The sequence below is a fragment of the Kogia breviceps genome, chromosome 9, assembly GCF_026419965.1.
Source record: "Kogia breviceps isolate mKogBre1 chromosome 9, mKogBre1 haplotype 1, whole genome shotgun sequence".
Taxonomy (NCBI): domain Eukaryota; kingdom Metazoa; phylum Chordata; class Mammalia; order Artiodactyla; family Physeteridae; genus Kogia; species Kogia breviceps.
Window position 1 is genome coordinate 47,359,727 of NC_081318.1, and position 915,449 is coordinate 48,275,175.

A 915,449-nucleotide genomic window follows, 5' to 3' on the forward strand; every position below is an offset into this window, starting at 1 on the left:
TCACTTAAAAGTCTCACAAAAGGATGTCAAATTCTATTTTTGCGGCTTGGATGATAATATTTACCCTCATGGAGCTTTACAGTCCTTGGTTAGAGAATGTAAAGCATGGCCCTGTGAAGTAGATTATTTTTTTATTCCCAATTGACAGATGAAGGGACAGAGGGACACTTGCTGTGAAAGCATCACCCCAAGGCACCCTGTGCTGTACAAAAGTAGAATAAGATGGAAAATAATTTTTTTCCACTGGGTCCAGAGGTCAGAAGAATACAAGACCAACAAACATGCTTGCTGAGTAGAAATGGGACGACTGGGGAGGCTTAGCTAATTGGTAGGAGATGGACGGAAACTCTGAAGTCCATTATTTTGAAGAACAAAAGGAAAGCTCTAGGTTCAGTACTAAAATCTGAAAGTTAATCAATAACTTGGACTGTTAAAGTCATAACCAACAGAGAAACTTAGCAGGCATGATCGCTCACTATCAACTTAGTTTCAGAGGCTTAATGGCTCGCTGCTACTTGCAAAAATGTTTAATATCAATATATTAGCAGAAAGTAGAGGAAACAAGATGCTAACCTCCTCCTCAGTAGGCTCAGGAACCTGTTTGTGGACCTTCCAAAGCATTCCTCTAAATGAAGCAGTAAGAAAATTCATTCATATATTTTATTCACTCATGTACGGCATTATTTCTAGGTAATGCCTATCTGCTGGTAAAAAGGGGAATATTGGTGCTACAAAGATCTTAAGTCTGTTTGAGAAGTAGGGGTTTTTTAAAGATATTTCTACCTTCTTTCTTCAAACAGTAAAGTACTTATGGGATGAAAGGAGTCTTGTTGATAACTTGGTCTATTTAGGCTTAAAAATTACCATTTTGTTTTAACTTAGCATTGATGCTTAGCTTAGCATTTAAAGCCTTCCCACCTTCCCTTTCCAAACATATTTCCTGTTGTCCCTGTCACAAACGTAACCCTGCCTCACCTCGCCCCATAACAGGTGGGGCTGCCGGCACTGGCCTTTTCCCATCCCTCCCTCCTGGACCTCCTACAGACAGTGAAGGTTCAAGAAGAATGTACCTTCTTGGGGAATCGTCCCTGAACCCCAAGCCAGAAATCGGCTCTCCTTCTGTTGAATTCCTATAGTCTTTTCTCTGCACTTCTCAAATGGCAGATGCTCTGTCTTGCTTTGGTAGCAATTGTGGAACATATTTGACCTCCCTACTTTATTAAAAGCTTCCTGGGGGGTAGGATCCTTGTCTGGCCGGCCTTTATAGTCTCTACCATGCTTTACACACAATAGGTGCTCAGTGGATATCTGTGGAATAAGTGAGTAAACCAAGGAACAAATGAATCCATGAATGGTTCTCATGTAAACCAATTAATTTTCACATCAGCAGCTGTGACCACTGAGCAACTAGGTGATGAGTGACGCATCTGGAGCGCAAAAAAGTTGACGGGCATGTTAAGGACCCACTATTGTGCTGTGAACAAGAAAAACTAAGATGGTGAAAACAAGAATAAATTTCCATGGAGCAAATGTTTGCATTCCCTACCCCCACTCCCATCACCAGCTGTTACAACTCCTGTAATTTATGGTTTACAGAGTAGCTCTTCTGTTACTGTAATTTGTTTATTTTTGCTTTACTGTTCCTTCCTTTGAAGTTTAAAGGCAGACGTGAAAACACTGAAGGGTGCATGCTGCTGTTGTGGCTGGAGCTGGGCTCCCACATTTCAGGCACTCAGGGCTGTTTGTGAAGGTCATTCCTCTTCTCTGTGCTAAGCATAGAATGAAACATTCCTGACTTTCAAGGTTAATCCAGGGGCCAGCATTCTCGGGAGAAGAGTGGGGCTATTTGTCAAATAGCTTTAAATATTTTATGGCAAATACTCTACTATAGAAAAGGGGTCCTTTTGCCATTAATTTCTCAACATAGACATACTCTTTGTTGTAGTGAGAAATATTTCCCTTTGCAGTTTAAGCCGGTTTCTAATGCAAAGATACCCAGTCCTGTTAAAGAGAAAACACCGGCTCTTCCGGGGTTACGTCAGGTGTAACTAAAGTTAGAAGCTGAGAAACAGTGCATGTCCCCCGAAGAGGTACGCAGGCAGCCCAGGGCTGGGTGACTGGAGCAGATAGCTCAGATGCCGCAGGTAGCAGCCCAGCCTCTGAACAAAAGGAGTCCACACCTGGGGTACAGACAAAGGAGGCCGCCTCGGCTACCCAAGTCCCAGTTCACACCGCCTGCCGCTGGGGACCCCTAGTGGCGACATTCCGCAAGCACAAGTGTTCCTGAATCTGAGATGCGGAGGGGTCCGGGGTAACAACGAGTTTCCCTGTTTGCCACTTAACTTGGGAGGATCAGGCACACACTTATGGCACGGCTGTCAGCTACAACCTCTTTGACTTGAGAGAGAAGGGGGTAGGAAGAGAGAGACAGAGGCATTGAGAGAGAAAAAGAGAAATGAGGGCTTTTCTTTCTAAAGAAAAAAAAAAATCAGAGCTCAGAAATTCAGTGATAGAGTTCAAAAACTCATTGAATATGCATTCTTCCACAGATCACCTCTGGCTTTGTTCCCTGACATTTCAGATAACAAAAATCTTTTCTACCCTCTATGTCCAAAGAGAAATCTAGGATAAACTAAACTGAAGAGAACTCTAAGCCTACTCTGGGCAAATGTGTGCGGTGAGTTTGCTTTTCATGCCTTCTGGGGTACCTCTGGCTTTATGCTTTCACTATCGAAGTTTGCTTTCATAAAAGTATCAGATGGATTTGTTCTCTGCTAACTTTTCACTCATTTATGCATTCATCACTTCACTCAGTGATGTTTATTGAGCACTCACTATGTGTCAGGGAGTATGCTAGGAAGAAAGTATGCTGGGAAGAAAGATAAGAGGAAAACTACATTTTTGCCCTGGCGTGTCCTACAGTATGATGCCTCTCCTCCTCCCTGAAACATTTACATTTTAGCTGGGACAAGGTTTTAAGCTACAGAAATTATCTCTAATTGGGAATTATAGGTATTACCTATGCTGGTGGCAACTTTATTTTCAGCATTTTCTTAACAAAACATCCAAAATTAAGCCTTAAAGTCTGTTTCTAGATAATTGGCATTTTCTCATTCAGTTTTAGCTTGTCAGCTTAGAGAACTAAGCAGATACTGTACCCTAAATGTTCTGTGCCCTCACCTCCCAGAAAAGTTCTGAATCAATATTCTCATTTCATTCCCTGTGGCAGCTACAGATTCAACAACACAACAGAAACAATTTTTTTTTTTAAGGAGGGAGGATAAGTGGGCATTGGAAGAAAGCTAACAGACACAATATCTGGAAGAAGGCTAACAGACACAATATCTGGACCAATTTTCTGATATAAGAAAACATATTTTAGCCTTTTGTAAATATTCCAGATTTGTTTATAAAATGAGGTATGAAATGATTCTGGAAAAGTTGAATGTGTATCTATGCAGTCAGACAGACCCAGATTTCAATCTTAGTTTGTCATTTATTAGCTGTGAGACCTTCAGCAAGTCACTTCATCTTAGTCTCCTGATCTTTAAAATGGGGTGAACAGTACTTACTTCAGAGTTTGTGAAGCCCAAATGAAACAACAGATGTAATGCAGCGTCTACCACATAGAAGCCCAGTTAGGAGTTCTGGGTGTCTATTCCTCAGAGCAAAGCACAGTGTGCTTATACCTATCTCTCCAGAGTAGTCTGGAAGAATAATGGTTTGAGGCAAAAGTAATTTTCATCTCTACCTATCACTCCTATGTTTGTTCTATCACTTGTGTGAGATTACATTAAGACAGGTGAGAGAGGCCTGGGCTTTGGAGATAAATCAGAGTTCAAAAATCCTGATTCTGCTGCATATCGTGTGGTAACCTTGGACAAGGAGCTTAACTTTTCTTATTCTTACGTAAAAGGCAATGATATTAGTGTATGCAACATTATTTTAGCACTCAATAATATTTATGTCCAGCTGGAGAGAGGGTGACTTTGCTAGGTGGAGAGTGTTTCAGAATCTCCAGGGAGTGGCATGTATAATATTAAAAGGTTTACTCAAGTCCTCTCTCTCCCTCTCACATACACACACATACACACACACACACACACACACACACACACACACACACGTATATATATATATACCCTACACAAGATGGCAATGCCTCACATTGAGACATTTTCCCCACCAGCCTCTTTGGATAAGAATCCTGGTAGAATTTCAAAGTAGGGTTCTGTGTAAGAATGTAGGCAGATTACATAAACTCTCTGTTAAATCTGGCCCCCATAAGAAAAAAGGGGAGAAAACTCATATTTGCTGACGACTACTACTGCTGCTACTTTTATCACCACTCAGGACGTTCCCTGCCACCAGTGATACAGAAAAATTACCTTCCACATAATAAGCATTTATTGTGTGCCAGGACCATGCTGTACATGTTAACCTATATTCACAACAATCCTGAAGTCAGAATCGTGAGCTCCATTTTCCATTTGGGGAAACTGAGGCCAAAATACTTACATCACACCTTAAACTGAACTACAAACCTAGTGGTACGTATTATCATCCTCACTTTATTTGGTTAAGAGAACCAAAAGTGAGAGAAGGTACATAATTTATCACAGTTACAGGCATCAATTTGAACCCAGCTTTGGCTGATTCTTTTCAGAGCACATGAAAAGAAAATTTACCTTTTAGTTTTTGTTTGAAGTTTCTTTCTGCATATTTGGTAAACATTTTCCTGTTTGAGCCTTTGCTCGGGTGAGAAATGAAGTCTTTACATTTTCTTTGCTTTAATCACTGGTGTTTCTCTATTTGAACCCAGAAGGATACTATTATTTTCCTTACCTAAAACACACACCTTTGCACAGGCCGGGCTCTGGACAGTTCACAGGATGAGCTTGGGATCTGACTCCAAGGGCCTGGGCAGGGATGGGCATAGTGTTGGGGATACTAAGGCATTTGCCCACGTGAGGGGATTTCAGGGAACCACAAATGCTCCTGATCAAAAACGCCATCCTATCCAGCTTCCAGTTGCTGGAAATCCCATAAGTAGAACTTTCACTTTTTTTTGGAAAAAAAAATTAATTGAAGTACAGTTCATTTACAATGTTGTGTTAGCTTCAGGTGAGAATTTTCACTTCTGACTTAATCAAACAGTGCTGTGAACACCTACTAGAATTCAATCACCTTTGGGGGACCTAAGACATTAAACCATAGCTATTTTCACTTGAGTGAGTTTCCCTATCCCCTAAACTGATTTTAATACCCAGGGATTTTATACCAATTTTAACTGATTTTAACACCAATACATAGGACAGGGCTATGCAACATTTTAGGTGTCTAAAGATTACCTAGGAGTCTTATTAAAAATGCAGATTCAGATTCCGCAGGTATGGGGCAGACCCCAATTCTGCATTTCTAACAAGCTCCCAGGTGATGCAGATGGTGCATCAATACACCTTGAATAACAAGGGTCCCTGGGGCAATGGTTTGCAACTCTGGCTGCACGTCAGAGTCACCTAAAAGGCTTTCAGAAATTCCAATGCCCAGCTTGCACCCAGGAAAATCAAATCGAAAATCTCTGTGGGTGGGAACCAAACGTCAGTATTTTTTATAACTCCTTGGTGATTCCAATGTACTGCTAAGATTTAGAGCCACTTATGGGAAAGACGGGATTTAGAAAAGAGAACGTACTGTCAAAGGAGTCAGTTGGGAACAGGGAGGGCTAATGTTGTTTAATGATTTTTTTCAGGAGTGTCTCTGGTCATAAAGGAAAAAGAGAGAATCAAGTTCTTGTCAAGACCTTTTATAAGACCACATGACCCCCGCCACTGCGATGAAAGAAAACAGAATATAATCTAACCTTCGGATAAAATTTTCTCCATCAACATGGGGGCAATTCTTCTTTGAATTTTAGTCCGCATTATGATTTTTAAAATATACTTCTCGATGAATAAGCATCGATATGCTCTTACGTTAGGGCCGATCCCACAAGAGCCACCAGCTGTCAGGGAGGCAAATGTTTCCTAGCAAATCCACTCTATCATTTCTCAATCAGGAAGAAGATTAGAGATGGGATTTTCAGCTCAGATGGGGTTGAAGAGTGATGTTTATGCCAGAGAAGTACTTCACACCACAACTAGAAAAATCTGTTTGGAGAAGAAAACCCCTCAACTTCTTATGTGTTATGAATATACGAAAATGAAACCCTCAGGTTGGACATAAAGAGGCGCTAACATAGGTGAATTAACTTGACTTCCACTTCCTACGTGGCAGCAGCAGGCAGGCAAAAGGTATTTTAGCTAACTCTTTATACCCAAAGAATGTATCCTCACCCACATACACTCCCATTCCTCAGGGTTGAAACTGAAAAGGTGACGAGGTAAACCAAAATGTTTACAGCAGTTAATTCAGGTATGATGGTTAATTTCATGTGTCAACCTGACTGAGCCATGGGGTGCCCAGATATTTGGTCAAACATTATTCTGGGTGTTTTCATGAGGCTGGTTTTGGATGAAATTAACATTTAAATCAGTAGACTGAATAAAGCAGATTGTCCTTCCTAATGTGGATGGACCCCATCTTAGCAGCAGAAGGCCTGAATAAAACAAAAAGGCTGATCCTCCCCGAGTAAGAGAGAATTCTTCCCCAAAGCCTTCAGGCTGCGAAACCAGTTATTTTCTTGCTTTTGTTTCTTGATTTGAAACATCAGCTCCTTCTGGAGCTTCTTAAGCCTGTTGACCTTTGGACTAGAAATAAACCATCAGTTCTCCTAGGTCTCCAGTTTGCTCACTGCAGATCTGGAAGTTACTGGCCTCCATATATAAAGGGATTGGCTTGGCCATATATATTCTATTGATTCTGTCTATCTGGAGAACCTTGACTAATAATTCATAAGGGCAATTTTTTCATCTTTTGTATTTCTCCATATTTTCATATTTTTCTAAAATAAGATTGTATAATCACTGATTTTTAAATTGTGGGCTATTAAGTGAACAACCAGAAGAACCATATGCTCTTACATCACAAGTGTCTATACTTCAGAGCAATGTGGCTTCTTCCACTTTAAAACCTATGAATATTATCTGCAGAGCTGTTAAAACTGGGTCCCACCCTCAGAGATTCTGATTCAGGAGGTCTGGACGGGGAGGAGGGGCTGAGTGTCTGCATCTCTCACAAGTACCTATGGCAATGCTATTCCATGAACCCTGCTCTGAGTGAAGAGGTCTACCATCATTGTAATAATGATCACAGCCCCTTGCCAGGGGACTGCCCTTTTATCTCCACTTCCTGTGTTTATACCACCAGTTCAGCCCTTAAAAAAATTCCACCATGATTTGCAGTTTTCTTTCTATCTGGCGCTCTCACGCGATGGGAAGATTCTGGAGGGCAGCAATGATGTTTTGCCATTTTTGCATCTCCCTTCCCCAACCCAAGAACCTTTCCTATAAAAGAATTTCAGAAATGTTTGTAAAATCCAACTGAGTGTTTATCTTTGTTCTGGTTTCCCAAGCCATTTAAAGGTGGTAGGCTGTCCTGATTTTCCACACAAAAAGGCAGGAGTAGAATTAACACAATAGGATGCTGTCTGATATTCTCTTCTGCCCTGTCCAAAGAATTGAACCTTCTGTAAGCCTAGCTCCAATTCTTTTGGGGACAGTTATATCTAGAATCTTAATGTTTCATACCCTCTTGTGACGTTGAAGTCTTTTCTATTGAACCCTAATGATCTTGGGGGACACCGAGTTCACTCAATTTATATTTCTAGACATGTAAATGTATGGAATTGTGTAGATAAAGTGTTTAAATGTTGAACTGACTTTTTCTATTTTGATCCAAATGTGTAATATTGGGTAAAAATATCCTAGGGTTGTAAGTGAGTAATATTGACTGAACTTGTCAAGTAGTTGAATATGATGATCTGGCAAGACTTAGGGAGAAGTCTGAACAAAATTGCAACTTTATACATTTTCATTTTGATATGAGTCTTTGTCTCCCCATTTGGTTACACTCTGTGTGTCATACCACAATGACTAGCTTTCTTCTCATAATGCTGTTTGTGATCTTATTTTATTATTGTTAGACAGAACACTATAGGCTCATACTATTCTTTTAAGGCATTCAGAATAGAAATCTTCCATCACTGCTAACCTTCCTCTGCCCTATTTTTCAAGCTCTATCATTACCTTCTCTTTTGCAGAGCATCCTGTCATAGTCTCAGAACAGAAGTTCAGCTTATTTGCATACGCATTTGCATGTCTTCATTAAGGGGAAGACGGCAAAGTGATTAATGAATGTTATTTCACATTTTGCAAAAGAAATGTCTATTTTTATATTCTGCATTCAAATCACTGAGAGAAATAGTTATAAGTTAGCTGAACATCAAGTCATTTACAGCATTTGTTATTTAAAATGTTTTTCTTAAAAAGTAATCATGCTAACTATAGATGTGTTAGAAGTAAAAAAGAGATCAGCAAAAGACAAATTGTCCATAATCCCAGCAGCATGAATAACTATGTTAATACTTTTGTTGTATTTTTCTCCCTGTGGGGATTAGCAGTTTAGCAGTCTGCTCGTTGCAGTTCATGTAGGAATACGAATATACATGTGTAAAATACTTTGTTAGGACATATATCAAAAGTGGCTATCTCTTCATATGTTGAAATTATTATGACTCCTTTAATCTTCTTTATTGTGTCATTTTAAATGATTATATTTTACTTTTATAATGGAATCAGTAAGAAAGCTACCTTTGTTTTGGAATAAATTTATATGAATATTCTCCATGTCATTACATAGTCTTAATAAAAATTTAAATTATTCCATGGTTTCTGCTTTTTGTGAATTATGCTGGGATAAAAATTCTTGCACGTAAATCTGTAGGTGCCTTTCTGTTTACTTTCTTAGGCTTGGTTGTTGTAAGTTGAGCATGTCACTGGCAGGGCCCCCAGATGTGTGACTCTTGAGGGCACCAGACACGGTGTGTTCTATATAAATGGTGCAGTTTCAAACTACAATGTGAGTTGAGTCCGTTGGAGTACAGCAACGGTTGAGTGTCGTCAAAGATGAAGGAAATGTTTAAAGCCCTTAATAAAAACTGGCAAATTGCCTTCTGGAAAAATTGTCTCAATTTATATTCATTCCAGGACTCACCACATACATATCAAAACTAAGAATGAGAACATATTTTCATTTGAACATTTCAAATTTGCTAGGAAAAAAAATGGTATCTCATTGCTCTTTTAATTTTTATCTCTGATTACTAGTGAGATTAAAATTTTTGCTTATGTCTATTAGTCACTTGTATTTCTTCTTTTGCAAATTGCCTATTCATGTCTTTTGCCAAAATCACAATAAGTACTGGGTTCCAGTAATTGCACTAAGAGTTGCACACGTATGATCTTACTTACCTCTTCTCAATTACATTGTAAGCAGTCACTTTTAGTAACTCTGTGTTACATGTTAGAACACTAAGAGGTGTGTGAAAGTTAAGGATCTTCCTCAAGGTCCCTCAGCAAGTGATAGGACTTGGATCTGAACCGAGCTCTAACTCCAGAGTCTGGGCTCTTTATCATTGCATTATAGTGCTCCTTCATTGCTATGCCACTGTTCCTCTTATTAGTTTGTAATAACTCTTTATATAATAATTGTAATACAATTTGGTCAAATTTGTAGCAAATACATTTTTCTTGGCTCATTATTTGCCTTAACTTGATATACTATAGATTTAAGCCTTTCTTCATATCAACTTACATGACTTCTTTGTATAACAATGATATTAGCCCTCTGCCACTTTTAAATATTTAAAATTTGATTCAGGTATTAAACTGTCTGGTGTGAAATGATATTTTCCTTTCTAAGTAAAAAAAAAAAAAACTATTAGAGGAAGAACTGACTTTGGAATATAAAGAATGGAACACGTAACCATAATATGTGACTAGTTGGAAATCAAATAATCTACATCATTAATGAAGAGACATCTTAATTCTCAGTGGTGTTTCTACCACCTCTAGGGGAACATAATAAATCGAAAATATAAGACAAATAACAGATCAATCAAATGCTTAGCAATGTAAATTATTCTAATATTTTCAAAATAAGGTGGTGATTAGATGAGGTTTGTAATACCTAAGCTAATTTGCTGGAAATAATAAATATATCCTCATGTGCACTAACTCACTGAAGGTCTAGCATAAGAAAAATTAAACATAATGAACACTAAATAGTCCTAACAAATGTCTAGTTCTCAACTGTGCTTTGCATTCATATGATACAGAATAGTTATTAAGTATTTTATATTTTGTCATTTGAGAAGTGAATGCATAGTAATTATACCTGGTCCCTCTACTTAGAAAAGGAGAGTATTTATTTACATATATCACAATAATTCTGTTTGACAAAGGATATATATAAACTATTGACATATTGATGTCTGCCTTATTCTTGTTGCTGAAGGAGACTTAGGATAAGTTTGAGAATTTTCTCTTCCTACCGCAAGAAGTCTTTGTGTTGAGCCTGGGTTCCTGGGCCCCCTAGTGTCTGAAGGTGGTCAAATAACTCTTCTATGGTAAAATTTAAGCCTGAGGTTTCTGAGCAGAACCTTCAGGAGTCCTTTCTCCATCAAGGCTGAGCAAGAGGCTGAGGCTGGGTCGTGGAAAGGCACAAGTGATCTTTCCAGGGAGTGAAGCGAGCCAACTTCCGCACGACTTGGAGTGGGGGTAGCAGTTCTCAAGGATGGCAGCCCACCATCACCCAGTGCTCTGTGAGGGGACAGAACCTTCTTAAGGGTCCTCCCAGATGGCGGTGTGACCTAACGCAAATAAGCCTCATGCCCAGCCTTGGCAAAAAGAAAATGGAAGCGTTGCTTTCAAAGGGACCACGAGGGGTGTAAGTGTGTCAGCACAGTTTAGAGGATGGTTTCCTCTTCCCTGACAACACAAGACACTCCTGGATCCTACGCAACCCTAAGGGGTCAAGAGACCACTTAACAATGACCGAGAGGGTAGAAATTCTTGTTAGCTCTGGTAGATGGGATCCCGGCCAGATCGTTTGATTGTTAAAAATGAAATGATGTAACCGCTTTTTTACCCCAAGTTGTGGAATTAATGTCAAATGGTCATCCAACAAATAATAACTGAGGGGCTTCCCTGGTGGATCAGTGGATGAGAGCCTGCCTGCTAATGCAGGGGACATGGGTTCGAGCCCTGGTCTGGGAAGATCCCACATGCCGCAGAGCAACTAAGCCCGTGCGCCACAACTACTGAGCCTGCGCGTCTGGAGCCTGTGCTCCACAACAAGAGAGGCCGCGATAGTGAGAGGCCCGCGATGAGGAGTGGCCCCCGTTTGCCACAACTAGAGGAAGCCCTCGCACAGAAACGAAGACCCAACACAGCCAAAAGTAAAATAAATCAATCAATAAATAAAAGCAATGCATTTCCCTTAAAAAATAATAATAATAATAACTGAGCTCCTACTATATGACAAAGCTTAGTTATGCACCATAAGAGGAGCACCAGGGCACAGCCGCAGTGACCTCCTCCCTGTATCCTGTGCCATCAAAAGGGGCTCTCTCCAGCCTTTGACCTACCCGAAATCTTTCTCAAAAGCACCCAGTGGAGACGAAGGGGAGGAGCTTGGGAGTGGGTACAAATCCCCATGTGTCTGGGGTACCTAGTTATTCTAATTGATATACTAGTGCCTATTCAGCCTTTAGGAATTCTTTTTTTTTTTTTTTTTTTTAATTTTTTCTTCCCCCACCCTATGGCAGCCGCCTCTTCCTCCCATGCACTGTCAAAGGTAAAACAATCCATGTGTCCTGACTCTCCCTGAGGGGGACTTTTTACTATTTGAAATTCAGTTTCCTGGTTGCCAGTGACCTCAGCCCTCTGATGAGTTCAGGAAAACTGTGACTGATTTTGTACACCGTTAAGCATGTTCCTGTTGTTAGGATGGGAGTGCCACTCTCTAGCAGCTTTCCAGATCTTGAGCAGGAGAGGAATTCCCAGTGTATTCCAAACAGCACCACCTTTCACTTCCCAAGCACTCCGGTTTGGAGGATAAATTACTACGTGGCCACTGAAGGTCAGGCCCAAGTTCAAAGCTAGGAGCACCTAGCAGGTGCCTTCAGGGCAATGCCAGCTGCAGGGCTCACTGCGTCTCTGGATTCCTGCTGTCTTATTTTGCTGGCCTGAGACGATTTCCCTTATTTTTCTGTAAGCTCAGACATGCATTTAAAAGGATGTTTTTTAAAAAACGATCTTATCCAGCACTTTAAAGTGATACATAACAGAGTCTCTTCCAGATATCAAGTAAGTCATATGGCCAGAAACAAAAGTTGAAAGAAAGTGTTTTATAACGTTAAAATTTTAATAATTTACTTTCTTTTCTTATTATGAATGATTCTCAAAATTGTTGATTAGAAGGCTGCATAAGTCAAAAAGCAATGGTTAATGTGAAATTAATATTTTAAAAATGAAATCCATTATTGTTAAAGATTGACTTTACTGGGCTTCCCTGGTGGCGCAGTGGTTGAGAGTCCGCCTGCCGATGCAGGGGACACGGGTTCGTGCCCCGGTCTGGGAAGATCCCACATGCCACAGAGCGGCTGGGCCCGTGAGCCACGGCCGCTGAGCCTGCGCGCCCAGAGCCTGTGCTCTGCAAAGGGAGAGGCCACAACAGTGAGAGGCCTGCGTACCGCAAAAATAATAATAATAATAATAAAATAAAATTCATTTTCCAACTGCAAGAGAAAGAAAATTGATTTTGAGGATTTTCCTGAATCCAAAAGGTTAGTTATATGTAACAAAAAAATTTTTGACAAGTGATGAATGGATGGTTACATGATGATAGAGAAATAGACAGATTCATAGATTGTTATTATACTACACTAATGTAAACTTTAGACACTGATCTCATCATAAGCAAAGGTGAGCCTAAGTCTAAAAGTCAGAGGATTCTTGGGTCAGAAAGTTGATCAACTAGATACAACCAATCAAATAACAGAAATCAGCTAAGATGCCTACAGCACCTATGCTACCATGACCGCAGTGGGACCAGATCCTGGAGAGAAGATAATGCTGACTTTTAATGACCTACAGTAAGATGTTTCATTAAGGGACTGGATCATTGCATGAATTCCCTGCATAATAAACCTAGTTACTTCTTGGGTTCCATTTAGGAGGTAACGTTATCCCAATATGTTAACATGATCCGTTAGACCCTACATCTGATTTGGTTGATCTTGCTGACTGGATGGTTGTCTTCTTCCTCCTTTGTTATTCCATGAGTTTTCCCCTGTGCACACTGAGTGCTCAATTGAGTAGGACAACGTTTTCAGACAGGACTGACAGTTCTTTACAGTCAAGGATATAGGAATGGGGGGCTTCCCTCCAAATCAGCTCTTAAGTTCCATTTGTAGGAACTATATGTGAAGGCATACTTGAAAGCTTCAGTTACAATTACTTCATTCCTTTAAAATGATGGATTCGATAGGTTTTTTTTTTTTTTTTCTGGCATTTCCCTACCCCTCTCTGGCAGGCCAAATAATGGCCTCCCAAAGATGCCCTCACTCTAATCCCTAGGACCTATGAATAAGTTACCTTACATGGCCAAAGGGACTTTGTAGATGTGATTAAGGTTATAGATCATGAGATAATCTTAAAATTACCCTAGATTCTGAGTGGGTCCAATTTAATCAAATGAGGACAGTGGTCTCCCGCTGCTTCTCTATGGGGGATATGTTCTAAGACCCCCAGGGGATGCCTGAAACTGCAGATAGTACTGAACCCTATACATACTATGCTTTGTCCTAGAGATACATACCTGTGATAAGTTTAATTTACATATTAGGCACAGTAAGAGAGTAGCAGCAATAACTAATAACAAAATAGAACAATTATAACAATAAATTGTAATAAAAGTTATGAAAATGTGGTGTCTCTCTCTCTCAAAATATCTCGCATAAATTTAATGCCTTTTTCACCTTAACTAGGCACTTATCACGACTATGGCTGTAACTTCTGCAGTTTGAGGTTCAACAGCAAAATCAGCACGAATTTCTTTTTCATTCTTCACAATTTCACGGATAGAAGATTCGTTCTTACCATAGATCTTAGCAACCTAGGCATATAATTTTTTTTTTCCTTATTAAGTTGAGAGATTTCACCTGTAAAGGAAGCACCTTACAGCTTCTCTTTGGCATATCCGAATTGCCAGCATCACTATTCTTGACCTTTGGGGCAATTACTAAGCAAAATAAAAGTGACTTGAACACAAGCACTGAGATACTGCAACAGTCAATCTGATAACCGCGACAGTGGATCAGGTAACCTAGACAGCTACTAAGTGACTTTCAGGATACACTGGACATAGGGACGATTCAGGTCCCGGGCAGGACAGAACTGGACAGCTCGAGATTACATCATGTTACTTAGAATGGTGTGCAATTTAAAACTTATGAATTGTTTATTTCTGGGATTTTCAATTTAATATTTTTCACTGTGCATGACCTTGGGTAACAGAGCCATGAAAAGCAGAACTGCAGATAAGGGGGGACTGCTGTACTTAAAAACAAAGACTCTTTGCCAGCTGTGGTCAGAGAAATCCAACGGAACGAGAGGCAGCAAAGATTCAAAACAAGACAGGGACCTGACCCACTGTTGATGACTTTGAAGACGAAAGAGGCCATGAGAGAGCAAATCCAGGCAGCCTCCAAAGGCTGAGAGTGACCATGACCAAGAGCCAGCACGGCAACGAGGACCTCAGTCCTACGAACACAACTTGTGAATTCTGCCAACACCTGCATGAGCAAGGAAACAGACTCTTCCCAGGAGCCTTAAGAAAGAATGCATTCCTGCAGACACCTTGATTTTAGCCTGGTGAGACCCATTTCAGACTTATGATCCACAGAACTATGAAATAATATATTTGTGTTCTTGGAAGCCACTAGATTTATGGTAATTTGTTACAGCAGCACTAGGAAACTAACACAGCCTCCTGTTCTCATGTCTCTCACTACTCACTTTATGCTTTACTCTGTACTGACTCTACCCAGGTATTCCAGTGCCTTCCTGGGTTCTTGGGACGGTCTAGGGAGCCCCATTACCCAGGTGAACAACAGGGCTGAGCAAGGCCAATCCAAGTCCCTTATAAGTTCCATTTGGGATTGAAAGGGATGCTGGGAGAGAGAGCGTGTTTCTCCTCTTGAGATGACAAACCAAAACAGAGGCCATGTAAACCGGGAGATCTCATAAGGAGAACTCCAAAGGAAAAAAAGGCTAAGAGATTCTGAAAGCACAGTTCAAGCACCCACATCCAGCTGAACCTGAAAGAAATAACCTGTAGACTTTTTAGTTACCTAACTTAATTTTTTTAAAAAAAAAGAGAGAGAGAGAGAAGAGCCTTTTAAGTCTGACTGTGTTCCCTGCCACTACAAGAGGCCTGGTTGATAAAAGTGTGGTTGTCCCTGGATTGCTCAATGAACTGATCATGATGGCCTCAGGCACAACGCACAATGCCTGGAACATAATAGGCCTCAAATTACTAGTTTTATTTTTCAATCCTTCCCAAGGAAAACCTCATGCTTTAGATGTGTCCTCCCCACTCCAGTCTCTAATCTCAAACTCTTAGGACTCTAAAAGGGGACATGTAAGCCATGGAAAATCTTACTCAAGGTGATAATGTTGATTAACATGCTCATGAATTAACCTTTTTCATTGAAACTGAAACCAAGCAGGACTCTGTGGGGCTCCTGGGCAGAAAGACTTTCCATGTCCCCTGTTTCTTGTTTGTAGGGAATAGACTCCAGCCTCCACAACCTTCCCTGAGTTCCAAAGGGCAGATTCGAACAGTTGCTAATCAGGGAAGGGAGGGATGTAGAGACAAGGGAGGAGCAGTCAAGAAACAATAGTGCAGCTTTGGGGCAGGGTCCTGGTTCCACCTCAAGGGATACCCATAACACTATCTTTGACCTCTTCTACAGAACTAAAACCCCCAACAAATGGAGGATAAACTACTTGATGAAGCAGTCCTCATTCCAGAGAGAAGGCTATGGTTTGATAGCCTGGAGAACCAGAGAAGCTCATCAGGAGACCACCTGAGGCCAGATTAAAGGACTGCAGGCCCTGCACACACCCTGATCCTTATTAGCAACTCCACCCTTGAACTATTGCTATAAAACTCTACACCAAATCCTCCTGGGTTGGGACACACAGTTTTGAGGGGCACGAGCCTGCTGTGTCCCCCTTTGCCTGGCAAAACAATAAAGTTATTCTTTTCTACTTCACCCAAAACTCCATCTCTGAGATTCGATTTGGCACCAGTGCAAAGAGGCTGAGTTTTCAGCATCAAAACTACTAGAGACTAAAATTTCGGAGGTACTTTAGCTCCCAAGAGTGTATAGTGAATTTCAGGCACTGTGATATGGATATGGAGAAAACATTTTGGACTGGGTATCCTTTCCCTGGTACCCCTTAAATTCTATGTCAAAGGATTATCTCTCCATTACATCTGTACCTTAAGAACAACCCAAATCCTCTTAACTATAACTGGAAGAGGTTTTACCTAGATTTGTTATTCTGCACTGTTTGTAGAACCTATTTGTTTTCCTGTCTATTTGTCACACTACATACCCTAGAGACAAAGGCCATATGAAAGAAGGAACCATATTTTTATTTTCCAAATCAAGGAATGGCTACTTTTAAACAGCAACATTAGTATTTTAAATTGGTATTGGCTTGAGATTAGGCCTATTCCTTTTTGGCATGTGTTTATATTGAAAAACGAACATGCATTATTTGGAGACACAATGGTAGTTTTCTTAATTATGTCACATGCCTGGATTTGGCTGCAACAAGTTTATGCTCTGAATTATTTGTCTCTTGGCAGATATTTAGTTTGTGGAATATGATTAAATAGTATCTCAAGATTTTAGAGATTGTCTTCCCTGCCCGCATATGAATGAAATATTAAAAGCCTCTGACCTTACACTCTGTATACAGAAGACTCTTGATACAAACCTCAGGATTGAATTGAAGAAGATTCTGGGTAAATTCATTCCCTCTGGGGTCCCACCATACTCGCTTATTGGGGGCGTGGTGCTCTTTCTCCTGGCAAGCTCACCCTCAGGGCTCTGAACTGGCTAATGCTGTAAGTTATCCCATTACGCACATATTATGTTGGATGCTTTCCCCACAGAATAACCAAGCCCAATTAACAGGTTGTTCTTCTTACAGACCTCTGAAATCCCCTGGGTGTTCCTAAGGGCTTTTTGGTTTCTGGGAGTGTGGCAGAAAGAATGGAGTGGGAAGCTTATACTGGTGCTGTCAGAGCCCGTTATTTCCGGTGAAAGAGCAGTGCATATGTAAGTAGTAACAGGGCTTTGAAATCAAGAATCAGAACTGGGAACCAAACTGGCAGTTCATTACTTTCAGCACTTTTCAGCTTGATTGACATACGTGGTAAACAGTCATTTTCAATAGGAGAAATGTGGATTTGTATCCATTAGAGAAATTGATCGGCTGAGTTACAGAGCACTGTAAGTTGTTTTTGCCTGACGTTAGATATTACAGAAAGTCAGGATTGCATGGAGCTTGGGAACAAAAATACTAGAAGACATACATTTGTCACACAATGATTGGTCTTTCTTAGAAATACTAAACATTCAAAAGCCAGTATAAAGTGGGGATAGGTACAAGTTACTTAAATGAGCCATCCAATGAACAATTGGTGAAAATATGAACTATGTGGGGAGCAGGGGGGCTAACATTCACAGCATCCAAATTAATTTAAAGGAAGGGCAAACCTCTGGGATCAAATAGAACAAATGTTTTATTAAGGATGCAGATAAAAGAAACACTGGCATGAAGGAAAGTGTGATGATTAATTTTATGCATCAATTTGAGTGGACCATTGGATGCCTAGATTACACATTGTTTCTGGCTATGTCTGTGAGGTGTTTCCAAATGAGATTAGCATTTGAATTGGTAGACTCGGTCTGAATAGAACAAAAGGTGGAGGAAGGAGGTATTTGCCCCTTTTTTCCTGCCTCACTGCTTGAACTAGGGCGTCTCATCTCATCTCCTGCCTTTGGACTGGGATTTACGCCATTGGCTTCCCTAGTTCCCAGGCCTTTGGACTCGACTGAATTATACCACCAGCTTTCTTGGATCTCCAACTTGCAGAGGACAGCTTGTGGGGCTTCTCAGCCTCCTTAACTGTATGACCCAATTCCTCATAATAAATCTCTCTCCCCTCTCTCTTTCTCCATCTATGTCTATATCCTATTGGTTCTGTTTCATATTAAAAATCTTGCGTTTGAAGATTCGTTGTTCCCTAGAGTTGCTCTGGTACTGAAGATTGGAAAAAAATGTGTCAGATATTAAAACAAAGGAAAAGTTTCATTAGTATCACCAGCAATCAACTGCTAAACAAAGTGGCCAAGAAAGCACATTAGAAGCAGCTTCAAGAGCTCAGGGAAGCCTCTCTACTCTATGAGATTCCTTGAGCACAACTCTAGACCATGGGCTTCAGCTGGAAGTCTGGAAGCACCGGGTTAATCAAGGTCAAATATAAGGATCAAAGGATGCACAATTCTTACCCCTGCCAGATTACCATGGAATAAGGGCAAGCAGAGCCATAGGCATGCCAACTGTGCAAGCAGCAGTCAGAGGGAAGGGAGGGGCATTTCTGGATCAAATGTATTAAGCAAGCCCCAAGGAAAAGAGACAGCGCTCCAATGACAACCCTGAAAAGGACGCGAACTGGTAGAAACCAAAGGAGAAAAAGCAGGAAAAGGCAGTGATCCTGTGTTGGTCTTTTCAGTTACTCTTTGATATACTGTCAGCTACTTAATCTGCTCTTCCTCCTTTTTTAAGTGAAAGATAATATAAAAGCAATAAAACCATTGTATTTATTTTTAATTAACAGAAAATTATTGTATTTAGACATTTATAAAAAATATAGGACAGAAATCACTAACAGAGTGTTGCTTAAAATAACTATTAACATTATTTTAGAGAGGTATGCAAACGGAATTGTTAAACTCTGAAAGACAAAGTACACTGTACACAAATAATTGAGAAGAAGCAACTTGATTAGATGATACAGTTGAAGGGACTAAATGACAGAATGCTCCTTCCAGATTCTTATAGAATGGTAATATCAGTATAGTGCCTTTATCCATAGTAGGACCACATATTCTAAGTACCTTTAAAAAACAACAGTGCTGAACATACAATGCATAGACTACCTAGAATAGGTGTGAAAAAAAGAAAACTGAAATGAGTAGAACATGGAAAAATCCCACATTTTGTTCCATGTGAGATAAATTTCTTCTTATACCCATTAAAACTGTCTATGAAAATCAAGCCATAACTTGAGTTCATTTTCCTCACAATATCCTAACAATTACCAGGATGTCCACTTTCACCAAATTTAATTTATTCTATATTTAATTCTGAATCACATTGGGCTGGGCATTATTTCAAACAAGGCAAATAGGAACAATTCATACATTTTAGAAACTTATAGGTTAAAATGGACACTGGTAAACACAGACACGTGTAAAAAACATACATGCATAAAACACACCTACTCGTAAATATCTTAAGCAACATGAGTATATACTAAACTTAATTATTTCTAGTGCTTTTAACCCGATATAATTGAAAGGATGGCTAAAGTCACCTGGTTGGCTGAAACACAAATGCTCCTCAGAAGCCTACAGCTTCAGTTTGAGGGGAAGGGAAGAAAGCCTTCGGTCTGTGCAGGGTGGGAGACGGAACAGAGTTTACACAAAGCTGAGTCTACAAATTGCAAAGAGACCTTCTCTTCAGACATACACAGATGAAATTATGTGAGGACTGGAATTTTCTTCAGAATAATCCACCAGTGAGGGGATTACTGATGAAACAAGATTGGCCATGAGTCAATAACTGCTGAACCTGGGTTATGGCTCCATAAGGGTTTATTATACTATTTTCTCTACTTTTGTATATGTTTGAAATTTTCTAAAATGAAAAGCTATTTTTTTAAAGAACCATAGGAGTAAAAGAAAAACCATAAATTATAGAAAGAAATTTGAAACAAAACCGACAAAAGAATCCAAAATGTTTTAAGAACTCCTATAAATCAATAACAGAAAGACAAAGAAATCAATTGAAAAATGGAAAAGCCATCAATGAGCATTCTATGAAGGGACAAAAAATGGCCAGCAAAATATCAAAAGATGTTTGGCCTCATTAAGTAAGCAGGAAAATGCAAATTAAAACCACAATGAGATATTTTCTACATCATGATAGACTAGGTTATATTGTTGCTGCCAACACCCAAGAATCTTATACTAACAAATTTTTATGTCTCACTCACACTAACTAGCCATTGTAGGTCAGTTGGGAGGCTCTATTCATCATAGTCACTCATGTCCCCAAGGTCATACAGCAGTCACTTCCTGAATGCTGTAGGTCTCCTTTCCAGAGGGAAGAGAGCCAGGGAGGTATTTGCATCAGCAATTAATTGCTCCAGCCTGGAAGCGGCACACATCTTTTCATAACTCATTAGTCAGTACAAGTCACATGAACTCACCCAAACACAAGGGGTCAGGAAGTGTAATTCCTCTTTCTTTGTGCTTGGAAAGGGGGATAACTGGAAATGTGGTTATAGCAGCACTATTGGTAAGCAAATAAAAATCAAACTGGAAATAGCTTTCACATGCAGAAACAGTAAAATAGATAATTTGGGGAATATTTATTTATGAGATACCATTCAGTATAGAAAATGAATGAACAAAAGATATACACTTTTATTCAGTTCAATTTCAAAAACATCATATTGAGTGAAAAACATATGTCAAGAACTGTGGTGTTTTGGGAAAGGTTTAAAATAATCAAAAATAATATATTGTTTTAGGAATATAAATAAGTATGTAAATAAATAAATACATCTTAGTGAAGCACACAATTCAACATAGATGTCACCTCTGAGTGGACTGAGGGAGGGGTGTCATCAGGGAGGGACTGATAAGGTGGTGGTAATGTTTTTTCTGGAACAATAAGCTTATTATTATTTTAATAATGGAGCTTTAAACATGTGTTTATTTTATTAGTATTCTTTAACTTTTATGTATACATTATATATACTCTTGTTTATTTGTGCGCACACACACACACACAAAAATAACAGTGAAATACTCATATTGTGGAGAAAAACCAATCAATAGGAACAAAACAAAATGGCACAAATGGTAGAATTAGTAGTCAAGTTTAAGAAGGTAGAGGAAAGCATGAACACAATAAGAGAAAAACTAAAAATATTTTTAAAAACCCAAATCAAATTTCTAGAGATGAAAAATTAATAATTGATATTAAAAAATCCACTGAATCAGATTAATGAATTAGACACAACAGAAAAAAAGCTTAGTGCATCTGAAGACATAGAAACTGCAAAAAATGAAACACACACAAAAAAGACAGGAAAAAAATGAACAGGGCATCAGTGATCTATACATTAACACCAACTGGCCTAATACATGTATAATTGGAGTCACAGGGGGATCATGGGAAGGGGAGACAGAAAAATATTTTAATAAAAAAATGCCTGAAATTTGTCCCAGTATGAAGAAAACTATAAATATCTAGGTTCAGGAAGTTCAATGAACTTTTTAAATTGATAAAATCTACAACATAGCACATCATAATCAGTTGCTGTAAACCAGTAAAAAAGAATCTTAAAAGGAGCTGGGTTGGGGAAGGGAAAGCGAGACACATTTTACATAAAGAAGAATAAAGATGAGAATTACAGTAGATCTCTTGTAAAAAAAAAAAAAATGCAAACCAGAAGACTGGAGTAAACTCTTTAAAGTATTTGGGAAAAAAATACTGTTAACTTATAATTCTTTACCCAGTAAAAATATCTTTCAAAAATGGAGAATACAGATATTTTGATAGATGCAAAAGCTAAGGACATACTTCACTAGCAGTTCAGCACTACCAGAAACACTGAAAAGAAGTCCTTTAGGAGAAGAAACATGTTACAAAATGGAAACTAAAAAACACACTTCTAATCAACCCATGGGTCAAAGAGGAAGTCACATGAGAAATTAGAAAGTATTTTGAACTCAATGCAAATGAAACAAGATATATCAAAATTTGTGTTATGTTGCTAAAGTAGTATAGTAAAGGAAAATCACTCCTGTTTCTCCTCTACTTTCCTACAACATTCTGCTCTTAATACACTTCACTTCTAGTCACAAATATGTAGCAGGTTTTCCCCACACCAAGCAATTCTCAGCATCAGCTGGGTGTCCTATAATTTAACTCAATTCTACCACCATCTACCTGGAAATAGCGTCAAATCCTACAGGTTATTGGCTCAGTTCCACAGACTGTCTCCACTTTAGACACCAATTTCAAGTCCAAGTTGTCACCTGTGCTTCTCACGTATCAGTTATAAGTTGGAGGTTCCCATGACTCCCACCTAAGGTTTGATAATTTGCTACAGCATCTCACAGAACTCAAGAAATCAGTTTACTTACTAGATTACAGGTTGATTACAAAGGATATAACTCAGAAACAGCCCTATGGAAGAGATGCATAGGGCAAGGAATGGGGAAGGGGTGTGGAGCTTCCATGCCCTCTCCAGACCTGCCACCTCTCAGGACTCCCATGAGTTCACCCACCTGGAAGCTCTCTGAACCTCATACTTTAGGGATTTTTATTAAGGCTTCATATCCTAAACATGATTGATTAAATCACTGGCCATTAGTGATTAAGTCAGTCCCCAACCCCTCTCCTCTCCCTGAAGGTCAGGAGATGGGGCTGAAAGTTCAACCCTCTAGTCACAGGGTTTATTCCCTTGGCAAAAGCCCCCACCTTTAGGGGTTCTCTATAATCACCTCATTAATGCAAACTCAGGTGTGATTGAAAAGGATTTGTTCTAAATAACAGAAGACACTTTCATCATGCTTATCACTTAGGAAATTCCAGAAGTTTTAGAAGCTCTTTCCAGGAATGGAGACAAAGACCAAATACATATTTCTAATTACAAATCACAATATCACAAATGTTTAGAGAGAAATTTATAGCATTAAATCCTTACATTAGAAAAAAATCTCTCATCTGTGACCTAAGCTTCCACCTTAAGGAACTAGAGAAAAAACAAATTAAACTCAAAGTAAGAAGAGGAAAGGAAACAATAATAGTGAAAACAAAAGATAGAAAATTAAGTAGGAAATAAACAAAATATAGAGAATATCATTAGAATTAAATGCTGGTTATTTGAGACCAATAAGAGCGATTAACCTTTAGCTAGATTGATAAGAAAAAAGATGATGTAAATTACCAATTACGGTGATGAGAGGGAGGATACCACTACATATGTTGTAGACACTAAAAGATAAGAGAATATTATGAACAACCTTGTGCCAATATATTTGTCAACTTAGATGAAACAGGTAAACTCTTTGAAAGAAGCAATCTCCCAAAGATCACTCAAGAAGAAACAGATCATCTGAAAAGCTCTGTCTTAGTCTGCTCAGGTTGCCATAACAAAATACCATCGACTGGGTTGTTTAACCACCTGAAATTTATTTTCACACAGTTCTGGTGACTGGAAGTGCAAGATCAAGGTGCCAGCAGGGTCAGTGTCTGGTGAGAACTCTCTCCTTGAGGTGCAGACGGTCACTTCCTCACTGTGTCCTCACACAGCAGACAGAGATCTCGCTCTCTTCCTCATCTCATAAGGTCACAGTCCTATCAGATTAGGGCCCCACCTTTATGACCTCACTTAACCTCCTAAAAGACCCTATTGGGGTTACGTTGGGGGTTAGGGCTTCAACACATGAATTTTGGGGGACACAGTTCAGTCCATAGCATTCTGCCACTGGCCCCCTAAAATTCATGTCCTTATCACATACAAAATACATTCATTCCATCCCAACAGCCCCAAAAGTCCTAACTCATTCCAGCATCAACTCTAAAATTTTTACTTCTCTAGGGTAAATGCCTAAGTGCTATTGCTGAATTGTGTGGTAAACATATGTTTAATAAGAAACTGCCAGATTCCCAGGGTGGCTGTATCATTTTACATTTCTATCAGCAATGTCTGAGAGATCCAATTTCCCAGCATCCATGCCAACATTTGTTATTATATTTTTATTTCAGACATTCTAATAGATGTGTATTGATGCACATCTTTAGGAGTTTAACTTGTATTTCCCTAATGGCTAGTGGTGTTGAACAACTTTCATGTGCTTATTTGTCAACCATATATCTTTGGTGAAATATCTATTCAACACTTTTACCTATTTTATAAATAATTTTTTATTTTCTCACTGTTGAATTCAGAGAGTTCTTATATATTCTACATATGAATCCTTTATAAGATACATAATTTGTATACTTTTTCTCCCAGTCAGTGTCTTGTCTTTTCAACCTCTTAACAGGGTCTTTCACTGAGCAAAAGTTTTTAATTTTCAATTATCAGTTTCTTAATTCAAATTGAATTAAATTTAAAATTGGGTAAAAAGGCCAGTCTCACTAGGCAATTTTCAGGTACCCACATGGAGTCTGTGGCTAACTAGTAAATAACACAGTTTAGAGGATGGGTAGAATTTGGATAGGCATCCTTCCAGGTGAGGGACCAATATAAACAGGACCAGAAGCATGAATGGGTAAAGAAAGTTACAGGCAAACAGACAGATCCAATTGGGTAGAGTGAGATTCAGGACAAGCAGAGATGCTCCTGCTGGAAAGGTCAACTGGGTCTAGATTGTGAAAGATGCTGAACACTAAGAAGAGGGTGGAAGCCTTATCTGGCAGGCTCTACAGAGTCCTTGGGACTTTCTAAATAGGAGAAAGATGTTATTACAGGCAGTGTTTTAGGAAGATTCATTGGTAGCAGTGTTCAAAGAGGACTGGAAATATTGCAACCATGCTCTCCTCTCCTTCCTCCTGTTTCCCTCTCCAAACTCTCAGCCATGAGAGCCTGGTCTGGAACAATGTTGAAAACATTAAAGTTTTTCCCCTAATCTTGAGCACCTTACCCTATCTTGTTATTAAGGTACAAAGAAGGGGCTTAAGATAATATCTCATAAGAAGCGAGACAGCTTACAGATATTATTGTATAGAAAATTAATTAACAGAAACAAGTTGTTATAAAAGAAGGTTGAGAAAATAAAGTTAACAATAGTAAGAAAAACCCAATGATAGAGGAGAATCTCAAGAAAGTAAAATCTTTTCTTAATATTATTATCCCAAGGTTGACAGACATTTTTAGACAAAAATAATCTATAATTTTTCACATTGATCAAAAATAGAAAAGACTACAGATTTGATATCTGTGATTAAGAGATATCAATGATTAAGAGATAATGTGAAGGCAATCAGTAAGTGAGGAGATAGAGTGGTCTCAGACTGGATTTGTTAGCTTAACAATCTCATTAAGAGGCCAGGCACCTTCAGTCCTTCCTCTCTACCATCCTTAGTGCACGTGATGGTTTTCCTCATGGTCACAAGATGGCTATCACAGCACCAGGTATCACATTCTCACATGACACCACCCAAATTAGGAATCAAGACTGTGGGATTTGGAGTGGGGATTGCTGAACTTCCCCTATCTTTTAACAGGGAGGAAAATCTAACCCAAGCCTTCCACTAGATTCTCATTACAATTCACTGACCAGGACTGGGTTACATGACCACTTGTAGAACAGTCACTGGCAAAGGGGAAAGGGATTGCCATGACTGACTGAGGTCAAACATGACTCAACTCCTAGCACATTGTTGCCCTGTCCAAACTAAACTGAGACAGCAAACAGAAAGGGGAATGACTGATGGATAAGCAAGTAACCTTGTCTGCCCCAGAGAAGTACAAAAGAATTGACCGGAGGAGTATCAGGGAGTTAGAGAAGCTTTATGGGACACTAGTCTAATAAATTCCAGAATATACTACATACGTTTCCTGTCACCACTGAATGTCTGGCACCAACTGCGCATACTGTAGGTGCTCAATACACATTTTAGGTTACTGTAGAATGCAGAAGGTGGCAAACTGAGTAGGATTTAAACATGTAGAAATATTTATGAGGGCTGAAAAATCACACTGATATTGAGAAAGTAGGCTATCTTTATCAGAGAGCCAAAATCCACAGTGTTTATTTTTCAGGAGGGCAAGGTAATAATGAAGCCTGGCTCTTCACCATGACTGGGTGTTGATGGACAGGGCATGTCCAGGCAGAAGACGGTGACCACCAATGGGAAGAAGAAAAAGGTGGGCACCTTTGACAGCCCAAAGAATGCCATTTGAGGAGAAAGCATGAGTTCCTTCTGCAAATACTTATTGAGACCATGTTATATATCAGGCACTGTTCTAGGTACTTGCAATACATTAGCGAACAAAAACAACGAAACACTTCCTACTCCCATGAGCTTATATTCTAGCATAATAATGAGTAAATTACAGCCTGCAACGTGAATTAAGTTAGCAAGTGATTAAGTGCTATGTAAAATAAATAGAACAGGGTCAAAGGGGTCAGTAATCCTGGGGTGGGCGCTGTGGGAGGGGTTAAACAGGGTGGTCAGGGACATCTCACTGAGAAGGTGACAACTGAGCAGACTCGCCAAGGAGGTGAAGGATGGCCAAGAGGACTTGTGGGAAGGCTGTGTCTAATATCAGGCATGCCACTTCCTTGCTCTACAGAGGGACTTTATTATCGGCACTTGCCCTTGCCTCCAGCCCTCTAGAAACACGGGCCTTCCAAACCTTCCCTGAGAGATCTCAATGTAACAGGGAAGTGAACCACTGCTTCTCCTTGAAACAAAGTTGAGGACCTCTGTATGCCCATTTCAATTTTCGGCACTGATGTGGATTTCATATTTCTTTGCCATTTCACATTTGACACCAAAATATAGTGCTTGTGTTTAAGTGATTGACGAATTGCCTTAATTTTATTGTTGCTTGTTATTATCACATTAATATACTTTTCCAGTTAATGTTTATTTGTGAGAAGTGTAACCTGGACAGTGTCATGGGAGTGATTAGTCCTTGACAGGTAAGCTGAATCAATGCACTGGATTTAAGATTTGGATAAATTATAAATTCTACAAAAATTCAGAGAACATTTATGAAGTCATCATGATTCTACCCTGATGTTCTCTAAGTGAGACTTTCCAGTTAAGTAGAAAAAGAGATCAGTCTTGTTTTGGAGTGCTGCTACACTTTCCAGTTTTGTCACTGGTTTGTGTGACTTTAGGTAAACTCAATGGGCCTCAGTGTCCTTTTCTGTAAAATGAAGGGTTGAATTGGCTGATCTGTGTGATCCCTTCTAGCTCCCAGATCCTTTGACTCTAAATAATTAGTTTCAACAAGCCATGCACAGATTCCACTTTCTGCTTCTTTAAAGGAGACATTTGTTTTGGCCAAAATTGCATTTTCAAAAGAGTCGAATTCATAGTTTTCAATTACCTTGCTTTCCAAACTACTTTAGGTAGTGATCACACTAGCAGTTTGTTTATACAAAATACAGATTAAATGCATATCACGACACCATGGAACTCAGGATCAATTCAGTGATAGTATATGATATGTTACAAAATAAAACACATTGTAAATGCTCTACCTTTTAAAAAGAATAGGTTTCTTATTTCTTCTGAGGCAACCATCAGCCCAGAGTTTTCAAATTCCACCATCCAAAGAACATGGGTCTAGAGAAATTCACCACACCTTCAGGACTAGTGGGCTCTGTGATTTCAGGATGTTGTAGGGATTTGGGGGTTAACTCTGAGTCTTCCTCAAACATCTGTGGGTTTTGGAAAAACCATTTAACCTCTTCTGTGCTCGGTTTCCTTGTCCGCAAATTAAGGGAGCTGAAGAGGATGATGCCCTAGGTCCATCTCAGGTCTAAATTCTGTGATTCTTAAATAAATCACACTCCTGCTTACGGGAGTCTGCAGTAGCCTCTTCTCACCTGCTCTGGAAGGCCTTCTTGCTCCCTGCAACCCAGATGGCAAATGAGGCTCACAAAGACTAAAGAGCCATCTAATGACTGCATAGGCTTTAATTTGGGCAGCTAGGTTTTAATTTCCTCTTATAGCACATTCCTTGGGCGTAAAGGGTACTTTCCAGTGGAATAATAACTGCATAGGATATTTCAATTGCTGGAGGATCTCTCATTTGGATATCAGGTTTAAGTCACATTCCTCTGATAGTTTTCACTTTCAGAACAAAGTGAAAGCTCCCAAAGGAACGTTTATACTTAAAGTTTAAATCTGCTGGAAAATGAAAAGTACCTCTCTAAGAGTTAAGCATCGGTAAATACTTAAGACAGGATGAAACCACAAATACTACTTCTAATAATCTCTTAAGTTCGAGTAGAAGCCAAAAGGAACCAGCAAAATCCCGAGGAACACTTTGTTAAACTGTTAACTCTCGCAACTAAGACCCAATGCAGCCAAATAAATAAATAAATATTAAAAAAGTTAACTCAAATCATGTCTAATAACTCATTATAACAGAGAGTTGGGGGAAATGCATAAATTGTCCCTATAAATACACAATCAACGCCACACATGAGAAAATGGATCATGGAGAGGATGCCGAAGAGTCACTTTTCCTCTCTGATAAACTTTGATAGTAATGCAATCACATAAAGACCAGGCTACACAATAAATAAAGTCAGTCCTTCTGCCTGAATTTTTATGATTTAGCCGCCTCCAGCCCTACATACCTGCATCATAGCTTTACACATTACTCTGGTTTTCTATGACTATGGACCAGACATCATATTAGATGTTTCAGTCACATCACAGTATTTAATCTCCTCAACAGCCCATAAATGTAGCAATTGTTTGCTCTATTACAAGATGGTGGAAACTGAGGTCCCAAGGGGTTATGCGTATGCTGTAAACTGCTTTTCCTTCAAATTCCAAAGGACATTAAGGAAGACAGTCCTTGATTATAGTCATTCATTCATTCAGAGACTCACTCTATTTCTAACATACCCTACTCTAAGGAAAGCATCCTCTAAACCCAGCCCACTTCCCTTTCCTTATTCAGTTTTCAGTGAAGATGGGAACTCAGAGAAATGATTAGTTCAGTTGCATCTTTGCCTCTATTATCTGATTACCCCTCTATCTTGCCTTTTCCAGGATAAATTATAAAATTTCCTTTCTGCTTCTCTTCGGAACCATTTTTCAAAAGATATCTTCTAAGAGCAGAATTGCAAACAAGAAAGAGTAGTTTAGGAGAGAAGAGTAAAAAACAAAAAGATTACCACAGCGTTTTTCCATTAGCACCATGACATTTCTAATAATCTACAGAGAAGGATTTTTTTTCTAGCATCCTCCTAAGTGCCTCTTGAAAACCTCTGTGACATACACGATAGCTACTGACTAATTTGTTCTGGCAGAAAAATGAGTTCAGTATTTACTGAAAATACGTTTCCTATCACCAGATCTTATTCAGGTCATTGAGTGGCTTTTCACTGGTAGAAGGGAGTAGAATTTACCTTTAATGAAACATTATTGAGAAGCAAGAGAAAAATAACATTTTGACCCACTCCAACATTAGTAAAATGCAAATCACAGTCAATTTTCTAGGAGGCGATATTTCAACAGTTCGCATTTCTGTGGTTGTGCATCAATCGGAAATTTTTTAAAGCAAGGTGAAAGAAGGGTGCATGAAACAGACTGTGAATAAACAACCGTGAAAAACTAACTTTAAGCAGCTTTCAGCTTAGTGACTGAGATAATGTCATTTCTCTAGAGAAGTTCTAAATATAGAGGAATAGTGGATAGCAGTTTACCACAAGCTATGTAGCTGCCTCAACCAGCAGGGGCTGGGCATTGACTAGGGTAGGATTGTATAGTTCCCACAGCAATTTCAGAGATGATTAAGGATGTACTAGCAACAGGTTCCAGTGGGTGTGGCAGGGGATGGGGAGGGGTGTCGCATCTCTTTTTTTTTTTTTTCTTTTTCTTCCTGTGCAGAGGTATGGGTAGCTGCAATGTAAACTGCAGATGTGGATCATTAGGATGTTAAGTGGAAGAAAAGAGAGCTCTTCATTATTCTTCTTTTGGAAATAAAGAGGGATAAAATTCAGCAATCATTTCCCTACAATTTGTCAGCACAGCTAGGATACTGGCTTCCTTTCCTAAAGTGAGATTACTTCCTGCTGACACCAAGAGGGAGCAGAATGGACAAATGCATGAAAAAGAAAATTAAGCTCGAAGGGTAGCTTTTGTTTTGATGTTTGCTAGACATTTTTTCTTGTGTTAAACTTAGATGTATTGGTGACTGGCAGCCACAGGATTGTAACATTGAGAAGGCAGGGCAGCGTTCTCTACACAGATCCCCAAAAGTATAAAACAACTGTCAGTTTTGATAAAGAATTACGACTCCTTGGACTTTGTCTTTAGCTATGCAGAACTGTAAAATCTCAACATTTAGCATAATGCCATGGATAAACTATGCCAGAGAGTAATAGTCACTTCTATACTAATAAAAAGCTCCCTGGTCAAAATCACACCAATAAATGCATATTTAATTAGACTCTATAGACAGAGAAAAAAATTCAAAGCTTCTCTCATAGATGACCTTTATAAGAGATGTCTTACTCTCAGATGCCTCAGGGCAAAATTTCAGCCCAAATGAAATAAAACGAGATGTGGCTGGTTATTTAACAAGATCACTGACATTATATAGAATTTAACTCTTTTTTTTCAGAGTTAGAGACTTATACATATTTCGGAGGTGGTTTGGTGATACAGTGGCTTAGATTTATAATTTTCTAATTAAAATCATACCAATTTTAGAGAAGTAAAAAGCTTAAAGCTTAATCCATTGCATTTAATCACTGAGATTTGTTTTGACATTTTTAGAAATGGAACCTAATACAGAGATGTGATTACTTCGCAACAGATTCGCAAGGAAGGTGACATGCCGCGTGAGAATTTACAAATAGGGGGAAAATGAACTAGTCTGGCAGGGGAAGGGAAGACAAAAAAGATCATGATATCAAAAAATTCAAAGTACACGCATGATTTTCAAAGCGCCTCTCTCTGAAGTCTAGGATAACCTCGTATCTAAACTTTCTTCCATTTTATCATGCTTCACTGCTCTACCCCTGGCCCTCTTTACATCTGAGAGGAAAAAACAAGGTAGAATGTAAAAGTAAGTTTGCTAAACCAACAGCCAAAGGGTGAATGCGTGATCCACTCCGTAGGAGTATGTGGCTTCCAATGGACCCGTCAGCTCATGGCTTATTGCCCAGCTCTCAGACCCTGACAGGATGCCCTAATACTGTCTCAACACAAACAGAGGGTATTTAAGAAGTGTCCTCTCCAGCTGCTCTGCACCCTATAAGAAATCCACCACAAAGATGAGATTTGTCAACTGGCCCCCTCCAGCCAGACTAACTTCCTGGTCCCAGATGAGGGAGGACTGTCCACTGGTGACCTTGCTAAGGGAACAGGATTTAGAAACAGGGAAGCAGAGCAGGTGATGTGAAGAATCCAATTATTTATTTTAAGCTCCAGAATGGAGGCCACTAGACATAGATGTAAAAAGGATGGGGGTTTTAGTATCAGATAGGCCTCAATTTGAATCTTGATTCTGACACTTAGTAGCTCTTTGACCTTGGACAAATTGTTGAACATCTCTGTTCTTCAGTTACTTCTGCTATAGAATGGAGACTATGATACCTACCTTTTAGGGTTAGGGTGAGGTCTAAATGAGATAATGTGTGTGATACACTTAGCATGGCTTTGGGCTAATAGTAAGGGCTTAATGGCTTCTGTTTTTTTTAGGGCTCAGTGCCTTTTTTGTTTTTAGAGCTCAATACCTTTCTCAAGGACCAGAGGGTCCTTGTCTTCCCCCCTAACTTGGAAAAGAGATTTATTTTTTTGATAATTGCTTTTTTTTATTTAGGCCGTTAAAATAAGACGTTTTGTTTTCTCTGAAATGGTGTCAACCACGTTTAGACGATAATAAGAGTACTTTATATACTGGTGAGATGTGCACTGTTTTGTCACACCTGGAGTATAAGAAATGTCCTATCTTTTTATATTGTTGAAAAAGAATCCAGTTTGAGCTCACCTTTGCTGAATTTGGAGAGAAGTCCAAAAACGAATAGTTTAAAGGGATAGGGAGAAGGGACGGGGAATCTCCCTTCTCCCTTCTCCCATTTAGATCCTAGAACATGCTAGTGGCTATTCCTTATATATACAAGGGAAGGGGTCTGATCTTCGCGATTCACAATCTTTCTGGTCCTATTGCTCTGTCACTTACTCCGTGCAGCTCTGACTGTTGTTCCTTATCCGTTGGCACGCTGCCCCAGGTAGATTACAGACATGCCCCCATGGCAGCCCTTACCACAGAACACAGTCACGTTCTCTGAGGCTCCCAGCACTACTTGTTGGGTTGAGCCCCTACTGGCACCCATGCTGCCAGATCATACAGCTACAGAGGTTCTGTAACCGTGAAACCCACGACCCTGGTATAATAGTCAGAATAAACCAGGTTATGATAGTCCCAAATATTCGTAACCCGACTCACCAAAGGTTCATTTCTTTCCAAGCCTAAAGTACGAATGGAGCCCCAAGTACCATATGTCTAAGTATTTAAAAGTTATAAACCAAGGTAACCAACAAGATACGTTCTACCCTCTTGTATGGCTCTTCGCATAACCAGTACCATCTTGGGCCTGTTCGGTTCCTCCTGTCCTTCCACTGAACCTACCTAGGACTGTACTGTGTAGTAAATCTCTTCTCTATTGTCAAGGGCTTTATAGTTAATAGATATTATTTAATGTTCATTAGTTCTGGGTGGCTTCTATGATCTGTTAGTCTCCAAACAATGATACTGACGCATTTCTGGCACCCACAAGTCTACTTACCCATCATAAGTCAGATACGACTGCGACTTAGGAATACACTCCTTGTCTCTGAGCACATACCCCCATATACTAGTTTAACTATAAAAACGTCCCAAAGGCCCCTCAGCAGAGCAGAGAATTACAGCATAAACAGGGGTATCGCCATTTACCCAATTCCACTCTATATGTAATTTATACTATAATAAACTGATCCATTGATTATATGCAACTGCCTACCTCACTTTTCAGTCTCAAGATATCTTCTTAGTTCAGTGGTGGGCACTCTTCATTCTCTCCGTCTTCGGACACTTCTTACCTTGAAAAATACGCCTTTATAACAACCTGGAAAATGAGATTTGAATTTAGAATTCCAAGACTCCTTCCTTAATGTTCTATATTAGAACATGGTAGTATAGGGCAAGATAGCCTTTTAGTCTGTCCTGCTCCTTGACACCCTATCCTATACATACAAGACCTGTAAGTATGCTCCTTGGACACCCCCCAAAGGGAGCCGAAATCCAAAAAAGATTAGCATGCAGGCTCTGGAATCAGACTTGTAGACATTTGGGCAAGGAATTCTGAGAGCCCTGTTATCCAAACCATGGAGGCGAATCTGCAAATATGGAACCCACAAAGAATGAATAGTGACTGCGTTGTGTTTTGTTTGCTTGTTTTTGTCAAGAATTTCCTGAGAGAAATGAACAACTGGGTACACAGAAAGAGGAAAAGTGGGGTTATTAACGTTCTTGACCATTCCAGTTGCAAAGAAGCCCAGATTTTTAAGAATCTAGTGTTGAGTTCTTCTGAGAAGAGGAAGGGATCATTCCTTTTCTATTCTTTTTGCTGACATATCTCTGTGTGGGGTGGAAGAGGACCAATTAAGCACTGGCAGTTTATATCACATTGGTGATCACTGTGCCACCCACGACATGCCCTGCACAATTAGCCCAGTGCGTTCTTATTCCTCAGCTCACTTAGTCATCCATCACCACTCTCTGGGGTGAGGACGGTAGTAAAGGTGGAAGGAGTAGATGAGTTGTTACAACATCCACTTTCAGATGAGGAAACCAGAGTTGAGAGACAGGCTGTAGCCAGTGACAGAGACTAGAGAAGGAAGAGACCTTGGAATTGGTCTTCTAGTGCATCCTCTCTTCCCAGCTGTTGTGTGCTCCGAGAGTATAGCCATCTTAAATTCAAGGGAGAATCTTTTAAACCCATAGAATCAACCAAGCAGGAGGTTCTGAGCAGTTTAGCCTGAACCACCCTATATAAAAAAAACAACATGATGATTCATGTCATTGACTGAGCATTCCTGCCGAGGACCACCCTTCACCCTATTTCATTTGTATCCCTTATTTGGTAATATTACTTAGTTCTTGAAGTTCTTGGAAGCCCTCAAGAGGTTACAGAACCAGAAAAATAGAGAATCCCTTTTCTAGGCCCACTCTTCTTTGAATCATGCAATTAATCACAGGCACAATATCTTGTTAGTAAGGAGAGCCCCTGGACTAACCATTATTGGCATCAGAAGAAAATAAAATAAAACCTGAATAAAAGAAAAAGAGGAGACACCACATGCCATTTCACCAATTTGGTTCCTTTGATCTCTGTTTATCATTTGTAAATTTTTTGCCTTCAACAAATGAATAACTTGCTTGCAATGGGCCAGGCATTGTTATATCAGCTCTACATGCAAGTTAGTAAATCCTCAGATCAGCTCTGTAGGGCTGTCCTCTTTCCATATATGAGAAACTGAAGGCTTAGAGAGGTTAATTAACACAGCAAAGGTCACACCGCTAATGAGCTGGGATTCAAATCCCCATCAGTCTTCTCCATGAGCCACGCTGTGCCCTTAATCAGATACTTTAGTGAGCGTACTGGCAGGTTCATCATCACATCAGTATATACCTTGCAGGGCTGGCGTGCAAATTAAAGAGATGATATATATGAAAAGTGTTCGGCAAACCATGAGGCCCAGCAAAGCTTCACTGTGATTATTTGTCACGGCTTTACACAGAGGTAGCTCTGCTGTCCTTAGTGACCAAGTCTCTATTAATCCCATAATTCATCCTTAATCCACCAAAGTCTTGTTTGCCTGGCTTTCTCTATAACCAAAGGGATACTGTAAATATAAGCCTTCTGTAAGGAAGGCTTAACACCTGCTGCCAAAGGGTGCTGGATCATCAGAGGAGACTAGATTCACTTACAAAAGATGTAGATTAATTTGGACATTACTTCCCTACATAAACCAGGCACAAGAAGGCAAGCAACCCAGGGAAGGATAAATGTGCTGAGAGTGGAAGCACTTATTATAAATAATTACTATGTAATTGTCCACAACTTCCCTGAGGCTGTAGCCTGTGGCTGGTCTTAGGAGGTGGCCCTTCCTAACTAAGTGTAAGGAGACTGAAGCACTTCCATAAATTTATCAGGGCATGTGTCTGTGCCTTACAGCTGGGTCAACGCCACCTGGGCCTACTTCTCAAAGCTGATGGCCAAGGGGCAGAAGAGCTGTGGGGTCTCAGCCACTGGATCCACTCTCCTCTCCTCTCCTCATAGCACAATGACTTTTTTTGCGAGTGTGTGAATGCGACACATCTGACTTCTTCTCTGAAGCAACGGGCTTATAGAGCAAGTTAATACAATGGGCAGGTTGTGACATTCCTCTTTCTGATGTGCCTCCAAGCTGTGTTCTCAAGCCACGAGGCGCTGTTGAAGATACTAACAACACTTAAACGGAGCAATGGCAGAGGCCATGACAAGTGTAGGGAGAGACACAGACACTTCCAACAGCGGCAAGGCTATCTACAAGGTTAATCAATTCCCTTGGTTTTCATTCCAGGTCCACATTATCTTGGCGGCAGCAGCTACAAACGTGAAAGCCAAGACGACTGAAATTGTATTTACCTGCTTGAGACATGGAAACGAGCTATTCTCTGTGTCTTCTTAGACAGGATGTAAGACATACTGCAAAGCTCCGGCGGTAGGTCAGTGAGGGACACACTTTTTTCTGTGGTATCCAGATACAATGGAAGACACTGGGGGAGAGGACACAATTTAGTACCTTGGGTGAGACAGTTGAAAAGCATGACAGTCACAGGCCTGAAATCTCACAGACTGTCATGCTCATCATTACTATTGCTATAGCTATGGCTCATTGGGCCCATTCTATATGACAAGTACTTGATGGACACGCTCTCATTTCACCCTCTTAATAACACTGTGAGGTAGCTAATATTATTTTTACCATGTATGGTTGAAAAAGCTGAGATTAAGTAACTTGCTGAGGTCACCAGATGGCAGGTTCTAGATCTGAACCTGGGTCCAACTCATGCTGTGAACCACCAGGGCTTAACAAACTAGAACCTCCCCAGGATATGCAGGTGCAGAGAACACAAGGGCTTAGGGGACCCTGAAGTCATCTGGACTGATCAACTGGCCAACTGAAAGTTGTTCTCAGAAAAGCCAATCAGAGAAGAAGGTTTAACCAATCTTTTTACAAGGCCATTCTTTTGTCCACCTTTGAGAACTCCTGATACAGAAATGGGCTAAAAATACTATTTCCAGCAGTGTGATCCTCCTCTGCAAGTCAAATATTTTGATTTTTCAGGTGTTAGGTTGATTCCAATTATGGTCATTTGGAGAGAAATGTAAAGAAATACTCTTTAAAGTATTAGTCATATTTGACCAGCTATGCCAAAATATGCCAGTGAATAGTGTAGAAAAGGAATATGTTTGTCTCTAAGGAAAGAAACGCACCAAAATAATCTCTCCCACACTCCTGCCAATCATACCTGCGCAGTCTGGATGCAAGCACACCCTACAGATGATCTCCTCCATTGCAGTGTGGTTTCCAAACAGAATTTGCTCATGGGCTCACTAGATGTGTCATTTCAGAAGCCACAGTTCACTGGAGAATGGGTGTGAATAAAGACAGGGAAATAATTATTTCATGAAAATGTATGGGTTCATCCTTTTTGCCCATCCCATGGTTAGCTGTCCCCAAATCCTCTCAATGCACCTAAATATCTTTCAAAGTTGTACCCTTTCCATAGGGAATGTAGTGGGTTGAATAGTGTCCCCTGAAAATTCATATCCACCCAAAACCTCAGAATGTGACCTTATTTGGAAAGAGGGTCTTTGCAGATGGAACTAGTTAAGATGAAGTCATACTGGATTAGGATGGGCCCTAAATCCCATGACTGGCGTCCTTATAAGAAGAGGAGAAGACATGAAGAGACACACACAGAGAAAAAGCCACGTAAACATGGAGGCAGAGATTGGAGTGATGCAGCTACAGGGCAAGGAATGCCGGGGATTTCTGGGAGCTGGAAGAGACAAGGAAAGATCCTCCCCCAGAGCTTCAGGAGAGAGAGCAGTCCTGCCAACACCTTCATTTCAGACTTCTCCAGAACTATGAGAGAATAAATTTCTGTTGCTTTAAGGCATCCAGTTTGCGGTCATTTGTTACAGCAGTTCTAGGAAACTGATATGGGTACTACCACATACAATTTGGCCCAAGCCCTCATCATCTTTTGCAGGGATTAGTTTTCGTGGACTAATAGCAAGAAAAAACTGGAAGCAATTCAAATGACCAAATGTTGGAAAATGGTTGAATAAATTATGGTATATTCATATAACTGAACATTATGCAGCCATGAACATTATGTTTTTGAATTAACTATGTGTGAAAATTACTGGGATATAATATGCTACCTGTTAAAAAAGATAAATAACTCTGGTATAATATAATTTCAGTTTTGTTTTAAACACATGTTTGTATAGAGAAAAGATTAGAAAAGAATGTATCATTTGGTTCTCTCTTAGGAATCACAACAGGATTTTTATCTGATCTTTTATATGTCCCCATATTTCTATAATGATAATGTATTATGCTCACAATAAAAAATAAGCAATATAGCTTACCTGAAAAATTCAGAAGACTTCCAGTTCAGTGGTTTTCAAGCTATTTTGACCGCATCTCCTAGTAACAAATATGGTTTGCATTATGACTATAGAGTAATCCCACTCCCTCCAAAGATGTCTATACCCTAATCTCCAGAAGCTGTGAATGTCACTGTTGGGAAGAGAAAAAAGTTCATTCTGCCCTTTCTAGGTTCTTTTGGCTGGTGAGAATTAAACTGACATAAGACAGATTAACAGGAAAAAAATCAAATTTAATTATGTACATACAGGGGCCCCATAAGAAAAATGAGAGCCATGGACAAGTTAGTAACTGAAGCTTATATGCCATCTGACAGAAGGAGAAGGGGGTCGGGGGTTTGGGAACCTCAAAGGGGAGAACGGAAATTCATATGGAGATAGAACAACAAATGTTTGGTAAACAAACGTTTGCTATGCCATGCAAAGACAATGGGACCCAGAGAGAACGTTGATCTTAAGGCCCTGCTGAGTCCCCCTACTACACCTAACCCATATTCTTTGTAGCTATCTCTGGTGATGGTGCTCTTCCGGGACCTATCTAAATTCTCTTAGGCAGCTTAAGGGAGAGGTTAAAAAAAAAAAAAAAAAAAAGACTTCCTGAGTCTTCTGTTTCTTAAAGACAATCAACCTAAAATAATCCTCATGCCGAAGGGTAACATTTTAGGGTGGCAAAATTTGCTTCCCTACAGTTATGGCTTTGAAACTTCCCCAAGAAGTTTCACAGTCCAATCTTTTATATAAAAGAAGATATCATGAAAAAGAAGACATGATAGAGTCAGATATTTTTAGCAGTATGTATAACAAATGATTAACTCTAATATAAGATCTTTAAAATCTTTGAGAAAAGTAATACAAAAATTTTCTAAACATTCTAATGTTATTGCCAGATAAATTGCACATCAAACCCACAAATGGTTGATATATATACATATGTACAGTATAGACTGCGCTAATGTTTACTAATATGTCATTATTAAACCATCAGATTATGCAAAATATAAAATATTGGTAACATTCAGTGTTGGCAAAGAAGTACCTGATAATAAATTTGTATCTTATTTCATTAAAGTTTAAATTAAAAGAAAAAAAAAAAAAGTTTCACAGTCCAAAAGTTGAGTTGGTAGATTGTTCTATCTCACTGAACCAGATTCTTAGTCCTGACAATAGGTCACTTTGGCTAAACTCATTTCAGGAGGTGGTGATGCAGATGAGCTCCCAGAGTTAGACTGCTTACGGTGCAAGCAATCAGGTGTTTAATAAGAGGCACTTCTATGGAAACAAAGTAAAGTAATGGCTAGTGACTGGGGCAAAACATAATCCCAGTTTCTGAGTTCTGAGGGTAGCCAGCAAATATTTCTAGATGTCTGGCTCAAAGCGTTTTCAGATAGAGTGAGGGCAGGTAGTGGCAAACTGACAGGTTTTCCTAGTTTGCAGTTGGAATGTCTCTTGGGATCTTTCTGAGTGGCTTATATGGCAAAAGATATGAAGACTCTCTATATATGAGCTATCATGGTGATTGCTCTGAAGTTTATATCAGGTTGTCCAATTTTAGCTTGCATGGCTTCAGAAAAAGGACAGTTTTAGTCCTTAATGATTTCAAGTCAAAAGGGTGGGAGAGAAAATTAGAAATGTTAGTTTGGAGAGTTGTAGCCAAATATTGGAGGAAACTGGAAGAATTCAGGATCCAATCCAGTTTATAGGTAGAAAACAAACCTCAAAGACAAGGGACAGTATTAGAATCTAATAGCCACAAGTATATTACTAAAACATAATTTTTCTCTCTAAAATCATCCTAATTTTTACCAAAGGTAGACAACTTAGGACTAATTTGTTTGCAAAACAAGTTTAGTTTCAAAGAACTTGGCCTGTTTATATAAGAATAGCAATTGACCATGTAACTTTTAAAATCTGCTTTGTTGGAACTTTTCATAAGAAACTTCAGATTGGACTTTTAAATGCCTCTGCAGGCCAGGAAGCCAAGTTAAGGATTTGCCATCAGACTCACATGTAATACCTACACATTTCAGTGAATTATTCTCTTCTCGAGGTCCCCAAAATACCTTGAGGTTCCTATACCTTCCAGGAAGTGACCATCCTTACACACCTGGTAAGGCTGCCAGGAACCCTGTAAGTAAAGTACCTAGGAGGAATATGCCATGGGGTTGGGGGTTATGTGTTGTTTTACAGAGTACCTCATTACATGGAAATTTTCTTGAGGTTGGCAGGTGATCTAGTGTTGACCTAACCCATTCCGTGACCAACTTATCCTCTCATGGGTGCCTGTTTGAGGTGGCAAGCACCCTAATGGCTCTTAAATGCTCGATCCATGTCAACCAGTTTTGTGGCTTTGGCTTCCAAGATGTCCCTTAGCAACAGCTTTTACCTCACGTGCCTATTAATCCACAGCAAAGTTTGTCTAAACAGGTGCCAGTCTGCTGAGAACTGTGAACTCACTAGTCTTTGAGGCTCAAACTGCAGGTTATACGGCCCTATACAGCCTATGCCTCTGTAATTATTCTGTGGTTTTTCCTCCTTATGACAAACATAAAAGCCAAGGACAAAGAAAAAACAGTGACTATCTCTGGGAGGGAATGGATCATTAAAGCCATTTGGTAAATACCAAATTGATCAGAGTCACTAAGTCCAAGGTACTGTAGTTCCACAGATATTTTCTCCTACTAATCTAAATCTAGAAAGAGAGAGTGAAAACATTCACACCACTTTTGCTCTACCAAATCCCACAGACAGAGATTCTGGAAGGCTGAGGTAATAGGAAATCTTACCTTCTGCCAGCTTTTGTCAGATGTCCCAGGATCTCTTTATCTGCAGTGTTCTTCTGGAAAGCAGTTTTTCCAGCTGCTGAAGGATCTTGCTGGATATACCACCTATTAAAAAAAAAAAAAATTGGGTTTCCCTGGTGGCGCAGTGGTTGAGAGTCTGCCTGCCGATGCAGGGGACACGGGTTCGTGCCCCGGTCCGGGAAGATCCCACATGCCGCGCAGCGGCTGGGCCCGTGAGCCATGGCCGCTGAGCCTGAGCGTCCGGAGCCTGTGCTCTGCAATGGGAGAGGCCACAACAGTGAGAGGCCCACGTACCGCAAAAAAAAAAAAAAAAAAAATTTTCCTCATACCTTTTCTAGGTTCTTCTAGCTTGTCTAAAAATTAAATTGACCTGAGACAGATTAACAGGAGAGAATCAAATTTAATGACATACTTACAAGGGCCCCATGAGAAAAATGAGACTCAAGAGACACACTTTAGGGTGGCAAATTTTGCTTCCCTACACCCTGGATTATCTGTTGGGTCCACTGCGATCATGAAGATCCTTATAAGAGAGAGACAGAAGGATCAGAATGACTAGTAGGAGATGTGAGGATGGAAGCAACTGCTTGGAGTGATGCAAGTACAGGGCCAGGAGACAAAGAATGTGGGTAGCTTCTAGAAGATGAAAAAGGCAAAGAATCATATTCTCCCCTGAATCCTCCAGAAGGAATGCAGCCCTGCTGAAACCTTGATTCTAGACGTCCAACTCCAGAACTATAAGACAATAAGTTTGAGTTGTTTTCAGCCACTAAACGGTGGTAATTTGTTACAGTACCAACAGGAAACTAATGCCATGACACATATGTACACACACTGAAACAGTTTCATAACACATGATATATTCTGATGTTTTCTTTCCCATCTTCATGGATTTAATTATGTCCCCTCAAAAGATATGTTGAATTCCTCAACGCCCCCCACTCCCCAGTACCTCAGAATGCAGCCTTATTTGGAAATAGGGTCTTCACGGAGGTAATAAGGTCATAAGGTTAAATGAGGTCATTAGGCTGGCCCTAACCCAATATGATTGGTGTTCTTATAAAAAAGGGGAGCATCCTATGAAGACCAAGGCAGAGATCAGAATTATGATGCCATAAGCCAAGGAGTGCCTGGGGCTACCAGAAGCTGGACAAGGCAAGGAAGAATCCTCCTACGACACTGGGAATGCGGCCCTACGGACACATTTATTTCAGACTTGTAGGCTGCAGAACTGCGAGACAATAAATTTCTACTGTTTATAGCCACCCAGTTTTGGGTACTTTGTTATAGCAGTCCTGGCAAATACATGCTATCCTGTTCTATTCTATTCTATCCTATTTCATTAAGAAAATTGATTTTCCAGTCTACTAATTCTGAACGTCATCAGACTTCATTCAAGCTTTTCCCACACCAATTTTTAACCTCCATTTAGCCAACCTCTGATCCATCGCAAATGCATCCAGTAGCTCCAAACAGTCAATAATTCCCAGAACATAGCATCAATTCACAGACGGCATGCTATGTGCTTGTGCTATACCCTTTCCCCTCAATGTCTATTCATTTTTAATGCCCAGCTTCATGTCATCTCCTCTGAGGGGTTTTCCCTGGCTCCTATGCAGAGTCAGTTGGTCCCTGTTCTCTGTTCCTACAGCGATTTTTTTTTTTTTTTTTTTTTTTTTTTTTTTTTTTTTTTGGTAGTACGCGGGCCTCTCCCGTTGTGGAGCACAGGCTCCGGACGCGCAGGCTCAGCGGCCATGGCTCACGGGCCCAGCCGCTCCGCGGCATGTGAGATCCTCCCGGACCGGGGCACGAACACGTGTCCCCTGCATCGGCAGGCGGACTCTCAACCACTGCGCCACCAGGGAAGCCTCCCTACAGCGATTTTAATAGGCCTCAATTATAGTACTTAGCATTTAAGTGTCAATTAAAGGATCAATTTAAGTGCCTCCCTCCCCCCCCAGCTAAACTCAAAGTTTCTTAAAGAAGACTGGTAAACAACAAGGGTCTGCTGTATAGCACAGGGAACTATATTCAATATCCTGAGATAAACCATAATGGAAAAGAATATAAAAAAGAATATGTATATGTATAATGGAATCACTTTGCTGTATAGCAGAAATTAACATTGTTAATCAACTACTTCAGGGCTCCCCCGGTGGCGCAGTGGTTGAGAATTCGCCTGCCGATGCAGGGGACACAGGTTCGATCCCTGGCCCGGGAAGATCCCACATGCCGCAGAGCAACTAAGCTCGTGTGCCACAACTACTGAGCCTGTGCTCTAGAGCCCGTGAGCCACAACTACTGAGCCCACGTGCTGCAGCTACTGAAGCCCCCACACCTAGAGCCCATGCTCCACAATGAGAGAAGCCACTGCAATGAGAAGCCCACGCACCGCAACGAAGAGTAGCCCCTGCTCACCGCAACTAGAGAAAGCCTGCGTGCAGCAATGAAGACCCAACACAGCCAAAAATAAATAAATAAATAAACATTTTTTTAAAAAACTATACTTCAGTAAAGTATACTGGGACTGGAGCTTAGTGGGAAAAAGGGAAGTGGCTGCAGACCAGCGGCTGGAGGCCAGCTCTCCCTGCATCACCACATTTAGGTGCAGATCATCAAGGAGTTTGCATCTGGCCTTGCAGGTCATTACAAAGGTATATTTGTCAAGGCAGGAAGGTTGCACCTATTTTATTAAATAGCTTGTTGAGGGTGGTCTGATTTTGGTCTTAAAGGAAAATTTTTTCCCACCAATAAATTTTTCTCCATAAAAAGATAAGTGTGTAGAATGTATTTCCTTGCATAGTGTATGATGGCAGATAGTGATGGCTGCAGCCACCCAGCACATACTCTGGGCCAGATGACTTACATTTAGTGTCCACCACAACCCAATAAAGTAAGTATTTATGAGAAAACTGAGACTCAGTGACATTAAGCAATTTGTTCCAGATCCAAAAGTTAATGCTACAGTTAGCCTTAGTGGCATAACAAACTCCCCAAAACTGAAGTGGCTTAAAACAACAGTGATTTTTTTTTTTCCCCCTGATTGGTGGGCTGCCTAGGTTGTTCCACTGCTGGTTTCACCTGGGCTAGCTCATGCAGCTGCACTCTGCTGCAGGGTGGGCTGAGCTGGAAGGTCCCAATGGCTTCTCTCCCCAGTCTCCCAGTTGATGCTCCTGTCTCTGGGATGCCTCGGTTCTCCTGCACATGACCTCTCACTCTTCAGGAGCCACACCTGCTTCTTGTCATGGTGGTGCCTGGGCAGCTGTCTCACAGCAGAAGCTGCAAGGCCTTTTGATTGGTGGGATAGAACTGGCAGTTGCCCACATTCTAATGGTCAAAACATGTCACAAGGGCTTCCCTGGTGGCGCAGTGGTTGAGAATCCACCTGTCAATGCAGGGGACACGGGTTCGAGCCCTGGTCTGGGAAGATCCCACATGCCGCGGAGCAATTGGACTCGTGAGCCACCATTACTGAGCCTGCGCGTCTGGAGCCTGTGCTCCGCAGCAAAAGAGGCCGCGATAGTGAGAGCCCCGCACACCGCAACGAAGAGTGACCCCCGCTTGCCACAACTGGAGAAAGCCCTCGCACAGAAACGAAGACCCAACACAGCCATAAATAAATAAACAAATTAATTTTTAAAAAAAACAAAAACAAACATGTCACAAAGCCAGTCCTGATTCAAGGGGAGGGGAAAGAGACTTCACCTGTTGATGGGAGGAACAGCAAGTCACCTTGCAAAGGAGCATGGTGACCTTGTTTTGCCCACCTTTAAAAACAACGGATCAGAGCTAGTAGCTAAATAGCAGAGCCGGGATTTAAAGCCAAGCGGCCTGGCTGGGATGCTGTAATAACTGTGCCTTCTCTGAACCACGGGACCTATTGGGGACTTAGACATGGGAATGATGACACTCCTGTATTTTGTCTTATCCCCCTGCTCTTGCAATCTCCTTACCTTTTTAGTCTTAAAACACAAAATTCAATCAAGTAAATTTGAAGATCTAATTGGCTTTGTTAAATCGTGAACTGGGTAGAATCCCATCTGAATCCCATCTAGCAAATAGAAAGGAGTCCCAAAAAGCTGCAGAAAATGAAAGGTTTTTAAAGGTGGGGGTGGGGGTGGGATAGGAAGTCATAAATGAAAAAAAGAATTATTTTAGGCTATTTCGCCTTCTTTGGGGGAACAAAGGGTCCATCAGGTGAATTACCTCACTGGTGCTGACCAGGAAATTTCAGACTGACTGGTTAAGATTATGTTAATAGGGAAGGTTGGATTGCAATCAGGTTAGGTATTAGGTCTTGGTTTGGTGACAGGGGCTTAGCACAAGAGACCCCATTTTGGGTCTGTTGTTTCTTTTTTTTTTTAAACAAGTCTTTGTGTTCCGCCAGTGTCTGGCTTAGGGGCCAGCACCTGGTGGTGGTTAATACTACCTATTCAGGTAGGTCACTTACAAGAGATGACCCTGAATGGGCTCCTTAACCTAAGTCCCAGTTTCCCGCCTGCAAAGTGTGGATAGTTATAGCACAGAACACATCGGGTTGCTCTAATATTCCGATGCAGTAAGGCAGAGAACGCACTGGATACAGTACTGGCTCTCAGTGTGTCCCCAGTGTTAGCGCCATTACCATGTGTAATTAACTAGCCAGGAATGCATGTGGGCCTTTTAAACGGGGAGAGTAAAACACCACTCTGCTTCTAGATGCAAACACCAGACTTGCAAGCACGGGAGTGGGGACATTTCAAAATACGGTGGAAATTCTAAGATAGCAGCTTAAAAAAAGCCGGCGAGAAAATCAAAAGGAACAAACAAACCAAATGGAGCTGCACCGTGGTCAGTCTTTCTCTGTTCATTTTTAAGATTTCACTCTGCGACTGCTGGCTTCTTCCACGACGGAAAGTTCTGACCGGGCGCGGCCAGGTCGCGGGGAGAGATAGGTGGGGACGTACCTTGGTCTCCGTAGGTCTAGGTCAGGTGGGTCTCCTCCTCCTGAGAGGGGCACTCAAAAACTCGTGGTCTGCAGGGTACGCGTGACTGCGAGGGGCGACGAGGGGAGTCCGCCTCACTTTTTCCGGACTCGGGAACCCGGCGGGACCGGCTCTCCGCGCACTGCGAGGCAGGGAGGAGCGCCGTGTGCCCTGCGTAAGTGCGCGGCTCCGCGGAGGTCAATGGTTCCCGGACGCACGGAGCGCAAGGAGGGCGGTCTCAGAAGCCTTAAGCACCGAAGAGAAAGCAAGCCAGGTGGGGTGAGATTGGGGTCAGGTGGTTTGGGCCGGCTAGTAGTTTCCAAATTGGCGTCCTGGGATGCTTGGTATTCTGCTCTGTGTGCGCCCAGCCCGGAACGTGCTCCCGAAGGCTTCTGGCACAATCTGAGGAGGTCGCCCCCGGGCTTCTTCCAGGCCAGGCGCCCCTCCAGGGAAGCGCGAAGCTGTGTGGTCCACCATCACTCTCAGTGCGAGGGGGTGGGCGTCGGACACGTCCTCCTTCTCCTTCACCGAGTCTCTTTGGGATGTTGTATTTCGTGGGTGCTGTGGAGGAAAGCGGAAAATGCTTTTAATGAGTGCGTGTCTCACAAAAGGAGACTTGGCTTGAGTGAAGGAAAGCACACGAAAAGGCTATTTTTCCCGGAATGTAGGATTAGGAGAAAACCAGGGGCATGGCACAGGTGGAAGCAGCTTTTGGCCAAGTGGATTAGGTCCTTGCAGGAGAATTCATAGGAGCCAGAGGGACACGTAGAGATGTGTGTAAGTGGAAGCGTCCAGTGCCTTTCAGGTCAGCTTTGTGTCCTGAAAAAAAAAAAGCTGCTTTGGCATATGTATGGATTTGAATCCTAGCTCTGCCTTTGGCTAGTTGATGACCTTGAACAAATTATTTAAGCTTACTAAGCTTCAGTCTCCCCATTTGAAAGATACTTGTACAACTGCTTTTTACTATTTTTGGTGAGGGATGAGGAAGAACAGAGGTGTAAGGAGAAAGAAAAAACTCCAAAGAGCATTTTAGTAACTTGAAAAATAACTTTTAAGAAAGATGTTCAAAATAGGAATTGGAACGATTTTGGAAAAGTAGATTGCACTGGCTTTGCTGGCATACGAAAGTCTGAAAAGTTGTCAAAACCCCTTAGCTGATTGGGCTTTCTAGAATTGTACTGCAGGCTAATCTAAGTCCAGTGGAAACCCTTTATAATATAATGCAACTGTTCTTAGCAAGAAGCTGTTTTATTCTTCTTTTATAGGAGTTGGTTCTTTTGGAGGGACATAATTGGCCCAACACTATATATGAATCCAGCTTATAAACCAATTTACAGTGGGGTTCTATTAGACTGATTTTATAGCCTGAGAAATAAGTGGGCTTTGACTGACAGGCAGTTCAAATGACTTAGAAGAGTGTTTAGGAAGTCCACTGGGCTTATCAGTTCACTCCCCTTGGGAGGAGAAAAAAAAGAATGCAAACAACATAACAGTATTTTGTTAATGACTTTTTTTGTTTTGGAAAGTGTATTATTTGTTAGAAGAAAAATTGTGTTGAATATTACCCTGGTGTGCATGAAACTAAGACAGTAAGAGAGGAAGAGCTTAGTTACTGCCCCAATTAACATCAGATACCCCTTTTTCTTTTCCCAAATACCCAAGGTAAATAGGTAATGACCCATTCTTAATAGGAAGTATAGTTCATTTTAAAGAGCAAACATGATTATTTTTGTTTAACATTCCCAGTGGTTTAATGATGTGGAGTTTTCAGGAACTGAACTAAGAACATTTTAAAAGAACTTAAGAAGGACAAGTTTCCCATAATTAGAAAGGTTCCTCTAGAATTTGTTCTAGAAGAACAAATCTTTAATATCTAGAGGCGTAACCTGGACAGAGGGCTAAGAACTGTACTAGGTCAAAACAAGTGATGGAGTTTGAACTTTCATGCTATATAGTTGCAAGTTCAAAGCTTTAAGCAATAGACTCAGTTCACAGGACAGTGATCAGGTGCTTTCTTCATAAAACCTATGCTCCTAATATAACTGAACCAAAACCAGAATATTGAGATTCCTCTCCCTTGAAGATATTGCAGGTACTGCCTTGGACATGAAACCACATGCTTTTCTTTTACTGCTTTAACCTTAGTCTCTGGGGAGCAAGATCGGGGTGGTGGTAATAAGTCTTGATGTCCTTAGATCCATTAGCCTGAAAAAGCAAATTCTTAGCATCACATCTTTCCAGTATCCTTAGGTCTTACCTCTTAACCTTCTCTTTGTGTTCTGATTCTAGTTAGTGGCTGTCTTTAAATTGCTAAGGTTGCTTACTGGCCAAAATATTTATTTATTTTTATTTTTAAATGACATGTCACTTTAAATTATTAATTAATTTGTTTATTTTTGGCTGTGTTGGGTCTTTGTTTCTATGCGAGGGCTTTCTCTAGTTGCGGCGAGGGGGGCCACTCTTCATCGCGGTGCGCGGGCCTCTCACCATCGCGGCCTCTCCCGTTGCGGAGCACAAGCTCCAGACGCACAGGCTCAGTAGTTGTGGCTCACGGGCCTAGTTGCTCTGCGGCATGTGGGATCTTCCCAGACCAGGGCTCGAACCCGTGTCCCCTGAATTGGCAGGCAGATTCTCAACCACTGCGCCACCAGGGAAGCCCCAAAATATTTATTTAGGCATCCAGGGGCTAGCTCTTCTTTCTTTCCCTTTTGCAACTCCATATTCTGTTACTTATCTTTCAGAAAGACCCCTTGACATATCTTCTTGTACCTGTATCTGGGGAGGATAACCCACCTCCCAAGAGATTCATTGTTTCATCCTAAATGGACTAATATTTTTACTGATGTTTGATTATGAAAATTTTGAAACATTCAGAAAAGTTGAAAGAATTTTACAGTGTATTGTATACTCCCACCTAAATTCTGTTATCATTCAACTGATAGTGATTTAGTGCCTACTATTTGCCTGGAGGTATGCTTACCTGTAAAGATATAGAAGGCAGAGTAAAGTTAGGGAACACAAAAGGGTTTGATTTGGCTGGAACATAGAGTTTATGAAGGGGTCGTATCACTTTGCTCTGGAAAGTTATGCCAGAGTCACATTGTGGAAGACATTGAATTTCATGGCAGGAAGTTCATACTTTATTCTGGTTGCAGTTGGGAACCACTGAAGGCATTTGAGGAGGGAAGTGTCTTCTGCTTTAGAAAGCTCACTTTGGCATCAGTGTTAGGCTGAATGGGTGTGGAGAGCACCTGAAGTCTGAGAGACAAGTTAGGAGGCTTTGCAAGTGTCCCCAGGGCAAGTGAGGGTTGACTTGTGAACCAAAAGGGAAAAAAAGAGGAAGAAAGGTGGGACTTTGTGAATGACTTAACATGAGGACTTGGTTTTAGAGCCTTGGGTGTCATTAAGAATCAGGAAGTGAGAGGAGGGGGAGGTTCAGGGGGGATGTTGATGTTTTGTCATAAGACTCAATGGGTTTGAGGAACCAACTGGTTACCCATGCGAAGGAGCCTTCTGAGTGGGGGGAGCCCAACAGCAAGGTCAGGAACAAAATTCTGGACTAGCAGTTAGTGATCAAGGGATGGTTAAATGAGAATGTACAGAAGGAGAAAAAAAGGGCAGGACCTTGAGGAAAATCTGAATATATAGAGTTCTTGAAACAGAAAGAAAATAATTGTCAGTCTGTATGTTAATGATGGCTCTATCTACAGCATTACTGTAGCCACAGTTCTCCTTGATAACTTATAACAAACTGAAAAATGTACCCATATGAGCGGTGTGGAGTCTTTCCTACTCCCACTGTAGGAGGCACAGGGGGAGGGTGTGAAAAGAGGATGGAGAATAAGGTGGCAGAGGGCAGGAAAGAGGGAAAGTGAGATATTTTTTATCTTGGACTTTAAGAGTACACAGAGCTTTATCCATGTCAACCAAATATCAGGAAGCCAGGTAATTTAATGAATTTGTCTCTCTTTTCAGAAGGCAGTGCCTACTTAATCTGGGAACCATAACAACCTGTTGTGACGGTGGCCATATTTTCCGAATGAAACCTCAGGTGGGACACATTCTGAATGCATGGTCACCAAACCTTCATCCAAATATTTAGCAACCAAAACTCCCCTCTCCCTTTTATATTAATATTTTCATATATGCTCTATGTGTTGAATAAATCTTCAGGTCTGTAAACCTATCTTATTATAATAATTCACTGACAAGGCAAAGGAAATAAGATTTAATTAGCATCTCTTCTGTGGTCAGGGACTGTTCTAAGGTCTCAGTTAGAAGGTGAGGGCAGGGACTGTCTTTCATCTTTCTGCTATACCTGGTATGAGTTTATATATGTACAATATCATTGTCACAATAACCGGGCTTCCCTGGTGGTGCAGTGGTTGAGAGTCCGCCTGCCGATGCAGGGGACACGGGTTCGTGCCCCGGTCCGGGAAGATCCCACATGCCGCGGAGCGGCTGGGCCCGTGAGCCATGGCCGCTGAGCCTGCACGTCCGGAGCCTGTGTTCCGCAACGGGAGAGGCCACAACAGTGAGAGGCCCGTTTACCGCAAAAAAAAAAAAAAAAACAAAAACCAATAACCATGAGTGGTAGTATGGGTCCACTCAGTATACAAGTACTTTGTCTAGTGGTACAGAGTTTTTAAGTGACAGAGCCACATTTGCAGCTGTATCTAAATTCTTTCTGCTCCTCCCATTGGACAGTATTACCTTCCCAAATACTTACTGACTGTGTGCCAGGCATTATGTCAGGTGTTTGCACATGTGGGTTCCTTCATTTCATCCCTCTGGTTTGGTAGGTAATTCAGAGGAAAGCTCAAACCAAAATTGCTCAGTTGGTTATTATTGGTGGGGTATCTACCCTCTGGCCCTATTTTATTTTCACTCAACTTCTTTTTTAAAAAAATTATTTTATTGAAATATAGTTGATTTACAATGTTGTGTTAATTTCTGCTGTACAGCAAAGTGATTCAGTTATACATACATATACATTCTTTTTCATATTCTTTTCCATTATGGCTTATCACAGGATGTTGAATATAGTTCCCTGTGCTATACAGTTGGACCTTGTTGTTTATCCATTCTATATATAATAGTTTGCATTTGCTAATCCCACACCCTCAATCCATCCCTCTCCCAACCCCCCTTACTCTTGGCAACCACAAGTTTGTTCTCTATGTCTGTGTCACTCAACTTCTTTAACTCTGCAGGAAGAGTCAGACCCTCTCAGAAATGCCACCCCCTAAGGCTGAGTTTAACAATCACTTCATTAATTCTCCTGAAGATCATACCTTCAGTCCTCTGCTGATTTCTTTTTCAAGTGAGCTAGAGAAAAGCTCTCTTTTTTGTTTACTTGCTTGTTTCACTCCATCAATCTTCTGCTTTTCCCATTGTCCCACTTGTTTACGTAGTATGTTCCTCTTTTTCCTTACTCCAGCCGGGAACTCTCTTCTCCTTAGACAGTCACTTGAAATTCTTGAATACCTTCACATCTGCTCACCTGTCACCACCTCAGAGAGGCCTTCCCTGACCACCCAATCTAAAATAATATCACTCCTTGACCCCATCCCTTTGTAACTGTTCACCCTGCTTTGATGTTAATAGGTTTCCTCTCTCTTGCCTCCATTATATGGGAAGCTTCATGAAGGCAGACACTTTGTCTCTCTTGTTTTCTGTGCCTGCTTTGGAGTCTAGCACATAGTAGGAGCTAAAATATATTTGGTTATCGAACGAATAACTGGTCCAGTGAACTTGGAATCTGTCCCAGCTCTGCTACTGACTAGAGTGTCATTACTTTGGAAGTTGCTCCATCCACCTGGGCCTCTGTTGAAGAGCTGCATTAACTCCTTTCAAGAGTGGTGGTGGGGGCTTCCCTGGTGGCGCAGTGGTCGGGAGTCCGCCTGCCAATGCAGGGGACACGGGTTCGTACCCTGGTCCCGGAAGATCCCACATGCCGTGGAGCGGCTGGGCCCGTGAGCCATGGCCGCTGGGCCTGTGCGTCCAGAGCCTGTGCTCCGCAACGGGAGAGGCCACAACAGTGAGAGGCCCGCGTACCGAAAAAAAAAAAAAAAAAAAAAAAAAAGGGGGCTGGTGAAGATCCAATGAGACTATGTGTAGAGAAGAGATGTGGGAAGCACTGGAATAATCTAAGGGAGTGTTGCATGGGGATTACTCCCAATGACAACATTATCTCTTTTGGAATCAAGGAGGAGTTACCTGTTACCTGGTTAAGGTGACAACATGGAGTGATTTCCCAGGATCTTCCTCATATAAATTATTCTTATCCATTATACCCAGTCTTATCCTTGTATTTGCCACACTGTGTATCCTGATTTTTTTTTTTTTTTTTTTTTTTTTTTTTTTTTTTTTTTTTTTTTTTTTTTTTTTTTTTTTTTGCGGTATGCGGGCCTCTCGCTGTCGTGGCCTCTCCCGTTGCGGAGCACAGGCTCCGGACGCGCAGGCCTAGCGGCCATGGCTCACGGGCTTAGTTGCTCCGCGGCATGTGGGATCTTCCCGGACCAGGGCACGAACCCGTGTCTCCTGCATCGGCAGGCGGATTCTCAACCACTGCGCCACCAGGGAAGCCCTATCCTGATTTTTTGTATGGAAAATTTAGTCATAGTAGATAGCAAAAAAGGAGGATCGTTTTAAAAAGAATAGGGCTACATTTACTTCAGCAAAAATAAGGAATTTCTCAGTGGAAGACATTTCTTTTGCCATGAGGATTGAGGGCTTCATCCATCCCCTCAAATTATTTTCAAAACGGAAGGAAACTAGAAATTCATTTCGAAGCAATCTCTGGTCATGTGAGTTTCACTTCTTTGCAAATAAACGTGCCCTTAAATCACTTGCAATTTCATCACCTATAAATCTTGCAAATGGCATGCCAAGGTAATCCAGTTTACCCAGAATTCTGCTTTTGTCAAAAGTTGCATGGAGGCAGATTTTGTTGTATTATGTCATTTATATAACGATATATGAAAAATACATGGACTTTGGAATCATCTAGATCTGGCTTCAAATTCAAGCTTTACTATCTAGTGGTTGAGTCGAGGGCTTGAGAAAATTAAGCCTAGTTCTTGAGAAACTAGTCAGCCTAGGATTTAGTTTTCTCATCTGAGTATGTCTTATATAAATCTTGGAACTTAGGGCCTAAGGATAGTGACACAGTCAAATAAACACATGCTATCCATTAGCAAGTGAAAGCCTTGGAAATGTTCATTCTGTAACCAAGAAACCCGTTTAAGTTTGTTTAGCCCAGATTTTCCCAAAGTTTTGTTCTTATAAAATCTCATTATATTTTGCTGAACTAGTATTCCATAAAGGATTCCGTGGGAAATCCTGGCTTACCAGAATGCCAGACATGTCTTAAATACAAAATCAATTTAGCTTCCCTTTCCCATTTTATTGTTGACCTCTCAGAATTTTCGCTTGGATGCTTAATAATAACTTAAAGTAGAACTGTTTAAGTTCCACTCTTTGTAATCCCCTCCACCTTGACTCCTTCCACAGTCTTCCCAACTATCCATGTATTAGTTTTCTAGGGCTGCTATAGCAAAGTACCACAAACCAGGTGGCTTAAAACATCACAAATTTATTGTCTCAGACTTCTGCAGGCTGGAAGTCCAAAATCAATGTGTTGGTGGGACCACGTTCCCCCTGAAACATGGGGGAAGAATCTTCTCTCATCCACATTTACCTTCTGGCAAAAATTTTAGTTTTGTATGTTGTATTTCCAAACTTACCTGAATAGGGAGATAAGCCCCTGGCACACATAGCACATTTTGGGAGATGCTGGTATGGGAGTATAGAATGGTCTTTGAAAACTGATTGGTACTGGCCTCAATTCGTTGCTCTACTGCTTTCTAGCTGTGTGACCCTGGGCAAGTAACTTAAATTCTCTGAGGATCAATTTCTCATCTGTAAAATGGGATGACAAAAGTACCTACCTGGTAAAGATTAGAAATAAAAATATAAAGCAGTTAGCACAGTTCATGTACCTGGAGTGCATTGAATTAATTGGTAGCTTTGACTGGTATCGTTCACATGAGGATGCCTTGGATCATGGGGATGGTCCTTCTGTTTCAAAGCTGTTATTAACATTTTGGGACATGTCTACTTTGTACTTCCTACCCCCATGCAAATTTTCCTTCTGGTTGGAGTGAGATTTCAAGGTAAGTTCCCTACTATAGTGTCAGATAGTATTATTTCCTCCTCTTCCTGATTCTTTTTATTCTCTACATGCCACGTAACTCGAGTCTGTTTCCCTTTCCTGTGAGCCCAAGGATATGGTGGCAGAGAAGGGGATGACTAATTCACCTAGCAAGATTAGACACCACTGTCTGATGCCCGAGGGATAGCCTGTGGAAAGGAGATAGGCGTGTTAAGTCTCAGTGATGCTTCAGCAAAAGGTTGCCTATCACCTTGTGTCATGTACTATGTCCTTTCTGGGAAAAGAGTGCTTCAAATATCAATTTTAGAAATTAAAATGATGTCCTAAGGAAAATGAATACTGGATCCTTCGAAATAAAGGTTTTCTTTTACCATTTGTTTGCATGGAAATCCTTGAACAAAAATAGCTAGACTTGGGATTTGGGTTGGTATTTAATTCAGGGTTGCACAATAGCCCTTCATTACAGGATTCAAATGCTTTGGATATGCCTGAATAATCTTGTGAGGTGACTGAGTCTTTTTTGAATAGAGGGATCACTTATCCCTTTCTTTAATTACAGATTTCATGGAAACGTCTGTTACTAGTTGGACTGATTTGTGTGTTTGTTTGTCTGGGGGAATGTTTTTCTTATGTTGGGAGCTATTAAAGCCAGTTAAATATGTGAGGGGACTCCAAATAATTGTTTTAATTGCAGCTATGACATTTATTCCATGAACGATTTTTATCCTTTGTTTGGAATAATTTATAATGTAAAATGGAGACATGGGAAGGAGAGAAGAGGAAAACATAGGGCTGCTTAACACGTTTGCTCTTTGTTTCTTGGTCCTCATTCTGGAGTTTTTGTTTCTGATTCTTTTTTTCACTGGTAGAACACATACTTTCCAGTGGCTTTTTCAGGTTTCTTTTCTCGAAGCCTTGCCTATCTGGGCGTGTTACTGGTTGCTTCTACACACGGATGACAACTTGACAGATTTTCCCCTTTTGTCTCTTCTGATAATTTCCATTAGATTGGGGTGTGAGTTGATGGAACGTAGTTTCCAGCTCATTTTTCAAATAAGGAACATGAGACTCACATGAGCAGGTAAATGTTGAACATCTAGTTCCCTGGGGTAGCGTGGGCCCGGGAAGCCCCGATTTGTGGTGTCTCTGATTTCTGTGGTGTAAATACTCCCACCGTGGCTGATTTCAAGCTACGAGATGTTACTGAACACCAAGTTGTAAAGGAATGCACAGTAGCAAACCATTATATAATCTGTCCATTAGACAAATATGAAAAATATAACTCCAGAGCATAGATGATAGTAAAATGTAGTAAAATAGTTAAGAAGTGATGAGTTTTGAGTATTTATTACTTATGTTTTTAATATAACTTATTTAATGGTAAGCTTTTATAGTTTAATTTTAAACAATGGCTGTGTTGAACAGCTGGCTCTCACAGTTCCTGGAAATCTAACCATTGGTTTTAACACATTGACCAGGACCCAGAAAAGTCAGTGTCCTGCCCAAGGTTCAGTGAATGAGTCGTGTTAGAACCTGAATTAGTACAAATCATTTCTAAAACCCAAATTTCTCTAGAAAGAATTACTTATTAATGTTTTTGTATATTCATTTGTTTATTTTTTTACTGCATGCTCTAATGATCTAATGAAAGGGGTTTAGGACTATAACAGACTGTTACTATCTACTGAGACAATAAGACTCAAAATATTTGAATATATATAATCATAACCAAAGATGGGAGAGTGGAAAGCAGATTAGATTTAGAGCCATAAGTGAGTCCTGGCTTTGAGTCTTGGTCCTACTGCTTTTACCAGTGGTGTAATCTTACTTATAAGTTACTTGCTTACCTCTCTAGTTGTTCAGTTGTCTAGTCTGTGAGATGAAGGAATTGAACCCTATGAACATCTACTATCGCCCATCTGTCTAACATATCACGATTCACTATTTAGACCCACCAGTTCAACACATATTTGCTTAGTACCAGTTATATGCACATTCGTTATGGACTCTACTCCAGGCAGAACTAAATATAAATGTAATAAGAGTAATTATTATTAGAACAACATCTCACATTAGTGTAGAGCCTTCTAATTCACCAAAGACAAACTTTACTTTGAGTCTCTGAGGTTCTATGGTTTTGGGAGATCAGGACACATCTTCACAGAATGTTAGAGCAGAACTTATTCTAAAAGAACAAACAGAACTCTTACTCCTAGGAAATGCAAGAGGTCATAACCAGGTAGTAAGGAATAAGGAATAAGCCATGCCTACCAGTTGCTTCACTGTGTGATAAAAAAGCAAAGCCGAAAATAATTTTCTTCTAATTATAAGATTAATTATTGTAGAAAATTTAGAAATTCTTAAGTGTATTAAATAAGGAGAAAATACCATACATCTATTTTAATAGTCTGCTTTTCTTTACCTAATATTTTAGTATATTTTCTAAAACATTCTCAGTAGTTATTTTAATTGCTGTATATAATTCCATCTTTTTGATGTACAGTAACTTATCTTAAATTGTTTACATTGTTGACAGTTTTTATTATTCTAAATAACACTGTGATAAATAGCTTTGTTTATATCAAAAAATTTACATTAGACACATGATTTCCAATTGTAGTATTTAAGGCTTAGTAAGACAGTTTTAGTGAATCACATGGTTTTGACCTTTAGCTTATTTGAGTCTGCCAATGTTGTTCTGTATCTGCCTGGATTTTATTCTGTTTCTGAACATTTATTAAGAGGAACAGTTTGCCTGAATCCTTCAGTAGGATGTATTTGAACTGGAAATAGCACGAATGTTTTCATATCACTTCAAGTAGACACGTGATACAGTGTAGGGTTAATAATTTTTTTTTTCACTCTCTGTGGGCAATAACTTCCAGTACAGGGTTTATTAGCTTAGAAAGTACTCAATAAATGTTCAATAAATGAAAAGATTCTGGCTAATTTAGGATAGGCAAAAACATTTGTAAAAGATGTTAAAAAAAAACAAACCACTTCTCCGTTCATGATATGGCTTTCGTTTTCATTAGGAGAGATGACAGCTAAGCACAGTTCAGGAATTCTGACCATTAAATGAAACAGTGAAATGAAGTATGTTGTTGCTTTAATTCACCTACATGGGAAACCGTGACTCTAATAGTTATTTGATTAAATGTCAATGGGAGCTCCTAAATTGACCCAACTCTTACTTTTATGTGTTAGATTTATGTCAGTTAAAACGAGACTGATTTTACCTTTCTGTCTTTAACATCTTTGAGTCAACATCTGCTTACAGAAGAAGTGCTGTAACTACCCTGGTTATTTAAATATTAATGACTTCCATTAACGGGGGCTGGATGTTTGCAGCAGAAAGATTGAGAAATTAGATGGTATGATTGGTTTCTTGTTTCTGCCCACGGGAAAAAAACCTCTTAATGGAAGAGCTTCTTCCAATATGTTTTTAATGCCACAGATTTTTTTTTTTCCCTGTGAACCTGTTAGAGAGTAAGATTGTTGATTCAAGCATTCCTTGAAAGTAGCTGTTAGTAAAATGTTAGCGTAACAAGTTCTCATAATTTAAAAAAATGTATTATCAGAGCTATAGTGATCATTAAATTACCCTTGGGCTTCTTGGGAACCTAAATTTAGTTTCTAAATTCATTTTGTTCCTTATTATAGTAAATAATAGAGAAAAGCATTTTTTAGCTACATACTGTATTTGTTTGGGCTTGTTTACATTAAGTCTGGGGGGTTCTATTAAGTTAACCATGAAAGACTTGACAAGGATTATGTATTCAATCAAATTATAATTATAAACTTTTATCTTATTGGGGAACTGTGGCTGAAAAGCTTTTTAAATTTGTTACAAGCAATATTTTCCTATTATGCCAAGTTGGGTTGTGATAAGATGTGATTAATAGATTTCTACACATTTTGAGTTTTTAAGGTATTTTAGTGGCTTTGTATTGTAAAACACTGAACAGTCAAAAGCGGGCATTATATTTGCATAAATTGTATATTTCTTTTTGCATCCAGAAATCTGAGTGAGCAGAGTATTTAACTAGCAGCAGTGCAGAGTAATGTAATAGCACTGATGTAGGCATTATAATACTTAGCAGAGTCAGGATTAAGCGGAAGCAAGTGAGATGCCTGCCTTGGATATAAAATTTAAGAGTGCCAAAAAACTCAGTAATCAAGATAAATAGTATTTTAATGCAATACTTGAAAAAATCAAAAATAGTACAAAAAAAACCCACGATAGACAAAATCTCAAAATTTAAAAACAGACGAGTTCCCACCCTGCATCTGCACCAGACTCACCTTACCTGGGTCCCGGCCCTGATTGCATACTAGTTCCTATTTCTCTACTTTGATGTCCATGGATAAGGCACTCCTTTGAGTCAAATTTTCTTTGTCTAAGATCGATGATAATAATCCTTGCTTTCCTGCTTGATTTTTTAGGATGTTCAGATCAGCTAAAAATACATGGGAGAGCCCATTGTAAATATAATTTATGTGTTTACAAGTTTAGAGAAATCACCGTACAATTTAACGCCATTATTATTATCAGTTCAGATGAATACTGTAAGCAAACATCAGAGTGGGAGAGCCTTGGAAAGCTTTGTGTTAGTAAAGTGTGAAGTCTAACTCTTGAGTTCATTTGTCAGCCAGCTATAGGGGCAGGGGCCCAAAAATTGCTGTAGGACCCTCCCTCTCTCTTTCTTTCTTTTTTGTTCTTGGATGCAAAGTTTAGTGATTTGTAAGAGATAGAAAGGTGACCAGAAATCACATGCAAAATGCTCAGGGACAATTCAGGTCTCACCTTTTCTCAAGCTGTGCCTCCCACCAACCTTTTCTCAAGCTGTGCCTCCCACCAACGATGCCTTCCCCATTTCTTCTGCCTAGCTGAGTTCTACCCACCTTATATTCGCCTCTGACCTTGGTAAGGCCTTCCTAGGTTCTCTTGGCCTGAAATGTGTTCTCAGTCCTCTGCCTGTAGCAGACGACTGTCTCTCCCACTCATTTCATTATCTATTTACAGAGTCCCTGTTGTCTTGATGCTTCACGTAATCCTTCATCAAATTTACTTTCCAGACCACAGTTTTAGAAATATAAATCGTTTCTTTAGTTGCATTGTAAATCCCTTGAATAGCCTTCCATTAGACTGTTAATTTCAGGGGGCACAAGGATTGGGTCTGTCTTATTTAGGTTGTATCTAAGGTACTTAGCAAAGAGCTTTATATGTATTTTTCTTTGAGTAACTAAATGAATGTCTTGCGTGTAAAGGGGCTCGGTAAATATTTACTCTGTATTTATTTGTGGAATGTTATTGTTTCCATCCTAGGTCTAGACAGGGCGGTCGGTGCCATGTGGAAGGCGCTTGCTTTGCTGGCCCTGTTGGTGTTCAGCCCTGGTGGTGATGGGCTGTTTCGCTCCTTATACAGAAAAACCCATGTTTCCATACCACATAAAGGAGATCCAGGACAGCCATCATTTCTAACTCCTTACATTGAAGCTGGGAAGTTTGCAGAAGGTAAGTTTAAATCAGAAACCACTGGTATAGTTTCAACAGTTGGGTTTTTTTTTTTAGTAGTTGTCTCACAGGATCCAGAATACATTCTAGTATTTTACTCAATTGTTTTATTTCAAATATTAATGATTTGATGTCATATAGTATCAGAGTTTAGAGCTAAAATGAAAGTTCATCAGGGTCAGATTAACCAGTGGTTGAGTCCCTGCATATCTATTTATAAAACTAGTATAGGGCCTGTCTACAATTGGTTACTATGTGTCAGTTACTGCTTCCAAACATTTGATATAAAAATCATTTTAGCATCACAGCAAGCCAGGAAGTGCACCTGTTTTACACACAAGAAAACTAAAGCAGAAGGAGATGAAGTTACTTGCCAGAGTCATACAGAAACCAGCTGGTAGATGCAGGGTTCACACCCAGACAGCTTCATTCCAAAGTCTAAGCTCACAGCCACTGTGCTGGGCCCCTTTGCCTGGTAAGTTACCTGAACATCCTAGGACTCAGTTTCCTCATTAATAAGATGGAGAAAAAAACAACCCACCCAAGTCTCAGGGGTGTTAAAAGAATCATATGAGGAAATGCATGTGAAAACTCTTTATAACCTGTAAATTTCTCTCTAAATATTAGTGTTTGCTGATGGCTTTTATTTAGAGTTTGTGGGTTTTTCTATTATTAATACAAGAAAAGTGTCTTTTGATGTCATCAGAGACTAAAAATTATGATGTGCCTCTGCCCTTAATGCTTCTTCATGCTTAGGTAGATCACTGTGTAGGATCAATTATGTAATCTTTCTGGACCTCAGAACACTCCTGAACTATAAACTGGTATATAGGCAGCGCTGTTTGTAAAAGGGAGCAGAGAAATGGGGTGGTGGCTGGAGGGAGTTATGGAGTCAGGAAGGGTCAGGAAGAGAGTTATGGAGAGTGGGATGTCTGTTGCTGGAACATTTTCTTGAAGGAGATGAGCATCCATGGATGGAGGTCTTGGTGTTTGCTTCGGAGTTTAATCCCTAGTCACAGGTGGGAAGGCAGAGTTAATGCTTGTGAGGCTGATAAGTTGGTAGATTTCATGGGAATGTGGAACTGAAACTGGAAATTTTAGGGAAATGATCATTTTAAAGATCTAAAATAAATATATATACTCTGTATGGAAGTTTAAAATAAAGCAACTTTTCTTTAGTTCTCATAGTCAATAGGCTGTCATCATTTTTGTCTTTGGTTTGACTTAAAACCAAAATATTCTCCCCTTTTAAGGGTGCATTGGAGTCCTGCTCATATATCTTTGTCTGAAATATACATTGGCTCCATGTTTCACCATCTCTTTTCTAAGAAAAAATGAAAAACTTTGATAATATAGTCAGTGATAATGTAGTGAGGCTGTGTAGTCTTTGTTTTTTTTAAAGACTCATTTTTGCTTGATGTAGAAAAGTCATGAAAAGATGGTACCCCAATGGCATAGGCTGATATCACTAGACATAAATGAAGAGGCAAAATATCATTAACCCAAATCCACCAAACTGGATCGTATGCCTTCCTTTTGGCTTCCATGGATACTGATGACTTAGATTATGTTTATTCACAGTAAATCAAAGCAACTCATTTCGTTTAGAGCTGAAAAGGAGTTAAATACTCATAACCAAACCCTGCCAATTCACAGATGAGGAATTTGAGACTCAAATATTTTACGTGACTTGCCCAAGGGGACACAGGTAATAGTAGTAGAGATGGATCTAAGACCCAAATTTTCTGACTTGCACTCTGTAATTCGCCTGCTATAATTTATTTTCCTTTGTTTAAGAAGCTTGTCCTCTTTTGGAGTGACCAGATGCACACACATGAAACAATTAAGGAATCAGGCAATGCATACTAAAGTTCTAAAGTATTACATTTGAGGTAGGCGTGCTGGAAATTTTTAGAAGGAAGCTATCCCTGTTGGTTGGCATAATCCAGATAGAAAGTAGTAGTAAGAATAATATCAATAAATAGCTGACATTTAGTAGTAATTATATCCCAAGCACCTGGCACAGTGACTGTATGTAATAGGCACTCAATAAATATTTGTAGAATTTAAATTTGAGAACTGTGTTTCAGGCATTATGCTTTACACAAATTAGCTCTTTTAATCCTTACAGCAACTCTAATGAAAAATGAAGACTTATTGTTCCCATTTTACGAATGAGAATACTCAAGCCCAGAGAAATTATGTGTCTTGCCCAGGATCATTTAAAGGTAGTAAGTGGCAGAGCTGGAATTAAAACCTATCTCTGCTGACTCCAGAGCCTGAGGTATGAACCACTGTGCTATGTGACCAGACTTGAGGGTGTAGGATAAGATATGGGCAAATAAGAAAGGGCCTGTGCATACTGAGTAAGACAGCTTAAACGAAGCATTAAGGAAACGTGGCCATGGTGTCTCTGAATCGTACATCTGGTAGAACAAGTGCAAAGAATACAGAGAAATCTGCCTGAGAGATTGTCCACATCCCTCCCATTCCTGGATTTCTCGCCTACAAGCATTTCACGGTCATGGGTGTCAGCAGTAGTAAAGAAAGATTCTGAGGGAGATAGTTTTTTCTTCTGTCCTTTTTTATGCTAAGCCTGATAGATCACCATCTGATGAGTGACAACGTTTAAAATATTAAATCTGGTGTAATGTCACTTTCTAAAGTTCTGTCAAAAATCTTTGAACAGAATTTTAAATGGCTAATCCAAAATCAGGTACATCTGGGTATTCAACTGCAGTCCTGACAACACAATTAAGGATAATTGTATTCATCCGCTTTACTGAAAGTTCAGGAAGCTCTGGACAGATGGTCAGCTCACTCCCCTGATTCCCTTTTGTTTATCAAGTCTGTCAGAATCTTAGGAACATGAGTCTTAATATCGTAATGGAACATTTTTGGGATAAACAGTAATTCACAAAAAAACAAGGGAAATTTTAATTTTAAAAAAAATCCCCAACATAAACTAACTGGCTTAGTTTTATGGAACTGCAATTGCATGTTTGCTTTCTCTGCAGCTAGAATAAATCCTCACTCTCTGAAACAAAATGAATGTAGGAGGCCAGTTTTAGCATGTTTCCAGACACTGCCTTTTCACCAATTTTAAAGAATATTTTGCTATTAGGTCTTAATTTATTATTACTTATGGCCTGGTAGTGTCCTGTCCATCCTGATGATGATGCAAGTTTTTGCAAATATGAAGTGCCTGATTAACTGATTCAAACCCTTCTTTGGTCATACTCTCATCTTTTTGAAAGTGTTACTATCACAAGCACTGGTAACCACAGTAAATAACAAGTAGGAAGTGAAGTCGCCTCAAAGAAAAACCTTTTTCCTTTTTTCAGCTGTTTTCAACATTTGTATTATGAGTCACGGTTCCAGGAAGAAAGACACTCCTCCATCTTGGGAGTTTATTTTCCACATTCCATTAATAGATTCTAGAAGGATGAACAGGGACATTTGAAAATGCAAAAAATCAATTTAGTTGAAATAACTTTTATTTTACTGGGGTTTAGTTAAAGGAAATTTAAAATTTAAAACAGGATGAAACACTTTTTTGGGGGCCAGAGAAAAGTTTTTCTAAATTTCTTGAGATCTTAATAAGGCCTGCCTGCCTTAGGAGGTTTTTGTAGAAGTAAGCTAATCCTAGTGCGTTGCCAGTGTGTCATGTTTTAGTTCATTCATTCACATTTATTCATTAACAAATGTGTATCGAATGTCTGAAGTGTATAAATCAGCATACTGTGTCCCTGGAGGTACAAAGATAAACAAGACAAATTCCCTGCTTCCCAATAGCCCCTGATCCAGGAGGGAAGGCAGAAAGTATACCCCAGTCAGTACAAGGCAGCAGAGAAACAACTTTACAATGCTCAGAAAGGGAGAACTGGGTAAGCATCTGAGTCATTTTCAGAGCAGGCCAGCAGACCTTGTGTTGTGCTGGTCTCAGAGAGATAGATTGATTCAATCACCCCATCTCCCAGAGTCCGTTCCTTCCAGCTCCTTTCTGTTGTATGTTTTCTCTTTTTCTCATTCTACTTTGACCTTTCTCATTTTTCTCTGTCTTCCTCAAATGCTCACTTAGCCCTCTGGGATTCATATCTCACTCATTCCCAACGCTTCAGCCTTTGGTTCTCTGCCCTCCTTTTTGTGGGGGATCTCTGTTGGATTTTGAGAAGATTAATAGTTTTGTGAAAAATATTTCAAAAGTGTTTTCGGTGCAAACTACCAGTTACAAAAGACATAAGTTCCAGGGATGTAATGCACAGCATGGTAACTGTAGTTAATAATACTGTCTCGCTATTTGAAAGTTGCTAAGAGAGTAGAACTTAAAAGTCCTCATCACAAGAAAAAAATGTGTAGCTGTGTGTGACGAGGGATGTTAACTAGATTTATTGTGGTGATCATTTCACAACATATACAAATATTCAATCATGTTATATATCTGAAACTAATGTCATGTTGTATGTCAGTTACATCTCAATTTTTAAAAAGGCCAAAAGAAGTGTTTTAAAGGTTGCCCAGCCCTGGAGGTGGTCTTTCTGTGGGGCTAATTGAGAGGGGAAGCAAAGATGGGAAGAGGAAGGGTGGGGGATGGGAAGGGCAGGCAACATATACCACTTTCCCCAAACATCTCCCTTTTCTTTTCCGTAAAATCTTTCTTTGGGACTTCCCTGGTGGCGCAGTGGTTGAGAGTCCGCCTGCCGATGCAGGGGACGTGGGTTCGTGCCCCAGTCCGGGAAGATCCCACAGGCTGCAGAGCGCTGGGCCAGTGAGCCATGGCCACTGAGCCTGCGCGTGCAGAGCCTGTGCTCCTCAACAGGAGAGGCCACAACAGTGAGAGGCCCGCGTACCGCAAAAAAAAAAAAAAAAAAAAAAAATCTTTCTTTGTTCTTTGCATTTTTTTTTTTTTTTTTTTTTTTTTTTGGTTGGGAGGGATAGATTTCATTGGGAAGAGAATGGGGAAGAGGTAAAGAGGTTGGATTAAACAATCTTTCCTGGGGGAACTGGACTGAGCCCCAAAAAGGCAAAGTCTTCTAGACTATTCTTGGGGTGGCCCACAGGCTGATGAGAATCATCCCTCTCTTTGCCTAAGCCCTTATTTTATGTCCATCTCTGTGCTCAAGGGTCATATGCATGTTTTCATTTGATCCTCACACAAAGCCCAGGGTGGACAAATCAGTATCCACGTTGACACCATGGCTTACTGCATCCTATCTGTGCTGTCACTGAACGCTGAGCTGGGAAGAGATGTCAGTTAGCACTCTAGGGCCCACGGGCTCTGGTACCGCACTGAAGACATCTTTAGTTGGTGGCACGTGAGTAGGATCGAGCTTCCTTACCTACTGTCTACTAAACAGTCTCCAACTTAATAAGTCTCAGACTTAAGTAGCTTTTCTTGAACAATTTTGTTTTTATTGGGGACACTTGCTTTGTTCCCCCTAAAGGACTCTTCTTCACCCAGACTTCCCCACCACACCCTGCTTCCTACCTGTTTACTGTTCCTTCTCCACTCCTTTCCTAATCACTGCTTCCCCCTTCATTCCCTGCTTCTTATACCTTTTGACTAACTCTCTAGCTGAGATGCAGTGTAGCAGGGTAGGGGCAGGGGCTAACTCCGCAGCCCAACTTCTGGGTTTAAATCCCAGCTCTCCTTTACTAGCTGTGTGACCTTGGGCAAGTTACTTAACCTCTTTGTGTTTCAGCTTTCTCATCTGTAAAGTGGAGATAATAATTATACCTAACACGTAATGTAAAGCCCTTGGTATAGTGGCCTTGTAGGTGTTAGTTCTATTGATATTAATATTGTTTACTCCTGGGCGCTTCACCTCTCTGAGCATTCCCTCTTTCATCCTCCCTGTCCCTGTCCTTTTCCTGCCCTTAGAAAACCAGGACCTCTGCCCTCTACAGCTGCCCCTTGTCCTATTTGGCTCTTTCTGAGTAGCCACGTGATCACCCGCAGTCTCACTGCCTGCCTCTCCCCACCCTCCCCAGCCGGCCCCAGTCATTCTTACTCCCCACATGCCTGGTCCATTTCCCTTAGTGGAAGTGTCAGGCCCTTTGCTTTCACCACAAGAAAAGTATGGAGAACACAGGCCTCCCCCAGGCTGAGAGCTCCTTAGCTGTTATTTCTGTTTCACCCCCCACCTTTTGGGGTTAGGTGACTTTATCCTGCTTTGGCCTTCCAGGTGGCCCCATGTAAACACCTTGGTTTACTCTTTAGAGTGGAGCTTAGGATAGGTGATTTTCTTTTCTTAAAAAAAAAAATCTTATTATAGTTCATAAGATATGAACCAAGGGCTTCCCTGGTGGCGCAGTGGTTGAGAGTCCGCCTGCCGATGCAGGGGACACGGGTTCGTGCCCCGGTCCGGGAAGATCCCACGTGCCGCAGAGCGGCTGGGCCCGTGAGCCATGTCCACTGAGCCTGCGCGTCCGGAGCCTGTGCTCCACAACGGGAGAGGCCACAACAGTGAGAGGCCCGCGTACCACAAAAAAAAAAGAAAAAAGATATGAACCAAAAAAAAAAAGGTTTAAAATGTCACTGGCCCTTGACGAAATGGTGAATTTTGAATATGTGGAACTGGCCAGGGCAGGCTGGAAGTTGCTACCAGTGAACACCTTTATACCAATCCCCTTGTAGCCTTTCTGATCACTTCATTCCAGATCTGGCCCCTGGGAGAAGTCTGGCCAAGATGGAGATGACTCACACTGTATTTATTATTTGTCTAATCCTCGGGTAAATTTTCTTTCCCCCACTAGGTAGACGGTTGAGCTAGGTGGCTCCTTTCCCAGGATGGAATTTGACGAGTTATTCCGGCTACTGTGAATAAGACTTACAACAGCAGCCTTTTCTTCTGGTTCTTTCCAGCTCAGGTAGGCCTGCAACAGCGCCCTCACAGGACACTGATGCTCAAGAGCGGACTCTGTTGCTTCAGGTAGAACCGTTGGTCTAGAACCAACCTAAGGGTGCTTTTCTTTTCTTTTAAATCTTTTAGATTTTTTTTTTCTAAAAATAAGTGCCAGTGACTCTGCGTGGTGTTCCTGTTTATGTGCAGGAAACAAACGTTAGTGGGGGAGGTCCGGCTTTTAAATTCCTTGCAGCCTTGTTCAGAATATTAATGCTGCCACCTTCTTCCTGCCCCAGTCTTCTTCCTATCTTTTTGTTGTTTTGTTCTAAAAATACTTGAGGGCGGGGTTGGGCCTTGGGGAGCCAAGGAAGGGCAAGGAGTGGGGAGATTCCTGAAGTTCACAGGTGATGCATGTCTAAGCCTGTTTAGATTTAGTCAATTTTAGTCTTATTTGGCTGTTCTGTCTATGGATTTTGCTGCGCCAATTATCATTCTTACACTCACTCCTTCATGCATCCAATACCCATTTACTGAGTAGTGCTCTGTGGGGATACAGAGGAGAGAGAACTGAACTCACTCTGTGGGCCTTTAGGGGAGGGGTGGGGAGGACCAGTGACCCAGGATGGCTTCCTGGATGAGGGGGCTATTTACCTTCTCACATCCATACAGACACAGTTTCATATGTGCTTGTACTTTAGCAATTCTATTTAGCTCACGTCAAGGTCACACAATTCTTCAGCAGGAACAAATTACTTTAAGCTTATGGATACTATTTGAGTTATTGTAAGAGGTAGTGAGATGCATAAACAAATTTTATCCCACCACAGGGTAATTTTCTATTTTTATTTTCCAAATTGAATTTGCTTTAGAAGCCAGAGAAAACAAAAAAATGGTTACCCTCCTATGGAGGGTAGTATTTATATTTGCATGTGATTTGCATACAACAGCATTGCATATGTAATGACTGGGTAAATTGCTTGAACTAAATTGCTTCACTTGGTACTGCTGGATCGTATTTTCTTGACTTTTCACTTCTACTTTCTCAACCATGGCCTCTGACAGCTTACCAGGTAGTTGTGGCTGGAAGGAGGCATATAAGAAATGGTGAGGAAATCTAGATACTTTGTAGTTGGAGCTCATAGCAGTTTTCAGGCTGTCACCCACTCTGGGAAGGCTTCTCCTGGACCCCTTACATATTTCTTCCTCATTGTTACTGTTGAGTGAGGCAAGTAAGGTGCCTAGAGCACAAAATTTCAGGAGAGACTCACTCTCAGGGCTGTACAAGTGCAAGGCTGGTACCTCAGTGACCTCTAGACTCTCCTGCTGGTACCTCCCATTGGGGGAACCCAGTGGAAACCAAAGGGCAAGGGAGTCTGGTCCATAGAGATCTGCCTACCGGGGCACAGAGCAGAGTAGAGACTGGATCTTCAGAAGCAACCAAGTAAATATCCCAATATCCAGCACAGCTATCTTGAGGAGATAAATTAAGCCTAGAAAGATGACCTGTTTCTAACAGGTGGAAATTTTCTTCATGTTCTTGGAAGTCCCTTAAACTCCATGCCTTTCAGAAACCATACTGTATGGTTTGTGATATCACATCTATCCATATCATTGATATCATAATCTACAGGCTAAAACCTGTAGATTATTCAACTGTCATGGAGTCAAAATCTGAGATGGTTAGAGTTGGGCCTAAAAGCCTCTTTACTCAGGGCCCCATCTTGCTCCTCGAGCAGAGGACAGTGGCTGGGATAACTGGAATCTGACTATCTGGGCTTCCCTGGTGGCGCAGTGGTTGAGAATCCGCCTGCCGATGCAGGGGACACGGTTTCGTGCCCCCATCCGGGAGAATCCCACGTGCCGCGGAGTGGCTGGGCCCATGAGCCATGGCCACTGGAATCTGATTATTTGGTGGTTGAGAAAGGTCAGTATCATACTGAGGAGTCAGCAAGGCCAGGATAGGCTGAGGCATGGGAGGCATCTGGAGGCAACATTTGAGGTGCTCCCTCCCTCCCGGGATCATGCAGGTGCTGACCCTGCTTAACCAGACACCAGGAAAAGCAAGAGAGGACAGGGATTAGGCGAGCGCGGTCCAGGTCCACAAATCCACGGTGCGGTGCAGGGGCAGTGAGCCACTCTGATGCTGATGGCCAAAGCAGAAGGCATTCTCTCTGGGAGCAGGAGAGCAGGTCCCCAAGGGTCCCTGGAAGCCAGTAGGAAAGCCCACCCAGAGAGTGCAGACATGGAATCAGGCTCCATGGGGCCTCTGCACAAACTCAGTTCACTCCCTCCTCTGGGTGTCTGGACTGCTTCAGTAAGTCAGGGTGGCAGAGAGCAGTAGCTCCCAAATTTGCTACAGCTCATCAGACATACCTGTGGAGCTTTCCAAATATGATAGATTCCCCAGTTCAGTGTGCGGCCCCTCCCAGCAGAGATTCCGATTCATTTGATCTGAAGAGGGCCCAGGGATCAGTATTTCTATCAAGCTCCACAGTGATTCCAGTGCAGTTGTCAGTGCACTTGAATTTGGGAAGAGAGAACTAGAGGTCAGGAAACTGGGATTCTAGTTGCAGGTCTGCGGTTCCTCACTATATAACTTGGGACAGGGCATTTATACTCTCTGAGTCCCCATTTTCTCATAGAGAAATGAAGATGTTAAAGTTGATTCCTAAGGTCCCTTCCCAGTTTTATATTCTATGGTATCTATAGTTTTAGTCGGCTTGCCTACAAAACATCCCTAAATATGCAACCAAAGTTATAAAAGCATCGGAGAACTCTGGTTTGTGAATGAACCCTTGAATTTGTGGGCTCTGTGCTAACTGGCCTTCAAGAGAGTCCCCAGTGATCTTCATTTCTTGGTATGTGTTCTCCTGTGTAGTCCCCTTCCATACTGAATCAAGGCTGGTCTTAGTGACCCACACATTAATAGCAGAAGTGATGGTGTGTGACTTCCAAGCCTGGACCATTAAGAACAATGCTGCTTCTGCCTTGGTGTTTTGGACCACTCACTCTGAGGGAAGCCAGATGCCATGCTGGAAGGATGCTAAAACAGCCATATGGACAAACTCTTCTGAAGAGGAAGTGAGGCCTCCACCCTCCAATCAACCTTGGAGTCAGGCCTTCAGACAACTTGCAGCTCTGACTGATATCTTGACTACAACCTCATGAGAGACCCTGAGCCATAACTGTCCACCCAGATAGCCCCAAATTCCTGTCCCACAGAAAGCAAGAGAGATAATAAGTGATTATTATTGTCTTCAGCCCCTAAATTTTAGAGATGTGTTATGCAGCATTAGATAGCTCATAGAGCCTCTTGTCATGTACTTTGGGGCTATGTTTGTGATATCTTGTGACATCTAGAACTTCTGGAGTGGTGACTACTGTACCAGTTTTTTTTTTTTTGGTTTTGTGTGTGTGTGTGTGTGTGCGCTTTTGTGTTTTTTGTACGTTTTTTTTGTTTTTTGTGTTTTTTGCCTGTCGGCTCCAATTCTACCCTCTTACCTGCTCCACAATACTAGAGTTTTAAACATTTTTCCTATTCAGCAAACAATATTTTTTTTGAAGACAAAAGCAAATTTATTTACATATTAAATCATAATATAAAAGCAAGAATACAAATGCTATCAAAATGTTCACAATGATTTTAGTCTAGGGGGATTAAAAAAACTTGTTTTTTCTGTCTGTTTTATGCTTTCTAGATTTGTTTCCACGAACAAGTATAATCTATTATAAATTTTTAAACAACTTTATTAAACACACCAGATTCCTTATGGACTAGTTCCTGCATTTTTTTCTCTAGCGTAATCTCCAAACGTATTTCCTTATACTCCCTATGTTCAAATAATAACTGATCAACTTAACGTGTATTGAATTTTCAGTGAACACGATATTAAGCTTTGTCAGTAGAGGGTGCTGGAGGGACACTGCAGGAGGAGGTTGGCTTCTTTTCCTGGGCCCTTGTCCTGCATTTTGCTTTCTCTTGGCCCTGCTGCGCAGTCTGTCAGCAGCGTGTGTGGAGGTACAACCAGTGGCGCCCTGCCTTAGCTGGGCGCCCAGACCGCGAAGACCCTCGGCAAGCTTACAGTCTGGACTCTGTCCCAGTGACGACCTGACTATGGCCCTCGCAAGATAGACACCATTCATCCCAGGTCTTGCCAGTGAGCAGGCTTCCTACAGCCCATCTTTCTCTGGCACCCTCTCACCAGCCTGGACCACCTGCATCCCGGAGAGTGGCTTCCTACAGCCCTCCTGACGTGGACACCGTGCACTGCTGGTTGTGTGCCTTCCTTCAAGCAAGGAGGCTCCCAATATCCTGACTTCCTCTGCACTCCTGGCCCTGCCACCACAGCCCACTGTCCAGGACGCCTTTCCTACTTGCCCAGGGGTTGTTGGCCAGCTTTGCCTGGGCACCTCAGTGAACTTCTCAGCTACCCAACAAGGTCTGGACCGTAGCCTTGGGAAGGGCCGCGCCCACACCTTATGAGTTTGTCCATCCGTGGACATTCTCCCTCAGCCCAGGATACACTTTAGAGTGTTATTTATATATTTATGGTTACTCTCCCATTATAATGAATACCCCTTTATGTTAAAATCTCCCTGTTCCTTGGTGGACACAGGAAGCCTACCTAGCATGCTGGCATTTGGCAAACACTGAGGAAGTGGCTCAGGGGGAAGCAGACCCCTCTGGCATTCTGCCCCTACTCATGCCCTGGGCTGGATATGATACTCATGGCTGATGGGGGCCAGGGCAAATACTAGAACTTGTAACAGAATTGAAGGTCAATGTTTCCAGGTTGAAAAAATAATAGTTAAAAAAATAGAAAAATTTACTGTTTGCTGAGAAGGCGTCAGGAGCTAGGGCAGCCAGTCTTTCTGTCTCAGCCTTATTCTGTCAAGACCAATGGATCACTCATCTGTGCTTTGTTGCAGATCAATGTGCTTTGCTTCTACAGGCATTTGGCAGAAGATGGCTACCCTACAGTTTCCAAGCCTATCTGTCCTTGGATTGTGCAACCAACAGAGATTAACTAGCACTTCTCCTGGGGGCAAAGTGTGATTGGCCCAGTTTGGGTCAGGTGTTCTTTCTTGGTCCAATCAGCTGAGGCTGAGGTTGCTGGGTCATGTGATAATAAACATGGCTAATGGGCTCTTTCCATTGGTGAATGGAGAGTCAATTCTTAGAGAAGGGAATGTGGTCTGGACAGATCTCTTAAAATATGTCTACCACAGATGGCTACAAATCCACTAGTAACAGTAAAGATGTAGAGGTCACAGACATTTATCTTCTTAACTTTCACTGTTTATCTTCTCTTTGCTATGTACTAATGGCATCAGAGACCTAGAAAAGTAGAGGGTAGGTGGAGTGAGACAAATCAAAAAGAAAGTAGGGGCTTCCCTGGTGGCGCAGTGGTTGAGAATCCGCCTGCCGATGCAGGAGACACGGGTTCGTGCCCTGGTCCGGGAAGATCCCACATGCCGCGGAGCAACTAAGCCCGTGAGCCATGGCCGCTAGGCCTGCGCGTCCGGAGCCTGTGCTCCGCAACGGGAGAGGCCACAACAGTGAGAGGCCCGCATACCACAAAAAAAAAAAAAAAAAAAAAAAAAGAAAGTAGCTAAAAAAGATAAATTACAGATTATCCCATCCACAGATATATTCAGCCTTTGAAGAAACCTTTGCATGCCTGATTCCCTTTGAGAAATGAAATTTACCATGGAGAAGAAAGCAACCTTTTCAGCAATTTCTTTCTATGCATTAAGAAAGGAAAGTCAATACTACAAGGCTACAGTAATCAGGACAGTATGGTACTGGCACAAAAACAGAAATATAGATCAATGGAACAGGATAGAAAGCCCAGAGATAAACCCACGTACATATGGTCACCTTATCTTTGATAAAGAAGGGAAGGATATACAGTGGAGAAAAGACAGCCTCTTCAATAAGTGGTGCTGGGAAAACTGGACAGCTACATGTAAAAGTATGAAATTAGAACACTCCCTAACACCACACACAAAAATAAACTCAAAAGGGGTTAAAGACCTAAATGTAAGGCCAGACACTATCAAACTCTTAGAGGAAAACATAGGCAGAACTCTATGACATAAATCACAGCAAGATCCTTTTTGACCCATCTCCTAGAGAAATGGAAATAAAAACAAAAATAAACAAATGGGACCTAATGAAACTTAAAAGCTTTTGCACAGCAAAGGATACCATAAACAAGACCAAAAGACAACCCTCAGAATGGGAGAAAATATTTGCAAATGAAGCAACTGACAAAGGATTAATCACCAAAATTTATAAGCAACTCATGCAGCTCAATAACAAAAAAACAAACAACCCAATCCAAAAATGGGCAGAAGAACTAAATAGACATTTCTCCAAAGAAGATATACAGATTGCTAACAAACACATGAAAGAATGCTCAACATCATTAATCATTAGAGAAATGCAAATCAAAACTACAATGAGATATCATCTCACACCAGTCAGATTGGCCATCATCAAAAACTCTAGAAACAATAAATGCTGGAGAGGGTGTGGAGAAAAGGGAACCCTCTTGCACTGTTGGTGGGAATGTAAACTGATACAGCCACTATGGAGAACAGTATGGAGGTTCCTTAAAAAACTACAAATAGAACTACCATACGACCCAGCAATCCCACTACTGGGCATATACCCTGAGAAAACCATAATTCAAAAAGAGTCATGTACCAAAATGTTCATTGCAGCTCTATTTACGATAGCCAGGACATGGAAGCAACCTAAGTGTCCATCAACAGATGAATGGATAAAGAAGATGTGGCACATATATACAATGGAATATTACTCAGCCATAAAAAGAAATGCAACTGAGTTATTTATAATGAGGTGGATGGACCTGGAGTCTGTCATACAGAGTGAAGTAAGTCAGAAGGAGAAAAACAAATACCGTATGCTAACACATATATATGGACTCTAAGGAAAAAAAAATGTCATGAAGAGATTAGTGGTAGGACAGGAATAAAACAGACTTACTAGAGCATGGACTTGAGGATATGGGGAGGGGGAAGGGTAAGCTGTGACGAAGTGAGAGAGTGGCAGGGACATATATACACTATCAAATGTAAATTAGATAGCTAGTGGGAAGCTGCTGCATAGCACAGGGAGATCACCTCTGTGCTTTGTGACCACCTAGGGGGTGGGATAGGGAGGGTGGGAGAGAGGGTGATGCAAGAGGGAAGAGATATGGGAACATATGTATATGTATAACTGATTCACTTTGTTGTAAAGGAAAAACTAACACACTATTGTAAAACAGTTATACTCCAATAAAGATGTTTAAAAAAAAAAAAAAAGAAAGGAAAGTCAGGCCTTTTTTCTAACACCCTCCCCCCATTCCTTCTAATGTCCAACTTCCTTGAAGGAGGCACAGAGAAGCCAGAATTACCTCATGAAGGAATGAGAGCCAGGTAGAAAGTTTAAAGAGGAGAAAGGTAAAGAGAATTCTAGTGGGAAGTGAGTTGTGGCTCAAATTAATGAGACAATTCAAAGCTTGTTGAGAGCCATTGGGAGCTTGGGAGTGATGTAAGGAGGCTTCAGAAACAGAAAAATGTTTGGAAAAGTTAGTTGTCTGTATGATAGTGCAGTGGCAACAATCATTGTATAGGAAGTTTTAAGTGAGTGGTCGAAACAAACCACTATAAGTAAAATTTCCCTGGAAAGTACTGAATGTCTTAAGCAAGTTGTTTGCATGTGTTGGGAGTATGTATGTAGAATTTAAATGTTATTAGGGAGACTTCTCTGGTGGCGCAGTGGTTAAGAATCCACCTGCCAATGCAGGGGACATGGGTTCGATCCCTGGTCCGGGAAGATCCCACATGCTGCGGAGCAGCCAAGCCCGTGCACCACAACTACTGAGCCTGCGTGCCACAACTACTGAAGCCCATGTGCCTAGAGCCCGTGCTCCACAACAAGAGAAGCCACTGCAATGAGAAGCCTGTGCACTGAAGCCTGTGCACCGCAATGAAGAGTAGACCCTGCGCAACGCAACTAGAGAAAGCCCACGTGCAGCAAAGGAGACCCCAAACAACCAAAAATAAATAAATTAATTTAAAAATAGTATTAAAAAATGTTGTTAGGTACCTAGTTAACAATTCTAGACGCAAAACCAATTGCTTTAAATAAAGTTTAAAAAAAAAAGTTTGCTTGATTAATACCATTAGTGTAGCAGCTGAACTAGGATCTGTGTGGCAAAATGGAAGTCCATTCAAACATACTCGGGGGAATTTCAAGACATTTACTTGGGGTACTAATGACTTCCATTATGACAGGACACATTACTTAAACCAAAAATGATCAGCCTCTGCATATAGGAGTGTGAAGGGAGCCTTAATTAATTTACTAATTGCACTTCTTATTTTAAGTGGTACATTGATTTGGGTCTATAGTGGTTAAGTTGCTGTTTTCTCTTACAAAGTGTGGTGTTCCTTGTTGGGGGTTCAGGAAGAGGGTGGTTAGAATATGTACCCAGCCCTAGGCATTGGCAGAAAATATTGCCCCAATACTAGTTGGGTACCTAAGATTCCCTAGAGTTACTCCAGCAAGTCCTCTGTGTAAAATACAATCTTGTTTCCTGAGAGTACTGAAATTGGCAAGTCTTTAGTGCTCCCCTGGCCCCGATGTACAAATGTACTACTTCAGTGATTATGTGTAAGGCCTGAGTAGAAGGTTATCTCTACCACGTGATGCAGAGGAGGGCCTGGGAGGATGGAACGAAGATGGGGATGGTTTGATGGGGAGCAGGGATGAAAAGGAAGACTCAGAACATGCTACCCACGTGGGAAGCAGTAGGGCAGGAGGGTTGACTACTGGTTTCATTTCATTAGTGTTCCCATATAGAGTCTCCTTTATGCTCACTTAGAAGCAAGGAGAAAGGAAAAAGCTGGGTGTTTCTAAGAATCTCTTTAAGTACAGAATGTTAAACCAAACAAATGTTTTACTTACTTCGAATGACAATCTATTAAGGCATAGGGTAGATTTTTAATGGAATGTGCTAATGTGAGAGACTGAAATTTACTTCAGTAGGGATCTAAAAAACAATAGAAAACCTGCCTCCTTCTGGGCTGTTCCTTTAGGAACAAACCCTGAGGGAGGAATATCCAAGTTCATGAATCGGCCACCAGGGGTCACCAGAAGAATTGAAAGGACTTCTGAGGCAAAGCCATAGTTTCTTGCTCACCAAGAAGTAGGCAGATTTGTGGGACCTGCGTGTCCACCCTTCTGTTGTTAGAAACGCTACTCACTTAACTATTTATGATTCCTTTGTCCCTTCTTTTATATTTAGAATTTACTTGTCCCTTCTTTTTGATCATCAGTTCTTGCTACACTACTCTGACCTATATGTCATTAGTAGAGATTTTATTTTCTTTTTAATTAAATATATAAATTTTTATCAATAGGGGATTATTCACCTTTCCGGTCTCAGCTCAAATGTTAGCCCATCACCAGAGGACTTCTTTAAGTGTTCAGTCTAACGTCTCTCCATTGCTCTTTCATATCACCCGCTTATTTATTTATTACCTGTCTTCCCACCTTACCAGAAAAGTAATCAGAGCTAACACTTAAGTAGACATGTCAGGAACTGTTCAATTGCTGGGCATATATTAACTCTGAATCTGCACAGCAATCCTGTATGACAGACATTATTATTATTATTTTCAAGCAGAAGACACTGAGACACAGAGACATTAAGTAACTTGCCCAAGGTCACACAGCCCTAAAATCACATAATTAGAATGCATACCCTGGCAGTCTGGTGCCAAAACCCATGCTCTTAATCATTAAGTATCCTTCCTGTCCATGAGTGGAGCTGGTCTGAATCCCCAGCCCTAGAATAATGCCTGTTCATGTTATGTTAAATGAATTAATACATTGTTGTAAATTCAGAGTGTCGGACTATTCAGCCAAATGATAATATGTACTGATACGAAGATATTTCCACAACAGGTTGTTAAGTGAATATAGCAAATACAGAATATTATGTATAGCCTGATTCTATTTTTGAAAAAAAAAAGTGCTTATGTATATCGCATATGTAACATCTATAAGATACGTGTATATGTACATGTGGGGAGGTGAGGTGGGGTATAGAGAACAATCTGGAAGACTAAATATTTCTATGATCATCTCTAGGGAATTGGATTGGTGGGGCAAGGGGGAATTTTTTTATACCCTCTTTGGAAAAAAAACTAAGAATAAGTACTTTCTTCATAATGTGAAAAGCTTTAAGTAAAAATTTTCAAAATTTTGACAAAAATAAACACATTCTCTCTCTTGTTTCATACACTCTTGAATTATAGTTTCAAAATAATAAGTACTTTAAAAGTCCTGAATTTTGTAAATCTGTAAGTGAAGTAAAGCAGTTGTTTCTTACTTCATTTGATCCTAGGTTTTGCAGTGTGGTTTTGTTCAGGGTGTCTTCATTTACTTTTATTCTTTCCTAAATGGGGGGTAGCGAGTGGGAGAAGGGTTTCATTCTCACAACTGACAGCTGAATATATCACCCAAGGAATTATCACATAATAACTTTATGCCATTATTATTGACATAATTATTGTTATATGTCATGACATTGTGATGTCATAGCATATCACAGAAGTCCGCAGGCTGTGTTATAACTAACTCCAGGGCTTTTTGCGATGTACATGTGAACCTTTCTTTTCTGGCATCTGACTTTTGCATTTCATTCCAGATAAGGGTAGTATTAGTTCACAGGATGGTTGGCTCATCAGAGTAAGAAGATGTGTGCATGGAGTTTTCTTTTAAAAAATGAGCTTCTTCAGAGGTTGTTGAGCTCGTTCACCTCCTTCAGGAAAGTAAATCTGAGGAGCAGGGTCAGCTGAGGTTGGAGGTGTGTGTGCAGATCTCCTATTATTTAAGCATTCCAAGAATGCAGTGTCCTGTGCTTCAAAGTCGCATAATAAAGATGTTTGGCACTGAGGTGTTGGATTTGACTTTGTTTTGTGGCCTCTCAGGGTCAGCCTATTTTTCTGAGAGCCCGGAGGTCCCATCATTGTGCCAGGTCACAGGAAGGGACATGAAAAGCAGGGGAGGATAGGGTGGAGATCAGAGGGCCCTGGGCACCCAAGATGGCAAACTCTCTATCACCCTCACAGATTTTCAGCCCTGCCTGTACATTTAACCACCTGGGAGCTTTTAAAACAGACTGATGCCTTCCTTACCCCAGACCAGTTGAACTGGAATCGCTGGGATTTGGGCCTAAGCAGTAGTTTTTTTAAAAAAAAGCTCTCCAGCTTATTTTAATGGGTGGCCAAGGTTGAGAACCACTGGCTCATGGGTAGCTCTCCAGGGCTTCTAGAAGCTCATGTGCACGATAGGAAGGAAGTGGGGGGCTGGAGGTCCGCTGGAATGGATGGACTCACAGTATCTCACACGCCCGGGAGGCTGGAACGACTTCCATCTGGATTCCATCCTCTCTCCACCTCGAATACTCTCCTACTGCTGAGTGAATACAAGTGGAAGGTGGTCCTGGGGAGTGATACTGAATAGCAAGATAGCGGATTGGAGGGGAGATAAAAATCACTCGTTCAAACAAAACACACAGTTGGGGCCAGGCAGTCTAGGGCAGAGGTGGTTATATTTATTCAGCACAGTAGAGTTGACAATTTCATTTCATGACACATTTTCTCATTAGGGTCCTTGGGCAAGCCTGTGAGGTGGGCATTTATTGCCCTTTGATGGATGAGGCAGCAGAGGGCTGGAAGAATCTGAGGCCCACGCAGCTATTACGTGGCCAAGTAGAACCAGCACCTGTCTGGCTACCAGTTCCAGGGTCACTCTGCTTCCCCACAGTGGCTTTAAAAGTCCTGCTTTGATGTTAATTTTTTTCTGCTTCAACTTATAAGTTCCTGGTTCTCTTGAATTCTTTATAGACATTTGCAACACTTGAGGCAAGAGAACCAACTAGCGAAAAACTGACCAGGGAAGATGTCCAAAGGAGCAAGAAAAAACAGCAAACAACCCACTTTTCCTATTCTCTCATTTATAGATGGTTTACATGAAGACTGTCTATAAATGCCTAGTATTTTTCTATTATATTGAGTTGGCCAAAAAGTTCCTTTGGGTTTTTCCATAAGATGTTACAGAAAAACCCGAATGGACTCTTTCGGCCAACCCAGTAGCAATAGCTAACATCTGTAGAACATGCACTATATGCCACTCACTGGGTTTTATGAAAATTAATTTATTTAGTCCTCCCAACCACCACATGGCGTAGGTACTATTATTGATCCCCATTTTACAGGTGGGGAAACTGAGGTCCACAGAACTTAGGCAACTTGCCTAAAGTGGCACAGCTAGTGGCCCAGATTGGAATCCAGTTTGGGACGAGGACTCACAAGACTTATTCGATACACTGTGCTGACTCTTGGAGCTACAGCCCTGATCTGAGTTCCCAGTCTGACTCTGGGCTCCTACCTTTTCTACCTGCTTCCTTAGTTATAATAATCATTCGTGCTTTATGGGATTTTTATCACGCATTAGGTTTTGCTCCAAGGGCTTTACAAATATTATACTATCTCATTTAATTCCTTAACACTGGAGAGTGGATCCCAGGTGGCCCCTCCTAGGGAGGCTCTTCTCCAGCTCACAGCTGTTCTGACCACTCGGCCGCTCTGTCAGCACACTCCCTTGGCCCCTTCCCAAAGCTGCCAAAGGACTCTGTAGATATTTGGTGACTAGATAAGAGAAATCCGTCTGTCCCTGCTGTTTTCATGGTTAGAACCCTATAAGATCAGCTCTACTTCCAGGTTCTTGGCTGTGGGTCCCAGATCCCCTCCCCTTGAGTTCATCTTGCCTTCTGCCTACAGCCTTCTCACATCATCCAGGTGGATAAGCCAATCCACTTTGACCTTCTAATGCAACCCTGATTTGTCTCTGTGTGACTGGGCTAAGTAAGAGGTTGCAGGATTTCATTCTGGCCTGAAGCGGTAGGATCCTTTTCTTGCCAGACCTGACTGACTGCACATCAGATGAGCCATGACATTCAAATGAGGACTCACTATCAGGTTCTGCTTTGAGCCTTGTGGAGACCACGTGGAGCTTCTTTCAGATTGCTCCCAAGGCTTCATGTAGGACCAGGCAACCTCCATACTCACTGCTCTCCCACCCAGTTCTTCTCTGTCTTGAGGATTTCTTCCATCTACAGCATCGTTCCCTGGCTCTCCTTGTGGCTGGATCCTTCTCAGCTTCCATGTCTCAATTTCACTCTCAGGATCTCACTGAGAACTTCCCTGATCACTGTGTCCAAAGGAAATGCCTCTTTCTTTGCCCTCACTCACTCTTTTAACATCACCCTTATTTCCTCTCCACACTCTTTAATCCTCGTATTTATTCATTTATTTACTGTCAGTATTTCCAATGAAATGTAAGCTTGAAGAGGACAAGGAATTGTCTTTTTCACTCACTGCTCTGCTAGGACCTCCTCCTAGCATGGCGCCGACCCCTGCGAGGTGCTGCGTGAAAGAAGTAAAGACCACTCTGTCATCAGGGATGATGGTTGTGACCACTGCCAGTGGCTCATTTCCAGCGTCCCAACACTGCCAGTGACCTCTCCTTATTTACACCGGCCACATCTCCTAAATAAATCCATACCTTGTTCAGGGTTTTGTTGCTATTGTTTTCATGGACTAGATGACTCAGGGCCTGTCTCTGTTCTTCTCAGTTTCATCACGTTGAATGAAGTTCCTGTTATCTCTGTGGACACCTTCTCTGTAAATAAAATCAGAAAGGCAATTTGGGCTCTCAGTGAAAGGGGAAAATTGTCACTGAGGAGGATGGATTCTTTGTTGTGCCTCTTTGGGAATACGTTGGTCAAATGGAAGAGCCCCCAGAAAGTTTAAAGAGCTTTAAAAAAATCTAACCGTGCCCTAGGCAGTATGCTGGGTGTCTAGGGCCACACAAAGGCTAAGCTTCTACAATCTGTGGCTTTTCTGGCTATTAGTGAGAAAAGACTTAACTGCACAAGATAGATACCGGCATATGAAACAAATACGAAATCAAAACAACAAGAGATGACAGTGGAGAGTGGTCACTGGGGTCTGGGAAGGCTTGATGAGACTTAGTCAAGGCTGTGAAAGACGGAGGATTGGGGTAGATTTGCTTGGATGTATTCTGCAGCCTTAGCACTCTATGTAGTCGCTGGGTTCTTTGTCCCTTCTAGATAGAGCCATGGAATGCTCCAGTCGTCCTCTGGCTGCAGGGCGGGCCGGGAGGCTCATCCATGTTTGGACTCTTTGTGGAACACGGACCTTATGTTGTCACAAGAAACATGACCGGTAAGTGCTGCTTGGACTCTGTTTTCCCATGGAGAGTTCTTCATTTGAACCTTATATCTGCTCTAGAAATAACTTAGAGTGAACAGTGAACCACTAGTAATAGCTTTACAGTTCCAGATTATAAAAACATAAGTTTCTGGCAATGTTTGTCCAAGAAGGAGGAGCCACCAGGGTGCGTGTCCTGGCTGGGCTGCTTTCTCCCTTAAAATTTGGGTGAAAGGTTCCAAGCTCTGTTCTGCCAGTGTGCTGCTGTCTCAAGCAATCCAGGCTTATGAAAAACAGTTGGTATTTATTACTATTTGGGTAAGCCCTTTTGCGTAGGACAAATGGGTGGAATTATATCCCTAGTTATTCACATGAACTGAACACTGTACGGTTCAGTCACATGGATTGGATATCTTGGAAGCAAGATACTGAGGGCTGGGGCTGGCATGAAGGAAGGAATGGAGAAGGAACCACATCCAGCTCTAACCCAGGTTTACCTCCATCTCATTTTTTTGGTGGGGAGGGGAGACTGTTTACTTTCCCTGGATCATAATTTGGAGGGTGAACCAGTTTGTGACTCAGTATATTCACGTACACAATTCTGCTGAAGTGTGGTTCTCTTCAGCATTGGATGGGAGGAAGCAGATTCTGGAGAACTGGACATTAAGGATGATTCACCCAATTGGACAGATGGGTTTATTGCATCCCTGGTTGTTGGGTGTTTCTGCATGAACCAGTTGCATGGGGTTTTGTTTCCAAAGTTCACCTTAGATGTAGAAACTGTCTGGTTCTGGGAAAAGTAAAGGAGAGGAGGGGAGAAGAAAAAGGTGCTGGTATCTGTTCCCTGCTATGAGAGTATAATGCAATGTCAGAGGGACACCAAAGGTTCGCTGACCTGGAGAGGACAGGTAGGCATGTTGGGCTCCTAACCAGAGCTAGGCATTAGATGGAATGTTTTACTAATGACCCAGTCTAAAACCTCTTCTCTGCTTTACTAGTGCGTGCCAGAGACTTTCCTTGGACCACTATATTTTCCATGCTCTACATTGATAATCCAGTGAGTATCCCCAGGGTCCTGTGAAATGGCAGTGTTGGTCTCTCTTGTCTTTTTTCTTTCATTAAGTACATTTAAGAAATAGAAAAAAATACAGATTTAATTTTTTTCTTTTAAAAATATAATTGTCTATTTAAAGAACACATTTGAAATTTAACTTTTCTAACATGTATCATTATATCCAAGTTTGGGAATTTTACTTGCTGCCTTCTCTCCTTCCCTCATTTCTAATCTTATAAAATGTCCTGATCACTGAATTATACCATCCACGATAAGGGATTAGTTTCTTTCTGCTGATGATATGGGTTTCTCTATAGCATGGGTTATTATATAGTATGGGAAGTCCTAATCTTTCAAACTGAGTTCTAGATATAAAAAGTCAAAACTGGGGCTTCCCTGGTGGCACAGTGGTTGAGAATCTGCCTGCCAATGCAGGGGACACAGGTTCGAGCCCTGGTCTGGGAAGATCCCACATGCCACGGAGCAACTGGGCCCGTGAGCCACAACTGCTGAGCCTGTGTGTCTGGAGCCTGTGCTCTACAACGAGAGAGGCCGTGACAGTGAGAGGCCCGCGTACCGCGATGAAGAGTGGCCCCAGCTCGCTGCAACTAGAGAGAGCCCTCACACAGAAACGAAGACCCAACACAGCCAGAAATTTTAAAAATAAATAAATTAATTAAAAGTCAAAACTGGCCCCTTTCACTTATCACAGTGAACAGAATGCCTCATCTTCAGGGGAGCAAAAGGTGGAATTCCCCTTGGGATGTTCTTATGAAATTAAATCCTATAAACTGCAGTATAGCAAAGCAACTTTAGGGTCAGCTTCTGCAGATTGGGAGTATCTTCTTTGTCCTCTAACTAATTCCTCTGACTTCTTTCATTTCCCAGATGATTCAAAGATAAAACAGAAAAAGGGAGAAAAAAGTCCAACATTCTTGCCCTCCCCCATGTTTTCTCAATCATCCTTTTTCCTAGTCTATAATACCATATTTAAATAAAAGTTTAATTAAATGCCCTGTTCTCTTGGGTGTTTGGAGAAAAAACAAAAGCAAAAATATTTACAACTGGTGTGTGTGGAGGGGGTGCATTCCTTATGTTTATTATTGACCCAAAATAAGTAGTAGCTTCTTCTACTGATTCTTCTACTGATTTACAGCTCAGTTGCCCCTGAACTTCTAGGTATATATAAGGAAATATTCGTTTAAAGCTAATCTTTATTTTAAAGCCCCTTGTCTGCTGAAGGTGAAAGGGCTTACTGGCCATATTTCCCATGAATAAAGAAATGGGACAAAATAACTACACACACACACTTTTATCTTTTATCTCCAGCCTACGTTCCTTCTTAGCAGGCAGAGCAGTGCACCCTCCAGGTTTCAGAGAGGAGACAACTTGGGGTCTTTTGATACTGTAGCCGGAGCCAAGAAAGGTGAATTGCTTGTTCTTAAAGCAACACCTGGCAGGGTCCCCACTGCAGGATCAGAACAGCTCAGTCACTGACTTCTGGGCAGAGCTTTGCGCTGCTATTTTGTTTGGGCTTGGAGGAGGGAAGGGGGACGTAGGTGACATGCAGCATCGATGGCTGAGTGCATATGGATGATGGCAAAAATCTGAGGTCAAAGTCATGGCCTTTGGAATAAGGTTGATTTCCTTCCCATGTGGTATCTCTCAGCAGGACATGTGTTTCTCTGTGTTTATACCTGCTTATTTATTTCACCTTCAGGTGGGCTTCAGTTTTACTGAACATCTCCAGGGATATGCAGTGGATGAGGATGATGTGGCACGAGACTTACACAGGTAAAAGGCCCTGACTCTCTCAGCCTTCTTCAGACCAAACGTTTTTCTATTTCAACAGGAAGATTCTTCCAGTAGTAGAAGTATTATTGATTGGTCTTCATAGTCCATTTCCTGAAGATCTTTTAAGAATACTTCTATGTGAGGTGTGTGTGTGCGCACACACGCACACAGCCTGTTTTCCACTTTATTACATTATCATTGATAAGTATGAAAGTAGAGAAAGCAAGAAGAACTGACATCTTAAGGCATAATTTTAATTTTGTAAATATAGCTTTTGAAAAACAATGGGAACAGAGCAGAATTATTCAACCAAAGATGATTTTCCAACCTTTTAACTAGATGCCTAAGAGGTTTCTGCTTGCTTTCCAACATTATATTGAACTTTGCACTTGCCAGGAAACAACATCTCGGATGTTTGTTTTCTTTCCCAGGATTCCTCCTTTTGTGGCCTTCACAAAATGCAATTTTTTTACTCTTGTGTTTCTCCTTCATGCCTTTTCCAGGCTGAAAGCTCAGCTTGTTAAGAGAGTCTCTTACTTTTCCCTTCATATTACAAAATTATTCTTTTACTAAAAAAAAAAAAAAAATTAAGGAAAATGTGACGTTGTAAGCCTGATCAAACAGTATACGTATAATGTCTTCCTTTCTTTTTCTTACATTCATTATAGCTATTTTTTAGTACTTGTTTTTAAAGTAAGTGACCTTTCTTATTCGGTCACATTTTTTTTCCAGTCTGTAAATTATTACTAGAGACCAAGTCCTGGATTCTTTAAGATCACTAGGGCACCCCTTTACGCATTGTAATAATTTACTAAAAGAATCCTAGTGGCCAGGAAGAGTTAACTAGCTCCTTTACCATGCCCCCCACTTTTACCAAACACTCCTTCTGCTAATTACTTGGTGAGCAAACCCAACCAATCCCCAAAGTGAAAGTGAATCTAATAGGAGTCAGAGGTTTTTGATCTCTGACAAAAGCTTTCCGTTTTATTCTTCTTTCTCCCTGAGGCCAATGGCTGGGAGGGGTGGGAGTGGGGGAGAGGAAGGAAGAACTTCCGGCCTCTCTCCCAGCGATTTTTCTCTCTTCTCTGCTGCCCCAGAAAATGATATGGCTGTTGTCTGTCTTGCACAGTTTCATCTGCCACATGTCCCATTATTTTAACACTTTCATTCAGTTTCTAGGCGGGCTGGAAAGGACCCACACTTCTGCTTCCAGATACAATGGGTCCTGGGGGCAGATTAGCCCGATCCTGACAGGGGTCTCTTCCCTGCCCCCAGCTCACGCACCTCGTTTTTCCCCGCCGCAGACATAATCCTGCCAGCTGTCTTTTACAAGTTTACTCAAGCGCCATGTCTTTCTCATTTAGCACTGACTGTGAGCTCTCATTTTTCAGATCAGAAACCTACTTCTCCCCCATACCCTCCTCCTACTCCAACCCTCTTTTGGCTTAAATCCAAACAACCTCAGTTGTTTAACTAGCAAACACCTTGAGGGCGGAGGGTCTGTATTAAAGAAATGCATCAGACCCTCTAAGCCAGAGCCTTGCACCCTTGCCCTTCCTTTTCTGGCTCTTTTGCCCCTCCCCCAGAGATGGTCACAGCTTCCAGTTGACCCTCTGAGTGGATATTTACTGCTGACATGTGGTTCATCTCCTCTTGCAAGACATGTAAAGAGAACCTATTTCAAAGCATCCATTGTTTATAGCTGTTTTAGTTCTTTTTGCTTCAGGCTCTTAGAACTGGAAAGTAGTTAATCAAGAGTAGTGCAGAAAACTGATTTCAGCTGTTTCCTTTATGGTTTGCACTATTTGTTTCCCTTTGTGACTACAGCCTTCTCTCCAGCTGTCCAGATGGGTGTTTGGAATAAGAAGGTCGCTTTGAAACCTATAAATTGTCTACTATTGGTTTAAAGAGTAGAACATTCTTTTTCTCCCTTTGAAAACCATCTTTCTTTTTTTCTGAAAATCCAATTCCTTTTCACTATTATTAGTGCACGGCTGTAAGGAGGAGACTCATAAAGACATTTGACATTCACATTTAGGCTGCTTTTCTTTGTGTTTGGAAGTGAAACTTTTTCACTAACAAGATGTTTAAAATTTTTTTTTTTTCTCTTTGGAATGTGTTTAGGACCACAATGCCTCTCTGGTTTAGAAAAAATATATAAATTTCCTAAAGAATAATAAATTTTCTAACTTTGGAGTAGACCAGCTGGTGCCACTCTCCCTCTACCACTATTTTTTGATGGCCTACTATGTGCCCGACATGGTTCCTGGTGCTGCTGATAAAGTAGTAAGAAAGCTCCCCAGTCCCCACTCTCCCAGTGTGCCTGAAGTTATCTTCTTAGCAGCCAAACGGAAATGCTACTATTTTATTCCACGGATTGGTTTGCATGGGAGATAGTATGTATTGTTAAACAAAGCTTCATGACTGTGTGACTATGAAACAGGTTTCATATATTAAATTAGAACAATACCGCATGATGGGTGCAGGCAGAGATCATGGCCTGGCGATACTAAAAGTGGAATGAATGATTGCAGAGGATGGCTCCCCATCTGATGCAACAGAATGAAACCACCGAGATTCTTGTTGCTGTGCTTCTTTCATCCTGTCAGCGACTAAAGCTACACCTTGTTTGACTTTTGTTGGTACGGAGCTTCTGCTGAGATTATTTTAACCTCAGTTCTCCTGGATGTCTCCTGGGTGTATTTACTATGACCCTGACCCCCCTAGAGCTGACCAAAGTCCAAGGCTGTCTTTGGATCTATAATGCGTTATCATTTACATCTCCCTTCTCTGCCCCGAACCCATCTTCCCTTTTAAAAAAATTATTTGAGGAGTAGTTTCTCCTAATCATTCACCCTTGCAATCTGTGTTTCATCCTATTGTCCTTCAATGTACCTTTCTGCCACCAGGTAGCCTTTGACTAAAATTTGACTCAAATTGACAAGGCCTTGGCACAATGCCAGCAAGGTCGCCAAATGGAAACACCTGGAAGAGGTATGCCTTGTGTGCCATGTGGTGCTTGTGCCTGAGTAAATGCATGGAGTGTGCCGCACACGCACACACGTGTATGTATTTTGGCATTTCTACTAAAATTTGCAATTTTATGTGAGCATGATTCTAGATATTATTTTGAAACAACGCTTCACCACATAATGGCATAGTCCTTGATGAAGACACAGTTCAATGAGCAAATGACATGTGTACATGCAACTTACTAAATTTACCTTTTTCATTCTTCATTCCCATTTAAGAAAGACCTACTAAGGCCTTGCTATGATTAGCCAAATTTTTGTTCATATCCTACTGTGAAATTAAATCTCTGTGATAGCTTCCTCAAGTGGGACCTTGCCTTGGAAACTTCAGCTAGATAATCCTGCTTTTTCAGGCTGGAAGCAACCTGGGAGATTCTCTCCTTCAGCTAAGATTGTCAGATAAAATACAGAATGCCCAGTTAAATTTGAATTTCAGATGAACAACGAATAATGTTTTAATCTACGTATGTCGCATGAAGTATTTGGAACTTATTTATACTGAAACGTTATTTGTTGTTTATCTGAAACTCAAATTTAATTGTACATCTTTTGTTTTTATTTGCTAAATCTAGCAGCCCTGACAATCCTCCAACAAATTGTTTAAGGAAATAAGCTTTAAGCTAAAGCACAAGGCTTAGTTCAGATTTACTATATTAAAATGTCTATTGCCATTCCAACTAGCAGGCAGAGAGAAAGACAAGCAGTTTTTAGCCTGAAGTTTGGAGAGGGAAGGCTGGAGAATAAACTCCTGTTTTTATCTCAGCTCTAAAGCTAGCTCATTGCCAGCACAAACATGGATGCTATATAATGAAGCTTCCCAGATTTAGCTGCTACAAAGATTTTAGTTACTATAAATAATAAACAGAGAAATAAACTGAAACTCTACAATAGAGTTTAATGGTGGGTTTTCATGGAGCCTTTGAAAATTAACTATTTCCAGGATCACGGTGATTGTAATGACCCAGTTTTGCCTCTGGGTGACCCCTGAACTTTCTCCTTCTCCTGGCTTTTCAGGGCCTCCTTGCCTTTCATGTTCACTGGCTGGTTTACGGCTTTTAGTCCCTCAGCAGGAAACTGGAACAGAAACCCTGCCTAGCTTCTCAGGCATTGCAATCTGGGTCAAAACATTCATAAAGCTTCTGAGTTTCACAAGTTTTTGTTTCCTTTCTGAAAGATTTTGTTCAAGTAGAGAATGATTCAATCATCCACCCTTTTCTTGCTTATTATAAAATAATGTCTTGAGGCTGTTTAAATCTATTTCAGCTTACCAAGGTGGCTGTTGGCATTCTTTCCTAAATGTGATTCTTTTGACCCTGGAGGCCACTGTGCATTTACTTCAATGTCTGTGACCATTTGGTGGTTTTCCCTTAGACTACAGTCATTTTACAGCTTTTCTGTTCTTTGGTTATTAAAACACTGAAATGCTGGGAGCCCCATTAGAATATAGAAATGTTCAGCTTCCCCACAGAGAGAGGTTGGTAAGCAACTAAGGTTCCCATTACCTCACTGCAACCCGAGATTAATGGGGTCATAAGGTTTGCAGAACTAACTCCACAAATTGCTAAGTAATAGGTGAAAGCCTGTAGTACTTTGCTCAAGGGTCCCCTCAACAGGTGGGTGATTCAAGTTGGTAACCCAGGGATTTGGAAACCTTCCCAGAGTGTTGATGTTCACTTGTCTCAACTTTGAGTATCACAAAGTAAGCCCACAAGTATTTTTCTAACCATCCACAGAGTATGGAGTGTTATGCACATGAGATGTTGAAAAAATGCCTACAGGAACTTACAGCATAATGGTATCTTAATTCAAATGTGAAACCTATTGTCCAAGGGTGAAATTGTGTAGCATAGCATGATTCCGTGTGATTTTTATTGTTGTTCTTCTTTTTGCAGTGCACTTACTCAGTTTTTCCAGTTGTTCTCTGACTATAAAGACAATGACTTTTATGCCACTGGGGAGGTAAGTTGAAGTCATGTTTTCTTGCATGCTTCCCACATCATCAGGACTGAAATATATTATGACACTTGTGGTTTATTCATTCAGTATACACACACACACACACATCAATATTAATTCAGCCCATATAAAAAATTATCCAGTTATCCCCCAGATGTCCTCCATAACATAGTTTTAAAAATTCAGTGCCAAATAAAGGTTCATATATCACAGTGGGTTGTCATGTCTCAGTACCATGTCTTTGCTGGTGTTGTTGTCATTTGTGATGATGATTATCCAGAGTCTAGACAATGTGCCTTGTAGAATGTCCCATTTTCTGACTTTGTCTGACTCTTTTCCAATGCTTAGATTCACTGAAAGCATTTGGCAAGAACACTACATAGAAGATGTTGTTTACTTTCTATTCTATCACATCAGAAGGCATATAACAGCTTTGTTCCATTACTGGTCACTTAGTCAAGGTGGTATCTGCCAGATCTCACCATTGAAAAGGTACCATTTTCCCTTTGAAATTAATAAATAATCTGAGATCATGTGAACATCTGCTTCCCCCAACACACACACCAAATATGTTACCAAGTAGTTGTAGCATCCACTGATTATTCCTGTCTGAATCAGTAATCATACTGGGGGTTATAAAATGGTGATTTTTCTGATCTATCTTCCTTTAGATATCATCTGGCATTCTTCTGTAGAGAACATCTTTCCCTCCTCCTCTTCTCTGATATGTACTTTAAAAATATCACTGGGGACTCATGGATTGTTAATTCTGTTTGCTGTGTTAAATTTTATTGCTATCGTTACTGTTTTTGATGCTTGTATTTTCCTATATTTGGTCAATGGGAACCCTTCAGGCTGGCTCCTGTGTCCTTTTGACACATTGTCCCCATTTGTCCCCATTAGCCTTTGAGCATTTCCTTGCTCTTTGGCACAAATTAGTTTATGTTATAGGATTATCTTGTACTTTCCCTGTCCTAGCAGGGAATTAATTCTATTTTTTTCCAGGGTGATTATGTTACAATTTAATGAACAGTTCATTTGCATATGTTGGTTTCAACCTTAAGGTTTGCTTTTTATCATCCTTTTAAATTTAAGGTTATTTAAAATATGTATAGCAGCCAATATTTTGAGAACACAAATATTCTTAGGTGCTAGGAGTACAGTTGTGAACAAAACAGAAAAATTCCCTGCATTCGTACATTCCAGAGGTGAAAGCAGTGATAATGAAAGAAATAAATAGCTACCAGATGGTCAGGCAGCGATATGTCTGAAAAAGATGTCATGAAAAAGATAAGCAGGGTGAGGGTTGGAGAGTGATGGAAGTGTTCTTTTGGATAAGATTGTCAGAGAAAGTCTCTTCGGTAAGGAGACAATTGAGCAGAGCCCTGAGTGGAGTGATCTCTGCAATATCTGTGAGAAGAGCTTTCCTGGAAGAAGGAACAGCAAATGCAAAGACTCTGAGGTAGGGACAGGCTTGGTGCACTCAGGGAAAAGCATTGAGCCACTGTAGAAGGAGCTTAGATGGGAGAGGCAGGCTGATCGTGTAGGGCCCTGTTGCTCATGGCAGAGTGATTAGACTTAGAAAGTGTAATGGGAAACCATTGAGGGGTTCAGTGTTCCCTGAAACAGTATTTAGAATCAAATTCAATTCAGTTCAACACACATATATTGAGTATGTACTATGTCTGAGGCTTTGGACAAGTATTAGAAAGTCAAAGATTAAGACCTTAACTCTACTGTAAATCTGAGTCTAATAATAAGTACCATACAGAATGAAGAGTACAGTTAGAGAAGTAGCTGTAAAGACAAATAGTATAAGGTGAACAAATAGCTACCTCTCAACATGGGATCCTCAGGAAAAGTCAAACAGAGGAGACAACAATTAAATTGGAATTTTTTTTTTTTTTTTTTTTTTTTTTTTTTTTGCGGTACGCGGGCCTCTCACTGCTGTGGCCTCTCCCGCTGCGAAGCACAGGCTCCCGACACACAGGGCCAGCGGCCATGGCTCACGGGCCTAGCCACTCCGCGGCATGTGGGATCCTCCCGGACTGGGGCACAAACCCGCATCCCCTGCATCGGCAGGCGGACTCTCAACCACTGAGCCACCAGGGAAGCCCTAAATTGGATTTTGAAGGATAAATATGGGTGTATTAGTCAAAGCTCTTTTGCTTGCAAGTGACAGAAACCCTATTCAAAGTGTCTTAAGTAAAACAGGGGATTGATTGTTGGCATCAGGCGTGGCTGGATCTGGTTGCTCAGACCTTATCAGGATCTTGTCTCATGTTCTCTCCATCTATTCACTTGGCTTTGCACTTCAGTGATTTCATTCTCAGATAAGTTCTTTTCACCTGTGCCCTTGACTCTCCAACCCACTCCAGAGCTCTAGGTATAGCCTACCATCTCAACTTCTCTTTCCCAATAATTCCACCATATACCTGAATCTCAATATACGTTTGAATCCCATGGCCATTCTAGAACTAATAACTGGAGTCAGGGGGATGGAGGAGGTGACACTCCTGTCATTTTGGTAGCAACCCTGGAAAACACCCAGTCTCCACCACCAACAGAAGAGTGATCTGCTTATTGTGTAATTCCTTGTCTTGCAAATAATGTGACAATGTTGTTAACCATCATGTTGAACTTTCAGCAAAGCTGCCAAATTCCAAATGAAAAATTTGACTTGTCTATTTCATGTCTGCCCAGTGGTTTCACGCATGTAGTTTCTGAATGTGTGTAGCAAAGGACAATTTTCTTTTTATATTCTCTGCTGCAAGGATGAATACTTTTAAGGAAACCTGTGCCTTCCAAGTGATGAAGAAAGATGGTAATGAGGGCAGGCAGAGCCTGGGATGGAGATGCACTTGCCAGGCAGCAGCATCTTCATGAGAACCACACAAGATACATTAAATCGGGGGGCACATCTTTTTCTAAAAGGTAGAGCACTAAATAATGCCTTGATGGCTTATTATTGGCAGAATGCTGTGTTCCTCTAGTCTACTTTGTTCCACCTGATCTTCTATTTTAAGGCTAGGAGGCAGAATGGAGAAGTGGAAGGAATTCTGGATTAATAATCAGGAGACCTGAGGTTCATTGCTGGCTTTGCCTCTCTCTGGATGATTCCAGACAAGTTCTGTAACCTCTCTGGGCCTCTGCTTTTCATCTTACAATCAGAAGGGTTGGTTTTTAAATTAGATCACTTCTGGGGATATTTTACTTTATTGGATACCCAACTGTAGTTACCTAGATGTACTCTTAAAGCATCTGTATACAATTGCAGTTTTAACATAATACCAGCCCACCCTCCCTGTGGCTGCCACCAAAAAAAATGTTGGAATAGATTTTTCAAGAAAGGGAAATCTTTTCTCTTGTGAACTCTTAATTTCCCGAACAAATAATGCCACTAGATTTGTAGAATTGTTCTTGGAAAACAAATGCATAAACTCAGAAATGGTTTTCTGCTTTTGATTGTAAAGGTACTAGACCTAAATATCCTCCACATTTGTGTGCTATGAATGAGGGTAGCCTGATGCTCAAAGGGGCTGGAACAGCTGTTCAGTGCCCTAACTTTGGTGTAAGGGAGTCTGGAAGTAATAACAGTACCTACTGCATAGGGTTGTTTTGAGCATTTAATTAGATAATCCTCCTCAAATATTTAGCAGAGTGACTAGCTGTGGTGAGTACTCAGCATATGATGACTATTATTACCATTCATGTTGAAAAGCTGGATTAAAATGTTATGGCTCCAAAGCATATGGCCTAATGCATGTAAACAGGGGCTGAGATTTTTAAAAAGCTCTGCTCCCTAGTTCTTGGGGTATGGCATTGTCTCCCCTCTTATTTTGAAATCATCTTTAAAAGAAATTTTTGCTTCATCAGAAAATGATGGTGGAGCTTAGAAGTTTTGGATGGTAGCAAAATGTGTGGGGACCAGTCCAGGCCCTTCACCCCTGCCGTGTGGACCACGCGAGGCCACAGCAATGCATAGTGCAGACCTGCAGTTGGGGCAGCGGGGAAGGAAGAACTGCTTTGTCTCCTTCCCTTCTCTCCATTTCTGCCCAGAACACCAACTGGAATTAATTTTCTCTAAAGAGAGACAAATGTGTCTATAAATCACCCTCCTCAAGGCATGAAAAAAATGTACTTCAAAAAGAGAAACAAGCTGCATTTAATTCATATAATTAACTTTCTTCCTAAGTGTTATCCTTTCTGAGCCAGTAACTATTAGTGAGATTGCTCTTTTTCTTGAGGTACAGACACTCTTTGGAGTCCACTCAAGTGTATGTGGGCCCAGCTAAAATTTAAAGCACAACAGCCCTGGCCTTGGAAGGCAGGGAGGTGACGGTAGGGAGGGGTCTGCCCACTGTCCTGTGAGCCTGTGGCTTTCTGTCCACTCATGGGAAAGATTTAGCATGTAGAGGCATTTGTGCCAATGGGTGGGAGCTCTTCCAAACTGGCAGGGCATGTGATTAAAACTGGGCATCTCCTGATCAGCGGGAGAGGCCTACTTTCCTTAGAAGCAGTTTTGCAACCATGATTAATTCGAAGGCTGAATCTGAGGCAAAACTTTGAAGCTATTTAAAAATTAGTGAGCTTAATAGGATACTTTATCTTCATCTGCATGAGTGAAGTCCTGCTGGGCTCACAGAGTCTGATTTCTTTATTGAAATAATCATGGTCCACTGGGTTCCGGTGGCAGGCTCCCAGGAGGTGAGAGCCAGGTTTGTTTCATACAATACTAGGCACAGTGTTGAATGGATGCTATAGAGTGGCTTCACACAAGGCATTTGCCAGATAAAATAAAATATCAATGATATTTCTCTTTGGCTTTTTTACATCTCTTTTCATGGCTCTTCTCTCCCTGTACTGCACCCCAGGCCCTGGGAACCTCCTTTCTACTCCCTTATTTTCCAGGGTCATCCAGTGCCCTACCTGCCATGCTTGGCCTTCCTTTCCTTGGCTGTGTTGTGCTCAGGTCCTATTTCTCCCATGCTTCTTCCATCCCCATCATGATTGTTCTGTTTCTCTCACCCATTCTGACTTGTTAGCAGCTTACTATCCATTAGAGAGAATCTGATCAATTAAATGTACTTCCAACATACTTGTCTTTGAATAGAGGACAGAGCCTAAGCCATAGAAAGGTACTTGTGATAGGGGAACTTCAAGCACTGACATACCTGTGAAGGGATGGGAAGGGAGAACTATAGACCTATAATTGTTTTATGTAGGCCATACCTTTATCTTATTAGTCCAGGCTTGTGATCATTGAATTTGGTGATTTAGAAGGATGCCTTCAAAAGTTATCTAGTCCCCTTGTTTTATTTGTAGATCTTATTTGAGAATGTTTATGGAGAGTGGATCATATGACAGGCATGATGCTAAGCAGTGTTTCATGCATTACCTTGTTTAATAACCTCACAGCTGCCTTATGAAGCTGGCACTGTTATTATCACCTCCATTTTACAGTTGAGATGACTGAGGCTTAGAGAGGTCATGTAGGCTGTACAAGCTCACGCAGCCGAGATTGGAACCTAAGCAGCCAGACGCCATCACCCAAAGACTGTAGTCACAGGATGGGCTAAGGATTGTAACGCCCTTCGTGAAGATGCTCTCTGGAGCCTGGCTCCTCAAAACTGCACTGTTTCCAAGACTTGCCTTTTCCCACAGAATAGATCCACTGTCTGTACAAGGGAGTCGGACATCCCTTACATATTTTGTACAGAATCTCTAAGGGTTACTAACCTTATACAAACAGAAAAGAAGTTCTCTAGCTTCTTGGATATTTCTGTCTTTTGATCATAAAGTTTTATGGAGTAAATGGAAGTTTCAAGTGATATACAGGTTTGAAGTCCTTGGAATGTAATTATTTCTCAAAGCTTGGAACTTGCTGAATATTACTAGATGGCATTCGAGCTGCTTTAACTCTTGAGCTCATGACAGATGTCTATTTTCAGTTATGTTCCTCTGACTTGCCAATATTTTCTTTTAGAATTGAAAACGGATTTGTGACTATTTAATGATTTTAATATTAGAAAAGTCAAGGTTTAAGCTGCAACCTGGAGAATTGAACAGGGGCATATGGAAATGTTTGCAAAATTGGGCCTCGGGCTTTTGGATAGCATATCTAAGTCAAATCAACACATATTTGCTGATTCTCTGGTTACGTGGAGAAGAAAATGAGTAAATCAGACGTCAGTATAAACTTTGTCTGAAGTGAGCTACTATGCTGGACCAAGTGGCATGGCGACACAAATAGTACCCAATTGGATGCGATGTCTAGGCTGGGGACCAGAAATGCTAAATTATATCTATTATGTAAGCAGCTTCAACCTTCTGAATTCTATCTATAGCGAGCAAGTGAAGGACTCAAGTTTGTTGACTGTGGCCCAGTATATTCACACTCTTTATTTAAAAGTCAAATTAACTGTAATCTCTAAACAAAAGGGTTTATTCATCTGTTCTAGTCACCTGGCTTCAAGGGGGGTATGAATTTCTCCAAAACTGGCACCAAAGTTAGAGTTGGGGGGGAGGTGAGGTACATCCTTTTCACCTATGTTTGTCACTGATGGAATTAATTTTTAAAGAAGCATCATCTCAAAACGAAATAAGAACATATTTGGAAGGCAGTACATACTTTTGCATAAATTTATGTGGCTAAAAGTTGGATACAGATCAAAATGTTTTTCTCATATGTGTATTCCTGTGGATTCTACATTTCTTTTTAAGCTCATAGTCAAGAGAAATAGATGTTTAGATAAAGTCATATTCTTGTTAGAAGCTTTTTTTTTTTTTTTTTTTTTTTTTGCAGTACGTGGGCCTCTCACTGTTGTGGCCTCTCCCGTAGCGGAGCACAGGCTCCGGACGCGCAGGCTCAGCGGCCATGGCTCATAGGCCCAGCCGCTCCGCAGCATGTGGGATCTTCCCAGACCGGGTCACGAACCCGTATCCCCTGCATCGGCAGGCGGACTCTCAACCACTGCGTCACCAGGGAAGCCCAAGCCTTTTTTTTTTTTAATCACAGCAGTGTGGTCTTGAAATTAGATGACACGTGGTCTAGCAATGTCTAGGAAGTTGTAGAGATTACCACAATACCAAAGCTCCAGTTTTCTTCATTCATTAATTTTCTGAACTGGCCGTGTTAAGGCCACACCTCTTCTCTCCTCAGAAGAAATAATGGTGCCAAGTGAAGTAAGATTCTACCCCAAGGCTAGATGAAGTCAAGGTCACCCTAGCTTAATCCTGTCCTCTTGGCTGCTGTGTCCTGTGTGACTCCATTAAACTTAGGCTTTTCACCAAGTTTTATAGTTTTCAATGTGTGTATAAAATTCTCTTCAAGGCATATCCCCCTATTCACTCTGACCACCCCTGTACATGGGGCTGGTTCCACCATAGTCTGTGTTTGGGGACAGCTAGAGGACATGACACCGATGTGACTCTCTCCAGAAGGGCAGCCCACCTGGTTTCCTCCCGGAAGACATGGAAGAGTTCTCACCAGCCCCGAAGTGAACTCTTCAGAGATATTCATTCTAGCTGGAGTGGCTGGGGGTTTGGGGGAAGAGCAGGGAAACGGACATAGAATGACCCTGACCATCCTTGCCATTGCCAAGGATGACAACTCTCTTTTTCCACTTCCAGGCAGAGGTGAGGAGCTAGGGTCAATGACTAGTGATACTTGGTAACCAGGTTCAAAGGCCATTGCTCATTATCACTGATGAAGGTTCTGCGAGTTTTACCATAAAAGGTATATTTAGAAGCAAGTCAGAGAGTGAATATAGCTGCATCTACTTTTTTTTTTTTTAACTAAACTTCAGTAAGAAATGCAGACGACTAAGAGTAGCTTAAACAATAGTAACTGCTAACATATGTGAAATTTCTGTAAGAGGACACTGTTTCCATTATAATATTATTCTCTGACACGATTTTGTTTCTTCTGGAGGAGCTGATTGAAGCTTGATTTTCGATATGAATTTTTTGACTCCCTTAAAAGTTACCGGGTGGCCAGGGGTACAGTAAGTCGGCTATGAATGTTGTTGAAACATGTAAGAAGGGAGAGATTCAAATGGAATACACAATTACAAGTTTCTTTAAGTCCAATTTCATTTTGCTTTTACACATCTGGATAATTAACCAAGTATTACATTCTCTCTAGACTATTTTTACAAGTACAATATGCTCCTAACGTGGTTTCCATTAGGCTGTTCCAATCATCATTTAAGAACACAGAAAGTTTGCAAACCAAGATTCAAAAACACTATTCAACTCTGATGTTGGGACCTTTTTTCTCTCAAGGGGGAAATAAAAGTTTGAGAGCTGAATTCTGAGATCCTTCTGATGTCAGAGGAAAACTGGAGGTTTACTGCTTCTTTAAGCTCCAAATGCAAGCACATACAAACATACCCTAATGGCTCTGGCCCTTCTTGTCAGAGGTGAGCTCAAAATATGGTCACTGTGGGGCAAAGGAGCCATACAAGAATAGTGTTGGAAATTGCAGCTTCTTTAAATATTGGATAGGAATAATTACTAAGGGCAAACTAAAATCCTGATGTGTTGATTGCTAATCTAGTTTGAATTATTATGTTAGTTAAATATATTTGTCTGACTGAGTTCCTCATTTGAAGGTCACTGCTGAATTCTAAAATAGTATGTGTTCAAACAGTTTCTGGCCACACTTTTCCTCTTTCCTTTTATAATTGCTTTGATGCTGTTCAGAGCTTGTTTGAGGCCAGTGTCTGATCTGAGGGTAGAAGGTTAGTGTTAGTTCACAGACTTCAGGAGCTTCGTTGGCCAGCTGCTGCCCACATTGGTGAACCCCAGCCAGAGATCAGAGAAACCACAGGGCTAATAGTTGTGGTTGTCATTGCTTTAGTTGTTGTTATGGGCAGAACTCAGAACAAAAGAAACAAGAGTTCATAAAATTACAGGATCGCGATTGTAAGTCCTAAGGGCCATATAGTCCATTTCTGATCCATCAGACAACCACACCTAACTTCTCCCCCCAGAGTCTGGCATTCTATTCTATTTAAAACATATCCGGAAAAGGGAAAACTGGGTAAAATCAGACGTACTTGATTTATTGTCTGGTTGTCTTTTAAAGTGCTCGTGGTGGTCAGAGAATCATTAAATCGAGAAACAAATGGTTCAGGAAGAATAAACAAATCTGAACTTGAAGAAAAAAGAAAAAAAGAAATATGTCTCAACAAGGAGAGTGAAAATAATTGAAATTTCATTGTAATGTTTCAGTGTCTGTTTTCCATAAAATAATCCTATAATTGTCTACTGTGTGACAGCCTGAGTCGCTCAACCAGTGGAATGATTAATGAAAACGGCAGTGAAGGATTTGTCACACTGACACAGGGCAAGGAAGTGTGTGATAGTCATTAGAAAGCAAAATCCAAGGTAAACATCATCACTGTTAGGTTAGCAGATGTAGACTGAACATTGAGGAATCTGTTTGGGATGTGGTTATAGAACTACCCATCTCACTGTCTCATTTTCCTAAATGGTCTGCTTAGCAAGTGTGCAGTGGATAAATCCAAGGGTGGGTCCCAGGTTGGGGGACCAGAGATCCGTAGTCTATCCAGGACCCTTGACTGAAATGTGATTTGATATGAGAAATGGGAAGTGTGGAGGCAGCCAAGCCCAGATAGAATTCCAGGTGGACATGTGAAACACACAGACCTTTGTTTTCATCATTTTAAAATATAGGAAGATAATGTTAACTTTACATTGGCTCAGATTAAAGTAGGTGAAATAATCTGTTCATGGTGTATGCTCAGATTGAGTGGGTGTTCCTTTTTAATCACCTGCCTGAATCCTGGATACATATGATGGTCGCAAGGGGGAAGGTGCCATAAAAATGTGACTGTTTCAGCCTAAGTTTGTCATCACTACCTATAAAGTACATACCCTTCTATCTCTGAAAAAGTCAAGGGAGGTGTTTTGTTGCTAGGTCTTATAACAAGACAACTTGAGTGATAGCATCACTGGAAAGTGTACTTTTTTAGCATTTGTACTGATTTCCAATAGAGAAAACATGTTTAGAAATAATGTCAGATGAGTCTTTCATTTATCAACTATGTTTTTATGTACCTACTATGTGCTGGCTATTGTACACATTGTGGAAATAATAAGCCATGAAATGGTAGACTTTGCCTTATCACATTTGAGTCAAGTTTTCCATAATATATTTTTTAAAGATATTGTGATCTTTACAAGTTTTGTGCTTTATTCATTTTTGTGTCTACTCAAGTATCTGTTATGATACCTTTGACAGAAGAGTCGCCCAATAAACCATCTTTGAATGAAGATTATGTAATACATCTGTACCAGTGAAATGATTAGTCAAGAAAATTTGCTTTTTTGGTCAATTTACAGAAATTTTACTTGATAAATGTTCACGTACTATCCCTAAAAGGAGAATATAGCAAAGTTATACAACAAACCAAATTTCAGACACGGAAGCTAAAAAGTACTCATGAGTATGAGTGGATAAGCTGCTTTGATTTAATACTTTGCCTAAATAATTATTATTGCACAAGAGGAGTGCATCAGTGAACGGATCTTGTGTGAGTTATGTAAATTAAGTTCTTCCATCATAATTTGGAAGGGGTTTAGGATTTGGAGTAGATCAGACCAGGTTTAATTCTGACTCTATCACTTAACCTCTCTGAGCCCCAATGTCCTTACGTTGAAATGGGAATAATGATAACTGCAGCATATGATTATGGCATGGAAAAAATTAGAGCTCTCCAGAATTCCCAGTCTTTGACCTTCAGGGCCCTGGAGAGCCTTGGACAGATTGTGAAAGTTCTGCAGATCCATATGTACCCACATAATGCATCTAGTCTATCTAGAATATATGTGCATTGCTGTTTTTCAAATGCTTGTAGGCTAATTCAAGATTCATTCATTGCGCAGCTGTTTATTGAGCACTAACAAATAGCATCAGGTACAGGGGATACATTAATACACAAAACAGACAGATATCCCTGTGTCTGTGGATCTTCTATTCTAGTGTGGGGTAGGGGAATAACAATATACGAGGTAAAAAGTAAAAGTTTGTTGGAGAGTGATCAAGATTAATATGAAAGAGGAGAGAAGGGGAATATAAAATATAAAAAAAGGGGTGTTAACATTTTTGATAGGGTGGCCATGGAGGGCAACCTTCAGAAAGCCTCAGTGAAGGAAGTGAGGGAGTTAACCATATGGATATCTGGGGAAGAACATTCCAGGGACAGAAAGAGCTAATGCAAGGGAAGGAACAGTACAGATCACAATTCTGATTTGGTCTGAGAGAGGCTGGAGAGGAGTAAGCAAGAGGATAGTAGGGGATAATGTGAGTGAAGTGACCAGATCATGTCAGCCCTTATGCCCCAGAAAAAGCACTTCACTTTTGCTTTGAGAGAGATGGGAAGTCATTAGAGGGTTTGAGCAGAGGAGTGGCACGATCTAATTTAACAGACCACTGTCTTGAAATTAGACTGGATGAGGGTAAGAGCAAAAGCAGAGGCCCATTGAGGAGGCTGCTGCAAGAATCCAGGTGAGAGATGACGGTACCTGGAGCAAGGTGATAAAGTGGGGCGGGGGGTGTGCAAAGACACTGGATTCCGGATGTGTTTTGATAGAATAGGCAGAGTTGATGAGATTCACTAATGGAGTTTCGCGAGGTGTGAGTGAAAGAGATAAACAGTGGCACCAGGATTTTTGGCCTGAGCAGTTAGAAGAACAGAGTTTACATTCATGGAAACGGAGGCTGCAAGGAGGGCTTGGGGATTGGAGCTTCGTTTTGAACATAGGAAGTTTAATATTAGACATACAAGTGGAGATGTCAGGAAGGCAACTTTTTAATGGAAGAAGCACAGAACTATTTTTAGATATTACTGAACCAATAGTGGCTCTTTTCAGCATAATCTAAAAGCAGTATTATCATGTTTGTGTCAGCAAACTATTTTCCAATTGAAAAAGAGCCTTATATTGGAAAAGGTTGGAAACAGAGGTAAGTTCAAGTGACCATTTTAGTGGCCAATAAATATTATTTATCCTTTTCCTCTTCCTTTAATACATGTTGATTTCAAATTTTGGCATCATTGTACAGATTTTGAAATCTTAATTTTGGCCTTGGGATTTTTTTTTTTTTTAATAAAGCTTGAAATGGAACTTTCTGGTAAGGAAAACCCTAAGGGTGGCAGAATTGTGTTCACTGGTGTCCATGTTATTTCTTTTGGAAGGAAATTAGAATGTTCATTTAGGACATGTTCACTTATTATTTTTTTGCACTCCTAACCTGTGACCTGCATGTCACTCCATGCTATTTGGGGTGACAAAAGAAGGAAGGGACAGAGCTCCGTGCTATTGTCAAATTTGCAGTGTGAGGTTAAGAAATACATGTGTCTTGTGGAAATACTGATTGTTTTATTGTGATTTTAATTTGCATAAACACCTCATTTTAGTAGCATTGATTTGTGATGGTTCATTTTAACGTCTACCCTTCTCAGTCTTACGCGAGGAAATAGGTGCCAGCCATCGCCCACTACATCCACATGCTCAACCCCGTGATGACCATGAAGATCAATCTGAAGGGAATTGCTCTTGGAGACGCGTATTCTGATCCCGAGTCAGTAGGTGGCCCTTTTTTCCTTTCCATTTTGTTCCTTAAAGAGAGTAAATACCCTTTAATCAGATGGAGGCTCCTCTTACCCTACAGACCTAACTTCGTAAAAGGGAAATACTGTTCCTCAGCTGACTTTCTAATGATTTAAATCTTCTAATTTTTAACAAATGTTTTACAGTGTCAACTTACTCTATGTCAGCCTATGTTGGCTGTGAGTGCAAGTGTCAATGTGTGTATGTACGAGTGTGTGCACCTGTGCTTGGTGTGTTTGTGTGTACTTTGTGTATGTGTGTGTTGTATGAGTGTTTGTGTGGTTATGTGATGTGCGTTTGTGTATGTTTTGTGTATATGTGTTTGTGTAGTGTATTTGTGTGTTATATACGAATTGTTTGTGTGCTGTGTGTGGTGTGTGTTTGTGTGTATGTGTGTGCCATGTGTATGTCTTGTATGTGTGTGTGGTGTATTTTGTGTTGCATATGCATTGTGTGTGTTGTATGTGTATGTTTGTGCGGGGTGTGTGTGTATATGTGTGTGTGTTGTCCTGCTCCGCTAATTGAGAAGTTACAAAGGGTTATTTCACAAGTAGATGGGCTTCCCTCACATCCCTCTCTCTCCATGCAGCGTCTGTGTTTGCTTCTTTTCTCCTCAGATCATACAGGGCTATGCACCCTTACTGTTCCAAATTGGCTTGTTGGATGAGAGGCAGAGAAAGTACTTCCAGAAGCAGTGCGATGAGTGCGTGAAATACATCCAGGAGGAGAAGTGGTCTCAGGCCCTTGAAGTGAGTTCTGGGGCCTGCGCTGCCCTGGCGCAATGAGCACCCTCTGAGAAGGTCCCGGAAGCACTGCGGTGCCTGGCCTGTCTCTTTGTTGTTAGCAAAGGTGTTTTCTTGGTGCTGTCCCGAGATTAGGAGGCGAGACAGTAGGCTCGCAAGGAAGAAAAGAACCATCTGGGTTTCTTTGAATTCACTTTGACCATATTTTAAACCTGAGATCACCTCGGGGTGTTTATCTAACTGTGTCTTTCATTAACTGTTTTGATTTCTTGAAATGCTGTGTAGGCCCTCAAGGCATCCCTACCATAAAGAAATAAGAAGAAAGGCAACCTGGAAAGTGGATGCATATGCTTCCACATGTGCTCTAAACCCTTCAGAGGGTAATATCCACACACAGGGCTCCAGCTGGGGAAGTGGCCACAGTGTAACAAATGTCACATGTTCCTGTGTGTCAGGAACAAAGAGTATAAAGCTTGGTCGCTTGAAACTTTTAGGAAGAGCCATTGGCATTTGTAAATATCGTCACATCACTGTCCTAAAATTAAATTTGAGGATCAAGTAACATGGTTATATTCTTTAACCTTTTTTTTTTTTGGTTGTTTAAAATGTAAGACTATACTAAATATTAGGATGCAGGAGGGTCATGTTTGTTGCTCGTTTGTTTTTTGGCCAGTGCAGGCAAAGACCATGTGTAAGCAATCTTCCTTGGGGGGTTTTGTCACCTTTGCCATACAACCTGCGTGTTTGACACACTAGTAAATGAGGTGAGGACTGAATTTTGAGACCTTTAATCTTGTTACTGGGAACACAGCCTGTCACAGTTTACCTAACAGCATTGTTATTATTAAGGCTGAGGCCTGGTATTCATAGTCTTTTAGGCGCTGTAGGTCAGCAGGTTCAGATCAAAACAGGAGACAGGGCTTCCCTGGTGGCGCAGTGGTTGAGAGTCCGCCTGCCGATGCAGGGGACACGGGTTCGTGCCCCGGTCCGGGAGGATCCCACGTGCCGCGGAGCGGCTGGGCCCGTGAGCCATGGCCGCTGCGCCTGCGCGTGCAGAGCCTGTGCTCCGCAACGGGAGAGGCCGCAACAGTGAGAGGCCCACGTACCGCAAAAAAAAAAAAAAAAAAACAGGAGACATACAAACTTATGGAGAAGGGTGGGGTAGCAAAGTTGTGCTCCATTTTACAAATAGGGTGCCAGGGCAGTGACTGCCCTTGTTGTGAGTTCTGGCAGCAGCAAGCTGTGTAAATAGGAGAACTCAGGAAGTCCCGAGCCACCCTGCAGCACCCTGGCAGGCTCCCCTTTCTGTGCCAGGACACTTGATGTGGCTGCAGAGCGTGGATTCAGAATTTCTTGTGCAATTGTGAGTGCGAAGGAAAGAAGAAGGATCTTATCAGGGACATGTTGGGTCATTCTTCAACTTGCAATCACACTATTTTCAAGACTGGTTTTAGGCTATCTGCTGTGGTAGGCAGAAAGGGTAAAAAGGACTAAACGTTTAGAATTTAGAATTAATATGAAATTTTACATTGCATGAGACCCATCTGCAGGTGAGACATTTGATGTGTTTCTGAAGAAGCATATGTCAAGAGCAAGCATAAGCAGTGTCAAGAGCAAGAATATTTGATAGGCTCAAAGGGATAAAGAAAGCAGAAAGATGTCTGTGGTGCATGATCCAGCAGCCTAAGCGTCCACAGGATTAGTGAAACTGTTGAAAAGTTCAGATATTGTGTGTATTCAGAGATAATGAGAAGATGGCCCGTGAGGTCTCTCCCAAACCAGATTCATCAAAAACTAGAGAAACCCCCACCCCTCCCAGAAAAAAAAAAAAACAACTCTTGAAGGTATGCAATGTCTCTGTGACCACTGGTCCAAAATCTTGAGTGATAAATGAAAAGACTTTTACTATTTCACAGGAAATAGATGAAATGATACTTAGGAAAGTAATCAAGTAGTGGTAAAATGTGTTTCACGTTATGCAATACAAGACTCCAAGAAATCCTGAAACCCAAGAGAATACAAATGTCAAAATCTCAAGCCTAAATAATAAAACCTTTTTGATGTTCTGATCCCTGAAAATGATTTAGTTAATAAAAGAGTGGTAAGTCAGAGCTGAAGGGAACTTCAGGGATCAGCTTCTCTCCCGACACACACCCCTGGCGTTCGCCTTCTCATTCTCTGAATATTTTGGCTCCTGCCTCATTGTGACTTTCCAGCATTACTCTTGTGATCATTTCTGGTGACTGAAGTCTCCACATGGATGATCTTTTTAATACTTGGTCCCTCAGTTTCTTAGTCTCCTCTCATTTAGTGATCTTGTTCTCTTTACCTTAGTTGCTCATTCCCATTACCCCCTGCAAAAAAGCCAGCAATCACTCCACAATCTCAGATTCCACAAATTCAAACGTCTTCCCCCAGGTGCCGCCTTCTGTCCCCCCAGCTCACTTCTCTGAATATGCCAACTTGAATTACAGTCCTGCAACCCCATTGTCTTTCAGTCCATGGATCCTACTACCTCTTCATGGTCCCCTACCTCTGCAGGTCTTAATTTCTCTAATTACCCAACATAAACCCAAGCTCAGTCATCACATACATTCCCCACCTATGCCCCCCTTTGCATCTCCTCCAACTCCTTTGGCCAAACCACAGTCCTGCCCCTCTCTCCCACTCCATGCCTGCCTTTGTGCAGCTCAACGTGACCTGAGAAAAGCACACAGCTGTGCCCACTGCTCTCACCTTCAGCTGATGACCAGGTTTTCAATGTCACCAGTCCAAAGATAACTTCCACCAGTTCCAAACGCCTGGGTGTATGTCCATATCCTCTGCCCTGTCTCCTCGTACCAATGATCGTGTTATGGTAACCCCCACAAGACTCACTCCCGCAGTCGGGGCCTTTGGGCTCACTGTTTCCCCTACTTGGAAAGTTCTTTCCCTAGATGTCTGCCGGGCTTGCTTCCTCCCTTCCAACAGGTCTTTACTCAAATGCACCTTCTAAGTGAGACCCGTTTCCTCCTCTCTGCAGTGTTTCCCACCACCCAGGCACACATACCCCACAGGCACCCATGGCACTTCCTACTCCCCTTCTCCTTGTTAGTTTTCTCCTTAGCCCTTATCATTCTCTAATACACTGCATATTTTACCTATGAATCCTTGTTTATTATACCCTCTAGAATATAAGCTCTGTGAGGGAGCATTTTTGGCCTGCCTTGTTCACTGCTGTTTCCCCAATGCCTTGGACAGTGTCTATAACGCAGAGAAGATGTGTGGGAAGTAGTTGTTGAATGAAACAGTTATTGAATAAATGAAATGACAAATGCCTGTATATTTTTACCCACTCTGATGTTTTCCTCCTTTCTTTCTCCCCTCTCTCCCAACCTAGTTATTGGGTACACTACTAGATGGTGACTTAATAAGCAAGCCTTCCTACTTCCAGAATGTTACAGGATGTTCTAATTACTACAACCTTTTACAGTGCACGGTATTGACAACAATTTAAAAAAACATAATAGTGTTTGCTTAAAACTTTTGGCAAAACCAAACTTCCTCCAATTTAGGAAATAGGAAAGCTGACTTTACACTAGACAAATATTTCCAAACTGTATTGCATTATTTGGTATACTAATCTATAGGGTTTTTTACCCTGCCAGTGTTGTCTACATTATAATCTGACCATTGAGAGTGTGTGATATTCCAGATAACTCAAAAAAAATCTCCGATTAACACAATTTCCCCCCACTAGAGCTTGTTATACAGAAGTTCTTTTGTGAAGGAGACAGGCCAGGATTGCAGTTCTGGGTATCAGGTCCCAGAGCTCCAATCCTGTAGTGAGTTTCTTGAAAATGCCCATGTTATTTGTTCTGTACTTAAGATAGCTTGGATAACCCAAACTGCCAAAGCCTTTATGAAAATATTTGCTTTGTCTTACTTTTAACTTAAGATGTTTCATGCATTCAGTATGGCCCTCACTTCCAGCCCTCTGGAATATTTCTCAAAGTATTCAAATAGTTTCTTTCATAAAAGTGGGCCAAAATTTGATGTCTTTTGGGTAGAATTAATCAAATAAGATAGAGGCAGCCAGAGTGGGGATTTGGATTTGTATAACCATGTCTAGTGGATATGATAATACATTCTGTTTTTAAAATTGCCTTACTTATGAACTATTTTGTAAATAAAATATAAAGCTAATTTCAATGGAATTTGCCAACCCTGTGGTTTTGGATTTAGATTCTATCAAGAGAAAAACATATGCTAGGCAAGAAAGAAGCAAAATTTGTGATTAAATTTTTTTTCTTTACAAAGAAAATGTATTCACAGTTAGCAAAAAATATTGATGATTTACAAAATTGTTGATTTCAAACTCTTTTTTTAATCCTTTTGTAACTTTTTAAAAACAGCATTTACTCCTTTTTTTTCTTTTAGCATAATGAATCTTACAGAGACTTTTATGCAGTATTTAAAAAAAATAAGGCTCATGGACAACTTCTCTTTTGTCTTATGTCCTTCATAAGGTATCATCTGTTCTTACACCTGATATATTTTCCCCCTTAAATTATGTTCAGCTGATTATTTTGTGTGTGTGGTTTTAATAAATGGCAGAACATGAAAAAGAAATGCTCAGCTTTTAATCCACCACATCACCTCCCTGGCCCCTTGTGGTACATTTCACCTTCTTTACCGAGAGCCTCCAACAAGGAGCACATTGATTTTGATAATCTCACCTCTTCATTTTTCCTATCTTTGCCTTGAATGGGGTTTTTAATTGGAGTTACAGATCACAAAAGTTTCGTTGTTACGAAAAGGAAAATCCAGCATTTGCAAATTGGATACTGGCTCCAAGAGTATCAGATCATCCAGATTTGCTTGGTAAATTTTGAATTTCCCCAAACCCCTAAGTTAACATATTCAGGGTAGAGACCAATTAATAGTGGTGTCACATCTTGTTCATTGTGATATATGTTAGGAGAAATTTGAAGCTTTCCCCAGAGTGCTGTTCCCACCACCCACTCATTTTCCCTAATATTTTTCTGATGCCAGGAACCTGAGGACCAAAGTTACTACAGGAAATTTTTGTCCCTCCCACAAATGAGACAAGCCTTCTATGTGGGAAACCAGACTTTTAGTGATGGATCCAAAGTTGAAAAGTACTTGCGAGAAGATACAGTAAAGTCAGTGAAACCATGGTTAACTGAAATCATGAATAATTATAAGGTAAGAGACTTAACTTTAGTTACTATCTATTTTAGGAACTTTTCAGATCACCCAAAGCAGAAGTGACCTTCTTTTATTCTTAATTTGACTCCTGCCTTTTTTTACTTTTATGATGTCTTACAAATGTAAGTAACAACTGCTGCGTTGTTTGATTTCTTTGAATTAAAAGTTTTATTTTTTCCTTCTAATTAAATCACTTTCCCCCGAAAGTTCCTAAAAATGAAATTCTCTTTAACACATGACACCTCTCATCATTTCTTGAAAATAGAAGGAGAGCGGAGCCGAGAAGATGACTGGCCTTGTGTAAGCCAGTTTTCCCTTATTGTTTGCTTTATTATGTTAATCCCAATGAAGTCAGGAATAAATGAAATCAACTGGTTATTCCAAAAATGCTTTTTGCTTGATAATTGCATTCATTTACGTTGCTCAACCAGTTTCTTCAAGGCCAGCTTTAAGCCAAACGTTGTGCTAGTCTGTCAGGTTGAAGCGTTGAATGAGACAAGGTCCCTGTTTTGAGGCATGTAAAATCAATCACTGTGTTATCTGACTGAGATGTTCTGCCTGATTTGCTGCTGGTGGTACCACAGGTTCAAGCAAAGGAACTGTGGACCCTCTAACTCTCACTGTGAGGGAAGGACACCACGAGCAGGTGACAGGGGGACAGTCATCCTGTGCATTTCTTTCCCCTTTATTTCTCTTTTTACGTCCTTCTCTGATCCTCCAGGACTGTTAGCATATGTCCTAGGCATGGTCTGGGGGTAGCTCAACAGGATAAGTGTGTTAATGATAGAGAAGATCACCACCAGAGGTGATCCACTTTCTGTTTCCTGGCAGAGGCAAGAGTAATGTTTGGAATGAACAAAAACAGAGCAACCAGTAACCAACACATGAATCAGACAAAAGGCAACCTCTCCTCAAGATACTTTATTTCTATCTGTCCAAAAATTGTCCTGATATACTGCTTTTATTTGAACCAGACTCTTTACTGTCATTTTCTGACATAAGGAAAACACATTTCAACAATGTCTGTGTTAGGAATAGTGTCTCTTGGGATTGTTCAGTGCACAACCTTCAGTACTACCCAGGGAGCCCTTGACCTAATGCATCCTTACTAGATTGTGTTTTAGAATATGCCCGACCTAGAAGACCTATTTTCTGATCCTGCCTCTAGTATACAGAGTTTGAATCCTAGACATACAACTTTTATTCAAAATAATCTAGGGCCGAGAAGACCGTAATCAGACTCCCGCAAGGCCGCTAAGCAGCTAGCAGGGCTTCTTAGGCAAAATATTTCTCGTAGCCAGCGCTCTGCCGTCAACCTGCTCCCCAGAAATGGAACGGAAAACTTAACAGATGAGCCGGTCAACATCCCCCATGTGCCCTCTCCCTTGGCCGCCGGGCCAACCAGCCACCTTCAGCCGACAGCCACCTCCTCCCACACCCTGGATCGCAAGAAACCAATTCGGAGCCGCTGGAGCGCTACGGACTGGTATCCACCGGCTTCCCGCGGTTCTGCCCCGCAAGAGGGACTCACCTGCGGATAGAGGTGCTCCATGAACTGCTCCTGCGAAACGCCCTCGAGCCGGGCTACCGGAAAGCACTGCCCAGCCATGGTTGCTCACGCCCGTCCTCTTTCAAGTACTGGGAACCTCGGCCCTAACACGTTCCAACCGCGCGGACCGCCCGGAAACAGGTGCGGGAGAGAAAAGGTCCACGAGGCCGGCTGAGTCGCGAGGGCGGCGGGTTCCGAGCGCGGAGCTAAGGGCCGACGGGCATGTGATGGAGAGCAGGGAAGTGGCGAACTCACCAGAGGTGCAGTAACAGGCCAGCTTGACTCTCCACTCTCTTTCTCCGAGTCCCGCCGAGGTGGTTTCCCGCCGACTTTGTTTCCATACTGCACAGGCAAGGGGTGAAAGGTCACAAAGATGGCGCTGGCCGTCAGTCTTTTACCCCGCTTGCTGTTTTCTCGGCCTCTGCCGGGTTCGGCCGACGTGTGGCCGCCGTTGGCTGGACTTTGCTGCTTCTGCCGCCGCCGCCTCGGCTCGGAAGCGGCCCAATTTCCTCGAGTCTCTTGGGCCTCCGCGGCCTTGGCGCTGCCTGCTTGGGCTCCTCAGCGTCCCCTGCTCAGCCCTCTGGGACTCCCCACAACCCTTCCCGCTTTCCCTTCCTGCCCTCGGCGAACCTACGGCACCGAGGAGCAGCCCCAGCAGCGCCAGAAAACCAAGATGATCATCCTGGGGTTCTCCAATCCCATCAGCTGGATTCGGACTCGAATTTACTCCTTCCTTATCTTGGCCTATTTCGACCAAGAGTTCAGCATCGCAGAATTCTCAGAAGGAGCGAAGCAGGCTTTTGCTCATGTGTCCAAGCTGCTGTCACAGAGTAAGTTTGATCTATTGGAAGAACTTGTGGCCAAAGAGACACTACGTGTATTGAAAGAAAAGGTTACTTCACTCCCTGACAACCATAAAAATGCCCTTGCTGCTGACATAGATGAAATTGTATATACATCAACAGGAGACATCTCCATTTACTACGATGAGCAAGGAAAGAAGTTTGTTAACATCCTGATGTGCTTTTGGTATCTAACCAGTGCCAATATCCCCAGTGAAACTATAAGTGGAGCCAGTGTGTTCCAGGTTAAGTTGGGGGATCAGAATGTGGAAACTAAACAACTTCTTAGTGCAAGCTATGAATTTCAGAGGGAGTTGACACAAGGAGTAAAGCCTGACTGGACCATTGCATGGATTGAACACCCAAAGTTATTAGAATAATCGATCTTGGAAAAATCAGCTGATTGGACTTTTAGCAATTACTGTGAAGAAGTAAGGAAGAAAAAATTTTCAGATCAGTTGATCTTCACTTAATCAAGTCTGTGGATTACTTTTGTATTATTTTGAAATACTCCTTGTAGTAAATTGGCATGATACAATAAAGCATTTTCCACAGATTGTCATCACTTTCTGTAGAAGTCAAAGTAAAAAAATTACAGCAGCCCATCATTGGCATCATATTCAGTATCATTTTTAATGTTACATGTATATGTATATATACACAAACTCATTTTATAGACAATAAAGAAGATATTGAAAAAATAATAATAATCTAAGGCCAATGGCATGCAGAGTCTACAAACCCATTATGTACCTGCAGAACTTCATAAGATACTTACTTTGTAGGCAAGAAAGGGCCTAACTAGATGAGGTCAGGATTTCAGCCCCTCTTGTGTGTGGTTCTGTCAGGGAAATGTAGTGGCCCTTAGTGCTTGCCTGCTTGAAGCCTCCTCTGAGCACCTTCAGGTTGCCCTCTTCTCTGAGGTCTCAGACCATGTGCTCTCTACTGCTGTGGTCACACTTAGCACACTGTACTGCCATTATGGGCTATCAGTTGTAGCACCAGCCTTGAGCAGATGTCAGTAACACATAAATGAATGAATGAATGAAAAATCAGTTCTATAAATTAGTGGTCTATCAAAAATATATCTAATAAACTTGTTCATAATCCATCAGGTATTTATTATCCACAAATTTATTAAACCAAAAAGAGCTTAGCACCTGTGTTTTCAAGATGTAAACATTGGGCTATAATGTAATATTAAGGAATGCAAAATGGTTTTTTTGAGTGGAGAGCAGATAAGGAAATTCCCATGTATATTTTTTTGTGCCCTTGCAAGATAGGTTTTCTCACTGTATAAAAACTAGAGTATGATTGCTTTCTTAGCCAAGTGAGGACGGTGTGAGATATATAGTTCACCTGATGGTGTAAACTCTCCTGATATTGGCTGATCGCCATACAGTGTCCACTTGCTTGATAAAGGAGAATATGCTGATTAAAGATGAGCCTGCATCTTGATATTTACACATAACTGTTTCTGTTTCCCATGTATCCTAAACCTACCAATATGAATTCCGATGAAATCAGAATGTTTTCTAAACTTTCAGACTCTGAATCAGTTGTCAGAAAAAGAGAATAGATTAGTGGTGCAGATAAACCATGTTTCCAGAAAGAGAACAAAGTATGCAGTCCGTCTGAGTGCAGACCAAAAAGCGGCTGTTGCTGAAACAGACCTCATATCCATGGCTACAGCTGGCATAGCCCACAGGGCAGTGATTATCCTTGGCTTGTCTGTTAATGGTGGTGAACCTCAATGTGTATGCAGTGGAATCAGAACAATCTAGGTTGGCTTAAAGCATTAGTACGCTCAAGGTTATATTTATGTAAGGTTCAGTACTAATTTGTCATAGAAAATAGTGCACATGTTTCTATTCATAGGAACATGGAAGTCTCTTTCTAGTACTAGATTCATTTTATGCAATGTGGAATATCTGATGGGCTGAGGAAGACCTTCATCAGTTTCTGGAAACTAATCAAACTAAAAGAACAAGGGTGTAGTACATCAGTTTCTGTACAGACTATGTGAAAACATAATCCTTTTCTTGTAAAGACCTACAGGGGATGTGTACTCAAAGTCATCCTCTTTTCAGTAATTTCAAATATTTAGGTGGTAAATTGAAATATCATTTTAGCAGTTTCCAGAACAACTAGAATGAGAAATAATCTGTTGGACTATTGGAATTCATGATTAAATCAGATCATGGTTAAATATTATCAGGATTTCTAGGAGTTACCTGGGTCCATAGCACATGGTGGTTATAAGCATGGGTTCTCAAGTTAGACATTTTGAGTTTGAATTATGTTTCCACTGTTCACTGGCTATGTTCCTTTGGGGGAGGATACTTAAAACACTCTTTGCTTCAGCTTCCTCATCTGTGAAATGGGAATAATAATAGTACTTACAGGTGAGTTCTTATGAGGTTTAAATAGATTATGTAGGTAAAACACTTAAAACAATGACTGGTGCTTAGAAAGTGCTTGAAAATATAAGCTATTACTAATGATGTTCAACACATTTCAGCAGAAGCCTTTAAGCACCTGCTACATACAAAAGTTATACAAAAAACCATGGAAAATACAAAAGTAAAAAAGACTTGACAGACTTCTGGTTTCCAGTCTGGCATGTAAGGAACTTGGAAGTTATCATTCTGTCCTAACAAGTAAAAAGCTGAACAAACTGAAAAAGCAACAATTCCTCTTAGATCTGTGAGAGAAGTGAAGTCATCACAGGGCAAACTACTTCACAAACAGGAGAGACCGACAGGTGGGTACAGAGAATCACAACTTTTCTAAGCAGAAATCCATGAGCAGAAACCTCCACAAGAACCAGTGCCAGGATAGGAAAACTTGAGCTGTAATTCATGAATTACTGCAGGCTCAGTGGGGATAAGCCTGAGACTTAAACACTCCAGGGGAATCCAGTCATGGGAGGAAGCCCCCACTTTTGTAGTTTTATCTCCAGGAGTTCTGCAATGTCATCACAGTGAATACTGGAGAAAAATCCCTTCTGCTTATGGCAGGAGGAGGTAAAAATTAGCCACCTTGAAATACACCAGAGCATTTTGGTTTTTTGTAACAAGGCCTGCCCTCAGAAAGCTATTTTACCAAAGCCTAACCCACTGAGGGGTTATCAGAGCCTGATCTACCTGTGGGAAGGGAAATACTCAACTTCAGCTCTAGACTTCAGTGTGGGGGAAAGAAAACACCCAATTCCAGTTGTCTTTAGCTATGCTGTCCCACCTAAGAGGTGAGGGGGAGCAACTGCAAAGCACTGGTGAGGTTCGCAGTCCAGGGGCATAGGCTCCTAAAAGACTGAGACCTAATCCTAGGACTCTAGTACACTTCCCATCCCCCACATCTTACCACCATGTTATAAAAGGGTTATTTACCACAGTACCCTGTATCCAGTGCATCATGTACATCTTTCAACAAAAAGTTACCAGGCATACTAAAAGGCAAAAACCACACTTTAAAAAGACTGAACGAGCATTGGAACCAGAGTCAGATAGGACAGGGATGTTGAAATTATCAGACCAGGAATTTTTGCAAACTTTGATTAATATGCTAAGGGCTTCAATGGAAAAAGTAGGCAACATACAATAATAGATGGATAATGTAAGCAAAGATATGGGAATTCTAAGAAAGAATGAAAAAGGAAATGCTAGAAATCAAAAACTGTAACAGAAATGAAGAATGCCTTTCATGGGCTCTTTAGTAGACTACATGGCTGAGGAAAGAATTGCTGATCTTGAGGATATGACAGTAGAAACTTCCAAAACTGAAAAGCAAAGGGAACAGAGACTGAACAAAACCAGAAAATCCAAAAACTGTGGAAAAACTATAAAAGATGTAACATATGTATAATGGAGATACGAGAAAGAAAAGAGAGAAAGGAACAGAAACAAAATTTGAAGAAATAATGATTGAGAATTTTCCCAAGTTAATGTTGGACACCAAACCACAGATCCAGGAAGCTCAGAGAACACCAAGCAAACAAATGCCAAAAAACGACACCTAGGTATATCATATGTAAACTTTAGAAAATCAGAGATAAAGAAAAAAATCTTGAAAGAAGCCAGAGGGGGAAAAAACACCTTACCTATAAAGAAGTAAAGGTACGAATTACATCTGACCTCTCCTCAGAAACCATGCAAGCGAAAAGAGAATGAAATATCTGAAGAGTTGAGAGAAAAATATCACCAACCTAGGATTCTGTGTCCTATGAAACTATCCCTCAAAAATGGGGCAGAAATAAAGATGTTTTCAGACAAGTACAGATTGAAGGAATTTATTGCCAATAGACCTACCTTGCAAATTATGTTAAAAGAAGTTCTTCACAGGGAAGGATAATGTTATAGGTCAGAAACTCAGCTCTACATAAAGAAAATAAAAGTATTGGAGAATGAATAAGTGAAGATGGCATGATTGTCTATGTAGAAAATCTGAAAGAATCAATAGAAAAGCTCCTGGAACTTATAAGTGATTATAGCAGAGTTGCAAGATACAGGGTTAATATACAAACACCAATCACTTTTCAATATACCAGCAATGAATAAGTGGAATTTGAAATTAAAAATCCAAAACCATTTACATTAGCACCAAAACTACTGAAATACTTAAGCATAAATATAACAAATTATGTACAAACCTATATGCAGAAAACTACAAAAGTTTGATGAATGAAATCAAAGAACTAAATAAATAGATATTCCATGTTCATGAATAGGAAGACTTAATATTATCAAAATGTCAGTTCTTCCTAACTTGATCTACACATTCAATGAAATCTCAACCAAAATCTCAGCAAGTTATTTTATGGGTATTGACAAACTAATTCTAAAGTTTATATAGAAAGACAGAGACTCAGAATAGCCAACTCAGTATTGAAGGAGAAGAACAAAGTCAGATGAATGACACTTCTTGACTTGGAAACTTACTATAAAACTGCAATAATTAAGACTGTATAGTATTGGCTGGAGAACAGACAAATAGATAAATGGAAGAGAATAGAGAGCCCAGAAATAGACCCACATAAATATAGTCAACTGATCATTGACAAAGGAGCAACGACAATACAATGAGCAACCTCACTTATGAGCATATATGTACAAACCCTAAACAGAATATTAATACAACTTAATCCACCAGTGAATAAAAAAGATCAGGTTGAGTTGATCCCATGAATGCAAGGATATTTTTGTATTAGAAGTTCTATCATGTAATTTACCACCTAAAATGTTAAAAGAGAAAAAAATTTTCTATCTTAATAGATGCAAAAAAGTGGATTTGATAAAACCAACTTAGGATAAAAATTTTTAGCAAACGAGGAATAGTAGTATCTGTATTAATTTCCTATGCTTGCTGTAATGGATTACCACAAACTTGATGGCATAAACTACAGAAATTTATTTTCTCACAGTTCTGGAGGTTAGAAATCCAAAGTCACTTTCACTGGGCTGAAACCAAGGTGTCAATAGGGTGGCTCTAATGGGATCATCCATTCCAGCTTCTGGTGGCTGTTGACATTCCTTGGCTTGTGGCCATATCATTCTAACATCTGCCTCTGTGGTCACATTGCCCTCTCCTCTTCTGTGGTCAAATATCGTCTGCCTCCCTCTTAGAAGAATACATGAGATTGCATTTAGGGACCTCCTAGATAATCTCCCCATCTCAAGATGCTTAAGTTAATCACACATGCAAAGTCTCTATTTTTTAAAATTTATTTATTTATTTATTCTGCATAAGGTAACATTCACTGGTTCCAGGGATTAGGACTAGATATGTTGTGACAGGGCATTATTTAGCCTACCATAGTATGGGACTTTCTTGACCTAATAAAAATCTACCAGTAAGCATTACTCTGTTCTATAAAACATAATCTTCATTCCCTTTAAAATCAGGGCTCATGATGATGTAAACAAATAAAAAATAATGGGAGAAAAATCTAATTAATAAATGTGTAAGAAATAATGGAATAGAAAATCATTATTTGACAAATAGGACAGTAATAATTGCTTCAGGAAAGAATCATCAGTGTATACTAACATCAGTTAGTGAAAGTATGATGTGAATCAGAATATTTACATAGTCTCAAAGTATCCTCCTTCAAAATATTTATGATGAAGGGGAAAATAGTAGCTTTATAGTGGAGAAGTCTGGCATATGAACCAAAGGATCTAAGTTAACATCACCAGTAATGGGACAAATCAACATTTGTGCCTCCTGATATGTTGTACTGAGAAGGACACAACAACACTAATGTGTGTTGTCAAAAATGAATGAATTTGATCATGAGGCAACAGCAGACAAACTCAAATTAGGGGACAAATTTAGCCACAAAATAACTGGCTACTACTTGTCAAAGGACATGAATGACACATAAATGCACAGATCACACATAAATGAACAGAGTGACACATACCTACACACACATAAACACTGAGGGATTAAGGAGACTTTACAACTAAATATATAAAACATGTGACCTTTTATTGCATCCAGGATCAAAAAAAGGTTAGTAAGGGACAAGTGAAAAATTTTTAATAAAATCTGTAGCAAGAAAATAGTATTATATCAGTGTTAATTTTCTGGTTTTGATGATTGCATGGTGGTTATTTAAAACGTTAATATTTTGAAGGCTACATAAAGAGTATGCAGGATTTCTTTATACTATTTCTTTAACAGTTTGATTGAAGATATAATTCACATAATACAGAATTCACCCATTTAAAATGTTCAAGTCTGTAATTTTTAAAATATGCACAGATTTTTGCAACCGTCATCACTATTTAATTTTAGAACATTTTTGTCATGTTCCCTCCCCTCCACCAAAGGTTCTGATTTAGTTTCCTAGTATAGCAACTAGCACATAGTAGTGTGCAGTAAACTTTGAAGAAAGGAAGGAGGGATGGAAGGAAGGAATGGAGGGGGAAAAGGACAGAATGACAGAAAGAAGACAGATGATCTGTTCATTTACGTCATAAGCTGTCTTTATAGTAAACTTATTTGAATTTTAGGAAGTGCAAATAATTCACCACTCCAGTTACTACTGATTATATTATGTATGTTATATTCCTTCCTCTTTTAAGCAGCATTAAAAAAAAAAAAAAAACACACTGATTGTAAGATGTATCTTGATTTTCAAAGTAATAAAATACAGTAGTGGGTGGATAGATAGATAGGGATAGGGCATCTCTAAAATCTAGGAAATGCAGCCCATACCCCCATAAAAGCTATTGGTTTTGAATCCCGTGTTCTTTGTAGAAGTCCCCCGGTCCTTAGTACTTTCTGATAAAGAAGTTACATTTTCTTATGAAGATTCTTGGTAGAGATTCTGAATATGTTTCCAACCTCCATTTCTCTGTTTGGTTGCAGCTCTTGCCTTCTTAAAAATATATAAGCTATATTTTCAAAGACTAAGAATACATGAGAAAGAGAATGTGAGTGTGTGTGTGTGTGGTGTATTTCCTGTATGAAGCCATTATTTCAAAAAAACAGGAGCTACAGCTCTAGAGGCCATTTGGATCCAAAGCAAAATGTTGCCCTTGGACTGAGGTTGCCCTTGTTGCTAAGTTGTCTGGAAGGCCACTGCAGTTTTAAGAGGTACCATCTCCAAAGGCTAATACCTCCATATGCTTTTGCTTTTAAAGGTTAAATTGCCCTTGGGTAGGGCTTAGTTTGCTGTGTTTAAAAGTTCATCTAGTCAGGAAATTGTAAATATAAAGTTACATTTCCCTGTCACTTATCATTCTGCAGCTCATTAAGTTTCAACTAATTGCATCATCAGAATCCAGGATCTTAATGTTTCTCAGCTTCACCACCAGACTGAAATCTTAACACCCAGGTCGTTAAGAGTTTTATTTACTTATTCTAGGCTATCAAAAGATCTTCCTTTAGAAATGGGCAATTCCTGGCTAATGGATGTGACTTAGAAATTTGAAAGGTAAATATTTCTAGTAAATCTAAGTCATTTTAGCAGTCATTTTAATTGCCTGTGGCATTTTCCTTCATAACATCTTCTGATGGCAAAATGTCAATGGTAATAGTGCCAAGAAACTGAATTTGATAAATGTCTAGCATACCAATAAAAATTTAACACTTAAATGGGTCCGATTCTTCAACTGCTACGTTGGACTCTGAGCTTCCATCCAACCGTGATGGGAAAAGTCTAGCTTTGTTGACTATAATCTGATATGATCACTTTTCTTTCAAACCCTTTGAAGACCGTAAAGAGAATGCCAGTACCATTCTGTGAAAAACTTCTGTGAGGAGGGAGTAGTTTTTAGGGAAGCATAACAGAAGAGAGGGAAGCGAATCCTGGGACATGGGTTTTATGTAATCATACTATCAATAAGCAGTCATCACTTTGCAGGCAAATAAAAATAGTATGCATTTGAAAATCAGTTATACTGTGAGTTCCTTGTGAATTACTTTTACCTATTTTAGTTATAATCCAAGTGCAAGAACAGCAGTAATTTTTTTTAATGAGGCATGCTTCTTCAGGGCTTCTTTGATTTTTAAGCATTTCAATGAAGAAAGGGAAAAAAGCATACCCATAAATTATTACACAGACTTTGATTTCACCCCAAATTGCCATGCTATTGACACCTTTTCTTGTTTGTCCTTTAAACTGATGTTGGGATGAAATACTCAAATGAGAACCAGCATATATTTTTATTTACTCTTACTTATTTCTTTAAGCCATTTGATAATATATTCTGCTGTGTGAATTGGTTCATTTCAAATTGCTTTGCTTGTTGATGATGTCATCATTTTGTCAGGGCTTTATTTTATTGTTGTTTGAAGGTACCTCATGCTCAGAACATTAGAAGGTACGTTTGTGATTTACGGCAACATAAAAATAGAATTTAATCTGGAGCCACCCAAATACAGCAGAGTGAGGGTGTTACAAGAAGAAAGATATTAAGTGGTGGTACCATTTGTTATGTAGATTCCAGGGACCTAAAAATCAACAAGCTAAGAAACACATTTAAATCCAGTTGCTATGAAATCCAGCTGGTATGAAACACAAGCAATTACATCAGTTGACTTTACTTTGAAAAGATAAATATGGAAAGAGTGAGAAGAGTATTGCTTTCTGGATACAATGAGGAATATCTCTTGTGCAATAAATGTCAGCATGCTGCAGTAGCTTCTCGGTCTTTATTTCTTGTGTCTTAGTTTAACAGGAGAAGATGCAAAACGATGCCAACGTGTTCTAAAAGATTGGATCATTGGAAACCAGTGGTCTTCAAAGCAGCGTGTGCCAACCACCATCCCCTGGGGTGTGGGAGGAAAATAGTGTACATTAATATTTTATTTTTAAAAAAAAGGAAATTAAGAAATAAGCTTTACTCATGTTTAATGGATAGATTGGCACTAGGGCGCTTATTTGCTCTCTATGATAGTCACATCAGATGTGATAGAGCCAGGGTTTGGGTTTGGGTTTGGGTTTTCCTAATCATAGTCATTATCATCACCGTCATCATTTAAGTCTGTTTGCCACAGGATCTGCCTCCAGGCCCAGGGCTCTTTGCACTGCAGTTTCCTCCGCTTCCATCTGAATGTGGATGACTTAATTCTGTGGCTTTTGGCCCTGGCCTTGTAGTCCAGTAAGGAGAGCAGCATTCACATACTTGCCACTGCCTAAGGAAGCCACGTTCACAACCTCTCGGGCTTCCCAGGGGCTTTTCTCCACTGGATTTGCCTGGCCTGCCCTGTAGGAGTCGTCCGACCCCGCCCCCCCGATGGGGCAGGCTGTGCTATCTACTTGCTCGTTATGAGCGCCTCCCCAGTGTTGTCACCGGGTAACGGCACCCGGCACAGTGTCCTTGTGCCGAATGGCATGTGACTAAATGAAAGCCAGAAGAACCTTCAAGCAAGCTTTCGAAAGAATCGCTCTGGGCAGGAGCCCTTTACCTCCTCTGCCTTGATTTTCCTCACCTGGTGCTCCTTTCACTCTGCACCTTCAAGTCTGTGTCTTCAGCCTCCTGACAGCCCCCCTATTTGTTACAGGGACGTGTACAATCCTTTTGAGACCGTTTGACGTTCCCTAGGAAGAAAAGGGAAAGGGATGCTTTCCTTACCAAATAAGGGGGAGTTGTGTTTGGGGGAGGAAAAAACCCTAATTGCAAAGTAATGAGGGGACCTTGGGGAATATCACTATTGAGAGTATGGGGCAGAGAATCTTGCAAGCTGACTGATACCAGGTTTTCCCATGGAGATGAAAACATAAAGAGCCAGAGCACCACTTAGACTTTTTTAAAAATTTATTTATTTATTTATTTTTGGCTCCATTGGGTCTTCGTTTCTGGGCGAGGGCTTTCTCTAGTTGCAGCGAGCGGGGGCCACTCTAAACCACGGTGCACGGGGCTCTCACTGTCGCGGCTTCTCCTGTTGCGGAGCACAGGCTCCAGGCGCGCAGGCTCAGTAGTTGTGGCTCACGGGCCCAGTTGCTCCGCGGCATGTGGGATCTTCCCAGACCAGGGCTCGAACCTGTGTCCCCTGCATCGGCAGGTGGATTCTCAACCACTGCACCACCAGGGAGGCCCCACTTAGACTTTTTAAAAAAATTTTTGATAAAGAAAAGTAAGCTGTACAACCAGCCACTTGCTTTCTTTCGTGAGATCACCCTGGCTGGAAACTTTTCACCTACTTTGCTACTCTCCTGGAGATTGATAACAACAGGTAGGAATTAGACTTGTAGAAGTGACCTCTCTGGCTCTTTGGATGAGGGCCTACTTACTGTCACTCTAGTCCTCTCCCAAGAGAAAGGCAAAGTAATCTTCATCCACAGAGAACTAGAATTTTCTCAAGCTGGAAGGAAAATTTGTTATGGGAGAAGTGGGTCGACTTGTTGCAAAGGACAGCCCGAATCCAAAGTGAGCTGCACCTTGCTGCTTGGTGAGTACTCTACGGCCTCTCTAAGGCTTCCCTTCCCACTGTTTATATTCCTTTGGGAGCATCCAGGTGCCTCTAAATTAATGCTTTTTCCAGGTGGTTTAGCATTCCTCCTGCAACAAGACCACTCTGCTCTCAGCTGGCCCTCAGGATAACTTCAGCAGGGAGGTCATTCCCTGTCCTGCCTGGGCACAGTGGGTAGTAGAGCAGCAGTGACACTGTTTAGTGGCAGGGACTCAGCTTTCAGGTTTTGTTCACCCTCAAAATCCTTGGTGAATCCTTTCCATTTTATGGCGACAACTATTGTTTTTTTGAACTTTAGTGATGTCGGTAATGTTGGGGAACAGGATGCTGGCAGGGGAACTTGATGACAAGGGGTTTTCCTGTAGCTCCTACCTATTTCTGCTGTAATGATTGAGACTGTAGGAGCATCTCCCACTCCTCCATAGGAAATGCTTTCTGATTTGCTTAATCCAGCTTCATGAACTGCAGATCACTCCTCTAAGAGTGGCTGTCCTTGGAAGTTAACTGCTGCCATTTGGCAGCTGTTGACAAAGGGACCAGTTTTCTTTGCAGGATATACCAAATCCAAGGTATATGGCTGCTGTCCAATAGAAATGCAAGTCACATATAGCATTTTAAATTTTCTAGAAGGCACATTAAAAATATCAAAAGAAACGGATGAAATTAATTTAATAACATGTTTTCTTTAACCCAGTATATCCAGTATGTTATCATACCAGCATTTAATCAATATTAAAAAATTCTTGAGGGATTATACATTCTTTTCTTTATATTAAGTCTTCACAATTCAGTGTGTATCTTAGAGCACATCTCGGTTTGGACTAGCTACATTTCAAGTGCTCACTGGCCCCGTGTGGCCAGTGGCTACTGTATCGATGAGTGTGAGTCAATGCCTCTAGACTTAAATATTATAAATTATAGCAATTCTTGTTTGCTTTTTGGGGATGTTTCTTGTTGGTTTGGTTTATGTGCAAATGTGTACTGGTTAATTAAGTACATCTAATAAAGTGGAAAGATAAAGAAATTGGTTCCTCAGCCCACTTTTAATAGAGTGATAACATTGGCAAGCGTGGAGCAGCGTTTGGAGAGGACCCTTGGCATGACGTTGAAGGTGACATTCTGACAACCAGGGAGGACACTCCTCTCTGGAGAGACTTGTCTGGGGGAGAGGCAGGCCTGCTCCTGGAGCACTTTGAGTTCATTAAATGCAGTTACTGAGGATGGACAGTAGGTGAGAGGTGATGGTTAGAGGTGAGGAGATCAGAAAAGGGCTATGAGAACAGACCCTGAAACAAGAAGCAGAGCAAAGGACCCCCTAGAGTGGGCCCACAGGACTCTTCTATTCAAATGGGAGGAAACTATTATTCTGGGTCATTATTAAAAGTCATGTTAATTATGCTGTTCTAGGTAGTTAAAATTTTTTCAAAGATCCCTGGGTTGGAGTGATGGCTCACTGAATTATTTTCAAGTTGGCTTTGCTTCCTGTTCCATTCTAAAAGCAACTAAATTATTTCAAGTTAAGTTGCAAGAAAGCAGGAATACTTTTCTTTGTGTAATCACTGGACACTCACTATTGTTTGTGTAATCACTGGACACTCACTCAAACTCCCTGCCCCCCTCTCATTTTTCTTTACTCATCTTGGCAAAACCAGCTGGTAGGGGAATGGCACGAACATGGGGATGTTTATTCTAAGTCCATTTTCTCTCTTTCTTTGTCTTCCTTAAACTTGGAAGCAAAATATGTCTCATTTGAAGAACGACTTGGTTGCAGAAGTGACTACTGTTTCATTCAATGCTGGCATTATTTTCCTGCCACCGTCTCCTCCAGGCAGGCCCTGGGGACTCAGCCTTCCTGAGTGTTATAGCCCTATATCCCCGCAAAGTCACCAGGAAAAAGTAGGGCCAAAAGTGCAAGCGACGGGCAACTGGGGCCCAGGCGTTGTCCCTGGAAGAATAACAACTCTGCCTCCAGTGGGGAAAATTGCTAAACGTTATACTATATAGCTGAAATTGTTTTTCTTTTGCAGCTGAGCTTTTGAGAAACCCTTGGGAATTGCCCTGGGTTGAGTTGGATATTAATGAAATTAATTCTCTTCTGTTTGAGAGAAAGTTACTGGTGGGTCATGCTAACTGCTCCAGGCAGAAAGAACTCCTGGCTATGTTGGAGTTTGTAATAGAAGAATGATAGGTAAGGCAGCCAGAAGAGGAAGTGTGGAGGGCTGCTTTGTAGGAGTTTCATTGATTTAGCATCTGTAGGGAAGGCTTCTTTTTTAAAAAAAAATTTTTTTTTTTTTTTTTGATTAGCGAACAGGAGAACATTCAAAACTAAGACAGACAGCAGCCAACTGGGAATGCTGTGCAGCCTGGAATAGCTTAGGCTGTTTCCCCAAACAGGAAACCACAAAATGTTAGAGATTAAGGTCAGTGGATCATTGGGAAAAGAGCATAACTTTGTCTGCAAAGTATTATGATGGATTGTAAATGGGCCAAAATATAAGCATAAATCTTTCGTCTAAAAACGCAACAACAAAAATCCAGCCTTCTCACAAAAGCTCAGTTTGCTTTCCTGTTGTGCTGAGAGACCAAAGCCTCCTTCTGCGGCATCTCTGTAATTTTCCTGATAAGTAGGGGAGGTATCGGAGATTTAAAGAGAAAGGCTTTGTGTTCTCTGTCAGCAACACGCGTGTTTCGGTTTGGATTTTTAAAAAGGTAAAGTTTAGACCAGAAAGTGGGCCTCATGGGATTTATTTTCAGTCTTATGCTTTAATACAGGCAACAATGAAAATATAACAAACTGCACATTTATATACATTTTTGCCCCAAACCCCTTCTTTCAAGTGTTTGCAGGCACCATCAAAAACACAGTTTTTTCTTTTTTCCTTTGAGTATCATCCCTTGTCCCCAAAAATTACTTGAAGTCAAAATCTGAGTTTAGAGGGTGTGGGATCTTCTTAGTTGAGTTGACAGGTAAACAGGCATGCAGCTATCTTTAGCTGACACAATTGGATGCTTTATATCTGCCTGGAAAATATCCTTCAGAAGCTTATACTGTGTAAAATAGGGTTAATCATCATCTGATTCTATTCACTAGGTCCTTCCTAGAGGGAGGTTTTCTTGCTGAGAGGGTGAAATCCATGAAAAAACTACTGATTTATGTACATCCAGAACCTGAAAAGTTTATGGTTTGAAATGTTAAAATGATTTAGATTTTAGAAAGATTTAAGTGAAACTGACTTTTTTTAAGTCCTCTTTTTAAGGAAAACTTAGAGAACTTAAGAGTAAACTTGCTTTTCCTCTTTTGATTATTCACTATATTGAAAAGTTAAAAAAATATCTGGAGTATAAGGAGGACAGGGTCACATCTTTTCATGTCTGTTCTCTTGGTGCCCAATCCTTAGGCTCACCACAAAGATTTACTGTTGAATAAATAGAAATTTCACATGAGCAGATTAAACAAACAAACAAATACATTCCGTGTATAAGTGAACACGAACTTTTTTCTCCAGCTCAGACAAAAGGCCACTTCCTTTCCATTTCAGATGGAAGTGAAACTTAGCTGAAGAAAATGAAATGAATGAGTAGAGTTGGATTGAGACCTATTGATCTTTCTTTTCTACCCGTGACAGAGACATGGATACAGAGGGATATGTTTCTCTTCTAAGAAGAACGATAGCATAAGCATTAAATAAACGACAGCTGCCCTTGCACCTCTGTTGGGGGTGAGGGAAGGACACTCAGGAAGGGGTAGGACTGTATCTTAGGGAGATAACTATTGCACAGCCTGCACTCATTGTGGACGAGTGGAAATATAGGCCTGGTGTGGTCAGGTGGTATTTAAATGATAGCATCTAATTGCAAAAACAATAACAACACCATGTGGACCTAGATGAATATATCTGCAAGCTAAGTGCAGCCAATTGAAAACGTTTGCACACCACTATAGAAATTTATTTTTCAGATTATTCTTAATAAAGAGTAACAAAAACAATAATAAAACCTTGCTCTTCAGCTTATAGGATATATTTATAACTAGTATCCCATGTGGTCCTCCCAAGAACTCTAGGATGTAGATATTCCACTTCACAGAGGAGAAAATTAAGGCTCAGAGTGAGTAGATGACAGCTCCAAGGCACTCAGTAGCACAGGCCTTGGGAGGCTGAGCCAGGGCTGGAGATCAAGAGTCCTGTCTGCAAGTGTCATACGACTTTTATAAGCCCCTGCCATTTGTTTTATGAAATTGAGGACCTAGTGCAGTTACATTAGAGCTCTTGCCATCCTAAGAGTTATTCTAACTCTTACCTCCAAAATCACAATTGAAATCCACAGGTAACATCTCATTTGGAAATTGTGGAGCTATTTGAATAGCTATGTTGAATTATTCAAATGCGATAATCATAATAGCTAGTGTTAACTGAACACTTACTATGTGCCTGGCACACAAAGAGCTTACATGCATTATGTTATGTAATTCTCCCATTGACGCTCTCTCATACATGTTTCTCTTCTATCCATTTTACAGATGAGGAAACTGACCTCTAGACAGGCTATGTAACTTAAGATAATCCTGCTAGTAAGTGGCAGAGCTAGGTTCAAACCCAGCTAGAGAGCCTGTGCTCTTAACTTTAAACATGTATCCTTCATTCCAGAGAGTCATGCTTACATTTAAGTTTGCTCCTTGCGTGGGTAATTGCAAAGAATAAACCACCTGTTCAGTGTATTCTCTGGGGGAGGGGCAGTGGAGGGAGCGGAATACACTGAGCAGAGTGGAAGAGGGGTTAGAAGCACACACTTTGGACTCAGGCAGATCTGAGCTCGAATCTCTGTTACCAGCTGGCTCACCTCCCTGCATCTCTGTCCGTTTGTTCCTAAAATGGCATAAATAACACTTGCCTTCTGGGGGTGTTGTGAAATCATGGATGTAAAATGCTTAGCACAGTTCTTGCAACATACTAAGAACAATGAGAGAGTTCTACTATTCCAAAATGTCCTTTTAAAAGCTATACTCTTAACCATACTTTTCTAGCATTTAGGTATGGGGAAATTTCTTGGGCTGCTTCAAAATTACAAGTTCCTTTTAAAGGGTAATTTATAGACTTATGGCTCTGAGTACCAAGAAAAGACTGCTGAGACACCATGCCCAATGTGTGTAAAATTAGTCATGAAAGGCATGTTATTTCATGCATTTGAGTACATAGAGTTCAGGTTTACCCTGGCTGGATTCCCTCCTACTGTCGGCCGTTGTCTAAAAGAGTGAGACTGACAACCAAGTATTTGACACAGAAAGACCATCTGCATATTTTGAAAGTTTATTCTAGAAGAAGTTCTTTGTTGAGTCAGTCTTCCAAGTCATTATCACATTAGCAACCTACTTGAAAAGGAGGACTATTTTTACCTAACTCCCCCAATTTGTATCCAGTGCTGTGCTTAGAACCCTGTTCATATTTTCTCACTAATTCTCACTACAGTGAGATGTAGGTCTTACATCTACATGTCCAGGAAAGGAAACCACAACTCATGGAGGTTAAACCACATGTCCAAGAATTCCCAGTTACTGCATGCTGAGGCATGCGAGGCACTGGTCCAATGGTGTATGAGTTTGGATTTCATGCTTTTAGTAACAGCAGCAACTGTGGTTACTTGAAGAATGAAAAGAACTGGTCAGAAGACAGGACAGGTCACAGAATTCATGGACAAACTGAAGAACTAGAGTGAGGAAAGATAGGGACCAGGGAAAACTCTGGGGATCCAGGTAGCAAAACTAATGGGCAGACTCATCAGGGAGCCCTGTGTCATTCTGTCCACAATCCAAATTCTAGGGAGAGAGCATTTGAGTGCCCGAGCTTAGGTCACATGCTCATCCCTTGCTTAGAGGAGGAAGAACACTGATCGCCAGCCTCCACTAGGGCTGTATCCATTGAGGGAATGGGAATACAGTTACCAGGGGAAGGGGGAGTGGACCTGGGCCAAACAAAACGGCAGTCACTATACAGCATTACAGAAAGCCTTTAAAGAGCGCAATTGCCTATACTCTACAAGTGTCCATACGTCTTATGGGGTGTCAGGCACTGTGCAAGGGCTGCAGGTGGAGTGAGGGCTAAGAGAGCTCTGTTCTCAGGAGCTGATACTGTTCCACAGCTGCTTAATCAGGGCCGGTCCCTATAACAGAAGCGAGGCATCTGTTGCCAGCTGAGTAATGTCCTTGCACACATCCTGGTCCATAGAGCCAAAGTGAGGAATGAGAGATGTCTCCAGAGTTGGACAAACAGATGAGATTGTTTCTGAACCGGAGATGTGAACTATGTCTCCTTCTCCACCAACTCTCTGTTTCCTAAGGCTTGGAGTAGCACTTAAACATGGAGCTGTGGGAAGTCAGTAAATGCTTGTTGTCTGCAGGAATTTAGCTCCTTCCTTAAGGTGTTTTAGGAAGGAGTTTGGAAGTGTGGGATCTAGGATGCATTCTGACACCTCCCTGTGTCACGATTTCCTTTACAGTAAAGTGGAGGCGGGCCTTGTAATACTTCTCATCCCCACCTTGTGAAGCTGGATGTGAATAAAGCCATGTGTACATGAAAGCACTTTGAAAAGTAAAGAACATTAAAAAAATGATTTTCTCATCTCTTCCTTTTGAAAAAAAAAAGAGAGAGAGAGAGACAAATGCTCGTAATCCAAATCACCTAGTGCCATCTCTTGTAAATGCTTGAATTCTGGAATGGGTTTTTAAGATCATCTATGATTGAACTAAAGTTATGCTGTTTACCTAGTTGTCATGAAAAAAAAAAAAACTGTGAGCTGGTAATACTTGAGTTAGCACAAATTATTCCCCAATAAAGACCCATCTTTTGCCAAATTGAAGTGTCCAAACTCTTAGTGTTATTGTTCTTATTATTTTTTCGTTATGGAAGCATCCCAACATACCCCCAAAACTTAGAAAATAGCCAAGTTAAAACAAATCGCCCATATTTTGACTTCCTTAACTGCTAGTATTTTGATGTATTCTTTTCCCAAGTTTGAAGCATCCTTTTAAAATATAGTAATTATAGGGCTTCCCTGGTGGCGCAGTGGTTGAGAGTCCTCCTGCCGATGCAGGGGACACGGGTTCGTGCCCCGGTCCGGGAGGATCCCACATGCCGCAGAGTGGCTGGGCCCGTGAGCCATGGCCGCTGAGCCTGCGCGTCCGGAGTCTGTGCTCTGCAGTGGAAGAGGCCACAACAGTGAGAGGCCCGTGTACCGCAAAAACAAACAAACAAACAAAAAAAAACATATAAAATATAGTAATTATGGAGCATGAACAGTGGGATCATAGTTTTTCATTGATTTTTTTAATAAGTATTTTTCCATGTCTTCACATCACCATCAATTTCAACAAACTAACCAGTCAGACCTCTAAGTAGTAAAAGAAAAGAAAATTCTCTAAAAGGAGTGCCTCTGCTCTTTAACTGAGGCCTCACAGCTGACCAGAAAGGAAAGTGAGGACACTGGTTGTTCAGGGGTGCTGCCTGGTGTGTCCCTGGAAACCTACTCCAACCAGTGCTTTCCCTGCCCCTTGTTTTGCTAGAGTCACTCCTGACAAGGGAAGCTTAGCTAAAAGCTGCATTCATTTCTGTCTCCACCTCTCTGTCTTTACACCCTGTTGCTTAAAATACCAGCAAGCCTCAGGGGAAGGTTTGCCCCAGACTGTCCCAGTTTTAGCCTGCAAGCCCTGCATCCTGGGAAACTCCTCTGTCCAGGGCAAACCGGGACAGATCACCCCACCAGGAAGAAGTGGGCGAATGTGTGCAGATCCTTTGTAAGTGGCCAACCCGTTGTGGTTTAAGCATTGTCCTGGAACTTCTCTGTCTCTCAGGATGTGGGTGGCCAACACGTGCCCTCCAGCTTCAGGACCACCCAGCCCTGTGCTACACCCACCTGGCTTCTCAGCTCACTGTCACCGGATCCTGGGATATCTCACCCACTCACCCAGCCCTGGAGGCACCCAACTGGGATATTCCTTTGGGGGCTGAAGAGAGTAAATGTGACATTTAGATAAAAATAGAAGCTCTGGAATTCTTATATTTAAGGCAGCCTTAAATGCCAGCTCTGAAATCACTTCGCTTGATCATTAACCTGATTTCTTTTTTTGTTGCATTTGACTTATGTGCCCTTTAGTAGTTAAAATTGTTTTCCTTGCTTTGCAAAGGAAGGATTTCTATTTGTCCCCGAAAGTAGGCTTTCTACACATCACATGCACAAAATTATGCAGTCCAGCCCTTCACTGCCTCATTCTGGAGTGTTAGTATTCTTGTTTATTATGTCTTGAAAAACAAGGGAAATGGCTCAAGGATGGGCTTCGTTTCAATTCATTTCAACAAACGTGTACCCTAATGCTGTACATATCAGCCTGTTTTTGCTGTAACCTGTGGATTTTGCTATCATCCCTCAAAGATGAAAATTCAGATCAGTTTCAGAATATCCTGATGATAGTAAGGTAACAATTTCCTGATGACACTCAGAAAGATGCAAGCTTCATAGAGTAGCCACGAAGAAGAAAGATGGCTACATACACTTGTGTGTGTGCTAGTTAATCAGCATCTTTTCACTGAATTCTAGAAGAATTACTTTATAGATGATTATCTTCATTAATCAGCTATAATCAGGCCTTCCTAGAATAATGAAGTATTTAAGCCTTGTTTCCTGGTACAGATCATGTGTAATTGTTTCCATACTGTTGGCAGAACAGCTGTAGGAGTTTTGCATGGGCCATAAGTATTCAAGGTCTTTGAGGCAATTTCTTTGTATAAACAATGCAAATTTTTATTGCTATAGTTGAGTTTTTGAAAGAGGCTTTAAATCCATCAGAATTTTCTGTAAGGGGGGGGGTTCTTCATAGGAGGGTGGATGTGGTGATGATGATTGAGTAACATGAAAGACTCTGTGTTCCTATAGGTGAGGCCCAGGGCTCTTTCATCTTAGGCTGAATCCTGGCCCACTGCTGCTTGAGGATTTGGAGTGTGTAAAAGTCCTGGGCTCTTTAATTATGTATAGCCTTTTAAGAAGCCTATACCAGGAGGGCAGAGATGGAAACATGCAGTGAAACATTTTATATCCAGTTTGAGGATTCAACCAAAGGTCTTCACTTGAGTCAAACCAGAGCTTCCAAATAGATTAAAGGTAGCATGGAGTTGAAGAAAATCTCTTTGTTGGTGGTGGAGTGACAATACCTTATGAGAATCAACAAGTGTAAAAAATAGCCTAAGGAGAGTAGAAAACAAAGGGGAAAATTACCCAGATTTCCACCACCAAAATTAATCAACTCTGTTCCTTTTTTTCAAAGTTTCATTCCATATATGTAAATAAGTATGTCAATTTTAGATATCATAATTGGGATATATATTTGGCATTCAGCTTTCATACTTAACATTATGTGGTAAGCATTTTCCACATTGCTTCGTGGTTTAGTCCAACCGTTTATTTATTTATTTATTTTTACCAGAAAAAAAAAAAAATTATTTACAGGGATTAAATGAACCACAACTATTTTGTGAGAAAGCTGATGATGAACAATTTCTTTAAAAATCAGAATTCTTCTGGCATTATCATCCACTGAGCTTGCACTTACACTATAAACAGATATAAAATGGGCATAATATATGAGGCAATAATTTTCAGACTTTATCAACAGGCAGTAAAGAGCACAGATCCAAAGAGCAGGAAAATAAAGGCAGTGAGCCCCATAATGTGCACTTCTGGAATGAAAAAATGGGATGAGGAACACAAGGTTAAGATAGCCATCTCCCTGAATTCAGGAGAAAGAGGCTGGATTTAAGGAGAACGAGGTGACAACTTTGTAGTCCAGCAGTTTAAATGGCTTTGCAATATCCCATAGAATTTCTGTACCGTGGTTATTTAACCACTCACTATATGGAACTTGTAGACTGTGTTCAAATTTGTCATTATAAAGTTTCAGTGGGCTTCCCTGGTGGCGCGGTGGTTGAGAGTCCGCCTGCTGATGCAGGGGACACGGGTTCGTGCCCCGGTCCGGGAGGATCCCACATGCCGCGGAGCGGCTGGGCCCGTGGGCCATGGCCTCTGAGCATGCGCGTCCGCAACGGGAGAGGCCACAACAGTGAAAGGCCCGCGAACCGCAATAAATAAATAAATAAATAAAGTTTCAGTGACTACTGTTAAATAATTTTTTTTTTTATTTCTTTGGGCTTATTTTCATAGAGTTTATTCCACAAACTGGGATTACTGGGACAACGTCTCAACATTATAAAGTCTTTGCATTAAAAAGTGATGGTTGCTTTCCTGAAGAGTAATGCCATTCACACTGTCCCCAGTAGCTTCACAACTTCAGCAGCATTGGGTATTATCAGAATACCTTGAAAGCTGTTTGGGAAGAAAAGACCAGAGTTGCCTCAGAGTTTCTCCTACAGTACCCATCAACTTGGCTAAAAAAACATGTATCTTAGGCATTTTGAAGGACATTCCTCACTTTTGACAAGTGGCTATCATATTTAAGAAAGGAGGTCTTTGGAAGTGGCATAGCAGACATGGTTGCCTCCAACAAACAACAAATTTGAGGCACCTGCATCTATCTGTCTGCCTCAAAAAATTATAGTTGTCACTGAAATGTAGGAGGGGAAAGCAACATGGATTAGCAGCAGCCACGAGGGAATGCCCAGCTTGCCAGCTGCTGCAGGGCCTGAAAAGTGAAGATAATCAAATGCAGGCTTCATGACAATCCTAGTGTGTACCATTCCTTAGTTCCACTGAACTGTAACCACAGTCTTCTTCCTTAACATAGCTATACATACAAGTAAAACCTATATTGCTGGGTAATACAGCACAAATGCTTTTGCAACAAGAGAGATGTATGCAGATTCCTATAAAGATTCAAACTTTTGGAAGAATGCAGTGGTTGAGACAAGGCTTGAGTTTATTTCAGGTTGTTGGTATATGTCACCAACTGGAAGGAAGTGACCCTACTGAGTTCCTGGGTTGGCGTCTCTGAGCAGCGCCCCAGAGCAGCTAACATTCCCTTTTCTCTCTTGTGTGCACTATCTGTACCTAGATACATTGACTGGCTTCCCCTGCTGAGTCCTGCATTTGCCCACGGCTCAATTTTATTTCAGGTTCTAATCTACAACGGCCAACTGGACATCATTGTGGCAGCTCCCCTGACAGAGCGCTCCTTGATGGCCATGAACTGGAAAGGATCCCAGGATTATAAGAAGGCGGAAAGAAAAGTTTGGAAGGTCCTTAAATCTGATCCTGAAGTGGCTGGTTATGTACGGCAAGTGGATAGCTTCTATCAGGTATGAAAATGCTTCCCGGCACGCAGGTTGTAAGAATGGGATGATGAGATTGAAATGAAAGCCCGAATACCCATAAGACATGGTCAGCCTTAAGCAAAGTCATACAACAACCAAAAGGTGTCTTCTGTTGCCCTCCTTTCCACAGGGAAGGGTGGTCTGAGTTCATATTAAAATACAAATACTCAATGTTAAAGACAAAAGTTGACAGACAATAGTGTAGGTATTATTTAAGAGATAAGGTGACAATTACAAAGATTAAAAAAAAAAGATAATACCCAACCCCAAAAGGTGAATCATTAATGAGAGAATTAGTCTATTGGGAGAACAAAAGAGAGCGTGAACAAATTACATGAGGAAGGTTCAATGTAATCTCCTCTGGCAAACCTATGATCACATTCAGGTATTACACATGGAGCCCCAGGACAAAATCTATCTGATGCCCTAGTGTGACCTCTCCTTTAGCGGTCAAATGTTACTCTGGCCAAGCCAGAGTAACTGCTCCTCCAGTTTGCAGGTCTCAGCTCCTCGAAGATGCATAGGTCTTCCTTAATGTTTACACGATGATTACACTGTTTACCTCCGGAAAGTTTCTGGAGAAATTAAGAAAGCCCCCTTAGTTTTGCTTAGATAGTCTCAAGAGGAAAAATTTATTCTTCTAGACTTGATTTTATTCCCCAATTTTTTATGTGAGGCAACACTGGGACCTCAATTCTGTACCTCCAAGTATTTGGAAGAATAGCTTTCTAATGCTTGAGTTTTCCTTTAGGCAAATCCATGCTCCAAACAGAAATTAACCATAGGAATACTACTTTAAAAGTACTTTGCTTTGGGATTGTAAATGAGATATCACAAAGTATTTTATCAGGGGCCACTGGGTTATCACCTGAATTACTCATTTATGTTTAAAAAAAATGATAGATCCAACAGAAATTACGGGTATTCTCATGTGAAAAGGTAGCCTTCCTACCCTACCCAGGCCATTCTAACCATTAAATAACATGAAATTTAACAGAAATTTAAATATTACACAAAATGTTAACTACCTTGGACAATGGAAACAGTTGAGAGACATATTTCTGGGCTCAAGTGAAGGTAAACTTGGAAAAGTTATAATGTTACAGTTTCTAAATCAAGATAAATTATACCAAAGAATTAACTACTGGTGGAATGGCAAACTAAATGACTCAGAGCAGGAAGCAGTTCTGGCAGTATATATATGAAGTCTGAAAATGGGACGGGGAAGGACAGAAAGAAGTGTCTGTTTACATGCAGAGAGATCTCAAGAGAGGATGGAAAGTGCCTTGTCAGCCCCAGCTGCTTCTGTAAACTTGAGCGATCTTGAATCTGGTATTGAGTTGGGGACCACAATAAATAGTTAACTCTGAAGACAGATTCCAAAATATTGAAATTCCTGGACAAGTGGAGGTTCTTCAGTTGCAGAAAATAATCTGGACTTAATTTTGTTGTTTATTTGTCTCTTTTTAAGTAACACAAATTATATAGCAATTCACATATTTTTTAAAAAGAGAAAAAGAAAAAATTCAACAATTTCAGTATCTGAAATTGCATTTTAATTGATTCATATGTGCACAGGGACAGGTTTTTGCATAATTTTAACAGTGTAATATAAGGTTGATTCTACTTTGTTACTTAAAAAAACACTTACTGAGTTATAACATAATATGGAAAAGTGAACAAGTCACAATATACAAGTAAATGAAGTTTTACAAAGTGAACATACCCCTGTAACTGTTACCTAAATAAAGAAATAGAATAGAAGCAGTGCCCCTCCCCCTGGCCCCATAGTGACTACTCCCCTCCTCCCCAAGGTAACCACTGTCCTGACTTCTAATAGCCTAGATTACTTTTGCAAGTTTTTGAATTTTTATAAATGGACATATTCAGTATGTACTCTTTCCTGTGTGGTATGTTTGCTCAGCTTTGTGTTCATGAGATTTATTTATTCTCTTTTTATATGGTAATTTGGTACTTTTTCCTGATATGCTTGGAAATTTTCAGTTGAATGTCAGACATTAAACAGGTAAAATTGGGCTTCCCTGGTGGCGCAGTGGTTGAGAATCCGCCTGCCGATGCAGGGGACACGGGTTCGTGCCCCGGTCCGGGAAGATCCCACATGCCGCGGAGCGGCTGGGCCCATGAGCTATGGCCGCTGAGCCTGTGCGTCTGGAGCCTGTGCCCCGCAACGGGAGAGGCCACAACAGTGAGAGGCCTGCGTACCGCAAAAAAAAAAAAAAAAAAAAATAAACAGGTAAAATTATGGAGATAGTTTGAGTTTTTGGCTGATGATATTTACCTTCAAAGAGATTTTGCTTTGCTTCTGTCAGGCAATTAGAATAGAGGCAAGCACCTTTATCAAGTCTGGAATTGAGTGACTTTAAATCTGTACTTTTTGTCTCCCAAAGCTCCATTCAAGTTTCCAGTCTCTTAGGTACCACTTTATGCTTGGTTTTGTAGCCTCTTGGCTGCTGAATCAACTATTGCTTTGATGCAGACAGGGCCAGAGAATGCCAGACTCAGCTTGTTGCCCTCTCCTTCAGTTTGCAAGCATGGGCCCTTGTAGTGGGCAGAATAATGGGACCCCAAAGAGACCTTCCCCCTAATCTCTGGAACCTGTCAATATATTGTATCATATGGAAAGAAGGAATTAAGGCTACATATGGAAATAAGGTTGTTAATCATCTGACCTAGAGATGGGGAAATTATTCTGGATTATCCACATGGGCGAGTATAATCACAAAGATCCTTATGAGTGAATGAGGGAAGCAGGTGAGTCAGAGTCAGAGAGGGTTGCAAAGATGCTGTGTTGCTGGCTTTGAAGATAGAGGAAGGACCATGAGCTAAGGAATGCAGGCAGCCTCTAGAAACTAGGAATCACAAAGAAACAGATTCTCCCCTAGAGCCTCCAGAAGGAATGGAACCTTGCCAACATCTTAGTTAGCTTAGCCAACATCTTTAGTCCAGTGGGACCATTTCTGACTTCTGACCTCCAGAATTATAAAATAAGAAATTATTGTTGTTTTAAGGCACTTAAATTTGTGGCAGTTTGTTACAGCAACAATAGGAAACGATAATACACCCCTTATATCCTGGCTGCCTTGGGTGATCCTCAGGATTTTCAACTGGGTGGGTTCTGTATTTTGTCCAGCTTTTCTAGTTTTTCTTAGTGGGAGGATTGAGAGCAACAAGTGTCTCTGCCAGTACAGGATGTGGCACTTGCTGTTTTGTTCTTTTAACATTATATCATACATATTTTCAAAGTTACAGTATAGATTCTTAACTTATTTTTAAGTAATACTCCATTGAATTGATAAAATTAATTTTCTTAATTACCCTCTTGCTGGCCATGTAAGGTTGTTTCCTTTTGTTGCTGTTATTATTATTATTAATTATAAGCTAATTTTCCAACTAATATCATGTGTATCAGTAGTCCTACTGATCTATATAAACTATGTAAATACATCAGGCAAAAGATAGATTATGATTTTTTTTTTTTTTTTTTTTGCGATACGCGGGCCTCTCACTGCTGTGGCCTGTCCCGTTGCAGAGTACAGGCTCCAGACGCGCAGGCTCAGCGGCCATGGCTCACGGGCCCAGCCGCTCCGCGGCATGTGGGATCCTCCCGGACCGGGGCACGAACCCGTGTCCCCTGAATCGTCAGGCGGATTCTCAACTACTGCGCCACCAGGGAAGCCCTTTTCACATGTTTGAAAGACATTTGTTAGGCGTTCCTTAGGGGCAGTATCAAAAAAAGATATTTGTCAATACTCATGAGGTTCTAAACTTACCTTCCATGATTAGAATACAGTAATACTTTGCCTGTGGCTAGAAATGAAGAAATATTAGTTTAATAATGAAATGCCCACACTCTTTTAGTTCTGACTGCATCCACCCATTCACTGACTGGATGGTCTGGCTTCTATAAGATCAGCAGACTGAATATGATAATAAAGTCTACTCTATCAAGGAGATTTTACTGAAAGCAGTGAAGAAATCAAGGCAGAAAATAAGCAAATATAGACATTCACAAATCAGATAATGCTAGAAAATAAAACTGGATGATGTGAAAGAGCTGGTACAGGGACTGCTTTGGATGGTGGATCCCAGAAGCCTCACTGAAGAGGTGAGACAGTAGGACATGAAGCAGCCTCCCTGTGCAGATGTGGGCCAGTGTTTCCATGCAGAGAATGTCTAAATGTGCCAAGGGGCAGAAATAAGCTGGATGTGCCTGAGGAAAGGAAGGAGGGCCAGTGGATCTGAGGGAGGAATAAGGAAAGAGGGGAAGCAAAGATGGAGGATTGGCTGTGGCCGTATCATACGGGACCTGGTGGGTCAGGATAGAGCTTGTACTCAGAAAATTAATCACATCCCATAGACAGAGCTCTAAACTTCTTGCTCTGGTTTGAGATCCCTTCCATTACAAATTCTGAATATATTCATGCTATCCTCTTTGGTATCATTACCCTCTATACACACACACTCTTAATTGAGTTCTTTTCTCCCACAAGGAAAAATTTGCTTGTAGACACCTTTCTGTTGGGGAGATTTTTTTTTACCTCAACCACTGACTAGTTTAGGAATGATCATTGTTACTAAATAAAACTGTATACAGTACTAGGTTATATGGATATGTGTGTTTGTGTATGTGTGTTGTACACGCATATACCTATAACATATGTAGAGACTATGTAACAGAGTGGTTAGAAACCACTATAGAGTGGCCTCTAATACTATAATAGACTATTACAGTGGTCTCAGTACTATAATAGAGTATTATAGTGGTCTCAATACTGTAATAGAGTGTTACAGTGGCCTCTAATACTATAATAGAGTGTTCTAGTGGCCTCCAATACTATAATAGAGTGTTCCAGTGTCCTCAGTACTATAATAGAGTATTTGAGTCAGGAAGACCATACTTTGCCTCCTTAATCTTCTACTTAATAGATATGTGACCTTGGGCAAGTTTTTCACCTCTCTATACCATGACTTCATCTCCTATAAAATAGGGGTACTAATAATATCTACCTGTTATGGACTGAATTGTGTCTCCCTAACTTAGGATGTTGAAGACGTAACTTAGGATGTGTCTGTATTTGGAGATATGGCCTCTAAGGAGGTAATTAAGGTTAAATGAGGTCATAAGGACAGGGCCCTGATTCTATGGGATTAGGAAGAGACCGCAGAGAGATCGCTTGCCCTCTCTCTGTCTTGGCCATGTGAGGACACAGCAAGAAGGCAGCCATCTGCAAGCCAGGAAGAGAGCTCTCATCAGAAACCCAGTCAGCTAGCACCTTGATCTTGGACTTCCCAGATGCCAAAACTGTGAGAAATTTCTGTTCTTTAAGCCGCTCAGTCTATAGTATCCTCATAGGATTATTGAGGGGATTCAATAAGCTAATTAGCTTAGAGCAATCCCTGACTCATAGGAAACATTTGCTATTATTATTGTTACTGTGGATCACTTATAAGAATATACACAAAAAAAGGAAAATTATAAATGGTAAAAGTCAAGATCAGGGAAAATGTTTTATTTTCCCTTGGAGGAAAGTTGGAATGTTAGTATTCAGGCCATTAAGGGCAAACATGCATGCCAAGCTGCCAGGGAGCGATGGGCGCGTCCTTAACCCTCTGTCCACTGCACCGCTTTATGATGGGACTCCCACCAGGCACATTCAGCATGTCCTCCAGATCCTTTGATGGCTGCCTCAGCCACCTGTTATTCTATGTCCCCTGGACCTTCCTTGTGAAACGCTCCAGTGCCTGGCATCACACGTGTCCTGCTCGGCGCTGTGCACGGAACGCCCATCTTGGGAGGCGAGATTGGGGCTGCAGGGCAGCCTGGGCCATAGAGGTGGGAAAACGGGTTGACCACCACTCAGAAATTTGTGGCAAATATCACACTGAGCCCGCTGACTCTTCTGGTGAATGCAGAACACACTGAGAGATGAAATGGCACTCCTGTGGCTGCCCAAAACCAGCTAACAAAAGAAGCGAGGCCCACATATGTTTGTGATAGAAGTGTTTTACCACACAGCGGCGAGGGATCTGCATTTTATGTAGGTGATTTTACAGTGCTGGCAGCACTCCCTCCCCTAATGCCTCAGTGTAGGATTGGGGGTGGTGTGTGGAGATTGGGGGGAAGGGCAGGGATGAAGGAGGGAAAGGAGCTCTGGTGTTCACAGAGGCATTCTCTGTGGATTAAGGATACTGGTCAGACGTCAGGCATCTGATAATGAAAGAAACGGGCCTCAACCATGGACTTGGCTTTTTAGCATTTGACACACAAAACAGAAGCATGTGTATGTGTCTGCCAAAAAAGAAAACTCACTCTCTGCCAAACTCCACAGCTCTTAATTTAAAAATCGAAACCAAAGTAGACTTGTCTCTGGATGGTTCCCTAAAATGTCCACTTAAAGGAATGACAGATCTCCCAGGGGAGTGTCACGGTACGGAGAGGGGGAGCAGTTTCTCCATCAAGGGAGGCCCAGAAAAACCAACCAGCTCCATCAAGCCTTCAGAGATCAGATGAAGAAAGAGTGCTATTTGTTGACCCTTGTTGGTCTGGCCTCCACAATCCGTGCCATTCTAAGACTTGGACGCTCCCTTGTTATATCATCTGGGAAGTCATAGGCTTTTCTGAGCCTCAGTTTGTTCATCTGTAAAATACAAGGTTTGAACTGAGTTATCTCTAAGATATCTTCAAAGAAAGATCTGAAATATATTTTTCATTAATGTCCAGAGGGGCTCAGTTTGCAAGCAATATAGAATAGATAGTTGCCTTCAGAGTGTGATGTGTGTGTTTGTATGACTCAATAGTGTTGCAGTATAGATCAAAGGTCTAATCCTCTCTCTCCCCCTAGCTGGTGACAACCCATGTCCATCACTGTCAAGGGCACCCTGCTGCTCCTTTTGGGGTCTTGCTCTGCCTTTCTCCAAATGTCACAGTTTCTGTTCATGATCTGTTTTGATGTTGCCACTGCTTTTGAAATGCAGGACATTTTGTTCTTACATCACTGAATTGTCATTTCAACTCCAAAGACTTTTGTGTGTGTGTGTGTGTGGTACGCGGGCCTCTCACTGCTGTGGCCTCTCCCGTTGCGGAGCACAGGCTCCGGACGCGCAGGTTCAGCGGCCATGGCTCACAGACCCAGCTGCTCCACAGCATGTGGGATCCTCCCGGATCGGGGCACGAACCTGTGTCCCCTGCGTCTACAGGCGGATTCTCAACCACTGCGCCACCAGGGAAGCCCTCCAAAGACTTTTTGATGCCACATTTAATATAAAATTTAATCAGAATATAAAATTTTAATCAGAATAATAACACTGATGAATTTCTTTAAAAACATCTTTCTAGAAAAAAACTTCATGAAGCTAAATTTTCTGGAAAAAGCATTTCTATCTTTATTTCAATGAAAATATTCTTACGGAGATTAATTATTTTCCATGTAAACATTAAAAGGAAGACTTGAGTCCCTGGTCAATTTTCATTCCTATGTAATCATACTGGGTGTAGCTTCTTCTACCATGAGTTTTGCATTGTTTCCAACAACTCTCTTTTCCTGATTGCAATTTGAGTCATCATTAATTTTATTTTATGTTTTCATTATCAATATCAGCTTAGGTTATTCAATAATTACAGGATGGATTATCTCCATCCTCTAGGTAGCATTTTCCAGTTGAAACAAATTTTAGATCTCATTTTCCAGGTGGGGAAACTGAAGCCCAGAGCTTAAGTGACTGTTCCAAAGTCTTCTTCCCATTTCATGTCTGAGCTGAGATTAGATTCTAGGCCCCCTGGCTTCCAGCCCAGAGGTTTTCTACTTCACAAGGGCACCCACCTCTGGAGTGATGGATTGGCAGTAGTAAACTAGTATAGTTAAAATTGGAGCCTGCATACATATCTGCCATAATTAAAGCAGGCCTGAGAAATAATGTATTTTACTTCCAGTATTAGCTGTTAAGTTACATGCATGTGCCCTTCTGCAGACAGACAGAGTATCGGGATTTTTTTAAAGGTGCTAGAGCTCAGTAGGTGGTGAGGCAAGGTTCATCCAGTGTTAAGAAAGGTTATAGCTTTACCTGGAAATTTCTGATGTTAGTAAAAGAACAGATGCTGAAATTGACTAAAATGAACAGAGGAAACATGGTGGGCGGAGCCTCAGAATGAGAGCATACAGGGCAGGGTACAGGCAGAGCACACAGTCTGGTTTCTAATCTGGAGCGTAAAAGGTGAAAGCTGGGAGAGAAACTGGAAGGAGATCATGGGACCTTGATGGTAGGCAAAGGGCTGAGCGTTCCGTTGTTTAAGTAGTGGGGGGCCACTGAAGGGTTGTTTTTTTTTTTCCAATTTTTTTTTATTGTGATAAAATATGCATAACAAAATTTGCCATCTTAACCATTTTAAAGTATACTGTTGAGTAGTATTAATGCATTCATAATGTTGTACACCATCCATCTCCACAGTTCTTTTCCTCTTGTAAAGCTGAAACTCTGCAACTAAACGCCAGCTCCCCATTACCCCTTCCCTGGAGCCTGGCAACCACCATTCTACCCCGTCTCTATGAATCTGACTACTCTAAGTATCTCATATAAGTGGAAGCATACAGTGCTTGTCGCCGTGGAAGATGTTTAAGCACATTTTCAAAGCTTTGGAAAGTTTAAAATGGCAGCAATAGGATGAATTCAGTAGAAAGAGGTCAGAGAAGGAGGATGCCCAGGAAATAAGGAGTCATGTTAGGAGCTGTATTGGAAGAAGGTTCTCCATCTACTTCCTGAGACCACCTTCTTGATACTTCATTCTGAGGTCCTGAAATAGAGGAGACAAGCTTTGTAATGTCTAAGCTGTGAGGACTGATCCCTGTTTGAGACATGGTGTTTCCTGTGTAGTGAAACCAGCTTGAAAGCTAAGTATCCACAGGGGGCACCTGGCATGCTGGTGTCATCCTGGTGCCTTCCTCAGGCAGCCACAGTGAGTCCCCCAGCCCCCAAAAGCACAAGCCCTGAGCCATGACTTATACTTTGACCTTGACCCAGGTTTGGCTTATGGAGTCCTCAGGACTGTGGTCTGCCATACTCTTCTCAGGGGCTTCTCCCTGAGTTTCCAACAGGAATCAGACCTTCTGTTAGGGTTTACATACAGAGAAACCAAGGCAAGGAGCCCACCACCCTCAAAGCTTGACTGTTTTGGAGAGTCGTGACCAATGGGAGGCGAGGGGTAATGAGAGGAAGGTGGACTGTGGAGTTAGACCAACCTATGTGAATTTCAGTTTTGCCACTTACCGGCTGTGGGCTGGGCGCAGGTGCATGGGGGTGTCAGGAAGGCCAAAGGAGACGCTAAGGATGGCTACCAATCCTTCAGCATTTGCAAGCCCTCAGGCCAGTGGTCTGCCACACACTTTCTTATCCACCATTTTATGGAATACTCATAGCTCCCCTGTAAATTATGTGATTGTATTTACTAATTTATAAATGTAGAAACAGAAGTTTCACCTGGAAAACTTGATTAAGGATTCAAATAGTAATAGTATCTGAGTTTTGACAGCCCACATTGTTGCCCTTTCCCCGGCACCGCTGTGCTTTAAGTACCCGTGGAGGCCATGGAGCGGGAAGGATGGAATATTCTGGTTGGCCACTGGCCCAAGGCTACAAGTCTGCCCTTGGTGGTGGTGGTGACAGAGGTGGGTAGAGTGTGGGTGGTGGCCAGTGTGTCTGGCAGTGCATCCAGTCCACATAGAAGAGGCTGTTTTCTAAAGAAAAGCAGAGTGCTTACACGGAATAGGAGGATGGGGAAAGCCTGGTGTGCAGACAGAAAGCAATGAACAACTACGGCTTCTTAATTGTGCTTTTCTAAAACTAACATCAACCATTTTGTTTCTTTGACTACACACAACTGAAAAATGGAGGAAAGAATAACCACAGTCCTTCGAGTGGAAGGGAAGGTCAGGCTAGGATTTCATCATGTGCACGGATAATCCACAGAGAGAATGACTGAGCTGGCCACCTGCCTCTCTTGAACTTTCTGATAATTCTTTTTTTTTTTTTTTTTTTTTTTTTTTTTTGCGGTATGCGGGGCTCTCACTGTTGTGGTCTCTCCCGTTGCGGAGCACAGGCTCCGGACGCGCAGGCCTAGCGGCCACGGCTCACAGGCTTAGTTGCTCCGCGGCATGTGGGATCTTCCCGGACCAGGGCACGAACCCGTGTCTCCTGCATCGGCAGGCGGATTCTCAACCACTGCGCCACCAGGGAAGCCTGATAATTCTTTTTTTTTTTTAATTTAGTATTTTAAACATCTTAAGGAGCATTAGAAACTATTTCTGAAGAAGCCAACAGTTCCAGAAAGGTGTTCAGCAAGTCCTTGGTTGCACTGACAAAATCAGAGTAAGCAAAGAGCAACAAATGTAACTATTGCATTCAACTAATTGATAGGGCATGAGAAGTTAAAATAATATTTAATGGAGGAAAGTAACTGTTAAACAGATTTGAGACAGTGATTACTAAATGCAGCTAATTCCTGGGAAAACGTTTTGGCTTTGTTACAGAAATTGTTAAACAGAATCTTCATCTCTCTCCCAGCTCTTGATCTTTACCAAGAGGGATGGCCTGATTCATGGGTTCTTTGTCCCTATCTTCCAGACCTGGGGAAAATTCTTCTGTCCACCTTTGGGAATCAGACTGTGGGCGGAAAATCAGACATAGCAATCAAAACATACCCCTGCCCTCAATATAAAACTTGCCATCAAGAGCTTCACGGATTCTCCAGAAGCAGGCATTGAGGCAAAGTTTGGAGTGCAAGATATTTATTAGGGATTAACACCTGAGAAAGGAAGGGGTAGGAAGCAGAATTGGCAGAGGAGAAAACCAAACTATGATAGAGGCCTGACAAACGTTGGCCAACCTGCAAGGGAGCTCCAGAGAGAGTAGTTTCCATCAGAGTATCTTACATCAGACAAAACTGATCAGGCCTTTATACCTCCCGCCTCACTTACTCACCAAATGTGGGATGCCCTGGGAAGGGCATCATTTTGGGGAAAGGCTGTGCCCTGCAGCTGAGGCAGACCCCAAAGGAGCTGGAGTCCGTCTGCTGACTGGATCTTCCCACAGCTGGGCCGCAAGTCCATCCTTGTCTGATGATGCATCTGTCTTCCACAAAGGCCACAGAGATGATGCGGTTGCAAGCTCTCAGGGTTTGCGTGGCGGTGGGTGAATAGACAGCAGCAGGAGTTGGTGGTTTGCCTAAGGCCACATGGGGGATTGGTCTTCCTTTGTTTGCATCATGTAAGCTTTCAGTTGAGCTCTTAGTGTCCTTATGTCTTCTATCTGCATTAGAAAGATGGATCCAGCCTTGTTTTTCAGTTCACATCAAGATTCCAATATAGGAACAACAGATCTTTCAGGGAAAAGAATCAAGAATTGTCAGGCAATAGGTCCCTTTTTCAGTTATTTATTACAGAATAAGAAATCGCTCCAAAACTTACTGGCTTACCACAATAATAATTTATTATTTCTCACAATTATGTGGGTGGAATGGGCTCAGTAGGGTGGTTCTTCTGACTGGGGTAGGCCGAGGTCACACACGCAGCTGCATTCAGCTGAGAGTTTGGCTAAAGCTGGGTAAGGTAGTCTCCTAGGTAGTCTCCAAGGGAATCTCCTGTCCTCCAGCACTCTCTCCATATGACCTCTAACCATGCAGTGTCCTGGCCTGGACTTCACAGCATAGCAGCAGGTCTCCCAAACCGAGAAGCAAAAAAATGCCTATCCCTTTAAGGCCAGGGTTCAAAAGCCCCAGACTGTTATTTCCATTGCATTCTCTTGGTCAAAGCAAATCACAGAGCAAGGCCAGATTCCTCCTGATGACAAGAATGGCAAAGAATTTGGAACCACCCTTGTCCACTACATTTTCCTAAGCCATTGTGTCTCAACCCTTGCAAATATAGATTCCCAAGGCCTATTTCCAGATATTCTGACTTTACTGGTCTGGGGTAAGACCTGAGCATCAATAGTTAAGCTTCTTAGGAAATTTAATATGCAGCTGGTTTGGGGGAACCCTAAACTGTGATGTCTTTTGTTCCTCTATTGGCAAGGAAATGGCTTCCATCTTGCAGGAATCCTGTGTGGCTTACAATTGGATAAACTTCCGTTCTGATGCCTAAGGGGTTCTCTAAATCCTGACCTATTTTACTTACTTACAGGCCAACCAGAAACCTGAGAACATAGATTTACTCTTAACAAACCAGCCATTGATCTGAAGCATCACATTTAGAAAAGTGTCCTCTAGTCAACAGTATTTACTGGTATGTCTCTGGTTCTCTGAAATCCTCAGCCAAAACCTTAAACTAAATTTTAAACCTCAGTTCCCTGCCATGCATTGTAGGTTTACAAGTGATCTTTGTTCTCTCAAAATACTGATAGACCATTGGTAATTTAGACTCGTAGAAGAACTCTTTTATTTACTCAAAACATTAGCTTCCTTTTCCCAGCAGCATTGTGTCCCATACTGAAATGATGCGATCCTCATGGGCAAAGTCTTCTGTTACTTTCCAACAAAGATACAACTAGATCAAGCAGGGTCTCCGGTAAACATCATCCAGAAGAGTTCTCAGCAAAGATGTTGCCCACCAGTCACAGTGTGTTTCTGGATATTAATTATTGATCAAATACTATTGATATAATAGATTGATACATTTAGTTCCATGCCAAAGCAAAAATAAAAATGCAATGATTTAGACCGAAGCCTTATCAGGAGTAAACTTAGCACTTCCATTAGGTGATCGTTAGGTTATTTAATAGATTCCTAACCTGGGGTAAGGGTCTGTGGTTAGATTCAAGGGGTCAATGAACTTAGAAGGGAAAGAAATTGCATCTTTATTTTCACTAACCTCTGACTGAAACATCATTTCCTTCCATTATGAATGTAAGCAACAAACCACAGCAGTATTAGCAGTGCCTTTGACTTTGTCACCATAGAAAGCAGAGATATTTTCATATCAAATACAGATGCTGTTGCAAATAGCTAGAAACAATGCTTATGACCATCACTACTTTAAAGCTACAGGAGTTATCAGACCCACAGGTTGCTCTTCTATATGTGTTCATATAGAAGGATGTATGTTGATGTAGCACAAATTCATGTTTAGCTGTTTTGATCATTTCAATGTAATGGCTTCATTTGTAATCTATAATATATATGTCTATATATTATGATATGTATCATAATATATATATATGAGTGAATCATGTATTTAAAAACATTATTCTGAGAGGTAACTATAGGCTACACTAAACAGCCATAGGGGTCCAAAGCACACAAAAGACAAAGAACCCATGGATTAGACGATCTGAATTGTTGAAAATAATTCATAGACTCTCCCCACCCCAAACCATGGACCACCTTTGGTGACCTCAGATTGAGAAGTTATGAGCTTGAATTTTATTTATTTTTTATTACCTTGGCGATTCTCACTACTTCTATTATCACCATACTCAACGGACATTATAGTTTAGGGATTAAGATAATGAATACTGTGTTAGACCTGGATTAGCTCCCAGCTCTACCACTTACTAGCTGTGTGACCTTGGGCAAGTTACTTAACCTCTCCAAGAGGTTCCTCATCTGTAAACTAGGGTTGATATTAATACCTACCTCTCTTGCAGAAGGATTCATTATTAGAATTAATTAAGATAATGCTAATTTATTACTTGACACTCTGTCTGGCATCTAGTAAGCATGTAATAAATATTTATTTTATTGTCTTTGTTGACCTCTCCTAGCATGAATCCCCTGTTTTCACAGGGCAAGACGCTTCCCCTAACCCCATCGAACAGGGTCCTTAAGAGATATTATGTCTTAAAGCCTCAGATGATGAAATGGGCTGAGTATTATTCATCAGATAGGACTAGAAATACTGAAGTTGTATCCAGTTTTCCCTTCACCAGAACAAGGAAACTGTCTTGATGAGAGATGGAAGAAGTAGAGGGGACTGGGGAGGTGTTCCATGTTTTGCTGCATGGCAGTCAAAAGTATATGAAAATCACCAAATTGAGTGATGAGATGTTTCTAAAGCATTGAGTCCCTTCTAGTTTAACAATAATCGGAAACATCCCTGTTGACAATAAATGAAGGATCCAGCCTTAATGCTTTTGTTCTGTTTTTTTGTTTGTTTGTTTGTTTTATTTGTACTGAGCTTCTAACAGATAGAAACAGGGAAGAAGGGGAATATAGGAGCTTAGATTTAGAGAGTAAAACATAATCTAGCAAAAACAAAAAAAACAAATGTTTGGCAACTTCTTGCTCTTCTGCTGTCCAGCATGGAGATGTGGGTGTTATTTTTGTTCCTCTATTTATTTTTTTATGCAGCAACTGGAGTCCCAAGGTTTCCATTCTGGCACCAGCTCTGTCTTCTTGGGGCTGCTTGCCAGAGGGGGACTTCCCACTTTTGCCTTTGTTTCCTTCAATTGCTTCTCTGTATCCTCTTCACTTACTGTTTTTAGATGTAGGGTTCATCTCATCATCCCTGTGTTGGGCAGAAGGAAAAAGCACAACAGAGAACATGTTAAATTTCTTAAAGATTCATTTTTGTGAGTTGGCAGCATCAGTAGGTGGGTTTTTTCTTTTTTAGTTAAAAATTGAGTAATATCCAAAAATACATATCATACTTGTGTAAGGTAAAACAAACAATGATAAATGAATACCCTTGCGCTTACCAGTCATTTAGGAAATGCAGCATTACCAGCAGCCCATCCCCTTCCCTCACTGGCCCTGGAGGTAAACCACTGCCCTGGATTTTTTAATCACCCTTTTCCTTTTTTAAAAAAATTAATCGTTTTACTGCAGATATACATCTCCATAAATGATATTTTACTTTTCATGTTTAATTTTATATAAAAGGAATTATTCTGTATGATTTTGCAATATACTTTTGCTCTTCAATACTTTAAAAAAATGTTATTTATTTATTTATAGCTATGTTTGGGTCTTCGTTTCTGTGCGGGGGCTTTCTCTAGTTGCGGCGAGCGGGGGCCACTCTTCATCGCGGTACGTGGGCCTCTCACTGTCACGGCCTCTCTTGTTGTGGAGAACAAGCTCCAGACGCGCAGGCTCAGTAGTTGTGGCTCATGGGCCTAGTTGCTCCTCGGCATGTGGGATCTTGACAGACCAGGGCTCGAACCCATGTCCCCTGCATTGGCAGGCAGATTCTCAACCACTGCATCACCAGGGAAACCCTGCTGTTCAATACTTTGAGATTCATCGTGTTGATACATGCAGAATTGTGCTTCGTTCTTTTACATTGCTGCATAGTATTCCATTGTGTGATTATATCATTTGTCCATTCCACTGCTGATGGGCATTTGGGTTGTTTACAGCTTTTTGCTACTATAAATATTGCTGCTGTACACAATCTTGCAAATATCTCCTTGGCCCCCATGCAAGACTTTCTCTAAGAATAATTCCTAGAGGTGGAATGGATGAGTTCACAGGGTTTGAGCATCTTCAACTTCCTTAGGTAATGCCAAGCTGTTTTCCAAATTGATTGTATTCTTTCCAGTAATGTACAAGGGTTCTGGTTATTCCACTATCTCACCAACTCTTGGACTTGTCTCTAGGCATCTTTCAGCTGGGCTTGTTAAGTGAAAGAGGGCACTTAATGTCTTTTCCCATGTCTAATAAACATGGTCTGTCTTCTTTGTCTCTTGCTCTCTTTCCCATCTTCTTCTCTGGCTACCATCAATTGAAAGACTGTAGCATCCACACCCATTGAAAGGGTGGAGTGGATATGTCATATCCAAGTCTTGGTACTGCTTTGGTCGTGTGGATGCACTTTTCTTTCTGGATGGCCTGGGCTGATGCTGGCTATCAAAATAACCCGCTTTAAAAAAATTAGAAATTTATTCCTTCAGCACCTTATCACTTCAGCTTACCAACAGTGGCTCAGTATAAGAAGCAACTAATAAAACAGATATTTAAACTTAAGCCTGGATTTGCAGGCAAGGCCTAGACCACAGGGAGAAGAACCTGAATCTTTTTTCTAACACAGCACAAATCCCCTCACTTCCATCACTTTTCCATTGAAACGACAAGGAAGTGAAGTTTTTTAGCCAGTCGCTTTGCTGTGAGTCTTAACCAGAAAATTAAGACTAGTTATTGGCAAATACTACTCACCCAGTTCTTTAGCTAGCCTTTCTCACATCTGCTCGCTTTGCTGTGAGTCTTAACCAGAAAATTAAGACTAGTTATTGGCAAATACTAGTCACCCAGTTCTTTAGCTAGCCTTTCTCACATCTGCTTTATAGTATCCTTCTCACTGACCTGATTTACTCACTTCCTGGTGCTTGACACAGAAACCACAAAGAACTACTTAAAAAGAAAAACACTGATTTTATACAAACCAATAAAAAAACGTACAGCATTTTGGGGGACATAAAAAAAACAATGGCTAGCCTACATTATAAATTATAAAATGAAACAGTTTTTGCCTCATGGTATTTTAAGAAAAGGCACAAATTTTAAAAGATGCTATTCAAGAACACTCTGAATATGTGTTTTTAAGTTGTTTAAACTTTTTCCTTTTACAATAGCCTCATTAACTGGTCTTAACTAGTCTCCTTTCTCTCCAACCTACCCTTCTCTCTGTGCTTTTTCCAAAATGCAAGCCCGATCCTGTTTTTCCTTGTTTAAAATCCCTCACTGACTCCCTGATACCTGAAGAATAAAGTCTGAACTCTTTACATAGAAGAGTAAAGATGTTTGATCTGGCCTCTACTTCCTTCCCCAACCTGGACTCTCACTCTCCCTCCTTCTTAACTAGAATCCTGAAAAACAAAACACCTTATAATTCCCCAAGCACACCTTACTGTTCTGTCAGCCAATAATTCCCATGGATTCCTTCCACTTTTCTTATAAGGCCCTTCCTACTCTTCTGACTGCCTGGAAAACCCCCATTTGCCTTTCAGAGCTAAGTTCCAGCATCACCTCTAGGAAGCCCTTCTCCCAGAATTCCTCCTTCTCTGCATCTCTCTCTGTGTACATCTCCTGTTGCATGTACCACACTGGGTTTTCATTTGCCTCTTCAATTGCCTTCCTCCTCTATTTGACACTGAGCTCCTTGAGGACAGGAATAATGTACGATTTATGATTGTAGCAAACCCCTTAGCACAGTTCCTGGCACTCAGTAAATGTTCAGCGAATTAGAATTAAAATCAAATTGTCCCCAACCTTATGCCCACACCCCTCTCATTTGTGTGTATATTCAAATACTACAGTTCTCAAGGAATGCAATAGTTGCTCACCATTTGTACACACCAGAATGTCTTCTAGGAAATAGACTAGACATGCTGAGATGATGAATAGTTCAAAACAATGCCCACCAAATGAAAAGGATGCATTGTTTATGTCCACTGAAGACTATTTCCTTTCTGTGTTACATAAGAGAAAAAAAGGAGAAATATTCTGGGAAAAAAATTATGGAAGGGGTTGTAGAAGTTTCATTATCTCAGTGGCTGACTAGTGTGTCCTCTCCTTTAAAAAAATTGAATTCTTGGTATTTGAGGGGGTTTTTTTTCCCTTTTCTTAAAAAAACATACAGCTTGCTTCTTGAAAACAAAGGCAATAATAATAGCAACTCCCAATTTTACTCTGATTATTTGCCAAGAATCCTCTTAGTTCATGTGGTTCTATTTCATTAGAGAGGACTGATTAGCTTAAAAAGAAGGCTACTAAATTAAGCTACTCAAATATGTGCTTAGTGAATACTCAGGGGGCTAACTTATTGTATTATTTAAAATATAAATTGGATAGCAGATCTATTTGCTGAGGTATAACGGCTCAGCAATGATGCATAATTTTCTCTTAGCTATTGAGTGATTTTCAATAATTTATTGAAATGTAACAGAGAACCATTTCATTATGGGAAGTGAATAAATACTAAGAAGGCTAACATTTAAAGTATTATCTGCACATGGAGAACGGGTTTTCAAAATTAATGTTAGGGCTTCCCTGGTGGCGCAGTGGTTGAGAGTCCGCCTGCCGATGCAGGGGACATGGGTTCGTGCCCCGGTCCGGGAGGATCTCACACGCCGCGGAGCGGCTGGGCCCGTGAGCCATGGCCGCTGAACCTGCGCGTCCGGAGCCTGTGCTCCACAACGGGAGAGGCCGCGACAGTGAGAGGCCCATGTACAGCAAAAATAATAATAATAATAATGTTATTGAGGAACAAAGAGGAATGGGGGTTTGCCTTTTAAACAATAACTTTTCGTTGTTTCAGATTGAAGCATAACCAGATTTACAAAGTTGCTTGTGGGAATAGTTAATGGAGCCAAAAAACAAACATGGTAGAGCGTGGAGTTGGGTAGAGAAATGGGCAGCATGAAGGAACAAAATAAAGTTGTGTTGCAGTATTGCTATGTCGTCAGCTGGACTAAGGGCATTATTTTTGCCTTGCACTCTTTGGTTTAGCAGTAAAGACAGTGTGCCTTGTTGTTTCAACAAACGGCATCATTGAAAATGTTGCACCATTTGCCATATCTTGTCTTCTAAATTCCGGGAACCTGGGGGCATTTGTGGGGCTGGGGTCCCCTTAGGCTGTGGGTCAGGAACACAGTTGAATGTAGATACCCTCTCTGGTCAGGAGTGGCCCCCAAAAGACCACCTTTGGCGTGTCGTAGGGGCTCTGATACACAGAAGGATCCTGACAACTTGGTGGTGTGGTCTTGAAATGATTACTGCCAGTAATACTAGAACTCAGTGGGGACAGGCAGGAATGGAAGCAGGCAACAGGACCTTCTTACCTTCCTGCAAATATTTGAAACCCAGCCAATCTGATATCCTGCGCCAAGGTTTCAGAGAAGATAATTTACCCATTTGAATGGATATTTCTTTGATTTATTTTGGGAAAGAGGAAGAATGCCTTAATGTCTCATGTTTCCCCAGGAACATCAAAATATCAGAGAACCAGTGGTCTGAGAGTAAACCAGCTTGGGAGGGAGGGGAGCCACTGATCTGTAGTGTTTGCCAATTTCCATGGTGTAAATATTCCCACCATGGCTGATTTCAGGCTACCAACATGGTGTCATCAAATGTGGAGTGGGGCAGCCACATGCATAATCCAATCTCCTAAACCAGTGGGAAAGAACTCCAGCACACCACTGCTGGAGCTAGCCTGCACTACTGTTTGCAGGAAGCAAAATTTTGCCAAGTTGGCTGGCTCTTGTTTCCATGTTACCCAGAAGACAGTAAGTCAGGATCTAAGTCCTCACAACACTCCTGGCAGAGAGCATTTGCTGCTATAACCTCTGCCCTCTCCTCCCCCATTCTCATTCTCTCTTCCCAAAGAAAACTACAAATGTGGATCATAAAGCTAGATATTGAGTAAGGGTAATGAATGAACTGGATTGTGCTTTTTATCCTCTTGTGGATATCTAATATAAAAACTGGACATGGAGGAAGTAAAGTTTTGATTACTTTTTAATTGCATGAAACCCTATGTTGTAAAGTGGGTTCATAAAAGGGAAAAAAGACACAACAGCTCTTTGCCATTCTGCTGAGACAAGTCAGGTCTTGCTTGCTTGACATTTCTGTGTGGGGAGAAGAGGGTGTTTGGCATTGCATGAGGTGAAAGGGGGTGGAAAGAAGGGGATGGATCCTGGTGTTGGCAGGCTTAAGGGATACAATTCACTCTAGACAGTTAAGCCTATTGACAGAGGTTTGATTTCTTATTTAAGTTGCTTTCTTACTTTAACTGGAACATTCTTTCCCATGGGAAGGAAAGATTCATAGCATGGAAATAAAAGAAGCCTGGAAGAGAAATATTTCCCCTCCTAAAGAAAATATTATAATCTATCTTTCCCTTCCTAAAGAAAATATTATAATCTATCTTTCTGAAAAAGTATAGTAAGGAAGTTTACAGTTCCTAGTAACTTCTAATCTTTCTCTGCTCTTAAAGGGAAAACATATTCCTTTGACCATAAAAATTCAGATAATAATAGTATGATGACCTTTGGTTGAGTGCTTATTATTTGCCTGTATGATACGTGGTACAAGCTTAATACACATCTGTGGACCAAGTGCCATGTAACATTTTATATGCATTATTTCTATGAATTCTCACAGAGAGTTAAATATTCTTAGCACGTCTAACCATTCCAGATCGCCTGACACTTCTTCAGTGTTAGCACTAAAAGTTTTATGTTCACAGTAACTCCTCAGTCCTGGGCAAACTGGGACAACTGGTCACCCTAATTCTTATCTCCATTTTACAGATGGGAAAATAGAGTTAGTTAAGTCATTGTGCCCAAGTCATGGAGCTGGGCTCCAACCCAGATCTGCTAAATCCTGAGTCCATGCCTTTAAGCTTTTATTGTTCTTAATAGAGTGAGGTTGGTTTGACCCATGCTATTACTGTGTCATAATCAAAAGTGGGAATCCTAAATTATGATATTGTTGCAACTGATTAAGTTAGATGGTGCACCTAGAGAGCCTTTGGGGAACTGTAAGGTAGCACCAAAGCTCTATATTGACTACTCTAGAAATGATACCACTGCTATGGCTACATTTAGGTCAGCTAAAGCACCCTTTCCCCTCAATAAATATTTGCTACCCTAGAACTTACAGTGGTGAATCTGAAGGCATTTTCCCTAAGTGTTGTGGGAGCAGCCCTGAGCCTTGACCTTCACTTTTTTTTTTTTTTGAAAGTGACTTGCCTTACTCTTTGTTAAGAGGTGGCTGCTAACAAGCTTTGGCTTATTTTTTATTCTCATTACCAAGTACCCTTTCTTTTTAGTATATTTTTTATTTGAGTGCGTATTTATTTTATTTCTACTCAGGGTTAGTGTCTGAAAACAAAAAGGTAAGAGTTTGTAAATGTGGAATGGAATAAAAATAATAAAATAAATTTAGTGTAAATCAGAAACTAACAAACAAGATTCTCTTGAGTGTCTGCATCAACCTGTAGTAGAAAACAAGGACTATAAACTATCCTATATCACCTGCCTCCCAAACCTGCTTCTGCCATGTGCCTCTTTTCTTCTTTCTTGGTTAATAACATCACTTCTTGCAAAGCTGCACATGTCAGAGCCTGAAATGGGGAGGATGTTTGTGTGTTGGGGGCAGTGCTTTCACTTAAACTTTATGTCTGATTAATCACTAATTTTATTATTTCTATCCCAACATCTCTCTTCCCTTCCCCTTCTCACCATCTGTCTTATGAGCCTACATCATCTCTCACCTGAAGATCTAGTCTCCTAATTTGCCTCCTTACCCCAGTATCATTTCCTTCCAAATCAGCCCCCTCATTACATATTAAGTCATCTTTCTGCAATGCAAATCTGAGCGTATCACTACTCTTCTTAAAACCCTCGAGGATATATCCAGAATAGGCAAACCCATAGAGACAGAAAGTAGAGTAGTGATTGCCAAGGACTGGAAGGAAGAGGGGAATGGAAAGTGATTGCTAATGAGTATAGGGTTTCCTTTGGACTGATAAAAACGTTCTGCAACTAGATAGTGGTGATGGTTGCACAACACTGTGAATATACTAAATGCTACTGAATTGTTCAATGTAAAATGGTTAGAATGATAATTTTATATTATGTGTATTTTAACACACACACACACAAATCCTATAGGATAAGGTCCATGCCTCCCAGCAGCATGTCATATGGGGTTTACCTGTTCAACTGTCCCTTCTGCTTTCCCACTAACTCTTTACAACTGGAACCTCTTTTGGATTACTGCACGTGCCATGCAGTTTCATGCCCCACTGTTTTTTGTTTTTTTTAAAAATTTATTTATTTTGGGCTGCGTTGGGTCCTCATTGCTGTGCGCGGTCTCCCTCCAGTTGCGGCGAGCGGGGGCCACCCTCCGCTGCTGCGCGCGGGCCTCTCACTGTCGTGGCCTCTCCTGCCGTGGAGCACGGGCTCCAGGAGCGCAGGCTTCAGGAGTTGTGGCTCGCGGGCTCCACAGCCCAGGCTCAGTAGTTGTGGCACATGGGCTTAGTTGTTCCCCGGCATGTGGAATCTTCCTGGACCAGGGCTCGAACCTGTGTCCCGCGCATTAGCAGGCGGATTCTCAACCACTGCCACCAGGGAAGCCCTCCTCACTGTTTTTGAACTCACAGTTTCCTTTGTCTTTAGTGCATCCCTTCCCCCCTCCCCACCCACCATTGTCCGGTGCTCTGCTCCTCCAAGACTCCCAGGGAGTCTCCCCTGACACATCTATGTCAACACACCCATTGTGAATTTCCCTCTATATTTCATCTCAAAAGGCACAACTGAGAAACGTTTATTGCCAGGTCCATGTTTCTAGTTCCAGGGAGCATTGTATTGTTTTCTAAAACGTAAAGTGGAATGAAGCTTTAAAGTGTTTTGTATAACCCTTTGAAAATTCCTGACATCCGGAACATATGAGTTTAGGGGTTTCAGTTCTAGTGTGAAAGCACCCAAAAAATACAGTTTCTGGTGATGAGACCATTTCAATCCAGGGAGCCTTGAGATTAATCTTGTCACATTTAAATATGTAATCATGACCCTGTCACATTTTTTTACACAGCTCTAAAAACTCTGTAGTGATTTGTGTTCTCGATTCGTGAGTGGTGAGTGGCTTGGCTATAAACATCAGAATGGGTTTTTTTTTCAGCACTCATATATTTATTTTTGAGGTCAACTTCAGTAAAATGCTGTATGGTAATCTGATAGAGAACATCGAGAATTTTGTGGTATGTGAAAAAGACTTTGTTCCTAAATGAGCTTTTCTTTCCAATCTTAATGACACCATTTATGATGTCATTTGGTCATTACATATGGCAGCTCAGAATTGGACCAGGGATCAGGCAACTCACTGTGAATAAGAGTTATAACACCTAACCCCTGTCATCTCTTCTTTACCACTTGTTTATCATGGATGTAGAAGGTGGATGTGTGTGTGTGAGAGTATGTGAGAGAGAGAGACTCTGTGTGTGTGTGTGTGTGTGTGTGTGTGTGTGTGTGTATAAACACCAGAAGAGCAGATGATCAGGAAAAAATACACTAAGGTGAGGTCATGAGTAGATGTTAACCAAATTTCTCTTTGTATTCTCCCTTGATGTAAAAACAGAACTGCCTGGTTTCTCACAAAATAGAAAGTTGGTTTAAATAGCAGTTCTCAAAGCGTAGTCTTTGGACCAGCACCAACATTACTTTGGAACTGTTTGAAACACAAATTCTTAGGGGCCTCCCTGGTGGCACAGTGGTTAAGAATCTGCCTGCCAATGCAGGGGGCACAGCAGTCTGCTTTAACAAGCTCAGGTACTTTTATGCACGCTTGTTTGAGAACTACTGTGTTAAATCGCTTAAACCAAGATTTTTCCATGCTAATGTAGGAAAACAATGTTCTAGGTTGGTTAGGTGGATACAAGCATTTTGATCTTGGATTTTGAATACAGATAATTACTGTAAGAATAATTACAGAGAGAGGGTGATGCAAGAGGGAAGAGATATGGGAACATATGTATATGTATAACTGATTCCGTTTGTTGTAAAGGAAAAACTAACACACTATTGTAAAACAATTATACTCCAATAAAGATGTTAAAAAAAAAAAAAAAAAAAAGAATTTAACCAAAGGAAATAACCATAGATGTTTAAATCTTCAGATTTCAAGAAATGTTCATGGTAACGTAATTTATAAAAGTAAAAGATTATATGCAATTTAAATAATCAATACATGGGGATTGGTTAAATAAATGATGGTATATTCATAAAAAAAAAAAAAAAAAAAAAAAAAGAATAATTACAATGGCTGATATTTCTTAAGTACCATCCCAGGCCAGGCACTGTGCCAAGTGTTCCAATGGATATTATTCCATTAATTCCTTATACAACTATCCCAGGACATAATATTTTATTCTCTGCTGTACAGTTAAGGAAACAGAAACTCAGAGACATGAAGTTAATTGCCCAAGGTCACACAGCTTGCTGTGCCTCTGGTCATGCTCCTGCACTTTGACTCCCGAGCCCAGGCCATCAAGCACTATGCTATCCCCCCACTAGTGGCAGCTCTGGTCTGGAAGACAGAATGACCTTTAGCTCCTGAGTATTCAGTTTATTACTGTTCTGGATGGTTGCCACCAAACTCATTTCCAGCTTAAGCAGCTGGGTTTTGTCATAAACATGACTTCATTAAATGTCCTCAGCTGAGCTGAAGCTGCATAGAAATCACTCATCGGATTCCTGCCAAGGCCGGAGAATTGGATGAGAAACTACAGGAAGAGAATTCTAGCCTGGGATAGTGGGGGCAGCAGAAGTTTCCCTCCAGAGCCACATGCACGGGCTCTTGTCACAGACGTGTTTACTTTCAGTCTGTGACAAAAAGTGGGACACGGTGGGTTTCCAGATGCATGCCGGAACACAAATGGTAGATGGACGCCGCTGTCAAAGCAGCAAGGCACAGATGACGGCTGATGGAGGGTAGCCTGAAGCAGATGTCTCCAATGGTATATGAGGGGTAAGGCCAATCTCAGTCCTTACCTAACTCAGCGGGCCGTTCAGAGGCGAGTGAAACGTTCTGTGACTAAGCCGTAAAGTTCTGTTCAAAGTAAGGAATTATTGTGTAAGTACTGTAATTTGATTAAAAACACTGGTGTTTGTGTTAGAAGCCAGGGTTCTAGCTGCTTCCTCCACTTACAATTGTATGACCTAGACAAGCCCCCCTTATAGCTCCAGTCTCCTTGACACTGCTGTGAAGGGTGCTCTCTGCCATTGTTCAGGGCACAGCTTCTACAGCTATAAGCTGCAAAATAAAATTCATCTAATAACGTTGATCCACTTCTCTCACAACAAGGTTGGAAGATGGTGGGTGTTGGGGGAAGGGGGTAATATAATCAACACACTATGCAAATATATATTTTTTTCTTTTTTTTTTCTGCTTCAGTTCTTTTCAGATTGATGCAGGTACAAGGTCGGCCTCTAGTAAAGAGACTTTTTTTTTTTTTTTTTTTTGTGGTACACGGGCCTCTCACTGTTGTGGCCTCTCTCGTTGCAGAGCACAGGCTCAGGACGCACAGGCTCAGTGGCCATGGCTCACGGGCCCAGCCACTCCGCGGTATGTGGGATCTTCCCAGACCGGGGCACGAACCCACGTCCCCTGCATCGGCAGGCGGATTCTCAACCACTGCGCCACCGGGGAAGCCCCCATGAAGTTTTAAGGATGCTTTATATATCCTGAGAGGTGACAGAGGGGTCCATTGTTATCCAAACTTGTTGAGTTTACCCCTAAGACTAGTGGATTCTGTTATATGTAAATTATACACAGAATTTGGGGAGAAGTATACTGATACCCCCATTTTACTTTGAAATGTTTCAAAAAGATAAGGTGGATTAACAGATGGATAGTGAGATCCATCTGTAAGAAGACAAGTGAGTGTTAATGAGAATATCTAAATGGTACATATATGAAATTCTTTCAAATTTGCTATATGTTTGAAAATGTTTCATAATAAAATGTCAGGAAAAGTAGAATGTTCTAACTCTTTGCTGCTCAAAAATGGGATCTTAAAATTTCAGCTATCAAGGATTTCTCTTTTGTTATTGTTTTAATTTTTTGGAGGATCAAAATATCTCCTTTATTAATGGTACAGGCTACGGTGGAAGGTATAGCTTAGTGTGACAGCCAAGCGGACCAGCTAACTGAAGGGTGGAATTAGGTAGATTCCTCCACCCAGTTGTAGGCAGAGCTGGTCTGGGGTAGGTCTCCCCACCTTAGTGCCATAACCGGGTAAGAATTACAGCACAGCACGGAGGCGCAGACAGCTCCGTCCCAAAAGGAAAAAGATAAGGAGGAATTTTCCAGTTCTATACATGTCAAAGATGAACGCAACTTGGTATAAAATTAAATAACTACACAATTTTAAAACTTTCTTACCTTAAGGTACCTATTATTAATGCTATCAAAAGCAGACAATCAGCATATCCAAAGGCATGGATTGATATAATATGTTCTTTATTTCATGTAAGCTTTAAGAATACTTTAATTCCAATTAGAACTTTCCATTTATCTGGAATATCCGATTCTCTAAATTTCAGTTTTTCTTCTTTAAGGTAATTGTTCGAGGTGGAGGCCACATTTTGCCCTATGATCAGCCTTTGAGATCTTTTGACATGATTAATCGATTAATTTTTGAAAGAGGATGGGATCCTTATTGATGGATCAGCTACTTTCCTAAAAGAGGAAGTCAGGGATTTTAATCTTTGAAAAGAAAATTTTCAAAACGGAAAATGTCACATAAATAAGAAAATTATCTTTTTAAATCTGCAAAATGTTTCTCATCAATAAAAATTATCCTTGAAACAAGTGAGGTTCTGTTTTGGAGGATCACTACAAAATTAACTGTTAGAAGATGCTGTGCATGAGTTAGAATTACATCTTTTAACTTAAAGGATGGAAAGGATGGATTCTGAGACACCGATTCAGATGGAAATGGATAAATAAATGGGATGTTGGGGCCTTGAATAGGAATTTTTAATTCCTTCTAAAATGATGTGAAAAGTGCAGTAAATGAATAAAGTTGTAACTACATCTTGTTCTATAAATAACAGAAAAGTTTATCATACCATGCATCTGAAGGTGTTTGGTAAATATCAGGTAAGAACATCTGACATCATTCCAAAGGAATGGTTGACCTTATAATAGTGGTGAGGAAGAGACTTTGGAATGTAGAAAGTCTTAGCAAGAAAGGTAGCTTGGAATTCTTTGAATTAGAAATCTTATATGTAAAAGAAATGATGTACTGATTGATGATAAGCAGAGGATCTTAATCAGAGAACATACGAAATCTTTGCCTTTTCTTTCTTCTTTTTGTTTTGTTTTTTTTAGTTCATTGGTTCATTTGAAATATACACATTTATCAAACAGCCTGCAGGCCACCTTAGTTATGAGCCATTTTTAATTTGGGTTTTAAATTCTGTACTTCTTTTAGCCAAATAAAGAATAACCTAATTTTGTATAATAATTGTTGGAATATCAAAAAAATTTGACATCATCTTGCATCCAAATATATACATTTATAAATATGTATACATGAGTAATTTTCCAACTAAAATATCACATCTCAGCACATCTTTCCTATTTATGCATCACATGTTCACATCTCTAATTCTACAGCGCATTTGGCTTTTTCCACATCATTTCCCCCTCATATTACCCATCTATGAATTGGCTCACTGGGGAACTAAATTTAAAAAGTCAAAGCCTCTTGCTGAAGATATTTTATTGAGTTCTTTTAATTTCTCATTTTGTGCCTGATTTCATTCAGGGTTGAGATTTTCCTTTTTTTTTTTTTTAATACATGTTGTTCATTGTGCCCATATACTGTGAGACCTCAAATTGAACATTCTGATCGAAAGCAAATTTTAATTATTGCAGAGAATCAACTGGGGGAAGCGTGCACAAAGCTTTGCATACAGCCCCACCTGCAAGTTAAATAGTTGCATTTGGTCCCACTAATATGTAGTGGAAAGAGCACCAAACTGTGGCTGGGAGACCTGGGATTTAGTCCCAGGTGTGTCGCACACGCACTGGATGTTTTGGATAAGTCATCTCACCGTACTAGCCTTCCAAAGTCTCCAAGAAGATAGCCAGAAGAGATTTCTGAGGTTCCTTCCAGCTCATATATCATTGTCATAGTGACTGTTTCACCAAGGAACCATGAGATGATATAGTCAAGCCTCATTATTAGTGGATTCTATATTTGCATCCCCTACTGATTAAAATTGATTTGTAATCCCCAAATCAATACTTGCTCGCTTTGTGGTCACTTGTGAACATGCACAGAGTGATGACATATTTGAGTTACCCAATGTGCATCTTCTCGAGGCAACACTGCCTTTTTGTTTCACTTCTCCTAATGTAAACAAACATCCTTTGGGCAGTCTACTTAGTGCCACATTTTCTGCATCTTTGTGCTTTTATTGGTGATTTTGCTATTTAAAAGGACTCCCAAGCATAGTGCTGAAGTGCCGTCTAGTGTTCTTGAGTACAAGAAGGCTGTGATGTGCCTCGTGGGGAAAAGTGTGTGTTAGAGAAGGTTCGTTCAGGCGCGAGTTATGTGCTGTTGGCTATGAGGTCAATATTATTGAAGCAACGATATATGTTAAATAAGGTTTCTTTAACACACATAAAACAAGGTTGCGTTTTCATTGGATGACCAAAATGTGGTGACCAAAGGCTAGTAGGAACCAAATCCTGGATTTCCCTGGGAGCAGTGTTTCAGAACTCTAATTCAGTGTTTAGGGAGGTGTTATAGAAAATATCTACAGTGAACAGACAGAATGGACTGTTCTTATGGAACACTTAGAGTAGGGATCAACACAAAATCAGAGCTCAATAAGTGGAAGTGGTAGATGTTGTCATTGTTTTAGATGTTGTCATTTTTATCATCTCCCTGTCCCAGGCACTAGGCCAGTGTGGACTGTTGGGGACAACTTGCCAGGCCTTCCCAGAGCAACCCTAGCCAAGTGCCTTGAAGCTACAGTCCTATGGAGACTGAATCTGGCAGGTATTTTACATTAAAAGAAGGGAGGGCAGGGTAGTTCAGAGACTAAAGAAAAGCAAATTTTTGAATTTAATTAGAGAGAGTCCTTTGTGGAGAGACTCTCCCAGTGAGGTAGGCATCCTCCATGAGATACACCAGTCTAGTAAGGTGCCCTCCCTTAGTCCAGACAAGAGACAGGCAGAAAGTGTCACGTGACTGCCGTTACTGCAAGCAGACAACTTATATAAACAAGGGGAATTAGGGCTTCCCTGGTGGCGCAGTGGTTGAGAGTCTGCCTGCCGATGCAGGGGACACGGGTTCGTGCCCCGGTCCGGGAAGATCCCACATGCCATGGAGAGGCTGGGCCTAGGTTCATGAGCCATGGCCGCTGAGCCTGCACATTCAGAGCCTGTGCTCCGCAACGGGAGAGACCACAGCAGTGAGAGGCCTGCGTGCCACAAAAAAAAAACAAAAACAAAAACAAACAAAAAAAAAAAAAAACAAGGGGAATTATAGTGAAGACAGGTGAGGCACCTTCTCAAGCTTCTGGGTCCAGCATACTGCTAGTGACTGCAATGTATATGCCTGTAGGATGTTATCAATGTGGTTCATTTCATAAAAACAAAGTCTTCCAATAGTAGGATCTTTATAATTCTTTGCCATGCGATGGGAAATGGCCAGGTCTCTCGTACCACATGGACTATCTCAGGGCAGTGTATTTAAAGGAGCTGTAGAACCTGAGAATGGGTCCTGCATTCTTTCTTTCTTTGACAAAAAGACAAGGGTTGCAGATGGGCGAGTGGCTATTGTTAGTATGTCATCTAGCAGATTTTTTTTAAAAAAGTAAACACATAATCTGCCCTTTCAAGGTAGAAGTGATACTTTAAAAATTAGTGAGAATGTAATTTCTTTTCAAAAGAAATTTAATCTATGGCAAGAGCATTTTGAAAACAGATGTTTGGAAATGTTTCCATTTACTGTGTGTGCATTACCAAAAAAAAAAAAAATCCTTAACTCAGGAAAAATTTCAACAAATGTCTTTACATAAAAGATGGGATTGAAAAATGCATGTTGGGAGTTAATAAAGCTCATCTAACGAGGTATTGCTTCCATTTGGATCTACATCTCTGGAATGTGTCTTTTTCAGGTCTGATGGTCTTGGAAACCAAGTGTCAAAATAAACTGAACATATAACCAGACATTTGAATGTTATCTCACAAAAGGGTAACCCAAGATTTTCAAACATGACAAAGCATATTCAACACATTGCTCCTATTAAAAATACTAACAGTAATATTTTATTATTATTATTATTTTTTTTTTTTTTTGCGGTATGCGGGCCTCTCACTGCTGTGGCCTCTCCCGTTGTGGAGCACAGGCTCCGGACGCTCAGGCCTAGCGGCCATGGCTCAAGGGCTTAGTTGCTCCGCGGCATGTGGGATCTTCCCGGACCGGGGCACGAACCCGTGTCTCCTGCATCGGCAGGCGGATTCTCAACCACTGCGCCACCAGGGAAGCCCTAACAGTAATATTTTAGAAAGTATAAATATTTTGTACTACTAAAAATCAATTTTTAAGAATTAAGTATTTAAAATTTCATCCTTTATCATTTTAAAGTTTCCATTTTAATTAATATTTCATAGTATAAATGTTATTAGTACAGTTGTGGCATGGTTATACTTTATAAATGAGTGAATAATTATACATAGTTTGGTATGCCTTCAGCAATTTTTAACAACAGGGGTGACATAGCATAAAGGTTTGGAGAACACTCAGAGGACAGAAAAAGTCTAAATTTAACAGTGGCCTTAAACCATGCACTGATTTTTGTTAAGTTAAAAAAAACAAGGCATCTAAAAATATAGTATGTTTCATTTATAAGAAAGGAAGGGAGAAAAGAAGGAAGGGAAATAAAATCAAACAAATAAATAAATAAGGGAGGGAGAGAGAGACACAGAAGTTTTGTAAGGAACAGAGTGCCTCTGGAAAGATAAACAAGGAACCAATAACAGTAGGGGAGGAAGTGTCAACAATGTGTTACTGGGCATGGGTGTGAAAAAGACAATTTTTTAAGTATATTTTGATTTTTATACCATTTTGTGCTTATGTTATATATGTAAATATTAAAAATCTGGCCCCAGGATCTTAGGGAAAGAGCTGCCTTTCGGGTCATGTTTCTGTGGAAGCAGAGCCCAGAGGATAGGTCCATGGACTTAGTCCCTCAGCAGAAGGCCAGAGGGAGAGTGTTTGGGTTCCCTGGGCAGCCTGACAGTGGAGAGGAGATGCTGCTAAAAATTCAAGAAAAGGCAGGATTTGAGGAGGTAAGAGAGGGAGACTCTGGCCACATGTCTGCTGAGATCAGAGAACTGTAGAGTTCTGCAGAACCTGGAATGAGAAGCAGTGTTAGCCCTGCCCTCCCCACCCCGATTCTGCACAAAGTAGGGCAAGGGGGAGCTTGCTGAATGCTGTCGTTGCATCGTGCTGGGGGGTGGGGGGGTGGGGAGTGACCTGATTTGACCTTTGGGTTGCAATTGTAAAGAGGCAGAAAAGCATTTCTGTTGCAGTGGAAGTCTATTGGGAGGCCCGTGAGTAGGTCTGGAAGGCCCAGCCTCGACCTCTAAGAGGTTGTTACCATGAGGGGAAATAGGCCTTCCCTGGGGATTCATTTCAGCTATAAACACCTAATTCTGTGAATCAGAAGTAATAATAACAGCTATTCTTTTGAAGCCCCTAAAATGCGCCAGATGTTCACCAGGACATCACTAGGTAGCTGGTTTTCCCATTTCACAGAGGAGGTCATGGAACTTCATTGATACAGAGAGACTTGCCTGAGGTTCCTACGGCCAATGGCAGAGCCAGTCCAGATTCAAACTCATGTGTCTCACCTTAAACTCCATCCTCTTTCCATGGAGAAGGCACCCTGCCCCCTGATCCTGAGGCTCTTTCTCACCTGATGACATCAATGGGTAAGTGTCAGGTGATCCTATTTGGGGTTAAAGTATACCAGCATTAAAAGTGGGCTTTATTTTTAAGTATTACATATACCAGATTATTGGAAACTAGATGTTGTATCTGTTCCACCCAAGAGGAACTAGTTTAAATTGGAATCCTGATTCTCTGGAAAGTACTAAGAGCTTTCATTTAATTACTTATGTATGTGAAGTTCTTTAGCCATCTTTTCTCATGCTACCAGAAACGTGGTAGATAAGGCCAGAAACCAAAGACAGATCCTGGAATAAACTGCTTGACTTGAGCCCTGATTTGTCTGGGAAAGTCTGGCATTCCCTTTCTTTCTTCCTGTGAACGACAAGACCCCTCCTCTTACTGCTGATGGTATGTGGGCATGGCCATATCGATATTTATGCCCTGTAAGCCCCTGGTTCTAAGTTCAGAAACCATTTCATTCTTCATGCTGAGCCCATTCAGGGCTGCTCTCTGGTCCATGGGACTAGCTGCAAAGATGAGTGATGGGGGCCCATTCAACTCCACCATCACAAAGGAAGTTTGTACCCTGGGATGAAATACAACTACCTGCTCAGATTACCTTTTCTTGCATACTGTCATGGTTATTGCTATTATAATTAGGAAGATTTTAAAAACATTCAGAAAACAAACCTGAGAGTGATTGATTTTGCTGCCCCTAAGACACCAAGTTAGGAATTGAAAGCAGACCGTTGTGATTTATATCCGCTCGACCCCAAGGAGGGACATCTGTTGCATCATTTTAAAGGGATTTTTGGCAACTTCAGGAGTGTGACGTGGGCTGTCTGCATTCCCCTGGGCTCTGCAATTGAGTAGAAGAGGCCAGGCCTGTGGTTGCTGTTCAAACGGATTTAACAGGAAAATTCGTTGCATCTAGCCAGATCTTTTGGGTCAATATTACTCTTTTTCTTAAATCTTTAATTTGCAAATTGTTCATTGCAAAAGTTAAGTAAAAACATCCCCTCCCCAACCCCACACCATACCAGTGGTGACCACTGATAACTCATCCCAGGCTAAGGGAGGGTGGGCTACCTTGAACTCAGTACCGCTAAGACTGCACCCAATGGGGGAAGACAATTACCACCCCACCGAAAAAAATCAAAACAAGGTGTTGTTACTGGAAGAAAGGAAGCCCGGATGCCAGGCAGCCCAGAGCCAAAAAAATGTCCACCATATGCAGAAGTCAAAGCTCAGTAGAAAGAGTAAAGCCAACCTCTACGTTTTGACATACAGTGGGAATACACATTGTTAATCTTCCCAATTTCCCAATGAATATTTATAATCAAAACTCACATGTACATCTAGTCATCTTTGCTGATACTTTAAATTTTCTTACAGGAATCCAAGGGGAGAAAGGAAGTGAGTGCCTGACCGAATTGAGGAGGGGGAAGGAGGAGCACTGTTGGAAGAGAACAGAAAAACCAGATGCATCAACATTATGAATAGAAATTCTCCTGGGTCCCTGGCCCCATCATGGTTGCACTAGGATGTGCCATATTAAACCTCATAGGTGACAGGACCTGTTCTGGGTGCTAAAGATACAGAGACAATTTTTGCCAACACTCCCCTGCCTCTAACTGGGTAGAGGGGAGCATGGGAGAGGGAAGGTGGGTAACCACTGCACAAATAACCATAGTCCCAGAGTGCTAAGTGCTTTCGTAGAGGAAGACACAAAGTGCTCTGAGAGCAGAGAATAGAGAGTGATGAATTATTCCTGGGGAGGAGAAGTTTTCCAAGCTGAGGGGTGGAGGAAAGCTGGAGGTCCAGAGGTCAAGAGTAGCACTGACCTTGCCTAAAGCATGAGCCTAAGTGTGCTGGGGAAATGGTGAGGCTCTGAGCACCCCTGCCTTCTCTCCTCCTGTTTTTATCCTCCCACCCCTGATAGTTCAATTATTTTGTTACAAAATCTGAATTCTCAAAGAACTACTCTAAACTTCTGTGATGGAAAAAGTAGAAGGGCTGATTCCCATATTCAGCTGATTTGAGTAAACCCCTAACGACCATGCTTTCGTTTTTCCATCTTGTCTCTATAGAGTTGGGGAAAGATTTAGAAGGCTATCTGCTTGTAAGTCCATCCATCAAGTGGCTTTGGTGGCATGTGAAATGGCATTTCTTTATTAAAATCCCCACATGCTATACAGTAACATATTGGGACAGGCTGTCTTATACCAATTTCCCATCTCCCAGGGGAAAAGAAACATCCTGTAAGGAGGTCATTTTGAGATGGTCCCAGAGTGTGACTCACTGGAGGGAAATGCCAAAAGCTTTGGGGCAAAAATAAACAAAAGTGAAAAAAATACATCAATTCTGTCCAAAAAAAAAAAAAAGACTGGGAGTGGTGTTGCACTGGAAAATTGAAGCTGATCTTGAGCAGGACAGAGGGAATAGTGGAGAGGGATTTTGTTTAGTAAATTAGGTAGTTTGTTCAGGGTGAAATTGCACCAGCATATACTTTCCTGGGTATAGGGCTGTGAGGGACACAGGGAAAGGGATCTCTAGTAAGACACGGCTACCTCAAATGAGCTCCTTCTACCCCCAAAAATCTTAACATTTGTTAGCCTAGAACCTAAGAGGTTCTAAGAATATTTAAAAGCTCTAGTTCTAAGGTCTTCAAGAGTTCTAGTTTCTTATGCACCGAGAGATGTAATTCTCTTTTGGCCTCTTAAGTAAACCAAACTCCATGTAGCTTTGCTTCTAGATCATACTCTTCCCTTGATGGGTGGTCAGAGAGTAAAAACGATGCACCAGCCCAGGGAGCATGTGATTTTGAACCCCAATTCCAAATTTTCTGGGATTTTCAACTCTTTAGTGGAATTTTTTCTCCCTGGGCTTAAGTAGAGTAAAAGGAGTTGATAGTCACATATTCAATTTGGAAACATTACAAAGACAAGGAAAAGAATTCAATAAACTTGAGTTATTAGAATACACCCAGTTATGAAAACTGGAATTGGGTGTTTTAAAAACACTAGTGCCAATCATTAGAGAAATGCAAGTTAAAACCACAATGAGGTATCACCTCACGCTGGTCAGAATGGCCATCATCAAAAAATCTAGAAACAATAAATGCTGGAGAGGGTGTGGAGATAAGGGAAACCTCCTGCACCGTTGGTGGGAATGTAAATTGATACAGCCTTTGGATACAGCCTACATTGTTCTCTATGGAGAAAAGTATGGAGTTTCCTTAAAAAGCTAAAAATAGAACTACCATACAACCCAGCAATCCCACTACTGGGTGTATAACCTGAGAAAACCATAATTCAAAAAGAGTCATGTACCACAATGTTCATTGCAGCACTACAGCAGGACATGGAAGCAACCTAAGTGACCATCAACAGATGAATGGATAAAGTAGATGTGGCACATACGTACAATGGAATATTACTCAGCCATAAAAAGGAATGAAATTGAGTTATTTGTAATGAGGTGGATGGACCTAGGGTCTGTCATACAGAGTGAAGTAAGTCAGAAAGAGAAAAACAAATACCGTATGCTAACGCACATATATGGAATCTAAATAAACGGTACTGATGAACCTAGTGGCAGGGCAGGAATAAAGACGCAGATGTAGAGAACGGACTTGAGGACACAGTCGGGGAAGGGGAAGCTGGGACGAACGAAGTGAGAGAGTGGCATTGACATATATACACTACCAAATGTAAAATAGATAGCTAGTGGGAAGCAGCTGCATAGCACAGGGAGATCAGCTCAGTGCTTTGTGACCACGTAGAGGGGTGGGATACGAAGGGTGGGAGGGAGACGCAAGAGGGAGGGGATATGGGGATATACGTATACATATAGCTGATTCACTTTGTTGTACAGCAGAAACTAACACAACATTGTAAAGCATTTATACTCCAGTAAAGATATTAAAGAAATAATAAAAACACTAGTGCCAACAATTCCCAAGGAATTATCTTTTGGTGAATACTGGTAAGGCTAAGAATGCAGAGAGATTCTTCTTATTATTTCCTGCTTCTCACTCCACACAAATCCCTAAATTCCCAACAGAGGTACCATCAAATAAAAACAAGAGATCAGATCTAGAGAGATAGGGGAGGCATGCTTGGAAAAGACCAAAAGGAGGTAAATAGGGATGGGTCCTGAACCACCAGGGCAGCATGTGGTGCCCTCCCCAGAGAGTGAGATGGATTTTAGGGCCCCCCTTTCTCCCCTGCTCCCCTTGTAGATGCAACAGTGGCCTGGAAGGCCCAAGTACCACTGGTCTTCATGATGAGCTCTTTCTCCCCTCTGCCCAAAGCCAACAAGTAAAGAAAACAACTTGGTATTATGAGTGGAGGGCAGGTGATGATGGGCTTCCCTGGGGACAGATGTTCAACACTGGGAAAGATAGCAGAGGAGTTGGGAATGTTGTCAATGAATAGTTGCTACTTTTCCATGTTTATGATGTTGAAGGATTCTGGCATCTTAATAAATCCCCAAAAAACAAATTCCTAATGAAAGGCATAACAATATGTAAAGAAGAGAAAACTGTCTAGCAGAAAACAGAGAGAGTGATAAAACTAATATATGCCTCAAAATGGATATACAATGTCAAGGCTATTCCTTCTCACATCTTCCTGAATAGTTTTCATAAAACCACTATCAAAGGATTCTATATTTATTGGAGAGAAAACTGCATGGGTCTGCCCTGCTGTTCCTCAGGAGTTGACTGTATGTTCACCAGAGCAGTTGTTTCAAACTGTGCCTGGGCTCAAGTTCCAAATGACACACTGACTGCTCTCCTTACTCTCAGCAAGTGGCCTTGACCCCTAGTCTACTGAGACGATCAAAAGGATCCGACACTGGATCCCTGTTTTCCTTCTTCACCCAAACATGCTGCTGCAACATCATTGCCCATATTCCCTTTCTACCATGGCAAAGTTATGACCTCTCTTCAGAGCCTCTCACCCACAGCTCCAACTTTCCGGATGGAAACTCAGATTTGACGTGTCCAGACTGGTCCTCTTTCCCTCCAAACCAGAAGTTCCTCTTAGTTTTTCTTTGTCTGCTGAGAACACACGCATTCTTGCAATCACCATCCTTCTCTTGCCTCTCTCTCCGATTCAACCAGTGGTCAAATCCTGTTTACTCTACTTCAGCAATGTCTTTTGCATCTCTGTTCTTTTCCTTCCTGTTTCTAGACTATTGCACAGCCTACTGAAAATTCCCTCTGTTTCTAGCCTTACCATCACCAGCCCCAACCATTAATCCATCCTAGACAGTGCTGCTATTTCATTTCCAAACATACAACTCTAATCTATTTACTCGCTCTCTGACTCAATGGCTGCCAAGTACTTTCGAGTTAATATCAAAACACCCTGACTTGGGGACTTCCCTGGTGGCACAGTGGTTGAGAGTCCGCCTGCCGATGCAGGGGACACGGGTTCGTGCCCCGGTCCGGGAAGATCCCACATGCCGCGGAGCGGCTGGGCCCGTGAGCCATGGCCGCTGGGCCTGCGCGTCCGGAGCCTGTGCTCCACAATGGGAGAGGCCACAACAGTGAGAGGCCCGCGTACCGCAAATAAATAAATACACCTATCGCAACTTTTCCCTTGAGGAAGAGAACTTCAATTCAACTCAATATTTATTGAGTGCCCACTATGTGACAGGCACTGTTCTAGATGGACAGAGATATAGCAATGAACAATCCTGAAGACCCCTCCTCCAAGGCATTACATTTTGGTGGCAGGTCAGTGTTCAAGTGCACACGTACCTACAGAGATACATATTGACAAATGCCATAAAGAAAATCAAAGCACAACGGGGAATCTGGTGTGGTGGGAGGTGAGGGCATGATTACATCGGGTGGTCCGGAAAGCCCTCCTGATGTGCTGACATCCGAGCTGGGTGTGAAGGAAGGGCAAGAGGGAGCCTCGCCCATACCTGAGAGCGTATACTACCAACACTGCAGGACCAGCTGGGAGTCCTGGGCCTGTGAAGGGAATAAGAGCTCAGGATCTCATCCTGGAGGAGGGGCCGGTGCTGTCAGAGTCACGGAGGCAGTAGTTCAAGGTAAAGCCCTGGAACGTGCTCAGCTTTGCTCCCTCCACCGGGTGTCACGCACAGTGGTGTGCTCAGGAAGTATTTAACTGAAGGCGCGGGGGGCGGGGGGTGTCCAAGCATCACGCACCGCTATTTATGCCACGTTGAGAAGTAACAGATAACACATAAAAATACGAATAAATATGGGACGTAAAAATGATCCATAAGCTCGTAGCCCAGATATAACACATTTTAAACTTTTAATACTAGTCCTTCTAGTCATTTATTATTTGTAGATCCTATTTCATTTTGCATTTGAGACAACAGTATGTCCTGTTGTCTTCAATTAATCCTACTGCGATTTTTAATAACATCCACTAACTCACTGAAGATACTTGTGTATCTCTAACCGGTTTCAGCAGCTTGGACAAAGTGGTCACAAAGCGACTGATTCTTTCTTAAGGGCCACAGGAGGTGCTCAGAAGCCAGTGAATTTTATGAGGAGGGGGATCTATGAGCCACCAAACCTGTAGACTGAGACAGAGGGACAGCGTGGATCTCCTGGCTGCAGGATGCCTGCTGCTCTCTAATACAGGGAATGCCCCCAGCTTCCCTGTGCAGAGGGTGTGGTCATCATTAGCAAGATGGTGCCTGTGAATTCTCCCCCTGTCCCTCTGGTCTTGAGGCATTGGAACATTTCCTAGAGAGTCATTTTGTTCTTCTTGGGTCTCTGTTTTACCTCTAGTAACTGCTCCCCCCTGTTCCCAATGCTCTCTCTGGAAAAATGATTCAGCTCAATTCAGTGTCTACAACTTGTGGCTTCCTAAAAGAGCCGGACTGTTTTGTAACACAAGGAAACATAGCTCAAACCGAGTCAAAACACCTATGAGAAAATGTATTTATTTTCAATGTCCAGGATTATAAACTCTTCAGCTATTTAAATAAACATGTGCATGGGTTTAAAAAAAATCAGAAAGGACTTAACAGAAATCAAGTCTAAGCTCTTCTCTGATGCAGCCTCCCATCCTTCCATCTGCTTTTCGGGACAGCTCTTTCTGGAAGAACTGTAGGACCTGTGCTGAGGTGTCCTCTTAGCCCCCGGAGAAATATAATGGGTGTGTTCATGGCCCAAAAGGAAGACACCATTAAGTTTGTGTAGAGTAAATGCAGATTTTTACAGGTGAATCAACACTGTTATACCTTGAGGATGTTTTGGGCTGGTTGTTGAAGCCACCTTTTTGCCCATGAGCAACAAATTAATTTATTCAAGACTTGCATTACTAAAAGGAAAACAAAACTAAGGCAGGGCAAAATTAATGGGAAATTTAAGAAAAGAAAATCACAACCACCAACAAACAACACTTAGTTTGGCTGAGATGATTAGAGCCAGATGGAGGGGGGAGCCCAGGTGACCAGATGGTTGGGACGTTGTCTAAGGACATAAGCGGCTACGCATCAGCCAGCACAGTGCCAAACCTTCAAATCACTTGCGGTAGCAGAGAAGTATTTCCTTTCTTCCTCTCTCTCTCCCTCTTTCCTTTTTCAGCAATGGAGACGTTCAAGGTTGGAGCTCTTTCAAAATGAGAAGGCACAGTGGGACGGAGCTGGGTACCAAAACTGAGGAGCAGGGTGGGTGGAATAGAGCAAAGCATCTAGGACTTTAGTCATGATCACTCTCCCAAAATTCTGGATTTCAAAATAAGCCTCCCTTCTCAGAGATAATAAAAGGTACATTTGGCTGCTCTAAGGCTGTCCTACAATCAATTCCTGGTGGGCTGTTAGACATTTTGATCTTAACCAGACCTGTACAGATCCTCCATCTAATTCTATCATGTGGCTTCTAATGTCTTCGTATGTAGCCTCTGGCAACAAAGCCATTTTCCAATTGCTAATATCCTCTCCCTTCAGCACTCATCCTGCCAGAATCATTTACAGCTCCATGTCTGAACCTCCCCAGAAAAGAGACTTTTTTCTCTTCAATGAGATAGTTTCCGGAAAACAACACTTTGCACAGGATGAATGAATATAAAAGTTCTGTTCATTACAATTAGCACAACAGTGAAGAAATTCAGGGACCTCGGTGCTACATAAAGGAAAAGAATGCCGCAGAAGTTCTTTATGTAGTATTTTAAAATTTATGATTCTTATCACATTTGCGACTTCACCCATTTAGTGAAGAGCCCTAGTTGGTTCATCGTAACAACGCTTTGTTAAAGTTTCAATTCACTCCAGAAGCCCTTACGAGAAGCTTGCATGAGCTCTATAAAGACAGGGACTGTGGTCTCTTGTGTTCAACCCCGTACTCATACAGCTTCTAATAGAGTAGCTGGCACTTCACGAGTGTTCATTAATATTTACTGTTGAATGAACCGAGGTATTTTCTAATGGGAAACTGAAAGTCTGGCCATCGTTTAATTTGTGGTGTTTTGTGTGAAACAGAAGTGTTTATCTATCTTGGGATTAAGAAGGGAAATTCTAGTTTCACTCTTAGGAAGCAACAAGGCTCTTAAAATAGATTTTTATCTAGCTTACTTTAAAATTGCGATCTACCACTAGGTATTTAGAAAGTCAACCCTTTCTTCCATTACAAATAAAAATTCCATCTTCTGTCATAGCAGTACTCCTTTGTCAGCTACAAGCTAAGCCCTGTCTGTAATAACAACATATTGCTCACCCTATGTTATGCCTAACAAGAGGATTCTAGGCTCGGAGAGAAGGGACAGACTTCAAATTACATATGCTAAGATGACATTTTCTCAATTCTCTTCTTCATCTTTGGGGAAACAAAACAAAAGTAGAATGTACAGTCCCCAAATACTCCATGTTGTTTTATTTTTAATCATTCTTAGCTTTTGATGCAGCGGTTGAGGATTTGAGAAAATACAAAATTTCCACCTCTTCTTTTCACTGTTAGAAGAAAGCTGGTTTAATAGAACTCTAACTACTGTTGGCCAAATCCCAGATGAAGCTGTGCAGTGATTCTGAAGTGACTCTTTAAAAGTCTCTCTTATTTATAATGAAATTATAAACTAAAATCGAGACTGTTGTAGAATCTTTTCCCAGAAAGAAAAATCTGTTCCAAATGTGCTGACAGCTAAAGAGAAAACCAGTGGTGCTCCTGACAGGAAAACTGGGCTGGCATGAAAGAGGCAGAACTGAATCCTCTGACTGAAATTCAGATGGAGATCTAAGAGTCTTCTGGGTTTTCTTTGAACCTGAGCATAGGGAATACATACCAGCAAGAGGTAAAACCAATTCGTGTTGATGTCAGACCTGGTACTTCTAATAGCACCTTCCTCTGCCTCACAACTTGCATGTGGAATTCCCATGAAAAGAAAAGCACATGCATTAAGAGATCTCCAATGGGCCGTTGAGGATTTGCGGATGGAATTTCCATGTTCCTCCTGTTTTGATAGTTTTAAAACCAATTACCATGAAATGTGGATGTGATCCAATTGTGGACTTAGCCTGTGGATGTGGCTATCAAGAAAATGAGCATATCAATGGACCATTTATCTTGGATAACTGCTGTTTAATCTATTAAATGTCCAGCATAAACTATTTTGTTAACTGTAGTAGAAGTGATCATAAATCATTGTTATGTGTGATTATTGCTGAAATATAAAAAATTAAAAATTTTCCTTTTCATGCATGCCTTATCATTTTTTTGGACTATTTGGAAATATAATTAATGCATATCTTCTCAGATTCAGCCTCATAACAGGAAATGTGATTTAACAGCATTTAAGCTTCTGAGAGTTAAATGGACTTGGCTATTTATTTCTCACTGCATTAGCTGGGTAATTAGAAATGTATTTTGTCAATCTGACTGACAATGAGGTTGACAATATAAGAGCATTACCACCAAAAGCAGCTTTGATTTTTGCCTTTAATTAGAATTTTCATACCATAGCAGCTTAGATTTGCCAGGGATTCTTGCTTTAAAGGGATTATGTTGAAGATTGTAAAAGTAGAAGCCTCGTGAAAAAAGCCTGGATATTCATCCTAGGAACTGCATTGGCCAAGTTGCTTGTGAATGTTTGAAGATTCCTGTCACACTATAAGTTGCTGTGAAAGTGCAGAGCAGCTAAAGAAAAATCCTCCCAAGGAAAAGGCTGATTGGGAGTTGGCATGGCAACTGTAAACAGGACCCAACCTTTCCCATTTTAGAAAATTCAAATAAATCTAAGAGCTGGAAGTAGAATGCCAGAATGATCTGAATACCTAAAAGATGAGAAGATAGCAGAAGTGCTGTTTAATTAAAGAAGATACAATCGGAAGACAGAGAAGAAGGATGGTGTTAGCAAAGAGCTAAAGAGGCCTTCATTCTTTCGTCTAGCGGAAGCAGGATATCAGATGGCTGAGATGGGGACTGAGGCAGCCTCGTGGGGACGAGGGCATTGTGCTGGGCTGGGCAGCCTTCCAGCCCCGAGGTGGACCAAGGGGACAGGCTGCACAGGCGGAATTAGAGCACCACCCACAAATCAATTAAAATATTTTATAATGAAGGGAAAATGGTTTCTAAGGAGCACTGCCTCCAGGAAACGGATCTGGAGTAAGACCAATAATAAAATTAACTGGGCCTCAATTTGAGCCACAACGCTATGTGGCAGTGTTAGCTGCGTCATCGGCTTCTTTCTCAAGAGAAAACCTGAGCCCCATTCGCATGAAGGCATGTAGGGCTCTTCCCAGACTGCCAATCAGATGTCACATTCAGATGACATTAATTGTAAGGGAAGAGGCACTACTAAAACTTCTCCCCACACCCCATTAACATATTCAAAAGGTGATATAAGATCCAGCCTCAAGGTGCTTGAAATTCGTTGGGAAGAGATAAGACTAGGGTATATGTGGACAATACTTTAGAATATTTATTAAGCAATAAATAACTAGCTGCAGATGGACACTCTCTAGATTCTAGAGTCTAGTTGAATCTCATTACAGCCATTGAGATCCCTGCATAAGAACTTTAGCAGGTATCGTTCCAGATTGAGGAAGAGACAAACATTGCCAAATATATGCCTTGACGATACTTTCCTAAAATGGAAATGTCTTTATTGCCCTTACTGATTAAGAAAGAAGATTGAGAGCAACTTAAATATCCATTATCTGGGTCTTCTTATATAAATGACACATTTTTGTTTCTTTTTTTAAACTAGAGAATGAGAAAGCTGACTTTGTTCTGATACAGAAAGATCTCTGTAGCACTCGGTGTCCGAACAGGAGAGTAGAAACCACTGTATATATTTCAAGCAGAGAAGGTTGCAGTGTAGGGAACTGGTTAAAAACTGCTGGAAGGGCTAGGAGCAGAGAAAGAAGGCAGCTGTAACCTAAAGAATGGGAAGCTGCCACTGTCCCTCGGCTGGATCCTATGAGTGGCTACTTACTGCCAATGTTGCTGAAACACCCCCAGGCTTGTGGAGCTTGTAGCACAAGCAGTCACGCCCAGCTGCACATCCTTGCTGCTGCCAGTAGCCGGGGAAATGATTCATCTCTTTCTCTCACACTGGGACCTACTACCTATGCCTCCCAGTGGAAGAAACTAACATGAAATTGGCCAGATGAGTGAGTCTGGAAAAGGGGATGCAGAGTGTCTAGAAGGATGAATTCGGACCTAACAGCCAAGAGACACAATCTGGTATATCCATTCTTTTGCTACTCAGATCCACGCATTCCATTGTATCCATCCAACGTCATACTTCCACGTCATATAAATGAATGTAGGCTCACTCCGCCCCCAAAAGGGGTGTAACACAGAGTGGTACCACTAGAAGAGGCAGCCTCAGCCACTGTATTGAGCTCTGGGTGATGTCAGTTCTCTTTTAGTCACCACAGCACCTTGGATATTCCTTAACCTAAAGACTAAATTGTAAATTTAACCACCAGCGACACTCAGTGTTATGCTTAACAGGCAAAGAAGAAAAGGCAGAGTTGCAATAGTTCTTGTTTTGGTAACTGGTAACAAAACTAGTTGATTGATAATGATAATCGTTGAATAATAATTGTTTAATGAGCTTCTTCCAGTGTCTATCCCATGTTCCACTTGCCTTTGACCAACACTTGAGTTGTTTGGGGTTCCTTCCTGGCAAGATGATTTAAACCTTCCTTTCTAAGGAGTGTGACTATTCCAATAACGTTTTTTTCCATAACGGAAAGAGTTCAATGTAATAAACTTGCTACTAGGTGGCTGGCTGGTCCCCCTGGGGAATGACGCCGCATCAGGGCTCAGCATTAGTCTCTGCTGTCAGCAGCGTAGGCATCCAGCAGTGACAATAGCCAGAGCAGCCTTGCTGAGGGGAAGTCCATATTGTTGAGCCCACACGTGACTTGGATTCCTGCCACAATGGCCACCACATCCTACATGAGCCTACTGAGCAAGCCTCAGGGTGGCTGGGAAAGGGGCTGCCTGACATCCACAAAACGGGCATCCCGTCCAATTGGTTACTGAGCGCCTCATCACGGATGCCCTACGGTGAGCATTCACATATGAGGGTGCCCATATTTAGAGATTCATCTGCAAACGTCTTCCTCAGACTCCTGTGCCACCAATATACCAAACCACTAGTCACCCACGAATTGGCATATACCCCTACTCTGGCCATCTCTCCATCCAGACAAAGTGGACAACTGCTCAGGGTTCAGCCTTGAGAGAACTTCTCTTACCCCATCCCTGCTTCGGGCTATAATGCTTCTACAGTCCACATCTATCTGATGCCTTCAAATTGTAAGGGACCATCTGTGAACCTGGTCCAAACAGTTTCTTCCTCCGCCATCTGTCAATCCCCAAAGGACAAAGGTGTGGGTTCAGGGAGACTTACAGTGCAGCAAGAGGAGGTGCTATGGGAGTAGGAGCTGCCTACTCACGGAGCTCACCTGCACATTCAGGACCTGCTCAACTCCAGGTGTACACTACCTACACTGGACGACAATTGCTGCTGTGTACACCAGCCGTATGGCTTGGTGGGTCAGTGTATTGCTGCAAAACAAATTATCCCCAAACTTAGCAACAAGCATTCATCATCTCTCATGGTTTCTGAGAGTCAGGAATCCAGGAATAGCTTAGTTATAGAGATCCGGCTCGGGGTCTCTCACGACGTTGCAGTTAAGTGTCAGCCAGTGCTTTACTCACCTCGAGGCTTACCTAGACATGCTGTAGGCCAGGGATTCTCAAGTGAGGGCAATTTTGCTCCCCCAAGGATATCTGGCGATGTCTGTAGAGATTTCTGGATGTCACAACCGGGGGTAGAGGCCAGGGATGCTGCTAAACAACATCCTACAATTCGCAAATAGCCTCCCACATCGAAGAATTATTTGTCCCCCAAATGTCAACACTGCTGATGTTGAGAAACGCTGCTAGGGAGGCTATTTTTGCTCTGGTCCCCTGCCGCCAGCCGCGGCGGGTCCTCAAATTGCAGCAACGATCGACGAGAGGGGGTAGGGAACTGAACGCACCAAGGTATGGGATCAGAAGGGCACCAGCAACTGATGGTTGCAAGGCAAGTTTAACAACAAAGCGTAGCCGTATATATACCCCTAAAGCAGGGAATTTGCTTAGTCACGCCTTATCAGCATCAGCTGGTTGATTGGCTTCTCGGCTTAGTCATGCCTTATCGACATCAGCTGGTTGATTGGCTTCTCGGCTTCTCCCTCAAAGGCACCAATTTCCCCTCCAGGGTTGCTTTTCCTAGCTTTAGGGAACAACCAGGGACTCCCAGTAACTGAGCAGGTTCCTGGAGCGATTTGGCCAAAGGCCATCTCCTTTTTTACGTTCATACCATAAAGTCCAGGATGCATACCAAGGAGAGTACAATCGGGCCCTGAGGCTTATGAGGGTCTTAATGGCGCCTTCCTCAGAGGGCAGTGCTCGCCGCAGTCCCCACACAAAACTTGGCGGCTTTGTGGATTACTCAAATGTTGCTTTGAACAATACACTCAGAAAGAGCCTATGTTATCCCCAAAATCAAGAGATAGAGAACACTGTAGCTCTTTCTCAGTGGTAGGTGGTACAAAGTATAGCAATTTGCCCTTCAGTTTGGAGAGGAAATGCCAACATTTCTCAGACCACTGGACCCCTAAGAAACTTCACTGAGGTCGTAGGCCTTTGACTTTTCTTGGAGTTTCTCTCCCACCCTCTGGCATACATATGTCTTACTAAGGCATCTAGAGTTATGTGCTGCTTCCTGCTCACCATGTCGATAATGTAATATATTAGCATGGTGTTCTGGGGAACATCAAGATGATCAGGGACCCTGCAGACTAGATCTTGTCAGACAGCGGAAGAGTCACAGAGGTCTGAGGTAAGACAGGGAGGGTGTTTTGCTGATCCTGCTAATTGGGAGCAAACTCTATCTGGTGATCTTTGCTAATTTGGTATTGAGGGAAAAAAAAAAAAAGCAACTGCCAGATCAATAGTTGCCTTCAAAGTACCAGAAGCAGTGTTGTGTTATCCAGTAAAGAGACTACATCTGGTCCGGTACCTGAATGATTCTATAAGAATCCATAGTCATTCTCCAATAACCATCTTCCTTCTGTCATGCCAAACAGATAAGTTAAATGAGGATGTGGTGGAACAACCCCTGTATTGTTCGAATATTAGATGGAAATACTGATCTCTGCAATTCTCCCAGGGATGTGGTATTGCTTTTAGTTTACTCTTAGGTAAAAAGAGGAAATTCCAGGTAGCTTCCGCATGGTCCTGCCTACCATAATAAGGCTCATCACCCAGGTCAGGGAATCAATACAGGGGTTCATTTAGTTGCTGAGGACACCTATTACAGCTCTACTCAGGGATGGGAAAATAACCATAGTGGGGGTGAGTAGACCCACTGTGAGGCAGCCACACACCAAAGTTTCATTTATTATTTGATCACCACACGAGACCCCTACCCCCAACCCCTCTCCGTGGTCCAGAGGCATGTTGGAGCTTTACAGATTAGCATCGACTCAGAACTAATGTCTAGAAATTTCCCAAAGGCCTGGATATTCCCCCTTCCTCACTGCAGTTACCCTAGTTAATGGCTGCAGATCTTCTGGAGAAGACTTAAAGGAAGATTTACACTAGGTACTTACAGCAATGTTACAGGGTCCCTTCTCAAGGCTTCCCAGCCTCTCCTTCTCTTAAGGTCAGAGTTCTCAGACCTTAGCATGCACAGAACTCAGCTGAAGTGCCTGCTAAAACAAAGACTACTGGACCCTCCTGCAGAGTGTTTGCGTCCATGGGGCTGGGGGAGGGTCTGGACATTCGCATTTCTAACAAATTCCCAGGTGCTGTTGCCGATGCTACTCCTTGGACCCAGCTGCAAAATCAGTGATCCAGGCATTTCTGTGTCTTTGAAGTGATTCAGATCTGAGACCTGGGTGATGAGCTATGACTCTACATTGAACAACTCAGGTTTCTAGTCACTGGATCTAGAGATTTCCCAGTTACATAAATCAAGTGATTCCTAGTAGAATTCCAATCTGTTTTGGTCCTAGGGCCACCATGAACAATGAACAAACATCAAAGATCTTGTGTGCTGAAATACTCTGCTTGCTGCTGCAGACACTCTGCCCATTATAGTAACTGCACCCACCTTGCTGCTGGCTGTTAAGGGCTGCCACTTGGCTCTGCCCCACCAGAAGCCTGTCACTGATGGAAATCCAGAAGTCTATTTTAATGAAGGTGTCTTCTTTCATCGGTGGGTTTCTGAAGAATCCCCACATAAGAGAGTTACTGTAAAATATCTGCCGAGTCTGGAGAAGACTGACCACGATAATATCAATCGGGAAAGATCTTTTCCATTCTTCTTACCACTCTGTCTCCCCAGATCTCCATCCTGGAGAAGCCAGAAACTGTGGTTAGCATAATAGGGTAACGAGAGTAGAAGCCCTGCTTGGGCAAAAAGAGAAAAAGCTGATCACAACCCCACCCCTACTGCAGGCTTAGAGGATGAGAAGGTTTATCTGCAAAGCAAGGTTTTAATTATTACATGGAATTTAATTACTAAAATGAGTGGGTTTTTGCGATTTAAAGTGACTGACTGGAGATCCATTTGTATTATTGAAGAGTCACCAGACAACTCAGGGGTCTGCCTGAATTTTCATCTGGTGATGGTAAAGAAATATCCTATGGAATGGATTATAGAAGATACTTGGAAATACAAATAACGTTGCTTTGCAATTGAACCTTCTAAAACCCGCTTGTTCAATGTACCAGTTATGATGGCAAATGATGTGGAAACACACAGAGATGGTTATATCTCCATAGAGAAGGTAAGAGATAAGATGGCATGCTCCCAGACACAGCCACAGCTTCCCAGGTCCCCAAAGGACATAGGCAGCTGTGGATGGTACTGTCTTGAGCACTGAGGGTTCCACTGTAGCCTAGAAGTACACTCGTGGGCTTTTATTCCCTCCTGGCCCTGCCTCACATCTGTTTGTTCCCAAGACTCTGCTAACGTGCCTACACACTCATGGGGTGCAAAACACCCCCTGTGTTTCTGAGTGTTAACTAGGAGATTGGGTGAAATGAAATGCAATTTCACAGAGTATCACCCAGGAGGCTCAGACTTTAGATCTGCCTGCATTTCTTTCCTGAATGTCCCAAAACCAGTTCTTGGAAAGTGTATCATTTCCCCCCCTTTCAGTAAATGCTAAACAAGCATTTTAAATAAAGCATTTAAATATACAGATAAGTCCATTTCTGGATTCTGTTCTTTTCTTCCCTTAGATCCCTTAGCGTATGCCTGCATTGGCACCAGAAGAATAGCAAAAAGGCCAATGGGACTAGAGCAGAGAGAGAGGGGCAGAGTAATAGGAGATGAGATCAGAGAGGAATCTTCTCACAGGGTCGGGGAGAGTCACATTCTGCCTTTAAACCCTGTGAGCCATGGAAAGGTTCTGAGCAGGGGGTGATGTGATTTGATAGGTAATAATAAGATCACTCTGGCTGCTGTGTTGTTCTATGGAGAACAGATGGTGGGGGGCAAGAATGGAAGCAGGAAGTTATTGAAATAATCCAGGTGAGAGATGACAGCTGCCTGGGTCGGGGTGTTGCAGGTGGAAGTGCCAAGGCGTGGACAGAATCTGCATATATTCTGAAGGTAGAGCCAACAAGGTTTCCTAGTGGATTGGATGTGATGTGTGAACAAAAGCGTGAGGTCAAGAATGCTTCTGAGGTTTTTTGTCTGAGTTACTAGAAGGATGGAATGACTATAACCTGAAATGGGATAGAGTGTGGAAGAAAGAAGTTTTAGGGAAATACCACACTTTAGACATGTCTAATTTGAGATCCCTCTGATATGCAAGTAGAGATATCAAGTAGATAGTTCAACACACAAGTTTGTGTTTAGGAGAGAGATCCAGGCCAGGGATCAACCAGACAATTTGAGGTCTTTGAGACAGACAAGGTATTTAATGACATGTGGGTAGACTGGATTGCCAAAGGAGAGGCACAGACAGGGATGAGGTCCAAAGACTGGGACCTGGGGCACTTCAACATCAAGACGTCATGGAGGGACTTCCCTAGTGGCCCAGTGGTTAAGAATCCGCCTGCCAGTGCAGGGGACACGGGTTCCATCCCTGGTCCGGGAAGATCCCACATGCTGCGGAGCAACTAAGCCCGTGCACCACAACTACTGAAGCCCATGCGCCTAGAGCCCGTGCTCTGTAACAAGAGAAGCCACCGCAATGAGAAGCCTGCACACCGCAACAAAGAGTAGCCCCTGCTCGCCACAACTAAAGAAAGCCCGCGCGCAGCAATGAAGACCCAATGCAGCCATAAATAAATAAATAAACTTTAAAAAAAAAAAAAAGAAAAGAAACGAAAGGACGTCATGGAGATGGGAAGAAACCAACAAAGTTAAGTGAGAAGGAGCAGTTTGTATGGTTGAAGGAGAGTGCGGCATCACTGAAGCCAAGAGAAATGGTCCAAGAAAAACGAATGGCTCGGGCTTCCCTGGTGGCGCAGTGGTTGAGAATCCGCCTGCCGATGCAGGAGACACGGGTTCGTGCCCCGGTCCGGGAAGATCCCACATGCCGCGGAGCAACTAAGCCCGTGAGCCATGGCCGCTGGGCCTGCGCGTCCGGAGCCTGTGCTCCGCAACGGGAGAGGCCACAACAGTGAGAGGCCCGCATACCGCAAAAAACAAAACAAAACAAAACCGAATGGATCATCCCTCTCAAAGGCTGCTCACAAGCAGAGCAAGATGAAGACTAAGAATTCACCACTACTGAAGCAGTGGTCATTGGCAACTTGCCGGAAGCAGTTTTCGTAAAGTGGTGAGGCTGAAAGTCCTAACTGGAGAAGATTCAAGAAGACAGGGAAGAGAAGGATTAGAGACAGGAGTGTAGACATCATTTTTCTAGTAGTTTTGCCACAAAAGGGAAGCAGACAAATGGGGCAGTAATGGACTGGGCAAGTGGGGTCAATAAATGGTTTTTTTTCTTTTAAGATGCAAGAAACAACAGCATGTTCATATTCCGACTGGAATGATCCAGTAGAGCAGGAAACACTGATGATGTAAGAGAGTGAGGAATGAATTGCTAAAATCATGTATGGGCACCCATACAGGCCAACAGGCACCCTCAAACCCTTCTGGAGATACTACGTACTGGGTCAAGCATTTTGAAGGGTAATATGGCATTATGTATCAAAATTATAAATGCACATATTATTGGACACAGCAGTTTTATTTTCAAGATTCTATTCTGCAGATATTAGCATCTAGGTGCAAGGACACATTTTCACATTATTTATTAAATACTGTATATAATATCAAAAGCCTAGAAAAAAAACTTAAATGTATATGGATAGTGGATGGTTAAATCCATACCTGGAATACCATGCAGCATTGAAAATGAGCTTGATCTACATGTACTGTTCTGGAAAAACCTCCAAAAATACTTAAGTGAAAAATATCAAGGTACAGAAGAGCACATGGTACCTGTGAAAAAAGGGAGAGAATAAGATGATATGCAAAGATAGAGTTAAAAATTGATATAAAACATGTTTGTATGTGCATGGAACACTTCTGAGAGATGTGGACCTACTTCCCACTGGATATCCTTTTCTAATGTTTCAATTGTTTTTAAGAAGGGTGTTTATTATTTTTCATTAAAATTTAATAAAAATAGAAAAAAATCTTTGCTAAAAGGAAAAAAGTAAATTAAAAAATTCTGTCTATTACTTTATTAATGTAAAGGAGGTTTTCTTATATAATGTTTAAGGGAGAAATGCCATCATCTTCTAGGTTGTTTGGGAAGGAATAGGGGAAAAAAATCCTTTAAAATTGATTTTTACTGAAACAGCAAGGTCTTTACTCAATATTTGCAATACTGGGATATAAATTCTCATTATGTTTATCCAATATAAAAGATTTTTAGTTTCAAATATAATATTTTAAGTCAACTATAATTCAATTAAGAAAAAAAGATTTTTAGTTTCAAAGTGTATTTCTATTGGGCACACAATAAGCATCCCATAAAAACGTTTTGGGTTGAATCAGATCACTAATTAGATGAATGTCAACCGTAAGCATTGGGAAATGGAATTTAAATACAAAACATTATTGAGGCTCCCTTCTTTTAAAGGTGAGTTTGTGGGACTTCCCTGGCAGTCCAGTGGTTAAGACTCCACGCTTCCACTGCAGGGGGGCGCAGGTTCAATCCCTAGTCAGGGAACTAAGGTCCCACAAGCCGTGGTACTGCCAAAAAATAATAATAATAATAAATATGTAAGGTTTTAAATAAATAACGGTGAATTTGTAGGTGTGTATACATGTATGTGTTTTTAACATAGATTAGGATTTTTTCTTTTTCTTTTTAGTTTATTGGCTAGAACATAAGGGTGCTATGAACTAAACCAGAAAATTATTTTGATATAATTTAGCAAACCATTTAATTATATCATTAATAATGAGGAAGTTATCAATTAGGAACAGAAAGAAAAATGAGGAGACCAATCGGCAGTAGCAGAAATTATCCTTAAGGTTGGAGTTTAAAAACACACTTATACTGAATTCAGAGGATATTTTAAACACAAAGGTTCTCATATTAATAGTTCTTAAAAATAAAGAACTATCCATTAGATACTTCTGAAAAGGGAAAGTGGAAATTCATCATTTTTAGTGTGTCAGCCTGGAATCTCTTATTCAGTACTTTCATGAGCCACATTCATATTGAAGACCACATTAATGATCTTGATGGATGACAAGACCTTGAAGTGCCTTCTGAAACATCAGGTAAGACTGCATTCCTTTCTATATTTTTAGTATTAAGCATAATTATTGTAATCAAATCTTTTGAAACCTAGCACTCTATGCCACATAATAGCATCATATATAATAATCTTCTCATTTCCCAACCTTAAGGATATTTTAAGTATTAGGAATTCTCTGCTGTTTGTTTAAGCTTGCATGTTTTTTCTTTCCCTAGTTTACTGAATTATTTATTAGTTACACAGTATTCAGACTCCGTGCTAAATGCCACTTCTCTTTCATCTGGAGTACAAGTACCGTATTCTGTTTCATTGTCAATTTTAAAGCTCACCTGAAGTTAAGGAAGTAATCATTCATTGTGATAGAATTGCTGGGATAGTAGTATAAATATTTTCAAAAACATTGGGATTTTGCTTTTAACATTGGGTCTAGTTGCTGCTTTTTTGTTAATAGACAGTGATATACAGGCAATATATAAAAGCTTCACACTAAGGTGCAATTATTTGTAGGCGATCTGCACCCTGTCAGGCTTCCAAGATGAGAAAAAGCTGAAATGTGGTTTGCTGACAAAATGTTCATCTATTTGAATTTAAACGGGAATTGACTGATGAAGCATTCTTATACTTATATGAGAGTCTATGCAAGATGCCGTAAACCAGAATTTTTCAAATTTTATGGTGCAAAGGAATCAGCTGGGGATTTTGTTACCATACAAATTTGGGTTCACCAGTCTGGGGTGGGACCAGAGATTCTGCATTTCTAACAAGCTGATATTGTTGGTCCACAGACCTCACCTTGAACAGGAAGGTATAGAGTAGTCCTCAACCCTAGCTGCATGTTATGCGGGAATCTAAAAGAAATACAGATGTCCAGGTCCCACTTCAGATCAAGAGAATCAGGTTCTCTGGGCATGAGATTCAAGCACTGCTATTTTTTTTTTTTTAATGTTCCCAAGTGCTATGCACTGAATGTGGCCCCCTCAAATTCATATGTTGAAGCTGTAACCCCCAATGTGATAGTATTTGGAGATGGGACCTTTGGGAGGTAATTGGGTTTGGATGAAATGATAAGGTGGGGCCTTCATGGTGGCATTAGTGTCCTTATAAGGGGAGACACCAGAGAGCTTGCTCTCCCTCTCTGCCATGTGAGACACAGTGAGAAAGCAGCCACCTGAAAGCCAGGAAGAGAGGCCACACCAGAACCTGACTATGCTGGCATTCTGATCTTGAACTTCCAGCCTCCAGAACTGTGAGAAAATAAATCTCTGTTGTTTATGCCACACAGCCCCTGGTATTTTGTTATGGCAGGCTGAGCTAAGACACCAGGTGATTCTAATAATATGCAGCCTAGGTTAACAACCATTGTTGTAAAGGGTATTGAGGTGGCATGATCCTAACTCTGTTTTAGGATACTTACAACCTACTCGGGGAGTTAAGACTTGGACCTATAAAAGTAAAAGCTAGTCAAATGTAAGACTGGGTCAGAGAGGTAAAGAGTATTAAGCGATCCAGAACAAGAGAGGAGACGGGGTTGGGGTGATGAGGGAAGAAGGCTATGTCACTTCTTAAAGCGTCTTGCTGAGGACCAAATTTTTAAAAATTGAAGGCATAATTTACATGATACAATAAAACGACTACAAAGATATTAAGCATTCAGTTATGACTGCTGATCATTGTATACAGTCACATAATCAACCTTAATCAAAATATAGAACACTGCCATCACCCCAGAAAGTTCCCTAGTATCTTGATCCTATCTAGCCAATTCCCAGCACTCACCACCATTCTGATTTCAATCACCATAAATTAGCATTATCTGTTTTAGAACTTCATATAAATGGAACCCACGGTACTTTTTTGGTCTGGCTTCTTTTACTCAGCATAATTATTTGGGGATTTATCCACATTATTAATGGATCAATACATGTCATTCCTTTTTCTGGTTGAGTGACATTCTACAGACATACCACTATTGGTTTATCCATTTACTGTTGATGGACATTTGAGTTGTTTCCAGTTTAGGGTTATTAGAAATAAGGCTACTCTGAATATTCTTCTTAAATTCTTTTTTAAAAACATGTTTTCATTTCTCTTGGGTAAATACCTAGAGGTGATATTTCTTGGCTATGGGATAGATGCATGTTTAACTTAATAAAGAAATTGCCAAACAGTCCCCTAGAATGATTGTATCATTTTATGCTCCCCCCAGCATTGTACAAGAGTTCTATAGATAGTTGCTACATGTTCTCACCTTAGTGTTGTTAATATTTTTTTATTTTAAGGCTCCATTTTATTTTAATGCACTCATCTTGTGAGTCTTGTGATGGTCTTGTGATGACACCAAGACCTTCAAGAAGCAACTTAGCATAGTAGTTAAAAGTATTGAGTCCTTGCAGGATAATCTAGAAACACAAAGAGAATTACTGATATAATAACCCTTTGACCCAGCAATGCAAAGTCTAGGAATCTATTACCTTAATATCTGCTCAAGTACAAGATAATAAATGTATATGTTTATTCACTTAAGCATTTTTTTGCAATAATATAAGGTTAGAAAGAATGCAAGGGTTCAATAACAGTCAACTGGTTGAATAAACTGCAGGACATCACACAATGAAGTTCTAAGAAGTTCTAAAGAGAATGAGAAAGGCTTCTGTGTACTGATATAGAGAGATCTCCAAAATATACATTAATATACATTAAGTGTATACAAAATATACACTTAATATCCATTAAGTGGAAGAAAAAAAGCAAGGGGTATATATACGAATTGGAGAGGGGTTAAAGTAAGGCTATATATCTATACCACACACACAGACACACACACAGACACACACACACACTTATATATGAAAAAAAAAACCCTACTACACTGGACATATAAATAAGAAACTAATAAAATATTGTTATATAGGAGGGAAGGAAACAGGGGTAGAAATAAGAATTCTTTGTGAATATTTTTCCATATAATTTTGATATTGAATTATATAAATGCATTACCTGTTAAAAAATTACAACTAAAAAAAATCCTAGAATTGAAAAACCTAAACATATATCAAATTGGTAACATGATCACACAGAAGAATTATAGAAAGAAGTACCCAGATTTTGTGAAAATCTGTGAGCTCATAATGATACTCGAAAAGAGACAGGCAGAAAAAAATTAGTTGTCATCCTTGAGGTTGTTGTCAAATTCCTCCCTTTGAGAATTGAAGGAAGAAGCAGTCCAAAATGCTTCCCCACTCCAAAATGTTTGTCAGGGTAACTAAACAGATCTAGTTGATTAGGGAAAGAGTCTCTTCACTAAGAAATGGCAGCTGATTAATGTAGAAAAAAAATGATAGCATTAGAAAAATCACCATTTTGTGATTTCTAATGAACAGTAATTCAGGCAAGGGCTGTCAGATGGAACTGGCCAGTAGGTGCATAGTTGAGGGGAAACTGCACATCTGTATGGTATTAAAGTAAATCCACACAGAATACTTTCTGGTTACAGGGGAATACCATCCCTCTAGAGCAGCAAGCTCGGGCTGCCATCCCTTAACCAGAAGACAGTCTGAGTTTCAGCATCTAATGGTGGAAACCAGATGGCATGTACCTCCTGATGGAGTGCCATATGAAACGCACAACAGCACCCAAAATGTATTCTAGACAAAATTTATTAACGTGAATTGACCAAGCTCTTTGATGTAACTTCCAATTTATAGGAAATACAGGGGACAGAGGAGCAAGCTAAGTGACCACATGAGGAAGCAATCAGACAAACACTGAGAAGGAAAATTAGTAGATGAAAAAACGGACTGCTTTAGATTAAAAATACCTAAGGGACATAAAACCATTAAAAATGCATGGCCCAGACCTAAGTCCTGATTTGGACAAACCAGCTTTGGGGGAATAGCTGGGGAACAATTAGGGTGATTTTCAATATGATTGCAGTATTAGATGCTATGAAAATTAATTGACAGGGAAAGAGAAAGATTATTATTAAAGGAAAACAAACTCTTTACAGCATCATGATCTTGTTTTAGTTAAAAAAATACATATGTGTGTATAAAAAGATCTAGAAATATATGTAATAAAATAGTAACAGTTTCTGGTTGGTGGGTGTATTCGTTTTCTGTTGTTGCACACGAATGACCAAAAATTTGGTGGGTTAAACTTCTTCTGTAAGTTAGAAGTCCAACATGGTCTCACTGAGCTAAATCAAGGTGTTGGCAGGGCTGCATTCCTTTCTGGAGGCTCTAGGGGACAATCCATTTCCTTGCTTTTTCCAGGTTCTAGAGGCTGCCCACATTCCCTGGCTCATGGTCCTTCTTTCATCTTCAAAGCCAGCAACAGCAGGTCAAGTCCTTCTCGTATTGCATCGCCCCGAACTTCTCTTCTGCACCCCTCTTCCACTTTTTAGGACCTTCGTGATAATCGGGTTCCACGAAGGTAATTCAGGATACTCTCCCATCTCAGCTGATTAGCAACCTTAATTTCACCTGCAACCTTACTTCCCCTTTGCCATGTAACTTAACATGTTCACAAGTTCTGGGGATCAGGACATAGCTTTCTTTGAAGGGCCATTATCCAGACTACCACAGTGGGAACATGATATTTATCTTCTTATTGTTGCTCTCTGTATTTTCTGGTTTTCTATAATGCATATATACTGCTTCTGTAATAACAAAAGGCTATTCTTCATTGAAAAATAAGTATAGTGATGGGGGAGGAAACAATATCATTAAGTGGTAATATTTTGGAGATCATGGCTATATACCTATAGTAGGAATAAAGAAAACATGTGACCTAATTATATGTGAATAAGTATTGGTGGCTTGGAAAATTTCCACTGAATCATATTAAAAAATCCTACAGTTCAAACAACGTGTATGAAATGGCAGATGACATTCTGGAAAATGCTATGTATCTGAAAAATGACTCTAGTGATGACAAGGACACTGGGATCAAAGATTCAGGTGAAAAGTGTGAATGACAATTTTCATAAAATGTGAGTTCAAGTCTCAGCTCTATCACTTACTAGCTGTGCGACCTTGTGCCAGGTATTTAACCTCTTCTTGCTTCCATTACATTATCTATAAAATGAAGCTAATAACTGTACTTTCCTCATGGTGCTATTGAAGGATTAAATGATTTAAAACCTGTGGAGGGCTTAGAACCGTGCCTGGCACATGACAAACACTCTGCAAATGCTAGTCATTTTTGTTTATTTTTCTGGCAGGTGTTTGTAGCCACCTGTCTCGGATGGAAAATCACTCTGGATTAGTTAAGCTGGTACTTAAAAATCTATCACCTCTAAAAATCACGAGAGTCAGGCACTGATTATCAATAGCGTTCTTACACTCACAGGAGACTAGAGTAATTACCCTGAGGGTTTCACTATTGGGAGTTTTTCCGAAGTGGCTGGGTTCCCAGGAAATACCCCACCAGTGCCAGTATAGTGGCTAAATAATAATTTTGAAGCATCAACAATTACTTAGCCCAGAATCGTCAATACGACGAATGGCACTTACCACTATGGGATTCTAACACCTGTAACCTGTTAGAAAGAGAAGTCTAATAATTTGCTAGTTTGACAACTTGGGGGCAAAGGAAACAAGTTTTCCAGGAGGATGAGAGACTGGAGACAACGTCAGCATATATCACCCTGCTCATTGTGAACTGATATTAAACCAATCGGATACTGTGAGTTGTTGAGATCAGTCAAGCACAAATAAAACACATTTGAAGAACTTCATCATTAACAAACTCTAGTGATATTGAATAATGTTCCACGGAAGAAATGCAATAGATTCTTTAATGTTTAAAGCTGGAAGGGATCTTAGTGATCACTTTAATTCAGTGTGTCTCAGACTAGATTCATGGTCCTACCTGCCACCTCCCATTTCTTTTTTCTTTTGTTTTCTGCAGGATTTTTTTTTCCAAGCCTTGAACATGCTCTTGTACACAGTACCTCTCCAAGACCAAGACCTGGTATATGACCCATCCTGACCACAGAAGCTCCTCCTTTTTGCCCTTATAATTTTTTTAACTTCAGAAGGGACGTTACTGGTGATAAGAACCCTCCGGGCAAACAACGATGTATTATAGCCATTTCATAGAGAACAATGCCCAGAGCGGCCAAATGATTCACTTGGTGAACTAAATGATCACAGAGCTGGCTCAAAATCTAGGCCTGTTCGTAGAGCTCTCTGGAGAGAACCTGTGTGCTGAAGACTGTGCCCTGGGCCTGAGCAGCCTGGAGTAGAGCAAAGCAACGAGGAAAAGATGGACACAGAACCTACAAGGAAAGGGAGAAGAAACAGTCACCTGAGAATGTGCCTTCCTCCTCTTTGCCTTTCTGCTCAGCCTAACATTTATTAAAGCCCTACAATTTAAGAAAGATATTGTTGCGTGTTACAGAGGATGACAAAAAGCTGTGCATAAGACTTGGTCTTGGGCTTCCTTTGTGGCGCAGTGGCTGACAGTCCGCCTGCCGACACAGGAGACACGGGTTCATTCCCCGGTCCGGGAAGATCCCACATGCTGTGGAGCGGCTGGGCCCGTGAGCCATGGCCGCTGAGCCTGCGCGTCCGGAGCCTGTGCTCTGCAACGGGAGAGGCCACAACAGTGAGAGGCCCGTGTACCACAAAAAAAAAAAAAAAAAAAAAAAAAAAAGACTTGGTCTTGCCCTGGAGGACCTCAGATTCTCATTGAGAAGGCACACAGGAAGTTGAAATGTTAACAACAATCCTATTTTCCTAACATTTATAGTTTGTAAGAGCTTTCACATATATTTCCCCAAACTCATATATTGGGCAAGCATTATTTGTCCCTTTTTATACATGAGAAAATGAACCACTGATCAGACAGACTGACACGGCTCAAGGTCAGAGACCCAGCACGTGGACTCCATCCTCTGATCACCCCATACACATCACATGGGCAGTTTATGACAAATGGTTGGCTTTTTGATGACAACTGCAAATGCTTTGGGGGTTTTTACACTGCATACAGTAAATTGTTTGACTAAATTGACTGTATCCAAGATGATTTATATTATTAAGACTGATTTTTTTAAAAAGGTTTATAAGAAAAACAATTTGTAACAAGGGAAGGAAGACATGGCAGGGCAACGGAGAAAGCAAGAGTGAATATGGTATCATGTACGTTTTTACCAAAGATTTTTGACTGCAAAAATAAATGTTCAGGGACTTCCCTGGTGGCGCAGTGGTTAAGAATCCACCTGCCAATGCAGGGAACACGGGTCCAAGCCCTGGTCCAGGAAGATCCCATGTACCACGCAGCAACTAAGCCCGTGCGCCACAACTACTGAGCCTTTGCTGTAGAGCCCGAGAGCCACAACTACTGAAGCCCATGCGCCTGGAGCCTGTGCTCCGCAACAAGAGAAGCCACCACAATGAGAAGCCCGTGCACTGCAACGAAGAGTAGCCCCCGCTCGCTGCAACTAGAGAAAGCCCATGCGCAGCAATGAAGACCCAATGCAGCCAAAAAATAAATGAATAAATTTATTTTTTAAAAAAATGTTCATCGCAGAAAATTTTGATTGCAGAGAAAAGTAGAATGAAAAAAAAATCTGTTGTCTCATCAACCAGAGCAAAGCAGTGTGCAGCCATCCCTCACTCCCAATTTTTAAAGTCATACACACTATAAAACTTGACAATTTACATGAAGCTTTTGAAAATTCTTTAGTTCTAAATATCTGTAAATGGTAACAACCACTTTTTTTTTCAACCTACAATGTATCATAGCAGACAATAAAAAAGCATTCAAGTTTGAGGTATACCAATTACATTTTGGAAATTAAATAGAGATGCATAGAAGCTGGAGGAGTGTCCTTACAGATACATTAGCGTTCTACCAACAGAAATGTTTGATCCTGCCTACAGCAAGGCTCCAGTGCTGTGGCTGGAACCTTTGATCTTGAGTCCGACTCCAGCATATGGTGCTACTAAGCATAATCAAAGTGCAAATCTTTATAGAAATTATAGAGACTGAAAAAGGGAGGGATGCTTCCTTCCTCTAATTTCCTCTCCTGCCATGTTCCTGGTCTTAAGTAAAAAACATTTGGTCTTTTGATGAAATCTGCAAATAGTTTGAGGGTATTTTACACTGTATATAGTCAATTATTTCACTGTCCAAGATTATTTCCATTACTAAGATTGACAGTGTTTCTTGCCAGAGCAGAGTCATGGTTTTCGTGCCAAATTACCACATGGGTATGAAACTGCCTCCACTATTTTGGCCCCATACAGTGATATTAGAATAAGAAGACATCCACAGTTCTGGGGGCGGTTTCTTGGGTGGGGAATACTTGCCACTTGTACATTCCAGATTTTGATAAGAAATCACTGAATATTTACAGGATGAGTTGCTAATCCTTGAAGTTGATACTCTTCAAAAGAGGTGTCTTCCCTACAAATATTTTTAGGCCATTAATTATAACAATTCGGATCAAGTTGTGAGACAAATAGTATTTTTTTATGAAATTCCCTTCAAATATATCTGTCAGTCCACCAAAGACAGTGGGAGACAATTTCTGAATTAAAATATTGAACACAAAACTCGTATTTTGTCAAAATGGATCATCTGTGCCGTCTCACCAACATCCTGCTGTTAAGTTTGAGTGACTGCAACGCACCAGGCCTCAGGCAAGTTTGCAGTTTGGAAGAAAGGTGGACCCAGGAAAACTTTGTGTGTTGTTTCTCATGGTTACTGATTATTGTGCCCAAGCCTTACATAAATTCTTTTTAATAATGCAGTTATTAAGAGAAAAAAGAGATGCCTAAAGCACCATTCAAAAAGTTCAGACAAGGGCTTCCCTGGTGGCGCAGTGGTTGAGAATCCGCCTGCCGATGCAGGAGACACGGGTTCGTGCCCTGGTCCGGGAAGATCCCACATGCCGCGAAGCAACTAAGCCCGTGAGCCATGGCCGCTAGGCCTGCGCGTCCGGAGCCTGTGCTCCGCAACGGGAGAGGCCACAACAGTGAGAGGCCCGCATACCGCAAAAAAAAAAAAAAAAAAAGTTCAGACAAGTGCAGGCGAGTGTACTCTCAGCTGCTGGGCACTGGCCCGGCCTCTGTCTCTCCTGACCAGGCAGTGCCAAACCTGGTTGGCAAACCTGGTTGGCTGGTGCTCTTATTGGACCAATTGCTAAATATTTTGACTATCACCCCGAACTGGCCTCATTAGTTGTATACATAGGCTTGTATCAACAGGGAGCCCAGCGAGGTCTAACTATAAAATCCTGGGGTCAGAAGTCAACAGTTTAGATTGTCGTCTGAACTCTATCATTACAGCGGTGGATCATTCCAGAAGTTAGCTAATTCCTTTAATTCTTAGCATCCTTGCCTCCAAATTGGGGATATGAACATTCCTCACCTAATTGCCTTATTAGACATGTTGAGGTGAAATCAGGTATTAAATACGAAAGCACTTGTTTTAAATTTTTTTATTAATTTCAAAGAAATCCATAGTAATTGTATAGCATTTAGAAAATGCCAAAGCATAGGGTGTAAACAGTTATTCATCTTCTCACCATGTGAAGATAACAACAGTTAACATTTCAAAAATTTTCTTCTAGCTTTTTATGAAAACCCTGTGACAGTTCAACAATAGTTGCTGAGTACTACACAAATGAAATAAAACAAGGCTGATGTCCTTCCAGCTGGGTGGGGATATAAAATGGTTAAATAAATGTTATTACTGTAGTATGAAGAAATCCAAATGAAAAAGTACTGAAAAGCTGTACCATCATACTCAACTATAGGTCTGGTCCCTGGAGATGACAAATATTTCAGTATTTAGGAATAAGGGACACTTTTATACCTAAAGCAGTTCCTTAGGCGACTGACTCAATTCTATTCTAAGGGAGAACATCATTATATTACTGCTATAAAATTTTAGGTGCACAAAAACACTGTACACTGTAACCATAAACAGTATGTGGATTTGCCTTATTTCCTATATTACACTCAGCCACCAACCGTCTCTCCTTTTTTAGCTTTTGCCAGACTTCCCCCAGTTCACTGTAGTTCCTGTAGATACACCATCTATTTGTGCACGTCGGTTTCAAATAATCAGGCATCTCTGAACTGATGGATAAGGATGTTCCTTGGACATAAAATCCTTGGACTCTTTTTTCCCCGGACATAACGTCCTTGAACTGTTGGAAGCAGTCACCTTGTAAATGGCCTTAGACACATACAGTATTATGTGGACTGATGCTTTCTACAAAGGTTTTAGTTCTTTATTATTTTCTTCCCAAAAGATAATTGCTATGAGCATAGCAAATGGTGCTCATCCTGTTTATGATGGCACCATGCTCCTGGATTCTTATATGCATTTAACTCCCCGGCCATGCTTAGCTCCCAGAAGGCATGGACCTTGTCTACTCTCTCAATCCCTAGGCTCCTAGAAAAGGATACATTGAAATGTTTGAATAAGCCCGTAAGAATTCTCGTTCAGTCACAATACCTAAGATGATACCTGGGAATGTGCTAAATAAAGATCGCTAGGCCCCGTTCTAGAGGTTCTGAATCAGATTCTCTGCAGCTGGGCCTAGGATCCTGCATTTTTAATAAGCCCTTCGGTTTCTTCTTCTGTAAAATGGGGATAACAGTAGTTCCTACCTCCCTAGGTAGGTGTGGAAATGAATGAGTTACTTTATGTAGAGTGTTTAGACTACTGCCTGGCCCTCAGCACTACATCAGTGCCAGCATTACTACTGTTGTTACTGGAATATGATCAGCCAATCATGAACAGGTGTTCTGGAAATAGTGTCTATTAATTTTCTCAAACTTAAGTGTGCATAAAAATCATCTGGTGGCTTATAAATGCAGGTGCTGGGGCCTTGCCCCCTGAGATTCTGATTTAATAAGGCTAATACCTTTCCAGGAATCTGCATTCCTATATTTCCTTAAGGGCAAAAATGGAGAATCAGCAGATATACTGTAAACCAGTGATTCTCTCATTCACATTGCTAATCCCCAAGACAAAGAAACTTGCCTCTCAGACTGGGGCTAAGATGAGGCTCAATTCAGATAAAGAGACTTTTGGGGGTCATTTGATAGCATGCCAAGGAACCACTGGGACTCTTGGTTTCCTACTTCATCTGTGTCAGGGGCCACACTGCCTGTCTGGGGCTGGCTCACTAGGGTTGAGGAAACAGCTGCCGTCTCCGCAGGCTGCCCTGAGTAAGCTAAGGCTGCCGCTCCAGCAGGGAGTAGCAGGCCTACCTCTCCCTGCAGCGGGGAGCTAGGCCTGAGCTCTTCTTGCCTAACCTATCCTGCACCAGGGCAGCCTGGGCCAACTCATGCCAGATCAAGGGAACCACAGGTTGCCTGGGAAGAAAGTGTGTACATCCCTGGCGAGCCCAAGACTCCATGCCTGGGCAAGAACAGCTAAAAACCTTTATGCCACATATATGTATCATGGAACCAGCCCAAAGTTGGCTGTGCTTCTGACCTCTGAAATTACCCCCAGAGTGCTTGAGATTTAAAGGGCAAACTTTCCAAAAGTGAAATGACAAAGCTCTTGTTTCTCTTACAAACAGCTTTCCTTCCTGGATTTCTCTATTTGTGATTATGCAAATTATACCTTTAAGCATAATCCATACTTGACTCTCCTGGAACCTGATCAAGCTGGGATCCATCCATAAACAAAGACATCACACAGTTAAGAGATAGGCATTTAAATGGAGACAACTCTGTCCTTACTCTTACTAAAAATTATTGCTTTTTATAGAAAATCAGGTATAGGCTATGTTATAATAAAGTAGAATTTACGTTTTAAAAAAAATGCTTTCCTTCAAACTCCTGTAATTTTTCTCCTTGTTCTTTAATCCAAGTACAGGTACTTTCTTCTCCTAAAGTGCTACATATGGACAGACATCTCCAATGTTTGAGAAGCCTGGGGTTAGAGCACTGGTCCATGGTTCCTCCTCTTAGCCCTGGGTCCTGCGTTACCAGGAGTCTCCTGGAGGTCTCCCAGGCATTAGAGTTGAAATCCCAACCCACATCTCCAGATTCTTTTGAGAGCTACCCTTTAGCCTTCTCTTGACCCTAGGGGTATACACTTGTGACATGATTGGTCTCCAAAGGACAGATGGGAAAAAGGCCTGCACAGACTTAGGCAATTAAGTAAGGAATTCCAGGGTCCCAGGAATCCTGAGCAGGAGTGGGGATGTGGGCAGTGGGTGGTTACATATCTTTGGAAGCCTAAAATCAAAATCCTGCTCTTATGATGAGGGCCAACCAAAGGAGGACTGGAACATGGCCCTCTAAAGTGCAGGGTCCAGGGTAGGGACCTAGGTTGCCCTGGTCCAAGAGTATACTGTATATATAGTATCTATACAATGCCTGCATGTATGTTACATAAGTGAATACCTTGGTCTGGATGTTCTGTCAACACATGTCCCACACAAACCTGTCAGAGATTTCAAGGTTCGAGGCGGCAAGAACTAGAGAGATAACATTTTCTTTGTGTGGCACCTACTTTATTTAGGCAGAGAGACCTCTTGATGTTGCAGTGCAAATGTGATTATGTCAACTCCCTGCTGAAAGCCTTAAAGGGGAATAAGGGACTATTTATTTGGAAGTCATTGTATGAACAGGTTGTGTGATATTATTAAAACACACAGATGTCAAAAGAATCTCACCAACAAAGATTCAGACAGAAGATTTGGAGGTTTCTAAGTCAGTCTCTTGCACTTGTCCCCAGGCTTACCCTCTTCCCGACCTGCTCGCCATCACATAGGTAGTACTCAGCACTTCCCTCCTCTGGAAGCCTTCCTCAAGCTCTCAGTCCAGCCAGGTGCACCTCCACAGGGCTCCCACGGCACTGCAATTGCTCCCCGCCCATCAGTCTCCCCACTAAGTTGTTGCACCCTGAGGTCGGGCCCTGTGTCTTATCAGCACTGCCTTCCCAGGGCTCATCCTGGGATTTGGCACATGCTAAATTCTCACTAAATGCTTCTTGCCTGATCACCAGCAGCAATACGGAGTTACTTTTATAGCTCTTCACGAAAGCTCTTCTAAGACTACCGAATTCAAGCAAAATTTTAACTCCTGAAGACAGACATGGTCTGAGAATAAATCAAACACCTGAACACATAGCACCACAGACATGGAGACCATTGGGGGCACATACGGATATCACATATGTGTACTCTGAAGTCTTTTAATGTCATCCATTTGTAAAGTTGACCTCAGGTTATATTCCTTTAAGAAGGGAAGCATTTCTTAAAAAGATGGCAATCACGCTTTTTCAGAATGAACGTATGTGCACCCATACACACACGTACTTTACCTGCAGATCTCAAAATTTTACCATACTGAAATTAGATTGGGGGTGCTAGCGACACCTATCAGAAACTGTTTCTACTTATTTGAAATTTGGCATACTATTATCTATTTTAAGCAAGGTTAACTACATGGGGCAGATGTGTTACTTCAAGAAAACTGAACGTTATGGAAAACCAATTGTCTTTTTCTCACTGTTGTGGCCTCTCCCGTTGCGGAGCACAGGCTCCGGACGCGCAGACTCAGCGGCCATGGCCCACGGGCCCAGCCGCTCCGCGGCATGTGGGATCTTCCCAGACCAGGGCACGAACCCGTGTCCCCTGCATCGGCAGGCGGATTCTCAACCACGGCGCCACCAGGGAAGCCCCCAATTGTCTTTTGACATGAAACCATGGAAGGTATTATTTTTACCTGCAATCCAGGACTACTGGTAGAAATATTAAGCACTGGACAATAATATCCAAGACATTAAAAAAAATACTGAACAACTGCAGGGGTCTGATAACTTTGTTAATCTTACTTAGAGGCATCTACAAAGGAACAACACCCTCAGTGGAATAAGTGATTAGTGCAAACTGTAGTGACCTCTGAGGGAATGTCCCTCGTGGCCTCTTTTACTCTGAAAGTTTTCTTGGCAGAGTCAGGAAAAGAGGAAGCTTATGCAAAGGAGGAGGGTCTGATTTCTGCTTTTTCCTCTTCCACATCACACCTCTCAGTTTCCGTCCTCCTTCCCACTCAGAAGGCCGTTTATGCGTCCCAAGGCTAGGGCCTCAAAAGCAGATGCTGCTACAGCTGCATCCCAGGTAGATCTAGTGGCTCAATTTGAAAGCCAGCAGCTTCTTAGTATTCTTTCCTCTGAACAATCGAATGACCTCAGTTGCCACCAAGGACTGAGGTCCTCCTCGCAGCTTCTGGGGCCCAGAACAGAAATTGTGCTACACGGTACAAGTTTGGGCCTCACCCTCTAGGGCAGCCAGACCTTCATAAGGAGGACTGGAGTCAAGAACTAAAGGATTTCAGAGGTTTCTCACAAGGAGAACTAAAACCCAAACTTACAAAACTGCCTGGGCAACTTGATCTTTCATCTTGTTCAGAAAGATATTTGGTTCCCCAAGTTCATCCTTTATTAGAAATCTCAAAACAAATCACAAGCAAACTTGCTCTGCTCACTGTGCCCTGAATGGACATTTCACCACCTACCTACCTTCCATTCTCCAGCCCCATCTCCCTGGACCCAAGGTCCCTGTTCATCCATAAGTGTTCACTGACTATGCTGCCAATAGTCTCATTTTTCTTTAAATTCACTTGCCTATATGAATCGCTAAAGGAGGCAATTAATCACCATTTAACATTGGAATTATTCAAAATCATTTGCATCTCAGCAGCTTTCTCATACTACAGCCTTACACTGTTATTTGACCTTTCCTGTCTTGCTCTCCCCACTAGATTGTCAGCCTCTTGAGGTGAGAATATGTCTCTCTCCTTTAATTTTCCACACAATAGGTCCTTAAAATTACGTTTTCTGAATACCCTGCGATGAGGGTAGGGGATAGCTTTCAGGGACAAACAGTAATTAACAACTCTTCCTTGCCCATTCTCCTTCTCAACTGGGGCTGCCCTGAATGGAGCCATTAATAAATGCTCCACTCCCTACTGATAAAAAGTGTTAAGACTCCCCCAACTAAACCAGGTCTGAAAGAGTGTGAGCCAAATTTTTGAAGATCACCGCAAGCCCAGGCATAAAGGGGGAGGGCCCAGCAGGTAGCAGTTACCAGAGGGTCTGTGAAGGTTATTATATATATATGCACACGTGCAGAGCCTGCCTCAAGGGCTCTAAGACTGGAGGAGGTTTAATGGGACTAAATCACCTAAATCTGACAGACTTTCACGGTGGCAGAACCAGTTCTGAGCTTTCTCCATGCTCTTGCCTACAGCAGGGCCAAGCAACTACTGTTTAGATCCCTAAGAAGGGGCGGTGCCTCTCCTCGGCTAATGGCCACCAGTACAAGGATGTCAAAAACCCAAGCACGCAACAGCCAGAATGGCTTGATTTAGCCTCTTCTGACAGTAGCCCACCGACAGCTCTTGGCAGCCAGCCTTGTGCTGCCCGAAACTTCCCGTAGAACGCTGGCAGGTTCCGTGCTGCCCCAACTTCTTGCTGGGGGCCACCTGGAAGAGCAAGTGTCTTAAAAACGAATAAAACGAGTCGCGCTCCCACTGCTTCGAAGCGACTGGTGTGTTCGTCTAAAATAAAAACGTTTCTGTCTGCAAATCCCGTTTGCTCCCCCGGTAATCCACCCCCGCCCCCAGCCCGGCGTGTCCGACTCGTACAGCTGTTTTTAATCCCTACTTTTCTCACTTGGCGTCCCGGGCTCCGGTTGACCAGACGCGGAGCCACTTAGTGTTTCCTCCTCCCCCTACTGGGGTCTGTCCTCCCTCCGCCATCTCCTTCCCCCCACCCGCCTGCATCCCCGGGGGGCAGAGTGTGGGAAGAACGAATTTCCGCCCGGTTTGCTCGCCACTCGCAGACTTGGGTCCCTTCCGGACGCAGCCTGCACACCCCAGGCTCCTCCCGGGGCTGTTCCACCCAGGCCGCGCTACCGGTCCCGGACTGGGAGCGAGGAGGCGCGGGCTGCGGGGGCCGAGCCGCCCCGGCGCAGCAGCCAAGCCGCGCCCGGAGGAGCTCTTGGAAGGGCTCCCGCCTGCAGCTGGGGAATCCGCTGGCGGGGAGAATCCGTGCCAGGGAATCCAGCTCTCCGGACTCAAGCTGCAAACAAAAAGCTCAGGTCTTGCTCCCTCCCTCCACGCCCCCCCCCGACCCCGACGCGCACCCGGAGAAAGTTCTGCAAAAATGCAACAAGTAGCACCCGGAGCTCGCGAAGCGCCCTGCGCCGCCTGACTTGGCCAGGCAAAGCCCGCCTGCAGAGACCCGGGCCAGCCACCGGACAAAGGGCGGAGGAGGGGCTGGACGGCGCTGCGAAGTCCGAAAGAGGCCATTTAGCGACTCTGGCCAGGCCAAGGGGAATGCAGAGGAGACACAGAGCCGGCGGGCCAAGAGGACGATCCGGCCGCAGAACGCAGGGCGGGCGGCGATGGAGGCTGCCCGCGCCTTGCGCTTCCTGCTCGTGGTGTGCGGCTGCCTTGCGCTCCCGCCGCGGGCCCAGCCGGTGTGTCCGGAGCGCTGCGACTGCCAGCACCCCCAGCACCTCCTGTGCACCAACAGGGGGCTCCGCGCCGTGCCCAAGACCAGCTCGCTGCCGAGCCCGCAGGACGTGCTCACCTACAGCCTCGGCGGCAACTTCATAACCAACATCACGGCCTTCGACTTCCACCGCCTGGGGCAGCTCAGACGGCTGGACCTGCAGTACAACCAGATCCGTTCTCTGCACCCCAAGACTTTCGAGAAGCTCTCGCGGCTGGAGGAGCTCTACCTGGGCAACAACCTCCTGCAGGCGCTCGCCCCGGGAACGCTGGCGCCTCTGCGCAAGCTGCGCATCCTCTACGCCAACGGGAACGAGATCAGCCGCCTCAGCCGCGGCTCTTTCGAGGGACTGGAGAGTCTGGTCAAGCTGCGGCTGGACGGGAACGCCCTGGGGGCGCTGCCGGACGCAGTCTTTGCCCCCTTGGGTAACTTGCTCTACCTACATCTGGAGTCCAACCGGATCCGTTTTCTGGGCAAGAACGCCTTCGCCCATCTGGGGAAGCTGCGCTTCCTCAACCTCTCTGCCAACGAGCTGCAGCCCTCCCTACGCCACGCGGCCACCTTCGCACCGCTGCGCTCCCTCTCCACCCTCATCCTCTCGGCCAACAGCCTGCAGCACCTCGGGCCGCGCGTCTTCCAGCACCTGCCACGCCTTGGCCTACTCTCGCTCAGGGGCAACCAGCTCACGCACCTCGCGCCCGAGGCTTTTTGGGGGTTGGAGGCCTTGCGCGAGCTGCGCCTGGAGGGCAATCGGCTGAGCCAGCTGCCCGTGGCGCTGCTGGAGCCTCTGCACAGCCTGGAGGCGCTGGACCTGAGCGGCAATGAGCTGTCTGCTCTGCACCCCACTATCTTTGGCCACCTGGGCCGTCTGCGCGAGCTCAGCTTGCGCGACAATGCGCTCAGTGCCCTCTCCGGGGACATCTTCGCCTCCAGCCCAGCCCTCTATCGGTTGGATCTAGACGGCAACGGCTGGACCTGCGACTGCCGACTGAGGGACCTGAAGCGCTGGATGGGTGACTGGCACTCGCAGGGCCGGCTCCTCACTGTCTTCGTGCAGTGTCGCCACCCTCCGGCCCTGCGGGGCAAGTACCTGGATTACCTGGATGACCAGCAACTGCAGAACGGGTCTTGCACAGATCCCTCACCCTCGGTTTCCCCGACTGTCGAGAGCAAGCGGCATGCCCTACCCACAGCCCCGGGGGAGGAGGTGGCGCCCCCTGCAGGTGCCCTCGCGGAGGAGCCGCCGCCGCAGCCACAGCCACAGCAACGGGGTCGATTTCTGCCAGGGTTAGCCTGGGATGGGGCCGCCAGGGAGCTTTTGAGTAATCGCAGCGCCCTAAGGATGAGCCGGCGGGGCCCGGGCCTCCAGCAGCCGAGCTCCAACGCCGCTGCTGCCGCGGTCCCGGCGCCACACCCCCTGGACCTCCTCGAGAAGCCTAAGCGGGGACGTACGACTCCGTCGGATCCTGCCCACACGGAGCCCACCCCGACGGCCACGCTGGGCTCTGCGCCAGCCGGCGACCCCTGGCAGCGCGCGGCGAAGCAGCACTTGGCTGCGCAGCAGCACGAGAGCACCGCCCAGTCCGACGGCGGGATCGGCCTGCCGCCGCTAGTATCCGACCCGTGTGACTTCAACAAGTTCATCCTGTGCAACCTGACCGTGGAAGCAGTGGGCGCCAACAGCGCCGCGGTGCGCTGGGCGGTGCGCGAGCATCGCAGTCCCCGGACGCTGGGCGGCGCGCGCTTCCGCCTACTCTTCGACCGCTTTGGCCAGCAGCCTAAATTCCACCGCTTCGTCTACCTGCCTGAGCGCAGCGACTCGGCCACGCTTCGCGAGCTGCGGGGAGACACCCCCTACCTGGTGTGCGTGGAGGGCGTGCTAGGCGGACGGGTCTGCCCGGTGGCTCCCCGGGACCACTGCGTGGGGCTGGTCACCCTGCCAGAGCCTGGGAGCCGGAGCAGCGTCGACTACCAACTACTGACCTTGGTCCTGCTGGCCGTCAACGCACTGCTGGTACTCCTGGCCTTGGCGGCCTGGGCGTCGCGCTGGCTGCGTAGGAAGCTGCGGGCCAGGCGGAAGGGCGGGGCCCCAGTCCACGTTCGCCATATGTACTCTACCCGACGGCCCCTGCGCTCCATGGGCACCGGCGTGTCGGCCGACTTTTCTGGCTTCCAGTCGCACCGGCCGCGCACCACCGTGTGCGCGCTCAGTGAGGCGGACCTCATCGAGTTCCCGTGCGACCGCTTCATGGACAGCGGGGGCGGCGGCGCGGGCGGCAGCCTGAGGCGGGAGGACCATCTCCTGCAGCGATTTGCCGACTAGGTAGATCCGGGCCTCCAGGGGTGTGGAGACCATCTTACTGGCCTTGAGGAGCCACCTCTCCGCGGGCCCTCGCAGCCCACCTCAGGGGAAGATCTCATTTTATCCGACCTTCTCTTTTCCCCGTTTTGTGCGCTTGCCAGAGAGGCCAAAGGGGACAGATGGCTAATTAATTCTGCACCACCTCCCAATCCCAGTGTTCACTCGTGAAGTAAATGGATGGTATTGGTGGGCAAGAGCAAGAGTAGGGGACAAATGGATGGTGGGGTCCAGAGGTGGGAGGCCTTCTTAACGTGCAGACATTGGTGCAGCTATGATAATGGATTTTTAATTTTTTTTGGCATTGTAATCAGTAGGCTGGCCCCCTTTGGGATAGAAAAGGGTGCTCCTTGCTCCCTACGTGACCAGAAAGAGATTTGGATTCATGCTTTTTTTGTTTGTTCAGTGTCAAACAGAGGAGTTTTGTTTCTATTTAAGGAAAAAAGAACTTATTACCATTACAAAGGAGGCTTGGCAACTGACTTCACTGGCCTGGTGTCTCTGCCAAGAAGGGTGATGTTGTAAACAGGTTGTAAAGTTTAACACACTCGCGGAGGAACTCTTTGTTGGTTGATAGAACATTCAGGAAAACTTAATGTTTAAATAATTAGAGACACTATTTTTTTTTCAATAATGTGAAGAGCTCTTAACATTTAACAAACTGACCAATAAACTCAAGGACTATTTTAGTTGAGCCGGGAAGTTCAACTATTTTCCTTTTAACATTAACACCACAAAAACTTTTGCTGACCTTGGGGTTAACTAAGATTACGTAGTTTCTCAGGAGAAGGCTGCATGCAAGACTTCTCTGTCAGGGTTGCTCCTGTGGCTTTTTATTTTTTTAAACCTATATGTGGAAAAGGAAATGTCAATGCCAGACTCGATAGAAGAATGTAACGTGTACATAACCGATGACCCCATAGGGAATGGCAGTGTTCTAGTTCACTTACCACATCTCTGACAACCTGTCCAGATTGGAATAAATGTGATGTGGTACTTCCCAAGTTTTCATCAGTGACTTGCAGTCGACTGTGCCCTACTTCTCTTGAGTTGCACAGTTAAGTGATCAAGGTAATTTCCTAATAGAAAGTGAGCAAAAGGTGACTTGCAATTGATAGTATAATGTTTGATCATGTTATTGTCTGTATATGAAAGAGTAGAGGGGGAAAATGTGAAAAAAAGTGTACATCGGTGGTTGTGTGTTTCTACTAAAACCAGAAGATTATGAGTACTTAAACCTCACTGTGAAATAATTATATATTTTGCAAATGAATCCCTCCATTACCCAGTGTTTTTTTCCATCTTATTAAATCTTATCTTTTAGTTAATAATTGCAGTATTTCTTTAAAATGTTTTTGTTTTAAACTTAGGGTTAGGCTCCTTTATTTGTTCAGTTGTTTTCAGCTATTTGGGATACTTTCATTCCCTGATATTTATGAAGTAGATGTTTATCACTAAATGTAGTGCTTTGGTTTACATGAATAATTTTGTGTGTGGTCTAAAAACGCAGTCACTTGGAAGATGTACGGGATGGTTGTATTCACCGTGGTTATAGATTCATTGTCAGTGGGGTGCCGGGGAGGCCACTGCAAAGGTGCTAAGGCTAACAGTGAATCTTCTGTTTAGGGCCTTAAGCCCCCGAGGGTCCTGAAGACTCAGGGAATCTATCATAGTCCAGGGATCCTTCAACCCCATTCCACTCCTTTTATGTTTGGCCTCCATTGAGCCAGGCCTGCGGTTGTCCCAACAGCTGAGTAGGGACCCAGGGATTTAAATGAGCTGATCTTTGTTTATGTTCAGATGAGTAAATGTCCAGACCACTTAAAGTACAGCTGTTTTTCTGGCAGTCTTATCTGTGGGGTCCAAACTTAATAAACCACAGGAAATAGACTGTTATTCTTAGTTTGCTGCCAGGGCTTGCTTCAGATTCCAAGCGTATTGGTACTTGGGAGAAGTGTAGTTGTTTGCTCTTATTTGCAACCTTTTGTTTATCTTGCACCTTTTGTGCTCCTAGCTTTTTCATTCAGAGAGCAATTGCATTTCTTAGTTCTTGCTTTTACACAGTAGTGTAATAAAGTGAGTCCCATTGAAAGTCTGAAAAAGACCTCTGGTTCTTCCTACCACCTACCCTTTCAACTGCAAAAATCACTGATAATGCTTAATGCCTAAATCCATGTAAAAACACTTTCACTGGAAGTTTTTCAGTGGGAAGTGAATAAATGTTATACATTGTTATGTTCAGTTATGTCAATAAACCCACTTACTAATGGAGATGTTTTCTTGTTGGAGTTTCCAAATATTTTATACCCTTTCGTAATGGTACACTGCGTTTTTCTACAGCAGTTTTCATCAATGAAAATGAAACATAAACTGGAAGTCTTTCCTCTTTCACTGTCTTTTAATTTCCATTTCCACAGTAGAGTGTGGACTTAATTTTTAAGAAATACTGTGTGACTTTCTAGCCAAAGAAACAATGAGATGACTCTAAAGGCAGGTGGTCAGACGTGGTGTGAAAATGCTGTTAAAACACCAGTGACAGCAAAATGATGGGGTCTCAGCAGGATTCATTTGTTTAAAGGACACTGAATTAGAAGTCAAGCCCCTTGACTCTCGTGGTCAATGAGAAGGAATTACCTTGAACTGGAGGCCACCTTTGCCATTACGAAGTACATGAAAAATAAAATTCCTAAAGAAAAAAAGAATAAACTTTGTAAGAGGTAGGAGTGTTCAATTAAAGAGCCATTGACACAGTCTGGAATGTGTTGGGGTCATCAGCTCAGCCAGTAAGATTATTGCTTTCATGAGGGCAGATCATTTTGTGATGCTGCCAGGTAATAATTAGCATGTGATCAGACCACCTTCACTGATTTGCCAAACACTTGGTTTTCACCAGAAGTACAGTAACATGGGCAGCTACTGTATATTAAGAAAGTATTACAATAGACACTGGATTACGTGGTATTTGTACTTAACCACTCCCCCCTTTGCCTCTGAGAGTTGAGGATAAGTGATAATGAAGCATTCTCATGCCAGAAATGTATTCAAAATTCCAGACCATGACCCGGGATGAAGACAGATTCCTACCCAGCCTCATATCTTCATCATCTCAGATAATTATAACATCACTAAAGTTCAGAATGATTCTAAAGTGGTGAAAGAATTTTAAGTCGTCTGAGATTGCATTCTTTCCACTTACTTAATCTCTTTGTGCCTGCTTCTGCAGCAGTAAAATGGGAATCCTGGGTCCTGACTCCCTAGTGCAATTTTAAGGAATAAATGGGTAAAAAGCATTAGCACTGGTTACAGGGCAAGTGTTCAATAAATATTAGATATATTATTGGTAGCATGACAGTTGTATGATACATTTTAGACATTTCACAGAGAAGGCATTCTGCCCTAACCAATTAGAAGATTCATGTAATGAGATTACAGTGATTCTCCCCCTTGTTTTGTTTAATTGAGGCTCTTCTATAATTTAGTGTGGAAGGATAGCTCTTGAAATACTTTCTCATTACTTAAAAAAAAGGAATGAATATGCTACTACTTGAGCAAACTTTCCTATGTTTAGTAAACTGTTGGCATAAGTTAATTCATCCTTTAGATCGGAACTAAGGCTGCGTAAATGGTCTTGCTTACATAGGGCCCCTCTTCCCGTTAACTTAGTGATAACATTTCCAAGTGTCCTTTTACTCTTAGTTTACTCAGAAGGATACTTCGCACACACAAGTGCTTTTTTCCTAGGGATTTCAGGTCATTTCATCCTTCTCAATCATGTGGCAAACAGTGTTCATTTTGCACGGGAGACTGAAGTACTTGGAGATTATACTTATTTATATTGACTACTGAAATAATTAGGAAAAAATGTAGCTTCCTGAAACCTGGTGGCTTTATCTTGAGGCAGACTACCAAAATATCCCATTACATATGTCTGAGAGATTTTAAGCTCCAGGCAATGTGATTCCGTATGGACACAGAAACGTGGCTTTGTAATTTGGCTGTGAACTGGCATCGGACACTAGACAAATAAATTGTCATGTGCCAACATTGCGAGCAACAGCATCTCCTGGCTGTGTAACTTCATAACATTTCTTTCAAACTCACCAAAGTTTTATAAATGCTAGCTCTGTGCCATAGTTAATGCTGAGATGGGCAGCACTGTTGTATGTTTAGACCAGCTGTAGCCAAGTAGCAATTATTCACCTTTCCAAGTTACAGTTTTTGATGAAGTAATGCTTACCCTACAGCTGACTGTATACTTAACTCTTAGTATATGTACACTGTAGCATGTGCAGACATACTTTTAATGGTGACCACTCTCTTATTCCTTTCTTTCTCAATTGTGGTGTCTTTCTAAGGATTTTTATTTTAGGAAATTAAACTGAGTGCAAATAATAACAAACACCCATATTAGCACCACTCAATGGCAGTTAACATTTTGCAGTGTTTGTTTTCAGCCTTAATAAATGTCTTTATTGACAAAACCCCTGATTTCCTTCCCCACACTCTGTCTCCTAAAGTAACTACCTCTGTGAGTTGGATATGTGTCCTTCTAACAGTCAGTTCTCCTTATTCACAGAAGTTATGTTGTATAAGGTCACAGCAAACATCGAATTAGCAAATACTGAACCATTGCTCCCAGGAGAAATTCAGGGTTAGGTTCCTATGAGCCTCTGGTCACAACATTTTCATCAACATATCAATATATACCCTTATTTTATGTGTGTTTCTGTTTAAAGACACCTTATTTAATATATATCATTAATTTATTAACATTGAACTCATGCCCAACGGCACCATAACTTGTGCCTGAAGGAAGTGTATCTAACTTGTGTGTTTTCCCCCTAAGACACGTCACAGCCTTTCTGCACTTAGGGACACTAGCCAGCACTTTTGCACTGTGCTTGAGAGCCCTTTTAAACAGCAAAATCACCAACAAAAAGCAGGAAAATGCAAAAAATGTGGCACTAAGAAGATTCAAGTTAGTGTTTTTGTTTTCTTTGAATAAATACCCAGAAGTGGGTAGCTGGATCATATAGTAGCTTTATTTTTAGCAATCTTTTGTCTTTTAAATGGTAACCACATCATGTGGTTGTATTGTTGATGATGGTGGCTTTGGGTGTGTGTGTTGAGGCTGGAAGTGGGAAGGGTTTCTTTTAAAACAATTTTAGTTTGATATTTTCTAGTTATTCTCTCTGAAGTGTTTTGTTCCCTTGCTACATATGCAGAATCTCTATATTTCTTCTTTGGGACTGCTTATCATACATTTAAATTGTACCTATTTTTGTGTCTTTTCTTAACCTTTGCACACTTACTACTTCCCCAATTCTCAGGAAGGGCTCCACAAAGAAAAAAGGCTAAGTAAATCCCTGGGCTAAGTATATCTTTGACCCCACCTGCTCTGGAACCACTTTTCAGAAGGTGTTGACCTCTGCTTCCCATCTCTTTTGAAAGGCTTTCTGACACTCTTTGTGCCAAGGAAAAGGGTGACTTGCTCTGAGAAGAATATAGTTTGCTTCTTGGACGATCTCATTTATGTGCTCTTAGTGCCTTCATATACCTTGTTTGGTTGTGTGCTTTTTCTATTTCTATTGTGATTGCTGGACACACACACACCAATTTCTGTTTGGTTTTGCCTTGTGCTTAATTCTGCTTAGGCTGTTCTTTCTTATACCTTGTTGGTATCACTCATTATAACCATAGTACAATTATCAACATCAGAAAATTTAATGCTAATAAAATGCTATTGTCAAATCTACATTCCATATTCAAAATTTGTCAGTTGTCATAATAATGCCCTTCTTAGCTATTATCCCCTTGGATCAATGTAGAATCATGCATTGCATTTAGTTGTCATGTTATTCTTTCGTTTTTTTCTTTCTTTCCCTCTCTTTCCATTTTTCAATTTTGTTTTTCTTTTTTTAAAAGTAAGGTTTATTGAGGTATAATTTACGTAGAGTTCAATTTACCCTTTTTGAGTGTACAGTTCCATTAGTTTTCACAAATGCATACAGTCATGTAGCTACCACCCCAATCAAGATATAAAGCATTTCCATCAACACGAAAAGTTCCTTTTTAGTTAATCTCCTTCCCCCTGACTCCAGCTGTGGGCAATTACAGATTTGATTTCTATCCCTATAGTTTTGCCTGTTCTATAACTGCATATATATGCAATCATACAGTATGTTGCATTTTGTGTCTGCCTTTTCCTCTCTTCATAATGCTTTAAGATTCATCCATTTTATTGTGTGAATCAGAAGTTCATTCCTTTCCGCTGCTGAGTAGTATTCCATTGTGTGGATGTACCACACTTTGTTTATCTATTTGCCAATTAATGGATATTTGAGTTGTTTTCATTTGGTGATGTTGTGAATAAAGCAGCTAAAACGCTTGCATAGAAGTCTTTGTATGGAAATGTGTTTCATTTCTCTTTAGTAGATTCCTAGGAGTGGGATTGCTAGGATGTTTGGTAAGTGTGTGTTTATAAGAAACTGCCAAACTGTTTTCCAAAGTTGCCCTACCATTTTGCATTCCACCAGCAATATATGAAATTTCACATTGTTTTACACACTTGCCAGCACTTGGTTTTTCCCTGTTTCAATAAAGCCATTCTATTAGGTGTGTAGTATTATTTTATTTGGTTTAATTTGTATTTCCCTAATGATTGATGATATTGAGAATCTTTTCATGTAAGTATTTGCCACTTCTGTATCTTTGGTGAAGTGTTTGTTCAAATCTTTTGTTTTTTATTGGGTTCTTTGTATTCTTATGAGGTTATAAGAATATTTTATGTGTTTTGGATACAAGTTCCTTGTCAAATATGTTATGCAAATATTTTCTCCCAGTCTGTGGTTTACCTTTTCATTTTCCTAGTGGTGTTTTTCTTTACATTTAGGACTATAATCCATTTCAGATTGACTTCTTATATGGTGTGAGGTATGAATCCAGCAAAGTTAACTTTTTTTTTTTTTTTTTTTGCAAAGGTATATCTACTGGTCCAGCAACTTTTGTTGAAGAAACAATACTTTCTCTATTGAAAAATCTCTGCAACTTTGTTGAAAACAATCTGTTGACCCTATGTGTGGGTCTGTTTCTTGAAACTCTATTCTGATCCATTGATCTGTATGTCTGTCTTTGTGCCAATACCAGATTTTCTCGAAATCAAGTTGTGTGAATCATCCAAATTTTCTCCTTTATCAAAGTTGATTTTGGCTGTTTAGCATTTTTAATTTTCCATAATTTTAGAATCAGCTTGTTATTGCAACCAAAAAAAGTTAAAAAGCCTGGTGGGATTTTGATTTGGATTGCCTTATATTTATAGATCAGCTGGTGATAATTGACATCTTAATACTGACTCTTGGTCTGTGAATACAGTATATCTCTCAATTCATTTCGTTCTTTTAAATTTGTCTAACAAATGTTTTATAATTTCAGCCTGCAAACCTTGCACCTATATTGTCAGCTCTATCTCTAAGTATTTCACATTTTTGATACTTTTGTAAATGGTACTTTTTAAAAACCTCAATTGCCAGGTTTCCATTTCTAGCATATAGAAATAAAAGTGGTTTTTAAACATTGACCACGTATCTTGTGAACTTTCTAAACTTACTTAGTTCTAATAGCTTTTTAGTAGGTTCTTTTGGATATTTTATGTAGTCATCATATTATCTGTAATAAAGGATAGCTTTACTTTTGCCTTTTATAACTTTCTCTTGCCTTGTTGTGCTGTTTAGAAACAGCAACCCAATGTTGAATAGAGATGGTGAGATAAGGTTTTCTTGACTCATTGCTAATCTTAGGGAGAAAACAGTCAATCATTGAAATTAAGTATGATGTCAGCTCAAGATTTTATATATTAACAGATTCCCTTTATCAGAATGAGGAAGTTAGTTTGCTGAGAGTTTTTATCATGAAAGTATGTTGAGTTTTGTCAGTTGCTTTTTCTCCACTATTGAAATGACCATATTATTTTCCTTTTTAGTTTGTGGATATGGTGAATTAACATTGATTGATATTTGAGTGTTGAACCAATCACAGATTTCTAGGATGAATCCCACTTAGTCATGATATGTTATCATTTTTATGTATTGCTAGTTTCAACTTCTCCATATTTTGTGAAGAAGAATTTTTTCATTTATGTTCAAAATGAATATTTGTCTCTAGTTTTCTTTTCTTGTAATGTCGATGTCTGGTTTTGGTGCCATAAAGTGAGCACTGTTTCTTCCATTTCTATTTTCTGGAAGAGCTTGTGTAGAATATGCATTATTTCTTCTTTAAATGTTGGTGGTTCACTTCTTTGCCTGAAGTTTTCTTTGTGGGAAGGTTTTTAACTACGAATTAAATTTCTTAAATAGATACAGGACTCTTCAGATTATCTAATATTATTGAATAAGCTTTGGTAATTTATGTCTTTCAAGGAATTTGCCCATCTCATCAAAATTATCAAATTTATTGGCATAAAGCTGTTTAGACTATTCTCTTATTATACATTTAATATCAGTAGAATCTATAGTGACGTCCCCTATTTCATTTTGGATATTGGAAATTTGTGTCTTCTCTCTTCGGTTTGGCTAAAGATTTGTCAATTTTATTGATCTTTACAGAGTCAGCTTTTGATGTCATTGACTTTACTGATGTCATTGACTATTGTTTTTCAATTTTATTGATTTATGCTCTTATCTTCATCATCATTCTCAACTTTCTCCTTGCTTTGGATCTCTTCTTTTTCTAGTTTCTTAATGTAAAAACTTTAGATCATTGTGACCTTTTTTTGTTCTACTAATATAGTCATTTAGTACTATAAAGGCTATCAATTTCCCCACAAATTTTGTTATGTTGTATTTCAATTTTGATTCAACTGAAAATATTTTCTGATTTTTGTTATGGTTTCTCCTGAGAAGTGTGTTGTTTAATTTCCAAATCTTTGGAGATTTTTCATATATCATTCTGTTGTTGATTTCTAGTTTGATTCCTTCGTGGTCAGAGATTTCAATTCTTTTACACTTGTCAAAGTTTGTTTTATGGCCCAGAATATTTTCTATATTGATAAACGTTCCATGTGCACATGAAAAGAAAATATATTCTGCTATTTTATGTAAAGTATCTAATAAATGTAAAGTAAATATGGCTGGATGATAGTATTGTTCAGCTGTTCTTTTTCGGTGCTGATTCTTTTGTCTATCTGCTGTATTACTGAGAAAGAAATGTTGAAGTCTCCAGTATAATGTGGATTTGTCTGTTTCTCCTTTCAGTTACCTCAATTGTTTTTGTGTATTTTGAAGGTCTGTTTTGGATTGTTTTATCTTATTATCTAACAGACCCTTTGCATTATGTAATATCTCTCTTTATCCTTCCTAAAAATATAGCCAGTTCAGTTTTCTTTGGGGGAAATTATATATATGTTTATATAAAATAATATATGTACTTATATATAACATTATATATGTTATAATACATACATATATTCTCATTAAAAAAAATCATTTCTGGTGCTCTATAATTATGAGATTAAGTCCCAGTTTCCTTCTACCTGAAGAACTTCCTTTAACGTTTCTTGTAGTTCTGTTGGCAATGAATTATCTTGTCTTTTGTTTTCAGAAAATGTCTTTATTTTCTGAGATATTTCTTTGGGGGCGTAGAGGTTTCTTCATTGACTTTTTTTTCTTTCAGTACTTTAGAAATGTTTCTCTATTGTCTTCTAGCTTGCTTAGCTTTTGGCAAGGGGTCTGCTCTAATTACATTGGTTTCTCTATATAATGTCTGTCTTTGTTCTAGCTGCATTCAAGATTTTTCTCTTTAAGTTGTCTTTCAGCAGTTTGCTTGTAATGTGTCCATGTGTTTTAAACATTGTTCACACTGCTTAGGGCTCTGAGCTTCTTGCATCTGTGGTTGTCTTTCAGTAGTTTTAGGAAATTCTTAGCCGTTTGAAATAGTTTTTCACATATTTCTTCTGCTCTGGTTTCCTTCTCTCTTTTACCTGGAAATCTAATTACGTGTATGTTAGACCACTTGTTATTGTCCTATGTACCTCTTGGATATTCTGTACTCCTTTTTCTTTTACACGTTTAAAATCTTTGTAATTCAGTTTAGATAATCTCTATTGGCCTATCCTTAAGTTTACTAATCTTTTTCCAACTGGTTCTAGTCTGCTAATTAGCCCTTCAAGGATTTACTCATCCCTGATACCTTTTTTTTTCTAGCATTTTTTTTGTTTCTTTTTTTTAAATAAGTGCTTTTAAAAATTAATGTATGTATGTATGTATGTATTTTTGTCTGCATTGGGTCTTCATTGCTGCACACGGGCTTTCTCTAGTTGCGGCAAGTGGGGCTACTCTTCACTGTGGTGTGCAGACTTCTCATTGCAGTGGCTTCTCTTGTTGCGGAGCATGGGCTCTAGGGCATACTGGCTTCAGTAGTTGTGGCACGTAGGCTTAGTTGCTCCAGGGCATGTGGGATCTTCCCTGACCAGGGCTCGAACCCGTGTCTCCTGCATTGGCAGGCAGATTCTTAACCACTGCGCCACCAGGGAAGCCCTGGTTTCTTTTTTAAAATGTTCCTCTCTGTTGAAATTCCATATCTGTTCATGCATGTTGTGTAACTTTCCACTAGATCTTTTAATGTGTTAATTCTTAGTTGTAGTAAAGTCTCTGTCTAATAGTTTCAACATCTAGACATCTGAGTCTAGTTTTATTGATTGCTTTATATTTAAACAATAGACTGTTTTATCATGCTTTTTTCTTCTGAGCTTTATAAGTCTTATAAATGAATGCTAGACATCGTGTCAGAAGAATATGCAAGACCGAGACAAATAGTATTTATGCCCAGAAGTGGATACAACTCTTCTTCTGTTAGGCTATACCAGTGAGGAATTGAATCAAGTTAAGTCAGTACTTGAGCTGAGTTTGGATTTTCCTATTGCTATTGCTATTAGTGTAACCACAGACTTCAAATTTATTCAGTCATATGCAGATTTATCAAACAGCATGTTTAACCTTGATTTTTAAAATTGTTTATTTTCAGAAGCATTTATTATATGTAGTAAATAAGAAATTTCCTTGATTTGACAGAGTGTTTTTGGAGATTTTATACACCTGGATGTTCTTAAGTTAAGTTTGTGTAATAATTTATGTTAATATAATGCAAATTAGCACCCAGGAATATGTTTGATTTTTACTTAACTCTTAACCCCCCAACATTATATAAAACATGGAGACTCCTTTCCAAATAAGATTAATGTGAGATTTCTTTTGTAATGAACAGCTCTTATGAATTGGATTACATGCAGGTAGCATCTGAAAGAGTTCAAGTGAAGGAGAGTGAAGAGTTGTGTACTTTTTAAAGCCCTGTGTTTGGGGTTTTCAGTGTCAACTTGAGAACATCATCAATCATGGTATCATGAATTCTCAATTAGACATTTTACTATATACTTCATTTGCTTAGGAAGAAACCCTGTCTTGTAAAAGCCAATGCCTTTCTATTGTTCACATTGAACTCTAAACAAATACTTAACCTGAAACCAAACTGGTGTTGGAGGAACACAAAGAATTATATACAGTAGGATTCTTGTTTAGTGGAATAATCCACAGATGCCCCACTCCTGGCAAGGATAGTGCAAACCTGATACTGTGTAATAATCACCAGATCTCAAAATTTTAGATAGACAAAAAATAGCTCATTGTCACAGAGAAAAAAAATACTTCGTTTTAATATTGCCTATTATTAACTGGCAACGTGGGCTATCTTACAGAAGGGAGCTGCTTTATTTGAGATTTTTATCTTTGTTTTCTTTTAACATTGCCAAAGCTTTATTTATTTTATAAATTTTCACAATATTTTTCTTCCAAACTGCTACACAGTAACAGCAACTAGGCAAGTTCCAAAAGGCACTTAGTCTTCCGTCTTCAGTTATTTTCACTGAGCTCTTTTCTAAGAGCTAACTCCAGTATCCAGCAGCTGTCTGGTTTAAGATGCAACGCACTCTCCTTTTTCTGCCTTCCAGACTCTCCTGTCTAAATCTTTTTGTGTGTGTGTGACATCTTTATTGGAGTACAATCGCTTTACAATGGTGTGTTAGTTTCTGCTTTATAACAAAGTGAATCAGCTATACATATACATATATCCCCTCCCTCTTGCATCTCCCTCCCACCCCTCTAGGTGGTCACAAAGCACCAAGCTGATCTCCCTGTGCTATATGGTTTTATATCTGTATTATTTCCTGTATGTAAAGATTTAAAGTGAGTGTTGCATAAAGTGAGTATGTAAGACTCAAGTATTGACTATGTGGGGACAGAGGGAATTTAGTTTTGTTTCAGGCACTATTTTAAGAGCTTTCCCTACACTGATTCATTCAGTCCTCACAGTAACTCTCTGAGCTAGGTACCATTACTATCCTCTCATTAGAGATGAAGAGATGGAGGCACAGAGAAGTTATATATTCAGACCAAGATCCCTGAGTGGGGAGGTGTTTGAGTCTTGATTGGAAGCCAGGCTGGCTCGAGTCCTAGCTGTCAATCCTGACACTCTGGGGCCTTGCATACACACAGGACAACTGATAAAACATCAGGGATTGTTCTTAAGGTTCCCTGCAAACATTTCTTTTTTTCTCTAATACAACACTTTAAAATTCATCTGTAAGTAGTTTGGCCTTTATTTATGCCTATTTTTCTTAATCTGTACTATACATCAAGGACAATACCCAGAGTTACATTATTCATCTGTAAATATTTAATGAGAGACATGTAGTCCATCTCTCAGCCACAAACACTTCCTTCTGTCTTGACATGGATGGGTCACTGTCTTATGCTGGGGGGTTAGTTCTTTCTACTGGTTTGTGAGCTCCCTTAGGACAAAAATCCCATCTTGCATTTCTCTTTGTGTCTCCACAGAGCCTGGCGAGCTTAAAGTAGAGTTCCTGGCTACCTGCTTATTAATGAGTGCTGCAGGGCAGCTATTCAACCTTTCCCACTGAGACACACATGCCAGACTGTTCACGTAAGTCATATACACTCGTGTATCAGGGCAAGTCATTTAATAGCTGTAATTCCATCCAAATGTCCAGTTATATAGCCATGGTTGAAAATTGATGGGTGCTGTAAGTTGGTATATTTGACTCGAGGTACCATATGATTCTACTTTTTCTACCTTTAATATAGGAACATAGTTCTCAAGAAGTGAACATTTGGGAAATTTAACATACATTTCTTCCCTTTGTGTACTATATACAGACTTCATGTTGCTTAGAATAAATCTGGAATTGTGTCTTATTTATGTTGGTATTCCTATCATCTAACATGGTGCATTTCACATAGTAGTTTCTCAATAAAAGCTGGTGGGTTTTTTTTTTTTTTTAAAATTTAAGCATTAGTCCTATTAGAAGAGAGTTAGGCTAGGAGGAATTTTCCATTGAAGATCTTTTGGGTATACTGAAGCCTGAGTTTTTGCTTTCTAGGATGTGGAACAGAATATTTTTGTCAATACACTGATGTTATTTTCCACCTAGTCCCTGTTTTTTAGTAACTTCTTCCCCCACAAAATCATGACTAAGACTTTTTAAAAACTCCAAAGCAAAACAGTCATGTATGAATTTCTTTGTGCACCAGAAAGACACAATAAGACAAGTGTTTTTGTGAGATAAGGGACATTTCAGCGATATGGTGAAGCATGAATTGATGTATAGGCAACCGGTCTCACCAGGTAAATGATTATCTGCAGTTGCCAGAGGGAGCAGCTTCCGAGGCTGATGCAGCTGCTGACCTTGCCTTATTTATCATCATTACCCCAGGGGACAGAAACCAGTATCTGTATTCTTGTGAATACACATCCATAAAAGGAGACACAAGCTAGTGGAAAAGAATTTGTGTGTATAGGTGGTGTGTGTGTGTGTGTGTGTGTGTGTGTGTGTGTTGATAAGAGAGAGGGGGTGGGGAGCTAGAGATGGTTTCTTACATTTTCTTTCCTCTTTTAACTTTTTTCTATTTTTACTGAAAAGAGAGGATGACATCAGTCTCTCATCTGCAAGCTCAGATTTATAATAGCTACTCCAGTTTGCAAGAGTTCTAGGGGCATAGTTTTCCCTTATAAGGGAGCTGAATAAGGCTGCAAAACATGGATAATCTGTGTTATCATCTCTCAGGGTATGATTGCCATCTGGTGAGGGGAGGCCAGGGGTGAGGGATGTGACCTTGGATGATGCTGGTGCTGTCTCCCCCCAACCCCCTACACCAGCATGGTATTAACTGCTTCCTGGCCTGGAGTTTAGAGGCAAACTTTGGGACCTGAGTTCACAGACATCACCAAGCCTGTTCCATGAAGCTGTTGTGGAGCAGGGGGTATGGGTAGCAGGGCGCTAGGTGCTCAGGTCACAGTGGTCCTGGAACAAGGTTAAGGAGATAAAAGAGGCTCTATTTCCGGAACAAAGTGGTTGCCATGTGTTTTGGTTTGCTAGGGCTGCTGTAACCAAGTACCATGGACTGGCTGGCTTAAACAACAAAGGTGTCTTTTCTCATAGTTCTGGAGACTATAAGTCCAAGATCAGGGTGTCAGCAGGGTTGATTCCTTCTGAGGGCTGTGGAGAAAATCAGCTCCACACCTATCTCCTAGCTGCTCATGGTTTTAGGGCAATCTTAGCTAAGGGTTTTCCTTAGCTTGTAGATGCATCAGCCTGGTCTCTGCCTTAATCTTCGTGTGACATTCCTGCCTGTGTCTAAATTTCCCCCTTTTATGAAGACACCAGTCATATTGAAGTAAAAGCCTACCCTACTTCCATATGACCTCATCTTAACAGTAATTACAACTGCGATGACCCAATTTCCAAATGACGTCTCATTCTAAGGTACTGGGGGTTAGGAGTTCAACATCTGAATTTTGGGGTCAAGGGGGAGATACAGCTCAGCCCCTAACAGAATTCAATGTGTTGATGGTTGATTTAGTTGGGAGTATTTTCTTGATTATTACTTAAAGGATATAGGGAAGGGGCATGGAAACAGGGGATTAAATGGTGGAGCAGTTGCTTTTTTTCTTCTGACAAAGAATCAGGACCTGGGAGACTGAAGCCTGTGGGGAGAAGTAGTAGGATTCCCTAATTGTGCATCAGGATAGTCATGTTTTTGAGGACACAGGCGGTATCTGAGTTGAAATATGATCTGTGGGTCAGAGCACCCAAGTCCCCATAGCTTTTGCAAACTCCCAGTGGTGTGTATTTCAGCCACCCAGACAAAATTACCCAAAGTCTTTGCCTGATGCCTTCATAAATTTGGTGGGGCTCACCTGAGGGGCCTTTCTTCTTTCCTGGGCTCTCAAATATAGTGGGAACTATTTGAGAAGGAGCAGGTCCATTGGAACAGTCCTATCCTTTCATCCACTTATTTTCCTGGTAGTACAGTGTTTTCAAGATAAGTGATCTATTTCCTTAACAAATACCAAGGTAGAATGATGTTTCACTAAGACTAGGCGCCGGATGCTTTGTGAGATATCTTGTATGCATTATATCAGTCCTCAGAGAAGCCAATAATATGATTTCCCATTTTCCAGATGAATCAATCAAGCCTTAGAGTTCAGCGACTTGCCCAGGGGCTTATAGGCATCAAGTAGCAGTTGATTTCTGTCTGTATTCATTGCACTCCGCCGCCTCCCTGCTGCCCTAAGTTTTTGAAGGTAAATCTTTGAAAGACGTGGATTTTTAAAAAACAAATCTTAAATATCACATTGAGATAAGAATTCTTTTTTTTTTCCTTTGAGCATCCTGTGTAAAATGAGAAGACTGATTTATGTAGATGATCACGATGTATCCATGTAGCCCTAAAATGCATCTAAAGTTATGGTTTTTATTTTCCTGTTTTGGATATAAAAAGGAGAGGATGTAGGCTGTCGATCTGCTTTTTTTTGTAAGATGGAATTTCAACATCTCCTTGTGGAATTTCCTGGTTCTCAACCAAGTATGTAGATCCCGCCTCTCAGAAGCTCATGTATTTTGGACTGCAGTGGGGTAATAATCTGGTTATCTGGGGGGTCTGGTCTTTGGAGCCTCCTATTTTTCTTTTCTTCTGTCCTACTGTTCCCGCAGATGTTTGGAGCTGACCACATGCAGCCTCCTTGGCACCCAGCAGTAACCAGTCTCCCTGGCCAGGGAAACATGCCGGCCTTTCTATGGTGAGATCAGCTCCCACTCTGGGCACATCTCCTGTGGGCCAACCAACAGGCTTTGACTGATTTAGTTCAGGAAGACTCGCTTGTTTGTGGATATGGTAATGACGCCAGTAAAATTCAATTACTGGATCCCAGAGGACTGTAGCAAGCAATAATAAATTAGGAAACATGAGCTTTGGAGTATCTGAACTGAAATTATAATGGGGCTATTGAAAAACAAACAAACAAAAATCCTAAGCATTCATTTAATAATAGATGCTGCTGCTTCCCCCACCAAAAATTAGTTCATCAACTAACCCTTTGTTCTTGTCACAAGGAATATGCCTGAGACACAGCCAAGAACATTTTGTCTTAATTACTTGGTATTGTTGTCGCCCCCAGAGCACACCTGGCTTGGGGGGTAATTGGTACACTGGGAGGAAGCAGCCGCCTGGAGGGGCCTCCCAAGGCCACGGCACTAATCCATGCTGGGCTCACAGATGCTCGCTGCCCATGGCCTTGGGTTTCAGGTTGCCATCCTGGGCTGAGGTTTGAATGAAGGTTGTAACCTCAGAAGGTCGGGCTGGCACTTAACCACTGACATCCATCAAGAATGTCAAGGCTCGCATTGTCTCATTAATTTGAACCAGCTTTCCTGCCCTCAGATCCTTTTTCATTCCTATCCTTTCCACTCTTGTCTTTCTTCCTTTGTGAGCAGTTTATAGCCTGTCCTGTTTGTGCCTTCCGCCTGTCAGTTGTGGCCTGGAAGGCCACTCCTGGGGAAAAGGCACCTTTTCCCTCCTCCGTGCCATAAGTGGAACTTGCAGAATTGACTGATGTTTCTGCTCCAATATGAATTTCAAGCGCGTGAAGTGAGAAAAAGCATTGCAGACAGTCTGGATATTTCTGTTTTGCAGATACTCTTCAAGTTAAAATGGTTTGTCATTGCTATCTTCCTTCACTTTATTTCCTTTCTCGTCCGGATCCCGACATCCTAGTGTGCAACACAGAACTGATGAACAGAGGAGGAATGAAAAAGAGGGCAAAGGTGCTAGAAAAAATTTCTGACTTAGCAGCACAACATTTTCACCTGCAGTAAATGTCTTTTGAGGCATCTACTGAGACCAAGCCCCTCTCTTGGAGAGTTGGTCCTGACCTCCCATACCACATGAAGGACTGTGAGTGTGGATCATGCTTAATTTACGAGACCCCACGAGGCTGGTCAACTCCTGACCCAAGCTGAGCACAGTAGACTCTTGCTCCAGGAACCGGAAAGTGGGCTGCTTGCTTGGTTGGGCTGGAGCTTGGAGAAGGCAGAGCTCTGGAGTGGTGGATCTCCTCACCATTTTCAGCCATGTGCCCAGAGAGGTAGAAAGTGAGGGGGTGGAGGAGTTTTGCCATGAATCAGAGACGGTGAGGGAAGCAGATACCAGAGACTGCGCATCCCTGGAGAGCCAGATGAGTCACTTCCTTGATTCGGAGTGACTGTCCACTTCCTATTTTCAGACCCTTGTGAAGCCTGATTGTCCTTCATTGGGAACCCTTAGGGTCTCCCAGTAAAGTCTCACTTTTTGCTTTGGCTGCTCTCAATAGGTTAGTGTGTGTGTGTGTGTGTGTGTGTGTGTGTGTGTGTGTGTGTGTAAACTACATTACCATCTAACATTTCCTTGGGCTTAGATGGCATCTGAGAACAGTGTCATGAATGGCTATCTATCATGAGACTTGGAATATGGTAGGTAGGCCCCATTACGTATGTGTTGAAAGGATGGTTAGAACAGCCCCGGCATCGAGGGCGGTCTTACTGTAGAAGGGGAAACCTTCTATAAAGGATGACCCTCCATTTCCCTTTTGGTCTCCCCCCAGATCTTGCACGTGTCCTCTCTATAAGACCTTGTGCCAGGTGCTACCTCTTTTTTAAAAAACATTTTTTATTTAAAAAACTTTTTTATTGAAGCCTAGTTGATTTACAATGTTGTATCAATTTCTGTTGTACAGCAAAGTGATTCAGATATATATATATTTAATATTCTTTTACATTGTGGTTTATCTCAGGATATTGAATATAGTCCCTGTGCTATGCAGTAGGGCCTTGTTGTTTTTGGATATTACCTCTTAAGCTTCAAGTCTTCATTCCCTCTTCATCTCATTTGCTTCTTGGCCAATGCCTACGACATGTCCCTCTTCTCAGCCCCATGAAAGTTTTTTTCTAAGATGTGCAGACATGATAGAAATTTAATGTATTATTTTATCAGGGGTGAGAGAACCAGCATTCTGTGGCACACTATCTTAGGGCTTGTCTCAATTAGGGGGCGATTCTTTCCATCACAAAGAGACCAGAAGTTTCAGGACATCCAGAGACAAAAAGCAGCCAAAGGATTTTACTGTCTTTTTATTTCCCATGAAATATAGTGCTAAGCAGTGTTCATATTTTACCCACACGGCTTCTTGGCCTCTGTCAAAGGAGGGATTTCCTCCAGTGCCCCAGCTGTTCCGGGGCCTGCACTGCAGTGGCCAGTGGGGAAGGAGGACACACAGAGGGCTCTGCTCCTGCCACAGCTGTGCTTGTGCAAGCGACCTTCCCTCAGGGCAAAAGCCTGTGGAAATGTCCAGTCTGACTCTTTTGTCATTTGGCACTATGAAGGGTAACTGTCTCTCTATTGTCTACCAGAAAATGAACGAGTAAGCACAATCTCTAAGTAAAGGGACACTTGAAGAGATTATACCCCCTATTTTCTTGGTGTTAGTTATCTTCTGGAAAAAAGGCATGGGTCTTGGTGTAACTTGTTTAAAGAACTATGGTCACAGTTCATTAACCTCACGTTCTCCTTAGGAGGAGAAATCAGAATACAAGGTGTTTGTGCCAATTATAACTCATGGCGTGTCAAGCCCCGTGCTAGGTATTTTTGTAGGTACTTCATTTAAATGTTACTACAGTAAGGCCCTATTGCTACTGATTTTCTAAGAAGTCAAGTCAGTGCTTAAAAGGTCGCATAGCTGGGAAGTGAAAAAATCTGGTAAGAAAAGGCCACACAGCTGGAGTGTGGCCCCAAGTTTGCCTGACTCTTAAACTATACTAGTTCCACTGCACTCTTATGCCATATTTCCCGAATTTGTCTGCTAAGACTTCTCAGTGTGAGTGCTTGTTGAAAATCCCATCCTGATATACGTGTATGTATAACTGATTCACCTTGCTGTACAGCAGAAAGTAACAACATTGTAAATCAACTATACTCCAATAAAATTTTTAAAAAAAATCCAATCCTGGGACCCACTACAGATCAAATAAATCAGAATCGTCTAGAAATGGGTATAGGAATTCATCCCAGGTGAAGCTTATCAGGCAAGTTAGATAAATGCTGCTGTCATGCCTTAAATGCTTTTTTTTTTTCCCTTTTTCACCCAGTAATTCTTGACAAGGTGTGTGCTACAAAAGTCTTTTCTCTTTTTAATAAGCTTTTTATCTTGGAATAATTTTAGATTTACATATAAGTTGCAAAGTTAATACAGAGAGGTCCCATATACGTTCTCCAACCTATTGCCCTCTGATGTTATGAACTTACACAACCATGATACATCTGTCAAAACTAAGAAACTAACACTGATCAGTTATTATGAACTGTATGAGGTCACCACTTACCCTGGACACAATAACAGAGAAGGAAAGGGAAAGACAGGACAGCCTGTAGTTCCTTTTTCTTTCCTTAATTCTCAGTAAGCAAAAGACAGAGAGTGTTGGTAGAAGGTCTGTGATCAAGAAGCGATTTGAGTTCATCTTGTGCAACATTTCCACCATTCTGGTAAGAATGAAATACATACGTATGCATGAGCTATGAAACGGAAGCTGTGTAATTTTGATGGTTTCATGTATGAGTTAAATGCACTTCTATTTGCCTTTAAAACTAGCATTGCATTGTGTAAAGATGAACAGTGAGGGCTTCCCTGGTGGCGCAGTGGTTGAGAGTCCGCCTGCCAATGCAGGGGACACGGGTTCGTGCCCCGGTCCAGGAAGATCCCACATGCCGCGGAGTGGCTGGGCCCGTGAGCCATGGCCACTGAGCCTGCACGTCCGGAGCCTCTCCGCAACGGGAGAGGCCATAACAGTGAGAGGCCCGCGTAAAAGATGAACGGTGAAATTCACATGAACACTTTAAATTTTAAAGTTTTCTTTACTTAGCATGACATTAAATAGCAAGTTAAAAATACCATAACAAGTTGAGGTAGAGACTAGAGAAGAAGGAAAACAAAATTATATTTTAGTTCAACTGCACTTTTCTCCTACTTTTTGGACAAAGGGCCCCATATTTTCACTTTGCACTGGGTCCAACAAAATATGTAGCCAGTCCTGTTGACCCCTAGTCAAGAGCCATTGCCTTAACTTAATGAAGTCACCAGTGGTGGTGGTGGTGGTGGTAACCAGGCAGATGTGTGGAAAGATGTTGGGGACAGAGAACTTTCTGCCATCGTAGGCGATTACAGCCATGGAGGGGGCTTATGTTAACCAGCCCTGCCTGCCCAGATGGCAGCAGGCCTCTCAGGGTGATTCCTCCTCTTTGAGCACTCCTGCACATGGCCCAGGGGCAAGAGGATTCCTGCTGCATCTTCTCAGTGGCCAAGTGCTTTTCGATGCAGAAAGTGTAACAGCAAATGCCACATCAGGAAGCAGTTAGACCTTGGACCTGCCCCGGGCATGTGGCTTTTGCATGGACCGCTCGCTATTATACTGCCTAATTATTTCTGTGCTCCGATGGGCAGTTTTTCTTGTTTAGCTTGAATATTAAATCAAAGAAATATCTTCTGCATCTACCAAACCTGCTAAGTCATTCACCACGGAACGGGGTGTTTGTGTGAAGAGGCAGCACAGTGGGTTTGGGACATCAGCTTTAATTTATATCTGAAAACACGTTAGCCTAATGGAGCAGAACGGATACAAATGGCTGGCTGTATAGCAACCTGCCCCAGCAAACAAAACGTGGCTCTGGTAATTAACAGACACAGTGGCATTCTCCTCTACTTGGAAATTTTCATTGCAATGTGCCTTTTAGGAGAGGGTGTTCCTTTCAAACTAAGCAAGATTTCCAGCTGGTGGTGTGGGTGCATCCTTCCCCAGGGAGTGAGGCCATGCTGTGTGACATGGAGAGATGCTGACCACAAGCGGAGGAGTAACCCTTTGTGTGCTAGGGTGGCTGCTGGCAGCCCTGGGCGTGGACTGGCCCTTCTTGTCCTGGTGAGAGTTGTGTCCCTGGTGGTAAGACATGTGACCAAGGATCGGGCAAGGTTAGTCGGTGGCCAGCTCAAACAAGCCCCATAGCCCTCCCCTCTGTGAGAATCAGAACAGGGGTCATCGGAACCTCCATCCTCCCTCCCTCCTCCTCCCCAGCCAGCATCACACGGATCCTACCAACTTGGAGTTCTTCTCTGTATGTTCTTGCACTGCACCCCCCCCCACTTCCCCAACTCCTTCTAATTTATACCCTTAGAGTGTCTTTTCTGGAATTTTCTGGAATTGCTTCCCAATTGGTCTCCCAGCCTCCTTCTACCTACGTGCTGTATAGAACTATGAAAATGGTCCTTTACAGACTGAAATTTGATGGTTTGGATCCTTGGATTAAAATCCATTGTTTCCATAGCTGTGAGGACAAAGGTTTCCCTCTTAGTATGTGAGGTCCTAAAAGCTCTTTCCAGAATGTTCTTCCCCCAGCTACCAGCAAAGCGCATTCCTCTCTTCCTTCAGAACATGTTTCAGATATTCAAATTGAAACCAAGCACCCTTGACACTCCTTATCTTTCTCCCCGCCCCTCATTCCCACCCCACCACACTGGTGTGTTTTGATACCACACTGCGCTTGTCAGCTTGTTGGTTGATAGACTCTTATCTTCATTTGCCTCCTTTATGGTCTTTTTGTTCACCTGCACCAAGGTAATTTCTGCCAAGTTGGGTATTTTTCTCTAACTTATTCGCTGCTTATTTCTCTAACTTATTCTAACTTATTCTCTAACTTATCCCATCCCTGGCACACTGCCTGGTACATAGTAAGAACTCAATAGTTATGTGTTGAGTGAATCGTCATATGGATCTGAGCCTCACCTGCTTCTCTAGCTGTGTCCCCTGGCACGTCCCTAAAACACCCTGCACTCCAGCCATGTTAGATCTGTGAAGATCTGTATAACGCTTCCATAAATTTTTTCATGCAGTTCCTTCCCCCTGCAATACCCTGTCTCCCTTTTTTACACATGCCACCCTCTTCTTCATCCTTCTGCATTCCCCTGGGGCCTCAACAACCCCCATCATGTCTTCCATAGTGCACACTCAGCACTGGACCACGCTAAATGGGGCTTGGTTAGTCAGCATCCTTTCCCAGAGATGCTGAGCAACCCAGGACTAGACGGTGCCATTTGGGTCTTTCTCCCCACCTTGGTGTTTCAGATGTTTGATGAATAAATACACAAATGAGATGCCCAAAGACAGACAACAAGTTAGTGGCAAGGACCAGAGTAGTGCCCGGATATGCTGGTCTCCCATCCATGGTACTTTATTTCCATCAGAGAACTCCTTTGAGGACATTCTGCCAACTTCCTGAAACCCACAATGTAGTTTCTGCACTTTACATCCTCCTTTACCAGCTTCCTGGTACCCAGCCTCTATTTTGTCTTTCAAAAACACATTTTTCTTCATCATTCTCCTAATTCCCTACATTAATAACAATATCACCTGATTAATCAATTTACACAAAGTGACTGTTAAAGCACAGAGATTTTAGGCATGAAGGTTTTGTTGAAATTTGTTTCGGATGTTTTGAAATTACTCAAACCAAAGGAATATATCCTGGGCACATTGGCAAGTTTTTTTGGTGTCTGTTCCATGAATATGTTTTATTTTTCATGATGAATTTCAAACACACATAAAAGTAGTAGGGATAGTACAATAGTAGGAATAGTTCAAGCCTCAAAGATTCGTTACTCAGATAAACAATTATCAATGATTTGCAATATTTCCTTTTTCTTTTTTATTCTTTGTTGAGTTATTTTAAAGCTTATCCCAGACATCACATCATCTTATCCTACTTCAAAATGCCTCTTTTTAGAAAGAAAAACATAAACACAGTATCTTTATCACCCTTTACAAAATTAAAAATAATTCCTTGGAAATATAATACAATTTTCATGGAGGTATTTGAGGTGCAGCTTCTCTGTATCTCTCTAATTGTATAACAGAACAGAAATAACCCACACTAAGGAGGGATAGGGGTACCCGTTTTACCTCCTCACACATTTTAGTTGGAAGTTTGAAATGGCCCATACTTTTTTTCCTGGATGGATGAGCCTTCCTTGGGGCTTTCTTACTAATCTGGAATTTTCTCCTGTCAAGAGCCTCAGTAGACTTTGGCTTTGGAGCGCTGCATTCTCTCTCTGGCCCATCCTGAGGCCACGCTTCCACAGTCTAGTCCCTTTGAGGGCTGGCACCTCTGCGCACCATCTACAGGCCACCTATATGCCCAGGTTAAGTTGAACTTAGATGACCAGGGATTTCCGTTTCCTGCCTTCCTTGTTGGCCCTGGCACCTCATAAGCATAGTGACCAGTTGAGAATAATAAGGAGAAAGCGTTCAGATTAGTTAAGTGATTAGCATTCAAGTTAAAATGTTCAAAATCCTGATATCACCTATACCATCCATAAGGCCACGGAGAGAGCACCAAAGAGACATAGGGTCTGGATGTCAAAACAGATGGCTCTGCTAGCCTTGTCATCCTCCAAGGCTAGCAGAGCCTTTCTTCCTTTACAGGAAAGCCCTTGGCAGTGGGCGTGACCTCCCCACAAGATCCTCTCCTCGCTTGCAAGGGCCAAAGCCCACGGTGCCCATCCCGCTCACAACTTCCCAGATTCGGCAGGATCCAACCCCTCCCCCGCCTGCCCTCTTTCCTCCACCCACTCCTGAGGCTCATTTTCCTTCCTTCTGGAGTGCCCCTTGTTTTCCCCCCATTGCTAAGTAGCGCGGTGCACTCTGGCAGTGCTGGCTGTCGCCTGCCTGTCCACCCCTGCCCGATTCAGATTATTCAGATTAACCCTGTGAAGCCAGACTTAGTTTAAAAATCTGGGGCTGTGTGACAGTCCAAAGAACCACATCGAGGAGTCAATAACAACCCACACCTTGCCTTCCCTAAGCAGCCTGTCCTTTCTGGGAGGAAGGAAGCATGGTGGCTGCGGGCTCCATGCCCACATGCACTTGACTTTGAGTTCTGGCCCTCCACTTAGTGACCGAGTGACTTAGTAATTTCTAGGAAGTCACTCACCCTCTCCAGCCAGGTCTTGGTTTTCTCATAAGTGTTAAGGGGATAATAACAACGGTTTCTGCATTTGTCTGCTCTGAGGATTAAATGAGTCCTTGTATGCCAAGTGTGCAGGATAGTGTCTGCTATGTCCTCAGATGTTTCCACCCGTATCTCACCGGTAAACATCATTCACATGGTCCCTCCTGACTGCAGAGGGAAGGGGAGCAGAGTTTTGTGGGATATTTGCCAAGCACAACTGCTTCTGCCACAAGGATGGAAAATGGAAAACTGATGTTGTCACTTGCTGTGAATAAGAGACGATCATTAACAGATGTAATGAGGACAGTGTATTAAATTCTTGGTAGATATTCTTGCCTACTAAACATTGATTCTTAGGTTTATTTAGTTTGTCTGAGATGTTGGAGGGGGGGAGAGAAAGAGGAGTTGAAGACATCCTAAAACATATTAGCACAAATGGAAACTTTCAGCCTGAAGGAATCAGAAAGATAGAAGGATGATTGAAAGAGGAATAACTTTCTCATTATATAATTCAATGTTGTTTAATACCTGGTCCATGCCCTATCTAAAATCATCTCTCTTTCTACTTAAAATCTGAGGGAGAGCAGTGGTCCACATGCCACACTCTGGGAAATGCTGTCCTCCTGGGCCTGGGTCCACATCATCCTCCAAGAGGCAGCAGCAAATATTCGTAAGATTTGCTGTGCACCCGACATTGTGCTCTGGCGGCTATGGGCACAGAGTTCATGGCGACAGTCCCTGCCCTTAGATTTCATAGACTGGAGAGAGAAATAAGCCAGCAGTATACGAACGCACTTGGGAAGTACAGGTCGTTATTGGAGTGACCCTTGAAGGACAGCAGAGTTTTAAAGAACAATTCCATAATGTCCTTCTTGTGGTGTGTTTACTGATTTTATTTCCTCTTAATTTCTCTTTCAGTGGTATTAATGGTATTCTATTTGAGGTGAAACCCATTGGTAGAAGAAAAAAAAAATCAGCCATTATTTTCTAGATACTTTGAATTTTGTGCCCCCGAGACATCAAATGTCCTCGGAGGGCCACATGGTAAGAAACACAACGCCGCTTCAGGCTGTGGGGAAGCTGGGTTGCAAGTCACGGAGAAGGTTCATGACAGTGTCAGATCAATAATGCAGTTATGGAACTCACTAAATGGAGGGAGAAGGGCAGCCAGCTGCGGGTCTAGCCCAGGTCCTGGTCTTCCTCCCTCTGAACGAGGCAGCACTGACTACGTCGTGCTCAATTTGTCTTCTTGGTAAAATTAGAGGATTGGACCAAACGTGCATTTCCTGCACACAACTGTTCGTAGATGGAAAGGAAGCTTTCCCCTCAAGCCCCCGCGCCCTCCCCCCCCCACACAGAGAATGGATGACCTTGGAGTTCTTGCCCTCTAAGTTTAGCCTCAGCCATTCCATCATTTGTTATTCTGGTACATTTGGGTTCTGTTTTTAGGTTCTGGGGAAATAGTATTAACCTCATCACTGTTGTTTTCACTTACATGTATCTTACTTAGTACTTACTGTGTGCCAGGCACTGCCCCAGGTACTTTAACAATATTAATTGAATCTTATAACAATGGGTACTGTTATCACACCCATTTTAGAGATGGGAAAACTGAGGCATAGGGAGGTTAAGTAACCTGTTCAAGATCAGAAATCTAGAGACAGGCAGAGAGAGATTTAGTCTCAGGCAATCTGGGGCTAGAGTTTGCAATCACTGCTCTGCACTGTCTCTGGGCAAAATAGTTGAAAGTGCTCATAATAAGGTGAAACATATAGTAATAACATATAAAATAAGTATTTTTAAAACACTTAAATGATGAGACGATGACAGAAGTTGCACATGCACTCGGGCGAAGCCCTGGGAGAGAAGAAACAAAAAGTGGCTCGTGCACTATGGGGGAGAGAAGGGAAATGCCTGTCATGTTTACAGACCTTACCAGGCTTTCCATATATTAGCTCATCTGCTCCTCACAGCACCCTTATGGGGCTGGTGCTGTTATCATCCCCATTTTACAGGTGAGGCTAAGTGACTTAAGGTCACACAGCTGACAAATGGTGGAAACCCAGACCAGAGTGCCTTGGGATAGGGTTGATCTCCTGCCAGCTGGCTTGGCCACCTGCGGGGGCAGGGCCAGGGGATGATCCACTGCTGTCAGTCCAGGACCCAGGAGTCTGGGTGTGGTGAGGGGGCAGCTGGTGATAGCTTTTCTGGGGACACGGAGGGTTCCCAAGCACTTCAGCACTACTGAGATGAAGGAGTGAAGTGCAGTGGAGGGGTCTCGCGGGTCTGGCAGGGATCTGAAAAAGCAGCTTATCTGCTCAATACATTTCAGAGACTGACAGGTCTACTTAGGGAAAAGATGCACAGTGCATAGGAGATGCATATAGACAACAAGAAGAGTGGGCCTGGTTTAAAATGCTGCAGGACTCGATTACATCGCTGGGTAGAAATGCATCTAAAAGCTGTGCTGTCGCCTTGGACCAGGATTCCTCGACCTCTGCGCTATCAACATTATGAGGAGCAAAACCCCCCTGGTTGAGTTCCACTTCTTTGATCGTGTAATTTGGGTTTATGAGCGGAGAAATTAGACTGTTCTGAGGTTGAGGAGTTGAGATTTTCTCTAAAATTCCTTCTAATTCTCAGAACGTAGGAGAAAAAATGATGGATTAGCATCCACAGTACTTTATCACTCATTTAATTTTTGACATTTGGGGGAGTGTATGGAGAAGAAGGATTGGAAAGCATACTCAGCACACTTCTTTACAATACCTGCCTGTTTTATTTTGTTTATCTATATGGCTATTATGTCACTTCACGGTGAGACCAAGCTCTTGTCTTGCACCATATTGCCCTCTAGCGGCCACTTCGTTTTGTAGCGCACAGAAGAAAGGCGCTCCTGAAAATTGCTTTTAAGAATGAAGCCAAGGAGGGGACTGGGGAAGTGGGCGGGTGCAAAGAACACTGTAGCTTCTGGCTCAGCCTCGTTGTGATACGCGGATGCCTTCGTCCAGCCGCGCCCGTTCCTCCCCGAGCCCCACCCGGCCTTCCTGTGACCCCACTCCTGCGCACCCCAGCAGCCCATGACCCCTTGCTCCTTCCCGCCGGCGTTCCGGGCCTCTTCTTTGCGGAGAGAATTCAAAGCTGCTTCCATTTTAAATAAAAAGAGAATCCCGTAGCGAGAAATCAGACGAGAAGCGTTTTATGAATGCCCTGAAGAGAGTTGCTACGTGAAAAGATATGATTCAGCTGAAAAAATATAGATAATTTGTTGTTTGTTGTTTTTAAGCTGGACCTCAGAAACTTCCCCAAGATGTCTTTCCTCCCCGGGGGAGAGCGCTGCTTTGCAAGGGCCCCTGTATCCTCACCCACCTCCAGATCATTTAGTTAACCCCGTGGGACAGGAGCAGCCCAACAAATGCATGTATTTGTCATCTTAAGAGCTTTGGCAAGCCGACTTGAATTTCAGGTAACTAGAGACCATTCTAATGGCTTTCTTCTGTCAATAGGTGACATTGGGTAATTAGTAATCCTATAAAGCTTTTGAGGGTAGCTTTATTTTTAAAAAAGATGAAAACCAAGAGAATGGAGACAAAGACAGCTACTCTACAGAGTTAAACCTCGTCTTCAAGGAGGATATTTTTAAAAGTAACTTTACATCTACATGTGGGCTTCAATTATATATTTACCTGTCTCAAAATATAATGCTCAGACATCAACCCACCCAAGCTTGGATGGTGAATTCATGATAGATATTTACTTTTTTTGCAAAGGTTGTTTTCTATTTCCATAAAATAAAATTTTATTCAAGACTATGGGAGCTAGACTTTCTCTTAACAATTAGGTAAAACAAATGACCCAGAAGTTTAATTGTAGACTAGAGCTATTAATGTAGTTCTGAGTTTAGGCCATACAAACACAGAACAACAAATAACAAAGAGCCTGGAAGGTCAGACATTATGAACAGGAAATTTGCAGAAGCCTTGGGGATGGGCAGCAGCTGGGTTGCCTTAAGATTTATAGGCTTAATAGAATAAACATGCACTTGTTTATGTCTACTTTATATGAACATACACCAGATGAAGACACTCCACTACTTCCTTTAAATGCCCCACATTTGAAAAAAATCCCCCCTTCTCTTTTCTTGTCTCTTAATGTGAGTGACTTGATTAAGCAGCAGCCTTGTGTTTTAAAACCATAAAACAAGCATAGATGTTTTACTTAAAAAATGGAAAGAATAAGCATTTCTTACGTGTTTGTTTATATTTCTGAAGCTTGTTTAACCTTTTTTCCCTTGTCATTTTACTTAGTATGACTCTGACACCCCAAGTTGACATGAGGCTGAGCCCCAATACTCTGGAGATAGATACTACCTAAAGGAAAAATGACATCTATGGAGGTATAAAAGAAGGGTTATCATCAATGAACTTGTCAATATGATCAGCATAGATGGTGAACCCAGGTAGCTTGGGCCAGTGAAGTTGGTATAGAAGTTACATTACCCGTCCTCAGATCCAAGGATCTAAATGACAGTTAAAGCTCTGTAAACACAGCACCCAAGATGACTGGGGGCAGCTACTGTGTGACAAAGGAGACAGGGCTGCTGCAAACTTCCAGAACAAGTGGCTGAGTTGGTTAAGGAATTTCAAGACCCTCCAACTGGACGAGGGCCAAATAATACATGAGTGATCATCAGTGGTTAATATAATCGGGTAATTCTTGTTAACAAAATGTCAAAAAAAAAAATCACAGGAATAAATTTTAGATCTTGTCTCTAGCCATAGAGAGGCCCTGATAAAGTGAGCCTTTTGGCTGTTATTGGATAGTCTATTGAAGCTGTCCTAAGTTGCTAGAATTATCAGAAGAGCAGAGATCCAGTTTATTTAGAAGGTTGCTTTTTTTTTTTTTTTTTGAAATGCTCTTAGCAGTGCTGACTCTCCCTACATGGATCAAACCGATTTCCAACTACATATAATCCTGTCCATTTCCTTCTTCTCTCCATTCCTTTTTTCTTTCCTTCCCTCTCCTTTTCCAGGACAGCTGTGTTTCAGGCACTCTGTTGAGCCATGACAGCCCGAAGATTTGTGAGAAATTGTTTCAGGCTCTTAGGAGATGAGAGGCGAAATATTTAACAAAGGCACAGGCAGGGGCAGATCCTAACTTTGTGAAGCCTGAAGCTTATACAATTTGGGGAATTCTCTTTAAAAAAACAAACAAAAAAAAGCTGTACAATGACAAGTACAAAATTAGGCATGATAGAGAATATTTACTGAGAATGAAAAAATAAATCGCAACAAATTACTAGAAACTTGGAGGCTTCGGTCCTTTCTCTTGAAGACCTCTTTAGGCAGTGTGCCAAAGATGCTTAATTAGAAATGCTTTCTGATTGCAACCTGGCTTCCTCTGCTGCCCTGGAGTCCTCAATGACTCCTAGAACTCCCAGTGGCCTGAGCTAAAGAAGGCAGGAGGCTTCAGCTTCATTCACTTCTTCAAATTCTACATCTTGTCTCAGGAGCCATCACTCAGAGTGGTCAGCAGCTGAAAGCAGCCTGTGGCCATGCAGGAAGGTCCTGAACAGCATCGGAGGGTGTGTCCCAGAAACATGCTGAGAGGCAGTGTAGTTCATGGTCAAGAATATTGGTCTCCGGGTGTGCTTGGCAAGAGGGGTTCCAAGTCCTGTTTGTGCACTTCACTTCTTGGAACCTCTTTTTTCGTGTCTGTAAAACAAGGGTGATTAAAAGAGATGAAGTATATAAAGCACACAACCGAGTGCCTGGCATGGAGCAAACAGCCTTTGCCTGATGGAGGGATTTATTTGAAAGTTTGATACGGAAAGTTATGTGTGTCTCTTTGCATTTGTCTCCCTTCACTGTTGACTACAGGAGACATTGAATATCAGTGAAAAATCCATTCCCTAGTTAATGTTCTCCGGCTTGCCTTTTATACTGTCTGTCGGATCCAATCCATCATGTATGTAATCAGATTATACATTGCCTTCTCCATGAATAAGAAATGAGAGGATGGTATTTTGTTTTCTGCAGTCCCCTATCATGAGACTAGATACAGGATGCAGATTTCTGCTCCATGGCTAAAGGGAGGGTGCAGATAATGAATCATTTCACATTTCTGGGATGGAAGACAGGCCCCTTTGGGATTCTGTGATTGTGGAAGCTGTGGTCTTCTACATGATCAGCACTGTGGATGTAGCCTGTGCTGGCTGATGGGGAATGGATGGAAACTTTAGGAAACAACCAGTTCCGCCTGGGTGGGGTGTGGGGAGCACTTGAGAGCCAGAGTGCCCAAGTGGCTTAGGTGAAGCGCCAGTGGAATTTATACTCCCTCCCAGACATCAGTAAGGTGTTAGGACCCCAAATGCTCCTCAGCGCTGCAGCAGGTTTGCAATTCTTGAATGCCAGGAGCTATCACTTAACTTCTTAATGTTTCAGTTTCCTTAGCTGTAAAATGGGTACAACAGCTCCCTTGCCTGCTTCACTGGAAGAACAAAATATAACAATGCAAGTGGAAATTCCTTGTACATCTGGAGAGAGCTATAAAATATTGCTATTAAAAGCGATAGTGTAAGTTAGCATCGTGGAGCCGTTATGCGTAATTTCTTAACTCACTTTTCAACAGTGAGATTTCCTCATACTCCTTACATTTGCACTTTGGTGCTGCTTTATTGTTTAGATAGGTTATAGAAATTAATTGAAAACATTAAACTCTACTGGATTCTTTCCTCCTAATTGGGGTAATACTATGAAGGCAATTCATTCGCATATCGTCATGGTCTTCCTGTTTTCACCAGGATTGTTTCTAGCATTTCTCAAGTTAGTGAAATAGCGCCACCCTGTGGTCTTATGGCTTACTGTCTTCACTACTCATTTAAATCTGAATTTTTAATTATAAATATTGGCAGATAAGTATCAAAAGTCTATTTTCTGTTTAAATGAAAACACATTTGCCTATATTTATATGTAAAATATATGGACGTAGTGGAAATTTTTAAAAATTCAGTGGAACCCCCCTTCAGCTGCATTTGTGAACCACTTGTTAGTGAAAGGAAGTTTCCATTTGTCCTTGGCATGAAAGTGATTGAATAATGTTTATGAGTGATAACAAGCTTAATCTCGGCCACAATTCTGCCTTTGTGGTGATGGTAACTAAGAAAATGCACTTTTTAAAGGATATCTCACCCAATATGATGATGAAAAAGTACATATGATGTGTATATTCCACAAAATATATTTTATTGGGCAGGGAGTAGATAAGGTAATACATCTTTAACAAGAAATAAGAATCAAAGCAAAGTTTTAAAGTGTACTTAGCTAGACTCACTCATCTATACGTGAATTAATCAAACAGTTCAAGGCAGAAGCACTTTTAGAAATGACGCAATAACCCTGCATTTGACCGATATTAAATGGAAGAGCATGACAAGGATATATTTGTTCGGGAGACTATCACAGCAGGGGATGATTCTCTGTTTTTTACCATGGGATAAGAAAGAAAACGGTAACTAAATGTTTATTTAGCAGTGCACCGTGTAAAGCACTTTACCTGCATTGTTGCATTCAGTAATTGGGGAGGGGGAGGTCAATCGTGTCCCTTTAAAATATTATAAGGGAATTTTAAAAATAAAAGACAAAAAACTAGCCAATGTGAGGAGAAGCACACGTTCAAGCTAGGAGCTAAACATCGGACTGGCAGCGCTAGGGGCTCAATAGCTTTGAATGCTCTGGATAGTTGTTGCCCTCTGGTGGCCATTTTGGGAATTTACTAATTTAACACAAATTTAAGGCCCCAATGAACTCTAGCACCCAGGAAGCCTGTTGGTGAGTGCCAAGTCCTGTCCAGGGAACCTGAAGCCACTGACATGTGACCAGTGAAGTACGACCATGTTTGTTCTCATTAAATTCCTGCTGTAGATGAAAGAGATCATCAGCAAGTGAACTCAGCTCCACCGATGTGTTAGGATTCACTGGGGAATGCCTACAATGACCATGGGCTGCCATGGCCACCGTCTGTTTTCCCATTTTACCTGTTAAATCAAATGAGAGCAAACATTGAAAACGTTAAATAGATCATCCAGAGGATATACAAACCGTGGTATATTAATTTGATCCATTTACAATGGAAAGCTTCTTTGTGTAATGTATCAGTAACATCACAAATCTGTGCGTTTGTGTGTGGACACATAGGAAATTCAAGAATGACAGACATGGAATGATCAATAATCCTAACCTCTGGAGATGAAGATGAGGGCAAGAGAATGAAGACTTTTGCTTTATCATTCATTCATGTATTAACACAAATTTGTATATCTTTCATAATAAAACAATCTTACTTAAAATATACAGATAAAAAAATGAAGAACCAGGGATTCCCTGCTGGCGCAGTGGTTGAGAGTCTGCCTGCCGATGCAGGGGACACGGGTTCGTGCCCCGGTCCGGGAGGATCCCACATGCCGCGGAGCGGCTGGGCCCGTGAGCCATGGCCGCTGAGCCTGCGCGACCGGAGCCTGTGCTCCGCAACGGGAGAGGCCATGACAGTGAGAGGCCCGCGTACCACAAAAAAAAAAAAAAAAAAAGAAGAACCAAACATATGCCCATCTGAAACATAACACGCCCTGAAAATAAGGTAAACAGGTTAGGGAAATATTGTATTTTATTTTATTCTTTAAAATATATATTAGTTTTGGTAGAATTTGTATTAATTCCCTGGTATTTTCCTTGCTTCTTAAGGTGAAATGGAGCTTATCTGACCACAAATCTAAAATAGTTTCATTACCTTCTGAGGAGTGTGACCCAGCAAGGCAAGAAATGTGGATTCCTTCTCCCAAATTCCAGTTTCGCCATTTCCGTATTTGTTGATCTTGTTTAAAAATGTCCTTTTTAAGGCAAATAATATTTTCTAGAGCACAATTACGAAAAGTCACCCTGGTGCCATTTATTTTTACCAGAACTTTGTGTCAAAATATTTAATATGGTTTTTGAAATCTAGATAGAATACAAAATGACATAAAATAAAAATAGGCACAAGGCATAAGGAAAAAGGAGAAAAGGAAAGGGACATAAAACAGAGCCAGACTGGAGACAGCCCACAAAGCTCACTAAGGAAAATGAAGTTCTGTGAAACTTTTGGCGAATCATAGGTTTAGTTTGGAGTTCGCTAGCAATTGAAACAAAGAAGAAACATGGTAAGTTCCAGGAGTCCCAGGTCCTTAAGACACAAACTAATCAGTAGTGAAGGAAAAACAACAGCTTCTGGGCTATTAAGACAAGAAAAAATTGTCCCTCCTTGACTGGCTTCTAGATCAACTTAAGATGTTATTCATCCCTTGCAGAGGAAGACAGGGTACAAGTGCTGAAACACTCCTTTATCCTGGGCTTGAGGCACGGCAGCTACTGTTAGTTAATCCTCCAGAAGTTTTCATCATCTGTTTTTAGTTGTCTCCATTTTCTGTCTGCCCAGATCTGGACCCCAACCTCCCCCTCTGCTTCCAGGGCTCTGACATTTACTCCATTTCTTTTGGGTCAGACTGTGCCCAGTAGAATGGCTCTATAAGGCTCTTGCATGTTCCTACTCTAGTGATCAGTAATACAGTTGTGCCCCCTCCCCGCTTAGGGCATGTGCATTTATATTTTGTTCTCTTAAAGTGTCAGCTGGGCAGATGGGTGTCATTATTCATTTTTTTTTTTTTAACAATTGTTCCATTTCACTCGGTTAGCATCTCCTCTGACTTTTCACAGTATTTACAAATTCTCCTTTGGCCACACAGATCACAAGTGAACGCCGGGTGATTAAATGTGTCAACTTTATTTAATGTGTGCTAGTGCTATCTTCCACATATTTTATTCTAGACTTGTTTATTTTCATACAGCCGTCGCCCACTGATATTCAGGGTAGGGTCTAGTACGACCCCATCAACTTTTAAATCAATCTTGAAACGAGTCCATTCATTCCCACCGGCTGTCAACCCCCTACTGCCTCCCCCACTTTAAGGGTTCATATAGCATCCAAGTTCACACATAAAAACACATGGCGCAATGACAGACCGTGATGTCCTAACCCAAGGCAATAAATGGACTATTCATCTCATCAACGTCTTGGCCTCCGAAGGAGTCTTGAAAGGAAAATAAACAAAGTTGTGAGTTGGTGTAGGTGGAACCCTCCACATTTCCTTTCCCAGACAGCACTAGAAAATGAGGCCAAACGCCCAAAGTGTAGGCACTGACATTTTTTTTTTTTTTTTGCTTCTAGGGTTTTCCTGTACATAAGACAGGAAAGTGGTACTGGGTCCATCAAGTTTCACACACCAGGTAATGGATTGGCCAGTTCAAAGTCCAGAGATTCTCTTGAAGATCAGCGTTCCCTCTAGTTATTTTTGGTCATGAGTGCACAATCAAGGTCTAAGAGCAACAAACTTTACAAAGTGTGCACACGTGGACCAAGATCAGTGATGACCTTGGGGAGGAATCAATGCTACCAGTTGCCCTAAAACTTTCTCGTCCCACTCTGGCCCACCTGATACAGCCTCATCTCTTGTGTGTCACCTCCTGTCCCAGATGTACAGTGCACAGTAAGGACAAATTGCCACCCCTCCTCTAGAGAGGGTCCATATACATTGAACCTGACATCAAGTAGATGGTTGGTCCTCACGAGGAACAGAACGTATTAGGTTACAGGTTTTCTGACCAAGGAGGTGACAATTGTGCAATTAGCCTTAGTGAGAGGAAGTTCAAGTTGTAGACCCTGCCTCTGCCATCATTAATTATTACGTACATGTTTATAAATGGGAATCTGCGTGGTATACCTAACAATATTGTTTTGGTAAATTTCTTTTTCAAAGATTTTACTTAATATGATTTGATTCTAGTTCATCTGATGCATAGAGGTTTGCAACTGATTACCTTGATGGTGGATTGATCTGGTAGATAGAAAATGACATTCTTTGATCCATGTAATACTGCATGCCATGAAATGGCCTTTTCTGATATTATGATTGTGACTTCTGTTTACTTTTAGTTTGTATTTGCTTGAAAAACCTGCCTATAATTTGCGTTTAACACTTTAAAAATTTATGTTGAAGTATAACGTATATACAGAAATGAGGATGTGTAACTTGACGAATTTGCCACGGTGAACTGCCTGGTGTAACCAGTTCCCAGATCAAGAAATGGAATATCACCAGCATCCCAAAAGGTTCCGTCAAGCTCCCTGCCTGTCACAACCCCACGCCAAAGATAAACATTAATCTGACTCCTAACAGCAAAAATTAGGTTCACCTGTTTTTATACCTTTTATAAATGAAATCATACAGTTGTACTGTTTTGTGTTTGACTTCTCTCATTCATCATTATGCCTCTGATGTCCATTCACTTGTTGGCATGGAGAAAGAGCACAGTCATTGTCATTGCTGAGTAGAATCCATTCCATGACTCTACCACCATTTACCCACTTTACAGTAATGTACATCTGGGTTGTTTCCAGTTTGGGGCAATTGCATCGTTCTGCTATGAACATTCTTGTACCCGTCTTTGGTGTGCACACACATGCATTTCACTTTGCTATAAAACTGGATGGGCCTGCTGGGTGATTGGATATGCTGGTGTTCTGACTGAGTGGACAGTGCCAAATCATTTTCTAAAGTAGCTGTGCCAACTTCACTCCCACTAGTAGTGGATCAGGGCTTTGGTTGCTCTGCATCACTTGGTATTGTCAGGCTTTTTACTTTCAGTCATTCTCGTGGGTATGCCGTGGTATCTCATTATGGTTTCCACTTGAATTTCCCTGATGTCTGATGATATTAAACACCTTTTTCTATGCTTATTTGCTAGTTGAATATTCTCTATGTGAAGTGCCTGTTTGAGACTTTTGTCCATTTTTCTATTGGGTCATCTTTTAATTTGTAGGACTTCTTTATATATTCTCCATATGTCTTTTGTAAATATACAGATTGCAAATATCTTCTCCCACTCTATGATTTGCCTTTTCACTCTCCTAATGGTGTCTTCTAATGAGCAGACATTCTTAATTTTAATGATATACACTTATTTGTCCCTTTGTGGTTAGTACTTTTTTGTAACATGTTTAAGAAACCTTTACCTACCCCCAGGTCATGAAGATATTTTCCAAAGTTGTTTTTTTATTTTCCATAGTACTTAATTTTTTTAATCTTTCACACATTTATCAGTTATCTGAAATTATCTTGGTGTATGGTGTGAGGTAATGGATGAGGTTATCCAGTTAACCCAGCAACACTGATTTAAAAGTCGGTGCTTCCCCCACTGCACTGTAGTGTCACATTGTCATGAATGAAGCAACTATATAAGTGTGTTTCTGGATTCTCTGTTCTGTTCCCTGGTCTATTTGTTTATCCTTCTGCTAGAAGCACACTCTCTTAATTGCCTATAATTTAACTTTTTAGTGTCTTTTTGGTTTAGGCATATCCCTAATTAGCAGCATGTAACTGGATTTAGGTTTTCTAAACCCATCTTTTTTAAAAAATAAATTTATTTATTTATTTTATTTTTGGCTGCGTTGGGTCTAAGTTGCCGCGCGCAGGCTATCTCTAGCTGTGGAGAGTGAGGGTTAGTCTTCCTTGCAATGCACGGGCTTCTCATTGCAGTGGCTTCTCTTGTTGCAGAGCACAGGCTCTAGGCACATGGGCTTCAGTAGTTGCAGCACACAGGCTCAGTAGTTGTGGCTCGTGGGCTCTAGAGCACCGGCTCAGTAGTTGTGGTGCACGTGCTTAGTTGCTCCGCGGCATGTGGGATCTTCCCGGACAAGGGCTCGAACTCGTGTCCCCTGCATTGGCAGGCGGATTCTCAACCACTGCGCCACCAGGGAAGCCCTCTAAACCCATCTTTTAAAAAGAGGTTTTACTAAGCCATTTATATTATTGTTATAGTCGATAAGGTTGGCCTAGTTTCATGTCTCTGTTTTTTATTTGTTTCATGTTTACCTTCTTTTCATTGTTTTATCTTATTTCTAAAACACCCCAAAGGTGAATAATTATAACTATTAAAATCAGTAAGTTCATAAGTATTAACTTCTTTTCAGTCATATCTTTGGTATCAAGTCTGTTGCAGCTTTCCTTGAGCTTTTCTGCACTTTGTAGGTTGGAATCCCTGTGCTTTATAGGTTGAGTCTTGCTTGTGCCTCCATAACTATCATTTCCCTTCATCGGTTTGCCCTTTCTCCTGATCCTTCAAGGGATTTTTTTCATCTCAGTGATTTGTTGTCCTAAAGCAGCATTTTTACTCTTTTTTTTTTTTTTTTTGCGGTATGCGGGCCTCTCACTGCCGTGGCCTCTCCCGTTGCGGAGCACAGGCTCCGGATGCGTAGGCCCAGCGGCCATGGCCCACGAGCTCAGCCGCCCCGCGGCATGCGGGATCCTCCCGGACCAGGGCACGAACCCATGTCTCCTGCATCAGCAGGCGGACCCTCAACCACCGCGCCACCAGGGAAGCCCAGCATTTTTAGTCTTGATCATTTTACTGTTAATTATATTTTTGCTCTCATAATTATAGTTTTTGAATGTTTTGGTTAGTCTCTTAGTCTGAGCCAGGAATCAGACCACGAGGGAGGAAATAAAGCCTATTCCTACCTTTTTTTCATCTGGCAGGTTGGTTCCGTGTTGCTAGCAAACTCTCTGGGCTTAAAGGACTGGTGTTTTCAGTCCAGCTTCATGCTCTTCCTAAGTTAATGGAAAACCTTCCCTGATTATGGCTGTGAGATTTCATATTATCTGTTAAGTAGGATAGGTGCTAATAAAGCATTGAGAGAGATTTCCTCACCAGAACCTCTCCCTCCAATACTGTACATACTACATCTTTCTAAGGTGCTTCCTCACAAATATATTTTTAAATAGTAACAAAAACTAAATTTAGAGGTTTCATGTTTTGGCCATCTATCAACTTTGGATCCTCATTAATTCCTTACAAATTATTCAGTGTCATTCACTCACCCTTGTAATAGCCTCCTTTATGAGCCAGAGTCTTGAATCTTCCACTAGATGTATGTTCTTGTTTAAGTCACTCACTCACCTACTGATGGGTCTTGAATTCCTCAATTCTGACAATGAGGTGATTGAATTAAACTGATCTCTAAGATGCCTTACAACTAGAAATCTCATGCTTATGTGAAGTGTCATACAGTCATTATTTTTTAAACTACACTAAAAAGTCACAAAACAAAACCAGCTTGCAGAAATCACAGTTCTTGGAATTAATGACCTTTCCTTCCTAACAACTTCTTTTATCTGACTTTTGCCCAGAAACACGTGGCACTGTGGCAGTGAAGTGCTTGTTCATACCCAAAATATACCTACTCTGTATCTTTTCATTGGTTAGGATGGTAGAGTTAATGCATTGGCTCTAGATACACTTATTTATAAGATTTTTGAAATTGCCACCTCACAAGGCCTCTGTGGAAACTGTGTGGTTAACATATTAAGCCATACTTTGGGGACAAGTAAGATCCTGCAGTGGGGGTTAAGAGGAATCATTTAAAGTCTCTGAAAATATAAAAGATATTAAGGAGATATCAGTGATTCTAGAAAACATGAAGTTATAACCTATAACCTTTTTCATGTACACAAATTTCATATTGTTTTTCCTACTCTTCTCTCTAGAAAGGAGACATTTCTATGTAGTGTTTTTGTTTACTTATTTAAACCAAAAGCAGTCCCTTTTGTAGAATACCATCATAAGAATTATCAGTGAGTCATCACACAAAACCAGAATATCCATATACAAATAAAATAAGCCCAAAGCCTGAGTATTTTATCTCCATACCGCTGAGCCCAGGCACTTTGTGACAGAGGCATAATTGGTTTTCCTCTTTCTATTTGGCTATCTGGAGCTGCATATGTGGAGCTTGTGTATGGGTACACGTGCAAGATGGCGCTGGGATGGTAGCATTTTTCTTTCACTGTTTAAATAACTCCCTAAAAAATAAATAATTTTTTTAAATGTTCAAATAAGTTTTGGTAAAGATTTTAAAGTGTCTCCTCCAAACAGATTTTTGGAGTTCACCCTGGGAATGATTTTAACATCAAAGACATTGTTTCTAGCCTGTAAAACACCATTTTTACCCACAATGAAGCAGAGTTTAATCCTCAGGAAAGCAGGGTTAGCACAGACCTGTGGTATTTTAATACCAGAGATTCTTGGAAATGACCTGGAAAATTTATAAAAAGGTTCTACCATGAATTCAGAGAAAGGTGAAATGAAATGTGTCCAACACTCTGGCCAGGCTGCAGTTGCCCTGCATCCTAAATGAGAGGCAGGTGTTGCTCTGGAGCCAGGTGAGACAGTGATCATAAAACACACCCGTATCTGCTCAAAAGTTGCAGGGTGCGTGACCATTTACATCAAAGGTTTGCAGTGATCCTCAACTATGCAGACGTGCACAGGTCAGAATATTTTTAAAACAAAAAAACTTGGTGAGGCAACCTTTCAAACAAGAAGCCTCTGTTTTGAGGTTCTTTTTAAAAGCAAATCAAAATTTAAGGCAATATTAAAATACCGAAAAATGTAGCATCAAAGGAAAAGTAGTACAACACATATTTTAAAATCTGTCAGCAAGAGCTGTCCCTTTCTAAACAATATGTTGTCAAGTGTTTGCATTAGGGGGAGTTTTAGAGATTAACTAGTCCACCTCTGTGTCACATTCATTTAGGCCACAAATATTTATATATTCGGCCTTACTCTGCACAAAGCAGAAGAGAAAACTGAGGCCTAGAGGTGTTAAGTGGTTTTTACCAACATCACACAGAATCTAATCATTATCAGTGTAGGTTACAAATTACCCCCCAATTTAGCAGCCTAAAACAGCTTATTATCTTGCAGTTTCTGTGCATCCAGAATCTGGCACTGTTTAGCTGGGCCCTCCGCTTCAGGGACTCCTCACAAGGCTGCAATCAAGGTATCAGCCAGAGCTGGGGTCTCATGTGAAAACTTGCATGGGGAAGAGCCCCCAAGCTCATTTATGTAGTTTTGGCAGAATCCAGATCCTTGAGGCTGTTGGGCTGAGGACTTCAGTTTCTGTTTGTTGGCTGGAAGCTTCCCCTAATCTTTTGCCTCTGGAGCCTCTTAAAGGTGCAGTTTTCTTCATCAAAACCAGAAAATAGTATGTGTGCTAACAAAAGGCAAGTCTTATCTTTTGACCCTCCCTCCACCACAACCTTTCTCATATTCCTTTGATTAGAAGTAAATCACTTGGTCCAGCCAAGGAGAGGGGATTTTATGAGAAAGCTCAAGCGATGGGGATTATATAGGGCATAATTCCAGGATCTGGAATTTCACATACTATGATGTGTTTCCACCCTATGGACAATATACGTTAGGCAAATAACAGAGAAGAATTGTTTTCTCTTTTCTGAGCCATGTAGAGTGGTATCTGCAGAGAAATTCAGTTGATTTCCAAGAATATTTTTTTTGATATCCCATCAATTACTTAGCTTTTGAGGAGGTGGTCAGAAAATGTTTTCAGCATAGCAGTCATGATCCAAGGGGCCCTGTTCCTCATTCCCCACTTTAATCCATTTATATTAGGGTGACTATATAATTTATCATCAGAACTAGGACAGTTTTGATAGTGAAAGGGGAGGGTATGACATTAGAAACTACAGGAATGAACCAGGGCCATCCCTGGTAAACCTGGCCATGGAGCCACCCTACTTATATCCACAATGGAAGAATAACCGTCCTCCAATGTGGAAGCTCAGAGGAAGGAAAGAAAAACATGGAATCAACCTTGACCATCCATGGGGTTGCAAATCTGCAGCCAAACAACCCTTCCATCCTGTATCTGAGTTGGCTTCTTTGGGAATCTTTTCATGACATCAGGGGCCTCTAGAAGAGATTCTTGATGCTCTTCTGTTACCTCCCCTCATTGTCACTTCTCATTCCTTTCTCTGTTCAATGAACAAACATGAGATGCACCTTGCCTTTTTCATGGTTTTGTGATAGCTCTGTTGTTCTTCAGCCCTTGTATTTCTAGTATTCCCAAATGAAGTTGATGTAGCACAGATGGCCAAGTTCGATGATGACTGGATGAACAGGTCATTTCTTCATATAACACTGACAATAGATTTTCAATGGAAAATGATAGTCCAGTGTTTCATCAAATGCTTTCTTAAAAATGAAAATCTGTAACACCACTGTCTATTAGTTGTCAATTCCTCTTCCTTTTTTAACACTTACACCATATACTTCCACATTAAATTCATAGAACTTAAGTTGCTTAATTAAAGACAACAAGAATTTGCAAATATTTGTTGACACTCATGGAAATTCTGCCTGAGAAGCGGGCATTTCTTTGGTAAAAATTTCTGTTGAAAGAAGTACTTTCATTGAGAAACAAAAGCTGGTAAAACATTTACTTTATTTGAATTGATGTACTTACCACTTTAAACAGAGTTCTAAACATGGAAATCATTTCTTTATGCTCAGGGCATCAATTAAAAGTGAGGTCAGACAGAGAAAGACAAATATATGATCTCACTTATATGTGGAATCTAAAAAAAAAACAACAACAACAACCCGTGCTCATAGATACAGAGAACAGATTGGTTTTGCCAGAGTGTGGCGGGGGGTAGGGGGTGGGTAAAGGTGGTCAAAGGGGCAAACTTCCAGTTATAAGATAAATGAGTCCTGGGGATGTAATGTACAGTATGGTTGGTGACTGTAGTTTTTTTTAAAAAAGGAGGTCTAGGACAATTTCTCCTATGAAAGAATCCAGGAGTATAATATATGCATGATTGAACTTGTTCTCTGGTGGCTACTTAGAGGACAACACTCTCTCCATGTCTAAGTTGTCCATCAGGGGTACTGTATTGTTTTCCAGCCACTTAAACAAGAGAACCAGGGCAATGTGCAAGAGAACCAGGGCAATTCCACCTCATCCCAATTTGAGCACCTCTGCACTTTTTCTTGATTACATATATGTATGTGTGTGTGTATATATATGTATATATATATATACATATATATATATAAAATGATATGATAAAATGTTTCCAACTCTACAAAAAACGTGCAATCAAACACACATTACAATCCCATTCCCTGGGGCAACCATTATTAATGATTTCTTAAGTATCCTTCCAGATTTTTTCTATGTATATGCAAGTATATAAACATTTGCATATATGTTTCTTTTTTCTCTCTTTTGTTTTACACAAAGGGGAGAGTATTATCACACTTACAAAAACCCCCCACAAAGTTCACACTATACTTTGAAGTTCTTTCCAAGTCAGTATTTATTTGTTGATCTGCCTCATTACATCTAGTAATGCCCCAAGTATTTCACGAATGGATGTACTGTATTTAATGTAGCCAGTCCTAAACATTTAGATTGTTTTCTATTACTAAAAACTTGCTGTATATCTATTTGTAAACCCTTAGAAGTAGATTTGCTGGAGGAAAGGATATATACATTTTTTGTTCTGCTAAATATTGCCAAACTGATTGTCTATTTCCATTCAAACTATCTCCAAACACACAGCCAACTCATAGAGAATAAACATGCCATTTCCTTACATCTTTAACTTGTGTGTCACCAAACGAGTTCATCATTGCTTATCTCATGGTGAAAAACATACTTCTTTTTCTGATTTGATTTTCTTTCATTACAATTATGGTCAAGTATCTTTTCAAATATTTGTATTCTACTTATTTTCTGTGAACAGCATGCTTTCAGATTACTTGCCCATTTTTTTAATCAGATTGTTGGTTTTCCCCGCTCTGAAATTTGAAAAGTCCCACTAGCTTTGGGTGGAGTTTTCATACAGATATATTCCAAATTTATATAATATATACCAAATCCTGGATCAAGGGTTCTTGGGAACAATCTAACCACCATAATGTTCTTATATGCAATTTTTATTACCCTTTAGCTGCTATGGCTTTGGGCTTTAAAAAATACACAAGGCCTGTCTTTTACAGAATGGACGTCAATTTTTAATGTCAGCTCTTAAGAAGGCCTCACTCCTATCTTTCCCTTAATGATGTGCTGGCACTCAGTGTCAGCAAAGGGCAATTTTTTTCCATGAAAGCATTTAACTCTCTCTGGTCCTGGTTTTCATTGGCTTTCTCTGGATTGCTGTCAAATACTGTGGTAACAATAAAAGTAATTCAGTGCGTCACTTTGAAGTGTTAAAGTTGAGGGTCACTAGGAGAGGCTGATTTTATTTGGTCAATGTGGAAAGGGTTTTTGAAACCGGGACGCGAAGTTTGTCTTGATCTAGCTAATGCAACTCTTCAGAGCAGCTATGCAAATAGAATATATTTATCCATCCTTTTGATTTATATATTTTCTTAAAGCTTATGATTTACTTTCTGGTTCCCTAGCTCTCCTAATGTTGCTTTCAGAGAAATGCAAAACCTATGGGGAGAAAGAACTGTATTCCAGGATCTGGCTTTTGAGAGATTTTCAAATGTAACTCCCTTTAGTATCACTGGAGGCAGGGCTACCCCACCCCCTTACCCCAGCCAAATGCCTGGAGGGTAATGGATTATCTTCGTCTCTGCAGACTCTATGGAAGATATTCTCAATGGTTTATGCATTCTGGCCGGAAAATACTCCCTGCAGACATGCGGGGAGATTTCTTCCTGTGTTCTCCAGCAGAGGTCCACTGGGATTGAATCTGGCTCACAAAGTGTAAACCCCATGTACTGTAAAAAGAAGATCAAGGGCAGTGTTGGCACTAAGTAGTTGTTCAAAATTTCCAACTGTTCTAACTTTTCAAAAACAGAGAGTGAGTTCTTGTTGCTTTAGCCGTAGGGAATACTTGAAGAAGGTGTCTTTAAACACCCACTCAAAAGTGCCCAGATTTTAGGAGGAGGAAAGAAAACTATAATGGGAACAAAGCTATTGGTTTCACATTTGGATAAGAAAACAGAAAGGCAGGAAAAAAAAAATGCAAAATCTTCCAGAGCAGACTTTTATGTTTGTCTGTTGCAAAAGGCATTTTCAAATTGAAAGCCAAACAATGGCTAACCAAAAAATTATGTGGTAGCTCCAGAATATTTCCTTGACGTGTAATTGTATTGAGTTAGAGTTTAGGTATCTATAACATCTTTTGTGATGAAGCAAGGGGTAAGTTTACTAAATGAATAATGCACTTTTGGAAATCAGCAAGAAAATCTTTGAGTGTAATCCAAAGAAACAAAAGAGCTTTCTAAAAAAAATCTTCGGGGTGGAGTTGTTTCTGTATTTCAAATTCTGGATCGGGAATATTCGAAGATTGATGCCATTACCCAGTGCACATTCAACCAGTGCAACTTCATCACGCAATGTTTTTCTGGTTGTTCCACGGAGCTTAAAGGACAAAAGGTTAGCAAACACTTAAATTACCAGTCACATTAAGCTTTTGTCTTGTGATTCTTAGGCTCCAGGGAGGCCTACAATTTTGGACTTGAGTTGGTAAAAGGCAGATTCAGGGAATTATTTATTTTGCTCTTTTTTCCATCTGAGCTTCCACATTAATTGAATGGATTCATTTGGTGCCATTTTCATTCCCTTTAGAATTTTGGTCATGAAAATTAAGAGTCATAACTCTAATATCTTACACAGTCTGTGAGTAATGGCAGGATGCTTTATTGCTCTGACCTTTCCAGTTTTCTAAGTTTTGATTTGCTGAGTTCTTTCCTCCTCTTTTTTTGCAGTTTACTTATTATGATTATTAATGAAGAAGCAGAAAAATGACCATTCAGTCAAACTTTAGGGAATGGGACGTAATAAATAGTCTCTGTCTAAGATCTAACATTTGCCCCTAAATATGGTAATTATTAGGTTGCCTGATGATGTGCTGAATTTTACAAGGCTCTTATTAGGGAAAGAAAAAGAACATAATAAATCCACTAATGTGGGTAATGACTGGTATGGAAATTGAAAATGGTTCAAAATTAACCCACTCCTTTTTTTCCATCTTCTAAATGCCCCCTGGGTCCTAATATTATTCATCATATAAATACACTTGCTTTTCTCTCATTTCAGTTAGCTCTGCGTTGCCAAGAACCTCCAGAATTATTTGCAATTAAGTGCTATCTGGCCTTACCCAAGTACTGCCAACAAATTAAACAGAATCTAAGGAAAAATATAACAAACCTGCATTAGCAGTTTGATTCCAAAACTGGACTATAAGCCTGGCACTCTGAAAAACATTGGAACTGAGAAGCACCGCAATGAGTGGAAACTTAGCATTATCACTGGGTACTAAGTAACAACTGCTAAAGGGTTGAACAGCATAGTTTTCTCTTTGGGCTTTCCTACTTCAATGTGTAAAGATAATCTTATATTAGCTGTAAGACTTTCTATTTGTCTTTTAGAGAAGCCAAAAGACAAAGGTGAATGGAGGGCTTGGTGAAGATTTAGGCAGGGAGAGTATAAAGGAATCTTTTCTATTTCGTGGTTTAAATAATATTTGAGGTCTGATCTTCACTCTTTGCAGTGCTATTGTCTAGCTTTCAGGTTGTATGAAACACTGCATTTATAAAATACATTTTTGGAATAAATCCCATGTCATTCACAAACATAATTATTTGCTGAGGCTAAAACTGAAAAAAATAGTGAGATTGAAAACAGATCTTAATGTCACTCCAAATCTCTCTTCCATGTACCTCTTACTGGTGGTTGAAATTTTTTAAATGTTTAATTGAAATCAGGGTGGGGTAGGGGGGAAAAGTCAAACTCAGCTACGATCAAATAGCAGCTCTACAAAAATAAATAAATAAATAAATAAATAAAAACAACAAAAGAAACAACAACCAACCAGCCAAACCAAACCCTACCAAACCTTTAGTAAGCTATAAGAGAAGGAAGTTACTCAACCTAATAAAGATTATCTACTAGAGATCAAGAGCAAACATCACACTGAACATTGAAACCTGGGAAGTATTCCTATTAAAATTAGAAAAAAGAAAAAGACGTCCATTATTACCATAGAATTCAACACTATATTAGAGAGTTAGATAATGTAGTAAGACAAGAAAAAGAAATTAGAAGTATGACTAGAACAAGAGGAAGAAATAAAATTGTCACTATTTGCAAATATTAATTGTTATTATGGACTGAATTTTTGTCATTCCCCTCCTCCCCCACTAACTTTGTATGTTGAAGTCCTAATCCTCAGAATGTAATTATGTTTAGAGATAAGGTCTTTAGAGAGCTGAGTAAATTAAAATGAGTTTTTTAGGGTGAGCCCTAATCTGATATGACCAATGTCCTTATAAGAACAGGAAATTTGGACACATAGAGACACCAAAACATGTGCAGATGAAGGTGTGACCATATGAGAACACAGTGAGAAGGCAGCCATCTGCAAGTCAAGGAGAGGGGCCTCAAAAAAACCAAACCCGTCAAGCATCTTGATCTCAGACTTCTAGCCTCCAGAACTGTGAGAAAATTAATCTCTGTTGTTTAAGCTACCCATTCTGTGGTAGTTGTTATTATGGCAGTCTTAACAAACTAATACAAATATCTACTTAAAAATGCAAGTGAGGACTTCCCTCATGGATCAGTGGTTAAGAATCCACCTGCCAATGCAGGGGACATGGGTTTGAGCCCTGGTCCGGGAAGATCCCACATAACGCGGAGCAACTAAGCCTGTGCGCCACAACTACTGAGCCTGCATTCCACAACTACTGAAGCCCGCATGCCTAGAGCCCGTGCTCCGCAACAAGAGAAACCACCACAATGAGAAGCCCGCGCACTGCAACGAAGAGTAGCCCCCCACTTGCCACAACTAGAGAAAGCCCGCCACAGCAACAAAGACCCAATGCTGCCAAAAATAAATAAATTTATAAAAAAATAAATACACTCTCTGGTTGTGGAGAGGAAGCATTATTTTTAAAAAAATACTAGTGAATCAAATAAGGTCAGTAAGTGGCCAGATAATGATCAACATATAAAAATCAACTGTGCTTTTATACATTATTTTATTGGGGAAAAATATATCCAATTCAAAATACCAACTTGAAACATAAAATAAATACCTAAGTACAAATGAAACCAAAAATATGCAAGACTTTTAAAAAGAAAATGATAAAATTTTACTGAAAGACATTAAAAAGACTTAAATAAACAAAAAAGTACCATGTTCCTGAATAGGAAAAAATCAGTTGTAAAAATGACAATCTTATCCCCAAATTAATCTAAAAATTCAGTTTAATTCCAATGAAATTTCCATCAAGATGTTTTTATAAGGCTTAGCAGGATGAACTTTATGTGTTGCTCTGTATATATTTTTCTATTTACTTGAATAATTTATAATGGGAATGAATTTTAAATTACTTAACTTAATAAATTACTAAATTACTTAATAACTTAATAGAATGACACAGGCATATACACAAAAGGAAATTTTGAGTTCTGGGTTGAACAAAACAGAATTTATAACTATTTAACACTGTAGGATATTTTCAAAATTCCACCCTCTAACAGAGTCCAAAGCAGCCCTGACAATTTCTTTGCTCTCTGCAGTTTGCTTTCACAGGGAATGTAAATTGATGCTCTGATCAACTGGCAGAGTGATGTAAAATTAAGAGGAGGAGCTAGAGAAACACCTCCCAGCTTTTTCTAAAGAGACCATCGTTAGTGGGGGAATTGCTGTCTTTCTGGTTACTCTCCACCTACCACTGTCCTGTGATCCCAGGAACTGTCAGTGAGTAGACTGGGGCAGCAGCTGGCCCTGAGGCTTAAATTAAGCCTCAGGAAGCTCTGAACTGGCAGAGCTTGGCAGGAAATTAAGCTGGTGATCTGGGAACCGTAGCCTGGCAAAACTTCAATCCCTATCCACCACAGCCTGAATATGTGTGGTCGCCCTCAAGAAACTTAGATCGCAATATAACATTGTCATTATTAGACATGCTGTAGTTTAATGCCACCCTTATCGTATCAAGAGCAAAAATAAATGATTGGTTTGCTCAATCTAGTATGGCTTTTAAGGCCACCACTTATTCAGCCAAGATTTATGTTTTTCTAATTCCAAACAGTTTTCTTCCCATAGAAACTGCCACAGGGAGGAGTATAGTTGTGAAAGAAAGCCATGAAAACTTCATAGCAACATAACATGAAGATTCTCAGGAGATAAATCAATTTACAAACAACATTTTAAAAATGTGTCATGGCTGATAAAAGGGTCAGGATTGTGGAGCTGTCCAAAGGAGGTGGGATTTGAACTGTAATTTCTGGGACATGGTTGCATGGCCAGGAGTTGAAGTGAAATAATCAGAAAGAGGGAGGTTGTTCCTGGTATAAGGAAAACAGAAACAAAGACTTGGGGTTTGAGAGTGTAGGCCCAATGAGAAGGATATGCACAGAGAGGAGTGTTAGCTGGGGACTAGGGCTGCTGATAGTTTAGTCTTTTGTGTGACTTAGGCTGATTTTCTAATATTTCTGCCCCTTTTTCTCCATCTGAAAGTATCACATATAATACTGGCCACCCACCTTAAAAGCATTGTGAGAATTAATGAATTCAATCTGTAATGCATTGTGAAATATCAATACCTTTATTTACACATTTTAAGTATTTTTTATATTTTGGGGAAACACTTTCTCCCAGTTTTTCAGTTGTCTTTTGGCTTTTTAAAAATTGTATCTTGTTGTTTTTGTCATGCAAAACCTTCTAATTATTATTAGTCAAGTTTATTTTTTGTCTCTTGTTGTAATACCTCTGGATTTTGAGTCATAGTTAGGAAGCCTTTCCTACATTAACGCTAAAGAAGAATTGACCCGTATAAACTTCTAGTACTTTATAGATTCATTTCTTTTTCTTTATATCCCCAGACCATTTGGAGTTTATTCTTATGTATAATGTGAGATATGGATTTAATTTTATCTTTTTTCCAAATGGCCACTCAGTTGTCCAACATCATTTATTTAAAAGTCCATCTTTACTCCACTGGTTTCAAATGCCATCCTCATCATATATTAAATTTTCGTATGTTTTTGAGTTTATTTCTTGATTTTCTATTCTATTCTACTGGCCTTGTGCCAGTACCACACTGTTTTAATTATAGAGACTTTATAGTATGTTTTAGTATCTGCTAGTTCCCCCTCATAAATATTTATTTTCAATGTTTCCTGGCTATTCCTGCATGTTTGTTTTTCCATATAAACTTTGGTATCAACTTAACTCCATAAAATAGCTTGTTGGTATTTTTATTGGGATTGCACTGCATATGTAAATTAACTTAGGGAAAGCTCAAATCTTTATAATGTTGAGCTATCCTGTCCGAGAAAGGAAGATGTCTTTCCATTTGTTCAGATCTACTTTTTAGTCTTTCAGGAGTTTACTAAAATGTTCCTTGTATGTATAAATTTTACACATTTATTATTAAATTTATTCTTAAGTATTTTAGCTTTTTTGGTGCTAAATGAAGTTTCCTCTACCATTATAGCTTTTAACTTTAGATTGCTTGTATATATGAAAGCTATTGGTTTTTAATGTCAGTTTTATATCCTGCTACATTACTGAATTGTTTTATTGTTTAAGTTAGTTTCATCGTTGATTCCTTGAGGCTTTGCTAGCATACTTTTATATCAACTCCAGATAGAGATCATTTTACTTCATTTTACTCCTTATACCTTTGAGTTCTGTTGTCTGATTGCACTGGCTAATAATTCTAGTACAATGTTGAATAGAAGAGACGGTGGTCACCCTTGCCTTGTTCCTTATCTTAGTGAAAATGCCTGTTATATCTTTTATGAAAGATCATGGGCACTGAATATGAAAAATTGTAGAGAATCTGGATTGTGTTATCTTCCTGGACCTGGACATTAATTTTCTTATGGCAATCATATAGCATATTAAAAAATCACCTTGATCCAGTTGAGGACTGTAGAGTTCTCATTTGCTCTTATCTTTTTTTTTTTTTTTTTTTTTTTTTTTTGCGGTATGCGGGCCTCTCACTGTTGTGGCCTCTCCCGTTGCGGAGCACAGGCTCCGGACGCACAGGCTCAGCGGCCATGGCTCACGGGCTTAGTCGCTCCGCGGCATGTGGGATCTTCCCGGACCAGGGCACGAACCCGTGTCTCCTGCATCGGCAGGCGGATTCTCAACCACTGCGCCACCAGGGAAGCCCTGCTCTTATCTTTAAGGTGTATCACTTTCAGGGCTCTCAACTAAAAATCATTGGAGACTCCTTGTTATAGGCTCAGAGCTCTAATTTTGTCTTCCTTGTGCTGTGAAACTGTCAAAATCTCTACCTAATAAGTACTTTGGGTTTAGTTTCACAAATTTCACCTCGCATATGTACATCTCAGGAGTCAGCAAATACCTTGAGGGGCAACCAGTACAGAGTATTGGGCTCTCCTCAATGCACTTTTCCTCTCCCTAGGATCTGAGCATCTCAGGTCCTCTTTTCTTTGGATATTCTCTGATAGCTTCAAACAGCTGATTTTTTTCTTTGTATCTTTTCCAACTTGACAGTTGTTCCCAGCAGGAGGGGTAGTCTGATACCAGGTATGTCATTAAACTGGAAGCAGAAGTCATCTTCATATCATGTTTCTTAAAGTGAATTTTATTCTCTGGTGACATTTGAAGACCCTGTCAGGCTAAATTTTGAATACAATTGGGTACTCACATTGGGGATTTATGTATTTTTTTTCTACTCAAACTTATGCAAGAAACACCATTGCCTCAGGTCATTTATATTGGAAATCTTAATAGCTATGTTCAAGTAGATTTTAGTTTCAGCAGATCTATTTGAAGTTATCGTACATTCCCTGAGTTATAATACTCAGAAATCTTACGTGTTTTAAACTCTCTTCTCTCCTTTACATCTCTTATTTGGTCAATCTTAAAGACCTATTGATTCTATCTCTTCAATGACTCTTTTCTATCCTTTACTTTCCATTATCAATGATAATGCCCAATTCAGATCCTATCATTCTTTTCCTGGACTACTGCAGTGGTCACCTATCTGAACTCCCAGCCTCTCATTTCATCCATTTTTCTCCCCTCTAATCTACCTGTTTTCTGATATCAGAGGTGGGCAACCTCATACATAGCTCAGGGTATGAAAATCTCTTCCTCAGAAACCTCTCCACTGCTTCATGAGTGAAGTCTAAATTCTTAAGTGTGGCATTTACTATCTGATCTCACACTGTATTATCTTCCACAACTTCTCCCATTCTTATTTCATGCATCTGTGATCTAGACATTCTGTCCTTGAACATGCCAAACTGTAGCTCACCTACATACTTTGCTCATGTATTTTTTTCTGATGAATCACCCCTTTAAAATCTCAAATTTTTGAAATCTTACTCATCCTTAATAACCCAGCGAAAGTGCTATCACCTCTTTGAAACCTTCCCTGTTCCTCCAAGTCAGAATTGTTTCTTCCTTTGTATTCCCATAGCACTGCCTATAAGAATATTTAGCATTTCCCTTATATAATATTGAGTTAACATATATTCAGTGCTTACTATATGCCAGAGAGGGAGTTATGCTCTTGAAAAACGTATCTTGTTTATCCCTCTAGATTCAATGAGAAAAGGACTATTGCTATATCCATGTCATTTGAGGTGCAGAACTAGCTCATAAATTAATAGCTACTATCCCAGTGCCCTCTATAAAGTAGACTCTTGTTAAATCAATTTTGCTGAAACAAGGACACTCTTTATTGGATGACCTCTCATTGGCCTGGAAGTCTTATTATTAACAAGAGGTCAATTCCTCCCTTCAGGGAACTAAGTCAAGGAAACATTTATTGACCACTTATCATGTGAGCACTTGTGTATTTCATATAATCTTTTTTTAAAATTTATTTATTTATGGCTGCATTGGGTCTTTGTTGCTGCACGGGCTTCTCTAGTTGCAGCAAGCAGGGGCAACTCTTTGTTGTGGTGCACGGGCTTCTCACTGCAGTAGCTTCTCCTGTTGCAGAGCACGGGCTCTAGGCAGGTGGGCGTCAGTAGTGGGCTCAGTAGTTGTGGTGCGCAGGCTCAGTAGTTGTGGCGCACGGGCTTAGCTGCTCCACAGCATGTGGGATCTTCCTGGACCAGGTCTCGAACCTGTGTCCCCTGCATTGACAGGTGGATTCTTAACCACTGCGCCACAAGGGAAGTCCTTCATGTAATCTTTAACACTGGTTCTATTATGTTTCCCACTTTACAATTGAGGAAACTGAGGTTTTAAGGAAGTTAAGTAACCAGCTTATGGCCACACAACTAGTAAATGGTAGAGCCCAAACTAGAACTCATGGCTTTCTGCCTCCAGTGCTAGAGCATTTGGCCATCATTCTATAGTGCCTTGAAGAACTGATGATAATTGAAATTGGTTCCAAAATTGATACCTCAGAGTACCTACTACAGGCTACTATTTATCTCTTTAAATTCCTCCTCCTTTTTTCCTGAGAATATGGCTTCCCAGCTGGAAACTAGATTTCCCAGACTCCTTTGTAGTTAGGAATAGCTCTGTGGCTGTTTTTCACCAATGAAATCTAAGCTTCAATGATGTGAGCATTTTCCACCTCATTTATCTGAAAGGAAATTGTTTGCCTTCTATTTCCTTTCTTTCTCTTTCCCAAGGGTTTAAAACAGACAAAACAGTAACCCAGTTTCAATCATTTAGACAGAGATAACATTTTAAGGATGGCGGGCGCAACAGCAAGATTAAATGAAAATGAGCCCCTCAGTGAATCTGAGCAGAACCTCCCCGCTGCCTATTTATATGAGAAAGAAATAAAATCCAACATTATTTAAGCCATTGTTTTTGAGGGGTGTTTCTTTGCTACAGAAGCCTAACCCTAACTAATAACCCTAACTAATACACCATCAATTTCAAATTGATGCTATCCATGCTTTTCTGAAGACAATTTGAAGTTTCTCATCATGAGATTCTCAGTGTAGGGGATGGCTATGGATCACGCAGGTACTTATGAATGCATAAGTAACAAACCAAGAATCAATGAATAAATTACAATACTAACAACACCATTAAAACGTTTTTCATCATGCTTTCTGACCCCCAATTAGAATCTCTTCCCATTGTAAACTTCATTTCTGCAACCAATATACCATAATTTATACTAGCTTTCAATTTAGCCATGAAAAATATTTTCCTTCAGGTAATATGGAACAAGCCCTGCGAACTTAATGAAATAACCAGCTGGGTGACACTGAGTATATTCTTCTCAGTTCTCTGAACGCACAAAGGGAAGAAGAAAACCACCCCAGCAAGAATAAAAGTGGGAGGACACCTGGTCAGAAGATAATGAGAACCACATCAGCCTGGAGAAGGGAGAATAGACTCCAGAGGACTATTAAAATACTGAAGTTTCAGAATATGAAAACTGTCCAAGGGAAAAATCATGTTTATCCTATAGGTGCCATGAGCCAAGGTGAGGACTGGTTTGAAAAGCTAAAGAGATTTAAGTCAGGGGAAAAAAAAAAAAAAACCAAAAAAACAGGTTGAGAATGAAAGGATGAAAACAAGAAAAAAGATAGGAAGGAAGAAAAGAAGGAAGGAAGGGAGGGAAAAAGGAAAGAAAGGGAATATATGGAGAAAAGTAAAAAATAAGCTTCATAAACTGTATAGATAGGTTAGTTCATGTTCCTCCCTTAGAGATTGTAAAACTTTCCTGTGGGGCCTCCCTCGGCAGATGTGTGACACGCCCAAAGGAAGTCCAGTGTGGGAGTTCAGTGACGCAAGAATCACACCTCATCTCAAAGCCCTTCCAGCTTCTGGCAAGGCTTTTTGTGAACTTTACACTTAGGCAGAGCTTCGTTTCTTAGGCAGGCACCTCCCTTGTACAAGTAGGAAAAAGAGCCAGAGGCAACAGAGAAGCATCTTTGCTCCAAGGTCTAACTTCTTTGGGGATTTTATAATTTCCAGTGGTACACCAGCCATGTCACCATTTATACTCCTGGTGGTTAAACCTTGGGAGAGCTAAGGACTCCCACAGGAAGTATGCTTCTTAGTCCATCAAGGAAAGCAGGAGGTGGACCAGGATATGCACAGACCTTTCTAATGGAAGAACAGGCCTGGGGTCCACAGTGGGGTGGAACGTGAGAGGAGAACTGAAAGAGACAGAAAGGGCTCAATGAGCATGTGTAAGAAAGATAATGCTGCTACCTGCGGGTGGGCAAAGGGAAGACAAGGGTATCAGGGCTTGGAAGGGAGTAAGAGATGATGGGAAATGAAAGGGAACCCAGAAGGCTGGCTTTCTTCTTTCTAAGCTATTGATTCCTGCTCTTCAACCATGAGTATGTTCTCTAGTAGGTGATACTTAAATGTATATTAATTCTTTGCAACTTTAATATTTCTTTGTAAGCCAATTTTCAAAGTTCTTTAAAATATACATTTATATAGATAAACATTTACCAACTCCAGGGCTACTGTTTATGGTCTCTACCATGTATTGGACTGAATAGTGAGTACTGTGTATACTATATATTGCCTCTCTTTCTGCACCTTCATAGAGAATATTAAACCCCATTTATAAACGTGACTTACAGTGCATTAAACCCCATTTATAAGCATGACTTACAGTGCATCCTGGGCATCACATTTAAAAGGTTCTTCAATTTGTATGACTATATCTCCAATGAGGAAGTCGAAATAAACAGCCTAAAAAGTCAGTGTCACCACTAAAAGGAATTTATTCAATTGAATTTATTCAGTTTATTCACTGGATGGAAAATACTCAAAAGATTTGGGCTGTTTATACAGAATGAGTTATAAAATGTGTGGTCCATAGAGAGCAGAGAGTTTATAGCAGAGTCCCTAAGACTCCCCACCCCTCCATCCCTGCCCCAATGAAACTTCAAGTTCATCCAGTTATCTTAGCTCTATAAACATGAAACCCTGTATAAATAACCTTGAAGAAATGCAAAGACATGTCACAGCATTAGAGATACTTGAGAATAAGCACAAAAGTAACATTTTAATGTGGCCTTATTTTCTAAGGGTCATGAAGGGCTGATCATTTTTGCAACATATCTCAGCTGATGCCTTGAAGCAAAAAGAGAAGAGTAAAGTCAAATTTCACCACCTTCATCTGAATCACCAGGGAGTCTGAATTTTGTATATCAGTTAGAATCACTAACATGCATTTCTTTTTTTTTTGCGGTATGTGGGCCTCTCACTGTTGTGGCCTGTCCCGTTGCAGAGCACAGGCTCCAGACGCACAGGCTCAGCGGCCATGGCTCACGGGCCCAGCCGCTCCACGGCATGTGGGATCTTCCCGGACCAGGACATGAACCCGTGTCCCCTGCATCGGCAGGTGGACTCTCAACCACTGCGCCACCAGGGAAGCCCACTAACATGCATTTCTAATGACAGCAATCTTAGTCTAGCCTTAAGGAACAGAAGAGAATAACAGATATTATTTTTAAGCAAACAATGGACTAAACTCTTTAACATTTTTTCTCTTATCCTCTTCATTAGAATGTTTGAGCCTCATTTTTTGCCTCAAAGTCAAACTGTAACCTAGTTACCAGGAGGTCCTAGCAGATATCAAGATTTATTGTAAAGCCAGAGTAAATGAGATGGTATGGTTTGGGTACAGGAGAAGACATATTGATCAATGCAACATCCCCTGTACATGAGGCAGCCTTGTTACCTGAAAGGGATGTCCTTGCAGATGACTAAGGAGGTGGATGGGTGGGAGAGTCCATATCATTAAATATGTTGAGATAATGGGTTATCCACATGGAAAAAAATTCATTCAGATCCCTACCTCACACCATAGTTTCACCCCACCCCCCAAAATCCCAAATAGATTAAAAGCTTAAATGTTCGAAACAAAACTTTAAGACTTTTAGAAGACAAATGAATAGTATATCTTTATGAACTTGGGGCAGAGATATATCTCTAAGAAAACACAATGAAAAGTTTGAGGTACTTTGACTACCTCAAAGCTAAAAATTTCTGTTTGTCAAAAGACACCATAAAACGAATGAAAAGACAAGCCACACAATGGGAAAAGATGTTTGCACTATATGTAATTGGCAAGAGATTAGTATCTAGTATTTATAATGAACTACAATAAATCAATAAGAGAAAACCTAGTAGAAATAAGAAAATAAGCAAAAGAAAGAAATGAGTATTTCACTGAAGAAGAAACATACGTGGTGAATTAAATCATGAAAAGGTGCTCAACCTCATCAGTAATCAAAAAAATACAAATTTAAACTACAACGGGATTTGTTTTCTACCTGCTTGGTTGGCAAAAATTCAGAAGTCTGACAATACACAGTGTTGCTGAGAATGTGATTCTACAAGAACTCTCATACCCTGCTAGTGACTTACAATCCGAAAGAATACTTTGGAATAAAATTGCAAACAGCAGTGTAAAAGCTTTTAAACCAGAAATTCCACTCTGAATTACATATCCCAGAGAAACTCTTAGGTATGTGTATCTGGAGACACATCCAAATTATGAAATTGTTTATAATAGCAAAAATGAAACAGCTTAAAATGTTTACAAACAGAAGAATGAATAAACTGGTATATTTCTAATAAAGTATATTGTGGAGCAGTGAAAATGAATAAAACATAGCGACTCCAAACCATGACGAATTTCAGGGACATAATAATGACAAGGTGCAGGAGATTACATGTAATGTGATGCCATATTTACAAAACTCAAATACCAGGAAAACTAAGCATTGTCTCCTGCATGTTCAAGAATGTACATACAGGATATGACAATTTTTTTTAAAGCAAGAGAATTATCAACACAACATTCTAAGAGTGGTTTCCCTCAGGAAATAGGTGGAACATACAGGTGGATGCTGTAATATACTGGTTTCTACGGTGAGCAGTGAGGTGACAGGTATCATTTTATATTTCTAAGTTAATATATATTACATATCTTCTCTTTCATGTATCAGATATTTCATCATCACTGTCTTCAAAGAATCTTACAGCTTTCAGAGATACAGTGTCCAGCTTCGCTCCTTTTTGAGAACTAGGCCACAAGACTCTCACAAAAACCTCACCCTCCTTCCATACTTTTTCTCAGCTGCTCCACCTTCAGATCTCCTTCCTTTTGGCAAGTTTTCTGCTGTTCACCCTTCTCTCTGACCACCCCCTTGGACTCCTGGCCCAGGCAATCCTCGCAGTCTCAGGGACACTCAAAAACACTCAAGCTGGCCCTACTCAGTTCCCCTAAAACCTCAGCCTCAGTTTGAGCCTCTAGTTTCACCAGCTGGGGAGAGGCAGTTGGACAGCAGGCCCCAAGCGTGGCAGGACCCAGAGAAGCATCAGCAGACAGGCCATGTGAACAGTTCTAATACCCTGGGCAAAGGAACACAAAGGGACTTGTAGACCATTTGTTAATATATTTAGTAAACCCCTAGAGCTGTTTCAAGAGTGTATACTTTATTTAGTCCAGGCTTGGGCAGATTCTAAATAAGCAGGGATAAGAGTAAAAAAAAAAAAAATTATTGTTACATACTGCATTGACTGAACTTGAATTCATGGTGCCAGGGTTCTGTGAATTATTTAAATAGACAGATTAAATTTTTTATTGTATGGTCCCAAGATGAATTTTACACATGGGTCATGGGAGATTGAATAATTGGTTCCATTTCTTCATTCTTCCTGGTATCTACCCCTTTTGACATTTGACTTTGCAATTCTCCCTAGAGATGGAGGGGAAATCCCTGCCCCTTGACTAGGGTGCAGGCATGTGACTTTGTGATGCAAAAAGAGGCTTTCTGCCTCCACCATGAGGGGACTCTGCCAGTGGCGGCCTGCTCATCTGAGACAGATGAGCGCTCCATATGGCAGACCTGATCTGAACCCACAGGCTGGAGCCAAACCCAAATGAGATCAGCAAAACTGCCCAGCCAACCTGCAGATGCATGCAATAGAATAAATGCTTACTATTGTATGTCACTGAGTTTCGAGTGGTTGATAATGACATTCTTTTGTCACCAGGTGACTGATACACTGGTCTAAGGATTACCGCAGCTTTCCAAGGGATAGCAAGTACCACAGGAACCACTTGGCAGTAATCACACTTCTCACCACCACCACCATCATCATCCCTTTATTATCATTATTAGGAAAGAGTAATTGCTGTGAGCACTGAAGCAGTTTCTGAGTTTGATTCCTAGTTCTGCTTCTTAATAGCTCTGTAATCTGGGCAAGTTACTGCTTTAAACCCCAGTTTTCTCATCTACTTACTTTGTCTACTTCTTGGGGATTCCAGTGCTTCTTAATACAATGAAATGAAAGCTCTGAGAAGTTCTTTAATAAAGAAAGCTTTAACTTTCTTTCATCTGGTTTTATCCAAAGTTGTTTAACCATGAAATCCTTTTATTTGCAGAAAACCATTAAATATCTCCCAGGACCCTCATCAGTTGGGACATGAGAACTGGTTTTCAAGTGTTGCTTAGTGGCCAGTAACGTGGTCAGGTGCCCTCTATGCAGGGGAGCCTTTGCCTGGTTCTAAAATATTTCCTTTCTAGCAACAATAGAACTTTACTGTCTTTTTCTCATTTTCTGCTTAATATAATAATGATCGGGAAGCCTTGCTTTAACTATCCAATTTAAGCACTAAGTCTTTTGCATAACTTTTCAAATGTGAGACAGAACTCAATCCATTTAAAAGTGGAAGATTAAAGTCAAAATTATACTGCCTACAGAATCACCAGTTTTCCTTCTTTTTTTTTTTTCACGTCAATGCACACTGTTCCAAAAGCCAAAACCTCACCTCTGAACCCTTTGCCAGAGCACCAGGTTCACGTCTTCATCCTTCTGCTGAACAGTCTTACCAGCACTTGAAACTCAGAATGTACAGAATGAAACCAACAATTAGGTGAAACTGTTCTTCCGATTTCTTCAGTGTAGTTAATGACAATGCCATCTTGCTGGGACCTGGGCTAGAAACCTCAAGGTTATTGGCCCTTTCTCTTGCTCTCTCTATTTCTCTAAGCCCAAGCGTTTACTGGTCCTATAGATTTGACCTCTGTCCTGTCTTTTACATCAGTCACCTCCTTTTTCTTTCTATGCTCAGGGTCAGGGGTAGCAAACTTTTAATGTAAAGGGCCAGATAGTAGATATTTTAGGTTTTGCAGGTTCATATAGCAACTCTTCATCTCTGCCATTGTAGCCTGAAGGCAGCCACAGACTATATCTAAATGCATGGGTGTGGCTGTGTTCCAGACAGGCTGACTGAATATGGTGGGTTATTTGCTAGCTCCTGCTCTAGGCTAGCTTTCTTTATCTTCACAGCTAAAACCTGCATTTGTTTAGGGATTTATAGATTGGTTTGTGTGTGTGTGTGTGTGTGTGTGTGTGTGTGTGTGTGTGTGTGTGTGTGTGTGTGTGTAATGTTTTGCAAGCTCACAGCCATTCCACACTGCAAGTATTGTCTTAGTTGGCAGAAGAAGAAATTGAGTTTGGAGGGATAAAGGGACTTCCAAAAGTCCCACAGACAGTAAGTGGCAGAGCCAGGATTCAAACCTAAGTCTTCTGCCAATTTATCTAATATTCTGCCGATGGGAGTTATCTGGGCCACCAGCTTCTCTGTGAACTCCCAATCTTCTGTCTCCATCTTCAACATTTGTCCTCATAAATGACCACACCATTTTCTAAGTTATAGCCTGCTTCATGTCACATCTCTGCTCAAAGGCTTCAAAGGCGCTCTATTTCTCAGCTAGGTACAAACTCCTTAACTAGTTTTCAAGACCTTCTATAGCCGAGTCACAATTGCCTTTCCAACAATAGCTACATGGTTGTCCTGTTGGAATCATACTTGTCATCCAAGACCTACTTCATGTGCTGTTTCCTGTGAAGAATTTTCAAATCTATCCAACTATCATATGTTGGTTTCTTTGGGAAGTAATCTCTGAGTTAGAGCTTAGCATGTAGGATGTTTATTAAGGAGTGTCCTTGGGGTCAACCCCTGTGGAAGGGAGGGGATGAAAGCAGGAGCTCTAGTGAAGGATCAACAACAGATGCAGCCAACACATGGGGAGCTCCGGAGCTAGAATGATCCTTAAGAAATATACTGATTCGAGCCAAGATGTCCAAGCTTTTGCTTCCACATCAAACAATCAATAGATGTGGCTTCTTGAGAAAAGGTATGACTTTAGACAAGGTAGCTGTCTATAGATGGGACAGTCCCTGAAGGGGCTGACGGCTGAATGGTTGTATGTCATCAGCACTCACAGCAGCTGAGACAATGAGTCTGTCATTGAAAGGTAATCATGGAAATGTCCACCACATCAACCTTACGTTGAGTTTCTTTGTAACTCTTTTTTTTATTCTTTTTTTTTTATTTTTAGAAATTTATTTATTTATTTTTGGCTGCATTGGGTCTTCGCTGCTGCGCACAGGCTTTCTCTAGTTGCGGTGAGCAGGGGCTACTCTTCCTTGCTGTGCGCGGGCTTCTCATTGCGGTGGCTTCTCTTGTTGCGGAGCACAGGCTCTAGGCACATGGGCTTCAGTAGCTGTGGCTCGTGGGCTCTCGAGCACAGGCTCAGTAGTTGTGGCACACAGGCTTAGTTGCTCTGTGGCATGTGGGATCCTCCCGGACCAGGAATTGAACCCGTGTCCCCTGCATTGGCCGGCGGATTCTTAACCACTGCACCACCAGGGAGGTCCCTCTTTGTAACTCTTTGATTTGACATTTCTTACACAATTTACTGTAATCTGCTTTGTTTTACAGTTTTGTGTATACTTGCATTTCCAAACCTGTATTATCCCCTTCTTTGCAAGTTAAAGGACACAGTATGGAAAGAGCATGGATTTCCAATATACCTGGCTTGAATCTCAGCTCTGCCTCTTACTAGCTGTGACCTTAGGCCAGTCCTTTAACCTGTCTGGGCTCCTGCTTCCCAATGTGGAAAATCATAGTGCCAAAGTATCACAGAGTCTTCATGAGAGTAGCATGAAATGACAAATACAAAGGGCTTGGCTCATATGAGTGCTTGATAAGTATTAGCTTCTTCCATTTTGAAGGATGAAACTCATTTTGGTGTCCACCAAAGCAACTGTCATAGTGCCATAAACATATAAGGCACTTGATAACATCTTTGTTGAACCTTTGAAAGCTTCTTAAATTCATTCCTACTGCTGATATGAATTCCTTATATGTATATGGCCTATCCATGTTGGATCTAACTTACTTAGAGACTTTGGAAAAAGAACTGAGTGAAAGAGAGTGAGAGGAGGGGGGTCAGGAGAAGGAAGATAAAAGATCTTATAATGTTTCTTTGTATGGGTTTGAGTGTCTGTATATGCATGAGGCCATTGGGACCACTGGGTAAACACTTCCTGAGTTTCTCTTGTTGAAAATCCATCATTTAAAGACCATCTGTCTTAAGAACCATAGGACAGCAACAGAATCACAAAAAATTAACCAAAGCCTTTGTTCTCATAGTTGGCAGTGCTTAATGACAGTTCTGGCCCTCTCCTTGCAGCTACAATCTCTTTTGCAGCAAACAGCAGTAAATGTCAACTCTGAAAGCCACCCAGTTTGACAACAAATGATTTAAGCACCAAAGGTGACAAGAAGACCATATTTTATTGAGGCATTGAGCTGGCTTTGAGGACTTACTTGCTGGCATTTTACATCAGATGGGCAAAAATGCCTACATTAGCAGATGCAAGTGTTGGCCTGGGAGTTCATATTTAAAAAAAAAAACCAACTCAGTTTGCAACAAAAGAGAGAAACTGGAGCTGACTTTCCACATTGGTTTAAAAAATAATTTTGGAAAATTCTGATGATCCATGTTCTTCTAAGTATAAATTCCAGAGAGTTATACTATCCTAATCCTAACTAGTAGGTAATTGTGCACCTTGGATGCTACCACTTATAACTTTCCAAGAAACCCCTGAGATTGGCAGCAATTTCTTGATTTATCTGAAAAGTCCTCATTTCAATGGAATATTATCAATGGCATTTTGCAAAAAATGAAGCTTACTAACACATAATGCCTCATTTCTTATCACTGTTGTCGCCTTGAATGCAAAGCACACACGCACTTGTGCAGGCTAGACCCTTTACAAAGCTGCCCATCCGGGTAGGTGAGGAGGGGCTGAAACCAGGTGTAGAAATCAAGCTCTGGCCACATCCATCACAAAGGGACACCTTTCTTAAAAAGCTCAAATGCTTTCATTGAAGGCAACTAATTTTCATAATTTGATTTCTCTTTATCATGCATAAAAACTCAAAAAAGCTCAAAGAAAAATAGATACCATATAGGGAAGGGAGAGGAAAGAAGGTGGGTGTGATTGTTAAAGAGTAACACAAGGGATCTTGGTAATGTAGAAAACTACTCAGCAACTTGACTGTGGTGGTAGATACACAAATATATGCACATGTGGTAAAATTGCATGGAACTTACATGCACACACAAATGAGTACAAGTGAAACGGGAAATCTGAATCATATCAATGTCAATAATTTTGTTGAGATATTGTTCTGTAGTTTTTGCAAGATGTTATTTTTAGGGGCAACTGTGTATAGGGTGTATGGGAGCTCTGTTATTTCTTACAACCGCATGTGAATCTACAGTTATCTCAACATAAAGAAAGTTTAATTAAAAAAATAGATACTCCAGACTTCACAACAGGCTATGCCTTTTGTAGGGTGGTCCTCTTCCTCTTTATGGCAAAGCTTCAACTTTCTCAGCTAGTGGGAAAAGATGAATGACTTACCCTGTTTTATTAATAATAACATGACTTGGCCAGCACTGGAGGGAAATGATTCTTGATCACTGTCTGTGTGCATTACAATGACCTTATCACAAACATTTTTTTCCACTGACATTTAAGAGAGAATATAATTATGGGTGTGAATGTTTTAAGCAAGCCCCAAGAGACAGGAGCTTGAGATTACAAATCTTCAGAAGTGTTTTAATAGTCTGTCAAACTCAGTTGACAATGCTTTATCAATTATGGAAGCTATTTCCATAATGATAAAATTAATGGTCGAGAAGGAGATGGAGAATTTCTTTGACATCTAAGCACAAAATTCATCCCAGGGGTTTTACAGATAAATCAAACCCAGTGCTCCCTTTGTTAATGAAGGGAACCCATATCAAGAGGATACTTAAGTTCCAGAAACATCATTAGTAGGGAAGGAAATAATAGAGAAGGTACAGGGAAATGTTCCAGGATGTCAGATAAAAGGCAGCCTAGATTAAGAAAATATTAAATAGTAACTAAAATGAAATCAAACATCACACAAAACACACATCACTGTGGGGATGGCTGGACTACAGTTTCCATGCTCTTTATATCTTTAGTTTGCACAAGAGACTTCAGGTGACGGAGAGAGACTCCCCATTGAAAGAAGAGTGTATATTATCTTGTCTCCCTACCCATGCTTCCACAACCCCACGCTCAGCCCATTTCTTTTTTTTTTCTGGAGACATAATATCATAAGCACATAAACCATAAGTACATCTGAGAGCATATTAAGAAACCAGTTTTTAAATGTCATAAGTGTACCACGCACGTTATGTCCCTCTTTTCACACTTTAACTCTGCCTCCTTTTATTCCACACCTATTATGTCTTTCAGATTTATTTGGTAACGTTCCACCAATGCTGGAGGAAACTTAAAGATGAGCCCCTTTATCCCTTAAATAGCTTTAAAGTCAAATAAATAAATATGCATTAAATAAGTCTGACACAAAATAACATTTTTTATTTTCCCAAGCTACTTCAGAGAGGGATAATATCCCTCACATAGAAGGCGCTAAGTGCCCTTGCGCTTCTATAGTAAAATTGATAGTTTCCTTTATTATAGTTAATGCTGGCAATGAACTTGGCCAGGGGGTTTGTCCAGATCAAATAAACCCAGAACCTTTCATTACAAAATCTCATCAGGCACAGCTGATCCTATAAAAGGCCAATGGCAGGTAAGTTTCTTCTCCATCTGCCATCTCAGAATCATAGAAAGCTTAATTTTAATCTTTGAAGAAAATGTTCCCTTATTATTTGAGAATAGTAGGGTTCAGTGGATTGGTTTGGGACTATCCAGGGATCATCGGAAAGATAGTTCAACAAGGCTACTTTGTGATAAACGATTTTTCGGAGCCTTTGGCCAGGAATCATTTGTTTGTACCATGTAAGTTTTCCTTTATTTAGCCAATGGGGCTTTCTGGCTTTAAAGGCTTTTAAGGACAGGGATCATTTATCTTTGTATTTTTTATAAGAATGAACCCCAGTGTCTAGAGTGGACCCAACTGAATTTCCGCCCAGTGTGATCGTATTTCTCTCCCACACGGTGTTCACTGGCCCCACGTATTTACTCACACCTGTCAGTGAATTGATTCCTGTGGTTTTTCAGACCTCAGGATAATGGCCAAAGTCCTCTGGGTCACTTTCCCAGCCCTGCATGATCTGCTCCTACCAACTTCTGTAGCCACACTGGCCTCTCGCCTTTCTTCCCCAAGCTCCTCAGCCCCATGGTAGAGCCTCACCATGTCCTCAGTGGAATCTTCCCTGAGCTCCTTGACCAGCTCATCCCCCACAAACGGCACTTAGCACACGCACCAATCCTGGACACCCCCATCAAGGGGTGATTTTTCCATTTATTTGTGAGCTTTTAAAAATTAATTCCTGGCTTCTCCAGTAGACCATAACTTTCCTGGTGGCAGAGTTTCTTTCTTCCTCCTTTGACATGAAATCCCCAGCACCTAGCGCTGTGCCTAGCACATGGTGAGCATCCAATAATGCTGGTTGAATGGATTCATGAATGCAGGATGCAAAAATATTTTACTGGTGGCCAGGTTTAGAAGTGGGTGGGTAGGAGAGAGAAGAAATGGAAGGGAGCACGGGAAAAGCAGAGAGAAGGAGAGACAGGGACTACAAGGTATAACCTAAGTATTTTACAAAAGCAAAGAAGGATCATATAATTACATCCCCAATACAAGAGAATTAATTATACGATGTAAACCAAACCCATGTAAAGATGCAAGAATAATTTCTCAGTTGGTTCATTAAAAAAAAATATTTCTTAAGCAACTACCAAGAACAGCGCTCAGTGTTAGGGGCACAGCAGCGCACCAAACACTCTAAGTTCTTGCTCTCGGTGAGCTTGAGTTCTGTTTTTGAAAATATTTAATGTAGAAGCTGGTGCTAGAATATATAGAAAAATAAAGGAGGACGAGAGGGAGACAGTACAGAAGGTGCTATTTTAGATAGGGTGGTCAGGAAAGGCCTCTTTGATGGGGCAGTGATCTGAATGAGGCCAGGGAGGAGGCTTGTGAATCCTGGAGCAACAGCCTTCCAAGCTGAAGGAAGAGCAAGTTCAAAGGCCCAGAGGCAGCAGTGTGCTTGGTAGAGGAACAGTTAGGGTGGAATGCAAATACCTTCCCCAGATGTGGGGTTTTCATCTTAGTGCTCACCCACTGGTGCTCTCCTGCCTTCTCTGGGTAAGTTCTCCTGGGCCTGGTTGGGGAAGGCTCTGCTCCTTTAAGCCACGAGGGATCTCAGTTTCCTATATAAAGGGATCCAGCAACCAGGAGCTTTGGGGAGCCTCTTCTGCCTTAACTCTGCTTTTGTCTTAACTCTGACTTATTGGCCATCCACCTTTCTCTCTGGGCTGTTCTCATCTTGCCCTTTATGCCTGAGTGCCTGCAGTGCCCTTGCCATCTTGACTGTGACACTCAACTGACGGCTGCCAGGTTGACCTGACCTGGAATCTGGTTCTCCACGGCACAGACCCCCTCTCAGGGGTGCTTCCTCAGACTTTATTAGGTTCCTGGAGCAGAACCAGCCTGGGTTAGCCATCAGCAATCCTTGCCAAGGTGTTACCTGATAGACTCTTAGTGTTAGTCCTCCAGAGCAAACATCACTGTCGAAAATATACGAGTAATTTCCAAACCCAAAGGCATGCTTCTTAAAAGGGTGCAGAAGGGCTCCCCTGGTGGCGCAGTGGTTGAGAATCCGCCTGCCGATGCACGGGACACGGGTTCGTTGCCCGGTCCGGGAAGATCCCACATGCCGCGGAGCGGCTGGGCCCGTGAGCCATGGCTGCTGAGCCTGCGCGTCCGGAGCCTGTGCTCCGCAACAGGAGAGGCCACGACAGTGAGAGGCCCGTGTACCACAAAAAAAAAAAAAAAAAAAAAGGATGCAGAAGATATTGCAATGCGAGGGAGGGGGTTGTCTCTGCTTAGCATGCTTAAGTCACATCCCTGTTACAGTCTCTACATTATTAGAATATTGAACTTGTCTAGCAATGTCATTGACAGCCCTCTCTCCCAGGAGATGGAATTCAAGGCCACCAATGGCTCCCTAGGTCTGTTCTGGATGATCTGTCTATAGAAGAGGGTGTGGAAACAAACAGTGCCACCCCTCCCTTAGAAATATACCTTAATGCTGAGTGACAATCTGGAATCTCACTGGCTGCTTTCTGCCTTTCCTCTGGAATTCAACAGTTGTTTGCATTTCTCTTAAGAAGATGCTGTTAATCTCAAGACATAAAAAACCATGCAGTTCCATGGTAGTTTGGCTTTTAACGAATACAACTAATCATTTCTAAGGGCTGGTGGAAAGGATTGTAACAAGGGTGTAGATGGAGAAAGTAATGAAGCCACTGTTCTTATTGCCCTAACATGCTGTGAAAATAAACCCAAATATTGTAACAAAGAGATATAATATTGCCTTTTTCTAGGCTTGGATAGGACAGAAATAATTCTTTTAAACTCTTAAAGGTTATTACAGGACCCAGTTTATAAGCATCAGCTATTACATTACAGGTGAGAACTTGGATTCTAGATGCATGTAAGGTACAAGAGTGCATTTGAAAAGATAGCAGAATCCTCTTGTCATCTTTCTCCTAGCCATAGTATATATTCCATGGTTAATGATCATTAACTATCAAGTTATTGATAGAAAGTGCTTCTTTTAATACTTATTTGTTCAACCTAATAGTTGGTTATTTAAACAACAGTTTCTATTATAGGACTTACTAACTCATCAAACCAATATTTATTAAGCCTTGGCAAATGATACGTTATACTGATATCTATTCCTTTGTTCATATATCTAATTTATCTTATTGAAAATATAGTGTTTAGAGATTAAGGGCCCTTAATAGGATCTTTCTTTGCTGTTTAACTCAAGACAATGATGAGTATCAATGACTACATATACTTTCTCTGATGAACACAGAGAGAGAGAGAGGGTTGGTGGGGGGCGAGTATAACAGTAACTTAAGTAATAAAATTTCCACATTTATGCATTCAGGTTATGATTAATTTATGAAATGAATGAATATGCATAAAAAACACAAAGTATAAATGGGTTGAACTCTGTGGTTGGCATTCTCTCATTCTGGCTGCCCTTTCCTATTGGCACTGCAGTTTCCTTTGGGGGAATTATGAAATCTCAGGGCAAGTCTCCCAGGAGATCTGTGGTGTAAGAATCCCTTTGGCTTAAATTTGCCAGAAGTTTTAGCCAAGAATCCCAACCGATGTATACTTAATGAAGAACAAGGAAAGGAAGGAAATAAATAGTGCTCAGAATTTCAGACCACATCTTATTGTCAATGATTAAGATACCGTATCTTAATGTCAGTGAACATGGTGGGAAAAAATGGGTTAATATTCATGATTCATCTTAAATGTCTTTGGATGGAAAGTGCTTCATTAGGACAGCAGATTACTATTACTGACTCCTCACTGGGGTATGAAGAGGAGAAAAAAATCAATAGTCACTACCTTCCTTGGTCAATAGTGTTTTCTAAATCCCTATGTAGTCTAAGATGAGTTATTTCACTTTTTAAAACTGTGAGTCATGAACAAAAAAATTAGCATAAAGTAAGATGCTTCTAACATTAAGAAAAGTACTTCCTATTTATTCTCCTCTATTGTCTACTCATCAAAACCCTGTGTGTTGGGGGCTTCCCTGGTGGCGCAGTGGTTGAGAGTCCGCCTGCCGATGCAGGGGACACGGGTTCGTGCCCCGGTCCGGGAAGATCCCACATGCCGCGGAGTGGCTGGGCCTGTGTGTGCTCCGCAACGGGAGAGGCCACAACAGTGAGAGGCCCGCGTACCGCCAAAAAAGGAAAAAAAAAAAAAAAAAAAAAAAAAAAACCAACCCTGTGTGTGCCGCCTCTCTGTCAAGGGGGTTGTGTTTCAAGATCCTACCTGCACCATCAACAGGGCTGAATGACCTGGCACTGAGCAGATCAGGGGTGGGATGGGGAACTGCTGCTCCCCTCCCACCCCTGTGGACTTAAATTTTGCCACAGAAGCATCTTCTCCATGGGTTACTGAGATAATGAGCGACTTCCTCATAGTATTCTTTGTTCACGATCCATGGCATGTTAGATGGAAAGGGTACCTCAGACATCATTTGGTTTAACCCTGTCACATTTTGGAGGAGAAAACAGAAGCTAGTCTAAAATAACACAGTTAATTTGGGTGTGAGAGGGCAGACTGTATTTTCATTCCTAGACATGACTTTCTTTAATCCTTTCATTAAAGCCATTGACTTTCTCCCACAGAAATCATTGTGAGGCACGGTGCTGTGGTCAAGTGCCCTACTTAGTAAAACTGTACATTCATTTACGACTGTAGGCAACACTGTCCAATAGAACTTTCTGCCGTGATGGAAGTTGTCCACGTTGATGTGACTAATGGACACTCAGAATGTGGTTGGTGTGGCTGAGAAACTGAGTTTTCTTTAACTTTTTATTGTGTGAGCGCAGAGAGTTCCCTATATCTTTCTCCCAGCTTCTCCTGACATCCACAACTTACATAACCCATTACCCTTGTCAACATGAAGAAATCAACCTTGATACAATGCTACTAACTCACCTACAGGCTTTATTCAGATATCACCAGTTTCTTCTACTAGTGTCTGATTTTCTGTCCTAGGATCCAATCCAGGATCCCACGTTGCAGTTACTCGTGTCTTCTCAGTCGTGAAGGACTGAGTATTTAAGTTGATTTGATTTCAATTTAAATAGCCACATGTGGCTAGAGGCTACTGTAAGAGACAGGGCAGCTGAGAACGTACAAAATACGTGAACGTACAGAATACGTTCACGTCCGTTACTTTCTTTAATTCTGGCGACAACCCAAACCTATGACTTATCTCATCACATCACTAGTAAGTGGCAAAGTGGCTGAAAGCTTCCAGGGTTTTCTGACCCTCGGCTGCATGCACTTCCCACTATACCACAGCTGCTTCCCCACAGTGACACGTGTGACTTAAAACTCACAGGAGACTCTGATGTAACATTTATTACTAAGATATGTGGAAAAATCTATATGTCTTAGAACATCTTTTAAAAAGCAAACCGCCCTTCGGAGTGGAAAAGGTCTCAGTATTCTGGAAGAACGACTCCTCCTCTCTCTTGACCTCGAGATAGATGTTGGATCCTAGACCCCAGTCTTGGGACCTCTTGTGTATTTACACACTCTCTCTAAGTGATCTCATTCAGTTCCTTGGCTTTAAATAACATTTATAAATTGATTGGCCCCAAATTTATGTCTCCAGGCCAAACCTTGCCCTGAAACTCCACCTGCTTCCCTCCCATAGTCATGGGAATGTCTCACAGCATCTCAAAGTGAGCATTTTGCATGCTCTCCGATGCCCAGTCCAGGCTTCACCAAGTCTTCTCAGCTCTGTATATGGCACCGCTACTATTCATTACTCAAGCTGAAAACCTACAAGTCATCCTTGATCCCTTTCTCTCTTGTTCTCATTTGCAACATCCAAACCATCTGCAAGGGCTGTTTTTCTCCAACATGTATCCACGATCATCCACCTCCTTTGAAGCCTCATCTTCTCTTACCTGGGTTGCTGCCACTGCCGCCAATCAGTCTCCAATCAGACCTTGTAACTTCCCTCTTTTGAATCATCTAACAGCTTCCCACTGTCTTTAAAATAAAACCCAACCACCTCAAGATGTCTTTAAAGGTCCTAGATGATCCCCTATCGACTTCTCTGATATCATTCTCTGTACTCTTGATTCACACCTTTCCAGCCAAATCAGACTTCTGTCAAACCGAAAACTCAAACCCACCAAATAAGAACTCATCCACTTCAGGGCTTTGGCAGCTGCTGTTCCCTCTGTCTGGAAGTTGCACCTCCAGATCTTTGCATGGCTGGTTCCTGGTATTAGTGTCTCAGCTTAGCTGTCACCTTGTCACTGAGACCTTCCCTGACCACCCACTCACTTTCTACCACATTACCCCAATTATTCTCTCCGTAGCAGTTATCCACTCTCTGAAATGACGTTGTTTGTTCTTTTTGTTCCCTTGGTTATCTCCAACAGGGATGTCAGCTACCTGAGACCAGAGACCTTCCCTCTTTTGGGCACCGTATCTCCAGCGCCTATAAATGTTTGGTACATGGTAGAACCTCAATAAACACCAGTGATTGAATGAATCAAAGAGGGCTCACACACCGACATTTATGTGTTGGGCTTTCAGTAAATCTATTCCTATTGCCTGATTAATGATTTTCTGAGTGGCATTCAGGGTCAGCCCATTATTGTGTGTCTCTCTCTGGGCCTCACAGTCATGTGGGTAACAGAATGACACACCAGAAGTCATACCATTGTGTTAGATAGGCTAGGTGAGGTGAGGCTGCAGTAACAAATACCCTGAAAACCTCAGTGGCTGAATACAACAAAAGGTTTTTACTCACACAGACTCCATTGCAGGCTGGGCCACTCTCTAGGACACCTCTTCTCCATGAGGCATTTCCACTATCTAGACTGTTCCGATATTATCATGCTGCCATCATAATACATGGCTCCCTGGTCTCCTAACAGGCAAAGAGAGAGCTCGCAGTTCACACACCAGCTTCTAAATGCTTTGGCCCAGAAGCAAGAAACTCTTTTTCTTTCTTTCTTTTTTTTTTTTTTTAAAGAAAGGATAATAAATGGATATTCACTGAACATTTAAAATATATGATACATTATGTTGTGTGTTTTGGGAACACTGTGGTCATTTATCACACAGCACCCACCAACTGATACTTGAATATGACAGAAGGGATTTACCTGGTTAGCTCTTAACATCACTTTTAGGTTATTTACAGATAAGCTAAAATGCATATTAAAACTGATAATTTTTCTGGATATAAAATTATAAACCTAATTCTAATTTATTAGCTATTTACCATTCTGTTCTTATAACTGGACATGGGAAAAGGGTGAACATCTTTGCCAGGTTAAAAGGGATTATAAAATGAACAAACACTCTTTCTGATCACAGCCCATTAGCCAGAGCTGCCCACAAGGCTCTGCCTAATTGTAAGGGGCTTGTAATATGGAGGAGTGAATGGCTATTTAGTGAGGAAAATGTCTCTTGAATACACATAAAGCAACTCACACCTGTCCAAGGGAGATTATCTGAAGTCCCACCTAGTCACTGCATCCAGCTCTAAGTCCTGGATCTGCAGGGGATGTGCTATATGTAGCATCTCTACTGGGTCAGGATAAAGCTCATGGTGGTCCAGACCTGTGAACTAAAATGACAAATTATCTGCCCCCTCCCCCCACACTCAGTATACAATGGTGGTACAGGGACGGGGCAACCACAAAGCATGCTCCCTTTTGGAAAAAAGAAGATTGTAAGACATAACGCAGTATCTGGTCAATAACAGGGTTCAACCTCCTGCACTGTTGGTGGGAATGTAAATTGCTACAACCACTATGGAAAACAGTATGGAGGTTCCTTAAAAAACTAAAAATAGAACTACCATATGACCCAGCAATCCCACTACTGGGCATATACCCTGAGAAAACCATAATTCAGTGAGAATCATGTACAACAATGTTCACTGCAGCACTGTTTACAATAGCCAGGACATGGAACCAACCTAAATGTCCATCGACAGATGAATGGATAAAGAAGATGTGGAATATACATATATATGTGGAATATATATATATATATATATATATATATATATACAATGGAATATTACTCAGCCATAAAAAGAAATGAAATTGAGTTATTTGTAGTGAGGTGGATGGACCTAGAGTCTGTCATACAGAGTGAAGTAAGTCAGAAAGAGAAAAACAAATACCGTATGTTAACACATATATATGGAATCTAAAAAAAAAAAAAAAAGGTACTGATGAACCTAGTTGCAGGGCAGGAATAAAGAAGTAAGCATAGAGAATGGACTTGAGACATGGGGTGGGAGGGCAAAGCTGGGGCGAAGTGAGAGTAGCATCGACATATATACACTACTGAATGTAAAATAGTTGGCTGGTGGGAAGCAGCCGCATAGCACAGGGAGATCGGCTGGGTGCTTTGTGACCACCTAGGGGGTGGGATAGGGAGGGTGGGAGGGAGGCTCCAGAGGGAGGGGATATGGGGACATGTGTATGCATATGGCTGATTTTTACTTTGTTGTGCAACAGAAACTAACACAGTATTGTGAAGCAATTATACTCCACTAAAGATCTATTTTAAAAAATAACAGGGTTCAAGATTCTTCACAGCGTTTGGCTCCACCTGTTGAAGTTTCTTCCTTTTTCATTATTTTCCTTGGTCAAATATGAAGTGGGTGTTAGGAGACACGTCCTGTTAGAGAGCTGAACGGCTTTCTCAGCCCATTTCTTGCTTGCAAAATATTAAATCTCAAATAGATTCTTTCAAACCAATAGCAGTTTTCTCATCTATCTGCTTCCAGTCAATTCTATGACCCAGCAACCACGCCCATCGTTCTTTTAGAGAAATGATCCAATCTTTATTTCCTTGCTTTCTTACCTCCATGGCCCTCCATGTCACAACTTCATGGTGCTTTTCTGCTTTGGTGGGAAAGCTACTCCTTTCATAGGCTTTTACCCAGAGTCTTTTTATCCAACGGAAAGGTTTCATTGAGCACCATACCATTAGTCTGACTTTTTTTCCCTCAGTTGCTTTGAATCTTTTTGCTTGAATGTTTTCTCAGTACTATTAGGAATCAGGAAGTGGTCCCTTGACCAACTTTATCAGGCCTCAAATTTTTGGAATGTATTTCCTTTCTTTTCTGCTTGTAAAACAGTCAATTCTTTCTTGAGCTCATCTCTTTCTTCTTACACTTTGGCACACAGAGTCAATAGCAACCTCTTCCCCGGGAGTGGTAGGCTTACTACCCTGTGATCGCCTACATTTTGGTCTCTTATGTTCTTGCAGCCAATAGACTGCATAACAAGGAGGAGCATTTCCCCCAAATCTGACATTTGTTTCCTCACTGTCCACCGCTTAACGATTGAGGCAGTGCCACAGATTTCCATTTTGAGTTCTTTTGTTATGGCCGCACTCAGACTAGGTGATCTCCCAGATCCCTTCACACCGTAACGTTCCAAGATTTCAAGACGAGGCACCTTGGTCTCTCCTACAGTAAAATCCCGTTGCTGGAACATTACTGAAAAACACTAGCGAAAGCTATTGAAAGCACATGCATTACACCTATAAAGAAATCAGTATACAGAGTAAATACTGATGTGTATTTTCCTCCTACGCTTGCCTTAAAAAGACAGAGCAGGAGAATAAAGAGGCAGTAGTGTGATCTCAAGTTGTAAGTCTTATGTATTTTTGGTGTAATGGTATCCTGTCAATACAGTAAAGGAAGAACAAGAGACAGAGAGCAATGGAAAAAGCAGTCCAGCATGACAAGGGAGGGAGGAACAGAGCTTTAAAGAGTGTAATTGAGAGGAATCTTCCTGTAGTTAAAGAGGGTGTGGTGGGCAGGGCTGAAGGGACTCCACCTTTTTGAGTCTCTGGCAGCTGCTCAGGCAAGGAGTTTATGGCCAACTTCAGGAAATGACTCAAGAAAAAAGCAGGGTTTAGCAATGAAAGCTCAGGGTTTTAGCGAGCACGGGTGATGCCAGGCTTCAACGACTTTCTTTAGGGGTATTTGAGATTCTATTAATCCTGGGCTTTGTAAGAGCCATAGGCAAGTTAAGGGATGGGACTACAGTCATGGTGGAAGCTGGTGATGCAGTGAGGACGGCAGGGCCCAGGGACTGTCTGACTCTGGGCAAGTTACTTAACCCTTCTGAGTGTTGCTTTCTTTCTTCCTTTGTAAAATGAGGATAATAAAAATACTTAGGTTGTGGTGAGAAATAAACAAGATAGTGTACATAAATAGCATAAAGTTAGTACTCACCAATTGCCAGTGCTGGTGCTAATGGTGATGACGCTAATGATAATGATGCCTCGTAGGAAGTAATGGAGGTTCTCAGCCTTGTCTGTATATCATAAGCACTGGGAACTTTTAACAACCCACTGCCTAGGAGGCATCTCATCCATTAAATAGGAATTGCTGGGGGCAGAATCCAGATATTAGCCCTCTAATATCTCCCCAGTGGATTCCAACGTGCAGTCAACATAGAGAGCTACCAGTTAAGGGTAACACCTCTGGAAAACAGGGATAACTTATTAGGATCAAATGCCTCTAAAAGTATTGTACATTAATTAGGCAAAATTGTAACAGATAGCATTTCAATGTGATGAGGATTGATCTGCAGGAGTCATGCGTGTGGACCTACCCATTCATACAATCGTTTAACGGATGTTTACTCATTCCCTTTATTTATTTCCATCTGGCAAGTCCCGGGGATTCATAGATGAACAAGAGAGGGAAACCATTATTGGGAGTTAATAATCAAGTGTAAGAGCTAAGCAACAAATCAACCCCAAACTTGAACAGCAGTGGCTTCAATGATAGACGAGTCACAAAGGGATCTCAACTACTTTTATCATGGCTAATTTCTTTTAAAAAGAAGTACTGCAATCAGTACATCAAAGTTTTGTTCGGTTTGGGTGGTGAGTATGTTGGTCGTTGTTATGTTATTTTTTTTTTGCACTTTTCTCTGTTTGAAATATTTAAAGAAGAAAATGCTACATTGTGCTAAGTGCTATGATAGGGGTGACATTGGGATGCAGTGGGAACAAAGAGGAGGGCCACCCATCAGCTAGCTCAGAGTGGGCGCACCGGGAGGGAAGGCAGAAGGCCATGGAAGGCGTTCAGGAAACCACTGACACTTCTGACATGGGAAGGTGTCACAAGAGGATTTGCATTTTAGAAAGGTGAATGGGGGAGAGAGCAGAGACATGCAAGCAGGGATATCTCTAGAAGACCATTTGCTCCTGATGTGAACTTCGTAAGGCTTAGACTAAGGCACTTCCAGTGGGTCTGGGAAGGAGGATCTGAGACCAGAGACATTCTGCAACCGATTGATAAAACTCAGCTACCAATTGAATGCACAAGGTAAGGAAGAGGAAAGCAGGAATGCCTCATGAGTTCCTGGAGTGGGCTTTTGGGTAGACACAGTTCTCAACACCATTAACTCAGCTAAGGCTTTTAGAATGAGCAGCAGATTAGAAAAGAAGGAGCGAAGATGCTGAGTTCTTTTGGGGGAACTGGTGCTCGTGCTGCACCCAAGTGTCCACAGCAAGAGAATACATGGCTCAGGAGAGAGGTCCGTCCAGAGTATAGATATGGGGCCTTCAGTGTACAGTTCATCTCTTGAGGCAAGGGAGTAGATTCAGACAACAGAGTGACCAATACAGAGCCCTTGAACACACCTGCTTTATAATCATGAGGACTGGGGTGAGAAGAAAATCCTTCCAGATGGGGCTGAGAGGAAGCAAAACAGACTAACAGAAGGTAACATCAGGAAAGAGTTCTGACCCAACCCAAGTGAAAATGTCAATATCAAGGAGAAAATAAAAGGTTAAACAACAACAACAACATGGAGAAGTCAATAGGATACCCATGAAATTATCACTCAATATAGCAATTCATTTGCAGGCCAATGGTGATTACAAAAGCTATTTCAGGACATGAGTTTGTAGAAGGTAAACTTGTAGCATGGAAGGTACTCATTAAACATCTGTTGGATTGAAATGCACTGGGTTCCTGCCATCATGGGGCAGGCCCTGAGCCTTGAGGCAGGAGTAGGAGATGCTGGAGAAGGAATGAGGTATTTTATTGGGCTTCTCAGTTTGGCTTAGGACCAGGGGTTCTGCTGATGAATCTAGAGAGGAGCCGCCCTTTTGCCAGCCTGAGCTGAGTTTGCTTTTGCCAACATTCTACAGCTCTGATCCATTATCAGTAAGTGTCACCCCTTTGCCATATATAGAAACAGTAAGGGCAAAGAAAACACCGTGGGGGCTGATGACTCAGGATGTTTGGCAATGGGATAAATGAGCATTTCACCTTTCCTGCTGATAGATGGAGAGCCCTTAAGGCAAAGACTGCTCTCTGGCTCTCCTCATTGGCATCCTCCTCCTACTAGACTTTTGTATAGCTCCAAGCATGCCACTGGTACCCACAACAAACCATTAATTAAAGCTAGCTTATGGTCCAGGTTTGAAAAGACCAAAGTTGCCATATGGAGCTGGGTGTGTGTGTGTATGAGAGAGCTTCCCAAGGGACGAAACCCTGTCAGCTCTTGGTTGCATCTGCAGAGTACAGTGCCTTGTTCCTGCCACCAATAGACATTCAGAAACTATTGGCTGACAGTTGGGAGGAACTGGGGTGGAATCTTCTGGCACTGTGAATTTCCTTAGTATTTTCTTCTGATTTGGGCCATATGAATTGTATCATCTAGGTTCAACCAGACACAGAATCAATACATTTATATATTGAGATTTATTACAAGGAACCGGCTTATACTATTGTGGGAGCTGGCGGAGCAAGTCCAAAATTTGTAGGGCAGGCAATCAGGAAGAGAATATCACAAGCAGAGTGGGGCTGTGTAGGCATGGCTGAAGCTCTTGTCCACAGGCGGCATTCTTCTCCAGCGCTCTCTCTCTCTCTCTCTCTCTCTCTCTCTCTCTCTCTCTCTGGGGAGTCTTGGCGCTGCTTTTAAGGGCTTCCAACTGATTAAGTCAGGCCCACCCAGATTGTCCCTTACTTAAAGCCAGCCGATTAGAGACTTGAATGACATATGCAAACCCCCTTCACAGTACATCTAGATTAGTGTCTGATGGAATAACTGGGTACTTTAGCTTAGCCAAGCTGACATCAAAAAAGCCATCGCATGGGTTTAAGTATGTGTTGGAGATGCTGTGGATGAGTAAAGAAAATAGGTGGTTGGTGTGTGTGTGTGTGTGTGTGTGTGTGTGTGTGTGTGTGTGTGTAGATGGAGCTTGGGGGCGGGCGGGGGGTGGGGAGGTGGGTACCAGAAATGGTGGGACCTCCTTGCTCTCCTTTCTAAATGTGGGGTCTTAGGAAAGTCTGTTTGGGGTGCATTGGTGACTAACATATACCTCAGGGAAGCCATGACCTCAGCTTCCATCACCTTGACACACTGGGGAAGAGCCCAGTCCAGTGTATTAGGTAGGTGGCGGGCCACCAGATCCACGCCCACCTTGCTTTCTTCCTGGCCAAAGGCACGCGGCTGCTCTGTGTTTTCCCCCCACGGCTCCCCGCGCCGGGTGAATCTCTCCATAGCGCAGCCAGAGGGCGCGCGAGCAGAGGAAACCTCTGCGGGGCTCCAAGAGGGGTCAAGAAGCCGGTGCTGCGACGCCGGCGAATCTGGGGCGGTGACCCGGAGCCCTTGACACTCATACCTCTCCTTCCCCAGGACCCCTATCAAGGCTGCCACCCTTTATGTGCATGTTTCAGGGAGGGGCAGACGGGACTCCTGGGAGCGAAGAGCTAATAGATTCGCTTTCCTTTGTAAGGGATGGGAAGGGGCGCTTGCTGGGGAGGGAGGCGGCGGCCCCAGGACAACTGAGGAGAGACCGGAGGTATCTCCTGCCTCATTTGTCGAACTGTCGGCCCCTACCTCCTACTCCTGAAACCCGAGGGCAGAATGTCTCAGTGCTCGGGGCGTCGGAAGGCCCCCTGTCCCGAGAGGAAGGCACATGGCTTCCGCTCCCCTCCCATGGGTGCGCAAGGACACCTGGGTGCAGGCCAGGTGGCCACGCGCAGCGCGCGCAGCCCGGCTGCTGCAGAGTTGCAGCCCGTTCTGCATCTCTCTCCTACGTAACTGCCCCTCTCACCAGCAGTGCTACCCCCTTAAAAGTAAGGGGCCCAAGGCAAAGAGGCAGTTCTTTTCTGTAGTTTTGGGGGGGCGGTTTCTTTCATCTTAGGATTAAAAAGGATGTCTGCCGCAGCTGACTAATGTCACCCATCTCTACTTTCTCTTTCCTCCTTAAAAACGCAGTCTTAATGAAATGCTTTTAAAAGCAATATAGATTTTCAGGGAATGAGAAATCACTAGAGGACTTCAACCAAGGTTTTAATGCAACGGCATTATTAAAAATAATAACGGGCCTGGGATTTTGCAATTCTCAAGGGTGGATTGGTGAGCAAGAACAAATAGAGTAGATCAGACAGTTGGAAATTATAAAGAGTGGCTGCTTTGCTCATAATTTGCACTCAAAGCACTCATAATTCGCACAATAGGGACATTTAAACACTCAGCGAGCCTGAGCAATAAACACATTTCTCACTCAATCATAACCGAGGTCAGGGAGGGAAGCCGCGGTCTTCTTTTCTTGTCTGATGTAGGAACCTCGTGGCCTCAGCTTATGTGTGGTTTTGGAAAACTCTGACAGGAATGAGTGTCTGGGAGACTTCTCAGTTGTCAAGAAGCTTCTTATGTTTCCTAAAGAAACTCAACCTAGATTCATTAAGCCATGTCACAGAGCAAAGAGAATTAAATATTTTTTTAAGACTGCAACTAATCCTGAAACTTAAATATAGGGGTAAGAATCCTACATATGAAAGGTCTGTGAAATTTTTACAGGAAATGTGCAAAGATGTTGTGTTTAAATATCCTCAGATGAGAAAAAAAAATTGGGATTCCACCCCCCCCAAAACCCAAATGATTTTCAGCCATCTATTCCCAGACCTCTCCTCACAGACTTCAATTAAATAAAATAACATCTTTTTGAGTCATTTAGGAAAATATTTATATATCAGTGAAATCAAGGAGATTCTTTGAGAGATGTTGCTAATGTATATTCGAGTAAGGCCAAACCTTGTATTTATGCGCTTTTTTTCCGTTGAAATTGTAGGCTCACATTAAGGATTTTCCGTCCCTTTAAAAACATCAGCACAGTGCCATAACTTCCTTTATTTGCAATCAGCATATCCCATGGTTAACAAAGAACTTTTTAAAGGAAAAAAAAATGTGCCCTAATGAAATTCAGTACTTCTTTATAAAAAGAAAAAAGGATCTTTTATACGCACTTTTATATGCACTAAATATATAAGCATAGTGTGTACCTGGTAAAGTTGATTTCTGCTGACAAGGTAACTCAGGTAAATCAACATAAGAGTCCACAGCACATTATAGGGTACACTTTATTGGGTTTTACCTTCAGGTAAAGAGTTCTATTAAGAATGTACAAGTGCCTGCATACCTGGCCTGCCTTGTTTCCCACAGTGCTGTATACATAATCTCTGAAAAAAATGTTTTTAATCAAAGCTTGCTCTATTGAATACATTTAATTGGAATCCAGTGGTTAAAAAATATAAAACTTTACTGCTGTAGAAAAGTTTTGATTAGTACTTTCCATTAGCAAATGTTGTTGAGTAAACCCTCTAACAGTCTATTTGCATTCAGACCCGAATTGACTTAGCAAAACAGGTGATGCTTTCAACTGTACAAATATATTATTTCCCATAAATATTCCTAATGAAAGAGGTGGTCTGTTTCAGAGGAAGTAACTGCAAGGAAGACTTTTAAATGATAATTTAAAAAATCGTTCCCAACCCTGATAAGTATGGACATGAAGTCTTGAAGGGTGAGTTATTAGGTGTGGAAAGGCAGAGTCTAGAAACCTCTCCCACGTACATTTTAAAGTAAGCTGCCCTAAAGCGTGGCAGAAAGCATCTGGGAAGCGCTGCCTTTCTCTTATGTCAGAATCTCGCCCTTTCTCCCTCCATCCCCGCCCCCCCCAAAAAAAAACAACTGAACTCAAATACAAAGAAAGGGTGTTTTACCCTAATGAAAGGTTTGGGGAAGATGAGAGTTTATGCTGGAATTCCTTGACTTGATGATGCTAAAATTTTTTAAATAAATAAAAGAAACAAAAGAAAGAAAATATTCATACTTTTAAACAAAATTAAAATGTAAAATAGGTTCAATTATCAGAATTTTTGGATTAATCTTCCTTTGATATTTAAATAGCAATTTGGACTTCATTTGTTAACAACAAAATTAGAAATAAGACTCAGGTTTGAAGGGGCATTTTTGGTGCCCCTGTCCCATTTATGATTCTCCAATTCAAGAAGGACTGCATTTCTCTTCAGTTGTTTATCTAAATGTGGAATCAAGATGGGAATAGTTATACCACTGGCTATTTTCTAAGTAAGAAGTTAGTGTTTCATAGATGACAGACCTCTGACTTCACACAATGAAGCCTGCAAAAACCCCACATGCCATGGCCAGAGGTCTGAATCTAGACTTTCCTGGTACATAAGTTCAGACTATTCTTAGAGTTGAGTGCATAAATATCTTCATTTTTTTTTTTTTTTTTTTTTTTTTTTTTTTAGTATTGCTATGTTTTGGTAAATTCCTAGCTACTTAATGCTGTGTGTGTGTGTGTACGTGTGTGATGGGAAGGGGGGCAAAGAAGACAGAGCAACAGGGGGGAAAGGAAGAAAAAGAACTGGGGAGGCAGAAAGCCTCTGCTTTGGGATAAGAATATTACATGTTCTTTTCTACTATCTTATTCACAGTGAATTTAAAGAAGGATATTATTTAACGAAGTGAATCCCTCCTTTCTTTTTCAAAATTGGTCACAGTTATAGAAGACTATTCTGTTTCATTATTGTTTAGATGTAATGTTTCTGTTCTATGGCTTATACTGTGTGCATGATACACACATACACAACTTTTCTTTCTCTTTGAATATCATCACTGTTGGCTGACAATGAAATTGTGAATAACATCTTATTCTTTGTTGCATCCCAATGTTCTTTATTTGCAAATTTGATACCTCTATATAATTAATGTTATTCAATGAGCAGCAAACAATACCAATTGCAATGCTGTGCATGAAAAGAATGTTACACCATAAGAAAACTTCGCAGGAAAATGACATTTCTTATTAGAATTATTTGATTTCATTAGGATGAAAAAACAATGTTTGTGTAATCTAATCAAATAGTAAGCAGTCAAGGGAAGCAAAATATGTAAAAGAATCTCAATTTTCAGATGAAATGTATTGATTACTATTTGTTTGATGTTCTACTACCAGTTTAAATTTTGTTAATTAAATCTGAAGTTATATGACCTGTTAATCTTGTAGGTTAATCAGCAGAAGAAATTTAGTTCAAAGCCTGGCTAGAATGCAGTTGTATTATCAATTCTTTTCTGTATAAAAGGAACCTTTTTCACAGTGTTACCTCCAAGTGAATTCGACAGAATGACTATTGATAACTTTCATTTGTAAGAAATAGCCTTATTTGCATGTAAGGAATGAACTGTAAGTGCATTATAGTAAAGTAATATGAAATGTAGTAATAATAATAACAACCCTTTTGTCGAGCACCTATGATGTCTTGCACTGCACAGAGTGCGCTTACACAAGAATTAAGAAGGATGTGGTTTGTCCCCTAGAAGACACAATCCAAGTGGCTCTTTTACGAAAGTTAAAGAATTACTTGTTGTTTAATAGGTCTTTCTTAATAAATAACTTTCCAAAGATAGCTTCCATTCAGCTCCTAAAGACATTTTACAAGTTCTGAATTTGTGGGATTTGAATTAATAAAATGTTTCTATAACATTTCGCAAAACTGTTCAGGTTGAGAATTTTAAAACATCCTGGATATATGGTCTATTCATTCTTTATTGCCAGCCTTATATCTTGAATATCTCTTCATCACCTCTAGATTTTTTTGCACTGTCTTCCCCTGTAAAAGTGTCTTTGAGGGCAGACACCTTCCTAGCTGTCCCAGAATCTTCAGTGTTGAATGACAGAATGAGATAACACAGTTTCGAAATGTGCTAAGAATCCACATTTTAAGGAAAAATATTATAATGGAAAATCTCATTATTTTTAGTTCAAAGTAATAGATATTATGAATTAAAATAAAGTCACACCATAAATAAAAGTGTAAAGAAGAAAATAAATATCCCTCATAATTCCACCCAAAACTCAGGCATAAGCACTGTTCCATTTTGACACATACACTATTTATTTTTTATTTTTTATTTTTTTGCGGCACACGGACCTCTCACTGTTGTGGCCTCTCCCGTTGCGGAGCACAGTCTCCGGACGCGCAGGCTCAGCGGCCATGGCTCACGGGCCCAGCCGCTCCGCGGCATGTGGGATCTTCCTGGACCGGGGCACGAACCGGTGTCCCCTGCATTGGCAGGCGGACTCTCAACCACTGCGCCACCAGGGAAGCTCCACATACACTATTTTGACATATGTTTGTCCAGATATTTTTCTGTGGATCTACATGCACCTTTTAAAAAAACCAATATATGCATTATACTATACAGTCTAATCTACTTTTTCACTTAATGTATCATGAGCATCTTTTGCTATGGATAAATACAGAAGTCATCGCCATTTTAAAAAGCTTTTGAGCATTACACCATATAAATATATCAAAATTAATTCAACTGACTTTCCAAAGTTAGCCATTTATGTTGCTTTCAGGGCTTTTTTTTTTTTTTTTTGGTATGAAATGCAATTTTGAAAAAAGTGACTTTGTGCCTCATGTCTCCCCAGAAAGGACCAGTTTAAAAAACTCCATGCAAACAATCAAGAGGCCATTTGTGGCCACATCATTGTTCTGTTTTCCTAGATTGTTCCAAGGATCTTCTTCCGAAGGTGTATAGTTCTAAAGTAAATTCAATTTCTTTAATGTTTGGAGTGTCGAGAAAAGAAATCATGGAACACATGGGTTCTGCTTGCATTCCTCATGAGTCTTAGATTAAGACAATCTGCCTGTACAGAAAACATAGCACTAAGCAAACATACACCAAATGATCACAAAATACTGACAATTTGAGATTTCAGCGAAACCTCAGATTACTATACGAAAAAATCTATTTCTTACCTTTTATGCAGGCAGCACTGACAAAGGTTAAGAGAAGTGAAGAAAAACCTATTCTTTACTTAGAAATGATACATGATGGATATAAGGGACTTTTCAAAAGAATTAATGTTTTGAGGGTGTCCAAATCACACAATGATTGCTTAAAAAATCAAGAGAGCAAAAAGAAAAATGAATGGCTGGAACATTTCACTAACTGCCTTTATTCTTTATCTCATCCTACAGGGCCTTGGAGGAATAACAGAACTGCTCTACCCTTTCTGCTCATTTCCTGTCACAGGAGATGTGATTTTTCAGTGGTGGTCTCCATCGTCATTCACCTATGGCTGCTAGATCAGAAGACTGACATTATCTGGAAATCTATGAAGTAAAAGGCGTCCAAGACCCACTCCCTGGGGATGGTGTGCCAATAAGGGTACAAAAAATAAGGGAAGTGAGAATCTCTCATCAGAACTCTGTTCATTGTGTATAGAAAGTTCTAAAAAGAACAGAAGTGTTTCTGAGTGTCCCTGAGTGAACATAAATTCTAATGCTTCTATGGAATTTTCTTATTTCTTTGACATCCAGCTATAGGCTAGATTAAAACCCTTGGCCCTAAATGAGAGTCCAGCCTTCTGTGGGGTGGGGACGGAGGCTGAGTTCTCTCTGCCTTGCTGCTTTCTCTCTCTGTCATCCCCACTGACATACTGCCTGGTACGTCAGGCCACATTTGGCTTTGCCATCATGAGCATGATGACTGTAGTCCAGGGTTGTCTGAATAACATCTTTCTCTGTCATATTTTCATAGTTCCCTACTGTTTTTCTAACACAGATCAGGAAGGGTGAGCCTCTGAGGGGAAGTTACTGTTTCTTTCCTGAGATGCTCAGGGAGGATGGATATGGGCCAGGGTGTGGTGAGGACCTGGCTGAAATCTTGGCAAGAGCCTGCAAAGGGATCCCACCTAGAAGCTGACAGAACACGAGGTCCTGGTCTAAGCTGTTCTGCAGATGTAAGCCGTTGTCTGATCTGGCTTTAGTGGATGAAATGGCACCTTTTCCTTAGGAACCTCCATTCCTGAAATTTCACTCAAGAGATATGCTGCTTGTGATAACAGGGTGTCAGAGAAGACAGCTTTTTACACGAGTCCTTGGGTGACCTCCGACACAGGAGACATACCCACAATCCTTCTCTCTTTGCCAAGAGCAGGCTCCTGGGAGGACAGGAGCCCCTCCTGGTTTATGGCGACAACGCGTGCCCCGCGGAGAGCATGGAGACCGGTGTGGGGAGCCCGGGCCCCTGGCCTGGGGGCGTGTGGGGAAGAGCTGCTGTGGGCAGCAGAGCTGACGACGTGGTTATTTATTATTTCACTGAATTACTGCTGAGTGACAAGGGCTCCTCGCATCCTAGCGGGCTGGCATCCGTGGGACTTTTTTTTTTTTTTTTTTGCGGTACGCGGGCCTCTCGCTGTTGTGGCCTCTCCAGTTGCAGAGCACGGGCTCCGGACGCGCAGGCTCAGCGGCCATGGCTCACGGGCCCAGCCGCTCCGCGGTATGTGGGATCTTCCCGGATCGAGGCACCAACCCGCGTCCCCTGCATCGGCAGGCGGACTCTCAGCCACTGCGCCACCAGGGAAGCCCCGTGGAACATATTTTTAACATGAATCGCAAAAGAAATAACAAAAATTTGAAACGGCTAATTAGAGAACCATTTCACAAAGGTCCTGCCTGATGACAAGTTTTTTGGTCAGTGTTGCCATTTGCTAATTTCCACGTGGAGTGAAATCAGAGTCTATGAATCCAGGACTCAAAGCTGGGGCTGGGGCTGGATGAGGGCAGGAAAAGAAGACAGAAAGCTGAGCTATTCAGTCTATTTTCCCGCCTTCCTAATGCATTGGGTGAGTTCATTTCATTTTGGAAAGCTCTATGGGGCACCTCAGTGTTTGGTGGGAGATGTGGACTTAATAGTCACATAGCAAGTGATTCTAACCTACTCTGCGATTTCTAAGACTAAACTAGTTCCCGCTTAATGTAAAACCGAATGCCCTTAGCTGATTTTTCTCCCTCTTTCATATTAACCATGCATAACAACTTGAGTGACTCTTTCCCTACAGTGCAGAAGTATTACAGTATTCTCTGGGAGATTTTAAAAGCCTTCAAAGCAGGTAATCATGCCTCTGGGGTCACATGAGTGATGAATACCCAAGTCTTTATTAATCTGTGTGCGAGTGTACCTTTAGAATTTATAGCAAAGATGAAAAGTGGTTGGAAAGTGTTTTCTCCGTTATTTGACAGGCTAACACTTAAACAACTCCTTTACTTGGAGGTTGGGCATGGGGAAGACACACCCAGGTAACTTCCACAGAAGATCTTTTACACATTAGGAATATTCTGAATTGCTGTATTGTTTGCCTTTGACCTACATAAAGGGAGAAGATCAGTCCCAGAAGTGGAATGGAAGTACACACGAAACAGCAGAGAACACAAAGGGACTTGGGTTTCTCTTTCATCTCGATATTTATGGGATAACAAGATGACAACCTACGTCATGTTAGGATTCTGTTTCCCTAAGCATCACGTGCCTGCCTTAGAAGCTCTGTATTTCAGTAAGTGCTTCACTACACATACGAAAAAACTATCCCCAAACCTAGTGGCTTAAACCAACCATTTTATTTTGCTCACAGTTTTGTGGGTCGGGCATTCCAGAAAACATTGGTTGGGCAGTTCATCTCTGATCTTCATGAAGTCAGCTGGGACTGCTGGGGCTGGAGGATCTTTTCCAAGATGGCGTCTTCATTCATGTGTCTGGAACCCTGGGCCTCTCTCCTCCTCCTCTTCCTCTCTCTCTCTCTCTCTCTCTCTCTCTCTCTCTCTCTCTCTCTCTCTCAATCTCTCTCTTCTCTTCCTATGGCATCTCATCCTTCAGAGCCTCTCTATGTGGATGTGCCTTGGCCTTTTCACAGCACAGTGGGCTCCTGGGGAGGCACACTTCTTACATGGGGGCTGGCTTTCAAGAGGTAAGAAGTGAAAGAAGCCAAGCCAGTGAAGGCCTATGCCAGGGACAACCTCAGTGTTACTTCAATGCAATTCTACTGCTGAAAGCAGTCCCAGGGCTTATTCACATTCAAGGAGTGTGGATACAGATTCCTCCTTTCAACGGGAGATGGCCAAGGTCATGTTGCAGAGGGGTATGTGGGATGGGAGATACTGTTGTCACTTTTAGAAACTATGATCTGTCACAGTGAAAAATAAAAGTCTAAAGGCTATGCTTGAGAAAGTTTTGTTGTTGTTAAGACGTAACCTATAAAGTCTTCATCTTCCATTCTGATATACAGGGTTGAATTTCTGTCGTAACTCCTACTGCTTTGGAATCTGTGCCCATTGGGAATCTCCATGCAGGTCACCCCTTCTCAAGCATCCCCTCCTCTGTGAAGCACACCAGGCAGACTGTCATGCCTCTTCCAGGGCTCCAGCGCTGGGCTCACCTCTGTTATCTCACCTGTCAGCCTGTTCTCCTGATACCTGTCCATCCTCATTGGTCTGTGAATTGAGGCAAGAGCTGTATTTTATTTATTTCTATGATTTTTAACTGAGTGTTTATTTTTTTTTAATTTTAGCTCAGTTGAATTATGTTGATTGACTTAATAAATGAATAAATGTCACCTTGATTCCAGGAACTTGGCCTTGTAGGTTCACTAAAGAACCAGTAAAAGAAAAACCCGAGGACAAGGCCAGGAAGACTTCTTCCTCCTTGGAATCTGGGATTAGCCAAGTCCACACCTTCCTCAACTGCTAACACCACTGATGAGAGAAGTTGAAGAGCTGCAAATAGCAGCTAACTAGCCTATTTATTTCTAGAATATAGGATTTAATTAGATACGTTCTCTTCAACAGCTCATACTAATCAAAGGATTAGAACTGCTCTGGGTGCCAAGCACAAGCTCTACAGAGGAAATGATCTGGAAGAAAAATAATTTTCTCCACCTCAAAAATAGGAGTAGGAAGAATATGAAAACAAATATTTTTGGTCTTATATTTAGTAATTTTTAAATTCCATACTCAGGTCTCCAGTGTCTATTTCTTTCCTTTAGATTGAATGTCATGTTTACTCAGAGGATTTTAATGTAATTTGGGGGATGTTTTAATCCATTTCTGCAGTTTATCACCTTTGAGGTTTGCCCAGTGTCTAGAATGAAGAGTGTATTTGCTAAATTGAGGGAAATGTAGACAAGTGTTTGTGCTTGCTAGTTGGTAAACAGATTGGGATGCCCAGATCACAAGGGCAAGTTGTCAGTCTGTTCTAAGCAGTACCCTGCAGCCACGTCTGTGGGATCACGAGAGGGTCTAACCCAAGTGGAGACTTAGGAAGTTCCTCCCAACTTCAACAATAATTCACGTGCTTATCTGGCAAAGATTGTTAGACTAAGGCAGCTATTGGGTCAGAATGAGAAAATGGCCGATTTGGGAGAAAGTGACTTGCTGAATCAAAGGGATGAAAGCACTATTAGAGTAGAGTGCAAACCAGGGAGCCCAACTTGATGGTCTGAAGGAGCACATCAGTGTGGAGTGGGAGTAGAGAGCTCTGCTGGACTCCTGGAGTGGCTCTCCCAACGCAGAGTTAATGCCCATCACCAGAGAAATGGCCGGGAGCTGTGCTGTGTGTTTCCATCTACATGTGCTTTTAAGGGGGCTTGCAAGTTACATGTTCTTCATATGACTGATGATTTCACGAACTGCCTGAGGAGGTCACATGAAAAAAATGAAGGCCTTAGGCTGGACATCACTGGACAAAATATTCTTGTATGTGGATATCAGAGTCCTTAGGTAAAATTTTTATTTTGGATTGGGGCTAATTAGTGTGTGTGTGTGTGTGTGTGTGTGTGTGTGTGTGTGTGTGTGTGTGAAAGAGAGAGAGAGAGAGAGGGAGCAGGAGACAGAGAATGTGTGTACCTCTGACACTATTCTAGAAGTCATGGCATATAATCAAGCTCTTCTGAGCTCTTTCTCAGTGCTAAGTAAACTGAGTGCCAAGCCATATGGGATTATAGAAATGAGTAAAATACAACACTGATCCAGTAGATACCATCGTCTAGTGGGAGAGACAACACATATAAATATTGATATGAAGCACAGTGTGCTATGATAAAAATAAGATTAAAGCACTGTGAGAGGAGGGTAGAGGGGTAGATGCATTTTAGTTGGCAATATCTTGGAAAAGCTCTGTGGAAGAATGGGTAGCAGCAGGGCCTCAGAGGATGAATGAGCTGGGCAGACTCACTCGGGGTGGAGGGATCAGTGGAAGGATTCCTGAGGAACAGTCATCCAGGAGTAGGTTCAGGCCTTGTGTGGGGAAAGCCATCACTGGGGTGGTGGGGGCAGAGTGTGGGGTGGGGAGGAGGATATAGAGGATGTGGGAAGATAGAAGGAGAGGGTAGTCTGAAGTGATACTGTGGAATCCTATTGATGCACCAAGTTACTAAATCTGGACTTGGCTTGTTTCACAGTGAAGAGCCATTGAAGATGTATGAGTTGGGGCAGGAGTGTGTGTGTGAGTCTGTGTGTGTGTGTGTGTGTGTGTGTGCGCACACGCACATGTATCTGCATGCAGGAGGGAGGGGGGGAGCAGGAGAGAAGGAGGAGGGAGGGAGAGGCAATCTGTGCTTTCAAAAGGAAGTGGGTTGGCAGGTGAGGCAATGCAAGGACATGAATGGAAGCAGGGAGGCCTGTTAGCAGGGGATTGCAGTGACCCAACTCAGAAACAATGCAGTCTACAGGAAGGAGGTAGGCATGGTGAAGAGGAGGTAGATTCGAGTTTTATTATGAAGGCAAAGTAGCCAGGGTTTGCCAAAGAATTAGAACTGAGGGTTACAGATGATGGTGAAGGTGTACAAAATAGGTGCAGGGGTTCTATGGCACCAGGCTGGCTTGGGATGGGGAAGGAGAAAAAGGAACCACTTTGCATATCCATGTATCCATTTATTAATGCACAAGGCAAATTGTTATTGAGCGCCTGCAGGCACTGAGTGGGGACTGGGATACAATGGACTGAGACAGCTATGGAGCTCCAATGGCACTGGGAATTGGGGTCAAGAAATCATGACAGTAATTAGGTTTCTATGTTATAGACTTGGGAGTTGTCCTTCTAAAAGCGATCTGTGAATCCAGGGTGCTGAATCAAGGAGAAAGTTCACCAGTGGGAAAAAGGTCTCATAAAATTATCTGATCCTCCAATCCTCAAATTCCATTTGGTGTGACTTGTAGTTCTTTTGCTGAGAAAAAAAAAAAAATATATATATATATATAAAATCTTTGCCCATCATTCAAGATCACCCGTTCTTTGTTTTTTCCTATGATTTCAATGCTATAGGCACAAATATTTAATCTTTCTTAAGTAAAGTTACCAAGGTTCGGCACTGCTTGAACCTAACTAAAGTAACAAGAGACAATTAAAGTAGAGACTCGCTTTTCAAGAAGGGTCTGGGGTGTTTGGTCTCTGAGCTTGTAGGCGTCTACACCTTGGAATCTCTCTGTGCAGGTCAGCTCTGCAGCCATCGCTGGGTTGTTTTCCCAGTCCTTGGAGACTGACCTGATCAGGTTCACTAATGGTTGGACTTTTCTTGGTATTTGCTTACATAACACTATCAGGACCCATGTCTTAAATATTTTATCAGGTTTAAAGGGCAGTTTGCATAACATGGCACTGTGTGGCCTGCAGAACAGACAAGGAGGGAGGAAGAAGGGTCTTAGCCTGTGATAAGTGACCTAATTTTAATACACATTCTGATATTAAAATTTGATTAACTTGATAAAAAGACGGCAGGTATTAAGATGTTGGTTTTCCCTGTACCATAAAGACAGCTACTAAAGCATAGTGCACTTTACTTAAGTGCCTCTCCCATAGCTATAGTGTAATCAACTCCTGAACATAAAAATCCTGTAGTCCTGACCTGTGTCTAACTAAGCTGCCCCTGGTTTGGGAGAACTGAGCATGGACTAATTGCAGGATCTGGCTGTTTGCATACCAAAATGGAGTTGAAATGCTTCTTATGATAAGTGAACACTCGAAAGGGGGGGGTGGGAATTTATCCATTAGCCAAAAGGCCTGAGTGCACTATAGGTTACAGAAGAACCACTCCCATTATTAAGTGTTTTGTAATCTGAAAGTGTAAGTTAACAAGAGTAAAATGATGTGACCCAGGAGCAGACTTTTTATAAACCTTAAAAGCAGAGAAGCAACACCACCAGAAATTGCCAGGATCCCTTTCAATCTTTTCTAGGCTGCTAGCTGATTATGAAAGTGCCTTCTTTGAAAAACACCCTCATATAAATGAGTATTTGAATGTTTGCCACCAATTAAAATCACCCTAGGAAACAGGTGTTTCTACTTGACTCTTTAAACAATAGAATCCCTCACGTTTTGCCTTTGACTAAGCAGGCTCTGAGGATGAGAGTCAGGATCCTAGTTGGAAATACTTGCTGTGAGTATGTTTTAGTTTTTTTCTATGAAAGCTCCTTGGTTACTTTGGCCTGATCTGTCTTTCTGACGGATTTATCTGTTCTTAAATTATACTGGTAATTTAAAAATTTGAGTGGGCGTCAGAATCACCTGGAGGGCTTTTAAAGACACAGATTACTGGACCTCACTCCCAGAGTTTCTGGTTTAAAAAGTCTAAGGTGGGGGCCTCACTGGTGGCGCAATGGTTGAGAGTCCCTGCCGATGCAAGGGACATGGGTTCGTGCCCCAGTCTGGGAAGATCCCACATGCCGCGGAGCGGCTGGGCCCGTGAGCCATGGCCGCTGAGCCTGTGCGTCCGGAGCCTGTGCTCCGCAACCAGAGAGGCCCCAACAGTGAGAGGCCCGTGTACCGCAAAAAAAAAAAAAAAAGTCTAAGGTGGGGTCTGAGACTTTGTGTTTCTTACAGGTTCCAAGGTGATGTTTCTGGGCCGGTGCCAGGACCACACTTTGAGAAAAACTGAATTTGGTGTTTTCTAAGATCTCTTAGTAGCGCTGAACAATGCAATGAACTCAGTGGAGGCTTTTCTGTCATGATAAGTGATTAATTCAAAATAATGAAATCTGTCCCGATTTCCTATTAATCAGAAAACTATATGATCTCTACTAGAAAGTAGATTTTTTACAAGTGCATTTGTGTAGAGTAAGTGGTAGAGTATTTGTGGCAACATGGATAGACCTTGAGGGCATTATGCTCAGTGAGATAAATCAAGCAGAGAAAGGCAAGTTCCATATGATGTCACTTACAGGTGAAATCTAAATAAATCAGACTCGTAAAGACAGAGAGTAAAATGATGGTTACCATGGACTGGGGGGTGGAGAAAAGGAGAGACGTGGTTTAAGGGTACAAACTTACAACTAGTAGATTAAAAAATCCTGCAGATCTAATGCACAGTGTAGTGATTAGAGACAACAATGCCGTAGCATAATCATCAAACTTGCTAAGAGACTAGATCTTAATTATTCCCACCACAAAAAAGAAATGTGATGTGACAGAAGAGCTAACAACCACTACAATGGCAATCATATTATCATATATAATTGTCCCAAATCAACATGGTATATACCTTAAATTTATACAATGTTATAAGTCAAACATATTTCAATTATGTTTATTGTTTATTTGTTTATTTTATTTATTTATTTCGTCTGCATTGGGTCTTAGTTGCCGCACTCAGGATCTTTGTTTAGGCATGCAGGAACTTTTGTTGTGGCATGTGGGCTTCTCTCTAGTTGTGGCGCGTGGGTTTTCTCTCTCTAGTTGTGGCGTGCATTCTCCAGGGCGTGTGGGCTCGGTAGTTGCAGCGTGCAGGCTCTCCAGTTGAGGCACGCCAGCTCAGTGGTTGTGGCGTGCAGGCTTAGTTGCCCCACAGCATGTGGGATCTTAGTTCCCTGACCAGGGATCGAACCTGTGTCCCCTGCATTGTAAGGCAGATGCTTTACCACTGGGCCACCAGGGAAGTCCCTTCAATTATAAATAAATAAATAAATATTTTTAAAGTAAAAAAGGAAGTGGTAGAGTGCTATAACCTTAAATGTTGGATTCTATTCCCAAGAACAGGGCTAATCAACTGTTGAACTGCTTGTGAGCTTTGTTTATCAGCAGAACGAGTTTCTGCTTTACAAAAAATTTAAAGTCAGCAATCAATATTGATAATATTTCCCCTTGATGTAGATTGGAGGCCTAAGTTAGAACTAAATGGTGTTATTGTATGAAAGGAAAGTCTGAGGCAAGTGTTGGAGTGGAGAGCAGAAAAGGAACAGAAGAAAGCTGAATTGGAAATAAGCAGTGGAGGCTGTGTGTTTACCAGTGAACAAAACCTGTATCAGCACCAGTGACTATATGTGGTCTTCTGAGACCCTTTGGTTCCTTTCCTGTTACTTTCTTTCATGACCAAAGTCTCCAAATCAAGGCCACCAGATGGAATGGGTCTACCTAAAGGAATGCTTTTCAAACTCTAACTGCTCATCAAAGACCTGAGGTTCTTATCAAAATGAAGATTCTGGTTCATTAGGTCTGGGGTGAGGGCTGACATTCTGCATTTCTAACCAGTTCCCAGGTGATTCCAATGCGGCTGGTCCCTGATCACGGGATGCATCAGTGCAGTCATGCATGCAGTGCATCCCTTCATTTCAGGTGAAGCCTTAAAGCATCACATTACTTTCTTCTGATTTATCCTCTTATCTTACAGCCCTGCCATCAAATGTTTAGTTGGCTGGCATGACTGCTGCCACATACTAAGCCAGAAGAGTTATCTTTCTCTCCCTTTGTTTAAGTGATCCTGATACTGCCTACTTTGTATCTTGAGATGGCTTAGCAAATAAATGCTCCCCTTTGCTATTTTTTCAACTCCCTCCCTCTAAGACCTGCACCATTTTATTGTGCTAAATTGTTAGTCGGACTTCATGTTTCAAGTGAATCTTATTATTCTGGGTTTTGAAGTCAACTCTAGTGTTCTGAAACTTCCCCTTGAATCTGGACCACAAAGGTGAAACAGGACAAAGCAGGTGGTGAACCCCATGGCTGTCTTTGAATCACCAGTAGCCCCCAGCCTAAAAAATGGATGATATCCGATAATTCTTCTCACACGACACGCCAGCTTTCTCATTTGCACAGTTTCAGTCCTTTTCAATGCCTGATGTGTATCCAGACATCAGGACGGTTTAGTACATTTTTACTGTGCACCTTATTTGTTTGAAGTACTGATGGGATACCAGCCTACGTTCTCAGTTTGGTTATAACCCAGGAGAAAAACTTGGATGGAAGGGGAATTACGTTAGGTGAAGACTGAAAGAGTGTGTTCTGCTGAGCAGCGAACCAGCAAGCAAGGACCCATTGCTGGTACAATAACAGTGGCCTTGCAAGAATCAGGATTCTTCCTCTTGATCTTTTCAGAATCCCCCCAACTCTCCAGTTTTCAGTATCCATATTAGGCAAAATAGATCTGGCTACTTCCATGGGATTTGCAACTTTCATAAACTTTTTCTACAGTCAGCATATTCAGTGATTGTTTTGTAGCTAGCCCAGGGGGAGTTCACGTTTCTTAGTCTGAAGGCTTTTTCATTTCCAAATTGCTAAGCTGGTCTTCATGCAATGTCTCATGGACACCTCATGAGATATATATTGTTGTCCTGATTTTACAGATGCAGTAACTGAGGCCTTGAGAGGTTAATTTGCCAGGTAAAACAGCCAATGACAGAGCCAGCATTCAGGCCTGGAAACGCTGACTTCAAATCTATTGTACTGACTCATGGGTTTTGTGTACTGAATAAGATTCATTTGAAAAGTAGAAAAAGGTAGAAAAGTGAGGGTAGGGGAGAGCCGTAGATACAAGATTTAAGGTGATCAAGGCAGACTCAGCCTCCCCCCCCATGAGATGCAGACAAAATGGCTTTGCACAAGATATTGTTCTCTTGAAACTCTTTGTTCCCAGAGGCTGGAAGATGGCAAAAGAATAAGAAACAGTGTAGCCATCCCAGTTCAGTCAGAAAGCTTGGCTTATGGCTGGAAAAATAGTCTATTCAAAATGGAGTTATTTTTTAATGTTGCTGTTAAGGTAATTGGACCATCCTCCAAGACATACCTGGAGGAAAGAGCTATGCACAGATTGACTTCATTTAATTGCTTTGTACAAGGGGCCAAGTCTTAGCTTACCTTTAAATGAGAGCTAAGGAAATAAGCATACACAGCTACTCAGTGCTCTGAATTCAATACAATGGAAACTTATAACCCATCGTGGCAGATGCTGTCAGGCTGCCCAGCTGCCATTCTTTCACCCAGTCTTCTTTGCGAAAAGGACCTTAGTGTGTTTGGGATGGTGGCTTGCCCACCTCTGGGGATGGATGGTAGATGATCTCACCCAGTGCTTCCAAACATTTTTTTCATGACTCGACACATAGAAAATGATTAAATTTTCACAATATGCTGTGCTAACCTAGAGGGAATTTGTAAGCATCAATATGGGGCTTGGAGAAAAACAAATCTGTTATATTCTTTCCATATTATATAATTATGGTAAGAAAATGAAATAGAAATATTTAGAAGGAGACAAATTGTTAAATTTGGATGATATTTCCAAATAAGGTATTTCCTAATATTTTAAAATAAGAAACTCAATCATGTTTCCACAAACCTAAAATTTAAAAATCAGATTTTAGGTTTGAAATGGTTAATTAAACATTCTGTCATTTCTCTTCCAGCTTTTTCTCTTCGAGTTCTTGATTGTCATCACAATTTTTGCTCACACAAAAGTGGTGACTTAAAAAAAAAAAAAATCAGAGCCATGTTTACAACCATTCAAAATTGTAATAGTTGAAAAGGTTTTTTTTCAAGTCTAATGTTTCTTTGACAGGTATTAAAATTTTATATGATAATGTGAATGTATTTCAAATCCAGTAAAACTTTTCATATCAAGTATCTAAAGATCATGATGAAGTTCTAATCTTCAGAATGTGTAGTCGGCCTGCTGGTAGGTTGGATGTTACTAAAATGGTACATCAATTGCCCAGGGACAGAATTCCTGACAGAGGTAAAGGCTGAGATTGGGGGTAGCCAACCAGAGTGGGGCCTACCAGAAGCCCCTATTTGACCTCCCTGATCGATCTCCAACCCCTAATGACCACACCTTGGGCTATGCAAACTCCTCCTTAGATGCCCGATATAGGTGTCTCTTAGAAACCCCTTGTCCCTTAGAAACTCCTCCAGCAGCCCACAGGCCTCTTGCCCCTGGGCACCATTGCAGACTCTGCAGCTGGCTTCTCCAGTACATGCCTGGGGGGGGTGGGCAGCACCTTTGCAGTCGTGCTCACCTGTTGTCAGCAAGTACCAGATATTGCTGCATGTGCTCACCACCTGAAGGTACAACAGAGCGTGTCGTTGGACACCACCCTTCTCAGCCCACCCTGCAAGGAGTTCTGGAAGACCATGCTAATAGCCAAAGACCACCAGCCAGAAGGCTTCTGCTATACCAAGAAATGAGGGGAACAGTTTTATGTGGCTTAACTGTAACCCATAGGCCTCATTTGACACAGTGCAGTAGTTGGGAAGCTTGGGTCCAAGCAAGCATGATGGTCTGGTTCCCCACTGTTGCAGCCTCTTTGAAAGCTAAGAGAGGCTAAATGACCCAGTTCTGGTCAATGATACACAACTGGGTTGACCAAGGATAGGAGTAGTTGGGGGACAGGTTTTGTTTTCCAAGTAAAAGAGAACGAAAACAAATGTGTCTGGTACTGATCCTCCCCCAATCCTTTCTCCCTGGGCTGGGGATGTGCTCTAGAGCTTCAGCAGCCATCTTGTGACTAAGAAGTGAGAGAGGTATCAGAGAGAGGCCAGGAGTCCTGCAGAGCTACTGGTGCTGACCTCATTCAGTTTCCAGATCAATGCCAAGAGCTCAATCTTCAGACTTCCTATTATGTCAGAAAAATAAATCCCTATCTGTTTAAGCCACTGGAGGTTGAGTTGTCTGTTACTTGTAGTGAAAAGTATTACTTACATGGTTATTTTACTGTGCATATAAGGACCCATAGAGAATGAAGGACATTAGCGTTCTTTATCCAGTCAACAAAATATTGAAAACAATTCCATCCTCGGCAAGTATAATGCTAGTTTTGCAAACATTCCTTAAGAAGAACTTAAACTTGACGTGTCGTCTGTGAAATAGATGGTGTGGATATCCTTCGGTACCTGCGGCTTGTAGGTGTAGGGAGTCACTTCAAACACATGTTCAAGTGTGGCAGTGCCCCAGCGTGGAGTGAGAATAAGCTGCGTCTGCTTGCAATGGCTGGGAACATTGCATTTCCTTTCCTGTGTTGGTGCGGCAGAATCTTAAACGGCTGGAGAAGCCCTTCAAGTAGTTTCCCATGGCAGCGCTGGGGAGAGAGCATTTACTAGACCTCTCTTGCCTCCAAGAAACTCACCTGGCTTAAGTGAAAGGAGAGATTTATCCAAAGGACCTTGCGCTATTTTATGGTAAAACCATGCGATGGGGAGGGACATGGTTGCAGTCCCAGAGTTCTCTTTCTGCCTCTTGCTTCTGCTTCTACTGTTTTGGCTTTATTTCTCTCTCTTGCTACAGACTAGTTCCCTTACTGGACAGGAACTTAGCTCCCGGTAGCTCCCAAGTTTACATCTTTTAGATCAGCTACCAGAGAGAGGTGGGCTGACTGTCTAGGTCCCCTGCCCCTATATCCAGTTACTGGGGCTCATTGTTCATTGGGAACCAGGGGCAGAGTATTAGACTGAGAAGCTATGGCCAGAGGGCTGGGCCATCCATCTCCTGCCAGAGCAAGGTGGACGGAGCAAGGGGAAGAGAAATTTCCAGAGAAGGGTATGGTATTAGTATTGGGCAGAGTTCCTTATGTAGCCACCACAGAAATAATTCCCACTTCACTCTGTGTATATTTATACTGACAAAGGATACATGTAAGGAGAAGACAGCTGTGTTGGTTTAAGGTCATGTAGGAAATCAATAGACAATTTAGAATGAAAATGAACTATTCATTCTTACTCTAGGCTGTTATGTTCACTTATTCTAGCCTTCTTGGTAGCAGTTCTCATTGCTTTCTTGGAGGCTTGTTGCTAAGAGCTACCCTATTTCCTTGTCACAAAGCCTTCTTTAGAAAGTTACTATAGTACCTGGAGGGAGTTTTGGGACAAGAGTGTTTCCTAACCTCATCCTGGAGACATTATGCCAACATCCTTACAAACACAAACACACTGGAATCACTTATGGAGAATATGAGAAAAATATAGCAATGATCTTTCTTGGAAACTGTAAGTGTAATCAGTCAGTTTAAAGCAAGAGAGTAGGAAGTTATAAAACATGACAAGCAAAATCTTTCTCACTCTTGTTGATGGTTAATGTTTATATTTTGGATATTATGGCCTTACAAGCTGAGCCGTAATATCCAGAAAATTTCTTTGCTTTATAAAATTAGTTTTTAATGTTTAATGAATATTCAATTTGTTTCAGTTCCAAGCTTCCAGTAACATAAGAATTTATTAACCATTCATTCATTCAACAAACGTTTGTTAACATCTGCTGTATGCCCAGCTTTATGCTGGCTCCTCACTGCACTTTTTTCTCTTGGTATGTTTTAAGTGTTTCTATGAAGTGGTTTTAGAAATAACAACTATTTCTCTTAGCAGTCATTTTCTCCTCACTCCCTTTTTGGAAATCCTGCTCTGCCCCCAGAAGTAGGAGCTATAATTCCATGTAACCCTGCTTCCCTAGACATAGTTGATCGTACCAGGGATAAAAACCTGACCCCATATGGTCAATCGGATTCTTTCTCCTGAGAAATTGGAACAGAAAGACAGAAACTGAGTTGGTGTTGGGTGTTAGAACTAAAAGACCACAGATATGCTGGAGGCTGAGGCTGTTATTTTGGAGCAGAAATGATGGGCCCACAGAGAAGCAATTAAGTGAGTATACAAACCAGTTTGCAGAGAGAGAAAGAAAGAAAGAGAAGCAGACATGGAGCAGGATGAGAAAACATCTGGCATCAGAGGCCAAGACAAACCAGAGAGATTAGCTATTTAGTGACTTTGCAGAGCCATTGTCATAGTTGCCACCATACCTAGTTGGGCTCCGTGACCTACCTCATACATCCTAAGAAATTCACCTTCACTCAAGCATACTTGACAGGGCTTTTCTTTCTTTAAGCAAATCCCCTCTGACTAAGGGATGAGTTGATGAAGGTCAAAGTCAGTGAGCTAATTTAAACAGAGAGTGCTCTATTTAAGGTAACTCGAATATAATATCAGTAGATCAAGGACTTACCCTGTGTAAATGCAATACAAGCAATCATGTTTACTCAGAACAATTTTCTTGCTGTAAGAGTATTGAGGAATTAGAATGTATTGTGAATGTAGGATCTTCCTTTTTTTTATCCATTTAAGGGAACATGTAGGCAGATCTCTTTCTGAGAAAGTGCAAGTGACTTCTGGGAGAACTTTTTATTGCCCATTGCATCTATGTTGTAGTAATACTGGTTTCAAGAAATGTATGGAAGATTACTGATAATTGCTGCAGTTCAGCCTCCAGTTGGTATAAGGAAATATGATGTGAGCAGAGACACAGTATCTGACAACATATAAGATGAAACTTAGTGGTTACTAAAAGTTTTATGACTTAATTTTCAGGTTTAAATATAACCATTTTCTTTTTTTAAATTTTTATTGGGGTATAATTGATTTACAATATTGTGTTAGTCTCAGGTGTAAATATAACCATTTTCAATAACAGCAATAACAATGATAATAATAGTTTTGCTAGGTTTACCAGCTAAAAGACTATTTTTCAGATGTTATCATTTATCCATCCTTTCAGCCAGTTTGAAAAATCATCTACAGTTGCTAAAAGGAAGTAGCTTCTGAAGTGGGCAAATCTAAACCCAGACTCTAACTGTCTCTATATTTTTTAAATCAGTATTTTTTTCTCTTTTGCAGCTGACATTTTCATGCTTGTTCTGCTAAAGTTGATGTTACTGCCATGGGAACAGGTCTCACAAAATGTCTTGCTTTCAGTTACTTTAAAAAGGGGGCTCATTGTGCTCCAGAATTTTATGATCTCATAATGAAGATACTTAGGTCCCAAACCACAAGGCAGGTTGTCTTGCTAAAAAACTATTTTTCTTGGATAAGAAAATATGGAATGCAAAATCAAAATGTGATCCAGTAACCAACGAATAATCAACCACAATAGCAAATGTGAGATAAAAGGACATTATGAAGCCCCAGGGACAAACAGGGATGAAAGGAAGGGTAGAGATTAGAGTCGTCTATCCTCAAAGTATAAATGTGGGATCATAACAATTTTTTTAACCAATAGTAATGGCTTTAAAATTGCAAATGAGTGTGGGATGGGTATTACAAAGCTCCTCTTGGGAACCATGTGTGTACTGAGTGGTCCTAATGCAAATGTAACAGATGGGATCGCCATTAGAACAGCAATCATCGCCCCATACCCCAAATTGTTGTTTCTGTCCCAATTTCAAATATACTGTCCCAAGGTCAGGCTAGATGTCAGATGACATGCCCTGGTACTTGGTTTTAAAATCGGACTGCTGTGGCCACAGAACCAGGTGGATGCGTTGGAGCATTCTGATAATAAAGGAGAAGGCAGAAAGGAAATAACAGATCTCCATCTTGCAGATGTTTACTGTGTTCCCATTGCGTATTCACTGTTCCAGATCTTGGGTTGCAAGGGTGAAGAAAATTGAAAATGCCCTTTCTCTTCTGGAGCTTACGTTCTACTTGGGGAAGACTGACAAAAAAAAAAAAAATAACTAAATATAAATTATGTTAGATGGAGGTAAATTCTATAGAAAGTATAGTCTGGGCAAGGCAGATGAGAAGGAAGAGTGGGAGTGACATAATTTTATGTAGGCTAGAAAGGCTTTACTGAGAGGGAGACAGATGAGACAGGGAGCTAGGCTGACATCTGGGGGAAGAATATTTTGGATAGAGGAAATGAACAGTGTGTGAAAAGGCTCTCTGGTGGATAGTGAGAGGATGTTTGAGGAACCTCAAAGATATTAATGGAGCTGGAGAGGTGTGAGCGGGGAAGGAGAATGGTGAGAGATGAACTCAGAATGAACAGGGCGAGGTCAGGTGGGATCTTTACAGAACTTGATAGTAAGGTATTTGGCTTTTGCTCTGAATGAGCGGAGAAGTCTTTGCAGGGTTTTAAGTAGTAGAGGAATACAGTCTGACTTCCATTTTCAAACGCTCCCTGTGGCTGCTAGTTAGAAGAGCACTGCACTAATCCAGATAAGAGATGCTGGTAGCTTGGACAGAACTGCAACAGTAAAATTGGTGATAAAGGACGGTTGGATTCTGACCATGCTGATGGATCAGATTGAGTGTAAGAAAAAGAGGAGCATGACTAGAAAAATAATAAAAGAATAAGGAAGAGGAAGGAAGGCAGGAAGAAGAGGAAGGCGGGGGTTAATGTTTATAAGAGTGCATGCGTACTGGGCTAAAGCTGTCCTTAGGACTTCTCTGGAGGTCAAACAAAGAACACCAGGATTTGACTGTCAGACTAGCCAGCATGTGATTCTTGGTTCACAGACACAACTTAAACATGAATTTACACTGGCTGTATTTCTTTTTCTTTTTTTTTTTTTTTGCGGTATGCGGGCCTCTCACTGTTGTGGCCTCTCCCGTTGCAGAGCACAGGCTCCGGACGCACAGGCTCAGCGTCCATGGCTCACGGGCCCAGCCGCTCCGCGGCATGTGGGATCTTCCCGGACCGGGGCACGAACCCGTGTCCCCTGCATCGGCAGAAGGACTCTCAACCACTGCGCCACCAGGGAAGCCCTGGCTGTATTTCTTGACTGTTAAAATCTGCTGATCCCAAAGTCATGTGGCCAACCCACTGTGAATATGTTAGACTCGTGGCCTCAGTTGGGAAGTTGGATGGAAGAGGCAGTGGGAGAGTAGTGATGGTCTGGGAAGGAGAAAATCTCACCTGCTTTTGTCCCTAGATGATGGTGACCCTGAAAGCCTAAGCCTTGGTTTATGAGGCATGAATAAGATCTTGTGCAGAGTCATTACCCCCAACCCAAATTTCATCATACAGAGGGTACGTATATTATTTGCATTTGAGTGCTTTATTATATTGGAATTGCAGTGATATTATTAACATTTGTACAAATGCACAAAATCTTGTCTCTTCTTGCTAGAAAGAGATGTAAAAATCTGACCTAGTTGAACAGTCTTAATGAACTCATTGTCCGTTGGTAACAATAAATGTGTTCACGAGGCAACAAAAAGCTTAACATAAAATTAAACATATTAAATGCTGCTGCAAGTATTTACATGTATGTACCCCCAGTTTTTTTCTCCTTCCAATAAGGAAGGTGGTTGCTTTACAAACAGACAAACAAACACAAATGCTTTGCTGTTTACAATTACAAATAACCCACCCCCACCCCCCGCCCCACAGAGTCCAGAACTTAAAGTGACAGCACCTTTTCTGAGGACTTCCTTAGTTAACACTTACTTTGCACAATGTTAACCTTTTTTCTCTTAGTTTTATTTTTTGGACAATATTTATATTCCAATTGTCCTAGAACACTGTGTTTGAACTGAGCCATTTTTTCTGGGCCTTTTCAGAAGATCCCAGATCCCATGTCCTTTCCGGGGAGAACATTTCAAGCTTATCTTTTCTCCAAGACAAACCTCAGAGGCAGAACTCCTCTCTCTATGAGGCAGGTGCGATTTAGCAGAACATAGAAGGAAAGAGGGCGAGCAGTTCTTCTGTTCTACTGGCTGGCTGGTGGGGAAGGGTCCTTTCTCTGAAACCCCCTCCACTTCAGCATGGCTGATACCTTTCATCATGTCCTGTAGCATCTACAGCCTTGGTATTCTAAAGGAGCAAACTAGACTCTAATGAGCTTATTGTGCATAAGATTTTAATGATGTATTTAAAGCTAATTTATTCAGGTTCCACATTCTCAGTCCTGAGGCTAAAATGATTCTGTTTTTTAAAAAAAATCCTATAAAGTTCTATAAAATGAAACACAATGCAAGAAAATCTTCAATGGCTTATGAAGAGCTTTCTAAATCCTGGCTTCTAATGAGCTAGATATTGTAAGTTGGTCTAAATATAACAGCGGATAATTATTGATCCCCCTCTGATGATAAGCTTGGAAAGGTATCAGAGTGCCACTTAAGAATATTAATCTTTTAAGAAATGCTGGCAATTTGGCCTTACCCCCCCCCCTTCAACTTGTGGTTAAATAGCTTTTTTAAAAAATAGACAATTTATAAGGAAAAAAATATATAAACACTCTTTAAGCAATTTGGCTATAAGCATCACATCACTGAAAAACTCCACAAGAAATAGTAAAATATTTTGAACGGACATACACTGTTTCATTTTCACATGATGAGCTGGGTTGTTTGTTGTTGTTTTTTCTTTGTTTTGGTATTGGATTTTACTTGTAAGTTTATTGCTTCAGTGTCTTCTTGTCCTTTCTTAAATTATAATTGTAAAATAGAGGTGCTGTCCCTAATTATGGTACAAGGCAACATTGTATTTTTGAGACCTAGGAATGAAATAGTTAGGGTCACCGTTTTTTTCCAGCAGCCCAGAGAGACGATGGCGAGGACGACAGTCTGATGTACATGGTGATGCACAAAAGAATAAGTCTCCTGGCTCATTCAGCACACTTTGGTTGGAGGATAAGATAGAAAATTCTTAAGTGTATCATAGCCGCTCCCTCACATCTGTTGCATAATATAACATTTTTAGAAAACATGCTATGAATAAAGGGAGAAAGAGTATAAACTGGCTCTTCTCCTTGGCATTCTTGTAGCAGAGGCTTCATCTAGGTTGATGTGAGCAACGCGTCTTGGCTATGCTACTGGTGAACGCACTTAAATGTACCTGGTGCAAATATTCCATAAAGTATTTTAAATGATGCAGCTCAGAGCCTTAGAGGAAGCGTGGGGGAGTTGGGAAGGGGAGGGGGAAGGCAAGTTTAAGGACAGGGAGGAGGTCTGAAAGAGAACGAGAGAAACTGACGGGGATTACAAATGCTAAAGTGCAATTTTAAAATATAAATTATTTTAAAAGCAGAAGAGAGATTCTAAATTGCTACTGTTCGCATAGGCACGATTTTATTCCAATTTAAACAGGTTATTTCCTTTCCCTTCTCAGACATGCTGCATAACGGAACTTGAACGGCTTAAAGCTACTGCGCACGGTTTGGGAAGAGACGAGAAGAGCACTAAGGAAGCTGAATAGTACAAGGCATTCTGGGAAGTTGAGGTGCGGTGGGGAGAAGCAGAGATGAAGCTGTTTTTACACTTTTACAAGAGAGCTGTTCCAGTTATAGTTACCGATTCCCTTTAGCTGAACTCTGCTTCCTAAAGGAAAGAGCTTACTTTAAAAATGAAAAAATAGAGGATTTAAAACTGTTCCGAACATAGATTAAAAAATAGCTCACAGAACAATACAAATCCTTGAAATTTCTATGCACAGAGGTCTAAACAAACATTTCCACCAAATGATGGAGAATAGCCATTTGAAACCCTGTAAAATGAAGATACACACAACTAGAGTCGTTTATTATGAACTAATCCTTTAAAAACAAGTAGATCCTACAGAAGAATATTGTTCAAATGGAATGTTTAAAAATAACATTTATTAATAAATATCTTATAAAATTCTAAATTAATAGATTCCTGTTCAAATTTTGCTTTGGTCCTTGAATTCCACTGTATACACACACACATACATATATATTTTCTTAGATGGTTTTTTATTAACCAGAAAGAAGCACATTCTATCCTAACTGGATGGCTAGGTTTATAGCAGTTACAGATGCCAAGGGCTGGTCTTTTATGGCAGCTGGTTGATTTTAATGACAAGCTCAACTAACACACGACAATTTTCTGAACTAACAGACCGCAGCCACCTGCACATTCACCACGGATGCCCCTCTATTCGGAACAAGCACCGCATTTGATTTCTTGGACCTGACAGGCTCCAAAGAGCAACTGCTCCAAGTAAGTCACCCTAATGATAAGAAGGCATGCAGTGACAGTACACAAATTGCTCGTCCCCATGGGCTGTGTTAAGACTGTGGCTGGCAAACACTGATGTGGAGATAGGAGAGGGCTGAGGGGAAGGGTAAAGGGAAAACATCCGACCTCACGCCAGGCGTGAAATCGAGTCCATTCATGCACAGGGAGGATTTTCACTCTACCTGTCCTGGCATATGTTGAGAAATGTCTTAAGGAGAAACAATTAAGATGGGAATGCCTCAGTGTAGGTAAGGACTGACCTGGTAGAAACGCTATCAGGTGTCCCTATCTTGGCTGCTAATTCCTGTCACAGGAGGCAGGGGAGGTGCTGTGGAAGTTTCCAGGCAGGTTGGCAGTGACTTCAGAAGCAGATCCTGCTGATAAAAACCCACCTGTGAACGAGGAGAGGCAGTGCTGCGCTGCGGGCCCTCCCTCCTCAGGATGGGTGCTCTGAAGGTCATTGCAACTGATCTGTGACCTTATGGATAGATGACCCAGTAGCTGGGTGGGAGAGGAGAACAGGGCAGAAGGTTTCCCCAGATTGGCAAAAAGTGTGGGACAAGATTGGAGAGATTTTTCAGGCAGACAGATTATTCTACGGTCTGGTGAAAGCTAGGCCTTCAAGTGAAATATTTAATGTTGATAAGTCGAGTGTTGGATTTGACCAATGAGCCTTTCTGTTCAGGATTTCAAGAAGCTCTGACAACTTGCTGGTATCCTCTATTTACTGTATTTCCACACTGCTAATGAACATACCTAAAGGCCCTGAATATAATAAGAAGTTTATTCTAATTATACGTTGAGGCCCGTTCACTAAACTGTGTGTGGTGGTTTGCCTTCTTAGCATAAAAAACAGACATAATTGAGCTATACATAATGCACATCAGTCAAACCGTCAAGCTGCTGAACTAAGAAAACTCAGGCAAGTTCTTAACTGCAGAGGCTTTCGGTTTAACAACTAAATATTTCAATTAAGAAGTGGAACAGAAGTAAAGTAAACCATAATTTTAGTGACAGCCCACTCCTTGGACATTCTGATATCACCAGTGGATTTTTTAAAAATCCATTTCATTAAGTGCTATGCATGCAGTAAAGAAAGAAAATATTTTTCACTTAAAGCAAAACAAAAATTTTTTAAAAATTTTAAAACCCAAACAAATATTTCAATGAGCTCTTTCTCCTTTATAGGGGGACACATAAGTGGTCCTAGGAAGGAGTTTAGAAAAAATTATTTTTGATTTCAAAATAGAGATAAGAATGTTAACTGCTTTTTTAGCTAAATCTTAAACTTCTTAGGAAGCCAGTTAGGTTAAACCATACAGCTATTACAGCTGGGATTCAAAACAAAACAAAACAACTGAATTCAGTATTTAAAATACTTAAAAATGATATGTTTGTCTAAAATATAATAGAAAATCCTTTTCTTGTTTGCATTTTTTTTCTTTTTTTTTTTTTTTTTTTGCTTTTGCTTTTGTTTTGATTTTTTAGATCATATATCCAAGTTATGAGTTTCCCTGGAAACTCAAAACTTTCTTTTTGAAAGCACTGCATACATGAAAAGATTGTTGATAAATATTGATTTTAAAAGTAAGTTATTAGATAAAACTGAAACTAGTTATAAAAACCATGCTTCATGACCCTTATATTTTCTTTTTTTCTCCAAAATAGATTCTTACACTATACTGAGAGAAAAAAAAACACATCCTTCCCTTTTCCGAACTCTTATAAAAGCTACACCTTTTGTAAAATACTATTTTTTATATCCCATTATCTCTCTCTCTCTCTCTCTCTCTCTCTCTCTCTCTCTCTCTCTCTCTCTCACACACACACACACACACACACACACACACACACACGCTCATGTTTGGAGGTCAAGCATTCAAATGGAGATGAAACACCAGCACCTGCCTAGACCACTAGAGAAGAACATTAGCCCCAGTTATTTGTGAGATGTGATATTAAAACCTTAGCACAGTAGAATGGCTTGTTTCAAGGAGGCACAACTGTGGTTCAGACTATCTGCTTTTTATAATGGGCAAGTCCAGGAAAGTTGCTGAAAGTATAAATCAGAATTATTCAGAAGAGTGGAGTAGCCATATCCAGGGGATACTTTGAGCAGCCAGAGTGCTTTAACTGCTATGGGAGGGCTGAAAGCACCTCCATGGAAACATTAGGTTTTCTTTCTCTCTCTGTTCCTCCAGTAGTTCGTCTACTTTCACCCACCAGAACAGCGAAGACGGTTCCATAGGCTTAAGAAAAAAAAAAAAAAAAAAATATATATATATATATATATATATATCTTAGGCTATTAGCAGCTAATGATTGAACAATGTAATCTGTGTAGTGAATAGAGCCCTTCTGAATTATTATGTAGTACATGGATTTTCAATATTATAGACAAGCCATATAAAACCAGTTGTAATTCGAGGGTATGATGTTCTAGCCCTGCATCATAATTTGGACTTTCACAGTTGAGGCTTATAAAGCTCCCTTCCCTAGTGTCTCCACAGCTGGCATTCAACAGTGCTTCACCTACGGCTACGCCACCTTTTATTTGCTCTGATTATTAAAAACATTAAACCAGGCACATTAAACATCTCCCGGTTACTCTTTTGTAAAAAGCAAGAGTTGAATGGGTCGGGGGCAAGGGAAGCCGTGGCTAGGTCCACATTAGCTTTTTTTTTTTTCCTTTAAACATTATTTTCTTCTTTACATGCAACGCTAAAGGGGGAAAAAATAAAACAGAAGAAAGTAAAAATAAAGAGTCAATAGGGAGCCCAGGTAAAAGTGGAAATGGAAAGGAAAATTGGGCATTCAAGGAAGTGGACCAAGAGTAGGAGGAGAGGTGGTGAGATGCTTGCTGATTTTATTTGGACATCAATGGAGCTTATACTTTTTTTTATAGTAAGAGAAACAGTGTTGTGGAAAAGGCTCTCCATTTATCTGGGATTCTGGTGACATCATAGCACCAACTCAACATAAGCTATGACATCATCAGACTTCTCCCCCAGTTGCCTTTCAGACTGTATACTGGACATCTAGGTATGCCTCATTTTGGCTAAAAGCTGTGGCTTAACAAGATTCAACGTTTCAGGCAAAGGGTTGGACTGATAAGAATGAAACCATGACTATATACAGAAAGAGTTCAGTTTATAAACAAGTAACTGGTACCAGAAAATTGGAGAAAAGCACCAAAGCATTTCCCAAGCTGACAGATTATTAATTGCATAACTCCCTTTTTTGCTTATATAACTAAGTATAAAAGACAACATTTCCATAATAACTATAAAAATGAAAGCCAGTCTTTGAAGGGCTGAGGAGTCTTCCAGGTCTGAGTTAATTCTAAAAATGCCCTTAAAAGAAAGGACGCAGGATATGCGACAGCTCTCCTTGGAGGCAAGGTCTGACCCTCGGCTTTTAGAGAATCGGATTCAGGTCTGTTCTGTGAGTGGTGAGCTGACTGAGGGTGGAGCTTCCTACCACCTCGCTGACGGCCGAGGAAGTGGTGATGGTGTTATGCTGGATGACCTGCTGCTGAGAGCACGTGGGGACGGGGCTTGCAGGAGGGCTACTCTCTGGACCTAGGAAAAAGCACACACACACACACACACCAATATAGCTCTTTCCTGGGTGGACTTGGAGACTACTCAAAAAATATTGCCAGATGCTTGCTAGAAATACGAGCGTTTCACACATTTTCTCCTGGAGGTTAATTTCAAAACTTTATTTTAAAGTCACAAAGCTATGCCTTCCCAGTTTATAGCTACAAGCAAAGCCATGCTTTCTAGATCAGCACCATGAGTTGATGTGTTTGAGTCGTGGCATGTGAAGTCCCCATCTTGTCTTTTCAAAGAGCCATCCATATATCAAATGTGGAAAAATACTCACATGTGGTGGGAGAATCTGTGTTGCTCAATCTAAAAAATTATTTGAAAAGAAATTGACCTTCAGCCATGGATCCCCGCTTCTTCCACCATCCCCTACTCAATTAGCATTGAACCTATTGACATTCCAGGTGCAGATATTGGGATCTAGAAAAACAGATCCACTTTACATATTGGTAAACTGAGACCAGGTCACTAGCTTTTCAGCCCGGTGAATAACATGTAGCCTATCCTGAGGCATTGGATATAGTTCACCCAAAGCCTGTTTCCCAGCCCATAAAAGACTGCTAGCCCACCAGTAACTGGGCTCCTACTGGCTGCAGAATTGGAATTTGGGGGGATTTTACAATGTGAAATGCCAGGGAATGTCTAGCCAGAAATTACTAGGAGGTGGCAGGCGTGGTGATGAATGGGGTCAGAAAAGAAGGGTTCCCTCTGGTGCAGTAGTCTGGCAGCCAGCCACTCAAGAACTCTAGCACGATATCCACCTGGGTGTGCAGTCTATGCTTTACTTTTGTTCTTTCAATAAATCCAATGAGAAATTGGTGGCAAAAAACTGGACACTAAAAAAACCAAAAAAGTCAATGACTTACTTAGATATCCTTGTGATTCTTTCTGCATGGCTGTTATGGGGCAGTCTTTATGCGTTAACAACAGCTGTTTCAGCTGTGCCACCTCGTTTTTCAACATGGACACTTCATTCTGGAAAGAGACGGATCCAAGTCATGTTAAGAAGACCAGAGAATATAAACCCAAGGCCCTGTGCACTTTCAACAGTGTAACTGGCAAACTTCCTTTCTGTTATGTCTGAATGACATTAATAACATTTAATGGGATTCACCTGAAAATTTGTAGCTTGCCTTTGATTCGGCCTGCAGGTTTACCAGGGGCTTTCTGAAGAGACTAGGTTTTAACTCAAGAGCTTAATCCTATTCAAAGTTACTTAGGTGGGACCCTCCATTCTACACTGACAGGGTGACTCTAGGCAGGTAACATAACCCAGCTAAGCTCCAGCAACCTTGGATGGGAATGAAAATAGTACAAAGTTCTTTGAGTTGTTGTGAGGATTAAATGAGGTAACAGATGCAAAACACGCAGAACAATGCCTAGCACATACGAAGTGCTCAATAAATTTAGCTCTCATAATAATTCTCTTCACGCTGCCTTTTTTTTTTAAGATTTTTTTTTTGACATGGACCATGTTTTTTTAAAGTCTTTATTGAAATTTGTTACAATACTGCTTCTGTTTTATATTTTGGTTTTTTGGCTGTGAGGCATGTGGGATCTTAGCTCCCCGACCAGGGATCGAACCCACACCCCCTGCACTGGAAGGCAAAGTCTTAACCACTGGGCCACCAAGGAAGTCCCCATGCTATCTTACAGGCTCAGGTTTGACATTGATCATGAATAGAAGGTGAACGTGAGGCACTGGGAGGAACTGTGTGGCAGGATGAGTGGCTTCCAACTGAAATGCCCTCAGAATAAGCCGATTTCCCGAAAGGAGTTCTTCATGGCTCCAGTTCAACAGAGCACATCCTTCTGCCTGATGCCACTTAGGAGGAAGCATGGAAGCGTAAGGAGCAAAAGTTGGTCCTCTACTGGTGGGATCAGGTCAGCCCAAGGAGGCCAAGGGCAATAGAGTTTAGGGCCATGACTGAGTTAATTTGTTAACTAGTTTGGTTAATTTCAGTCTATAAACTTTTTCCCTCCTCAATATCAGGGTGTTGTGGATTTACTTAGATAAGTGCCACAGATCTCCACTTTATGTAGTAATTCACGAAGATAGGTTCATAGTTTGTGCAGTAATGTACTTGGTACCATTGTCTACAAATACAGTTGACCCTTGAACAACACGGGTCTGAACTGTGCGGGTCCACTTCTGTGCAGATATTTTCAATAGACAATAACACTACATGATTAGCAGTTGACTGAATCTGAGGATGCGGAACCACAGATACAGAGGGCTGACTATGGGATTGGAGCATAAGCGGATTACGGGATCTGAGGCCAGTCTTGGAACCAATCCCCGCTGATATTGAGGGACAGCTGTATAAATGTAGAACAGATGGTTCCAAGGTGCTGCCACTTGATAAAAGTAAACTAAATGTAGCACTACCTCAAATAAGCCATTTTACAGTTGTGATAAATAATACCCTCTCTCTGGCCAATGTTCATTTGTGGCTGCCATGCAATTATACTCCACATGGAGGAGACTTTTCAAAAGCATGCACACAGAAAAAGGTGTTTTAACATTTCTGTCATTAAGTTGTATCTACACTTTCAGTATGAACTTGGCTTTTGAGGCATGTATTTATCACCTAGAAAAGTAAGTTTGGGATTCTTAATTAAAATTTTTGGGGGGCTTCCCTGGTGGTGCAGTGGTTGAGAATCTGCCCGCCAATGCAGGGGACACGGGTTCAAGCCCTGGCCTGGGAGGGTCCCACATGCTGCGGAGCTACTGGGCCCGTGAGCCACAGCTACTGAGCCTGCGCGTCTGGAGACTGTGCTCTGCAAAGAAAGGCCACGATAGTGAGAGCCCTGCGCACCGCGATGAAGAGTGGCTCCTGCTTGCCGCACTAGAGAAAGCCCTGGCACAGAAACGAAGACCCGACACAGCCAAAAATAAATAAATTTATAAAAAAGAATTATTATTTAAAAAAAAATTTTTTTTGAAAATTGTATCAAAGAATACCTCCTAATTCCAAATTCATTTGCAAAATACATTATAAGCAATCAAATGATGAGTAGCCTGAATTTAAAAATAATAAAATTCTCATCTACAAGGCTTTTATGCCTATCTGACGAAAGGGGGGAGGGATAAGTTAGGAGACTGGGATTAACATATATGCACTACTATATATAAAATAGATAACTAATAAGGACCTACTGTATAGCACAGGGAACTCTACTCAATATTCTGAAATAACCTATATGGGAAAAGAATCTAATAAAGAATGGGTATGTGTATACGTATAACTGATTCACTTTGCTGTACACCTGAAACTAACACAACATTGTAAATCAACTATACTCCAATAAAATTATTTTTAAATGCCTGAGAAATTAGCACTAATGGTGAATAAATCACTTAACTTCACAGGAAAATTGCTCTTAAATTTGAGAACATTCAGGAAGGTGAATTGCACCTCCCACCTCCAAATGAGTGTGGTTGATAAGGGGCCCTATCAAAGCTGAAAGTGACCCTTGTCAATTCGGGGGTCAGTGGACAAGTGTATTTATAGGACAATTTATTTTAGCCTTAAACACTTTTTTTTTCTCTAACTTTACACCCATTTAAATTCAGATAGCCATCCTTCCTTTTCCCAGCTCCCCCTCTGCTTAAAATAGCCTGTGTAAAAGAAAGTTACTTTTAGACCATTAAATAGAAGGCAGCCCCTGGTTAAAAAAACAAACGGACAAAAACAGAACAGAAAAAGAAAACTAAGATGTTTGAATGTATACATATTTGGCCTCAAAATGAAATGTGATATGATTTGTATTTGGACTACAGAGATAACACTTTTCTGAAATCACAACTGCTAGACACCTGGACCCTAAGGAGAAACTGTCAGTTGCAGATAATGCAGACAGTGGTTCTAAGAAAGTGGAGTCAAACTCCAATCCTTAGTGAATCCAGCCATACTTTTCTTCCGTGATCTAGGAAACAAATGAGGAAAGTATTTAAAATAAAACAGAACAGGATTCTGTTGCTTTCTTGTACTTCTGGAAGAAAAGAAAAATCTCACTTGGCAGCTGCCTTGGAGGGGATGATTTTAGTCTCCATTTCTTCTTCCTCTGCGTCCTCGGCAGTCACACCTTTTCTAGGCAGTCTTCCATCCCCCAGACTCGAAGTGTACATTGCCCCTTCCTTAAAAAAAAACACTTTGAATTCCGTCCTTCGGGTTCCTACAATTGCAAGGAGCTAACTGCCTACAATACTTGGCATATCCCAAACCATTTCAGGATAAACCTTTTGCTTTCATGAGAGACCACAATAAAACAGCACCAATCACCACAACAAACAGTGTATGTGGTGTCCTGGCCTGTAACCAAAGCCCCATAGGAAATAGATGATTTTAGTGGCATTTTTTGTCTATGGACAGCAAAGCACTTTATTAATACACCAATATATTGTAAGTATAGAAACTGAGGACCTGGAAGTTGTGAGGGTCTGTAAAAATGTAGGAACCTGGGGCTTCCCTGGTGGCGCAGTGGTTGAGAGTCCGCCTGCCGATGCAGGGGACACGGGTTCGTGCCCCGGTCCGGGAAGATCCCACATGCCGCGGAGCGGCTGGGCCCGTGAGCCATGGCCGCTGAGCCTGCGCGTCCGGAGCCTGTGCTCCGCAACGGGAGAGGCCACAACAGTGAGAGGCCCGCATACCGCCAAAAAAAAAAAAAAAAAAAAAAAAAATGTAGGAACCTGGAGAGCACTGTAACAACTGACCATCATTTAAAGATATATGTGAATATGGACATATTTCTTAATGTAATATATTAGTAATTATGTTATTTAGCTATGTTACGGTTGGAAAATGAATGCCAATTAATATTCTCCATAGACAAGAACAATCAGCCTCCCTCTTGCTTAGATCATGCACACATAAGTACGATACTGATAAGGACTAAAAAAAAGTCTAATGGCCACAGAAGCAACAGAAATTCATGGGGCAGCTTCCAGCAGAAAAAGGAACTCTCAAATGAGAGTTGAGAATAATCAGGTTTGGCTCCCCAAGTTGCCACACCAACCTAGTGTAAAACAAGGTGGTTGGACTAGTTTTCTAGTTACTTCCTGCAAGATAGTTTTTTATTCTATGAATTGCCTTCTATTGAGAATGCTAATTACCTAATAATCTAATGAAGGTCTCCATCTTGATTTTTTATTCGCTAGTTAATTGCTTTTGGTATTTTCATATGGGCTTATATATCAAGTCTTATATTTCCTAAGGGAGCCAGTCCTAGCACCTCCTGTACCTCCAAATCTTATCAGGGCAGATTCCAAAGCAACATTTACAGTTTCACTTTTGTGCAAAATTTCAAGTCCATGTACATGTCCACATTGTGAGAGTCTACAGAGCCTTCATCAGATTCCATAAGGGAGCATTTGGGTTAAAAACAGTCGAGAATCTCTGCCCTAGAGGAAGCCGAGTGAATCATGTGTGCTGTGCACATGCATAAACATTCCATATTGATAGAAACTGATAGATATCATTCCATATTGTTAGACCGACTGATGTAGGAAATGCACAAATACTAGACTATATTTTAAATAAAAATCCTTTTCAAGATAACATTAATAGAAATCACCTTGAATACATTTTGGTAGAGAAGAACCAGACAGCAAATGTTTCAAAATGCATGAAAGAAATCCAAAGTGGCCTGCAGTTCTAGTAGGGAAATAAAAAACAGGACTTCTGGAGACATTTTCTTATTCTGAATTACCTTGCATTATGAATTAATGCAAATCACCATTTTTTTTTACTCCCTTGTGTAGGTTGTAATAATAACTATAGGTCTTCATATAGAAGCACTTTGCAAAAGCAAAGTATTAATAATAAGTATTGATTCTCTTACTGAAATCAGCTCTTCATTCTTTTCTTTTTTCTAAACTAGTTTGGGTTTGCTACTCCTAAAAGTTTAGCCATTTAAATAGGGACTGTAAGAGTATAGACGTAGTTAGATTAATCTGTTCTTAAACCCATAAAGTTGCCTTGGGATGAAGTAGCACCCCTATATAGACATTCAACACTGTAATAACATACTTTAAACAAGCACTCCAAGAAGTCCCTAATAGCTACATTTTCAGTTTTGGGCTTTGGGGGATGTCATTTTGTTAATATGATAAACTCCAAATGCTTTTTTTTTTTTTTTCCGTACACGGGCCTCTCACTGTTGTGGCCTCTCCCATTGCGGAGCACAGGCTCCGGACGTGCAGGCTCAGCAGCCATGGCTCACGGGCCCAGCCGCTCCGCTGCATGTGGGATCTTCCCGAACCAGGGCACGAACCTGTGTCCCCTGCATCGGCAGGTGGACTCCCAACCACTGCACCACCAGGGAAGTCCCCAAATGCTTTCTGATGCAAGCAGTAGTCCATGCCAAAAAAATAATTATCAAAATGAGCCCTGCCACATAGCCCCTCCCCTATTTTTTTTTTTTTTTTTCTTGTAGATTAACTGAGGCCAGGTTTGGTTCATTCTAAAACAAAGGACTTTCAATTTGCACAGCAACAGTTCCCATCTGGCCTATTCTCTTGCCAAGTCCTAAACCTGAGCTCGTGTGTCTAAAATTTCAGCAGCGACTTAGGCCATGTGTCTTTGCACTGAGAAAGAAAAGCAATTATTTCCGTGGGCGACCAGACGATTTCCGTATCATCTATTGAACACAATCCACTGAGCACCACATTAGCAGTTGATGAATTTAGAGCTGATTTCAGCCACTCTGTCAGTGAAAAGAATGTGGATTCCTTCATAGTTGAAGAACTTTCTAGAATGAAAGATCACAGAGCAGTGGGTTAGGTCAAGAGAAGACTCGCTTGGGTCTTCATCCTACTACTTGCCGGTTGTGTGACTTTCAGGAAGACTCCTCCTGTCCCCCTGAGACTCAGTTTCTCCCAAATAAAATGTCAGGTTGGGTGGTTTCTAATATTTCCCCCAATTCCTATACCTGTGTTGACCTCTTGGGTAGAGATTTGTTGTGAGATGAGGAAATGAAGTCTGGGAGTTTGATTTTGTTTTCTCAGGTCTGATTTTTCCAATCTGAAGCTCTGCAGCCTAACTAGAAGATTTATGCTGGAAAACAACTCAAAAGTGGCAGCTGGCCATCCAGACCTTGGATATTCCTTTTGGCGGGAGTTTGTTTGTGTAGCACCTTCCATTTCTGTTTACTTAAAATCTGGCTCACTGGACCAGCCTCAAGAGAGACAACTTTTTCTTTTGACAAAGGTCCAGTGAGAGGGAAAGGGTCATTCAAAGGTAGCAGAATCTGCATATCCTCTCCAGCATCACATGGCATTATGCAGAGCACTCGGCGTCACAGAAAACATGGAGCCCTTGTGGTTTCTGTCCCTGTGAAGCAAAGCAGTGGTTGGAAAACACCAACAACGTAGTCTTTTCAGAGACCGTCCCTTCCTCAGGCACTGCTTTAACAACCAAAAATACTGGTGCCTGTTGAATGGCCCCAATAGGACTTTTTTTCTGGTTTTCAGGGGCTAGAATTCTAGTGTCTCTTATCCTTACCCATTTTGGTTCTAAAAATGTGAAAATTAATAGATTAGGTTTGGGACTTCCCTGGTAGTCCATTGGTTAAGAATTCGCCTTCCAATGCAGTGGACGCAGGTTCGAGCCCTGGTTGGGGAACTAAGATCCCACATGCTGCAGGACAACTAAGCCCGGGCCACAACTACTGAGCCCGAGTGCCACAACTAGAGAGAAGCCTGCGAGCTGCAACAAAAGATCCCATGTGCCACAACTAAGACCCGACGCAGCCAAAAATAAATAAATAAATAAATTAATTAATTAAATTAAATAAAAAGTCTCTCTTCTGGCAATAAGCATGTTTTAAAAAATACTCTTTTAAAAAAGTAGATTAGGTTCTCATAAAGGGTATACCTTATATGTTAAGTACCTTATATGTTAAGTGAAAGCTATAACATATACGCATATGTCAAGTCATGAACACATCTGACGTCAAAGTAAACCAGTATCCTCACTTTTCCTGGCTCTCTGCTATGACCCCCTCCATGTCTTCAGGCTCTAGAATGATGGTCAATACACTGTGGTCATTCTGCAAGGACTCATTTTAGTTAAAACTGATTTAAAAACTTGTCTGCATCTGATTACATGTCAGCTGACTACTCAAGGCTCCTTCATCTAGGTCAGTGGGTCTCACTCAGGGGTAATTTTGCCCCCCACGGGGGACATTTGGTATTGTCTGAACATTTTTCAGTTGTCACAACTTGGAGGTGGGGTAGAGGGTGCTACTGATACCTAGAGGGTAGAGGTCAGGGATACTGCTAAGTATCTACACTGCACAGGAGACAACAAAGAATTACTGAGCGCTAAGGTAAGAGTGCTGAGATTGAGAAAACCTGCACCTGTTCATGGTCCTCTTGCAGATCTCAGAACTGGTAGCAAATTCCAGGGGTTCTCACATTTCAGTCATTACAAAACCACTGCTGTGATATTTGCTAGATCACATACACCAGAACTTTTGTTTACTTAACATGTTTGTACAAATTAACTCATTTTTTAATGATTTAGCCTGGTCCTTACCAAAAATATCTGAAACTGAAGGTCTGATGTTCTAATTACATTTTTCAATACACATAAATATTAAAATATGATTATTATTAATATTAAAAATGCGTACCCATATCCACCTAAAAGCTTCTCACATACTACTATGCCTGCCAGATTCTAGAATTATAGACTTTCAAGTTAGCGTGGTTTTGGCGGTGTTTGAGTCCAGCCAAACTCTGCGGCTTGATTCCCTTAAATCACATCTTTGCCAAGTGGTCAGGCAGCTAGTTCTTAGACACTCCAGAGATGGGGAGCTCATTCATTTATTCAACAGATACTGAGTACAGACACTCAGGAACTCTCCATGCTAGACCCGACATTAGGAAAGGGGGTAAGTGGTCTGGGGAGAGGGTAACAAAACAGAGTCTCCAACTTCACACAAGCTTGCTACAAGCTAGTGGGAGGATTTATTATCTTACTTCCCCCATATCTGCTATATACGTTTCTTTCGCATGTCTATCATTAAAAGAATGATAAACTTGTGGGGGGAGAGTGAACATCCATAAATGATGAGAGTCAGTCCCTGTAAAACCCAAACAGTGGGTCCATGTATAACCCAAACTTTCTTTGTATAATTTAAATTTGTACACTGGACGCCCTAAGACCATTTCCACTTAATGGAATTAAATATGCAAAGGGGGGTTTGGCACCCTAATTACTGTTTTCTGAGGATGCCCAGAGGATGGGGGTGAAGGTGACCTATGAACTACTGAGGAGCAGATTCTCCCTATTTTAGGCATTCTTTCCCCTCTTCCCTCCACTCTTTAGCCATTATCTCTGCTCTTGAAAGCACTGTATAATCCAGCACTATAATCCACCATTTTTACTTCTATCCCAGGACTGCTTGTCACTTACATAATACTTGCCTTTTCTTCTGCTGGTGAACAGTGCACTCCTTTTTGTGTCAGAACAAATGCCCTGAACTGCATCATGTGTATGGCATGAAGTCCGCTGGAGAAGCTCCAGGTGCTGGAGGTTCTCGAAAACTCCTAGAAGTGGCCTTGCTGTAAAATGTCCCCCCACTGAGCCACCCATGGAAAGCAAAAATCATGCAATATTCAAAGCTTGTCAAGTTTAAAAAGGAGATGGAAACACACCTTTTCTTATGGAACAAAATAATAAACACAAACCTCCCTTTTCTCCATTAAACAAAAATATAGATAATCTAGCGTAAACTGAAGGAACCCCCTCGCCCAGTGGACATAAAGAGCAGCCTTTCGGTTGAAGATTTATTATGTACAAAAGGCTCTGTAGACGTTAGTTCATTTATTCCTCCCAACAACTTTATGAGGTTATTATTCCCATTTTATAGATGAGGAAACTGAGAGCCAGCGAGGTTAAACCCAGCAAGTAGGTACGGAACAAGAGGTTGAACCTCTGTCTGACCAAGCTTCTGCTCCCAGCCCTATAACTTAATTGGGCAGGATTTCCCTCCTCAGAGCAGACTGATGTAAAACTGAATGGTTGTTTTGTTTTGTAGAGTGTCTCGGAACTAATAAACCTTGAGGAATAAGGCTGCAGTTGCTCTATGGGCTAAGGGGTGGTGTTAGCGCTTAGGTCAACAAGTGCCTGCCGGGGCAGGAAATGCCAATGTTACACAGGACCTTTGAGTCCTGGGGAGAGAGACAGTGGCCTGCACCTGAAGTTGCATGTTTGTCTGGGTGAGCTCTTCTGCTTTCTTTTCCAGTGACATCACCCAGACCTTCCTCTTCTGTCTGCAGCGGGTGGCGGCTGCCCGGTTCCGTTCCAGAAATTTCCGCCGCCTCTCGTCAGGATCCTCATCCACCACCCTTCGCCGGCGGCCCCCTGTGGGCTGAGGCGGCTGTATTGTCTGGGTGGGCTGCATCTGTTGTGTCGCTGGTGAAACCTGCTGGGAAAGAGAGGGAGGGGGTCATGGGGAGAGAGGAGGAAGGGCTGGGTAAGGTGTTGAAATGCAAAACACAGGGAGTCGCTTGCTTCAGTTAGCACATTACACTTGTTTTCTAAGAATGAAGTCAACAATGAAATCACGCTCATGAAGAGGAAAAGCATCACCCCACCATCTTCTATGATATTTTGGCAAGATACAGGGATGGTCTGCGAAAAGAGAGTCAAGTAGGTTTTTTTCCCCCTGACTGGCATTTGGCTGAATCATGAGAGAAGAAACACTTTTTGTCTCCTCAGATGTTAAAAATGTTTTATTTAAGGCGCCTTGTAAAATCTGAAAGTGCCAAAATGTATGGCAACGGGTGAAAACAGAGGTCAGGGTGACTGTCACCCTACTGATGAGTGTTCTGTCATCTGCAGAAAACTCCCTCTGGGCACGTTGTGAATGCCTTTCATACGAATGGTGTCAAAAACCACGTTCCTAGAACACACCTCTGGGACAGCACTGCCAGTGTGACTCCTATCCAAAGAACCCCGTGAAGCCTGGAAAGCAGCTGAAATCCTTTTGTCGCAATTTCACAGTTCTTACTGCAAATGCCTAGCTGGACCTGCAAACTCCAAACGGGCCTGTCTCCTCCTCAGAGCTTGACCAAGGCTGAGGGAGTTACAGGAGATGGTGAGTGGGTGAATTTCTAGGTGATTGGGAAGTGGGGCCTTGAAAGTCCATCCTGATGCAGCAGTCAGCCCTGTTAATGCACCGTGTCTGTTGACAGGGAGGGGTGGTTGTATATACTTGCATTATAAGGAAATCCTAGGAGTGGCAAAGCACTTTATTAAAAAGTTTTACGGGCTTCCCTGGTGGCGCAGTGGAGTGGTTGAGAGTCCGCCTGCCGATGCAGGGGACACGGGTTCGTGCCCCGGTCCGGGAAGATCCCACGTGCCGCGGAACGGCTGGGCCCGTGAGCCATGGCCGCTGAGCCTGCGCGTCCGGAGCCTGTGCTCCGCAACGGGAGAGGCCACAGCAGTGAGAGGCCCGCGTACCGCAAAAAAAAAAAAAAAAAAAAAAAAGTTTTACTATGCTTATAGATTCCTTGTAAGGTCTGCATGGGGCTCAACAACATCTAAGGTTTTAGGGACTCCCACACATACAGCTTTATTTCCCTTCATACAGCAGACACTCAGCACCTAGTGAAATTTCCATGACTGACTGTTTATGAGTCTGGACACCTAATGCTTCCCTAATGCACTTCACTCCTTCCCTTTTCTTCATTCTCAATAAAGGGTGTTGTTGTTGTTTTTTTTCCTCCCTCTCATTGCTCAGTCACTCAGGCTTATGGCTATAATACCTATAAAGTTGTTTTACAAGAGGCATTTAACCTGCAGAAATAACAGGCAAAAAGTTTAAAAAATGAAACCTAGCCACCTTTTCTACCACATTCCAACCCTATGATTGAAATCAATCAGAACGACTGTAATTGCACTAATAATGGCTCCTGGTTGACATCAGCTGACTGATGATGATATATTTTAATCCTAAACTCTATCAAATCCTACATGACTAACTGAAAAAGAATCAGGCTCAGGACAGAGGTTAGATTGCATCTCAGTAATTTTGTTTAAAGCAAAGACATTTTCTAAAACTGTTTATTGGCAATTCCTTTCCTCCGAATCACAGAGGAATAACAAAATAAATTGTCTAAGATCTTACTCACCAGAGCGGCTGATGAAGATGTATTCCTTGTTATTGGCAAATGTTTAGCACTAGTCATGTCAGATGCAGTAACTTCTGAGCTAACCACCGCAAAGCAAAGCACTAGGAAAGAAGGTGCTAACCTGGCTATTTTTGCATTCTGTCAGGGTGGGGTGGGAGGGATAAATTGGGAGTATGGGATTAACAGGCAAAAAATGAATGAAATAAATTCATTCATTTTTTGGTATGAATTAGTGATCTCTCACTGCCAGCCCCAGACAAGACTCTCAAGTAGGCAAAACTGGGTTTTAATCTCCACTGCAGGGACCTCTCTTTCAATACTGTATTCTACCACGCTAACGTTAACAAACCTTTATCCCCTGATGCTTCTCCTCTGCCTTTACCCAAAGGGGTAAGTTACATGGTGGTTTCAGGTACAGTCCAGGTTCAGGGTCAAGGTGTGGTTTGGTTATGAGAAATTCCTGGTGGCCAAGGAGTGATACCAGGACTCTGAAGTCACATCCTTATATGCAAAAGAATCGCAAGAAGCCAGGAGAAATTGAAAATGCAACCCTAAGACCAGAATTTGTGTCTCTGATAATTACTGTTACCTATCATTATCTTTTAAAAATAGCATTCTGTCGGGGTGGGGTGGGAGGGATAAACTGGGAGTATGGGATTAACAGAGGCACACTACCATACATAAAATAGATAAACAAGAAGGATTTACTGTATAGCGCAGGGAACTATATTCATAGTTCTTGTAATAAACTATCATGGAAAAGAATAAAAAAGAATATAGATAGATACATATATATGCATAACCAAATCTCTTTGCTGTACACCTGAAACTAACACAATATTATAAACCAACTATACTTCAATAAAAGAAATAGAATGGCATTATGTTGACACAGATGCTCTGAAAATTTTGATCAAAAATAATTAACTGTAATTTCAAAATGACAGAGTTTATTCCAAGTCATCTTAGAATCTCAGGGTTGGATGACCTTAATAAACTTCTACTTCTATTGTTCTGACAATCATACAATTAGGCCACATGACAAGAATCTCAATATCAACCAAGTTAATACAGTTAACAGTGGCATTTTGAATATGGTCTAAATGATCTTGTTCAAATTTCAAGAAGACCAACCTGGACTCTTTCTTTTTAGTAGCACAGGATAAAAAAGCAACTTTGTACGGCCAATTATAAAGGCAATTAACTGATTGCATATACAATTAGCCACTTACTGACTCGAGATGGAGGGCAACTGCCTAATTCGTAATTAGCTAATGAATGGCTTTTATATTTAACGAACTGTTCAGCTTGTCTGTGAAGTAACTCGCTCACAAATGCAACCGAAACTTGATGCTATCCAGTTTTTAAAAAAATAAGTATACATGTGAATCTATCTGCCTATCTTTGACCTTGTATTATAGTTTTCTTTTTCCCTTCTAAATATATATCCTACTACGGCACATGACTAAAAAGGTGCTTTGGATAGCATTTTATTGCTAAACTACTTGCTAAGCTTCTATCACATTATTCGGTTTGGAATTAATCATGGCTATCATGTATTGAAAACTGTGCCAAGAGCTGAACATTCTCTTATTTAATACTCCTAAGGGTCTATGAGCTTGGTCTATTGTCACTCCATTTTACAGATGGGAAAACTGAGTCTTAGGTTCATCTACTGACCACAGTCATACAACAAGTAAGGTGGGAAAAGAATGAAAGTTTTCTCACTCCAAAGCCTACACTCTTATTTGCTATATAGAATACCTCTAACAACTTTGCAAAAGTAAGCTTAGCTAATAAATAAGCTTATCTACTGAATGGAGAGTTGCTTATGGATAACACATTTTGTGGATGGCTGTCCAGGTTTGGTGTGTGTTTGAGGGGGTGGTGCAAGGTCTCTAAAAGCTGCCTGGTGAGAGGTACAGAGGCAGACAATGGAGGAGACCGTGAATAAGTGTGATCCCAAGCTTCTGACACCATCCTGACCCAGCTGGTTGGAACCTGGCAGTTTGAATGGGTGGAGGGAACTGACAAAGGTCATCCCACTTGAAGGCCCAAAATGTCTAGGACTAGCCATGCTCCTAGACATGGCCTTTATCCACTTACTAAAACTCGCTTGGGTACATGGACCCGCCTCTCTTCTTGGGCTGGGTGTCGTAACGTCTGCCAGATCCCCCGACCCTCTTCCAGTTGTGTCTAAATGCTGGCTTTCTTTCTAGCCACTCCTGGTGACTTTCCACCACTGGGATTTGGCCTTCCTCTTGAACTGATCATCTACAGAGCTTGGCTCTCTGCCTGCTCCCTCCAACACATTTCTCATTGGGTGGGATGAGTCACCTTTCTTTACCATTTACACAGCACCTTACACCCTAACATCCATTACCGGGCCTCTCTGTCTGCCTGAAATTGTTACTCTTTATATTTTTAATATTTACTGTTATTCAGAAGATTGCCCACTGTATTTAACTTCCATTTTACAGGTGACAAAATTGAGTCTCTATGATATTATAAAGTACTGCAGCTAGAACCATGGTTAGAATTAACTTATTTTTCTCATCCTTTATTCACATCTTTCTTTAAAGCTTAAATTCTTAATCCTCCATTGGTGTTACTTTTTTAGGGTTAACTTTATAACACACTGCAAAAATAGATTTTGGAGAACTTGAAGCTTATGTTTGCCCCTAGAAACTAAACCTGATATACCTTATTAGTTAGAGAAACTGTGATCTGGTAGGGTCTTATGGGTAACCATTACCTCTTAGGAAATGAACAGAGCCCCCCAGAGTGTCAGACAGAACACCTGGGCTTGTCAAACAAGGTTGCTGCCAATGAGCCCCACGTTTGAGCTTGTACTGTTAACAAGAAGGGAGAAAGAGATGATGAAAAAGGTCTACCTGTGCTTGGTTGCCGGAGTGCAGGGGTGGGTGTGGCGAGGTCTGGTGATGTGCCGGGTGTGCATGAAGGTGGGAGTGGGAGTGATGATGTGGGTGGTTCTGCTGGTGATGGGGCTGAGGATGAGGATGGTGTGCTGGGTGCTGGTGCTGGTGCGGGTAGGGGTGATGGGCTGGCAGTGTCTGGTGCTGATGTGGGTGTGAGTGCATGTGATGGTGTGGCGTCTGGTCCTGACGGGACCCCATCATTTCCATCATGTGTCCCATGGTGTTCATATTCCCATTTGACATGGCAGCAGGGTGGTGAGTCAACGCAGCCTTCAACCTCTGAAACAGAACAAAACAACAGGGGACAACTGAGGTCAGTCGTGTACACAATAGGAATTGTAAATCAAAATGACTCATATTTTCGATTTTATAATATTTTATGGTACTATTGTTAATTTTTTTTTACTGGTAGCAGTATGACTTTTATATTAATTTCAAATTTTCATATATATTATGGTAGGTAGAAGTATCAATGTCAGCCATGAATGCTAATTAATTCAACTGTCACGGGAAATGAGCAGGATACCCTAGATATTCTGCTAAAAGGTATTTCCTACTATCCAGTTGTTAATCATATCCTACTGACAGCCAAATGCAAGTATAAACCAAATGTAACCATTCAATGTGATAATGCCACTAAACAATGGGCCCATCTGATATGGCACTGTGTTTTATGATGAGTCATAAGAATAAAAGATTTTTGCCTCTCAAAAGATTTCTCAGACCCAAAGAGGAAATAACTTCAAATTTTGGAATACAGGAACAGAACTAATGTTAAGTCTTCAAATTAGATTAGAAATCCATAACTTTTTGAGTCAATATGTAGATCTTTCCATTTGTTACTATGATACTTCTCACAGTCCCTTTAATAATCTAATTTTCTCACATAATAACATTCTTCTGACTTTGGGAAGGAAATGAGGAAAGTAGAAGAATATGGACCACTGCACTCCTACAATGTCTTTGATGACTACATCACAGGCCAGGTACGTCCAACACAAAAGCATCATCCATCGATAAGCAAACAGACATGCACACAAATATCTTCTCCCTGAATCTGATCTCTAAGCAGGACTCAGCAAGCTTTTCTATAAAAAGTCAGATAGTAAATATTTTCCTCATTGCATGCCTTAAGTTCTCTCACAACTATTCAACTCAGCCCTTTTAGCACAAAACCAGCTGTATACAGTATGTAAACAAATGACTATGCTGTTTTCCAACACAACTTTACTTAGGGACAGGATATCTGAATTTCATTATAACTTTCACATGACACGAAATGCTATTCTACTTTTGATACTTTTCCATCATTTTAAAATGTAAAAGCCGTTTTTAGCTCCTGTGCTGTGCAAAATTAGGCAGTGGGCCAGATTTAAAGAATCAGTTGGCGGGGAGGACCTTCAAGATGGTGGAGGAGTAAAACGTGGAGATCACCTTCCTCCCCACAAATACATCAAAAATACATCTACGTGTGGAACAGCTCCTACAGAACACCTACTGAACGCTGGCAGAAGACCTCAGACCTCCCAAAAGAACAGACGCCAGAGGGTGACCTACACGCAGAGGCGGGGCCAAATCCAAAGCTGAACCCCAGGAGCTGTGCGAACAAAGAAGAGAAAGCGAAATCTCTCTCCCAGCAGCCTCAGGAACAGCGGATTAAATCTCCACAATCACTTGATGTACCCTGCATCTGTGGAATACCTGAATAGACAACGAATCATCCCAAAACTGAGGCAGTGGACTTTGGGAGCAACTGTAGACTTGGGATTTGCTTTCTGCATCTAATTTGTTTCTAGCTTTATGTTTATCTTAGTTTAGTATTTAGAACTTGTTATCACGGTAGATTTGTTTGTTGATTTGGTTGTTCTCTTCCTTTATATATATATATATATATATTTTTTTTTTCCCCTTTTTCTCTTTTTGTGAGTGTGTATCTGTATGCTTCTTTGTGTGATTTTGTCTGTATAGCTTTGCTTTCACCATTTGTCCTAGGGCTCTGTCTGTCCATTTTTTTTTTAGTATAGTTTTTAGCACTTGTTATCATTGGTGGATTTGTTTATTGGTTTTGTTGCTCTCTTCTTTTTTTTTAAATTTTTTATTTTTTAATTTTAATAATTTATTTTTTATTTTAATAACTTTATTTTATTTTTCTTTCTTTCTTTTTTTTTTTTCTTTTCTCCCTTTTCTTCTGAGCTGTGTGGCTGACAGGTCTTGGTGCTCTGGCCAGATGTCAGGCCTGAGCCTCTGAGGTGGGAGAGCTGAGTACAGGACATTGGTCCACCAGAGACCTCCCAGCCCCTCATAATATCAATCGACGAGAGCTCTCCCAGAGATCTGTCTCAATGCTAAGACCCAGCTCCACTCAATGACCAACAAGCTCCAGTGCTGGACACCCCATGCCAAACAACTAGCAAGACAGGCACACAACCCCACCCATTAGCAGAGAGGCTGCCTAAAATCATAATAAGTTCACAGACAGCCCAAAACACACCACCAGACATGGTCCTGCCCACCAGAAAGACAAGATCCCGCCTCATCCACCAGAACACAGGCACCAGTCCCCTCCAACAGGAAGCCTACACAACACACTGAACCAACTGTACTCACTAGGGGCAGACACAACAAACAACAGGAACTACGAACTTACAGCCTGTGAAAAGCAGACCCCAAACACAGTAAGTTAAGCAAAATGAGAAGATAGAGAAATACACAGAAGATGAAGGAGCAAGGTAAAAACCCAGCAGAACAAACAAGTGAAGAGGAAATAAGCAGTCTACCTGAAAAAGAATTCAGAGTAACAAGAGTAAAGATGATCCAAAATCTTGGAAATAGAATGGAGAAAATACAAGAAACGTTTAACAAGGACCTAGAAGAACTAAAGAGCAAACAAACAATGATGAGCAACACAATAAATGAAATTTAAAAACTTCTAGAAGGAATCAATAGCAGAATAACTGAGGCAGAAGAATGGATAAGTGACCTGGAAGATAAAATAGTGGAAATAACTGCCTCAGAGCAGAATAAAGAAAAAAGAATGAAAAGAATTGAGGACAGTCTCAGAGACCTCTGGGACAAAATTAAATGCACCAACATTTATATTATAGGGGTCCCAGAAGAAGAAGAGAAAAAGAAAGGGACTGAGAAAATATTTGAAGAGATTATAGTTGAAAACTTCTCTAATATGGGAAAGGAAATAGTCAATCAAGTCCAGGAAGTGCAGAGAGTCCCATACAGGATAAATCCAAGGAAAAACATGCCAAGACACATATTAATCAAACTATCAAAAATTAAATACAAAGAAAAAATATTAAAAGCAGCAAGGGAAAAGCAACAAATAACATACAAGGGAATCCCCATAAGGTTAACAGCTTATTAACTGTTATTTTTCAGCAGAAACTCTGCAAGCCAGAAGGGAGTGGCAGGACATATTTAAAGGGATGAAAGGGAAAAACCTACAACCAAGATTACTCTACCCAGCAAGAATCTCATTCAGATTCGATGGAGAAATTAAAACCTTTACAGACAAGCAAAAGCTAACAGAATGCAGCCCACCAAACCAGCTCTACAACAAATGTTAAAGGAACTTCTCTAGGCAGAAAACAAAAGAGAAGGAAAAGACCTACAATAACAAACCCAAAACAATTAAGAAAATGGTAATAGGAACATACATATCAATAATTACCTTAAATGTAAATGGATTAAATGCTCCAACCAAAAGACATAGACTGGCTGAATGGATACAAAAACAAGACCCATATATATGCTGTCTACAAGAGACCCACTTCAGACCTAGGGATACATACAGACTGAAAGTGAGGGGATGGAAGAAGATATTCCATGCAAATGGAAATCAAAAGAAAGCTGGAGTAGCAATTCTCATATAAGACAAAATAGACTTTAAAATAAAGACTATTACAAGAGACAAAGAAGGACACTGCATAATGATCAAGGGATCAATCCAAGAAGATATAACAATTGTAAATATTTATGCACACAACATTGGAGCACCTCAATACAGAAGGCAAATGCTAGCAGCCATAAAAGGGGAAATCGACAGTAACACAATAATAGTGGGGGACTTTAACACCCTACTTTCACCAATGGACAGATCAACCAAAATGAAAATAAATAAGGAAACACAAGGTTTAAATGATACATTAAACAAGATGGACTTAATTGATATTTATAGGACATTCCATCCAAAAACAACAGAATACACTTTCTTCTCAAGTGCTCATGGAACATTCTCCACAATAGATCATATCTTGGGTCACAAATCAAGCCTTGGTAAATTTAAGAAAATTGAAATCGTATCAAGTATCTTTTCCAACCACAATGCTATAAGACTAGATATCAATTACAGGAAAAAATCTGTAAAAAATACAAACACATGGAGGCGAAACAATACACTACTAAATAACTAAGAGATCACTGAAGAAATCAAAGAGGAAATTTAAAAATACCAAAAAAAGAAAAAAGGATAATGAAAATATGACAACCCAAAACCTATGGGATGCAGCAAAAGCAGTTCTAAGAGGAAAGTTTATACCAATACAATCCTACCTCAAGAAACAAGAAATATCTCAAACAAACAACCTAAACTTACACCTAAAGCAATTAGAGAAAGAAGAACAGAAAACCCCCAAACTTAGCAGAAGGAAAGAAATCATAAAGATCAGATCAGAAATAAATGAAAAAGAAATGAGGGAAAATGATAGCAAAAATCAATGAAACTAAAAGCTGGTTCTTTGAGAAGATAAACAAAATAGATAAACCATTAGCCAGACTCATCAAGAAAAAAGGGAAAAGACTCAAATCAATAGAATTAGAAATGAAAAAGGAGAAGTAAAAAGTGACCCTACAGAAATACAAAGATTCATGAGAGATTACTACAAGCAACTATATGCCAATGAAATGGACAACCTGGAAGAAATGGACAAATTCTTAGAAAAGCACAACCTTCCGAGACTGAACCAGGAAGAAATAGAAAATATAAACAGACCAATCACAAGCACTGAAATTGAAACTGTGATTAAAAATCTTCCAACAAACAAAAGCCCAGGACCAGATGGCTTCACAGGTGAATTCTATCAGACATTTAGAGCGGAGCTAACACCTATCCTTCTCAAACTCTTCCAAAATATAGCAGAAGCAGGAACACTCCAATACTCATTCTATGAGGCCACCATCACCCTGATACCAAAACCAGACAAAGATGTCACAAAGAAAGAAAACTACACGCCAATATCACTGATGAATATAGATGCAAAAATCCTCAACAAAACACTAGCAAACAGAATCCAGCAGCACATTAAAAGGATCATACACCACGATCAAGTGGGGTTTATACCAGGAATGCAAGGATTCTTCAATATACGCAAATCAATCAATGTGATATACCATATTAACAAATTGAAGGAGAAAAAACATATGATCATCTCAACAGATGTAGAAAAAGCTTTCGAAAAAATTCAACACCCATTTATGATAGAAACTCTCCAGAAAGTAGGCATAGAGGGAACTTACCTCAACATAATAAAGGCCATATATGACAAACCCACAGCCAACATCGTTCTCAATGGTGAAAAACTGAAATCATTTCCACTAAGATCAGGAACAGGACAAGGTTGCCCATTCTCACCACTATTATTCAACATAGTTTTGGAACTTTTAGCCATAGCAATCAGAGAAGAAAAAGGAATCCAAATTGGAAAAGAAGTAAAACTGTCACTGTTTGCAGATGACATGATACTATACCTAGAGAATCCTAAAGATGCCACCAGAAAACTACTAGAGCTAATCAATGAATTTGGTAATGTAGCAGGATACAAAATTAATGCACAGAAATCTCTTGCATTCCTATACACTAATGATGAAAAAGATGAAAGAGAAATTAAGGAAACACTCCCATTTACCACTGTAATAAAAAAAAAAAATTACCTAGGAATAAGCCTACCTAAGGAGACAAAAGACCTGTATGCAGAAAACTATGAGACATGATAAAAGAAATTAAAGAGATAAAAACAGATGGAGAGATATACCATGTTCTTGGATTAGAAGAATCAACACTGTGAAAATGACTGTACTACCCAAAGCACTCTACAGATTCAGTGCAATCCCTATCAAACTACCAATGGCATTTTTCACAGACCTAGAACAAAAAATTTCACAATTTGTATGGAAACACAAAAGACCCCAAATAGCCAAAGAAATCTTGAGACAGAAAAGCGGAGTTGGAGGAATCAGGTTCCCTGACTTCAGACTATACTACAAAGCTATAGTAATCATGACAGTATGGTACTGGCACAAAAACAGAAATATAGATCAATGAACAGGATAGAAAACCTAGAGATAAACCCATGCACATATGGTCACCTTATCTTTGATAAAGGAGGCAAGAATATACTGTGGAGAAAAGACAGCCTCTTCAATAAGTGATGCTGGGAAAACCGGACAGCTACATGTAAAACGATGAAAGTAGAACACTCCCTAACACCATACACAAAAATAAACTCAAAATGGATTAAAGACCTAAATATAAGGCCGGACACTATAAAACTCTTAGAGGAAAAGATAGGCAGAACACTCTATGACATAAATCACAGAAAGATCCTTCTTGATCCACCTCCTAGAGAAATGGAACTAAAAACAAAAATAAACAAATGGGACCTAATGAGACTTAAAAGCTTTTGCACAGCAAAGGAAACCATAAACCATACGTGAAAAGACAACCCTCAGAATGGGAGAAAATATTTGCAAACGAAGCAACTAACAAAGGATTAATCTCCAAAATATACAAGCAGCTCATGCAGCTCAATATCAAAAAAACAAACAATGCAATCAAAAAATGGGCAGAAGACCTAAATAGACATGTCTCCAAAGAAGATATACAGATTGCCAACAAACACATAAAAGGATGCTCAACACCACTAATCATTAGAGAAATGCAAATCAAAACTACAATGAGGTATCACCTCACACCAGTCAGAATGGCCATCATCAAAAAGTCTACAAACAGTAAATGCCGGAGAGGGTGTGGAGAAAAGGGAACCCTCTTGCACTGGTGGTGGGAATGTAAATTGATACAGCCACTATGGAGAACAGTGTGGAGGTTCCTTAAAAAAGTAAAACCAGAACTACCATACGACCCAGCAATCCCACTACTGGGCATATACCCTGAGAAAACCATAATTCAAAAAGAGTCATGTACCACAATGTTCATTGCAGCTCTATTTACAATAGGCAGGACATGGAAGAAACCTAAGCAGGACATGGAAGAAACCTAAGTGTCCATCTACAGATGAATGGATAAAGGAGATGTGGCACATATATACAATGGAATATTACTGAGCCATAAAAAGAAATGAAATCGAGTTATTTGTAGTGAGGTGGATGGACTTAGAGTCTGTCATACAGAGTGCAGTATGTCAGAAAGAGAAAAACAAATACCATATGCTAACACATATATAGGGAATCTAAAAAAAAAAAAAAGGTTGTGAAGAACCTAGGGGCAAGACAGGAATAAATATGCAGATATAGAGAATGGACTTGAGGACACGGCGAGGGGAAGTGTAAGCCGGGACGAAGTGAGAGAGTGGCATGGACACATATACACTATCAAATGTAAAATAGATAGCTAGTGGGAAGCAGCCGCATAGCACAGGGAGATCAGCTCTGTGCTTTGTGACCACCTAGAGGGGTGGGAGGGAAGGAGACGCAAGAGGGAAGAGATATGGGAATATACGTATACGTATAGCTGATTCACTTTGTTATAGAGCAGAAACTAACATACCATTGTAAAGCGATTATACTCCAATAAAGACGTTAAAAAAAAAAGAATCAGTTGGCAATCAACTTGGTCGCAGTTTCTTCAAAATTGTTTGTTCTTGTACACAGACAATTATCATCATATCCTGAGGGGCACAATGTACTAAGTACTGTATAATGCAGTTACCCCTTGGAAATGTATCTTCTGCAAAGATGATATTCTACTTGGCAAGCTTACATTGGCTTCATAAAATATTTACTAGGGGACTCAAAGTTCTCTCCTGATTTGCATTCTTATCTGATTGATGATGGTGGTGTGTAATCACTGCGAAATGGAAGAGTTGTATTTAAATGATGATGGAAGCAACCATGTGCCAGCCCTGTACAATATTAATGATTCTCAGCTGGTCAGAGTAAACTATTGATAAGTACCAATTCAATTCGTCAAAATCTTTAGTCAAAGGTAAACAGCCTCCACTTGTTAAAAAAAAAGGGGGGGGGCAGTTTGACAGACTATATGTTAATATCTGATCATCATTGAATACATTTCCTGTGTCCTGATGCAGTAACCACTGAGCCCACTTGCCTCCTCTTTCATGAGCAACATGTACCACACAGAAGCTACTGACCTGCATTGGGATCATCCTGAAAAAGTTAAGCTTCCTGAATCCCTGGGAATGATTAGATGCTTCATATTGTGTTTATTACTAAACAGAAAAGTGAACAGATACTCCTCATCTCCAATTTTTAGAAATGAATTCACTGTTTTTATAAAAATGCTCATTATAAAAAACATAAGCAACCCTTAAAAGTACAATGAAGTCAGCAACCAATGAACCAAATGCATTGTTTGTTTGGTGGGTGAACAGTATTCCAGACAGCTCTCTCTGTGCATATTTAGAGACGGATGAACAAGGAGAATAATTTTATAACAATGGGATCATAATAGCACGTGGTTTAAAAAAACTCTTATTTGAATAGAACATAAACAAAAGAAGTGAACATTGGATGAATTGCTGGACTTCAGATACACGTTTCTTTACTCCAAGAAAAGTTTCTAAGTGACATCTCCAAACTTAAAAGTGAAGAAAATTATGAAAAAATATATTGAGATCATTATTTTTTAATTGACATAGCAAATACTATTGATGGATTTTCTAGACTATTCTTTATAATTTATTATAAAAATATACAGCTGCATAGTAAACAAAAACAAAAACAAAAAACTACTAGAAGAATATGTGGTGAGAAGTAAAAACTACCTGCCTACCTTCTTCCTTCTAAGGCCTATTCCTCAGATATAACCACCAAGTATCCACAGACATATACTTAACATTTATCAGAATACGTTTGTGCAAGCCCTTTTTATGATATATCGTTTTGTATCTTGCTTTTTTTCACTTCAACAATACATATCTTTGACACCTTGCCATATCAGTAAAAATAGCTAATAATAACTGCTGGCATCAATTGAGCACTCACTACGTGCCACTCCTCTTTCTGTGTTTCACAAGTATTAAGTCACCTAATCCTCAGAACAACCCTGCAAGGCACAAAGAGGGACTAAGCCACGTGCCCAAGCTCTTGCCGCTGGAGAGGGGTGGAGGTGAGTTACCTCCACAGCCTGTTCTCTACGCCAGCAGAGAAGGGGCTGAAAGGCTTGCCACGCACACTTTGCCAAAACAGGAATAAACTGTGTTATACCACCTCCCCATCATCAAAAGGAAAGGCAGAAAGAAGAGCAGGGCCCAGAAAAAAGTGACAAGATGCCACTGCTACACAGTCCAGCACACAAGTGGAGACCCAGATACACTCGTTCCAAAACTTGGCAGAGGGAAGCGTGGGTGGTGAGAATTTCCAGGCAGCTCAGCTGCAGCAAAGGACCATCCAGAGCTTAGCACGATCACCTCTCGTTACATTTATGAAGAATGGGTACTTACATTTCCCCCCCCAGACACAGATCTGATAAGGTCTAGGTATCTGTTTTCCCTAGCCCTACTTCCTAACCTTCAGATATGTTACCGTTCTAGGTCTTTCCAATGTTCAGAGGATGAAGGTCAAGCCCTTAATATAGTATATGCATAGGCACTGAGGAGTGTGGCCTGGCCTTCCCACCAACGCTTTGCATTTGATCACCTTCTTGCCTGGGATGATCTTTCCTTTTCCTCAGACATTCTAGAGCTCTCAGCCGCAGGATCCTCCTTAATAAAATTCTCCCTGGTCTCCTGGTCTAAATCAATTCCTGTTGTTACATGGACCCAGTAGAACCATATTCCTCTTTTTAAAATTCAGTTTGTAGTTACGATTTTTACTATGATCATTCAATTAATACCCACCAACCATCCCAGATTATAAGCTTCATGACAGCAGGATTTTGCTCAGTATTAAATTGAAAGCTTTAGCATGGAGCCTGGTACATATTGGGCACTGAATTCATATTTCTGGAATGAATGAATGAATGAAACTTTCTGAGGTTTAGTATGTGAATGTAGCATTTTCATCTTGGATCACTGCAGGTGGTATTCATATGAAAGGACAATTTTATCAGACAACCAGCATTATTAGCAGAATGACTTCAGAAGTCACACAGGCAGGTGGGCTATAAAAATACTGTCAAAAGAGATCCCCGCTCCACACCCTACCTGCCCTCTAAAAATGATAACAGAAGGGACTTCCCTGGTGGTCCAGTGGTAAAGAATCTGCCTCACAATGCAGGGGATGCAGGTTCGATCCCTAGTTGGTGAACTAGGATCCCACGTGTGGCGGGGCAACTAAGCCCGCATGCCACAACTACTGAGCTTGCGCGCCTCAACTAGAGCCCGTGAGCTGCAAACTACAGAGCCCACGTGCTCTGGAGCCTGAGAGCCACAACTAGGGAAGAGAAAACCCGCACGCCACAACTAGAAAGAAGCCCACACACCACAACGAGGAGCCCACGTGCCGCAACTAAGACACCATGCAGCCAAAAATAAATAAATAAATAAATAAAAATCTTAAAAAAATGATAACAGAACAAAAGAAAACACAAATAAACAAAAGGAATGCTCATTAACTTCACCTTGATACATTTTCCCTGAAAGAGTAGCATGGAAAATTGAAAAGCTGTTTAGCAGTGGGTCACTATGTTATCCCTTCAATGCTACAAACAACTTTTCCACCTTCAATTAGGTGCAAATGGAGCCTGACAAATAAATACTATGCACCAGATCTTCATCTCTCAAATAATTAGCTTGTACTGTTAAGGGAAATTACTTGATTGCCTCAAGTCTATTCTTGCAGGTTTCATGCCAAGGCAATAATACTAATAAGCCTTATAACATTCCATTGAACTGTTCGTTCAACAAATATCTATTGGGCACTAATGTTAGGCATATTATTATTTGCCCACTACCCGAAGGAAATGGGAGACACATAAAACCAAAGCCTTTTTGAAGTACTGGAAAGAAAACACACACACCCGAGTGTGGAAATGAAGACTTTTAAGCACCCCTTAGAGAATCTCAGGCCTGTGGGTTGAGTCCACTCCCAAAGCACCAGCCTACCTCATCTTTGAAAGGAAGGCGGTGAAGACAAATGATTATCGAGCTGCTTTGCATACGCCACATTTAATATTCTCCATGTCATTTCTAAACAGTTTGGGGCACTTCTGAAAGTCCTAAAGAGACTGCTGCTTCCCTGTATCCTGGTGCCAACAAGAGTCATCGCCCTATAAATCATTAAAACATACCAAATAAAGATATTTGTACCCCACTCTCTTAGGGATGATAAATGACCAGCAAATGAGTCCAAGCTGTATTTTGCAGAATGATTTTTCTTTTTGAAGCCGAACTGTGTCTTATTTTAAATAACATTCTACCCAATGCCAAGAAAAGGCAAGGGAGAGAGAAGGAAATTAATGAGCAAATAAACATATTTTTCAGCTACAAAAACCAGGGCTGTTACTGAGGTGCGACTGCAAGAAAGAAAAAATGATTCTGTTTACTTTCTCTCATCCTCTACCACATCCATTTATTTGAGAGAGCAAATCAGGAGAGACAGCGAGAAGCCTGACACAGCTGGTTTCAGTCAATAGGGGTCATTTTCATTCGGTCTGTGTATTTTATCAGCTCCTTGTTCACTGTTCCCAATGGGAGGATGGGCCTGCTGCCCAGGATCTGAGTTCTGGTAAGAAACCAGCTATCTACCTCATCCCATACCATGCACAACCGCTGCCATGGTGGCCCCGTCCCAGCACCTCTTTACTCTCCAGCTTAGTACAGTTTTGCATCACAGCATGTCCGGTGAGGCCCAGGTACACGCAAACATCATTACCTCCACGTGGGTGCACGCATGTGGCCTGCATGAGCACACACGCACGACACACCCACCCACACCCACCCCAGGCAATTTATCTCCCATTAACAACTCACTCTTGCCCGTTAGAAACATTTGTGGAACTGTAAAAACATTTCTTCTCCATTTTCAGCTCGGCCGATTGCTTATGCTTTACAGACTCTGAAAGCCAAACTGAATTAAACAAATATTTGAAATTCAGTTGGATGGGGGGTGGGCATGGTTGAAGCATTCGTTTTAGAAAGGTTTTTATTAAAAACGGCTCTTGGGTTTTGTTCCAGAAAAGAACGTGATAACATCAAGATGTAGTGTTGCTGATTGACCACAAGTAAGAGACTATCTACATGAAAATAAGATAAAATCCATCTTCATATTTCCTTTTGAACACGAAACAATCACCATCAGTGGCCACCCCAAGGTATTTCTGTAAATGTAATTTCTTCTTTCTTTCTCTTTCCCAACATAGTTGATCAGCTGAGGTGGTAACACAGGCTCCAGAATGGTCCAAATGGTCAATGGTGTGACACCTCCAGAAGCCTTCACTGGAGGAGTGCTTGGAATATCGATGATTACTGACTTGCTCTAGGTATCAAGGATTTCTGAAATTAAGTCTCTGAATTCACGAAAAATAACTGATATTTATCCACTGAATTTTTTTTTTTTTTTTTTTTTTTTTTTTGTGGTTATGTGGGCCTCTCACTGTCGTGGCCTCTCCCACTGCGGAGCACAGGCTCTGGACGCACAGGCTCAGCGGCCATGGCTCACGGGCCCAGCCGCTCCGCGGCATTTGTATCCACTGAATTTTATGATACTATGTCGCCAGTTGGATCCCAAAATGCTTCCCAAAGTTGGAGAGAGGTAGGGATGAGAGGGTGCCATGGGATAGTTACACAAACTTTGAACTTCACTTAGCCAAGGCAGAAATAGCTTTAATGCCCAGATTCACATCTTGGCTTCAGGATGTCTTGAGAATGATCGTATAACTCTGATAGCAGAGTGGATCTTAAAATCCACATTTATTTCAGAATCATTGTTAAGAAAATTAATTAAAATCACACCCGGCTTAATCACTTGGAATAAAGTATGCTCCTTTCAAAACTTGTATAATGTAACTCAGCTCTGATGGTTTCTCAGTTTAAGTATTCTTCTGCTTTAGATTTTGGTTTGGTAGTAAAATTTCAAATAAGGCTACCAGGTTGGCAGAAGAGATTACCAGGGAAAGGGGAGGATCCTATAGGGTCTGGGAGGAAAACTATTCATACTCTTTGTCATGTTGTCATTAAAAAGTATTAACTCTGAAGATATTAGAAATGATGTAATTATTAAAAAACACAAAGGAATTGTATTATACATCAATATTCTAGTCCACTGGAAAATGATGCAAGGAAGTCTCACAAATAAGGATGGTACCTCAGAAAAGTGGAACTGCGGCAATTCTAAAGTAAGCGAGGAAAAGAATTCAGTGTTTGATTTCACTCTCTCATTGTCCACGTGCGGGTATAACTTCTAAAGTGAGGTAAAGCAGACCTAAGCGCTAGGTGACATGTTAAACTTCGGTGGTTAAAAAGCCAAACAAACCCCAGAGACAAATCTTAAGCAATTACCCTGCCACCCTTTTTATATTAATGTCTAAATCGTATAGTAATTACAGTTCTGCAAGAGTGAGCCTTCAATTTATTCTTAAGTGAAGAAATTAATGAACGTACATTTATAGAATTGTTCTATTTCAGATACTGCTTCCCTGCATCTCTTTGACTCAGGGGCTGTCATTTATAATTCAGCAGGCTGGTGAGCATTTTAAGAGGCTGTGCATTTTAGTGAATTTCAAAACCAACTGCTGTTCTGAGAGCAGGAGCTAGTCTTCCTTCTACTGTAAGACAGCTTTAAATAAGTCCTTAGATAAGTAAACCACTTGGCTCTACATGTCCTAATCTACCTAACTAATGAGGGCAGGATCCTGAGCTCCCTATTCCATTAGAGAGAGGGTCTGAGTTGATGGCTGCTAAGGGGTAGGAATCTGTTGGAGAAGTGAGTTGTATGAATGTCTAAAATAAAGAAAGAAATGTCATTGTTTCAGAGAACTTCAGAAGAACAACAGAAGACTTGGAGTGAGAAATCTAGGTTTAAAAGCCTGGCTCTGCCACCTTGGCTTGTCACCTTGAGCTTCAAATTCCTCCTCTATGACATGGGGATACATAATGGAGTAAGAAACTGGATAAGCCATAAGGATATACTGAATAAATAGTCAGACAGAGTGGAGTTGTTTTGTGGGCAGAGTTTTAATACCAGCTTTTGATGAAAAATAAGAAAAGGAGATATTAACCTCTTTTTCTTAGCATTGAAATATATTTGTTTTACTTTAGATTTTTAAAATTCAAAATAAAGCGCAATGGAATATTATTCATCCATAAAAGGGAATGAAGTTCTGATACCTGTGGAAACATAGATGAATCTCAAAAACATTCTCAAATGGAAAAAGCCAGACAGAAAGGGTCACATAGTGTATGAATCCATTTACACAAAATATCTAGAATGCACAGAGACAGAAAACAGACTAGTGGTTGCCAGGGGCTGGGTGAGGGGAGAATGGGCAGTAACTGCTTAATGCGTACAGGGTTTCCTTTGGGGGCGATGCGAATATTTTGGAACTAGATAAAGGTGATGGTTGCACAACGTTTTGAATGTACTAAATGCCACTGAAAGGTACAATTTATAATGGCTAATTTTATGTCATATGAATTTTGTCAATTAAAAAATATTTTCAAAATAAAGTGCATAAAGCAAAATAAGAATCTCTTATCTTTTAATAGGGTGCTAATAGAAACTCTTGACTTCATCTGAGAATGACTAATATTCATTATGATGTCACCTTAAGTGAAACACTGTATTGTGAACAATAAAAGCCCAAAAGATACTTTGCCCTAGAATGGATAAGGTCCAAGCCAGGTTTTCGGTATGTCTCAGGGAATTTGACTCCTCTGCAAGACATTGGCACCCTCTTTTTTCTACAATTCTATCATCTCCTAGGTGGTTTAGAACTAAAGAGAAAATGCAGAAGCCACATCCATCAACTGTATATGATACAAAGCTAGTAGAGAGTGTTAAATACACTGGATAATGAACCAGTATCCAAAAAGATCTTGGCAGACTAGCATCAAGGAATCCAATATGAGAAACTTAATGGGGATCAGTGTAACATCTTACGTTTGGTTAACGAAAACAAAACCTAAAAAACACAAGTACTGTCCAATGGAAGCTCAGGGGAGACGTAGCTTGGCGGTTACATGTGTAACAGAGGATGCAGGGATTTCGTATGACTTTGTAAAGCACCCCTGTGTGATGCACATGTCAAAACAACAAATGTGACTTTTCAGCTGCAACAACAAAACTAGATTAGAGAACTTAATGCAAGAGGGTGAGAGTCCTGTTCATCTCTACACAGGCCAGGATGTCTGCCACACAGACATATCCCTGCCCCCCACAAAATCTCACGTCATGCCTAATAGATGTTGGATTCTCTCTAGGGGAATATCCCAATTCTCAGTTGATGTTCCATACATGCTGCTACCATTTTCCCTCTCTAATGACACTGTGATGAATATCCTTGTATTTGCACATCTTAGCATATTTGCCCTGTTATTTTTAAAATGTGTTCATTATTAAAAAAAAAAAAAAAAAAAAAAAGCTGATGACTTGATCCATCCAGTTGGGTTCAGTTTCTGGGCAGAGGTGATGATGATGGTGAATGGTAGTAGTAGTGCGTGCGTGTGTGTGTGTGTGTGTGTGTGTGTGTGTGTGGTGTGTTGTGTGTAGGGAATGGGAGCTGGGTGTCTGTTAAGGGAGATGTAAAAGGAAAAGATGGGAGTGGTGCAACTGTTAAGTATCGGCTTTAGTTAATGAACCTTTTCCTGGATTTTATTTTCCTATTCTGTCAATATCCGCATACCCAGGTGAGATACTGCCATCTTACAGTTTTAGGGTTCCCTGCTCCTTCCAGATTACTGAGCTCCTTAAGCACTACGGAATGACCTTGGGTACTAACTTGGCCCTAGCGGTATTATACGCTCCCGGCTGGTTTCCCTGGCAATTTTAAAGGTGCTGAATAAACAGTGGCCTTAGAATAAATATTTGTTGACTGCCTGCCTGCCTGCCTGCTGCCTGCGAGTCTCCAGGAGTGGTGCCTAGCCATGGAATGTCTTTAAAGCATTGGCCTACAATTTTCTCCACAGAAAGAATGCCTTCTGGTGGTGGTCGCAGGGAGAATAATGCCCTTTGTCTTGCTAGTGGACACTACACGCACCCCAAAACCCAGCACCTGCAAGCCTGCGTAATTTTAGGTAAGGGCTTATTTCTAGCTTTTATAGAAGAAAGAAAGTTCTATTGGAAAAAAAAGTAATCCTTTGTTATTTTATTTTGAACGAGCTTTTAATCAGAAACACAGGCAGTAACATATGTTAGAAAAAGACATATGAAACATAGAACTTTGCATTTATAACTCACTATGGAAAATCCATGTTAATGCAACACTAAGTTTGGGGTTTTAATTGCACAGAAGTCATGAAATTCAGATTCAAGTTCCCACAGCAAACTTGACACCATATGTGCATCCCAGGGCCCTTCCTGAGTGGGGTGACCTCATTATTGGGCAAAAAAGTGATGCAATGAATAGTGATGGATAGGATTTCTCCTCAGTGCTACACTTCCCATCATCCCAAGAAGGATGGACAGCGGGCAACATTAACTACACCAATTGCTCCCTTTTTAATGCACAGCAGTCCTTGGGTGTGTGCTGGATGACCATGACATCATCAAGAGCCACCGCACTGCGGCATCGGCAGCGGGAGTTCCACGACTTGGCAGTGTGCTGCTTGGGTGGAGCAACCAGGCACCCCATCACCAGTCCTCCATCAGATCCTCACCCACACCCTTCCTAGAGCAGCGGTATTCAGTGGGCACGGCCCTCCCACCCCCACTCCATCCCCAGAGGACACCTCTCAGTAACTCAGATGCTCAAACTTCTTGCATCTGAATGTCTGACTCAAAGGGCCTTCCCGGACACACCTCTGGCCTGGTGGCGGCAAGGCTTCTCCAGGGCGCCTGTTCTGTATTGTCGTCTTCTAGCTTTATTCCACTTGTTGGGAAATGGCAAGATGTGTGCCATTCCTTGTGGAGACATTTGTTGTCTGGCCCAGGGGGCCTCAGGCTTATTATAGGTAAAAAGTCTCCATGTGTTTCTCTTAAACTATGGGTAGTAGATTGTACGGAAGTAAAAGCTGTCCTGCCCCTTGGTATCGGTATCCACACCTAACTAACATGTGGCCTATGTCCAGTTCTGTTTTTTTTTTTCGTCCTGGTAAAATGGTATATACGGTACATTCTGTTCTCCACACTCTCCTTTGCCTCTGATCTGATCTCTGCCTGAGTCCCCCCAAGCATGTCAACAAAGATATGGGAGAAGACTGGGGGATAGGGGTGGGGAAGAGAAAGAGTGTGTAATAAACTCTGATCATTAAGTGCTGCTTAAGTTTTTTGGGGGGGTGCTTTGTAAGTGTTCGTGGTCCAAGGCCACTGGACCAACAGCCCCATCAACTTGTTGTGACGGCTCTACCATCCTCCTAAGAAAGGGTTCCCGGTCGCCCTGTGAGTGGCCTGGGCTGTATGGTGCTCAGCTCAGCAGCTCTCAGACAACACAAACAGCCCATCCACCAATAGCCCCTGGGCTCTGAGCACATCGAGAATCAGTAATGCCATTTGTCAATGGCCTGTTCTCACTGAGCAGAAAGGACCGGGAGAAACCTGGGAGAGACTCGGGATGAAGGAGCACCATCATTAATAAAAGCTTCTTATCACAGCACTATCTTTGGGTTTTTAGGCAAAACACAGCAGGGAGAATAAAGCTGTGCATGGGGAAACTAAAACAAAACACAAAAGATGGGTTTTTTTTTGGGGGGGGGGGGGTTGATGTTTACATTTAAGGCAAAAAAAAATTATTTTTTATAATGCACATCTACATGTAAGGCATTTCCAAGAGAAGTCATTTATAATGTATGAAGAGTCTGGTTGTTTGTGTGTTTATAAAAAGTTATGCTTAAGGAGAACTTTTGAATTAGGCCCAAGGAGATGACAGTGCAGAGCATTTCCAGCCAAAAAATGAGGAACGACTTTTTTTTCTGAGCTGATGTGTATCCAAATCATGTTGATTTTCACACGCATTTTTAAAATTCCATTAATATCTAGCTGTTGAAGAATAAGTTTTCTGTACTCTTTTCTAATTGGGGAGTTTTTCTTGTTTCAGGAGGTATGACTAGCAGAATACATTAACTACTTGGCACATTTTTAAGAGTGAAATTCAACAGTCTCTTGCTAAAGCTATCTTTTTACCTCTTCATTTCTATTGTCTCCATGGTGTACAATTCAATAAACCAGAGATCTAACTCTACTGTTTCACTGCCTACAACCTAAGTAATGGGGGTGGTGGTGTGGCGAATGTGGAACCACCTCTTTAAATCATACTGTCACAACTGAGTACTGTTCTAAAAACGCCAAATACAAAGCTTTCTGGTTGATTTATTCATTGAAAATGGCCTAAGAATTTATCTTCTAACAAGCTCAAGATATCATTTTCATGAACTGTCTTCTCTTCCAGCTTAAGCAATTTCTTTTCTGACTCCAAATTTCTCCTAAGCAACTACTCACCAGGGACTGACAATAATGTAGTAGCTTGTCCTAAATCAGTGCCTTCCTTCTAGAGCGAGCACAGTTCTTTGCAGATATTAAACCTTCGAAGTAGGTGATGAAGATCATCCCGCATGTTCTGAAGATGTAGGAAATTCCTCTGAAGAAATAAATGTTAAGTCACCTGCTCGAGAGCCAGTGTAGACAAGGGATTTGAACCTGACGTTGTTCTTCGTGGTGCAGCCTGACAGTTTGCCTGGTTAGAAGAAGATGGTGGATAATATAAAAAGCATGTGGAAAAGGCCAAAAGGAAGAAAGAGGCAAAAGGCCAGAGGGAAGGGAAAAAGATAGAGAGGAGGAAAGGAAGTCAGCTCAACTGGAGGTGGAAAACATGCTCTACCCAAGGGCTCTGATGTTTGTATTTATTCATATACAATGATAAGGCAGAATCATTGTAAAAGAGAAGAGGATACAAGATTGAGTCAAAGGACTCCAAACTCAAACAAGCTCAATTCCCTTTTTTAGAGAATTTTCCACTCCACCCTAGTTTCCAGATAAATTAATCACCAAACGGTGTTTATCAAGTGATTTCTTCCTTTCACCAAATGCCAGTTATAGAGAGTCTGGATTTGGTGTGGCAGCTAAGGAAAGAACTGTATCTTGTGGGGTTGTTTTTTTTATATGAGTAACATTATATATAGACGTCTTCCCACTTCCGTAAGGTTTTCAAAGCATGCGTGGTTAACCGGAGGCTAACAAAATGGTTAACCAAATGTGTCACTGCTAAGCCCAGTGGAAATAGTGATGGCAGCTCCAGCAATGGGGAGGTGTTCTTCCATTTCTGTGACACATTCCACCCAGCATCCAGCCTGACTTTCAGAATGGCATCATGCTTTGAAGAGCATATTGGAGGCCGCAGACTTCATGTGGGGGAAGCCCAGCTGACCAGGGGAAGGGCCATCTGCATTTACAGACTACTGCTCCTGCAAAGTGGACTTAATTCTGCACACTCTTCATGGGTGCAGAGAGATAAGCCCTCCAAAAGGACTCTCTTCAGTCCACTGCCCTTTGCTTAGTTCTGATCGCAGGTAAAATTCTACCTGAGGGAATCTACCCGCCCTCGCCCGGACTCCATGTTTCCTTCGCGTGAAGACAGACTGCCTAATATAAGGCATATGCGCAGGTGTGGGAGCGCCTCTTTCCCTTCGGCGCGTCCTTGAAGATCCTGGTGTCACCGTGGGCCGCCTCCCCGCTCGCTGTTACAGGTATTGTAAGAACAAGCCGTACCCAAAGTCTCGCTTCTGCCGAGGTGTCCCTGATGCTAAGGTCCGCATCTTTGACCTGGGGCGGAAGAAGGCAAAGGTGGATGAGTTCCCACTCTGTGGCCACACGGTGTGTCGGATGAACATGAGCAGCTCTCCTCTGAAGCCCTGGAGGCTCCCTGTATTTGTGCCAACAAGTACACGGTGAAAAGCTGTGGCAGAGATGGTTTTCACATCCGAGTGCAGCTCCGCCTCTTCCACTGTCATCCGCATCAGCAAGATGTTGTCCTGTGCTGGAGCTGATGGGCCGCGGTGCCTTTGGAAAGCCCCAGAGCACAGTGGCCGGGGTCCACACTGGCCAGGTCATAATGTCCATGCGCACCAAGCTGCAGAACAAGGAGCACGTGATTGAGGCCCTCCGCGGGGCCAAGTTCAAGTTCCCTGGTCGCCAGAAGATCCACATATCCAAGAAGTGGGGATTTACTAAGTTTAACTCCGACGAATTTGAAAACATGGTGGCAAAAAAGCGGCTTATCCCGGATGGCTATGGGGTCAAATACATCCCTAATCGTGGCCCTCTGGACAAACGGTGGGCCCTGCACTAATGAAAGCCTTGCTGCTGTCCCCTCCTTACTCAGGCCCAGCAATAAATCCTACTTTCTTGTCAAAAAAACAAAAAACAAAAAGAATCCTTGCTGGAAGTAGGAGGGATATGTACTAAAAACTCAATTTTTAAACAAACAAAGAAGTAAATATTATACTCTTTTGCAACCAACCCCAACTATTTTCCCAGGGGTGAGGGTGGGGAATCTTTAAATCAGATTCCAACAGGGAAAAAATACATCTAAGTTTCTCAATCTGGCTACACAGTATTGCCTCCCTTGGTGTTCTTGGAAGACTAGGGAAATATAGGCAGGGAAAATGAACGGAAAGAAGCCTGTACTCATTCTGCTAAGTCTTTCTTTTATCATCCTAGGTTTAAAATTTTTAAACTATTCTCCATTTTTTCACTTAAAGATAGAGTGTGTATCACAGGATAAAAATCAGGGACTCTAGGAGCGTATATTCAAGATTCATGCTGAGCACACTGGTACTTAGTACTATATTAATCTACCTTCTGAAATAACAGTTAAACTTCTTTCTGAATCCTAATTTTGCACACTCTTAGTGTGCAGAGATGGTAAGCCCTCCGAAAGCACTCTCTCCTGCTCTTAGCTTAGTTGTGATCTCAGATAAAATTCAGATCTCGGTAACATCGGTTGTCAATTAAGTATATTATCAAAAGGACACCACAGAAGAGAATTTCTCACCCAGGGCTAATTAGGTAATGTTTCCCCAAAGCACTTGCCATTCAAATTTTAAAACAGACACCCACAGTGAAGTGTGGAGATGGGGCTGGAAGATCACCAGCTTGGTTGATTTCCTTTTAAATGACAATAACTACCCAGGCAAGAGGCAAAGCTTCTCATATTAAGTCAATTTTGATCATTTCAGAACTTAATGGTTACAAAATAATATCAGCCAAAATCTACAAATCTCATGAATGAGACCTGATGATTCGTGAATTTAGATTTAATATGGTTCTGAATTTGAAGGTTGGTTCAAAGAATACCTATAAAACATCAAACATGAAAACAAACTCAATACAGTACTCGTGTCTCTGGTGACAGATACAGGTGGATTCTGTTTATTCTGAGAAAAGAAAGTTGTCGGGGCAACTGAGTGAGACATTTCAAATGCAATTTAAGGTCATACTATTGAAGTGCATTAGGAAAAACAGTGAGGCCACCATTTTAGGGAGATTAAAATGTCAGATGCACATATGAGATTTCCACATCCCACGCCACTAAAATATATGCCAATTTAGGAATACAGAAGGCTTAGAGTAACTGAATCTTTCACTCTTACATGCTCTTGGGGAGCATGGGTGACGTACGTGTACATATAGCTTGGGCTCTGATGTACTGTGGTTGGTCATTAAATGTTCCATGATATATATATTTTTTTAATCAGAAGAGAGTTTTAACCTGGCTCCATGTCAGCTAGGGTAATGGCAGCGGCCCTTCCAAAGATTCTTTCTTCCCTTCCAACGGGCCAACACTTGCTTCATTTTCTCCTGTCGAATAAAGATCACCCAGAATGACTGGCTGTGCACGGCAGCTCCTCCTTCTGTGCTCCCCTGGTGTTTTGGGGGAAGTTGTTCATTGTTTCAACATACATTTAATAAGCATTTATTCTGTGCACAGTAAGATATATTATACAAAGACAACTCTGCCCATTTCCAAAAAGATTGAAATCTAGTAGATTCCATTATTCTGAGGCCCTGGGATATTGTAGATTAAATGGGTTATTTCTAGTGCTATTTCTGATCAAGGTTAGATGGTTCTAACCTGAACCTAATAGATACTGCTGGTGTTCTGGGGCTAACTAGCATTTTCAGATTGCAGCATATCAAATATATGTAGTTAAACCTGACCTAACCTGGGGACTTTTAGTCACGACTCAATCCAGTGGTTCTCAACCGAGGGTGATTTTGCCCCCTGGGGGACACTGAGCAATATCTGGAGACATTTTTGATTGTCACAACTTGAAGGGGAGGTGCTCCTGGCATCTAGTGGGTACAGCCTAGAGATACTGCTGAACGTTTAATAATGCATGGGACAGTCCCTCAAAACAAAGAATTCTCGAGCCCAAAATGTCAATAATGCCGAGATCGAGAAACCCTGCCTTAATCTGACTGCCAGGTTAACTAAACCAGGAGTCACTGCCATTTACCAATCAGTTATTTATTTTATTGCTTTGAAGGAGACTCCACAAGACCGTTGTGATATAGGTATTAAAATGGGCTGGTATGAAAATCCAACTTAATAACAAAATATCTTCCGTGTGACATTTCCTCTCTGTCCTTAATGAAATTCATCAACTCACTCGGTCTCACAAATGGCAGTGGTCATAAACGACACCGAGAATTATTTTCTATAACCATAGGCTCTAATAACTGGAAGAGTTTGGGGGCCCACCTGGAGCAAAACACAGATTATATTTTATTTATATTTCAAAGATATCTTTCACAGATTAAAAAAAAAGGAGGCTCAGCAAGATTAAAAGGCTATCGTGGTCCCATGACAAGTTCAAGGTTGAAGGTGAATTAGATCCCATGCCTCCTGACTGCCAGTCCAAGCTTCCTCTGCTATCCTGGAGACTAATCTGGAACTCAGCTGCATCTTGAAGTTAAATGAGAAACAGAGATGACATCTGAAAATGCTAACAGCCCATGTGCTGTGTATTTTCTGTGGCACTGAGGCAATGTGTTCTGAGGCTGGGCTACTTCTTGTCAGGAGCCACAGCGACAGTGTCAGCCACTGTGCTTGGGGAGAAGCTAGGAGTAGAGTTTGTTAAACTGGCAGGCATCTGCATCTCCTCAGCTGGAGGCAGGTGCTCCTGGTAGGATCTGTCAAACTAGGAGGCAAGGGCAGATCCCAAGACTTATCGGGGAGTGTCAGTAAGGGCCTAACCGCACTCACCTTTCCCAATGGCAGCTGGGGCACTTCTCCCAGTTTTCTCCCTCTGGCTCCTAAAATGGTTATTGCATTGTATTCTGTTATCTTTCAAATAATTCCAATTCCGTAAAGGTCTTTAAAGGGAAGTATGTAAAGTTTCAGCCCTGACATTCTCTTCTCAGTAACTTCTTAGGTTTGCACATGGAATTGGGCCCGTGTAGTGGGAGAAGAGGTATATACCCTATTTGTCTGCAGAAAACGAATCATAGTGGGCTCTGAATTCAACAGTGAATTTAATACTTCTACCTTCAAATAATTAACCAAAATCCAGAGATTCCAATAAACATTCTCATAAACCTTTTTAGTAGAGTCCACCTTTCTTTAGTCAATAAGAGTGGGGAGGAGGACTTCCCTCCCACCCACACCCTACCTTCCATCTATAAAGAATTTTAAGAGGGGAGCCTGGAAATATGGAAATCTGCATAACTTCCCCTTACTTCTTTTCTCCTCTCAGATCTTCTGTAAAATAAAAACAGAGTCTGTCATAGCAAAATGGAAGCTTGAATTTTCTGTCTCATGTTTTCTTTGAAAGCGTTGGGGACAAGGCATGTAAAATCCTTCACGAAGCATGTCACGAAGCTTCATGCAAGTTGGCTGTCTCCTACTTCAGCCTTTTGACATGACCACTAATATCCTTCTTGGAACTATCACCATGTCTCTCTCAACACCATAGGAATCTGCCTCATGACCAAGGAAATGGAACAAAACATGGGGTCAGTGTATGTGGGTGTGTGTGTCTGTGTGCATGTGTATATAGGATGAAGAAGGGAGAAAGGGGAGGGGGAAGGTACAATGGCACATGACCAGGTCCCAGAAATACTGCATAAGTCTGCCCAGAGATTTTCCTATGGCCCTTTAAACAGGATCCTTGTTGGAATTTTTGGATTCTGTCCCATGAAGTTCAAGTGCATTCTTCAGGGCAGCCAGTTACTGTTCCACAGAGGTGTGAATGTCCTGGAGTTTCCCAAGCACAATACTTCACATTGTCAGTTCAGAATTACTTTAATTCTCCTTTCCACCACCCGACCCCCATTAAGAAGCTGTTGGATCTACAGAGAAGCCTAGCACAGCCAGGGATGAAAATACCAATGAAAGCAGGAAAAAGACCTGTAGTAAACATTCTAGTATAAGAATATCATCAAGATTTCGCCAATTTTTTGCCTGATAATAATCAAGGTCTGACTTTAGCAATTACATGAAGTGTACCCCCAAAGCTTTGTTTTCCTGAAGGACGAAAAAAAAAAAAAAAAAGCCATCACTTTATCCTGGCTTCACGCAGCCCCATTTAAGGGTAGTGGATTACGGTTTTGCTCTAGATAGACAATAAAGCACATATCCTCTGGAAAAGTTCCTTGGAAGTGGAAGTGTTTGGAAGCCCATGAATCAGACAGATCAAGAACCCCTGCATTCACCCAGTCTACACCTGTTGCCTGTTCCAGATCGTTCTCTGCGGATGACTTGTATATTATTACACAAGGCAACATCCTAAAATGAAAGCACCTCTAAGAGAATTACGGTGTTAAAGTGAATATACGATCCAGATGGTTCCCAACTCGGGTGAACCCCAGGAGGTCTCTACCCCCGACAAAATGAGACGACACAGAAAAGCCTAATGATGGCTCCACATGGATTTAGCCTGAAGGGGACCGTTTATTTTTTTGACTTTGAGAAACTGCACTGGGGATCAGCCCAAAAATGAATACGGAAAAGTCCCCTTAAATTGGACAGAATCTTTAATCCTGAAGACCAGCTTCAATACCTTTAACAGGAGTGACCTGAAATCAGGTCTTAGGGTACGAAGAAAAGAGAGTGGAAGGAGATACCGAAGAAAACTGCTAAGGTGCAAAACTGGGTGAAAAGTGGTTGCCACTTATATTCCCGAAGACTCTGGCGAGCCCTTCGCACTCATTCCAGAAAGTCCCCAAAGCTGTTTGGCATTAGAGGTGGGCAAGAAAAAGCAGACATCACAATACTTTGCTTGTGAACCACATCCCACTCCCCTCCCTTCATGAGAATCTTGTGGGCTCAAACCACAGGCTCATAACCGGACCCTCTCTGCCAGGGCAGCAGACAAATCTCGCTTTCCCACAGGCTGGCTCGGCATTTTTGCCTACCCCCACAATGCCTGGGCTTAAGGATCCATCATCAAGGGCAGCCAAATACGTTTCTCCACCCATAGCGACTCGGTCCTGGACCTCAGCCAAAGTGAGAACACCAGGGTCGGGGGAAAATCCTATAGCTGAGCGAACAGAGCAGGAAGACTGGGGGCAGTGAGAAAGGGTTGAAGTGGCTAATTTTTCCACTCCCCTCCCGCTGTGGTTAAAGCAGTGACAGATAATTTATCACACATTTTGATTGCACGCCAGCTGGCTGTTTAAAAAAAAAAAAAAAAAAGAAAAGAAAGAGTTGTTTATTAATTCAATTAGCTGGCTTATTTATCAGGGCTGGGTTAGCAGGGGCGGTGAGAAGGCCAAAGGAAGCCCGTGTCAAGCTGTCTTTTGCAGGCCCTGCAGGCAAGTGGAGACACGCATTCTTACCCCTGCAAGACTTGGAGTATCGCACTAGCTGTGTTTACCCTGAATGCTTCATGCGCGACAAGAAAACCCATCAATTGTAATGAAATATGAGGGTGGGAAGATGCTCAGAACAGGACAAAGTCATCTGAGTGATGACAGTCATTAGTGTTTATCACCCATTCAGGGGCCATGTTCGGAGATAATATGGCGCCCTTCCCGTACTCATTTGGGTGGTTGCTTTTGTTATTTTCTCATTCCTTGGTGGATATTTATACCTAAGGCTGCCAGTGTATCAGCAGTTTGTCCAGACCAGCATTGCCCAGGATCAGAGAAATCATTCATTCAGGAAGTGGCTTATTAAAGAAAACCCAGGCAAGGTTTATTAACTGCTGCTTTGTGCCAAGCTCTGTTTGTGGTGCTTACACTAGAGTTACTGGTTATATTGGATCCTCGTATGGTGGATAAGATCTGTGCCCATTTAACCATGAGCCAGCTAAGGCAGAGATTTTAATTGATTCACCCAAGGTTTCCCTCAAGGCTCTGAAACCAGGTGTTCCTAAATGCCCCCCTCATTTCACCGCAGCTGTCCACACTCTTGACCCTGTTCTTGGCCAGTCTAAGCCAAATGTCTACTTGGTGACCCAGAGGGTAACATTTTCTGCTGATCCTGTTGGTGGCGAGTAGAAAAGAAGGAGGAAAAAGGAAGAGATGTCTACAACTTTCTTGTTTAATTTCAAAATTACCTAATCATAACAAATCGTTATATGGTATACATTTGATTTTGTCTTTATTCAGAATATAATGATTTCCCTCATTAGCCTTACAAATAAAGTGTTTTATAAACTTGAAGGAAGATGACTTTGAGACCAATATATAAGTCTACTAGTTTTCACATGTAATTTGGAACAAGTGATATTTTGGATAAAAAATAGGGGAGAGGAACCATAATATAAGAATGTGATAAATAATTCTGGTTCATCAGCCAGTTAATCAAGCAGTAAATGTAACATGAAGATGGTGCCAATGATAAGACCAAGTCTGCCTTTAGGGGGGACATTGCATATTAAGGGGAAATGTGATCTGTGAGCTTATATATCAGGGCTGGGCTTAAGCATGAGATGAGGGAGACACCTAAGGGTTCCCCTGAGGGTTAGTATTCTGGAGATCTATTATGCTAGCTTCTCTGTCTCATGCTAAGACTTAGAACCTCTTCATTGTTCACATCAATCACTAATTTCATGGGGCAAGGGTTTTCCCCTAACTTCTGGAAATGTCAAATCATCCTTATCTTTTCTTTTTTTTTCTCCCTCCCTTTCTTCCTTCCTTCCTTCTCTCATGCAAGAAGTGCCAAGTAAAACAAAACCTCAGGTGCACAGGTGGATGTGTGTGCAAGACCTCATAGAAGTGTCACTGTCACTCCGGTGTCTCCTCTGCTCCATACAGCCTGTGGAAGAGACTATGGTGTCCCCCTCCCCTCACCACTGGCTAACTCAGTCTCTGGCTCATTGAACCTTATTTCTCCCTCGACAACTTGCTCACTTCTAAAATGCCCAACATTAAAAAGTCTACAAATAATAAATGCTGGAGAGAGTGTGGAGAAAAGGGAACCCTCCTACACTGTTGGTGGGAATGTAAGTTGGTGCAGTCACTGTGGAAGACAGTATGGAGGTTCCTCAGAAAAATAGAGTTACCATATGAACAAGCAATCCCAGTCCTGGGCATATACCCAGACAAAACTGTAATTCAAAAAAACACATGCACCCCTACGTTCATAGCAGCACTATTCATGACAGCCAAGACATAGAAACAACCTGAATGTCCATCAACAAATGAATGGATAAAGAAGATGTGGTACATATACACAATGGAATACTACTCAGCCATAAAAAAGAATGAAATAATGCCATTTGCAGCAACATGGATGCAACTAGAGATTATCATACTAAGGGAAGTAAGTCAGAAAGAGAAAGACAAATGCCATATGATATCATTTGCATGTGGAATTTAAAATATGACACAAATGAACCTATCTATGAAACAGAAACAAAATCAGGGACATAGAGAATACACTGGTGGTTGCCAAGGGGGAGAGGGGTGGAAGAGGGTAGGAGTGGGAGTTTGGAATTAGCAGATGCAAACTGGTATGTATAGAATGGATAAACAACAAGGTCCTACTGTATAGCACAGGGAACTATATTCAATATCCTGTGATAAACCATAAGGGAAAACAATATGAAAAAAAAAGTATATATATGTATAACTGAGTCACTCTGCTGTCCAGCAGAAATTAACACAACATTGTAATTCAACTATACTTCAGTAAAAAGTAAATTAAATAAAAAAATATTCCAAGGTTTTTGACTAAAACATACAGTTTTTAAATCAATAAAAACAATAAAATAAAATAAAATAAAATGCCCCAAGAAATGCCAAATCCTTAATGTGAACTCTTCTTGATATTTTCAACACTTAGCTTCCAATACTCCCTTCCCCCAAATGACTACTGAGTTGGATAAAATCAAGTGGAATTAAATGCCATCTTCCTATTAACATCTTTTGCCTCCTCAGTTGTTACTGGTTGAGAGTTTCTGCTTTCAAAAATGGGAAGTTTATGTGATGAGGCACCAGGGTTTCTTTCATTTCTTCTTTTCATTTTCAGTTTAACTTAAAAAAATTAATTTTAAAACTGATATATTTTTAAGCATCAAGGTCCTACTGTGTAGCACAGAGAACTATATTCAATATCCTATGATAAACCATAATGGAAAAGAATATTTAAAAAAAGAATGTATATATAACTGAATCACTGTGCTGTACAGAAGAAATTAACACAACATTGTAAATCAACTATACCTCAATAAAAAAAACTGATATATTTTACCTACTTTGGATATTCTCTTATTTTTCATACATGTTCAAGTTTTCCAGTTAAGCATGCTGTTCTCAGTTTCTGCTGCTGATGGTGTATCGACGTGAGACATTACAAATTTTATATGACACTTATATCTGGAGATGGCAAGGCCACCGTAACAAGCATCCTAGCACTACCTTAACTTTTTATATCTGAAAAGATGCTATGTAAACCTTTCTAAAAATTTCTTCAGCAGTCTTGGGTCAAAAACATTCCCACTGTATTTTCACCAAAACAACAGACAGACATATCAGTATGCATACTCATCTATTTTTGGTTGAGAAGTTTGTTCATGTATGGGAAAAACTGCTCAATTTAAAATTTCACACTGTTGAAGTCTAACGTATTTTGGGGTTCAGCAATATCTGTAGTAAAAGTTCAGTTCCTAAAGTTCATTTTCAATTTTTAAAATTGTAGAAAAGCCCAAACCCTCTGCCTCTGCATAGTCTAAGCACTAGATACACTATTTCTAGAAAAAAATTATTGTATAAAACAATAAACTACTTGATTGACAGGAAATTTCATGGAAGAATTCATAGCTACTCTTTTTTTTTTTTTTTTTTTTTTTTTTTTGCGGTACGCGGGCCTCTCACTGTTGTGGCCTCTCCCGTTGCGGAGCACAGGCTCTGGACGCGCAGGCTCAGCGGCCATGGCTCACGGGCCCAGCCACTCCGCGGCATGTGGGATCTTCCCGGACCGGGGCACGAACCCGTGTCCCCTGCATCGGCAGGCGGACTCTCAACCACTGCGCCACCAGGGAAGCCCCATAGCTACTCTTTGTAACTATCTAGTCTGACCTCTCAATTTATTTCACATGATTAAGTTACACTTTTATATAGGTGAGAGAAATACCCTAAAATTGAGGGAAACATCTTGATATTCTGTGGAAGCCACCTTAGCGCTAAAGGTCTGGCTTCTCAGGTTGGGTAGGAAAGGCTGTGGGTGACTTACCCTGAGCACTGCTTGACTTTTCACAAAGGTATTTCTCAGACTGACTTCTGGAGTTTGCTGGCAGAAGGTTCTTATGACTAAAGACAAATTTTGCATTTCAAGCCCAATTCCTTTGGAAATGGAAACACTGCCAGATAGTTCCACTCGTGTAGAGTGTACATGATTCGTTAAGACCACATACCAACATTTTAGAATTCTTTTTTCCATCACAGCCTATTTAACGGCTTTGTGCAAATAAGGCATAATTTCACTATGAATCAGGCAGATTAGGGATTTTTCAGGATTTCTCTTCATACTTTCCCTAGAGGATGGGTATCCCATCTGTTTTGCTGAATGCAGGATAATCAAAGGGCACTGATCTCTCCAAATGGCTTCATTCATTACCGTCCCCGCTAGGGCATCTGCCCCTAGGAAGGTCAACTCAGCTACATCGTGGCCTTCCCTACACTATAACACAGCAAATCCACCCCTCCTTAAGGACGTAAAACGTTTGGCGATGCATTGGCAGGAATGAAGATTTCTCCCCTCAGAGTTCAGTCTTAAAGAAATAACATAAATCGATTCCTCAAGTTCCAATTTAATATGTATTCAGGATCTAGCCCTATTTTGGCTAAGACAGTTTGGATATATGTTGCCACTCTGCCGTCACAAATGTAAACTATGGGGCAAAGGGGGGAAAGTAGGCTGTAGCTACTGACTGCTGAAAGAAAAAAACATTGTCTTGTATGTTGGGGATCTGCTTCAATATATTTCAAAGAACAACAGTGGAAAGAACCACTAAGAACCAAAGTACAGGTGCTCTACACAGGTTTGATTTTGAATAATTGTAATACAGTATTAATCATGCCTTGAATTGTGGAATGCCTTTTCTCTTACTCAGTTAAAGGCTATTTCCTCCATTTAGAATGGGAAAGTTGTGTTTTGTGTGGTGTAGAGCACAGCCACTTCATGGGGGGATTGTCTGGATAGTTCAATTGACATTCAGCTTCTTCATCTCCCAAGTATAAAGGCAGAAGCATTACACTGCAGACTGCAGTTTCCTTGCCTGAGACACAGAAACCAACCCAACAGGCTGGACAGTGTGGGAAAGACAGCAGGAAGTGGAGAGAAGCAGAAGACCTGGCTCTTACCCTCAAGAAACTTACTGTCTAGTTGGAAGAACAAAAAGTATACATACCAAATCCTGACAGTCTTAAGTGCCAGATTAGTGGAAGGGACAGAAAATGAGCATCAGAGAACTGGACAGCATCTGGGGTGACAGGACGGTGAGTCACAGCCATGAGGTTTTCGGCTGGGTCTCACAGGACAGTCTGAGGAGCACAAATTCCGCGTTTCTAACAAGGCTTAGAGACCTTATCTAGACAACCAACCATATGACCTTCTTGGAGGAAGCGCCCTTTTCCTCCTCTATTCATTGCCAACACTCGTTATCTACTTCAAGGGACCCCAGATGTTGACTACCTATGTAGGTCTACCCTTCTCTTTCACTAACCCAAAGCAGGTTGTGCCTTTGGTTAATTTCATCTATAAACAGAAAAACCTAGTCACGGCCACCAACTGATGACAGTCATGGTAAGCAGACCTGGATGAGCGAGTCAGCATAACTTAGAAAAATGCATTATTTGTGCTATAAGAATACTCATCCTTCTCCTCTCTCCTTCACCTAAGAAGGGTTAGGCAGAAACTAATTCCAGGTAATAAATATCCCAGGATAACAAATCTGGCGAGCCCGTTTCTTTGATTTTTAAACGGTGGAGTTTTTTTGTGTCTACCCCCCCCCCACTTTCTTTTCCTCTGAAGCAGAGCTGGATATGGCAGGCTGCGTTCCAAAACGGTACGCTTTACTCTTCTTCCAGGAAAGAACTTTTCAAATAAGGTCCTAAAGGCTCATACAGTATTAGTGAGCACACGTACACCTACACATGGCTGACACTTGCCAACTCCTGACATGGGAATTCTCAGAAGCACACCGAAGTCTCTGTTTGATTTAAATTTATTTTTAATCACATAAAATCCAATTTGGAAAATTGATGCATGGGATTTTCTGAGTCACCAGAAGCTCTTTATAAGGTTGCACATGCATTGAGAAGGAAGAAATCTGTCTTGGCATGGCTGGTATTTCACAACAACGGTAAAAATGATTGGCTTCCTCAGTTTGGAATGAATGAGAGGAGTTTTAAAATCTGTAAAAATATGCTATTAAATCCTAACATAAAGTCAAGATATATTTGATATATCTGACTCATGGGGAAGAAATGAAGGGAAAAAGGAGTCAGCATTTTGAAATAGGTTTATTTTGTTAACTTTCTTTTTCAGTCTTGTTTAATTACCCAAGTGATATTTATTACTCTGGATCATATGAATTAATTATAAAAATGATCTTTATTCTCTACTCCCAGTCATTTTTTTGTCGTTTTTGGCAGCATACTAGGACGTTTTCCATTTTCTTAAGGAGTTTCCAAAAATGATAATGATAAATGTAATTTGAATTCACTTCATACTCATACTCCTTATTACTTATATGCCCATGGAAATAGTCCCTGTATCTGTACATGGATTTCATGAAGGAAAGCATGAAGACTTTTATTACATTTAACTTATGTTATATCTCCAACATGATCGAGAATCACAGATTTACAACAACAATCAGTTCTAATGATAAGTGATAGCCAAATCTTAAAAGGAAGGGGAGGGATAATTTCCTATCCCTACATCTTTAATGTACCAAGAGTCCTTAAAGTGTTATTTGGCCTCTTTCTATGCACAGTTACCATAATCCTCTGCTTTTAAGTTAAAACCTATTGCCTTGTCACTATTAGACCTAAGTATTAGGCAACTTTTTAAATTAATTGCACATTAAATTATAAAGTACAGCCAGAAAACTGTTTACATGAAGATGTTTTTCTAGTACCTACAAGTTCTCAGTATTTTCTTATGAAATTTTCTTGTTTCCTATTTTTTCCACGGGAAGAGTAGGTAAGTTCTGTACGCCTGGGTCATCTTTCCCACCATAATGTGAAAATGAATTAAAGGTATTCACAATTCAGCATGGAAACATCAACAAACAATACAGAAAAGATCAATAAACTGTTCTTCATCAGGGGGATGGTCCCATAAATCATGGTACATTCATATGAAGACACATCGTTCAACCAAAGAAACGATGTTTTCAAAGAATATTTATGCATAGACAAAAGACTGAAAGAAAATACTCTGTTGAGAGTAGTCATTTCTGAGTAATTGGGTTATAGGTTACTTACTTTTATTTATTTTTCTTTTTTCCTACATTTCCTAAAAATTGGTTTTGGCATTAACACATATCTTTCAATCAGAAAAAAATAAATTCAATTTAAAAAATTCACCAAGCGTCAAAAAATTTAAAAGAAACAGTGTGAAGGCTTATATTTGTGCAATTAAAAAAAGCCTCCAAAACAGAGATGAGTCACAAGTCCCAGAACTTTTGACGGGCAAACATCTGGACAGCAGATTAATTTGTTCTTGTTCTGATTGTTTTGCGGTGATGATTACAGGAGTTCACACTTCCCACTGTCTTATTTTCTTCTTTTCATTCAAATATGAATCACCTACATTGCTAGTGTAATACAGTTATATGAAAAGATCAATATTTTAAAACCAGGGTGGGTATTTTTCTGCTAATCTTTTTATACCAGATCCATTTGTTTGCTAGATAAAACAAACTTGGGAGGGAAAGTACTACAAGGACTTTTCACTACAGTGAAACTAGGCCAAATTGAGGTTAATACATAAATGCAACCTGAAATGAGATTGTTTCATTCACAACTATAAGGGTAAGAATGAGAAAATTAAGTTAGAGAAATACAAGTGCAGTGACATTGGGGAATAATACAGTGAGTTCAGACATTGTTTTAAAATTCAGAACATTCAATGATAAGAAATAAGCTAGGAATGTCTTCGGAGTGTTGAGTTCCTTATAAGGATCTATTGTACTATGTAAAATGGTACAGCTGCTTTGGAAAACAGTTTGGCAGCTCTTCAAAAAATTAAACAGAGTTACCGTATGACCCAGCAATTCTACTCATAGGTATACCCCCAAGAGAACTGAAAACATACGTCTACACAAAAACTTGTACATGAAGGTTCAAAGCAGCATTATTCATAATAGCCAAAAAACAGAAACAAGCCAAATATCCATCAGTTAATGAATGGATGAATAAAATGTGGTATAGCCATATAATGGAATATCATTTGACAATAAAAAGGAATGAAGTGCTGATACATGATACAACCTTGAAAAGATTCATGGATGAACCTTAGAAACACCTTATATTATACTAGGTGAAAGAAGCCAGTCACAAAAGGCCACACACTGTATGATTCCATTGATATGAGACATCCAAAACAGGCAAATCTTTAGAGACAAGAAGTAGATTAGTGGTTTCCAGGGGCTGCAGACAGAAGAAGGATAAGGAATTTCTTTTGGGGGTGATGAAAATGTTCTAAAATCAGATAGCATTGATGCACAGCCCTGTATATATACTAAAAACCATGGAATTGTACATTTTTAACAGGTAAATTTTATGGTATATGAATTATATCTTCATTTTAAAATTGTTTTTAATTTTTAATCACATTTTGTTATGAGATGCAGTTCCTCCATATGTAAAGCAGAGCTAATGTGACTTTTAAATTTTTTCAAAGAACTTTCAAGTTCTGGACTAAAAACTTCAGAGTCTTATAAATATATTTTGATCGAAATATAGAGATTAAAAGCAATTCTGATCTTCTCTAGTAAATGAAAATTGTTTTTAAGACAGCACTGCTTAACTTCCTAGCCAAGGGAACCAGGGGATCTAACTTATAAGCTCACAGGACAGTTACATGATGTCAGTTTCCTCATTTGTAAAAAAGTGATGCCTCCTGGCTCTCTTGTAGGGATTTGATTCAAAACAACAAACACACATGGATCACCGATTGGGTTCACGGGACAGTAGTAGGCATTGCAGCAAATACATAGATGAACAAAAAGTGGTCTCTGCCCTCAAGAAACCTTTAATCTCATAGAGGGTAAAAAAATATATAGGTAGGGCTTCCCTGGTGGTGCAGTGGTTGAGAGTCCGCCTGCCGATGCAGGGGCCGCGGGTTCGTGCCCCGGTCCGGGAGGATCCCACGTGCCGCGGAGCGGCTGGGCCCGTGAGCCATGGCCGCTGAGCCTGCGCGTCCGGAGCCTGTGCTCCGCAACGGGAGAGGCCACAACAGTGAGAGGCCCGTGTACCACACACACACACACACACACACACACACACACACTATATATATATATATATATATATATATATATATATATATATATATATGTAAATAATCTTAAGATACAATAGTAGTGTCATAATAGTGATTTTTAAAAAGTTATGGGCTCAGGTGAAAACATTTTAAATGTGCACTAACAAGAGTGATAACTTTTTTTTTTTTTTTTTTTTTTTGCGGTACGCGGGCCTCTCACTGTCGTGGCCTCTCCCTTTGCGGAGCACAGGCTCCGGACGCGCAGGCTCAGCGGCCATGGCTCACGGGCCCAGCCGCTCTGCGGCACGTGGGATCCTCCCGGACCGGGGCACGAACCCGCAGCCCCTGCATCGGCAGGCGGACTCTCAACCACTGCGCCACCAGGGAAGCCCAAGAGTGATGACTTTTGATGATGAAATACCTTATAGGAATAGAAATGACTGAACTATGAGAATCAACATGATAAATCTGATAAACCTAAATGTGAGCCCCCCTTCCTAATAAGCAAGTTTTAGAAGAATACACACAGCATAAAAACATTTACATAAAGCTTAAAATGAACTAAAATATTATATTATTTATACTATATATATATCTGTTAATATCAAATATCTGTTAATATTTTATGTAGAGCATATAATTATATATCATATATACATGTATTCTAATTATATAAAATATGTAATTATATGAGGATATTCATGGGAATGATAAATATCAAAATCAGATAGTGGTTCTTCTAGTACTCAGGGGGCTTCTACCCTATGGGTGGTGGGAAAATTGGTGATTATTGTGTTATTTGTTGTATAGTCTTGTATATCTTAAAACAGTGCATGAAATTTTAAAAAAACTGGATCAGAGAAAATTCATAGGTCAATTTCAAGTGGATGAAGCTAGGGGATAAGGGAAGACTTCTAGGAGGAGTACCTGAGCTGGACCGGAAAGGATGCGTGAGAGGAGAGAGGAAGCGAAGGCACTGAGGATGAAGGGAATAGTGCAAGCAAAGAAAAAAATCACAAGGTTCTGGTGTTAGGGACCACAAGGTTTCTTTAAGCCACACAAAGCATTTTAGATCTCCAGTTTCTTCTAGATTTTTGAACCGCAGAACACAAAAGGACGAGGCGATTTTTAGGAATACGTTAAAAACAAAACCTAACCAGAATCTCAAACTGTGTTTGGAGAATTACAAACTTGTTCTTTCTTTTCATTAGTGAGAACAAATTGGGATCCCTGGAATATACCACTTGGGAGATGGTGGGAGAATAATTTTATCCACAAGTATTAAGTTGTTGCCTGAGGACAGCTGAGTAAACAGTTTGTTGAAGTCTGTTTGAGGACTGCCAGCTAGTTACACCCATAATTTCATCTCTATTAACAAAAACAGCTCATACTGTCGCAGTGCCCTGCTTTGGCTACCCCATGGTTTGCAGGATTTGAATTATGGAGTGTCACTTGAGTAACATTCTATAGCAGTGGAGCTGTGTTTTGATGTCCTTTCGCTACCCACCCCCACTCTGCTGATTTATGGCAAACCACGCAGAGACCTAAATCAAAACTCGAAAATACGTGTGAAATAATGCAAAACAGAGTCTCAGGGTTGGCAATTCAGTAATTATACCTAAAGGGAAAATAATTATGTAATACCTTATGGCAAGAGTAAGTCTCAGAATAACAAATGTCCATACTGTAAAAGTAGAATTCTGGGAAGAACACGCCAGGTCTTTGAAAAGAAGCCAAGGAAGAGGTTGCCTTTTAAAAGGATCCAGAGACAACTTCGTGAATGATATCTGGCCTCTGATAATTCTTTCATAGTCCAGGAAATGAAGGCCTGAGTGAGTGAAGTGACATGGCCCTGACAAAATGAATGTCAAAAAAAGGGGGGTGGGGGACAAAACTCGAGTTATTGATTATCTCAGCTCAGTCTCAACTACTACCTGCAGAAGCCTTTGGTCTTATCTATCAGCTAAAATTCTGAAAGTATGAAAGCAACTTATTGGTAGAAAACAGAAAACTCTCCAAGTCTTGACAGCAACTATGAAATGGAAATGAAAACAAAACAAAACAAAAAAACCCCTCATACTGGAGACCTTTCAATTAAAAAAAGAAAGATGAAAGAATTCCTCAGTAGTCAAGAGCATAAAACTCTCCCCTCTAAGTCTATCAGTTAATGAGCAACCTCTAAAGTAGAGGGAAATATGAGAGAAATGACCTGGGCAATATTCCAGCTTAAATCTTCATGTTGGAAAACAACTCTCCATCTACCCCTATATTGTAAAGCCCTGGCATGGGAAATGAAATGAAAGATACTAGGAAAAGATTAAGTGACTCAGGCTCTTACAGGCTGATTTTGCTCATTAAACATTAGCTCTGAATTTAAGTGTTCCCTAAGTGCCTCAAGCCACTCACTGGGATGGAGCCATATAAGGTGAAATTGTGTGAGCTCAGGGGACAGGGGTGTCAATGAAAACCACTCTAAACAGGGAAATCCAGGGAAAGATATGGGTTTCTTAAAGATAGGGGTTGGCAAACTACTGCCCTTGGGCCAAATCTGCTAGCTGTCTGATTCTGTAAATAAAGTTTTATTGGAACATAGCTATGCCCATTCATTCATGTATTGTGTATGGCTGCTTTTGAGATATAATGGTAGACTTGGGAAGTTAACAGACATCATATGACCCACAAAACCGAAGTATTGATTATCTGGCCCTTTTCAGAAACAGTTTGCCCACCTCTGCTTCAATTTACCAGTTATCTGGAACAGCTTCAGTTGCTAAAAACCTTTTAGAAGAATAATTTGTAAGAATAGCTATCTAGCTGGGCACCACCTTTAGGTATTTTTGCTTAAGCTTTAGAGCAAAAAACTACTTCCCTGGGTTCTTTTTGGTTATTGTATTTTCCTAATTAAGGGTAAGTGTAAATTATATATTAAATTAAATTAGCCTGTAACACTTGAAATTAGGTCTTAACTTTTTTTTTTTTTTTTTTTTTTTTCTCTGCATGAAAGCATGACAGTAGAGGTCGGTAGAATCTAACACAACCAATCTTAAGATGATTCCTTTTTGGAAACCAAGCTATTTAAGAAAGTATTAATAAACCACTGAAAAAGAAATGCTAGATGGGGGCTTAAAGGGGACATTTACATGCTTGAAAATAATAGTAACAATTTCTAAAGCTCTCTAAAGCATTGCCTTGTAATAACTCATTTAATCCTTACAACTGCCTATACATTTGATAGTATGTGGTCCATTTTGAGATCAATGAGGTTAAGAAAGCTGCCTGTGATCATGGACTAGCAAAATGGTGGATGAGACCCAGATCACAAGGCTCACTTTCAAATCCAAATGCTTTCCATACTTCCAGGCAGTGACTCTTAGAAGGAGGACTTGCTTAGGAAAGCTGAGCTCTCTTGTCTTAAACCTGAGTGAGCTTGGACAAGTCTTTCAGTCTCTCTGGCTCTCAGTTAATATATCAAAAAAATGAGTGGGGCTTCCCTGGTGGCACAGTGGTTGAGAGTCCGCCTGCCGATGCAGGGGACGCGGGTTCGTGCCCCGGTTCGGGAGGATCCCACATGCCACGGAGCGGCTGGGCCCGTGAGCCATGGCCGCTGAGCCTGCGCGTCCAGAGCCTGTGCTCTGCAATGGGAGAGGCTGCAACAGTGAGAGGCCTGCGTACCACAAAAAAAAAAAAAAAAAAGGAAAAGAGTGATCATGTTCCACAAAAGACATTACTGCTTTGCTCTATGAAAAACTGTAATTGAGAATTTTACTATATGTAGTTTGTAAAGGTCTCTAAAAGAGAATTTACCTTCCTGTGTTTCCTTTGTTCATAGCAATTCTTACTCCTTTCTCAAGTATTTGGCTGGATGAATCAGTAGTTTCATGTAGGGGGTGAGTTTGTGGTGGACACACTGGCCCCCACCTCTCTTCACTTTCTGTTGCTTCTGGGAAGTCAGGGTTCAGGGGATCCTGTCTCACAGCCTCTGTTGGTGGGTTTGGCTTCACATTCCCCAGGGCCCTCATGGACACCCTGCTTCCCATTCAGTTTTGCTCTAAGCAGTTGCCCCCTTCAGCCTGCCCAGGTCACACTGCTGCCCTCGTTGCTCTTTTGCACCAGCTTCCAACACTTTTTGGCCATTAACCTGAGCATTTTCTAATCCTGAGCCCACAGGTCCTAGTTTCTGGCAGCCTGAAGTGGGGTCTCTGTAAAGAGAGATTCTGCCAAATTCAGGAAACCCCACCAGTGTCTGCTGTCTGAGGAAGTGGAACTACTTTTATATGTGAAACCACTCCATGCCCCTTAAAGCCTAGGCTGGGCAGCCAACGTACGTGGCTGCCCAAGAAAGTGGGCAAGCTTCATAAATGAGAACTGCCCTTTGCTCTCTGGTTTCTACCAGCCACGAAGAAAGAGGTGACCTGCCCCTCCTGAGAAATGTACTGCCTGGGGAAAACAGAGGCTCACACACCAGCCATGCAGAGGCCTGGAATGCTCTGACTCTACGGAGCACAGTCACTCAACCCTTCTTGAAATGACCAAAGAAAAAAAATTGTAAGCATGAAAAATGTCTTCTCCTGAGAGATTGGCCCCCAAGCTCTCACTCACCCACCCACTGACCCACCCACGGAGAACTGTAAATCAGATGTTACTGACATGGCAAATTGGCAGCCGATGCTTTAAACATTATGAAGTGCCAGGTCTGGGCCTCAATAAAGATCCTTTTTTGTTTTAAGCACTTGCCACTTAAAAATACACTTGGAAGTTTCTGGAAGGGGTAGAGCTAAAGATGAAATGCCCACACAGAGAGAGCTTGATATGAGAAGGATGTCCTGCTTCTAACATGTGCCAGGAGCCTGATAAGAATCATTTCATGCATTCACACAACTCTCTGTGGTGGATATCATTATCTTCCTATCGAAGATGAAGGGGGCTCCTAACAGGAGAAGGAACTTGCCCAGGCTCACTTGAGTAGAATCCCCCTATTCTAAGATGGCAACCATGACAAGGCAACAGTAACTGACTAAACATTCCCTTGAAAAATCCTTGGAATTGTGACCATGGAATTTCAAGCCTTGGATTCCTTCCCTAAAGGAAGAGCATTTTTCTTTCTGCTTACAGAACCACAGGGGCCTTAGAGTTCAGTTCTTCCAAACTCTCTCACAGAACAAAGAAAGAAATTGAGGCAAAGAGATGTAGGGTGATTTAGTCAAAGACTGAAACTAATTGGTGACAAAGCTCTTCTTTTTGGTTCTGCTACTATTGCGTAATTTTTTTTTAACATATGAGAGAACTCCCCCATCAGTAGAAGAAAGAAAAAAGCACCAGCAACGTTGCAACTCAAAATTGAAGGCTCACCCACATTTTGTTCACTGGCAAAAACCATCAGTAGATTATCAACTCATTGTATCATCATTGATGTGACTGTCTTTACTGTAAGTGGGTTTCTTCTCCTTTTACTTAGTTATTTTTTTCTGGTTATGAAAACCAAATAGTAAGTGGACAAATGAATGAAAAAAAATGAATCATGATGAAAACTCTAAAATGTATCCCTGCATAGCCAATAAAAATTCTTTTCTTCTTCCCATACTTTATTCAGGAAGGTTGGCTACTGAAGATGTTCTTGGGAAAGACTACAGGGAATGTATAAAGGCTCTGTGTTTTGTTGTGTTTCTCCTTCCCTACTCCCAACTTTGGTTGGGGGGGACTAAGCTTAGTAGCAATTAGAAGCAGGTGCTCCAGTACACTAGACTTGTTTAAAGACCTAAGAAACCTGGCAACAAGCTTCTGCCTCAAAGTGGCCACAGCTCTACTCTCGCAGGCAGGACAATAGATGGACATTTGCCTGAAACCTCTTCTCTCCCCTTCCCTCCACTGCCTCCCCTTCCTCACAGCTCATTTTTCACAACTCTTACCTCCTATACAAAATTTTCCATCAGAGGCAAGAATGGGGCTGTTGGGAGAAGTTGTTGTGGGGCCTGCTCCAGTCTGAGCTTGGGTTCCATGTCTGTCACTGGCCAGCAGTAGCTCACTCAGGACATAGTTGTATAGAACTACAAGGCCTACTGCTAATAAGTGGCCTAAATTCTCCACTGGCAATAGCCTTTCTCTTTTGTTGTAATGATTTTAAAGTTGGAAGGATGTTCCAATGATCCTATTCACCTTTTAAATCTGATCCCACCTTCCTGGATTCCAAATCATGGTTTACCTCATTTTGACCATGGTCTTACTCTGATTGTCCCCATGGGGGTCCAAGAAATTACATTTCAGTCAGGTATCAAAGAAGCCTCCTCTGAGTCCTCCTTAATAAGGTGTTAACTTTGAAGCCTAATTGCACCCACTTGAAGGTACAGTTAACTATGTGTTATAGCTGCAGCAAGACATATGCTTAGAGGCTCCAGGACATGTCATTTACATAAATGGGAGGTTCATAAACAAGGCACCCACTGAATAAGATTACAGCTGCAAGCCTGGTCAAAAGAGGACTAGTTTATCTAAGTAAAAGAAAAGGGAAAAAAAAAAAAAAAAAGATATTCTGTACTCAGGGATTGGAAGAATTAATATTGTTAGAATGTCCATAATACCCAAAACCATATACAGACTCAATGCAATTGCTATCAAAATTCCAATGTCATTTTTCACAGAAATAGAACAAACAACCATAAACTTTGTATGGAACCATAAAAGATCCCAAATAGCCAAAGCAATCTTGAGAAAGAATGACAAAGCTGTAGTCATCATACTCCCTGGTTTCAAACTATATTACAAAGCTATAGTAATTAAAACAGTGTGATATTGGCATAAAAACAGATACATAGATCAGTGAAACAGAATAAAGGGCCCAGAAATAAACCCACACATATCTGGTCAATTAACTTATGACAAAGAATCCAAGATATATAGTGGGTAAAGGACAGTCTCTTCAATATATAGTGTTGGGAAAACTGGATAACCACATGCAATAGAATGAAACTGGACTACTATCTTACACCATGCACAAAAATCAACTCGAAATAAAGACTTGAATAAGACCTGAAACCATAAAACTCCTAGAAGAAAACACAGGCAGTGAGCTCCTTCACATAGGTCCTGAAGATGATTTTTTTAATTTGACAGCAAAAGCAAAACCAGCAAAAGCAAAAATAAATAAGTGGGATTACATCAAACTATAAAGATTCTGCACAACAAAGGAAACATCAACAAAATGAAAAGGCAACTTAATGGAAGAAAATATTTACAAATCATATATCTGATAAGGGGCTAATATCCAAAATATATATTTAAAAAAACTCACATAAATCAATAGTAAAAAACCAAACAATTGGATTAAAAAAATGGCAGGTCTGAATAGACATTTTTCCAAAGAAGACATACAGATGGCCAACTGGTACATGAGAAGACACTCAACATCACTAATCAGCAGGGAAATGCAAATCAAAACCACAATGAGATACTACCTCACACCTGTCAGAATGGCTATTATCAAAAAGACTAGAAATAACAAGTGTTGGCGAGAATGTAGAGAAAAGGGAACCCTTGTGCACTGTTGGTGGGACTGTAAATTGGTGCAGCTACTGTGGAAAACAGTATGGAGGTTTCTCAAAAAATTTAAAAAAGAACTACCATATAACTCAGCTATTCCACTTCTGAGTATTTCTTCAAAGAAAATGACACTAACTCAGAAAGATATATACACCCCCACGTTCATTACAGCATTATTTACAATAACCAAGATATGGAGAGAACCTAAGTGTCCATCAATAGATGAATGGATAAAGAAATTGTGGTGTATATATACACAATGAAATATTATTTAGCCATAAAAAAGAATGAAATCTTGCCATTTGTAACAACAGGAATGGACCTTGAGAGAATTATGTTAAGTGAAATAAGTCAGACAGAGAAAGACAAAAATAGTGTATGATCTCTCTTATATGTGGAATCTAAAAAAACAAAACCAACAAAACAAAACAAAATAAATCAAGCTCAGAGATACAGATAAAGGATTGGTGGTTTGCCAGAGGTGGAGGGGGGAGGGAGAAATGGATGAATTGTTTTGTTTCAAATAAACTGAGTAATTTAAGGAATGAAGATAAATGCCCCTTTTTTAAACCTCCCCAACTCTTTGCATATTAATGTTTCATCGTTCAGTCCTCTTTAGAGTATCAGAGGACTGAATTTACACCCAAGCATTCATGGCTAGAGGTCTATGCTCACTCATTATAGGACAGGGTCTTCTGAATAGTCTTGAAGAGTGAGAAAGTTCTTGCCTTGCCCACGAGGCTGCCTGAGAAGAAGGGTGAGACTAACTGAAGGTTATCCTCAATGAAAGCTGCTCAACTCAGATCTTGTCAACTGGTTGACACTCTCTCCTTCTGGGAAGATGGCCAACATGATTAACTCATCTGGGTGGGAGGAATTTCTCTATGTGGTGTCATAAATGGCGGAACTAGATTGGAGCTCCTGACCAGATTTCTGTGTTTGTAGGACTCTCTTGATATCTGTCCAGAAGTGAGTATTTAAAACTTTTACTTATTCATAAAGAACTAGGGCTAGAAGAGACTCCATGCAGGCATCCCTTTTCCCCAAACACATACACAGTATCCTCAGAAGGCTGCCATTCTATCCTCTAACCCAGAAAGGAAAAGCTCACTGACTAAGAAGCAACTTATTCTACCCTGAGGTAATATCTGTCTTTCTGAAACTCTAATTCCTCTCCCACACTGCAGATTTTCAAATATATGAAAATAATTATCACATCTCAGATTAGGGATTGGGAGCTTTCCACCCCTTCTTCATGCATCATGGTTTTCAGATTCTCTACCCATTTGGGTGAGGTGAAACTTCCCCCCCAAGAACTTGACCTCACTTCTACATTCATAAGACTAGTGCATGGGATATAAGAGCCTCCAATTGCCACTGGTCACTCCTTCAAACTTCTCCATCTCCATACCCTCTCACCTCCCACAAGAGTCTTTCTCTTCACTATCTCTTCCAAGGAAAGGGAAGAAGTGTCCCTGCCTCCACAATGGGTATTTCATGCCCCCCTCCACACTCTGGAACCTGCCCCCTCAGACTCCCCCTTCCCGCTTTCACTCCCCTCTCTCACGATACATCCAACTCAGAATGAATTCTGCATTTTTAACCAAATGAGCCTAATACGTGCAAAATCCAAAGATTTCATAAATGATAGTACTGTTTTCTATCCTGATGGGAATCTTTTTCAGTTGACCAACTTTCAAATGCTTTAAGGGCATTTGGATAGTATTTCTAAAGTACCTTTCTTCACATTTTAATTTTCTCTTTCTGCAACGAAATTAAACTTTAATATATTTGCGTCCCACCTGAATAAATGCAAAATTCCTTACACAGGAATTGAATTTTAGATGGCTCAGGAATGGATGGATCTATAGGAAATGACTTTAGGTTGAAGAGGCTTCAGGCAAAATGGGCTGTTTCTGTCCCTAGTTGGGAACTTTGAAGCAGGGGCTGGATAGATACAGATGCTTTGAAACTTAATAATCTTGAAAGAAATTGCCACATGGAAAAAGCCACAGAAATAAAATTGAGGGTGGTAGAAAGGGTGTTTGCCAATTCACAGTGTGCCTCTTCTCTTCCCACCCTCAGGTTAAAGGTTAAAAATGTTCATCAGTTTATGCCATGTCTGTCCTGATTCTTCTTGGAAACTCTGAGTCTTTAGGGCCATGCTGGGCTCAATGGTTATTTTGCAACATCTCTAATCAAAACTCCTGCCAACTTCAAAATGAACCCAGGTTTGTTAAGTTATTTACTAATAGGAAGATTCCTGAAAGGACAGAGCAAAGCTCAACCAAAGAAAACAATGTTGTGAATAGAGCAATGCAAGAGAGCCCAGCTAACTCATCTCAGAATGTCTCCTCTGTCTCTTTCTCTCTCTCTCTTAGATATGCTTTCTGACTTGTCAGTGACATACTGCCTATAGCTGAGTCTGGTATACTCAGTTACAATGAAAAGAAATAGAAAAATTCATACACAGAGGGGGGCAGAAAGAATTTTAAAATGGGCTAAGTTACTTGGGTACATAAATCTGAAGGAAGTCATTTTGATTTTTAAAAAATTACATCATGATGTGAAGACAAAACATAGGGTCCAGAGCGATTCCCCTTCCAGAATTTTTCTCCTGGCATGCAGTTTAAAACCAAGCATGTATCACTCTTTGTTAACAGAAACACACAAAAGAAGCACAACTAGTCATCAGTATAGAAATAATGTTTGGGCTCGGTGTTTAAATTGGTGCACAAATGACTTGTACATGATTCATATTTATGGAGGTTCCAAGCATGATATCTCCCTGACCCCAAGAGTTATCTTGTAAATGAAACCTTGCTAAGGAGGCACGGTTCTCCCTACACTTTCCAGTGGAGACTAGTAGGTGAGGGGACCAAAAAGTTTAGAAGGTTTACCAAGTCTGGCTGACCTGGAGCCTGAGGGAGGATCCTCCTAATTGTTATTTAAGGCTTAATTACTCATGAAACCCATTCCCAGGTCTCCATCTCAACAAGCAGACACAGATGATGGACCGTCTTCAATCTTACAGCTGAAAACTTGACATTCCCACTCCTAGATTCTCAAGTGTTTGCTATACTCTAACCAATTCACCTTCTTCTGCATTTTCCAGAGGAAGCTAGACAGCAATTTCGAAGGGTTCAAGAAGTCTGTTTCAATCCCTTACCAAGAACCAAGTGGAGAATTTAACAAGAATCCTGGGACATGAAGTGCCACATTTCCTTCTTTTCACTAGAAAGGGTTTTATTTCCCATTTATCTAACCAAATGATTTTTAAGTAACTTTCAAGAGATGCTGTATAACATAAAGAAAATAAACATAGTGGCTAAACCAGTAAACAATATTTAATGAGTTCTTCTTATGCACTAGGGAGATGCTAAGGAATATACAAATATTATCTCATTTATTTTTTTATTTGATGTGTATTAGGTCTACTAGTTTACTCTCTGGAAAACTGTAGCTCCAAGTCTAAGTCAGTTGTCCAAGGTGTTAAACTCATGTTCGTCTGATTTTAAAGGTCTTGCTTTTTCCTGTTGTACCACCCAAAGTAAACTTCAGACATTAGAGTCAATGATGACTTGGGGTTAATTCCCAAACTGACCTGCTCGTAGGCATTAGCTGCAGCAATCAGCCACCAACTGAGTAGAGAGAGGGGGCCTGAAGCAGGGTGGTGACCACATTTGGAAACACGCTCTATCTGTTACCCCATTTACTCTCTAATGACACGTTAGTAAGTGCCCATCATAAATATTGCTGGGTTTGAGATCCGGTGCAATGAATGAGAAACAGATTTTCTGCTGTAAATACCAACAGGCAAAGAAGAGATTCCTCCTCTTCAGCCATTCATGTCTTGACCAATATTTTTCTCTTTTTATCACTCGTGCTGACTCTCTTTTGTCAGTTGTTTTTGTGGGGTTTTTTTCTTTCTTTTTTTCTCCTTTCTTGTCCACTTAAGTCATGGCTCCACAAGAAAGATTAAAAATAGATGTATATGCAAAGATATGGGTAAGGCAAATGTGATTTCGTGGTATTTTGTCTACTAAGAGAATGCCAAAGGAAGGAACAACAATGAAATGTTTAATTGCAATCTAAAATGCAATCATGGTTCTTTGAATGAAAAGTTTATAAAGAATCTTGAATGAATATTTTTACATTTTAAGGTGCTAGATTTGTACAAGGGTAAAACATCTAGGAAATACAGACTCTTGTGTTACTACCCTTTACCAAAACTCAGATTGTGTTGGAGAAAATCAGACCAGACTATGGGCAATGTAATTATGTCTACCATTGCCCCCACTTGTTACGGTTTCTACCACGACACAAGTGACAAAAATAGGTGAAATATTCAAAGGCTTATTTGTAATAAAGTCTGCTATCAAATATTTCATAATTCAAAATAATAAAAATATCACTCACATAAATAACAGTGACATAACCAGCTCATCTCTGTCACCATTTCGATGACCAATGTTTAGATATTTCATGGCTATATAAGCAGAGAATTTGACTATAAACTTCATTATGTATACATCTACGAAAGACCATGTGAAGGCAAAACTGTTTGGTCCGATAAGACATGGAAGTGACTAAAGATGATTTATGTGACATCAACAGAGTGTAAGTGACCCTTCTAAACCTTGCCATCCTCAGAAATAAATTCTTCACAACAAAAGAAACAGAAATTACCACCAACATTGATATCTAGACACTAAGGAAGAGAATGAAAGAAATCCTTTTATTTTTACAACATGCAAAACAGACCTGAGTTTTTTTTTTTTTTTTTTTTTTTTTTTTTTTTTTTTTTTTTTTTTTTTTTCGGTATGCGGGCCTCTCACTGTTGTGGCCTCTCCCGCTGCGGAGCACAGGCTCCGGACGCGCAGGCCCAGCGGCCATGGCTCACGGGCCCAGTCGCTCCGCGGCATGTGGGATCCTCCCGGACCAGGGCACGAACCCGTGTCTCCTGCATCGGCAGGCGGACTCTCAACCACTGCGCCACCGGGGAAGCCCCAGACCTGAGTTTTAAAAGGTAATAGTCAATCCATCGTGAGGGATTTCATTTCTCACAGGAAGATAACAGCTTTAGAAATCAGTAATATTTGCGAAGAGTTTTTAAAAGTGGAAAAACATACTATGAAAATAGAAAACAAATAAATCATGGCTCAGACTTTCTTTTAACCCACCGGAATCAAATGTTCTAAGACCATCCAAATATGCACTAAGCAAATATTTGTACATATAAACCCTCTCGTTTTAGTTTTGATCTTTCTCTTAAACAACAGGAATTTTACAGCTTGGCAAAGTGTTATGTTTGCCATCCAAAGCCCAGATGGCTAGTGGTAGACTAAAAGTGTCAACTTCTAGGTCACTCTTCTTAAAAGAAAATCGGGACTGTCCCTGAATTTTAGCTCTGGCTTGTTTATAACACTGTGTAATTTGTTATAATGTTAACATTATATCATTTATAGTTTGGTTGAAATTTTTTAAAATAATGAGTGAATAAGAAAATGATAGAGAACTTAGGGGTGAATTCAGGTCAATAGAAAAAAAAAACGGTTTTTATATCCATTGAGTAGTTATTGAAGGACACATCTCCAGCACCATGAATGTATTTCTATACTGCCCTAACCAAATAAAATAATCTCTACATTTCTGATTATATCATGCTTTCATATCTTATGAATAAGGTGAAAAATGTCAACAAATATTTCTAATAGAAATATGTCTGTTATCAATCACCAAACCCTCCAGAATAAGAGCAGGATAATTCATAGGAATATTGAGAATCCACTGAAAATATATTCAAGGGCCCTTCTTATTGTCAGGCCTGTTTCTAAAGTAGCTAAAAACAGGAGAAAGGCAAGTATTGCCTTTGCATCAGGACCAATTTTAAAGGCTAAAGTGTGGCAGGATAATGGGGGTTCGGAATGGAGGGTGTTTAATTAGCTATAAGGGGAACATCACAGATTTCTTGACAATATTAAAGCAACAAGCCCAATATTTTCCTATTCCCAAAGACTAAATTTTTCTCCCCGTCCCAAGCGCCTGAGAAATTATGGCCTGTCTTGAAAAACAAATTATAGAAAGAAAAGGGGACTCCCTTTGAAACAGCGCTTATTGCACTCCTAAAAAAAGAGATATATTTATATAATGGACACACACTGCAGAATGTTACTTTACCTGTTAGTAAAGTACTAAGGATGCAGCGGAGCATGGAAAAGATTTTCTTGGTTGTGAGAGCAAGCATGTTTTCATATTAAAGAGGAGAATGGATATCAGGAAAAGCTCACAGGAAAAACAAGGGAACTTCAGATCTGATCACACTCAAGAAGTTCTGGGGCTGGGCTTCGCTGGTGGCACAGTGGTTAAGAATCCGCCTACCAACGCAAGGCACACGGGTTCAAGCCCTGGTCTGGAAGATCCCACATGCTGCAGAACAACTAAGCCCGTGCGCCACAACTACTGAGCCTGTGCTCCAGAGCCCGCGAGCCCTACTACTGAGCCCACGTGCCACAACTACTGAAGTCTGCGTGCCCAGAGCCCGTGCTTCACAACAAGAGAAGCCACCGCAATGAGAAGCCCGCTCGCTGCAACTAGAAAAAGCCCGCTCGCAGCAATGAAGACCCAACACTGCCATTAAAAAAAAAAAAAAGGAGCTCTGGGGCTGATAAAGGTGCTCGAGTCATGCTGTAAGCCTGGTTAGGCCTCCATTACGATTTCCACTTTTTTTTGCAGCTTCTGGCACTCTGTATCTTCCCTGAGTAAACTCTGCAAAGGTAAGAAACAAGCCCCGCATTTCAGCTGAACGCTTTTATGAAAAAGATCCTCTGGGACTCTGTATTTATACGAATTAATGATTAAAGCCAAGAATTTCTAACTGATTTATTATGTCTCTCAGCTCTACATGAAGCATGAAAGTAGTATGAAGAAATAAATGAATGAAAAGAACTGTGCTCTCAGTTTTATACTGTCTAGAGGTCATGTGAGAGTCTAAAAAAATGGTCAAGAATTTAAATTTAGGATAGATAAGTATTTTGCTGAAGGAAAGAAAAATCTACTTAGGTTTATCAAGTTTTTGTTTTATTTTCTTTTGTGTCGAGTAGGGTGGAGGGTTCAAGACACAGAAGGTTCTCAATTCTGAGTGCACAGTGAGAGACAGTTTTTAAATGGTCACTAAAATTATGTTACAGCATTATTCTGCTTTAAGTTCCATAGCATTAGTCATGTTTCAGCAGAATATTTGCATTCAATGCTATATATACAATTTTAAGTCCCTGTCAACATTGATAATAACAATAAAAGATAGTTCTTTAATAAGTGTTGGCAAGAAAATTCAAACCACCAAGAAATTTCAAATTCCTTTAAAATTAAAAGTAATTTAATCTATATGACCTGAAAATTTGATCAGGTCATTTTGACATTTAAATCTATAGAATTCTATTCATACTAAAATTTTTTTGGTACAATAATTCTTTATTTTTTCCTTAGGATTTTATTTGAAATGTGAGGTGTTTAAGTTAACTGACCCAAATTGACAATCAAAACAATAGTTTATGCCAAATGTGGTAACCAACTTTAAAGCACAAATAAATTTGGGTTGCATCATTGCAATGCTGCATGGGTTATTTGGGGAAATCTCTAAAGCTTTCATTTAAATGTCTAGGCTGGCAAGTTGACCTTTCTCCTCACCACCATCTTTCTTCCTCAAGCAGTATGAGAATGAGGTCAGTTTTATCCTCAACCAATTATGTTATAGTTTAGATTCAAATGTTTCTCACTATTTTATATTTATGTCACAAATTCATTTCTAAAAACTATTCTGCTTCCAAAAACAACCAGGATCCCACAATTTTAAAAAATGACAAATACTTAAAGAATCACTGAAAGCTTCTCAACTCTTGGTATATACAATTGGCTTATTTTCCTGAAATTATCATTTTTATTACACGGGCAAATATTTCCATAGGGCAAATGATAAATACATCTTACAGTTTAAAGTGACCACATATAGGAGAAAATATGGACCTCTCCCCATCACATAAAATGTTAGCGACGTGACTTTCTCCAACTGAAAAAGACCCAACCGTCTTTGCATTTGTGATATTGGGACAGCACCATGAGAGAGATATCTTTAATTGAGGCTTGAGTTTAAATTTAATTAGATAAATGTACTGCCTGGTGATTTATACCACACCCCAGCTCAGCAGCTGAAGAAGTAGCCACTCAGAAAATATTCTGCCAAGACCCTTCTGAAGAATGCCTGTTGACTCACCATTTACCTTGAGCAGAAACCCATGAATCTGAGGGAAAAAGGAACCTCAGCTGATCTTGTCTGACAGCCACAATTTTATAGGCAAGGAAGCTTCTAGAGCGGTTAATAATTTGCCCAGTGCTGGTTAACTGCGAACGTGGAACCCCATCTACGGTTTCCTCCAAGCTCTTCCCTGCTCTCAGGAACACGTTTCACACCTAAGCAAACAACTACTTTTAAAAATACATTTTTTTTCCAATCTGAATTTTTTCTCTTCTTGAACTTGAGATCATCAGGCATACATTGACTTATTTGGAATTTCTGGATATCATAATCTGCTTCCTTTGTCTCTATTTCTAACCCTGTCAGTCTGTTCTGTGCCATGTCATAGTTCCCCATTTGACAATATTCTCTTACATTTAATGTGTGGGAAGCAGGAGAAAGTGTGCATAGACAGATACTCCCAGCATCTTCCTGGAGGGGAGCACCCTATATGTGCTACTCTCAGTAGAAGTGGAGGAATGGACAACTGTGCCACTTAGAAATATCATGGAAGATTAATTAGTTAGCATTGGTAAAGTGCTTTGAAAATGAAAAGTGCTATTATTACACCTAATTAAATTTCTCTCTTCTATATTCAGCAACAATTTCATTCGTATGTGTTTCTGTGCCAAGAAAATAGCTGTGTAGGCTTATACAGGCATTAATGTGAAAACCAGTCATAGGTAGGTTTTGCTTCTTTCTACGTCTTTTTAAAAATTTCTATTCTTTTATCACTTCTTCTTCTTTCTAGACACAGATCTGCCCTGAATGGACACATATTCATAAGTCATTGCTATATTTTGGAGTGAAATGCCTTTTAATAAATAGTTTTGTTGTGTGTGGTAAAACAGGCTACCAACAAGGTAAATGCTGATTCGCAATGAGACAGCCACAAATGATAATATATGCCCCACATGAGTTATGGCAAGGCTGCCCATCAGATGAACACAAACATGCAGAGGCAGCACTGGCTGAAGCTAAAACTTTGGCGGGTCTGAATCATTCCCTCGGATCTTCAAGGTGGTATCATCAGTAGGACCTTGTAAACATCTTTCCCCACTGATTAGGCTACTGTCTTAACCTGTTAGGATGCATCAGAAGTGCAGAATAATTTGGTTGGTGTGGTTCTGCTGCCACATGTAGATACCCAACGGAGTCTCCGGGGAGAGGAGAGACAGGGTGTGTGTGTGTGTGTGTGTGTGTGTGTGTGTGTGTGTGTGTGTGTGTGTGTGTGTGTGTGTGTGTGTGTGTGTGTGTGTGTGGTGTGTGGAAACTCAATCTGACTTAGAAATCAACTCTCCTGTAGGTAATGTTGGTTCTAATAAAGACTTGGAAATACAGACTCAGAGGGTGTAATTAACAGAGTTGGGAAATCAACAAGCCAGAAAACTGATGATAGAGAAGTATGTCTATTGTTCAAAAGATGTTTTGTGCTTTAGGAAAACAAAACCAAATTCTTTCTCTTGGCATCTACCTTGAAGAGCACGTCAGCTAATGAAGGGGGCACCGGGTTGACATCGTAGCATAACCAGCAGGCTGAGACCTATTTGTATGTGGTTAGAAGCTAAATTCTAGTTTACTGCTGATGTCATTAGTCAGACTTGCATTAGTGATGTGGATTGGCAAGCTTTTCATTTCTTCCACATAATAAACAACCACGACACACCACAGAAAAACATAAACTGACCACGTCATGCATTCTGAAAAATTGCGTGGTACGTACATTCCCAACAGTTCCCACTGCCAGGGCTGCCAGACCAGAGACAAGATCGAGTGATGACACATGACCCTCCTATTTTGCATCCTCTACACAAAGGCAAGTGACCCTCCATCCTGGCCTGAGCACAAATGAATGGAAATGGTTTTGCAGCAAACTTATTTAGCTAGAAATGCTGGCAGCCAATGCTCCGCTTGGTAAACTCAGGAGGAAATAAAGAAAAGTAAGTCCTCACTTAAGGAACACGGTTTGATCTGCATGAATGTGTACACTGTAAACATCTAATTGTGCATCTTTAATTTCTGGTAGACTGCACACACATACCTACTGTAAAAACCTCCAAAGTACACTGCACATCTGCTCTGGCTATTGAAATTCTGAGACAGCATTCTTCAAATACATTATTCTAAGAAATCCCATGTAAGTATAAATAACCAAAGTCAGATCTCACATATCTGGCAAAAGTACATGTCAGAATTGGGTAAATTTATATTTTATTGCTCCTTCTCTTTATTTTGGAGCTATTTCCTTTCTACTTGGCAAGATATGCGGTACCTTAGCCCAAAAGCAGTTGAGTTTCCAACACAATCTCTGTGACATAAATGTTAACAGAAGTATACTGGGTAGGTATTCCAAAAGCCCAATTAATCTTTATTTACTTCTTTTAAGAAAAAAATAATATGTTTGTGTGTGTGTGCGTGCCTGTACACTCACATACAAACACATACAACCATAGCCTGAATATTCTCCAGAGGTTTCTACTGAAGTGTGTTCTAACAAGAGAAACAGTTGAGTTAATCACCCCCGGTACAAATTAGGGGTGCTCAGGACGGAACCCTTTGCTCTCCCATTGGCCTCCTGACAGTGTTTTCCTGCTTTCCATTAATGCCGTTCTCTCGGTGGAATTACTGACGTCTCACTTTAAATACACTTTTCTGTAAGTCAACTAACAAAACTAATTAGGAACTGTGAAAGGCTATATTGATAGAGTAAAAATATATAAAACAGCTCTGACAATTCTCCTGGAGGACTCCATACATCATGGGACTTCGTGCTCAACTCTGGGCTCTTTGGGGCTAGAATGTAAATAAATGAAAGTAAAATCTCAGGTTTTAAAATGACTTTAAAGAACCACACGTTTCCTGAAAGAACCATTTTCAAATTACACATAAACATGCTTAATCAGTCTTTACTGCTCTAAGTGGTGGTGGGGACTTCACTGGGGCTTGAGTCAGTGACCTACAGACTGGTGGCTCAGACCCCAGCGGGGCCTACATGAGGCTACTGGGTTGATGTGTCTCACTGAATCAACAAGTTAATTCAGTCACAACTAATTTGGCTGGCTTTTCCCAAGGGACTCCCTTCCCTTCACATACCAGCCCTCACATTCACCGGCCACACCCCAGCAAACTGGCAGCTTGCGTATGACAAGAGATTCAACCAAGGATAACAATCACAATAAACCATTCAAGCACCACAGAGCTGTTAGGGCAGCACCACCAAATCAATGGCTGTTGTGTACTTGACGTAAGCGTTTCTGAGCAGTGATTTCTACAGGCTACAGAAACAGCTATTTCTCATGTGTTCATGCTAGGAGGTAGCAAAGGACTCAGATACATGTGGGCACAAACCCTGTTCTGCAACTTGCTAGTTATTAGGCCTTTCTAAGCCTCCATATCGTCATCTCTGAAAGGAGAACACAGTGACGAGGATGGGAGAGACCATGATGGCTGTAACCATTACACTGCTACTTCAACAATACCACCACTACTACTACTACAGCAGTACTACTACAGTACTTTGGCCACCATCACTACTGCTACTATTACAACCAGCTGCTACTGCTACACCACTACTACAATACTACTGGTACCATAATACTACAATTACTACAATGCTGCTACTACTACTATTAATGCCGCTGGTGCTATACTTTACTACTATACTACTACTACTACTACTATAATACTATACTGTTATTACTACAATACTGCTACCACAGCTACAAAACTACTCCAACTAGCACTATTAATACTATTACTCTCTGTATTTTCTTTACTCATACTGCTGCCTATTGTTATGGCAGTATAGTGGTTAAAGGTGTAAACTCTAGCAGTGGGACTCCTGGGTTTAAATGTCAATTCTGCTATTTACTGTGACACTGCATGACTGCATGACTTTGGATAAGCTATGTAACCTTTCTGTGCTTCAGTTTCCTCCTCTATAAAATAAGAATGATATTAGTAAATACCTCACAAGATTGTTATAAGGATGCAGGGTGCTAATATTTGTAAAGTATTTAGAACAGTGCCTGGCTCGGAGAAAACACCATTTAACAGTATGTTCAAAAAAAATTAGCATGGGTAATTGATAACTGGCAATAATGTAATGTGATAGGCATTAACTGCATTTAATGTGGGACCTGTAAACAACATATTGCAGACTGTCAAAATTCATTTATTAACAGTTGATCATACAATCTTAGAAAGGTGAGTGCCTGAACCAATTATCTGTAAAACATTGACTTGTAACCAGAAATTTAAACATGATGCAAGGATAGCCAACTGACCTCTCTCTCTCTCTCTCTGAATACTGCTCGCAGCTTCCAACAAATGTCTCTGAACATCAGTTATACATATTAAAGTATACGGTTGTGGCTGAAAATAATAACCGGGGAGGAGGGGCCGCTTTGCTGAACACCAGTGGTAGGCAAGTTGGTGAGGGAAGTCTGGGTTCTCAATTAAAATTTCTGGAAAAGATTCCTAAGTGCAAAATAAACAGGTCTCCATCCCACTGAAATGCAAGGGCTACTTAGACACAATTTGCTTTTGACTCAGAAAGGGAGCTGGGAGGCCTTCCGCTGGCTGTGACTTGCCCTCCATTTCCCTTCTCTCTCTTGGATGCAGGGCCACAGAGGAACTGACCCTCTGCAAGGCCAGTGAGTGCTTACCAACAGGTGGGTAAATCATTTAAGGGAACAGGGTTTACATACACTGGGACTACCTCTGCTGTAAATTCTGGGCTTCTGCACCTTCTAATGTTCTGTACTAAAAATCTATAATAATTAGATATAAGTTCTTTGAGAAGATAGAATGTGTTTTGTTTTTCTTTTGTTTTTGTTTTGTTTTCTTTCGACCCCCAGGGCCTATCACGGTGCCCAGCATACAGCAGGTTTGAACAAATGTTTGCTAAATGAATGAATGAATGAATGGACTTGAAGGTCTCTGAAACACTTCGGAAATACACTTTCGCTCCTGAGAGGTATACATTTCAGAGGCTACCTGAGTGGTAGCTGGGTGTCTGGCTGGCAGTGTCCATTTCATTCTTCTCATAGTGAGCAGCTGCCCGGATCAATGTTCTGCAGCCACCACCAGAAGTGAGCAGAGTTCATCGTTTAATCATGGTCTAACACTGTCCAACGGGGAACCTGTAATATTCCGCAGTGCGGTGTTTTCCTTATTATGATTAGTAGATATGTGCTTCTTGAATGTCACTGCCAGATTCATCTTCCAGAAAAGCTGATTTCATCGTGTTCCTCCCTACTCCTAATCCTCAGTGACTCATTCTTGCCTAAAAGATAATGACCATTTCCTGAGGCTGGCATTCCAGAGCCTCCAGGGTCTGGCTAGCACCCAGCATGTCCTGTTAATAGGACTCCCCATCTCTCTCACACAGAGCAACCTCTCAGCTCAACAGGTCTACTTGCTGCCCATCCCGGTACACAGAGTTGGTCAGCTGTCAGCTGATTCATCTAATCGAGAATTTGTATCTTTTATTCAATTTTAATTTTTATTTTATATTGGGGTATGGTTGATTAACAATGTTGTGCTAGTTTCAGGTGTACAGCAAAGTGATTCGGTTATACATATACGTATATCTATTCTATCTTGAGCAGCTGTTACAAATAAGACATCACCACCCCTCTCTTCATACTGGTTTTCTCAACTGAAAAAGCCAAAGCCTGTTCCCCCTTCAGTGCCCTGTTCACTGCCTGACCAGGTCTTCTCTCCAAGTCCACCAAGTCCAGAAGCACATTTTCCTTGCCTGAATTTCTATAGCACTTCCTCCTGATCGCATGCCTATGGCATGTTGGTCACAAACTGCCTTGCATTGTTTAACTTGCTGCTCCCCTACTTCAGTGGGGCTATAATCTTCTCGGGAGCATATGGATCATGTAACCCTTAGATTGACTAACCTGGTTAACCTTAAGCTACCATTTATCCTCAATACTGAATCCTAGATGCAATCTATGGGACGTGGTAATTTTAAAGAATCAACCTTACCCATTCTTACAACAGTTTAGGTTCAGAGTGGTCTACTTTTTTATGTGATGGGGGTTGGACCTCAGGTGAGAGAGTTTTCCTGGAGAGCTTTTAAAAACTGTTATTCTTCATATCATGGCACCTACCAAGGCAGATACAAGCAAAGGCTTGGTAACCATATCTTTAAAATATCTTATTTTTTAAATTGGACGCTGCTTGATGCCAAGCGGAGAGTAAAGGATTCCTCTCCATTATAAAAGCAAGAGGTAAAATCTTGGAGAGCTTGTGGGGGAAAAAAGGAGTTTTTTTTTTTTCAAGTTCTCACAGCTCTAATAAGATGGTGTTGGCAAAGGGCTGTTTGCCAGCATGCTCTTGGCAACCGACTTATTCCTCTAAGTTAGTAGGAACTGTAGGTAAAATACGTACAGACACTCATCTTTAACCAACCTTTTGGTGACTTAGCTCTGAGATGTCGGCCTGCCACTGCTGGGGAGGGCAACACACCACTGTGGGATCGTATAACTACAGCAGAGATCCCTCCCGGGTCTTGTGAGTGAGAAGCAGGAAATGGATGGGACCATCTTTTCCCTTGAGAGCAGGTGGCCAGAATGCATGTTGTTCAAAGGACAGAAACTATACACGACTGCGGTTCTGGTCACAGGCTACTCCTTTGCACCTCTGGCTCTCTCTTGGAACACTTGAATTATTCATGACACACAGCGCATCCCTGCACACAGACAAGCCCTGCTGCAGCCCAGGGCAAACAAACTGAGGGCCTTTGGTGTGAGAATGGCAGTTCTATGGCTTTAAGAAGGAGCTGGTGCGCCCTGCAGCAGAAAAGCCTGTAGACTCAGCTGTGTTCTTACCTCACTTTCCCTTCTGCAGTGACCTCACCCTGCCACAATGCTACTATTCATGCAGATGGAGTGAAACACTGCATACAAAAGTTTCATTTAGTCACATAAACATGAATATTTAGCCTGTTTGATTAAAAATGAAAGCTAGATATTTGGCTTTCTGCAATGTGATGGGGTTGAAATACATTTTTTTTTTTAATAAGTTTAATTTTAAAGACTAAGCTTGAAAAAAAATAATAGAAAAAATATCCAGCACACCCCTCCACCTTTAGTTTTGCAAGGGGGAACTATACTCCCTCGTAGGGTTACCGTTCTCTCATCCTTTCTTGTATCACAGTCCTTAGATCCCACAGATTTTCTGTTTATTGTTAGAAAGTCAACCATAGAAAATATAGACATTGAAACTTTTTCTTGAAATACAGATCTAATTTTTAAATTTTTATTCATTTTATTTAACCAAGAAGTGCATTATGACTACCTGAATTTGTGTGTGTGCATATGCATACAAACAAATATTTAGAATAAGCTCAGAAACTGCATTTAGTTGCTTTCAAAGTTGTAATCTACACAGAGTTGAAAAGAGGACTTGGAAAGAGGTTTCAAAGAATCCAGTTCCCCAAAAGGCACCTGTGGAATTACTGCTAATTTTAATTTCTCAAAAATATTTTTTTCTTGTTAATAAAAGAAACCTAGAGTAGAAGAGTTGAAAAACAAGCATAAAGAAGAAAATAAATATCACTCATGATTCTAACATCTGAAGATAACTTTCTGATATATTCCTACCAGGTAGGGGTGTGTGTGTGTGTGTGTGTGTGTGTGTGTGTGAGAGAGAGAGAGAGAGAGAGAGAGAGAGAGAGAGAGAGAGGGAGGGAGATTAGGGACATATTGTATAGACAGTATTATTTTTATTTTTCCACATAGTATGTTACTGTGATCACCAGAGCATTTTCTCCTGACATTGTTTTTTGAAAATATGATTTTAATTGTTCTACAGCATTATATTGTTTCCTCATTGTTTACCCAACCACTTCTACAGCACTGCAGTGAAGATCCTCTGCCTAGTTCTGCAGTTATTTTATTGAATTGATTCTTTTAGGTGGAACTGAAGTATACAGACATCTTCAAGGCTAACTAAAACCTCAAAGGTCTTGGTACAGCTTGTCAATTTGTTTTCCAGAGAATAGAATCATTATGTGTGGCATATAATTGATATCCTCTTAGTCGATCTACTTTAGTATTAGGTATGTTATAGAACAGCAGCATCTCTTAAAACATTTTCCACTGGAAAACATATATTTTTCTTAACCTCCTTACTATTTCTGACAATAAAAAAAAAGATTCCTTTCAGCAACGAACAAAGAGTGGAAGATAAACTCTAGTCTCTTCTTTCAATAACCTGCCAGGTATGAGAAATTCTACTTATTTTTCTAATCATATAAAAGGATGAGAATATATTCGTGCATTATTGGAGAAGGCATATGTTATCGTAAAAGAAGACACTGTAGTAGACATTGCCTCAAAGAGTTGTATAATTCACCACTTATTAGATGAGCCATATTTTAAAAGTACTAGAACTGAGCTTGCTATTTAAAATGAAATCTTGGGGTGAATCCTTTGGGAAAATGTAGAATCCTTTGTTAATGCAGGAAATTACAACAGTATTTATTTCACAAATTCAGATTTCTATGTGAAGATTTTCCTCAAAACAAGGAGTACCTTAGTCTCAGAATATTCTCCTGAGATACTTATTAATTGCAAAGGGAAAGCTAGTAACTTTATGGTGGAGAAACCTGACAGAGACCACCTTAACCAAATGATCAAAGCTAATACCACCAGTAATAAGATTTATCATCATGATGTACCCCTGGCATGATACACTGAAAAGGACACAGAATCACCTCTGGGGTGTTCTATTAAAACATACTTAACCCCAATAATCAGGAGAAAACCTCAGACAAACACACACTGGGGGACATTCTATAAAGTAACTGACTCTTAAAAATATCAAGTTCATGAAAGACTGAGGATCGACTGAGAAACTCACAGATTAGAGAGACCAAGGAGACATGACAACTAAATGCAGTGTGAGATCCTCAGTTGGGGGCCAGAACAGAAACAAGACATTGCAGGTGTAAGATAAAATATGAATCAAGTCTGTAGTTTAGCTAACAGCATTGCACCAATGTTAATTTCCTGGTTTTGATCATTATTCTATGGTTATAGAAGATGTTAACATTAGGGAAAGTTTGATGAAGGGTATATGGGAACTCTCTGTATATTTTTGCAAATTATCTGTAAGTTTAAAATTATTTCAAAATGAAAAGTAAAAAAATTTTTAATTACAACATTAATAATGAAAAGAAAAAACAAAATGCACCTATAACACACAAGTTTCACATAAAAAGGCAAGTCCTATCTGGAAGGCATTGGATCCTCCCAGATACTTGCAAACCATAAATAACTCCATGAATGAGTAGAAAAATCACCCTCCGTTCTGAAATGGCTAATTTAACCCGTTTTTACGGAAACCTGAGTACATGTTATATTTATTCTTTGTTCGTTGCTGAAAGGAATCTCTTTTTTTTTTTTTTTTTTTTCGGTACGTGGGCCTCTCACTGCTGTGGCCTCTCCCATTGCGGAGTGCAGGCTCCGGACGTGCAGGCTCAGCGGCCATGGCTCACGGGCTCAGCCACTCCGCGGCCATGTGGGATCTTCCCAGACCAGGGCACAAACCCGTGTCCCCTGCATCGGCAGGCGGATTCTCAACCACTGCGCCACCAGGGAAGCCCGGAATCTCATTTTTTTGTCAGAAATAGTAAGGAGGTTAAGAAAAATACATGCTTTCCAGTGGAAAATATTTTAAGAGATGCTGTTCTGTAACATACCTAATACCAAGCAAGGGATGTGGCCATCCCTTCAGAGTCGTGCCTTTCTTAGAATGCTGAGAACAGCATCTTAGTAAACAAACACACATAAGAGAAGAAGGAGCATCTCTCCCCTCCACTCCATCCTCACTGCCCCACGCTCAGTCTGCTTGTGCTACCTGACGCTTCCCAGGCTTGCGGGCAGCCAAATTGTTTCCTTTGTTGGCTAATGAGGAAGGAACAAAATTGCCTTGATATTCAGGAAAAGTCTAGAGAATCTAAACCAAAACATTTCAACCAGGGATGTGCCATTTAATTCTTGATGAGATTATCAACCGTTCTATTTCTGCCCGTAAAAATTTTTCAGAATCTGTATTCAACCAGATGGATAATTCAAAGATTCCATAGGGATAATTAGGCCTATGTTTAGCACAATCCTGAAAGCTGATGGAAGCCTGAAATTTCATTACCTGATAAATTCATTCCAAAAAATTAGATTTCGACTCATGACATTTCAATTCCATATTTAAAATGAGTATTTAATTTGATAATTATTACATGCTAATTAGGTGTAAGTATATCACAGAAAATATATCTTCTCTGGGTTTAATTACCACATTGCAGAAACATCAAAATAAGGCTTAATTCATATGTTTTAATCATCTTTTACTAATTAAAATATAATAAGTATGGAAACTGCAAGTGTCTCTAACTCTAATAGGGAAGAATTACATAGCTCACATTAAGGTTTAAAATGTATTTCTTATATTTCTTGTATATCAGATGCCTATGATATGAGTTTAAAATGTTTAATATACAGCCAACCAATTCTTTAAAATGAAATTCATGAGTTTTCTTATCAGAAATTTGTCATGTTAAATGAAAAAGCAAGTCCAGATAACTCCATACAAGAACCATTCCATATAAAGCTTAAAGATAAGCAAAATTAAATAATATTATTTCTAAGAAACTCACATATGCATGATAAAACTACATTTTAGATGCTAAGGAAGGATAAGCACAAATCTCAGGATAGTGGTGACCTAGGGTGAGGTAGGAAAATGGGCTGTGGAAGAGCACACAGGTAGTTAGAAACGACTGGTGATGTAGTTCTGGGGCTGGGCGGTACATTCACAGGTATTTGTTATATCATCTGTGCTTTGTAACGTACATGTGTACTACATATACTCTCATTTTAAGAATACTAAGGGAAAAAAGAAAAATGTTTATTCCATTTGAAATGCTGTCTATTACGATGACCAGGAATTAGGGAAAATACATGATCATTTGCATATATAGATTTATTATTGAAGGTTACATTTTGGGTCTAGTATTATATCTAGAAAAGATATAGTGTACTTTTTTATATTATACACATTAAAAAAAAGGTGAGTTGCCAAGAATGATGTCAAATTTCAGTTCTTAGCCCACTTCTTGGCCAATTGGATTCTACTTCTGAGACATGTAAAACTATTTATCTTGCACAGAAATCTGGCAACTGCATTAAAACACTTCTTCTACTCCTACTGATGTATTAGGTACCCCTAGCAACCTAATAAACATGAAATAACCTTAAATATTGCTTTGAAAAATCAGCTGATTCCATCATTACGGGCATTGTTGTAATGAGACCTATAAAATGCAGATGACATTTGATAGAACTCAAAACAATTATTTAAAATCTGAGTTAATACCAGCATCTATGGTCTTTTGTTTTCACAAAAGCAACATACAATGAACATATGCAAACTGACTGTATTTGGCCACTGTACAAACTGCCCTCACGATTTGTAGTGTCCGATGATTTCTTGTTCAAGGATAATTTCCTCCCAATTACTTGTATTCAATCTACTTCTTTTCACTGTCCCTTTAAGCAGGTAGACTCTCCAATAGCTGGGTGCCACCCAATGGGGCTTGAAGCAGAGGAGGCAAGAGTGACTCAGATCAGAGGAGCACCTTGTATATCAGCCACATGCAGCACTGAGACATCCATCAGGGCGGTGTGCCCTTTCTCCACTGCTGCAGTCATGAAGTCATGGGCCTGCCATGGGGTTAACTTATTATGAAAATAAATCACTGGCCTGGAGACTTGAGTTTAAATGCCAATTAACTCATAAGTAAATGGGAAGGAGCTGACTTGACTCACCCAGAACAGTGTTCAGAGAAGTTGCTGAAATTACCACTCCGTATTAAGGCCTTGGCTCTCACAGATGCTGAAATACCTAGAGAATAGGGGCCTAGAGCATGTGCCTCATAAGGCCAGGCTTGAATTCTGCTCACAAATTCCCCCTTGCTATTTTCTTCTCAAAGATAGGTGCAACTGGCTCAAGGTAGCTTTAGTAGAAGCATGAACTTTCAAAGGCACTACATCCTCTTTGATTGTTAAATTAAAAAATTAAACTCATAGCCTCCTGCTCTCTTGTTGCTCTCTTTGTCTCTGCACAAAAGCAGCTGTGTCACTGGAAGAAAAACTGCATTGAGCTTTTCTTCCCCTCTTTCATTTTGTTCCTTTCCATGCAGCATCTCACAAGCCCACTGTCTGGAGAACCAAGACATACAAGCCATTCTAAAATCCTAACTGCATGCCAGTGCACAGGCAGGCTTTTTCCTCCCTGAGTAGTAAGTCAAATATAGAGGCTTCCTTGCTCAGCAATATCCTCCAATGCAATGCCAAGTTCTAGCTTCATTTGTTCCATAGAGAATGAAGTCTCACTTCTCAAGAACAAAGTCGCCTCCGCAAAGCCTGCTCAGGGCATTTGGAGAGTCTTCTCAGAACTCTGGGATTCTTCTTGTTTCACAACATTAAGCCCTAGTAACTCATCCTCTTTGGCTAGGATACATGTTCTCTCGCTGCAATAGGGTCATGCTCAGAATGCAGTCTCTGCCCTTAAAATCACCAACTCTGGCTTCAGGTAAAGAGATTCCCCCTACCTGCACATTGTTCTTTCACATGATGACAACCAGAGTTATAACTTGGATTTCAAAGGGATCCTACACATCTGTTTGCTTGCCTCATTCATAAAAACCCAAGATACCCACAGCTCTAGGGATTTACCACTAAATGTGGCTTATATAGACTTGGACTTGCTTAGACTACCATGAAGGCGGTCCAGGCTGTAGGAAAACAAAACACTCCGCTTCAGCTCTTCACTGTCCCTGTTCCAAGTGACCTATAGACATGTTATTAAAACATGGCCTATTAAGTCATTATTTTTTATCCTGCTTATCCAACGCCATCAGGTAACAAACCATCAACCAAAGCCAGCCACATGGCCACAGGCCCAATTGGAATACATCCACTGACCCTGTCATATTGTGCTGGCTTTTCTCCTAGAGGAACCACACCACCCTGAACACTGATTATAGAAGGGCCTTCCCCACACCTTTCAGGATCTTCTCCATTTCCTGGATCCAGGTAAGAAAGCTGGTTCCCTCAGGAAGGGGGGCTATTAACAAATGAAAGGGCAAAACTGGTAAACAAAGGCTGTTTTTCATCATCCAGTACAGGCTGGGAGGCCTTGATCTTTGTGTCAAGCAAAGTAGGGCCAAGCTTTGCCTCTCCATCATTTACAGGACAGGCCACAGGTGTCATGTCAGCAGGCTAGCCCAGAACACACCTGAACCTTCCTCAGAGGATGAAACTGGAAAAAATGCGCTGGGACTGGACCTCCTTGCCTGGATATCTGGCTTCAAGTTAGGGTTTAAGAGTGCGTGTGTCTTCTCTCTGCTCTGTCGTGGAAACAGGAAGGTGAGTCCCTTCACCATGACAGGTTCTACACAGCTGCCAGCAAACCTGTGTGACATTGCTGCCTCCCTCACTTAAAGAGAACTGGCTGTACCTCCCTTTGGATAGAATTCTGCCACGCTGCAGATAACTGTCTTTTTGTTCAGCCACTTTGCAGTTCTAAATGCTTCTTTCTCATTATGGGATTCATTTTGGCTTTAGCCTTAATGAGTTATGATTGATGCATTCACCGTCTATTACAGAAATGATGCTGCTGAGAATATTTAAAATACAATGAAAGACCATCAAATCACCGACCAGGTGCTTATGTGCGTGTGCGTGTGCGTGTGTGTGTGTGTGTGCGCATGTGTGTGTGTCCCTTTTTCTCTTCCTCTCCATCATCTACCCTTCTTGTTCATATAAGATGATACACATTGGCAGCCCTCATATTATTCACTTACAGCAGAAGTAAGGAGTTCTAGAACTGCCTCAGGAAAGAAAATCTTATTTCTAATGCAGAAAATGATTGAGAAGATAGGAGCTTAGAAAATAAAGTATAAAAATAGTTTATAAAATAAGGTATGAAAAAAAAGGTACAAAATTTTTTCTTGAGAAAAAAAAAAATCAGACCTGGTTTGAATTGAAACGATTTTCTGCACTGGAGCCTAAAATTTCTAGTTCCATCAGTCTCCCCTCTGTAGAATCCTAAGAAATGTCTGTAAACCAGTAACATTTTCTCAGGGGATTTCATTACTGAAAGGACTCATTAGGAAAGACATTAAAATACGAATTACCTCATAAACTATTTAGTTGTGTACCCAGTGGGGGCACGTACTTACTAGGGCCTGAGCTTTTCACAAATAGAGCTAATCAATTAAGCTTCATTAGAAACTGAAGAGGCCTTATGAAGATTGGATAAGTCAGGGACCAACTACAAAAGGACTTGACAGGAAAAAACCATCTTCTGTAACAGAACTGCTAAAGTTAATTAGCAGCTTTTGGGTAAAGTGGATACTTCAAAATATTCCTGTCTTGGGCCAGAATCTCCTCAGGTTCAATAGTTCCTAGATCAGTTCTCCTCACCTTCATATGCCTCTGACCCCCCTGACCATATTTTTAAAATGCAGGTTTGCATTTAGTAAGTCCAAGGTGGGGTCCGAGATCCTGCATCTCCAACCAGCGCCCAGGTGATGCTAATGCTGTGGGCTCAGAAACCCCACTTTGAGCAGCAAGGTCTCAGATAAGATAATTTAGCCCCAAGACACAATTCAAGTAGCCTTCAGGGTGTTAAAATGGTCTGCTACAGATGGATGCCATGTTGAACCTACTTTTTCTCGCAGCTCCACATGGCAGGACAGAATGAGAAAGTTACAGGCAGACTGCCCTTGTACTGAAATTTCTTTCCCTTCATGTCGCTAGAGAATTTATTATCACTAATATTATTGGTGAAACTTTAATGGGACACTAAAATAGAGGGGGCCTGTTGGAAAATTAGCTTTGCATCTCCTTAGAGACCAACTTGTAAAGGAAATTCTACAGTGCATTTTTAATAGTTAGATGGAAAGGTAGAGATCGTTTTTATCTTCCTCTCAGAACAAGGAAATGTTTAGTCAGGCTCTACAAATTCACATCAAGGCACTGAGCTAGCATGAAGCTGGGTTTTCTATAGGAGTACTCCCTCAGGCTCTAAAAGGAAGTGCAAGTTCTTTGGCAAAAGCGGGGAGCCAGAGGGTCCTGGGTAGCATGAAAATGTTAATCCTGAAAGCCTTGGACTGAGCTGTCCTTGCTGGTCTCTTATTAAACAGCAGCATTCACTGCCTCGCTAATCATGCCTCCTCTCCAAGGAGAACATCTGCATTGTTTAAGTGGTCAGATCAGTCACTGAAGGGGGCAAGAAGGAAACTCCTCCCCTGTCTATAGACAGCTCCAAGCCAACGTGGCCACCTCTGCTCTGGACCCTGGGGCTCCGCTCTGCCATGGCCGATAGGTTTCTCAAGTTCATGGCAGAGGCAACAGCCACGGGCAGAGGTGAGGGTGCCTGTGCGTCTTCTCAGCTCTCAGAACACAGCCGGGCACTTCAGACGGGGCCGGGGCACTGATACAATACCCAGAATCTCAGCACATTCTAAGCTGGGCATAGACTCATGCAAAGGGGCAATGACCCACTTCCCAAATTCCGTGCTGTTCTCTAGGCCACTGAGTACATGGCTGAGAATATGGCCAAACAAGAGCAAGTCTGCCGCTGGGTCATGAGTGTGGAGATACGGCACAGGGACCTCAAAAGCTATCCCTGGTTCCGTGGCTGTCACTAACAGCCAGGTGAGGACTCAGGACCCGTAGTCCCTCCCCCAACCTCTGTCCATCACACTTTCAGTGACTTCTGAGAACACTTAAACACTAGATGTTTGCCAGGATGTACTTGAAAGAGCCGTGTGAATGTGACATAGGGACAGCTTTGTCCTTCCTCCGAAGAAACACTGGGACTGGGGTGAGCAAGAGAGGTACCCAGGGCACAACTCTTAAGGGGACCCTCACTCTCATGGTGGTGCAAATGCATCAGTGCCGAGTCATCATTTGCACAACCCTAAGAGTGAGTGCTTTCTTAAATTTGTACCCCGGGCACCTCTCTTGTTCCATCACCCTAACCCAGCCCTGAAGCTCAGCTTCAGAAGTGGACCAATCTGCAAGCTTCTATGTTTACTGAGGGAGAGCTCTTAATTGGAGAGACCAAGTTGACACTGCAGGGTTTTATAGGTTCCCACCGAAGTTCTGTCCGAATTTGAGATTTGATTTTGCAAAGGCCGATCACAGGGTCCTGGTCAGGGTTTTGTTTTAAGAGTCTAAGGTTTAAGTAATCTTCAGTTTACTTTTGGAAACTGATATGGGCTGAGTTGTGCTTCCCCTGACAATACATACATTTAAGTCCAAACCCCCAGTACCTCTGAATGTGACTATATTTGGAGATGGGGCCTTTAAAGAGGTAATTAAGGTAAAGTGAAGTCCTATGGGTGGGATCTAATCTAATATGACTGATGTCCTTCCTTATAAATAGAGGAGATTAGGACAAAGACACACAGAGAAAAGCCATGTGAAGACACAGGGAGAAGGTGGCCACCTATAAGCCAAGGAGAAAGGCCTGGAACGGAGCCTTCTTTCACATCCCTCCAAAGGAAGCAACCCTCCTGACACCTTGATCCTGGACGTCTACCCTCCAGAACTGAGAGACAACACATTTTTGTTGTTTAAGTTATCCAGTCTATGGTACTTTGTTATGGCAGCTCAATAAACCAATAGAGAAACTGTTTCCTAAGTGTTCTACTGTCCAGGTCTGTTTTTTTTTTGTTGTTTGTTTTTTTTCTTCTTTCAAAAATAGCCTTGATCACTAAGGAAAACTAACCACAGCCTTTTAGGGTCTAAACTTTCATCCAAGTCTCAACTCTCAGATACTGAAAGCAAAGCAAGAAAAAGCAATAGTCTGTGATACTGGTTGAAACTTTTCCAAGTGTATCATTATAGGTGAATGACGGTTGGCAGGGTAGTAATTTATGTTTTAAGAACTCATAGATATAATTTCTAGGTGGACAAAAATGTTAGAAAATGGTAGTGTTTAATGATGAGGAGGAGATGAAGGGCTTGTTGTCTAAGATGAAGTAAGCATATAGAATCGCTTCAATCAATTCAGTCCTGGCAGGGGAAGATTTCATCTTTCTCTAGGTCATCTCCATCACTCCTGTCTTTGGTTTTGGTGCTAAAAAGAATCAATCAATTGCTCCGACATCAAAAAGTCACAATATATCAATCGAATGTGACAACGGTGCACTGTGGCTATTTTTAAGAGCTATGAAAATGTCGATATCTTAAGCCAGTAGGAGATGCCTGTCTTTGCTAATGACGAATCCTAGGGACATTGATTTCTACGGTGTATAATCATCATTTCTCTGGTCTCTAAATCCAGTAATGGTGTGAAATAGCCATAATGGAGCTCACGGTAATAAAAGAAGAGAAAGTTCAAAACACACTTCATTCTGGAGGTATTGAGTTGTCTTTTTTAAAAAGTAATACATCTTGGCTTTGTAGAGGTTCCCTCTACAAGAGCCCATACCAGGGACGACTCCAGGGATATGCTCCCCTCAGAGAGAAACGTGTTTCCTTTCCTTCTCAGTAAAGCCCAGGTGGCTGCCCCTACAGCAACTAAAAAGCACTGTCTCCAGTGATGGTGGGAGGGGAGCCCTATTTATACTACTCCATTCTTCTCTCAACACGTGTAGACAGACTCTTTTAGCTACATTACGGAATAAAAGGCTTTTGTGGGCAGCCCTGGGAAAGTAACCATCTCTGACATTTCTTGTGAAAAAAATTGTTTTGAGTTCTGAATGACTGACTTTTAAACACACTTGGAGAACACCAGTCCTGTGTGAGAGTCAGGCCTGCCTTAAAGGCAGAAGAATTGCTTGCAGAAGATCCACCTTGGAGTTCCAAAGGCAGCACTACAAACCTTTTGAAATGTGCCCCACCCTACAGAACTTTTGGTAACTCAACAACCTTCAGTCAAGTAGAAATCTGTTAATTTTAACAAGTGTGTAGAAAATCCACTGGGTGGCCAGGTAATGTGTTCATAGTGTGTTCTTGGTCTTGAGAAGCTCAAAGCCTAAAATCCAGATAGAATATTATCCTTTTAAGTTTCATTTGCTTGAATAAATATCAAACTACATTTAAGTAAACTTTAGAAATTACTTGCCAAGTGATAATGGAAAAAAAAATTCTCCTTTTCTCCCAAACCATTCATGCCATCTTTGCAATTACCTTTTCATTTTCTTAAGAGTTAGACGTATGAAATGGTTTTCTACTGAAAAAGGATAAAATAGCAAGGAGATTTTAAATAGGGATCTGCAACAAAACTGTTTTTTCTTTTATCTTGTTCACCATTTTACACAGTTTCTAAAGACCGGATCTCCACGTGAGTCTCAGAACACTTTAGAATAGTTTTTGTTAAGGAGACCTTTCTCTGTTGATCCCTCGAATCCATCTCTTCCTTCAAACAGATTTCTGTGACCAGTGTTTCCCAAACAACAAAGCTCATCACAGTCCTAGAAATGGAAAGCCAAGAGGCTTTTTCGATAAGCAAGAACTCAATTGCACTTTGTAGACACTCCCAGCAGAGGAAAAATATCAAACAGAAAAGGGAAGTGCTCACTGTCTCTAACTTCAGGGAATAAGTGGCCAGGGGTGAGTTTTATGAGATCTGACTGTACAATTCTGAGAATAAAATTTATATACATACATGGTTGTTTACTGTTATTTTCATTGGATCTGCCTAAGTCACCTGCCCATAACATGCCTAGAACCGCTTCCAAGTTCCCTCAACTAGTGGCATATAAAAGCTACTTTTACAGAAGTCTCCAGTTGCCAGCCTACATATCAGCCCGCGATTTGCATAATCCTTAATACCTCCCTCCCCAAGTCCTTTTTTCAGCCACCTACTGCAAACAATATCTGGCTCAAGCTTCCCTAAACTAATCCATGCTAACACCATTTAGAAGGGGGACTATTCCGTGTAAGTTGGCACAGCCAAATAAGCTCCCCATTGTACAAACGGCAGTCTTACGAGAAAGACATTAATGAATATGCCGGTGGGGAGAGTCCTCGGCTTCTCAGCTGCTTGCTGGAACCCTAACGCTGGACGAAACTCGAATGTTTTTTTAACCAAGGTAAGGAATTTAACTCTACCTCCCTGTCTGAATCCTAACAGCTCTTCAAGACCCAGATCAAAAGCAGTCAAGACTGAACTGGCCTGACCCTTCAAGTCTCCTTCCTGACCCCCAATAATCAGTCTCTCTTTTGAACTCAAATACAGTTTTTGGTAAATTTTTACGACCCCTCCCCCAACCTTGCTCACTATATACAGGTTATTTAGAGGCTGGCATTGTGTCTTTGCAAAATCCATAACTGTAGCATAAACAATACATGCTTCTTGAACGAATACATACATACATGCATGTTTTAAATTTCTTTTTTTTTTTTTTTTTTTTTTTTTTTTTTAGCTAACTTCCTATGCTATCTCTTCTCTAGTATCTCCAGGCTTCTGGTCACTCTATTTATTCCCCCTGGAAAACCCTTCCTTCTCACCCTTCCGATCTGCTGAGACCAGTGCTGTTGGATCGAAATTTCTGCGATGATGGAAATGTTCCTTACCTGTGCTGTCCAATATGGTAAGTCACTGGCCACATGTGGCTACTGAACATTAAAATGCAGCTAGTGAAACTCAGAACTGGAGTTTTAAATTTAATTTTATTTTAATGAATTTAAAATTTAAGTAGCCACATGTGGCTAGTGGCCACTGTGCTGAAGAGCAAGCACAGGAGCTTGACTCATCCAAGAGGTCTTCCTGGAGAGCCACTCTGGAGGTCTCAGTGCCATCACCGTGAAGGTGGATTTGATACAAACTCTGCACTTGCCTTTATCATAACCTTTATCACAATATACTTGGTTGTCTAGATATTTACCTGATTCCTCCATTGGACTGTAAGCTCCTATAGGCTTGAATTATGTCTTATTCACAGTTTTATTCCCAAAGCCCAAGTATAATATTGGCATTTTGGAGGGGCTCGATATTTTTTTCAATGAAAGGATGAAAAAAGGAACTGATGGCTCAGTGGACTGGTAGAGACATTTCTACATATATAATAAATCTACAAAGCAGATATCTTGGAACCAAGTGATCTGGGAACTAAGAGATTAATGGTGGTGATGTGACAAATTATCTTTGTCTAAGGAACATGCACAGCTCTTTAGCTTATCTTTCCTTACAAATGCAGGCCCTGTCTTCTGCATAACTGGAACTGAGGAACAACTAGCTTGTAGAGCTCCTGGTCATTAAGCCATGACTGTCCAGACTTGCTCTTTAAGAAAATCCCCAGGAGATAAAATTCACTGCAATGATGAAGTGAGATAAACATGCTTTTGCTGTGATCCCATGTTCTCACATACCCCATACCAGTCTACAGAACAGCTGGACTCATTCATCAGATTTGAAAATAATCAGGTCTTCACACTCTGTTATCACGGGTATGGCTGTTCCAAAGGGTATGTTGGCAAAGAGCCTTCTTAACTATGTCCTAGAGACTCAACCACCTCCATCCAAGGGACTGGGAAGTTCTCCTTCACTAGCATTTCTTCCAAACCCACTTGCAGAGCATAAGGGAAATTCTCATTCAAACCAATAATGATCCTAGGTGTTTTGGAAAAAAAATAAATGCCAAAAGTTGGCATGGCACCACTCATGTCATTTTCGGGTACATAGCTGAGTCTCGTGGCTAGACATATTCCAAATATTTGTATAATTTCAAGTAATTTGTACAGACATAGTGAAAGCCTATTTTAGGCAGTGGAATTTAATATATATTTCTTGGTGAGCCTTTCATCTTTTGTGTAATTTTAGCCCTAATATTTTAACATTAAAATATTCAATGTTATAAAATGTTTTCATATTCATATGTTTGTGAACTAACAAACCATAAAACAAGAACATGTGTTTGAGATTCAAAAATATGCTGCACTGAGCTCTGCTTTCTTAAATAAGCTTTTAACTATTTTAAAAGTCATTTTTATTCTTACATATTTCAATTAATTGGTGAATTCAAAGCAACAGCTGTGTAACTCCCAGGGGTTTTCATATCTAAGTCCCTATAAAGAGCAGAGTAATTTAGTGCATTAATCAAAACTGGGAGTTGAATTCTAGAACTGAGCTTACCACAGCTTTGCTGAATGATCAAAGGTAAGGTACTTAATCTCTCTTAGTCTCAGTTTTCTCTTCTATGAGAACTTTGTACAAGTATGTTTTAAAAATCATGAATTAAACCAATAAAAGAAAGAGAAGTAACCTTTGAAGTAGGGGGGAAAGGAAAGAAAATAATATATAAAGAGAAAGAGAAATTACTGTGTCCCAAGTACTATATCAGATGATTTCCCTGTATCACCTCATGTAATCCTGAAAATAACTCTATAAGTGAGGCTCTCCCATTATCCTCATTTTACAGATGAGAAAACGAGGAACAGAGAGGTTAAGCAAGCAGGTCCTGCAGCTAGGATTTGAAGCCAGGCAGTCTGATTGTAGGGTCTTTGTTCTCAACCAATGGTTCATTCTACTTCTCAAAGAAAAACAAAAAGCAAACTCATCTTATTCTTAATGCTAGTTGAGAGCTGTGGCTCCCATAAGAGTCTAGCTTGATCCTCTGTGTGAAAGGTGGGAAAATGTTCTAGGTATCTTAAAATATGAGCTATCAGTCATTATTAACATTATCGTTAAAGGCACAGAGACTTGGTATTTTCCAATTTAACATTCAAGGTTTCAAATACTAAAAAATAACCCTCAAATTCCAGGACCTATAGTAATTTGAACTTTTGCTGGGGTGCAGATTTAAACTACATTTGCTACACAGTTCTGGGCAGGAATACTGTCAGTCTGGCCCTCCATCCAGGGTCAGGGCTGCAATGAGGTTTTCTCTGCCTATTGTCCTGGGTACAGGGATGTGCTGTACTACCTGCATGGGTTTGGGGATTCACAGCAATGCCAGGCAAAACTCTCAGCAATGTCAGGGGTCTACTGCTTAAAAAAAGAAGAAGAAGAAGGGAAAAAAAAAAAAAAAAAAAGGAAGCCTAGTGCTCAGCAATGTCAGGGGTCTACTGCTTAAAAAAAGAAGAAGAAGAAGGAAAAAAAAAAAAAGGAAGCCTAGTGCACAGTTGATACTAATAATAAATATTTGCCAATTAATTGTCACTGCTTCTACCCCTACTAGAATCCAGTCACAGTGTTGTTTTTGGGTTGCCAAAGCAGAGATCCAGCATGGAAGGGTCAGATTTCAGAGTAGGGTTCAAATCTTCAGTTTGCTACTTGCTGGTTGAGTGATCCTGGACACTGTCCTCTGAACATCAGCTAATCTGCCTATAAATACAGGGACATCTATCTTTCTATCTAATCTGAATCACTGTGCTGTACACCTGAAACTAACATGACACTGCAAACCAACTATACTTCAATAAAACAAACAAACAACAACAACAACAACAACAACAAAAACCAGGGATACCTACCTCATAAGATAGTTGTGAGGATGGAATAAGAGAATTACATGTAAATGTCTAGTCTCAGTGCTTTATGTGCAGTTCCTCACTGAATCGTCATAACATGAAAATCACATGGTCACATGGCCCATGATCAGAACTCAGTGAGTGTTTGGTATTATTATATATTGACTCACATTCATTGGTTTGACGAAGAGACATTCTGTGCCGACTGTGTGCTAGGTAGTCAGATCCCTCCCCTGAGGGGGCCTAGGCACTAGTAAGGAGGTTACAGTCTGGTTAACATAAGACTCACTCAACCTTAAAATAATACTCCATTAATATCACCCCATGGGAATTAAGCTATTTTATATTTTCAGTTTAACTTTCTTGCTTGAGAATGGATTCAGTGACATTTGACCATCGAGTAATAATGATAAAGTTCAATCAATATAAATCCATATACTTCCATCATGGCTGGTGAAATAAAAATGGTCAGAGATGGATTTCTCATAAGTGGGATGAAGCAGGATCCATATAATCTACCTCAGATAAGTGTGAGGGACACAAACATATCTTCAGTTTATTTGAGATACTTGGGTTTATATTTAAATAAACAAAGCCTTGGTTAGATAAACACAGAAAATGTGGAAGAGCCACATTCATATTCCTAGGGAAGCCAACATTTTTGCAATAAGTCAGCTGAATAACTATAAAAATCAGAAAGCTGAAAGAGATCTTTTTGTGTGTGTGTGGTACGCGGGTCTCCCACTGTTGCGGCCTCTCCCGCTGCGGAGCACAGGCTCCGGACGCGCAAGCTCAGCGGCCATGGCTCACGGGCCCAGCCGCTCCGAGGCATGCGGGATCCTCCCGGACCGGGGCACGAACCCGCGTCCCCTGCATCGGCAGGCGGACTCTCAACCACTGCGCCACCACGGAAGCCCTTTGAAGGAGATTTTTTAAACCCTCAAAACACTGTGCATCCAAGCAAAAGAGTCATGTAAACAAAACAAAACACCAAAAAACTACTAAATATATTTTCAGACATGCATTGAGTTTTAGAAACAAAAATGTAATTAGTAAAGTAAGGTAGTAAAGCCAGCTAATTATTAAGAATTTGAAAAATGCAGTAGAGGGAGGATAACCTGCTCTATCATTTGTTCCCTGTATTCCAATACTCACCCCAATGAAGAAAAATTGCATGAAAGTACAGAAATGTATCAAAAAAAGAAAATCAAGTGGCCAACAAATATAGAAAAGGATCTATAGGGCTTCCCTGGTGGCGCAGTGGTTGAGAATCCGCCTGCCGATGCAGGAGACACGGGTTCGTGCCCTGGTCCGGGAAGATCCCACATGCCGCGGAGCAACTAAGCCCGTGAGCCATGGCCGCTGGGCCTGCGCGTCCGGAGCCTGTGCTCCGCAACGGGAGAGGCCACAACAGTGAGAGGCCCGCATACCGCAAAAAAAAAAAAAAAAAAAAAAAGATCTATAACGTTACCATAATGTACAAAATGCAAACAAAAACTGGCCAAGATTTTGTTTTAAAATGAGAATGTTTAATACTTATGAAAATGCTATAAGATAGATGTCCTCCTATGTTACAGGAAGGAATGAAAATAAGTGTAAATTTTAAGAAATTTGGCAGTATATATACCAAGTCTTTAAGATGTTTATTCCCTTTGACCTGGTAATCCTAATTCTAGGAATCTATCCTAAGGAAATAATCAAAGATATAATTAAATAATTTCAGATCAGTTTTTTGTTTGATTTATTTTTCCAAACAAAAGGTTATTTCTAGTACAGAAAATCTAAATACCCAGAAATAGAAATAAAGTGAAAATTTTTATGCGATAGCCATAGGATAAATTATACAATTATTAACATGTTATCAAAAGATATTTAGTGATATGGGAAAATGCTCATAGTATCATGTGAAATTTTTCAAAAGCAGGATATAAACCAGAAGTCTTATGCAGGGCTTCTCTGCAGAGTTGCACTTGGCTGTGGCTGGCAGAGCCCCCAGATACCGATGCAGGGATTTGGGAAATTGTGGGAAGGATTCTCACCTGCTCAAATATCTCTCTCCCACCCACTTGTCATGGGTCCTGAAATTCTACCACTGGTGAATCAATCATCTGAGTTAAGTCCTACCTTATCCCTGGAACTTTAAAAAAAAAAAAAAAAAAAAAAAAGCCCAAAGCGTAGAGCAGCATATTAAGTACCATCTCCATCTAAATTGGTTTATGACTTTCTTTCCTTCATTCTATCAACAAACAGTTACTGGGCACCTAGAACGTGCAGGAAAGATGCCAGCCCTGGGACATGGCAACAAATTGGCCTCTGTTCTCAAGGAGTTTACAGGCTGGCAGTGAGGCAGGTACACAGACGATGACATGTAATAAAGCCTGTACAAGGAATAGATAAACAAGGTGCAAATGGAGTCTACCCCAGCAGAAGGCGTGGCTCCTGTCTACCTGAGGAAGTAGAGAAGACTCTGCAGTAAATGTGATGTGCATCTGAGCTAAGTCTTGTAAAAAAGGAGGAGTGCAGTTTGCAAAGTGAAGGAAATAGGATAGAAGAGGCAAGGCAGCCAGAAGCCCTCAGAAAAATGCCAGCCTCCTGGGAGGGGCTTTCAGAGAGTGACCATGGTGCGAGGAGCTGAGTGAAGCAGGAGAGGCTGGGAGGGACACAGCACTGGTACCCTGGAAACATGGGCACATTCCCATGCGGAGGTGCCAAAAGGGAGAAGCACATTCCACGAGAGGGTGCAAGTGAAACACTTGCCAACTCTGAAATTCTACCCAAGTGCACTCTTGTTCCCTCTTATTCTTCAGATGCTGGCTCTCTATTGAAATCAGGTTACTGCCTTGCCTCTCTGGTTGCACTTCTAATCTCTAGAATCCAAGGCCACAGTTGGATGAAAATCTCATCCTCCTTTTTTTTTTTTTTTTTTTTTTTTCATCCTCCTTAAACACATCTTCTCTCTGGTGATTGCAAATACCGTTTCAAAATAAAAATACTTGATGTATTTATTTTTACTGTTGAGACTCATCTATTCTGAGAACCTAATGATTCATCTTATACTAAGGCAAGTAAAGTATATAAAATATACAATACTATATAGTACAGCTAGATTTTCAAACAAACAGGGGATAGAAAGACCATTTTAAAGGATACCAACAGGAAAAATATATTCTTGGTTGGTTTTGGATTTGAAGATTGGATTCTCCCTTTTATTTTTTTTAACAAAAGAAAAATGCCACACTTTTAGGAAAACTCTGCCTCCTCTATCTTCCCCAATGCCCCCCCCTTCCATCCCTCTCAAGGCACAAGTTTTCTGACAGATCTGCTGTACCTGCCACATAAAAAACCAACTCAAGGCAGACCATCATCCCAAAGTGCAAAGCAAACTTTCCTTACTATAGCGGTGCTGGCAAACATCTTGGAAAGTGTAAGCAACATAAATTCCAAGAAAAAGACCGAAATATATCTCTGCAGAGCAGAACTTCCTTGCAACAAGATGTGTAAAATTCCTTTTTTTCCCCGCTTGGCTATTCTAATATAAGCTGAACTTATCTGCACAACGTTCCAAAGCAGACAAGGAAACACACCTGCGCACACGTATACAAACACACAAAGAAGACGTGCCTGAAGACTGTGTGAGAGGGGGTGTTCCAAACCAGACCGACCCTGCCTGGCGTCCTTGCCCAGATGCATCTGACTTCAGGCTTGGGAACGTTAAACAAACACAAAAACAAGAGCCGGCGATGCGCGTGCTGGGCTGGGTGACAGAGGCAGCAAGCAAATATTGGGATTGTATTTCACCTGTTGCCACGGTTACCAAAACAGGGTGGATACTTGCAGAAGGAGAAAGAGAGAGAACTGGGAAGACAGTGAGTCCTAGGAGACTATCTGAATGTGTGTGCGCAGACACGCTGGTGAGGGTGGAGATGGGGAGAGCCCAGAGAGGGCCGATGGAAAAAGGGACATTTCAATACCACTTTGTGATGGGTACTCAGAGAGCTCGGTCCCCACTTCACACCAGAACGAAACAGATCTCCAAAAGCCCAAGTAAGATCCATGCAGTCCCCGAAAAACACAGCAATGAGAAGTGGGAAGTTTACTTTTGCTTGGTGGCAGGCAAAATCAAGTCAGTTTGTACTGGGTGCCAAGAGAGGCAATACTTATCATGAATCCATGCTTTGGATGACCAAGCAGAAAAGCTTAGTGGTCTCACGTCAAGACCCCCAAGTCTCAGGAAGAATTATAGAAACTGGACCCATTCCTTCAGGCATTCTGATGATGAACTTCAATTCCCATTGGATACATAAAGGGGAAAAGCTGATTGACCCTCTTCTCCCCAGGTACTGACAATGCTTCAGGAAACACTCCCTTAGAAAATTCACTATCACAGCAAACAGCAGATGGCTTTCTCTGTCAACTCCTGACTGTAGCACATGGGGAGTGAAGTACTATAAACTGAAAACCTGGAATCTGGGTTCTAATTCCCCTTCTTTTGCTAATTAGCTACTTCGTGACCTTAGACCAGCTGTTAACTTGAACTTCAGACCTTTGTTTCTCAAAGGAAAGAATTTTGCCAATATAATCCTTTCCTGCTTTGGAATTTGGTGATTCATAAGCAATTGCTAATCTCTCAATTTCTCATTTTCAAAACAAATATGATCAAATGTATAATCCCATGTGTTTGGGATCCTGATCAGCACATGGAATGTAAATGCTGTAGGAATTTATTCTGTTCTGTAGAAATATAAATACATGGTTGCTAGCTCTTATCAGTGATCTCATAATCTAATCACTTACACTGTACCAAAAAACTCGACACAATATATTCCGAAATTAAACATTCTACAGTTTAAATGGGCGAAGTGGTAATGGCATATGAAAGTTTATACTTTCAGCCAAGAGAAAGGAGTCAGGGCTTCTATTAGCTCTTAGAGTTGTGTTGTTGCTTTTCGTTCTTTAATTCAGCAGTTGTCTTGGCCAGACAGATATATGAATCAGCCTTCTCTCTGGTGTTTAGATGATGAGGACTAGAGAAGCTAATAGTTAGGTGGCTGGGCCTAGCTATTAATTTGAGCTTCATCTTATTGATACTTTAATACCACTGAATTTTGCTTTTATAAGAACTTGCTTTGGTTCGGGATAAGTTATCATGGGGACTCCAGGGTCAGCATGATATAGTAGAAACAGAACAAAAAAATCAAAGAAGATTTGGGCTTAGGGCCTGGTTATGCCACTGGATCATGCTGGAAAAGTCACTTAGAACCTCTCTGTGTCTATAAAATGAGGATAGTAATAATTCCCTGTTGACCTTAGAGAACTGCTACGAGGCTCCGAGGAGACAATGTACATGGAAGCACTTTGCAATTTGGAAAGAGCTCTACTAATATGAAATCATAGGACGATCATCCCCACTGCTGGCAAAACATTATGGTTTATGGTCAGGACCAAGGGCCCAATGCCTGGGTTCACATCCCAGCACCATATTTTACTAGCTTGTCTGTTCTTCACAAGTTACTCAACCTCTCAGTTCATTTATAAAATGAGATTAAGAACAGTACCTCCCTAAGCATATTGTTTGGAGGATTAAATGAGATAATATATGCAAGATGCTTAACGTAATTTCTGCCACATACACAAGTGATTAATTACTGTTAACAATTACTATTTTCTACCATGGCATTTTAAGAAGGCAAATTGCCCTTAAAATAAGATCCATCATACACATTAGTGACAGCTTAGATTTTCGTGGTTGTTGTCATAGAATCTTACCTAATTCCTATCCACCTGCATATTGGACAGTGGTTTTTCACGGCACTGAGGGAGAATGATTCTGAAGAGTGGTCATCTTTGTTCAGCCCATCATCGCGCTTTGATCACTGGCTACAGGGACACATGGCTGCTGGCATGATTCAAAAGTTAATGAGAAGAGAGTGTCTGTCAAGTCAACAGCATTTCCTGCCTCTCCACAAAGCTCCTGAGAAGCAGACAGCCTATTTATTCACTGCTTTTTTTATTCCTGGACACTTAGGAAGTGAAGCCGGGGATGATTAGAGCAAATAGGCAAATCGCAGAACTGCATTTCTCAAGAGTGCCAGAGAGATGTTACCTGGAGACTGTCTTTTCATGTGTATAAACTTTCCAGGCCACTCCATATGGAGCCAGGCTTCTCTGTGATGATTTATCTGTTGGACAGTGGGTGGCCAAGGGGCACTGTAGGCAAACAGTTATCCAGCTCGATAATGAGGGAGGGGAAAGGCAAACACAAACACACCCAGGTTGACATTCAAAACAAAGTAGAGATTTAACCATGGGTTGCTCACTCTACCACCCCAGTTTTCTTGTCTGCCAATCTGCCAGGAGGAAACCATGAGCCAAAAAGAGAAGCACTGTTAGTAATTTATCAGTACAGCTGGTGGAAAAAGCACAATTCTGGCTAGAAGCATGAAGGCCTTTGTTGGAGCCCAGCTTTGTGTTTCAATGATGGCTTGAGCTCGCTAAGCCTTTACCAGGTTTGGTATCCTCACTTGTGAAACGAGGAATTGGGCAAGTTCTTCACTAAGTGCCCTCCATCTCTAAAAGGTCTTGACCCTCAATCCTTTTGGTTTCTTTCATTCATTCATTAATGTATATATTTATGTATTTCATTGAATAAACTGCAAACCTAACTGTGGATGACGTATGGACAGTAGGTAACCAAAATACAGCACAATCAATCCACCACAGTGGAAGAAACAGCATTTAGTATTGATGGCGCTCAATTCCTAGGAGAGCAATGATATTCCAAGTTCTGTTTTCTAAGGAACAGACATACTGCTTTCCTCTCAAGGAAAAAATATGACGGATATTGTTTCTAGATGTCTTTCAAACACATCAAATGTCGTCAGCTACTCTTTACAAGCTGAATACTTAGCTTAACATTTAACACACTTTATCCTCTCCTTCTTAGCCCCACCCATACCCCCTCCTCACTCCAGCTCACCCTCATTTCCAGGGCTAGGGTTTGGTTCCTTCTCATAATTTTAATTCAACTCAACTCAATTAAATTCAGTTCTCATTCATGGGGCCTTTCTCAGTACACGGAGCTTACACAATGCAAGGATTATTTTCAAGGAGCTTCCAATCAATCAAGTGGGGGAGACACACATGTAAAACAAGAAATGTCATGATTAAAATGTGTTTGAATAAGAGGCAGTGAGGCTGGAGCAGTCAGTGAAGCCACAGAGCTCTGGTTAAACCAAGAGGTAAGTTCCATACTAAACAACCACTCCACATTTTTTTCCAGGTTATCTGGAGATCTAAACTATCCTTGCCATCCTTGTCTCCCATTAGTATGTACATATAAATTCACCTAAAAAGAATTTGATTTAATCCTCTGGTTACTGATACCTGGAAGCTGTGTATTTTTATCAAAGGGTCAATGTTGTGATGGAAAAGCTTTGTCATTAGAGTCTGAGACTTTAGCTTTTGCTAAGTCATGATGTGATTATTGGGCCAGTGATGTGTCATTGGGCCAGTTTTTTAACCTCTTGGAGCCTCAGTTGCCTCAGCTGTAAAATGGGGACAATATCCTTGTTATGGGGCTGTCCTGAGAATAAAATCACGTCACAGCTATACATACCTTCTCACTGGTATCAATACTTCCTAGGCTTCCTATCCCTATCCAAATTGAAGGTAGGATCTGGGCAGAGTGGCCAGAGCCCTCCATGAATTATTGTTTATATGCCGTCCTCATTTTCATCAGTTCCAATATGATAGTTGTCATCTCATCATTAATGAAACTCAAGACAGGTGTATGGACAAGTTCTCCCCACCCCTTATTTAGCTTCCAACTCTATTATTGACTTCTTTAAAAAGAAGAAAGGGAAAACCTTTTTCAAAGTTAGACAGAATTGGTCTAATTCTCACATAGAAACGAACACAAATCTACATAACTCTGAGAGCACCACATCCACATCGTTGCAGAATCACTCACACCCAGCAAAGGCTAGAAAAACGGGTCCCAGTCTGGCTTGCATTTCCTACCTGTTCTGTCTCCTTCTTCCTCCCCTTTTCCACTTCTCTCTGCTCATCCTCCTCTTTCTCTCCCTTTCCCCTTTGAGTATTAAAACTGTCCATCAGGTATCCAGTGAATTTCCTCCTAGCCGACCCCATTTTCAGGGAAGACACTCACCGATCCCAGGATCTGGAAGGAAGAGCCTATCTCTCTGTGTGGTTAGAAAGATGGAAGGCTCTCACAGCTCTGAGTCTGCTCTGACTCCCAAACAAAACCCAATATGCACATATTCACTTGCATAATTGTGAAGTTATATGTTTCTTGGCTTAATTCTTCAGAAAAAGATCCATAAAATTAAATTATTATCTGCCAGACTTATGATCAAATCAGCTTGGACAGATGTGATTACAATACATTGAAGTGCACTGCTTGATACTAATACACATTAAATCAAAAGAAGAACATGTATGGTTTTGATTTAAGATGTTGCAGGTTAATGCAAGATGGAGCTTACTGGGGACACCTATTTTGCTCTCTTCCACAATAGAAGTGACCGATTTGGGGCAAAGAAAATGGATGTCTTCTATTGAGCCATCACTTGTCAGACAGCTTCTAATAAAACTGTACCTGTAAAGTAATCCTGTCTACAGCTTTTGTCCACCTTGAGGACCTCTGAGTTTCCCCAGAGATTCAGGATGATGGCTATTGTCAGTGGCCAAGAGAGAGTGTAAAGCGGACACTCTGACAGCACCATTCCCAGGAGACTGGGTCTGCAGCGTTGTGAGGTAGGCAACACCTCCCAGGCAGCTCTCTGCTTTCTCTTGTGCTCTGAGAACACACCCCACACAGTGCCTGCATCACAATAGCCCATGTGTGACCTTTGGAAAAGTCCTTGAAAACAGCGAAACCAGAGTCTTAGTTGAAATCTGGAATCCATTCTAGTCTTACACAGGAAGAAAATTAGGCATAGAACAACAAAGCCCACAGCTCTGAGAAACCTGGGGAGGCTCTGGCTGACATTAACATTGTGGAAGATTTTTTTTCTTCTCTACTTTGTATTTTATAAAAGCTTTTCATCTAAGTAAACCAAAGCTGCTGGAAAATATTGTACGGTTGGTAGATGGCAATAACGGGTTTCTCCAGTGAATAAAGCAAGCAGAAATCAGAATAGGGACGCTCAGTAATGTATTAAAAGTCATTCACTTAACGCTTTTCCAAGATACTAGGTAAATGCTCTTCTTCCAAAATATAAGTGGCCAATATTACAATTTTTCCCTTTGGATTGACAGTAATCCATATTTGTATTGGCAATACCCGGGTTAGGCGTGGGAGTTTGGAGCAGGGGGGAAAAGCTGTATCTACTTCATGATACTGTTGGTTTGCCCAGACATCATGGATCTGGAAATATTCATTCACGTAGAACATGAATCAGCAGAGTAGTATGCCTGCGCAACATTTAACTCAATGAACATTTACAGGGTAACACTATTTGTATAAGTACAGCCCAATTCTCCCTTTTGTCTCCTGCTGATATCATTCACTATCAATCTGCCATATCATATGTTTTTATTTCATACATATAAATAACTATAAACCTGTACTCCCTTCGGAAGCATTTTCCTTCTTTGCCAGCAAGAAGAGGGGTAGGACACTTCAGAGTCAAGTGGTGGCATAAAATCCAATGAAACCCAACTGCAGGGAAATTTGGTTTGGAATTGTGTTTGAGAATCTACCTCAAGTTTGTCTGGGAGGTCCCTCAAAAGGGATACAGACCCTGAACTAAACTAGGTGATTCAGAAATAATCCAGTTGGAGGAGTAGCATCTGATGCTTAGACCCAGAACACTTATTCATACACATGAATAACTTAATTTTATTTTTTTCTTAAGTATCGTCACAATTCATTTTTTTATTTTTCTTTAAAAGAATGTAAATGGCATTACTCTGGTCTCCAAAACAGATGCCAGTTTGGACTTTACTCTGCCAGCAAGTATTTGGTTTGGCTCAGCAGGGCTTAAGTTGAAAAAATATTTGCCGATTCCAAAAAGATTTAACGAGCTTTGCTGAAGGTGCCGGTGCCATCTGGCATGTCACAGGAACTGTGGCACAGCAAAGAGAACTCTCCCAACCACAGATTTTACTTGCCCAAGGTAGCCAACACTGGGAGTTCAGTTGCTTCCTTGGGCTGAGAAGCTGCAAGTGAAATGAGTGAAGTTTCCAAGAGAACGTGACCAAAGCAGGAGCCAAAAAAACTTGCTGCCATCGAAAATGAAGTCACTGGGTATCGATGGCTAATTTTCAGAGATGTCAATGACATCCTCACACCAGCCATTAGACAGGGTCCCTAACGCTGTCAGTCAGCAAACCAAGTAACTCTCCAACTTCCAGCAAAAGCTATCTATCCAATAGCAGATACTAAAAACTTTGCTGCAGTGTATTTTGTTGACATCTGATACCTTACTAACTGTGGTGTCAGAATTTGTACGAAAACCAAATGACCTACTTCAAGTAACTCCACTAAATACAACGAGCAAATTTACTTTATGTGGCCAAGATCGACACGCATTGCTTTTATTAATATTTGGTAGAATAGAAATGCATGAATCTATCACTTTGGTTGGATTGACTGACCTTACTGCACATCAGTCTCATACGTTAAAAGTCACTGAAGTTGTCACCTGAAATCACACATTTCAGTATGAGCTGCAGTGACCCTGTGAGAAAACAAGGTACTGGTCCTTTCAGCTCAACGTCACATCTGATGACTGTAACAGAAACTGAAAAATATTTTCATAGTAGTATGTGCTTAAAAATCACATGTCTGTCCTGGGGGCCGTGGGGACAGGAAGAGTGGCATTGAAACTGTGACTACCTCGAAGGAGAGAAACTCTGGATTGTTTTTGCTAATTTCACTTTCTGAGCAAATATACATATACTTGGGTACATCCCTCCTCAACCCTTATGGATTTCCCCAAACTTCCAACAGTCCCTTTCACTAAGGCCACATGCTGGTCCAATGTTTGTTATATGAGCATCCGACGCCAAGGTTCAGTAACAAATAGCCTCAAAGAGAGAGCCAAGCTCTGCACAGCTTTTCCACAGAAAGACCTATTCACTGAAACAAAGACAGAGCCATCTACCTGACTTAACTGAAGTTTGGAAGTCAGAGCAGAAATCAAAAGAAAGAGAAAGTCATGAAATAACAAAAGGATGACTATAACTGTTATTTACCATTTTGGCTTCTGAATGCATTGGCTGGACTTGGGGAGAAGCACAGGGGTTGCTGAGATTTGGACCTTGCATTCCCAGGAGGTTGGAGTTCACTGACATTTGTCTCTCCATCTAAGAGAAAGTAAAGTAACAGCATCAGAAGTCTGAGAAAGGCAGTCTAGGTCATAGACAAAGCTGCATTTCTTTTTCAAATGGATCGTTTAGAATTTCTGTGAATAACTCCCGGCAAAGCCTGTGGTTTGCTGAAGGGTAAACAATATGCTCCTGAGCCTTGAACTCAAGCACATCAAAGAATCATCCAAAGCTGCGCCTTCTAGAGAATACTCCCGATGCCAAAGAGAACTACGTGTTGTCATGGTAGATCGTTTCCAAACAAAAGTATGCAACACTTCCACTTTTGAGAACACTCCAAATACTACTCATCATGCTTATGTTTATAGCTACACAGAATAACATACACATAGAAAAATGCTGGAAGGATACAGAATATACCAAATGGTTATCTCAGGTTATCTGTGGCTTTTTTGTTCTCCCTAAATTTTATACAGAAACGTGAATCATTTTAGCAATAAGGAAAAATTCATTTAAAAAGCCACCCTATTAAAGATGACGTGTCATCCTGTCTCTAACTCATGACCACAATCAAAATGATCCAGCAGAGGTATCTGAGCTGCTGCCCCTGGAACACCTTCTCTTTCCTGTTAACCATCTCTGACTACACAGGAGCAGCTTTAGGCCTCACAGCAGGGCTAGGGCTCTGGAAAGGTGAAGAAAGCAGTCAGGTGCTGAAGACTCATGATCAATGCCCCACATTGTGCTGTTGGCCTGCCCTAGTGTCTAGAATTAACATTCAAATATCTGAATTGAGTTCTGGCATTTTTTTGTCTCCAGGGTGCGTCCCTGTTAAAAAGTAAATACAGGGCTTCCCTGGTGGCGCAGTGGTTGAGAGTCCGCCTGCCGATGCAGGGGACATGGGTTCGTGCCCCCCGGTCTGGGAAGATCCCACATGCCGCAGATCGGCTGGGCCCGTGAGCCATGGCCGCTGAGCCTGGGCGTCTGGAGCCTGTGCTCCGCAACGGGAGAGGCCACAACAGTGAGAGGCCCACGTACCGCAAAAAAAAAAAAAAAAAAAAAAGTAAATACAGCAAAATCTCTATTTCAGTCAAGGAAGGGTGCGTCTTATTCATATTTTCTGTTTAGTAGAAAATTAGCACTTTTTGAAGAACTAGAATAATGCTTAATAAATACTTAATACTGAAATCCCACAGAAAATAATTCAACTTTCCTCAGGGAGGAAATAATTTCTTCAATGCAAGAGTTTTTCCATTTGCCAAAGGATGGAAATGAAAACAATGGTTGGAAATTTTAGGGAACCAGGTTTCTGCTCAGTTAGCCTAAGTAGTCTTAGAAAATAGGGAGTTCCTTATCACTGGAGTTTGTCAAAGTGTGGAGGATGGAAACCTCACAGACAAGAGTTGAGAGTCATAGTTGAACTAAATGACCCTTTAAGGTCCCTTCCATTGTTGGGACTCTATCACTGCAATGCCTGCTGTGTCCACCCCAAGGGCAGGGGTGGGGGGGGTATAGTTATGACACCCATGTGTGGATTAGCAGAGGTGCCTGCCTAAAGCCTCTCATGAATGACTGGGGCACATTTCCTGTCATAGCAAAGCACCATCAGCCTTACCTTGGCCAGAATTAGCTTATCAGTTATCTAGCAATGTATGAATATGTTAAATTGTTTCAAACGGAGCTACTTAATGAAGGAGAACTTTCTAGACCACTCTAGCAAAACCTTTTGCAGCACCAATTCAACAAAATAAAATAGAGTTGTCCCTCAGTATCCGCTGGGGATTGGTTCCAGGACCCACCTCTGATACCAAAATCCAAGGATGCTCAAGTGCCTTATATAAAATGGCATAGTAACTGCATAAAACTTACACACATCCTCCCTTATACTTCAAATCATCTCCAGACTACCTATAATACCTAATACAATGTAAATACTATGTAAGTAGTTGCCAGCACTTGGCAAATTCAAGTGATGTTTTCTGGAACTTTCTGGTATTAAAAAATATATTTTCAATCCATGGTTGGTTGAATCTGTAGATGTGGAACCCACAGGTATGGAGGGCCAACTGTATTCACTCTCATGTTCCTCAATCTCCAGGCGGCCTGGGTAAGTCTAATTTTTTAAAATTATTTTCTAAAATCATGGTAAAATACACATAATATAAAATTTACCATTTTAACTCTTTTTAAGTGTACAGTTCAGTGTCATAAAGTACATTTGTGTACTCTCATTGTTAAGTCATGGAGATTTCTCTAAAAAATGCTTATTACTTTATAACTCCCACTCCCAGAGGCTAGGGGATAGGAGAGTTGGAATAGGAGTCAACACTTTATTCCAATTACTGACCTTCTCCTAGAGGGAAATCAAGTCCAAAGGAGCTTTTGCTTTCAGTTTCCTAAAGGAGGATGGTTCAGAAGGACACATGATTATCCAGGGTTTTCCATCGTGCTTTGGAGCCATCATGCTCTACAAAGAAGTGAGAGTAGCCTGCTTGCTGCTTCTTGATCCAGAGTCAGCCACGCCTCCCACTTTTCAGAAAAATTACAGTCTAGCACCGTTTCTACCTTATGACTGACAAATTAAACAGAATACTGAAAACAGGTTGATTTTCCTATCTTAAAAAAATTGCATTTTTCCATCTAAGTCATTATAGGGGGGTAGCAAGAGCCTCTTTAAAACAACCATTTGGTGCTTTGTGCTAATAACGCTCTGCCCATGAATGTGGCTTTAATGAGTGGACTAGAATTAAGAGGTCAGAAGATGGGAGTGGCTCTGCTAAATACTAAGCGACATTGAGCACTGTAGGTAAAACATCCAGGTAAAGGATATCACCTTTTCTTGAGCTTCTTCTTTTCCCTTGAAACCAACTGGAAAACAGGAGCTAAAATGTCTGCAGTTCACTGGGCTTTTGTAATTATAAATGGGTGTTTGTATTCCCAAATTATTTCAGCATTTGACTTTCAAGATCAGAAATCACAACCCAGTGAAGTGCTGGAAGGCAACACCTGCCTTTTTTTTCACCACATGCCAGCATCTAGCACAGAGCTTGCTCCGTAGCAGGTGCTCAACAAAATTTTACGAAATAAATGAATGAATGAACAAATTCATCATTTGTTTCTGACCTAGAGCTTTGTGAAATATGTAGCCTGACAGCGTGCACTACAGATCAGTTAAGAATCTCACCTTCACCTACAGACATAAACTAATCTTTTATGCCACAAGAAGCATGATTTCTCAGGGCAAGAACTCTACGGAAAGACCATGCTTGACAAGCCAAAATTACAGTGCAAGGGCTGGCGACTTGATAATAAGGAAGAAAAGGCCCAGATTTCTAGGGCCTAGAACTCTTAGCATATGCTTTTAGATACCTTGTGTTAATTTTCTTTAGCTACATTAGTGTCACACCGAATCACGATTTCCCAACCTTGGTACTACTGACATTTGGGGCCAAATAATTCTTTGTCGTCGTAACTATCCTGTGCATTATAGAATGTTTAACAGCATCCCTGGCCTCTACCCACTAGATGCCAGTAGCACTTTCCCAAAGTTGTGGCAACCAACAGTGTCTTCAGATATTGCCAAATAACCCCTCGGGTACAAAACTGTCCACAGTTGAGAATCACTGCTCTAGATTGACACTATTTTCATGACAGCTGTACACATCGCTGACATGGGTTTGGGAACTCCTGACTCTCTTTATCTACACTGGCTCTTTACCATGCACCTGATCCTTTGCTTCTATTCTGAAGCATCAACATTTTAAAAAAAAATTTCAAGTGTATTGACTTCTCTGTTAAAACTTTAAAGACTCTTTTTCTTTTTTTTTGACGTGGACCATTTTTGTTTAAAGTGTTTAATGAGTTTGTTACAATACTGCTCCTGTTTTATGTTTTGGTTTTTTGGCCACAAGGCATGTGGGATCTTAGCTCCCCGACCAGGGATTGAACTCGTACCCCCTGCGTTGGAAGGCGAAATCCTAACCACTGGACCACCAGGTAAGTCCCAAAGACTCTTTTTCTGTTCAACTCCACTATTATTTCAAGTTGTACAATGAAGTGATGTGGTAGAAACCAGTGCCAGGCACACTTTTCTCTGGGTCTTTTCAGCCTAAATGTCCCACCTTTGCCCCTGGGAATGGAACACAGTTTAGTCAAATGGGGAAAAAAGGTCATTGTAGTGATATTTTTCTGGACAATGCACAGAATTCCTAAAAGGAAACTATTTTGGACAAGAAGGATTTAAAGCCTGGACAAAGATGGCTTGTGGTAGAAGTCTCCATGCAATCAGTGGGGTTGAATGAAACCCAGGATCACAGCATTGGTGGTGCTGTTTTCCTTTACCTAAAGATGTTTAAGGTGAGTGGTGCAGGTAAAGTCAGTCAGCTCACTTGTCCTTCTGACCCAATTTTGCAAAGAATCTTTCCAGCCTGAACTACCTGATACTTACAGGTCCATGTTTCTACAATTGGGCCACCAAGGCTTTCTCCACACCCCCCTGCTTCCACTTGGATAAATGAGCAAATTGCTCATCCTGGGATGATCTGGGCTGTTCAGTATGAGGTGAGTGTGCGTCATAGTCACGACTCTTCCCTTTCAAGCTGTGTGACGTTAGACAAATCCCTTCAATGTCTGACTCTTCGGCTTTTCATTGGTAAAATAAGTATATCGATAATGACTGTGATCGTATTCCCACAGGACTGCTGTGAGAAGAAAATGAAACAGCAAATGTAGACAGTTCCTTAGAATGCTAAAAATACTCTGCAATACATTCCTGATCTTATTGTGGGAGGGTTTCAATTGAATTGTCATATCACCTCTAAGGCTTTTCAGAACCCTTATGGCCCTGGAAATCGTAACACCAGCCATGTGCACTGAAGCACAATGCCAGGGAGGATAACGATGTACAGGGTGGAGATCCCGTGGCAGGAGAGCAAGGTTTCCTCTGAAACAGCCTGTATCTGCGTTCTACATGAACCTGTTGTTTTCAGAAGGGGCAGTATAATATCATGTACGCATGTAGACTCGGGAGCCAGACGACCTGGATTTAAATCCTGATTCTGTCACTCACTAGCTCTTAGTGACTTAGTCACTTAACCAAGTTCCTTAGCCTCCTGTGCCTCAGTTTCCTCATCTGCAAAATGGGGGTAATAACAGCACATACCTCAGAGGTTTGTTGTGAGAGGGAAAGGAGAGAATGTACGGATCATGTAGTGGTTGAGAGAGAATTCCTGGGTTCAAAACTCAGCTACTCTGCTTCTCAGCCAAGCAGGCTACTTACCTTACTTTCTCCATTCAAAAAAATGGGAAGTATTAGTACCTACCCGAGAGGGTTGTTTCACATGTTGATGAAGTGCTTAGAGAGTGACTGGCACATGGTTAAGCCCTCACTAAACGCTGCTAACGTGATTAACAGAACATGATACACACGGGTACGTGTTAGCAGTTATTATGTACCATTTAATGACACTCTGTATGTAGCCCAAGCTATAGGCTTTGGAGTAGTCATAAAATCCCGTGTCCCTGGGCAAATTCCATTCCCTGGGTATGACAAGCTCACTTGTCACCAGCAGGAAGATGGAAGCATGCCTCATTAGGGAAGCACTGTAGGATGGAGAAGCCAGCAAGGTGCCTAGGGATGCACAGAGAGGCACTCAAAACAAACTGGCACCCAGCTCAACTCTCCATCCAGAAGAAGCCACTTTCTTCCCTGTCAGCTTAGATCTCAGCTCTCTCTGTACTCTTTCAAATGGGGCAACCTCGGTAGAAGTCAGAAGCACTTACTGGCATCAAGACGGCGGAAGAGCCCGGCATTGTAGGGTTGGGCAGGGTCCCTGGCATGGAGGCTGGCATGGGCTGTCTCTGTCTGTTGTGAAGATGGAGCAGAGAAGATAGAGAGCCTGGGACAGGCCTGGGAACAACAAAAAAGAAAAAATAGCAAACATTATTCTCAATGCCCTGATCAGGGGATTCACTGCCTGTTTCCCTTGTCCAGAGCCAGCGGGGACAACACCATTACATGAACAGCAGATCAGATCCCCTGATGGGAGCCACATAATTAAGGATATTAGGGAAATAATAACAAATGAAATACAAGCCTGGCTTCCTTTGCTACTTCCTAGTTAATACATCAAATTCCAGTTCATTTCCTGACCTCTGTTATCTAACTGATATTCAATAGACAACAAGCCGATAAATCTCCTACAACCCTTGCATCTCAGGAAAGGGACCTGGTGGTGAAATCCTGGGCGTTTACTCTGAAGCCTCTGCCCTCTGGAGGACCTTAGAGCCTGAGATCTGTGTACATTTGTTTTATCCACACTCTCTCACACCTCTGCCTGGAAGCCTGCCTGGCTTTGCTCTGGATATACTTTCACTATCTGGATTTGCAGAGCCAACTTCATTCATAATTTCCCAATAGAAATCCATTTTGACTTTTTCACAGTTCTCTACTTTGAGTGGAAAAAAAACCCCAACAAAGCCAGGTCACAAACCAAAGTAGCTAGATTATGGTTCACAGCAATGCAACGAGCCTTTCTCAAGGCGAGTCTGGAGCCCAGCCCCCAATTACCAATCCCTCATTTCATAATAGCTCGAGGTGTTAGGCTGTTTGACAGAAACTGATTTCGGCCTGACCTGCAGGACTCGGGTAAGCATTCCTTGGGGGAGTACACAGTTCTTTTGCTTTAAATTTGCCAGAAAAAAATGTAAGTGTCTTAAATTGATTTAATGAGCCAGGGAATACGGGACTGAGGGAAAAAGGGAATTATTTATGTTTATTAAAAATGGCAAACAAGTGACCTCCTTGGCTAGTTTCTCAATCTCCTGATGCTGTTGCTCTGGGGAGCTGTATAAATGTCAAACCATCGAAGTAAAGACTTAACAACAAACAAAACAAAACAAACAAATAAACAAACACCCTTCAGGACCTCTGAGTCTTCCATGTTAAACCTTCTTATCCTGAATGCCGTGATAGAAACTTGTGCTTCCCAAATTAATGTATTTTCTAAAAAAAAAAAAAAAAATCCCTCATGCTAAGCGCTGGGTAAGGATTGCAGAGAGATGTTCTCTGCAGGCCAACGCCTGTTTCAGGGAAGGGTAGCATGAAGATCCTCTTCTTTGGAGCTCATTTGCCTCCCATGGGTGACTCATGGAGCCTAAACTGGGAAAAGGAATGCCAAGATAGTCTTCCTTTGCATTGCTGTTACGATTCCAAGGAAGATTAAGTTTTCTGTTCTTTTCGCCTGAAAGGTCCCTTGGAAACATAGCTTGCCATCAGAGTCACACACATCATAGAAGGATTAGTCCTAGATTAGTCCTAGATTTATATGTTTGGGAAGTTGTATATATGAAAATATAAAAAAAATAAAATAAAACCTTTACACAGAGTTTACACAAATTACAACCAGTTCTATTAATAGAATGTGTGTGAGTGGCTACATAGATAGGCTAATATAAGAAGCTTGTAACAATGAAATGAGTGTTTTCAGAAAAGCAAATGAAGTACTATGGGTATTTCTTGGCATGTCCCCTTGGGACCTCTGGAGTATGGATGAACAGTAAGGATTAGTAAGGCCTTTGAAGGCCCTTCAGCTTTTACAATTCTAGGAAATTGCTGGTTTCAACTGCTCCAAAATGCTGTAGTTGTAATGTCACTGGGTCTTAAAGTCTATGTCATTCAGAGGTGAAGAGCTCAGTCAGAGAAGTATAAAATGCTGCTCAGTCATCAGACATTTGTTTTGTATTCTCCAGTCTTAATGTTTTGTTTGGGACCTTTGCTGAAAAGAAAATAGCTATATATCAAAGTACAGAATATTTAATAATGGTCAGTTCCTCTAAGTACAAGATTAATAATCTGAACTCCCCACTTGCATAATGAGACCCTACAGATAGTTAATTATCCATCCATCCATTCATCTAAAGATATCCACATAGATAGATAGAGACAGACATCTATACATACATACATAAATCTATACATACATACAGTCTTCTACCATATATCTGTTCCCCTAGTCACCAGAGGTAATGCTTTGAGTGTAGACAGTTAGGGACACGCAAAAACTGTTATAGGAAAGACAACTAAAAATATTTGATTACGTTGATGTGCAGTATCATCCTCATAAACAAGGGCAACACATCATCATCATTTACATTTTGTTCCCAACATATTAATGATAACCTTGGTTATCAGTTTTTATTGATGGGCTTTTTTTTTTTTTTTTTTTTTTTTGCGGTACGCGGGCCTCTCACTGTTGTGGCCTCTCCCGTTGCGGAGCACAGGCTCCAGACGCGCAGGCTCAGCGGCCATGGTTCACGGGCCCAGCCGCTCCGCGGCACGTGGGATCTTCCCGGACCGGGGCACGAACCCGCGTCCCCTGCATCGGCAGGCGGACTCTCAACCACTGCGCCACCAGGGAAGCCCCCCGATGGTCTGTTTTTTAAAAGAGAAATCAATTAAACAACTGAATGGTGATGTAAATGAAGACGCAAAAGTAATTAAATTTAAAACAAGTTTTCATTCTTCCCCAAACTGTGGAAAACTCCCAATTGTATAGAAGAATTGGGGAATAGTATGTTTCATTTAATTCAATGCTCTTATTAGGTCAGTTATTTCCACACCATGCACAGGTCTCCTAGATTTTAAAATATCAAGTATTCCCTCACTAATTAAGAAAATCTTTCAGGGTACTGGGTTCCCTTGGGATTATAATAATAATTACTAATGATACCAATCAGGCCAATTAGCAACGTATACTTGGAGGGAAAAATGGTTATTACAGAATGCTGTATGTTTGAATTCTGAATAATTTTGAATTATTGTTTTACCCAGATTCTGTAAATAATTTCCCCAACTCCACCTGCAAAACCAATGGAGTTTTTCTAGGCTTCTTGCTTAGGTTTTTAAAACTATAAAAACTACAAAAAAAAAAAATCTATGGCTACCCATCACTAGATATACAAAGGACTAGAATGGGGTTATTATGTAGCTTGGCCTGAGAAATAATCATTTGTTCAGAATATTCAGACCACTGAAGCAAGAATGGTATTGGAATACTTGCATTAATTGTCTAATTCCCTTTGTGCATGTAGAAATAATAATTATTTAATACATTGCATAAAATGTTTTATATCGCACTTATACATTGCTTCATATTTTTCTAAATATGTTCACCTTCATGTGACTTGAAACAATGCAATGTGGTAGGCAGGTCCTATTACTGCCATTTTACTTAGAAGGAAGCTGAATTCAGAGACATTTAAATTTGCCCAAGGTCATACAGGTCATGAAAAGAAGTAGGACTTATTCTCAACTTGCAATATAGGGCTGCCCCCATCCCACCTTGATGGCTCCCATAACTAAGTTATTATTGATTTTTTTATACTAAAATAAATCCACGGTCCATTTCCTTTGATATCCACACTGCTCCCTGGACTTTCCAATGAAGTTGTAAAATTCTACAATACTGCTAACATGAGAAGTCACTGATCCATGTGAAATTATGTTTGCTTCCTTTAAAAAAAACCCAAACTTCCCAAACAACACATCAGCTAGGCTCTGAAAATAAGATGGCAAATTGCAGTAAAGTTGTGAAAACAAAGACCCAACAGTCTCTCTCCAGCGCAGGCTTGTTGTCATGAGTTAATTCCAGGCTTTGAGCGAGCCGAGCCTCCTTTTTAATAACCATATGCCTCTAGGTAAAGTATTTCTACTAAAAATTATTGAGGCATGGAACAAGGTAAGATGTGTGAGCTCATATTGGATTGTTCAATTATGAAACTGAGTCCCATAGCATTAAGAGTTTTTCAACTTGACAGATTATTCCTCTTCATACACTTGTATAAACATACTGCTTACGGCTGAAATCTATGTAAGCTTTTCTTTCAATTACGATGTCAGGGATGACAGACTATGTTTTCACCGTCCTTAACAGAATGATAGGTACCACAGCGAGAGATTTCATGTCCTCATTTTTCCCTCCAAAGGATGTTATCCAATCTAGGGATGTCAGTAAAGATGCTTGCTGGTCTTCCTTGCCCTTGGGCAAGCCCAACTATCTTTAAGGAGCCAAGGGCCAGTGCTTTTGTTTGCAAGATCTCAGGAGGATCACTGGCAGACTGCTCTTCTTTCCCAGGTCTTCACCAGATCCATGACCTCCTGGGATTGCTTATTAAACTCTAAAGACAGGCAGATAGGCCAGGTATGTGGACAGGCAAAGGGAAGAGGCGAATGATGAAAAAAAATTAGGTTGGAAAATTATAAGATCAATATTAGCATCAAATCAGACCACAGCCATCTAAGAAATCTTGAGCAGATAAAAAATAACAACAGAAGAACTTGGTGTTGGGGGGCGGGGGACAGACTGAAAAAAAGCTTGAAAAGCAAGAAAATGGCAGGAAGAGTGGGCAAGGAGCAGGAGATCCAGATGCCATTGCTATTGGAGTTTCTGACTCTGGAGAAGAAACTTCCTTAGCTTTTAGGCTCTCCATGTCATCATCTGTTTAGTGAATGGATCAGACTACAGGCCCTTGAAACTCTCAAATTCAGATTCTAGGGCTCGAACTGAAAATGAGATGTTCTTAACCTAGTGAGACTATATGTTTCATTATGATAAGGGTATTCTTTACTGCTCACTGGTGCATCCACAGCCCTTAACCTGGCACCTGGCACATAGGAGGGGGTCAGTGTGTCTCTATTAAGTGAAATTGAGCTGGTACAGCACCTAGTTCTTAAATTGCAAATAGAAGGTGTCCCTAAAAAGTGAGAGAAATTGCTTAAAAACAGACCCAATCCATTCTTTGGGGCCCACACTTCACTCTCATTTAAATGTAGCATGATCTCACACACAGACTAGAGAAACCTTGTTGACCGCTATCTTTGTATTTGCTTATGAGAAGAAAGATGTGCTTCCTTTGGACCTTCTTAAATGAAGTGCTGTGGCCTAATTTAGCAAACTAGTATCTGTCTGGGGTGGGGAGACTGAAGAGTTGAAGAGGTGAATACAAAACTCTTAAGTCTTAAGAGGAGGCAGTTTGTAATGAGAAATGCTTATTTACTCATTCTTCTCCTAAGTGGGATTTAAAAATTCCTATTTTTGTAAAGAAAGCAAATTGCCAGGATAATCAAACAGAATGTGAAATGGAAAGACAGCATAGTTAATTTGTTCCCTGTAGTACTAACTACATTGTAAAGTGGGGTAGTGAAGAACGTGGGCTCAGGATCAGCTCTGCCACTTATTAGCTGTGAAACCTCGGGCAGAGTTACTTGGTCTCTCTGTGCCTCCCTTTCCTCCAGAGTAAAATGAGGTGATAGAGAGATTTACCTCAGGGCATTAGGAGTTATCACATATTAAATATATTGAATATGCTTAATAAAATTAGTTGTCATTGTTTTTGCTATTATTATTCTGAAGCATTGACCAAACAACAGATTAATTACCATACTTCAATCAAGAAACTGTGGCTTAAGGCTGGGATCTTTTTTTTTTTTTTTTTCCTTTTTGTGGGATCTTAGTTCCCCGAGCAGGGATCAAAGCCAGGCCCATGGCAGTGAAAGCTCTGAGTAAAGGCTGGGATCTTAAAGAACATCAACCCTTAGCTTTAATTGAAGAACCACAATCTAACAAATATAAAAGAGTCCAAAACTCCTAGCGTATATATTTCTTTTAAAACCCATCAACTTTAGAATCCCAAACCTTTCTACAGAGGCAAATGGATTCCTCCCACCAACAATTTTACAGAATTGCAAAATGACTTCACAGTATTTCTCAGAAAGGATCCTTGAAAATATTTCCTCAAAATGGAACCAAACTAGTTCCCCAGAGATCAGTCCTCAGTCTCTTGTTTTTCCTGAAAACAATGACAAAAATCCAACTGAAGCAATAACTGGGAAAACAAGAAAGATATCTGGCCCACATTCTAAAAGACATCATATTACTTGTATCTTTTAGAATGAGCTCATGCTCTGTACCAGGTCTTATGGCCAAGGCTCCTGAAGTTGGATGGCAAATACTGTATTTCCTCTTTTAACAAATGAGGAATTTGAAAGTAGAAATTCTACTATGAAGTAGAAATAGTTAGCTTGAGAAAAGGCACAAAAATATCAGAGAATTCAATTAAAATATGTATTTTTCCCTTTCAAAGCTTTCTCAGGCTCAAGGGAGGACCTCTGATAAAGATCGGGAATCTCCTTGAAAGAACTGTCCACCCCTCACCCCACTTTTCCTTTGGTGACATAGACCTCTGGGTGTCCAGGAAGAGAATTTTGCCTTAGTATCTGCATGCTATCCTCTGCCCAGCCCCTAGCCCCTATCTTGTCCCGAAAAGCTAGTAAAATAGCCAATGCAAAATGGCAAATGCTTTAGCTCATCAGCAATACCAGTAAGCCCATATCCTTGTGATAGAACTCAACATGGCTCCACGGCCCTGAACCATCTGGCCCCTCACTGTCTTCCCAGCTCACGGCCCTGGGCTACACACACCTGCCATAATGACTTTCTTCCAGCTTTATGAAAGTGCCATCTTCCTTCCTGCCACAGACCCTTGACATAAGTAATCCTACAACCTTCTCTGGGCAATCACACCAGGATGGGGCCTTTTCTGGCATGCTCTCAGGCACCCTGCACTTTTCCCTAGTAATATTTATCACCATTTATTCAATCAATCATCAAAAAACCAAGGAAGCACCTAATACGTGTTGGGCTCTACACACTTTTATTTCAGAGGGGAAAACCTATTTGGCAAATTAGGTCACTTGCATAATAATTCATTTACAAATGTTCAACTGGTGACAATAGAATGATAAACAAAATGGATATGTTTCATGGCCTCTTGGAGTTTACCATCTCTGCTTCTCAATTATAATTCATTAATGATTCTGAGTGATTTTTAAAAATGCCTTGCTCCCAACTAGACAATACACTTCATAAGTCCGAGATTGTGTCTGCTTTGTTCACCAAGGCAGATACTTCTGAAACTTAAGAAAGCACATGATACCTAATAGGTGTTGTTTTTTTAAAATAAATTTATTTATTTTATTATTTTTATTTTATTTATTTATTTTTTTGGCTGCAGTAGGTCTTCGTTTCTGCACGCGGACTTTTCTCTGGTTGCGGTGCGCGGGGGCTACTCTTCGTTGCGGTGCGCAGGCTTCTCGTTGCGGTGCACGGGCTTCTTATTGTGGTGGCTTCTCTTGTTGCGGAGCACAGGCTCTAGATGTGCGGGCTTCAGTAGCTGTGGCACGTGAGCTCATCAGTTGTGGCTCATGGGCTCTAGAGCGCAGGATCAGTAGTTGTGACGCACGAGCTTGGTTGCTCCGCGGTATGTGAGATCTTCTGGACCAGGGCTCGAACCCGTGTCCCCTGCATCGGCAGGCTGATTCTTAACCACTGTGCCACCAGAGAAGCCCCTAAAGGTGTTTAATAATTACTTCTTGAATTAAGAAAACATAGTTTTCAAGGATCTCGTCGACTAGCAATGAACATGGCAAGAACAGTGTTCAATAAATTATTCTGCTAACTAACAAGAACTTGATTTACAAGTCCTAAGTGAAACTAATGTACATTAACAGCCTAACATAACCCAATTCTGTTCTTGAAAAGCATAACTGGTTACGTCCAAGGTAATCCGTACTTTTTATCAGTGCCCCTTAGATTAAAGTCAAGCTTTCAGATGAGTTCTAGACCCATTTATTTTTGCATGAATTAAATTAATTTCCATTTGAAATTATATTTTGGGTATTTCATAAGAAAAGGCTATGAATAATTCAGGAATACTCATCTCTCTCTAATCTATATAATGTTTTAAAAATTGGATGCCTGCCCTGCAATAAGGCTGCACTTTATAATGTTCAGAGCTCTGAACTCAGAGGTACCAGTGACACCCACACCACAGTCAACTAAACATAACTGCTTTGCACTGATTTACCGATACTGACAAGAACACTTTTGTAATCATTATCACCAGGGATGTCAGAAATTAAATTTACCATGCAAAATAAATTTGGGCCTCTTTTTAAAAAATCAGTTTTGTATTACTGCAGCTTTTATCTTATAGATGTAATATCTGATATCTTGGAAATGTAACTTCTTTTTCTTTCAATGAAAGCCTGACTGCAAGAGGGCCAATGGTAGTAATAAAATGTCATACAGATAACAGAGCTGCATCCTGCTGGAGCCTTTGCTGGGTTTTATAGCATATATGCTGCATCTACTCAGGCAGAAGAGATGTTTACTAGTGCTTTCAAATGTTTTAAACAGAGAGAGTAGTAATAGAAGGGGAGATGCGAATTTATGGCCCTTCTGTTGAGACTAGTAAATCAATCTTTTTTTTCTTCTTTAATGACTGATTTCTGCACCATTAATCTGAATTAGTCATGCAGTCAGCTTGATTCACTTAAGTTAACCAAAAACACTTTTGGATTGGTTTCTGATGTACTATTGTCGAAAAAAATTCATTTTCAAAATCTGATATATTTTTTCCTTGTAAAGAGCTAAAGCTTCTTTATAAAGACCCTTTATAAAAGACCCTAAATGCCTGAACAGTTTGGCTTTAGCCATGGGTCAGACTTTAAAGACATGAAGAGATGGCTTTTCAGTTAGCCAATAACTTCTCAGTTGTATCAATTATTTATAAAGTACACTTGGAAAGGGCAAGTAAATGCAGCTCAAAAGACATAAAATAAAAGATGATTTTGAATGCAAGCGCAAATAAATGATATATATCTATTTGGCTGACTAGGGGCAAATTTCTTCTCCATAGAAACATATCTCTAAGTAAAATGTCTTCCTGTTTGTAAGTTGTTAATAAGCTTCTTCCTTGCTTCCTAAGGACAAATAAGTAGCACTCTGATTATGAGCCTCGTTATTTACATGTGACTGCTGCTTGCATTCATTCACCATAAATGAATAATTCATGAAAACCTTCCCTAACACATTTGCCAGGATGTTCTGTAGAGGCAGAGAGCTCCCTGCGCTTACAGACATTCCCTTCCCCCAACTCTAAGTCAGCAATTCGGTTTTGATTTCTTCTGGACTTTCAGCTTGTCGGTTACCATATTTGAATGGTAATTTGTGGTCAAATCCACACCCAGCACAATCCCCCAATACCTATGTTCCAAATGGACTGCTTTTTTTGCTGCTGAATGATGGAGGCTCCCAGCTGCAAAACACTTCAGCCAGCAAAAAGAGAAGAGCTCTTGAAAGGATCATCTGGGCAACCTTTACTCATCCTTGCATTTTGCAAGGCTCCCCACTAGGTCACCCTCACTAACGTCTTTATCTAACCTCTTCTTGGATCGAGAGGCATGTTCTCTTAGGCAGTTTTCAAATACCTCTCCCGGGAGACCAAATTTATGACAGGTCCCACACAGCCACTTCCCAGGATGATTTCAGCTCTTTAGGAGGAGGTGATAGGAATGATTAGCTCCACAGGTACACTGGCAGGAGAGGGGATGTGTCAACCATGTAGGAGCGGCTTCGGGCAGCTGAGATGACATGCACCGACTCTGCAACCTTAGCCTGCTAAAAGCCTGATTTCTCAAGTTCTGTTCTTAATGATAAGGTAACTGAAATGCTCAAGGGTAACTTGTTCTCCAGGGAAACACAGACAAGGAAAGAGACACTCTTAAGGCTTAGTAATCTCCTCACTAGGTTACATCCTAACAGACAGCTGCAAATTCTACACCAAGGCTGTAACCAAATAACCAAAATACATAGGATGGGGTGTGAGGAGTTGGTGCGGGGAGGCAGAGGGGAAGGTACGCAGGACTTGGAGAAGGTTCCAAAGGAGCACTGAAAAATACTAAAAGGCCAGAAGGGAAGATCTAAATGGAAAAGTAAAAGGAACAAGAAGACTGGGAGATGACGATATGATCTTCAAATTTCCAAATGACTATATTCAGAGAATGGTGACCAGTTACTTCCAAACCCAACTGAAGCAGAATAATAACAACAACAAAACAGCAGCACATGGAATTTAACTTAGACGACGGAATATTTGCCGAGAATGAATAGTGTAAAACAATTAAATGGCTTACTGAGGTTTTGGAATTTCCTCTTATTAGGCTCTTAAAAAATAGATTCGTCCCCGTCTGGCAGGGTTTGTAGGGAGGAGGTGGAAGAACCGGCAGACCTCTCATGGTCCTAAAGTAGGTCTATTATTTTCACTTATTCCAGTCAGAGCGGCTGACAGAAATGATAGAGATGATGCTGGCTGCCATCATTAACCAGTAAATCGAATAAAGCAGCCTTGTGCTGCCGTCAAGGCACAGGCTTCGAGTCGCCTGCTGGCCCCGCCACGGACCACAAGTGTGCGCTCTGCACAAATCATTTAACTTCTCTGTTTTCTCATAGGCAAAAAGAGGGCTATTGGGCTTCCCTGGTGGCGCAGTGGTTGACAGTCCGCCTGCCGATGCAGGGGACACAGGTTCGTGCCCAGGTCTGGGAAGATCCCACATGCCGCGGAGCGGCTGGGCCCGTGAGCCATGGCCGCTGAGCCTGTGCGTCCGGAGTCTGTGCTCCGTGGCAGGAGAGGCCACAGCAGTGAGAGGCCCGCGTACCGCACAAAAAAAAGAAAAAAAAAGAAAGAAAGAAAAAAAAAAAAAGAGGGCTATTGTCACCACTTCATAGGTGAGGTAGGAAGATGATCTGATAATCATATATGAGATAATATTCTGTGTGTGCTTGGCCCTTGGAGGATGATCAATGTATATTCTATTCAAGAAATGATTCATCTATTTCAGAACATAAAATCATTGCTAGTGTCATTTTAAAATACAGACTAAAGCTATATTCTCCTAAATTTCAGGGTGAAGTGGTTTGGGGAAAAGACTCAGAACGTCCAGCCTCTCTGAGGGACCTGAATGTCTTTTCCAGTACTGGGAGTCCTGGTGTATCCTGGCATATTATCTTTTTGGAGAAACCTGCTGATTTCTTCAGTCCAGGCTAGTTTATGCTATGTGCTCTCATAGCAGGTCCCAGTCTCTCCCTTAGACTGGAGGGAAAGTATCACAGGGCACTGAGCTCAGCACACAATAGGAGCCTTATAAAGGTTTGTTGAATGACTTAATGAGGTTACCTCACTGTACATGGTGTTTCACTTCCTGGCAGCCGTACCCCCATGACACATCCATGACAGGCCTCTTTTTTAAAGATCATGATGACTTGAAACTCTATCCTGAAGGGACAGTCAACTTATCATTGACTTGAGCAAGAGGGATTGGGGCAGGGGTGGAGTTTCTAGGAAACTCATGTGTCCTTCTTGTGCAACCTTTCCCGGGCTTCCTTTCAAGTTCTCCCACTGTAGCACTTATCATGAAGCTAAATTGATATTAGTCTGAAACACTTAATAAAATAGTAGCAATAAAGTTCATAATAATGATACTTGGCATTTACTTTGCACTTTGCATCCAAGGATCTCAAAGGGCTTTGCAACGAGGCTTTTGCTATTTTCAAAGCTACACATGGGCTGGACACACAAGCAAAGAAGCCATTGAGTTATAGCTTCCCTTTGGACAGAGTTGGTTCTATCATTAGGCTCAGAGATTGAGATTGTGACCATACTACGTGCATAAACACACCCACTACACACAAACACCCACAGACATCAGACATCTACATATTAAAAGGCAAAAATGATATAAAGACTTTCGGTCCCAAGCATGCTTTTGTCTGCGTTAGCTGGGTCAAACCCTGGAACACACAGGTTTGCATTTTGGTAGACTTGTTTTATTGTGATATTTCTTTCAACTCCCTTCTCAGTGTATTTATAAAAACAATTGGAACATCTGTGTCTGTTCTTTAAAGGCATGGAAGTTTTAAAGGGCTTATTTTTCCTTTAAGTTCATTCTGAAGGAAATTTTGTTTAGGCTTAAATGATTAGTTAAAAGCCACACAGGGGTTTATGTATAAAGCATCTCTTCTAAGGCACTTTTCCCTTCCCTGGTGGCCTTGCATTTTGCCAAAGAGAATGACTTGCTCAGTTTCCCATATTATTCCCCAGACAGTCCTATTCCTACTCCCAAACAAATGTGGTATTTGGGGTTTCAAGTTTAAATGTAATTTGGTATCATTTCAGATGTCTTCCTACAGCTTAATAAACATCTTCCCCAGAGGGACATGGGTCTGATTTTAATTTGTGGTAGAGTTATGGTCACAGTAAACGTCAATTTTAGCTATCGACAGTAAGCCCCTACTAGAAATAGAAATAGAAAGTGACTGTCAGTGCATTTAAAGGACACGTGCCACATTATGCTTGCTCATAGGAGTTCACTGTTCCCCAAGAAATCCCTTCACTGATCTGTGACGACAGCTTGGTTTCTCCTCAGGCCCTGGGAAATCAGTGGCTCACCAGAACAGAATGTGTCAATCTGAAGATCATAAAAAGATACAGTGAAGTAACTGAGCCCTTGGCTTTGAATCTGAATATCCCAGAGAGCGTGACACTTTCTCAGCTACTGGTTTGCCTGGTGATCATGGGCTGTGTCCTCAAGACCTCTGAGTTTCTGTTTCTTCATGTATAAAATAAAGTGGCTGAGCCAACAATCTTTAAGGACATTCTGACTCTAAAATTATATAATTAGATACGATCAAGAGTGGTAACCTGGCTTATGGAGAGGCCCAGAACTATTTACTTCAGGGAGGCAGCACGTCAGTTGTGAGTGGGTTTTCCTCAAAGCTGTGGACAAATGGGTGATTCGTCACTAGCCTTTTTTGGACATTCCCTTTCCTTGAACAAGAAGCAGGCTCCAAAGATGCCTGGGTGCAGGGACCATTTAGCTGAGCAGGGCAGGAACCAGAACTCCTGAGGGGTAGGTGAGGGGGTAGTTTCTTCTTGCATATGAAAAATGATCCTTTTACTTAGCATGAAATAAAGGTTTCACTCTTCTGTACACTAGAATTGGTCAGTTATTATTATTATTATTATTATTTTGTGTGGTACGCGGGCCTCTCACTGCTGTGGCCTCTCCCGTTGCGGAGCACAGGCTCTGGATGCGCAGGCTCAGCGGCCATGGCTCACGGGCCCAGCCGCTCCACGGCATGCGCGATCTTCCCGGACCGGGGCACGAACCCGCGTCCCCTGCATCGGCAGGCAGACTCTCAGCCACTGCGCCCCCAGGGAAGCCCAGTCAGTTATTATTAAACAGAAAAATATTCTTTGAGAGAGGCAGGGCAGGTTACCAAATAAGCCATTACTGTCTTCATTGTGGTGCCATTGGGTCCTTTGGGACTGGGACTAAACTGGACAATTCTCAGAATGACAAAAATCCTCCAAGTCTGTGACTTGCCAGGAAACATTTTCACTACTGAGGAGTAAATGCTATCTGACCCTACCTGTTAAAGAGCTGAGATAACATTCCCTAATTGCCTACATTGAGCCTTATGGATGATCCTGTTGTGGTGCCTGGGATGGTTAATTTTAGGTGTCAACTTGACTGGGCCGTGGGATGTGCAAATATCTGGTTAAACATTATTTCTTGGTGTGTCTGTGAAGGTGTTTCTGGAAGAGATTAGCATTTGAATTGGTGAATGGGTAAAGCAGATTGCCCTCCCCAAGGTAAGTAGGCATCATTCAACCTGCTGAGGACCTAAAAAGAATAACAAGGAGAAAGGTTGAATAGTCGACCCCCTCTACCCCTCTGTCTGACTGGTTGAGCTGGGACATCAGCTTTCTCCAGCTCCGGACTGGGACTTACGCCAATCAAGTGTTCCTGATTCTCAGGGTTTTGGATTTGGACTGAAATTTGTACCACCAGCTTTCCTAGGACTTCAGCTAGCAGGGATAAGAGCATGGGACTTCTCGGCCTCTATAATTGGTGTGAGCCAATTTTTTATAGTAAGTCATATATATCTTCATAGCCTATTGCCTATTGGTTCTTTTTCTCTGGAGACCCCTAACTAGTACAGTATCTCCTCTTTAGAACCTTTTCCCTAGAAAGTATCCTATATTTCCTTAAATATATTTGATAGTGAATTTGTGGAATCCAGGCATTAACTTTCACAACCCTCATCCTCTACTTCTAATCATTCACCAAATTCTATTCTCTCCACCCTCAAAATAGACCTGGAATCCATCCACTTGGCTCCATCCCCACTACCAAGATCCTAGTCCAATACACCATCTTTTCTCACTTGGTTCTTCCCACAGTTTCCACCTCCAGTTTTGCTCCTCTCCAATCCAACCTCTGCATCGCAGCCAGAATGATCTAATCATAACATTTCCCTCCTCAACATTCTTCCATGGCTTTGCTCAGCATATTAGAATTTAATAAAATCATCCTTTAAGCGTTCTACCTCTTTGATATCTGTAGTACTACTTTGTAGTCTGACTTGATATGTTTCACCCATTCTGGCTTTCATTCGTTTCCTAGAATGTGCCAAGCTCTTTCCTACCCCAGGACCTTAATACATCCTACTGCCTTTGCCTGGAATGCCTAGCCATCTGCTCTTTTGTTGACCAGCTCTTGTTTACCTTTTAGGTCTCAGTTTAAATATCACTTTCTTAAAATTATCTCTGACCCCCAAATTCCAGGTGCCTCTAATTTAGAGGGTTGCATAGCTCCATGTACTTTTCCTTCATGCTATTTCTAATGATATTTTTATAGGTATGATTATTTATTTAGTGTCAATCTTTCCCATTAGACTCATAGCTCTCTGATGGCAGGGGCTATGTATCTTTTGACAGCCAGAGGTAAAGTCATTCTGATTTCTTTTGACCACTGAGAAAGCTTGCTTTCTGGAATATTCTACTCCATTTGGATGGAGAAGAACAGAGAATACCATAATACAGATGGATAGATTTCTAGAAGTTAAGACAATTGATCCAAAGTAAGTGAGTACCAGGGTATTCACCTACATGCTCTTAGTAATAGACCTCTCTGCCCTTCTGAAGCCTGAGGCTGTTTCTTTTGAAAAGCACAAAAGCAAAAATGCCAAGTGGAAATGTTCATTCAAGGGCTTCTGATTTTTGCTTTAGGTTAATGTTGAAGCATTCAACTGTTCTTATGATAGTTAAGTGTTTTCCTTTTTTGCCAATGGTTTCAATTGTTGAAGCTCTCCAGAAGAGTCAAAAACCATAATTTTTATGTAAGGTTCCCAAGCATCAAATATATATGCCAAGCAAGCTTCTTTAGTTAAAATAGGGCATAAAGAGCTATAGTTATAAGTGCCATGGATTGCTTTCCTTATAAGGCAGAAAACTGAAAAAAGGATCTTCTGGTTTTTTACTCAAAAACAAAGTAAGCAAAATCAGTGATTTCAAAGTCCAGTGTGGCTGAGAGAACTCATTTTCTTAATATGGAGTGGGCTCCGGAGTGATGGAGAGAGTGGACATTCAGGAATGACTGTCTACTGCAGACTCCTGGCAAACTCTTTGGCCTACTGGTCCACAGCCAGTGTTTTTCTTCACAAATGAATTCCACATCTTTATTAAGTTAAGTATTTCTTCTTTTTATTATTTGAAACATACTTTAAATATTTTGTTTTATGACGTCCTGGAAATTGATACAATTCCTTCCAGATCAAGGAAGATGGAGAAATCAATTTCATTGTTTTTTTTTTTTTTACATTGAGAGTGATTACTCAAAAATTATGCCCCAATTTAATTTAGTTTATCCATTACTATGGATATCATTTGATGTCATGTGTGAACATCTCAGGACAGCCAGAATGAAAGTTGTCCTTCTGATTAGATGAATCGGTTATTTTCACAGAAAAGCCCTAAATGATGATTAAATAGAAATATACCCTTGGTGTGAGTTGATTTGTAAAAGTCTACATAGTTAGAATTATAGATTTTAAATTACAATTAACCTTTTATAAGAAAAAAACCTGTAAGAACAAACCGAAATACATCAGAAGCCTGATGTGAGCTTCGTAATCCACAGAATGAATCTTATTAAAATGAACTTTATCTGACATGCATGAAATTTCAAAGTTGCCCCATTCAGAGATGAGTTAATTGGCTTTATCCAAAAACGGAGGAGTTTTTAGGATCATTTAAATCATGAGAATTGTTGGTTCAGAATGCAGGGAAGGGCTAGGAAAAGAAACGAAGCCCAGCCCTTGGCAGAAACTAGAGTTACCTTCCCCACTCTTCAAAACTAAGTTCTCAAAACCTCCTAATGGTTTTCACTGTTTTCTTTCCACTGCTTATCATAATCAGGGAACCACAAATTTGCATCCCTAATGGACCCTTTTCAAAAGTGTGTTGACATTTCAGTAGGTTTTGAGTAGCTTGTAATGCTTCTCTCAATTTGGGCAGGTGCCCACAAATCTCCTTATATGGGTCTCAACATATAGACTGTCTGCTTCACTCACTTTTTAAAAAAAAAAACCCCTGGGAACCTATCTTAATTATACTCTTAAAAAAGCGAAAACTCAGAAGTCAGATGACTCAGAAAATGAGCATCTAGCTGGACATCCACATGCAGGGCAGCATCTTAACTGTATCTGTGAACTCAGGCTCGAGTCAAAAGTATCATCCCTTGTGTGGTAAATTCACTTTTTTGAGCTTCTATTTTTATCAAAAGGAAATAGATATAAATAAGACCATGCAGATAAACATAGGTTAGGGGAGGGAGAATGTTGAAATCAAGCAAGGAGCTCATCATCTGAGCCAAAACTCCACTGTATTTTACTGCTTGAATTTTCTACAAGGACCAAGAACCCAAGAGGGCCTGAGGAGGGGCAATTTCAGTCCCACCTACTTTTTGTGGCTTCAGTAAAACTACAATCCAACAGAAGCACAACTAAAATTATTTTTTAAGTTTATTTTTTTAAACATTTACTCAGCTCCTGCTATGTTTCAAGAATTGTGCTGGGGCTTCCCTGGTGGCGCAGTGGTTGAGGGTCCGCCTGCCGATGCAGGGGACGCGGGTTCGTGCCCCGGTCCGGGAGGATCCCACGTGCCGCGGAGCGGCTGGGCCCGTGAGCCATGGCCGCTGAGCCTGCGCGTCCGGAGCCTGTGCTCCGCAACGGGAGAGGCCACGGGAGTGAGAGGCCCGCGTAAGACAAAAAAAAAAAAAAAAAAAAAAAAAAAAAAATCGAATAAGAATTGTGCTGGGAGCCCAGAGTGAATAAAAGATCACATCCCTGCCCTTAAGAAATCCATCATGTAGTAAGGGAAACAGACAAGGCATGGAAGTCAGAGTAGGTGTAAAGGGAGAATCCCCCAACTGATATCTGATACCCTGGGGGTTTCAGGGGAGGGAACTTAGGAAAGGACACACATGAATTGCTCCAGGAAAGACGAGAAGTTAGCACACGTGTGTGTGTGTTCATGTACATATGTGTGTGTGAGAGTGAGGGAGAGGGGATATTGGTAAGTAAGGGCTCAAAGCCGAATTAACCATCTGTGCAAAGTAGGTTGTTAAAGTACATCAACACAGGGCAACAAGATATTAAACAATTACTGTTGTTCACAGCTTAACATGAGATGAGAACAATCTCTTTGAGTGACAACAAACCCTGTCTAGAAATACATGCTATCTGATGTGCGTCCATGCAGCCTGATCCCCCTGTAGATGACAAACTGGGTATGTAGGTGACTACATACACAGAGAATTTTTGAAATTAATTTTCTAGTATTTCATGTGGGTGTCTGAGTTACAAACTAAAAGAACTGTCTGATAGACTGTAGTGCACAAATTTGATCCTTTTTGAATTAGAGGGCAGTACACTAAGAGGGAGAGAGAGATTTAGGGTTAAGTGGCAGGGAGGCACTGAGCTATGGGTAGGGGCTCAGCATTTTCCGGAAACAAAGAAGCCCTTCTTGGCCCTATTACCCTATATTAAGTTGCTTTGGAGAAGGTAAAAATGGAGACAGAATTTAGCCCTACTTTTTCTGATTCTGAAGCTGGTATCACTGAGTTTTTTTCTCCAGTATTCCTGCTAGTTTTCATTTATTTCTCACCTTGAGCTCAATAAATATAAATAGGCATGAGGTGGGGAGGGGTTGTATATTTTAACAATCGCTGCCAGGTAGTATTCTCATTGGAGGTACTGTGTTTCTTGTGACTTCTACTCTCCCTTTTGGGTGCTCCTGTCGCAACAAATGAATCTTAGTTCCTGGAGAGGAAGGTCCTACCTCTAAACATGGTGTCAGGCTGTACTAACAAGATAATAGATTTCCCATGACTTCCAGCATAGAGTTAAAACATATAGATTTAAAGACAGCATAGATTTGTGTGTGTGTGTGTGTGTGTGTGTGTGTGTGTGTGTGTGTGGTCTACATTGACCTGAAACATTTTGAAAAGTACATTGTTGTCCCCTCGTTTCTAAATCGATATTGGCAGTCACTGAATACACCCTTTATTTCAAAGGAAAAGAAAGGAAGGAAGGAAGCAGGCAAGCAAACCTTGGTCATCCTGGCTTAAACAGGAAAATGAAACAAGGGCTTAAGACAAGGTAGCTTCACAGAGCAAATGGCCTGGCCCAAGCCTTCTCACCCAGGCTCCTTCCCTCCCTCGCTGTGTGCAGCTTACCCAAAACCCACTCTGTCTGTGCTTTCGCATGTGAAAAATGAGATTGTCAGCTGGCTTCGGTCGGGAATACCTAGTAAAAAAGAATGGTATGGGAGGGCACTGAATACATGCACAGCTCTCATAACATAATCAGTCCATGGGTCCTTCCTATGCTGCTCCTGATTTTCCTCACGCCAGTAAAAATTCTAAAGTGTGTGGAGCAGTTCTCATATAGCTTATTAAATAAAGAAGCTATAACAGAATTCAAGTTCCTAGGACCATTCCCAGCAACTTGAAAACCTCAACCCATGCCCTGCCTCTATAATATATAGCATTTCCACACTGTGGCTGTTTTAATAAACCAATGGATATTTCCCTCCAATCCATTTGCTTTCAGTGGACTTTTTTTTTTTTTTTCCGTCTCCAAAGAAGCTGGCACTATAATGTCAGACAAATGACTAGAATAACTGTGCATTGCTCTAGACACCAGTGAATAAAATATATCAAATACTGCATATCCCTAGAGTGTATTATTCCACTTAGAAAATGGTATAATTGACTTTGGGTAGTATGGGAGAAAAAAATCCAAAAATTTAAGAGTTGTGGGGTTATTTTCTGGTAATTGCCTGACTTGAAACTTTAGTTTGTCAGTCAGAGAGTTCTCCTCGCCCTATAAATGTGGGGCTTTTTGGTGGGTGGGGTGGGAGGGCGGTATTAAAAGAGAACTGAGAAAATGGCTAAGCCCCACAGGCCTTTTTTCTTGTCATAAAGTTGTTGTCAAAAAGATTCACTATTATGTCTGGGATGGGTGAACTCCGTGGCATTTTGCGTTCAGTAAAAATGTCTCAAACCATTTTTCAAACATTTTGAGGTTTGGCAAAAACCTGAAATCCATCATGCCAAGCACTTTCCCCCCTTAATTCTTAAACCCATGTGTCTTTCAAGGGAAATTTAATCTGTATGTTTCTGATTCATTTACACTTAACTCATCAAAATGGTGTTTTGTAAGAGCTATTTGATGTTCAAGAAGTCTTATGAGCTTCTCTTTTGATAAGTCTGAAAAACCTTTCTTTCAGAGAATCAGAAAATTGTATTTTACCAGCTGTAAGCCAAATGATTTGAGCTGTGTTAACAGTCAAGAACCTGCTGAATTTAGGAGGCAAGAAAACAGACACGATGACATAAATAAACATCTTCACGTCTGCCTGCTCACACGTCCACCAAAGACCTTTCAAACTCATTCTTTCCCTAAAGAAGCTTAGCCCATGAGGCCTAAGAACAAGCCATAAAGCTGAAGCAGGAAAGAACTATGGTCCTACAGCAAAAATTCCCATTCATTCTGGAGATGACCAATTGAAAATTTCTGGCTCAGAATCAATGGAAGTAAAACCTCGTGTGTTTCATTAGATAACTCTATTACCTAGGAAATAAAATAATCAATGAATGCCAGAACAAGAAGAGACTTAGGAAATTTCTAGTCCAGTAATATTCAGATTGTGTTCCAAGGACTTCTGGGTGGAGGTGGGGACATGAGTTGAGGTAGGAGCTGTGGGCCAATCAGAGGCTCTATTTCCCATACTGGGCTTCCCCATAAAAAGGTGTGTGTGTGTGTGTGTGTGTGTGTGTGTGTGTGTTTAAAGTACTCTAAGAGTAAATTCAGTTTGAAAACAAATACCTTAATCTTATATGAGGACACTGAGGTCTGGGGACGGAATCTTGGAGTTGGGACAGAGCTGGCAATATAATCCAGGTCTCCTGACCCTGGTCCAGTATTCCACTGACCTTTCCCCTGTCCCAGTGCTTTTTGAACTCTGGCTGTAGTTCATTAGTGGATCAATTAGTGAGAAATTGGTGAAACCAGGTTAATCTGACATGGCTAGTGTTTTCTAGGATGTGATATCCAAGAAGTTAGACACAGTTAAGATTGAGAACTGTTTCATCAAACTATACGTACACACACATAGGTAAACATATACGTGTGAGTACAGTGGGCTGCGGTATAAAATATATTTCTTACTGCTGTTCATATGAGAAAAGTTTTGAGGGCTTCCCTGGTGGCCCAGTGGTTAAGAATCCGCCTGCCAGTGCAGGGGACACGGGTTCGAACCCTGGTCCGGGAGGATCCCACATGCTGTGGAGCAACTAAGCCTGTGCGCCACAACTACTGAGCCTGCGCGCCTAGAGCCCGTGCTCTGGAACAAGGGAACCACCGCAATGAGAAGCCCGCGCTCGGCAACGAAGAGTAGCCCCCGCCCACCGGAACGAGAGAAAGCCCACGCACAGCAACGAAGACCCAACGCAGCCAAAAATAAACTTAAAAAAAATAAAAAAATAAAAACTTTCGAAACCTCGTTACCATACAGAAAACCATGTTTCTTTTCCTGGCAGTTCAGCCAATAGCAGTTTTCAATTCGCCTCGTTAGAGACCACATGGCTGGAAGACCCAGCGTGACGATGAGCCTTCTCACTTCCTGGAAGAAATCCTAAGAATCACCAGACTATCTCACTAAAGTCAGCTTAATACAGATTGGGAGAAACGAACAAGGAACAAATGTGTGGTAGGGGAGGGATGCGGGGACAGATATCTAGATGAGAAAAGAAGGGGTCATACTCATCTTCCTATGATTTACAAACGGCAAGAATGATTTCCGACTCGCATACCGCGCAGTTGCACAGTGCAAGATCCAGACACCTTAGCACCAGCATATTTCCAAAGTGCATTTTCCAAGCACTTAACAATCATTAATTAGTTAGAAACATCCTTTCAAGGTCGGGAGGCACAATAGTTCATCTCCACACCACGGAGCTTTGGAGACTGCAGGGAAGCTGAATAGTACAGCACCTGGATAATTACTGTGGGAAGATTAATTGGGTTAACTGGCTGTGAAGAATCTCGTGATAAAGCATTATGAAAAATGCTGCCCGCTTCACACTCTTGGATGTCAGTGCTGGCGTCCTTTGTGCCTAACAGCTGAAAGCTGCCTCCCTGGGAAAGGATGCAAAGTCATTAAAACAACTATGAATTACCCTTTGCTCTCTCGCTTTTTTTTTTTTTTTTTTTTTCCAGAATCGTAATGAAGTGACAAGTTTTCTGTGGTCACAAAGTGCCAGAGTCTCTTTGGGATTAAAGTGCAAAGTGGGCCTGGGTTGGGAATTGTGGTCTAAAACCGTTCCCTAGGTGGGGAGCGAGAGGGAGGAAGCAGCGAGTTTCAGAGCCCAGAGGTCACATCCTGCAGGTGGGTGGGTGTTGGTTCGGTGGGGGGGTTTCCAAGCTCTGTCCTCATCGCCAGGCACTCAGTGTATCGAGGGCTGGTGTGGGGAGAGGGAGGAAGCGAGAGAGCGGTGGGAAGCAGAGACAGCTGACTTCTGGACGTTTACCCCGTCTCACTTATGGACTGGGGACGGTTCGCCCCACCCACTAACTAGACGCCAGGGAGCTTTTGGCTGGAGGCAGAAGGCAAAATATCTTGTCTGCCTCCCCACCCCTCCCTCCAGACCAGAGGGTGGAGTATTTGCACAGCCAGGTGCCTGAATGACTCCCAGCTTCTCCAAGCCTGCCAGCGGCTCCTCTGTGCCCCTGCACCTCTGAGTCTTTCTTTGCACTCTTCCTACCACACCATCCCCAGGAGCCAGAACTCAAAAGGGGATTGAGAAGCATCAGCTTGAGAGAGAAGATGCGGTTCCTGGCTCCAGTAAACCCAAGAGCCTGGCAGGGTGAAAATGTTCTCTTCACTGCATTAGAGCCAGGTCTTGGCACCTGCCACCAAATAGCTTTAGGATAGCAGATAATTAGTCACATTTTGGGGTGGCCTCAATTCCTGATCGGTAAGATGAATGAGTTGGGTTGAAGGATCTCTAAAGTTCCCGCCTCATCAATGCATTTAGAATGAGAGGATTATTATTCTATTGCTAAGGAAGTTCTGGATGCTGAGAGTAAAGGCAAAGCAAACGCCATCCCTTGTGACCTGTACACTGGAGCTTCCTCTTCACCCTCGGTGGAAGGAAATAGCAAAAAGCAGCCTCGTCCTGAGCTAGGGCAAGGTCTGAATTAAGAAAAATAATTTGGCTAGAGAGAGCTCACTTTGTAAACCATATCAGGGTGGATGCTGGTGAAAGCAAAACTAAAGGTGAAAATGCAACGTGAGAGTAATTTACATGTACATTTATACTAAATGGGTTTATCATAATTGCTGTTATTATGATTAATTCCAGAGGAATTAAAGGAGATCAGCCATTTGTTGCAGAGTGTTGCTGAGCTGACTGAAGTATTATGATACATAAGGTCAAGAAGAGGCAAATGCAAAAGAAAAATTGCTTTATGCCATCTAAAAAAGAAATCTACTACTATAAGGCGTAGGAAGAAAAAAAAGACCCAGCTCTTCTTGGCTCTGAAATAAACTGCTTTCAAGTGAGATCTTAAGCCTCATTTTCTGGCCAGTAAAGAGATGGTCACAGAGAATAGAGCCAATGATATGCTTCTCTCCTCACCTCTTCTCCTGTCCACAGTCTCCTTGTCATTCTGTGACTCAGTTTACCTTTCTGGGAAGGAACTGGTAAATGACAGTGTTTCTCTCTAAACTACTGATGCCCCAAATAGACTATTATTCAGACTTCCAAAAAAAGTCAGCTGGTCCCATTATTAAATAACTAACACTTATTGAACATTTCCCATGCTAAGTGCATTTACTCGTTATCTCATGGATTCCATTTCATAGATGAACTAATGGAGGCTCAGAAACTTTCAACATATTGTCAGAAATCACACAGCTACAAGTGGCAAAGCCAGAGCCTGAACAGAGATCTGTCTGACTCCAAAGAAATTCATGGGGCACAGTCACATGGGTCATATTGATTTTGAATAAACAGTCTCCACCTCTGCAAAGGAGCTTGCTTTGCAGCCCTTACTTAGCAGTGATATGGGCCCCACTGAGGGCAGAAGGGGCGGAGCCAAGTGGGCAGTCAGGCCCACAAGGCTACAAGGGGCCTAGATGGACTCTCTGCCATGTCAGCACATGTATCCAGCTCCACGTGACTTCAACCTTTAAAGATCTTTGATTTTAAAAGTTCATAGGTTCCTAAAACACAGCAATTCGTAGTAGGCATTCCAGCTTATAGAACACAGCCTCTTGGCCCCATTTTCCATCTCCCATTAAGACGAGTGATTGAGTCTATGTATTAATAGATACCTTGGCATTCCTTTGAAACCTTATTATTGTTTTTTTCCAGGCTTTGCTGTTTTGGACACATCCAGTTCTATTTTAGTCATTCAAGACAGCAAGGAAAAAAATTATAAGGTAGAATTCAATTTTTGGTATCATGTGGTGGAAAGGAAGACTCTGCTGATAGCTAGATGGGTCTTGGCTATTGTATAACTACTGTTGCACTCTCCATAATGATTGCGAACTATTGATTAATTCTTCTTGGGTGCAGCATTGCTTCATCAATCATGAAATAAGCTCTCCTGCCAGGGTAGGCACAGGAAGAAAAGATGTATGGACTTGTTATAAAGCGTTTGTGTACTATGTTGTGGACTGTGGAGTGCTAAGTCAAGTCGATTTCAGTTTTCAAGGATGTAAGTAGTCAAGGAACTGCTGTGGTTTGCAACCAAAATTCATGAAATACACACCTCTGAAAGCACCAAGGCTTATTGTACAATTTAATCAGACTAGCAAAGTCTGTTTAAAAATTATAAACTTCAGATTTGAACCACAGGATTTTTATTGGCCCCCATGTTCCTTCCTCCTCTTGGCTATTCCCTGCGCTATGACCATGGCTGCTGGCTCAGATGCTCGCACACACATCTTTCCAAAATCCAGTGCAAAAAAGTCCCCTTCCAAGTTCAGAGGCCCAAGAAGACCAAACAAAAAGAGAGCAGAAAGGAGAAGGCCGTGTTCAATCCACTGCTTCTACTTTTTTTATGGGCAGTTTCAGGTGTGCCCACCCTACTTTCCGGCAGGCCCGTGGCAGTGCTCAATCTCAAGTCCACGTTAATTTCTGCCTCTGAATGTTGACCTGGCCTTCCTGACCAATGCTTATTTAGTAAAATCTGAGACCTTTTTTATCACGAAGCTTGAGATAGCCTGAGGTCTCGTTTCCAGCAGAGACTTGGCAACCTTAGGATGGAACCCTTGATATAAGTCTTGGGCCCCATCACTGTTATATAATCCCACCAGTTTCACCATCATAACCCTTGTCACCTTGGAAACCCCCTTCTCTTCATTCTCCAAACATCATTTTTACCACCAGAAAAGATATGCGAGAGGAGGTACCAAGCTTAAAAGGGAGCCTCACCCGGCTGAAGATAGGCATTACACACATAAACTATTGCAAACAGAAATTCTCTCAATCAAGCCAGGAGTGGAATCCAGTTCTCACGACTGAATTCACTCATCTCCATTTCACTTCATTTTCCCATTCACAAAGCCATAGCTGAGCATGAATGGGGACACAAGGGTCTTTCTTCCAACCTGCATTGTTCTCATCTCTCCCTCCACTCAGGTCACTGGGAATTTGGCAGGTTTCATCAGCACTAGGCCTCACCTCACTTCAATCAGAATGGTACTTTTAGTTGTTTCAAGTACCTGACTTGATCTCAGACCTGCATGATTTTCTGAATAAAAACAAGGCATAAGGGAAGAGAGGCTGGAAAAGGAAGAAGACTGAGTGACGCTGGGAACAGGATGTCCAGTGAGAATCTGCAGTCAGTCGCCTGCATAGAGACTTCCCAGGAGGACCCTTTCCTGCATCCTCATGATGGGAGCAGCTGAGACTCGATTCCTGTGATCTCACTGTGTGCCAGGGCCCTTAAAGAATGTCTCTACACCTCACAACTCCACATGGTAGGTATGGTTATCCTCATTTTACAAAGAAGATAGAAAACTATGGCACAGTGAGGTTAAGTAGCATGCCAAAGTCACACAACCAGGAAGTGGAAGAGTGACTTGAACCCAGGCCTTCTGACCCACAAACACATGCTCTTTTCAGAAGACCCCGCACTACTTCTCTGACCAATAGCTGCCTGACTTCCTGGTGTCCTCCCCTTTCTTCATGGCATAGATGTGTCTACCGGGGGGAAATGGCAGAAGAGGAAGCAGGCTGAGTTCAGCACTGACTTAGGGTTAAGCTTAGGCATGTACAGTGGGCATCCCTCTGCTCTGTGCCTGGCATACAGGTGGAATAGATTTGTGTTTCTTCTTCTTCTTTTTTTTTTTTTTTTTTTTTTTTGCAGTACGCGGGCCCCTCACTGTTGTGGCCTCTCCCGTTGCGGAGCACAGGCTCCGGACGCGCAGGCTCAGCGGCCATGGCTCACAGACCCAGCCGCTCCGCGGCACGTGGGATCTTCCCGGACCGGGGCACGAACCCGTGTCCCCTGCATCGGCAGGCGGATTCTCAACCACTGTGCCACCAGGGAAGCCCCTGTGTTTCTTCTTTTATGCCATCAAAGCCCTACCTCCCCCTTCACCTGCTAATGCTAATACGTGAGGCATGGCTCCAGGGACCCTCCAGAGAGGGCAAAGCTACCACTAAGGCCATGCCCCAAGGAATGTAAAACATGGACAATCACCAAGATAGCCCATTGACAAGCACAGCCATGAGGCCCCTGATGGTCCTGACGGTGGAGGAAAATTTGTCAGTGATGGCAAGCTAGACCTTGTGTGGACTGGACTCAAGGAGTTAGAGCTTGTGTGAACTGTGGCAAGTCTGACCCTTAGTTTTCACATTGATAAAAGCAAAACACACACACACACACACAAGTAGAGTTAAGTCTAAGGAACGCTGAATAACAGCAGTGAACTGTAGCACTGTCAAAATCCTGGTTGTGATATTACTAGAGTTTTGTCAGATGTCACCAATGGGGGCAACTGGGTAACGGGTACGTGGGAATCTCTGTATTACTTCTTACAAATTCCTGTAAGTCTACAAGTACCTCAATAAAAATTTCAATTAGAAAACAACAATAATCAAAACAGAAACTCCAAACAAAACAAAACAATCACCGAACAGCAGAGCTAATGATTCTTATCCTTCTGGGTTATCATGGGGAGGAAGTGAGGTACTACTATAAGTCTGACCGAGGATCATAGCTGGGCTTATGCCCTACCTCTCTGTCAGTCATTTCAGGACCTTTCTGATTATAGGTGAACACATTGGAGCCAAGTCAACATAAATTGTAATGCTCTAAAAAAGAGAAATCATGCCCTCTTTATTCCTGAAGAGTCTCAAGCACACACTTGGCAGTCATTAAACTGCACAATGACTAATAACCTTCACCAGTGGTTTCGTTTCAGCTCTGGGTAATCCCAGCCCCACACTACCCGCCTCCTGCCCGCCAAATAGGCACAGTTGTGATCTCTCCCTGTGCACAATTAAGCTGGATCCATAAATACATACTTTACAATAAGGCTACTACCCTGGAATTTGGCTGAAGAATAGGGATATTGTCTGGTAAAATTATCTTTCTAACAAGCACATATAGTTTTGCCTTGCAAGTTTCTCGAAGGTTTTAAATAGCCTTCAACTGCATCTAAACACTTAAGTTTATGTTAAAATTACAGAAACATATCAAGAAGTTGTGCAGTCTTTGGCGGAGGGGGGGGGACAAATTCAATTAAAAATTCTGTTCTGAATATGAATACGAGTGGATGAAACAGAAATGTCTCCTGCATTTTGAGGACCACTTTATGAATCTTTATATCTCATTGAGGACTCCTTACAGGTTGCACGTGGAAACTAAGAATTTCACAAGAGGAACGTTCATGCCAAAAAGCAAAAAACAAAAACCAACTTTTAAAGTGAGAAAAGACATGTTCCCCTTCACCCTCCTCCGTTCATTTCTTTCAAGGCACTAATTCATCTCGAATTCAAATGTACTTTTCTCTGAAAACTTATGTCAAATACCGTTTAGCAAAACTTTTACAGAACATGGACACAGACCCAGAATTTTAGAGCTGGAAGGGACTTCAGAGATCACCTAAGATTGGTTCCACGTGGGGAGGAGGGGCTTGTCACCCACCTTGTCTGCTCCCTCATTTTGAAATGAAGCCCAGATGCTTTAAGGGACTCGCTCAAGGTTCACCAGGATTAGCACTCAGGCCTCCTGACCTCCACCACATCATGCTGTTTCTTCCAAAAATTATCTCCCCCTTCCATCTCTGCCCAAAGAAGGCGAGAGGGGAGAAGATCCATAAAAAGTCATGATTAATTACATCCAAAGCATGCATGAAATAAATAAACATAAACACCTTTCTGGTACGTGTCCCATGCCTCCAACGCACCAGCTGTATGATGGTCAAGACTAACTGAGCCAGAGAAGTTTTGGAGCGGCCAAGAGTCGGGGATTACTCTCTCATCGGGCTGGCTCTCTAGTTGCAGAGGGCTTCGGCTCAGAACTATCTAATAATGCCGGATGGTTTCAGAAAGCATTCAGCCCAGGCAGAGCATCATAGCACTAAATATATTTTATGAAGCGCACAGAAGTGTGGTCATAATTTTCAAAACGTATAAGTCTCTCTCTCTCTGGGTACCCTGGATCATTAGAACGTTAAGAACACCACCGACTGTCCCATGTTAATTCCTTACTCACAAGTATTAACTAGCTGTTTCTCAACAAATCAATCCAGCAGTTTTCATCATCTCTCCCACGACTAGAGAATCTCAACTTGAAAATAATTCAGGAACATACAGGTTTGAAAGTTAGCACGGGATTAAGTTAATTGTCACGTGAAAGAGCAGGAAGTTAACATTAACCGCTGTTAACATTAAATGAAATAATAGGTGAAAGACTGTAGCTGCTTTTGGGGATCATCCTCTATTACTTTAAAAACTGACAGTATATTCTTAATAATAAATGTAATAGCACAACTCTTCCTACTCAGCATGACAAACCAAAAGGTTTTCCAGGCATTTGCAATTCACCAGTTACACCCAAAAAGTCACCCCCACTCCCACTGTCACTTCACTTCGACCTTTTCTGAAAAGACAACCGTTTTGAGCCATTTAAGAAGAGAAAGAGAGAGAATCCTCGTGGAAAATAATACACAGCTGTGATAATATCATGTTTTTTTAAAATACCATAATATAGTTTTACTTTTAATAATAAAAGATAAAAAAGGGGCGTCTGTGAATAATTAGAGATTGCAGTCTGAAGCCAGTTACAGTCACTGCAATTGATAATAAACTGAAAACCCCTTGAGAGCAGGTAAATGCTTTGCAACCCTGACCCCCTTGCTCTCACATTACTTAACTACCCTGCGGTTCTTGCATTACATCACCATTCAAGCGATTGGTTCCTGCATTTTAACTCTCTCCCTGTCTCCTCCGATTAGGATCGACACCGCAGCAAAGAAACTTCGCCCGAGTTTGCTTTCTCGCTTCGCTTTTTTATTTGTGGCCCCTTATGCTCCAATCCCTCGGGCTCGCGCTGCTTTTTTGTGTGTGTGTGCCCAACCCAGCCTCGGCTCAGTTCATTCAGGTCGCTGTACTAGAACAAAAACTCTGATCCAAGTGAAAAGAAATGCCTCTTCGGGACCAGAAGAGGAGCGGAGGGGCTGGGGAAAGAGGAGAAGGAAGAAGAGGAGAAACAAAGACGGGCAGAAAGGGGAGAAGGGGGAGAGACAGAGGAGGAGGAGGACGATGAAGACTCAAGAAAAGAAGGCGGTAGGGGCCAAAAAAAAAAAAAATCTATAAAATCGGAAAAAAGAAAATAAAATTAAAAACAAACCTCATGGACATCACTGAGGCTGAATTCCCTCCTGAGGTGCAGAACATGAGAGCTCTGGAATGAGTGTGTGTAGAATTTGAGCCAAGGCTTAACTAGCCTGAGTGAGTCACATCCTTCCCACTTGATTCCAGGCCAAGCGATGATGTAATGTGCTGGCCCTTCTCTTGCGCCCAGCTCTGGCTCTCTCCCTCCGGCTTGCTGGCTCTCTTTCTCCTGGGCTCGCCCTCCTCCCCCTTCTCCTTTTTAGCTCAGTGCTGGTGAAGTCACCATTTAAATCTGGCAGAACTGAAGCAGAAACTTCAATGTAACCAAAACAGCCCCAGGCCGAGTTCCAGACTCAGGGAGCCTTAGTGATGCAATTGCCCTTAGAAACGAGTAAACAGAGCCGGGAAACAGTACCGCCTGGGGATGGCCCAGCAGCGGCCTGGGACTCAGAGGGGGACCCGGAGTTATACCGGCAGGGGTCCACTGGTTCCAATTTTCTTTTTTTAAAAAAATGCTGGTTAAAAAAAAAAAAAAAAAAAAAAAAAAGAAAGTCCCTGAATTTGGTGAAAGGGAAATAACAGTGGAGACACGGGCAGAGGTGGAGACGAAGAGGTGGAAGAGCAGGTTGGAAGGATAAGCAGGAAAAACCAGGACAGGCCACCAGCGCAGGCTTTCTTCAGAACCAGGTGACACGTTTCCATGACCCACAGCCCTTTTTTTTCCTGGAGCTGGATGGGATTTTCTGTTGCTCAGTGCCAACCTCCAGCCCTCCAGAGATCTGTCGCATCTGACCTCCCTGTCAGCAAGGGCAAACCCACTCTGGGCCAAACACTCGCCTGCGTGTGGAGCCATCCAGAAGGGGAAATCACAGTCCCTGGTCGCTTTTATGTGCAGAAGGGAAAAGGACCCTCGTTGCAAAACACAGACCTCGTCTTCCTGAGATTAGCACTCCACTCTCAGGTGAGTCGTTCGAAGAAGAGGGAGTTAGAATACGTTCACCCTCAAAATGAGAACAAGATATGGGTCCCCCCACTGGCTGGGGGAGCACTGGTGTGGGTGGGGCCGTCCGTGAGTTTTAAAGGATACAGGGAGGACAGCGTGTGTGTCTCTTTTGTAATGACAGAGGGAGGCAAAACGGCCTGGGGTGGTTGTGCGGGGGGTGGGGGGGTGGGGGTGTGTGTGTCAAACATTATCCTTCACAAAGGACAGTGAAGCCCTTTTAATGGCGGAATTCTACCCCTCACTTCACACCTCTCCTGCTCAGGACTTTACCTAGAACTGTCCAGACACTTGGCCGCTTTGTTAACACAGCTTTTTAACTCTTTCTTCTCTCCGTTTTCTCGTCCCCTCACCCTTAATGTCTCCTTCAGAAAGAAAAGAAAAAGTAATTTTAAAAAATGGGAAGTTCGCTAGAATTTTTTTTTTTTCAATGCCACAAAAGCAGAAGAAAGGCACGGGGTTGCAATTTATTTTTTTTTTTTTCAGAAATAATCATCTATTGCCTCTCGTCGCTTTTTGTGATCAGTGAGTTGACCAGGCGATACAAATGATGGTCTCTTCGCGTGTGGCCAAGCATAAAAGATCCCAACTTCTAAACTCTGCTTTCAGAGAAATCTCTTAGCTTCTTAAAGATACCTGCTGCCAGGGGACAGGGCTGTTCATCGGAGTCCCTTGGAATTTCAATCAGAGCTTTAGGGACTATCACCAAACTCAGAGTGAAGAGTTAAAAAGCAAGGTTTGCCCAACAGTCTCCAGACCCTGGAGGCTGGGGTGGGGAAGAGCTTTCTCCAGCAGTCTGCCCTGGAGCATGAAATCCCCAATTGACGCTGATGCCACAGTTGCTCCAGTGACACCTTTATCAAGGCAGGCAGCTCTGAATTAGAGGTGATCAGCCGTAATTACAGCTGGCGCCACTGAAGCCTGTGGCCTGACAGCGGCAAATGTGGTTGTTATAAAGTTTGGTCCACCATGTCAGTGGCCTGTATAACTCACTTACGTCTGACTCGCCAAGCAGCTATTGATTTTTCTTCTGATGCAGGGAATAAATAAAACCAAATCTCCAATTGCTTCTACCACCCTTTCCACTTCAAGGAAGGATGATAAGATTTTATATAAATGACTTTCTCCTTTTTGTAAGAGCCATCGACCATGTTGGTTAATATAAAGCTGAGGATTTTCACTTTTCCTTCCCCACTCCCTACAGCTTGCCTTACTTTTCATATTTAAATGTTATTATTTTAGACATATCAAAATGGATATGTGGTGCTGGTTTCCAAATTGACATCTTCTTGTAACCACAAGGGGAAAATGCTCTCTACTGGATTTTTCTTAGACCCTGTTCCAGGGACTGGGTTAAGCTGCTAGATGGTGCTTTTTGTTTTTTCCTTTTTTTTTTCACTGAAGTAAGTAAAAGGGACCCTGTGCTGTAGGTGAAGATTATATAAAGGTTCCTTTCTTGGAAAGTAACAAAGGAGATGGCAGTTTTGGCCAAAGCCAGGCACAGACCTCTCGTGAGACACACCAGCATCTTTGCTCCTGCCAGGAGGAAGAAGAGGCCAAAGGTTCCAAGGCAGTGAGGGTGCCTCTGATCAGGGGGTGACGTGACCAATGGGTTCAGTGCTTCTAGCCAAACTCCGAGGGCCCTGTACCTGATGATGATGAGGTGATGATGCCACTGGGCCAACAATGTGCAGGACACACTGACACTCTAATAAAACTTCTTTGGAGCACTGGCCGGAATCAGAATCAATTTCAGAGTTCAGAGGGGTCTGAGTATTACATTTGCACTTGCCTTTTGAACGTAAGTACCCTCCCCTTCCCCGCCATTCCAAATCAGGCATTCTCACTGGCTGATGGGCTTCTCCCCCACCTGAAAAGAAAGCCTGCTTTCCTATTTCCCTGCCTGTGAGCAGCTAATGATAGAGAATATCCTGTTCCCAAAAGGAAATTCCCCTCCGACTCAAGAGCTTCCTTTTTCACCCATTTGGCCCTCTCATCGCCTCTCCCCGCTAGCCCCCTCCATGTCCTAATTGCTCTTCTGAAGAAGGGGGGCTTTGAGGATCAGGGTTTTAAGATGCTGTAATTCCAGCAGGAGCTTTCTTAGAAGTAGCCCCTGGCCAACAGGCTAGGCCTCCAGATTAGCTGGCTTGCTCAGGAATGCTTACGACACCCTGCTTTCAGAACGTGTCCTCCTTGGGGAGAGGGTGGTGGGTACCGTGCAGCTGTTCGGTGTAACTCACATACTCGCAGCTCCTGATGAAATGTTCGGCTCCGAAGAAGTGAAAACCTCTGAGATCTGAGCTCAGAGTTCAGAACGGATTTGGACTATCTCCAAAACAACCCACTAGAAAAGCACAACTTGGACTGCAGGAATGAAAGGCACAATAGGCAACTAAAGTAAATTTTGTGTGCCTGGGTGAATTTCTTAGCTCCAACACGTTACGGAAACACACAGCAAATATAAGACATGATAATGATCCTTCCTAGACAGAGCTGATTTTTTTTTTTTTTTTGCTTTTAAGTCTGAATTTATTTTCCTCAAGGAAAAGCATATCGTCTTCTTTCAGACATTGTTTTTAAAATTTAACCCACGATTCCTACAGTCCCAGTGGAGTTTGAGGGGCCAGATAATTTCAGAGTTAAATAAGCTCTAATGACTATCACATGTACCCAGCCATAAACCCAGTATTAAAAATTATTCAGAAAAAAAGTGGCATCTCTTCCTTTTTTAATTTATAATAACCATCCAGGTGGTTTTCTAAGGCCTCCTTTGCAAATTGCTTCCAGCGAACCTTCCGGTCACAGACCACTGCGTACCCACATGGTGTCATTCAGCGTTCCCTTCAACTTGGGTGTCCCGTGTTTTCACAGTGGACAGAGGCTGAGGGGCTGCCTAGGTCAACCTGTGCAGCATGCTTCCTAAACTGTGTGCAGGCAGGATTCGCTGGTTTGGATGGCTAGGTCTGCTAGCGTCAGCTCCTGGCACTCCCAGGGAGAAAGCAAGAGAGCGGTCAGCCATTGGTTACTTCTGGCTTGAACCTACTGTAATTCCTACATCCCAGCTCTGGCTCCAAGTACCCTCAGGCAACTTGCTGGCCTTCCTTGTGTCCAAACCTATTTTTGATGCTCTGAAGTGGCAATGTTTGAATGTGACAGACAAAGGAATGAATTTCTAATGATGGAGGCATTGCGAAGCCTTGTGGGTAGGTACTGGGAGGTTATGAGAGACCTTCGATCAGCCCTAAAATATTATCATCAATTCTGCCTACTCAAAGTGTATTTTTCCCCCTAACTTCTCCATCTGTAAAATGTGAATGTCGTTGTATCACTCGAACGCATCACAGTATCTGAAAAGCAGTTGACGCTCAATGACTATTTGTTGGATAAATGAATGAGTGAATGAATGAATAAACTCCTCGGTTCAGGCGTTAACTTTTCCATGAACACCTTGCTGGACTACCAGGCTTGGGTAGAAGTGTGCCTTTCTCTGGGCTCCTGGGGGCATCCTGGATCAGATTCTACTGCAGCAATAAGCCACTGATGGAAAGTACCCATTCCATGCCTGTCTTCCTTGGGAGTCATTAGCTTCTTCAGGGCAGAGAATGGGCTGATCCATCTCAGTTCCCCTAGCACTTAGCAAGCACCTGACTCACATACAGTAGGTCTTCAAGAAGTGTGACTGAACTGAGTGACGGCCGCACAGGCTGCTCAGTCTTCCCTGAATATGTTCCCTCCTAAAAGTCCTTTTCCCCTTTTTCCATCCTTACACCTCTTCTGTGGCTTCCTTAAGATCTGGGGCTTCTAGAATTCCTGGAATAATAATAATAATAATAATAATAAATACTAGAAAATGTATTGGTTGGCCTTGTCCATCCCTGCACTATGTCATTTCTCCTCTGGGGGCCTTAGATTCCTCTTGCTTCCCTTTCCCCAAATCCACATGGCAACGATGCCAGTATGAGCACCCTGAGGTTTTTATTATCAGAGCAGCTGACATTAGACTATTTCCACCAGTTTCTTATATAAAGCAACCAGGGGAATTGAAACTCTAGGTGAGAGGACCTGGCATTCTCTTATTGGTTGGGGTGCTTCTCATATGGTTGCTGGGGCACCCTAAGGAAAGGGAAATTGCAACTGAGACTTACTCATCCCTGAAGAATGGTGGTGTCAGTTCTTTTTTTTTTTTTCCTGTTTTATTGTTTTACTGAGAAGTAACTGACATACATCACTGTATAAGTTTAAGACAGCGTGAGGGTCTAATTTACATACATTGTAAAGTGCTTGTGTGGTGTCTGTTCTAACCAGCAGTTCCTACAACTCAAGGTTAGGACTACAGGAAGAACACAATGATAATGATGGAGGACAGGAGGTTCAAACATCTGTGGGTAGCATTACATACAGGATCAGAGGCTAATGGTGCTGCCAGACTGCACTGAATTCATGTTCTGGTCTCGAGCAGAGCCAGGACGTGGCTGAACAGGACCGTCTGGGGAACAATCTTGCTCTGCTCAGGAGAGGTGGGCGCCTGATGGCGTGGGAGAAAGAGGCGTCTACCGCAGGCTCAGTAGATAGCCTTGGTTAGGAGAGGTCATCTACCAAAGTCCCATTGTCCCTGTAGACAAAGTGTGGTGACTGGCCTCCTCTAGGGTGAAGCAAATGGGATGCCTAGGGTGCAAAATTTAAGGAGGCATGCACTCCTGGGGGCATTCAAGGGCAGGGCAGCAACTGCACAACCTTGAGAGTGGGTGTCCCACTTGCCTCCTTGGTCCAGGCCCTGAGTGTTGAAGACTTCCTGCTCTCTGTGTACCTCCTGAGCACCAGCAGGGATAGGAAAATGATACCAGGAGAGGCTCTGGGTCTACCCGGCCAGCTGGGGAGAAGTGGGTCATGCCTGCAACAGACTGGACTTTTCCTCGGAAGCATCACTTCCATCAATCTTTCCTTCTTCTCAATTCCATGTCTTTCAGCTTGCCATTCTATTCTCCCCACTGTAACTGTTGCTTGTGTGAAACGTCAAAATTATGGTCTTGTCTATCCTCTCTGTTAAAATTTGCAGAAGTTGATACTTTTCCTTGTTCTGTAGCTATTGTATGTCTCATTGCCACATATATATATACACATATGTAGACATACATATATATGAACATACATATAGACACATATATTTACATATACATACAATAGCTGACTATATATATATATATATATATATGTATGTGTCTATATATGTGTGTATGTGGACATATATATGTCGCCATTAGCCAACAATTATTCAGCACATATTTTGTGCTGTGCATCGTGAAGTAGGCACTTTCATTATCCCCATTTTATGGATGAAGAAGCTGACTCAGGGGATTTAGCAACTTGCCTGAAGGCCACAGCAGAGCTGAGACTTGACCTAAAGTTGCCTGATGCCAAAATCAGGGATGTGACCATGACACCTCAGTATTTCGTATCAGAGCACTCACACCTTCCATAACCCAGATGTTCCTGGTGACCTGGGCTAACCTGTGTGTCCTGAAGCAAGCAGTGGTCTGGGTCCCAGCCATCGGAATGGGAAATGTGTGTCTTATGAGCTTCATGATTTTGATCAGAGAGATTTTCCAAAGGAGGAGAATTTCCAAAGTTGAGGCAGAGAAAAAAGAAAAACTTTTTGTGTGTGTGTGGTACGCGGTCCTCTCACTGTTGTGGCCTCTCCCGTTGCGGAGCACAGGCTCCGGACGCGCAGGCTCAGCGGCCATGGCTCACGGGCCCAGCCGCTCCGCGGCATGTGGGATCTTCCCGGACCGGGGCACGAACCCGTGTCCCCTGCATCGGCAGGCGGACTCTCAACCACTGCGCCACCAGGGAAGGCAAGAAAAACTCTTTATGACATAACATCAAAAAGTAAGAAATGGAGTTCCCCTCTCTCAGGTGACGGGATGGTGCTGCCTGCCTCATACCCCTCACCTGGTCTTCACCACCTCCTCATCACACCCTGAAATCTCATCAGGGCCCACATCCTGAGCCAACACTGCAAAGTTCATACCTACAGCTCTCCTAGAGCCCTCACGCTGCTGGTTTCCGAGGCTCCTTCTTTCTTGCTGAGTCTCCTCATTTCACGGGGAGGAAAAAAATGTGCCTACCGGAACCTGACCATCATTTGCTGAGAATTCCTATCTGGAATGCTACCCCTTTGCATAATTTTAATTAAAACACTGGGTGTCTTCTTTGTAAATAGTGACCCCCAAATACTTTGCAGTTGCACAAAAAGTCTTTCTGAAAAAGATGACTTAACTTGTTTGGATAATAGCCCTGAGAGTATACTCTATTAGCTGTTTTCATTGTTAAACATTTTTAAATGAAAAAAACAAATGCAAAAGTAAGAATGAATTTGAAGAGGTTTTGAGGGTACTAGAAATAAAAAGGAAGGCTTAAATTTGGAAATTGTATTTGTGGTTGCTTTTCTTTTCACAGAGATTCCAGCTATAGGTTCTGTGCGTATTTAATAACTGACCTCCCCTTACTCTGAGGAGAGAAGTTCACCAGCACTGATTTATTCAGAGGGTTCTGAGAGAAGAACGAGCCCTCCAACACTTTTCCCTGGAGGGGATGAGAGGAATTTTTTTTTAACCCCAAACATGAAGCTCTTGGGTCTTCCAAATGAAATTATCTATGTTTTTATTAACAGATCCCCTGAGTTAAAAAGTTGGTTTTGATAAGAGGGAATAAATGAAAGAGAAAACTGCTGACATAATATTTTGGTTTCCAAACCCACTTCCACATTCTACTCTCCCTCTCAGGATTTTACATGACTCTGGTGTCTGTATTTACACCAGAAATCCCAGATAGAAAAGTGCAGTTAATGCTGCCTTATGCTGAAATTCAGATCTAGACCTTTAAGACAACAATCATAGTGACACTTTCATAAGCATGGCTATGTGTTCCTGTCTTTCTAGACATGTAGCACTGTACGATTCATAAATAACTTAGTCTTGTCCTCTCCATTTCTCTGAGAGAAAAAGGAGATGTTATGAATGTCCAGGGGGTCTTTAGGTTTGGAGGTAAAAGATCCTAAATTTCTCATTCTCCATAAGCTTCAGAATTCCTCTGACATTAATAGAAATAGGGAGGAATGAGAGATTCAAGCACCACCTGGGCCCATCTGAGTTCCCAATGTTCCCACCCAAACTGGAAAGCATGCTTTTAAGTTGGTGTTGGAACATGCTTTTCTGGAGCAACGATCCTTCTTGAGAATCTCATAAAAACTGGGAACCCTCCTTTTAACCATGGACCCCAGGTTAAAAATCCCCAAGAAAAATGCATGCTCTCTTTGTATTAAACTTAAGCTATGCCCCTTTACAGGGAGAGAAAAGCAGGCATGCACAGATGAATCTCAATGCTCTGAAGACTAACCCCCAGCCAGGTACTATAACCAACCAGCACACCGGAGTGTTTTTCTAGTTCAGTGGTTTTCAGATTTGGTGTACCTAAGACCAGATTAAAATGCAGATTCCCAGGTGCTGCCTCAAAGATTCCAACAACCAAGGTGGGGCCTAAATATATGTATTTTTAAGCAAAACTCCCCAGATTTTGATGCTACTGATCCAGAGACCACACTTGAAGAAGACTGAATTCTATGTGGTCATCCTTGGTCCCTGAAATAGTACAAGCAAATAAACTAAATAAATAAAAGAAAACAAATAGAAATACCTGTGTATTTTCCCTGCTGTTCAGGCTCTAAAGGAGCTGTGATTTTCTTTCACCTTTTTTTTTTAAGGTAAAAAGCAGAATAATCTGCCCTAAAATGATCAAGTCTTTAAAAACCAGCTTTCCCACAGGGACATATACACACTACCAAATGTAAATTAGATAGCTAGTGGGAAGCTGCAGCATAGCACAGGGAGTTCACCTCTGTGCTTTGTGACCACCTAGAGGGGTGGGATAGGGAGGGTGGGAGGGAGGGTGACACAAGAGGGAAGAGTTATGGGAACATATGTATATGTATAACTGATTCACTTTGTTGTAAAGGAGAAACTAACACACTATTGTAAAACAGTTATACTCAAATAAAGATGTTAAAAAAAAATCATGGGACAATAGAGAAAAATTGAATGCCAACTGAATATTTTATATTAAAACATTGTTTTGTGTGATAATGGAAAAAAAAAAAAAAAAACCAGCTTTCCCAAAACAGGATGCCTAAAAAGGATGGAAACAAAACATATGTGTTCACAGTAACATAACGCCATCTAAACAGTCTATGGAATTATGGTCTCCAGGACCCCCGATAAGATTAGGGTTTCCTGACCTGTGGCTGGTGTAGCAAGGCATTTCTCTCCTATGTTTACTATCAATGCTTCCAGATGTTTACTTTGCAATATTCCCAGTCTCCTAATGACAATCACAGGGAGGGTACCTTGGGGAGGGGAAGGAAATATTAGTGGTAACTGACGAGTGTATTGCATGGTGCCAGCTCACCACAACTTTGGCATAACTTGGTTATCTTCTAGAACTTTAATTGAACATCCAACAGTGGTCCTGGTTCGGTATACAACAGAATGCTACAGATTTCTGTACAGGGTCCCCTTCTCTGGGGTTCTCTTCTTTCTCCAAAGGATCTTATCAAAAGTTTTTCAGAAGTCTTTTATTTCTAACCTCATAAAGTGCTAGTCCATCCACAGACCCAAAAACAAGAGTGACCGATAAAGGGGGATGAGGATTATGACCTGTGAGTCATCAAGGGCTGCATCTACTGCTAAGTGGGAATTAAGTGTCTGAATTACAATGATGGTCCTTGTAATTTCTTTTGCACCAACTCTCTGTCATATTAATGTGGTCACAGCACCAATGAAACAGCTATCGAAATAGACACCACATACCCGAGCAGGGGACAGACAAAAGGAAAAGCCTTGAGAGGTGCCAAATGTCTGGGAAATAATGCTGCAACAGAGGTAGCAATGCTCTAAGAGATAAAGGGCAGTGAACATCAAAAATAATGATGGCTATGCCAAAAGCAAAGAGGTCTCTCAAGCATTTCTTTGATCACTTACTACCCTTCTAGCCAGGGGCCATCCTACCCCTTTCATTCTGACACTTGTTGAAGCTTTTTACATCCATTTACTCAGAGGAGCTTCCTGTTGACAAAAGAGGAAGGCTTCCAAGATTTGGGGAATGAAGAGATATTGATCGTTATTAATGACTCTAATCTTTGAATGAAATCGTTTGGGAGTAGCCATCTTCCTTAAAGTTCTGGATACTTTCAGAAATGAATACTCTATAATTGCCAGCAAACTGCGCTTTCCATTTGGGGAAAAAAAATCCTTCTTGTTGATTTCTCATAGTCCAACCCAGACTCTTCCCTGTCTCAAATCTGAGATGCCTTTGTGTGTGAGAGCGCATGCGCACCTTATTTCAAACTGAAACAGTATCCTCGATGCAAGGTTGCATAGGGTAGCACAATTTTGCAAGGTTAGATGGTTTTGAGCCTGGAAGGCCCCATAACTCAGTCTGGGGCAGCTTCATTTTAATTTGTCAAAAGTTTCTGTTATTTTAACAAAGGCTGTTTGGTGTTACCTGATATCTCTTGGCCTGGCCAAACCTCAGCAAAATTGAGATCCTTTTGTTTCTCTCTAGTCTCCTCTTTCAATACCTCTGTCTCCATTTCTTGATGTCCTTTTGTTCTTAACTGGTTTCAAGTCATCTCATAAAAGATTTTAGCTGATAAAGGCAAATTTGTGGCACAGTATATACTGAGAACTCAAGGAAATGCAAAGCCATAAGGACTTAGGATGGTATTGGAGGCACCAGTACAGAAAATGGGAGGGAAGTGTATCGGTAGAAGGATGCTGCTGAGCCTTAGGTTCTAGGTTTCAGAGAAACAGCAGAAAGCAAAACCAACAAGGTCTCAGACTTCAGGGAGACAGCAGTCTAATGGATGGAAAGAGATGATAAACTAATAAACAAACAAATAAATAACTACAGATAGTGAGAACTCCTACAAAGTAAATAAAACCTGGTGATGAGATGGGATACTGGGTGTGGTGAAGTCTTTCAGATAAAGTGTTCAGGGAGGTCTGCTCCAAAGAGATGACATTTTATCTGAGAATCAAATAAGGACATACTAGAGGTATAGGTATAGATATGGGAGAGAAAGTGTGCAGAGAGAACAAACTGGATTGATGTGCTAAGATGGGAAAGGACTGTATGTGTTCCCTGCAGGGAAAGAAAGAAGGCCACCAGGGAAAGAGAAGGAGAGGGGAAAGAGAGAACCTGGGAGAGGTAGGTAGGGGTCTTGCAGACCATACCAAAAAGTCTCTATTTTATTTTAAGGCAGAGAGAAGCCATTGGTAAGTCTACAGAAGGGACTGCCATGATCCAATTTGTATTTTTAAGAAGTTGCATTAATTGCTGTATGGAAAATGGACCGTCAGAGGGTAAGAATTCAAGTTTGGGGAACAGTTGAGAGATTTTGCAATAGTCTGGAGGAGTGACGATGGGGACTTGCACTAGGCTGGTAGCAGAAAATGTGGGTGAGAAGACCACAGAGCCAGGAGAGAGCGAGGTGAAGCCAGCAGCACCTGAGTGGCCACAGGAGCAAGGAAGAGGAGGCAAGGAGGACTCCACATTTTTGACCCGATCAAGTGGGTAAATGCCGTTGCTATTGACCTTGATGACCTTGATGAAGAAGACTGGTATTGCAGATGACTTGCGGAGGGGGGGAGACTTTTGCTCTGGACAAGTTAAATCTGAGATGTCTAGTGACATACAGATGGAAAAATCAGGAAGGCAGAGGGGTAGGAACATCTGAGCTCAGCGGGGCAGTTAGACATAGGGGGCTGAAGACATCCATTGGGCATCAATTCCAATGCATTATCTTGAAAGCCACAGACTGAGTAAGTCTCAGAACTGAGTCATGCAGGCCGCAGAAAGAGGAGGGCAGAGGAGGATCAGTTAGTGAGGTAGGAGAAAAATCCAGGAAGGAGGCAGGGGAGAGTCCTGAAGTCAGTATAAGTACAATAGTCACTTCAGATGACCAAGGAGTACAAATTTACGAGAATCATCTATCCAGTCCCTCCTGTGGCTCCCAGGCTTGTAAACATCAAGAAAGAAATTACTGTAATGCAGAGAATTTGAAGATTTGATTTGCCAGCAACAAAAGATAAGGAGCTTTAAAACAATTCTACATGGGGCCAAAGCTTTTCGATACCCTCTGCCTGGGTACTTTCCCCTCTACAATTCACTGCTCTTGAATGAGTTAAAACATGGCTCTAACACTCAGATAAATATTTTAGTTTTTATTAGCAAGAGATAAACTTCCTGTCAACAGAGGCTTCTGCTTTACCCATTACCATTTTTGAGATTTAGCAGAAATGATAAAATTGAAATTATCCATGAGCTTTAGATGGAGAACTTCTTTTGTCTCAAAAGCTAGGGAACAAGATTAAAAAGAAAATCCTAAAACATGTCTTTAAACATCAAACTTTACTGTATGTGATTTTAAAACCTCTAAGACATTTCTCACTTGGAGATGGTCCCAGGTCGGTTTGGGAATGTGGGCTGCCCAACAGGTTGTAAGAGGCTGCTTTCCAGCAGATGTTTTCTAAAGAAAACAAAACCCTGGGACACGTTTTAAAATGGGGAGGTCCTTTGCAATGTGTGATACTATTCATTCTATTAGACCTGGAGGCCCTGGATTTTTTTTTTAAATGGAGAGACTTGAGAAATTTACCACCCCAAATTTCAAAAACCAAATAATACATCTTAAAATTGGAAAGTTAAATTGTGGATGTATTTATGAAAATCCTTATGTTGTTCCAGGTAAATCCAAATTTTCCCAAACAGTAGTGACATTGGGTTTAAATAAATCTGTCCCTCCTCTGCAGATGGCCTATATTGACTTAGAAAGGGCAACGGAGGGGAAGGATGGGGGTGGGTGGGTCTTGGGGAGCAGGAAGCCAAGGTAACTGTGAGTCTAAGGGCTACAATGTTTAAATGTGGGAGAAAAGCTGGAAAATATCCTAAAATTTTCAAAATATTGTTAACATAACCTCATAAGGTGTTAGACCATGAAGATTCTAAAGACCAACTTTCCTCATTTTGCAGGTGAGAAAAGTGAAGTACAGAAAAGAGTCAAGAGCTCAAAATCACCCCAGGCCCCTGTGCCTATTTCAGAGTTCTTTCTACTACACCCTGGGCGAGAGGCCTGGTATCTCTGTGTTGTGGAGAGACAGTCTCATTGTGTGATCTTCCTTAATTCGTTCTCGGCTTTGGGCTCTTACGAGGGGAGGCTGTGCTCTGAACAAGATGTCAGCCGAGGGGCATTGGAAATGGTCCACTGATTCAACAGCTGGGGCCCAGGGCATTTCCCCTTAACTGAGTCAAGACGGACAGTCTCCGTCAATCAGAATTTGTCAGGGCCTATTTCGTAGCACATTATTAAATGCCCTGATGTTTTTGTAACCAAATAAATGCATTATGAACAGGACACTTTTCCTGCAGTTCTGTACAACATCCTGGCTCTGTTCTTAGAAGTGGATGAAAAGCAATAGGGACTTTGGCCACAATCATGCCAATTTATATGTTACAAAGCAACTGTTACCTCATTTAATCATCCTAGAACTTTTCCCAAGGAGGAAGCTGAGGTCAGAAAGGTGTAAGGACTAGACCAAGAGCACAGTTACTAATTAGATCCCAGGTCTTCTGACCTCTAAGTGTGGTGTTTTTTCCATAATATAATTTGTCTGGAAAACTATTAATTTTTCATAATATAATTCCATAATATAACTTGTCTGGCCTCCTGGATGTGTGTTTTTTAATTTTGAAAAGTGATTTTTGTATTTGGTTAGCTGGGGTGGTCAGAACTCTTATTTTTTCCCATTCATTATGTTTTTTTTTTTTTAATTGTGGTAAAACAGACATAACATAAAATTTTTCATTTTAACCTTTTTTAAATGTACATTTCAGTGGCATGAGGTACATAGTTGAACTTTGGAGGTAGAAAAGAATAGGGGAAGTGTAATAATAATTATTATAAAAATAAAAACTAATCAGTAAATCCTTACTACATGCCAAGCAATGTGCTAAAAGCTAATCTGCAATTTCTCACTAAATAAATGCAAACCTTGCTTCAATTCTCATCCCTCTTTTACAGATGAATAAACAAAAGTTCAGAGAGGTTAAGTAACTTGCCCAAGATCACACAGCTGGCACGTGGCAGAGACAAGTCCCAAACCCAGGCACTTGATTGATGTATTCCCACTCTAATCCACCACACCTTGTTGCTTTTCCTTTGGGGTCACTGTTAAACAAAACAAAGCAGAACTGAAAGGCTCAATTCTTCTTTCTTGGCTTCATTATCTGCTTTGAACACTCACATGTAGACTGGCAACTGAGTAACCCAAGTGTTACCAGAATTTAAGAAGAAGTATTGGAGACAGGGAAGAAGACCAAAAGTCTCTTGCTTGTCTCCTGACAATCTGCAAAATTAGGATTGCTCTCTTCTAGTTGAAGCTAGTAACATCTAAGGTACCCAAACTATGCTTATGCTAAAGCTAATTGTAAGAGAGCCTCAGTTTTTTTAGAAGAGATCATGAAAAGCAGGAAACATATTTCTAAATAGGAAGTGTCTGTATTCATTTTGCAATAAATGTCACTAAATAACTCAAGCAATCTAGTACACACGTTGGGATAAGAGATTGTTGTAGGAAATGTAATTATAACTTCATCAACAAAGCAGGCTGCTATAGACTGATGGAAAACATACATGCACACCATATAAATATGCACACACCTGTATATTTCTATATTAGCAAACTTCTGTTGTCTTGACTTGTATTGATCTGTCCTCTCATGCTTTTGAGATGGCACATGGGAAATAGGCAGAATTAAAAACAAACTTTGGACAATTACCTCATATAAGCTACTCTAGATACAAGTATTCATGGATGAAATATGTTTATACTATGTTTGGATAAACTGTCAGCTTCGCTTAATCTGCATTAATGACTATAAAAATATTTCCAGTGACAGAAACACGGTAGCCCCTAGAATCCCAAACTCAGGTACATAGTCTTAATGTACCTAAAATCACCTATTAAAAGGCAGTGAACTCAAATAAGCCTTTTTCAAATTCTGTGCTAACTGATCTTAAAAACGTTTTACTTTCTATCACATGCAGCAAGAATATTCAGAGTGACATCAAGGGAAGGGGATGGCGGGACAACTGGTACAGAAAGCAAGAAAAGAAGCCCCGGGGAGGTGGGAGTCCACGGTGATCTGATGCCTGAGTCCCCAGAGCCACCCTTGGCTCCCAGCTGAGAGGTACCTCCTTATGGCGGGCACAGGAAAAAGCAGACCCCAGGAGCAGGTGAAATCACAGAAACAAAAAAATATTCTTGACACAGGAAACAGACTTCCAGAGCTTACAGCAAAACAACCAGTGCTTTACTTCTGTTCTAGGAGCCACAACAAAACTGTCCCCTGATGGCCCAGATGTGAGGGTCCTGTGTTGGAGATTAAGTCCCATAGTGTTTTATTATTGTTTCTTTTTGTTTTGAAATAATTTCCAATTTTCAGAAGAGTCACAAAGATAATACAGAGCCTTTCCGTACATTCTTCATGGAGCTTTCCCTAATATTCACATCTGGCACATTTATCAAAACTAAGAAACTAACACTGGGGCTTCCCTGGTGGCGCAGTGGTTGAGAGTCCGCCTGCCGATGTAGGGGAGGCCACAGCAGTGAGAGGCCCACGTACCGGGAAAAAAAAAAAAAAAAAAAAGGAAAGAAACTAACACTGGTTTGATACTATTAACTACAGACTTCATCACTTTTTTCATTAATTTTTCTCCTTTTCCAGGATGCCATCATAATGGGGCTTTCATCGTTTTATTTCCTTGCTCAAAAACAAGCTTTCAATTGTTAACTGAGGTAAACTGTTCTTCAGTTATTTGGTTGCATCCTATATTTTTAGAATCATCTGCCACTATTCACCAGCATACATTCTATAAGGTATGTTTACAGCCAAACTGGACATGTTTGCTCTCTCTCAGCACAGTCTCTCCTGATCTTTCCTACATCTATGACTTTACTCACACTGTTCCTTCTACTTGAAACATCTTCCAGGACTCATGGTTCTATCCCTTCTTTAAGGCTCAAATCACGTGTTTTCTACTTCAAGAAAGCATTCCTGGTGCCTCATGTCAGACGTGTTCTTTCTGGCCTAAGGATCTGTGGTGGGTGGAATTGGTGCATTTCTTGTGCTACACACTGGGAAGGGTCCCACCAGATGGGACATCAGAGCAGGGCAGGGTGGAAGGGCAAGGCCTGGGCAGCTGAGGTCAGTAAGAAAGGAGATCCTGACCCCTGGAAGAGGGAGGTAACAGGCATCCCTGGATGTAAGTATTGCTGTGAATTTGGGAAAAAAACTTCACACGCTCACCCACTGGTAAAACCCAATGCCTTCGAATGCTTGAGGCATACCAATAGAATGTGGTTCCAATATAAACTGAAATCATATCATAAAAATAATATAAAAAGAGCAAGTTATTTCCTACATTCCATTACTCTAACTGGAATAAAGCCTGTTTTCACCCAAACTCTGTTTAGAGGAAAACCTAACTCTTTGTAAACATTTTTATTCCAATTTTTGCATTTAGTCCTTTCCTTATGATATTAAAAATTATAATAAGTAATTTTTTCTTTTGTAGCCATGCTTTAGGGGAAAACATATAAGTATTACTGACTATAGCAATTGTTTTATACCTCTATAATTCTACATTCAGATTTGCATAATTACAATAGAATTTTGTATAGTAACAATATATAATAAACATGATTACTAAAAAATAAATAAAGTTTGACATATCCAGAGATGTTTTCAAAACCCAGAAAATGGAAAGGAATGTATGACGTGACCCCTCATATTGTAATGCAGGATGTTGATTTTTTTTCTGCAAATGAAAAGATGTGATATGCTTTTTATTAGTTTTCTTATATATCTTTTAGCATTAAGTTAGCAAAGAAATTTAATAAAAACTGAACAGTATAAAGTGAGATCACGCATTAGACCTAGGAAGGGAAACTTCATGAATTTTCTTTACATACCTTCACAATGAATTCTGAAACAGAGTTTAATAAAGATTAAAATATGGTATAACCTGACTGTAGAGCATTTTATGAAAAAGTTTGATTTTTTTATATGACTATGCAATAGTCAAGGCTGGGGAAATTATGCAAGAAGACATATAATTAACTTAAATGTGACTAAAAGGCAGACATGCAGTTTTTGAACCTTTAATTATCTTATTCACTGTAACTTCTTCTTTTTAAAGGCAAAGCAAAAGTTTAGAAAAATCTATTAATAATAATTGAATATTTACCACTTGTAGTTTTTTAAAAGTCTAACACATCCTTCAAATAAAAGTATAAACATGGACTAATTTCAACTCCATTGAACAGATATTTGTTTTTGTTTCCTGGGCTTTGTCATCTTAGGGAGACAGGCTGGATGTGACTTCAAAAACAACTGTATAGAAAAATGTTTATTTTATTTGCAAACTTAGAAATATTTTGCAAGTTTACAAATAAACAGAACAAATTCTTCTCTTATGTAGCACTGAGAAGGTTTTTTTTTAACTGTTTCATCTTTTTTCTTTTCTTTCTTTATTATTTTTTATATCATCCAATGGGATTTACTTAGAAAATGATTCCTATCCCAAAGAAAATATTTAGGCAGATTTATTCATATCCTTGGTTTAATGTGGATAGAAGCAGCCTAAGCATATTTCATTGAAGAAAGGAAATATTGCCACAGTTCCTCTTACATATTAACAAGTGCTTTCTACTCCAAAAAGGTCAAAACATTCTATATCTTTAAGAATTTAAACATCCTCAAAACAGCAGCTTCAAGACAGGAACACAGTAGTATTTTAACTGCCAACAACGAAGCTTGATGGTAGTTTCAAGCAACTAGAAGGGCAGGGAAAGTGCTTACAAGAACACACACCAAGGACTGGTATCCTTGATGGCTCTGGCTGGCGTTGCTGTGGTCACCCTGGGACTGATCAGGTCCACCCAGTGACAGCATACATCTGAGAACTTTTAGATGTGGCTGTGCAAATCATCTGGGTTTGTCTAGAATGGATCTTTTAGGGGCAAGTCAGCACTTTCTACAAGATCCCAAGAGCATCAATCCTTGTTTCACTCTCCACATCGAAGGAGATCTCCAAATCTTGTTGCTGGTGACCCACTCGATCTAGGCAAAATGGATGGCAACCAGGCCCCAGTATACAGTCAAATAATTAGGGGCATCCTTGTGAGTTTCTTGAAATGGGATCTGGCCTGCAATGGGTCACTTCTCTCCACCTTCTGCCATTCGCTTCCTTTTCCTCCTCCCTTTCTCTGGGCCACTCCCACACTGCCTTTTACTTTAAATTACAACAACAAAAAAATGTTTTAAAGCAAAAAAAAAGAGGCTTTGGACCAATGCTCGAAAAAGCTGCACCTGCATATGTAAAGGACCTGTTAATGCCAGGAAAGGAAAGTGATTTGGGACTGTCTCAAGGAAGGGAACTACGCACTGAATCATCGCTGACAGGGTTTCTTTGGAGGTCTCCGGTGTATCTTTGGAGGTCTCCCATAAGAACACCGACCTAGCCCAGCCCTGTTCAGCTTACAAGAGCTTAGCTGAAGGTGGTATGGCTGCCAGCCACATTACCCATTGGGGATATTGAGTCATATACGTTTAGAAAGGGTGGGCACAGAACATTAAATATCCCTAAGGTGTTTTGCAGCTGGAATGCTGCTGCTGAGCCACAGAATGATGGAGCTCAACTTCTAATTCTGGGTCTAAAGTGCACGCCTAATCTTCATCACCTCGTTTCTTGTTTATGACCTAAACTTTTGGCAAACTGCCCCCTGTAACAGTGTTCGCACACTTCCAAATAAGAATGTTCACTACTTTTTGAGAGGTGGAGATGAAAAAAGAGAGCACAAAGTACATTTCCTTAGTTCAGACCATTTTGATCCATCCTGGGTGGAATGTCCTTTACTTGGGATTTTGTATATGTTTAAGCTGTAAGAAACCTTCTTTGTTCTTCCTTGCGCTTTAGACTTGCCTCTTAATTCTACTTGGGTAAGTTAACCTCAGAAGTTAGATCATGTCCACAGTAACGTGCATGAAATTCTATCACATGGCTCTGTCTTGCTCTCCATTCAGGTTGAATGCAATCTTTGAATACTGGCTTTGCAAGGAGAGGAATAAATCTATCTTTTCTTTCAACCACTGTTTGCTGAGACTTTATCGGTTCAAGCCATCCTCCCACCATATCCTTCCCAAATTCCTCTTTCTTATCAAAAGAAAAAAAAAATTGATAGTGCTTGCTTGTCTGTTTTTTCCCTCTACCTTCTTTATAACGTTCCTAAATACATTCTTTCAAGTTTCATTTAAACTGGGGCATTTGGTAAGTTGATAGTTACAGCATGCTCACAGCTGTGGGAAAACTAACATTAAAAAATAACCAGCTCAGAAAAATAGCCCATGCACAACATCTTTGAGTTTTTATGTTTTATTAGCAATTTGGACTCATTACTGTTTGGGGGAGGAAGGAAGGAAGGAAGGTAGATGTTTCTGCAAGCTGTTTCTTTAATGTATTAAGCCGAGTTTTCCAATCAGGTTTAATGCAGCCCTGCCCGGTCCTTTCAGATGGGCTACAGGACATCCCGGAAATGTTGAGCACTGGCTCCCGTTCTCTTCCACCCCCCAACCCCTAACCCATACCTTTCACTCCTCCCCTATTTCGCATCGCTGAAATTAATTATCCCAGAGCAGAGGTCAAACTGGGTATTTCATGAAGCTTCCATAGAAAAATGAGGTAACCTCCTTATCTCAACCCAATATGCTCTCTGATCTTTCCTAGCTTTTGTCTTCTTCATAGTCTTTTGGGCAACAGCAAGATTACCACTTACAGCTACCGCAGTGTCACTGTGGTTTTGAATTATGACAGCCAGAAAGAGCTGGGTAATATTTAATAGCTTGAGATCACAGACTTTGCTCACACCATACTTAGCCAGGTCTGTCTTTCTTTCAGAACTCTCATTATTTGTACATGTTCTGTGACTTCTGGGGAGAATATACTATTTCTAAAACTCTCTTCTCCTTTCCTTCTTGCTCTTCCACTATGAATCACCTCCACCTCCCTACCCGAACAAAGCTGCCCATTTTGCTATGGAAAAACATTAATGTAGACGAAAAGAGTTCTGTTTCTAATCTTTTATGCCTTTTGGTGAATCTTTGGGATATAAAAACAAACTGCGTGCTGAAAGAGCCTCTGTGGCAAGCCTCAGGAAAATCACCAATTATCACATTTGAGAAAATGTTAAATATACAGGCTTCATGTTTTTCAACTCAGTTGCTACTCTTTGCCGAGGAACACAGGAAGGAGAACGATGGAAAAATGGCAGGCACAAGAGGAATCAGAAGAATGAAATAGGAAAAATCATTTATTTAAACCCTTACCTTCAGAGGAAGGAAGGAAGGAAGGAAGGAAGGGAGGGAGGGAGGGAGGGAGGGAGGGAGGAAAAAAGGAGGTGGGGAGGAAAGAAAAAAGCGACTTATAATATTTTTCTCTTTCCATAGACAAAACTATTTTTAAAGTTCTATAAGGAATTGAAACTGGAAAAGATCTGGAATCTGAAATATCATATTGTCCTTGAAGGGCTGAATTAGCTCATTGCTCCTTGATTTGACACATAGCTGGAAGACAGGAATGTTAATTCCACCTCCATCTACAAGATGACTGGTTCAGCTTGTATTTTATGACAAGGCTGATAGCTCTCCAACGGAAAGATATTAGAGAGTAAGTAAGCAGAAAAGCCCTGTATGATGGGTTTCTAGGGCCGCACAGCTCTTAATGGAGGTCCTGGGACCAGCAGCATCAGCAACACCTGGGAACTTGTTAGAAATGCAAATTCTGGGCCCCAGTCCAGACCCACAAATCAGAATCTCTGAGGGTGAGGCCTAGGAATCTGAGTAATTGCCTTCCAGGTCATCTTTCTGCGGGCTGTTTGAGAGGCACTGTAAACACCCTTCCCCCCAAAGATTTCAGCCTGCACTTGGGAAGGAATGGTAATGACCAATCCCTCGTTTGATAAAATAGTAGGAGTACTAAAGCACAAGAAAGAATACATGACAAGGTGTAGAAGAACACAGTTCTCCAAGGGGGAGGAGGGGAGGGAGAGGGATGGCCTGGGAGTTGGTGGTTAGTAGATGCAAACTATTACATTTAGAATGGATAAAAACAAGGTCCTAATGTATAGCACAGGGAACTATATCCAATCTCCTGGGATAAACTACAGTGGAAAAGAATATAAAAAAAAGAATGTATATATGTGTATAACTGAGTCACTTTGCTGTACAGCAGAAATTAGCACAACACTGTAAATCAACTATACTTCAATTTAGAAAAGGGAAAAAAAAGAACACATTTCTTATGAGCAAAGGAGAAAAAATGAGCACACACACATACATAAATAGGGAAGATGAGAATAAATTCCTAGAAGAAAAATAAATACCAGAAATATATGGGGAGAGAAATCAAATCACCATATGAGAATAGGCTTTCAGTCTCTGATACCTTGGTCTAGACACCAGAGATTGTTCCAACTGGAAAATATAAATATGGAATCTTAAACCAGAGAATTATGGTCCCATCTTGCCTTAGGGACTCCTCGAGGCTTCACACAGCAGGGGGGGGAGATACACCTCCACGTGATATCCTATCCACATATTGACACACATAAGAAGTGGATTTTACTAACAGAGGAAACTGATCTTTCAACTATACTGATGCCCTCACATATATCTTCCTCCATAGCAATGAGTATTAACTAGTAAACCTGATACTGAAACCAAACGGGCAGACAATTGTTAACTCATAAACCAAAGACTCTCCCATCCCTTCATTATCCTCATTGAGAGAAACAGAGACAGAGCTTGTCCAGGGCTGAAGGCTCCAGAGAAGCTTCCTCACACATCTCACAGCATATTCATGGGTCAGCTCATCAAGGCTGGGTGTGTGTGTGTGTGTGTGTGTGTGTGTGTGTGTGTGTGTGTGTGTGTGTGTGTGTGTGTGTGTGTGTGTGTGTGTGTGTGTGTGTGTGTGTTGCATGTATATATGTGTGTGGAGGGGGCGAGTGCTTATATCAAACTTCAGAGAGAGATGACAAGTCAGCTTTATGGTTTGGCCCCCAAAGACTTGCTGTGGGGAGCAAAAATCAAGAACCCTGCGCCGTGCAGGTTTTAGCAGGCCAAGTTTAACCACCATTTCCTGCCAAGGCCAGCACGAGAGTGTGCTTACCCACATCGTGTTTGGAACGCCTCTTGGTGGTGGTGTAAAATCCTGAGCTGCGATGAAGCCACAATGGTGAAGTCACCCACCATTGGAGCGCTCTGTAGGTAGGTACTCAGGGGGTCTCAGCTTCATAAAAGTCCGAGCCCGTGGAATATCCTCTTGGGTTTTCTTCTCACCTTTTTTTGTTTTGTTTTGTTTTTTTGCGGTACGCGGGCCTCTCACTGTTGTGGCCTCTCGCGTTGCGGAGCACAGGCTCCGGACGCGCAGGCTCAGCGACCATGGCTCACGGGCCCAGCTGCTCCGCGGCATGTGGGATCTTCCCGGACCGGGGCACGAACCCGCGTCCCCTGCATCGGCAGGCGGACTCTCAACCACCGCGCCACCAGGGAAGCCCTCACCTTTTTAATCAAGGTTTAGTGGCCGATCAGAGCCATAAGGCAGCCTTTTTAACTCCCTAGACCATCAGAGGAACGACCAGACTTTTCTTCTGCTTGCTTCCTTTAGTTTCCTCATCATGATGTGTCTATGTTCTCTAGGTGATCAGGAGGACTGTGCAGCCAAGCCGAAAGAGCAGCTTATTTTCCTGCTGTTTACTAAGGGGCAACCATGTTGTCCCGGGGGTTGGCATGCACAGACCTAATGTGAAATGCACTCATAGGAAATGGATCCAAACAAAGAACTGTGGTTCCCTGTGACATGATGTTTCTGCCCAAGTACAGCAGGTCAGTTTCCTTCACAGCTGGCATGTTTGCCTGTTATGACAGGAAAAGCAGTGGTCATTTAGAAATTTTACATTTCTCTGCAACTTTCATATTAAATCCTCATTATCCTCCCCTTAAAAATAATGTAATTGGTTCTCAAACTTTCTGTAAATGCAAGAGAAAGTAGTGACCCAAGCAGGATCCCCCCTGCCCCCGACAAGGAGAGGTGAATGAGTGTGCCTTAAAGCCAGAAGAATCAGAATGAACTTGAAAAAAATCAATCAACTGTGGCTTACTTAACAGAGAAATAAAATTCAGAAAGTACCAGAGCTTTAATGAATTCTTTGACTGTTTCAATAAAGACAGGGAATTTTCTTTATGAAGTTTAGTCTCTCTAAACCTAGCAAGTAATTTATGCTGACAGATATGCAAACAGCCAGATAAGGAGTTGAGAAAACTTTTCTTTTATGCAGATAGGGGGAGAAGCAGTTTCTAATGACATGGAGACTGGGTTCCATGGAAGTTAGGGGGAGAGAGGTGGGGAAAAGAGAATATTTAGGGGAAAATCTTTATTCCCATTCAGTATATTAATTTAAGAAACATTAAGCGTCTAGCAAAAGTGATAAATTTAAGTCATAAACAAGTATGATGCTATAAACGCTATGGGAGCACAGTACGACGTGTCAGGGAAAAGACCACTGGGAATGGGGGCTGAGGAAATGAAGCATTTAAAGAAGGCTCTACTGGGGAGCCTTCTGAACTGGGGTTTGGAAGCCAGGGAGAACAATAAGCAGGAGTCAATAAGATCCTTGAAGAAAGGGCCATGTTTCGTTCCTCCACACCTCAACCCCACCCTTCCAACTAAGTTCAGCCTATAGCAAAAGCTCAGTTGGTAGTCGGTGAATGGGTGTTGAAAGGCATTCAGACAGAGAATATAGCACTGAAGAAGACAATGTGACTTTTTCCCCCTCTGTTCTGATCATATCTTCTAGAAAATCCTCAAATTTTCTGATCCAATAATGGTACCCTCTGTCTTTTTGCAGTATGATTGTAGTTTATATACATAAAACTATACATATATTTCTTTTTTTTTATTTCAAGGAAAGGTAGGTATATACACTTGGTTTGCCATCTTGAGCCACTGTATTTGTATTCCATTTTTGTTTTTTAAACTCATCACTTATTAGAGATACCAAATCACACTGAAATTTAGTGTGATTTAATCCAATCCATACTGAAATAGATTTTCTTGCATGTGTAAATTAGGAAGCAGCTTAACAACAAAAATAATTGTAAAATGTGTTGTCACAAAATGACGTGTATTTCTATAGCTTTGTTTCCAGTTCCTTCTGCCAAAGGATACCATGAGGATTAATAATAAAATGTTGGTCAAAGGCTTTGGGCTCTTTGTACGCAAGGCATATCTGGCTACAGGACAGTGTCACGGCCTACTGAAAGAAGAATAAAAAACTGCTGAAATGGGTTTAGGAAGAGTGTGCAGCTGATACCTTAAGCTTCCTCTCTAGTGAAAAAAAAGTGCCTCGTTGCCTCTTTTGGAGCCTGGGTTGCCCTCCTTTGCTTAAAACATCTGACATCCTATCAGGCATTTAACTCTGAACACCATTTCCATCTTCTAAAGTGCCACAGGAACCGATTCCAGCTGCTGAGGGACTTTCCAGATATTAAATAATCGCCTGCAAAGGCTTTCCTCACGGGTGCCTAATAAACAGGAAAAATCCCATCCGCCTGGCACACTTACTGAGTAGGCTGTTTGAAACAGACTCTAGTGCACATTTGTGAACGGGATGAGCCAAGAAGGCAGCGTCCTGAGGCAGAGGACCAAATAAAATGCTCAGTATCATTTTGGAGATCTCTCCACCTGAAGACTTAACTATAAATTATGACGTATATATCACACTTAGTGCCTATTTATGTGAATCTGGTACACAGTGAGACTTAAAGGTGAGAGAGACCTGGCCAATGGAGGGACTATTGAGGAAGCACTCATTCAAGGCAAATAGCCTAGAGCATATCTTTGTGCTGTTTTCCTCTTACGAAGGGAGGCTGCTATCTCTACCCATGTTTGTCTCCAGTTGTGCAGCAGCTGTCAGCCCTTTTCTTAGCCCCCTCCCCAAACCAGAGACTCGGCATGGCCTTCCTATCACCCCTTTGCTTTAATCAGCTCAGAGTCTGAGAAAGCCAGGCTGCATCCTCCGGGGAACGCCAGGGACTGCTGGTGGGCCACTTGGACAGACCTCAGCAAGCTGTCTATGCGATAGCGTCTCTCACGTTTCTGTATGCGTGAGTACTTTATTCAAGGATATGCCTGAGCTCCGAATGCAGCTGCAAGGACTGGTTGCTCTTGCAGTGAAGATAATTGCTGTTCGCACAGAACAGAGACTCTTGCCTCGGCCACCAATGTGAAGCATTTCCAGCTTGTGTGATGCCCCAAATGAGAGTCAATCTAACAAAAGAGGCCTTTAAAACAAAACAAACACTCCAATCCGTTCATGGGCAGAGGTATAGAGGAGGGGTGGTTTTGACCCCAATTCTGTTTCTTTCTGGGTTCAGGCAACCATAGAGTTGGTCATGAAATGAATTTTTACTCCTTGACTTTGGACATTCTACCCTATCCATTGGAAAATAAAAGTCTGGGGCATGCACAGGAGAAATGGCTCCAAAAAGCAATTTTAAAAACTCATCCTATCATTTTTCTGTAGCCATAATTATCCCTGGTGTGCAAGCCATGCTCCACCCTTATCAGTGCTTTTATTCATACTGCATGCTCTGTATTAAGGAGGACAAAGGTGTGGAGTGAACGATGCTCATGGTCACTAACACTGTTTACGCAAGAGTAACCTAAGATAGCCCAAAATGTGCCTGCTCAGTGAGCAGACAAGAAATGGAACCAGCACTTCATCATTTGTACAATCAGTGTTCTCTGTGTGTAAACAAAGAGATTTACACATGCAACAAAGCAATAAAAACATCCTTCAGAATATTTCTATGAATGAGTTTAAGACTGCACTCGAATGAACCATGTCAGCATATATCTAAGCAGCTGGCTTAGGATAGCTGATTGGTTCCACTACTTCACAAAGGAGACACAATGACTGGAATAGAGAGTTTTGGAGCAATTTTTTAAAGTGTAGCCAAGGGGGTGGGGGCGGTGATGAGAAGTAGAATTGCAGGGACCAAGGGGACTGAGGATCAGCTTAGCTCTCATGCCACGAGAGAGAGCTGTCAAAGCAGACTCGGGCTTAGTCCTGAATTCCTACTGATCTGAAAGGTTATATTTGGAAACCAATTGTCCAGAGACCTCTCCTTGGAACTTTGAATTGGTCACCTACTTCTCCAATACATGGCGTGAAAATTCTTTTACACAGCTACATCCACTATACCCTTAAGACCCTTTGTCGGTATGGCAGATGCGGGTGATAAGGTTGGTGCCTTACAGATGGGACAGGTGTGTTTTCAGAAGGGATTATGTGTGTTTGGGATCATTATGCCTGGAAACATATCCCATGCATCCCATGATTTGAAATTCTCTAGAAAAGTGCCTTTTCCTCTACTTTTCTTTCCTCTACATAGTCTCATGGGTTGTCCCATGAGTTGGCTATCTTGCAATATTTTTCATAAAAGGATACTAGGGCCTTCCCTGGTGGCACAGTGGTTGAGAGTCCGCCTGCCGATGCAGGGGACACGGGTTTGTGCCCTGGTCCGGGAGGATCCCACATGCAGCGGAGCGGCTGGGCCCGTGAGCCATGGCCGCTGAGCCTGCGCGTCCGGAGCCTGTGCTCCGCAACGGGAGAGGCCACAACAGTGAGAGGCCCGCGTGCCGCAAAAAAAAAAAAAAAAAAAGATACTAAAAGAGTTAAAATCTTCTTATATGCAAATGTACAATGTATGAAAACTGGTTTGGTATAATCAAGGAGGAATGAATTACAAATAAAGTGCTCTGGAATAAAATGGCAATAACTTCCCTCTTTAAACCCCAGAACAAGTGAAAGTGCTGACAGAGCAGAGATGTACTTTCTTAGGTCTCTCCTGTTCGTTCACTCCCTGGGCCCCTTGTCCAGGAGAGAAGATGAGGAGCTTGTACTGACAACCTTTTCTGTGGTGCAAATCCCAATGAGCCTGGTTGGGACGCTGGTATTCCCCATTTTAGACTTTGAATCCAGAGTTCAGATCATTTACACATCATGCTGCTGTCAAAATCATCTGATTTTAACTCAGAATATTGCTTTTCTTATAGCAAAGGAAGAAATTATTAGGTGCAAATAAATGAGAGTGACTTCTTTTTAGTTCATAAGAATGTTGCACTCAGTGATTTCATCCAAGAGCCTAAACCACATTACCATATTGATTCTGGGAATGAGGAAGGCTATGCCAATGGGGGTACATTTAATTTTTTAAAAAATACAGAGTATCTCAATACAACCCTCTCCCTATCCTCAGGTTCATAAAGTATTTTCTTTATTGTTTTCATTTTCAGCTGAGCTAACTTATGTCCAGTTAGAGTCCAGTTTTTGTCAAAAGTGCCTTACTGGTTATTGTCATGAGTAATTGTAATGATATTGTTATGTGACCAGTGCACAGAGGGGCATAGCTGGGCTGCATTTTAGATAAGTTCCCAAATGGATCTCTATTTCTTTTCTCTCCTTAATCAACAGAAATGTTATTCAATAGGCTCAATTTCTTACATTTCAAAAATGTTTTAATGAACATTTTAATGAAATACGTTAATGAACTGTTGGCTTTGATGGGGATTAATTAAAACCTGGCTGTTATTCCTTTTATGGTCTTTGCACAATGCTCAGTTTACTGAGGACATTTAGAGCTCACCCAACTGCATGGTTGTGTAAAACAAAGACACAAGCAAAAACTCCTATTCGTTCATTGGTAAATAGGACACCATTATAAAAGCTAAGCTCACCCATATCATGACTTACAGAAACCTTTAAGTTTTTATTTTATTTAAGGACTTTTTGGTATAAATTTTCAGACAGCAAAAGTTTAAAAAGTATACAACAACAACCTCAGTACCCACCACTGAAAATGAGAAATAAAATGTTACAAATAGGATTGGATTTTCACCCATAATCCCCTCCCGGGCCCTAGTCACTCCCCTCCCTCAACTCTAGTGGTCATGGGGTCGTGAATTTGGCGATTAGCATCCTTTGTCTACCTTTATACTTTTACTACAAATGTGCATATTTTGAACCTCTCACTTTTCAGCCAGGATACCTAGTTGGTATCTACTGTGATGCTTGGTTCTATGGGAGATATTAAAATATAGTAATTTTTTAATTTGCAAGAACATTGCCCATATGCCACCCCATGTCTCCAAACCATTTCTAATCTCAACACTGGTGACCCTATTTTCCAAACATACAAAACGAAGTACAGCAAAGGTAAATGAATTATCCAGGGTCACACGACATCTCAGTAGCAGAGTGAAGAAGAAAACAGCATGGAGGCCTCCCACTAGCCTATGATGCTGTCGTGCTCTAGTGCTTCATAATATATTTATAAGCGCTCCATGATATGCGATAAATCATTATGTATTGATTTAAACTGTCATTTGCAAGCCTCAAAGCGCTTTACTGTATTACATACATAAAGGAATCAAATCACTTTGCCAGCCACGGACAGGCAGGCAGTATCTGGCTAGCAGAGGGGTGTCAGCAAAACTCCAAGGCAAGCTGAGAACCAGGAGAGGAGTGAGTTGCACTGCCTCCCGTAAGCAGCAAATCTTGGCTAATTGCTGAGGAAACATGCACTAGTGTATCTGAAATTTTTAATTGCTTGGATAGAGAAAGAATCTTATTTGCGAAAATCAGTGTTTTCATTAGAGGTCTGTTGTGTCAGAAACTTCAGAAGTGTAACGTATATTGGCTGCTGGAAAAGAAAGACTGCTTTAACCCATGCAGGAAAGGCAAGTACATGAGGAAAATCCATGTGTTCTTATATGCAGCCTCAAGTAACAGGCACCTGCCAGCTTCTTTTTTTTTTTTTTTTTTCCGGTATGAGGGCCTCTCACTGTTGCGGCCTCCCCCGCTGCGGAGCACAGGCTCCGGACGCACAGGCCCAGCGGCCATGGCTCACAGGCCCAGCCGCTCCGCAGCATGTGGGATCCTCCCGGACCAGGGCACGAACCCGCGCCCCCCGCATCGGCAGGCGGACTCTCAACCACTGCGCCACCAGGGAAGTCCCTGCCAGCTTCTTTAAAATGCCTTTGGAGCCAAAAAAATTTCAATGGTCAGGGCTTGAGATTTTAAAGCTCACTCTAAAGGCTGTGATGTGCTAAAGCCAGTTGCACCAGCTTTGGGGGAGCCAATAGTTAAATATTCAGGAATCGTGTAAGTGCCTCTTAAACTGTCGTTATGTTGAAATGGTCATACCACTAGGGGCACAAAAATCGGTAAACCCTACAAACCAGGACTATCCCCTGCAGGAAGCTGGTTTATCAGCATACCACTGCTTCTACACATCTTTTGGGAGGTGGAATTTGCACTTGAACCTAATTTTTACTGGATTCTGAAATAAGTCTTTTGAACAGTCTATGAATTCATTCACAGATAGTTGTTAAGGGAAATCCTCTTTGTACCTGACTGGTAAATAATGTGAGGTGATGTCTCTCACATGAGTGGAAAACTCATATTTTCCCAAAGTTTAAATCAGGAAATGGCGATCATGGAAATAGCTACTTCTAAAGAAATAAAATAAATGTATAATGAATGTTTTCACCCACGTTCAGTCGGGCTCAATAAAACACTACTTGCCTTCATGCTGGAAATTGGGAAGGGCATGCCCTGTCAACACACTGACAGGGTACAGAATTACTTCTGTTCCCAAGAAAATCACTGGCACCTCAATATCCTATCAACCCAAAGTGCCTCAAAGGGAAAAGGTTCATAGATGTTTCGTGAAAATGCCCAGTTCTACTTTTCAAATGGTAACTCTAATTTAACGATTTATGGATGGCTCTTCCGGGATAAAAGTCAGTGTCAAAGTGGTACCTTCACATCTTTTGATAAAAGAAATATTTTCTATTAGATATTAACATTTTGCATGGAAATTGTCCAGGGTAATTACTCCAACTCTCTGCCAAATCAAACACACTGGGTTACTTATTTTCTTAATTTCAGTTTTTTCCTAATTTTTGTTTCACTCATGTCTGGGGGTAAAGGGCTCAATGTCATACCAAGTCTCATTGAAAAAGACTGTCATAGATAGAAGAAACAAGATTGAATTTGGAATATCTGTCACCACATTTTTCACTTTGGGGGCATGTGTGCAAAGGCAGCTGGACACCAATCATCTTTTACTGACTCAGATTTTCCCTGAACTTACATAACAGCCTGCAATGAAACTACATGTTTGAGAAGTGTCATAGGAATCCATCATGATCATCCCATTATCAAGGAGCACCAAAGACAGTTCATTCCCAGGTAGATGTGTGTGGGGATAGTTATGTAATAATAGTTTATTGAGCATCTATCTGTGTACAAAGCATCTTGCATGCATTCTCTCTGACCTTTACAACATTGCTCCAAGATATTATTATTCCCATTTTATAGATGGGGAAACTATGGCTCTAAGAAAGTAGAGAGACCACACAGAAAGTATAGGAGACAGAATTCACACCTGCTCTAGCTAGCCTTTTTCCTTTATACCACCTTTCTCAATATAATGCTATCTTAACTAGATCACAGAATAGTCCTCTCCCTTCTATATCTGCTTTTTATAAATAGCCATGTTTTGACATTAATAAAATTAGAACCATTAAGAGTTTAGGTTACTAGAATAAACTTCTTTGAAACCATAATGTGAAAACATTTCCATTACAGCTGTAAAGCAATTTTTAAATGGGAGCTTTCGCCTTAGGTGCGTAGTTGTGAATTATGAAATGTCATCTGATTATTCTAACTGTAATAATACTATTAAGAGTAGAAAAGTCATTATTTAAAATATAAGATATGAGAAATTTATATAAAATTTGAAGTAGGGCTGGCTATAAGTTTACCTTTAAAATAAAGTTGTTCATCAATTGTTTTGGGAGCAAGAGATTACTTCATAGCCAAAGTACACTATTTGGTTATGTTTACAAATTTGCACAATAACAACGTCAATATCTTTCACTATTTTTTATTACCTATTTTTATTTTAGGCTGCGTTGGGTCTTCGTTGCTGCACGCGGGCTTTTCTCTGGTTGTGGCGAGCAGAGGCTACTCTTTGTTGCGGTGCGCTGTCTTCTCATTGCCGTGGCTTCTCTTGTTGCGGAGCACGGGCTCTAGGCACGTGGGCTTCAGTAGCTGAGGCGCACAGGCTCAGTAACTGTGGCTTGCAGCTCTAGAGCACAGGCTCAGTAGTTGTGGTGCACGGACTTAGTTGCTCCGTGGTATGTAGGATCTTCCCGGACCAGGGCTCGAACCTGTGTCTCCTGCATTGGCAGGCAGATTCTTAACCACTGTGCCACCAGGGAAGCCCAACGTCTTTCACTTTTAACCACAAAAAACAAGTAGGTCAAATGTCATTTATCTTGTTTTACAAATGAGGAATTAAGGCTCAGAGGTATAAAGTAGCAGAGCAGACTGAAATTCGGCTCTTAAGATTCCCATCCAGTGTTTACTCCACCATAGCACACAGAATAGTGAACTTATAAAAGTTTCAAAGTGTGAAAGCTCAAGAGACAGGTGCAGCACTGCCTATGAAAGAAAAACAATTCCAGCTCAAAATACAACCTGTGCTGTTCATAATGCAAATAGCACATTGAACAGGTAAGTTGTGATGGGAGGAAAAAAGTTAAGCAAAATGTTAGGTCTGGCACAGGTTGGTACCCAGTGCTTGGTGGATGAAAATGGACCAGAAAAAGTTGAAACAGCAATAGAAAGGCCCCACAGTCGTTCTAAACCTGTGATTCAAGTTCATTTAGGGCTTGTTCTATATGTTGCTACACGTACACCGCTACAACATTAATAAGGCATCTGGTGAGGCCACTTTTTGAATGTATTCACTGAGAAACACGCTTTCTCCCCAAGAATGCAGTTACAGCCTTTTGTGTTATTTTTAGCATAGTCTCCATGAAAGTCTAAAAAGACAGCAACAGTAAATATACCCTTAGTCACTACTGTGATTTTCAGTAGAATTTACCTGGCCCATGCTAAAGTCTATTTGTTAAAGCATATATTTGTTTTACAGGTTATTTTGCCAGGAGGTGCAAACCTGCTTCTCCTACTAATTGAAAAAAAAACAAACAAAAAAAACCAATGGAAGCAAAACCATGCCCTCGAGCAATGAGCTGTCTTTATATTCCCATTCCTTCTTTTACGATGAGTGCCAGCGCTGGATCGCTTCCACCACTGCAGGTAGCCTGTAAAGGGGGTTTTGTTCCCATTCAGCACGGTACTTTGCTTTCCCAGGTCACCGACCCTTTCTATCTTTATGTGAACCAAGTAAACACATCAGAGAACTTCAATTCAATATGCCAACATCCAATAATCAAAGATGATTAAAATCACCATTTGGTTCCTCTTTTTTAAAAAAAGATCATTGAATTTGAGATCTAAAGAGCCATCTGCTACCAAAGGTATTTACCAGTCTTGGTGAATGCATACTTAGTTTGGAAAACAATTGGTGATATTCTTTTCCTTTGTTCTTAAGAAATATGTATTTCAGAAATTTCTGATCTATTTTGTACTATTGAACAACATAAAATTCTGATGAGGGCTTCCCTGGTGGCGCAGTGGTTGAGAGTCCACCTGCCGATGCAGGGGACACGGGTTCGTGCCCCGGTCCGGGAAGATCCCACGTGCCGCAGAGCGGCTGGGCCCGTGAGCTGTGGCCGCTGAGCCCGCGCGTCCGGAGCCTGTGCTCCGCAACGGGAAAGGCCACAACAGTGAGAGGCCCGCGTACCGCAAAAAAAAAAAAAAAAAAAAAAAAAAATTCTGATGATTTGTTTCCTATTAACCTTAACATTAATTTCCTACACAATTAAAAAATGCTAGGCTGATTCTTCAGAGCCCGGTGTTTTGATGTTTTAGTGTTCCACGTGAAAGGTTTGAGATTACCTGGATCGACGTGATTGAAACAGCATAGCTGTGGCCTGGCAGAAGCAATCAATTCAGGCAGCTAAATGGTGTGTAAATGGAAATGACCACACAACTGACTTGGCCAGGGCAATCAATACTGCTTATGAAGAGAGCAAAAAATGAGCACATCTGCTGGGCTATGGTCCCATTCAATGGCTATAAGTAGATACAATTTACAAAGAATGTGGACAGAAAACCTTGCTCCAGAGGATCTGGATTTCCAGATTTATGTGAAATGCCCAACTGAGCACCTGGCTCAGAGAAGGTATTTAAATATTACTTTTCCCCACTTTAATCTGGTCACAGAATGTTTCAAGTATTTAACTGATTATGCATTTTCAGTATCAAGTACAACCACCAAAAGCAGATATTGTAGATAATTGGTATGTACACAACTCAAATGATGGAAACAGGTGTAAATGGGGCCCAAAGAGTTACCTACTGATTTTGCACATTTTGTGGAACATGACCATCAGTCAGCACATTTTCAAAGTGAACGGTTAGATGACTTTCAATTCAGAGAGCTTCTTCTGTTACACTTTACTGTTCTTGATATTATCCTAAGTGTTTTCTAGTAATTAGATGGCTAATTAGAACATTACTTCAGGACTATAATAATTCTGATATTTCATATGTGGCAATAATAAAAAGGTAAGTAATTTGTTCCAAAACACTATGTATGTATGTTTGTATGTATGTATGTATCTATCATCTATTTATCTCTATGTATTCATTCATTCCTTCATTCATTTAATCATTATTCGTCAAATAACAGTCAATTATCTTCTATTTGTAAGGCACTAAAAAGGACATAAGATATAATAAGACATGGTCTATTCCTAAAAAACATTATTATTAGTTTAGTGGGAGGATTGTGGAAAAAAAAGTCTCAAATGAAAAGGCAAAACTATCTTTTCTGATCCTGAGTCAAATACCTTCCAAGTGGGTTGAATACTCTCTGGTGGTCTGGAGGATGACCTACACTTTATGCCATCTCCAAGGTCAGGGCCTGGCAAAATTTTTCTGTAAAGTGCCACCTTTGCCCGCCACATGGCCGTATGTTCTCTATTGCAACCCTTCTATCCTGTAGCAGTAGGCAGTATGCCGATGAATGGGCCTGGATGTGTTCCAATAAAACTTTATTTGTAGACCTGAAGTTTGACTTTCATGTAAGTTTTACATATCAGGAAATATCATTCTTTTGATTTTTCTAATCATTTAAAAATGTAAAAACAATTCTAAGTTCATGAGCCATATAAAAGCAGGATGAATTTGGCCCAGGAGCCCTAGTTTATCAATCACTGTCCTAGATTGAAGGAAGGGGTTTTGGTGTCTCAAGCTCAAAGTTGTGATGTTAATGATGGTAAAACCTGACGCGTTGACTCTTTCTATGTGCTAGGCACTTTCCAGACTCATTACATGCATTATCTCATTTAATCTCACAATACCTGTTGAAGCAGATACTTATATTATCTCCCATTATAGATAAACAGACACAGAGAGGACTTAACCTTCCTACGGTCATTACAGTTCCATTCAATTTAGAGAGGATGTGTGTCTGAGATTCTGCGTGTATATTGGGGAGGGAGTGGCCAAAGGTCTCCATGGGAACAGGGTGTGCACCACAAGTGAATGGAGAATGAAAAGTTCCGCTCTAGCCAGTGTGGAATGGAATAGGCAGGGAGACCCAAGAGGTAGGGGATATGGGGATATAAGTATAGGTATAGCTGATTCACTTTGGTATGCAGCAGAAACTAACACAACAATGTAAAGCAATTATACACCAATAAGGATGTTAAAAAAAAAAAGTTGCCAAATACACAAAGCCACCTAGAAATTCGACCCATACACTCCAGCCCTTTCAGTGACCTTGGATGAATACGCCCTAAAATTATCTAGAAGATTCCCTTCGGGAATTTGCAAGTGTTTTTAGAAATTCCCAGGACAGCTGGTTCCAGGGGCACATCTAGGACTCTGCTGGATTCTTAGATAAACTGACATTATTTTACATCAATTGACTGAGAGGAGAAGTTCATAAAATCTACAAGTATAACGCAGTTGCTGTTGAATACCTTCAGAATCTGACAATTGAGAATTTAATCTTGAGAAAAGCTTCCTCATAAGGTGTCTGGAACTTTGGAAGCCAGCCAGACCTGTGTGTGTGTGTGTGTGTGTGTGTGTGTGTGTGTGTGTGTGTGTGTGTGTGTGTGTGTGTGTGTATGAGAAGGAGGAAGTCAACCCCTCAACAGTAGTGCCCCAACATGAAAATCTATTCCACTTCCAGTCTCTTTCTGCAAATTTTGAACAAGGTGTATATATAAACTCTGGGCCGAGGTTTAGGCATGCATGCCTTCATCCACCTTAACAAAAACACTACTTATTATATACGCACATTTCTATCAGCTCCAATGTCTATTCTGATTGCATATAAAAATTTACAGAGGACAGTTTAGTCAGCTAGAACTGCAAGTCTCTTTCTAAACAGAACTGGAATGAGGCTAATATATGAACCATCAATTAGACCATTTTCAGCAGGAGTGAAGTGCACATCTGAAGAGTACATAGTGGCCCTAAGAAGTATGACCCCATGGCTGGCCAACATGTCTACTCCTTGACAACTATTAATAGGCTGATTGGCAAATCATATGAAAGCACTTACATGGAGAAAAGGCCTTTGTATGTGAAATAGCAAAATAAAGTTCAGCTTGAACTATTTTTAAAAAAAGAAGTTGGCAAATGCATGATTCTGTTGCACTAAATAGTTACGTTAGTATTAGTAACAGCTCACTTTCTGGAGTTTTAATTATGTCTCTTGGGACTGGGAGAAGGGTGAAGGCAGGGGATACAGATTTTAACGGCTTATTTGGTTGGCGTCCCTACCTTTACTGCTGTTGAACTAAAAAAAAAAAAAACAAAAAACCTCCACAGGCTAAAATTCTTTACATTGCAAATAAAATAGTTTTCCCCTGGTTTTTATCAGCATGGGTCCCACAAGGAACGGACAGCCGGTTTATGTCAATGAACAAGACTTATTGTTTTCAGATTTATTTTTTTATAGCAAAAAAAAAAAAAAGGTTGGTGTTGAGCTTGAAACAAAGGCAACAAAGAACAATGTAGACTCTAATTTGGGGTTCCAGCACAATTGCTGGGTTGAATACAGGCCATCTTGCACCCAGCTATTTGTGGAGGACTCATTAATTTTGGGGCTCCTCTTGAACTTTCTACACATCATGGCCTGCACACACATGAACACAGACTTACTCATGTGCACACATGCTTTTCTTTTTACCCAACGGATAGATGTGTTTGCTGTGTGTATATTTCTGGTCTCCATGATCCATCCCTAAAAACTAACGGGATAGGGACTGGAGGCCAGAGAAGCAGAAGGTAAAGAACAAAAGAGAAATCCTGAAGGACTTGGGATATTTTGTCTGGGACAAGAACAAGAAGGTGACAATACTCCTCACTAAGCTAGATTTATAAAATCTTTTCTTATTTTAGTCTAACTCATCATTTCCTTTCCCCTGGAGAAAATTATGTTGCTAGGAATGCAGGAGACCCAAAGCACAAATTTTTCTGGAAATAAATGTCTATACTCCTCTACCCTTGCCACGCCTGAGGATAAGTCCCTTCTGGCAGAGTGGAAAGAGTACAGATTGGAAGTCAAGAGATCCACGTGCTGGTTCTGGCCCAGCACAAAGTTGCTACGTTGATTCTGGCAAATCACCAAACTCTTTGAGTCTCAGTTTCTTTACCTGAACAATGACCTTTCCAAGGGCCTTGTCTGGGTCCAACAGTTCCTGATTCCATGCTTTCCTCTTTGAAAATTTAGCCCTATCTTCCATAAGTCACAAATGGTCCCTCCAGGGCTTCCCTGGTGGCGCAGTGGTTGAGAGTCCGCCTGCCGATGCAGGGGACACGGGTTCGTGCCCCAGTCCGGGAAGATCCCACAGGCTGCGGAAAGGCTCGGCCCGTGAGCCATGGCCGCTGAGCCTGCACGTCCGGAGCCTGTGCTCCGCAGCGGGAGAGGCCACAACAGTGGGAAGCCCGGGTACCGCAAAAAAAAAAAAAAAAAGTTCCCTCCAGCCATCACCTGATGGGGGCTCATTTGTCATGGCCCTTCAAATCCAGCTTCTGGATTGTTCCCTTAGAACTTATTAACCGTCAGGTCCTGAGTTGAATGGGAGTAGCCTGAGACAAATAATCTCCTCCAGGGTATTAACTAACACTGACCCGAGGTTCTTAGCTCCCAGGAACACTGTGTTTCCATTAGGGATTCTTAGAGGCCAGAATGAGTCTCCTCTAATAATGAAATTCTGCTCCCTGACTTGAGGTGAAGGTGAGTAGTTTTGGGTGATGCCTCTCAGTCCAACACTCATCAACCATTTGGAGAAAACCAACATTCCGAAAGGAAACCCAGCTGTGCCAAAGATTTAGAATTGGAACAAGCAGCAAAATGTGTTTGAGAATGGATTTTAAAGCACTGTCAATGAGGCTCTGAGGAAAAACGGAACTAGATATTAAAACTCCTTCTCAGGGCCATGCTGCTACAACGACCAGTGAAGTGAAGGTGAGGAAAAACTTTTCTCTCAGTACACTGGGGAAGGGGGTCTTGCTCTGGGGAGCTAGGTAGTAATTCTCAGCTTGAAGAAGGGGAGACATGAGTTTCATGCCTTTACAGGAGGGATGTAATTTTAAAATGCTGTCCTGTCACATTCTCAATGTCAAGGCTCATTTTCTTTCGGCATGTGGCCAGCTCATATTTTGTAATCCCTTTTAATTATGGAGCTGACCGTATGAAAGTCACTTCCATAGTTCTTCCTAAGATCACTGTAAATTTTTTTTTAAAAAATGCTCTCAATCTAATGTCCAATTATCACAAGAAATCATTTGATAGGAATGATATAAAAGAAGCATTTTTCTTCAAATGGTGATATGAACTGCCAAGTATCTATGGTTTGGGGTAGTAGTTGTTGAAATCATTATTTTTGCATGGTTGTTGTTGCTTTGAAAGATGTTTGATCAACTTTTTACCAGCATCACAGTGTTTGGGCATTCTTTTAGTCCATATGTGGTCACAGTCAACATACCCCAGAGGTGCTGTCATTGAGTTCATGTGGTAAAAATGGAAAATGTCTAAGTAGTATCAGTGAGGTGAAGGTTGCTTATCACATTTTTTTTTTTTTTTTTTTTTTTGGTGTGAGCAGCCTGGTGGAGAACTAGACTCTGTGGCTCAGGCTCTTGATTCACTACCTAGAACTTCACAGTTCGGCACTTAGCTGACAGAACAGGGCATCCTGCTCATTTGTCTCTGATGCTCTACTGCAGGCAATCACTGAGGTTAGCATTTTCAACCAAATTCTTCCCAGATCTGAGATTGTGAGGCCAGGTTTTATCCTGTATGCAGTGGATACAGAGGGATTATATTCCTCTTTTATGTCCATCTGCTTGTGTGTGTGTGTGTGTGTGTGTGTGTGTGTGTGTGTGTGTGCGCGCGCGCGCGCATTTGTGTGTGTGTGTGTGTGTGTGTGTGTGTGTGTGTGTGTGTGTGTGTGAGACAGAGAGCTCTAAAGTTTTTGCAGCTGTGGGTGCATGGAAGACTACAAACACGACCAGTTGTGAGTTCCTGTGGTCTCCTGAAAGATTGAGAGACATCTGTTTTGACTCCACAGCACCACTGCTGGCCTCAGGGTTGAAATTCTTTTTTTTTTTAAATTAATTTATTTTATTTTATTTATTTTTGGCTGCATTGGGTCTTCGTTGCTGCACGCGGGCTTTTCTCTAGTTGCGGCGAGCAGGGGCTACTCTTCTTTGCTGTGTGCGGGTCTCTCATTGTCGTGGCTTCTCTTGTTGCAGAGCACAGGCTCTAGGCGTGCAGGCTTCAGTAGTTGTGGCTCGCATGCTTCAGTAGTTGTGGCCCGCGAGCTCTAGAGCGCAGGCTCAGTAGTTGTGGTGCACGGGCTTAGTTGCTCTGCGGCATGTGAGATCTTCTGGGACCAGGGCTCATACCCTTGTTCCCTGCGTTGGCAGGTGGATTCTTAACCACTGTACCACCAGGGAAGCCCTGAAATTCTTTTAAGTGTCAAATAAACCTCCCTTATAACTAGCTCTTGCCTGTCGTAGTTTAAACTTGGTGGAGAACTGGGTTCTCTTACATAGTAGATAAGACAGGAGGACATCTGGATTCCTCACCATCTGCTCTTGGTGAGCTTCAGATAAGGCTTTGTGTGGTCTTTGAGTCCATGTTTAATGCCCAGCTGCATTATTCAAGTTCCAATGAGAAGTCAACAGCAAGGAATGATGGATACTTTGTTTTGAATTTTCTCACATACTAAAAAATTGAAATATAGATTCCTTTTATTAAATATGGATGTATGTTCATTGCTCACTTTTCAGAAATAAAAGGTATACAGTTCAGGAAGAATGTAATAAATACCATAGAAGTCCATATTTCTGTTTCTTAGTTCATATCTCTTGGGACATAAAAATTAAACCCACTGAAACGCTTACTCCCTTTTCTAGAGTAAATGTCTGCTAACATTTTAGCGCAGCACATTTGTTTTAAGGAATTTTGTTTTGTTGTATTCTGACTTAAGAAGAGACCTATTATTGCATCAGAATGTTGGACTTATTCTAGAAAATGCTCAAGGCCAAACAAAGATAAGACTAGGCCAAGAAACTTATCAGACCCTAGTTGAGTATCAGGATAAATTGAAATCATTATGCTGAGTCATTACTATTTAGTCGGTCCAGAGAAACAAATGCTATGAAGCATTCATGAAGTACAGCAGGGAGGCTACTTGGCTAGGACATTCTCAGTCCAATATAGTCCATTAAAATTTTTGTCAAAAAGTGAAGCCAGAATGTATTTCAAATAAGTAGATGTGCTAATTTTCCTTTCATGCAATACATAATCAGGATAAAAAAGATGAATGTAAACATTTTATTTCTCTGAAATTTGGGAAGGAGTGCACAAAGTATTCCCTACTTACGATCTAACCTCCTGTTCAAAGAAGACAAAATGTCCATATTTGGTTCTCTAATTTGCTATGTGAGTTGAAAAAAAATCATTGGTAGATGATCAGTCTCAGTTATTCATCTACAAAATGGACTAATTTCTAAAGGCTATGTGGAGTATATTTTTATTGATATAAGTTGTAATAGTAGCAATTACATTGACATATTCTCTTTAAGATTGAGAGAGAAAGGGGCTTCCCTGGTGGCGCAGTGGTTGAGAATCCGCCTGCCGATACAGGGGACACGGGTTCGTGCCCCGGTACGGGAAGATCCCACATGCTGGGCCCGTGAGCCATGGCCGCTGAGCCTGTGCTCCACAACGGGAGAGGCCACAACAGTGAGAGGCCCGCGTACCACAAAAAAACAAAACAAAACAAAAAAGATTTAGAGAGAAAGAACATGTATATCCTCCTGGCAGCCAGTTCTGCATTTATGTGTTATATATATGTTGTATATGATACATATATGTCTGATCTCTTTCTCTAAGATAGTAAGTTGAATGAAGACTGGGCTAAGATTTTCTTGACCAACATTTTAGGGACTGTTACATATTATAGGTGTTTAGTCCATATCTTTGCTGATATACCTTACAAGAACCCTTGCCTCAGCACACACAAGCCCAGAAATTTGATAAACATTGGAAAAATATAGCAAAAACCATTAATTAAATATCTTAAGTCAATGTTTATACCAAGGGAAAAAAGTCCTGTGACTAATAACTATAATAAGGAAGATTCCGAAAGACACATACTAATTTTCCAAAGAAGATGTGTCAAGCTATAAATTGATAAGACCATGCAGTCTGAAGCACTGAGCTATCTGAATTCTTAATTTCCAGACCTAGGACCTACTAATCTTCCTTGGTCAAACTATTTACCAGTGACACAGTAAAAAATAAAATTAAAAATTGTAAATCACCAAATACTTTACATTTAAACATAAGTTCTTAATTGACTTGTAGAACTAGAAGGATTCAGCAACATCCTCAATTCACAGACTGAAGAATGCAACTTCTTCCCCACCAAAAGGCCTTCGTCCCTTGTTCCTTCTGTGAAAATCCTTTTCCCTCTTCATCTTCACAGGGACAGCTCTTTCTGATCCTTGGGGTCTCATCTGAAACATCACTTTTCAGATAAGCATTTCCTGAATGACCCATCTAAATCTCTCCCTTGTCCTTTGCCCTCTTCCATTAGTCTCCTGTTTACCACCCTAGTTGTTTCCTTTGTACTGAGTGTCATCACAAATGGTAATTCGATATTTAACTACTTTATACTGGCTTATCATCAGTCTACAAAGCTCCTTGAGAGCAAACCATTATATTAACCTCTACATAGGAAGCCTCTCATACAGTGCCTACCAAATGATAGCCTCTCAAAAACCATTTCTGGGGTGAGTGAATGAATGAATGAATGAAAATTACAAGGCCCCACTGAAGCTGGAGATTTTCCAAGCTCAGAAGCATCATGTGATCAAGTTTGTGTTTGAGAAAAGCAACTCCAGCTGAAGAGTGTGGAGGCTGGATAAGAGAGACCACTTAGGAGACTAGAGAAAGGGTGATTGGGGGCAGAACTAAGGCAGTTATGGTAGCAATGAAGAAAAAAGAACAAACGTGAGACTTTCAAAATCAGTAAATACTACATAGAACAAAAACTACCAGGTTGTAGGTTGTGTAGGAGAGTTTTAGATGACTACAGTGATTTAGTCATTCCACAAATAACTGGTGATTAACAAGCAGGCATGATACCTGTTATCCTGGAGTTTATAGCCTAGAAGAGGAGGCTTAAAACAAATCATTATATATAAACAAATTATTTTATCACACCTGAAAGCTACACAGAAAGAAGGTGACCAGGTGTATGGTGTGGCCCTCGCTGAGTCAGGAAATGCAGAAGGAAGAGCAAATCCAGAGGAGGAAGATGATAAATTCATCAGTAATGTGGTCTTAATAATCCTGGCCAGTCCTTTCAAACGTGATGATCACATGTGCAAAAGCTCTCAACACATTCCACAGATGAAGGCTGTTACTATTACTCCTCTGTGTCCTTTCATCTCCCCAGCAGAGAACCCCAGACATGGTCCCTCTAAGAAGTACAGGGCAGAAACCAGAAGCACAAATATGGCTTCTGGCCACTCACTATCTGTGTGATCTTGCGCTTCATTTTCCTCTTTTGTTAAGTGAGGGGTATTGCGTGAATTTATTTGCTTATTTTAAAAAGAAGATTAAAATATGAAAAGAAAAAAACAGCACATTAAACTTTTTTTTAGAAAGGAGGAAATTGGAACAGATGATCTCTCAGGTTTCATCCAAGTCTGCAATCCTATGTTTTTGTTGCTCAATAACTATTTGTTGATTTTATTTGATTCCTTTGGCATGCTCAGTTGACTGGTGGCTGGACATGCTTTTGTTCTTCTCTTCAGCAATCTTGGCGCACAGATCTGAGCTCCATGCAACAATGGCATGACTTGGGAGCAACTGAGAATTTTCAGGTGGGCTGCCAAGAGTTTGGGATGCACCATGTTAACTGCACGTGCCTTTCTGGAATGTGACTGGACCCAGAAAACAATATGAATGGGTGAATAAAAGAATCAACAGAGACATTGTAAAGCAAAAAACTGAAATAGGTTGGTCCAAAAATTAGCAACCCTAAACCAAAATAAATATACATAGACGATAGAGACTTTCAGAGTCACTAAATAGTATATAGAACGCAAACTACCAAGTTGTAGGTTATGTAGAAGAGTTTTGGGTGACTATGGTGATTTATTAATTCCACAAATAATTAGGGATATAACAGGCAGGCATAATACCAGTCATCATGGAGTTTACAGTCTAGGAGAGGGGACAAATAGATAGAGCACAGAAGAAGTATAAAGTTAGAATACTGTTGACTAAATTGGGGAGTTTATGGTTTTAAAACAGCTAATATCTCTTGCATCGGCAGCTTGTCAGCTGAGTCAAACATTCTAATAACCCTTTCATGATGATAAAAAAGACTGAAAGATTTGTCAAGATCGGTCTACTGATTTAAGTACATTAGGTGTTTCCTTTTTGTTGTTATTTAATTTAAAAAAATTTTAATTGAAGTATAGCTGATTTAAATATGTTATTAGTTTCAGGTGTACAACACAGTGATTCAATATTTTTATAGATTATACTCCATTTAAAATTATTATAAAGTATTGGCTATATTCCTCATGCTGTGCAATATATCCTTATAGCTTATTTATTTTATACATAGTAGTTTGTGCCTCTTAATCCACTATGCCTATTTTGCCCCTCCCCCTTCCCTCTCGCCACCGGTAAGCACTAATTTGTTCTCTATATCTGTGAGTCTGTTTCTGTTTTGTCATATTCATTTGTTTTATTTTTTAGTTCTACATATAAATAATAACATACAGTATTTGCCTTTCTTTGTCTGACTTATTTCACTAAGCATAATACTCTATAGGTCCATCCATGTTGTTGCAGAATTTTATTCTTTTTATGGCTGAATAGTATTCATCTGTATATATATATATATATATATATATATATATATATATATATATACATATATACCCATCTTCTCTGTCCATTCACCTGTTGATGGACACTTAGGTTGCTTCCATATTTCAGCCATTGTTATTAATGCTGCTATGAACATCGGGGTGCATGTATCTTTTTGCATTAGTGTTTTTGTTTTCATTGGATATATACCCAAGAGTAGAATTACTGGATCATATGGTAGTTCTGTTTTTAGTTTTTTTGGAAGTCTCCATACTGTTTTCCATACGGGCCGCAACAATTTACATCCCTACCAACAGTGTACAGGGTTCCCTTTTCTCCATGGCCTTGCCAACGTTTGTTATTTGTGGACTTTTCGATGATAGCCATGCTGACAGGTGTGAGGTAATATCTCATTGTGGTTTTGCGTGGCATTTCTCTGATGATTAGCGATGTTGAGAATCTTTTCATGTGCTTGTTGGCCGTCTATATATCTTCTTTGGAGAAATGTCTATTCAGGTCTTCTGCCCATTTTTAACTGAGTTGTTTTTTTGATATTGAGCTGTATGACCTGTTTGTATATTTTGGATATTAACTCCTTATCTGTCATATCATTTGCAAATATTTTCTCCCATTCAGTAGGTTGTCATTTTGTTTTGTCAATGGTTTCCTTTGCTGTGCAAAAGCTTTTAAGTTTAATTAAGTCCAATTTGTTTATTTTTGCTCTTATTTCCTTTGCCGTAGAAGACAGATCCCAAAAAATATCTCTATGATTTATGACAAAGAGTGTTCTGCCTAGGACTTCCCTGGTGGCACAGTGGTTAAGAATCCGCCTGCCAATACAGGGGACATGGGTTCAATCCCTGGTCCAGGAAGATCCTACATGCCTTGGAGCAACTAAGCCCACGCACCACAACTACTGAGCCTGCACTCTAGAGACCGTGTGCCACAACTACTGAGCCCGTGTGCCACAACTACTGAATCTTGCGTCCCTAGAGCCCATGCTCTGCAACAAGAGAAGCCACTGCAATAAGAAGCCCATGCACCACAATGAAGAGTAGCCCCCATTCACCGCATCTAGAGAAAGCCCACACGCAGCAATGAAGACCCAACACAGCTATAAATAAATAAATAAATAAATAAATAAATAAATAAATAAATAAGAGTGTCTGCCTATGTTTTCTTCTAGGAGTTTTATGGTTTTTGGTCTACATTTAGGTCTTTAATCCATGTTGAGTTTATTTTTGTATATGGTATGAGAGAATGTTCTAATTTCATTCTTATACATGTAGCTGTCCAGTTTCCCCACCACCACTTATTAAAGAGACTGTCTTTTCTCCTTGTTCTTTCTTGCCTCCTTTGTCATAGATTAATTGATCTTGGTACCTGGGTTTATTTCTGGGCTTTCTATTCTGTTCCGTTGAACTATGCATCTGTTTTTGTGCCAGTATCACGCTGTGTTGATTACTGTAGCTTTGTAGTATAGTTGGAAATCAGGGAGCATGATACTTCCAGCTTTGTTCTTTTTTCTCAAGATTGCTTTGGCTATTTGAGGGTTAAGTGTTTCTTGTTCCATGAGAACAATAAGTGTCATTTTGTTTTGTTTTGTTTTTTCTTACTTGCAGGTAAATGTGTTCCTAACTGATATAGTGCTCTACCCTTAAGCTGCTTATATCTCCTTGAAAAGGCAATTGTAACAGTAGAAAACATTTTTTAAAGATGAAAATATAAAATTAAAGGAGGATACTAGAGATACAGATTAAATTCCTCTAAGAGTTCAGAAAGTAAGGTGGACCAGAGCTAGAAAGTGAGGGAAGAAGGCAGAACTTGAATGATAGGTAGTAGGATTCTGGTTTATAGAAAAAAAGAGACAAGAACTACATAATTGAAGCTCTATGCATGAGTCACTGAGGAGAATCAGTGTGACAAGTGAGGAAATAAGGCAAGATACACACAGGAGGGCTTGCAAGGTCCTTAGATATCAGGCCATCTACATTTTTTAAGCAGTGAATGGTATAATGAAAAAGTTCTGTGATGCATAGCTCATAATAATTTTAAAATTACAATCATCAAAATGATGTAGCATATTAAATATTTTCCCTTAAGGAGAGAGTAAAGCATATAATGAGGATATTTGGATTTTTTTTGCGCATCCTGTTATAAAATACCAGTTTTAATTCATGAGTATGCATTTATTTGTTCAACTGGTCTGAAAGGGAAATGGCATGATTAAAGCTTTGGGTGAAAATAGTTTTTTTAAAAACAAACTCCTTCAGAGCCAAAAGATTCCAGTGGCTTCTCAGAGACAGGTTGGATGCATAGATTAAAGTTCAAATGAAACTCATGTGGAAATTTGTACACCATTTTATAAGGCTATAATGGGAAAAACCAAGATCACACTTAACAAAACACTGCCAACCTTTGAGAAAAAGATGAGCCTCAAAATTGTTATCAATTACCTTCATTTTACATTTTATTCTGGGAATCTTAACTGATCAGATAGCCAAGAAGACAGGCTAAGGTTTCAGACTCATCGATTTTCTTTTCACTCTTTTGTTTAAGAGCCAGACTCCTGGCTTCAGATAACAGTGATTTAGAGATTTGGTCTCATTTTATAGGCAGCATGGAATTTGTGCTGTCCAATAACTGGAGACAGGCTAGATTATTATCTTTTAGATTTGAAGATGCAAGACCAAGGAGACTCAAAGAGAGATGCAGTGCCACTGCCTCTGTATTTATTTCTTTGGACAAGCTTATGACACCCATACATTCATAGTCCTCCTTCCCGACCCCCTCTACCCTGAGTCCCCACCATCACTGCCATTGCTGTTAGATCCATACACCAAGTGGCCAGCAAATCAAAAGGATGCCAGGGAAGGTTCCTGACTCACCATTCTCAGCCTGGCCTGACTACTGTGTGTGCACCCTGCACAGGGTAGAAATGGTAATTGTTATAGAAGGGACACTTGCTTTACTTTTTCTTCAGGTGTTCTCAAAAGTATTTTTCTAGGTGTGAGATGTACGCAGAAGAAAAGTAATTCCTGATAATCCAAGAATTCAGGCTAAAAGAACATTCACAGTACCAAATTTTCTACCTCTCTTTTCTTTACACACACACACACACACACAAAAAAAATACACACAAACACACTTGAATCTTCCTTTAGTTAAACTGATTAAGCGTCTCATTTGAGGAAAATAATTTTGTGGTCAAAGAGTTTTGTTTGTTTTGTTTTGGTATCATGGATATTTCTTTTGGAACAACAACATGTTCTATGGAATATCAGGGTAGTGGATGAAAGTGTAGATTGTAGAGCCAGACGGTCTGAGTCTGAATCCTAGTTCTGGCATGTATTGTGTGAGCTTGGGCAAAATACTCCATTTCTCTGTGCCCTAGTTTACTCATCTACAAATAGGAACAATACTAATGCCTACCTCATGTGTTTATCCAAAGGATTAAGTGAATTAGATGTTTAAAGCACTTGGAGGAGTGCCTAGAACTTGATGAGAGCTATGGAAGTGATCACTGTCATTACTATAGTTTGATCTATGGGTACATTCATCATTCAGCCACTGAGTAACCATTAAACTATAGACACTATTTTGAAAACTGGGTACACAGGGTGAACAGGATGGTGAGTGCCCTGAACTTAGGGTGCTTACGTTGTAGTGGGGGAGGTGGATAATAAACAAAAAAATAAATATATGATATGTCAGAGAATGATAAATGCTGTGAGGAGAGTGACAATGGGCGATGTCATAGAGGATGACTAGGGTCAGGGGCAGGCTACCCTTCAAGAGGGTGGGCTGAAAAATCTTCTCTTGGTGACACTGTTGCTGATACTTCAGTTACATCTTCCGTGTAAGGAACACTAAGAAGAAGTAAGCGGCAGCATCCTACGTTCTCCAAGGATCCCCTTACAATAAGTCCTTCCTGCCTTAGCACCACCAGTGTTCCTTATGTACTATAGACATATTTAAGGATGCTGAACAAAACATTTAAACACCAAAACATTTGAAGAGAAAAGTAGGAGCTCAGCCCTACTGACAGTCACCCCCAAATCCAGGCGTCAGCAGAGAATCAGACAGGGACCCTCCTTGCTTCTTTTTCAACATCTTGTCCTAGCTCTAGTCAGGCAGTTCGGACTCCAGACACCCATGTCCTGTCATCAGTCAACTGCAGGAAATTTTTAGAAATTGTGGCCCAATCTGCAAGGACAGGAGGTAGAGGAAATGGAAAAGTGAGAGAGGGAGGAAGTTCTGCTCCTTGGTAGATGATGGAAATCAAGGAAAACATTACTGCTTGTGTTTGTTCAGTCCACGCACCTAAAATGTTGGTGTGAGGGATAAAGGCTGTTATCTTGTGGAAATGGAACACACTTCCCTGGGTTAGAATGTTAGTCTTGACTCTTATGGGAAGAACATGGCCTGAGGTGGATTTTGCACGTGGCCCACACTATTTTTTTGTTTGCAATTGAAGTTTTTTACATGGGTTTATCTTATTTTGGTTTACAAAGGGCCCTCATACACATATATGATAAATGTTCTTTAATCATATTTCCCAACGCAGAGCCTGTAAAGATGCCATTCCTGGGCCTAAAATTCTCCCTGCTCTTCACTTGGCAGGTATCTCCTCATCTTTTGGACACATTTTCCCAGGGAGACCATCGCTGGCTGCCTTACATAAGCAGGTGCGCTTACCCACTCAATTTCCTAATGCTGAGCTCTTTCATTTCCTTCAGAACCCTCATTTCCATTTGCAATTATCCATGTGTTTGCTTACTTCTTGTCTACCTTCCCCACGTGACTGCAGGCTCTATAAAAAGGCAGCACCCACGTCTATTTTATCTACCAGTGCATACCCTAAACTTCACCAAGTGCTTGGCACGTCCTAGGTGGTCAACATTTGTTAGAAAGCAAAGAATCCTTACCACGAACCTGGGAGATGGGTATTTTTACAAAGGAAGAAACTGAATCTCAAGGGATGGAGTGCCTTGCCCAGGGTCACACAGCTCTTATCTGATGGAGCTGGGACTCTAACTCAGGAATTCCAATGTCAATGTTCAGTCTTAGGGTTCCTTCTACTACACACCACACAGAAAGCAACTCCAAAATGACTGTCAGGGCACCAAAGGGAGACGTGCGGGTTAGGGGTACCCCACTGGGAGGCTGTAATACTGTGACTTACAAAAGAATTATTTATTTAGTTTTCATCCCCAATTCTGACACAGAGTTTTTTTTTCCCCCCCTGGTATGCGGGCCTCTCACTGTTGTGGCCTCTCCCGTTGCGGAGCGCAGGCTCCAGACGCGCGCGCAGGCTCAGCGGCCATGGCTCACGTGCCCTGCCGCTCCGCGGCACGTGGGATCTTCCCCGACGGGGGCACAAACCCGTATCCCCTGTATGCCCTGCATAGGCAGGCACACTCTCAACCATTGCACCACCAGGGAAGCCTTGGCTGAAAGCTTTTAAAACCCTTGGAATTTCCTAAGGTGTCTTTTGTTGATTAACGGAGTGACTTTTGGACATCCCCCCAACCTAGGGATAGGGCTGGTTGCCAGGACAACCAACCACGTGATCAGAGGGTTGGAACTTTCAGTCCCACCCCCAGACCTCCAAGAGGAGAGAGGAGCTGAAGGATGAATCAATCGCCAAGGGCCAATGACTTATTCAACCATGCCTACCTGACAAAGCTTGCAGAAAAACCCAAAAGGACAGGTTTCAGAGAGCTTTGGGGTTGCAGATTTGGAAAGAGTGGCCCAGGAGAGGGCATGGAGGCTCTGTGCCCCTTCCCACATGCCTTGCCCTGTGTATCTCTTCCATCTGGCTGTTCCAGGGTTATACCCTTTTATAATAAACCAGTAATCTAGTAAGTAAAATGTTGCTCTGAGTTCTGTAAGCTGCTCCAGCTAATTAACTGAACCCAAGGAGGGGATCATGGAGATCTCTGATCTATAGCTGGTCCTGGTCAGAAGCACAGGTGACAACCTAGACTGTCAACAGGTGTCTCAAGTGCGCGTGGAGGGCAGTTTTGTGGGACTGAACCATTAACATGTGCGATCTGATGCTATCTCTGGATAGATGGTGTCAGAATTGAGTTGAATTGTAGGACACCCAGCTGGTGTTAGAGAACTGCTTTGAATGACTTGGGGGGAAACCCCACACACTGGAATTGGGGTGAAGAATTTTTAGAGATAGATTAAAGCCGATGATGCTTTGGAGTCAGCATCCTGAAATCCTGCCCATAGAGAAAAAGAACAAATGGTCCTGCTCAAGGTACACTCAGCAGCTCAGGGTTGAAAGGTTTCCACATGTCTGTGTGTCCCACTGTTGGTGCTGGGTGGCAGTTGAGACCATGCATTCTGTGGCCAGATCTCTGGTTCTAACCCCAGTGCAACCACTTACTAGTTGCATAACTTTGGGTAAGTTACTAATGTTTATACCTAGTTTTCTCTTCTGTAACGTGAGGAAGATAGTCACGCATACCTCCTAGTGTTGATTCTCTGCCTGGAATACAAGGAAGGTACTTAATAAATAAATGTTGAATTAATACTGAAGGAACCTATAGACATATGTCTTCTGTGTACGAAAAGTCACTGTCTTAGCTAGCAGGGTAGTAATCAAGGTGAAAATTGGTTAAAGACGTTATTTGGAAACTTTTGAGACTTTTAACCATGCTGTTGTCCTCTTATATGGTAATCTATGCAATCGGAATGATTCCAACCCCCAAGCCATACACCAAAGTGCTTTATGCATTGACCATTTTGCTTCACCATGTGTCCCCGTATCACTCCAGTTTTGAGCAGTTACATTTTTTCAAACTTTTTCAACTGCTGCACACCCAGAATGATGCCTTAAGATGCAATATGTCAGGTGAAAATGAAAAACACATGTTTTTTCAGCACTTGGTTTCAAGTATTCTTGGGTTTCCAAAAAACACAGATTTGAGAGTAAGCATTTCAAACAGACTACTGAAATGTAGATCTCTAATTGTTCCCGAAGTTGCTTAGGAATAGGTAATTAATCAGCTGGTATGAGAAATGAGCAACATTTTGGAAAAGGGATACATGGATTTAGTATTAAGTCAAATGAGTAGTGCTGAGCCTTATAGGTAGAAATCCAGAAAAACATAATTGACTCCATAGAAGTGGTACTTTCTAACAATTTTAAGCTGTCCAAGTAGGCATCACAGGAGCAGGGTGCTGTAGGAGCTGGTGAGCACGGGGCATCACAGAATGGTTTGGGCAGAAGCTGGGCAGCCACCTCTTAGGGCTCTTTGGAAGTTATCCATTGGATGGACAGCTTGGACCTGGAGACCTCTGAGGATCCTGTCAACCTCGGAAGTCCATGTTTTCTGAATGTGACGTAGAAGTCCGTCCTTCCAAATCTATGCTCCTTGGTCCATCACTGGTCAAAAGTTTGATGTTTATAGAAAAGTTAATCAATACCGATGCTTCTCTGATGGTGGAAACTCAACTTGGCAAAGAGCCTCTGTATGTTAATGACGTCTCCGGTAAACAAAGATTAACTTCTGAAATTTATCAGATACCATCCCTTCTACAAAGCTGAGACAGCTGCTCAGAATATCTGAGTCAGGGAGGGTCAGAGCTTTGGGAAGACTTGAGACTCCTAAGAAGTAAAGGCTACCTCAGAAGGAGAATGTTGTAGCCCTATGTGTCAAGGGTCCTGACCAACTCTGGAAGGCCAATGAGTTTTCTGAAAGCAGCATAGACCATTCAGCCCCCGACTGTGCTGCTTATCTTTTGGAGCAAAGAAACTCCCCACTTGCCAGCTGCCTGCTCGACTGCAAATACAGAGTTGTTTATTGGCTGTCCAGAGCCTCTCAGCTCTGTCAATTGAGGCCAGAAAGAAGAGTTCAGGAACGAGCAGCAGCCGAAAAGTTTGGCTGACCTGTACACCGGGTGTGTGATTCCAGAACAACTCTCTGAGAGAAGGGTTAAAGGAGAATGGGACAATAAATTAGTCATTTGGATTTCCCTACAGGGCCTGCGTCTGTGTGTCCATCCTCAGACTCTGTCTTAACATAGCCTGGTGGATTATTACTAACAACCTCACCTTTGTTGAGTGATTACTACGTGCTTAACACTTTTCTAAGGATTTTGCGTGTATTATCTCATTTAATCTCCACAACAATCTGTAAGCATTTTTATGATGTCAGTTTTCAGAGACGTAAAGTGAGGTATCATTTAGCCCCAAACCACACAGGTAGTGGTGAATCCACCATTTAAACAGATAACCTCACTGAGAAGTCTGGGCTCTTAACCACTATCCACTAGTTAAGTGGGAAAAAGGGAACACGAGGGAGGAAAGGCATTGGAAGTTTGGCCTACGTTTTTTGTTTGTTTTTAATTTGACTGTTTTTAACCTAGTTCAATCTATCAGTGTTCAATGCCTGTTTCATATCCTCCCCCACCACGCACACACCAGACTGTACTCCCCGAGTCAGGGCTGTCCTTTCTGCTTAGCCAAGGCTAGGCACTTCATCACGGTTTGCTGAGTGAATGAACACAGCAGAGGACATGTATGTCCTCTAGGATTTTCCTAGAAAAGTCAGAGAAATATGACACAAAGAGCACTAACAGGCAGCAGAGCCTCTCTAATGTCTCAGGGGCTACTGTTTGACTTCATAAGTCTATTCCTTGACCACCACGTCTGTCCTCCTACAGGATGTGATATTCTCTGAGTTCACACTGTTCTCTCTCCAGTTCTGCCCCCTCTGGATGCTCACATAGAAGTTGCTGGTTTTCTCTAGTCATCTCCTTCTTCTCTTACCCCTTGAAATGCAGATTTCCTGGCCAAGTCCCCTGGGTTCTGGAGGTAATGCCTGTTAACTCACCTTGGGTGCTGAAACCTCTTCAAGAAGGATTTGAGGGCAAAGTAGATTGACAGATGGTAAGTCTGCTGGAAGGACTCAGAACCAGGGAGGTGACCAGACAGGATATGGACAATAGGCAGGCGTGGGGGGACGCTGTGGCAGCCCTGGCAGTAACAGGTTTCAGTAAATCAACAGAGGGAAGTCCAGGAAACCTATGTGGCCTTATTGTATGTGCTGTAAGCACAAACCACAAAAGCCCCTGGTCGCTGTCTGTCTTTAGGGTCTTACAGATGGGAGATATGACAGGACTCGTTGACCTCCTTGAAAGATAAAATTGATGATGTCAGCTAATATCATAGTAATGACAGTTAGTATGAGAGAAATTCCCTCCTCTGAACTGGGAAGAGCTTCCAGATCTCTGGGGAGGAGTGACTGCTGCGTGGTAGCAGGTAGATCAGGAGCTTTTGCATAAATTATGTAATTCAATTTGTAAACAATCCTGTAAGGCAGGCACTATTAAATCTACTGTACAGATGAGGAACCAGACTCATCTCCAAAATCACACAGTAACAGTAGTAGCCCCTGCATCTTGTACTAAAGCCACACACAAATTTTGATTTCTTGAACACCCAGTATGCACCAGGCACTGACATGAAAATGACTTCTGGTGATTGTCCTGATTTGCCTCAGGGCTGAAGATAAGCTGAAACATCTCAGCTACAGAACACGTTGGCCTCTTGCAAAGATGCCTGGGGCGGAGGGCACTTCAAAAGTGCCATGAACTTCATCCTTTCCCTTTAACTTGGGGATGACCATGCTGTATAGCAAAAATCCCTTTTCACATTTTAACAAACAGGTTAAAACAGACAGGAACTACAACTGTCCATTTAAATGAATTTAATATATTTCCGAGCCAAGGCCTTTCAGGGTCTTGGTATTCAAACTTAAGCCAAAAGATTAATTTAGTCCAGTGTTTCTCAACCATGACCTCATATTTAAAAAATAAATAAAAAATAAAAAGAATAAAAACGCTGATGCCTGGGCTCCACCCCAGAAGAAATGATTCAAACTTTCTGGGGGTGGAGCCCAAGCAGTGGTATTTTTTAACGCTCCCTAAGTGAGAGTCACAGGTAGCCAGGGCTGAGCCACTCTTTAAATTAAGGGTCCCAGTGCCATTTTATCTAATACAAACAATTGAAGCTCAAGTTGACTTGAAAATTCAAGGTGATCTTACATTTTTCTCCATGGAATACTGGCTATCAGAAACTCCAAGCAAACAATAACAAGAAAAACTGTGATGGAGATTTGGGGGAAAAAATGCCCAGCAGCCAGGGCTGAAGACAGGGAAAGATTATCAGAACCACCATGCTAATTATGGAAAACCAGACGCCCTGGCGGAAAGCCAGGGGCGTGGCAGAACAGATAGGGGTGGAGGACAGGAGAAATTTTAGGAAATTAGAAATTTTAATAACTTTGGCCATCAAGGGTTGCAGTGGGATGCTGAACTTATTGCAAGCCTTGAGAGGAAAAACAGATGAGAAAAGGAACTCTTACATCACATTCTAGCTGCTTTTTGTTTCTCAAGCTCAGGAACAGAAAGGAAATGAAGCCTTCCCAGGGCTCCTTTCCCTACATCTGATTAAGGGCCCCCATAGGCACCCTCTCTGAACACCAGGGGGAGTAAGACATAATACGCCTCCTTCACCAGGACTTTCGATACAGCATGAGAAAAAATAAATTGTGGCTTATTGTTTAGATCCCTTCTTAAATAGGCTCTTCCTTCTCTCTATGGCTAAACATAACAGTCTATTTGTACTCATTTAAAAGAGTATGTAGGGCTTCCCTGGTGGCTCAGTGGTTGAGAATCCGCCTGCCTATGCAGGCGACACAGGTTTGTGCCCCGGTCCAGGGAGATCCCACATGCCGCGGAGCGGCTGGGCCCATGAGCCATGGTTGCTGAGCCTGCGTGTCCGGAGCCTGTGCTCCGCAACGGGAGAGGCCACAACAGTGAGAGCCCCGCGTACCGCAAAAAAAAAAAGAGTAGGTAAATGTCCTTTAAAAGCAATAAAATGGATTCTATCACCTTGCTATCGAAGTTGCACTAAAGGGGAAGGGTTAAGAAAGCAGATGCTGGGCCCAACCCCCTTGGGTTTGAGTCCCAGAAACAGAACTTAGTAGCTGTGTCACCAAGGTCAGGTTACTTAACCTCTCACGCCTCGATTTTCCTGTTTGTAAAATGGGCACCTTGTAGGATGGTTATGAGAATTGAGGGGTTAATACAGATAAAGCTTGGAACAAAGCCTGGGGTATAGTAAGCAGTCAATGAATATTAGCTAGTGCTTGTATCAAAAAGATCACCAGGAAATTTTAATTTTAGATCTGAATTTTTCCATACTTCAACAATTCCAAGTACTTTATATTAAAAATCATCCAATTCAGATATGGTAAAGCCAGTGGAGCCTTTGACAAAAAGTGATATTTAAAGGTAGAACTGAGTGTCATTCTTCACATACATCAAAGGTCACTTATTCTAGCAATCTATGATAAGAATATAGAGAAAATAATGAATCTGTACTATCATAAAATGGCTACTACATATTTTAGATATACAAAAACGCACCCACAAAGAATGAACTAATAAAATGAGTGTACCTAATGAGGAAAGACAATGATCTGTTAGAATATCACTATCATAAACATTCCCCAGAGGATGTAAGAAATTGGGTGAAGAAAAGGAGCATGTGGTACTTAAGGACAACTTATACACGTTTTCAGTCTGACAACAGCCAAAAAGACTCTAGCAGTAGTTATTTCACTAAAATGCATATACATTTATAATTCCACAAAATTGTTTTGATTGCAATAGATTATCCTCTACAATGTTATGTCATTTTAACAAAATGAGCAGCCAATAAGGAAGCTCTGGGTCAGTTTTCCCCACATGAGAAATGATGGCACATTTACCATGGATGGAGGCCATGGAATAAACATGGCTGTATCAAACATTCCTGATGACAAGGGAGAACTCTGTTTGCATGTTTCTTCGTACTAGCGCACATAACTTTTTTCCCCTGTGGATCTTCAGCGAGGCAAGTCAGTTGCCTTGGCTGTATGGAATTCAGCAAACAGAAATGCATGACCAGTGACCACACACTTGCATCTGGATGAGGTTTTGGCTGACTGTGCTTTGGGATTTTAACATTAGCCACTAACAAGGATCCCCTTCTTTTTGACTATATAAGTCAACTCTGAGAGCCACAGGGTAGAGTGAAGTTTTTTGGTAGCTTCTTCCCTGTCTACCAAGCACTGAGAGTGTAGGTGGCAGAGCCTGACACTCTTGTCATCTGTACCTCTTGCAGTTGGAGGAACGAGAGTCTGGCAAGAAATCGGAATGATGGGGGAGAGGGAGGACTTCAAGAGTGAAGTGAAACATTCTTTTTAGCATCCTAGTAACATGTGCGGGGAAAATGGATACAGATATCTGACAGAATGACACAGAGGTCAAAAGCATGGCCTCAGCCTGGGCTTGAATCCAGCTCCACACCTACCAGCCCTGTAACTTGGATTCATTTGCTTAACCTCCTTAAGCTTCATTTCTTCATTCTGTAAGTTGGGGAGATAGTAGTCTCTTCCTTACAAGGTAGTCATGGGAATGAAACAAGATGGTACTTATAAAATGCTTTATCTTGTAGTGTGTTTTAAAATCCTCCCAACACTCCTATGAGGTAGATACTATTGTACTCGTTTTGCTAATGGGAAACTGAGGCTCAGAGGCATTCTATAACTTGCCCACTGTCACCCAGCAGGTAAGTGGAGGGAGCTGGACACAAGCCCAGGACTTCTCTAAAGCTGGTGCTCATCACTACTGCTTTATGCTCTCATTGGCCCATATGGCAAAATCCCAGCAAGTTAGGACTAGCGGGTTCTCAGCCCCACTGACCAGCCCTTCCTTTTAGAGTAAAGGAATAACATTAAGAACAGTTCAGTGATCAAGCTGAACTAACGTAAACTAAACTCAAGGGTAGAAGGTGGGTACAAGAAATCAATTCTAAAGACTCTTTCCCCAGCAGTGTTTCCTCTGTTGGTTCATATCCCCAGCAAGGAAGAGCACAGAGTAAATTGAGAAAAATATTCAACCCAGATACTAAAATAACAATGATTGACTGGGGTAAGGCAGAAGTAGAAGGGTGAAGAATGAAGAAGGAGCCAGGTGGACCCTCTTTTTTTTTTTTTTTTTCCAAAGCCTGTTAGTTTAGTTTCTAAAAATGTTAGTTGTATGTGGTATAAAATCCAACCTTTTTGAAAAGCAAACAAATCTGAGATTTCCAGACCCGTTGTTATTTATTAATTGTTCATTAAACACCTGTTATCCATAAACAACAGGCCTTAGGCAAACCAAAGAACAATTAGCTTTTCCTAGCGTCAACAGAAAACTAGTCCACAAACTCCCAGTTGGTCTTCCCAGCTTCTGACATTGGCCTCAAATATACATACTCAAAAATTCAGAAGAGAAATTTAAAATAAATGTTACTAAATGCTTGCTCCTTCTTTGGCTTCAGAATTCACACAAATGAGACCTGTAGAGTATAAAGGTTTTACTTATTTAACTGGCTTCAATATTCAATTTGCATTTATACATTGGTCTGCGTGTTTGAGAATGCTTCAACTATTTGTATGAATGTGATACTATCCGGTTTAGATTGAATACCTGTAGAGGGCAGCGTGCCATATTTATTTAACGGACGGATACAGAATCTCTCCTAATGGTGGTGGCGGTTATCATCGTCATCACCATCACCATCATCATCACCATCACCATCATCATCACCATCACCATCATCATCACCGTCACCATCATCATCATCATCACTGTCACCATCATCATCACCACTCTCATCACCGTCACCATCATCATCACCATCATCATCATCATCACTGTCACCATCATCACCATCACCATCATCATCACCATCACCATCATCACCATCATCATCACCATCATCACCATCATCATCACCATCACCATCATCATCACCATCATCATCACCATCACCATCATCATCATCACCATCATCATCACCATCACCATCACTGTCACCACTCTCATCACCGTCACCATCATCATCATCACCATCATCATCACTGTCACCATCATCATCACCATCACCGCTCTCATCATCATCACCATCATCATCACCATTATCATTATCATCACTGTTCTTATCATATTCCTGGGTTTTGATCTTAAGGAAAATTTCCATTACAAAGCTGCAAGGTAGGCGACGGGTATATAATCTTTCTCTTCTTTATGAAGATTAATTGCACTGATTATTTCCTGACATTATTTTACTTAAAATGCAAAAGGCTCTCCCACTTGCACACCACAAAAACTCCTCTATTATGTAAGATGTTGGCATAAAATTCTGCCACTCTGCTATTTAAATAATTCAAAACACAACATGCAAAGGCCTATCACTAACAGAGAGCTGTGGGCAGAGGACTCAAACAGAAAGTTCCTCACCAAGGTATGTTTTCCCTCACATTAGCCTGTGGTCTGACAAACACTCACTGTTGAATCTGTTTCTTTAAGATTCTAAAAATAAATTGATCTGTAAGTGACTTTGCTGTAATACATACAGTGAGTCAGATCAAGGAGTAAGAGCCATTTATAGAATGTGAACTAAACAGTGGCCTGAGACAACCATTTAACCCTCGCCAAACAGAGAAGTGGCATTTCAGATTGTACAGAGCTTGATCTGCAAGGCTATTTTGAAACAGAAGGATTCTTTTATTATAACTTTGGCTAAAAATATTAGAATATGACCAGAGGCTACCACAAGGTCAAAACATTTGTTAACAGGACGAAATATTACAAGAGTGTACAAGTGTCCATCTATGAAATCTTGGACACACTCAGGCCCAAACATACTATTAGCCATCCATAGTCATACATATGTAAGTAGAGACTGTATTTGGTGCAGAACAACAAGTTGTCATTCTATACATTCTCATATAAAGAAGCAGATGGGAGTATTTTGGCTTGCATTGTACAGTGGTTTAGAGTGGATTTGTGTGACCATAAATAAGTCATTTAACATCTCTGAGCCTCAATTTCTCCATCTATGGAAATGGAAATAAGTACAGTCCCTACCTCAAAACGTTGATGTGAAGATTAACTAAGAAAATGTATATAAAACACTCAGTACACATAATACAAGTTTATGAAATGCCAGCTGTAATTCTGCTCTCTTCAGCCCCAGCTGTTATAGGATGGTGCAGTCTCCCTCCTCTTTGGGTGTCCCTTCATTGCTAGAGTACATCTTCATAGTCTTGTAATAGCTGCCTTAGGGGAAAATGTAATGACTACAAGTTGGTAAGGGTTTTCCTTCCCTTCCTGCATGGCTGATGTAATGAAGATCTTTAAGAGGATATATGATCGGAGGGAGGAAGGGTGTTGTGTGAGTGTGTGTGTGTGTGTGTGTGTGTGTGTGTGTGTGTGTGTGTGTGTGAGAGAGAGAGAGAGAGAGAGAGAGAGAGAAAACAAATGTGTGTGTGTGTATAAGAATTCACCTGGTGACAAGAGAAACTTGCCACTCTCCTCACCTGAGTTTCACCCACAGGAAACATTCGACATTGCCTGCACACAGATCTCCAACCTCGCACACTGCAAAGAGCTGCATTGCAAGGAATATGACTTCATATCACAATGTTCATCACTGACCTCCACCCTGGTAATAAGATCCTTTTTGGCCCTTGTGCAGTTAGCATCCACCTGAGACTTCCTAACCATCTCCTCGATAGCAAATTGGCAGCAAGTATTAGGAAATTCCATGCTGGTATTTGGATGAGTCTTCTCCATTGATACCATTTATTTAGATTACAGGCGCTTCCTCAATTATAACAATACATCAACCATTTCAGGTTTTTCTTTCACCTCCGGATACACGTCGCCCTTAACAAATGAAGCTGAAGTCAGAACACGTGCTGGTATGACGACACCATCCTGTCTTTCAGGTGTGGTTTCAGGGTCACACTGAACACTTGCGTCTGGAAGCCTGACTTCACAGCACAGCACGGCCACAGTCTGCTACTCAGGGGGGTGAGATCATGGTGCTGGCATGAATTTATCGCTCTTTTAAACGAATGGGGTTGAATTCAATCTACTGACCTTGATTGGGAGGCTAGTGATACAAGCTGTGTAAAATAAAACAAGACAAAATAAACAAGGGAAAACCACAGCGCATGCAGCCACTTGGTTCAGAAGTGACACTACTGAATTTGGTCTGTGAAGGTCTTGTCACATGAAAGCCTAGAAATAGCTATGACCTAAACATGGGGGTAGGAGATGACCCATCTAGAAATGAATGGACACATTCCATTGTGTTTGTATAGTGTTTAAAATCTATTTTGGGGCAAGGGGATATTGTAAATACTTTCCTTTGTTCATAACTATCATAACCCAAACTTTCTGGCTCTCGGCATTTTTCAGTAACCCTGCGTGCCAATCGTTTCTTACACACTGCCTGACAAGGCAAACATTATTCTACCAGAGACGCAGGATTCCCTGTGACCCCTCTGAATTTCCAGGGCCAGCCAAGACTAGATTGGACTTTCTGACTAATCCTAGTCTGGACATCTCTAGGGGCTGCCTTAGTCTCACTGCACAATTCCAAGGCCACTCAGTTCTGAGGGCCCTCAGGAGATGTTGCCATATTAGGCATGTGGAAATGTCCACACCATTCTGAAATTCTTTTGGAAACAGAGATTTAATATAACTTTTTCGATTAGCCTTCAATTCCAAATTTGGGACTAGACTTTAGGTGAAATTAATTCAGGGACTCCTCATTGGTTTTGTAAAATGTTAATGCCAGCAAGCATTCCTTCATCTTCAGTAGTAACTGTATCATAGTTTTTCTTTTAATTCTCTCTTTTTCATTTGATTGTCTCTTTGGTTAATGGCATTTCTATAGCAGAGGACACAGCAATCTTCACAGACATCTCTTGACTCTAAAGTGGCTGGCTGGATGAGCATATTATTAAATGCAGGTTAATCTGTGGCCTCTTTGCTCTTCACCATGATGGCTCTGGGTGACCATAAGGGGGGAGCCTGAGGCCAGGTATGGAAAAGTGAATGGTATAGGCATTTCCTGGGTATATGGTTCCTAGTATCTCCATAATGCCAAATATAAATTGTAGTTAGAAACTGTTACCCCATGAACACCTTCATCACTTAAAGAAGATTCCTTCTGGAGACAATAATGATCTTTATTAGGTACCAGGCCTGTGTGAAGATCTGGTGATACCAAGACATGACCTTGGTGGGTGTGATTTCATAGGAAAAGTGGGCTCTAGAATGTTCTCTTTAATAGTAGAATTCTTTAGTAGCACTGTTCACTAAGACACTTGGTATAAATGGAACCACCTCTCCAAGTGGATTTAGTTATTGAAGAAATTAAAGGAATTCCTTCCAAGGTAGCTTTTCTCATCAGATGGCTCCAAAACAAAGACCTCAACAATATTAGCATAAAGGGTTCAGGAATAGTGATTTTTGGCATTTCCAAAGAGTAGGTTCCTTCTATTTCTGCTACCTCAATAACAGAGAATAAATCAGAGACTTGGCATTGACTGCTCCACTGATCTATTAATTTTAAGTCTTTCACTGATTCAGTTCCAACTATATGTTTGATGGAGACAACTTTTATTTATTGTTTAAATCGTACAGTAATCTAAGCAAACTCATCAGTTCAAGGATATTAAATCAAAATCTATTTACTATTGAGTAGGATTTAATTTAAGATGGAAGCTTCCTGGAGATCCAAATCTGGGGTTTAGTGAGACCATCTTATTCTAGAAATGATGTCGGAAGACTGTTTGGGTGCTTACCTAGTAAGGCACCAGGGTGCTGTTATTAATAGATCTGTGCAAAATAATTTACCATGTTAATACCCCTTCTTCCTCCTATCCAATTATTCCATATTGATGAATCTCTTATTTAAGCATTATCAAAAGGTCACTAGCCAATGCTATATCTAATTCAAAAATGTATTATTAGGTTTATATCATGTCAATCTTAAGAACTGACCATTTCTGTGAGGATGATCTGAATAGCCATATTCACATTTTTTCCTATATTTAGAATCAGGTTCAGACCTTCTCAATTTTCAGGGCCATTTTTACTTTAAAGTTTAAAAAATGTTACTTTATTGTTGTAAGAACACTTAACATAAGATATAACTACTTAACAAATTTTAAGTATATTATTACATTTTATTACACATTATGACATATTATTATTATTATACATTGTTGTTGACCATTAGTACAATGTTGTACAGCAGGTCTCTAGAACTTACTCATCTTGCTTGACTGACACTTCATGCTGGTTGATTAGGAACTCCCTACTTCCCCTTTCTCTGAGCCCCTGGCAACCACCATTCCACTCTCTGATTCTATGAATTCAACTATTTTTGATACCTCATATAAACAGAATCATGCTGTATTTGTCTTTCTGTGACTGGCTCATTTCACTTAACATAATAACTTCTTGGCCAACATGTATGTGAAAAAATGTTCAATGTCACTCACTAATCATCAGGGAAATGCAAATCAGAACCACAATGAGATTAACACCTCACACCTGTCATGGCAGCTATTATCAAAAAAACCAAAGACAAGTGTTGGCACGGCTATGGAGAAGTTGGAAACCCTGCACATTGTTAGTGGGAATATAGAATGGTGCAGCTTGATAGAAAACAATACAGAAGTTCCACTTATCTCAACATAATAAAGCCTATATATGACAAACCTAAAGCCAGCATCGTTCTCAGTGGTGAAAAACTGAAACCATTTCCTCTAAGATCAGGAACAAGACAAGGTTGTCCACTCTCACCACTTTTATTCTACAGAGTTTTGGAAGTTTTAGCCACAGCAATCAGAGAAGAAAAAGAAATAAAAGGAATCCAAATAGGGAAAAGAAGAAGTAAAGCTGTCACTGCTTGCAGATGAAATGATACTATACATAGAGAATCCTAAAGATGCTACCAGAAAACTACTAGAGCTAATCAATGAATTGGTAAAGTAGCAGGATAAAAATTAATTCACAGAAATCTCCTTCATTCCTATACACTAATGATGAAAAATCTGTAAGAGAAATTAAGGAAACACTCCCACTTACCATTGTAACAAAAAGTTAATAAATAAAATACCTAGGAATAAACCTACCTAAGGAGATAAAAGACCTGTATGCAGAAAACTCTAAGTCACTGATGAAGGAAATTAAAGATGATACAAACAGATGGAGATATATAACATGTTCTTGGTTTGGAAGAATCAACATTGTGAAAATGACTGTCTACCCAATCTACAGATTCAATGCAATCCCTATCAAACTACCAACGGCATTTTTCAGAGAACTAGAACAAAAAATTTCACAATTTGTATAGAAACACAAAAGATCCCGAATAGCCAAAGCAATCTTGAGAAAGAAAAACGGAGCTGGAGGAATCAGGCTCCCTGACTTCAGACTATACTACAAAGCTACAGTAATCAAGACAGTATGGTACTGGCACAAAAACAGAAATATAGATCAATGGAGCAGGTTAGAAAGCCCAGAGATAAACCCACACACATATGGTCACCTTATTTTTCATAAAGGAGGTAAGAATATAAAATGGAGAAAAGACAGCCTCTTCAATAAGTGGTGCTGGGAAAACTGGACAGCTACATGTAAAAGAAGGAAGTTAGAACACTCCCTAACTTTATACCAAAAAATAAACTCAAAATGGATTAAAGACCTAAATGTAAGGCCAGACACTATAAAACTCTTAGAGGAAAACATAGGCAGAACACTCTATGACATAAATCACAGCAAGATCATTTTTGAACCACCTCCTAGAGAAATGGAATTAAAAACAAAAATAAACAAATGGGACCTAATGAAACTTAAAAGCTTTTGCACAGCAAAGGAAACCATAAACAAGATGAAAAGAGAGCCCTCAGAATGGGAGAAAATATTTGCAAATGAAACAACTGACAAAGGATTAATCTTCAGAATTTACAAGCAGCTCATGCAGCTCAATATCAAACAAACAACCCAATCCAAAAATGTGCAGAAGACCTAAATAGACATTTCTCCAAAGAAGATATACAGAATGCCAACAAACACATGAAAGGATGCTGAACATCACTAATCATTAGAGAAATGCAAATCAAAACTACAATGAGGTATCACCTCACACTAGTCAGAATGGCCATCTTCAAAAAATCTACAAACAATAATTGCTTGAGAGGGTGTGGAGAAAAGGGAACCGTCTTGCACTGTTGGTGGGAATGTAAATGGATACAGCCACTATGGAGAACAGTATGGAGGCTCCTTTAAAAACTAAAAATGGAACTACTATATGACCCAGCAATCCCACTACTGGGCATATACCCTGAGAAAACCATAATTCAAAAAGAGTCATGTACCACAGTGTTCCTTGCAGCTCTATTTACAATAGCCAGGACATGGATGTAACCTAAGTGTCCATTGACAGATGAATGGATAAAGAAGATGTGGTACATATATACAATGGAATATTGCTCAGCCATAATAAAAAACGAAACTGAGTTATTTGTAGTGAGGTGGATGGACCTAGAGTCTGTCATACAGAGTGAAGTAAGTCAGAAAGCGAAAAACAAATATCGTATGCTAACACATATATATGGAATTTAAAAAAAAAAAAAAAGGAATTGGTTCTGAAGAACCTAGGGGCAGGACAGGAATAAAGATGTTGATGTAGAGAATGGACTTGAGGACATGGGGAGGGGGAAGGGTAAGCTGGGATGAAGTGAGAGAATGGCATGGACATATATACACTACCAAATGTAAAATAGATAGCTAGTCAGAAGCAGCTGCATAGCACAGGGAGATGAGCTCAGTGCTTTGTGACCTCCTAGAGGGGTGGGATAGGGAGGATGGGAGAGAGACGCAAGAGGGAGGAGGTATGGGGATTATGCATATGTATAGCTGATTCACTTTGTTATAAAGCAGAAACTAACACATCATTGTAAAGCAATTATACTCTCATAAAGATGTTAAAAAGAAAACAGTACAGAAGTTCAAAAAAAAAAAAAAAAAAAAAAAAAGAACTATCATATGATTCTGGAGTCCCACTGCTGAGTATTTATTCAAAAGAACGGAAATCAGGGCTTCCCTGGTGGCGCAGTGGTTGAGAGTCCGCCTGCCGATGTGGGGGACGCGGGTTCGTGCCCCGGTCCGGGAAGATCCCGCACGCCGCGGAGCGGCTGGGCCCATGAGCCACGGCCACTGAGCCTGCGCGTCAGGAGCCTGTGCTCCGCAACGGGAGAGGCCACAACAGTGAGAGGCCCGCGTAGCAAAAAAAAAAAAAAGAATGGAAATCAAAATCTCAAAGAGATTTTAACACTCTATGTTCAGTGCAGCATTGTTAGCAACAGCCATGATGTGGAAACAACCTGTCCATCGACAGAAAAATGGATAAAGAAAATATGGTGTATTCAGGCTTAAAGCAGGGAATTCTATAATATGCAATTTTTTTCAGAAAAAGCTAACAATTTTTGAGCATTTGCTATGTTAAATGCTCACTTGCATTATTTCATTTAATCCTCATAAACACCTATGTAGTTAATTATAATTATGTACCCATTTTTCAGGTGAGGAAATGAGGCCAAGAGCAGCTCAATAATCTGCCTAAGGTCTCAGGACAGTAAGTGGTGGAACCTGCACTCAAGCCCAACTCTTCTGATTACAGATAAGTTCTGCTTTTCTCTGAAGTCCACACACTCTTCACTACCTCACGACATTGTTTCCATTTGTCAAGATTTAATTTCCTTGAAAGCAAATCTTTTCAAATCTAAAATCTTTTCAAGTCTTAAAAGTTTGACTTATTCTGAATTTTCTAGAAGAATCTATGAGAAGATTGCAAAAGTTGTTTCTCTTATCTATATAGATTAAATATATCCCTGGTTCAAACCATACGGGATGAATTACTATACCATCTTAAAAGTTATTGTTTTGAAAATCTTCACTAAATCAAGTCCATTTTATTACAATAATGTCTAAATTATACAGAAGCTTACAAACTGTTTTCAAATCTCATTTTTAAAAAATTCTTGCATTGAAGTACAAGGCTATGGTTTGGGGAGAAAACTACTGGCTAGAAACTGTAAAGGACAATAGTAACACACTATATTTGTATGCTATGCTACAGTTTCACAGTAATTCTTGTAATCTTCTTTTTTTAACATGAGACAGGCAGAAAGAGTCACTATTTGATACAGCTGAGGCTCAGAGAGGTACAACCACTAGCCCAAGGTCACACCTTAGCCCATGACCACAATCCAGGTTTTCTAGTGCTGTGTCCAGTGCTGTTTCCCTATGAGCCTCTGTTCCCCACAAAACATGGAAACACCTTCTCGTTCCCCAGGTTTTCTACATTGTCATCCTGGAGAAACAGGGGAAGGTTTAGGTGTGTGGTTTCCTTACTGAAAAGGATGGTGGCTATCTCAATGTCGAATGACAGGGGAAAATAAGCAGGCACCAAACAATTTTCTCCTTAATAGCTCTCTCAGAATCTACCCAAGTTAGAGTAGGCCAAAGAGAGAGAAGGCATTTGTCCAGAAGAAACATTTACCGTTGGGGAGCATTCCCTGGGATATCCAGGAATCCTCTTGGCTAGGTGAGTGGTAGATTTGGATAACCATTCTCTTCCAGAACCAGGCTATGGGCCACCTAGTGCCACCATGGAGCCATGCTGGCTGAGATCAAATCCCACCTCTCCCACTTACTAGCTGTGGTCCTTCGAGCAAGTTATATAACCCCTCTGTGCCTGTTTCCTTTGGCAGCAAAATGAGGACAACAACCATCTACCTTGCAGGACAATTTAGGAGCTTCCATGAGTTAAATGTAAAGTACTTAGGACAAGACTTGGCAATGTGCCTGATGAGAGCCATTATTTTTATTATCTTAATGAATGAGCCTCTCGATTTCTTTATATATCAAGTGGGAATAATGAAAAACCTGTAACAAGAATCAAATTATATTAAGTCTTTGAAAGTTCCTTATAAATCATAAAATGCTCTGTGCATCTACAGAATAACTGCTGTTGTGCCGAAGAGAAAGTTGCACTGTCTGAGTTATACCTGCCTTCCTATTGTAAGGAATTGACCCTTTCTCCTCAAACTGAGAAAGAAAGTGATTTATATTATGATCCCTAGCCTAACCCCATTGGTAGCTTGTTAGGCAGGAATCAAATGGTTGAAGTTAGTGTCTAGCAAGGGTGGGGGGGGGGAGTGTTTACCCAAGGCCTGGTGAGTCTCCACGTCTCAGGGGAGGCTCATGGACATTGTGCTCACTGGGATGGGAGGCCTGGCCCAGCTGCATGTGGCTGTATCTGTGTATAGATCTAGAATCTGAGAGTCCTACCGGTCCTGCAGGATTACCTGGGCAAGGCCACAGGCCGCCTGGAGCCCTGAAAAGTGGGACAACCGCTAACTGTGGGTGGCTACTCAGGGGAGCCTAGAGTCCTTTCACCAGTCCTGAAATCAGAGTTGCATCTGACAGAGAAACAGAGGTGCTGATGCAGGGTAAAAAACAGAATGAAATGGATTTTTTCAGAGTTTGAGATGACATGTGATTTCTGACAAGATCGGTAGGAGTGCAGTTGATACAAATGAAGGAAACATTAAAAAATATCTCCTCCTTTTCCTACAGCATCGTGCTGTCACCCAGCGGCATACACACGGACTCCAAGCTCCAATGTCTTTGGAAGACATGCACGCCAAGTGGGGACAGCTGTTCCCCACGCCCTTTCCTGGTTCACTGTGGATGCTCCATCCTGAATGCCTGCTGGCTTCTCCCAGTGGAGTTCTATCCAGTTTTCCAAGTACAGTTGCAATGCCATCTCCTTTACTAGGCTGCCTCTCAATCTCCACCTAGAACTAACTTCTTCCTACTGTGTCCTCATAAAACTTTCATTTGGACCCCTTTCATGCAGAGCTATCAAAGTTTGCCTAGTTTCATAATGAGTTGTGCAAACTGTCTCTGCCTTTTGCTTTATAAGGGACTGCCTCTTGTCATCTCTGTGTCAGGGTGACACCTACACTCCATGCTGCTCAAAAGAGCCACTCAATAAATATTCATCAAGTGAATAAATAAATATTTGTTGACAATCATTAACTTGAACTGAGAACTTCATGGCCTCCAAGAAAGGCTCCGAATTTGTTAAATGAAGCACTGCTCTTTTTTCCCCCTCTTATGCTTAAAGTTGTTTCATAACATCTCCTGCCAGGAACTGCTCCCATTATTAAATTAAGTGCCAAGGGAGCAGCAGCGCCTTCTGTGACTAAGTACCAAGTGAAACTGTGACGAAGGGAAGCCCCCATTTGCTCCTAGTTTCGGAGGTGAGAGCTGTCGACTTTATTTTTGTGTTCCTTCTGTCACAAGCCAGCATGATTCCAATGGTGGATTTTGGAATTGTGTTTTCTGCTTTCCTCCTTCTACTCACCCCCTCGACCTGAGCCACTCTGAATACACGTACCCAGAGAGGAATTTCAGGCGCACTAATGAGAAAGCAGAGTCCACATTTCCTATTTGGAACCTGGGACGGTGCTAAAACTAGATCTTGTGCTTCTAACCTGTACTCACTCATTAGTTGTATGGATGAGAGTTCTGTGCACAGAGAACTGAGGGACAGGTGGACAAGGAGTTTCGAAGTAGGATCGTTTATTGTATTTTTCCTCTACAATTTGAGATTAACTTTGTCATGTAAACAATTGACGAGAGTTCTTCAGATGTTCTTCTGAATTGCTTTTCCCTCTCAGGGATATTGTTAAGCATCTCCTACACTGGCTCCCCTGTGGAGGCTTTCCATGGGTAAAATTCCAAATACAGTTCTCAAGCACATGGAATCATTCTTATGGATGATGTCAATAAAGACTTCCAAGAATTCCAGCATCCTTTCCTCAACTCTCTGAGCTTCAGGCTGAGCGTTCAAGAATGGTACCCCCAGGAGATCCCCTAAAGGTTATTGCCCACAGTGCCCACTCCCAAGCTTTAGGCTTTATAGAGACTTAGATAGCATAAACCTTTGTTTAAAGAATAAAAATATAAGTGAACTACTGAACTGATGGATGAATAAATGAAATAACACATTCTTAGAAATAACACTTAGCTCTTCATGGTCACTGGATCCTAAATATCCTGATGGGGACTTATATATATTTTTTATCCTAAATGAAAATCATAAAATGTCTTAGCTGAAAGAGACCTTAGTGATAGACTATATACGATTTTTAAAAGCCATGGCCTCACAAATGAACTTATACTATGAAACAGAAACAGACTCATAGACATAGAGAACAAACTTGTGGTTGCCAAAGGGAAGGAGGGATGGACTGGGAATTTGGGGTTAGTAGATGCAAACTATTATATGTAGAATGGATAAACAACAGCTGTCCTACTGTATAGCACAGGAAACTATATTCAGTATCCTGTGATAAACCATAATGGAAAAGAATATGAAAAATAATATATATATATATATATATATCTGAATCACTTTGCTGTACAGTAGAAATTAACATGACATTGTAAATCAACTATACTTCAATAAAATAATTTTTTTTTAAGTCATGGCTTGATTTATTCAAATGAAATTAAGAAAAAACTGCTTCTCTGGTTGAAGTGTATGTAGGTAGGGGCCTGGAACCTGCCAGCTCTAAGAAATTACATAGCTTGTCCAACATCATACAGATCTCAGAGGTAGAGCCACGACTCCTGAGGTCCTGGCTTGGTTTCTCCTGCTGCATGCTACAGCCTTTTACTGGTGAAGGGTTGTTTCTGGGTACTTACTGGGTAAAAGGACATCTCTCTGAGATTAAAATAAATGAGTCACTGACTGTAGGAAGTTTTGAACTGGACTTCCAGGTAGTCACATAGTTGAAGGTAGGTCCTCCTTACAGAAGTATTCCAGCTAATAAGTGAAGAAGGAATGACAGAAATATACTTCACCATTTTGCAATCCCCAAAGAAGAAATGGATCTAGGTGAGGATTGTCAATGACTGCCCACATCTCAAAAGAGAGATGAGCAGATTTTGGTGCCTCCTGACAGAAGTATCCCACATTGCCTATGAAGTACTCTTGCCAAAAAATTGAACTTGATGCTAAATGAAGCCTAGAAAGCCCGAATTACCAATTTATGAGAAATACAAGAAACAGAGGAACTTGTTAAACTGACACCATGAAAATGGAATCAACAATATTCACTTTGTACAAAACTCTACAAACTCTTCAACAAATAAATTTCAAGGCAAAACAACAAAAAAGGGGGCGGAACAGATCTGTGATTTAAAAGCATCTAAGAAGACATGTCAACCAATTTTAATGTACAGACCTTATTTCAGTCCCGAGGAAAATAAAGGGCACTTATCTGGGAAAGCACCAAATGGCAGAGGTATACCCGTACTCCTGAGGTACTCCTGGCTGCAGCAGCAGCCCAGCCCACATCACAGAGTTCAGGGAAGCAAGGCCGAGCTGGGCCACCTGATCAAGGACAGGGAGACCAAATCCCTGGAGGAGATTTCTCTCTTCTCCTTTCCCATAAGGGAACCTGAAATCACTGACTTTCTCCTGGGGATGTACCTCAAGGATGAGGTTTTGAAGATTATGTCCACGCAAAAGCAGACCTACGCTGGCCAGCGGACCAGGTTCTGTTGCCATCTGGGAGTACAATGGCCACGTCGGTCTGAGTATTAAGTGCTCCGAGGAGGTTGCCAGGGGCCATCCTAGGGGCCATCATCCTGGTCAAACTCTCCATTGTCCCCGTGCAGCAATGCTACTGGGAGAAGAAGACAGGCAGGTCCCACGCTGTCCCTGCAAGGCACCAGCCTCCATGCTGAGTGCCTTTTCCCACCCCCAGAGGCACTGGCATCGTCTTGGCCTCTGCACTCAAGAATCTGCTGCTGATGGCCAGTACGGATGACTGTCACACCTCGGCCAGGGGCTGCACTGCCAACCTGGGCAACTATGATGCCATCTCCAAGACTTACAGCTCTCGCACCCTGACCTCTGAAAAGAGACCGTGTTCACCAAGTCTCCCTATCAGGAGTCCAGAAACAGCTCCTACAGACTCACACCAGAGTCTCCCTGTAGAGAGCCCAGGCTCCGTCTATGGCCACCACTGTAGCATTTTTATATAAGAAATATAAAGTGAATTAATTAATTTTAAAAATAAAGGGCAAAAATCTTACGAGACGAACAAGGAAATTTGAAGGATATTTTAAAATATTAAGAAACTGTGGGTAACTTCTTAGGTGAAAATATGGTCTCATGGTTACTTTTCTCTAAGAATACTTATCTTTCGTACTTACATGCTGAAATACTTAGGGATAAAATGCTATGATATCTGGGATATGCTTCAAATAACCTTGGGAGAGGCTGGAAGTGGGTAGAGACACCGATGAAACATGACCAGTTGTGAGCTGATAATTGTTTAAGTTGGGTGGTAGGTTCATGCTGGGTCATTATCCTGATCTTTGTACTTACGTAATATTTGAAATTTCTATAATTAAAATATTTAAGAAGTTTTGTTCACAATTATAACATATGATAGTTTTGCTTAATTGTTTTTTAAAAAAGCTAAAAGCCAGGAAGGGATTTCACATGAAGGTAAGAAGCTTTTGGAAATGCAGGTGTCCCTCATTATGACTGGAGCATGAGGAATCTCTCGTAAGTGATAACAAGAGTATGCAACCCTTTTCGATTGAAGCAAGACTAGACCAGGACAGGAAACCTGCTGGTGCTGAGGGTGGTATCTCATGAAAAAGGCATGGTCTCACTGACTTGGTCTTGCTCTCACCAAGTATATTATGAGTGACAGCGGCAGCCTAGCCTCTGTGTGTTGTAACTAATCATAACAGGACATTATGAAATTATATATTTTGCAATGTAATTAAAAGATCTTTCCATAACTGCAAGATTAAATCCCAAATGGCGAGCACAAATGACTGCCATCTGAACAAGCTTTGAAATGCCAGGGTACTCACCCTCAAGACAGCATTCCTGAAGCAGATCAGAATGCTCCAGGCTGGCAAGAAGCCTCCCCGGATTCTAAGTTGCCCCCAAAGGATGCAGTGGCTTTTGCACATTGGAAAGTTTCTCTATGACTCTAAGCCACTCCAAGACCATCTGTAAATTACTGCTGGGGTAATTTACAAATATTGAGATTTGCTGACCTGAAGAAATAAAGATTTCCACAAATGCCTAATGCACTCAGGCAGTCACTCACTGGGGCAAGATGTTGTCTGAATGTCATGAAGTCACATATGTCGTCAAATATGACAGTTTCCAAAAGGGACCCAAGGTAGGTAATGATCAGTAATCAAGGGGTCAAATCAAAGTACATGCATGGAGGGATCCCAACGCTTACCTCTAGCTTTCTCCTTCAAAAACCCAAATCCAATGGAGCAATCACCCTTCATTCCGTTCACGTAAAGTTGAAGTGATCTTTTATTCTAGAAGTAATGCCTTGATGATTTGACACCTATGAGTCATAAGCAGGCCTTCATAAAGAGTCCGGTGACAATGCGTTAGCTCACATTTAAGCCTCAGCTGTGTTTCTCACTCTGTTCCGGGTAGTCCCCATCTTCTTTGAATCTAGGGTTCTGGGCCCTGACTCAATGAGTGGACTCAGTTTCAGACCAAATATATTGCAGTGAACCTTAAAAATTCACACATTTGCAATGAGACTTTCTTCAAGGGGAAAATATATTTTTAGTTATTTGGCCAAAACAAGCCAAATGCTCAAAATGTTGAAATGGTGAGGCCCCCACTATTTCATTACTGCTTTGCTGAGGCAAAGAAGTGAAGATATTTTTCTTTGTGGTTCCAGCAAGCAGGCATACATTTATCAATCAGGACACTCTACAATGGATGTCTAATCAGATACACTAGTCCTCTGGGTAATTCCAAATTCCTGCGTAGAAACTTTGGCTTCTTTTCCTTAATGACTGCCTTTGGAGAATGAACTAAAATGGTCAAAATTTTCAATACATCTTGGAGAAGGGTTAAGCACAAAAGTCCTGTTAAACAATAATGGGATTTGTGTGTGAAACATGACACTCTTTGAACACTTTCGAGAAAGTTACTCTCCTCTTTCCCTTCCAACTAATAACAATTCAACATTATTTAACATAATCCTACTGACAGGTAATTTCTGACACGAAATTTATTACTGACTTGCCCTTTGAGGGCATGTTTCACTATTAATGTTTCCTTTTAAAAGCTATAGCATACATTAGATTCTCCTACAGCATTTCCCCATGTTTTCCTTGGAAACCCCTACTTTTTGTGGTATTTTACATTACCCGAACCTGTTTTAACTCTGTATCCTTACACACACACACACACACACACACACACACACACACACACACACACACACCCCTTCTTTACAGAAATACGTCCAGAAATATACTTAACATTGAAACATTTTATTCTACAATTATTAGGTTTACCTAGAACTGAATAAACAACATTAGTAGAGCATAAATTTAAATAAGTTTCTCCTGTACCTAACTGGGTATGTGATTGACTGAGCTAGAGGGCTTCGATTCAACAGGACCACGCCAGGAAATGGGAGAGCTGCAGATTGCGGTTGTTATCCATACAGGGCCAGTGAGACCTGCAAGTGTCTGCCCTCATTGTTGCTTTGAGTCTTTCACAATGCAGGACACATGAGACTGTACAGAATACATTTGTGATTCTGACTCATTCAGAGAGATGATTCTTTACCTGGTGAGTCAGCATGAAGCTAAGTATTTCCCTACCTGTGCTAACCATACAAGGGCATTGCTACCTGGAGGATTAGGTCATCTGCCCTAGAAGGAAACGCACACCATCTTTGGTTTTTCTGGAACAGCTTTACTGGCATCATGAGCTCATAGGCTGGAGCTGACCATGTGGTGTCCTTTCTTTGAAAAGGAGGCATCGTCTAAAGGGCTGGTTGGCTGGCAAAGCAGCAAGGAGAAAAGTGAAAGAAATATTCATTCACTCATTTTTTATTTATTCATTTGTAATTTTAGGAGGTCAGGTTTGTTGAGTTACAATTTACAGATGGTAAAATTCACCCTTTTTAATATTGCAGTTCTATGAAATTTGACAAATGCACAGAGTCATGTAACTACTACCACAACCAAGATACAGAAGAGTTCCATCGCCTCAAAAAACTCCCTCACCCCCTTTGTAATGAACCCCTTTGCCCACCCACCATATTTATATAAAAATAATATTCAAATGATTTACAACAGAGACATGAATTCACCTGCATGTTGTGACTTGTCCTTAATATAGCGGCAGGATTTATTGGTAGTGAGAGCTTCTCCCTCCATACCACCAGAAGTCTGAGAACGTGCTGGGCGAGATCTATTGCCTCACATTTGCCCTAATGGATAACCTATTTCTGCAGAGAAACACATGCAGGAGTGATTCTACTAGGTAAATTCTTAGCTTCCTAACTCTTCCTCTAAGCTTAAGAAGAAGACTTACGTCTTCCACTGTTTCAGAAGACTAAGTTCCCTTCAGTCTCCCACCTCAACCAAATTCAAACTGGAAAAAGCTAGAGATATACACTCTCCCCTACCTTGGCCCTTGCCTCTCTCCCCATGGACTGACACACACAAGAAGCTCTCTCTCTCTTTTACACACACACACACACACACACACACACACACACACACACACACACACACATGCACACACACACGCACATGCACATGAAACAGAGGCAACACAAAAACTGCCAAGATGGTCTGTCCTCCAAGGTGGTCGTAAAATCTTGAAGGCCACAACGGGACCTTCTAGGCCCAGACCTGTGCAGAAGCCTGGGGTGAAAATCCTCTGTCCCGAGAAGCTGGAACAGATCCGAGGGCCTTGCACATTAGGGAAGAGTTACATTCCTAGGTTACTAGGCCATTAGCAGCTCTACCATCCATTTTTCATTTGAAGGAACCTTTTTAAAGGTTGAATTCTTATCTTTGGGAGGCCTGTAAATGCAGTTCTTGTGTTTTCATTGGGTTTATTTAGCCTGGGGGATTTAGGTCACCCTGTTCAGGTAGTAAATTTTCCCCTTTGTGTGAATGTATGTGGTTAATATACTTAAAAATCCATCAGGCAAGGATAACAAAAATGCAGCCGCCTTTACACAGCAGTTTTTGGCAAGAATATAGTCACTCAGGATGGCTGTGTAGTGCTTATAATTGAATTGTGGTCACTAAGCTGAATGCTATCAAACTCTGGAAAAACCAAAGCCAGATACCTCTGAGCATGCCTTTCACCACCTTCCCTCTGGCCCCTTCCCTGGCTGCCAGCTCCCCCTGTTCACCCAGCTGGCAGAGTGGGACACAGAAAGAAGCCCAAGATGAATAAACGGTAGACACTGCTACAGCCTTTAAACATGTACCAGAAAAGATGGACTCCAGGGCCTGAAAGGACAGAACTGAAGACCTGACGGCGTGAGTTGCAACGCTTGGGAGGCCAGTGAGGGAGAAGCTGCTCAAGAAAAGAGAAACGACAAAGGCCCTCAAAGACGCCCTTGGAGAGCTTCCAACTCTTGGCTGAGAACAACATTAAGCTTTGGCCCCTTGAATCAACATTATCTGACACTAGTGCACAGATTCCGGGCCCCCCAAGGTCCCCCTCACAATGGTAACCTCGGGTGGATCGATGGTTCATTAGCCGATTTTTCCTCCTGCCCCCTGACCCCATACGATCATCTCTCTGCCACCTCCCTCCCCGGCACTGGTGGCAGAGCCCAGTCACTAGGCTGGGTTCAAAAGCTGTGGGCTCTGACCACAACGAGCGTGAAGCCTTCCCACTCAGCCACCGCTACTGCCGACGGCAGGAGACCCAGTGAAGACCACACACCCTAGTGCTTCCAACTCAACCAGGTGGTCTTGGTCCCTGACAGATCAGAAACAAAAGGAGAAAAGCAGCTCATTGCACAGAGTCATGGCGGGAGGAAAGAAAAAATCCCGCCATACAACTCTCTCTAGCCTAAAGACAAAATCAAATCAAAATCAAAATCCATATAAGAGGATTATTCTACTTTAAAACTACCTTTTAAAACAAATAAATAAAAATAAAAACTACCTTTTTCATTAGGCTAAGGGATAGCTCAATATTTCCTATCCTTCCCAGACACTGCGCTCATTCAACAAATATTCTAAATGGGCACTCAAATGTAACATTAGTATCCAGGCTCTTTGGGTGCATAAGCCCATCCCATATGCCATGTAAAGGATAGAAAAAGCACTTTGGACTCAACCACCATCCTAGAGCAAATTCTGCAAAAAATGTGCTCCCAGAGCTAAGGAGCCTAGGAGCAGGTGAGCTCAGGGCCTAGAAATTCATCAAGATGGAAACTATAGACAGTCCAGCACAAATGGCTTCAAAGCAAAGGACAAACTGGCCCATAGACCTAGGACCTAAAAGAAAGCTATGTCTAAAATGCACAGGTCAGAAAAGCACACATTTCTCAAAAGGTAAACACACAACCTACTACTCAAGAACTACTGTACTAATTCAAATTATCACTGCTTCCTGCTGACCGTGGTTGCGTAAGTAGCTCAGGTCTAACTTTCTAGAAGGATGTATCTGCACGGCTATTTAAAGTTACACCTCTGTGGGAGGGAGACACAAGAGGGAGGAGATATGGGGATATATGTATATGTATAGCTGATTCACTTTGTTATACAGCAGAAACTAACATACCATTGTAAAGCAATTATACTCCAATAAAGATTTAACAAAATAAGTAACTAAAACTAAAGTTACACCTCTGACATCTTGCTTTAAATGGTAAGCTCCAGGAGGAGTTATTTGACTTTCTTATTATAACCACAGAGATAGCATGATATACAAGTAGGTCATAGATTATGAATGAACATAGATGAATAATTACAACTGATCAATTTTTATGCCAATAATTTAAAAATCTTCTCTTTTAAATTAAGGTAATTTAAGAAGAAATGTAGAGACCCTATTCTTCTCATATTTGAGCCAGGCAATACTCAAACTTACATATAACCAACCAGTCCCTATCATTAACCTTTATTGACCTAAAGATTACTCATGTATCAACACATGTCAACCATCAAGTTGCTCCATGCCCTCAGGAATTTCAGAGACCTGTTTTAAGAAAAGCAGTAATGACTTCTGAAGGAGTGAACAATGGAATCTGATTTTCTAAAACAGTTTTAGGGTCAATGATACAAGTCCTTACATCCTGGATTTTAACCTGCTCATGTACTATGGGGAAGGAGGAAAGACAGGGGCCAGGGAGGCAGGGAGACTGGGATTGATATCAAATGACATCTTAGAGCAGCGCCCTTGCCAACCAAATTCTGCCTGGCTCTGACTATAGACTAGTTAGCAGCTTCAATTACATAGTATTTCCCCTTTAACATTTCCCTCCCCCCATTCATGTTTTAAAACATAATAAAACATAATTTCTTATGTTACTGCCAAAAGGGTCTTTCTGGCATTTTACTGCTAAAGTCCTATCCTTCCACCTACACTCCTCGACCTCCCCCACCCCTCCGCTACTAAAAAAATCACAACTGAAAGAAAAGAGAAAAGAAAATGGAAAAGTATGAAAACTGTGAACACACATAAGGGGGAAAACACTGCTTGCCCTGCTTTCTCCTAAAGAGTGAGGAAAGACAACCAAAATGAAGGGCAAAATGAGCGTGTGTGTGTGTGTGTGTGTGTGTGTGTGTGTGTGTGTGTGTGTGTGTGTGTAATCTGTATGGTACAAGAGGAAGCCATATAAGATCTCTCAGTGCCCTAATGTCATACTTAATAAACAAAGCTCACAGTCAATGACATTACCCAGGAAATACCATGTCCCGTACTGTTCAGTGTTTGTTTCAAAGCGCTAAGTCTGGAGAAAAACAAAGGAAGCCAGAGGGAGGAAGAGAAATTCAGTTTAACTGGACTGCTGTGAGCTCTAAAAGCAAGCCAAATCCCAAGTCTGCCCCTGTTATTTTGTTAGGAGAAAATCTTTTCAAGTATGCACATGATAAAAAAAAAAAATCTATGGGCACTGGTCTTCCTTTGGGTAAGTCAGTGGTCTTTATCATTTTGTTTCAACAAAGAAGAAAGCATAAAACCACTTCCCTTCCAATGCATGATACTTCCAGAGTTTGGTCCCATAACTAACGCAGAGTTGTGTAATTCATTAAAACTCAGAGATCCACCTGGTTTAAGGTTTTACAGAGCCATTAGGCAGCAGTTGAAATATGGTACAATTTTCTCATATGGCAGGCAGTCTGTTATTATGGATTGGGTCCTCCTGGCAATGAATGTGCTAGACGAATTTGCACTTTCCAGCCCCTGGAAGGCCTCACATGCCCCCAGCACATGTATGTACACACTGTTTCGCTCCCACTCAGAGGACATACTATGTATTTCTTTCTTTTCTTTTCTCTTCTCTTCTCTTTCTTTTTTCTCTTCTCTTCTTCTCTTTCTTTTCCCTATTTCCCCTTACATTCAGTGATGTGGTCCCACTTTTTATGCATTTCTGGAGTAGTTTTATCCTCCAGCTCCAATACATATACATTTTGAGTATTTTTTGACCACCTTCTCTCATGTGCTCCCCTTCCCTCCCCAACCCCTACCCTCACCACTGGCCACCACCAGTCCGGTCTCTGTATCTATGTGTTAGTGTTTTAAGTCTATCCATGTTGTTACAAAAGGCAGGATTTCCTTCTTTGTTATGGCTGGATAATACCCCATGGTACAGCCGACTCTGAAACAACGTGGGAGTTGGGGGTGTTGACCCTCTATGCAGTCGGAAATCTGCTATAACTTTTAGTTGGCCCTCCTTCATACCCAAGGTTCTGCATCCGTGGATTCAACCAACTGTGGATCATGTAGTACAGCAGTATTTACTATCAAAAAAAATCTGTGTATGAGTGGACCCATGCAGTTCAAACCCATGCTGTTCAGAACTCAGCTGTGTATGTATATGTGTGTGTGTGTGTGTATATATATATATATATATATATACACACACACACATGCCACATCTTCTTTACCCATTCATCTGTTGATGGACAGTTAGGTTGTTTCCATGTCTTGGCTATTGTAAATAGTGCTGCAATGAATATGGGGGTACGTATATCCTTTCAAAGTTCACATTTTAAATACTAGTTAAAGGGTTGCCATTCACCTAGAATCTCTTTGAAATGAGTCCTGCAAAATAATTGGAAAATCATAACTTTTATATTTGCCTCTAAAGCCTAACTATAGCAACCACAATCTGGTTTTTCAAAGGGATCATTATGTTTGTCAGCAGATAAATCTCTTATTTATTTCTGATGACCTTATATGTGTAACGTAAGATGGTATTCCTGAGACAATTAAAAAGAAAAAAGCAAAAAGCATGTACAGACAAGGAAAAGCCATGCTGCATCTAGCAAAGTTTGCAAAGGCTTAACAGGAGCCAGTTCTGATTAGGAACATTTTGTAATCAAGAAGCAGAGGGCAAATGAATATGAGCCATTTCTTCTTGCTGGGGATTCTTTTCCGGGGTGAGTGGCTGTTCTCATACCAAAGCTGGGCAGGGACACCAAAGGTATCTGCCAGGAAAGCCATACAAAGGTGTGTGATTTGAGGGCTTCCCTGGTGGCGCAGTGGTTGAGAGTCTGCCTGCCAAGGCAGGGGACACGGGTTCGAGCCCTGGTCTGGGAAGATCCCACATGCCGCGGAGCAACTGGGCCCGTGAGCCACAACTACTGAGCCTGCATGTCTGGAGCTTGTGCTCCGCAACAAGAGAGGCCGCGACAGTGAGAGGCCCGCACACCGCGATGAAGAGTGGCCCCTGCTCGCCACAAGTAGAGAAAGCCCACGCACAGAAACGAAGACCCAACGCAGCCAAAAATAAATAAATAAATAAAATTTAAAAAAAAAAAAAAGGTGTGTGATTTGAATCAAGAAAACATAGGAGTAACTCGTTGGGTGATTATTCACACTCTTAGCAGGGCAACAATGAAATTAATATGTAAATATTTTTAAGTCAAATGAATATTTCTACCTGCAGGCATAGGGTAATTTGAAGAACAGAATGTCAATATCTCAAATTAAGCAGAACAATCCTGCTTCATGAGATAAATTATCTTTCAGTGGTATTACATGGACATTTTAATCTTATAAACCATAAACAGTGGTGCTTGCTATCAAAATATTGTCCCCAAATATTGTCATTTCCTCTGTCCTGAAGACAAGATTAAAGGACAAGCAAGGAGATGGCAGGAATGATTTTCAAATTGTATTCTAATCACAATTTTTTAAAATCAACTTTATTGAGATATAAATTACATATGATAAAATTTATCCATTTCATGTGGAAAGTCATTGAGTATTGGCAAGTGTCTATACCTGTGTCACCACCAACATAATCAAGACATAAGACAGTTTTGTCACCCCAAAATTTCTCTCATGTCCTTTTGCTGCCGGTCCCCTCCTGGGCCACCACTGACATGCTCTCTGTTCCTACAGGGCATTTTGCCTATTCTAGCATTTCGTGGAAATAGAATAACAAATGCATTCTTTTGTGTCTGGCATCTCTAATCTTGATTTGCCAAATCTACCATTTTGCTCAAAGTCCTGTGCCCCTCACTCCTGCATCTCATGGTCAGGAAATCAGCTTCAACTCTGATAACCAGACCAGGGATGGACAAGTGCCATTTTTGAGAAAGTCACTAGAATAGCAGGAAACAAGGAGTGGGAAGTTGCAAAGGTCAACTCCAGTTCATTTCCTTTTGGGGCATTAATTTTAGCACATTGTTTGGGTTTCCCCAAGAAGATATTTTTGGAATAAGGGGATTCCAAGCATGAAGGCTAAAAATAGAAAAGAAGAAGACCCTTTCCATATTCTTTCCCACACAAGCCTTAAAGTGTTAGGTCTTTGACCAAACAGTTGCAAGATAAATGCTTGATGATGACATCAGAGACAGAAGAAAGAGATGGGTTTGCTCGCAATATCTAGAAGAATTTGGGAAAATACTAAAGTGCAAAAAAGCAACTATAGATTACTTATTTCTGAACCTACTGATATTCTTCTCACTTAAAGTAGAATTTTCCTGGGTTTATAAATTAGAAGTTTTCACTTACCACCACTTAACACCAAACACAAATACTTTCTTCTTCTTGTTAGGACCAAGCAAGGATATTTTTGGTTGTGTAAGACATACAGTTGTCTATGGACCTAATACGCTCTCTATAAGCCATCCCAGTGTCAGAAGAATACTAATTATCATAATTATTAGCCTATTCTGTTTCCTGATGTCCTCTAAGACCTTCCTGTGTGACTCAACATTTTTTTCAAATAAGAAAAGGCATAAATTATTCTGTGTCCTAAGTCTTTATGTAAACATCAGCTCCTGGGTTCTATCTGTCCTCAAGTTGCTGTCACATAATGACTGGAAGAGAAAATATTAATTCTTCCAGGGCTCTGGGGTATAATGCAAGCAATAAATCAACTTACATAATTTTTTTTGAAATAAAGCAAAGGGATAAATTAGTTAAAATGATTTATTTAAGAGTAGTGTTTGTCATTAAGAACCTTTCTACTTCAACTGAAACAATTTTGATCCCAATGATAAGATTATTTTAATCTATGGTATTGTAATAGATGAAAAAAACTAAGGCAAAAACAGGAGACAACTAAGATGATGTATACTGAGAAGAATTACAGAGAGGGCTGTGCTCATGATTATTTTATTTTTTTATTACTTATTTAATATTCATTATTTTATCATTTAGTGAGAAATTATGTTGGATTCTTGCCCTAGACAGAGCAATACTTCCTTCATCAGACAGATTATCTATCTGATCAATGAGAAGGTTAATCAAACCACTAAAGAGAAGGTTAATCAAACCACTAAAATAGAATGAATTTTCAAAAGAAAAAAGTTTTAATTCTTCTAATAGTAAGTCAACATCAGGCACTACTTAGTAGGCAGTCTTGTCTTACACTATCTAGTTCTATAGGGGGAAAAAGGGTTTATAAACTCTGTTAACCATATATTCAAAAGATCAATGGCCATTAAAATGATCCTTTCACTGACATTTCTCAAGGTCAATTTCTCACCCATGTGAGCCTCTGATGGCAGAAAATAAACCCAGATCTCACCATAAACATAGATCCTTTCCAATATCTAAAGCCAATGTAAAGGAGAAATAGAATTTGTCATATTTCTTTGGTATCAAGGGTGTGTGTAGAGGCAGTGGGTTCCAGGGAAAAGAGCACCAAAATAAAAATTTTATAACTCGTCTTTGATTCCCCGCTTCCTGTAGTAGGGACCTTGAATAAGTCACGGCCCTTCTAGTCTCCTTTGGTTCTTTATTTGTTTTAAAAACAATGTAGTTGGAAATTGTCCTACATTCCTGCTCTACCTGGAGTGAGATAACAAAAAGATGCATGTGATCTGGTTTGAAAACTTTTTAAGTGTCACACAAATGCAGAGGATTACCACTATTTTATGCATACCATCTCTCTAAATACTGTATGCTACACATATTCCTATGTAAGCACTACCCTTAAATTTGTGAAACAATCCAGCTCTGGCCACAGATCTCCTGAGGACACATTCCTTCTTACATCAACAATGCACATTTACAAATTACCTAAAGACCCCCTAAATCTACAGCAAAATCTTCCACACTGTTTTCTAAACTAAAAGCACAACTGGCTGTAACTTACCAGCTAATTCACTGACTAACCAACTAACTAAAACATAGGGGCAGAAAGCAGCATGTTCAGTAAGCTTACCAGGTTTAAACTGGAATGGAAAAAAAAAAAAAATCCAAATTCAAACTATGGGCAGAAAAGGGCCCAGACAAATCAGTTATTATTCCTCAAAAACATCACACTCCTTGGAAGATCTGCAAGCTAAATACAAACTCCCACAGCAGGATGTCACACACATTCAGATTGTAGATACTGTTCAGTGGTGGCCATAGGCAACAAAGACCTTCTTTGAGACGACTTCCACCTGGTCAGGGCGCCCCAGTTCTGAACAGTCTACTGCAGCCAAATGCCTCTCCTCCCTGTTTTGCCATCTGGTTGAGATAGAAAGGTTACAGGGATAGTGATAAGGGAGCTGGTACTACATGGAACAAGGATTCAGATCAGTGACTGCCCAATTCCTCTTTCAATGTGATCAGAAGACCTCAACAGATAGGCTGTGATCAAAACAAAACATCTGGGGTCGTGCTAAGTTCTTAAAGGCTATGGACAAGTCATTCTTCATGTTTTTTAGAGTTCACCTAATTGCACATAAAGGTCTCTGTCATTGAATCTTCATCCGGTAGCCATGGAATCCAGTGAATTTATGAATTTCGGGGTAGTATGCAGTTGTTGACCCTAAGATGCTCACATTCAAAAAGCAGTCAGTTAGTCGATCTTTTCAGTGATTATCATGGGTGCCTGAAAGGGGAGAAACTTATCTTGTCAGGGTAGGATTGTGGAAATCAATTAACTTAAAATCAAATTAGAAATTAAACATATCTTTGATTTTTCAATCTGGGGGGGGTAAGGAATAATTATAGATTCACAAAAGGTTGCATAAAATTGCACAGGGAGGTCCTTCGTACTCTTCACTCAGTTTCCTCCAAAGGTAACATCTTTCATAGTTATAATGCAACATCAAATCAAGAAACTGACACTGGTACAATCCACAGAGTTTATTTCACCAGTTTTATAGGCATTCATTGTGTGTATGTGTTTAGTTCTCTAAAATTTAACATATATGTAGATTTGTGTCATCACCACCATCAAGATACAGACTATTCCATCACCAGAAGGATTACTCAAAATACCTCTTTACAGCCACTTCCAGCCCCTCCACCAACCCTAACTCTTGGCAACCACTAATCGGCTCTCCATCTCTATAATTTTGTCATATCAAGAATGTTACATTAATGGAAACGTATAGTATGTAATCTTTTTGAGGTTAGCTTTTTCCATTAACTGTAATTCCCCTGAGATCCACCCAAGTTATTGCATGTGTCAACAGTTTGTTACTTTTTGTTGCTGAGTACTATTCCATGGTGTGGGTGTACCAGTGTTTGGTTAACCGTTCCCCCATTGAAGGACATTTGGAAACAGGTTCTTATTTTAAAATAGTCCAAATTTGTGAATTCTGACACAGATCAGATTAGTTGTATAAAGAGAAAAAGATCTGTCCTGACTGGATGAAAATATGCTATAGAATAATCTATTCACATTGATTACACATGAATATTATACATTCACTTTATGGCTTTTACCTTTTGTGACCATAAGAAGTTCTCAATAATGCGTCCCAATTTTACGGTGCTTAAAAAAGCCTCTAGCAAAAACTTTCTTCCCAAACATACCTTTTTTGTCCTAGTTCTTTACAGTAATGCTTCAATGGCCTCTACAGCAAACAGAATTTTAAGAGATATCTATTTTTTCCAGACCAAAGAATTGAATTAACAATCTCCAAGATTTCTGAGTGGCTTTGATCTGTCTTGCTTAACTTTTCAGTCATTTCATGTACTGAAATATTCCCAATGCAACTAGAAGTTCCAAGTGTAGAGCTCTCTTTCCTATTCAGTCACTTAAAGCTTTTAAGACCCCATCCATAATTTAAGCAAACACATGATGAGCACTTTCCATGGGCCCAGTGCTCGTGGGCTGGCTCCTCTATACATTACAAATACCCTTTCAAATGGTCTCTATTATTATTTCCATTTCACACATGAGAAAACTGAGGCTCAGAGGGGTTGAGGTACATTTCTCCCAGTCACACATTTAGCAAATGGAGTTCTCAGGTTTCAAACCCAGGGGTCTAGTTCTAGCACCTGTGTCTTTAATGCCCCTCACTACTTTCCCACCTTCAAAGACTGCATCCCTGCTTGTCCAGTTTGCCTAATACCCTTTTCATTTCCCCACTCCTCCTGTATTTGTTTCACATAGTTCCTACTTTTGTGCTTCTTGTTGCTATCTTCTGTCTCTAGAACAATTCCTATTTTACCCCACCCTCCACACACTAAAATAGATAGTGTCTACTAAAGTTTATTATGTAGAACCAGGCATCACATCCCCTCCCTCCCAACAATAGGGATAAAAGAAGGTCTAAGGATCCCCCAAGATTAAGACCAACATGGCAATTATTTGAAGGGAGATAACTCATTCTTGGGAATGTTACATGTTCCTTTCCTTTGCTCATTTGATTCTCTCATTTTGGTTGTATATACCCAACCAGAAGGTAGACGCAGAAAAAGGAAAGAACATGAAACTCATGTTGGTTGAAATGACCCTTTACGGAAGCTCTAGCAGGGTGGAGTGGGATAGGGGAGGGAGGCAAAGAGGCTGTTCGAACTCTTAGCTGAAATGTGTTAACCTGGGTTGAGCTGTTTATTTACCTGTGTGGTTTCTGAGTCCCACGACTCCTCTAGAGGAGAACACATACTTAAAAACCCTAGAATATGTATTGAAAGTATTTTTTGGATAACTCCCATTCCTGTCCCTCACACCTTTGGCTTTTATACAACAGGAACAGTGCCAGTGGTACAGTTCTTTCACATTTTACCCATTATTTGTAGTAGAATAGGAATAATCTGAAAAATTTGCCTTTGCCTCACACCAAATCTTAAAGCAAACAAAATCGGAGGACTGTCTAGCCTGCAAAATGTTTCTCTCACATAAATTGTGTACTAGCTAACTCCTTCGCTTCTCCATCTCCTTCCTACCATCCTTGCTTCTCATGTCATTAAATTAAACCACCACAGGCATTTGCCTGCTACAGTGAGTTTTATCACAAATGGGATTCTCGGGAAAACCATGCTAGAAAACTTGGCGTTTATGAAATTACTCATAAGACCCACTGTCTGATCTTCATGCAGCTGCTCTGATTAATGTTAAGCCTTGTGCCTGGTGCTTGGCTGGGCATGCCGAGGAAATGGACAGAGAGTGACTGCACTGCTCCTCTACTTCCTGTTCAGCAACTCCTGGATTCAAATAGCATTTTCTTTCCAAACCACCCCAAGGCACATTAGGGAACTCAGGGAGAGGTGGGTGTTAAGGAAGGGAGGATACAAGGCAGGTCTAGGGATCCAGGGATATAAAGGCCGGGGTACGGAACTAGAGGTGGGGAGAGAGGATTGGGAAGAGTCAGGAGTCACTACAATGTGCTACGTACCTAACAGCCCTCCCGAAGCCTCCACTCCCACACACCAACTCCGACCAGACCCACCTCGCTCCCCACCCTCTCAACATGGCATGGCTCCTTTTAATAACTCCATTCACCCCCCTTGAACTTCACGAGAAGCAGAAATCATATCACAGACGGCATTTCTATCGAGGCAGGCACATCACAAAAGGATGGACAATAGGTATCTTAAAGATCATCACGGAACAATTCTCACATCCAGGCATCGACTAAATATTCCTGACCTGTTAGACGGCTTACAAGGACAATACGATGATCAAAGAACGAAGTCTTAGCTAAAACAATCAACAAAAACTGGGCCTGCCCTGGAACTTTAAGAACCAAACCAAAGTTCCTTATTTGTAAGATAGAAATCGATTTTAGAATTTTACTAATTGGCAAGAGTACAGAGCTAGGGACATCTGTCATTATACACTTAGGGACTCATCATTGACAGAGGCTGTGCTGTGAAATGCGGTATCAACTTTGGCTGGATGAAGCTTCTGTGAAAGACCTTCTCACACATCGCCCCCCAAGTACAGTCTCATGTTAATAACAGACCCCAATACTTGCAAATATCATCTGCTAAAATTATTTTTATATTTCCAGACATTCTCATGGATTCAGTTTTAATTAGTAGGAAAGAAAAAAAAAAACCCAAGAAAACATAGTTATGGGCTTACTTTCACATCTTTTATAATTAGTATTGAGGAAGAAAATTCCAAATACAATCTGAGCTAATACACCATATTTGTTACAATCCTTCCCTCTCATCTTTCCTGTATATACTTCAAATGAACTTAAAATGAAACTTTCAGACAGAAACTTAAGCTATAGTAATTAGTTCAAAGCTGAAGCTTCGATCACCTCCTATAGATCAAATTGCCAACACAATTTGAAGAAAAGGGAATGTTTCTAATCTCTTGTAATTTAATGTACAAAAAAACAACCATCTTTATCTTACAGAAAATTCTCTTCGAAATCTGTCAACAAAACAGGAGAAAGGTTGGGGCTGTGTATGAGAACACACTGTCAAAAACTATGAGTCTTATTTTGCCTTTTCTAAGTCACTTCAGATACTCAAAAAAAGTGAGTTTCCCCTCACTTATCAAAAAAAAAAAAAAAGAAACTTCTTTCCACTAAAATATACCATAGAGCATAAAAATAATCCCACCCTACTTTAAATCAAGATCCCCTTTAAACCCTGTAGGGAAAACTCCCTGGTTGTACCTACGTTGAGCTTTTTCACACTATCAGGTCACTGCACAGAATGTAAATTGAGCAAGGCCAATTTAACAAAGGCATCAGGATTCAGATAAAGTAATGATGGATAGAGTGAGGTAAAGAAGGAGTGTGGCCCTCAGATGCTCAATCACTAGTTCTGGGTGAGGGGTGAGTGATATTACACTGGCTTAATGGACTGGCCAGTGCTAATTAACCTGGGACACAAGGAGTGACCAAATGCAACACAAGAAGTTGTTACAATTCTTAAGTCTAATGATCAGAGAAATAATTCACAGACCCAGTGTCCGATGACGCTCGAGGGTAGCTTTAAAACATTCCACCACACACAAAAGATCCTCTAGCCCTCCGAATGGTTACCCACCATCTTCACACACCTTCTCTTACATGAGATAACTCACTGAAATGCCAAGTTCATAAATAAATCTTAGTTTTAGCTCCCTTTCCTGCCTTTTCCTTCAGAGGGAAATCAACATCAGTTTGCCAAAGAAGTATAATTCTAGGTCCATTTTCCCACCTTCTTGGAACTCAAATGTAGTGAATAGGCATTGTCTCTTTTCCCTCTGATGGAAGGCAGTCCAATGAGGCATCCTGTTCTTTACTCCCTGTTTCGCTCTCCTATGCCTTGGAGACCATCCTTCCTCCCACATAGGCTGGGAATCCTTGCCTAGTAGAACCAGCAAGACTCAGCTAAGCTGTGGCTCATCAGGGTCCCAAAGTCAGGAGAACAAGGAGGGTCTAGAGTTGAGGTAGGGGTTGATGTGGTCCTAGGATGGGAATGAGGACAGGTTACTTACTCCCTTTAATCTGGTCCAACACCAAGTTAAAAGAAACATCCAAACCTCAGTTGGATCCAGCCAAGAATTATTTGCATGAAATATGACTTACATCTAGGCCAGACTCTCCAGGTCCACTGTTTTAACTTTCCTGATCTGGAATCACGTCTCTCTAAACATTCTCAAGGGTACTGTTATCACATTTTATTGGTGGAGAGTACACTGGAAAGGACGTATCATTCAGCATCCCCAGAGGACATCTGAAAACCCTTGTGGTACAGTAAGCAGGACCAAGAGATGAGCTTTCTACTTACAAAGAGGTGTGCTTTTCCGTATTGCTCCTGAAAGAACATCTGCTCCTGGTGGCCAAATGTCTACGCTTCATCAGAAAGCAATAACAGAGGATCAAAATGGAAGGCCTCATGCAACCCATACTTATCCAACCCTTGGGTTCCAGGTTGTCCTGTCAACAGGCATTTTGTAGCTGGGAAAGGAAAAGAGCTACGCTGCTTATCCTGCCAAGGAGATAACGGATCCAGTAATTTCTGAGTTTGCCTCAGGAAAGTTAAACTATCCATTAACCACATTCTTGAGTTCAGGCTAGAACATCACACATTTTATGTTTCATACTAAATTATGGGCTTGGTCCCAGTGCAAATTTAAGCACCGGGTGTTTTGGGAACAGCATCATATGGCACTATCCTAGCTCCAAGGCTCATAAGTCATTAAGCAAACTGGGATCCTTTTCACTATTGAAAATCACTATCACATGCTAATAACAATAGCAACAATAATAATAGCGAATACTTTTGTGTCCTTATAATGAACACAATGCTAAATACTCTATTGATGCATACATTTATTTCTGATGACAGCTATGTGAGTTGACTGCTAATATCCACACTTTAGGGATGATGTAACCAAGGCAGGGAGAAGATAAGCATGTCCAAGGTCACAGAGCTGTTAACTGGTCGGACCAGGACTTGGACTCAGGTCTATCTACCTACAAGTTTATGCTCTTAACCCATTCAAAAGGCTTCACATATGGCAAAAAAAAAAAAAAATACGTGTTTTATTTGGATAGAAAAATAGGAAAAGAAAATTCTAGTGCATCCTCCTTTCAACAGTTTAATATGAACTGTTCAAAGTGAGCAACTGAGATACTTCTAAGCATCTGTGGCTCACTTCTTTTGGATCCCAGAGTGCTGCTATGGAAATAAGTTGCAGTGTGGATCATACTTTTCTTCTAATATATGCAATGCAAGAAATTCAGTTCTGAGATATTCAGCGTAGTTGGCTCCTTTTTGCCCCTTGGGAAGAGTAAAATTTCATTTTGTTTTATTTAAAGCATCTCTAACCTTGAAGTGACCACCTTTATCTTGGTCCCCCACTGGCCTGGCTGCCCAGATACTTAGTAAAAGCAATTCTGGGGAGTTCTCACTCATCATGTTTGATTTGGGGGAATATTCACTCATCATAGCTATGTAGCTGCCACATACCCCAAAGTCTCATAAAAATTGCACCATATCATCTCTGAGAAGAATCTTCCAGTCAGAAAGGTGGTCCCTTTGGGAGAGGTCAGGGAAATCCCCAACATTTAGGTCCACTGGGTGGAGGGGGTTGAATGACGTGATTTAGGAGGTCTTGGCCTAAAGCGCTGTGGTAGGCATGATGAAAGTGAGGCCAAGGATCAGATTTCCCAACGAACCCAGAACACCATACCAGAGGTAGGTGTATGATATCCATCTGCTGAACTTGTGACGCCAGAGAACTTCAACTGGAGTAACATGAAAACTGGCCTGGCCCCTCCAATTTCAAAAGCATCAGTCCTATCCCCTTTGCTTTGATGGTGTGCAAAATGGGTCTGAAATGTGATCTCTCAATTATTCCCAAGGTTGCTGCTGCCAAAAGAAAGAGCCATAAGCCAGACCCTTTTGCACGTTCAATCTTCATCACCAGCTTTGAAATTAAGACCATGTTGGTGGGAAGGGTTGAGAAGTAGAAAGAGGAGGCCTCTTTTTGTCCAGCCTTTGGCTAAAGTTAAAAGTGATTTATCCTTTTTTGCACAGCTGGGTGCTTGCTGTATAAAATGGAAGACATACATAGAACCCACCAAAGAAAATGGGCATACCGTGGGACTTGAGGTAGACGCAGAAAGAAATGTTCAACTATTACAACTATTTCAAATTAGATAATTGATTGGCTGTATATATATATATATATATACACATACACATATATATGTGTGTATATATACAACATATATATATATCACCATCACTATTCTTAAAGTTTGAGACTTTAAGAATTAAAAGTCTTTCAACTTTCAAAATTTCGCAGAAAAATCTCCCCTGACCTTCCTAACAAAGTCAAGCTCCTCTACTAGATGTTTTCATAGCAACGTGCATTTGTATTTTAAAGGGTTACAATTTATAGGTATTTGTATAAAGCTTTAATTAATGTCCATCACCCTCAATAGACCATGTGTTCCATGATCATGTCTGTTTATTTTTCTCTCAATTATTTTCACAGAGCCCAGCACAGTACCTGGCACATAGTATGATACAAATATAAAAATATATATTAAAATATATAAAGTACATATTATTTATTTTATTATTTATTTATACAATTGACCCTTGGACAACACAGGTTTGAACTGCGCAGGTCCACTTATATGCAGGTATTTTTCAATAAGTATACTGGAAAATTTTCTTGAGATTTGCCACCATTCAAAAAAACTTGCAGACAAACCACCTAGCCTAGAAATATGGAAAAAATTAATTAAAAGTTAGGTATGTCATGAATGGATGAAATATAGGTAGAGAGACACAGAGCATACAAAATACATGTCAATTGACTTTTATGTTATCAACACGGCTTCTGGTCAACAGTAGGCTATTAGTAGTTAGGCTTTTGTCATGTCAAAAGTTATACACAGGGCTTCCCTGGTGGCGCAGTGGTTGAGAGTCTGCCTGCCGATGCAGGGGACATGGGTTCGTGCCCCGGTCCGGGAAGATCCCACATGCTGCGGAGCGGCTGGGCCCGTAAGCCATGGCCACTGAGCCTGCGTGTCCGGAGCCTGTGCTCCGTGACGGGAAAGGCCACAACGGTGAGGCCCGCGTACCGCAAAAAAAAAAAAAAAAGGTTATACACAGATTTTTGACTGTGTGGGGGGAAATGGGGTTGGCATCCCTACTCCCTGTACTGTTCAAGGGTCATCTGTATATATAAAATATATATGCATAATATGTAAACTATATTTTTTCATAGAGGAGAACACAGACATTGGATAGTTGGGGTTGGAGGTGGGGATGCTCAAGAAGTATTTACTGAAAGACTACAGTTAGAATAACTTAAGGATGTTCAAGGACCCAAATGGGATGTAAGAAGATATTTTGACAACTCGTGTTCCTGAACCATATGAAGTTTCAGAGAATGTTGTGTCATCTTATAGCTAGAGTGGCTTGCAGGGGCTGCTGAACAGAAATTTTAAATTCTAGCAGAGAAGACTGAATGAGGAGGAAGAATTAATTTAAAACTGTTTGGAAATCAAGGGACTTGGTTATCTGGGTCACATAGGTATGAAGGAGCCTGTCACAGGTTGGGTTCTCTGGAAGCAGGTGCTGAGATAGAGTTTGATATGAAAAATCTTCCTTAGAGAGAAAACAGATTTTTGTCCCTAATGTTAATCAAGATCCTATTCTGCCTACTCCAATCACCATGTACTCTTCACTGATTATTTAATCATCATCTACAGAGCTCCAGGCACATGACATGCCCAGTCCAGCTGGGTAAGGGACATGCTAAAAGTCACACAGGTGTGCCCCAGGAAGACGGCAGGGTCGGCCTGGGGGAATCGGGAGGACTTGAAAACTTCTCCAGAAAGCTAATTGTAACTAGACCAATAACCTGAGGAATGTTTAGGAGATAGGCAGCCTATGTTTACCCAGGCCTTAAAGAGAGTTAAGTGGGCTGTAATCCTTGAAACCAGAGTTGTAGAAGGAGGTAAACTAGATTTCCTTTACCTTCAAGTCAAACAGACATCATATTCATCAAGTATCTGAATCCACTCCTCCACACTAATAACAGAGCAGGGGTGGTGAAAACAGTTACCTAGTCTAAGATACTATAATTAACCATTTGACTTTATTTACGAGGTTAAGAAAAAGAAACCAGTGGTAAGCTTTACCTTTTTATTTATACTTCATAATTCTGTTTTGTTCAGGGGGTCTAGCCGGCAACATAGACACCAGTTTTCATTTTATAAGGGGAAAGGAGGTAGATTTCTCATCCTCTGGGGAGGAGTGCTTGTGAAAGTCAGGCAGATGAACTTAGCATTGCCTGCATAAGAGATTGATGGCTGGCTTCCCACTGCTCCGGAAGGAACTCAAATTCAGGGGTTCAGTGGAGCCCCTTTGCCCGCCAGTGATTCCTTGGCTCCCTGCTGCTGGTGATAACCTCTCAGGAGTTTGCAAATAAAATTTCTTCCTGTAGTTTCACTCTTTCCCACTTGGCAGGCTTTCTGTCACTAATGGGTCTGAAATTAATGGGTGCTTTCTCCCTTATTCCCTTGGATCTCTGACAAAGTCAGCCCACTCTGGGGAATGGGGCAGGCGGTTAGTTAGTTATCACCTACGGCACAGGTCGCAGGGCTGGGCCCAAGCTGCCATCCTCACAGCCCATGGCTCTCCCATCAAGTGCCTGGAATTACATGGAAATAAATTCAGTGGACACTCACCATCTCTTTTAGATTTTACGCATAGAAATTTCTCCATTCATGGATGGAGCACGCCAACCATTTTTTGGGAGGCGTCCTCCAGGTGTGTATAAAATTCAGTTCAACCAACACAAACGGAGCAATTACTGTGAAGCACGCACAGCACACTGTGATGTCTGGGTGTGGTTATCAGTGCAGTCAATCCTTTTTGGGCGAGAGGCTAATAGCTTAGGATGAGGCTTATGTCATTTGCTCCCATTATTCGCAACTGGATTTGTCTTCGAGTTCCTTAACTTGCTAGAGTGGTATGTTGTGGTGGTGCTGAAGCTATGCATACCAGACTACCAGTGTTTGAATCCTGCTCCAGCCATTTATTATCTATGCAACCTTAGGAAAGTAATTAAACCTCTCTGTGCCTCTCTCCTCATCTGTAAAATAAGACTAATAATTGTATCTCCATTTTACAGATAAGAAAACTGAGGCACAGATGAATTCAGCAGCCAGGTTAGGTAGGTGGCCTCGAGTGCACCTAGAATAGTGCCTGGTACATGGAACACCCTGACCGATCACTGTCGTGATCTCAGCTTCTCTTTCCTGGGCGACCCTTTGTAGACACTTGGAAGTACCGGCTACGGCACTCAAACAAGTTTCGCTTCCCCACCTCCTCCAGTATGAGGCTAAGTGACCCATGCAGGATTGAACTCTTGACCTCTGTAGGCTTAGCACCATGCCCTTGCCCACTGCTCATCTTAGCAGGGGGAATGCAGGGCTACTAACTACCAAGCTATCAGTTCTAAAGGATGTCAATCACCTTTGCTCCCTCATCGCAACTCCCTTCAAGATTTAAATATACCTTCTAAGTTGATCTGTTTCAAACATTTGCTTAAGAAATAAAAGAAGTCAAAGTGCCTGCTGCTTTACTCAAAGTTGAAAATGGAGATACCGGTCTCTTCCCCCACTGGTCCTGCATTCTATTCCCCCCAGGTTCTTTGCAAGGGAAAAAAAAAATTATGTTGGCCACAGTTGCAATCAGCTTTAATTCATTCTTTATTGCTGCTCTGGTTTTGTGTTATTTGAGCTGGTTTAACTGTTAAAAGCGTTTCAAATGTTCACATGGTCTGCATTAGGTTACCGAATTAAAACAGGAACAGCCCACCAAATGTAGCTTTCTGAAATGCAAACCACATGAGTTTGATTTCTTTGTGGTATAACTTTAATTGGGTTCAGAGGTCTCCGAGACTTACCTGTCTATCTGCTCCGTGATGGCCTGATCCGATAAGACTAACTTAAAGGGGCTGAAGGATCCGAATTGCCTCAACTCTAGTTTCAGAACCCACACTGACCACACTACAGCTCCATCCCATTTATGACTCTCTAAACTCAGCAAGGTTGGAAATCCCTGCATACTCCCTCAGGGCATCTTCACTTGTTGTGCTAGCAAGTGTCTGGCACATCCAGAGCACACAGGTTCCGCAAACACGAAGAGTTGGGAAATTGCTAATGTAGTATCAGCCACGTGTCAGAACTGCCCCTTTCCTCCACTCCCCACGCTCTGATGCCCAACATCTGTCCTTTTCTGACTCAGTAAGAAGGCTTTAGGCTCAGATTGTCCCATTGTGGGTTTTTTGATGCCACTTTGTGGCCAGTCTTCCTTGGACGGTGTACACCTTCTGGAACAGCTTTCACAGCTTCTAACTTTTCCTAAACTGGTCTCCCCTTATCCCCTCTGAAGGCAGGTAGAAGCAGCAAGTAACTGTGGTTTAGTTCCTAGGAAGAGCTGAACTTTCCCCATGTAGGTTTCTGAGAAATAGCCACATGACCTAAGCGAATCAACAGGTATTTTCTGAGTGTTACCATACAAGCCACTACAACACATGAGGCTTGGGAGGGAAGTAGGGAGCAAATTCAAATGAATGTGCAGCTGATCTAAGATGCGGGGCATGGAGTGGAGAAGCTAAGGGGGCTACTGCGTTTTAAGCCTGGCTGCTTGAAGGAATGGTATTGTGGTTGAGCACAAAAGAAACCACCTTGGGCTTCCCTGGTGGCGCAGTGGTTGAGAGTCCGCCTGCCTGCCAATGCAGGGGACACGGGTTCGTGCCCCGGTCCGGGAAGATCCCACATGCCACGGAGCGGCTGGGCCCGTGAGCCATGGCCGCTGAGCCTACGCGTCTGGAGCCTGTGCTCCACAATGGGAGAGGCCACAACAGTGGCCTGCATACCGCAAAAAAAAAAAAAAAACCCACCTTGTGACTTCAGGCTGCAAAGAAAGCCCTGGAAACTGTGTGGAGGAAACATGATATCCTTTGGCTTTTGCTCTTCCCTTCCTAGGTAAGGCATGACCCCGGGGACACAAGATGGAGACACTGTGAGGAAAAGCCAATGGTTACGCTGTCTGACACAAAAGTAGACATCTCAGTTGACACTAAATAGTGCTCATTTCCGTTAAAACAGTGAGGAAAGTACATTTTCAGTATTTCCTCAAAAATCCCTTGATCACACAAAAGATTCACTTTGGTAATCTGAAAACTGAAGATTACCAAATTAAAGTCTTTCTGAATTAACTACACACCTATGCACTTAACTCTAACCATACAGTGAGGTGGTATTTAGGTGGTAATAATGATACAAATGAATATCATTGAGCATGTACTAGGTGCCAGATAATTTTCATCCATTATCTTATTGAATTATCACAACCTCAGATGGTAATATTATCCTCATTTTAACAGAAGAGGGAACAGATGCACTGAGCAATGATTAAATATAACTTGTCCAAGGTCAGTGTGACTTGAGTTTGAATTTAGGCTCTATGATGCCAAAACTGGTGTCCCTTACCACCACATATACAACCTCTCCTATTGTTGCAGCAACAAGGGACCGAAGAGAAAGTTAGTGAATACAGAGATGGTAGAAGGAGCTGTTAGTCTGTCTACAAAGCGAGGCCTTTAACAGGTAAGCCTCACACACTCCTTTTCTCTTCCTGCTCCTTTCATACTAGAACAGATACTGCCAGGTAAGAAAAACGTATGGGAATATTCATCACCTAAATATGCTAACGTGGGATATTGCAGAATCTTTATTTTTATCTTCATTATTAGTTACTGATAATGAGAAAAACGAGAAAAGAAAATGATATCCTACATTAAATGTGGCCGTTAACATACTTAGGATCTGTGCATTTTACTCTTTATAAATTTCAACGACAGAAAAAGAACCATAACTAAATAAGGAATTCTATTTAGTGATACAGATGCTGAAGTGGTTAGGGATAAAATGACTGAGTCTGCAACTTACTTTGAAATGCATCAAAAAAATAAGAAGCTGGCTTCCCTGGTGGCGCAGTGGTTAAGAGTCCGCCTGCCAATGCAGGGGACACAGGTTCATGCCCCGGTCCGGGAGGATCCCACATGCCACGGAGCGGCTGGGCCCGTAAGCCATGGCCACTGAGCCTGCACGTCCGGAGCCTGTGCTCCACAAAGGGAGAGGCCACAGCAGTGAGAGGCCTGCATACCACACACACACACAAAAAGAAGGATTTATGGATGGATAGAGAGACAGATAAATCTACAAATATATGATAAAGCAAGTATAGTAAAATGGTTATTGTAGAATCTAGGTGGTAAATAAACAATCCTTGAAGCTTCTTATGTTTGAAAATTCTCATAATAGAATATTAGGGGGAAAGTGACCATAAAGTGAGGCTCACATTTCTAGGCTGCTAGTTTCCTGACACCACACTTGAGTTATTTAGAAAGCTGGGTGGGCAGGTGAGGAGAGACTATATCCCTAGTAAGAAAGCCAGCAGCAGCTAAGAATTAGGTTGTCCCTTCCAGGGAAAACAGTGGCTTGGAGAATAACTCGACCATTTGTAGCCCAGATCCACAGTCTTGAGAAAGACTCATGCCAAGAGAAAACAAAAGTCAAAAGAATAGGTAAGAAAATACAGTGGAGGCAAAGAGAAGATGCCAGATTTCAACATCACTGCACCCTGTTATCACAGGTACAGCTGGAAATGAAACTAGAACTGTAAACAGTATTTTTTGGTTTTACAACCTAGACTTAAAAGGCTTGTGTACCTTCAGAAAAAAAAAAAGGTCCCTGATAAAAGTTAGCTGAATGAATGAATGATGAATATTTTGTTGAATGGTAATGTAATGAAGAAGATAAAAACACTCGGGCAACTTATTATCTCTCCTATTGATCTCTTACTGTTTAAATTAAGAAACTTGGCATATACATGATGTCTCTTTTCGACAACTTTATACCCACACGTATAAGCACACTTTCAGGGGTATATAGTCTTCTATATTATGTAGCACGTTGGGTGTTGCAGGAGATACACCACAATCTTTGTTTTAAGGACTTAAAGCCTAGAGGGAGAGACAAACACCAGGTAACTATAAGACAAGGTCTGATATAGTAAGTGCCACAAACAACAGAGAGGTCCTATCTAGTTTAATTAAGGTCTGACTTACAATATAGGTCCTGCATACTTGTATTCAAGTCACCAAAACACTACTGCTATACATAGGAAATGGCCCCATCCTAGAGTAGATGTGATCCAGGACATCAGAGGCCAAAATTAGAACTTGGTACTGCAAATCAGAGCCCTCTGAAGGGCCTGAGGTGTTTTCTCTATTTTTAATTGGAAAGGGTGGAATTATCCCTTTGTGTCAAGAACTTGAGATTTCACAGAGGGGTCAGGCCTGCCCAAAATAGCCTTGGAGTCCTGATCTGGAGTGAAGAGGTCTCCTAGCATCCCTAGGTGCACTAATCAATGTCACTGGACAGGTGCTGGTGAAACCAGGTGATGGAAAAGTAGTCAGGAACTGGATAGGAAAAAGACTGAGTCAGTGCCCATGAAGAAATTTTAGGTATTGAAAAGGAGGTAATGTTTTCCACCTAAGGGCATCCAGTTGGAGACTGGTTGGAGCTGGTTCTCGTTTTATAACCTCTCGACACATGTGTGTAGTCAAGGCTGAATTTAAAACCTATACCGTGAACCTTAGGAAAATAAACCACATTAAACAAGCACAAATTGAAAATATTACACAAGAGATTTCACAGGAAATTGGCCCAAATTTAGCCTCGCTCTTTATGTATTTAAGCCTCTTATTCGCTGCTTAGAACTTTATATCAGGATGTTAATGAGTCTGCCCTCCCTCCCACCCCCTCAGTCCACCTCCACAATGGCCTGCTTAGTTTTACAAAACTTATTTTTTTTTAATTCCCAAAGAATCCTGCTACCTTTGGCCTACTCTTTCAGTGCTCATAAACACATGTTCCAAAACAGTATGCTGATGATATACTGTACCAATGATTAGATGAAGTTGAACATATACCTAAGAAAATCCACTGCAGAGCCAAAAACAAGCTTCATTTCTCTCCTAAAAGTTGATGACCCCTATGGAAGTGCTCTCCTACAGAAGTGCTCTGCGCTGGCAGACTCAGACGCTGATTTTACTTAAAAGATGATAGCAATCATGACAAGAGTCCTTAGCAGCAAACCATTTCAGTGTCTTTCCATCTCCTTTAGAATTTTCTCACACTGCTTTCCTTTCTTCCACAGATTTTGTGTTTGTTTGTTTTTAATACTGTTGTACTGTGCTTTCTGTAAGTCTCCGTAAGTCCTTTTTTTGGAATAAAGTCAAGTGTAGATCAATAACTATTTAGAATCCTATGGATTTAATAATCCACCTTTTACAATAACATTTGAGCTGATCTTATGTATGATTGGTCACATAGCAAGAGGCTCACTGCCAGAAGCCAGGGCTGGACCACTCTCTCCACTTTGGGTCTGGTTTTTCTGCCATCAGAAATGCCCTGTGGGGTGCTGCCAGGACACTCCAGACTGCAGCCCTTCCAAGCCAGGCAGTTGCCAGGTGAGAAAAGTGATGCCAGACCAGAAGGTAGTTTTGTGGGATGGACAAAACATGCCCTGAGGCCATCCATGCTGGGCTGTCCCATTCTTTCTCACTTGTTGCCACCAGCCAGAATGTGATTATTACTGGTTTGCTTACAAATCAGTTTTTAGAAGACTCAGTAAACGAAAACTTATTTTGTATTTAGGCTGGACTTTTTCAATCATTTCAAAGTCTGAGATTCATGATGCCTTCCTGCTTCTCTTTATCATGCCAGAGAAAAATGCTTGCTGGTGAAAGTGATCAAATTATCCTGACCCTGTTCTTCACCCTCATCATTCTCTACTTCTGATGGAAGTTATAAAGCACAAAAGGATAGAATAAGCCACACGAAGAGTTCCATTGTTATGTCTCAGCTGGGGAGAGGCAGGAGTTGTCAGAGGGCTGACAGGAACAATTATCCCATTGCTTTTACTGGTCTGAACTGCGGGAAGTTTCTTCACAGTTATTATTTGACGAAAATTATCGGAACATCTTGGATCCCTCCCAGAGTTCTGAGCAGCTCCGGGGAACTCTCTGCTTCCTCCCCGCTCCTCCTGCCATAACGGCCACCACCACCACGCTCATCTATGGGGCTTTCATCAGGACCCGGAGAGGAACCCACGTTTGGAAAACACCCAACCAGAGTTCTGACCAATAAGGATGAAGATCACAAATAGCATATGAGCTTGAGGAGGTGTCACAACACATCACCTCAGTGGTTTGGCCAGGGGAATTGCTTCAGTTTTCAGATTTATTAAAAATATTAAGGAATCGAGGTGACACAGTGATTTGATGAGCCCATTAAGAGAAAGAAAACCCAGGGCTTCCCTGGTGGCGCAGTGGTTGAGAGTCCGCCAGCCGATGCAGGGGACACGGGTTCGTGCCCCGGTCCGGGAAGATCCCACATGCTGCGGAGCGGCTGGGCCCGTGAGCCATGGCCGCTGAGCCTGCGCGTCCGGAGCCTGTGCTCCGCAACGGGAGAGGCCACTGCAGTGAGAGGCCCGCGTACTGGGAAAAAAAAAAAAAAGAGAGAGAGAGAAAGAAAACCCAGAATCACTCTAGATCTAAAAAAACGCAAAAGTTCCTAAGGTGTGAAAATTCAAACAAAGCTGCTAAGTAAGGGTGTGGGGGTGGGTGGGGGATGCGAAGGGCAAGAAGAGCCCTTGTTTCTTTATACTGAGGAGTGAATGAACTTCCCGGATTGCAAATAAGAAATTTGCTAATGCTGAGTCAGTGTCAGTCTAGTCCCACCTTCACAGGGATGTATAGCTGGCAACCCCTGCTCAGTGGTGGACTCACACAGATATCTGTCTACTTGGTTTTGACGCCCTCGCATCCGGGCTCTCGCTCTGGGTGGTCATCTCATACCCCCTCGCCCCCCGACACAATTCTGGCAGTGGGCTTTATTGGATTTCTCAGAGCATTAGGTTTCTGGGAGCATATAAACTCCAGGATTTTTCCTTTAAATCACTCAGGGCCAGAGATGGAGGCAGAAGGATGCTTCAAAAAGAATTAAGAAAAGTTAACAGATCAAAAGAACAGTGCTGCCACATAAGCTACTTTCTTTTTCAAAAACATGTATTAGGAGAACAGCAGCTAAAAGCCTGATCAGTCATGAAAATGAGCACCAGCCCGCGGGCTGAAGGGCTGAAAGGAATTAGGTATCACCTAAAAGAAATCTCTTGGTGATTAAGCTCACTGTCTAAAGAAACACACACACACACACACACACACACACACACACGAAAACAAAACCAAAAAACCCATCACCCTGGACTGTCCTTCCTCAGACCAGTCATGGGTGACCTTGCCTTCAATGTTCAGGGAATGTCATTAGCTGCTAAAAACTTCTAGAAGGCTGACTGTAAAAGCCCCTATAGCTACGTGCGTTGTTGAGCTTCCCGCCGTTGCAAACTACAGAGTAGATAGCTTAATCAACAAAAAGTGTATACTTCAGAATCCGGCAGATACCACTGAGCAGAGAAGCCATGGCTAAAGAAAACTCTCCCCTGTTCCCCTCAAAGTGGATTTTATGGCAGTGCAGGTTTGAAGCCCAGGTAAAATGCATCTCTAATAATATCTTTCATTAGAATATATTAACGGGGGATCTGTTTGATGGAGAGCAGGCTTTTTTTTCCCTTTCCATACAAATGGAGATTTGGGGGTGTTCCACCAAACAGGTCCTGACTCCAAGATACCACTACTCCAGAGAGTAGTTTTATTTTCATTCCTAGTTAGCTTTTTTCTCTTAATGTTTTTATCCATACATCTGTTACAGTTGAATAAAAGGAGAATGGAGTAAGAGTTGTTTTTTTGGTTTTTTTACCACAATTCTGTTGGCAAAACAAACAGGTCCATAATTACATGAAGACACATGTATTAGTTTCCTAGGGCCGTCATAACAAATTACCACAGACTGCGTGGCTTAATAACAACAGAAATTGATTCTCTCACAGTTCTGGAGGTTAGGCGTCGGATGTCAAGGTGTCACAGGGTTGGTTCCTTCTGGAGGTTCTGAGGGAGGATCTGTTCCCTGGTTCTCTCCCGGCTGCTGCAGTTGCCGACAAATCTTATCTTTCCTTGGCTTGTGGCTACATCACTGCAGTCTCTGCCTGTGCCATCCCATGGCACCCTCCTGGTGTCTCCACGTGGCCTTCTCATAAGGACACCAATCATCAGGTTCAGGGCCCCCCAGAAGCCAGTATGACCTCATCTTAACTTGATTACATCTGCAAAGATCTTATTTGCAAATAAGGTCACATTCTGATGTAGCCGGGGTTAGGACTTCAACAGATCTTTTGGGGGGATGCAATTCGACTCACAGCAACACATGTACCATAGTTAAAGGTGGAAATAACTAAGGCTTGCCTATGAGACAGGCCATGCTGGGCCTGCGGAAGGAGGAAGAAGTAAGGGATTATCCTAGTGGCTGAGCACTGGGGCGGAGGCTTCCAAGGAAGTTGCCTTTATACTACTCTAGGTATGCTGAGGGGCAGAGTTCAGGCTGGACTGTGGGAGGGGTGAAATTGTAAAGAGAGAAAAAATACTAGTAAAGTCCTAGAGAGCTAAACTGAATTAGGCAGAGAGGAGATCCGCAGACTGAAGGTGGACGGGTGACACAAGGGCGTCTGGGGTCCTCGGTCCTTTGGTGCTGCCTCTCTGGCCCTCCTGGGTCTCAGCGCCTCAGACCTTGTGATCCCAAGTGTTACTGCATCTGCTTAAAAGAGTGAACTGAAGCAGTACAATTTCCTCTGTGGTCGTTCCACCTTTTGCTGAGAGATTCAAATGGATAGAGTTCTATGAAGTCTTTATGTTTTCCTTTCGACAATTTTCTTTCCTCCCATCCAGTTGCTAAAAGTTCTTTCATGGCTTATTCCCCTCTCACCACTCCCTCACTTCAGAAACCACAGTTTGTTTCTCCAATCTCAGTTACCTCCACAATGGTGAAGGTATCACTACTTCTCTGGGGAATTGGTCTTCAAGATGGTGCCTGCATCAGCACATCCAAGAATTCACTTTTTCTCTCCTAGTACATACACAGAAAAGAATCTCCTAAGCCTATAGTTTTCAAACTGTTTTCTTGCTATAGAACTCTTTATCAAGAGAAATGTTTATGTAGAAACTCAACTAAGTGAATAAATGTGGACCTGCTCTGGGTGAGGGGGTACCTGGGAGATGGGGTGCCCTGCCCACCTGGCCAATAGCCACAACCCTCACCTTTGGCAGCTCCTGAATGGTTGAGTGGATTCTAGTATTCTAATAATTCATCTTTATAACATGGCACATAGACATCACATGATAATGTGCTGGGATCTACCCGCTCATCTTTTATACCAGGCAGTCATTTAAAAATAAAAAAAAAAAGGGGAGAAATCTCTGCACAGCTGAGAAAACAACTATTTCCCTGGTGTTGTCATATGGCAGACTGTGATGTCACCTCTTCTCCCTTGGGGTCTGCCATCTAATGTGACTTTTGTCTCTGATAGTACACAGTTCTGTTTGGAAGCTCCCCAAAACTCACCGCACACCTCATTTGGAACAATTAACAAAATCTGCAAGCTCTTTTCACTGCTTGACTGTAGAAAAGGACTCAAAATTAAGTCAATTAATGGAGAGACAACATTTAATAGAAGAAACATCAGACCCATCAGTATAGAAACCAATGTAACAACAATTAGATTTTGTAAAACTCCAGAGAAATTCACTATGAAAACATGAAGGATCAAATGCTTTCTATAGAAAGAAATACCCTGAAAACAAGCACTTTCTATTGTAAGACTAAAAAGGACTTGGTACAACAGGATCTTTGAATAAAAAGGTAACAATGAGGTGTATTAAGGACTAATATAAATAATATACTCCACAGGGCCTTGTAAAAAAGTGGTTCCTTGTGAAGGTTACCATTGAAAATGAACAAGTTAAGGTTCCATCTTTATTAAACTCCATGCAGGTGGAGGCCAATTTCCCTGGCCTTTCTCTACCGCTAAATTCCTAGAACAAATGAAAAAGCGGCAATTCTATACTCGCAGGAAATCTTACCTGAAGACAAGCTTTACTACTACTGAGAAAGTGCTGGATTTCTTTTTCTCAACAGCACGATTTTGCCATCTTTTATGAAAACTCAGACAGGAATGCTCCTTTGTAATATTTTCCCCGCTAAACAGTTTTCATACATATATTATCCAGGACCACAAATCCCTGGAAATCACTACAGTGAAACTTTCACTTGTTTCTCATTTGTACTGAGGTATTCACCCAAGGAACCCATTTAATGGAGTGTAATAACAAAAGAAATCTCTTTTCAATGCCTAGAACAGGGGAGAGGTTCTTGTCACTCACCCCATACAGGCACCACATCTGGGAGAAGGCGGGTACCCAGTTGCCTCCATTCCCGACCGATTGAGGAATATTTATTTTGAAGGCATGGTGCCTGGCCTAGTACCCGGCAAGGTTGCCCTGGTCTTCCCTGACCCTGTCTAGGAATCGTAGTTGGTTTGGGGATGGAGGACAGACCGTTTGGGTGTCTGGAGACAAAGTCAACATTCACTCAATTGTGTTGGGTCTGACACATCTAATGGAAGCTGTTGGGGGTTTTTTTCCTACTTCTGATTCAGCAGTTTTGAGGAGGCTCTTGCGGGGTCTGATTCAGCAGCTATTGCTACAAACTTCCACTCTGGGAGGAATAGATTAAGGGGAGGGGACAGACTCCCACGCGGGAGGGTGTGGGCTCTTCGCTTTAAGTGCTCGCCAGCCTGTGACTGCTATAGACTTTGGCAAGAAACCCACGAAGTCTTATAGGAAAAACAACGTCTGGAAGAACATCTTGTCATGCTCTTTTTTTCTTTAATGATTCAGTGAACCTTTCCGCCGAGAACAGCCTCTGTTGTGAGGGCTCCATGGTTCAAAATACGTGATCACATTCTACCCGAGGTACCTAAGGAGGGCAGAGGGGATACCCGTGGCACAGCTATTTCAAAATGATAAGGCAAAAGGACGAGGAAACAGTACAGAATCTGGAATCTGGAGAGTCCGTGGGCAAGGAGGCAAGAAAATCGGGAAAAAAATCAAGTTAAGGTTGTAACTATTCTGCCTCCTCAATGAGCTTTGCTGCCTTGCCATTGGGTGTTCCTGCCGTTCTTCTGCTTTTCCCTCTTGTACCATTTCAAGCCCAGCCTCTAACTGAAGACCCATATTATTACTTATTTTTCTATTTTTTTTTTTTTTTTTTTTTTTTTTGTGGTACGCGGGCCTCTCACTGTTGTGGCCTCTCCCGTTGCGGAGCACAGGCTCCGGACGCGCAGGCTCAGCGGCCATGGCTCACGGGCCCAGCTGCTCCGTGGCATGTGGGATCTTCCCGGACCGGGGCACGAACCCGTATCCCCTGCATCGGCAGGCAGACTCTCAACCACTGCGCCACCAGGGAAGCCCTATTTTTCTATTTTTAATTAAAGGAAGAGAGTGGCATGAAAAGAATGCTCATCTCCAGACTTGAGAAAAGCCAAGAATTCTGGCATCCAATCAAAAAAGCTGTCTGAGTGCCGGCGCTCACTCACGCTGGTTTTGTATCTGATAAACTTTTCATTCAATTTGAAGCTCGATGTGTCTGAAACGCAATGAAGCGAACCAAGCAAAGGATGTCATCCAAACATGTTGAAGCACTCGTGTGTGAATACGCAGCCTCTGTGTGCTTCGGCTCCTGTGAGAAGCCCTCAGTCTCAGGCAGGCTCCAAACTGCCAACTCAATGAGACAAATAATAATCATTCCTAATGGCAATAATAATTATGGAACACAGTGGACCCAATATAAGGTTGGCTGTCTGTGGCTTTAGTGGGGCAGCCAAAGTTTCACACACTCTTTTTGTAAAAATCAACCTCTCTCTCTCTCTCTCTCTCTCTCTCTCTCTCTCTCTCACACACACACACACACACACACACACACACACATATGCATTTGCCAAAAGAGATCTGGACAAAGTCACTCCTCTGGTTTCCTGCTAAGTGCTTGACTACAGAGCTAAATTAAATAAATAGCAGCTATCCACTCAATGAGGGGGGATTGGGACATTTCGAGTAATTGACACCACACACACACACACACACGCACACACACACACACACACACACACACACACACACACACACAATCTCTTATTTTCCTTTTAGGTAAAAGTTTTAAGCTTTCTCCAATTCCAGACTGTTAGCCAGAGTCACGACCAAATGGCAGACATGAATCATTTGAGGTATTCCTCCTTTCTTTCTAGGGGAGACGGGAGGAAAAGAGGGAGCAAAGAGGGAGAGAGGAAGAAGAGAAAGTCAGGGTTCTAGATGAGTGCCCTGCCACCCCCATTTCACTTCAGTTATGAATCAGAACCTCCCAGTAGATCAGATGCTTCTTTGGTGAAGCCCCAAGCCCATGGTTAGTGCCACAGCCAGTTTTCTATGAGATATTCACCCCGTTCCTCACAGGGAGGGAGCCACCCCATGAGGCGGCGTTCTCTCTCCCCGACTCTAGGATCTGGCTGTCACCACCCTCCAGGGACCTCCGCATTAGCACTTAAGTATCTCACCCCACACGCCAGTGATGTCAAGGTGTCAGAGAAATATAAAGTGGCTACTCCTGAAGACATAATTCATCAACCAAATGGGCATTTTCTAGATAATGAGGAATTGTTTCAGTTTTCTGAAAACTAGATTAAGGGCCTAAGGTGAAGCTACATGAGTTTTTTTCCTTTTTTAATCTTATTATGCTTGTTAGTCTCTGTGACTATTCTTTAAAAGTGGCTCCAAAGTGCTCACGTAGTTTATTCTCATGTAAGCGGGGGGTTATAAAAGACATTCACGGCATTATGAAAAACCATGCTTTGTGGAATACCCCTGGAAAATTTCTTCAAGGGTTTTGAATAAGGTTATATACAGGCCAAATGGCCTAAAGGATGTTCCGGTAAAGAAAAGTATTATGAAACGTGCGTACACATACACACCAGGCACACACACACAATTTTCATTTGGATGCAACTGGACATTAAAAATTCCCCAGTCTCCTTTAATAGTATACAATTTAGTTCAGATTATTTTAAAATTCATTCTTTCTATGTTTTAGAGAGGCTGTGATTTGAAATACGTAACTGTAAAGTTGCACTTTCGTCTAATTTTGTCATTAAAAATACAGCCTGACTCAACACAGGGTTATAGAAAGCTTCAGGGGTAGACTTTGGTTTCACTGAGTTTTCTGGCTCATCAAATGGCGTCACTCATACTACCCAAATAATACTGAAGTGGAAGCAGTCTCCAGTCCTCTTCAATCTAGCACTTTACTGCTTATCTCTTCAAGTATTCAGTTTGAGCAAAACTCTGGGAAAAGTGAGAAGAAATGTCACACTAAGCAGTGATCCCGAAGAATCTGCCAAACACTTGGCCTCCAGCCCCTACAGATGCTGAGAATGCCACTGTGCATTTGACAAGTGTTCAGTGGCTTGGTGACTTGGGGATGGGTGTTTGTTGTGGCAGTCATCATTATGATTGTTTGTGTAGAAATGTTTATTGGTTTTATGGACTGAAAATAATAGATAGGAGGTCAGCTGTAAAGTGCTGTGTATTTGGCTTATGAATTACCATATCGGAACCAATATATGATGAGTATACTCAGGAAGTCATTTCTAGCATTTCAAAGATGTCTGGGGCCATCTGTTCTCTGCAAAGACCTGCAACTCTGTAAAAAGCAACCCAAGCACATTCCAGCATGTCTGTACCCCACACTCACCAGGGTCCTATCATTTTACAGACTTTACCGGTCTATTCACCAGCCAAAATGCACTTTGCCAAAGCAGGGGAAGCTATAAAACTCCAAGTTCTTTTAAATGTGTCTGGTACCATTAAGAATGTTTATTACTCTATAGATATTTTACAGTTGATATTTACCAAAAGCACAACATACTCGGTAAATAGATTACTAGATTGTCCGCTAAATGTGGCGTATCTGTTTTACGAAATTTTTTCTTCCATAATCCCTACCAGCCAAACAGTGCTGTGGTAGAGTGTTAGTCATGATAAGGAAACAAACGTGTGCCTAAGAGCTAGAAAAGAGCCCTTGTCAGACAATCTAGTTTCATTCTTTCATTTTATAAGATGGAATAGTAGGGCCCAGAGAGGTCAAGGGGTTGTGAGTGGTGGAGTCAGAACCACCAGCCAGGCTCTCAATCTCTAGCAATGGCATTGCACTGCCTCACTGAAATAGGATTCCATTTGTATGTAACTGAAACTTAACATAAAGATTCCCTTTATATACAAAATCCAAGACCAAACTGGATATTTATGTGATACTCTCATCCAACCAAAGGTAAAAGGTCCACAGAGTCTATATCATCTTTAACTAAATCCTCCATAGAAAGGATATAAAAAATAATGGTAAAGAAAATCCATTTGGACTAATATTACTGAAAAATACATATGAGAGAACCTATTGAATCCTTTATCTTTTAAATCCTAAAATGTCCAAATATGTGAATACATAGTATTGCAATGGGCACCCCAGGTTATCTGCAGTCCTTCTCTTTTAACTCAGAAACTATTTGTCAATCAGTTCAGACAAGAGTTATTTGTACTTTATGAGACATATAGTCTGTAAGAATGTGAAAGTTACAAATAATCAGAAATGCTCCCTGGGACACTGCCATATTACAAGCACATGCTCAGTCTCCAAAAAAGCAAAGTGTACTCCCAGTTGCAAAGGACCAGTTCTGCTTTATCAGGTTCATTTCTCCTAACATGCTCACCTTAGAGAGCGTTGCACACACCAGTCATTTTCCCGTGTTACTAAACCTTTTGGTGTTCTTCAAGGAATAATTACACTTAGCTCTGGGACTCTTCCTAAACACAACACTGGGACTCACGTAAACCTACAGAGGTGAGCCAACTAGGCTTTCGTGCTTCTGGCCCTGAAAACAGAAAATACTGAGCCAATCCCCATGTAGGAACTATGACAAGTACAGAAAGGCGCAGTTAACCATTGCATTTTATATTATGGGAAATTTATATCCTCAACTCCCAGTGTTTAGTTATTTGGCATCTTATCTAAGGCTTACCCCTAGGAAAACACTAAATATTGATATAAGCTAAAGCCTTATGTTTCAGGCCATCTACAAAGTAACCCCCAAAACAGTTAAGTCCAAAAAAGAAGACAGTGGACTGCATTTTCCCACAGAGCTGTGTCTGGCAAGATAATTGTCCCAATTTCTTGCATTACACTTGTTTTATGTCTTTCACTAAAAGACTGTTCTGTTGGTTAGGTGTTTTTCTAGTCAGATCTTCAGCAATAAGCCACTTTTAGCAAAATGAGAATAAAAGAACAGTTTGTTGATAAGATTAGTGCAAGGGAGGAAACTACATAGTCTTGCATATAGCACTGAGCCCCCAAACAAATTACCTTCCAAGCAGTTTTCAAAATTAAATTTGTTATGAAAATCAACAGCTTTTTAGTGCTGGATGAGACTTTGAGAATTTTCTAGTGATGCTTCCTCATTTTACATGTGACGAAGTCAAAATCTGGAGAAGTCAAGTTCACCTGGACCCCTGGGACAGTGAGGTGGAGGTGGCCTGGCTTCCAATTCAGCCTCTTGCCATCATCAGTATGACCTGGGGCAAGTCATGTAATCTCTGAACCTCACTTTACTCAGCTGTAAAATGGGTGTGTTCATTCCCATGTGATAGAATTATAAATTTGTTGTGATTCACCTAGGATTTGAGCCTGGAAGTCAGGTCTCTCTGGCTTCATACGTTAGGATCCTTCTCTTGACTGTACTGGTCTCCTCTTCCCAAGTCCTATCCTGTTCTTACCCATGTGGGCACATGAGCTCATCCTGGAACTCAGATAACCTAGAGCCCCTACCAAACTCAGCTGCTGGAGGAAAACAAACCGAAAGAGAAAATAAACTTGAGACAGAAAAGAAGCACTGAATAAGGATTGTGTCACTGAGACTGACTTGTAATCAGCTGGTTAAACTTTTCATGTATAGATGAAGGAACTGAGGCCGAGGGCTGTTGTGCACTTGGCCAAGGTTATAAACCTTTTTGAGTGGCAGAGACTAAAACCATGACCTCTGAACCCAAGACCAATGCTTTTCCAAGACTCCTCTCTGACATGGCACGGTTTGGCTCTGAGCAAGCTCGTCTTTTCCAGGCATATCTTTTCAACATGCTGCACAAAAGAACAAGTGTCCAAATTTACAACAGACACAGACTGAATGATCCTAGGCTATTTGCTCTAGAAGCAGACCCTAACCTGTGCCTATCTAGTCTAGAAATGGGGGGTGGGGGGGGGGGAGAGAAAGTCAAAACACACAGAGACACTTATATGGAAGGTTCTGGAACTTTGTGAGCAGGGCTTCTGTTTGTAAGATTCAGAAATGAAATCCTCCCCCAAGAGGATGTCACAGGCAAAGTCTTCTATCCACACAGGAATCAGAATAGGCTGGAAGTCACACTTCATCTGGGTGGGGGATAGGGTCTTCCTGCAAACCACAAAGCCAACTGTAGAGCAATCAAATGGCTGGAGAAAGGGCAGCACTCTCAGTGCTGACTTTGGTTTTCTTACAAATAAGGGGATTTGGCCAGTTCTCCCAGGTACAGGCCCTCTCTGTACCCATGTGCTCAAACAGCCCCCAATCCCCCTTCCTTGAGGGCCAGGGAACTCCTGTCTATTTCTCCTGAAGGACTGAAGCAGCTGCTGGCAACTCAGTGTGTCCACCTCTGCCCTTGACCACCCTGCAGGTGTGTGAAAGCACAGAAGCTCTTTACACTGTAACCAGAGACTAAGCATTAGCCAACTCTTGTGGTTAGATGACTCTCCCAAATGGTCAGACATGCTCATGTGTCTTCCACAGCACTGGGATTGGTATGGGCAGGAACACAGGGAAAACATGTGCTTTGAAGTCCAATGGAGCCACGTTCAAAAATCTGCTCATCTCACTGGCTGAATGACTTTGGACAAATTACCTCTCTTCCTAGAGCAAAAAAAAAAACAAAACCCAGAGCAACTAATGTCTACCCCTCTGGGCTCTTGGAAAGTGATAGAGAACAACATGCAAAGCTAAATCAGTGCCTGGCACATAGTAGATGTTGGATAAACATTACCTTCCTTTCTTCTCTTTAGTATCAGCCTGCTAATCCCGGGCTTTTCTAACAAATAGCCTAAGCCATTGAAGAGTGACTTTCAATTTTCTTTCCCAAGAAGACTAGCTGTTATGGACTGAATGTGTCTTCCTCCAAATTCATATGTTGAAGACTTAACCCCCATGTGATGGTAGTAGGAGGTGGGGCCTTTGCAGATAATTAGGTTTAAACGGGTCATGAGCCCCCATAATGGGATTAGTGTCCTAAGAAGAGGAAGAGACACCATCTCTCTGTCTCTTTCTCTTCTCTCTCTGTCCCTCTGTCAATCTGCCTGTCTGTCTCTCTCTCTCTGCATGCACAAAGAAGAGGTCAGGTGAGCACACAGTGAGATGACGGCCATCTCACGGCAGGAAGAGAGCCCTCACCAAGAACCAAATCTGCCAGCACCTTGACCTTGAACTTTCCAGCCTCCAGAACTGTGAGAAAGAAATGCCTATTGTTTAAGCCACCGGGTCTATGGTATTTTTCTATAGCAGTCTGAGCTAAGATACCAGACCTGCTGTGTTCTGGGTGAGAAGCTGAGACACCAAGACATACAAGACTGGACTGAGGGATCACAGGCAAGAACCAGATTCAGAGAGGAGAGCAGGGGTGTTTTTCTGCTTCTTGGAATATGCAGCCATGTGCTCTGGTGTTCTGGCTCTGCCCCCTTCATCTGGCCACAATACCATGTGGTATTACAACTTTTGAATGTTAAGAAACCTTATATTTCCTCAAATATCAGTACTTAATGTTTCATTCCACACATAAAACTCTGTGAGTGGAAGGCTGCTGGCCCCCTTGTCAGAGGTAATTTCTCAAGGCTCTGTATGGGATTTAACGGGAGCCATATGGTTAAGTCCACCAACCCTCCCAGAAAGCATCCCCTTGAAGGGCCCTCGTAAATGTTCTCGGCGCTGTGAAAGATCCAGCAACTTTCTAACAATAAAGCAATGTTCATAGCCATGATATTCAGCAAAACACAAAGCAGGAAATAATGGCTTCTGTTCTGAATTACTCAAAGGAGGCTTCAGGCTGTCCTGGAGAAGGGTAGGGGGCAGGGGCGGGCAGTGATAAGCCAGGGCCTGCCGGCTGCCGCCTCTAGCAGGAAGAGGCTGGCCTGGACGCCGCTAGCACTGCCCGGTTGTGGGCAGTGACAGTCTTAATCATGCTCCGTTGGTTTGTGGAGTTTAAGAAAACTCTTAATAATGGATTTATACACCTATGCACTTACAGAGCAACCACATTCTTAAACTGTAACCTGCTTTGTTATCTAAGGCTTCTTTAATTGGTGCCTTTCTGTGATGGCATCATTTATTGACCACTCCCCCCCCCTTTTTTTTTCAGAGCAACAATAACACAAAAACCTTTGAATCAATTAACATTCCCATCTCGATGGACACCTCAAGCAGCAACGACAACTCATACAACAAAGCCACATGACTCTCCCCAATAGGCAAGGTGGTGTTACTTTTTATGCCAACAAGTTCTGAGATGTGATAAGCTCTTCTTTTTATTAGTATTATTATTAAAGAATCATATAAAAGGTGTGAAAATACAATTTATGATGAGTATCAGTTCCTTTTTACTTTTACATAAAACAAGATTTGCTTCTACGATATTTTATACAAATTTCTGGCTAACTTTTAGGTCTACACCTGCCTAAGTACAGCTTCATGCAAATAGAGCTTATGACCAAACAGCTAATAGAGCTGCACATCACACAAACATATATTTGCCAGGATTAAAACTGGCATATAATCAGGGAGAGGTCTCATATACACACGCTGTTGAACATATTTTCTAGTTTCCTGATATCTTAACTAGAATATTCCACAATGGACCAGATACTTCTGTGCAAATATCAGCCTTGGTAGGAACACTTGTATATTCTGATGTTAGATGTATCATACCTCCATTATAAACAATTACTGTCAAATAATTTTCACCAGTAATCTAAAGAGCTTATGTATTTGCCCAATTCCATACAGAGAACTAAATCTATGGAACATTTTGAAAACAGGAGGAAATTCTGTGGAATATTTTGGCAGTGCCTCCCATAACCTGTCAGAACTCTGTACTGTTATCCGTTTTTGTAGACCTCCACGCTCTATATTATCTTCACAGTTCTCCTGAAGAATTACTGAGCATGAATTATCTAATAACATTGACTCCATAAAGAGAAATCGGCTTCTTTAGGAAAGCTGGGATGTATTAAGATTATAGCCACCCACTCAACTGATTACTGACTCCTACAAAAATGTCTCATATGAGGAGAGAGAGAGAGAGAGCAAGAGAGATAAAGAGAGAAAAAGACAGAAGAAGAGACAGAGACAGAGATAATTTGCATTACTGTTACCTGCTCATCCACCATTTTCCCGGGTTTTGCAGACTTGGTCCTGAATTAATGAGCCTGTTACATGATATCTAATAAAAATGACTGGAGTAGAGATACTGCTTGGAATCTGCCACATATTTGGTCCAAGCCTGAATTGATTTCATCTATATTTAACACATGTTTGTTTTCTGTCTCTCCCACAGCCCATGGCTCACTCTTTTTTTTTTTTTTTTTTTCCCACCTGGAAAATTTATCTCCTAAAATGCTACCATCAATCAGCCAAAGACACTCTTTCCAACAGAGCGTCTGCCCGTTTGACTAAGCAAAAGTAGTCACTAGTTTGGGGATGCCTCCTACACTCTCTAGTGCTGAGTGATTTTCTAGGCTGCCTAACCACACGAGTGCAATTTGGGATATTTATACTTACCTCCAGTTTCTATTGGGATAAAAGTGCTACTTGGACAGAACTGGGCATCGGCATGGTGCGGGGCAGGGTGGGGGGTGACATGGGATGCACTGAAAGTTGCCCGTGTGGTTTGTCTACCTACTTTTATAACCTTATTTCTTCAGATTTTTGCATACACACTCATTTTGTTCTACTTTGGCTCAATGCCTGCTCCAAAAGTATGAAAATCAAATGCACACACAAGGATGCATAAACTTTGTCCCCCAGATCTTCCCTGAGAACAGGCACTGCTCTCATTTCCCCGTCCTTCAGGTCAATATCACTCCCAGTCCATTCAAACCCCTAAGTTTAAATACAACATGAAGTGGGGTAGTGGCAGAAAGGAGAACAAAGGTGGGGTTGGCAACAGAAGCCGAGCACTAGTCGAAGGGAAGAAAAGGCGGGGATAGGAGACAGGCAGCCCCCTCCTTCTCCCGCAAAGTTCTAGTTGTGAACACACCCACCGGCCGCAGCAAAAGAGCCCTGTGCGTGGGCACAGGTGGGTCCCAGGCTCTCTGGCTGGATGCAGCTTAAGTGCTGAGCCTGAATGAAGACTTTCATTGCTGTTTGCTGTTTTTGTTGGCCAGTAGCCATGGCAAACATTTGCAGGTGGCTTGGCCAGATTTTGACACTTAAATATTTGAGGTTGTGATAAAAATCAGAATATTACTACAATATGGTTCTGTGCAGCCTCGGAGAAAAAAGAAGAAAACTATCTGCAATTTCAAATGCTCATTTAAAGACACAGTCTCCAGAGGGAACTCATGTTTTAAAATAAGTACTCATTTCCTCTTTGCTGAGAGAACTCAAAGAGTCAACCATCTCCAAATGTTACCACCTAGACTTTCATTCTGGATCCACTGGTGAGATGGGTTGGGTCGTTACTTGCTGAGCCCCCATGATCATCCGGGCAAGGTTTTAGATGGGTCACGTGGAGAAAATGGAAATGACAGGAAGTAGGGGTTGGAGTCAACATGGTAAGCACAACAGGGAAGGATGTGAAGCAAAGAAACAGCTTCCTTCAAGCTCGGCAACAAGACAGAGTCCTAAAAGTGACAATTATCTCCTAGAACACACCAGGAGAGACACGTAACACCCCAGGATTGGGAATAAACGAGAAGGCAGAGTGGGTCGGGAGGTCACATGTAACAGAGAAACACCCGCACCTGTCAGGGCAGTGACACAGCCTAGGAATGTCATCCAACTGTACAGCCCTGGGCCAGCTGGGTACATTACTGACAGAGTCAATACCCGTCTTAGAATTTAGTGCTAACCCTTAAATGATTGTTTCACAAAAACCAGCACTGTACTAACAACGGCCAAATACTAAGGTCCTGCAAAAGGGTAGTCGTGGGGCAGGAAGCAGAACTCCAGGGGAGAAGGAATGCTGTAAAACTGCTAGTAAACTCTAGCACATTTTATGTTTTTCTCCCCTTGAAAGAAAAATAAAATAATTACAATTAGCTTGCCTTACTGTGAATTGTTTGCCCAAAGCCAAGCCCCTGGAGTGAAGAAGTCCCTTGAGATTGAGATGCTGTCTTTAACGGCCCCACGCTCTTAGTATATTACAGGTTCTTGCTTTAGGTGGTGCAACATTTGCTCCCATAGTCATTCGAGAAGAAAAGACATCTTTAACCAAGACACTTGCGAATTTAGCATTGGCTTCTTCCAACAAAGCCAAGCATTCAAATGGCCAGATTAATTTTCTGTTTCTTGAATGGGAAACAAAATGTACCCATGGAAAACTCACAGAATAGTCATCACCCACAACTTTCATTTGTTAAGATTCATCTTCATATGTCACAACCCATCCTGATGAGTTGAGGAATGTGAGAGGCAGGGTACCGTTTCTAGAGCATTCTGAGGGATAAGCCATTGTCCCTAGTGCTCCCTGTTGGTGTGGAATTCTTACAAGCATTTAAAACAAGGAAGGGAGAAAGACAGACTGACAAATAGTGGGACAGCTTCTAGTATTTTTCTTAAAATCACCGTATCTATCATTCATGGAATATTCAAACTAAATTCTGATGCATATAGCAAACACAGCAAGCTCCCTTTCCTATTTTAAACAGAGAATTCTGGGAACAGAGAGCAAGCAGTTCTCAGCATCCAGCAACATAAATTTATCATAGCTCTCTGGCTTAAGTTACTACCTTTTCTTTCTAAGATCCCAAGCACTCTTAAATCTTTTATTTCCTTTTCACTTACTCTTGTGAGGGTGGAAAGAAGAGATACCATGCTCATTCTGGAGAGAAGGAAGCTGGGCTAGAGATTCTGCATTTCTAAGAAGTGCCTGGGTAATACCCAAGCTGCCGGTCCTCAGACCACACTCTGAGTAACAAGGGCTGAGAGCTATCACCTGACACTCAGAAGTGACCTCTCTTTCCATCCCATAATACACAGTGTCTGGGAGCATTCTACCTATTTTTCTCAATGCCTCAGTGTTGTCTTTTTTTTTTTTTTACATAAATGAGAGGGATAGGGCCTGCTTTCTTTGTTTTGTCTACTCCAGGAATGAATATGGACCAATGCAGAGAGAGAGGAGAACTAATGAGAAGGTATTAAAAAGGAAGAGAAGCACAGAAGAAATGATCAGAGGGAAGGAGGACCGTGGAAATACACCAAAGACACAGGTGATGGGCTTAAGTCTTAGGAATGGAGGGACATACTCTGTTAGGGAGGAAGCTGGGCAGGTGACACTTCCCTCCGCCATTCTCAAACATTTGTCCTGAGAACTATGCCCTGCGCTCAACATCCATGGGGTTTCCCCATGGTCATCTTGAAGTTCAAGACTCTTGTCTGAAGAAACAATGACACAGAATGACTTGCTTTTCTCCCCAAAGTCAGGGTCAAAGAGCTTCCACCACACAGAGATTACCTCTTCCCTTCTCCCATCAAAAACATCACTCTGAGCTCTAGGCAATATCACACCAGCCAGGAAAATCAACTTCCGTCTTATCCAACCTGAGGACTAGAAACTAGGATAAAGTCTAGAACATTCCCTGAGCTCCAGCCAGGACCCAGAGACAGCCGAGGAGGTCTCCTTACCCGATCTGGCGGTTGGTGGAAGGTGCCTGTGTGATGACAGAGCTGGACTGGGGTGACGGCATGGCTTGCTGAATCACAACGCTGGTGTCATGGTTGGGCATCCGGGTGCTGCCAAGCTGGTGAGCTCCAGGCCCCACCATGGCCCCACCAACGGTGTTATGCATCGAGATATTCTGCCCAGAGAAGACAGAAGACAGAGGGATAAGGGTCAGAAGAGGTGAATGCTTCAGTGTACTCTCAAGCTCTCAAAGGCCAAAATGGGGACTCTGGTCATGTCAACTAAATACAGAGTTATGGCTTCTGGCAAGCCATGGCTCCATTTACCTTTGTTACAACTTACAGCTACGATGAGATGAAAAATAACTATTCACCTTAAGAGGAAAGCACATAAGAAAATACTGATACTGATACTGATGGAAGTTTGCTAATCACCCTGCCACCATCCCAATGGGAGGTTTACATCAGGGAGGTTTAGTGCATATCTGTTCTGACTTGGTGTGATAGATATTGCATTTGAAAATGATTTCTGTGGTAAGTGCATAATACTATGATTTAGCAAAGAGCCATTCAGCACCCTGCTTTGAATGACAAGCACACTTGTTATTTTTTCTTTTTCAGTCCTATAAGACTAACCACCTCTTCTTTTTTTCCAGGAAACTACTTTTCCAAATCATAATCTGGGTGGGTACTCCTGACCCAAGCTCAACAACCTGGGGACTGAGGATGAACGACTGGAAAAGACAACGGGGTGTCTGGGATCCAATGACAAGAGTGAGAGTTACAACTCTGCCGTATTTCCATAAAATCAATCTCTAACAATTTGGTGGAATAATGGAATACTGACAACGATTTCTCGTCTGTTTACTTGTTCATTGCCTTTTCCTCAAGAATATAGAATGTTTGTGTTCATTATTCTATCCATGGTGCTTAGAGCACAGTAGGCAGTTAGTAACCAAACAGTGCATGAAAGTAGTGAAGAAAATAATGACACAGCTGAGTCACTTGAGAGACCTAATATCATGCATTTATTTCTGATGGCTTGAATGAAGGTTTCTTTGTTTAAAATTCATAAGTAAGATAAAATACGCATGACAAAGCTGGCTTAAAAGACAGCTCTTCCTGGAAAAGAATGTCAATGGGACAACAAGAGAGGATTCACACTGAGGCAGAAGAGGGTTGATCAACATGGTGGGGCTGAAATGTGAGAAATTCAGAACCTAGAAGAGAAAAAGAAAGTTCGGGGCAAAGCAACATAAGTCAGTGGGCCTCTGGAAACAGCCAGGTACAGCCCTTTAGCCTTGAAAGGTAGGGAAATCTGAGAGGTCAGTTGGACAACGGGTTGAGGATGACAGGAAAGAAATGGAGTGTCACTAGCAATTTACTAGAGGAAAAAATATCTATCGGTCTGTGCTTCAGCAAAGAAAAAAAAAAAAAAAAAAAAATGTTACCCAGGACTACTAGTAGTGGTTCTTCGAAGTTCTTCTGTAAAGAACAGGATTTCCTGCACTGTGTGTTAAATGACGGTGATAACATATACGGTACTGGGGGTGCTTGTGTCCATCCCATTGCACCTTTCCCAGGTTTCTGATTTCTATACCCTGACCACACAGCTTGTCAGGAGCCCAGATGGCAACTGGGCACCTGGCTTAGACTGTAAGCCGACTGTTGTCTTGAGATCCCAAAGGCATGAACAGGCTTAGACACACACACATGATCCAAAGGCTCCCCTTATATACTGGAAGGTTTTTCTGACGTGGGAAAATATTGTGGCTGGTTAAAGTGAGAGGAAAGGAAATGGTGATTTGTATTGGGGTGGCAGCACAGGGATATGCTTGAGTTCTTTGTATAGGATCTAGAGGCGTAGAGAATCAAACTAAAAGTAATAGCGAAAATAAAGATAATCGTTCTTTCTTTCGAAAGTGAACCTTCACAAACGTTATTTCTCTAGGTATTAGTGAGGTTGTGATGAAGTAAACATTGTAAGTATTATTTTTCCAGTGTTTAGATCCTTAAAGATATTTGAAATTTTTCATCCTGTTTCCAGTCACCTACTTTGTCAATAATAGATCTGAGGCAAAGAAGGATTTCTGACTGTCTTTTTATTCTTCCTGTTGTGCTGTGCTAGTGAAAGTTATCAATAGAGCTAAACAATTTTTAAAATAATATTCTCTTTAAGTTCACAAACAATAATATACAATGTCTGAACCCTCCTTTGGCACCACTTTTCTATCACCCCCACGTCTAGTCCCCAAGTACCATAAATTCAATGTAAGCATCCTTCTCTTTCCGTCTCTTTTTCCACCAACTTCCACCCATCCACCATCTTCTTTCCTGGATTAAACACGTGCTCTCCTAACTGGTCCCTTGTCATTCACTTGATTTCCCTTCCTCCTCTTTCCCATAATACAGCCACAGTCATCCTGATCTCACTGCACACAAATCCAGCTACATGGCCCACCCTCTCCATGCTTCTTAGGTGGCTTCTCAAGGTTCAGAAGACTCCGACAGCACTCTCACTGTGACCTCCAAGGCCTGTATGACACCCTTCCTACCTCCCCTGCTCATCTCACACCACCTTCACTCTGGCTCTCTGCGATTCACTCCACCTGCATGAATTTTCCTGCTCTCATACTGAAGATGCTCCATTTCAGCACAGAGCTGAATATGCCGTTTTCTGCTACCTGTACTCTTCCCCAGACTCCACCTTCAAATCACAAACTAAGCATCATGTGAGAAAGCCTTCCCTGACCTCTCCAATGACGGACACCATCTCCCCCTCCTTCATAGCACTTTTCACAAGTTTACAATTGTCTTCGATTCTTTGATCAATATCTGTTTCTCCCTCTAGAATATAAGCACAATGAGAGAATGGACTAGGTCCAACTTTACTCCCCATTGAGTCTCCATGGCCCAGATCAGTGCCTGGCACAGTACGTATGCAGTAAATAGTGAGAGAATGAGTAAATTATAAAATGACATTCCTAGAATATTCAGTATAATGAAATCTTATCTTTTATTCCCTGGGCGATTTTTGAGAATGCTAACTCTTTTGTCTATTTACCTTGAAATCTCAAAGCATGATCACAATAAAAGATGTTAAGATATGTTAGATGTTAACATACTTGTTTGATTATGGGGTAGAGAAATAGAGAGGATCAGAATTAAGAAGAAAGCCACAAATGTGGAACGTAGATTAGAAAGTAAAGCCTTTGAGAAAAAAATTAAACGAGCCCTTCAAGGAAGATACCAAGAAATGAGCTTCAAGTCTTTGAGCACTTTGGCTCAAATGGTATGTCCATAACCATTCTTAATCTCCAGCATGGAAACCAAGAAAAACTGGGTTCAAAAATTTTGAAACCTGGTGCAAAGACACTGGTTTGATTTCTTCATCATAAAGCACGTTAAATGAGAGAAAGAAATAACTCTCCCCTCAAAAAGTTTAAGAATCTGCTCTGAGAACCATTAAAAAGAATAAAAAAGACTATCTAGGATATACTTCACACCCTCCCCCACCAACATTTTTAAGAGATCTCCTTGTCGCTGTGATCTCCACCAGAGATGGAAAAAGCTCTTGAAAGTTATATCCTAATATTTCAAAAATCTCCTTTCTCCCCAATGCATGAAATCTGCAAATTCTCCAGCCTCCTTCCCCCAGACCCAGAGAATAATTTCGAAACATTTTGGAAAAATAAACAAATTTAAGCAAGCATTATCATTTCACATTAAAAGAAATTGTTGTTTTTTTTTTTTCCTTTCAGCATTACATAGTAACTCAAACATGAAATTACTTCTGAGTTCACATTCTCCCAATTATGGGTTCAAAACCTGTCTTCCTTGATAAAAGAATGGCATTTTATCTTTAAATAAAGTAAATATCCAATTTCAAAAACACGAAGAATGACTATATCTTGCTGAGTTATTTTTGTTAGCATAGGTGAGTAGTCTTGGAGCTGGTGAAACAACGTCAGCAACCAGCGGTTGGATGTCAACATGCAGGGAAGGATCTGAGGTGTTCCTGGAGGCTCAGCTTTTTGCCTTTTCTTGTTCAACATTTTTATCAACCGCTTGGATGAAGATGTAAAAATCATGCTTGTCAAATCTGTGGTTGACACAATGTTGGGAGACGTCGCTAACATTCTGGATAGTAGAACAAGATTTTACTTGAGCCAACTGTATGATCTGGCCTCCAAAAATGCTAACATAAATCTAGGTTGTTGTAGGAGAAGTGCGATGTCCAGATCAAGGGATGTAATTATTCCACTGTCAAGCACATGGGACTGACCACATTTGGCCACCACAGTTTAAGGGGGAAATAGACAAATAGGAGGGAATGAAAGCAATGGAGGCATCCAAAATGCATCACAGGAAGAATGGTAGAAGAGTCAGGGAATATTTAGTCTGAAGAAAAGAAGGCTTAGAGGTCATGCTAACTGCCTTCCAAATATTTGCAGGATTAGACATAGTCTATGCTGCTCCAGAGGGCATAATTTCAAAAACTGGGATCATGATGACAAAAGCCAACGATAACTAAAATTTGAGTACCTATTGAAGCAGCTATTATGGTAGATGCTCTATAAATTGCACTTCTGATCCTCACACTGACCCTACAAGATAGGCATTATTATCCTTATTTTAAGATAAAAAGAGTAAAACTCTACACCATCACTAATACCGTTCCATTCCCCTTTGGCCACACTCACTCCTTCTGGACTGAGGCTTTAAAAATAGAAATTTGCCTTTTTGTTGGGGTAAATTTACCATTATGTAGGGATAGCCAAAGATAAAACAAGTTGCCTTATAAAGTACTAAGCTTCCTAGCATCAGTAGGCAGTAGTGCCATCTGTTAATGTCACCAAGAGGATTCTTGCATCAGGAGGGAGATGGCACTAGATGACCACCAAGGTCTCTTCTTGCTAAGATTCTCTCATAACACATGGTTCATACTTTGGTTCAAATGCTTCCAAATGATTAGTAATGTGTGATAATGTTGAAAATATACTGGTTTAGGAGTCAGGAGGTCTCTTCTACTTCAGTCTCTCTAACCCTCCTCGTAGCCATGTAACCTGCGTAAGTCATTCAGCTTCCCTTGGCTTCACAGCCTCATCACTAGAAGGAGGGGTGAGGACCACATGGTCTCCATGATCTTTTACAGCTCTGATGCTCCACAAGTCTTTTCTACGTTACATTTTATGAGACACTAAATAACCAAACAGACTCCTTAGACTCTGATTCATGGACCTACAAACATTGATTTGTCTCCATAACCATAAGCTTTTGCAGAAATAAGCCTTCCAAAAATTATAGGTTTCCACCAGACCCAAGGATCATGATTCAAGAAACAGATCTAACAAAAAGTAAAATTTCTCAAACATCAAAGATGATAAAGCTCCTCAGACAAACCATCTTCACCTAAATTTTCCCCTCCTTAGTTCAAATTTATCCCCATGTCCTTGGCCTTCTTATTCCCTTCATGCCCCGCAATATACCTTGCTCTCCATTCACTGTTGTTCTGAGACATAAAGGGTGTGAATGGGATGAGAACCAGGGTAATAATGAGTCTTGATTGCATAGTCAGTGAGCTGGAGGTAGAGTGGTAATCGTCCTGCATGCATGGGCTTGGAATACAATATGCAAAAAACCAACCTGATGTATAAGAATGTAAGTCCATACTCTTACAAACAATTATAATTTTAGGGTGTGGTAATGAAGGATGAAGGGAGGTGGACCACATATGAAAGTGAAGGTTGGAGCATAGAGGCAAAATGATGTTGATTCCAATGAAGTACCAAATGTTATCTTCAAATCTATATTCTTTCCAACTGCCAAGGTGTAGAAACTTTATAAGTTTCTCTATAAAGAGCCAGGGTCATCCCGACATGTGTTTACAAGCTGAGTTGTGCAATCTTAGAATTGTCTGCATCTTAATGATTCCCCGGGCGGTTATGAAGACTTGCAGAACTTCCCAGATGTAAACATCGAGGAACTGCATCCAAAAGACGTCTGAGGCTTTCACAGAATAACAAAGGTTCTAACCTTCTGGAAGGCACTAGGCTCCCTGGAGGTGTAGGAGGGATTCTAGAGGGTGTTGACTCCTTTCTGGTGCTCTCGGGAGCTGGAACAGTAGGAGTGTTTTGAATCTTACTGAGAAGGTGGGCTGCTCCATGAGAGAGGAACCAGTGAGGTATTAGAGGAGGCAAGGCAGGGGCCTGGGGGAGACCAGGGGACATGCAGGCTGCCTCTCTCTCCTTAGCATAGTCACACAGTGCAAGATGGACCACATAAGATAAGACACCATCTCAGGCAATCTCTGCAGGTGAGGAAGGGAGAAGAGAGCACAGGGTACTGTGAAAATGCCAGCTTTGACATGCACTTTTAATTCTGCTTTTTCAGAGTTTGCTACTTATCCCTGGAGAATTCTGAAAGGAACAAAAGTACAGAAGGAAAACATGAGAAGTGGGCTCAAGTTCACTTCAGCTTTATATTATCTGGGGCATGTTATGTAAGTTCTCTGAGCCATACCTTCCTCATCTTTAAAATGGAGATAATCATCTAATGGACCGGATTGTAGAGTTTCACACGAGATAACAAATGTTCCATTCTAGTGCCTGACAGCAAATGTGTACTTCTTTCCTTTAAGTAAAGTTCAGAATGCGAAGCTCAGAGAGTAATGGTTCATTCTGGGTGGCTACTCCCTATGACTGATACTAATGGAAATATCATAAATAATGGCTAATAGTTACACAGCATGATCATATGTCAGAAAACTCATTTAATCCTTATCATCAGCCTAGGAGTTTGGTATGATTATTATCCCCATTTTACAGATGAGGAAACTGAGGCACAGAGAGGTTAAGAGTCCTCAAAGTCACACAACCAATAAGTGGAGAAGCTCTGAACTAGGCAGTTTGGCTTCAGAATCCAGGCTGCTACCTACTAAGCCACACTGCCTCTATAGTCTCTCTGTAAAAATATTTTCTAGCGGAAAGTGACACGGCAAAAAATGAAGTATACCTGATATCCTTTCTATGGATATTAAAAGAAGTTATTAACTGATGCTGGTATGTGATCCTGAGAACTATAGTCCATCTATCATACCATTAATTTGGATCAATGTCATCACCACTGTCTTCACACCTAGCAAAGCCTGGGAATACACCATTAATTCATTTCAAAGTGACTGATTAGCGACCCTTGTCTCAAGGTCATGTTGGCTGCATAGGCATTTCTAAACTGATTTACAATGAATAGTGCAGATTAGAATTAGGGAGGGAAGGCTGTAGTTCAAAAACTGTTGATCAATACTTTTATCAAATTACCAAAACAACACGCAACCATCACTAGCTCACTCTTTGATGTTAGTTCACCTTCCTTAAGAGTTCCAAGAGCTCAGGGAAAGCCTGAGAAAGAGACCATTTCTCTGACATCTGGATCAAGTTCAACTTCTAAGGCAACTTCCCTTGCAATGGGTAGAAAGGCAGCTCACACACTGACGTAACCCTCAGTGGCCTCAGCCCACTCACACATTTCCAGGAAGCAGGTAGTCCCCCTGACTGGGGCTCTAGACGTCAGTCTGCAGGATACAGAGCAGCAAGATCCGTCTGACTGGTCCATGCTCTCCTCCAATCCCAGACCTCTGTTATCCTTTCTAATACTGGGTTTGAGGCAGCGGAGCTCTGAAGCATCCCTGTAAGCATTTTATAGCTATTCATTTAGTACTGTAGTAAAATGCTCAAGACAATAAATGTCTTCTCAGGTGCCACCCTTGACTGTGAGAAACAGTTTTGGGGTGTGTCTCAAAGATCCTGCTCCTTCCTGTTCAGCTTCTCAGTGCCTTGGACTGTCCGTGTCTCTTCTCTTATCTCCCACATTACTGTCTTGGTTGCTTCTGCTAAATATCATCTTATGGGATAGAACAAATGAAACGGCACTAGGACTTCATTCCGGTTACTAGAATTACAGTGGAGCAAATTTCTGGGGCTGCTGTATATACAGATATCCTGGAAGTTAGAAATTCATCTAACTCCACTGAAAATGATACTGTACCTTGTACTGCTAACTGGTAAAGTTCCTCATTTCTCAAGAATCTTCTTCCAGAAAGCTGTGCATTCCATCATGGCACCAGCCTACTTAAACACTTCTGCTGGCCATCCATGACCTCCTACATGTACCTTCCCATTGACTTCAGCCTTTTACAAACTGGTCGCCATCAATCTTTCCCACATCACCTCCTGGCAACCCATCCTCCCCATCCCCTCCCCTACCACTCACACACACAGACCTCAATGCTTCTTGACTATCCCACACCATTTCATGCCTCTTTTTCACCTTGGCACATAGCACTTCCTCTCTGCAGTCAATTCATTCATCAAGATCCAGCTCCGACGCTCCCTCCTCTATGAAGCTTTCCCCCACTCCTCTGGCCCTGTTAGTTCCCTGCTCTGCTCTCCCACAGTGCCTTGTCCACACGTCCATTAGACAGCCTGACTTATTTTCACAAATGCTTCCTCCAGGAAACTTGGAGGAGGGAATAGTCCATGTTCATCTCAGAACAGCCAGTGTCATGCACTTCGTAGATGTGCAATAAATTCAATTATTCGGTGAAGAAATGAATGATGTGTGATCTTGAGCAAGTTTATAGCTTCTCTTTTCTTTATTTTTCTCATTTGTCACAGAGGAACAACCCTACATCGTAAGATTTTTATAAAGATTAATTTCAGTAATGTAAATACAGAGCTGAGTGCAATGTTGGACACATTAAATGTCCAGTAAGTATTAGTAGCCATTATTATAATTATTATTATCATGATTACTACCAATGCTAACACTACCTGTCTAGCTAGAGATATCCATCACCTTGTTATTTTCTACCTCAGCACCCCAATCTTTGCCTTTATAGCACATCACAATGTGTAATTGTCTTCTTTATTTCCAAGTCACCATATTATAATTAACTAACCATTCCTCTGTCCTCCATCTTATCCCATACATACTTCTTTCAAAGCTCCTATAACACATGGGTACATTTACTTACATACTTCAGGTCAGTTTTCCCCTTCTAGCTGTGAACACTTTGGTTACAGGGACAGGGTGTGATTTCATATCATTGTCCTCAGGGCCTAATACAATGCCTGTCGCCTGTCACATAGATGTTTGCTGAGTGAATACATAGTACGTGTAACTAATACTGTGGAAAGACAAAAAAGGAAAAGTAGGCACTCTCTTAGAGGACCTACAGTTTAGAGGGAATATGGAAATCCAGGGAAAGAAGGGGATGAAAAACAAATGAATCAGAAAAACACCTTCTCACACACACACTAGAAAGAGGGAAAGACGCATCATCTACAGCTGATTAGACCACAGTCTGGAGGGCAAAGGGCTAGTCAACAGGTCTGGGTTTGCATCTGATCCAGCATTAAGCACATGATCTTTCTTAACTTCTTCAGTCTGTTGATTCTACCTCCATAACGATTCCCATAGCTGTTTTCTTTGCTTTCCCACAAGTTCCAGAGCTTTATCACCTCTTATCCTGATCACACAGTAACTTCCTATTTCCAGTTCACCATATTATAAATTCCAGGAAGACAGGGACAGTGCCTGCCTCATTTTCTCTTCTATCGCTAGTGCCTAAGCTCCATGCCTGGCACAGAACTAGATGAACAGTGATTGAATGGATACATGAATTATGATTTTTGAGGTAATGATATGGAAATAAAGAGCCATCAGTCTACAATTTCCTCCTGTCTAAGTTGGGCACACGGTCATTTTAAGCCAAAGATATAAAGAGGGAACATTTGTGGGTTTGAATCCTCATACGTCCTATCAACACACAGAGGCCAGAACACAGCTCTGCAGTCTCCTCAAACCGCCAGGTGTCTGGTCAACTCAAGCCCTGGTTGAAGCGAGGCAAGACGGGCCTTCCTTAGCAACTAGAAACCAGACCCCAAAAAGCCAAAGAGAAGTGATTAGAAACAAGCAAAACACTGGGGTCCTGAGGCAGGTGCAGGAAAGGTAAGTAGATGGCACCAATGGCATTGCCAGGCTGGCGTTTCTGTGTGGCATAAGGAAGAAAAGGGGCTTTAATATCATGAAAGCAGCACTGAGCACACAGGGAAATGCTGAGAAGTCACACTGAGCACCTGGTACAGCTGTGCATGAGGCAGGTGGCCCATTCTAGAATCACTAAACAAATTTCTCTCCCTTCCTTACCAGGAAATGTACAAGTACTAAAAATAAGAGCACGTGTAAATCTACCACAGGGATACTGAGGTCTATTTCTTCACCATTTCAAAGAAAATCAAGTACTTGCTTAATGTCCAGAAGTATAAAGGGAGCGCTCTCTTGAAAGCTGCTAATGACACAGCATAGGTCTGAGGAGAGACTCTCCCTTGACTTTCCCAGGCCCCCATTCCTCAGCTCTTCTCTCCTGGCCAAAAGAGCTGGAAGGTAGGGCTGGCCCACTAAAATGAATTTGCTTCGAAACTCCCCTGCCTGGAGCACTGGTTGGGCATCTGCATTCCTGAATATTTGGCAACATTATGCTCTCTGAACATAAAATAGAAATGTGATCCTCAGTGGGAAGGAAAATGTGCAACAAGATAGACTTCCTCTTCTGAAACAATAGCGAGTGAAGAGGCTTGCACTTCATTGTGCTGCTGGTGGAACCTGTCAGGTGGCTCTCCATGAGTGGCCTTGCTTTGTAAACTGTTTAGTACTTCACAAACCTAAGTTCCTACGAGGTTGTTCTAATGATCGATATTAATTAAACAGCATATTTCTATCCTGGAAAGCGGCTATTGGATAAGTACCCTTGAACTGCCATTGCTTCCAAGGAAACTGAATCATGGCTACTGGTGTTTGAATCTTAGAGCAAAACCCAAATGCATAATGCAACAAAGGCGATTGGTGAGCAAGTCAGACTGTCTTATTTGATGAAATCCTGATATAAAGAGATAACATTTTTCTTTTGACCACAGCGAACCAAACAGCACTTACGTAGTGCAGGGTAACTGGCCACAACTGGAGATGACAATCCCCAAAGAAGCTTCTGGAAATCCTGTGTGAATATTAAGAGCCCACCCATTTTTTAAAATTTTGGGAACCTGGGTCCTCTGGATCCTTAGGTGTCCAGAGAAGTGCAATGGGGGTCAATGAGGTGGTTTCCATGTTTACAGTGCCTGCAAGGTACATCGCCAAACCTACGAGATATCACCCATCACTGTGACTTCATTTTCTACCACCCTATCATCTTAATCACTCTGCTACAGACTTGCACTGACCTCCCTGAGGTACCGCTAACACATGGGAGCCTTGGTGCCACTGCTCCCACAGGCTGGAAGGTTTCTTCGCATTATCCTCATGGCTACCTCGCTCACTTTTTTCAAAAGTTTGCTCAAACATTACCTCCCAGTGAGGCCTATGTCTGAGGCCTGGCCACTCTGTTTGCTATTACAACTCTGCCTCCGTGAGTCCACATTTCCCTTACTTCATCCATCCGTTCCCATTCATAACATCCATTCCTCCCTCACTCATTTCACTGCAAAAGCACCAGACCATTTCTGATCCTTATTCTTAAAACAAGAATTCAAGAAAAGAAAAATACACAAAAATCCAATGGCTGGAGGAACTTCAAGATGGCAGAAGAGTAAGATGTGGAGATCACCTTCCTCCCCACAAATACATCAGAAATACATCTACATGTGGAACACCTCCTACAGAACACCTACTGAATGCTGGCAGAAGACCTCAGACCTCCCAAAAGGCAAGAACCTCCTCACATACCTGGGTAGGGCAAAAGAAAAAAGAAAAACCAGAGACAAAAGAATAGGGACAGGACCTGCACCAGTGGGAGGGAGCTGTGAAGGAGGAAAGGTTTCCACACACTAGGAAGCCCCTTCGTGGGCGGAGACTGCAGGTGGTGGAGGGGGGAACTTCCGAGCCACAGAGGAGAGCACAGTGATAGGGTGTGGATGGCAAAGCGGAGAGATCCCTGCACAGAGGATCGGTGCCGACCAGCACTCACCAGCCCGAGAGGCTTGTCTGCTCACCCACCGGGACGGGTGGGGGCTGGGAGCTGAGGCTCGGGTTTCAGAGCTTAGAACCCAGGGAGAGGACTGGAGTTGGCTGCGTGAACACAGCCTGAAGGGACTAGTGTGCCACAGTTAGCCGGGAGGGAGTGTGGGAAAAAGTCTAGACCTGCCGAAGAGGCAAGAGACCATTGTTTCGGGGTGCACGAGGAGATGGTATTCACAGCACCACCTAAACAAGCTCCAGAGACAAGCGCGAGTCACGGCTCTCAGCATGGACCCCAGAGACGGGCGTGAGACGCTAAGGCTGCTGCTGCCGCCACCAAGAAACCTGTGAGTGAGCACAGGTCACTCTCCACACCTCCCCTCCCAGGAGGCTGTGCAGCCCGTCACTGCCAGGGTCCCGTGATCCAAGGACAGATTCCCTGGGAGAACGCACGGCACGCCTAAGGCTGGTGCAACGTCATGCCGGCCTCTGCCATCGCAGGCTCGCCCCGCACTCCATAACCCTCCCTCTCCCCGGCCTGAGTGAGCCAGAGCCCCCGAGTCAGCTGCTCCTTTAACCCCATCCTGTCTGAGTGAAGAACAGATGCCCTCAGGCAACCTACACAGAGAGGCGGGGCCAAATCCAAAGCTGAACCCCAGGAGCTTTGCGAACAAAGAAGAGAAAGGGAAATCTCTCCCAGCAGCCTCAGGAGCAGCAGATTAAATCTCCACAATCAACTTGATGTACCCTGCATCTGTAGAATACCTGAATAGACAACAAATCATCCCAAATAGATGGGGTGGGTGGACTTTGGGAGCAACGATATATATATATATTTTTCCCTTTTTCTCTTTTTGTCAGCGTGTATGTGTATGCTTCTGTGTGTGATTTGGTCTGTATAACTTTGCTTTTACCATTTGTCCTAGGGTTCTGTCTGTCCATCTGTTTTGGGTTTTTTTTGTTTGTTTTTTTTCTTTTCAGTATAGTTTTTAGCACTTGTTATCATTGGTGGATTTGTTTTTTGGATTGGTTGCTCTCTTCTTTTTTTTGTTACTTTTTAAATTATTTTTTTTAATAATTATTTTTTATTTTAATAACTTTTATTTTATTTTATTTTATTTTCCTTCTTTCTTTCTTTTTTTCTCCCTTTTATTCTGAGCCGTGTGGATGACAGGGTCTTGGTGTTCCGGCCAGGTGTCAGGCCTGTGCCTCTGAGTTGGGAGAGACGAGTTCAAGACATTGGTCCACCAGACACCTCCCCCCCAGCTTCACATAATATCAAACGGCAAAAATCTCCCAGAGATCTCCATCTCAACGCCAAGACCCAGCTCCACTCAACAACAAGAAAGCTAAAGTGCTGGACACCCTATGCCAAACAACTAGCAAGACAGGAACACAACCCCACTCATTAGCAGAGAAGGTGCCTAAAATCATAATAAGGTCACAGACATGACACCCCAAAACACACCACCAGATGAGGACCTGCCCAACAGAAAGAGAAGATCCAGCCTCATCCACCAGAACACAGGCACTAGTCCCCTCTACCAGGAAGCCTACACAACCCACTGAACAAAACTTAGCCACTGGGGGCAGACACTAAATACAACGGGAAATAAGAACTTGCAGCCTGTGAAAAAAGACCTCAAACTCAGTAAGTTAAGCAAAATGAGAAGACAGAGAAACACATAGCAGGTGAAGAAGCAAGGTAAAAACCCACCAGACCAAACAAATGAAGAGGAAATAAGCAGTCTACCTGAAAAAGAATTCAGAGTAATGATACTAAAGATGATCCAAAATCTTGGAAATAGAATGGAGAAAATACAAGAAACATTTAACAAAGACCTAGAAGAACTAAAGAGCAAACAATGATGAACAACACAATAAATGAAAATAAAAATTCTCTAGAAGGAATCAATAGCAGAATAACTGAGGCAGAAGAATGGATAAGTGACCTGGAAGATAAAATAGTAGAAATAACTACTGCAGAGCAGAATAAAGAAAAAAGAATGAAAAGAATTGAGGACCATCTCAGAGACCTCTGGGACAACATTAAATGCACCAACATTTGAATTATAGGGGTCCCAGAAGAAGAAGAGAGAGAGAAAGGGACTGAGAAAATATTTGAAGAGATTATAGTTGAAAACTTCTCTAATATGGGAAAGGAAAAGTTAATCAAGTCCAGGAAGCGCAGAGAGTCCCATACAGGATAAATCCAAGAAGAAACACACCAGGACACATATTAATCAAACTATCAAAAATTAAATACAAAGAAAAATATTAAAAGCAGCAAGGGAAAAGCAACAAATAACATACAAGGGAATCCCCATAAGGTTAACAGCTGATCTTTCAGCGGAAACTCTGCAATCCAGAAGGGAGTGATGCCTAAAATCACATTTAAAGTGATGAAAGGGTAAAACCTACAACCAAGAATACTCTACCCAGCAAGGATCTCATTCAGATTCGATGGAGAAATTAAAACCTTTACAGATAAGCAAAAGCTAAGAGAATTCAGCACCACCAAACCAGCTTTACAACAAATGCTAAAGGAACTTCTCTAGGCAGGAAACACAAGAGAAGGAAAAGACCTACAATAATAAACCCAGAACAATTAAGAAAATGGTAATAGGAACATACATATTGATAATTACCTTAAATGTAAATGGATTAAATGCTCCAACCAAAAGACATACACTGGCTGAATGGATACAAAAACAAGACCCGTATATATTCTGTCTACAAGAGACCCACTTCAGACCTAAGGACACATACAGACTGAAAGTGACGGGATGGAAAAAGATATTCCATGCAAATGGAAATCAAAAGAAAGCTGGAGTAGCAATTCTCATATCAGACAAAATAGACTTTAAAATAAAGACTATTACAAGAGACAAAGAAGGACACTACATAATGATCAAGGGATCAATCCAAGAAGATATAACAATGGTAAATATTTATGCACCCAACATAGGAGCACCTCAATACTGAAGGCAACTGCTAACAGCCATAAAAGGGGAAATCGACAGTAACACAATCATAGTAGGGTACTGTAACACCCCACTTTCTCCAATGGACAGATCATCCAAAATGAAATTAAATAAGGAAACACAAGCTTTAAATGATACATTAAACAAGATGGACTTAATTGATATTTATAGGACATTCCATGCAAAAACAACAGAATACACCTTCTTCTCAAGTATTCATGGATAGATTCCAGGATAGATCATATCTTGGGTCACAAATCAAGCCTTGGTAAATATAAGAAAATTGAAATAGTATCAAGTATCTTTTCTGACCACAATGCTATGAGACTAGATATCAATTACAGGAAAAATCTATAAAAAATACAAACACATGGAGGCTAAACAATACACTACTTAATAACCAAGAGATCACTGAAGAAATCAAAAAGGAAATCAAAACATACTTAGAAACAAATGACAATGAAAACACAACGACCCAAATCTATCAGATACAGCATAAGCAATTCTAAGAGGGAAGTTTATAGCAATACAATCCTACCTTAAGAAACAAGAAACATCTCAAATAATCAACCTGACCTTACACCTAAAGTAATTAGAGCAAGAAGAACAAAAAAACCCAGAGTTAGCAGAAGGAAAGAAATCATAAAGATCAGATCAGAAATAAATGAAAAAGAAATGAAGGAATCAATAGCAAAGATCAATAAAACTAAAACCTGGTTCTTTGAGAAGATTAAAAAAATTTGATAAACCATTAGCCAGACTCATCAAGAAAAAACGGGAGAAGACTCAAATCAACAGAATTAGAAATGAAAAAGGAGAAGTAACAACTGACATTGCTGAAATACAAAGGATCATGAGAGATTACTGCAAGCAACTATATGCCAATAAAATGGACAACCTGGGGGCTTCCCTGGTGGAGCAGTGGTTTGGAGTCCGCCTGCCGATGCAGGGGACATGGGTTCGTGCCCCAGTCTGGGAGGATCCCACATGCCGTGGAGCGGCTGGGCCCATGAGCCATGGCCGCTGAGCCTGTGCATCTGGAGCCTGTGCTCTGCAACGGGAGATGTCACAGCAGTGAGAGGCCCGTGTACCAAAAAAAAAAAAAAGAAAAAAAAAGGACAACCTGGAAGAAATGGACCAATTCTTAGAAAAGCACAACCTTCCAAGACTGACCCAGGAAGAAAGAGAAAATATAAACAGACCAATCACAAGCTCTGAAATTGAAACAGTGATTAAATATCTTCCGACAAACAAAGGGCCAGGAGCAGACAGCTTCATAGGCAAATTCTATCAAACACTTAGATAAGAGCTAACACCTATCCTTCTCAAACCCTTCCAAAACAGGGCAGAGTGGAGAACAATCCCAAACTCATTCTACGAGGCCACCATCACCCTGATGCCAAAACTAGACAAAGATGTCACAAAGAAAGAAAACTAGAGGCCAATATTACTGATGAACATAGATGCAAAAATCCTCAACAAAATACTAGCAAACAGAATCCAACAGCACGTTAAAAGGAACATACACCGTGATCAAGTGGGGTTTATCCCACGAATGCAAGGATTCTTCAATATATGCAAATCAATCAATGTGATACACCATATTAACAAACTGAAGAATAAAAACCATATGATCATCTCAGCAGATGCAGAGAAAGCTTCTGACAAAATTCAACACCCATTTATGATAAAAACCCTCCAGAAAGTAGGCATAGAGGGAACTTACCTCAACATAATAAAGGCCATATATGACAAACCCACAGCCAACATCATCCTCAATGGTGAAAAACTGAAACCATTTCCACTAAAATCAGGAACAAGGCAAGGTTGCCCACTCTCACCACTATTACTCAACATTGTTTTGGAAGCTTTAGCCACAGCAATTAGAGAAGAAAAAGAAATAAAAGGAATCCAAATCAGAAAAGAAGTAAAGCTGTCACTCTTTGCAGATGACATGATACTATACCTAGAGAATCCTAAAGATGCTACCAGAAAACTACTAGAGCTAATCAATGAATTGGTAAAGTAGCAGGATACAAAATTAATCCACAGAAATCTCTTGCATTCCTATACACTAATGATGAAATATCTGTAAGAGAAATTAAGGAAACACTCCCATTTACCATTGCAACAAAAAGAATAAAATACCTAGGAATAAACCTACCTAAGGAGACAAAAGACTTGAATGCAGAAAACTATAAGACACTGATGAAACAAATTAAAGATGATACAAATAGATGGAGAGATATACCATGTTCTTGGATTGGAAGAATCAACATTGTGAAAATGACTATACTACCCAAAGCAAACTACAGATTCAATGCAATCCCTATCAAACTACCAAAGGCATTTTGCACAGAACTAGAACAAAAAATTTCACAATTTGTATGGAAACACAAAGGATCCCGAATAGCCAAAGCAATCTTGAGAAAGAAAAATGGAGCTGGAGGAATCAGGCTCCTGGACTTCAGACTATATTACAAAGCTACAGTAATCAAGACAGTATCGTACTGGGAAAAAAAAAAAAAAAAACAGAAATATAGATCAATGGAACAGGATAGAAGGTCCAGAGATAACCCCACGCAGATATGGTCACCTTATCCTTGATAAAGGAGGCAATAATATACACAATGGAGAAAAGACAGCCTCTTCAATAAGTGGTGCTGGGAAAACTGGACAGCTACATGTGAAAGAATGAAATTAGAACACTCCCTAACACCTTACACAAAAATAAACTCAAAATGGATTAAAGACCTACATGTAAGGCCAGACATTATAAAACTCTTAGAGGAAAATATAGGCAGAACACTCTATGACATAAATCACAGCAAGATCCTTTTAGACCCACCTCCTAGAGAAATGGAAATAAAAACAAAAATAAACAAATGGGACCTAAGGAAACTTAAAAGCTTTTGCACAGCAAAGGAAACCATAAACAAGATGAAAAGACAGCCCTCAGAATGGGAGAAAATATTTGCAAATGAAGCAACTGACAAATGATTAATCTCTAAAATTTATAAGCAGCTCATGCAGCTCAATATCAAAAAGACAAACAGGGCTTCCCTGGTGGTGCAGTGGTTGAGAATCCGCCTGCCGATGCAGGGGACATGGGTTCGTGCCCCGGTCTGGGAAGGTCCCACATGCCGCAGAGCGGCTGGGCCCGTGAGCCATGGCCACTGAGCCTGTGAGTCCGGAGCCTGTGCTCTGCAATGGGAGAGGCCACAACAGTGAGAGGCCCGTGAACCACACACACACACACACACACACACACACACACACACACACACACACACACACACACACAAGACAAACAACCCAATCCAAAAATGGGCAGAAGACCTAAATGGACATTTCTCCAAAGAAGATACACAGATTGCCAACAAACACATGAAAGGATGCTGAACATCACTAATCATTAGAGAAATGCAAATCAAAACTACAATGATGTATCACCTCACACTAGTCAGAATGGCCATCTTCAAAAAATCTACAAACAATAATTGCTTGAGAGGGTGTGGAGAAAAGGGAACCGTCTTGCACTGTTGGTGGGAATGTAAATGGATACAGCCACTATGGAGAACAGTATGGAGGTTCCTTAAAAAACTAAAAACAACTACCATACGACCCAGCAATCCCACTACTGGGCATATACTCTGAGAAAACCATAATTCGAAAAGAGTCATGTACCACAGTGTTCCTTGCAGCTCTATTTACAATAGCCAGGATATGGAAGCAACCTAAGTGTCCATCGACAGATGAATGGATAAAGAAGATGTGGCACATATATACAATGGGATATTACTCAGCCATAAAAAAGAAACAAAATTGAGTAATTTGTAGTGAGGTGGATGGACCTAGAGTCTCATACAGAGTGAAGTAAGTCAGAAAGAGGAAAATAAATATCGTATGCTAACACATATATATGGAATCTTAAAAAAAAATAAGAATTGGTTCTGAAGAACCTAGGGGTAGGACAGGAATAAAGATGTTGATGTAGAGAATGGACTTCAGGACATGGGGAGGGAGAAGGGTAAGCTGGAACAAAGTGAGAGAGTGGCATGGACATATATACACTACCAAATGTAAAATAGATAGCTAGTGGGAAGCAGCCACATAGAACAGGGAGATCAGCTCGGTGCTTTGTGACTACATAGAGGGGTGGGATAGGGAGGGTGGGAGGGAGGGAAATGCAAGAGGGAAGAGATATGGGGATATATGTATATGTTTAGCTGATTCACTTTGTTATAAAGCAGAAATTAATACACTATCGTAAAGCAATTATACGCCAATAAAGATGTTAAACAAATAAAAAAAGATCCAGTGGCTATTTTTTTTTTTTTTGACTACCAAAGATCTCTTTTAGGACTTTCCTCCCTTGAATCTCATGTTTTTAAAACACTTCCTTAAGAGTCATGAATTCATTTTTTTATACAATTTGTCTTTTGAAGGTTTCACATTCCTTGATTTCTAAAATCTCATTTCACTCCATCATACCATCAGACCTACTCTTTCATACTGTTGATAAAATTCTAGTCACACAAGAACACTGATGCTTTAGTTAATCTAGCAGACTTACTATAGAGAAATGCACAATTTCAGAGTGTTTGACTACTGTATCACTTGGGGTCCCAGTAGGAAACAGACTGCATGCTCAAAATGGGTAATTTGAGGAGTGATTAGCAGAGGAGCTAGCTGCAAAGTTGTGGGCAGAGTGCAGGGAAGCACAAGCCATAGTGCAGTACCCTGGGCCCCATTTCAGCAGGGAGCTGTTAGCATCCCTAGGCTTCCAGGAATGAGAGAAAGGAGAGGTTACCAGGACTCAGGGGAGAGAAGAGGTTAGCAGGACCAGGGGAGGAGAGAGCTGTGGAGAGAGGGCACCTGGCCAGAACTGTGACCCTTAGTCAAAGCAGGTGACTAACTGAAGGAGCTGTAAGAACGCTCCCCTTCTTCCCTCTCTGGAACCTGTTGTGGTACCCCTGTGGTCACTGGCCCAGATCCAGTGGGAAAACACAGGTTAAAGGTGCTCATTCAGTTGGTGTAAACAGGTCAGCCTGGCAGGGCAGACAGCGGAGCGGAAAAGGGGGAAATGGGCCTGCATGGACAATCAGAAAATATGCAGTACAGCTATGTTCCAATTAAACTTGCATTATTTTACTTTACAAGCTATGTATTTGTAATATACTTGTTCATGGAGAAAATTTATACGAGAAAAAAATAAGTGGGAACAAAATTACCTATCATCCCAACATGCAGAAAAAATTAATCTTTTACTATATCTCTTCAGATAGTTCCTCTGAAAGCACACACACACACACACACACACACACACACACACACACACACAGAGAATAGTGTGTGTATATATACACTCTACATATATTATTTATAATGTATATTTTTATATACATTATGATAAAAGATAAGAAACCCCAGTTTGGGACCCAGTGACATTTTTCACTCCACCCCACCTACTATTCACTAAAAAAAAAAAAAAAATTGTTATCTGTACCTTTATTTCCTTTCCTTTCATTTGAACCATCTAAGGGCAGGACTTCGCTAACTGAACTAGCTCTGTATTTACCCATGTGCCTAACAAACCATGACTGGGTTGATAAAAACAACAGAAGGCAGAGCTAAGATGCACCCATCCCACGTGTGCCAGCTCCACCCCACAAAGATGAGCCAGGACAGGCACGGCTCCTCTGAACCCAGTTACACACCGTGAAAACAAGGTCTTACTTTTAGGCCACAGCTTCCCATTTGTCTCCCTTCCTGCTGGTGAAACAACTGGGCTTGGCATAAGCACGGTTTCATATGTGGGCATCACAGAGGGAAGAATTTGGCACCTGGTGTCTATGCACCATAACGCCAGTACTGTGCTGAGCTCAGCTCTCCTTTCTGCCAGCTACCGGATGGGAGGAAAGTGCATCCATTTAGAAGCTGCATTTTCTACCCTAGACAGTCAGGACTTACGGGTTGGCTTGCTAAGTAAGCACTAAGGCCAATGAGATATTTGTATTTAGGTGATCTCGCATGGCAACCTTTCACTCTTGTGGTCAGACACCAAATCTATAGGGTCCTGGTGTTCGGCAACTTGAACGTTCTATAATTTGCCATCTTGAGTTCATTATCCTCCCATTGTGATGCTTCTCCACTGACAACTTGAAGGTGGAACAAATTTACTGATTAGTTGATAGGCTAAGAAACAATATTTATAAACCTAAAACAAAGATGAGATCTCAGGGGAGTTAGGGACCCACGTAAGAAACACACCCAGGTACAAGGGTAGTTCAGTGGCAGAATTCTCACCTGCCGTGTGGGAAGTCAGATTCGATTCTCAGCCCACGCCATGCAGAAAATAAGAAAGAAAAAGAAAAGAAACACACCCAAATTGTAGAAGCTTTTAGTAAGTGAGTCCTTGGACAAAAGGCCTACATCTTTTCCTCTGCATTGATGCTCATGTTCTTAAGCTGATGATACGTGTGTGTGTGTGTGTGTGTGTGTGTGTGTGTGTGTGTATACATACACATATATGTATCTGTTGTCTGGTTACTTTTAAAGAAACCCAATTGTAGGCCTATGTATTAAAAAATACTTTTCATATGTCTTTTCATACCTGTATTGTTTACTAGTCACTTTATGAGATAGTTTCAAACCCCTACAGATGAATTTAGAAACTTAAACAAGAATCTCAGCATGAAAAGCCATTTTAAAGGTTTATAATCATTAGTAAAAGGCATATTCATTCAGGGCAAAAGATGAAGGACAAAGTATTTGAACTGCTTGTATTATCTTTACCCTGGTTAAGCAGCTTAGCCTACAAGTAAGTTCTGCACTTATACATAATACTGGGTTTCTCTGGGTAGCTAACTAATTCTCCATCCCCTTTTTAATGGAACGATGACGGTGTTTAGGCATCAAATCTAATCACCTGCTGGCAGAAAAAGAGACCACTCCCCCAAGCCTCGTCCTGGATGTTGCTCCATTCATTCCAACATCTTTTCACATCTCCACATTTGATAGAGGTTTAGGCTCCAATATCTGAAGAAGTGTTGACAAGGTTAAACAGTACCGCTTTCCCTTTTCTCTCTTCCCTTTCATTTACTGGGATTAGAACCATCAGGAACTCTTCTGAAAGGTCTTTAGTGCTGTTCCAATGGCAGCTGAGGGAAAAGACCTAACTGACACTGAGTTTTTATCTTTGCGGAGAGGGAATTCAGAAAACCCATCTTTCTAGCGTGTGCAAGCTTTGGGGAAGCTTTCTGTGCACACACACACACACACCACACACACAGAGCGGTGCTTACTCTTTCTAAGATAACTCTAGTTCACTAAGCCTTAGCACAGACTGAACAAAATTCAAGTGGAGGCTGTGGAGTGTGGGCAGGAGGTTGCTTAGCCAGTGTTGGAAGGAGGAGGGTGAAATGCTTATTTATGGTCTTTTATCTTGATTTCTGGGATATGATCCAATTATATCTATCCAACAGTGCCCACTAATCACTAGCAGAGATGAATAATGAAAGATTCCCCTTGTAGTCAAGCTTCCCCCACCCCAAGTTGGCTTCGCTCCTTGACTCATCCAATGTGAACATTCTAAATTCACATCCAGAGCATACCTAGAGCTTGTTACAAGCTCAGCGAAATCAAGAGTCACTTTAGGAAACTGGAAAAGAACTTCAGGGATTCAGTAAGAGGCTGTGGCTACAGACTGACTGCAAACGGCAGGGTGGGATGGAAAGGGACCCTGTCCTGATTCCAGGCACAGGGTCTGTAAGCCAAGAGACCCTAACTCTGTTGGCCAGAGGAACCATGCAGGATTTAAGCGTTAGGTTTCAGGGGCAATTTAGGACCATGAAAAGGAACAAAGAAAAAGCAGATTCATGGAAGTTAAAATAATTACTGAAACAGTGGAAACTGGGGCAGTGAAAAGGAGGGATGAAGTTATCTTCACCTCATCAGGAATAGAAACAGGACCACAGATGGAAAAACCCAACACAGGAGATCCAGCTTGGATGCAGGCTGGGAAGACAGGAAAGAAGAAACTCCGAGTTCCAGGAGAAGATTTCTATGATGTTGATACATAGCTGCTCTCAGACCTTGCGAGTTGAAAGATACCACAGAGACTCTGTAATCCAACTCCTTGATTTCAGAGAGAAGAAAATGGAGGCCAGAGAAGGAGAAGCAACCACACTAGTGGCCCACATCTAAATGAAGGCAGAAACAGGACTAGAACCTAGATCTCTTGCTTCCTAATTCAGTGCTATAATGGATGATCGTAGAGAGTTTAATTTCTGTGAAGTGGAGAGAGTAACTTTATCTCAGGGTCACCTTTGGACCTGAATATGTTGAACCAATAAGGTAATGATTTCATCTTGGGCAAGAGAAAAGCGGACAGACACTCAAAGAAGGCAGGAGTGAGGGTCAAGTCCAGAGGATGACCATCTCCTCACATCACCGTTAGGGGTCTAGAGTGAGGGGGAAGGGATTCTCTTTCATGCTGGGCACACTGGCCTTCAGGTCCTGCCCATATCCCCCCAACCCATCGGAATCTCTGACAGCAGAGGGCCTGAGGACACTCTGAATTATGTTGCAGGGACGCTTTCCCCAGACCACAGCACAGTTATAGGACGGAGTCCCAGCCAGTTGCTTAAAGTGTTTTCTAAAAAAAAAAACAACAACAAAAACCCAGCTAAGAGCTCTTTTTGTTCTGACAATTCTTCCTCACAGTTAAAGTGCCCAGCACAATTAGGACCACTTATTTCGTGCATACTTGGATAATGCGCTGACAAAAAAGCTTAAACTGCAGAGCGTGACTGCAGGGACAGGAAAACACTGTTGCCTCTATGGTTTCATATACAGATTGTGTCATACTTCATGCTGAAATCATAAACTATCTATTTTTGCCCCCTCCAAGCTGCCTATTGTGTGCTTATAAACAGGAACCTGGCAGCGTGTCAGGGGTGCAAATTGATTTCCTTTCCCAAATAAAATTTTATAAAGCAAATAAACAAGGTTATGTTGGCTAATGAAACATTACATGCCAGGCTGGGGAGAATTCTCTTAAAATGTATTTTCTTGAGCAAAGGCAACACAAAGCATCTGTAAAAGATTCTGTCACAGGGGTTTCTCTTCCCTGGTGGCGCAGTGGTTGAGAATCCGCCTGCCAATGCAGGGGACATGGGTTTGATCCCTGGTCCAGGAAGATCCCACATGCCGCAGAGCAACTAAGCCCGTGCGCCACAACTACTGAGCCTGCGCTCTAGAGCCAGTGAGCCACAACTACTGAGCCTGCGTGCCGCAACTACTGAGCCCACACGCCACAACTACTGAAGCCCGTGTGCCTAGAGCCCGTGCTCTGCAGCAAGCCACTGCAATGAGAAGCCCACATACTGCAACGAAGGGTAGCCCCCGCTCACTGCAACTAGAGGAAGCTCGTGCGCAGCAATGAAGACCCAATGCAGCCAAAAATAAATAAATAAATTAATTTTTAAAAAAGATTCTGTCATAAACAACATGTTTACACAAAAATGCATTACTTGAAAGAAGGGAAAGTAATGGTGCATCTCCCATGATATATTTAGATTGTGTTTTAAGAAATGAATTAGAAATGGGTGAGAAGAGGGGAAATCCTGCAGTGCCACAGAATTTGGAAATTAACTAAAGCATCTCAGAATTCAGATGAAGTTGTTCTTGTTTAGAAAACTTTTTGGTCTTAGGATTTTTTAAATTTATCACCAAAAGTAGCGCACTTTGAGTGTATCTTCTTGGCATGAAGAAAGCCCGGAGAGAAAATTGAATCACCCCCCACCCCCATGCTTAGTGATAGATGCGTAGTGAGCCTGGCATACTGGTATCAATGGAAACGTCTCCTGGAGTGTGGCCTGTTTCCCAGCAGAGATGCCTGGACCAGCTGGAAGCAGTTTTAGTCATCTATGTGTAAAAAGTATCAATATCTCCCAGATCTTGCCTACCTTCACAACAGAGAATGAATTTCAACACAGCCCCAGAACCAATGCCATTCCAAGTGTACTGCTAGGTCCAGGTCAAATAATGCTGTCATCTCCCTCCTTCAACCATCTTTCTGCTGTGAACCCAGTTAGCCGGAATTCTGATGCACCCTGATGAGCAAAGTCCCAAAGCAACACAACATGCAGCCCAAAGGATGGGGCTGAAAAGGCAGAGGGGCCATCTCAGGACCACCCAGTTGAAAGGTGAGTTGCTATTGCTGGTGGTAAATAAGCAGAGGGCATCTCGCCTGTTCTTCTGAACCCCTATGATGCATCCTTCTTGCACAGTTATTGCTTGTCATCCAGGGATTGGTATCTTATACTAGAGCCTAGAGGAACAAGGTGAAAAGTCCCCATCGTCTTAAGATGGCCCTGATTGTAACGAAACAAAGGAAACTTTTTAATCCTATTCAGGAGCTTTTGTTCAGGCTTAACTGTACCTCAGCTACCTAGTTAGAAACAAAGAACAAAATATACAGAAAGCACAAAGGTGACCATGAGATCCTGCAGACCTGAAGGCCCTACCCCAGAGGGTTTTAGGGGTGTTCGTCAGTGAGAAGGTGCAAGGTCTGGGGGATGGAATGGTGCCTGAGATGGCAAGTCCTCTCCCTCTCCCCACCCTGACTCACCAAGCAACCTTGGTCAGGTCCCCAGGCCACTCTGAGCTTTCTTTTTTCCGCCGCTTTTAATATAAGGCAAACACTGTCAGTCTGATGGTTGTGGTGATTAATGAGGGAACATTTGTAAAATGCTAAGAGCTTTCCAGAACTCAAATGCGAATACTTTAGACCAAATACTCTGGATAATAGTTAAAACACAAAAAGGGTTAGTCACCAGTTGGCTGAGGATATGAACCTGGGAAGGAACTGCAGGAGTGTGTTTTGTGCAAGGATTTGACTAAGGTTGGGTGCACATCAGGGGAAGGGGGAAGAAGGGGAGAGAAGCTTTAGGGATTACAAAACCTGAAACACGAATTATTTCACTTCCAAAAGAGGCCATTAACTTTTAAAACTCTGCACCCTTTCAACAACACCAAAGATAATTTAATTACCCCAAATCCTTTTCTATACACATAATTCTATGGGGTATAATCCAAAGTGTGAGAGTAGATTATACTAAAACTTTTGTTCTTATCCCAAGAAAATGATACACTATTCTCTGGGGGCCATACACCAATTGGCTTGGCACTTGTAACCATCAACTTCCCCCATTTTCTGTGGAAATGGAAGAATCAAATTAATCATTGGCAAATATGATATAACAGATGTGTTTCTCAGCGAATCCACATCAGGCACTCAGAAAGTAATTACCCCCTGAAGCTTGTTGTGTTCTTGAGTACATTTGGCATCAACTGAAGACTTCAGCCACTTTGTTTTTATCTGACGTGAAGTTAAAGCCTTGGGGTGGTACTCCTAGTGCTGCTTTAGATTATAAAGTCTTAACAGCCCCTCGCTTTAGGGCACTGTGTTTATTGATGCTATGTAAGCAATTTACAGTCCCTTAATAGCGCATCTACCACAATGCTACAGTGTTTAACTTGTTAAATTATATTTAGAGCTTCAGGGAAAATTACCTCATTGGCTTTGCCAGTGTGGGTTATTGATATCACACAGGAGTTATGGCAGCCCCCACCTGACCGGGGACAGCGGCGAGAACATTTTACAGGCTGGAGTCAAAGGTGGAATGCAAAATTTGAGTGCAGAAGTTGAGGCGGTAAAGGACGGATGAGAGAGATGGAAAAGGGGGGACGATGCTGGGGGAGAGGAGTTAGAAAATGCAGAAGGGACGGAGGAGAGCAGGGTCAGCATCCGAGGGAGTCATTTATTTGGTTGTAAAGTGAAACAAATTGCCAACAAGGGCCATTTTCATTCCAGCTTTGACTTAAGCCACCTCCACAACTGGGCAGTGTTCCTATTCCCAGTCCCCCTGTCCGTTGGAAAGATGTTCTGGATCCGGGGACCTGGGAGACGCCATGGACCTCCAGCTGCTGTAGCCACTCATCCAATGCCCTTGGTGTTTAGCCCCTTGGGGCTCAGATATTGCAAGAGAAATGGTGGACACCTTCATAAGAAAAATGAGGGGAAGGAGGAGGTGGTGGTAGAAAAGGAGGAAGAGGAGGAGGAGGAGGAGAAAAGGAAGAGGAAAAGGATGGGAAGGAGGAGGAGAAACAAGAGCAGCAGCAACAACAGCAGGAGCAGAATCTTTGTTCGAATAAAAAGAGACATAAAGTGAGGCTAAAATATCACTGAGCCTGAAGCTTGGTGATGTCATGAGACTTCTTCAGAAAAGCAGCCAAAGGCCACGGCATTAAAATCCACCGTAGACACCAGAGCACAGGCTCGTGAAACCAGGCAAGTGGCTGATGCTCTCTGGGGTCTTCGTTCATGTGACGCCTGCTGGCTCACAAACGGCTAAGGGTTTGAAGCAAAGCATCAGAAATTACAAGTATCACAGGGTGTAACCTCTATGAGAAAACAGCATTTTCTCTTTCCCCATATGTAGTTTCTGTACTAGGTTTCTCTTGCTTAGGATGCTTAATAATAATTACTAACCAAAATAAAACAGAAAGTTGACAGTGCAAAAATAACAGGCATCCAATAAAGTAAACAGCATGGCTCACCAGCCTGTTCTGGCTCATATGATTGTTGACAAGGAATAAGAGTGGGAAATAGCAAGTTGTATGTGTTTCAAAAAATAGAGAATGAAAAGGAAGAGGGGGAGAAGTGCTACCCTGAACATAAACATATAGTTTCCTATGAAAATGAAGAACAGCTAGGTGTATAGGTATAAATCTCAGAATATGACTGCTTGAAGAGAAATTTTAGTCTTAAGGACAAGTCAGAAAGTCCCATTCCTCCTAGATTTAACAGATTTAATGTTTGATCTAATAAGTCACATTTAATGCCTAGAGTTGCATTTCCCAAACTGTGCACCGAGATGCCCCAGGGTGCCACACTGAACTCACAGGGTTGCAGCAGGATGGTGTAGAGTTTGAGGGAAACAAACATGGCAATCTGCTGGACCCTGTGCAAACTTGAGGCCATCAGTGTTTCAATATTAGATCATGCTACATTCCTTTGATTATATCACATCTTTGCAAAGCTGGATTTTGGTTGATCACTATGATAAAAAGCCAATATCATGCAAAAATAAATGTGGAACAGAAAACAAGGGTGGCGGTGTCCAATCTGACTTTAAGGTTTGAGAACTTGTGGGAAGTCCAACAGGTACAAATACCCCATTCGGTAATTATAAATTATTTAAGAATGAAATAAAAGTTTTCTTTTTTCTTTCAATATCTGTGTATTATTTATTTCAAATAGCTACTGAGATGTTTGTATACTTATGAAGATGTTTGGACCTAACTACTTAATAAGCAGAATGATTTGGTATCTCTTTTGGCCAAGGCATGCCATGAAAAAATCGTTGAAACACTAAGACTGCCTGGACCTGAGAAAGTTTGGATGTCTCTGGCTTAGGGAAAACTGATAAAGAAAATAATGTGTGGTAGTATTTAACAAAGAAGTAATTAGGAAAAAATATGACTTTGGTTAATTAGCCCTCAGGACAGTTGGCCATGTGGGTAAAAGAAGAATCTGCTATGTTTTTCAAAGGGCAATAAAGATTCAGATGTTCTGGAAACTTTACTGAGCTAGCTAGCGTCATGGGTGGGGATTTCTATGCTCTGAATTTTGGAACGTTCCCAACACATGTAAGACCTAGAGTTGGACGTTTCTGTATGCTTAGCTCTCTTTAACTCCATTCGACCCCACCAATGCCCTGGTGCTCAATTATCTGGCTGTAATTATTTTTTGCTTTTAGGGCGGTACCATGAATGTCATCTGTCACTGACAACAGTCATCCTATTATGTAAGCTTGAGACAGTTTAATACATCATAGGAACATTTTGCTAGTGACTGGGAAAACCACAGAGCTCACTCGGTCCACTGCATTTCACCAAAGTTGGGATCCAACACCCCAAAATATATTGGGGCATCATTCATTTAATTGTCTAGGGTATGGAATAGGAAGGTAAAAAGGGCTAGGAAAGATGGGGCTGCAAGAATCAAAAGGAACTTTCAAGACACAGACTGTCCCACCAATAGCCAGGTATTTCAGGTGTGAAAATGACCAGAAGAGCATCAAATTTATAGGTCAGTTTCAGAGTTTAAACTCAAGTTGATACCAGAGAAGGGAAATGAAATGCTTGCCTGGCCAAAAAACTGATGCTACTAAAATGCAAATCAAAAATTATCTGGAGAACTTGTTCAAGTCTTTTGGTTTGTAACTGGGGGGTAAAGAGAATGGGATGCAAAATACCAAAGATCAATTCTTCACCCCAAAGATTTACACTGATGTTATTTTTAAAAAGCCACTTCTTTTGTGCATTCACTTTTGGACAATAGTTTATTAAGCATGACATGTGGATTACCCCACTAGGCATTTTGGGGAACCCACTGGAAGTATAAGATATGATGCCTGTCTTCAAGAAGTTGGCAAGACAAACCTTATATACTTATGAAGTTAAATGTCAGAAGAAGACAACACCAGAGGTCATTAGCCTGCATATGATTACAGGCCAAGTGAGTGGAGTCCAGAGGTGTGATGGTAAACTTTATGTGTCAACTGTGCTAGGCTTTGGTCATCAGTTGTTTGGTCAAACAACAGTCTAGATGTTGCTGTGAATGTACTTTTAAAATGTGATTAACATTAAAATCAAAAGACTTTGAGTAAAGCAGATTACCTTCCATAATGTGGGTGGGCCTCATGCAATCAGGTGAAGGCCTTAAGAACAAAGATTGAGGTTTCCCAAAAAAGAAGCAATTCTGCCTCAAGACTGCAGTGTAGAAGCTCTGCCTGAGTTTCCAGCCTACAGATTTTGGACTCAGCGACTCTTACCCAAATTTCCAGGCTGCTGATCTGCTCTATAAGCTTCAGATTTCCTAGTCCTATCTCTCTCTCGTCTCTCCTCTCTCCCTAGAGATAGATAGATAAATATCTTCTATTGGAGATAAAGAAACTGCAGCCTACATATAATATACAAGCTCCATGCACATCCTCCCATTCCCCTCAATAAGGTCTTGACCACCTGTCAGGCCAGGGCAGTCTGTCCTTGCAAGAAAGAACCGTAATTGGAATCCTCAGACTGTTAGGATTCTAAAATGGTGCAGCCACTTTGGAAAACAGTCTGGCAGTTCATCAAAAAGTTAAACATAGAGCTACCATAGGACCCAACAATTCCACTGCTAGGTATATTCCCAAGCCATACAAAAAACTTATGTCCACAAAAAAATGTGTGCCTAAAGGTTCATACTAGCATTATTCATAATAGCTGAAAAGTGGAAACACAAATGTCCATCATCTGATGAATGGATAAACAAAACATGGTATATCCATACAATGGACAAGTATTTGGCCATAAAAAGTACTGATACATGATACAAAATAGATGAACCTTGAAAACATTATGGTAAATAAAAGAAGTCAGTCACAAAAGCCCACGTATTATATGACTCCATTTATATGAAATGTCCAGAATAGGCAAAGCCATAGAGACAGAGAGTAATGGTTGCCTAGGACTGGAGGGATGGAGGATGGGAAGTGATGCCTAATAGGTATGAGGTTTCTTTCTGGGGTGATGAAAATGTTCTACAATTGTTTGTGGTAATAGATAAATAAAATGGGTGGATTCATACCATAAAATGCTACATAGTGGTTAGAAGCAATGAAGAAGTATGCAACAAGGATGAATCTTTAAAAGAGTGTTGCATGAAAAAAGTAACAGCAGAAGATTTATAGCACATTGCCGCTCAACACACACAGATACACACAACTGTATTTTTATAAGGATACGTGGAGACTTAAGAATATATAATGAGTACACTGCAGTGGGTGACTATGGAAGGAAAGGGAATGGGACCTGAAGACAGAGAGGAGGATATGGATACAGCGAGGGTGGGGATTGTCCCAGACAATGGTGACAATCAACTTGACCAGAGAAGTTAGTTAACAATGTTGATTAGCTCAACTCAGCTCCTGAAGTTGGAAAGAAAATTTAAGGAAGGTAAAGAAAGCAAACGAAACTTTAAAAAATATACGGCAGCCGCAGTGGATGGTCTTCTCCTAAGTTTCTGAAAATAACGTGAGCAACAAAATGGCGCAGGGAAAACACCTCTGTCCCAGCAGGGGAGTGTGTCTGCATCCTTTTCCGTACAGGCAAGTGTAGCTCTTAGGCCAGAAGAAAAGACATATATCTAAGCTTGCCCACAGAAAGGATTAGGTAGTGCTTGCACAACAAGGAGGCAGTGAGTGAAGTCATTTAGACAAATTAATCACCCAGAGACTCACTAGTCAAAAGATAATGCGCAGTTTTCAAAGTTCCAGAAGGAGCTTCCAGAAGTCGGTGGAGAGAATTAAGTAGCTGAGGAGAGAGAAAAGAAAACCTTCTTCTATTCTTTTTTACTTATTTTGTTTTATTTTGTTTGCTTTGGGTTTGGGGGCCAGGGGAAGTGAAGTGGATTTTTGAGATTTTGTTTTCAAGGAAAGAATTTTTCGAAAATGGAAACTTTACTGACTTCGAGAGGGCTGTCTCCAGGGCTGTAATACTGATCTACGCAGTGGTGAGATGAAAACTCCTTCACAGGGACAGACAAAATGCTGCCCCCCACAATCCTTTATCTGCCTCTCCCGACCTTCCCAACGGCTTGTGCTCACAGACAGGGGCTGACCCCGCCAGCCAATTACATTATGCTAATTTGCCTGTTACTCTAACTTCTGCAGGGGCGTTCACCTCGCAGAGCAGTTCCCAGATCTATATTGTCTCTGGCTGCCTCCGCACACCAACCGGGTTAATGGATCTCTCTGCCCTGCCCCACACTCCCTTCTCTGCTTCCACCTTGGGATGCGCAGCAATATCTTTAGGAGACAGCAGTGTACTTTCCAAATGACAGCTCTGCAGGGTCAGGGCTGTGCAGAGGTGAGCCTAGGCCTTATCCTGTATGTCTCTCCAGAACTCACTGTTTATCTTAGGAGACCTGTCCTCCAGAGAAACTTGTTTTCCTAAGAAAATATATTGCTGCCTTTTTTTTTTTTAAAACATAATGCAAAGTACTAGGCAAGTATGTCAGCCTGCTAATTCTGTGTTTTATGGATTACACATCAGCTTGCAGGAAGTCTATCAGAGCAAAAGTTAAATTAAAAAGTCATGCACACTAGGAAACCCAGATTAGACTGTTGTTCTTCTTTGTTAAAAAGAGAAGGGATTCGAGTTTTGGAAAGTGGGCTGGAACACACATATGAGAGTGCAGACTTTTCTCCCAAGGTTAGGAATTCATGAAAAGCCTCTATAGCTAGCGTCCCAATACAATATCCAAAGTTCACAAATCTCTGGATCAACCAGGATTACAAAGCAACCACCATGTGCCAGGCTGTGAGAGAGAAAATAACAAACTATAATGTAACTATAAGGCAATGAGACCAACTCTTGTAAGTCGCATTTCAAAATCAATTTCATTACATTAGAAGTTTGTGATCTATGGGACAATAATAAATGCTAAGTTACAGAAAGACAATAGCTGTGAAAAATTCAGCTTCCTCTAAGGAAAGCTACTTCAACTCTAAACTGTGACGCAGACTTAGAATACTCATTAAGCCATTTATCAAGGCAAAAATAAGCATCTCTTTTAATGACGACAGCATTCATATGAGGCAGATATGATTAATCCCATTTCACAGGTGAGAAAACTGAGCTCAGAGGGGTTAAGTAACTTGCCCAACATGGTGAATCAGCGCTGGAGCTGGAATTCAAAATGAGCTCATGCTTCTAACCTTCATTCAGCCTCTATTAGATCTATTCAACTGCCCTCTTTTGCAGATGGAGAAACTGAGGTCTAGATAAATGTACCCTCCCACACCCCCAAAAAATGAAACAGAGGCCCAGAAAGGCTCAAGGTTCTATGGCTGGTCTCCAGGCACCTGGTCCAGAACGCCTCCCTGAACATCTTGCCTACTCCCAGTCACGCAGGAATGTGGCATTGAATGACATTTTCAGAGGTTCTATTTTTATATTAAACACAGAATATAAGAAATCATTTACAAAATAAAAAAGCAATTTCCTTTTTTCTGTGGTGAATTGGATTGAGATCTGCCCTGACAAGATCTGGCTACTGTCAGCCTATCTCTTCAACCTGAGGTACCCTTGACTCACACATTTTAAAACCTAAAATAATATCTGGAAAACAGACTTTTAAATGACTGACATTGTTATGTGGTGGCTACAAAAATGATGGAAAACTACTTATAATGACATGGAAAGATGCCTTAGGATATATAATTAAGTATTTTTAAATGACATGGGGCAGATCATTTCTCATTTGGATAAACAGAAAAGGAGAGATGGACAGATAAATGAATAGACAGGCAAAGAAATCTATACTGTTTTTTCTGGGATGCTATAAATTATGGTATATGAATAATTTTTTTGGAATGATATAAAAGAAACTATTAACAGGGATCACCTGTGGGGAGAGGCATTATGGGAAGGCAGAAGGAAAGGAAACTTTACTTTTCATCTCATGCCTTCCTGCCCTGTCTGAAAATTTTCAGAGGGCACACATTGCTTTTATTCTTAAAAAATGACCAACGTACATATGTTCCATATAACACAAATAACTAAATTTCAGATGTTCCACAGGAGAGAAAAAAGCAAGTACTGGGGTTCTTATGAGGCTAACAGGACCATGAATGGGAAGAGAAAGCACTCTGTAAACTAAAAAAGGGAAGGTATGATGGATACAAGATATTCACCATGATGATGAGCTGGGTAATTAGGACAATAAAGAAAATAATAATCGAAGATCAAAAATTGTGGGGAGGGCTTCCCTGGTGGCGCAGTGGTTGAGAGTCCGCCTGCCGATGCAGGGGATACGGGTTCGTGCCCCGGTCCGGGAGGATCCCACATGCCGCGGAGCGGCTGGGCCCGTGAGCCATGGCCGCTGAGCCTGCGCGTCCGGAGCCTGTGCTCCGCAACGGGAGAGGCCACGGCAGTGAGAGGCCCGCGTACCACAAAAAAAAAAAAAAAAAAAAAAAAAAAAAAAATTGTGGGGAGGCTGGGATGCCACTACAAAATAGAGCCAGATGGCATCAGCTGATCTGTTTTTAACAGGATTTAACATTAAGTAATGTACCCCCCAAAATGTACACCCAGTAAATTAAGGCTGTAATTCCATCTCAGTGTTATGGTGACATGAAAATCCACTCAAGCTTTTCTGTCAGGGTTTATGAAGTTATCAAAGCCCCTTGATGGAATTACAACACTATTATGTACAGCTGGAGGGACATTACTCCTTATCTTAACAGCAGTTAAAAGCACAGTGGCACAAAAGGGCCAGTTCCTAAAACACCAGTTCCTCATCAGTGAGCCACAGGGAACGTGGACACATGTGCGCCCGTGCATCTACACACACACACGCACACACATACATGTACACTCATGTCTGTGTTTATCTACATTAATGATTATTGGTCTGAGGTGCAAAGTCCGGCATATTCCACACTGTCTCTTTCGCAAGATTTAACAGAATTGTCCTCAGCACGGTATCTGAAACTACTAGTGTTTTATCACCTTCTGGACATAAAGGAATATTGGTAGGCAGTCAATTTTGCTCCCCAGCATCTCTGTCCCCCAAAAGAAGCCATACACATAATAAGCCATAAAAATGACTTAAGATATTTAAAAATAAATAGCACAATGGTTATGAGCACTGGGTCAATCTTTAGAATCTGGCTCTACCATCTACTGTGTTACTTTGGGCAACATACTTTCCCTTTCTCTGTCTCTATTGCCTATAAAATGTAGATAGTAATGAAGCCTACTCCTTTAGTTGTTGTGAGGATTGAGTGAGATAATATTGGTTAATTAGACAGAGTCTAGATACAAAGTAAGCCCTTTGAGTTCCACATAAAGAAGAACAACAGACACCTTTTTAACTACAGTAGAAGCCATTGAGACAAAGTAGTTAGTTGATTAACTAAAAAGCTGAATAAAGGGAGGAGCATACACATCATAGGTATATACTTTAAGCAGCTTGTTAACTTAAAATATATAAAAGTAAGTGCACTGGGGCTTCCCTGGTGGCGCAGTGGTTGAGAGTCCGCCTGCCGATGCAGGGGATGCGGGTTCGTGCCCCGGTCCGGGAGGATCCCACATGCTGCGGAGCGGCTGGGCCCGTGAGCCATGGCTGCTGAGCCTGCGCGTCCGGAGCCTGTGCTCCACAAACGGGAGAGGCCACAACAGTGAGAGGCCCGCGTACCAAAAAAAAAAAAAAAAAAAAAGTAAGTGCACTGCAGAGCTTCTGATGGAGGACCAATGCCTTTTCTGAGTGTGGGTCTACTGACTGAGCTCTGCATGTTCTTTCTGGCATAAACCACACCCCAAATGTACAGTCAATGGCTTCTAGTTTTAGATCTTTAACAGCAGAGCAAGAACTTAAAGATCACAGAAAAGCAATCCGAGGGCAGAACTTGTCTGTATTTCCACAAATATTAATACCTTCCCAATCTTTGATAATTCTTGCCCATACTTAATTTTATAGCATTTCTAAGAGATTCTCCTAGTAAGTCTTTGCCAGCACTCAAACTGGGTCTTGCCTTCCATGCTCATATTTCATTCATGTACACATTATTTAATTAAGTTATGGAATTACATCAAAAGGTATAACCAGCATTGACAGTTTAGAAATAAATACAACTGCCAATTGGTAACCACTGAAGAACTGGCAGTTATGAGCATTCAAGGTGTCAAGGGCATCAGCAGCTTTGTTTTACCGACAGAATGAAATGCATCAGTTAATCTGCCAGGTGGGTGCAGGGCCGGTCCATGAAAAGAAGTCCTGCCATGTGTTCCCGAGTATCATGGCAGAAAGAGGCAATGGAGCTGAAGGAGCCCTAGGTGTCTCCCACAGTGACAGTTCTAAATGACATTCTTAAAATCCCCTCACTTCCCTGTTCTCAACTCTTCTTTGTCATCAACACTAGATACAACCCCCAAAGCTCTCTAAGACCGGGGATGAATACAAACTGTGCAGCAAAGAACCAGAAAAAGAGCAATTTTAAATATAAACATAGAACATTTTGACATAACAGTAACAGTGTCACTGCTAAAGGTGTACAATTATCTAATTAAATGGCATGTGGACGGGCGTGCGGTTGGAGGACGTGGACAGAGGCAGCCTCAGGCAAAACATGAAGCTTCCTTGGCTCTCACACACTCCGAGCCTCAGAAGACAGGGCTCTTTCACCTAGCACTCCCAAAGCCAGATGGCCATTTTGCCTACATCCTCCTTGCTCTCCCCTGCCCCTCCTCAATCTGAACCTAAACAAGCTCTTCGGAGCCAATCTAATAAACGCACTCATCCACAGTACGAACAATTAATGAAATTTAATGTTATCTTTCCCAAGGGATTGTACACTAGAAGCAATAAACAAAGTAGGAGGTGACACGTTAAAGGAATAAGGGAATAAAATCGTGCAATTACAGGACATCCAGGGGAGATTTAGGATACTCAGAAGAATCATACCAGCCCCCTTGAAATCACACTGAGCAAGAGACCAGGTGTTGCATGTTGTAAAATAGGTTGAGAAACTAGTGCCAATACGGTTTTGGAAATGCCATTTATGAAATATGGTAAAGTCTTCAATGTTCTTTGAAAACACAAACTGGTCTCTCAAGACTCTAGGCTTGATGTCAAATTTTCCTGAAAGACCCCCACATTACACGTGTACCATGCATCCTTGGAAACAGCCATAACAATTTATGCCCAATGAATGGAAAAGAATGTTGATTTCACTCACTTTACGACTTGGGTGATGGTGGGCTGGTAACCAAAAATGTCTGTGCTTATTTTCAGAACTGATACCATGACGGTCTATCAGCCACTATTTGTTGAGTTCCCACAAGGTGACGACGATGGATTTTGTCTTTGGACGGTGTTAAGGGCTGGGAACCTGGACATATTTTCAGCTCTCCAGGACTCTGCCTTTTTTCAGACTGAAACTGAGTGGCTGAGGTGAGGCTAACCTACGGACTGGGGAACAGATTGGCCTGAAAGATGTAGATATCCACAGGGAGCACCCAACAAAAATGTCAACCACAAAAGCACTTGATTACAAAATTATTACTTTATTTGTATGGAACAAAATATAAGCTAGGAATATAAATGTGAACTGAGGACAGGCTGTTGCTAATAGCTTGAGAAACAGAGTCTTCCAGTCAAGTTTCTTACCTAGTTTGTACCTTAATCCCCATGTTGGTAGGACACAGATATTATTAGTGCCTATCTCTTGGGAATGCTGTGAGACTTATGTGATATTTGAGACACATGCCTTACAGTTTAACAGCAAATGACAGCAGACAGGCAAGGTGGGCTAGCGACAGGCAGTGGATGCTTATATTAGATCCAACACAATAACCAGTAACAAAATTAATTAATAATTAATAATAGCTAACGTTTACTGATGGTGCTGAGTACTTACTATGTGGCAGGTACTGTTTTTTAATATATTACCAAACTTAATGCTCACAAGACTTCTTTGACGAAGACACTATTATTATCTCCATTTTATAGACAAGGAAATTGAGGCATGGAGAGGTTAAGCAACTTTGCCAGTGTTGCACACAATCAAATCTCAGCAAGTTTCAAAGAATTCAAATCACTGAATATGTTCTCTGTGCACAATGAAATTAAGCTAGAATCAGCAACAGAAGGATGACTAGGAAATTCCCAAATGTTTGGAATTGAAACAATATGTTTCCAAATAACTCATGGGTTGAAGGTGAAATCACAGTGAAAATTAGAAAATATTCTTCATTGAATGATAATAAAAATTTAATATACCAAAACTTGTGGAATATAGTTAAAGCTGTGTTTAGAAGCAAATGTACAGAGACTTCCCTGGTGGCACAGTGGTTAAGAATTCACCTGCCAAAGCAGGGGACATGGGTTCGAGCCCTGGTCTGGAAAGATCCCACATGCAGTGGAGCAACTAAGCCCACGAGCCACAACTAGTGAAGCCCGCATGCCTAGAGCCTGTGCTCTGCAACGAGAGAAGCCACCACAATGAGAAGCCCACACACTGCAACGAAGAGTAGCCCCCACTCACCACAACTAGAGAAAGCCCGCACATGCAGCAACAAAGACCCAATGCAGCCAAAAATAAAATAAATAAATAAATCCATTTTTTTTAAAGAAGTAAATGTATAGCTTTAACTGTGTATGTTAGAAAGGAAGAATGGCTGAAATCTCAATTGATCTAATAAGTATCCACCTCAAGAAGTTACAAAAAGAAGGGTACCCAAAGAAAGTAGAAGAAAATTATGAAAAATGAAAGTAGAAATCAAGGAAATAAGAAACACACATACAATCAAGAAGACTGACAAAGCCAAAGCTTGATTCTTTGGAAACACTGATAAAATTGATCGACCCCCACCAAGACTAATCAAGGAAAAAGAAAGAAAGGAGGCATACATTACATCAGGGATGAAAAAGGCCTACTGCTGTATATGCAGCATGGAAAACAAAAAGGTAGAGGATATTTTCTAAACTTTATGCCAATAAATTTGGAATTTTACTTAAAAGGTTAAGTTTCTAGACAAGCTCAATTTATAAGAATGACACCAAAAGAAACAGAATATCTTGACAGATGTAAACAGAAGATATATTCCTCCCCCAGTGTTTTAAGATGCTGTTCTGCAAAGGAAGCCTGTAAATATATCTTGACCACTGTTAAAATATTATTACAGAATCGTATTTGAAGTAGCTGCAAGCATTTTCAGGCAGGTAAGAACACTTCCAATGCCACTGCCTATGGCAAAATCACCTAGCTTTGAATACTAGGATTTTACTTAAAAGGAAATTAAAATCCAAAGCCAAGTTTTCTCCTTAGTTCCAGTAAGTCTAAAATCATTTTAATTTCACTCCTCAGATGTCCAGGAAAGACATGGCATCTAGATCCCTTTAATCTAAAGTTTATAAGGTATCAAAATTATGATGATGTCGCACTTTACTCTTTTCTCTCTATCTCTGTAGATCATAGAAGAGTTTTTAGAGTTTGTTTAAGTAGACAGAAGTGTTACTGTCGCCTATCTTACTGATACTTAACAGTGTAAGTGATTTATCTGGGGTTCCAGTGGCCACTGATGGATGGAGCTAGAACTGGAACACAAACCTTCAGACTCCAGATTCAGTGCTCTTTCCAATTCTCTGACACGTTGCTAGAGGAGCCAAAATGCAGCCAGATTATTCTATGAATTTTCAACCTATTCATAGTAGTTGGTGCAAGCATAGCCATCTGTCAGCTGGGGCTGTGGGAAGCTGGTCCTCAGGACTGGTTTTTTCTATGGGTTTCTACAAACTAAAATTTTCTTCAGTGAGTGGTGCCCCAGAATGATACAGGGGTCTTATTTCCTTCATAGCACAGTATAACATAAAGACAGTGTCTAGTCTGGAGTTAGGGTCACCTGGGTTCAAATCCCAGTTCTATCATTAGCCAGTTATATGAATTTGAGCATGCTGCATAATCTTTCTCTTTCTCAGTTTTCTTATCTGTAAAATGGGAATGACAATAGCACCTGTCTTATAGGTGTTCTCTGCTGTTTGGTTTTGGTCTCTTTTTTTTTAATGAGAAGAAACACAAAAGCACTTAAAACAATAACTGGCACACGGTTAAGTTCTCAATAAAACAAGATATATCTTTCTTCTTCCAGCCCATCATCACGTCTAACTTTATCTTGGCTTTAAATTTTAAAAACCAAAGTCTATTTTTGCTCACTGTTCTTTAAAGCAAAACATTGGCATGTGAACCAAAATGTCCCTCTGAATACTTACATAGTGCCCAGAATAGAGGATTTACAGCTGAGCAAATCATGTTAGCTCCACTACAAATACTTTCAGGAAATGGCAATGTGGGAGACTTCATTGCAGGACTGGGTCCATGTGCCTAGTTGAAATGAGTTAAGAAACCATGGAGGCAACATACAGATTTTCCCCCCAGTATTTTTGTAAGTGACATTTTAAAATATTTCACTTGAACTTAGTCATATCCATTTACAGAGATTTATTAGTGAAAGGTACTTCAAGGTAGTGAATGACCAATAGGTGCGTGGTTAGAAACCCAAACTGCACCCCAAACTGCTTAATATAAAACCAAGATTGAATGAGAAAAAGAAGGATGTGCATGTATCAGGTATGATGTGGAGGGCTTGAAACTGAGATTGAGTTCTCCTTTCTCATGACAGACTACTGACCTTATTTTGCTCCTCCAAAAAATCAGCTGTAAATTTGCAAGATTTGAAAACAAATCTTGAAGTCTTGTTGGGAGTTCATGTTCTTCTTCAGAATCTTCCCCTCTTTTTCACTCACAGGAACGTCAAAAGCAGCCCCCCATTTATGCCTCAGTTAGCTCCCCCTGTATTCATCAAAATAGACTGTTTCCACTCTCTCCAGTAATCCCAGCAGTCTGGTCTGCACCTTCTCCAAGTCCATTCCCAGGCATCCACATCAGGTACGCTGTCTCAGGGGGGTAATTTTAAACAACCATGTGCTCAAAATAAATGCAGATGCTCTGCTATGTTGAAAAACAAAAAGTCTTTAAATGCATGTTATAGAAACTCCTTTTGTGTTTTGGTGGTGAAGTTCAGAGTTGTTCTAAACATTTATTGGACTTCAGTGGATATACCAGAGTGGTCATTTTCAACCTCCTCTAACCCTCAGTTTCCTTACCTGAAAAATGGAGTCAACCCTCCCACCTTGCAAGATGATTATGAGGACTAAATCAAACTACACACTTTAAACTTCCAGCTCAGTTATAGGATGTGTGTAATACTTGGTAGCTAGTTCTGTTGGAGGTATGATTACAGATGAAAACAAAACAGGGTTAGTTAGACTTCAGATACCTCCACGTACTGGTAGAGCGATCTTAAGCAAGTTACTTAACCGCCCTGGGCTTCAGTCTCCTCATCTGTAAAATGGGCATTAAATAGCTACTTTTTAGGGTTGTATGAGGATTAAGTGAAACTAAATAAGATTGTGTGCACAAACACTACTGAATGGGCAACAAGGAACACTCACAAGCAATTAGTATGTACTCAGCATCTGATGAATATTCAGTAACCAGTGGTACATATTATTTGAAATGGTACTGAAGCTATAAATAATGTGAATAATTTAAGACTGATGACTGTCCCTGGACTGGAATGCTGGAACTGAGCCTTATTCAGTAAGTGATTCCACAAACCCTAGTCTGGTCAGGCCAGCCCACTGCTACCTCCTGAAGGTGTCAAATCATACTGCAAGGGACTCGAGATCTGAGCTGGATCAGAGCCTGGAAACAGCAGAGACAGAGTTCCCATCACTGGGAGAATCACTGAGTTTCCGGGCTGGAAGGGAATTCGCTACGTGGCAGGCAGGCAGCAAAGACAACATTCCAGGGAGATGCACCTCGCAATGGAGAAGAGAAGAAGCAAAATGGAGAAACGGACCCCAAGACAGGATGGAGAAAGACAGACGCCATGACGTAGAACCTCTGCAAACTCGATAGGCGCGTGTTCCCCACTGTTCTCTAGAAATGATTCTGTCTTTGCAATAGAGGAAGCTAGAAAGAGTCCCCCTCCTGTGCCCTCCAGGCCCAGGTGCTTTTCGAGCACTGTCCTGCTGGTGTCTCAGGCAGGCTGTGTGTTACCTGATGGGGAAATCAGACACTTCGTGAGGAGGGACCTCTGATGCTAAACAATTTGGCAGCCCCAAGAAAGTCTCGGGGTCTCTGAGGGACCCCTTTACAGCTCTGGGCTCAGAACTTTGATTTGATCTGATGTGTTTTAATTAAATTGCTACATTTTTTTCCCATTCCTTCTTTTTAGAGAGGAAACCTGAAGAACATAACCAGGCTTCCAAAAGTAAAGTCTTAGTGCGACAAAAGTTAGCATGACCCGATCAAGGGGGAAAAGAAGCCTGCTGCAGAAATGGTCAGGTTTAGGAGGCCTGAAAGAATATCTTCCCTGAGAAATTTATGGTCGCCATGCCAGTGAATATTCTTTTCTGCTATCTTCTCTCCTTTCCATTAGTTCCCTCCCTTTTTTCTTCCTCTTTCTCTTCTCTCTCCCTCCCTCCCTTCCATCCTTCTTTCCTCTCTCCCTCCCTCCCTCCCTCCCTCCGTCCACTTTTCCTAAAGAAAATAGCTTAACTCTGGAAGACTTTGCTATTTGCAGCCAGCAGGAGACAAAGTCTCCACTTCCATATCTGAGGTTCACATCCGTGGATTCAATCAACTGTAGATAGAAACTGAGGGGGCGGTGGCGGATACCAAAAAGTTCCAAAAAGCAAAAGCTTGGACCTTGGATTTGCCACATACTGCCAAGTATTTACATATCATTTACACTGTACTTACAACAATTTATACCACATTTACATTGTATTAAGTGTTATAAGTAATCTCAAGATGATTTAAAGAATATGGAGGATGTGCTTAGGTTATATGCAAATATAATCTATACAAGGGACTTGAGCATCCTTAGATTTGGGTATCCTCGGGAGTTCTGAAACCAGCCCCCTGCAGATACTGAGGAAGGGCTGTATTCCTGCAGAAATTGTGAATCTGCGATCAAATCAGGCTCGACCTAGCATTCTTAGCAGGACTGCCCCTGCGTGACTGGGTTGGGCCTTATTTAAGGAGACGGTATAGATGGGGGGGATCGGGCTGTTGGCAAGGGCTTCACCTTATTTCACTGAATAATTCACCCAGGACTAGGAGGAAACTGAAATGGGAGGTGCAGCACATAAGCCCACCCGTCAAAAACAAATTTTAGGGAAGAATGAATTTCTAAAGAGAAATAAATCACAAGAGGGAAGTGATGTGGGTCACCAGGGGTTTGAGAACTCAGGTTCTGCAGTCTGACCCGTTGGGGTCAACTCTGGGCTTTGTGACCCTGGGAAAGTCACTTCATCTCTCTGTGCCTCAGTTTTCAGACCTCTAAAATGGGGAACACAGTAGTACCCGCCTCATAGCGCTGTCGTGAGGTCTAAATGAATTAATATGGAAGCACTCCATAAATGTTTGTTGTGATAACATTGAAGGTGGTGTCTGCAAATCTAGGTCTTTTCAGCGAGCGTAAGTGAAGGGAAGCAAGATAAATGAAAGATGATGTGGACATGAAGAGAAGAAAATATTATCTGAGACTTCTTCCCTTGTTTGAAAATTCTCATATTTTGAGAAAAGTGGGTAAAGAAAATTCCTCCCACTGGAATTCGCGTCTAGAAGTGTCATCTTGCTGCAGGAATAGCTGTGTGAGGGGCCCCCCAGTCAGGGGAGGGGTTGCCTTAATTGTTACTTAGTTTAAATCACATTCTCCCTCCAGCCTAAGTAAAGGGGTCCCCATGGTCCTTCCCCCTCCACTGGGAGAGGGCGGAGCCTGAGACTGCCCTGGAGGGAGGGGCGGGCCTAAGACACAGCATCCAGAGCCCCCATCTGCCCTTCCTAGAAGCCGGGGCCTCCCCATTCTCTGTAATAAAGAGTTCCTTGTCTCTTAGCATACAGAGTAATCTCTCAAAGACTGCACTCCAATTTGAGAGTGAGCCAAGAGCCAGTGGGAAATTTTCTAGCAAATTGGACAGGGAGACAACAATACGAAGGGCAACTGGATCAAAGCTGCTTCACTTTGTTGTAAAGCAGAAACTAACACAACATTGTAAAGCAATTATACTCCAATAAAGATGTTAGAAAAAAAAAAATGCCTCTTTTTTTTTTTTCTTCTTCTTCTAGAAATTCCTATCCCCGAGGCCCAAGGCACTGCTGGTCTGGGATTCTTTTTACCAGAAGTTGTCAGGATAATACAGATTTGCTTTTCCAGGGTTGAGTGACAGGATCTGGGTCCCCAGAATGTAAGTGAAAAACCCTGTGACCAAAGCAAATGTTGGAGTCTCAAATTTGACCTGTCATTGTGATTCATAAATGTTGGCACTTGTTTTTTATTTTTAAAAGAGATATTGACTCAGCCTATGTAGCAACATTTAGGAGAAAGAGTGTGGATAGGGAAACAAGGGGGGAGAAAGAGGAGAGGGAGGGGAGGAAGGGGAGGAGGAGGACAAGGACCAACTTCTCAGGGCTTTGGCTCAGGATGGGCACCCCACAATATGCTCATGTTTGGTTATTGTACCAGGAAATAAAAATAGGCACAGGAATTTCAAGTTCCTTTAGAACAGAAGAGAAGGCCATCTCTGCCTAATACAGGACTAAGTCCATTGAAGGCTTCTTAGAACATGTCATGTAAAATGCAGAGCTCAAAATCCTATTAACATGTCCTTTAGCCTTTTAGACTTTATGTATTTACCAAATAGAGTTGAAAACACTGTGTACTTCAGGAAATCCTTGTGGCACTTTCTGATATGACTTCTTGACAATATGACTTAGGTCACCATCTCCATGTAAAATGCAGGTGTAAATGAAAGGAAAGAGGACAGCAGCACTGCTGGAAGTGATGTGGCAATCATAGTTTCCATGAGTCATATGGCACTGAACAAGTCATCTGCTCTTAGTGTCCCTTTCTGTAGCTAGGAACAGTTACCTTTCCTCCCGAAGTTTATTATGTTCACGTATGTCTAAAGGTTCAGGAAGGTAGGTTATGAAAGCACAGTCTTATCTTTGTCATACAAGTTCTGAGTTCCCATTTCCTGAGAGGCTGCATCTTTCAATATGTGTCAATAATTCAACTATGGGACACTTCATGTTATCTTCCCACCCCTGTATTCTCAAAAGTAGGAACTTAATCTTACTGTGTGCCAAACACAGTCCTAAGTTATTGCCTTTATTAACTGTTTTGTATAAGGTGGGTACTATTATTATTATTCCATTTTACAGAGGAGAAAACTAAGGCTGAGAGGTAAAGCAATTTCCCCAGGATCGCACAGCTGGTAAAAGCTGGTATCTGAGCACAGACAGCTTGGCTCAAAACTCTGTGCTCTTCCCATTATACTATCCTGCTGCTCAAGTGAACAAAATTGCCAATTTGGCCAAAATTGCTCATAGTTGATAAAATATATCTATTTTCAATTGCTTTGGAAGTTCATTTCCTCCATTTCTTTAAAAAACAAAAGCAAACAAATGAAACCAGAATAACTTCCTACCCCTAAGGCCTGTGTCACTGTTGGTCTGGGACTCTTTCCCCCTTGATGTTGTCAGGATAATATCGTTCACAAAGTATAACAGATAAGGATTTGCTTTTCCAAGGTTGGGGTAGCAGGAGTGCCATATAAGATCTCTATTTACATAACAAATTACCCCAAACTCAGTTTCTGAAAACAATAAACATTTAGAATCTCACTGTTTCTCTAGGTCAGGAATTCAGTAGTAGTTTAGCTGAGTGGTTCTGGCTCAGGGTTTCTCGTGAGATTACAGTCAAGACATTAGCTGGCGCTACGTTCATCTAAAGGTTTGACTGGGGCTGGAAGGTCTGTTTCCAAGATGGGTCACTTATACCGCTGTCTTGACAGAAGGCCTTATTTCCTCGCCACATGGACCTCTCTATAGGGTTTTTGGAGTGTCCTCATGACATGGCACTGGCTTCCCTCAATCCCTACAAAATTCTGCAAGAGCAAATGTTAAAGTCTCAAATGTAATGAATAATTTTCCATTGATAAAATTTCAACCTTGGTTTTTAGTTGGGGTCTACATACCCCTCTGTATTGCCTGATTTTCAGAATTCCTATGTAAAAGAGAACTTGGATAAGTCTGTCAGATGGTGTTATTGTATTGAATTGTACCCAAATTCATTTGTTGAAGTTCTAAGCCCTCGTATCTCAGTATGTGACTTTTTTCAGAAACAGGGTTGTTGCAGATGTAATTAGTTAAGACAGAGTAGGGTGGGCCCCTGATCCAATATGATTAGTGTCCTTATAAAAAGGGGAAATTTGGACAGAGACACACCCACATGGAGTACACCAGATGAATATGAAGGTGGACATCAGGGTGATGCATCTACAGGCCAAGGAACACCCCAAGATTGGAACAAACCACCAGAACCTAGGAGAAGGGCATGGAACCAAGTCTCCTTCACAGCTCTCAGATGGAATCAACCCTGTTGACATCTTGATCTTGGACTTTCAGTCTTCAGAACTGTGAGACAATATATTTCTGTTGTTCTAAGCCACCTAGTTTATGGTATTTTGTTACAGTAGCCCTAGGAAACTAATACAGATGGTAAGAAAAAGAAAAAAGAAAAAAAACTTGACATCTTTAGTACCAAAAGATCGCTAAACGACAAGAAGTGAGGTTCACTTGCATCCATGGATTGACCATGGGGCTTTCCTCAAAAGATTATATTGTGTCTTTCTCCTGCCACCCATTAAAAAAAAAAAAAAAATCCCATTTGCCCTTCCAAAAGCACACTCCCAAGTAAAACTCGCAAAAACTCAGAGTGGACAGTCAAGGTTTCCTGATCTCGCCCAAGAAAGCGGATATTTTATTGCTCTTTCATGACCACAAGGTATTTCCTAAGCTCATTAAGCACATTTTTCCTGCACAAGATCTTGTCTTAATAAGGCCCCCAACACCCCATTCCTCCAGCCTCCATCATCAGGCAGGATAAAAGGCTGAAGTGGAGATGAGAGGGGGCTCTGGAGAGTTCCAACTCTGCTTGTTTATTTTGAGACACACTTGTGCTCCGACGTGGGCCATCACAATTGTGGTCAAAGCATTAGGAATCTGAAGAACATAAACAAAGCTAACTGTGGCAAAGGGCCAGGATAAAGGAAGGGCCAGGATGAGGTTTTCTCCAGCATTGTACAGGGAGGGCAATTTTGCATAGCCTTTTATATGATAATCACAGTCCCTTCGTCTGTATTGAACTTTGCAGCAAGAAGAAAAAATAAATAAATAAGGCTGACTAATGGCTTGTTTCCCCAGAGGCAGCTTTTTATGGGATCATATGTTTTTTCAGCTTTTCAGTCACAGTTTCCTGCTTGGACGTTAGGAGTCCTTGACATTGGCTATGGCTTAGTGCACTCTGGACAGCAGCCCAAGCCACCTCAGAGCAGCTGGAGAGGGGGGTCCAGCTGGACCACAGCACCTTCCCAGATCACAGCAATGGCGAACGTGGTCCCCTTCGATGAGCTGCACTCAGCGGCAGGCCTTTCAACACCTTCCAGGTCAAGCATGACCCTTCTTATCCGGTCTTAGTGAGAAAAACAAGGGTCGGGTGGATTGGAGCCTGTGACAAACAGTCTGGAGGCATTCAAAAGCAAGAACAGCAGCTCTGAATTGCTTTTGTTCCTGTTCCGTTCATCACTGCTCCTTCCCAGGATCAGACGGGACTTTTGGAATTGGACTGTCTTGGGACTTTTTAAATCCTTGCTCTGTCACTGGGTGGCTAAGAACAAGTAACTGAATTTCTGAGCTTCCTTTCTCATCGGTAAAATTGTAAGTGATAAAACCTGCCTTATGGACTTCTTATCGGGATAAGAGACAATGTTTGTAAGACACCTGGCAGATAGTAGGTGCTAAGCAAGAGGTAGCTAGTGCTATGATCAAGTGTCCCAAACACCCCCTCCTTCAAGGCAGATTACCATATGGAAATGTAATGCAAAGTGCATTGGAGCCGCAAATATCCTGAAATTGGGCTGAGTTAACAAACAAGCAAAAGCCATAGTCCTCCAGCACCCTCTATATGGCTTTCACTTTATTTCACTACTTTTGAGTGGGAGGAAATTATTCTGGAATGCCTTCTATTTTGCTCCCCCTTTGAGAAGGCCATAGAGCAAGGGAATCAGGATGGAAGAAAGAAGAGAGACAATTTGTGTTCTTTATTTTTCCCACCTTGGATTGGGTGGTGGAGGGAATGAAGAGGTTCATTAAAATGCACCACCCTCTTGGTCTTGGGTAATTGCAGTTTAATTATACTTGGGGCAGTGGTTTTATCATATTAAATTTGGGGGAAAGTCACAAGATGAGTCATGGAAAATTTTTTGATAAAATTGTGGAAACTTGGGACATCCGTGATTTTTTTTTCCCCTTGCCTCACTCCTTTCCTACTTTCCTGATACACCCTCTTCTGCCTGCCAACAGGCCTCCCTGCAGGGAGCCATGCTGAGAAGGCTCCCTTCCTGGCCTCAGCATCTACTCCCTGGGCCTCAGGCTTTGCTGAGCCTCACAGTCCATCAACCTCTTCCCTGTATTCTGGGAATATCGGAGCCCATCTCCTTCCAGGGAGCCAGCTGGTCACACAATTAAGTTATGGAAACCAGTTGCAGGCTCCAGACCAGAGATTTCCAGTTGCTCCCATAGAAGAACCAAAAATCTGTTGCCTTTCCTCATAAATCATATTCCCCTGTCTCCAAGTTTGTTGCGTCAGAAGTACTGGGGCGCGTCCTTGGGTTGTGAGGACTTATTGAAAAGTCACTCGATGTTCTACCCTCTCATTGCCTCTCTGAGTTCCAGCCTTGAAGTGACAGGCCCATATATAACCCATGCAGTTATAGAGGTCCCCCCAAAGAGATTCTGAGATGGATGATGGTCAGAGGATGGCCAAAGAAGGGGAAGAAATATATTTTTCCTTTCCAGAGAAACACACCAATTCTGCAATGGCAAGCCTTTTTTTTTTTAACCTAAAACGTTTGCTAAGGTAATAATAATTATAATCACAATCACTCATTTTTATAGCACATTAAAGCTTATACACTACTTTCACATAATTTAGAATCAAAATGCTATGTACTCTTGATGTCAAAGCATCCTCAAAAACTATCCTGCTGGCTATTTTTCTTCATCATGAAAATATTCTCCTTGACGATGACAGAACAGTTGGTACTGCCTCAATTAGAGCCCATATCAAGAAGATCTACTCACTTGAAGACAGAAACTATGGGTCCAAGTTTCAGGAAATCTTTGGACATGTTCAAAATGTCCTGAAATGGGCTTCCCTGGTGGCGCAGTGGTTGAGAGTCTGCCTGCCGATGCAGGGGACACGGGTTCGTGCCCGGGTCTGGGAAGATCCCACATGCCGCAGAGCAGCTGGGCCCGTGAGCCATGGCCACTGAGGCTGAGCATCTGGAGCCTGTGCTCCGCAACAAGAGAGGCCACAACAGTGAGAGGCTCGCGTACCGAAAAAAAAAAAAAAAAAAAAAACACACAAGTCCTGAAGTGACAGTACATTCAAAGAGAGTAGGGGTGGAACAAATGTCAACATAGCTCTGACATAAACTAGACAAAACATACTTTCCATTTATTAAGTATTTTCTACATGCAAGCAAGGCAACTTGCTAGGCCCTTTACATATAATTATGTCTAAACCCCACCATAACTTTACAAGGCAGACAGAAATGAAGGCTCAGAAATGTTAGGTGACTTGGTAAGGCCACAAAACCAATAAGTCAAGATATCTCAAGCTCTTTCCATTACAGTCATGCAAAGTTGGTTCCAAAGGGTTATGGCTCCATGGAATGTTAAGGGCTATTCCACAGAAAGACAAGGGTTCTGTGGTCAAATAATAAGTTAGAAAAATGGTGGGTTGAGCAAGGTTTCTTTCACACAGGACCTCTTCAAGCCTTTAAAATGCCAACGTACATTGTGAATCCCCAAGAGAAGAGTAAGATTAAACAGACAGTGAACCTCTTGACAAAGGAATCCCTAGAGCAGCATTTCCTTAGAACGGTGATTTTCAAAGTACAGTCTCCAGACCAGCAGCATCAGCATTACTTTGGGACTTGCCACACCCAGACTTACCAAATCAGTCTGGATTGGGGTCCCAGAATCTGTCTTTTGAGCAAGTTCCCAGGGGATGCTGGTGATGCTGGGATTCTGGTGCAGCATATTTCTCAGGAGTAGTTTTCCAGGGAAGGCATTTTGGTAAACCCTGAAATAGAAGTACTTGTGTAGCACTGACCTTTGGCTATTTGGTTCTGGTAGCAAAAGGAAAGACAGGAGGACAGGCTTTTACTGGGGCAGAAAGTTGGTCTTTCAGCTCTTACTTAGGAAGGGATAATAGTAATTGTGGTCGTGATGGTCCCAAACTAGTTCTTGGAAACTGGAAAAGCCCATTTTGGCATTTCTCACTGCAACTGGTCAGGGTATTTGTCGTGTCTCAGCTCTAACTCCCTGACGGGTTGCCCTCCTTTGATACAAGGTGAAAGAGTCAACATTCTGCCCCCATCATGGATTTAATATTTCCCAGTTTTCTCATTCTTGGTAAGGGATGTAATAAGGTATGGATAAATCAGATACCACAAGTAGAGAATTGAGGGCCTCACTGCATCTGTAATATTTGTGACAAAAAAGAAAGCAACAAGGAGTGAACTGTATGATTCAGGGGGCCTTTGCTCCAAGCTGGTGTGGAGCATACCCATGGCATACCCAGGCACATACCCATGTTCTCTCCTACCCACCCCAGAAGGACCAGGAGTGGCAGGCAAGCAGCATCTCTCTTGTGTATAGCTGGCCCTGAAATGGCAAGCATGGCCTGTCCACTTGGCCATGCAGACTGTTTTCTCCCATCAGGCCAAACTTGCCTAAACCATGAACTCAACCTGCCCCAAAGAGGGTTTGTTTTTATTTTTCTTTAACAACAATGTTCTGTAGTAACCAAAACTCTGGTGGTCCTCAACACCCAGACACTGGAAGAAGCACGTCATTCCAGGAAGCTTTTCAAATGCCAAAAAAGACAAAATGAGATGGTATCCACAGGATCAGCAATTTTGCGGATAAGTAACTGAGGAATAGGTGAGTGTGTTCTAAAGATGTTACGGTTTCATTTCAATCTGTCCCATGGGAACTTCTACTACATTGCTCGGAAGCAAGCATCCTTGCACATTTTTTCTGACCTGGAAGTCAGCCTAGCCAACATCTGCCAAACCTTCCTAAAAATAAATAGTGGGTATACTCACTACCTGGGTTGTGAAAGAAAATGTTGGGGAAGCCCTAAGACTTTGGATTTATATAAGAATCACCTGTAACAACAGAAGTCTGTCTCCTGCTGGGTATGGATCATAGACACCAAACCCACCTCCGAGTTTTGACTAAAGGCTTTGGAAGGTTTTTGTCTCTTGGCCCATCTCAGTGATGAAAGGGACTTCTGAGTCACAACCACCATCTAAAATCCAGGAAAAATTATGGGCATAGAGTATTTGCTTAGTTTCCCACTGCAGATTTGTCACTAAAGTCTCGGCAGCCCTGGGTATACATATAGCGAAGGGGAAGAAAACAAGAATTATTGAGCACCACTGCATACACATTACAGTGCTTTACATAGGGGGCTTAGTTTGCTATCAGCAACACCTTATGAGATAAATAATTATTATCACCATTTTACAGGTGAGAAGACCAACGCTCATAATGTTACGTTACTTAACCTACCTAACTTACCACTCTCCCCCCATCTCACACACACACACACACACACACACACACACACACACACACACACACACACACAAACTACTGCGTTAGGAAATCCTTAGCTTAGTCCTATTTTACTATTATGGCACAAAACACTTGTCACACTTTATTATAAGTGCTGGCATTTTAAGTGATATCTTATTGTATCCCAGTGACTAACACATATAAAACACTGCTGAATGAAAAGATGAATTTCTAATTCCAAGCCTTCTTGCTTTCAATTCAAGATTCTCTACACAGTATACTATTAACCAATAACTATGCTGTTGGGTATTTTTCATCCTCAGTCATCCTAGCTCCTTCATGAATTAGCAAATTTCTTGAAAAGAAAATGGATACTGAAACGCTTTAAGAGACCTCTCAAAGTGCTGTAGAAGGCATTTCAGTCCTCCTTGCCTCGGATGAACCAGGTAAAATACTCTTGCTGTATGAGGACATTCATTCATGCATTTATGTTCATTCATTCACCCATTCCAATAATTCTTCATGGAGCTTCTTCCATGTGTGAGGCAATGGTGCTGGGAGTGATAGGAGGGGCTACGCAGTGCCTCGCAACAACACGGCTTACGGTCGAGGGGAGAGAGGAGAATGCAGCGAATATGAGAACATGACATAGGCGGGTAGAAGTGCCACAAGAAATGCTTGAAAAGCAATGTGGGAATTCGGGGAGGCCAAGGTTACATCAGGTGAGGGGGAATCAGAGAAGGCTTCATGGGGGTGGCATCTGACATAGGCTTTCATGAATGGGTTAGATTTGGTCAAAGATGAGGGGAGGGGAACACCTTCCAGGTAGAGATAACTGTGTGGGCAAAAGCACAGTGAGGTGGGGAAGACACAAATAGGTTTAGGGAAGGGAGACTTATTCCATTTTCCTGGAACAGAAAAGACACAAGAGAGAAAATAACACAAAAGAGAAAACTGGCAAATTAAGTCAGGGTCAGGTCATGAGGAATATGCAGCTAAAGTGAGTAGCCACAGTCATTGCCATTTCTACTGTACCTGTGGTTCCAGAGGAGCTTAGGACCCATCAAGAAAGCCAAACTTCCCCCTGTACCCTCAGACTAGCAGCTCCCCTACAGAACGTAGCCTTGGCACCTGGTCCCCCTACCACAGCACTTGGGACATCTTAAGCCCTCAATAAAAGTTTGTTGGTTTGAATTGGGAGGACATAATAGAAACATTTCCAGGGGTGGAAGTTGGGGGTGGAGGGAAGGTGCACAGCAAAGCTTTCCTTTAAAATCAAACGTTTAAATATATAACACAGACCACAGCCTACGTATTAGAAATTACTCTATGCTACTGGCCAAATTCCTATGACACCCAGAAATAATGGTGTAGCAACCACCGTCCTCCCCCACCCCCGAGTTCAAGGCAATGTCCTAAGATACCATAGCAGCATTCTCCTAAGTGTGCTCTCTTCGGGGGCATTCAAGCAGGTATTACTCTATTAGAATCTAATGTAAGCTCCAAATACAGCTCCACTCGGCAAATGTTCATTTTACTCCAGGAAAGCAGTGGTCACTAGGAGCAGGCACGGAAGGAAATATCTCATAGCAGAAGGATGTTACAAAATGCTAGAGATGGTCCCAGGTCTGGTTTGGACCGGGAATTATGTATTTTGGTGTGTAGGTAGGTGGTGGTGGACTGCATGCCCTCAGTGACATTGAAAAATGCATTATGAAGAGAAGCTGCCTTTTTCCTGAGGTTTCAGGGCCAGCTGTGCTGCTGCAACCGCAGCTACAGAACACGGAAGAAGTTGGGGCTGAGACTCAAGGCCTACAGAAGAATTTTTAAAGACCAGGATAGAGTGGGTACGGTCAAGATTTTTTTCATGTATTTGTGGAGATCAAGCAGAGCTTGATGTTTTGCAAAGCTTCCACTGAACATTTTTTTAAGTAAATTAGCATGTATATTAAAAGATACAGGTACCATAAGGAAATAAAGATAGTTAGAGGCTATCTGAAGTAGTGGGAAGCACAGAATTTTCCAGCAGACAGCCCTATGTACAAATACTGGATCTGTAACTTCTGAACTTTGTGGCTTTCAGCAAATTATTTAAACTCTTAAGCTTTAACTTCTTATTACGTTAAATGCAGGTAAAAACAATTATCTCATAAGATTGTTGCAACAATCGGGGAATAATGTATACAAAACTTCTAGCACCATGCCTGACAAATAGTAGGGACCCCTAAGTGAATGGTAGTGAATTTTATGACTACTAGTTCATAATCTCAATTTCTAATAATTTGGTGTCAGATTTCCCCACTATGTCTAAATTTGTATAAAATGGGCTTTTCACGTATCCTTATCTCTAAACCCAGTTTTCAGAGAATCGTGGAAACTGTCAGTTGGAAAGAAACTTAGGAGTCATGTAAGCCCAACCTGGATATACTCCTAAAGGGTAAATTAATATCCTTTCCTAAAACATCTTCCTGGCACGCAAGCTCTCTCTGTGCACCAAAACCAGCCCTTATTTATATGGTCAGAAAGACAGGATTCTGGAGAGGGAGGGCCATGGAAGCACTCTGAAGAATACCAAGTGAGATTCACCAATACATGGCTTCTCTGGGGAAGGTAAAAGAAATCCAGTCATTTGGTAAAAGCCATTGCTGTTTTAAAAATCTATTTAATACAGTGATTGACACGGTAGAAGGGGTTATAAATAAACAATAAATCATGCAATTATTACTGTTTGAATTTTGGCAAGATAATAAAAAGAGCAGGGGTATAATCAGGAAATAATAGAAAAGATCTGCAAGGCACCCCTGCAATTAGCGAAAAACAGAACTTGGCTCCGAGTTGGAGCCCCAATATGGCTCTCATTAAAGAGCCTTGGGACCTGTTCCTGGGCAGACCTCTGCTAGCTTGGGGAGAAGTGAGGTAACCAAAATGTCAGTGCACACTCCACGCCCCCACCCATATTCAGATAATCTTTTACCGTAGTATTATAACCACCTGGGCTGAAATGACTACCGTATGCCGAGTGAAGACCAATCCACGGTTTTCCAAAACTCTAATTGAGATGTTTCCTGTTCTCAGCTTTTTGACTCTTTCCTTTGTAATACCATAAACACACACATACCCGCGTGCGCGTGCGCGCGCGCACACACACACACACACACACACACACACACACACACACACACAGGCATTGTGCAATGGGCCCTTTCACTCATGTTTCCTTCCCCCTTTCCTTTCACCTTCTTTTATTAATGGTACCTCTTAAAGAGATAAATGCTCCCACACGAGTGATACCACTTAAACAGATAAATAGTCCACACTGGAGAAACAGAGAGCATGAGAGAAAACCCTGTCTTATTAGACTGGAAACAGACACACACTATATTAATGCAAAAAAATCAGCATATGGTTCTAATAGGCTTTCTTAAAATGATTTATCAGCTGTGATTAAGCCCTCAACCAGCACGTCTATCTTCATAAATAAAGCAAAAGTGTACCTTGCTCTCAAATGTATCTGCAGTATCTTATTACCCAGCGCCGTGCAGTGCACTTCACTTACAACACAGCTCTAGGGAGCCAAGAATTTGTGTGCAGTCACAAAGTGTGTGCTCTAAAGAGCCTGCCAAGATTTAGGACTCTTATCTCCGAGATAATCTTACTAAAAATCCATTACAATGAAGGTTTGTCCCCTCTCTCTGTGCCATGGAGTTCGGCATGGCTGAAATATGAACAGGTAATTAAAAGGATATGCCTGATTTTACAGTGAGCCCGGTGACACAGAATCACCAAACACCGATCACCAAAGGCATGTGGCACAAGGAGCAGGTTACCTCTGCCAGGGGGATGTGGAAAACGAGGACCATTTTAAGAATCAGAATTGGTCTCTTCTTTTCTACAGAACGGAAAGACGAATGCAAATATTAGCCATCTTGGTCGGGACCTCATTCTCCGGCTGCCTAATACGTCAGATGGTCTCAGCGGCACAGATTAAAGGGGCTTCACAAACACCCCGGACAGGGGATGAGGAAGTCAGGGCTAGGACTTCCAAATGAAGGAGGAGGAACTGGGTGAAAGGGTTATGAGCACAGTAAGCCGTAAACGGGTCAAACATTGCATGTGTACAGGGCATGGCTCTGTTGGAGTGGTTATTTACTCTTCGATTAAAAGCCACTGAGTCCAGGAGGATGAGCTGAATAAATCCCACAAAGCATCCAAGGAAAGTGTTTTAGTGGCGAACTTACTTTCAAGACATTCCTAACATACACGCAAAGCCCCATTCACATTCTACTTTCTAACACCCACCCAGATGCTAAGATCAGAGACGTACAGGATGTCCCCTGTTCTACAGGAGCTTCTCAAGCTTTTCTCTACACTTTCAGTTTGACTGAAACAGAAACGTGCGATCTCAGAGTTCTTTCACAGCAACAAACCACTGTCTCACGATTTAGGCAAATTCTCTGAGGTATTGTGAGATTTTGTTAAAAGGCAGTAGACGTTAGGAAGGGCAAATTTTAAAATCTCAGAAGAGAAAATAGTGCTTGGACTACTCCATCAGCATTGTTAACAGATTGTTTTCTGTAAAATATACCAGTCCATTGTATTAGGAGCGTGGCACGGGTAGCTGTAGTCTGTGAGTGTTAGACTCAACTAGGAGAACGGCACTAATGAGGTCAAAGCAGCTCCTCCCTCCTGTGAACACGGACTGCACCCCTGGCCCTGGCCAGCTGTCGGGCAATATGTGCTTCTGGTCACAAGGGGGTCCATGAGCGGGCGTGTGTGTTTGGATCTGTGCAAACGCATCACCACTAATGGGAAATCACTCCTAAGTGCACACCCAGCTGATGGGCAAATCAGGCGTGCCACCTTCACAATCAGAGGGCAGCAGGCAGCTGTACTTGGACGTCAAATGTCATTAAAGCTGGTGCTGAATTGTACATGGCAGGCAATACTAGGTAATGGTCAGAAAAGCGAGGAATTATTCACAAAGGCTGATGGCCCACTTTGCCTAAGACATGTACTTGTGTATGTGTGATTACGATACAAATAAAGAAAGACATCTAGCAGAAATCTGGAACAAGGAGCTCGTCCCCTCCTCCTGCTGTGCAGGGGAGAGACGTTCTTTCAGGCAGTGACGTCACCACTGCCTTACTGTCTCTGCGAAAGAAAGTGGACTTGGAATTCTGTTCCCAGGACCCCTTTTTAGGACACTTCTCTCAGTCACCTGAAAGAATGTACGAGGTGAGATGTTGCAGTAATATGTGACTCTAACACCATGTACCTAGGAATCGGCTTTATTTTCTATGCTCCAGATCTCAATATATTTGAACTATGTATGTTTTTAAAAGGCCCGGTTTACCGGTGAGAAAATGAAGTCATGCATGACTTTTAGAGAATGAGGGATGGAGTCTGGTTTTCCTGCTCTCGTCCTGAATTCAGACAACACTCCGCCTTACTTCACAGCCCACACCGGAGCTGTTGCGATTAGCGCAGGAGGTGTCGGGAGGCAGTTTTCAGGTGGACGAGCAGCACAGAGGTATCACAGTGTATGTCGCACTTTGGCACACCACACCACAAAAGGGGCCGCCAGAGTTCTGGACCATCGTGTTCCCTTCTGGTCACGTGGGGACCAACCAAATGCGGCTGGAAGGGTGGCACTCACACGTGCTCTACATTGCCCTGGAAAGCACAGGAATGCCTGGACCAACTGTGCCAGTGAATCCAGCAATGGCGTCAGGTTTGTAAATCCTCTGGGAAAGTTCCTAAGCTCTGTGCATAACAAACCATACCCGGAGAAGCCAGAAAGGGGACGACTTCTTTGAGAGCGGCTGTGATTCAGAACGCTTGGCACTGCATCATCTGTAGTCAATCAACCCGACAGGCACACAAAACACGGCTGCTTTTCTTCTTTGGGGACATGACTGTTTGCAGAGCCCAAACAAGCCCCCACCCAAACATAAAGCCACAGAGAGAGGCGGCGCCCGGCACCGACTCAGGCAGGATCGGTCTGCACCGTGATCAACTTTCAAAGTTTTCAAATAACAGATGGTGTGCTCTGCCTGTAACTCAGATCCCAGGGATGCCTGGGCTGCAGCCACGCTGAACCCAAAGTGAGGGGTTTGCCCCACTTCACGGAGAAGACTGGGGGAGCCCCCAGCATGCAGGACAATGAAGGGAGACCTTGCAGGTGGGGCAATCCGTCCTTGTAAAACGGCTCCCATTCGCCTTCAGGTCAAAAAGTCAAAATATCATCTACATACACAACAGTCTGATTCTGCCAACGTTAGTGAGTTTTATTAGAAAATATGCGCTTAGAGGCGATGCTGAGCGTAAAGCTCTTTTGGCATTCCATTTCACTCTAGAGCCAAAGGAGGAACTGGCCCCATCACACAGAAGAGCCACAGGTTCAAATAGGCTAAAAATAGCCTTTCATATCCCAGAAAGCAAGGAACAAAGGGAAGCCCAGCTATGTTCTGGAGAAGTCTGCAGCCAATATTCCTAGCATATGAGGAGCATCCCAGCCCAAGAGGGAGGAGCCAGCAGGTGATTGTGCCTGGCCACCCGAGGGGACGGCCTGACCGCCTCTCCAATCCAACCAGCCTCTGGTGGGGCAGCAGGAGGGCCAGTTCCCCAAAGTGTAGGAATGTGGTACAGGGGGCGAAATCCACCGTTTTAACAACTTTCCTAGGCTTTTGGGTTTTGGTGGAAGTTGGGTTAAGGACAAGGAAACTGTCCCTCCAGGGTTCTGGTGCTAAAATCAGACACTGCACCCCAGGTTTGAGTCGACAGCCAACATGCTGGAAACATGGACAGGAGGAATGTGTGGAATCCCAGTTCCTGGCCTCAGCCTTATCAATATGGAAATAACTTAACAGCACACAAATGCTAAAGCAGGGTTCCCAGAGTAAATCACTCCCATACCTGCTCCTAACCATACTTAATGTTCACCTGGATTTATGAGATGATGGAAGCAGAGACTCTTGCGACTATTATATTCTTTTCCTTTCCTCTTTCCCTGGTGTCAATTTTTTTCTCACGTCTCTGTGAGGGGCCCAGGTAAGTGATTCTTAGCTGTAGATGCTCAGTGCGGCTAACATGTGGTCCAATTTTCTAAATGTGAGTGTTGTTTTTTTGCCCAGAACGGAAGCTTCATCTTTTAGTCATTTTGTTTAAATCCGGCCCAGAAAACAGATCTGTTTTCCTGCTTGCTTTCGGGAGCATGAATGCAGGGCCTCGCGGAGGACAGGACATGCTCCCTGGGCAGATGCAAAAGCCTCCTGGCCCCAGGTACACATCCACTGCCGCCCGAGTCTGGTGGGTTGCAAGTCCTGAATTACTCACAGCTGGAAATGGATTCCTTCAGAGGAGAGCGTCCATTCACCATTGTGATTCCATTTGAATTAATACCCTGAAATCCCAGCCTGGCTTGCCTGCCTTAGGACAGGTAAGGAGTGATTTTAACCAGCTGAGATCCCAACCCAACCCCAAACAGAGAAAGCACCCTGATGAGAAAGTCTCCAGCTGGGAAAAGCTGCCCTTTTTTCGGCTCTTAAAGCTGAGCTCCATAATTATTTTAGTGAGGAGCCTCCCAGCCAAATAATTCAATTGGACTAATTTTCAGCTACAGTAAGGCGGCCTGATGGGAAGGAAGGCCAAACAAGCGATCTTCACAACCCGAGTCTGGGTTGATGATGGTGCCTGAAGAGCTTCAGGGCTCCATTGTGTTTGGGGCCATTTTTAGTTCCTTTTCTTAGTCTTTTTATTTTTTTTTTTTTATTGAAGTCTAGTTGATTTACAATGCTGTGCCAATCTCTGCTGTACAGCAGAGTGACTCAGTTTTTAAGTGCTCCTCCCATCCCACCCCCATCCCTGCTTTGGTCCTTTTAGATGCATTCCATGTACAGAATCTCCTAGAATCAAGACTGCAGTTTAACAGCTCCCAAAGCACTCCCTTTTATACTGACTGACGACATCCCACACCAACCCCTCTACCTTTTAACAATGACAATAACTCTGAGGAACTTTCAACTTAACCAAAAGTGAGAGGCAAACACTTTCAAGAACAATTTTTTTTTTTTTTTACATCTAAATATTTCGGTTTGTTTTCACTTATTTAAATATACATTCAATTTTGCGATACTACTTAATTCCAGGTATTTCTTTAAAGTTGCGTTAGAGGTCAAAACATTTTCTTGGAATGTGCAGCGGTAACTCAGTAGGAAGTGATGATGGGCTAGACTTGAGGTGATAGAAATGGAAAATAAAGAGAAGAGATGAAGATTCTGGCCTAAGGAAGTTGATGGGGGCAAAGGAAGGAGGGGAGGCAAAGCTGCCTCCTAAGGTGGATGAACTATGTCTCTGACAGACTCAGAGGCGGGGCGGGGGGGGGGTGCGGTTAGACATGGCAATGAGTTTGTGCAGGAAAGCCTTGAGCACAGTTTTGGACACAGTGCGTTACAAACAGCAGCGGCATCTTCAAGTGGGAACGCTGGTAACAGCTGGAGAGTAGAGATGAATATTCAAGGGGAGGACTAGATGCACAGATAAAGGAATTGTTGGGTGGAGTTGATTGCTAGGTTATGAGAATGTACAAGTTTTCTGAAGAGAAGGTGTAAACAGAAACCACCCGAAAGTGGATACAGCAAAAGACAATGAGGCAGAAGGAGTGCAGTCAGAGAGGGAGGAGAAAAGCCAGAATAGGCACCCCCTGTCACTGGTCCCCCTTAGTGGACGCCTATCAACTCTTTTCGTCTCTCTCGATAGTTTATTCTTCTGTATTTAAAATGGGGAACATAGTACTGCCATAACCACCTATAATTATTCCCTGTTAACTAGATGGACCAAAATCAAATTATCATTAATAACATGTTCAAAATGTCCCATGTGTCAGATATGCTTCCTGACTATAGAAATACTTTGATTATTACCATACCCAGTCACAACTGAATAGGAAATACTGGTGCAAGAAAATACTATTTTATTCTGCAGGATTTCCAACACAAATAGAGGTTCCCAAAATCAATGCCAAGCTTCCTCTAGCAATCATCATGTTGTATCTTTGGATCCGGTCCTCCAAATCTCTTCTACTCCACAGCTTCAAATGGAAACATCAGTATCTCACAGGAGAACACCCATCACTGCATGGGATGAATGCAAAACTTTCTAATTCAAACTTCAACCTTATAATCGGTTCTCAAAAAGACCTCAGGCAGAGACCGCAGTCTTGTCAGAACAAATGTCATGTGACAGCAAATATAAATAAAACCTACACCAAAAAAAACCCCACTGAACAACAATAAAACCTGCCACTCACAGGCCATTCATCTGCCATTACCAGTGACCACCCCCTTTTAATTTGGCTCCTAACACTGGCTGAGGGCAGGGTCATGAACTGCCAGATGATTTAGCATTAGAAAGTAAACCCTCAGCCTCAAGAGAGATTTTCTCTTTAATGTGAAAGTTACATTGTGAAGACTCACCCATTAAGGTCCAAATTAGCCAAATATACAAACTGTCCAAGGGAGGATATGAGCAAACACCCTGTACCCATCTGGGTCAGTTTTCCTCAGAGCCCTGGGCCTTCCCTCCCTCATTATCCACGTCAAACATACTTGATTTTATGTGCTCACTCTTTGCAGGGCAACAGATGATGCATTTTGCAACTTTGAGGATACCCTGACTTTCCACCGAAAAACAAATAAAAGAAACCAACCCTATGAGCTGTTTTTCTTTCCCATTCCATTTTAAAATTGAAGTCGAGCCTGAGATCACATCATGATTCACTGACATATGTGGAAGTGGATACCAACTCTTCTTAATAATCTCTGTTAAGATTGTACTCATTAATCCTAAATCCCAGGGAACTAAAACTCATGAAATAGCTTCCAGTTCATCCACTGGTTTAGTCATTCCACCGAGTGGGATGCAAAGACCAAGCCAGCTTCTCTTCCAGCATCAAATTCCATCTAGGCTGAGAGCACAATTTAAACCTATAAGGAGAGAGCTGAAAGTGCTTTACATTTGTAGTGTGCTGAAATGGAGGGGGAGGACAAGAGAATCCTTACGATATAAGTGTTAGATTTTCCAGTTATTGGGGGTACGGGAAGAAATAGGTTGTCATCTCTCAATAACGTTGCCAATGGGTGTTTCCTTTCAGTCATGCTGATTGAAAAAAAAAAAAAAAAAAGCCCCAAAGATAAAAAAACAGTCTCATCTACTAGGATTTAGCAAACATGGTGACATTTTCAAAACCTCAATAAAACCAAGTTTAGGTTTCAGAATGTTTTTTTTTTCTCCAGACTTCTGGGGCGGGAGATCGTATTACACAAATATCATAGAAGCAACATGTTAACATAACCGGAAACATCAGCTGTTGCAAGTTTGCTCAACTTGGTATCTTTTATTTTCCACCCAGCAGCCACTCACACAATGCCACTCACATCTTCCCCAGAGAGCAGCCATGCCTGATAGTAGCTGATAGAGCAAGATTGTAACGAAGGCAAAGCGCCTCCCTTTCTGCACCCTCTCTCCTCAAGTAACTGGTGGTGTCCGGTGACATGATTTCCAGGTACAGAATTTAATCAGATTGAGCAGCAGACTTTTCTGAGCTGAAGCTGACCTGGCCATGCCCTGTTCCATGACTCCTGTTGAGCTGGGATCCAAGATCTTAAGATTGTAGCTTGTCCCCTGTTCCCATGTGTTAAACAGTCGACACCCCCTGGGAATAGACTGCACTTTTCATCATTTGGGTAGGAATTCTAGAGCATGGAAATGCCCTAATTTGCTATTGCTGCATCAGCATAATGAGTCAGATTTAGGTCCTAGGGGAGAATAACAACACTTAACACTTATACACCGCGCTTTTCATCTTCAGGGTCCTTCACCACGTTAGGCTGTAATGTTATATTTCTCTCAGCAAGACAAAGGAGTTCATTTCTAGTCCTTTCAACTCCCCTTCCTTTCTTATACATACAGACACGCACACTCCCACACAACTGCTATCACATGATGAAGCTATCTCCCACCTCCTAGATATGTACTGTTGGATCTCTTTTTTAAAAAAGAAGTCAAATGTGAAAGGTCAATTCACCCTTTTTTAAAATAAATCTTCTGTTTTTGTTTCTTCCTCTAACGTGGAACACAAAATCAGCATGTCAATTGCCAGTTACTGGAGTCCATTCAGTAGTATTGCTAGGGTTCCCGTACTTGACTCTTCATCCCTCGTGGTCTTCTGTGGCAATCTCTGCCCACTGAGGAGACTTGAAGGCTCTGTCTTGGAGGATGGAGGACTCTGTCAAGTTCCCTGCTCAGACCTCTTCTCTACCTCATTTCCATTCACTCCTGGCCCAGGTCATTTCATTGAGTCTCATGTATTTAAACACCACCTACATGCCAATGACCACCCCCCCTCCCAGCTTACATCTTCAGAGAGGTCCTGTATTACATACCTATATATTCATTTGCCCATTAGATGTTTCCACTTAACGAGTCTGCAAAAATCTCCTCAATTTCCCCCTCAAACCTGTTCCTCCCACAGACAGCTCCAACCTTTCAGTTGCTGAGGTCGAAAACCTGGGTTCATCCTGAAGGCCACCTCTTACTCCCCAGATGTAATCCATCAGCAATTCCTGTTGGCTCTATCTTCAAATTAGATCCAGAATCCAACCACCCCCTCCATCTGCACCTTGGACCAATGTGCCATCACTTTTTATCTAGATTCTTTGAATACCTTCCTACCTGGTCTCACTTTGCCACTCCCCTCCAACAGTTTACTTGCAACTAGGCAGCCAAGTAAACTTTCTACTATATAAGTCAGATCCTATCACACCTCTGCTTACGACTGTCCTACAGTTCTCCATCTCACTCAGAATAAAAGCCGAAGCCTACACAGCATTCCTGGATGGGCCCCCTCAGCCCACTCTTTCCATCACTACGTACCTTGCTCTTTGCAGTTCCTCCAGCCCACAGAGCGCCCTCCAGCCTCAGGGCTTTGCACCCGCTGCTCTCCTCACTCTCCTCCCCACTACGCACCTGGTTCAGCCTTCTCCTCCTTCAGGTCTTGGCTGCATGTCCGCTTACCAGTGATGCCCACCCAGACCACCCCCAGCACTCCCTGTGCCTCTTCCCTTCTATATATTGTTCTCTGTAGTACTTATCACCTTTGGACATGTTATACATTTTATTGTTTTTACTTGCTTACTGTTTGTCTTGCCCATGAGAAGTAAGCTACCTAAAGGAAGGGATTTTTTTGTTTGTTTTTTGTTTCAAAATCAGCTTTAGTCCATGGTATATTCACCAATGCCTTGGACAGTGCCTGACACATGGTGGGCCCTCAAAAATATTTATTGCATGAATAAATGATGAACAAAAGTTTCTCATCTGTTTCAGGACTAGCCTGACTTCTAAGCCATAGGCAAGTTGAGATTTGTGATACTGCTAGTGAAGGATGCTTTTCCAAGGGAAAAAAAAAATATCTCTCATTAGAGAGTTTTGAAGCTATGGGTTTATACTAAGGTGGAAGACGGAGGCAATTATGGAATGTGTCATCTGCTATATAATATATGCTATGGATACAGACATTGGGGCTTTTTCTATTGGTCATTACCTGCCTCTAGCCTGTCCTCATTCTATACACATATTGGGATGCTTTTGAAAAAGGGTGTCAGGATTAAATATAGTCTGTAGAATAGAATTTTCCCCAACAGACAGCCACACGGGCTAAACAAGGATCAATTCTCTATTTGCTCTTTGATAGAATTTTCTAGACCAAACTTCAGCTAGAATTTTAAAGGTGGAAGGAAGGACCAGTCCAGTCTTTCTAACATTTCTGTATAAAGTACTTAGAAAGTTCAAGCAAAAACCTTTTTTAACCAAATTCTCCCGATAAACAAATCCATCTCCCACTTTACTAAAACTTGCTGAGGGAACTAATGCAAGTCTTCTGTTAAAAGTCTCAGAGAAAAATAAACTAGAAGAGAGTTGGAGCTTAGAATTAAAAAGAAATAGTTATCTGAATGTGGAGCGAAAGGGAAGAAGAAGACGGAACTTAATGATGACAAGGTATGCATTGAGAAGAGAACTTGTATTCCTACATTTCAAGCAGGGAACAAACAAATGAAGTCGGAGCTGGGGGTAGCAGTGTGCCAGGGATGTTTGGAGCTGGAGTAATGTGGTCAAAGGGATGTGTAAAAGTATGTTGGCAGATTGGAGAGCATCTACTCCTCATTTCCCCATCCTGTGGCTTCCAATGAAATGCTAGGGCAGAAGCCGCCAACACAGCCCATTTGGCCACTGGATGAGTCATCCTGAATTAGGCCTCAAGAAGGTGTCCTCTTGTGTAGTCATGGCCACCGAGGCTGGATATGGCCCTTTGGTTTGAATGAGGCAATGGAAGAGGATACCAAACAGTCTGAACGCTGTCCAACTTCTAGTGTGTGCAAGTGAAGTTGGGGTGTGAGACACTGGTCTCCTGAGGGGCCCACCCCAAAACCATGGGGGGAAGCTCACTGCAGGGTCCCCCACCCACATACCCATCTCAAAGTCATCACATGACTAGTGTTGCTAAGAGCAACATGTGAAAGAGAAAACGATATATTTCTACAATGACAATAGTCCTCCTCAACTTTGCTTGCCTAATTATTTTAATTTTTAACATTTAATTATTTGTACTCAACTCACAAAGAATCAAAAGCAACTCACACACAAAAAAATGTATAGCATGAAAATGTTTTTTTAAATTAAAAATCGGGACCAGAGGAAATATAAACTGGAACTGAAAATCTAGTCCATGGGGGAAGTAAAATGCTCATTACAGTGTTCTAAAAAGTTCTCAAAGTTAAGCAGTCAACTTGGCTTCACGTTAACAAGCAGTCAAAGCAAAAAGAGAAACAGAACCGGTTACAGGATTCTCATGTCCACGAGGAGAAAATATTTCAGTTCCTCAGGGGAAGCAAACTATTTCCTGGAATTCAGATCTGCAAGAATTTCCTCCCATGGGGCTTCATATAGGAGATCATGAGTACTATGCAAAGGAGAAGATCTAAATCCGCCCCCCTACCATGGGCTTCCTAAAGCTGTTAAATCTTAGAAAATGTCTTTGGGAAAATTAAGGGTATACACTTCGATTAAAACGCTTCTATCAGAAATGAAGACGATACAGACCAAGTACACACCTTTCTTATAGTTTGGAAGAAGCCAACCTTGACTATCTCAAGGAATGAATTAACTTAATCCCTCAGTCATATACATATGCCACGTCCATCAGCAAAGCTAAATTTATTACTCAACCAGAGGAAATTTACTAGACTTTTTGGTTCCTCTGTCCCTTGCTATTTTTATGTTTTTTAAAAAATCTATTTCTATTGCAATGAAATAAGAATGCATGCCTTCTTTTTTATTTAGTTAAAATTTTCAAGTGCTCAGAACAGTGTCTCGCAAATAAGTGCTAAATAAGTGTTTGTTTTGAAAAAGAAAAAAGGCCCTTCACTGGGCGGGTGTAGGGGCGTGTCAAGTATGAATGACTAATTATAAATCAAATGAGTTGACTGAGATTTTAAACCCCTCTTGTAACCTATTTTCAGGATTTTTCCTAAAGCAGTACAGACTGAATACAAAGCCCGTGGCTATTTTGATGTGAGAATGTGACATGAAAAATCTGGTGGAGGGGGATTATTATAATTTCACATACAGGAGGATTCAAAGGTTTTGAAACACTTAGAGAAATATCAGAACCTTTTAAAATTTCTTCTCCGGATGGAACAGCTGGAAGTTCAGAATCCATTACAATGTAGCCGGTGCTTCCTTTCAACCAACTTTCACAGTTTAAGTCTCTGTTCATGGGATGTACCTAATTTGTTGTTTAGTACATTGTGGGCATTCAAAAATGGTCTGTCAAAAAAGTTTAAAAACACCAAAAAGCTTCATTGTCATATTTAGTTGTGACTCTATTTCTTTTCCTTAATCTGGTAAAGTGATTTTTTAAATCACTTTACACAACATTACAATAAAAACTGACTATATTCTGGAGGGATGTGTAAAGTGACTTTTCTACATTTGTAAGAATAAATAATCCACACTTATAGTGAACCTATTTGTTCCAACAATAACAGATGTTCAATAGTGTGACCAGGAAGGAATTATGAACGTGGTGGAGAGATACCAGGAAGATTATGGAAAATCAGACAGTTACAACCTGGGCCGAAGTCAGATGAAATCCTCTCTCCTACTGATACAATCCTTCGCTTGTCATCTTACCCCTTGACCCTTGTCTTTTGCACTCACCACCCATGTAAAGCTTGCTATTATTTAGCACAGTAAAACAACAACTTTTGAACAGAACAATTCTGTGAGTTGTTCTGACTCAGGTCAAGAATCAGGTAACTTTATTTTGGCTTCAATTTCATATTTCAGATAATCTCCTTTTCCCATGATTTTTCTAGCCTTGGATTCTACCACAAGCAGGGATTCATCCATTTTCAAAAAAAACCCCATCAAACACTTGCAAATGGATAAATGCTGTTTTAGAGCGTCATCAGCACAATCTGCGGTGCCACCTAGTTCCCATGCAAATGTTTCTACCAGGTGCTAGAGGAGACACCTGTCCAGGTGTCTGTCCAAGCAAACCTACCCGCTTGCTGCTCTCCTCCTCCTGAGCCTTCCTGAACTCATGCTCGAGGGAGCAGTCCAGCTCATTGAAGAGCCCCACCTCCTCGCAGTTCTTCAGGAATCTCGTTGGGGTTGGAGTCTGATCTGAAAACAGAGACCGGGTGATCATAAATGGGACCTTTTCCTCAAAAGTCAGTGGCAAGTATGAGCTAATAAATTCACTAATCCCCTCCCCTCGCCTTAATGACGATGCCAAGTGGCCACCCATAATCTTCCAGCCCTTTAAATAAAATGAGAATATGGAAGAAAAGAAAACCATAAAGCCCAGAGGAGCAATATGATGTGTAGAAGGCTGTGGCATGGGAGGGCTTCCCAAGCCTCCCTCTGGACAACTTCAGGCGAGGAGATCCCACAGTTGACTTTTTGGAGTTCATATCGTTTGAATACACATTGCAAGGTGTGAAATAACTCTCCTTTAACTGGAAAAAGTGATTTAGCTAAAATAAGGCCAAAAATATCTACAGAGTCCATGTTAAGCCTGATTTTAGGGGGCTGGGAGGACAAAGAAAATTATGAATGTTTATATCAAACAAAAAGAGAGAAACAAGCATTCAATTCCATTTTCTTAATGGAGAGTAAAAATTTAGCAATTCTTTCTCTCATTTTCAGAGTCACAGAAGGATGATGAAAGGTTCCAAGTCAAACACATTCAGCTTCCATCCCTTAAAAATATAATTATTAATTTTATTTTCCTTTTGCTGTAGCCAAAAGAATGTTTTGAGAAGACTCTCTAAAAGGAATAGAATTTCTTTCATATTCTTGATGGTCTGGAGAGCTTACTACTTAAAAACTGGGGATCTGAAACCACTATTTGTGGCTTAATATTTATGCAGCATTTGCAGTTTATAAAATATTTTTGCACACATTCTCTACAATCTAGATCTCACAAGATCCTATAAGGTAAGCAGAGTAGAATCACACCTTTGTAATTATTAAGGACAGTCATCTTCCTTGTAAAGGTGCACTAGAGTAGACATGAATAAAATTGTGTAAAATGCCTTTTTCACAGAAACAGAATATAAAAGAACCAGAGAGGACCACTTCCCATTGGGGAAATCTGGCCACACCAATTATTTTACAAGCAAAGAAAATGGAAGGCCTGAGTGATTAAGGGTCTTGTCCAAGGTCTCCCAGGTAGATGTGGCAACACTAGGATTATAACCAAGGGCTTGGTGCTATTTCCATTGTATACATGCATTATTCCCACCTGAGCCCATGGCAGACACTGCTAGATTGATTATGGCCCTTGTCCAGCTTGACCTACACTCAGTCTCAAATCTCTTTCTGCACAGTCCTCTAAGCCATCACCACCAGTCAAATGAAGAATGCCCTCAAGTTGATATGAATTTGCAATTCTGCACTCTCTTTATAAATTCCTATATGGCAAGAAACTAGAATCCTATTTACTTTTCTAAGTCATAAAGACAGTAATTAATCCCAGTAAATTATCTACTGAGATTCAAAGAATATCTTAACACCCATAAAGCTGAAATGGCTTGATATCTCCATTTAATCAGCCCTTCCAAGGCAATGTCTCCCGATACCCTATGGGCACAGAGCTTCACTGCCTGAGAAGTACCCAAATGGTTGATTTGGATTCCAATTAACAAAATACCCATCTGCATTCTCTCCCATTCTTAGCCCAATCTCCAAGATTCTGAGCTCTCTTTGCAGTACATAGAGAGCCTACAACAGACGATCATAAATTGGACATTATAGATAAAAGATATGCAAAGGATTGGGTTTCACCGAAAATAGTTTTATTAGAAAATTAATTAATTTATTAAGGTATGCATATATGTCTACATATCCAATATATACCTATAGCAGTTATGTGTTGTGGCTTATAAAATATAAAATTAGTATTTATGCCACATTTTGCAGTTTACATTTTTACCCACATCATCTAGACTCTATTAATAGATCTCACAAGATCCTATGTGGTAAGCAGGGTGCATATTATTTTAGGACAGGAGAAATAAGTTAAGTACCTTACACAGGGTCACACAATTTGTAACCATCTTATCACTATTAAGTCCTCTCTTACTTTTGGACATAATCCCTTCTCAATCTAAATCCCATGCTTTGCCTAGACTCTCCTCCCAGGTCCAAAGGTCTTTGGTGCATGTGTAAAAGACAACACTGACAGCCCAGAAATCCAGATTAGAAAATCATGTGGTTTCGGGGAAATTACCTACATTCTCTGGACTTCAAGTTCATCATCTTTCAAATAAAGTTCTAAAGTTACATGATTCTGTGAATCCTAAAATCACCACCACATCTAGGTTCGTTTCAAAAGTTATTGTTAGTAGATCAAAGAAAATACGACCACGTAAAGGACAGTTGAACAGGAACATCAGTAACAACTGGTTAGACAGTGGAAATTAGGCCAGAGGTAAGGGCTAGATATATAAAGGAGATTTATGAACAGAAGGTGTAAATAGACAAAACATGAGAGTGGAAATATAAGGGTGTGGTGTGGTGTGTGTGTGTGTGTGTGTTAAGGGTGTGTGTGTTTGTGTGTACGTGTGCATGTGTATACGTTTATTAGATGTTTAGTCCATGCCAGGCATAGTGCTAAGTGCTTTGTATGCATCATCTCATTAATTTTCACACCAACCACATTAGGTAACAATTATTTCCTCCATTTTACTTATGAGGAAACTAAAACTTGCCTTGGGCCCCATTTAGAAATGGAGTTGCTTAATTGTATAAGTAATTGACATTCCTAACAATCCTTGGTTCTTCTGAAATATCATGGAATCATTTATATCCCTCACACAATAGAGCTGCATTACAAGCCTACAGACTCTTCACTATCTGAGAGGAACATTTTTGTGACTAAAAAACCTGAGAAAGTATCACATAACAGAACTGAAATATTAGACCACTTGTCATCAATGGGAATTTAGTTTTGCCAGGTTTTAATTTTCCTTTTATTCCTCGATGCTTCTTTGTTGGAGATTTACAAGTTGAGGACCATGATTCCAGGTAGAGAGAATAGCAATCCTAGAGGCTCCATAAGACTCCTGAACTCTGAGACATGTTCATGAGATGCTCCATGAAATTGAATTCAGGTTGGCATTTGGGGGCCCAAGCCCCAAGCAAAGTTGAGAGATGTTTTCTGTCTCCTCTAACACAAAATTGTTCCCAGATACCAGCATGAACCTACATACATCAGCAAAGGGAGGCTGAAGGAGCATGGCACAGGACAGTAATGGCACCATCCATCATGCTGAGCCTCTCTGCAGCTATAGGGAAACAAAGCTATGGAACAAGGGGAACTATGGGCAGTAAAGACAGCTGGTTCCCTCCTATCCCCAGAGACAAAGACTCAGAGGAAGGCCCCAGAGTTTTACCAAACGTGACTTTCTTTGCTGTATGATAACAGTGAGGGAAAAGCAAAACTGTAATCTGTATCCACATTTGGAATAGATAAGGCACACTGTTCCTAATATTTAATTCATTTTCTTCTTGTGAATGAGCTATTCTTTCCAGTTACAACAGGAACCAGAAAATGGAGCTTAACTTTTGTTTTAACATTTATTAGAATTAATACAGGGTCTCCAGTCATCTTTGATCCCACATGGTACCAGTTCCAAGTAAGCCAGGAAATGTGCAAATCTTCAAAAGGGGGACAGCTAAATCTATCAGCTGCTTAAATAAAAGAGGCAGAGTTTCTCAGCCACATGAATGCCTTGTCAAATAACTATTCCAGCTGAAATTAGACCAGAAGTAAGTGGGTAATATCCATGGCCATAAGTTAAAATTCTTGTAATCTACACCTTATTTAGAACCAAGAGCATGCACCAGTTAGCTACAGCAGCAGCAATTTCTATGTTCTGAATAACAGTGACCGATGCTCTACTAGGGGATAATATCTAAGGTGTGTTCCATAGCGACAGGCCACACTCCAAGGTCTTACAGGAACTGGTTCCAGTGGGAGCTCAGAGCTGAGATGACTGTTTAAGGACTTCTGCTCCCCTTTCTTTTAGTGTTTCCACTCCAGTGAGGTCCATCTGAATGAGAAAAGATAACCCCAAATCTCAAACTAAACAAAAAGTTAATAGCTTTTGAGTTCGAACTTTACCCGAGTTGAAAGTATTTTGCTGCTACCTTTGTAAATCTGCACTGGCGCTGCAGAAATGCCTGCATGTTACCTTCTCACAGTCTGCAAAGAGCACACCAGGTTCTCAGGAGACCTACACACCCAGGGCCAGTGCAAGTGAGAAATCTTACCCTCCTGTACTCCTCTCAAGTGTCGTTGGGGATTTCTTTACCAATCAGACATGAAAGATTTGCACCAAAAGGGATAAAATACCTTTCGAAAAGTTGGTCATATTTCAACATCTGGTTCCCTTCCTGGAATGATGAGTCTGTTTCTTGAAAACCAGAGCATCTTTTCATAAAATCACTGCCTCTGTAAATAGCTAGGTAGAGGATATTTGCCACGCAGAGGCTCTACTTGCATATCTGCCCGGAAGAGTGCCACAAACTTGGCATTATGAGTTAGGAATTCACCCATCATTTCTATGATAGGAAATCCTGTGTCACATTACATCTGGGAAGGACCACAAGTATATGGTTAGGACTACTAGGAAAAAAAGCATCTCACTAAGTTTTCCAATCAGTCCATAGTCTGTCTACAATGAAGTGCTTCAGTCCCAGCAAGTATGATTATTCCAAAGCCTAAACGACAAGCACAAAGCTAAAGCATGAAACCTGATTCTTCTTTTAAAAAGCATTTAGTCTGTTCTACATTTAAAAATAGGTTGCTACCTTATTCGGTTTCAGAGTTGTGTTTGAGTTATATGTTTGTCTATATTTCATTTTCCTCAATGGGAAAAAAAAAAGGCAAGGTGACAAGCCATCAATTAAAAAAAAAACAAAAAAAGAAAAAGGAAAAGCAGACTTATCATCATATACCAGAGGAGAAAAATATCCACTAAGCAAAATGTTTTTCCTATTGGTCTGATAGTCTCAGCTACGGTATTACTAAAGGACTCTATAAAGTAATTTTACATCATTTTGTATTAAATTGATACTATAATAGCCTCACTAATTCAGACCAGTTATAAGAAAGATCAGTTTGAATCAGTGACCATTCTAATTATAGGGTATTTTTTAAAAGGCAATGCATTTTTATTATTTACATGACTCAATTTCAGCCAACAAAATGTAGCTTAATGGAATTCCTCAAGAATGCTGTTCAAATCAATAGAGAAAAGTATTGGAATTAACCTATCTATTTTATTAAGAGTTGGGGTTCTCAAAAAAGGCACTTCTCTTCAAGACTTTTAATATTCTTTTAATAGTCATATTTATCCCATGAATTTTTCAGCAAATGCTTTCTTTAAAATATTCTTATACCTTATCTGAATTTTAATAAAGTCCTAATTGAGTTTACATTATATGAATTTTAAAATGCATAATCCTTTAGAAGAGTAATAATCAGTAACAACTGACAGAATTCCGCGGAATTCTAGACAGGCTTCTTTGCAATAAATGTGGCTTTTATTGAGTGTGAATATACAATAGGAGCACTAGGGTCCTTTCAGTAACACTGACATAACTACTTCCCTACATCTGTCCCAAGAGGCAGTGCTACCATGGGACAAACCAAGGTAAATTTGGTTTTTAAACAATGGCTGTTGGATGCTTAAAAATTGACCTGGACTGGGGTGATCCAGGTCAGTGAGACACACTCTCACACTCTTGAGTCACATGCTGGAATCCATCTATGTCAAGGTGGAGAGCTGGTAGACCAGATACCCTTAGAGAGGCTGTGAGTCAACTAGAAAATGCTCTGATAAAGGCATCTCTTACAACACATGGCTCCAGAAGACATAGATTTATATAGATATAGATTTAAATAATTCAAGTATACTTTCCATACCTACATACTCACTATCAGCCGTGGCTTACCCCTAAGTGTTCCAACAGCAATTAAGCCACAATTTTATTTCACTTTAGAGGAGCTGAGCTGGTAAAAAGGGTTATTAGCACTGTGAAACCATGTCTCTGCTGGCCACGTGAACAAAGGGATCAAAATCTGCCCTGAATAGCGGAAGCTAAAGCTTAATGTCTCCACTTAGTCACTCATTGCCTGAGTTCTACTATACTCTTTGTCAAAAGGGATTGGTTTCCAGATTAAACAGACTGGAAGCCAGCTTTTCATATATAAAGGAAGACTGTAGATCAAGGCCTTTGACTTATTCAGGTGAATTTTCAAAATTCTATTTTGCTTGACCAACTAAAAACATGAAAAAGAAGCTGACATGTCCAAATGCCAATGCAGTAAGTCCCTACATACAAAAGAGTCTGTGCCGGGCTTCCCTGGTGGCACAGTGGTTGAGAGTCCACCTGCCGATGCAGGGGACACGGGTTCGTGCCCCGGTCCGGGAGTATCCCACATGCCGCGGAGCGGCTGGGCCCGTGAGCCATGGCTGCTGAGCCTGCGCGTCCGGAGCCTGCGCCCCACAACGGGAGAGGCCACAACAGTGAGAGGCCCGCGTACCGAAAAAAAAAAAAAAAAAAGAGTTCTGTGCCAAAAGTGCGTTGTTATAAGTCCAACAGAATTAGCCTAGGTACCCAGCTAACACAGTTGGATATATTGTCGTACTGTACCGTAATAGGTTTATAATACTGTTCATACAAATAATACATAAAAAACAAACAAACACAGTAAAGTAAACTACACAAAAGCACAACCATATGCACTCACATGACAACGTGAGCTAACTTATGTGACTGGAGACGCTAAAGAACATTTGCATCTTTGAAAGTTCGCAACTTGAAGGTTCGTATGTAGGGAACTTACTGTAGCCACTTATTATAATGAGTGGGTGAGAAAATCTGATTTAAAAACACAACTCTTCGTTCCTCTAAATGCTAATGTGTTGCTACAATCTCCTTCTAAAAACGTTTGACTAGCCTCTCCATTTGATGACTATTGAAGGGATAAGTCAATAATATAAGAAAAAGCAGTTCATAGATTTATATCCAAACATAAATCTAAGGCCAAAACATACTAAAAATAATATGTGTACCTCACCAAATCTATGTGTTCAGTGAGAAAATTAGAGACAGATAGGGACTTTGGACAAATTGCTTATCCTCTTGATTTTGTTTACTCATATGAAAAAAAAGTGGCCAGGATTAAATGACAATGTATACAAAGCAGGGGGCAAATTACAGGCATAAGATGAGGCAATAAATGGTAGTTATTGCTATTATCATGCTGCCCTCTGGTGCAAGCCATCTCCACCACCCTCTGTTCCATAAAGATCTGATTAATTTCCATAATGAGAAGTCACTATGTAACTTTACCATCAATGGAAGAGAAAGAAGCTAAGTATGCGGCGCACAAGCGTGTGTGTGTGTGTGTGTGTGTGTGTGTGTGTGTGTGTGTGCGAGAGAGAAAGACAGAGAGAGAGAGAGACAGAGACAGAGATTTATTTACTTTTAATATCCCAGTTCATTCCAAAAAGAATCTGGAGTGAGATATGTCACCTTTCCTCTGGCTCCTCCCTTAAAATGCTCTTGGATTATTAAGTAGGGTTTATAGCAAAGAGCCATGAGCAATGGATTCGGGTTCTGAGATTGCCTGGTTGATCACAAACATTCTCTTGGAGACAGAAGTTCTACTTCATTGAAAACATTTTGCTTTCTCCACAGTAAGTGTTAGGTTTAGAGTCTGGAACTAGAGATAAACCCTACTTCTAGACCTAATCCAGGTCTCAGTTGGGTTCTGAAGGACTGTATTGTCATTTATATTAGATGCTCTGCATCAGAGGGTGATAAGGAAGATGGGATGAGGAAGCCAAGTCTCTCTTGCCTCTCTTCCATGTGTCTACGCAAGATACGGTCAGCTGCACTGCATCTGGTCTTGGGGTTTTACCACTTCCAGCCCCACCATATTCAGCGGTCAGGGAGAAAGAACCCCTGAGGCTGGAGTGCTGAACATCAAGTCTTGGCTGAAATGCCTCTCATCTAGAAGAGGCCTTTCCTGACCTCCCTTGGGCAGCCCGCTGGCCACTGATGTCACATTATCATGTTTTATCTTCATCGGAACACTTCTCCCTAACTGATATTTTCTTGTTTACTTATCTGGGGATTTTTGGTTTTGTTTTGGTTTTGGTTTTTTGTCTATTATCTCTCTTTCTCCTTACCCCCAACAGCATATAATCAGTTCCATAGCAGAGGGACCTCATCTGTCTTGTTCAATGCCACATCCCCAGCACCCCGAACAATAGGATCCTTGCAGGCACTCATTAAATGTTTGTTGACTAAATGAATGGTGATGAAGGGGCAACTTCAGACCCTCTTCCCACACTTCAGCTGGTGCCTGTCCTAACTTCTCTCCAAGCACAGCCCAGTTGCCTGCAGCATTGATTGGGCTGTGATGTCTGGTGAGGGAACTGACTAGGCATTTAAAGGCACGGTCCCCGGTCTCTTTCTCAGGTTTCCCACCTGAGTGTGGATCAGGTTTTATCTTTTGGGAAAGTTTTGCAGTACTCTTGAACTCCATCTTCCCTTTCATGAAGCAAAATCAGTCATCTTCTAGGTCAATATTTCTACCATATTCCCCCAACACACAACATACACACAGAGTTCTCATTTAGCATATTATTTGCTTATTATTTGTTCACCTACAAAGTTGTACTTTGATTCCTATTCTGGTTTGTTTGTTTGTTTGTTTGTTTTTCCTGTACAGACCCTGGGAACCCTGTAAAGAAGTGGGGGTGGGGATGTTTGATAGGGCAAGATTTAGGAATTTCTGTATACCTAGACATAATAGCATTAAAATAGACCCAAACACCATCTTCTTTGTCTCTAATACTGAGATTTGATCATAATTTGCAAGCCAAACAGATCTGGTGTCATGTGGTAGCTGGTAATTTTGCAACCTATATGTGGAAGTATACTGTCCTCAATGGATTCTCATTTCAAATCTGGCACCTAAAAACCTTTGCTATCACAACTTCCCTCACCACGAAATTATCTTCTATCAGATGGAGAATAGTTGAAGGGATAGGTTCATGCCCCTTGTCACATCAGGACACTGGAAATGTACCACATGGCCCAAATAAGGATGGAAGGACCAAGGTGGAAGGAAATGGAAGTCTTTGCCCTCAGAATCCAACACCACCACCCCTATTCATGTCCTTACTAGTACTGTCCCTTTAGAAGGAGAGGTTTTATGTTTACTGTCTATCAGTAAGAGCAGACTCATGTTAATAAAACACCATGACCGTCACTTTTATTATCCTGCTTTGTGGCATGTCAAAGATTATTTGCAGTCATTTTGAGTAATAAATTCTACCTGGCTTAAATAAAATGGACTTTATGGCAAAGCTATAAAATTATTTCAGATCTTACAACTCTTTGGACATTTACCCTTCAAATGTATATGTGTGATATCTTAATAACTTCCCTAACTATAATATTTGCAATTAAAGATGGATGAAGTGATTTTCCAAAATTTAGGTTAGCTAGATACCCTGAAATTAGTAATAAACATACCTACCATACTTTATCTCCTTAATATATGTTAAACTCCAATTCATCTGAAATGAAATTTTGGGTAATTGAATATTGCTTAAAAAAAATAGCCCAAATATTGCTTGAAAAAAAAAAATAGCCTTGAACATTTTTTGCCCTGATGAGGCTTGCTGATTTAAGATTTGATTTATACTATTTTTATTTTTACTGTTACTATATTTTGAGCTGTACAAAATTATTCATCTTCATGAGAGGCCACAAAATAGGTTTAAGGTACATTAAGAAATAAAATTCTAATGAACATATTTTTAATAAAAGCAGATTCTGAAGCTTTTGATAAATTCAAATCTGAGTAAATTAAGATACAGACAAATAAAACTTCAGTCATATTTGACAATCACAATCTAATATGCTAAAACTGAAATGATGTTTGAGATTAATATATTTTAAAGACTTTCCTGGAAAAAAATGCAAAGCACAAATACTCAGTAAATAGCATATTACAATTCAGTGTGGACAACATTGGCATATGACATGTAGTTGACACCTCAGCCCCTGGAACTGGAGTGGATAGCTCTGTATTCTGTTCCAGCAAGAAATTTCTACGAGACTACAAACATGCAGAGTGGGTAGCAAGTTTAAAAATTTAGCACAGGGAACTATATCCAATCTCCTGGGATAAACCATAATGGAAAAGAATATTTTTTAAAAAAAGAATGTATATCTGTGTATAACTGGGTCCCTCGGCTGCACAGCAGAAATTAGCACAACACTGTAAATCAACTATCCTTCAATTTAAAAATGGTTTAAAAAATTTAGCACTTAATTTCACTGGGAGTATGAAATAGCCTCATACCAGCTTCAATACAAAACCTGAGAAAGCAAAAGAAAATATGCCCTTATATTATTCATGCTGTTTTTCCTCATTTATTTCTCCCTTCATTTTCTTATTCTGAGTTTGACGTAACAAATTAATAAGAATCTGGTAAGAACTACTGAAAAGCTTCAAGAGTTTCATCAAAAACCTATAGGAAATCTATAGAAACGTTCCCACATCTTTTTTTTTTAACATCTTTATTGGAGTATAATTGCTTTACAATGGTGTGTTAGTTTCTGCTTTATAACAAAGTGAATCAGTTATACATATACACATGTTCCCATATCTCTTCCCTCTTGCGTCTCCCTCCCTCCCACCCTCCCTATCCCACCACTCTAGGTGGTCACAAAGCACTGAGCTTATCTCCCTGTGCTATGTGGCTGCCTCCCAGTGAGAGAGTGGCATGGACATATATACACTACCAAACGTAGAATAGACAGCTAGTTCCCACATCTTTAGCTACTTTTTTTCAGACCTTTGGATGGGGCTCCCTGTAGGGCCATCCCAGCAGTCTACCTGAGAGATACTACGCTGGTACTTACCTCTATAGTGATAATATCGCCACATAATCACCACTCCTTCACACTCACCTCCCACTCCCCTACCCCCAGGCAGCCTATTTTAGGGATCCTGTTTGGGAGAAATAAAGGGTGAACTTATTCCTTGAAATATTGGGAATTCCAAAGTCTAGAGCCTTGCTACTTTCCTATACGTGTTCATTGTTAAGCTATAAGGTTACACCACATGTGACTCTATAGAACGTAATAAATGATAAAAACAAAAGAACAGAACACCCTTCCTAACCCTTCTAGGCTTTCATAATTCTTAGAAATTTGAGTTTCTGCATCTCTGTTTCTAGAATTAAGGAAAGACAAAGTTATTTCTGAAGAGCCATCTAGTTCAATGAAAACAAACAGGCTGAGAGAGAGGTGGTAGAGGAGGGAAGGGAATAAGCTGCCTTTGAACACGAGAGTCTTGCAAATCACAGCCCATCTGCACCATTAACAAGTCACGGGCCAGACAGTGAAGACGTGTGGACAGTCCCATCACCGGGAGTATTTGATCATATATATAAACTGATGAAGCCTGACAAAGCAGTAGCTGGTGCAAGTCAGAGGGTTAGGACTGCAGGATCAAGGGCCCTATTTTTTTGCCCTGTTGGTGAGTTTGGGAAAGCTGCTCCCCCTCCCACGCCCCTCCATCTCTATCCGTAAAATGTGGGTTGTAATAATAACCTGTCTGAAAAAACTCTTAGGGTATTTACTAATAAGAGTGATAACAAAATACTTGTAAATTTTAAGTGCCATAGAAATGCTCAATTATACAAGCCAGTTTTGCCTGTGCAGTCAGTTTCTCTTCTGATATCATTTAAAACATGTTCATGGGCGTATTGTTTCTTTCACGATGCCAGGTAGACAGTGGCTTGAGTGAAATATTTCTAGCCTGAGAAGGGCAACAGGAAATGCTTCAATTGCCCTGCTAGGGTTTAGGAAACTCTTGCACTTACATGCTTTCATTGGATCACAATAAGCCTGTGAAATAGACTGGGCAGATAAAATCATTCCCATTTAATGGAAAAAGAAACTGAAGCCCTGAAGTGTTTACCAACTTGCTCAAGGTCATCTGGCCAGGCTAGAGTTCAAGTTTCCTCACTCCTTGCACTCTTTCTAATTTACCACACTACCTCTCAAGATGGGACAGAATGGAAATTAATTGATGGATTATCATTATTATTTATTTATGATCACACGTGCTGAGCACTTGTTGTATTTCCACACATTATCTTATTTAATTTCCCAATTATGAAGCAGGTACTGTTTCTTAAGGAAAACTTCACTGACCAGCTCAGTCCAGAAAGAGAGCTCCTTCTGCTAAAGCCACACAGCATTTTTCCTTACAATGCTCATTTGATATATATAACGGACAGTCCTCTATTTTAGCTAAGTTTTCACACACACATTGTGATGTCCTCGAAAACAGTAATCATAACAATCTTCGCGCCTCCACAGCACTCAGAACAGTGCAGTGTGCATTACAGATGCTCAATTAATATCTGTTGCTTGAGTAATTACAGGTATGTGATGTTAAAAGATCCTTATATGGAGCCAAGTTTCATGGTAATAAATATTTCACATTCCAGAAAACAAGAAGTCATAGCTCTCCAGTTATTTGAGTGAACACTACATTAGCGGATTACATTCCTGCTTACCATTATTTTAAGCCTCAGCTATACTTTAGAAATATAAATTTTCAAGGTGTAGAATTTGCCAGTGGAAATCATCCTATTCTGTAGAACAAGTATCTCACATGAGGCTGATCTGATCACCCAAAGCGTCTTTGCCTGATGGCTCCTTACCTGATAACATATTGTCTGTTTTTATTGAGGGAAACTTCAAAGTCATTTCATGCTTGTGCCTATGAATCATCAGATGGTCCTCTGTTGGGAAGCGCTGTCAGACAAATAGAAAAAAAAGGGAGAGGGGAGAGGAGCCATTCAGTTTTGTAATATATATTTTGCCATCATAGAGAAAAAGATTCATTCAGCACTGCAAACATGACAAGGAAAACAAAAAATTAGTTCTGAAAAAGTGTGAAAGCATGGTAAGTAAAATGACAAATTATTTTACACAAGCACATATGCATTCATGTCAGACTTTGGAAAAGAACTACATGTCACGCTTAATTATTTGCCATATATATCTACAGATGTACCCCACGACATTTGCATAGTATGTTTCTGTTTATGAAGACCTTGCACACTGATTATCTCATTAATTATAATTATACATATGATTTATAGTAACACAGAAAATTATTTTTAGTGTTCTATACTCCGTGCAGTGTAGTAAACCAACACTTTATTTTTAATTTTCAGGGAATGATATTATGGTTGTCAAAAATGCTGCATCCAAATATTTTCAGCTGTCTGGCTTCTGGTCATATGGTGGAATTGGATTTCCTGGCCCTCTTGTGGTTGGGTGGGGCCATATGAGTAGTTCTACCCATTGAGTCATCAATGGAAGTGACATGTCACCCAGATGTGAGCACCTATTTCTTGGGGCAATACCCTCTCCCTTTTAGCACAGAGATTCACAATACAAGAAATAGTGGCCCCTCAATCATCCTAAATCTCTGAAGAATTATGAAGAGCATCTCTGAATTCTGAAGGATTATGAAAAATATCCTGCCAATCTATAACTGAAATGTATGCTTGGGCAACTGAAATAAGCCTTTGTTGTGTCAAGTCATTGAAGCTTTGGACTAATTTGTTACTGTAGCAGATCCTAGCCTATCCTGACTCAGACTGGTATGTTTTAATAAATGAACTTAACAGGGTATCTGCTTTATCAAAGTCAAATGAAAATTCAACAAAAGACAATAAAGTCTGCTGAATATTTCCGAATTTTTGACAATCTAGAAAATCTCTCAGAGTGTCCCAGCTCCTCAGGATAGCCATTATAAATTTCAATTACCATTGTATATTAAGGTAGAAATCTTTTCTGCAAACAGTATAATTTGTATTCACAGGAATGAGGGGATTCACTGGGCTAAATACTTTGGAATATTCTAAAAGTAGTTCTTCAAATAAATATCACTTATTTCTTTGTCATTTGTATAACATAAATTGGAGAGTACAGAAGTTGCAACACATGGTGATAATGCCAGATTTCTGAATACACAGAAGTCTTCATGACATGTGGGTTTTTCCTGCAGGATCATCTGGTCCTCTTAACACTATAGTAGAATGACTGCATCAAATAAGTGACACTACCATGTGTGGCTTAGACACATAGGTTAAATTTTTTAGTCTTTCTGTCAAAAGCCTTATTATAATTCTTTTTTGTAATATATACCAAAAAACAACATGGGAATAGCCTTCATTTGCAGCCATTTTGTGAGCAATTTTTGGCTCCATAAAATAATAACCTAAAATAGAATATAAACAAGAACACTTATTATATACTACTAATAATCTCCATGATATCTCATATTAATTATAATTACCTTCCAAATAAGACAATGCATGATATCTGTGATTTTTTTTTATTTGGTAGGAAAATAGCAAATTGTAAATAACCAAAATGTACAGTCTGTAATAGATACAGAGCTGAGAGAGGCCACTGGAACTTAAAACAAGGTAAATGCAGAGGGCAAAGGAACAGTGAAATTAACATTGGACTTTGTGAGATCAGAAAGAGCAAGAGAAGCTTGTTTCTCCTCACTTTTGGGACAAAGCTAACTTATAAGGAGCCGTAACACAGACACACACACACACACACACAAAACCTCCCAGGTATTATAGGCCATTCCTAATAGAGCAAAGGTTCTTTCCAATGAGGGGGAAAGGGGGTGGGACGGGAATCCATCCACCACCTCCAACAGAGCTCAAGCACTCATAATTCATATTTACTCCCCTTTCCAATTCCCAGCCATCCTTTCTTCTCCATGCGGGTCCCAGGCTATGGAACATCGCTAAAGTAAATGCCATGATGGACTGATTCCCTAACACCCTACCAGAAGACCCTTGGAATCACTGGCCAACCACCATATTTTCTCAATTCTAATATCTCTTCAATTGAAAGATGCTCATATTTTTATAATAGCTTATCAAGAAAAAGAAACACTTCCACATTAAATAGAGACATCAAGTTTTAGATATATCTTTACATTTAAATTTAGTGGGTGTTGAAGGAAGAGGCTTGGAATTTTACCTTAAAACCAAGAAACTATGTGAATTCTCAAGTCTCATGTTTCTCCAAACCTTTCCTCAGTTCACCCAGCCTTCTCAAGGAAATGACCTGCTCCTTCACTAAAGTTCAAGGTCATTTGAAATGCAGCCCTTCAACATTTATTATCACCTCCATCTCAGAATTTACATTAACTTCATAGGTCCTATTTCCATTCCCTCCTGTCTCTGAAGAATGAGCATCCTCCCCGCCTCCACAGGATCCTCTACACCCCTATAGTCTGGGAAAGGGCACTCCAGCTGTGGTCCTTCAAGCCAGCATGCTCACTCCTCCTTGCCCTTGACTAAATCCAGCCTGGTGAGCCTTGACTTGATATATGTATACGTATAACTGATTCACTTTGTTATAAAGCAGAAACTAACACACCACTGTAAAGCAATTATAATCCAATAAAGATGTTTAAAAAAAAAAAAAACACAAAACCTTTTCTCAAGCTGCTTCCTTCTCAGGCTACCATTATATCACTCTGCTTCCCGTCACTCCCTAGCACTCTTAAAAGGCTCCTCTATGCTGGCCACCTCCACTTCCTCACCACCCACTCACTCAGTCGGGCCCCCACCCTGACTCCTCTCTCATAGGTTGCCGGCAAACAGCCAACTGCCAAACCCAACAGCCCCTGCTCAGGTCTCTCGCTGTGCCAGCTCTAGCAGCGTCTGACACCAGTGACCACACATCTGTAGCATTTATCTATTTATACCCTGCCTGATTCCAAAAAGGAGAAAAGATGGCTTATAGAAATACCTAAAATAGAATGGGGGAGCATCACTTAGAAGTAGGTGATTCCCAAAAGGGAAGGGATCCAAAAACAAACAAGGCTAAAGCCAAAATGCAAGTCACTGGGCAGTCACTCTCAACCAGGGGCAATTTGGCTCCCAAGGGGACATTTAATAATGCCTGGAAACATTTCCAGTTTTCGCAACTGGGGAGCGCTACTGGGATCTAACAGATAGAGGTCAGGGATGCTGCTTAGCATCCTATATAATGCACAGGGAAGCCCCCCCCCCACACACACACACACACAGAACAAAGAATTATTCAGCCCAAACATTGGTAGTGCCAAGCTTGGGAAATTCTGCCACACAGTCCAATGTCTTCTGTGCACTTCTTTTTTCTCTTATCCAAATGTTGGATGCAGCTAAATACCCCTTTCTTAAAGGCTCTCCTCTACCATCATTCACAATCCTGGACTCTCCTGGAACCCTAATTTGCCATGAACCCTCTCTGGCCTTTTGCTAAGTTTCTTGAGGATCTCTTTCCCTTAAATGCCCCTTCCACAGGGACACCCCCAATATCCTCCCCAAGTAAAGTAAATCCCCCTATGATAGTCTTCAGGGTGGCTTGTGCTCTTCCTTCAAGGAAAATTGCAATTCATTAATTAATTGATGAATTGCCCACGTGGTTCCACATGTGACGCCTAGGCTAGAAGTTCCATGAAGGCAGAGGTACATGTGTTTTATGCACAGAGCAGGCCCCTCAAAAATGTGCTGAGTGACTCAAATTGAATAAAACTTTATGTCACATTTTTACAGCCAAAGCAAAGCAAACTGCTCAAGTTTTTGGATTCTTTCTGGCTATTGAGATTCCTCCTTAAGGAAACTAAGTGGAGATCAGTTTTAACTTAGATAAGGCAATTTTCTGCATTCACAATGGAGAGTCCTGGTCTAGCAGAACTTTTCCCAGTACTTCAACCTATCTGTGTCTTCCCATTGTTTCCTATTTCAAAATGACCTCCAAAACCAGCTTGCCAAAATATAGTTGAAATTTAAAATAATTTTCTCTACTGCTTTCCTTATTTATTGGGTAAAAACCAACATTCGTATAAAAGCCCCTGCAGAATCTGCCAGAATGCAAGCAAAGGAGGCTGGTTTCTCAGCTGGTGGCTGATGTCAATAGCGGCATCGCAAGGCAATAACATTTCATGTTTCCATGGCATATTCCCTCCAGGAAGCTTCCAGAACCCTCCTCAAACTCTCTGGGGAGATACAGTGAAAAGGGTCCTTAATGGACATCACCTCTCACTGACTCCCAGACATTGCTCTAAGCTGTGCTGCCAACCCCACAACATAAACAGGCAAGAGAGTTGGGCTTGATTCCACCTGAAACTACTGGGCACTTCAGAGAAAGAGAGCATAACTACCCACATGTGTGTGCTCTAAGTTCTAAACTTGTCCTTTATCCCATAAAATGAAGATCTTGGCATGAGAGCACCATGTGTGGTCATTTTCCAATGACTGGAACTTGGAGATATCCAAAGGGTCAAGTGTAGAAAAAGTCACCATCCTGTTCCAAAGGGAAAATGTCAAATTCTGATTTTAGATGATGGATGTTTCCAATTTCTTTCAAAGAGATGGGTTCTAGTACAATAGTACCAGCAGTCACCATAGTAACAGTGGGCGTCAATTGAGCACAATGTGCAGGTCCTTTACTAAACACTCCGCACACAGTACCTCATGTAAGCCTCACATCTAATCCACTTGATGGCAGCCATCAGAGGCTAAAAGAGGGTTAACCCAGCATAGCAGGCCAACTTCCTATCTCAAAGTTTAGATAAATGGAAAAACTGTGGGTTCTAGAAGAGTCATAGGGGGTTTATTTTACTCAAACGGGAAAACAAAACAAAATCGAATTCAGTCTCTGATGGTGAGCTATTTCACCAGTAATCCAAAGGCCCAGAATTCAAGTGGCTATTGTCAAAGAGAGCACCCTCTTTCCCCCTGTCTGCAATAACAATCCTGAACATCTGGTGGGCAGGATGTGGCTGGCTTACTTCCAGGGGAAAGTTATGGATGGAAATGGCCAACACTGATGTATTTCAGAGGCTGTGAGGGAAGTAGTTCAAACTAGTCAAAGTGGAAAATGATGATGACGATGATGACGGTGATGATGGTGATGATGGTGATGATGGTGATGATGATTATGGTGAGGGGATGTTGAGAATATCTTGGTGGAGAAGAAAAGCCAACAGCAGGCATGACTGCCGAGTGAGAGTTGCCTCACTGTGGGAAGGTACTGCATCCCCTGCAGGCCAGAGTGGAGGACCCCCCCCCCTACACTCACCTGGGAGCAGCCTGGGGCACTGCAGACAAATGGCCTCTCCTGCTCCAAATTCATCTTGGATTCCTCATAAATCTGAAGGGTCAGGGGGAGAGAGGAAGGAAAACAGAAATTCATGAATATCTCCTGCTTCTACCTGAGAAGGGCAATGGCTCGGAGCCCCCCTCCTATGCCAATTCCCAAATTAGATGAGAAAAACATAAACATGAACAACAGGTCCTGCCTTGCTGAAGTTTATTAGGCTCCCTGCAGTCCGAGTTCCCACTGTGTTTTCTTGAGTGCATATTTACTGCACTTTGAAGAAAAAATGCCAACAAAATGCAACCAAAAACAATGTCTACTGCAGTAGAAATTCTGCCTTGTGGGTATTATTATCAGGTAAAACCCCACCTGTGCAAGGCAAAGAGCAAGAGGAGGGTAGTTACTGGGCAATCATCAGTGTGAGGGCCAACCCTGAGCATCAGGTCAAATGATTCTCCCATGATCACCCCACTGAGCTTCAGTATGAACAAGGGACGCAAGGTAGCCCTACAGCCAGCTTAGCAAATGACCCTGGCAGTGAGCCACAGTCTTAAATTCTCTTTCAATCTCAGGCATTTGACGATGCCTCAACAAAATCTATCCAAGTTGTGCAGAGGTGACGAGAAATCAGCAAATGCAAAAAGCATTGCCTTAAATATTTCATTAATTTGGCTTTACAGGCTGATTTGAAATTAAAATCAGATTAAGGTAACCGCCCCTCTGATCTAGATAAATGTCTGGAATAAGGTAGCTTTGCAGGGAGAAACCTTGTGTTGTGATCTCAGACATATGTTAAACTATAGGGTGGTCTTTCCTTATGCAGGGGTTAGGTTCTAAGGTAAGTTCATTAGGCAAAAATTGAGCGTAATCAAATATCTTTGCAAATCTTCCCCCAAACCGATAAAAGTACAATATACATGATTGTGTAGTTACTAATCTATACAGTAACATAAAATTTTTTTTAGTATCATAAGAAGTAATATACAATTGAAGTTCCACAATTGAAATAGTTTTCTAAATCATACTTTTCTTTTTGCCAGTTTTGCAACTGAGTTTAAATAAGCTCCATGTGCTGCTGGTGGGACACGGCTTCTTTATAGAACTCAAACCTACTGTTTTGTCTCTGAAGAAAGGAAGTGCTGTGCTTCCTTAACATGCTACTTGTAGGTTATTCCAAAGGAGTCTTAAGTCACCTTCACCCTTGAGAGAGGAAACGCTGCTTCACTCATGGAATAGTTACCCTTCATCCAAGAAAACTTTATCATCTTGCAAAAAAAAAAAAAAAAAAAAACAGGGCTTCCCTGGTGGCGCAGTGGTTGAGAGTCCTCCTGCCAATGCAGGGGATGCGGGTTCGTGCCCCGGTCCGGGAGGATCCCGCATGCTGCGGAGTGGCTGGGCCCGTGAGCCATGGCCGCTGAGCCTGCACGTCCGGAGCCTGTGCCCCGCAACGGGAGAGGCCACAACAGTGAGAGGCCCGCATACCACAAAAAAAAAAAAAAAAAAAAAAAATTCTAATTTGTACGTCATTACAGCCTTCCCCCAAACACTAATACATCCACATATATTCTTTGGGAAATAGAGGCATACTTTCACTTTTCTGAAACACAAAATGAAAACACTTGCCTTAGATAACACTCCTAGTCAGATATTAAAAACAAATTTTAACATGTAAACTCTCTTCATATCACTATTCCTCAATTTTCACTAAGTAATGCCCTTTTCACTCTCCATTTGGAATGACTAGTCACCTATCAAGGCAGTAATGTAGCACAATTTTACAGTCTTTCTGTATCAGGCATATTGGCCAAACTTTTTTACTCTATTATATTTAGAAGAAGAAGGAAAAAAATACAAATATCTTCAGAAGTTTTCCACTTGCCCTTGTCTGAGGAAAGTCATGAGCAACAAAAATGACTTCTCACATCTCGTCATTCATGTGATTTTGCCATCACTTATCATAGAACATCCCCCCTCCCCGCCGTGAATGCTGACGACTTAACTTCTAAGCCTCCAAATAAAGGGTGACTTTAAAGCTGAGAAAATGATTTTGATCCAAGATAGAACAAACAGCACAGTAACTGGGTTATTCATTAATATTAAATATGCCTTGTTTTTCTAGTAAACTTTTTAAAACACTTTCCCGGAACTTGTCTGTCTCTGTGTCCATGATCTGCCTGACCATTACCAGGTCACTAAACTGCTTCATACCTCAATTTCCCCTCCTTTAAATGAGGGTATGAATATCAATCTTCAACTCCTTCATTCCTGTATCACGCCAATCAGTTAGGGAGCCATTTCCAAATTATGGAGAAAGGTCTGTGTATTTAAGTGTGTGTGTGTTTGGAGGTGGGGGGAGGTTTTGTGGACAAGTGTTACTGGAACCTCACTCTAATATTAACTATTCCTCATGTATAATAGAGAAGTTGCTATAAAGTAAGTCTTTCTTGGACATCATTTAACAATTTTGGTTGTTAACCAAAGAATGCCAATATTAGTCATATTATTAACCAATATTAAGATTACATGATGGTAAAATGGGAAAGTTCCAAGAAAGTCCCACATAAATACATGTATGGTCTACCTCTGAAAGAAGTAATTCATGATAATAATTAAATTAATGTCCAACCAATAGAAGTGGTCAAGATTGGAAGCACTACTGCTGCAGGTTAAAGGAGATTCATTAATAAGCCAAAGTGAAGAAAGAGACTGACCAAGCCTTGCCACATCACTATGAGGAGGAAGTATTTTTCTACCATAGTCACAACTCTATCCCAAACCTGAGTCCACCAAAATGCTGACTTTTCCCATAAATTCAGGCCCTTCATGGTAATAGTTTATCAATTCTGCTTAATGTCCAACATGAGCTACCTTATTTAATTATTGGTTATAATTTGCATATGAACTGCAGCAAATATCATGGAATTATATGATGCTAGTGATAGGAGACTGAACAACGTTCAGTCAGAAAAAGAATTTCAGTCATATAGAGTTACACTGTCTTATTGAGCCTTCATAGTCTGGATGCCACACTTAGAGGAATAGGATCAGTTAGACAATTACTGAGTCTGCCTTCAAATAGTTTAGAGTTCAGTTCATTATGTTCAACTGAGTTACCAGTCATTGTATTATTTTATTATTAAAACATATATGAATCTGTATCAACTTATTACATGCTATGAATCCCACGGACCAAATGTTTTGGCAACGTACTATTGGAATAAGTGTCCTAAGGTAAAATGGCAGTTGCTAAAATAAAATACGTTTCAAGTGATTAATAAGGTCTGAGTGGGTGTATATATATGTGTGAACCTCAACTGCTTTATTCTGATGCTCTGCGTTCCCACATTTAGCCCTCTATAAACAGCACACCCTTGCTCATTCCTCCTGTGTGGGTGTTGGAGATAGTTTTACTAAATAGTACCACTCTACCACACAGGCTTCACTACTTTTATCAACCAGTGTGATCTGGTCTGATGTATTAGTCAAGAGCCATGATCTCTTTTTATGGTCTATTATTATGGTTCTTTTCTAGCACATATTGTAATAATTATTCTCTCAAACAGACTTCTACTAAAGCCCTGTGTATATTCTTTTATCATCCATCACATGGGGGGCAAATTACTCAGACATGATTTTAGCCAGGCTGTTCTGCATTTGGTCCTCAGAGGTCAGGCCTCATCTTCTCATTTCCCATTCAGTTGTTTTACTAGCTGGGATGTTTTAATGAACCAGGTTTTGCTTGGCAACCGCCATAACCCAGGCTGCACTGCACAGAGCTGCCATAGTAGGCGTTCAATAAATATTTGTGGGATGGATAATGAATCCTGAATCACCACAATAAACCGTCTCAAACAGCTTGCTTTTTTTCTACTCCTAAAGCAGTGGTCCTCAAACTTTTTGGCCCACAGCCAAGTTTTCAGCAAGGCAAGAGGTTGTGCAGGCCAATAATTCCACCTGTTCCCAGTTATGACCAGAGAAGAAATCTCACCAGGTTTAATGGAAAAAAGTCAAAGTTGCTTTTGGTGAAAATAACAGTCTAGTTTTCATTAAATTTCACATGTAAATGTATTAATTCATTATGAATTCAGTCTGTTAATATTGTCATAGATGCTGAAACCACTGGAGTCCAGTCTATTAACCATGTGTGGACTGTTTATGGTTACCCAGAGAAGGCCCTTTGAGTAACACCCAGTGACCCCATATCTTTGGTTAAATACAGTAATAATTGTGGAGGGAGCTGTCTAATCATTTAAGAGTTTCTTTACAAATAGTATCATTTTTTGTTCCTCCTTTTCCAAAGCTTAGCTTCAATGTTCACTTAGAACAAATGCCTCAAGAGTCTAATTTCCCTTCAGATTTTTGGAAAACAATACAAAACCCTAACAACAAACCCTAATGGGTGTATAAAGCGAGTAGAGGTTTTTCGTAGCCGACAAGGAGATGACAGGTTTGATTTACAATTCAAACTAAACTGCCACTGGATTCAGCTGGCCTCTCAATCAGCAAGAATCTCTTTCATTGTTTAGCGTTTGACCCTACAAATTCCTCCTGGTCTAAAATGGGAAATCTTCCACAATGGTTGATGCAATCCATTCAAATGCTTTGCCAGGCATTTAGGGATATACTTGGAATTACTACTTCACGAAGGGCAAACACTGCAAAAAACAAATGCTACAAAAAACTTGGATAGTCTACACAAAATACTGTAAATGTGTATTTTAAACTTAAGAGCAACAACTGAGCCCAAAGGGAAAAAAACCTACATCATCTGCTTTGCTAGATTCAGCCAAGAGTGATGTCTCCCCATCTAAATCATAGTAAGCCATTACCGATTCTTAGTTAATAGCAAACTCCAATCTCAGTGTAATGGCCCAAATTTCCCCCACAACAGCAAACACATTCATAAAGTGATATGGGATTTGGAATAGTAAGACACTAAAAATGTTGTTTTAATCTGAAAATCTGGCATGCACTTTTATCAACACCAAAAGTTCTGGGAACTTCAAAGCCACAACTGTATATATAAATGAGCACTAATAATAATATTAATATCCTCATCAGCTCTGGTATTGTTAATCTGGACATGAATGCATTAGAGATCTGAAAGGGGCCTTGCATTTTAATAGCGATGTTAACAACCTCTGTCAGCCTTTACTGCCCTACAATGAGCGTGGAATGAGTCTTCTTGGCAGGACTCCTGTGAAGCAGATCTTCGCTACCCTGTTGAACTTATTAGACTGCAGAAAGGGTTCTAGAAGAGGAAACAGGTCCTTCCTAAAATGCCAAGGTTAGCCGACAAACATCTTGAGTTCATCACACTGTGTGAGATTCCAGATCAGTCTTACTTTGTTTCTGGAAGCAAAGGTTGTTTATTAACTAAATTAGTTAAGGGTATAGCCAATTTGTACTTCACTTTTCTGAAAAAAAAAAAAAATTTCTCTCAATGTCTTGGTCAGAAAGGCAAAGAGCCACACTCAGTAATAACCCAACACAAATTCACCAAAAGCACACATTAAAGTATTTTATTCTAAGATGCCTGAATCTACTTTAAAAGCCAGGGTGCAGGGTCATTCTCCCAACACGTGGCTAGCTATTGGAGAGGAATTATATATTTAATCTGAAGGATATGGTACCTTTCACTATTTTATTTGCTCATCTGTGATACAGAACCATTTTAGTAAAACATTATAAATAGGACCATTTATAGAGGTATTATTTTAAAAATAATTTTAAATTATTTTAAAATTCTTTAATATTATTTTAATATCATAACTTCAAACAGAAAAATAAACACCCTTGAATCTCAGTCCAAGAAAATCTTTTATTTTGTGAGTGGGTCTTACTATCCATCTCTGCATCTGTGTCTCTCTGTGTCTTTGTTTTTCTGTGTGTATCTTCTCTCTTGAAAACTCTACGTCTCTCTTTTTATATGTCTGTTTCTCTGTGTCTTTGTCTTGTTATGTATGTCTTTGTCTCTCTTTGTCTGTCTGTCTGTCTGTCTGTCTGTCTGTCTGTCTCTCTCTCTCTCTCTCTCACACACACACACACACACACACACACACACACACACACACACACACACACACTCATTTTATCAGATGTGCTCTTACTAGCTTTACTGGTAAAAAGATCTCGTAGGCTTGTTTCCTGTTTCAGTGTTATTCTTGAAGTGGGCTGCAGCTAGAATCTGAATTTCATTGGGCTATTATTATTTGCAGCTGTGTGACCTTTTTAACCCTGCTTTTAAAGTGACATTTCAGCCCTCAAGCTTGAAACGCCTTGAATGCTGCAAAGTTTTCAAACTAGAGATTTATACAGGGAACAAGACCAAGAGTGGGACTCTACCTTCTCAGCGAAAATTTCAACAGAACTTGGCGAGAATGGTGGTGTCTTGCTGGGCAGTTTACAGCCAGAACTCTTCCCCGGGAGTCCTCAGCTTTACCCAGACCACTTGCAGCTAAACATTGCCATCCCGTTCAAACCAGAATATCATTGTCCTTAAAAGATGTCCACCATTCACTGGTATCCCCAAAGTTCAGAGTCCCACAGCCTGAATCACAGAACACTTTAGGGCTGTTTCACAGGCTGCATCACGCTTAAGGGACTGTCCAAATGTCCCTTCGAACCAGGCCCATGGTTCCCAGGAGGAAGGAGTTCCAAAGAGCTTTTGTCTCTAGAAACTCACGGGGCCTTACTTCCCGGCCCTCACAGGAGAGAGTGCTGGGGGCTCACGTCCTCTCGTGTACTTTAGCAGAGGTTTGTGGTTTTATTTATGTGGCGTTTATACTGTGTATGAAAAAACATTCCAGTGGGATTGGGTTTTCATATGTTAGATTCCTCTTTCTTTTTTTTTTTTTGTTTTTGTGTTAAGTTTTCCATATGTTTCTTTGGATATGAGCCCTCTTTTCAAAGTTACTGGCTAATTTCTACTTCTGTTTCACACAATACTGTCTCACAGCTTTCCTACCTATGGGTTCAGAAGTTCAGAACATACTTGTTAAGCAACAGTGTTGGACCTTAGAGGTGTAGCGTATTAGTCTCTGCAGGGTGTGTGTCTGTGCCCGAGGCCGTATATCTGAGTCTGTGTTCCTCTTCCTGCTCCCACCTCACACAATACATTTTTGGCAGGACACACCTCATTTCAATGAAAAGTTTATTTGACATGCATGTGGTTAACAAAACACTAGCTTAGAGATTCTCAGGTTTTGAAGGAAATATTGAATGTAACAAAATTACCTGGCTTGTTTCTAATGAGACTGAACCCAACCTCAGAAGACAGGCTGAAAAGTAAACTGTTCCTTTTACCTTACTCCCAACACGAACAAACTGATGAGAAAAGAAAAAATAAAATTGTAATAAGAGGTGACCAGGGGTTCAGTTGACCTTGTCATCTGTACCTTTCCAGAAAGTCTTCCACTGCAATTTAAAATAATTGCCCCGTGAAACCCTGAGAGGAAAAACTATGATAGCAAAGAAATTAAATGCAAAACCAGGTATATTCTTCATTCTGGTCAAAAGCAGCTTGCCTTTAGAAATTGAAGAATAACTTAGCAGACGAAAGAAAAAGCTCTTTCTTTTCCTTTTTTGCTCTACTATAGTAAAATTTGACTTTAAAATTGTAACCCACTCCCAAATGGGACTACTTTGCCTCTGGATACTTCTTAAGACATTTTGAGTGCATTTGGTTTTTAAACTGTTTTCATGTAAAAAGAATATTTTTGAATATTCTGAAAAATCACAAATTTCTAGTCTTGGCTTGCTTTTCACACATTCAAATGATTTTTATTGGCTAGAACTGTTTTCTTGGTATCTTTATTCTATATAAGTATCCTTGCATCTCCAGCAACAATATATGTTTGGTCCATCTAATGTATGGGCTGAAGTAATCTTTAACAAAACATCTGAGAAGTTTCCTTCTTGTGCATGAATCAGAGCTACAAAATGTGACACTGTATATGAAACACAGTGGTGATCATGCCAGACCTCTCTGCTCTCTGCAAGGCCTGGTAAGAGGCTATTTCATCTTAGTATTAAATCTTATGATCACCATTACTGACTTACTAGTAAAAGACTTTTGAGAATGATGGTATCAAACTGAGTGTTTTTTATCTTTTACTCCAGAAGAAAGCTAGGCATTCTCAAGTCCTATCTAAAGTAGCCAGCAGTTGTGTTCAGAACTTGCCCCATCTCACTGTGTCAGTTGAATACAAGGGTAAAAATATATTCAAAGACTTGATTCAGATTCCTACCGCACTATGCGTCAAATGTCAAGCATGTGAACATTTGACAGTACTAGCAGGTCACTTAAAGGCCATGCTAAGGTAAAAATCTTAAGTCTTTTGAAGATTCTGTCATCATTCTAATAAAGTTCCCTCTGTAAATACTAGCAGGGACTCCCCTGGTGGCACAGTGGTTAAGAATCCACCTGCCAATGCAGGGGACACAGGTTTGAGCCCTGGTCCAGGAAGATCCCACATGCCGCGGAGCAACTAAGCCCGTGCACTGCAACTACTGAGCCTGTGCTCTAGAGCCCGCGAGCCACAACTACTGAGCCCGCACGCCAAGACTACTGAAGCCCGCACACCTAGAGCCCGGTGCTCCGCAACAAGAGAAGCCACCGCAATGAGAAGCCCACGCACTGCAATGAAGAGTAGCCCCCTCTCGCCACAACTAGAGAAAGCCCCCGCACAGCAACGCAGCCCCAACGCAGCCCCCAAAAAAATCCAAAAAAAAAAATGTATATATATCTTAAATACTAGAAGAACGCACATTTTCATCGGCTTTACTTGAGAAGGCACAATTTCCTTGCATGGCCCAGCAAGAAGATTTGGAAATATGTCAAACCAGTTTTTAGTTGCTACTGTTTCTGGGAGTCACCACTGTCATTTAATAGGTGGGGTCAGGGGTACGAAATATTCTGTGACATGCAGAATGGTCAGCCCTGTGCAATACCACAGTTTCCCGACCCAACAGCTAATACCGCAGATTTTGCAAGAATAATCACAGTATTAGTCCCACTGCTTACTGATTTAGAGGTAAAAAGCAGATAAGAGTAAGAAAATAGTAAGAGTGAGACAATGAAAACAAAGTCAGCACACAGCAGAGGAAATGAAAATAAGAGACTAAACACATACCCACCTCTTTATACTTTGCACACAGCTCTGGAAAACACAGGCAAAGTTAAGCCTAGGATGAGGCTAGATTCAATGCCAATAAAAACTTTATGAATATTCAAAAAAGTATGTGAAATTATCATTCCCTTTCAATGTGAAGGAGGGCTGGGGACTGTTGCCAAAATTTAACTAAGCATAAGCATACGCTTTCAATCCATAGCGGAGACAGATGAGTAAACTAGAGTAGACTTTTTTAAGTGAATTACCTCGTTTGGCTACCTACAGCCCCACTCTCCAGTTCACCTACCACAACGTTCTAAGCGGTGTTGACGCAACGGTAGCGAAAGAAAGCCTTGGCCCAAGGTGGAAACGGCCCTTGTTCAGATGCCCTGTCACTCCTGATAACTGCCTTGCTTATTTTATATTATTGCCGAGGACAGTGCCACCAAAAGGACCATGCTTTGTTTGAATTTGGTTTTCTTTTCCTTTTAGAACTTAAGCGGAGAATGTCACAAGATTTCAAATTGTTTTTATGTTACTGGTACCATCAGTCATCAGCTCATAGAATACTTATTAGGGGAACACTGGCCCCCTAGCCCTAACCAACTTCAAAACTTACTAATAGGCATATATATATATATATATATATATATACACACAAAAAAAAATACATACATATATAAACACACATACATACACACACACACACACATATATATATACACATTTAATTTTTTTTCTCTTTCAGCCTAAGTTTTCTTATTGATAGGTTGTGGTGTGTATGCGTGACACACATTAACACACATTACAGAGATTATTTCATCTCTATAAACTAGCTCAAGTCTCAAAACCGATGCCTAGTCCTAAACGTAAGCCAGAGGAGGCTACTGAGCTCCAAGGAGGTATAAGAAGAAAACCCGGGTCTGCCTCGCAGCCCAAGTTCACCACAGTTAAGGATCATTAAGCTTGTATATATATATATATATATATATTTTTTTTTTTTTTTTTTTTTGCGGTACGCGGGCCTCTCACTGTCGTGGCCTCTCCCGGTGCAGAGCACAGGCTCCGGACGCACAGGCTCAGCGGCCATGGCTCAGGGGCCCAGCCGCTCCATGGCATGTGGGATCTTCCTGGACCAGGGCACGAACCCGTGTCCCCTGCATCGGCAGGCGGACTCTCAACCACTGTGCCACCAGGGAAGCCCCTTAAGCTTGTATTTTAAAAGTGCAGAAATCAGATGTATTTCTGAGAATCACTAAGTCATCTCCACAGACTAGAAAAGTCCTTCATGTCTTTCTCAACTTCCTATTAAACAAAAGAGCCACTCACTAAAGCCTATAAACCCACTGAAACATACTGGAAAAAAGGACACAGAAAGAAAAGGCCTTTTCCTTGAACCACCACCCACGAGAGGTTACACTGTACCAGACTCCAATTCATCAAAAGGTCCTAGCTATTAACAAACAAACGAGAGGCCAGCTCCTTCTCTCCCCAGGGCTCGGCCCCCAGACAACAGCTCCATTTTTCAGTCAACACTCCCAGTCAGCACCGAAAGGGAGAGGGACTTTATTGAATGGCCCTGCTCCCCCAAACCTAGGACCTTTCCCTCAGCTTGACTGTGGTCTCTCTACTCAGGAGGTGGAGGTCAGGCCCTAGGAAATACCCTGAACCTGGACTCTTCCGAGAGGAAAAGTGAAAGCAGGCAGGGGCACGAAGCACCCAGAGGGGATGTGGAAGGAGGCCGGTCAGACATTTCCATTGAAAGGCTGGGTAAAGGGGAAGCGAAGAGCCCCCCAAGCCCACATGGGTGAATTACAGCTGTTCAACGAGCCAATTCTAGGATCTTCATAGGGCACTGTTCAGGAGCAGCTTCAGGGAGAGTGACCTGTGGACAGTGATTGATTACCTGTCACCCAGGACTTGTTCCAAAGTGATTCAACCTCGGCATGCACTGGGACAGGATCAGAAACCGAGGACACTGGTCTCATTCCTTCATTTCTTCCTCACACAGTCACCGGGCACCTACCAAGCATTAAGCTCCATGCTAGGAACAGGAAGGCTCCAAAAAATAGCCCCTGCCCTTTGAGCAGTGACCATCCAGTAGGGAGGTGAGGCATGTACAGATGTCTATGGTGGAAGGTAGAATTTTAAAGGCCATAAAGTAGTTTTAGCAAAGTGCTATAAGAGATCAGGGGCCATGAGAAAATAAGCCTGTTTTATTAACTACATCAAATACCACATAATCTCCTTTCACAGCTAAACATTTCTCACAATCAGCTATCAGTTCAAGGAACAAACACACATACACCTTGAAGGGATCTTTTAATTGTACTAGAAGTAAGGTTTTTATGTTTGTTTTAATTTAGGCTTTATTTTATTTTTAATTCTGATAAATAAGACTACATTATCTGCAATAAGCTTAATGCTGTGTCCAGGGGACCAGATTTTATGTTAGAAAATCAATAATTGAATCTCAGCTCCCTTGCTTACTAGTGTGTGATCTTGGGCAAATTACTTAACTTCTTTGAACATCACTTTTCTCACTATAAAAAGAGACTACAGACAACATTGGCATCATCTGCCTCTGGGGATACTGGGTGAACATACGTGCTTTAAAAAGCACTGCATAAACTGTAAAGTGCTGTGAAATGTTGGTTACTGTTTTTATCAGTCACCTTATAGTAAGCACATGGAATTGCTGAAGTACTGGATAGTGCAAAGAGTTATGCCTACATTTGACAGAATGTGCAGAGAGATTAAAGATTCTGAACGATGTTGGAGAGGATGATCTTTAAAGAGATCCTGATCTTCTACTCTTCTCTGATAATCCAGCAATTACCAAGCCAAACCTTATTTACCAGCTTTTTACTCGTAGGCTCCCAAGTAGAATTATTTTCTTTGTCTTCTAATTGAGATGTGATGTCAAGAAATGCTTTTAGAGTCTGGTCTGTGTTCAAACCCTAGCTCTGTGACATACCAGCTGACATATAAGCTTGGGTAATGGGTCACTTGACCCTGGGATAAATTTGGCTATTGCTGGCTGAGCAAGCCAGGGAGCGTCAGACACCTCAGCCTGGGCTTGGAGGAGCCAGAGCTGGAAAGGCACATGAATTTGTTTACCTTCCTGGAACATTGCTTCCAACCACAGAAATGAAGGGAGAGAGCTCTTTGCTAGGCAAGTCCACCCCAACAGCTTGGCCATGCTGTCCCTACCATCCAGACTCCAGTCACACTGATGGTAGGAAAAAAAGTGGAGTTTGGGAGGCACCTGGGATAAACTTAGAAACTCAGTGCCTTCTTATCAGTGGGTACTTCTAGGCTCACCTGGAGTCATTAGAAATAAGACTAATACAGATTAATAAGACTAATATAAGACTAACGGGTAAAGGGGGGTCAAGAGGTTAAAAAAATGCAGTTGATGTAAAACAGACAAAGAAATTTTGATCATATTTAAAATATTGATTTTATGTATATATCAATATATACATATATATGTGATAAAATAAAGTCTGAAAAAAAAGAAACAAGACTATTACAGATTATGACATTTGTTTACATCTACTCTCCACTTGGGCTACCAAAAAAAGAAATTGAATCTTCCTTTTGTTATTAAATTTTCTTCAGCAAGTTATATTATCCTTTATCACCTTACTGCTTATTCTTGTTCTTGCTCTTCCCTATTTTTTTTCTTTTCTTCCCTCTCCTTTTCATTCCCAAAATATCACATGTGGTATTTAATTAAAAATACTTTGAATAAGGCAATAAGAGTCAGCTGTGAAAAAAGGAAGTCACAGCACAAATCAAAGATCTGGTCAATAAGACCACTTGGGAAAATGGGGAGCTCACATCTCAATAACAGCAACATTTCCTAACCCAGGACATGGGGTTGTTCAAGATGATTAGCCGAAGACCTCTGTGCCTCAAAGCAGATCACCCTCCCAATGCAGAAAGGTCTGTATGTATGGAAAGCCTGGCAAATTTTGAGGGTTTTTTTAATGCTTGGGAGTAGTGAAAATTTTATTTAGTGAAACTATCTCTTCCATGTACCACCACATCCTATGTGTCAGCCATTTTTAATCTCAGAAAAGCATTTTCCATCAAGGCTGAAAGAAAGCCTTGATTAGATACAGCTTTGATTTATCTTCTCCACTAAGTGCCTCTGTAGAGAACACAGCTGGATAGAGCCATTCAAATATGAATTAGTATGGCAAAATTCTCAGTAATTTCCCAAACCTTCAGTTTTCCTATCCACCTTTGTGATACCCACATTAAAGGATTGCTGGTAGTCTTGAAGTGATGGGGTTATTGAAATAATGACATCAAGCTAATGTTTGTAAGATGCTTCAAGGAACCGAACACAAGTTGAAAGGAGTAATATCATCGTTATTTCTTCATCTGTCCTCTACTATTTCCAAAGAAACAGAAACAACCACTTACACAAACACACACACACACAAATCCTCCGGACACCCAAGTTAACCAATGTCTCCTTTCTTCCCAAACCGCTAATCAGCCAGTCACTGGGCAAACAGCTCAAGCACCAGGCAAGGAAAACATGTTATTTTTCTGGGCAAGCCTTAACTTCACTGCCTACAAAACACAGCCCCACGGGGCACATCCCACACATGGTGAGATTAAGGCTCCCCCCTCTCACTGGAAGCCAATAGTTACCCGTCAACGCCCACGGAAACTGAGGTCAGGATTCGCCAACATGCACCCTGAAGTCCAAGCTCATTGATTCTCAAGATTTGCTACACAGACCAGTACTCACATCCAAACCGTTGCTGCAAGACTTCTCCTGCTAATAACACTCAAAGAAGGCTCAAAAAGGAGTAGCATAAGAGAGAGCTTCTCTCCACGGAGCCTCATCCGCCAGCCGCCCAATGTCCTGCAGACTTCTCAGAATGAGAGAAATTGCTCAGTGTCAGCGCTGGACAGTGAGTCAACCTGGTGTCTACAAGTCCCTGAGCCAGGCGATTCAGTGAGCTAAGGTAAGAAAAGGAAAGCAAAACAAACAACAAAACCAGGCTTCAGAGAGCCCCTTAAAAAATGAGGCTGTCGGGAGCCAGATTCCAACAGTGCACACAAGCCACTTCGAGGCACACCCACCCCCACAGCACTCATCAGAAATCTTCAAAGTACGAGAGAGGCTCCCCTGCCACAGGCCAGGGTCATGGACCCATAGGTGACAATGAGACACTCCCAAGAACATCTGGACAAATAAGCCGGGCACAGGGCCTTTCCAGACGGTGGACAGTGGCCTCTGTCTTCACTCATCGGATGACCCCAGATTCCTGTCCCAGGGCTGGCTGCTTCCAGCACAGATCTTCACTCACCCAAGCCCAGTGCAGGGTTCAGGTTTTAAGGTGGCTGAAGAGTCACTCTCCTCCCTCACTTCCCCTGTCTGCCTCCAGAAGACTTGTCAGTCTTCCAGCAAATGTCTCTGGAGGACCTCGTTAGGTGACAGCAGGGAAGGAGACAGATGAGGCCCCTGCTCTCACGAAGAACAAAAAAGAAAGTAAGCAAAACCCACCGGCACACAAATCAAGTAAGTGACCAAGAAAAACAACTGCACATTTTGGAAAGTCCATTGCAAGATATAAATAGGGCAATGTGATAAAGAAAAAGGTGGACAAGAGAACGTATTTAAGGGAGAGGTTGGCTGAGGCCTGAAGTAGGCAAATGAGCTCAACTATGCAAATGAACAAGAGAGGGTGTTCCAGGCACAGGGGACCCCAGAAGCAAAGAGCTGGGGTGTCTGAGGGACTAAAAGGAAACTGGTGAGACTTCAGTGTGGTGGGCAAGAGAGAAAGGGGTCAAGGGTCACTGAGAAGCAGGCAGGCCTCAAATTATCCAAGAGGAGGATGTATTCTGAGTAAAGAAAAGCACTAAAGAATTCCAGGCTGGAGAGAAAGGGACTTGGAGCAGTTAACTTTTCTGTTCCTCAGTCCTCATATAAAACACGAGGATCATAATAACTTTACTTTGGGGTTGTTGTGAGGGTTAAAGACATCCCAGGATTAGGACAGAGGCTGGAACACAAGGCAGATGCTCACCTTCTCACGAATTAAACAACACAGCCTATCTCATGCATAAATAAGTATTTAGACTTCCCCCAAAGTAAGAAACAATTCCTGTGACATAACTAACACAGGCCGACAGTATGAGAGTCTAAACACTGACCTTGGTATTAATTCTCTCAGTCACCACTTTAGCTCTAGCTTAAAGTCACACTGCCTGGTTTCAAACCATGGCTGTGTGACCTTGGGAGGTAACTCAACTTCTCTGTGCATGTTTTCTCATCTATAAACGGAGATAAAACTACTTCCTAGGCCTATTTTGAAGATTTATTTATATATATAATATAAATATATAATATTTTTATTATATATGGAGAGAACCTATATACGGAATAGAGAGAACCTATATACAGAATAGAGAGAACAATTTCTGGTGTATAGTGAATATACAATACTTATTAGATATAATACTTTTTTTCTATCAGAAGAGACACTGATTTGCCTTTCAAACAAGACACTGAAGACTTTTCAATCTCATATAACCAAATTTAGGACAATATCAAGTACTATTTTGCTTTTTTTTTTGCTTTGACTGTTAAATACCATATTTTGGATTTAGTAATTAAAAGAATATTTTTGAAGCAAGAATAAACAAATGGGGCTACATCAAACTAAAAAGCATCTGTACAGCAAAGGACACTATCAACAAAATGAAAATGCAACCTACTGAATGGGAGAAGATATTTGAAAATCATATATCTGATATGGGGTTAATATTCAAAACATATTACAACATAATACAACTCAACAACAAAAAAGCAACCCAATTAAAAAACTGTCAGTGTTGAATAGATATTTTTCCAAAGAAGACATACAAATGGCCAACAGGCACATGAAAAGATGTTTAACACCACTAATTATTAGGGAAATGCAAATCAAAACCACAATGAGATACCACCTCATACCTGTTAGAATGACTATTATCGAAAAGGCAAGAAATACAAGTGTTGGTAAGTATGTGGAGAAAAGGGAACCGTTAGACACTGTTGGTGGGAATGTAAATTGGTGCAGCCGCCACGGAAAACAAAAAATTAAGAATAGAACTACCATATGATCCGAAAGCTCTACTTCTGGGTACTTACCCAAAGAATATGAAAACACTAATTCAAAAATATATATGCATGCTTATGCTCTTGCAGCATTACTTACAATAGCTAACATATGGAAACAAGCTATGTCAATGGATATATGGATAAAGATGTGAAATATATATATATAAATATAGACAGATCGCTAAGATAGATATAGATATATAGATGTACACATACACACTGATATATATATATATGCAAACATAGATATATATATATATATATATATATATGTAGATACATACATCCATACATAAACACACACAATGGAATACTAGTCAGCTGTAAAGAAGATGAAATCTTGCCATTTGCAACAACATGGATAGACCTTGAGGGTATTAATGCTAAGTGGAATAAGTCAGGTGCAGAAAGACAAATACCATATGATTTCACTTGTATGTGGAATATTAAAAAAAATAAAATAAATGAACAAACCAAACCAAGCAAAAGCAAACACATAGATACTGAGAATGGAGTAGTGGTTACCAGAGGGAAAGGGGCAGGAGGAGGACAAAATGGGTAAAGAGGGTCAACTCTGAGGTGACAGATGGAAACCAAAAATTTAATGGTGAGCACACTATACCGTATACAGAAGTAAAAATATAATGCTGTACAAATGAAATTTATGTAGTGTTATAAACAAATGTTACCCTAATAAAAAATATTTTTTTAAAAAAAGAACATTTTCATTTGGGTGGAGAAAGTGCATCAAATACAATTCTTATTTCTCAATAGGCTAGATTTGTTTTGCTTTGGTTTTTACAGAGTTCAGTAATTATTTTAAATGTAAAGACAGTTTATCCATTGAAAGTTAGTCAAGAAACTTTGGTAATTGATAAATCATGCTTTTATCTTAAGTTGTGATTTTATATACATAGGAAATTTTGAAGGATATATACCAAAACATTAACAGGTTTACAGTGGTTGCAGCTAGGCAATGAGATGATGCATTTTTTGTATATCTATATATTCTTTTTCTTTCTACCATGAACATTGATTGTGTACAAAATAAATCAAAGACTCGGTGTAAGATAAAAGGAATACATCCAAAAGCGTGTGATGATGGCAAGGACGCTGTAAGGGTCTGTGAACCTGCCTTGACCTTCGCAGCTATCTGTTCCATCTTTGGCAAATTTCTAAGCCTCCCTAAATTTTAGTTTCTTTATTTGTTAAAGAGACAAAACAATTCTTTTCCACACAGCGTCGTGGTAAAGATTGAATGAGGCATACAGTGACTACTCAATAAATCACAGATCCATAGTACTCTGTAGTCTTTAAGAGCACCTGGGTTCAAATCTTTTTTCTTTCCTTAATTACCTGTGTGACCTTAGACAAGTCACTTAACCTCTCTGTGCCTCAGTTTCCTCATATTTTATAATAATGGTACTTACCTCACATGGATATAAGAGTATATGAGGATTAAAGGAGTTAACATATGTAAACAATTTGGAACAGTGCCCAGCACATGGTAAATGCTATGTAACTGCCAGTTCTTATTACTATTATGAAATCTAAATCTAAAACTTCTGAAAAGCATATGGTTACATAATCATGTAAATATGGTTTATTTTATGGTGACAAAAATAACAAGCAAGAATAGTATGGCATTTTAGTATCATTCATTGGCAGAGACATTAATTTTTATTTGTGTATAAACTTGTTATGTTTATACGACAAGGAAAAAAATCAAGGTCCTAATTTTTTATTTGATTCCATGTATTAAACACAAGCTATCATTTGAGGACTACCCAGAAAACTTAATTGCCTGAGCTAATTTCTCCAGTGAGCATTTTCTCTGCATCATTCAGTCTTTACATTTTTCCACCAGCATAGAACAGAATTCAGTAAATCCACATGCATATTTGTTAGTGTATGTGATCACACAGTGTTGGCAAGCAAAGAGGGGAGTCAGCTTGTCCACTTATTTATCAAAAACAATTTTTACTGGAAGCCCTAACTTGCCTGGAACCCTAGGTATTGGGGAGATCTAGAGGAAAAAAAAAAACAAAAGTCCCCAAGAGATAACATAGCGGTCAAGATTCAGAATGACACAGAAATGAGTTTCATCCTCTCCCTATCCCTCTGCTGAAAATAGGAGTATCCTCATCTACAAAATAGGAATAATAATAAAAACAACAACTACTGCTACTACCTCATTGGCTTGTTGCTCGAAGCCTGAATGAAAAGCTGCCTGTAATTCATTTAGCACATGGTAAGCTCTCAATAAATGTTAACTGTTGTTATGTGGTCTTCAAGGGAAGCGGACAGCAGCTGATAACTACATGTCTATGTGAAAAGTGAGATCGAGTTTCAAGGAAGACTCTGAGAGCACAGAAGCAGGAGTGACAATCTACCCATAGGAGTCAGGACTCAGGAAAATGGAATTAAACTATTATTCTTAGCACCTTCTATTCCCCCCTTCTAGTGCCTTCCCAACACATTGACCATGATGCTCGGTCGGGCATATCTGCCCTTGTCTAAGACAGATAAGATCTCATTCTCCTTGTCTCTAGCCCCCTACCCAATCAAAGCTTACTCTCATCCTCATCCAGTTGGAAGGTCAAGGTTATCTTGTCCAACTACACATGTGATGCTTGAGTCTGTTCAACATCCCAAAGAACTCATCAACCAGATGCAGCTGCAGGACCTGCAGTGATGGTGACCTTGTCTCCGTGACAGACTAGACACCATCTTTAAGATGTTGGGCAGCATCAGCAGCTAGGTCTTGGCTCAGGCCTTTGAAGGAGCCTGAGACAGATAAACTTCATCCCAGAAATGAGCTCAGCACGACATGCCCATGGCTTGTCTGCCACAGCAATTCGGGACTCCACGTCTGTTCTGCAGGTAAGCTGTGCCGCTCAGAAACACATGACTTCTGTCCAGGGCATTGAGCACTGCCTCACTCTGTTCCCAGGCTCTGTGCCCAGATCTACCCTCTGCCACAGCTTCTTGAGCTCTGACCTTTGAATTAAACTGCTCCTTGAAGAAGCATGTCATGACCTTGTAAGGCCACCTGCCCATCTTCACGTGCTCTCATTGTTTAAGAACGTCCTCCTCATAGGGAACTAAACCCCATCTCCCTGTAACTTGCAGTCACTGGGCTCATCCGATCCTAGGGGCCATCCAGAAGTATAATCTTTTTTTAATGGGGCAGAATTTCAAGTATCCTCAGGCCAATCAAAACTGCCTGGCACTCCCTACTTTTCTTGGAGGGACCAAATATCTCCAAGTTGCTTCTGCTGCCACCCTTGAGATGTTCTTTCATTAATCCAACCTCTTTCCTAGGATGCAGCCCTGGCCAACTTGACATGGGCATTAGGCTCATGATGGCTTTTCTCTGCCATTGATCCTAGGGAACATTTGCAGTAACTTCACGACAGTAGCCCCAAGAAATTAGCTATGTTGCAAAATTCTGGTTAATGGGCAGGCTGCTGATATGATCTAGGGTGACTTCTATACACTTCATATCACCCCACAAGACCAATTCCTCATCTGTCTACAGAAGGAAAATAAAGAATTGCAAGCATCACCAGGAGCAGTAACCCATTTTCATAAAGCCTCAAAGAGATCTTGCAAACAGGCGCTATATCTGAAGTACGTATTGCCAGAGTTGTGGCCAAGAATGCAAGCAAGGAAGCAGTAGACAGGACTTCTCAGAACCAAACCTGGGTAGTATTAAATCTTTTCCTTTCCAGATGTGTGAAAGGACAGAAAAATAACAAAAGGGGGGAATAAAAGGTTGTATTTGTGTGTTGCTGCCCTTGCCCTGTGGTTCCAGGACTGGAGTCAGTCTGCATGATGCCAGAGACAGTCCCAAGGACCCTCCCTCACTGAGAAGACAGTTCTTCTGGGTGGTTTTCCTCTGCCCCTCCAGATCCATTGTCTGCACCCCCAACCCATGTCCTAGTAGGCTGCCCTTTACCAACTGCCCCCAAATCTCCTTAACTGGAGGGAGGAAAGGGAGAGAGGTCAAGGGTCCACTCCTGGCACTGCCTCTCTGCCAGGGTTCGGGTGGCAGTGATCGTGTCTCCACATATGGTAGGCAGCCCCTTTCCCACAGCCAAGCCCTCCCCAGTGGGTTCCTCCCTTGGCCCCCTCGCCCTTCCAGGTCTCCTGTTAGCCTGCCCACAGTTCTGAAGTAGTCTCTTCACTACACTTCCTTTCATTATCCCTGGGAGAGTGCCATCTATTCCTGTGGGGACCCTGACAGATACAGTGGTCTAGGTCCAAGGAATATTTAATCATGTCCACGTGCCTAGAACCACCATGACCACTAATTCTCCTAGATCACAGCCCAGATTTACAAGGCCTTGACCTAGGGACTCAGACGATTTCAGAATTCTCTGGAGGAGTCAATGGACCAGATACACATCATCCAACCATCCTGTTAACGTAGGTCTCAGAATCCTGGACAAAGAAAAGTCAGACCATTCAGGGCATATTTGGAATGAGGGAGAAAACCCTGTTTGGAAATGTTTTCTGATTAAGTGATGTTGGTCTTAAGATATGAAAAGCTAAATCAAAAGGAAGGCAGGGAAGGCTACAAAGATTTATTGCTATTTATTTAGTCTTCACCACAACCTTACTGAAAAGGTATTTTCTTCTCTCCAATTTACAGATGAGAATTTCTGAGGTAAATAACTTCCCCAAGGACCCAGCTAGAAAAAAGGGGAGCCAGGAACCAAACGCATATATATCTGCCAACCCCGATGCCTGCTGTCTTTCCTCCACCCTAACCGCTTTTTTCTTTCAAGCCTGATTGAACCTCTCCCCAAATCATCAGTGAACCCTAGTAACTATAACCAATAATAGATATGACATTATCTGGAGAAATATTATCATTCTCAATTTTCATGAAGTACCAAGCTAAAAACTTCAGAGCTTTTGTTTTTCAGTCATATACTTAGGATAAAAGTGATCAGGTAATAACTAGATGGAAATTTCTAGAAAGACCACAAAAAAACATAAGAACCTATTTATTTTAATAACGCTTTTTATAAATGAAGATGATGTTTATGCCCTCCAGGTCTGTTTTTATTTCATTTCTCCAACTTGCCCAAGTCTGGTTTCTCAGTTGTCCTTATTTTGACTGTTTCTGCCCCAGGAAGGTGCTGCAGGTTCTGTGAAATCATTGCCTTTACAGCTGTGCTTGCTCCCTTGCAGAGAGGCAAGAGAAATAGTCTCTCTGCTTCCTTTTTAAAACCTGACAGTCACACTTTCTCCACTTCAAAGCCACACCGTATGACCTCAGGGGCTGACATAAATGGACACTCAAGCAAGAGATCATTCATTCAGTGGCTTTTTCCATATGTGGAAAAAAAAAGAGCCATTCGTTAACCTTTGTAGAGTTTAACAGTTTACAAAGCCATTTTCCATACATTAATTTAATTTGGAACTTAGAATGATTAATGAGAGGGATGTATTTTTCTTTCTCATTTTGCAGATGGTGAATCTGAGATTTAGACGGGGAAAGTAATATGACTGAGGTCACAACACAAGTAAAAAGCAAAGCTAGGACTTGAATTTGGGCCCTCTGACCCTGAATACTAGGATATTCTTAGAAAAGAACAACCAATTTGCCAGTGTTTCTGCCCCTGGGGGGGGATCAATCTACGTGCCAGTGAGTCCTGAAAATACATTTATGATACAAATACACAAGTACTGCTCTAGAAAGCTCTAGGCCCTATGGGGTGTTTCCAAAGATGGAGTACAAGTTGTCCTCTTACCTTGGAAGCTGGAGAAACTACACTGAGCACCTTTCTAGCACCCTCTGCCTTGGATCAACCTGCAAAACCTTCTGTGCTATACCCCCACTCCAAGCCCCAAGCATACCCCCCTAGACCTAAGCTTAAGGCATCCTCTAGAGAATAATTTGGGTAAATTCAAAATATCCTCCTGTCCTACTCTCTACCTCTGCAGTACGTACTACAGTCTCATGATTCCTGGAACTCTCCTGAAGCTGTGGGAGTCCTGACATCTCTCCACTCAACATCCTGTCCTTGGGACCCCCTGACATTCTATATAAAGAGGTGACTTTGGAATTCCTCCTCTCCCAAGACTTGGACAGGATGGGACTCAGTATCTATTCCCAAAGGATTCTACTGTAAGTGTCCAGGTTATCTGGGTGCAGTTACTAGTCCCACCACATACCAACTGCATAACCATTGTGAGCCTCTGTTTCCAGATAACATAGTACTTACCTCAAACTGTTGTTGTAGCACATGAAACTACATATGTAAGGTAGTTAGCAAAATATCCAGCACATAGTAAGCACTCTATAATAGTTATAATCACAGGCCTGTACCCTAAGGCTACATAGCTATGTCTTGCAGAAGACTTTATTTTCAAAAAGAATAACTTTTTTTGTAATAACTTGAAACAAAAGTACATGTGTTATGAAAAACTGTATGTAAACAAGTTTGATAATCTAAATGAAATGGACAAATTCCTAGAAAGACCCAAACTACCAAAAATGACTCAAGAGAAAGTATCAATAGAAAATATTATTAAACCTATAACAAATGAAGAGACAAAATTAGTAATTAAAACAAAAATTCCCACAAAGAAAAGCTCAGGCCTGAATGGATTCAGTGGTGAATTCTACAAATGTTTAAAGAACTAACACCAACTCTTGACAAAATCTTCCAAAAAATAAAGAAAAGGGGACATTCCCCAACTTATTCTATGAAGCTATCATTACCCTGATACCAAAACCAGACATCAGAAGAAGGAAAAAAAATATGCACCAATATTTCTTATATAGATGCAAAAATCCACAACAAAATACAAGCCAACCAAATCTAACAACATATAAAAGGGATTATACACCATGACCAAGTGGAATTTATCCAAGGAATGCAAGGTTGGTTTATCTTCTGAAAATCAATCACAATAACACACTAAGTTAATAGAATAAATGAAAAAAAAACCCCACGATTATCTCCGTAGACACAAAAAAGGCATTTGACAAAATTCAACACCCTTCCATGATGAAACATTCAAAAACCTAGGAAAAGAGGTGAACTTCCTAAATCTGATAAAGGAAATTTACCCAAAAAACCCCATAGCTGATATCATATGTGACGGTGAAAGACTGAATGCTTTACCCCTAGGATAAGGAACAAGAGAAGGATATCAGATCTTATCACTTCTACTTCACTAGAGGTCTAGCCAGGACATTTAGGCAAGAAAGCAAAATAAAAGTCATCCGGATTAGAAAGAAAGAAATAAAATGATCTCTAATCACAGATGACATAATCTTGTATGTAGAAAATACTAAGGAACCTATCAATTAAAAAAAAAACTATTAGAACTAATAAACATGTTAAACAAGGTTGCTGGATACAAGTCAATATACAAAACTTATTTGTATTTCTATACACTATGATCAGAAAATAAAATTAAGAAAATAATTTCACTTACAATAGCATCAAAATAATAAAACAGTTAGTAATAAATTTAACAAAAGAGGTACAAGACTAGTATACTGAAAACATCAAAATATCATTGAAAGAAATTAAAGGATGGGCTTCACTGGTGGCTCAGTGGTTTAGAGTCCGCCTGCCGATGCAGGGGACGTGGGTTTGTGCCCCGGTCCGGGATCTTCCCACATGCCGCGGAGCGGCGGGGCCCGTGAGCCATGGCCGCTGAGCCTGTGCGTCCGAAGCCTGTGCTCCGCAATGGGAGAGGCCACAACAGTGAGAGGCCCGCGTACCACAAAAAAAAAAAAAAAAAAAAAAAAAAAGAAAAGAAAATAGATAAACAACAAGGACCTACTGTATAGCACAGGGAACTGTATTCAATATCTTGTAATAACCTATAATTGAAAAGAATCTGAAAAAGAATATATATATGTAAAACTGAATCACTTTGCTGTATACCTGAAACTAATACAACATTGTAAATTAACTATATTTGAATTAAAAATTTTTAAATGCTTAAAAAAAGAAAGAGCCATTTTACAAATCATCTGTGGGGAAAGTGTTACAATGACATGGAAATGGAGCTGTCACAGAAAATCCTAGTATGGCCTCATATGTCAGCCATCAGTCCACATGAAATACACATGCTTCACTACTCAAAAAACACACACTAATTTCTAGACTCTAATCATGATGAGTTCATGGAAAATTGTGACTACCAAAAGGCATTTATGCAGGAAAATAAGTATCACTCATTTTCTACTCTAAACTCAGAGCACGAACATTTAATGAGCACAAACGCTAAAACAAATATACATCTAAAATATGCAGTAACCAGAACATCTTGCGTTGTTGATTGATGTCTAATATAATAGGTGCTCCATAAACAATGAGTGAATGAATACGTAGATTTTTCCCTCATCACACCACAAGTGTTCTTTCTCTTTGGTGTATTTCCTCTGTCTATCACCTCCCATGATTATGTCTTTGCTAACACTGGGTATTTTTATAGGCTCTGCATTTCTTTGATACCCCTTCCTCCTCTCCTTCCCTTTCTGTGCTTTCTTCTCCTTTTTCTAGCACTCCTCTCCTCTCACAGCTCTCTCTTTCTCTCCTCTCTTACCAACCACATCTGATTAATGGTCAAATGCTCTCAATTCTACATCTCTTAAACCTGTCCGCTTTCCATTCCCCTGCCACCATCCCAGATAAAACCATCTTCATCCTTAACTGCTTTCTTGTAACAACTCACAGTATGAACAGCTGGCCTTTAGGAAGCACTCACTGTGCAAAACAGCTCTCATTTCATCCTCAGGGTAACCTTCCTAAGTAAGTGTTGTCATTACTCTTTGTTTTTAAAATGAGAAAATCAAGACTCAGACAGGTATTAACAGTTGAGTCTTTTGCACTCCATGGCTTTCATTCTTACCCATCATACCACCTGTTCCCCCAGCCCTGCCGTATGGTCAGTGTGACTGTCTGGGTGATATTTCTAAAACTCAAAGCTAAGCATGGTCCTCCCCTGCATACAACCCTTCATTGTCCTCTAGGGTAAAGTACAGACTCCTTAAGAAGGTTCTGCCTGATGCTGTTCTTCCTTAACCCTCCTGTCTTACTTACTGCCAATTCCCAAGAGTCCTTTAGAAATCGCCTTAGCTGTCACCACCTGCATGACAGACACCATAACTAAAAAATTAGTTAGACACCATATCTAAAAAATGCATGGGTTTGCTAGCCCCTTGCCCTTACCCCTGTGAAAGCCATTGAATGGCGGAACATCAAATCATCAGAGTTAAAAACTCCAGGCTCCTGAGTCAGACTCTTGCTGACCAGGTCTGCTGCTTACCAGGTATGTGATCTTGTGCAATGTACTTAACCTCTTTGTGCCTCAGTTTGCTCATGTGTAAATTAGGGGTAATAATTGCACTAGTATGGACCTCATTGACTTGTTATGAAGTTTAAATAAAATAACACATGTGAAGCAATTAGATATGGTAAGTACGTTTTCCTTTTTACCTTCTCTCTTTTACCAATTTTTATTTATCTCTGCTATTCCTTTCAACTTTCATTTCCTTTATATAAAACTGCATGTTAGTGAGTTTCCTTACAGTTGTAAAAGATTTAGTCCTTTGCAAAATTCTTTTTCCTCAAAGCAATTCTGTGAAGTAGGCAGGACAAATTATTTTATAGAGACATCAAATGTCTTCATCACATGAATGCAGTGGGGCAGTTGTAAGGGGCAGATAGTGAGGTTCGGTAACAGCATGAGCAATAGAAGACACGTCAGCAGTGGCAGGAACTGCAGCTGGAGGAAAATCATTAGTTTCAAAGTTCTGTTCTATTCATCTACTTCTCTAAGCCTCATTTACTCATGTATAAAATGAAGATGATGACACACACTTTATAAGATTTGTAGTGAGGGTTAAACAAGGTAACATATATGAAGCACCTGTTCAGTACTAGGAACACAGTAAACACTTAGTAAATATTAGACAGTGACCACCGTACTTGACAAGGGCAAGGTCACTGCCGGTCAAAGGCAAGGGCGGCACAAACCCAAGTTGGACTACACACTTTCTACCGTGTCAGCCCACCTTTCCACATGCACCGAGCCTGGTCATGTTTTCAGTAGAACGAGTAGGTCCATAAATGTGTATCCTGCCTGCCCTCTGCTTCACCTGGAAGAAAAAGAGGGGGACGGAGTGGGGGCAGAAGTGTAGAAGAGGGGATTTAATGCATCCCATGATGACATGATTCCAGAACCTAAAACTGCCCCATGGGCCTTGCCTTTACGGGTGACCTAATGAAAAACATCAGAGCTGCATGACTCAGATCTAACAGCTAGTCTCACTTTTCTGAGGGTCCTGGCAGAAGGAAAATTTTTTTTAAAAAGGCCTCTTTTCCTGATTCTTATTTTCTGTGCTCTCCCACTCCTCCAAATCAGAAGAAAGGACAGTCAAGATGCAAACTCAAATTCTGCCTGATAAAACAGGAAACCTGGATGGCCACATGAAGGATGAGAGGGCTGGGGTTTGCAGAGGTAACTGAGAGGCGGTCCCTCACTAAGAATGTACCCACTGCAAAGCAACCAGGATGAATTTTCCAGGAGGATGTGAATAAAGCCCAGTTCATGGGGAGGGGTCAGTGCCAATGAGTACGGTCCGTCTTGGCAGGGAGGGTGACAGGGTGTAGGTGTCCTGTCATCAGATCTGCACGATGTCGACTCAGCCCATTACATCAGCAAGAATCGCATCTCTCAGGGAGTGTAAAGACGAGGCCCATTGGGGTCATCAAATCCCACAGCAAGGCATTAAAATCCTCTTGCCTCTCTCCTTCACAGTCGGTTCTTTCAGGACTCTCTATGGGAATTGCATTCCCATGGCCCACTAGGTCTCAGGCACCTCCTAAGTATTTAACTTATGTTAAAACATTTTATTCCTGCAACTCCCCTTCCAGGAATGCAAAAATATCCATATTTTACCGGTGACTAACTTGGGCTCAGAGAGGTGAAGTTATTAGCCATGATCACACAATTAGTATTTAGCAAAGTTGAGATTCAAACCCAGATCTGCCTGAAACCACAGCCCATGTTTTGTTCTGTTTTGTTTTTTCTTTTTTCACCAGAATACACAGCTTCCAGAGTAAGTTCATGATCCCACTCTTGACACAGCCCTTTCTTGCCTGCCTATTTTGGGGATTATATAACCTCAATAGTAGTAAAAGGCTTTCTTTAACTGTTGCTGTAAACTTCAATGCAACCTTACACAGGCTTTCATTGCTTTTTTTACATTCTTGAAACACCACCCATGCCACTCACATTGCAATCCATTACTTAATGAGTACTACACTATCAGGCATCTTGCTTGACACAAGAAGATATACAATAAATAAGACACAGTCTCAGGCCTTCCACCAAGATCCAAAGCTAAGCCTGACCTCATGTAGGGGTTCTTAAAGGAGCTATTGCCTGAATCTGAGGCGTGAATCATTTGCCTCATGGCTAGTGTGTCCTAATCTTCTACTCCAGTTAAAAAACCTGGGCTTCGGGCTACCCTGGTGGCGCAGTGGTTGAGAGTCCGTCTGCCGATGCAGGGGACACGAGTTTGTGTCCCGGTCCGGGAAGATCCCACATGCCACGGAGTGCCGTGGCCACTGAGACTGTGCATCCGGAGCCTGCGCTCCGCAACGGGAGAGGCCACGGCGGTGAGAGGCCCATGTACCACAAAAAAAAAAAAAAAAAAAAAAAAACAACCTGGGCTTCTACATGCCCAGAAAGCAAGACTCCCAACTCTAGGTTTCTTCTCAAGGGTTCCATATTGGTTCCTTGTTCCAGTCAGGTAACTGGAAGCAAGGGCCCTGCCATGCTCTTCCAAGTCCCCCTTCCAGATCTGGAGTCCTGTCCAACGGTACAGAATCTGATGGAAAATCACCATTCATTCCATGGTCTCAGTCTGTCTGCTTGGGGAGAAACCTCACCCGCCCCCAGGTTGGGTTCCCATCACAAATCTTTCATCAGGACCGCAGCAGTTACAACCATGGACACTAGGCTAAACCTTCGCTCAGGCAGGCTGGCCTGAGATTCTGTTCTGAGGCTGGGGGTAAACCCAGTTCTAAGCCCACCTACCACCAATGTCACTTTTGCAAGTGACCAAGGTGTACCCAGCTGAGTCCCAACACAAGACAGAAATGGCCCCTCTGTTTCTCTGTCTGAAAGCCCATCTTCTACAAACTTAAGTTTTTCTGGCACTCTGGCACGGTCCACTGGCAGGAATTTTAAATTCACTTTGTTTTTATTTTTTGTGTAGCACCTTCTCAAATTTAAAAACAAACGTTAACATTATTTTGAAAGAAGACAGATGGGAACTACTTTCAGGTCAACTACTCTCCATTTCCACAAATGTATATTAACTGCCTGTCACAGGCAAGACACAGGGGAGGACTTTATCCCTTGCATACTGAAGAAATGTACTATTCAGCATACACAGACTTAGATCCCTGAGATTAGTGGGCTAGTCCAAAACCTAGCAATCATAAAATTCAGAGTCTCGGTGAAAAGCTTTACTGGGCAGCAACTGTTCTGACCAGCCAAACGAGAAGAGAATGAGCCCCAGGCCCAGTTCTATAAAGAGAGGCCAAGAATAAAATAGCTGAGGTCTGCCCACGTGCAAAATGGCAGATGCAACACCCATATTTAGGAAAAACCTGCTGACGTGTCTCTCTGCTAAAGGGACACGATCTTTAGAGGTTTTTTCATTTACTGAAGCAGTCCACAGAGACTTTGGAACGACACCGCTATCTAGGGCTCTCTTCTGGAGAGAATGATTGTGTTACCAAAAGGGTCTTTAAAAGCCGCATCTTGGCTCGGGGTGCAGGGTCCCCATCAGCAGGCAGTCCATCACAGTGAAGCCCCCTCAGCCAAGGACCATTGTCACATGGCTGCCAGGGCCCAATCCATACCCATAAGTGAGAGCATTAAAAACAGCACATGAGAGATTTGTTTTCCAAGAGCAAAGGAAACAAACTAGGAGACAATTCTCCAAAGACTGAACATTCACAACCAGCAACTGCCTGCTGGAAATTTATATGCTGTGAGTGTAAAAGCAGTGAAATTCAATAATCTCCAAGCCACAGATTTGTAACTTGCACTTATGTAAATATTTATGGATTCTTTGGGGGAAAAAAAATCAATCCTCTCAGCCTTTCTCTTTAGTACATGCTTCAGAGGGAACTTTTTTTTCCTCTCAAGAGGAGGATGTAAACTCTAGCTATTGCTTAGAAACATTAAGTCAGCAGCCTGCCTAAGAATAATCTGAGTTCCATTTATGATTTCACACTAACAGATTATAACACATTCTCTTCCCAGCACCAGTGAAAGCACAGAAAAAAAAATGTGGTCATCCCCTCTGTGGTCTGGCCTCCGTGAGACTGAGAGGTTAAAAGCTGACCAGGTCAGTAACACTTCTCACATAGTAAGAAAAGAAATAAAGGTATCAGTCATTCCTCCAACATTACCAAGACGTAAAATGAGTACAGTTCTCCACCTGTATCTGCCACGAGCACATGCAGACCTTTTGCCCGCATCATCTTGGCCAGAGCTATTAAGCAGTCCATTAACCACCTCTTTCCTGCTTTCTTAACTCTCTAACCCCTCCCTTCATACTGCCCCAGAGCGATATTCCTAGAATCCTGGTTTTACTGTGATTGGCCCCTCTTCAATGCGTATCTGAAGCATCAAAGCCCCAAAGTGCAATCTATGCTCCTTAGTCAGTTGATCAAGGCCTTTGCCGTCCATCTCCAACTTTTATCCCCTACCAGGTTCAGAGCTGCATAAATCCTACATATCTGCCATCTTGAATCTCTTGTCACTACCCAGGCCAACCACAGAATTTTAGCAATTAATTTACAAATAGCATTTTTCTCATGCTAAGTCAGCTGCCCCCTTTCTCCCTCCTTTGTTTATTAAACTTTGTACTACCTTCTTGTACTTGGTTCGAATGTCCCCATAAAAAAATTTCTACTCCCTTCGCCCCCCTGGTTTACTCCCAAATCATACTGAACTGGTCTGTCTGCTTGCCTGATACCCCCCCAGACAGTAAGCACCCTCAATCTTGTCCATCTCTGTAGCTCCGTGGAGTTCAGGCTAGAGCCTTCCACATCATATGCATTGCAAAATATGTCTGGGGATTGACATATGCCTACTAATAAGTGAACAATTTTAATGCCTCAACACATGTAACTGGTGACTTGAACAGGCTTCATGTGCAGCTTTACCTCCCACCCCATTTCTTCTGCCAAAGGCTATGTTTAAAGCTTCTGTTCATCATCTGATTAAGAGAACTGAAGGTGAAGGAAGTACTGTCGTAACGTATTGGGTTGGCCAAAAAGTTCGTTCAGGTTTCTCCATAAGCTATTACAGAAAAAACCGAACGAACTTTCTGGCCAACCCAATACATTGGGGGGGTGATCAGATGACACTGCACAATTATAAGGCAGCCCCATTTGAGGACAAGTGAGGTGGTATGCGGAAGCCACTATAAGGTCATCCCTTCAGCATCCACTACAGAAAGGGATGTGGAGGTGGGTACCGGTACACACAACCCTCCATGGCTGACCAGCCCTGTGTTAAGACACGTTCCATTACAATTAGCCAAGTCTTCCACGTGATGAAGATACTGTTGAGATGGCATACCAGCTCTTTTACATTGCAAAACAACACTGGCATACTGGCATCTCGGTCCTTTAGAAAGGAATTTTAGGTGCTTAACAGCATACCACAGGAATAATGTTCACTCCAGTGGGATTTGGGGGCCTGAGACACAGACACAGAGAAGCCAGCATCATAGTAATAAGGAGAGGGTGGAGCCACAGGTAGACCAATCAGACAGACCGTGACATAAACTGGCCCAGCTTACTAAGCTCAGGTGGTGGTGAGCTATGCATAGATGTTGGGAGGTGGCAGTGGCAGGCAGCACGGCCAACACAGATGAGGAGGGCAACTGGAAGACAGAAGTCCTGGGAGAAGACTGAGAACTGCTGACAGATGGCAGAGAGGCGGAGACTCAGATGCTGGCACCTGTCATCGCAGGTGCCTCAGGAGCCCACATTCAGGCTGATCTGATGTCCCAGAAAGCAGTGCCTGGGCCACTTTAGCTACAAATACACAGCTTAGGAGAAAAGTGATGAGGGAACCTTCACAGGAATAAGAATTGGAAGAGAGTCTCTTTCAGATAACAACTAGCGTGGACTGCATCCTCGCCCAGCAAAAAGCTTTACAAAACCTCCCTCATCCCCGCAAGGTGAAGAAGGCAGCATTTTAATTTACAGAGATTTTCTTTCGTTTTATGCCAACTGCGCTGGAAGAAACATGTACCTCTAGCAATTTCGTGGGTGATGACACAGTAAATGACACAGGAATAGCTAGAGCAGTGGCTGGTAGCAGGACAGGCCCTAGCCTGAGGTTATTCTGAAAATTGTTGGGTGCTTCATTTTGTTTTTGTACTGTGAAGGGTGCTATGAGCATTTATTTAGTGGGTAGGGGTCAGGGATACCAATCATTCTGTAATAGACAAGACACTCTTGCTGAACAGATACTTGCCCTGCATTCCCCTCCCCAAGAGCACAAATGCCATTCATGTAGAAGAAAAATATACTTAAAATTATCTGAGAAACTCAGTCAATTTTCTATGTATAAACAAAATGTATTTTTACTTGATTTTAATATATGCTGAAGTTTTTTTTTTTTTTTTAGAAAGGCAACCTGGAAAGAGAACATTGTATTTGGTTTAATTCAGAACTTTAATGATAGTTGTTTGCCATTTGAGAACATCAGAGTTGCCAACACAAGGCAATACATTAGTCGCATACCCGTATTCCCGGGGAAATCCTACAACAAGGTGCGAGGACTTTACCCTTCATTAAGCCCTCCAGTGGCATGGCCCCTGATAGGTGCCTACTGAAATAAATACTGTGCTGATTTCTTCATTTGCCCCACCCCACCTTGATCCATTCTCTGCCTTTCTTTGTCCGTTCTGCATCAGGAGGCTGAGCCCCTGGGGACTGCATCCCCCCGGCTCCCTGACCCTCTGGCTTCTCTCATTCAGCCAATGAGAGGCAGTGGCAGGAGATCCCAGGGTGAGAGGTGGAACCTCCCTCCTTCCTAACCCTAAGGGTGAGGGTATGGCTGCCTCCCACCTTCCAGCTCCAGCTCTAGTGGGGCTCCTGCAGGCCTAGGGGTGGTAAGAGCTTCCAGCTGTTCCTGGTCTCTGGGTCCCTTACTCTCTTCAGTTGGTTCCCTTAACCCCGAACCTCACATTCATTCAAGTCTTTTCAGTTTGAAAAAAGCTCTTGTTTAATTGTGTTCTTTCCTGTCAGGATCTTGATTGATATAAATACATATTATTTTATTAAAATTACCTTTCTTTTATTTCTCTATTATATTATATTTAGGGCATTTTTGGTAATCATGTGTCTGGGTAGGTTTTTTAACTATAAGATTCACTGCAAGATTATAACAGTTTATTATAAAATATCTGTCATAAAGAGGGATCATTTTATCCAATAAGGCTAGAGATGATGAGGACATGGAAATGGGGAAACATAACTCTGAGTAACTGCAGGCAAAGAGCTGAGGTTGTGGAGTGATGCTAACATCCATGATAGAAAGAAATCACCAGTCCAAGATGGGCTGGAGTGGCACAGAGATGGACTGACAGATGAGGCAGGAAAAGCAGAGGGGAGGAGTCGGGACCTATTTCCTTGCCAAGAGGAGCTGGCAGCTAATGCCAGAACATGCAGCAGTGACACCTACACACAACTTGCAATTGCTATAGATGTATGTCTGTTCTATATGCATACACTTTAAAATACATGATCTGTTTGGGAAAACCTATGGAAGTTAGTCAAGAATGTGAGCTCAGGGATCCTCACAAAACCCATCAGCGTTTTTAAAAGTAAGCCAACTGTACTGTATATAAACCCAACCCATATTTACATTCAAGTCCCCAGGACCCAGGAGAGAAAGACCAGGTTAGCAACACTCTCTGGAAAGTGGTACCCGAAGAGGGATGCTCCTGTAGGAATGCCATACTTCTGTGCACACACAACCTTGGTCTTCCTTGTCCCACCTCACTGTATATCCACAGCACACACACATACACATAGACATCATGTCACCTCTAGGTAGATTCAGATACACTCCTTGTAAGCTATAGCCTCACAACCAGCTTCACCTAAGACTACTTTTCCAGGGGGTGGGAGGGGGGAATACACACACACACACACACACACACACACACACACGCTATTCTGTAAAAGACCAGAATAGCCTGGGCCCTGCTTGTTATGCCCAAACCACAGAAAGGCTTACAGAAAGCCGAATACAGATGGTGTTAACTTTAGGTCTGAGGAATGTTAGATGTCAGCAACAATATAGATTAGCTTCTTTCCAATAATGATATTTCCCTTGGGATAGGGATTCCCTATCAGGGACCCTCCCAATCATACTCTTATTTCTACTCTCCCACACCCACACACCACAGACCCCTACAGTTTTCTAGATTATAACTAGTGCTAGGGTACTTGTGAAGCATATTAGAAGATTTTTTTTTTTGCCCAAATCACTACTTCATCATCAGCAACTTCTAACACCGCATCACATCAAAAAGAAAATTACTGTTTCAAAAGGACTTATAAGGAAGCAACTTATATGCCCACTGACAGATGAATGGATAAAGGAGATGTGGTGTATATATACAATGGAATATTACTCAGCCATAAAAAAGAATGAAATAATGCCATATGCAGCAACATGGATGGACCTAGAGTTTATCATACTAAGTGAAGTAAGTCAGACAGAGAAAGACAAATATACGCTATCACTTATACGTGGAATCTAAAAAAATGAACAAATTAACTTATTTAAAAAACAGAAACAGACTCACAGACATAGAAAACACACTATGATTACCAAAGGGAAAAGGAGGGGAGGGATAAATTAGGAGTTTGGGATTAACAGATACACACTACTATATATGGGACTTATTGTATAGCACAGGGAACTATATTCAGTATCTTGCAATAACCTATAATGGAAAAGAATCTGAAAAAAGAATATATATATAACTGAATCTCTTTGCTGTACACCTGAAACTAATGCATTATAAATCAACTATACTTCAACAAAAAATTAAAAATCATTTTAAAAGAACCATTTAGAGTGGGAAAAAGAAGACTTAGGAACTGCAGAGAACATATTTATAACCCATCTTCAACATTTTGCCAAGACTTGAGACAAATCTAGAGAGCCAGTTTTCATCTCCTGCTATCCCACAGTGTCTTCTCCCATTCAAGATCCACAGAGAGAGAGAAAGGGACACAAAGCCAGGATGAGGTGAAGCATCTGGCCAAGCAGATTCAGCTCCTGTGGCAATCCATTATCTGGGGAAAATTATGGTTTAGCATCAACCATTTGAGTTGCTGTGAATACTTTTTTCTAAATCTATGTTGGCTGTTTCCTAATTGCATATTTTCTTCAGCATGAGAAATCACATGCTTGGTAAATTATCTATTTCAATATTCTACATAATATACAAATCAAGTATCAGAATGGTTAATTTAGAACAGCAGGTATCACACTTTCAAACTGGGATAATTTTTGAGATTTTCCAGGCTCTTCCTTAAGTAGCTGCTTCTAGTGATGCATTATATAAAGCCCTCAGATACCCACTAATTGATTTAAAACCCAGTTTAGGCATATTATAAATACCCTTGGGCTTTCTATTATCTTGGTCCAAGAGAAAGCATCAGAATCATTATTATCAATCACAACAGGATCCATCAAACAAACAGCATTTATTATACTGACATCCTCCTTTGGGAAGAAAAGGCCAAAAATAAATAAATAGACAACAAACATTAAACTCATCAGCAATATCAATTGATTCTCCAAAATAACTTCTCTTATTTTTATAGGGCACGTATGATTTCATTCTAGTTGTCCAAAAGAAGGCCAAAGAATCAATCTCATCATTGACTGAGCACACCTCATAGAGCACATCTTCAAATTCTGAGTTTCTAAGTCTACGAAAACCCAACAGTATTTGACTCTATTTCACTGTGAAGTGAAGGGTGGGATGGAGCTAGAAGAAAGAAGTAGGGAAAAAATTGGAGGAAAGCCTGACAGGGGCCTTCTCAGGAGAAACTGACTGTTATCAACTTTGGTCAAATGATTTTCAACAACCAATGAAACATTAAAAAAAAAAAGCTAATCATGATCTTGATGTCAGGAATATATTCCTCTTTGACAGGCTCTCAAGTTATGACATTAAGTTCCCTAGAGAAAATGGTAATACATTATTTGGCCAAGCAACAAAGAGAAATTGCATAGTCTCAATATGTAAATGCTACCTGTTGGTTTTCAACTTTTAGAGTTAACCAAAGCAGAAGCCACGACTGTGGTTTGCAAGACAGAATGGAATGGAAAATCACCTGAACAAGGTGAAAGTAACTTGGAGCTGACAAAAGGTGGAGTGTGGAAGGGAGTGGGGTAAGGAATGAGTCCTCAAAAGGGCTCAGAGCTCCATTGTAGGAAACTGGCTGAAAGTTGACAGAACACAAAGTGAAGGTGCAAGTTACAATTTAAAGGTACAGTTGACCAAGAGGAGTAGTAGTAATGGAACACTGAGAGAAGGCAGCGGGTAGAGAAGAAGCAGGGCAACGGAGCTAAATCCCCATTTTCAAACAAAAGATGCTGTAAAAATATGTTTAAGTGGGCTTCCCTGGCGGCGCAGTGTTTGAGAGTCTGCCTGCCGATGCAGGGGATACGGGTTCGTGCCCCGGTCCGGGAAGATCCCACATGCCGTGGAGTGACTGGGCCCGTGAGCCATGGCCACCGAGCCTGCGTGTCCAGAGCCTGTGCTCCGCAATGGGAGAGGCCACAGCAGTGAGACGCCTGCGTACCGCAAAAAAAAAAAAAAAAAAGATAAAGAAAGAAACATAGATGTAAGTGTATTATTTAGAGTTTGGCAGTCACTTCCAGAAAAAAACGAAAACAGAACCAGGTAGGAAAAAATCACCTCTGGTGAGTAGCCAGGGGAAAGGATGGTTTTTCAAGTTGAGTTTTTCTGCGTGTGACTTACTTTGCTTCCGTATGCACATATGACAAGCGACAGGAAAGAGCAGAAACTTAGCCAAGAGGAAGAGCAGGAAAACTCCAGTTTTAAAAAGGTGAGAGTGTTTGCCAAATGCTTAAGAATTGGTTAAGAAGCCAGAGTTTCGCTTCTACCTCAGTCAAGGATAGGTGTGTGAGCGGAGAACAGAAGGAACCCTGAAAAAGGAATCACAAGGCCTGAGTCCCAGTCGTGGCTCTGCTCCTAGCACTGTGACCACAAGCAAGTTATTTGAGCCCCCCACTGTCCCGGGCCTCAGTTTCCCACATCTGTAAAATGGAAAGGTTAGACTGAATCATCCCGAATGCTGCCTGCTCACAGGGCCCATGTAACTGGGTTTGAATTCAAATCCTGAAAATAGAACCAAATAATTATGAAAGTAGCACTTCACATGTTGGTAGTTGGGTTTTGTTTGGTTTTTGTTTTCAAGATTTGAGTGTAAATGCAGTGATAAGCCCTACCAGTTTACCAATCCTGCCCCCCTCAAACCCCACTCCAGATCTGTCAACCCCTCAGGCCCTAAAGGATTCAGGGCTTGCATGTTCTGGAAGTCACAGCCAGTGACCAGTCAAGCCATCCAAAGAATTTTGCAGGTTAAAGGCCCACTTCAATATCTGAAAAGTCCCCCAGAGGGCACACGAAGATGGTGGCAAAATCCCACAGCTAAAGCCACCAGCTCCATATCACTAACACTGAGGGTTCCTGAGTCCAGAGGGAAGTGTAGTCTAGAGGATGAAGGTCCCTGGGGTCAGGGATCTTGTCAGAGCCAAATGAACTCTGACGTGTCCAACAGTAAATTAAGATCTAAAAAAACAACTGGAAGCAATATAAATGAAACCACACATACACATCCCCTACCCGCCCAAAAACGTTCAGTCACTGAAGTGGTTTCTTCCTGCTTCTTGTCTCTTTCTTTAGTAGACTCTGATCTTCATAAACATTGCTCCAAGTCAGAAGAAGAAGCCAATGGGAAGAAGAGAAGGCCTGAGGTGTACCTGAAGCTGGCAAGGAATCTGGGACAGTTATGTAATCAGAAGCCACCCTTTGGAAATGCTGGGGAAACTAAAAGACCCTTGAGTCATCGACTTCTCTATCTAGCTCTCCTAGCTGTGAAGCCACTGACCACCTCCACCTCTGCCACAGACACGCACAACCACCCACTCCCTTCCCCCGGCAGGTGTGTGTGGGGGGGGTCCACGTCCCAGTGACATGCCGAGGGAACATTCTCTGGTACTGCTTTCTCACCACCACCACCAACATGGCTAAGGATCACTGAGCTTGTGCTCAACTGAAGCAAATGACTGCATGAAGGGACAAACACCCTAAGACATGGAGTTAGTTGGTCCACATTTCTCCCTTTGTAGGTTTGTAGTGACTGAAAGAACAAACACGTATGGAGAGAACCTTCAGAATTAAACTCCCTCTGGAAAAACCTCATCTTCCTTTCTTGGGATTGGCCTCAGTGAAACACACCACGGTAACCTGTCAGATATGAAAGGGAAGACTTGTTGAAGAAGGATTATGGAAAAAGGAACTAGCAATTGTTGAGCACTTACTACTTACTGTATTTCAAAAGACAGACACGTGCCTACGTGCCCAGCACTGGCCTTATAAGTAATGATTGTTGACATTCACAGAGCACCTTCCAAGCCCTGGGCTACATGTGATAGCCTATTTAGTTCTCACAGGAGCTCTCTGATGCAGGTGCCGTCATGATTGCCACTTTCCAGGTGAGAGGTTAGTAACTTGCCCAAAGTCACAGAGCTAACAAGAGACAGAGACAGGACTCAAGCCCAGCCCGTCAGACTCTACTTGTCCAGCCCAGTGGGAGTATGAAGTGACCTTGCCTTTGAGGAGCTCATGCTTCAGCAGAGGAGCTACTTCAGCACACTCTCTGGCACATAGTGGGCACTCAATAAATGACTCTGTTTGAACCCAATGGCACCTTTATGAAGTGGGTAAGACGATTGCTATTTTATACTAAAGAACTGTGTTCAGAGATATCACCCAGCAATTAAGAGACAGAGCCAAGACCAAGACCCAAAACCGTCTAGTTCTGTCGTGCTCTCTGCTCTCAGAGAGTTGTGATGAAGACTTCACACCCTAGCATACAAGGAACATTTGGTTCATATTTTCACTGGTGTCATATTTTGGAAGCTGCCAGCAGTCACATTATCCTGCCAAGTCAGCCCCAAATGCTCCAGTGTGTGTACAGCTTCCTGGAGCTGGGGGGTGGGGCAGGGGACCCAAAACAAACAGGTCAACCAAAAACAACAACAAGGAAACTTGTTGTTTGATGGTGGAACCATCAAAAGGAGCAAAGGGGGAGGGGGAGAGGGTCTGCACTGAAGGTTCCTTTGGAGCCACATGTGTTCAGGGGCATGTTGCATGGTTCCCTCAAGGAAAGGCACTCTGGCTGCTCTAAGGGCTTCCTGGGGGGAGGGTTGGGGAAGGAGCAGAACCAAGTAATTAGGAAAGTAACACATCACACATTGTTGGGTTTTTGTCTGGTTTTGTTTGTTGAGGTTGCTTTGCAACTGCCATGAACAGCCCTCGGATATTCCGAGCAAAGCTGCAAACATTTTCTCCTCACCCCATCAAGTATATTCAGAGAATATTAGTTCCTGAGGCCCACTTTCATTCTTAAGTAAAACTTGGTTCCAAGCTCCTGAGGCCTACTTTCATTCTTAAGTAAAACTTGGTTCCAAAGATTCTTATTTTCTTCTTCCACTTGACTTTGCTGCTCAGGTGCACAAAGTAATTTCCTCTTTCTGCAAGCCTAGTCTACAGACATACAGAGGCTGTCGGAAGAGAGAATCCATTTGCAGGATAAGTGGCTCTAGAATCATCTGCTCTGAAGGAGGCCTGGCTCCATCACAGAGAGTTTGTATAAACTTTCTTTCTTAACTTTTAAGATTAGGAAGCAACCCTTGACGGTGAGGGCCTCACAAGGAAGAGTCATGGCCCCATTCTGCTGAGATTTTGGGGTGGCAGAGTTCTCTCCAAAATTCCTTCCTTCAAATTCTTCACTAATTAGATTTTCTCTGGCATCAAAGGGAGTAAAACAAGCTCAGGAAACAGGGCCAATAGCTTCAGGTGCTGAGAAGTAGGCCAGCAGGAGAGGATTTCTCACTGTGTTACGCTAATCCATGAACACAGTGGCGGGCCTAAATGAGCATCAAGCCAGGCTTCTTTCTCTCATTTTTTCTTAAGGTACAGTTTCCCCTCTGATGGAGAGATGCCAGGGGAAGAATGTCTCCCCCTGAAGTCTCTTGGTTGAAAGGGGCAAAGTTTGACCAGTTCAGTTTCGCTTTGTTTCTTCACCATAGTGCAAAGATAGATACCAGCCCTCTTCATTAATCCGTGTCCACCGTTATTCTTTTCCTAGGAAAACTGGCAAAGTAGCTCTCTCAGGGGAGCCTGTGCTGACAGAGGAGAGAAATTACAGCCTGGGACACCTTCCCATGGGGTGGAGGAGACATCTTTGTTTGCGAAGGATGCTTCTGGTCAGATCATTGCCAAGACTTTTTTCTTCTCCCCAGATTCCAACTTCATAATCACTTAATATTTCCCCATAGACTGATTCAGGCACATGACAAGAGGAATCCCACAAGCTAGCATGGCACTACCCAAATGCTGACTTCATTTCATGGCATCATTATACAAATATAAAATAATGCTGATTAACCGGGGAAGGGAGCAACAGGGGGAAGGGAACCTTCTGAATTTTGTACAGAGACCAAATTATTCCAAGTTCCAAAACTAAATTTTCCATAACAAAATTATTCACATTTAACTTTCTCATCACCTAGCACCGCTGTCTTCCATGTGCTGCTAAATATGACCTCTGACTTCTCTCAGGCGCTGCCAATACCATGCCCCCGTCTCAGGCAACCCTGCTGCATCTGGGTATCTAGGGCTGGGTCAAGCTGCAGAGGGAGAACCTGATGGCAGCAGAAGCATGTGTCCCCAAGGGTCATTATCATCTTAAGTTAATTACTGTTTTATGTCATTGGTCATTAGGTAGGGAGGCACGATGGATAATGAGTGAGGAGATGAGGGGTAAGTGGGTCAGGGAACAAGTTAATGGCTTAGAGCCTATGTTGGCTGCCCCCTCCTCTACTGTTTGGCAGTGTAAACTTAACACATACAGGTGCTCAATAAATACTTCTGGTACGAACGAATGACTAAACCTCTCTAAGCCCAGATTCCTTGTCTGTAAAACGGAGATAATTGTTGGGAGACAACTCTCCATAAGTCTCTTGCCATTATGTATGTCTTAGAAGCAGAGGCTCTGATGGCTGGTACTTTTCCAACATGTTTGTATAGTGAACAGTAAGATAGATGTAGTGTATCCATCTGGAGCACAGGGCAGGTTTGCTTACCGTCCAGTATAATAAAGATAATGTCTGTTTCTGGAGCAAAGGTCAGGCAAGGTTTCTTACCACAGTATTAAAAGAGATGGTTCTCTAAGCTTGGGGTTAGGTTAGCTCCTCAGCCATAACATAAACCCACATAGGCCAGTGCACATCACCCTGGTAGGACCTGGGGGCCAAGAGAAACTGATGCAAAGATGAAAGTGATGCTGCTTGCTGGCTGTCAATAATAACTTTATTTCTGACCCAGGAGTTTCATAACTTTTTTCAGCATCCATGAAACTGGCAGGCTAGTTTGCTAGCTTGCAAGTAGGATAAAATCCCAGATCTTCACAGCTCTTGACAATAACAGTCTCTACCTCATAGAGTTGTTGTGAGGATTAAAGGCAATGAGCAGATAATGAGCTCTGTAGTGTCTGGTCCAAAGTAGGTATTCAATTAAAATTAGCTTCTCTGCTATCAATGTAATGAATTATCTTTTAATATGTACATAATCAAACAGCATAATATTATATATGCATTCACTCTATTCAAGAAGAGAATGTAATAGAAAATGTAAGTGATCTTAACCATATGGAGAGACTTAGTTATAACTCAAGATAAACTTTGATATTGAGTCAACATGACAGTGATTAATATGGCTTCAACCATATACTATACAACTTAATGGTTAAAACTCATAAAGGGCTAGATTTACATTCTAGCTCTCCCACAAACTTCAAGACCTTGGGTAAATAACGTAGAGGAGTTTTACATTCCAAAATGTAGAAATTGAAAGTATCTACTCTTTACCAAATAATATGAGGATTAAACAAGATAGTAATTTGTAAGATGTCTAACATAGCACGTGGCACATGATAAACACTGACTAAAGGCTGAGTATCTGTTATTTTATTCAAAGAATAATAACATCAAGAAAAGAGATGTGATTCTATTTGTGGCGCTATTTGTGTTTTCCAAAGTATTTTCATATGAGCTCTTTTAATCCTCTCAGTAATTCTGGGAGGTAGACAAGACAAAGATGACCCGACTTTACAGATGGGAAAACTGAAGCGAAGGGAGGTAAAGTGCCTTTCCCAAGATCAAAGATCTAGCAGATGGCAGGCATTTTAATTTTTTCGAGTTTCTTTCAATGTGCACAGCCACCAGAGATTATCAAAAGGTAAAGATCTCTCTATACTTTTGAGGAACAGAGCTCACACTTTACCAGGAGTTGAAGAATGCATTTGGCCCATCTTAACAGCTTTATGGGCTTAGAGCTATCAACCAAATGCAAACTTTTGGTGTGTGTGCGTTTAGGTTTTGCCAAGGGTAGATGGCTTTCTATTTTTAAAAAGGAAAGGGAAAGAACACTAGAAGGTATTTAAATCAAGCTCTAAAGTCTTCTTGAACATCAAATAAACTCGTAGAATACAACATTTTGATGAGTTAAGTATAAATGAATCAAAAACATATGGACGAAATTTCCCTTGAAATACACAAAGGTCTGAAAATTACGAGGGAAAATGCATTGATAAAATATGTTTGGGATTTTATTGAAACCAAAACATTTACAAAACCATTACACATCCAGATTCACCCAACCTCCCTGTGTTCTTTTTAATGGCCCAGGCCAGCCTCCTTAGACCTCCCCAACAACAGGCTGCCAAATATTTCCTTTCTTGCCAAAAAGCCACTGGACTCCAAACCACCCCACAGCAAGGTTTGGATCCTGTCTTGTGTGCAGTTGATGAAACACCTTCAGCCCAAATGGTGTGAATTCCAATTCTCCTGTATTTTGAATCATCAGCCTTGATGAAATGGCTCTGTGCACCCATCGTACTGAAGGCCTTATTATACCAATTTCCGCCTAAACGGTTTTATAAGTGGCTATTAAATTAAGCTTTCAACCTGCAATCCTAAAGCTAGTAAACCATCAGGTTACTCTCCAGGCTTGTAAAATTAGCTAAAGATGAATTTAAAGGCCAGGGCAGAGGCTGGCACAGAGGAATAGGACTACAGTATATCATGCAACTATGGGCACCACTGCAGCGGCTTCTAGCAAGCTGGCAATAAGCATGTGATATTAACTGAAGCCCTTAATTTAAGGAAATGAGATCAACCAACTAGTAATTAACAAATTATTCTTAAACAGACTTCGCTTAAAAATTAAGTCGAACTACCATTTTTCTATAACTCGTCAGGAAAACGCTGACTGGTACTTAAAGTAAACACAACTTAAGCAGATGGTGAGCTCTCACAGAGCACCAAACCTATACTTAAATAAATCAATGTTGTCAGACTCTAGTGCTACATGGCTACTCAGCAGAATTCATGGGCATCTTTGCAGGATTTGGAAATGATTTACTGTCACGTGAAGATGACAGCTGAAAGCTCTAAGTTTTCCTGCTGGAATGTTCTACACCCCTGAGACAGGTAAAGTCTACTGGAAGGAAGTGTTTTTCAACTGATATCCCAGAAATATGTCATAGAAGGAAAGAGGATCTGACCCATCTGAGAACAGACAAGTGCTTCTGTGTTTGTTCATTCACTCATTCATTCTCTCATTGAAGAAATAAATCTACTAAGTGTTTACCCGGTGGCAGGCAAGTTGCCAGGCCCTGGGCCCACAAAACTGAATGATACTCAAATTACTCACAAATCACAAAGGCACAGAAAGACCAAAATAATAATGCAACTTGCTAAATTCTATTACTAGACTGCTTTAGAAAGCACTTTGCGAATCCTAAGAATGAAAGAGGTTACTCCATTTGAGGGATTTAGGAACACCTTCAACTTTGTACATGCATCTTAGAGGAGGGACAGTAATGGCATGGGGGTTGAGAGTATAGGTCCAGAAATGAGGCTGTACAGGTTCAAATCCTGGCTCCACCACTTATTGGCTATGTGACTTTGGGAAGTTTACTTAACCTCTCTGGGCCAGGTTCCTCCTCTGCAAAATGATACTGATAATGGCAACCACCTCACTGTAAAGCTTAAATGAGTGCCTGGTACATAATAAGTGCTGTTATCTTAGCCGGATTATTATAGGAATTTATTCAATGAAGATTGAGCAGAAAAAAATATTACAGTTAGCAGAATAGCATGTGTAAAGGCAATGGTTAATGAAAGGTCGGGTAGTTGCAGGTATGATGAAAAATTCAGTGTAGCAGGTTCATAATGTATGTGTGGAGATGAATCAGGTATAGATTAGGGTCATATTGTCAATGACTTTATACACAAAGCCAAAGAGGTTAGATTTTATTCCCATGGGCAGTTGAGACCCAACAGGGGTTTGACAGAGTTGGCTTTGGTGTTCCAGATCATTCTGCCTGCAACGTGGGGTCTGGGCTAAAGGGTTGTGTGCGTATGGTCCACATGTGATGTGGAGACAAAGCATCATATAAAGGGTCTGGTTTTGTTTGTTTGTTTTTATCACAAGTAGAACTGCCTTTGGTCAAGGGTGACAAAGGAGACATTGCGCTCTTTGGTTGCTTACCAAGGAAAACTACGGCACACACCCAAAGCACAGCTATTCCCACATACTTACCCTGCTCTCCAAATTTTGGGGGTATCTAAAGTTGCTTCTTCCCTCACCCCACAAAATGTCAGACCTGGATTTCAAAACTTGCTGTTGGGAGTACACTGGCAACATGTCAGTTTTATTAGTTTTAATGGTGTTCACAAATCACAGAGTGTTAGAAGTAGAAGGGAATTTATGGCAATTGCTAAATTCAATTGCTCCCCACTTGGGGGTCTCTGGATTCCTAAGCAGTCTGTGAAAGTAATAACAGAGTTCAATTCACTTTTCAGCATTTCCAAAAGCTTAACATGTACTTAAACATTTAATGATTCACAAAAAAAGCTCTCACAAACCAAGTAAAATGTCAGCTTTACTTCTGGCTGGAAACTTTTTGATTCAGTGTAGTAACATCAGTCAGCTCACGATTATCACAGTTTCTGATTTACAATTATGAACGCCTTCGGTTTTAAAGAAAACGAATTAATTCTTACCGAGTAGAAAAAAATCTTTCAAATATACAAGTAAGAAAAAACAAAGAGGGCCTTTATGGTGTAAAGCTGGGAATCAGTGATCTCTAGTCTACCCTCAGCTGCCCTCTCCCAACACCCCCTTAAACAATAACCTGCTGGTTGAGTCCACACCCTCCTTCCCATCCCACCTCCTGCCCACTTTTAGAGTGCAAAACATACTCTTTAGTGTGACTGTCTTTTGGAGGTGAAAATACAAATCAACATGTTGGGGGCTACCGAAACGTTAAAGGAAACCCTGAACTTCAGCTCTCAGGAAATGAATGAGTTAAGCAATATCTACTCTTGGATGAAATTCTATTACATAACAGTAAATGTGTCTCTAGATAGTAAGGGCTTTAGGCAGGATTCTTGTGCTTTGTCTCTTGCACACTCTCTACCCAGTAAACACTTAAGGCACTGTATAAATGATGCATCACCATGCACCCCAACCACAAATGGCTCCTGAATAAAAGCCTTTTTGGATAACTGGGAAATATCACACAGGGATGAATGCCAGTGTTTGTAAATGCACTCTGAGCCTGAAAGTTACCAGATTCTAATCTCACAAATATCTATATTCTCTTTTCTGTTCCAGAACAGATTTAGGACTATAATTCCAAAAACAATCAAAGAATACTGTGCATGTCAAACATCGAGTGACTGAATTTAAGAAGTGGGATGATATTACACTGCTTACAGTTAACAGGATTGTATCTGTAAACACAACTATTAACATTATGACTAATAATAACAGCACTTGCAAGTCCATTTAGTTAGATTATAGTACCAACTGCACCTTAAGTTTCACGTTGTTACATGAAGTAAGCTGTGCTTTTATTGTACTTCTTGAAATCAATGACCACTTAAAATTAGGATTCTGTAGGGACTCAGTAAAATATTTGGTGACAGAACTAGAAAGTATTTTGTACCGGTGGAAGGTGGTGGAAGGAAGACCTATGGATTCAAGACTTCAGTGGTATTTTCGTCATACAGATAGCTTTATCTGAAGAAGATGGAATGGTGGTCTCTCTTGGCAAGCTTTACAGACCTTTCCTTGTGCTCCCAACACTGTATACAGTATGAGGAAAGGAAGCACCCATGACTGAGAGTGAATGCTGGCTTTGCCACTTATTAGCTACATGATCTTGGGTAAAATTTGCAATCTCTTTGAACTTCAGTTTCCTCATCAGAATAGAGATAATAATACCTACTAAATAAAACAATGTAAGTAAAGTATTTAACACAGTGCCTAGCATATAGTAGGCATTAATCAAATTAATTAATCACAAACAGTAGTAAGAAGTCTCTAGCCATGCCCCTAAGAATCCTTTCAACTGATCATGAAAGTGGCACCTTGCGAGTAAGAGCTGAGACCTCTGAGGGATGCTGTCACTGAATCAGTGAAATCAGACAAAATCATGACCGAATTGTACCAAACCAAAGAACTTCTGATGCTTGCTGTTCTTCTAAAAGTGGGGAAAGGACAATTCGGGACAGTTCATCATTTGCTCTAACATAACCTTTGAGTTACCTCACCAGCATAGTATGAAATTACACTCGGGGACTTTCATATAGCAGAATAAATGCAGCCTGTTCTCCCAGATTCCATCAGCGTGGTTACATATCCTTAAATCTCACAGTCAAATGCTGCAAAAGGCTAGGCTGGTCCCATTTATCAGAGGCAATGATTAGTTCAAGGAGAATCTGAGAGAATCCCAGAGTCTTTCTTCTACTTTGGAACCTAATCCTAAAATTCAACATTTGATTATTTCCTAGAAGAAACCTGCAATGGAAACTCCACTGGGTAGGGAAAAATGATAATTGCATCTAAGCACAGGCAAATAATTGGCTATCAGGCGTCTCAGACTCTTTGTACTTGGCATATTTAAGATAATATAATTCAAGTCTGAAGGGGAACTGAATGGTTTTCAATTTTGCTACCCCTCCAGAAATCCATCTTCTTCAGATGTTCTTGCTATACCCTCAACCAAGGGAATAATATATAGATGAGTAATAAACTGGTGCTGTTCTGTGCCCACTCCCCAGGCCACAGAAAGAACAAAAACAAAACAAAAAACCACCCTCTGCTGTTCTCTAGCAAACACACAGGGAAGCTAAACACAAGCCGACAGATTGTTTGTAGTGGGGCTGAGGTCTCAGATATGCTTCAGAAACATCAGAAAACATGGGTGATGAAAGGCCATATGCGCAAATGCACACGCAATGGACACAGGCTACAAAATAAGACCTCTGCAGCTTGAGAAGCAAGGGCACGAAGCATTGATTTTCACTGGAGAGGGCATATCAGGTTACAGGAATGCACACATTTAATTTTTATGAGACTGAAGGCTCACAGAAACAACAAAAAAATTCCCACTTTGCGACACACTAATGTAGCCAGTAAGGGCAACTTTAAAATAAAACAAAGGGAAAGGCTTAATTGTGTTATCAAAAGGCCTTTGAAAATAAACTGTAATGCCACAAGCCACTCAGACATGTTCTGTGACACTTTTAGTCTCCTGGCAAGAGAAAGGCTGGACCCAGGTCACATCCGCAAATCCTCTTTTTTATATAAATAAGTATAGATGGGATTACTCACCCCTTTCTGCTTTCTCTAAAGAATAGTTTTCGTTTTCTAGGTAAATCAAAGACTCACCAATCTTCCAGCTCTCAGCCCCAACCCAAGAAGAGAAAGTAAGCAAGGCAGAAATGTGGTTTCATACCAGAGCATCTTCTTCCAGCCAAATGTAATTTACAGCGGAGTGTCTAGTTCATCCGTCACACGAGAATTACATACCCTCGCCACTTACCCTGAAAATAAATATGCGCTCCTCATTCAGGTAAATGAGATCGTTTCAGAAATAAACTGACTCCCCCACTAAAACTTGCCTTCCGCAAAGAAAATAAATGTTTGAGATGTTTCTGCTGATGAAGACGATGCCACCGACACTTAAATTTAAGAGTCTGGTTGTATGGCCCTTGTTCATATGAAGGCCAGACCAGGAGAAGCTAGAGGCCACGAGAGCCGGAAACATCTGATAATAACTATGCTAAATCAACTCTTAGCTCTTATCAGCATGCAAAATCTCCCAGGCGAAAATGGAGGGGAAGAGGTCAAACCACACATCTCCACTGACAATCATACATCTGGAAAAAAAACAACCTTACAAAATGACACTGAATTTTTACTAGCCCACACAAAGCTCTTAACCATCGAGTTCCTTTCACTTGAACTTCACAACAGCCTTGTAAATTAGAGAAGGTATCATTTTCCCATTTAGAGACTGGGAAACTGAGGCGGCACGCAGTTACCTAAGTGTCCAAAAACTCACAGCTGGTTATAGGTTGAGTCAGGGTGAAAAAAGCCAGGTGGCCCAAGTGATAATTCCAGCATTCATTCAATCCCTCTGCTTTTACAGGAATTACAACACATGGTCTCTACTCTTAGGGTACACAGGACCTAATTAGAAAAATAAGACGCTCACACACTAAATCAAACAATGCCATTGAAGAAAAATCACCAATGCTATGCATAAACCGTTTTCACTCTTTTCAACTCAGAGCCATATTAACTTTCTGAATTTATGGAATTAACAAAAAGATTCTTAATCAGTCAACACACATTTTTGAACTTAAAACCGCACAGTAAAAGTCAGGGCCACTGGTCAGAACATGTCCCATTTGTTAAATTATTTACGCCCACATGACTCTCCTATTGAATATCTAGGTAAATTATAATAGTCTTAGGTATAATTATTTACCAATGACCAGGTTTTACGGTTCACCTTGAAGGAAAAAGAAGTTAACGTGGTTTAAAAACCAACAGTCTCAAATATTTAGCTATTTTTATTAGTGAGTTACAATGATCTGTGGATATATAAAACTTTATAATTTAAAAATTTTTTAACTTTATAATTTTTTTGGCATTCCCTCTTCTTGGAACTTCAAAATTTCTAAATATTTTCAAGAGACTTTCAAATTTCTATATTTTAAAGAATTCACTTAGCATGGGGTAAAATAAACATAAGGAAGCCAAGAAACTATTAATACTAGGCAACAAAGTCTCCACAAACAACTGAATCTGGGTGTTGAATTTGGGGCATTTGATTGAAATTCCATAAAAGGAATGAAGAATTAATGATCTAATAGTTGTAATAATTAGTAATTATATTTTCAGAGGCTCTAAGAAGAATTAATTGGAGCATACCTTTGAGGTATTATTATCTCCATTATAAAACGAGGAGGAGCGGAGATGGAGCCAGGATGAACCAGTTGCCTCTGGCCACAGGCAGAAAAAGCAGCGAGCGGGCTGTCGGATACCTGAAATTCCTGAGCCCCACGGGCTCCTAACTAAGCCTGCTCTCTCTGAGCTGGCATCAGGAAGTTCATTCTTTACATGACATAAACAAGTAGCTATCTTTTTTCTTTCGTTGACTATTCCTCTCTCTAGAGCTACTGACCCCCTTCGGTTCTCCCATGTGATTCTTTTCAGATTTGGTTTCCTTGGAAAGCTGCCACCTAAAAGTGTAGTTGAATCAAGTGAGATAAGTAGAAATCTGGATCTTGAAAAAAATTTTATGACAGGAGAAGGAAAAGGGAGACAGGCAGAAAAATATAAGGAAGATTCATGTAACTGAACCAATAACAAGAAGTGACATTATTCTAAAAGTAAACTGTGTTTATATATTTACAGGCTCAGATATAAACCACTATATCAGGAACTAAGAACCACAAAAAATAAATTTAAACCTTTTTATATGATGGAAGTCTATGGCTATATTTATGCCTCTACATTTTTAAGATAAAGAGTGCATACCCTTGCCATATTAAAAAATGTAAATTTCAATAAGCAAAACATTAATACTCTAAAAGAAAAAGGGGGACTTTCCCGGCGGTCCAGTCATTAGAACTTCGCTTTCCAATGCAGTGGGTGAGGGTTCGATCCCTGGTCGGGGAGCTAAGATCCCACATGCCTCGCAGCCCAAAATCCAAAACATAAAACAGAAGCAATATTGTAACAAATTCAATAAAGACGTTAAAAATGGTCCACATCAAAAAAAGAAAAAAAAGAAAAAAAATAACTTTATAAAACGGCCAAATGGCACAGACAGACATGAACAATTGACAAACTGCCAGTAAATAAATGGATATAACGTTCAAAGTCCCTTTTAGTCAAATAAAAGCAAATTAAAACAATTTTGACCTAACAAATTGGCAAATATCTCTCTTTTAGTGACTACCTAAATCCTGGTTAGAGGTCAAGTTTGATAGGCACTCGGCATAGCCTTGATGATGATGAGGCAACTGGTACAGGCTGTTTAAAAGCAATTCACTAAAATGTATCAAGATCCATTTGTCGGATTAATTCCTTTGGAAAAATGAGAGATGTAGATGAAGAGTTATGTGAAAGAAGGGTCATCAAAAATTATGCATTACCAAAGAAAAATTCAAAATGGACTAAGCATCTAATAATAAGCAGAATGGCTTAAGTAAATTATGACAAATAGAAGACTATACAGTCATTAAAATCATATTTTCAAAAAATACATCAAGAACTTGTGGAAATGATCACAAAATAATGTTAAACAGAAAACAAATCCAAACACAAAACTGCAAATACTCTGAATTATAGCTACACGATATGGATGGATAGACATAGATTATATGAAGCATATACATCAAAATCACCAACAGTGATAATCTTTGGTTAGAATTTTCTTCTTTACATGTTTCTGTATTTTCTGAGTTTTTTTTCTTAAATCAGAAAACAGTACATTTATCTCTAAAATTCAAAAAAAAAAGCCAAGTAAGAGAATCCTTGAACTTCAGATTTAGCTGGCATTTTTTCACCAATTTTGTTCAAGCCAGCTAAAATTCATCTCGACTCAGAAAGAAACACACCAGCAAGTAGATTTTAGCATTAGGATTGGCCGATTTCCAATGTTAAAACTTTGGAACTTTCCTTTCCTAGTTACCCTTGCAGGAAAAAGAGATGCCCTATTGTTCCTCTTTGGGGTATTTTTTCTCACAAGGTCAGCTTCACAGGGAATTTGGAGGAAAGAGAATTTACCAAGACCACTATTTTAAATGGTGTGCTCTAATTTTACAAGCCCAGATGACACTGCCAAGCTGCCTCAGTGCCTGCCGGCTTAGAAAAGAGCTCCAGGACTACATACAGGCACCAGCCATAAATGACACAACTGAAAAATGATTGCGGCTTGTTTGAGAAAATATGCACAGAACATGCCAAAAAGACTCCTACACTGGATGTTTTTCTGAATGAATTTCTTGTAAGTCCTGTCACGTGAAACTAATGTAATACTAGGAATCCCTATGATACGAGGACCTCATTCCAAACGCATCTACCACGTTGCTTTTGCCATTGGCTGGTCGAAATACACAACACTTCACCTCTGTGTTAAATGAATTGCCTAATTCAAACATCCTATTATAAAGTTTCAGTGCTTGTTTTATCTTTGCCCAAGCATGGCTTTAGTTAATAGATTTCAGAATCTTTCTTTGAAAAACAGCTCAATGCAATAACAAATGCAATTAGAATCACATACACAGAAAAAAATTATTGCTGCTTGCAGTCACCCCAAAACCTGCAATGGCTCTCCCTCCACTGCATTTAGATTGAAATCTAAACTCCTAACCTGGCTTAATACACCTCACCTCCAGCGTCATCTTGTAGCGTTTAATCCCTTGCCCACTGCAATCTGGACATAGTGGTCTTTTTTACTTTTTCTCAACCCTGGCAAACTCATTCCCATAGCACTATGTCTCCTCTGTATCTTAAGAGAATATTCTTTCCTATAACCTCCAAATGATTAGACCAGCTTGTTTTCAGGTCGGGGTTAAAAGTAATCAAGTGAGGGCTTCCCTGGTGGCGCAGTGGTTGAGAATCCGCCTGCCGATGCAGGGGACACGAGTTTGTGCCCCCGTCTGGGAGGATCCCACATGCCGCAGAGCGGCTGGTCCGTGAGCCATAGCCACTGAGCCTGCGCGTCCGGAGCCTGTGCTCCGCAACGGGAGAGGCCACAGCAGTGAGAAGCCTGTGTACCGTTAAAAAAAAAAAAAAAAAAAAAAAAAAACAGGAAAAAGTAATCAAGTGAACAATGGAAACAACCTAAATGTCCATCAACAGATGAATGGATAAAGAAGATGTGGAATATATATACAATGGACTACTTATTCAGCCATAAAAAAAAGAATGAAATAGTGCCATTTGCAGGTACATGGATGGACCTAGAGACTATCATACTAAGTGAAGTAAGTCAGACTGAGAAAGACAAATATTATATGATATCACTTATATGTGGACTCTAAAGTATGACACAAATGAACTTAACTACAAAACAGAAACAGACTCACAGACATAGAGAACAGACTTGTGGTTGCCAAGTGGGAGGGAGAGTGGGGGAGGGAAGGATTGGGAGTCTGGGATTAGCAGATACAAACTATTTTTATAGCATGGATAAACAGCAAGGTCCTACTGTACAACACAGGGAGCAATATTCGATATCCTGTGATAAACCATAATGGAAAAGAATATGAAAAAGAATGTATATATGTGTAACTGAATCACTTTGCTATATAGCAGAAATTAACACAACATTGTAAATCAACTGTACTTTAATAAAATTAAGTTTTTTTAAAGTAATCAAGTGAACACATGACTTAACGATCCTGTGAAATGGCAAATTAAAATTAACAAATTTTTAATTTGGTATTCTTGCTTAGAAAAGACTGACCTTTGTTTACCTCCAATATTTAGAAGGCACCTTTCAGATGCTTTCCTGAAAAATACAGAGGCTATAAATGTCCAAGCATGAGCCAAAGGCAGAAACAAAAGAATGAACCAGGATTCTTTATTGGTCACAATTCAAAATCTAGAAGTTTCCAACATCAACTTCCCTTGTCTGCCCTAATTATTGTGTCTTAAGGAAGTGATGGTGCTTATTTCCCTTATTTCTTTCATTTCAAAAAGTGTAACATTATTAATGCCATAACTACATCAACTCATAGTATTATTTACAAGTACTGCTATATCGGACAGTCTTTGAGATGTCTCCTAATTATCCCAATCTTATGGTATACATGTGTGTAATCTCCTCCCCTGAATACCAGCTGGGCCTACTGACTTGTTTCTAACAAATAGAATATGGCAAATGTGGGAATTCCCTGGAGGTCTAATGGTTAGGATTCAGTGCTTTCACTGCCAGGGGCCTGGGTTCAATCCCTGCTCAGGGAACTAAGATCCCACAAGCTGCATGGCACAGCCAAAAATAAATAAATAAATAAACATTAAAAAATAGAATATGGCAAATTTAATGGGATATTGTGTCTAAGTTAAATTACCAAAAGGACTGTGATTTCCATCTCTCGCTTTCTCCCTCTTAGAACCTTGCTTACTCTTACCCTGCCAACAGCCATACAAAAAAGCTTGCACGTGGAACTTGAGGCCTGCAACAGCCATGTGAGTTTAGGAGATCCTCCCTTAGTTGAGGCTCAGGATGACTGCAGACGTGGCCAACATCTTGATTACAGCCTTATGAGACCCTGAGCCAGAGGACCCAGCTAAGCCACAGCCTGATTCCTGACCCACAGAAACTCTGACTTAATAAATATATGTTGGGGGGGGGGCTAATTTCATACACAGCAATAGCTAACTAATACAACTGTTTACAACCCAAACTATATACTTGGCATTTTCTTTTCTTACCATTAGGAGTGTAATGAAAGGAAGTTTAGCTCCCCAAATTATAAGGATAAATCAGGTTGTATGGGGATACAGGATATTCAGAACTAGAAATAATTAATCAGGATTTATTCTCAAAGGGAATAATAACTATATTTGGTACATCAATCATAATAGCCACTCATAACATATATCGCATTTTAAAATCCAGCTGGTGTTTTCACATTCGGGGCATTTACTGCTCTTGAAAAGTTTAGGAAGTAGGTATGATTATGATCTCTATCTACAGATAAGGAGAGTGAGACTCAGTAGATCTCATGACTTCCACGAAGGCAAGGACCTTCTCTACCTTGTTCACCTCTTTTCCCCAATGTCTAGCACTCAACATATATTTGTTGAGTGGTCTCTCCCACAACAATGTTCTCTATAAAGACGGTGACTTAAGGCTTCCCTGGTGGCGCAGTGGTTGAGAGTCCGCCTGCCGATGCAGGGGACATGAGTTCGTGCCCTGGTCCGGGAAGATCCCACATGCTGCACAGCGGCTGGGCCCGTGAGCCATGGCCGCTGCGCCTGCGCGTCTGGAGCCTGTGCTCCGCAGCGGGAGAGGCCACAGCAGTGAGAGGCCCGCGTAACGCAAAAAAAAAAAGACGGTGACTTTTTTCATGAGGTTCTCCAATTGACATATATCAATCAATCAATCAGTTTCTACATATACCTGTGTCACACGCCAGTATCGATTCATGGAACCAGTATCTGTGTTTCCCAAACAACACAGCCTCCTCTGAAAGCTCACTCTAGCTTTAAAGACAGTAAAGAGAGAAATCTCTAATTTAATCCTGTTTTTCATACAGTTCGACACCACCAAAAACAGAGACTCAAAGCAAACAACCCTTTCTCGGTAAATCAGACCTCTTCCCTCACATATCATTTACTATAATCTTCCAGGATGAGGCTGGAGACAATGGACCTTTCCAAGAGTCACCAAAGGAGGTCATCAGCTGACCCACACCCCCGTCACCACCGCCCACAACACTCCCACCCCTCCCCGGCCATGCCTGGCCTCTGTCCCCTGATAAACATGGTGAGTAGGAAGTAATAGGTCTTGTCAAAGGTCATGATAAAATAATCTCAGGCGATGCCAGATAGAGGATTCCATAGAAGTGCAACAAAACTGCTGACAAGGAAACAGGAGGTGGGGGGATTTTGATAGGGAGGTTTATATAAGCCTTAAATTCCTTTTCTTTTCAAAGTTTCACAGTCAAGTGATCCATTCAGTCTTCAACCACAGTCCAGCCTCTACTCACTGTTACCTAATAAAAAAGTGTTTGTTCACAAGAAACACATGGAGCCATGAAATAATAAATTAGCCTACGTTTTAAGAAGATAAGAAAATCATTAGGTACGGTTACCCTTGGAACTATACTATATGATTACAAAACGGAGGAAATGCAACATATCACATATAAGGTAATAAATTAATAACAGTCATACACGCATTTAGCAAATACTGAAGAAGTTATCTGCAATGTGCCAGCACTAGATGTTGGAAAAATGGTGATGAACCAATCATGCATGACCCCTGACATTTCAGAATTTAGATTCTACTGGGACATATGGATTTTAAAGTTTTAAAAATTAAAAATCACTTAAAGGAATATACATTTGAAAACAGTAAATGAATGAAGGAAAAGTTCAAGGTAGCTTGAGAATTTAATAGGGGGACCGAATTTAGAGTAGGGAACCAGCGGAAAGTAGCAGTTATCCAGGCTGTAATGGTCTAGGCAGAGGGCACAGCATATGCAAAGACCCTGCAGCTGACAAAGCCTTGGTGCTTTCAAGCACCTGAAATTCCACTGCGATTGGGGCTGTGTGTTGTGAGATGAGGCTGGCCTAGATGATGCCAAAGACTGTGATCTTGCCTCTGTAGCCCAAAACCCTTCCCTGAGTGGCAGCATCCCACTATCTACTGGAAACCTCCTCACACATAACAGGCCCCAAATCAAGTTCTTTGCCTTTCCCACCAAACCTTCCACATCCCATCTCAGTTGATGGCAACTCTATCCTCCCAGTGTCTCAGGTCAAAAACCTTAGCACCCTCCCTGACTTCTTGCTTATCCCCACACCCACTCTGTTAGCAAGTCATTTATGTCTTTACCTTCAAAATTAGCCAAACTCCTTCTCAAAATCATCTAGTCCAAGCCACCATGGTCTCTTCCTCCTAACAGGTCTCCCCGTTGCCTCCATACCCCCTATACAAGTCTGTTCTTCAACCATAACAATGGAGGTCTTTAGAAGTGATGAATTCTCTTCTCAAAACTCTCCAATGGCTTTCTTTATTGCTGAGATTAATATCCAATGTTCATAGCATGGTCTGCAAGCCCCTACATGATCTGGCCACCCACCTCCTTACTGTCTCCATCCCTGCTTTCACACCAGGGCCTTAGTATGAGCAGCTCCCTTTGCCTGAAAGCTCTTTCTCCAGATCTCCGCAGGAATTGCTCTCTCACCTCAAAAGCTCTCTACTTATAAGTCACCTTCTCAGAAAGGCATCCCCTGACTACTCCATCTGGAAAGATGAAAGAGCACACTGTATCCATTTACCTGGCTTCATCTTTCTTTTTGGCACTTAACTGCTGTATGATGCCTCTCTGTTTGTATAGAGATGTTGTCTGTTGATGCACTGCCATACCCATAGAACCTGGGAGAGTTCTAGCAAAAGAGGGCAAAGGTACACATTTAATGATGTACTTTTTTGGGCTACCACATGGCCATCTCCAGATCACATAAAATTACAAACTCCTAGGAAACTGATTATGTCTAATATCTTACTAAGATTGAAGTTCTGGAGAAACAAGAGAAGGAGAGAGCAGATTGATCAGGAGGGAGAAGAAGGGTAGGGTTTACGATAGACAGGGGTCAGGGTCTGGGGAAGGAAGATAGCCCTGAGGTTCTGTGATAGGCACTGTGGTGGAACGGAACGTGCTGAGAGGAAGGGGGACAGAAATAAAAGAAATAAAAAGAATGTGAGGGTGCCCAAGACAAAGCATGCCTCAGTCATAATCTTACCTAGGCTCAACTCTAAAGGAAGATTTTTCAACCAGCATAAGGGGAAGGAGATTAAGGTCTTCAGAGCACATATTTCTCTTGTCAAAAGATTGGTCAAGTGTTTTTTAATAATTATTTTTAAAAAGCCACAGCAAACTTAAATGTCAAACAATAGGAGATGGTTAGGAAATTATGGTATAGCAACTCAATGGAATATGATGCATAATCATAGTTTTGAAAACTATGTAGCAACATGAAAAAAATGTGGTATAATTTTAAGTGAAGGAAGCAGAATTTTAAAATGTGTCTATGTTCTCATTGAAACTATTTAAAAATTACGTTCATCTCTGGACAAATGAAAAAATCAGTGATTCCCTAGGGTTATGAAAACCTATGTGATTTACTCATCTCGCCCCATTTTTGGAGTTCTAAAATGCTATTACAATAGTTTTTAAGCTATGGGAACATCCATCAGTACACTTAAAGACTCTCCCTAGGCTGGTCCTCCCAGGAACACTCGCCAGACATCAAACATGTCATGCTGGTAACAGGAAATTCATGACAAAGAACAATGTTTGAGTATCCCGATAATCAATTCACTCAGGGTTAATTAACCAGAGACTCTGTGTAAGGGACTATATGTTAGGTTCTGTGAGGGAAATCAAAACTGAGCAAAAAGCAATTCCTGCTGTGATGGAGCTGACCATCCAGGAGAAGGAATTTATGACAAACCCCCAAATAACCACAATATAAGACTTTTTTTAGTCCCAAGAAAAATATTAACAAAGCACTAAGGAATTAATTAATTTTGCATTCAGTTTTTGGTTTGAGAGATCTGGAGATGAGTGTTTCCACAAGTGAGGGATTAGGGGACAAGAACAGGTGTTCCAGGGAAGATGAGAGTCTGAACATGGCAGAGAGGCACTCAACACAAATAAGAGTTAATTATGGGTCTGGCTTGAATATGGTGTATACCCACCGCGATGGTGGCTGGCGTTAGCCTAGAGGTCTTAAAACAAACGCTTGTAAAGGCTCTTGAGCAGGGAAATGAGAAGTTCAGAGCCAAAAAGTAGAAAAATTCATTTAGTAGCCAGAATGGAAAGAGTCTGAGCTCAGGGACCAAACAAAATGGTTCCAAACTCCAACTCCTCCATTTACTGGTTTTGTCACATTATCTGGTTTGTCAGTTAACCTCTGGGCCTTGCTTTCCTTATCTATAAAAAAGGGTAACTCCAGCTCCTAGGTAGGTTTGTTAGGAAGGATGACATGGTAGATCAAAAGAGTAGGTTCAGTAAAGACTCAATAAATCATTCTGTTCCCCTTACTTCTCAGTTCAGAGAAGGAACTGGTGGAGAAGAAAGACAAGGCAGAAGGGTAAAGATCACAGGACACGGTTCATGTGGGACCTAGAAGAATGGGCAGTGACATGTTCATGATGGCCAAGGGAAAAGGCAAAGTCAGCAACTGTCATGAAGGTTCAAGCTGGGAGCTCAGGGGATGATTTTGGCCCCCACTGAAATCGGTATGTCAGAAGGAGAAATGGTATGAGGATTAGATCACGTTTGAACAATTTGAAAATTAAGGAACAGCAGCAGCCCATCTAGGAAAAAATGGCCAAGGTGAAGCTAGAAGTCAGAATTCATGGCCCGGGAGAGAGGCATGGGCTGGAGACACATGGCATACGCTGTAAGATTTTTAGTACTTGACTGTTCCTATTACCAAGGTCTGTAATGCTCTTACCTACCTTTCTCCAGAGCTCATCTTTAGATATCCCAAATATGTAGAGATATTGTTGGATCAAAATACCCTAGTTGGCATATAGTCTAACTAACTTTAGCATCCTGTATTTTTCTCCATGATGTGTTATCTCTTTTTACCAGCTTATAGAGATATATAATTCACATATCATACAATTCACCCACTTAAAATTTACAATTCAATGGCCTTAGAATATTCACAGGTTTGTGCAACCATCACCACGATCAATTTTAGAATATTTTCATCATCTCAAGAAGAAAACAGGGCTTCCCTGGCGGCACAGTGGTTAAGAATCCACCTGCCAATGCAGGGGACACGGGTTCGAGCCCTGGTCCGGGAAGATCCCACGTGCTGCAGAGCAACTAAGCCCATGCACCACAACTACTGAGCCTGCACTCTAGAGCCTGTGAGCCATAACTACTGAACCCGCGAGCCACAACTACTGAGCCCACGCACCATAACTACTGAAGCCCACGTGCCTAGAGCCCGTGTTCCACAACAAGAGAAGCCACCGCAATGAGAAGCCCATGCTGCTCAACGAAGAGTAGCCCCCGTTCACTGCAACTAGAGAAAGCCCGCCCGCAGCAACGAAGACCCAACGCAGCCAAAAATAAATAAACAAAATAAATAAATGTATGAAAAAAGAAAAAGAAGAAAACACACTTCCCTCTGTAGTCACCCCCGAGTCCCCAGCCCCACCCTCAGCCCTGGGTAACCACTAATCTACCTTCTGTCTCCATAGATTTGGCTATTCTGAACCTTTCATATAAATGAGTCATACAATATGGAGTCCTTTGTGTCTGGCTTCTGTTTCTCAGCACAATGTTTTCAAGATTCATGCATGTTGTAGTACATAGCATTACTTCATTCCTTTTTATGACCAAATAATTTTCCAACATATAGATATACCACATTTTGTTTATCTACTCATCAGTTGATGGACTTTGGGTTATTTCCATGTTTTGGCTATTATGAATAACCCTGCTCTGAACATTTATGTACAAGTTTTTGTGTGGACATATGTTTTCATTTCTCTTGGGTGTATACCAAGGAATGGAATTGGTAGATCATAAGGTTTATGTTTAATTTTTTGAGGAATTGCCAGACTGTTTTTCAAAGTGACTGTACCATCGGACAATCCCACCACCAATGTATGAGGGCTCCCAGTTCTCCACATCCTCATCAACACTTGCTATTGTCTGTCCTTTTTATTATAGTCATCCTAGTAGGTGTGAAGTGGTAATCTCACTGTGGTTTTGGTTTGCATTTCCCTGACAGCTAGTGATGTTGAACATCTTTTCATGTGCTTATTGGCCACTTGTATATCTTCTTTGTAAAACTGTCTATTCAGATCCTTTGCCCATTTATAAATTGGTTATTTGTCTTTTTATGATGATACTTTTTTTTTTTTTTTTTTTTTTGTGGTACGCGGGCCTCTCACTGTTGTGGCCTCTCCGATTGCGGAGCACAGGCCCCGCACGCGCAGGCTCAGCGGCCATGGCTCACGGGCCCAGCTGCTCCGCGGCATGTGGGATCTTCCCGGACCGGGGCACAAACCCGTGTCCCCTGCATCGGCAGGCGGACTCTCCACCACTGCGCCACCAGGGAAGCCCCGATACGTTTTTAAAACACGAAATTTTGTCTTCTGTGCTTTCATTGTGTAAAACAGAGGTGGCGCATAGGCATAAATTGTCCATCAACAATTAGAAAAGCAGAATTACTTCTCTTCCTGCATTGAAACACCTATGTTCAACTTGATGTGTCTGTTGCTTATGGGAACTGGTGGCTTTTGTCCTTGTCAGTAAACATTAACACATCAAAACAACGGTTGTTAAGCCTGGCAGGGTGACAAACTACAGTTGTATTTTATTCTTTGTTCTCAAGGTTAAAAGTTGGTGCTGCCCTTTTGGCATTGCTCTTTCACAAACTCGGAAGACAAATTCAAGGCCAAACCAAGGATAATGACCACATCAGCAAGTTCATTCATCAGTGTAATATATATACATCTATTAAAGTATGGACTTGTTTTGTTGGCTTTGTCCATTCCTGGTAATGTATAGACTCCCATCTCTGAAGACTTGTTCTAAGTTTTTCCGGGGGTCCATCAGAAGTCTATTTTAAACGTGCTCAAAAAATGTCTGGTTATGTTTCCCACAACTCCCAACCTGCCAGCTCCCTTAGGGTCCCAGTACTACCTGCCCTGGGTGCTGCCTTCTTGATGGGCATACTTACTGTTATGGGCTGAATTGTGTCGCCCAAATCTCCAGTACCCTAGGATGTGACTCTAATGGGAGATAAAGTCTTAACAGAGGTAAAGTCAGAGTAAAGTGAGGTCTTCAGGGTGGGCCCTACTCCAGTATGATAGGCATCTTTATAAAAAGGGGAAATTTGGACACGAAGACAGCCATCTACAAGCCGAAGAGAGAGACTTGGAACAACTTTCCCTCACAGCCCTCCAAAGAAACCAATCCTGCTGACATCTTGATTTTGGACTTCTAGCCTCCAGAACTGTGAGAGAATAAACTTCTATCGTTTAAGCCACCCAGTTTATGGTACTTTGTTACAGCAGGCCTAGCAAACTAATATACCTGGCCATGCACTGGACTCCCCCTGAGTGCCAGAGCTGTGGCTGTCTTGAGGGGTGAGGCCCCTCTCTCTGACACAAAAGGCCAAAGCTGCACTGCCTTGCAACCCAACACCTGCACTACAGCTTTTAGTTATAGTGGCTCTTTGAGTCTTTGTTCACAGTTATTTTTTGTTCTCTTCCAAGGACTCTGACACAAGCCCATGGGGCACTGCGCCAGAAACCCTCCCCTCCTCTACCACCACAAAGGACAATCCAGACTCCATTACTGGGTCAGGCTTCTCCTGCCTGGCTCCTTCTTCCCTTAGAATGAATAAACCCCTCTCCCTTCCCTTATCGAATAGCTAATCAATTCTCCAGTCATATTGATCCTATTTCTTAAATGGGTTTTGAATCTGGCACCATCCCAGCCCAAGCCACTATCACCTCTTGCCTGGACAACCATACTAGCACCCTCACTGGGCTTCCTGCCTCCAGCCCTGCATCCCCTCACCCTCCCACAACATTCTGTTGCAAGGACCTATATTTGGTGTCTCTCCTACCGGTAAGATCTGGGAGGAGAGGGACTGTGTTGGGTTTTGATCATGTATCCCTAGTACCTGGCACATAATAGATGTTCGGTAAATAGCTGATAAAGGCGGGAAGGAAGGAAAGGGGGGAAGGGGAGGAGAGGTGTGGGTTTATATTCCCTTACAGAAACCAAAGGCTCTGTTTTTTCATTGCTCTTAGTTGAACATATCCTTGCATTGAAAAAGGCAATCAAGCCAATACAAATAGAGATATTTAAATAATACCAAATGGTGTGTGATTTTTCAAACTAAATGATACAGCTATCTATATACAGGATGCATCCAGATCCGAGCCAGTCTCCAGAAAAGAGGCAATCTGAGCCGTGTGCCTAATTGTTGTCCTCCCTGGATTATCCAATATGTCAGAATCACATCACACATCTGTCACCTCTCTGCATTGGCCTGAAGTACAAAAGTCCTCTTTAGATTTTTGTTCCTCCCATTAAGACACTAAAGCTGCTATACCTAACTTTGAACAAGTGGTCTATGCCTTCTATTTCTCTATCCCGGGAATGGGTACAAGCAAACCTTATCCCTCCTTTTTTTAAAAATCATGGTAAAATACACATAGCAAAATTTACTGTGTTAACAATTTTCAAGTACACAGTTCAGTAGTGTTCAGTATATTCACACTGTTGTGCAACCAATCTCCAGAACCCTCTATTTCTTAAACAAACATTAAATAACAAGAACTATGTAAAGGAATATAAGAGTTCCTAAATATACCTCCTAAAATATCTGCTAAATGTTAAGTAAAGATTAAGCATCCATTTACAGCCTTCCTTTTAAAGATACTACAGTTTTTTTGCTTCAGGATTAAAAAAAAAAAAAAAAAAAAAAAGCATATTTCCTGGAAAGGGTAAAAATAAATCTTGAGTTAAAGGGTTAACCTGCCTGTCTTAAGAATGTCCCTCCCAAAAGGGCATATCAAGCAATTATGTGTAATTTTTTTCTTCCCTGATTTTTCTGAGTGCTTCTGAGGCACGTGAAAAAAATAATTGTGCTTCTCTGCCAGAACGACCTCCATCCAATGGGAAGAGATCACTGTTTTGTTTTGTTTTGTTTTTTAATGCTTTGAATGGTTTGAAGATTAGCATGGGTATTTAGCAAAAAGTACAATTTCAAATTACACGCTGCTTCGTGGTGCCAAAACACTGTGCACCATCATCTTTGATGACATCCACCGACACAGTACTAGAATGGTGGTTGTTAGTCATCTGGCTTCACAAAGCTGGAAGATGAAATTGTAAACAATGTGAGCTTAGACAGGCCTTATTAGAAAAGAAGAGTGTCTTAAAAGATGTTTTCAATTTTTTTAAATCTAGCAATATCTTTTAATCACCAATATGTGTATCTAAATCAATTGCTCAAAAGGAGGAACAATTTATCCATGGGCATCCTAAAAAAGATGATAATCACATTTACAAGTATATATGCCAGTAACATTCTGGTCTTCACTGGCTAAGGTTTTTGTTTATATACAAGTTTAACCACCATAACCACATATATGTGTGGACATTAAAATTACTTTAACGTTAGTATAATGCTTAGAAAGGGACCCAAAGTGGCCCCTCCCTGGCACTGGTCACAGATCACACTATTAATCCCAGCTTGTATCTCATCCACTGAAAATATAGAGGTGTAGACAGAGATTGCAAATGACTAAGTCCAACCCTAGTCGTTATTAGGAGAAAACAAAAACCAAATACTCCAAAACACTTGGCTCCAGGTCAAGTATGAAGACAGGACACTGGTAAAACAAAAGTTAAAATGTTTTATTAAAGACAATTCTAGGGCTAAAGTCTATTTTGCTCAATAAATGAATACCTAAAACCCTTTCCTTTCAATACCCAAAAGAGTTTTAACAGTTTACATCTTTAAGCTCATAGTCTCTCCACAAAGTCCTCTAACAGTCAATCACAAACTAGCCTGAAGAAAGTTTCCCTAGATACCACCAAAAACACAGGTTTGTAACAGATGTCTCCAGCAACTTTTAGAACAGATCCCATGTTAAGAGGTTGATAGATATACCCATATGTATTTGTTAATCAGTCCAGGTCTGTACATGTAGCCTGAAGCTGGGAAGTAGAGTTAGCAGAGAAATCATTGAGGTAAAAATAATGCATGGAAGAATATCAGAAAGAGCATTATTTATAAATTCAAAGACAAATGCAATAATATACACAATTGGGAACTCCCCACCTGGAAGCCATCCAGAGCAGTGCTTATATTTAGGCACTAAAAAACACGAGCTTTTAGCTCACACTGACCACCCTTCTAATTAGCTAACACAGTGTCAGTCTCTCAGTTTCTCCATCTATAAAATGGGAATTAAAGCTGTGTGTTGGGCTTCCCTGGTGGTGCAGTGGTTGAGAATCTGCCTGCCAACGCAGGGGACACGGGTTCGAGCCCTGGTCCGGGAAGATCCCACATGCCCACGGAGCAACTAGACCCGTGAGCCACAACTACTGAGCCTGCGTGTCTGGAGCCTGTGCTCCACAAGACAGGACGCGACAGGGAGCGGTCCGGTCCGCGCACCGCGATGAAGAGTGGCCCCCGCTCGCCACAACTAGAGAAAGCCCTCGCACAGAAACGAAGACCCAAAACGGCCAATAAATAAATAAATAAACAAATATTTTTAAAAACTTATTTAAAAAAAAAAATCTGTGTGTGTTAATGAATGGAGGTTAAAATTCTCCCGATGAATGGTATTACAGAAAACACAAATATTACCACAACAAAATGTAGAGAAACGTGTAGCTTTGTACCTAAAAGAGGTTTAAAGTCACGTTTAAAAAGCACATGGTTAGAGAGACATGTACTTGGAACCAGACTGCTATGCAGGGGATAAGGAGAGAGGTTCAGGGTGAAATGACTCACGAATGTGGGAATGCAGAGGCTCTCGGCAGCATGAAGTCACAAGGGACCGTCCCTGAGGTCTCTCCTCTCCTCCGCAAACAATGCTGTTTGTTGACTTCAAAAGAAGATGGGTGAGGAGTTTGGAAATTATTATTTTTTATTTTGGGGTTCTTCGCGTCATTTACTGAATGCGCAAGCTGGTATATTGTTCAAAAAATTATGAAAGGAAAACATTCTAGTGTGTACTGAGAAATATTGATTCTCTAGTATTTAAAGGATGACAAGGGGAAGGCACACTTTAAGTCTGGGGGGTTACAACTAACATCTTGACATGAGCAGAGAGCAAGTTTGGTCTGACACGAAGCTTTTTAAAAGCTTAGAGGGAAGAAACACAAGGGGATCCAGATGTCTCAAATAGAGTCAAAGCATCCCTCCAAAACCAGCTAAAGGCAAGTAGTATCTGGGGCAAAGAAGTAAGCTCGCAAAATAACTGAAATGTGGTGATCTTGACCTTTTCCAAAACGGAGGGCTTCTGAGAGTCTGCATGCAAACCAAATCCTAAGTTAAGATTTCTCAGGACGCAAGCAATCCATATCTGAAACTTACACAAAACCGAGCTCATCTGTGGTACAAAGAATTATCTTCTAAAATATTTAGTCTGCACGTTTTAATTTGTATTAATTACATTTTCTTAAACATGTTTTGTGGAGTGCAGCACACTAATAATAACCGCCTTGCTGCCCTTTGAACTCTGAATGCTTTACTGCAATCCCTTTCCTTAAATAGAATCATGGAATATTAGAGTAGAAGATTCCTTAGTGATCAGTTAGAATTGCAATTCTCAACCCTGGCTAAACTTTAGAAGCATTTCTGGAGCTTTTAAAAAATATAGAGGCCCAGGCCCCCACCCCAAACCAAGTTAAGTCAAAATGGACAGGACAGGGAAGGTATTAGTAATTTTTTTTATAAACTCCACAGGTGGTTCTATTGGGCTGCCTGGATTAGAACCATTGATACAGCCTATAGATTTACATTGCTTGACACCATAGTCACTGGTACATGTGGCTATTGAGCACTTGAAATGTGACTAGTCCGAATTGAAATGTGGGGTAATTATAAACACACACCAGACTTCAAAGGCTTAGTACCCCCCGCTCCAAATCATAAAGTATCTCAACATTTTTATATTGATTATGTGTTGAAATGATAATATTTCAGATATATTGGGTTAAATAAAATTATTAAAATTAACATCACCTGTTTGATTTTTTTTAACTATTTTTAATGTGGCTACTGGAACATTTAAAATTACATACGCGGCTCGCATTTGTGGTTCCCACTGTTGGAGAGTGATGGTCAAGACCAACACTTCTTTACCACAAATGAAGAAACTGAGGCAGGGAAGCATAATGAGTTAAAGGCAGCACCCTGGGGATACCCTCTTCTGGCCTCTCAGGCTTTTCCTGTTGCCTTAAACCACACTGCTGCAGAGCTAGGAATGGCAGAGCCTGGCATGCCACCAATCAGATTTCAAACCTTTCTTTCTTTTGTCTTGCTAAATTGTTTCTTCTAAGGTTTGACATTGAAATTTATTTTGCTTATGGAAAAATATCCCCTCTCTGCTGTGCACACACTTGCAATGTTACTGCAGGGTTACTCATGAAAGCACAGTAACTAGAATGGATGTTAAAAAATAAATCTAGAAAAACATTAGCATAAGGAAAATGCAGAGAATAAGTGAAGAGGACTATTAAGGTTTTTAAGATGTAGATGGTCAAGTTCTAGCCTGTGAATGTTTTATCCTGCTGCAGTTTTTAATAAATCACCATGGAGACCCTCAACATTCTAAGGGTCATCTTCAGCACAGCATCAGTCCCTGCTCAAAATTTAGAAGTCTGAGCCTATAATATTTCTTTCCTTCCAGAAGGCAATGTTTTTCTGGACAATGCTGACATCGCAGTGAGGCAAATCAGCTCTTCATAATGGCGCACCTCGTCATACCTAGGTACCCTGCTAGAAGTGGTCCTTATCCTCAAAGCCTTCTACCTCTAGTGCATGGATTAGTACCTGGTCATTCAGAAGCCAAACAGCATTATAGTTGACTTAAAGAAGAAAATCTTGTTTTGACAAAGTAAAATGGTCCCACCAGATCTGGCAAACGGAGATAAAATGTATTTCTTCTAATAATCAGCTAATTCAAACAAAAACAAAGATGTTTTTTGTTTCGTGTGGTTTTCCCCCCTTGGGAAGCCAGCAGAGAGGGAACTGCATAAAACTGGCTGAAATGTGTTATATTTGAGAAATCATGCAACACAGGGGCTCCTCAGTGTAATCAAAGAATAAAAGAGACCTAAATTCTGATATTAAAGTGTTCATGCAAAGAGCTGGAAAGGAAAACTGTGGGTCAGGCCAAACAACACATACAGTAGATGCATTCAAGATTTCTGCTGAGATATTCTTGTGCTCCATCCTAAATACAGCAAAACCTAAACATCATCTTAAATCAAATGTTTGGTGCTCTGGAGCCCCCTATGTTGCATGCATGAATTCCATTAGTTATGATTAGTCAAGTTTTGCCAGTCAAACCTCGAACAGCATACTTCCAGACTCAACTCACTCCTTATTCACCTCTAAACACTCTCATATACACCAGCCTGGAAAGATAATATATTACAGACAGATCCTAGGCAAAAGCGCATCTGCCAGAGTGAAAACAGCACTTGTTACTCTATTCAACAAAAAGAAAGATTATTTATTTTAACTTTAAGAATTTTTTGGATCCCTTCCTCAGAGATGAAAAAGAAAAGACAGGAAGTAAAGGAAGTTACTGCCTTATTCTGAGACAGTCCTATAGACCATTTTTTGTTTTGCCTGGCTTTTAGTCTCAAATGAAATCTGGATGGTGTAGTTTTACAGGGCATGTCTAATCCTATTGGTAAAGAAGAAAAGTGGCCTTCAAATAAGGAGGCCAATATTAGAAAAATTAACATTGCAGATATATAAAAATAACCAGAATAGAAACTATAGTTTGGGCTTCCCTGGTGGTGCAGTGGTTAAGAATCCGCCTGCCAATGCAGGCAACACGGGTTCGAGCCCTGGTCCAGGAAGAAGATCCCACATGCTGCAGAGCAGCTACGCCCATGCGCCACAGTTACTGGGCCTGCGCTCTAGAGCTCACGTGTCACAACTACTGAAGCCCACGCGCCTAGAGCCCGTGCTCTGCAACAAGAGAAGCCACCGCAATGAGACGCCCACGCACCGCATCGAAGAGTAGCCCCTGCTCGCTGCAACTAGAGAAAGCCTGTACGCAGCAACAAAGACCCAACGCAGCCAAAAATAAGTAAATAAAAATAAATTTAGTTTTTAAAAAAAACAAAAGAAACTATAGTTTATATGGTCAGGGCATTCATTCAAAAGATCTGATAAAAATCTGTCATTGAAAGGTTAGTGATCAAAAGGCTTGAAAAGAGCAAAGCATCCAAAGCCATGGTTGTGCTTCCTTCAGGACAAGGGCATTTACGGCCTGACACGTGGAAAGACCACCCAACCTGGAGGCAGGGACCCAGCTTCTAGGCTCCGTTTGGCACTCTCCAGCTCTCGGCCTTAGATGAGCCAGGAGAACCACCAGGCCCGAGGTTCTCCTCTGCAAAGTGACGAGGTTGGTCTATTAATAAGAAGAACATACCCCCACACCCACCCCGCCAGTTCCAGCTCTGCTTACTGCTATCACACCAGCCTACTTCACATCAGAACCCCTAAGCCAAGAGGAACTCTTACTAAGATTAGTTCAAGCCAAATGCCAACCTGGTAGTTTTCAATCCTTGTTAATCTTAGGGTACAGATTACAAATATGAACCTTGAGGAAGTAGAAAGAAGCACCTAAAATATGTACTTTTAAAGTGTTAAGTTGATTCTCATCTATTTCTCAGAAAAGATAAATAAATGGGCAACAGAGTGAGCTTGGAGGAAAGAAATATGGAAATATCACTGTATCATCTTATACATTCAGGAATTTACCCTAAACTTTTAACGTTTTATTTTGAAGGTACCAGAGTCTCAGTAAGAGCTTGAAAAAATTTTACTTTTGTTTCTGCAACAGTACTACCAGTATTACCTGGAAACTTGTAAAAGCCTTCTCTCTCTCCTCTCTTTTCTTACGTTAAATCCATGATTTGTAATTCCCAACAATGGAATACTAATGGATCCTCAAAAAACACTAATTGCCCATTTTTTCCCTAATTACAAAATGTAAGAACTCTTTAATGAAAACATTAAACATGATGTCATTTTTAAAGTGCCAGAGTTTCTATTTAAAGCAATGCCATAAAGTAGATAGCTTATTTAGTTTACAAATAGCAACACAAAAAGGTTCTTTAAGTCTGTTTAGCATATCTAAAAGCGCTTCTTTCTCACATTTAAATATTTGGAGCTGCCCCCCCCCCCAGTTTATTACTTATCTCAACTGTATAATTTTCTTAAATAGGATTCAGAGAAATAGTCCTAGATTTAAATTTTTAAACACTAATTTATAAAAGCATTGGTTGATTCCCATAATACAGCTGATAGTCAAACTGGACAAGATAATGAATTGACTGAGATCATTGTTCCATCTTCATCCAAGAAAGCTGCCTCTAAAAAAAGATCTTAAATTGCTGTAGAAATCCAATTTGGAAGAAGCAAAAGAAGCATATAGATGGGAAACACCAGCCATGATCACATTAATTTTGTGGCTAACAGCACTGCTTTGAAGTGAAGAAGAAGAAAAAAAGATGACTAAAATAATAAGTCCACTCAAATCCCCAATTTTAATCTAACAACATAACCAGAAGAAAACCAACTACAAAATGTGACACAAAATTCACATCTTGGTGATCCAGCGAACATCACACCCCCACACACAAAATAATTTTCAGCTTAATCAGAAGCAAATAAATGCTAAGGAAACCCTATAGGACGGTGGTGCATCATTAAACAGCAAATTATAGTAAGAAATCAGGAGAGCCGGAAACTGACATTAGTATGAACAGCCACGGAAAGTCTACAACTGATTGGTTTTGAATCCACAGGTGTGGGAAATAATGACGACAAATAATCGTAACAAAAATCTTCAACTACTGTAATTGAAAAGCTATACAGGGAAAATCTCTCTGACAAACTACTATTCACTTAACCCCTTATTCAAACAAAAGCTGCGACATCACAAAAATATAAAAATAAAGGCACTGTTTCCACTTTTTTGTGGGAACGTTCTAATTAGCTCTCTGCTCACATATAAACTAAATAAGGTCACAACTGACTTCTGATTGACAAGCAGCTTATGGATATCAGCAATTTACATTCAAAACCAGTTGGCTGGAAGATATCAACTGAGTAAACAAGTTTAGTCTGAGTAAAGTTGAAAAATAAAAATCTCAGGAAAGCTTGTGGGAAAGAGAATTCCTACCTGGCACATTATTTCACATGCTTTGTAGTTTCCCCACTGCAGTTCCCATGCTCCTGAACATTATTTTACCCAGGAAATAATGGTCTTATTCACACACACACACACACACTCACACACACACAAGCACACACAAAACCTTCCAACAAAATGCTCTCAAGTCCCAGGAAACTACAAAAGCAACGTTAGAAGTCAGTGTAAAGTAAGAATTCCATTTGTGAATCTCACCTATGAAACTACAAGATCGTTCTCCTGGAACCAACTACAAAGTTCCCTTTCTGCTTATTAAGTGTAATAAACATCACCTTACCATTATCTGTAGAATAAAATCAGCAACGTGTTGCTTCCTGCAGACACCAAATCAAATTTTTTCTTCCGTTCTTTCTAGTAACTTCTTTTTCCCCAGCAAGATTAGGAAGAAAATAAAAGCTTTGAGTACTGCCTCAGTAGTTCAGACCTCAAGACTGCGAAACTAGCTCTTAATAAAAAAAAAAAAAAGAAGAAAGAAAGAAAGAACAGGTCTGGTATTTTACAATCACTTCTGCAGCCCAGAGGTACCTCCTGGACTCCCGTACCTCCTCTCCTTCCTGGCTCTAAGTTTCTTTCAGTAATGAGACTAATTTTTCCAGTAGCCTTGAACTCCCCAGATTTAACTGACATGGAAAATGTGACTAAAAACTTGTAGAACTGTCTAGCCTCCAACCTTACACAGAATCAACTTTGTTGTAAGTGTTGAAGAACACCTCGCAAGCAGCTACTTGCTCCTTTAGACGCCTGCACGACACAGCACAGAACACCAAATAACACTGCGCCATCTAGTTAGCAAGCTGCACTCTCCATTCTAGAAGGGGGGACACCTTCAAACCCTGGGACTTAAGGACTTGTCAGAGTTCAGCTGCTCTAAAGGTCCAATTGTTTATTTAAATTAAAAAAAAATATCGCTACTGAGATAATCCACATCTAGTGGATATGGGAAAATTTAGGTTATAATGGCACTACAAACTTTTACATCTAACTTTGATTTACAAGATAAAAGCAAGTTTTAAATTAAAAGGGCTTTCTGTTAATAGAGCTTATTATTCTGAAGACGGGGAATGATTTTCTTCGAAAGTTGTCCCTGGGTGCATGCCTATTATCTTTGCTTTTCCCCTTCCACTAATGAGCATTTATCTAAAGAGCCTGTTAATCCTCTGATGTGTGCTTCTGGTCAGAGGTAACAGTTTGAATAAAACCACTAATCACTGATCACTAAATCACTGATCATTAATCACACTCTCCAGTGCTGGTGACCCGGGCCATTTTCCCCTTTAGGTCTATGTATGCATCACAAACAAGCAGTTTAACATTTTAGATGCACATGTATTGTGTGGAGGTTATACTATTTCATCTCTAGATGTGAATAAATAATATATACTGCCACAAACTTGGGGAAGGATGTCAATTAGACCCCAGACAGGAGTTTCACAAATGCCTACTCTACAGCATGGCTTTCACGCTGAAGAAAGTAGATCTGATTATAACAAAACATGTGTTCTTCAAGAAATTCCCACATACTCAGAATATAAATTTTCCTTTATTTAGCTTTCACCAACTCCAAATCAGAGAGCACTCAAATCTTCTGCACCCACCACCCCCCATCCAAAAGCCTGTTAGGAAATCTCTTGTCTGATTTCTACTGCACACTGCAGCGCCCCCATCCCCGAGTTCTTTTTACTTTTATCCCTTAAACATGTCACACACAGTATTTTTATTTCAACTGCCAGATACGTGGATTCTGACTCAGTTCAAAGACTTAGGTATTTAACTTCCTCTTTAAATATAGAAACTTAAGGTTAAGAGAAAATAAGTAACACACGCACCAATTTATTGTATGGTACTTAGGGTTCGAAGACTCACATTCCCTCACTTTAGAAATGAAACGTTTAGTCTTGAGCCTTTGGCTAAATATGGTTTAGTCAGCATCCTCAGTCATCACTCTTCGGATAACCGGTCTGAGGAAGGCGCTATGTAAAATTAAGTACTTTGCTTGCAGCGAGTGTGTTGTTTTCCTAAGTCACCACAGGGACACAGTATTATCATAATGTCTCTAAACATTTCCTGAGATGCCTTTTCTATCAGAGTTGAGCATTTTTGCCCTGGAGAAGCGAACTCGCTGGTGCTTTCTTAAATAATAGAAAAGGGCAGATTGTGTGTGCGCTGAGCAGGCACCGCGCTCCCCTCAGCCACCAGAAGCTCTTACCCTCACTCCGGGGACCGTGATCTCCCCAGGGAAAGCAGTAAAAGGCGGAGGCAGGGCCAGAGTGATAACAGTGTGGGCGGGAGAAGGGGTGGAGAAGGAGGGGTCCGGGAGGAGAGGGCAATAAAGATGCCCAGGGAACCAGCGATTGTACTGGTACGTTGGGGGCTGGGGGCGGAGAGCATTGTTGCTTTGTCAGCATTTCTAAGCCCCCCAACCCTTGAGTATCTGAAGCTGTTAATCAAACACTTACTGGCCTGCAGAATGACGTAATGGACCTGTATTCAGCCTTTATTCCTTGACACATGTCAGAGATCAAACAGCGGACTCTGACAACGAAATCTACAAGTAGCCCACTTCAGTTTCTGGCCTTGAACACGCCTCAAGTGGAGGCTGCACTCGTTCAGGGAAAGTTGGGGTGGACTAGATCAGAGGCTTTATCTACCAGATACCTCCCCACTACCTCCTCGAAATAAATCTATGGCAAAGGAAAAGCGGGATGCAGCCGCCGGAAGAAAACATCTCCTTGGTTCCTTTGTGCGTCTTGCCCCTCTAAGAACGTCTTGAAAAGTTTTAAGCGATTCCGTGGAGAATCTGCTGGAGAGGAAGACTCTGCCGCCGGGTCCTGAGAACTGCCACCGCGCCGCCGCGGCAAAAGCGGGAGCTGTCATTTGGGGCAGCGGCGGGTAAGAGGTAATGATGCCAGCGAGAACCGGACAGAGGCAAGAGGCGGCTGCAGGAGTGAAGGCGAAGAGAGCCTCGCCACGCTCGAGCCTTCCGCGCCTGGAGTGAAAGCCAAGTGCCCTCCAAGGGCGATGTCCTCTCCCCCGGCTCGCGCGCCCAGCACCTGCGGTGGGCAGCTCTGCGGAAGAGGTGGCAGCAGCAGGCTCGGCACCCGGGAGGGAGCTAGCCCCCCGTGCGCCCGCCCGCCCGTCCGCCCCCTAGGTGACCCGGCGTCCTCGCCGCGCCCGCTGGAAGTTTGCAAACTTTCTCCGGGGGTTCCGCCGCATCACCGGGAAGTTGGGGACGCGGGGGGAGGTTCCTGGCTCGCCGTCTCCGCTGCCGCCGCCGCTGCCGCCGCTTGATCGCACTTCTGGAGGGTTCCGCACCTTGCCAGGTCTCTGGAGGCAAACACACACCCCCGATTCATAACTGTTCCCCGTGTCAGGGAAACGCACGCGCGCTCCCACACACGCACGCACGCCGGGGCGGACACGGCGCTCGTTCCACGTTAGCATCCCTCCAGTCGCACGGCGCGGCGGCCACCAAGACGCGCTCCGGGACGGACACGGCGTGGGGTCTCTGGGATAGCCTCAGGACACAGCCGATTCCACAGTCCACCAGCATTTGAGGCCGTACTTCCCTCTGGTCCGCCAAAGTGTTTACAAACACAGATCACCCTCCAAAAAATTGCATCGCATCTTCCCTACTCCTTGCCCTGCGACCTGCCCACTGGACCAAGTAACCTCGCGGCTGCTGCCGAGAACCAACCCCTGCAAACAAGTACGCTCCCGAGATGGCTCCCGCGGCAAGTGCAACAAAAGTGTCTAAATGCAAAAGCCCCAGATGTGGCCGAGCCGTATTTTTAGGAACTTACCAAACAAGTGTGGAGAAGGCAAGAGCGGAGCCCGGGTGAAGGGACCACGTTGGACTGAGCAAAGATTACAATACATTCTATTTAGAGTGCATTACATCACCCCCCCGGTGACGTCACGTGGGATTCCTGAACTTCTAAATCATTGCGGTCCGTGGGGGAGGGAGGGAGGGGCGGGGCCGGCGCGCCGAGGGGGCGGGCCCCTCCCCGGCCCCGCCCCGCCCCAAGAGCGGACCCTGGTGCACCCGCGGGGGAGCGGCGGCGGCAGTGGCGACCGCGCAAGCAACAGCTTGCAGAGCCCAGCGCCGTGTGACACGGCTCCCTGACATTAGTGGTGTGAGTCAGCTTGGAAACAATCCTCATGGTTTCAGACAGGACCACGGAGGAGAGGCAGGGACACGGGCTCTCCCGTGACGAGGGCCTGGTAGCGTTTGAAAGGTGTGGGGATGGGGAGAGGTGGGGAGGGGGTGCTGAAGAATGCCGGAAGAGACTTTCTCCAAACAGAAATGCAGGACGTTCCCCCTTCCCCCACCAGCAGATGTCCAGCTCCTTTTTGCCTGCGACAGTCGTGACCTCATTACAGTGTTCCCTGCATCCTGGCTCCTCAGAGCACTCATTCGACACCCCTTTTCACCGCCCGCCCCACACCCGCCCCTCTCCACCTCACTTCCAAAGGAATAACTTCTTTATTGTGCACACTCACTTGGAATACACTGCGCCCACCCTTTCCAAGACCCCTGCTTCTCGCGTCTGAGAAGCTGGAAGGAGAGTTGCTCCTGGGGGGTGCGGGGGAAGGTGAATCACAGCTAGAGCCAAGTGATGAGACTGATTTAGACTCAGCGTCAGAGCCGGAAGGGCCCTTGGCGATCACTTCCCGAGCCTCGTCTGTAACTCGCCCAACCTCACAGGCTGGCAAGTGGCAGAGCTAGAGCCAGAATGCAGGATCCGGGCCCCTGGTCTGCAGTGTCTTCCCGATAATTCCGTGAGAGAAGGAGTCTGGCGCTTTCATCATCAGCCAAGTCACCATCACCATCCTCAGCTTAACTTCCATTCAGATGTTCTCTCTGTGAGTCGGACTCAAAGGGAAGGCACAGGCTAAATTCCAGCATATCCCAGACATCCCAGACGAACACTGTCATCCTCGCGGCAACTCACACTTTACAAAGCACTCGCACCCACGTGGAACTAACTCCCTTGATTCTCACAACAGCCCAGCACAAGGAGGAGAAATAGGGCAGGTGTTATAATTATCCCCATTTTACAGGTGAGCTAAGGCAAATCCCAGGTTAAGAGGCTGGTCTGAAGCTACTTGATCAAGTGGTGGCACCGGCACCACCCCGATCCCTGTTTTCAAACCTCAAATCCCAACTGGGCTCTTTTCTAGAACCAGGGCTGAGCTTACCCTTCTCATGGGTTAGAACCTTTGCTAAGGATGTCGGGGCTTTGCTTAGGAACAGTTTAGCTCCCATTAACAAACAATAATCATTCCTGACATTTATGTAACATCTGACATTTATATAGCACCTCTCATCCCAATGCATCACAACCATGACTGTGCAGTTTGCCAGAGAATCATGACTGGACTGGCTAGAAATTGTAATGCTTTGCCTGGATTGTCACATACTTCTGAGCTGGTTCTGACATACTAAATGGAAGAGCTTTGCGTTTCCTTCCTAAGTGTTTAAACAACTCTCTTCCCTTTAGTGTTTCTTGATACCACAGGGACTGCCGACTGTTCATTTCTCACAGCCTTATTCAGAACTCATCACTGAGTTTGCTATTTGCTGTCTTCCACATGTGGCCCTGAAGGAATTGCAGAAGAAGGGCTACAGTCCTAACTTGAATCTTGACCAATAAAACGTTAAATATGACAGCTCAATTACTTGGGTTGATGGAAGGAAGCAACAGCCTCCTTGCCCACATTCCCACTCAATTATCAGGACATCCTTTCCCAGTAAAGCAGGAATCTACCTCCTTCTCCCTCAAAGAAAAAGTGTGAACCAGACCAGGAGCAAACTTGAGGCAGAAAAGGAATGCAGCTTGATGTAGTAGTGCTAAGTCTGAGAGCTTATCTTTTTTCCTAGCTAATAGATGTGGACCAAAGGAAGAGAATGGAGAATTGAATAAGCAGAGCTGAGGTGATAATCAAAATATTTTAAAACCTGTACATAATTAATCACCATATAAATTTAAAACATTTAATTCCCAGTATTATCTAAACAGAAGCATATATATATATGAGTTTTAATGCAAGTAGTTCACCAGTTTCTAATACTATCCAAATCAGTTGTTGGTCTTTAAAAAGTGTTGCTGATCATTTGTTTGACATGCTGTCACCAGGTAAACAATGCCCCTGTCCAAGCCATGGTTGACAAAGGAACACATATGGAACTTTTCCAGTGATCTCCTCAATAACTTAATAATCATTAGGTTACTTGGAGTCTCAATGAGCAGATAATCTCTCCACATCAGCAATATTGTTCATGGTGCTGACTCATCTGTTAGCTTCTGCAGAACTGACAGCAATTTCATTCACAATGTTTCTAAGCCATTGTATTACAGTTTTCTATATATTCCAGATCTCTGTTACCAACTAAGTCACACACAAACACATGCACAATATTTTTGAAGGTAAACTGAAGAAGAGAGGTGGTGTTTATAAGTGTGGACTCCAATGTCAGGCTGGCAGAGTTCAAATCATGGCTCTGCTACTTCAGTTTTAAATAACCTCTCGGTCTTAGTTTCCTCATCTTTGTAATGGGACTGGTGGTGATAATTATACTAATTCAAAGGAGTGAAGAATCATGCTTGGCACAGGACAAATACTACATAAGTACTTGCCCTCATTTTTATCAATGAAAATAATGTGGCTAATGCCATGACAGGAGGATATTCAGTGATTTTAGCAAACTTGACCAAATAGATGAAAAGACAACCTGTTTCCCTATACTTCTCCCAGCCCTACACTAATCCCTGCATGCATTATCTGTACCAAGCAGGCTCTCGCCTGTCAAACCATGCCAACAGAGCCCTCGTATTTGTGGACTTGAATTTTTGCATGCCTCATGCTCACCCCATCTCTTTCAGGATCTGTCACAGTCAAAGTCCCATGGATGCTGCAGTTTTCAGAAGCAGCCATGCAGCAGCATCTCTAGGGGTACCTCAGCTCGTGGCAGCCATAACCTGGGGCATTTGCCTGCTGGGGTGCCAGCACCACCTCCAAGAATGCCACCTCACCCACTGGGATTCCACCCATTATGGCCTGGGGGATATGTGGAGACAGAGACCCTTACACTAGAGTCAAGGTAAGCTAGTTGGGGTACCACCCATCCAGGGTCCTCCCCACCCCCACCCTACCTACCTCCACAGGGTAGGGGCACAAGAAGGGCACAAGCCTGCACATAAGGTACCACATTCATTGGACCTATGAAGAGCTGGCTTGTACCTACACTGACCAACAAGAATAGATGAGACCCCTGTTAGACCAGAGGTTAACCCTTTAGTTGCTGGATCATGGGGCAGTCCAAGGAAGAGGCCTGGGCAGCTGGGCCAGTGGGGCAGCCAAGAGGTCAGAGAAGTGGGTATATACTAACCCTATGGAAGAATTTTAATATTTTAACAAGTTTACAGCCTTACCAGTGCTTACCCACTGAATATGAGGCCTGAGGAGAACCATCCCAAGGGTCCTCAGATGGGGAGAAATCCTTTTGCCTCATGCTTTGGATTCAGTCACTTCTCCAACATTCAGCAAAGGTTGACAGGTCTGCCCAGTACTGGGGAGGGGAAGAAAAAAAAGGGTCTCCTTCCCAGCTCCTAGGCTCCTGCAGAAGTTCTCAAACTTAGTGGCATAAGAAGCACTTAGGTAACCTGTTAAATCCCTGACTTCCCCAGGGATTTCTGTTCAAGGATCTGGCATTGGGCCCAGGATTCTGCATTTGTGATTCTGAGGCAAGTGTCTGGGGACCCCACTTCAAGTGACTCTGGTCTAGTGAATTCATAGATGGGCAGTGAACTGGGATGCTGGGGAGGGGACAGGAAGAGACTGCTGCCTGCAACACTAAGAAAAAAAATTAAAAAGAAAAGAAAAGAAAAAAGAAAGAAAGAAAGAAAAAAATGACCCCAGGTTCATATGCTTAAGATCAATCCTTTAGCTGCTTCCTGTAAAGACACATATACCCCTAAAGAAGTCTTTCCCTCATCCCTTCTACATTCACGACTTAGAGGGACATTTCTCATTTATTTTTCACTCAAGACTTTTCTTAACCGAGTTAACAGTGGTAATAGAAAGAATGTTGCTGGGCTTGTGATTAAACCCATTGCTATGGGACCACTGGGAAGTTTCCATCTCTTCTAAGATAAATCTTACCCTGGTTTCTTCATTGTCTTATTTGAAGTAATAAATATTTTCAAATAAACGGAACTGCAAAACTCATCCAAAGACAGAAACAACCACAGGACGGTTGGGTAACACTTACCAAGCATTTACTCTGTGCCAAGGCTCGTTCTAAGACCTTTATGTGTGTTCTTTCAGTTACTCTTCACAATAATCCTATGAGGTGGTTGGACCCATTCTCATTTGCAGTGAGGAGATCAAGTCTTACAGCAGCATGCAGCTTGCCCAAGATGGCACAGCTGGGCCAAGGCGGAGGAAGGAGAAAGTCCCAGACCGCGAGAGCCAGTACCGGCGCCATGTCTTATGGAACACAGAGCATGCGCGTGCGCGCGCGCAAGCGCGGGAGCACAGGCGCTTGGTGCAGAAAGCGCGTCCGCTGTTCCCTCCCACCTAATTTGCATGTAGCGCTCCAGGTGCTTCCTGACGCACAAAATTTTATTGGACCGGTGATGCATGGGAGTCTGTGAGACGCGAAGCAGCTGAAAGGTAAGCCTTTTTCCTCTGTGGTGAGTGGGATGGGAGTGAGGCGGACGCTGCGAGCCCCGAGAGACCATGCTTACCTTGCAAACCAGAACCTTCTTGGAACTCAGAAAAATGGCAGAGGCACTCTAAGACACCCAAAAGACTTAGGAATCCTATCTTAACTCTTGTTAGTTCCAATGTTGGGCAACTAACCACTTAAACTGAACGTGATGACATAGTTGGAAAAGGAAGGATAGAGCTGCCCTTACTGCTTTTCCTCTAAGTCTTTCCTTAGAAGTAAACAGAAGGTAGAATGTGTGCACTTCAAGAAGTGAAATACAGCTGAGTTCATTTTGCTCAGCATTTGCACTGTGCAGGTAAGAACAAAATACCTATGCACATAGGAGCCGTGAAATACAAATTGTGTGAATTCAGTGATTCCATATAGAAGTTAACGTATTAACATTCAAAACTGGCATTGAGGGCTTTCCTGGTGGTGCAGTGGTTGAGAGTCCGCCTGTCGATGCAGGGGACAAGGGTTCGTGCCCCGGTTCGGGAAGATCCCACGTGCCGCGGAGCGGCTGGGCCTGTGAGCCATGGCTGCTGAGCCTGTGCGTCTAGAGCCTGTGCTCCACAAGGGGAGAAGCCACAACAGTGAGAGGCCCGCGTACCGCAAAAAAAACAAAACAAAACAAACTGGCATTGCACAATATAAAGATGAATGGTAAAATCAGTGCTAATAATTTAATATTTTAATTTTTTGTTACTTTGAACGACATTAAATAGTAAATTTAGGGACTGCCCTGGTAGTCCAGTGGTAAAGAATCTGTCTTCCAATGCAGGGGACGTGGGTTTTATCCCTGGTCAGGGAACCTAAGATTCCCACATGTGGCGTAAGCCCATGCTCCACAACTGCTGAGCTCGTATGCCTCAACTAGATAGCCCATGGGCCACAAACTACAGAGCCTACGCACTCTGGAGCCCAGGAGCGCAAGTAGAGAAGAGAAAACCTGCACGCCACAACTAGAGAGAAGCCCGGCAATGCAAGGAAGAATCCCACATACCGCAACTAAGATCATGAGTGCCGCAACTAAGACCAGACGCAGCCAAAAAAAATAAACAGTAAATTTAAAACACTGCGACAAGTTGAGAGATTGACTATGAGAGAGAGGAAAACCTTTCTACTTAATATCTTTAATGGCACTTTTCCCCAGACTTTTGAACAAGGTGCCCTGCATTTTCAGTTAGCGCTGGGTCCAGGAATTATGCAGCCAGCCCTAAGTACAGCCACATGATTGATGAGATCCGCCATGCCCCCAGATCCACACTCACCATACTCAGAGTAACGGCAAGCAGAGCAGGAGGTCTAACAGCCTCAGCTTTGTCACTTACTAAGTGTGTGACCCTGGCCAGTTTTTAACCTCTCTGAACTTCAGATTCTTCGTATGTAAAATGGAGCTAATGTTAGCATCTACCTCCCAAGATATTGCAAGGATTCAATAGGTTAATCTATGCAAAATGCATAAAACAATGCCTGGCACATAATAGTTACTGGAAGAAATGTTAGATACTCTTATGCCTTAATAAGGTTTTGGAGAGAATTTCATAAAATAATCCATGTCAACTGGTTAGCACCAGGCATGTCATTTAGAATGTGTTCAGCAAATGTTCATTACATAAAATTGCATGTAAGCTGTAATATTGCAGTTCTGTGGATTAGAATAAAGGAATCAATCCCATTTGTCCTCAAATTAAGAGCCTTCATATAAGCCACTTGTATTTGAAGCACAGTTAGATTAACAAATCTGCCCCGAGTTTGTGGGCAACAGAGCAGTTTTACACAGGCTGATGTTCTAATTGAAACCATCACAATTTTCCCTTCCAGTCTTGACATACAAATGCTTTTTTACACCAGCAGTTGTGTAATTATGAACTCTTGTGTGGTTTAGATTTACTGCAGTCACTTCTTAAAATCCTAACAGGTAGAGCTCGAAAATGCTATACTCTTGCATTGGAGGTCGGGGTGCGTGTCAACTCTGAAATGTTGTTTAACAAGGGACAACCTGGTCACTTGGCTCAAGCTTGGGAGACCTCATCTGGAAGGCCATCAGTTGCTGATGGCTTGACCTATTCCTTTAAGAAATTATCGTATTCCCCACATTATAAAATTTAATGTTTTCTCTTGAACTGGTCTGAAAATCAAAAGCTTCACCTATCCCAAAGAGTATTAGAGTGTTAACATCCCTATAAAAGTTACATTTAATGTGTTCCTCTTTTATTTTTTAAAAGAGAGACTTGATTAAATGAAACACTACTCTTCTTTTTTTCCCCCTGCCTTAGTATTAAGTAAAAGAGATTGACACCTGCTCTGAATAATGACCCAGAATAATAGTGCTGTGTCAGCACACTCCAAAAATTTTAGTAATTTCCTTAAAGATCAATGGTAAGCGGAAAGTAACGGTTTTACAATCATTAGGAGTGTTTTATATATAGGGAAGGTTCATTTAGACTAAAACAGTATTGATATCACATAAATTAATATTGAGTGTCGCCTCACATGAACTGCTATTTCACATACCACCTCTTTTTATATCATCATTACCTACATGTTTAACTCATGTACAGCTGACGTGTAAGGTTACTCTCATCTCTTTAGGGGCATTTATAAGTACTTTATTTAAATGATTCTCGAAAATTTCAGTAGCTTTTAAACCTAATTGATCTGTGATTCCTCCTCATTCTTACATGATACAGAATATTTAAAACCTGGAAAGTTATTCTCAACCTCATCTGAATCATGAAAATTGCCCACTAAAGGAGTTAGAAAATATAAAGCTTCCCCCTTTCTCCCCACTCCCCCACCCTGGTTTTAAAATATTCTGTCGATAGCTTTCACAACACTGCCCTTACTTGACACTTAAAGAGAACATGTACAAACAGTACACTGGAACATTGTGCTCTTTAGAATTGCTGCTGTACTTAGGGCTGGCTATTTTTCTTTAGAAAAATCATCTATTTTCAAGACTGCTATGGCTATTTAATGCTATGCCAAAGTCTGAGGGGAAGGAAAGAACCCTAGTATTTGTGAGCACTAACTGTGGTTCAAGCCCATGATATATTTTATCTCAGTGAATCCTGACAACTCTGGATGAAAGATGTTATTACTCCTATTTTATTGATGGGTGTATTAAGACTCAGAGAGGCTAAGTAATTTGACCAAGGTCACACAGCTAATAAGTGAGGCAGCTGGGTTTTGAACCTAGTCCAATTCCAGAATCCCCATTGTCCATCACATCCTGCTGCAATGGTCTTTATTTCCAGACACTGTTTCTCCTTTCACTTTCATGCATAACATTATTTTGTTTTGTTGAGCAACCCACCCACACATATATACACAGAGGTTGAAAGCCGCTTTGCCTCTCAGTGATCATTGTGTGGGAATCATATCCTTTCATAGGCTGAATCCTGTGTTTGTGGGGGAGCAATAGACCTGTTTGATGAAGAACAGAGGGCCCTGCATAGCAAGATCCTGGCCATTACGGGTGATCCAGGCATATCCAAGTCCCATACGTGCTGGGGGGGACTGTGGGCAAGAGAGCCAATGGCTACCCTGAGCATTTATTATGAGAGTGGGCTGCTGAATGAGGCTTTGACCTTAGCTCCACTAAGGAGACAAATCAGCAAAGGCAAAGAAGGTGGAGGTCACTGGTGTGGAGACTGGAAGGATACTCAAAACACTGACTGAATTTGCCAGAGGAAGACAGATGCAAAGATAATTAAGATTGCTGGGATCCTATTTATTGCTGTCACTGCGGTAGTTGTTCATCCGTTTCCTTTTATTGACTCAGATCTGGGGGATGCTACATAAAAATAAAAGGTTTAAATTAGAATAACACCTTGAGAAATACAAGGGCTTGTTTTTTCTCTCCATAGCCAAAGAGGTCCCTTATGGTCTCTCTTTCATTTTTTTAATGGAAATATTTTTATTATTTCTGCACGTTATTAAAGTAATACATGCTTGTAAAAACCTCAAGTAATACAGAAGTGTTTTAAACAAAGTAAGTTTCTCCCTATAATCCATCTGGAGATAACCACTATAAAAGTTTGATGACTATCCTTTCAGAAATTGTATCATACATGTAAGCATACATTCCATGAATGTGGTCAGACTACATATTCTGTTCTCAAACTGCCTTTTCCCATAAATTGGTGTTAAATTTTACAATTTATTGTGATCTATCTATAGGAATATTATTATATGGCATCATCCTTTTTCATGGTTATATAGGACTCCATTGTTTGGGTTTAGTTAGTCAATTCACTATGAATAGATATTTGTATAGTTTCCAGTTTGTTGCTATTATAATCAGTGCTACAATGGATACGTGTTACTTGAACACACATATGTGACTATTTTTCTTAGAAATGGTGTTGCAGGTTCACTGGCTATGCATGTTTTGAATGTTGTTCCATATTGCCATATTGCTTGATAGCCTTTCAGAATGGTAGCACCAATTACTGTCCAGCCTACAAGGAGCAAGAGGGGCCCCTGCCCCCATACTCTTATCAATAGGGGCATCTTTTAAGAGTAATTAAAGTCTTAACATGAGATCTCAAACAGATGTAGGTCTGCCTTATAAGCAGAACTGAAACTGATGGTTTCCACAAAGAATCCTACTACAGATGCAAGAGATTTTAATGACAGAATTCACACTCATAAATCATCAAACAACAGCTAACTCTTATTGTTAGGAATCAGTGTAAGTCTGTCCCACACATCTCATTCAATTAGGATAACCCTGTGAAGCTAATATTACTATTATCATCCTCTTCCATTCTAGAGGAAACTGAATTATAGAGGGGTATAGCAACTTGGCTAAATGGATGACAAGAGGTGAAACTGGGATTCTTTTTTGCATTTTTTTTGTGTGTGTGTGTGTGGTACGCAGGCCTCTCACTGTTGTGGCCTCTCCCATTGCGGAGCGCAGGCTCCGGATGCGCAGGCTCAGTGGCCATGGCTCACGGGCCCAGCCACTCTGCGGCATGTGGGATCTTCCCGGACCGGGGCACGAACCCATGTCCCCTGCATTGGCAGGCGGATTCTCAACCACTGCGCCACCAGGGAAGCCCCTTTTGCATTTTTTAATTGAGATATAGTCGATGTATAATACTATATATTTCAGGTGTACAAAACACAGATTCACAATTTTTGAAGGTTATGTTCCATGTATAGTTATTATAAAATATTGGCTATATTCCCTGTGTTATACTATATATCCTTGTAACTTATTTATTTTATACCTAGTAGTTCGTATGTTTTAATCCCCTACCCTTGTCTTGCCCCTTCCTGCTCCCCTCTCCCCACTGGTAACCACTAGTTCATTCTCTATATCTGTGAGCTTGTTTCTGTTTTGTTATATTCACTAGCTTGTTTTATTTTTTTGATCCCACATATAAGTGATAGCCTACAGTATTTGTCTTTCTCTGTCTGACATATTTCACTTAGCATAATACCCTCCAAGCCCATCCATGTCATTGCAAATGGCAAAATTTCATTCTTTTTTATGGCTGAGTAGTATTCCATTGTGTGTGTACATATATGTGTGTGTGTATGTGTGTATATCACATCTTCTTTATACTTTCCTCTGTTGATGGACACCTAGATTGCTTCCATATCTTGACAATTGTAAGTAATTTGCTGCTATGAATGTTGGGGTCATGTATCTTTTCGAATTAGTGTTTGTTTTGTTGTGTTTTTTTCTGGATAAATACCTAGGAGTGGAATTGCTGGATCATATGGTAGTTCTGTTTTCAGTTTTGTGGGAAGTCTCCATACTGTTTTCCATAGTGGCTGCACCATTTACATTCCTACTAACAGTGTGGGAGGGTTCCCTTTTCTCCACATCCTCACCAACATTTATTTGTGGTAAATATAAAGAACATAAACTTACTTACCTTTTAAAGTATACAATTTGGTGGCATTAACTACATCCACACTGTTGTGTAATTATCACCACTGTTTATCTATTTCCAGAATTTTTTCATCATCCCAAATGGAAACTCTGTACATACTAAACAGTAACTCCTCATTTCCTCTCCCCCTAGAACTGGGATTTGAACTCATAAAACCTGAGGTTAAAGCCCAAGGCTTAAATACCAGAGTCTAACTGCTTTGACTGGTTCTACCATTTTCTCCTTCATTGTGCACTTGAATTAAACTCAGATTTTAGTGTTTTCTTTTTGTGAGTAGGTTCTTGTGTGGTAAAGGAATAGCAGCCATGGAATATTTCCAGAATAACGGGAGGCTTTGTGGCAAAGGTAGGATTGTAAGGTCACAAATCAAGCCTCAGCATTGCCGACTTACCATTACTGAACTCATCCGTGGTCATTCTAATTGCTAAACATGAAGACCAAGGTTAGGCTGATGAATCAGTTAAAAAAAAAAAAAAAAAGAAGAACCATTTCTATCCTGATTCACTAATCCAAATAAACTGACCAAGGGGCAGCTATTGAAGGTATGGGTCTCCCTACTGTAATCCTTAATATCCCACAAACTGGAAAGAGAGGGAGCCACTGTATCCTCAAGAGGCTGGCTTCAACCCAAGAGATCCAGACAGATGGGGTCCTTATATCTCCCCATCTCTTTGTGTTGGTCCTACCCTATCCTAAATTTTGCTTCCCAAATAGATCCTTCTGGAATACAGCAACCATCACTCATTGCATTGTCAAGGGGTAAATGGCTGCCTTTTTGGAGAGGAATCCCACTCTGTAAATCAGCCACCAGGCACTGTTTATCCCACTGATGGATGTCACACATCCACACATATGGGACCTAAACCAAAGCTATGGACTTTTTTCCAATCCACATTTTTTATACTTTTTCTCTGTATTTTTGATTTATTACATTGCTGTTTAAGAATAAGTTCTTTTTGGGAAATCATTTTCCATATATTATTTATCCCTCCAGTCCAAGGTAGCGTCCTGAACAAGAAAACACTTCAAGAAAATCTATATCCTCGTGGCATTTAAAATGTATCATAAGGTAATCTGTCTTCATAAAAAAAGACCCAGATTTTTTCTTCTTTTTGTACTCACAGCCCAGTGAAATGAATAAAGGTAAACCCAGAATATAGAGAGGAGGAGAAGGGAAAAGGAGACAAAGATAGATCAAGACAGGGACAAAACAGAAGAATACAGAAGTTGTGGCTTCATTCTTACAGTCTTACCTGCTATTCTTCAACTTGCCAAAAATAAAAAGAAATAATAGCATCCAAGAGTTATGGTCCTGTTTTAAAAATAAAAAGAAATTGCAATTAAAATGATTGAACTAAGTAGAAAAGACACAGCAAACATTTAGAAAAAAATATATATTTTCTGTGCAGTAAGTCTCTGATCCCATTAAGTTCCTAAATAATATCTTCCTGACATCATGACTATTGAAATAACATGTTACTTTCATATTTATGACATTGAGAGATTATATTACTAGTTTATGAAGAATATGTTTAATTTGCCATTTTTAAATGACACTGATATAGATTACTATATAGTATAGAATTAGATACATATGCTATACCAGTTTTATATTTTATTATAAACATCCCTAACAGGTACAAAAATACCATGTAAAATAAAACAAAAGATAAGGTATCTTATGACAATAAAAGCGTATCTGCCCTGCATTCAAAAAGAAGGGAAAGTGTTTGTACATTCCCATCATCCCACATTTCTCTTTCTAGAGCTTTATCTAACTCTTTCTGGGGCACAGTGCCATATATGTATAAGCCTTTGTATCTTCTGATTAGAAGAAAATAAGTGTAGAATCATGTTTGCTACAGTCTGCTGCCAAAAGCCCATGTCTATAATCCATCATTAAAATGTGACAGTGTATGGCTACAAAGAAAGAAAAATCTCAGTTTTCATGCTCATTTGCAAATGTTTCAGGGGCTGGAGATTGTTTGGCAATCCTGCTGTTTCCAGGTTATTTGTGGAATAGCCAGTTTAATTGAGCTGATGATTACCTTGTGCCTGCATTGCTCTTCTGACTTAGATCTTTATTTTCTGCAGTTGGCATCAATTTGTGCTGCGTGGCAAGGGAATGGCATGCATTCAGCAAGCCCAAATTCCAGAGTTCCAGCCCACCCCTTGTTTGCCTTTGCCAATCTGATTTCTGAGGAATTTGCCTAGAGTTGTTACAGGAAAAAAGAAAAAATGGAAAAGGAACTCCTTGCCCTATGTTTCAGACCATTTCATAGAATACCTCCTTTGGTCTGACACTCTTGGCCCCAGTAAGGAAAAAGGGTTTTATGCCTTTATTGAAATTAAGGGCTGTTTAGGATGTTCTTTGTAATTGGAGCACATCCCACTGCATGTAGGACACAATGTAGACCAACCTGTTGCAACCTGGGGTGCAAGTCAGATATTTGCTACCCAACAGAGCTAGTGGAAAAAAGAAAAGAGTCCCGGGAACCTTGGTTAACACCAACCTTGTCCTGACATGTACCAAGGCTGCAGCATGAAGGAAAATTGAAAACAGAAACACCAGGAAGGTCAGTAAGAAGGCAGGGCCTCTCCTTCTTCCTTTACTTTGTTCCTAACAAATGTTCGTCTTCACCCACTCTAAATCATGTCACTTCAATGAAGACTATATAAAAGGGAAGTTCATACTGCAAAGCCAGTGTGGAGAGAAACTGCCCTTGACTGCTAATGGAAATGGCTGTATCCTGCTTTGGAGTGGGCTTGTTCCCCTGGAGAGTAGGTGAGTACCTCAAGCTAGTTGAATCTTGGAATCTGAGATTATGATGAGATCAGCAGACATCATTTAAAAGGGTTTGTGTTTATCTTCTACTAGAAGAGCCTGATATAGGCCCTTTGCCAAGGAAAATTTAGACAATGTTCCCAGGTACATGGTGAATTTCACCTAAAAGCCTCCAAATAGTTTCCTCTTAAATGCCCCCAGGGAAGTAATTTCAGTCCTTTCACTCTTTTGGAGAAGAGAGAGAAGCTCTATCCTTTCAAAGTAGGAAGGAAGATAACTTTGGTGAACATTTCCAAATACATAAAAGTCACTCTAATTCAAAAAAGGTATAAAACCAACAAATGTGCTAAAACAAAACAGGAATGTATGATAATTCTTTTGTACTTCCTCTACGTAAACAAATAAAAATGCAAGGGTTAGAAGATGAATATCCAAACAGGCTTCTTTTCATGACAAAATTTTGAGCAATAGTGCTTGATCCATGGTGAAACCAAATCAGACCTGAGCACTCAACAGACAGCATATCACTGAATTACAGGGGGCACAGTCAAGTGCAAGTGAAGTCTGCCGAATGTTGAAAGATGGGGGACTCTCTCTTCATATGGAATTTATGAGAAGAAAGCAAAGACTTCTAAATCATATCTTACTCTCCACAAGACTACATTACTTATGTTAAGGAGTAATTAATCTGAAATTAATATAGCTACTCCAGCTCTTTTTTTTTGGCTAGTGTTAGCATGATATATCTTTCCCCATCCCTTTACTTTTAATCTATACATGTCTTTATATTTAAAGTGCATTTCTCGCAGACAACATATAGTTAGGTCTTGTCTCTTTTATCTACTCTCACAGTCACCCTCTTTTAATTGGTGTGTTTAGACTATTCACATTTAAAGTAATTATTGATGTAGCTGGAATTATATCTACCATATTTGCAACTGCTTTATATTTGTTGCTTGTTCTTTGTTTCTTTTCTGGTGTACCACTCTTTTTCTGCTTTCTCTGCTTTTAATTGAGCATTTTATATGATTCCATTTTCTCTTTTTTAACATATCAATTATACTTTTAAAACAAAATTTTAGTGGTTTTCCTAGAATTTGCAACATACCTTTGTTTACATCTTAATTCAAGTCCATGTTAACACTATACCACTTCACGAGTAGCCCAGACACATTATAACAGAGAATTCCCAATTCCTCCTTATAAATTTGCCTTCCTTTGTCTTATCCATAAACTATAATTACCCAATATATGGTTGCTATTATTATTTTGAACAAACCATTTTCTGTTAGATGGTTGTTAATTTTCAATTGTGAGCATGGGATTGATGACTTCCAAGCCCTTTACATACTGGACTGGAAGCCAGAAGTTGACCTTAATTTACATCACATTTACAAGACTAGGAGAGAGCAGAGAAAGGGTAATTAAGATCTAACAGAAATAGTAATGAGACCAGAATCCATAATCAATCATCAGAATATCAAAGTAACCAAGAAAAGTTGAAACAAGTGGGGAGATGGGAAATGTAGCAGAGAGAAGGGGTAGGAGGAGAGATGTTTGAAAATCTAAAACTTTAAGTTTGTTGCTTTCTTTATGAAATGCAGAGTCTGAGGAAACAAGTTTCTGAGAAGAGAGTCAGATCCAATAGAAATATTTGATGTTTCTTGGCTAAAAGGCATCACTATTTTGTGGGTTGAGGAGGATTGCTATACTTAAAAAGAACAAATGAGTAAACAAAAAAACAGCATTAAGCGTGAACTCACCAAAGCTGAAACAGTGTCATGAGACAAAGTCTGAGTTACAGGACTAAGGTGTCACCTGTACCTAAAAAATCCCTTCGGCACTCCCAGCCTCCTTTCTTGCACCTATGAAAATGAGGATGTGACTAGATAAACTGTAAGCTTGCTCTGTAATGAAATTCTAAGATTCTATGAAGGGTTAGATGCACAATGGAAAAATTGATCTATCATTGGTAAAGGGCAAGAGTGAATTTTAAAAGACCCAAGGGTGAAACCCTAAAAGAGAAATATTGTATAACCCACAAAATAGTCACATATAATACTGGGCTGCCAAAAGCAAGGGCATGGTGTGTAGAATAAACCCTCCACTCGAGAATCAAAGAAGAGGCAACCATGGCATGGAGTCCCAGAAGCCAGAATCTTCTGAAGCTTAGTGCAGCCCCTCTGATGGAGAATGGGGAGTAAGAGGGTTCTTTGGATATTTCTAAAACAGCCACTTTAGGAGAGGAAGGGTGCTTTCTGGATGGACCCTCGCTAGGAATGCAAAGGTTTCTGAGAAACACACCCCAAAACACAGAAAATAAAATTTCTCCTTAGAACAGGAAAGGTGAAGAGCTAAAACCCTAGAGTAGAAAAACATAAGTGAAAAAAAAGAAGAGATGGGAGAGTCATTTGTTGTTCTGATATTTAATGAGAAGAACCACATCCAATCACTCCTGAAGCCACAGAAATACTTGGTGAATTAATAGTGGCTGATAGGCAGCTGTCACCAAAGTGGGCACTGCAGGCCACTAACTGATTGCCCACTGGAATTGGAGTAGACCTTACAGCACAGCAAAACTCCTCGTGGCACAGTTTTCTCTAGGCCAGTTGATCTGATTTTATTTATTTCATGTTATAATTACATTGGAAAGCATGAAAATATTTTAAATCAGTTTTATTTGCTCATGTAATTATGTTCCAAAAGATTCATTCTGCAACATGTAATGGCATGTTAGTGCTGACAAATGAAAGCCAATTAAGATCAGGGAAAGAAGAGGGAGAAAAAGGAGAAACATTACTGAGTGCTTATGTGCCAGGCACTGTGCTAGGCTATTCAGATGAGGTCATTTAATCCTCACATTGCCCTTTGAGAGAGGCGTGATTACTCTCTTCTTACACGTGAGAACAATGCATAATTCCCAAGGCCACAAGTAAATTGTACTTACTGAAATCTATAAGAAGTCTGAAGACCACAGTGACACATAAAAAAAGTTTTGATAAAATTATGATATACTAAATTTGAACAGAACACCAAATTAGAACAGAAAACCAAGTGATGATACAAATATAGTTTTATCCTGTAAATAATTTTTAATTGAAAAAAATTAACAGCAAACACATTAATGTGATGGATGAGACTCTAAGTGGATTGTTTTCTCTATTTAAAAAAAAATCTAAAAAACAAAGTTATCAGCAAAGACTTTTAAAAATTCAATCAATAATAAAACAAATGTAGCACGAGACATGTAATGCATACTATATTATCTTCAGCCTCTCTTTCAAAGAGTTAAAAATGCATAAAGAAAGTTTAAGTTTGAGTCCAAATCATAAACTTGACTTGAACTCTGTTGTGAATTGCCAGGGAAAGCATTCCAGACTCTAAGAAACTTTGATTTTTTTTTTTTTTTCCCTTTCCCTTCATAGCATCAAGAAAATGCTGGAGGGCTTATAGGGCCCCTGGCATGTAAATTGTAGCCATCAGGAGAAAAACCCTCTGTATTAACAAGTGACGCTTTCGAAGTCATTTTCTTACAGTCCCTTACAATGCTGCTACAGAGACAGGGTAAAGATTGGACAAAGAATTTTTCTGGTTTGAAATCACCCAAGTAATGTAGAGGAAAAAGAAGCACTTTGCCAAAATTCCAAGGTTAAAAGTAATAAGGAGAGAGGTGTCTGTCAGCATCCAGAAGAGTTTTGTAAACAATAGATGCAAGACATCAGATCCTCCGAAAGAAAAGACTTCTTTTCAGTGACACTTTTGGAGAATGATCAGTAATGTATTTCATTTCTGTTTTAATAAGGTTATTAACAATTTTTTTTTAAAAAGCAAAGTAATATTTTCTGTGAAGGTAGGCCGACAAGCATTCGTGTAGTAAAGAATTGTGTGCCTTTTTATGAAGTCTACACAGTAGAATAAAACACTATCTACATGAGCTTTCACACCGCAGAGCAATTAATTAACTTATCTTCGTGAACACTGGTCTCGCTGAAACTTATTAAAAGTCTGATTCATCCACAAAGCCCCAGGCAATCATCAATTGCCTCATAATACAAAAGAAAAATAAGCTATGGTTATGTTCTCATTTAATATCCTAAGAAGATCCTCTTTGCCCTCTGTCTTTGTTTCAAAATATCTCTATTAAGAGTTTAAAAAAAAAAAAAGAGAACCTTCCACTTGACGTGAAATACGTTATGGCAGGGAACCGTGGGAGTAAATTACAGAGCCTCCAGGATACCAGATTAAGAAGAGAAGCTGGACTTTCTCAAAGACACACAAATCATTCAACATGGAGCACAACAGGGCATACAGTGTGTTATCGATGCCGAGTTCCAAGCACCATTGTTAATACAGACCAGAAGAGGAATTGTCCATTAAATAATAAAGGGGGAGGGGAGAGAACGTTCAGACTCCAGAGTTAAAAAGCCTGCAGCAGAGGAACGCTGGTTTCACAAGTTTTAAACAGCTTTAGAGTTATTAGTCTGCTTAGAGTTTTGGTTTCACGCAACTCTCCCAAATATCAACCTAATGACTTCTAAGCAGAGACTATAGTTTATGAACCATGTATTTTTTTAAATGTTTAGTATAGTTGACAATATCAATAGCGCCCTCTACAGGAAGTTTCAAACCCACAACTTCGGTTTTCTTAAATTTGAAAAAAGGCTAACTAAGTAAGGTGAACACCGTCTGAGAACAAGATGAAAATTGAATAAAATTGAAAAAAATGTGAAGTTTCGGATGACAAATGGAGATTTAGGAATTTGGAATGAAGCGAAACAAAACCACAACTGATAGCCCTAGGTCATTTTATATTGGGGTGTGTGTGTGTATATATATATATATTTTTTTTTTTTTCTTTTTTTGGTGGTGGTGGTGGTGGTGGTGGTTTGTTAACATGCAGTCATTTGAGACAGGATCACTGAAATTCCAAATGTCTTTTTTTTCTTTATATTGAAACCTCAAAAACATATTTGCTTTCCCTATTCTAAGATTTGCTAGTTGAGGTATTGTACAGTATTACTCAGATTCCTTTTAATAGTGTTTACTTTTTTTAGAATGAATAAATAATTAATACACATATATTTCAAATTATGCATATTTTCCTAATATGCAGTAAAGATGCTTAGCTTGGAGCTTTTGCACGTGAGAAAGTCCTGATGCTGATAAGATATGCCTGTTTGAATCCTCGAAATGTGTCTGTTTCATAACTATGGATTGTTCCTCTCCATGATCAGTGGTTTCAAATCCAGATTCAGATGCCAGGACCTGCTTTAAGAAATCATTACAACTAAATTTTCTACTCATGTCACTACAGCCTTGGAAGTCAGAAACACAGGCTTATCTCACAGCTGTAATACATCGAATGACCTTGTGACAGTGATTTAATCTCACCTTATTTTAGCAAGTTATCACAATTTGGGGGAAATTGACTTCTGTTTTCAGAGTTATCTCGAGAGTTACTAGGAGTGACACAACAAATGCCAGCTCTAAGAGCGGAAGCATTATTATTTTGTGTGATCCATGAAGACATGAACAAGGAGTTCAGAGGCTCAGTTTTAGTTTCCACTTGGCTGTGCCTTTTTAAAGTCAATGAACTTTTCTGGGCCTTAGTTTCTTCATCAGAAAAAATAATGAGAAACTCTTATTTGGAGAAATATTTAGAACTGGATACCTAGCAATGCTGGATGAAATACCATAAACATCTCTTTAATAGTTGAGCTATTAAGTAAGGAAGGGTAAACAAATAGTTGAACTGAAGAGAGCTGCAAAACAGGTGTTAGCTGTATCTGAGCCTATCCTGCCAATCTTTATAACCAAGAGGCTTAGATTTTAATGGCTGCACCAGGGCCAAAGCAAGAAGGGGAATTGGAACTGAGCCCTCATATAAACCCAGAATAATGAAAGGATGCACCTTCCAAATTAAACCACGTGAAGGGAAATGACAAGGAAGTCTTCTGTCTCAGCCTAGGCTCTGGGTTGGAATATTACATCTTCCCTGAAAATTTATAACCACAAGCCTGTTGAAGGTTTGGGGTTAAATTGATACTACCTGTGCAGCCCAGGAAACCTCAGGTCAAGAAGTTAACCCAGTGTGGACCCAGATGAGTAGTGACGTGCAGGGCCTGGCAGAGATAAACACAGATTCTCTCTGAGGGTCAACTCAGGTCTTGCAGGATTCCTACAGATAAAGTTGAAGAGGCACTCAAAATCCAAAATTATGAAGTACATGGGGAAACAGATCCCATGAGTGAGAGTCAGCAGAAACAATAACAGCTGAATTAGACCACCAGGAATTTTGAATATTGGAATGGGTGATACAGAACATAAAATAACCAGGTATAAAATGTTAATGAAATAAATACGGAATTAAAAACTCAAGAAGGTGGTGATACTTTAAAATATTAGGCAGATTTGAAAAAGAACCAAATATTTTAAAAACTAAAAATGTAAGGTAAAAGCACAATGGATAACTTCATATGTTAGTCAGTTGAAAAACAAGTTGGCAAAATGGAGGCTAACACTCAGGAAATTAACCAAAACACAGGAGAGAGAGAGGGGGAGACAAGGAAACGATAACTGTGAAAGAATATTTATGAGAAATAGAGGGTAGAATAAGACACTTGATAAATGTCTAATTGATGTTCATGATGATTTCAAAGAAAATGCCAGTAATAATGGCATAGAATTTTTGAGAACAGATGAAAGAAATGAATGTTCAGATTCAGAAAGCACAAATCCCAAGGAAGATAAATAATAAGAAACTCATACGAAGACCCAGCACAGTAAAGCTGCAAGACACCAAAGACTTAAAGAAGAATTAAAGACAGTATTGAAAGCACCTAGAGGAAAAAAGACAGGTTATCCATCAAAGAATAAACTAGCAGCAGACTTTTCAACAGCCACAACAAAGAGTGGACTATAGTGGAATAAAATCTACAAAATGTTCAGAGAAACAATCAACCTAGAATTTTACATACAGTAAAAATACAAGGGCGAAATAAAGACAATCCTAAAAGTGATGCAATATAGCACTGCATCAGTGATGCAGTATATCCGGAAGACCCTCAGTTAAGGAAATTTGAAGGGTAAACTTCAGAAAGGATAATGATCATAGAAGGAAGGTCTGAGATGCCAGAAAGGAAGATAAACAAAGAAAATGCAAATAAGTGGGTGAATCTAAACAAACATTGACTGTATAAAAAAATAATATTAATGTTTAAATCAGGAAAGTAGAAAAAGGTGGCCCCCAAATAGTGGACAACAATATTATGTTAGATGCAAGGGGAGTGATCAGAGTAAACAGATACACAGATATATAAATATATGTATGTAAATATATAAATCATTTTGAATGGAGCTCTTCTGGTAGATGTGACCGCAGGAGAGTCCTACCAGCTGGGGTGCACCCAGGGGCTTTGAAGAATTAGCTGGAAACTCACTAGACTGTATTATATCTATGCAATGCTACCATTCTGTATCTATTATTTTGTTTTTTGTAATATTCATATTTTTATTTTAAAAATGATTATAAAAATCCATCTACTCTAACTTTTTTCATTCTCATGCACAAGGCTTCTGCCACTGACTTCAAAGGAGAACAATTTAGTTTAACAAAGCTGCACAGGAATCATGTCTGTGGTTACAGGGTTAACTAGCAAAGGTGATTATCCATGAGCAAGATTCTTGATTGTTTTTTTTTTAATCTGTCTTAAAAAGACAGCTGTGCTGCCAAGTAAGAATTGCTTTCAGAGGACATAAACACTCTTTATCTTTCAACTATTTAATATATATTTATGTAGTTTAAAAGTGAACTAAGTGCATGTGTTTGCTTGTAGTGCTATTTTATCATTGTTTCTTTTAAACTGTTATATATGTTTATTTTTAAAAATACAGGTGCATATAATCAGTGAAAGACTCTTCTGAAAGAAAACGAATGTTAATACTTTTGTTGTTGTTTTGTTTGTTTTATTGCGGTACGGGGGCCTCTTACTTTTGTGGCCTCTCCCGTTGCGGAGCACCTGCTCCGGACGCGCAGGCTCAGTGGCCGTGGCTCACGGGCCCAGCCGCTCCGCGGCATGTGGGATCCTCCCGGACCGGGGCACAAACCCATGTCCCCTGCATCGGCAGGCGGACTCTCAACCACTGCGCCACCAGGGAAGCCCCTTTTGTTTTCTCTTTAAGAGAGAAATCTTAATTACATAAGCTCTGGTTTGGTATTTTTCAGTAAATTTGGAATATTAAAGTTCTCTAGATTAAGATAAAGAGAGGTACAGGGCTTCCCTGGTGGCGCAGTGGTTGACAGCCCACCTGCCGATGGCCGATGCAGGGGACACGGGTTCATGCCCCCGTCCGGGAGGATCCCACATGCCGCGGAAAGGCTGGGCCCATGAGTCATGGCCGCTGAGCCTGCGCGTCTGGAGCCTGTGCTCCGCAATGGGAGAGGCCACAGCAGTCAGAGGCCCGCGTAAGGAAAAAAAAAAAAAAAAAAAAAAAAAAAACCCAATTTGAATCTTTCCTATGTAATTATTTTAGTTTTAACAACAAGGAAATTTACAAATTTGAGTTTCAGTCAATCACAGCATTCAGTGGCAAAGGGTTTCACGGGAACTCAGATTAACTCTTTTGATTTACTTCAGTAGGAAAAATAAAAACTGGAAAATACTTCTGAAGTGGCCTTGTTTTGATGTCCTGCTTTTCTGTTTGCACCAAGTATGCTGTGTCTCTAATGATTACTAAACTTATCTCCTTGTCAGACAGCAGCTTGTAAACAGAACCTTTCCAAGATATTAATTAAATGAATAATCTCTTTTGTTTTTTAGGTTAGGAGAGGTTACTACCTTAACAGTTCAGGTTCTTTTTAAAATGAAATAACTTGTATTCAAATATGAAGATTCTAATGCTTGTTCATTCCTGGTTATCTGTAGGGTAAGGATGGGAGCTCTCATTGGAAGCATAATGCTGCAACACTTGGATAGGCAGCATAATTTTAAGCAACTAAATTCATGGTAATCTGTTACAGCAGCAATAGGAAACCAATACAGACACCATTCAAAAGACGATTGTAAAGCTGTCACACCGTGGGCTTTGAAAGCAAATATGCTCCCTTTTCTTCCTCTGTTATGATATCCTATGCTTGTTTCCACTAGCAGTAATGCACACTGGGATTGCTGTTGTTAATCTTGCAATTGTACTTTTCCAGTTAAAGACACGAGACCTTTGGCCTCTTTTTCATTCTCAGGGTGTCCAGTGGGTGGCCTGTAATGTCTCCCTGCTAACCCTAAACAATATTTCATCCCATGTAACAAGCACTCAGCTCAGATGGTCGTCTGTGCAAATGCCACAAGGAACAGCTCCCATGGGACCCAGGAAAGTATTCATTTTCCAGAGGGAATTAAAGCCTACATTGATAACATCTAAAATAAGGACACCTTAAAATGTAAAGAGTGATGAGGTTATTTCACCCTTAAGTTATACTATTAGGAAAAAGCAGAATTTAAATCTTAAGATATCTGTATGCCCACTTAACACTTCAAAGAAAGAGAAATCCAACTAATGAAATGTATCCTAACTTCCTTCCCCAGCTTCTGTACTCCCCTAATTGCTACCCTTTTCCAACTACCTTTTCCATTCTTCGGCTAATGATCTGATGTAGAAGCTTTGGAGTGATATTTTTCTCCCTCTGATTCTCACCTAGTCCTCATTTCTCTGGGTCCCCTCTTTCTCACCATTAATATGCATGCACCTAACATAGCTCTGAGTGTATCCCATGTCTGTATCCAGTGGCAGGCTCACAGGTTGGAGCTTGGATTCATTCTGTACAGTCTGTGCCTTGTTCTGCCTCCACCTCCACACCACTCACTCCACGCTCTACATGGCTCCCTGCTGCATCGACCTTAAGCATAAATCCTTCTGCTTCATTTTCAAGGCCTAATTACCCAGCCTTGCTCCCCACACCTCTTCACATTCCTTCCCTCTTTCAGACAGCCAGGCAATTTCCATGGATTCATAAAATTTAGTTTTCTCTCTTCTTGGTAACTCAGGAGGAAAGAACAAAGCTGAATAAAACATTGGCCCCTTTCTTTGACAAGTATATTGCTTAATGGGGATGGGATGTGGGGAGACAGACAAGTAAGCTAATCAGCGTTTTTTAGGTGCTATTACCAATGAGAGCTGTGAGCGCACCAACAGGGGCTGAGAGATTCTTCAGGTGAGGGCAGGGTAGGAAAGGCTTTGGAGAGCAGGAGATGATAGAATAACAAGTTGTCATTTTGGGAACTGTCTTCCAGAACATTCTGCAATGAACAGTAGACTATTAATGTTCATGAAAATAATGTAATAATGTTACTGACACTTTCAAGTCAGACCCCATAAGGGTCCTCCTGCCTGGTGTAGCTCTTACTCGTAGAATGAGACCTAGTTAAGTTCCGAAGCAAAGCAAAGTTTTATTCTTTGATCAGAGAGTGGAGAGATATGAGCTCACACTCTAGAGCACATGCCCTGCCCTCCCCAGCGGGCTGTGGGTGGGACTGCTTCTTAGGGGCTCCTTCCGGGTGAGGAGGGTGCAGTTCTCGCGAGACTAACAGGCTGGGAGCAGCGTCTCCCAGCCGCCGCCATCTTGAACAGCAGTGTTGTGCGTGGCGTTTCTGCACACGGGCTCGGAGCTGAGGGGTCAGGCCCGGCTCTTTCACGCTAGGAGCTGTGGTGTGAAGGGCCGTTGATGCAAGGCCTCTGCATGCGGCACCCTGTGAGCAAGTGAAACTAGACCAAGCATGCAAGAAGAGGTGAAGACTATCACCTGGATTCCATCTTGTTTTTCCTGGGGACCTCAGTGGACTTTTTGCCTGTGACTGATAAGAGGTAAGCAAAACTTAACCACTACCAACTTCCTCCCTGGGAGAAAATATCCCCCTCAATACAGTTCTGTTTTGTACTTAGGAGTAATTATTATCTAATAATAGGTTACAGGTGGGTTAAAAAAAAAGTCAAATTTTATTAGGAATTGACCAGTCAGCAAACCCATATAGCTCATTCTGCTGTGGTATATATGGTTTTCTTCAACCACAAGTAGAAGTAGTTTTGTATGGCCCTCAACCAGGCAGAGATAGAGCATGGATTTGAAAACAAACTTTTTGTTCTGTTTTTTTCTGCCAAGAATCTATACTAACCCTGTGGGAAATCAAAATCTGAAACCTATGTGATGTTTTGAGGGGCTCTGGGAAAAATATTCCACTTCCCAACCATCTGATGGTGTTTCTTAAATTCCACCATTGATTTCCTCACCTTTAAAATGGGGTAATAGGAGCACCTCTTCTGAGGATTAATGAGCACAAAAAGGAGAGCAAACTGCCTGTTCTGAGGAAGGCACTCAATATGTGTGGGTTCCCTTCCCCTCCCTCTGGAAGGCTAAAGGATATTCAAATACTGTTAAATTTCATCTCACTCTGAAAACTCTTAAGACCTGAAGGCCTTCTAAGCCATGTACACCCTAATCTCGATTAGCACGTACCTCTCTTCCAACTGATTGATAAACGGAAATGAATTTCAAAAGGGTAAAGAGAGGCCAAGATTCTAGGTCGAGGAGAAGGAAGGAGGCCATGGGGAAAAAAGGAAGTTTCTGGAACCAGGATCAGAGAAGGCTCTACAGACAAATGTGCTGCTCCATAGTTTTGCCAAGGCCTTATTCTAAAACTCTAGCTAAGACAAAACTGATTAACTGGCGGGTGCACAGGAGGCTTATTGAATAACCACCACTTACTAGTGCTGGGCATTTTCACAAATATTATCTCATTCCTCAGAACAACCCCATGAGGTAGGTTTCATCGTTTCCCGGTTTTATCGGAGGTAACTGAGATTCAAAGAAATTGTGGGAGTCAAGGTCACACTGCCAGAAAAAAGATCCAAAAAACGGGTACAGTTCCTCCAATGCCAGTCCCTGATAAGACAAGTGGCTCTGCAGCTGCAGACAGTGCAGCTTCGGGCCAAAGTTTCTTCCCAACACTCCATGCCCCCACTCCCTACCCCCAAGGTGTGATACCAAAGATCTTACACTAATTTCCGACTGCCTTCTGATGTTTACGTTGTTTCCTCAAAGTGCCAGAAGTGACCGAAATTTGCATTTTAACCTCCAGGGTGGTATTCTTCCTTGGTTCCTTTGTAGCAACCTAGCACCATCACAAGTAGACCATGTACCAGCCATCCTGGCTCGAAAGCGTTCAAGGTTCGTTCTGCGGGCCAGCTCGCTGTCTGAGAGGGATTAGAGCACTCAAAGCTTTCTGCGTAGCTTACCTGCCAGCTCCTGCAGCTTTAGAGAGCTTTACATGCCCTCAGACCAGACGTTCTCAGGGTCAACGGCACTTGACAGGGGAATCTTTTTTCCAGGAGAAAGAAAAGCCTAGAGTGTAATGGTTTTTAAACCTTAGTATGCATCAAACTCACCTGGAGGGCTTGTTAAAACAGATTCCTGCGCTCCTCCTCCACAGTTTCTGATTGAGTAGATTGGAGGTAGCTGGGTTGGGGGGAGTGGAGTGAAAATTTGCATTTAAACGAGTTCCAGGTGATGCTGCTGCTCCACTTTGAGAACTATTTGCAAAGATCAGTGTCTTGACATTGGCTACAAATTAGAATCCCCTGTAGAGCTTTAAAAAATCCTGACACACATCCACACCCAAGCCAGCAATCCAGATTTCTGGGGATGTGATCTGGACACCAGGATTTTAAAACTTCCAGGTGATTCTAGTTTGGGAACCGTTGGCCCGGATTCTTTGAGAGCCAAGCCTTGTCCTTATTGATAACCCCTAAGGGTTGAGCAGAGGAAGCATCCTGACATCTGCTTTTTCTAACAAAAGAGAAAATGTTTATGAATCTTAGTGGGAAAGCATTTAGCTGTTCTAGACTTTAAAACAAAATAAACTGTGGATATCTCAAAGACAATAGCTTCCAGAACCTTAAAGAACATTAAGAGTCAACAGAAAACAAAATGTAATAAACAAACTACATTGCTTTGGGAGAGCAGATGGCTTAAATTGGTGGAGAGAACATATCAGAGGGGTAGATTGTGTCTTTATCCGCCTCTGGCATCACATAACTTTGTCCTTTAACTTCAAGCATCATTATTCATCATCACCTTTTATTACTGTGGCTCAGCTTACCTAAAAGCCTGTTATTTCTCATGTTCAATCCAATGTAAATTTAATTTTCAACCAAGCCTTTGTTAAGACAATTGTTCCAATTTTCAGAAAGATGTTAGAGAATGGGGGATGTAGATTCCAAAAACTACAGCCCTGTGGGTTTGATGTCAACCCGCTAGCAAAATTCTGGAACAGACTATTTAAAAGCTCATGAGAAGTGATTGCTGAGAGCCAGTATAGGTTTCCAAAATCCGTCTTTCACCAAACCAGTCACATTTCCCTTTTTGACAGGCTTACAGGTCATGGAGATCAGGGGAATATCATGGACAAAAATATATCTTAATTTCAGCAAAGAATTTGACATCCTGTGGGCAAGAATGACGTGAATGACAGTACAGTTGAGTAGATTTGTAGCTGGTTGAACAATGTTACCCAAGGAATGTCGTCTGCTTGATGAATCACTGGCTACCCGAAGGGGAGTCACAATGACAGACTCCCAAGTGCTATCTATGGTTTATCTGGTCCAAAATTTCAATTAATGATGGATGAAGACACAAAGACATGCTTATCAAAACTGCAGGTGTGACAGAGCTGGGAGAGAAGCCTAATTCATTAAATGGCAGATGAACCAAGAGAGGCAAAAGGTCTCAACAAACTAAAAGAACAGGCTGACATGAATAAGAATAAACTTAATAGGGATAAAAGTAAAATCATACATTTAAAAAATCAAATGCAAAAGTATGGTAGTATGGCAGATTGAGATTAAAAATAGTTTTGTGAGAAGACATCCCAGGACTTTAAAGTAAAGTAACTATAGCCGTAATACCATCTAGTAGGTCTCAGATCTCTTTGAAAATCTATGAAAATGTGGACAAAAAAAATGTTGCCTGCCATTTCAGTAAACAAGGTATGTTGCCCACCATCAGGCCATCAACCACTTCAGCTGCCCCCCAGATGGTGCACCGTGAGGGGAATTCAGAATGGAGAAAAACAGGATACTGGCCCTAGACGGTTAAGATGCACATCAAAGGAATAATTTCAATGAGCCCAGACTCTTGCATCTTTCCATACGTAGAAAAGTACTAAAATCATTAACTTTAGATGTCTGTTTTTTTTTGGATTGGCAGTAATCTTTTGATGTTCAACTACATGTCTGTCTGTCTTCAGGAGAACCTCCTCTATATCCTGGCTCCTCCTTACCTCTTTGGAGCAGTTCCTCAGAGCTATCTGAGAGGCTGTTTCCTAGGCTATAGTCTTCAGTAAGTTCCCTGGATAAAACATAACTTGCAACTTTTAGGTTGTGCAGTTTTTGGTTTTTGTTTTTTTGTTTTCAGCTGACAAGAGCTAAAGACTATCTCATAGACAAATGCCCATAGTCATAAAATTTGTTTTACAATTTCAGCTGGAGTTTGTCGGTGACCAGCAGGGGTCACAGACTAGGAGTTAAGAATCCTTGGATAGTATAATTGGGCCACATAAAAACTACAGCAAGCTATGTGCTTTAACAGAAGTATAACATCAATACAATGGAGATAATAGCCCCACAGGGCTTGCTACATCCTACTTATAGTCTTCAGTTTACAGTATTCAGCTGAATGTAGAGACTGAAAAACTGGAATATATCAATATAAATGGTGAAAGGTCTAGAAATTATGTTAAAGAGCACTGGAGGAACCTATGACATAATCCTCTTTTTAAAAATTAGAGGGAACACAATAGCAGTCTTCCAAAATCTGAAGGCTGCCTTTTGTAAGAGGCTGCAGACTTAGAATACTCTATAGCAGTGCTATCCAGGAGAAATGTAATGCTAGTCACATACGTAATTTAAAATTTTCTAGTTGCCACATTTTAAAGTAAAAAGAAACAGGTGAAATTAATTTTTATAATGTATTGCATTTAACCCAATATACTAAAAACAGTATCATTTCGACACATGATCAGCGTAAAACTTTTTCATATTGAGTTTTTGAAATCTGATTTGTATTTTACATTTACAGCACATTTCAATTAGCCGCATTTGAGCCACATTTCAACATGGCTACCATATTGGACAGCACAGCTCTTTAGCTTCCCAGGGCAGAAGAGAGTCAATTAAGAGATGTTAGAGAGGAAGAAGTTTCTAATAGAACTGCCCCCAAAATGGAACAAGTCCCTTTATAGAATGGTGAGGTCTCTGTCATTGGATATGTTCTCATTGAGACTAGGTGACCACCTGTCAACGGTTATTTAGGCATTTCTGCATAGGGTGGGGACTGGGATGGATAATCCTGAACTTCATTCTCATTCTGAGACTATAATTCTATGACTGTCCGTTCTGGGAATTGAGGTTATTTGAACCACCAATTTATGATATTCTGGGACAAGTGGGCAGCCAGCCTTTCCTAAGAAGATCTTGCCAATCTAGTTATGAAAATACATGCCAGGTCACAGCCACAGAACTGATTTGCCTCTGCCTCTTCTGTTGTGGAGCTGCAGCCTGAGTTATCCATGAAGACAGTGCATATGCTTGGCTCAGCCTCTGACATGCAGCTGAAGAGAGACGTAGCACATCACTGAGCTAAGCTCAGTCTGGAAATAACCCACCCAAAACATGTGTCTAACATACTCATTTAGCTTTTGCACTCATCCAGCCAGCTCACCTTTAGTTCCAGTTCTGCATTAAGCTCATTAACAAAATCAAGTGTCTGGCTATGTTAAGAACATAAAGGTACTTCTGTGGAGAGAATCCCAAGGTGCTATTCAAAAAAGAAAGCAATCCACAAAGGCCATTTGCTTGTGTTTATAACTAGTCACAGTCCCAGCCCTCAAGGTCTGCAACAGCTGATGATTGGCACTCTGAACCAAATTGGATAAGCAACCAATGTTTGAGGAGCCTGCCCGAGGGTTTTTCTAATCCACATACAGCTGCAGCCTAGAGAAGCTGGAAAAGGCATGGGGGAGAGAGGATGAGCCCTGGCCAACTACCTGAATTCAAGCCCCACTCGTGCCTCTTACTAGGTATGTGATCTTGGACAAGTAACCAGCGGTAACCTTGGTAACCTCGAATTCACCCTTTTTACCTGAGGTACTGATCTGTCCCTGCTAATTATTTTAGTGTTCATAAAATTAAAGTTATACATAGAGTAAAAAAACAACTGTTTGGTAGAGTTTGGTTCACTGAATGACACTTTATAAACATTGGGGACACTTTTTTTAAGTGCTTTTATTTTTTCTGAATATATTAATATGTATATGCATGTGATATACATTCATTACAGAAAACTTGGAAAATACGTAAAACTATTTAGAAGAAATTTTAAATGACCCATTGTCTTAACCACCCAGAGCAAACCACTTTTTAACACTTGGTCACTTCTGTGCATTTTTTGACATAATGGGCATCATTTTTAAAAAACATCACTTGCTAACATGTTTCTAAGTTCCAAGATAACAAAGAGTAACTTTCCTATAGAAATCTCTGAAGTCATGTCTTTTTTCCTACTATCCTGAATGTCAGGACGGACATACCCCTACTATCATGATGTCATATTCAGAAGGGACATCATGAGTCTGGATTGACTCCACGAGAGAAAATAGGAATGAAGTCCTAGGATAGAACTTAGTAGCAGATAAAAGACTAGTAGAGTCCCAGTCCTGCATTTAACAAGTAGAGAAGCTGGAGCCCAGAGAACAGTGACTCCTATGACCAACAATTCAGCAGAACTTAGAGTTGGTGTATCTTTACCCCACATAAGTACCCTCCCACCTCACCACACTGCTTCATACAGCATGATGCAACCTTACACATTCTGGCTAATTTGCAGCCCACTTTCTGCTAGGCATCTCTCTATGTTAAGATCAAAATTAAATGCTTAAATATAATTTTTAAAATAGTTGCATGGTACTCAGTTTGATAATGGGAAAGTCATTTATTCCACAAAGGGCACTTTATGAGGCTGTCTTTCCAAAGAAAAAGCTCAAAAGAATTCTCTTAGCCATGTGCAAAATATCCACTTAATCAACATGAACACTCATATTACTAGGCAGTTAAAATTACTTATTCAAAGAGCTTTATAGTCATGCCTTAATACCAATCTATAATAACAGGAGAAATAAGAGCAATAATACTATCATCCTAGTTAAATATAAGCACCATAAATAATATTTGTACCTTTAAGCAATTCATATATCCTTCCCAAATAATAAGATTGTAATGTGGAGCTTTTGCTTTTCAATGGGATAAAATATATTGCTGAGCTTTATTTTGTTTTTTGCAAGGCTAGTACTCAGGGAGGGACTTTCTCTGGTCTATTTGGACCATTTGTATCCTTGAGAAAGAAATAACTTTATTATTTTTTAAATATTTATTTAGTTGGCTATGCCGGGTCCTAGTTGCGCCACGTGGGATCTTCGTTGCGGCGTGTGGGATCTTTAGTTGAGGCATGCAAACTCTTAGTTGCGGCATGTGGGATCTAGTTCCCTGACCAGGGATCAAACCCGGGCCGCCTGCATTCAGAGTGTGGAGTCGTAGCCACTGGACCACCAAGGAAGTCCCAAGAAAGAAATAACTTTAAAATTACAAGGATACCTCCATTATTACTTAGCTGTTCCTTATTAGATGCAGGAAAGTTACCCTCGAGTCCCTAGTTCCCATACTTTTATAGTACCTGCTGTGTTGTATTATAATTTATTTGTTGTTTATTAGTAATGTATATATCTGCCTCTCTCATTAAATCGTTTATCTGCCTTTCTCGAGGGCAGAATTTGCTGTGAGGATTAACTAACTGTGTATGTAAGGCACTTAGCACAGCTCCTGGCACAGAGCAGGCATGACCTGATAGTACCCATTGTTATCATCTTTATTATAGACTTTAAATGCTCACCACTGCCCAGAACAGAGTCTGGCACACTCAGAAATAGATGGAAATGTGGGTCCTTGGAATATCTGGTGTCTTAACCATCCAAGTATTGAGCCATTAAAATTGTACAGTCTCAGAGGAAGATTCTTCCTACCTGCTTAAGCAGATTTTAATTAGAAATGGTGTATACCAGACCAGGTCTTATGCACTGAGTTTGTAAAGATGACCTGCCCTCAGAGAGCTCATCAGAAAATACTGGAGGAACACTTGAGTACTGTCCCAGCCAAGGGACTGAGAAGGAAAGGCTACTGATGTAGGAGAGAAGTGCAGAAGCAGAAAAATGGGACTTACAACTCTATCTAGAGGACCAGAAAAGGTACTTCAAATAGCAGCCTTTGTCCTGAATGTTGAAGATGGTGCCTGGGAAGGGTGTTCCAAGTCCCAGAGGACAAGTAATAATAGTAAACCTTTTATTTTCTCTAATGAAAATAGGGAAACAAGGCTATTTCCATGTCTGGCACCTGGAGAGGGTGGGCACAGAGGACATATTACTGGCACCGTGCTGCCTGCAGGCGGCACTGCGGACGGTGAGGTCCACAGAGATGGAGGGACCTGTACCAGCTTCCCTCCTGGTCTCCCAGCATTCCTTGGTTCTGCTTGAATGTTTTGCTTCTACCAGCTCACTCTGCCTCTTCTGGTTTCCTCAGTTATCACTGTCTGCCACTTTCTTAACCTTTCTGCTCATGCTTTCCTTTGCTCATCTTTTCTGTCCCCTGTCATTTATTTTTTTCTTGGCTTTATCCCAATCCCTTTCAAGTGCTTCCTTCCTTTTCTCTAGAAAATAATTCATTCCCAGGTGTCTTAAGTTACCTTCAAGTTGTGGGTGCTTCTAACTTTGGGGTTCCCAATTTCATGACTGCTTCCTATGCAAAATGTCACTCCTTGCCACCAAGAAAGGTGTTCATTTTTCTTATTTCTGGGTTTGGCAATGTTTGAGGTGCCCAAGTGCAATCTTTGAATAATTAAAGCCTTATGTAGGAAGCTCTGGGGGACTTTTTATGACTAATAAATCCTATGAAATACTGTTAATTTAACTCCCTAAATAGTTCTCAGAAGTCACTGGAGCTATAGTGTGTATATATATTTCATCGTTTACAAAGTACTTTACCTTACTTTGCTTTTATTTAAGTATGAGAAATATATTTTCCACAAATATAATTCTTTAAAACACAATGCATATGACTCTAACACATTTCCCCTATTTCTGTATATTTAAAGAAGCTCACATTTGTGCAGTATCTTAATTCCTTCACTTCTAATTCTGGAACTAACCAGAATGTCACTTTTATACCTCAAACACGTCACCTTTATGATGTGTTTTATAATTACCATGCTCTTTCACATACAAGATTTCATTTACTTCTTTCAACTCTGTATTGATTTTCTCATTTTACAGTTGACAAAGATGAGGCAGAGAGATGTTGAGTATTTCTCCCCAGGCCTCACAGCCTAGCTGTGAGTATCAGTGGCATCTTGAATGCAGGATTGCTGAGGCTCAGACTAGGGCACATACTGCCACTGCTTAAATGCCATTAGAAGATAGAAAGACCTTTACTTTTAAACTCTAGGGCTTTGTCCCATATTCCTTTAATGAAAAATGTAATGACTTCTCCTTTCCATTCTTTCTTCTTCTAAAAATAGGTGGCTCCTCCAATCATCATGAGGCTAATGCAAAGGCATCATGATAATTCTCACTTCTAAATAAGGCTCCTACTATGAGCAAGTAAATATGACTAATGGACTTGGCATTATCAGAAAAAAATTAGCTTCCAGGGTTATAAACCCCATAAATGTCTTCTCATAGAACAAAAGGTGGTGACCACTGCCCTAGTCAGGTTCCATAGAAGCAGAGCTTGAGATGGGGATTCATGACATGTTACTTACTGAGGCATTGCTTCCAGGAAAAACTGATAGGGCATAAAGGAATCAGGATGGGAGATATAAGTTTGGGAGCTTCAGTTTATTGATAGTATTTGAAGCACTGGGACTAAGATCGCCTAGAGAAGACAGGGCCTAAACAGGGAGGGAACCAAGGGAGCCCAGAAATGATGCCCAGGACCCTCAACATCTAGAGGTAAGCAAAGGAGGAACAACCAGACAAGGGACTGAGAAGGAAAGGCTGTTGATTTAGGAGGAAAACCAGAGGCCTTCAGAGTATGCAAAGATTTAAGGGGAATACAAGCATAGACAGTGCTAAGGAAAGTGATTTCCAGATCCTCGAGTTCGTATTCACTCTCTCCAGAAACTTACCTGCCTGAGAATGTGCCTACTGAAAGTAAGAGCTTCTCCAGCCCATTTCCTTTCACAATCACTTGTCTCCCACTTTCTTCTCTCCCAAATCTTCCTATAGAGCAGTACCCAACAGTGTAAAACTGTCCCGGGCACAAAAAAGAAAATACTGGTGTCAGTTTGATGAAGTTCATGACTGTAATATCTAGCTGACAAAGCCTTGTGCAAGTCAGGTGATAGCCAATAATTTGCTTTCCACAAAGTTGGAGGAGAACCTAATTGAGTTGAGAACTGGTGGATTATTTTTAAAATTTTGTAATAAATTACTCTGTGATTTTTGGCATATAACTCAGGAGTTCAAAGAATTGCATACAGTTCTAAAGCAATATTCTATCTGCTTATTTATACAAACAGGTTTTCTCAGAGCTTAAATCTTTTAAAAAGGAAAAATGGAGAGAATTGATGCTGAATTCTGTCTCATAACAATAAGTTGTATCTGTGGAAATATGAACTAATTGGAAAAAAAATAAGCCCTAGCCAACTCAAAAGAATTTGTTTATAATAAAATTTTCTTTATAGGTTAATACTTTTTCATAAAAACGTGTAATATACAATATTTGTTATTTTGATCAAGTGTATAAATAATTGTAATGATAATTGAATCTAAAAGAAATGTTTTAATTTGTAGAGCCTTATAGTAATAGGAAATTTTTAAAGTTTTATTATCAATTTATATACATAATTTAGTTACAAAATTGGTAGAGTGATAAAATATCAATATATTACATTAGGAAAATTTGTGTGCAGCAAGTTAATTGAAAATGTAAATTCGAGGGGAAACAGAAACAATGTATTGATAAAATATCTACTGTTAAAGAAGTCTGTGTTTTCTAAATGGTTGTTAGTGAATATCAAATTTCTATGGTGTTAGATTCCACTGGGAACATTTAATAAGAGCAATATAACAGTTTAATTTTTAAATGTCAATATTTATAACGTACTGGAAATTCTCTTTCTAGCAACTATTTAAACTTATGATGAAAAATTTAGATGTCAACTCTAAAAATGTGCAAGGGTCTAAAAAATTTTACTAAAACTTTTTAGGGGCTATATGAACAAAAATGTTTGAAAACAACACATGTAAGCCAAGAGGGAAAAAAAAAAAGATTTTAAACAGAGTGTTCAGCTTTATGAATGCTGTGGGGGATAAAATGAGAATACAATTGCACTGGCAACAGGCATTGACCACCTTGATTGGAGCAAGTACAGTGCAGTGCAAGTTCAGTACAGTGAAGGAACTGGAAACCTAGTTGGAGTAGGTTGAAGTGAGAATGGGAGGTGAGGAAATAGAGACTGCAAATAAAGACAACTGTCAATAAATGCTGCTGTGAAGGGGAGCAGAGAAAGGAATTAGTAGCTGGAGGGATGGGGGTATTGAAAGAAGGTAGATATAGAAAGGAGGTACTAGAATGTGTTTGTATGCTGATAGGAAGAATCAAGTAGAGAAGAAGAAAACTGATACTACATGAGACAAAGGAGATAATAGGAGCAAACGTGAGAGACTTGGATCTGGAGCACAGTGAAACATGGACATATCTTCCATTGTCAGAAAAGAAGGCATAGGATGTGGGTGTAGGAGCCAGTGCTGTTATGTTTAAAGGTGAAGAGGGTGATGGTAGTGAAAAATGCTGTAGCATCAAGAGATGAGACATAGTTGATAAGGTCAAAAGTTTATTGGAATAAAGATAGTAGAATAAATGAGATAGAAGAATAGGAAGTATTGAAGAGAAAGATGTTCGAAATTGATATTTTAGAGGGGATACAATTACTGGCTTGATCAAGGGAATTGGTGGTGAGGTAGAGTGAAGGAAAAGGTAATCAGAGGTGATGAAGTTATGTAGCTGAGAGTCCAGATATTGGATGGATCACCCATATGGATATTGAAGTCACCAAGAATACTAACTGGAGTAGAATGAAGAAGACAGTGAATCAGGTACCAGTCTTATAAATAAAGAGATTAACTGGGAGACTAGTAGATAAGGGCTATAAGAGAATGTTGAGTAGAATAGTAATATGTTATGAGCTTTAAAAAATGGGGGTTTCTGAAAACTGAAGGAAGGCAAATACTTTTTAGTGGGTAATAGGTAACCATGAGAAGAGAACAACTATCCTGTGTCAATACCCCCAGGTATATGGAGTGTGAGAGGAAGAGCAGCCACCACTTGAGACATATCAGGGAGGTAGGTGCAGGTGGAGCAAGAGGGCCAAGGGCAATTCAGAGAAGAGGTTGAGGATTCAAGGGAGTTTGCTGATGACAGACTGAGAGTGTGAGCATGAACAGTAGAAGGACTTGAGAGGGAATCTGGATGATGGTGGATGGCCCAGGAGACTTGTGCTTCTGCTGGATATGAATGATGGAATTTTCCCTCTTGACAAGGCATGCCGTCAGTGCGTTCTAAAGTCCAGAGGACTTAGCTAGACGATACATGGACAAGTGTCCACTCAGCCTCTTCATTTTTCACTAATCAGAAAACCAGTGGATGTAGGGGAATTGGTCAAAGAGAAACTATACTTGTGAACAGTCTCTTCATATCTCATCCTCAAAGGACTGGGTTTTTTGGGGTTTTTTCTTAGTATTCCTACAATTTGAGTATGCCACCACCAGGGAGCAGTAGTGCCACAAACATGTAATCTCAAGACTGGCATTTTCTCTTTTATTCCAGGGATATTTCCACTCAAGCCTATCCAGTTTTCCAATAGAAAATTTTAACATCCAATTGAGGAAACACAAATTCATTATGAGATAAACTAAAAATAACGATTATTAAACCACAGATAAGACTGAGAGCAAATATTAGAGAAATAAGCGATTAGATAGATTTTTACGTTTCCATTTCAACTTGCCTAAACTTTAGTTCTAAGCCTCATTTGAATTTGAAAAATGGACAGGAATTCAGCCGGGGTAGGATACATTCACAACTGTAGGGCTCAATCCGCAAGCATCAGTCACACTCTTTTTGGGGTCAGTAGCCCAAACTTAGGTCACTAGCCAATTTCCTTTGACTGCATCCAAGCTGATCAGTTGAAAATTGTGTATTTGCTTTCTTCATGTCCCAAGACCAAAAGCATCTGCTTTGTGTTGCCATGTTGGGGAGGGGAAGAGAGGGAAGAGAGAAGTGGAGAGAGTTGTCTTCATTATGTCACTAATATTGGAAAAGACCAAGGTCTCTCCAGTCCTAGATTTCCCTCTGAAATATATGGCTGCTCTGAAGATGTTATTCATGATGTGTTCCCTCTTTTGATTGACCTAGAGTGATATACAGTGGTGCTTGTTTCTAGTGCTTAGTTGAGTTTTTCCTTAGCAAAGAGTCTTAACTGACAAAATAGCTTCTCCCCCAGTATCAGAAATTATAAAATCTTTGTCTATAACCAAACCCTTCAAATAAATTTAAAACTCTGTACACACATGGTTTCATTTACTCAAACAACCAACTGCAATAATTACTATTACTTTCCCCACTTTAGAGATGAGAAGACTGAGCCTCAGAGGTCTTGAACTTCTAACTGGCTTCATCAGAGACTTAATGATTTTATTTTTTAAAACAATTTGAGCACAGGGAACTATACTCAAAATCTTGTAATAATCTATACGGGAAAAGAATATGAAAAAGAATATATATATATATATATATATATATATATATATATATATATAGTGTTTTCAACCCTTAGAAAAGAAAAGCTGCTTAAATTTCTCACACACTTGAATTTCTAATGAGAAAAGATGTACAATATTTTTCGTAAACTTAAAAATGCTCAATCCTCAGAATGGCTCAAATAAAATTTTCCATTTCTTTTAAAAAAAGTGCTTGACAAATTTTAAACCCACTGAACAAATATGATTTGCTATTAAGCCATTATTTCAAAACAGAAAGTGAAGCTCATTGGATTTTTTTTCCGCTAGAAGTCACACTTCTAAGTCCAGAGAAACAACCTAAAAACAACAGTTAATGAATGTGTTAATTGTTCTTCCTTGTGCTTATAACTAGCCAGTGTCAGTGTTTGGCTAGACTGTTCCCAAATGGACACAAAATGTAGGTTTCTATTCTATACAGATATTAAAATAGGGTCTGGCAAACACAAAAGATAAAGTGGAAAAAAAAGGATAGATTCAAATGTGTATTTTACAATAAATGTACCATGTACTTCTGAGAATTTGCTTAAATCAATAGTTTAAGTCATATTGTTGCCCAAATCTATTAGCCAAATGTAAAGGATTCACCCCAGGACAGAGTTAATACACTTTGCTAATTTATGTTCATTGATAAGGACTTGGAGGAGGAAGATTCAGCTTTTACTTCGATAAAGAATGTGAGCTCTAGAACTTAGAATTGAATATTGCTGCAGTGCCACTGGGAAAAATACAGTTAGAAGCTCTTCCCTGTTTTGCTACCATCTAGGCTACAATCCCATGCCCCCATCCTTATCTCCTCTACCAACAGACACAATACATATAGTCCTGTGGTTCTATTCATTGGGTCATTGATGGGTAAGTGATCAGCCAAGAGTTTCGATTGCCACAGACAGAAACAACTCTGGAAATGTTTTGGAAGGCTATGGGAACACTAGTGTGTCCACCAGAGGCCGAAGAACAGTCATTGGAAAAGATAGGAACCAAGGGGCTCTGTGGAATGGGGAAGCAGACATACTTACAGCAGTGGGAACCCCAAGGCCAGCATGCTGCTGCATGTTTTCATCTTAAGCTCCGGAGTCAACCTCCTGGAAGAGATTGGTTGATTGGCCAAGGTCAGGTCACATGACCACTCCCCAGCTATGCAGGGACAGGGAGAGGAAGAACATGGCCCCTGTCACATCCTTAGAAGTGTCTAGATTTATATTCCCAGCAAGAGCTCACATAACTGGGGAAAAGAAATTCTCAGAAAGGAAACTGGTATGCTCTTGAAGAGGGGCAATGAATACTAGGCAGCCACAACGATACGAATATTTACTAATGTAAGTTTAGGAAGGATTAATAATTAAGGGTTGCAAACAAGTAGAAAGGATTCTGGGGAGAGCAGCTACAGGAACATTGAGCACAGAAGAGCTTCCATGAGCACTTAACATATGCTAGGCGCTCAGATTTAGTTGTGTTACTTTATTCAACCCACGTGACAACTCTGTGCAATAAGTACTCTTTCTATTATTTCTGTCTTACCTTGAGATGAAATAAAAACTGAGGTTTATACAGATAAAGCAGGGTTTTTTAATGTGGGCACTATTGACATTGGATCCAGATAATTCTTTGTTATGGGAGGCTGTCCTGTGCACTGTAGGATGTCCAGTGGCAACCCTGGCCTCTACACACTAGATGCTGTAGCACCCCACCTCCCAGTTGTGACAACCAAAAATGTCTCCAGACATTGCTAAATATCCCTGGGGCAGCGCAAAATTGCCCCCAGTTGAGAACCACTGAGATAAAGTCATTTTCCCAAGCCACACCACATAAGGATTGCTCCCAGACCTGTCTGAAACCAGAACCTAAACTGCCAACCATGTTCTTGACACATATTAGTTTACAAAGCATTTGCACACAGATTATTTCACTAGTGTCTGATAACACTCCTGTAGCGGAGGTGAGGCAAACTTGGTTGTCTTTCTGTTTCCTTTAGGTAAATGAAACTTCATCGAGTTTTGTGACTTGCCTGAGAGCTCACAGTTCTCAATTTGTCAAGTCACCACTCAAAAACCTTTTTGGTTTGTTTGGTTTTTAGTTTGTTTTGTTTTGTTTGCTTCTAACCCAGTATTTTTTCCATTCTACCACAGTTTTACTAAACAATAGAATTAATATTAGGAATAAGTTCCTTAATCAAAATGTTAAGGCGAAATATAAATTCTCCTTGAATGAGTAAGTTGTACTATTTTGGAGCAAGTAAAAAGTCAAAGAGTGAAGGAAGGAAAGAAAGGAAGGGAGGGAGAGAAGAAAGAAGAAAATGAATTCATCTGGCTTCCCCCAGGTTTTATCCTCACTCTCACCAAAAACACTCTCAATATACATCACAAGTCACTTGGTACCCCAGAAAAACGAAGTGGGAAGAGCCCTTTGGGTTTCATCACAGGGTGGCCCCATACTCCCTCTAACATGCTGAGACATTGTTTTATTTCTGACTCAGAGGGAAGACTGACTCACAAGTACCACTTTACCGCTTAACATTTCATGGAAGGTCTCATGGCTAAGACTAGGTCAAATTCAAGGCAGCTTGGAGTAAGAGATCAGATGAGTTCATGGCCCAAGGCGGGATGGCTACAGATGTTTGGTAAGGAAAGACTTTGACAGCTGGGATCTTCGTGACTTAAAAGCAAAACAAGTCTCCTGGCTAATTGGGAACCAAGACAATGCCTAAAAAGAAAACAACAGGCCTTGGTTAACCACTAGAACTCCAAGGCCTTGTCCCATCTGCTAGGAAGTGGTGACCAGCAGTGATATCCAAGAACCACTAAGGATCCTGCTGCTTGCCGTGCATCATCATTGGCCTCCCCAGCTGCTAGAGGCCATGTCAAGTCCTGGAGTCACAGCAGCTGACCCAGCTTTGCTGAAAGTGTGACTACTGGGGAGTGGGAGATGTGAGGGCTGTGTGAGCCAGAGCCCCAGGTTAAACCACTTGACCAGCTCTTCTTTTTTGCCCCCCTTGCGTCAAACCCAGTGTGGTATAGTAGACAGAGCCTGTGAAATCAGCAGACTGTATTCAGGCCCCAGCTTTGACTTTGTCTTTAATTTCTTTTGGTCTCAGATTCTTCATCTGTAAAACTAGATGATTGTGCTTGTTTCCCAGGCTTGTTGTGAAGACTAAATGAAGGTCTGTTTGCAAGACACCTAGGGAAATGCATGCCATACAATAGATGCTCAATGAAGGCTATCATCTCCTTTTCTGTAGAACCCAACATGGGTTTCCTCCACATGGCCTTCTCCTCTGCTATCAGTGAGCACACTCTGAATGTGGTGATGTGAGTTTCAATTCGCTCCTCCACCCTGCTCAGCTCATCACTCCCCAAAATGCCCTTTCCTTTTACTTTAGGGATCTTTCCTTCTTTTTATGAGCTAGAGCCACTTCTGAGAATTCTTCAGTGAAAGCTCTGACTTGGATAGAGTGGCACTAAATACTGTTCGAAGCAATTGCTTCCACAGTGAACTCCTGGCACAATACCATATTTACTTAGCTTTTGTCATACACAGAATAATTCTAATGCATACACTCCATGCCCTCAAAGTACATTACCTAACTGATATACACTCATGCACACAAAGTCATACATCTCTAAACCAGAGAGATAAAAACTCAGCAGGAAAGGAAAAGAAGGTTTGGGAGTAATATTTTCTTATTATTTAATTGCTTAGATGAAAAAAGAGCCATGGAGAAAAATGTTCCTTTAAAAAAATCCAGGTTAACAGAATTCTTAACCAAAGGCTTCAAACAGCAAAATCCTAAAACATTGATACAAATATCTAATTTATTATACCTCCCTTCATCTCCAGTATATTAGATGGGCAGTCCCAACCTCATTTTCTCCTAGTAAAGACTTCTGCACTCAAGAAAGATAGGAAACTTAGAAACCCACTCAAATTAAAGTGTAAAAATCTTAAAGACATTGAAAGTTATTCCTAGAGGAAGTTGCTCTTTGAGCAATAATGTAGACTCATGCTGAAAAAGATGTGCTGTGGAATTTGGGCATGGGCAAAGTAAGATTTGGGAGAAGGAACCAGCAGTGCAGCCTTCCTATTACCCCCGCTGGGGAGTAAGAAAAATTCTTCCATTTAGGATTTGCTTCTTGGCCTACACCAAGTATCTCTTTCTGTGATTTTAGTGAGGGATTTAGGGAAAGAAGATTGAGAAAAATGGGAATGGTCCAGGGCAGCAGGAGCTTTTATCTTATTACGTGCTACAAAACAGCTTTCTTCCTCAATAGGAACAAGTATGCAGAGCTTACCAGTAGTCCCCTCAGTATCTGTGTTCACTTCTTTATGTTCACAACATTCTTTACCTCCAGGGATGGAGACGCATCATCCGCCCTCTTGCAGCTGGGTATGCCCATATGACTTATCTCTGGCCAATGAGAGGTGTCATTTGGCAGCTTCCAGGAATCTATCCAAGAAACAGTGCAGGTGTGCCCTTGTCAAGTCTTCTCCATCCTGCTGCTGAAACACGGTACTCACTGTTGTGACCCTGGGGTGTGGGCCATCCAGGGTGAAACAGCACAGTAGAGAGAGCCTGGCTCCCTGACCCACTGAGCATCATAGCTGCCGTGAACCATCTGCCTGTATTTTCACATGAGATGGAAAGGGATTTCTATCAGTCCAAGGTGTTACCTTGGGTTTTCTCTCACAGCTGAATGCAAGTCTACCTATGGATACAAGCCTACAACAGATGAGTGTATCTTCTCAGGTTAACGAATGCCCACAAACCTACTGATTACCCCATGGGTTTATTTGTGTTCAAGTTCAGCTCATACTTAGTGGGCTAGCCTCAGTAAATAATCATCATGTTTATCACTTCGCTGTTAAATGCCAGAGTGCCAAACCATTGCCTAAAATGATGTCATAACATAAAATTTATTTCTGAGTTGAGAGAGCCTTGCACACAAACCCATGTAAGCATACACCTATGTGTGTTATAACATATACACACTTTTCATTGAGATAGCAGCTGTATAGGTGGAAAGCCTTCTTTCCAGCATGCCACATCTGGGGAAACTTCAAGAGCCAATTGCCTTTTTCACTTTGCCAGGGAGCAGAAAATGACTCATTGTATCCAAAGCAGGCTTAAGTGCCCCCTGATGTATTTACCTATCTGCCTTCAATTAGAAAAGTGCAGTTATTTTCTATTTATTTATAGACGTCATTTTGGTTATGCTGGTGCTTTACTATATGTTGTTCACTTCTCTCGAACAGAGAGGCATGTTTACAAAGCCCTTACCCATAATTAGTGTCACTCAGTGGAACAAGGCGCCTCTGTTTTGTACCTGCCACAGCTGTCATGCTCTCTTCAGAACGAATTGCACTGATGGATGACTTGAGTCACCAGTTTCTTAAGAAAGTAGCATGAAAAGTGTTATTGCAGTGGGTCTGGTGCTCAGGGAAGCCATATCAGGTGTTATACTCTGTGACAGCCCGAGCTCAGAGAGAGCTTCCTCTATTACATTTCCAGTTAATTATTCCTGTACTTTTCAATAGCTCCATGTCATAAAAACATGGCATGCAGTCGATTCAGATTAGCCTTATCCTGTCAGGTGATGGCAGACCTTAGACGACACGTTAATCAGTGGAGCTGGCTCGGGTATTCTGTGTGTGTGACTACCGTCGGCCATGTTTAAGTTGTGGGGATGGGGGCGGGGACGCGTTTTTTATGGGTATACATTTCATTAGGGTTCTAATAAAAGTGCCGTGTCTGTCTGAGAAAAATATAACATGCCCCACTGCTCTGTTTAATTTTTCTTTCGGACACTTTTCTATTAACATAAATTGCTTAAAGGAAAAGCATGTTGGTAAGTAATATTTTTCTCCAAACATGAAGCCTTATTAAAACTTCAAGGTACTTTTTAAAAAAAATCTTCATGATCCTCTCTACTATTGTTTTTGGTCCCTCAGGTCCAGTCACAGGCCAAGTGGACTTCACTCCAATGTTGTGCCAATCGTGGGGAGCAAGAAACGGAGCCACGGCTGCAGGAATTCACCAAGCCTTCTCCAGGCTGGCCAAGCAGGTACTGCATTGCACATGCACAGTTTTATTCCAAAGAGAGCAGAAGTTTTACAGAGCTCTGTCTTCCACCCTGTCGGTGTAAGAAGCACACTGTAGACACTTCCATCTCTTGCTTGAAGGATTCAAAAAGTGTATGCACAGTCAAAATGAAATAGAGAATTGAAAATCACTTTCCTAGGAATGCTTTTTGCTGTGGGTAACAGCAGTCACAAACACTGGCTTAAACCATAGGCGCGTTTATTGCTTGCTGAACAAGGTAGCTAGGAAGAATTTGTGATGTCATCAGGGACCTAGGCCCCTTCCATCCTCCTTCTCCATGTGGGCATTCATCCATAGGTGTGTCTCTTCAGGGTCAAAAGACAGCTCCAGGCAAGAAGTTGAACTCTTCCAGAAACCCATAGTCAAACTGGGTCACATGACCACCTCTAGATGATGGCTAGGAAAGTATCTGGATTTTTCAGTCTCTGAAGTGGGATGTGGACAAAGGAGAAAGGAATTGGGAATGGCTGATGAGTGAACCAACAAAGTCAGTCACAGGGAGGCCCCAGATAATGCACAAGTAGGGCACTTGATGAATCAGCCAAGTAGTGGCCTTCCTCCTCCACTTTATTTGGACTTGTAAACCCAGCCTTAATACTACAGGAATCTACTCTCCACCCTATAGTCAGAGAGATCTTGCTAAAATTTTATTCTGATCAAGTCCTTCCTCTGCTAAAAATTCTTAATCACTCACCACTGATCTCAGGTTATAGTTCAAACTCCTTAATGTGCTTAATAATGTCTTTAATGGTTCACTTCTTTTTCCCTCTGTAGCCTTATCTATCAATTATACCAGCCTGCCCTACCTTTAGACCTTGTTTTCCTAGAGACAGTTCATTTCTTTATCACTTAAGAAGTCATTTCTAGTTGGCATTTTTCGTACTTACAACTGAAAAAAATCTTAGGTAATACACTCCCTCTAAAGACTGTGAGAATGAAAAGAATGCATATGAAGAGCTCAGTGCAGGACCTGGCCCAGAGAAGCCCTTGAAGCATGATGTCAGTCATGATCATCAGCCAAGAGACTCTTCTGGGTCAATGAGGAGAGACTGATCCCAGTGCAGCTCAGGCCAGGGCACATAGTTATAGAGGATAAATTCCTCAAAGGAAGGGACCTCGTCTGGGTAAAACTCACTAATTCCTATCATAATCCAAGCCAATGCCAAAGACTCTATAAGAATAATTAGAATGATTTCTGTGGCAGTCTCAGCAGCGCTGTGAGTGTCAAATGATACCAGAATGTTAAGCTTCAAATCATGTCTATTTGTTTTTAAAAAAATGTTTTAAGGAAACTAAAATCAGACACTTGGAAACTGGCAATTATAACTAGTTGCATGTGGTTGCCATGAATGGCCCAGTTTTCTAAACTGTTTGATTTATTTGGGGAATGTTAATTTACATTTGTCCCTTTCACTCATCACTATCCCTTTATTACCAAACTTTATTGCTCTGGACTATAAATTCTTACATAGCATATGGACCACATAACTTTCTTGGATACCGAATTAACAAGGATTTTTTTCTAAATGGTAATTATAACAAAATATGGTACATGTAGCTTAATTTTCAATTTAATGCTTGAAGGTGCATAGGAAATTTAGCTCCATGGCTCAGAGATGGGGAAAGCTGCCATGTATATGCTCAATTCTAAAGAGTGGGTCTGGGAAACAGATGTTTGTAGGAACAAATGAGAGATGAGGATAATGAAAAAGTGTATATGAAATGATATCAATGATTAAAGGCCAGGATGTAGTTCATGCTCATTAATAAATGAGGAGAAAGGAATAGGAAAGGGAAATCTCAAAGTTATCGAAGAACATAAAAGACGCTCCATTCTCAGCTCAGGCAACCTGTCTTCTTCCTGGCTCCTTTACAGACGTCTTTCTCCCTCCTTCATGCAGCCCTGCAGCGTGGACCTGCAACCACAGGTTGTGGTGTGTCCTAAATGCGAACTAATTCCTATGAGTGGGAAACGGGGGAGCACGGAGGAAAACCTAGTATTAGTAACTGTGTAGTCCTAGGATTGTTCTTCTAGGAGATATGTTTTATGAAAATATTCACAGAGTGGAAGCTATTCCAGAAAATCATATGTTACTGCTCCCCCCCTCCCCCAGTCTCAAATGCTTTGAATAATCTCAGATGTTCCCAATTCTCCCTGCCACCCCGGCCACTTGTCCCAGTTAGCTCTTAATTTTGTATGAGCAGAGATGTATGTAATTACGTCTGGATTGAATTTATGAGTACCTTTGGAATGCATTTTACTTCTATCATTATATAAAGGTGTCTGATGGAAATTAGGAAGAGTTCAAAATCCATGGTACCTATTGGGACTCTATGTCATGTGTGTGTCTATGTGTCATGACTGACACAAAGTCCAGTTCAAACTGACTCAAGCCAAAAAAGGGGAATGTATTGGCTCACATGATTGGAAAGTCCAGAGATTATGCTAACTTCAGGTAAGGCTTGATCTAGAAGCTCTAACAGTATCAATGGCCAAGAGGCACATGAAAAAAAAGCTTAATATTGCTAATTATCAGAGAAATGCAAATCAAAATCACAGTGAAATATCACCTCACACCTGTCAGAATGGCTATCATGAAAAAGAGCACAAGTAACAAATGTTGGCAAGGATGTGGAGAAAAGGGAACCCTAGAACACTGTTGGTGGGACTGTATAATAAATTCATCCAGCCACTGTGGAAAACAGTATGGAGGTCCCTCAAAAAACTGAAAGAAGAACTACCACATGATCCAGCAATTCCACTGCTGAGTGTATATCCAGAGCAAACAAAGACACTAATTCAAAAAAATACATGCACCTCAGCGTTCAGAGCAGCAAGCACTACTTAAAATAACCAAGATATAGAAGCAACCTAAGTGTCTATCAACAGACGAATGGATAAAGAAGATGTGTTACATATATATATATATAAAATAGCATATTACTCAGCCATAAAAAAAGAATTAAATTCTGCCATTTGCAACAATATAGATAGACCTAGAGGGTATTACTCAGTGAAATAAGTCAAAGACAAATACTCTATGTTATCACATACAGGTGGCGTCTAAAAAATACAACAAATGAACCTATATGACAAAACAGAAACAGACTCACAGATACAGAGGACAAACTAGTGCTTACCAGTAGAGAGAGGGAAGGAAGGAGGAGCAAGATAGGAGTAGAGGATTAAAAGATACAAACTACTATGTATGAAATAAATAAGCAAGAAGGATGTATTATACAGGGAAACATAGCCATTATTTTGTAATAACTTTAAATGGAATATAATCTATAAATATATTGAATCACTATGTTGTACACCTGAAATTAATATAATATTATAAGTCAACTATCCTTCAATTATAAAATAAGAAAAAAAAAAAACCAGAAAAACCCAGGAGACTTCCTTGGTGGTTCAGTGGTTAAGACTCTGAGCTTCTACTGCAGGGGGCACAGGTTCAATCCCTGGTCAGGGAACTAAGATTCCACATGCCACAATGCGGTGTGGCCAAAAAATAAAAATAAATTTAAAAAAACAGTATCACAAAGGATTAGGCTTCTCTCCATTTCTCTGCTCTTCCTTCTGTAGTTTCCTCAGTCTCTCCACAGTGTCCTCTTCTCCCTGTGTCACCCCTGAAGCTGAGGGCTTTCCCTGGGATAAGAAAATGAATGTCTGTCTCCATTCTTACATACTATACCATTCAATCTAGTGGATTCCATGGAAGAGAGAAAGGAATCTCTCTTTTCTAGAAATTCTAGCAAAGGTTTTCTCTCATCTCAATGAATATTACTGGATTAATGGTCTCTCCCTGAAGCAATACTGTAGCCAGAGGAAGCAGAGTGATTAGCTTAAGCCATGAAGTTTTAAGGGAGTTAAAATTCCACCCACACCACATGGTAGAAATGGAAGAAGGGAGCTTTCTCAAAGGAAATTGGCAGGACTGTTAACAGGGAGGAGAAGCGAAGTGTGCTAAGCATCAAGCAGTAACACTATACCTACTCAGGTAGCTTACCCTCAACAAACAGCCTCTCTTCTCCATCTCAGAGATATCATGGAATGTAACACTTTAGAGGGTGTCAGATAAGAAGACAGTGAACTATCCTTAAAAATATGTAGATATAGGTGTTATATATGGGTGTGAACATGGATATAGGTATATTTCCGTAGTATATTCCTTAGGTTAACCTTTGTGACTCTGAAGGACAAAAGTCAGCTCTTTGTCCTGCGTCCCACCATTGGGGGATGAATGCTGGTATCCATAAGGGAAATTCACATTGTTAACTTTCCTCTCTAATTGCCTCTATATAACACACAGTATATGATTTAAAAGGCCTTGAGTAGAACCAACAGCAATAATTTCATTAAGTAATTCACCTGCAAATAAAATAAGAATTGACGATGTTTTGGTGGGCATCAAATCACAGCACCCTTTCCCCAGAGCTACCACACAGGAAACAAAATTCACAGTTATTTCTCCAGCATTTGGCACAGTGTGTGTCGTATAGTAGAATGTGAATAAATATTTGAACAGATACTTCTTTGAATGAATGAATGATTGAATAAGGTACAAATGCAGGTATCAAAGTAAAAAGGGACTTGGTCACAATCCCAAGTTGTACATCATCTCCTGGTGCCCCTCCATCACTAGAGCTGTAGTCTCTGATGAAGCAGATGACCATTCACACTGACACAGCTTTAAAAAAATATTTGATTTAAGTCCCACTGGGCCAATTATGGGCCTACTTTCTCAGCTGGTTCATAAGGCATAAGGACTTGGAGCAAAAGCAAAATTATAAAAGTTCACACCTCTCCTATTGGCCCTTTCTCCTAAAATCAGTGCCAAGGCTTACACCCCTCTGTACCTTTTCCCACCACAAAAGGGCACTAGATTGACTAGGCATGGGGAGAATTTGGATCAGAAAAATCTGTAAAACCCATTACATTTTAAGTGTGGTTCCAATATGTTGTTAATTGGACTTGAAAATTAGGGAAAGCTAAGAATAAAAGACCATTCCATCTATCTAAGTTTCTTCAGATAAAGGGTGAGGTAAGAGGCAAAAATTGGAAACATATATAAAAGAGTCCTAGGTACTCTTTTACATATATTTTCTTTTAACTTTACTTTTAAGGTTATAACCACTGTCAGAATACCCTGCTGAGAGCTCTCACAAATTCAGAATTACAGAAAAATCAGACTGTTGCTCTCTGCCTAGCTGTCGCTGATGTGCTGTGGACTGTCTTCACTTAGAGCAGTTCTTGCCACCCTGGAGCGTGGAATTGCGGAGCCAACAATAAACTGACAAGGTCCAGCACAGTCAGAGTTGGTAAGTCTGCACCTGGCAACGTTTGTCTGTGGAATTCAGTTTCCTACGTTGCATGTCTTACCCCAGCACTAATACTATCATTTAAGAAATGAGAACAAGAGCTAGGCCAAAGGCAGAGTTGGTTATGCCATAAATAACCTCATGTTCGAAGCAATTTATGCAGCTGCCTGGTGATCCTGGCCCGAGAGGCTGGCACACACAGCCGCCGCATGTATGGCCCAGTTGGGGAGTGTTCTGTGCATGGAATGTGGCTGTTGGCACAGTTTTGTTCTGTACCTGGACCAGCTTGAATTGCTGACTCATTGCCAGGAAACCTAGCAGACCTTTGGGAAACCATTAGGAAGAAGGCCATATATTTCATGTGTCTTGTGAATGGAAAGATGGATGCTGTCAGCAAGCCCTCTTTTACTGCCAGATTGGGCATAAGACGAGCATAATGGGGATTTAGGTTATACAGAAAGAGCCTTTTCATAGACTTCATTTTGTAATAGCTAACAATTATAATAACTTCCTAGTATTGGTTATCCACTATGGGCCAGGTAGTATGCTGAGCATCTTAGATATATTATCTCTAATTCTCATCACCACCATGTAAGGTAGGTGAGTGAGTGAGTGAGTGAGTGAGTGTGTGAGTGTGTGTGTGTGTGTGTGTGTGTGTGTGTGTGTGTGTGTGTGTGTGTGTGTGTGAGATCATCTTATAAACAAGGAAGCTGATATTCAGAGGAGTTAAGTGGCTTGCTTAAGGCTAGGAATGTGCCAGCGATGAGACGCAGACCTAGTTTTCTTTGGGCCCCCAAGCCCTATGTTTTTCTCCCTAAGTCACTCTGTGTCCTGCCACCTCTTGCTTCTGCCCGTGTGGAGTAAGCAGCCACACTAATAACTGGTGATTCTATGAGCACCAAACCTCTGGATTGACTAATGGGAGTGTTTGGATGAATTACACACAAATCTCAGCACATGGACATAGTCCGTGCCCAACCAAGGGCAGCATTTCCTTGTTCTCACCTGGAAAGCATCTCTTCATACAACTTTCCTGGTCACAGCACCAAGTCCAAAATGAAATTTTCAAGCCAGGGGGACGTGGACAGTTTGGAACACAACAATCTCTCAAGGATACCAGTCCTCTCTAGCTCAGGACAGAGAGCTCCGGTAACAAATGGTTTGAATTACAGGGAATTTGAATGTGTTCTCTTTTCTTGGACAGAGCCGATGAAATTATGAAATAACCCCATTTTGAAAGTGTGTTGTCCAGATGCCGCTACAGCTGAGTCTTTTCACGAACAGCAAACTCTTGACCATTTCTTGCATGTTCATACCCCCGCATGAGAAGTGGACATCCATTATCTGTGAAAGGATTCCAAAGTGAAATTGACACCATTGCACTGAAAATCTAGGCTATTGAAACCTAGACAGTCCTGGTTGGGGAGGGGGCAGAGTTAATATTATTTAGAAAAAAAAACAACAGCTGTTTAATGATACCTTAGGAATTAGAAAAATTTCATGATTTGCCAAGATGAGCCAAATGTTGTGACACATTAAACTGACATTGAAACATGCTCTAGTATGAGTTCCCCACTGCTTACTCACTTCATTTTTTTAAAGGGGAAAGTTTTTTTGGTATAGCAATTTTCTATTCTTGGACTCAATCTAAACAATTTTTCCCTCCTTCCTGCCTTCCAAGTGGTGTTAAATCAAAGACCACTTTGAGCTGTGCAGAAAAGGGATGAGTCTCTCTAAAAATAAATTAATTAATAAAAAATCTCCTGCTCTGGTCTTGAAACACAAAATGGCTGGAACAACACAATGGAAATCTCACAATAAAAGAATATTAATTTATGCCTAAGGAACAGAATTGCATCAATGCCTTGACAAATACTTCTTAAAATTAAAATTGCGTGTTTGTACATGGTGACTGGATTTGACTACTTGAACATTTTTATGGCATTATAAGCCCCAGGGTCATGACGTACAAGATTTGCTAGAATGAACAGGGAGAAATGTCCCATAGATATCCACAGAGATCCTTTTATTTCCCCATCTCTGTCTTCCTCAGCTTCTCATAGCTGGGATCATCGAGCCCTTAACCTGTATGAACTCAGCCACCATCAGCCTCCCCTCCTCCACATCCCACCCCAGGGCCCAGAGCAACTGGGTTCAGAGAGAGGAAGTATGCAAATAGTAATGGACAATTCCTCCCATCTTCTTTCATAACCCCTCCCTCACTCTAGCCTCCCCTCCCATCAGGCTCAATCCAGTGAGATTTAATATTATGTCTTCCCTCTCATGTTGATCGAAGTTCTAATATCCCCATTCTATCATTCATGGCTACTGGACACTCTTGTCCCCCAGGCTGTAACTTACTGAGGTGGATGTTCTGATGTGCTCCCCAGATCCTCTTTCAGGAAGGAAGGACTTATTCCTCCAGCTGCTGGGAGTATAGCCAGAAGATGGCCCTCAGCTGTTAGCCATTTCTGAGAATTGCTTCTGTTGAAGAAAAGAGTCTGGCCCAAAGCCACACCTCCTTCCAGTGACAGCCGGCACCCAGTGACTGATAAGTGTGGGAGCATAAAGGCCTGACCCCTTCGGGTCTCTCCCTGCAGCCCAGGGCAATGCTCAGTTCTCCCAAGTTTACCCATGAGGTCAGTCAAGGCCTTTGCTGGGACAGCATCTTAACTAACCTTTCTCTGTGTTCAATTCTGATTTCCATCTCATCCTTCCACCGATGTTGATCCAAGAGCATTCCCAAATATACCTCCTGCACGCTGATTTGAGTCTCAGAATCTGCTTCCTGGGGAACTCACCCTGTGATACACATTCCTACAGAGCCCCCCTTCTGGTAAGGTGGTGTATGTATCTAAATCTTGAGTTGAACAGAGGCCCCACCTTAACCCACCCCTATCTCTGCAGTTTGTAGGGCTGGGCTTCTGCTCAGGGCAGCATGCTGAGATGGTCTGTCTTCCACTGAAGGTCAAGCTGTACCACTGCTCCATGAGCCCTGGTCAGTTGCTGGATCTGCATGGCACATCAGCAGTTCCCACCCTCCCAATAGGTAACTCCTTCACCTCCCCATTGGCCCCATGCTGAGCATCTGCCCAATTCAAGACAGGCTATTGCTATCTCCTGCCCCCTTGAACCACTGTGTGTGCCTGGTTCACCCACTGGGCTGAGCCTCTGCAACCCCCCAGCACCTCCTTTCATGAAGGGCCTGCCCTGCTCTAAAGGGTGAGTTGAGACCAAGCCTACCTCCTTCCAGCATCACTTGACCCCCATCACAACAAACCCTGTTATTCAAGTTACATAGAGAGCTCAGTGGGATCTCAAAAGTGACAACTGAAACCCAGATATTGTTTTGTTCGTCCTGTAACTTGTGACTTTTAAGGCCTCACAAGCCTGGCAGGAGGTAGGACAGAGGGAGGGGTTGCAGATATACATGGGATGGTATTAACAGTAATAAGTGGCTCTTCTTTGGCCCTTACAACTTTATAGAAGTTTGAAAATCAAGAAATCTTAAATTTTGTGATCTTGCCATTTTAACTCAGCACCTGCAATGCTGCATTATGAGGAACGTTGCAGATGCAAGCATTTATTAGAGTTACTCAACACCTACAACTTGCCTTTCTTTTCCTGAGTAATCAGCAATTCAGACTTTGCACTTCTACTCATGTTACCACTAATTAGCCTGAATCAATGAGGTTTATATCCCAAATAGTTACTTTCTTAACCATTCCCAGCTCATGACAAAAAGGGGCTTCTCTACCACTTTGGTCTTCCTACTCACCCCCTCCTGTCCTTTCACACTGTGGCCGGGCACCACAGCCATATCTAGAAATCAAATAGGACACAAGTATGGTGATAATAAGTAGATTTTTATGTATTTGAGGTTTTACATTTATAAAGATGATGGGATTAGTGAAATCTTGGCTAAGCAAGCACCAGAACAGCCTTGGAAAGGGAATGCGGTATAGGAAGCAGAGAACAGCCTGGCTTCCCTGCCTGTCCATCTGTGTGCCTGGGAGCATAGGCCGTTCTCTGCTTCCAACACCACATTCTCTTTTTGAGGGTTATCAGAGTGCTCACTTATCCACGATTTCGTTAACATAAAACTATGCTCTGTGTCTGTGAACAGCTCTGTCTTCCAACCACATTTACTACAAAGAGATTCTGGTTTCCAAATGGCCTCTCCTTCTCTTCGCTCTATTCATATCATACCTGTCCATCAACACCAACTTGAAGCCCCACTACCTGCACAAAGCTTTCCCAGGTCCTGACTTTCAAGAAAGAGGTAAAGGGGGATATAATCCAGTGAGCTTGGCGTCGATCCCTTGTGAATTCCAGAAATGGATTATTGAATGGATGATTAATGAGCAAGTGCAAAAGAAAATGCTGATTGCTAGGAGGCTATGTGGATCCACCACATTGAATTCAATACATTCTTGGGGACATTTCAATCTAAAACAACAAATGTTAATCAGCACCTCTTATGTTGCACACCAGGCACTGTACTATGTATTTTTTTTTTTTTTTTTTTTTTTTTTTTTTTTTTTTTTTGCGGTATGCGGGCCTCTCACTGTTGTGGCCTCTCCCGTTGCGGAGCACAGGCTCCGGACGCGCAGGCCTAGCGGCCATGGCTCACGGGCTTAGTTGCTCCGCGGCATGTGGGATCTTCCCGGACCAGGGCACGAACCCGTGTCTCCTGCATCAGCAGGCGGATTCTCAACCACTGCACCACCAGGGAAGCCCTGTACTATGTATTAAAGGGAAAGCAGGACAAAGAGAGGCAAGGCCTGTCCTGAATGGGCCAAGATGAAAGCCAGTACAATCTGATAGAGGTATTGTATGGGAGGAGAATAATGGAAGACAGGATGTCCACTAGGAGTTTAATATCAACCAGGAGGGAAGGCTTTTGATGTAAGAGTCAAAGTTCCCTCTTTTACCTAGTACTACTCGACACTGCAATCCCTAACACAGAGGGAAAAAGTAAAATGCAGGCATACCTCATTTTATTGTACTTCAGAGTACTGCATTTTTACAAATTGAAGTTTTGTGGCAACCCTGTGTCAAGGAGGCCTATCAGTGCCATTTTTCCAACAGTATTTGTTCACTTTATGTCTCTGTCACATTTTGGTAATTCTTGCAATATTTCAAACTTCTTCGTTAGTATTATCTGTTGTAATCTGTGATCAGTGATCTTTGATGTTACTATCATGATGTGTTGAAGGCTCCCATGATGGTTAGCATTTTTTAGCAGTAAAATATTTTAAAATTAAGTTATGTACATTGTTTTATAAGACAATGCTATTGCACACTTAATAGATACAGTATAGTGTAAACATAACTTTTATATGCATTGGGAAACCAAAAAATTCATGTGACTGAATTCATTGTGATATTTGCTTTATTGTGATCTGGAACTGAATCCCAAATATCTCTGAGGTGTGCCTGTACCTGCTTATTAGATGTGAATGACTTGTATAATGGAGCACAGAGTGTAGCTCCAAAATTATCTCAGTGGGCTGAAATGAAGGGAGAAAATCCATTTTTCCCAATAATAAACAGAAATAAAATCTTAAAAGTTTAAAGAAAAGTCAATAGTGTATGGAAAAAAAAGTTTATGACATAGAGTTCAATTTAAAAGCAGAAACAAGACCATGCCTCAACTATGACTAAGTGTATGTAAAACTGTCACGTGGATTGTTTTGTTTCTTGGGTTTTTTGGGTTTTTTTGCGGTACGCAGGCCTCTCACTGTTGTGGCCTCTCCCGCTGCGGAGCACAGGCTCCGGACGTGCAGGCTCAGTGGCCATGGCTCACTGGCCCAGCCGCTCTGTGGCATGTGGGATCTTCCCGTACTGGGGCACGAACCCGTGTCCCCTGCATCGGCAGGCGGACTCCCAACCACTGCGCCACCAGGGAATCCCTGTTTGTAAATATATGTAATCAATTGCTCAAACACAAATTTAGGAGCCCTTCACTTCGGAACTATTCAGGTTAAAAGATATAGGGATTTTAATTCACCACAGGGTCAAAAGAAGATAGCAATATGCTATCCAAAAAAAAAAAGGTAGCAACTAGCTCACAAAGTTCATGAAACCATTTGCCACATTAGAATAAGTGTAGTAGTCAAGTCAAAAGCAATAACAGTTCCATTCTATTGGTATGGCGTGATTTACAGTACCTATGTCAAAATGGCTATTCCATTTTAAGAGAGATATTAACATCCATCAGTAGGAGACTGGTTAAATAAATTATATTAATCCACACATGTTTAGCTACATTTATTGACATGGAGAGATGCCCATGACATGTTATTTAACGAGAAGAAAAAACAGGTTACAGGAGAACCTGTATAATATAATCCAGTTTATATAAAGTTATGTGTATCTATATTTTTTAACATTTTTACATTTTTAAAATGCATGTTTCTAAGCAAGAAAGTAAGATAGGACTGTTTAGCCTACACAGGAGAAGATTGTTGAGGAGAGCAGGAGGAACGGGAGGAGTACATGGCTGTAGCCCTCAGATACTCCCATCTGGCAGAGGGAGCAGTAAGCTTAGAGTTGCTTCCCACTCACTGTTCCTACCGTGCAATGTGTCAGTCACCAGGCTATGAACTAGGACCACACAGATGAGCAAGACTGTGTGTGTGCCTCTAGGAGGAGGAGAGATGGCTTATTTGTTTCCTGTGGCTGTCACAACAGATTACTATAGTCTTGGTGGCTACAAACAACAGAAATTTACCCTCTCACATTTCTAAAGGCCAGAAGTCTGAAATCAAGGTTTTGGCCAGGCCTTCCCCCCTGCAGAGGCTCCAGGGGAGAATCTCTCCCAGCTTCTGGTGGCTGTTGGCATTCCTAGGTTTGTAGCCATATCACTCCAGTCTCTGTCTCCATCTCACATGGCCTGCTTTTCTGCATCTGTGCCAAATTTCCCTCTGCCTTTCTCTTTTTTTTTTTTTCACATCTTTATTGGAGTATAATTGCTTTACAATGGTGTGTTAGTTTCTGCTGTATAACAAAGTGAATCAGCTATACATATATCCCCATATCCCCTCCCTCTTGCGTCTCCCTCCCTCCCACCCTCCCTATCCCACCCCTCTAGGTGGTCACAAAGCACCAAACTGATCTCCCTGTGCTATGCAGCCGCTTCCCACTAGCTATCTATTTTACACTTGGTAGTGTATATATGTCGGTGCTACTCTCTCACTTCGTCCCAGCTTACCCTTCCCCGCCCCGTGCCCTCAAGTATGTTCTCTACTAAGGACACTTACATTGCATTTAGTGCCCATCCAAATAATCCAGGATGATCGCGTCCTGAAATCCTTAACTTAATTACATCTGCAAAGACACTTTTTTCCAACTAAGGTTACATTCACTGGTTCCTGGTAGACGTATCTGTTTGGGGTGGGGGGAGCAATCATTCAGCCCACTAGAAATGGTTAAATACTTGAAATGTACAGTCTTTCTAGAAGTCTGTGCAAGGTGTGGGTGCAAGAGAGGGCAGAGAATAAGGTAGAGGAGCGGGTGTTCTGGTGGATATATTGGGATTTAGCTATTTGCTCGTATATCTGCAGTTGCCACTAGACTATGCATTCTTCTTTGTAGGGGTGCTGTTCCCCGCAAAGGGCAGAAATTCATTCTGGAAGAGCAAAAAAAAACCTTGTAAAAACACAAATATACATATAGTATGTAATCAGACATACAGTGTACCTATGACATTAAAATTTCATGAGGGGATGGCAATAAGGGAAAAACGTCTTAAAAAGGCTTCTTAAGGGAACAATAATAAAAAAAAGTTGAGAAGTATTGAACTAGACCAGAGCTTCCACAAAACCAAAGACTATCTCATAGCCATCAACGTGTAGACAAAGTACTCAGTAACTGTTAATTCATTAATTGAACAAACGGATGAGGCTTTAGGGAGACAAATTTGGCCTCATTAGTGTGGAGAAGCATTCTACAGACAAAACTGACTAGTAGTGAACTAGGGCTGCCCCACGATAGTAAGTACTGTATCCTTGGAAGTGCTAAAGTAGTGGCTAAGTGAGGATTTTCATTTGATAAATGTCAGGACTAGTATAGAAATACTTGCTAAGCTTCATCAGTACATGACAAAGAAACGTCACAATACCATGAACCCAGTTGGGTATTTGCTCAGCTGCTTTGGCTTCTAGACAAACCAAGTCTAGTTTTTGCAAGTCTGAATGTCAATGACCATACATAAGCCCTAACCATCACTTTAAAATTTCTACCAAGAAGGAAAATACAGCAGCCTAATGAAAACTGGTTCTGTTGCTTTCAACTTGCCCTTCAGCTGGGAGACCTAGCACAGTCTGAGGTTGCTTCTTTTCTTTGGCTACTTGGCTTTCGCTGCTCTATTTTGAAAAATTCCTAAGGATGCTACGAATTCAATGAATTAGCAAAGAGTGAGAATCTGAGATAAGGCACACTGTTGCTTTCAATCTGCCATTGGCAACATTTCCTATTTGCTTTAGCTGTAAAGCACTGGGATGGGGGCGGGTGTTAATATCGTTAGAGAGAAAAGACCCTGCTGCTGAAGCAAATTAAATAAGAAAAACAAAGGCAAGGCTCTGTCTATAGCACTTGCTTAAAGACTGGATTTTTTTAAATTAAGTCATACTTACATAAGGGGATGGCTCAACCCTCCTCTCAATTAATCAGAAACTGGGTAAGATAATTGATCAAAGGGTCTGTAAATTCAAGTCACTTAAAGCAACTGGTGTTTCACAGTGGATGTGTAAGATACCAAGGAAACCTTCAAAACAGAAAACATCAGACTCAACTCCGGAGAGTCAGACTGTGGTGAATTTGTACTTTTTGGTTTTACACAATGATTTGCAGATGTCTTCTGAAACCTGTGGCCAAGTGAGGGCGGCTTGGGCCACGCTCGCCCTTCACTGGACCTAACCTTTCAGGCACCGAGAGCAGGAGAGGCCCCATGGAGCTGCTTAGCTCCTGCCCAAGTGGATGGACTGGTGGAAAGGGTGTTTCAGATTATTCTCTCCTTAAGCGAAAACAGCTCCACAAAGCCATCGGTTTAAAAAGTACTTAAGCATCTGCTCTTATTGAATGTGTTTGGTTTGGTTTTACTTCTCCGACTAGAGCCACATGGGATGGCACAGCCAAAGTTGTGAGGTCTACTCCTGTTTTAACCTGAGGAGAATTTATGTGTCTCAGCCCTGTTACACTGTAAGATGCCAAGGGCATAAATTGTTACATTATGTGTGGAGAATTGCAGTTTTATCATTGACAAAGAAAGAGCTGCACCCTTTCATGGCTAAAACCTGACACAAAATTTCTCACTTGGGGAACTTTTTTCCAACAGGAGAAAAAAAAAATGTTGGCTCTAAAATCTCACACACCATATTCCAGCAATTTGATTTAAAAAAGAAAAAAAAAAAAAGGAAGAAAGAAGGTTAAACAAGTTGGCAGCAGGTCAAAAATATCACCATTCTGATTTTTATGAATGTTTAAAATTTGAATCTGGGTTTTTTTTTCTGAGCACAGGAGCCTCGGGCCCAGAGCCAGCTTGAGAATCAACAGCCCCAATTCAAAGACTCTTCCTCCCTCGTGTCACCCCATCTTGTAGCTGGAAGGCCAGTATGAGGGTGAACTCCCTGTAGACTGAGGCTTCTGGAAACCAGAAACCTCAAACCACAAACACAGCCCCCACCCCAGCCTGTGACCCCGTTAGCAGCACAACTATAACCATAGCTTTGATGAAGAACAGAAAATAACTCAGGAAAAGGGAACATAAGTGATTTCAGCTAATAGATTCTGGCAGTTGTCATTGTTTTGTGATATGAGAATGATTGCTCCCTTTCTGTGAGAAACCTTCCATATGCTAATCCATATTAATCCATTAGAGGATGATTATGTATTTACATAATAAATATATTCCTGACCTTACAAAATAAACCACTAAGATAGTCCTTTGAACAGAGGGCTTCACTGGTTATATTCGGTTGCTGTTTACAGACATCAAATCAGTAATGCCTCTCAGAAAGAACAGAGTCAGTCACAGAATCCTAGTGGCTTCACCAAAAATGTATTTGCATATATAGCTTTCCAGAAATGTTATTCGTCGCATAAAAATGGATATGGTGACAGCCAAGAGAGTTCCCTCAGTACCCTAAACAATGTTCTTCAGAGTATGGTCCATCACAACAGAATTATACCAGGAGCCTGTGAGAAATGCACATTCCTGAGCCCCACCCTAACATGCAAATCAAATCTCTGGTGGTGGCCTAGATCTGCATTTTAAGCATTCTCTCCCAAGGGATTAATTTTTTTTTTTTTTTTTTTTTTTCTGTAGTATGCGGGCCTCTCACTGTTGTGGCCTCTCCCGTTGCGGAGCACAGGCTCCGGACGCACAGGCTCAGCGGCCATGGCTCACGGGCCCAGCTGCTCCGCGGCACGTGGGATCTTCCCGGACTGGGGCACGAACCCATGTCCCCTGCATCGGCAGGTAGACGCTCAACCACTGCGCCACCAGGGAAGCCCAAAGGGATTAATTTTGATAGTTTGAGAAGCACTTCCAAAAGCAGAGCCTCTGCTGGTAGTATATGTGGTACGTTTAGATGGACTCCGTCTCAATTTGGAAGAATCTGTACAGACAATAGTGCTCAGCAAATCTTACTGTTATCATCATTCCAAATAAGCATTTAAGACCCTTTTGGCAGTAAGGGCATCTTAATTCAAAAGAAAAATTCAGATGGAAACACCTTGAAAATACACAGCAGTTAGGCAGTCTCCTACCTTGGTTGAAGGCTTTTCTCTTGCCGAGGATATTTGAAACTATTTGAAAGCGAGGTCTGTACCTCACCAAAAATGACAGTGGAGACACAGTCATAACCTTTTATCTGTCTCAATTGTTTTGTGTTTCTTAGTTCCTTTTTTGTGGCCAACAACCATAGGCATGACATGTAATGAAAATAAAGTTTATAAATTGAATTTTACTAAAAAGGGAAGCTGAAACCAGTGAGGACTTCAGGCTTAGATTGAATACAGTTACAGAAAGTTGCCATCCAAAAGGAAGTGGCTTGCTCTCATCTACTCCTCAGAGTTCGCTGGATATAGCAGACAACTGACTCTAGTTTACAGGAAATCCAAGAAGCAGATAGGAGATAGGTCCACATGTTTGAGGAGTGTTGCCGTTATTTAAACAGTATGCTTCAAAACAGGAACGCTTATTTTTATTTTTTGATCTTTCAGCTGGTAATTTTGATGGATTATGAGAACAGAAGCTAAATGTAATAAGGGTCTGAACAAAACCAGACTTGTTTTTTTTTTTTTTTTAAGGAAATGGAATATAAAGTAACTCATTTATCCCCAGATTGAGTCTCTAAGAAGCCATCTTCCACAAATCAAGCCTCTTAAACAATTTCTGATATCTATGTTAGCAATTTCTCTCTCGGGGAGGTGTAAAAATTATTCCAGTGAAATGCTGAAAACCTGTATTTACAGATGTTAAAAACTGGAAGCATGTTTTTGCCAAGACTCTTCAGCTGGATATGTGGCCACAGAAAATTTTAAAATGAAAGAAAAAATGAAAAGCTCTCAAAAGGTTGGTTTACAAAGGGAACAGAAATGCCAAACCATGAGAGAAGTGGGAAAGGAGGAGACGAAGGAGAAATAACTCTTAATGTGTCATAATCAACACATACTACAGCAGTACATTATATATATATATATATATATATATATATATATATATAAAACTTTAAAGTAACCAATTGTTATCAAAAACTGACTGTGTTCAAGGGACACTGCTGACTTGCAGATGAGTATTAGGGCCATACATTTAATTTCATTTCCTTTAGAAGAGCCCATTGTGTTTTATTACAATATAATGAATCAGGTCATTAAGTCACTCTGAGATACATGACAAAATGCAGATTTACAGGTTTGAAGCATATCCTGGAGCCAAAATGGGTATGGTTAACACATAACATACCAGAGAGAAATAAGCATTACTTACGTCATTATGCCTACTCTGTGTTTCAGAATCAGAGTCAGATAAAGACTACCAAATAAGGCATCTACATGTTTATCCACATATATCTACCTAGAACATTCTCTAGCTTGGGACTGCATGGAGACTGCAAAAGGGTATGTGAAGAGTGACTGAGCCCTAATTCAAGAATAAGAATTATGCGTAACATAGGTATGTAGGTACACTTATGTACAACAAACTTTAAAGTTTAATAAAAACAAATATATAGGACTTCCCTGGTGGCGCAGTGGTTAAGAATCCTCCTGACAATTCAGGGGACGCGGGTTTGAACCCTGGTCTGGGAAGATCCCACATGCAGCAGAGCAACTAAGCCCTTGCACCACAACTACTGAAGCCCATGCACCTAGAGCCTGTGCTCCGCAACAAGAGAAGCCACCGCAATGAGAAGCCCACACACCACAATGAAGAGGAGCCCCCGCTCACCACAACTAGAGAAAGCCCATGTGCAGCAGTGAAGACCCAACGCAGCCAAAAATAAATAAATAAATAAATTTATTTTTTTTTAAAAAAGTCTAGAGCAGAGACATATGGTCTAGGGTAATAGCCATGAGGTCAGATATTCTGGCTACATTGGTCATTGGTGTATCCACAGCATTCAGGTTTGTTCCTGACATAGGCTAGATACTCAGTAAACATTTGTTAGAGGAACAGATAAAAGAATGACTGAATAAATGAATACCTACTGGAAAGTTATAAGGGGTTAATTTGGACCAACACTAGGGCTGGGAGCATGGATTCTCAACTTGCATGGACTTTAGTGTGGCCAAGGAGACAGTCTGTGTGCCAGGAGATTGGCTACATACAGTGGGGTTGAGCAAATAAATATATCAAAGATAATGGGTTTCTCACTGTTGGAAAAGAGAACTACAAATATAGAAAGGGAATTGGCTAGAATAAAGTATGTAGTGTTATACTGGAATTGTGGGTATCAGTGTGAACTCATGATTAGATATATCGATAAGTAGATGATAGATAAATAGATAATGTGTGTTTGCTAGTTCTGTCTACAGAGAAGGCCTTAAAAATAATAATACTCCAATAATAGCACTTCTAGAGCCCATATCTTGGTTACTAAATACCATTCTCCACTAGAAGGAATCAAAGTTCCTTGAAGAAATGGCTGATTCCAGAGAAAGTATAAAATCCTGAAACATCTTTTTGTGCCAGAACATAATAAAGTACTCAAAGAATAACAGAGACATCTCAAAAGGACACAGGAAACAACTTGAAGGGACTCTTAATGTCCAAGTCTAGAACAATTTGAGCAGGAAAATAAATAATGCTGGTAATTGATTATAACACATTGAATAAGATAGGAATTCATGATTCCACAGTGATATAAATAACAAGGATGCTATTTAAGCCAATATCTGAATGAAAAGAAGAAGCCACTGAATGAGAAGAGTCATGAGAATTCCAGGCAGTGGGAACAGCAACAACAACAAGGACAAGGGTTCCTTGGTTAAGATGACCTTGGCATGTTTGAGAAACAGAGAAGGGCAGCATGGCTGAGGTATGCATAGTGGGCACATGAAGAGATATATGAGATAAATGGAGGCATTGACAGGGTCTAGAGCAGATAAAATTTATAACCAACACAAGAATTTTGGGTTTTACTCCTAGTGTCATATGAAGCCTTTGGAATGTTTTAAGCATGCTCTGGTTTAGATTTTTTTTTTTTTAAGACATTTCTCTGGCTTCTGTGTAGAGAAAGGATTATAATGGTGCAAGAGTGGAGGCAAAAAAATTAATTGGGAAGTTATTGCAATTGTTCAGTCTAGAGAGGATGACGGCATGTGGTAGGTAGAGTGGTGGTATTGGAAGTGGAAAAAGTGGGCAGTTTAGGGATGTATTCTGAAGGAAGTGTTGACAGTTTTTGCTGATAGATTTGACATGGAATAGTAAAGAAAAGAGAAAGTCAAGGTAATTCCTAGATTTTTGGCTTCAGTAGCTAATTGGATATCAGGGCTGACTTGGGATGATTTGGAGAGAAGCAGATTTGGGGGGTAAGAAAAATATCAACAGTCCTGTTCCAATAGACATGGTAAGTGAGCTCCTTACCAAACATCCATGTGATGGTGTCATGTGGACAGTGGCTAAAGAAAATCTGAAATTCTAAGCAAAGGTCAGAGCTACTGACACAGATTTGGTAGTCAGTGGTGTGCAGGTTATATTGAAGACCTTAAAGTTAGATGAGATCACCCACAGGAAAAAAAGTATATTACTTGGTATTAAAAGAGGACCCAAGAATGTGCTCCAGAAACCTCCAGCCCCTAGAGATCATCTATCTAGCAGGGAAGAGGAGCCAGCAAAGGAGACAGAGAAGGAATAGCCAGTAAGGTAGGAGGAAGATGAGGGGTATGTGGCATCATAGAAGTCAATATTTTTTTAAAGGCATTTAAAAAAATTAAGAGCTGTCATATAATGTAAGACCACTGGATTTGGTAACATGAAAGTAATGGTGCCCTTGACAAGAGCAGTCTCAGTAGGAGAAATGGGGACAGAAACCCAACTAGAATGAGTTACACAGAGAATGTGAGACAAGGATATAGAGACAGCAGTTTTAGGCAACTCTTTAAGATTTGCTAGGAAGGGGAGCAGAGAAATGGAGTCGAGGAGGGTTTGTTTTTTATTTTGTTGTTTAGACAGGAGATATTGGAGCACATTTTTTGCTCTAGTTGTGTATGCCCTAGACAGAGTAGGGACATTTGTGATACAGTGATACAGGAGAAGAGAGAGTTGCAAGAGTTAATTAACTGAAAAGTAAGGGGACAGCTACAGAGTGCAAATCAGTCTTTGATAGGATGAAGCAAGGACACTTTATTATGATATAAGGTGGGAAGGGAAAGAGTATGTATATATTAACTGATGGAAAAAATAAGAGAATTCCTATCTGGCTGCTTCTGTTTTCCCAATGAAGAATGAGACAGAGTCACAAGATAAGAATAGGGAGAGTGTGAGGAGGAGAACATATAGTAACTTTGGAGAGTGGGAAAGTGAAGTGAATATGATTGCTGCTTTGTTGAATGTCCATTTGAGATTTGAGACCAAGAGTTTAAAGTGAGAACAGTCAGCACAGATGTGAGTTTTTCTCCAGCCAAGTGCCAGCACAGAGTAGGTTTTTATGGTTTTAACCAGGATTGAGGCTCTACCAGCCATGTTCGGTGGGGATGAGTATGCAAGAATTAAGGATATGAATAATGTCCATAATGCTGAAACATGGCATTTAACCTGGATATGGAGGGAAGTGAGGGCACTAGTGGACGTGATTGAAAGTGATGGTCAGTGATTTGGAAAACTCAACAAGGTCAATAAACTGCTAGTGAGTACTAAAGCAGGTGAGCTAAAGGAAAGAAGGAGGGGGTCAGGAGTATGGTCTTGGGAGTGGATAGCCATGGAAGGTGAAAGAACAGATCACTGGTTGAAGAACTGAAGGCCAAGTTTAATTACAAGATAAATTCATTCTGAAATTTGATAATATCTGTTTGCTAAATGGGCTCTCTTTTCCATGTTTCTCTGCTCCTTCCAAAGTCCAACATTAATAATTAGAAAAGAATTAAACGTAAGGTAAATAATCAGGAAAAAAACATTTAGTCCTGTTAAGTAAGTGGTGCTGATATGATTTGATTTTTAAACTCAATTGATTTTGTGTTACCCAGTAACCGAATTTTTCCCTACAGAACTCTTTTCTCAAGTAACACACTTTGGAAAACGCTGACCTAATGCTTTTGTTTAGGAGAGTGCCAAGATCTTTATAAAAGTTACTTTGTAACTAGATCTCTGGGGTAGATCAGTTGGTTAATATATACATAACGTTTTTCCCTCCACCATGAGTTTCACAAATGGATAAAATGACTTACCCCATTTGTGTTGGCCTCACCAAAACTGGGAACAAATTCCAGTTTGCACATCTTAAACCAATCACTTGATAATCAAAATGGGGTTTTAATTGACTGATAAGTAATTTCACATCTCTTTAGCTATTTTCAGGGCCAGCTTCATGGACATGTGACACAGGGTCCCATGTTCAGAAGGGAGCCCACACTTGGGGCTTTAATGCTCTGTGATCACTGTCTTGAAAATTCTTAATAATTTTATCTTTGTAAGTGAAGTCCAATGGGGCAGTGAAGTATTCGCCAGGGACTGGGGCCTCTGCTCATGTGTAGGCCCTCCTCCCACCGCCTCCCTGCCTACCCAGAAAAAGCTGTATGCCATCTCACCCCTCCACCCCAGCACAGTGACCTCTGCCAGCCCTCACCCCTGGCAGGAGGCTAGACACAAACACAAGGAGGGCCAGAGTTAGGGGCACACTTAGAGTGCACCAAGTTACATGGAGGATCCCCAGGCCTTTGTGAGGGTCTGCACTCAACACAGGAAAATCCTTGTGTTTGAAAGGAGGTGTGTTATTAGGTAGCGAATAAACACCATGAGAGGTGAGAGAGAGAGACCACAAAAAGAAAAAGAAAGAAAAAAGCTTTTTTCCTGATTTTGGATAAGACACCCTGAAATTTCATTGTATACTGTGCCTACAAATTATGTAGCCAGCCCTGGCCATTTAGTGTGGATGATGGTGATGATGATGAAGAAGAAGAAGAAAAGGGGGAGGAAAGGGATAAGAAAGAAACGAAGACAAAAAAAAAATGCTTTTACTAAAAAGTTAATACTTTTAGAGCACTAACTGTAAGCCAGTGTTCAAAGTGCTTTGTTTCATCCTCTCAACAGTCCTTTGAGATAAGTACTATAATTGCTCCATTTTACAGATTAGGTGAAAGTGAGGCCCAGAGAGGTTAAGTAATTTACCTGGGGTCTCCCAGGTGGTAAGTGGCAGTGCCAGGATTCATACCCAGCTAGTCTTGCTCCAGAATCTATATTCTCCACGCCTTTCCCATTCTACCTCTCTGTATTTTTTATCAGTTATATATACTTGTACTTGTGTCTTTATTAACCTTGAAAGATGTTATTTTATATAGAACTTTCAGAATATGAATTCACTTTGCTTATGTTTGCCCTCCTATACATAAAACTTTATTTATTACTTAATGTAAGGATTGTCTTCAGCTTTAGTAACTCACACCTAATGCAAGTGTTGAATAATCTTAACTCTAGTGTGAAGTGAGAGTTCTGATATTTAAAATGTTATCTTTGCAAGTATAGGCAAGCATAATTTATTTACTCACCAGTAATTATCTCAGCTGAGGACATGGGACTGCACTTGACTTGGAGCCTTAATGTAGACAATCGTCACCACATTTCCTAAATTCTGGAACTAGGTATTTACACAAGACAGGACCTTTATGCAAATGAGCCATTAGAACTCAGGCAGGATCTGGAGCTATAATTCAGCAGAGGGTAAAGGGAAGCCTGACAAGGAAGTCCATGATGCTAGACTCCTATGTGGCCAATGTTTTTGTATAAGTTTCTTTCCAAACTACTGGCTTTTATCTCTACAACCACCAGCTTTTCTGGGGCCCTCTGGTGTCTAAGGCCTCTGGATTCCCTGTTATGGAATTTTCTTCTCTTTGAGAAGGGAATCATTTCCTCATCAGACGTTGACACTCTTTATAATCTGTGCTGGATATATGGGGTTGGTGTTAACATCAAGATTACATTTAAAAAAAATGTAGTAAAGACTTATAGAGGGGAATTATTTCCATTAGAATAAGTATTAAAAAGTGTAGCTACATTACCAGATCCCTGCCACCCAAAAACTTTGATCAGTTAACACTGTCTCCAAACACATGGAATAACACTTGAAACAGACTATGTAAATAATAAATGAAGAAGCAAACACCAGAGTGATCACTCCTGCGTTTATGGTGCTAATCCTGGGCTTGCTGAGGAAATTGTAGGGCATTTCTAAATAGGGTTGGGCAGTGGAAAAGAGTCAGGTAGAGGATTCAACCATATCCACCTCTGTCAACTCCAAATGGATACACAGGAGACCACATGCGGATTGAGAGCTGGAAGTGGCATTTCCATGAAGCCCTGAAGTTGTAGTCTCCTCTTTGTCCTTTCTTCAGAGAGTAACAAAGAAAATGCTATCTACCTTCCACTAGGAATATTGAGAATCACAGGAAAACACACCTTCACTCTTTACCCAAGGCTACCCTGTTATTTACTGATATTGGTTAAAAAAAAAAAATACTCCAACTTATGGGTAAAGGTAAATGAGTGGTACAAGTAAAGAATAAATAAGGTATACAGGGATTAATATGTAAGACACAAGTCCCCTTGGCCTCACCAATGAGCAAAACCCAATATTACTTTTTCAGTTGCCCTTTGGCCCAGAGGCCTTCTCTGTGGACCAGGTAATATGGCAGACCTAATAGGGGATGCCTTTTCCTTCCTTCCCTCCCTGAGCTTTTACCTTGTGGCTCCTTGTCCTTCCCAAGTTAGGGCCCAGGTCTTGAAGTATGTTCTAGCCCCTGACCTCAAAGATACTAGAAAAGAGGATAGGAATGACCTCATGTGTCAGTCTGCCAAATGAATTAGCACATTTTACATACAGATAAGATGCTTCCTTTAGTTGAATTGATTGAAATGCCGCAGGTAAGAATGTCAGCCCCAAATTGAAATCAGTTGAGTAGAGAATTCTGACTGGGAGGACTTGTCTCGCACTTTTCATTTTTCTACCCCACATAATCATTTCAAGATACTACATTATCAATCTGCAAAAACCTAAGCAATTAGATTTCCATGAACTATGAAATCTCTCCCTCTCCAATATAGCAGCTTAGAATTTAGAATGGTATCATGTGTCTCTTCTAAGGGTCCAGTACTCTGTGCAATTAAATACAGGACATTTTTGGCACAATCCCTGGACCAGAAACTGTTCCTGCCTCTCTTCCAGCCTGAACATGCCCTCTAGGTCAAGCCAAGGGGTCCAGTTCTTCTCTGGGGCAAGTCTGAGAATGAGGCCCTATGGAGAGTCAGTGGGGTTGAAAATATTTGTATTGTCATACATTTTTTGAAATAAATAATGCCTCCATTTTCGATTTAACCCACTAATACCTCAAAGTGAGCAGTATACCTACTTTGAAACTTACAAAAGAATTTCACATACTCTTACAAATAACACTTATTTTTGCAACCCACTTTTTGCTGGAATGGCTGTTGCTAGAATATCTGCATCTTGTTTGCTGCAGCATCATTATTGCCACCTGTTTTTGGAACCAATAGATTGCAGATTGACTCTATCAGTAATACAACCTTCACATTTCGTATTGAACATCCCTCTGTGGTCATCTGAACTGAGGGAGTGAGCTTAATATCAGAGAATTCGTAGAAAAGAAACATAGACTGTGATAATTGCAATGTCAGAACCATTCCAAACTTAAAAAAAAAAAATCCTAGGGATAACAACTAGATAACTTCATTTATCTGGAAAAATTGGCTGGAAATATTAAGGATTTATTAGAAAATACCACTGTTATGGTATTACTGGCAAATTCCAGAAGTGTATTTGAAACTTTTAAAAAATGGGTCAGTCTTAAGTAGGTTCTGGGTCCAATCTTCCTCTGCTAATGGCTGACTTTGCCTTGTCGTTAGAGATCAGTGTTTCAAATATTAAATGACCGTCTACATTGTGTGTTCAGTTAGTGCTGCGGTGACCCATGTGGGACTCAAGAAATGTAAGATGCAGTCCTCCTAAAGGTACTTAAAACTGAAACAAAGAAATTAGTGTGACACATGCTGAACAATGATCTAAAACACTCTGTACATTATTATTAATAAACATGTATCGAAGAGTTACTAATGTGCAATGCACTGTGCAAAATATTTACACGTATCCCCTAACTTAATCCTTGCAATATGGCAGTGAAGGAGGAGGATAAGGAAACTAGGAGGTAGAAAAGTATATGAATATGCTCCACACCACATATTTCTGGATTGTGAAGCTGAGCTGCAAACATGTCTGTCTGAATAAGTACAAAGCCATTGCTTTTAGCTCCTGTGTTCTTCTGCCTCCTGATGCACATAGCCCAGCATCAGCTATTGGTCCTGCAGGAGCTCAGAGAGGCAGGAAGTCAAGGATGTTAGGAAGATGCCTCTTCCCCTGCCCACCCAAAGTGTGTTTTGGAGTTTGAAGTTTATGGGATGCCCCAAGTGGAATAAGGGGGAAACCACCCGTTTGCTCTTTGACACATGGGAAACAGGCAGAAATCCATCTTTGATTCAGAGGCTGTCACTGCTGTGCCCACTATGGTTCCATGCTGCTGGCGATTTCTCCACATTACACTCTCACAGGATAATCTGAATCACGTACACAGCATTTCTCAACCTTTTCCTGTGAGATGGCAGTTTAGCACTGTGCAGTGCAGTGCGGGAAACCGAAGCACAGACACAGGCAGCAAAGAGCAGATAATCACCAGATAAATACTGTCAGAGGACGAGACAGAGTGGATCTTATAAAACATGGGGTCTTTTGTTCCTGCCAAATACCTATATGGATATCAATTCCGTAAGTAGGCCAGCCTCTTAAATCATGACTTATCTTCAGAATGAAAAGTGGGCACTAGGTGAGAGGCAAAGTCGTCATTTATTGCTGGCCCTACAGTGGGCCAGCTCTTTCGACAACTTTGCAAGACAAGTATTTTTATCCCCATTTTAAAGATTAGGATATTGAGGCTTGGAGAAGCCCCAGGCGCTCAGCTGCCTTCTACCACAAGCATTCTACACTGTGAATCAACGAGAATTTTTTAAAGTATTTTTAAATGTAACCACAGCAACAGCTGTTGAATCAACTGTGCTGTACTAAGCAGCAGAAACGTCTGCTATAAAATAGTAACTCTGCCAGTTACCTCCTAAGAACGATGAAATACCCTAGATGAGTAAATCTCTGAAACCACATCCTGGGGACTTCTGAGGCCTTGCTGCTAAGCTAAAGCCAGCCTGGTGTGGCAGGGGTGACTTGAGATGCCCCATGTGTGCAGACACTGCCAGGATCTGCCTGTGTTTTTCTGTAGCATTCAGTGACTCCTAACAAAAACAGTATTTAACTCTCGAGCCTCTGATCCTGATTGCTTTTCCTCTTTCTTTTTTCCTCAGCTTTGAGATCCAAAGTTAAATGATAAACTATTTATTACTGACAGCCTTTACTCCCCAGCCCAGCAGTCTCCCAGGTGATCTGCTCAGCTCAGGTTTTCCCAGGCACCATCAGGCATATCTGTGGCTCCAGTAACTCTTATGTTTGTCTGCAATTGCTCTAGGCAGATGTCTGAAAATCACCCATTGACAGATTTATGTTCATCAACCTCTGAACCACCCTCCACCCCCAAACCTTGGAGTACTCGTGGGTGAAAGCACTTGGAGGCCAAGTGCACCAAGTCCTCTCATGCACATGCAAAGCTAAGACAGGGAATTGCAATGGCATCCCGCCTGCCTGCCCTCCCTCTGCTATATTTCCTTATAAACCCAGGCTCCTCGGCAACACACGTTTCCCTGGCCTGCTTTCTTCCCAAGATCTGGAAGGAGTTCGGTCTCCAGGCTTTTGAAACAAGATTAAAAGGTCTCTTTAACAGCACTCTCAGAAAAACTCCTCAGAGGAAACGTGGTTGGCAGGTAGAAAAACCGGGACCTGTCTCCTTGAAAATCACAGCTGTGTTATCTTTTTCCTCCACTGATCGCTTCCAGATTATCATTCAGGGCAACCAGCCAATTAGCCCGCCCTCTGTGTCATAGAGCCCTTCTCTGGCAACTGCTCATTTCTCCTCAGAAGGGAACATGTTTGAAGATGTGTAGCCGGGCGATGTGCAGAGCCCAGGGAGGGAAAACTTGTGAGTGTGCCCTTTCCACGGCAAGTCAGCGCACGAACGTGAATCAAGCGCTAGCGAGGGCAGGAAGTTTACCAGAGCCTCCAGACAAGGCCAAACACAAAAGATTCCTTTCTCAGAGGAAAGAGGATTGAAACTGCAGGGGAAAACAAAATAAAAACACACCCCATGTGAACCTCACAATGATGAAATCTGTTGTCGGAGAACAGAACCCTTTATTCAGTATCTCCTGCCTGACTTTGAGGAACAAATTCTTTGCAGAGCCCCACTGGAAGCATCTTCTTCCTCAGGATTCTCTGGCATCTGGCCACCACTCAGGTCTGACCTAGGGGAGTGTTTAACAAAAGTGATTAACCTCTGCTTTGGACAACTGGGGCAAACAGCCCTCATCATGACTTCTCCAGAAAGATTGGTCACATTGAGACCTTGGCTAGGTCAGAGTCCGTTCAATGAAGTTCTTTAACCTGGCAGCATTGTAGTAACAGGGGCTTATGGGGGGAAGATTTGTGCTGTGTTCCTTGTTCATAGTAACAGCGCAAACAAATTGTGGCCCCAGGAAGTCACTGTTTCGGCAAGAATCATCAGGAAATTGACATATACATACAAACCAAATATGTTCCACACCTGCTATGGGCTGGGACCACACAAAGCACCAAAGACAATGGCTCTCCTACCTTCTATAAGCAGCTCCCAAATTGTGCCCTGAGGGATACCAGTGTCACACAGGTTGTTAATAATCTTGTCATGAAAATAGGTTCCTACCACTGGAATAAGTTTAGATATGCTTCCTTAAGCAAAGTGGAACAGGTGTCATTACTGTTGGGCTCTTCACAGACCTTAATATGCTAATACACTTGTTTGCAGCATCTGCCAAATGTATCTACCCTAGAGCCCTTTTTTTTCAAAACATACTTCCTAAGATTTAATTGGACCTCAATGATCCAGGGAACAGAGTTTGGGAAGAATTGCTATCGGCTCTCAGTAAAGAGATGGTGGAGACCTGGGGCAATATTCCTTTTCAGAAAGTGACCATCTGGTTTTCTTTCCCTTGGGGTAAGTATGTCACTGCTCATCGACCCTTACCCCAGGGTGTATGAACTATTACAGAGGTGTTTGTTGGTCAGCAGGCTGAGCATGCTGAGTGTGTCATATGTAGCTTCACATTACATCTCATAACAATCTTTCGGGCAGTTATTACTTGCCCATATTTGAAGGACAATGAAAATGGAGCTCAGAGATGTTAAGGTCTCAGAGGAGTGGTGCTTCAGAGCTCTATACCTAGAGGGACAAAGATTAACACCCTGTAATCAATAGCAAGAAATCAACTATAGGGACTTCCCTGCTGGCACAGTGATTAAGAATCCACCTGCCCAGCTTCCCTGGTGGCGCAGTGGTTGGGAGTCCGCCTGCCGATTCAGGGGACACGGGTTCGTGCCCCGGACTGGGAGGATCCCACATGCTGCGCAGCAGCTAGGCCCGTGAGCCATGGCCGCTGAGCCTGCGCGTCCAGAGCCTGTGCTCCGCAGCGGGAGAGGCTGCAGCAGTGATAGGCCTGCCCTGGTCCGGGAAGATCCCACATGCCGCAGAGCAACTAAGCCCATGCGCCACAACTGCTGAGCCTGTGGTCTAGAGCCCACAAGCCACAACTACTGAGCCTGCGTGCCACAACTACTGAAGCTCACGCACCTAGAACCCATGCTCCGCAACAAGAAAAGCCACCGCAATGAGAAGCCTGTGCACCACAATGAAGAGTAGCCCCCGCTAGCTGCAACTAGAGAAAGTCCGCACGCAGTAACGAAGACCCAACGCAGCCAAAAAATAAAATTAATCAATTAATTTTAGAAAAAGAAATCAGCCATCTTGTCTTGGGCTAAGCATCAAGATGGGCGATGAGGACAGTGTCATCTCCGAGAGAAAAATGCCTAGTTGCCTAAACAAAATTTCCATCCTTTGAATGCAAAAGAGCACTGTCATTTCACCTTAAAGTGTTTTCCTAAAATATGTCTGATTTAACAAGGCTGTTGTACCTCTAATTATTAATTAGGATTTTCCACCAAATATGCATGAAACAACATCTGTCATCTTTCCTCACATAGCTGCAAGAATCAGCAGGATAGAGTGACTTCAGAGACAGCAACTACCTACTCTTTCCTTGGAAACATAGATGTTTCCTTAAAAATGAAGCCCTGGTTGAAGCTCCACTAAAAAATCAGCCCCTAATAATTCTTTTCTGAAACATTCTGCAAACTTTTATGGGGGTCGCTTCGGCATGGCCAGTATTTTTTCAGTGGTGTCAAGGTTTTATGCTTACCTATTCCTATTAAAATTATATATTTTTGCAGTTCCCAATAAAACTCATTGTATGGTATGCTAGAATAAATCTCAAAATCTCCCTCCAGTGCTAGAAACTTTCAGATATATGTCTATTAAAATTTTATTTCTTGAGCAAGTTGTATGGGTGCCAAAATATGCATTTAATTGCTAGAATGGTCATAAGTCCACAAAACTGTGGTAGAACCATCAAGGAGCACTGATTTGTCCATCACTAAAAATCCATATCCATCACCTGGGAGTAGCTATTCCAGTCTTCCAAAGGAATTTCTGAAGTGGCTGTTCACTTGGGTGTCTCCTACTCCTGAAACACATTGGACACTCAAAATATGTTTGCTCAATCGAAGTCGTTATCCCAGGAATAGAAGACCAGATTTTTTCCCCATAGAATGGCTGAAGGTTTTTACCATATCTCCAGAGTACCAATACAGTCAGGTTCTCTTTTACCTTTAGAATAGTGAATCACAAACCAAAGCTAATACAAATGCTTTTTGTTAAGCCTGGAATGAATAATTTTTAACTCTACTGTCAAAGAGGCAAAATGAAGAGCTTATGGGTAAAGTGGGAGAAAGAAAGATTTCAGACTAATATCATAAAGAACTTTCTAGCAGATTGTATGTCACTGTAACAGGCTATCAGAAGATAGAAGGACAGGCTCATGAGGTAGGAAGTTCTTTGTCTCTGGAGGTATTCAAGCATTGTCTAGATCAGCGATTCTCAAAGTGTGGCCCCCAGACTAGCAACATCACCATCACCTGGGGACCCGTTAGAAATGAAAATTCTCAGGCCCCATCTATACCTATGGATTCAGAGACCCTGGGGCTGAGTCTCAGCAGTCTGGGTTTTAACAACCCTTCCAGGAGATTCTGATGTCCGCTAAAGTTGGAGAAACTAGCCTAAACTACCACTTGGCAAGAATAATACAAAGAGGATACAACCAGCAGATGACTAATTGGACTGGATGGCCATTCAACCCTGTAATTTCAGGAGTGTAATAAGGTTCGCTGGCCTGCACTATTTCCTTTTTGGAAATGAGGAACCAAAGGCCCACCAACACTTGCGCCTGACCCCTGGGTAGCACTCTGAATTATGTAAAGGAACTGAAATACATTATCACAGCTGTTGTAAATCCTGACATTCAAATCTCCTAAAGAACTTAAAAAAAAAAAAAATACCAGTACCTGGCCACCCAGAATCTCTAGAGACGGGCCCAGGCCTAACTTTTACCAGGTACTTTCACATTATCTCATTTAGCCTCCAAAATAATCTTATATGAGATATGTATTATTACCATCCTCATTTTTACAGATGAAAACTGAGGCTTGAAGTGGTCGAGTGCCTTGTCCATTTTCAAAGAGCCAGTAAATGCCTGAACTGGGATTCAAACCCAAGTTTGAACACCCATACTCAACACCCATACTCTTTCTCCTCTAGGCACTTCTCTCCTCCTTCCCACTTCAGAGACCTTCCAGATGCAGGTGGTCCCCCAAGCCCTCTGGCTGCACAGATCTTATCACAGAAGCCCCCAGCTCATGCCCACCATTTCTTGCAGCTCTCTACCTCTCTGTACCCTCCCCTCTATGAAATACTGATTCTGGGTGTTTTATTCCCTCACAAAGATGCTTTTAGTTGGCCACCCCCAAACCCACCCTCCATGAGCAAAATAAGAGGCTGTCTTTGGGTTGTGATATTAGGGTGACCAGAAGACCCTTATAAGCCAGCTGGGCACTGGTAACTAAAATTCTACTATTCTCTCAATTATTAATATTTTCATCCCCTAAAATGAAAGTGAGCCCAAAGGAGGAGCACATTAAGTTGGTAATGGCCAATGACATCTCAGAGTCTGAATTCACTAATTAGATCTTTTCCAACTCTAAAGAGGTCTCTATGTGAAGCAGAGGAAGAAAGAGATACAGGGAACAGAGATCTTCCAAGGAGGACTGGCTTTGAAAGAGGTGGAAGGATGGAGGTAACAGCCCACAGCCTCATGGGAAGTACAAAGGGCCTGTGGAAGGGGCCACATGAGCAGGGAAACTCACTGAAAAGACAGGGATGAGGACAGCAGAGACAGAGCCTGACACTCGAGGATTTTGCTGAGGAGAAGCTTCCGGTCAGTTCCTCCACGCTCTGGTTGTTTTCATCAGGGTCTTTAATTACAAGCAGCAGAAGTCCAGGGAGGTGAGGTAACTTGCCCAAGGTCACACTGAGCAGGCATTGGCAGAGCCACATCCAGCTTCCAGGGCTCCTGACATCCTGGTTTTCTAAAGGAATGTGCCTTGACATGGAACTGAGTCAGAGTCCGTGGGGAACTGAGGAAAATTAAAGAAGAGACCAAGCACATCAGTGGCTACACTCATTTACTGGAGTAAAATATAAAGTACATTCTATGTGACAAAAAAATTTTTTTTAATTTAAAGGGAAGACAGCTCCAAAGTTCTGTTTCTTATCGACGTTCCAAAGATGAGTGACCAAGGGACCAAAGAGGTATTTTCAAAGAACTGCACAAGGTTTTAACTGCTCAGTTTAGATGTGGCCACAGCTAAAACTCTGCATATTTCTTTGAAAATAGGTCCTAAGGGTCCACGAGCACATGAAAAAGGAACTTAGAGAGAGAAACAGCACCTGCCTTCCTCGTGTGGGAAGCCAACCGAGGGGTGCCTGGTCACAATGCTATTTGCAGTGTCTCTTTAAATGCTGCTTAGCCCCACTCTCACTTGTCTCACAAGAACACTTTTTTATTTTTATTTTTTAAATTGAAGTATAGTTGATTTCCCATGTTGTGTTAGTTTCAGGTATACGGCAAAGTGATTCACATTCTTTTCCATTATAGGTTATTAAAGATACTGAGTATAGTTCCCTGTTGTATACAGTAGGTCCTTGTTTAACCTATTTTATATATATAGTAGTATAGATATGTTAATCCCAAACTCCTAATTTATCCCTCCCCCACTTTCCCCTTTGGTAACCATAAGTTTGTTTACTATGTCTGTGGGTCTATTTCTGTTTTGTAAATAAGTTCATTTGTATCATTTTTTTAGATTCTACATAAAAGCGATTTCATTTGATATTTGTCTTTGTCTGGCTTATTTCACTAAGTATGATAATCTCTGGGTCCATATGTGTTGCTGCAAATGGCATTATTTCATTCTTTTTTATGGCTGAGTAATGTTCCATTTTATATATATATATATATATGTATATACACACACATACACACACACATATATATGTATATATACACACATACCACATCTTCTTTATCCATTCATCTGTCAATGGACATTTAGGTTGTTTCCATGTCTTGACTTGTAAATAATGCTGCTGTGAACACTGGGGTGCATGTATATTTTCAAATTATAGTTTTCTCTGGAAAACTGGAGTGGGATTATTGGATCATATGGTAACTCTACTTTTTGTTTTTTAAGGAAGCTCCATACTGTTCTCGATAGTGGCTGCACCAACTTAAGATTCCCACCAATAGTGTAGGAGTGTTCCTTTTTCTTCACACCCTCTCCAACGTTTATTATTTGTAGACTTTTTGATGATGGCCATTCTGACTGGTGTGAGGTGATACCTCGTTGTAGTTTTGATTTGCATTTCTCTAATAATTAACGATGTTGAGCACTTTTTCATGTGCTTCTTGGCCACCTATATGTCTTCTTTGGAGAAATGTCTATTTAGATCTTCTGCCCATTTATTTTCCACTGGTTGTTTGTTTTTGATATTGAGCTGTGTCAGCTCTTTGTATATTTTGGAAATTACTCCCTTGTCGTTTGCATCATTTGCAAATACTTTGTCCAATTCTGTAGGTTGTCTTTTCATTTTGTTTATGGTTTCCTTTGCTGTGCAAAAGCTTTTAAGCTTAATTAAGTACCATTAGTTTGTTTTTGTTTTTATTTCCATTACTCTAGGAGACCAACGCAAAAAGATATTGCAGCAGTTTATGTCAAAGAGTGTTCTGCCTATGTTTTCCTCTAAGAGTTTTGTAGTATCTGGTGTTACATTTAGGTCTTTAATCCATTTTGAGTTTATTTTTGTATATGGAGTTAGAGAATGTTCATTTCATTCTTTTACACGTAGCTGTCCAGTTTTCCCGGCACCACTTGTCGAAGAGACTGTCTTTTCCCGATTGTATATTCTTGCCTCCTTTGTTGTAGATTAACAGATTGTAGGTGCGTGGGTTTATTTCTGGGCTTTCTATCCTGTTCCATTGATCTATATGTCTTTTTGTGTGTGCCAGTATTATACTATTTTGATGACTGAAGCTTAGTAGTATAGTCTGAAGTCAGGGAGCATGATTCCTCCAGCTCCATTTTTCTTTCTCAGGATTGCTTTGGCTATCCAGGGTCTTTTCACAAGAACATTTTTTGTTTGCATTTAAAAATATCTGTTCTTTAAAAGAGGTTAAAGAGACATAGCAACCAAATGTCTCATGTGGATCCTGATTCAAATAAAACAACAGTAAACATTTATTTTTGAGACAATGGGAAAATTTTATTATGGTCTGAATTTTAGATGATACAAAGTTCTTTTCTTTTTGTTAAATGTAATAATGACTTTGTAGTTTTTTGTAATGACCAAATATTTTAGAAGCATATAGATGTGGAGGTATAAAATGACATGTTGTCAGTGTTTTAAAGTAATTCAACCAAGAAGAAAGGGGTGGGGAAGAATAGATGAAGCAAATGTGGTAAGATCTTAACAACTGGGTAAACATACTTTTGTATATGTTAGAAATTTTATAATTAAAAAACCTGATACAAATATATGTGTAAACATGTTAACTCTGCTCTTAAAATTACTCCTGAGAGCAAAAAATTTATATCAAACTCTTAAAGTTTCATATTTGAAAAGAATGTTAGACCTTATCCAGTTCACTCCACCCATATCTGTTTCCCAGATGAGGGATCTGAGATCCTTCCAAAGCTCTTCCAGTTCTTTAGTGTTTCAGCCAGGACTAGAATCTGGTCCTTCTGACTCTCAGGCCAAAGCTCCTACACCAAACAGCCATCCAAAAACTGTGAAAACATTGCTTTCATGTCCTTGTGTTATAAACTCTGTGACATGTGACCTTGCTGTGATTATTTAGCAGAAGTGAATCTGGTGGAGGGACAAAGGAACACCTCCTTTCTCATTCTGGGTAAATTTTTGCATTAAATTAGTCTCTCGCATTCTCCCTAGACTTACCCACCCCGCTCTCCCTTCCATACGTTCGTTCCCCATCCCCCCAGGACTCCCCATTGTCCAGCCTCTTTGCATCCTTTGCTGCTTTTGAGCTCATGCTGCATTGTTGAGGCATCTGTGTCCAATCTCCAACGTGTAGCTCCTCCTGCTGAAATCTGGCTTAGTTTCAAAGCCCAGCACAATTCAGCCACCTCCATGGAGTCTTTCTCCTCCAGTGGAAAGTGTTTTCTCCCTTCTCTGGATACCCCCAGCCCTTGGTTTGAGCCTCTGTTGTGGTCCGTATTGCCTGCCTTCTTGCTGGTTAGGCACATGTATATCCCTGCTCTTCTGATGGTCTAATGTCAGGCATGCTGAGACTGCAGTGGCAGAAATTAGAGGGAAAAGGAGGGAGCCAGGACCCAAGAGGCCCACGTAGAGCCAGAAACTATCACCAGGGAGATGGCTCGCTCTGGAAATGGCAAGCAAAGGAGGTGGAGCTTTGGGCCAAAATCCAACTGTGATCTCCAATGGGTATGAGGAAGCTTGAGCTTTTCCTGACAGGAAGAATCAGAATCCAAGAGGAGCCAGCCTCAGCTGGAAAGGCTCTTCTGGCATTGGCAAAATCCAGTCAGGTAGCTCAGTAATTGGATGGCAGGGCAACGCCAGCGAGGCTGGAGAAGCTGGAGAGGGTTAAGCAGGATGTCAGCTAAGAGGCCTGGGTCAAGGACAAGCCTCTACTCTGGCAGAGGATAGTAGGCGTGAATCAGGAGCACAAGCCATAAGCCAGGCAAACCAACTGGCATGTGTGGTGGGATGAGGAGAAAAGAGGATACCTGGAGGCTAAGGCTGTATGGGCAGGTGCACCAGGCTTGTTAATGCCACTCACATTTATTGAGCACATACTCTGAGCCAAATGCTGGGGATACAGGCGTGTATTCATCACCCTTCTCCAGAGAAACAGAGCCATAGGATGTGTGTGTATATATATAGAGAGAAATATTTATTATATGGAATTGGCTCACACAGTTATGGAGGCTGGCAGGTCCAAAATCTGCATGGTGGGCTGGCAGCCTGGAGACCCAGGAGAGCTGATATTCCAGTCTGAGTACAAAGGCAGTCTGCTGTAGAATTCTCTCTTGCTCAGAGTTCTATTTTTTGTCATTATTGTTCTATTCAGCCTTCAGCTGATTGGATGAAGCCTACCCATACAATTACAGAGGGCAATTCTTTATTCAAACTTCAGGTCGCAAGGGCCGAAAACATCCATTATTTTCTATTCTTTTGAGGGCAATGAGAGAACGATATTGGCAGCCCTGTCCAATAGAACTTTTTGTGATGATGGAAACGTTCTCTACCTGCACTGATTTAAATGTTAATCTCATCTAAAAATGCACTCAAAGAAATACCCAGAATAATGTTTAACCAAATATCTGGTGGCCCACCCAAGCTGACACATAAAATTAACCATCTAAAGGAGTTGGGTGGTTGAGGAAGAGTCTCAGCTAACTTCAGGAACTGGAAGACTAATGATAGGCCTTATACCTGGATGAAGATGCAGGTCCTGATATGATCCCTGCCGTGGTCAGGAGACAATTGGCCCAGGAGCTGGTGGGGCTGGACCTGAAGATAGCTGTAAGGGCTGGCTCATATCCCTTCCCAGCCTCAGTGTCCTTCTCTGCAAAATGGTGACATATAAAAGAATAACACAGTAAGCACATAGAGAGCACTTAGTAAATGATAACTATTATAACTAGTATCCAGTTTGACAATTGGTGGGTTTCTGCTGTCTATAGACATAAACAGCAACTGCTACAATTAGTTACACTTTGGCTGGTTGCAGCTAGAGCTCCTGGAAGGAATCTAGCCTCCTCAGACAGGTGGCACAAAGTTATCATGCAGGGATATTCACTGCAACAGTGGTTGTAATAATGAAAAACTGCAATTAACCTAAATTGCTGTGAGTGCCAGAATGACTAAATAAAAGTAAGTTATAGGGTTTGGGGTTTTCTTTAAGATTTTTTTTTTTGGAGCATTTTTTTGAAGTCTTTATTGAATTTTTGTTACAATATTATTTTTGTCTTTTGTCTTGGTTTCTTGGCTGTGAGGCATGTGGGATCTCAGCTCCTGGACCAGGGGTCAAATCCACGCCCCCTCCACTGTTAAAGTCCTAACCACTGGACCACCAGGGAAGTCCCAGAATGATCTTGTTTTTGAAAAAAAGAATTTTGTGTATGTCATGTTCATTTATACACATATGCAGGTACACATGCACACATATACAATGTTTAAGATGTGTAGACAAATATCTAGATAGATTCCCACATAACATTAGTTGTGACTTCTGAGGAAACCTTATATACTTTAGTATCATTTGAATTAGTTGACAAGTTAACATATTATTTCATCAGTCAATCAACCAATAAGTGAATGAGTGAATGAATGAATGAATAATGGTTCTGCACCCAATTCCAATGTGTTTTCCCTCACCACCAAGCAATTCTCCAACACCGGCTATGTGTCCTACCATTCAGCTCAATTCTGACACTGTCTACCAAGAGATGGCATCAGATCCCACAGGTTAAAGGCTCAGTCCTACAAGAGAGTTCCCACCTTTCAGATGCCAATTGCACGTCCAGGTTGTTACTCGTACTTTTCAGACCCTCTGGCTATAGATTGGAGGTTCTAACTGCCCCCTCCTTGAGTTCAATTACCTTGCTAGAGTGGATCACAGAATTCAAAGAAATATTTTACTTACTACATTACCAGTTTATTATAAAAGGATGTAACTCAGGAAGAGCCAGATAGAAGAGATACATAGAACAAGGAATGGGGAAAGGGTGCTGAGCTTCCATGCTCTCTCTGATTGGGTAAGCCCCCCCAAATCTCCAAGTTTTCATCAACCCAGAACCTCTCTGTACCCTATCCACTTGGGCTTTTATGGAGGCTTCATTACTTAGGCATTGATTAAATCACTGGCCATTGGTGATTAATCTCAAACCCCTCTTTCCTCCTCAGAGGTCAGGAGATGGGACTGAAAGTTCCAAACTTCTAATCACAATGTTGGCTCCTCTGACAACCAGCCCCATCCTCAGGTGACATAGGGACTTTCCAAAAGTCACCTCATTAACATAACAAAAGATGCTTTTTTATCACTGTCATCACTCAGGCAATTCCGAGAATTTTAGGAGCTCTGTGCCAGAAACAGGATGAGGACCAAATATATACTTTTTAATTATAAATCACAATATCACAATGAAAAAGTCTATTAAAATAAAATAGTGAAGTTTTAAAGTGAGTCAAGAAACAGGTGATATTCACCATGAAGGCTAACACTGAAGAGGCCAGAAAAGGATGGGAAAGTGTTGCTACTGGGAGACATGAATGGATGAATCACCAAAAATTCAATGAAGTCACTTCAGGAGGCCTTGAAGTGTCAGCAAGTTTATTCCTGTGGTTCCATTCGTCGCTGTGTCACACAGGAAAGCCCAAAGGGAAGACAACAGCTTTGGGTTAAGTACTCATTCCTTCTCAGAACTGCTGGGGCAGCTGCCCTGAGCAACAGAGAAAATTCCAGAGGGAAGCTGTTTACTCTGACATCTGCCCTGATATTGAAGGAAACACAGTGCTGTCTTCCAGACTTTGTTCAGTAGTGGGAAGCAGGTTTTCCTGGGATGTTGTCTGAGGACACTCAGAAGAAGAAGGAAAGAACAAAAGGCTGGAAAAGAGAAGCCAAAAAGATTGGAGGTGAGAAAGCCAAGGTGTGGATTCAGAACTGTGTTCCAACATGATGAAAAGCAGGAGAGGTTATGAAGGTGAATTGTAAAAGAAGGGAGCTTGAACTTCACTGAAAGAGGGATGCTAAATATTCCTAAGTTATGTTTTAGGATCAGATGGCAACTCATAGCTTTGTAACTTAGAACAGGAGACTGGAGAAGAAAAACTTCTTAAAAAGTTATAGTTTGCCCTGTGTAATTTGACAAGCATGTTGCAAATTTAGGAAATATGAAAAAAATCTCAATGAAGGAAATCATATATAAGTATACTGCCCAGAGATAATCACGGTACATGCTGTGGTGAATATATTTCCAGCCTTTTATTTCTACACATGTATACATGTTTTTTGTTTTGTTTTGTTTTGGTTTGTTTTTTGTGTGTTTTTTTGTGTGGTACGTGGGCCTCTCACTGTTGTGGCCTCTCGCGTTGCGGAGCACAGGCTCCGGACACGCAGGCGCAGCGGCCATGGCTCACGGGCCCAGCCGCTCTGCGGCATGTGGGATCTTCCCGGACCGGGGCCTGAACCCGCGTCCCCTGCATCGGCAGGCGGATTCTCAATCACTGTGCCACCAGGGAAGCCCCTACGTGCTTTTTATTGAACTCAAAGTCATGCAGTATTTACTGTCTTATAGCCTGTTTTTTCCCGTGGAATAGTATATCATGAAAATGTTTCCATTCAAATGAATCTTTCACAATGTGAGTTTTTAATTAGTTTATTTATTTTTGGCTGTGTTGGGTCTTCGTTTCTGTGCGAGGGCTTTCTCCAGTTGTGGCGAGCGGGGGCCTCTCACTGTCGTGGCCTCTCTTGTTGCGGAGCACAGGCTCCAGATGCGCAGGCTCAGGAGTTGTGGCTCACGGGCCCAGTTGCTCTGCGGCATGTGGGATCCTCCCAGACCAGGGCTCGAACCCGTGTCCCCTGCATTAGCAGGCGGATTCTTAACCACTGCGCCACCGCGGAAGCCCCCACAATGTGAATTTTAATAACTATAAAGTATTCCATGATATAGGTATATTATAATTTATCTTCTTGTCCCCAATTATTGGATATTTATGTTGTTTCTTCATTTTTAACTTATAAATACTATTAATATTTACACATGCCTCTCGTTTTGTTAGGGATTTCCTAGGTGAAAGAGATATGACAAGTTTTCAGTTTTCCATAAACTTGCCCGGTTGTACTTCAGAAAAGAACCAAGAGACACTTCCACCAGCGGGGTAGGAAAGTGCTTTTCCTTCCATCCTTCCGAACTCATCAACATTGGGTATTAGCATTTGCTTAGGGGTACGGGGTGGAGGAGGGAGGAAGCGATGAGGAGGAGCAATTAAATAGGGAGAAAAGACAATAGCTTGTTTGAGTGATGATTTCTTTGCTTACTTGTGAAGTTGAGCATTTTCCACATGCTGGTCATTAGATGGATTTTCACATAGCCTCCAGTCCTATGATTGGGACAAGGAGTTGGATGCTTGGTGGGAAAGGATCTCAATGTAAAATGGAACCCGAGTATAGGAAACAGAGAATCCCGTGCATGTGCCCTCCAGAAGAACAAACTTAGTTACTGAAGACTGATGTCCTAAGAATACCAGGTTTACAGAAGACCTAGACTAATCTCCTGACCAATGAACATCTGCCAAAAATCTCTCCCATCCTCAAGTCAGTGAACTTACTGCTTGGCCTCTGGCTGGACTTGCCCTCTTTGCACTCCTTACCCATGAATACAGCCAGTCCCAAACCTTCTAAGGTAGCTTGCTGCAGTTTCTGGTAGTTCAAGCTTGCCTCAGTTTACCTCTTTACTTAGGTTGACACTGAGATCGTATCTTTAATAAAAGACTTTTAGGTGAAGAAAATAGGGTGAAGCCCTCTGTTTATTCTTGCTATGCTTATGTACTATAAAAACACTGTCTCGTTTGTGTGTTTGAGTAGGATTATAGCATTTTGAATGCCAATATTGGACTCATAAAAAAGCAGCTGTTCTTTTGAGCTATTCTCTTATTAACAAGATTGCCTGATTTTTATATTAAAACTATATTTATTTTATTTCACTTTTACTGCCTATGTAAAGTAAATGGTATTTTTCTTTGCATTTATTTAAACTATTTTTGAACACTTGTGCATAAGATATTATAAAATCCAGTTAACATTAATCAGGTCCACATTTCTCAAATTCTTATTTGCAATGGCATTAAGTTAAATATGTATGTATATGTGTATATTTTGGACTGTTTCCATAAGGTTTTAGCGAGAAAGGCAAAACTGGATATTTATATCCTATTTTTTTTTTACTGACTCATGGAAGTTCCAACACAATATACAGTTCCTATTCATCTTCAACAGCCATGCAAATATTTGTGTCAGACTGCCTAATCAGAAGGCATGTATGCATTTATTAGGTCTTCGTATATTTTTACATATGGCAAAGCTAGGAAACCAAAGAGAACAGTCTCTCTACATAAAAATGCTGGAGGGTTAACTTGATAAAGGCTGAATAATTCCTCCCTCTTGATTATTGTTACAGTATTTTTAAAGAATGTTTTATTGCTTTTTGCTTGTAGTAAAATGAAACTGTAATCATACATTACTTTGTTTTTCTATTGGGTTTTAGTTAACTGCGCCAGCCTGTAAGTGAGGGCCCAAATTTTCAGCTGGCATCAAAAATTATGCCTATGAATTGGGCCAGTCAGCTATTATATTTCTAAAGGCCAGCAGCACTTACCCAAATAGATAAGGCTCACGATAGTTCTGCTTACTAAACAGATATTGTACAAACATGTGGGACTAGACAAGCTGCACATAATTCTAAGACTAGACTAGCAAATTAAATCTCTGCTCCGAATTAAAAAAAATAAGATCAGTGAGGGAAGATGGGGGAGCAGCTCTATATTCTGCCATCATCTTGTAAAATAGCATAACAGCTTTCCCTTTCTTTCAAGTTTGATTTTTATAGGAATTTAATCACCATAATTGGTGGGCAAAGAAGAGGTGATTTCTGTAATTCTTGTGGGTCCAAAGTCAAACAGATGTGGTTTTCTGTTCTCCTAATGTGATTTTCCACATTGGTCTTTAAAGGTGGTGCTTTAGAGGCTGCTTTCTGTGCTGGAAAGAGGGGCTTAGCTCCATGGAAGGTGAAGGTCGTGCTTTACAAACTCCTTAGCAGGACACTCAAGGCCCTTCCTGCCTCTCTCAGCCTTAACCCACCCCACCCAAATCCCAGCTGTCTGAGGCTTTGGAAGAGGCATGAAAACGTTCTGACTGTCAGTGTCTTCATCTATAAAATGAGGGGATTGGATTCATCATCTAAGATCTCTTCCAACTGTAAATTCTATGAAATTGTTAAAAGAAAATCCCATGGTTTAGACAATTATATTCTATATAGTTGGATTTTTTAATTAAACATAATAAAAACACTTTAAGTTCACTGTAAATTTTAGCCTTTCTCTGTATGAATCAAGCAAACTAAGGCAGATTTTCAACTTGTGATTTTCACTAAAGAGAATCATATATGATATCTTTGTTTCTAAAATAACTTGACATTAGTATTCTCAGTAGCAGCTAAAAATCAATTCGCCAAAACCCTCAAATTATTAATGAAATGCTTAATATAATGTGAAATAAGCAGATTTTTTGCTGCTTCAAAGCTAAAGGATTAATATTTTAATGTGGTATATAGGGGTATTGAAATGTCATGCTTCATTTAGCTTAAATAATTTTCAACTTAAATAATTACCACATTTTTAGCTTAAATAATATAACACATTTATTATAAAAGAAATTTTCTAATTCATTCAAATATTCTTTGACTTTACTTTTTAAAATTTCCAACCCAATCACATTATTATTTTCTGAAGCAATTTCAAAAAACATATCAGGGCTTCCCTGGTGGCGCAGTGGTTGAGTTTGCCTGCCAATGCAGGGGACATGGGTTCGTGCCCCGATCCAGGAATATCCCACATGCCGCGGAGCGGCTGGGCCCATGAGCCATGGCCGCTGAGCCTGCGTGTCCGGAGCCTGCACTCCACAACGGGAGAGGCCACAGCAGTGAGAGGCCCGCGTATTGCAAAAAAAAAACATTAGAGATCTAAGTCCATTTAGTCACTTCCTGTTTAGTAAAACTCCAAGGGATTTTGTCTCAAGATGAAAAATTTTGAAGAATAAACACCAAATCCAAAGATACATTTTGTTTTAATTTTACTGACAAATAATTGACAGATATAGTTGTATATATTTAAGGTGTACAATATGATGATTAGGTATATGTATACATTGTAGAATGATTACCAAGATCAAGATAATTAACACATCCATCACTTCACATAGTTAACACTTTTTCTTTTTCTTTTTTTTTTTTTTTTTAATATAGTGTTTCTTAATGTTTCTGTCCCATTAGGCAGTAACTCCCAGACCCCAGTCATGTCACCTCAGGCATCCTCCTCTTCTAGGGGGATACAAAACAAACACCAGCACAGCAAAAATTCATCTCAAGGCTGTATCTTCTAGAAATTAGAATGGTTTCTTTTCCTCTAGAGTACAGAGTGCATTTAGACAATAGGGATCGTATTAAAATGTAGATCTTGATTCCGTAGATCTGGAGTTGGACCTCAGTCTTTTTTTAAAAAAATTAATTTATTAATTTATTTATTTTGGGCTGTGTTGGGTCTTCGTTTCTGTGCGAGGGCTTTCTCTAGTTGTGGCAAGTGGGCGCCAGTCTTCATCGCGGTGCACGGGCCTCTCACTATCGCGGCCTCTCTTGTTGTGGAGCACAGGCTCCAGACGCACAGGCTCAGTAGTTGTGGCTCACGGACTTGGTTGCTCCGCGGCATGTGGGATCTTCCCGGACTGGGGCATGAACCCGGCTCCCCTGCATCAGCAGGCAGACTCTCAACCACTGCGCCACCAGGGAAGCCCGGACCTCAGTCTTAATTTCTAACTTAACTACTTAAAACCTCCAAGCCAGCAGCAGCAGCGTCACCTGGGAGTTTGTTGGAAATGCAGAATCTCAGGCCCAGCCCAGATCATTGGGGGATTATTTCCCAATGGGCTTTGATCAATTCTGAATTTTGCTCCCACACACCCTCACCTACAGTGAGTAGATTCTTCCCCCTCAGGCACTTTAAGAGCATGAAAGTCTCTTTCTCACAGTTGGACCACAATCTAAGGACAGCGGAAGCAACTGGTACTCTGATATCAGGCCAACCTGAACAGTTCCAAATCAAAAAGAAGTTTGGCCAACTTCCAGTGGTTCTCAAATCTGTCCACCCCTTAGAATCACCTGAAGAGCCTTTTAAAAAGGCCAAAACGTATACCATGCCTCAGACCAATTAAATCAGAATCTCTAGAGCAGTGGTTCTGAAATTTCACGAACATCTGAATCACTGAAGGGCTTGTTAAAACATAGGTTGTTGGGCTCCAAACCCAGTCTCTGATGCTGTAGGTCTGGGGCAGGGCCTGAGATTCTGCATTTTAACAAGTTCCCAGGTTATGCTAATGCTGTTTGTCTCTGGAGCACACTTAGAACCACTGCTCAAGAAGTCAGCCCTGAGTATCAGTATTTTTTTAAAAGCTCTTCAAGAGATTCCAACGTGCAGTCGAGTTTGATAACCACTGCCCTAGAGAAAGATGAGATGAATATTTAAAAATGAGATTGATTTCTCATACATTTTGTGGAACCTGTTTCATCACATTAAATTACACACACTAACACTCAGCCAATTTTGGCACAGACTATCCACAGTTCCAAAACTTCTTGGCAAAATAAAATGTTCAGTGGGTTTTTTTAATGTGGGTCTTTTCACCACATGTATATGAACCCCTTGAAAGCAGGGACTATGTCTTGAATACACCTTTTTACCCCTAGGTACCAAGCATAGGGCCTGGCACAAAAGACATGTTTAATAACTGTTTACAGAATTCAATCTATCTATCATCCACCAGGCACCAGTCACCTGGAGGTGGGGATACGCTCTGTCAAGAAAAGGACACAATTGCCTGAAATTTTCATTTTTCACCAAAAGCGTATAAATGTAATCAAAACTTCTGAATGTTGCCACAAATATTAGGCAAGCAAATTCTCTTCTCACAGCCTGTGCAGTCAGCATGTAAACATGATATCCTCAACAGGAGCTAGAGCTTGAGAGCCAGCATTAGGTGGGGAAGGTGGGAAGCATAGTCTGAGCAGTCCCCTTCTAGGTAATGGAGAGTCAAAGGTTGAGGAAGGGGAGCAGCCCTTTCTACATGACTGAAATGAAACACCTAAGGTTTAAAAAAAAAAAAAAAAAAGCATATACAGAACAAAATGGAGAGGGAATATGTCAGGGATCAAAAAGACAACATTAAAAAAAAAAGACAACACATTACATAAAAATGGACCTGGAGAAATTAGGAATCAATGAGTATTTACATTTAACTATAAAAATCTTAATAGTATAGATTCTGCACTGATTCTTTTAATATGCACTATGCAAACATATTATCATATATATATATATATATAAATCCACCCTAGCTCCTAAACTTTAGTAACACACTGTTGCAGGATTGCAAAATATATCTATTTAATATTGGGTAAATGTTAAGCAAATGTGTATTGGTTCAAATTGCACATTCAATGCTAGTGAATAACTCTCCCCAAGGGCTTTAGGTTGCAAGAGCTGAAAACATCCATTATTTTCTATTCTTTTGAGGGCAATGAGAAAAGTATATTAGCAGACCTGTCCAATAGAACTTTTTGTGATGATGGAAACGTTCTCTGCCTGCACTGTAGAATATGGTAGCCACTAGTCACATGAGGCTATTGAGTAATTGAAATGTGGCTAGTGTGACTAAGGGCCTGAATTTTTTTTTTTTTTTTTTTTTTTTTGGGCCACACATTGTGGCTTGTGGGTTCTTAGTTCCCTGACTAGTGATCAAACCCTGGCTCTTGGCAGTGAAAGTGCAGAGTCCTAACCACTGGACTGCCAGGGAATTCCCCTTGATTTTTAACTTAATCCATTTTAACGAATTTGAATTTGAATTTAAATAGCTACATGCAATTGGCATCTACCACACTAGACAACCACGTATAAAGAATCATGCCAGAGCATAAGAACCATAGCCACTTTCTCTGCAAAGTTGTAAGCATGTTCAAAATCTGCCTCTTCCTCCACTACTTGTGTTTACCAGATCAAAAAGAAGTCAAATCTAAAAAATACTCCAGGGCTTCCCTGGTGGCGCAGTGGTTGAGAATCCGCCTGCCGTTGCAGGGGACACGGGTTCGTGCCCCGGTCCGGGAAGATCCCACATGCCGCGGAGCAGCTGGGCCCGTGAGCCATGGCCGCTGAGCCTGCGCGTCCGGAGCCTGTGCTCCGCAACGGGAGAGGCCACAACAGTGAGAGGCCCGCGTTCCACACACACACACAAAAATAATAAATAAATAAAAAATACTCCAGTTAATTTCATATAGTATAACGACACAGACTTCCCATGTGAAATCCACACTCTTTGAAAGACCACAGACTCTCTCACTTTTATAAACAGTCCCTAAGAGAAAGCAATCACAACGGGCAGCAGCTTTTGTGTTTATAAATCCCAGTCCTTAGGAGAGAGGGAAGAGTGCCCTTTTAAAGCCCAGATCACTTTACAGACTTCCAATTGTGCCACCCAGTGGCAGTATGCTTGGTTGAATTTCTGACTCCAACAGGATCCTTGCTAACCAGCGAAGAATCCTGCCTGGTCAGGATACTAAGCAGTGCCAGCAAAGACGGCAGAATGATGATGGCATGGGTGATCTACCCTTCCATTCGCACCATAATGGAATGTCACATTTATGCCCCATTTATTTCCATCTTAAGTCAATCAATCTTTGTTTTGTAGACTTTCTTAAGAAGAAATACAAAATAGCAGTGATTCAAGAAGATTCTCTCTGAACTCCCTCAGCCTAAAGTATTTCTATTACAAGAAATTTATTTCCCACTGGACAGCTACATGCAAAAGAATGAAACTGGACCACTTTCTTACACCTACACCTTATACAAAAATAAACTCAAAATGGATTAAAGACTTAAATGTAAGGACCTGAAACTATAAAAGCTCCTAGCAGATGACATAGGCAGTAACCTCCTCCATATCAGTCTTAGCAATATATATATATATATATATTTGGATAGGTATTATCAGGCAAGGGCCACAAAAGCAAAAATAAACAATTGAGAATACATCAAACCTGAAAGCTTTTGCACAACGAAGGAAACTACCAACTAAAGGAAAAGGCAGCCTACTGAGTAGAAGATATTTGCAAATGATATATCCAGTAAGGGGTTGATATTCAAAATACATTTTTAAAAACTCATACAACTTAAAATCAAAAAAAACCAATCTGATTTTAAAAATGGGCAGAGGACCTTGTATAACTGATTCACTTTGTTGTAAAGGAGAAACTAACCCACTATTGTAAAACAGTTATACTCAAATAAAGATGTTAAAAAAAAAAAAAATGGGCAGAGGACCTGAATAGATATTTTTCCAAAGAAAAGATACAGATGGCCAATAGGCACATGAAAAGGTGCTCAACATCACTAATCATCAGGCAAATACAAATCAAAACAATGAGATACCACCTCTCACCTGTCAGAATGGCTGTTATCAAAAAGAAAACACATAACAAGTGTTGACAAGGATTTGGAGAAAAGGGAACACCTGTACACTGTTGGTGGGAATGTATCAATAATTTGGTGCAGCTACTATGGAAAACAGTATAGAGGTTCCTTAAAAACCTAAAAATAGAACTACCACACAATTCAGCAATTCCAGTTCTGGGCATTTATCTGAAGAAAACAAAAACGCTAATGAGAAAAGATATATGTATTTCTGTGTTCATTGCAGCATTATTTACAATAACCAAGATATTGAAACAGCCTGTGTCCATCCATAGATGAATGAATAAAGAAGATATTTTATATACACACATACACACACACATATATATATGCACAATGGAATATTACTTGGCCATTAAAAAAGAATGAAATCTTGCCATTTGGGCAACATGGATGGACCTGGAGGGTATTATTCTTTTTTTTTTTTTTTTTTTGCTGTATGCGGGCCTCTCACTGCTGTGGCCTCTCCCGTTGCAGAGCACAGGCTCCGGACGCGCAGGCCCAGCAGCCATGGCTCACGGGCTTAGTTGCTCCGCGGCATGTGGGATCTTCCCGGACCAGGGCACGAACCCGTGACCCCTGCATCGGCAGGCGGATTCTCAACCACTGCGCCACCAGGGAAGCCCCTGGAGGGTATTATTCTAAGAGAAATAAGTCAGACAGAGAAAACCAAATAGCGTATTATTTCACTTGCATGTGGAATCGAAAAACAAAACAAACAAACAAACAAAATAAATCAGAAACAGACTCATAGATACAAAGAACAAACTGGTGGTTGCCAGAGGGCAGGGGATGGTGGTGGAACAGACAAAATAGGTGAAAGTCATTAAAAGATACAAACTTCCAGCTATAAAATAAATCATGGAGATGGAATGTACATATAGGGAATATAGTCAATAATATTGTAACAACTTTGTATGGTGACAGATTATAACTGGTCTTATTGTTGTGATCATTTCATAACATATAAAACTATCAAATCACTATGTTGTACCCCTGAAACTAATATAATATTGTATGTTAATTATAACTCAGTTTAAAAAGACATTTATTTCCCACTCATCAAATTTTATATGAAGATATTGGATGGGTCTTTGTCTTTGATTAAGAATTTTTAAAAATACAACACTTAGTGAGCCAGAAACATTTGCTAATATCTTTTTCTGAGGGTTTGAAAACAGTTCAACATAAAATTAAATGCAGATGTATAACTTGAGAGTTCATGAATCATCGGCTTATGTATTCATGCATTTATAATTACACCAAACTTAAGTATTCTCTAAAAGCCATGTTAATTTCTGGCTATTGTATAGAAATACAACTGATTTCTGTGTCTTAATTTTGTATCCTGCAACTTTACCGAATTCATTGATGAGCTCTAGTAGTTTTCTGGTGGTGTCTTTAAGATTTTCTATGTATAGTATCATGTCATCTGCAAAGTGACAATTTTACCTTTTCCTTTCCAATTTGGATATCTTTTATTTATTTTTCTTCTCTGATTACTGTGGCTAGGACTTCCAAAAGTATGTGGAATACAAGTGGTGAGAGTGGGTTCCTGATCTTAGAGGAAATGCTTTCAGCTTTTCACTATCGAGTACAATGTTACCTGTGGGTTTGTCATATATGACCTTTATTATGTTGAGGTATGTTCCCTCTGTGCCCGCTTTCTGGAGAGCTTTTATCGTAAGTGAACGCTGAATTTTATCAAAAGCTTTTTCTACAACTATTGAGATGACCATATGGTTTTTATTCTTTGTTAATATGGTACATCACATTGATTGATTTGCATACATTGAAGAATCCTTGCATCCCGGGGATAATCCCACTTGATCATGGTATATGATCCTTTTAATATATTGTTGGATTCTATTTGCTAGTATTTGTTGAGGATTTTTGCATCTATGCTCATCAGTGATACTGGCTTGTAATTTTCTTATTTTGTGATATCTTTGTCTGTTTTTGGTATCAGGGTGATGCTGTCCTCATGTGGCTATTGTAGTTTATCCTCTGGTAAAGAATTTGAATGGCATTCTGGTATTGCATTTTACTTAGAATACACTGTTACAGAATTGTGTATAGGATCAGTTGTTTTTTTGCAATTCAGAATTTCCCCAAATGGGAAAAAATGCTCAATATAAAATACAGGTTAAGTTCTCTATAGATGTAGATTCCAAGAAGTAGATGTCTAAGGAGCAAAAATTTAGAGTAACTGAAAATAATCAGCACCATGCAGCATTCACTGTCATTGTAAGGTAGGCAGATGGCATAACTCAAGAGGGCCTGAGTCTGTACTAAGTTTAGCAGAGAATTTTGCTGGCGCTCAAGATCTCACAGAATGTAACTCCAGGGGACATTTTAAAGTGACTGCAAATCTTCCCTGGAATAAATGCAGACCAAGGGTGAGCATAAACATAAGAAAATAACATGAATTAACATTGGCCCAGTTGGCATGGGTTGACACTTTTGCTGGCAGTTTTAACAGAAAGATAGACTAGCTGAACACAGGAAGCCTTAAAAAACTTCCAGTGTGGAGAGGAAAGTGCTGCATTTGTATTCTCAGATTTGCACTGCATAAGTAAGGTAAAGGCTTTGGCTACCTCCTAAGGATTTCTGAGTCCTCCTCAGAAGGGATCTGCTTCAGATTCTTCAGTGTTTCCCAGGATCTGTTTTCAGGATGCAGTGAGAACTCGGCAAATTTGTTTTTTGACACTAGGAATCAATTCTTAGATGGCTCCACCACTTATTGTCTGTGTGACTTTTGGCAGGCCGCCTATATTCTAAGCAGATCTGAAGCTTTCATCAGATTATCTAAGTAGTTTATGACTCTAAAGAAGGTACAAACTATCATACGAGTTTCTTTGGATCCTGGGACAACGCTGGGGAAGTAGAAGAGGGAGATTCTGCCAAATGTGAGGCTACATGCCAATTTGGAGTTTAGGTAAAGATGCTCTGTAACAGGAAACAAGAATTGAGGAGGTGGATTCAGCAGTGAGGACCTCGCTGAGTCCTCCTGGATGCCCCTCACTCTGCACGCTGGGCAACCTTCTTTCAAAGCACTTATCTTACAGCCTAGTGATTGGTGATTTACTCATCTTTCTCCACCAAAAAAAAGTCTTATCTCAATCGTAGTTTTTACTCCCCAAATCTAAGATAATCCCTATGCACAGGTGATGAACAAATGTTTGTCAAATGCATTAATAGTATATAGAGCCCTGGTCATCTGGACTCTCAAATAGCAACATCATTTGAAAACTCATTATATTCCCTTAGGATATATTCTTTATTCAGAATAGATTAGGGGTAATTTGTAAAACATTCAGAACTTTGTGACTGAGTAGAAATATAGTTGGAATATTCTAGTGATATTGATGTAGCTGAGTCAGAGAAAAGCAATGCAGCTATTAAGGAGAATTCATAAGAATAACATACAAGACCTAACACAAAAAGAAAGGAAGAAAAGATGGGAAAGAGAAAATGAAGGAGGAAAAGAGAGAAGGAGGAAAGAAGGAAGGGGAGAAAGGCAGAACAATATCATATGTGGACTTCAATTTTTTTTTAATCCTGAATATAATATTAACAAATAGAATCCAGCAGCACTTTTAAGAACAAAGCTGGAGCGCTCACACTTTCTGACTTCAAAATTTTCTACAAAGCTACAGTAACCAAATCAGTGAGGTACTGGTATAAAGACAGACATACAGATCAGTGGAATAGAATAGATAGCTCAGAAATAAACCCTGCCATATCTGATCAAATGATTTTTAATAAGGGTTCCAAGACCATTCAATGGGGAAATTACAGTCTCTTCAACAAATGGTGCTGGGAAAACTGAACATCCACATGCAAAAGAATGAAGTTGGACCCTTACCTAGCACCATATGCGAAAATTAACTCAAAATGGATCAAAGATCTAAATGCAAGACCTAAAACTATACAATTCTTAGAAGAGAACATTGGACAAATGCTTCACAACACTGGATTTGGCAGTGATTTCCTGGATAGGAACAAAAGGTACAGTAAGAAAAGAAAAAATAGACTAACTGGACTTTATGAAAATTTTTTAATTTTGTGCATCAGAAGACACTATCAACAGAGTAAAAAAGGCAGCCCACAAAATGGAAGAAAATATTAGCAAATCATATATCTAATAAAGGATTAATATCTAAAATATACAGATAACTTTTAAACCTCAACAAGAAAACAAATAACTTGATGTAAAAATGGGCAAAGGACTTGAATAGACATTTCCCCAAAGAAGATTACAAATGGCCAATAAGCACATGAAAAGATGTTTAACATCACTGTCATTGGGGAATGCAAGTCAAAACTGCTATGAGATACCACCTCACACCCATTATGATGTCTACAATCAAAAAAATAGAAAACAGCACATGTTGACCACAATGTGGAATAATTGGAACTCTTGTGCACTGTTGGTGGGAATATAAAATGGTGCAGCCACTATAGAAAACAGTATGGCAGTTCCTCAAAAAATTAAGAACAGAATTACCATGCAATCCAGAAATTCTACTTGCAAGTGTATACTCAAAAGAATTGAAATCAGCGTCTCGGAAAGATACCTGTATGCTTGAGTTCATAGCAGCATTCTTCAAAATAGCCAAAAGGTAGACACAGCCCAAGTTCCATTGATAGATGTATGGATAAGCAAAACGTGGTAATTGCATACAATAGAATATTATTCAGCCTTAAAAAGGAAATATGCTACATCATGGATGTACCTTGAAGATACTATGCTAAGTGAAATAAGCTAGGCAGTCACAAAGAGACAAATACTGTATGATTCCACTTACATGTGACGCTTAGAACGGTCAAAATTGAGACAATAAGTAGAATGGTGGTTTCCAGGGGCTGGGGAGGGTAGCAGGGTGCTGAGTGGGGAGTTATCATTTAATGGGTACAGAGTTTCAGTTTTATGAGATGAAAAAGTTCTGGAGATGGATGGTAGTGATGGTTACACAACACTACAGATGTGTTTAATACCACCAAACCATACACTTAAAAATGGTTACGATGGTAAATATTATGTCATGTTAATTTTACCACAATAAACAAAATAAAGTTTTTAAAAATCCATCATTCTACTTTCTGACTACTCTAGGTACCCCATGAAAATGGAATCATACAGTTTTTGTCTTTTTGTGACTGGCTTATTTCACTTAGTATACTGTCTTCAGGATGCATCTATGGTACAGCATGTGTCAGAATTTCCTTCCTTTTTAATGCTGAACAATATTCCATCATATGTATATACCACATTTTGCTTATCCATTCATCTCTTGATGGACGTTTGGGTTGCTTTCATCTTTTGGCTATTGTGAGTAAAGCTGCTCTGAATATGGGTGTACAAATATCTGGTTGAGTTCTTGCTTTCAATTCTTTTGAGTATATACCCAGAAGTGAAATTGCTATATCATATGGTAATTATATGTTTGATTTTTTAAAATCAATATCCACTCTTACTTTATAGACTCTCTTAATTAAAAAGAAATAGAATAGATGAATACTTCCTTAACATGACAAAATATTTCATGTCAACTCAGAAGCCAGCATTATGCTTAACAGGGAAAGTAAAAATATTTACATCAATGTCAGGACCAAGACAAAGATATCCACTATCACTGTTGTCATGTAATATTGTTTTGGAGCTACTAGCCAACACAATTTGACAAGAGAAACAGATAACAGGTATGATCATTGGAAAGGAGATCAGATTATCATTATTTGCAGATGATATAGAATGTGTGCCTCGAAAACCCAAGAGAATCAGCCAGAGAACTGTCATAAACAGCAAGAGAACTCAACAAGTTAGCTGGGTGCAGCTATTAGTAACTTTCACATATACAAACAGCTACAAGTTGGAAAAATATAATTGCACAGGATGTAAAAGGAAAGAAAAAGAAACATGAAGACATGAAACACAAGGTTCAAGCACAATTATAATAAGAGGAATGTAAATTAAAACAAGGCAGACCATTTCAGCCACACCAAGTTGACCCTTATCTGTCCATGCATCCATCTCTTCATTTATCCAGTAGACCTACGTTGCATGCCTGCTCTGTGTTTGTGCACCCTGTCTGAGGCTCTGGAGCAAAGAGCTCTGGACAGAAAGGACACCTGGGTTTTATCTGGATCTAGCTCCCTTACCCCCCAAAATCACTGAGGTACAATTTTCCCCTCTCAGATTGGCAAAAATCAAAAAGGCTGATATAATAACACACTATGTTAGAGTAGATGTGGAGAAACAGATGTTCACATGCATTGTTGGTGGAAAAGCACAGTAATACAGCCCCTGTGGGCAACTTGGCAATGTTGATCAAAATTAAAATTTTACCCTACTTTTTGACTCAGTGATTTGAATATATTAGCACATAAGAAAGGTGACATATATGCAGAGTTATGCATTGTACATTGTTTGTAGTAATAAAGACAGGAAACAAATCCATTGATAGGGCCCTGTTTAAATAAATTACAGTGCATCCACACAATGGAATACTTGGGAGTCATTTAAAAGAACGGGATGGTCTCACTTCATATGTGAAATCTAAAAAAACAAACAAACAAAACGAAGTCATAGATACAGAGAACAGATTGCCAGAGATGGGGGTGAGGAGGTAAGAGGGGGGGGAGACCAAAAGGATGAAGGAAATCAAAAGGTACAAACTACCAGTTATAAGAAATAAGTACTGGGGATGTAATATACAGCATGGTGACTATAGTTAACAATTACCGTGTTGTATATTTGAAAGTTGCTAACAGAGTAGATCTTAAAAGTTCTCATCACAAGAAAAAAATATGTAACTGAATGTGGTAATGGATGTTAACTAAACTTATTGTGGTGATCATTTTGTAATATATAAATATATCAAATCATTATGTTGTGTACCTTGGATTAATACAATGTCGTATGTCAGTTATATCTCAATTAGAAAAAAAAGAATGAGGGGCTGCATTTTTCTTTGTGCTGATATGCAAGAATCTCCAAGGAACATTATTTGAAAAGCACAATCAGAACAATAAATGTGCTACCATTTGTGTTTTAAAAAGAGAGAGAAAACACACAATATGTGTGTTTTTGCTTTTAATGCATTTAATATCTCTGGAAGGACATATACGAAACTAGAGACAGTGGAGACCTTTAGGGCTAGAAGTAGTACCCAAGGGACTGAGGTGGAAGGGAAACACTTTACTTATACCTTTTGTACCTTTCTAGCTTTTGCAACATGTGACGGTATTACTTATATATATATATATATATATATATATATATATATATATATATATATATATTTGTGTGTGTGTGTGTGGTACGCGGGCACAGGACGCACAGGCTCAGCGGCCATGGCTCACGGGCCCAGCCACTCCGCGGCATGTGGGATCTTCCCGGACCGGGGCACAAACCCGTGTCCCCTGCGTCGGCAGGCGGATTCTCAACCACTGCGCCACCAGGGAAGCCCTACCTATTTTTTTAATTAATTTTTTTAAAGAGATATCTACCTAGATACTGACCTAAATTACAAAGAGCACTTGCATCCATATTCAGTTGCTGAGACAGCAGTTTTAGGTTAAATCAGTTCTTCTAGTTGACTTTTTCCAAACTGTTGTCAAGACAACCTCTCTTTCTCCACAACATTCAGAGAATTAGGTGTTATCCTGGCATCTGGACAGAAATAGCTGCTTAATTCCAAGCATAGATGGGTCAGGAAGGCTGCAAATTTACTGTTCTTATAGATTCGTGTAACACCTTGTAAATACTCCTTGCCCGGTGGGGGCTCAATAAATGTTGCTGACTCATCTGTCACAGAGAGGCAGTATTAACTTAGAAGCACTAACTGAAGTCATTTAATCAGAAAATCAATTTCATTTTCCTTGTCATGGGGAAACTAGTTCCACCAAGTCAAGAAATATGCAGAGGTGATTACACTGTGTCAAGGATTCAGATGGGAAACCAGGAGTTAAATGGTGTGAACAGCACAGATGCAGATCAATTTGCTTTGCATTACGGTTGGCAGTGTTGAGCACACTGGGCCACATATGGAAGTCATGTTTGCTATTTCAAGAACATAGGATCACTTTACAGTGCTTAATATTCAAAGGCCCACATTATTATTGCCCTTTTGCAATTTTTTTAGCAATTTCTGGGCCAAGGTTTGGAATCAGGGTTACTAAAACCCTAGAATAATTGCAAACTTGCTGTCCCCGCCCCCGTGCGTCACGTCTTGTGGTCCTAAAACCATGATTGTATCAGATATTAATCTGCAACTCAACCACCAAGTGGATTTTATTGAAGCTGCTGTAATTCCACTGCCAGAAGACATGACAGATAGCCAACATGTCACTGAAGATTTATGTTTGGTTTTGAAACCCATTATCTTTTAGGAAATATTACATAGTATGATTCACTGAGTGGTAGCAGTCTCATATAATCCAAGGTTTCTCTATATTGATTTTACAGAGTCATTATTACCCGAGTGTCTATGCTTTGCTAGGTTCACACAATTAAAACCAAAATCAGCTTCAGGGATCGTTAGCAAGAAATACACGTACCGTGCAATACTAAGACTCTCAGCCTGAGCCTCCACATGATGAGAATAACACAGCCAGCCTACATTTCCCCACTCTGTTTAAGGCAAATTCAAGAAGGGGAAATGTGTTGCTTTCACTACATTTTCCAAACAACTGTTTGGCATGCTGCTTCTTACTGCTGGTAAATGAAATGGAACCACTGAGATCCAGACAATATTGGAACCTGAAGAAGCCTTAAATATGCTTCAGTTCAGAACCCTCACTTAACTTAAACTGGGGCTTAAAGAAGTGAAATGACTCCATGCCGACACTTTGTCCTTTCGCCATGTCTAGCAGCTCTGCTCTTGCGCGCTGTGCTGAGGGTACGATGTAGACAAGAGGCAGCTCAAGGGACCGTGGACACATAGAGCAAGGCCATGGTCCTGTCAACCTTTCCTTTTCCTTTCACTTGGGGAAATCCTCTTGATTGGGAGAGTGTTAAAACCCGTTAGATGAGGGAAACTCAGGGCTTTGTAATCGCAGTGAGAGGGAGAAGGAAGTGGAGGAAGATGGCAGTGGCAGAGGATGTTCCAAGTCACCTTTAGGGGACATTTCAACAGCTTGCAATTAATCCAGTTACTGAAACCAAGGTGCAAACCCTTTGCGTCAGTACCCTAAGGGTCTCGTGTTCTGTTCCTTTGTCACTCAAATTTTCTGAGTTTCAGAATCTATCCTCCATTCTCTGCCCTCACTTTACTAGACCTCTTCTTTAGCATTAGGCACAGCTGACCAGTCTCTCCTGCTTAAAATACTTTCCCCTCTTTGCTTCCTTGACCCTACAATCTACTAGTTTCCTTCTATGTCAGGTACAACTCCTTCTCAATCCTATTTTCTTCCCCCCCCCCCCACCGCGTTCTTTCCTCTGACCTGCTTTCTCCATTAAATGGTTGATAAGTATCTTGTACTTAACACGTCTATGAAAGAACTCATTATTTACCCTTCCCTACTGGAACTTACCCCGTTTCACAGCCCATTTTCCCCCCACCTTAGTAAATTCATTATCTTCTACTCAACTCCTCAAACCAAAAACTAGGAATCACCACAGTTGTTCCCTTCCCCTCACATCTTGCCCCACATCCAAAGCATCAGTAAATCCTACTGCATTTACTTAAAGTACCTCTCGAAGCTGTTCCACCTCACTGCTACTTCCCTTGTCTAATCCAACCTTCTCTAACTAGATTGTGGGCTTTCATTCTTGCCCACCCTCCATTCTCCACAGAACAGCAGAGGAATCTGTAGAATGTAAACCAGATCACGTCACTCCCCTGCTTAGAACACCGGTGGTTTCCCATTACTCCTAGAGTAAAATCTAACCTCCTTTCTCTGACTCACAAAGCCCCGCGAGATCAGGCCCCACATGGTCTGTCCTCCTCCTGCTCATTCCCTGGATCCCCTTTTTGCTCCTAAAGGAACCCAGAAGCCAACTCATCCCCATCTAAGACCTTTGCATGCTGTTCCCTCTACCTGAAAAATATTTCTTCCACTCCTTCACAGCCATGTCTTTGTCACTTAAGTCATAGCTCAAAGCTACTTCCTCAGAGGGGCCTTCATTCACTATCACATACAGTATTTCACTTTCTTCAGAGCAATTTTCATAATCTGGAATTGTCTTGTGCATTTACTTCTTAATACCCCCTCTCTCATAAAAAAGAGTGAAATATTGCCATTTACAGCAATATGGATGAACCTAGAGATTATCATACTAAGTGAAGTAATACATGATATCACTTATATATGGAATCAAAAAAAAATGATACAAATGAACTTACATACAAAACAGAAATAGACCCACAGACATAGAAAACAAACTTATGGTTACCAAAGAGGAAGGTGGGGGAGGGACAAATTAGGAGTTTGGGATTAACATACACACACTACTATATATAAAATAGATAATCAACAAGGACCTACTGTATAGCACAGGGAACTATACTCAATATTTTATAATAACTTATAAGGGAAAAGAATCTGAAAAAATAGATATTTATGTACATATAACTGAATCACTTTGCTGTACACCTGAAACCAACACATTGTAAATCAACTATACTTCAGTTAAAAAATATATATACCCTCTCTTTAGTAGAATGCAAGCTCCCTGAAAGCAGGAAAACTTTTCATCTTGTTTAGCACTGTATCTCTAATGCCAGAAAGTAGTTTCAGTGCAGTAACTTTTGAATGAATGCAAAAATTATATATAATCATATATATCTATATGAGTATAAGACCTGTAAAATTATCTACTGATTCTGACTCATACCATTGGTCTGGAACCCCAGTCACTCTCTGGAGTTAGTGGGGGACACCTCACAATGAATACTTTTTATCTTTTAATTGAGGTTAAAGATAAGTCATCACTGATTCTATACAGTATGCATGAAGGCCAAAAAGGTTAAAGATAAGTCATCGCTGATTCTATACAGTATGCAAAAGGCCAAAAAGAGAAGGTCCCACATTTGAAGTAAAGATTAGGTTGGGGCATTTTATATGTCGGATGGGGAGGGTTGAGCAATATTTGAGAATTTGCAGTGATGGGGAGTATAGTAGCTGAAATATTAATTCCTGGAGGATCAATTATGGTGTAGAGCAAAGAGCACTGGACTTGCTGTCAGAAGTCCTGCTCTGAGTCCTGACTCTGCCACTTAGTTGCTATGGCAATGTAAACAAATCACGTATGTCCCTGAGAATCAATTTCCTTATCAAGAAAACTGGAAGTGTGCTCACTTCAGCAGCACATATACTATATAAAATTGGAATGATACAGAGAAGATTAGCATGGCCCCTGCTCAAGGATGACACACAAATTTGTGAAATGTTCCATATTTTTAATAAAAATTCATTTTAAAAAAGACCAGAAAACTGGAGGTAATGTCTGTTTCTTATTTTCCAATTACAAATACTGGCCAATACTAATTCCCTCCAAAGTCTGAAGGAGATTCTAGAGTAGGCAAAGTCTCAGCTAGTGATCAATTCATAGAAAATTAGAATTATTTTCACTTGATGTTTCCTGGTTATCATCAAAGATTCTTCCAGAACAGGTATAGGAGTGGTAGAGAATATATCCATTTAACAATAACTGTGTCCCGTTAGGATTATAGAACAAATTTCTAATAACACACTTGGCTTATTTTGGGTTTTTCTCCAACATCTCCGTGGACTATGTTTGTTGGAATTTGGCTTGGATTCCAGTTATTTTCCAATAATAACACATGAAAGCGAGGGCACTCTCACATCTTTAACTTGGGCAAGCCCTCATAGTGAGCACAGCTTTAGGAATGAGAACACCTCAGGGAGCCATGTACTAAGCCCCCAAAGTGCCTTATTCCTACCAGAGGGGAGGAGAAGCTTGCAGAAATCACCAGCTACCTGGCCTCTAGCTGGGTGAAGGCTTTGGTTCCTCCGGGAGTCGAATTGGCTTTTAAAGGCACAGTCTACAAAGTCAACTATTTGATGAATGTGGCACATTTGTAACACGAACTCAGCCTAGCCTGATGTGGGTGAAGAAATAGCTCTAGCTCATGAGAGCGTGAGACCTCCCACTACTAAGTAAAGTAGCAAACAAGCTATTTCTTAGTTAATGAAAGATTCCTTCAAGAAAAACAATAGGCCAGTAAGGTTACTGTTGACCTTGAAAGTGGGAAGGGAAAAGCAGAAGAAGAATATCAGAGGAAGAAGCCTCATTTAAGAACACTATCAGTGAGCAGTGCTGCTTCATGTTTTCTAGTGTCATCTGCTACACATAATTGACAATAGGAGCAATACTAAGACTACCACAGGGGGTATTTTCAGAGCAAATCAGTATCAAGAGTCAGTAGGCACAGAGGAAGAATAATTGGGGTTGGGGAAGGGAAGCTAGGGCTCATAGTAATGGATATTCTTCTCACCTGAAGCACTATTTGATGGTCTGAATTACAAAACTTATTCTCCACCATCATTCGCATACCTGGAAATAACCATGCCCCCAAAATACCTCTCATCCAGGGTTTCTCAACCTCGACACCACTGACGTTTGGGGCCAGATAATTCTTTGTTGTGGAGGACTGTCTTGTGCACTGTAGGAAGTTTAGCAGCATCCCTGACCTCTTCCCACTGGATGTCTGCAGCCCTGCTCTGTAGAGATAACCAAAAATGTCTCCAGACCTTGCCAAACGTCTCCTGGGGGCAAAATCCCCCCCAGCTAAGACCACTGCTGTAAGTTTATTGAAGCTCTCAAAAGATAGTTCTAGAGAAATGTCTTGGGTCCTGTTTCCTATACAGGAAGTTTACGGGGAGTCCTCCTGGAAACAGCACCTGAAGGGAGTGAAGGAAGCAAGAAAGAAACACTGAACATAGATGCAGTTTCAATGAAGATGTCAGTTGATCCCTTGGGGAGCTCTGGAGCCCTCTGTGGTTGTCCCAGATCCGGGCAAGGTGCTGAGTCCTCCTCCTACTCATTGAATAGGGCACAACCTTGTCAAGGCTCCCTTCCACAGGGGGCAGTGCCCCAGGAGAACTCAGCTATGAGCTGTGCTCCTGGCATCAGGAGAATGAGCTCCCCAGTCCTGAAAGGGGCTCTGAGCACAGCACCACAGTGCCCACTAACAGAAGAGAAGAACTTCAGATATCTCAAAACCATGGCCATAAAGACTGAGCTTGGCTGCCTTTAGAATTAACTGCTAGAAGGCGTCTATTTGACAATCACAATGTTCTTTCATAATCCAGTGCTGTAACGGTCCGAGAAAAGAGCTACTTCTGACCTTAATCATTTTTTAAATGGATCTAATTTGGATGCAGTTTTCATAGATTCATAAGTTGGCTTTTATATGTTAGCATACAGATAAAACTCGCATAAAGCTGCCTTAAACCATGCTAACTAAAGCTCTTTTTCAAGAAAGTGTTTGAAGGCCCCTTTGGAAATTGGTCAGTGGGTACTGATTTGTTTTGTGAAGGAATAAAGTTGGGAAATTTCCTCTGACTCTGAGCCAAAGTGAGTGTTCCACAAGGTGACGGGACTGCTGCAAATCACTCCTGGCAAAATGCTTGCTGGGTTGGTTGTGACAGACTGGAACTTGGCCCCTGTTACTATAATTTAGTCTCTTCTCCTGAAAATGTAATCTTTTTTTTTTTTTTTTTCGTGGTACGCGGGCCTCTCACTGTTGTGGCCTCTCCCGGTGCGGAGCGCAGGCTCCGGACACGCAGGCTCAGCGGCCACGGCTCACGGGCCCAGCCGCTCCGCGGCATGTGGGACCTTCCCGGACCAGGGCACGAACCCGTGTCCCCTGCATCAGCAGGCGGACTCTCAACCACTGCGCGCCACCAGGGAAGCCCTGAAAATGTAATCTTTAAACAGCAACGGCACAGCACCAAGTGCTCTGCCTTGCATGATCTCACTTAATTGTAAAATAACAACTCCGAGACCATCTGAAGCACTGTTCTTAGTCCCATTTTACAGGGGAAAGCTGAGGCTGAGAGGGTTTATTTACACTAAGTCACCCAGTTAGCCTGGTAAGTGGCCAGGCTGGGACCCAGATCCTGGTCTGTCTGACTGCAGAGTACCACCTTTTGTTTCTTTATGTAAATATCGTGCATCATGGAATAGCTGGTTTTCTTTGTATGCAAATCTCTAGACCCTGCAACTATTGAAGGAAGAAGTACCATAACAAGCACTGACTTTTGTTCACCAGCCAGACACATGTATAGTCCTCAGCCACTCTCTTGAATTTTCACAAGAGAGGAGGAGCTATGAATATGCTCACAAAACACTTCCCCATATGTTTTCTCAATCCTTACAACAACCCTCGGGGCTAGGGAATAGTGTCCTGACATCTTAGGTGATGAGAAAAGGCCCAGAGAAGGGACTTGGTCGGTCAGCTGCTAAGTGGTGCTGAGGTTTGTTTCCAAGCTCCGTTCTCTCAGCACCGCCGGCAGTAGTTTCTGGACTCTCCCTTCAGGAGAACCCTTCCCAACTTGAGTTCTATTTGGAGGTTGGCCAGACCTCCTCTAGTACCACCGGTCCCATGTTTGGAGATGTGGTGACTGCTTTGATCTGGCTGTTGTTTCTATGGCACCTATAACTAAATAAATATATCAAACTAGAACAGGGTGTAAAGTGTTTACTTTTGGCTTTACTCGGCACTAATAGCATAAATTGTGCAGTGGGAAGAAAGCCTAGAGAAGGATTTTATCTGAAGCCACACAGATCAGGTAATGGAGCAAGAAATAGCAAACAGTCCTATCTGGGTTCTGTGCCCTTCCCCACATGCTGTGTTCTAACTGCAAAATGCAGGCAAAGTAACGCATTTGACTTTTCTTTGAGGTTGCAAATGATGAAGATTTTTTTCAGTGTTTTGAATTCTTGGAATTGAAAAGGAGCCAAAAAACTTTTAACGGAACTGTGATCACACACAGAAATTGTCTCAATAAATAAAAGAGGAAGAGGGAAAATGGTGTGGCTTTGAAACTCAAAGATGTGAATGCTACCCACATATTTTATGTGAGTGTGTGTGTATGTGATCAGCGCTAACATTTATTGAGCACATACTATACCAGGTGTTGCTCAAATGAGCACTTTAAATGTATTCACTCCTTTAATGCTCACAGTATCCTTTGAGTTTGGTGATATTATTTTCCCCATTACACAGATTAGGAAATTAAAATCCAGAGGAAATAAATAACTTGCCCACAATCTCTCAGCTAGTAAGTAGCAAAGCAGGGATTTAAATCCAGATCTCCTGGCTCTAAAATCTACACTCTTAACCTTCATGCTAGACAAAGACAATTCTTTGCTAGGGAGAGGACTTGCTTCATGGACCTGCCTCATAGGCACATAACCTGTGCAAGGCAAAGGCCCCTGGGCTCAGAAGGGCCCACACTTGGTTTAGTGCCCTGCTGTCACTGTCTTCAAATTCTGGACAATTTTGAGCAAGGGACCCTACATTTCCATTTTGCACTAGACCCAGAACTTATGTAGTTGATTTTGGATAGGGAATACTTATTAACAAAATTATTTTTTAAGAACATTACTTCAGTTTATATTATCCTCTTTGATTATATTTGGGTTTTTAAAAACAGAATGCCTTTGTATCTGTCATTGGTACCCTTTGGATGTGCTTGAATTTGCACAAGTATCTTAGAAAAATTTAAGTTTAGAAAGATTTGTCTTTCCCCCAAAGTCTGAATTCTAATTCACTAATTTGGTAATGGCTTCCCCCTCCCAGTCACTAGTCTGTATTCAGCCATGGGCAAGGGCACATCATAGACAGGACCCAGACCATCTCTCCAGGTTAAAATTAGAGTCTTGGTTAAGGACTGATGAGGAAGGAATAGAAGGGTCTTCAAAGAACATTTTATCCAGATGGACAAAATGCAGGAACAATTTAGCAGTGGGGAGGGCTTTTCAAAAACTGGCCATTCGCTAGGAGGCCACTGTTGTACGCAGTGTTTTCTTCTCCAGAGTCACTGGGTATATTGTGTGTATGTGTTTGAAGGACTGAGGTGGTGCTCTGTTGTGTATGGACATGAAGAAGTTATATATTTGACTAAAGGTGAAAGCCCCCCTCAAAGAAAGAGATCATAGACTAACAGAGACTAGTATTTCAAGAAAAAGGTCAGAGGAAGCCAGTAATTTTTTAAAGAAAAACATTTTTAAGAAATTTTTAGAATGTATTTGTTGACTGAGTTAAGAATTTAGATACCAAGACTCCTTGTGAAAAAATGAGTAGGTAGGTGATAAGAAGTCCAAATGAACTAGCTGTCTCTTTATTGTTATTTTTGAACCATAATATACAAACTTCAACAGATCTAAAGTGAAATACAGAGAAAATTATGTCTCCTTCCCTCCCTGTTCCTTACCCCCAATCCGATCCCTTCCCTGAAGGTAATCCCAGTTACTTGTTTCTTGTGAATCTGTCCAGGCATATTAGGGCCAGCTGGGTCTTTGTTAAAAAAAAAGAAAAGAAGATCAAAATAAAGTAGAGAGAAAGAAACTATGTACTTAAACTGGAAAATCTGAGACATAATTGGTATTATCAAAATAAGTGGAATCTAGGGCTAATAGCTAAGGAGATGTATAAATAGTGAAGGGTTGAAGTCAAAATGCAGAAGAATTTTAATGTTTTCCTTTTTTAAAACAGAAAGAAAATGATGAAAGGAGTCACGTCAAAAACGATAGGGAGTGTTAAGGTTTTTTCACATTCACCCAAATCCCAAAATATGTTGAGTGAGTACTTCCCTGGCAGTCCAGTTGGTTAAGACTCCATGCTTCCAATGCAGGGGTTGTGGGTTGGATCCCTGGGTGGGGAACTAAGATCCCACATACCACGCAACCAAAAAATATATATATATATATATGTTGAGTGAGAATTAAGAAGTGGCTGAACTTCTATCAAGTTAACCTGAATTCGAACACATGTTAGTGAAAAGAAAGCTTGATGCATTTCTTTTTCAATTGTACAAATACTCATTGAGCATCTGCAATGTTCTGAACACTTTTCTAAGGTACCCAGGAGGATGCAGAGGAATAGACACAACCCCTGATGGAGACAGAAACAGAAACACAAAACAGTAACAGTTGCTAACATCTAGTAGCCACCATACCAAGTTATGCCTTATCTCATTTAACTCTCACCAAAACTTCAATGAGGCCATTGAGGCTTAGAAGCCACATAGGTAGTAAATACTGGAGGTGGATTTTATTACAGCAACAAGGTATAACTACCCATAGAAGTAAGTGATCTGAAGATACAGAGGAGGGGCCATTCCAAAGTGGGGAGGGGTAATTATTTTACTAATTTGGTTGGTTAGTTTGAACTTGGGAGTATATATAAGAATTTTCTCTTTATGCACTCATTCCCATACCCCGCCTTATTTCTTCTAAATTACACCCCTGCCACTTCCTTCCTCCACCCTCCAAAATAATAACTTTCTAGACTCAGAGAAAGGAGGAAGAGATTTGTGTACCCTAGAACAAAATAGGTCTAGGTTTGGTTTCCAAGCACCTTTTATTTGTTGTTATTTTTTTACAGCTTCATTATCTTCAGGACATTGATTAAAAATGTCCCAATTTTACATTGTTATTAATTCATTATTCATATGTAAAATTGTGTATATTTTATTTATGTATACACACACGCGTAAACACACAAAGTAATGTGTTCCTTTAACTTGTTGTTTTTGGTGAAAAACAGTGTTAAACAGTCAAATCTGGAGATTTTGAGTGACATAAAACTGGAAACAAACCAACATTGTGCTTTTACATGAATATGAAAGAGGCTTCATCTGCACCTAACCTAGGACCACGCCAGAGGGGAAGATAGAGAAGTAACACAGCTCACCTCTGACGACTTAGAACAAGAGTCTCCAGGGAGGCTAAGGAGATCATTGAGTTCCTGATGGAAAGATAGTTTGGGAAATAAAGTCCTAAGATTCCATATAATTTTCTCTCTGAAATTTTTCATATGATAAAACTCATTCATGTGTTTTCATAAATTTGGTCCAGAGTCCATTTTTTTCTACATGATATTTGGTCTACACAGTAGAATTTGTTGTTGGATCCCTACCAAAGCATTAGAATTCCTTTGATGGGAGAGATGGCAGATTTCTGCATTCAATTCATACTCGAAATCAAAGACAGGGGAAAAAACCCTCCTAAATAAAAAGAAAGAGTTCAGCCAACAAAAGATACAGAATAACCTTTCAACCATGAAGAATGGTGGATAGTCTGGGACTTAACGACAGTTAGGACATTTTCCCTTCATAGCACAAGCCCGTGTGGAAGTAACCAACGGTATCTAAATGGTATCTTAGAATACTAACTGTTTCTGCTTATACAAATTATTTTTTGTAGAAACAAAAGTTTGAAATTCAAACCAGGTAATTCTCACTCATTCAATAAAAAATTTTAATTTTATTTTAATTGTATAAGAAATATGATTATTATACAATGTTTTAAATATAAGAATTTTTAAAAATAAGTCAAAACAAATTGAAAAGGGAACCATGATTAACATTTTGGTGTGTATCCTTCCAAATGTTTTTCTCCTCATTAGAGAACAAAACAACATATGTGTGTGTGTGTGTGTGTGTATATATATATATCATACATTTTATTTTTACAAAAATAGATGACCACAGAAATTATGTCAACTAATATCTCTGCAATATCAGTTTGAGTATCTGCATAATATTATTATAATGTACAAACCATAATTTGTTAAACTGGCCATGTTTAGACATTTTTCCCACTTTATCACTATCATTTATTTTGCTAGTATTTAAGTTGCAATGTAACTGGTCTTAATACATCTTCCTAATTATTTTCTTGAAATATATTCCTGTCAGTGGGATTGCTAATTAAAAGGATATACTCATTTCTAAGACCTTTGGCCTATTTTGCCAAATTTATCTCCATTCATGCAGTCAGTAAGTATACACTGAGTGCCTGCTGTGTGTTCAGTTCCATACCAGAGTCTGGGTTACAGCAGGGAGTAAAATGGGAATAGTACTCGCCTTTACAGAATTTACAACCTAGACAGAGCATAATTAAGCAAACACCTACCTATAATAAATCTTGAGGGAAAAGAAGAGAGCACCATGAGAAAGCCTACCCTACGCAAGGCTGGAGGATGCATGTCAAGGAAGTAACACTGTTGATGCTGCTGCTGAGACCTGAAGGCGCGAGTGAAGGGACAGCATTCTGACAGAGGGACCAGCCAGGTGTCAGGCCCAGAGAGAAGAGCTCCACAAAGGAGCTGGAAGAAGCCGTGGTTGGAGCGCAGTGACTGGGAGGGAGGGAGCCTTGGCAGGGGCCATCCTAATTGCCAAGAAAGCTATCATTGAAGGGTTTTCAGCAGAAGACACACATGGCCTGATTTATGTTTTTTAAAAGATTCCCTCTGGCTTCTATAAGCAACATAAGTCACAAGACTGCTTAGGAGATTAACTCAGTTGCCCAGAAGGTCAGTGATGGTGTCTTGGAAAGAGGCAGTGGCAGAAGATATGGAAGGACTTAAGATATATTTGGAGGCATATCCATAGGCAATGGGGGCTCAAGCACACGAGAGGGACCATTTTCCTGGACCCTCATAATACTATACTGTTTTTTATTTAAAAAATAATTTAAATTAGTAAAATAAGTACAATAATGGTGATAAAATAATTTAAATAGAATTTCAGTGTTGCTTCCATTTGTATTGTGTTGATTATTAACCCTTGAACATTTTTTACCTGTTTATGGCAATTTGCATTTATTCTTTTGTGCCCTGCCTAAAGGGTTTTTTGTCCCCTTTGCTACTAGTTCTTTTTCTTTTTTTTCTTTTTTAAGTTCTTTTTCTTGTTGCTTATGTATTTGTTTCCTAGGGCTGTCATAACAAAATACTACAAACTAGGTGGCTTAAACAACAGCAATTTATTCTCTCACAGTCTGGAGACTAAAGTCCAAGATCAAGGTGTTGGCAGGACTATACTCCTTCCAAAGCCTCCAGGAGAAGATATCTCTTGCCTCTTCTAGCTTCTGGCAGCCCAGGCGTTCCTCAGCTTGTAGATGTATCACTTCAATCTCTTCTTCCATCTCCACAGGAGTTTCTCCTGTATGTCTGTCTATATCTCCTCACCCATAAGGACACCAGTCATATTGGACTTACAGACTACCCTACCCTAATAGGACCTCATCTTAACTAATTACATCAGCAGTGACCCTGTTTCCAAATAAGGCCACACTCTAAGGTACTGGAGGTTAGGACTTCAGCATATCTTTCTGGGGGACACAATTCAAACTGTAACAACTCGTAGGAGATCTTCACAGGCTGCAAGTATTTTTCTCAGTTTGTCATTTGCCTTTTAATCTATTTTATGATATTTGGGATATATAGGTACTTTAAATTTTATTTTATGATTTAGTCTATCAATTTTTCTTTTATTCAGTAAATACCTCTTGAGTGCCTACTGTTTACCTGATGCTATTCTAAATCCCCTCCATCCAAAGATGAATGAGAGTGGGTCCCTTACCCCTATGTGCTCACAGTCTAGGAGGCAGACATGCAAACAAATATAATTCAGTATGACCACTGCAATGATAGAGATCTGAACTAAGTAGAGTGGCAAAAATGAGGAAATATCCAGCTGAGTTTGGGTAGCTGGGGAACCTGCACAGAGGAGGTCATTGGGTAGCAGTTAAGGAATACCAAATTTCACTAATTATGCCTCAACCAGTAAGGTTTCTGGCCAGCTGTGTATAGAGTAGCCTATTCAAAGTGTGCCCCATGGACCACAGCAGCAGTGTTACCGGGGAGCATGTTAGAAATGCAGAATCTCAGGCCCCACCCCAGCCCTACTGAATCAAAATCTGCATTTAAACATCCCTGCATTCTTTGTATACAAAAAGCATGAAACATGAAAGTTTGAGAAGCACTGCCCTATTCTTTGGAAGTTATTTTTTTCAGGTTCAGTCACAGGCCTCTGTCTGCAGTTGTAAGGACATAATTAGAAACTACCCTAGAAGCCTTGTAAAGCAAAGGCAAACTTTTAAACTCTTCCCATGTGTATGTCAAGATGCTGATTAGTACATCAAATGAGCAGCCTTCAGCAAATAGCTTCATAATCCATGGGAAAAGAGACCCAGTTTGCACATTTCAGGGTGAGCACAGTGGAAGCCAAGGGGACGATTTGCTCTAGGGATGACCCTGGCATGACCCTGTGATTCAGTCTGAAGATAAGCTTCCAAATCCATGCCCTGGATCAGCTGTTCAAAGGGGATTTGTCTCCTTGGTTATAATTGGTCTCCCGCTTGTATTTTGAGCAGGTGGTTCAGGGAAAAGGGAAACTTCATTTTATTTGTTTAAGCAGTCGAATAAAGGAAATGTCTCTTTGGGAAAAGAGAGAGACAGGAGTGGTTTCTGGTGTGGTAATTGGGTAGAGTAAGCCAGAGGAGGTGGAGGAGCAAGTGATGGGGAGAGGAAAGCTCTCTCACCAAAGTGTAACAGCTGCTGGGTCACTCAAAAGCCAAATTCAATTCTGTAATGAACAGGAAGGGACACAAGATAGATGACTAGGTTGCAGGTATCAGATACCACAGTCTCCCGATAGAAAATATTCCTTAGGAAACATGCAACATGTCTGAAGCCAGCCTCCTGGCACTCTGCAGGGTGCACACGACCTGCCCACACAACCTCTCCCTCGCTTAACTCAGTTACGGTTTTTAGTAGAACAAAGACTAGAGTCTGTCTTTTTTTTTTTTTTTTTTTTTTGGTACGCGGGCCTCTCACTGTCGTGGCCTCTCCCGTTGCAGAGCACAGGCTCCGGACGCGCAGGCTCAGCGGCCATGGCTCACGGGCCCAGCCGCTCCGCGGCATATGGGATCCTCCCGGACCCGGGCACGAACCCGTGTTCCCTGCATCGGCAGGCGGACTCTCAACCACTGCGCCACCAGGGAAGCCCAGAGTCCGTCTTAAAATATGCTGAAAGATGTAACAGAAGCATTCAACGCACACAATCACCGGGCCACTTTTTACTGCCTGCCTGATATGCATTCTGTCCACCAAGAACTTGCCACTGATTTTAGAGGAAACTTAGGGGAATTCATTTCCACTCAACAAATAAATATCGAGACTTGCTGCCTGCAATTTACTGTACAGGTTAGGATCACCATGTGCAGTTGGACAGATAGACACTGCTTCACTCCAGGCACCTTTAGAGTTGTGCACCACACAATCCAGACCAGCACACACCGCTGGGACCTGGGGAAAAGCAAAGGTGGTTAAGACAAGGTGCCTATATTTAAAGACTTATGAATTGATATAAAATGAGAGAGCTAGGAAAATACATCTAGGAGAAAGCCTCAAATTTCTTATGACCTATGAAAATGGGAGGTAGAAACTTTAAAATCCATTCATCTTCATAAAATGTGCATAAAAGTTATTTTGAGTTTCATGGGCTATTTATTGAATATGTTTTAGTTGGACATTTCAAGCTTCTGTTATTTTTGAATTGCCTGTTCGTTTAAAATGTATAATCTAGACTTTTATGACTGTTTTTAGCTTTCTTGTGAATAAGTGAGATTTTTTTTAAGGCAATGCTAGGACAATGGGAATATGGAATGCTTTGCCATGCAGAACGTCACAGACAGCAGCCACCTGAAGGGAAAAGCTCACTTTGTTTTCATATTTCTTTTTCTAATTCTGTCTAATAATGATCAATTTAAATGTCTAGTCTATGGGCATACAGATCTTGAAGCAACACATTTTAGGAGTTTGAAAGGTGTTAGATCGTTGTGAGTATAAACTTATTTCTAAAGTATTTTACATTTTTATTCTTAAAAATATCATATGCTCCTATTGTACACCATGTACAAAAATTAACTAAATGTGGATCATAGACCTAAATAAGAGTTAAAACTGTAAAACTTTTCGAGAAGAAAACATAGGCATAAATCTTAGTGACCTTAGATTGGGCAGTGGTTTCTTAGAGATGATCCCTAAAGCAGAAGTGACAAAAGAAAAATAAATTAATTGGACTTCATTAAAATTAAAGATGTTTTGTGCTTCAAAGGACACCAGTAAGAAACTGAAGAGAAAACCTGCAGAAGGGGAGAAAATACTTCAAATCATATACCTGATAAGGGACTTATATTCATATACCTGATAAGGGACTTATATTAAGAATATATAAAGAACTCTTAAAACTCAACAATGAAAAGACCAATAACCCAGCTAAAAAATGGGCAAAGGATTTGAATAGACAGTTCTTTAAAGAAGTAAACAAATGTCCAGTAAGTACATGAAAAGTTGTTCAATATCATTAGCCATTAGAGAAATGCAAATCAAAACTTCAGTGAGATACCACTTCACATGCACTAGGATGGCTAAAATCAAAAAGTTGTATAATAACAAGTGTTGTCGGTACATATGTGGAAAAATTGGAACCCTCGTATAATACTAGTGGGATTGTAAAATGGTGTAGCCATTTGAAAAATCAGTCTGGTAGTTCCTCAAAAAAGTCCCTCAAAAGATTAAACATAGTACCATTTGAGCCATTCCACTCCTACGTATATACTCAAGAGAACTAAAGTATAGTCTCACACAAAAACTTGTACGCAAATGTTTGTAGCAGCATTATTCATAATATCCAAGAAACGGAAACAAGCTAAACATCCATCAACTGATAAATTGATAAAATGTACTATATCCATGTGATGAAATACTATTTGACCATAAAAATGAATGAAGAATTGATACATGCTACAACATAGATGAATCTTGTAAACATTATGTTCAGTGCAAGAAGCTAGACATAAGAAGCCACATATTGTATGATTCCATTTCTATGAAATGTCCAGAAATGGCAAATCTATAGAGACAGAAACTAGATTTAGCGATTGCCAGAGACTCGAGAGAGAGGTGAAGGGGAAATTGCTAATGGGTACTATGTCTTTTGGGGTAATGAAAATGTTCTATAATCAGGGTAGTGGTGATAATTGCACAACCATGTGAATAGACTGAAAAACATTGAATTGTACACTTTATCTTTTTATTTTTCTTCCAGTTTTATTGAGATATAGTTGACATATGACACTCTACAAGTTTAAGGTATACAGTATACTGACTTGACTTACATACGTCATGAAATGATGACGACAATAGGTCTAGTGAACATTCATCATCTCATATAGATACAAAATAAAGGAAACAAATTTTTTCCTTGTGATGAGAAATTTCAGAATCCACACTCTCAACAAGTTTCATATATAACAAAAAGTGTTAATTATGTTTATCATATTATAATTGTATACTTTAAAGGGATGAATTTTATGTTATGTGAATAGTATCTCAGTAAAGCTATTATTTTAAGAAATGTATGTCCATTTCAGAACAGGAAAGAACAGAATGGGAAGAATTCACCTCAAATCCTAACATACAAAAATTCTCCTGCAAATATTTTTTTTCAGAAAGATGAAAAAACTAAAAAGAATGCATAGTTTGTCAATTTATAGTTCAAAAACGACTAGATATGCCACAAACAACTCACGCAAGTGAATTCTATGTGGAAAAGACCCTGAGGGCTCTTGCAGGAAGCTTCAGTACACCCTCTAAAATGAGGCTTCTATAAAAGGTGTGCTTACCAACTGAAAAATGTAGGAATACAGAATCATGATACCTACAACCTACTCTCAAACTGTTCAGCAATAATAATGACAACAGTAAGTGTAAACATATAGAGACAGGTAAAGAAAACATGGTAATAATAATTGATGAATCTAAGTTGAGGGTATATAGTAGCTCGTTATAAAATTCATGCAAGTTTCCTCTGAATTTGAGTTTTGTTTTCAGAATAAAATGTTAGAAAATAATAAGGTAGATTAAATACAGCATCTCTCATTTTGGGGGCCTAACACGAGGTCTCTAAAATTTACTATGTGCATTCACCTGTTACTTGAAAAATTAGATGGGATGGTGGCAAAGGGCAGTAAAAATAATGTCCCCACCCCCCCACCTTCCCAGTCATGGTTTATGATGTGGGTTTCTTGGTGACGGGTGGCATTTGAGGAAGAAAACATATCCTACCCCAACCAGTAACTTAAGAGCATCCCAGTCCTCACTGTTAGCTGGTCAAGGTACCAGTTTGGAGTACTGTCATATGTGCTTTCACCTGGGTTTCTTCTTCTGCTCCTTTATTCCAAAATTAGTTTTAAGTGGTTAATCAGTGTTATAAAAAATGTATTTCTATACACATAAGAAAAGGATACCCACTAAAGTGGCAAGGGAGGGAGTGGAGAGGGGTAAGAAGGGATTTCCACTTTTTACTTCATATATTTACATGTATCTGTATTGTTTTAATTTGCTGTAGTGTTCATCATGAGCAGGTACTACTTTTATAATTAAAAACCACTGCTCTACGGGCTTCCCTGGGGGCGCAGTGGTTGAGAGTCCGCCTGCCGATGCAGGGGACGCGGGTTCGTGCCCCGGTCCGGGAAGATCCCACATGCCGCAGAGCAGCTGGGCCCGTGAGCCATGGCCGCTGAGCCTGCGCGTCCGAAGCCTGTGCTCCGCAACCGGATAGGCCACAACGGTGAGAGGGCCGCGTACCACAAAAAAAAAAAAAAAAACAACAACAAGAAAAAAAACCACTGCTCAAGTTTCTGGGATGAAATTACATGATCTCAATAATTTGCTTTAAAATATTTCAGCAAAGAATAAAAGGAAAAAGAAAAGTAAATGTGGCAAGATCTTGATAATTGTTGAATCTGGGGTGTGGGCATATGACCATATTGTACTCTCTACTTCTGTATATATTTAAATTTTTTATAATAAATATTTTTTAAAAGACCACTGTGAAAAAATAATATTCTTTTAAGAGCAGGAGAATGAGGAAGAAGAAGAAAGTAGCACCCATCCCACTAAACTATATGAAAATTAACTTTGTCTTCTTTTTGAAAAATATTTAAGGGTATTGGAAAATGCTTACCCTGAGTCAGGGACTGGAAAATGTTTTCTATAAAGGGCTGGATAGTAAATATTTTAGACTTTACAGGGTTATAGTCTCTGCTTTAACTACTCAGTTCTACTTTTGTGCTGTAAAAACAGCCATAGACAATACATGCAGCTGTGTTCCAATCAAACTTTATTATGGACACTGAATTTGAATTGCATATAATTTTCACGTCACAAAATGTTATTCTTTTGATTTTTTTCAACAATTAAAAAATGTAAAACCATTCTTAACCTGTAGGCCAAACAAAAACAAGCTATGGGCTAGATTTGGCCGCTAGGCTATATTTTGCCAAACCCAGCTCTATACTGTCTGAAAACCCTTACCTTATTATATATACAATGCAAAAGTGTATACATAACTTTTGTCAAAAAATACTAGGAGGGGTTAAACCAAAATGTGAATAGTGACTATGTTTGGGTGATAGACTTATAGGTGATTTTTATTTTCTTTATTTTATTCTTCCATATTTTTACAATAAGTATATATTTCTGGTGAATGATGTTTTTAAAACAATAATTTCACTGGCCGTGACAAGAGAGACAGGAAGATATAACACAGAGTTTAAGCTCCTGCCCATCTGTCCTGAATGTCTTCTGGAGTCCAAATCGAATTTAAAAACTTCTGAAGATTTCCTTCCTGTTCTGGGATTCGGCCTCCTCACACAATCAAATGCCTGTAACATAATTCCCCTCAATTTGGAAAGCAATCCTCTCTCTTGCTTCACTATGAAAGTAAATTTCGGAAATGAAGTCTTGTAGGCTGAGGGGCCTCGTCCCCCGTTTGGGCAAAAGTGATTAGCAATCGCATCTGGTGTTCAGGGAACCAGGCGGTCTTGCGACTCTCAAACCAGCTTGGAAATGTGAAACACAGTAGAAAAAAATGCCCTGCGAAAGGCCACAAGGGGGCAGAGAACCTGCAGCCCAAAGAGAAAGCAGGCTTGGCCCCAGAGAACATACTCTTGTAAATTGCCCCAATTATCTAAATCCCTTTCAGAAACCAAATTAAGAATAGTATACAGACTTTGATTTGTTCACATGAAATGGTAATTCACAAAATTGAGTGTGCCTTTAACGAGGGTCTTTCAAAAAGGCCAAGCCAATTTTTTTTTTTTCTCATGGTCCAAGGTAAAGCTTCTGGAAAATTTATACATTTTCCTCCCCAAACAGGGAGATTTGTTCTACCTCACAAGCAACCATTGCTTTACAAAGATCATCTTTTTCATTTCTTCATATGTAGCAAAAATCAACTAAGTCAAACTTAAGTGGAAAAAAATTCCCATTTTTACAACTCCCCCCATAAGAAAAAAAATCTAGTATTCAAATGAAGTACAAGGGGTATAGACAAAGGAACCACAACTAAATCTGTTTAACCATATAAGTTATTCTAATAAAGTATCCTAATACAATTTCCTAAGTGTGATATTGTGATTTACAATAAGAAATATATATTTGGTCTTGGTCCCTTATACCTGGCACAGAGCTCCTAAAACCCTTAGACTTTCTTTATCAGAGTGGTTAAGGTGTCTTTTGTTATATTAATGAGTGGCTTTTGGGAAACCACTGAGGATGGGGGCTGGTAACCAGTGGGGCCAATAGAAAGTAAGATATTTCTTTGAGTTCTGTGAGCCACTTTAGCAAATTAAGTGAACTCAACAAGGGGGTCCTTGGAACCTCCAGTCTGTCCGGTCAGTCAGAAGCACAAGTGAGACCTGGGCTTGTGACTGGTGTCTGGAGTGCGGATGGAGAGGCACTCCTGTAGGGCTGAGCGCTTAACCTGTGAGATCTGACGCTATCTCTGGGCATGTCAGGCTTGAGCTATAGGACACCCAGCTGATGTTGTGGGGAATTGCTTGCTGTGGGGACAAAAATCCTACACATTTGCTGACCAAAAGTGAAGGGTTCTGTGTGAGAAGCAAAGGGAACACACAGGTGGAAAACTGTTTTTCTAAAATACTAATCTCAAATTTAGAAGAAATAAAAATTTAGGAAATAATAAACAGCTAATGGTAACTATACCTAACATTTATTCAACGCTAAGTGCCACATATCATGACAAGCACTTTTCACGTGTTAAGTAATCACCATGAACTTGGGTGTAGATAGAACTATTATTTCCTTTATTGTAAATGCAAAATCTCATCTACCTGTTTCTTACCTAGACATACCAAAATTCAGGCCTGCTTATTAGCACACTCCACTGTCTCACAGGTTTCCCACTGAAAGAAGAAGACTGTGTAAGCTTTCTTATATTGACAAACATACTTTTTTTTTTGAATTTTATTTTATTTATTTTTTTATACAGCAGGTCCTTATTAGTTATACGTTTTATGCATATTAGTGTATACATGTCAATCCCAATCTCCCAATTAATCCCACCACCACCACCACCCGCCGCTTTCCCCCCTTGGTGTCCATACATTTGTTCTCTACATCTGTGTCTCAATTTCTGCCCTGCAAACTGGTTCTTCTGTACCACTTTTCTAGGTTCCACGTATATGCATTAATATATGATATTTGTTTTTCTCTTTCTGACTTCCTTCACTCTGTATGACAGTCTCTAGGTCCATCCACATCTCAACAAATGGCCCAATTTCATTCCTTTTTATGGCTGAATAATATTCCATTGTATGTATGTACCACATCTTCTTTATCCATTCGTCTGTTGATGGGTGTTTAGGTTGCTTCCATGACCTGGCTATTGTAAATAGTGCTGCAATGAACATTGGGGTGCATGTGTCATTTTGAATTATGGTTTTCTCTGGGTATGTGCCCAATAGTGGGATTGCTGGGTCATATGGTAATTCTATTTGTAGTTTTTTAAGGAACCTCCATACTGTTCTCCATAGTGGCTGTATCCATTTACATTCCCACCAACAGTGCAAGAGAGTTCCCTTTTCTCCAAACCCTCTCCAGCATTTGCTGTGTGTAGATTTTCTGATGATGCCCATTCTAACTGGTGTGAGGTGATACCTCATTGTAGTTTTCATTTGCATTTCTCTAATAATTAGTGATGTTGAGCAGCTTTTCATGTGCTTCCTGGCCATGTGTATGTCTTCTTTGGAGAAATGTCTATTTAGGTCTTCTGCCCATTTTTGGATTGGGTTGTTTGTTTTTTTAATATTGAGCTGCATGAGCTGTTTATATATCTTGAAGATTAATCCTTTGTCCACTGATTCGTTTGCAAATATTTTCTCCCATTCTGAGGGTTGTCTTTTCATCTTGTTTATGGTTTCCTTTGCTGTGCAAAAGCTTTTAAGTTTCATTAGGACCCATTTGTTTATTTTTGCTTTTATTTCCGTTACTGTAGGAGGTGGATCAAAAAAGATCTTGCTGTGGGCTTCCCTGGTGGCGCAGTGGTTGAGAGTCTGCCTGCTGATGCAGGGGAGCCGGGTTCATGCCCCAGTCCGGGAAGATCCCACATGCCGCAGAGCGGCTGGGCCTGTGAGCCATGGCCACTGAGCCTGCACGTCTGGAGCCTGTGCTCCGCAATGGGAGAGGCCACAACAGTGAGAGGCCCGTGTAATGCAAAAAAAAAAAAAAGATCTTGCTGTGATTTATGTCAAAGAGTGTTCTTCCTATGTTTTCCTCTAAGAGTTTTATAGTGTCTAGTCTTACAATTAGGTCTTTAATCCGTTTTGAGTTTATTTTTGTGTGTGGTATTAGGGAGTGTTCTAATTTCATTCTTTTATGTGTAGCTGTCCAGTTTTCCCAGCACCACTTATTGAAGAGACTGTCTTTTCTCCATCATCTTTCCTTGCCTCCTTTGTCATAGATTTGTTGACCATAGGTGTGTGAGTTTTCTCTGGGCTTTCTATCCTGTTCCATTGATCTATATTTCTGGTTTTGTGCCAGTACCATATTATCTTGATTACTGTAGCTTTGTAATATAGTCTGAAGTCAGGAAGTCTGATTTCTCCAGCTCCATTTTTTTCCCTCAAGACTGCGTTGGCTATTTGGGGTCTTTTGTGTCTCCATACAAATTTTAAGATTTTTTTGTTCTAGTTCTGTAAAAAATGCCACTGGTAATTTGATAGGGATTGCACTGAATCTGTAGATTGCTTTGGGTAGTATAGTCATTTTCATAATATTGCTTCTTCCAATCCAAGGACATGGTATATCTCTCCATCTATTTGTATCACCTTTAATTTCTTGCATCAGTGTCCTACAGTTTTCTGCATACAGGTCTTTTGTCTCCCTAGGTAGGTTTATTCCTAGGTATTTTATTCTTTTTGTTGCAATGGTAAATGGGAGTGTTTCCTTAATTTCTCTTTCAAATTTTTCATCATTAGTATATAGGAATGCAAGAGATTTCTGTGCAATTAGCTCTAGTAGTTTTCTGGTGGCATCTTTAGGATTCTCTATGTATAGTATCATGTCATCTGCAAACAGTGAGTTTTACTTCTTCTTTTCCAATTTGAATTCCTTTTATTTCTTTTTCTTCTCTGATTGCTGTGGCTAGGACTTCCAAAACTATGTAGAATAATAGTGGCGAGAGTGGACATCCTTGTCTTGTTCCTGATCTTAAAGGAAATGCTTTCACTTTTTCACCATTGAGAATGATGTTTGCTGTGAGTTTGTTGTACATGGCCTTTATTATAACAAACATAATTCTTCATAAATATGAACAACGTAGGATCACAACACAAGAACAGAACACTTGAAATCACCTCTACCTCCAGCTGTGCCCATTTTGCCTTCCCATCACAGAAAAACTCCTTGAAAATTTCTCTACTTGCTGTCTCTAATTTCTCTTCCCCATTCTCTCTCCTTTTTTTTTTTTTTTTTGGTTGTTTGTTTTGTGGTACATGGGCCTCTCACTGTTGTGGCCTCTCCCGTTGCGGAGCACAGGCTCCAGATGCTCAGGCTCAGCGGCCATGGCTCACAGGCCCAGCCGCTCCACGGCACGTGGGATCCTCCCAGACCAGGGCACGAACCCGCGTCCCCTGCATCGGTAGGCGGACTCTCAACCACTGCGCCACCAAGGAAGCCCCTCTCTCCTTTTAATTAAAAAAAATTTTAATTGTTATAAATGCACATAACAAAATTTACCATCTTAACCATTTTAAATGTACAATCCAGTAGTGTTAAGTATATTCACAATATTGTGTAATCAATCTCCAGACCTTTTTCATCTTCCCAAACTGAAACTCATACACGTGAAACAACTCCTCATTTTCCCTGCCCCCAACCCCTGGCTACCACCATTCTACTTTCTCTCTCTTTGAGTTTGATTATTCTTTTTTTTTTTTTTAATTTTCTCCTCTCTACTTATTTATTTATTTATTTATATTTTTTTTTGGCCATGCTGTGCAGCTTGTGGGATCTTAGTTCCCCAACCAGGGATCGAACCCTGGCCCTGGCAGTGAAAGCGACGAGTCCCAACCACTGGATCACCAGGAAATTCCCGAGTTTGATTATTCTTGATACCTCATACAAGTGGAATCATGCAATATTTGTGTTTTTGTGACTGATTTATTTAACTTATCATTTCATTAAGGTTCATCCATGTTGTAGCATATGACAGAATTACCTTCTTTTTTAAGGCTGAACGTTATTCCACTGTCTGTGTGTTTATCCATTCAGTCATGATGGATGTTTGCATTTTAACAAGCCCTGCAGGCTAAATTTTGAGGTCCATTACTGTAAAGGTTCCAATTAGATTTTTTCTTGTTTCTTTTTTAGGCTCTTCTCCTGAAAAACTCCCATGAGTGGGACTCTGGTAATGAAAGTCTTAAGAGCCAGAACCAAGTTATCTGTTTGGTGAGTCATTTGTAGATGTTTGTATTTTGGGAACTATATGCATATTTTGAATAATTAAGCTAAAAAGGAAGAGGAAAACCCTTGAGCTCAGATTTTACTCCAAAGTTACTGTTTCATTCATGTTATTGAATGCTTTGGACTGCCTCCCTGTAAAAGAGAGATTCTTATATAAAACTTTCTCCACAAAAGATTTTCTCTAAGTTACGTTCGTTCTATGGGGCCTCCTGCACAAAATAAATTTAGAAATTGTTTTGCAACAATACTGATGTCAGCAATAATAGCCTCTTTTGTTTTATACTAAAAGGAAGTTTTTGGAGACTTGTTTAGAATTGTAATATATCTACTGCAAAGATCCACTTTTGTAGACATAAACTTATGATGTCTGGCGCTGCCAGAAAGATAAATGTATATTATGAAAACAATAAACTTAATAATATCAGGCAAAAATGAGACTAAAAATGTCTTCCAAAGAATCCTAAACATTTGCAAAAGTGTGAGTTATCCTTTGTGATAACTCCTGCCAAATTATGTTAAGTTGTGATTTTCTGAAAGGTTGTTTGGAAAAATGTGTGCTCCAAGGAAATAAATTAGTATGAAAAGACAGAAGACAAATGAGAGTGTTTTCTGTATCTAGAGGTTATGTATAATGAGCAGTGATAGAAGAGAAAGACAGTAAAACTCCTCCAACAACATGATGGTAAATCCCAGCAAAATTTTTCTAGTCCCTCAAGTTGAAACAAATCAAAATACGCCAGTAAATGGGCCTTAACTCATGTGTGATGTATTAGGTGCTGAAGTGAAGTAACTGGTGATATGCCTGCCATAATCTGATATAAATTAAAATCCTCCTCACTCCCATCCCTTTTCTTTAGAAATGGAATTATTTTATTTTCTATTATTTTTCAATTACTCTTTGCTCTTTACTTTGAGGTCTCAGCTTCCTGGTTTTTTTTTTGAATGCAAATAGCTAGCATTTACTGGGCCATTGCCCTGGGCCAGACACTACACTGAGGATTGCTTTCACTATTTCATTCTGTTCTCCCAGTGTTCTTGTGAAGGTGGGAGGTGATGCCCTCTTGGCAGATGAGAGACTGGAAGATAGAGTAGGAAACTTGCCCAAGGTCTTACTGTGGTAACTGGTATAACCACTACCAGGAAGCAAAAAGTGATCTGTCTTAATTATGGTTAATGTTCCTAACCAACTTTTTAAAAACAAAACCAAAACAAACAAAACACCAGATCCCTAAACTAGAGATGAACTGTCTGGGAAGTACTTGCAGAGATGAAGTCAAGTCATAAAGGGAGATTTTAATTCAATTAAGGGGATCAAGTTGTTTGTAAAGAACACTGTGATTCTCAGGAAACCACAGGAAGGCCGGGTTCCTCACAGAGAGAGGAGGAGGGAGGACTTTTCCTCCATGTAATAACCATGAGCTGCACAAGCCCTTAGAGCAGTGGTTCTCAAAGTGCAGTCCCTGAAACAGCAGCACCAGCTACCTCTTGAGAGCTTGTTAGAAGGGAAAAACTCTAAGGCCCTACTCCAGAGTTAGTGAATTACAAACTCTGGAGTGAGGCCCAGCAACCTGCATTTTAACAAGCCCTCCAGATGATTCCGATGCAAGTTCCAATTTGAGAACCACTGCTTTAGAGTTTATTTTGTCAACTTCTAGGAACCCTGATCAACACAACTTATTACAAACAAGATTAGCAAGTTTAAATTTTGGACCTGTCTACATGGCACATTTAATCTTAACAAATTTAAGAACGTTCATCCAATTCAGCCAAGTGCTTTGCAACCAATACTTAACCTAATGCTTTAAACCACTAGGTTTAAAATAACAGTTTCAAGCATTCAGGAGCTTACTATGTGTCAGGTGCTATTCTTAGTATCTTAAATTGATTAATTCATTTAGTTTTCATAACAATCTGTAAGATGTGTGCTATTCTGACTCTCTTTTTATTGATGACACTTAGGCTAGGAGAGGTTAAGTAACCTGCCCAGGTCACTGAGTGAAAGTTGAACCCAGGTTACTTGAGTCTAGAGTCCCAGTTTCTAACTGCTGGACTATCTTGGAGACAAAACCTTTTTTAAAGAAATCTATTTAATGGAGTATTTTTAGGCAAAATAAAAAATTTTTTTAGCCTAAGAAATTTGAATATTGAAGAATTTTAATCCTCTCTGTCAAGCCAGTCAGTCTATAAGAGACAAATATCAGAGTCTTTCTAGATGCATTATTGTGACACAGAGTCTTCAGAAGCATTCATCAGTTCCTTGGGAAATTTGGAAGAGATATTAGGCTTAGGTATTTCATGCATGTACTGATTTTAAGATTCGATGAGGCTATTTCTGAAGCAATTTCTTTCTCTTCTTCTGTCTTCAAATGATACTATGACCTTCACCCTGTAGCAGTACGTTTATCCCCAAATATAACAAAGAACCACACCAGAAAGCATATTGCACCAATAGATCAAATATCCACTCCATTTCTTATACTTTGGCCTAGACAATGAACATAGTAAATGGAGAGAAAGATTTTACGGCAAGTCCCATGACTTTTATTTTCAGTGTTATTATGCTTTTTTTTCAGATCCCTACTGGTTAGCTGGCTGTATATGGATACTAATTACTGATTTATTAGCATGTACATAGTTAACTAAACACATAAAGTGAGAGGGTTGTGAATTCAGAAAGTTTGAAAAGCTCTGCACTGGCCCCTCCAGACTCCATGGACTTTCTGAGGCTTTGCCTCATTCTAGGGTAAAAGCTGGGTGTCCTGTACCCTCTGAAACCTGAAAAGTTTCATGACTGCTGCTTTGTAAAAGGGGTCTGTTTCTGAGTAACTGAAGAGGAGAGGAAAGGCTGGGATAGCACATGGGTGCCAGGCAGGATGGGTCCAGGCAACCCGAGAGCAAGTCTCTGCACTCAAGGGAACGTCTTAGGATTTTGTTGAGAAAGACTCTGGAACAGGGTAATCTGGCAAGAACATTCCAGGCAGAAGAAACAGTAAGTTCGAGGCAGAAGGGAGGTTGGCATGCTTGAGAAATGGAAGGTAGGTGTGGCTAAAACAGGGCTGCAGAGTGTTGTCTGCAGCCAGTTGAGGAATTTGTGCCAGAGTGTAAATCAAAGTACTACTCCATCAAGGAAGCTTTGTTACCACAATAAAAAAATTTAAAAAAACCCCTGAACTAAGCAGTGTACTTCGTGATGTGATTGCTTCCCTTATGGCACATATTCTTTTTCTGGTTTTGCAGAAACATTTACAGAATAGTGAAGAAGTAGAGTTTAAGATTCTGTAAATTTGATATAATTTTTGTGGTTTAGTAATTTAAAGATATTCTAATATCTCTTATTACTAAAAAGAAAACACTGATTAAAAAGTAAGTCAATATTTTATAAATCTTCTATAATCCAATCACTACTACACTTTTATTTTTAATAGCATTCCATTCTTTGTTCCTGTGCATATATATCTTCATGCAGTTAAAGTCATATGGTACACATACTTCTGCTTTTCAGTTAATACTGAATCACATGCATTTTATAAATCTATAAATAGAAATAATAAATGTCACTTTAACAAATACATAATAGTTCATTGGGTTTTTAACAGTTGACTTAAGCATCTACCTTTCATGAGACATTTATTTCTTTTTTTTCCCTCTCCTTTGAATAACCTGGCTGTGAAAATCTAAGTGCATACTGCTGTTCCTTTTTTTGGATTACGTCCTTAAAACATCCCCAGAAACTGAATTACTGAATAAAAGAATATTTTTAAATGTGGGTTAAAAGGACCTGCATTTGCTGTACGTTGCCTTATTGCAATATATTGTTTACTATTTAAAATTTTATCTGCAGGGCTTTCAGTGCAATGCAAGACAATCAGTACCTGTTAAACTTTTTTCTTTAGAATCCTCAATTCTAAAAGAGTTGACATCCAATAATGAACTTGTGCCAAATATTTTATTATATGTGCATATATTTCTATAATTCAGTTAATAAAATAATTAATAAAATTATTTATTGCAACAGTTTCTAAGAAACGGTTTCATTAACATCTTAAATTTTAAGCACTCAAAAAACAGAAAAAGTTCCCTAATAGCTGTTGGTCCTTTGGAGTCTTTCTGTAATCCTGGCATTTTAAAGGCACCCAGTCATATATGCCTGTTACCAGGATAAACGCAGGTTGTGACCTCAAGTTCACTCTACTACAAATGAGGCTGGCTTGTACCTGCAGAAGTGGGAAGAATCTAATTTATTGCACATGGAAATTAGGAAATCAGACACAGAAGAATTCACCTAGATGTACCCAGGGACAAGCCAACCAAACAAATTAAAAAGAGAGAAGCTTTACTTAATCCCATCTAGTTTTTTTAATAGCAACTATTTAGTTTTGATGTATTAACTAAATTACAGAGCAGAACACAGAGATTCAGCTTCTGTTTAGTCTTTCAAAGACATTAAGATCCTAGCCATTCTTTCATTGTTAACAGTATCATGGAATTTCAAAGGGAGTCTTTTCTTTTCATGACTTCCTGGTCACCCACAGTTGTGACAGGCCCACACAGGTAGAAGTAAGAGATGTCAATGGCCCCATGTCTGATCCTTGTCCCCCGTGACTCTAAAAAGAAGACATAGTTTAAAGAGAGCCAGGCCCAAAGCCAAAATGTGATTATATTGGTTTCCCCTTCATATCAGCATTCCAGGCCCATTTTGGCTTTTATCAGCCCTGAAAAGGAATTGGCTGCATTCAGCAGACAATTTTTGTATATACCATGCTGAGCATTCAATAACATCCTTCCCTCTGTTCTGTGTGTGACTTTGACACTAACCCCTTATTAAATCCAAAATGTAAAGGGTAGAAAATATCACTTTTCCATGGGAATGTTTACTTGTGGCATTCTGCAAAGAGCATGCTGAGTGCTGCTTGCCACCTGAAAGGGTTATCGTTTCAAACTGTAAGTCACACTGTACTTTGAAGAAACTTCCCAGGAAAGGCCGACTAGAGGTACAACTTTAGCAGTGCTGAATGGAGTTGCAATTTGTGGACAAAGGCTCCAGGCCAACGGTGAGACCAAGAGGCAGTATCATAAACAGCAAGAGGCCCTTTAGGTAGCAGCCTCTTTACCCAGTCACTAATCAAAGGGCTGGCTCCTCACGTGCTTAAAGTGGACAGACTTCTCATTTCCATTAGGCCTCTTCAGGCACACGTATGCAGGCACACACACCTACACCCCAAACACACACATAGCAACAAATCTTAATAACCGTCTTCGAAAGATGAGGGTTGATAGGAAAAGTTAAGGCCCATGTGCAGTCCACTGCTATGTTAACTGGCTTTGCCATCGGCAAACCAGCAGGCAGGTTTTGCTAAAGAGAAGATTCTTTCTGAGCCTGTATCAAAATAAACCTTATTACAAAATATCTCTCTTGAGGATTTATTTTTAAAATGCATTTATTGAGAAAATATAAATTTTAAGGAAAAGGAAATAACTAAAAGAATATTTCCATTGAAATTTTAAAAGTAAACTAAGTCAGATTTTTTTTTTCTTTTCTTTTTTTTTTTTTTTTTTGCTGTATGCGGGCCTCTCACTGTTGCGGCCTCTCCCGTTGCGGAGCACAGGCTCCGGACGCGCAGGCCCAGCAGCCATGGCTCACAGGCCCAGCCGCTCTGCGGCATGTGGGATCTTCCCGGACCGAGGCACGAACCCGTGTCCCCTGCATCGGCAGGCGGATTCTCAACCACTGCGCCACCAGGGAAGCCCTAAGTCAGATATTTTTGAGATTCATGTTTTCAACTCAATAACATCAAGTGTTTTTATATTTAGAATCAAGATTTTCTCTGCACTGGAAATACTCTGATAATTTACATGCTTCCAAGGAATTTGGCTAATGGGTAGATTGTTTTGGTTTTTTTTTTTTAATTTTTAATACAATTTTTAAAGGTTACTTTCCATTTACAGTTATTACAGAATATTGTCTGTATTTCTCATGTTGTACAATACATCCTTGAGCCTATCTTACACCCAATAGTTTGTACCTCCCACTCTCCCACCCTTATATTGCCCTTCCTCTCCCACCACTAGCAACCACTAGTTTGTTCTCTACATTTGTGAGTCTGCTTCTTTTTTGATATATTCATTAGTTTGTTATATTTTTTAGATTCCACATGTAAGTGATATTATACACTATTTGTCTTTCTCTATCTGACTTATTTCACTTAGCATAATACCCTCCAAGTCCATCCATGTTGCTGCAAATGGCAAAATTTCATTCTTTTTTATGGCTGAGTAGTATTCCATGGTGTGTGTGTGTGTGTGTGTGTGTGTGTGTGTGTGTGTGTCCACCACAATGATATGTTTCCCCCAATTTTTTTAACTATAAGAAAAAGAAAATGGGCAAAGTATATCCTTTGGACAAAGGAAGAAAGGAAAGCTCTTTGTTACAGAAGAATGCCTTCAAATAAATGTAGAAGCAATAATAGAATTAGAAAAATCATCTTTTTTTAGTCCCCAAAGTAATAACTGATTTGGCAAATATTATCAATGGATGCTAAAACACAGTGAAAACAGAGTTTCACCCCACAGGTTACTAACTAAATGCAAGGAGAAAATGTATGTTCCCAGTGGAGAAATCCAGTGGTTACCACCTTAACCAAGTGGTCAAACCTGAGGGCTGGTTCCCGTGGGGAGACCCGAGTGTGTGTGCAAGCCCACCTCACATTTACAGGGCCTGGGGTCCAAGAACACAAGGAGGCCCACATGCCACTCTTTAAACATTAAAACTTGTGAATCAAGCTACCAGTTTTCATAACGTATATTTTATTCTCAGACCTTGACAAATACACCTTTATAATGTTTATAATATAAGTATAAAGCTATGGTTTTTATGCAGAGAGTTGTAAAGGACTGAAAGCTGAAAAAATATCAAAGACAATTGAATTTAATTACTATTGTACCCATGTGAGTTTTGTTTGATGCACTGTGATGTTGTAATAAAGACATATATAATTTTATTATATATTTATTTTAATATATTAACATTTATTGCCTCTATTTCAGTAAAATCAAAGTTATTATAATCAATAATTTGACATAAACTGCATCCTATAGATAGTAATAATCTAAAGAATTAGAAATGTAAAATGAAATTACTTATGCAAAACTTGAAGCAACTTTAAAAATGATGATGGTGATGATAATAATAATAGAGATGATGATGATAACAGTAATAGTGGTAGCAGCAGGCCTTACTCTGACGCAGGCACTGTTCAAAGAGCTTTACGTGTGTTAACTAATTCCATCTTCACACCAGCCCTCTGAAGAAGGTTTTAATATTATTTCCGTTTTACAGACCAGAAACTAAGGCAAAGATTGATGAGCAACTTGCCTAAGCTCCTAGAATTAATAAGCACCAGAGCTGGGATTTGAACCCAGGCACCAGCTAGGGTGAACTGGAAATTAGCGCAGAGCAAAGGAAGTGCCGGTAAATGTGAGAGCAATTGACTTTGTATAATGAGTTACTTAACATTAAAAACAGGAAAAATCCTGCTTGATAGGCTGGATTCATTTTATATACATAGAGTAAAATATTGCAAGATTGGTAAAACACAATGCAAAGTAATATATTCAAAGAGCTAATGTCAAAGTAAAGCACTCTACCACAATGAACTCTGAAATGTTTACCTTAAACTGTTGTTCAAAAAGAAGAAAAAAGCAATTAAGAAATCCAGATTGCAGAAGAGTTGGAAGGATTGAAGCTCATTTGTACATATGTTTGTCAGGAAGTTCTCATATCATATTAAAAAAATGAGAGAAAAAAGTAATTCAGCAATTAATTTTAGACTTAGGTTTCACTTCAATATTCTGCCTTTCTTGATCTTTCCTATAAAGTAAAAAGAGCTATAAACCAGAAAACAATAAACATTAAATTGAAGTAAAATATTCTTATTCACATAAAGAGAATACCTCAACGCATCCATGGTTTTTGGCGATGTCAGGAGTTCTGTCTGCACACCATTCATAACTTCTCCATCTTCTGAGTCCTGTGTGTAATTCTGTAGTGAAACAAACCCATAAGCATGTGGATGCTATGCACACAGAACTGAAAATTTGAATAAAAATTCTCAACAGGAAAAAAACGTGTAATGGTATTCAAAGTATCCAAAATTTGAATATATTTTATCAAAAACATAAATTATACAAAGAAAAATGTAGAAAGTTTAAATTTATTTTTATATGAGCTTTCCAAAAATACCATTTTCTTCCAAATATTCAAAATAATATATTGAAAGGCAACTGCAATTTGTTATTAACAAATAACAAAACTTTTAATGAAAAGTATGTAAAGCTGAAATTATACTTAATTTTTTGAAAATGTGATGAAAGCTTATTCAATATTTTTATAAAAATACATTTTTTTATAATTCTAATGTTCCGTATTCATCCGGTTGCCTATGTAAATATTAGTATCATATTCATACATATATAAAAATTGTTTGATATTGCAAAATATGTAACTTACACACACCACATGAATTTGTGAGGATTTCCAGAACCTCAATTTCCAATGCGAAGAGAAGCAAGAAAATGGATGTTTGGCAATACTTCATTATGCAAGAATTTTTTGCACTCCTGCTGAGAAGAATGATTTTATGAATTAATTTGTATTTTCTCCCAAATAAATACTTCTACCCTTCACCACCTTCTCACAGTCTAAAGCAGTGTCCCTCCATCATTGGCTGTAGGGACAGCTCTAAACTTGCAGGGCATTTGGTCAGAATCACTTTGTGTTCCAAGGACACCAGTGTGGAGAAGCATTTCCATGGGACCAGAATGGTGTCTGTCATCAGGAGGACCCAAGACAATGAACTGAGAATGGTAAACTTCCTATAAGATGATTGGCTTGGTCTCCTCAAAAGTTAACTTGGATGAGAAGTATGAAGAAACTAAGGACACACATCAAGAAACTAAGGACAGGGGCTTCCCTAGTGGCGCAGTGGTTGAGAGTCCGCCTGCCGATGCAGGGGACGCGGGTTCGTGCCCCGGTCCGGGAAGATCCCACATGCCGCGGAGCGGCTGGGCCCGTGAGCCATGGCCGCTGAGCCTGCGCGTCCGGAGCCTGTGCTCGGCAACGGGAGAGGCCGCAACAGTGAGCGGCCCGCGTACAGAAAAAAAAAAAAAAAGAAAGAAAGAAACTAAGGACACACATCAATCAAACACAACAGGTGAAGCTTGATCTACAACTGGTTCCTAAAAGTAAAACATTTATAAAAGATTTGGGACAATTAGGGAAATTTGAGTAGGAACTGATTATTAGATGATGCTATGAAATTATTGTTAATGTTCACAGTTGTAATAATGACATTGTAGCTATATAGGAGAATGTTATTTTTTAGGAGGTGCATGCTAAAACTCTTTAGGGATAACATCATGTTAAGACGTTAGCAACTTACTTTCAAATAGTTCAGCAAAATATGTTTCTTAACTAAGAGACTGGTAAACACATCCATGTCATGGTGAATAGGTTGTGGCGAACGGACCCTGTTACATTCCTCTTGGGTGTGTAAATTTATAAGACCAATGTCAAATGTGCAAATCCACAAATCTTTTAATGCAAAAATTACACCCCTAGGAATTTTTCTTACAGGTATGTGTGCAAAATGATACATGGCCTTTGGTAGGGAAATGATAAAATTAACTATGGTACATCCATGCAGTGGAGTACTATGCAGAAAAAAAATAGAAGGTTTTAAGTTAGTGATGTGGGAAGATCTCTAACATCCATTACTAAGTGGAAAAAAAGGCAAGGCTCTGAAAAGTGTAATAGTATACTCCTGTTTGATTAAGAGGGGAGAAATGTTTACGCATAAACTCTTTTTTGGCAGGTTACATAGGAAGTTAAAATGGTTGCTGGGAGGAAGAGAATTAGGTAGCTGGTGGGACAAGGATAAGAGCTTTTATACTTTTATAAAAGTATAAATGACCTTTATACTGATGACCTTTTATACTTTATAAAAACTATCAACCAAATTAAATAATGCATATCAACATGAATGTCAAAGGTTTAATAACTGTAATATAGAAAGAATTTTATAGACCAACAAGAAAAAAAGGGAAAGAGTGGGAGCTGTCAGCCTTGGCTAGGGTGGTTGGTGAGTATTTTATCATTGACCTTGTTTAGAATGCTGGTGCAGACTGACTCTCAGTAGGTTTTATTATTAGTTAAAAATTGTCTAGGGACTTCCCTGGTGGTCCAGTGGTTAAGACTCCACACTCCCAATGCAGGGGGCCCGGGTTCGATCCCTGGTCAGGGAACTAGATCCCGCATACCGCAACTAAGAGCCCACATGCCTCAACTAAAAGATCCCACATGCAGCAACTAAGACCCAGCGCAGCCAAATAAATAAATAGATAAATATATGTATTTTTTAAAAAATCATCTACACCCAGTGTAGACTGTTTTCATTCCACTGCCCTTAATATGCCAATGTCCCAATTCACACAAAGAGAGAAAGGAAGAGAAAGAGAAGGGAGGGAGAGAGAAAGAGAAAGAGAAGGGAGGGAGAGAGGAAGAAAAAAGAACGGCCACATCAAAATATGTTCAATTTTATTAGTAATCATTGAAATGCAAATTAAAACATTCATGGAATAATGTTTTTCATCTGGCAAAAAATAATTTATAAAACAGTAACATATTAGCAAGTGAATGAAGAAGTGAGGATACAGATTTTTTACATTTACATTTTTAGATGATCATGTCCACTGACCTCATCATTCCATTTCTGGAAATTTATCTACAGAGAGGAATCAGAGATGGGAACAAAAGTATTATTTACAATAGCAAAAAATGCCCATAATATGAAAGTAAATAAATTGTTATATCTATATTATGAGAAATGATGTAATCATTAAAAATAATGTTATAAAATAATGTTAAATGACTTGGAAATGGTAAGAAGGCAATTAAAACCATATGTACAGAAAGAAACCATTTTTTGTGGTAAACTTTACATAACATAAAATTTACCATTTTGACCATTTTTAAGTGAACAGTTCTGTGGCATTAAGTACATTCACAGTGTTGTTGCAACCATCACTATCATCCATCTTCAGAACTTTCTTCGCCTTGTAAAACAAACTCGATGCCCATTAAGCAACAACTTATTCCCCCATCCCTCCAGCCCCTGGAAACCACCATACTACTTTGTGTCTCCATGAATTTGACTACTCTAGGTACCTTATATAAGTGGAATCACACAGTATTTGTCCTTTTATGATGAATTTATTTCAGTTACCATAATGTCTTCAAGCTTCATCCACACCATAGCGTGTGTCAGAATTTCCTTCCTTTTATAGCTGAATAATTTTCCATTGGATGGATATATCACATTTTTGTTTATCCATTTATAGACATTTGGATTGCTTCCACCTTTTGGCTCTTGCAAATTATGCTGCTGTGAACATGGGTGTACAAATATCTGTTTGAGTCCCTGCTTTCAGTTCTTTTGGGTATACACCCAGAAACGGAATTGCTGGATCATATGGCAACTCTACTTTTAATTTTTTGAGGAACCACCATAGTGTTTTCCATAGCTCCTATACCATTTTTCTTTCCTACTGGCAATGCACAAAGGTTCCAATTTCTCTATATCCTCACTAACACTTGTCATTTCCTGTTTTTTTAATAATAGTCATCCTGATGGTTGTGAAGTGGTATTTCATTGTGGGTTTTTTTTTTTTTTTTTTTTTTTTTTTTTTCGGTACGTGGCCTCTCACTGCTGTGGCCTCTCCCGTTGTGGAGCACAGGCTCCGGACGCGCAGGCTCAGCGGCCATGGCTCACGGGCCCAGCCGCTCCGCGGCATGTGGGATCTTCCCGGACCGGGGCACGAACCCGCGTCCCCTGCATCAGCAGGCGGACTCTCAACCACTGCACCACCAGGGAAGCCCTCATTGTGGTTTTGATTTGCATTTCCCTAATGATTAATGATATTGAACATCTTTTCATGTGCTTATTGGAAAGAAACCATTTTTATAAAAGAAATAAACTTTTATATAAAAAATGTAAAATTTCCTTCATAGGGGAGGAAAAAAGAAAATATAAACATCAAAATATTATCAGTGTGCTGAAATATTGTCCAGCAAATATTGACTCCCTTCCCTAGTATCACCATGGGAGGATATACTTCCCACCCACGGAAGTTGGACTTCCTGTACCTTGTTTTGGCCACCAGTGCAGCATGGACAGAAGTAGCAGTGTGCCAGGTCTGAGCTCAGGTCTTAGGAACATCACATGTTCCCACTCATCCTCTGAGCAGACATTCTACAGGTAACCACTGAGCCTGAGCCACAAAATGACAACTGTGGAACAAACCTGAAGTCCTGTAACCTGAAACAGCTGCTAGAGCTGACCCATAGAATTGTGATTGAAAGGTAATTGCTAGTTGTTGTATGCTAGTGAGATGTTTGAGGCCATTTGTTACACTGAAAAGGCTAACTGGTACACAGAGGTTATCTCAGGTTAGTGAGATTGAGTGATTTTTTTCCCCCTTATTTGTATTTTTATAGTATTTTCCAAATTTTCTATAATTCTCTATTTACTGACGATTTAAAAAAATAACCTGGGGGCTTCCCTGGTGGCGCAGTGGTTGAGAGTCCGCCTGCCGATGCACGGGACGCGGGTTCGTGCCCCGGTCCGGGAGGATCTCACATGCCGCGGAGCGGCTGGGCCCGTGAGCCATGGCCACTGAGCCTGTGTGTCTGGAGCCTGTGCTCCGCAACGGGAGAGGCCACAACAGTGAGAGGCCCGAGTACCGCAAAAAACAAAACAAACAAACAAAAAAACCCAAAAAACCTGGGATATTTCATACCGAATCATTGGCAGTGGTTATTTTTGTTACTGACCATATAGTTTTAAATACTTTTACTTAAATTCTGAATTTGTTTCACAGTGAACATGTCTTATTTTATAATCAGAAAAGAATAATAAAGGCTTTTTTTTCCTAGAACAATGGCCATTCCAAAATTCCAAAAGGAGCTTTCAGGAGTTATTAGTAAAGCCAAGTAGAGAAGGATAAAACATGCTTCCTTATTGGTTGCCTGGGCTGGGAGTGGGAAGGGGAATGACCATATATGGGCACTGGCATGTTTTGGGGGTTTTAGAAATGTTCTAAAATTGGATTGTGTTTACAGTTGTACAACTCTGTAACTTTGCTAAAGCTCATTGAATTATATACTTAAAAAGAATGAGATTTAAATAATTATATATAACCTCAATAAAATGTTAAAAAAAATTCTTCCTTTACATGACAGTTTAAAGAAATAAGGTTTAGCTTCAAGAACTGGAACCACAGATAACTCTCTGAATAACAATGCAAACTATAACAACATTAAAAAATAAATGGACAAACTCTCATTGAAGAAGTAGAATAATTAAAAGGCAAATTTGTGTGAGAAGATGAAGCAAAGAGTCTTTGAAAAAAAAGTTCCTAAATTTAACAGGAACATTTTACTTTCACTGAGCAAATTGTGATTTGCCAATTACAATCTATCACACACAAGGGCTGAGCTTGGGGGCAGAGAGGTAGCAATGGGATCAATTTGTGTTCTCGGAAGCCAACACAACTTGAGGATGGGATAGCAGACAAAAGTGCAATAGCACCCAAAAGTGCAATAGCACCCAACTTGCTAACAGCAATTGCAATATGACAGGTAACTTTTCCTTTCCTCATGTCTACAGGCTAACTGGTCAGCTACTAGTTGAAACTTGAAGGATATAAATGCATATGTTGTGTAGTACCTTGTAGGATCTTGGTATATAACCAGATACTCCAGGGTCACTTCAGAGGTGAACTTATTCGAATTGAAATGATTTACAAATTAGGTAAAGTAGTTTCGAGTACAGTTAAAGCCCTGTGTCCCAGCCCAAAAGTCCTAAATCAGCCCCTCTGTCTGGAAGTCATCTGCTTGTCAAACCTCTAGGCTAACATTTAGCTCTTGCAACATGAAAGTTGCCATGACAACTAAGGAGAAAGTTTTGGTCAACAGAGTATAATCCAAAACCAGTTTTTTAAAAAAGCAGCTTCTCTAAGCCAAAGGGGATTCAGATGATACACACCCAGAAAGCACAGTGTCTCACAGGTATAAAACCTGGGGGTCATGGGGCAAGAAACAAAAAACTAGATGTCAGAGTCAAATGGACAAAACAGGAAGCATGGCTGCCCAAGCACCTCTTTACCTCGGGCATCTCGAAAATAAGATGTCCAAGAAATGTTTGTTGGTTTGATCTGATTGGGTTCCAAATCCTTATTTCATGTGTCAGAGACGAATGAACTTGTGTCATTTGAGCTAAAGCCCAAACACACTAAAAGGATATGTATTTCCAGAAATCCCAGAACTTGAAATGATTAAGATTTTATTGCTACATTTCCTCAACCACCCTAGATGTAGTATTTGATATGAGTTCAGTTCAAGGGAAAACTGCTTTTGCAAAAATTAAATTCGATTAAGAAAAAAATGGAAAGTAAAACATTCAAAAATAACTTCTTTTTGAAGTGTATTTTTGGGGAAATGCTTTCTCTGTATATAATGGGAATTTGCTTATTTTTCTGTGCGTCATCTATTCTCTCCTCATCTGATGGCTGTGCCTGATTTCCCATCTCCCATTTTCAGCTGTGTGGTTCAGCAGAGCTGATTCCATTCTAAGTTTCTGGAAGATACTGTGACTAGGCTTGGCCAAATCAGAATCTTTACCCCCTCCTGGTCATAATGATTGGTTCAGGATTGTACACATGACCTACTCAGAACCAACAGAGTCAACTCTGGACCATTCTCTGAAGGAACTGAAAGAGTCTTTATAACATCTTCATGTCCTTTTGGGTTGGAGGGCACTGTGGCAGACTGCAGATATACCACTACATTGACCAAAGGACTTGTTTTAAGGCCCTGGCCTCCTACAAGCTGTGTGACCTTGGACAAATCACTTAACTTCCTTGGGTCTCATTTTACTCATCGAAAATTCCTTGAGGGTTTCTGTGAAGATATTATAAAGGATGCATATGTGAAGGCATGTTATAAATTGTAAAGCCTTACTGAAATGTAAGACCTTGCCTTTTGTTTTCCTAGCAGCCAAAACTGTAGTAAGCATGTAGAGATGTTTGGGCCTGTTCAATGCACTGGAAAACAAAGAACATTACCCAAGAAGAAGAGAATCTGAAGCCACAGAATGTCAGATCCAAAAAAGACCTTGGAGGATATCTGGTCCGACCCCCTCATTTCACAGATGAGGAAACTTGCTCTATCTACCCTTGAAAGGGAGGAAATGAGATAAGAACGACTATTGCAACCGTTCAGCCAGGGTCCCCACATTAAATTAAAGCAATCAGATAATAAACTATGACCTTTAAGCCAGAACCGTGCCTGTGTTTGAATAATATGGTTATCTTCTGCCTGTCGTAAACAGCCTCACCTCCAGGGAAATGACAGCTACAGGAAAAAAAAAAAAAAAATTTACCAAAGGGTTCACCTCTTCCACACAGCTCAACCCTTTGAGTTCTAAGATGGGAGGAAAAGCATTTTGCAGTTGGAAAAATTGCTGAGCCATGTGTCTGAAATGCTTAACAAATCACAGTGGGGACTTTATTTAATTTTTTTTTCATTTTCTCTGTTGGTGAGAACCACTCCTGCCAAGAAATTATTTGCCAAATGGTGACTTCATTTATGATGCCGGCAATGTGATGTTTAACAGCTGACATTTGACTACTTTTAAAACAATCATCCCTTAGCTTATACAGCAACAGAAGTGTTACAGAAATTTAGAGGTGCCTATGTAATGTTCAGTAATTTTGTGTGGATAAGAAGGCATGGAAGAAATCATATCTGGTCGATATTTTTAAGCATTATAATAATAAAAACACCTAGTACAAAGAATACTTTATGTATATTAAATAACTCAATCTTCAGAATAACTCCAGGAGGTAGGTACAATTTTTATCATCTAGAGGTCTGAAGTGAGGCACAGAGAGGTTGAGTGACTTTCACAAACTTACTCAGCCAGTGAACAGAGTAACTGGGGTTTGAACCTAGGCATCTGTAGGCTCTGTAGTCTGACTGCTTAACCACTCTGCTAGACTGACCTGGTGGTAATCTTTTGCATAGAATGCCATATATGTTCTTAAATAATTTGCCTATAAAATTAAAATAAGTTAAAACATCTACTCAGATTTATCTTCTAAAAACGCTGTTTTTAGAAAGCTGAGTGACGTGAGTGAGAATGCAAGCTTTGGAGCCAGGTTCAATTGAACTTGAGTTCAGTGACTGGCATAGCTGTTATGACCTTGGGCAAGTTCCTGAACCTCTCTGTGCCTCAGTTTCTTCATCTGTAAAGTAGGGATAATAATGTTACTTAAATCCTAGAGTAGTGCTGGGGTTAAATGAGATAGTTTAAGTATAGTGCATATCCCAGTGTCTGGCACATTTGAATGGCCTCAATAATCAGCACTCATTATCATTACTAATATCAATATCATTATTACCCTGTGTATCAGACACCACTTCAGTTTCTCTCAGTCTTACCTATCTCTTATTCCAGCCACCCCTCCCTACCCACTTTTCACCCCAGGACTGCAACCCAGTCTTGCACAGGCTCCAATCTGCTTCTCCCATTGGCTACCTCCCAGGGCCTCACCTTAAACCCAGCTATGCCCCTGTCACCTCCTGCCCTAGGACATCCCTGTTGACACCAGTGCGTGAGACTCCAGGGGCATATGCAGCCCAGAAGTGCTGGCAGTGACCACTCCCAGGCAAAACTTTGACCCCTTCTTCTCCCTTGTCAGAGGGTATATATGTTTGCTAGGGCTGGCATAATAAAACACCACAGACTGAGTGGCTTGAACAACAGAAATTTATTGTTGCACAGTTCTGGAGGCCAGAAAGAAGTTCAAGATCCAAGTGTTGGCAGGATTGGTTTCTTCTGAGACCTCTCTCCTTGGCTTGTAGATGGAGACCTTCTCCCTGTGTCCTCACATGCTCTTTCCTCTGTGTGTACACATCCCGGGTGACTCTGTGTTTCCACATTTTCCTTTTCTTAAAAGGACATCAGTCAGATTGGATTAGGGCCCACCCTAACAGTCTCATTTTAACTTAATCACTTCTTTAAAGACCCTATCTTCATATAGTCACATTATGAAATACTGGGGGTTAGGGTTTCAGCTTATAAATTTGGCGGGGGGGACACAATTCAGCCCACAACAGAGGGTCCTGAGATGCATTTTATTAGGCCGCTCAGAAAAACTTACAGGACAGAGCAACCAGAGTGGTGGCCAATTTGAAGTACACCCTTCTCCCTGCTTTGTGTCTCCGCCCCTCTTTGGGATCACACTCACCAATGAAGTCCTTGCGTATGAGCCTTGGCCTTAGGTTCATCTCTCTGGGGAATTTGACCTAAGACACCTGTTGGAAACTGTGGATGGTGTCCCATCAGAGGGCCAATCAGACCAGTCAGATGTGGCCTCAGCTGTCCTTTCAGCCCTCCCTTCCCAGCCTGCATGGGGCTCAGTGTGATCAAGCCAACCTGGACTATTCATTCTCACTTGTCCTCTCCAGAGCACGAGTCCTCATCTTCAAGAGACAGGGCTGGGTCCCTTCCTCCCCTTCAAGTTCTGTAAGAAAGCTCAGTTTCACTTTCCTATGAATGACCTTTATTACTCTCCTGAAATGAGTTATTATCTCTATATAATTTTTATATAAATACATATTGTGGGCTAATTAGGAAGATTAAAATGTTCCAGATTTGCACAAAAAAAGAGAGAGGAAATCACAGTCCTTCAGAAAGTATCTAAATTACTGCTTGAGAATTATATAGGAAAAGTTAACAGATGTACAGCTGGCCAATCCCAGATTTTAATTAAAACCCATCTTTTATTGGTCAAAACATGACTAGGGTGACAGCCAAGCCAAAAGAGAAAGCTAGATTAAGGCGCACATGCTCTCACACACACATACACAAACACATACTTAGCATTCTGGTATTTTATACTATGTGGAAGCAGTTAGGATGTGGATACAAATGGATTTTTCATGTATTTCTCTTGGCATTATGGCCATATTTAATGTAGCATCCAGTAAAGTTGAAATTTTAATTAAGTTTATGGTCTGACCATCTGTATTTGTTTGGAATTTCTGCCTCTTCAAAGCAAAAATGTGAACCTGGCTTTAGACCTGGAAATATCTCAGGCTGCAACCAAATGCATTATCAACAAACTGAGAATGTGTGGTCTGAAATATAAAATAAGATTAGAAGAAGGGGAGCCCATTATCAAAATATCACAAGATACCTGTATATTAATTATGCAGTCACCAGTTTATTCTGACATACTTCCTGGAAGATAAAAGGGAAATTTTATAGTTTTTCAATGGAAAAAGAGTCTTGGCATCAATAAACTGCCAAGGAATCAATTAAATACATTTTATTTGTTTCTGTGGGTTTGGATGCTACTTTTCTTTTAATCTTCACTCCTTGCATTTTATAACTTGATAAAACTGATGTACAATCTTGATCCAAATGTTTTAGTTAATCATTTAGGCTCCTTTTCCCTAAAACAGTAAAAACTCATTAATGTACACCAAATAAGAATAGTAAGCGTGGGCAATATAAATTGGTAAAAAATATTTGTATGTATTATGCTTGGGAGCAATACAAAATATTCTTGTAAATATTCCATAGTACAGACGTGATGTAGACCTGCAGTCTCTTGCCTGCCCTTTGGGGGATGAATTAAGCTGCCTCTAGTTTACCTTTTCATTCTCTGTGAGGTGTTCATTAAGTAAATTAAAAGTATAACTACATGTCCAGTTTGAAATGGCAAATCTGGGTAGAAACCCTGAAACAGCATTGCCTATCTTCCTACTAAAATTCATATGAAGACCCAGGAAACAAAAATTCACAATACTGAAAACAAGGACAGTTAACCCACTGCCAGAATCTGGTAGGTCTTCCCAGTTCTTGCCTCTAGAAAAGGAGATTGTCTATCTAGGTAGAAAACTGTTTATCCCTTCACCACCACCTTGCTGCACAAATACAAGTCTAGGCCAAGCAGAAAAGGAGGAACTGTCCTATTATATGACGGCTGCTTTTTGAGGCAGTCAGGGCCCTGTCTCTACCGCTAAACTCTCCCATTTTCGAACTAACTCTCTTCTCTCAAACTTGTCCATTAGGTCCATTCCTGAATTTACTCAACAATTATTTATTGCATGCCTACGATGTGCATGCCAGGCACTGTTCTAGAAGCTAGGGATACAGGAGTGAACAAAAATAAATAAGATCTTGTGCAGCTTCCATCGAGCAAGACATATATCAGGTTTATGTCCATTTAGAGATTGACACTCAGAAAACAACTCAGCAGGAGGTGAGAGAGAGAGATGGGAGTAATAGTGCACCTTGGGAGGTGTGGCCCCTATGAAAAAGTGCTATAGGGGGAACACAGAAATCTCAAGTTTTTCTTGCGTTCCATCCATTCAGAGTGATGATGAAGTGGGTCTAGTGAAGCCCAGCAAAGCAGAAAGAATCCTGCTAGACAGTGTGGAAGTGAACCTGTTCTGTGTCAGGTGGGTTAAGTGCTATGGAGGAGACCAAAGCAGAATAAGGGGACAGGAATGTAGGGATGGGGTGGGAGTGGGGACAGAGTGGTCAGGGGAGGCCTCCCTGAGGAGCTGACCTGTGAGCAGAGCCCTGAAGGAAGTGAGGAGGTGAGCTGTGCAGGTGTTCAGGGAAGAGCAGTCCCAAGCTGTGTGTGAGCGTCAGCCTCCACCTTCAGGCCCTGGAGTGACACCTGGTGTGTTCTTCCAGTTTAGTCAAGGCCCAGTTGTTTCTGTCAACAGCATCTCCACAACATCTTCCTCCTCCTGTGCTCTAGAGCCTTCTTTAATCCTGATGGCTCCACCCCTGGGGAGCTGGCTTCAAGCCCAGCCTTTAGGGTGGAAGAGCTGCAGGAGAAAGGAAAATATAATAATAAACTGAGTGGCATAGACAGAAAGTATATCCAGGGGCTTTACAAAAAGAGTATTTCCATTATACATATTCTAGAAAAATTATTAAATTAAAAACAAAGAACAGGGCTTCCCTGGTGGCGCAGTGGTTGCAAGTCCGCCTGCTGATGCAGGGGATGCGGGTTCGTGCCCCTGTCTGGGAAGATCCCACATGCCGCGCAGAGGCTGGGCCCGTGAGCCATGGCCACTGGGCCTGCACGTCTGGAGCCTGTGCTCCGTGAAGGGAGAGGTCACAACAGTGAGAGGCCCACGTACCGCAAAAAAAAAGAAAAAAAAAAAAAAAGAACAATCCAAACAAGCCGGGAGAATGAAAGGTTACCTACAGAAGGGTACAAATCAGCTCACCCCAGACTTGGCCTCTGCAATAGCAAATTCTAGAAGACAATGAAGATATGTCTGCAGACTTTAGGAAAAGGATCATGACACCAGAATTTCACATATATATGTAACTGTATATGTCATTCTGAAGGATGTGGCATCTCAGAACATGAATCATTCCTTATCCTACTTGAGGAAATTTCTAGAAGATATATTCAGATGACCAAGATATCAATGAAAATTAAGAATTCCCAAAAGAGGAAGTTGTAGCTCAAAGATCAGAAGATCCCTCATCTACCCAGGTCAGGACCTAAAATCAGGAGCTCCAGCAGGGGTCTGAGCACAGGGGCAAAGCTTGGCTCTACTGTGCTTCCTTCAACACAGTCTGTCCTGTGCGCCTCTTTCCAGTTTCCAGCGCCAGGAAATGGGCTCATTGAGCCATATCCTTCAACTTTCATTTCAGAGGAAATCTTCTGCATGCTTAATGGCCACTGACAACAGTAATGGATCGTGTTCTTTCCCACTGCTTGCTAACAATGGCTACACTGGTCACTCTGTTAAGAAACTGAACCAGAAGAATTAACTTTTTAAAGGTGCTTTCCCTGCACAAAAACAGCATGACATAGTACAACATAATGGCCTCTTTTTTTTTCTGCCATTGAACATGACTTATGATTTTCTATACTTTTAAAAGTCACACTGAATGAGTGCTGAGTCATAGAGGTTTGATTGGGAAAGACTACTAAACCACCAAGGAACAAATCTGATATGTCACTGAACCTCTTCATACCCTCTTTCTTACAGGATCTGAAAATGTTCCTGAGTTAACAAATCTTTAATCCAAGATAATTGCAATCATGTGGGAAAAGTATGGAAAAGGAATTGCAAGGAAATGCACCCAAAATATGTCTAGGCAGTGAAGTTCTAAGTGATTTTTTTTCCTGCTTCATATAGTTAGCAGATTTTTTTTTTTTTTACATAATTGACCACTTTTTTGGTGTTTTTGTTTTTGGTTTTTTTTTGCAGTACGCGGGCCTCTCACTACTGTGGCCTCTCCCGTTGCGGAGCACAGGCTCCGGACGCACAGGCCCAGCGGCCACGTCTCACGGGCCCAGCCGCTCTGCGGCATGCGGGATCCTCCCGGACCGGGGCACGAACCCCTGTCCCCCTCATCGGCAGGCAGACTCTCAACCACTGCGCCACCAGGGAAGCCCTTTGGTGTTTTTTTAATTGAATTATAATTGATTAATAATAATGTATTAGTTTCAGGTGTACATTAAAGTTATATATGTATATAAAAATATATATTCTTTTTCATTATAGGGTATTATAAGATATTGAATATAGTTCCCTGTGCTATACAGTATGTCCTTGTTGTTTATTTTGTATATAGTAGTGTGTACATGGTAATCTCAAACTCCTAATTTATCCCTTTCCTCCCCTTTCCCCTTTGGTAACCGTAAATTTGTTTTCTATGTCTATGAGTCTGTTTTTTAAGTAAGTTCATCTGTATCATTTTTTTAGATTCCACATATAAGTGATACCATATAATACTTGTCTTTCTCTGTCTGACTTACTTAGTCGATAATCTCTAGGTCCATCTATATTGCTGCAAATGGCAATATTTCATTCTTTTTTATGGCTAATATTCCATTATATATATATAAGTATATACATATATATGAGTATATATTTGTATATATATATATATATATATATATATACACACACACACCACACTTCTTTATCCGTTCATCTGTTGACGAGCACTTAGGTAGTTAACAAATATTTTTAAAACAGACTTTTAGGAAACCAGCATATGCAATTTTGTGTATACCATGTAATTGCAATTATGTAAAAATTTATACATGGAAAGGAAAATAAATCACAAAATATTTCTAAATGAGACCACTGATACATTTTTTTCCTTCGATTTTATTTGTAAGTTTTCAATAAAAGCAGGTATTACATCTGTAATGGAAAATTTTTTTCTTAAATTAAAATAAGATGGTAAGTGATTTGAGCTTGCTTAAAGAGAGCAAACAGATTGCTATGTGGATGCCAAAAAAGTAACTGCTAATTATACGCAATTCTCATTTTCATCAAAACTTATCAGGCAGTTTCTACTTATACTTCTAGCAGAAGCCAATGTTTTTAGCAGAAAGAGTGGAATTTCTAGTATAATATTTTAGAGTTCAAACTGCTCACATAAGCTCTTCAAGACCATTAGTAAAAATCTGTACTGAGCAAGTCCACATTAAAAAAGGATTTTCTATAGGGGGAAAGGGAACAGACCATCAGTCGTAGCCTCAAGAGGGATTAAACAGTCAGATCTTTCTAGGTCCAGAGCAAATCCTGCCAGGTGCTCAGAAAGAGCACTGGTCTTTTGTGTAAACCCCATCATACAGCCTGGTCCAGTTTGGACACCAACTCATTCCTTAATTCCCTTCAGACCCCAAGGTTAAAGTTAGAAAGACCCACAGATGTAGGATGCCAAGTTCACTGTTGTATCTTAGAACATGGTATTGACTCAACATTTGAGAGTTGAAAAATCTGCTGAATGGGCTCACCTTTACTGAAGGATTGGAAATAACAAAAAGAAACAAGTAAAAAATCAAAATAAAGGCAAGAACCTTTAAGCTGAGTCATAATAGGCATGCTTCCAAATGGGAGTGACCTGCTAGCTCTGTCTCTTCTTCCCTGGCGTGCAGCCAGCATCTTTCAATGGCTGGTACCTTCCCACAAGAACACCCTAGACTCAGTTTTCTTCTCCCCAGAGCCCAGGCCCCAACCAATGCTTGAATGAGGACCTTGCAGTTGAGGATCTTCTACCTTTCAGGATGGCTGACCATCCAAGAAGCCCTGACCTTCAATGAACATCTCACTCCTATCGCCAACAGGGCAATGCATCAGGATTCAACCTGACATGTTACCCTTTCCAAAGTTTGGGACATTTTGTCTAAAGTAACACCAAAGGGAGTCATACATAGAACTAAAGGTGTTGGGCTTTGCCATTCCCAGTCCCACTCACATCCTTTGCTGGCTTCCCACCTGCAAAAAACAAACTAGACTTTCTCTCCTCCTGCTCCAGCTCACCTCTGCTCCAGCTCTCCTGGTGAAACTATTTGGTAACTCTTTAGGAAGCAGAATCATGTCCAGATTCACAGTAGTCTAAAACAGTCGGGCTTCCCTGGTGGCTCAGTGGTTGAGAATCTGCCTGCCAATGCAGGGGACACGGGTTCGAGCCCTGGTCTGGGAAGATCCCACATGCTGCGGAGCAACTGGGCCCGTGAGCCACAACTACGGAGCCTGTGTGTCTGGAGCCTGTGCTCCGCAACAAGAGAGGCCACGATAGTGAGAGGCCCGCGCACTGCGATGAAGAGTGGCCCCCGCTTGCCACAACTAGGAAAGCCCTCGCACAGAAACGAAGACCCAACACAGCAAAAGTAAATAAATTAATTAATAAAACTCCTACCCCCAACATCTTCTTAAAAAAAAAAAAAAAAGAACAAACAATCATGTCCTACAAGAAACAATCTGCCAAGATTTCATCTCACTCACAATGAAGTTGGCCTTTTATTTTACTTTGCTGATCTATTTAGATTTCATTGTCTTAAATCTTTCCACTTCTGAGTAGATTTGTTTTTCCTTTGAATTACCGAAAGGCTCATTAAAGAGACTTTCCCAAAACAGTGTATTCTCAAAGTGTAAATCAAGGCACACTTTCTCCAGCCATGTTTCTCAGTTTGTCCACAGCTGTCCTGCCTCAGAACGACTAGTGTGCTTTTTAAAAATGCAGATTCCCTAGGACCTGCCCAAGATCCTCTGAATCAGAATTTCTTAGGAATGGGCCCCAGACATTCCATTCGAAAGCAAATTTCCGGAGGAGAGAATATATGCGACTCACAGTATGTTTGCAGTTAATATGTGCTGAATAAATTAACATGAAAAGGGGGAAAAGTTTTCTCAGTGCTTCTAATGCAAACTAAAGTGTAAGAACCACTGTTTTCTCTAGAAAAGCAAACTGAAGTTTAAAATTTTTGATCTGTTCTTTCCACACTCCCTTCGATGTTTTTCCATCAATTCCAAATTACTGGATGGAGTTCAGACTCAGCTCAAGAACCCTGTTGCATCCCACTTTACAGATAGGAAAAGGGATTGAATACGTGCTCTTGTACAGAATTCACACCTTCAAAAGCATCTGACTTCAAAGGCATAACAACAATAGCCAATATTTATCAAGCACTCAACAGTGGTCCATGTGCTTTACAGACATTATCATACATAATCCACACTATGAAAAGATAAAATCTTACAAAATAGATGCCATTATTCCCATTTGGCACTTGAAGAAACTGACAGAATTTGAACCCAGGTGGTGTGTTTTGTCATCCAAAATTTGGGCTTTTCCTGCTGTGGCCTGATGACTGCACGTACCCTGAGTTTTCTTTTGTTTTGCCCAAATATATTCTATATGCTCACCAATGCCTTCAATTATTTAGAGCTATCCCGTTAACTTAAAGCTTTGTTTTCTGCTAAAATTTGCATTTTATTACTCTCCGGACATTAATATCAGATTAGTTACTAAAAAACTTTTGATATGGAAAGGATGGCAAAAGTGTAAAAGGTTGGATGCAGAGGGTGGGAAGGAGGCCTCTGGCATCACTGAGGAGAGGGCACCCATGATCAGTGGCTGTTACCCTCACAGTTTTACCCAGGACCATCTTGCCCTGGAAGCCAATACTAACCTCTTAAGGTCCATGGTCACTGAGGACAGTCCTGTTACGCCAATAACTAAGCTTTTCGGAGGATCTCTGTATATGTATGAAAAGGGGGGAGATGTTAACCACCTGGAGAGAGACTAAGTATACAGTTGATATCAATTAAAATAGGTATGTTTGTTATTCATGCTACTTTGTTGATTTCTGCTATAAAAATGGATGCATTGGGGGTGTGATTCAATCTGGCAAATCACTTTTATGAACTTTTCCATAAAAGTTAGACCAGTACCTGGCCCTCCATTGTTCATAAAGGAAGTGACCCCAAAGAGGTGGTTTAGCATCTGAGAAGGCAATGGAAGGTGGGAGAAATCATGTAGAAGTTGGACATTTGCTTCTTAATTTCACTGTTTCCATTTTAGAGTATGGTTTTGAACTGCCAGCTCTGTGAGTTCAGGGAAGGTGTCTGTCTGGCTTACTGGCACCTAGTCCTGCAGCTAGACCGGAGAAGGTGCTCATTAAACATTTGTGATGAATGTTGTATTTGAAGCCTTTCAGAAAACCCTGTGTCAGCTTTGTTACAGTGATTCTGTATTCTCTAAACTCTTACAGAGCAATAGAATTAAATGCAGTAACAGCATCTTGAGTTGTGGACTAACTGAGCCCGTACGTAAGATTTCAAACATTCTTTTTTGTTATTAAAGATCTAACTAGAAACATGGAATAAAACAGAAAGTATGATAGATTAGAACAGTGTTGAAGAATCACATCAATCCAAATTTAAAAATATCACAACAATGTTTGTTACTATTTTTCCCTTTCCTTTTGTTCCAGAATGATACTACTTGGCTCAGGAACAATGAATCATTTGTCATTATGCTCTTTTCCAAATAAAATAACTATGTAGGGTAGATTTATAGACAAAGGCCTTCTTCAGTCTAAAGACAGGCTAGGGTAATATGTTTAAGACTGGTGATTAATAGCAGTTATAGGAATGTCTTACTTAAGTTTTAAAGTCTTAGAAAAATCAGCCTTTAGGTTGCTCCAAGTTTGTTGCTAAGGATGATAAATATGGATAATGTATTATTTCTTTATGGGGGTATAACTCTTAAAGTAAAATGGCTTTGTTTTATTTTCCAAAGTATATACGATTCAGGTCTATTGGATGTGGAGTCATGAACAGTCTATTTATTGTGGTTTATGCTAATCCTACAAGAATCAGTGATACTTCCACATTAGAATAAGAGAATTATTGAATCATAAAGTTAGAAAAGACTTTAAAAGCTCATGAGGTATGGCCCTTGTTGATACTCATATTATGGGCTAAGCAATATGATAAAAATTCTTTAAAATATGCATTCCCTCTGACCCAGTAAGTCTACTTCAAGGAATTTATCAGAACGTATATAAAGATGTATGTATACATATGTACATCATATCCCTATTTATAATGGCATGAAATTGGAAACAGCCTAGATGTGCAACAGTGGAAGATTAGTAAAATACTTTATGTTATCTCTGATCGTTTGCAACCACTGAAGCATATTTGGTGATATAGAAAATGTTCACCATCTATTGTGAAGTAAAAGGTGAGAAGGAGACAAAGTATGGCTGGTATGATGCCATTTTGGACATATGTCCAGGCCACTCTCTCACTTTGTCACAGCCTACCCTTCCCCCTCCCCACATCCTCAAGTCCATGCTTTACTAGGTCTGCGTCTCCATTCCGATCTTACCCCTAGGTTCTTCATGACCTTTTTTTTTTTTTCTTAGATTCTATATATATGTATTAGCATATGGTAATTGTTTTTCTCTTTCTGACTTACTTCACTCTGTATGACAGACTCTAGGTCCATCCACCTCACTACAAATAACTCAATTTCGTTTCCTTTTATGGCTGAGTAATATTCCATTGTATATATGTGCCACATCTTCTTTATCCATTCATCCGATGATGGACACTTAGGTTGCTTCCATCTCCTGGCTATTGTAAATAGAGCTGCAATGAACATTTTGGCACATGACTCTTTCTGAATTTTGGTTTTCTCAGGGTATATGCCCAGTAGTGGGAGTGCTGGGTCATATGGTAGTTCTGTTTTTAGTTTTTTAAGGAACGTCCATACTGTTCTCCATAGTGGCTGTATCCATTTACATTCCCACCAACAGTGCAAGAGGGTTCCCTGTTCTCCACACCCTCTCCAGGATTTATTGTTTGTAGTTTTTTTTTTTTTTTTTTTTTTTTTTTTTTGTGGTACGCGGGCCTCTCACTGTTGTGGCCTCTCCCGTTGCGGAGCACAAGTTCCAGACACATAGGCTCAGCGGCCATGGCTCACGGGCCCAGCCGCTCTGCGGCATGTGGGATCTTCCCAGATCGGGGCACAAACCTGTGTCCCCTGCATCGGCAGGCGGATTCTCAACCACTGCACCACCAGGGAAGCCCTGTAGATTTTTTGATGATGGCTATTATGACTGGTGTGAGGTGATACCTCATTGTAGCTTTGATTTCCATTCCTCTAATGATTAGTGACATTGAGCATCTTTTCATGTGTTTGTTGACAATCTGTGTATCTTCTTTGGAGAAATGTCTATTTAGGTCTTCTGCCCATTTTTGGATTGGGTGGTTTGCTTTTTTGATATTGGGCTTCATGAGTTGCTTGTATATTTTGGAGATTAATCCTTTGTCAGTTTCTTTGTTTGCAGATATTTTCTCCCATTCTAAGGGTTGTCCTTTTGTCTTGTTTATGGTTTCCTTTGCTGTGCAAAAGCTTTTAAGTTTCATTAGGTCCCATTTGTTTCTTTTTGTTTTAATTTCATTTCTCTATGAGGTGGGTCAAAAAGGATCTTACTGGGATTTATGTCATAGAGTGTTCTCCCTATGTTTTCCTCTAAGAGTTTTATAGTGTCTGGCCTTACATTTAGGTCTTTAATCCGTTTTGAGTTTATTTTTCTGTATGGTGTTAGGAAGTGTTCTAATTTCATTCTTTCACATGTAGCTGTCCAGTTTTCCCAGCACAACTTATTGAAGAGGCTGTCTTTCCTCCATTGTATATTCTTGCCTCCTTTATCAAAGATAAGTTGACCATATGTGTGTGGGTTTATCTCTGAACTTTCTATCCTTTTCCATTGATCTATATTTCTGTTTTTGCACCAGTACCATGTTGTCTTGATTACTGTAGCTTTGTAGTATAGTCTGAAGTCAGGAAGTCTGATTCCTCCAGCTCCATTTTTTCCCTCAAGACTGCATTGGCTACTCAGGGTCTTTTGTGTCTCCATACAAATTTTAAGATTTTTTTTTGTTCTAGTTCTGTAAAAAATGCCACTGGTAATTTGATAGGGATTGCATTGAATCTGTAGATTGCTTTGGGTAGTATAGTCATTTTCATAATATTGCTTCTTCCAATCCAAGGACATGGTATATCTCTCCATCTATTTGTATCACCTTTAATTTCTTGCATCAGTGTCGTACAGTTTTCTGCATACAGGTCTTTTGTCTCCCTAGGTAGGTTTATTCCTAGGTATTTTATTCTTTTGTTGCAATGGTAAATGGGAATGTTTCCTTAATTTCTCTTTCAGATTTTTCATCATTAGTGTATAGGAATGCAAGAGATTTCTGTGCATAAATATTGTATCCTGCAACTTTACCAAATTCATTGATTAGCTCTAGTAGTTTCCTGGTGGCATCTTTAGGATTCTCTATTTATAGTATCATGTCATCTGCAAACAGTGACAGAGGGTGTTAAATTTTGTCACAAGCTTTTTCTGCATCTGTTGAGATGATCATATGATTTTTATCTTTCAATTTGTTAATATGGTGTGTCACATTGACTGATTTCTATATATTGAAGAATCCTTGCATTCTTGGGATAAACCCCACTTGATCATGGTGTATGTTCCTTTTAATGTGCTGTTGGATTCTGTTTGCTAGTATTTTGTTGAAGATTTTTGTGTCTGTATTCATCAATGATACTGGCTTGTAGTTTTTCTGTGTGTGACATCTTTGTCTGGTTTTGGTATCACGGTGATGGTGGCCTCACAGAATGAGTTTGGAAGTGTTCCTCCCTCTGCTATATTTTGGAGGAGTTTGAGAAGGATAGGTGTTAGCTTGTCTCTAAATGTTTGATAGAATTCGCCTGTGAAGCCATCTGGTCCTGGGCTTTTGTTTGTTGGAAGATTTTTAATCACAGTTTCAATTTCAGTGCTTGTGATTGGTCTGTTTATATTTTCCATTTCTTCCTGGTTCAGTCTCGGAAGGTTGTGCTTTTCTAAGAATTTGTCCATTTTTTCCAGGTTGTCCATTTTATTGGCATATAGTTGCTTGTAGTAATCTCTCATGATCCTTTGTATTTCTGCAGTGTCAGTTGTTACTTCTTTTTCATTTCTAATTCTGTTGATTTGGGTCTTCTCTCTTTTTTTCTTGATGAGTCTGGCTAATGGTTTATCAATTTTGTTTATCTTCTCAAAGAACCAGCTTTTAGTTTTATTGATCTTTGCTATCATTTCCTTCATTTCTTTTTCATTTATTTCTGATCTGATCTTTATGATTTCTTTTCTTCTGCTAACTTTGGGGTTTTTTTGTTCTTCTTTCTCTAATTGCTTTAGGTGTAAGGTTAGGTTGTTTATTTGAGATTTTTCTTGTTTCTTGAGGTAGGATTGTATTGGTATAAACTTACCTCTTAGAACTGCTTTTGCTGCATCCCATAGGTTTTGGGTCATCGTGTTTTCATTGTCATTTGTTTTTAGGTATTTTTTGACTTCCTCTTTGATTTCTTCAGTGATCTCTTGGTTATTTAGTAGCATATTGTTTAGCCTCCATGTGTTTGTATTTTTTACAGATTTTTTTCCTGTAATTGATATTTATTCTCATAGCATTGTGGTCGGAAAAGATAAGTGATATGATTTCAATTTTCTTAAATTTACCAAGGCTTGATTTGTGACCCAAGATATGGTCTATCCTGGAGAATGCTCCATGAGCACTTGAGAAGAAAGTGTATTCTGTTGTTTTTGGATGGAATGTCCTCTAAGTATCAATTAAGTCCATCTTGTTTAATGTGTCATTTAAAGCTTTTGTTTCCTTATTTATTTTCATTTTGGATGATCTGTCCATTGGTGAAAGTGGGGTGTTAGAGTCCCCTACTATGATTGTGTGACTGTCGATTTCCCCTTTAATGGCTGCTAGCATTTGCCTTATGTATTGAGGTGCTCCTATGTTGGGTGCATAAATATTTACAATTGTTGTATCTTCTTCTTGGATTGATCCCTTGATTATTATGTAGTGTCCTTCTTTTGTCTCTTGTAATAGTTTTTATTTTAAAGTCTATTTTGTCTGATATGAGAATTGCTACTCCAGCTTTCTTTTGATTTCCATTTGCATGGAATATCCTTTTCCATCCCCCCACTTTCAGTCTGTATGTGTACCTAGGTCTGAATTGGGTCTCTTGTAGACAGCATATGTACGGGTCTTGTTTCTGTACCCATTCAGCCAGTCTAGGTCTTTTGGTTGGAGCATTTATTCCATTTACATTTAAGGTAATTATCGATATGTATGTTCCTATTACCATTTTCTTAATTGTTTTGGGTTTGTTTTTGGTTTTGTTTTTTTTTGCGGTATGCGGGCCTCTCACTGTTGTGGCCTCTCCCATTGCTGAGCACAGGCTCCGGATGCACAGGCTCAGCGGCCATGGCTCATGGGCCTATCCGCTCCACGGCATATGGGATCTTCCCAGACTGGGGCACGAACCTGTGTCCCCTGCATCGGCAGGCAGACTCTCAACCACTGCACCACCAGGGAAGCCCTGGGTTTGTTTTTGTAGATCTTTTCCTTCTCTTGTGTTTCCTGCCTAGAAAAGTTCCTTTAGCATTTGTTAAAGCTGGTTTGCTGTTGCTGAATTCTATGAACTTTTGCTTATCTGTAAAAGTTTTAATATCTCCATTGAATCTGAATGAGATCCTTGCTGGGTAGAGTAATCTTGGTTGTAGGTTTTTCCCTTTCATCACTTTAAGTATGTCCTGCCACTCCCTTCTGGCTTCCAGAGTTTCTGCTGAAAAATCAGCTGTTAAGCTTATGGGGATTCCCTTGTATGTTATTTGTTGCTTTTCCCTTGCTGCTTTTAATATTTTTTCTTTGTATTTAATTTTTGATAGTTTGATTAATATGTGTCTCAGCGTGTTTCTCTTTGGATTTTTCCTGTAAGGTATTCTCTGTGCTTCCTGGACTTGATTGATTATTTCCTTTCCCATGTTGGGGAAATTTTCAACTATAATCTCTTCAAATATTTTTTCAGACCCTTTGTTTTTCTCTTCTTCTTCTGGGACCCCCTATAATTCGAATGTTGGTCCATTTAATGTTGTCCCAGAGCTCTCTGAGACTGTCCTCAATTCTTTTCATTCTTTTTTCTTTATTCTTTCCACCATTTTATCTTCCAGCTCACGTATCCGTTCTTCTGCCTCAGTTATTCTGCTACTGATTCCTTCTATTTTTAATTTCAGTAATTGTGTCGTTCATCACCATTTGTTTGCTCTTTAGTTCTTCTAGATCCTTGTTAAATGTTTCTTGTATTTTCTCCAGTCTGTTTCTGAGATTTTAGATCATCTTTACTATCATTACTCTGAATTATTTTTCAGGTAGGTTGCCTATGTCGTTTTCATTTATTTGGTCTTGTGGGTTTTTAACCTTGTTCCTTTGTCTGTAATGTAGTTTTTTGTTGTTTCTTTTTTTCTTTTTTTTCTTTTTGGTGGGTGGTGCTGTATTCCTGTCTTACTGGTTGGTTAGCCTGAGATGTCTAGCACTGGAGTTTGCAGGCAGTTGGATAGAGCCAGGTCTTGTTGCTTAGATGAGGACCTCCAGAAGGCCTCACTCCGATTAATATTCCCTGGGGTCTGAGGGTCTCTGTTAGTCCAGCGGTTTGGACTCAGAGTTCTCACCACAGGAGCTCAGGCCCAACCTCCGGCCTGGGAACCAAGATCTCACAAGCTTTGTGGCCTGGTTAAAAGAAGAAAGAAAGAAAAAAAGGAGCAGTACAATATCAAAGAATAAAAAACAAAATAAAATTAGCAAGGTAAAACATATTAGGAAAAATAAAACTGTAATTGAAACAACTGCAATGAGGTAAATTAAAGCCACAACAGAAAAAAGAAAAATAAATAAATGGGGGGAGGGGGAACAAGCCAAAAGGAGAGAACAATAACAAAGTATAAAGAATAAAATAAAATTAGAAAAATAAAAGATTTATTAGGAAAAATAAAAATATAAAAGAATCAACAACAATGAATCAACAAGATAAAACACAACCCCAATCTAAAAGAGGGAAAAAGAAAAAAAAAGCCTTGACTTTGGAGGCAGAGTTTAGGCAGGGGTGGAACTTTGGCAGAGGCAGCGTTTAGGGTGGGGCGGGACCTAGGTGGGTGGTGGGGTGACGTTTGAGCGTGGGGCGGAGCAGCAGGGCCTAGGAGGGGCCTGTGCTTAGGACCTGCACGGAAGCAGAGAGGCAGCATGCAGAAAGGAGACCCTCTGTAGTGTGGGGTTCTGGAATTTGGAGGTAGGGCCCTGAGTGAGGGTGTGTGAGCAGGGTTTAGGCCCACCGTGTTGGAGGGGGTCTCCGAGTGTAGAGGTCCGGCCCTGGTGGGGCTGTAGGGGCGGGACTTGGGCTCTGCATGGCAGGAAGGAGGCTCCGAGGGCAGAGGATCAGGCCTGGGAGCCCAACAGGCTTCCCGGTGCCTCAGTGGACAGGGAAAGCACTGGCTGCATTCCCTTCCGTTCCTTTGTGCCCCTCCCCCCCATTTCCCCAGGGTCTCCCCTGTCCTCGTTGGACCCCTAAGCGTGGGTGGGTCCCGCTGGGTGTAGGAACTCCTCCTCTCCTCCAGCCACTCCTTGGGGTGCTGGTCCTAGAGGTCCGGCCTTTACTTTTGCTCCCCCTCTCTCCCTTCCATTCCCTCAGGACCCACGTGGCTGGAGGGGGCCTCCGTGGGCAAAGGATCAGGCCCCAGGATCTCAGCAGGTTCCTGGGCGCCCAAGTGGGCAGGGGAAACCTGGCCATACTCCCTTTTGATCCTCTGCCTCCCAGTGGTTCCCCAGTTTCTCCCTTGGGGCGTGGGATCCCTTCCCCTCCCCCAGCCACCCTACAGGGGCTCCAGTTCTGTCCCACCTCCACTTCTCCTCCCCCTTCACTCCTTCCACACCCCATGTCCTACCCAGTCGCTGAGGGTTCCTCCCATCCCCTTAGGTGTCCGTGGTCCCCCACCGGTGCCTGGTAGGTGCCCTAATTGTGTGGAGATGCAAATTCCACATCCTCCTAGTACGCCATCTTGACTCTGCCCATCTGTATACACTATTGATACTATGTATAAAATAGGTAACTAATGAGAATCCACTGTATAGCACAAGGAACTCTACTCAGTGCCCTGTGGTGATCTAAATGGGAAGGAAATCCAAAAAAGAGGGGATACATGTATATATATAGCTGATTCACTTTACAGTGTAAACACAGTATTGTAAAGCAACTATACTCCAATAAAAATTTAAAAACAAATAAAATAAGATTGTGGGTAAATTCTGTAAGTCATACTAGGGTCCCTGTAAATTGGAGCACATCATTCAATTTAGGAAGATCTAGCTGCCTCCAGGGCTCACATTTGTTTTTCTTCATGCCTGCAGGTCCTGTTCTCCTATAATGCAGACATGAGACTGATATAGGATGGGGAAGGATAGAAGGATATGCCCAGGAAAGCAAGAATTAATGGAATAGATAATTTTTATTTATTTTTCTTGTTGGCTTATTTTTTCTTTAATCCCATCAAGGGTCACATATAGGTATTCATTAAAGGATAATGGAAATAGTAATTATAGACATGAAAGTTATGATTCACAAAGTTTAATGATGAGAAAAAGAATGTTGGCATACCATTCATATTTAGAAAGATAATCACTAAGTATAATGAGTTTTCAAAACTTGCCAGTTGACAAGGAGGCGATAACATTATCATTATTTTCAGGAAATACTTCATTCTGAGAAAACCTCTGCAGGAAAACAATCTTGTAGTTAAAAGAGAATTTAGTTAGGCATCCAGATACAAATGTCTATAGATATTATAAGTGGTAAGGGGGATATATAATAGAACAAATATTTTTGTTTGCAGTGTAAAAAAACCACATATGTATTAACCCCAACAATAAATATGTGGGACCCATATCAAAAACTGCCAAATTTTACTGAGGGATATGAGTCTTAGAAAAATGGAGGGACTACGATGTGAAGGGATTTGGAGTCCTTAACCTAATTTCCCTTCCCCCTACGATAAGGTCAGAGATTGTTTTGAACCCCCAACAGTTACAGTGCAGGACTTCAGAGAATCTTTGCAGGATGCCTCTTCCCCATTTGCTCTGTCTGGAGTGTCTAGATGTGTGTGCATTATATACACATATATGTACATACACACATACATCCATGAATACACAGAAATGTGTGTATATTTATATACATTCATATAAAACCATAACTATGGAAAGATGTACACCTAAAGGTTTAAAAAATCTATATGCAGTAGATTTATAGTGACATTTATTTTCTTCTTTGTAGTTTTTCCATTTTCTGCAATAAGACTATATTATATATTACTTCTATAATCAGAAAAGAAGTATTTAAAATCAAATTCAAATTGGACAGAACAGTTTTAGACTCTCAGGTACTTATGCCTAAGTTCTCCCCCTCAAGCCTGTATCACTGCCCACCTGATGGCAGTCATCAAAGTTCAGTCATCAAATTCGAGGCGCTTGGGGGACCAGGCTTCATAAATTTGGCCTATTTCAGTGGCAGCACAGGTCACAACTGGTAAGCTTAAAATCTACATAGCTGAAATGAAAGTATGACTTAGCAATGTCTTGGAGTTCCAGATGCTAAGACACAAGTTCAGTGACAGGGTGCTATTCTTCTCTTGGGCAACTGGTTTATCAGGTGCTGGTTTTTATTCCCCTCTTTCCTCAGAGTGAAATTCATGTCACATCTTTTCCAACTCCATATGATCTTGAAGTATGTATTTTGGGAATATATAATATTTTGCTTGCTCTTAGTTTCTCTTTGACCTGATTATCTTTTTATTTGGGCATTATTCTACTGTATTTTATGTCTCTCTATATAATCTGCCTGAAATCATTTTGGAAGAGAAAGGACACAAAAATCAAACAGAGTCCGGAACACACTGAATTCCTCAGGGCCTTCCCAAGACTCTGGGAGCTCCCTAAGAAGCGCCGCTCAGTGCAGGGGAAAGAATTAAGTGGGGAAAGGAAGACCAGCTTCCAAACATGCCCTTCTCACAAGTGAGGCCTGAGTCAAGTTGCTTAGCTTCGCTGGACCTCAGTGTATGGAAGGTTTGCATTCTTCCCCCAAATTCTTTGGAACTTCCTCTTGTCCTGGTTTCCCTGACTTGTACAAGCCATACACATTACCTGCCATAAAGTAAGTGTGGATGATGAGGGCCACCATCTAACAAATATTCTACGTGGATGTGTATGTTGGGCAATACGGGACGTTAACATTTTCATACTTTTTACCCTAAAACCCAACTTCTCTGAGTTAATTCTGAGAATTTCTTTCAAGACCTATTATCAAGGTATTTATAGCAGGTTCATTCCTAATGGCAAAAAAATTTGATACCAGATAAATATTCAACTATAGGGAACCAGGATAAGTAGTTTCTCAAGTGTAATTTAAAAATTCTAAATATTAAGATGAGGTAGAAATGGGGAAAATAATATGTATAATAAAAACAAAAGAAAACATAGAACTAAGTTGTATAAATACATATATGTATATACACATTATATACAATATACATGTATGTGTATATATACACATTATATACATACATATATATTATATATACATATATATATACATATTATATAGTCAGTATGACTGCACAGGAATTTAAATGGCTGAGTTTGAAGTAGAGTTATAAGTATATTTGGGGGGTATGACAGGTAGGAAAAAACTTAAATGATTATTGCTAGTATCAAGTCATTGATTGCTTTGAACATTTAAGTTCAAAACTTTGGATAGACTTTTACTTATGCAAGTGTTAGTGCCCATAAATGTATTCAAGCCATAAATTCTTCATCCATGGATCTGATAATCATTTGAGAAAATGTCAGCGTAAATTATTGCCTCATGAAAAACTGGGCAACTTCTCTCACGGTTTTAACAGTTTTCAGCTATTTTTGGCTTTAACAGGACTAAGTTTTTTCCAAGAGTTCTTTTGCTTCTGCTGCTTATTCTTCACTGTATGTCATAATTCTATGTTTGTAGCAAAATAATCATTTCTGTAGCAACCAACTGGGATGTCTCAAGGAGAAGATTATGACTTCAGGAAAGGAATAAACAATAGGAGAGAATGAATAATGAAAATAATCATGATTCTTATTCTCAGTAAGAATAGAATATTAGGATGAGTAAGTATCTTACAGGTCTTTGAGAATTATTGCAGCCTTAAAAATACTACTTCAGCCAGTTTTCCAGGAGACGTCAGTTATTCCAGGAGGCAAGCTCCTCTTATGCCACAGAGCACTGTATGCATAAAAGAGGTGAGGGGGGCTTCCCTGGTGGCACAGTGGTTGAGAATCCGCCTGCCGATGCAGGGGTCGCAGGTTCGTGCCCTGGTCCGGGAAGATCCCACATGCCGCGGAGCGGCTGGGCCCGTGAGCCATGGCCGCTGAGCCTGCGCGTCCGGAGCCTGTGCTCCGCAACGGGAGAGGCCACAACAGTGAGAGGCCCGCGTACCACAAAAAAAAAAAAAAAAAAAATTAAAAAAAAAAAAAAGAGGTGAGGGATGGAGGGAAGCCTAAAAAAGTCTCCATAACACTTTGATTTACTATTGTGTATTAGAAAGAAATGCATAGATATATGTAAGTACACTACGGGGGCAGAGCTGAACTACTCTTTTAAAATTTACTCTTTTTCTAGAACAAAAGGGATTCATGGGGAGTAGGACAGAAAGAGTAAGCCATTCGAAGACTTTGTTTAAATGAAGCAGGGATTAATTTGGTCTGCACTTTTTTTTTTGAGTATGAATATTACTGTATTTATTCTCATAGAGGCAATTTTTCTATAGCTTGAACAATGAAAAAACATTCTGGATGAATCAGAAGTACAAAACAGGGGCTTCCCTGGTGGCGCAGTGGTTGAGAATCCGCCTGCCGATGCAGGGGTCACGGGTTCGTGCCCTGGTCCGGGAAGATCCCACATGCCGCGGAGCAACTAAGCCCGTGAGCCATGGCTGCTAGGCCTGCGCGTCCGGAGCCTGTGCTCCGCAACGGGAGAGGCCACAGCAGTGAGAGGCCCGCATACCGCAAAAAAAAAAAAAAAAAGAAGTACAAAACAGTTATCGATAGAATGTACTTAGAATGTACTTGTATCATCTGTATTTTAGAGCAAGTATTACATAGTAAAGTGATTAATAACATGGCCTATGGGCAACCCTAAATGTGTAGTACTTCAACATATAACAACTTGCATGTTCCACAATTTGCCATTTGGGCTTTACACTAGATCTACCTTTGTTGTCAGTTACCTCAGCCAGCCAGCCAACACACAGTTGGCCAATTCTGAGGAAAGGTAGCCCCGCAGAACACCAGGAAATGTTTTTTGAATTTGTTTTCATTGTGGTATATGTTATAGATGGTAAAATGCACATATCTGAATTGTGTAATTCTAGTACTTTGACGAATGTGTGTGTCCAGGTAACCACTACCCAAATCAAGATAGACATTTCTATCACCCCAGAAAGCTCCCTCATGCCTGGTTCCTCCCCTCTTGCCTCTACCAAGGTAACCACCATTCAGATTGCTTCCACCTTAGATGAGTTTTGCCTGTTAAAAAACATGGTATAGGGCTTCCCTGGTGGCGCAGTGGTTGAGAGTCCGCCTGCCAATGCAGGGGACACGGGTTCGTGCCCCGGTCCGGGAGGATCCCACATGCCGTGGAGCGGCTGGGCCCGTGAGCCATGGCCGTTGAGCCTGTGCTCTGCAACGCGAGAGGCCACAACAGTGAGAGGCCCGCGTCCTGCAAAAAAACAAACAAACAAACAAAAAAAAACCATTGTATAAATGGAATCATAAAGTATATGTTCTTCAGTGTCTAGCTTCTTTTGTTCAACAGTTTTTGAGATTCATCCACACGGTTACATATATCAGTAATTCCTTCCTTTTTATTGCTGAGTAGTATCCCATTGTATGAATGGCTCATTTTAATTTGTGCATAGATCATTTGTGACCTGTCTATATCATATAAATTGTAAACCACAAGCCAGCCTGCTTATATGACCTATACTTCTTCTCTCATCTAATGATCAATATCTTGCATTTCTAAGCATTAAAATGATGTTAAAACTCTATAATTCGGACTGATAGGAAAAGCCACAAGGAAAGAATTTTTTTAAAAGCAAAGTTTCATTACTTTCATATTTATACCTGAACTACTAGCTACACTTTGTGCAAAGTGGAGATTTTCTTCTCAGGACGACTTTAATGAATCCGCAGGGATTTTAATTAGCACATCAATTACTTCAGAGCTACCACGGGGCAAATTTTGTGGGGCAGGCAAACTTTGATTTGGAAATCCACCCCCATCGCCCCTTTCATTGCCCCCTCTTCCTTCTCAGGGCTCTTTACCCCATGCCCTCCCCAGGACGGCTGTCCCAACTCCAGTCTCACATGGCCTTGATCACAGCTGGCTATGACAGATGGAAATGGTTCTAATAAGTTAATTCCAGGGGTTAGATAATGAGGGCTTAAGGGGTTTTCCTTGCCAGAGGGAATTTACATTTAAAAAAGGGAACTCTTGGGAAGCAATGCCCAGCATGTGAAAGGTAATCCATAAACGTTATCTCCATTCCCTTGAAGAACCGAAGTTATGAGACTTTAAAAGTAAAGTTAAATAGAGGACAAGATAGATATTTTCAGAACAAGATGTCCCAGCATCCTTTGAACTCTACTGACTTCTACTCACAATGTTGTTGTGGAACTGCCAGCGGGCATCTTGCTGTTGCAAAAAGACAAGCAGAAGAGTGGACTATGACACAGAGAGGAGCAGCCTGCGAAGTCACACCAATCCTGGGTTCGGACACCCCTTGGACTTCCTTTACCAAAGCTCCAGCTATGGCTATGTGTGATCCTTCACAAATGGGGAAGAATGGTACTTTGAAATACTAACCTATGCTCCTTTCCCCAGTATTCGAAGCTACCCCGTCCTTCCCCCAATTCAGAGAGCAGAGGGTGTGTGTGGGGGCGGGTGTGTGTGTATGTGTGTACCTGTGTGCACATCCGCCCTCAGAGTACGGTTGCCATAACAGAAATGCAGAGATAGAAGAGAGACGTTGACTTTCAAAAAGGACTTTTGAAACTAGAGACAATAGTTTGAGATAAAGCATTTTTGAGTTTCAAAAACCTGGATTATCAGAATCCAAACCAGGATCCTTAAGGACTAGAGGCATAAACTTTATCCTATTGTTCACAAATTTGGAAAAAAACTTTTCCAAAGGAGACACAGACCTTTCAAACAGAGAGGAGGAGAAAGCAAGCTATTTAGACACGGATGGGTGTTCCAAAGAAGGAGTCAGATAGGTAGAGTCTCCTGTTAAATTTGAGGAACTGAGAGCAATCAATGGCTGACGTCTCACTTCTTAGCTGCGGTGCGCTGAAGTAGCAGATCTCGCCACAATCTCTCACACTAGCATAGTAGGACAGCAGCAGTAGACGAAGTACAGTCTGTCTAGGCAGAGAGAGCCTTAGGCACTCCTCACTCCCCAAGTCACACAGGAGAGTATTTGTAAGTCCTGAAGGAAATTACCTGGATGCCATGGTAGCCTCTAAATATACCAGCAAGTTATTCAAGAGGTGCTGGATCAGAAAGGCTCGCAGACCATATTAAGTTGTGTAAATCACACAATTTAGGAGATCAATTTAAAACACACAACAAAGAGAAAGAGATGGGGTCAGGTAGAATACTTCGGAAAGGGTGTGAGCAAGATGGAAGGACCACACTACCTGAAACCTGGCTTATGCGATGCTCATAGGACCACTCTCCCTGCCCCCTCAGCCTTTCCTGCTGATGGTGTGGCTACAAAGACCAAAGATGAGGTTCGAGCAACGAGGCCTAAGATACAGAAGATGCCTGGGACCGACACAGACGCTTGTTTATAGGAGAGACAGAGGGGTGTGTAGACCTGGCCAGAGTTGTGGCTCACCAGTTAGCCTGATGAGAAGCTGTGGATTTTATCTGGCAGAGGACATTTGGGGCTAGAATGGGTGTCACCAATGGCTGGCTAATTTAAGACCTCATGAATGTGGAGTGCTTCATACCTCCTGTGTGTTTAGTATATTATGAAAATTAGGTGCTTCTGGTGCCCCATGTATATTGAGTGTTTCGTGAAAATTATGTGTCTCTTTGTTCTTGCCTGCCTTTTCGTCTGTGCTCAGTACACATAAGCCTCAGTTACTTTATGTTTAACGTGTCTCACAAGTTACTAACTTACTTCTCTGTATATTTAACACACTTAATGAGTGTTATCCCATTTCTTTTTTTCTGTAACAGAATTGAGTATTCTCAAATATTAGAGAAAATGAATATTCACCCATTATACACATCCCCGCACACACACCACAAGGTCACAAACAATGTTTATGGGTTGACCTGCACACCAGAAGCTACAGTCACCTGAGAGACCAGTTACCAGAGACCAAATAAGAACTCAGGCGTCTTGTCAAATGACAGTTGGAAGACTGAGACCCAGAGACCCTTCAGGAGTCTTGTCAAACTTAGATTCAACTGACGGGATAAAGAGAGGATGGGGGTCTGCTGAACTGACCGAGAAACCCTGGCTTTGACTGGATTTGCCCAACATTGATTATGTTTTTCCAACCCTGGGAAGAATAGGGGCTTTGGATCTGTTCTGTTTAAGATAGCAGATGGCTACTATATTTGACGGTGGCAATACAGAATATTTCCATCATCCAGAAAGTTCTGTGGGACAGAACTGCTCTAGATATAAATTGAGTTATAGAAAAATAAAGTACATCCCTGGAACACCTAGCCTTATAGACTGACATTGTTACTTGTTATACATATAAACATTCATTACTGGGGTATCATCGACACTACTCTCTTTTTTGCTTTATTTTCTGTTTGTTTTTAGCAGATAGAAATACTCTGATTCAGCCACTTATGCTCACTTAACTATTTTCTGTGTTCAGTGGCCTATGTTTTCAAGAGAGCTAGCTGCAGGAAAAGGATTCATGCAGCACAGAGTGAAACCCTGATAAAAGAAAGAGAACCATAGTGTCATTTGCTAGATAAGGTCAAACCTAGGGGAAAATTTAAAGACTTTGCCTTTTTCTCTAGGTGAGATGGGAGCCATTGGAGGGTTTGAGCAGGGGAGTAGGGTGATCCAATGCCTGTTTTAAGAGGCTCACCCTGGCTTTGTGGAGAATTAATGGGAAAGGTACAATGGTGGATAGAGGGAGACCATGTATTGCAAATAATCCAGGCTCAAATGTTGGCTGCTTGGCCCAGGGTTATGGTAACAGAGATGCTGAGAAGTGAGTGGTCTTCTGAATATACCCAAAGGGAGAGCTGCACTATTGCTAATGGATTTCAACTGGGGTAGGAGAGGAATCAGGATAAATCGAAGTGCTTTGGCCCAGGCAACTGGAAGAAGAGTGTCTCCATTTATTGAGTTGGGAAAGCCTGCAAAAGAATAAGAGTTGGCAAAGGGGAGTGTTTTGGAACATGTCAAATTTGAAATGACTATTCATCAGGCAAGTAGAGACACTTTATAGGTAGCTGGAAGTACAAGTCAGCATTTTGTATAAAGTTGAGTGTTATCAGCCTACAGATGCCATTTAAAGCCATGAGGCTTGGATAAGATCATTTCAGGAATAAGTAGGTGAGTGTAGTTAGAGAGGAGAGGAGGTCTGAGGACTGCTCCCCGGGGCACCCAATATTTAGAGGTGGCACAAAAAAAAGAGAGCTGAAAAGAAGCAATCAGCAAAGTCTGGAAATCAAGATAGTGGTGTCCTGGAAGCCAAGGGGAGAGGGTGAATGAGTAAATGATCAGCTGGTGTGGCGAGCATTGCCCTCTGAGGAAGGCGCCATTAAGACCCCCATAAGCCTCAGGGCCCGATTGTAATCTCCTTGGTATGCATCCTGGACTTTATGGTTTGAACATAAAAAAGGAGATGGCCTTTGGCCAAATCGCTCCAGAGACCTGCTCACTTACTGGGAGTCCCTGGTTGTTCCCTAAAGCTAGGAAAAGCAACCCTGGAGGTGAAGTTGGTGCCTTTGTGGAACAAGCAATAAACCCGCTGATGCAGATATGCTGGCAACTAGCCGAGAGGGAAGCCCAGTTCTATAGAAGAATGTCTGTGCAAAGTCCCTGCTTTACAATGTCTATGCAAAGTCCCTGCTTTACAATGACTATGCAAAGTCCCTGCTTTACAATGTCTATGCAAAGTCCCTGCTTTACAATGACTATGCAAAGTCCCTGCTTTAGGGGTATATATATGGCTATGCTTTGCTATTAAATTTGCCTTGCAACCATCAGTTGTTTGTGCCCTTCTGATCCCATACCTTGGTGCTTTCAGTTCCCTACCCCCTCTCGTCGATTGTTGCTGCACTTTGAGGAGCCGCCGCAGCTGGCGGCAAGCTGGGGTTGGTAGGTTGCACAGGTGTGCACCATGAATTGACCATTGAGTCTGGAAACAGAAGGCCATTGGGCGTTGAAGAGATAGGTTTTGAACGCATGATGGGGCTGATAGCCTGATTGGAATGTGACTCAAGCTTCCTGGGATGCCTGGTCACCAACTCTGTGAAGTGTAAAAACACACAGAATTTAGAGCATGGAAGGAACTGATAGATGTTATTGATTTTGGTGGACCAAATGAAACAAATCCATAGAGAGAGATGTTTCACAGCTGGGAGACAGGGCAAGAGCAACAGGGCAAGAAAACGAGAAAAACAAGAATTTTGTGGTACTAAATCACACTGAAAATATATCAATTATTGAGGCTTTGGAAACACTCAAGATTATTTGTGTTAACTGTTAGATGAATTTTCCTCATATTTAATTCTCTGGCATTTCCTCTTAAAACTCTTGGTTTGGGCTTCCCTGGTGGCGCAGTGGTTGCGAGTCCGCCTGCCGATGCAGGGGATACGGGTTTGTGCCCCGGTCCGGGAAGATCCCACATGCCGCAGAGCGGCTGGGCCCGTGAGCCATGGCCGCTGAGCCTGCGCGTCCGGAGCCTGTGCTCCGCAACGGGAGAGGCCACAACAGTGAGAGGCCCGCGTACCACAAAAACAACAACAACAAAACAACTCTTGGTTTTTCAGATTTGCTCATAAACTGTAGTTGATAACTTTAAGAGGGATCAGATTAGTGAGATTAATAGAGAGTATAATCTGCCTCATTAGAAGGTTGTTGGTTTTTTAAAAAAATAAACACTTTAGGGGCTTCCCTGGTGGCGCAGTGGTTGAGAATCTGCCTGCCAATGCAGGGAACATGGGTTCGAGCCCTGGTCTGGGAAGATCCCACATGCCGCTGAGCAACTGGGCCCGCGAGCCACACTTACTGAGCCTGCGCGTCTGGAGCCTGTGCTCCGCAACAAGAGAGGCCAGGATAGTGAGAGGCCCGCGCACCGCGATGAAGAGTGGACCCCACTTGCCACAACTAGAGAAAGCCCTCGCACAGAAACGAAGACCCAACACAGCCATAAATAAGTAAATAAAATGAATTTAAAAAATAAATAAATAAACACTTTGTTTTGTTTGGTTGGTTTTGGCTGCGCCGCGCGGCTTGTGGGATATTAGTTCCCCGACCAGGGATTGAACCCAGGCCCTCAGCAGTAAAAGCGCAGAGTCCTAACCACTGGATACTGCCAGGGAATTCCCAGTACTTTTTTTTTAAGTACAGAAGAGTGTATAGTTAAAAGCCCCGGGCTTCCCTGGTGGCGCGGTGGTTGGGGGTCCGCCTGACGATGCGGGGGATACGGGTTCGTGCCCCGGTCCGGGAGGATCCCGCGTGCCGAGGGGCCGCAGCAGTGAGAGGCCCGCATACCACAAAAACCACACACACACACACACACCCAAAAAAAAAGCCCCACCCTGACCACCTCATCAGAGGAAATTTCTTCTAATCATTTCTGGGTTTGGTTATTTTTACACAATAAGCTTATGTTTCATTTCAAAACTTTTGTCAGTTTAAGAGATTATCATTCAAAAGATTCAAGATCATTCAGGAGTTTGCCAAAAAGGGATGGAGACTTAATTCATTTTCATTAATTTCTCTTTCTCCCCTCCAAAATGTTGATGGCTGTTTCTTTAGTTCTTTGTATAAGGTACTTGGATTATCTATTTAAATAAACCTCCAAGTTTTTCATATCAACTTTAGCCATTACCTTCTGACTCACTGCTTTGATAGATAAGTATATTAGGATCCTTTTAGAAGTGTTTCCAGATACACCTGATAAAAATAATTTTAAGAGCATGATCGTTTGAGGTGAAGGAGTTACTTTTACTCCCCTCCCCCAACCCAATCAATCCCCGTCCATCTCTTTATCCTTGCCTCTGTTACCTTGCTTCAAGCCACCAACCCCCACTGTCATTTCTGACGTGGATTATTGAAATAGCATCCTAAACGCTTTCCCTCAGTCCTTTCATATTTTCTAATCCAGTGGCTCTCAAATTTCAGCATGCATCAGAATCACCTAGCAGGCTCGTTCAAACTTGGATTGCTGGGTCCCACTCCCAGTGTTTCTGATTCAGCAAATGTGGAGTAAAGCCTGAAAATTTGCATTTCTAACAACTTCACAGATGAGGCCAATGCTGTTGGTCCACGGTCACACTTTGAGAACTACTCCTCTATTACTTCTCCACACTGACACCAAACCCCTAAGCACCAGCATGAAGGATCTTTCATAATCTGACACAAAGTGTCCTTTTTTAAACAGTTTTATTGAGATGTAATACACATACCATACAATTCACCCACTGAAGTGTACAATTCAATTACTTTTAGTATAGTCACAGAATTATCACCACAATCAATTTTAGAACTGTGAAAGAAACCCCACATACCTTAGCCATCACCTACAATTTCCCCTATCCCCTCACCCCAGCCCAAAGCAACATTAATCTATACTCTGTCTTTTTAGAGTCACCTATTCTAGACATTTCATATAATTGGAATCATACAGTATGTGGTCCTTTGTGCTTGGCTTCTTTCACTTAGCATGACGTTTTCAAGGTTCATACAATTATAGCATGTATCAGGACTTCTTTTCTTTTCATTGCTGAACTATATTCTATTGTATAGATACACACTTTATCCATTTGTCAGTTGATGGACATTTGGGTTGTTTCCATGTTGGGGTTATTACAAATAATGCTGCTGTGAGTGTTTGTGTACAAATTTTGAACAAGTTTGTGTGGACTTATGTTTTCATTTCTCTTGGGCAATTACTAGGAGTGGAATTTCTGGGTCATCTGGTAATTCTATGTTTAACTTTTTGAGAAACTGACAGACTGTCTTCCAAAGGTGTTACACTGTTGTACCTTCTCAATAGTAGTGTATTTCTCCATATCCTCACCAACCCTTGTCTTTTTCAGCATAGCAATGCTAGTGGGTGTGAAGTGGTATCTTATTGTAGTTGTGATTTACATTTCCCTAATGATTAATAATGTTGAACATTTAAAATTTGCTTATTGGTCATTTCTATAACTTCTCTGGTGAAATGTCTATTCAGATCCTTTGCCCAACTTTTAATTGGGTTATCTGTCTTTTTATTATTAGTGAGTTGTAAGAGTTCTCTGTATATTTCGGATACTATTCCTTCATCAGGTACACTATTTGCCAAAAAGTTTTCCAGAATAGGAAAACTGGGAGTCACTTTCTTAGTGGTGTCCTTTGATGCATGATTTGTATGTGTGTGTCTTATTGGTCTTAGTATCCCAAGCACTTAACACAGTGCAGGCATACAGTAGGCATCAACCTGTATTTGTCAAATGAATGAAAAAATTCAATCAATTTAGTTAATAGGCTATAGGTAAGATTCCACAATATAATAAGGAAGCATAGGATATACTAGAGCAAACAGTATCCAGACTCCTCTTCTTAGTAATAGAACCTTAATTCACATTTGGGCACACTGCCATCCCACTTTCCCTTGTAACAGTTGGCCATGTGACTAAGATCTGACTGAGATGGACGTGGAAATAATATGTAGAACAGCTGAAATCTTCCCAAAGGGAAGGGGCCACGCCAATTTTCAGCCCTTCTTTTATCCTGATGCCTGGAACTAGGATGTGATATCTGGAGCTCTAGCAGCCATCTTGGACAATGAAGAAAAAGAGGCAGAAAGCTGGAAGGGCTCCCCTGACCCTAAAGACCAATGAGTTTCATACCACCTTTTACATGAACAATAAGTGTACTTCTAATTTTTAAGCCACTATTTTTGGAATTTCAATTATTCTAAGACTAATCTAATTCTCCCTGATTTATAAAAGGCCATATTCTTTTCATTACACTACAGGATTCAAGGCACAAAAATGCCTTTGTCATTATTGTTGAATTTAGCACACTTTGTTGTCATTCATTAGTGTTCCTTTAAGCATCCCCTGTAACTTGGGGTCAATGCCAAAGTTTCCTAGTCTCTTGGAGTATCTCCGACTTATTGAAAAATAATGGGACCTGGAGTCAGACAGTCTAATAGTCAATCCTTGCTCTGTCTCTTAATAAACCTTGCTGAGCCTCAACTTCTTGAGCCAAAGGATCATAACAAAACCTACCTTCAGGCTAGCTAGGAAGATAAAAGGAGGCATGTAAGCATACAGAGGAGTAGGTGGCACATAGCATATAAATGCTTCTTCCTGCTCATGTGGGGTCTCTCTAGAGAGCTCAGTTCAGAAATTAGTTAATTTGAGACATCCTTGGGTACTTCATGGGATCCACAGGAGACATGGGACTATGATTTAAAAGAACCTGAGCAGGATTATAAATTCCATGAGGGCAGGGGCTGTCTTATTTATTGCTATATCCCTGTTGTCAAGGGATATTGGCTGAATGAATGAATAAAAGTATATAAGTTCCATGGCCTCAATGCCTCAGAATCCATATTCCCCTGAATGTAACCCAGACTAAATATAGGCCAGTGTTATATGTGAAAGTGACCAATCAGACCTATGTTAGGATCTCCTTAGGCCAGTGCCAGAACAACCTCCAAAACATCCTCTATAGCTGTTTTGGGGTCCTTGAACTTTGCAGCCTAAAAGAAGGGCCAAGATGCTCAGGCATCAATAATAAGCAGCAAGCAATGGGATGCAAGCAAAAGTCACAACATGGCAAAGCAGAGGTAACCTGTGTAAAATCGACTTAAATCCCAGATGCCAGGGAAGATTTAAATTCCCTTTCTTTTTTTTTCCCACTTTTTTATCTTCTTGGGGAGAGTATGACTGGGGGATAAATTCTGTGCCCAGGTCCTGCTTTACCTGCTCTGTTAAAAAAAAAAAAAAAAAAAAAAAAAAAACTCTTCTCACTCCCAGAGCTCTTATGAGCTAATTATTTAAAATTTCTGTGAAACCCTTTAGAAAATATAATATCCCTATAGTGATTCTTGTAGATGCCTCAGGAGAGAAGCAGCATTCTCTCTCCTATTTTTATATTTTGAAAGGTTTAACTAAAGCTCCATGCAATCCCCCTGGAAATTCCCTCCTAAGGTCTGTGAATAAGCTGGAAACAGCAACCAGCGTCTCTGACTTCAGATATTCATTCTGAGAAACAGGTGCAAGACTGGTCCTGCATATCAAAATACAGCATCAGTGTTGATCCACATAAAATTTTCAGGAAGCAGATTTTGCAGAGGAGGTAAGTTCAATATGTGGGGAAAAATTTGGAGCCAAAATCCTTCCCATGAGAAGTAGGGAAGGAATGAAAAAATACGACCTTCCTCTCCCTGGCAGGCCATTTGCTATCCTAATCAAGCCCTCATTACCCTGAGAGGGAGGACCAGGGCACTTGCTCACGGTGGCACCCACCAGTAAAAATTTCTCAGCATGACAACTCACCAGTCCTGCCCTTCATTTACTTTCTTACTTTCCTGTAGTAGATCTACAGGATCTGTCGATCTTCATTACTTTATTACTAAAGGAATGAAGTGCTGACATGTTCTACAACATGCATGTACCTTGAAAACATTATGTGGAGTGAAAGAAACCAGGTCCAAAAGGTCACATGTTATATGATTCCCTTTATATTAAATATCTAGAATAGGCAATCTATAGAAATAGAAAGTGGATTCATGGTTACTTAGGGCTGGGGGGGGGAATGAAAGGATGAGGGGGGGAGTGTTAGCTAAAGGATATGGGCTTTCTTTTTGAGGTGATGACAATATTCTAAGATTGGCTATGTTGATGTTTGCACAACTCTGTGAATATCCAAAAACCATTGAATTGTACACTTTAGATGAGTACAGTGATGATTTAGATGATTTGTATGGAACTTGAATTGTATTTCAAGAAAGCTATTACCAAAAAATAAAAACAAAAAACCTTTTATGGCTAGTTTTAAATCACATTATTCTTTATGTAAAAACAATGAAATATCAGAAAGAGAAATTAAGGAAACAATCCCATTTATCATAGCATCAAAAAGAATAAAATACCTAGGAATAAACCTACCTAAGGAAGCAAAAGACCTATACTCTGAAGACTATTAGATGCTGATGAAAGAAATCGAAGATGACACAATCATAGGGAAAGATATACTGTGTTCTCAGATTGGAAGAATCAATACTGTTGATATGACCATACCACCCAAGTCAATCTACAGATTCAATGCAATCCCTATCAAATTATCAATGACATTTTTCTCAGAACTAGATCAAAGAATTTTAAAATTTGTATGGGAACACAAAAGACCTCGAATAGTCAAAGTAGGATTTTTTTGGATCCATCTCCTAGAGTAAGGGAGACAAAAGCAAAAACAAACAGGACCTAATTAAACTTAAAAGCCTTTGCACAGCTAAGGAAACCGTAAACAAAATGAAAAGCCAACCTATGGAATGGGATAAAATATTTGCAAACAATGTGACCGACAAGGGATTAATTTCCAAAATATATAAACAGCTCATGCAGCTTAATATCAAAAAAAAAAAACCCAACCCAATCAAAAAGTGGGCAGAAGACCTAAATAGACATTTCTCCAAAGAAGACATACAGATGGCCAACAGGCACATGAAAAGATGTTCAATATCACTAATTATCAGAGAAATGCAAATCAAAATTACAATGAGGTATCGCTTCACACTGGCCAAAATGGCCATCATTAAAAAGTCTACAAATAATAAATGCTGGAGAGGGTATGGAGAAAAATGGACCCTTCTACACTGTTGGTGGGAATGTAAATTGGTGCAGCTGCTATGGAGAACAGTATGGAGGGTCCTTAGAAAACTAAAAATAGAGTTACCATATGACACAGCCATCCTACTCCTGGGCATATATACGGAGAAAACTCTAATTTGAAAAGATACATCACCCCAGTGTTCATAGCAGCACTATTTACAGTAGCCAAGACATGGAAGCAACCTAAATGTCCACTGACAGATGAATGGATAAAGAAAATGTGATTGATATGTACACACACACATATATACACACACAATGGAATATTAGCCATAAAAAAGAATGAAATAATGACATTTGCAGCAACATGGATGGACCTACAGTTTATCATGCTAAGTGAAGTAAGTCAGACGATGACAAATATCATATGATATTATTTATATGTAGAATCTAAAAAAAATGATACAAATGAACTTATTTACAAAATAGAAACAGACTCACAGACATAGCAAACAAACTTATGGTTACCAAAGGGGAAAGGTGAGGGGAGAGATAAATTGGGAGTTTGGAATTAACATATACACGCTACTATATATGAAATAGATAACCAACAAGGACTGACTGTTATCGCACAGTGAACTATATTCAATATCTTGTAATAACCTATAATGGAAAGGAATCTGATAAAAGAATACATATATATATATATATATATAACTGAATCACTTTGCTGTACACCTGAAACCAACACAACATAGGAAATCAACTATACTTCAATAAAAAAATAAATTTTAAAACTTTTACATAATTCTTATTTTTAAATTAATTTATTTTTATTTTTAGCTGCCTTGGGTCTTCGTTGCTGTGTGTGGGCTTTCTCTAGTTGAGGCAAGTGGGAGATACTCTTCATTGTGGTGTGCAGGCTTCTCATTGCGGTGTCTTCTCTTGTTGCAGAGCACGGGCTCTAGGTGTGCGGGCTTCAGTAGTTGTGGCACGTGGGCTCACTAGTTGTGGCTCACAGGCTGTAGAGCGCAGGCTCAGTAGTTGTGGCACACGGGCTTAGTTGCTCCACGGCACGTGGGATCTTCCCAGACCAGGCTCGAACTTGTGTCCCCTGCATTGGCAGGCGGATTCTCAACCACTGTGCCACCAGGGAAGCCCTAAAAATTAATTATTATTAAACCTATTAACAGTTGAAAACCTAGTATCTTCTGGGGCGGCGCAGTGGTTAAGAATCCACCTGCCAATGCAGGGGACACGGGTTCGTGCCCCAGTACGGGAGGATCCCACATGCCGCGGAGCAGCTGGGCCCGTGAGCCATGGCCACTGAGCCTGCGCGGCCGGAGCCTGTGCTCCGCAACGCGAGAGGCCACGACAGTGAGAGGCCCGCATACCGAGAAAATAATAATAATTAGTTTTTAAAAGTTTCCATAGTCAAAGCAATTTGGGAATGACAGAGTTAAACAGATTTAAACAGGATCTTTACTGTTGTAGTGCTCAGAGTTTTAATAGGCTGACATGCATTGTGAATCTCTAAGAGCGGGATAAGAGCATGCGTGGGTTACTAAACTGGTTTAATCTTGAAACTTTTCGTCACAGAGCATCGTGCCGAATCAGTCTTCCATGACGTTATGCTGGTAAATGCTGGTATAAGTCTCTAACCTCAACAGGAAACCCTGGAAACAAATGTTATTACATAAAAATTAACACAGGCCTCCACAGCTGAAATATTTTCAATTACATGCCTGCATCCGTTTTTAAAATTCAATCACAAACGTTTTTGCTTTGTAAGTTCTTTGCATTCTATATTTAAGATCTATAAACATCATGAGTGTGGTTTAGAGTAAAAATTCACTTCTTTACTAAATACGTAATTCTCTGGTATAACTCCACTCGCTTCTGTGAAATGGAATTTGTATTATTTTCCTCCTGAAATAGAAAGGCACTCTAAGAACACATAAAAATCCTCAGTAATCCTACTATCCCTGACCCATAGATCAAATCATTCTCTCAGAATTCCACTGACTGCATTTCTCAGGAAAGATGTATTGGCAGGCTAAACGGGAGAGGTTTCAAGTTACTCAGCCTTTATTAATTTTACAGAATATGCTTTGAAGTACTAAAGATAATCATTAAAAGTGAGCATCACATTTGAAATTAGTGAGCAAATGTGTGGGGACATTACTCTTTCCTTTCTACCCCGTTGTTCTCTCCTGATGACACTACAGAAAATACAGTAATCCCAGCTACATCTTTCCCTCTTCACTGCTTGGGTTCCATTGCCCAGACTTATTTAGAAATAACAATTTAAGAGGAAACGGAAGGAAACTAACGATTACTGTGCATAAGAACTCAACAGACCGAAATATGAAGGAAGAGTCCTCTAGGCTGAGGAAGCCACCAAGCTGAGAAACTTTAAATAAGGGTGACCGCTCTTAACAGGTCTCTTTGGTGACTAAAAACAGGCAGCATTTATAGTACTTTCCAGTGTACAAAGCACTGTCATGTGCAATATCTTACTTAACCCTCAAATCAACCATGAGAGGTGAGTCCTCTCTCCCCATTTTACATATGGGGAAACTGGGGCCCAGAGAAATTAAGAAACCAGCCCAAGATTCTCAGATAGAATATCGTGGTACAGTGATGCAGCTCCGACATTTCTGGATTCAAAATGTACGACTGGGGCTTCCCTGGTGGCGCAGTGGTTGAGAATCCGCCTGCCGATGCAGGGGACACGGGTTCGTGCCCCGGTCCGGGAAGATCCCACATGCCGCGGAGCGGCTGGGCCCGTGAGCCATGGCCGCTGAGCCTGCGCGTCCGGAGCCTGCGCTCCGCAACGGGAGAGGCCACTGCAGTGAGAGGCCCGCGTAGCACAAAAAAAAAAAAAAAAAAAAAAAAAAAAATGTACGACTGCTCTTTCCACTGATACTCAACCGGAAGAAGTTAGAAAGCCAGGCCGGGGGGAGGTTGTGAAGGTCCTTGAACGACAGATAAGTTTATACTTTACCCTGCAGGAAATGTGATTATTATATTATCTTATCCAAATGTTTACAGATTCAATATGCTTGGACAAATAGATTAGCCATTTCTGATTTTCCTAAGTTCCTGAGGATGTCTAACCCTCAAATGAGTTCATTATAAGCATCAAATATTCTACTTGCTGTTTTCACCCAGTTTTACAAATGTTCATTGTGCAGTTAGGTCAGGAGATTTTTGCCAGAGGTCAATATCAGTCATTCACAAAGGATACAAATAATCCCATTTCCTAACTGTATGTCTGTACCTGTAAGTTTTATAATGGAACAGAAAGCAATATGACAGAAAGGTTTTTTTTCTTGAAGTATAGTTGATTTACAGTGTTGTGTTAGTTTCAGGTATACAGCAAAGTGATTCAGTTATGTATGTATGTGTGTATATATACTCTTTTCAGACTCTTTTCCATTATAGGTTATTGCAAAATATTGAGTATAGTTCTCTGTGCCATACAGTAAATCCTTGTTGTTTATCTATTTTTTTATATAGTAGTTTGCATCTGCTAATCCCAAACTCCTAATTTATCTCTCCCCATCCCCCTCTCCCCTTTGGTAACCATAAGTTTGTTTTCTATGTCTGTGTGTCTATTTCTGTTTTGTATATAAATTCATTTGTATCTTATTTTTAGATTCCACATGTACGTGATATATATTTGTCTTTCTCTGTCTGGTTTACTTAATTTAGTATGGTAATCTCTAGATGCATCCATGTTGCTGCAACTGGCATGATACACCACATCTTCTTTATCAGTTCGTCTGTCGATGTGCATTTAGATTGCTTCCATGTCCAGACTATTATAAATAGTGCTACTGTGGACATTGGGGTGCAGGTATCTTAAAGTTGTAAGTACAGTTTTATGTAATAATTTACTAATATATTCAACACACATTAAATGAGCACCTACTATGTGTTAGGCATCATGCCTGGAGCTGGGCATTCAATAAATGAAGATGACACATCCTATCTTTATAGAGCTTACAGCCAGATACAGGAAAGTATCCAGGCAAACAGTGCCTTGTGATAAAGGATATCATACAGAAAATACAGAGGGGCTTAGGAGCACATAACCTAGACCTAGCGGGTGGGGAGGTTTCCCTGTGGAGCTGATGTAAAGGCTGAAGGACTGGCAAGTACAACAGTGTCAGGACTGAGCATAGGGATTCCAATCCTGGCTTTGCATTAGACTCACCTGGGGAATTTTTTAAACTACTGCTATCCAGACCCCACCCATGCCAATTCAATCTGAATCTCCGCAAGTAAGGGCCAGGCAACGATTTTTATAAACCTCCGCAGAGGATTCTAATGTGTGGCCAGGTTTGACAATGGCTAACTTACGTAGTTACTAAAAAGTTTTTCAGAATGAAAACTACGTGAACCACCTCTAAATTCAGATGTAAGTCCCATGTAAATTCAGAAGTAAATCATTTTAAAATGATTCTTTTAGTTACTATAATGTGACCTTTATCTTAATTATTTTGGAGTTCAAAAATATTTATGGCTACAGAGAGGTAATAACACGTCTTTAAAAAATAAAGATGAATCTGAATAGTCTATTGCCAGCGATTCCTAATAGTGAGGGAAAAAATGCTTTGTGGTAAGTACCACTGTGTTTACCAATATTTTCTGCTCTCCACTCATGGGCAATGTGGAGAATTATTCTTCTTTGCCCCTTTGAAATGATGAGTGGTCATGTGACTTTCTTTAACCAATAAATAGTGAGAGAATTGACACGTGTCCCTTCCATGAGGAAGTGTTTCAGAGCTGGTCAGCTATGCTCTCTTCTCCTGCGTCAGAGATCCCTGAAGACTGGTGTTGACATGGGAGCATCAGAAGATGGAGGGACAATAAGGTCTAAGCAGCCTGAGCCACTGCACAAAGAGCAGTCACCTTGCAGAGCCACACAGGTGGGCTCAAGAAATAAATGTTTGTTGTTTTAAAGGGCTAAGATGTTAGGGTTGTTTATCACTGCAACATAACCTAGCCTCACCTGCCTTTTTATACTACCTTCTCAATCAGGTGGATCCCTATTTTTGTATTTTCTTTCTCTGATTCACAGACTTTCTTTTTTTTTTTTTTTGGTAGATCTTTATTGGAATATAATTGCTTCACAATACTGTGTTAGTTTCTGTTGCACAACAAAGTAAATCAGCCATATGCATACACATGTCCCCATATCCCCTCCCTCTTCAGCCTCCTTCTCATCCTCCGTATCCCACCCCTCTCGGTCATTGCAAAGTATCGAGCCGATCTCCCTGTGCTATGCGGCCGCTTCCCACCAGCCAACTATTTTACATTCAGTAGTGTGTATATGTCGATGCTACTCTCACTTTCCCCTGGCTTCACCCTCCCACCCCATGTCCTCGAGTCCATTTTCTATGTCTACCTCTTTATTCCTGCCCTGCAATTAGGTTCATCAGTACCATTTTTCTTTATTTTTAGATTCCATACATATGCGTTAGCATACAGTGTTTGTTTTTCTCTTTCTGACTTACTTCACTCTGTATGACAGACTCTAGGTCCCTCCACTTAACTACAAATAACTCAATTTCATTTCTTTTTATGGCTGAGTAATATTCCATTGTATATATGTGCCACATCTTCTTTATCCATTCATCTGTCGATGGATATTTAGGTTGCTTCCATGTCCTGGCTATTGTAAATAGTGTGGCAATGAACATTGTGGTACATGTCTCTTTTTGAATTATGGTTTTCTCAAGTTATATGCTCAGTAGTGGGATTGCTGGGTCATATGGTAGTCCTATTTTTCATTTTTTAAGGAATCTCCATACTGTTTTCCATAGTGGCTGTAGCAATTTACATTCCCACCAACAGTGCAGGAGGGTTCCCTTTTCACCACACCCTTTCCAGAATTTATTGTTTCTAGATTTTTTGATGATGGCCTTTCTGACCGCTGTGAGATGATACCTCATTGTAGTTTTGATTTGCATTTCTCTAATAATTAGTGACGTTGAGCATCTTTTCATGTGCCTCTTGGCCATCTGTATGTCTTCCTTGGTGAAATGCCTATTTAGGTCATCCACCCATTTTTTAACTGGATTGTTTGGTTTTTATGATATTGAGCTCCATGAGCTGTTTGTATATTTTGGAGATTAATCCTTTGTTGTTTCATTTGCAAACATTTTCTCCCATTCTGAGGGTTGTCTTTTTTGTCTTGTTTAGGGTTTCCTTTGCTGTGCAAAAGCTTTTAAATTTAATTCCCATTTGTTTATTTTTGTATTTGTTTCCATTACTCTAGGAGGTGGGTCAAAAAAGATCCTGCTGTGGTTTATGTCGAAGAGTGTTTTCCTCTAAGAGTTTTACAGTGTCTGGTCTTACATTTAAGTCTTTAATCCATTTGGAGTTTATTTTTGTTTATGGTGTTAGGGAGTGTTCTAATTTCATTCTTTTACATGTAGCTGTCCAGTTTTCCCAGCTCCACTTATTGAAGAGACTGTCTTTTCTTCATTGTATGTTCTTGCCTCCTTTGTCATAAATTAGGTGCCCATATGTGCGTGGGTTTATCTCTGAGCATTCTCTCCTGTACCATTGATCTATATTTCTGTTTTTGTGCCAGTACCACTCTGTCTTGATTACTGTAGCTTTGTAGTATAGTTTGAAGTCAGGGAGCCTGAATCCTCCAACTCCATTTTTCTCTCTCAGGATTGCTTTGGCTATTCGGGGTCTTTTGTGTTTCCATATAAATTTTAGAATTTTTGTTCTAATTCTGTGAAGAATGCCATTGGTAGTTTGATAGGGATTGCATTGAATCTGTAGATTGCTTTGAGTAGTATGGTCATTTTCACAATATTGATTCTTCCAATCCAAGGACATGGTATATTTCTCCATCTATTTACGTCATCTTTGATTTCTTTCGTCAGTGTTTTATAGTTTTCTGAGTACAAGTCTTTCGTCTCCTTAGGCAGGTTTATTCCTAGGTATTTTATTCTTTTTGTTGCAAAGGTAAATGGGAGTGTTTCCTTAATTTCTCTTTCTGATTTTTCGCTGTTGGTGTATAGGAATGCCAGAGACTTCTGTGCATTAATTTTGTATACTGCAACCTTAGCAAATTCATTGATTAGTTCTAGTAGTTTTCTGGTGGCATCGTTAGGATTTTCTATGTATAGTATCATGTCATCGGCAAACAGTGACAGTTTTAGTTCTTCTTTTCCAATTTGAATTCCTTTTATTTCTTTTTCTTCTCTAATTGCTGTGGCTAGGACTTCCAAAACTATGTTGAATAAGAGTGGTGAGAGTGAATATCCTTGTCTTGTTCCTGATCTTAGTGGAAATGCTTTCAGTTTTTCACCATTGAGTGTGATGCTTACTGTGGGTTTGCCATGTATGGCCTTCATTATGTTGGCATAGGTTCCCTCTATGCCCACCTTCTGGAGAGTTTTTATCATAAATGGGTGTTGAATTTTGTCAGAAGCTTTTTCTGCATCTATTGAGATGATCATATGGTTTTTATTCCTTAATTTGTTAATGTGGTGTATCACATTGATTGATTTGCATATATTGAAGAATTCTTGCATCCCTGGGATAAATCCCACTTGATCATGGTGTATGATCCTTTTAATGTGCTGTTGGATTTTGTTTGGTAGTACTTTGTTGAGGATTTTTGCATCTATGTTCATCAGTGATATTGGTCTATAATTTTCTTTTTTTGTGATATCTTTTTCTGGTTTTGGTATCAGGGTGATGGTGGCTTCATAGAATGAATTTGGGAGTGTTTCTCCCTCTGCTGATTCAGACTTTCTATTCATATACTTATCCATAATCAGTATTATAATTAATATCCTTCCCTCTTTCCTCCCTTCCTTCCTTTCTCTCTTTCTTCCTTCCTTCCTTCCCTGCGCTTTTACTGCCAAGGGCATGGGTTCAATGCCTAGTTGGGGAACTAAGGTCCTCAAGCCTCACAGCACAGCCAAAAAAAAAAAAAAATTAAAAGAAAAATTATAAAGGGGAAAAGAATAGCTTTTCAGTGAAGTAAACTGGCAGACACTACCTTATTCAATTGTAACATTAAATGTAACATGACCAGATTGAAATCATGTGCCACCTGACAGGATACAAGGAGAATTTAGTATTGCTTTTTGGGTATTCCTGCCAAAAATGCACACATAACCTGAATCTAAGTATAAGGAAACATCAGACAACACTAAATTGAGGACCATTCTATAAAATAACTTGCCTGTTGTCTTAAAAAATGTGCTAGTCCTGAAAGTCAAGGAAGGACTATGGAATTGTTCTGGATTGAAAGAGACTGAAGGGGTTTGACAACTCAAAGCAACAGATGATGCTGTATTGGGTCATTTTGCTATGAAGGACACTGCCAGGACAGTTGGTAAAACTTGACTAGGGTCTCTGATTGATGGATAGATAGGAGATCTTTGAACTATTCCTATGGCTTTTCTGTGCTTTTGAAATTATTTCAAAAATAAAAAGAATATTGTTGCAGTGTGAAATTCTTCTATAGACTTCCTATTCAGGTTTATATTATAAAGTGAAAAGATGTGGGAAGTTTGAGAGAAATCTCAAAATATTTGGTTTGGCTATGGTGTGTTTTCTTTCCTCTTTTAAAATAAAGTACCTGAAGTTAGGGATCTTAATTTTTTTAAGTTCATCCTTATTTAAGTTTGTCTTCTTTATTTAAGTTTGCAAATCTCTTAATGCTTTCAGAACTGTGATGTATTCTAGGGGAATATGGGTATGGCAGTTAGGCATGCGTATAATATAAGGGATTTACAAAGAAGTTATTTTCATCCAGGTCTTTAGCAATTTGAATAGATATCCAGAGCATAGCATATGCCAACAGAATATGACTGAAGCCTCCATTAAATTCAAAATATAAAAGGAAAACAGACCACAAGCATTTAGTCTTTTCTCCATGCTAACATAAGTATTCTTCTTTGGCCAGAAGAATATCAAATGAAGATTTTTGAAAATCCTCCTCAAAAATGCAAAATATTATTTTTTATCATAGTCTGTAAAATAAACAGTAGAAAAGTTTATTAAGCAAATGAAAGTTGTTTTTTTCTATCTCAATAAACACATATAAATAGTTTGCAAATTGTGTTCCAAAAGGCTGCTCTTCAACTTGCTAGTAAGCAGGTATCCTGTTGACAATCCCAGCATGCATCTCCTGACACCTTCTGAGCCAAATTCTACCCTCATCTACTGAAGGAGAGACAACAGGGGGTTCAAAATCTTGGCTTAATATCTAGGGGTTGGTCTCTGAGTGAGCCTCCGATTGCCTTCATCCACAGAAGTGCATGCAATCTATCCCACTCTATCCCCCAGCCATCCAATGAGGCATTGGTATTGAACGTCTACCTTTGCCAGGGACCCAGGACCAACCTGGACTCTATATTCCATTATGGGGGAACATAGTACAAAGAGAACTGTAAGTCTGACTTATGACTGTACTGAAAAGTTCTAGTTATCAATATATGTTATGCCATTTCATATCATAGTGCTTTCACACACACAAAAAAAAATAAGAAAATGTAACAGTTCTGCAAGTTTCACAGAAAATTTTTCATTTATCTCAGAATTGAATAACTTTGTGGACTCCTTAAGGAGTATATTAAAATAAGTAGACCAGAGACAGGCAAGTAAGTTTTCAAATAAGTTTCCATTCACCATATTTTCTTGATCTCAAAGCTGTAGGTAATTAAAAATCAGACATTATGTACTGACATAATTTCTTGGCCATCCCTAGCTGTATTCATGTGCTAAGGTGGCCATAACAAAGTACCACAGTGTGGCTTGAACAACAGAAATTTATTTTCTTAGAGTTCTGGAAGCTAGAAGTCTAAGATGAAGGTGTCAGCAGAGTTGGTTTCTTCTGAGGTCTCCTTGTTTTGCAGGTGGTCGTCTTCTCCCTGTTTCTTCACAAGGTGTTCCCTCTGTGTATGTTCGTGTGTGTCTAATCTCTTCTTATAAGGACGCTAGAAGATTTAGGGCTCACTCTGATGACCTCATTTAACTGTAATTACCTCTTTAAAGGTGTTTCTCCAAATACATTCTGAGATAACGGGGGTTAGAACTTCAGCATATGAATGAGGGGCAAGGGGTGGGACACAGTTCAGTCCGTAACACTAAGTGTTGCTTAAGAATTGTTCCGGTTGCCTGGATTAGGGCTTTTATCAATAATATGCACACCTTTTCAAAAGAGATAAAGTTCATCCCATAATGAGTTTCTAGAAAAATTTCAGGGCCATATGGACAAATTCAGTGTTGGAGAAGTCACATTTCCTAGCCCCCAATTCAGATCCGGCTCAGGTCTCTCTGTGCTAGATCTTTGGGAAATCAGCATTATCATTAAATTCTAACTTGATCTCTGTCCTTCATGGGCTTACAATTTATTTAAGTCAAGACTGCAGGGAGGGCTTCCCTGGTGGCGCAGTGGTTGAGAGTCCGCCTGCCGATTCAGGGAACACGGGTTCGTACCCTGGCCCGGGAAGATCCCACATGCCGCGGAGCGGCTGAGCCCGTGAGCCATGGCCGCTGAGCCTGCGCGTCCGGAGCCTGTGCTCTGCAACGGGAGAGGCCACAACAGTGAGAGGCCCGCGTAACAAAAAAAAAAAAAAAAAAGGAAAGACACTACGGGGCCCAAGGATATGACTGAACGATCAACTAGTTTGCATCTTATGGTGGGTTTTAAAAGCAGTTGTGGACCACCCTAAGCAGGTCCCACCTTGATCACAATCCCACGGCCACAATTTCTAGACAAGCCAAGGCAGCACTTGAGAACATAGTTTTAAGAGCTGCCTTCCCCCAGGTTCAAAAGTGTTGTAACACTCAGGAAGGCAGTGGTGAAACTCTCATACATTGCTGGTGCATTGGTGTATAACTGGGTGATAAACTATCAAAAGTAAAAATGTATAATACATTTTGGTCCTGATTTCCACTTCTGAGAATTACAGAAAAATGTATGTGTATATATAAATGGTAGATGTGGAAATTCGTTCATTACAGTATTATTTACTGTAAGATCAAAAGATTAGAAAAAATGTCCCTTATAAGAGAGTGGTTAAATTACTTCCGTATATGAGTATAATAGAAAAGTACGCAGCTTTTAAAAAAAAATAGGTGATTATACTGCTCTTTTTGATAATGGCAAGCTAGTTATTCAGATCAACCCTCCCACTGAAAGCAATTAAAAATGCTGGAAAAACATTTTTTAAAAAAAGTATCCCTTAAGACAAGGAAGATCTGTCAAATGAAAAAAATACCTAAGCAAAAGCCAAAAACAGAGAGAGAAGTGAACACAGCAGCTCCTCGTGCCCTGAGATCGTTTGTCAATCCCAGCAACTCTGAACTTGTATTTGTTGTGATGAAAGAAAGAAGGAGAGAAATCTGAGTCTCAAGCCCATCCCAAGTTGGGAATATAACAGAAAACCCCTACAATAAGAAGGGACTGCATGGTAAGACCAAACCAGAAGTAAAACCAACACTGACCCCAACCCCAGGGGAGGCAAGGGAATTGCCTTTGAGCTGGGCTAAGCAGGGGAGAAACCCATACTGAGATTTTTTTTAACCACAAAGTAGCCCTCACAAAGAATTTTACCTCAAATTTACATCCTGTGTGTGGTCCAAAAGAACCTCACATCATGAGATTAGTTTAAAGTCATCCCAGGCTGACAATAGTTATTCATGTGGCAACAACAAAGACAACGTCTTTGTAGAGGGGCCACCTTTATTCTTGGCCTCAAAGAACTCCCACATAGAACTTTTCAAAGGCAGTGAGAAGCACATGTCAAAAATAACCAAGCACCCAAGGAAATTAGACATCATACATGAGAACAGCAGAAACAATAGAAAGTAGAAACAGACCCACAAATAATTGAGGTATTGGAATTATTAGGCACAATTGGCAGATATGGAAAATATAAAACGTGATCTAGCATATTTGAGAAAGAACTAAATTGAATGTATTGAAATGAAACTAGTAACTCAAATAAAAAACTTAATAGGGCTTCCCTGGTGGCGCAGTGGTTGAGAATCCACCTGCCGATGCAGGGGACACGGGTTCGTTCCCCCGTCAGGGAAGATCCCACGTGCCGCAGAGCGGCTGGGCCCGTGAGCCATGGTCGCTGAGCCTGCGCGTCCGGAGCCTGTGCTCCGCAACGGGAGAGGCCACGACAGTGAGAGGCCCGCGTACCGCAAAAAAAAAAAAACTTAATAGATGGGGTTAACAGTAGTATTAGAAGAAAGTATCCAGGACATAGCCAGAGAAAAAAAGAAGGGAAAAAATGGAAGAGAGATGAAAGGACATGGAATGCAGAGTCATGAGGTCTATTATACATTTAATAAAAATATTTTCCATGTGCTGAAAGAATATAGCTACCAATGTAGAATTTTATCTATTTCCCAGTGAAAATAACTTGCAATAATGAGGGCAATAAATATGTTTGTAAAGAAACAAAAGCAGGTAATTTATTACCAGCTAACCCTTATTCAAAGAAATTCTAAAGAAGGTACTGCAGTCAGAATGTATGTGAACTCGGTTGGAAGGTTTGAGATGCAGGAAGGAGTTAACCATAAGAAAAAAAGAGGAGGTGAAAATGGCAAGCAGAAAGGTGGGGAAGGGGTGATGGCATAAGGGGATAAAGCAAGAGGGTTGGACAAAGCCTGTGGGTAAAGCCAGCCCACAGTTACAGCATCTTCTTTCTCTGTCTCTCGCAACTTTTGGAGCAGAATTGACAAGTGCCTAAATATAGAATTAGTCATAACAAAACTAAAACCACCAGTTAGAAACCAAGATAACAGGAGACAGCGATGTTAATTTGTAGGCAAGGAAGGGGGTGGCTGTCAAACATCCTGAACTGATAATATGACAAAGGGAATAAAAATGAAATGAACACCAAGAACAACATTGAAAGTAGCGGGACCAATCTATATAAAAGTGGTTGTGAATCTTGACAATGAATAAGTAAAAAGTTGCAGTCCTTACCTGGAAGTGAGAGAGGGAAGAGATGAAGACGTCATCTCTGCAGGCTGGCTGGCATGTCATCGCACCCTAAGAAGCGGCTGGGCCATGCTGTTGTCACCACCTCCCAGGTCTCAGCCTCAATTCTCCAGGTCCCAAACCCCCATTTGTCAGTGGACCCGAAGTGAACAGTCCTTTTGACATTGGCTGTCAGTTGCCCATACATTCAAGTATAGCCTCTCCAGTGTCCAGAAGGCTTGCATCCACTTTTATAGTCATCTGATACCAGAATGAAGGTAAAATAAGCATGTATATTCATATTTTCTTGTATGTGGCTAAAGAAACTCTGAGCAGATGACCTCTGTGTGTTGAGAGATAACTGGCTAGGGGATAGGAGCGGCGGAAGCCTTTTTGGCATATATATTTACATGGTTCGATAATCTTTGAGTAATGTGAGTTATCTATAAAATTCAATTAAGGCTATTTATTCTTCTTCTCTGAAAACTCTTGAAGTCAGACATTCTGAGCAACACGGTGCCTTGCAGAGGTAGGTGGTGATGGATTCTCCTCTGCTTTTATTCTGTTACATAAATCTCAACCATATATGCCTTCCTGCCTTAAACTGGACACTTCCTGCCACCTGCTGCTCAGCCACAAAGCAACCTGAATCCCTCACTGTTGCCTCCTCTGGACCTGCCAAGGAAGTGACCCCTCCTGAGGCAGGAATAAGCCTACAGTCAGATTCCCTGCCGGGATAAAGAGATGAGCTGCCACTAGGGTGACCAACTCATCCCAATTTGCCCAGGACTTTCCCAGATTTAGCACTGGAAGTCTCATCTCCAGGGAAACCTCTCAGACGCAGGCAAACTGGAGCAATGGGTTGCACTAGCTGCCATCAGCTTCCTCGTAGAGCCCAAATGACTTCAAATTCATGAAAAAATAAACCTGGTTGAATAGAACTGGAGTAATAATAATATCAAACAGCAGATGTGTAACAGTCACCATGTGCTAGACACTATTGTAAGCAATCCATTCAGGTAGACTCATTTAACCCGTCACAATAATTTTTTTAACGCCATTTCATGGATGAGAAAACTGAGGCCCAGGAAAGTTAAGGAACTTTCCCAAGATCGCCGAGCTAGTAAGTGGCAGAGCTGGGATTCAAAGCCAGCCTGGCTTCGGAGAACACATGCTTAACTACTTCACTATACATACTGCCTTGTTTATATTATGTTCCCCCCATAATTTCTATTCCCCAAATATTGCACTCCCTCTGCCATTTCTTCTCTCTGTTGTCCTTGCTACTTATATCTTGGCTCTGAGTCATGTATACATCTCCCCTTTACTTCTTTTTTAAAAAATTTTTAAAATTTTAATCTTATTTATTTATTTCTGGCTGCATTGGGTCTTCGTGGCTGCACGCAGGCTTTCTCTAGTTGTGGTCAGTGGGGGCTACTCTTCTTTGCAGTGTGCAGGCTTCTCATTTCAGTGGCTTCTCTTGTGCTGCACGGGCTCTAGGCATGCAGGCTTCAGTAGCTGTGGCTCGCGGGCTTTAGAGCGCAGCCTCAGTAGTTGTGGCGCACGGGCTTAGTTGCTCCATGGCACGTAGGATCTTCCTGGACCAGGGATTGAACCCATGTTCCCTGCATTGGCAGGCAGATTCTTATCCACTGCGCCACCAGGGAAGCCCTCCCCTTTACTTCTAATCTAATTATTCATTGATTCCACAAACATTTTTGGTGTGCCTACTGTGTGCCAGGCTGCCTTCAAGAGCTTGTGGTCTAGTTGGGGAACTAGACATGTAAATGGACAATAGCATAGTACAGAAGTTCCCAAATTTCTCTCAGTTCACAGTGCCTTTAGCATAATATTATGCTAATAATATTAGTCATATTTCACAGTGCCCCTACATCAAAAGAAATATCTAATGGTTTTATTTATTAGTTTAGTTCCAAACAACTTAAGAGCAGGAATTTATGTGGTGTCTGATATATGTCTTTGTATTTCTCTTAAAAATTAAAAGCTCCTGGGCTTCCTTGGTGGCGCAGTGGTGGAGAGTCCGCCTGCCAATGCAGGGGACACGGGTTCGTGCCCCGGTCTGGGAGCTTCCCACATGCCGCGGAGCGGCTGGGCCCGTGAGCCATGGCCGCTGAGCCTGCGCGTCCGGAGCCTGTGCTCCGCAATGGGAGAGGCCGCGACAGTGAGAGGCCCGCGTACAGCAAAAAAAAAAAAAAAAATTAAAAGCTCCTGCCATGGTCTTTAGTTCCCTGTGGCCTTCTGGGGCACCTCAGCACACTTTTGGGGGAACTGTGGACATAGTGATTAAGGGCTCAGTTTCTAGAGTCAGTTGCTTGGATTCAAACTGTGGCCCTTCCCTTGCAGTATGAGCTTAGACACGTAATGAGGCCTCCCTGAGCTTTACTTTTCCTCATTGATAACAGGGATTATAACCACAGCTATCTCACAAGGCCATGTCAGGAATTTAATGAATGTATATAAAGCCCCTGGACAAACACTTAGCATTTAGTCACTAGAATATAAGTTCCACAAGAGTGGAATTTGGGGTCTGTTTTGTTTACTCTTCTTATCTCCAGTGCCTTTTTTTTTTTTCAAACTTTTTTTCTTGCTGTATTTTAAATAAACCACAAAAAAGGCAGTCCTGAATCTAATGCAATTAGCAGGGGGAAAACCACAAAGGAAGTAAATTTCTACAACATGTATAAAGCAGGAACAAGGTCTGTGCTAGAGACCGAATGCACATGCCCCTCAAAATTCATGTGTTGAAACCTAATGCCCAATGTGATGGTATTTGGAGGTGGGCCTTTGGGAGATGATTAGGTCATGAGGCTCAAACCCCAATCATAGGATTAGTGCCCTTATAAAAGAGACCCCAGAGAACTCTTTCACCCCTTCCGCCATGTGAGGACACAGCAAGAAGACAACCGTCACCAGACACTGAATCAGTCAGAGCCATGATCTCGGGACATGGGTCCAGCCTCCAGAACTGTGAGAAATAGATGTCTGTTGCCGGTAAGCCAGCCAGTCTATGGTGTTCCATTATAGCAGCCCGAATGGACTAAGACAGTCTGGATCCAGTTCCTGGGTGGGAACCTCATTTTCATTATGGGAATGAAGGAGGCATATAGCCCTTTGCACTGGCACTCCTCACTTGTGGTATATCATACTTTATAAGCTAGTGTTTTTCTGGGTCTTTCTCTGTGCATTTTATCAGCGACTCCCTACTGTGCTATCTTCACATTTCATCAGACTAACTCATAGCTCAGACAATGTGGGGAGAGGTGGAAGAGGCAGGTTCTCCAGGAGCCCCATTACCAATGACAGACTTAAAGCAGCTGTTATCAGAATGTGGTAAGGCGTTTCTCTCACCCTCAGCAAGATATACTAGATTATTGTCTTCCATAGCCTTTCATTCTCCAGAAGACCCTCTCTGATGAAGTTCTTATAGCAATCCTGTTTCCTCTGAATGATTGGCTTTTTTCCTTCTAACTGCTCTTTTTTTAGTTTATATTTTTCAGTGTACAATTCAGTGGTTTTTAGTATATTCACAAAGTCGTTCAACCATCACCACTATCTATTACAGAACAGTTTTATCATCCCCAAAAGAAACCCCCTACCCATTAGTGGTCACTTCCCATTGCCTCGCCCCTGTTCCCCCCTCCCCCGGCTCAGTCCCTGACAACCATTAATCTACTTTCTGTCTCTATAGATTTGCCTATCAAGGACATTTCATTTAATGGAATCATACTGTATGTGGTCATTTGTGACTGACTTATTTTACTTAGCATAATGTTTTCAGGGTTTATTGTTGTGGCGTGTATTACTACTTCATCCCTTTTTACTGCTGAATAATATTCTATTATATGATATACCACATTGTGTTTATCCATTCATTAGTTGATGGATATTTGGGTTGTTTCCACTTTTTGTCTATTATGAATGATGCCGCTATGAACATTCATGTACAGTTTTTGTGGGGGTATATATTTTCAATTCTCACTCATATTTCTCATGTTTCATGCTCATATTTCAATTCAATACCTACAAATGGAATTTCTGGATCATTATAACACTGTGTTTAACATTTTGAGGAACTGTCTAACTATTTTCCAAAGGGACTGCATCAGTTTACATTCCCACCAATAATGTATGAGGATTCCAACTTCTCCACATCCTTGCCAACACTTGTTATTATGTTTTGCTTTTGCTTTTTATAACCATCTATAACCACTAGGATGGTTAATTAAGCCATCCTAGTGAGTATGAAATGGTATCTCATTGTGGTTTTGATTTGTGTGTCATGATAGTTAATGATGTTGAGTATCTTTTCATATGCTTATTGGCCATTTCTTTGGGAAAATGTCAATTCAAATCTTTTGCTTCTTTTAAAATTGGATTATTTATCTTTCTATTGTTGAGTTAGTTGTAAGGGTTCTTCCTGTATTCTGGATACAAGTCCCTTATCAGATACATAATTTGGAAATATTTTATCCCACATTATGGCTGATCTTTTCATTTTCTTGATGATGTCCTTTGGAGACAATTTTAAATTTCAGTTTCAGTTAAGTCTAATTTATTTTTTCTTTTGTTGCCTGTGCTTTTGGAGACAAATCTAAGAAACCATTGCCTAAACTAAGATTTACTTCTATGTTTTCTTCTACGAGTTTTATATTTTTATTTCTTACATTTAGGTCTTTAAGTCTTTTTGAATCTTTTTATATATGGTATGAGGTAGGGGTCTAACTTCATTCTTTTCACATGGCTATTGTTAGACTGTTGTCCCAACATCATTTATTGAAACGTCTGTTATCTCCCTCAATGAACTGTCTTGTCATCACTGTTGAAAATCACTTGACCATAAATATAGGGGTTTATTTCTACACTCTCAATTCTATTCCATTGATCTGTATGTCTATCCTTATGCCAGTATTGCACTGGCTTCATTAGTGTAATTTTATAGTAAGTTTTGGGAGAAGGAAGTATTAGTCCTCCAACCTTCTTCTCTTTCAAGATTGTTTTGACTGCTCTAGGTCCTTTGAATTTCCATATGAATTTTAGGATCAACTTGTAAATTCCTGTAAAAAAAAAATGGCAGCTGCAATTTTGTTAGAATTAAGCTGACAAATTTGGATTGTATTGCTATAGATCAATTTTGGGAGTATTGCCATCTTAACAATATTAAGTCTTCCAATGAGATGTCATACATATTTACTTACATCTTTAATTTCTTTCAACAATGTTCTATTTTATAGTTTTCTGTGTCCACAACTTGTACTTCTTTTGTTAAATTTATTCCTAAGTAGTTTGTTCTTTTTGATGCTATTGTAAATGGAATTGTTTTCTTAATTTCATTTTTAATTATTCATTGCTGATATACAGAAATACAATTAATTTTGTACATTGATCTTATGTCCTGCAGTCTTGCCAAACTCATTTATTAGTTCTAATAGATTTGTGTGTATGAATTCCTTAAGATTTTCTATGTATGAGATCATGTCATCTGTGAATAAACAATTGGCTTTTTTTTGCCAGTCAAAAGTCCTGCCTGCACTGGAGTCCAGGAGGGCTTGCCAATGAGCAGCAAAATGCCTATTTTGTTATTCAAGACAAAAGGAAAGTTTTCATCTTAGGATTTTGCTGGAATGTTTGATTAAGCAGCTGTTCTTGAACAGAGGAGATTCTGCCCCAGGGGACATTTGGCAATGTCTGAAGACACTTTTGGTTTTCACAGCTTGATTGGGGTGAGGGTGGGGGAGGGGGTGATGAACTACACAGAAGCCAGGGATGCTGGTAAATATCCTGTAACAGCCTCCCACCTCATCCTCCAACAAAGAATTATCTGGCACAAAATGTCGATGGTGCTGAGGTTGAGAAACCTTGGATTAAAGGAATGGCTTCCAAAAATAATCTCTTCTCTCATTGGTGCCTGAGCAACTCTTCTCAAATCTGCAAGATTCTAAAGAACAAGTTTGGAGTGGAGTTCAGGGAATGATTTCTCAGCCCACAGGCCTGCCTAACAGAGGTGGAGACAGTGTCCTGGGCCCCAAGTCAGCAAGTCCTTGAACAGTTGGACCAAATCGTGCACAATCTCCAGCAAGACAGAGATCATCACTCAGCAGAGAACACATTACGGCTGCTCCGGTGCCAGTGGCCATGTGTGATAATTACTGTGGCACCAGCAGGGCATATTAGGTTTTGTGGAGCTTGGTGCTTATACAGGTGGGAGAGGGAGCTCTTTAAGAAAAAGAATACTGCATTAGTTAGACACAGGGACTTGGTAACGACCCATGCAAGTTCCAGGGCCCTGAAACTGAAGTGTCATTAACTTTAGGGTGCATCTGCCTCAGAGCAGAGGTGGTATTGAGTGCAATGAGACTACCTACAAATTGCTTCATCCTTCCTGCTTTTCCAAAGAGCACTGTAGCTAATTTGCATTAAGAAACTATAAGCAGTATGGTGTGTTTTATTCTCTTATTCATGTATATTTTTTTAACTTTTTCTTTGGTGAAAACAATCTAAGTCCTGCAGCTTGGCTTTAAGATCTGAAGCTGACAGTTGCAGAAAGATAAACAACAGTCCTAGACACTTAAAAGCAGGTGGTAAGTGATTAATCAGGACAACAAATGGCTTTGATGATATATATTTCCAAATGTTGCATGATGAATTTAGTTCTGAAGCAGTAGGCTTTGCAGATACAAATGTCAGGTAACCCATATTGCAATAAAAGGAGTGAAATGTACATTTTTATAGTTCAAAGCATTATTATTTCACATTTATGTAGCATTTTGTATCTGCTGAGTGTTCCTTTAATTACTTCTTTTAATGATCTTGTGAGGCCAGTCCTAGTGGGTATTAGCATCATTACAAAGATGGGGAGAAAGAGGGAGAGGTTACCAAAACTGAGGCAGAAGCAGGAAGAGGAGAATGCCATAAAAGGACAGACTCAAAGGAGGAGGAGAACTGGAGAAATTCACAGAAAGACATGACTGAAATGACTGCAGCTGTGACCACCACAGAAACCTGAATTTTTAGGCAGTGGAGAGAGAGGAAGAGTGTCAGAATCAATAAAAGGATGTATTGCTTGTCTCACTTATAAGTAAGCACATGGAACAGGGTGAGGTAGTATTTAGCTAAATTTATGAAATGAATTCGGACAAATTTACTAATGACCAGGTCTTAACTAACTACCGTGAGACTATAAAATTCCATCCATGGCAGAGGGGAAATCCAGGCTGTCTGGCTGCACATTGCCTTGTTGCCACTGTCCCATCCAGGGTCCAGGGAAGGCAGGCCATGGACCCGAGCCAGGACAGCCATGTGTATGTTACATCCATCTCACTGACTGGTCAGATCTGGGTGGATTCCTGCAAACCACTGAACTCATCCATGGTCTGTTCAGAACCCACTGAAACGTTTAGATTCTTTCCAGGTGTCTGAAATTCCAGCATTATAGTTATTCATGTTTAGATAATAATAATGGCTGGCACTTAGTGCTCAATAAGTACCAGGCCCTGTCCTAAGCACTTACAGACATTAACACATGTAATCCTCACAATAACATTGTGAGATAAATACTAATTTAAGGGATGAGAAAACTGAGGCCCAGAGGGGTTAAGTAACATGTCCAAGGTCACACAGCTAGTAAATGGTGGAGTCCGGATTTGAACCCCATGCAGCCGGGCTCCAGAGTCTGTGCTATAATTATAATCTCTTCTCTATAATGCCTTATTAAGAGGTTTTAAAATGCTTCCTCATTTTGTTATTTACAAATAAAATACCAAAGAACATAACAATAACATTAGAAAAATGAACAATGAGGAAGCTATTTTTAAAGATAGGAGAATAACTTCTAAATTATTGTCTTCAGGATCACCCACACACTGTATATTCTTCTTTTGTGCTCCTAAATTGCGTTGGAACTTATTATAGTACTTTTTATTTTCTCAATTATAGTTAGTTGGTATTCTTGGGGCAAGTCCAGAAAAAACTCCTCCATTGATTTCTGACCTACCTGAGACAGGAACCTTTAAAAAAAATCATCATCTTATGCCTTGTACAAGGTAAACATTCAATAAGTGTTCACTGAATGAATGGAGTTAATTGCACTTCAGGCAGTGGGTTGGTTCTAATCTGATAGACAATCAAAGGATCACTCTGTAGTAACACTGTCCAGTGGAATCTTCTACAGTGAAGGAATTGTTCTAGATCTGCACTGTCTCATGTGGTAGCCACAAGCCACATGTGACTATTGGGCACCTGAAATATGGCCGGTGTGTGACTGAGGAACTAATTATTTAATTGTATTTAATTTTAATTAACTTTACATTTAAATAGCCACAGCTTTATAGTATTAGGTGTTTAGCCAAGCAAATTAATTTGGATCCCTATTTCTCAAACCGTTGCCTGAGATTCAAAGCCTTTTTAAAGCCAAGGATCTAGTCCTAGCAGTCAGAGATAAGAGGCAAAAGAGAGTGAAATTATATTACCTTCTACATGGTTTTACGATAATTGTCCATTCAGAAGTATCTCAAGTAAAATAAAGTCTTTTAATTACCATGACAAGAATATGTCAATATTTCAAAAGTACATCCCCTTTGAATCTGTAACTCATTTTCTAGGAGTTGCTTCTATTCTGACACACACTGTAAAGCATATGTACAAGGATAGTCAAGTACTGCTTGTAATAATAGCAAAAGAGAACCTAAAATTCCATATGTAGGAAGCAAATCACATAAACTATGGTATGGTGGTAGGCACAATAATGGCTCCAAAGGTGTCCACATCCGAATCCCTGGAATCTGTGAATATGTTACCTTACATGGCAAAAGGAAATTTCCAGATGTAATTTAGTTAAGTAACTTGAGGAGAGTACCCTGGATTGTCCAGGTGGGCCTAATGTAACCCCAAGAGTCCTTATAGAGGGAGGGAGGAGGGTCAGAGTCGGAAAGAACACGACGGGATGAGAGACACCGAGGTCAGAAGGATGCAACTGCTGTGGCTGGGGCCACAAGCCAAGGAATGGGGTGGCCTCTAGAAGAAGGAAAAGGCACGGAGATGAATTCTGCCTGGAACCTCCGGATGGAACAGAGCCCTGACAGCACCTGGATCTTAGCCCAGTAAGACCAATTTTGGACTTCTGACCTCCAAAACTGTAAGAAAATTAATTGGTATTGTTTTCAGCCACTAAATTTGTGGTAATTTGTTACAGCAGCAATAGGAAACGAATGCAGGTTAACTTCATATATAATGGAATACTGTGCAACCACTAAAAAGAATGAAGAACGCCTATATGTTTTCATATGGAAAAATCTCCGAGACATATTATTAAATGAAAAAAAAAATCAAGGTCCAAGACAAGTACCCCTCAGTTACAAAGGGTACACACACAGGCCTATGTATTTCTGGAAGGGGCAAGCTGGAGCAGGGGTAACCTGGGGAAAGGGGGGTCAGTGTTAGAAGGGAGACTGACTTCTCACACTGTGCTTCTCTAAACTGTAATACATTTTGAGAATTGCCACTCGGTAGAAAATCAGTTTTCACACCAGATCTTTGGGGGATGAGACAGAGAAACCATACTAAGTTTTACAGGCCTTTTTCAGGTGTGTGGCTCTGAACTTAAGGGAAGAGTAGCTAAATAACATTCCCTGACATGAGCAGTTAGCTGCTGGGTGTGAGAACTGCTAATGTGTGCTCCAGAGCAGCCAGACTTGAAGGTCAGATGGAAGCTAAGAGAAAAAGCCCCAAGGTCATTGTGGAAAAAATAGACACTAACTCCGTGTGCAGAATTAGACCATTCAGAAGGACGAGATAATGCTTCTTTCCCAGGGGTGTGCTAAGAAGAAAGTGTCAGAGGGGGATTTGAGTTCTGTGAGCCAGGAACCTAGAACAGGAAATCTAAGAAGGTGGTGAGGCTAGAGCTAATTATGAAGTGTGAACTGCAGAAGAGAGGAAACTGCCCGCAGCCACTCCTGCAAACAGGTGCCATCATCACCTAACGCCCACATCACTGAACAAACAGTGCAGACAGTCCAGACCCGGAGGCTCCTACCTCTGCAGGGAGGCACCTCCCATCATCCTGAGGATTTCACCGTGAAGCCTGGGGGCACCCTGACCCACCTGGCCCCAGGAGAGAGGAGGAGCCTGACTGGGGTGCATGATGGGAGTTAGCTTTGGGAAAAGGTGAAGGAATGGATTTGTGGTTTAGGTTTGATGTGTGGAGAAACAACCTGGAAGGCCTGACGTCAGCTGGGGAAGTAAGGTGATGAGCCCTGCCTGACCTGTGGGATCTAGGGCTTCTCAAAGCAAAAGGAGAAACAGAGAGAAAGCCCTGAGGTCCTCAAATGCACAGTTACTTAACATTTGAATCATTTAATCCTTCTAAACCACAGTTTATTTATCTGTTGGATGGGAATAAATAATGGTACTTTTTTTTTAACATCTTTATTGGAGTATAACTGTTTTACAATGGTGTGTTAGTTTCTGCTTTACAACAAAGTGAATCAGTTATACGTATACATATGTTCCCATATCTCTTCCCTCTTGTCACCCTCCCTCCCACCCTCCCTATCCCACCCCTCTAGGTGGTCACAAAGCACAGAGGTGATCTCCCTGTGCTATGTGGCAGCTTCCCACTAGCTATCTAATTTACATTTGGTAGTGTATATATGTCCACGCCACTCTCTCACTTCGTCACAGCTTACCCTTCCCCCTCCCCATATCCTCAAGTCCATGCTCTAGTAGGTCTGTGTTTTATTCCCGTCCTGTTTGGTACTTACCTCTATGGGGAGGTTTAACAGAGCTTGTCACCGAGCT

The 915,449-nt window shown here is 41.0% G+C and overlaps 4 protein-coding genes, 1 long non-coding RNA gene, 1 other non-coding gene and 2 pseudogenes across 32 annotated transcripts; 6 read left to right on the forward strand and 2 right to left on the reverse strand.

Moving 5' to 3' along the window:
• The first annotated feature begins 45,818 nt into the window (after positions 1-45,818).
• Positions 45,819-157,651, forward strand: CPVL (carboxypeptidase vitellogenic like). The gene is given in 14 exon segments (XM_067042437.1): positions 45,819-45,846; positions 59,078-59,266; positions 66,023-66,083; positions 66,085-66,136; positions 80,331-80,445; positions 81,429-81,487; positions 83,205-83,278; positions 88,203-88,269; positions 100,758-100,880; positions 101,523-101,654; positions 105,028-105,126; positions 106,683-106,856; positions 131,285-131,467; positions 157,547-157,651. Coding segments are annotated over 13 exon segments (1,410 nt in total). The 5' UTR covers positions 45,819-45,846; positions 59,078-59,100.
• Positions 108,435-109,883, forward strand: LOC131762923 (m-AAA protease-interacting protein 1, mitochondrial-like). Its single transcript, XM_059074781.2, has one exon. The coding sequence runs from the start codon at positions 108,782-108,784 to the stop codon at positions 109,628-109,630; it is 849 nt and encodes a 282-aa protein (XP_058930764.1). The 5' UTR covers positions 108,435-108,781; the 3' UTR covers positions 109,631-109,883.
• Positions 145,617-204,265, reverse strand: LOC131762925 (uncharacterized). Its single transcript, XR_010842189.1, has 5 exons — positions 201,501-204,265; positions 185,388-185,538; positions 181,755-181,865; positions 178,515-178,757; positions 145,617-145,995 (listed from the first exon to the last, which is right to left on the reverse strand). It is a non-coding gene; the product is annotated as an uncharacterized lncRNA (long non-coding RNA).
• Positions 198,967-321,326, forward strand: TRIL (TLR4 interactor with leucine rich repeats). Of its 8 annotated transcripts, XM_067042413.1 has the most exons (10): positions 198,995-201,965; positions 214,883-214,988; positions 285,566-287,214; positions 287,431-287,481; positions 287,746-287,922; positions 288,652-288,868; positions 303,317-303,414; positions 305,497-305,607; positions 306,246-306,347; positions 320,231-321,326. In XM_067042413.1, the coding sequence occupies exon 1, from the start codon at positions 199,533-199,535 to the stop codon at positions 201,963-201,965; it is 2,433 nt and encodes an 810-aa protein (XP_066898514.1). In that variant the 5' UTR covers positions 198,995-199,532; the 3' UTR covers positions 214,883-214,988; positions 285,566-287,214; positions 287,431-287,481; positions 287,746-287,922; positions 288,652-288,868; positions 303,317-303,414; positions 305,497-305,607; positions 306,246-306,347; positions 320,231-321,326. The 8 variants fall into 8 exon arrangements, with proteins under 8 accessions (XP_058930752.1, XP_066898514.1, XP_066898513.1 ...); XM_067042412.1 differs by lacking the exon at positions 287,431-287,481; XM_059074768.2 differs by having other exon boundaries at positions 285,566-285,707; positions 286,152-287,922.
• On the reverse strand, positions 303,780-719,818 carry CREB5 (cAMP responsive element binding protein 5). Of its 20 annotated transcripts, none has more exons than XM_067042425.1 (12): positions 719,723-719,818; positions 646,159-646,230; positions 640,710-640,803; positions 627,935-628,056; positions 560,922-561,094; positions 415,707-415,833; positions 409,854-409,964; positions 325,016-325,339; positions 320,183-320,413; positions 310,843-310,951; positions 310,254-310,282; positions 303,780-309,946 (listed from the first exon to the last, which is right to left on the reverse strand). In XM_067042425.1, exons 2-11 carry the CDS (start codon positions 646,210-646,212, stop codon positions 310,278-310,280), a joined length of 1,350 nt encoding a protein of 449 aa, XP_066898526.1. In that variant the 5' UTR covers positions 646,213-646,230; positions 719,723-719,818; the 3' UTR covers positions 303,780-309,946; positions 310,254-310,277. The 20 variants fall into 20 exon arrangements, with proteins under 20 accessions (XP_066898526.1, XP_066898527.1, XP_066898530.1 ...); XM_067042426.1 differs by having other exon boundaries at positions 320,183-320,410; positions 719,723-719,817; XM_067042429.1 differs by lacking the exon at positions 719,723-719,818 and adding an exon at positions 716,200-716,689 and having other exon boundaries at positions 320,183-320,410.
• On the forward strand, positions 344,968-345,701 carry LOC131762911 (large ribosomal subunit protein uL16-like; annotated as a pseudogene).
• On the forward strand, positions 514,950-515,717 carry LOC131762912 (small ribosomal subunit protein uS5 pseudogene; annotated as a pseudogene).
• A 101,880-nt stretch (positions 719,819-821,698) lies between the features above and the next one.
• Positions 821,699-821,809, forward strand: LOC131763123 (U6 spliceosomal RNA). The gene has a single exon (XR_009337523.1). It is a non-coding gene; the product is annotated as a U6 spliceosomal RNA (small nuclear RNA).
• Positions 821,810-915,449: the final 93,640 nt, after the last annotated feature.

Coding starts and splice junctions, on each gene's coding strand:
- LOC131762923 (XM_059074781.2), top strand. CDS start 108,782: ATGGCGCTGGCCGTCAGTCTTTTACCCCGCTTGCTGTTTTCTCGGCCT.
- CREB5 (XM_059074770.2), bottom strand. Junction 409,965..415,706: donor CTTCCGCCGTCTTGATGCCA/GTAAGTGCTTCT, acceptor ACTTTCTCTTAG/ATGGAGAGACAAATGTCAGT. Junction 309,947..310,842: donor AGAATCACAAGGATATCTAA/GTAAGTCATTGA, acceptor GCTTTTTCCTAG/GTCCAGAGAGTAGCCCTCCT.
- TRIL (XM_059074769.2), top strand. CDS start 199,533: ATGGAGGCTGCCCGCGCCTTGCGCTTCCTGCTCGTGGTGTGCGGCTGC.